Here is a 1,153,433-nt window from a genome sequence, read left to right on the forward strand (position 1 = left end):
ATATACCATGTTTACTCGCGTGATAGTCGCGCTTTTTTACTTTTTTTTTTTCATTGTGAAAGTCAAGGTGCTACTACTATTATGGGTAGAAAATTGCTACAGAATATTGTTGCAGATTTTTTCTGTTTCAAAAGGGGGAGGCGCCTATTACACGAAGGTGACTATTATGAGAGTAAATACGGTAATCACACTAAAATCATCTATCTATGTACAAAATTCATAACAGTATGCTTTGCATTGTATATATTGTATTTCATTGTTCAATTGCTTTTTTGTGTTTTTCTCTTCTAGAAGACTTGGAAAACGCATTCAAGTCAAAGAGCTGAAGGACCAGGCTCTTCACATATTAATCAGATCATAGGCACGCCATTTCCTGTTTATGCTCAGGTAATAATTCTATTTTTTTCTTTTATTACTTCTAAACTAATTTTTCTTTTGATATTCTGAAAGATATCGAAGACAATATCTCATAACTAAGCATTTTGTTAAAAAATAGCAGATGAAATTCGCTACGTTCTCTTAAGTTATACATTTTCTCCCCCACCCCCTGTGCATTTATTTTTAAATCATGAAGAAAAATCTGATGTGTACACAATGTGTAGCATGCTTCCATGCTTTTCAAAAAGTAGAGATTTTGCTGGCAAGCATAGGGAATGCTAGTCAGCTTACTGATAATTTTCTCTCGTATCTCAGCATTTTGTTTTAATAGAATCTATTCCTGGAGATTTTTCAGATTGAGAGTTCTGATAATTTTCTTAATTTCCACCTGAGTAGTAAATTTAGGGATATTGCATGATGCAGGATACATGATATATTTTTCGACAAATTCGGTGATACGTTTTTCAGAATCCGGATTGGACACCTGAGCATTGGGCGTAAATTCCACTGAAAAAAGCTCCGCCTTCCCAGCGTTTTAATAAACCAGTCCTCGAACATCTTTGATGGGAGAGTTTTGACTGCCAGTTTTCTTCAAAATTTTTGATTTTCCAAATTGGTTTAGGGTCCAAATTAATATTAGAACTCTTGTCATTCCAGGTGGCTGTTTGAATAAGCTGCTTGATTTTACTGTTGAGCATGTTGATTGAGGTTTTGAGCAAGGAGTCCCATGTCCTGTTAAAGTCCTTTCTCAGCCAGTTTCGAGTCCTCATAATTTCTCTGATGTGGCTGGAAGTTTATATTTTTCGAGGTTACCATCAACAGTATGAGTAGCTTCATCCCTTGATTGGATAAGGAAGGCTGTGAGAGTACTTATTACCTCGTCAATATCAGGTTCAGTTCGTAAAGTGCCAATATTAAGTTTCGTAGTGGTAGCAATATTACGAAACAAGTCCCAGTCCGTGACTTTAGCTGGAGGAAGATCCTTGTTTTGCTGGATGCCCAGATATCCAACAATCGGGACATGATTTGACGAAAGCTCATTTTGAACAGAGAGAGCCATGGAGATGTTAACTGTAGTGATGAATAAATCAAGAATATCGTGCCTTCTGTTATTTACTTTAGGCCTTTAAATGAGTTCTTCAGGAACATGGAGAAATAACGGTTTACTGACGACATAGTGATGGATGACTTGACCTTTTCTATCAGTATTGCAGCAACACCAGTCTGAGTGCTTTGCGTTGATATCTTATCCAAGGACTGTAGACATGTTAGAATTTAAACGAGTGTCCATATGATTTACGCTAAGATTTCCAGGGGGGGTTGTAAATTGTTCAGAAAACCGTGGGACCGAATTTAGGAAGAGTAATGTACAATTTCAAGGCTTCATAGCCGTTGGAATTATCAGCAGAAATAAAACAGGAATCAAGATTCTTTATTACAGACATCCTAGCACCGCCGCCACGGTGGTGAAGTCTGTCACTTCAGTGTGAGTTCACTTCTGTCACTTCAGTTCGGTATTCTCAGATTATGTGAGGGCGTAGCGTGAGATTCCGTGTTCATGCAAATGTCTATATCATTCACAGAGAGGAAGTCATGTAATTCGTGCGGTTTGTTGGTGAGATTGTTTGCGTTCCATAGAACGATTTTCAATGGGGAACACATGTTATTGGTGCTATTATCCATGGTTCACAGGCCAGTTTTTGGCTTTAATTTCCTCTGGCTTAGTAACCAGGAGGACTTGCATGGTGTCTTTTAAGACGGCGTGAGCCGCCGTGAGTTGACCTATAACAGTCTTTTCTTCCTCAAGTTTCTGTGTTACTACAATTACTTCCGGGGACGTCGCACTGTTTTTAATGACCTTGTCTGCTATGTGACGCGTGGGACGACTTTAGTAGGACTTAGTAGAGCGGGTTTTGGGGGTAGTGCATACAAAATTTGTAGTTTGGTGTATGTCGTAATCCACAGTTGCCACAAGTTGAGAGCTCAGAGACGGGTTTTGATAGTCCCTCGGCTCTACGTTTAACACAACCAGGTGTGTACTTGCACTTTGCCTGCGCATGGAAAAATTTCTGGCATTGGAAGCACTGCATGGGACCTCTTCTGCCCTTGTATATTTCCATTTCAATTCTGAGTCTCGAGAGCGGTATACTTGAATTTCATTAGATAAAAATTTAAATTTTCTAAGGCAATCTTACTATACACAAAATCTACGTAAATTAAATAATTTAAATATAAAAATTTAAATTAGACAATTTTTTAACAAATTAGTTTTAATTTTCAGATGAAAAAAAATCATCTTATATTTTCGTTTATATGGTACGTAATTGCATACGTGTCATTATTCTGCGTTTATCTTCTAGATGGAGAGGTATCCTGGCTACTTTCTCCCACCAGTGCCTCCACAACATCCCGCAATGAATCCACCATTTACGGCAAATCCTTCGCAGCACCCACCAGCTAGTACATATCAAGTGCAGGTAAGAATTAAATTTATATTTCTTGCACGTGCTTCTGATTTAATGATGTTTAATATATATATACTTATCCATAAATAAAATATATGTAAGGCTAATAAATCAGACTGGATCGAATTTTAAGTAATAAACAAAGAGCGTTCTTCCCCACAACGTTTATTGACGAATACGAAAGACGAACTAATGCGTATACATAATTATGACATCACAGTTTCTTTTTACAAAGAAACTCTACCGTCATCTATTGGCAATCTGAAAATACATAGTCACAAACTTGTATTTAACACTTCCCCCCATGCCTCCGTGAACGGATGCATCAATCTTACTGAACTTCAAGATTATAAAGTCTTTCCGTTGGTTTTCTACCAACACCCTTATCGAACTGAATTTCACAAGATTTAATTCTACCATCTCTTCCGTGAAATAATTCTTTAATCCTAAATTCTAATTACAACGTTTCACATTATCTTCTCGTGCAAGGACAACATCACTAATTTTAAACACAGGACAATTTTTTTGAGTTTTTGAAAACATAACTGATTTTAATTTTAACCCTTTGCGGCGCACTATACGTTAACGTCGGAATTTCAACAAAAAAAAAAAAAAAAAAAAAAAAAAAAAAAAAGTTGTATGCGGTCTATTTAGTCCTAAAGGAGTATACAGGTAAAATTTTGTAAAAATTGCACTTACCGTTTTAATTCTGTGGGTGTTCCATGAGGTGGAACACTGCGCCGCCAGAGCTTTTAAAAGTGCGACTAAGCTAGCATTGCAGTGAAGTACGAAAATGAGTAGAAGCGTTTGTATAAGAAAGAACAAACTTTGTATTATGGCTGTATACATGGTTTCCTGGATATACACAATATTTTTGAATATATACGGATAAATGAGATAAATATCTATATACACAAGTCCTATGTACAAAAATATTTACAAATTTTCGGAAAGAGTTAGACCTCTCCGCGCCATTTATGGAAAATTAATAATAAAAAAAATAACTACGATTAATGTTAACAATAAAGAAAAATAAGCCTATAATATATACATACACGAAAAATATCTACACAATTACTGAAAATAAATGGAAATGAGACTAAAATGCGACAGCAAAAAATTCGTGCAGGTCTAAGTAAAAATGAGTCAAGCTACTAATAAAATTCCCGCCTAAAAACTACTCCCAAAAAATTCGAGACGCCAATATTAGGGCTTTCATAACACAAAACACACCTCACCCCTCAATACTGCTTTGTTTGAATTCATCTCCCCCAAAACAACGGAAACAGAAAACGTAAACAACGGATGTTCTCTCCTAAGCACAGATGTTCTGATTCGTAACAGCATGAGATCGCTAAAGGCGCAGTGTTCCGCTAATGGAACACCTGGTTTCATTCAATGATTCTGCGTATGGTTTTTGTATGAAAGATTAAAAAAAAAAAAAAATATAGAACAAATAATTTGGAGTACAGGCAGCAAAATTATGCCTAATTTTTTTTTCCAAATAAAATTTTTATATCATTAAAAAAATAGAGAAAATTACTTGAAAAAAAGTGGATTTTAATAACACATAATAAATGAAAATTCTGTGTATCCTTGTGATATGCTGCTACCTGCTGTTTAAAAAGAAAAGTTCAAAGTATATAATAAAGGCATTTTTTATCTATTTACGGTTGAATTTAAAGGTTTCAGAAGCGATTCAATTTGGGTGTTCCATGTAGTGGAACACTAAGCCGCAAAGAGTTTTAACACATATTCCTTATAAAACCTTTTCAAAAATACTGTAATAATAATTGCCTAAGCTTCCATCTTTTAATCAACTGAGATTTGTAGATCTAGTTTAGATTCAGATGAAGTCAAAACAGTCAATCTAGATCCAGTTATAAAATGAGATGGGGAAAGAGGATCAGGTTCATTTGGTTTATTGCCTGCATAGATTATAGGTCTGGAATTAATAACACCTTCAACTGTAACCAAAACAGTATAGAGTTCTTCATAAAATAAAGAATCTTTACCTAAGATACATTTTAAACAAGTTTATACATTTCTTACCAAACGTTCCCAGAATAAGTGAATAGCGCATGAGCATGCCAGGTGCACATCTACATGTTATACTAGTCACATATACAAAATTTCAACTTTCTGAGGCTAGTCGTTTTTCAGTTATGCAAGATAAGTACGTACGCACAGACGCGGCGAAAAATTCTCTCCGGAATTCATTTTAAGTCAGTTTTATAATTTTTTAGAAGGAAAAGAGTCTTTTATTCTGCCCTTACGTACCGATGTCACGCAAAAACATCGTTAAATAGCATTCGATAGCGGTTAGAATGTATATTTTCGTCGAAATATGATGCCTAAACTATTGGCGATTAGAATGCTTCCTCTTTAGTTCGTGCAAGGAAGTAAAAAAAAAAAAACTAAGGCTTTCATTATCTTTTTTGCATCTGCATACTAAGTGGGACAATTGTATTAAGCCCCTTTTCCATTAGATCGTTGCGAACGCGTAGCGTCATTGGGAAAATGCATACTGCGTTGTATTTGCACTTACGGAAGTTCAGCGGTGAGCTGCATTTATGGCCACCAGCTGTCTCCGTGTTTTAATTTACGGGATTCAGACCCTCAAGGTACTTAAATTCGATTTGATCGGAAATTTTCATTTCTACTTATGGACTGTGAATGTAAAGCACATTAGCAATTTTTATATACCTAAGTTTATAATGCACATTATGAACATCTCTATTGCTAAGATAAATTCTTGAAACACTGCCATAAATGAATCCTTATGTTATGAGTCGGTTGTTCTCTTTCATCGTACAGTTTACGCAGTGCTTTAACATTTGAAATGTTCCCCTCTGGTTCAAGTGATGACAACATCTTGTTTTTCAAAATGTTCTTTCGGTATTTCTATTGCGGAATCATAATTCTGGTCACTTAAAGCGAAACCGGAAATGGCAGCTAGAGCATTATCGCTAAGTAAAAATTTTAGGTACGCAAATATTACAGTTTATTGATGATTGCGAATTGTATTTTCGAACTGGTTGCAAAAGTCCGACAATTTACACGAATCTACGTAATAAGTTCCGATTTACAGACATGGTAACTTCACTGCTTTCGATTCATCTGGAAGTGCAACATTAGCCTTTATTTTCTGATTGTTCTAAAACATTCCGAATTCTTTTTCAGAAATTGATGCATTCTTCCTCTCCATATAACAGTTTTATCCTGGTATTCTTGACTTAGCATAACTTCATTTACAATCTCCTCCGAAGTTACTTTCGTTTCGATTTCTGAATGATTTTTTCAATTAACTGTTTATAAAAATCCCCGGTTGTTTCAATTTTTTCCTTAGCGAAACATTATTTGCTAAATTCGTTTCGACTTTGGCTATCAGTTCCTATTTAATTGATCCGATCGTTTCTTTTTCAAATTTTCAAGAACACCCTCCATTTTCAAAATATTTACTATGTCGATTTTTCTGGTTCGTAAAATCCCGGTATGAAGGCACCATAAACAAAATATATGCAAGTTAATTTAGAAGTCAAACAACAAAAATCAGTGTTATATTTTAAAATTTTCACAGGACTAGTTTGGATGGTTTTACCCAACCATCATCCTCAGCTGCAATCCATTTGCGCTTTTGCAGCTGATTATGATGGTTCGATAAAACCGTCGAAACTAGTTCTGTGAAACTTTGAAAATATAACGCTGATTTTTGATTTTTGTAGTTTGACCTTCTAAATTAATATTTGTTCGGCGTGTTATTGTATCTTAATATATGTAAGTCTCTAATAAATCAGACTGGATCGAATTTAAAGTAATAAACAGAGAGCGTTATTCAACACAAAGTTTATTGACGAACACCATAGACGAACTAATACATATACATAATTATGACATCACAGTTTCGTTTTACTAACAAACACTACCGGCATCTATTGGCAATCTGAGGAAACATAATCACAAACTTATATTTAACAATCCACAGCTAATGTGAGGCGTTTTACGTCCCGGTGTAGTCTATACGGGTCCTAGTCCTAAATTCTAAAAATTTTTCGTGCTATGGCCTTCCCTAAATTTAATACCAGTCAGGCTTTTTTCATACATATATTTAATGGCTAACTCTTTTTGAGATTGTTCATCTAAAGTCTTCAGTTTTCACAAAGTTTTTTTTTTTGTTTTGTTTTTTTGTTTTGTTCTTTGTTTTTTGATACTTGAGAAATACTTGTCCTTTTCAGAGGTAACCAATTCTGCATGCAATTTTACATACTTTTTCTTTAGCAATATAAAATATTAACTTTGAAATACGTTTTTTTTTCTTTTTCCTTTTTTATTTAGTCTGGAACAACATCCACACGTGTGACTGAAGTAGAAGGCTCAGGAACAAGCTTTTCTCAAGAAGGTAAAAACGATTTTATGGAATCTCAGAATGAGATTCATGATGTCTAATGAGGACACATGACTTCCTCATACGTCCTATTAAATTATACATATTTGTTGCTGCACTTCATTTAAACTTATTTCCACGATTTATTCTAGCGTAACTACACGATCCCTCATCACTTGAAAATGAGGGAGGCGATTCTTATCTCTCAGTGGCAAATCATCAGGAATAATTAAAATTATGACTGACATTATTAAAATTTAAGCTAGTTATAAGAAATGTGCTAGGATAATTGCGCTTCCAAACATGTTTCGAGCTCCCTTATTGGCTAAAGATTTCTATAAAATTTTATTGAAGTTAGGGTTTTTAGCATTGCATAAGAAAACTTCATACTGAGATACTTTCAAATGTTTCTGATTTTTGTTCATAGTTTGCGCCATAATTAAACTCTCCAATGAACTAAAATAAAACGTTCCAATGAGTTTACATTCAGTTGTTCATTACGTGTTTTTCTTTTCTTCTTTTATTATCTTCTCATGTCATGAATCACATTTTTAATGAAATTAAACATGCAACTTAAACATATTTCTAACGTTAAAGAAATAAGAATTACAAGTTTTATAGATAGAATTCATGTTTTTAAATCATTCGTATAGTGCTCTGACATGTTCTCAGATTTTGCTGCCAGTTTTGACATAGTCATAGATGAATTTCAAAGCTTGTCTTTATGTCTGTAAAGTTTGTTGATGACTTACACATTTTTTACTTAATTTTCCTCCGTGGTGTGGATGTGTCACTGAGGCTTTACTTCTTCTTAACATTCAAATTATTTTACTTAGCATTGAAGTAAATGGCTATGTGAAGCTGGCGATGGTTTTGGTGACAAATTTTTTCCCAAAAAAAATAAAATTATCATCATTGTTCCTGTGTATATTCAATCCATAATGAACTGATACGCATGTAGCAATATGCTTGGGAAGTGTGACTGGTTTAGATTGTAATATATTAGCTTGCACAATGAGAATTTTTATTTTGTCAGGAAAGTTTTAGCCTCATTAATATTTTTTTTTTTTTTAATTTATAGATGGCCATTCAAAAAGGAGGTATCATCAGAGGCAGAAAAAAAAAGTAACATGGGACTCTTTTTCAATAGAAGCTGAAAGTAGTGAAGATGAAGAAAGTAGTGATGATGAAGAAGCTATTGAAAGAAAAAAAAGTCCAGCATGTTTGTTCATGACTATGAGAGCAAGTATTAAGAAAACAATTATCGAAGAATAAATTTTTCTCGGAAGTTTTGAAGTCTTCACCTTTGATTTATGGAAGCCGTTGTTCACATTCAGAATTTGCAATTCCGATTGAAACAAATCAAAGAACTTGCTGTAATTAATTAAGAACTTTACTTTAAACCTGGTTTAATAAATATTTAATTTTTTAACAATTCTTTTTTGTTACTACGTGACAACTAAACAACAAAAATTTTACAAATTCGAAAATTGAAATCGATAATAAAACTAATTCCAAATTTTAAATTTGGGCTTCCAGTTGCCCATATTTACAGTAGGATTACGTCATTCAAAATTTTATGGCTCTAGGTACTGCTGTTTTATCACAATGCGAGAAACATACATACATTTATGCAGACTTGAAACGGATTTCAGATTGATTCAACGCAAAATGGAAGTAAACCATAAAATTCAGTTCAAGAGCAATATGTTTAAAGTGCGTATATCTTTAGAATTTCTGATACAGAATCTCACGCACTGAGGATATATATATATTGCTACAATGTTGCCATTGCTCGCTTTGAAATCCTTGAGTTTGTTAATCAAAAATTCCTTAAAGTCTTACAAAATATGAAATCCATAATAAAACAAATTGCAAATTTGTGCTTCCAGTTGCCCATATTCACAGTAGGATTACATCATTCAAAATTTTATGGCTCTAGGTACTGTTGTTTTATCACAATGCGAGAAACATACATACATTTACACAGATTCTTCATTATTTAATTTCTTCAAATATAATACAGGGGGATAATATTTGGTGGCAGCAGTTTGAAAAGTGAAACGGATATTCAGTGTGATTCGACGCAAAACGAAGACAATAGTCCCTCAGGGACCGTTTGAACTAAGAATTTAACAATAAATTTAAGTAATCTTTTTGATGTGGGGACCCACTAATATTTAAGAAAATTTTGTGAGACCTCATAAGTATTGCGCAGATCCGGCACATGCGTGAGTGAAACTGTCTGTTTCTTCACTTGCAATATGCTATTGCAGTTTTAGGTCATTAATTTTAATTTTTAATGTAAAGTGAGCGTTTCTATTATAAGAAAGTGCCTTGAAACGCTTTCGTTTTTTCTTTGTCTGCATTGTCTTATCTTTATCTATTTTCAAATACATTAAGTAAAAATATTTGGTATTTGTAAAATTATTATAAGAAGTTAAAGAAATATCATTGTCCTGACCCACAGTTTAAGAAACTTAAATCAAAGTAATAAATATAATAAGAATAAAGAATAAAGAATCAATCAAAGTAAAGTAATTAAAAACATATACATGTATGTGTAACTTTGTTATTATATTTACGCGGACTTATACGATTGAAGTATCCCACGTATAAGTCCAACAAAGGGAGATGAAAAGGGAATGCTGGTCACACTGCTTCTTTTAATTCTACAAAGTTATAAGGATTATAAAATATATGTAAATTTTCTCATGCACAGAAAAGGATTTATGAGTAATTTAACAATTCAGAAAATTTTGCATATAATGAATTTGGTATGGAGAGATATGGCCTAAATTTTGTTTCAACGAAAGAGGTGAAAGTACCGTATTCTATTATGATTAGGAAAGCGTGTGTATGCTATCAAAAATGCTGTTTTAATAGTGAATTTAAACATACTTTCAAATAATTAAGTTTTGACAACTTCGATTTTACATAAAGTAATTTCATTCATTGTTTATTTTTAGTCATAATAATTATTTTTCGTAAAATTTTACAGAAAGTCTATTCAGTTTCAGGAAGGCTATTTTAGATTTTCAGAAAATGTGTGCCCTATTTAAGAGGGCTTTTGTCATGCAGTTTGCTAACTGGCCACTGCCTAATCAGGGAGGATGCCATTGCGTTTCTTTTCTTTTGCTTCCCAGCTGAGTGAAAAAGAAGGGTCAACCTTGCTTAAGCTTTAACTGATGTGAGCGGTTTAAGAGACCGCTGAGAATTTTCTAACCGTCGTTTCGACCACTAAAAATGGAGAATGGTTCCTGTCCTTCCTCCTACCTTCCTAAGCCCCTCCCACAAGGTCACATATCGAGTTTCACACTTTTTTATGGTTTCAGTTATCACTTTTATTTATTTATTTATTTATTTATTTTTTAACCTTTTAAGTAGTCTGAACGACCGCTCACAGCAGATGCGTACCAGTTTCAGTGGACCATAGACGTTATTTATCAGATGCTTGTTTTTCCTAAAAGTCATACATACACAGTTGACTATTAATAGACACATACAATAATACACAGTTGACTATTAATAGCAAGCTCTTCTTATTCTCTGAAGAGATTCCTTGAGTTAGTAAGGCGAAATATTTAGGAGTAATGCTAAATGAAAGATTAAAATGGGGAGATCATATAACAGAGGTCAGAAGAAAAATTTTCACTGTTGTAAATAGTCTCAGCCCTATATATAAACTACTGATCTGAGTGGTATTCTGGCTATGAGTTATCAGTCAGTCAGTCAAACTTTACAAGAAAACGTCCCGTATATCTCACTCAGAACGAAATTGAGTATGTTGTCAACAATCTGTCTGTAAAATTATTATATTGCCTGCTTTAGTTCAATTTACATCACAGTTACGTAAGAGTCATATGACATAGATTTTTATGGAAATGACACAGTGCAAGTAGGTGTTGCTATTTTTAGAATAGAGAAGGGAAATTAATTTACGCTGCTAATTTAATCTTTTATATATTCTTTATTTTTCGTACATAGTAAAAGATAAAAAATATGAAAGCAAACTTCTAAATTTAATTCACTGTAACCTCTTTTATTTTTTATTTCATTTGGGAACTTCATCTATCTGTCCTAAAAATAGCACTTTAGTCTAAACTGCGTCATTCAAATTAATCATGCCATCTTACGTAACCCTTAATGCAGATGCCTCTTGACCAATCAACAAATTGCAAACCAAAACATTTCTTTTCGCGTGCTTCCATCTTTCATAACGACGCACTTCAGCTTTTGCTCTCTGCCCTGCTAAGATGTAATTTCGCTGGCTTGCTTTCTATCTCAACAATATTAAAAATGTAAATCTTCTGTGGAAAGGCAACACTAGAGTGCCAAGTGATTGTGGCCACAAATTATCAATTGCAAATAAAAATGGAATTAAATCTGCCTCGACTGCCAAGTTCTTTAGATACTACGCAATCAAAATTCTTCTTCAATATGGTTCTAAGCAAGCATCGACACTGCTCGGGCTTTTCCTTTCGCTCATATTATTTCACACACACACACACACATATATATATATGAGTGCGTGCATATGCAGTAGTACATAGGTATCTTCTGTAAGGGAACACCTCTTGTGTGTAATGATATACATAAGGGTACCTGGGTTCAGGAACCCAGGGACTCTTTGTAGGCCATGTCACATTTCGAATTGTAGGACACAATGTGTGAGATATAAAAGTTGGATTAGCTACAGTGACATAATACGAGTATAAGGTATGATTTTATAATTAATATTTTTAATGTATAAATACTACATGTGAACTGATAGCTATTAGTAGCAATGGAAAATCTAGGAATATGAGTAATGTCAAGTAGTGAATCACTCGACGCCACAAGAAAAATGTAGGCTTCGAAAATGCTTCAAAAATACTCCAAGGGTCATTCGAACTAGTGACTGAAGAGTCTGTAAGGAAGAGTGAGTGCGAAACTAACGGTGCATTTACAGATATTACAAAGCAAAGTTATTAATAGTTATTAAGAATACATAATAATGAAAAGGTAAGATATTTTATAAACAAAAAGAAATCAAATTTAAAGTATTGCTTTTCATTACTTAGCATTGTTACCGGTACTAAATATATCTTCAAAGAATGAGCATATAATAAATAGCTTGTCAATAGAAGTATCAGTTGCCTGTAAATCTGACAGTTTTTCAGATATCTTTCCTAAAACATTGTAGAGACATTAGGTATTTTTTGGAAACAGGAGTTATGAAAAATGAGCAGGGACCCAATCGCCAAATCCTGAGTGTGGAGAATCATCATCCACCAAACTTTTTAGTTCAGGTACCAGTGTTTCATTAGGTTATTTTTTTATTTTTATTTATTTATTTTTTGAAAGCAGGACAGATGAAAAATGAGCAACGCCTTCGCCGAGAATCGAACCCTGGACCTCTGGAATACGCGCCCAGCGTGCAGACCACCACACCACGAAGACATGCTAAGAAGGCGGGAGAAACACCTTATAACAGTTATAATAGAAAGCCCTTTAAATAAGTTGGCTAATTCTTAAAAGAACTTTGCAATATCAACAATGGTACTTAAGATTTAATCTATTGGCTGTTTAGCAGATTTATTGTGGTACTCTTAACATTTATGACAGAGTTGGCATAAGTCATGCCCATACTAATTGTATCATGTATTACAGAAATTTTGGTTTCAGTGCTTTTAGCCAGTTTGACATAAGTATTTACAGAAATATTCATGAGTATTTACAGAATTGTTTTGATCATCATATATAGATTTTAGTATTTTTTTGGCATGGTCAGAACTGGAAATGTCAGACACCCGCGATGAAGACACCTCTATTTAATGACTGTGCAATGTTGAGATAATCTGTAAGTGTAGTCATTATTTATCAGTTTCGTTTTTTCCAAATATGAAATTCGCAAACTATATACGTTTCCATTTTGTCAAATACTTATCTGGTTTCAGAGATTATCATAACAAAATATATACTTAACTTTTTTCTTGTTCTTCACAATAGTATTAATTCTTCTTAGTACATTACAAAATAACTATGATGTTAAAACACTAAAAATCATAAATGAAATTGTTAATGTACGATTCAAAGAAATTGTAAAATATATCTTCAAACAAATCTTGATATAAGAATATGTAAAGAATAGAATATAGAATTTCTCGTTAAGATATAATATCAAAATTAATAACTTCAAATAATATTGTACAGTCCTTGTAAAATATAGGCATAACAAGAAATAAGAATTTTAAGCATCAAATTCGAAAACGAAAGTGTTAATTCTTCAAAGTAAATGTTTTAATACATCACAATTCTTTAAATATTCGGCAACGGGTTTTCATCAATATCAAATGCTGTCAGGTTCTGCAATTAAAATACATCAAAACTGTTTAATTGCGATCAACATCAATTTGGAAAACGGAAGTATTAATTCTTCAAAGTAATAATCATTCAAAAATAATCTGAAGTTTCATCAAAATCAAATGCCGTTCGCTTCTTCAAATAAACTTCACAAAAAGGCTTCATCAAATTTTCATAATAACTTGAAAGAATATTACTTCCTGATTAGTATTACTTTATCAAATAAAATTAGCTCTACGTACGTGCTGACGAATCACAACAACTGGGATCTTGCGATATTATTCCAGAGGTTTCCACAGTATTCCATCATTTATAGTTATACTCGGTATGTTATACGGTAGTCTAGGTGGTTTAAAAAGTTGAAGGGAAAGAGAGAGTTCAGTTCAAGGGGTCGAAAGAGTTCGCGAGGTCGAGCCCCCATGTGGGATGAGGTTAGGATTGAAATAGAGGACGGCAGTGACATTTTAAAGTTATTTAATGGTGAAAGAATAAACATGATTATGGTATGTACAGAGTGAAAGGAAGTAAGATAAAAAGATAGATTCATCATGAAACGGAATTACATCATCAAGCAATATTGTCGAGCGGAAAGGTGCAGCTCCATCCATCGCCTTGTCATAACCTCATCGTAATGGAATTCTCTCTATTTCCTCACGCAGCTTGAAGAAGAATCTCGCTGCTGTAGCTGTTGCCAGATTTAGGAAAAGACGGATGAGTTGTAGGAACGAATGTCCACACATATAAAAAAAAAATTATAATGAAATAAGCAATTCCCTTAATACAAAAATATCCTAATAAATAAATTAAATAATTTCCCGTTGCCCTCTCTCTACGAACATCCAGTATCCAAGACAAACATTAAACTTAACAACTGCACAGAATTATAGCCCCCATTTTTCCAAGTGGCAACATTGCTGATTTTCAACAGTCAACAGTCCAGTATACAAAGCATTGAATCAAGAACTGTTTTAAAAACCATGTTTCTAAAAGTATGAAACTATTCAAAATGATGGGATTTGATCAAAAAAGATAAAACAAAAAAATCTGATTCGAATTTTGAAAAAACCGCTTCGAGGTGCATTGGCTCTTGTCTAGATGCACCTATGTACCAAATTTCGTAGCTGTGGATCTATTAGCTTACGCGCACCACGAACGAAAGGCACACAGAATTTTTCTTTTATTATATGTATAGGTTATTATTATTTTAATGGCCGGATGCTTTATTTAATAGCCATTAGCCGCCACTACAAGGGCCAGAAGGGATGGCCATTTCATTATGGAAGCACCTAATAGGTGGCCACCATTGCCTCCTATGAAGGGACGGACAGTTACAACCATTCCCTCTCCTGAATGCGAACCCGGACCCATTTAATTATTATAAATTTCCTTGAAATAACGCTCATTCTCATCAGGGGCCTTTGTGCAGAGCACAATCCGAACACTTGCAAAGGGTGCCCCTGAGTAAAAATAACAAGAAATGGAGTAGGTTTGTGGTTTCAAATTTCAAAATATCGAAATATAAATTTTAGGATACATCGGACATCGGTGGTGGCTCTTGAGGCATCAATCGCTAGGAGTTTTGATCTCTAGTTGGCGTTGTGCTCTGAGGCCTTCGGGTGGAAATAGAAGAATAAGCGGTTTTGCGCAACTTACATTTGTATCTAAGTTAAACACACATGAAAATGTTATTTGCTATATGGGGAATGCAAAATAAAGTTGAAACATTGTAGGGTTTATATTTATTTTAACTAACATTTATTTTAAGTTTAAACTATCTTTCCTGTCAAGCCTTACTTTCCCCTGGAACTGCCAATGCCAGAATATGTAAATTTGAGTAGAACGCGCAAGGATTCAAATTATCAGCGGAAGTATTCTGATTTAAATAGAAGGAAACAAGTTCGGTGGGAGAGATTTTCTTACTTAGCGAGCGCGGAGGTAGTTAGCGAGAATTGAAGAACCCCGCGTTGCGGCCTATGTGCTTGGCGGGAAGTAGTGGTCATCGTTCCAGTGAGCTTCAAGTCTGCTGAATTAGCATCGGTATTGTAAAACGCGGTTAGTTATTTTAGAGAGCCTCGTAGTTAGAATCTTGTCTTTATTTTCTTTTCAGGTTATTATTTTTATTTGACTGCCAAGTTGGCACCGTCTGTAAGCGTCAAGAGAACGCAATTGTAATTTATTACGTTGAATAAAAAGGGACTTAAACCCTTCACAAGCTTCTATCTTTTATACAAGTTTTCACAGTCACCTCTTGGTTGCGTGCAAGTTGGAGGCGCGCAACGTTATAACATAATGAAGTAGATTATGTATCAAGAAATTGTATTCTTAAAGGTACCATTTTTCTAAAACGAGCTGTAATATCAGATAATAATACCGCAAAATCAGGATTCTGAAATTAAAGGCATGAAAACCTTTATTTCTGGACTGAAATACCTAAACTATTTACAACCAAATTCATCCGAAAAATATAAATATACCGTCATCTCACAGAGCTCTCGGGAACTCATTTCCACGACGCGAACAATTTTTGCAAAAAGCAAAAATTTCTGATCTGTTCAAATTCTAAGTGATGAGTCAAATAGCTCCATATTCCTGGATAAGTTTCAGAATTCTTTCGTCACTAATTCTTTCCGAATTCGTGATTTCCTTCTTTCGGAACTCGTATTTTGCGTTTTAGTTTTCGCCTTTTTCCTTAATCAGGGGTTTTTCAGAAATTCCTCTCGTCTTGAAGTAGATGGCATGGACAAAGTAGATAATTCAGAATCCGTACAGTCGCTAGCCTCAACATCCGTAATTATTGTCCTTAAAAAAGGACATGCTTGCCGTGCAACCTATAGGGACACTCTCAAAAGTCAAAGAAACTACTCAGTCAAAACTAAAAGTAAACTAACTAACCACCTACGGGATTAGGTCAGTTCGTGATAAAATGAGCAGCTAAACCAAAGGTGCGTGCAACACGCACGGAGTCGCAGCTCGGGGCTTGAATTCAAGATAGTCTTCGTTCGCACACTTTTCGTGAAGCGAAACACGCTAAACAGAAATGGACGAAAAGAACATGGAGACTCAAATCTTCTGCTGCACCTATCATTCCCATAGCAAGACGGGAGGCAGAAAATAACTATTCAGTTCCTATTTTAAAGCAACAAAAACAGGCATTTCTTTATTACAGGGGTTCCCAAAATTTAATCGCCTATCAACTGAAACGTAACATATAGCGAGGTATAAGAACACTTAGTGACATTTCAGTGAGGTATCTCGATCGATTGATGAATCAGTCTTGGGGGGGGGGCACTAAAATAAGAAAGTACCTAAAGACACTGTAGCATTACCATCTATGCACGTAAGTTAAAAATTTTTCCATGCGGTATCACTGCTTCGTCATTTCCGTTTCATTTCAGCAATATTCTCTGCTTAAAAGGCAGGGAACGAATGCATGAAGTGCACTGCCATTGGAAATCGGATTGAAAACAAAGCTTACTTTTATAAGTGAAAGAACACTTATATGTCAATCTGTCTGAAATAGCTCTAAAACTTTTAACGATTAGCTTTACGTTATATAAAAAAGAACACTGCTCTCATACACTATTGTCTTCCTGATTGTAGTGCCTCCATTACATTTTAGAATGATATTCCTGTCCTTAGGCTATCTTGCACTTTCAATCGACACCATCTTGGCCATAGCCACGATCGGACTACGAGGTCCGAACGGTCTTAGATCCAGAAAACGAAACTAAGATATGACTGGAACTCTTGCATCAGTGCTTCAGTGTTTAACCCTTTTCGGCACGCTACCTTTTAAAATCGGAGTTTTGATAAAAAAAAAAAAAAAAAAAAAGAGTAGGCAGTCTAATTAGGCCTAGAGGAGTACACAAGTAAAATTTTGTGAAGATAGCACTTATCGTTTTAATTCTGTGGGTGTGCCCAGAGTGGCACGCTGATTGAATAAAGCTTCGAAAAGAGCGTTGAAACGAGCATTGTTGTCAATGAACTGACCGATGAGATGCGGAGAAACAAAGAATACAGACTCTCAGTTGTCCTAGATTAACTGTGAGCCCGGTGGGGGCACACCTAGGGTTCGCCGTTTGATTTTAGGCAAGATTTCAAGGTAAATATTTAAACCTAATATAAAATAAAAGGATTAGCATACAGCCAAAAAAAATAACATAGAAATTTCTTTTCAAACAATTCCTTTTATACCCTAAAAAAAATCTGAAAGATTTCTTTCAAAAATGAGGGTCTTAAGAAACTAAACATGGCTAAAATATATGGATTGGTTTGTGTTGTGTTGCCATCTACTATAAATAAGGTTCGAAGGTTCAGAGTAACCTATAAATCCTTTTTCATTTAATTTTTCTGTGAGAACAGAAGGACATTTTTAGGTGCGCCCAGACCGGTCACACTGTGCCGCAAAGAGTTAAAACTGTTGAGCACTAGTAATTCGGTGTAAGAGTGTACTGGTTGGTTGCATGAGGATTTTCTAGGTTTTTCTCAGGAACTTTTTAGGTCCCAGTCACATTGTGATTCGGGTATGCGGGACTTGACGTCGAAAGGGACAATTCTCAGAACCCGCACAATTCCAAGAAATCCACGTAGCTTGGTTATCATTTTCACTTAATACAAAGACTTCAATGCCAAACACTAATCGATTATCGCTCAGTTTGGGATAATCGATTAGTCTATATGAAGATTATAAGCGATTAGTGCTTCGTTTGGGATCACGTGATGCTTCAGAAGCAGAAATTTCGTCTGATTGGTTCACGAATCTCGTTTCTCAGAAAAGTCCTGTCTAGCCGGGACTGTAACCAAGTGTGATAACCTCTTTAGATAACTTGAATACGAGACAGTTTCCCTCAGAAAATTGTCCTCTTTAGGTAGAGAACAGTCACATATTTTATTGCTATCCGAAAACGAGAAAATAAATAATGGATTGGAATAAATGCGTATAAGCAAAATGTGGAAATTGAAGACTGGGAAAAAAAGAAACTGATTTTTACTTCCTTGATACGAAGCATTGTAATCACGAAAAATTCCGAGTATCATATTTCAGCGATAATATACTTTAGACTGCTATCGAATGCAATTTAATGATGTTTCTGCTTCGTATCTGTACATAGAGACAGAATAAAGGACTCTTTTTTGCCAAACGGATTATAAAATTGATTTAAAATGGATTTTTTCGTGATGTCTACACATACATACGTATGTATGTATCTCGCATAACTCAAAAAAAGAGTAGCCTCAGAACGTTGAAATTTTGTACACAGCACTGCTATAACATGTAATTGTTTGCAATCGTCCGCACCAAAAGAATATATAAATATTTATATGTGTGTATGTACCCACTTCTGTTACTTCGCTCCGTAAGCTCAGTTATTTTACTTCCTTTTAGATGATACCACTTCCCTTACTTCCTTGTAGGAAGTAAAGGAAGTATTGCAATAACGAAAAATTCTGGGTACCATATTTTAACAAAATATTCATTTTGACCGCTATCAAATGCAACGTAACGATGTCTTTGCTTTACATCTGTATGTAAGGGAAGAATAAGGGAGTCTTTTTTTCCTCAAGTGAATTATAAAACTGATTTAAAATGGATTAAGAAGAGATTTTTTTTCGTAGCGTATGTACATATCTTACATAACTCAAAAAGTAAAAGCCTCAGAAGTTGGAATTTTGTATATAGGACTACTTTAATATGTAGTTGTGCACTTCCGTTTTTAGTTGCAATCGCTCGTACGAAAAGTATATAAATATATATATATATATATACCCACTCTGTTACTCGGCTCGGTGGGCTCAACTTTTTTTATTCTTGTATGTCTAAATTGCACATTTTTCCCTTTAAAAATGATTGAATTATGTTGTTCTTATCTTCCGATTAAGATTATTTTGCCTTTAGTTAACCTGCATGCAATAATTGTAGAATTAGCAACAATTTAGAAGTCGTTTAAGTGCGGGTAACCCTCAGTTTAGTTTAACATAGCAGCCATATTTGTTTACATTTGAAACTTAAGTGGGCTTGTTGCCAATCTGTAAGAACTAAACTTCGAAACAACAAAGATGACGTTTTCTTTTATTATTGCGAATTAAATCATACTTAATCCATTCTGGAATTATAACTAAAGTTATTAAATTATCTCATATATTCACTCAGCATGCCTCCACAACAAATTGAGTCATTTTTAGGCCTTCAGTGTATGTTTGCCGAATGAGACCAAAAGTTAACTTTCAGTTTCGTACACCAAAAAATGTGCCTTCTTGCACACGCTTATTTTTGAGTAGAAATTCTAATTTTAATTGTGAAAGTTATTCTGTGAATTGTTTCTAACTGTATTTGTTATATTTTTCAATTTATAATAAAATATTTTGAAGGTTTTATGTATTTTTGACTTGTCGCGAAATGAGAACTGAATTAATTGAATGACAAATCTCTAATGAAATCCGAGAAAGTAAGTTTAAATGAAATGCAGGAAAATTGTGTGCAATTTAATATTCCGTACAAGGAAGTGATGTGGTGTACACATCAGATTTTGTATTGCTATATGTAGGTAAAATGTGCATTTTTTGCTTTAAAAAAGATTGAAATTAGGTTGTTCTTATCTTCCGATTAAGGTTTTTATCCCTCTTAGTTAATCTGCAAGCAATAGCTTTGGGATTATCAATAATTTAAACTTTTAATTTAAATTAGTAGTAACTTTCGGTTCAAGTAAGTATCAAGTAAACTTAGTTTTGTACACCGAAAAATCAGCCTTCCTTCCAGCTACTTCGACTGCTTGTATTTTGTTAGAAACTCTAATTCTAATTGTAAAAATATTTTTTAATCGTTTTGACTGTAGTTGGTGTTTGAGGCTTTTCTATATTTTCTAGTTTTTAATAGACATATTTTGAGGTTTTAGAAATATTTGCCTTGCCACGAAGGGAGAATTAAAATAATTAAATGAGAAACATATCTCTAATGTATTTTGAGGAATTAAGTTTGAAGGAAATGCAGCAAAAAATGAGAATGATTTAATATTCCGTACAAGGAAATCATGTGGTGTCCGCATCAGTTTTTTTTTAAATTTTTTTTAATTTAGTCTTTATCTTATTAAAATGTTTCTTTTATGTAAGCAGTTCAAGAATTTCCTTTTCTATTCTAGAATAAGTTTTCAATGCACATTTAGCATACACAGCCCATTCACACTATTCTTTGTTACTGTTGAGCACAACCAAATTTTTTCTCTGCCCAGGGTACTAAATGAATGCTTTATGGTACCCATTGTACATGGTTGAGACAAAGATACAAGGAAGGCATACTACATTTTTTAAAAAATGTCGTCGCTTATTTTACCTCACCTTCCCGCCCCCCCGTTTCATTGTTACCTCCTTCATGATGTTCATTTTTAGTTCCTTTCCTTTTCTGAAATTACACATTATTTTATCTAACAGATTACAAAAATCGGGATGGCACTAAACATTCTTTTGATAAATTCTTCCATGCAGAGAATTTTCAGCCCTGGCTGAGAATACTTCCTTTGAGGCCTTGAGTTCCATAAAATATATTATTATGGGAATTATTTATGCTAATGCATTTCGATTTTTTTCCAATTACGTTTTGCTGTTAAAAATAAACCAGATAGATACAAGTTTACCATACTTCGAAAATTCTTAGCAGCTATTGTTAAAAAAATGTTCTCTAATTCGTATTTAAAAACTTTCTTTGGTGTTAAAGATGGAAAGAAGATCACTATGAAAAAATTCTGTTCCTTAGAATGCTATATTTAAAAAATCTGAAAGGAACCGAACTTCGCACCAGAAGGTTTGTTCAGGTTTTTCACCCCCTCGCTGAGCTAGTAGTTTATCATTCTGTAGTTTATCATTCTGTAGATCTAGTAGTTTATCATTCTGTTTTTAAACTCACTCCTGCTAAACAACCCTTTTAAAAAAAAAAAATCTTTTTAACTTTATTATTAAAAATGGCTTTCTTCGCACTTATTCCGCACAAAATTCAAGAGTCAATTCACAAAATGTTTAAACCTAGTATACTTGGAACTTGCGTATTATTGCAACCATCTTAGTAGAAGTCGCCAAACTCTGGCAACTATCCACATATTAGTTCTTTAGGTAACCATTTCCACTGCAACTTTCAATTCGAAAATTCCCGATCACCTCTTTCTACTTTAAAAAACTCGACAAGGTGGTTGCCTAATAAGTAAGTATTGCATAATTTTAGAATTCCTGGATGAGTATTAAGTGTTGTCATACATTGTTTTATTTATTTTTTTCTCAGTTCCTCACATAAGTGTTCCATTTTCTTAGTACGATGACTTTGTTAATAACAAAAATACTGAGAAAAGTTGTGTTAATCTTTTAATTATTAACTTTTAAATTTATTTATTAAACATTACTTTCTTCACACTTACCCGAAATAAAATTCAACAGTGAAAACACAAAATATTTAAAAACAGCACATACTTGGAATTGCCAATAGAGTGTTAAGTGTCGCCATATACCTTTTTACATTCGCTATATTATTTCTTTAACAATATTTACCTGGCAATAACATTTGGTGGCAACATCCTTTTATTCGAAATGTGATATGGATACAAAAGTAAGGATGGAGATTAGCAGCACCTCTGATGCTAAAAAGTACAGTGTAAATTTTTGTTGTATTTATCATTTACTGCTAACATTAACAATGTCACGTACATGCGTGAAAATTTAATAAACGTCTTAGCATTCATTTTTAGAGCATATTAACACCACATGAATGACTTTGTTTCAGTAAATCATCTAAATTTGTGCCAAACTTCAAAAATTAATCTCTGATTTATACTCAGTCCTTTATATATTATAAATCAAAAAAGTCTAAGAAATAAGAATAATTTTTAGATTGTTAAATAATAAATCAAACAAGCCCTGATTACTTACCTAGGCTATAAGACCCAGCCTACGTTTTCGTGTTTTAAAAATAATAATAATACGGAAAATTTGTGGAAGCCTTAGGAGGAACACTGCTTCTTTGTTAATTGGAGCCTGTAGAATAATAAGATGCATGAATGAATAAGAAGAAACAAATTAAAAGTCTTTGTTTACTTCTACTGGTTTAAAAAATGCCCTTGTTTTGGAGACTGTAACAGCATCTCCCTGCATCCTGGCTCGATACAGTAACGGATAATATACAGGACCACCTTAAAATCTGATAAAACAGGTGAAACTAGAAGAGCGGTTCATGCTGTATGGCGAAGCATTTTCCAAAGGAACTCTAAACTGGCTTAAATTCACTTTAAAAATATGCATGATTCACTTTATTGAAATATTTGCAATAGAATTCTGACGTAAAAGTTAGTATTTAATTAAATATTCTAAATTCCATGCTCTTTCATTTCATTTTTCTAATTTTCTTTCACTTTTATACTGAGAAAAGTCTAGGGAATAAAAGCTTTTATTTTTTTCAAAGTACTTTTAAATGAAATAAAAATAACCAAAGAATATAGTATCTATGGGGATATCATATATATAAAGGAAGGAAAATAAAAGTTAACACAAATATTAATCAATTAACTAACATTGCTTGATACTTCATATAAAATCTGCAAATGTCTACAGTAGATTAAAGCAATCCACATCAAATGAAATTTAATAAGAGAAAGGTCAATAAAATGTAATAAAGAAAAAGAACACATCAAATCAAATAAAATTTAACAAGAAAAATCATTCCAAAAATAACCCGAACTAGGGGAAAGTCATTTGTGTAACTTAAGTTCCATTAATTTATTAAATTTCATTTATTGTTCTGTTTTTCTCAGTAAAGGCTCAAAATTGAAAACTGAAAGACCGAGAAATTTATTGAGAGATGTGTAAACAATGTATGTGACATTTTCGCCAGTTTCTACGATCAATAACTGACTGACACCTATGCAGATTTTTTCCTCCTGTAACGTTTGAGTTTCAGTGCAGTTAAAGCAATTAACAGAGAACAAAACTGCTGAAAGTACGTAATTTGCCTTTGATTCAGATCATAAAGTGAAAGGCTTTTGCAGTTTTCCTCAATGTAACACAAATGTACGCTTTTTTGGGTCAGATAACTTTCCAACAACTGCCTCTTTTAAGATCGGTAGCTTTTGCGTGCTTTACAATAATCAACAGAAATGAGGTACTTAAGAAGAATGCAAGTGAAAAAGATTTATTTAGCAAAAGGAAAATGGTATACCTACACAGTACAACTAATATGAAGCACAGTGCTAAAAGTTGAACTATTATTTGTATCACACTTGATTTGGTGCATCACAATCTTCATTTTAATCTCCTCTAATATAGTTATATTAAGGGAGGGAAAAAAAAAAAAAAAAAAAAAAACAGTTTTGTTGATAAGAACTATACAAATGGAAGAAAAAAATCTCAAAAATGCACCATTTTCCACACCACCTTTGAGGTATGATGCTAGGCGCGTTACCCCTTTTTGGGCGGGTTCTCCATTAGACATATTTCCCTTATACTTCATAACAGAATCATCTTAAACATAAAAGCCCACAGCTACGAAACTACGAACGCAGCTACGAAAGACGGACGTATTTATACGGATTTCGTCGCCCTGAAAACAGAAATGAAAGATTATAAGGATGTGAATACATAATATACAAGTCTTTAATACCATATTTAATTGAAATATAATATTTTTCATAATTTCAGTTTTAGCCATACATGTCTTTACAAAGAAATATATTTATTAATAATGCTGAAAGAGGTATGATTTCTAGTAGAATAGTGTATTAAATTATAAATAGAATTTTTTCTCAGTCTCTCAACTTTAAACTTCCATGCAAATTTCGCAAGAAAGGAAAGTAAGAACTTCAAAACTGTGACGAGAATTAATACAAACATTAATATTTTCTGAAATGAGTGAGTGTTACATGATAAATTATCTAAAATCAATATAATTAAAATTCAATTAAATTGAGATATAAGATACAGGAAAGGAAAAGCGCATTCTACACATTTTGAAAAATGATGTTATGCATAATGTTAATGATAATTTTGATAAATTAAAATTCGGAACAGTTTTATAAATAGCAATAATAGCATTAAAAATCTCATTCATGCATAACAGAATTAATGATGTCTAATAATGTACACAGGTACATGTAAATAATAGACCTGCATAAAAGCTTACAGGAATTAATAATGAGATCAGAATTTCTACAAAGTCACTTTATCACTGAATATATATAGCAAAGTTTTACAATGCAACTAACAAACTACTATTCAAAATTCAAATTCTTCTATTCCAAATTCTCACTTAGCGAGTACTAATATTGCTAGAAACAACAGTAAAAACAAATATGAAGCTATTAAAGAATGGCTCATCAACGGCGGTGACCCCGTCAAGGAGCAAACTTCCGAGGGAGAAACCAGTTCCGAGCAGGCACGTAGCGGGTCTCCCCTCCACCACAGCCTCAAAATCAAATCCCGGCTATTCATATGAGGAGTAGCAAGAACTGGAAGACTCAGGTGTCTTTCTTACACAGCGATCCTTGCACAAAGGGCATTAGCTGGTTCACTGATACAACGTTTACAAAGTTACATACATACACTTGAGATTTGGCTAAATAAATGGAAAATTGCAGTGAATGTGGATAAAACAAAAGCAGTGCTCTTTACCAAAAAAAAAAAAAAAAAAAAAAAAAAGCAGATGAGAAACTTACAATTCTTCAACCAGAATATTCCATGGGCCAAGCAAGTCCTTTATCTTGGGGTGACCCTCAATAATACTCTCACATGGTCCCCACACCTCACATCTATTATCAATAAGTTCCGAGTTCGTAAAGCATTACTCCAGCCCTTAATTGCTCGGAACAGTGTGTTATCCATACATAATAAGTTACTTATTTACAAGTCCATTCTCAGACCATTGCTGTGCTATGCAAGCCCTGTTTGGGCACATACAAGGAAAACTAACAGGCAGAGACTGCAGACATGTCAAAATATCACTGTTCGACAAATAATCAACGCTCCATGGTATGTTAGAAATAATAGAATTCATCAAGAGCTTTGCATGGAGCAGCTACGGTCTCATTATTATAAACTAGCAAACAATTTTCATGAAAGGCAAGCTACAATAAGCAACACAAGCATAAAAATATGCAATTATGATTATAACGATCTCAATAATATGGACAGGCCACTGGCCCAGCTAAATATTACCATCATGTAACTTATGTACCATTAGATTTCAGGTGCCATCATCTTATGTAAGGTCTCTGCCTGTATTGTATATTCATATTTAACTGTATACTGTAACGTATGTACCATTTGTATATGTTTTTATGTTTTATATTATGTTTACATATGGGTTCAGACTGCGAATACTTGTGTACTTACCAATGATGTGTTATCACTAGCTCCACTGCTCCTGGGCCAATCCGAACAGCTTTCTTCTTAGATACTACTATTGAACGACACATGCAATTTTCTAAATAAGCAGTTAAAGTGGACTTTAAATTAATTATATATATAAAAAATGTAAAAAAAAAAATTAGCAAAATTATAAATGCATGAAATTAAATTATTGTAGTATAATTACTTAAATGTTACATTGACAGTTAATAATGTCAATTTTCGAAATCACGAATATTTTTTCTACAAGGGGTAGAGCCTAATCTCAGGCACCCTGGTGTCTCAACACCGCTCCACAGATGTCTAAGAGAAATTGCCCCAAACCTTAAGAGTACTCTCACTGGACCATATTTAAAAATTTTTGTACAGACTGAACTGGAGTTCAGGGAGGTCACACGTTGGATGAAGCAAGCCGGCATCCAATTCAAAACTTTTGATTTTAAACAGGACCGGCCAGTCAAAATTGTAGTCAGAGGCCTTCCTGTGGAAACTGATGTCGAGGACGTCAAAGAGGAAATCGACTCACTGGGATTTAAAGTGCATCGCTGAGTTCGGCTTTACCAGCCCGGCTCCAAACATTCTATGCCACTTGTTTGTGTACAAGTCATCCCACACGTTTTCCTCGACCAACTGTTTGCCGTCACTGACATGTGGAGCACAGAGGTCAGCATTTAGCGTTATCGCGGCCGAAAGGGCCCTACTCAATGCTTTAGGTGCCAGGGATTTTTCCATTCTTCGGAACTCTGCACTTTGCCAATCCGTTGTGTGAGATGCTCTGGACCCCACTGGGCACGTGATAGCACCAAGGGGCCAAGGACCTGCAACTTGCTGCAACTGTGGTGGAAGTCATCCACCTCATATAAATCTTGTCCTCGACACCGAGCTAATAAGCGGTCTTTTGGAAAGAAAGCTACGCTTAAAAATAGGGCAGCTGCTCAGACAGCCACCCTCAGGGTTCTTCTAAGCCCCAAGCGCAAGCTACTAAAGCACGTCTCATGCCTGCTCCCCCTAACGACGTCAACTCAGCGTCGTATGCAACGGCGGTGAAGAACGCCACCGGGCACGGATTCAGAGCTCAGAATCCAAGACTGCCGGCCGCAGAAAAACCTGTAGCCCCAGCAGTATTAACCTCTGCAGAGTGTGCAAATGATTCCGAAGATGTCTTCGCATCCACACTAAAATGCTTGATTAAATCTCCCGTGACCCTACGGTAGACAAGCATATTCTGCTCCAAGCCTTCAAAAGAGCTATGCCAAAGCTTAGGCAGGCAGACGCTCTGATGAGGGCCTTTAACTTGTATGAAAGCTATATCGAGCTTTCAAATTAATCTCGACCTTCATTAGACCCATGTCTCCTGTTTTTCAGCCAGAAATCTTTTTAAACGGCCTAACATTCAATTGTGTCATAAAAAGTTCATTTAACAACTCTGAACTAACCATTGGCTCCTGGAATGCCAATGGACTTCAAAACAAGATCCATGAAGTAACAGACTTTGTCGTAGAACACGATCTTGACGTGTTTTTAGTCCAAGAGACTCATCTAAACTCAGGGAATACTCCAAAAATTGGGAATTATGACATTTACTCGACGGACAGGGTGTCACAAGGCAGAAATCCGAGTGGTGGCACTTGTATTTATGTGAAACATTCGATCAAACATCACATAATACCGTCCCCTGATGTAAATATTTTGGAAGCGACTGTTATCCAAATTTTCCTTCAAAATTCTCCCCCGCTCACAATTGTTTCAGCTTACTTACCTCCACAATCAACTGCACGTGGAAGGCCTTCTTTCCCAGTCAGTGATTTTGACTAACTTTTGAATATTTCAAATCACCTGATCATTGCTAACGATCTAAATTGACGTCATACCGCATGGTTCTGTCCTAACAGGAATAGGTATGGCATTAGTCTAAATTCATGGTGCCAGAGTAACCATGTACAGATCATAACTCCTACCCTCCCGACTTACTACCCTGTAAGAGGGTCCCCTGCAGTACTCGATCTGGCTGCTTTCTATAATATTTTCTTTAGGCATGAAATTGAAGTGATACAAGATTTAGACTCTGATCACTATCCTATTTTTATAACCCTAGATGTTCAAAATCGTTACTCAAAATCACAGGAGCGAGTCTCAACAAATTGGGACGATTTTCGATTTATTTTGGAAAACACAGCACTCCCTCCCATACGAATTTCAGCAATGCGGACTTTGACAGGCAAATTAAAAATCTGAAGTCTTTACTTAAAGAAGCGAGAGCTGCGGTTTCAAAACCTATTCAGCACCCTGATGCTAGACTCCCACCTGAGACTAAATTCAAAATTAAGCAGCGGAACTACTTGCGAAGAATCTGGCAAAGGTCGCGCGATCTCAGTATCCGCGTCCAATTTCGCAAGATACAAAACGAGATAAGAACTGAAACCCGCTTATTAAAACAAGCGGAATGGAAAAATTATATTGAGTCCCTAACGACTGAAAACAAATCGATTTGGCGTGCAGCCACCCGATTACACAAACATTACAAGCTCATTTCGCCCCTTGAAACGGCCGATGGCGCACAGATGGCCTCCACAGACGCAGAAAAAGCCGAAGCTTTTGCTGACAGCGTTGGTACTCAATTCACACAAAACAAAGACTCCTACTGTAACCGCCCGGTTACACAGGGGCGCATCCATTCACGGGTTGAAGACTTTCTATCACAACCTTTCACGCCTGACCTCAGGCCTACTTATCCAACTGAAGTCATGGCCAAACATTGATAAAATTAAACCTGACAAGGCTCCTGGCATGGATTCAATTTCGAATCGCATGATCAAAAACTTTCCCGTAATGTTTATTGTCTGGATTACGATCCTTATTAAATTAATGCTCAGGAGAAGCTATTTTCCAGACTGTTAGAAAACTGCAGCAGTCGTGCCCATTCCAAAACCGGGACAAAATTTAAACTTACCCGTCAATTACAGACCAATTAGTCTGCTCTCGTTTCTCTCAAAAATCTACGAGTATGTCTTGCTTAATCGCCTGAATGAATTCTGTCGAGATCAAAATTTGATCATCCTGGAACAATTCGGCTTCCGACCTAAACACTGAACTGTACACCAGTTATTACGTGTAGTGGAATTCATTCATGAATGCTTTCGCAAGCGAGAGAAAATTGGTATCGTCTGTCTTGACTTAGCCAAAGCTTTTGATAGGGTTTGGCATGACGGACTTATCTACAAGCTCATGCGGCTTGGTTTCTCGGCTCATTTCGTTAAAATTATTAACTCGTACTTGACCGGACGAAATTTCCGTGTGCGAGTCAACCACGAATTCTCCACTCCCCGCCCAATCTGTGCCGGCTATCCACAGGGCAGTCTCGTCGGGCCTTCAGTTTTCAACCTCTACGTAGATGACATTCCTAAGGCCCCTAGTATCGATCTTGCTTTATATGCGGACGATACAGCCATCATCGCACAACATTCCAACACCTTCACGGTAATCTCTACATTACGGAGTTATCTTTCAGCCTTAGAACTCTGGCTCGGTTTGTATAAAATCAAATTCAATGTCGCAAAATGTGCTACTACTCTGTTCATCCGAAGAAATATCCCCCGTTTAGATAACTTAATTCTCTTCGGTGAACCTATTCCCTGGGTTTCTTCATATAAATATCTTGGTGTATTACTTGATTCAAAATTAACTTGGCAACCTCACATTCAAAAAATCATTGCAAATGCGACGGCTGTCACATCCAATCTGCGCCCCTTCTTCGCTTTAAATAGCGACCTGTCAATTGACAACAAAATTTTGCTCTACAAGTCTATCATAAGGTCTGTTCTGACTTATGCATGACCCATTTGGGGCCCATCAGCACTGACTAACAGAAAACATGTCCAGACTTTTCAATCTAAATTGCTTCGGCAAATACTCAAAGCTCCGTGGTATATAAGGAACGAAGAGATTCATAATGATCTCAAAATTATGCCCATTAATCGCTTTATACAGCGACTTTCGGAAAACGTTTTCAAAAATATTGAACATGTTGCAAATCCTGTGCTGCATATGCTACCTGTACATGATCCTGCAGTCGCCTCATCTAGGAAGAGACCGAGATCGGTTCTCAACCCAGATTATGCTGCAAACCCATTTAAACGAGCAAGGTATGCTCCCACTGACATGCATGTGAATAATTACTTCTCGTTCCTTCCCCTTTCCGCCTCTCGAGTCTTGAATGCTTAAGTCAATGACCAGAGGAACCCCTCCTGCTTCTTTAAGAAGAAGCTTTACAGTCGCAGGCGACTGAACTTGATTTTTAAATCTACAGTCAATTGACTACTTCTCTACTTCAAAATAGCTCTTTCAGCCCTTCTAAAAGGGCCTTTTACTTGCTTTTAGCACCCCCTTAAGAGGTGTCAATCATTTGGCCTTAAAGACCGCACTGAATAGCGGGCGGAAACGCAACTGCTCCCTCCGTCAGCTGACCAACTGACACAGCAACTTTTTCGACGCTTAAGCGCGTCCCCCCGTCCCTTCTCCTCCGCGAAGTTGACGTTCGCAAAGAAAGATCAAGTATCCAGGAAACACTTGTTTTTATTTTCTAGTTTTTAGCAAAAATTTTGTCTAAGATGACTGCCCCTATCTAATTTATTCTGGCTCTTATTGCTAAGAACTCCGTAACTCCCTTGCCTAAGAACTCCGTAACACGAATTTCCATGATCCTTGATCCAGCCGACACATTTTCAGTGAGGTTTGAAAAACTCCCACGTAGCCGCAACATCGTTTCCGGCTCTTATTTTGGCGCAAAATTAGACCTTCTGAGTGTTTATATTTGTTTTCAGTGTGAACTTGTTTTCAGTGTGAAGGCACTTATTCTTAAAAGCTTTTTTTCTTCTTAACAAAATTTTTACCGTATTAGAAAATTCCCTCTTTTGATGATGACATTCTATTCTTCAGATGATGTGGACCTAAAGGCGTTTATGCCTAAGAACTCCGTAACACGAACTTCTTTGTTCCTTGATCCAGCCGAGACATTTTCAGTGAGGTTTGAAAAACTCCCACGTAGTCGCAACATCGTTTCCTTAGCTAGGCGGGACTTCTCTTCGGGAGGGCTCTTTTTTCTAGTAGTTCTTTCGGTTAAAATAGTGCCTCCAGAATCTCGTTTCTCAGAAAAGTCCTGTCTAGCCGGGACTGCAGCCAAGTGTGATAACCTCTTTAGATAACATGAATACGAAAGAGTTTGCCACAGAAAATTGTCCTCTTTAGGTAGAGAACGTTCACATACGTTACTGCTATCCGAAAACAAAAAAGTAAATGAACAAAAGCAAAATGTATGCAGGAAAGGTTTGCATACAGGACTGCTATAACATGTAGTTGTTTGCAATCAGCAGCAAGAACAGTATATAAATATTATATGTATGTATGTACCCACTCTGTTACTCCATTCCGCAAGCTCAGTTTTTTTACTTCCTTATAAGAAGTATTGCAATTACGAAAAATTCTGGGTACCATATATCAACGAAAATATCCATTTTGACCTCTATCGAATGCAATATAACGATGTTTTTGCTTGACATCTGTATGTAAAGACAGAATAAAGGAGTCTTTTATCCTCAAACGAATTATAAAACTCATTTAAAATGCATTCAGAACAGTTTTTTCGTGGCGTATGTACGTATTTATATCGCATAACTCAAAAAGGAATGGCCTCAGAAGTTGGAATTTTGTATATAGGACTGCTGAACGCTGCTCAAGTGGACTGCCGCCCTTAACTATAGTAAGCCTTACGGTATTTGTTTTCACTTGGCAAATGCTGTCTAATCATGACTCGCTGATCCGACAGCATTTATTATTTCAAAATCTTAGGTTTCATAATCACTCATTATTTTACATAGGTTTTTAGTATCTATAACTGCCTGGTTGTTAACTCAAGTTCTATTTTAACTACTACGCTGCTAACTATACTACACTACTTTAACATGGGCAATGTTGCTATAATTCCTTTACACTACAATACTACTTCAATGTTTTACACTAGACCAAACTACATTTTACACTGAGTACTATACATTGTAACAATATCATATATAAATGCAAGACATAGAAGAATATATTAATGCTAGACATAGAATATCCTATATAAATGCAAGACATAGTAAACCTGGTTATAAATATAATACGATAATATTAGATCATTTTTCTATCGCACAATTTCGAGTACAATACAATGCCTACGAAACTTTACACTCTATTACTATAAGCTACAAAAGTACAAACTCGGCTAGAATTGCATTTTACATTGGGTACATTACATTGTGATTCTATTATATATATGTACAAAATTTACAATATATATAAGCATTAAAGTCGCATAACCTCATACTACTATACTTATACAGATATACTGAACAATTACTGTAAATACAGTAGCTCTATATCTTGATTGCAATTCACACTGTACCAGTTAGCCATATTATTGCAAAATTAAGAAATAATATACAATGTTAATCAAACCATACACTGTTATTCATTATTGATGCAGGTACCCAAAGATAATACTATAAATGAAAAATGCTAAGTTTAGGTTACAATACACTTTTCGAAACCATTCCTAGTTAGCAAATACAGTGGAACTACGACAACATGATTTAAACATTGATATTTCAAGCATAAAGCATAATCCAATTTATATTCTGTATTCTAACTTAAAAAAAAAAAAAAAAAAAAAAAAAAAAAAATATATATATATATATATATATATTAAAATAAAATCTGAAATGTTTCAGATTTTAAATTACGTCCAAAGGGGCGTTTTTTTAACGTTTTGTGTGTTACCTTTATTTATTAAATATCATGCTCTTTGCACTTAAACCATAAAATTTAGTTCAATAGCAGTGTCGCAAAATAATTTTAAAATGAGCATATCTTTAGAATTTCCGATACACAGTTCGACGCGCTGGAGATAAAAAGGTTTTTTCCTCCCATAGAGTATTGCCATTGCTCGCTTTTAAATCGTTGAGGTTTGTTTCTTAAAAAGTCGGTAAAGTTTTACAAAATATGAAATCGATAATAAAACAAATTCCAAATTTCAAATTTGGGATTTCAGATGCCCATATTCGCAGTAGCATTACGTCATTCAAAATTGGATGGCTCTAGATACCGTTGTTTTATCACAATGCGAGAAATATACATACATTATGCAGATTTTTCATTATTTAATTTCTTCAAATATAATGCAGGACTCTAACATTTTGTGGCAACAGTTTGAAAAGTGAACCGACATTTATTGGAGTTCGACGCAAAATGCCAAAACGAAAGTAATAGTCCTTCGGGACTCAAATCCCTTTGGACTAAAAAAAAAAAAAAAACTTTATATTTTTTCCCCCTTTTCTCTTTTTTTTTTGGGGGGGGGTAACAATAGGTTATGCCTCCATCTATGCTGAGTAAATAAATAAATATAATTCTGCCAATGATGGAATAGAAACAATTCAACAATGATACAGTTATATAACTAGTAATTTTTACAATACGTTTTAATGATTCTTTCAGTTATGAGACTTATTAATTGTAGGGTAATCTAAAAGTCACAAAGATGTGTACAATGAAAAATTAAGAATCTATGCACCAATGTGGTTAAATCACACAAACATTGAACAGTTCAAGGTTCTGCAATGGTAATAAAGCTAATGTTATGTCATTCACAAGGAAGTCTTTACCCTAAGATGATCATTTAATTGTGAGCGTACAAGGTACAGATGTGTGCAGTAATTGTCAATTATTCTGAAGTGTTCGCTCTGTTTATGCCTGCATGACTCTGTGCACAGTACTTTAATAACTCATTCAATTTGCGTTTAGCAATACTATTCTTGCAGATTGTTTCTGCCCATTGTGGCCAAAATAAATCACTTGGTCTCCTCAGGTGATAAGGTTTGGTGGATGCACAATGGAAGAGATAGTGATCTGGATCACCTACCTCTCCACATTCACAGAATTCTGTTCCGCTTAAGTGGAACCTTTTTAAATAGGTAGGGAATGGTCCATGTCCAGAAAAAAAGTGGGTCTGTGCACCGTTCGTGACTTTTGCTACAGTTCCCACTTTTGGAAAAAAAGAGTAGGTCCTTCTACCCGTGGGTGCTGAGTCCCACCTTTCCTGCCACTGGCATAATAAATTTTCAAGAGTACTTCTCTTGAGATAAGAGGTTGCCAATCTGGAAGAACTAAACTTCGCAACAACAAAGATAACGTCTTCGTTTATTACTGCGAATTCAATCATGCTTAATCCATTCTGGAATTATAACTTAAGTTATTAAATTACATCATATATTCACTCAGCATGCCTCCACAACAAATTGAGTCATTTTTAGGCCTTCAGTGTATGTTTGCCGAATGAGACCAAAAGTTAACTTTCAGTTTCGCACATCAAAAAATCTGCCTTCTTGCACACGCTTGTTTTCGAGTAGACATTCCAATTTTAATTGTTAAAGTTCTTCTGTAAATTGTTTTAACAGTTTTTGTTATATTTTTCAATTTTTAATAATATATTTTGAAGTTTTATATATTTTTGCCTTGTCGCGAAGTGAGAACTGAATTAATTGAATTAAAAAGATATCTATAATGAAATTCGAGAAAATAAGTTTAAGTGAAATGCAGGAAAAAATGCGTGCAATTTAATATTCCATATAAGAAAGTGATGTGGTGTACACAGCAGATTTTTTTTCCCTAATAGTATGTAAATTGTGCATCTTTTGCTTTCAAAAGGATTGAATTACGTTATTCCTATCTTCCGATTAAGGTTTTTATGCCTCTTAGTTAATCTGCATGCAATAGGTGTAGGATTGCCAACAATTTAAACTTTTAATTTAAATTGGTAGTAACTTTTAGTTCAAGTAAGTAATAAGTAAACTTAGGTTTGTGCACAGAAAAATCTGCCTTCCTTCCAGCTACATGAACTGCTTGTGGTTTCTTAGAAACTCTAATTCTAATTGTAAAAATATTTTTTAATCGTTTTGACTGTAGTTGGTGTTTGAGGCTTTTCTATATTTTCTAGTTTTTAATACACATATTTTGATTAATACACATATTTTGAGGTTTTAGAAATTTTGGCCTTGCTACGAAGGGAGAATTAAATTAATTAAATGCGAAACATATATCTAATGTATTTTGAGGAATTAGGTTTGAATGAAATGCAGCAAAAAAATGCGTATTATTTAATATTCCGTACAAGGAAGTCATGTGGTATCCGCATCAGTTTTTTTTTTATTTTTTTTTTATTTAGTCTTTATCTTATTAAAATTTTTCTTCTGTCTAAACAGTTCAAGAATTTCCTTTTCTATTTCTATTCTAGAATACGTTTTCAATGCACATTTAACATACACAGCCCATTCACACTATTCTTTGTTATTGTTGAGCACAACCACATTTTTTCTCTGCCCAGGGTATCAGGTTTAATGTTTCTTCTAACCTTCTTCGGAAACATACAATGACCTGACTAGAACAGAGAGCTTACTAAAGCTATGTTCACTGATTGTAGTAAGTAGACAGGATACAGACGAAGGGTATCCAAAACCCTTTATTTTTCTTTATATACAATGACTTCCGTACTTCGGAATACAATGACCCTCCACTCGGGGTCTAACTTAAAAGATATCAAAATAAAACTAAACTCTAATTTAACTTTAGAATAAGATTGGCCTTATAATAACAGGAAGCGTATGTAGCACAGAGACTGTGAACACTACAATACGTTTAATTATTCAAGAGGATTAATACCTCTGGCCTGGAAGGCAATTAGCAACTGCGTAACTTCTAAGGTAAGCGGCCTGCTTCGAACTCACTGCTTCCTCTCTCTCTCTTGGCAAAAAGGCCACACTTAAATACTTGGCGTTCGCCAGACAACTTTGCATAAACTCCTTCACGCTTATAATTCTGGCCGGAAGTAGAAAATAAGAAGTGATAGTAAAGATTTAAAATAAAATAAACGTTAGTAAAACTTAAGATCCTTACAAGGGTACTAAATGAAAGCTGTATAGTACCCATTGTGCGCGGGTCAGACAAAGATACAAAGAAAGGCATACTACATTTTTGTAAATAATGTGGTCGCTTATTTAACCGCACCTTTTCCCCCGTTTTTATTGTTACCTCCTTCATGTTGTTCATTTTAGTTTCTTTCCTTTTCAGAAATTACACATTATTTTATCTCACAGATTACGAAAATCGGGATAGCACTAGACATTCTTTTGACAAATTCTTCCATGCAGAGAATTTTCAGCCTTGGCTGAGAATCCTTGCTTTGAGGCCATGAACTCCATAAAATATATTACTTATACTGATACATTTTTGATTTTTTTTTCCAGTTACTTTTTGCTGTTAAAAAAAACCGATATGTACAAGTTCTCGATACTTAGAAAATTCTTAGCAGCTATTGCTGATACTTTATCCCGCTGATTGGAAAAGTGGTTTATGCAAGCTTTGTGCACGACATGGAAATGCCTGAATTATAACTAAAAGCATTGTGTTGGTGCAAATCCTTTTCAGTGTGAATTTCGAGTAGGTGCTTTGTTTCGATTATAAAGCAACCTGTGTATTCTCTACACGAAACGCAGCTTACTGATATGCATTTTAATCTTTTGCCTCAAATGAAACGAAGCAGCTACTCAAAAGAGATACAAATAATGATTCCAGAGTCATTTCTTGGAGGGGATGCTTCATTTTCTTCTGCACTGCCTTTTTCAAAATACTTTCGACGAGATCGACGTTTATGTAGCGATGAATATTCCTCAAAATTAACGAGGTGAATGAAAATTTGTGTCAGCAAATCAATTTTACAACGCCCAATACAACTCCGACATATTTTACCACAATTATTCCATTAGTAAAATCTGTTTATATCTATCCTTTAACATGTCTTTATATTTTGGCTAGATATTTTTTAAGTTCCACGGTATAAAGTACAAAAATTCGCTATTAATCAGTTATAGAATTCTTTTTTTGTTTTGTCCTTTTACATTTTAGTTAATTCTAACTACATCTTAAGCTGATATTTAATCAATCATATTGTTAAAATATGTTCTCTAGTTCCGCATTTAAAAAATTTCTTTAGTGTTAAAGATGGAGAGAAGAACACTATAAAAAAATCTGTTCCAAAAAATAAAACTAATTATACGATTGTTATACCCCTCCAAATACAAACAGACACGGGAAAAAAATTAGAACTTTTTTTTTTTTTTTTTTTTTTTCTTTTTAAATCTGAAAGGAATTGAACTTCGCACTAGCGGGTTTGTTAAGGTACTTTACCTTCTCGCTCAGCTAGTAGTTTATCATTCTGTTTTTAAACTTACTCCTGCTAAACAATCCTTTTTTTAAATCTTTATTTTAACTTTATTATTAAACATGGCTTTCTTCGTACTTATGCCGCACGAAATTCAAGAGTCAGTTTACAAAATATTTAAACATAGCATATTGGAAACTTGTGTATTATTGCAACATTCTTAGTAGAAGTTGCCAAACTTTGACAACTTTCCACATAACTAGTTCTTTAGGTAACCATTTCCATTGCAACTTTCAATTCGAAAATTCCAGATCACCTCTTTCTACCGTAAAATTTCACTAAGGTGGTTGCGCTAATAACTAAGTATTGCATAATTTTAGAATTTCCGGTAGAGTATTAAGTGTTGTCATAGATTTTTCTATTTATGTTTTTTTCAGGCTATTATCAGTTTCTCATATCAGTCTTCCGTTTTCTTAGTACAATGAGTTAACAGAAAGATTGAGAAAGGTTATGTTAATCTTTTGATTATTAACTTTTACTTCACAGATATAATATAATATAACTTCACAGAAATGACTTTATTTCAGTAAATCATCTGAATTTATGCCGAACCTTCAAAAACTATTCTCTGATTTATACTCAGACTTTATAAGTCAAAAAAGTCTAAGAAATATGCATGAACTTTTAGATTGTTAATTAATAAATAAATAAAAAAACAAGCCCTAACTACTACCTAGGCCATAAGACCCAGCCTATATTTTCATGTTTAAAAAAATAATAAGGAGAGCAATTCGTTAGCCATAGAAGGAACACTGCTTCTGTGTTAATTGGAGCCTGTAGAATAATAAGATGAATGAATAAGAAGAAAGAGAATAAAACTGTTCATGAACTTCTTCAGGTTAAAAAAAAAATAAAATGTTTTGGGGTCTGTAAAAGCATCTCACTGCATCCTGGCTGGATATAGTCATGGATAATATACAGATCTTAAAATCTGATAAATGGGTGAAACTAGAAGAGGGGTTCATGCTGCATGGCGAAGTATTTTCCAAAAGAACTCCAAATAGGCTTAAATTTACTTAAAAAATGCATGATTCACTTTATTGAAATATTCGTAATAGAATTCTGATGCAAAAGATAGTATTGAATTAAATATTCTAAATTCCATGTCCTTTCACTTCATTTTGTAACTTTCTTTCACTTTTATACTGAGAAAAATCCATAGTAGGGGAAAAAAGGTTTCATTTTTCAAAGTACTTTTAAATGAAATAAAAATAACCAAAGAATGTGGTATCTATGGGGATATCATATATGGAAGGGAAATAAAAGTTTAAACATATATTAACGAATTAACTAACATTGCTTGACACTTCATATAAAATCTGCCAATGTCTACAATAGATTAAAGCAATCCACTTCAAAAGAAATTTAATAAGAAAAAGGTCAATAAAATGTAACAAGCAAAAAGTACACATCAAATCAAATGAAATTTAACAACAAAAATTATTCCAAAAGTAACCCGAAGTAGGGGAATGGCATTTGTGTAACTTAAGTTCCATTAATTTAATAAATTTCATTTATTTTTCTGATTTTTCTCAGTAAAGGCTCAAAATTATAAACTAAGAAACTGAGTAATTTATTGAGAGATGTGTAAACAATGTATGTGACATTTTCGCCAATTTCTACGATCAATAACTGACTGACACCTATGCAGATTTTTTCTTCCTGTAGCGTTTGAGTTTCAGTGCAGTTAAAGCAATTAACAGAGAACAAAACTGCTGAAAGTACGTAATTTGCCTTTGATTCAGATCATAAAGTGAAAGTGTTTTGTAGTTTTCCTCAATGTAGCACGCTTGCTTGGATCGGAAAATTTTCAAACAAGGGCCTCTTTTAAGATCGGCAGCTTTGCTTTACAATAATCAACAACATGAGTTACTTAAGAAAAATGCAAGTGAAAAAGATTTATTTAGCAAAAGGAAACTACACAGTACAACTAATATGAAGCACAGTTCAACTATTTTTTGTAGCGCACTTGATTTGGTGTATCACATTCTTCATTTTAATCTCCTCTAGTATACTAAGGGGAAATAATCTTTTCTTATATGTACTATACAAATGCAAAAAATAATCTAAAAATTGCACCATTTTCCACACCACCTTTGAGGTATGGTGCAAGGCGCGTTACCCCTTTTTGGGCGGGTTCTCCATTAGACCTATTTCCCTTATATTTCATAAAATAATCATCTTAAACATAAAAAATTATCATCAGAGATGATGAGAACGCTCTCACGCAGCTACGAAAGGCGTACGTATTTATAGGGATTTTGTCGCCCTGAAAAGAGAAATGAAAGATTATAAGGATATGAATACATAATATACAAGTCTTTAATAACATATTTAAATGGAATAAAATATTTTTCATAATTTCAGTTTTAGCCTGCATATCGATATCTTTACAAAGAAAACATATTTATTAATAATACTGAAAATGTTATGATTTCTAGAAGAATATTATGTTAAATTATAAATAGAATTTTTCTTATTCTCTCAGGTTTAATTTTCCTTGCAAATTCCGCACGAAAGGAAAGTAAAAACTTCAAAACTGTGTCCAGAATTAGAACAAAACATTAATATTTTTCTAAATGCGTGCGTGTTTCATGATATATTATCTAAAAGCTATTTAATTAAAATGGTGATATAACATATAGATAAAAAATGTTATGCATGTTAAATGAAATGAAAAATGTTATGGATAATGTTTCACGACAATTTTAATAAATTTAAATTCATATAACATTTTTATAAATAGCAATATTAGCATTAAAAATCTCGATCATGCATAACAGAAATAATGAGGTGAATACACAGGTATATGTAATTAATGGACATGCATAAAAGTTTACAGGAATGAGGTAGATTTATAATCAGATCATATTTTCTTAAAAGTTACTTTATCACTGAGTAGATGTAGCAAAGTTTAACAATGCAACTGTGTGCAAAGAAAACAGTTTTGATACCATAGAAAATTTTCTAAAATAATAACATAGTTGATAAGCCATATGATATATATGGCTTATGAACTATGTTATTACTATGTCGCTTTATGATAATAAATGCTTTTAGTAATAGAAAGTACGTGCATCAGAGCAAAGTTCTAAATACATTGAATTATCACTTTTCATTGTTGATGAGAAAAAACCAATATTTCTCAAAATGAAATCACTCACTATTAAGTTGTCTAAAATGTTTGTATTTCATTAACTCTTGGTACATGTTCAAAGAATATAACATCTGCAGTAATGTAAAAACATCCTAAAATGATATTATATTTTTTATTTCAAAATTAATTTCTTGCTTTTTATCTCCTGCAGAATGATGATTTCAATGTGAATGATAGAATGAGAACTAGCATATATAATTCATAATATGAACTGTATTGCTATAATACTATGAATAGTAATTTTATAGCTCTTCTTAGTAAATTTATTGATCTTAAACTAACAGGAATTCTTACTTGTATTTATCCACAACATTTATTCACATGATTCTAACGTACACCACTTTTTCACATACATAGCTACATCTAAACATATCCTGCCTAAAATATTTCTTAAAAAAATATGATTTTCTTGTTCATTGAAACACTTTTCACATCATTAAATGAGCAACTCTGCGTCCTGGAATTCAGTCTGAAAGTTATTTTCAAAATATTCCATAGTTTTACGCATGATTCATCATCAGCATAATCTCTCCTATGAAATTAAGAATTGAGAAAGAGATAACTGGAGCTAATTCTGAACGACACTAGAGGTGATTAAAATAATTAAACTTACAATTCTGTTTTTAAACTGCTGGATTTATTTAGGTATCAGGTCAAAATACCAGCGACATTTTCACCTGAAAATGTTCCTGTAGAATGCGCAATAACATTTAATTTATGTAGATCCAATCTTGCTTCTATCTCCTTAACTTTTAATTTATTGTTACTCGATATTTTGGAAATGAGTAATATTTTCTAATGCCAATGCATCTAATAATTGAACTTCATGATAACAATTTTCTACGGATTCTGTATCTATGGGAAATTGTTTTATCTATTATTTGACTGCAGAAGAAGACGAATATCATACATGTGATCCAAATCTTTTCTTTCTTTCGAATTAAGACTCTAAAAGTCAAAAGTTTAATTGCAGAAGTGTACTGAAATTTAAATATTTCGGAAAAAACTAACACACGGGGTCATTCACTAAGCAATCAAGAAGAACGCAAACAGTTTCTCTAATTAAAAGTTTTGATTTATTTGTTTAGTATTGCAAAATCATGTCTGAAAGAGACATTTATTACCAAAAATTTATTATGAAAGCCTATGACACTGTATTTTGTTAATAGGTGGGTAATCAGAAACTGCATATCAATCAAGAGAATAAAAATTCAAGAACTTACTGAATTTCCTAGGGACATAACCTTTAGGTATCTGCTTTCTAATGCTTTCCACTTAAAAAAAAGGAAAAATAGGACCACAAATAAATTTTCTGATAAAATATAAGAATATCAGTTTAAAAAACTGCATATTACCAAGAAAATACAACTCTGTCACGTTAATCACAGTCTATATTCAATAAACAAAAGAATAAATATACAATATGTATGTTAAAGTTAAATTTCACTGGATCTGTAAATTAAGAAACATGAAAAATAAGGAAGACAGTGCTACTATGAAAAAGTCTTCAAATCAAATTTTGTGTAAGAATATTTCGAATAAAAATTAAAGCTAAAAAGCAATTCAAGTAATCATAAATTCTTTACCAGGTTTGGAAAATATATCATCCCCATTTAAAATCTCCTGTAAACGACGAAGTTCCTCTGCTTCGGGATCGATGTTCTCAGCTTCTCCTAAAAATTTAAAGCATAAATATTTCTGCGAAATAACAATTAATTTCTTGAAAATTACAATATCTATTTCCTTAAAATTACAATATGTATATTAAATTGCTTGATAAATTCATAAAAATTTTGCATTTTTATTACATTTCACAAACTTATATTTTTATAAAATGTTTCGATTATCAGTTATTCAATTGATATCCTTCAGTTATTACATCTTTAAATTATGCCCACCAGCAGCCGAGCGGTAAAGTCGCTGAACACTGGTAGTTCGGTCCGAGGTTCGAATCCCGCGAACATTTGCTGGCTGCATGGACGTTTTCGTGGTTTTCCCCATGTGTAACATGTATATGAGCCAGTTTTCCTTAGAAAGTCCTCGACGAAGGTATCCCTTCCCTTAGGCAGATAGTCCTCGAGGCTTAGCCATAATCATACACATCTTTAAATTAAGGTGCAATTATTTACCATAACCATAAATTACGATTACAGTAAAAGTATTAAGTTTGAAAATATACATTTATTTTACTTGCAAATTTATAATAAATTTCAGGTAAACACTTACACAATATTTTCTAAATAGGCAAATTAAAATTCAGATTTAAACAGTCAATTTGTAACATGTATCTTGGATTTGATCTAATCTTAACCATCTCTATACAGTTTACCCAATGAGGAAGTTTTCACAGATATTACTTCAAATTTATTCTACTTCACTACTTGTGAGGCTTAATTTTAAAAATATAAAACGCAAGGTTACCAGTCACCCGAATATGGTTGGGAACACAAAGCTTGCCTTTAAAACTTTTTGCAAGTACAGTATCTAACCAAGTTTAAATAGAGGCAATTCACAGGTATCTACTAATAGCAATTCAGAATCTGAACCTAACACCAATTAAGTTTACCTTTAGGCTTTAGTCTTATGCAAGGTAGAAACAAGTGATAACCCCGATGGCAGGTAGTCCATGTTAATTCAAACACTCATAGAATATTTCTCTAACCTTACACCAAACAGCTTGTGCGACTAAAGTCTGCGTAATTTTTAGAATGAGCGAACATCGTTGCAAAATGAGGGTATAGGGAAGATGCAAATTCAAATCAACTTAATTAGCAAAACTCAAACATAACACCACTTTTTTTTAAGCAAACACAATTGTCACAATTATTCCTTTGAAAATTATCTAGAACAATATATTATAATAACTGAAATAAATATTGTACAATAATGCAAAATTGTTTATAAGCCTCCTAAATTATTGGTAAGCAACACAGCTGATCTTCTAAGCTTTCACGCGGGGTGCAGAAAGCAGATATTTATCACAAGGAAATACTGAGAAGAAAGCTTCAAGCAAAGCCATTTAAATTTAAAATATATGCATATATATATAATATTATCTCCCAATAGTATTCTTAAAGTAAATTGAATTTTAATCATGAAATATAGAAATGTAATTTTTTTAAAATGAAAATTAAATAAACTAAGTAATTATCGTCATTGATCGGAAATTGGTCGACTTTTCAAAAGGAACAAACCAACTCGCGTAGAATTAACAATTAATAAACACAGAGGTGTTTCGTCATTTACTCAAGTAAGAAGAATGATGCCAAACTGTCAATTTGAATTTAAGCCAATGTTGTGATTTGCGTTTCAATCCAGAGTAGTGACATTAATTCATCATGAATGTTACACTTCCGTTAATTTTATGAACGTTTTAGAAATCTTGAGATATTATTTCCAAATTGAGTAGTGGTAATAAAATTTCTCTACTAGATTAAGTAGTATTGCACAATTTTTTTTTGTATATTTTAATATTTTACGGTAAAAATTAAAAGTACTTAATATTTAAATTGTCTGTTCATTAAAATAAAAAGTACATAGTATAGGAAATGGCATAATTCTTGATAAAATGTTTTATAGAACAAATTGAATTAAGTATCTTAGGTACAAAACATATAATTTAACATTAGATTTGAAGTACAAACTTATTACAGTACAAAGTCTGTAATCCAGACGTCCATAATCCGGAACTCAAAGCTACAAACTTTATGATCATGCGCAGCTGCGTATAATTCGTTTACGCATGCGCGTTTAATGCATACCGTAAGGTATAAGCTAGGCTAAAATTATCTAAGGCATTTCAGTTAATGTTGCAGATTGCACTTTCCTTGATCTTCTAATTGGATCCGGCTTATTATTTTTTGCAGACTGTTAGAACAATTTTATAAAAATTAAGCTTGAACTTTCGATTATGTCAAAAGGAGTTTCCAATTCTGGAGCTGCCAAAGGATCTACAAAGCGAAAGCATGTTTCGATGTCTATTAAACAAAAAGTGGAATTGCTGCAAAAAATGGATAAAGGCCTATCCCTGTCAAAATTATGCGAGAAGTATGGAATTGGAAAGTCCACTATATATGAGACAAGAAAAGGGAACTTTTTGAATTTTTTGTGGAAGCATCTTAAACAACTTACATTGAAAGAAATGTTTTATAAAGTAAACAAATAAAAATTAAGCTTTTTTTGTAAATTTTGATACCCTTTAGATCATAATTGTTCTTTATTTCATAAATTACGATTTCATATTTTTAATTGTATAATTTCTGCATCCAACTTGCCAGATTTAAATTGATGAACTATAATCCGGAAAAACCCCTAATACGGAATCGCCGAATTTCCGACGAGTCTGGATTACGGACTTTGTACTGTATTACTTAATATCCTAACTGTTAGTGACATCAGAATCTAAGCAACATGGTTTTAACAACATTCTGTTTTTAATCCTTTTACTGTATTTTATAGCAATTAACCTTCCTTAATTTAGATTAATTAATTTGAACGTGATTATTATACAACTGCGTAAAACAGACTGCATTGCCTTTTGAAATTTTATTTATAATTTTTCTAAAATTAAAATGCTTTCCTTTGCCTTAAGTACTTTTATCCCCATATTAAAGATTTTAAAATTAGATTGATTTATCGATTTAATTCCTGACAATAATTTGCTGTCTTAAAATAATGACAAGGTCTCATGCAACATGATTATTATAATTAAGCACATGCATCTTAAAAGCCAATAAACAACAGGCAAAAATTCAATTAAATAGGTCAAAAATTCTATTAATTGGGTCATCTACTCTGAATTTTAGTTTTCCAGTGCTACTATGCATATTGTACAAAAACCTCTACTTTTAAAGAAAAATATTGCAGTTTAACGCATGCACATTAGAAATATAAAGAAAGCTCACTTTCACCAAGATCTGTTTTGCTACAGCTATCAGGGACCTCAGTCTTCATATTCATCCCATTAGCAGTTGTAGCCTTATTTTCTTCTTTAGGATTTGACAACTTTTCCTGAGGGAACTTAACTGAAAAATAAATGAAGAATTAAGTATATCATAACATAGACTGCTAAATCTTGATCTAATATCCTCAAAGAACTAAAAAAAAAATCAACAAAAAATGCGGATATACATATAACTAAAATAATGTTGAAAGATAATTTCAATCAGTCATATTTCAGGTTTTATAGCAAAACAATTTTAAAGTCATGGCAAGACTATTTCCAGCTTTTGCCATTAACAGGAAGTGAAATTCACAATCAGGTTGTAGGTTTTAAACAATCCTTACAAACAGATGACACAAACTTCTTTCAATGGTGCTGTATAAATTGATTTTTTTAGTTCAAGTTAAACTAATGACAAATAATGCATAATAAACAAAAGTACGAGATCTCGCCTTATTTGAGTTAAGATTGGGTTTATGAATTTTTTTTAGTTTTTACCGAGTTATATCTGGGCCTTTGAGTTATGAAAACTGAGAAATGAAGGAGTTAGACTTCTGCGGGGTCTGACTGAATTTATACCTCAGAAAAAATGGGCAGAATGTACAATAGAATGCAGGATCACAATTATACCTTTATTCCTATGAAATAACAATGATGTATTTGGTGCTGTAGAATAACCAAGACTTAATGTTGTATTATACGGTACTGTCTCCCGCCTTCTAGTACGCTTTTGTGGTGTAATGTACATTTGATGCATATTCGAGAAGTCCAAGGTTGAGTCGGCCCACAACCGGAAGAGCGGTAACGTCGCTGAACACTGGTAGTTCGGCCCGAGGTTCGAATCCCGCAAGCGGGCTGGCGGCATGGGTGTTTTCGTGGTTTTTTCCATGTGTAAGGTGTATACGAGCCAGTTTCCTTAAAAGGTCCTCCACGAAGGCATCCCTCCCTTAAGACAGATAGCCCTCGAGTGCTTTGCCGTAATCTAATAAACCAAACTAAACCAAGTTTGAGAGCAAATGAAGGCATTGCGTATTTTACACGTCTCTTGCTTCAAAATAACCGAATACTTGTACAGTATATGCAGCATTAAACTTTCTTTAGATCCGAATGTAAGAATTTTGTTTGGTAAAATTCAAGACTGAAAACAGATAAAGCAATCAGAGATTAAACAATCATTCATTATCAGAATTGTATTCTAATAATTTTAAAATTATTAAAATTGACAGCCGAGTTTATCTTGAAACCTACCTCGGCAAACAAAAATCAAGAATTCAAAACATTCTGAATTTTTCTGTTGCAAATCTAATTCATGATCAACATTTAGTTATTTTTGCTATTGAACTACTCATAAATACACAGATCATTAGCATATATTGAGAAAGGGCTTTGAAGTACAATTTAACAAAATATCCAGCATGAATAAAACCTAAGATTGCACAATAAATGGAACCGCTCTATTTAATGATACTCCATCATAAAAGTGCTCAAACCTTGTTGCATGTCAACCACTGTTCAGAAAGACAGAAACCTCTGTCAGGCCATCTCTGCATGAAAACGTGCTTACACCCTCATGGAGATAAATTTGTAATTTGAATAAATGAACCTTTATCAGGGAGCAGACATATAAATACCGAACCAGAATTATGCGAGACTTATTTCTCTATTTTGATTTTCTAATTCAGCAGGGAAGAAAAAATCCATAGCACCTTTATGAAAAACCGATGAAGTTGCATAAAAGTATTCAAAATTGCATAAAAGTATGAAAAGCCTTGTACTGTCATGAATAGATGGTTTAAAGAGTGATTTGACGCCATTATATTTCTTTTTTTTTTCTATTTTTTAAAATTATTTTCTATTCTAATATAATGCTGGCTTTTAAAATATTTCAAATTGTTTTATGAACCCCTTACTCCGATTTTATTTAATTTTTTTTTTTCTTTTTTGGAGGGACAATAGTTCAAAGAATTGATTTTTAAGGAACTCAGATGTTAAATACAATCTCAAATTTACAGGTATTGGTCTCACAAGAAACATTTTTTGTAAATAACTTATAATTAAAACTTAGAATACACGGAATCATTCCTAAAATACTGCGGGATGATTTAATGGAAAGGAGATGGTTCAATCAATCACTGATGAAAACAGGTTTTAAATTTCCAACTTAGGATGAAGAAATCACAACTAATTATAATGAAGCATTTCACTGATTTTAAACCATTTTAAATCTATTAGGACTTAAACCACAGATGAATTTGTAGACATTCATGATAGCAATTATATCAAAAATGTAATGCAACACAATAATACAGTGAAAACTCTGTATTGTAAACAGTTTTAACTGTATTAACTTGTAGCATTACATGTTTTAATATAACTCTAACTATTTTTCTATTACATTTTATGTTTTAAGTTTAAATAATCAACTACAACCAATAGGTGTAGTTGATTTTAATTATAGTTACCAAGAGGTGTAGTTAGCACTTATGAAAAAGTGTGCTAAAATTAGGAAACAGACATTCAATACCAGTATTAGTTTATCCTTCAAGAAATATTTGCTGTCTTTAGAAGTGGTCTACAAAAGTTTATTGCTATGAAACAATTTACTATATATTCTTCATAGACTTTACTGTTTATTAGCACAATCGTTTTTATTAGAACATTTAACATACTTAAATTAATAATTAAACCTTTTATGCAAAATTACTAAACTGAAAATTTGTATCTGTAAGGAAATTCAAAGTTTGCACCAAGTAAAGTAAGCACTTTTAGTTCTCGGCAAAGGAGAGTTTAGATTAGTTATCTGAATACCACAAAATTCAAAAGAATTATCTAAGGGAAGGGATGCCTTTGTGCAGGAGCACAAAGAGAAAGGGAACGGAATACTCAAGTCTCTGAACAGGGAGGGGCATTGAAGAACAGTTACGTTTTTAAGAACGTGTACCTTTACACGGGAATATGAAAAAACGACAAATTTAAAAAGGTGGTCTGGGCAGAAAACATTCAAATTTATTGTGGAGGTGGATTTTCAAGGCTCATATTGGGTATTAAAGACGTTATTGACAGTGTTTGTTTCAGCTGCTGCTTTCAAGAGAAGCTTTAATTTGATTAAAGCCTATGTTTGATCGACAATCAGCCATATAAGTCTTGACGGTTTTCCACTCTTTCCAATGAAAATGCAGTTGCTGAAAACATTAATTTTGATGAAACTATAAAAATATTTTAAGAATTGAAAGCTCGCAAAAAGTAGTCTTAGCTTTTTATGGAGAGAAAATTAAAAATAATTTTCAAAATATAAAAAATAGCAAAATAATACCATCTTTTAAATATATGTTTGTTTGCTAGATGCATGTTCTTGTTTTCTTTCGTCTTAAGATTTTTTGTTTTCCAAATCATTTTAATTATTTATTTTGAATTAAATACATGATAAACGTATATTTCTCTTAACATTTTGTATAGTGATCATTTCAATAAGGAGGATTTAACGTCCTGGCCCTCTATAGCTGTAGGTCTGTCTGCCTGAGATTGATCCGGGGTTGAATTCCAATATTCAACGGTCTTAACCACTCGGATATTCGTACAGATGTCAAATTCGGCTATATTTCTTTATTAATTAAACACATGTGTTTTCGACTTTTATATTTGAATTCGAAGTGTAGATAGGTATTGAGGAAAAAATAAGGTAAGATATTTATATGCTGTTCTGTTATCAGGACCCTGTCCAGAAATTTATGTATGGATGGATGTGTTCATTGTATGTGCGTATATGTGCATGTACCACCCTGTATTTTAGGCTTTGTATCTGTGTGTACACATACATACACGTGTGAATATATATACACACTTCTGAATCCGGTCTTGATGACAGAAATGTGCCGATAAATACACCATTGTTAATGATAAACTGTTATATATATTAGCAAAAATTTTAAACAAATTACAAGTTATGCTTTAAAAAACACATGCCTTCATATAAATTCTTTAGATTCAAATCACACGGAAATGAAATGCACAAATTTGCTGATTATATATGATTTTTTAAAATGTCTCCAAATTTAAAATTGTTAATAAGTACAAATATACAGGGTACCTATATTGGAGATAAATATAGGAACGAGCAAGTAAAATTATTAACTTACCTTTAGTTCCCAGCCTAGCTTTTTGGTGAAAGTAAGCGCAATAAGGATTTTTGCAACCACCAGGTTTGCTTTCAAAAAAACACTGAATCTCGGACTTCTTTACCTATAAAAGTATTTTGTGATATTGTTATCAAAAAATTCATGTATCAGTACATGAATAGAAAGTCATATTTAATTCACGATTAATTAATCATAAACAACCTAATTTAAATCTTGAGACCGTGAATTCATGTTCAGTTTATTTCATACAATTTTGTGAATTTTTACTAGGAACAGTTAAAAATCATAAAAAAAAAAAAAAAAAAAAAAAAAAACATATATATAAAATGGTAATCAGCAGGCAATTACACAATACATTTCTTAAAACACAGCAAATTGAAAATCAGTAAGCAGAAAGTAACTCACGAGGAAGGTCATTCGATATATCACTTGTAAGCAATAGTCTAGCTCGTAATAGTTTGAATCTGATTTCGAGACAATAACTTAACATTGTTTGAAATACACAAAAAGCAAAACACATAGTCAAATGAAAATTTTAAAACTAAGGGAAAACATGAGAATATGACGTTCTACTGCTATTCTATCATGAACTGTGTTACCAACTGAAAATGTGAGAATATTAGTAAATAGTTAAAAAATGTTCACTAGGTATTGTTTTGTTATAAATACGTTCCTTAAAGCAGAGGAACGAGGAATAAATCAAACAGAATTTAAAGCTTGAATTTAATCATTCTTTCAAAATTAATTTGCAATTAAATCAGAATCAAACAAACAGATGAGGAAAAAAAGAGGAAATGTATGAAAAAACTTCACGATCTGTATTTTTATATATCTGTGCAGTAAATTACATGATTGATAGCAATACAATATTTACAGATTTGACTCAGTTCCCTGCAATAAAGTAACTGCTACTATCAGTGACGTAAATAAGGGTATGCAAGTAATAAATAAAAGAGAACAAAGGCTTAAGATGAGAGGGCTTGAATGGTCCTGCTGAAATAAGCTTCAAAGACGATAGATTCTTTTATAAATACTATAATATATAAAAGTATCCGTTGTCTTTTAAATTTCCAAAGGTTTTAAATTCCTTCTGACAATTAGGGGGCTCTTGAAAGCAGACAAAAAAAGCTGAATTCAGTGTTACATACAGCAAAACTTCAACTGAATACAAAGCAGAAAACCTATGTGCTTTCTTTTGATTCCCTTCTAAAGGAGAGCTTTCGCCGCCCAACCGGTATTCGTAACCGTGCGAAAGAGCCCCGATTAGGATTCCGAAGATAAGGAATGGATTTTTGTTGTTTGACTTCTGAATCAAGGAATGGATGTTTAGTGTCGGTACAGCATGGCGGCACTTTAAAAATGCGTTCCAAAAATGAATTCCAAAGGGATATTTTTCTCCACACATGTATGTTCGCATGTACACTGCTCAAAAAAAAAAAAAAAAAAAAAAAAAAAAAAAGGGACAGTTCAATAACTCCCGATCAACTGGGCCGATTGAGAAAATTCAAATCGCGTGTTTCATGTCTCGAAAGCGCGACTTAGGATATATATTAGATTTATATATAGCACTATTCTAACATAGGTATTTTGACACAAAATCGGACTTTTCCTGAAATAACATACCAATGTTTTTACATATTTCGATTCTACGACTCAAATTACACCTAAATATGAAATTTTGTAAAATTTGGAGCGAAATTTACGGAGAAATTTACAAATTTATGTTGGCACTTTTTTGTCAGTTTGCGCCAAGAATACTTCACTTGGCGAACTTCTTAATATATGGCAACCTAGTTTCCTTTCCCGTGAGAGGAAAAAAAGTCATTATCGTTCCTTTTTTCCAAATAATATTCTTTATATTATATTTTAATTATAACTTATTATTTTAAGTAATTTTTTCTTTTTCGAATTTCATTTTAATTGTTTAAGTTGCACTTTTTTTTTTTTTTTTTTTCGAATAACTGTTTTAAAAATTTCTATTTACCTATTCGAATTGCGTAAATAGAGGTGCAGCGTTTATTTATTTATTTTTTTTTCAAATAGTTTTCTTTATATATATTTTTCGTCATAGCTATTATTTTAGGTCATTTTTAAATTTTTATACTTTTATTTTAATTGTTTGTGTTGCATTGCCTCTTCAGATAATTGTTTTAAAATTTTCTATTTATTCCTTCGAACTGAGCATTTTAAATATATTTATTAATATTAATTTTCCAGAATTTTATTTTATTTATTTGAACTGTGTTTCTTTCTGAAGAATACTTTGTAACCCAGACTACGATGAGTTTGAAAACTGCATACTATATTAAAAGAGAAAATACAGTAAAGCACAGTTTTACACGCCTTTCAATGTTCCGTTCAGAAAAGATATATATAAATAAGAAAGATGTATAACCGACATTTTAACTTAGGATGACTTGCATACACTGCTTTAAACAGTTTTATCATTGTGCCCATTGCTTTACACAATTTTATCCTACATTTGGTTTCTTAAAATGTTATTCATATTTTAGTCAAATATTTTATTTTTGAAATCGCAAGAATCAAATATCATAACATTGAAAAGTTTTAAATTAAAAAAAAAAAATGCAAATGCTAAATTTTACTAAAAATTTATTTTTCTTCTCTTTTTCTTTAAGCATTCTGAAAGTATATTAAAAAGTATCCAACTTTTCGAAACATTTTGGTATTTCTGACAATCATTTTAAATAAAGTTATCGCCTTCCATTTCATAAAGGCCCACAAAAGGCCGAGCGGTAAAGACGCTGATCACTGGTAGTTCGGTCCGAGGTTCGAATCCCGCGAACGGGCTGGTTGCATGGGAGTTTTCGTGGTTTTCCCGATGTGTAACGTGTATACGAGTCAGTTTTCCTTAGAAAGTCCTCCACGAAGGCATCCCTCCCTTTAGGCAGATAGCCCTCGTGTGCTTTGCCATAATTAAATAATCCAATCCTTAATTAAATATAATTGATTTGTAACTTCTACTAGAACTGACGTTAAGAATTGAAGTGCAAATAAATAATATCGTGAGCAATCTTGATTAATATAAAATTAAAAATATTTGCACAGAAATATATTTGCATTCAGACAGAAAGTTTTTTGAAATATTTGCAATTACTTTATAAGAAGGATTTATTAATAACCGTAATAATTACTTATTATATTACTGATGATTAGGAATCAGTTCTTGACAATTACATTTTAAATTAAATTTTAAGAATTATTAGAATTTTAAATTAAAATAATGAAAATACGCTACGCACAAAATACATTTTAGGATAAAAAATGAGTTGATTTTTTATGTTTTAAAACTTCTTGAATTCATTTAATAAACATCGTATCCTCGTTGTTAATTGAATTCAGAATGTTGGGTGTCGTTTATATAATTATTCTTACTTGTCCACGGAATCTGCTGACTTATCCACGATTAAGTAGCTGCAGATCATTTCTACATAACCATTGAACTTCCATTAATTCAGTCTCTAATGGGTTGTATATTTATATCATAATTTGACTTTTATAAAAATGATTATTCTAAATCTTATGTTTCTATAAAATTATACTGTGCTTTAAAAATATGGATGACAGTAACAGCCGCTCTTTCAGCCATTTCAAAAGCATCAGTTTGTTTAGAAATAAATTGTGCAGTTAATGTCATAAAATTCAAATAAACATCAAACGAAAATTCTCAGTTTTAGACAATTCGATTTAAACGAAGTAAAGTAGCAGACGATAAAACGCCGAAGGTAAAAATTTACTCTTACAAAAATTTACTCTTATTAAAAAAAAAAAAAAAAAAGAGAAAAAGATAGAGAGAAATTAAAAAAAAAAAATATTAAAAAATTTATTTAAAAAAATAGCTTTTCATATAGTATTAATAAATATTTATTACGCATCATTGAGGGAAAAAATGTCATATAATTAATTTTCCGTAAAATTTTACTTGAAATTTAAGGTTAAAAATAGCTGTGGCAATACAGTGTAACAAAAATCCATAGACCACATTTGGCGTTATTATCGCTCAAAAAAAAGATGCCAAATTTCAAAACGCGAAAATATGTAAATTTGTGTATATCTTAGAAAATTTTGAATAAAAAAGTCTAATTTTTTGCAGATATACTTAAAAATATACCTACTTTAAGATGATGGTAAAAATTTTATAGGTTATAATTCAAAATTTTTTCGAAAAATTTATAAAAATTATTTAAAAATAGATTTTTAAAAAATAAAACACAAAAAATGGGTAAATTTTATTTAGAATGAACCTAAATTTCGAAATGTGAGAGAAAAAATCAAAAAAGTGTAATAAAAATGAGATATAAATAAATATTTGCCAAATTCAATTAACATTGAGGAGCTAAAATTTTGAGAGCTAATATTTCAAAAACTACTCGTACGATTTTTACAAAACTTGGTATTCTGGCATAATTTGAGTCGTAGAATCGAAATATGTAAAAAAATTGGTATGTTATTTCAGAAAAAGTCCGATTTTGTGTCAAAATACCTATGTTAGAATAGTGCTATATATAAATCTAATATACATCCTAAGTCGCGCTTTCGAGACATGAAGAACGCAATTTGAATTTCGTGAATCGCCCCAGTAGAACGGGAGATATAGCACTGTCCCCTTTTTTTTTTTTTTTTTTTTTTTTTTTTGAGCAGTGAACATACGTATACATATGCATCGCAACTCAAAAACCATTAGCCATAAATTTTGCATATGGGGCTGGTATAATATCCAATTTTGAACTTCTCTTTTTTTTTTTTTTTTTCTAATTTCCAATACACATTTACATTATATTTGCCCGTTACCCGCCCTTTATTTTCGAAATCATTAGTTGTAGTCATATTCTTCCATTACAGAAGATTTTTAATGACGAAAAATGTTTTGGCTATGTCAAATTTAAAAAAAAAAAAAAAAAAAAAAAAAAAAAAAAAACATAATTCTCGACACATAACGAAATATAACTTTCCGATTCCTATACTTGGGAAAGTTTTGTACTCGTTATGAAAAAAGGAATTAGAAGTTTGGCTCTCGTATGACAAAAACTGACCGAGATATTTAATTCAAAATTTGCATATTTTGATGTCATTTTCAACTTGCCCTTCAACTAATTTAGTTAAAATTATTCGAGGAAATATCTTTAAATGAAATGCAGTAAAAATTGTGTATAATTTAATAGTCGATACAGGGAAGTCATGTGTGTCCATATCATATTTTAACTATCAATCGTAATCTTATAAAAATCGTTATCAAAATGTTGGCTCCTGGAAACCTCGATTTTTTCGGGTGGGTGGTTAGTAATGTAAATTTATTAGGTGGAATAAAGAATTTTTTTTTTTTTCGCATAGGGGCCCTAGAGTAAGTTTTCAGTGCAAATCAGTACTATTATTTCTCCAGTCTACTCAGCAAAATGTCGTAATCATTTATTCAGGTGTTCCAATTGAATTATGATTTCGCTCAAAAACGGAGATTAAGGCTAAGTTATCTATCAGATACAGGAATGTTCTTTGTATTCCAAGCATAACACTCACAATTTTTATAGCTATTTGAATACTACAGATGGGTTTACTCGATTAATCTAATTCCGTAATTATTTTGGCATAATGATATTGGTATATGAATAATAATTTATGATTCTTTACTAAAAATGTATTTATAGCTTTAACCAAAAAGGACCAAAATTATCATTTTATCAAAAGGACGGGATGGCTTCGAGAAGTCGGCAATGCAGTATCTCCGGAATGCGTAAAATGTATAAATTGCAGGCTAAAACTCTCTTTATATATAGAGAGAGAGAGACGGAGAGATAGATAGATAGATAATACATAATTGAAAATATATATATATACACAGAATTATATTGTAACGGTAGTAAAGGTTTTAATATTTTGATATTTTTTCTTTACAATTTTTGAAGTTCAAAAAAGATATGTTACACAGACGAAGTTAAAAGCTTCGTTTGTTTGTTTGGCTACTTCTATAAAAATTGCTTTAAACGACATGTAATTTAATTCAACAGTTACAACATAAATGAAAATATACCGTTAAAACATAATTGGAAATATACATATTTTCAATTATGTTGTAACGGTAGGAAAGGTTTTAATATTTAACGAAAAGGCTCTTAGCCGAAAAGAACTATTAATTTCGTTTTGGCATTTTGCGTTGCTGAATCATTTATCAAATTGTTGCTATCAAATATTAGAGCCCTGTGTTATATGTAAAGAAATTAAATACTGAAGAATCTGCATAAATGTATGTGTGTGTTTCTCGGCTTGTGATAAAACAACGGTACTTAGAGCCAACAAATTTTGAACAACTTACGTCTCCACCCGATATAGGCATCCAGAAACACAAATTTGGAGTTCGTTTTATTGCCTATTTCGTAAAGCATTTATGAGTTTTTGATTAAAACAATTCCACGATTTCAAAGGGGGAAATGGAAACACTGTATGGAAAAAGAAAAAAAAAAAAATTATCTCCAGCGCGCGAGACTGTGTGTCAGAAATTCTATGGATACGCTTATTTCAAAATTATTTTACAATATTGCTGTTAACTGAATTTTATGGTGTAAGCGAGAATAACATGATATTTAATAAATAAAGGTAACACATAAAACGTTAAAAAAACGCTCCTTTTCGCGAAATATAATATTTTCCGATTTTTCTCTTTAAATGTTTTAATTTTAAAAAAAGAAATGATACACGGACGAAGCTTAAAAGTTTGTTTCTTATATAAAAATTGTTTTCGAATTGACATTTAATTTTATTCAACAGTAAAGGATTATTTCAGCAAGTTAACGGCAATAGTATTATTTGTATAATATTTTTATGTATTTCAAGTTCTTAACTTTATACATTTGTTGGTGTTTTCTTTGAAGTTTATAAAATAATCTGAAATTTTCAAATGGCTACTTCGCCCTTCCAATCAGATTTTCAAGTTTCCATCAGATCGAATATGGAAAACTCATAACGAAAAGAATCTAGGGTTGCCTCAATGAAAAAATCAGGTCATCTAGGCAAAAAAAATGGGGGGATGGGATACTCCTTTCCTGGTATGATGTCATAGGCAGTGTTAAATAAATAGTATTATACAGATCAATTTATTTTAAGTGCCCTTAAATAAAATCACGAATGCAATTCCTAGAACTTAAACTACGCTTAAATAATTATTCAAAATATACTTCAATATTGTTTCATCAATTAAAATTAATTATTCAAAATATCAATTGCAAACATTTCAATAATAACTATGAAATGAGCAGCATAAAATCACTTACTTTCTTGTAAGAAGGACTGTAATAGGAGTACCGATCGTCAGCTTTTCTTTTTCTGTCCATCTCTCTATGACTGATATAAAAAACCGGGGATAAACTAGATAAAGAAGAAATGAACATACATTAATGATCGTATAATTAAACTGAAATAAAAAAAAATAAAAGATGAAAATTGTTACTAAAGTTTAAGATAGAATGACTGGTTTCGGTTTTTGCTATGTTTTGGTGATTCTCGCGGGTTATCTGCCTAAAGGGAGGGATGACTTCGAGAAGGGCTTCTCAGACAAACTGGCTCGTGTACACGCTCCACATGGGAAAAACAAGAAACGCCCATGCAGCCACTTTGCTCCCGCGATTGGAGCCTCGAAACGAACTACCAAGGTTCAGCGACTTTGCGGCTCGGGCGCTGGTGGGTTTAAGATTGGATGAAATAACTGAAGGTGTTTAAGAAATATGGTTTGGTTTCTTTGATCATGGCAAAGCACGACACGGCTATTTGTCTAAAATTATAGAAATAAGAAACAAATGTGATATATTAGGCAGAAAATAATGCGCAATCCATCTTTTGTTGTACAAAGCATTAACATAATTGTTGTAGAATACATAATATTATATAAATATACATAATTCTGTAAGAAATTGTTCCTTATCCGATGTTCATTAAAAATGGCGTTATAAAAGAATGTTACGAATTATGTTACTTTTCGAAAAATTTCTCAAAGAGTATCCTCCAGATTTCTTATGCGCTGGTCTTCAAACTTCGTTGACTAAGGAAACCCTTAGAACTACGCGGTTTTTTCGGGGAAGCCCATTGTATGTAACTTTCTAAATGTATATCTTAAAATACCTATATTAGTCTTCGAAAAATATATCTTTGAAGACGACTGCATTATAAAATACATACTTCATTGCTGATATTTACAGGAATTATTGACAAACATGTTGCTTTCACATAGTTCATTTCTGTTTTGCGCCGCGATAATAATAATGTCTTAACTGTCATAAGAATGACTTAACTATAAAAAATGTGTAATTGTACAGACAGAAATTTAAATTAAGGAAAACAAAAAAAAAAAAAAAAAGAATGGCAAACGTATTAATCTCTATATATAATACTTGATCTATACACATAATATTTTAACTATAAACGCAAGTTAGTTGTTTAGGTATAGACACATTTCAAATAGGTCAGGATAAGAATAAGAAAAATTAGCCTTACAAAAAAAATTTGTAAAAATATCACACACTAGTATAATATTTTCTCGCATAAATTACATAAAATTTTACTCTACGTCAATTATAGCAATTCGGGCAACAATTTGTAATCGGCTATTTTACAAAAAAGGCGGAAAAGATAACGGGGCAGCACCGGGGCACACGGACACGTCATATAATCCCGATCGAGAAATAGTCCTTGGTTGAGAATGTCAACAATAACTTCGTATTAACATATAAAACATGCAACGATCGTTAAGAATTTTAAATTAGCATAAGGCCGCTCAAAATTTTTGAAAGATCTTCAGAAGGAGAAAAAGCTAATTGCTAGAAAAATGAAGGTTAACAGTTCCTACAGCAGGTACGAAAAATTCCACAACATATAACAAGTCATTTATACTACAAACAATGTTTTGAAACATGCAATTAAAAATGCCGAAATCAATCAAAATATATAGAATTAATTGTCATCGAAAGATTGAGGAAAATAGAAAAAAAAAAATAAATAAATAAATAAAAGGTAATGCGTAAAACTAGTTAACTCTTCCAGGTAAATATGAAGAGAAAATTTCTTAAATATCGAAAATAGTTTGTCATTTGGAATGCGTGCTTCCCTAATTTCTGACATTCTTCTAGCTATGGCACGTAATATGTCGATTATGGAGTAAACCCAAAACTTGTTTATTTCTTTTAAAAACTTTTAGAAATAAGCAAATTTTCTAGAAATATCTGAAATTAATACTATTTTCTAGGCATAGGAATGCTTTTTCAGGCCCTTTTCTCGAATCAAGAATTTATTCCGATTTTTTTGTCTCATTCGTCAGATGGGCGAAAACGTTTTCTCGTGCTTAGTTCTGCCACGCGGTTCTTATCATGAGTTCTTTTCTTCATATTTAAAGAATTTTTAGGGCATAATTTAAAATTTAAATCAAGTTCTTTTCATTATACATTTTGACTGTTTAAAACTCATACCTCTGTTAGCCACAGCAAAAAATAATTTCTACTTCTCAACTAAACATTATATCGAAATCATTAAGATAATTAACTAAAGTAAAAGCATTTTCCGATTAAAATTAACCAAATTAATAGTATTTTTCAGTTAAAAATCTTGATCTATTCGAAATATAACGAAAAAATACTTATCCTAATTATCACATTTAAGACACAGGAAATTAGCATTTTATAATAGTGTTAAAATTCTCTTAATAATAATCAGGCCCACATTGTTACAGGTGATCTTATTATCTTAGAAAATAATCAGTTAAATAAATTCATCATTTTTGTCACAGAATTAAGAATTCATTACAGTTCTAATAAAAACTAACTGAACAAAATTAGTCATACCTAAAAAGAATATACTACCTTGTAATATTTCTCGAAAATAAGGCAAGTACACTTCCTCAGATTTTCATTAAATAGACATACCAATTAGATTAAAAATTAAAATAATAAAAATAATTTAAAAAAAATCAGAAGGCTTTTAGATTTTATATTACGCCCAAAAGGAAGTTTTTTCTAACTTTTGCGTGTTAACTTTATTCGTTAAATAAATTTGTTATTCGCACTTGAACCATAAAATTTAATCCAACTGCCAAATTTAATCCATCATAAAATATTTAAAAAGTGCATATCTTTAGAATTTCCAATACACAGGCCCATGCGGCGCTGGAGATATTTTTTCCCCTCTTACAATGTTGCCGTTGCTCGTTTCAAAAAGCTTGAGTTTGTTATCGTTGTTTAAGGTTATCGTTGCTTTTTTACAATGTGAGGAACATACATAGATTAGTTATTATTTAATTTATTTAAGTGGAATGCAAAACGATAATATTTGGTAACAGCAATTTGAAAAGTTAAACGCCGTTTTATACTTCCTAACGCCTTTTTTATTTCAGTTATTACTTAACTGAGAAATGATGCACAAAAAAGTATCGAAAATGTTTTCAGATAAAATTAGTTTATTCAAGCTATGGTTTATGATCAGCGAAGAAAATTACTATTAAAAAATTCAGAAGTTAAATTTTAACATGCCCACGACATATATACGCCATGGAATAATCCGTCCGAGGGAATGATTGCTTCGCTGATTTGAAGGAAGTGATTTTTTTTAATTTTGGTACGGGCTCATTGAAACGACCAAACATTTAATCGCATTAAACGGGCAAGGTATGCTCACACTGACATGCATGTGAATAATTACTTCTCGTTCCTTCCCCTTCCCGCCTCTCGAGTCTTGAATGCTTAAGTCACTGACCGGATGAACCCCTCCTGCTTCTTTAAGAAGCTTCAGTAGAAGGCGACTGGACTTCATTGTTAAAGATTATTTCTCTACTTCAAAATAGCTCTTTCAGCCCTTCTAAAAAGGGCCTTTTACTTGTTTTTAGTACCCCCTTAAGAGGTGTCAATCATTTGGCCTTAGTGACCGCACTGAACAGCGGGCGGAAACGCAACTGCTCCCTCCGTCCAGCAGAAAAGAAAGACTGCGAGCGTAGATTCGGAGGGCTTTATTACCCCCGCATCACGCAAACAGGAAAAAACTCCAGAAATCATTACAATTGATGATAGTAACCCCACTGAAGTAATTGCAAATTCAAAAAACATTGCCTCTAAAATCAAATATGAAAGAATTAAAGAAAGCCTCTTGGACAGCGGTCGCAGTCCCGCCAAGGGAAGCTCTATAATCACCCCCCCTGTTAACGAGGAAACTTCAGGAGGAGAAACTAGTATGGCGCAGTCACAGAGCGCTCCTCCCCTCAACCACAGCAACCCTCCATTCCGGCTATTCACGTTAAGAGCAGCAAACAGTGGAGAACGCAGATGACTTTCCTGCGAGAAATTGCCCCTAATATCAAGTGCATTCTCACTGGACCTTTTTTAAAATTATTTGTTCAAACAGAACTAGAATTTAGGGAGGTTACACGATGGATGCGGCAGGCCGTCCGGTTGACTAAACCGCGCACTAGACACTCTATGCCACTTGTTTACATACAAGTCCGACCTCATCCTTTCATAGACCAACTGTACAGTGTCACCGATATGTAGGGCGCTGAGGTCAAATTTGAGGCTTACAGAGGCCGTAAAGGCCCTACTCAATGCTTTAGGTGCCAAGGATTTTTTCATTCCTCTGAAACTTGCACCCTTAACATACGTTGTGTGAGATGCGCTGGCCCGCACTGGGCAAAAGATTGCACATTAAATGACGATCAACCTGCTTGCTGCTGCAACTCTGGAGGTAGTCACCCAGCGTCCTTTAAATCTCGTTCTCGTTACCCAGGTAATAACAAAAAGAGCTCAAAAAAGAATGCTGCTAGGGCAGCTGCTCCTGCAGTCCCCCCTCAGGGAACTACAAACACCCCAGCAAAAGCTGTACAACCAGCCACTGTGACTGCACCTAAAAGAACAAGCTCGCTGTCTTAGGCAGCGACCCTAGGTAAAGGACCTACAGAGCCTCGACCCAAAAATCAGGGTCCAAATCCGGCAGCTATGGCGAATGTGCCTTAAATAGCTCCCCCGGTTACTCAAGTAGAAAGTGGAGACTCCGAGGATGTTTTCTCCTCTACTTTAAAATGCCTAATTGAAATCTCATACTACAAGCCTTCCAAAGGACCCTGACAAAGCTTAGGCAGGCAGACGGTCTTACGAGGGCCTTCCTAATTTATGAAAGCTATATTATGCTTTCATATTAGGATTTCTCGGCTAATTTAGACCCGTGTCTTAAGTTTTTCAGAGCTGTAACCTTTTACCACGGCCTTAAATTCACCTGTTTAAGACAAAGTTCAATTACCAACAGAGAACTTACCATGTGCACATGGAATGCAAACGGCCTCATCAATAAGATCGATGAGGTCAAAGATTTTACTGTAGTGCACGATCTTGACGTGTTATTAGTCCAAGAGACTCATCTTACCCCAGGGAGAACTCCCAAAATTGGGAATTTTGACATGTACTCGACTGACAGGGTGTCATTAGCCAGGCGTGCAAGTGGTGGTACCTGTATCTAAGTGAAGCGTTCGATTAAGCATCACATGATACCCCCTCCTGATTTAAGTATTTTGGAAGCGACAATTATCAAAATTTTCCTCCAAAATTCTCCCTCACTAACTGTCATCTCGGCGTACCTGCCTCCACTATCAACTGCACGTGGAAGAGGTACTTTTCCTGTCAGTGATTTTGATAAACTTTTATCATTATCAAATCACCTAATTATTGCTGGTGACCTAAATTCACGTCATACCGCATGGTTTTGCCCTAACAGGGAAAGGTATGGCATTAGTCTAAATTCATGGTGCCAGAGAAACCATATACAGATCATAGCTCCTACCCTCCCGACTTAGTACCCTGTTAGAGGGTCCCCTGCAGTTCTTGATCTGGCTGCCTTTTATAATGTCAATTTTAGACACGAAATAAAAGTGATTCAAGACCTTGACTCTGATCAGTATTCAGGTTTGATCACCCTAGATATCCAAAACCGTTACTCAAAATTACAGGAGCAAGTCTCTACAAATTGGGACGATTTTAGATTTATTTTGGAACGTACTGCTACCCCCTATAATAATTACCAGCAATTCGGATTTTGACAGGTGTTTACTAAATTTGGAGTCCATTCTCAAAGAAGCGAGAGCTGCGGCTTCAAAACCAATTTTCTATCCGGGTGTCAGACTCCCACCTGAGACTAAATCCAAAATTAAGCAGCGGAACTTTTTGCGAAAACTTTGGTCGCGTGATCCCAGTAACCGCACCCAATTTCGCAAAATACAGAACGAGATAAGGACTGAAACCCGTCTCTTCAAACAGACGGAGTGGAAACACTACATTGAGTCCCTAACGACTGAAGACAATTCGATTTGGCGGGCTGCCGCTCGAATACGCAAACAATCCAGACACATTCCGCCGCTCCAAACGGCCGATGACGCACAGATGGCTTACACTGAAAAGGCAGAAGTCTTAGCCGACAGCCTTGCTACTCAATTCACTCCTAATAACGACACCTACTGTAACCGCCCGTTTACTCAAGGGCGCATACATTCACGTGTTGAAGAGTTTTTAACACAACCTTTCACGCCTGAACTTAGGCCCACTGATCCTAAAGAGGTGATGGAATACATCAATAGACTGAAACCCAACAAGGCTCCAGGCATGGATTCTATCTCTAATCGCATGATTAAAAATTTTCCTGTAATGTTTATTGTTTGGATTACGGTCCTTATTAATTTTATGCTAAGGAGAAGCTACTTCCCCGACCGCTGGAAAATTGCAACGATCTTCCCCATTCCAAAACCGGTGCAAAATCTAAACTTACCCGTCAACTACAGACCAATTAGTCTGCTTTCCTCACTCTCAAAAGTATATGAATACGTCTTACTTAATCGCCTGAATGAATTCTGTCTAGATCAAAACTTAATCATTCCGGAACAATTCGGCTTCCGACCTAAACACTCTACGGTACACCAGTTACTACTTGTAGGGAAATTCCTTCATGAAGGCTTTCGTAAGCGAGAGAATACTGGAATTGTCTATCTTGACATAGCTAAAGCCTTTGACAGGGTTTGGCATGACAGAATTATTTACAAGTTCATGCGACTTGGGTTTCCGGCTGACATCATTAAAATTATTAGCTCGTAGTTAGCCGGACGAAGCTTCCGCGTACGAGTTAACCACGAACTCTCCTCTCCCCTCCCGATCCATGCTGGATGTCCTCAGGGCAGTCTTGTCTCACCTCTGCTCTTCAATATCTATGCCAACGACGTGCCTAAGGCACCCAGTATCGATTTAGCTTTATATGCAGACGATACGGCCATCCTAACTCAACATACCAACATCACCACGGTAATCTCTACATTACAGAGTTACCTTTTAGCCTTAGAACTCTGGCTCGGACTGTATAAAATCAAAATTAATGTCGCTAAATGTGCTGCCACTTTATTCATCCGAAGAAACATCCCTCGTTTAGATAATCTAATTTTCTTCGGTGAACCTATTCCCTGGGTTACTGCTTACAAATACCTTGGTGTTTTACTTGACTCAAAATTAACTTGGCAACTTCACATTCAAAAAACTATTGCGAATGCGGAAGCTGTCAAAGCCAACCTGCGCCCTTTTTCGCTAAAAATAGCGACCTGTCACTTGATAACAAGATCTTGCTTTATAAATCTATCATAAGGCCCATTCTCACTTACGCGAGTCGTATCTGGGGCTCAGCTGCTCTGACTAACCGTAAAAAGTCCAAATTTTTCAATCAAAATTTTTACGGCAGATATTAAACGCTCCATGGTTCATAAGGAAAGATGACATTCATAACGACCTCAAAATTATGCCCAATAATCGCTTTATACAGCGACTTTCGGAAAGATTTTTCAAAAACATCCATCTTGTTGGAAATCCAGTATAATATACCCTGCCGGTATATGATCCTGCGGTTGCCTCTTCTAAAATGCGACCCAGAGCAATCTTACAACCTGATTATGCTCAACTACCTTTTAAACGGCATCGGTATTGGAATACAGACGCCCAAGTGGATGCTTACCTCTCGTTCCTAAACCCCAACCGCTCTCGCGTTATCAATGCGTAAGGGCATTGACCGGAGGAACCCTATCCTTTAACTCTTTAAGAAGAGTCCCTTAACGTTTCCTTAACAAGGGACAACTTATCTCCGCAGCCGCACGCGACTGCACTTAATTTCTCAATAGCTTCCTAAAAGCTTCTTTTCCACTTGCTAAACGGGTTGCTTTCGACCCCCTAAAGGCCCGTTTACACTAGCGGAACTTGGTCCCAAGAAACGTACGCTAACGTTAAGTTGTTACTCCTAAGGATCCCACCCGTTTACACTTGTAAGTCTCAAAGCCTAAGAATTACTACCCCCAACCAATCAAGTCGCTTTGATTTGCGCATGGGCAATATTTCCTATTTTGGGGTACAATGTCGAAAGTTTGCAGTAGAATGTCTAAAGTTATAAAAGCTGAAGAAAGAAAGCGCGTTATGCATTTGAGAAGTAATTTAATATGTATGTATTTGCTGTACAAAAGCGTTTGCGTTCCAAGGCGGGAATGGGTTCGGTCAATATTTCAAGAGCGAGATACGTATTCCGCTCATGCAGTATTGTTTCCGTCACTGAGGCAGAAGTACCCAGAATTATTTTTCAATTATACTCGAATGACGGTAAGTTATTTTTATTTTTTAGCAAAACCTGAAAGTAAAAATTGAAGGAAAGACTGTCAAATATTTCTTTTTATATATCAGTAAATTAGTAATTTTTTTCCTTAGTAATTTATACTAAGGAAATAGGATTAATGATTACATTGCGATTTAATTACCGACAAAATGATTTTTTATATAATTATGGACTAGCATTAGTTATAACTAATTAGTTTAATTGGTTTATTAAGCGCATTATTAATGAAGGTTGTTTATAATTCGATTACCTTAATGAAACGTAATATCAGATTGAGTATAATGTAAAATTACTAGATGTGCCAGATGTTGGACAGTCAACATTTTAATGCACTATCGTGTATTAGGATATGTTCCTTTGTTAGAAAATACCCAGCATTCTGTATCCGTAGATTTTTTTAATTATTACTGTCATGAATTTTATTAGTATTGCTTCACTTTGTCATGAAAATACTTTTGTAGAACCAGAAATATAAAATAATTACCTGATGAAAGGGTTTAGAACATAGGCATTTTGTGCATATCTGTCCAAGATATAAATGTAAATTAATTTACCTTAAAAAATCTTCCTGATGACATTAGGATTACCATTAAGCAGGTAACCCTAGTGTGTGGTGCATAATCAAATAATCATGTTGAAAGTTATCACCTTCCCAGAAGGCTAAAATCATTTCTAATTATGGATTTTATGTTATTTTTGTTAATAACATGCGAGTAATCGCTAAACGTGTTAATTGTTAGAAATAGTAAGATTATACTTCAAGCAATTTTTCAAGACAACAAAATTATTTTCTCTTACTTTGGCTAATCATTTTAGCACAATATAAACTATTTTGTGTTTGTTTTTATATTAATTAGATAATTAAATACAGTTCTGATGTTCAATTTACTCATAAGTATAATATTATTGAATTTACACGTAGGGAGAACAATATGATTATCTTCTTCATTTACTGCAAGATAAACTACAGAAGCAAGAAACACGTTTTAGGAAATCAATTTCAGCATCTGAGAGACTTGCCATCTGTTTAAGGTAAATATAAATATATACATTTGTTTTGAAAGCAGTGTCGACGCTATACAATTTACCGCCTGGTGCAAACTCCACAAATCTGCAATTCTGCCACCTGATTCCTTCCTAAATTCTAATAATTTTGTCATCTGGTGTGGTCACACTGGTTGCCTATGCTCTGGCACCAGCTCTATTTGAAAGTCTTTATTACATCTAATTCCAGTTTTGTGTAGTATATATAATTGAAAATTAATGTTCTTGTCAGAACATTTTATACTTCTGTCTAACTGAACTTTTTAAAATTCATATTTTTTTTTAAATTTGTAATGCATTTAAAAAATTATGAATAGGAACATAATTTTATCAAAATAAGTTACATAAATAAAGCATTTATTTTCTGTGGTTTAATAATAAGAAAGAAAATTGCAATCTCTTTGAAACTGACCCCCCCAAAAAAAAAGAACCTTTTTTAAAACTTGCATACTGCTACAGATTGCCCTTTGTTCATTTTTAAACATGTTTTTAAAACTGCAAAAATTTAATTATTGATTCAGAATGTTTTTGTAGATTTCTAGCATCTGGAACTAATTATACAGACCTGGCATACACTTTCCGTGTTTCTAAATCTTCAGTTTCACATATTATTCGAGAGACCTGTGATGTCATATGGCAAGTCTTACAGCCACTGGTTATGGCTATACCAGCATCACCAGATGAATGGGCTGTAATAGCAGAAGGTTTTGCATATAAATGGAATTTTCCCAACTGTGTTGGTGCAATCGATGGTATGTATTATGTCTTGCATTCCATATTTATTTGTCAGTGAGTACTTTTGAAATACAAAAACTGCATTATATTAAAATTAGGCAAATGAAGATTCTTTTCAAAGATAAATATAAAATATTACAGAATCATCTAACTTGATATATGAGCTGTCTTAAAATATCAAAAGACTGGAATTGTTTCATAATAAATAAATGAAAATGTGAAATGAAAAACAAATTTTAATATAAAAAGGAATTTTTTTGCAAGTTTCTAATTTAAGAACTTTTTTAAGAACTGAATTTATTATTGGAAAAAGTATTTATATTAGTTTTTATCATTAAAGTGTATATTATTTTTCTTTAGGCAATTAATAATTATTGCTTTTTTTTTTCCTTGTAGGTAAGCATATCAGAATACAAGCTCCACCGTCAGCTGGATCAACATATTATAATTATAAGGGCTATAACAGCATAGTCCTAATGGCAGTGGCAGATGCTAGTTACACTTTCCTTTATGTTGATTCAGGCAACTATGGACGCATCAGTGATGGTGGAATTTTCAGTAACTGTTCACTAGGTAAAGCTTTGGTTAGTGAAACTTTGTTTTCATTGCCAAATCCAACACCATTATTAAATAGTGATCGAGTTTTGCCTTTTGTATTTGTTGGAGATGAGGCTTTTCCACTCAGGAAAAATATTTTACGCCCTTATCCTGGCAAATTTCTGTCGAATGAAAGAAAAATTTTTAATTACAGACTTTCTCGAGCAAGGAGGTGCGTTGAAAATGCTTTCGGCATATTGGCGTCTAGGTGGAGAGTACTTCGTACTGAAATTGCCCTGAACCCAGAGCATGCTAATAAAGTAGTTTTGGCATGCTGTTGCCTTCATAATTACTTAATGAAAAATGAGTTGGGAAAGGCAGCTAAGAAATACTGTCCAGTGAACTTTGCTGATTCTCTTCTTTCAAATGCCACCATTAAAGAAGGTATGTGGAGAACAGAAGAATTTACATGGCAACCTCTTGGCCGTCTAGGGGCCAATAATTCATCCCGTGCTGCATCTGCAGTTCGAGATAATTTTTGTGAATATTTTTCTGCAGAAGGAGCAGTACCATGGCAAGAAAGGAAAGCATTCCTTGTGTAAATTTATTTTTTGAAAATATTTATGAAATATGTAAATAAAACAATAAAACAACTGATTAGTGTTATGTACAAATAATTTCATTTATTTCTTGCCATAATTTGTAAAAATTGTATTTCCGTTTCCAATTTTTTTTCATCGGTCATTTTTTTCAAATCACTATGGAGACTCAATAAAAATAGTTTATCATCATCGTCATCATCATTTTCACATCGATGGTGATTTTTTAAATATTTATTTGTTTCATCAATAACAGAAAGTATTGAACTTTCAACTGTTTCTTTCTTTTTTCTTTTCTTCCCTCTAGGAATATCTTCATCATTATTATTTGAATTAGTGTTATCTAAGATTTGTCTGGAGCTTGATGCAGGTGATAAAGGTGATTCACATGAGGGCATAATGTGAATAACAGATGGCTCCACATATTCAGGTTCTGTCGGATATTCAATATTATCTGAAGACTCGGAGACAACAGATTCTACTGTGAAATTAAGCTCCTCGAATTCTTTGTTTCCTTGAAAGTTTGTCTGTGTCCTGTTTAGAAAGAAAACAAGGAAAAAAATCAAATGCATATGAAAAATATTTTTAATACATTAATGATTATTTTGTGATACAAAGTAATTAGGTAGTGAAATAAGCAAATTTAGAATCTTATTTGTTACTGCATTAAATAGCTTATTTTTTAATTTTTATTACTTATGAACTGCAGACAATTTAAATAGATCTTAAAATTTAGCATGAAAAATAATGTAAACCAAGAGTCTTCTTGCTTCAGTGTGATTACCTGAAACTAAAAAGCCTTTTTTTGTTAATTTGAATTATAACATCCCATTGGATTCTTTTCTTACATAATATTTTGTGTTTATTAATATTTGCAAGAATAATTTCTAAAAAAATACAGTTTGTTACATCCAGTTGTATGGGGTAATTCCTAGTCATTACGTTCTTGGAGCAATGCTGGATCACATTTTGTTTTTAATTAAAATAATATTTTATCAAATATGGGAAGGGGTAAAATCATCATCACTCTTTGAATCTTTTGTACTGCAATATACAACCAAATTGTCATATTTACTCACTAATAATTTTATCGTACAAATATGGAGAAGGCAAAATGACATGAATAATTTATTTTCCGACGTATGGTGCAAAATAAATAAGGTGTATTAGATACATTTAATTAAATTACATACATTACTGCAATAATTTAGTATATGCATTAAATTATTACATATATGATTATATTATTCATTGAATTATATGTACACAGCATCGAGGTTTGCCGATTTCGCCTCATGCAAAGATTTCGGATTGCAGCGTTAGAATCACTGTTGCTGTAAAATGTCAACAGCTTTTCTTTATTTTTCCGTATATCATACACAATCATGTCGCAATTCCATGCCATTCTGCTATATAGAGGAGTAGCACCTGCCTCCATCTTTTACAGAATTTGCACTTTTTGCGTTACTGTCAATGCAACGTGTTTACGTTTTTCAAAGTTGCAAGCAGTAAAATCATGAGTGTGTTTCTTATCTGTCATTGTATTAACAAGGACTGAAATTTAAAATATTCTTAATTTATCCACAAAATATCAGGATAAAAAAAAAAGGCAGCACTAAACAATCTTGTGAAAATAACAAAGCTCAGAAAATACAACAACGTGAATCATGAACTTGAACAAAGAGTGAATCGTCTGCTTTTTTACCTCGATGCAGATTAGAAGGAAAAAATCTTTTTTCTTAAACTTTTTATGTCAATAATTTGGTATTTCCATTATGACTCATTATTATTCAGTTATTATGACGTCATTATTCGGTAAGTATTTTTTCTTCGATATTTCGTACTCAATGTTGTGGTTTCCGAAACCAAGAAACTCAGAATATAAACTGAATGCTTATATTCTGATAGGCAACGCGGATTTCAGGAGTTGGCGAATTTTCGGTATTTGCCTGTATTTGTAGACATTAAGATGAAAAAATGGAACAGATTATTGGACGTGGAATCGCATCTCAGATTAAAATTAACAACCAGGGAACAAAATTATGACAATCTGTCTTCTCAGCACAAACAGTTTCATCCTTCTCATTAATCCAAATAAATGTTATTTATAATGTAACATTTATTTATATTAATGCCATAGAAAATCAAATTTATAGTAGTGAAGATGAGCGGGATTATGAGTTAAATAACATGGCTGTAAATATTACTATTGGAGGCTGCAATTTAACAGTTGTGATGACAGTAGTGTTTTTGACAGTAACAATAATGTAGTATGCCCTAAATAGAGATGACTTTAAATGACTTCATATAGTAATTATAAAGAAATCAATATTTTAGATGAAAAAGAAGAATCTCTTGCCTTCATTGAAGAAATTTTGAATATGCATACAAAGCCCTTACGTAATAAATGAAAATATTGAGCCACTAATAACTCTTATTTCTTTTTATAGAAACACAATCACAAGAGAATTTTATCAAATTTTTTGTATCTTACAGTTTAAGACAATTTTATATAATCTTGGCTTACACATTTCACATTCTATAAATAAAAAAAGATCACTATACTTTGGGGACTGTTTTGAAAAATTTCATGCCATGAAAGATTTTAACAGTTAATTCAGTAATAAAGTATTGCAACTTCATTTTTTAATTCAGTTTCATATATACTTTTGTATTTATTTTCATTATGAATTAATGTAATAATTTAAGCACAACTCCTTGATCTGATGGTATACATTATGATAATTAATCCCACGCTTTATGTATTAAGTGCAAAGTAACTTCATAAAATTAAAGCAGGTATGCATAATCTCAAACACTAACTTCTGAACATCAAAATGGTCAGTAACACATCAGTTTTGAACTGTGTGAGTACAGAAATATGGGCATCAACTATAGAGGGATAAACTATAAAAAGAAATTGGCCTCAAAAAAAAAAAAAAAAAAAAAAAAAAAAAACATATACAGACGAGTCTTCATCAAAATATTTAGAAACTCAGCTTTCAAAGGAAAGAGCAAGTGCTTTGTTTATATTATGCATATGCTGTACTTTGTTAATAAGTTTACATTGCAAAAATATTGGCCTATTTTTAATTGGGAAGATTAAAAAAGTACAGAACAGCAAAGTTTCTACAACATTTTTTAAGGGTAAGAACTTCAGTTGGCCCAAACACGTTAGAAAAAAACTATAATGTGTAATACAGTTTTATTACAACACATTTACAAGGTGTTAAACCATTCATAACGAGTGATGAGGCAATAAATGTTAAAAAAAAATTGTGTAGGAGAAGTTTTTGTTTTCCAGAGCGTAAATATTTGGATAGAATTTGAGTTATGGCAAAGCATATCTGCCTAAGGGGAGGAATTTCTTAAGTAAATTGGTTTATATCCACATATGTGACTATCTAACATATTTAATAAATTTATATCAATAAAGTTACAATTTTTTATTGCTAGTCAACCTAGGATAACTCCAAATAATCCATTTATGCTTTATAATATTACAGACTACTAACAAGTAAGATTGTATTTTGTTAATATGAAAATTTATCATTTTATATTTAACATAACTAAATAATTTGGTTCTGAATATTTACCTTCGATGGCGGATACATGGATCCAAAAATGACATTTGGGGCATCAGATGCCATTGCTGCTCTGCAGACTCTGCACTAGCTCCACTTTTGCATTTTGTTTTTCTTCGGCTATATTGCTTACGCAGATTCTGCCACCGGTAAGTAACCTCTTCAACTGTGAAATTAAAAAAAAATATAGCTGAAATTTTAATTCAACCACTTTAATTAATTACTGTTTAATTATTAATATTTTATGCAAACAATTATACTAATTATATGAGATTCAAAATGTATCCATACGAAAATGAAATATGGATCTTATATATTTATATATATGGATATTTATATATTTAGGGATTTTTTATGTATTTCGGAATAAACATTTGCATGAGAAATGAAGAAAATGTATTTCTGAAAATTGAAGAGGAAAACTTTAATCAAATTTTACTACTGTTGATCTTCACACTTACTACTTTTACTTTCTTCTTCTCATAAGCCTTCAGTAACATGTTGCAAAAAAGAAGAGCAAACTAATGTAAAGACAATAGCTAAAATTATGTAATCATCTGAATTGCTATAATTTGGGAAAAATTTTAAATATATATAATTGAAGGTTGCTGCATATAATTTTCATAGAACAGTGTACATTTAGATACATTTTAAAGCAGTTAATAAACTTTAATTTTAAAAAATCCATCTACTGAGCTTCTTTAAATTTTATGAAACTCAGATTTTCAGAAATGTTCTAAAATGCTATAATTTTACATATGTCAACAAATTTTTATCGTGTAATCGTTATTAAACCTATTTTGTACTTGAACAATTGCGTTAGTCGAAAGAGAACTAGAATAAAAGAGAGCACATTGCAATCCGAAAGGAGCAAAAAAATAAATAAATGGATGCATACCATCTCGGTTCAGTCTTTCGGCAACCAGTAGCCAAGCAACGTCTTGTCCTCTTTTCATTCGATATTCTTTTTTTCTATTATCCCATAAAATCGGATGTTGTTGTACTTCTGCAATTAATTTGCAGTCAGACGTAGTCAAATCTTCCGCCATGTTTTTCGCTTAAAGCATCAACAAAACCCTCGTGATAGTTTGTAAGTCTGTGATTGGCCAAAGCTTTCATCTCATAGGTTCGGAGTTAAAATTTTCCATCTCTTGGGTTTACGTCAATTCCCTTTGAAGATTAACCGCTCGACTTAGGTTACGTTTCTTAGGACGTTAGCTTATGCTTCTTGGGACCAAAGTTCCGCTAGTGTAAACGGGCCTTAAGGGGACCTTTTAACGTCGCACTAAATAGCGACCAAAAATTTTCTTCTTCTCCTTCAGCTGTATCACACTGAACTGCTACTAGAACCCGCTGAACGTGTTTCGCCAACACCTCCTAGAACTAACTGAAGGCCACGGCGCGTTTCTCAGGAGGAGGTGTGACGTCAGTGTTAGTAGGGATTGTATTTCATTTAACTCTCCCCACCCAGGACTGTGGTGGGTGGATTTCCGGAGTTTTGACGGTCACTTGGTCAGAAATCGTCCATAAGAACAGTCGACATTTTCCTTCTTTTTTCAGATATTTCTATATTATAAGTATTCCACTTTATTATTTGTTTTTCAAATTTTTGATATGGTTTACACATGCTGTGTTACCTAACTGTAAAGGGAACTATCCAAATGGTCCAAAAGTACAGGTTTTCTCTTTTCCGAAAGAGAAAGAATTCTTAAATAAATGGATAAAGGCGATTCATAGAAGTAATTTCAAGCCAACAAAATTTTCGAAGGTAAGTTGCGTTTTTTTTTTTTTTTTTTTTTTTTTTTTTTTTTTTAATGAATAAGTTTATACTTATCTGTGCTTTAAAAAGTGCTCCTGTGTTAAGTATGTTATAATTATCATAAACTAAAGCGAGTACATACATTTATAGAAAGTAAACATATTTAATCTTATTGTAAGTCTAATAGTGATTATATAAGTATGATGATTTAATCATACTATTAATTTAATTTATAGCAGATAGTACTGTTTATCATCATGCTAATCGTTCAATCTATAGTTCAATTAAATGTAGGATTAATAAATATTCAAAATTGTAAATACATTTTGTATGTTGCGAAATACTTGCATTTAAATATCTCGATACATTTGTCACAGGAACAGCGTATTTATTAAAATCCGAAGACCTTGAAAAATCTTGATAATATCTCTGTAACTAATACCAATTTTGTTTCTGATGTTAATGCGAAAAAATACGCTATTTAAATTTTTGTGAGTTCATGCCTGATATTCTTAAAATTCACTTAATATAACATAAATCATTAAATATGAAGTTTTACAAAATCTTGTATTTAATTCTAGTTTAGATAATTAAATCCGATTATAACAATCTTTGCATACAAGTGTTTCGTATTTTTTGTAAGTAAATAATTAAATTTATGCAACACTTTATTTGACAAAAGATTTTTCTATCTAATTAGACATTATTCTTCAAAACTAGTACCTGTTTCACTTTATACAATTAATAGATAAGTAGGATTTCCTTTCTATTAGTCGTGAATAAACATTAACTTATATTATTTTAGTGGCCTGCTGCAACGGGCTGACTGCATGGGTGTTTTCCCCATGTGTAACGTATATACGAGCCAGTTTCCCTTAGAAAGTCCTCCATGAAGGCATCCCTCCCCTTAGGCAGATAGCCCTCGAGGCTTTGCCATAATTAAAATAACCTAACCTGTATTATCTTATGCTACAAACTTAATGAAATTTAATAATGTATGCTCAGTTTAAAGCCGAAAAACTTAATGTATACAAATTCTTGCTGATAGGTTTGTGCCCTTCATTTTCACCCTGAGGACATTTCAAAATGTAAAGAATTCGTTGATGAAAGGACTGGAAGGAAGGTGACTGCTCCCTTATCGAGGTACAAATTAAAACGTTTTGCGATTCCTAGTATTTTCCCAAACTGCCCAAAATATATTTCAAGGGAATTTATCGTGAGAGAAAGCCCAGATGAATGTCATAAAAGGCTAGAAAATAAAAATCTTCAGTGGGCTGTAACTGAAAGTATATCCCAGTTTCAGACGAATGAAAAAGAAAAATCCTTTTCTTCTTTTTTCTGAATTTTTAGATAAGATGGGAAAAGAAAAGCTACCTGGCTTGTGGAACTGTATTAAAAGAGCACGGGAAGCTATCTTTTTAATTATTGAGCTAACACCGTGCCCTGAAATAAATATTTCAGCATTAATAAACGAAAAACTTGAACTTTCAGTTTACATTGGGAAAACTGAACTTAAAAAATTTAATAATTTAACTTTGCCAGCATCTGTTGGCAATGTAGATGAGGTAATTTCTATTTTAAACGCTTTGTTGTCGTATGAATTTAAAAGTGATGTGCAGAATTTAAGAATAAATTCTGTTTGTGAAACTTTAGAAAATATTGAAGAACAATACGATGAAAATAAGCAGAAAGCCATACAATTCATTAGGGAGCAATTAACATTAATTAATACATCCAAAGAAAACTTACGGTATTCTCCAGAGAGTATGATACTATTCAGTATTTTATGTACAATTTCACCCCATGCTTATAAATTTTTAAGGAGTTCTGGGTGTATTTTGGCTCCTCACCCTCGGACAATTCAAAGGTTATGATCATCTTTGGTAGCTAATTGTATATTTTGTATAGCAGTATGTCGAAGCAATTTTTTTTTTCCAAAGAAATCGAATATATTGTCATACATATATACGCATGCATATACATACGTATGGAAATAAAAATGTATGGCATGATATTTCATAAAGACTACAATTTAAATTCTTTCTAAAGATAGAAATGTAGTCTTTATGAAATATTATGCCATACATTTTTATTTGATGAAATGCAGTCTGTGATAAAAAAAAAAAAAAAAAAAGCAATATTTATCGTTCCCCGTTTACAGACAGTTTTGAATAATTCTGAATTGACTGTAAAGACAATTTCGATGATTTTCTTCTTTTCCTCTATCCTTCCTCTTTTTAGTTGAGTGATTGAAAACAATCCTTCCTCTTTTTAGTTGACTGATTGAAAATAAGCATATACATATTATCTAAAGTATTTCTGTATAAATTGTTTCGAATTGTAATGTATAATTTAGTGCATCCTAAGGGCATTTATATGTTAGTAATTTTATTCGGCAGTAATAATGCAATGATAGTTGTGTTTTTCATTTGTTGTGTTCAATATCCCAGTTTAGGATTTGTTACATTTGCCTTCCACACATTACTGCTAAACCATGTTATAAAATTTCCCTGTAAAGATCAGAGGTTAGCTATTTAGATCTATATCAGACCTCTATCAGAGATTTGATATTTGCCATTTAAAATGCAAAATAATATGCAATTCTCTCTGTGCACCTAATGTCTCAAATAATTATAAAAACTTATTTAAATCGTTGCAAGCTTAGCGTTATTTGTTTCAAACATGAGTATTTCTTATTATTCGGTAACATATGTCAAAAATAAGATATATTACTTATACTTATCAAAGATGTTTATTAGTCAAGGCATAAATTGTTGTAAGTATAATTAATACGACCCTTGACCAATAAACATCTCTGATTAATTATATTTGTTTTCAACTAACGATTTTATGTTGCTACATGATTCCAGGTAAATTAGCTTCATAATTTAAATCAGTTAGAATTTATCTCAATTTTTTAGGATCTATATCCTGCCTTCATGTCTTAAATTGTCTTTCTGTTTAATTATTGCGTACAAATAAAATTCCGATTCATTAAGTGTGAAGTTTCTTTCGTTAACAAGAGTTTCTCAGCGATTAAATTTAGTAACATCAGTAATAACTTTTAATGGAATTAAAAATTCTAGTTATTCGTATCGAAAACATTCTAAAAATAAAAATCTCGGTTCTTCACATTCTAATGAAAGCAAGGTATTTTCCAGATTTATAAACGATGAGAATTAAATATAAAAATTTCAGTTTTTATATAAGCCTGTCAAATGGATATTTAAGAAGGCACCCTTAAAGTTGGCGAGGACAAAAGTATCCCTACTGCAGTGACGTCACGAACTGCGTGCCGTGGCCTTGAGTTAGTTCTAGGTGGTGTTGGTTAAATGCGAAAGGATTTAAATCTTGAGGAAACTATGTTTAGTTATATCTGTTATGTTTAAGCGCGTTATGTGAAATAGTTGGGGTAGATGAGAAATTTTTATTACACTTTGCATGACGCATATTTATATAATATGTAACATACACCTTGAAAAGATGTATACTTATAGGGTTCCCCTTTAATTTTCCTAGGTCTGTACCATCTGTTCTAAATTTTTTTCCCGCAAGGAGAGTTTAACCAGACATATGAAAACTCATACCGGAGAAAAAAGTTTTACTTGCGATGTTTGTTAGAAAGCATTTGCAAGAAATGGACATTTGAAACGTCATGCTTTGACCCATATCAAGCCTTCTAAAGAACACTCTTGTAATATTTGCGACCAAGTGTTCACTCAAAAGAGTGAATTGCTACAACATGTGCGCACGGCTCACTGCACTAAAAGGAAGGTCGATGCGCTCTATCGTCCCGTGAAAAAAATGAGGAAAGAAGGTGCTTTAAACGTATTTAGTGTACATACGTTTACACCCTCTGAGGAAAATGCGTCCGACTTTTTGTTATGTTTTGAAGAGATGCGCCCCCAAATTACATCAAAATTACAAGAAGAATTAGCCGACAAATCCGCTATTAAATGGTATGTCGTGGCAAAAGTTCATTTAACACGCACAACACGGGATGGGGAATTAGATGCTATTGCTTCCCATTTCCGATCTAAATGTGCTATTGAATTAATGGAGGAAACTGTGGAAGGTCATGTGGAAGAGGGATTTCAAAAAATTCTGAAATCCTTCGAAGCATTTACTCAGCGGGGATCGGGATGGATTCTCGATAAAATAAATCAATTAGATTTATGTGTGGCAAAATATCATCCGCTCGCCCCCAGTAGTTACATCCCCCTTCCCAAAAAGCTGGCTGATAAGAAAACCATTTTAAATATCCAGAACATGGACTTAAAATGCTTCCTTTGGTGCCTACTAGCACATAAAATGAAGATTGACCGGAAAAATAACCCTGAACGAGTTAGTCATTACATACCCTATGAAGCAGATATTAAATTAGGCGAGATTCAGTGCCCCGTTTCAGTCACGAAAATATCAGTCATTGAAAGACTGAATAATATCCGTATTAACGTCTTCGGATATGAAGATGATGAAGTGTTCCCCCTCTATGTTTCCCCTCAAGAAAATGAGGACTGTATTAATTTGCTCTACATTTCTAATGAAGGAGGCAGTCATTATTGCCTCATTAGAAATTTTTCGCGGTTAATGGGAGATTTAACACGTAATAAGGCATACACCTTTTACTGCTATCGCTGTCTCCACAGATTTTCAGAGGAGCGAAATTTAAAAAATCATATAACGTTCTGCAAAGAACACTCACCGCAGCATATTAAAATGCCTTCAGAGGAAGATAAATTTCTTTTATTTAGAAATCAACATTTCCAACATCCAATTCCATATATCATATATGCTGACTTTGAGGCTATCGTCAAAAAAGTGCATACATCGGAACCGAGTCATGCTACCTCATACACACAACCCATTATGAAGCATGAAGCTTGCGGGTACGCTTACATCAAAATAGGTCCCGATGGCAAGAGTTTGCCATCGGGACCTGCTCACGTGTATCTAGGATCAGATGCCGTAGATAATTTTCTGCAAAATATCATCCGTGAAAAAGATGAACTTGCGGAAACATTAACTCACATCGTTCCATTAATTATGACACCACAACAAGAGCAGGACTTTTTAACGGCTACGATTTGCAATCTGTGTAAGAAGCCTCTTTATAAGGATCGCGTTCGTGATCACGATCACTTGACGGGACATTACAGAGGAGCATTACACAGTTTATGCAATCTGAAATATCACTTGCAGAAAAAGATACCGGTGGTCTTCCATAATTTGAGGCATTATGACGCTCACCATATAATGCAGGGACTGGGAAAGATCGAAGACCATCAAATTGAAGTCATCGCTACGAATATGGAAAAATATATCAATTTTGCCCTTAGCAAGAAACACAATAAGATCAAAGTTTGTTTACAATTCATCGACAGTTTCCAGTTTTTGAATACATCTCTTGAAAAACTGGTACAAAATCTGCCTGCAGAAAAATTCAACATTTTAAAGGAAAATGTAAGAGAAGGGGATCTTTCTCTTCTCTTGAAAAAGGGCATTTACCCTTACGATTACATCCAATCCTTTGAGATGTTTGAAGAGACGACGTTACCACCTCCTGCCGCCTTTCACAATAGTTTAACGGACGAGGAGATTTCAGCGTCAGATTACGAACATGCACAGGCAGTATGGAACAGCTTCAACATCCGTACAATGGGGGAATATCACGACTTGTACGTGAAATCAGACGTTTTACAACTGGCAGACGTATTCGAAAATTTTAGGAAATTGTGTTTGCAATTTTATGAAATCGATTGTGCTCATGTAATGACATCACCCGGTCTGTCCTGGCAAGCATGTTTAAAAATGATTGAGCAGCCTCTAGAACTTTTAACCGATGTAGATATGCATCTCTTCATTGAACAGGGGATACGAGGGGGAATTTCAATGATTACAAAGCGGTGGGCGCAGGCAAATAATCATTATATGCCAAATTACGATTCAACAAACCCAGAGAGCTATATCATGTATCTAGATGCAAATAACCTGTATGGATGGGCGATGTCGCAAGCATTACCCTATGGCGAATTTGAATGGATTTCTGCGGAAGCTGTGACCCCTGAATGGATTCTTTCCATTAGTGAAAATTCAACAGAAGGTTATATTTTAGAAGTTGATTTGGAGTATCCTCCTGAACTACATGACGCTCATAATGATTATCCTCTCGCACCTGAAAAGTTAAAAATTAATTTAGAAGATCTTTCTCCTTTCTCTCAGAACATCCTCCCCTATCAAAATTTCAATAGCCAAATTAAATTAATCCCCAATTTGAAGCATAAACAAAATTATATTGTGTATTATAAGAACTTACAATTTTATTTAAAGGAAGGTTTGAGATTGACTGCCGTACATAGGATTTTGAAATTTAATCAGAAGGCCTGGCTAAAACCATATATTGATTTTAATACAGAACAACGCAAGAACTCAAAATCTGCTTTTGAGAAAGATTTCTTTAAACTACTGAATAATTCCATCTATGGTAAAACTATGGAAAATATAAGAAACCATGTTAACGTGCAACTTGTGAATGAACGGAAAAAGGCAGAAAAATTGGTAGCATGTCCCACTTTTAAAAGATTCCAAATTTTCAGTGAGAATCTTGTTGCAGTGGAGAGATTGAAAAACACCCTCACTTTGAATCGACCAATCTATGTAGGTTTTGTGATTTTGGAATTAAGTAAAATTCTGATGTACAACTTCCATTACAATATTATAAAGAAGGAGTACGGAGAAAATGCGTCATTGTTATTCACTGACACAGATTCTCTCACGTATGAAATTCGTACGAAGGATGTATATGAGGATATGAAACATCGCAGCGACATTTATGATACATCAGACTATCCCCCTAATCATCCTCTTTACAGTCAGAAAAACATGAAAAAAATTGGATGTATGAAAGATGAATTTTCATCTAAATTGGTTTATGAATTTGTGGGTTTGAGAGCAAAAATGTATTCCTTTTTATCGGAGACGGGGGAGAAGAAGACGGCAAAGGGCGTTTCACGTCACGTCATGCGAAGTAAAATCCTGCATGAGAATTACAAGCACTGCCTTCAAAACCTGCAGTCTAGACGTGAGATTCAATATAGAATTGCAAGTGAAGAACATCATCTTTTCACTCTTCGCCAGAATAAATTAAGTCTCTCCCCATTCGACGATAAAAGGTATATTTTGGAGGATGGTATTCATACACTGGCGTACGGTCATTATAAAATAGAGGCTGATAAAGAAAAAGTAAATTAATATTTTTTTTAATGTCATCATTGGTCAATGACTTCACAGTGGAGTTGTGGGAATTCAAAAAAACCCCATGACTGTGAAACTGTGAAGAGAGACCCTCAGGTGTCAGAAAGCTGAGGCTTTCGATAAAAGCCCATGTGTATGTGTGTGTGTGTGAAATTTTAATGAGTATTATGTTATTCTTTGCAATATTTTTAACAGTTATTTCTTTGCAGAAAAGCAGATATTTTGTTTCAGGGTTCGATCCTATATTTTGAATCATAGAACATTTTTTTAATAAAAGAAACTTCTAAATAAATTATTTTCTTTTTTCATCCCTAGAGGACACCATGACCCCGTTGCCAATTTAAAAAAAACTAACTTTAAATGAAAAGCAGGAGGTCTACAACTCAATCAGCAATCTACCAACACCTCAACTCCACTCGTGACCACGCCTCCTAGTGTGATGACGTTGCCTTTGGTCCCGCCCTCTGTGTGACGTCATTGGCCACGCCCACACCCCACACCGCGTGTCGGTGAACCCCCATTTTCTATCTACTGCCGACGCATCTCCAAAACCAGTTTTTTTTTTTTTTTTTTTCCCATAGGGCAGCAAGTTCAAAAATCTGAACTGCAGACATAGCGGAGCTAGTCCAAAGAATATGTATTGTCAATTATTGAATTGAACATACACGTTCTTCGGCTAGTCGACAGATGGAACTGACTCCGTTAGCTCAGATAAACCCCAGTGGGAACGGCCCTGCACTGCGAACCCAGTTTATACTAAACCCCCAGATCTAACAAACTATCTGGTCTCGTCCAATTTCCAATGCATTTTACACTTAATGTTACTTTATACGGTTATCCACGGTTTCAGTTGTTCAAAAATCAGATAACACACTTTGTGGAAATCTTGGACTGAAAAATTTTGTATAAAACATTTTTGCGGTCTTTCTGCAACTTTCAACTGGAAAATTATTAACTCTTAAATTCCCCTCTTTGCGGTTAGAATAGAAAAAACTACCTTTGGATTACTTAACCTTTGGCTGTGTTCTAAACAAAAGGCTATGAGAGAAAAATATAACACTCCTCCTCGGAAAATCAGAATACACAATATACCTTAGGAAAACCTATTGTGTCATGCACGAAGCCAAAGAAACTTTGATATATTGAGACAAAATGCTTTTAATTCCATTCTAGTTCTCTGAGTCATCAAACAGCACTCTGTTCAAGCTCGATGTTTATTTATAATTATAAATACTCGTTTTAAATGGAAATGTGTAATCGGAAAAACACGTTTTTATGCTAAGTAATGTTTCGTGTAAGATTATTAAACTGTGTTGAAACCGAAAAACAACAAACCAGAAATTTAGCTGTTTCGCCTAATAATAATTAACTTTTAATGCATTTTTTAATTAAAGTTACTATTAACATTTGTTAGGAGATATGACAATACTAATTATAAAGAAGCAGACGTTCTTATGTAATTTATCAATCAATGTCGACCCTTCTGATCGGATTCTTGCCACTTCTGCCAAATTCTCGGCACCTTGAAGTTTGTTAAAGAGGGGTTCGACACCAATATAGCGTTCATGGTCGCTAATGAGATGACATGTAGTAGTACTGAAATTGTAACAATCTCGTTTGTTTAATAATAAAACTCAATTTTTCAAAATTCTACGTTGAAACATATAATGGTTTATCAACTTAAGATATGGAATGATCTCAAAGGCCAAAAAAAAAAAAAAAAAAAAGGCTCTAATCTTGAATCCTTTTTAAGATTTGCAGTATTCGAAACATCCCATCTCTGTCATGCACTATTATTTCTGACACAAAAGCAAATATATATCCTACATTGCTAAAACTCTATGCTATTTTTGTCTGTAATATTCAAACTAAAAACTTCCGCATTACGTTTTTAAAGCATTAAATTATGAACTATGAAAAATTAAATTTGAAAAAAAAAAATGTGTTTAGAGAGGTTGCACATCGCTTAACGCTCTTGCTAGTGATACGTTCAATTCTACAAATGGACAGGAAAGTGTAAGCTTTAAATTTAGCCAAACGTTTCACTTAAAATTTTTAAACGCAAGTTTTTGTCTGGATCTGTATCTTTAATTAGTGGGAAGAAGAAGAAGAGGGAAAAAGAGCATAGCTTTATGCGGTTAAAATTTTCCGAGGATATAGTAATTAATATTTTCAATAGATAATTAAAATTACATAAATTTCTATAAAATAAGTTTACGAGGGTTGAACGTTTTTTTGTAGGATACTATTTAAATTAGAGAAAGTTCATTTCTATAAATTTTATGATTATCTTAAGTCTTACGAAATTTAATTTCTATGCAACTTTTTAAATATACGTTATCACTGTTTCATTTAGTGGTTTAAACTATGCAATTTTGAAATTCTTCATATAAAATCAACAGGCCAAAATTTTTTTATCAAAGTGAAGAATTTAAGTAAGAAATTGTATATAAAACGATCGTATGAAATTTAGGTTTACAGTATTTTGCCTATAATTTATCATAAGTTTGAAATTGCCGTAGTAATAGTTTACCTTAATTATATTGGTTAATTATATTGGAATCACGGATATTATTAATTAATTATATTGGAATCACGGATATATAGCCAATAATTGAAATAATGCTTAATCTTTCGAATGTTTTATAATATCGAATAACTAGATATCAATTACGTTCAGATAGCTTTGAATTTTGTTCTGAACGTGAAACAAAAATTTTGTAGCTACACATAAATTTCATGCTATCTAGTGATTAATCATTGTTAACTAGATAGCTATCATGCTATCTAGTTAACAATGATAACAATGCTGTAACAATTTATTGTAATATCTCGAATCACATGTTATTTATTTGGAAAGAAAGAAGGCCTTTTGCCACGCATTATAAAATGCATAAAATATATTCTTCCATTAAATTTGTGCTGCAGGAAGTCATGTTCTAAATTAGTAAAATTTATTGCCAACTAAAACTTTTAACATGCAACAAATAAAATACTTGATAGTAAGGAAAATAAGTGAATTTTCCGAAATAAAAGATAATTTCATACAGCGGATACATAACATCTTGGCCGAGAATTTTATATGTCCTATTATTTGTAATAGTTAACACTTTTTGTTTTTCTCTCGATAAAATGTAGGTATTAATGGATTTCGAAAAAAATGTGTGTCTTTATCTAACATTTGTATATTATACTTACAAATTTAAATCCAATTACAAAACCTAGTGCAGAAATTCCTCCAAGACTGAAAAATTTGATAAGACGCGCAGGAATTCCTAAAATTACATGAATAACCTCGCAAAAAGTAGGCATAATCATTTCTGCTAGATTATTAAATGCTTATTAGATTACTTAGAATAAAAAATGTTTTATACTTACCACGGGTGAAGAGATTTTGCTACTCCCTAAAGGATTCCGCTAGGAAATTAAACACGTTTCGGCAGCAAAACACACAAAACTCCAACACGGCTGAGAGCAAATGCTTTTTTGCATTGAGGGATTGGATAGTTCATGAAGGTTGCATTTTCTCCGATTTCTGAGGAAGTCAGAGAAGATGATTGCATTAGCGGAAACCAATACTATCCAACAAAGGCATTGTTACTTGACCTTGTCACAAAAGAGACACGTGTTTGCTAAATGTCAAAGAGTAGAACGGGCTTAGAATCCTGAAGACCCTACCCCAAGTAGAAAACATTTTTTCAATAGGTTGCGAAGCAAAAACTTTTATAAGGCGCATAAGTGAAGCCCCACACCCGATAAGAATTTTGCCCCTAGGAAATTGTCGAACTGGCAACGGAAAAAAAAAAAAAAAAAAAAAATAGGAAACGCAGCTTTCAGAAATTAGTTTCCACGAGGCAAACAGCTTTTTACGAGAATCGAAATATCCTTTTATTGAATAAGAATCTAAAATATTATTGCTGTTATTGAGAACGTAAACATTATTAATGATTATAAATGTTAATGAATATGCCAGTTCTGATGAAAAATTGAGCTTTTGGCTCTAGATATGGAATGTTCCATAATAGGTAAATCCACATAAATGGGAGGTTGAGTGGGTAGAAAAGAAGAAAGTGACCCATTGTTATGGTGTTTCAGATTATTCTTGCCAAAGCTGGAAAGGGGGCTGAGATGTGACCTTCGGGAACTTAGATTTCCTGGTCAGCTGCAAATTCATGTGATATGAGGTCACGAAAGGCATCTGAACCCTTTTACTAACATATTCGTCATTCGGAGTGGGGGCACTGAGGAAAGCAAGGTTTAGCACAACTTTGATTTCAGGGAAATAATTCATGGATTAAAATATTATTTTTCCAAATTTAATCTTGTTATCGATTTCTTAAAATTACATTTTATGAATAATTCATTAAATATTTTACACAGAATAGCACATTTTGCATAGTGTAACAAACCCACAAATCTGAAGTTTGCCGCTTGAGTTAATATTTTGAAGTTAATATTCTTAAACCGTATTTCTCGTTCTTGTCGCCATCCAAATTTTGCAATATTGAAATATTGAGATTCTTAATTTATACTTTCGTAAAATTGTAAAGTTATTGTTGACCTTTCTTATTCTTTCCCAGATTATCATGGTTACATAAAATCACTAAATACTAATTCAGAATTCTACTTTCAATACTGATCGCCCACTTTTTCTGAATTTTGGACTGTAAATGTTTTCCCAGCCTTATTCCAATTAAAATAATTTTCAATGAAAATATCCACTATAAAACAAATACTCATTGCGTAAATTGTTGAGCTTTACTGTCTAAATATCCTTAATAAATTTTCTGAACAAAGTTTCAGCATCATATGCTGATCTCTTTCCATATTAATAATTATATAACAGCAGTAACATTTCTAATAGATCCAAAACAATATTCGTACAAGGAGTGCACTTATTCATTTCTTCAAAGAGAAAACAGATCATCGTGAACTATACTAGAAATATCTATTAAGTATACACAGTGTGTCTCAGATACAAAGCTTTAGCTGTATTATGAACAAATTCTGCTTTTTAAGTATATAAATGTATAAACAATTAAAATTTATAATAAGACATACACAGTTTTTTAGTTTTGCTTCAAATAATCTTCTAGACAATCGCTCAAAACCAAAATACAGATAATTAAATCGAGATTAAACTTAAAACTCTTCTACAACTTCTCTTTTAAAAAATCTGAAGCAAATTTAAAAAAATTCCGTTTTAAATTTTACAAATGAAATTTGTGAAATTTTAGATCTTTAAAAAATAAGAAAACTTTATCATTTGGAAATCTATGCACAGTTATACCAGTTTTGGAAATTACAATAATTTACTTTTTTTTTAAATTTATTCTTGCGACTTACAACTTGAGACTTAGTTAATCCAAATTCAAAATACTGCTTGTGTTAATTAATGGTTATTTAATGAGAATGATACAAATAAGGTGAAATTCTTGATGTTTCCTGAACATTTTATAATATAATTAACATTGTACAGTTTTATATGCAGAACCTGAAGTACTGTTCAGTTACTGAGAATTATTCTTGGTGGCAAGTATTGTATGATTATTTCCACCATACGTAAATTTCATTCTCATTGTGCATAAATTTATATCTGCAATTCGATTCAACATTTAATTTAAAAACTGAAAGGAGTATCTAAAGTATGGTCATCAGAATGCAACAGAATATTATAAATGTAGTTTCATGATAGTAATTTATTTTAAAAACCAAAATCTGTTTTTCATATTTCGTATTATTTTATAATAGCACCAATCAAAAATGTTTTGAAATGCTTTTAGAAATTTAACGCTTTTGGAATAAGATAGCTCAAATATTTTTTATCCATTTTTAGTGTAGACTATACCTTTTAGAATATAAAATCATAAGAATTCCAAACCTTTACTCTAAAATATTTCCAAAATTAATTAAAATCTTTATTCATCTACTTTTTAAAATTTTTTATGTTTTGAATGCGCACTCATCGTTCAGTGGATAATACTTTTAATGGATGGACAACAAGAGGTCATCCGAAACTCTAAAACGAACGACGTAAAAATTTTAAAATATGCCATTATACGAATGATTGATATTTTATCGTAAATTATTATTCAGTGATTTAAGAAAATAATAATTTTAATATGATTAAATTTGATTGAAATTGAACTAAGGATTTACATCTTCTGTATTACACACTTTTAGACAACAGATAGGAAATACAAAATATCAGAATTTTTCTTTAATGTGAAAGCTTAAAAAATCCTTCAAAAGGAAAAAAAAGGGGGGGACCAAACGTTACAATTATTGCAACCTAATTTAGATGAAGGGACAACTTCTCCAGCAGCGCGGGAAATTTTATTACCCTCAGTCACAATGAAACAGACAGAATGGGAAAGAAGAAAAGGCAAGGACAAGGTTGCCCCTGCCTTTTCTTCTGTTCCCCCCCCCCCCCGCCCTCGCCGCATTCAAGCAATTTTGACTTGGCCCTGTATCCAAAAGGAAAGATGCAGACGATATATATCTTTGATTTTCGGAATCGTGAGAAAGTATCTGTCATTTCATTTGAAGATTTTTTTCAAGCTTTCATTCCTGTTTCAAGTTAGAATTACGTTTCAAAAATAAAACTACAGTTTGTTGCAACAATTTTTAGAAACAAAACAAAAAACTAAAAAAAAAAACAAACAAAAAAAGGATAGTAAAGATTTTTTAACACTGTATGATAAGTGAAACTCTTACGTTATTCCCTAAATTCTCTCAAAGGTTAATCTAACGAATAATGCTTAACAATTTAAAGAATAATGTCCAAGTCTTTTCATTAATATTCTTTTTAGTCCAAAGGGGCTTTGTCCTTGGAGGCTATTGTTTTCGTTTTGCGATTTCGCGTTGGTTCACTATAAATGTCAGTTTGAATTTTCAAACTGTTGCCACCCAATGTTAGAGTCCTGCATTATATTTGAAAAAATTAAATGATGAAAAATCTGCATAAATGTATGTATATTTCTCGCATTGTGATAAAACATTGGTACATACAGCCATCGAATTTTGAATGACGTAATCCTACAGCGGATATGGGTATGTGGAAGCCCAAATTTGAAATTTGGAATTTGTTTTGTGATCGATTTGATATTTTGTAAAACTTTTTGAGTAGCAAACTAACTCAAAACGAATTTTTGAGTAGCAAACTAAACGATTTAAAGGCGAGCAACAGCAATGTTGTACAGAAAAAACCTTTTTATCTCCAGCGCGCGGAACTGTGTATCGGAAATTCTAAAGATATGCTCAATTTAAAACTACTTTGCGATATTGCTCTTGAACTGAATTTTATTGTTTAAGTGCAAAGAACGTGATATTTAACAAATAAAGGTAACACACAAAATGTTAAAAAAAGTCCCTTTGGACACGTAATTTAAAATCTGAAACTTTTCAGATTTTTCTTTTATTCTGGAAATGTAAATAACTTGGATAAATAAAAAAAAAAATCATTTTGTGTAGTTTCATTTTAGCCCAAAGGGCATTAGCCCAGAAAGGATATTAATTTCGTTTTGGCATTTTGCGTCCATTCACTTTCCGTGTTGATTCACTTTTCTGGAAGCCCTAATTTGGAGTTTGGTTTACTATATTATGTCAGACATATTTTGTCAGACATTAAAGAATTTTTGATTAACAAACTCAACAATTTCAAAGCGAGAAATGACAACATTGTAAGGGATTTAAAAAAAAAAAAAAAAAAAAATTACCTTCAGCGCACGAGACTGAATCGGAAATTCTAAAGATCTGTTTATTTTTAAATTATTTTGCGATATTGCTGTTGAATTGAATTTTATGGTTAAGTGCGAAGAGCATGATATTTAATAAATAAAGGTAACGCACAAAACATTAAAAAAAACGCCCCTTATTGCATAATTTATTATTTTAATAATATATATTATTAATAATTATTTAATAATATATATTATTAAATAATTATTAATAATATATATAATATTTTATAATTTATTATTTAAATATTATTTTATTATTATTATTATTACTGTTTTATCAGTAATGTTCACAATTTTGAAATTCTAAGTTCCATAACCGACAAAATAATTCAAGCTTATGATATTTGTTATTCTTTTACAAAATCGCTTATCCTATGCGCTTTTTAATTGCAATTCCACACCTGCGTCGTTAGATATCGTTTTCAAGTCCCTAATGAAGGAAGTGCTTTTAATCTTATATAAATCCGTGAATTCCATTATATAATCAATGCATTCATCTTTGATGTATTCCCAGAGATTATATGCATTGATTGCAGATAACTGAAGTGAGTTCTAATATGTTCATTGTTTTCATGTATATTTGATATGATAAATTATGTTTCTTTTTCCTAGTACATTGATCTCAGTAAACAGTAGATCGTTTATTTTCATAAAAGAAAAAAAAATTCTTTAAAATAACTATATTTTCAAACGAGGAAAACTCAAAATTGATTACAATCAAAGGATATAATATTTCAGTAGTTTGTTTTCCTTTACTTCGAGAATAAGAGTTACTGCAGAGCAACTTTCTTCAATGCCTTGCTTAGAATAGAATAGCAGAGTTTGAACACTATGATAGTTAGTTTAATTAATAAGGTATTTTTCCCCCACCTTTACGTAATCCATCGCGGTGTAATTAGAAGCATACTCGACGCGTATTCGAGAGCTCCAGGGTTCGAATCCCGGCAAAGGGCAATGTACATTTTTCACGTCTGCAGCATCACGTAATGACTCAAAGTCCGTAGAAGAACAGGTTAGCTCACTTGCGTGCCAATGATTATGCTATATAAATTTAATAATATTTGTGACATAAAAAAATTAATTTTACAGTCACGTTCAACTTTACATTAAACTTAAATCAATGCAAAAGTCTATAAGAGCCAATATAGAGCGAGAACTAACTTTCGTTTGTTTACGCAAGTGAGGTAACCTACGATTCTTCTTAACTAAGAGACTAAAAATATCTGCCTATGAACAAGGATGCTTTCGTGAAGACTTCTGAAGGGAAAATATCTCGTATTCACGCTATAGAAAAGGAAACCATTAAAACTCCCATGCAGTCCACCCCTTCACTAGGATTTCAACCTAGGTCAAACTACCAGTTCAGCGACATTACCGCTAGGTCGATACTATGAAATTGAAAAATTCTTAAAGCATACGAAAAGTTTACTGCATTTTTCTACTTCTTCACAATCAAATTGAAATATTTTCCTCTTTTGATCTTGTTTTTGTTATAAATACGTATTTTTTAATTAAAGATTTGTCCATAACATGTTGAAATGAATGATAATTTGGAATTAATTGTTTTTCTTTAATGAATAGCCAATAGATTGCAATTTTCTTGATCTAATTTAATCCTATCAAAAATTCTGTTCTAGTAATAAAATAGTAGTAGTCTGTTCTACTAACAAAAGGCACTATTAGTATGTTTTTTTAAGTCTTGAATAACTTCTGAAACATCCATAAACAGTATTATTGGGTTTGATTGCTTTTTTATTTAACTATAATGAAAGAACATAAACTTTCCCGAGTTTGCAGCGCACCTGATATAGCATTGGAGGGCTATTTCCCTAAGGCAAAAGACGCATACGAGGAGGATTTTTCAAGGGCAACTAGCTCGTGTTCGCATTGCTCATGGGGAAAAAAAAATACAAAAACGACTAAGTAGCCACCTCATTCTCTGGGATTTTAACGCCGGCTTAACACAATTACAGTACTCTTATTCACTCTGCCAGTGGTTGGCTTTTTACTAAGGCTGAGAATTTTAATAATATTAGTATTTAGTATTGCAAAACATTTACAAATGAAACTGATGCTTTCAAGGAAAAGTTTAATTGAATTACGTATTCAATCTATTAATACCGATAAGAAGATAAAACTGAAAGCATATTGATTAAATATCAGGTCTGTCTTCTAAATTAGGTATTAAAAATCATTCATGTGATTGTTATAGATTTGTGCATATTGTATGGAATTTTTTAAAATTCGCAAACCTAAATTGCGGTAACACCATTAATTTCTTTCGACATATTTCATCCTCTGAAAATTCTTTATTCTGAAAATTTCGTTCTCTGTTTGAAAACAAAATAATGATCCTGTTAACAGCTGTACAGAAAGTGACAAGCTCTTTTTTTTTTTTTTTTTTTTTCTTCTTTTTCTCATTCACTGCTTTATGACAGTGTCTAAGCAATACTTTTTACAATACACTGTAATAAAATATATATAACATTTTTTTTACGCATAAGTATTAAACGACTACGTTTTTATACTGTTTAGATAATCACTAGACGTCTGTGTTTGTAGACAGATTTGATAAAGTTAAATGGAAATGCACGGAAAAGCTATTTACCTGGAGGTAGACATCTTTATAGAGAGACTTTGTAGGAAAAATTGCTGGTATTCACGTCACAACTGCAGTTTTAATGAGAAGAAAAAATAGATAAAATATGAAAACATTACATTTACATTACGCTTAATTTTAAGGTTTTGTGTGTTACTTTCATTTATTAAATATCATGTTCTTCGCACTTAAACCATAGAATTCAATTCAACGGCAATATCGCAAAATAATTTTAAAATGAGCGTATCAGATAATTCCCCCCCCCCGTACAATATTATCATTGCTCACTTTGAAATCGTTGAGTTTGTTTATCAAGAATTCCTTACAGTGTTCCAAAATATGAAATCGATAATAAAACAAATTCCAAATTAGGGCTTCCAGATGCCCATATTTGGTGGAAGACGTTATTCAAAATCTGATGGCTCTAAGTACCGTTGTTTTATCACAATTCGAGAAACATACATACATTTATGAAGATTCTTCATTATTTAATTCCTTTAAATATAATACAGGGCTGTAATATTCGATGGCAACAGTTTGAAAAGTGAATCAACGCAGAAAGTGAATCGACGCAAAATGCCAAATCGAAATTAATAGGCCTTCTGGGCTAACGCCTTCTAGAATAATAAAATTTTTTTATTCGGATTTAAATTGCTTATTTTTTGTAAGATTGCTGTTATGAAAATTAGTCCATTTTCTCAAACATATACGAAACAATAAGCTATTTAAATATATGTTTATTATACTATAGATTACTGCGGGAGATGAATTCAGCTATCGCCTGTAAAATATGTAGTGAAAGATCTATAAGTAGCTGGTATTGGTATAATAATAACAATAATTTTAATAATAAATGAAGTTAAGGGAAAGTTGTATAGAAAAGAATGATAATATTTATTTTATTACTCGTTTACTTTTATATTTAATAAAAATCACTTTGCTCATTACTGTGATTACTTAATAAAGTTCAGAACCTCTAACATATGATAGCATACGTCGAGGCGTTGCAACCATGGCCGGCGCTAGGCATTTTGCCGATCGGCGTAACTTTTGAAGGTTTTAAATTTTGCTTTCCGGTGCATTACTAAATTAAAAAACATTTCCAGCTTCTAAATGCCTCTGCCTTGTATATTACCTAAATTCCAAAATTTTTGCCATCCCTAAATTTTGCTGCTCAGTGTTTTTCTAAATTCTAAAAATTTTCCCGCCTTTTAATTCTGCCGCGAATTGCTGCCGCTCCTGCTGTGACGTCAGCCCTGGTTTCAACGAGTATCAGTTTAAAGCTTACGATTATTTAAAATTCTTGCAACAAGGTTATTATTGTAGTATTTCCGAAAATAAAGATGTTTCTATGTTTATAACGTTAATATCAGTCTTATGCTGTCAAAAGTAGATAGAAAATGTGGGTTCTGCTGCATGTGGTGTGGGGTGTTGGCGTGGCCAATGACGTCATACAGAGGGCGGGACCAAAGGCAACGTCATCACACTAGGAGGCGTGGTCACGAGTGGAGTTGAGGTGTTGGTAGATTGCTGATTGAGTTGTAGACCTCCTGCTTTTCATTTAAAGTTAGTTTTTTTTTAAATTGGCAACGGGGTCATGGCGTCCTCTAGGGACGAAAAAAGAAAATAATTTATTTAGAAGTTTCTTTTATTAAAAAAATGTTCTATGATTCAAAATATAGGATCGAACCCTGAAACAAAATATCTGCTTTTCTGCAAAGAAATAACTGTTAAAAATATTGCAAAGAATAACATAATACTCATTAAAATTTCACACACACACACACATACACATGGGCTTTTATCGAAAGCCTCAGCTTTCTGACACCTGAGGGTCTCTCTTCACAGTTTCACAGTCATGGGGTTTTTTTGAATTCCCACAACTCCACTGTGAAGTCATTGACCAATGATGACATTAAAAAAAATATTAATTTACTTTTTCTTTATCAGCCTCTATTTTATAATGACCGTACGCCAGTGTATGAATACCATCCTCCAAAATATACCTTTTATCGTCGAATGGGGAGAGACTTAATTTATTCTGGCGAAGAGTGAAAAGATGATGTTCTTCACTTGCAATTCTATATTGAATCTCACGTCTAGACTGCAGGTTTTGAAGGCAGTGCTTGTAATTCTCATGCAGGATTTTACTTCGCATGACGTGACGTGAAACGCCCTTTGCCGTCTTCTTCTCCCCCGTCTCCGATAAAAAGGAATACATTTTTGCTCTCAAACCCACAAATTCATAAACCAATTTAGATGAAAATTCATCTTTCATACATCCAATTTTTTTCATGTTTTTCTGACTGTAAAGAGGATGATTAGGGGGATAGTCTGATGTATCATAAATGTCGCTGCGATGTTTCATATCCTCATATACATCCTTCGTACGAATTTCATACGTGAGAGAATCTGTGTCAGTGAATAACAATGACGCATTTTCTCCGTACTCCTTCTTTATAATATTGTAATGGAAGTTGTACATCAGAATTTTACTTAATTCCAAAATCACAAAACCTACATAGATTGGTCGATTCAAAGTGAGGGTGTTTTTCAATCTCTCCACTGCAACAAGATTCTCACTGAAAATTTGGAATCTTTTAAAAGTGGGACATGCTACCAATTTTTCTGCCTTTTTCCGTTCATTCACAAGTTGCACGTTAACATGGTTTCTTATATTTTCCATAGTTTTACCATAGATGGAATTATTCAGTAGTTTAAAGAAATCTTTCTCAAAAGCAGATTTTGAGTTCTTGCGTTGTTCTGTATTAAAATCAATATATGGTTTTAGCCAGGCCTTCTGATTAAATTTCAAAATCCTATGTACGGCAGTCAATCTCAAACCTTCCTTTAAATAAAATTGTAAGTTCTTATAATACACAATATAATTTTGTTTATGCTTCAAATTGGGGATTAATTTAATTTGGCTATTGAAATTTTGATAGGGGAGGATGTTCTGAGAGAAAGGAGAAAGATCTTCTAAATTAATTTTTAACTTTTCAGGTGCGAGAGGATAATCATTATGAGCGTCATGTAGTTCAGGAGGATACTCCAAATCAACTTCTAAAATATAACCTTCTGTTGAATTTTCACTAATGGAAAGAATCCATTCAGGGGTCACAGCTTCCGCAGAAATCCATTCAAATTCGCCATAGGGTAATGCTTGCGACATCGCCCATCCATACAGGTTATTTGCATCTAGATACATGATATAGCTCTCTGGGTTTGTTGAATCGTAATTTGGCATATAATGATTATTTGCCTGCGCCCACCGCTTTGTAATCACTGAAATTCCCCCTCGTATCCCCTGTTCAATGAAGAGATGCATATCTACATCGGTTAAAAGTTCTAGAGGCTGCTCAATCATTTTTAAACATGCTTGCCAGGACAGACCGGGTGATGTCATTACATGAGCACAATCGATTTCATAAAATTGCAAATACAATTTCCTAAAATTTTCGAATACGTCTGCCAGTTGTAAAACGTCTGATTTCACGTACAAGTCGTGATATTCCCCCATTGTACGGATGTTGAAGCTGTTCCATACTGCCTGTGCATGTTCGTAATCTGACGCTGAAATCTCCTCGTCCGTTAAACTATTGTGAAAGGCGGCAGGAGGTGGTAACACCGTCTCTTCAAACATCTCAAAGGACTGGATGTAATCGTAAGGGTAAATGCCCTTTTTCAAGAGAAGAGAAAGATCCCCTTCTCTTACATTTTCCTTTAAAATGCTGAATTTTTCTGCAGGCAGATTTTGTACCAGTTTTTCAAGAGATGTATTCAAAAACTGGAAACTGTCGATGAATTGTAAAGAAATTTTGATCTTATTGTGTTTCTTGCTAAGGGCAAAAGTGATATATTCTTCCATATTCGTAGCGATGACTTCAATTTGATGGTCTTCGATCTTTCCCAGTCCCTGCATTATATGGTGAGCGTCATAATGCCTCAAATTATGGAAGACCACCGGTATCTTTTTCTGCAAGCGATATTTCAGATTGCATAAACTGTGTAATGCTCCTCTGTAATGTCCCGTCAAGTGATCGTGATCGCGAACGCGATCCTTATAAAGAGGCTTCCTACACAGATTGCAAATCGTAGCCGTTAAAAAGTCCTGCTCTTGTTGGGGTGTCATAATTAATGGAACGATGTGAGTTAATGTTTTCGCAAGTTCATCTTTTTCACGGATGATATTTTGCAGAAAATTATCTACGGCATCTGATCCTCGATACACGTGAGCAGGTTTTAAACTCTTGCCATCGGGACCTATTATGATGTAAGCGTACCCGCAAGCTTCATGCTTCATAATGGGTTGTGTGTATGAGGTAGCATGACTCGGTTCCGATGTATGCACTTTTTTGACGATAGTCTCAAAGTCAGCATATATGATATATGGAATTGGATGTTGGAAATGTTGATTTCTAAATAAAAGAAATTTATCTTCCTCTGAAGGCATTTTAATATGCTGCGGTGAGTGTTCTTTGCAGAACGTTATATGATTTTTTAAATTTCGCTCCTCTGAAAATCTGTGGAGACAGCGATAGCAGTATAAGGTGTATGCCTTATGACGTGTTAAATCTCCCATTAACCGCGAAAAATTTCTAATGAGGCAATAATGACTGCCTCCTTCATTAGAAATGTAGAGCAAATTAATACAGTCCTCATTTTTTTGAGGGGATACATAGAGGGGGAACACTTCATCGTCTTCATATCCGAAGACGTTAATACGGATATTATTCAGTCTTTCAATGACTGATATTTTCGTGACTGGGACGGGGCACTGGATCTTGCCTAATTTAATATCTGCTTCATAGGGTATGTAATGACTAACTCGTTCAGGCTTATTTTTCCAGTGAATCTTCATTTTATGTGCTAGTAGGCACCATACGAAGCATTTTAAGTCCATGTTCTGGATATTTAAAATGGCTTTCTTATCAGCCAGCTTTTTGGGAAGGGGGATGTAACTACTGGGGGCGAGCGGATGATATTTTGCCACACATAAATCTAATTGATTTATTTTATCTGGAATCCATCCCGATCCCCGCTGAGTAAATGCTTCGAAGGATTTCAGAATTTTTTGAAATCCCTCTTCCACATGACCTTCCACAGTTTCCTCCATTAATTCAATAGCACATTTAGATCGGAAATGGGGAGCAATAGCATCTAATTCCCCATCCCGTGTTGTGCGTGTTAAATGAACTTTTGCCACGACATACCATTTAATAGCGGATTTGTCGGCTAATTCTTCTTGTAATTTTGATGTAATTTGGGGGCGCATCTCTTCAAAACATAACAAAAAGTCGGACGCATTTTCCTCAGAGGGTGTAAACGTATGTACACTAAATACGTTTAAAGCACCTTCTTTCCTCAATTTTTTCACGGGACGATAGAGCGCATCGACCTTCCTTTTAGTGCAGTGAGCCGTGCGCACATGTTGTAGCAATTCACTCTTTTGAGTGAACACTTGGTCGCAAATATTACAAGAGTGTTCTTTAGAAGGCTTGATATGGGTCAAAGCATGACGTTTCAAATGTCCATTTCTTGCAAATGCTTTCTGACAAACATCGCAAGTAAAACTTTTTTCTCCGGTATGAGTTTTCATATGTCTGGTTAAACTCTCCTTGCGGGAAAAGAATTTAGAACAGATGGTACAGACCTAGGAAAATTAAAGGGGAACCCTATAAGTATACATCTTTTCAAGGTGTATGTTACATATTATATAAATATGCGTCACGCAAAGTGTAATAAAAATTTCTCATCTACCCCAACTATTTCACATAACGCGCTTAAACATAACAGATATAACTAAAAATAGTTTCCTCAAGATTTAAATCCTTTCGCATTTAACTCAAAGATACGGAAAAACATGAAGTGAATAATACCCTGAAAGCGAGCAGTTAAGTGAGAATCTTTACAAATACGGAAACGATCGCTGATAATGATCAGGTAGAAACTCTTCACAAAAGGGTCACGTGTGCAAAGCTGCTTAAAGTCACAAAGCAAGATTGCCAATTGTATCGTTACTTAAAAGATAACAAATAGAATTCTTCTACCCCAAAACAAGAATATATTTTCAATAGAAAGTGTGTATCTAAAATATTTAACTAACTACCGATATTTTTTCTTTTCTAACATTCAATGTATACATGGATTTACGTTGCATTTCAAGTACTGAGAAACATAGTTATTTCGGAATTTAAGATTCATTCATGTCTTAAGCGTGTAACGGAGAAGGATTATTGTTAACATACTACATTTTCTGATACCGTACCGCTACCTTTCTTAAAACACAACAACTTTGCAAATTACATGCAATACATAAAACTGAAAATGTAATATCAAAAATCACAACTATACATATGTAATTAAATATCAATACCTCTTCAAGAAACATTTATCAGCGTTAACTAAGTTCACGTTATAAGTTTAAACTTTCGAATGAGGTACTAAAACTTCAAAACATACACTGATACTAAAAATTCACACCGTAAATCATGTAAAACATACCTAACAAACTGAAAAACTTAATCTGTAATAATCCATTTTAAAACTTTTCCCTCACATAAGAGGTCCTGAAGGAATGATCCACCCTAAAATAATTTTTGCAAAATAAAATATTTTATAAAAACTTACATGTTCCGGAACCATACTGATTATCAGATCTCCAGCAACATCATTTTCAAAAGTTGACATTTTCAATTTAGAAAATATTAATCAGGAAGACTTGCTCTTTCCGAGATTGTCGAGCGAACTGACTTCTTCCATTTCTGACGCAACGTTTTATAGGGATTAAAGAATGTTCTCCAACATTCCAGATTTGTGTAATCTGAACCAGGATAACCCTTTCTTTCGAATACAACTTCAACTTCCATTAACCCTTATCATGATAACGTGAAGTCTACAACGCTTATCAAGGATCTTCCTTCACTTATGTATGTATTGTCAAACTTGGAATAGCAACAACAACCTTAAGATAATACATTCTTTCGCATATGATTATCAGAGTTTTAGAAATTTTCCATTACTCTATCATGATAAGTGGATGATGCTTTTAAGATTCCCCTTATGCATATATGTAATGTCAAACTTAAGAATAACAACTCTTTCAAATAAGTTTTCAGTGATTATCAGAGTTTTCCATTAACCTATCTTACCCTGATAACGTAATATACATATGACGCCGGACAGACTGTCCTTCCCAAACAAGACAAGACAAGAATGTATTACGATAAGTGTTGATGAATTATATTGGTGAAGATATATTTTTATGTATTAATTTTAAAAATATAAGAGATTCTTTAAGGCAGGAAAAAATTGTTCAATAATTTTGTGATAGGTTTTTTGAATCGAAATGTTATGAAGATTATAAAAATGCATTGATATAAGTACAGCTATTCTATTTAAATTTCTGTGTTTGGTTGATGTTATGACTATTTTTTTTTTCCTTATGTTTTTAATAGAAATATATTGAAATTTTGTTTTAATTTTAAAGCAAACGTGTATATCAAATGTCAGTAAATGGATATTGCTGTTAATTTGACATTAACTAATGAAAGAAAATTCCAAGTATATTTTATGTATAATACAGAAATTTATTCTTTGAAAATAAATGTATTGAAAGGTAAAAGCTTCTTGGTGAAATGAATGTTTTTCATAACATTTAAAAACGATGTAAAACAAATATTGATTGTAGAGAGAAGAAAGAGTCTCTATATAAAAATAATAATTTTATTCATTTAATAAGGTTCCCATTTTCGTGGAGAACGTATATGTTTTACAGATTTAACATGTAGTATTTTTTTTTTCATATTAACATCATGATTCTGTAAATTTTCATTTTTGATATAATCCATTGGCATGTTGATTTCAGTCAAGGCTTTTAAAAATTCGTTTTTAGCAGGAATATTAATCTTTTTCTTTTTGGTTGTAAAAATGATATTGAATAAGTCTATAATATTTGAGTGCTTAATTTTTTCCTTATGATAAAGTACCTCGCCTTTATCATTCCACTTAAGAATATCAGGATGTCGCTTTAAAATAGCTAATGCATTTTGTGCTTTTCTTCTCATTCGTAAAGGTACACTGTCTAAGATAACAGTAGAATAATCAGTTACAGTCATCTGTTTGTCGCCGTCTGTCACAGATGAAGGGGCTTCTTCCTCTTTCACTTTCTTGATCTCAGCTGAATCGTCTAAAGAATTTTGTGAGTCGTCTTTAGGAGGTTTAAAGGGTGAATTGTATTCCTTTAAGTTCAATTTCTTTTGTAAAAGTTCATAATAACGCACTATTTTCTCACGATCGTCAACTGAACTGTTTAAAATATGCATCATGGCTTTATCCAATTCACTTAACTGTTTATCAGAAATGGTATGCTTTGTCATCATCTCTTCTGGAACTAACACATATTTCATAGTGAACTCCATTGATTAGTCCTGTAAGAACACTGAGAGCAGCAGGAATTAAAACGTTTAGAAAACCTCCTTTTTGTAAAATTAATTTTCGTTTCTTCACAAGAGAAATCTTACGATTTCCTAATTTTCGTAAAGTTGTTTTATGCTTACAGAGAGACTTCTTTTGTTGCTCCGACAATGGAACGTTTCCTTTGAGTATGTTTAAACTACATTCGCATATAGCTTTTATGCAATTGATATTAATTTTCTTTAATAGCTGTTTCCGTAACTTTAACGGACAAATGTTTAACAGCTGTAACTGTCTTAGCTGTTTCTTGACCAGCGTCATTTTATAAAATGATGATGCATTTTTTAAAGCTGTTGTTTTTATTATTTTTTAATAATGTTTCATTTGATAAACATACTGTACTTTGTTAGGTAAAATTTGGGTGCGTAAACGTAATTCTTCCGGAGTTTCACTGCGCAGATCAATGAATAAATAAGAAAAAGGTTTCTTGGTTGCATCTTCATATACTTCTTGAAAAAACTTTAAATGACGCGGAAAGAGCTGTTTTCCTAAATGTACGATTTGACTGACATCTCTTCTGTTTTTACACAAAATCAAATAGTGTGCATTTAAAGTCACTTCACGCATTTCTTTTCCCTTGTGAAAAAAGTTTTGTGTGATAAAAATAACGCTTAAATTTAAATGATGACTTCCTTTTGTAAATAAGTTAGTCAGACGTTTATCATTCCCACATTCACTCATCAAATCGTCTATGATGAATAATGTGTTGGAACCTAAATATTCTTGATATTTAATTGGTAAACCTTCGACAAAAGTAACATTTGGTATATCATTATACAGAGGTTGGTAAATTCCATAACACCATACTACTTTATCGGGAATCGTTGAAAACATTTCCTCTTTATACTTTAACAGTTCTCGTACAAAATAAGTTTTCCCACATCCAGTGGGTCCCGAAATCACCATTGTGAAAGGATGTTGTAGCTTTGGAAATTCCATATTAAATGAGACAAGACACATAATGCATAAAGTTTAAATGTATTTATTGATAGAAAGAAGATCTTACATGAAATTTCTTGATTACAAAATTATATACTTTAATATCATTAGATATATGTTGAGGTATGAAAGATAACAATACATCATTGAGAGATTGTCCACGACATTTACAATGTAAATAGTATATGCAATATTGACCACATACTGCTGTTACATTAGTTTGGAGAGTCATCGAATTAAAGTCCATCTGTGGAAATCGTTCTGCATACTTGGTTATCGGTCCAGTAAAATAGGATGGGTCATGTCCATAGGAATCAAAAAATTCTAAATGCTGTGGGGATGAAATGTAAAAGGCTAACCAGTGACTACCGGATTCAGATGCACGATCTACATTAGCTATAAAGCAACTTGGATATTTCTTGATCTCAACAGGGAGTCGATCACTTGCAAAAACTCCCAGAAATGCTTTTCGTGTCTTTGCATTCTGAGAGAGTGCTCTGTTTATTTCAAGACTGTCCATTGCTTAATTAGCAAAATCGCATAGTACATGGCGAGATTTTGTTATTTCTATCACGTTTTGAAATTCTGCATAGACTAGCACCGAGAGAGTCACAGAGAGAGCTTTAGCAAATTTAATTTCTACTCGCAAATTGCCTTGATGCTGTAAGTTAAAATGAGATCCATCACACATATCTGGAGTTAAATCGAAAGCATATAACACATGTCCTTTCACAAATTCTTCTCGAGATAAATAGATGCCTTTGTCGCGATTAAATCCAGAAAATAAACTGTGGTAAGCACGCACATAATGATTAGATTCGAAATCAAGGTCCATTGGTTTACATGGAACGGGTTGTCCGTCTACATAAATCGATATAAAGTTGACATGATGATGGGCAAACAGAAAGGGATTCATTGAATATTGCCCATTCATTGCAGCATTTTCTACACAAGTAATAATGACTCGCTTGGGCACCAATCCTAAAAATACATTATCTTGCATAAAAGACCAACTTCCCTTAGATACTGAATATGTTTTGCATAATACTCGATCTATAGGGTATTTAGCAGAACTTTTTTCCAACGCTTTTACATGTCCGAGAGAGACTCCAGGGTTTACTTTTACTTTTCTGATAAACAAAGAAGCATGATCCAAGATCACTTTATAATCGGCATCTTTCTCAGTAGAAACTAGACAGAAAGCAGATTTACTACGCACCATTTTAATTTTCACATCAACTAAATTTAACATGAGTCGATTTTGTTGAAAAATGTCACTATGTAATTGTCCTATCAAATCCACACTTTGACTGTTTTTTATAAGTTCACCGCGAGCTTTTAGTCCAGCATCCGCATCTTGAGCTAAGACATCTATTTTATTAGGTGAAGTGTCTTGGAAAAATCCTTCGCAGGTGAGTAAACTTTTCTTTGCATCTTCCCCATAATTCAATAATGTTTCGATGAAGGCTCTATAGGGATAGGTATTTGTCGCAGATGAAATGTTTCTTTCATTTAAACTTACATCTACTTGCGAAAAGAGAGAATGTAAAAATAAATTTACAGGGGCAACCGGTTCTTTGTCTGTTAGATTGGATCCGTCTGCCTTAACTACTTTAACTTTCCCGTGTATATAAGAAGCAGCTAGATCAATATAGTCTTCACCACTGCCAGAAATATTAAATTCGATAGGTCCTCCATCTCGTATATTTGCGAGAGGGTGATATTCCACAAACTGTCCTTTTTCTATAGCTGTTTGCGTAGGAGGAATGGTAAATAAATCTAATTCAGATTTGACGCAAACGGGAGAGTCTCGATGTATATACGAAGTCATACTTTTTTTTTTAAGAGAAAATATCCTGTGCTTTCACCTTCTTTGATCGGTGAGAAATGGTACGCTTTTTCCTACGTTTCTGCTTTTTATTGACTCGTCCAGAACCAATCATGTTCTTCACTTTAGTAGCAGCTTTATCCGTTAATATATTTCCGGCTTCTTTCAGTCGACGCTTAGCAGCCTCTTTTACATCTTGTCCTTGTGATACATCATTTAACAAATTCAGTCCACTATGCCATACTTGTTTTCCAATTGCTTTGGCTCCTGATTTAATAAGAGGTACGGCAGCGCGAAAGAAGGATCTGAATAGACCCCCTAATCCGTATCCTCTCTGATAAAGATTACCTTGATAATAATTCAATCCATGTCCTGTTTGTTGTACATAATAATCTTCAAAAGATTTTTGACAACACTGATAAGGTACATACATTATGACAAGTATTTTTGACGGAAATGAAGTTTCACGTATGACCTTCCTCGTTCAAATGGCGTAAATGCTCCCATATGCGTTCTTATATCGATTTCCAAAGTGTCTATCATTTTCCGATTCACAGGTAAATAATGAGGTCTATCAAATAGTGCACTCACCACTTCTCCATCGCTACCAGTTACTCTTACAATTCGAAGAAGAGGAGCTAAAACATCTCCTACGATTTGAGGTTCTACAACATCCGTATATATCATTAATACACGATAATGTGCACAGGGGTCGGCTGCAAAAGGACTTTCTACAACAGTTTCGGAACTATCATCTGTAGATGTAATTTCCATAGGTTCAAAACCTAACATTTGTGCTAACCCATCATGTAAAATCACTTTAGCGTTATTTTTAACTTTGATTTTCACTCGTTTTGTTACTGGGTTATAATTAAAAATTATTTTGTTTTGATGTGCTTTAATATAAATAACTTTTAAAATATCAGGTACTGTTTCATAACATCCTGGAGGTAATCTACGACCTAACATTTCACCATCTTTCTCTAAAACAAATCCAATTAAGTTATTGTCTGCATTCACATTATGCCATGTGTGCGGATATAGCAATTCAGCCAAACCAACTTCCCACATACCTTTTAATTCAATGGGAACAGGTAAACGTGTTATAAAATGTGAAATTTTATTTTCGGGGAAATAATTCATAGAGCTATCGCTCGGAAATGTTACGTAGAAACTCATTTTCACAAATGATTCGGATACAGTATTTTCTCACACCTTATAGCGACAGTAAATTAGAAGCTGGAATCCATTGATTGAATTTGTCGGGATAACCGCGATATTTTACAAAGTATTCTGTCTGTTTCTTACGCATACGTTTCTTTAAAATTTTTTCAATGCGATATTCCTCTTTCAGTCTCACTTTCTGCAACTCTTGTGCATAAAACGTTCCTTTTACTGAGTCTCCAAGTAAATCTTTAATTCTATACACGGCTGGATGTCTTTTAACACACTCTGTCACCACAAATAGTTCTTCCGTCCAATTGGTTTCATAACCTTTTTCGAAAGTAAGCTTTAGTTTGGAAACACGTACCACATCTCCTACAGCGAATATACATTTAGAAACGTTAGAAGGATGATTTTCATACAAGGTAAACCATACGTCACTCTCATTTTCTGAATTGACTTCTATGGAAGCTCGCTTTATACTTGAATGAAAAGTAGCATTATAACTTATTATTATTAATTTGTCCAAGACATCTACATATTTATATGTATTTCGAGTCGTAAAGTATTTCCACATTTTTGTTTTCAAAGTGCGATTAAACCTTTCCACCACGGATGCTTTAGTAGTATTAAATGTACTGAAAAGTTTAACTTGATTTCTTTTTAAAAATTTTATAAACACTTTATTTTTAAATTCGGTGCCCTGATCCGTTTGAAGTAATTTTGGTTTACGTTGACTCATTATTTTTTGAAACGCTTTCAGAATATCTTCTCCTCTCTTTTGTTTCAGAGGAACAGATCATGCATATTTGGATAATGTGTCAATACAGGTTAATATATATCGATAACCATCATTATGATCACGTAAATGTGAAACATCCACTAAATCAGCTTACCATTGTTGATCTATAGAATACACGATTACTCTATTCGTTGGAAATTTTCGGCGAATCGGCTTGTGAAGAGTGTACGCATCTACTCCCTCTAACCATGTTTGAATCTCTTTCCTGGAAACTTTACCTCTTGCAGCACGATGTAAAGCTTCAACACCACCAAAACTTGCAACATGAGCCGGATCCTGATACGATAAATTCATATTCATAACCTATTGAATTATTCTTCATATGGATAATGATAAGTTCCCACTATCGTTAAGACGTAGCGTAAAATCAATAGGAATTTTATGAAATTCTGTAAAAATATAGATGGATGATAAAATAACACATAAAACAGTGTATAAACACACCGCAACGGTGGCTTCTCCTGGGGCAGGCATAATTGCAATTGATGAGCTGATTCAAATTCCATTTTCTTATATAGGCTTTTTTACCTGAATCTGAATGTATCACATCAGCTTAGTGGTTAAAATCTTCAAACTACTGAGCTGGTGAGATATTTTGTTTCAGGGTTCGATCCTATATTTTGAATCATAGAACATTTAATAAAAGAAACTTCTAAATAAATTATTTTCTTTTTTCGTCCCTAGAGGACGCCATGACCCCGTTGCCAATTTAAAAAAAACTAACTTTAAATGAAAAGCAGGAGGTCTACAACTCAATCAGCAGTCTACGAACAACTCAACTCCACTCGTGACCACGCCTCCTAGTGTGATGACGTTCCCTTTGGCCCCTCCTTCTGTGTGACGTCATTGGCCACGCCCACACCGCACACCGCGTGTCGGTGAACCCGTGTTTTTATACTACTTATATTGATTCGGCTGAAATGGCCTAGCAGAATATCTAGGTAGAGTTTCCCTCGGAGCAACAAATCTGTTATCACTTCTTGCACTTTCTACTCCGTCTAGTGGCCCTGAAATAGGGAAAAGGTTTCTGGCTATCTCAATCCAGTCTTTCGGGTTTTTATTTTTTGCATACTAAGTAACATGAGCTGAGCTTCAGGAAGATCCTGGTTGAGGGCTTCAACAATTGTAGAGTCATTCAGTTTTAAACTAGATCCATACCTTAATTTGTGTCTGAAATATAGATCAATGTTATTGAATTTTTCGTACGTGACAGATATAAAATCGTTAAACGTCTCTGCCTCTGCACTGGAAAAGTAAGTTCGAAATTTTTTTTACTGCTTCCCAGTCTTTGTCTAAACACTTGCGAAAGAAGTATGCAAGTGCTTCTCCTCTCAGGCACTCAGAAAATACTAGCGGTTTCTCAACATTGCCATCGTCAAACAGAATAACTCGGTATTATTGCCTTTCAAAATCAAGTGATCAGGACGCCTAGAACCAGAAAAATATGAAAAGATCCAGCAGCTCCATCTGAAGGAAGACTGTATTTTTCATAATCCGAAATATCTTAGTGACATTTCAGGAATCTCCTGTGTTCTACAACTGCTAGTCAGGAAGAGTATTTTGCTAAATTAAGCGACATCATCTGGCATTAAAATGATACCCTAAATCAATACACTAATAATGTGACTAATTTTAAAGAAAGCCGATAAAAATAATAACCAACCGCTCAGCAAATTGTTCAAGATTGTTTCCCTCTAAAAACACAAAAGTGCAGATACCGATGGTTCGTTGACCTTTCTAAACACCTAATAAAAAACACGATAACTTACTTCCCAATCAAAATATTTCTATAGCCTTAAATAACCAGTTTAAAAAACTGAACTATACGCGAAGTTTGGAAATACATTCTAGTCAGCATCCATCTGAAAATTCAACACTTCAATTCCAATTTCTATTAAGCAGAAGGCTGACAGGTGTTTCCTCTTAACTCAGAAATTCCGCCCCATTAATAGACTCTTTTTAAGAAGGAGGATTTTTTTTAAACTAACTACAACACCACCGAAAAATATTACCGTGCTTTAGCAGATTTTCCTGTCGAAAATCGAGGGAATGTAAGCCATAGATTCTAAATGCAGGCAGACACGTAAAACAGGCTGTTCGGAGGCTTCTCTCTGTTACACTCAGTGACGTTATAAGATACGCGATCAAGGCCTGTGGTTTCTCAAAAGCCTATAAAGGCGTCAACATGACCCATCTAAGTTTGCTTTAACTTTCAGAGTGCACTGCCTCAGCTTAGAGTGGCTCTTTCTGGTAGCTAAAACAGCCTACTATAACTTTATGAGCTATGTGACTCTCCAATTTCCTGATTCTCATCAACAAAAAATTTCAATATCTTTGATGTCTGGAATTTTATAAAACTCTGTTTCTGGAATGCTAATGACATCCTGCCTAAGCTCCGCGAAATCAGAGACTCTGTGTTCGAAAAATGTTTCACTTATTCTTATTCGAGAGACCAAACTCCAGCCAGAGAGAGTTCCCATTCATGCCAATTATAAATCTTCTTAATGACAGAGGAGCTATCAGTCCTCTAGAAATATGAGGTTGAGGCACATCTGTCTATATTAAATGTTATTTCCCTCACAGAAAGATAAACAGAGTCTGAACAAACACGAAATGACTATCATCGAAATTTTTATCTCTGGATAACATCCTGCACATAAGAGAAAAAGGTTTAAAATTCCCGGAAGAAAATTTTAAAAAACGGCTCAAAAGTTTCCAACAATATTATTATTATTATTGATTTAATTTGTCATCATCAGTATTGGCGTTATCAAAATTCAATTCCATTGGTTATGGCCTCCTAAAAATGGGTACAAAGGGCAAAAATTCAAATTATTGCCCCGAAATACCCCACCAGATATGAAGCATAAGGATCCCTCTCATTTATTTATCTAGGTCTATACCGAAACATTCCATCTGTCTCTATTCTGAAACATTCCATCTAGCGCCATTCCGGAACATTCCATTTCATTTTCACGGGACTCTTGAATGTCGTTTATCTTCAGATCACAACCCTGTGCACATCGCCCTTAAAGGTAACGCTTTTAATCAAAATTCTGCAGCATGTGTCAACACATTGAGACGATTTTTTTTAATATTAATGATAAAAGTATTCCAACGAGTAAATTATATCTAATAAAGATACTGATTATGCAGTTTATCACCTAACTTGTACCTTAAATTGAAGTTCGAAACATTTGGCAAGGAGCTAGGTAGTTAAATGTTAATATATTCAGTGTCTTATTTTCCAGAATGAGATCAAGACATCATGTGAGCAGTTCTTCCAAACACAATATCCAGAATATATAAAGTCCCAAACGACTAATGCGAGCAGTCATTGGCGTGACTCTGTCGGACTATGCAAACAGAAAACACTGATTCCGTTTTTTGTTGTCGATGCAGCGGAACCTCACACAGCCACGGAGAAAGCTCAGCTTACTGCTAAAAGTCTCCAAACCTGGAAGATATCTTTGAGAACAACGTTGATACTTCTCCACAAGATATTGAAAGATTTTTAAACTACTCTTTTAAGAGAAATTTTTAGTAACTTTACTTTTGGGGGTTAGCACTTATTCCTAAACACAAGCCTAAAAATGCACCTGACTGGACTATATCTCCAATCGTATGATCAAAAGCACTCCCTCTAAATTTGTTTTTTTTTTTTTTTTTTTTTTTTTTTTTTTCATAATAATGATATCTGCACCTCACCTTTAGGTACACATTAGCAATCAGCATTATTTGTTCCATAATAATGTTCGTTGCTAATTATACACATCGCTATTTTCCTGAAAGCCAGAAACCTGAATTAATATTCCCTATTCCAAACCTGGCCAGTGCCATTCAAACCCTCAAAATTACAGGCCTAGCAGCCTCCTATCTTCGTTATCAAAGCTATACGAATTTGCGTTGCTTGAACACTTGAATGTTTTTCTACAGAACCAAAATATCAATATTGATAAAAAGTTTGGATTCGCAAAAACATACTCTGCAACTCAGCAGCTTCTACGGACAATGGAGTACGTTCATGAAGGCCTCTTCAATTATATTCTTTAAACTTTAATTTTTGTGTTTATATAGATCTACAAAAGATTTAAGAAATATAGATTATCTATTAATATAGAAAGAAAGACCTACACTGTTTGATTAATGAAAAAACTGGGCAATTATTTAAGTCCAGTTATGCGTTTTTACTTAGAATAATGAGAAATTTAATTTTTAGACATACATTTTGATCCGAAGTTTTAACGAATATTATAATCAAAATTATACAAGAAATTTCTGGCAACAAGTCTTTTCGTATAATTCTAGGATATAAAATATTGAAAATTACTTTACCCATTAAAAGTGTTCTTCAAAATGCGTTTTTTAAAAATAAAACTGCTTTCTCCCTTTACAGAAAGGATGTGGTTTTGTTTATTCGCAGGCAAATTTCGGCATTTTAATTACAAATACCGATTTTTATTGAAGTGATAATTAATAATGCCAAGCATCATCAACAGGATTCAAACGCTATGGTCCAGCATTCCAAATAAAGATATAAGCTTTCATAAATAATATCACCAAATTTACTTCTCAATATTACTTTTAATACCAATACTTTAGAAACCTTCAATCAATGAAAATAACTTCCCTTCTGAAACATTTCATTCTCTGGAGAAAGAAAATGCTGTGTTATTATAGATGCATTTTGTTAAAACTTACGAATTCTTTGTAACATTTCTCTCATAAGTATTAACAGCATTCGACACGCATTACTCCTACTTACACTCCACCATTATTGGTTCTAAATTCCCTAAAGCACGCCAGCCTTTCGAGAAAGGATGCCTTCGTAAAGGACTTTTTTAGACTGTCTGGCTCATATTTATGTTGTACATGACACAAAAATAAAACACGAAAATCAACATCACGCAGACAGCCTTTTAGCCTGAATTATACTCTTGTCCACACTACCAGTAATTGGCGGTTTTTACTACTCGGCCACTGTTGGACACTCAGTCTTTAAAACAGTTTTTGTTCATGGCACATTATTTTCCATCACTTTATATTTGTTGCATACGTACGATAGAGCGTCGTGCTCTTCGTTATATGCCCAGAACTTTAGCAGTAACTAATAAGTATTTATACCACATAAATGTCGAACAACACAGTACAACCTAATTCGAACAGGAGTTTATTGCCCATCAAGTTTTAAATTACAAAGTATTATTATTTCGTGAGTTTTCAAGCAAACGAAAAGATATATTATTTCATGAGGTTTCAGACAGTATTCCACACATGTCTTCAGTTTTAGAATTTGCATAACCAATTCCTCCATTAGCATAAACAATTACACCATAAGCTTAAATCACCGAAGGAAGTGTATATTCAAATTTATCATACGAAAGCTTGAAGCAAAACAGAAACAGCTTTAAAGAAATAATTAATTTTTTAAGCAACACTCCCTTAAATATTTTATTAAAATCATATTTAGGAAGCTTAAACTTTGTATACTAAGCCCCCTTAAAATGAAAACTGCGCATCGTTTTCATTATAAAACTTGCTACTATTTCGAGAAATAGTTATGATTAATAAAAGAAAATTATTGCTCACTAAATTTAATCCTTTTCTTCTTTTTCATCAAAATAAGTTATTTAATTGTTTAGTAAATCAAAACTTAATTATATTCACTCGTTCAACATGAATAAGAACTCATATGTAATTTCTTCCTTCATCCAGAATTTTCGATTTGCATGCACGATTATTTTAAATATAAAGATATTCACTCTCGGGGTGTTTAGATTAATACCGAAATCGTGCATTGAGAGAAACTATTCTTGAAGATATCCAACAGTGTTTTTGATGATTGCAATCAGATTAAGAAATGCTCCTTCGAAACAGTAGCATTGTAATTATTTCATAAAACCTTTATTTAAGCTGTCATTGATTTTAGTTAGAAAATAACGTCTGCAGAAAGTGGTCGCTTGGAAAGTTTGGCTTCGTTTGGTTTGTTTGATTACGGCAAAGCACACAAGGGCTATCAGCCTAGTGAGAATGATGACTTCGTTGAGAAATTTCTGAGCCAACCTGGCTCGTACCAGTATAACGTACTGCAAAAACCACCGAAACGCTCCTGGATCCAACATGTTAATAATTGAGCCTCAGTCGAACTGGCAGTATTGAGCTAATGTAGTGCTCGGCTGGCGGTGGACCCGGGATACTTGGAAGGATTCGCTATATTTATATTGAAAGAGTTAAAAGATTGTTAGCATATACGCTGCTACTGGGAAAGGAATCACTCGGTCAGTAAAGAATTCTATAGACCTGCACTTGTGCCTGCAAAAAATCGTTCGCGAATACTTAAAGCTTCCCCCAAACTTACGAAAGTTTTACTAATTTTAGCAGGTGTTTTTGTTCGCCCGGACGGTATAGTGGCTAGGGAAGCCGACTGCGATAACGAAGGGCCCGGGTTCAAATCCCGGAGAAGACCTGGTTGTAACTGTCAATCCCTTCATAGGAGGCAAAGGTGGTCTCCTATTAGGTGCCTCCATAATAAAGTGACAACCAATTGGAAGTCAGCTGAGTGTCCGCCATTGGTTTAGAAAACAATTTTTTGTTTTACTTACTAAACGCCATTAGAAGCACATAGTCACATAAAATATTTTGTTAGTAAAACTGATGTTACAGAACAGCGCCTTTAATTCCAAGATTTTTAATTTCACAAGCAAGACAGAACTTAACACAAACTCTAGTGTATGTGTATATATATATCAATCACAATCATCATCTTTCTTGTCTCTATCTCTCTCTATATACATACATAGCATACACAGTCATTTTTCTTCCCTAAATAAAAATTATGCACATTTTTTCCCTACATTCCAATAACTAAAAACGGAATTAATAAAAAGGAAGACAAAAAAAAAAAAAAAAAAAAAAGAAAAGAAAAAAAAGAAATTCCTAACGAAGTAAACAAACACGTAGGTATCCATTTAAACTTAAAGAGTTGTGATTTTAAGTTTGTTTATACCAATAAATCTATCAAAACCAGAAGCACAGAACAGAAACTGATGCTCATATACATGAAAGTCAAAAACCACATGACTTAACCGACGTGAAAACCGTTGCCATTTAGCACCATCTACTGGCATGTAAAAATTCAAATCAATCATTCCGTTTTTAAGTTACGTACACTCGACGCTGGGCTCCATGATGTGAAGAGTAGAAAATTAAGGTTATGTTAGCGCTAGTCAAGACTCCTATATAATTCTTTACACCGCTATTGGCAAAACGACCTCTTAGATCGCTTCATTTCACCTCAGTCTTGAGAAAGCTTTTCATTCTTAAGTTCAGTCTCAGGCTCCGGAGCGGACATGACATTTTTATTATCCCTTTCTTTACAACAGCACATTTCATGGGCTCGGCGTCGAAGCTCGCTGCGCCGGAGCCCTTACCCAGATTGATAAATATACGATGCCTAACGTGTAAACAGCATTCTGAGGTTGGAAATAGAATTTCAGAAAAAAAGAAAGTAGTTTCAGTGTGGCGAGGAGTTGTGCAAATCACTCTGCTTTCTAAATGGGGAAGGAAATTTCATTAGTGGGAGGAAAGAAACGATTTTGAGCAAAGTAGGAATGACATCCGAAAGTAGTAGAAGTGGGAAGAACGAATCTCATTGTCAGCTTAATGTCCTGTCGGCTAAATGTCTTGTCCGCTTACTGTCCGAAACAGGTCTGTTCTTCCCCGCGCATATACACCTATGCTTATTCGTAGCCTCGATAATCGGAGTCAAAGCTTTTGTTCGGAATAAGCTAATTACGCAAAATAACACTTTAGGGTAGACTACTTGGAACAAACAGAAGCCTTTTTCCAAAGATGTGGATGCGAGTACTTCGAAACTAATATCGCGAATAACATGTGATAAGGCTTTCACACAAAATTAACGCAATAACTGACAAGCGCGTTTTAAAGTAATTTTTCCAGCAAAGAGTAAAACTCGAAGACTATAATTTTTTAAACTCTTTGACATGCTGTGTTTTCTTAAATAGTGGTGGAAAAAACATTCAAACAGATTTCGTTGAGTTAGAAACGGGGAGGAAAAAAAACCGACAGAAATATTTTAATCACTATTTATTAGTTGAATAAAAAAATTATAATCGTTACAAAGGGGGTGGGGTAGATTAGAATTTCCTAAACAATTTTCCAGCATGTAGGATTTGATTAAATTAAATATATTTTACAAAATCGACCAATACCATGCGTTAATTATAGGTTATTAGGGATTGTGGTAAGCAGCATGAACTATAGCAATATGCGGCTGCATCTCACAAGGATCTAAAATTTGCTTACCCCAGTATCTTCCCCCCGGGGGTCGACGTAGAGAATTCTGCGAAGCTACTGGCTAGGATCTGTACCTAGGCAGTCTCGGCCACGGGGGTATAAAATTTATGAACTTGGTGGTTCTGAAGGCTCTGGGAAAGGTCACTCATTGGCCGGCCTCGGAGTCTGGCATGTCCTAGCGCGGCATGGTGCTAGTAACCCGGGGATTTTCCCCCGGGGTCGCTGGGTAATGTCCCGCTGCGACGGGCTCGCCCGAGCGACTGGCAGGAGCATTAGACGACCGGTGCTGCCTGGTGTCTTATCCAGGTGGTGCGCGGCTCTACTGGAGAGTAATAGTCGGGGTTGAACCTCCACGACGTGCCCAAAGGTAGAGTCGACCTGTAGTGAGATTAAGTTACTCGGAGCAGGGCAGCCGAAAAGCTATAGTTACCCCAGTATTGTATTAACCCAAGGAGATTAGAATGCATGGAGATACCTTCCGCGCAGTCCAAGTGAATCCAAAAAAGGGGGAAAACATGTCCTTAGTAGCCTTAGCTTAGAAAGACTGACGTGCCCTAGCCACACCCAATTTCCTTCCTGGCAGTCATAAATTAGTGACCGCAGATTCTTCGTGTCTTTTTTTCCTTTACTTTTCGCACTATTTCATTTTACTTCTACATTTTCTATATTATGTAATTGCAATAATTTCTACATTATGTAATTGCATGCTAGCATTAAAAGTACTGTGAACAACAATAAATAAATAAATAAATAAATAAATAAATAAAAAATAAAAAATAAATAAAAGTAAAATAATAATATTAACTAAGTACTCAAACCATAATTTGATTACTATTATGTTAATAATAATTACTTTAGTTGTTCTAAATATATATAATTCTTTCCTTGTTATAAATAGTGCTTATGTTTTGAATAAACTTGAATAATGATAAAAAGAAAGTGTAAATTCTACATTGTTATTTTTAAAACTCACACAATAAATGTGACTAAAAATCAAACTCTATTATTATATATATACTTGAGCACAAAATAAAATAAATTTACATACATAAGTAATAAGACTTCTAATATAATATGATCACACTTTAAAGGAAACTGTTTTCTTTTCCATCGAGTGCTACCCACTCCCCCTTCCCTTGTTTACTTACCATTTTGTGCTTTCACATCTGAGTTAATTACGAGTATCATATTCATTATTATTATGAAAAAGAAAATCTAAGAACTATATGTATTTCCTCGTGCAAGCGACACAGAGAAAAAAATTCAAACACTTTCTTGAAACACTTTCAAACCTTTCAAACACACATTTTGAATATTTTACTTTTTTTTGCATGTTCCAAAACATTGTTTTGCATGGAAATTAAATCGGAAATGTATATATTATTTTGTTGTAACATTTCAATGCATTTTAGGCTTCTCATATCTTCGCATAGAAAACAAGAAAAGACATTGAAGAACTTGAAACCAGCTGACGTATAACCAGTGTTTACGTTTATGGTTTCACGCATGCACAATAGGCATATTTTCAGCATGATAACCTTCGACGCTTGGCCAAAGCCAAACAACGTTTATGTACTATCTTTTGGCTTAGCGATGAATTCACAATTCAAACTTGAGCTATTGCGTAAGTGAAGTGCTGCAGAATTTGTGAAATTTGTTCACTTTGTCCCCAATTATTTGAGCAATTATTTACTGCAGACTTAAAAACTCGTATGGGGAAATAGACGTTATTCTTTTTTCACTCGTGTTGATGTTTATGAACTGCTTAAATTAATGCTAGAGGTTTTTGTAACGTGCAATAATCAATGAACTTAACCGTATTTTATATTTATTTTCAAATGTATTTTTGCGTGATTATTTCATCTTGTATTTACTGTTATCATACAATTTCTTTTCACATTCATGCTTTCCACAAAGGCATGTATTATCCAAGGCAAATAATTCTTGAAAGCCTAACATAATCAAATAATTTAACCTCATTTTACAAATTTATTTTTTATTTCTTATTCACAGTTATCATAAAATGTCATCTTTTAACAAGCATTCAGCAAAATAACATAATTTGGTCCTTTCTTTTCGTGCTCTTGATTACATTATCTTACCTTAGTGATAATCCAAAATATGTTTTCGAACATTCCAAACTTATATAATTACTTTCCATACTAATCACGCTAAATTTAAGAAATTAAAATTCCGGCTTCAGTATAAATTTAGGCAGTTTAATGGTTGTATTGGTATAATTTAAAACTCAACATGTAATATAAAAAAGCTAAATATGGATTTGATGTGTGAAATATTTCCTCCTATTGGGAGGCAATTGGCGGAATTAGGCTTGACCGCTACTAAGGCCTTCTCACCACTGATACAGGCTTCCGACCTAAGGCAATTGCGAGAATTGCCAAACGGAATTAGTGCCTGGTCAGTGGAAGTATTCAACCTCTCCATCAGCATGCCAGCGGCATTTAAATTCAAAATTCAAGAGTTACAGAGTAACAGCAATTTGAGGTATACATAATCGTCTGTGCCAATGGCTACGAGTACATTCATTAATTGTATACATTAGATATAATAGTATAATAATAGACATATTGTATCCACACATGATTCACATCAATTTCAACCATATTTACAAAATGCATATAACGTGAAGGCGTAATAGTAATGAAAGTCAGATGGGATCTCTTTAAAATAATAGCAAGATGATATAATATTTTAAGTACAGAAAAAAGTTTTTGCTCTATTTCTACATGACGAAAGGTACTGTGCTTTTTACAGTTTGTAGATCATTCATATTTAGTGTGCAAGATATGCACATTAACAAAAATAAGTGTAATGAATACATTTTAAACAGTACTCTGGAATGAAATTGCAATAGAGTTGCAACAAGTACAATGCAGTAAGGACATAGCAGAACGTACCTAGGCAAAGATAGAACACAAAAATGACAGTGATTTACAAATTACCGTCACAGTATATATTGATTTGCTTACTAGGGTAGTAAAATAAAAACTATATATTGTATTGTCAGAATCATCAAGGGATACAAAGCTATATATTATACTGTCAAGAGGCCCACCAGCGGGCGAGCGGTAAAGTCGCTGAAAACTGGTAGTTCGGTCCGAGGTTCGAATCCCGCGAACGGGCTGGCTGCATAGGTTTTTAGTGGTTTTCCCCATGTGTAACATGTATACGAGCTAGTTTCCCTTAGAAAGTCCTCCACGAAAGCGTCCCTTCCCTTAGGCAGAGAGCCCTAAGTGTTTTGCCATAATTAAATACACCACCACACCTAATATACGTAGGTAAGTTGAAAAATAAGTTTCCCCTGTCGACTGTGGTCAGAGTTGTGTATGAAAGTCAAAAAAAAGAATGAGACATTAAAGATATGATATACCTTTATTTTATTATTCTCGTACGAGTACGTTGAGACATTTGTCATATCGCTTGATAAGCTTCAAAAAGTCCTCCAAGAAAAATTCACGCTTTGCATATGGAAGAAGCGTTGAACGGCTATGGGCGAAAGGCGACACAGCAGAAAAACGCGCAAGTCACCAATACACCATTGGGTAGAGGTCGCTGCAAATCAAGTAGATGGCGCTGTTGCAGGGCCTGCGCAAAGCGGAGACCAGCCTCTCATTTGAGCCCCGGTAGATATGGAGAGAAAGTGCGTTTTGAATTCGTGGTCAAAGGAGGAAGTGAGAGCGGTTATCCGCTATGAATGGGCACGTGGAGTATCAGGAACAGAAATTCATAACCGCCTCGTGGAAGTCTATGGGCCAGGTGTGATGTCGAAGCAAATGGTGCGGAGATGGTGTCGCACATTCAGTGATGGACGTCAGCAAGTGGAGGACATACCGAGAGCTGGACGGACGTGCACGGCCACTACAGATGCAAATGTCAGGAAGGTGGATGACATGATTAGAGCGAACCGGCGTATCACCATCAATGAAATAGGGAAGAACTTGGAATCTCACATAAGCGAGCTCAAAACATCATCCACGATATTCTTCGATACAGAAAAGTGTCAGCACGATGCCCCGACAATTGACCTCGACACATAAGGAACAACGCATGGGGCTCAGCCTGGAACATCTCGTGCGTTACCATGCAGATAGCAATGACTTTCTGTTTCGGATTGTGAACGTGGGTCCACGATTTCACGCCAGAATCGAAGGCCGCATCTATGGAGTGGAAACATCCGTCATCACCTGTCCGAAAGAAGTTCAAGACAACTCCCTCTGCAGGTAAAGTGCTCCTCACAGTTTTCTGGGACGCCCAAGGAGTTTTGTTGCTGGACTTTTTGGAGGTTGGAACCATCAATGCTACGCGCTACTGTGACACCCTGTCGAATTTGAAAGAGCGATTCAGAAAAAGCGGCCTGGCCTTCTCACATCTGGCGTTCTGCTGTTGGATGACAATGCCAGACCACATTCGGCAATGGCAACGCAAAACCATATTGCAACTCTTGGTTGGGAGCGCCTACACCATCCGCCATACAGTCCTGATCTCGCACCAAGCGACTTCCATCTGTTTCCGGCTTTGAAGAAAAATCTCGGGGGAAGTCGCTTTGGAAGCAATACTGAAGTGAAACAAGCCGTTCAACGCTTCTTCCATATGCAAAGCACTGATTTTTTCCTGGAGGGCTTTTTGAAGCTTATCAAGCGATATGACAAATGTCTCAATGTACTTGGTACCTATGTGGAAAAATAAAGGTATGTCATATCTTTAATGTCTCATTCTATTTTTTGACTTTCATACACAACTCTGACCACAGTCGACAGGGGAAACTTATTTTTCAACTTACCCTCGTACTATCAAGATCATCAGAGAATACTAAACATTCTTCAATTGAATTTGATTTAACTGATCATACTTATAAATGTGCTTACCTAGTTACTACAGAGATTTATCGGGCAGTAATACATGGTAACATTAAGTGGGCGAGAGTGGTTAATACCTAACACTCCCATACCTCAAGATATCATATGTTACAAAACATAAGTAAGACATTATAAGAAGTTTAGTATGATATAAATATACACATTTGAAGTATCATAAGGATATTAATACAAAATGAATGAAACATATAATGTAATATAGTAAGTAAAAGCAATAAACCAATTGAGCTGCAGTGTTATCCTAGATTATTTATAATTAGGTTAGACAAATAATTATGCAATTCAAAGAGTTGAGAGATGATTACAAATATTGCAGTGCAGAGTAAGACATAATGAAACTACATTTTAATAAGTCGCACCCTAATGTAAATGCCTCCAGAGAGCTTAAATGAAGCGTGTGCTCTTAGCACCACTGCGAGTGTCTCATCAAGTGTTTCAGCCAGGCAGTTGTGTGAGCATCTGCAGGTCTTCCAAGGTGGAACTGAGCTGTCATGGGACACGAGTGTACATAACGGTCAAGTGAACCACGTTCACCACATTCACATGTATCGCTTTCAATTCTAGCGAATCTCTTGAGATAGGTTCGAAAGGGTCCGTGGTCCGCCAAGAATATAGTCAGTGGAGAAGAGAAAGAGAGAAATTTTGTTGACACCTCTTTAAGATAACTAAATGTCCTTCTACTGGTAGGCGAAGCATCCCAGTAGAAGCATGCTTTGCAACTGTATAAGATTGGGATTATTCAATTATGGCATGCACACGAGGGCTATCTGCCTAAAGGGAGGGATGCCTTCGTGGAGGACTTTCTAAGGGAAACTGGCTCGTATACACGTTACACATGGGGAAAACCACGAAAACGCCCATGCAGCCAGCCCAATCGTGGGATTCGAACCTCGGACCGAACTACCAGTGTTCAATGACTTTACCGCTCGGCCGCTGGTGGGCCTGCAACTGTATAAGAAGCTGTCTAAAAGTCTGCATTTTTAGCAATGAGTTTGGAAGAGGAACAGAGTGTTCCACCAATGTAACACCCAAGGCTGCTTTCTTCGCCACCACTACCAAGGCCGGAAGTGGTAGCCACTTTTTTGTGGAAGCACATAATATGTTCGCCACAATTACAGCCATACTAACTCCTGAATTCCAAACCCGTCCCTTCGGCGCACGCAGTAGGTTTCCCAAACCACTATGCCATCTGGGCGGCTGATGAGTAAAGTATAACATCAGAAATGCTGCAAATATGAAAAGGAACTTCTGACAAGTAGCTCTTAGCTAGTGCGTATCTACCTGTTTTCTAGTGGCAAAGAACGTTGAATACTGGATTCGAACCCAGGCTAACGGATGGCTTCATTCTTGGTTTGCCCCATGTGTGATGCTAATACGAGCCAGATGTTCTCAGAAATTCCTCCAGAATAACTCTTCTTAGCTTTGTCTTGTCAGAATAATCTAAGTCAACCTCGAGTATAAGCCCACCAGCGGCCGAGCGGTAAAAACCGCTGAACACTGGTAGTTCGGTCCGGGGTTAGAGTCACGGCGAACGAGCTGCTGCATAGACATTTTTGTGGTTTCCCCAAGTGTAACGTGGATACGAGCCATTTCTCTTAAAACAACCTCCACGGGGCATCCCTCCCTATCCATCTAGTGCCTAAAAGCGAAGCACGTAATAAGGAAAAAAAAAAAAAAAAATAGATCGAGTATTAACCATCACATACAGCTGGAATGCGCAAAAGTATTTGGTCTTTAAACTCGAAACTTCTTTTAACATGAAAACTTAACGCAATCTCAAATCTGTGACCGCATCTATCACGATACATCTACAATGTTTTTGAGTAAGCAAAGTTTTATCTGAAATTAGGACTGATAAGAAACCAAATTTTACCCTTAAAACAATAATTATTGATATATATTCCTACATTTCCTGTGATAGGTAAGTGCGAGATTATCTTAAAATAGGAATAAAATTACCTTAAAATTAAAGATACTAGGAAAGATACTTCACTGCATTTTGCTTTTAATGGATCTTAGTTGCTAAAGAGTAGGAATAATCATTACAGTTTTTATTATATTATTAGTTGCTAGAAATAATTTAGTTGTTAATTATTAAGAATAATTATTATGTGAAATTCATTTTCAAAACCGGTTTTTTTCTTTTAAACTCTAATTCTAGTTTTGTCCACTTGCATATCATTATCTTTGTTATCTAGAGTGCTTTGAACTTTGAGGTTAAGCTTTGAACTATTTTCCAAGTGGCTCTATTATGCCATAAAAGCGGCATGTCTTGCTTAAGGCATAATAAACATGTCCTTGAAAGTTAGCTGGTTATCTAAGATTATACCCAGATATTTTGTATTTTCAATTAGCATATTTAGGTTAATTGGGTGGTTTATCTTGTACCTCCTAAATATAATTATACTGTATTTAGTTGTATTTAATTTGAATTTCCATAAATGGCATCAGAAAGAGATTATATTTAGGCTAATTTGTTAGTTTTCTATTGCATGATTGGGATTAACTTATTTGGTTGTAACAACTGTGTCGTCGGCATCCATTGCAATCTTGCTGCTGATAGGTTCCGGCAAATCATCGATGTGGGTGTTAAAAAGAATAAGCCCTTGAAGAACTCAAGCACATATAATTTTTCTACTAAATAGTGCGTCTCCCACACAAACTTGGAATGTTCAACAACGCAAATATGATTCAAAAATTTTATCATGATAGGAGGAAGCTTAAAGATGGAAAGTTCACATAAGACTCCCTTAAGCCGTATTCGGTCAAAGACTTTCTCAACGTCAAGAACGCAAGCTGCTATATATTGTTTTTAGTGAAAGCTTGTGCAATAGTGTCCACAACGTTGAGAATTTGTAACGTTGTACAGTGACCATGCCTGAAGCAGAATTGATCCTTATTAATAATGTTGTGATGTACTAGAAATTCATTCAGTCTTTTAAGAAAAATAACGTTACGAATATTCTCTCAATGCACGAGAACAAATTGACAGGCGATAACCGGCTGGCAGCCTAGAAACTTTCCCAGGATTTGTAAAGGTAACATTCACAGCCTGCTTCCATTGAGCTGGAAATTAATCCAAATGCAGATAAGAATTTATGATGTAGTAATAAGTACTGTTAAATTTCTTGGTGCATCTTTGATAGCTGTGTTGGTAATCTCACAAAATCTTTAGATTTTTTAACATCTAATTTTTTGATAATACAATTTCTTGAGGAGTTGTGTTTGGGGTTATTGTAGTAGAACCTGTTTGTAAATATAACATAAGCTCATTATGAATTATATAATTGGGATAATTTTTGTTTTAAACTTAATGATAAAACTATTCCACACATGAAATTATATCTAGTAAAGATATTGATTCTACATTTTTCACCTAATTTGTACTTAAGATTAGCGTACTAAGAATTTTGCATGGAGCTAGGAATTCAAATTTTAAAATCCAATGTCTTGTTTTCGAGAATGAGATCAAGACGTCATGTGACTAGTTCTTGCAATCACAATATTCAGAACATATAAAGTCTCGAATGACCAATGACAGCAGTCTTTGGAGTAACTCTGCCGGACTATGCACACATAAAGCATTGATTGCGTTCTTTGCTATCGATGCAGTGGTAGCCTACACAAACACGGAGAAAGTTAAGCTTATTGCTAACAGTCTAGAAACCGTATTTAGTAACTTAACTTTTTGAGGTTAGCAATTATATTGCTTAATATAAGCCTAAAAATGCACGTTGATTGTACACTTCCTCCAGTTGTATGATCAAAAACGTTCCCTGCAAATTTCTTCTTTTCCATATTAAAGATAATTACTAATTAACTTTATGTACACATTAGAAATTAGTATTATTATTTCCATAAAAATTTTAATTGCTCATTAAATACAATGCTATTTTCCAGAAAGCCAGAAACGTAAATTCATTAAGCCTATTCCAAACCTGGCCAGTGTCCTTCGAACGCTCTAAATTACCGACCTAGCAGTCTTCTCTCCTCGTTATCAAAGGTACGTTAATTTATGTTGCTTGAAAACTTGAATGTTTTCTCCCGGAACCAAAATATCAATACTGATGAAATGTTTGGATTCCGAATTAAAAAATACTGTACAACTAACTAGTTTCTATGGACTGTAGAGTATATTCATGGAGGCTTCCGCATATATACATAAGATGTAAGAAACATAATTTATTTATTAATCTATAACAAAAGAGAAGCGTGCTTATATTATTTGTTGAATGGAAAACTGGGCAAAACTATTTTTTAAGCCAAGTTATGGGGTATAACTTTAGATGAAAATGTGAAACTGAATTTTTCGACATAAGTTTTGATTTGATAGAGAAAAAAATTTGTAATCAAATATAATGCAGGAAATTGCTGACCACCAGTTTTTTCGTAACTTCTTGTGATATAAAAAATTAAAAATTACTGTCATTAACACACTCTAAAGAGGATGATGTACAGTTTATTTTTAATCAAACTGCTTTCTCATTTCAAAGCAAATCGGTGGTTATGGAATTAGATTAGCTCGATATTTGTTTTCTAGCTTAGACTGCTTTTAGCTTCCAAATGTATCCGCGTTATATTTCATTTTTTTATTTAGAATATGAGTAACGGCAATTCAATTAATTTAAAATTGAACAAAGTTATAACAAATAATAATGAATAAAGTTACAACAAAAACCTATAACCTAGACTTTTACCCAAAGAAGTAGTATGCTTAAAGCAAGACGGTATTTCAATTGACAAACAATAAGCAATTTGAGAGTTTGGAAGCTTTAACAAAAAATAAAGTTAGGCCAGATATCGAGTTATGCTTTATTATGGAATTTATATAACGCTAAACGGAATACGAGTTAAATAACAGTAAAGATTATTATTTATTTTCCGCAAATATAAATTGGGATTTCTAATTGAATTTGCTAGGGTTTCGGTGCGGCATGGCGGCACTCTAAATATGTGGTGAGCCGAAAGTCCTCTCGTGTGGAAGGAAAGAGGTGTGGGACACCCTGTATCCCCTACACGGAGTTCTCTCCCTCAAAATTGGAGGGGGATAAAAGTCTAATCTCTCTTCGGAGTAGGCTGTGGAAACCATTGTTCCACGTAATATAGACAAGACAACAACAACAACAATAGAATTTTCTGATATTTAATTGAGACAAATTTCGTCATTTCAATTAGGTAATACCAATTATTATTGAAATGAGGATTAACAACGCCAAGAATCGTCGACCAGCATTGAAAATATAGCTAGAAACGTTCATAAGTAATTACACAATATTTACTTCTAAATATTACTTTCAATACCAGTATCTTCGAAACCTTTGTCTAATGAAGGTAATGTACCATATGGCAAAAAATAATAACTTCTCTTTCTGAAACATTTTATTCGCTGAAGAAAGTAAAAGCTGTATTATTGGTGAATTTTATTGAAATGTACGAATTCTTTGAAACATTTGTATATCATGAGTTTAGCAGTATTTGGTACATATTACTACTACTTACACTCATCCATTATTGGTTCTAAATTCGGGAAAGATCCCTTCGTGAATAACATTTGATACTGTTTGGTTCGTATACATGTTGTACATGAAATAAAAATAAAACACAAAATTATCACCACACAAACATGTAAGTACGTATGTTTCTCGCATCATGAAAAACAACGATACTTTGACCCATCAAATTTTGAATAACGCAGTTCTCCACCCGAGTATGGGCATGTGGAAGCCCGAGTTTGGAATTGGGAATTGCCTTTATTTTATATTTCACATTTTGTAAACTCTAACGGAAAAAAAAAAAAAAAAAAAAAAAAAAAAACTATTTTACTCCAGAATCCGAGATTGCCTTTCGGAAATTCTATTCATATGCTGTTTTTAAATATGTTTAGCCCAAAGGCTCTCGGGCGTGACATAAAATCGAAAAGGTTTCAGATTTTTTATTTATTAATATATCGAGGCTGGCTAATTTTTAGTTTAAGGCGACTGATAACTTCTCTTCGAAAAGAAATCTATACACAATATTTCTATAACCGCTGCTCCTTGAATAGAATTTCAAATTTTCGAAATTTTCGTTTCAGTGAGCGATTTGTCGTTGTACGAGGTCGGAGACCGTCGACGTGTAACACACGATTTTCCGCTCTGCTGAACTTCATCTGTTATAAGTGCTATTTTTGCTTTATTTCTTTTCGGAAGTTAGCAAAGGCCAATAAAAGATTTGCAGTGGCAATAAAAAGGATGGCTCTGATTACTCATTCGACTATCTTGGCTCCAAGAAGTAATTGTCAGGACTTCATCAAAGATCGGGATTCTGATAATCGCTTCAAGAAACCACAAAAGATAAACCATGAGCTAAATTCTCCTAAACCTCCATCCCAACGTACTAATGAACTCGAAAAAAAAACCTACTAAAAGTTCAGGATTATATTTCCAAATCTTATAGCGGGACAAACACAAAATAATCATAATTTTAACCCAAACTCAGACTTGCCCTTGGACTTTCGAGTTAAAGAAGCAAAATTATGATTAACGGTTACAGACCTACAGTGCCTATAGATGTCAGGAATACTGGAATTCTCAGTATTCATGCTTTAAACAAGAAAAGTACTGTAAATGTGGGCTTAACCCCCTGAGTGGCTTGGCGTTTCAGGAAACGCCGTTAAAAATAATCGCGTGTACTCTACTGGTCTTTCGCAAAAGCTATTTTGTCTCAAACTATTTGAAGATCGGGCGCCCTGCATGTGGATATAATTAAGGTAACTCCTCCCCTCCGTCGAATTTAGCGAGTGAAATTAGTTTTTCTCACTATGACATCATCTCCAAAGACTTGGTTGCTAAGAATGATATTTCTTATCTCCTATTTGGCTACTTATAGTTTGCATACTAACATCTATGCTGTATATTACTCGTAGCTTAATCGAGATATGTGCGAATACAAAAAGTTAGTCAATATGCACCAGTAATAGAAACTGCATAAAATGTTTTAAATTTCCAGTTTGTTTAGAGAATTTCTTCGATACTGGTGAAAAATTAATCTTACATTCTTTGCAGACATTTTTTTTTAATTCCCTTTTAATGCAAATAGTCTAAAGGCATTTGAGAGAATTTTTTTCCTTCGTATTCCAATTTTTCAAAAGTAAAGTACTCGCCACTTATTTTAATATTATGTTTATATTTAATTTTCAAATATTATAATTTTATTCCAATTTAAACTATTAGATTTAAATAATTTTTAGAGCGTTTCGTAAATTTATTAGTACTTTGTTGTTTGTCACTTTAGGATTCAGAAGGAAGGGAGAAAATACCTTATATATTCGCACTTTTAAAGGGCGACTGGGGAATAAGAGACCCAGTCACCAAATGTTGGTGGTGAAGAATAATCATCCATCTCATTTTTTCAATTCGGGTGCCTATGTACAGACTTTAGGTTACTTGTGCTGGAGATACATGGAAAATAAGCAATGCCCTCGCCCAATACGTACCGAGGGTAAGAACCGGATTCCTTGAATTGGAGAAAATACTTTATAAATTTTAGGAGGAAAATATTGTTTTAGAATGAATATCAATGTTTTAGAATGAATCGAATATTATTGTTAGTTAATTGAATGGTAACTGTAGCATCTCTGAAAGTTTTCAGTATGCAGTCAGTGAAGATTTGAATGGCAAGATCGATATCCTGCTTGGTAGAAAGTAAAGTGAAAATAGGAGGATGTTTGATTAAGATATTGTGAAAAGTAATCCAGTCAGTATTATTTCTGGTAATAGGAGGGTCTTCTTTAGAAACACCAAGAGAAGCAATGACAGGTACATGATCAGATGTAAGTTCTGCTTTGACTTCCAAGGAAATAGGGATAGAAGTATTTGTAAGGATAATATCCAAGATGTACGAGAGATTTGGAGAGGCAGGACGATAAGTGGCTTCAGAAGGTACATGTAATGCGACAGGATGATTGCAGATAAAATTATGCATAATACGTCCATTGGTGTTAGAACGACGACATCCCCATTCGAGGTGCTTAGCATTCATGTGTCCGGCAGTAATAACTTGCTGATCTTCAGTAAGTAAGTTTTTTAACATATTTTCAAAAAGTCGATTTCCTGGTGGATTATAAATAGCCGTAAAATGGATGGTACCAAATTGTGCGAGTATAACAGCAACAGTCACACTTTCGAATCCAGAAGCAGAGTTTGCCGAGACAAGACAGGATTGCAGAGAGTTTTTAACAAAAATTGCAGCTCCTTCTCTTCTTTGTGAAAGTCTATCACCTCTGTAGGTGCGATAATTAGCAATATACAGTCTATCGGCAGGAACATGTGTTTCAGAGATCATGCCAATATCTATGTTATATTCTATAAAAAAGTCCGAAAGTTCATCAATATTGGTGACACTTATAACTTGGTAATTTTTGCTTAAAAGTTCTTCTTTGATTTCATCAGGATCTGTGTCCATTGTAAGATGACGGAAGACCACTTTATGATTCTTCTCATCAGGCAAGAGAAAGGAGTGATATTTAATTTCCTTTTTGTTCAGAATACTTGTCATTTCTCTATGAATGTTGACATGAGAGACTTTAATTTTAAAGCCTTCTTTTTGAAACCTGTGTAATCAGATTTATCTGATAATTTATGTTCTGCAAATAACGCTTTTAGTTCTTTCCAATCAAATTTTTTATCATTTATATACAAGGCAGGTGGCGCTTTGCCTTTTTTGTTTTGATCGTTTTGCATTTCTTCATTTATCTGAGATTCATTTGGAACAACAGAACCAGTGTCCATTAATTCTTGACAATTAATAGAAGGAGTAACGGTTGGTTTGAGCGGGCAAGGATTAATGGGACGTTGTGTTCCGGCTATCGAACTTTGGTGCTTCTACGAGCGCTGCAATTTCCAGTTGTTTCCCCATATTTATATAACAGAAAGGAATGAAGAAACTGGTTGTCAGCAATTTGGAAATGCTTTATGTTATTTATTAGACTATGTTCTATTTCATTTTAAATTCCGCTTTCTCTTCGAGATTCAAGCTTGTGTCGAAAAATACGATTTTAGAATTTCCTTCCAATGTGAAAATGCATATCTTGATTAAAACTCAAAGAATCAATTTTTCCAGTTTTCCATTCACCAAATCCTGTAAGCTTGCTTCTCTTTTATTAAATATTAGTAGTTCAAATACATGTCCTGCTATTTATGTACCTATATATAATTTAATGTTAGAGGAAAAGTAGAAAAAGAATATAGTATCCTAAAAAATTAAATGGATTTTAAAAGTAAAACATGACAAAATATTAAATTTTAGAACAAGTAAAATGTAAGTTTAAATGTTAGAATACATCGACATTTTTTATAAATATTTTAAAATAAAATGAGAAATAATTATTTACATTTTAATGCAAATAATTATTTGTATTGTTTTAAACTGACTCATTAAAGCGTAATAATTTAGAACATTAAAATTTGTACAAATATGTTCTTCGGACAGCACGTTCGTTCCACTTGACTTTTTGAGCGCCAAAAAATTCAAAAATAAATATAAAAATAAAATATAATACTTAAATAATAATAACTATATAATAATAATAATAATAATAATAATAATAACAATATAATAATAATATACACACATAGAGAGAACTGAAATAGAGAAATGAATAAATAAACTGATAGATTCACAAAAGAAAATGCAGGCGTTAATCTAAAACAAATGTAAAAGTAAGTGAAGTACAACTACCATGCACATGGATGCAGAATATTTAAAGTTTAAGATTAAAAGTTCAAGTAGACTCAGCTAAAAGGCTAATAGCCTCAAGCAACCGGAAAATTTTAGAATTTAAAACCTATTCTGTTTTTGGAAAACTAAACAAGTAAGCGACAAAAGCCTTTGAAAAGTCTGTATCCCAGGTAAAACTAAGCGTAGTAAAAACGTCGCAAAACTGGTCGCATACTTTGAATGAGGTAGTCGTGACATCCCCCATTTTCTGTAATGATAATTTCGTTCCTGAACTAAACAATAAATCCTTTCTAATCTATCAAAATAGGTACTTTCTCTGGAACACGAAATACAAGATTCTGTAAATAAATAAAAATTAATTTAATTCACGATTTTTCGCATTTCAAGTTTTCACATGCTTATTTTTCGAATAACTCCTCTATGTGATCCCGTGGCCGTCATTTGCCCAGTAAAAAGTATACCAGCCATTTTGAGGATCTGAGAAATTCAAATAAACCTTAGAAAAATAGCTTTTTGTGGGGAGGGGGTGTAAATATTAGATTTGTTAAGTTTTTCGATTGGATGCATAGTTACGGAATAAAAGTCTCAAAGAGTAGGATCGCCTCTCTTGCGGTGACATCAAATAACATTAAATAGGTACTATAGAGCTTTCATAATGATTCATACGGTAGTAACACATGTCCGGAAGAAAATACACCACTTAACACAACAATGTTTTGCAACTAATTCATTAAAAGGAAACTATTTTTAAAGTTAGGTACATACATTTTCAAATATTTCTAATGTTAGGTTTATGCATTTAGGTGTCACACGCTTTGAAATGCAGGGAATAACGGTGCACTGCATTCTGAGCACATACTTGATAAATCGACGCAACCACTAATTTGTGATAGCGTTTCTCGTGATGAAAGTACAAGAATTAGTCAAAACAGGTTTCTCTTTCTATCTTCCGCTGATCGCTGGTATTATCGTCCGTTTTGCAAGAATTTTTCCGGTTCTCAAATGTAGTCGACTCTAAGAGGACTTAAAGTAGTTTAACAGAACGTAAGCCCAGGTAGACAATACAGAAGACTACAAAGTTTTTCTGGAAGAACAGCCAAAAATGTTCCGCGTTCTCTACACCACTATTTCTAGACGAGCCAAAAAATTGGCTTTTCTGGAATACTGCAAGAACATGAAAAACCGTCTACATATCTAACCGAGATGAAACTGAGATGAAAAGTGATAAGTATACTAATTTTATTCCTACAGCGGTGAATGTTCTTATATATTATATGTATACTTATTTTGAAAGACGTAATAGAAAGTAGAGATTGTTTCTCAGTTATAATTATAGAAAAAGAAAAGAGCTATTTCACTACAATATGGCTTTATTCACTCTTAGTTGCTTAGACGGTGCACGGAAGTGTCGAAAGCGAATGTTCAGGATGAAATCTTAATTTAGACTGACTTGCGCTATTTCACTGCTACATTGCGAATGATTGTTTTTAGCTCAGTCCACTTTTTATTTACACGATACAATACTTTAAATTATTTCTAAACATCTTCAACGAAGTTGCATAAGTATAAATGCAATTTATTGATAATTCTTTTGCAGGGAATTTAGAATAAAGGTTACTCATTATACAGATATTTACACAAGCATATAGAATCATGAAATCAACTTGCAGTCTCGAAACTCAAATCGAAGTTTTCATTAGAAGAGTTACGAAACCGGTAAAACATTGTGAGACGATTCATTATGCGATATTCTCTTTCAAAATAAATCTGCTTGATTTGAACTCTAAAATAACTTAAAACTTCCATATAACCACCATTCGCAATCATTTACCTTTTTGTATTGGATTAGCCATCAATTACCTACCAATTAAAAACGCAGTGACTCTTGTAGCGAGCAATTCTGAAATCGGCAAGCAAAATTAAAAGGCTTACACCTCCAGTGTCTGAAAGTTTTTTTTTATTGGTACACCCTTAATATGGTTACATTATATTTACAAATATTGATCTTTATTTTTTATTTTGAGCACTTTTGCAACGTTGTACTGGTCATGTTCCCGACGACAAAAAACGTCTCTAATATCGCTACTAAGAGAAACAAAAGGTTTCAGTTCTTGAAATTTTGAGTTCAAGTTATGAATCAGCTACGACGTCAGTGTTACGCAAGCCATACGAGACGGATTCACCAAGAGATTACACAGGCTAGAAAATTCATTACGATTTTTAGAATAGAGAGGGGGGAATTCAGGATTATTAGTAATTATATTTTTCATTTACATAATTTTTATCTCATAATTTTTGTTTGCAGATTTTGTATGCTTACACATAAAAATTTCCTAGCTACTGCTCTAATACTTTTGCTAAATTGTCTTTATGTAGCGAAGCGTATTCCTCTTTGAAGGGGGGATATGTAAGAGTGAGCTCAGAATATTGAGATAGCTCCCGGTTAGATTCGCTCTTTAAATGCGCTTATCTTAGTTTGAAGATAAACTACTTATTGTACTCTGTGATTCTGTGAAGAGTTGTGCAATTGCTTTTTTTGCAAACTTTCAGAATTTGGAAGTGTTTCTTTTGGTAAAATAAATTTTATCAACCTATCATCGGACATTTGTGTATTCCATCTATTACAAACCCGCATCCATACAACATATTATCGGAAGAAAACAATATGTAAAACATAGCTGAAGACTTTTCAGCAATATTATGCTTTAACTAAATTATACTTGGATCGTGATATCAATATGTTCATCAGCTGTGTGTTATATGTTAATTATGTTTGAATTGTGAGTTCAATATATTAATCATGTGTGTGTTATGTGTTAATTATGTTTCAAGTGTGAGTTTAAATAATACTTCTTGTAAAATATTTTATGAAAGAATTGCAACTTCGAAATAAAATTTAATTTTATCATTTGCAATGTTCAAAATGTTTGCAAAAAATTTATTTAACTTTACACGCGTTCGTCTCTATTACATCAGTGTCACGTCATTATTATTTTACTATTACGATACCTCGAAATTAATTTTTCAGGATTCATGGATACGTGCTGCTGCTCGAACAGGGAATATTTGTGTACATGCTAATCATTCCCTCTTTCTCTTCTCTGTCTCTACATTTGTATATATAATATGTAAATATATAATGACAACATATATATGTAACAAAAACGGACTTTGCCATACTTATGGTATTGAATGTCGAAGGTTGAATTCGTAAAGAAGAGCAAGAGTTTTATTTGTGTGAAATGCTTATCTATAATGAATAGGAAACTGCCAGCCGAGGCAAATTAAATCTTCATTTTATTTTCAACAAACATTTTTCTGCCACAGACCACCTAACACATTATTTGTGCCTATTTTAAATATGTTTGGATTTTCGATAGATCTGCAATAAGAAGAGAGCAGCAAAAAACAAACCAGCTACGCGGAAGTGTCGAAAGCGAATGTTCAGGATGAAATCCTTATTTAGACTGACTTGCGCTATTTCACTGCTACATTGCGAATGATTGTTTTTAGCTCAGTCCACTTTTTATTTACACGATACAATACTTTAAATTATTTCTAAACATCTTCAACGAAGTTGCATAAGTATAAAAGCAATTTATTAATAATTCTTTTGCAGGGAATTTAGAATAAAGGTTACTCATTATACAGATATTTGCACAAGCATATAGAATCATGAAATCAACTTGCAGTCTCGAAACTCAAATCTCAATTTTCATTAGAAGAGTTACGAAACCGGTAAAACATTGTGAGACGATTCTGTTTTATAACCATTCAAAATGCACACCTATTTAAAGGAACCTCTATGCTCAGCAACTGTCGATTTTAAGTGAATGCTGTACTGTGTTTCAATAAAAATGGAGTGTTTAACATCTAATCGACGGAACTATAACACATGTGAGAACAAATTTAAGGGAAATCGTTTCCATATCGGAAAGAAAAAATTTCTATAGTAAGAAAATTATTAATGCATTTTCTGCATAGAAGTGTGACACTTTTACCGGACCAGTTACATTTTCGTAACAATGAAATTAATTATTGGAATTGCTGTATTCATTTTCGTTTGTTGTAATGCACTTTTAAATTAAACCTGCCTAGAAGACCCAAGGTGCAGTCATGACTGATTCTCGTCTGTCTCTTTCTAATCTGATTTTCTCGTATCGTTATAATTTCTAATAACAAATTTTTCAATAAGGATGTCGATTGAGTGAAATCAGGAGATTAAAGGAGCACATCTCAAAGTGAAATATGTGTAAGAAAAATAAAAACACAAGTTTATAATTTTGTATTCTATTGCGGAAGAGTTTGTACAAACCGTGCCATCTAATTCTAAGAAAACCGGTTATAAAATGGGAAAAAAATACTAATATTCACCAACACCAATAATACCAGCTGTGTAACAGTATGCTCATGAAAGCAATGATAAATACGTACCGTTTTTGTTAAAATAAATTTGTTAAACCTACAAAAGGCTTTCTTGACTAACATTCCGTTAAAATAGAAATTAAATTACAAAATTTTAAGGCTGAATCCTGAAACACGCTGCACAAATCAAGACGTTCTTTACATGTCTTATACTAGAACACGCCTTTTTATAACGCAATATTGGCTTCGTCTATTTCTAGAAACCAGTTAAAGGCGACCATAGTTTTGTACTCGAAGAAAATTTAAATTATGTTTTAACTGTGTTGAAATATTAGCCTTATGATGTTACTGCGCGAGATGTTGTTCCTATAAATTTACATTATTAAAATTTACCAAACGATTAAAAGAATTCAATGAATAATCCAACTTTATACTTTTAGCTACTAAAAATGCAAAAAAGAATTCTTTGCTTCAAAATATTTTTGGATAACGTATCATGAATAAATTTTTAGAGGGTCCACCAGCGGCCGAGCGGTAGAGTCGCTGAACACTGGTAATTCGGTCCGAGGTTCGAATCCCGCGAACTGGCTGGTTGCATGGCCGTTTTTGTGGTTTTCCCCATGTGTAACGTGTATACGAGACAGTTTTCCTTAGAATGTCCTCCACGAATTCATCCCTCTCCTTAGGCAGATAGCCAAAGAGGCTTTGCCATAATCACACACACACATGAACAAATTTTTCAATATTTTCAAGCAGTACGTCTAATATCACAGGTTCCTCCAGTAAGGATGAATGAGTTTCGCCGCATAGAAAGATAGGGTACAGCAATGAAAGGTTTTATGTAAATTTATTTATAAATAGTTTAGAAATTCATTCAATATTCCTTGTTTGGAAGTTAGTAATCTGCGACAAAAAAAGGTACTAAAATATTTGATAAAGTACATTCTTCTATTCCGTATTCCAGAACAAAATAAATTTGTTTGTTTCCATTATATTAAATAAAGATTCTTAAAATAAAAAGAAAAACTATGCTCATCAGAACAAATCCATTTCGACTATATGAAATATTTTATTTAGATTTCTTAAATGTAAAAAACTTAGCTACTCTGTCTTCAATTTACTGCTATGAATTTCTATGTCAAATCTTCAGAATATCATTTTGATGTTGCCAAACCGGCGAAACGCACCCTTTCTTCATTCCTGACTCTATATTTATTTTTAGCCCAGAAGGGCTATTAGTGTCGAAACGGGATTTTGCGCCGAATCAATATAAAGAGGTGTATCAGTTTTCAAACTGTTCCCATCAAATGACATCACCTTGTATTACATTTTAAGAAATTAAATAATGAAGAATCTGTATAAATGTATGTATGTTTCTCGCAATATAAAAAACAAAGATACCTAGAGCTATCAAATTTCGTATGACGTAGTCCCCCATTCGAATATGGGCGCCTGAAACGCCGCATCTTGAATTCCAAATTTATTTTATTATCTATTTCATATTTTCTAAACATCTACATAAATGTTTGATTAAGAAACTGAACGATTTCAAAGCGGGCCTTAGAAACACACTCGCGGAATAAAATATTTTTATCTCCAGCGCGCGACGGTGTGGTGTGGTTGTGATTATGGCAAAGCCTCGAGGGCTACCTGCCTAAGGGGAGGGAAGACCTTCGTGGAGGACTTTCTAAGGGAAAATGGCTCGTATACACGTTCCACATGGGGAAAACCAACCAGCGCGCGATGGAGTTTACCCGCATTTGCAAAGATAAGCTGTTTTGAAATATTTTTAGCCGAAATCCTCTCGAAACTTGTATGTAAGTGTATAAATCTGAAACCTTTCAGATATTTTGTTTTTATCTTTTGTTTACTTTTTCTTAATTTTCTCATTTTGTATTTAAATTTCCCATATTTATGCACTATATCATAGTGTGTAAATTAATTCTTCATTTATTAGTCACTTATTTGAAATGAAGCATAAACTTTATTGATAAAAGTCAGTATTTTTGCATTACAAAATAATCGAGTCCTAAACATATTCACAAATCTTATTCCTTAAGGATATGCTGGGTATTCGCATGGTTTTAGAGATTTGCTGCGCAACTTATAAGTCCAATAAATGGATTTCAGTAAAAAAAGAAATTTTCTAATGAAATATTTTCTAATGTCACTGAATTTTTTACTCGAACAGAATGCGTTTGTTTTTCTATTTTGTAACATATTACAATACTTAATATAAAAATATTGCATAGGTTTTGTGCTAAGACTTCCAGAACATAATATGTTGGAAAATCGCCACGTTTGATGTTTAAAATTCAAAACACGAGAGTGCTGTAAATCTGAAAAGGAATTGATGGCTAATAGCAGCAACCTCACACAAAGCTCAAAGAGATGGGCCAAGAAGACATAAAAGAATGGGCCACCACTCTGAATCCCACTTACAGGGGTTGGACAAAAATATGGAAACACCTTTAAAAAAACATGTTTCTTTGCTTAATATGGTGTGGGAAACCCGTTGGTATCCAAAACAGCTTGCAGTCTTCTCGGAATAGATAAATACAGTTCCTGTATGTTTGCCAAGGGAATATTATACCATTCTTCCTGCAAAACGGTGGCAAGTTCAGATAACGATGTTGGCGGTGGATAACGAGAACGCACTTTCCGCTCCAATGTAGACCACAAAGGTTCGATAATATTCAGGTCTGGTGACTGTGGTGGCCAGGGGAGATGGGACAACTCCTCCTCGTGCTCAGAAAACCAGTCCTGGACAATGTGAGCTGTGTGAACAGGGGCTTTGTCGTCTTGGAAGACACCATCACCATCGGGGAACAAAGTTTGTACCATGGGATGAACTTGATCGGCCAAAATGTTCACATAAGTCTTGGCAGTCATGTGCCCTGACACAGTTATCATGGGGCTAGCAGAGAACCACGATATGGCTGCCGAAACCATAACAGAACCCCCGCAATGTTTCACTCTTGGCAACTAGCAGTCTGTATTATAGGCTTGAGATGGCGTTCTCCAGGCGTAAACTCGGCCAGAAGTGGGAAACAATGTGAAAGAAGACTCGTCAGACCATATTACTCGCTTCCACTGCTCTATAGTCCAGGCTTTATGACTTAAACACCACCTTTTCCTGTTACGGGCATTAGCATCACTGATGAGTGGCTTCTCATTTGCAGCACGGCCAGAAATGCCCTGTTTATGAAGCTCCCTTCTAATTGTTTTGGTACTCACAGGGTTCGGTAACACAACATTCATTTCAGCAGTAACTTTTGCAGCTGTGGTCTTCTTATTTTTCGTCACAATTGCCCTTAATGATCGTATGTCACGATCACTCAGGACACACTTTCGTCCGCGCTGTGATTTAGCAGATGATGTTTTTCCGCTTTTCAAATATGCGGAATAAATCTTCGATACAGTACCTCTTGAAACACTAAACACCTCGGCTACCTTGCTTGCGGAAGCACCTACCATACGTGCTCCAACAATTTGCCCACGTTCGAAGTCTGTTAACTCTGACATGATGCAATGACAACCTCACATAACAGTACTCTGACAAAAACTGAACTGTTTAGCACATTTACGAAGTTGTATAGGTGGCGTCAGTAGTCAAAAACGCCAGCGCCACCTACATATTTCATTAAAATCAATCTTTCTTTTCAAACATGCATTTCACAAGGTGTTTCCATATTTTTGTCCATCCAGTGTATCTCAGAGACATTTAAGATCACATAATACTAGAAGTTCGACTTAAGTTCGATAATAGATAGCAGACTGGCTGCATGTTTGTTTATTAAGGTTTTCCTCACTTGTAATGTACTAAATACGAGTCCGTTTTCCTTAAAATATTCTCAAGGAAATAGCAATGCCGACGTTGATTTTGAGCCATAACTTGCCAACAAATTTTAAGAAAATTGAACACTAGAAATTTCACACACTAAGTCGTTCACAAAAATTGGAAAATTTAAACGAACCCAGCTGTGATCGTCGATGACAGCGCATGCGCATTCACTGAACTGTACGTAACTGTATTATTCCCACACTCCGCAATGAAACAAGAAAAAGGATCGCTTAACTACGAATAGTGGAAATTTCCAGAAATGAATGTAATCAAAAACTTGAGTATAAGACGCACCCCGTTTTTCAGACCTGTTTTTAAAGAAAAAAAGTGCGTCTTATACGCCGGCAAATACGTAAAATCATAACGTAACGGAAACTTCCCGATCGCGTTTCACTTAAAAGCTATGTAGAAATAAGTATTACATAAACCATCCAGTATCAGTTCCAGGTATGATGTTAAGCCATGAGTAGCTTCCAAATTTGCTTCCTTTGTTCCGGCTGCCGTCACATATTTTGCTACTACGAGCGATGCAGTGAGTTGAATGATCAGGATGGGTCCGTAGGATTAACTAGGAGATGAAAGCGGCGTGACCATTGGTCACGCTTGACAACCGTGAAATAAAGCTACTGAGGTACCAAAAAATAAAGTTTAAAGGATGTTGATTAATAATTTTAACCACACATTATATCATAACGGAAATTTACCTCTTGTATATAATCTAGCTTCCACCAGCGGCCGAGCGGTAAATATAGCTGAATACTGTTCGTGACGAAAGTCGAAGGTGCAGGTGACGCAAGTCGAAGGTAACGTTTATCCAGTTCGAACTTCCGACACTATTGTTTTTGCCATTCAATCAACGTAAATTAATTTACCGATCAAACTGCGATATGGATCAATCAACAGCAAGTGCAAGCAGTTCGGTTAATTTTTATTCCTAATTTCAATTTAAATTTTTATAAGTATTTATGAACCGAATTTTCACTGTACACTAATTTAATTTTTTTTTGTAATAAAACTGATTTGTTTTTATTTTATAAATATATAATATGGCTTTCATTATTACTTTTTTGCACGGTTTTTGGGTAAAATATTTTTTTCATCTTGCACGATTTATTAAAGTTGTGGAATATATTCCCAAATTTACTATGTGACTCATATATTTTTTACACGATTTGTTTTGCACGGTTTTCTTAGGAACGTATCTACCGTGTAAAAAAAGCGTTGGGTGTATTTTAATTGCCGAACAAAAAATGAAAGAACAGAATTCTGTTTGAAGTCTTCTTCCATTTTTGTTTTCAGTTTTATTTTTTGATTAACATAAATGGCTCGTATACAGCCTTTTATGTTCAATTCAGTATCTTTTCCTACATAATTTGATGAAAGCAAAATGTGGATTTTGTTGTTGAATTAATATAAAAACAAACAGGAAGAATTTCAAAATTATTTTAATATTCCTCTATATGCATGTGAATGTATAAGTCAGAAATGAAATTAAAATACAAGTACATTCACTTATATTATTTTATTTTATAATGTTATTCCCTTTATTATGCCTCTCGAAATTGTTTCAATAGCGTTTAAAACGGCTGATTTGAGAAGCACAAAAAGCGATATAGCGTTTAATATGTTTGTAAGGTAATGATTATAAATACATTAATTTAATTATATATGATATATATATGATTATATAACATAATTTTATTGCTATTAATATTAAAACAGATGATGAAATATTATTTGGCTAAGCATAATATATTCGTCACATAATTATTATTTATACACATAAAGGTGCTCTAATAGGCAGACGATATAACCTTATCAACAGTATCGGGTGCTCCCGCCCTATACTCTGAACTTGCTAAGCCATCCTAAACCATTAACATAGAAATAGTCAATGGCTTAAATTTATTATGTCAGTCAAGGTAGTATAGGATATTTCCAAAAATCACTTCAATTAATGCAATGATTCCACGAAAGACTGCTAAAGACTGTGCGGTAAATACTGCTTTCAGTCTGCCCAATAGTATAACATGTTAGTTCCGCATATAACATGTTAGTTACTAATATGAATAAAACTATAGGATGTAAGCTCCAAAATGTGGAGATGAGGATTAAAAAGAGGATAGAAAATATCGTATTACGGCAAGAATTGTTAACATATAAATTAGGAACATAGAATTCTAAACTATTATTATATGTATTGATTTTTATTGTAGGTGCAACAAATTAAAATAAGATTTGATTAAAAAATTACCTATAAAACACAATAATTATGTATTTTTGTGAAAACATTCCTGCTAATCTATTTGTCAATTAATCAACTCACATCTAGGTGGAAGAACGCAGGAGTGGGAACTTTGATCTAAACACTACATCAACTTAGAGAACTAAATAAGAAATTACATTTAATGTTATTAATACTTTGCGTCATAACATAAAAGGGAAAGGGACATCTTAAAACGTCAAGTGAGTGCTTCACAAAAGTTCATTAAGAAACTGTATAACGGTTTATGACATCATAATTAACTCTCCGTATCATGCGAGTACGTATAATTTACGTCAGAAATTTAAAGATTAATAAAAGATATTAAAATTCAATGTATCAATCTGATAATTAATAAGTCTTACAAATGACGCGCTGCATCTTCATACTTTCATAACTAATTCCTTTACATTACATCCCCTTATACAAGTAATGCATAATATTCGATGATTACCATTTACGAAATAAAGTATTTAGCTCTGATAACTTTAAAATGCGTCTATAATAGTTTATAACAAACTTCTAAAGGATGAGAATTTAGGTTACACACTGGAACAACTGGGAAATTTATAGTTTTATTCGCAATCAAAATATGCACTTCCGCTTGGGTTCTCTATTTTGGGTAATAGGCATCAAATTAAAGGCCACTGCATCTTGTGTGTGTATTTAATTATGGCAAAGCACACGATGGCTATCTGCCTATGGAGAGGCATGCCTTCGTGGAGAACTTTCTAAGGGAAACTTGCTCGTATACACGTTACACATGGAGAAAAACCACGAAAACGCCCATGCAGCCAGCTCGTTCGCGGGATTCGAACCTCGGACCGAACTACCAGTGTTCAGCGACTTTACCGCTCGGCCGCTGGTGGGCCCACTGCATCTTGAAACTATCCAATATTAATGTGTATTATGAAAAACAAATTGTCGAATCTTTGTCTACCACTTTCTTCATGCAAGATTGTGATATAGAGATTTTCAATAAGCATTTATTGAGCTACTCGTCCCAATGAAAAGCACGCCTTTTAAAAAAACTACTTTGCTACTTTCAGGCAAAAGTGCTGGCTTTGAAATATTTTGTAGATCACTTTTCACTGCTTTTAGTGTACACCTGCAACATTAAGTTTTAGAGTTTTGAAATATGTGCCATCAATATTTAGAACGTATGATTCTGGTATATGCTATTCTTCCTCCGTCTCATTAGTTGCGACATTTAAAGTGAAATTTTGTGTCAAATTTTGCTACATTTCATGTAGGTGGAGTCATAAATAGCTTTCGATTCAATTCGTAGATCGACAGTAGTAAAATTATACTGTGTACTACAATGAATATAACACTGTAACTAGATTTTCATTCTCAGTTTTTACTTTCCACAGATGTAGCACTTATTGTGGGACATTTTTTTCGAAGCAAATTAACAGGGTTCGTGCGTTCTTAAAAGCCATGCCCCATTTTATAAGGACTTTACTGGCAGGATATCCGAAAGATCATGTCTATGTGATTAAGATAAAGCCTCGAAGGTTATCTGCCTAAAGAAAGGCATGCCTTCTTGGAGAACGTTCTAAGGGAAGTGGCTCGTATACACGGGACAGATCATTGAATTCACAATTCATTAGCTAGAGAATAGTTTTACGCGATTACTGATGGAAAAGGCTTTACAAAATGGGGCGTGCCTTAAGGGTTTAAGACACCCTGGATTTTATAAACTAATTTGGTACTTATTTAAAGAGGGACTGCTTGGGAAGTAAATAGTGTTGATTGATAACGTAGCACTCTGAAATTTCTGAAAAATGTTCAAACGAAATCATAAAATCTTCGGTATTAATAATCAGGACAAACGTATTCAAATGTAGGAACTAATTTGGGACAGAGGGAGCATGTGTATTTTCCTCTATTCTACTCGAAAGGTTTTGTTTCTTCATATGCTAGAAATGTTTATTGACCGACTATGCTCATGGTACATAAAATGAGACGCTTTAGTCGCCTTCACCTGCACTCGTTTCGCAAAACCGCTATCATGGAATGCTTTTTTACATTTTTCTGCAACATCGCACATTGCACAAATAAAATATAATGCTTAGAAATGATTTCAAAATTGATAAACTCTGAAGATTTTAGTTCTTACCTCTTCTCTTTCATGGATACTCTTTCTGATGAAACTCTCTATCGCTGATATTGTCTGAACAAGTTTCCCCGTCTGCACAATAGTGCATTAATTTATTCGCATTCTATATTTTACAAGTAGAGAAAGACGCATTTTTTTATAATTGTCATCTTTTAAGGGATCTTTTTATTCCATTGCTTCTAACTATCCATGCCTAAAATTGAGAGCTCTGCTTTAAATCACTGTTTAGATACCTTTGTTATGGATTTTGTGTTTAGTCAGCTAATTTTAGTAGAATTATAATTTAAATTATTTTATATCCCCGTGCAGTGGAACATGAGACAAAGCTACGCCGGAAAAGTAAAAATGTAGGAACACGCGCGTTTAACAGTTAACAGATAGGTACAGGGAAGTACGTTCAACTCGAAAACGCTTAAGACGGAATATCGGTTAAGACGAAATAATATTACGGCGCATTCCTATAAATGTTAAACTGATAAAAATAATTATTGTTCACACTGTCACACTGTATTGTTCACACTGTTGTTCACTGATCACGGTACAAGAGATAAGTATCTAGTTACTCTTAAAAGCCAGGTATTCAAAGCGAAACGAGTTGCGAGGAATTACTTCTTATATCTTTGTACCCATTCCTCATGGTAAAATGTTTGTGCATGCTGAATATTATCAGCATTTAGGCAATGAAATATTTAAAATGGGTCAGACCGAACATCTCTCTTCCCACACTATGCGAGGAACTGGAAATTTTTCACTTTTTACCATGCTGTAGCATCATAGCTATAAGAAGAGAATATTCCATAATTCAACATTGAATTTAAAGCAATTTATTACTGTTTTAGTACGTTAGAGTCAAGTTTTGTATCTCGAGATTTCCATTGTACTACACATTTAATTTATAACTGATTTATAACTCCTTTCAAAGTTCTATTTAATAATGTGGACTAAGACCGCAAGATTAAGGGAAATAATTTTTCTAGAAATCTGAAACAATGTAAACAACTAAAAATTTTAGCCATTTGTATTATAGAAAGGTTGTTTTTTTAATTGTTTGGTTGTGACAAGACAAATGCTTAAAGCTGAAATAACCAAATTCCCCGCATTAATTACGAGGTAATTTAACACATTCTAAATACTTCGAGGGCAATTTTACCTCGAGGGCCTCGTCCCTTTTTAGCAAGAATTAGTATGGTGTTGCCTGGGGAACATCAAAGTCTGAAAATTTCACCGCAGGTTGCATTTCGCGAGCACTTCGATCTTTGAAATTCGGGAGGCGAAACGAATTGGTAAACACATTATCAAGCAGAAGATTAGAATTTCGAATCACATGTATGCCGTAGGTCCGCAGCTGCAGATAAGATAGTGATGGCAATTTTTTTCCTTTAAGTGCAAATTAGCGTTGCATTTTAATTACTTTGGTCACATTTATTTGGCTTAAAGAGTGGGTAGTGGCAAGTAATTATACATCCAAATGACCTACAAAAGATCTAAAGTTACGTTCCGCTAAATGTACGCTACTCAAACGGGCAATGACATACCTTTGACATGCCCTCTCTGCCATAGATAGGAGTATAAATCCAGAAAAAGTGTCAACAGTTAAAGATTGGAGACGGCTGGAAAATATCCATTAACAGAGAAGTTTCTTGGGACTATGCACGTAATATAGGAGATTTCTATAGGAGTTTCCTTCCATCGCAAGGAGCTTTCAGAATCTAACAGAAAGCAAGCAAAATTTTTTCTGGAAAATGAAAGTGAGGATGCATTTTACAAACTAAAGAAAGCATTATCTGTGTCAATCCTGACGCATCATCATCACGACAAATCATTCTTCACACAGATGCGAGAAACGAGAGAATCGGAGCTATTTTTCCCAAGAAATAAACGGTCAAGAAAATGTCGTACAATACTGGAATAAATGCTGGTCTAAGCCGGAGAGGAATTGCCGCGTCAAAGGGAACGATTTGTTCGCCATAATTAAAGCCGTAGAATATTTTCATCATTATCTCTGCGGCTGAAAATTCCTGCTCCGGAACGGATCGTGCATCGTTGACATGGTTCTTAAATTTCAAGAATCTCAAATCTAATAGCCAGGTGGCAAGTAGCCGTGTGCATGTGGAGAGTCCAAGACTATGGCATAAATATCCGTCACCGGAATGGATCATAACATTGAATCACCGTCGCTTTGTCTAAAAAATCCCTGCCCAGAAAACTGCCGGTATTATTCCAGGATCGAAGCGAAATACGAGTTGCTTAATCCGGTTGTACATCAAGTTACAAATTTAACATCGTGCGATTCCACTATCTTCAACTCGAGAGACCTTCTATCGGAATTTCTAAAGATATGCTGTTTGTAAATATTTTTTGCCCAAAGGGACATTAGCCGAAATACTGTCGAAAGTTGTATGTGTGCGTAAAGGGAAAAAACGTACATTTAGCGTAGTATAAATACTTTTGTTATAAATTTTTGGTGCTCAAAATATCAAGTGGAACGAAATGTTAGTAACTCCATTGAACTTCAATGTTTTAAATTATTATCTCTTGATGAGTCGATTTGAAGCAATAAAGTATGAATAATTAATTTGAATTTTCATAGTTTTAATTTAAAATGTTTTAAAAAATTTCATTATATTCTAAACTTTCAATTTACATTTTACTTCTTTCTAAAGATTACTAGTCCTAATGTTTAATTTTTAAATTCCTTTTAAACACGTTTTTTAGGATACCGTATTCATTTATCTTTTATTTTTTCTGATTTTAAATTGTAGCTTATAAGACGTAAGAACTATTAATATCTAGTGAAAGATTTTGGTGAATGCAAAACTAAAAAAAAAATATTCTTTGAGTTTTAAGTCGAGAGCATTTTCAGGTAAGCTGAAAAATTTTAAATCGAATTTTTTGAAACAACCTTTGTTTCAGAGCAGTAATGAATTTCAATTCAAATATAGTCCAATCTAATACCAAGATATATGGCTGACCACCAGTTGTTTCATTTCTTCGTGTGTTATAAATTATTGAAAATTATTTGAACGTAAGACACTCCAATGGCTTCGCAGTCATTTCTTAAATAAAACTGCGCCGTCTCTTTGAGGCAGCGGTGGTTATTAATATAATATACGATCACTGTTTGTCATTGCGTTCCTGATTTGTTTCGCAACTTAAATTTGTAATGCGATTGAAGACAGTTCAGTTAATGTCAAAATATTTACTCAGTTTGATCGGTTTGTAGAGGGTAAAGCAACTATAGTGGGCACTTTCAAATGACATTGTCAGACATGGAATTGAAGTTATAATACAGCACTCCCCGAATAGTAGTAGTAAAGGTTTCCTAATTAGCTTTTGCATTTTCCTATTTTAAATAATGAAGGTCTTTCAACTATGTTTTTAGCACTGAAAGGACCTTATTAAAAGTGGTTATTATTTTAAGTAGCTTGCTGCTGTATATCGCCTATTGTCTTAAAAGTAGTCAATCTTTTTTTATAAACTGTGGGATGAATATTGCACCCATTAAGATGTGTGAATCAAATATTGCTTCTTCAGAATTTCTTTATCCAACAATGAAATTATGTTGACCTCGGCCACGTCTGTTTAGAAGTCCATCATTCCATCTACGCAATAAAGCCTTCACAGTTTAATGGAAAGAACCATCAACAAAGCATTCCAGCTATTCCCAAATTATTTCGTAACGGATGTTTTCTCACATGCCTATTCCCAAACGAATTATTAAGTATTCGTTTATTATATTCAGAAACGGGTTCCACTTCAAATTCAGAAAGAAACATTAAAATTATAATATAGACTTTTTTCTTTTTATATTTGAAATGAAATAATTTCCATTATAGTTGAATTATTCTATTCCTCGTCGATAGCTACAAGTCACGATAAAATAATACCACAAATATTATAGAAACAACGCAATCTAACACAAGATTTTCCTATCTCGCCAAGTATTTCTCAGTTAATACAAAACAATAGTGATGATTTCAGAGGATTTCAGCGGACTCATATATTTTCGTATTTAGAATAAAGGGCTGAATTGCGATGCAATATAATTACCATTTCTCTAATTTTAATCTTACTCGGTTCAGAATAAATACTGCCTATCGTCAAAGCAAAAATGGTAAGATATTTTCTGGTTTTAGAAAATTATATTTCTTATACGGTGTCCTCTGAAAAGATTTTTATATTTATGATTAAATATTTCGAAATTCCTAATGCATTTAAAGAGAAATATTCAGCGAAATTAAAATTTCAATCCACAAAGAGACGCAGACTGTGATCATATTATAGAGGTGCTAATCAAAACAATTACTACTTAACTATAAATTACTAAACGTTAAAGTACTTCTATAAAATTACTAAAGTACTAAAGGAAATAAATTAATACCTAATTAGGATTACTACTTAAAAGCAAATTTTAAAGCGTTTTTAATTCCTTAATTATTTTTTAACTTTCAAGATCTTTATTGCTTAAATAAATATTTTAAGTGAATAAAGGTTTTAGAAGTGTTCTTTTTGCACGAAATACATCAATCAAAATCAAGAACCATTCAATTACAAACAAAAATGGTAATTTTATATTTGGAGATTAAAATAAATATCGAATGCAGGTACATATAGCAACAGTTTAATCAATGCGTATAAGACTTTAGATTTTTGCTTAAACCTAAATATTTGTTCTTAAATACAAGTCGAGAATTAAAAAAAAATAAATAAATAAAAACTACTTAATTGTTTTCAGGTCACGCATTTCTTTACCTCAGAGCGCTCGAAGGCAACGTTTGTATAGCAGAAGCTTCGCAAACAGTATTCGAGTAGACAGTGTCGTGTCTAAGTTATGTGCCCCTATACTCACAAAGATACATTTATAATCATGTCAACTATCGGGACTGATTCACGTTTATTAAGAAATTTTATAGTCTTGTACTTTGATTGTTTATTCTGCCACGCAGCGGGATATGCACTACTCCCGCTCTTTCCAGACCGCTAAATGCATCCCTTTGTTGACCTGGCACATGGTGAAGGCCCAAAAATGAAGCTTTTCCAGTTGATATACCCTACGAAAATAATCAGGAAATGAAGTCTTGAGCCACGATGATCAGCAAGCCCTGTCTGGGGCAGGTATAGAACAAAGCCTTACGGAAAAAATTAAATATATTATTTGAATGAAATTATATAAATAGTACTTAACATTAGTTGAAAATGTTTTTCACACTGTGAGCAACAAGTTTAACAAATGACAGACATTTTATTTTTTAGTCGATAAGGCAATAACTGGAGCCTTTGTTTTGTTACTGCATTTTGGAAAGGAACTGAATATATATCTAGCATACAAAAAATATAACTCGCTTCCATGCCTGCAAACGTATATAAGAACTTCCATAATTTCCCACATGCTCCATACTATGCATAGCAGCTTCCTTCAAAACTTTTTTTGGAAATTTCTCCGAAGCAGGATCATAGAAAATGAATTAAATATCCAAATATATAATAGATTTAAAAAATATTCAATTGCTCGATACATAAAACATACGAAACAGATTGTATAACCAGATGCTTGTGTGCTACATTATATTAATTTAAAAAGATCTTAATTTAATTTAAAGACAAACATATTTCGTCAGTATAGTAGTTAGGCATTCTGATTGCCGTAACGATGCGCTCGAGTTTGAATCCCGGAGATTGCATCCCGGAAATTGCAAATATGGTCTAAGTTAGATCATTTTAAATGCAGATATTTATATTAATTACACTAGCTGCATATATTTATTATACGAATATTTTAAATGTATATTTTATCATTAATTATTATTATATATTTATGGAAAACATTCCTTTTTTGATTGAACTGTTCAATATATCTTTGATTTTAATTTCACTTTTAAATTTTCACACCATAATTTTATTAAAGTCTTCTGAAATTTAGTCACAATTTCACTCAATCAAACCTGATAGTGTAGTTCATAGATGCAACATAAACTATGCCAAATATCAGTCACTAAGGATAGATTGATTAGGTTTTTCATGCCGTCTGTTTCGTTTATTTCATGCTTATGCATAAGAAGACTTACGTGAAACAAATGTTGTGTCACAAGCACTGACCCGAGATGTTATTTCACATATAACTGAGAAGTACAGCACTAATTAGCACTGAAATTGTTAAAGAAAGTATCCTAGCTTTTAAAAAGCTTTATTGCATGTAATGTGAAATTAATTACTTTACGATTTTAAGAATAAGAAGGATTTTTGTGTTTATTTAATTCAATATGCAAAGCATGTGAGGGCTAGCTGAAAAAGGTATGCTTTTTTGTGAATATTTTCTAGAGTAAATAGGCTCATATGTACATCTCTTAATGAAAACCAATAAAATTCACAAATGTCACAAAATTCACAAAACGCATGCGAAAAAAAAAATAACCTGCACAGCCAGCTCGTTTATCAGTATCTGAGCCGAGATTGAACTACCACTATCAAGTCTTAACTACTCGTAGGACAATCTAAAGAAAATACTCGTAATATCATGTATTCAAAGGTTATCTCTGTGTTGTATGGCAGGATTGCTTTCTCTACCGAGGTAGGGAATACATAATCTATTCCTTTTTTTTTAAATATTTGGTAACGGTATTAATCATTACAGGTATTTTCCGTAATTCATATAAAATACTAATATTTCTATTATAAGTGTCTTTTTTCATTTTTGAGTGTTTTGCTTGTTGATAACCTCAAATTGTATCTGATAATTAGTATAATAGGTATAAATACAATAGACGTATATGATAGATCAGGGGTGGACAAACTTTATGTCAGTCAGAGCCACAACTGCATATTTACATCATTCTAAAAGTGGTGAAATAGGTTTCAGGCAGCAAGAAATGTCCGATTCCAAACAATCATTCAATTACAGTCTTAGTTCAATACGAGCCATGCCCCTGTAATAAATTAATGAATGCATGACTTTTAATTCATCCATTTTACATAAATAGGTTTTCATTGTTATTTTGTTTTTGTTTTTTCAATTTACTTGCAAACAGCTTTGAGCATTTTATGTTGAAACGACTGCCTATCATTTTTCATAATATATATGACGGTACCAATAATCTTCAAGAGTACTGAAATTCTCTTCAGTAGCTTAATACAGGTAGGAAATTGTACATTTTATTATTTTTGAAGAGTCATTTGTACTTGGATTCATTACACAAGTAGTGGTTTGCTAATTTTGATGACTTTGGGGATCCATAAAACTATTTTGTCACTTTAGAATCAATATTTTTATTTCAATTTAATCATCTTATTGTGTGTCACACCTGAGATCTTCTCAAAGGTTATTCTTGGAAAAGCATTAACAATATGTTATCTAGTTAAAGTTTTAAGCCATAAATATTGATTTTTCATTATTTTAGATGAAAATAGCCAATAATAAAAATAAAAATATTACTTAATTAATTATTTAAAATGCTTATTTTGGCGGCCCACGAAATAAAAATATTTCAGGGTTTGGAAACCTCATAGTTCTGTGTGCTTAACGCTACGTTAACAGCCGTGTTACCAATTATCATTGACCGCCCCCCGCGAACCAGCATTTGTCACCGAAAACCTCCTCAATTATATGAAAATATTTCTCTTTATTGTTAAAAGTTCATAAAAATAGCGTGAAAATACGATAAAATAATAATAAATAAGTGAAGAATAATTTAAATCCGCAGTTAGCGAACAACGACGGTTATAATTCAACAAAATGAGCGTAAGAGGAATGGTTGCAATTTTTGAACAAGCGAATAGGTTGAATCCGCTGCGTTACCAAGTTTGAACTATTATCGCCAAAGTTGGCGATGTTTACATTTACCGGGTTCTTTGCGGAAGTGCTCCATACCTTTATATATTTCCTTATGTATAATGTAAATACAGTATAGTTTCCCTAGAAAGTCTTCCACAAAGGCATTCCCTCCCACATGCAGATAAACTGCGTGTGCATCGGCGTACTCATTTAAACAAACAATAATATGCAAATATGAAATGTTAATTACAATGACATAAATTTTTAAGTAAGATCATTTTCGACATGAATCCAAACCCACGATTCAACAAAATCACTTTTTTGGACGGAAATAATTTTGTTAAAAAAATGGGAAAATTAAACCATTAAACTCTATCAAGAAGATAAAAAGAAAAGTATGAAGCAGAGCATGGGCTGTCGAGGGAAATTTTGACATAACCTATAGATATCTTGAATGCTCTGATTTTACCTTATAAATAAGAGGAAATAAATCAGAGGATTCTTTGGAGATTATTCGTGAAAACAAATCAACGAAGAGAAACGTGCGAATGCTATAGCCAAATTCGCAAATCCAATGCATCAATGAGGGCAAGCTTTTCGATTTCAGGATTTGTTAGTGCAGTTTACAGAAATATCGCACCCTAGATACTCCTTTAAATTTAAGATGAAGCGAATGATATACAACTTTTATTATTTTCCTTCCAGAAGAAACATTTATTTGTCTTTGTTTATAACTAGTTGTTTGCAGGGTTAGCTGCGCGAAATAGTAGCAGATACAGATTTCAGCGCTTCAGCTTGAAAATTAAAAGTCAATTGCCTTAAATCACTTATACTATTAATGAATAAGAGCACTTTAATCCCTTACACTTTGCCTGAAAACAACACACCGGCGCGTGGAAGATAAATATATTTTATTTCGGACAATAGTAACAGATTTCGTTTTAATCTTTGAGTTTATTGATTAAATTTGAAAAGCAAATATCCTAAGCTTTGCTGAGTGGCCTCATGTTTCTTTGAAATCACTGATTTTTTTTTTTTTTTTTTTAATTTGAAAACCAAATATCCTAAGCTTTACAAATTCAGAAGTCAAACAACAAAAATCAGCGTTATATTTTCAAATTTTCACAGGACTAGTTTCGATGGTTTTACCGAATCAAAATCCTCAGCTCCAAAAGCGCAAATGAACGAGATAGGATATAATGATTAGATAAGATAAGAAAGCCTAGACAGAAAAAAGCTGGTGGCGCTATCTGTTGATGAAACCAGAACTAAAACATAATTTCTTTAAAGGCCGAAGGCAAAGATGGATTTGAATTAGAATCGTTAACTAGAACAGAATTTTTTTTTTGAATGTGAAATGCCTCTCGAAAATCCAGTTCTTCAATGGAAGATTTTTTTGAAAAATTTTGGCAGCAGAAAAATTGAAAGTGTGATTTTCGGACCAACAATGTTGGGCAACAGAAGACTTCTGTTCTAACATATGCCTCATGTTTCTTAACGCGAAATTTTAAGTCTCTCTTAGTTTGGCCATTGTAAATTAAACCACACTGACAAGGAATCCTATAAATACCCCAGGAATTATATCCGGAAAGGGGTCCTTGAGTATGGAACTCGGAATCACACGTAACACATCCAACTTCAGTACTGCGGTTTACCGTAAACCTTTATTGGTTTGCCTTTAAACATACTTTAAATCATGTCATCGACTAAACAAAAGTTAGCTTCATTTTATTCCTATGTTTTCCGTACTCTTCAAGTTTGCTCCTCCAAACTATCACTTGATGAAGAACTAAATTATTTAAATCCAATAGCTATTGATAGGAGCTTTTCAGCCAACATTATTAATCAAGCAGTTAAAAAATTCTCATCTCAACACACTAAAAGGCACACTCTTGTTTTAGGAGATTATAAAAATTCTGTTGTCATTCCCTTCTTTCCATCAATTAGCTATAAAGTTGCACATATTTTGCAGAAATTTAACTCGACGGGTCGATGGGTCATTTATTCTCCCATCAATAAAATTCCGAGTTCCTTACTCAAGGACCCCGTTCCGGATATGAATTCCTGGGGTATTTATAGGATTCCTTGCCAGTGTGGTTTAATTTACATTAGTCAAACTAAGAGAGACTTAAAATTTTGCGTTAAGGAACATGAGGCATATGTTAGAAAAAAAGGAAACACAGAAGTCTTCTGTTTCACAACATTATTGGTCCGAAAATCACACTTTCAATTTTTCTGCTGCCAAAATTATTCAAAAAATCTTCCATTGGAAAACTGGATTTTCTAGAGGCATTTTACATTCAAAATAATCTTTCTGTTCTAGTTAACGATCCTAATGTCAATCCATCTTTACTTCCGGTCTTTAAAGAAATTATGTTTGAGTTCTGGTTTCATCACCAGATGGCGCCAGCAGCTTATTTTCTGTCCAGGCTTTCTTATCTTATCTAATCATTATATCCTATATCGTTCATTTGCGCTTTTGCAGCTGAGGATGGTGGCTCAGTAAAACCATCGAAACTAGTCCTGTGAAAATTTGAAAATATAACGTTGATTTTTGTTTTATGATTTCTGAATTAGTATTTGTTCGACGTGTTATTGTGTCTTAATCCTAAGCTTTGCCGAGCGGCAACACGTGTCTTTGAAATCGTTCAATTTTCTGATTACGTTTAAAAAATAAATAAACTATGAGTTGTCAAGCGTAAAAACTTCGCTTTTAGTAGTTGAATTTATTAACAAAAATTTCATACAATTCATAAAAAACGTTAAATAAACGAAACGGGAAATTGGAAAATCAAATTTCAGGCTTAGAGGTGAATATTTTCGGATGGAGGACTAAATGTTATCACAGTTTAGTGGCTTTAGATGTCGTCGTTTTTCCCCAATACATACATGTTGATTCATCGTTATCTAATAATGAAGACGAATCTGATACGAACACAAGCTTTATTGCTTTCGGCCTATTTAAAGTTACATATTTTTACGTGTTCTGTGCACAGATAGAAGATTTTAGTGCAATTGTCTGTGAAACTGTTATATTCCTCTTGGATAATGTAACATAAAAAAAGTAAAAAGACAAGCTATGCCAGAAAAAGAAGAATACTGGAGCAAGACCAATTCAGAAAAAGCAAATGTTTATAAATAAAAATTTTGGTATCAGCCTATTATTTCACATAAGAAATATCGTCTGCTACTTTTAAATTGATTCTTTTTTCAAAATGCACATGTAAACAAGTTGTGGATTGAAAGATTTTTGCGCTTTCGGAAAAGAAATATTGCTATTCCAGAGCTAAAAACATCGTATAAAAAAGTACTGAAATAGCAAATGCAATCTTAGAGTAAAATAAACATCATTATCAATAGGAAGGAAAAAAACCATTAATGCGTCTGCATGGAAAGAAGACTCCAAACGAATACTTTTAAAGGATGCATATTATTTCTAACGCTTCTTGAAAATGTTAAATAAAAAAATTAAATCGCTGTTAACAAAAGGTACCCCCACGACGTAGGCATAGGTTGACAAGCATTTAAATACATCTGTTTCTGCAGTAACTAAAATAATATACCAGGATTTGTTGATCCTGGTATATTATTTTAGTTACTGCCGATAGTAGTTTCATTAGTTTAACAAAAGAGTGATATATGAATGATTTTTGTATCAGTATTTGTATGCGATCTTTATTTGAATATCTGACGCAACATGAGAAAATGATACGATCTTTCGCGAATGCAGGTAAATATAACTGCCACGCATGCTCATTATAACGACTGAAAGCATCCTATATGAAAAGATATTATAGGGGTGGTCGATAAAGCGAAAGTTTAATTATCTGTAACGGGTTAACGGAATGCTCGAATTTTAGGTAAGATCCAAGATTGGAACATTCTAATTATTGCGTGTTTCAAATATTCGAATCGTTCGACGCATAAACTAAAAAAACTAATAATTTAAACTCTAATCATTTTAAACAAAGGACTGCTATTAACGCTCTTTCAGAGGCCTGCATCTTCAATACATGACTTCTGCGGTGCTGAGATTTAAACTTTCAACTTTTCTGGGCGGAATTGCGTTATCCATGATTAGGGCGTATATCGGTGTGGACTTTTCTACTTTCATACTGCTAAGATTTAAGAAGATCGGGCAAAATGTTAAATTTAAGTTGTTTGTAAAATATATTTTATGTGAAAATGTATTGAAAAAGAAATTTCTAAATTTACAATTTCTAATTTTATGAATTAATTGTTGAATTTCGAGTTTATAGTTTTATAACTACTAATACATATTAAATTCCCTAATTATCACCGCTTTTTATGTGAGAATAAAAGAGTGATGAAATTGCTAGAAGTCTCTAGCAAACGAAGATTTTGGCTAACTATAAAACAGGTGGTGGATAAAGTATGATTTACTTTTCAAGTTTAAGGTGGGTTAGGAATTCGTAAAGGCTCGTAAGAGTCGAGTACTTCTAATTACGAATCAGGATTTGCTAGGATAGCTGTTATATAAAAAATGATAATCGGCTTTACGTAAAACGTTAGTATGAAAGTTTCCGTTAAATTTTGGAAACGTGAAATATTTTGATATATCTCATTTATTATATTTTATGTTTAAGAAAGAAATTAAAATTAAGTCGAGTTCTGATTTTCTTTAATAGCAAAAATGAGTTCCAGGAGTCGTTAGCGGAAAGCATTCAGCATTTTTCAAGAAAAAAAACGCAACTTTTTGAAAGGATTTTCATGCCTTTACATCTGGCGTTAATCAATTGGCGGAGAAGTTGAATGAGAAGTTTCGCTTTTTGATCTTTCTGTAATATATTCAAATACTCCGAGTTTATACAAATCTAACTGTAAACAGAGAATATAATTTAATATCCACACATAAACATGTACTAATAATCAGATAACATTGTTTAATTAAAATTAGTATTAATATGTATATGTCAGCTACTTTCTAACTATCCAATTCTATGGACGACAAGTCGAAAGGGTGATGCCGATAAAAGGCAACAGATAGTACATGTAAATTAATGACAAGAAGCATAAAAGTAAACACTTCTTAAGATTTTTATAATTTTCGAACTTTTAAAAGTTAATCTCTCTTTGAGTATTGAAACGCTAACTTCACATTATTTTTGATTTGTTATCATTCAGGTTTCAAATTCAGGTTTTGTTGTTATCTCAAGGTGTAATTTTCTATGTCAGATTATACGTTACAATGTTAATACGAATTTCAGGTTATGAGTCTTTATGAGTTGAGTGCAGGAATAATTCGTATAATATTCCTAAACCTTGCGCAGTCAGATCAACATCACAAAATCTTCGACGATTTATTAGCCATGACTCTCGTTACAATGACTTAGCTCGTAAAAAATTAATTAATTAACCCGGGAGATTAATTAATTAAAAAATACCCGAGAGATTTTAGGTATGAACGGTGGCTCAAAAGGTTTGTTAAGGTTTTATACGCTTTTGCTCAGCTCGCGGTCTACCAGTCTACTGTTACACTCGCTCCTACAAACCCACTCTTTTGGTGATTTAACATAATTATTAAGCATTATTTTATTCGCTCTTACTCCGTATACAATGCAGCAGCAAAATTAGAAAAACTTTAAAAGCAGCATTGCGGTATACGTTTAGCAATCCCGATGCAGCGTTAAATTTTGGCTTGCATTTTTCTGTTCTAGTTCATCCTATCAGCGTTCCATTTTCTTACTATGAATGATTTTATGAAACTTTTATTTATGATTTTTATTATTAATATTTTGCGTTTTTACTTCATATCACGTTCTTGGCACTTACGCCATATAAAATTCGATTCAACAGTGAAATCACAAAATATTTAATATTTGCACAGCTTTAGGTATGTTTTCCGATAGACAGTCTAGCTCGCTGCAATTAAAAATGCTTTTTTTTTTTGGTATAGTATTGCCATTTCTCGTTTTGATATCCTATAGTTTGTTTATCAAATATTCGTTGAGGTTTCACAAAATACGAAATAGATAATAAAACTAATTCAAAATTCAATTTGCAGGTGTCTACGTTCGGTTTGAGAACTACATTATCGAAATCCAGTGGCTCTAGGTACCGTTGTTTTCTCAAAATGCGGGAAACATACATACATTCATGTAGATCTTCATTATTTAATTTCTTTAAATATAATACAGGGTGATAACATTTGGTGACATCAGTTTGAGATCCACGAGTTGGTACAAGCGGAGATTAGCTTTTTTTTTAAAAAGAATAAACCAAATAATCGAATGCATTTCCTTACCTTTTACTTTTTTTAACATATATAATTTTTTTAATTAGTTTTTTTACAAAGATTTAAAATTTGATCTTATTTTACGATTTCTTGTCATTGAGATCTCAGGTTATGCGTGTCCTCTCATATTAAGAGTTATACGATGATGCTTTATTTCAGTATTTTTAGTTTCTGTTCATAGCGTGGAATCGTTGAGCTAATACTCTGACAACCCATATAATTTGAACAGAAATATAACATCTCGGACGCCAAGATTTCGTCACATTCGGCGCTCATTATAACGATTTCCCTTGTGGTACAAAAAAAGGGAGGAATTATAAAAATGCTCGCCATGACAATGTTTCACTTAATTAAGGATGAAATATTCGATTAATAAAATTCTTAATTCTTGAAAGTCTTGAAAATCAAATCATGTTGCATTTTTAAACATGTGTAGATTTTACTTTATTTTTAAATATTAAAAATTAGATATATATAAGATAATTCAAGGCATGAATATGTGAATTATTTAATTTAGTACTTTGTCTCTTATTCAAAATTATCATTTATCATTGATTATTTACGTGCACGTTATAATTTTTAAACTACTGAAAATATTAAATGTTTTGATTTCGCATTGCTGTTTGATTTTTTTTACTGATTCTGCAAAGTAACTTTGGTAAGAATTTGTACGTAGACGGACACGTCTAGACGTTCTATATGACGTTCTATATTCTAGACAATTTCTAGTTTTCTATTATTCAAATTAAAATGACACTTTCGGGATTAAGAAACTACTAAGAAAATGACGTGGAGTTTCTATGTTATATGCATGCACCATACTGTAAATACTTACTAAGGCTAATAGAGAAAGTTTTGTATTACTTTTCGCTTCTTGTTTTCATTTACTGCTTTACGCTTTTTCCTCTTTTTTTGTGTTTTTGTTTCTTTTGTTGCCGAGATTTTTCAAGCTCTGTGTTTCAGCAGTTCCTATGTTCTGTTGACTGGTGCCTCTTTAAATTCACTGCTCCTAAAATTCTAAAATGTTGTGAAGTACTATATGTACATTGCCGGTTATACCTCAATAAAATGCTTAATTTTATTATAGTTCAAATAATTTTGGAATTTTAATATTATTTAAAATTGTTTTGACATTAGTTTACGAAATGCACAGTTTTTTTTTATAAATTTCTTTACTTTTTATTTTGCAGTTCATCAAAATATAATTCAAAATCCTGATTACTTTGTATTTTCTCTTAATTGCGTTTTAAAAACGACAAAAGAAATAATCAGACTATTTAAAATTTTATTTATGATTTAATTATCTTTCATTTTCAGTTCTGTGTACTTGCATTTGTCATTTATTTATTTATTTATTTTCATTTTAGGTGGCCTGGCATCATTGGTTTATGAACACTCAAAAAGGACACTCTTAAATAGGTATTTTTAAAAAATAGGTATGCTCACTGCTTAAAGTTTTGCACTGTTACAGGCCTATCGCAAATAGGCTTGTATCCACCACTCTGTGCAGATTAAAGTATATTTTTTGAGAAAAAAACGTTTTGACTTGGACTACATTTTGTTGTCATTGATTTGCATTGTCTTGGGTCCTGCTTGAAAGCTATGATCGCTCGTCACGTTTTGCGAACTTGTCCGATTGGATTGTCTTGCTCGTTTTGGTACTTCTCTTCTTCCCCTTTTCTCCATTTTCTCATCTGAGGTTTTCTCCATGTCCGGATTTCTTTATATCAAGTACCCTTGGGCTTTAATTCTGGAACCGGCAACGTTGGTCTTCGCAATAGCTCGGTCAGTTAAGTCTAAGTCTAACTAGATTTTGCTATAATATTGTAAGTTTTGTGACTCACAATATCAACTGGGGAAATCGTGAATAAAATTCACTTAAGTAATTACAGGTTAACCGAATAGTTAGTACAAGAGTAAGCATACTAGTGCTAACAAGCCAAACTGCTTAGCGATCGTACTTGAGTGGAAATCGTTGTGTTTTACATACGAGGGCAATCCCAAAAAAAAGGTCTCCTATATTTTTAGATATACAAAGAAACATTTATTTTCTATAATTGCTACATCTCTTTAAAGATTGAAGAATGCTTTATTTTTCAACATAATCGCCATTTCAATCGATGCATTTTTGTAGACGCTGTGGCAGTTTTACAATGCCCATGTCATACCAGCTTGCCGCCATGCCCTTCAGGAAGTGTTGACCCTCATCTTTCCAAGAAGTCCAAGAAGTCGTCCTATTCGTCTCCATAGCGACGAAGAAATTCGCGGGAAGAATAAACCCGTTACTGTTTGTGGTCTTCTGTCAACATACGCGGCACCCACCTTGCACACACCTTCCGATATTGCAACTTTTCCGTTAAAATCCTGTGAATGCTGCTTCTGAAAACCTCAGGAACCAAAATGCAGAGAGTATCCAGAGTGATCGTCCGATCTTTACGCACAAGTTCCTTAACTTTCGCTATTGTCTCATCGGCAATTGACGGCCTCCCGCTCCTTTCTTCGTTATGAATTTCAGTACGACCGGCTGTAAACTCTCTACACCACTTGTGAACTTTTTTGACACCCATGCACGACTGTCCATACACTTCCGTCAACAGGCGGTGAATTTCAACCAGTTTAAGGAAGTTTGCATTCAAAAATCGAATAACTGCGCGCACTTTGCACTTGGCGGTAACGTTTATCGGGAGCTCTATTTCGAATGGCTGCCAAGCCAAGACTGAGCATCCGAGCGAAGGGCCTGCGTGCTTATGTGGCAGTGGAGAAAGCACCACTCACAACAGTGTTGCCAACAACCGTATTGAAACTTTCTCTACGTCCCCAAAAAATAGGAGGCCTTTTTTGGGGGGATTGCCCTCGTACATCCGGGACCTGCTGTGAGAGGATCGGATAACAAGATAACAATAATTCATAAATGAGAACATAACAAACAAATTCCAAATTAATTCTGCTTTTATTAGATATTCTCAAGTCAAAGGAGTTTGCATTAATTCACTTATTGTACTTTCACTTTAAATGAATGAAATTTTATGGCAAAACAAAACTTTTCTCATGAATCATACCAATTTATCATTCAAGACAAAACTCTTAAGAAAATTATATTAAGAATAATACTCATTTTTTCTTTGCTTTTAAGCAAAGAAACTAATAACAATTTAGTAGTTCAATAACTAGTCTAATAACAATTTCAAAATTAAAAATAAGTTACATTCTCAATTAGAAGGAACTCTAAGTTCAAATTATTAAAAGGACTGCGGGAAAGAGACGAGTTTGCAGCTCATTCGAAGTTTAAAGTTACTAAGTATTAATTATCTTTGTTTATTTCATAAAAAAAAGGCAATAAAAAGGTCTTATCTGTAATTGAGCCATCTTGAAGTGGAAGGGAACCTCTTCCTTAAAACCATCCTTGCGCCATCTGGCTAATCCACATCACAAGTACTCGATAACGGCATGGCAATAAATTCATACATCTCACGAGGAAAATCAGCTACGCCGTCCAGAGAAATTGAAGGATTTGAAAAATAAGTGAGCCATTTAGAACGGATTGCCCTAAGTAACATTCCTGGACCATTTCCGCAAGAAGATTATAAGTAGCTAAGAAGCTGGCGTGGATCATTCACAAAGGAGCACTCCGGCATTAATGACATTTTTCGGGGATCAATTACGGAGTTTAGTTCCCTGCCCTTGGGCCCTTCCAATCATCGAAAAACGATAATACTGAGCTGAACCGAAGATTCCCATATTTTTGTTGAACAGTATACAGGTCATATCAGGACGCGAAATTATTGATTAAATCACAAAAAAAGCTGACGATAGCATATTAGCAGCTCCCAGCCTTTGCAGTTCACGCCAAGAAAAGGGCTAGTGCAACCAAAACGAACCGGACAAAAGGATAACGGTCCATAATTCACGACAATAAAATAACTTTTCCTTAGAACGCGCAAGAGTCAACAGTCAAGACTCAAGTCGTTTCCTTTCAGAAGAATTCGCTCAATAATTCTTTTTCTCGCATTTTAAGGAAACATGCGGCCGGGGAGTATAATTGCCGTTCCCCAGCAGAAGCACTGCAAAAAGACGAACTACATCTTTTTTTTTTCCATCACAAGAACTCCAAGTATAGTATTCCAAGTCAGTCAAAAAGTAAGTAAGAATGCATCAAACTCGAATTTTCTTCGCTTTTCTTCACAAACACGGGCTTCCATAATTATCGCCTCCTTTTTTGGGACTAAATTTCAGTTTCTCAACCAGAAGAACCAAAATACGTTCATCAGACATGCGCACCCATCTCTCAACTCGCCAGAAACCGGACATCCAGATCGCCAATCAAGACGATCTCCAGAGTAGGTGAAAAGGCAACCTCTGACCATTCGGGTCACGTAGTTCTCGTAGTAGTAGTAATTTGTTCTCGAATTTTCCATGGAACGAAAAACCCTGCGAAAGAATGATTTAGCAAAATTCGTTCTCTCTTCTGGAATCCCTTTTTACAATGAACAGAAATCTTGGATAAATTTAAGTAAGAGAAAATAAATAATATTCATGGAAGCATCTGTTTTTTCAAGAAAATTAAAGCCTTTTCTAAGCCGAATATTGACTTAATAAAACACTAAATTAAAAATTCGGAAATAAAAATTAAGATTCTTCTTAAATAAGGAAAATAATTAACCTGATTTTAAATCAAACTATTATCTACACAACATTGCCTTTACTAATCTAGTGCCTTTACTGAGGAATGAATTTAGCAGAACATTCAATTTGGGCAAAAACTGTGAAATTCTATGTGTAAATGAATTCACCACGCCCACCTCAGTGGTACAAATCCTATTCGCTCGCCGCTTCACGTGACCGCAATTATCTCAGTGACCCGTTTTAGAATGCTTTGAATAACTTTTCTACTTTGAACTTACTTTGGATGGACTTATGAACTTTATGCAATGTTAAGACTCTGAACTCTAAACTAAATTTCGTATGTGACTCGCCTACTTGACTTGACCACGGACTGATTTTTATGGACAGACTGCACTATTATGGACTCTTGTTGCACCTTCGGGCGAGGTGTATTTGCACCTTTAAATTTTCTAAAATATTGTGAGTGGCTTTAGAGACAAATTATGATTGAACTGGTCAGAATTCCACGTAATTGTATACCAGTTGTGAAATGACAAGATTAAGATTAAGACTAGATTTTGTTACAATTTCCGCCAATTATAAACGAATCGAATTAACGTCACTTACGTGTCAAATAAGAGTTCCGAAACATATCGCGAAACCATTTGGCATTAAACCGCATTCGAATGCCAAGTTTGGTACAAAGCAAACAATGATCTAATTTTTGTTTCATAATCACCACTTTGCCTTTAAGTGGCAAAGCAGATTTGTTTCAACAAAATTGAGAAAGAAGTGAACTTCTGGGTTGTGTGGACTAATTATTGAACATTTTTCATCACAAAAAGTTACGAAAAAAATGGTGATCAGAAATTCTGATAGTGATGTCTTTGGTGATGTCTTTGAAATTGTTCAATTTTCTGATTACATTTAAAAAAAAATAAACTATGAGTTGTCAAGCGTAAAAACTTCGCTTTTAGTAGTTGAATTTATTAACAAAAATTTCATACAATTCATACAAAACGTTAAATTCACGAAACGCGAATTCGAAAATCAAATTTCGGGCTTAGAGGTGAATACTTTCGGATGGAGGACTAAATGTTATCACAGTTTAGTGGCTTTAGATGTCGTCATTTTTCCCCAGTACATACATGTTGATTCATCGTTATCTAATAATAAAGACGAATCTGATACGAACACAAGCTTTATTGCTTTCGACCTATTTAAAGTTACATATTTTTACGAGTTCTGTGCACAGATAGAAGATTTTAGTGCAATTGTCTATGAAACTGTTATATTCCTCTTGGATAATATAACATAAAAAAGTAAAAAGACAGGCTATGCCAGAAAAAGAAGAATACTGGAGCAAGACCATTTCAGAAAAAGCAAATGTTTATAAATAAAAATTTTGGTATTAGCCTATTATTTCATATAAGAAATATCGTCTGCTACTTTTAAATTGATTCTTTTTTCAAAATGCACATGTAAACAAGTTGTGGATTGAAAGATTTTTGCGCTTTCGGAAAAGAAATATTGCTATTCCAGAGCTAAAAACATCGTATAAAAAAGTACTGAAATAGCAAATGCAATCTTAGAGTAAAATAAACATCATTATCAATAGGAAGGAAAAAAACCATTAATGCGTCTGCATGGAAAGAAGACTCCAAACGAATACTTTTAAAGGATGCATATTATTTCTAACGCTTCTTGAAAATGTTAAATAAAAAAATTAAATCGCTGTTAACAAAAGGTACCCCCACGACGTAGGCATAGGTTGACAAGCATTTAAATACATCTGTTTCTGCAGTAACTAAAATAATATACCAGGATTTGTTGATCCTGGTATATTATTTTAGTTACTGCCGATAGTAGTTTCATTAGTTTAACAAAAGAGTGATATATGAATGATTTTTGTATCAGTATTTGTATGCGATCTTTATTTGAATATCTGACGCAACATGAGAAAATGATACGATCTTTCGCGAATGCAGGTAAATATAACTGCCACGCATGCTCATTATAACGACTGAAAGCATCCTATATGAAAAGATATTATAGGGGTGGTCGATAAAGCGAAAGTTTAATTATCTGTAACGGGTTAACGGAATGCTCGAATTTTAGGTAAGATCCAAGATTGGAACATTCTAATTATTGCGTGTTTCAAATATTCGAATCGTTCGACGCATAAACTAAAAAAACTAATAATTTAAACTCTAATCATTTTAAATAAAGGACTGCTATTAACGCTCTTTCAGAGGCCTGCATCTTCAATACATGACTTCTGCGGTGCTGAGATTTAAACTTTCAACTTTTCTGGGCGGAATTGCGTTATCCATGATTAGGGCGTATATCGGTGTGGACTTTTCTACTTTCATACTGCTAAGATTTAAGAAGATCGGGCAAAATGTTAAATTTAAGTTGTTTGTAAAATATATTTTATGTGAAAATGTATTGAAAAAGAAATTTCTAAATTTACAATTTCTAATTTTATGAATTAATTGTTGAATTTCGAGTTTATAGTTTTATAACTACTAATACATATTAAATTCCCTAATTATCACCGCTTTTTATGTGAGAATAAAAGAGTGATGAAATTGCTAGAAGTCTCTAGCAAACGAAGATTTTGGCTAACTATAAAACAGGTGGTGGATAAAGTATGATTTACTTTTCAAGTTTAAGGTGGGTTAGGAATTCGTAAAGGCTCGTAAGAGTCGAGTACTTCTAATTACGAATCAGGATTTGCTAGGATAGCTGTTATATAAAAAATGATAATCGGCTTTACGTAAAACGTTAGTATGAAAGTTTCCGTTAAATTTTGGAAACGTGAAATATTTTGATATATCTCATTTATTATATTTTATGTTTAAGAAAGAAATTAAAATTAAGTCGAGTTCTGATTTTCTTTAATAGCAAAAATGAGTTCCAGGAGTCGTTAGCGGAAAGCATTCAGCATTTTTCAAGAAAAAAAACGCAACTTTTTGAAAGGATTTTCATGCCTTTACATCTGGCGTTAATCAATTGGCGGAGAAGTTGAATGAGAAGTTTCGCTTTTTGATCTTTCTGTAATATATTCAAATACTCCGAGTTTATACAAATCTAACTGTAAACAGAGAATATAATTTAATATCCACACATAAACATGTACTAATAATCAGATAACATTGTTTAATTAAAATTAGTATTAATATGTATATGTCAGCTACTTTCTAACTATCCAATTCTATGGACGACAAGTCAAAAGGGTGATGCCGATAAAAGGCAACAGATAGTACATGTAAATTAATGACAAGAAGCATAAAAGTAAACACTTCTTAAGATTTTTATAATTTTCGAACTTTTAAAAGTTAATCTCTCTTTGAGTATTGAAACGCTAACTTCACATTATTATTGATTTGTTATCATTCAGGTTTCAAATTCAGGTTTTGTTGTTATCTCAAGGTGTGATTTTTTATGTCAGATTATACGTTACAATGTTAATACGAATTTCAGGTTATGAGTCTTTTTGAGTTGAGTGCAGGAATAATTCGTATAATATTCCTAAACCTTGCGCAGTCAGATCAACATCACAAAGTCTTCGACGATTTATTAGCCATGACTCTCGTTACAATGACTTAGCTCGTAAAAAATTAATTAATTAACCCGGGAGATTAATTAATTAAAAAATACCTGAGAGATTTTAGGTATGAACGGTGGTTCAAAAGGTTTGTTAAGGTTTTATACGCTTTTGCTCAGCTCGCGGTGTACCAGTCTACTGTTACACTCGCTCCTACAAACCCACTCTTTTGGTGATTTAACATAATTATTAAGCATTATTTTATTCGCTCTTACTCCGTATACAATGCAACAGCAAAATTAGAAAAACTTTAAAAGCAGCATTGCGGTATACGTTTAGCAATCCCGATGCAGCGTTAAATTTTGGCTTGCATTTTTCTGTTCTAGTTCATCCTATCAGCGTTCCATTTTCTTACTATGAATGATTTTATGAAACTTTTATTTATGATTTTTATTATTAATATTTTGCGTTTTTACTTCATATCACGTTCTTGGCACTTACGCCATATAAAATTCGATTCAACAGTGAAATCACAAAATATTTAATATTTGCATAGCTTTAGGTATGTTTTCCGATAGACAGTCTAGCTCGCTGCAATTAAAAATGCTTTTTTTTTCGTATAGTATTGCCATTTCTCGTTTTGATATCCTATAGTTTGTTTATCAAATATTCGTTGAAGTTTCACAAAATACGAAATAGATAATAAAACTAATTCAAAATTCAATTTGCAGGTGTCTACGTTCGGTTTGAGAACTACAATATCGAAATCCAGTGGCTCTAGGTACCGTTGTTTTCTCAAAATGCGGGTACATACATACATTCATGTAGATCTTCATTATTTAATTTCTTTAAATATAATACAGGGTGATAACATTTGGTGACATCAGTTTGAGATCCATGAGTTGGTACAAGCGGAGATTAGCTTTTTTTTTAAAAAGAATAAACCAAAAAATCGAATGCATTTCCTTACCTTTTACTTTTTTTAACATATATAATTTTTTTAATTGGTTTTTTTACAAAGATTTAAAATTTGATCTTATTTTACGATTTCTTGTCATTGAGATCTCAGGTTATGCGTGTCCTCTCATATTAAGAGTTATACGATGATGCTTTATTTCAGTATTTTTAGTTTCTGTTCATAGCGTGGAATCGTCGAGCTAATACTCTGACAACCCATATAATTTGAACAGAAATATAACATCTCGGACGCCAAGATTTCGTCACATTCGGCGCTCATTATAACGATTTCCCTTGTGGTACAAAAAAAGGGAGGAATTATAAAAATGCTCGCCATGACAATGTTTCACTTAATTAAGGATGAAATATTCGATTAATAAAATTCTTAATTCTTGAAAGTCTTGAAAATCAAATCATGTTGCATTTTTAAACATGTGTAGATTTTACTTTATTTTTAAATATTAAAAATTAGATATATATAAGATAATTCAAGGCATGAATATGTGAATTATTTAATTTAGTACTTTGTCTCTTATTCAAAATTATCATTTATCATTGATTATTTACGTGCACGTTATAATTTTTAAACTACTGAAAATATTAAATGTTTTGATTTCGCATTGCTGTTTGATTTTTTTTACTGATTCTGCAAAGTAACTTTGGTAAGAATTTGTACGTAGACGGACACGTCTAGACGTTCTATATGACGTTCTATATTCTAGACAATTTCTAGTTTTCTATTATTCAAATTAAAATGACACTTTCGGGATTAAGAAACTACTAAGAAAATGACGTGGAGTTTCTATGTTATATGCATGCACCATACTGTAAATACTTACTAAGGCTAATAGAGAAAGTTTTGTATTACTTTTCGCTTCTTGTTTTCATTTACTGCTTTACGCTTTTTCCTCTTTTTTTGTGTTTTTGTTTCTTTTGTTGCCGAGATTTTTCAAGCTCTGTGTTTCAGCAGTTCCTATGTTCTGTTGACTGGTGCCTCTTTAAATTCACTGCTCCTAAAATTCTAAAATGTTGTGAAGTACTATATGTACATTGCCGGTTATACCTCAATAAAATGCTTAATTTTATTATAGTTCAAATAATTTTGGAATTTTAATATTATTTAAAATTGTTTTGACATTAGTTTACGAAATGCACAGTTTTTTTTTATAAATTTCTTTACTTTTTATTTTGCAGTTCATCAAAATATAATTCAAAATCCTGATTACTTTGTATTTTCTCTTAATTGCGTTTTAAAAACGACAAAAGAAATAATCAGACTATTTAAAATTTTATTTATGATTTAATTATCTTTCATTTTCAGTTCTGTGTACTTGCATTTGTCATTTATTTATTTATTTATTTTCATTTTAGGTGGCCTGGCATCATTGGTTTATGAACACTCAAAAAGGACACTCTTAAATAGGTATTTTTAAAAAATAGGTATGCTCACTGCTTAAAGTTTTGCACTGTTACAGGCCTATCGCAAATAGGCTTGTATCCACCACTCTGTGCAGATTAAAGTATATTTTTTGAGAAAAAAACGTTTTGACTTGGACTACATTTTGTTGTCATTGATTTGCATTGTCTTGGGTCCTGCTTGAAAGCTATGATCGCTCGTCACGTTTTGCGAACTTGTCCGATTGGATTGTCTTGCTCGTTTTGGTACTTCTCTTCTTCCCCTTTTCTCCATTTTCTCATCTGAGGTTTTCTCCATGTCCGGATTTCTTTATATCAAGTGCCCTTGGGCTTTAATTCTGGAACCGGCAACGTTGGTCTTCGCAATAGCTCGGTCAATTAAGTCTAAGTTTAACTAGATTTTGCTGTAATATTGTAAGTTTTGTGACTCACAATATCAACTGGGGAAATCGTGAATAAAATTCACTTAAGTAATTACAGGTTAACCGAATAGTTAGTACAAGAGTAAGCATACTAGTGCTAACAAGCCAAACTGCTTAGCGATCTTACTTGAGTGGAAATCGTTGTGTTTTACATACGAGGGCAATCCCAAAAAAAAGGTCTCCTATATTTTTAGATATACAAAGAAACATTTATTTTCTATAATTGCTACATCTCTTTAAAGATTGAAGAATGCTTTATTTTTCAACATAATCGCCATTTCAATCGATGCATTTTTGTAGACGCTGTGGCAGTTTTACAATGCCCATGTCATACCAGCTTGCCGCCATGCCCTTCAGGAAGTGTTGACCCTCATCTTTCCAAGAAGTCCAAGAAGTCGTCCTATTCGTCTCCATAGCGACGAAGAAATTCGCGGGAAGAATAAACCCGTTACTGTTTGTGGTCCTCTGTCAACATACGCGGCACCCATCTTGCACACACCTTCCGATATTGCAACTTTTCCGTTAAAATCCTGTGAATGCTGCTTCTGAAAACCTCAGGAACCAAAATGCAGAGAGTATCCAGAGTGATCGTCCGATCTTTACGCACAAGTTCCTTAACTTTCGCTATTGTCTCATCGGCAATTGACGGCCTCCCGCTCCTTTCTTCGTTATGAATTTCAGTACGACCGGCTGTAAACTCTCTACACCACTTGTGAACTTTTTTGACACCCATGCACGACTGTCCATACACCTCCGTCAACAGGCGGTGAATTTCAACCAGTTTAAGGAAGTTTGCATTCAAAAATCGAATAACTGCGCGCACTTTGCACTTGGCGGTAACGTTTATCGGGAGCTCTATTTCGAATGGCTGCCAAGCCAAGACTGAGCATCCGAGCGAAGGGCCTGCGTGCTTATGTGGCAGTGGAGAAAGCACCACTCACAACAGTGTTGCCAACAACCGTATTAAAACTTTCTCTACGTCCCCAAAAAATAGGAGCCTTTTTTTGGGGGGATTGCCCTCGTACATCCGGGACCTGCTGTGAGAGGATCGGATAACAAGATAACAATAATTCATAAATGAGAACATAACAAACAAATTCCAAATTAATTCTGCGTTTATTAGATTTCTCAAGTCAAAGGAGTTTGCAATAATTCACTTATTGTACTTTCACTTTAAATGAATGAAATTTTATGGCAAAACAAAACTTTTCTCATGAATCATACCAATTTATCATTCAAGACAAAACTCTTAAGAAAATTATATTAAGAATAATACTCATTTTTTCTTTGCTTTTAAGCAAAGAAACTAATAACAATTTAGTAGTTCAATAACTAGTCTAATAACAATTTCAAAATTAAAAATAAGTTACATTCTCAATTAGAAGGAACTCTAAGTTCAAATTATTAAAAGGACTGCGGGAAAGAGACGAGTTTGCAGCTCATTCGAAGTTTAAAGTTACTAAGTATTAATTATCTCCGTTTATTTCATAAAAAAAAGGCAATAAAAAGGTCTTATCTGTAATTGAGCCATCTTGAAGTGGAAGGGAACCTCTTCCTTAAAACCATCCTTGCGCCATCTGGCTAATCCACATCACAAGTACTCGATAAAGGCATGGCAATAAATTCATACATCTCACGAGGAAAATCAGCTACGCCGTCCAGAGAAATTGAAGGATTTGAAAAATAAGGGAGCCATTTAGAACGGATTGCCCTAAGTAACATTCCTGGACCATTTCCGCAAGAAGATTATAAGTAGCTAAGAAGCTGGCGTGGATCATTCACAAAGGAGCACTCCGGCATCAATGACATTTTTCGGGGATCAATTACGGAGTTCAGTTCCCTGCCCTTGGGCCCTTCCAATCATCGAAAAACGATAATACTGAGCTGAACCGAAGATTCCCATATTTTTGTTGAACAGTATACAGGTCATATCAGGACGCGAAATTATTGATTAAATCACAAAAAAAGCTGACGATAGCATATTAGCAGCTCCCAGCCTTTGCAGTGTGAACTGCTTTGCAGTGTGAGCCAAGAAAAGGGCTAGTGCAACCAAAACGAACCGGACAAAAGGACAACGGTCCATAATTCACGACAATAAAATAACTTTTCCTTAGAACGCGCAAGAGTCAACAGTCAAGACTCAAGTCGTTTCCTTTCAGAAGAATTCGCTCAATAATTCTTTTTCTCGCATTTTAGGGAAACATGCGGCCGGGGAGTATAATTGCCGTTCCCCACCAGAAGCACTGAAAAAAGACGAACTACATCTTTTTTTTTCATCACAAGAACTCCAAGTATAGTATTCCAAGTCAGTCAAAAAGTAAGTAAGAATGCATCAAACTCGAATTTTCTTCGCTTTTCTTCACAAACACGGGCTTCCATAATTATCGCCTCCCCTTTTGGGACTAAATTTCAGTTTCTCAACCAGAAGAACCAAAATACGTTCATCAGACATGCGCACCCATCTCTCAACTCGCCAGAAACCGGACATCCAGATCGCCAATCAAGACGATCTCCAGAGTAGGTGAAAAGGCAACCTCTGACCTTTCGGGTCACGTAGTTCTCGTAGTAGTAGTAATTTGTTCTCGAATTTTCCATGGAACGAAAAACCCTGCGAAAGAATGATTTAGCAAAATTCGTTCTCTCTTCTGGAATCCCTTTTTACAATGAACAGAAATCTTGGATAAATTTAAGTAAGAGAAAATAAATAATAGTAATGGAAGCATCTGTTTTTTCAAGAAAATTAAAGCCTTTTCTAAGCCGAATATTGACTTAATAAAACACTCGTGCTTTGCCTAAAATGCTAACTTTGCCTTTAAGTGGCAAAGCAGATTTGAAATTGTTCAATTTTCTGATTACATTTAAATTAAAAATTCGGAAATAAAAATTAAGATTCTTCTTAAATAAGGAAAATAATTAACCTGATTTTAAATCAAACTATTATCTACACAACATTGCCTTTACTAATCTAGTGCCTTTACTGAGGAATGAATTTAGCAGAACATTCAATTTGGGCAAAAACTGTGAAATTCTATGTGTAAATGAATTCACCACGCCCACCTCAGTGGTACAAATCCTATTCGCTCGCCGCTTCACGTGACCTCAATTATCTCAGTGACCCGTTTTAGAATGCTTTGAATAACTTTTCTACTTTGAACTTACTTTGGATGGACTTATGAACTTTATGCAATGTTAAGACTCTGAACTCTAAACTAAATTTCGTATGTGACTCGCCTACTTGCCTTGACCACGGACTGATTTTTATGGACAGACTGCACTATTATGGACTCTTGTTGCACCTTCGGGCGAGGTGTATTTGCACCTTTAAATTTTCTAAAATATTGTGAGTGGCTTTAGAGACAAATTATGATTGAACTGGTCAGAATTCCACGTAATTGTATACCAGTTGTGAAATGACAAGATTAAGATTAAGACTAGATTTTGTTACAATTTCTGCCAATTATAAACGAATCGAATTAACGTCACTTACGTGTCAAATAAGAGTTCCGAAACATATCGCGAAACCATTTGGCATTAAACCGCATTCGAATGCCAAGTTTGGTACAAAGCAAACAATGATCTAATTTATGTTTCATAATCACCATTTTGCCTTTAAGTGGCAAAGCAGATTTGTTTCAACAAAATTGAGAAAGAAGTGAACTTCTGGGTTGTGTGGACTAATTATTGAACATTTTTCATCACAAAAAGTTACGAAAAAAATGGTGATCAGAAATTCTGATAGTGATGTCTTTGGTGATGTCTTTGAAATAGTTCAATTTTCTGATTACATTTAAAAAAAAATAAACTATGAGTTGTCAAGCGTAAAAACTTCGCTTTTAGTAGTTGAATTTATTAACAAAAATTTCATACAATTCATACAAAACGTTAAATTCACGAAACGCGAATTCGAAAATCAAATTTCGGGCTTAGAGGTGAATACTTTCGGATGGAGGACTAAATGTTATCACAGTTTAGTGGCTTTAGATGTCGTCATTTTTCCCCAGTACATACATGTTGATTCATCGTTATCTAATAATAAAGACGAATCTGATACGAACACAAGCTTTATTGCTTTCGACCTATTTAAAGTTACATATTTTTACGAGTTCTGTGCACAGATAGAAGATTTTAGTGCAATTGTCTATGAAACTGTTATATTCCTCTTGGATAATATAACATAAAAAAGTAAAAAGACAGGCTATGCCAGAAAAAGAAGAATACTGGAGCAAGACCATTTCAGAAAAAGCAAATGTTTATAAATAAAAATTTTGGTATTAGCCTATTATTTCATATAAGAAATATCGTCTGCTACTTTTAAATTGATTCTTTTTTCAAAATGCACATGTAAACAAGTTGTGGATTGAAAGATTTTTGCGCTTTCGGAAAAGAAATATTGCTATTCCAGAGCTAAAAACATCGTATAAAAAAGTACTGAAATAGCAAATGCAATCTTAGAGTAAAATAAACATCATTATCAATAGGAAGGAAAAAAACCATTAATGCGTCTGCATGGAAAGAAGACTCCAAACGAATACTTTTACTCTTTCGCGAATGCAGGTAAATATAACTGCCACGCATGCTCATTATAACGACTGAAAGCATCCTATATGAAAAGATATTATAGGGGTGGTCGATAAAGCGAAAGTTTAATTATCTGTAACGGGTTAACGGAATGCTCGAATTTTAGGTAAGATCCAAGATTTTAACATTCTAATTATTGCGTGTTTCAAATATTCGAATCGTTCGACGCATAAACTAAAAAAACTAATAATTTAAACTCTAATCATTTTAAATAAAGGACTGCTATTAACGCTCTTTCAGAGGCCTGCATCTTCAATACATGACTTCTGCGGTGCTGAGATTTAAACTTTCAACTTTTCTGGGCGGAATTGCGTTATCCATGATTAGGGCGTATATCGGTGTGGACTTTTCTACTTTCATACTGCTAAGATTTAAGAAGATCGGGCAAAATGTTAAATTTAAGTTGTTTGTAAAATATATTTTATGTGAAAATGTATTGAAAAAGAAATTTCTAAATTTACAATTTCTAATTTTATGAATTAATTGTTGAATTTCGAGTTTATAGTTTTATAACTACTAATACATATTAAATTCCCGCTTATTATTATTCCCGCATATTAAATTCCCGCTTATTAAATTATCACCGCTTTTTATGTGAGAATAAAAGAGTGATGAAATTGCTAGAAGTCTCTAGCAAACGAAGATTTTGGCTAACTATAAAACAGGTGGTGGATAAAGTATGATTTACTTTTCAAGTTTAAGGTGGGTTAGGAATTCGTAAAGGCTCGTAAGAGTCGAGTACTTCTAATTACGAATCAGGATTTGCTAGGATAGCTGTTATATAAAAAATGATAATCGGCTTTACGTAAAACGTTAGTATGAAAGTTTCCGTTAAATTTTGGAAACGTGAAATATTTTGATATATCTCATTTATTATATTTTATGTTTAAGAAAGAAATTAAAATTAAGTCGAGTTCTGATTTTCTTTAATAGCAAAAATGAGTTCCAGGAGTCGTTAGCGGAAAGCATTCAGCATTTTTCAAGAAAAAAAACGCAACTTTTTGAAAGGATTTTCATGCCTTTACATCTGGCGTTAATCAATTGGCGGAGAAGTTGAATGAGAAGTTTCGCTTTTTGATCTTTCTGTAATATATTCAAATACTCCGAGTTTATACAAATCTAACTGTAAACAGAGAATATAATTTAATATCCACACATAAACATGTACTAATAATCAGATAACATTGTTTAATTAAAATTAGTATTAATATGTATATGTCAGCTACTTTCTAACTATCCAATTCTATGGACGACAAGTCAAAAGGGTGATGCCGATAAAAGGCAACAGATAGTACATGTAAATTAATGACAAGAAGCATAAAAGTAAACACTTCTTAAGATTTTTATAATTTTCGAACTTTTAAAAGTTAATCTCTCTTTGAGTATTGAAACGCTAACTTCACATTATTATTGATTTGTTATCATTCAGGTTTCAAATTCAGGTTTTGTTGTTATCTCAAGGTGTGATTTTTTATGTCAGATTATACGTTACAATGTTAATACGAATTTCAGGTTATGAGTCTTTTTGAGTTGAGTGCAGGAATAATTCGTATAATATTCCTAAACCTTGCGCAGTCAGATCAACATCACAAAGTCTTCGACGATTTATTAGCCATGACTCTCGTTACAATGACTTAGCTCGTAAAAAATTAATTAATTAACCCGGGAGATTAATTAATTAAAAAATACCCGAGAGATTTTAGGTATGAACGGTGGTTCAAAAGGTTTGTTAAGGTTTTATACGCTTTTGCTCAGCTCGCGGTGTACCAGTCTACTGTTACACTCGCTCCTACAAACCCACTCTTTTGGTGATTTAACATAATTATTAAGCATTATTTTATTCGCTCTTACTCCGTATACAATGCAACAGCAAAATTAGAAAAACTTTAAAAGCAGCATTGCGGTATACGTTTAGCAATCCCGATGCAGCGTTAAATTTTGGCTTGCATTTTTTTGTTCTAGTTCATCCTATCAGCGTTCCATTTTCTTACTATGAATGATTTTATGAAACTTTTATTTATGATTTTTATTATTAATATTTTGCGTTTTTACTTCATATCACGTTCTTGGCACTTACGCCATATAAAATTCGATTCAACAGTGAAATCACAAAATATTTAATATTTGCATAGCTTTAGGTATGTTTTCCGATAGACAGTCTAGCTCGCTGCAATTAAAAATGCTTTTTTTTTCGTATAGTATTGCCATTTCTCGTTTTGATATCCTATAGTTTGTTTATCAAATATTCGTTGAAGTTTCACAAAATACGAAATAGATAATAAAACTAATTCAAAATTCAATTTGCAGGTGTCTACGTTCGGTTTGAGAACTACAATATCGAAATCCAGTGGCTCTAGGTACCGTTGTTTTCTCAAAATGCGGGTACATACATACATTCATGTAGATCTTCATTATTTAATTTCTTTAAATATAATACAGGGTGATAACATTTGGTGACATCAGTTTGAGATCCATGAGTTGGTACAAGCGGAGATTAGCTTTTTTTTTAAAAAGAATAAACCAAAAAATCGAATGCATTTCCTTACCTTTTACTTTTTTTAACATATATAATTTTTTTAATTAGTTTTTTTACAAAGATTTAAAATTTGATCTTATTTTACGATTTCTTGTCATTGAGATCTGAGGTTATGCGTGTCCTCTCATATTAAGAGTTATACGATGATGCTTTATTTCAGTATTTTTAGTTTCTGTTCATAGCGTGGAATCGTCGAGCTAATACTCTGACAACCCATATAATTTGAACAGAAATATAACATCTCGGACGCCAAGATTTCGTCACATTCGGCGCTCATTATAACGATTTCCCTTGTGGTACAAAAAAAGGGAGGAATTATAAAAATGCTCGCCATGACAATGTTTCACTTAATTAAGGATGAAATATTCGATTAATAAAATTCTTAATTCTTGAAAGTCTTGAAAATCAAATCATGTTGCATTTTTAAACATGTGTAGATTTTACTTTATTTTTAAATATTAAAAATTAGATATATATAAGATAATTCAAGGCATGAATATGTGAATTATTTAATTTAGTACTTTGTCTCTTATTCAAAATTATCATTTATCATTGATTATTTACGTGCACGTTATAATTTTTAAACTACTGAAAATATTAAATGTTTTGATTTCGCATTGCTGTTTGATTTTTTTTACTGATTCTGCAAAGTAACTTTGGTAAGAATTTGTACGTAGACGGACACGTCTAGACGTTCTATATGACGTTCTATATTCTAGACAATTTCTAGTTTTCTATTATTCAAATTAAAATGACACTTTCGGGATTAAGAAACTACTAAGAAAATGACGTGGAGTTTCTATGTTATATGCATGCACCATACTGTAAATACTTACTAAGGCTAATAGAGAAAGTTTTGTATTACTTTTCGCTTCTTGTTTTCATTTACTGCTTTACGCTTTTTCCTCTTTTTTTGTGTTTTTGTTTCTTTTGTTGCCGAGATTTTTCAAGCTCTGTGTTTCAGCAGTTCCTATGTTCTGTTGACTGGTGCCTCTTTAAATTCACTGCTCCTAAAATTCTAAAATGTTGTGAAGTACTATATGTACATTGCCGGTTATACCTCAATAAAATGCTTAATTTTATTATAGTTCAAATAATTTTGGAATTTTAATATTATTTAAAATTGTTTTGACATTAGTTTACGAAATGCACAGTTTTTTTTTATAAATTTCTTTACTTTTTATTTTGCAGTTCATCAAAATATAATTCAAAATCCTGATTACTTTGTATTTTCTCTTAATTGCGTTTTAAAAACGACAAAAGAAATAATCAGACTATTTAAAATTTTATTTATGATTTAATTATCTTTCATTTTCAGTTCTGTGTACTTGCATTTGTCATTTATTTATTTATTTATTTTCATTTTAGGTGGCCTGGCATCATTGGTTTATGAACACTCAAAAAGGACACTCTTAAATAGGTATTTTTAAAAAATAGGTATGCTCACTGCTTAAAGTTTTGCACTGTTACAGGCCTATCGCAAATAGGCTTGTATCCACCACTCTGTGCAGATTAAAGTATATTTTTTGAGAAAAAAACGTTTTGACTTGGACTACATTTTGTTGTCATTGATTTGCATTGTCTTGGGTCCTGCTTGAAAGCTATGATCGCTCGTCACGTTTTGCGAACTTGTCCGATTGGATTGTCTTGCTCGTTTTGGTACTTCTCTTCTTCCCCTTTTCTCCATTTTCTCATCTCAGGTTTTCTCCATGTCCGGATTTCTTTATATCAAGTGCCCTTGGGCTTTAATTCTGGAACCGGCAACGTTGGTCTTCGCAATAGCTCGGTCAGTTAAGTCTAAGTCTAACTAGATTTTGCTGTAATATTGTAAGTTTTATGACTCACAATATCAACTGGGGAAATCGTGAATAAAATTCACTTAAGTAATTACAGGTTAACCGAATAGTTAGTACAAGAGTAAGCATACTAGTGCTAACAAGCCAAACTGCTTAGCGATCGTACTTGAGTGGAAATCGTTGTGTTTTACATACGAGGGCAATCCCAAAAAAAAGGTCTCCTATATTTTTAGATATACAAAGAAACATTTATTTTCTATAATTGCTACATCTCTTTAAAGATTGAAGAATGCTTTATTTTTCAACATAATCGCCATTTCAATCGATGCATTTTTGTAGACGCTGTGGCAGTTTTACAATGCCCATGTCATACCAGCTTGCCGCCATGCCCTTCAGGAAGTGTTGACCCTCATCTTTCCAAGAAGTCCAAGAAGTCGTCCTATTCGTCTCCATAGCGACGAAGAAATTCGCGGGAAGAATAAACCCGTTACTGTTTGTGGTCTTCTGTCAACATACGCGGCACCCATCTTGCACACACCTTCCGATATTGCAACTTTTCCGTTAAAATCCTGTGAATGCTGCTTCTGAAAACCTCAGGAACCAAAATGCAGAGAGTATCCAGAGTGATCGTCCGATCTTTACGCACAAGTTCCTTAACTTTCGCTATTGTCTCATCGGCAATTGACGGCCTCCCGCTCCTTTCTTCGTTATGAATTTCAGTACGACCGGCTGTAAACTCTCTACACCACTTGTGAACTTTTTTGACACCCATGCACGACTGTCCATACACTTCCGTCAACAGGCGGTGAATTTCAACCAGTTTAAGGAAGTTTGCATTCAAAAATCGAATAACTGCGCGCACTTTGCACTTGGCGGTAACGTTTATCGGGAGCTCTATTTCGAATGGCTGCCAAGCCAAGACTGAGCATCCGAGCGAAGGGCCTGCGTGCTTATGTGGCAGTGGAGAAAGCACCACTCACAACAGTGTTGCCAACAACCGTATTGAAACTTTCTCTACGTCCCCAAAAAATAGGAGGCCTTTTTTGGGGGGATTGCCCTCGTACATCCGGGACCTGCTGTGAGAGGATCGGATAACAAGATAACAATAATTCATAAATGAGAACATAACAAACAAATTCCAAATTAATTCTGCGTTTATTAGATATTCTCAAGTCAAAGGAGTTTGCATTAATTCACTTATTGTACTTTCACTTTAAATGAATGAAATTTTATGGCAAAACAAAACTTTTCTCATGAATCATACCAATTTATCATTCAAGACAAAACTCTTAAGAAAATTATATTAAGAATAATACTCATTTTTTCTTTGCTTTTAAGCAAAGAAACTAATAACAATTTAGTAGTTCAATAACTAGTCTAATAACAATTTCAAAATTAAAAATAAGTTACATTCTCAATTAGAAGGAACTCTAAGTTCAAATTATTAAAAGGACTGCGGGAAAGAGACGAGTTTGCAGCTCATTCGAAGTTTAAAGTTACTAAGTATTAATTATCTTTGTTTATTTCATAAAAAAAAGGCAATAAAAAGGTCTTATCTGTAATTGAGCCATCTTGAAGTGGAAGGGAACCTCTTCCTTAAAACCATCCTTGCGCCATCTGGCTAATCCACATCACAAGTACTCGATAACGGCATGGCAATAAATTCATACATCTCACGAGGAAAATCAGCTACGCCGTCCAGAGAAATTGAAGGATTTGAAAAATAAGTGAGCCATTTAGAACGGATTGCCCTAAGTAACATTCCTGGACCATTTCCGCAAGAAGATTATAAGTAGCTAAGAAGCTGGCGTGGATCATTCACAAAGGAGCACTCCGGCATCAATGACATTTTTCGGGGATCAATTACGGAGTTCAGTTCCCTGCCCTTGGGCCCTTCCAATCATCGAAAAACGATAATACTGAGCTGAACCGAAGATTCCCATATTTTTGTTGAACAGTATACAGGTCATATCAGGACGCGAAATTATTGATTAAATCACAAAAAAAGCTGACGATAGCATATTAGCAGCTCCCAGCCTTTGCAGTTCACGCCAAGAAAAGGGCTAGTGCAACCAAAACGAACCGGACAAAAGGATAACGGTCCATAATTCACGACAATAAAATAACTTTTCCTTAGAACGCGCAAGAGTCAACAGTCAAGACTCAAGTCGTTTCCTTTCAGAAGAATTCGCTCAATAATTCTTTTTCTCGCATTTTAAGGAAACATGCGGCCGGGGAGTATAATTGCCGTTCCCCAGCAGAAGCACTGCAAAAAGACGAACTACATCTTTTTTTTTCCATCACAAGAACTCCAAGTATAGTATTCCAAGTCAGTCAAAAAGTAAGTAAGAATGCATCAAACTCGAATTTTCTTCGCTTTTCTTCACAAACACGGGCTTCCATAATTATCGCCTCCTTTTTTGGGGCAAAATTTCAGTTTCTCAACCAGAAGAACCAAAATACGTTCATCAGACATGCGCACCCATCTCTCAACTCGCCAGAAACCGGACATCCAGATCGCCAATCAAGACGATCTCCAGAGTAGGTGAAAAGGCAACCTCTGACCTTTCGGGTCACGTAGTTCTCGTAGTAGTAGTAATTTGTTCTCGAATTTTCCATGGAACGAAAAACCCTGCGAAAGAATGATTTAGCAAAATTCGTTCTCTCTTCTGGAATCCCTTTTTACAATGAACAGAAATCTTGGATAAATTTAAGTAAGAGAAAATAAATAATATTCATGGAAGCATCTGTTTTTTCAAGAAAATTAAAGCCTTTTCTAAGCCGAATATTGACTTAATAAAACACTAAATTAAAAATTCGGAAATAAAAATTAAGATTCTTCTTAAATAAGGAAAATAATTAACCTGATTTTAAATCAAACTATTATCTACACAACATTGCCTTTACTAATCTAGTGCCTTTACTGAGGAATGAATTTAGCAGAACATTCAATTTGGGCAAAAACTGTGAAATTCTATGTGTAAATGAATTCACCACGCCCACCTCAGTGGTACAAATCCTATTCGCTCGCCGCTTCACGTGACCTCAATTATCTCAGTGACCCGTTTTAGAATGCTTTGAATAACTTTTCTACTTTGAACTTACTTTGGATGGACTTATGAACTTTATGCAATGTTAAGACTCTGAACTCTAAACTAAATTTCGTATGTGACTCGCCTACTTGACTTGACCACGGACTGATTTTTATGGACAGACTGCACTATTATGGACTCTTGTTGCACCTTCGGGCGAGGTGTATTTGCACCTTTAAATTTTCTAAAATATTGTGAGTGGCTTTAGAGACAAATTATGATTGAACTGGTCAGAATTCCACGTAATTGTATACCAGTTGTGAAATGACAAGATTAAGATTAAGACTAGATTTTGTTACAATTTCCGCCAATTATAAACGAATCGAATTAACGTCACTTACGTGTCAAATAAGAGTTCCGAAACATATCGCGAAACCATTTGGCATTAAACCGCATTCGAATGCCAAGTTTGGTACAAAGCAAACAATGATCTAATTTATGTTTCATAATCACCACTTTGCCTTTAAGTGGCAAAGCAGATTTGTTTCAACAAAATTGAGAAAGAAGTGAACTTCTGGGTTGTGTGGACTAATTATTGAACATTTTTCATCACAAAAAGTTACGAAAAAAATGGTGATCAGAAATTCTGATAGTGATGTCTTTGGTGATGTCTTTGAAATTGTTCAATTTTCTGATTACATTTAAAAAAAAATAAACTATGAGTTGTCAAGCGTAAAAACTTCGCTTTTAGTAGTTGAATTTATTAACAAAAATTTCATACAATTCATACAAAACGTTAAATTCACGAAACGCGAATTCGAAAATCAAATTTCGGGCTTAGAGGTGAATACTTTCGGATGGAGGACTAAATGTTATCACAGTTTAGTGGCTTTAGATGTCGTCATTTTTCCCCAGTACATACATGTTGATTCATCGTTATCTAATAATAAAGACGAATCTGATACGAACACAAGCTTTATTGCTTTCGACCTATTTAAAGTTACATATTTTTACGAGTTCTGTGCACAGATAGAAGATTTTAGTGCAATTGTCTATGAAACTGTTATATTCCTCTTGGATAATATAACATAAAAAAGTAAAAAGACAGGCTATGCCAGAAAAAGAAGAATACTGGAGCAAGACCATTTCAGAAAAAGCAAATGTTTATAAATAAAAATTTTGGTATTAGCCTATTATTTCATATAAGAAATATCGTCTGCTACTTTTAAATTGATTCTTTTTTCAAAATGCACATGTAAACAAGTTGTGGATTGAAAGATTTTTGCGCTTTCGGAAAAGAAATATTGCTATTCCAGAGCTAAAAACATCGTATAAAAAAGTACTGAAATAGCAAATGCAATCTTAGAGTAAAATAAACATCATTATCAATAGGAAGGAAAAAAACCATTAATGCGTCTGCATGGAAAGAAGACTCCAAACGAATACTTTTACTCTTTCGCGAATGCAGGTAAATATAACTGCCACGCATGCTCATTATAACGACTGAAAGCATCCTATATGAAAAGATATTATAGGGGTGGTCGATAAAGCGAAAGTTTAATTATCTGTAACGGGTTAACGGAATGCTCGAATTTTAGGTAAGATCCAAGATTGGAACATTCTAATTATTGCGTGTTTCAAATATTCGAATCGTTCGACGCATAAACTAAAAAAACTAATAATTTAAACTCTAATCATTTTAAATAAAGGACTGCTATTAACGCTCTTTCAGAGGCCTGCATCTTCAATACATGACTTCTGCGGTGCTGAGATTTAAACTTTCAACTTTTCTGGGCGGAATTGCGTTATCCATGATTAGGGCGTATATCGGTGTGGACTTTTCTACTTTCATACTGCTAAGATTTAAGAAGATCGGGCAAAATGTTAAATTTAAGTTGTTTGTAAAATATATTTTATGTGAAAATGTATTGAAAAAGAAATTTCTAAATTTACAATTTCTAATTTTATGAATTAATTGTTGAATTTCGAGTTTATAGTTTTATAACTACTAATACATATTAAATTCCCGCTTATTATTATTCCCGCATATTAAATTCCCGCTTATTAAATTATCACCGCTTTTTATGTGAGAATAAAAGAGTGATGAAATTGCTAGAAGTCTCTAGCAAACGAAGATTTTGGCTAACTATAAAACAGGTGGTGGATAAAGTATGATTTACTTTTCAAGTTTAAGGTGGGTTAGGAATTCGTAAAGGCTCGTAAGAGTCGAGTACTTCTAATTACGAATCAGGATTTGCTAGGATAGCTGTTATATAAAAAATGATAATCGGCTTTACGTAAAACGTTAGTATGAAAGTTTCCGTTAAATTTTGGAAACGTGAAATATTTTGATATATCTCATTTATTATATTTTATGTTTAAGAAAGAAATTAAAATTAAGTCGAGTTCTGATTTTCTTTAATAGCAAAAATGAGTTCCAGGAGTCGTTAGCGGAAAGCATTCAGCATTTTTCAAGAAAAAAAACGCAACTTTTTGAAAGGATTTTCATGCCTTTACATCTGGCGTTAATCAATTGGCGGAGAAGTTGAATGAGAAGTTTCGCTTTTTGATCTTTCTGTAATATATTCAAATACTCCGAGTTTATACAAATCTAACTGTAAACAGAGAATATAATTTAATATCCACACATAAACATGTACTAATAATCAGATAACATTGTTTAATTAAAATTAGTATTAATATGTATATGTCAGCTACTTTCTAACTATCCAATTCTATGGACGACAAGTCAAAAGGGTGATGCCGATAAAAGGCAACAGATAGTACATGTAAATTAATGACAAGAAGCATAAAAGTAAACACTTCTTAAGATTTTTATAATTTTCGAACTTTTAAAAGTTAATCTCTCTTTGAGTATTGAAACGCTAACTTCACATTATTATTGATTTGTTATCATTCAGGTTTCAAATTCAGGTTTTGTTGTTATCTCAAGGTGTGATTTTTTATGTCAGATTATACGTTACAATGTTAATACGAATTTCAGGTTATGAGTCTTTTTGAGTTGAGTGCAGGAATAATTCGTATAATATTCCTAAACCTTGCGCAGTCAGATCAACATCACAAAGTCTTCGACGATTTATTAGCCATGACTCTCGTTACAATGACTTAGCTCGTAAAAAATTAATTAATTAACCCGGGAGATTAATTAATTAAAAAATACCCGAGAGATTTTAGGTATGAACGGTGGTTCAAAAGGTTTGTTAAGGTTTTATACGCTTTTGCTCAGCTCGCGGTGTACCAGTCTACTGTTACACTCGCTCCTACAAACCCACTCTTTTGGTGATTTAACATAATTATTAAGCATTATTTTATTCGCTCTTACTCCGTATACAATGCAACAGCAAAATTAGAAAAACTTTAAAAGCAGCATTGCGGTATACGTTTAGCAATCCCGATGCAGCGTTAAATTTTGGCTTGCATTTTTTTGTTCTAGTTCATCCTATCAGCGTTCCATTTTCTTACTATGAATGATTTTATGAAACTTTTATTTATGATTTTTATTATTAATATTTTGCGTTTTTACTTCATATCACGTTCTTGGCACTTACGCCATATAAAATTCGATTCAACAGTGAAATCACAAAATATTTAATATTTGCATAGCTTTAGGTATGTTTTCCGATAGACAGTCTAGCTCGCTGCAATTAAAAATGCTTTTTTTTTCGTATAGTATTGCCATTTCTCGTTTTGATATCCTATAGTTTGTTTATCAAATATTCGTTGAAGTTTCACAAAATACGAAATAGATAATAAAACTAATTCAAAATTCAATTTGCAGGTGTCTACGTTCGGTTTGAGAACTACAATATCGAAATCCAGTGGCTCTAGGTACCGTTGTTTTCTCAAAATGCGGGTACATACATACATTCATGTAGATCTTCATTATTTAATTTCTTTAAATATAATACAGGGTGATAACATTTGGTGACATCAGTTTGAGATCCATGAGTTGGTACAAGCGGAGATTAGCTTTTTTTTTAAAAAGAATAAACCAAAAAATCGAATGCATTTCCTTACCTTTTACTTTTTTTAACATATATAATTTTTTTAATTAGTTTTTTTACAAAGATTTAAAATTTGATCTTATTTTACGATTTCTTGTCATTGAGATCTGAGGTTATGCGTGTCCTCTCATATTAAGAGTTATACGATGATGCTTTATTTCAGTATTTTTAGTTTCTGTTCATAGCGTGGAATCGTCGAGCTAATACTCTGACAACCCATATAATTTGAACAGAAATATAACATCTCGGACGCCAAGATTTCGTCACATTCGGCGCTCATTATAACGATTTCCCTTGTGGTACAAAAAAAGGGAGGAATTATAAAAATGCTCGCCATGACAATGTTTCACTTAATTAAGGATGAAATATTCGATTAATAAAATTCTTAATTCTTGAAAGTCTTGAAAATCAAATCATGTTGCATTTTTAAACATGTGTAGATTTTACTTTATTTTTAAATATTAAAAATTAGATATATATAAGATAATTCAAGGCATGAATATGTGAATTATTTAATTTAGTACTTTGTCTCTTATTCAAAATTATCATTTATCATTGATTATTTACGTGCACGTTATAATTTTTAAACTACTGAAAATATTAAATGTTTTGATTTCGCATTGCTGTTTGATTTTTTTTACTGATTCTGCAAAGTAACTTTGGTAAGAATTTGTACGTAGACGGACACGTCTAGACGTTCTATATGACGTTCTATATTCTAGACAATTTCTAGTTTTCTATTATTCAAATTAAAATGACACTTTCGGGATTAAGAAACTACTAAGAAAATGACGTGGAGTTTCTATGTTATATGCATGCACCATACTGTAAATACTTACTAAGGCTAATAGAGAAAGTTTTGTATTACTTTTCGCTTCTTGTTTTCATTTACTGCTTTACGCTTTTTCCTCTTTTTTTGTGTTTTTGTTTCTTTTGTTGCCGAGATTTTTCAAGCTCTGTGTTTCAGCAGTTCCTATGTTCTGTTGACTGGTGCCTCTTTAAATTCACTGCTCCTAAAATTCTAAAATGTTGTGAAGTACTATATGTACATTGCCGGTTATACCTCAATAAAATGCTTAATTTTATTATAGTTCAAATAATTTTGGAATTTTAATATTATTTAAAATTGTTTTGACATTAGTTTACGAAATGCACAGTTTTTTTTTATAAATTTCTTTACTTTTTATTTTGCAGTTCATCAAAATATAATTCAAAATCCTGATTACTTTGTATTTTCTCTTAATTGCGTTTTAAAAACGACAAAAGAAATAATCAGACTATTTAAAATTTTATTTATGATTTAATTATCTTTCATTTTCAGTTCTGTGTACTTGCATTTGTCATTTATTTATTTATTTATTTTCATTTTAGGTGGCCTGGCATCATTGGTTTATGAACACTCAAAAAGGACACTCTTAAATAGGTATTTTTAAAAAATAGGTATGCTCACTGCTTAAAGTTTTGCACTGTTACAGGCCTATCGCAAATAGGCTTGTATCCACCACTCTGTGCAGATTAAAGTATATTTTTTGAGAAAAAAACGTTTTGACTTGGACTACATTTTGTTGTCATTGATTTGCATTGTCTTGGGTCCTGCTTGAAAGCTATGATCGCTCGTCACGTTTTGCGAACTTGTCCGATTGGATTGTCTTGCTCGTTTTGGTACTTCTCTTCTTCCCCTTTTCTCCATTTTCTCATCTCAGGTTTTCTCCATGTCCGGATTTCTTTATATCAAGTGCCCTTGGGCTTTAATTCTGGAACCGGCAACGTTGGTCTTCGCAATAGCTCGGTCAGTTAAGTCTAAGTCTAACTAGATTTTGCTGTAATATTGTAAGTTTTATGACTCACAATATCAACTGGGGAAATCGTGAATAAAATTCACTTAAGTAATTACAGGTTAACCGAATAGTTAGTACAAGAGTAAGCATACTAGTGCTAACAAGCCAAACTGCTTAGCGATCGTACTTGAGTGGAAATCGTTGTGTTTTACATACGAGGGCAATCCCAAAAAAAAGGTCTCCTATATTTTTAGATATACAAAGAAACATTTATTTTCTATAATTGCTACATCTCTTTAAAGATTGAAGAATGCTTTATTTTTCAACATAATCGCCATTTCAATCGATGCATTTTTGTAGACGCTGTGGCAGTTTTACAATGCCCATGTCATACCAGCTTGCCGCCATGCCCTTCAGGAAGTGTTGACCCTCATCTTTCCAAGAAGTCCAAGAAGTCGTCCTATTCGTCTCCATAGCGACGAAGAAATTCGCGGGAAGAATAAACCCGTTACTGTTTGTGGTCTTCTGTCAACATACGCGGCACCCATCTTGCACACACCTTCCGATATTGCAACTTTTCCGTTAAAATCCTGTGAATGCTGCTTCTGAAAACCTCAGGAACCAAAATGCAGAGAGTATCCAGAGTGATCGTCCGATCTTTACGCACAAGTTCCTTAACTTTCGCTATTGTCTCATCGGCAATTGACGGCCTCCCGCTCCTTTCTTCGTTATGAATTTCAGTACGACCGGCTGTAAACTCTCTACACCACTTGTGAACTTTTTTGACACCCATGCACGACTGTCCATACACTTCCGTCAACAGGCGGTGAATTTCAACCAGTTTAAGGAAGTTTGCATTCAAAAATCGAATAACTGCGCGCACTTTGCACTTGGCGGTAACGTTTATCGGGAGCTCTATTTCGAATGGCTGCCAAGCCAAGACTGAGCATCCGAGCGAAGGGCCTGCGTGCTTATGTGGCAGTGGAGAAAGCACCACTCACAACAGTGTTGCCAACAACCGTATTGAAACTTTCTCTACGTCCCCAAAAAATAGGAGGCCTTTTTTGGGGGGATTGCCCTCGTACATCCGGGACCTGCTGTGAGAGGATCGGATAACAAGATAACAATAATTCATAAATGAGAACATAACAAACAAATTCCAAATTAATTCTGCGTTTATTAGATATTCTCAAGTCAAAGGAGTTTGCATTAATTCACTTATTGTACTTTCACTTTAAATGAATGAAATTTTATGGCAAAACAAAACTTTTCTCATGAATCATACCAATTTATCATTCAAGACAAAACTCTTAAGAAAATTATATTAAGAATAATACTCATTTTTTCTTTGCTTTTAAGCAAAGAAACTAATAACAATTTAGTAGTTCAATAACTAGTCTAATAACAATTTCAAAATTAAAAATAAGTTACATTCTCAATTAGAAGGAACTCTAAGTTCAAATTATTAAAAGGACTGCGGGAAAGAGACGAGTTTGCAGCTCATTCGAAGTTTAAAGTTACTAAGTATTAATTATCTTTGTTTATTTCATAAAAAAAAGGCAATAAAAAGGTCTTATCTGTAATTGAGCCATCTTGAAGTGGAAGGGAACCTCTTCCTTAAAACCATCCTTGCGCCATCTGGCTAATCCACATCACAAGTACTCGATAACGGCATGGCAATAAATTCATACATCTCACGAGGAAAATCAGCTACGCCGTCCAGAGAAATTGAAGGATTTGAAAAATAAGTGAGCCATTTAGAACGGATTGCCCTAAGTAACATTCCTGGACCATTTCCGCAAGAAGATTATAAGTAGCTAAGAAGCTGGCGTGGATCATTCACAAAGGAGCACTCCGGCATCAATGACATTTTTCGGGGATCAATTACGGAGTTCAGTTCCCTGCCCTTGGGCCCTTCCAATCATCGAAAAACGATAATACTGAGCTGAACCGAAGATTCCCATATTTTTGTTGAACAGTATACAGGTCATATCAGGACGCGAAATTATTGATTAAATCACAAAAAAAGCTGACGATAGCATATTAGCAGCTCCCAGCCTTTGCAGTTCACGCCAAGAAAAGGGCTAGTGCAACCAAAACGAACCGGACAAAAGGATAACGGTCCATAATTCACGACAATAAAATAACTTTTCCTTAGAACGCGCAAGAGTCAACAGTCAAGACTCAAGTCGTTTCCTTTCAGAAGAATTCGCTCAATAATTCTTTTTCTCGCATTTTAAGGAAACATGCGGCCGGGGAGTATAATTGCCGTTCCCCAGCAGAAGCACTGCAAAAAGACGAACTACATCTTTTTTTTTCCATCACAAGAACTCCAAGTATAGTATTCCAAGTCAGTCAAAAAGTAAGTAAGAATGCATCAAACTCGAATTTTCTTCGCTTTTCTTCACAAACACGGGCTTCCATAATTATCGCCTCCTTTTTTGGGGCAAAATTTCAGTTTCTCAACCAGAAGAACCAAAATACGTTCATCAGACATGCGCACCCATCTCTCAACTCGCCAGAAACCGGACATCCAGATCGCCAATCAAGACGATCTCCAGAGTAGGTGAAAAGGCAACCTCTGACCTTTCGGGTCACGTAGTTCTCGTAGTAGTAGTAATTTGTTCTCGAATTTTCCATGGAACGAAAAACCCTGCGAAAGAATGATTTAGCAAAATTCGTTCTCTCTTCTGGAATCCCTTTTTACAATGAACAGAAATCTTGGATAAATTTAAGTAAGAGAAAATAAATAATATTCATGGAAGCATCTGTTTTTTCAAGAAAATTAAAGCCTTTTCTAAGCCGAATATTGACTTAATAAAACACTAAATTAAAAATTCGGAAATAAAAATTAAGATTCTTCTTAAATAAGGAAAATAATTAACCTGATTTTAAATCAAACTATTATCTACACAACATTGCCTTTACTAATCTAGTGCCTTTACTGAGGAATGAATTTAGCAGAACATTCAATTTGGGCAAAAACTGTGAAATTCTATGTGTAAATGAATTCACCACGCCCACCTCAGTGGTACAAATCCTATTCGCTCGCCGCTTCACGTGACCTCAATTATCTCAGTGACCCGTTTTAGAATGCTTTGAATAACTTTTCTACTTTGAACTTACTTTGGATGGACTTATGAACTTTATGCAATGTTAAGACTCTGAACTCTAAACTAAATTTCGTATGTGACTCGCCTACTTGACTTGACCACGGACTGATTTTTATGGACAGACTGCACTATTATGGACTCTTGTTGCACCTTCGGGCGAGGTGTATTTGCACCTTTAAATTTTCTAAAATATTGTGAGTGGCTTTAGAGACAAATTATGATTGAACTGGTCAGAATTCCACGTAATTGTATACCAGTTGTGAAATGACAAGATTAAGATTAAGACTAGATTTTGTTACAATTTCCGCCAATTATAAACGAATCGAATTAACGTCACTTACGTGTCAAATAAGAGTTCCGAAACATATCGCGAAACCATTTGGCATTAAACCGCATTCGAATGCCAAGTTTGGTACAAAGCAAACAATGATCTAATTTATGTTTCATAATCACCACTTTGCCTTTAAGTGGCAAAGCAGATTTGTTTCAACAAAATTGAGAAAGAAGTGAACTTCTGGGTTGTGTGGACTAATTATTGAACATTTTTCATCACAAAAAGTTACGAAAAAAATGGTGATCAGAAATTCTGATAGTGATGTCTTTGGTGATGTCTTTGAAATTGTTCAATTTTCTGATTACATTTAAAAAAAAATAAACTATGAGTTGTCAAGCGTAAAAACTTCGCTTTTAGTAGTTGAATTTATTAACAAAAATTTCATACAATTCATACAAAACGTTAAATTCACGAAACGCGAATTCGAAAATCAAATTTCGGGCTTAGAGGTGAATACTTTCGGATGGAGGACTAAATGTTATCACAGTTTAGTGGCTTTAGATGTCGTCATTTTTCCCCAGTACATACATGTTGATTCATCGTTATCTAATAATAAAGACGAATCTGATACGAACACAAGCTTTATTGCTTTCGACCTATTTAAAGTTACATATTTTTACGAGTTCTGTGCACAGATAGAAGATTTTAGTGCAATTGTCTATGAAACTGTTATATTCCTCTTGGATAATATAACATAAAAAAGTAAAAAGACAGGCTATGCCAGAAAAAGAAGAATACTGGAGCAAGACCATTTCAGAAAAAGCAAATGTTTATAAATAAAAATTTTGGTATTAGCCTATTATTTCATATAAGAAATATCGTCTGCTACTTTTAAATTGATTCTTTTTTCAAAATGCACATGTAAACAAGTTGTGGATTGAAAGATTTTTGCGCTTTCGGAAAAGAAATATTGCTATTCCAGAGCTAAAAACATCGTATAAAAAAGTACTGAAATAGCAAATGCAATCTTAGAGTAAAATAAACATCATTATCAATAGGAAGGAAAAAAACCATTAATGCGTCTGCATGGAAAGAAGACTCCAAACGAATACTCTTACTCTTTCGCGAATGCAGGTAAATATAACTGCCACGCATGCTCATTATAACGACTGAAAGCATCCTATATGAAAAGATATTATAGGGGTGGTCGATAAAGCGAAAGTTTAATTATCTGTAACGGGTTAACGGAATGCTCGAATTTTAGGTAAGATCCAAGATTGGAACATTCTAATTATTGCGTGTTTCAAATATTCGAATCGTTCGACGCATAAACTAAAAAAACTAATAATTTAAACTCTAATCATTTTAAATAAAGGACTGCTATTAACGCTCTTTCAGAGGCCTGCATCTTCAATACATGACTTCTGCGGTGCTGAGATTTAAACTTTCAACTTTTCTGGGCGGAATTGCGTTATCCATGATTAGGGCGTATATCGGTGTGGACTTTTCTACTTTCATACTGCTAAGATTTAAGAAGATCGGGCAAAATGTTAAATTTAAGTTGTTTGTAAAATATATTTTATGTGAAAATGTATTGAAAAAGAAATTTCTAAATTTACAATTTCTAATTTTATGAATTAATTGTTGAATTTCGAGTTTATAGTTTTATAACTACTAATACATATTAAATTCCCGCTTATTATTATTCCCGCATATTAAATTCCCGCTTATTAAATTATCACCGCTTTTTATGTGAGAATAAAAGAGTGATGAAATTGCTAGAAGTCTCTAGCAAACGAAGATTTTGGCTAACTATAAAACAGGTGGTGGATAAAGTATGATTTACTTTTCAAGTTTAAGGTGGGTTAGGAATTCGTAAAGGCTCGTAAGAGTCGAGTACTTCTAATTACGAATCAGGATTTGCTAGGATAGCTGTTATATAAAAAATGATAATCGGCTTTACGTAAAACGTTAGTATGAAAGTTTCCGTTAAATTTTGGAAACGTGAAATATTTTGATATATCTCATTTATTATATTTTATGTTTAAGAAAGAAATTAAAATTAAGTCGAGTTCTGATTTTCTTTAATAGCAAAAATGAGTTCCAGGAGTCGTTAGCGGAAAGCATTCAGCATTTTTCAAGAAAAAAAACGCAACTTTTTGAAAGGATTTTCATGCCTTTACATCTGGCGTTAATCAATTGGCGTAGAAGTTGAATGAGAAGTTTCGCTTTTTGATCTTTCTGTAATATATTCAAATACTCCGAGTTTATACAAATCTAACTGTAAACAGAGAATATAATTTAATATCCACACATAAACATGTACTAATAATCAGATAACATTGTTTAATTAAAATTAGTATTAATATGTATATGTCAGCTACTTTCTAACTATCCAATTCTATGGACGACAAGTCAAAAGGGTGATGCCGATAAAAGGCAACAGATAGTACATGTAAATTAATGACAAGAAGCATAAAAGTAAACACTTCTTAAGATTTTTATAATTTTCGAACTTTTAAAAGTTAATCTCTCTTTGAGTATTGAAACGCTAACTTCACATTATTATTGATTTGTTATCATTCAGGTTTCAAATTCAGGTTTTGTTGTTATCTCAAGGTGTGATTTTTTATGTCAGATTATACGTTACAATGTTAATACGAATTTCAGGTTATGAGTCTTTTTGAGTTGAGTGCAGGAATAATTCGTATAATATTCCTAAACCTTGCGCAGTCAGATCAACATCACAAAGTCTTCGACGATTTATTAGCCATGACTCTCGTTACAATGACTTAGCTCGTAAAAAATTAATTAATTAACCCGGAAGATTAATTAATTAAAAAATACCCGAGAGATTTTAGGTATGAACGGTGGTTCAAAAGGTTTGTTAAGGTTTTATACGCTTTTGCTCAGCTCGCGGTGTACCAGTCTACTGTTACACTCGCTCCTACAAACCCACTCTTTTGGTGATTTAACATAATTATTAAGCATTATTTTATTCGCTCTTACTCCGTATACAATGCAACAGCAAAATTAGAAAAACTTTAAAAGCAGCATTGCGGTATACGTTTAGCAATCCCGATGCAGCGTTAAATTTTGGCTTGCATTTTTTTGTTCTAGTTCATCCTATCAGCGTTCCATTTTCTTACTATGAATGATTTTATGAAACTTTTATTTATGATTTTTATTATTAATATTTTGCGTTTTTACTTCATATCACGTTCTTGGCACTTACGCCATATAAAATTCGATTCAACAGTGAAATCACAAAATATTTAATATTTGCATAGCTTTAGGTATGTTTTCCGATAGACAGTCTAGCTCGCTGCAATTAAAAATGCTTTTTTTTTCGTATAGTATTGCCATTTCTCGTTTTGATATCCTATAGTTTGTTTATCAAATATTCGTTGAAGTTTCACAAAATACGAAATAGATAATAAAACTAATTCAAAATTCAATTTGCAGGTGTCTACGTTCGGTTTGAGAACTACAATATCGAAATCCAGTGGCTCTAGGTACCGTTGTTTTCTCAAAATGCGGGTACATACATACATTCATGTAGATCTTCATTATTTAATTTCTTTAAATATAATACAGGGTGATAACATTTGGTGACATCAGTTTGAGATCCATGAGTTGGTACAAGCGGAGATTAGCTTTTTTTTTAAAAAGAATAAACCAAAAAATCGAATGCATTTCCTTACCTTTTACTTTTTTTAACATATATAATTTTTTTAATTAGTTTTTTTACAAAGATTTAAAATTTGATCTTATTTTACGATTTCTTGTCATTGAGATCTGAGGTTATGCGTGTCCTCTCATATTAAGAGTTATACGATGATGCTTTATTTCAGTATTTTTAGTTTCTGTTCATAGCGTGGAATCGTCGAGCTAATACTCTGACAACCCATATAATTTGAACAGAAATATAACATCTCGGACGCCAAGATTTCGTCACATTCGGCGCTCATTATAACGATTTCCCTTGTGGTACAAAAAAAGGGAGGAATTATAAAAATGCTCGCCATGACAATGTTTCACTTAATTAAGGATGAAATATTCGATTAATAAAATTCTTAATTCTTGAAAGTCTTGAAAATCAAATCATGTTGCATTTTTAAACATGTGTAGATTTTACTTTATTTTTAAATATTAAAAATTAGATATATATAAGATAATTCAAGGCATGAATATGTGAATTATTTAATTTAGTACTTTGTCTCTTATTCAAAATTATCATTTATCATTGATTATTTACGTGCACGTTATAATTTTTAAACTACTGAAAATATTAAATGTTTTGATTTCGCATTGCTGTTTGATTTTTTTTACTGATTCTGCAAAGTAACTTTGGTAAGAATTTGTACGTAGACGGACACGTCTAGACGTTCTATATGACGTTCTATATTCTAGACAATTTCTAGTTTTCTATTATTCAAATTAAAATGACACTTTCGGGATTAAGAAACTACTAAGAAAATGACGTGGAGTTTCTATGTTATATGCATGCACCATACTGTAAATACTTACTAAGGCTAATAGAGAAAGTTTTGTATTACTTTTCGCTTCTTGTTTTCATTTACTGCTTTACGCTTTTTCCTCTTTTTTTGTGTTTTTGTTTCTTTTGTTGCCGAGATTTTTCAAGCTCTGTGTTTCAGCAGTTCCTATGTTCTGTTGACTGGTGCCTCTTTAAATTCACTGCTCCTAAAATTCTAAAATGTTGTGAAGTACTATATGTACATTGCCGGTTATACCTCAATAAAATGCTTAATTTTATTATAGTTCAAATAATTTTGGAATTTTAATATTATTTAAAATTGTTTTGACATTAGTTTACGAAATGCACAGTTTTTTTTTATAAATTTCTTTACTTTTTATTTTGCAGTTCATCAAAATATAATTCAAAATCCTGATTACTTTGTATTTTCTCTTAATTGCGTTTTAAAAACGACAAAAGAAATAATCAGACTATTTAAAATTTTATTTATGATTTAATTATCTTTCATTTTCAGTTCTGTGTACTTGCATTTGTCATTTATTTATTTATTTATTTTCATTTTAGGTGGCCTGGCATCATTGGTTTATGAACACTCAAAAAGGACACTCTTAAATAGGTATTTTTAAAAAATAGGTATGCTCACTGCTTAAAGTTTTGCACTGTTACAGGCCTATCGCAAATAGGCTTGTATCCACCACTCTGTGCAGATTAAAGTATATTTTTTGAGAAAAAAACGTTTTGACTTGGACTACATTTTGTTGTCATTGATTTGCATTGTCTTGGGTCCTGCTTGAAAGCTATGATCGCTCGTCACGTTTTGCGAACTTGTCCGATTGGATTGTCTTGCTCGTTTTGGTACTTCTCTTCTTCCCCTTTTCTCCATTTTCTCATCTCAGGTTTTCTCCATGTCCGGATTTCTTTATATCAAGTGCCCTTGGGCTTTAATTCTGGAACCGGCAACGTTGGTCTTCGCAATAGCTCGGTCAGTTAAGTCTAAGTCTAACTAGATTTTGCTGTAATATTGTAAGTTTTATGACTCACAATATCAACTGGGGAAATCGTGAATAAAATTCACTTAAGTAATTACAGGTTAACCGAATAGTTAGTACAAGAGTAAGCATACTAGTGCTAACAAGCCAAACTGCTTAGCGATCGTACTTGAGTGGAAATCGTTGTGTTTTACATACGAGGGCAATCCCAAAAAAAAGGTCTCCTATATTTTTAGATATACAAAGAAACATTTATTTTCTATAATTGCTACATCTCTTTAAAGATTGAAGAATGCTTTATTTTTCAACATAATCGCCATTTCAATCGATGCATTTTTGTAGACGCTGTGGCAGTTTTACAATGCCCATGTCATACCAGCTTGCCGCCATGCCCTTCAGGAAGTGTTGACCCTCATCTTTCCAAGAAGTCCAAGAAGTCGTCCTATTCGTCTCCATAGCGACGAAGAAATTCGCGGGAAGAATAAACCCGTTACTGTTTGTGGTCTTCTGTCAACATACGCGGCACCCATCTTGCACACACCTTCCGATATTGCAACTTTTCCGTTAAAATCCTGTGAATGCTGCTTCTGAAAACCTCAGGAACCAAAATGCAGAGAGTATCCAGAGTGATCGTCCGATCTTTACGCACAAGTTCCTTAACTTTCGCTATTGTCTCATCGGCAATTGACGGCCTCCCGCTCCTTTCTTCGTTATGAATTTCAGTACGACCGGCTGTAAACTCTCTACACCACTTGTGAACTTTTTTGACACCCATGCACGACTGTCCATACACTTCCGTCAACAGGCGGTGAATTTCAACCAGTTTAAGGAAGTTTGCATTCAAAAATCGAATAACTGCGCGCACTTTGCACTTGGCGGTAACGTTTATCGGGAGCTCTATTTCGAATGGCTGCCAAGCCAAGACTGAGCATCCGAGCGAAGGGCCTGCGTGCTTATGTGGCAGTGGAGAAAGCACCACTCACAACAGTGTTGCCAACAACCGTATTGAAACTTTCTCTACGTCCCCAAAAAATAGGAGGCCTTTTTTGGGGGGATTGCCCTCGTACATCCGGGACCTGCTGTGAGAGGATCGGATAACAAGATAACAATAATTCATAAATGAGAACATAACAAACAAATTCCAAATTAATTCTGCGTTTATTAGATATTCTCAAGTCAAAGGAGTTTGCATTAATTCACTTATTGTACTTTCACTTTAAATGAATGAAATTTTATGGCAAAACAAAACTTTTCTCATGAATCATACCAATTTATCATTCAAGACAAAACTCTTAAGAAAATTATATTAAGAATAATACTCATTTTTTCTTTGCTTTTAAGCAAAGAAACTAATAACAATTTAGTAGTTCAATAACTAGTCTAATAACAATTTCAAAATTAAAAATAAGTTACATTCTCAATTAGAAGGAACTCTAAGTTCAAATTATTAAAAGGACTGCGGGAAAGAGACGAGTTTGCAGCTCATTCGAAGTTTAAAGTTACTAAGTATTAATTATCTTTGTTTATTTCATAAAAAAAAGGCAATAAAAAGGTCTTATCTGTAATTGAGCCATCTTGAAGTGGAAGGGAACCTCTTCCTTAAAACCATCCTTGCGCCATCTGGCTAATCCACATCACAAGTACTCGATAACGGCATGGCAATAAATTCATACATCTCACGAGGAAAATCAGCTACGCCGTCCAGAGAAATTGAAGGATTTGAAAAATAAGTGAGCCATTTAGAACGGATTGCCCTAAGTAACATTCCTGGACCATTTCCGCAAGAAGATTATAAGTAGCTAAGAAGCTGGCGTGGATCATTCACAAAGGAGCACTCCGGCATCAATGACATTTTTCGGGGATCAATTACGGAGTTCAGTTCCCTGCCCTTGGGCCCTTCCAATCATCGAAAAACGATAATACTGAGCTGAACCGAAGATTCCCATATTTTTGTTGAACAGTATACAGGTCATATCAGGACGCGAAATTATTGATTAAATCACAAAAAAAGCTGACGATAGCATATTAGCAGCTCCCAGCCTTTGCAGTTCACGCCAAGAAAAGGGCTAGTGCAACCAAAACGAACCGGACAAAAGGATAACGGTCCATAATTCACGACAATAAAATAACTTTTCCTTAGAACGCGCAAGAGTCAACAGTCAAGACTCAAGTCGTTTCCTTTCAGAAGAATTCGCTCAATAATTCTTTTTCTCGCATTTTAAGGAAACATGCGGCCGGGGAGTATAATTGCCGTTCCCCAGCAGAAGCACTGCAAAAAGACGAACTACATCTTTTTTTTTCCATCACAAGAACTCCAAGTATAGTATTCCAAGTCAGTCAAAAAGTAAGTAAGAATGCATCAAACTCGAATTTTCTTCGCTTTTCTTCACAAACACGGGCTTCCATAATTATCGCCTCCTTTTTTGGGGCAAAATTTCAGTTTCTCAACCAGAAGAACCAAAATACGTTCATCAGACATGCGCACCCATCTCTCAACTCGCCAGAAACCGGACATCCAGATCGCCAATCAAGACGATCTCCAGAGTAGGTGAAAAGGCAACCTCTGACCTTTCGGGTCACGTAGTTCTCGTAGTAGTAGTAATTTGTTCTCGAATTTTCCATGGAACGAAAAACCCTGCGAAAGAATGATTTAGCAAAATTCGTTCTCTCTTCTGGAATCCCTTTTTACAATGAACAGAAATCTTGGATAAATTTAAGTAAGAGAAAATAAATAATATTCATGGAAGCATCTGTTTTTTCAAGAAAATTAAAGCCTTTTCTAAGCCGAATATTGACTTAATAAAACACTAAATTAAAAATTCGGAAATAAAAATTAAGATTCTTCTTAAATAAGGAAAATAATTAACCTGATTTTAAATCAAACTATTATCTACACAACATTGCCTTTACTAATCTAGTGCCTTTACTGAGGAATGAATTTAGCAGAACATTCAATTTGGGCAAAAACTGTGAAATTCTATGTGTAAATGAATTCACCACGCCCACCTCAGTGGTACAAATCCTATTCGCTCGCCGCTTCACGTGACCTCAATTATCTCAGTGACCCGTTTTAGAATGCTTTGAATAACTTTTCTACTTTGAACTTACTTTGGATGGACTTATGAACTTTATGCAATGTTAAGACTCTGAACTCTAAACTAAATTTCGTATGTGACTCGCCTACTTGACTTGACCACGGACTGATTTTTATGGACAGACTGCACTATTATGGACTCTTGTTGCACCTTCGGGCGAGGTGTATTTGCACCTTTAAATTTTCTAAAATATTGTGAGTGGCTTTAGAGACAAATTATGATTGAACTGGTCAGAATTCCACGTAATTGTATACCAGTTGTGAAATGACAAGATTAAGATTAAGACTAGATTTTGTTACAATTTCCGCCAATTATAAACGAATCGAATTAACGTCACTTACGTGTCAAATAAGAGTTCCGAAACATATCGCGAAACCATTTGGCATTAAACCGCATTCGAATGCCAAGTTTGGTACAAAGCAAACAATGATCTAATTTATGTTTCATAATCACCACTTTGCCTTTAAGTGGCAAAGCAGATTTGTTTCAACAAAATTGAGAAAGAAGTGAACTTCTGGGTTGTGTGGACTAATTATTGAACATTTTTCATCACAAAAAGTTACGAAAAAAATGGTGATCAGAAATTCTGATAGTGATGTCTTTGGTGATGTCTTTGAAATTGTTCAATTTTCTGATTACATTTAAAAAAAAATAAACTATGAGTTGTCAAGCGTAAAAACTTCGCTTTTAGTAGTTGAATTTATTAACAAAAATTTCATACAATTCATACAAAACGTTAAATTCACGAAACGCGAATTCGAAAATCAAATTTCGGGCTTAGAGGTGAATACTTTCGGATGGAGGACTAAATGTTATCACAGTTTAGTGGCTTTAGATGTCGTCATTTTTCCCCAGTACATACATGTTGATTCATCGTTATCTAATAATAAAGACGAATCTGATACGAACACAAGCTTTATTGCTTTCGACCTATTTAAAGTTACATATTTTTACGAGTTCTGTGCACAGATAGAAGATTTTAGTGCAATTGTCTATGAAACTGTTATATTCCTCTTGGATAATATAACATAAAAAAGTAAAAAGACAGGCTATGCCAGAAAAAGAAGAATACTGGAGCAAGACCATTTCAGAAAAAGCAAATGTTTATAAATAAAAATTTTGGTATTAGCCTATTATTTCATATAAGAAATATCGTCTGCTACTTTTAAATTGATTCTTTTTTCAAAATGCACATGTAAACAAGTTGTGGATTGAAAGATTTTTGCGCTTTCGGAAAAGAAATATTGCTATTCCAGAGCTAAAAACATCGTATAAAAAAGTACTGAAATAGCAAATGCAATCTTAGAGTAAAATAAACATCATTATCAATAGGAAGGAAAAAAACCATTAATGCGTCTGCATGGAAAGAAGACTCCAAACGAATACTTTTACTCTTTCGCGAATGCAGGTAAATATAACTGCCACGCATGCTCATTATAACGACTGAAAGCATCCTATATGAAAAGATATTATAGGGGTGGTCGATAAAGCGAAAGTTTAATTATCTGTAACGGGTTAACGGAATGCTCGAATTTTAGGTAAGATCCAAGATTGGAACATTCTAATTATTGCGTGTTTCAAATATTCGAATCGTTCGACGCATAAACTAAAAAAACTAATAATTTAAACTCTAATCATTTTAAATAAAGGACTGCTATTAACGCTCTTTCAGAGGCCTGCATCTTCAATACATGACTTCTGCGGTGCTGAGATTTAAACTTTCAACTTTTCTGGGCGGAATTGCGTTATCCATGATTAGGGCGTATATCGGTGTGGACTTTTCTACTTTCATACTGCTAAGATTTAAGAAGATCGGGCAAAATGTTAAATTTAAGTTGTTTGTAAAATATATTTTATGTGAAAATGTATTGAAAAAGAAATTTCTAAATTTACAATTTCTAATTTTATGAATTAATTGTTGAATTTCGAGTTTATAGTTTTATAACTACTAATACATATTAAATTCCCGCTTATTATTATTCCCGCATATTAAATTCCCGCTTATTAAATTATCACCGCTTTTTATGTGAGAATAAAAGAGTGATGAAATTGCTAGAAGTCTCTAGCAAACGAAGATTTTGGCTAACTATAAAACAGGTGGTGGATAAAGTATGATTTACTTTTCAAGTTTAAGGTGGGTTAGGAATTCGTAAAGGCTCGTAAGAGTCGAGTACTTCTAATTACGAATCAGGATTTGCTAGGATAGCTGTTATATAAAAAATGATAATCGGCTTTACGTAAAACGTTAGTATGAAAGTTTCCGTTAAATTTTGGAAACGTGAAATATTTTGATATATCTCATTTATTATATTTTATGTTTAAGAAAGAAATTAAAATTAAGTCGAGTTCTGATTTTCTTTAATAGCAAAAATGAGTTCCAGGAGTCGTTAGCGGAAAGCATTCAGCATTTTTCAAGAAAAAAAACGCAACTTTTTGAAAGGATTTTCATGCCTTTACATCTGGCGTTAATCAATTGGCGTAGAAGTTGAATGAGAAGTTTCGCTTTTTGATCTTTCTGTAATATATTCAAATACTCCGAGTTTATACAAATCTAACTGTAAACAGAGAATATAATTTAATATCCACACATAAACATGTACTAATAATCAGATAACATTGTTTAATTAAAATTAGTATTAATATGTATATGTCAGCTACTTTCTAACTATCCAATTCTATGGACGACAAGTCAAAAGGGTGATGCCGATAAAAGGCAACAGATAGTACATGTAAATTAATGACAAGAAGCATAAAAGTAAACACTTCTTAAGATTTTTATAATTTTCGAACTTTTAAAAGTTAATCTCTCTTTGAGTATTGAAACGCTAACTTCACATTATTATTGATTTGTTATCATTCAGGTTTCAAATTCAGGTTTTGTTGTTATCTCAAGGTGTGATTTTTTATGTCAGATTATACGTTACAATGTTAATACGAATTTCAGGTTATGAGTCTTTTTGAGTTGAGTGCAGGAATAATTCGTATAATATTCCTAAACCTTGCGCAGTCAGATCAACATCACAAAGTCTTCGACGATTTATTAGCCATGACTCTCGTTACAATGACTTAGCTCGTAAAAAATTAATTAATTAACCCGGAAGATTAATTAATTAAAAAATACCTGAGAGATTTTAGGTATGAACGGTGGTTCAAAAGGTTTGTTAAGGTTTTATACGCTTTTGCTCAGCTCGCGGTGTACCAGTCTACTGTTACACTCGCTCCTACAAACCCACTCTTTTGGTGATTTAACATAATTATTAAGCATTATTTTATTCGCTCTTACTCCGTATACAATGCAACAGCAAAATTAGAAAAACTTTAAAAGCAGCATTGCGGTATACGTTTAGCAATCCCGATGCAGCGTTAAATTTTGGCTTGCATTTTTTTGTTCTAGTTCATCCTATCAGCGTTCCATTTTCTTACTATGAATGATTTTATGAAACTTTTATTTATGATTTTTATTATTAATATTTTGCGTTTTTACTTCATATCACGTTCTTGGCACTTACGCCATATAAAATTCGATTCAACAGTGAAATCACAAAATATTTAATATTTGCATAGCTTTAGGTATGTTTTCCGATAGACAGTCTAGCTCGCTGCAATTAAAAATGCTTTTTTTTTCGTATAGTATTGCCATTTCTCGTTTTGATATCCTATAGTTTGTTTATCAAATATTCGTTGAAGTTTCACAAAATACGAAATAGATAATAAAACTAATTCAAAATTCAATTTGCAGGTGTCTACGTTCGGTTTGAGAACTACAATATCGAAATCCAGTGGCTCTAGGTACCGTTGTTTTCTCAAAATGCGGGTACATACATACATTCATGTAGATCTTCATTATTTAATTTCTTTAAATATAATACAGGGTGATAACATTTGGTGACATCAGTTTGAGATCCATGAGTTGGTACAAGCGGAGATTAGCTTTTTTTTTAAAAAGAATAAACCAAAAAATCGAATGCATTTCCTTACCTTTTACTTTTTTTAACATATATAATTTTTTTAATTAGTTTTTTTACAAAGATTTAAAATTTGATCTTATTTTACGATTTCTTGTCATTGAGATCTGAGGTTATGCGTGTCCTCTCATATTAAGAGTTATACGATGATGCTTTATTTCAGTATTTTTAGTTTCTGTTCATAGCGTGGAATCGTCGAGCTAATACTCTGACAACCCATATAATTTGAACAGAAATATAACATCTCGGACGCCAAGATTTCGTCACATTCGGCGCTCATTATAACGATTTCCCTTGTGGTACAAAAAAAGGGAGGAATTATAAAAATGCTCGCCATGACAATGTTTCACTTAATTAAGGATGAAATATTCGATTAATAAAATTCTTAATTCTTGAAAGTCTTGAAAATCAAATCATGTTGCATTTTTAAACATGTGTAGATTTTACTTTATTTTTAAATATTAAAAATTAGATATATATAAGATAATTCAAGGCATGAATATGTGAATTATTTAATTTAGTACTTTGTCTCTTATTCAAAATTATCATTTATCATTGATTATTTACGTGCACGTTATAATTTTTAAACTACTGAAAATATTAAATGTTTTGATTTCGCATTGCTGTTTGATTTTTTTTACTGATTCTGCAAAGTAACTTTGGTAAGAATTTGTACGTAGACGGACACGTCTAGACGTTCTATATGACGTTCTATATTCTAGACAATTTCTAGTTTTCTATTATTCAAATTAAAATGACACTTTCGGGATTAAGAAACTACTAAGAAAATGACGTGGAGTTTCTATGTTATATGCATGCACCATACTGTAAATACTTACTAAGGCTAATAGAGAAAGTTTTGTATTACTTTTCGCTTCTTGTTTTCATTTACTGCTTTACGCTTTTTCCTCTTTTTTTGTGTTTTTGTTTCTTTTGTTGCCGAGATTTTTCAAGCTCTGTGTTTCAGCAGTTCCTATGTTCTGTTGACTGGTGCCTCTTTAAATTCACTGCTCCTAAAATTCTAAAATGTTGTGAAGTACTATATGTACATTGCCGGTTATACCTCAATAAAATGCTTAATTTTATTATAGTTCAAATAATTTTGGAATTTTAATATTATTTAAAATTGTTTTGACATTAGTTTACGAAATGCACAGTTTTTTTTTATAAATTTCTTTACTTTTTATTTTGCAGTTCATCAAAATATAATTCAAAATCCTGATTACTTTGTATTTTCTCTTAATTGCGTTTTAAAAACGACAAAAGAAATAATCAGACTATTTAAAATTTTATTTATGATTTAATTATCTTTCATTTTCAGTTCTGTGTACTTGCATTTGTCATTTATTTATTTATTTATTTTCATTTTAGGTGGCCTGGCATCATTGGTTTATGAACACTCAAAAAGGACACTCTTAAATAGGTATTTTTAAAAAATAGGTATGCTCACTGCTTAAAGTTTTGCACTGTTACAGGCCTATCGCAAATAGGCTTGTATCCACCACTCTGTGCAGATTAAAGTATATTTTTTGAGAAAAAAACGTTTTGACTTGGACTACATTTTGTTGTCATTGATTTGCATTGTCTTGGGTCCTGCTTGAAAGCTATGATCGCTCGTCACGTTTTGCGAACTTGTCCGATTGGATTGTCTTGCTCGTTTTGGTACTTCTCTTCTTCCCCTTTTCTCCATTTTCTCATCTGAGGTTTTCTCCATGTCCGGATTTCTTTATATCAAGTGCCCTTGGGCTTTAATTCTGGAACCGGCAACGTTGGTCTTCGCAATAGCTCGGTCAGTTAAGTCTAAGTCTAACTAGATTTTGCTGTAATATTGTAAGTTTTATGACTCACAATATCAACTGGGGAAATCGTGAATAAAATTCACTTAAGTAATTACAGGTTAACCGAATAGTTAGTACAAGAGTAAGCATACTAGTGCTAACAAGCCAAACTGCTTAGCGATCGTACTTGAGTGGAAATCGTTGTGTTTTACATACGAGGGCAATCCCAAAAAAAAGGTCTCCTATATTTTTAGATATACAAAGAAACATTTATTTTCTATAATTGCTACATCTCTTTAAAGATTGAAGAATGCTTTATTTTTCAACATAATCGCCATTTCAATCGATGCATTTTTGTAGACGCTGTGGCAGTTTTACAATGCCCATGTCATACCAGCTTGCCGCCATGCCCTTCAGGAAGTGTTGACCCTCATCTTTCCAAGAAGTCCAAGAAGTCGTCCTATTCGTCTCCATAGCGACGAAGAAATTCGCGGGAAGAATAAACCCGTTACTGTTTGTGGTCTTCTGTCAACATACGCGGCACCCATCTTGCACACACCTTCCGATATTGCAACTTTTCCGTTAAAATCCTGTGAATGCTGCTTCTGAAAACCTCAGGAACCAAAATGCAGAGAGTATCCAGAGTGATCGTCCGATCTTTACGCACAAGTTCCTTAACTTTCGCTATTGTCTCATCGGCAATTGACGGCCTCCCGCTCCTTTCTTCGTTATGAATTTCAGTACGACCGGCTGTAAACTCTCTACACCACTTGTGAACTTTTTTGACACCCATGCACGACTGTCCATACACTTCCGTCAACAGGCGGTGAATTTCAACCAGTTTAAGGAAGTTTGCATTCAAAAATCGAATAACTGCGCGCACTTTGCACTTGGCGGTAACGTTTATCGGGAGCTCTATTTCGAATGGCTGCCAAGCCAAGACTGAGCATCCGAGCGAAGGGCCTGCGTGCTTATGTGGCAGTGGAGAAAGCACCACTCACAACAGTGTTGCCAACAACCGTATTGAAACTTTCTCTACGTCCCCAAAAAATAGGAGGCCTTTTTTGGGGGGATTGCCCTCGTACATCCGGGACCTGCTGTGAGAGGATCGGATAACAAGATAACAATAATTCATAAATGAGAACATAACAAACAAATTCCAAATTAATTCTGCGTTTATTAGATATTCTCAAGTCAAAGGAGTTTGCATTAATTCACTTATTGTACTTTCACTTTAAATGAATGAAATTTTATGGCAAAACAAAACTTTTCTCATGAATCATACCAATTTATCATTCAAGACAAAACTCTTAAGAAAATTATATTAAGAATAATACTCATTTTTTCTTTGCTTTTAAGCAAAGAAACTAATAACAATTTAGTAGTTCAATAACTAGTCTAATAACAATTTCAAAATTAAAAATAAGTTACATTCTCAATTAGAAGGAACTCTAAGTTCAAATTATTAAAAGGACTGCGGGAAAGAGACGAGTTTGCAGCTCATTCGAAGTTTAAAGTTACTAAGTATTAATTATCTTTGTTTATTTCATAAAAAAAAGGCAATAAAAAGGTCTTATCTGTAATTGAGCCATCTTGAAGTGGAAGGGAACCTCTTCCTTAAAACCATCCTTGCGCCATCTGGCTAATCCACATCACAAGTACTCGATAACGGCATGGCAATAAATTCATACATCTCACGAGGAAAATCAGCTACGCCGTCCAGAGAAATTGAAGGATTTGAAAAATAAGTGAGCCATTTAGAACGGATTGCCCTAAGTAACATTCCTGGACCATTTCCGCAAGAAGATTATAAGTAGCTAAGAAGCTGGCGTGGATCATTCACAAAGGAGCACTCCGGCATCAATGACATTTTTCGGGGATCAATTACGGAGTTCAGTTCCCTGCCCTTGGGCCCTTCCAATCATCGAAAAACGATAATACTGAGCTGAACCGAAGATTCCCATATTTTTGTTGAACAGTATACAGGTCATATCAGGACGCGAAATTATTGATTAAATCACAAAAAAAGCTGACGATAGCATATTAGCAGCTCCCAGCCTTTGCAGTTCACGCCAAGAAAAGGGCTAGTGCAACCAAAACGAACCGGACAAAAGGATAACGGTCCATAATTCACGACAATAAAATAACTTTTCCTTAGAACGCGCAAGAGTCAACAGTCAAGACTCAAGTCGTTTCCTTTCAGAAGAATTCGCTCAATAATTCTTTTTCTCGCATTTTAAGGAAACATGCGGCCGGGGAGTATAATTGCCGTTCCCCAGCAGAAGCACTGCAAAAAGACGAACTACATCTTTTTTTTTCCATCACAAGAACTCCAAGTATAGTATTCCAAGTCAGTCAAAAAGTAAGTAAGAATGCATCAAACTCGAATTTTCTTCGCTTTTCTTCACAAACACGGGCTTCCATAATTATCGCCTCCTTTTTTGGGGCAAAATTTCAGTTTCTCAACCAGAAGAACCAAAATACGTTCATCAGACATGCGCACCCATCTCTCAACTCGCCAGAAACCGGACATCCAGATCGCCAATCAAGACGATCTCCAGAGTAGGTGAAAAGGCAACCTCTGACCTTTCGGGTCACGTAGTTCTCGTAGTAGTAGTAATTTGTTCTCGAATTTTCCATGGAACGAAAAACCCTGCGAAAGAATGATTTAGCAAAATTCGTTCTCTCTTCTGGAATCCCTTTTTACAATGAACAGAAATCTTGGATAAATTTAAGTAAGAGAAAATAAATAATATTCATGGAAGCATCTGTTTTTTCAAGAAAATTAAAGCCTTTTCTAAGCCGAATATTGACTTAATAAAACACTAAATTAAAAATTCGGAAATAAAAATTAAGATTCTTCTTAAATAAGGAAAATAATTAACCTGATTTTAAATCAAACTATTATCTACACAACATTGCCTTTACTAATCTAGTGCCTTTACTGAGGAATGAATTTAGCAGAACATTCAATTTGGGCAAAAACTGTGAAATTCTATGTGTAAATGAATTCACCACGCCCACCTCAGTGGTACAAATCCTATTCGCTCGCCGCTTCACGTGACCGCAATTATCTCAGTGACCCGTTTTAGAATGCTTTGAATAACTTTTCTACTTTGAACTTACTTTGGATGGACTTATGAACTTTATGCAATGTTAAGACTCTGAACTCTAAACTAAATTTCGTATGTGACTCGCCTACTTGACTTGACCACGGACTGATTTTTATGGACAGACTGCACTATTATGGACTCTTGTTGCACCTTCGGGCGAGGTGTATTTGCACCTTTAAATTTTCTAAAATATTGTGAGTGGCTTTAGAGACAAATTATGATTGAACTGGTCAGAATTCCACGTAATTGTATACCAGTTGTGAAATGACAAGATTAAGATTAAGACTAGATTTTGTTACAATTTCCGCCAATTATAAACGAATCGAATTAACGTCACTTACGTGTCAAATAAGAGTTCCGAAACATATCGCGAAACCATTTGGCATTAAACCGCATTCGAATGCCAAGTTTGGTACAAAGCAAACAATGATCTAATTTATGTTTCATAATCACCACTTTGCCTTTAAGTGGCAAAGCAGATTTGTTTCAACAAAATTGAGAAAGAAGTGAATTTCTGGGTTGTGTGGACTAATTATTGAACATTTTTCATCACAAAAAGTTACGAAAAAAATGGTGATCAGAAATTCTGATAGTGATGTCTTTGGTGATGTCTTTGAAATTGTTCAATTTTCTGATTACATTTAAAAAAAAATAAACTATGAGTTGTCAAGCGTAAAAACTTCGCTTTTAGTAGTTGAATTTATTAACAAAAATTTCATACAATTCATACAAAACGTTAAATTCACGAAACGCGAATTCGAAAATCAAATTTCGGGCTTAGAGGTGAATACTTTCGGATGGAGGACTAAATGTTATCACAGTTTAGTGGCTTTAGATGTCGTCATTTTTCCCCAGTACATACATGTTGATTCATCGTTATCTAATAATAAAGACGAATCTGATACGAACACAAGCTTTATTGCTTTCGACCTATTTAAAGTTACATATTTTTACGAGTTCTGTGCACAGATAGAAGATTTTAGTGCAATTGTCTATGAAACTGTTATATTCCTCTTGGATAATATAACATAAAAAAGTAAAAAGACAGGCTATGCCAGAAAAAGAAGAATACTGGAGCAAGACCATTTCAGAAAAAGCAAATGTTTATAAATAAAAATTTTGGTATTAGCCTATTATTTCATATAAGAAATATCGTCTGCTACTTTTAAATTGATTCTTTTTTCAAAATGCACATGTAAACAAGTTGTGGATTGAAAGATTTTTGCGCTTTCGGAAAAGAAATATTGCTATTCCAGAGCTAAAAACATCGTATAAAAAAGTACTGAAATAGCAAATGCAATCTTAGAGTAAAATAAACATCATTATCAATAGGAAGGAAAAAAACCATTAATGCGTCTGCATGGAAAGAAGACTCCAAACGAATACTTTTAAAGGATGCATATTATTTCTAACGCTTCTTGAAAATGTTAAATAAAAAAATTAAATCGCTGTTAACAAAAGGTACCCCCACGACGTAGGCATAGGTTGACAAGCATTTAAATACATCTGTTTCTGCAGTAACTAAAATAATATACCAGGATTTGTTGATCCTGGTATATTATTTTAGTTACTGCCGATAGTAGTTTCATTAGTTTAACAAAAGAGTGATATATGAATGATTTTTGTATCAGTATTTGTATGCGATCTTTATTTGAATATCTGACGCAACATGAGAAAATGATACGATCTTTCGCGAATGCAGGTAAATATAACTGCCACGCATGCTCATTATAACGACTGAAAGCATCCTATATGAAAAGATATTATAGGGGTGGTCGATAAAGCGAAAGTTTAATTATCTGTAACGGGTTAACGGAATGCTCGAATTTTAGGTAAGATCCAAGATTGGAACATTCTAATTATTGCGTGTTTCAAATATTCGAATCGTTCGACGCATAAACTAAAAAAACTAATAATTTAAACTCTAATCATTTTAAATAAAGGACTGCTATTAACGCTCTTTCAGAGGCCTGCATCTTCAATACATGACTTCTGCGGTGCTGAGATTTAAACTTTCAACTTTTCTGGGCGGAATTGCGTTATCCATGATTAGGGCGTATATCGGTGTGGACTTTTCTACTTTCATACTGCTAAGATTTAAGAAGATCGGGCAAAATGTTAAATTTAAGTTGTTTGTAAAATATATTTTATGTGAAAATGTATTGAAAAAGAAATTTCTAAATTTACAATTTCTAATTTTATGAATTAATTGTTGAATTTCGAGTTTATAGTTTTATAACTACTAATACATATTAAATTCCCTAATTATCACCGCTTTTTATGTGAGAATAAAAGAGTGATGAAATTGCTAGAAGTCTCTAGCAAACGAAGATTTTGGCTAACTATAAAACAGGTGGTGGATAAAGTATGATTTACTTTTCAAGTTTAAGGTGGGTTAGGAATTCGTAAAGGCTCGTAAGAGTCGAGAACTTCTAATTACGAATCAGGATTTGCTAGGATAGCTGTTATATAAAAAATGATAATCGGCTTTACGTAAAACGTTAGTATGAAAGTTTCCGTTAAATTTTGGAAACGTGAAATATTTTGATATATCTCATTTATTATATTTTATGTTTAAGAAAGAAATTAAAATTAAGTCGAGTTCTGATTTTCTTTAATAGCAAAAATGAGTTCCAGGAGTCGTTAGCGGAAAGCATTCAGCATTTTTCAAGAAAAAAAACGCAACTTTTTGAAAGGATTTTCATGCCTTTACATCTGGCGTTAATCAATTGGCGGAGAAGTTGAATGAGAAGTTTCGCTTTTTGATCTTTCTGTAATATATTCAAATACTCCGAGTTTATACAAATCTAACTGTAAACAGAGAATATAATTTAATATCCACACATAAACATGTACTAATAATCAGATAACATTGTTTAATTAAAATTAGTATTAATATGTATATGTCAGCTACTTTCTAACTATCCAATTCTATGGACGACAAGTCAAAAGGGTGATGCCGATAAAAGGCAACAGATAGTACATGTAAATTAATGACAAGAAGCATAAAAGTAAACACTTCTTAAGATTTTTATAATTTTCGAACTTTTAAAAGTTAATCTCTCTTTGAGTATTGAAACGCTAACTTCACATTATTATTGATTTGTTATCATTCAGGTTTCAAATTCAGGTTTTGTTGTTATCTCAAGGTGTGATTTTTTATGTCAGATTATACGTTACAATGTTAATACGAATTTCAGGTTATGAGTCTTTTTGAGTTGAGTGCAGGAATAATTCGTATAATATTCCTAAACCTTGCGCAGTCAGATCAACATCACAAAGTCTTCGACGATTTATTAGCCATGACTCTCGTTACAATGACTTAGCTCGTAAAAAATTAATTAATTAACCCGGGAGATTAATTAATTAAAAAATACCTGAGAGATTTTAGGTATGAACGGTGGTTCAAAAGGTTTGTTAAGGTTTTATACGCTTTTGCTCAGCTCGCGGTGTACCAGTCTACTGTTACACTCGCTCCTACAAACCCACTCTTTTGATGATTTAACATAATTATTAAGCATTATTTTATTCGCTCTTACTCCGTATACAATGCAACAGCAAAATTAGAAAAACTTTAAAAGCAGCATTGCGGTATACGTTTAGCAATCCCGATGCAGCGTTAAATTTTGGCTTGCATTTTTCTGTTCTAGTTCATCCTATCAGCGTTCCATTTTCTTACTATGAATGATTTTATGAAACTTTTATTTATGATTTTTATTATTAATATTTTGCGTTTTTACTTCATATCACGTTCTTGGCACTTACGCCATATAAAATTCGATTCAACAGTGAAATCACAAAATATTTAATATTTGCATAGCTTTAGGTATGTTTTCCGATAGACAGTCTAGCTCGCTGCAATTAAAAATGCTTTTTTTTTCGTATAGTATTGCCATTTCTCGTTTTGATATCCTATAGTTTGTTTATCAAATATTCGTTGAAGTTTCACAAAATACGAAATAGATAATAAAACTAATTCAAAATTCAATTTGCAGGTGTCTACGTTCGGTTTGAGAACTACAATATCGAAATCCAGTGGCTCTAGGTACCGTTGTTTTCTCAAAATGCGGGTACATACATACATTCATGTAGATCTTCATTATTTAATTTCTTTAAATATAATACAGGGTGATAACATTTGGTGACATCAGTTTGAGATCCATGAGTTGGTACAAGCGGAGATTAGCTTTTTTTTTAAAAAGAATAAACCAAATAATCGAATGCATTTCCTTACCTTTTACTTTTTTTAACATATATAATTTTTTTAATTAGTTTTTTTACAAAGATTTAAAATTTGATCTTATTTTACGATTTCTTGTCATTGAGATCTCAGGTTATGCGTGTCCTCTCATATTAAGAGTTATACGATGATGCTTTATTTCAGTATTTTTAGTTTCTGTTCATAGCGTGGAATCGTCGAGCTAATACTCTGACAACCCATATAATTTGAACAGAAATATAACATCTCGGACGCCAAGATTTCGTCACATTCGGCGCTCATTATAACGATTTCCCTTGTGGTACAAAAAAAGGGAGGAATTATAAAAATGCTCGCCATGACAATGTTTCACTTAATTAAGGATGAAATATTCGATTAATAAAATTCTTAATTCTTGAAAGTCTTGAAAATCAAATCATGTTGCATTTTTAAACATGTGTAGATTTTACTTTATTTTTAAATATTAAAAATTAGATATATATAAGATAATTCAAGGCATGAATATGTGAATTATTTAATTTAGTACTTTGTCTCTTATTCAAAATTATCATTTATCATTGATTATTTACGTGCACGTTATAATTTTTAAACTACTGAAAATATTAAATGTTTTGATTTCGCATTGCTGTTTGATTTTTTTTACTGATTCTGCAAAGTAACTTTGGTAAGAATTTGTACGTAGACGGACACGTCTAGACGTTCTATATGACGTTCTATATTCTAGACAATTTCTAGTTTTCTATTATTCAAATTAAAATGACACTTTCGGGATTAAGAAACTACTAAGAAAATGACGTGGAGTTTCTATGTTATATGCATGCACCATACTGTAAATACTTACTAAGGCTAATAGAGAAAGTTTTGTATTACTTTTCGCTTCTTGTTTTCATTTACTGCTTTACGCTTTTTCCTCTTTTTTTGTGTTTTTGTTTCTTTTGTTGCCGAGATTTTTCAAGCTCTGTGTTTCAGCAGTTCCTATGTTCTGTTGACTGGTGCCTCTTTAAATTCACTGCTCCTAAAATTCTAAAATGTTGTGAAGTACTATATGTACATTGCCGGTTATACCTCAATAAAATGCTTAATTTTATTATAGTTCAAATAATTTTGGAATTTTAATATTATTTAAAATTGTTTTGACATTAGTTTACGAAATGCACAGTTTTTTTTTATAAATTTCTTTACTTTTTATTTTGCAGTTCATCAAAATATAATTCAAAATCCTGATTACTTTGTATTTTCTTTTAATTGCGTTTTAAAAACGACAAAAGAAATAATCAGACTATTTAAAATTTTATTTATGATTTAATTATCTTTCATTTTCAGTTCTGTGTACTTGCATTTGTCATTTATTTATTTATTTATTTTCATTTTAGGTGGCCTGGCATCATTGGTTTATGAACACTCAAAAAGGACACTCTTAAATAGGTATTTTTAAAAAATAGGTATGCTCACTGCTTAAAGTTTTGCACTGTTACAGGCCTATCGCAAATAGGCTTGTATCCACCACTCTGTGCAGATTAAAGTATATTTTTTGAGAAAAAAACGTTTTGACTTGGACTACATTTTGTTGTCATTGATTTGCATTGTCTTGGGTCCTGCTTGAAAGCTATGATCGCTCGTCACGTTTTGCGAACTTGTCCGATTGGATTGTCTTGCTCGTTTTGGTACTTCTCTTCTTCCCCTTTTCTCCATTTTCTCATCTGAGGTTTTCTCCATGTCCGGATTTCTTTATATCAAGTGCCCTTGGGCTTTAATTCTGGAACCGGCAACGTTGGTCTTCGCAATAGCTCGGTCAGTTAAGTCTAAGTCTAACTAGATTTTGCTGTAATATTGTAAGTTTTGTGACTCACAATATCAACTGGGGAAATCGTGAATAAAATTCACTTAAGTAATTACAGGTTAACCGAATAGTTAGTACAAGAGTAAGCATACTAGTGCTAACAAGCCAAACTGCTTAGCGATCGTACTTGAGTGGAAATCGTTGTGTTTTACATACGAGGGCAATCCCAAAAAAAAGGTCTCCTATATTATTAGATATACAAAGAAACATTTATTTTCTATAATTGCTACATCTCTTTAAAGATTGAAGAATGCTTTATTTTTCAACATAATCGCCATTTCAATCGATGCATTTTTGTAGACGCTGTGGCAGTTTTACAATGCCCATGTCATACCAGCTTGCCGCCATGCCCTTCAGGAAGTGTTGACCCTCATCTTTCCAAGAAGTCCAAGAAGTCGTCCTATTCGTCTCCATAGCGACGAAGAAATTCGCGGGAAGAATAAACCCGTTACTGTTTGTGGTCTTCTGTCAACATACGCGGCACCCATCTTGCACACACCTTCCGATATTGCAACTTTTCCGTTAAAATCCTGTGAATGCTGCTTCTGAAAACCTCAGGAACCAAAATGCAGAGAGTATCCAGAGTGATCGTCCGATCTTTACGCACAAGTTCCTTAACTTTCGCTATTGTCTCATCGGCAATTGACGGCCTCCCGCTCCTTTCTTCGTTATGAATTTCAGTACGACCGGCTGTAAACTCTCTACACCACTTGTGAACTTTTTTGACACCCATGCACGACTGTCCATACACTTCCGTCAACAGGCGGTGAATTTCAACCAGTTTAAGGAAGTTTGCATTCAAAAATCGAATAACTGCGCGCACTTTGCACTTGGCGGTAACGTTTATCGGGAGCTCTATTTCGAATGGCTGCCAAGCCAAGACTGAGCATCCGAGCGAAGGGCCTGCGTGCTTATGTGGCAGTGGAGAAAGCACCACTCACAACAGTGTTGCCAACAACCGTATTGAAACTTTCTCTACGTCCCAAAAAATAGGAGGCCTTTTTTGGGGGGATTGCCCTCGTACATCCGGGACCTGCTGTGAGAGGATCGGATAACAAGATAACAATAATTCATAAATGAGAACATAACAAACAAATTCCAAATTAATTCTGCTTTTATTAGATATTCTCAAGTCAAAGGAGTTTGCATTAATTCACTTATTGTACTTTCACTTTAAATGAATGAAATTTTATGGCAAAACAAAACTTTTCTCATGAATCATACCAATTTATCATTCAAGACAAACTCTTAAGAAAATTATATTAAGAATAATACTCATTTTTTCTTTGCTTTTAAGCAAAGAAACTAATAACAATTTAGTAGTTCAATAACTAGTCTAATAACAATTTCAAAATTAAAAATAAGTTACATTCTCAATTAGAAGGAACTCTAAGTTCAAATTATTAAAAGGACTGCGGGAAAGAGACGAGTTTGCAGCTCATTCGAAGTTTAAAAGTTACTAAGTATTAATTATCTTTGTTTATTTCATAAAAAAAAGGCAATAAAAAGGTCTTATCTGTAATTGAGCCATCTTGAAGTGGAAGGGAACCTCTTCCTTAAAACCATCCTTGCGCCATCTGGCTAATCCACATCACAAGTTACTCGATAACGGCATGGCAATAAATTCATACATCTCACGAGGAAAATCAGCTACGCCGTCCAGAGAAATTGAAGGATTTGAAAAAATAAGTGAGCCATTTAGAACGGATTGCCCTAAGTAACATTCCTGGACCATTTCCGCAAGAAGATTATAAGTAGCTAAGAAGCTGGCGTGGATCATTCACAAAGGAGCACTCCGGCATCAATGACATTTTTCGGGGATCAATTACGGAGTTCAGTTCCCTGCCCTTGGGCCCTTCCAATCATCGAAAACGATAATACTGAGCTGAACCGAAGATTCCCATATTTTTGTTGAACAGTATACAGGTTATATCAGGACGCGAAATTATTGATTAAATCACAAAAAAAGCTGACGATAGCATATTAGCAGCTCCCAGCCTTTGCAGTTCACGCCAAGAAAAGGGCTAGTGCAACCAAAACGAACCGGACAAAAGGATAACGGTCCATAATTCACGACAATAAAATAACTTTTCCTTAGAACGCGCAAGAGTCAACAGTCAAGACTCAAGTCGTTTCCTTTCAGAAGAATTCGCTCAATAATTCTTTTTCTCGCATTTTAAGGAAACATGCGGCCGGGGAGTATAATTGCCGTTCCCCAGCAGAAGCACTGCAAAAAGACGAACTACATCTTTTTTTTTCCATCACAAGAACTCCAAGTATAGTATTCCAAGTCAGTCAAAAAGTAAGTAAGAATGCATCAAACTCGAATTTTCTTCGCTTTTCTTCACAAACACGGGCTTCCATAATTATCGCCTCCTTTTTTGGGGCAAAATTTCAGTTTCTCAACCAGAAGAACCAAAATACGTTCATCAGACATGCGCACCCATCTCTCAACTCGCCAGAAACCGGACATCCAGATCGCCAATCAAGACGATCTCCAGAGTAGGTGAAAAGGCAACCTCTGACCTTTCGGGTCACGTAGTTCTCGTAGTAGTAGTAATTTGTTCTCGAATTTTCCATGGAACGAAAAACCCTGCGAAAGAATGATTTAGCAAAATTCGTTCTCTCTTCTGGAATCCCTTTTTACAATGAACAGAAATCTTGGATAAATTTAAGTAAGAGAAAATAAATAATATTCATGGAAGCATCTGTTTTTTCAAGAAAATTAAAGCCTTTTCTAAGCCGAATATTGACTTAATAAAACACTAAATTAAAAATTCGGAAATAAAAATTAAGATTCTTCTTAAATAAGGAAAATAATTAACCTGATTTTAAATCAAACTATTATCTACACAACATTGCCTTTACTAATCTAGTGCCTTTACTGAGGAATGAATTTAGCAGAACATTCAATTTGGGCAAAAACTGTGAAATTCTATGTGTAAATGAATTCACCACGCCCACCTCAGTGGTACAAATCCTATTCGCTCGCCGCTTCACGTGACCTCAATTATCTCAGTGACCCGTTTTAGAATGCTTTGAATAACTTTTCTACTTTGAACTTACTTTGGATGGACTTATGAACTTTATGCAATGTTAAGACTCTGAACTCTAAACTAAATTTCGTATGTGACTCGCCTACTTGACTTGACCACGGACTGATTTTTATGGACAGACTGCACTATTATGGACTCTTGTTGCACCTTCGGGCGAGGTGTATTTGCACCTTTAAATTTTCTAAAATATTGTGAGTGGCTTTAGAGACAAATTATGATTGAACTGGTCAGAATTCCACGTAATTGTATACCAGTTGTGAAATGACAAGATTAAGATTAAGACTAGATTTTGTTACAATTTCCGCCAATTATAAACGAATCGAATTAACGTCACTTACGTGTCAAATAAGAGTTCCGAAACATATCGCGAAACCATTTGGCATTAAACCGCATTCGAATGCCAAGTTTGGTACAAAGCAAACAATGATCTAATTTATGTTTCATAATCACCACTTTGCCTTTAAGTGGCAAAGCAGATTTGTTTCAACAAAATTGAGAAAGAAGTGAACTTCTGGGTTGTGTGGACTAATTATTGAACATTTTTCATCACAAAAAGTTACGAAAAAAATGGTGATCAGAAATTCTGATAGTGATGTCTTTGGTGATGTCTTTGAAATTGTTCAATTTTCTGATTACATTTAAAAAAAAATAAACTATGAGTTGTCAAGCGTAAAAACTTCGCTTTTAGTAGTTGAATTTATTAACAAAAATTTCATACAATTCATACAAAACGTTAAATTCACGAAACGCGAATTCGAAAATCAAATTTCGGGCTTAGAGGTGAATACTTTCGGATGGAGGACTAAATGTTATCACAGTTTAGTGGCTTTAGATGTCGTCATTTTTCCCCAGTACATACATGTTGATTCATCGTTATCTAATAATAAAGACGAATCTGATACGAACACAAGCTTTATTGCTTTCGACCTATTTAAAGTTACATATTTTTACGAGTTCTGTGCACAGATAGAAGATTTTAGTGCAATTGTCTATGAAACTGTTATATTCCTCTTGGATAATATAACATAAAAAAGTAAAAAGACAGGCTATGCCAGAAAAAGAAGAATACTGGAGCAAGACCATTTCAGAAAAAGCAAATGTTTATAAATAAAAATTTTGGTATTAGCCTATTATTTCATATAAGAAATATCGTCTGCTACTTTTAAATTGATTCTTTTTTCAAAATGCACATGTAAACAAGTTGTGGATTGAAAGATTTTTGCGCTTTCGGAAAAGAAATATTGCTATTCCAGAGCTAAAAACATCGTATAAAAAAGTACTGAAATAGCAAATGCAATCTTAGAGTAAAATAAACATCATTATCAATAGGAAGGAAAAAAACCATTAATGCGTCTGCATGGAAAGAAGACTCCAAACGAATACTTTTAAAGGATGCATATTATTTCTAACGCTTCTTGAAAATGTTAAATAAAAAAATTAAATCGCTGTTAACAAAAGGTACCCCCACGACGTAGGCATAGGTTGACAAGCATTTAAATACATCTGTTTCTGCAGTAACTAAAATAATATACCAGGATTTGTTGATCCTGGTATATTATTTTAGTTACTGCCGATAGTAGTTTCATTAGTTTAACAAAAGAGTGATATATGAATGATTTTTGTATCAGTATTTGTATGCGATCTTTATTTGAATATCTGACGCAACATGAGAAAATGATACGATCTTTCGCGAATGCAGGTAAATATAACTGCCACGCATGCTCATTATAACGACTGAAAGCATCCTATATGAAAAGATATTATAGGGGTGGTCGATAAAGCGAAAGTTTAATTATCTGTAACGGGTTAACGGAATGCTCGAATTTTAGGTAAGATCCAAGATTGGAACATTCTAATTATTGCGTGTTTCAAATATTCGAATCGTTCGACGCATAAACTAAAAAAACTAATAATTTAAACTCTAATCATTTTAAATAAAGGACTGCTATTAACGCTCTTTCAGAGGCCTGCATCTTCAATACATGACTTCTGCGGTGCTGAGATTTAAACTTTCAACTTTTCTGGGCGGAATTGCGTTATCCATGATTAGGGCGTATATCGGTGTGGACTTTTCTACTTTCATACTGCTAAGATTTAAGAAGATCGGGCAAAATGTTAAATTTAAGTTGTTTGTAAAATATATTTTATGTGAAAATGTATTGAAAAAGAAATTTCTAAATTTACAATTTCTAATTTTATGAATTAATTGTTGAATTTCGAGTTTATAGTTTTATAACTACTAATACATATTAAATTCCCTAATTATCACCGCTTTTTATGTGAGAATAAAAGAGTGATGAAATTGCTAGAAGTCTCTAGCAAACGAAGATTTTGGCTAACTATAAAACAGGTGGTGGATAAAGTATGATTTACTTTTCAAGTTTAAGGTGGGTTAGGAATTCGTAAAGGCTCGTAAGAGTCGAGAACTTCTAATTACGAATCAGGATTTGCTAGGATAGCTGTTATATAAAAAATGATAATCGGCTTTACGTAAAACGTTAGTATGAAAGTTTCCGTTAAATTTTGGAAACGTGAAATATTTTGATATATCTCATTTATTATATTTTATGTTTAAGAAAGAAATTAAAATTAAGTCGAGTTCTGATTTTCTTTAATAGCAAAAATGAGTTCCAGGAGTCGTTAGCGGAAAGCATTCAGCATTTTTCAAGAAAAAAAACGCAACTTTTTGAAAGGATTTTCATGCCTTTACATCTGGCGTTAATCAATTGGCGGAGAAGTTGAATGAGAAGTTTCGCTTTTTGATCTTTCTGTAATATATTCAAATACTCCGAGTTTATACAAATCTAACTGTAAACAGAGAATATAATTTAATATCCACACATAAACATGTACTAATAATCAGATAACATTGTTTAATTAAAATTAGTATTAATATGTATATGTCAGCTACTTTCTAACTATCCAATTCTATGGACGACAAGTCAAAAGGGTGATGCCGATAAAAGGCAACAGATAGTACATGTAAATTAATGACAAGAAGCATAAAAGTAAACACTTCTTAAGATTTTTATAATTTTCGAACTTTTAAAAGTTAATCTCTCTTTGAGTATTGAAACGCTAACTTCACATTATTATTGATTTGTTATCATTCAGGTTTCAAATTCAGGTTTTGTTGTTATCTCAAGGTGTGATTTTTTATGTCAGATTATACGTTACAATGTTAATACGAATTTCAGGTTATGAGTCTTTTTGAGTTGAGTGCAGGAATAATTCGTATAATATTCCTAAACCTTGCGCAGTCAGATCAACATCACAAAGTCTTCGACGATTTATTAGCCATGACTCTCGTTACAATGACTTAGCTCGTAAAAAATTAATTAATTAACCCGGGAGATTAATTAATTAAAAAATACCTGAGAGATTTTAGGTATGAACGGTGGTTCAAAAGGTTTGTTAAGGTTTTATACGCTTTTGCTCAGCTCGCGGTGTACCAGTCTACTGTTACACTCGCTCCTACAAACCCACTCTTTTGATGATTTAACATAATTATTAAGCATTATTTTATTCGCTCTTACTCCGTATACAATGCAACAGCAAAATTAGAAAAACTTTAAAAGCAGCATTGCGGTATACGTTTAGCAATCCCGATGCAGCGTTAAATTTTGGCTTGCATTTTTCTGTTCTAGTTCATCCTATCAGCGTTCCATTTTCTTACTATGAATGATTTTATGAAACTTTTATTTATGATTTTTATTATTAATATTTTGCGTTTTTACTTCATATCACGTTCTTGGCACTTACGCCATATAAAATTCGATTCAACAGTGAAATCACAAAATATTTAATATTTGCATAGCTTTAGGTATGTTTTCCGATAGACAGTCTAGCTCGCTGCAATTAAAAATGCTTTTTTTTTCGTATAGTATTGCCATTTCTCGTTTTGATATCCTATAGTTTGTTTATCAAATATTCGTTGAAGTTTCACAAAATACGAAATAGATAATAAAACTAATTCAAAATTCAATTTGCAGGTGTCTACGTTCGGTTTGAGAACTACAATATCGAAATCCAGTGGCTCTAGGTACCGTTGTTTTCTCAAAATGCGGGTACATACATACATTCATGTAGATCTTCATTATTTAATTTCTTTAAATATAATACAGGGTGATAACATTTGGTGACATCAGTTTGAGATCCATGAGTTGGTACAAGCGGAGATTAGCTTTTTTTTTAAAAAGAATAAACCAAATAATCGAATGCATTTCCTTACCTTTTACTTTTTTTAACATATATAATTTTTTTAATTAGTTTTTTTACAAAGATTTAAAATTTGATCTTATTTTACGATTTCTTGTCATTGAGATCTCAGGTTATGCGTGTCCTCTCATATTAAGAGTTATACGATGATGCTTTATTTCAGTATTTTTAGTTTCTGTTCATAGCGTGGAATCGTCGAGCTAATACTCTGACAACCCATATAATTTGAACAGAAATATAACATCTCGGACGCCAAGATTTCGTCACATTCGGCGCTCATTATAACGATTTCCCTTGTGGTACAAAAAAAGGGAGGAATTATAAAAATGCTCGCCATGACAATGTTTCACTTAATTAAGGATGAAATATTCGATTAATAAAATTCTTAATTCTTGAAAGTCTTGAAAATCAAATCATGTTGCATTTTTAAACATGTGTAGATTTTACTTTATTTTTAAATATTAAAAATTAGATATATATAAGATAATTCAAGGCATGAATATGTGAATTATTTAATTTAGTACTTTGTCTCTTATTCAAAATTATCATTTATCATTGATTATTTACGTGCACGTTATAATTTTTAAACTACTGAAAATATTAAATGTTTTGATTTCGCATTGCTGTTTGATTTTTTTTACTGATTCTGCAAAGTAACTTTGGTAAGAATTTGTACGTAGACGGACACGTCTAGACGTTCTATATGACGTTCTATATTCTAGACAATTTCTAGTTTTCTATTATTCAAATTAAAATGACACTTTCGGGATTAAGAAACTACTAAGAAAATGACGTGGAGTTTCTATGTTATATGCATGCACCATACTGTAAATACTTACTAAGGCTAATAGAGAAAGTTTTGTATTACTTTTCGCTTCTTGTTTTCATTTACTGCTTTACGCTTTTTCCTCTTTTTTTGTGTTTTTGTTTCTTTTGTTGCCGAGATTTTTCAAGCTCTGTGTTTCAGCAGTTCCTATGTTCTGTTGACTGGTGCCTCTTTAAATTCACTGCTCCTAAAATTCTAAAATGTTGTGAAGTACTATATGTACATTGCCGGTTATACCTCAATAAAATGCTTAATTTTATTATAGTTCAAATAATTTTGGAATTTTAATATTATTTAAAATTGTTTTGACATTAGTTTACGAAATGCACAGTTTTTTTTTATAAATTTCTTTACTTTTTATTTTGCAGTTCATCAAAATATAATTCAAAATCCTGATTACTTTGTATTTTCTTTTAATTGCGTTTTAAAAACGACAAAAGAAATAATCAGACTATTTAAAATTTTATTTATGATTTAATTATCTTTCATTTTCAGTTCTGTGTACTTGCATTTGTCATTTATTTATTTATTTATTTTCATTTTAGGTGGCCTGGCATCATTGGTTTATGAACACTCAAAAAGGACACTCTTAAATAGGTATTTTTAAAAAATAGGTATGCTCACTGCTTAAAGTTTTGCACTGTTACAGGCCTATCGCAAATAGGCTTGTATCCACCACTCTGTGCAGATTAAAGTATATTTTTTGAGAAAAAAACGTTTTGACTTGGACTACATTTTGTTGTCATTGATTTGCATTGTCTTGGGTCCTGCTTGAAAGCTATGATCGCTCGTCACGTTTTGCGAACTTGTCCGATTGGATTGTCTTGCTCGTTTTGGTACTTCTCTTCTTCCCCTTTTCTCCATTTTCTCATCTGAGGTTTTCTCCATGTCCGGATTTCTTTATATCAAGTGCCCTTGGGCTTTAATTCTGGAACCGGCAACGTTGGTCTTCGCAATAGCTCGGTCAGTTAAGTCTAAGTCTAACTAGATTTTGCTGTAATATTGTAAGTTTTGTGACTCACAATATCAACTGGGGAAATCGTGAATAAAATTCACTTAAGTAATTACAGGTTAACCGAATAGTTAGTACAAGAGTAAGCATACTAGTGCTAACAAGCCAAACTGCTTAGCGATCGTACTTGAGTGGAAATCGTTGTGTTTTACATACGAGGGCAATCCCAAAAAAAAGGTCTCCTATATTATTAGATATACAAAGAAACATTTATTTTCTATAATTGCTACATCTCTTTAAAGATTGAAGAATGCTTTATTTTTCAACATAATCGCCATTTCAATCGATGCATTTTTGTAGACGCTGTGGCAGTTTTACAATGCCCATGTCATACCAGCTTGCCGCCATGCCCTTCAGGAAGTGTTGACCCTCATCTTTCCAAGAAGTCCAAGAAGTCGTCCTATTCGTCTCCATAGCGACGAAGAAATTCGCGGGAAGAATAAACCCGTTACTGTTTGTGGTCTTCTGTCAACATACGCGGCACCCATCTTGCACACACCTTCCGATATTGCAACTTTTCCGTTAAAATCCTGTGAATGCTGCTTCTGAAAACCTCAGGAACCAAAATGCAGAGAGTATCCAGAGTGATCGTCCGATCTTTACGCACAAGTTCCTTAACTTTCGCTATTGTCTCATCGGCAATTGACGGCCTCCCGCTCCTTTCTTCGTTATGAATTTCAGTACGACCGGCTGTAAACTCTCTACACCACTTGTGAACTTTTTTGACACCCATGCACGACTGTCCATACACTTCCGTCAACAGGCGGTGAATTTCAACCAGTTTAAGGAAGTTTGCATTCAAAAATCGAATAACTGCGCGCACTTTGCACTTGGCGGTAACGTTTATCGGGAGCTCTATTTCGAATGGCTGCCAAGCCAAGACTGAGCATCCGAGCGAAGGGCCTGCGTGCTTATGTGGCAGTGGAGAAAGCACCACTCACAACAGTGTTGCCAACAACCGTATTGAAACTTTCTCTACGTCCCCAAAAAATAGGAGGCCTTTTTTGGGGGGATTGCCCTCGTACATCCGGGACCTGCTGTGAGAGGATCGGATAACAAGATAACAATAATTCATAAATGAGAACATAACAAACAAATTCCAAATTAATTCTGCTTTTATTAGATATTCTCAAGTCAAAGGAGTTTGCATTAATTCACTTATTGTACTTTCACTTTAAATGAATGAAATTTTATGGCAAAACAAAACTTTTCTCATGAATCATACCAATTTATCATTCAAGACAAAACTCTTAAGAAAATTATATTAAGAATAATACTCATTTTTTCTTTGCTTTTAAGCAAAGAAACTAATAACAATTTAGTAGTTCAATAACTAGTCTAATAACAATTTCAAAATTAAAAATAAGTTACATTCTCAATTAGAAGGAACTCTAAGTTCAAATTATTAAAAGGACTGCGGGAAAGAGACGAGTTTGCAGCTCATTCGAAGTTTAAAGTTACTAAGTATTAATTATCTTTGTTTATTTCATAAAAAAAAGGCAATAAAAAGGTCTTATCTGTAATTGAGCCATCTTGAAGTGGAAGGGAACCTCTTCCTTAAAACCATCCTTGCGCCATCTGGCTAATCCACATCACAAGTACTCGATAACGGCATGGCAATAAATTCATACATCTCACGAGGAAAATCAGCTACGCCGTCCAGAGAAATTGAAGGATTTGAAAAATAAGTGAGCCATTTAGAACGGATTGCCCTAAGTAACATTCCTGGACCATTTCCGCAAGAAGATTATAAGTAGCTAAGAAGCTGGCGTGGATCATTCACAAAGGAGCACTCCGGCATCAATGACATTTTTCGGGGATCAATTACGGAGTTCAGTTCCCTGCCCTTGGGCCCTTCCAATCATCGAAAAACGATAATACTGAGCTGAACCGAAGATTCCCATATTTTTGTTGAACAGTATACAGGTTATATCAGGACGCGAAATTATTGATTAAATCACAAAAAAAGCTGACGATAGCATATTAGCAGCTCCCAGCCTTTGCAGTTCACGCCAAGAAAAGGGCTAGTGCAACCAAAACGAACCGGACAAAAGGATAACGGTCCATAATTCACGACAATAAAATAACTTTTCCTTAGAACGCGCAAGAGTCAACAGTCAAGACTCAAGTCGTTTCCTTTCAGAAGAATTCGCTCAATAATTCTTTTTCTCGCATTTTAAGGAAACATGCGGCCGGGGAGTATAATTGCCGTTCCCCAGCAGAAGCACTGCAAAAAGACGAACTACATCTTTTTTTTTCCATCACAAGAACTCCAAGTATAGTATTCCAAGTCAGTCAAAAAGTAAGTAAGAATGCATCAAACTCGAATTTTCTTCGCTTTTCTTCACAAACACGGGCTTCCATAATTATCGCCTCCTTTTTTGGGGCAAAATTTCAGTTTCTCAACCAGAAGAACCAAAATACGTTCATCAGACATGCGCACCCATCTCTCAACTCGCCAGAAACCGGACATCCAGATCGCCAATCAAGACGATCTCCAGAGTAGGTGAAAAGGCAACCTCTGACCTTTCGGGTCACGTAGTTCTCGTAGTAGTAGTAATTTGTTCTCGAATTTTCCATGGAACGAAAAACCCTGCGAAAGAATGATTTAGCAAAATTCGTTCTCTCTTCTGGAATCCCTTTTTACAATGAACAGAAATCTTGGATAAATTTAAGTAAGAGAAAATAAATAATATTCATGGAAGCATCTGTTTTTTCAAGAAAATTAAAGCCTTTTCTAAGCCGAATATTGACTTAATAAAACACTAAATTAAAAATTCGGAAATAAAAATTAAGATTCTTCTTAAATAAGGAAAATAATTAACCTGATTTTAAATCAAACTATTATCTACACAACATTGCCTTTACTAATCTAGTGCCTTTACTGAGGAATGAATTTAGCAGAACATTCAATTTGGGCAAAAACTGTGAAATTCTATGTGTAAATGAATTCACCACGCCCACCTCAGTGGTACAAATCCTATTCGCTCGCCGCTTCACGTGACCTCAATTATCTCAGTGACCCGTTTTAGAATGCTTTGAATAACTTTTCTACTTTGAACTTACTTTGGATGGACTTATGAACTTTATGCAATGTTAAGACTCTGAACTCTAAACTAAATTTCGTATGTGACTCGCCTACTTGACTTGACCACGGACTGATTTTTATGGACAGACTGCACTATTATGGACTCTTGTTGCACCTTCGGGCGAGGTGTATTTGCACCTTTAAATTTTCTAAAATATTGTGAGTGGCTTTAGAGACAAATTATGATTGAACTGGTCAGAATTCCACGTAATTGTATACCAGTTGTGAAATGACAAGATTAAGATTAAGACTAGATTTTGTTACAATTTCCGCCAATTATAAACGAATCGAATTAACGTCACTTACGTGTCAAATAAGAGTTCCGAAACATATCGCGAAACCATTTGGCATTAAACCGCATTCGAATGCCAAGTTTGGTACAAAGCAAACAATGATCTAATTTATGTTTCATAATCACCACTTTGCCTTTAAGTGGCAAAGCAGATTTGTTTCAACAAAATTGAGAAAGAAGTGAACTTCTGGGTTGTGTGGACTAATTATTGAACATTTTTCATCACAAAAAGTTACGAAAAAAATGGTGATCAGAAATTCTGATAGTGATGTCTTTGGTGATGTCTTTGAAATTGTTCAATTTTCTGATTACATTTAAAAAAAAATAAACTATGAGTTGTCAAGCGTAAAAACTTCGCTTTTAGTAGTTGAATTTATTAACAAAAATTTCATACAATTCATACAAAACGTTAAATTCACGAAACGCGAATTCGAAAATCAAATTTCGGGCTTAGAGGTGAATACTTTCGGATGGAGGACTAAATGTTATCACAGTTTAGTGGCTTTAGATGTCGTCATTTTTCCCCAGTACATACATGTTGATTCATCGTTATCTAATAATAAAGACGAATCTGATACGAACACAAGCTTTATTGCTTTCGACCTATTTAAAGTTACATATTTTTACGAGTTCTGTGCACAGATAGAAGATTTTAGTGCAATTGTCTATGAAACTGTTATATTCCTCTTGGATAATATAACATAAAAAAGTAAAAAGACAGGCTATGCCAGAAAAAGAAGAATACTGGAGCAAGACCATTTCAGAAAAAGCAAATGTTTATAAATAAAAATTTTGGTATTAGCCTATTATTTCATATAAGAAATATCGTCTGCTACTTTTAAATTGATTCTTTTTTCAAAATGCACATGTAAACAAGTTGTGGATTGAAAGATTTTTGCGCTTTCGGAAAAGAAATATTGCTATTCCAGAGCTAAAAACATCGTATAAAAAAGTACTGAAATAGCAAATGCAATCTTAGAGTAAAATAAACATCATTATCAATAGGAAGGAAAAAAACCATTAATGCGTCTGCATGGAAAGAAGACTCCAAACGAATACTTTTAAAGGATGCATATTATTTCTAACGCTTCTTGAAAATGTTAAATAAAAAAATTAAATCGCTGTTAACAAAAGGTACCCCCACGACGTAGGCATAGGTTGACAAGCATTTAAATACATCTGTTTCTGCAGTAACTAAAATAATATACCAGGATTTGTTGATCCTGGTATATTATTTTAGTTACTGCCGATAGTAGTTTCATTAGTTTAACAAAAGAGTGATATATGAATGATTTTTGTATCAGTATTTGTATGCGATCTTTATTTGAATATCTGACGCAACATGAGAAAATGATACGATCTTTCGCGAATGCAGGTAAATATAACTGCCACGCATGCTCATTATAACGACTGAAAGCATCCTATATGAAAAGATATTATAGGGGTGGTCGATAAAGCGAAAGTTTAATTATCTGTAACGGGTTAACGGAATGCTCGAATTTTAGGTAAGATCCAAGATTGGAACATTCTAATTATTGCGTGTTTCAAATATTCGAATCGTTCGACGCATAAACTAAAAAAACTAATAATTTAAACTCTAATCATTTTAAATAAAGGACTGCTATTAACGCTCTTTCAGAGGCCTGCATCTTCAATACATGACTTCTGCGGTGCTGAGATTTAAACTTTCAACTTTTCTGGGCGGAATTGCGTTATCCATGATTAGGGCGTATATCGGTGTGGACTTTTCTACTTTCATACTGCTAAGATTTAAGAAGATCGGGCAAAATGTTAAATTTAAGTTGTTTGTAAAATATATTTTATGTGAAAATGTATTGAAAAAGAAATTTCTAAATTTACAATTTCTAATTTTATGAATTAATTGTTGAATTTCGAGTTTATAGTTTTATAACTACTAATACATATTAAATTCCCTAATTATCACCGCTTTTTATGTGAGAATAAAAGAGTGATGAAATTGCTAGAAGTCTCTAGCAAACGAAGATTTTGGCTAACTATAAAACAGGTGGTGGATAAAGTATGATTTACTTTTCAAGTTTAAGGTGGGTTAGGAATTCGTAAAGGCTCGTAAGAGTCGAGTACTTCTAATTACGAATCAGGATTTGCTAGGATAGCTGTTATATAAAAAATGATAATCGGCTTTACGTAAAACGTTAGTATGAAAGTTTCCGTTAAATTTTGGAAACGTGAAATATTTTGATATATCTCATTTATTATATTTTATGTTTAAGAAAGAAATTAAAATTAAGTCGAGTTCTGATTTTCTTTAATAGCAAAAATGAGTTCCAGGAGTCGTTAGCGGAAAGCATTCAGCATTTTTCAAGAAAAAAAACGCAACTTTTTGAAAGGATTTTCATGCCTTTACATCTGGCGTTAATCAATTGGCGGAGAAGTTGAATGAGAAGTTTCGCTTTTTGATCTTTCTGTAATATATTCAAATACTCCGAGTTTATACAAATCTAACTGTAAACAGAGAATATAATTTAATATCCACACATAAACATGTACTAATAATCAGATAACATTGTTTAATTAAAATTAGTATTAATATGTATATGTCAGCTACTTTCTAACTATCCAATTCTATGGACGACAAGTCAAAAGGGTGATGCCGATAAAAGGCAACAGATAGTACATGTAAATTAATGACAAGAAGCATAAAAGTAAACACTTCTTAAGATTTTTATAATTTTCGAACTTTTAAAAGTTAATCTCTCTTTGAGTATTGAAACGCTAACTTCACATTATTATTGATTTGTTATCATTCAGGTTTCAAATTCAGGTTTTGTTGTTATCTCAAGGTGTGATTTTTTATGTCAGATTATACGTTACAATGTTAATACGAATTTCAGGTTATGAGTCTTTTTGAGTTGAGTGCAGGAATAATTCGTATAATATTCCTAAACCTTGCGCAGTCAGATCAACATCACAAAGTCTTCGACGATTTATTAGCCATGACTCTCGTTACAATGACTTAGCTCGTAAAAAATTAATTAATTAACCCGGGAGATTAATTAATTAAAAAATACCTGAGAGATTTTAGGTATGAACGGTGGTTCAAAAGGTTTGTTAAGGTTTTATACGCTTTTGCTCAGCTCGCGGTGTACCAGTCTACTGTTACACTCGCTCCTACAAACCCACTCTTTTGGTGATTTAACATAATTATTAAGCATTATTTTATTCGCTCTTACTCCGTATACAATGCAACAGCAAAATTAGAAAAACTTTAAAAGCAGCATTGCGGTATACGTTTAGCAATCCCGATGCAGCGTTAAATTTTGGCTTGCATTTTTCTGTTCTAGTTCATCCTATCAGCGTTCCATTTTCTTACTATGAATGATTTTATGAAACTTTTATTTATGATTTTTATTATTAATATTTTGCGTTTTTACTTCATATCACGTTCTTGGCACTTACGCCATATAAAATTCGATTCAACAGTGAAATCACAAAATATTTAATATTTGCATAGCTTTAGGTATGTTTTCCGATAGACAGTCTAGCTCGCTGCAATTAAAAATGCTTTTTTTTTCGTATAGTATTGCCATTTCTCGTTTTGATATCCTATAGTTTGTTTATCAAATATTCGTTGAAGTTTCACAAAATACGAAATAGATAATAAAACTAATTCAAAATTCAATTTGCAGGTGTCTACGTTCGGTTTGAGAACTACAATATCGAAATCCAGTGGCTCTAGGTACCGTTGTTTTCTCAAAATGCGGGTACATACATACATTCATGTAGATCTTCATTATTTAATTTCTTTAAATATAATACAGGGTGATAACATTTGGTGACATCAGTTTGAGATCCATGAGTTGGTACAAGCGGAGATTAGCTTTTTTTTTAAAAAGAATAAACCAAAAAATCGAATGCATTTCCTTACCTTTTACTTTTTTTAACATATATAATTTTTTTAATTGGTTTTTTTACAAAGATTTAAAATTTGATCTTATTTTACGATTTCTTGTCATTGAGATCTCAGGTTATGCGTGTCCTCTCATATTAAGAGTTATACGATGATGCTTTATTTCAGTATTTTTAGTTTCTGTTCATAGCGTGGAATCGTCGAGCTAATACTCTGACAACCCATATAATTTGAACAGAAATATAACATCTCGGACGCCAAGATTTCGTCACATTCGGCGCTCATTATAACGATTTCCCTTGTGGTACAAAAAAAGGGAGGAATTATAAAAATGCTCGCCATGACAATGTTTCACTTAATTAAGGATGAAATATTCGATTAATAAAATTCTTAATTCTTGAAAGTCTTGAAAATCAAATCATGTTGCATTTTTAAACATGTGTAGATTTTACTTTATTTTTAAATATTAAAAATTAGATATATATAAGATAATTCAAGGCATGAATATGTGAATTATTTAATTTAGTACTTTGTCTCTTATTCAAAATTATCATTTATCATTGATTATTTACGTGCACGTTATAATTTTTAAACTACTGAAAATATTAAATGTTTTGATTTCGCATTGCTGTTTGATTTTTTTTACTGATTCTGCAAAGTAACTTTGGTAAGAATTTGTACGTAGACGGACACGTCTAGACGTTCTATATGACGTTCTATATTCTAGACAATTTCTAGTTTTCTATTATTCAAATTAAAATGACACTTTCGGGATTAAGAAACTACTAAGAAAATGACGTGGAGTTTCTATGTTATATGCATGCACCATACTGTAAATACTTACTAAGGCTAATAGAGAAAGTTTTGTATTACTTTTCGCTTCTTGTTTTCATTTACTGCTTTACGCTTTTTCCTCTTTTTTTGTGTTTTTGTTTCTTTTGTTGCCGAGATTTTTCAAGCTCTGTGTTTCAGCAGTTCCTATGTTCTGTTGACTGGTGCCTCTTTAAATTCACTGCTCCTAAAATTCTAAAATGTTGTGAAGTACTATATGTACATTGCCGGTTATACCTCAATAAAATGCTTAATTTTATTATAGTTCAAATAATTTTGGAATTTTAATATTATTTAAAATTGTTTTGACATTAGTTTACGAAATGCACAGTTTTTTTTTATAAATTTCTTTACTTTTTATTTTGCAGTTCATCAAAATATAATTCAAAATCCTGATTACTTTGTATTTTCTCTTAATTGCGTTTTAAAAACGACAAAAGAAATAATCAGACTATTTAAAATTTTATTTATGATTTAATTATCTTTCATTTTCAGTTCTGTGTACTTGCATTTGTCATTTATTTATTTATTTATTTTCATTTTAGGTGGCCTGGCATCATTGGTTTATGAACACTCAAAAAGGACACTCTTAAATAGGTATTTTTAAAAAATAGGTATGCTCACTGCTTAAAGTTTTGCACTGTTACAGGCCTATCGCAAATAGGCTTGTATCCACCACTCTGTGCAGATTAAAGTATATTTTTTGAGAAAAAAACGTTTTGACTTGGACTACATTTTGTTGTCATTGATTTGCATTGTCTTGGGTCCTGCTTGAAAGCTATGATCGCTCGTCACGTTTTGCGAACTTGTCCGATTGGATTGTCTTGCTCGTTTTGGTACTTCTCTTCTTCCCCTTTTCTCCATTTTCTCATCTGAGGTTTTCTCCATGTCCGGATTTCTTTATATCAAGTGCCCTTGGGCTTTAATTCTGGAACCGGCAACGTTGGTCTTCGCAATAGCTCGGTCAGTTAAGTCTAAGTCTAACTAGATTTTGCTGTAATATTGTAAGTTTTGTGACTCACAATATCAACTGGGGAAATCGTGAATAAAATTCACTTAAGTAATTACAGGTTAACCGAATAGTTAGTACAAGAGTAAGCATACTAGTGCTAACAAGCCAAACTGCTTAGCGATCGTACTTGAGTGGAAATCGTTGTGTTTTACATACGAGGGCAATCCCAAAAAAAAGGTCTCCTATATTATTAGATATACAAAGAAACATTTATTTTCTATAATTGCTACATCTCTTTAAAGATTGAAGAATGCTTTATTTTTCAACATAATCGCCATTTCAATCGATGCATTTTTGTAGACGCTGTGGCAGTTTTACAATGCCCATGTCATACCAGCTTGCCGCCATGCCCTTCAGGAAGTGTTGACCCTCATCTTTCCAAGAAGTCCAAGAAGTCGTCCTATTCGTCTCCATAGCGACGAAGAAATTCGCGGGAAGAATAAACCCGTTACTGTTTGTGGTCTTCTGTCAACATACGCGGCACCCATCTTGCACACACCTTCCGATATTGCAACTTTTCCGTTAAAATCCTGTGAATGCTGCTTCTGAAAACCTCAGGAACCAAAATGCAGAGAGTATCCAGAGTGATCGTCCGATCTTTACGCACAAGTTCCTTAACTTTCGCTATTGTCTCATCGGCAATTGACGGCCTCCCGCTCCTTTCTTCGTTATGAATTTCAGTACGACCGGCTGTAAACTCTCTACACCACTTGTGAACTTTTTTGACACCCATGCACGACTGTCCATACACTTCCGTCAACAGGCGGTGAATTTCAACCAGTTTAAGGAAGTTTGCATTCAAAAATCGAATAACTGCGCGCACTTTGCACTTGGCGGTAACGTTTATCGGGAGCTCTATTTCGAATGGCTGCCAAGCCAAGACTGAGCATCCGAGCGAAGGGCCTGCGTGCTTATGTGGCAGTGGAGAAAGCACCACTCACAACAGTGTTGCCAACAACCGTATTGAAACTTTCTCTACGTCCCCAAAAAATAGGAGGCCTTTTTTGGGGGGATTGCCCTCGTACATCCGGGACCTGCTGTGAGAGGATCGGATAACAAGATAACAATAATTCATAAATGAGAACATAACAAACAAATTCCAAATTAATTCTGCTTTTATTAGATATTCTCAAGTCAAAGGAGTTTGCATTAATTCACTTATTGTACTTTCACTTTAAATGAATGAAATTTTATGGCAAAACAAAACTTTTCTCATGAATCATACCAATTTATCATTCAAGACAAAACTCTTAAGAAAATTATATTAAGAATAATACTCATTTTTTCTTTGCTTTTAAGCAAAGAAACTAATAACAATTTAGTAGTTCAATAACTAGTCTAATAACAATTTCAAAATTAAAAATAAGTTACATTCTCAATTAGAAGGAACTCTAAGTTCAAATTATTAAAAGGACTGCGGGAAAGAGACGAGTTTGCAGCTCATTCGAAGTTTAAAGTTACTAAGTATTAATTATCTTTGTTTATTTCATAAAAAAAAGGCAATAAAAAGGTCTTATCTGTAATTGAGCCATCTTGAAGTGGAAGGGAACCTCTTCCTTAAAACCATCCTTGCGCCATCTGGCTAATCCACATCACAAGTACTCGATAACGGCATGGCAATAAATTCATACATCTCACGAGGAAAATCAGCTACGCCGTCCAGAGAAATTGAAGGATTTGAAAAATAAGTGAGCCATTTAGAACGGATTGCCCTAAGTAACATTCCTGGACCATTTCCGCAAGAAGATTATAAGTAGCTAAGAAGCTGGCGTGGATCATTCACAAAGGAGCACTCCGGCATCAATGACATTTTTCGGGGATCAATTACGGAGTTCAGTTCCCTGCCCTTGGGCCCTTCCAATCATCGAAAAACGATAATACTGAGCTGAACCGAAGATTCCCATATTTTTGTTGAACAGTATACAGGTCATATCAGGACGCGAAATTATTGATTAAATCACAAAAAAAGCTGACGATAGCATATTAGCAGCTCCCAGCCTTTGCAGTTCACGCCAAGAAAAGGGCTAGTGCAACCAAAACGAACCGGACAAAAGGATAACGGTCCATAATTCACGACAATAAAATAACTTTTCCTTAGAACGCGCAAGAGTCAACAGTCAAGACTCAAGTCGTTTCCTTTCAGAAGAATTCGCTCAATAATTCTTTTTCTCGCATTTTAAGGAAACATGCGGCCGGGGAGTATAATTGCCGTTCCCCAGCAGAAGCACTGCAAAAAGACGAACTACATCTTTTTTTTTCCATCACAAGAACTCCAAGTATAGTATTCCAAGTCAGTCAAAAAGTAAGTAAGAATGCATCAAACTCGAATTTTCTTCGCTTTTCTTCACAAACACGGGCTTCCATAATTATCGCCTCCTTTTTTGGGGCAAAATTTCAGTTTCTCAACCAGAAGAACCAAAATACGTTCATCAGACATGCGCACCCATCTCTCAACTCGCCAGAAACCGGACATCCAGATCGCCAATCAAGACGATCTCCAGAGTAGGTGAAAAGGCAACCTCTGACCTTTCGGGTCACGTAGTTCTCGTAGTAGTAGTAATTTGTTCTCGAATTTTCCATGGAACGAAAAACCCTGCGAAAGAATGATTTAGCAAAATTCGTTCTCTCTTCTGGAATCCCTTTTTACAATGAACAGAAATCTTGGATAAATTTAAGTAAGAGAAAATAAATAATATTCATGGAAGCATCTGTTTTTTCAAGAAAATTAAAGCCTTTTCTAAGCCGAATATTGACTTAATAAAACACTAAATTAAAAATTCGGAAATAAAAATTAAGATTCTTCTTAAATAAGGAAAATAATTAACCTGATTTTAAATCAAACTATTATCTACACAACATTGCCTTTACTAATCTAGTGCCTTTACTGAGGAATGAATTTAGCAGAACATTCAATTTGGGCAAAAACTGTGAAATTCTATGTGTAAATGAATTCACCACGCCCACCTCAGTGGTACAAATCCTATTCGCTCGCCGCTTCACGTGACCTCAATTATCTCAGTGACCCGTTTTAGAATGCTTTGAATAACTTTTCTACTTTGAACTTACTTTGGATGGACTTATGAACTTTATGCAATGTTAAGACTCTGAACTCTAAACTAAATTTCGTATGTGACTCGCCTACTTGACTTGACCACGGACTGATTTTTATGGACAGACTGCACTATTATGGACTCTTGTTGCACCTTCGGGCGAGGTGTATTTGCACCTTTAAATTTTCTAAAATATTGTGAGTGGCTTTAGAGACAAATTATGATTGAACTGGTCAGAATTCCACGTAATTGTATACCAGTTGTGAAATGACAAGATTAAGATTAAGACTAGATTTTGTTACAATTTCCGCCAATTATAAACGAATCGAATTAACGTCACTTACGTGTCAAATAAGAGTTCCGAAACATATCGCGAAACCATTTGGCATTAAACCGCATTCGAATGCCAAGTTTGGTACAAAGCAAACAATGATCTAATTTATGTTTCATAATCACCACTTTGCCTTTAAGTGGCAAAGCAGATTTGTTTCAACAAAATTGAGAAAGAAGTGAACTTCTGGGTTGTGTGGACTAATTATTGAACATTTTTCATCACAAAAAGTTACGAAAAAAATGGTGATCAGAAATTCTGATAGTGATGTCTTTGGTGATGTCTTTGAAATTGTTCAATTTTCTGATTACATTTAAAAAAAAATAAACTATGAGTTGTCAAGCGTAAAAACTTCGCTTTTAGTAGTTGAATTTATTAACAAAAATTTCATACAATTCATACAAAACGTTAAATTCACGAAACGCGAATTCGAAAATCAAATTTCGGGCTTAGAGGTGAATACTTTCGGATGGAGGACTAAATGTTATCACAGTTTAGTGGCTTTAGATGTCGTCATTTTTCCCCAGTACATACATGTTGATTCATCGTTATCTAATAATAAAGACGAATCTGATACGAACACAAGCTTTATTGCTTTCGACCTATTTAAAGTTACATATTTTTACGAGTTCTGTGCACAGATAGAAGATTTTAGTGCAATTGTCTATGAAACTGTTATATTCCTCTTGGATAATATAACATAAAAAAGTAAAAAGACAGGCTATGCCAGAAAAAGAAGAATACTGGAGCAAGACCATTTCAGAAAAAGCAAATGTTTATAAATAAAAATTTTGGTATTAGCCTATTATTTCATATAAGAAATATCGTCTGCTACTTTTAAATTGATTCTTTTTTCAAAATGCACATGTAAACAAGTTGTGGATTGAAAGATTTTTGCGCTTTCAGAAAAGAAATATTGCTATTCCAGAGCTAAAAACATCGTATAAAAAAGTACTGAAATAGCAAATGCAATCTTAGAGTAAAATAAACATCATTATCAATAGGAAGGAAAAAAACCATTAATGCGTCTGCATGGAAAGAAGACTCCAAACGAATACTTTTAAAGGATGCATATTATTTCTAACGCTTCTTGAAAATGTTAAATAAAAAAATTAAATCGCTGTTAACAAAAGGTACCCCCACGACGTAGGCATAGGTTGACAAGCATTTAAATACATCTGTTTCTGCAGTAACTAAAATAATATACCAGGATTTGTTGATCCTGGTATATTATTTTAGTTACTGCCGATAGTAGTTTCATTAGTTTAACAAAAGAGTGATATATGAATGATTTTTGTATCAGTATTTGTATGCGATCTTTATTTGAATATCTGACGCAACATGAGAAAATGATACGATCTTTCGCGAATGCAGGTAAATATAACTGCCACGCATGCTCATTATAACGACTGAAAGCATCCTATATGAAAAGATATTATAGGGGTGGTCGATAAAGCGAAAGTTTAATTATCTGTAACGGGTTAACGGAATGCTCGAATTTTAGGTAAGATCCAAGATTGGAACATTCTAATTATTGCGTGTTTCAAATATTCGAATCGTTCGACGCATAAACTAAAAAAACTAATAATTTAAACTCTAATCATTTTAAATAAAGGACTGTATTAACGCTCTTTCAGAGGCCTGCATCTTCAATACATGACTTCTGCAGTGCTGAGATTTAAACTTTCAACTTTTCTGGGCGGAATTGCGTTATCCATGATTAGGGCGTATATCGGTGTGGACTTTTCTACTTTCATACTGCTAAGATTTAAGAAGATCGGGCAAAATGTTAAATTTAAGTTGTTTGTAAAATATATTTTATGTGAAAATGTATTGAAAAAGAAATTTCTAAATTTACAATTTCTAATTTTATGAATTAATTGTTGAATTTCGAGTTTATAGTTTTATAACTACTAATACATATTAAATTCCCTAATTATCACCGCTTTTTATGTGAGAATAAAAGAGTGATGAAATTGCTAGAAGTCTCTAGCAAACGAAGATTTTGGCTAACTATAAAACAGGTGGTGGATAAAGTATGATTTACTTTTCAAGTTTAAGGTGGGTTAGGAATTCGTAAAGGCTCGTAAGAGTCGAGAACTTCTAATTACGAATCAGGATTTGCTAGGATAGCTGTTATATAAAAAATGATAATCGGCTTTACGTAAAACGTTAGTATGAAAGTTTCCGTTAAATTTTGGAAACGTGAAATATTTTGATATATCTCATTTATTATATTTTATGTTTAAGAAAGAAATTAAAATTAAGTCGAGTTCTGATTTTCTTTAATAGCAAAAATGAGTTCCAGGAGTCGTTAGCGGAAAGCATTCAGCATTTTTCAAGAAAAAAAACGCAACTTTTTGAAAGGATTTTCATGCCTTTACATCTGGCGTTAATCAATTGGCGGAGAAGTTGAATGAGAAGTTTCGCTTTTTGATCTTTCTGTAATATATTCAAATACTCCGAGTTTATACAAATCTAACTGTAAACAGAGAATATAATTTAATATCCACACATAAACATGTACTAATAATCAGATAACATTGTTTAATTAAAATTAGTATTAATATGTATATGTCAGCTACTTTCTAACTATCCAATTCTATGGACGACAAGTCAAAAGGGTGATGCCGATAAAAGGCAACAGATAGTACATGTAAATTAATGACAAGAAGCATAAAAGTAAACACTTCTTAAGATTTTTATAATTTTCGAACTTTTAAAAGTTAATCTCTCTTTGAGTATTGAAACGCTAACTTCACATTATTATTGATTTGTTATCATTCAGGTTTCAAATTCAGGTTTTGTTGTTATCTCAAGGTGTGATTTTTTATGTCAGATTATACGTTACAATGTTAATACGAATTTCAGGTTATGAGTCTTTTTGAGTTGAGTGCAGGAATAATTCGTATAATATTCCTAAACCTTGCGCAGTCAGATCAACATCACAAAGTCTTCGACGATTTATTAGCCATGACTCTCGTTACAATGACTTAGCTCGTAAAAAATTAATTAATTAACCCGGGAGATTAATTAATTAAAAAATACCTGAGAGATTTTAGGTATGAACGGTGGTTCAAAAGGTTTGTTAAGGTTTTATACGCTTTTGCTCAGCTCGCGGTGTACCAGTCTACTGTTACACTCGCTCCTACAAACCCACTCTTTTGGTGATTTAACATAATTATTAAGCATTATTTTATTCGCTCTTACTCCGTATACAATGCAGCAGCAAAATTAGAAAAACTTTAAAAGCAGCATTGCGGTATACGTTTAGCAATCCCGATGCAGCGTTAAATTTTGGCTTGCATTTTTCTGTTCTAGTTCATCCTATCAGCGTTCCATTTTCTTACTATGAATGATTTTATGAAACTTTTATTTATGATTTTTATTATTAATATTTTGCGTTTTTACTTCATATCACGTTCTTGGCACTTACGCCATATAAAATTCGATTCAACAGTAAAATCACAAAATATTTAATATTTGCATAGCTTTAGGTATGTTTTCCGATAGACAGTCTAGCTCGCTGCAATTAAAAATGCTTTTTTTTTCGTATAGTATTGCCATTTCTCGTTTTGATATCCTATAGTTTGTTTATCAAATATTCGTTGAAGTTTCACAAAATACGAAATAGATAATAAAACTAATTCAAAATTCAATTTACAGGTGTCTACGTTCTGTTTGAGAACTACATTATCGAAATCCAGTGGCTCTAGGTACCGTTGTTTTCTCAAAATGCGGAAAACATACATACATTCATGTAGATCTTCATTATTTAATTTCTTTAAATATAATACAGTGTGATAACATTTGGTGACATCAGTTTGAGATCCATGAGTTGGTACAAGCGGAGATTAGCTTTTTTTTAAAAAGAATAAACCAAATAATCGAATGCATTTCCTTACCTTTTACTTTTTTTAACATATATAATTTTTTTAATTAGTTTTTTTACAAAGATTTAAAATTTGATCTTATTTTACGATTTCTTGTCATTGAGATCTCAGGTTATGCGTGTCCTCTCATATTAAGAGTTATACGATGATGCTTTATTTCAGTATTTTTAGTTTCTGTTCATAGCGTGGAATCGTCGAGCTAATACTCTGACAACACATATAATTTGAACAGAAATATAACATCTCGGACGCCAAGATTTCGTCACATTCGGCGCTCATTATAACGATTTCCCTTGTGGTACAAAAAAAGGGAGGAATTATAAAAATGCTCGCCATGACAATGTTTCACTTAATTAAGGATGAAATATTCGATTAATAAAATTCTTAATTCTTGAAAGTCTTGAAAATCAAATCATGTTGCATTTTTAAACATGTGTAGATTTTACTTTATTTTTAAATATTAAAAATTAGATATATATAAGATAATTCAAGGCATGAATATGTGAATTATTTAATTTAGTACTTTGTCTCTTATTCAAAATTATCATTTATCATTGATTATTTACGTGCACGTTATAATTTTTAAACTACTGAAAATATTAAACGTTTTGATTTCGCATTGCTGTTTGATTTTTTTTACTGATTCTGCAAAGTAACTTTGGTAAGAATTTGTACGTAGACGGACACGTCTAGACGTTCTATATGACGTTCTATATTCTAGACAATTTCTAGTTTTCTATTATTCAAATTAAAATGACACTTTCGGGATTAAGAAACTACTAAGAAAATGACGTGGAGTTTCTATGTTATATGCATGCACCATACTGTAAATACTTACTAAGGCTAATAGAGAAAGTTTTGTATTACTTTTCGCTTCTTGTTTTCATTTACTGCTTTACGCTTTTTCCTCTTTTTTTGTGTTTTTGTTTCTTTTGTTGCCGAGATTTTTCAAGCTCTGTGTTTCAGCAGTTCCTATGTTCTGTTGACTGGTGCCTCTTTAAATTCACTGCTCCTAAAATTCTAAAATGTTGTGAAGTACTATATGTACATTGCCGGTTATACCTCAATAAAATGCTTAATTTTATTATAGTTCAAATAATTTTGGAATTTTAATATTATTTAAAATTGTTTTGACATTAGTTTACGAAATGCACAGTTTTTTTTTATAAATTTCTTTACTTTTTATTTTGCAGTTCATCAAAATATAATTCAAAATCCTGATTACTTTGTATTTTCTCTTAATTGCGTTTTAAAAACGACAAAAGAAATAATCAGACTATTTAAAATTTTATTTATGATTTAATTATCTTTCATTTTCAGTTCTGTGTACTTGCATTTGTCATTTATTTATTTATTTATTTTCATTTTAGGTGGCCTGGCATCATTGGTTTATGAACACTCAAAAAGGACACTCTTAAATAGGTATTTTTAAAAAATAGGTATGCTCACTGCTTAAAGTTTTGCACTGTTACAGGCCTATCGCAAATAGGCTTGTATCCACCACTCTGAGCAGATTAAAGTATATTTTTTGAGAAAAGAACTTTCGACTTAGACTACAGAAACTATCTACACATTCGACTGCTTGCTCCTGAGCGTGAAGGTGCTCGTTCCCTCGCTCTGCGTTTTCGCTGTTGTGCAATATTAACCTCTCGTTTTTCTGAGTTTGACTATCGTGACTGAGAAACTGCTGTGCTTTCTCGATTGTGCATTCAGGTCAGCATGCAAACCACTATGTTTAGTATGCTGTAAAACGACCTGCTTTTACCTGCTTTTACCTTTTTAAGCATAGACTTTCTGCATTTCACTACTTCATCAACCGGCATCATGGAACGTTTCCTGGACTTCATTGCAGCTGAGATTACTCAGCTGGAACTCCGTCAAGAAGACAAAGGTTTCCTTACACCTGAAGAAACAAGAGACCTGAATTTGTTCAAAAAATTCCGAGCTCTTGCTGACCAGGAATTTGTGAACTCCAGAACACAGGACGACCATGCTAAGACCAAAACTGATGACAACCCTGGCTTCCCGCCTCTCCTAAAGATCAACGGTCGACGTGCTGAGAGTCCCGCCAGGTCGGATGAGGACTTTACAAAATACAAGGCTTTAGATGTCAGCTCTGACTCCGATGGAGAACCCAAAGGAGACAGAACCAGACGCACCAGAAAACCTGCGAAAAAAGCTGTTGCACCCCTGGCTGCTGCGACTGCTCCTGAAATTGCAAAGACTCACCCTGTTGCTGATCTCACTCCGCAACAGAATATCGACACAGACCCCGCCCCAGTGCAGACACCTCTAACCAATCAGAACGCTCCGATCAACAGTGCGAGAAAACTACCGCCGATTATAATCAAAGACAGCAGATTCACATGGAATGACTTAAAAACGCTGTTTAATAATAAGAATTTTTCTCTGCACGATTTCTATGGAGAAAACATGAAGGACGGAATCAAGATTAAAGTGAAATTGCCCACCATTTATCGGGAAATGGTAAAAGTGTTAGAAGAAGAAGGCATCAGGTATCACTGCTATGCGCTTCCCGAATCTAAACATATAAAAGCTGCGATACGTAACTTCCCGTCTTACATAGACCCTGAGGAAATTATGATGGATCTAAAAGAACATGGACTCGACGTCGTGCGGGTCAACCAACTCACTATCAGGCGTAACGGAGAAGTTATTAAGCTTCCCCTGTTTCTCGTTACTCTCACCCGCAAGGAGAAAAACAAGGAGATACACCAGTTAAAATTTGTGCTGGGAATGAAGATTAGTGTTGAGAGATACCGTGGCCGTAAGGGACCCTTGCAGTGTTATCGCTGTCAAGGGTTCCATCACGCCCAATCGCACTGCAATCACGAACCACGTTGTGTTCGTTGCGGTGAACCTCATGAATCATTTAACTGTGACAAGGATAAGGCAACTCCGCCTAAATGTGCCAATTGTCATGAGATAGGTCATACAGCTAACTACAGATTATGTGTGCGTTTTCCAAAACCAAAAACCACTCCGGCTGTGAAAACGTTCTCTGATCGGGTAGTACATAATAAAACTTATGCACAAGCTTTAAACACCGGCCTCGCTTCTGAATTTCTAACTGAAGCAAAACAAGTTGCAGCTGAGCTACGTATGCTTGTCTCTGCTCTAAAAGAAACTGGATTTTCTCTGATGGCAAAATCAAACGTATCTCAAGATCATACTCCTGCAGCCCCTGTTAATGGCTAATTACATGAAAAAGTGTACTCCCGTACAAATAATGATATGGAATGCCTGCGGGCTACCCACCAAAATTACTGAACTGCACCATTTTTTAAGTGAGCATGATATTGACATTGCAATCATATCAGAGACTCATGCAAAACCATGCAAACGCCTGAGAATTGCAAATTATAATTCATACCGCTGTGATAGACTTTCACACAGAGGTGGTGGTGTGGCAATATATGTGAAACGTAATTATGCATCTTGTCTTATATCTGATTCAAGAAATTTTAATTGTGAGCAAACTACTGTGTGTGTCACTCTTCCTGTGTTTAATAACATCAATTTTTGTGCTGTGTATAACCCTCCAACGAATAGACTATGTGATAATTTTCTAAATAGCATTCTACCGGATGACATACCTACCCTTGCTGCCGGGGACTTTAATGCTAAGCATATAGACTGGAACTGTCGTCGAACAAACCTAAATGGTAAAATTCTCCATGAATATATTTTACAGCATCCAGTGGCGCTATATGCCCCACCAGAATACACGCGGCTTCATAATAGAATTGAATTTTCTGATATACTAGACATTGTAGTCACTACAACGACTATCCCCGTTTCAATGGAAGTATTTCATGAATTGGCCTCTGACCCCTCCCCGTAATCGCAACATTAGGAGTGACAAAAACTTCTGAGTTCTCTACTAAGCGAATTACGAATTGGAATCTCTTCAGCAATATCATGAAAAATTCACCTCCTCGACTGCAAAATCTCAATACCAAACAAGGCATAAACACCGTAATTAATGCCTTAAGTGAAAGCATTCAAGGTGCAATTAAGGAAGCCAGTACTGAAATTACTAATCGTGATAAGACTTTCAGACTGCCCCTTAATATACGACAGCTTATGAGAGAGCGAAATAGACTCAGGAAATGTTATCATTTAACGTGGGACCCGGCACTTAAACGTGAAATAAATCGTAAAAATAAGCAAATTCAGAAGGCCATTAAAACCTTCAAAAAAGAACTATGGGATGATAAAATGTTAAATCTGGATTCTAGAGAAGGTACATTCTGGTCTTTAATCAAAAATTTTAAAACTTCCTTCACAAGTAATCGACCCCTCTATGACAGAGGTAATATTGCCATCTCCAATCAGGAAAAGGCAGAAATCTTCGCAGCACACCTCCAAGAACAGTTCTCGCCAAATGATTGGCCAAATGACTCTGATTTCGAATTAAAGACCCTCCTACGAGTGAGGGATTGGCTCAACGCCCCTTCTGTCAGACTTCAAATTAAATATGCCACTCCTACTGAAACGACTAATATTATCAAACACCTGAGACAAAAGAAATCTCCAGGAATTGATGAAATCAGCAATACAGCAATTAAAAATTTGCCGCCTAACATCATCTGCAGCCTGACAAGTATTTTTAATGCTTGTCTTGCTCTTTCTTACTTTCCAACACCTTGGAAAATTGCTAAAATTATTTTACTACCTAAACCGGCTAAAGATCACACCCGACCAGACGGATATCGTCCTATTAGTCTACTGCCGGGCTTAAGCAAAATTTTTGAGAGAATTATCCTGAATAGACTGAAACCATATTTTCAGCATCTTCCGCCGGAACAATTTGGGTTCCGTGCTCACCTCTCAACAACGAAGCAACTTGTCCGAATAACCGAATTCGCTGGTGCAGCTCTGCACTGCAAACTTAATGTTGCTATACTCATGCTAGACGTGGCGAAAGCATTCGACCGCGTCTGGCATGAGGGCTTAATTGCTAAATTAATTGACCTTCAACTGGACAGAGAACTCATTCTGCTAATCCATTCTTTTATCAGGGATCGGACATTCAGAGTCTCGGTAAAAAATAAATTATCCAGCACTAAAATAATGACTATAGGTGTTCCACAGGGTTCTGTGACTGGCCCTATACTCTATCTATTCTACGTTTCAGACTTTCCGAGATTGCATTTAAATCATAATTCTATGCTAGCCTGTTATGCAGACGACACTGCCCTGGCAGTGAAGTCTGCTAACATCAATCATGCTATTCGGAAACTCCAAGACACTATTCCCTCCATAGAACAATGGTGTGGTTATTGGAAGATACGAATTAACGCTCAAAAATCGCAGCTCCTACTCATAAGGAAAAGGAAGAAAAATGTTCCGATCAGGCAAAGTGTTTATCTTTTTAACGAGGCTGTGCCTATCGTGAAACAAGCCAAATATCTGGGCATCACCATCAACGACAAGCTCACATGGCAGCATCACATCCAACAAATCAGGGATAAAGCGATTAAAGTCATGAAATGTTTATATCCTATGATAGGGAAATATTCAAAACTTTCGTTGGACAAGAAACGACTTATTTATCTAGCCACAATCCGACCCATCATGACGTACTCTTCGCCAGCATGGACTACCGCTACGAAGGGTGAAATCCAAAAATTACAAGTTGTGCAAAACCAATTTTTAAGAATTATCACAAATGCACACCCGTATGTGAAGAACAAACGTCTCCATGAAGATTTAAAAATGGATACAATAATGGAATATTTAAAAAGAACTAACACGGCATTTTATGACGCCGCTAAGGAGTGCCAACATATGGACATTTTCAACCTATTTCACTATGAAATTTTACACGAGGACAGGCACCTCCGTCCATATGCCGCTTTTCTACTCAGTGGAAACCAGGATTTTCCAACATAATTTGTGTTTTTAAGTATGTAGTACTCTGAAAAACTTATTTGACTTGTAAATAATGATGTTTAGAAATCTTAGCTGGATGATCATGTGACACACACAGCCACGCCCACAAGATATTACTTATATTTTTCCTGTATATACTATTTTACTTTTTGGAATCGTATTTTATTTTCTGCATTTATGACTGCAACACACACCTTTTATGAACTGATTTAGTACTATTTTATGTATAACTATTGTAAAACTTCAGATTTACAGCGCTACGATGCCTGGATACCTCATCGCCAACCAGATGTCTTATCGCTCATCACGTGACATTGGTCACACCCTCTGCATCTGCTATCCTGTCTCCACGAGAACTACGTTCGGCATTTCCTTACCTGCAGCGCTCCTAGAAGCACCAAAGTTCGATAGCCGGAACACAACCTGCGATTTCGCAGGTTAATCGAGGCAAATAAAGCAAGTTGGAGTTGGACTTAGACTACATTTTGTTGTTGTCATTGATTTGCATTGTCTTGGGTCCTGCTTGAAAGCTATGATCGCTCGTCACGTTTTGCGAAATTGTCCGATTGGATTGTCTTGCTCGTTTTAGTACTTATCTTCTTCCCCTTTTCTCCATTTTCTCATCTGAGGTTTTCTCCACGTCCGGATTTCTTTATATCAAGTGCCCTTGGGCTTTAATTCTGGAACCGGCAACGTTGGTCTTCGCAATAGCTCGGTCAGTTAAGTCTAAGTCTAACTAGATTTTGCTGTAATATTGTAAGTTTTGTGACTCACAATATCAACTGGGGAAATCGTGAATAAAATTCACTTAAGTAATTACAGGTTAACCGAATAGTTAGTACAAGAGTAAGCATACTAGTGCTAACAAGCCAAACTGCTTAGCGATCGTACTTGAGTGGAAATCGTTGTGTTTTACATACGAGGGCAATCCCAAAAAAAAAGGTCTCCTATATTATTAGATATACAAGGAAACATTTATTTTCTATAATTGCTACATCTCTTTAAAGATTGAAGAATGCTTTATTTTTCAACATAATCGCCATTTCAATCGATGCATTTTTGTAGACGCTGTGGCAGTTTTACAATGCCCATGTCATACCAGCTTGCCGCCATGCCCTTCAGGAAGTGTTGACCCTCATCTTTCCAAGAAGTCCAAGAAGTCGTCCTATTCGTCTCCATAGCGACGAAGAAATTCGCGGGAAGAATAAACCCGTTACTGTTTGTGGTCTTCTGTCAACATACGCGGCACCCATCTTGCACACACCTTCCGATATTGCAACTTTTCCGTTAAAATCCTGTGAATGCTGCTTCTGAAAACCTCAGGAACCAAAATGCAGAGAGTATCCAGAGTGATCGTCCGATCTTTACGCACAAGTTCCTTAACTTTCGCTATTGTCTCATCGGCAATTGACGGCCTCCCGCTCCTTTCTTCGTTATGAATTTCAGTACGACCGGCTGTAAACTCTCTACACCACTTGTGAACTTTTTTGACACCCATGCACGACTGTCCATACACCTCCGTCAACAGGCGGTGAATTTCAACCAGTTTAAGGAAGTTTGCATTCAAAAATCGAATAACTGCGCGCACTTTGCACTTGGCGGTAACGTTTATCGGGAGCTCTATTTCGAATGGCTGCCAAGCCAAGACTGAGCATCCGAGCGAAGGGCCTGCGTGCTTATGTGGCAGTGGAGAAAGCACCACTCACAACAGTGTTGCCAACAACCGTATTAAAACTTTCTCTACGTCCCCAAAAAATAGGAGCCTTTTTTTGGGGGGATTGCCCTCGTACATCCGGGACCTGCTGTGAGAGGATCGGATAACAAGATAACAATAATTCATAAATGAGAACATAACAAACAAATTCCAAATTAATTCTGCGTTTATTAGATATTCTCAAGTCAAAGGAGTTTGCAATAATTCACTTATTGTACTTTCACTTTAAATGAATGAAATTTTATGGCAAAACAAAACTTTTCTCATGAATCATACCAATTTATCATTCAAGACAAAACTCTTAAGAAAATTATATTAAGAATAATACTCATTTTTTCTTTGCTTTTAAGCAAAGAAACTAATAACAATTTAGTAGTTCAATAACTAGTCTAATAACAATTTCAAAATTAAAAATAAGTTACATTCTCAATTAGAAGGAACTCTAAGTTCAAATTATTAAAAGGACTGCGGGAAAGAGACGAGTTTGCAGCTCATTCGAAGTTTAAAGTTACTAAGTATTAATTATCTCCGTTTATTTCATAAAAAAAGGCAATAAAAAGGTCTTATCTGTAATTGAGCCATCTTGAAGTGGAAGGGAACCTCTTCCTTAAAACCATCCTTGCGTCATCTGGCTAATCCACATCACAAGTACTCGATAACGGGATGGCAATAAATTCATACATCTCACGAGGAAAATCAGCTACGCCGTCCAGGGAAATTGAAGGATTTGAAAAATAAGTGAGCCATTTAGAACGGATTGCTTTAAGTAACATTCCTGGAGCATTTCCGCAAAAAGATTATAAGTAGCTAAGAAGCTGGCGTAGATAATTCACAAAGGAGCACTCCGGCAACAATGACATTTTTTGGGGATCAATTACGGAGTTCAGTTCCCTGTCCTTGGGCCCTTCCAATCATCGAAAAACGATAATACTGAGCTGAACCGAAGATTCCCATATTTTTGTTGAACAGTATACAGTTCATATCAGGACGCGAAATTATTGATTAAATCACAAAAAAAAGCTGACGATAGCATATTAGCAGCTCCCAGCCTTTGCAGTTCACGTCAAGAAAAGGGCTAGTTCAACCAAAACGAACCGGACAAAAGGACAACGGTCCATAATTCACGACAATAAAATAACGTTTCCTTAGAACGCGCAAGAGTCAACAGTCAAGACTCAAGTCGTTTCCTTTCAGAAGAATTCGTTCAATAATTCTTTTTCTCGCATTTTAGGGAAACATGCGGCTGGGGAGTATAATTGCCGTTCCCCAGCAGAAGCACTGCTAAAAGACGAACTTCATCTTTTTTTTTCATCACAAGAACTCCAAGTACAGTATTCCAAGTCAGTCAAAAAGTAAGTAAGAATGCATCAAACTCGAATTTTCTTCGCTTTTCTTCACAAACACGGGCTTCCATAATTATCGCCTCCCCTTTTGGGACTAAATTTCAGTTTCTCAACCAGAAGAACCAAAGTACGTTCATCAGACATGCGCACCCATCTCTCAACTCGCCAGAAACCGGACATCCAGATCGCCAATCAAGACGATCTCCAGAGTAGGTGAAAAGGCAACCTCTGACCTTTCGGGTCACGTAGTTCTCGTAGTAGTAGTAATTTGTTCTCGAATTTTCCATGGAACAAAACAACCCTGCGAAAGAATGATTTAGCAAAATTCGTTCTCTCTTCTGGAATCCCTTTTTACAATGAACAGAAATCTTGGATAAATTTAAGTAAGAGAAAATAAATAATATTCATGGAAGCATCTGTTTTTTCAAGAAAATTAAAGCCTTTTCTAAGCCGAATATTGACTTAATAAAACACTAAATTAAAAATTCGGAAATAAAAATTAAGATTCTTCTTAAATAAGGAAAATAATTAACGTGATTTTAAATCAAACTATTATCTACACAACATTGCCTTTACTAATCTAGTGCCTTTACTGAGGAATGAATTTAGCAGAACATTCAATTTGGGCAAAAACTGTGAAATTCTATGTGTAAATGAATTCACCACGCCCACCTCAGTGGTACAAATCCTATTCGCTCGCCGCTTCACGTGACCTCAATTATCTCAGTGACCCGTTTTAGAATGCTTTGAATAACTTTTCTACTTTGAACTTACTTTGGATGGACTTATGAACTTTATGCAATGTTAAGACTCTGAACTCTAAACTAAATTTCGTATGCGACTCGCCTACTTGACTTGGCCACGGACTGATTACACTTTTATGGACAGACTGCACTATTATGGACTCTTGTTGCACCTTCGGGCGAGGTGTATTTGCACCTTTAAATTTTCTAAAATTTTGTGAGTGGCTTTAGAGACAAATTATGATTGAACTGGTCAGAATTCCACCTAATTGTATACCAGTTGTGAAATGACAAGATTAAGATTAAGACTAGATTTTGTTACAATTTCCGCCAATTATAAACGAATCGAATTAACGTCACTTACGTGGCAAATAAGAGTTCCGAAACATATCGCGAAACCATTTGGCATTAAACCTCATTCGAATGCCAAGTTTGATACAAAGCAAACAATGATCTAATTTATGTTTCATAACCACCACTTTGCCTTTAAGTGGCAAAGCAGATTTGTCTGAACAAAATTGAGAAATTTGGAGAACTTCTAGGGTGTGTGGAGTAATTATTGAACATTTTTCATCACAAAAAGTTACGAAAAAAATGGTGATCAGAAATTCTGATATGTCTCATTTTAAGTAGTGTACTATTGTCACATTTGTTTACAAAAACTCAGTTTCAACGAACTCGCTCTGGCGGATAGACTAGAACGCTCTGAGGAGCGTCGGACAAAAAACCTTCTGCTTAAAAAACCAATTAATTTAATATAAGAGATAGCTGCCTTAAAGTATTTAACACCTCTTTGTAAATAATGTATATTAATGTATCTTTCAATAAATCATTAAAGACAGGATGGCATCTTAATTAGAAAGAAACTCTTACTGGGAAGCAAAAGTTTATTAGACTCCAAAGATGTATTAGGTAAATTATTTCATATGCCTTTTTGGTAATGGACGAACCTGATGGAAAAATTTACATGGCGCCCGAACAGGGACATCATTTTCAAAAGTTCTAATAAATGAATATTAAATTTGAAAATTTTAATGGTTGTTCTTGAAGTATTCAGCGAAAGAATAATTTGTTTTCTAAGTAAGAGATAAATATTTCTTTTCCCGAAGAGTACATTTTGTGTGTGTATTTAAATCTAAGAAGATAATGGCACAAGAAAAAATAGGAAAATTAAAAAAGTAAAGAAGTATCTTAAGAACTGCCGTTACAAAACTTTTAAGAAAATCGAAAAGGAATTAGACAAATCAGAAGTTAGTGCTAATGAGCTCGAAGAATTTGTTACATCTAAGCTCCGGACTATCAGCGCCACCACATCTAAACTCCGGACTATCAGCACCATTACATTTAAACTCTAGATTAATCTGAACGGAAAACGAAGTTAAAACTCTGAACCTGAACTTGAATGACTGTTAGAAGGAGAGCGGGTAATCTTTATATAAATGTAATCTAATAATTGTATATAAAAAAAACTAAACTTAGTGGCTTAACATCCCTAATAGGCCAAGTTATGCAGTACCCAAAATCTACTTTCTTGACCGTGGCCGCGGGGGCGTAAGCGTATGCCCCGAAGAAGCAGTCAACTTGTCGCAGGAACCCCAGTGTTTAGACCCCAAGCGAACTTAGTACTCATTTTATCGACCCAAGTGATGGAAATCAAAAGATGAAAGGCTGAGTCGACCTTGCCCAGCACGGGAATCGAACCCCGGACCTGTGGTGCTACTGCGCGATCCGCTAGCCACTGCGCTACCGGGCCTAATAATTGTATATAAAATGTATAAATATAATTTGTTTATATTATACAGAAGTGTCAGTTTTTCTGCAGAGTCTTTGAAGTTTAGATATTTCATCAGAATGGACGAGTCCGCTCCTTGGTGAAAGAAAAGATAAGAGATTTTTTTTTATCTTTTAGAATTCTATTTGAGAGATACAACATTTTTTGGCATCCCTACACGGAAACGCCAGCTAAGAATTAGAATTTAAAATATACAATAAAAATTCAGAATACAATTATTGATTATATATTGATTTTTGAATTACTGAACTGTTAAGAACATGTCTGGAGAGATCTTAAATAAGTCAAAAAAGAAGCGCGCATCTCTCCGGACATCAGTGAAGAAATCGCTTAGAGATTTGGAATCGCACTTTCGGAAATTAATCCGAAAGTTCATGATTTGGAAGAAAATTTAGAAATAATTTCGAATCGCTTAAATGTGTTGATACAGAATTAGAAATTTTTTTTAAAGTCGAAGAATTTGACGCTGAATTCCAAAAATCTGAAGACTATCGTCAAAAGGTCGCTAAATGCAATTTCCGTACCTCTAAAAGAGTCAGCGAATTTAAAAGCAAATCTAATAAAACGGTAGTAAATAACCAGTTCGGCAATGACAGTCAAAACGAAACAAAACATAACGAGTCTGTTCGAATTAATTTACCTAAGTTTAACGAAATTCTACGGTGATATAAATAAGTGGCTAACCTTTTGGAACAGTTTCAAGTCTTCCATTCATAAAAATGATTCATTAGATAAAATAGACAAATTTAACTACACTCATGTCCATAAATTAAGGATAATTCGGAGTCACGCGGAAATCGAACTCTAAAATAAATATATCACCTGTAAAATCACTATACACATCTTCAAGAATCATATTCAAATTTCAGGAAGTAACAAGATCACACCGATGGTACGTCACAAAGACGAGAGTGTAAGAGAGTGATATATAAGGAATACAGGCAAAGAAGTAAAATTGTTCGCAGGCGCTTTATAAGCATTTCAGTGCAATAACCTAATAGTTATGACACAAAGGACACATTTGGATGATTATTTTACGTGGTAGAATTATCGGACGTCTGGAATGTGGGCGTACCCAACTGGAAGTATCAGACGAACTCGGAATTGCCCAGAGTGTCATCTCCAGACTTTGGCAACGGTTCCAAGATGATGGTAATATGAGTAGACGTTACAGCACAGGTCGCCCCAGAATTACAACGCCGAATGAGGACCGTTACTTGGCAGTTACTGCCAAAAGAAACAGGTAGAGCACAGCCTCAGACCTGTCCCGTCAGCTCTCTTCAGCCACTGGTTCGAGAATTTCAAGGTAGACCGTGTACAGACGCTTAGGGCAGATTGGTCTATATGCTGGTAGACCTGTCAGATGCGTTCCACTTACTGCAACTCACTGACGCCTGCGGTTAACCTGGAGTAGAGAGCATGCATTGTGGACACAGCAACAGTGGGCTTGTGTGATGTTTTCCGACGAGTCCAGGTTTAGCATGCAGTCTGATTTCTCGTCGGAATTTCATATGGAGAGCTCTAAGTACCCGTTACTACCAAGAAATAATCATTGAACGACACCGTTACGGTGGTGCAGGAGTGCTCGTTTGGAGTGGAATTATTCTTTGTTCCAGAACTGACCTGCATGTTCAAATTGGAACAATGACAAGCCAAATCTATCGGGACGTTATTCTGGAACAACATATACGTTTGTTTCGGGGCGCCATGGGCGCACAATTTGTGTTTATGGATGACAACGCCCGTCCTCACCGTGCAAACATCGTAAGCGAATGGCTTCAATTGGGGGATATCACCCGTATGGTCTGGCTAGCATTCTCACCGGACTTGAATCCAGTAGAGCACGTGTGGGACATGCTTGGCCGACGAGTTGCAGCCCATCAACCTCCTTCTACATGTCTACCGGAACTTCGGAGAGCATTGCTATTTGAATGGTGTAATATCCCCTAAGATCAGATCGATAATTCTCACTCAGCATGCCTAGGCGTTGTACGGACTGTATTGCATCGTCTGGCAGACATATAATGTATTAACAATCATACCAACCATGTAATATTGGTTTTTTGTAAATAGGTTTTTTTTTGTAATTTGCTCCAGGGAGAAAAAATCGCTAATTTTTTTAATAATATCAAACATATAGCATCTTTTTTGCTCTTTACCTTTTGCTTAATAAATAAGCTTTACAAATAAGTCAAATTTGTTTTGCTTCTAACTCTTCCTTTGCCTGATTTTGCATTATCCTTAATTTATGGACATGAGTATATTTGAAAGCTCATTTAGGTGGTTCTTCTTTAAATACAGTCGCCGGATTACCGATTACTGCTGCTAATTACGATTCCGCAATTGATCTTTTAAAACAAAGATTTTCGAAAACAGATATATTCATTTACACTCACATAAATAACATTTTGAACACAAAACCGTTGAAAGTCTCGAATGATGTTCGCGCCTCTAAAAAAATTTATGATAATATTTCTATTGAATTAAGATGTTTAGAAAATTTGTGTCAGTCTCTCAATAATTTATCAAGTGTGTTATGTCCAATAATTATGAAATCACTTCCCTCAGATATTTTGCTTGAGATTAACAGAATAAGTAATGGAAATTCGTATTGTAATATCAAACGTCTGTGCTTGATTATAGCTCAATGTTTAGATTTGCTCGAAAGGGCGAGAGTCATAAATAAAAATTCCGATCATTCTACAACGAAATATCGGGCGCCGTCACTCTACGTATACAGTTTCAAAAATAAACACTCTCCATTTCAACGATGGAAAGAGCAATAAATTAGAAAAGAAAGCTTCTTCTGCTTCTTATTTAGTGTCTACGGATATTAAAGAAAAATTTATTAAGGCATGCGTTTTTTGCGGAGATTTTTCCCATTCAAACCATAAATGTCCTATTGCACAGAAACTAACGAATGACGAAAAGGTTGAAATACTACGCAGAAATGGCACTTGTTTTAGGTGTTTACAAAATAAGGGTCACATCAGCAAATTTTTTGATTCCAACATTTTTTGCTTTTATTGTCACTCTAAATATTCTACGATTATGTGCAACAGAATTAATTCCGAGAGTAAAAAGGGAAAGATGAAACCTGTACAGGAAGTTGAAAATAAAGTATTTTCGAATCAAAGGAACCGTTCTGAAGTTTATTTACAAACTCTGATCGTAGGGGTACCTGGGAAAACCTTAAAGGGTTATCTAAGACTGCTAATACATACCGGAAGTCAGGCCACGTACATAAGTCAATATGCTGCTAAAACATTAAAATTAGAGAAGATAGGGACTGACCGAATTAAACATGGGTTATTTAAAGGTGTAGAAGTTTCTGAATATCATAATCGTTATCGAATAAATTTAACTTGTTTAGACAAAAAGTGCAGGTGTAAAATCGAAGCACTAGACCAGAGAAAAATTTGTTCGTCACTACCTAAGAACCAAAGACGAAAAGTTGATTAAAGTAATGGATATAAGGAAAGTCCTTATCAGCGACAGTCATGAGAATGGAAATCTCTGTCTGTTTCAGGAACATCCGGAAGAGATTTATATGGTGTTAGGAGCGGATGCAGCAGCACAATTGTTCACTGAAAGAATTGAAAATTTTTCGGGGGTTACGTAGCCTTTGAGACCAAGTTAGGCAGGACTTTAATGGGCCCGATTAAAGACAATGCGAGCACGTCGAGTTCCTTGTCCGTTCTTTCATTATCCTTACATGTTTCTGATACAAATTAATCCAATTATTGGCAGTTAGACAATTTGGGGATCTCAAGTGAGGAAAACAAAACGAAAAGTGTCTTGGAAGAAGAAACCCGAAAACATTTCTTAGAAAGTGTAAAACGAAATAGCTTAGGGAGATATGAAGTAACCCTACACTTTATTATTTTAGATAAATCTGTCTTATCCAGTAACCGTATTATGGCAGAAAGACGCCTCTTCTAAACCGAAAGTAAACTAATTTACACACGCAAAAGGAAAGATTACGAAGAAATATTTGATCATTGGGAAATGAATGAAGTTATTGAGGTAGTAACTGAGGAAAAAGAAGAATGAGTACAGTACGTGTCACACAGACCTGTAATAAAGGAGTCTAGTGAAACTACAAAAATACGACCTGTTTTTAATGCATCTGCACGTTCTAAGAATTGCTCAATTTAATTCCATGTATATTAAATCGTTTTCAAAAATATCGCATAAGAGTGTCATCTGACATCGAAAAGGCCTTTTGTCAAATCAAAATAGCAGAAAAGGATAGAGATTTTTTAAGATTTCTATGGTTTCATAATCAACACAATTTGAAAGTTTACCGACATAACCGAGTTGTTTTTCAACTCACATCAAGTCCGTTTCTGCAATACTAAATCACCTTTTGACTACAGTCCCAGCAAAGTTTGTAGAAACTTCTAATATTTTGAAGAATTCATTTTACCACGATAATTCGTTAATTAGGTTAAATCACGCAGATGAAGCCGAAAATTTCGTTCAAGAAGCAAGATTGATTTTGGCTTCAGGGCATTTCAACTTAAGATGTTCGCGATCAAATTTTCGCATTGACGTTATCGATGAGATAGAGAACACGACGAAAGGTGTCCCAGTATTAGGATTAGTATGGGATTTAGAAAAGGATAGTTTGAGTTGCAAGATCAAAGAAATATTTAAGAGAACGTATTACCAAAAGAAATGTTTTATCAACTACTCCGAAAATTTTTGATCCCATTGGCTTTGCACTGCTAACTGTAATTACTAAGCTGACTTTGCAAGAAACCTGGAACCAGAAGATTAAGTAGGATGAAGATCTTCCTCTTCCCCTAAGCGAGCAGTTTGGGACTTTGTTGAATCAATTACCTCTGCTATCTCAGATTGAAATTCCTCGATGGTTAAATATTGATTACGAAAATGAAGATACCGTAGGTTCTTCACGTTTTTTTCGAATGCTAGTAAAAGAGTCTATGCCACATGTGCATTTTTAAGAGCTGAAACCATCGAAGGTTTAAAGGTTCAGTTAATAAGTGAGAGAAGTCTATTAGCCCCAATTAAAGAATAATGTAGCACTTATCACGTCTCTGATAAGTGCTAGGCTGGCCAAAAAATTCTATCAGATTTGAAACTTAAGAATTGTAAAGCAGTGTTCTGGAGTGATACTTGTACAGCTGTCGGGTAGATAAGAAGAGATCAAGTATCGGGTACGTTTGCTCACAATCGAGTACAAGAAATAAGCTTACCCGAATATCTGTCTGGAGGCATATACCTGTAAATTTAAATCGAGCGGATCTCCCATCGAGAGGATGTACCATTGAACAATTACAGAAATCGGCATGGTGAAAGTGTCCTTCGTAGCTTTACCTACCAGAAGAGGAGTGTCCTCTTGTAGAAAAAAAGCCTGATGAAGAATTCATGAGCGATGAAAAAATGAAAACGATTCTAACTCTTCTAGATCATGGAGATAATTTGGACTGGTACTACAAATACTTCTCTTCATATAGAAAATCCGTGATAATGATCGCTTGGATTTTCAGGTATTATGATAATTTAAAGAACAAAGAGAAAAACCTAAACCCTGATGTCTCAGTTGATGAATTTGAGAATGCTGAAGAGACACTTTGTGGATTGGTACAGAAAGAATCATTTACAGGTATAAAACATCCCACTAATCGTGCGTTGAGACCAATCGTAGACCGAAATGGAATTATCAGAGTCAAAACGAATGTCCTACAGAGTCAAGATGATGAAAATTTCCGATATCCAATCATTTTTTCTTCAAGACATCTTCCTGTTCAGAGACTAATTTAGGAGAAACATCTAGAACTCCAAAATGCTGGTGTCAGCAATTTAATGACAAATCTTAGAGAAAGATTTTGGATATTAAAATCCAGGAAAGTATTCGAAATATTGTCATGAAATGTTTAAGATGTAAAAGATTTGTTACACAAAGAGTAGAAGTCGAGCCAGGACTTCCAACCGATGACCGAGTTACAGAAGGGGCGATTTTTGAAGTCGTCGGTGTAAATCTAGTGGAGCCTCTCTAAACTTAACAGGAGTATTAGATCGAACGTCCTTAAATTATGAAGACTTATGTACTATATTATGTTACTGTCAACACGTGATTAATTCGCGACCTATTACGTACGTATCAGAGGATAATCAAGGTCCGTTACCATTGACCCTTATGATGTTCCTCCAAGAATTGTCGTCATCAGGAGTTCCTGATATTGACTACGTAGATTCCAGAGAACTAAACCGCCGAGTCATATACCGGCAGAGAATAAGATATGATCTACGAAACAGATTTCGTAGCAAGTATCTTGATAAGTTGAGACAACAGGCAATAAAGAAGGGAAATTTTCAACAGTTGCAAGTAGGCGATGCCGTTCTGTTGGAAGACAGCCAGAGACGACGCATTCATTGGCCTTTAGCCAAGATAGTCAAGCTTTTCCCCAATAAAGACGGGATAGTTAGACTAGCGAGGGTCAAGACAAGAAATGGACCTCTGCTTCGTCCAGTGTCCCGGCTTTTCCCGTTGAAGATCTCTACTTCCGAATCTGTTGGCCCTCCGTTCCCTGACAGAGCACCCCGAGATAGTAACAACCCTGCAACTGGTCAGGTTGATCAGGCTGCTAGTGTTCCAGACTGCGGATTATCAGCACCACTACATCTAAACTCTAGAATAATCGTACGGAAGAACGCAGTTAGAACTCTGAACCTGAACTCGAATGACTGTTAGATGGAGAGCGTGTAATCCTTTTGTAAATATGACCTAATAATTGCGTATAAAATGTATAAATGTAACTAAATACAATTTGTTTATATTACACAGAAGTGTAAGTCTTAATGCACAATCTTCGGATTTAGATATTTCATCGATCAGATTGGAACCAGTACGGCTCCCGGACGAAGGAAAAGGTAAGAAATTTCTTTTTTACATTTTAGAATTCTATTTGATTGATACAACACATTTCCCTTTCTAATCTTTTTAAAGTCACCTACGCTAAAATAGTAACCCGCCTTAGGACTCACTACCACAGACTTTGGCATTTCGCGTACTTAGTATTCCTTCCTTTCGATTCAGTTCAAATGAGGGATCCGACAACTCAATGCGCGTGCGGGATTAATGTTGGTGCGAATAGCATTGGCCAACTAACTCAATCGCTAGGTACTGTGTCTTGGCTTGACTGCGTATGGCTACAGACTTTGATTGTGTATGGCTACAAGGTCTTTATTGCGTATGGCTACATGCCTCTTATTGCGTATGGCTTTGAATATGTGCGGTTACTAATTAATTACTCTGGAGATCCCACATTATATTGTTACGTCATTTATTCCTATCTCTAAGATAGACTGTCTTCGTTTGCTATAACAGTACATATTTCAAACCCTGGAAAAGCCTTGCGGGCGTTTCACAGGGTTTGCTCCGTCCTCTTTTCATTTTATGCTAACAATATCCCGCAATTACCTAATACTATTGTAGCCATGTACGCACGTAATACTGCTATCCTAGCACAAAATGCGTGTGTGCGTTCAGTCAGGCAGTCACTACAAGAACATACACCTACACTGGAGTTCTGGCTCATTAAAAGGAAAACGCAATTAATGCAGAATATTCTGAAGCAGTTCTCTTCACCAGAAAAAGACATATCAACGTAAGCATCAATGTACAATAGTATCGCTGTCCCAGTAATACTGGGACGTAATATTAAACTAAAGTGTTTCATGGAGCCCCCACATTACATGTATTATTAACATGTTTCTGGCTGCTAAACGTTCACTCATCCCTTTAATTTCCCGAAAGTCCGCTCTCTCTCTTGTTAATATGTTCCTCCTGTATAATACCATGTTACGGCGCATTCTCACCTACGCCTATGCTGTCTGATGTTTTTATTAGTGACACTCAATTTCAAAGATTCCAGACTCTTCGGATTGAACACTGAGACAAAAAAAAAAAAAAAAAAAAAAAAAAAAAAAAAAAGCAGGGGAGCTTATTAGAAATATTACTATTCACGACGAACTAAGCGTTGAACTCATCAATGCAATTACAGCAAGAGCAGCTAAAAAATTCTTTAATAAAATTAGTCTTACTGAGAACGAATCTGTACCATTCATGGACTATGATATTTCAATTGCTCTCAATAGAAATCTGCAATAGGTAGTATTTTTATTAAACATGATCTTTATTCTAATTTCATACTTAATTTGTTTTTGTTGTTGTTGTCTCCCTCAGCTAACTGATTCAACAGTGTATAGATCTTTTATAAGTTTCGCCTCGACTGTTGTGCTGGTTAATACACTCCTCTTTTCAGCCTCTCAAGTACTTCTCAATATGAACACGACTGATAGCTACGCCTTCCTGACTGATAGCTACGCCAAATTTTGTTCTCTAATTCATATGGAGAGCCTTTCATACTCTCCATATGAATAGCTATATTTGACCTACCAGACTTAACGCTAGAGATATATCTTCGTGTCGGTGACTTCGTGGTTTGAGAAATAGCTTTTGAATTTTTTCTCTCTTTCACATCATCATGTTAACCATACTTCTAGGTTTATGTTCTGCTAACGCAATTCTATATAAAAGGGGTGGCCAAAGTGCGGCTCGCGAGCCTGATATGGCTCTCGCAGGCAATTTGTGCGGCTCGTGCATATAAAATATGTATGAAATATGGTAAACTAAAAACTAATTAGTGTATAAAAAAGAAATAATTAATTAGTTTATTTCTTTTTATTTAAAATATCCTCCACTACTTCTATAATGATGTAAATATGAACTTGTGGCTTTTAGAAATTCTAGATGCGGCTCTCGAACATTCGTGAATTCAAACGTGCCGTTCTTGGCCAATCCTGCTACATAAGAAGGGGCAACCAACCAGGCTCCTGACCATGTGACTCAGTTCACGTAAGTCATTACCTTACATACTTAAAATTTTTAGTTTAGTATCCTGTTTCAGGACGTAATCTACAACTTGATTTCAGGTTATGAGTTCCTCTAGTCTGTTGGAACAGCTTAGCCCAGGGATGGCTAAACATTTTTGGTTTAGTTTGTCAGTTCAATTACGGTTTATTATTTTCTGCTGTCCGCTCCTGTTCTTTTTAAACGGTAGCTTCAAATCAATGCTTTGATGTCAGAATGTCGAATTATATTCTGTAATTATATTTTCTGTCTAGTTGTTAACTTGCATCTAATGTAATTTGAAAAAAACATTATTATAAAATATTCCAGTTTAATATTAATATTTTATGAAGATTCCTAAAGCGGACACCCTTTATTGTAACTGAAAAGAAAACAAAGGTAATCAATTTAAAATTTATTAATTTTTATAGAGTGAAAAATTAGATGTAAGAATTAAAAATATATTTCAAATTGCATTTATTTTTTCAATTAAAAAGTGTCCGCTTTAAGAAGCTTCACTTACTATTTACTTTTCAAAGCACATTCATTTAACGTTATAAACAAAAACGACTCTACCGCATTCAAAAACTGCATGCATTTAACCCCTTTTAGTTGGTCAATTCTTGTTGAACCTTATTAGCCATATCATTTATAATTTGATCATAACTTGTTGTCAAACATACAAGATTCTCGTAAATCTCAACCAAGAGGGCTTCTTACAGTCGATTTTATACCGTTCCTTGATGAAAAGATCTGCTCACATGCATATGAGGACACACACATCGTAAGCAATACTATTACAAATTTTTTCATGCTCCAAACGTTTCGAGAGAGACTGTGCCATTGTTCAAGATTTAAGTTGCAAAGCGCGTCTAAGATCGAAGTTTGGGTGGATATCTGTTATTACTCCTCTAAAATAAAAGCTCTGAACTTAAACTGAGAACTGTTGCTCTCTCCGATTTTCATAGATTCGCCCTGGCCAACGAAAGACTTCCAGTATATTCCATTTCTCGACATTTCTAGAAGGTATATGCGTTTACAGTTATATACAATGGCGGGTTACAGTTACAGGTACATAATCGTAGTACATTTAGGCAGGGAGAGGGAAAACGTTTCGCCAAATCGTCATGAAATTTGGGGACATTTGTCGCAAAAGAATTGCCAGCTTTTCGATATCGACAATTTGGTAAGATACAAATTTGCCAAGATACACATTGACTTCAATGTCATATACCTGTAATCTTATTTTTCTCGGCAAATTTCGCTTATCTAGAGGCTATTCATGTCACCTAATGCAAAAACCGTAACATTGTCATTGTCCCTTCCAAACGACTGCACGTTCCGGGAAACACAATCCCTGGAGAAGAAGCGGTACTTACATCTAAGTAAAATCATCGCAATACTATAACAGTAGTTTCAATAAATACATACAGCTGAATGTTGGGCGGAGATACGGACAGCTTTGTGTGAAAAATGGGGTAAATAAATACATACAACAAATCAAATACTAAATCAATAAATAAATGGACGAATTACAAATTTATATACGCATAGAATTATGAATGCCTCGAATTTCATGACGTATCATAGAGCGTTTATTAAATGCTTCACATCTGCCATTCGCAGGGCGTTCTATATCTGGAGATTCAGGATGCCGTCGATGAAGTACTCCAGGGCGAAGATTTACCCTGTTTTCGTTGCGCAGTTCCAGAAGGCCAGATGAGACAACCTTTCAAAATCCGTTGGCGACATTTTAGAAAATTCCCATGGTGATATTTTCAGTGAAGGCTACTACAGTCTTTTACAAATTTTCGCCAAAGCGTCGCTCCATCGCGCCTGATTGAACTTGAATGTCTAACCTTTGATTTTTGGGCAGACTTTGAAGGATATCTGCTTTGTGTGTTCCCAGAGAAGAGATGATACGACAGGTCTTAGCTGGAGAACCGTATCCAACTAAAGTTCCGTTCGCAACTAAAGAACTGAGTTACCTGTACTTGCCAGGAGGTCTTTTCATAATAGAAAGATAGCTTTAGAAAGGGACGGAAAGACATGACTAGGCATACATTTAAAAGCTTCAAAATTTTGAAGTACCTCCATTTTTTCATGTTTTCTTGGTCCACTTCCATCTCTCAGGAACTGATTTGAAGGCCCCTTCCATCCTTTCTTGGTCTTCTGTCATCTCTTCCTTAATAGGTTTCATCCCTTATTTGGCAGATTCTTAGCTCGCTTTTATCTCTTTAAATGCAGGAAAGGCTGACATTATTTATCTTTGTTGCTCCCCGTCGCTCTTCCCAAAGCTGTCTTATCCCATACCTGACACCAAAAACTGTTTCGAGCGTACGAACTCCCAACGTACTGAATGCACCCAGAAACAGTGGTAGCATGATGAAACTTATTTTCACGTAAAGAAAAAAAATGTCCTGGAACTTTTCACAAAAGAACTCATACAGCTTTTCTCAGTCTTCAGAGCACAATAAGTATTTCTCTTCAGACTACTAAGAATGTTAAGCACAGCAGAAAGCAAAGCTCGCTCGGAGAACTCTTAAAACACCGAATTAAACTTAGAGCTAAAATCTCTGAACTCAAACTGAGAACTGATGTTTTCTCCATCCTTATGTAGTTTTCCTTCTGCCGACAAGAAATTTGCGGTACGTTCTACTTCTGGAAATTTGCGGGAAACATATACGTTTGCAGTTACATATAACGACCGAATACTAGAGTTATTCAGGCACTGTGGCCAATTACAGTTATGTTGTTACCAGAACAAAGTGTCGAGCGATTTCTCGTCAAATTTTGAGATAAACTTAAGTCGCGAAAATAATCGACAGCTTGGCGATACATACATACAGTTACACAGAGATATCATCAAAATGCCGTGGGATTTCTCACCAAGTTTGTTTAGAAAATTTAGTCGTTGCGAAAACAGGTCACCAGCTTGCCAATATCTGGCCAATTAAGCGAGAATGTCATTTGCCTCAATGCAATCTTTGCATTTCTACAGGCCGTTCATGACACATTCTAGAAAAATACGTAACGGTATATTTGTGTTTCAGTTATCGAAAATTAAATTCATTGTCTGGATCCTGAATCTTATACTTGTGGCCAAACCGGCTGTTAGTGTCGAAAGCGATTTCGCGTGATCCACTGTAGTGAGAGTGTTTATATATTTCTAAAACGATTTTAATAAGATTGACAAAAAGCAAATAGTTATAAATAAAAGATTTTAATATCTGCTTATTATTTCAGATAAGAAATATAGTCTGCTACATTTAAATTTATCCTTCTTCCAAAAGGCGCAAGTAAACAAATTGTGGATTAAAATATACTTTTTTTTGCGCTTCGAAGGAGAAATGTTTCATAATTTAAAAATGTTGTGTAAAAGCGTCGTAAAATAGAATTAAGCATTCTAAGAGCAAAATAAGCAACATTAACAATCAGAAAGGGAAAATCCATCAATCATTACTTCTACTTGGAAAGAAGAATCCAAACGAATACTCGGACACGATGAGTATTGTTCCTAAAGCTCCTACATTTAAATCGCTGTTAAAAGAAGAAATTCAGTCCACGCAGGCATCAGTTCGAAAGCCTCTAAATACATGAGTAGCTGTAATAACCAAAATAATATACCAGTATTTGTTTAATAGTATACGGTAGATACTAGTTTTATTAGGCTGAGAAAAGCCTGATGATTTTTCTATCATCTTAGTTTTGTATAATTTTGTGTTTTCAGTCTTCACATTTCTGTTTGGGTGTGGAAAGTATTTAACCTCACAAAACTTTTTATACTATCTGTATACGACTATTTGACGCAACCATGAGAAAAATTATATTATCTTACTCTAATGCAGCTAAATATACTTGCAGCAGATGCTTTTTATAACGATCCACAATACCCTATCAGAACAGGTCTTATAGTGTGGTCCACAAAGCCAAAGTTTAGTTAATTGCAATGGGCTAATGAAACGCTCGAATCTTAGGGAAGATTGAAGATTCGAAAAGTCGAACAATAGCGTTCTTTCAGCCATTCGAATCGCTCTAAGCCTAACTTAAAAACATTAGTCATTTAAGTACTAAACATTTAAAATAAAATCCTATACCATCGCAATTTTACGCTACCTGCATCTTCAATATATGACTTCTACTGTGCTGGGATTTAAACTTTCAACTTTTCCGACGGAAATGAGACTCTTCTCCTTTTATTTTCTTGCGATTTCAGATAATCGGGAAAAATGTTAAATTTAAACTGTTTCTAAAATATATTTGATGTCAAAATGTATTAACAATGTCTAGATTATCGATTTTTAATTTTATCCTTCACTTGTGAAATTTCGAGTTCATTCTTTTAATAAATATCGGTAAATCGGTTTTAAATTAGTTTCCATTGCTGTTTATGCTATTATAGACTCAAATAGCGCAAACAGCGCTCAAATGACTGAAATAGCAAATGTGATTTCCGAATTGATGATACCAACAAAATACATTCCATGTTGTTTTACACAATCTCCTTTCGTAATTAGCATTTCATAGTACGAAAAATCACTGTACCTATAATCTAGTTGTCTGGGAGTAGAGGCCGTCGTTGCAATCTTACGTGTCGAGCGAATACATTTTCCCTTCAGTTAATTAGCACTAATCTGACATTAATTACAATGGCAACGATTTTCAGAAAGCTTAATAGTTTAATGGTTTTGTGTAAAGTTTTACATTATTTTGATTGCCATTAGAAACGAACATGAGTAACATCTCTCAAAATCTACAATCTGTGATGTAAACCTTATTGAATAAGGTGATATAAACTTTATTATTGAATAAGGTGATATAAACCTTATTATTGGAAAGATTTAAAGATGGGAATTTCATTATTCATATGACTTGGTATCTAATTGTTATTAGACTATTTTATTATCATAATTCTGTTTTACTTTTATTGCAGCTTGTATAATGACAATTGAAGTTTCAGGGGTTTTACGACATTAAATCTACACGCACATTGATTACAGACATGTTGATTAAAACAATTAAATTCAAGAAAAATGTCTTACAACAAAACGCAGATAAATATTTAACTGTCAGAATCAATTTTTCATTTCTAGTTCATACACGTGAATTAAGTCAAACTTATTGAGGTTAATTTGAAAAGGTTATATTTGTGATTTGCTCTCAGGAAATCTCACAAGTACTTCGTTTCTGTTTTTTATATTTGTATGATATTCTCGTTCATTGCTATTGCTCAATATCAGCTTTTATCTCTGCTAAACAATCAAAATACTCTGTGATAACAATTTACTTACTTTTAAAAAATGAATGTAACTTATATAGGTTGGATAGTCAAATATTTCGGAAATTTAGTTCCTATTCCAAGACATTTCAAATTTCTTTTTAACTCTTTCGCACCGAGAGAGGGCAAAATCTCAATTCCCCAAACATCGAAAACGCCCGTATCTAAGAATTTCTCCTGGAATGCTCTTCCTTCCCCCATGACAAGTTGAATACTACAGCGCTAACAATAGCCTTACTTAAGTAAAGCGAGAACTTTGTTAGACGCTTTGACACTGTGTGAAATTCCCCCTTGGGACGGGATTGCAACTTCGGGCATCAAAAGCTAAACACTGACAGTAAACAAAGGAAAGGAAGGAACAAAGGAAACAAGGAAGCTACTTTTAGTAGCTTCAAACAAATGATTGACACGTGATTTAACAACACCTGAAAGCAATGAGTAATGCAGTAACGTGATGGGGGGAAGCACTGGGTAGGAAATTATTCAGGCGTTTCGGGCGTCCAGCCGATGTCTGAATGTTTGGGCGTTTGGGGCGACTTCGATGCGAAAGAATTAAATACATCTGACGTGAAAACAGGTTTTTGATTCGATGGTGCTGTGGATTTTTAAAATTATAATTAGAATTTCAGATTATAATATTTATGAAAAGAAGTGAAACCAATTTGTTACTCACTAGTTTTTCATATACTGTTGTGCTTTATTTATTTTAAAAATGCAAATTACATCAATGTAAACTTTACTATATAAAGTGCTTTAATCAAACTGCTCTGCGCATTCTAGGCAGAATGGTGGCTTTCGAATAAATTGAAGTTTTGTTATTTTATGCTGTAGTTCCGCGCGAAGTATTGTAAAAATTATGTTTTAAATTTGATTGAAAGCGTGTTTGGATGACCATGCACTTAGCGTAAAATTGACAGAATTTTAAAGGAATTCTAAAATTCATTTCTAACGACGCTTTCGTTGATGTTTCATTCAGGAATTCTTTGTAAAGCCCCCACAGGAGGTTTTTATTAATTAAAGTATTTAAATAACAGTTTTGGCTTGCTGTTAAACTTTCAAATAGGAGAACTTGTTGTAAGCTCAAAGTGTTAATTATCGATATAGTTTTCTTGCAAATTTTCTACAATTTATACCTTCTCGAAGATCCATCATTTTTCTTTTTGTGATTCGACATGGATTACCGGTTTTCAGCAACTTACCCTTCCGCTACTGATCAATCCCCCCACCATAAGTAAAAAAATCTGATGTGTACACGATATGACATTCTTGCACCGAATGTTAAATTATACGCATTTTTTTCTTTCATTTCATTTAATCTTATTGAATTGAATTAAATCTACCTCGTCGATAGCGCATAAACCACAATAGAACAAATGCACTCTTTAAAATTCACTTTTGTTTACCATAGTGACACTCTGGCGCTAGGTTCACTTAATAGCGTTACATTTCGTTCATTTTTTCCAATATGTTAAAATTTGTACTGGTAACATTTGCTTGGTTTAAATAAAAGATGCATGAGAGTAATATTGTAACCCAGAATGCACAAAATTTATATCATTTGAAGAATTATCTAATCTTTGCCACATGTTCTATTCAAATACTATAATAAATCTAAAACGATGTGTAAAAGAAATTACACAAAAAATGAAAAGAAACAGTTTTTTACAGACGATTCAGCATTTCTCATTCAATTAACTCAGTTCTCACTTCGAAACAAGGCCAACATACACAAAAACTCAAAATATATATATTTTAAATTACGAAGTCAATCTTAAACACTTATTTCCTCGAATAAATTACGGAATGGGTTAAGCATGATTTAATTCGCAATAATAAAAGAAGGCGTCATCTTTGTTTTTTCAAAGCTTAGTTTCTCTAGATTGGCAACAAATCCGCTATTCTGCCAAGTTTTAAATGCAAACAAACATGTCCGACATAGCAAAAATAATTAGTCTTAGCCGCACTTGTTATGTATTATTTTTGTTGTGTACAATTTATTACGTATTATTTTACTGTGAATAGGAAATTTTTAGTGATTATATTATTTTACTGTGAATAGGAAATTTTTAGATTATATTATTTTACTGTGAATAGGTAAATTGTAGTGTTCTTATTTAAGAATTAATGTTTAATGTATAGTTTTGTTTGAATTTTTCGTTCGCTTACGACAGAAGTTCTTTTAAGTTAGCAGAAATGCTGATGCAGCTAAACAACCGATTGTTTACCGGAAGATAATACAACATAATTCCATCATTCTTATTAGGCCCACCAGCGGCCAAGCGGTAAAGTCGCTAAACACTGGTAGTTAGGTCCGAGGTTCGAATCCCGCGAACGGGCTGGCTGCATGGGTGTTTTCGTGGTTTTCCCCATGTGTAACGTGTATACGAGCCAGTTTCTCTTAGAACGTCCTCCACGAAGGCATCCCTCCCCTTAGGCAGATAGCCCTAGTGAGCTTTGCCATAATTAAATACACACCATCATTCTTAAATCAAAAAATGAAGAATTAACGAACATATACGGGTAAATAAATTGAGATCACTGAGCCGGGTAACAGAGAGGATATACACATATATTTATATACTTTTGGTGCGGCCGATTGCAACCAAAATAAGAGGTTCACATCTACATGTTATAGCACTCCTATATACAAAACTTCAAAGTTCTGAGGCTACTCGTTTTTGAGCTATGCGAGATACCTACATACCTACGCAGAGACACCACGAAAAATTCTGTTTAAAATTTATTTTAAATGTCTAAATATCAGTGTAGATATATCAGTGCAAAATTCCCATCTATCGCGGTACGTCAATATAATAGCATTATTAGTGTATTATATCAGTGTAATAGCATCTTGTATCTTGTATGAAATTGTTGTCTTATACCTTGCCCGGATATAGCCGTTTACAGAAAAATGCTCCTATTAAAATTAAACACTACCATATATCGATTAGTAATCGAAAGAGTTTTACCCGAGCTTTTGTTAAAAACGTTAAGACAAAGCAGCAGTTTAAAAGTAATATCAGATAATAAAATATCTTTATGATTCGAAAGATTTTTATTTGAGCAAATTCATGGTACATACTTAATTTTAAATAAAAGTGCATAATCTAAAATATATAAATGTTGTTGAATCATCCATTCAATCTAAACTGCTGAATTTCAAAAATACATTAAATACAAGCCCATTTATTTCCCATTTCATATTAAATCCGATCGAAATATAAAAGCAGTAGAAACAAAATTTTCCCTTTCTAATTTGAAACTTATTCTTTTTTTTTAATGTTACTAGAATTTACATAAAAAATTAACATTGCTTCAATTTTTGCTGATTAAAAATGTGAGTAAATTGTTATCACATGTACTGTAAATCGAATTCTTGCATTTTGTCGCTGAAAAGTTTTTATCGGTTTGGTTTATTTTAATTACGACAAACCACCCAAAGCCTGACTGTCAAAACGGAGGGATGTTTTCGTAGAGGACGTTCTACGAAAAATTGCCTCGTGTCCACATTACACATGGAGAAAACATCGAAAACTCCCATGCAGCCGGCCCGTTGCCGGGATTCGAACATCCGACCGGACTACCTGTGTTCAGTGACTTTTCCGCTAAGCCGCTTCTGCGCCTGGAACATTTTGAAGTGAAGACAGAAAAATGTAACTCTTCTTTATATATTACGATTTATCTTAACACGTTTTTAACTGCCTGAGTTTGGAAAATATTAACGTCTGGTTTTAGGGAATACAAAATTGGCACATGTCGAGTACCAGTCGTACCATTGCAGTTTCGGAAAATGTTCAATTGAAGAAACATGTTACAAACAAAACATTAATTGGACAAACATCTTTCTTGTATGTACATAACAAACTAAAGTTCAAAAACCTAAACTTACATTTCGTAATTTGTTAAGCATATGTCCGAGTTTATATAAACTACAAACGTTTCCTGTTTCCTTGATCTCCAGTCCACTAGCAGCCGAGTGGTAAAACCGATGAGACTCAGCATTATTACATATTTTACTACGTTCTTTAATATATTATGGCAAATTACGAAATGGCTGTGTGCCAAAGTGGAGGTACTATATTTCTGTCAAAACAGACGTTTGATAGAGAGATACAGTGCAAAGTCTGATATCTGGAATCGTAGAAATTTCTGTGATTCGGGGTTTAAGGAATTTCCTGATGAATTTAAATCTAACAACATAAAATGTGGAAATTATAAACTTACATAAGGAATAATGAAACATTTATGACTTTAAAGAAATCAAAGTTATCAAAATCTCAATACTTTCTTCTTTGTTTTATTAAACGTTTTTTTCTCATCGACTTTCATTAAACATTTTCTGTTTATTAATCATTGTCTTAATAAAGTTTCTTCAGGTTTAGACATAGACTTAATTGCTTTGTTTATTTACAAAGTTAAATGGGAAAATTCGCTTTCCATAGCGTGCAAAATCTACTTCAAAATAAGATTGCTATTTTGCCTAATTTTGAAATCTTACTTCCTTAAGCTCGAATTCACGAAGATGCTTACAGAGGACAAGATGGTATTACGCGTTCGGTTCGGAAATCCTGCTACAGCCCCGGTGTCAGAAAATATTTTAACCATAAACGTACATTCATACAGTGAAGATTAATTTTGTGAAAATAGCTGTAATAATAGAAATCTGCTAAAAGTAATAAATATACATGGGCGTTTCTATGATTTTCCGTAAGTGAAATTTGGGTACGAGTAGTTTCCCATTAGGAAATCGCCCTCCTCAGACACAGAACTCCTGCGTAGTCTTTTGAAATAAAAGAAACCGACTAAATCGACATCGATACCGTCCATGATTTAATACAAGCATTTTAGTCTTAATTCTCTATTACTGGAGAAAATGTTACTCCACATTTACATTCAGCATTGTAATACCTTCTATTCACTTACCAAAGAAGACCACCTTAATATCTCTAGAAACATCACTCAAGCTGAGTGCAAGTTTAACAATAAAAAACGTCATATACTTTTTTTTAATTTTATTTAGTTTTATTTATTTATTTTCGCAAATAGGAAGCACGCCTAAAACATGAACATAATGTTCATTGAGTTTGTCTCTAAATGGTTAACTCTCTGTACTGCTTGCTATAACTGAGTGTCCCGCAAAATTTATTTGTAAAACTTTATAAAGTTTGTAAATTGCCCTCGCTGTAACGTGCTGTTTCTGTAAAGTGTATTATTAATGTAAAGAGTATTTGGACTATTTGAAATTAAGTTAAGGAAAATAATTTCTTGAGCCGCAACAGTAACAGTACGTTATATATGGTTATTTGATGTATCTCACAAGACAATTTGTGTTTCAAATGCTAAAGATGCTGGGTGCGAGACAATAGCACCAAACTCTAGGAGACCAAATTTGTCTCTGTTTCTCTATAACTGTTACCTATATATAAGAAATGTAAAGGCTACGAAAAAAACTGTTAGCTTTCACAGATTACATAGGATGCATCGTGCTGTTTTTTATATGTGCCATCAAAAACAAGAAGATAATGGAACGTACCAACGGTTTGAGATTAAGATGAAACAACCGTAGTACTGATTTTCTCGGGCTGAGATATTAAATTTAGGAGACTTACTTTCGATAACGATTTGTAAACTTGGCATATTTAGAAAGAACAGATTCAGATAATTGTTAGATTGCAAGCCAATTAATTCAAGCTGCAAATCTGACCTCACTGCTTCACAGTTTACGTTGAAAGGCATGGTAAAAATATCCAATTATGTTTGAATGAAATTGAAATCTTGAAATCTGTTTTCGAACTCAAAATGCAGTTTTCCCAAGCCATCTCCATAATTCTTAAGCTTCTCTTCATTTACTAAGTGTATTGAATTTGACCTCCGGAAATGAGACAACTCCTCCTTAGCTAGCTGTCCAGCAAACATATTAAGTGCTAGTTTAAAAATTTTGAGATGGGCCCAGATATCGCTGAAGAATGGATTTTCCCTTGCATCTTGACATTCAAGTTGCTCATATGACAAAGAAGATCTGTGAAGAATGCAAAGTACGAAAGAGATTCTGTATCTTCTAACATTTCGCACTCCTCGAAACACTTTTTTTCATGGAAGAACGACAAAATGTCGTCTTTTAGCCGTCCAACAAGCTCAAAACCACATCCTGCAATAAGGCCACTTACTTACGTGTAAAATAGTACATCAGAGAATTCAGATTGCACGGAATGAAGAAAATCTCGAAATTGCCTGTATGTAACCGCACGAGATAGACTAGTATTTACAAGCTTCACCAGAATCGTCATTCTCTGTTGTAAACCAGTATAGCAGGGAAATATCAAAGCATCTTTATTTATCGATCCTCATTTGTGTTTAACTGGAAGATACATCAAGCGCTGCTCATCTGTTGGGCATTACATTATTTTTTCAAAATTACAACTTTGTATAGGATTACTTATTTAATTTTTTTAGCATAGTCGTGATATACATAGTTTGATTTCATTTCGTAATTATGACAGTCACGACTAGGTTAATTTGCACTTCTGTCATCCTTCTGCTTCATTAGTTTCCTGTTTGCAAATTTCAAATATTATTTCTGGAACAGCATCTCAAATTCATCAGTGCGTCGGGATAAAGGAATCCAAGCTTCTTCCGTCACCTAGACTTTAGATTTCACCTCATCGAACTTCAAAGGTCAAGGCTTTATATTATGCAGTGCTTTATTGAGCGAGTATCGAACTATAGGCTAACACTCCTATAATACTATGTCATCGAGGTGGGATCTTGACATTTCTCTGCCGTTTCACTCTCCCGTTTTGGGTAGCATCGTTATTTGCCTCGACCGCGAATCGGACGCTCCGGTTTTAATGCTTCGTTGCTAAATCTAGTGTTTACTGGCAAAATCTCCGCGTCTTTCTGAATCATGACTTAACTATATAAGTATCTGTATAAATTATCTGTATAAATAATTTAAAAATAAAAAAGTTTTGTTAACTTTCCCAACTGTTTGATAGTTTTATATTTGCATCGCTGAGGTAATTCGTATTTTCAGACTGTCTTTCACCGAGTCGATTTCAAAGAGGAATATCTTCTATACTTTAAGCACTCCTAATGGATTCGCAGTGAACTACAATATAATATATATGCATTCTGGGACAAAGGACAAACCAAGATCACATTGGTCTATAAAACTCATAATACGTAAAATGAAATGAAACATTTACAGAATTAAAAGTTTAATACTGATCAAGTAATCGTTGTAAAAGAATTAATTTACGAAGTAAAACTTAATTAGAAACAAATTCAAAATTTTAATCTGCGTGTCCTCTTCTCATTATGATAATAACTTAACTCCAAAGATAATGTTCAAATTTATTTCCCTTTGAGTCTGTCAAAAGAATTTCAAAATGTTTTTTTGGGCCGCTTTCTGGCATGGAGATAGGGAAGCCGGTTTCTATAGCTTTGGATTCGTGTTCGAATCCTGAAGAAGGCGTGTATGTTCGTTAAGTGTACAGTGTCTTTGTGCCATGCCTTTGAACTTCTGCCGGTTTGCTTGGTTTGGTTTAGTTGACTATGTCTCTCTGCCTGAGGAAGGGATGCTTTCGTGCAGAACAGTCCAAGGAACACTTGCGCAAATACACGTTACTCATACGATGATAAAACGCTCATGCAGCCAGGCCATTCGCCAGTAAGGGAAGCCATGGAGACACTAATAGTGCTCAGCAATTTTATTGCTAGGCCGCTGGTGGGCGTGAGCGGTTATCGAGTCGAACAACTTCTAGAGAGCGTCTTAATAGGAGAAGGCCTGGAAAGCCTTTGGCGTTTTCCTCTCAGATGTTGTTCAGCAAAACTAGAGATGAACTTCCCCTTTATAGCCTGCGCAGTTTGCTCCTTCTGGTGCTCTTTCTGCAATGTTCTCGATGATGGAGACAAATAAATGACGTTTAGGCCCGACTCTACTTCTCAGGAGCTTAAGTACCAAACTGAGTGGTAGATAAGTTAAGCATCTTGTAGAAATTTTGCGAAACATAAAAAAATATTCTTAAGATGATTTACTTAGAATAGCAACTTTATTTCAGCATGAATTTAAGTCACTACTTCATCCAGTTCATTTCACTTAATTTGTACTGCAAAAAACATTTTTAAGAAAACCAGCTTATGTGGAATTTCTTAAAGAATACCAGCTTATGTGGAATTTCTTAAAAAACACCAGCTTATGTGGAATTTCTTAAAAAACACCAGCTTATGTGGAATTTCTTAAAAAACACCAGCTTATGTGGAATTTCTATGGGTCTTAACAGTTTCCTAAGCATCTGCGGCTATGAAATTATGTATAATTTGATAAACGTTTTCATTAGGTTAATTATCAATCTCATTTTGAACGAAGGAGTAGCATTTAGCAAACTGCTTTGCTTTAGGCAAAGCTCGAAATTCATCTCATTCTAAAAACATTCTTTAAAATACATTGAAGTGTAGGATAATTGCACGCCATATGAACAGAATTTTATCGAGAAAAAATCTCAAAAATTAATTCTGAATTTTCTCTGAAGCTATTTTATTGGGAAATTCCTTCCTAGTATTTCTCATATTTGAGTTGAATTTCTGAGATTTCGCGTATGTATTTTTTTGTGGTTACCAAATAAATTCAAACATTTCAGATAAGTTCTCATATTTTTTAATTTCCATTATACAGGCTGCCTTATATTTTATGTTCAAATATATTTAAAACATATAATTACATTTACGGAATTATATATTCCCAAGATTTTCTATTCCAAAGTGTGAACCCTAAGGATAAACATTTACCTTAACTTTGGTTCACAAATTTAGGTTGAATTTTTAAAATAAACTCCGCAATCTTATATGTATTTAGACATTTGTATATGTCCATATTGTGCGTGTCCTTATTTTCTCGAAGGACGTGAGTCTAAGTAGAAAGAATAATTTCGACTTCCTGCGAGGGAAGTTTTACGGAAGGGGGATCTTGTTTAAAATTGTTGACAAAGACCATTGTTGACAAAGAAAAACTAAAATTTTCTTTTCAAAAAGAATTCTTAAATTTTACTCACCAACAAATGAACAGATCTCCTTCGAATACACTTTCCTCGCAAGTAATCAAAGTAATCGTTCTACTCATACATATGCTCTTCGAAAAAATAATGAAGGATAATATGGACATGTACAAATGTCTAAATACGTATATGATTATTGAGTTTATTTAAAAATGGCTTTGAGTCCACTATTACCTTAGTTTGATTACCATTAAAAACGAACATGAGTAAGGCGTCTGAAAATTTACATCTTATTGGAAGTTTACAGATATTTGAAAAAGATTACATTTAGAGATATAAATTTTATTTAAAAATTTGAAGCTACAGATTTGATTATTTTTATGACTTATCATTAAAGTCGTTGTTATATTTTACTTTCACAATAATAATTTATTACTTTTTTTTACCTTGTATAATGATGACTGGAATCTTAGTGTTTTTTCCAGCATTAAATTGGTGAGCCCATTGATTACAGACGTGTTTAAAAAAAATAAAATTTAAGAAAATAAAAGTTGTAAGAAAATGCAGATCAATTTTTGTACTTTGTAAGTCAATTTTCCGAACCTATTTGAGTCACGTCAGTTATGTCAGACTTGTAAAGATTAATATTAAAATAATAAAACTGAGCCTCGGCTGTGCAGAAAATCTCACAAATATTTCGTCTCTCGTTCGAAGAAAATGTGTGATATTCTCGTTTATCGCTTAGACTCTATATTATTACTGAGCATATTATTACCGAACAAGATACAACTTTGGCGCTTCATGAAGTTATGCCCGAAGGCACATGACGTAATGAGCATTGGACGTGGAGTGAATCTTGGAGGAGTAATCGGAGGCAAGTAAAAGGAAACGGAGGGTGACCTAAAAGGACCAAAGGCAAAGAGTGAATCAGACAAATTCCTGAAAACCAGACGAGAGCTGGAAAGAAAAACCAAAAGTTATGCGATGGTCAAGTAGTACAAATACAAAAAATAGTCGAAACACTATATACAAACAATCATATAAGAAAGCATGCTAAAAAACGATACTATACGATAAAAATGCAAAATACAAATAATAGGTTTAAAATGTAGAAAATAATTCCATACAATTTCAAAATCAGCAAAGTTGAAATGGAAAAGTATAGTCAACAACGGACCGAGGAGCTAGGAAACAAAATTATGGTCGCTATCGATGACAGTGTGTTTCAGCAAGAGGTCTAATATGTTTGACGTCGTGAAGTATCTCGTAATTAAAAACTTATACGCATTAGTTGCATTGGATGGCCCTAGTAACGAATTTCTCATTCGTCCTTTTTATGTATTCAGAGACAGAGGTCTCTATATTGGCAACATATAAGTATTCTACCAAGTTTTAAATGTAAACAAACATGGCCGCTATGGCAAAAATAATTAGGGTTAGTCGTACTTCAACAGTTTTTAAATTGTTGATAATTCTACAAATATTGCATACAGCTTTACTAAAAGCATAAATCCTTAACCGGAAGAAACGAACAACATAATTCAATCATTTTTAAAGTTAAAAAATTCCCAATATACAAACGTATAGGAATAAAGAAACTGAGATCACTGAACCGAGTAACAGAGTGGGTATATGTATACCCTCTCTCTCTCTCTCTCTCTCTATATATATATATATACATATATTTATGTACGTTTGGTGCGGCCGATCGTAACGAAAATGCGAGGTGCACATCTACATGTTATAGCAGTGCTATATACAAAATTTCAGCTTTCTGTGGCTACTCGTTCTTGAATTATGCGAGATAAGTACGTACGTATGCACAGACGCTACGAAACATTGTTCCAATACTTCCTTTTTACTTCGTACAAGGAATTAACAACAACAGTTTTCTAAACAAAACTCTGAACTGAGATGTTTTGACCCCGCTTTTATAAACTTTTTAATCAGCACGGGCATAATCAGATATTTTCTCCTTTTTTTTCCGAAAAGCAAAAGTGCACATTTACCAGATATCTATTTATTAAATCCTCGTGCTTCTGTATTTTTAATTTTTCCGGAGTAGATTTCTCTTCAAATAAGTCTCGTACCGCATTTCAGGATAATATAAAACAATTATAATTAATTCTATATAAAAATAGCTAAAGCAATACTACAACCGTAAATATAACCGATAAATTTTGGTACCTAATCTTTTGCACCGTTATTCGTTTTTAAAGCATCAACGATGAAATGAACATCATATTTTTCCAAATTTACCATATAATATAAATATGTATTGTTAGCTCAAAGGGGTTAACCTAGAAAGGCTTTTAGTCTCGAAACATCATTTTGCTTTGAAACACAAAAGCGTTGCATAACTTTACAAATTGTTGCCAAACGGCTTGTATTATATTTAATGAAATTATAGAATGAAGAATCTGGACGAACGTACGTATATTTCTTAAATTGTTAAAAATCAACGTTACCGAGAGCCATCAAATTTTGAATAAGATACTCCTCCACCCGAACCCAGGCAATTGAAAGTACGAGTTTTGAATTTCGAATTGGTTTTATTATATATTTCTTATTTTGTAAAACTTTAATAAATTTTTGATTACAAATCTCAACGATTTCAAAGATAGCATTGCCAATACTGTACGGAATAAAATATTTTTTATGTCCAGAGCAAGAGTATCGGAGATTCTAAGGATATTCTGTTCTTAAATATTTTTGGCCTAAAGCGTCGTTAGCCCGAATGGTGTAGAAACGTGTATGTGCATGTAAATGAAAAAAAAAAAAGAGTCCCTTTGAGCGTAATTTAAAAATCTGCAAACTTTCACATTATTATTATTATGGTTAGCATTTTGGTGTATATCTTTGTGTTCGACAGTACTATGCAATGCTATTAACGAAGAAAGTAATTATTGATACATCACATTGTACGTTACATAGATGTGGGGACAGCAAGACCCGCCCACTATTCTATTAGTCTATTTCGGATAAGGTTCACGGATGATGGTATTAATCTTCTTTATATTATTATATATAAGACAAAACTTTAAAAATTACTGTTCAGAATTTAGATTTCCTTATTAAGCATAAATTTCGAATTTTACCTAATCAAAATAAACGTGTATATTTTAAAAAACTTTTTTTTTTTTTCTCTACTCTTATATGCGCCCTAAGATCACCAAATGTGGCGATATATGCTCTGAGCTGGTTTGTGGCGCGATTGCGTGTTGTATGGCAATCGTTTTGACGTTGAAAACTCTTTTCCTGGATTGGTTTAATTGCTCGTTTGTTCGTGTCGTGCGTGTTTTGAAATGCTATGTTGCAATGAGAGACGTGGTTGCAAGAGGGGTCTGGGAGATTATTTTTAGTGGCTGTGCATGATAGAAGCAAGAAAAAGCTGATGCAGTGTATTAAAGAGTGGACTGAGCTTTGTACAGCTATTTCTTCGGATGGCTTGAAATCTTACAAGATTTTAGGAAAAGAAGGTTTTGAACATTTATTTGAGAACCATAGTATGAATTTTATGGATAACGAGTCTGGCTGTCATATAAATACCATAGAGAGTACTTGGCGGCATGTTAAAGCTACGAGTACTTTCTGCTGTCCGAAGAAGCATCGACTATGGTAAGTGCATTTTATTTTGTAGAATGTTATTTTTTTTTTTTTTTACTAGAAGAGTAGAGATATTCGTAGGCAAGAACGCTTATTAGGCAATTTGTTTCTCAACGTTGTTTAGGCAATTCGTTCGGCTTCGTTTTTTAATTAGTTCTATTGTTTGCTAACATCTGTGTATAAGATTTTAGTTCTTTGCAACCTTTTGCCCCCCCTCCAAAAAATCCGTACAAAACGCGGACGTCTTGTCTGGTAAGACCTGATACGTAAGAGTGTTTATCTAGCAAACGATATATTTTTTTCCATAATTGTAAAAAATCCTCAGAATAATTTACCATCAGTTTTATCATAAATAAAATAGTAACTGATATAAGAAATAAATTTTCGGCCATCAAATTTCCGAGTTATGAAATGACAAGTTCATCTGATTCTTTTGCGATGAGCCAGCCAGATACTCAGAGGAAGTGAGCAGATAGATCTGACGCTCTGATTGCATATGGTTCCAGTGGTGAGAAGGAGAATATTACTCGTCAATATAAGTTACAACGGCTCACCCGCGGCCGAGCGGTAAAGTCGCTGAACACTGGTAGTTCGGTCCGAGGTTCGAATCCCGTGAACGGGCTGGCTGCATGGGCGTTTTCGTGGTTTTCTACATGCGTAGCGTGTATACGAGCCAGTTTCCCTTAGAAAGTCCTCCACGAAGGAATCCCTTCCCTTAGGCAGATAGCCCTCGAGGCTTTGCCATAATTACACAAACAAAGAAACAATATAAGTTAGAGCTTATGATGCGCATTTTCGAATTACAAAACAGTATTAATTTAAATAAGATACAATAACACGCCAAACAAATATTAATTTAGAAGTCAAACAACAAAAATCAGCGTCATATTTTCAAATTTTCACAGTTTCGATGGTTTTACCGAACCATCATCCTCAGCTGCAAAAGCGCAAATGAACGAGTTAAGATAGAATGATTAGATAAGATAGGAAAGCTTGGACATATGATTGATGGAAAGCCTGAACTTTGATAGATAGGAAAGTCTAAAGATAAGATAGGAAAGCCTGGACGTTGATGTCAAGCATAAGCCTTTCTCCGAAAATTGTCCTTCTCACATTTTTATGAAGAATAGGATTATTTCTCAAATTAATTATGGCTAATTTTTTCATTTCTGTTCTTAAAATTATTCAACTTAATCTTCACCGTTCGAAACTGGCTACTCAGCAGCTTGTTTTAAATATGGAAAATTCTAACATTGATATCGCTCTTGTTCAGGAGCCTCACTCTTATAAATGCTCTCTTCCCAACTTGCCTTCCTCTTACCGGGTTTACTTTGATGCTTATAGTGATATCATTAAAGCTGTTATTATTGTACGGAATCAAAAGCCGTCTACTCTGCTTGATATTAATAAGTTTGATTATAATATGGTGTTTCTTCATGTTACTCTCAATACATATGATTTTATCTTTTTTCCTATTATTTTGAACCTAATAGAAATATCGGCTTGGATTTGTATAACATTAATGCAGCATTAGCTTCAAAAAAGTGTAATAGATTGATTTGGGCTATGGATGACAACAGCAAATCTGAAATTTGGTATAGTCCAATTTCAAATTCTCGAGGGGTTAAACTTTAGGAATTTTTCTTCAAGTACGAATAATTTGTTCGTTATAAACGAAGACTGTGGTCCTACTTTCCGTAGTACTCAAGGTTCAAGCTATATTGACATTACGGTTGTGGGATCTGATGTTCTTGCAGATATTTTGTGTTGGTGTCAACCAGATTATGAATCCCTTTCTGATCATTGTGCGATTGAGTTTGAAATATCTATAGCTTCTAATAACACTCTCTATGACAGAAAAAACAGCAAGATTGTCTTCAGTGTAAAGAAAGCTAACTGAATTATTTTTTACAATACATGTAAGCAGTCGATTGATGAGTTGTCGCAGTTTATTGAGTGCTGTACGGATAAGCATGCATTAAACTCTCGACTAGAAAATTTTGTCTCAATTCTCTATAACGCATCCAAGGCTTCCATGCCTCTAAAAAAGCCAAAAGTTCATAAGGTACCTTGGTGGACTCATGAAATCAAATGTATGAGAAAGCAGGTTAACGCTGCTATACGTAGGTTTCAACGAAATCGTAACCCTACTCTTAAAGAGTTATATAAACAAAAATATCTTCACTTAAGATATAGTTACAGCTTAAAGCTCCAGGATGCAAAGCTTAAGTCTTGGAGAGAATTCCAAATGAGTATAAATGAAAGGAATGTTTGGAAAAAATATATACGAATGGCATAAAGAAAAATTTTATGAAAGGAATTGAACTCAGTGGAATTTATCTCCCATCTGGTATCAATTGGTGTACAAAGTCGCTTGAAGAAACTGCTAATGAGGTTCTTAACAGAAGCTTTCTTACGGACCCTTTTAGCACGGATAATTCGTTTCATAGAATGATTAGGGCTGAAGCTTCGTTAAATTATGTTGCTAATTCAGATCCTCCATTTACTATATCAGAAATCAATAGTGTTATAGAAAACCTTAAATGCAATAAAGCTCTTGGTCTTGATTCTATTTCAAACGAAATTTTGAAGCAACTTCATAGAATATTTCCAAATTTATTCTCCAAAATCTTCAATACTTGTGTGAGGCTTTGTTCATTTCCTCGTTGCTGGAAAACAGCGAATGTCTTTTTAAACCCTAAGAATAGTGGTCCTCGTGTCCCGCATTTAGATAACTTGAGATGCATTTGTCTTCTTCTCAGTTTAGGAAAATGCCTAGAAAAGCTGTTTGGTAATAGAATTACCTGGTTTTTGTATAATAAAACTGCTAAATAAAGCACAGTTTGGTTTTACCCCCCATAAGAGTTGTGAAGATGCTCTTTTGTACTTAAAAGACATAGTGGACGAAGGTAAGAAGAGAAATTTACACACAGTTTTATTGTTTCTTGATATCAAAGGTGCTTTCGACCACGCCTGGTGGCCTGGGATACTTGTTTTTTTAAGGAAAGCTGATATTCCGTGTAATATTTTCCGCTTTATTAAAGATTTTCTGCATGACAGATCTGCATTGCTCTCCCTTGTCCACGTTTCTTCCTCCCGCATTTTGGAAAGAGGTTGCCCTCAAGGCTCGGTTTCCGGACCTTTATTGTGTAATTTAATTATGAATGATCTACTTAATAGACTCTCACATTGTCCGAGTTGTAAAACAATTGCTTTTGCTGATGATCTACTAATTTGCTTTCAAGTGTCCCATTGCTCTCTTTAATACGGCTCAGCACACCCTTACTATTATTTCCAATTGGTCCAGAGAACAGAAATTAAAATTCTATCCTAATAAATCTAAAATTATGATAATTAAAAGAAAGCATGTCATCTATACAAACCAACAACTGTACTTGGATAATACCTTACTCGAAACGGTGAATGAAATTAAATATTTAGGCGTTATTCTTGATCATAAGTTTTGTTGGAAAAATCATATTATGTATTTATCCAATAAGGGTGAAAATATACTTAGAGGACTTAATTGTGTCTCTTGCAATACTTTTGGTTTAAAATCTAATGTTATTGATATGATTTATAAGCAAGGTATTGTCCCCTTTATTTGCTATGCTTCTAGAGTGTGGGGAGCAGCTTTAGAAAAGAAGATTAATTCCGGTATACTTCGCAGAATTCAAAGAAGAATTTTACTAAGAGTTGTGCGTGGCTACAGAACAATTAGCTATGAAGCCTGTTTCGCAATTTCAGGATTTCCTCCGATTGACTTTCATGTTTTAAATGACAAAAAGTTTAAAGATACCATCAGAAAATTTATGTTCGATACCAAGGTGTTGCTTGAAGATCTTTCTCATCCTGCCAATCGTTTGCCAATTCAAACTATCATGACAATTCTGTTGATGAAAATTTCTCTGTTGTGTGTTATACAGATTGCAGTAAAATTAATAATCGAGTTGGATTAGCTTACGTCGGTTTCCATCATGGTTTTGAACTGGAACACAAACTCTTTAGAATTCCCAATTAATGCTGTGTTTTCCAAGCCGAATTAATGTGCATTAGTGAGTCAATTAAGTGGATATCTAACAAATGTTCGCTAAGTGCTAAATTTCTTATTCGCACTGATTTTCTTTCATCCTTATATTCTCTTAGGAATACCTTCTCATATAATAAATTAATTCTCACTTCCCATGCTCTTCTTAAAGACCTTAATAATAAAGGTGTTGATGTTACCTTTTCTTATGTACGTGGCCACACTGGCAATCTAGGAAATGAAAGAACTGATTGGTTGGCAAAACAAGCTACACATCTTTAAGTAATTACTCCAATGATACTTCCCAAGTCATTTTACAAGAACAAAAGTAGGGATGATACAATACTAGAGTGGAATAAACTATACAGGAATTCTACTACTGCCTCTTTGACTAAACAATAATAATCACTTTTCTGCAATTTTGAAGTTACTCAATTTCTAACTGGACATGGTAAATTCAATTCATATCTGAAGAGATTTAGATTATCTAGCACAGACTTGCGTTTATGCAGTTTCGGGGGAGTGGAAAATGTCGAACATTTGTTCTATTGTTCAAAGCTTAAGGAAGGACGAAAGGAACTCATTTCTAGGTTAAACTCTGTGAATATTACATTTCATCCCCCTCTTCACGTATTTGTCGAACATAAAATGACTTTCCCTTTCTTCTGTAAATTTATCTCTTACGTGTCATATGTGAATTTGTAAGTTTATTTTATTTTGTGTTGTGTTGTGTTGTTGTATTTGTTTGTTTTTTTTTACTCACTTCTGTAAGCCTTATGTAATACTATGTGGTGCACAAGGATTTAAAATTTTCAATTAAAAAAAAAACCTGGACAGGAGATAAGCCACTGGTGCCATCTATCGTTGAAACCAGAACTAAAACATAATTTCTCTAAAGGCTGAAGGCAAACATGGATTGGAATTAGGGTCGTTAATTAGAACAGAAAGATTTTTTTTGAATGTGAAATTTCTATAAAAAGTCCAGTTCACCACTGAAAGATGTTTCTTGAATAATTTTCACAGCGGAACAATTCAAAGTGTGATTTTCGGCCTAACAATTTTGGTCAATGTTGGACAACAAAGTCTTCTGTTGCTTAACATTGTTGGTCCAAAATCCCAGTTCCTTCACTATAAATTACGCACTGACAAAATTTGAAATAACACAGCCAAACCCGTAAATTATCTCTTAGAGGTAAAATTAAAAAAAAAAAAAAAATCAGTAGTCAAATCTAAGCAAGTACGAGAATTTTCAATTAAACGTATGCAATTACGTGATATGCTTATTTGGGCTGTCATGAGTTGCCACTGATATTTAAAATGAATTGTGTAGTCCAAAAGTTCTCCTCTTCTTCCAATGTGGCACAGGGAAGCTAAAAGTTTCGAGTTTTCTGGATTAAAGCCTCAAACAGATAGTGTCTGTGCTACACCTGCTGAATGTCTGTATTCAAGCGAATATCAAAGTATGTGAAATTTCTATTCGATTTTTTGGCAGGATAAATATGAAGCTTCGTGAATTATTGGAGTGTGTGGAAAATTAAATGTTATATCCTTTTCATTCATAGTGCGGGATCCTACAATCAGGCGAGGGGTGAAATGGCTGAAAACTGGTAGATTGATGCAGATCGAATAAAAAAGGAATAAGATGGATATTCGTGAAATTAAAAAATCTAGAAATTTTCCTGAGAAAACCTATATAAATATTTAGCATATACCCTTTAACATTTGAATGGTTATGGCAGAAAGCTTGTACTGTTATTTAAAACAACTTTAATTGACAGATCCTTCCTGTGGGGGTTTTGAAAATCTCTCCTAGAGGAAACATAATGCTTTTCAAAGCCTAAATAAATTATTTTTGAAAAAAAAAATTTAAATCTTCAAACTGCATATTTTATTTTACTTGAAGAATGTGCAATCACGAATGTGCACTATGTTGAGAATGCAACATAGAAAGGCTTTAGAAAATCGTTTTAGTTTGGTTTGGTTTATTTAATTATGGCAAAGCACACTAGGGCTACCTATCTAAGGCGAGGAATGCCTTCGTAGAGGACTTTCTAAGGGAACTGTCTCATATACACGTTACACATGGGGAAAACCACGAAAACACCCATGCAACCAGCCCGTTCGCGGGATTCGAACCTCGGACCGAACTACCAGTGTTCAGCGACTTTACCGCTCGGCCGCTGGTGGGCCGAAAATGGTTTTAGAAATTTACTTCTAGACTTGAAACACACTTCTGAGTTATACACTCGACAATTTTTCCAGTGAATAGCAAACGGAAGAAACAATTTAAAAACAAAACCAAACAGTGGAAAATGAATACTACAATTTATTTCATATCCACCGCTCAGCCAAAAGAGGCAATGCAGTTTAATTTAAAATAACATGGGAATATCGAAAACACTGTAGTTTTTGCAAGTTTAAAATACATGTAGCATAAACGTATACGAAAAAACTAGTAAGTAAAGAATTGGGTATAGTTTCTTTCATAATAAATGCAGTTTCTAAATATTATTTAAATAATATAATACAATCTAAACCTGTAAATATAATTTTTAAAATCCATTGCGTTATCGATTCGAAATCCGTATTCATGTCTGACGCATTTCATGAACAAATTTAAAATTTTGTTTTAATTTGAAGAACACATTTTACAAAGTATTTGACAGCCAAACCTGTATAAATTTTATTGTTTTTTTTAAATGTCATTAAAGGGTAATCAAAGATTTTCTCGAAACGTTATCAAAGATACATGCTAATACTGATCAACAGCAATCTCCCAGAATACCACACATTCTTTTAGAAACAGAAACGAAGATTTTGTGAGATTTTCTGCACGACTAGGTCTCAATATGTATATTTTAATACTAACCTGACATACGTTACAGACGATGAATGTAAATTATGACAGAATTAAGTCTGACATAATTTACGTAGCTCAATTAGGTACGAAAAATTGATTGAGACTGTGAAAAAATTATTCTGCATTTCGATAGAAGATATTTTCTTAAATTTTAACTTTATAAAGGACATATTTGTAGTCAATGTGCGATCTGATTTAATGCCGGAATTTCTTGAAACTTCAATAATCTTTTATACAAGCTCCGACAAAAGGAAAACCAAATTATGTAAATAAAATATTCGAATAACGATTATAATGGCAAGTAAAATCTTCATAAATAGTAAAATCTTCATCTTCAAAGCTTCAAATCAGATTTTTATCACAGTTTGTAATTGTTCAGAGTTGACCCATGTTCCTTTTCAATGATAATCAAACTAATGTAAAACTGGAATCAAAACCATTAAAATGTTGAAATAGCTCTAAATTCTTGCAATAAAAATTAATGTCATAATAATGCTAATTAACTGAATAGAAAATGTATTCGCTGGCCGTTTAGTATCAGTCCAACTGTCTCTAGATTCAGACCAGGAACTCTTAGAATTCATATTTGTTTCGTACTATGAAATGCTAATTCTCAATAGGGTAAATAATTAGGATTTCATAGAGTTTCAGTATAATAGATCATAGTGGTGCTGATCATTCGATACCTGTGCCGGTCGGATAGACCGAAGAAACGAAACTGAGAGCAGCTGCAACGTTACAATGTAAAAATTTGAAACGCGCCGCCATTGACGTAGGTGACCTCAGCCACGAACTGACGATTGGGAGCAAATCCTCGTTCTCAATAACTACTTCACCAAGTGGCCTGAGACGTATTTTATTTCTGATCAAGGGGCTGTCACTGTTCCATAGATACAGCATTGACTTTCCAAATTCAAAGAATGTCTCTTCAACTATATTCCCTTTAAGGAAAGAACTTGGATCGGCTGTAATTAAAAAACTTGCAACATGCTCAAATCTTCCTTAATAACCTCTCGCTGATGGTTTCCAGAAAGCAGAGACGTTACCTCTGCTCTTACTGGCCTATCGCCATGCTGTCTACGATATTGCCGGCTCTTTCCCATTCCAATTGCTCTTCGATCGTGATATGGACATGGTGAAGCGATAACAGGTGTATAGGTTCCCACTAAAAATCAGCGTTAACAACGAAGAATCAAATGAGGGGCATCGAATGGGAGGAACAAAGCAAGTATGAATGAGACTCAAGAATAGAGTGCGACGCGGAAGAAAATAACTAAAACGTATCCCCGATGACGTACTTTACAGTTAAAATCGGGACTTATGCCTGGATTTTAGCAGAACGATTCTTTGGCGCTCCGAAATAGATTAAAATATATGCAATCTAAATGGACAGATATAGCAAACCCAAATAAACGCATAGGATTTAGATATTAACACGTTTGACAAACATAACAATAAAAATGGGAAGAAAAACGCAGCCTTTCATTTTGACTTTGCACAAGAATATGAAAACAAATTTCAGGAGTTTTGGAAAAGATATAAGATATTTCTGCGACCTTTTTAGCATGCCTTCGTGATGTAGTGATCAGAAGTTTCGGCGAGTATTCGAGAGGTCCGTGTTTCGAGTCCCGGCGAGTACATTGCTCATTTTTTGCCTCTCTTATTTCAAAACTCCTAATGTCTCTACAGAGAAATCCAAGATTTTTGTATCTACTTACAATCGATATTTTTATTTTCAACAAATCTTCGAATAGAATGGAAAGATTTGCTATCTGATATACAGTTCAAGGAAAAATTGATGTAATCGCTTTGTTGGATTTTATAAATCATGCCTAGGAAGAGATAAATATGTCTCATTGTATAGTCCGCCGTTATTCTTTGTCATCTCTATTTGGCAGTATGTATGTTTGTGAGCAAATGTTGTCAATAGGGAAGCAAACTAAATGTAAAATTCTAACCAGAATATCGGATCTCTTCTCAGGGAGCCTTGAGGACTCCCTGAGAATTTCACTCGAACCAGACATTAAATTATTAATTTCTCAAATTTACGATCGAATAGTATCTTACCTTTATGATTTTTTGTAATTACAACCAAAATTTATAATGAAATTTTATGTATAAAATGTCAAGTAAAGTCTGAAAATAATTCTCTTTCGTTATCACTATATTCAAAAATCATAAAACAAAATATTATTTAATTAATTAAATATGTTTATAAGTTATTTTTTCTCATCAGCCATCATTAGTATTACGCAGTGGCGACTCGCTGTATGAATCAAGTAAATGAAAGATTCACATTTTCTATACATGCGATATAGTATATAAAGTTTCTTACATATAGCACACATTATGCAAAGTAAAAAAACGCAGTAAAACGCGTACATTTCTCTCCTAGAGGGAAAGTCCAAAAATTTCTTTCAGCAGTCAAGTCTTTCAGCTCACCAGCAGCCACTATCTAATGTTGGCTTTCAGATGCATTTGGAAGAAACTACATTTTCATAAAGCAGTGACGAACACGTCACTAGCCTAGCTTAAGTCGTACTTCTAAGCTCTGCTTCCTTGAGTTTAAATTTCTATGACCTTCTGATCTGAGCCAAATTTGTCGCATGAACAAAAAAAAAAAAAAAAACAAAAAAAAAAAAAAAAAAAAAAGGGAACCTGAAAAATGTAGAAATGTGAAATTCTTTTGTGCTCGGCCAAAACTTGGGATTCTTTTGCCTTCATTTTTGAACACAAGGTTGCAGTTGAAAATGAACGAATTCGGTATTCGATAAACGTTCCATTTGACCTGATTAAGACCATAACCGATGAACTTAGAAAATATAATTGAATACATTTTTAATAAATAAATCTAAGGACAAACTTATTCAGATACAGGTTGGTCACTCATGGTATACTTAGAAGAAATTTATATCTGCATGACAAGAGTTACGCATTTAATTTTCAAAAAGAATGTTTAATTTTTATTCCTCAAAACTAAACAGATCCCTTTTCCGTAAGACTTCACTAGCAAGCAATCGAAATAATCGCTCTGCTTAGACACAATTTCTTCGATAAAGTAACGGTTCGCATAATATGAACTTAAAAAAATGTCTGAATGGGTATAGCATTATAGAGGTTCACTTGTGGTTAAAGATTAAGGTAATTGTGAATCAGAGTTCAGGTTCTGGCTTTGGCGTAGATAAACTCAAAAAAATATTATCCCCTTAAATTTTATTAATATAAGTTTTAAATTTATTTGGACAGGAAGCATAAGGCAGCATGTGTAAGGAAAATGAAAAAATTAGAAGAAATATTTCTGAAATTAGTAAATTTATTTATTAACAACTAAAAAAAAATATACTGGCAAAACGTAAGGAATTCTTCTGAAATTTGCGAAATTCGACGACGCAATTTTTGCATAAAATTAGTTCAGAGAGAATTTGGAGTTTGTTTCTCCATAAAATCGCTGTCTTTTCTGTTACTTTCTTCTTAGAATGACAGCTTAGAATGAAGCTAAAGCTGTAACTAAAGCAATGCGATTGGTCAACTGCTAGAGTCTCGTTCAAAAGGAGCTTTGTAATCAATTTAATAAAACGTTATACTAAATTTTTCTTAATTTCGTAGTCGATTTCCTTAATTTAGCAGGAAATTTTTAGAAAGGTACGAATAACCATTATATTTCCATCTGAACTTCGTTTTTTTACCGTCATTTGAAAACACTTTTGAAATTGAAACGAAGTGAAATGAAATTCATGAAACAGTGGCTCAAATAATTGATTACGTTCGTGCTGCAATAAAATTGCTATTCAAGTAATTATCTTAACAACGTTCATTGTAACTGGAACAATATTACGATGCATTTATAATATCTCTTTTGAACAAATTCCATATCAAACAGAGATACTTTGCTAGACTTTACTTTTCTTTCATGTTTTGCAAAATTTAAAAAGTTGCTTATTTCAGGAACCTTTGCTTCTTAAGCGTTCAAGGATAGCGGTCGAACCTATCTGTCATCTTATGGTCTTCACTGAGAACATTGTCGAAGGAGCACCAGAAGTGGAGAATTACACTCGCAGTAAAGAAAAAGTTCCAATCCCGTTTTGTTAAGGACATCTTAGTTGACGCACCCAAATGTCTGCCAGCCGCTTGCCTACTATCACACTCTCCAGAGGACGTTCGACTCGATAGTATTTCTTGCCGGCAAGCGATCGAGCAGTAAAATCATTGAACACTGGTAGTTCAGTCCTGGGTTCGATTACAGGTGAAAAGGCTGAGCACATGGCCATGTGTAACGTATATACAAGCCAGCTTTCCTTATAACGTCCTCCACCTAAGGCAGATAGTCCTAGTGTCCGTCACCTTTGACAGATAGTCCTAGTGTGCTTGACATAAACAAGTAAGCAAAACCAAACCAAATTATACAAGTGCCTCCATGGCGCAAAGAGACTATACGCTTAATGAGAGTCCATACCTTCTTCAGGATTAGAGCACAGATTCGAAACTGTGATACCCGCTTTCTATTTCTTTGACAGAAAACGGCTGAAAAGAAAATATTTTTAACATTTTTTAGGTCAGTACGCGAAAGAAATTTATAGATTATCCCCCATTATAATCATAATGAGACGATAAATATAATTAAGTTATAAATCATGATCAATATTTGAAATTATCCTTCAGCGTTTTGGACAACCTTTGTTCTCTATCATTCGAAGGCAGAATTGTTGGCATTTAAGGATCCTTTACAATTAATTAAAAAGAACATCCTTGCAAATATATCCTCAGACTGCGCAAGTGAGTTTCTGGAGGAGCTTTGAAAAGCATCGGTATTTCTTTATCAGTATCGGGGCCACAAACCAAGGAAGCAGGAAGGGATGCGTGCGTCGAGATCTCTTATTTTACCGGAAAGCTTGAAAGAATCTCGGAACCCATAACTTTCTCGTGTTGTAAAGGGAGGTGTGATATTCATCCCTTGTCTAGGATAAAAAATACACTTTTATGTGGTTTAGTGACCATGAACCTAATACGAGCAAAATGTTAAGGTGGCGAATATTTTTCTAGTACTAGATTGAGCGCGTCTTGAGGTAAATGACTAGGCTTATCTTTTTTTAGTAATTTTACTACTTTTTACTACAGTGGAACCTCGAGATACGAGCACCTCTAAATACGAGAAATTCGACATACGAGGAAAGCATGAGCGAAAAATGAGTCCCTAAATGCGAGCATTGACTCGAGTAATGAGCAATGAGCCAGCCTGTTGGTATGCGTGGCGCCATTTCCCGATTCAGCTCGACTCGGGGAATCCCCTCGTCAGATCACTCAGTGATCCTTGATCTACATGTTTTTGCGCTTGTTAATTAATTGTTTTTACATTTAACGTGAAAATAATTATTTCAAGATTCCTCTCAAGAAGATTGTTGCCTCAGATAGTGCTGCAGAGAAAAATAAGGAAGCATGGTTGTTGAAATTAAGAAATCATAAATAAGCCAGCGTGCTATAAGAGTGGCGGAAAAGGCGAAGACTTACGGCCTTTCGATACCGATGATTTGCATTCTTCTGTAAAAGCAGGAAGAAATTAAGAAACCTGATGTAACCAAAGAATTTACCGTTACTTCCAAGCACCGTCCTAAACTCCTTGATGTTGTTGGTGTAGATTAACGAGAAGCAGTTAAAATGTCAGTATGGTAAGCTATCATTGGTCCGAAGCTACCATAAAGGTAAACTGCAGGGTTATGTTATTTACCAGTGTTATTTATTAGAAAAATTTATTTAAATGTTGATATATTCAGTGGGGAAGTTTGTGTCTAGATACGAGAAATTTGCTATACCAGCTCAATGCTGCAGCGAAATAAACTCGTATCCCGAGGTTCCACTGTATCATTATTAATTTTCTATTCCTATTGTTTTTACTTTTTTTTACTTATTATTCACTTTTTAACTATGATTCTAGTTATTTTGTTAAATCCCTCAGTGTAGGACTTTTGATAATTATTTAAGTAAAAAAAGAAGCGCGAAAAGCGCGGGGAAATTTGACAGAAGACTGGCTTTATACTCGTATTCCACGGAATTTTGCGCTCCAGGTATTGATTTCATTAATTTGAGTGTTACAAGAGTCCATTGCTCATCAGCGTAAAAAAAGTCTGTCATGTAAATATTCCATCCACTGTTTACGAATGTTTCGAAAAAAAGTGTTATTTTATTAAATGCGTAATATACAGTACACGCCTGCAAAATCTATAAGCTTCACGTTATAATAATTGTGGCTGTTTTACTTTATAATAGATCTAAATTTTAACGCTTAAATGGATTCTAATTTATATTTTCTTTAAGAATTAGCAATGTTTTTATAGTTACGAAAATGTGAATTTACGCCTTGCGTTACTCTGCTTCTGTTTATGCTTCGAAATGTCTGAAAATTTCCAATGAACTTGCATAACTGCTTTTATAAGAAACTATTTCGTCTCGTCTGCGTTTGAGATTTCATTAAATTCTATTTCACTGAACATTCTGTAGCTGAAAAATACCTTCAATAAATTGCAATCAAAAGGGAAAGTATATGAATATTTTCAGAAACAAAAATAAATAAAATAATTAATCAAGATTTAATACAGATAACATAAAGTTTCCCTGCTTTTGCTAAAATATAAGGAGAAAACTTTGTAGGAAACTGCATAAGAAAATATTTAGTGAGAAATAAATTTAAATACACTGTGAAGCTTAACGAAGAAAAGTGAATCCAAAATGAGTTATATTTTCGTTTATCTCACTGAAAAATCATCTTAAGATACTAAAAATACATCTTAAGATAAATGCTGGTACATTTACGGCTGCAATGTCACATTTTTATACGGTGCTTTTAAATTTTATCTTCAACTAAAAACTTTAATAAAAACAATCTCCCCCTTTTTCCCCGTTTCTTGGTGAATTTCATTTATATCGTTTTAGGTTTCAGAGATATGCATAACCACGGCTTTCTAGTAAAATAAGAATTTATAAATAATTTAAAATAACATATTTTGCGGTATTTTTGCATATAAGGTTAGGTTAGGTTATTCAATTACGGCAAAGCCTCGAGGACCATCTGCCTAAGGGAAGAACTGCCTTCGTGGAGGACTTTCTAAGGGAAACTGGCTCGTATACACGTTACACATGGAGAAAACAACGAAAATACCCATGCAGCCAGCCCGTTCGCGGGATTCGAACCTCGGACCGAACTACCAGTGTTCAGCGACTTTACCGCTCGGCCGCTGGTGGGCCTTTTTTGTATATAAGAGAACCCGCTTCTAGCAACACGTGACTAACAGCTTTTGGAAAATTAAAAGCTTTTCTTCAATTCTGGTTACGCATGCAAATCTTCACGTTCTTTGAATAGTTTAATGTAAACTTTTAATATATTTGCTGTTAAATTATACTGAAGAAGAAAATTGTGTGCTCCTGTTTTCGAATTATGTTAATAAATACCGGTTCTTTTACAAAGTGCAATGTCACAGTTTTAAAGGATATTTTTACTTATAGCTTCAGTTCATAAATTTTGATATTAGGACAAATATATACCCACTGGCAAGATCATTTATGTAACATAATACGTGAATTATTTGATTATAGCAAAGGACGGGTGGGCTGCCTGCCTAAGGAGAATGCCTTCTTGGAGGGATCTTTAAGGTAAGTTAGTTAGTATCTTCTTTAAACAGAGGACATATCATGAACACGCCCATGCGTTCAGCCCGTCTGCCTAGAACCGAGCTCAGGTCGAAGTACCAGTGTTCAGCAACATTATTGCTCGGTCGCTCATAGGTTCATTTAGCTTAATAAGACATCAATACTGTTTTCACATCATCTCAAAATACGTTTGCAAGTTTTATTGTTTTGCAACTAGTTGAATTTGAACAGAAATCCACGTTCACATTAAAACTTGGAAAGAGCGATTAAAGGGCCGCATACCTTGATGCATATGTAATTCTACCGCATGCAGCAGTACTTCCCTGTAACCTGAAATACTCCCACACTTGGTTCATGTTTTTGTCAATTTCTCATTCTTATTTTTGTCATTTTGAGCATTAAGTTCTTATTTTTATCACATATTTATCGCAGTTGACAAAAGAAATTTTTTCAAATTCAAGTTGTACTATCAATTTTATATCCGTCTGTTGCAAACACACAACTTTGTTTATTTTCAGAACATATTTTTTGCTGTCATACTGCATGAATATTTATAATTTTTAACGCACATTTTAATAAAATAGAGAACAATTAATATAACTGAATATATTGAAAAATACACATCAAGACTTGGAAATAAGGGTATTATATAATATTACATTAAGACACTATCATAGTATGTTTTTACCACCGTCGAATTTCCATAAATAATACTCAAAGTTCTCGCTCATACTCCGAAGCAAGATGTTCCGTGCGGGGAGTTTCAAATTAAAAGCAAGTTTAGCTCGAGTTGGATGTCAGTACTTTTTTCAAGATACAAAGAGTGAAATTTAGTTTTTGCAAAAATTAATTCATTTCTGAATAGGAAACAAAATGTTGTTTTTCTTCTAAATTAACATTATACAACAGTTTATTTTTCTAAACTTTAACCTTTCTAACGTTTTAAGCGGTAAGGTTATCAGTAAAAATGATGTTACAGAACCGAGTATTTAATTCCAAGATACTTAAACTCACAAAGATGAGACAAATTGCTTATCCTTAGGTTAAAAATAGTGGAAAGCCGCGTCGTTCTTTTACAGTAGTTAGGAACAGCCGAACACCATAGCGCGAAGTGTGTTAGTAGGGGGAACCTAGTGCATCAACTGAATGAAGAAGGTATAGAGGTAATTATTGCAAATTAAAATAAAAAATGTAATTTAGTGACCAACTGTAACTTCTTAATTTTTTTTATTTCTTTATTCCTTTTCCTTGACGAGAAATTTCAACGTTTTTTCAATTTAGACGATATACACGGAATATCACAATTTACGTTAAATTATAGAATAATTAAAGCCCATCGAAGAATCGAAAAACATGTACTCATAAGTGAAAAAAATTACTTAAATATTACAATTATGGGGAATCAGCAGGAACGTTGTAACTGATAGTAAGTTTGAATAACTATTGGGTAGTTGTCGGCAAAGGTCCCTGTCGGCTAACTGCTGTCGGTTAAGTGGCTGTCATCTAAATATCAGAGACGGCATTAGATCTACCAGACCTTTCGTGTCCCGTTCATATTCTTTATTTAATATAGGTTATTACCAAATTGCTGCCCACCAGATTTTTTACGTCTCCTTTCGCCATATAAAATTTTGGAAATTTCTCTCATAAACGACATATACCGCAAATAAAAATTTTCCTATAGAATAAAACTGCATTGCTTCTATGGACAAAGCAGTGGTTTTCGAACATGTAATTAAATAATTGTGTGCATTGTAGCTAAGATGTCTTTAGAATGTTGTTCGCTGGCAGACGCATTCACGATGTATTGCCAGACTTTTGTTGTTTGAAAAATAATTGTGAGTGAAGTCAATTTCTTTTATCAAATATATGCTTAAACCGGCACGTTTTCCAATTTCAGGATTTTATTTCGCTAAATGAAGTAATGTATAAATCAAAACTTTTAAATAGCAGTAGAGATTACTATTCATTTTCTCCAACCATAAATTCGGACTTTTAGTAGCGTTTTCTATTTGTACTTTGCAGGAAAATTTCGGCTTTATAATTAAAAACTGCCAATTGTTATGTTATTGTTATTAATTAAAATTGCCAATGATGAGTGATAATGCCAAAAAATTTTGATAGGATTTAAAATTTCTAGACTATTTGTACAAATACATCTGCACGCATGCATAAATAATTGCATAAAATTTACCCCTAAACACCATTTCCAATATCAAGTATTCTCCATCGAATGAAGGCCCACCAGCGGCGCGTCTTGTTGTATAAACGGTCATTTTACTTACAGTCTGAAAAGTTTTTTCATTACACCCAAAGGGGCGTTCTTTTAACATTTTTTGTGTTACCTTTATTTATTAAATATCATAATCTTTGCACTTAAATCATAAAATTCAATTCAACAGCAATATCGCAAAATAATTTTAAAATGGGTAAAGCTTTAAAATTTCCGATACACAAACCTCGTGCGCTGGAGATATTTTTTTTTCCTAAAGTGTTGCCGTTGCTCGCTTTGAAATCGTTCAGATTATTAATCATAAATTCGTTAGTGTTACAAAATATGAGATCGATCATAAAATAAACTTCAAATTCCACGTTTCGCCTTCCATATGACCATATTCCATAGAAGATTAAGTTATTCAAAATTTGATGGCTCTAGATACCGTTGTTTTATCCCAATGCGAGAAACATACATACATTTATGGAGATTCTTCGTTACTTAATTTCTTTAACTATAACACAGGGAGATAATATTTGGTGGCCACACTGCAAAAAGTCAACCAATATTTATAGTGAACAAACTTAAAATGTCAAAACGATATTAATAGTCCTTCAGGGCAAATTGCCCCTTAGGACTAAAAATAAAACGTCGTCTGCAACTTTAACTTTCCATGGCAACGTTAATCGTTTCTTTTTCTTGATCGTGCTCCCGCATTAGAAAAGTACAAGTAAAACATGTCACAAAACGATATACGTTTCACGAAAATGAATTTGTCTTGTAGGAATGAAGCTTATGCAGGTTGGGCTGTCAAATACTTCGGAAATTGCGTTCTTAAAATTAAAAAAAAAAAATCAAATTCCTTAATGAAATTCGTCTGACATAGAAACAAGTTTCCATCCGATGATGCCACCGATATTTAAACTTATATTAACATTTTTGAGATTGTAATTATTATGATAAAAATTATTTAACCAATTTGTTAGTCACTAGTTTCCTCATATACTCATGTGATTTATGTATTTTAAAATTACAAGCAGCTTTACCATCCTATTGTAACCTTTCTCTTTTGTTTTGAATGAAACTGCTTTACCTATTTTAGGCAGAACGGTGGCTTTGGAATTAAAATGAGTTTCTCTTATGTCTACTGCTTTAATTTTGCTTGAATTATTTCTTCAGTTTGCTTTTCACTACAAACGCGTACAGGAAGGTAATTCAGAAATCAGATTTTGAATGTGTTTGACTGTTCAAAGATGGCTGATTATTTTTTAATTAGATGTTTCTCACTGGAAAATAAAATAGTGTGCAAGAAGTGATAATAATTAAATATTAAAGCAGTGGAGATTTTTAGGACGAATTTGTTGGTATACAAGTAAATAAAATGCTTGCACAAATGAATAAAATAATCCTCATAGTTACCATTTCGATGTTTCATATACAGAAATTTTGGCTGTGACCTAATAATAATTTAGAGTTGCCCTCTTAGTGTAATGTTTGTTTATACTCTAATAAAATTTGTTCCTCACAAATGATTCCACAAATTGTTACAACATTTAACCATTCCCCCCCCCCTTGCTCAAATTCACGTTCACTCGGCTCGAGGACTCAGTAAGGGACTTCTCACCACCACGCCCACAGTTGGATAATCTGAGGTTACTGGCAAATAATACCTAAACAGCAGAAACTCAGTATAATCCCATATGTGTCTAAGTATTAGTAATCTCTCGCTTCATCTGAGCTGGTAAAGCGCAAGAGACCAACAATAAAGTTCTATATTCACATTGAATTCTGCCATTTTTGGCTATTGTCTATTTTCTCCTTTCTGTTCACTTTTTGAATATCGGATATGGAATGAAACGATCTTTAAGATAGAAGGTGCTTCGAAATTTATAATCGTCGGTCCTTTGGTATTTAATTAGGAAAGTTCTCAAAGCAAGACCCAATGTGGAAGTATTTCAGGTTACTATGTGCAGTACAATTACATCTGTATCAAGGTATAAAACCGGCCCTTTAATCGATCTGTCAAAGTTTTCATGTGAACGTGGATGTCAGTTGAAATTCAACTAGTTGCAAAGGAATAAAACTTCCAGATAGACTTTGCGATGATGTGAAAACAGTATTGATGTGCTTTCAAGCCGCGTGGACCGATGAGCGGTTGAGCAGTTATGTTCCTGAACACTGGTAATTTGACCTAAATTCGATTCTAGGCAGAGGTGCAGATTGCACGGGAGTTTTCATAATAAGTCCTCTGTTTAAGGAATATACTAACTAGTTTCCCTTGAAACTGCCTCCAAGAAGGCATACCCCTATGGCAGACTGCCCACGCGTGCTTTGCCATAATCAAATAATACACTTATTATGTTACGTAAATGACCTTGCCAGTGGGTATAAGAAATAGATAGACAGATAAAAGAAAAAAGATAAAAGAATAGATAAACACTTTATTTGCAGCAATAGTATTGTTGCGTTTTTCTTTTCTGACACCAGTTGTTACGTTTTCTTCCTTCACGTTCGTACGGGGTTCGTGTGGATTTGGAGTGAATAACGACGACACTTGATGAAGTATCGAAACACACGTTATTGGCCGGTATTTATCTGGACAACTCCAAAATCTCGTTTACAGTCGTCGAACTGTTATAAACACACTGACACAATCAGCGACACAGCTTTCAGGTTATGAAGCTATCACGGTGGACACAGCTTCACTATAAAGCACCATTGAACAACTCTCGACTCAGCTCGGTCGTTCTCGGATTATCGAGTTTATATAGCTTTTGTCTGGTGTTCGAGAACATTCTGGGCTAAACTGGTAAGAATTCGCATATCGCCAATTTTGTTGCCAAATGGACTATCTCTCGCCAAATGTGGCAACCCAACCTTTCCTTGTCATTTTATGGCAACCCTAAACTGATTTGTGTGAAAGCTATCTCACCGCGCTTGTACATTTCGTAACAGTATACAAAAGTAGCCTAATAATGTAACTAAGCACAACCTAGTAATAAAAATGTTCTTAAAAATGTTTCAAAGACTTATGCAATTAAACATAGATTTGTTTAGTGGTGTATTACACTGTTAATCGAAAGTGTACACTGAATGGAAAGTCTGAACTTAAAAGCCCGTGAATTTTATTTGTCAAAGCTCAACTGTCATTGCAGAAACTTTTAGGTCCCTGGAAAATGTAGATGAAAAAAAAAGTGGAGTAACTATTAGTTGGATAGGTGATACCTGCCGAAGAAAGATGATTTGAGAGGAACATGAATAGACGTAAATTCTGAATAATTTTATAAACTTCTGAAAATATTACTTGATTTCTTGTTAGCTTTCACCCCAAATAGGTCGCTATGTGTTCTATACATACAGATGCGTTGCATTCTTATATGCTTATCCGATATACGATACATTTTGTTATGAGATTTTTCTTCATATGCTGAACGAATGTCTTCTGCACCACATTTCTGTAGTTCAGCTACAAATCACTTAATTGCTTCTTATATGTTTAAGCAAAATTAAATAGTAGGCTTCCTATAATCACTTTTGGATTAATGGATAATAAATTTGTGTGCTAATGGATTTGTGGTATAAAAAATATTTCATATTTTCTACCATTCATCTGTTTTTACCCTGATACCATGTTAAAAATTTACAATGTCTTCCTAATACCTCATAGGATACTTCCTTAGTTAACCGAATTGCAAAATGTATACATACAGAATCTAAGGACTCAGAAGAGATTAAAATAAATAATTACTTAAATAATTGGTTTCTATTTAAAAATAAAAGTTTATTACTCGTGTTGGCATAAGATAAAACGAAATATAAAATATTTAAAAAAATTAAGTGAAGTGAAAATAAAATATTCAATTTTATTATCTTTCATTTTTCAATGAAAATGTTACAAACGACTAAAACATTTTCAAAACACTTTTTCTTCAGAAATATTCCTAAGAAATTTATGAAATGTAGTATACCAACGATTGCAAATCCTGCAAAGTGCTGAACAATACGAATAAATAGACATATATTTCTATAATAATATTTTACCCCCTAATTCGTTTTATAAATCATCAACAATATTGCTAGCTTTATATTTTTCTCAATTTTACCACAGTAGGATTAAATATGTATTCTTATAATAATTCTAATCACCTTTGCGGCGTTATGTGGTTTGACGGTCTTACGGACCGCATAGCGTAATTAATACGGGTAAATTAATTTCTAATACAACTTTACTATGACCGAACTATTACAAAAGATAACTTTGCCGACTGCTTGAACTAAAGCCCTGAAGCATATAACTCAGTAGACGATGGTGGGACTAAACTCTTGAACCCACAATGTATTCTCGCATTTACACTAGGCGTACTTTTTATTTTCTCCTAAAAATAAACATAATGAATTGTTTATTATTGTAAATTAACGTTCTTTATTTTAAATTTACATTTCTAACAGTTAAGCTTAAGCGTTACTGAAAATCAGTGCAATAAATTGTTTATACTTAAATTTCCCATGATACAGTAAGTGACTTCTACCATTTATTAAAACGGTAAATAACGTCGCAGTCTCTAATACTTGCATTTCATACAGCTTCAGTATTTTCAAAGATTTTTAAGCTTTAGCATTTATACAAATAATAAAAATAATTTTAAATTTAAATTCATATTGTGGAACATTTTAAGTTTATCATTTTTACAAATTATCTTATTGCTACGTAAGGACACAATCCCTTACATAGCAGTAGGTATACAATCATCATTACTTTCTAAAAATTTTAAACTTAATAATTATAAAAAAAGAAGAAGAATTTTATTGCATATGAACATCATACACAGCTTTCATATCACTGTTTCTTAAATTCCTAAATCCCGTCTTATTTTCTGTCGGCATAATAGAATTCTACACATTAATAAATAAAAAAATCTAATTTCACACAATGAGAGAAAATAAGATCAGGAAAAACTACTACAAATCTGCAACACAAAGCATTGCTTCACACACACATACACACACACATATTATCAATGAACACGTTATCAAGTAAATTGCTATAACAAACACAACGTAATAAAGTAATAAGGTAAAAGGTACTTATAGGGCTTGAGTTTACACTTTTGCTACTGTTGAGTGAATCGTCAGACTACCGACATTTATCGTATCGTAAGTCGGAAAGCATTAGCAACGGCTGGCCGGCGCCCATAGTTTTGAAGGACAACAACCTGAAGGTACGGGACACATGGTCACCCATCCCTCTTCATAACCAATAACTTCTTGAGAAGAAGTATATTTTGAGTGCCCTCTTGCCACCCCAAACGGGCCGTTTTTTTTTTTTTTTTTTTTTTTTTTTTTTTTTTTTTTTCTTTTCTTTTCCATTTACACACATACACGTTTTGAGAGCATTTGGGTTAACGTCATATTGGGCTAAAATTTAAATCTCGCTTGCTGGAAATAAAAAAATGTTTTATTCCCTACAATGTTGCCACTGCCCGCTTTGAAATTTTTCAATTGTTAATAAAAAGTTCGTTAAAGTTTTACAAAATATGAAGTAGACAATAAAAGAAATTCCAAATTCAGCCGTCGAGGTGCCCATGTTCGGGTGGAGGCATATCTTATTCAAAATTCGAAGAATTTTGGTACCGTTGTTTTTTCACAGTGCGAGAAACATACATACATTCGTGTAGATTCTTCCTTTTTTAATTTCTTTAAATATAATATACGGCGATAATATTTGGTGGCGACAATTTGAAAAATCCCTCGAGCGTTTAAAGTGATTTGACGCAAAATGCCTTTTCGAGACTAATAGCCCTTCTGGGCTAATAATTAAAGTTCAATAAAATGTAAAGCATTCGATAAAAATTAAACTAATATTAAATTAATGATACATAATTAAATAGCAAAATAAAATGCCGGACGTTGTCTTTATTTGCAGTTCCGGTTGGAACTAAAATTTTACAGAAACAGTTCAGCCGAGCTCCGCTGAATTTAAGCTCAGTGTTGAATTTAAGCTCCTTAAAGCCGATGGAGTTTAATTCAATGATGAATACTAATTCAGAAGTCAAACAACAAAAATCAGCGTTATATTTACAAAATATTTATATAAAAAATATAACGCTGATTTTTTTGTAAAAAATGTCATGTCATTTCTGTTGTTTGACTTCTGAATTAGTATTTATTCGGCGTGTTATTGTGTCTTAAATCAATGATGAATATACGGTGTATGACTTCAAGAGGTAATAGAAACAAAGATTATTCTTTTTTCTAGCCCAGCAACGACAAAATGGAAAATGTTTAAAACGTCATTAAGAGAATAAAGAGCAATGTCAGGACAGAAAGTAAGATAAAGCTGAAACAGAAAGTAAAGTAAGTAAATACTATAGTATTTTTGCAAAAGAAATTCCAAAGAATTTTTAAATATTGACATCAAAGCCGAAGGTCTAAAATAATTAACCCATTTTTTTTTTTACCTGCTTTACATTAAAGCGACGAGCATTCGGAGAGAAATCTTTAATGTTTACAACTTTCCCTAAGAATGATGCTATAATTACTTTTAGGAACGTTTATGGATTAGACAAAATTAACTGATATTGTTGAAACTGACAATGACGCGGTCTGCAAGGAATGTTTTCAATTATACGTGTTTCTGAGATGAAAAATGGATTGCCCACGGTAACCAAGAATACCAGCTGCTGATTGGCTTGATGTTTTCTTTATTTTTATATCTCTAATTTATCCCGTGACAAGACTGCATTTCAGATTTTTAACATAAATTGTTCAGCTACGTATTTCTTTCAATTTATATAATTATATATATTTTTCATAATTATGCATATACATAATTATGCATTTCATTTTATACATTATACATAATTACGTTATTGTACAACTAAACCTTTACTGAGTATTTCCTGACATGTTTAAGGGGGGGGGGAATCAGCTCGCAAGTGAAAACTTGCAGTTTATTTAAAATCAATAAAAAATTGTATGAGTTGATGAATTTGTGTTAATAGAAATTTCTTATATTTTTATTAAATTCTAAGGAAAAGACTGTGTTACCAAGACTCTCAAGATATAGTTAATTTAATTTATCCGTTCGTGTATCAAGCAGGAAAGTATATCAAATGCGTATGGATATCAATGAAGGAGCAATAGAATGGCTAGAAAACACAAGCTTATATTTTATTAGTTGCCTTTTGTCAAAAAATGGCTGTCTAATCTCCAAAACAGCCCTTTTTCGATGGTTGCATGAAAGAAGGTTATGCACATAAACATTGATAATAATTGGGGAATAATATTTACACCTATCTCGTGTATCGCTTATCCATGGAAAAAATATGCTGATATGTAGGAATATGCTGCAGGAATATGATGTAGGAATATGCTGGATATTTATTTACACTATAATCCGTGGAACTTATATGAACTGACTATGTTCGTGGGCATGGCTATGCTCGAATTTTCTGAGATATTTAACAGTAATTTAGATCTGACGTCTCTTTTTAAATTTTCTCCTTGTGTAACGTTGGTAGCAGGCAATTTGCCTTCGAATAATGTCCCCGAAAGCATCCCTTCCCTTAGGGAAATAGCCCTCGTGTGCTTTGCTATAATCAGATAAGCTACTCCTTAAATATCGCAAAGGAGCATAATTTAGAAAGTTAATGGAATAAATTGAAGAAGTGCTATTATTAATCGATTCATTATTCATCATGTTAAATAAAGGAGTTTTCTAATATATTTGTGAAGTTCCTTTATGTTAATTATCCAGTTATTTTCTGTTTTGGATCTGTACTGTTACGTCTCCCTTTCCGTTTTTCTCACAGAATGCAAATTTAGTTCGTGTGTACTTAAAGGAAGGTTTCCGGAGTTTAAGTCAGAGCGCTTTCTGCCTCTTGTGACCCGGCTATTATGTTGCTGTCTTAGATAAGAGTTGTTGTGTTGGCCTTGCATAATAATTGCCGATAACTGATCTACACGCTGGTTAAATTCTGAGCCAACTTCGCACTGAATTGATTGTGTAGCCTTCGCCTACTAGTTTATTTGAATTTAAATTTTACATTTGACTTTATATTACTTTAAGTTTTCTCGCCACTGGTGGTTAGCTGAGTGGTAACCACAAGTTCTGTTCTTATTATAATTTTTAGTAAAGGGTCTTTGACACCCTACCCATTGTGATGCTTCTTTGGCGATATGAAGCAACTCCAATGATGGAACACAGCAATAACTTTTATTTAACACTCAAAAATGGCGACATACAAACAAGAAGAGAAAACATATTCTAACATTTAAAAATAAATTACATTCTTCGTGCAAGAGTCGCACGTAGCACTCGAGTCTGGTTTCAAATATTGCCTTTCACAAATACCTTAATGTTCATCTATTTAAATTATTTAAACTATAAGATTTTAATATTATTTAAAGCTGTTACACCATGTTTCAGTTGTTATTCTAAAATTTGCAATAAGTCATTTAACGTCTTCTAAGAATTTAGATACTTTGGATAATTGCCAAGCATACTAAATTCTATATATTTTCAAAATAGCATTTGGACCAAGAGCCCTTTATTTGTAGGTTGGCTTTCATAAACACAAATAATTCAAAGAATAGAATGAATATTATGAAACTACTAAGACCAGATTCCAGAATTCAATTTAATATGATGTTTGTTTTTTTTGTTTAGTTAATCATGGCATAGTATACTGTGACTATTTAGTTCGGAAGAGGTCTTCCTTGTTGGAGGACATGCTATGCGAAATCGGCTGATATTCACCTAACGCATGGGAAAAATCAGGAAAATTACCCTGTCGTCCACCAAAATTCGAATCCAAGTCAAATTACCAGTGATCAGCCGTCTTATCCACTCGACCACTGATGGATTAAATTCAAACAGAAAGCACAAATTTTTAGATGACAGGTGAAAGGAGGTTGTAATTTCATCACGATGAACCTTCCTAAATTCTGAAATATGATTATAAAGAAGTGAGAATTGTCAACAATTACCTTTCGATAACTCTATTGAAGTGTGAGAACATATAATAAGAATAGCATTAAATGCGCCATATCAACATGCAATCCATGCACACTGCGGGGGAAAAAATGGGACAGTTCCTATACCTCCCGTTCTACTGGGCCGACTGACGAAATTCAAGTTGCATTTCCCATGTTTTGAAAGCACGACTTAAGATATATATTAGATTTATATATAGCTTTGTTCTAATATAGGTATTTTGACACAAAATGGGACCTTTTCTGAAATAATCACACAATTCTAACGTATGTAACTAAATGGAAGGGGAGACGAAAATTGTCCTCTTCGAATCTCATATATTACGTTTTCAGAGCACGGTAATTCCTCAGAATTGCACTCACTACGTAAGGGGTGTAAAAATGTCAGTGGGTGACCACAGCTATCAATGGTCAAAACATCTGATTCTTCTCCTTTATCTACGTACAAAAATTCTGCTGTTAAATTTCTTTCATCTCTGCTTTATCAAACTTCCTATTACAATTAAATGAAATTCTATCGCAATTTTCAAGATTTTTATTTATGCTTCAATGGCTTAGAAATAGTGATAGAATAGTGATTCGCAAAGCAAGCATAAGAATTCTTATGTTACTAGTGCTCCTAAAATAAAGCGAAGCCTTGACATCGTATCCATTAGATAGAAAGCAAACATTTTAGAGAATAAATGTTGCATTATTGTGCTAAAAGTAAAATATATGAAATGATACAGCTCACAATATATTTCATTATTACTTATTAACCAGCGGAAGTACCCTATTAGGATGAGAATAATGTATTTAACAACAGAGCAAACGATACCGCTGTAATCCTTCTCTAAAAACGATGCAGAAAAGTAAGATTCATAGTCATACATTTTTCAGTCTCATTCGATATGGAAACCACATAAAAAATGTTCATTGAAAAATAAGCTTATCCTCTCTTATTATATCAGCAACAATGGCTCGCAGATTTTAATGATTTTCATCTTTGTAATCAGATGGTCGTAAATACTCAAATTCCATCTAAAATTTCATTATATACAATTTTAGTCGATTAAATGTGGCAAAAAATGGATCATAGTTGATTAGAAATCAGTAACGCGAACAAACATACAAACAGACATTCTTCCTTATATATATAGATTTTTAAAACTTACAAATTTTTCAATAACAAACTCTACGATTTGAAAGAGAGCAGTAGCAACACTTTTCGAAATAAAGCAATTTTATCTCCAACGTGCGAGACCGTTGCCACTCGGAAAAATGAGTACGAAATTAGCACTTTCAGGGTTTTTAATTAATATCTCGGCTGATTAAAGTCGTACGAAGATGGGAATCGCCGAAATGGCTTCCCTTGAATTTTTGGAATCGGGAATAATGTATTTAATGTTTGGCAGTGCTATTTTTATTTCATCGCAAAACTTAGAAAATTTTAATTAAGAAAATCTAGGATTTGAAAGCGATCAGTGGCAGCAACTTTCGAATTAAAGCAGATTTTCATCTCCAGCTTGCGAGACTGTTGCCACTCGGAAAAATGAGGGCGAAAATTATCGTTTTTTCGAGTTTTTATTAATATCTCTGATTTTAACAATTTGGTTTTGAAAAAAAGTGAACGTCGACCTTTTCCACGACCCAGAAAAGAATTGTAGAAAGTTTGGTGACGATAGCTATAGAGAACAAACAAACATACTTTCTTCTTTGTATATATAGATATTGATAATGCCTTACTGTGTTAGATTTATGAATTAAAATTCATCGAATTTACGTATGCTACCCTCGGTATGTCCTAGAACGAAATACCTACTCATGCAGGAGGGAGGTACTGTTGCATATGTTTCTCAAACTAAGAGCAGCCTCATACATATGCCTTCGAAACTTTTCTAAAAACAGATAAAGCCACTTCTTGCAGCATACGTATCTGTTCTGCATTTATGGATGTGTTCCATTGCTGAAGTATCATTAGAAAAATCTCTTGACATTTATATATTAATTTTGTTCTTTAAATATACGTATATTTTTATGTACTTAATGAGTTTATTATAAGTTTAACTCATGCTCGTTTAAGATAATTGGAATTGTTAATAATGGTAGGAGAAGAAGTAGTTTTGTTTTAAAATGGATGTATCTACTAATAGGGAGCAACATATGATGTTTTTAGCTCACAGGTAGAAGTGCCTATCTTCTCTTAAATTCTTCATGACGATCTCTTGCTGTGGGATATTTTCATCAAAATTCCCATAATGGACTAATATTAGATCACAGGAAAGTACTAAGTTACAGTAGAAATCGTTAAAACCATTCTCGTGTGAAGGAATCAAAGGAGCTGAAACTAAATTTAAAAATGTTTTTGTCGATATATCACACAGCTATTAGCATCTCATTTTATGAAAAGGCTTTTGATTTCCATCATCAAATAAAGAGGAAGGCAATCATTAAATACATTTCTAGCCCAAAATGGTAAAGATTCAGCCTTGAACGCCTGGCTAATTCTAAACAATCAGTTTGTTTGTAGTTCTCCAAGTTCACAGGTTACATCATCGAGATAGCTTCCCCTATACCCAATTACCCCCCTACCCTTTCTGAAGTTTTTGATGAATGCAGATGGGAATGCGACTGTAATTTCAAAGGTAAGAGGTTGCTGCTGCTTTTTCTTTCTTTTTCTTTTCTTTTCTTTTTTTCCTTTCTTTTTTCTTTCTTTTTTAAAATTTTTTTTATTGTATTTTTTTCTGAGAAGGCAGTAGGGATTTCCTCCAAGGTGGATGCAAACGTAATTCAGTGGATGGCGAAAAACGAACCATCTTCATCAGCCAAATGTCAAGGCCAGTCTCTTAGGCTGGGGATGAAGGAAAGGATACAGTGACCTTTTGAAATTCACAAAGCACATCATCTTTCGTGGAAAGCTGTTTCTTAGTATTTCCTCTGATGGGAAGCCCACTATCACCTGTGAAAAGGCACACGCAAAACACGATCATATTCTCAAATGTCTGTCTGTCTTCAATTCCCCCCCCCCTCCCTAAAGTTGGGAAATTTCCAGCGCTATTCTGCTTGCTTATCATACAAAATCAAGTGCTTCTCTTATAATAATTGATCATGAACGACGTAAAGCTATTGTTTCAAAAAGTGTTTCTCTTGAAGTTTCGTTGCATCTTAAGTCTTCAGTAGGATAAATTTCACGAGCAAAAAAAACTCTTCGAAATCCAAATTTTGACCTCTGTGTGTCATTTTACGGAAAACCTACCTTTGTATTATTATCTGACTATATATTCCAAAATAAGGTAAATATGGGTTTGTGTAAAATTACATAGAACAGATAAAAGTGGCTGCAGCACAGATTAGATTTGAGCTTCTCAAAATGAATTAATAAAATAATCTTTTTAATAATTTTTTCAGTTGCAGGTGTAAAAATAAAAAATAGGCAACTATATGTATTAGAAATATTAACAAATGTCCTTAAAGTAGTGATTATTACGACAATTTTTAATTTATTAGCAATTAGTAATGTCTCATAGTATGCTCATGCAATTAGTAATGTCTCATGATATGTCTTATGGTATGCTGTGCTGGAAAAGATTTCCGTGTTCTGAGCAGAAGGCGTTTTTAGTGCTCTTTTATAAAATACTTTTAACTCCCTATTCTCTAAAGCAGGATTTCTTAAACGTTTTTCAGCCGCGACCCCTTTTAATCACTGAGAAGTTTTCGCGACCCCCAGGACCCCATGATATTTACAAAAATTTTGTGGGACCCCATAAGTATTGAGCAAATCCGACACACGCGTGAGTGAAACTGTCAATTTTTTTTCACTTTACTGTAATATACTATTGCAGTTTTAGGTCATTAATTTCTAATTTTACGACATAAAACAAACTCCAGATTCGAGCCATTCTTCGAACACTGCATTGTATGTTTCAAATTTATCTTTCAACATGAGCTTCTTTGTCGTAGAAATCAATCGCTTTTCAGCAACTTCTCTGTTACTTGGTAAAGCTTCTTTATCGTTGATTCTAGGTAAACTGACTTCATAGCGATCATCCACCCTCTTTAGAGTCTTATGAAAGTGATCTCACACTGCTTCTTCTAACTCTGAGTCAGTTTTACTTTCTTTGGCATCTGTAATTCCCAGTGCTTCTAGCTTCCACAAGTTTTCTATGTCACTGCTGTGAGTGAACATCGACGTTATGGTTGAAGACATGGACAAAGAGTTTCTTTCTGAAACGTTATCTTTTATCTTTCCCATGATTGTCCATCCAAGTAGTGATTCCACAGCAGCCAGCCCATTTTCTAATTTCTGAATTCTTCCGGTTAACAGAACACCTGCGTAGTCAGCTCCAATAAGAACTTCTATTTTCAAATCTATTTTCAAATCCTTTTTTCCTACATCAGATGCATGGATATTCTTCTGTCTTAATTCTTCTATCCATGGTCCAGGCTGTAAACTGACTACTGGTCCACAAATCATCGACTGTTCCAACAAGATTAGTCGTCTACAAAAATCACCTCTTAGGCTTCCTAACGTTCACTTCATAGCGTTTGTGAATTTCTCTCTTTGTTGTTACTCCTCCAAAAAGCGCATGGATTAAAGATTCAGATCCAATTGCGTGGCACCCTATGTCTACAGCAGTCTCCTTTAATATGTATGAACGTTGCGATCCTGTATCGATAAGTGCCCTTACTGTCTTCTGCTTTTTGTTTGCGTCTATATTAATTAATAGTGTTAGAAGAAACACTTCATCTAGGAAATTAGTGCTCGCAAGTGATACGTTTTGTGTTTCCTCCTCTTTATTCTTTCAAAATCATTGCTCTTTTGATTGGTATTCAAATCCGGACACATGACACCCCAATGTCTTTTCGAGCATATCATCGTACATTTGTCTTACATTGCTTGGCCCTGCCTCCAATTTTGAAGCAGAAGAAGCAACCCTTCCTTTTCTTAATTTCATCATTCTTTTGACTCAGAGGCATCTTCTGAGCAACAAAGCAATCTCGACTTTCATGAAATTTTTCACAAAATATGCAAGAATTCTTCTCACTATAATTGGTTGCTTTATTATGGCCTGAGAATAAATCATTTGCTGTAGGCACGAAATGTTCACTCTAGTACCTTTTATCTCTTCTACTTTCTCTCTTGGCACCCGAATCAATTAATTTAAATCCAGCTTTTGACAAAGAAATTCTCTGCTCTCCTTCCACCTCATTCTTTAAAAACAATAAAAATTGTTCCAATTTCTCAGAGTGAGAATTTTCTGCTGTAATTATTGATGCATAATTTCTGATCCAAACTCGTAAAATTTCCTCGGGAATGCAAGATTCCACGAGCGTAAACAGCATTGCAGCGTATTTATCGCTTGTCATTCTTATTCTTATGTCCAACGAACGTAAATACGGCTCTAATTTGTCATACAATTCTGATATACTGCATTTTCCCTTTTGATCAGTGACATTTTTAATAATCAAACCTAATAATTCCCGAATATAGAATTCTACCAACGATTCTTCCCTGCCGAACCTATTTTTTAAGCTTTCTATAACTTTTTCATAATTTTCGGCAGTTGCAGGAAAGCTATTTACAATATCACGGGTTCTCGTACCGGGTACGGTCGCTTGAACGAGATAATGCATCTTATCCTCGTTTTGAATTTCTTTATCTTCACGTATTCGCCGAATTAGGCCCCAAAACAGTAACCAATCTTTAATTTCGCCACCGAATTTTTTTAACTCTATTTTAGGTAATTTCAGTTTCCGTCTGTTCGAATTCGGCGGAACACTGCCAATGGATAGTGTCGTTTGGCGATTGAAGAATAATTCCGTTTTTACTCGCATTAAATCTAATTTTTCTTTGTATTCTTCAACTTTCGCCCATTCATTTTCAAACTGATCATTTAAAGACAATTCTGAATTTAATATTTGAGTATCAAATGCATTAAGTTCAACAGATAAACTTTCTAAAGTAACAAATTTCGTTTTTATAAATTCTTCATCAGGAATTTCCTTTTCTAATTCCTGCAAAATTGCACTAATTGTTCTCGTAAAAGACGCTCTGACAGGTTTTCGTTTCTCAATTAACGATTCCATTTCAGTAAAAATAAATTCAATAAAGTCAAATAGAATTAAATTCGATAAAACCAATAAAATTACCTTGACTTGTATTACCGATCACTTCCGTCGTCACCAAAATTGTTCGAGATTTGCAAGAACTAACCGTTCTCCTTTCTTAATAACTTTACAAATAAAATAAAATAACTTTACAAATAAAATTCCAAAGCATCGTATTTATTTTCAAAATCCGTAGAACTACAAGAAACTACAACAAAAATCAGATGGTTGCCACTCTTACAGTGACAAACTATGAAAAGAAAAATAACAACTGAGGCTGGGTTCTAACATTTAGAATTTTATTCGTATATTATCAATTTACTTGTATATTATCTTTTTCAATTTTTAGTCTGTAATTAGTAATAATTATTTCAACATTCAGTGGCTTGGACAACTGAAAGAAGTGGGGAAAAGAGACAAATTCAATGAGACAGTTCATTTGTTTTGGTACTTTTATAAACTTAAGTTCGATTTGCCGTTCGAAGTCTCAGTGGATTTGTTGGAACGAAACTTGTTTTAGTTTCAAGACTGTTCTAAAGGGAAACTTTTACGAAAATTCTAGTCAAGATAATAGCAGAGTTTTAGGAAATAAAGCTTCTTCAAAAAAGATCTCCGGTCGAAAGAAAAACAGTAGAATGACGTAATTAAGAACGTGTTAAAGGGAAAAAAAGATAGGATTTAACAGGGAACAATACAAAAACCTCACTGAAACGTTTGGTTCGGAATTTTTCTGTGCGAATGCTGAATTTAACCTCTATAGTTCTATTCTGCTTGTAGCATACAGCAGGAGGGTGATCCTCGGAGCGAAATTTGACATTTCTGAATTTCATTTCTTTTCAAGAATTTCTTTACTTGAAATCTTATATTGTACAGGATCCTAGGAACCCTGTCTTTTATTCCCTTTCCAGAATTTCTTTACTTGAAACCTTATATTGTACAGATATCCTTCTTGTAACCCGGTTTCCTACAACACACACTTGCTCTTACACGATAAAATGTTTCTAAAAAAATCCTCGCGTAGCAAGGAAAGACGTTCCCACTCTAGCACGTTAAAGGATATGCGTAAATCCGCTTATAACACTTTACGAATGTACATATTTGCATAACACGACCTTAATCCCAAATATTTACAAAATTAAATTATGTATAACGCTATCATATATACTACACAATTACAAGCTATTTACATATATACACACGAAACTAAAAGAAATTCTGGAAATAACCGCATTTTCTTACATTGAAATTCTTTCGAAATTAAGTCCTCCCAATCCTTTATACAGCGCGTATTATCTTGTGCTCCAAGTGTTCATTTGGGTACCTTGTATAAATTATGTGACTGTGATTTGGGTAAATTCTTTTAAATAAGTGTTACTAACTACCTTTGTCGGATTTAGGAATATTTATTGCGAAATTTTATTTCAGTCCCGAACTACGTCTGAAGGTAAAAAACCAACATTTAAATTAAAATTTATATCTTTAGAGATGAAAATACAAATTTTGTATTGATTGTTAAGGAGACTTGGTACCCCCAAATCGATGAAATTACCAATTTTTCCATTTTTTGCTAGAAAAATACCTTAATATTCTTACTATACTGAAGACAAGTTTTTAAATGATCTGACGATGATGTTAATATAATTTTGTAAACTTAAGCGACTTCTCGTTATGTTTTGGAAATTACAACAGAGGTTTCGAATAGCTGTAAAAAAACCCTTTTATAGACTCGGACAAATTAACAGAGTGAACAGCTTGTTCATACAGAATCAGCTAGCATTTATGGCGTAAATCAAAAGTAACGAAATGAATTCACCTCATTTGAATACACTCAAAATTAGCATCCTGGCAGGAAAATGGAAAGGAAGAAAGAAAAGCTAAATATCATAAAATAGCTGGTTAATAAAAATAAATGAGAACTCTACAACCTCAATTCACTATTTTAATTTAGCCATTTTCATTTTTATGCAGCCTTTATATCGAAGTATGCATTTGTTTTGGTGTCAATAAACTTAATTCTTTCATTTTTTACCCGATTACATAACATCACATGCAACAGCTGTAAATATGAAAAACACATGCATATATACAGCAGCATGTTAATTTCTTTTGAATATATGGTGTCTGTCATCTACAAAAGAAAACTGTAAATTCAAAATATAAGATGTGAACATAGGTCTCCTGTTGGATAATATAAGAAAGTCACACTTTCTGGTATTACTATTATTTTTTATTATTTGTAGGACCTAAGGTCCTACAAATAATAAAAAATAATAATTAAAAATTAAACATTGTGTAGAGAGTAAAAAGCATAACGCAGAAACTTGTTGAAAAATTAACATGTATATCACTTTGCCTGAGTGTTATGGTCAGAATCCCATTCTGTATAATATATGCATTTGACATTATTAGGTATTGCTAATTAAATTAACATTTAAATACTTCAATGAAATATTAAGAAAATGAGAAAAATTATGAATACTACTTACTATATGATATGAATTTTTTAAAAGTGAGCTAATTAATAAACAAAGAGCAAAATATATAGTTCCATATTCCTTACGCTGAAGTCTACTTCATGCTGATTATATCATCCTTAGTTATGAGGGCAGAACATTTGTGGTCTTCACCTTGCAAAATCATGAGGAACATTTTAATAATATAGGAAAATTTCATATAATGGCTAGTAGCTGAACTGAATGAAATGAGTATTTTAAATTCACTAGAAATTTAGGGTCGTGTAATGTTTAAATATTTCAAGTGTTGGAAGAAACTATTTAAAATGTCTTCTTTTTTGGAGGTGAGTTGCTTTAGCTGCTTTTGGGCTACAGATTCCAGCCATATAATCTCATAAATAGGATTTAAAGATTAATTTTTTAACCCAGGCAGATCATATTTCCTCATATGAAATTATTGTTCAAAATTTATTCACTGCCTTACTTATTCATTACACACAGTATATTCATATACTACTTAATAAAATATTAATACAATATTCAAATACTAATAATTAAATCCTTAAAAAATGTTCCTCTATTAAAAGGAAAAACATTTTAAAATGTTCAATTGAGCAGCATTTATTTTACCTCAAAATATGTCACTATTGTATTATTTTTCAAATTCGTTATTAATACATGAATTAAGTAAACTCATGTATTATTTAGAATTGAGTATTAGTGATATGGGATGTTTAGAATGTTCAGGGTTTTATGGAAAAGTACTACTGAATGGTAAAAAGGTTTATTAAAATTCAAATACAGTAATTCAATGAAGTAATATACACATATAATTAATATGCACAACAAACAATTAGTATGAAATGCATGACAGAGCAAGAATGAAAACATACATGAATTTACAATAACATAAGTTGCAAAATAAACAGAATACAGGAAAACTCGCATAAATTTACAATAATACGAAACAATTAAGTGTTATGAGTAATAATATTAGTCAGAATTTTCCTTATAGTTAAATCTTCATTTTCATTGCTCTTTTAATATCTTGTGTTGGTGGTTGGCCTGCACGCATTCTTTAAGCGATAATCTCTGTGGCACTTCATCAAACCCTAAATTGTTGAAACAAACATTATCAAATGCTAACTTGTAATGACATTAATACATGCATCATAACAATTACACAATGAATATTAAGAAAATGTTAATGTACCAATATTTCTTGTTTCAGTAGTATCAATTATTGAAATATCATAAAAGAGGAATTAGACATTTTTGATTAAACATTCAATTATACATCTATCAATTTCAGTGTTATAGTGTGGCACCAGGGTAACTATGCGAGACACGCTAATCCCCTCGAAGATTTCTGATTTACAAAATAATTTTGGCAGTAACTTGTAAAGGCTAAATAATATTATCAAAAAGATACAATTCTTAAGTAATGATGTATATTTTGCAGAAATACTTTGGAACTGTTTGAGCTGGTATTCGTGAGAATCCTTGAGTAATTTTTTGAATGCAGAATAGTTTAACTGAGAAACAACAGAATGCAGCCAAATGATATTATTTCATTTCACTTTCTAATGCATGCATAATAGCATTAATTAAGAATTTAATAAAAACATTAAAAATAATTACATGAAGCAAGATCTCTAAAATTTCAAAATTGCATATAAAAATCTAGTTTAATATCTGCAATACATTTTTAACTCATCATATTTTCATAAATTTAACTTTACAATCTAAGACTAATTACAATAAAGCATACTTTATGACACAAGAATATGAACTTCCAGATAATGTGTATCATTTAGTTTGAGATTAAAAACTATGCTAGGAAACATTCTGGAAAACCATATTTAATACGTTTTAAACTATTTTACTTTCCTAGATAATCTCATCAAAATTATTAAATATTCATCAATCTTTTGATCGTCAGTTTCTGTTACCTGCCAGCGAGGTAGAATGTATTCACCAAGACACAAAGAATATGTATTATATATATGTAAAATATAGAAAATACAGTGGCTTTGCTCTGCGCGAGCATGCAACCTATAATTAACTTACTACAGTTTCAGGATCTTATCCTAGACCAGTACTTTCGAGAACATTCTGGCATGTTATATAACCGCTAGTACACATACTGAATACGTGCCATTTTTCGTCAGACTGCTTTCTTCTACCGCTGCTCCTCCCATCTTTGTTAAAGCAGATATGACGTAAAGTCTAAATTTAATCTTACTCAGTTTAAATCAATATTGAATATATAATTTTGAGAATTTCATCTAAAGGCAAAATGATCTGCTGAGAGAATTGAATAAAGATGTGGGATCTAAAAAGCTAAATCCTTCTTTGTCGTCATTTTGCAAGCTTCTATCCAGCCATAACAATGCCTGGCCTATGATGTAGTTATATTGTCAAGCTTTGGTCATTCCTGTGCCTGCCAAAATATTACATATGCACGTATGAAAATGATTAATATAAGCTACATAATGTAATATTAATAATTTTCATACGTGTATAATTTTCTAATGATTGTCCCAGTAATTACAATAAAAGTCTGAAATATTGCCATGTCTTGCAAAATATCAACTAAATCTGTACACAAGATAAGAAATATCAACTAAATCTATACACAAGAATTTTCCATTAAAAATTTCTGTACAGACCTGATAATCATTATATATACTGCTCTTTGTATAATGTACTGAACTGTAAAGCTCCAGGTATACAAAACATTTCAAGACACTCGATATTTATTCTGTTGCAGAAGCAAACTGTTTATTTTCAATATATATAAAAATAAGCAAAGATGATACGTGACAAATCTTTCAGTTCTATAATTCTTATATCTAATATTCAGTGCACTATTATGCTAATAAGCAATCTTTATTCTCAAATCCTTGCAGCCCACCAGCGGCCGAGCGGTAAAGTCGCTGAACACTGGTAGTTCGGTCCGAGGTTCGAGTCCCGCGAACGGGCTCGCTGCATGGGCGTTTTCGTGGTTTTCCCCATGTGTAACGTGTATACGAGCCAGTTTCCCTTAGAAAGTCCTCCACGAAGGCATCCCTCCTCTTAGGCAGATAGCCTTCGAGGCTTTGCCATAATCACACACACACACACAAATCCTTGCATTATATGTTGGTGATTATGGGTGGTCTATTATTCATCTGTTTTCTTATCCGTCATGGCGACTACACTAAGTCTGTTAATCAAAGCTCAAATGTATGCCTGTCTCGTGTAATTTTAAAGAAATATTTGAAGGAAAGATAGGTTAAATTACATAATAATTATACATACTTTGCCTGTGTGTTTACAGTCAGACATAATATTCAACAACTAACATGCTTGAAAATGCCCAAGTGGGATTTGAATGGCTTCAATAACATATACTGGAAAATTAAATAAAAGTATTATAAAAATATTGCGCCCATTTGGATGGCTTAAATAATAGTTGTGTAATAAAAGAACATTTTAGGTTTGATATTAACTAATTAATTGTTTTTTTATTTTATCTCTTTGACCTTTAAAATGAAGAGGTAATATTTCTAGTTGATATTATGTGAAAACCTGAAAAGCAAACAAAAACTACACTAAATCTAAAAATGTTTCCAAAGTTCACACATCTGCAAGAAACTAATAAGGTCAACAATGCCTGATTAACTGAATTTGTTGGCAGATGATGATTCAAATCTGAATATAGAAGACATGTGAACAATATAAAAGCATACCAAGTTTATATCAGTGTAAGAGTCATCATATGTGTGAATGAGCCCCTACTATAAATTAAGTACAATTAAGTAATTACTCTGAACTACTTAGTATGCTCATACACTAATTTTTCCATTTTCTTAATTCATATTTTTAATTAGCATTATTACAAAAGTAAATAATATCTGTAATAATTGTAACTGAAACAACTGTATTTGAAATTTCACCTCTTTCATAATAACCACAATTGCCTAGTACATATTCATTAGCAAAGCATACAATTAAGTGCTTCACAGTATTATTAACAGTAAGGATGCTATCACACGTCGGTTTGTTTTGGAAGAACAACTGTTTGGAACAATTTTTCTGCTTTGTCACAACAGCCAATTTTCATAGATCACTTTGGGGTTAACATGGGAAACTGGTTCCCCATTACAAACAAGCTGATAGCTGATTGATTGAAAACGAACAATTTGCAATTTTTTTAGAAAGGAAGGAAAAAGTTGCATGTCTTTCTTTCAATAGTAAACCAGGCAGAAAAATTGTCCGAAACAATTTATTCATGTTCATGTGTGATAAGGGTCTCAGACATCATTACTTACATCTAACATTTCACTTCCAGAAACAAGGGTCAAAATTTTTCAGATGCCATTCACTGTGCCAATGCCTGAAATTAAAAAAAAAATCATTTTATAAAAATCTTTAAAAGGATGATTCAAGTATTGAAAAATCTTAGATCATAACTTGGTCATACACACAAAATATATTATTTTGTATACCAATAAAATAATATGTTGTTCAGTGCTGAATGAATTATTTAACAATAGGAGAGGTCAATGGTTGTGAAATCACATCATAATAATAAGAGAATTTATAAAAAATGAAATAAGGGGTTTTATTTTTATTTTATTTAAATTTTACTATTTAGTTAAGAATAATTATCCTACTAACTTTAATTCATATATTCAACTCTGAAACACACTTTCTACATCTTATCTTTGGCTACTATAGTCTGTGTAGTCAGCTTGACAGATACAGTCAGCATGATGATTGACAGCCATAATTGTTATCTTGTCTTCCTGGTACATGTGCAGTACACGTACATGTTTTCCTACAACTTGCATGATCGCATACATACTTTTTCACTGCAGAAATATACAATTTTATGAAGAACTAATTTGCAATAATATATAGCACACATGAAAACAAGCCAAGCATACTTTACATTAAAGTGCAATGTTATGTAATCATTGATGAAAATTCAATACATTAAAATATACTTTATTGTTGACTTTACTATTACTTTAGGATTATTAAAAATCATCATCAATTCCTACATGCTAAAAATAGAACATGTTACATTTAATATTTCAACAGGTTTTTCTATTCAATAGATATTTGATAATATAAGGAGTTAAGTAAATTTGAACTAATTATATTTTATTTTTATCAATTCTTTACAGTTATACCACAATTCATTACATTACGAGCTCATTACATTATTTTATATCATATTAACTTCAACCAAAACATTTCAACACATTTGGAGATAAAAAGACTCAAATACCTTGCATCAGTTTTAGCTGTAATAAAATTACGCTGTACATACTAATAACTTTCTTCTTGAAGTTTCTTGAAAATGATGTTTGTTTTCGAAAAAATTAAAACAGTAAAGAAACAAATTATTTCTTAAAACATCTTTCTTAATGCTACATTATATAGAAATTTAGGAAATGTTAATGAACTGTATATGTGTTAAAATACAATATATCACATATTGCACATATAACATATCAAATTTACTGAAATGGGAAAATATATACATACCTGAAAGCAATTTCGCAATAGCATTTGGTTTGAAGCTCGCGCTATCCACTGGAGCATCTGCATTTACGCTACTTCCTTTACCCATTTTGTGCACTCTTCAGTCAAATTGAAACTTGATCGTATCGTTCAACTTTTCAGTTGTTGGAGCAGTACAGGAAAAAAATCTAATTTTACACAGTAATTACTTTACATTGCACATATACTTTACGAAGGCTTAAACGTCGGATTAGTTTACAATCAGATGGCGGTACATCTACCACATACCGTATTTATCCTCTTTTCAAATCGCGCCAACATAATAATTACGCCAAATTTGTTTCTGGGCATGCGCAGTATGCGACATTCGTTTAACACTGTTCAACTCAATGTGCGGTTTGCCATTACGCACCCCGGGCCCAGTTGGCGTGTTTATAGTCATCCTTGTATGGCTGTCTCTGGTTTGATACCAGACCCCGAATGTGATCCAGTTCACGGGCGGCGGTATAAATTAGTTAGTTACCACAAGACCGGAGATCACACTCTTTGAAACGTTTATTTCGCTACTACTACATCCAACTGAAAAACTTAATAAATCCAATAATCACATTCCCCCACGGAAAGCGCTTTTTCTACACTTTTATTTGAAGTACAACAATATAATAATAATATTAATGACAATAATAAAAATAATATAATAATATTAATACTACTAACTACAGTGATTTTGAGGATTCTCAAATCCTCTAAATTACTGGTATGTTTATAAATAATTTTACTCGGGGAATAAAGGCCTGGGGAATACATAGAATACTTATCCGTAAGGTAAATACCTATTTTATGAAATCAAGCAAAACCTCAAATGCGTTAATAAAAAGCATGTTTAAAACGTGAAAAACCGGTGAATTAAATTCAATTTCTTATGTACAGAGTGTTGTATTTCGTGTTCCAGAATAACGCACCTGTTATGGTAAATTTAAAAAATATTTCTTGAATAATTTAGGAAGGTTTAGTTTTAGCTGGGATACATCCTTTGCAAAGAATTCCGAGTATTTTGTTTGTTTAGTTTTCCAAAGGAGGGAGATATTTTAAATTTCTAAAATTGTCTTTCTCTAAAATTAAAAATATTCAGCATGCATGTGCCCGGTAATAGTACTCGTAATTGCTTTCACATTTTTCTATGTTAAAGCCTGCATTTTTGTATGTGCATCTATCTAATAAGTTATCTATTTATCTATCTCTGTCTCTTTCTACATATGCATATACATTATTATTAGTAGTAGTTAGTAGTGTTAATATAATTATATTGTTTGTATTATTATCATGAATATTATTATTATATTATTGCTAATATTATTAGTATTATTATTACTGTTATTATTATTATTATTATTATTATTATTATTATTATTAATATTATTATTATATTTTTATTGTAGGTCTTATACTTTTTTTGAGTTTGTTCCCGCTCAAAAGGTCAAGCTGAACGAAACGCGAGGTCAGAAGAACATATTTGTACCAATTTTAATGTTTTAAATTATTACCCCTTGCTGAGCAAATTTGAAATAATATAAATAATTGTTTACTTTGAAATATCTATAATTATTTCTCATTTTATTTTAAAATATTTATAGAAAATTTCAATGTATTCTAACATTTCAGTTTACATTTTACTTGGCGCTAAAATTTGACAATACGTAATTTTTTTTAAACCATTTAAATTTTTTTATTATACTATATTCTTTTTTCTTCTTTTCCTCTAATTTTAAATTATATATTTACATATATATACATAAATTGCAGCGTATGGATTTTAATTACTAATATTTAACGAAACAGAAGCAAGCTTATACGGTTTCCTGAAAGCAAAACTGGGCAGATTTATTCTTTGCGTTTTAAGCCAAGATACTGATTTTCACTTTGGATGAAAATCGAAAATCAAATTTTTCAAAACAAGCTTTGATTCGCAAAGAAGTAATGGATTTTAAAATGTAACGTAAGCCAATCTAATAGATGATATAAAGCACTGCCAAATTTCTAACCATCAGTTTTTTCGTTCCCTTTTGTGGTATAAATATTTAAAAACAATTCCACCTAACATTCGATGTGTCACTTGTCGGTTCGCTTTTTTAAATGATACCGCTCTGCTTATTTTAGGCCAGTGGTGCGCAAACGTTTTTCGACTGCGACCCCTTTTGTAGAGAGAAAATTTTTGGCGACCCCTAGAGAAAAATGTTCACAAATACGATGTATATTTCGCGCATATTTTTCGTTTCATCGAATAAAAATACCATCATATCTGACTCATATTAATTTTATTTATATTTTTAAGAAAATACTTTTTGTATAACACAAAAATCAGTAAATTGCCTTTAATTAGATGTATGTGCCTGCAAGTTTCTAATTATCTCATCGATGTTTGACATTTTACATATATTGGTTTTCCACGGATAGCCAAAATTTTTGGCAAGGCGGAGTCTTAAATTGATTTCGAAGAGTATAATCACTAATTAGATCTATCAATTGCTCTTTCTCACTAATTTGAAGAGTTGAACTGCATATGTCAAAGGGAACTGGATCACGAATCCAACCAAGATCGTTTTCAGGAAAATCCTCGAATCTTCTCGAAAAATTTTCCTTTAACTTTTCAATGTGATTGGAAATGATGTTTTTAAATGTAAATATATCTATATTATTTTTCTTGATAAAATCGTTAAAGAAAGGGAACATGTCGGTGTTGTTTTTATTCAGTTCAGTTTGCCAGAGACTAAGCTTGTTCTTAAAAGCTTGAATTTTACTGGTTGAAGTTATGATAGTTGAATTCTCACCCTGCAGGCTCAAATTTAAGTCATTAAGTTTTTCCAAAATATCAACTAAATAGCTCAGTTTACCTAGCCAAACTTCATTGATATAATAACTTGCCAATCTATGTTTCTTTTCGATTAAAAACATGTACACTTCATTTCTCAAATTAAATATTTTCCCATGTGAAAGCCATCTGACTTCGGTGTGTAACAGTAATCTCTCATACGTTGAGCCCATCTCATTGCAAAGTATTGAAAAGAGACGGCTGTTGCAATTAACTACATTAAAATGTAGTTAATTGAACTAACAGCGTCTTGTAATATGTTGTGCAACTCTTCATCCATATCTTTTGCAAAAAGAGCTTGCCGATGAATCATACAGTGATTAAATACCATATGAGGCGCCACCTTCTGAATTAAGCCTCTGAGCCCTTTATTCGAACCTGTTAATGCTGCAGCACCATTAGTACAAACCGCAACACAGTTTGCTCAGGTAAGGGACTTTGTTTCAAAATATTCATTTATTACTTCGAATATTTTTTCTCCGGTTGTTTTTTCTTCCAAACTTTTGCAACATAAAAACGTTTCTGTTATATCTTCATTAAAAATAAACCTAACGTAAATAATTAGTTGTGACATTTCAGTAATATCGGTAGTCTCGTCCAGTTTTAAAGCAAATACAGATGACTTTTGCATGCGTTTTATGACTTCTGACTCGATATTTCGTGACATTTCGGAAATCCGCCGAAACACGGTATCTCTTGATAATGGTATTGTTTTTAGTTCACTTCCATATTTATCGCCATACGTAATTGATGTCATCTTAGTTGCTGTAGGAAGGATAAGGGATTCTCCAACTGTATGGGGTTTCATTGTTTTTCCGATTAGATAAGAAACTTCTAAAGAAGCTCGTAATGCTTTCTGAGGTATTGTTGTAAATTTCTTTAAATGTGCACTTTGAATTTTCAGATTTTCAGCTCGTCTTTAAAAAAAATCGGCATGTTTATTTTGAAGTTCTTTATGTTAGTTTCCAGGTGCCTTTTTAATTTAGCTGGTTTCATGCTCTCATTTGCTAATTTTTCGTTGCAAATGACACATATCGGGAGTTCTTCATCATCAACAACACAAAATGTAAAACCATACTTAATAAATTCCTCATTGTATATTCTTATTTTTTTAGATCGGGCATTTAGTTCAGTATTTTGCGACTCCTCATCAACATTTGTTCGCTTGTTAGCTGAAGATGTACCCATTTATCCATTATGAAGATAGGAGTTAAATTATTTAAACTAAAACAAATAATATATACAATTTTATAATTTTTTTCGAGAAATTCAATAAAATTAACAGAGATCTTTCTTTAATGATAGTACATACCTGATAACAAAGAGTAACAAAGGCCGATAAAAATATAAAAAAATCATAATTACACAACGTCACATAATAAAACTCGAGGATAAACTAAAACAATTGCAGGCCAACTGCTACATGCTACAACTTCATGCGAACACTTCACGTCTTCACTGTGACCATCAGATACACCGCGTACCTCGCCATCTGATTGGCTGATCACGGAAGCGAATTTTTCTCCTTTCCCTGCGGTTAACGTCTAGTCAAATAGGCGCTTATCAGTAAAACTGGCGAATTACCGCGAAGAGGGCGCTATCTACCGGAGTGAAAAACTTGCGTCTTCACACTTTACATACATTACGCATTACGGTCAAAGAAAGAGCGAACAGCAGGAAATTGCAATTAAACAGTGAGTGACGGCGCTTCACTCTTTATACGTACACTGTATGGTATGCAGCATGCAGGCATAATGCATTTCATAAAAATTTGGCGACCCCCCAAAAAACTTCTGGCGACCCCTAGTTTGCGCACCACTGTTTTAGGCAAAGTGGTGGTTTTCAAAATAATTAGATTATTATTTGCTTTGTAGTTTGTTTTAGGATGGTGTTGGCTGCTGAATGCCGTCCGCGACATTTCATTTGTAATGTCAGTTAATTTGAAATTGTAATAAAACTCGAAAATCTTAATCTACACTTTTTTTTAATCAAAACGTGAATTAAGTTGGGTACGAAACTGAGTTACGATTACCTTCAGGAATTTATCAAATCGAAATCGAAATCGAGTCAATGGCTAGGCGGCAATTAGTAGCCAACCGCTACTTTAACCGTCTCTGTTGATAAATTGCCCTAAGGCGTTGGTACTTAAGTTTTTAATTAAGGCGATTTACGCCGCGCCAACTAGTCGAAACTTGTCAAATTTTGTGAAATGTAGGTGGAGTGAGGGAGATGATTGGCAGGAGCCTGTCACGTGGGTGGTCACCAGCTTACGCGTACAATGAGAAATATTGGAAATATTAATAATTATCAAGTTTTGAAACAGGTTATCTAGATTGGAATAATTAAACTAATATCGCGGTCTTAATGAAGACAAATGGCACAACTAAGAGCAACAGATTAGCTAACAAAATATTCAAATTCATCCTTTCTGTAAAACACAGATTGGACAGTGGTAGTCACGTGGGAGTCACCCTCCCGTGAACTGTCCACAGCCCAATGCATCTTGAATGGAATTTATTTAAAGCTAAATGGAATGATTCATCAAAGCAGCATTAAATACCGGTGGATATTATTATTATTCATTTTTCCCAAATCTAAATTCGGACTTCTGATAGAACTTTCTATATTTACTGTGCTTGCGTATTTCGGCATTTTAATTAACAAGTGTTAAATGTTATTGAAAGGCTGATTGATAATGCCAAGAATCTTCAATTATATTCGAATTCCCTAGACTAGCTTGAAAATAAAGCTAGAAGCAGAAACAGTGCATAAATTATCTCTCAAAATTTACCTCTCAGGATTACTTTCAGTATCAAGTATTCCCAAACCTTTAGCCAATGGACGAAGTGTCGCATATGGTAAATAAAAATAACTCCACTTACGGAAAACATCTCATTTAAAGAAAGTCTCAGCTTTGTTCTTTATTTTTAAAAAATAAATCAAAATTTTCGAAACAAGATTTAAATAACTGTGCTAAAAATGGGGGTGTATAAAAAATGAGTTAAGCAACGTAGTTCAGTTTGCTTAACAGTGAGAAATTAATATTGCTATTTTAATATTTTTACAAAATCGGTTCAAAATAAGTATAATAAAAAAAATGCAGAACCAATGGAGCTTCTTTATTTTCCAGGTCCCATTAAAAATAAGCAAATGTCCGAAGTAATACAAATTTACTACATCTAAGTGCTAATTTTGATCCGTAATGTTATATGAACATGTAATACTTGATATAATATAGTGTTTGACCTGTAATGTTATATGAATTTCTTCAGGTGTTGGGCAGTTAATTGTTTTACCTACTATATATTATGAAGAGTAATACGTTAGAAGTTTCCTTCGAATATTTAAGTAAGCAATTACGAATTAAAATCTGCTTTTAGGACATTATATTTGTTTCAGAGGCTCATAATATGGACACTTTCATAACTAAAATAGGTCATTCATATGAGCACACAAGACGATTCAATATTTGAAAGAGAAACTTAGCTCTTGTTTACTATAGGGAAGTAATTAGTATCATATGGTGGTGCCAAAAACTTCTTATCTGCTTAACATTATACAATGAAAACTGGTGTAAATTCAGATTTTAGTTCTGTTTATACTGTACGTTAAAGTATTGCACCAAATCAGCACTGCTACCTTTTTAATGGCAGGCACAAAATATGCACTAATAACTTCTAGTCAAAAGGAGATTTAAAGATTGGTATCCTTCTGTACAGAAGACATTATTCGATGTAACTCTTTCTATAACTGTTTATAATAACTCATATGAACAAAACTTCTGGTACGAAAGTAGTTTGAAGTTTTACAAAAAACAAATTTGCACCCTATTTTATTTTGAAAAGAGATTAAGATTTCAAATACTTGCTACACGTACTTCTAAAATTTGGCTAAGTTTCAGGCTAAGGTTAAAATGGCTCAGGTTCAAAATGGACGAAGAGAGTTACACATATTTATGTCGTATGCAATTTGCAATACAAAGTACATATTATTGTAAACAACTACTTATTTATATGCTCGTGGGAGAATATTCCCTTAATTTCACTTCTGATTATGTTCACTATAGAAAATAGTTCTGTAGAAACATACAAATACATTGTATATCTAAGGAATTTCTTAAAATTTTTTTCAATTACCTCGTGCATTCACCACGTGTATAGCTTCTACTAAGCCATGTTCTACCATATATTCTAAACGGATTAGCTATTGTACTCAATCTAAGTAACGTGCACTAACATATACGCGATTTGAAGTCTTTTGTGCCATCAAAATATGACTAAAAACAAAACTATTGCGACTCAATATTAAGTTCTGATCTTGAAATCGGAAACGTAAATTAATCACAAGTTCTGTATGTATTATCACTACTACTGGATGGAATATTTATCAGTATCCTCATTTATCAGTTAAATTCGTTGTTCGATTCTTAAAGATCCCAACCCTGATTTTAATTCTTATAGAATTTTAGAACATCCTAAGGGGAGGTTTGACATATGCAAACTAAATGGAAATATTTTTGAAATTTCTCGTTAAGGAATATAAATCTTATTTTCGAAAAGTACAAAAAACCAATTTTTGACAGCTAGCCACACTTGTTCAACGCAAATGAACAAACATCAGCCTTTTGAACAATAATAATAGTGTTTGTATCAGAATGTAGTTCATACAAAGCCGTTGTTCTTTTAACGCTGATATGGCAATGCGACGTACCTCAGATTTTGAAAATAGCTAAATAAACATTTGCCAAATCAGTGCCATGCAGCTTTGCATTCAAGTTTCAAAAATTTTAATTCCATACCTAAAACTATGCGCAATTTTCTGATTCCCAAATTCTGCAGTTGTGAGTATTCAGTGCACCGTCCAAATGAAAATGCTGTTCATCTGTCGAGAGGGTATTCCAAAGTCATTCCGTATCGACTTCAAAGCGAGCAAAAACCTGAGGTGAAAATCGGAGCCAAGCGTCAAAATCATGTGGAAGCACCCGATGCAGTAGTGAACGTTTGTAAGAATAATCTCGATTATATTCCAAAGATCTTATAGACAGCATAAAGGGGTCTTTCCAGCGTCGCTGTTATATACCAGACACTGATGCTAGCCTAAAAATTTGAAGCTGTGTAATCTACGAACTAAAGTGCAACCTCCTATACTGCTTTTGCAGACAGGATTAATTCCTCTTCCAGGACGAACAGAAAGCTATTCTCTTCCTTTTTCGTTTGCATTTTCCGAAGGGTTTAACAGCCATTGAACCTCTTAGAATCCTTTTCAAATTCCAAAATTTCCGTGCAGTAACTTCTGCGAAATTACTGTTTTGGTAAAATAGTTCTCTTAACAAATCGCGATCTCGTACGCATATAGTCATTGTGAGCAACAAGCACATTGAAAACAGTCTCTGAGAGTGTTTCAAGGTTTTTACAACAGCTGCTGCATGGCGTCGACAATCATTCACATTTTTACCAGGTTTTTCAAAGTAAAACGCCCACTGGCGACGCTATTTGTAAGTGATGGTTTTTCGCTGTAGGAAATTCTCAGCCCTCCATTAAGTCCGCCACAACATTTCACGATTTTCTGATCAATGGTTTCGCTTGTAGACAGCTTTGAAATAGGGACTTTAATTACACACATCCTGCAATTTATTAATTTGAATTGTATCTAACACATTTTCCCATGGAAAGCTAACCCTGCAGAACGCTATTAAATCCTACGCGCAGTGTAGTATTGAAGAAACGCCGCGCTTGGGAATCATTTACTGTATTAATGGCACATAGAATCGGTGCAGAAAGAATTTCAAAACTGTTTTAACAAAAAACAAAAACGGTTTTAAAGATGCGGTTTCCACCAGTCGCCGAGTGGTAGTGTGACAAGTGGTAGTGTGCCAAATACTGGTAGTGTGACAAGAGTCCAGGGTAAAGGGCTCTCTCTGTGTGATCTTAATTTTTGCGCTGTATTTTTGTTTCTTGCACAACATGAAGACGAATCAGATAGTCTGAGAAAAGCCTTTCCGAAGGCATCCTTTCCCGAAAGGACAGTGTTCATAAACAACAAAACTATGTAGGAGTAATACGTGCCGACTGTTGTTAATATTTACGAGAGAAATATTGCAAAGAATTCGTAAGTTTTAACTTGAAAACAAAATGCATAAATAATAATGCAGCTTTGTTTTCTTCAGTGAATAAAATGTTTCAGAAAGCGAAGTTATTATTTTTTGCTATATAGTATATCACCTTCATTGGATAAAGGTTTCAAAAATACTGCTGTTGAAAGGGATGTTGAAAAGTAAATTTTGTATAATTATTTACGGACGCTTTATTTGCAGTGTTGGTCTTCAGCGTTTGAATCCTGTTGATGATTCTTAGCATTATTAATCATCATTTCAATAATTACCGGTATTTGCTAATTAAACGCCGAAAGTCGCCTGCAAGTTTAATACATCAAATCCTGTTAGAAATCCCAATTTATATTTTCAGAAAATAAATAATAATGCCTACTTCTATTTGAGTGGGTTGAATGATAAATCATTCCGTTTAGTGTTATATAAATTCCAGAATAAAACATAACACGGTATCTGGCCTAACTTCATTTTCCTTAAAGCTTCCAACTCTCAAATTGCTTATTGTTTGTTAATTGAAAAAACGTACTGCTTTAAGCATACTTCTTTGGGAAAATGTCTATGTTATCGGTTTTTGTTACAATTTCCGTCAACTTTAAATTAATTTAATTGTCGTCACTCACGTTCCATATCAAAAATCCGAAATATAGCGGGAATGCATTCGTAAGCTAAAAGCAGTCTAAATACCATCAGCAAGACGCGCGATGTAAAGACAATCTAATTACAAAGCAAATAATGAGCTAACCTATATTCTATAACCAACGCTTTGCTTCAAAAACAAAAGCAGTATCTTTAAAAAAAATACCTGAAGAAGAACGTTATTTTATTATTAGAAGTAATTTCAAATTATTTATATCACAAGAGGTTACGAAAAAACTGGTGGTCAGCAAATTCTTGGATTATATTTGATTGTAAAATTCTTTACCTCTTCAAATCAAAACTTATGTTGAAAAATTCAATTTCACATTCTTCACCCAAGGTAAGACCGCATAACTAGACTTAAAAAATACTTTTGCCCTATTTTTCATTCACGAAATAATATAAGCAGGCTTCTCTTTCGTTATATAATTAATACTAAATAAATTATATTCCTTACGCCTTTTATATATATATATGCGAAAGCTTCCATGAATATACTCCCGCAGTCCGTAGAAGCCAGTGTCTTTTAATTGGGAATCCAAACATTTCATCAGTATTGATGTTTTGCTGCACATTCAAGTGTTCAAGCAATAGAAATTAATATACCTTTGATAACGAAGATAGAAGATTGCTACGTCTGTAATTTTGAGCGTTCGAGCGGCACTGGACAGGTTTGGAATAGGCTTAATTAATTTGCGTTTCTGTCTTTCTGGAAAATAGCAATGTACTTAATAAGCAATTAATTATGGAAATAATAATTTTCTAATGTGTACATAAAGTTAATTAGAAATTATCATGATTATGGAGGGGAAAAACAAATTTATTTTGACCATACGACTGGAGAAAGAGTGCAGTCAACGTGCATTTTTAGGCTTATATTTAGCAATATATATGCTAACCTCAAAAAGTGAAGTTACTAAACTCGCTTTCGAGAACTGTTAGCAATAAGCTCAACTTTCTCCGAGTCTGTGTGAGCTACTACTGCATCGATAGCAAAGAATGCAATCAGTGCTTTCTGTTTGCGTATTCCGGCAGCGTTACGGCAAAGACTGCTGTCATTACTCATTAGAGACTTTATATGTTCTGAATATTGTGATTGCAAGGACTGATCACATGATGTCTTGATCTCATTCTGGAAAATAAGACGTTGCATTTTAAAACTTAAGTGACTAGCTCCATGCCAAATTCCTCGTAGTTTAGTTTAAGGTACAGGTTAGGTAATCAAATGTGGAATCAGTATCTTTACTGGATATAATTTCATGCGTGGAATACTTTTATCGTTAAATTTAAAACAAAAATTGACCAAATTAGATGATTCATAACGAGCTTATGTTATATTTACAAACAGATTTTACTAGAATAACCCCACATACGATTCCTCAAGAAATTGCTTGTAGCATCAAAAAATTAAATGTTAAAAAATCTAAAGATTTTGTGAAATTATCAACAGGGCTATCAAAGAGGCACCAAGAAATTTAAAAGTCTTAGTACATCATAAATGCTTACCTGCGTTTGGCTTACTTTCTAGCTCAATGGAAGCATGCTGTGAATGTTACTGTTTTAAGACCTGGAAAATTTTCTAGTTCTAGGCTGCCAGCCAGTTATTGCCAGTCAATTTGCTTCTGTGCTTCGGAAAAACACTCGAAAGGATTTTTCTTGAAAGACAATTAATTTCTAGTATATCACAATAAAGAGTTGGCGTCGGATCGTCGATGGTGTTGGCCGTTAAACTTCGCGCTCCGATTTTAGTTGATTTTAAAGGTGGAAATAGCTACAGTCGGTATTTTTCATGTTTTAAAATGTGTGCATAAAGTGTTCCTGATCAAGTAGATACCAATTTTGTGAAATTCGACCTGCAAATTTCAAAGTTATGGTGATTTTGGATAATTAGTTGTGGTTTAGTGTTGCGAGATTCCAGCAATGGGGTCTTCGTTTTGTGAAGTTTTGGATCGTGTTTTGTGCCAAACAGGTGTAGAAATTATGTTCTACAGCTTCCGTGGATTGCATCGATTTGCGTCATATGTATTTTAGATAAGTATTTACTGATTTATCTTCAATTTTGTATTTGTTTACATTGTACTTTGTGTTCATAGACTGATATTAAGCTAGAGACTGTTTTCGAATTAATTAATGGTCCTTTTGGTGAAATTAATTGCAATTTTCTTTTAAATATTAATGTTTTTTATGATTTTATGACTTACAAAAAATGTTTGGACCGTTTTATCACAATTAGGATAATTAATTAAGATTTTTATACTATGGTACAAAAAGGACGCTATCTTACACCACTGTTCTTCGAAATTCTTAAGAGTCTGTAACCGGAAGTTGCCATACGCATAGAAAATATGTTCTAAATTTATATATTGTTACTGATTATAATCTCTAGAGAAGTAATGTTTTTGAACTTGTCAAACTAATGTTCTGAGACTGTGGTTCTTTCCTGGAAAACTCCATAGACTATATGTTAAATTCATGCTTATATTACTACTTGAAGTCAAGTGATAATTGTTTTCATTTCTGTGCTATAATGTTCCTTGGGGTCCTTTTTGTTAATTTAATAATTCAAATCGTACTTACTTTTAATTAGTCTTTTGTTAATTAATGATTTTTGTTTAATTGGTTCTTTTCTGCTTACCGATTTGTTTTTCATAGTGTTTTTATTTCTGTTTCACTTTTAAGTCATATGTTTAAGGGTTTTATGATTATATAGTAACTCCCTCTGCAGAAAAGCCCATTTTATAGAATTATAATAAAATGTCTCATTCTAATGTTACGCTTTCTCCGGCACATTCAGTTTCTTCAGTCTTTGAATCTTCTCCTGGCTCTGTACAAGATTTGGCTCCAGAAAAGGTAACTGGGAACCATCTATCATTTATTAATGAATCCTATGACGGTATCTTAGCATTTTTAGTTGATGCCAATGCAAAACATAAATTAAATAATAAAGATGCAGCGAAACTTAAAAAGTTTGTAAGCAATATCAGATCACATTCAAACAAACGTGAATTATACATAGCTCACCTGGAAGGTTTTAACGCCTGCTTGAAGGAAAGAGTCTCTTCATTGGAGGAAAAGAATTCTTTGTTGGAAAAAAGACTTTTGGAACTTGAGTTAAAATTTAATCAGTTAACACAGCTTGACCAAGCCACTGTCTTACCACATTCGGAAATAGCGTCTGATTTAGAGGCTTGTCATTCACATAGTTTAGACGGTAAATTTGATAAAGTGAATTCGGAGTTATCTTCTGCAGAAATTGTTAGGCTCACTTCGAAGCCTTCACAGGTAAGGAAGATTCCAGCTCAACAGGATCACGTTTTGATTATCAAGGCTAAAGATACAAGCAGATCGCCAAACAGTATTAAGACGCAATTAGTTCAGAATATTAAACCGCAAAGGCTCGGAGTAAATATTTTACAAGTTCGTCCAACAAGAGCCAAAGAGTTACTTGTTCGTTGTAAAGGGAAAGAGCAATTGGTGACATTGAAAAAAGCCATTTTGGAAAACTCGGATTTGAAAGAACATTTGGACCTGAGAATTCCAAGACTACCAAGAGCGTCTTTCATAGTTTTTGGGGTTCCTTAGGATACTACTTCTGAGGAACTACAAATTGCTTTTCAAGAACTCTTATCATCAGGTGAGAAGAATTTTGTTTTTCCAAGGGAACCCAGATCCAGAACAGACGGTACGTGCAACTGGCTTGTTGAGGTGTCTAGAGAACAGGCACAATTGTTGAAGGACCTGAAGAGAGTCTATATTGGTTTCGCATCGTGCTTCTTTCGAGAATTTCATAAAGTGACGCGTTGTTATCACTGTCAAGCCTTTGGTCATTTAAGTCTAATTTGCAAAAATCCACCGGCCTGTGCAAAGTGCGGGAAGGGCCACCTTACTCAGGAGTGCTCCGAAAGCATTGCAAATTGCGTCAATTGTACTCACTCCAACGCCTCTGCAGGTACGAAGTACGAGACATCACATCAGGCTAGCTCATCACAATGTCCGCTATACAGGCAGGAGATTCTTCACCTCAGCAACACTCAGAAGTGACAGGCTCAATGAGCATACCTATTACTCAGAGCATCTCGGGTCTGACTTGTGGACAAGTAAATTTACAGAGATCAAGGGCAGCTACTTTAAATTTTATTGATTTTATGTTTAGAAATGAAATACAGCTTGCTCTCTTACAAGAACCTTATGTCAAAGATGGCAAGATCATTGGATTACCAAACTGTAGTAAGATATTCTTTTCTGGTTCTCTTAAAGCGTTGATAATATATAACGGCCCTCTAAATCCATTTTTTGTGGCGAGAACTTTAGATGCAGTGACAATTCGCTTGCAATTTATCAATAGAAGTATTAATATTACTAACGTTTATTTTCCACCGACGGCCGATTTAGATAGCAATTTAACCGAACTTTGTTCACATATTATTCATAATGATCATTTGCTTATTGCGGGTGATTTTAATGCTACGAGTCCTCTTTGGGGTGGAAATCAAGAAGATCATAGGGCTGCTAAAGTTCTTGATTTTATCCACGAAAACAGACTGTGTGTTCTTAATTCCCCCGATTCAGAGCCAACATTCTTGACTGTCAGAGCCAAGGGTTGGCCTGATATTACATTAGCTTCATCTCCTTTTGCAATTTCTATTACAAATTGGAGGGTGTTGACAGGTTTGTCTATTAGTGATCATCAAATTATTTTGTTTGAAATTGGAATCTCGGAAGACATAATTTTGAAACGTAGATTTAAAACTTCATATGGTGGACATGAAAAATTTATTGAGAAACTTCGTCCACGAATTTCTCAATTTATAAATTTATTTGAATCTAATACTTCTCGAGAGGATTTAGAAAATAACTACGACTTTTTTATTGGTTCATTGATGGATGCAGCAACAGCGTCCTATAAGTCGAAAAGAGTACGGATTAAAACCTCTACATCATGGTGGTCAGACTCGCTCACAATAAAAAGGAACAAAGTTCGTGCTTTAAGGAGACGTATGCAAAAAGAAAGGGATGACAATATAAGGCATTCATTTAAAATTTCTTATAAGAAGGAACTAGCAATTTTTAAAAGATTGATTATAAAGACAAAAAGTGAATCTTGGAAGGCATTTTGTGCTGCTATTGAAAATCCTTATGGCATCACTCAAAAGATTGCAGTGGACAGAGTATTTCGACCTCTTCAGCTGCCAGTAGAGGTAGCTCCGGACTGTACTTCTCTGGGAGAGAAATATAAAAAAAATTTAGATGAGTTATTTCCATTGGATTTGGAGATTGACGATATGGATTTACATAAAGTAATGCGAGAAAAATTTAAAAATTAAACTTGGAATTCTACTTTAAGTGACTCTGCCCTCCTGGAGCTTGAGGAATTAGAAATTACAATTCATTCTCTACCATCTAAGAAGGCCCCCGGACCAGACGGTCTTGATAATATTATCATAAAGATACTTTTCAAAGAATTCCCCCAATTGTTGTTATCTTTATATCGAGCATGTTGGAAATTGGCTTTATTTCCACGGCAGATGAAAATTGCCGAAATAGTTTTATTTGGCAAAAAAGGTAAAGATCCTGCTATTTTGTCTTCTTATAGACCAGTGAGTCTTCTTTCTTCTTTAAATAAACTCTTTGAAAAATTAATATTGAACAGACTAAATTATTTTCTAACTGAAAATAAAGTGATCAGCGACTTTCAATTTGGATTTAAAAAGGGGGTTTCAACTGAAATGGCTGTTTTTAATCTGCTAAACACAGTAAAACGCAACAGGGATGGTAACAGGCACACGTTAATCATCTCCATTGATATACGTGGTGCATTTGACACGGTCTGGTGGCCTGACATAATTGATGCATTGGATAGCGCGAACTGCCCTGTAGAAATTTTGAATTTAATTCGAAATTATTTGGAACAACGCAAAATTCAATTAACCCTGGATAATGAAATTTTAATAAAAGATTTGCAAAGAGGCTGTCCACAGGGTTCCTGTTTAGGACCAACCCTGTGGAACTTAGTCGCTAATTCGGCCTTTGGTATGTTTGAAAATACTGAACAAGTAACTTTGCAAGCTTATGCCGACGATTTTCTGTTAATTATCTCAGGCGTAAAGGACATTGAAGTAAGAGCTCAACAAGCGATTAATAAGTTTGTAGAGTGGGCAGGCATGCATAAATTAAGAATTTCCGAAGAAAAAACTACTATGTTGTTTATCGGTAGGAAAAGAAAAATGCGTCGAAATCCGTCTATAAAAATCCATGGAAGGCCAATAAAATGTGCAAACACCTTGAAATATTTAGGCTTTGTTATCAGCAATACGCTGTCTTGGTTTCCACATGTGAAACATCTTAAACAGAGATGTGCCGTTCTTACGAATGGCATGACAAAGACTATGGGCCTTAATTGGGGTACTTCCCCAAAAATCTTGCGGCTGTGGTATAAAACAATCACTGAAAGAGTTCTTTTGTACGGAGTCTCCATTTGGGGTTTTGATATGAACAAAACTATGAGTGGCTTACTGAATTCAATACAGAGGCATCAGCTATTACTTATTTCCAAAGGTTATAGAACAACCTCGACAGCCTCACTGCAGATTTTGGCGGGTATACCTCCATTAAATCTGCAGGCTCAAAGAGACTCTTTCTTAGGACGGATCCTACGATTACGATTGAATGGGGATTTATGGAACCAACATCACCTAGTAAATGATTATGAACTACGGGTTCCATCTAATCTTGGCCATCCTGCCTCTTTAAAACTCAAATCTGCAGTCAATTTATACTATACGGCTCCAGTAGCCAATGACATTGCTCTATTTACAGATGGTTCTAAAACTGAACGTGGAACATTTTGTTTATTTAACAATACTCAAAAGATATATACATGGACTCGAAGGCTTGATAACAGAAATACTGTTTTTCAGGCAGAACTTTTAGCGATAAACGCTGCTCTCACACTTATGTTAAAAGAAATCTATCGGGCAAGACTAAGATCTTCAGTGATTCATTATCTAGTCTGCAGGCTATCTCAGACATTACGAATAGAAATCCGATTGTACAAGTTATTCAAGAGAAATTGCTAAGATTTAATTCATCTGAAAGACCACTTCTTACCTGGGTGCCAGCTCATGTTGGCATACTGGGCAACGAAGAAGCAGATACTTTAGCTAAATGGGCTGCTAATGATATCAACGGAATTGAAAATCCAACGAAATTGCCTTTTTCACACTTGAAGAGCGAGACTTTAAATACACTGCTTGTGAAATGGCAGGAAAGATGGACTAATGACTCCACAGGAAGACGAGTCTTCTCTTTCTTTCCAAAAGTTTCACTCAGTCAAAGAAGCACATCGAATTTTTATACTCAATTTTTCACTGGTCATGGACCTTTTAATACATATCTCTTTCGATTTGGACTACGTACGACTGAGCTTTGTTCTTGCGGGGAGTTGGGAGACCCTGAACACTTTATCTTTCACTGTCCATTTACTAAAAACCTTCACTTGAATAAACCTTTAGATCAACACAGGCCAAAATGGGCTGAAATGATATTAAAAAACTCTAGTGAGAGTAAGAAATTTAAGGAAATTATGCTTTTCTGTCAGGAATTAAATTTTTCTGTAAATAATTCTCTCAGATCATCTCTATTGGGAGTGAGTACTTGACTTTCAGCGACTGTTAGATTTTTACTGTATAATGGTAATTGTTTAACTTTGTGTGTTTGATGCTTATTATTGTTCAGTTTTGTTGTTTCCACTACTTATGTTACTGATTTAAAATTAGAAGTGGTTTTACGTAGAACAGACGTATCTGACATTGAATGCATCTATGCTCTTATAAATTGTAACAGTTAATTGTAGCTTATTAGTTTTGTAATTGTTAATTAAATTTAACAGAAAATTTTTGTGACAATTTTATTATTTTGCATATTTTAATGCGTTCTTTTGTAATTGAATTGATTCACTTTGGTGAATTTGATAGGCATTAATTGTGCATTCTATTATAAAAATTTGCATTCATGATAGTTATTTTATATTAATTTTCTTTACTTTAATCTTGAATGCATTTTGTTTTTGATTTTGAAATTCTGTAAAATTTTGTGTCGGCATTTTTCTAGTATTGCATTTGTCTTAGCGATGCCAGCAAACCTAATCTAGAATAATTATTTTATATACCTTTTTGCACTTTTCTGAATTGAATAGTTGACCTGTGTTTGTGAATTTTATTGGTTTTACTTGAGTTCTCTATTGTAAAATGTGCATTTAAGGCAGTATTTTATAATAATTTTCTTTGACTTATTTTTGAATGTATGTGGTTTTTGGAATCGGAATTTTTCATATATTTATGTTGGCATTATTCTTGTACTGTATTTCTATCGCGTCGCCAGCAAACCTGATGTAGAGTTTTTATATTACTTGGAGTGGTTTTGTTTTTAAACCAAATTTATGTTTTGCATTGTAATAATATCTCAGGTTCAGTGTATTTTATGATAATATTGTTCAGGTATCATAGTTATTGGTTCTTAATTCTGAATTCATATGAAAAAATTTTATTTGGCAGTTTATTATTGTCTTAGTTTATCTTTATGCATTTTTTTCCCTAAATTGAATGGGTTCTTCTTGAATTTGTGAATCTAATTGATATTAATTGTGTATAATGCAGTAATGGATGTATTATATTTTGTTTGTACTATAGTTTTTATTTAAATTAGTTGGACTCAGTTTTGAAAGTATTTCGTATTTTCAGTACAAATTATGAAAGTATACTCGGTTTATTGTTTGAATGCTATAGGTACTACTTGTAACATGCTTTCTTTAGGGTCTTTTATGACTATGTTACTTATGTTCTTGTGTTCTTGAAGGCCTTGTATGCCACTGTAAACTTATTCTGCTTAGTCATAATAAATAGCTTCTGGAGGCAGGGGCTTTAATCCGTGTAAGGCAGACATCATGTCAGCTAGGTAATGGAGCCCCTGTTCTCTGGTTAACAGTATATCACAATAATATTAATAACGATCCATTCTACTTCAGGCGTGGTCACTGTACAACGTTACAAATTCTCAACGTTGTAGAGATTATTGCGGAGGCTTTCACTAAAAGTAATATATAACAACTTGCGTTCTTGACGTAGAGAAACCTTTGACCAAATATGGCATAAAGTACTCTAATATAAAATTTTCATCTTCAGGCTTTCTCCTATCATGATCAACTTCTTCAATCATATTTGCATTGTAGAAAGTTCCAAGTTTGTGTGGGAGACGCGCTATTTAGTAGAAAAAGTATATATCGAGTTCCTGGAGGACATATTCTTTTTAACACTCACATCGATGATTTGCCGGAACCTATCAAGCAGCAAGATTGCAATCTATGCCGACAACACAGTTCTTCTGACTAAATCAATCTCTCTCTGGTACCAACTATGGAAATTTAAATTAAATACAAATAAATACAGTATAATTCTATTTAGAAGGTACAAGATAAACCACTCAATTAACCTAAACATGCAGACTGAAAACCAAATGTTTCCAGTTGTAAATTTACAATATATCCGGGTTTAATCTTAGATAACCAGCTAACTTTCAAAGACATGTTAATTATGTTTTAAGCAAGGCTAATGCCGCTTTTATGGCATAATAGAGCCTCTTGGGGAGACGTTCAAAGCTTACCCTCAAAGTTAAAAGGACCGTCTATATTTCAATGATTCGCTCAGTTCACTTTTTTGCTATACCAGCTTGGGGCTAGGCAACGAAATCTTATCGGATGAAACTTTAGGTTTTCAAAATAAACTAATTAGCAATCTTACGAATGCATCCTGGTTTGCGCGCAACGAGATTATTCATAATATTGCCGACATTTTCCCAGACAAGTCCTCCGAACATTTCCAGCTGAAAGGCCGAAATTTGAATTTCGAATTTGTTAACACAAAAACGCAGTGGCCTGAATGGGCTATTAGTCTCGAAACGGGATTTTGGGTCTTCCACTATAAATGGCGGATCATGCTTTAAATTTTTGCCACGAAATATATAGTCCTGTATCTTTTTAATGAAATTACATAATGAATGCAGCATGTATGCATATTTCTGGGGTTGTGAAAACATTATGGTACCTAGGACCCTCCAGTTTTGTATTAAGTAGTCCTTCTCCGGAACATGTGCCCCTGGAAGCCGGGATATTGAATTTCGTCTTTTACATCTCCTATGATGTAAACTTTTACTAAATTTTTTATTAACAAACTGAACTGTTTGGAAACCAGCAGCGGCGACACTTGTACGGAATAAAACATGTTTATCTCCAACACGCGAGACGAAAAAAATTCGTAAATTCTAATTGCGATATTGCTGTTGAAATGAATTTTATGGAGCTTAGTGTGAAGAACATGATTAGTGTGAAGCTTAGTGTGAAGAACAAAATATTAATTTTAACTCACAAAACATTAATAATAAAAAGACAAAGGAAGCGTTTTGCAAGCCATCCTGCTGAGCCCGTAAGACTACTGAACATTAATGTAATACACTGAGAAAAGACCGAAGGGAATAGAAAAGTACATGCCGACACTTAATACTGCATCGGTTATCCTGGACGTATGCTGCTATGCTGCGTTTCTGTAATTTTACTGTTGAATTTCATATGGCGTAACTAAAAAGGAAATGATACTTAATAATAGGAAAAAGAGGAAACGAAATGTATTAGCAGAAGTGAGCGCAACCAGCAGACTGGTAGACTGCAAGCTCAGCGATAGTTTAGAAAACCTTCAAAAATCCTTTTGGGGCAACCGTTAAAATCTGAACCCATTCAGATTTTTCTTTTCTTTTTTCTTTTTGTATTGTTAATTTCATATTTTGTAAGCGTTTAATGAATTTTTGATTAATTACTCAACTATTTTTCGACGAGCTATTGCAATACTCTTTGAAATAAACCATTTTTATCTCCAACGCGCGATGCTATTGCCATACTGAAAAATAGGAGATATTAATCTATCATTTATTTGTGGTAAATACTTCAGATGTCGTCTGAAACATTTATTCTTCGACATTTCACACTTATGTGGCCATTCGACGTAGCTTAAACTGAGCTATGACCTTCAGCGAACATCCAGAATCCAGAAACTCCCGCATCATGTCTAGCTTCATATATGCGCATGTGCTAATGTGCCTGACCCTAGTCGATCTCTTGAGTAGTCTTTGAAACCGCTCTGCTTTTTCCTTACACTGATAGGCTAATTTTTCAACTTCGTACTTCATTTTTGTTCATCAGTGTATGTATGGCAACCTTTAACCCTCTATCGCGATACCTAAAAATATGCTGTTTTTAAATATTTTGTGATTTTGCTGATGAACTGAAATTTACATTGCGTAATTTCGAGGAACACTGATATTTAATAAATAAAGTTAGCACATAAAGTTTTTCGCAATCAATGCAGGACGAAATGCAAACTCCGGAACGGCGACACTTCAGTTTTTATTTTTAAGAACTTCTTTTTCTATTTCGTTACCACCGGGCAGCTATATTTCCCGTACTTAAAAGAATAGTAGAATGTACCATTACTTGACCGACGACTGGAGTTTTGGCACTGCAGAAAAAATTTTTAATATATCAACTTCACTTATTATTAGAAAGATAACCTAGTATTTTTATACACTCTCTGTTTGTATTATTTACTATTAAAATAACCCATCTATAATGAACTAAAATGTAAAACACAATCAGGTATCGATTAGTAATGCAGAGCTTTTGAATCCGACCTTTGTATAAAAAAATAGAGAAAACAACATTTTGAATGAAGCGAAGGCTCTGAATAAAGCGCAATGGATTTCGAGGGTAGTATAACACGGGACACTTTTCTTCAGGAAAAACAATGACGAACATTTCTATTCTCATTTCAATATTAAAGTTGCTTTTTCACTACTCCTGTCCCCCCAAAAAAAAAACTGACTAAGAAGAGGAACTGAAATCTGTCACAGACATCGGAATGAAGCAACATATGAACGGGAAACCTACAAAGCGGAAAATCATCAACGGAAAATCAATTCAAAAATCAAAATATATATCAATGGAAAATCAGCATCAAAATGAGAAATAGAAAATAATAATAAATAATAAAAAAGAAAAAAACGTAATGATTTGAAAGATTTTTATAGCATAATTTAATCGTACGTAAGCATTTTATAGCATAAATTAACTGTACTACGTAATGTAAAACATACGAATGTTATTAAATCACACAGTCAAACTAAATTGCTGAATCCCAAATTAATATTAAATCTACGGCTATTAATCTTTCAATTTTGCATTGAATCCTATCGAGATATAAAAGTAGGGTAAATTAAAATTATCGCTTTCTTCTTTGAAAGGTGTTCTTTTTTAATGCTGTTCGAGTTTCCATAAAACATTAATTTATCCTCCAAATTTGCTTATTAAAATGTCGTTGAATTGTTTACAATATTCTATTAGTTATAATGTACTTTAATGGGCCATTCTGCATCTTATTAAATTTCTGTTCGTATAAATTTTAATTTGGCTAAACGTGGATGCCTTGTTTCCTTAATCGGAAATCTATTGCATATGAATTTGTGGAATGTTACCTATTCTAACTAGTTATAAATATAGTGACACGGAATATTTTCTTGTATACTTACTAAGAGTCTGTCGCCGAAGTATTAAGAGGATTCATTATCGAAGGCGAATTTTTCTCAGAAACAATCTACTCTTTTTACCTAAGTTTATAATAAGTCAGCAAATCAGCTAGCAATGCCAGCCATTACACTGATTTTGACGGCGGTTTTAATTCTACACGCCGTAAAGTGTTTTTCAGCTTCGAATTATTTTACAAAATTATTTGTTGAAATAACTTGCATAATTTTCAAAAATAGGGTAATCAGTTGTGATTTTTCATTTTAGCGCTCAATAGCTCTGCTGGTTGTGACAGCACAAACAACTTCGAAATCAGGGCTATTTGATTTTGAAATGCCTCCTAGCCGTCATTAAAATCCTGAATATAAAAAGTCGTAATATTTTTAATAGTAAAATAAAGTGCAATTTCTGTTTTAGCCTGCCGCTCTAAAATGTGCATAGAAAAGAAAGTACTAAAGAAAGAAAAGAAGTATTCTATAAGAGTTGAAACAAAGATTCGACACTTCTGTTTTTGTTTTCTAATAGTTTTAGGAATTTTCTTATTAATCCATTTATTTATTTGTAGTAATAAAGTGTGCTATGGATTTTCCGTCGTCTAGGTTTCCTCTGTCCCTCCTGAAAGTTTACAACCGATTTGCTGAATCTCCCTGTATGTAAATATGTCTAAGATGTAAGACATGCATTTTAATTATAAATGTATAACGAAAGTAAAGCAAGCTTATACAGCTTTCTAGGTGCAATTTCTTGTTTCAACTTTCAATTCGGATGAAGGATGATAAATCGATTTTTTTAAACAAGCTTCGAGCATGTATTGGATTTAAAAAATCATAGTACACTACTTAAATTGAGTTATTTCAGAATTGCTGACCTCCAGGTTTTTCGTAGCTTTTTGTGGTAAAAAATATTTAAAATTACTCCGCTCAACGAAATAAATATCCTTTCTCTATATTCTGTTTAAACAAAACTGCTTTGTCTCATTAATATAAAGTGGTGGTTTTGGAGTAGGTTTTTTATTAACGTGCGGTTCGCTGTCAAATGTTTTCGCTATATGTTTCGGAACTTTGATTTGCCATGTGAATGACGTTAATTGAATTAATTTAATATTCACGAAAATTTTAACAAAATTCAAAATTCTTAATCTAATTTTTCCCCAAATATATGCTTAAATATGAACGGTTTTAAATTGATGTAAAATTAATAATGTGACCGTTTTTGTAAGCTTTTACGAAAACAAAGTTAGGCAAGATATAAAACCGAGCTACGTTTCACTGAGGAGATCGGACATCATCACTTTGTAAAGCAGGTTTCAACATAGTGTTGTCTTTACTTCATCTGTCCCCTGTTTCCTGGATCTATCAGATGTAAAGTCTAAAATTCTGGTCGGTACGGCAGGTCCTGTACTAAGAATTAAATAAACTGGGAAGAGTACATGAAAGAAAAAAACATTTCTTGTAGCTGCTAAGTGGCGGTAATTAGCATAAATGTTGCGATAAAAATTTTCAGTTATAATAGCATTTCACACATAAAATACCAATACAGTAAAATGCAAGGAAAGTAGTTCATAATATATATAAGTTTCATTTCTAAATGCGTTCGAAGTGAACGCGAACTACATGTTCATATCCGTGAAACGTACAGCGTAATGTGATCTGGGAATTATGAAGTTTAATCCGTAAATTTGTTTTTTAACCACCAGACGTCGAGCCGTAGAGTCGGTAAACACTGGTAGTTCTGACTTGGGCTCGATTCCAGGCGAACGGCCTGTTTTTATGGGCGTTTTCGCGGTTTCCACAAAGAGTACTGTGTATACGAGACAGTTTTGCTCCGAAAATCCTCCGCGAAGATATCCTCTAGGAAGATAGCATGCTTTGCCATAGTAGTGCCTTGCATGCTTTGCCATAGCTAAATACACCATACCAAACCATCTGTTATTTTTTACTGTTTTTATTTTTAAAATATTTAACTTTTTGTGAACCGGTTATTATAACACAAGGCTTACAAAGGTACGTGGAACGAAAGGATGTTCACGATACGCACAAACGCAAAAGAAACAAACATTACTGATGATTTAACGTAAGAAATAACAAAACGTATGGAAGAGAATGCCATTTTGTCTTGACCGAACAAATAAAGCGTGGAAAGAAAATCAATGCTTTCCAATTAAAACTGCGAAATGAGTTCGTTTCTTTCCCAGGTGAACTTTGAACAGTAAAACAACACGTGTTCGACATTCTGCATTTCCCCGAAACTACAGGAACTCAATTCTCTACGAGATAGCCCAAATGAATTACCTAAGATGCAAAAGAAATGTACCTGGGACAGAAACGTACTCATGTGAAACTGAAATTTAACTTAGGCAGAAAAGAGAAATTCGATTGGAATGGCAAGCGACACAGACAATATTTTATAATGGCATCTTTGTGGCTGGTAAGATCATTTTTGTATAAAACAACGGAATGTGGGAATAATTGATAATTGATTTATTCAAAACCGGTGCTTATAGAAATCTTACATGAAGAGAAATTTCTTTTGCTATGGAGATAGCAAGTGTTCTTAAAATAAGAAAAGTTAGACTGGTAGAAATAAAAGTAAGGAAAGAAAACATTTTTCGCTAAAGTGTGTTTTATTAAATTTTAGTTACTAAGGAGTTAAAATGCTTATTACCATTATGCATTACCATTCGCAAAATTAATATTCTCACTTCACTATCTAAAATTTTGAAATCTGCATATTATTTATTGACAGTGGCAATTAACCGATTTCCCCGAGTATTTTTCTTTCCAGTTAACGCTTTGTACCTTCATATAATTCCCCGTAATTCATTTATAAATATCTTAGTTATAAAACGAATTGCTTCGTTTGGGACCCAGGTGTGCAAGGATACAGCATTCTACTCCGAATAGGCTGATCGAGAGGTCGTTTCCCAGCTTTTGACATTCAAGGTAACTTGCTAACTTTAATTCAGGACTCAAAGGTTTTAGATCTCCAAACTAAATTGAAGCCGTTTTCCAGAAAGATAGAAAGTGCCAGATAGAAAGTGCCAGTCGAAAATACAAATTGGATTTGGAATAGATGAACTGCTGGAAGAAAGGGATTAAAATTGCGCAATTAAAATTGTTTTGCACTTCTCATCCCGATAGTCTTAGTGCTGACGAAGGACCACTTTTCAAAATTTGCTTTGTTTTTTTTTCAAATTCTAACCGCCCATTTGTTGGTTCTTTTTAGCGCTTTTCACCAGATTCGTAGGCGCGCACGAGCTCTGGGAGGGGAGCGCTTTTTCGCAGTATATTCGCCCATGCATTTTAAATTTAGCACGTATTTTAGATTTCAGTACGCATTTTAGAATGAAAGGTTTTTATTTTTCTAAATGGAAGTAGATGAGACAGAACCAGTTATTTCAAACAATGATATGCAAAATCCGTTACTTTTCGTTGTTGAGCCCTACTTCAGAGCGTGGATAACGCATTTTCAGGTAAATTTATTTTTCTTTACAGAAGTGTTTGTAGGTACTCATAATGGATCAAATGACATTAGTTTTGTTGAAAAATGTGAATCAATGCATGCTGAAGTATGCTGAGTTTTCTGAAATATTTTTGCCTAATTTAGGATAGAAAACTGCATTAGAATGGCATATGGGAAAGGGTTTCTTTAAATAGTCGCATGCAAGTCTGAAATGTGGGAAAAGTACAAAAATTGAGTGAAAAGAAGGGTAAAAAGACAATAAATGAGGGCCTTTGAATTGTTTTGTAGTAATCAGTCTAGTGTGAAAGGGGGAAGGCAGTGATGCGTATAGGAGAGAAATAAAAATTCCTTGGTTTGTTTGAGTACGATGAATATGTATGCAGCTTTATTAGTGATACGAAAATGTTTTGCAAGTTCCCCCAGAAATATGAAATAGAAGATCTGAATTTTTTTAATCACACAGTAGTCGACTGGTATAATTTCTGCGGATAAAGATGCATTTCTGTATGGTGAGAGATATTTGCCAGAATTGGGTGAGTCCTTAAGATAATTGAAGAAGATAAACGTAAATTTGGGGAGTATGGAAGAGGCAGGCCAGTGAAAAGGTTTCGGTTTAGTTTAGTATGGCAAGGAGTACTAGGACTATCACTCTTAAGGAGGAACGCTTTCGTAGAGGACTTTCTAAACGAAACTGGCTCGTATACACAATACACATGGGAAAAATCCGGAACACGCCCATGCAGCCAGGCCGTTCGATTGTATTCAAAACCAAGTCGGAACTACAAGTGTTCAGCGATTTTAGAGCTCGGTCGCTTTCGGACCTCGTGAAAGGAAGATGGATGCTTGGAAGAATTGTAAGAGATACCCAAAGATTTCTTTAGAGTGGTTAAAAATCGATTGAGTGCCTGCTTGCTTGATGTAATCACTGAATGGGTGTTGCCAGGGCCACAATCATTCCCTACTTTTTGGGCTGCCTATAAATGTCTGGAAGACGAAATATTTCGTTCGTGTTTTGCAGGTGCGCATTTATTAACACTGTGGCAGGTGTATGGTCGAAGAAGTTCTTCAAAATTTTACTAATCGAATATCTATATGAATGTATATGTCTATATGTCTGTATGAATTTATATGGAGGAAAGGACAGTACCACTTGATTGAGAATGATTTATTTAAAGTTTTCTTGCTGACGTTGCAAACATTTACTCCCGCCACTTTACGTTATACAACCCCCGAAGAAGAATTTTTTTAATGCTTCTGATGATGATGATGACTTTGATGTGCCTGGAGCATACTCATCTTAATTGAAGAAAAATAAATGAAGGGATTTTTTGGAGACAGGCTTTTTTTAAATGAAAGTGAGTGAATGTATTTTAATTTTTCGTTGTTGTGTAACGATTTTAAGTCTTAAAACTTACTATGCTTTTGAAAATGTTATCAGATTTTTAATTTCTTTCAACTGCTTCTTTGAATTTATTTTAGGTTTTCACCATACTAAATGTCCCGATTTTACATAGTGTCTTCTGGAGAGACTGCAACTCCAGGAGACAAGATGCGAGAGCTCGCCGAGGGCAATTTCGAAAGGTTTGTGCAAAACAATGGCAATTTTTCGCTTCTGCCTTCCAACCTTGTATTTGTTCTGTTTTGGAAATTTCATTTGAATGAATTGTTACGTGAAGGGCCTTAACTTCAGTATTTTTAGTGGGGGTAGCACATTTTAATTTTGCAATATTCGAAGCATAACGTGAGCAAACGAACGTTATGCCTAAAGTACTAGTAACAATCAAGCTATAACGCAGATTTGGAAGGATATTACCTGAAGAAGTAGAATGTTCTATGACGCTCTGCAATCACACAACTTATCCACTGAAGATACGTTTTCTTTCAAGATTCCATTTTGGAATGCGCGTGTGACGAAAAATCATACGTTATTAGTTTTAAGTTACCAGCGGCATAGCTACTACTTTTGAATTTCTTAAAATAAAAGGTTTTAGTTTCTTCAAAACTAGTCAGCAGTGCTATAAAAAAATTCTAAAATGTATTAAAATTGTAAAGTATGCTTACAATTAACTGCTTTCAGAACTGTAACACTAGTTTGAATGAATACATACACTAAATGAAATGCTAAATCAATAAATAAAGTCACGAAGTTACAAATTTATATGTACTATGACTGCCTCGAATTTCGTGGAATATGAAAGAAGAATTTTAGATGCTTCACATTTGCCATCAGGGCGTTCTATGTCTGAGGATCCCAGATGCCAACGATGAAGTACACCAGAGAATTGATTTCCCTTGTTTCCGTTGGGCAAAATGAGAGATGAGGCAATTTTTCATATCGTGGAAGATTGGAAGCTGGTACTATTTTAATGAAGCTTGTTAAAGTCTCTTAAACACTTTTCGTCAAAGCGCTGCTCCATCGCGCGGGATTGAATTTGGAAGTGTAGCTTTTTATTTTCGGGAAGACTTTGAAGGATATCCGTTACGCGTGTTCTCCGACAAGCAATTATATGGCAGGACTTAGCTGCAGAATCCCACCCACTTGCGTTCGTAACTACGAAGTACTGAGTTACTTGTGCTTAACAAGAGGTTTTCACATCATGTGTGGATAGGTGTGGAAAAGCACAAGAAAACATAGCTAGGCATTTAAAAGCCTCAAAATCATTTCCTGCTTCAACTTTGGATATTTTTAAGCTGTCAACTTCATTGCTGGCGCGAGTATAAACTATCTAATAGATTTGCAATAAGAGCATAAACTCAATTTTTCCGTTTGTTGTTTAACAGCAGAAACTGTTTGTCAGATTTATTTTTTGACAGCAGAAACGCTTTCTCAAGGCTTGTAGTTGGAAAGAAGGAACTCTTAGTTTATTGTCTCGAATTCTATTTTCTACCCTGTCTGTTCTGCCTTCCATAGCTTCGAATTTATTTTCCATTGTGGCAGTAATTTCTGTTTTCCCTTGAATTACAAAGACTGACCATAGTTGTCTTAAGTTGCTCCCCACCACTCTTTCTTTTGCCATTCAGTTGCACATCTGACACTAAAAGCTGTTTCGAATGTAGGATTTCGTTACGGATTCAGGTATTTTCTACTTGACACTAAGAATGTGTAACACACCACGCCGCAAAGCCCAAGTAAAAGCAAAGCTCGCACCGAGAACTATCAATACTCCTAATTCAGCTCTGCGCTAAATTGTCTGAACTCAAACTGAGAACTGATGCTATCTCAATTTATATACTAGTTTTCCCTCAGCCGGCGATAAATTTACAGTTTTTTTCAGTTCTGAAATTGTCGGGAATCATCTACTGTTACAGTTACGTATAACGGCTGAATACTGTTACAGTTACATAGTCATTGTGGCCAGTGTGGCCAGTGAATTTCTCCAGAGATCGGGAGAAAATGTCGTGCTATTTTTCGCCAAGCATCTCTGCAAAATTTTAATCGCGCAAACAATAGGCTATCTTGGCTATATCTCAACAATTTAGCGAGAATGCCGTCTACCTCAAAGTAATCTTCGCATTTGTACAGGCCGTTCGCCTCACATTGTCCAAGATAAGTAACAGTACATTTTTGTTTAAATGATCGGAAATTAAATTCATTGCCTGGTTCATAAATTTTACGTTTGTTTTTAGCGGAAACCGGCTATAACAGTTTAAAGACATTTTGCGTGGTCCACTGTACAGAGGGAGTTTACACATTTTTAAGGCGATTTCAATAGAGATTGTCAAAAAGCAAAATATTTATAAATAAAAGATTTTTGTATTTGCTTATTACTTCAGATAAGAAATATCGTCTTCTACTTTTAAATTTATTCTCTTTCAAAATGCGTACGTGTACAAATTGTGAATTAAAACAATACTTTTTGGCGCTTTCGGAGGAGAATAATTCGTCTTCGACAATTAATAAAACCTGCGTAAAACCGACGTCAAATAACATTAAACATTCTAAGAGCAAAATCAGCAACATTATCTGTCAAAAAGGAAAAAAACTGTCAATCCCTACTTTTATATAGAAAGAAGACTCCATACGAATACTGGAAAACGATAAGTATCCTTTCTAATGCTACCAAAGGTATACCGCTGTTAACAGAAGCAACTCAGTCCACATAGCCATCAGTTCGAAAACTTTTAAACACATGCGTAGCTGCAATAACTAAAATAATATGAAATTATTTGTTGAATAGTATACGGTAAATACTACTTTTATTACTTTACCAAAAGAGTGATATTTGAATGAATTCTCTAGTCTTACTTTTTGATACATTTAGAAATATTAGTCTTCAAACTTCTGTTTGAGGTGTGGAAGAAATTTAAGCTCACAAATATTTGAATGCGATCTGTATATTTGACGCAAAATGATATTATATATAAATGATACTATATTAGGCTAGATACTATATTAGGCTATGATACTGTATTAGGCTAGATATGATGTTCATAACGATCCATAACATTCTATAAGTAAAGATGTTATAAGTGTGGTCGATAAAGCGAACGTTTAGGTAATTGTAACAGGTGAATGGAATGCTCGTATCTTGGGAAAAATTCATGAATTCAAAAAGTCGAACAATAACGTTTTTCTGGCCATTCGAATCGTTCGAAGCCTAAATTAAAATTATTATTCATTTAAGCACTAAACATTATAAATAAAAGAATGCTATTATCGCAACTTCAACCGGCCAGGATCTTCAATATATGATTTCTACTGTGCTGCGATTTAACCTTTCATCTTTTCTAGAGGGAATTGAGCTATCGATGATTAGGTCATATCAGTGTGGACCTTTCTCATTTCATACTCCTGCGAATTCAGATTAGCGCAAAATGTTAAATTTAAACTGTTTGCAAAATGTATTTGATGCCAAATGTATTAAAAGAGAAATTTCTAGATTGCCGATTTTTAATTTTGTTTAATTGTGAAATTTCGAGTTTATTCTTATTTCGAGTTACCTGCAACTAATTACCATTAATATTAAAATATTTTCTCCTTTTTCTTTTATTTATTAAACTTCATCTAAAGCTTTTTAAATTTGGACGGTTGAATTCCCACCGGTTTTTATGTGAGCATAAAACATTAATAAAAAATTAAGTAAGTGTCAGCTAGTATAATACCAGGATTATGATTTGTGAAAGCTTTCTCGAAAAGCCAATTTTTGGCTAGTAATAAAAGAGTGGTGGATAACCCACAATTAGCATATCAAACGTAACAGTGCAAGGAATTGTCGAAGACATTTAATTATGAATGATGATCTATTATGACAGCTATTTTTAAAAACTCGAATATCTTTCTTTATACAATGTGACTCTGAGACATAGCGTTCAATTTTTGGATATATGAAAGGCTTATCTCAGTTAGATCTAATGGACTACGACCATTAGTCCGCGCCTGCTCCTAAGAGTTTAATTAAACTTTTATGCAGAACATCTTCATCTACTCTGACACTTTTTAAATATTTTGACATACCCGATCTATTTTATGTTTAAAAAAAGAAATATTTAAAAGAAATCCAGTTTCAATTTTGTTCAACAGCAGACATTAGTACCAGAAGTCGTTAGAGGAAAAGAATTAACTTTACTCAGCAAAGAAAAGGCAACTATATGAAAGTATTTTCATGTCTTATTGGCCGTTAATCAAATGGCGACAATGCTGAACGAGAAGTTTCATTTTTAATACTATTTTTTTATTAAGTCCAAATACTCTCAGTTTACACACATGTAACCGTGAACGCAGAATAATTAAATGTTGAGACATAAACCACGAATAATAATCCGATAACATAGTTCAATGAAAAATAAGTATTAAATTGTTACTTGATTGGCTACTTTTCCACTAACACCCGGATATAGTTCAATAATTCGTCCACGAGGCCATCTTGATGGAGGCAAATTGTCGTACTTTATTATAACTAAGTCACTGAGGTTTAAATTCAATGAACTAGTACGGGAGATTGGAACTACTGTCCTGGAATTCAAACACGTCTCGATGTGAGTAACTAGGGTGTGAAACGTTTCGTGAGTTAATATCCGTGTTCCAATAGTCTTCTTTAAGTGAATCTTCATTTGCTTCACAGCAGCCTCACAAATGCCGCCAAAGTGAGGCGCTGCAGGAGGGTTGAAGGACCAGTGAATATTTTCATCAGTCAGGTAGTTTTGAAAAGATTCCTCAGAAGAAAGTTTAGTCAGGTATCTTTTCAATTCACCGTCATCGCCAACAAAGTATCTGAAAATATTTTCTGGATTTTTCGTCTGCGTGATGCAAATATTTTGAGAGATGCTATAAATGCCTCTATTATTAGATGTATAGCTTTTCTCGTTATACGCATGTAAAGGCAAACGTAGCATTTATATGTCTTTCCACCTCTTCTTTTTCTCTTCTTAATCAGGAAATGCTCTATCCGGTACTACACGAGATGTTGGCATGTCGCCTGTTATTTATACAGTATTCAAATTTTAAAACACATTATACATTTACAGATTATTTTTCTTATAATTGCTTTGCCGTTAACAATCCAATATTTTTGTCGCAGAGCTAATAATGCTAATGCAGCTCTTTTATACAGGTTGAATTCGTGAACGTGTCTGCCGATCAATTCAGTACCTGATGTTTGTTGGGAAGAATGATTGGATACTTTCTGTTTTTCGAAAGATTCGACTTGCTGAGTCTACCCCCCGACCCTGAGGATTTCTTTTATATCAAGAAAAGTGTTTAGCTTCAGGAGTTTACTGCTGATATTCAATTTCTTTCCTTCTTCAAAAGTATAATTTCTTGTCTAAATTCGAAATTTTGTATAATTTAAAAAATGAAATTGCTTGCCTTGGTGGACCGTAGAACAGAAATTCATTTTCTATAAGATCTATGAACTTTTCTCCTCATGATACGACATCTGCAGGATTTTCAGTTCCTTTGCAAAATTGAAATTTAGATCGAGCGATTAAACTCTGTATCTCTTGAACAGGATTTACTACGAAAAATTTCCAGTTATTGGCAGAGTCCTTTACACAGTGAAGCACTATCTGAGAGTCACTAAAGAAATTAATATTGGATTTATTGATATTGAGTGTTTTCAGACAGTCAGCTATTCTTTCAGCAATAGTAACTGCCATCAGGTCCAAGCGAGACGTTGTAAGCTCCTTTAGCGGAGCTGCTCTGCTTTTAGTTAGTCCATAGTATGTCGCCAAAACAGTGGAATTTTGGAGATACGCTATACCACCGTATGCTTAGATACTAACATCGGCGAAAATAATTAAGATCATATCTTCTGCATTAATTGCTGAATCTAATAGGAATATTAATGTTAACAAGATCGTCGATTTCAGAATACCATGTCAAAAAGATCCTCCTGAACTCATCAAATACTTGGAAATCTAATCACGACCAAATTCTCATAATTCTTGAATTATAAACTTAGCTCTAATTACATATGCAGGGATTAGTCCAATTGGATCATAAATTAGAGCTACACTTTTCAAAATGAGTTTGTTTCGCTAATGTTTGTTCACTTAGCGATTCTCTTAATTGTATTACATCTAAATTTGAATTGTCTTGATCTGCACTTCCTAGAACGTAGATCTGTACTTGATCTCTTCAAGCCTAAAACGTTTGACGAGTCTTTACTTAAAATACATTATTCGATATCGATTCAGTTCTTTCACCATAGTTCTCTTAAAATTCCGGAATTGCTTTTCATTTTACGAAGATGCATGTTTGCATCTCTCAGAATATTCACCGCAGTGGTCGACAGCTAAAATGCCTATATTTCTTTACATGATATTTAATAGTTGCAATAGCGTAAAAGCAAACAAATAAATTTTAAATTATTTTTCGATTCTTCAACAAACAAAATAGATAGAAGCGCACCTTTTTTATCTGCCCCTAAAGCTAACTTGTTTAACCGGAATTTTAGAATGATATCTAATAAATTTCTATACAAGCTGAGTCTTTGGATTAGACACTCGTTTAGAGATTTTGCACCCTTCTCTTTATCGAACAGTCATAGTCGATACGCACCGTAGTATTTACCTTCTCAGGGCGAATGACGGGACTATGAGGTGTAATATAGCTGTCCCTCTCAAGTTCACAATTAACAGCATTAGTACCTTTTTTTTTCAGTTATTCCTGTCTCATTGTTCATTAATTAATTTCTTTTTTAAGTAAATAAGCCTTCATTATGTTTCAGTTTGTTTTCTAGCTTTAAAAACCTCTGCTCAGCAATTAGGGAATTATTATTAATTCCAATTTTCTTTCGTTAAATAATATCTTAATAGTGTATTTTCCATTCTCGCAACATAAGTTCTTTTTAAACAGTTCAATAACCTCTAAATCATACCGCGATAAGGAGTCTCTGTCTCTCATGAAAATGTACTCTAGAAAACACCAAAACGATTGAATGTAGAACATAATTGTTGAATCAGTATCTATTTCTTTAAGTAAAGTGTAACATGTATTAATATTTGAAATGTGTTGATATGATGAAGAATTTTGTCCATAAATCGCTTCTTCAAGCAATGTCGGAATTAGGAATAATTCATCCGATATTTTTCTTTTTAGGCCTGTTTGTATAGATCAGAAATAATTCATTCCGATTGAAATGCTTATTTCTGTTTCACTGGTATCATCTGCTAGCTGCCGTCTGCGCTTTCCCATAATTTCTAAAACGAAAGGAAACAGTTGACCTTGAATCATATGATATTTTATCCGTTATGTAAACCTCAATAAATATGCTTTTTGACGGATAAGTTCTATATTTGAGAGTTATGAAATTAACGGAAAATTCCTTTTTATCTTCAAATTGTCAATTTTTCTATTATTTTTAAAGCCAAATATAATTTTTTGCTAAATTTTTTAAACAATAGCTTCACTCTAAACCTGAATCAATTAACATTCGACAAATAGTTTCCTTTTGTTTATATTGAGCGATGACCGAACATGTTTGCAATAATACGGATTTTTCATTCAGTTGCGAAGTAGAGACTATAGTTTTGTTTTCATTCGCACTCGTTTCAGTTTTAGAATTATCAACTTCCGGGTTGATTTTATATAAATAATACAGTTTATTACGGGATGATTTCTTACAAATTTTAGAAGCTTCTGTGAACGTTCTACAGTAAACTATCCTTTGTTTCTTAAAGCGGGGGTAATACAAATTGGATGTTTTTAAATACCTTACATTCTGTTTGTCAGTGTACTTCATACGTTCAAGAGAATCATGTTCATTATAAATATTATGAAAAATAAAAATTCTCTTAACAGAATTATTAAATGTAGAATTTGATGATTCTTTTAATAATTTTTGAACCCTTGTTTTGGATTAGCCCTTATATATTTATTACCTTTTGAGGTATGAATCAACATAGTGACTTTTTGCATTCAGTTTGTATTTTAATGAACTCTATAAATTCTCTCCTTTCAATATTTTTGTTAGATGATACTTTCCTATGAAACGGGAGATCTAAATCTTCAGGTAAAAATTTAAGAAATATTGGGTTCAATAACTGGCCGTATGAACAACACAAATTTGTAACTGATCATAGAGTGTGGTTAACTGAAAAACATTTGAAGAGCTTTTTAAGTTCCAATCGCAAGAGCATTTGAACACCTCTCTTTTAAACTTTTAATACGTATATCAAGATTTTGTTCAGATAAACTTGTAATCCGCTACACATTTATACGCAGAACCAGATAATAAAATTCTCAGATATGTAAATTTGTCTATTTTGAATAGACCAGGGTTAGAGTAAATTGCATTATCATATGAATTAAAAAATTCCAGCCATTTACTGGGAACACCAGAGAATTTTTCTATGTTCAATTTAGGTAACTTTACTGAAGCACTACTTTCAACAACATTGTTATCGTTCAGATTACTACTAATATCATTACAAGCTGCAAGTACACTTCTGTCATCGACTTCACCATTTACGTTTCTGTATTTTACCAGTAATCTTAGCTTTACACATCACATGCAATCATACTCATCACATGCAAGTAGTTCGTTATCATATTCTTTTCATCAGTTATTAGAACATCGATCTTTGAGTCCAGGTTTAAGTTTCTCATGGTATTCGATTAAAAACTCATGTGATGAATATAAAACTCCTATATGCTCTTTGTTTAATTCTGCCGATAATAGTTTCTCAAGTTTATTTAAAAGTGTACTAACTTCACTACGCGCAATAGCAAGTTTCTTTTTCGTTTTTCCTAGATCATCCGTGATGATTTGTTTCAGAGTTCGATATCAAGAAATAAATAATTCAGAACATTACCGACCAAATTCTATCTGGCAAGGTCCTCACTGTTGTTCCTCCAGACAATGAATGGTCATGATGTACCTCAATGTTTCCCAGAGAACTGGGGTTACATGGGGTTGATTGTTTCCAAGGAGTTTAATTAATAATGTTAACAGGCAACATTTATTACGATGATAAGCACAATATACAACACTGTAGGGACATACTGATAATATATATTCAAGACTGGCGTTACAAGGATTTTGCCCTTTCGAGGCTTCAAGATATGCGTCTTAACATGTTGAGTTACAAAAACTAACTGAAGCATTTTTGCGCGATGATAGCGCTATCTCTCTACTAAGGGCAGAACAACTCTAATTAATTAACTTTTTCTTTGCTTATGTGAGAAATGCTTTGGAACTACGATTTAATATGCAGACATTTGCGAGAATACACATACATACACACATAAAATGAATTTTCCCCTGAAACTTATTTAAGGTAATTTAATTTAAATTTTAAACCTTATATTTTGTTTGCTATGATATGAGCCATTGCGGAAATACACACATAAAATGAATTTTCCCCTGAAACTTATTTAAGGTAATTTAATTTAAATTTTAAACCTTATATTTTGTTTGCTATGATATGAGCCATTGCGGAAATAAAATTCGAAATTCAAACGTTTTTGTGAGCACGAACAAACAGAAGACTAAATTTTGCCCTGAGATTTATATAAGGTAATTTTTCGTGATGTCATTTATCTAAATGATGATTATTTAAATGCAAAAGAACTTGTCCTGCACATGCAGAAGTTCAAATGAATTTTCGCAAACTACTCCTCCCCAAATGTATGAATATTACGCCTGAAGCACCACTTGTTAACCTTTTCTCGTCCTCAGTTGGCAACAAATGAAGTAATCGGAATTCATAATAATGCTTTTGTTGGAAAGAACATCTCTACAAACAACACATTCAGGTTCTGGATTCTTCTGATTGTGGCCAAAGGACAAAAGCATATTTCAAATAGTCTGCGATATAGTAGTGTTTCACAAAGTTTTTTTTTTTTTTTTTTTTTTTTGGCAGATTGTAGACTATATTAACCTTCATCTGTATCGGAAGGAGCGGACGACGTACTTGGTTTTGGAGAATCCTTTCCTTGTACGAAATTTAGTAACGTACCTTTCGTTTCCTTCTTGCTCATCCTGGTAATTGATTTTTAATCTGCCTAATGTTAAAGAAACAGAAGTTGTAGCACAGTATTGAATTCAGTGGTTTATAAAAACTCACGCTGATGTATAGTTTTCAGTTATCCAAGCGTGCAGAAGAATGTAAGCAAAATAAAAAAGGAAACTTAACCTAAGACGCATTAAACACTACGATAGATATTCAGCGTTCAAGTAATCAGCGATACTCACGGCAGACAGGATCACACTAACTGGTGTACTAAGTGTACGATACGAGAATTTATGTAAAGGAATTTAGATACGTAGTAGACAATTTTTTATATTTTTCATCATCGATCATATTATTATCTAAACTAGTAAAGTATTGCTATTGTAATGTAGGTGCTGTTGTACAAGGTCGTGCTTGAAAAATCACGATTTGGACGCCCCATGGAAAAGAGGCAACGAATGAAACTGTGACGCTGAAAATTGTTGAGCTTCATTTATAAATCATAATAATCAATAGAAGAGAATATCGTGAGCGTTCTCCTACATGTAACTTTAAAAATAGTGCTTTTTTGAGTTGTAGCAGCGTAGAATTTTGAGTGCATACGAGTAAAACGCTGTAATTGCGCTTGTTACTATAATTGCTTTATTAAATGGTTTCAAAAAATTAGATCCTTGTTGTGAATTCTGATTATTCCGAGATTTTAGCAAAGTTAATTTATCATTCATGGATTCGTTTACTAAAAACAGAAAAGAAACCTCAAGGCGAGTGCTCTCCATTTCTTTATTGAACATTTTGGAAAAGCTAGATTTTCAGCACTTACGATCAAATACAAGCATATTGTGGGGAGGTATCTTTTGACTTTTTTCTACTATTTTTAACTGCAAGGCTATTTTACTCCTAGTTTAAAACACTTTAGAAATATCTTTAAAAAATAACCGAATAATATATCATTAGTCACCGTTTTACTAGAAAATTTTGAATAAGCTCTGGTAAAGACAGGATATATTCCCGCTAAACACCAGAATACGCAACTAAAATATCAGACTGAATAACGTCCATGTAAACGACAGTTTGCATCCGGGCAAAAGCACAAATTGCGTCTGGACTTTATGTCAAAATCAGTTTTCAGAGTGCCGTGCGCAATCATTACATTTTGCACCAAACTCAGGTAATGAATTATTATACGCTAAACTAGATTATTCTGTCAAGGCAAAGCACACAAAGTCCACTATTCTAAAGGAAGAGGTTTCGTCGAGGACGAATTCCTAATACCAACGGTTCCTTATTGTACTCGTTACACATTGGGAAAACTGACAATAAACCTGGATGTTACGCATGGGAATCATTAGCCTGGATTCGAACGCGGGCCAAATTACTAGTACTTTACGGTCTTTATCACTCGACAAAGAGTGAAAATTACTTGCCAGCAACTCCTTTTCTCATATACAGCAATCCGTGCTACTTTTTACCGATCAAAGCCACAATATAGTAAATAATTTCAAAACCATGAACTGCACATCGGAAAAATATCCAAGCAATAACCTTAAATAGAAAAATTTAAAAAGGTTATTTCCTTTTAGTAAATAGCGGTGGAAATACAAGATATTCGAACAAATATTCATTAAACACGCTACGTACATAGAACCGATGATAGATTCATAAAATGTATTTTACCCAAAAAATATCTTAGTGTTCTCGAAGTTTTTACACGAATACTGGTAAGTCTCATTTATTATCGCAGATCAGAAGAGCAGTTACACTTGAGACTACTAAGAACATTAAGCATAGCGCAATGGAAAGCGGAACTAAAAGACGAAATTTTGTCGGATATTTCAACACTCCGAATTCAGACTACGACTAAACCTACGACTCATAACTGAGCTACAACTCAGGTAGGAAGTAACAATTAGGGAGAGCTAATGCTCTCTCCGGTTTTACAAAGTTTTCATCCGGCCGTCGTGAAATCTCTGGCAAATTCCATTTCTCGAAATTACTGAAGTGTATATTCGGTTAAAGTTACGTCTACAGCTGCATATAGGATCAATTACAGTTATTCACTTACAATGTCCCAATAGAGCTATACAGCGGTGGGACCAAAATCTCTCCAAATCGTCGCCAGTTTTGGCGACTATTGACGATTTCGCGGGAAATTTAACGACAAAAATTGACTTCCAAAACCATTGTGAGCTTGGCGATATCTCACCAATTTAGGGAGAAAAGCATTTACTCAATGTTAAATAGAATTGCCCTGTATTCTTATTTTTCCGGCAGAGCACCGTCGCTTTTGAACATTTCATGTTACATTACACAAGAAATATGAAAATTCACATATAATTTCAATAAAAATACTTACATATCTAAAAAAATCGTAAAGCTATATGTAAGGTGTAATCCGATCCCCTGGACACCGATGTAATACGTTGTGTTAATCAACAATGATATTTGCAACACTTATAAGCACAAACTGAAATACGATCTTAAAACACACATGTGTGAGAATGGAAGTATTGAATTGTACTTTACTGTGAACACTGTGATTCTTGAAAAAGAGAACTTCGCAAACATGCGAAGTGGATACAATTTACATATAATTTCTCCCGTGTAATTAATAAGATGCAGCTAAAAAAGCGCTTTCTTCAAGCCTCTAGCTAGAATTTTTGCTCCTGCGAACACGATAATTTTCCAGAGCACCCAGTAAGATTTGGGACACTTTGTCGGGAAGAGGTTAATTGAAGGATTCCCTTTTAACTTGCATTAAACGCGTGGGAAATGAAACTGCGTTTACTGCAGAAACATTTTGGGGCGAACGGCAGACTGAAAAACACAGCTACGATTCTAAAAGTTACACATAAATATTCTCAATAACCACCGCTTTACCTAAATTGGTAAAACAGTTATTTAAAAATATTTCTATAATATCTGTTACATTTACGTTTTGTGCAGGAAAAATTAAATCTTTTATAAGACATTTGCTTAAGAAGAAACTGATAGATAAATTTCGATAGTACTTTTTCCTAAAATAAAAATATTTGATCACTTTATTTTAAGACGCATTTTTCTTCGAATCAATGCCTGTTACCAAAAATACGGCGAACAAATAGAAAATCAAAAAGAAAGGGCAAAACTTGATCTAAAACTGAAATTATAAATGTCTCAGTTTCTGCTGTGTGCAACACCTGTAAGCTATCTTCTCATTTATTACAACTTTTTCAAGGTTATCAGACATATATTTTGGAGCTACCAACTTTCAATGATTATTTTATGAATGGTAATCATCGGAATATTACATATTTCTTTAGATAGAAAAGCAAAGTATTTGTAAGATTCTCTATTGTGCAGGCGGATAAGTTCTTCTTTAATATTTTCATATTTATCTAAATAACTTGGTTTCACTTTATCTGTCATCATGGTACGGATAAATGGTTGTGATGTGATAAATCGCTCTGTACTTTGTTGGTTCACATTTAATACTATTATTAAATTTAATTATTACTTAGTTCCCGAAGTTTATGCAGTTTTATTTCAGTTCACATCAGGGCTCGCCCATTCCTGGATTATTCTATCTAGATCTAGTTTAATCAATTGACAAAGGGACGTATACTTTTTTTTTTCTACAAAAATATGTCATTTGTGATTTTTCGTCATTTATTAAACAGCGAGCTAAGCTTTAAAGCTAAGCCGTATTTTTGTTTAGAATGTTTCAATACATTTCATTAAAGCTAAATTTGATCACATTTCATTGAGACTATATTTATTTTTTAACTTATACTGTCGGTCCCGTGGAACGACGCCAGGCAAACGAAAATTCCAGTGCCGGTCCCCAGAAACCGACGCCGGCCACACAGAAAGTTCACTGCCGGTCCCCAGAGACCGGCGCCGCGCTCAAGGTGTTAAGAAAATTTCCGGCCGGTAAGTAAATATGTATTTAATTCAAATATATGAATTGGTATGTAATCTATATAGATGATTGATTGCATTTGAGTTCCATTTCGAATACTCAAAACTTAAAGAATTAAAGCCAGCAGATACATAAATCAGTTTATTGAACGCAATTTAAGGGGTCTCACGACCTTTAAATCTTCAAAAATATCGATTTTTTGAAAAACATATATGTTTTAGTTTGAACATTTCTGCGCACTTTAATAAAACCGTGTTAAAATATTCCGTGTAGTTTAGGAGATATCATTAAAAACGTAAAGGTCACTGACACGAGAATCCTTCATCACGTATGTAAATAAACATTTAAAGGGACACGTCATTTGCTCACAGCTGTCATAGCCGTTATATAACTGAGTGTTGCTACATTCTAGCCTACAAGTCTTATTTTTATTTCGTCAGCAATCAGTAGCAATGATTCTACTCAACTTAATACTTATTCTGAATGTTTACATCGTGTTTCCGTAAGCTATTACTACGTTGTTTGATTCTGCGAAGTTGTATTGACATTTGCAGCATTTATTTGGTGTATATTGAATTTTTTATGCGTTAGTCTTTTTGCTGCAATAATAAGTATATTTATATATTATATTTGTGATGGTAAATAATAAAAGAGCTTCTGGGAAGCGAGCTAAAAAACGTCGCTTCCACGGCAACCGCTACACGAATATCAGATCTGAACTTTCTGATAAAAGCTTGGTTTCATCAGGTGATGACCATAATACTCAAATTGAACATGTAGAAAGTGCATTCGAGAAAAAGCTTAACAATGCATTATTTAATGAAAGTGATACTGACATTATGAATCGTTTTCATGGCTATATAATTATGGATAAAGACATATTGTTTACATTTTTGAAAGAGAATGTAATGTGCAAATTGTGCTGTAATTCTGTCAATATTTCTGAGAGAAAACCCTTTGGATTATTTTCAACAATTACTGTGAAATGTGAAAAGTGTAGTTTTAAAACAGAATTCAATAATTCAAAGTTGATTGGTGAACACAAAAATGTTCCTGAATTAAACAGACGAATTGTTTATGCTATGCGATGCATTGGTCAAGGTCTGGAACCTCTGGAAACATTTTGTGGTGTAATGGATCTGGGTAAACCTGTGACACAGAATGCTTATGACAAAATCTGCAAACATATAAATGCAGCTTCAAAAACTGTCGCCATTCAAAGTATGAAAATTGCTGCAGAAGAAGAGGCATGCAAAACTGCATCAAATTCTGTCACCGTAAGTGGTGATGGAACATGGAAAACGAGAGGACATACTTCACATATTGGAATATGTTCTGTAATAGGTGCTGAAACAGGGAAGGTTTTAGATGTTGAAGTTCTCTCGTCCACTTGTAAAGGATGTGATCTATGGAAAGCAAAAAAATCTGGGAAAGCTTTCGAAGAGTGGCAAATGAAACATTTGCCAAATTGTCAGAAAAATCATATCGGTTTTTCAGGAAAAATGGAAGTCGATGGTATGATAAAAATTTTTCACAGATCAGAAGCTGAAAGAGGTCTCAAATATATTAATTATATTGGTGATGGTGATTCTAGAACATTCCCTGCTATACTGACAGCAAACCATATGATGATGAAACTGTTTCAAAACTTGAATGTGTTGGTCACTAACAAAAAAGAATGGGAACTCGACTGAGAAAGCTAAAACAAGACTATAGATGTAAAAAGCTGGAGGACGGTAAACCTTTATCAGGCAAAGGACGACTGACAGACACCATGATAAATAGGCTGACTCAGTATTATGGATATGCAATTCGCTCAAATGCTTTGTCAGTTGATGAAATGCGTAAGGGTATTTGGGCAGTTTATTTTCATACGAGATCAACTGATGCTGAACCGTTACATACATTTTGTCCTGCTGGTGCAGATTCATGGTGTAAATATCAACAAGCATTTTCAAATGGCTCAGTGGGTAAATTTCATCATAAAGTGACTTTGCCATCTTCAGTCATGGATGTTATAAAACCTGTTTTTAAAGCTTTATCAAGTCCAGATCTTTTGAAACGATGCCTTGGTAGCTTCACTCAGAATCCGAATGAATCTTTTAATTCCCTCATATGGCAGATGTGTCCGAAAACTTCTGGATCTGGGAAACGAATTGCAGAAATTGCTGTATATGAAGCAGCAATTTTATTTAACATGGGCGAAAAGGGTAGGCTATCTGTCACGAGGCAAATGGGTATCCATCCAGGTATAAATGCAATAAAATCTCAACTTCGCAGTGATATGAAACGTGTAAATACTACTAAGAAGAGAGCAATGCAAAACACTATAGAAGCACGAAAAGCAAGGAAAAGATCCAAAACAAGTTTAGAGCATCAGCAAATTGATCAAGAAGGAATAATGTATGAACCTGGAGGTTTTTAATTTGTGTATATAAATATTATGAATAGTAATAGTATTTTGTGATAAGTTATGTATGTCGACAAAAATTTAAACATCTTGTTCAATAAACTGATTATTAATATATTTTTATTCTCAGAAATATTTATAGGTTTATAACACAGTTTTCACATTGCATTCTCTTTCATGTATATGAAAAATATATCTTTATCTGCAATAATGTATCCTTGATAACGGTTGACTGTGTCATTACTTTCATTAAACAATGCATTGTTAATTGTTTTTCAGATGCAGTTTCCTTATTATAAATATATATTCTTTCATTAACTTTATTCAAAACACAAACAAAAAGCATAAAATACAAATTAGGTATCAAATAGTACGAGTTAAGACTCATTAAGTCACAATGTTACTCATTTTTATAGCGATGCAAACTTTACAGGTCTTTATCTCAAAACGTATTTTTTTAATGCGTCGCGCATGATATTTCAAAAACTTTTTAATGTATCTTTCTGAAATTTGTACCATAGTATTATCATGTTACACTAAATTAATTAAACTAAAATTTTGGTATTTTAATGAAACGTTTCAATTTTATAAGGTATGTAAAAATCAAAATATAGCAAAAAAATTATATTTAATATATATATCATAAAAAAATTAAAAATGCATGAATTGTGTAATATTTTTAGTTCAGTTATATTCTCAAACATTCTTCTGCATAAAAAAAGAAAAATTAAACATTTTGGTACAAAACATTTCTTGTACATGTGCGCGCAGTGTGCGTACAGATTAATTAGATGTGAAAATTGTCTTATAATTTAACATTTGTTTTTACAATTTTTATTATAATTTTCAAATTTCAAGTACATCTAATTAAAGAATAGACATTAAATTAATAATGAACAAAATATTGAGTATTTTTGATAAGAATTAAAAAAGTTGCACAAGATTGAAAAAAAGTAAAAAAATTCATCTTTCGACTCTTCAAGGGTCGTGTGACCCCTTATCAGAATCGTTATAGGTGATGAGATGTGGGTCGCTCACTTCACCACAGAAACCAGCAACTCACGATTGATTGGCGTCACAGGGATCCACGCGCCGGACGATCTTCAATCAGTCTATGCACGGAAATTGATGTGCACGGTATTCTGGGATTGCAAAGGCATTCTGCTCATTGACGTATTGGCGCGTGGTGCTCCGGTGAAAGCTGATCTTTATTGCGCTTTATTAGAGAACATCTGAAGAGCCATTCAGAACAAATTATTTGGGATGCTCAGTGCTGGTGTTGTGGTGTCCTAAGACAACATCTGACGCATACGGGGAATTCCACAAAATATATGTTGCAGACGTTTCGCTGGGAGATGTCTGACCATCCATCTATGGCTCCGATCTTGCTGTCAAGTATTTCCACGTGTTATTGCACCTGAAGACGTTCTTGTCTGGGCACACTTTCCTACAGGTGAAATGTTGCAGACAACTGTGACGGGCTGCCTTCCTTCCCAGGCGACAGACTTCTACGACACTCTAATGTAAATAGGTAACCGACGCTATGACAATTGGCACAGTTCCGATGTTTCTTATGCTGAGAAGTAGCAGAAATATAGCTGTATCTTTTGCAATAGGTCCTTCCAGGTAATAAGGCTTTTTTTTTTTTTTATGGTTTGCGGCAAAGTAATTTTTCGGACGACCCTCGTATTGTTTAAATAATCATTATCAAATGAATTAACCTTAATCTAAATCAATATCTAACTCATTGAAATCATGCTCTATATAAATTTCCTTCTAAATCCAATCAACTTCCTCTGCTAAATTTAAATAATCATCTAAGACATCTAACTAAGCATAACTACCCAAAACACATCTTCATGTTAAACCATCATATATATATTATCATCATCATCGTCATTGAAAACATCGCCAAATTAAGATAAATCATCATCTCTCTAATCAACTAAATAAAAAGCAGTATCATCTAAATCACCACCATCAACAACATGATTCTCATTTGATCATCGTATTCATCACCTCAACCGTCTAAATCACCATCAAAATTGTTATCTGAATAATAAAGAAAGAAATTATAAAATTATCACCACATAATTCAAAACCATCATTTAAATAATCATCATCATCGAAATCATACCATCAGTTTAAACCGTCGTATATGTCATCATCACCATTATCATCGTCGTGATAGATAAATCATTATCCTCCAGATCGCCTAAATAGAAAGCAATATCAACCAAATCATCATCTTCTTCATCCTCATTTAATCATCGTCTTCATTGTCTAACTCCTCTAAAGTATTATATAAATCACTCTCACATCATGTATAAAATCGTCATCAGTCAAAACTATGTCACCATCAAATTCATCTACATCGTCATTTTAACCATCATGTATATCGCGTCACCATCATCGTCAGAATAACATAAACCATCATCCCCCAAATCACATCAGTCATTCTAAACCATCCTATGTATCATATTCATCATCATCATTGAAGTCGTCGTCAAAATAAAAGAACTTCTCCTAAATACAAAGCTCAATCACCTAAAGTTTTATTATCATCCTACTCAATTATTCATACTCTTCATCACTAAACCATATACTCACGATCACCTAAATAAAAAATCATCAGCAGTTAATCTAAATCCTCGTCCTTAAAATACCAGTTAAATTATTTAAATCATGATTTTTTAGTGTTTCGCTAGTGTGCCATCAAAAAGAGCCAGTTTCATTCAGGTACAGACACAAGGATATCACCGGAAGTTCACTATCGTTGGTACGGGTGTAGTAACCAACCGCCCTCAGGAGATGCCAGAGGCTTGGGTACGTAGCCGAAACCTATGCCATCTTAGATAACGTGACACTCGGAAGTGACGTAAGAGTTTGAATAAGGTAATGTTTCAAAAAGTTTTGTTTTTGTGACAACGAAAATATTTTTTAAAGTTTCATTTCTTCCGAAAACGACGAATTGTTTTCTTTTTTTTAGGCAACGGCCTCTTGAACCTCTTGAAATCTTGTTTGTAATGACATTAAAAATTTCCCTTTTATCATTAAATCTGTGTTTGTTTTTAATTGAGCATCTTATTATTTAATATTTGTTCATTTTGTATAATTTTAATATAATAATAATAAGCAAAATGTAAAATGTTAATCGTTAAAGAAAAATGCGACAAGAGATATAAAATTAAAAATTAAAAGACAAAGAATTAAATTTTTATATCAAGTTTTACCAGAATAGAAAAAATGAGAAAGGACTTTAAAGAATATAAGAGTTGAAAGGGTGTTGAAAGCCCAAAACCTTTCATAAAATGACGATTTCTGATATTTGCATTTTCAAATTCTCTAAAATTTTAACTTTCTTAAAATACCATTCTTTAATCTCTATGAAAATTAGAACTGTAGAAAATCTAGATTTAATTTGTCATTGAATGCTTTGATAATTGAGAATTTTTACATAAAAACGCGTTTTTCTCCGAACGTGATTTTTTTATACTCGATGTAGTACCTGTTCTCAAGAACTACTGCTCACAGGCATCTGAAATTTTTATACCTTATTTACTACGTTTCCAAATATTTGCCGAAATGAGCTTTTTATTATAATCAGTGCTAAATTTTACTATGCGTAACAAAATATTCTGTAAAATACTCTAAAATTTAAAATGATAAAACAGCTCGTTTCAGGATATTCAGCTAGGTATTGTGATGTTCCTTCCCTTAGGGAAAGACGTTTCCAGAGCATTTTATCCGCGAGGGGCGAAAGACGGTTAAAGGAAGGGACGTAGTTACACCGGAAAACAGATTGGAGGCAGGCTGGTGGGAAGAAAACGAGACTTGTTACTTTTGCGGTTGGACCGGGAGTCATGCCGTGTGCAAAGAGATAACATAATCTAAAAGTATAGTAGTGGTATTTGTTTTATTGTGTATTGTGTAACAAAATTAGTGGATAAAATTTCAAAGCTGATGGAGATTATTTTCCTATTATGGCGAGTGCATGAGAAATAGACGAACCCGCCTCGGAGTTGAAACGGCGCGAGGTGCAAATCGGCGCAGTCCATAGGATAAGATTGTGAAAACGGAAATCACTAAATATTGAAAATAATAAATAAATATGGTCGTAAAAAGTTACTGAAAGTTATAAAATGAAATTCGGTGATAGTTCACGAATGGATCTACCATGTGAGAAGATTTTTATGACGAAAGAAAATGGCGCGTTTATGGCCATGTGTGCGAATAAATTCATCAGATTTGTGAAAGCGTGATGTGCTAAAAAGTTCACAGCCAGTGTGTGGTAAAATGTGATCATCAATGTTCATCTTCCTAGTGAAATCGTGAAAAGTTAAGTCAGGGGTAACGTGAATTACCGTGTTGTAATCATGTCAAGTTACGTGCCAGTGCAGTGTGCTCATGGTTAAAGTTTACAGCGTCAAGTTGTGCTCTTCGTTCGACATTCCCACTATCGGGATCAATGGTAAGTCCTTCTTAATTTATATATTAATCATATTAACTGAGAAAATTAAAATTGTTCTTATGTCTGTTAATAACATGATTAGCATGTCAGGCGTTACAGCCAGTAGACACTGAGAAAGTATATTTTATATGAAAATGAGAAATTATGGTTCTTTTTTTTATCAAGATATAGGAGATATTGCATGTTAAATGAAAGTTAAAATAGTTCGAAAATATGTTATCAGAAGTGATTCTGAAGCATTTGATTGTTTACTCAGGTTACTAAGCAAGGTCGAACTGACTTGTTTGTTGTCTTGTTTTACCAAAATGTTTTAATCACTGAAGTTAATAAGTTGATTAAAAATAAATTAGTTTAACCATTTGAAACAATACGTTTAATATGTGTGTCAATACAGGAATGCATAAATGCGTTACGGCGCAATGTCGCAGTATTGAAAACCTTTTATTTTCAGGCTAATTTAAAAGATTAGCATATTTCTTTTTGTATTTATGTGTTTAACAATATATGGTTAAATATATGTTAAAAGTTTAATATGAGAATCTATTATTCATTATTGTGTTCCCTAATGATAGTGTATGCTAAGTGAATAATGGTAGTATTCAGTAGTAATGAAATATGTATGTTTGCCGGCAAAATCAAGTGTTATTATTGTATTGCATGTGTAAAGCTGTAAAACGGAAATATCACAGATTAATAAGGGTCTTAAAAGGAGAAAAAAGTATGTCAGAAGAATCAGACGAAGTCATAAGAACCATGCAGACTTAAATTAAGTTAAAGGAAATGGGGCTACAGCTAGAAAAGTGTAAGTTGGAGGCAGATGCGGCTAAAAACCGGTTAAAAGAGATGGGATTTAGGGAAACACAATTAGAGAGAGAGCGAGATAAAAATTAAAGAAATAGAGCGTAGGAAAATAGATAAAGAAGGAAGCGTATCGGAATCAGAGGAGGATGGGGTTTCAGATTCTAACAACAAGGGAAACGATTATTGAAACATTTGAAAATAATGAAAGGAGTTATGACCCACCATCGAAAGCTGAGGAATGTCCGTTCTTTTTACATCATGCTGAAGTGATGTTTAATCTCTATAAAATTTCTGAAGAAGGGAAAATTATTTTGCAGAGTTTAAAAACAAAAGTTAAAAGTTTGATCGCGACTCTCGATGAAATGAATTTAAATAACTATATTATGATTAAAGACACAGTATTAAAAGAATTCCATATTCCTCGGAAAAACCGATCGAGGCAGGCTGGTGGGGTGAATACGAGACTTGGTACTCTAGCGATTGGACCGGCAGCCATGCCGTGTGGAAAGAGATTACTTAAAACATGTTTTACGCGCCTTATATTATGTATATAATTGAATGTATACTATACTAGTGATATGTGTTTTATTGTGTATTCTGTACCGTTATGTGTAATAAATTAGAGAATAAAATTTCAAAGATAAAGATTATTTTCCTACTATGGCGAGTGCATAGACGAACCTGCCTCGTGGTTGAAAGAGCGCGAGGTGATAGATGTACTTTAATTACGTAAAAACCTTCAAGCCTGTAAGAACAGCAGATTTTCAGAAAAGGTAATCCAAAAATGGCCAATTTAACATTGTCGCTATAGGGTTTCCAACACTCCTTAATAAAAAGGAGTAAAATATTTTTAAAAAATGTCATTTATGGAAATACAAAAAAGAAATATATTTAGCTTATAAGAGTATATAATATTTCTGTAAAATAAATAAAGTGAGCATTTAAAAACAATTTTTTAAAATAAAAAGCCAAAAGGAAATATTTATAGTTTTTAAAATCAGTATTACTTTTGTAAAATGAAAGAACTTAAAATCTTTTTAAAGTAAAAACAGCGAAAAGAAAAATTTAAATTAAAGTTTCACGTTATTAAACTAAATATTGAAGAGAAAAACATTTGTGACACGAGAAAGGGAAAATAAAAGAATTTTAAAGTCAAAATTGCATTTACACAAGTTGCAACTTTGATAGAGATTCGCGTTCCTTTAAGCCTCGGGCGTCTTCCTATGACGGTCGGTTACTATTAAGCTTGTTATTGTAAACTGGCTATTCAAATTACAGTCGGTATGCGCAAAGGGGTCCTGAATCTTCATCCTGAAAAATAAACAAAATTATTGTTACACATCACATAAAAATATCAATTAAAATGATAATTCAATTCTGAGTCACAAACATGAGAATATTTGAGAAGGTTATATGGCATACGCAAATAACCAAAATGAAGGTACTCGAAACGGATGACTGTGCACTGTCTGCAAAAGTTCAGACCGGATCTTGGTCGTTTGTGGTAGGCATTGACTTCCAAGTACAAAAGTGTTTTGGAAAACGTAAATGTTTGCGCTTTGGTACTTTTAAATTTAAAGTCATTTCTTTTGTAAAAATTACGAAGCCTAGCTCTTCATATGTTTCTCCGACACTAATAATTTTATGAGGAAAAAGTTTGCACTCGTTATGAAATAATTTTGAACATAAGTATCTCCGTCTGATTTCGATGGACATCAGTCAATTGTTTTGTGATTTATTTCTTATAACCAAAACGAAAGTTTTCGAAACAGAAGTCTAGATATTGGAGGAAAGAATAATTAGTCAGATTTCGTACTTTGTGACGTATTAACCGTTTAATATCGAAAAGACAAAACTTTGCATCATTTAAAACAGTTTATTAATTGAAGTATATCCACGGTTGCCCAAATAAAGAGCAAGAGAATATTTTGTGGACAGAGAGACTATTTGACGAAATGAATATTCAGTAGAAAAGTGCTCAATGGCGTAAATGGATGAGATGGATTTTGTGGGAGTAAAATCTTGTTTCTGGTTAAATTTCAAAGTAGTAAATTATTTATTATGATTTAAAATGTAGAAAACTGATACTTTTATTTTCAGCTTTTTTGAAATGAACTCATTATGCAGCGTGCCAAAAAAATATATATAAAAAAATAAAAAGACTTCTCTCAAAATTTAATTTTTAACGTTCTATTTTGGAAATGAAAATACCAATTAACAACAGACAGAACTTTTCCTTGACTTTGTAAATTATTCTAGAAATTCTTGACTTCCTTTAGCTGGTAAAATCCTGAAATCTCCTATTAAATTTGGCATGGAATATGCCAGTAAATTTCAAACGTAAAAATGTGCGCCATTTGTTTTCACATAAAATTTCTCATATAAATAATTCTTGGATTAGACTTTTTTTAAAAGTATCTTGACCCAAAACGTTTAAACTGTTTTCTTAAAACATTCGTTTGCTATTGAAAATTTTATAAATATAACTAGACTGAGTTTTGAATAAATGAAATTACAACGCATAAGCACAATGTTGGAACATTTTGTATAAGAAAACGTGATCGCATATAAATCAAGTTCTTATATCGCTTAATTACAATGCATCAGGTCTTTAGTAAATAAAGAAAGCAATAAAATACACATGGTGGTTTGGCAATACCAAAAACATCATATCCCGTAACAGATCTTCTTGTTTATTTCATGCCTTAGGAAACACGAGCAAATATGTCAGTTGCGGAAACATTGCAGGTTGGCAAGCGATAAGGTGGTGCGCAGGAGAAATGATTATCGGGGAAAATATTTCTGCAAGGTAGGAGGTGATTTGTATTCATTCTGGATGTGGAAGAGAATGTTATTCTAGGATTTCGAGAAATAATGAAATTAATTTGGATAAGAGTGCACTTTCGACCAAAGTGAATTTGCGGAATTAGGAGTCATGTTTCTTCTTTCTGTAGTCATTTGAAGCCGTGGTTCTGATATGAACATCAAAGACTTAACGATATCACATTTGATTTTAGTGAAGTGCAGTTCATCCAGTGCTTTCTTCAGCAGTAGTTATGGCTTTCGCCTAAGGAAACAAACACAATGCAAGTTTCAAATGCCAAGTCATTCAGTTTGCGAAAGAAAATGGAAATCATGCAGTTTGGTGTTCGGGAATGTTTCGTACACGAGTGGAATAAGCATGAAATTTTACAATGATTATTGCGCCAAAGAATAAATGTGTATTGCATAAAGAAGTAATGAAATAGCTTACCGTCGGCGCAAGTGTTGGAAACTGCATTGTAGAAAATCCCCATCATCACTAGAATGGATTAATTGTAACAAGAAACAGCGTACGTTTCTTTGCCTCAAAAATAGAAAAAATAAGTGCAAATGGAAGTGAAAACTCTAAAGCAAACTGAGTTTGTGTATTCGATTTACTTCACGGAATAATTCAGTTCTCCGAGAAAAAGAGATAAAATTTTTTCAAAGGCTTCGAAAATATAGAGATAAAACTTTGCTGGGTTTTTTAAAATATGTAAACATTTATTTACTATCACGTGTTGCAAATATGGATGTCATTCCTGTAGTTTTGATATAGTAGGAGATAAAGAAACAATGATATGAAAGACAAATAACGGTTAACATAAAATCAATAGGCCAACGAGAAATCTCACGTCATCGTACTAATCTCCTGCTTAGCCGAACGTACGAAATTAAAAGCTCATCGATATCTTTAACAGAAAGACTTTGCTGAAGTGCAGTTTCCCGAAAGTGTTTTCATCCGTATTCACGAGAAATGATCGGCGGAGAAAAATGTTGTGAAACTGTTAATAAGAAATATTTGGCAAAAGCTTCCTTTTGTCTCAGATAATCAAGAAAGTCCAATACTTTGGGACATGTTCAGCCTCCATCTAACGGAAAACACAAATATGTTGTTGAAAGAGTGTTATACAGATATGACAGTTTATCCAGGCGGATTATTGCTATTAGTTCAGATATTAGACATATATGTCAATAAATCATCGATAGAATATTTTAAACGTTAGTGGAATACTCGAACAAACGTGAAGGTGAAAAAAACAATTACAAATGGAGACCAAATACGTCATGCCAGTCCATAAATAGCGTGTCAGTAAATAATAAAAGCACGGAATAAAATTAAACCCATTTAATATATGTGGTATATCTGACGGTCTAGATGAAACGGAAGATGATTATTTATCTGCGGATCAGAAAAAAAGTGATGGCGAAAATGAAACAGAATTCGATGATGTGCTTGAAGGTATAACTTAAGCCGAAAATATGAGGAATTTGGATCGATGGAAGTATGGATAAGATGTGAAAGTGAATATGAAACAGAATTTTTATAACGAAACTTTTTAAGTACATAAACTGTGTTATTTCTTTTAAATAAAAAGAATTTAATTACACGCAGAAATCTAATTTTCGTATGCTCACTTTTTCCATATTTCCAAACATAACATTTTTATAGCTGGCGTACAGCGCGCACCCATAAATTTCCATTTGTTTTAAAAGTGCGTCTTATACGCCTGAATATACGGTAACAAACAGAGTTGAAACTTTAGTGATATGGATATTTATATGCTTGCTGAACCATTATATTCTGTCTTTTGCCTTCTATTAGTTTACAAATGTTTTCAAAATTTCGATGTTATATTTTTCGATCTTTGTGTTGAGAAAAGAGATAATGAATTCAAATTTTTATCTCGGAAAACAAAATTCTAAATCAGATTTCTAATGATGAAGTGAAATTTTCTATAGCTTTACTTTCTGGATTATTTAAAATTAAGAAAAAGAAGATAGGAAAAAAAGAACTGATTTGGGTAACCAGAATATTTAGCCATTCAGTATCTATTGACGGGAATGTGTATAACTCTAATGACTAGTGCAAAAATAAGATAAAATTACGTTTCGGTTTGTAGGCCTTACATTTCAAAATGGGTTTTATACATCTTAAAGCGCATAGCAAAAGATTAGGCTCTCAACCGCTTTTTGAGTAATAACGTCAGAGAATAATTCTTACAGTTACAATGTTTTCAAATAATCCATTCCTTCAAAAGTAAAGTAATCTAATGTACTAAGATAAAGTGTTTTCGAGGGCAGAAAATAAAACAGAACGACGAGATCCAGAGTATGATCCTGTAATGCTTTAACAAATCTTTCGCAGTCTTAAGTAATAAAGAAATGTGGTGGAATTTCATCTTACACTGTAGTAATGTAGTCAGATTATTTATATTATGTGACTATGTGTCTCTATGTCTCTATTTGATGTGTGGGAAAAAAACGTCTCCAACAAGTTTATATATACGATACCATTCAGATAAACGCAAAGAAAACCAACATTTCCATCTATTAATTTTTTTTTTAATTTTAATTATACCATTTTCTAGTTAGATAACCAATTTGTGAGCAAGAATTTGTATCGTAACAGTGAATCATATTGCTTTCAAATTCCAAATATAAAAACTAAAGCTCACGAATCACAAACCGAGAGTTTCTATGAGATTCGTGAGGTGTGAAGTAATCTCTATTTTGAAAGAAATCGAAACTGATGTAAATTCGCTTTATAACATATTATGCAGTTTATTTATCTAATTATATTATGATTCTGATTTAATGTATACACATATTTTAAAAGTTATTTCTTTCGCTCATTTCAATTTGTAATCTTGAATTTTTACTCTGGAAAAATAATGAGTAGAGACGGAAACTGTGGTATGTCAAATTACATTTAAACAAGGTGAAAGCAAATTAAAAACTAATGTACATACTACAACAGCTTTTAATTTCTTAAGAATTACAATCTTAGTAATGCAACTCAAGCTGATTAACACATAATTAAAAGCGGATAAACATTCTATTTATTTGAATCTTGATATAAAGTTCTATAAATATCTGCAGTTGGATAAGACAGCTCAGTGTCAAACAAATTTTAAAAAGAATGATTATTTAGAATATCACTAGTAGGTGTATGAATGAAATATTTTATAAATTAATTTCATGAGTTCAATTATGAAATACGAGTATAAGCCCTGCAATATTTATTTGCATAATTTAAAGCCAGTAGCACAACCTAAATTTATTGTTGAAAAATACTGTCATGTGTAAAGCTATTTGTTAAAAAAGTCAATAAACTGGGACTTCCCAGGTTAAACCGAAAGACCTGGCAGCCATGAAAGGCACTGAAAACATAGATCTGAACTACGAAAGAGTGTACTTAGTTGCTGCTAAAATAATGCTGATATCTTAAAGTTAGCATGACTAATTACTAGCTAATAATATAGCAGTAGTTACACTTACCGAGCAAAATATTATCAAATGCTGTCCATATACTAAGAATACTATAATGTTCTTGATAATAAAAAGGATGTTGATAATAAATTTTGGTAAAATGAAGCAGGTATATGATTTAATTGTTCTATTTTTCTCTTCCGGGTCGTGCTTCGTTTGGTCATTAAATCAATCGTTCTACAGTCGTCATCGAGTTCTGGCTCTTTTCGCAGTTCATCCAGTTTCCTTTTCGGGTTTGACAGTTCTTTTCCGGTTCCAGCTTGTTTTTCAGATTAGGATTCTTTTCTGTTTTTTGCTTCTTTTCCAGGTATTGCATCTTTTCTGACTCATCTATATTTTCCAGTTCTGGCATCTTTTCCGGCTCTTGCTTCTTTTCCAGTTTTTGCATTTTTTCCAGTTTCTTCTTCTTTTTCAGTTCTTTGTTTGTTGTTTTTTGCATTTTTTCCAGTTTCTTCTTCTTTTTCAGTTCTTCTTTGTTTTTTAGTTTTTGCACTTTTTCCAGTTTCTTCTGCCTTTTCAGTTCTTCTTTCTTTTCTAGTTTTTGTATCTCTTCTCGTTTTATCTTCTTTTTCAGTTCTTTATTTTCTAGTTTTTGAATCCATTCCAGTGTTTGCTTCTTTTCCAGTTTCTGTTGCTTTTCCAGTTTTTGTTTGTTTTTCAGTTCTTCCTTCTTTTCCAGTTTTTGCTTCTTTTTCTGCTCGTGTTTCATTTTCAGTTCTTGCTTCTTTTCCAGTTCTTGCTTTTTTCCCAGTTTTTGCTTCTTTTCCTGCTCTTGCTTCTTTTTCAGTTCTTTCTTCTTTTCAAATTCTTGTATCTTTTCCGGTTCTTGCTTCTTTTCTAGTTTTTGTATCTTTTCCAGCTTTTTCAGTTCTTGCTTCTTTTCTAGTTTTTGTGTCATTTCCAGTTTTCTCTTGTTTTTCAGTTCTTGCTTTTTTTCCAGTTTCTCCTTCTTTTCCTGTTCTTCCTTTTTATTCAGTTCTTGATTCTTTTCCATTTCTTGCATCTTTTCCGATTCTCGCTTCTTTTCTAGTTCTTTCTCGTTTTCCAGTTTCTGCTCCTTTTCATGATCACAAGGAGGGTTTTCCAATCTACAAAATAATCAGTATATCTTTATTTCAGTAGTAAAAAAATGAAAGTAATGCAACGACGATCACGTTTAACATGTACAACACTTCCATATTTAGATACTATATAACACTTTTGGCTCATTTTCATAGGGGAAAATCTCCCCGTAGATTTATTGCCTGACAGAATGGTTTTCTACAAAGGGTGAATTTGTTGTTTTCGTTGTTCTGACCTAAAGCCAAGCAGAAAAGTTAAAGCATTTGCCGTGATTTGTATGCAACAAGCGACCTCCATAAATCTCACGTAGAGCGCAATAATTTGCACGTAGAGCGCAATAATAAGTTTCAGTGCCTTTACTTTTTCTTACTTAGTTTTTACATAAGTTGAAATAATAATAATAGTAATAATAAACAGGTGGCATAAAACAGAGGGAAATAATGGCGAAAATTGCAAAATAGGAGGAAAAATGAAACTGAAATGAAAAATGAAACAACTACAAACAAAGGATGGAAAAAGCATTTTAGAAGATATAAACGTAACGTTCTTTCTAAATCAGCAAAACCTGTATTTAAACGAGTATAAGTTTCAGAACTTTGGATTCATTTATTTTTTTTTATCAATTACTATTTCTTACGCATGCCGGATATTTTAAATTTCTTCAATTTTTGTATAATTTACTTACGTATTTTGTATTTTAACATTTTCTTATTATTATCCCAGTAGAGGTAACCTTACACATCATTAAATTATCTCCGAGTCTCCTCATTTAAGTCATCTTTCTCGCAGATCAATCTCTTTGCATCGCTGGCTGCACAGGTTTCAATTTTTCTCTTATTATTGCTAATTCGGAACATATTGCTGGTCTATTTCGTCTTCCAGCAGAGCAGCACTAGGATTTTTGCCACCATTTGTTTTCAATTGAAAAATTTATTCTCATTCTTCAGTTGCATTCTTAAAGTTTTATTATTTGTACAGGAAGAAAGAAAGAAATCAAACAAAGCAAAACAAATTAGGAAAAGAAATATCTGTTTTCTCCTATATTTATTGTTCCCTGTAATTTCTTTTGCCTGTTCCATTAAATTTATTGAAGGAAAATTTGCGAAGTCTTACAAAATGTATTTCCTAAATCCTAAGCGAATTAAGCCTTTCTGAGCGTTTCGGCTACACTTTAATGGCTTTTAAAATGTAATGTTTGAATATTGACAGCTGCCTATACTGAAATATTTTCTCCATAGTCCTCGAAAAAAGAAGAATTAAAGTTCCAGGAGATTTTACAATGAAGGACACACATTTCTTATTTGAAGGGCAAGAGAAAAAAAAAAGATATTTTCGGATTGGAATATGTAGCATTTTAAACACTATGTTTGTAAATTTCATGATATAGTAGCAACACTTGAGTCATAAGTAATTATGCACATATATGAGAGAGACGACGACGACGAAAAATGAAATGGCAAAACATGGCCGGAAACACTTTCCTGGCCGGTACAAACAACACAAAACACAAGAAAGAACGGAGACAAGTTATGCTTAGCACAAGAGAAATTAAAAAATAGGAACAAAATTAGACACTTATGGACCTCAAAGAACGTGTTCGAAATTACGACCTGCACCCTGATGCAGGTATCACATCTCTCGCACATCGAACATGAGATGCTCTGGAAAATACCGTGCATCCCCAGGACTTTCCCAGCAGCTGCCACGATATGTGCCACAAGTTCCTGTGTGACTTCTAACAGGGGTTTCGTGCCCTAATGAGTTGACGTACCCCGAGAGGAAGTGTAATGAAAGTGAGGTCTCGTGATCTTCCTGAACAATGCACTGGACTACCCCTGCCAAACTCATGTTTAGGATACTTTCCGAAGGAACTTTCGAATACTTTCTTTGATGACGATCCCCTGTTTTTGTTCTTATTTCTTAGTTTCCGCTGAGCTAAGAATAATAAACAAATACCTTTACACTGTTCGTACCCTATTTTTCTTGTGTTGTCTCTCGTCACTATGGCACCAGGAAAGCGTTTCCGACCATGCATTGCAATAAACGATTATATATATATATATAATCGTATATATATATATGTTACCGTGAAAGACCGAAATTGGAGAATGTCGACTTTCACCGGAGAATGTCAACATTCACCAAATACGTCGATGAAAGATCGAATATTGCATTATATTCTTGTACATTCGTACCCTCACCGGTATATGTCGACAATCACAGATATGCTCTGGTGTAGGTCAAAAAGAGAGGAGTATATGTACACGCTCTCATTGCAAAAGAAAGTGTTCCACAAATAAATGCAGTTGTAAAAGCAAGGGCCTCTTGGGCAATTGAAAGTGTCCTAATAGTTTATGTTGCTGCAATAAATAAGATTTGAATCATGTAATTTAGTAAGTTTTTAACTTCTATTATTTTCCTTTCTCATTTTGAATGTACAGTGTGTTTCAAGTTCTTATATTCTTAAGTTCTTATTTTAAGTCTCAACTGCGTTTTTTCGCGACCGAATTACGGAGAAGAAAATATAATATTCTTATGTGTTCAACATTCACCATTAGTAGATGGTGAATGTCGACATTTACCGGTATTTGGAAAAGTCTGAAATAAGAGTATTTGGAAAATATTTCGGACATACAACAAGCGACTATGTGAATGTTGACATTCACCGGTGAAAGTCGACATTCTCCAGATTTCGGTGTTTCACCGTAACATATATACGATAAACGTATATATATATATATAGATATATATGTATATGTGTGTGTGTGTGAATTAATGTTAGGAATTCTGATCGCACATGTTGATCTATAATACAGAGCAAATTTGGCAGATGAATAAGATAAAATATTCAGATTTATTTCAATTAACATTTGCGGCCCCAGTTCATTTGAAATTCTAAACCTACCTATTTCTAGAATATTTATATTTCTCATATTGTTGGAATAGGAATAAAGTAGGACGACGCCGTGTCAGCGGTGACAGAGATAGAAAAAATGTGCATAGTTCTACAATATTGTGGTTTAGTAAGAGAAATATTTGATTCAGGAAATTTTATATTCCCACTTAGCTAAGTCATCATCTTTATGTAAAAATCATGTGATGGGGATATATATATCTACATAAACATATATTTTAATTAATTAATTTTTATTTTTTAATTTGCTATTAATTCAAAATCATTTAATATTATATATTAAAAACAATAATTGCAATGAAAAGTTAGAATCTCGAAATTTTTATGATGTTTGATGAGTACATTCTCAAAACTCGAGCTAAATAATATCATAAATCTCTGTAAATCTAGAAATATATAGTCTAACATAAAGAGGTGAAGAGAATAATTTATATTAGATTTGTTCCGAGTAGAGTATGGGATGGATTTCTGTGTTTACGTAATTTGTTTTACATATATATATATATATATATATGCATATTATTTATAAACATAAAGTCTTTTTTGTCTTTGTTACTCTAATTATATCAACTATTTGACATTTACTTCTCATTCACAAATTTTACAAAATGGCCTTATAAACACGTGTATTTTGTATATTAGCTTTCTGTTTATATATTTCATTAGTTAATGCAATAAAGTTTCCTTGTAATCAAAAGGTATTACAATAAATTTGAATTCTTCACAATGTAATTTTCCAACTTAAACATTTATAATCTCTTTTTGTAATGAAGGAATGAAAAAAAACATTACGCATTATAAATCTGAAAACGTATTATTTTCCAGACCAGTGTTTTTGTCAAAAAATTATTAAATGTATAACTAAACTGGACCTGAAACACTATGTTTTGTTTTATTATTTTTCCGAAATGACTTACGTCTCCGACACATACTGCAGTCTTAAACATTGGGGATCCAATTCTTCTAGTAATTGTCCGCTGTAGTATATTTCTGCTTCTCCTTCTTCTTCTTCAAATATACGTCGATAATTATTTGCGCTGAAATATTTTTATTTTATTAAATATGTATGTTCATATGTTTGAATTAATTAATTTAATAAATTATTACTTATACGTTTTTTGTCAAAAGTAATAAGTTACAGTTTGCGAGCATTTTTACAGATTGTCAAGGATTTCTAAACGCTCTATGTTATAAAATATCTTTACTTATTCAAACTCTTTAAAAAACAATAAATATGGAAATGAATATTCGTCTTATTAGCCTAAATTCCATTATTAGGATATACAGGTATAATAGGAAATGAAGCTGCTGGCACCAGCAGCTCAGGATGCCATATTAGAAGGTCTGATTGACATCTATCATCTCAGATCAAACCTTGCAATCAGGAAAAAAATTTCCAAACACGTTTTGATAAAATAACAAACAGGATGGGACGAGGCAGATACAAAAAGATTGCTCCACAGTTACTTCCCGCAAGTATCCCTATAAAGAATAATTTTTTTTCTCCAATTAGATTGGCAACAAATCATGGAAAGTTTTCATTTTATTTCCAGAGATTCTTAAGAAGGCACGTAAAATGCGAGCGCGAAAAACCTGCAAATCTAGCAAAACCTAACCTTTATAAATGGCACTCTCCATTACTTTCCATTCTTAGAAAAAATAACTAGGATTTGCATCAAAAATTCCGGAGAAAAATATTTTTCTACAATATGAAGTGTGTGTCTGCACTTCAACAATTTATGAAATATATTATTGAAAGTGATAGAACTGTGACTATAAGTATCTAATCATATTACAAGACTTAATAAGCAAGTATTTAATAACATGTAAATTTTTAAACGGTGGCTTCCGTTGACCAGGCTGATCAAATTTCCAGTCGAGAGCAATTAAGCAATGTTTGGGCTCTCAAGCTGATGGCAGCGTATGCTGAGCCGATGAATGATCAATCGTTTGGACAATTTCCGCACAGGATTAAAAATTGCCTTCCCACAGACTTCTTCACTTAACGGGCCATGTGTTCAAAACATAGATTTACACGTTAACTGAAACGTATAAAAAATTAGCGAAAACAAAAGAAATATTAAACGCACAATATCTCTTCGGATCTTCCTGATTATTACATCTGCTGAAAACAATTTAATACGTTTAAATGCAATTACATTTCACTGAAGTAATCTATTAATTGTTTAACAGTTTTCTGCTGTTGACTTCAATAAAATTATGATGTTTGGTATTTCATTTGTTTCCAGCAAAACCTAGTCTCCCTTGCAAAGAAAATTAATATGAACTTTTGTAATTAAGAAATGATTATATGAATTAAATTGGACTGAAGATAATGTCTCGGTTGTTTCAATTAAAAGAAGTTGGTGCTTTCCTAATTCGAAAAAATATCTCCATATATATACATAACATACATGTAATTAATTTACACACTGAAAAAGGATTCTTCACATGGTATTTTCAAATGGGTAGATACGATAGCTGAAAAACAAGTGTCGGACAAAAGCGGAGCTGCAAAGAGCAATTTGTTGTACTGATCTTTCCGTTTAAGTAATCCTGTTATTCGATGCATGTAATTTTGTTGAAATTCGTGTTACAAATTGCTTTATTCTCTAACGTAGAAAGAATTATCCGAAATTTTATTCAGAAGATTTAAATAAGGGTTTCGATCACAATACGCAGCAGTTACTAGTAAAATATCTGGATCAGTGACTTTTTTGACGTCATTTAAAACGCTTAATTACAGGGCCGTAGTACAATTCCCAACCCCAGGAGTATAGCGATATACTACAATAATGACGTGATCGAAGCGTTTTTGGAAATAATCGTTGTCATCGCATATTCTATTTAAATAATCATAGTCATCAGCTTTTAATATTCGTTGCAAATAATCATTGTCATCGAATAATCATTGTAAAGAATCATTCTCATCGGATAATCATTGAAAATAATCTTTGTCATTACATAAAGGGGCATAGTAGCTGATGTATAATGAATTGTACTCAAATTCTCATCAAAAGAATCGAATATGTATTGCAATTTATCATATGATCATTATTTACAGCAATGATTCTTAAATGTTTTCGACCTACGGCTCCTAATGACGCCGCGGAAAACTTGCGCAACAGTGACAAAAAGAATATTTAAAAATACACTAAAAGCTTGAAAGCTAGGGAAAATGTCTGAATTTAATTTCCTTTTATTTAAATGAAGCTTAATGTTTTTTTAAAAAAATTGAATATTGTAAACAGGAATCAACAATATAAATATATGCGGGTTTTTGCCTCTTTGTTTTTTTTCTTCGTAACATCATATCTTTTGGAACCGGTGGGGGAATTTGAGTTTGGAAGGAGGTACCCTCGGACTTCAAAATTTCTTGGTAAAACCTTTCGACTATTTTTATCTTCATACGACTATCATTCGAGATATTATATAAAATTTCGTAAAACGCTAATTTTTCGCATTCATTTTTCCAAGTGGCCGAAGTCTAGCGCGCTGGAAACCAAAATGCTTTATTTGGGAAAATGTTGGCCCTTCTCACTTTCAAATCGTAGAGTTTGTTTAAGAGAAATTTTTAAGTTAAAAAAATATGAAATAAATAGTGTTGCCAAACTTGAAACTTATTGTTATTATTTACGGTTATATTCTGAGTTGAAGAAAGCACGTGATTCCATATAACGTCACTGTATGTCGAAAAATCTTTCGTTAATGTCAGTATTTTAAATGAATAGTTGCTTTTGGCAACTTTTATGTTTCACCTTTAGATACGTGACACGATATGCTATCGCTACGTTAATTCTTTTATTGAGATTTTGAAAATTTGTTATATTAAAATAAATTTAAATCATAACCTCAAATGTATTACCTGAAGTGTCAAAGGTCTTTGTTTCCTGACTTGGCAAGAAAAATTTATTTACGAATTGCTGGTTGCTTGGAAAGAATGAATACATTTTCTTCATAATGAAATGTTTCTATGCATTTTATGCTATTCTAATTTTTTTTATAAAAATTTCATTTCTTTTATTGTATAGTTTCTTTCTGAGTAGAAGTTTAAACTTCTGTAGGTATTTAACGTATTTTAGATGCAATGTTACTTTACTGCAGTTACATAATTTTTTTTTTCAACTTACTAAAATATCTGAACGCAAGAAGACAGCACAAAAGTTACAGCGAGCTACATAAAAAATGAAGTAAAAAACACTAGGAGACTCAGCAGGCAAGTACAAGAAAACTTGTATGCTTCAAAAATGAATGAAGATACAACTAGAAACACAGCAGGCAAGCATAGTGACAAGAAAGGTTACGCATTCAAGAAACTGAAGAAGAAACGAATAGGAGTTCCAGCAGACAAGCAGCAACTCAAGAAACTTCACTTGCTCAAACTGTATCAGAAACTAGTAGAAGACACAAAAGACATTCAGAAAACCAAGAAACACTGCGTGCTCCGGAAAGGTAAGCAGAAGTGAAACGAAGGCCCATTAGGCAAGCGGAACGTCAAAAGTATATGCGCGATGAAGATAAAAAGTCGCAAGTAAACGAAGGATACAAGACTCTCCGCGTCATCGTCAGATTCGACAGGAAATACCAAAACAGCTCAAGAACCTGCATAAACAACTCAAGACGCTGTAGATTACGGACAATTTCGGTTCGAAGAGGCAGAGCTAATACGAGGAAACAAGCTTCACATGAACGCATCACGACATACACGTAGTACTCTTCACAATGCAGGAAGTTTACTTTGAGCAACACACTGTATACATAGAGCTCGTAGACATATACAGTAAAGAGTTTGCTTTGGCAACAGCCCCCTAGTAAAATGTATGAAGTTGATATTGACATCTCACAATACCTGAACGAAATGTTTCTATTTACTTCTTCATTTACTATTTTCTTAAATTTTTTATCAGTAATCCTGTCTATATATTATAGATATCAAAATCAGAAAAATTTTATTAATTATCTTGAAATGTATATAGGTGATGAATACTTCGCCCCTGTTCATACCGAAACAACACGATGTAATTGTAGATAGCTAGAAAGTAAAATGTATTCAGCAGGCTGTACAGCAAGCGACATCTATAAATGTTGATAACACAAGAATGTTATATAATGTTATATACTGGCAGAGTTTTAAAATAAGAACATATACATCAGTGTTTTGAAAATACTAATTTTGCATCAAACTGCAAAAAAAATATCTTAAAATCTGCCTTTCATGAATAAGAGTTCAGCATTCGGAAAATTGTATTTTCGTAAACGGTTTAGCAAAAATAACAAAAATTATTGCCTTGAGAAATGGATAATCATGGTATGAATCCGAATTACGCCAAGTCTACCCGTCAACGGTTTTTTTGAACACGCCTTTAATGTATATATATAACCCATAAAAAACGTAAAGTGAGTGAATCTACTATCCGAGTGTGTCTTTATATCTTGAGTATTTAAGAAATAAGAAATGCATTTATCTATCCGGATAAAGCTGACGCTATTGCCCGAACAACAGCCTTTATTTAACACTTGATATAACCAACTTCATATACATCTTGAAATAAAAACATAAATGTCCTAAACAGATACTACTAATTGCAGAAAAAATACAAAAATAATTGAATTTCTAATAACACTACAGGTAACATACCGAGGAAAAATTGCGCGGCAAAACTGATGCAATCTACAATATGTAAACCAAAAAAGTTACGTACCGCTATAGAAATGCAATAGAATGAGAAATGAAACTATCATGAGATTTATAATGAAAAATTTACCATAAACTATTAATATATGTTGTATCATAAATTATAATACGACGTTTAGCTTAAGAGAGCTTCTCCTGACGCATGCGCCGTTCGCGTTTATCCGCGCGGTGATGAATGATGACGTAACTGTTTATTACGTATGTGTGTATATGTATACCATTCTTACTTCTTCGCCCTTTTTCTCTGCTGTATGCAACTATGTTTAAGTTAATCTCTGTCATTAAAAATGTTCATTGATATTACAATCTATTTAGGCTTATTTATTTCTTCAATGGTTATGGGCCCAGGAACGTTTCAACTGTGCCTAATTAGCAAAATACTTATTTTAAAATGAACATTTTGAAGTTTTCGAGCATTGAACTCTTAAGCCTAATTCAGTGCAAGAACTGTTACGTCTAATCAACGGTATGAACTGATCAGCGTTCAGTTAAGCCTATTTTTATAGCGCTCAATCTTGTTTTTTGGCTGTGAGAGACTGTATTACATTATGTCGCATTTGACTACTATAGAAAAGCTCGGAAAAGATAATTTTGACAGTTGGAAATTACAAATAGAAGCAGTATTGATTAAAAACGACCATTGGGATTATGTAACCGGTAAAGTGCTAAAACCTGCTGAAGGAACCGAAGACGAAAAGAAATGGCTCCAAGCTGATCAAAAAGCTCGCGCAGATATAATTCTTGCTATTAATCCTAGTGAACTGTGTCATATAAAGCATTGTGTGACATCAAATGCAGTGTGGAATAAACTCAAATCAGTATATGAATCGAAAGGACCTGCGAAGAAGGCTACATTATTAAAACAGCTTTTATTTAGAAAAATGGTGGAAAGCGAAACGATGTCTGAACATTTGAATAATTTCTTCGAAATAGTTGATAAGCTTAAACAAATGGAAATTGACATAGCTGATGATTTATTATCGATTCTTCTGCTCTATAGTATTCCAGAAAATTTTGAAAATTTTAGATGCGCCATCGAATCAAGAGATCAGTTACCTAGTCCCGAATCTTTGAAAATCAAAATGTTAGAAGAATGGGAAGCAAGAAAAGGGAAAACATCTCAAGATTCACAGAATGCATACTATACTGATTATAAAAGAAGAAATCAAGAACAGAAGAAAAATGAAAAATGGAAGGTAAATTCAAACAAAAATTTTCCAGCTGAAAGAAATTTTCGAAACTTGAAGTGTAATTACTGCTCGAAAATTGGGCACAAGGCATCTAAATGCAGAAAGCTGATAGCTGATAGAAAATATGGACAATCAAATAAGGGAAATCAAGGTTCTATGATGGCATCTAATTATGAAGAGCAGATTAGTTTAGCAGTAAACAATGCTTATCAGAAGACCTCCTCATGGTGCTTAGATAGTGGCTGTACATCTCACATGTGCAATGACAGAAGGTTATTTTAAGAATTTCACCCTCGAACGAATTCAACCATAAAGTTAGCAGTTGACAAAACAGCAAAAATTACAGGAATTGGAACTGTCCTTATAACAGTACCTAACGGAAATAAGACAATTAAACTTACGCTCAAAAATGTGTTATGTGTTCCGGAATTAAAATGTAATTTGCTGTCAACATCTAAAGCTACTGCAAATAATCGTTCAGTGATTTTTACAGAACGACATGCTAGAATAATAGAACCAAATGGATCTATACTAGTGCAGGCTATTCGTCATGGTGATCTTTATTATATACATCCAAGCACAGAAACAGCTGCAATAGCACAGGTAAGTGATTTTGTAAAGTGGCATCTTAAATTAGGTCATTTAAATGAGTCTGATTTGAAAAGACTTAAGTCTGATAACATGGTTAGAAATTTAAATTTTAATAACACTGAATCTCTAAAAGACTGCAAAGTCTGTATCCGAGGTAAACAAACTGTGCAACCTTTTCAAAAAGAATCAAAATTTCAAAGTGATGAATTACTGAACTTGATTCACTCAGATTTGTGTGGACCTATGAGAGTTTCATCCCATGCTGGTTCGCGTTATTTTGTTACTTTCATAGACGACAAATCGCGTTATGTCGAAGTCAGTTTTCTTAAAACTAAAGATGAAGTGAAAAAGGCATTCATTAAATACAAAGCTGCGGTCGAAAATCGTCTAGGAAAGAAAATAAAAATCCTTCGGACTGATAACGGCCTCGAATATCGCGGAGAAGAATTTAATAAATATATTCAAGAATGCGGGATTAAACGAGAATTCTCAGCACCAATGACTCCTCAATAGAATTCGAGAGCTGAACGCATGAACCGCACTTTAACTGAAATGGCCAGATGTTTGTTACTACAAAGTAATCTTCCCCAATCCTTTTGGGCTGAAGCCTTGAACTGTGCTGTTTATATTCGTAATCGTTGCCCAAATCGAAACCTGGGAGTAAACAAAACACCTTATGAGTTATTTTTTGGCATCAAGCCAACTGTGTCTCACTTCAAAGTATTCGGACAAAAATGTTTTGTACTTAATAAAAGGTCTAAAGGAAAATTCGATCCTCGATCAGAAGAACATATATTTGTAGGATACTCAAATGAATCGAAAGCATATAGGCTGTGGAATAAAAATTCCAGAAAAATCGTTATAAGCCGAGATGTTAGATTCATTGATGAATTTGAAAACTGTACTAATTATGATAAAGATTTAGAAGTTTTATTTCTCGAAAATATTCCTGATAAAAAGAAGGAAGAACCTCTGAATGTAAATCAAATATCGGCTGCTGAAATAACGGAAGACCCCTCAAATATGGCAGAAGCATCTGCTGAATCATCTGATAATGAAGATTCTGATTCCGAAGCACTACCTGAAATGCAGATTAAAAGGGGGCCAGGTCGTCCAAAGAAAGTCAAGACTGGGAAGCCAGGAAGACCAAAAAAGGAGTACCACAATATAAACATAGAAAAGGAAGAAGCACAAATTGCTGAAGAAGATACAAATCCGACATTAGAAGAAGCATTAAATGGAAGTTATGCTGAGGAATGGCATAAGGCTATGCAAAGTGAGTATGAAGCACTTGTTAAAAATGGTGCATGGAAATTAGTAAAGCGACCACACAACAAAAAGGTAATAGGATGTCGCTGGGTTCTTAGAACGAAATATAATGCAGATGGAACAGTTCAAAAGAGAAAAGCTCGATTGGTTGCTAGAGGATTTGCACAGGAACCTGGAATTAATTTTAATGAAACATTTGCTCCAGTAGCCAGAGCAAGCTCTATAAGAACTGTGATTGCATACAGTGCTGAACAAGACCTTATGTTATATCAACTAGATTTTGTTATGGCTTATGTTAACGGAGATTTAAAAGAAGAAATTTTCATGGAACAAGCTAAAGGTTTTGAAGACCAAAATAATCCTGATTATGTTTATGCTTTGCAAAAGTCTCTTTATGGTTTGAAACAAAGTGGAAGACAGTGGTATGAAAACTTAGACAAAAAACTCAAAAACTTTGGATTACAACCATTACAATCAGATAAGTGTGTATACAGGATGAAAACATCTCAAGGTGAGTTAATTCTAATTTTATATGTGGATGACTTAATAATAGCAACAAATAGCTGTGATTTATATACTGAACTTAAAGGTTATCTTTCTAAAGAATTTCATGTTAAAGATTTAGGCAAACTTCATTATTGTCTTGGAATAGAATTTAATCAAGATGTAAATAATAATTCTATTAGTTTATCTCAGCAGAAATATGTTGATAATATTCTACGAAGGTTTAATATGCAAGATGCAAAACCAGTAGCAACTCCTTTAGATCCTAGTGTAAAATTAAGTAAAGAAATGTGTCCTTCTGAAACTGAAAAGGAAGAAATGAACAATGTACCTTATCGCCGTCTAATTTGTTCGCTTATGTATCTTTCTGTGTTTACTAGGCCGGATATTACATATGCCGTCAGTCACCTGAGCCAATTTAATAACAATCGTGGAAAATTACACTGGTTGGCTGCAAAGCGCGTTCTTCGATACTTAAAAGGAACTAAAAATTATTGTTTAAAATTTCGAAAGACTGGAAAAGCACTTATTGGATATACCGATGCCGACTGGGCGTCTGACATTAATACTAGAAAATCGTATACAGGTTACCTATTCAAGCTAGCTGGAAATCCGATAACATGGGAATCACGAAAGCAACAAACTGTTGCATTATCAAGTACTGAAGCAGAGTACATCAGTCTTTCAGAAAGTGCCAAAGAAGCAGTTTATTTACGTCGTTTTCTTAAAGAATTAAATTTTACTGCTGATTATCCAACCATTATATATTGTGATAATCAAGGTGCACAGAACCTTATGAAAAATGCTGTTTATCACTCACGCACTAAACACATAGATATTAGACATCATTTCATTCGTGAAATTTATGAAAGAAATGAAATAGACGTTAAATATGTGCCAACAGAGAAAATGCCTGCTGATGTACTGACAAAAACATTGACTGCTTCGAAACATTCTAAGTGCTGTAAATTAATTGGAATAACTATAAATGATTAATGTTTATTTTTTTTTTTTTTTCAGCCGCCAAACGTCGAAAGGGGGATTGTTGTATCATAAATTATAATACGACGTTTAGCTTAAGAGAGCTTCTCCTGACGCATGCGCCGTTCGCGTTTATCCGCGCGGTGATGAATGATGACGTAACTGTTTATTACGTATGTATGTATATGTATACCATTCTTACTTCTTCGCCCTTTTTCTCTGCTGTATGCAACTATGTTTAAGTTAATCTCTGTCATTAAAAATGTTCATTGATATTACAATCTATTTAGGCTTATTTATTTCTTCAATATATGACATTAGTAAATATATACTTTTAATACTATTCATTTAAATATGCTGAAACTTTCATAATATTCATTACTTACAAACGCTTTCTCATCCATCGAAGCATAGCACAAGCCATTCTCAATTCAGTGCTGGTGCACGTCAATAAAATAAGGATAAATCCAAATTTTCACAAAAAATCAGTCGCTTTGACTCGTTTCTCAAAAACGTTTATCTACAAATGCAGTATTAATATATCACATCAATATAATTCTGGATCATAAAATCTCCAAACAACGCATTAAACGCAAAAAATTGCATTAAGGCAGAATGAAGAATTTTCACTCTTACAATGACTTTTACAACAATATAAAATAGAATCGAATTCCTAAACTAAGTTTTCATTGTTACACCATATTTCATTCTTGGGGAATCTTTCATGGTTGTTCAGTAATTCTAACTGTTAACTGGTTTAAATAGAATTATGATTTCATATATATGCACAGACTTATATATGTATATATTAATACGTATATGTAGTAACATACATCATGTTATTATATGTAGGCGCATAATTCTAAATTAATTATACTAGTCAACATAATTTGTATATTGATAGCAGCAGACTTTTAAAATTATTTATTACTATCTGCTTGCTAACAATTATATAATTAAGTACAGTGGTACCTCGACATACGAGTTTAATTCGTTTCGTAACCTTGCTCGTATGTCAAATTGCTCGTATCTCAAAGCAATTTTCCCCATTGAAATTAATCGAAATGCCATTAATCCGTTCCAGCTTTCAAAACACTACCTCAGTTGTTTTTGTTAATTGTTTTTGAATAAGAAAAAAGTATTTTCTTATTCGAAAACAAGAAGAAACATTTATTTATAAATAACAAATACATAATCTATAAAAACATACATAATACATAATCTATAAAAACATAATACATAATCTATAAAAACATAATTAAAGGAAAAATTGAAGTGCCTACGGAAGTGCTTAATTTTTGTCACTGGTCTTCGCTTTTTTCGTCATGATCTACTCATTTTCATCCGCAGATCGTTTCAAAAACTGTCAAAGGATTTTTGTATCTTCCTCCCTGTCAAGGTATTGCGGAAATCAGTTAGGCAAGTTTCGTTGAACAACTCCGATGCACGACTAGTTGCAACTTTTTCGCGGTGATTTTTATCCACGAACTCTACAACATTCTCCCACATTCCCAAGATCTGTTTTATATCTCTTGTAGGGATAACCTCCTCCATCTCTGGCTCCTCTTCAAAACTAATTTTTCGTTGAACCACCGTATGCTGCTGCAAATGCAGATCGTGTAACTCCTCTGTTGTCAGCTCCTGAGACTGTTCCTCGACGAGTCCGTTCACATCTCTCTCATCCACCTCCAGACTCATTTTCTCAGAGAAACAAGCTCCTCTACCACTGACACTTTCGGTTCCAATCCTTCGAAGGCCCTTTCACCTACAGCCTCAGGCCACAGCTTCATCCATGCAGAGGTTAAGGTCCTCGTTGTAACACCCAGCCAGGCCTGTACAATAATTCTTAAGCATATCACGATGTTAAAGTGGTCTTTCCAGAACTGTCGAAGGGTAAGGTTTGTGTTCTCCGTCACCTCAAAGCAGCGCCGAAAAATGTGCTTGGTGTACAACTTCTTAAAATTAGAAATCACCTCCTGATCCATGGGCTGCAGGATAGGAGTGGTGTTCGGTGGTAGGTAAGGAACTTTTATAAACTTGAACTCTTCGGGAAAATCAACTTTGGTGGGTGAGTAAGGGGCATTGTCGAGGAAGAGAATGGCTTGCATGGTAGGTTGTTTTTCTGTAGATATTTTTTAACAGAAGGGCCAAACACCAGGTTTATCCACTCCACAAAGAATTTCCTGGTGACCCACGCCTTCGGATTTGCCCTCCACATAACTGGCAGTTTTTCTTTTAAAATATTATATGACTTAAAGCCTCTGGATTTTCCGAATGGTATACTAGCAGAGGCTTGATTTTACGGTCGCCACTCGCATTGGCGCAAATTGCTAGAGTTAATCTATCCTTCATGGGTTTGTGACCTGGCATCGTCTTCTCCTCTGCCGTTATGTAAGTTCTATTCGGCATCTTTTTCCAGAAGAGCCCTGTCTCGTCACAGTTGAAGACTTGCTGGGGGGGATGTATCAGGGACAGGGACAGGGAAAAGTGGACGGAGCACCAGAACTTCGTCAGTGACTTTTACAGGTGTTGCTCCGCCGCACTACTGTACCCCGCTGGGCTTTTAGTTGGCCCGCATCGGATGCTAGCCTACCAAGACATTTACATAGTAATTTTACATTAATATTAGACTTACGTATTGAATATACAATTACAAAGACATAGTATACAATTATTGCAAAGAAATTAACCTATTAACAAAAGTTGGATTATGGCAGATTGAAATAACATAATTACTTCGAACATACATACAAACTTTCATTGTACATTGTACTTCATACAAACAATATATTTACATTAGTATATCTAGTTACATCGAATTAAAATAAACATCATTTTAAGAAGCTAATTGAAGGATTTTTTTTTTTTTTTTTTTTTTTTTTTTTGTGCATTTTATTATACTTAGTTGAATTACTAAGGCGAATTCTCTTATTAATACATTTCCTTTCATTTTTTTTAACTTGTTACACACAAATGCATCAGCACTGAAGTCTTACATTATTATTTTTGTAAATTAATGTATCATAAATACAGAAAATATACATTAGAAAATCACATAATACTTACATTTACACTAATATATCTAATAGAGTCGTATATTATTTATATTATTTTTTAATTAATGATTTAATTATTACATTAATACAGTCCAAATTCTTAATGTAACTATTTTATAAAAACTATTTATACCATATTTAGCCTGTTTCAGACACTTGCAATATTTCTGAAATCTTGCATTATTTTTGCAAGTTGTAGAATAAGAGGTATTTATACAGATGTGATAGCATCTTGACATATGTCTTCTCTTTTATATGCAAAAAGTTTCTTCATAATCAAGGAAACCTTTTGTTGTAATTGAGGTATCGTTAACATGCATTTAATGTACTCAGGCGTAATTTGTGACCTTCCTTTGCAGTGTAGCTCTTTTGTGAGCTGGCACTTGAAAACATGTTCTGGGTCTTCCTTTTCCCCACATACGCACTTGTCTCAATCGCTCAAATTTCGTGCAAAGTAGTACGTGGGGAAAGGACCATTCCAGATAAGAATATGTTGATGAAGAAGTTATAAGAGATTGTATCATATGTGGGTTTCTTGTAGAATTTGAAAAGCCTTCTACCTACTTCTGCATTTTCCCATTCAGTTTGCCATTTTTTTAATGTAATTTTTTTCAACATATGTTTCACATACGATTTAGGGAATGGGACATTGATTGGAGGTAGAGATGGGTCTTGAGCTGCATTTTTAGCAAGCGCTTCTGCCCTTTCATTTTGGGCTTGTCCAGCATGCGCTTTTACCCACTTTATTTTTGTAGATGTTCTCTTGCGCTGTGATAATAAATCGTAGATATCTTGCACTATTGATGATTTGTTTTTTGCATCATCGACAGCTTTAATTGCCGCTTGGCTATCACTGTAGATGGTAACATATGTTAGATGCTTTTGATGAGACCACAGAATAGCGTGTTTTATGGCTGAAAGCTCAGCTTGGAAAACGCTGTTGTTGTTCCTTAGGTGTCCTTTCCATTCTGTTGTTTCTTGTTCTGAGAGGAGTGCAAAGAACGCGCATCCTACTTCTTCGTTTAACTTTGACCCATCTGTGTACACGACTGGAAATGAAGGTACACTGAGGGTGTCTCCTTTTGTAGATATTCTGAGTTTTGCATGTACTGCAAGGTGTCTTAGGTAAGGATTTCGTGGCTGTTCAAAATCAAGGGGGCACAGGTTTTGATCTTCTACCTCTATGTTTTTCTTGAGGTGGAATAACATGGCAAGGTCTGCATCTTCTTTTGCTTTCAGGTGGAGGGGTGGGATTCCTGTTAATACACAGAGAGCTGCCGTTGAGGTAGTTCTGTATACTTTTGCTATTTGTAAGAGGAAGGGGCGTTGGATCGAAGCTAAGAGTCTTTTCTTTTTCACTGTCATAGGGTGAGTCCATGCTGATGCCCCGTAGAGGATTATTTTTTCGATCACGGTATTATAGAGAATGTTTTGCATCCTCGACTTGAGGCCCCACGTTTTGCCTTGAATCCTCGCGAGGGCTCTAGAAATAGTTTGGGTCTTCTTCCGAATTTCCATGAGGTGTGGGATCCAAGAAACTTTTGGTCAATTTTCAATCCAAGAAATTTGATTTCTTTTGAGATCTTGATTCTTCTATTATTGATTTTAATGCAAGGTAGCCTTTGTAGCGATTTGCCCGGGTTTGGAAATAAGATAATATGTGATTTAGGCTCTGAAATTATTAGTTTTTGATTGACGCAGAGGGAATGGAATATGGAGAGAGTCTCGTTACTATTCTTTTCTAGTATGTCTCTTGAATGCCCATTTGTTACAAAGGCCACATCGTCGGCAAAGGCGATGAGCTTTGTATGGTCCGGCCACTTGTAGGAGGTGATATAATTGAAGGTGGTGTTCCACATGTCTGCACTTAGACAAGAACCCTGTGGACAGCCCCTCGTTATTCTTCTTTCTACTATACAGTTGTTGCTGATGATTATCGTTGCTCTGTTTGTTAGGAAACTATTCATTAGCTTGAATATGTTCTGAGGGCATTTAATGTTGCGCAAGGCTTCAAGGATACCAGGCGACCACACGGAGTCAAACGCATTTTTGAGATCCATGCAGAGTACTGCTGTATGGAGAGCTGAAGATTTATTCCTACGGATCTGCTCTTGAAGTTCTACTATCGCATGTGATGTAGATTTGAGAGGTCTGAAGCCGTATTGGTTGGGGCTTATGGCACAGTTTTTCTCTAAGTGGTGGCGTAATCTGCCTGCGATTGCACGTTCCAGAAGTTTACCTATTGCAGGTAAGAGGTTGATTGGTCTGAAGGCTTCCGGATCCGTAAGATCTTTATTATTTTTCTTGAATAGTATTGTTTGTCCCTGTTTGAGACAATTCGGGAAGACATAAAATTTGAGGCAGAGGTTTAGTAGTTTGTGGAACAGAAAAGGCATTGCGTGGTGAATTATCTTAATAATCCTGTTGTCTAATCCGTCAGGTCCCGGAGCTTTATTATTCGGAAGATACTTAATAATTTTTGAAATTCCTTGTGAGTGGAATTCCACATCGTCTGTAGTATTTGGAGCGGTATTATTGTATCTAATATCGGAATGTGAATGGCCATCATCTTCTGCATTTTCTTTTAGGAAGATAACATCTAGAATATTGTTGAGAATCTTTTCAGTGACATTACCAAGCTGGCTGTTACGTGAGAGTTGATCTCTCGAAAGACCGATATGTGCGGGACTAAAAACTTTACTTGTAGCCATTTTATACAGCTGGCCGTATGTATCTTTATTACTACAGCAGTAATTCTTCCAGCTGCGTAATTTTGCTTCAGTTATTTTCTTTTTGTAATTTGCCAATTTTTGCTTGTATTTTATCCATATTTCCATTTTCAACCCTTCCGGAGCACTTTTCATTTTTCTACGAAGGGCCCTTGTATGTTGCTTTTCACGTCTTAATTCCTTTGTCCACCAGTTAGTCTTCGTAATCTTGTTGTTGTTACGGAGTTTGAATGTGTTGGTCGCTGTCTCCTGTATTGTTTTGATAATTGTTTCCATTAAATCATGGACTGCATCGGGTGATGTGCATTTATCTATAAGTTTCTCCGCATACTGAAGACATGTGGAGATTTTTCTTCCAAATTGCCTTGCTTTTTGCTTTGATATTGAAAATCTTCTTAATTTGAGGTCGGGGATTTCTTCTGATAATTCAAATGAGATGTAGTTATGATCTGAGTGGCTTGGATCACCAAGAACTTTCCCTTCTTGTATTTTATTGGAGATACTCAATGTTGACAGTGTCAAGTCCGGCCATCCTTTACCATTTGTTGTTTCAAATGTAGGAGTGTCTGAAGAGAGGTTATGTATATACAGATTGTGTGTAGCAATAAAGTCAACTAGTGTATGTCCTCTATTATCTATTATTGTAATGCCACATTTGATGGTGAGCATTGAAGTCACCTGTAATCACGTGCTGTGATCTTCTGAGATTACTAAAGATATTTTCTAATGTGTGGAGATTCGGCCCCATATCTTCTCGTGGTGAGCAGTAAATGGAAGCAATTAATAGCTGTTCTGATTTACAGTTAATACTTATCGTCATCACATCTCTATGGCTTAATATAATTGTAGGGGACCATTTGGTATTGGTGACTATAATACTGGCACGTGGGTTAACTAGAGGATCCTTTTCAGTAGATTGAAATATTTGCCAGTGAAGGGGAAGGCATCTTACTTCACCTTTTACGCAATACAGTTCAGTAATGCAAATTACATCATGATTGTTATTTTCAATTACTTCACTAAGTTGTTCTGACGCCTTTTTTCCTCTGCCTAAGTTTATTTGAAGGATTCTAAGCTTGTCCTGTGGAGGCGAATTATTGTGTAAAATTGTCGTAAACAGTTGGGATTGGGGAATTGAAAGGGCGGCGGTAGTACTTGATGGATTCATGTACAGAAAGGGAAGTTTAAATTAACTTAAAAGAAACTAGGTAGTAAGCTAACTATTCTTCTTGCTTTGATGTGTAAACTGCAGCAGCTTTAATTTTTGAGATTTCACTCTGATATAATGGGCATTTGGGGGAGAATGCAGCATGTGAAGTATTGATGTAGATTCCATATGTGCAGTTGAACAGTTTACAGTTGATACAATCCGGCACGTCTTCTTTGCAATTACTTATGGAGTGAGGTCCGCCACAGAAAGCGCAATAAGTCCTAAATTTGCATGCACTACCAGAATGTGAGAAATCTTGGCATCTGTAGCATCTCCTCACTCCGTAGAATTCTGCGATTGGGAGAATGCTCCAATTAATTATAATTTTCCTACGTTCAATACATTTTGATAGAGTACGAGAGGAGCATTCGAGAACCCACTTAATGGTGTTGGGGTTTTTGCCTTTTGTGTAAAAGAGAGGTGAAATCTCCTCTTCATCAATCCTTAGTTGGTCAACTAGTTCTTCGAGAACTAATTTTGGTGGTAATGTATTCGTGATATTATTGATTGAGATTTTCGGTTTTTTAACCCTTGGTGTTTTTATTTCTATTAAGTTATTTGCTTCTTCGGAAACGTTTATGGCGTTAGTAATCTTGTTGAGTTCTTCCTTTGAAGTTCTGTTGATCGCGATGCCTCCATTCTTAATATTTGCTATATAATCAATACTGGCATTTATTTCTTTGAGGGGAAGGATCTGATTTAGTTTCTCTGTAATATGGCATTTTAGCTCTTTCTTTGGGTATAGCAAAATAGTTGGGTTATTTTTTCTTGGTACCTTTGCTACAGCATCAGCATATGAAATTTTAGGAACATTATTATCCTCTAATAATGACGGCATTGTTTCTGTATTAATTAAGTCTGTGGTGGAATCATCGCACTGACATGTGACGGCGTGGGAGGGATGCAGAATACCTATCGGAAACGGAACGTCGCTTACGTTACTGATCCCATTACTTGTAGCAATATCTCTGAGCTCATCGAGCATCTTTTTAAGCTTTGTGAACATTCCTGGTGGGATGATGCGTTTTCCGCCTCGTCTAGTACTGGCTAGATCTAGACATGCATGATAAAGATTTACGGCTCTTATATGCGGTTCTTGGCGTACTGTTGCTGTTTTTTCCGGTGGTAAAAGCATACTTTCCGAGTTGACGGACACTGGGCTCGAAGGACGTGTAGTTTGAGCCATGCTGGAAGCTGACTATGAGGGAATTACTATTATAAATTGTGAACAGTTATACTGTGATAAGTTGCACACACTCCTGAGAAATGTCGTAGTACAGAGATAATTGAATGGAAATGCTTTCTATACGTAGAGAGACATTTATTTTTATTTTTTTTTTATTACTAATCAGATTAGATGAGTTAAATATAAAATATATAACAAAAAACAAGTACAAACATAATAATAGAATGTTAAGAACAAATAGATTCTATTCAGTGCAATAAATGAAAAAAGTAACTAATATAAGAATGTAACTTATTAAAAACATTGGTAAAATGAAATACAAAATGTTAGGCCGAATATATATTAAGTCAACTGCGTTACTCAGCACTTAAGAATATAAGTAATATTAGGCACCTTAATTCATCATAATTAGGATAAGTTAGTAAAGCAACATCTTTATTGTACACAACATGCAGATAATTCTTTTATTATCTCAAACTTACCATGCCTCATAACATTGCGGAAGAATGGAATCTAACACGCCGTTTTCGACCGAAACATCTTTACAGCTGGCTTCCTTACTAAGCCTTGTAAACCATGCATGGCAAGACAAATGTTTATTTCGTTTTCATTCGTTAGAACCCAGATTTTTGTTCAGCTTTTTGATTTTAGGGTTCGGCTTTGGATATATTTTGTGCATATCTATTAATTTCTGTGGTGATAAAGTGCAACAAATTGTTATCAAAAAAAGCTCGTAATATTCAGTTTCTTGCGTTCAATTTGCGGTATCAACAGTTTCACCTACTTGTGTTGGTCGAAACGGAAACCTTGGAGGGGCAGGAGCAATGAATTGTAAACATAACAGCTTCTATTCTCTATAGGTAGCAATATCACTATCGTCATCACGTTCTGTATATTGGTCTGTAGAGACATCGGTATCCGATCTAGAAGGAGCTAAACTGTATTCCTTATCAACGTGTGAATAAAACATTACAAAAAAAATTAATATCAATTTAACGCAAAAACACCCTAAATAACAATCGAAATTAAATATCTAAAAGCGAAACTCTCATTCCCAACACGTGTGTGGTTTTAGCTGAGCATCTGAACAAGCCCCCATTAAAGTCAGTAGCGCCAATTAAATTAGTGAATTAAGTCTCAAATGATTATCCTAAATTGAATACGAACTCAATTCGGTCCTTACGAAAGTGAAACGCTAATTTTTCTACTGCCCGAAGTCAGTTCAGGCATCAGAAATAGTAGTTGCCCAAACTGTTGTCCGGCGACACTGGCAAAAGGGGTTAAAAATCCTTGACATCATCGAATCGGAACTGTTTACATGTCAGATATACATGATGAAGGAAGTTGAATTTTTTTTTAATTTAATGAATAAAATTTCCGAAATATTTGACAGTTCAACCTGCATAAACCGCATTCATTTGTTTAAAAGTTAGTAAAGAGTTATCACAGACTTTCTGATTGATGGCCACGAACCAGAATATCATTTGTTTAGAAAAAGAAAGGTAGTATTTGTGAGATTTTCTGCACTCCTAAGACTCGCTTTTAATATTTTAATAGTATCTGTGTTAATTTACATGATTCAACTAGATACGGAAAATTGATTCTGATTGTGAAAAACACTGATGTGCATTTTGTTACAATGTTTTTCTTCAATCTAATTTTTTTAATCAACATGTTTGTAAATTGTGTAAACGCAAATCATAGTTATGGAAACATGTATTCTAACAATGATTGTAATGATAAGTCATATAAAAAATCAAATCTGTACCTTCAAATCGTTGAATAGGATTTATACCACCAGTTTGTAGATTTTCAGAGAATATTTCTATATTTAGATAAAGAAAATATTTCCGCTATCCGCTGTAACAGCTTTAAATAGTATTAAAATCTTGTAGTTTAAATAATTTAAATAGATGAACATTAAGTTATTTGTGAATGGCAATATTCGAAACCAGACTCGAGTGCCACGTGCGACTCTCGCACGAAGAATGTAATTTATTTTTAAATGTTAGAATATGTTTTCTCTTTCTTGTTTGTATGTCGCCATTTTTTTGAGTGTTAAATAAAAGTTATTGCTGTGTTCCATCATTGGAATTGCTTCATTTCGTCAAAGAAGTATCACAGTCATAATTATTTTGGAGGCACCGACCGAGATCGAATAATCGTGCGTATTTTTATTTTATTAGTTCATCACTGAACATAATATTAGTGATACCAGATTATTACTTCCTGTTCATATAGAATTGCTTTATTTTATTAGTTCATCACTGAACGCAATATTAGCGATACCAGATTATTATTTCCTGTTAATATTAAATTGTCTTATTTTATTACCGTATTTGATATTATATTTAATATTCATTTTAGTTGTGCAGACGGTAGACATATATATATATTGCTCTATGTTATTATTCTTATTTTAATCACAATTAATGTGGTAGAGAGAATGAACTTCATATAATTTAAATATTTCATTTTTGAGGTATACGTACTTAACAAAGTGCATTTAATTTCGTGATTCCTGACTGCATTAATTAATTAAAGTAATTGAATTGAGCTATTTTGAGGAAATATAAAGAAAACAGTGTTCGTTAATTTTAAACATAGAAACAATGTCTTACTTAGGAAGAACTCGTAAGGAAGATTTGCAAAATCTCGCGGCTGAACTGGGAGTTCATGTGACTGCAGATTTGAAAATAGTCGATTTAAAACAGAAAATTGTTGAAAGTAGAGATTATGATGAAGTATTCGTCAAAGGAGTCTTAGACACAATAATAGAAGAACGGAAAGTGAGGGAGGAAAGGGAAGAACGGAAAGAGAGGGAGGAAAGAGAAGAACGGAAAGACAGGGAGGAAAGGGAAAGAGAAGAACGGAAAGAGAGGGAGGAAAGGGAAAGAGAAGAACGGAAAGAGAGGGAGGAAAGGGAAAGAGAAGAACGTAGGAGACAGGAAGAAGCGGAAGAGCGGAGAAGGAAAGAACAGTATGAATTAGAGAGATTAAGACTTGAAGCAGAGACAAAGTCTCAAAATACCGGACAGATCCGGCCGAAAACGGAGCTGCGTCACCTTATGCAGAAATTCGATGACAAGAAAGGAGATATCAGTCTATATTTGCTATTGTTTGAAAGGCAAGCAGAATGGGCTAAAATTGATAAAGAAGAATTTGTATCTCATTTACTAGGACTACTTCCTTACGAAGTAACCCAGTTAATAGCTAGAGAACCCTCCGATAAAGCTAAAGACTATGAACACGTAAAGAATTTATTGTTAAGACGGTTTAAACTAAGCCCGGAAAAGTTTAGGCAGAAACTTATGAAACATCAAAAGAGTACCGAATCCACATGGGTGGATTTCAATTATGAAATAGAAAATTATTGCAAGGAATGGGTGACTGGTCTAGGAGTTAAGACTTTTGATCAGTTGCTAGATTTGATGGTGATTGACCAACTTAAGCATCGAGTTCCTCCTGAAATTCGAGATCATTTTCTTGATGAGTGGGTAGAGATGATTTCATCTAAAAAATTAGCTGAAAAACTTGATGCCTATGAAAACGTTTGCGGAAACTTTAAAAAAAAAAGCCTGTAGTGGATAGGCAGAAAGAAAGATACAATGCACTAACTCAAGGTAAATTGAGTTCAGATAATAAAAATAAAACTGAAAACAAAATGTCATCAGGATTTAATACGCAAAGCTTGTTTCATAGACCTAGAAGTCCACGTCCAGATGATAAATATGAAAAACGAAAGACGCCACAATGCTATCAGTGTGGGTCCTATCAACATTTAAGGCCCCAATGTCCAAAACTTAAGAATAGTACTGAATCTCCTGCTAATCTTAACAGAATTAGTGCAAAACCAGAGGATAAATTTCTATTACCTTATACTAGTATGGGTTACGTAAATGGTCATAAAATTCCTATATTAAGGGATTCAGGTGCTAGTATTGATATAGTTTGTCGCAAATACATCACGCCGGAAATGCTGACAGGTGAAAATGTGTGGGTGCAACAGCCATTAGACTTGAATCCAACCTGTTTACCATTGGCTGAGATCGAACTAAATTGCGATCTTGGGCGAGTAATAACTAAGGCTGCCATTATTAGAAATGAACTCGACAAAGGAAGGTATTTATTAGGCAATCGAACTTTTGCACTGTTGAATAAACAAAGAAAGGAGCCTGATAGTTGTCCTCACCAGGTTAATGCTGTCTCTACTAGAGCTCAAAGGAAAAGAGAAATAGCTGAAGAGAAGCTCTTGGAACCGATGAAGGAAGAAAATAAAGCATCCAGATATGTTTTTGAAGAAGAAGATAATTTACCGGAACTAAATACGGAAGATGAAGCTCTCATGAAACTGGTAAAAATTGACTCAGAAGAAATTGCACAACTTCAGCTTGCTGATAAGGAACTGTCTAAAATCATCCAAGAAGTTAAAGAAGGTACATGCAAAAATGAGAACTATAGTCTGACAGGAAAAGAACTTTTAGTTAAAAAAACGACGGATAAAATGGGCTTTGAAAGACAGCTTGTCGTTATACCTGAAAAACTCAAGCCGTCAATTATAAAGATGTGCCACGAAGGAACTTCTGGTCATTTGGGTGTCAAAAAGACCAAAGACAGACTTGCTAGATATTTTTACTGGACGAGGTGTTACAAAGAAACTGAAGATTTTGTAAGAACCTGTGATGCTTGTCAGCGCGCTGGAAAAGGAAATGACAAAAAGAAGGCTCCAATGACATTAGTACCAGTAATTTCCGAATTATTCACTAAAATAAATGTCGATGCCGTTGGTCCGCTACCTATTTCAAAGACTGGAAAAAAATATATTATTACAGCTCTGTGTATGTCGTCTAAATATCCAGATGCTGTAGCGGTGACAGACATTTCTTCGCCATCTGTGATTGATGCTTTCTTACAGATTTTCAGTCGTATGGGTTTCCCAAAAGTGTTCCAAACAGATCAGGGGACCTCTTTCGTCAGTGCTTTGACAGAGGAATTTTTGGAGCGTTTCGGCATTAAACATGTAAAAAGCTCTGTGTATCATCCGCAGAGTAATCCCGTTGAGCGATTCCATAGAACGCTAAAAAGGGTGTTAAGAGTCGTATGTATAGGAGCGACTTCGGATTGGGAGAATTATCTACCATCAGTTCTTTTTGCTCTCAGAACAGTCACACACGAAAGCACTGGTTTTACACCAGCAGAATTAGTTCATGGCAAAAACCTACGAACGCCAGTCACTTTACTTTATGAGCAGTGGCTAGAACCGATTGAAGAAAGTAATAATGTTGTCAGTTACGTTTTCAAACTTATTAATCGAATGAAGAAATGCCAGGAACTTGCCGTGGAAAACATGAAAGAAGCTCAACAACGGAGGAAAACATGGTACGATCGAAACGCAGTGAAAAGAGAATTTGCTAGAGGAGATTTAGTTCTTGTTTTATCAACGAATCGTCAAAATAAACTAGAAGTACAGTGGAAAGGACCTGGAAAAATAGAGCAGAAAATTTCAGAAACCAATTATATTGTAAGTTTCGAGGAACAAAATGAGCCAAATCAAGTATATCACATTAACATGCTTAAACCATATTACAAAAGACCAGAAATGATTAATATGATAACTGAAGTGGAAGGAGACTTAGAAATGGACATTCCTCGTTTACCTTCCAATCCAAGTATATTAAATTTCTCGGACATCATAGAAGAGAATGAACTCGAGAAAAGGTTGAAATCCGAGCAAATAGAAGATTTACGAAAGATTTTATGGAAATATTCTGGTTGTTTTTCAAATAATCCTGGACTAACAAACTTAGTTTGTCACGATATTGAGCTATTAAATAACGAACCAATACAAATAAAGCCATACAGACTGTCACCCCGACAGACTGAAATTCTCAAAAGGGAAATACAGAAAATGCTCGATCTTAAAATTGTAGAGCCGGGAGAATCGGACTATACATCTCCCATGATTTTGATAGAATCTTCATCAAAGGATCCTCGGCCTTGTATTGATTATCGTAAACTCAATGCTGTTACTAAAACTGAATACTATCCTTTGCTCTTTAAGCAAATGAGCAAGCCGAGCTTATTAAACTGTCAAATTTTACAGAACTTTTCCCTTCGGAAAAAGTCTCTCCGTTGGGGGAGAGGTTGTAACAGCTTTAAATAGTATTAAAATCTTGTAGTTTAAATAATTTAAATAGATGAACATTAAGTCATTTGTGAATGGCAATATTCGAAACCAGACTCGAGTGCCACGTGCGACTCTCGCACGAAGAATGTAATTTATTTTTAAATGTTAGAATATGTTTTCTCTTTCTTGTTTGTATGTCGCCATTTTTTTGAGTGTTAAATAAAAGTTATTGCTGTGTTCCATCATTGGAATTGCTTCATTTCGTCAAAGAAGTATCACACCGCGTAAGATTGTTTAATGGCTTGTAATTCGGGCCACTAGCTTTTTAGGACTTTTATTTAGAATTCTCGTTTTCTTCGTATTATTAAATGCTAATTCTTAACAGAGTTTTAGTACAATAGATCATGGACTCTACTGTGTTGTATCGTCAGAACGGAAATCACATTCCTTTGTTAACCTGAGATAGTGGAAACCGTGCGGGAGTCGAATTTAACAAATTATGTTTGCATCAGTTTGGTAAGCTTTATTACAAAACTAAACTATATGTTGAAGACTTAGCCTAATGACTTACTTACAAATGATCTTACCCTGTTGAAGAATTAGTACCTTTAACCACTATTTAATAGTAATCACAAAGCAAATTTGGTGAAAATCCAAATAAAAGCTGATTGTCATGGTTTATAACGGAAAATATAACAGAAAGCTAAAACAATGACTTTTTAATAAACACGTATGACAAAGATGAGGTTGTTTTCTTTTGTAGTTATATTCCAAATATTTATAAACACAATATTTAATTAAATACTAAATATGTGATATCTCTAGCCTAGAGTTAAAATCCGACGTAGCTAAGCAGTAGCACAGCCACTATATATTTTTTGCTCTTAAGCAGGAACTACTTTCATTCAGGCTGTGGCGAATACTCCAGTAACTGAGCTAAATTAATACTTTTCAGATGTGCCACATTGAGTTTAAATTTGTATAACTATCTGATCCGAGCAAACATTGCGGCATGAGCAAAGACGAATTGCGTATATCAAAACGTAACAGCTAGCGAAACTTAACGAATAGTTGTCGCAAACTTCCATGTGAAATTATTTTATGCGCTTCCGAAACTCAAAATTAGTTTTAATTTTTGGACTCAGCGTTCAGCTGGAAATAAACGAATATTTTTCGTTATTTAAAATTCTCAACAAATTCAATTAATCACGATATGCTTCGAAGAAAGTTTTATCTACACGACAAGAAATACATCTTAAATTTGCTTAAAGACTGCTTAGCTTTTATGCGTCAACCACATGAACAGTTATGCCTTTAAACACACTTCCCTTGAAAGCAAACTTTCTCGACTTAAATCCTTCGAAAAAATAATGGATCGCACAGTATGGACTAAGACAAATGAACAAAGTATGCATAAAATGAGGGAGTTCATTTAACAATTCAACACGATTTTTGTGATCAAAGTTAAGTTTTATCAAAGTTGAGGAAAATTGAGTTTAATTTTTGTCATTCCAAGTTAAGGTAATGTTCTATCAGAGTTAAGGTTCAGACTGGAGTAGAAAGACTTTGAGGTATATTATCCCAGTTTATTTAATTAATATAAGTTTTAAATATATTTACGCATAAAATATAAGGGAGCATATATAATGGAAATTAGAAAATAATGGGAGATATATCTGAAATTAGTGAATTCTAGTGGAAACCACGAAAAAATGATATTCTCGAAATCTGAGGAACTATCCGCAAATTTTCGAAAACATCCGAAGCAATTTCTCGATAAAATTGCTTCAGAAAAAAACTTTTGTGGTTGTTTATTAATGAAATTCCTGTCTTACCTATTACATTATCCTACAGTTCAACATATTTTAAAGATATTTGTAGAATGACACGAAGGTTGATATTTAACTAAACAACGCGTTTGGTAAAATACTACTTCCTCATTCAAAACGAAACTGATAATCAACCTAGTAAAATCTCGTATCAAATTTCCGTCATTTTGAACTTGATTATCTCCTTTAACCGCATTCTTAGGAAATTGTTAATATACACATAATATTGTTAAATATTAAGTTACGTATGAACTTTAAAGGCACCAGAAGTAAATCTAAAATTAAAAGCTACTGAAGAACATAGCTAGAGTTTATCATATCAAAACAATAGTGGGTTGAACATGGTGTGAAGTGTAGACACAGATATCAAATCAAATAAATAAATAACATAGTTCAACATAAGGAAACATTTTCATAAATTTGCGTGGTGAAATGTAAGAGCAACATAAACCCAGTACAAGTGATCCGGTACTTAAAATAGTAAAAATTAAAACAAACAGAGAACTGAAGGTTACATTTGTAGTTAAAACATATGGTGGCTTTATCTAAATATGAGAACTGAAGAAGAATAAGACAACATGCCTGACTTAAATTATTTAATTTCCACAAGAGGAGGTGATAATTTTAATGAGACCGTCTAGTGGAATTTCATAAAAATATTGAAAAATATAAAAATATTTAAAATTTAAAATAGACATGCCAAGATTTTAATACATATTTATTTAATTCAAACACATTAAAACGTACACAAAAGTATTCTTAAGAGCTCTGTTTATTGCCTTTAAATTACTGAATTTACTACTCGACAATCTTCCTGATTAAAATTGAGAGTATCTCTGGCTTTACTGAATGGCAACACGCTGCCATGTCGAAGATAAAAACCATTTTATTTCCGGCTTCTGCAACACATTGCTTTCTTGGAGCCAAGCTTCTTAACTGAGATCTAAATAATACATATTTTTCACCTGAATGACACATGTCTGGCGCGATTTTTTTTCCCCCAAATGCTAAGATTTGAAAAGAAGAATTCAAACAAACAAAACAAAAAAAATCCAAACATGCACTAAAAGTCATGACCATTATTTTTTCATCCTTTTGCATAATTTAGAATAAACATTTGCGATTTTTTTTCTGCTTCTAGCGTTTTCCTTGTTATACAAAACAATGTAAATGGAATCTTATAAATCATCAGGCGTCTTTGTAAAAAATGATGAAAACCCTCATGTAGATAACAGACTTGAAGTCAAACTACAATATCTTTTATTTAAAAATTATTATAATTATACATATTCATATTAATTTATTAATCTGTTGTTTGTTTATATCTTCATTTCTGGAACGACTGATAAACTACTTCCTAGTAAAATTGTCCTACATTTTGTGCAAACTACTTATGTAAATAGTTGCTACCAAACTTATGTATACAAATTGAAATGTTTTATAATACTTAAACTTGCATTCCTTAAACATGTTTTTATCATTTAATCACAAGTTTCAGAAGTTAATCTGAAACTATCTCCAATGGAGATACGTGTAAATAATACTTGTAATAGCAACTGATCAAATAAATATGTACCTTACTAAACTACTTCCTGGTAATTATACACTGGAAAGCAATTTCTCGAGTCAGTCTCATAATCTTGTAATAATTATTAATATGTATATATCACAGATATTCCTACGTTATTACCTGGCTCGGTGAGCTTACATTTTCTATTCTTATATATCGGTAAATTGTGCCTTTTCTGCTCTAAACATAATTGAATTATTTGGTTTTTATATTCCAAATAAAGTTTTTATGAATTCTGTTAATCTGTATGTAATAGTTGTAGAATTATCAACAATTTAAAAGCAGCGTGTTTTGACTAACTACCCGCCATTTATTCACATTTGAAAATCTGCAGAATCTGCAGAATTATGTCACTTTGTACGGTGAAAACTCAGGCCAAACTTGCTGTTCTGTGCACCGAGATACCAAATTGCTTGTTTTTGCGTAAAAACTTGTAATTTTAATTGTAAACATTGATTTTTTAATTGTATTTAATGTTTTATGTTTTTCTGTGCTTAATGAAGTGCGAACAATGTTGTGTGAATGATGTCTAATGAAGAAGTTTTATGTATTTTTTCTTTTCCGCGCGTTTTGAACCGAATTAGTTGAATGAGAAATATATCTCCGATGAAATTCGAGGAAATATGTTTAAATGAAATGCAGAAAAAAAAAAAATCTAACTTAAAAGGCCATGCAAGAAAGTCATATGATGTCCACATCAGATTTTTCTGAAAGGCGACAATCTCACAAGCTGGAAATAAAATTGTTATATTGCGAACTGTGTTTCCTATATTCGCTTTCAAACGGTTGATTTTGTTAATAAGAAATCTCATGTGTACACAATATGACTTCATTGCACGGAATATTAAATTATACGCATTTTTTTCTTGCATTTCATTTAAACTTTATTGGATAGAATTCGTTGATAGCGCATAGAATAAATGCATTTTTTAAAATTCACTATATTTGTTTACCATAGTGGCAGTCTGGCGCTAAGTTCTCTTAACATTTTATTCATTTTATAACTCAGAATGCACAAAATTGATATCATCTGAAGAATTACCTAATCGTTGCCACATGTTCTATTCAAATATCATAATAAATCTAAAACAATGTATAAAAGAAATTAAACAAATCCCCCCCCCCAAAAAAAGGGAAAAAAAGAAACGGTTTTTCACAGACGATTCAGCATTTCTCATTTGTTTAATTCACTCCTCACTTCGCTACAAAGCTAAAATACACATAAAAACTCAAAATATCTATATTAAAAATTACGAAGTAAATCGTAAACACTTATTTCCTCATATAAATTCCAGAACGAGTTATGCAAGATTTAATTCGCAATAATAAAAGAAGACGTTATCTTTGTTGTTCGAGAATTAGTTTCTCTAGATTGGCAACAAATCCACTATTCCGCCAAATTTCAAATGTAAACTACCATGGCCGCCATAGAAAAACATAATTAGACTTAGCCGCAATTAAACAACTTTTAAATTGTTGATAACTCTAAAAATATTGCATGCAGATTTACTAAAGGCATAAAAACCTTAACCGGAAGATAAGAACAACATAATTCAATGATTTTTAAAGCAAGAAAAGTACAATTTGCAAACTTATATGAATAAAGAAACTGAGATCACTGAGCCGGGTAACTGAGTGGATATATATATATACACGTATTTATATACTTTTGGTGCAGCGGATTGCAACCAAAATACGAAGTGCATATCTACATGTTATAGCAGTCCTATATACAAACTTTCAATATTCTGAGACCACTCGTTTTTGAGCTGTACGAGATACGTACGTAAGCACAGACGCCACGAAAAATTCTCTTTAGAAAATGGATAATTTCTTTGAAATATGATGCCTGAAACCTTTCATGATTACAATATATCCTTTGTACTTCGTACCAGAAAGTAAACATTCATTAAATTCGTATAAATTATTTAATAAATAGAAAGAAAATTAAAAATACAAATTTCGGTCTTCGAGTGCCGATGTTCGCGTAGTATTAAAATTTCGGTAGTTCTAGGTGATGTCGAGTTTCCACACTGCAAGAAACATTCATGCAGACATACAGATTCTTCATTATTTAATTCCTCTTAAGAGTAACACACGGTGATAACATCTGGTGGGGGCAACAATTTGAAGAGTGAATCGGAGAGAAAACCTGCATTTGCAAAAATTATATTTCGGGACTAATAGTACCTCTGATGCTAACAATACCATATAAACCATTGATTTCTTGCACACTAAGACAGTGTAATACTTCTTCTATCTCTTGAGAAGTATAAAATGCATACAAAGTGGCGGCATGGTAAACTTCACGGCACGTGCTCTATTGATTGTTTCGCATGAAATGCTAAAGAAACGGGATTCAATCTCTTGTGACAACTAGATGCTTCTGTTGGCTGCTATATAGACTGTTTAACAGTTCTGTGTGTATTACTCTGGAGAGAGTGTCTCATGCAAAAGTACTCATGTTTGTTGAAGTAATCGCTCTACCATTTTCCGAAACTAATGATATAGAAGCCTGATTTTTAATGAGATATTTCGGGTCTCATCACGCTTTGCAAAATTTGCTGATTTCGTTGCTACAGTTTTGCAAAAATTATTGACACAGAATATCTGGTAGAGATAATGACTCTTTATTTCCTGTTACTTAGGAATATATATGTTTGTCGATTTCTGTTCTACGTATGTATCCGATACTTTATACTGTTTTTCTGTTAAAGGACACCATTGCGAAATCTGATTCCTTATACTTTGCTATTTCTAAGCAACTCTTGTTATTATACGGCTTTTGTTAGATTGTCAGACCGAGTTGAATGTTATTTAAAATACCATTCTTTGGTATATTTCTTCCATGTTAAATTTTACCATTCCAAACTGTTATAGAGTTTTGAATACATTACTCTAGAATTTCACATCCTATTAAAGGGAAACGTTTGTTCTATTGATAATTTAACGAATGGGTATTTCAGGTCTTAGTAAAATTTAAAGAAATGTCTTAAAATGAACAATGTGTCTATTTTATAATTCATTTTGTATTTTCTATATTACATTATTTTCTAAAATGTATAACGTAAAGTCAATTTTCATTTGCTTTTATACGCTATAAATGGGAAGCATGCTTTAAGTCTTAAGTTATACGGGATAATTCTCTAAAATTAGTTTTCCACTTTACTGTATAATTTGGCATTGATTTCTAATGAATTTAGCTTAGAGATTCCGTGTCGGCTTCCAGCAGAGAAAAGCAAACAGTGAGAGGCTTCGAATCTTCTCTCGCTTTTAAAGGTACATCAGCAGCCGACCGGTAAAGTCGCTGAACACTGGTGGTTCGGTGCGAGATTCGAATCCTGCTAAGCAGATGTCTGTATGGGCGTTTTGATGGTTTTCCCCGTGTGTACCGAGCCAGTTTTCTTAGACAGTCTTCCCCGATGGCATCTTCCCTAAGGCATATAGCCTTTCAAGCTCTACCACAATCACATAAAACGAACCAAAGTTCTCCCGTTTTAGCAAGAATCATGCAATTTGGCCGGCCCACCGACAATAAACTCAGTGAAAATTACTGGTTAGATCTGGAATCAAACCTAAGAAAACCTGTCGCGTTTTTTCTGGTTTTTCTCCACGTTTTAACATTAATACGAGCCGTCTTCCTTAGAAAGTCACCCAAGAAGGTATACCTCATTTTGTATTAATAGTGTGAAACAGCCGGTTTACCGTCAGGATCTCAAACTCGCAGGCGGATTGGGGAGCGGAATACGCGGAGTCGCAGCAGATAAGAAGGAGTGTTTCGGTATTCTTCTTTTAACTGACAAGATGACGTCACATTTTGATGAGAGATTAGCTTTTATTGATTTTCCGGAGGTTCTGATCTAAATTTGTAGCCTTTGTGTTTTTTCTCTGTGTTCCAGCTATTTTAAGATGTATACAATGCTCATTTCCTTAACGGCCCTTATTTTCGAATTTAATGATTGATTCAGAACGCATTAATTTAAGATTTTTTTTTAATGTTTTTGTATAGTTTAAGCCTTATAATTTCCTATATACTCAGAATTTTACCTCATTTCTTAAGTCTTCTGTTCATAATACCACATATACTTTACATAATCTTAATTACATTACCCATTTTTAGTACTAAATTCATTTTACCCAGAAAGTTTTTCATACTTGTTAGCCAATAATTTTAAATCACTTGTTACATTTTACGAGCATAATTATTCAGATTTTTGTTTCTATTTATTATAATATTTAATTTTACATGTAAAATTTTTACCTTACGTTGCACATTTTAACCTTAATAATATTTAATATACTCTAATTTTTAACTAATTTATTATATTTTCAACTGACTTTTATTTGATTCCTTTCATACATTTTAACCTTCATAATTTTAACATAATTCCTATATTTTCAGATCATATACCTGACATTTATTAAAATTTTGATGTAAATTGTAACTTCTTTTCTACTTTTGAACATTTTTAGTTTCCAACATACTATGAATTTATTTATTTATTTTCACATTATTTACATGACTTTCACACGTTTTTAACTAATTTCATTCGTTTTAACCTTCATAATTACAAACATGTTCATAATTTTAGATTAATTTCTCTATTTTCTGACCATATGAGCTTTAATTTATTTCAGATGTTATTTTTAACTTCTTTCGTACATTTTGAAACTTCATAATTTTTAAAGTACTATAATTTTAAACTTGTTTCATACATTTTAACCTTCGCAATTTTCAGTATACTCCTAATTTTAACATAATTCATATATTTTCTGATCATATACATGAAGTTTATTTAATTTTAGATGTAATTTTTAACTTGTTTCATACATTTTGAACTTTCATAATTTTGAAAGTACTTTAATTTTAAACTTATTCATCATATTTTCTTATCATATACCTAACTTTTACTTAATTTTAACTTATTTTCTATTTTTTCACGTTTTTAGTTTCCAACATACTCCGAATTTAAATAGTTTGCTATATTTTCACACTATGTACGTGACTTTCATTTAATTTTTGACTATTTTCAGACGTTTTAACCTTCGTAATTTCAAACGGTCTTAAGTTTAGCTTAATTCCTCGATTTGTTGACCATATATATGAGCTTTAAGTAATTATAGATGTTATTTTTAACTTGTTTCGTACATTTTGAACCTTCGTAATTTTTAAAGTACTCTAATTTTGAACTTGTTTATTACATTTTCCTACCGTATACATGAACTTCAATTACTAATTTTCGATGTAATTTTAATATTTTTCTGACACTTCTTTCTTCCAAGTTTTTAACATACTCTAAATTTTAACTCCTTTTTATAATTTTCGATTGTAATGACGCATTTGATTTTACTATTTCATATAAACTTACATGTTTAAATGTCTTAAACATAGAGATAGTTTATAATTAAGCGTTTTATTTTACAACCGATAACTATTATTTATATCCAATTCGTTTAATAGCTCTTACTTAGTCAATATTTTATACTACTATTTTAATTTACCAATTCTACAATTTATCATTCTGCAGTACTCTTACCATGACTAATTATACTATTTTACGTTATTATTAATCGCATTTTAATTTTCAAACTTTAATATTTCTTGCATATTCTGGTATTACCTTAAAGATTTTACATCATTTATATCTGAATGCTTGCGTTAAAGCTCTTCAACGCTACCAATGTTCAGTTTTGAACCTCGATTCTCATTAAGCTAACTGGATAGATTCCGCATTTTTAGAAATAAATCTCAACTTTCATTCACAACTTTAGAATCATATTCACTGTTTCGTGTACTGTTACAGAAATCTTTATATTATTTTGAAAGCTTAATACCGCTTACTTGAGTATTTTTTACTAATTGACTGCATTCTACATCACTTTAAATGTCCCGACCAGGCAAATTCTAGGCCCACCAACGGCCGAGCGGTAAAGACGCTGAACGCTGGTAGTTCGGTCCGAGGTTCGAATCCCGCGAACGGGCTGGCTGCATGGGCGTTTTCGTGGTTTTCCCCATGTGTAACGTGTATACGAGACAGGTTTCCTTAGAAAATCCTGCACGAAGGCATCCCTCCCTCTAGGCAGATAGCCCTGGTGTTCCCATTCAATGAAATAGAACATTTTTGCATCTTGAGTGCTTTCTCCGTGTGAAACTTTCGTAATGGAACACTTGTGGATTCACCCGTCTTTCTAGAACAATTTAACCACCAACGCTCAATCTGGTAAAGAAAGGATGCTGTCGGCTTCGAACGACGAATCCTTTCCAGCCAGGTGTTTTATTGATAGCCCGATTTGCATAAAACATCTCGGCATAACGGGTGAGCGTCCTCTGTCGGTTACTTTTGGAAACATTTTTATTTTTACATGGAAAAAAATCCAATGACCATATTGCCGCAAACAGAGAATTTTTCCATGCATTCCTTCTTTTATTACGAATTTTTTAACTTTGCTCGAATTCATGACGCACCCGATATTTAAATAAAACTACAAGATAAATCAGCCTTATCCTACTTTTATTACAAGTCATCTTTTTATATTTGTTTTGTATTTTCGGTTATAAACTAGAAGAAAGGGTAATAAACTTTAATTTGGATTTCCAACCAAACTTGCTTTGAGATTACAGCTAAATAATTTTTAAGGTCAATAATATTTCAAAGGGTTAGATAATTTTGAATGTTAGTTGTTAAGGTGTGTGCTTACACATAGTTCAGATCTCTAATACGGTTTAACCAATTAAGGCGAGTACAGTTTTTAAATTAGGTTCGAATGCTGTTTGAGTGTAACAAAGCGAATGCCATGTCCGGGTTGATGATACAACATAGTTGAGACCATGGTTGTATAACATTGAATCTGTGTCATAATTAGCATTCCATAGAACGAAAAACCACTAAACCTATAAGCCAGCTATCTGGAAGTAGAGGCCGTCATAGCAATCTTACGCGGCAAGCGAATAAATTTTTCCCTTCAGTTAATTAGCATTAATCTGACATTAATTATTATGAGAAAGGTTTCTAAATATTTGAATGCTTTAATGGTTTTGTGTCCAGTTTTACATTATTTTGATTACCATTAGAAACAAACTCTCAAAATCTACGATCTGCGATATAAATCTTATTGAAAGACTTGAAGATAGGGATTTGATTATTCATATGACTTGACATCTAATCAATATTAGATTATTTTATTATCATAATTATGTTTTACATCTTTTTCAGCTTGTATAATGACGATTTGGAGCTTCAGTGCTTTTCCGGCATTACATCAGTGCGGACATTGATTACACATTTTGATTAAAAATTAAATTCATGAAAAAAGTCTTATAACAAATGAACTTTTCAAAGTTAGAATCAACTTTTCATTCCGATTTCAGTCATACGGATTATGACAAACTTGTACAGATTAATATTAAAAGGTTACAATTGTAATTTGATCTCAGGAAATCTCACAAGTTCTTGGTTTCTGTTTCTTAACAAATGTATGATATTCTCGTTCATTGCTATTGATGATTATCAGCATTTATCTGTGATAAATTTTCAAGAAACTCTGTGATAAGTTTACTTACTTTCAAAAACTCAATGCGGCTTATATAGGTTGGATTGCTGAATTATTCGGAAATTTAGTTCTTAAGATTTGAAAACATTTCAAAATTGTTTTGAAATAAATCTCACATGACAACAGGTTTCAATCCGACGGTGCCATGGATTTTTAAAGTTATATCTAGAGTTTCAGATTACAATATTTATAATAGGAATTTCAACCAACTTCTTACTCACTAGTTTTTGCGTACAAACTTGAGCTTTATCTATTTTAAAACTAGTAACAAAAGTAATGACACTTCAGAGCGATGAAAAGGTATTAAATCAAACTGTTCTGCGTACTTTAGGCGGAGCGGTGGTTTTCGAATGGGTTGAAGTTATAATATTTTTAATGCTGTATTTTATTGACACTGCTTTTCGTTGCAAAATGCTTCAGAATTTATTCTGGAAATTTAAATTAAGGTCTGTGCCCTTAACGTAAAATTGAAACAATTCTAAAGAAATCTTAAAGTCATTGTGTAAGGACGCATTCATTGATGTTTCATTCAGGAGCGCTTTTTTAAAGCCCCACAGGAAGTTCTTATTATTTAAGGTAGTTAAATAAAAGTTTAGGCTTGCTACTAAAATTTTAAATATGAAAACGCATTCTACGCCTAACGTGTTAGTTATTAATATAGTTTGTGCTAGTAGATTTTCTACATTTTTCACCTTCACGAAATTCCATTCTTCTCCTTTTTGTCATTCGACCTGTATCAAACTAGTAGTGTTGAGCAATTTACCGCTCCGCTGTTCGTGGGTCCCCCACTGTAAGTAAAACAGAACTAACATTGGTTTTCCATCTGCTCCGATAATACTCGATGCTGCATATTTACTGTGGGAAAAAAGTCAAAGAAACAGAAATACTCAAATACTCGCTTGAATGTAAGCTTCCAACAGTTATATCATGGAGGCTGGATTTTCTTTGAAGCTGTAATCCGGAAGTGTTTAAACTTTTAGCTTTCTTGGGCCATAACTCAAGAAGCCCAGATATTTTTGGCTACACATATATTTCCCAACATTAGTGGCAATACGTGAGCTTCCAAATAAGCGAGTTATAAATAAGTTCTTAAAACTTCTTTTTTCAATGATCTTCCTAAAAATGAGATGGCAAAACATTTCGGTTACTGAGTATTTCTGTATGTTCCGAGAAAGGTAAACCCACAGAAGTTAGTCCTAATATTTGTTCTTCAGTAATGTTATTTCTCATTTCTCTTGTTTCCTACACCGTCTAAGTCTCTTTGTTATATTTTAAAATGTTTGCAAATGTAATGACTCGAGTTTGCATTAAAATTTTTCCATTACTTATAGCTTGTCCAACTGTGACCAAGAGAAAAATGACTCCACACTCTGGTCCCCGTCCTGCATTATAATCAAAACGCTTCAGAGGAAGAAAGAAATACTACTTTTATTTTTGCTAGAGAAAGATTAATATAATCATATCGAATTTTGCATCTGTTTTTTGTGTCTAATTTTAAATTTATGTTTCACATAAGCTCTTTCTCTCTCTTTTAGATTTGTTCAGGTTATCCAATTTAACATAAATACTCGCACAAGAAGACACGCTGTGCTTTAGCTTATGTAGTCTGATTTGACGAACGTGAATTGTAAAGATTAAAGTTCATTCATAAATATAACGAAAGATTAGAAACCTAAAACTCTATAATAATTTATATCTCGGTATTATTCTTTTTAAGGTTTCATAAATTCAGTGGTTGAACGGATAAACCAAATCCTGGCATTAAAATGCTCGTCATTTGTAATTGAAATGTTAATGAAGCCTGACATTAAGAATCAAAATAAGATATCGAATTTCAGATTTCATTTCTTGGTTTAGTTAAGTACAACTGAGTTTGTTTTAAAATCAGCTTCATTAAGGCACTCTTTCTCGATATGTTTATGGAGTACTTTTCACTAATTCACAGTGTCATAAAATTGCGTTTGTGTACGAAATCTAGAGGAAGGTTTTTAAAAGTCCTAGTTTTAAATTTTTTGAGAGCAAATATTCAATTAATTCTTTCGGAGAGGACTCTAACACTTCAACTTGTAACGAAAATAAATGAAAACCTTTTTTTGTGTTGGAAGTATTTATTATATCTTATTTTACATCCAAAAATTACTTTTATATCTAGGAGAGTCATACAAATTCTAATCCATCTGCAGTTCCCTTTCACATTCGCATGAATGTTTGATCCGCAAGAAATGGGTTCTCATTTAGCCACATTTATAATAATGTGTGTTTAATGACAGTAAGGAGAAAGATTCAAATCACGAGTTTCTTGAATTATTTCATTACAATAATTAATAATGATAACAATTATTATTACACTAATGGTAACAAAATATTGTTTTATTTAAAAACTGTTCCAATAAAGTGAGATTTCAAGTCTGCATTTCAAAAAAATATGCTTGAGAATGGAATTGCATAATACAACAAGATTAATTAAATAGATGAGAACGAAATTTACAAAATAAAGAATACTTCCAATTTTGAAGTTCATTCTCTCATTATATTTTAAGAGAAATTAGTTAAATAAAGTTTAAACATTTTACATTTTCTAGAATCTTAGCAAATCAGATCATATGGCAAAGAAGGAGAACAGTTTAAACACGTAGCATAGATTACCCCTAAACATCGATGAGTAAATATATATTTGAGAAATTTAGGTTGACACATTCAGAAGTGAATTAAGTAGAGATTTAGCTAAATGGAAATGACAACAGTCATATTCGTTTCTAACAAAACACGTCTGCTGGACATGAATAAAATTAATCTTATCAAAGTCTCGAGTTAAAACAATCAGCCAGTAGCTCAAACCTTAAAATATCCCCAAGGTTAAAAAATAAGTAAAAATTCGATTTTTTTCTCATGTCAGATCTTTTGCAAGTCTCGTAGGGTACAATGCTTCGAAATTCCCTGCCCTCGCCTTATGGCAATAACTTTAAATTAAGAAATCCCATGACCTTGTTTATATTCTTAGATGCTATGGAATGCAGATGATATTGTTACTAATTTTTTACATATACGGGTGATTTTAGCCAAATGGCATGTGAAATTGTAGTATTTTTCTCCTTAATATAAAATGAAAATTTAGAGGGAAGTCCTGTGCATGAAAAATAAGAGTACAGCAGCAAGTCTATTTTACATTGCGTAAACGTCTATTTCGCTAAATTCGCAACATATCACCAAGCTTATAGTTTTGGCAACTAATTTTTGTCGCTAAATTTGGCGATTGTTTGGCGATATTTTGTTCTGGTACCTGTATCACCGTGATAAATATTGTAATTAAATAAATGTAATTGGTCGCTATATTACGTTGGAACCATACCTGCCCTTTATATGAAGCGTATAAGGCTGGGGAGACCACCTGCCCTCACTTGTAGTGGTGCATTTTTATCTCAGCGTGACTTCGAAGCACTGAGATATCTCCGGGTTAGTTTTGTTCTTCATATGAGCTTTGCATTGCACCGTGTTTAACGTTCTTAGTAGTTTGAAGTGTGACTGCTAACTGTACTGTGCGATATTGGGAATAGCTGCGTGACTGTTTCTGTAGAAAATTCTAGAACTCTCAAATGTTTATTGAGCGATTGTGAGCAATTACGACAGTTATTAGCAGCTTTTGCTGTATTACAGGGACAGATGAAGAAAATGATTAGAATCCGTTCGAGAAGAGACGAAAACAGGATAAAAGTCCGTAAAAGCAGATATGAAAGCAGGCCAACAGAAGGTGGAAGAAGCCATCAACTCCCTTAAAGATAGGGATAAAACTGAACAGGAGGTAATGAAAAGAGAAATTATTGCCATAATAGATACAAAATTCAAGGCTAAGGAATGCAGAATAGACGCGGTTGAAGATAACGATGAAAAACTTCAAGAAAGAGTTTCGGCAGTTGAACTACAAATCGAAGACAGAGATTCCGCAGCTGAAAGCAAAACGAATACAGAATTTCTGCTCTGCCGCCAAGGAATGTGAAAGTTTGAAGCAGTCCATAACGACAGTTGATCACAATTCTAATACCTTTCAGTTCGAATATACTTCGTCCCGACCCCCTGTAAAGCTATCCATATATAGTGTACAAGATGCAGTTAACTATAGTGGCAAACGACAAAGGATGGGATTCCGAAGCTAAAGTTTGTCATCTCGCCACTTCTCTGAAAGCAGACACAGTAAATATACTCCAAGTTGTGCCCTAAAATCAGAGGCTAGACTTCGAAGCTCTATCTGGTGCGTTTGGGCTGGGCTTTGGCAAGAAGTGTTTAAAAGACATAGCAGGCTTCAGTTAAAATCTGCCAACAGAAGCCCACAGAAACACTACAGGAGCCCGCTATAATTCAAAGGCTGCTCCCTATAGTATTTCATCGTTGGCATCCCGAATCCAGACATAGAGAAAACCCTGAGAATGTCGGATCTCAAAGATTCAAAAAGCGCTTTTTGATATTTCATGTGCCTAGCAAACAACTCGCAGAGACCGACACATAATGAGGGCTGCTGAAGTCCAGGAGCCAATGGATAAATTAACCAATCAAATTAATACCTTGAAACGACAAAGGAGTAGTAAGAAACCAACTCTAATGTATTAGAACCATAAGCTTCAGATTTCTACAACGATTGGCGGCAATAATGGACTGTTCGATCCTAGGACATATAAATGGAGTTCGTTACAACATGACCATCGACAAAAGAGCTAATGCTACGAAAATTCGTAATGATTTGGCTCAACAATAGGAAAGACATTAAATTGGACCAAGCCCTGAGTTATCCTCTGGACTGCGGCCGGGGTTAAAATCGGATTTCGATGAATAATTACACGTTAAGATAACATTCAGAAATATTGCCTATCATCACACGTTAGATGTAGCAAATGGTACGGAACCTTCCATTCTGAGATTAGACATTCTGAGAAATGCAATTTTTCTTGGAATTTAAGAAAAACGAACTGCATTAGACCTCTGCGGACATAGTCCTCTTTGGAATAAAATATAAATGTATTAAATCCCTCCACCAAATAATAGCTCCAAACGATATCCTAGTGCCAGCAAGAATTTTTTACTTCAAAGCCTATATTTTTATTTTAATATTTATATTTATTTTAAAATTTGTTGGCGCTCAAAAAAATAAGTGGAACGAAACGTGTGGTCAGAACGTATTTGTACGAAATTTAATGTTTTAAATTATTACCCCTTGATGAGTAAATTTGAAATAATATAAGAAATGTAAATAATTATTTCGCATTTTAGCTTAAAATATTTATAAAAAATTTCAATATATTCTAACATTTTTAATTTACATATTTCTTGGTTCCAAAATTCAATAGTTCATTGTGTTTTATTTCTTAAACCCATTAAAATTTTTTTTAGAAAACTTTTTAGCCCAAATTCTTTTTATCCCAAAGGGACAATTCGCACAGAAGGCTACTAATCTCGTTTTATCATTATGCATTGATTCACTTTAAACGGTAAATCACTTTTTAATTGTTTCCACCAAATATTATAGCCCTGTATTACAGTTAAAGAAATTAAATAATGAAGAATCTGCATAAATGTATGTATGTTTCTCGCATTGTGATAAAGCAGCGCTAACTACAGCCATCAAATTTTGAATAACGTACATCTATACCCGAACATGGGCAGCCCTAAATTAGGAGTTTGAAATTTGTTTTATTATCTATATCATATTTTGTAAAGCATTCATTAGTTTTTGATGAAGAAACTCAGCGATTTCAAAGCAAGCAATGGCAACAGTGTGCGGGGGAAGGGGGAACATTTTTATCTCCAGCTCGCGAGACTGTGTATCGGAAATTCTAAAGATATGCTTTTTAAAATATTTCGTGATATTGCTGTTGAATAAAAGTTTATGGTATAAATGCAAACAACATGATATTTAATAAATAAATGTAACACACAAAGCGTTAAAAAACGTCTCTTTGGTCGTAGAATAATATCTGAAAGACTTCAGATTTTTTCCTTCTTTTTTTTACTAACTTTTAATCATAAATATGTAAGAAGAATAAAGAATATGTAAAAGATTAAATTAGCAACGTAAATTTCTCTTCTCAGTTCTAAAAATAGTATCCCCTCTCCGCATTGCGTTTAGATTAATCCATGTCGTATGACGCTTACATAATTCAGATTATGTAAATGGAACTAAAACTCTAACAGCCAATAGTAATTTTATAGCAATATTAACTATCCAATCAAAAAGCACTGAGAACCCAAACTAACTGAGTCTGAATTAATATTTCATCCTGAACATTAAGCACTTGCTTCTTGCGCCTTAGATTAGCTGGATTGCTGTCTGCTTCATTCTTCCTGCAGATAGAACTAAAATTTAAATCTATTGGAATAGGCACAATTACTGTGCTAACTTAATTGTGGCCGCACCATGTTTGCTGAAATAAAAAATGAAGATTTAATTCGGCTTCTCCTCCAATCTCCTGTTTATTATGGATCAACACTTCTACGCCATCAAATATTTCTGCTGGTTATTACTTCCGACTTTGTGTTTCTTACATAATTGCAGGTACACAAATTGCAGGACATGTATTTTAACCACAAATATTTAACCAAAGATAAACAAGCTTACACTGTTTGGTGAATGTGAAATTGGAAGAATTTATTCTTTGAATTTTAAGTGAAGATTGCATTTTCACTTTCGATGAAGATTCAAAAATCGATTTTTCAATACAAGCTTTCATTCGCAGAGGAAAAATAGAACGAAACTATACCTAATAGATAATACAAAGAATTATTATCTTGCGTTGAATTTTCTTTATTAAATGCCAAAGTATCAAGGATTACAAATTTCGAAGCACCTACTATCATAAAGATCGTTTCATTCCGCATCAGATATTCCAAATATGTTTTTTTTACGTCAAAAAATGAACAGAAAGGAGAAAATAAACAATAGCTAAGAACGGGGAAAATTCAAGATGAGTATAGCATTTAATTGTTGGTCTGTTGCACTTTACCAGCTAATATGAAGTGAGAGATAACTGATACTTTGATACATATGGGATTATACTGAGATGCTCTTGTTTAGGTAGTACGTCAGTAACCTCAGATTATCCAAATGTGGGCGTTGTAGCGAGAAGGCTCTTATTGAGTTTTCGAGCCGAGTGAACGTGAATATGAGTAGGAGGTTGTTTAAATGTTGTAACAATTTTGCGGAAACATTTGTGCTGAACAAAATTTATAAGAGCAATAAACGATCATTACACCGAGAAAGTAAGTCTAAATTATTATTACATCACAGCCAAAATTTCTGTATATGGAACATCGAAATGATAACTATGAGGATTATTTTATTCATTTGTGCAAGCATTTTATTTACTTGCAAGCATACCACCAAATTCTGCCTAAAAATCTCCATTCCTTTAATATTTAATTATTGGCACTTCTTGCAGAATATTTTACTTTCCAGTGAAAAACATCTAATCAAAAAATAATCAATCATCGTCACACACGTTCAAAATCAGATTTCTGAACGACTTTCCGGCCTTTGCGGTGAAAAGTAAACTGAAGAAATAATTTAAGCAGAACACAAAGCAATAGACGTAACAAAAACATATTTTATTCCAAACTCACCGCTCTGCCTGAAATAGACAAAGCAGTTTGATTTAAAAAGGTTCCCTGTTTGAAGCAGATATACGATCAAATACAATTTTTAAAATGCATAAAGCACATGTGTATTTGAAAAAACCAGTGAGTAGCAAATTAGTTATATAATTTTTATCATAATAAATACAATTTCAAACTGCGAATACAATTTTAAATATCGGTGACATCATCGGATGGAAACCTGTTTGTATGTCAGACGAATTTCATTAAGGAAATTGAATTTTTTTCTTTTTTTTAAATTTTAAGAATACAATTTCCGAAGTATTTAACAGCCCAACCTTCACAAGCTGCATTCATACAAGACAAACTCATTTTCGTGAAAATATACCGTTTTATGACATCTTTTAGTTGTACTTTTATATTGTGGCAGCGCGATCAAGAAAAAGAAAACTATTAAAGATGCCATGGAAAGTTAACGTTGCCGATTAAATTGCAAACGAATTTTTATTTTTAGTCAAAATGCCTGAAGGACTATTTCGTTTGGGCATTTGGAGTTGGTTTACTACACTGACTACCAATAAGTATTTGGACACCTCTGATAGAAAAGAAAAACTAACTTTATTCAAAATCAATAGTTGGTAGAGCCTCGAGAGGTAATTACAGTGTGGACCCTGCGGGGCATACTTTCCACAAGTCTTTGTATGACAGCTAGTGGTATTTACTTCCACTCGGCTTGGAGAAGACATAGAAATTCCTTCACCGATTTTGCACGGGTAGTGCACCCCTGAATTCGGCGATGCAACTCGTCCCAGAGGTTCTCGATAGGGTTCAGGTCTGGACTCTGGACAGGCCAGTCCATTCGATGAACTCCATTGGCTCCATACCAAGCCTTAGTTAACGTCGAAACATGACAACTGGCATTGTCGTCCTGAAAGTAACAGGGGTACAACCCGTAAAACTGCCACAACGTAGGAAGCACATTGTCATCCAAATAGTGCAGTAGGCATCGGAATTGAGCTTACCATGAATGGGAACCAAGGGTCCCAGCCCATACCAGGAGAAACACCCCCAGACCAATACTCCACCTTCGCCGAATTTGACTGTTGGCACAATGCATTCTGGCAGGAGACGTGCTCCAGGTAGACGCCAGACCCAGACCCTGCCATCCGAACGGTAAAGGGTGAACCTTGATTCGTCACTCCAAAGAACCCGTTTCCACTAATCTACGGTCCAATTTCGATGTGCTTTGAACCACAGTAACCGAGCAGCGCGGTTGGACTTTGTGATCAAAGGCTTATGGACAGCAGGACGACCATGAAAACCAAGCAGATGTGCTTCCTTACTTCCTTACGGATGGTATTCTTTGAAACAATACTCCCGGATGCATGTTGAAACTCCTCGCGGATGAGGGCCATCGGTTGGGTGCGGTTCTTCCGAATTTCTCTGGACAGCACTCATCCGTCTCTATCTCCCAATTTCGTTGGGCTGCCGACTCAGGGCACATTCCGACAACCACCTCTCACTTTCCACCTCTTAATCACATAGGCCACTGTCGATATTGGGTACTTCAGATCGCTAGATATGTCCCTTAAGGATCGGCCACATTTGTGATACCCGATAATTATACCTTTCTAGAAATCAAAGACCTCCGAACTGCGAGGCATCTTGCACGCGACTAAAGCCGATGCTATTTCCTACACGATATATACCGGCGGAGTCCGTGACGTACCTTAGGACCGCGGATATCGTCATTTGCATAGGTGTCCAAATACTTATTGGTAGTCAGTGTATAAATGTTGGTTTACTTTTCACATTGTTACCACCAATTATTTTCGCCCTGAGTTAAAGAAATTAAATAATGAAGAATCTCCATAAAGGTATGCATATTTCTCGCATTGGGATAAAACAACGGTACCTAGAGTCATCAAATTTTGAATAAAGTAATGTTTTAACGAATATGGTCATGTGGAAGCCCAAACTTGGAATTAGAAGTCTGTTTTATTATCGATTTCATATTTTGTAACACTGACGAATTTTTGATTAGCAAACTAACAATTTCAAAGCGAGCAATGGCAACACTGTACGAAAAAAATTATCTCCAGCGCGCGAGTCTGTGTATCGGAAATTCTAAAGCTTTGCCCATTTTAAAATTATTTTGCTGTTGAATGGAATTTTATGATTTAAGTGCGAAGAACATGATATTTAATAAATAAAGGTAACACACAAAACGTTAAATGAACGCCCCTTTAGGCGTAATGCAAAAACCTGAATGCTTTCAGATTGTAAGTAAAATGAATTAGTTTTAAAATACAGTCTATAGAAATTTCTGTAAGAAGTGCGCATAATCAGCAACAAAAAGTTTGATTAGTCTAAAGGGGCAATTTTCCCAGAAGAACTATTAATTTCGTTTTAGCATTTTGCGTTGATTCAGTTTGGTTTGGTTTGGTTTATTAGATTACGGCAAAGCACTCGAAGGCTATCTGCCTTAAGCGAGGGATGCCTTCGTGGAGGACTTTTTAAGGGACACTGGCTTGTATACACGTTACACATGGGGAAAACCACGGAAACACTCATGCAGCCAGCCAGTTCGCGGGATTCAAACCTCGGACCGAACTACCAGTGTTCAGCTACGTTACCGCTCGGCCGTTGGTGGGCTTTTGCGTTGATTCACTACAAATGTCAGTTTCACTTTCAAATCGCTGCCACCAAATAATAGAGCCCTGCATTATATTTAAAGAAATTAAATAATGAAAAATCTGCATAAACGTATGTATATATTTTTCTCACTGTGAAAAATCAACGGTACCCAGAGCCTTTGAAGTTTGAATAAAGTACGTTTCCACATGAATATGGGCATAGGGTAACCCCAATTTGGAATTTATCTTATTATGTATTTCATATTTTATAAAACTTTAACGAATTTTCTATTTACAAACTCAACGATTTTAAAGCGAGTAATGGCAACACTGCACGAAAAATGTTTTTTTATCTCCAGCGCGAGAGACTGTGCATCGGAGAAATAAACCTGGAGAAATTAGATAGTAGACTGACATGATATTGCAAGGCATTTTACTGTCTTTGTTCTCCAGGTATTGATTTAATTATAAATTATTAAATCGCATTGCTCATCAACGTAAAAATATCTGTCATATAAGTATTTTGTCCAAAGTGTTTGAGAACAAACACTTCGGAAGAAACGTGTAATTTTATCAAATGTGTAATATACAGTACATTTTATAAAGTTGTAATTTTTTTAAGAAATTTAAATATTGTAGCTTAAACAGTAAATTTTTATTTTCTGTACTAATTAGCAATGTTTTTGCATTTATGAAAATATGCATGTAGGAAATGTTGTGTGTTCATTGCTTGTGTCGTAAAAACAGCGCGTTTACCGTTTGCAGGATAACATAATAAAGATGGTTGAAACATCTTATAAATGTATTGGATATTGAAAGAAGAGAAGCTACCAATTCAAATAATTCTTCCAAACAAAAATTCGCATTTTCAAAAAATGAAAAAAATTAGATAAAGATGCGATTTTCTGAAGCACGTTTCCGATACTTAATATGCCTTAGAGAATTAGCGAGACATCGTAAGGTAATGATTGACGATATTTCAATTATCGGTTATCAGATAGTGGTTTTCCTACTTTGCGGTTGTAAACCTGCCTCTAAATTCAAGGACAAATTAAAAATTTGTTAAAAAAATATATGGAGGTTTTAAAAATTTAACGATCGCCCAAAAGAGTTTGTTATGGTTTCCTACGCTGTCGCCGACTTCGCAGTTTACCAGTATGCTACTACACTCACTTCTACTAACCCATTTTTTTCTCTTTTGTTTTATTATTGAACATCATTTATTTCGCTTTTACGCCATATGCAATGCAACAGAAAATTTACAAAAATTTTAAAAGCAGCATAGCAGTACATGTTTGAATTCATTTTGATGCGGCATTGATTATTGCATACATTTCTCTGTTCTTTGCAGTCTTTCCTCAGTTAATCATATTCATTCGGCCTGACAAAACCGTTTTCTTATCTTTTTATTAATAAAGTTTTGTGTATTCACTTAATTTATCAAATATCACGTTTTTGGCGCTTACGCAGCATAAATTCAATTGAACAGAAAATCACAATATACTTAAAAACAGCACATCTTTAGGATTTCCGATAGACAGTCTCGTGAGCTGAAGATAAAAATGCTTTATTCCGTACAATGTTGCCACAGTTCGCATTGAAATCGTGAGTTTGTTAATAAAAATTCATTACATTCAAGTTTTAGACAATATGAAATAGATAATAAAACAAATTCGACATTCAAAGCCTGGGCTTCCAACTATCGATTTTCGGATGGAGGACTACGTTACTCAAAATAAGATTGCTCTAAGTACGTTCTATTTTCACAGTGCGAAAAACATGCGTACATTCATGCAGATTCTTCATTATTTAATTTCTTTAAATATAGTACAGGGCGATAATATTTGGGGGCAACAACTTGAAAATTGATAGGCCATTTATAGTGATTCAACTTAAAATCCCGTTTCGAGTCTGACTATCCCATTCTCGACTAACGACCCTTCTGGGCTTAAATTAATCATTAACGATAGAATCGGAAATAAATCTTCTATTCAGATTTCTCGTAATTTCAGAAAAAAAAAAAAAAAATAATCGTGATAAAGAAAAGAGATCTCATCTTGGAAAGAGTCATCCTAATATTTGTATAAGACGAAATTTCGAATTATGTAAGAAGGAATCAAGTAAATTTAATAAAAAAAGAGATATTAATAAATATATATCAAATTTAATTAACATAGAGGAGCTAAATTTTTGGGAGCTAATCTTTTAAAATTTACTTATGCGATTTTTACAAAACTTTGCACTTTGGCATAATTAGAGTAGTGGACTCAGAATATGGAAAAAAATTAGCATGTCATTTCAGAAAAGCCCTATTTTGTGTCAAAAACTATATTAGAACAATGCTATATGTGAGCCTAATACATACCTAAGACGAGCTTTCGGGACATGAAAAACGCAAGTTGTTTCGTCAATCGGTCCACATTAAAGCTAGAGCCGTAAATGTCAGAAACGTCAAAAATACATGAGTTTCTGAATAATAAAGATTAAAGCGAAGTTTTAAAAGGGGGACAATTTTACATTCATTTTGAACATACATTTAATTTTTTTTTTTTCTGTAAAAATTGCCACACTAAAAATATTGTAATACATCATCAGTGGTACATGTAACACAATTGGAGAACCGATGGTTTAGACTATTCGACGCGTATGATTTTAAAATTTCGATTTCTAAAAATCTATGTAACATAAAGTTGTGATATTTTCACAGATTACACCATAATTGAGAATTACTAATTTCAAAGCTCAATATTACAGAGACAAAAATTAAAAGTTTTTAGGTTGAAGAGATTCTTTTTACACGGTTGGGTATAAAACGTTGTATGTAACCTAACTACATAAAAGACTTTTAAAAAATGCAAAATAAAAGAAGCGATTACCGAAAATATAGGTTAGAGCAAATGATATCAACAAATATAATTTTACGCTAGAGGTTGAATAACTCTAAATGTATTTTCGAAATGCGAGCTTTATAAAGCCTTATCGCAAACACTTTTGCTTTTTTTCCTATTTGAAAATTAGAATTCCGAGTAAAAATGATCTTCGACTTCCCTTCAAGTAACTGTGCTATTTTCCACTTTTAGGATGGCTGGATGAGAGTGTTTCTTTCGCATGATTATGTTTCCGGACGCAACGTTACGATTTTCCAGATTATTGACATTCTATAATACGGACTTTGAAAATTCGCAATAAACTTACTTCCCAGATACCCCCCCTAAAAGGTTTTTGTATTAACCATAAATTGAAGCAGTATTTTCCCCGCTCGCAAACTATTTACCATGCCGACGATCTGCATGTATTTTATACTTTTTAAGAGATAGAAGAAGTATGACACTGTCTTAGTGCGGAAATCACTGATTTAGATGGTATTGTTAGCACCTAAGGTGCTGTTTGTCTTGAAACATAATTTTTGTAAGTGTCAGTTTTATCTCCGATTCACTTTTCAAATTGTTGCCACCAGATGTTATCACCATGTGTTACTCTTAAAGGAATTAAATAATGAAGAATATGCATGTCTGCATGAATGTCTCTTGCAGTGTGGAAAATCGACACCATCTAGAGCCACCGAAATTTTAATACTACGCGAACATCGGCACTCGAAGACCGAAATTTGTATTTTTAATATTCTTTCTATTTATTAAATAATTTATACAAATTTAATGAATTTTTTGTTAACAATATCAACCATCTGAAAGCGAATATAGGAAACGCTGTTCGAAATAAAACATTTTTATCGCCAGCTTGCGAGATTATGGCCTTTCACAAAAATCTGATGTGGACGTCATATGAATTTCTTGTATGGCCTATTAGGTTATAAATTTTTTTGCTGCTTTTCATTTAAACTTACTTCCTCGAATTTAATCAGAGACATATTTCTGATTCAATTAATTCAGCTCTCACCTCGCGGCAATACAAAAATACATGAAAACTCAAAACATCTTCATTAAATATTGTAAAACACAGAAAAACATAAAACATCAAGTACAATAAAAAAATCAATATTTTCGATTAAAATTAGAATATTTTACGTAAAAACAAGCAATTTGGCCAGCCAAATTGTTTGTTTTTGCGTTCAGTAGTCTAACTGTCTACTTTGTTGATAATTCTACAACTATTACATCCAGATTAACAAAAGTCCTAAAAAACCTTAACCGAAATATAAAAACCACATAAGTCAATCCCTTTAAAGCAAAATAGGTACAGTTTACCGATATATAAGAATAAGAAAAGTAAACTCACCGAGGCAGGTAACAGAGTGAGAATAACAGAGGCGAGTGAACTTTTTTTCTTATGCGCATGCGTACATTAATTATGGTGGCTCAGCAGTCTCTTCTCCCTACACATGCGTCATTCGAGCGGACGAAGGTGGTGATGTACTATATGCACAGCAGAATTCCTAAGGTTTCGTGAATTGAATTTTTTTATGCGCCTACCAAGTGAGTTAACAAATTTCAGATATACTTTTATTTGTTGTTTAATTTCCGTTACACATTTCCGTAACTTATTTATTTTTTAAATTCCGTGCCTAATGATTCCTGTTTTGATATATTTAGAAGTTATAGTAATTAAATTTACGGGGAGACTCCAGTTTCTTGAAATGTAATGGATCGCACAATGTGGACTGAAAGACATTTAAGACTCGGACTGGAGTTCTACTCCAGTCCGAGTCTTAAATGTGATCAAGCATTGCCTTAACTTTGAATCACAGATATTAAACTCTACTTACCTCAAATGTGATCAATCTTTAATTTTGGATAACAAAAATTATGTTGAATTGTTAAACGAACTTCATAATTTTATACACACTTAAACATTTGTCTACCTCCGAGGGTTACGAGTTCAGCCTTGAACTTTCAGAGTTCCTCAAAATGTCGTGAATAAGTGGTATTTTCTTGATTTTAATTAAAAAATGAATCTCTCATTTTGTACCTTGATTCCTTTTCTTCCAATATACATCCGAACCGAAATCAAATACATTAAAAGCTAGCAGAAATTTTCATTTGTAATGAATATAGAAGGCAGTCTTCTATACGGAATTTTCCAGCCGTAACGCTGAAAGGGAACGTTTGCTTTGATTGCTTGTGAGTGAAGTCTGTTAGAAGGCGGATCTGTTCATTTGTTGACGAATAAAAGCTAAGCATTCTTTTAGTAAATTAAAGATGCAAATCTTGTCATGTAGATCAAAATTTCTTCAAAGCATATGGTGACAGATTTAAGTCATTGAGTTTTTAAATAAAAATTTGGTTTTTTTCCAGCTGAAACATTGTGTTAAAATTTAAAACTAACTTTGAGTTTCGGAAGCGCATAAAAGAATTTCACATTTAGGAAGTTTACTACAACTATTTATATAAATTTTATTAACACCTACATTTTGATGTAGGCAATTCTTTGTTCCTGCCATAATTCTTGCTCAAATTAGAAAGTCGTACAAAATAAAACTCCATTGTTCGCAGCTCAAAAGTACTAATTTAGGCCAGTTTGTGAAATGTTCGCCCCTGCCCTAATAAAAGGTGGTTGCGGCTAAATTGAACTCAGAGGAAACATTAATAGCGGCTGTGCTACTGGTAGGCTACGTAAGGGTTTATCTGTAGGTTAGACAAATCAGATACATAAATTTGAATTCAATTTTATGTTTATAAATATTTAAATAAAACTGCAAGATAAATCAGTCTTATCCTTGTTACACTACTTTTATTACAACTAGTCATCCTTTTTATATTTGTATTTTCGATTATAAACCACAAGAAAGGCTTAATAAACTTTTATTTGACTTTCAACCAAATTTGCGTTGACATTATACACTTATGTCCATAAATTTAGGATAATGCAAAATCAGGCAAAGGAAGAGTTAGAAGCGAAACAAATTTGACTTATTTGTAAAGCTTATTTATTAAAGAAAAGGCAAAGAGCAAAAAAGATGGTATATGTTTGATATTATTAAAAAAATTAGCGATTTTTTCTCCTTGGAGCAAATTACAAAAAACACCTATTTACAAAAAAAAAAAAAAAAAAAAAAAAAAAAAAAGAAAAACAATATTACATGGTTGGAATGATTATTAATACATTGTATGTCTCCCAAACGATGCAATACAGTCCGTACAACGCCTAGGCATGCTGAGTATCCAATTATTGATCTGATCTTGGGGGATATTACAGCACTCAAAAAGCAATGCTCTCCGAAGTTCCGGTAGACATGTAGGAGGAGGTTGACGGGCTGCAACTCGTCGGCCAAGCATGTCCCACACGTGCTCTACTGGTGTGTGTGTGTGTATTTAATTATGGCAAAGCACACTAGGGCTATCTGCCTAAGAGGAGGGATGACTTTCGTGGAGGACTTTCTAAAGGGAACTGGCTCGTATACACGTTACACATGGGGAAAACCACGAAAACACCCATGGAGCCTGCCCGTTCGCGGGATTCGAACCTCGGACCGAACTACCAGTGTTCAGCGACTTTACCGCTCGACCGCTGGTGGGCCGTGCTCTACTGGATTCAAGTCCGGTGAGCGTAATGGCAGACCGCACATTGAGTTGAACAGTGTTAAGCGAATTTCGCTTACTGCGCATGCTTGATGGTGTACCTTTGGCGCGGGAAGAAATATTGGCGACTAAAAGCAACCCTACGCTAGCTTATTCGTGATCTCCATCGCTGTCGAGTGTGGGCGAATGATGTGTATAACTGCAATGTTGTGGAACTTTGTTTATTAGTTATTTTAACGTTCATACCGATTGCACTTGCTTATTTTTCTAATATATGTTTCATTTTAATTTGTGTAACAGTGCATTTAATAATTGCTTAATAATTCGTTATTTAGATGTAATTTGTTTACATGTTATAATTCTCAGTAATGTAAACTGGATTTTCCCGCTTAGTTTGTTAGCGTATATTCGCGCTTTTATTTCTTATTGAAAAGAATTAAATAAACAGCATTTTTGAATTGTAAAATTTCTTCAATGTTATTTGCAAACACTTGCTATATTTTTTACGTATGTACGAATAGAACGTATGGTAAATTCTGAGTTGTTTTTATTCCTTAAAAGTGTAATGAATAAATTTTCAACTAATATACCCTAAATTTCAGTCTTTTGAGCGAAAATTCGTACAGTTCCAAAGTAAAGTGCAGAATTTCATAAGTATAAGATATTACATTTTGAATGCAAACACTGCTTCACATTATTTCGTAATAATTATTTACATCTCCTCCATCTATGCCTGTATCAATTTTTTCATCGGGTTATTTGTCAATATATCCTGGTAGAATTAGAAATATATTATTAGAAAAGGTTTTTCCTGTATCATCTGCAAGGAACAGAAATTTAAAGCGATGAATTTTTGGAATGAATTTTAGTCAGCATTTGAAGTTATTTAGAATTCCACTGCAGTGGAAAATATGTTATTTAGATTTCTGTTGCATTAAAAATTATTTAAAAGCTGCATAGAAATATTATTTTGAAATGCAAACATTTTATTACCAAAATTAAAAGTATTTAAAAGGTAGCTATTGTCATTGATGATAGATTAATTGACTTGTCAAGGGAAACAAACCAAGTCTTCAGTACATAAACAATATATTTTTTATTCTGGGGGGTGAACATTGTTATTAATGGTGATATAATCAAATAAATAACAAATAATCTGCAAGTGAAACGTATTTTACCATTTCTTTGAATTTAGATATTTTTCCGAATATTCCAAGCATTTAAAAGAATATATTTCACAATATTTTACATATTTTGTGACTGTGAATGTATTCGTAGTTCCGGAAGTTCTGAATATTTGCAGAAACACATATTTCGGTCTATGATTTAGCTGGCTTCGTAAGTTAAGAAATAAATTTTTCTTTAATATTAACAAATGATTTTATATTAATAAGCAATTGGTACATTTGTAATTTCCCCCAAAAATTCTTTAAGACTAGCAAATACGTACATAAATTTGATTTCCCCCAGTATGTGTGACGAGTACGTTCCACTAGACTTCGTGATTATTTTGTAACAGCTCTACTTATTGCCAAAATTGGATCTTTATGCATATATATATATGATGCATACAACATACATGCAAAGTTATGATAGCTGTTAATATATCATAATTGACTAGACATTACAAATACTGTTTCTCTTTCAAGACATGTACTTTCAAATGTTTTCATAACAACTTCTGTATTTATTTAGAATTGCCATGAATTTCGGTCTTGACGAGTCTTCGACCCGAGGGTCTTTACTCCTACATTATTTCCCCTACTAGGGCAGTCTTGGTACGCATAAATTTTCCTTAAAAAAGGAGCATGTTAACATCTTTAAGAACAGGAGGAAGGCGAGCGTGTCACCATCTATTGACGGTGGAAGTAATAAGCGTCTTGGAGTTTAATAAGCAGGACGAACGTAGTAGAGGTTACCGCAATTGTAAGGATGAAAGTGAAATTGTTGCATAAGAGAAAATGAGTATATCAAGTGTGGTGAACGTAGCGAAGTGGTGAGGAGAGTAATATTATCCATATGGTCACTGGAGGTGAAATTAAAATTTTTTGCAGGTCACGTGATGCAATATATACAAGTCCATTGCGGTTTAAGATTCCGCTGAGGATCGAACCCTGAATGCTATGAGTAGCGAAGTAGTGAGAGGTGACCGCTCGGCTATGAAGCTCTTATTTAGCTAGAAAAAATTCTACTGATAAAATACTACACACAGAAATATTTTTAAAATGGTGTTTAAGAATGCAGTCAGAGACACAGTAACAATTTAACTGGTTATAACCTTAACAGATCAGAGATGTCAAACAGAAAAAGAAATGCTCCAATGCCAAATTAAAATATTTGATCATAAAACAAATGTAATTACAGTTAACTTATTTTCGATCTTGAAGATTGATTATCAAGAATAAGTTAATGTTTAATAAAAGAATTTCATGAAAACAACCTAAATTGGAAGTACAATGAAAATAGTAGATTTTATTTTACCAAAATAGCTTAGTACAATGATTTTGTCAATGTATTCGTTATGTTTATTTATGGGAAATTAACAGAATGTAACCTATGTTATGAATATAAAGGTAATTTTTATTTTTAACTCTCGCTAATTAAATATAAAACATTTACAAAAGTTTGAATATTTGGTGTAAAATTCGATTTTTCATTATTAAGATTAAATGCCCTTTCCACCGATTACTTTTCTTGATTTAATAAATCTCCTTTTGGTCTTTCTTACACCTTATACGAGTTTCACCCTCTTTGGTAATGTATACCGTGTGAGAACTCTGGAAAACTTAGGCGACTTCTCGTTATGTTTTGGAAATTACAACAGAGGTTGTGAATATGTGTAAAAAAACCCTTTTATAGACTCGGACAAATTAACAGAGTGCACAGCGTGTTCATATAGAATCAGCCAGCATTTATGGCGTAAATCAAAAGTAACTAAATGAATTCAACTAAGTAAATTTTAGTTAGTCCGAAGGCTACACAGAAAGAAACTGCACAAATTATCTCAGACTTAATATTGTAGTATGATATTCAAATAGATTCTCCCATCTAAAACCTCTTCCTTTCAATACTACTGCTTTCTACCTCATTCGAATACACTCAAAATTAGCATTCTGGCAGGAAAATTGAAAGGAAGAAAGAAAAGCTAATTATCATAAAATAGCTGGTTAATAAAAATAAATGAGAACTCTACAACCTCAATTCACTATTTTAATTTAGCCATTTTCATTTTTATGCAGCCTTTATATCGAAGTATGCATATGTTTTGGTGTCAATAAACTTAATTCTTTCATTTTTTACCCGATTACATAACATCACATGCAACAGCTGTAAATATGAAAAACATATTCATATATCCAGCAGCATATTAATTTCTTTTGAATATATGGTGTCTGTACAAAAGAAAACTGTAAATTCAAAATACAAATGTAAAACATAGGTCTCCTTTTGGATAATATAAGAAAGTCACACTTTCTGGTATTACAGGTCCTACAAATAATAAAAAATAATAATTAAAAATTAAACACTGTGTAGAGAGTAAAAAGAATAATGCAGAAACTTGTTGAAAAATTAACATGTATATCACTTTGCCCGAGTGTTATGGTCAGAATCCCATTCTGTATAATAATATATGCATTTGACATTATTAGGTATTGCTAATTAAATTAACATTTAAATACTTCAATGAAATATTAAGAAAATGAGAAAAATTATGAATACTACTTACTATATGATATGAATTTTTTAAAGTGAGCTAATTAATGAACAAAGAGCAAAATATATAGTTCCATATTCTTTACACTGAAGTCTACTTCATGCTTATTATATCATCATTAGTTATGAGGGCAGAATATTTGTGGTCTTCACCTTGCAAAATCATGAGGAACATTTTAATAATATAGGAAAATTTCATATAACGGCCAGTAGCTGAAGTGAATAAAATGTGTGTGTGTGTGTGTATTTAATTATGGCAAAGCACACGAGGGCTATCTGCCTAAGGGGAGGGATGCCTTTCGTGGAGGACTTTCTAAGGGAAACTGGCTCGTATACACGTTACACATGGGGAAAACCACGAAAACGCCCATGCAGCCAGCCCGTTCACGGGATTTGAACCTCGGACCGAACTACCAGTGTTCAGCGACTTTACCGGTGGGCCCAAGTGAATGAAATGAGTATTTTAAATTCACTAGAAATTTAGGGTCGTGTAATGTTTAAATATTTCAAGTTTTGGAAGAAACTATTTAAAATGTCTTCTTTTTTGGGGATGGGTTGCTTTAACTGCTTTTGGGCTACAGATTTCAGCCATATAATTTCATAAATAGCTTTTAAAGATTAATTTTTTAACCCAGGCAGATCATATTTCCTCATACGAAATTATTGTTCAAAATTTATTCACTGCCTTACTTATTCATTACACACAATATATTCATATACTAATTAATCATATATTAATACAATATTCAAATACTAATAATTAAATCCTTACAAAATGTTCCTCTATTAAAAGGAAAATCATTTTAAAATGTCCAATTGAGCAGTATTTGTTTTACCTCAAAATATGTCACTATTGTGTTATTTTTCAAATTCGTTATTAATACATGAATTAAGTAAACTCAAGTATTATTTAGAATCGAGGATTAGTGATATGGAATGTTTAGAATGTTCAGGTTTTTATGGAAAAGTACTACTGAATGGTAAAAAGGTTTATTAAAATTCAAGTACAGTGATTCAATGATGTAATATATACACATATAATTAATATGCACAACAAACGATTATTGTATGAAATGCATGACAGAGCAAGAATGAAAACATATACATGAATTTACAATAACATAAGCTGCAAAATAAACAGACTACAAGAAAACTCACATAAATTTACAATAATATGAAACAATTAAGTGTTATGAGTAATAATATTAGTCAGAATTTTCCTTATAGTTAAATCTTCATTTTCATTGCTCTTTTAATATCTTGTGTTGGTGGTTGGCCTGCAAGCATTCTTTAAGCGATAATCTCTGTGGCACTTCATCAAACCCTAAATTGTTGAAACAAACATTACCAAATGCTAACTTGTAATGACATTAATACATGCATCATAACAAATACACAATAAATATTAAGAAACTGTTAATGTACCAATATTTCTTGTTTCAGTAGTATCAATTCTTGAAATATCATAAAAGAGGAATTAGACATTTTTGATTAAACATTCAATTATACATCCATCAATTTCAGTGTTATAGTGTGGCACCAGAGTAACTATGCGAGAAACACTAATCCCCGCGAAGATTTCTGATTTACAAAATAATTTTGGCAGTATTTTGTAAAGGTTAAAAAAATATTATCAAAAATATACAATTCTTAAGTAATTACGTATATTTTGTAGAAATACTTACTTCGGAACTGTTTGAGCTGGTATTCGTGAGAATCCTTGAGTAAATTTTTGAATGCAGAATAGTTTAACTGAGAAACAACAGAATGCAGCCAAATTATATCCCTAAGTATTCTTCACATTTCACTTTCTAATGCATCCATAATAGCATTAATTAAGAATTTAATAAAAACATTAAAAATAATTACATGAAGCAAGATCTCTAAAATTTCAAAATTGCATATAATTAAAATCTATAAGGGCGAGTCAAATGAAAGTGAGCCAACCCCTCCTCAGCAAAAATGGTTCGGTCCATCATCTGCGGCGCATGCGCGTAGCACAGAGACAGCCTTCATTTACGAAAGTGGCGCGAAAGTGTGAGGTTAAAGTTCTTTAAGGCGCTCTTACACTGGGTTGAAGACGGTAGCGTGACATAATGGACGCTCCAAAAGAGGAACAGCGTGGTGTGGTCAGGTTTTTGACAGCTGAAGGTGTTTCCCAACATGAAAATAGTCGCCGTATGACTGCTGTGTACGGTGAACATTGCATCGCATTGGCCGCTGTGAAGCGTTGGAGCAAACGGTTCAGAGAAGGACGTGAAAGTTGCAAGGACGATCCAAGACCGGGCCAAAGCCACCTTGCAATCACCCCCGACACAATTGCACAGGTTGATGAGCTGATTAGACAAGAACGGAGGATAAGCATCGATGAACTGGCAGACCGTGTGAACATCAGTCACGGTTTGGTTCACACCATAATTCATGATCATCTCGGTTATCGGCTTTTGTGTGCTCAATGGATGCCCAAGATTTTGAACGACCGCCAGAAGACGGAGAGGTTCGGCGCTGCTTTGACTCATCTCATCCGGTATCACAATGAGGGTAACGACTTCTTGTCTGCAATTGTGACCGGAGACGAATCATGGTGCCACCACTATGAACCTCAAACACGCCGGCAAAGCTTACAGTGGAAACATTTGAATTCACCACCCCCGAAGAAAGCAAATGCTGTCATTTCCTCAGGAAAGGTGCTATTTACTTTTTTTTTCCGATCATCAGGGGCCATTACTGATTGAATTTGCTAAACGCGGTATCAATAGTTCGCGATATTGTGCAACGCTGGATCGGCTGCGTGTCGCAATCAAAAACAAACGACCTGGAAGATTGACGAATGGTGTGATCTTGCTACACGACAATGCTCGTCCCCACGTCGCTGATGTGGTTAAGACACAACTGGCAAAGTTCAAGTGGGACACGCTGCAACATCCTCCATACAGCCCAGATTTGTCGCCATGCAACTTTCACATTTTCGGGAAACTGAAAAAACATCTCAAGGGTAAAAGATTCGTGTCGGACGACGCTGTGAAGGAGTCGGTTACAGACTTTTTGAATCGACAGCCCAAGGAGTTTTATGAGACAGGGATCACGCGGCTCATTTGTCAATGGGATAAATGTCTCAATGTTCATGGAGACTACCTTTAAATAAAGTACTCTGTTTGTCATATATTCGCATTGGCTCACTTTCATTTGACTCGCCCTTGTAGTTTAATATCTGCAATACATTTTTAACTGATCATATTTTCATAAATTTAGCTTTACAATCTAAGATTAATTACAATAAAGCATACTTTATGACAAAAGAATATGAACTTCCAGATAATGTGTATAATTTAGTCTGAGATTAAAAACTATGCTAGGAAACATTCTGGAAAACCACATTTGATACGTTTTAAACTATTTTACTTTCCTAGATAATCTCATCAAAATTATTAAATATTCATCAATCTTTTGATCGTCAGTTTCTGTTACCTGCCAGTGAGGTAGAATGTATTCACCAAGACACAAAGAATATGTATTACATACATGTAAAATATGGAAAATACAGTGGCTTTGCTCTGCGCGAGCATACAACCTATAATTAACTTACTGCAGTTTCAGGATTTTACCCTAGACCAGTACTTTCGAGAGCATTCTGGCATGTTATATAACCGCTAGTACACATACTGACTACGTGCCGTTTTTCGTCAGACTGCTTTCTTCTACCACTGCTACAAGACCTTGCAGCTGCTCCTCCCATTTTGTTCTTTCCTTTGTTAAAGTAGATATGACGTAAAGTCTAAATTTAATCTTACTTAGTTTAAATCAATATTGAATATATAATTTTGAGAATTTCATCTAAAGGCAAAATGATCTGCTGGGAGAATTGAATAAGGATGTGGTATATAAAAAGCTAAATCCTTCTTTGTCGTCATTTTGCTACCTTCTACACAGCCATAACAATGCCCGGCCTATGATGTAGTTATATTGTCAAGCTTTGGTCATTCCTGTGCCTTCCAAAATATTACATATATACGTATGAAAATTATTAATATAAGCTACATAATGTAATATACTACGATTGTTTTGTCACAGTAATTAGAATAAAAGTAGGAAATATTGCCGTGTCTTGCAAAATATCAACTAAATCTGTACACAAGATACGAAATATCAACTAAATCTATACAAGAATTTTCTATTAAAAATTTCTGTGCAGACATGTTAATCATTATATATACTCCTCTTTGTATAACGTACTGAACTGTAAAGCTCCATGTATACAAAACATTTCAAGACACTCGATATTTATTTTGTTGCAGAAGCAGACTGTTTATTTTCAATATATATAATGATAAGCAAAGATGATATGTAACAAATTTTTCAGTTCTATAATTTTTATATCTAATATAGAGTGCACTATTATGCTAATAAGCAATCTTTATTCTCAAATCCTTGCATTATATGTTGGTGATTACGGGTGGTCTATTATTCATCTGTTTTCTTATCTGTCATGGCGACTACACTAAGTCTGTTAATCAAAGCTCAAATGTATGCCTGTCTCCTGTAATTTTAAAGAAATATTTGAAGGAAAGATAGGTTAAATTACATAATAATTATACGTACTTTTCCTGTGTATTTACAGTCAGACATAACATTGAACAACTAGTATGCTTGAAAATGCCCAAGTGGGATGTGAATGGCTTCAATAACATATACTAGAAAATTAAATAAAAGTATCATAAAAATATTGCGCCCATTTAGATGGCTTAAATAATAGTTGTGTAATAAAAGACCATTTTAGGTATGATATTAAGTAATTAATTTTTTTTTATTTTATCTCTTTGATCTTTAAAATGAAGAGGTAATGTTTCTAGTTGATATTATGTGAAAACTTGAAAAGCAAACAAAACTACACTAAATCTAAAAATGTTTCCCAATTTCACACATCTGCAAGAAGCTAATAAGATCAACAATGTCTGATTAACTGAATTTGTTGGCAGATGATGATTCAAATCTGAATATAGAAGACATGTAAGCAGTATAAAAGCATACCAAACTTATATCAGTGTACGAATCATTATATTTGTCAATGAATGCTTACTATAAAATTAAGTACAAGTCTTACTCTGAACTACTTAGTATGCTTATACACTAATTTTTGCATTTTCTTAATTCATATTTTTAATTAGCATTATTACAAAATTAAATAATATCTGTAATAATTGTAACTGAAACAATTGTATTTGAAATTTCATCTCTTTCATAATAACCACAATTAATTGCCTAGTACATATTCATTAGCAAAGCATACAATTAAGTGCTTCACAGTATTATTAACAGTAAGGATGCTATCGCACGTCGGTTTGTTTCGGAAGAACAACTGTTTGGAACCAATTTTCTGCTTTGTCACAACAGCCAATTATCATAGATCACTGACATCATTACTTACATCTAACAAACATTTCGCTTCCAGAAACAAGGGTCAAAATTTTTCAGCTGCCATTCACTGTGTCAATGCCTGAAATTAAAATCATTTTATAAAAATTTTTAAAAGGAAGATTGAAGTATTGAAAAATCTTAGATCATAACTTGTTCATACACACAAAATATGTTATTTTTTATACCAATAAAATAATATCTTGTTCAGTGCTGAATGAATTATTTAACAATAGGAGAGTGTCATTGGTTGTGAAATCACATCATAATAATAAGAGAATTTATAAAAAATGAAATAAGAGGTTTTATTTTTATTTTATTTAAATTTTACTATTTAGTTCAGAATAATTATCCTACTAACTTTAATTCATATATTCAACTCTGAAACACATTTTCTACAACTTATCTTTGGCTACTATAGTCTATGTAGTCAGCTTGACAGATACAGTCAGCAAATGAAGATTGACAGTCATAATTGTTGTCTTGTCTTCCTGGTACATGTGCAGTACATGTACATGTTTCCTACAACTTGCACGATGGCATACATACCTTTTCACTGCAGAAATATACAATTTTATAAAGAACTAATTTGCAATAATATATAGCACACATGCAAACAATCCAAGCATACTTTATATTAAAGTGCAATGTTATGTAATCATTGATGAAAATTACATACATCAAAATATACTTTATTGTTGACTTCACTATTACTTTAGGATTATTAAAAATCATCAATTCCTACATGCTGTACAATCATCTGTCTTTTAAAAATAGAACTTGTTACATTTAATATTTCAACAGGTTTTTCTATTCAATAGATATTTGATAATATAAGGAGTTAAGTAAATTTGAACTAATTATATTTTATTTTTACCAATTCTTTACAGTTGTACCACAATTCATCACACTACGAGTTCGTTACATTATTTTATATCATATTAACTTCAACCAAAGCATTTCAGCACATTTTGAGATAAAAGACTCAAGTACCTTGCATCAGTTTTAGCTGTAATAAAATTACGCTGTACATACTAATAACTTTCTTCTTGAAGTTTTTCGAAAATGATGTTTCTTTTCGAAAAAAATTAAAACAGTAAGGAAATAAAATTATTTCTTAAAACATCTTTCTTAATGTTACATTATATAGAAATTTAGGAAATGTTAAAAAATGTTTATGAACTGTATATGTGTTAAAATATAACATATCACATATTGCACATATAACATATCAAATTTAGTGAAATGAGAAAATATATACATACCTGAAAGCAATCTTGCAATAGCATTTGGTTTGAAGCTCATGCGCTATCCACTGAGGCATCTGCAATTACGCAGACTTCATTTACCCATTTTTTGCACTCTTCAGTCGAATTTAAACTTGATAGTATCGTTCAACTTTCTAGTTGTTGGAGCAGTACAAGAAAAAAATCTAATTTTACACAATAATTACTTTACATTGCACATATACTCTACGAAAACTTAAACGCTGGATTTGTTTACAATCAGATGGCGGTACATCTAACACATACCGTATTTATCTTCTTTTCAAATCGCGCCAACATAATAATTACGCCAAATTTGTTTCGGGGCATGCGCAGTATGCGACATTCGTTTAACACTGTTCAACTCAATGTGCGGTCTGCCATTACACGCCCGGGGCACAGACTCTGGCTTGCTCCCCTCTAGATCCAGGACTGCTTCTGAGAACCGTTTGCAAAGACTTCGTGACAATATAATTTGCAAAGACCAATAAAATTTGTTGTCAGCATTTCTGCTCCCTCTTTCTTTCTGTGAGTTCTTCAAATCCAGGAAAGGGTAATGCGTGCATTTGGTGCATGTGAGAAAAAATTCAAATGTCATATGTTCTAGAAATTCCTTGCCAAACATAAACAGTGCTGTTTTGGCTTGATAAGCAGTACATTTGGGTTTCAATTCACTCTTTTCGGTAGATCATTATCTACCCACTCCACAATTTTCTCAAACTGACACTTAAAATAAAATGTCTAAAATTACTAATTATGAATAAAAAAGGCAGTATAAGAAAATATAAGCAATATTATATAATGTTTACTATGAGAAACTGTACTAACTTCGAAACACGAATTGGTTAACGAAATGGTTGCTACTTCCATTTTCCAAATAGCAGTGCTTTACTTAGTGATGCTATACAGCCATCTATGACCGACAGTTGAAAGTTCTAATAATATATAATGAATAAACACAGGAATGGAATCTGTTAAGGCATTTACAGAAGAATAAACAAATTTAAACTTTTTTCTACTAGAGTGGACATAATGCAATAAAGGGTTAATTGAATTAAATTCTTTTTGCGCTCTTATTACATTTTTCTAAATTTTTCGATTCCTAAATTTTTCCATTCCTCTTTTCTTATAACACACAAGCAATTTTTTAAATATGAGTGAGGCCTGAGCGCTAAGTTCGGTAAGGTCACAAAAGACGGTAATTTGAATGTGTTCAAATCTAGGCAAATGAGTTAATTGCAGGGAAGCTTTCGTGGTTTCCCCTCATGTGAACGAAATACGAATTCTTTTCCTTTAAACGTCCTTTACGAGACGCGACTCTTTTAGTCATATAATCTTCAAGTGCTGTGAACAATTCTAATCTAAATGTTTATGATATAAAATTGCATATAAATTTATTCTACCTGCCGCTTTTGTGTACATTATATGTATGAATACCAACCTGCGATTAATATTGAGAATACTATTGATGCAATTGATGTTATAATTAATACTGAAAATAATGTTCAATCTAAAAATCAGTTTGAACCCTTTTTATAATAAGGTAACATGCGCCAAAGATTTTGGATTATGGTAAAGCACACAGGGATAACTTACCTAAAAAAAGAGTTTTTTTAGGGAAACAGGCTGGTAATTCACCATACACTTATGAAAAACCTCGAAACCTCCCATGCAGCCGCAAGGATTTAACATGCTCAACTATCTTACTTCTCGACCGTTACTGGGCTTTCTCAGCTTACGAAATATGTATTTTAAGTTGATTATTTACATAACAGAAGAACAAAATAAAATGACAGATTATAAATAGTGTATTTTACTGACAAAAAGTTCTTCGGAAAAATACTGTAAAGAATAAGAACGATGCAGTTAACTTAACGGCGGCCGATAAGAAGTGCTGGTGCATATATTTTTTCAGAGAAAATTATTTTGCTCGTGTTGTCGTAAAACGAAAAATATTCATAAATTATTCTTTTAGAGTTTTAAAATAGTCATAAATTATCTCTTTTAAGAGAATATCTTCTTAGAAAATTTTCAAAATGAAATTGGCTTGAATTCGCATTACGCATGGGGAAAATTATAAAGACACCAAGCCGTTAACCTGTTCAGTTGCCAACAACAAATCCAAGACAAATATCACACATCCAGCATTCTTATTCAATCAACTGCAGTGAACTTAAATATTTGTTTGTATATTATTATTAGTATTAAAATAATAAAAATATTTACTCTAATAAAAACTGTTGTTAAAGACATTTTCTTTTGTTAGGGATTTCATGTGAGTAATTAAATCTGCTTTGAAGCAAGACAATTTCTTAAAACTTAATGCTTCAAAAAATTGAATGCTGGGATTCCTAGGAAAGAAATTATCCTCAAAAATATATTCCACAAAAAATTTTGAATTTTATTCTTAAAATGACTTTTTAAATAATAAATAATTTTTATAATTAATAAATATAATGCTTACTTATTTTTTACAAAATGTACAATAATATCCTTTATTTACAAAAATACCATATTCAACAACTCTATTGTTAGCTAATAAATAATATAATAATAAACTAATAAATTTGTTTCTTACTAGCTATGTGTCATTTTTCCTTTTCAGCTTTCTGTTATAGGGTAATGTTTTAATCCTTTTTCAGACAAAGTGTACTAGTGTTTCAAGGACAGGAAGGCAAGAATTTTTAAACTCAGTCAATAAATTCATGATCAACTGAAAATTCATGAAGACTGTTTCGGGTTAAAATTCCCTTTCAGAATAGAATAGTGTATGTAAAAAAAGTGAAATGCAAATTTTAAATTGATATTATCACCGTTTCAGCCCTTAAATAACTCCTAAATGTTTTATTTATTGCTTTTAAAAACAGATCAGATGTTTAAAAGTTAATACCGTAATGTTTGTATTAAAAAATCTCGAAATTACTGCTTAAGAAAAAGGCGGAAACCAAAGGCATTATTATTATTTATTTATACCAGGGGCATGTTTAATTTCTTTGAGATCGAGAAGATATTTAAAAAAAATATCCACATATAATAGAAGATATATGCTATATCCTGAAATCACTTAATTTTTTGTTTTCATAAATCAGATGAAAAATAAGTCACATTTGAAACACATCCTTTTTCAAAACAGCTATCCACGTATAACCATAGAAATCTTTTTTTTTCGCCCTTGAAATTAAGACATTCAGTTACCAAATTTTAGCTTCGCAGAATATTTAATTTTACTTGAAAAAGCATATTTGTATACATTTTTACGTATATATTGTTCATTCAAAAAACGAAATCGTTCCAGAAAATAACATCCGTTTTAAAAACTAAGCAAATTTCAGCATTAAATATGCCTGAAATGTTAAAATTTTGAAATATCCTTAATATTTAACTAGAGTTTATTTAAAAAGCAAGTTTAAAAATCACATCAAGTTAAATTGATTAAATTTGGCAGAAATAATAAAACAGATGTTTTTCAGAATAATTATACAAATATTAGGCTAAATATGTATAAAATATCTGTCTATAAATATCTATAAAATCTAATAAATATCTAAAAATAAAAGAAATTATTTAAAAAAAATTAATATCTGCATGTTAATGAAGAACATAGAAAAATGTTGAAAGAGTTAAAGATTTTTAATTTATGACGAAAACATAGAAAATCAGAAAGAGTATCGAATGCAATCGAACTATAAATATTGCTTTTCAAATGTTGCAGGAATCTCACAGAAAGAATGAATATTGCACCAGATATTTTTAATAGGAATTTTATTAATAGCAGTTTAACCAAGCTGCATTGAAATTCATATGATAATCAATGACCCAGAGATTTAGGTAACTTATAGTAAACATTAATAATAATTAAAAAAAGAGCGGGTAAATTTTAAAGCCAAGTTGTTTCAAAGTAAGAGGAAAGAAAACTTTTAAGATAGTATTCGCAAGTGAACCCTGCAGCAATCACACGGTCATCACGCAGAAACGAGTCTTTTGCAACTTTCTTCACAGCTCACATCTACGGGTACTAATATTTATGGTAGTAATCCATCTCACTTACAATCGGAACCCTTGATCAAGTGTCCTGGAAGGGGAAAGAACTAACAATAGCAATAGCTGGCATTTTTCAGAGGTTTAGGGTTATTTTCCCGACATTTTAAGGGAAGCTCGGTCCAAAATTAGTGACATTTTTAAAGGTATTCGTAGAAAATCACTCGACAGGCTAAGGGTTAAACAAAAGGAGTTGATAAAGGGTATAACGCTAACTAAGAGCGTTACAATAACTTCTAAGCTCCGGACCTCTGATGGAGATAAGATGGAGAAACTACTGATGGTGTGGGTGAGAGAGAAGCAGCTTTAAGGAGGAACCTTAACACAAAGCATCATATGTAAGAAGGCACCAGCGATTTACGGTTATTTGCTAAAGAAGATCCCACACACTTCTCAAACGAGGAATCGGAAGACTCGTTTAAAGCCAGTCGGGGCTGGTTTGACAACTTTAGGAAAAGGACCGGCATTCACTCCATCGTCAGGCATGGTGAGGCAGCAAGTTCGGATGTGAAGGCAGCTGAGGTTTACATCAAAATGTTTTCCGAACTGATAGTAGCCAAAGGATACATCCCCTCATCAAGTCTACAACTGTGACGAGATAGGGCTTTTCTGGAAAAGGATGCCGAATAGAACTTACATAACGGCAGAGGAGAAGACGATGCCAGGTCACAAACCCATGAAGGATAGATTAAATCTAGCAATTTGCGCCAATGCGAGTGGCGACTGTAAAATCAAGCCTCTGCTAGTATACCATTCGGAAAATCCCAGAGGCTTTAAATCATATAATATTTTAAAAGAAAAACTGCCAGTTATGTGGAGGGCAAATCCGAAGGCGTGGGACACCAGGAAATTCTTTGTAGAGTGTATAAACCTGGTGTTTGGCCCTTCTGTTAAAAAATAACTACAAAAAAAACAACCTACCCATTCAAAGCTCTTCTCTTCCTCGACAATGCCCCTACTCACGCACCAAATCTCGAATATGATTTACTCGAAGAGTTCAAGTTTATAAAAGTTCCCTACTTACCACCCAACACCACTCCTATCCTGCAGACCATGGATCAGCAGGTGATTTCTAATTTTAAGAAATTGTACACCAAGCACATTTTTTGGGGCTGCATTGAGGTGACGGAGAACACAAACCTTACGCTTCGAGAGTTCTGGAAAGGCCACTTTAAGATCGTCATATGCCTAAGAATTATTGATCAGGCTTGGCTGGGTATTACAACGAGGACCTAAACCTCTGCATGGAAGAAGCTGTGGCCTAAGGCTGTAGCTGAAAGGGCCTTCGAAGGATTGGAACCCAAAGTGTCAGTGGTAGAGGAGCTTGTTTCTCTGGGAAAATCCATGAGTCTGGAGGTGGATGAGAGAAATGTGAACGAACTCGTCAATGAACAGTCTCAGGAGCTGACAACCGAGGTGTTACACGATCTGCATTGAAGCAGCGTACGGTGGTTCAACGAAAAATTAGTTTTGAAGAGGAGCCAGAGATGGAGGAGGTTATCCCTACAAGAGATATAAAAGAGATCTTCGGAATAGGGAAGAAAGTTGCAGAGTTCGTGGATAAAAATCACCGCGAAAAAGTTGCAACTATTCGTGCATCGGACGAAACTTGCCTAACTCATTACCTTAACAGGGAGGAAGAAACAAACCTCCTTGGACAGTTCTTTTAAACGATCTGCGGGTGAAAATGAGCAGATCATGACGAAAAAAGCGAAGACCAGTGACAAAAATTAAGCGCTTCCGTAGGCACTTCACTTTTTCTTTTAATTAGGTTTTTATAGATTATGTATTTCTTATTTATAAATAAATGTTTCTTCTTGTTTTCGAATAAGAAAATACATTTTTCTTATTCAAAAACACTTAACCAAAACAACTGAGGTAGTGTTTTGGAAGCTGGAACGGATTAATGGCATTTCGATTAATTTCAATGGGGAAAATTGCTTTGAGATACGAGCAATTTGACATACGAGCAAGATTACGAAACGAATTAAAATCGTATGTCGAGGTACCACTGTACTTAATTATATTATCGTTAGCAAGCAGATAGTAATAAATAATTTTAAAAGTATGCTGCTATCAATATATAAATGATGTTGACTAGTATAATTAATTTAGAATTATGCGCCTACATATAATAAGATGATGTATGTCACTACATATACGTATTAATATATACATATGTAAGGCTGTGCATATATATGAAATCATAATTCTATTTAAACCAGTTAACAGTTAGAATTACTGAACAATCTTGAAAGATTCCCCAAGAACGAAATATGGTGTAACAATGAACACTTAGTTTAGAAATTCGATTCTATTTTATATTGTTGTAAAAGTGATTGTAAGAGTGAAAATTCTTCATTCTGCCTTAATGCGATTTTTTGCGTTTAATGCGTTGTTTGGAGATTTTATGATCCAGAATTATATTGATGTGATATATTAATACTGCATTTGTAGATAAACGTTTTTGAGAAACGAGTCAAAGCGACTGATTTTTTGTGAAAATTTGGATTTATCCTTATTTTATTGACGTGCACCAGCACTGAATTGAGAATGGCTTGTGCTATGCTTCGATGGATGAGAAAGCGTTCGTAAGTAATGAATATTATGAAAGTTTCAGCATATTTAAATGAATAGTATTAAATGTATATATTTACTAACATCATATATCAATAGTTTATGATAAATCTTTCATTATAAATCTCATGATAGTCTCATTTCTCATTATATTGCATTTCTATAGCGGTACATAATTTTTTTGATTTACATATTGTAGATTGCATCAGTTTTGCCGCGCAATTTATTCATCAATATGTTACTTGTAGTGTTAATAGAAATTCCATTATTTTTGTATTTTTTTTTTTTTTGCAATTGTAGTATCTGATTAGGGAATTTATGTTTTATTTCAAGATGTATATGAAGTTGGTTATATCAAGTGTTAAATAAACATTGTTATTCGGGCAATGGCGTCAGCTTTATCCAGATAGATAAATGAATTTCTTATTTCTTAAATACTCAAGATATAAAGACACACTCGGATAGTAGATTCACTGACTTTACGTTTTTTAAGGGTTATATATATACATTAAGGGCGTGTTCAAAAAAAACCATTGACGGTTAGTCTTGGCGTAATTCGGATTCATACCAAGATTATCCATTTCTCAAGGCAATAATTTTTGTTAGTTTTGCTAAACCGTTTACGAAAATACAATTTTCCGAATGCTGAACTCTTATGCATGAAAGGCAGATTTTAAAATATTTGTTTTGCAGTTTGATGCAAAATTCGTATTTTTAAAACACTGATGTATATGTTCTTATTTTAAAACTCTGCCAGTATATAACATTATATAAAATTGTGTTATCCCCATTTATAGATGTCGCTTGCTGTACAGCCTGCTGAATACATTTTACTTTCTAGCTATCTACAATTACATCGCGTTGTTTCGGTATGAACAGGGGCGAAGTATTCATCACTTATATACATTTAAAGATAATTAATAATTTTTTCTGATTTAGATATCTATAATATATAGACAGGATTACTGATAAAAAGTTTAAGAAAATAGTAAATGAAGAAGTAAATAGAAAAATTTCTTTCAGGTATTGTGAGATGTCAATATAAACTTCATACACTTTACTAGGGGGCTGTTGACAAAGCAAAATCTTTACTATATATATCTACGAGCTCTAGGTATACAGCGTGTTGCTCAAAGTAAACTTCCTGCATTGTGAAGAGTACTACGTGTATGTCGTGATGCGTTCATGCGAAGCTTGTTTCCTCGTATAAGCTCTGCCTCTTCGAACCGAAATTGTCCGTAATCTGCAGCGTCTTGAGTTGTTTATGCAGGCTCTTGAGCTGTTCTGGTATTTCCTGTCGAATCTAACGATGACGCGGAGAGTGCTTTCCTTTCCGGAGCACGCAGTGTTTCTTGGTTTTCTGAATGTCTTTTGTGTCTTCTACTAGTTTCTGATACAGTTTGAGCAAGCGAAGTTTCTTGAGTTGCTGCTTGTCTGCTGGAACTCCTATTCGTTTCTTCTTCAGTTTCTTGAATGCGTAACCTTTCTTGTCGCTATGCATGCCTGCTGAGTTTCTAGTTGTATCTTCATTCATTTTTGAAGCATGCAAGTTTCTTGTACTTGCCTGCTGAGTCTCCTAGTGTTTTTTACTTCATTTTTTCTGTAACTCGCTGTAACATTTGTGCTGTCTTCTTGCGTTCAGATATTTTAGTAAATTGAAAAAAAATATGTAGCTGTAGTAAAGTAACATTGCATCTAAAATACGTTAAATACCTACAGAAGTTTAAACTTCTACTCAGAAAAGAACTATACAATAAAAGAAATTAAATTTTTATTAATAAAATTAGAATAGAATAAAATGCATAGAAACATTTCGTTATGAAGAAAATGTATTCATTCTTTCCAAGCAACCAGTGATTCGTTTTTCTTGCCAAGTCAGGAAATAAAGACTTTTGACACTTCAGGTAATACATTTGAGGTTATGATTTAAATTTATTTTAATATAACAAATTTTCAAAATCTCAGTAAAAGAATTATTTATTAAATTTCAAAATCTCAGTAGCGATAGCATATCGTGTCACGTATATAAAGATGAAACATGAAAATTGCCAAAAGCAGCTATTCATTTAAAATACTGACATTAACTAAAGATTTTCGACATACAATGACGTTATATGGAATCACGTGCTTTCTTCAACTTCAGAATATAAACGTAAATAATAATAACAATAAGTTTCAAGTTTGGCAATATTATTTATTTCATATTTTTTTTTAACTTAACATTTTCTATTAAACAAACTCTACGATTTGAAAGTGAGAAGGGCCAACATATTTCCAAATAAAGCAGTTTGACCTCCAGCGCGCTAGACTTCGGCCTCTTGGAGAAATGAATGCGAAAAATTAGCGTTTTACGAAATTTTACATAATATTTCGAGTGGTAGTCGTAGGAAGATAACAATAGTCGAAAAGTTTTACCAAGAATCTTTGAAATCCGAGGGTACCTCCTTCCAAACTCAACCCCCGCCCTTCCAGAGTATATGATGTTATGAAGAAAAAAAAACAAATAGGCAAAATCCCACATATATTTATACTGTTAACTCCTGTTTAAAATATTCAATATCCTTTAAAAAATTAAGCGTTATTTAAATAAAAGGAAATTAAATTCAGACATTTTCCCTAGCTTTCAAGCTTTTATTGTATTTTTAAATATTCTTTTTGTCACTGTTGAGCAAGTTTTCAGCGGCGTCATTAGGAGCCGTAGGTCGAAATCATTTAAGAATCATTGCTGTAAATAATGATGCTGATGACTATGATTACTTAAATAGAATATGCGATGACAACGGTTATTTCCAAAGAAACTTCGATCACGTCACTATTGTATATCGCAATACTCCTGGGCTTGGGGGTGGGTTGGGAATTGTACTACGGTCCTGTAATTAAGCGTTTTAAATGACGTCAAAAAAGTCACTGCTCCAGATATTTTACTAGTAACTGCTGCGTATTGTGATCGAAACCGTTATTTAAATCTTCTGAATAAAATTTGGGATAATTCTTTTTACATCAGAGAATAAGGCAATTTGTAACACGAATTTCAACAAAATTACATGCATCGAATAACAGAATTACTTAAAAGGGAATATCAGTACAACAAATCACACTTTGCAGCTTCGCTTTTGTCCGACACTTGTTTTTCAGCTATCGTATCTGCCCATTTCAAGATACCATGAAAAGAACCTTTTTTTACTGTGTAAATTAATTACATGTATGTTATGCATACATATGGAGATATGTTTTTGAATTAGGAAAGCGCCAATTTCATTTAACGGAAACAACCGAGACATTATCTCCAGTCCAATTTAATTTTTCATCTAAATCATTTCTTAACTACAAAAGTTCATATTATTTTTCTTTGCAAAGGAGACTAGGTGTTGCTGGAAACAAATGAAATACCAAACATCATAAATTTATTGAAGTCAACAGCAGAAAAGTGTTAAACAATTAATAGATTACTTCAATGAAATGTAATTGCATTTAAACGTATTAAATTGTTTTCAGCAAATGTAATAATCAAGAAAATAGGAAGATCCGAAGAGATATTGTGCGTTTAATACTTCTTTTTGTTTTCGCTAATTTTTTATACATTTGAGTTAACGTGTAAATCTATGTTTTGGACGCATGGCCCGTTAAGTGAAGAAGTTTGTGGGAAGGCAATTTTTAATCCTGTGCAGAAATTGTGCAAACGATTGATCACTCATCGGTTCAGCATACGTCGCCATCAGGTTGGGAGCCCAGACATTGATTAATTGGGCTCGACTGGAAATTTGATCAGCCTGGTCAACGGAAGACACCGTTTAAAAATTTTACTTGTTCTTAAATACTTGCTTATTCACTCTTGTAATATGTTTAGATACTTATAATGACAGCTCCTTCACTTCCATTAATATATTTCATAGATTGTTGAAGTGCAGACACACACTTCATATTGTAGAAAAAAGTTTCTCTGGAATTTTTTATGCAAATCCTGGTTATTTTTTCTAAGAATGGAAAGTAAGGAAGAGTGCCATTTATAAAGCTTAGGTTTTGCTAGATTTGCAGGTTTTTCGCGGTCGCATTTTAAGTGCCTTCTTAAGAATCTCTGGAAATAAAATGGAAACTTTCCATGATTTGTTGCCAATGTAATTGGAGAACAAAATTTATTCTTTATAGGGATACTTCCGGGAAGTAACCGTGGATCAATCTTGTTGTATCTTCCTCGTCCCATCCTGTTTGTTATTTTATTAAAACGTGTTTAGAATTTTTTTTCCTGATTGCAAGGTTTCATTTGAGATGATAGATGTCAATCAGACCTTTTAATATGGCATCCTGATCTGCTGGTGCCAGCAGCTTCATTTCCTATTATACCTGTATATCCTCATAATGGAATTTAGGCTAATAAGACGAATATTCATTTCCATATTTATTGTTTTTTTTTTTTTTTTTTTTTTTTTTGAAGATTTTGAATAAGTAAAGATATTTTCTTCCTGGAACATAGAGCGTTTAAAAATCTTTGACAATCTGTAAAAATGCTCGCAAAGTGTAACTTACTACTTTTGACAAAACACGTATAAGTAATCATTTATTAAATTAATTAATTCAAACATATGAACATATATATTTAATAAAATAAAAATATTTCAGCGCAAATAATTATCGACGTATATTTGAAGAAGAAGAAGGAGAAGCAGAAATATACTACAGCGGACAATTACTAGAAGAATTGGATCCCCAATGTTTAAGACTGCAGTATGTGTCGGAGACGTAAGTCATTTCGGAAAAATAATAAAACAAAACATAATGTTTCAGGTCCAGTTTAGTTATACATTTAATAATTTTTTGACAAAAACACTGGTCTGGAAAATAATACGTTTTCAGATTTATAATGCGTAATGTTTTTTTCATTCCTTCATTACAAAAATAGATTAAAAATGTTTAAGTTGGAAAATCACATTGTGAAGAATTCAAATTTATTGTAATACCTTTTGATTATGAGGAAATTTTATTGCATTAACTAATGAAATATCTAAACAGAAAACTAATATACAAAATACACGTGTTTAAACGGCGAGTTTGCAAAATTTGTGAATGAGAAGTAAGTGTCAAATAGTTGATATAATTAGAGTAACAAAGACAAAAAGGACTTTATGTTTATAAATAATATGCATATATATATGTATGTGAAACAAATTAAGTAAACACTGAAATCCATCCTATACTCTATTCGGAAAAAAACTAATATAAATTGTTCTCTTCGCCTGTTTCTGTTAGAATATATATTTCTAGATTTACAGAGATTTATGATATTATTTAGCTCGAGTTTTGAGAATGTACTCATCCAACATAATAAAAATTTCGAGATTCTAACTTTTCATTGCAATTATTTTTTTAATATGTAATATTAAATAATTTTGAATTAATAACAAATTAAAAATTAAAAATTAATTAATTAAAATATATGTTTATATATATATATATCCCCATCACATGATTTCAGTTAAAGATGATGACGTAGCTAATTGGGAATATAAAATTTCCTGAATCAAATATTTCTCTTACTAAACCACAATATTGTAGAACTATGCACATTTTTTCTATCTCTGTCACCGCTGTCACGGCGTCGTGCTACTTTCTACCTATTCCAACAATATGAGAAATATAAATATTCTAGAAATAGGTAAGTTTAGAATTTCAAATGAATTGTGGCCGCAAATGTGAATTCAAATAAATCTGAATATTTTATCTTATTCATCTGCCAAATTTGCTCTGTATTATAGATCAACATATGCGATCAGAATTCCTAACATTAATTCACACACACACACACACATATACATATATATCTATATACATACGTTTATCGTATATATGTTACGGTGAAACACCGAAATCTGGAGAATGTCGGCTTTCACCGGTGAATGTCAACATTCACATAGTCGCTTGTTCTATGTCCGAAATATTTTCCAAATACACTTATTTCTGACTAACACCGGTAAATGTCGACATTCACCATCTACTAATGGTGAATGTTGTGTTGCTACTATATGATGTTGTTGAAGTGTTGCTACTATATGATGAAATTTACAAACACGGTGTTTAAAACGCTACATATTCCCATCCGAAAATATCTTTTTTTTTTCCTCTTGCCCTTCAAATAAGAAATATGTGTCCTTCATTGTAAAATCTCCTGGAACTTTAATTCTTCTTTTTTCGAGGTCAATGGAGAAAATATTTCAGTATAGGCAGCTGTCAATATTCAAACATTAAATTGTAAAAGTCATTAAAGTATAGCCGAAACTCTCAGAAAGGCTTAATTCGCATAAGGATTTAGGAAATACATTTTGAAAGACATAGCAAATTTTCCTTCAATAAATTTAATGGAACAGGCAAAAGAAATTACAGAGAACAATAAATATAGGAGAAAACAGATATTTCTCATCGTAATTTGTTTTGCTTTCTTTGATTTCTTTCTTTCTTCCTGTATAAATAATTAAAACTTTAAGAATGCAACTGAAGAATGAGAATAAAATTTTCATTTGAAAACAAATGGTGGCAAAAATCCTAGTGCTGCTCTGCTGGACGAAGAAATAGACCAGTAATTCGGAATTGTTCCGAATTCGGAATAACGAGAGAAAATTTGAAACCTGTGCAGCCAGCGTTGCAAAGAGATTGATCTGCGAGAAAGATGACTTAAATGAGAAAACTCGGAGATGATTTAATAATGTGTAAGGTTACCTCTAGTGGGATAATAATAAGAAAATGTTAAAATACAAAATACGTAAGTAAAATATACAAAAATTGAAGAAATTTAAAATATCTGGCATGCGTAAGAAATAGTTACTGATTCAAAAAATAAATGAATCCAAAGCTCCCAAACTTATACTCGTTTAAATACAGGTTTTGCTGATTCCGAAAGAACGTTACGTGTATTTCTTCGAAAATGCTTTTACCATCCTTTGTTTGTAGTTGTTTCATTTTTCATTTCAGTTTCATTTTCCCACGTATTTGGAAATTTTAGCCATTGTTTCCCTCTGTTTTAAGCCACCTGTTTATTATTACTATTATTATTCTTTCAACTTATATAAAAATTAAGTAAGGAAAAGTAAGGCACTGAAACTTTGCAAATTATTACACTCTACGTGAGATTCATGGAGGTCGCTTATTGCATACAAATCACGCCAAATGCTTTAACTTCTCTGCTTGGCTTTAGGTCAGAACAACGAAAGCAACAAATTCGCCCTTTGTAGAAAAACATTCTGTCAGGCAATAAATCTACGGGGAGATTTTTCGCTATGAAACTGAGCCAAAAGTGTTATATAGTATCTAAATATGGAAGTGTTGTACATGTTAAACGTGATCGTCATTGCATTACTTTCACTTTTTTACTACTGAAATAAAGATATACTGATTATTTTGTAGACTGGAAAACCCTCCTTGTGATCATGAAAAGGAGCAAAAACTAGAGAACGAGAAAGAACTAGAAAAGAAGCGAGAAGCTGAAAAGATGCAAGAACTGAAAAAGAATCAAGAACTGAATAAAAAGGTAGAACAGGAAAAGAAGGAGAAACTGGAAAAGAAGGAGAAACTGGAAAAGAAGCAAGAACTGAAAAACAAGAAAAAAATGGAAATGACACAAAAACTAGAAAAGAAGCAAGAAATGAAAAAGAAGCAAAAGCTGGAAAAGATAGAAAAACTAGAAAAGAAGCAAGAACCAGAAAAGATACAAGAATTGGAAAAGAAGCAGAAGCTGGAAAAGATACAAAACCTAGAAAAGAAGCAAGAACCAGAAAAGATACAAGAATTGGAAAAGAAGCAAGAACTGAAAAAGAAGCAAGAGCAGGAAAAGAAGCAAAAATTGGAAAAGAAGCAAGAACTGAAAATGAAACAAGGGCAGAAAAAGAAGAAAAAACTGGAAAAGAAGGAAGAACTGAAAAACAAACAAAAACTGGAAAAGCAACAGAAACTAGAAGAGAAGCAAGAACTGAAAAAGAAGCAAACACTGGAATGGATTCAAAAACTAGAAAAGAAAGAAGAACTGAAAATGGAGAAACAACTGAAAGAGATACAAAAACTAGTAAACAAAGAAGAACTGAAAAGGCAGAAGGAAGTGGAAAAAATGTAAAAACTAAAAAACAAAGAAGAACTGAAAAAGAAGAAGAAACTGGAAAAAATGCAAAATCTGGAAAAGAAGCAAGAGCCGGAAAAGATGCCAGAACTGGAAAATATAGACGAGTCAGAAAAGACGCAATACCTGGAAAAGAAGCAAAAAACGGAAGAGAATCCTAATCTGAAAAACAAGCTGGAACCGAAAAAGAACTGTCAAACCCGAAAAGGAAACCGGATGAACTGCGAAAAGAGCCAGAACTCGATAACGACTGTAGAACGATTGATTTAATGACCAAACGAAGCAAGACCCGGAAAAAAAAATAGAACAAATAAATCATATACCTGCTTCATTTTACCAAAATTTATTATCAACAACATTTTTATTATTAAGAACTTTATGGTATTCTTAGTATATGGACAGCATTTGATAATATTTTGCTCGGTAAGTGTAGCTACTGATATATTATTAGCTAGTAATTAGTCATGCTAACTTTAAGATATCAGCATTATTTTAGCAGCAACTAAGTACACTCTTTCGTAGTTCAGATCTATGTTTTCAGTGCCTTTCATGGCTGCCAGGTCTTTCGGTTTAACCTGGGAAGTCCCAGTTTATTGACTTTTTTAACTCATAGCTTTACACCTGAAAGTGTTTTTCAACAATACATTTATGTTGTGCTACTGGCTTTAAATTGTGCAAATATTGCAGCGCTTATATTTCATAATTGAACTCATGAAATTAATTTATAAAAATTTCATTCATACACCCACTAGTGATATTCTAAATAATCATTCTTTTTAAAATTTGTTTGACCCTGAGCTGTATTATCCTACTGAAGATGTTTATAGAACTTTATATCAAGATTCAAAGAAACGTTCAAAAAGGAATTTTTAACCGCTTTTAATTATGTGTTAATCAGCTTAATTTGCATTACTAAGATTGTAATTCTAAACAAATTAAAAGCTATTGTAGTATGTACATTAGCTTTTAAATTGCTTTCACCTTGTTTAAATGTAGTTTCACATACCACAGTTTTCGTGTCTACTCAGGATTTTTCTAGTGTAAAAATTCAAGATTAAATATTGAAATGAGCGAAAGAAATAACTTTTAAAATGTGTGTATACATTAAATCAGAATCATAATACAATTAGATAAATAAACTGAATAATATGTTATAAAGCGAATTTGTATCAATTTCGATTTCTTTCAAAATAGAGATTCCTTCGCACCTCACAAATCTCACAGAAAATCTAGGTTTGTGATTCGTGAGCTTTAGTTTTTTGCACTCATGTTTACACTCATAAGGATAATGCAAAATCAGGCAAAGGAAGAGTTAGAAGCAAAACAAATTTGACTTATTTGTAAAGCTTATTTATTAAACAAAAGCTAAAGAGCAAAAAAATCTGCTTTATGTTTGATATTATTAAAAAAATTAGGGATTTTTTCTCCCTGGAGCAAATTACAAAAAAAAATACCTATTTAAAAAAATCAATATTACATGGTTGGTATGATCGTTAATACATTGTATGTCTCCCAGACGATGCAATACAGTCCGTACAACGCCTAGGCATGCTGAGTATCAAATTATCGATCTGATCTTGGGGGATATTACACCACTCAAAAAGCAATGCTCTCGAAGTTCCGGTAGACATGTAGGAGGAGGTTGACGGGCTGCAACTCTTCGGCCAAGCGTGTCCCACACGTGCTCTACTGGATTCAAGTCCGGTGAGAATGCTCGCCAGTCTATACAGGTGATATCATATGATTGAAGACATTCGCTGACGATGTTTGCACTGTGAGGATGGGCGTTGTCATCCATAAACACAAATTGTGCGCCCATGGCGCCCCGAAACAAACGTACATGTTGTTCCAGAATGTCGTCCCGATAGATTTGGCTTGTCATGGTTCCAATTTGAATATGCAGGTCAGTTCTGGAACCCAGAATAATTCCACCCCAAACGAGCACTCCTGCACCACCGTAACGTTGTCGTTCAATTATGTTTTCTTGGTGGTAACGGGTCCGTGGAGATCTCCATAGGAAAGTTCGGCGAGAATCAGACTGCAAGCTAATCCTAGACTCGTCGGAAAACATCACACAAACCCACTGTTGCGGTGTCCACAATGCATGCTCTCTACTCCAGGCTAACCGCAGGCGACAGTGAGTTGCAGTAAGTCGAACGCATCTGACAGGTCTAAGAGCATATAGACCAATCTGCCCTATGCGTCTGTACACGATCTGCCTTGAAATTGTCCTACCAGTGGCTGAAGAGAGTTGACGAGACAGGTCTGAGGCTGTGCTCCGCCTGTTTCTTTTGGCAGTAACTGCCAAATACCGGCCCTCATTCGGCGTTGTAACTCTGGGGCGACCTGTGCTGTAAATTCTACTCACATTACCATCATCTTGGAATCGTTGCCAAAGCCTGGAGATGACACTCTGGGCAATTCCAAGTTCGTCTGATACTTCCAGTTGGGTACGCCCATATTCCAGACGGCCGATAATTCTACCACGTGAAAAATCATCCAAATGCGTCCTTTGTGTCATAACTATTCGGTTATTGCACTGAAATGCTTATAGAGCTCCTGCAAACAATTTTACTTCTTTGCCTGTATTCCTTATATATTACCTTCTTACACTCTCGTCATTGTGACGTACCATCGGTGTCATCTGGTTACTTCCTGAAATTTTCATATGATTCTTGAAGATTGTGTGTAGTGATTTTACAGGTGATATATTTATTTTAGAGTTCGATTTCCGCGTGACTCCGAATTATCCTTAATTTATGGACATGAGTGTATATTTGGAATTTGGCAGCAATATGATTCACTGTTACGATACAAATTCTTGCTCACAAATTGATTATCTAACTAGAAAATGGTATAATTAAAATAAAATAAAAATTATTAGATGGAAATGTTGGTTTTCTTTGCGTTTATCTGAATGGTATCGTACATATAAACCTGTTGGAGACGTTTTTTTCCCACACATCGAATAGAGACACATAGTCACATAATATAAATTATCTGACTACATTACCATAATGTAAGATGAAGCTCTACCACATTTTTCTATTACTTAAGACTGCGAAAGATTTGTTAAAGCATTACAGGATCATACTCTGAAGGATCTCGCCGTTCTGTTTCATTTTCTGCCCTCGAAAACGCATTATCTTAGTACAATAGATTACTTTTGAAGGAATGGATTATTTGAAAAACATTGTAACTGTAAGAATTATTCTCTGACGTTATTATTCAAAAAGCGGTTGAGAGCCTAATCTTTTGCTATGCGCTTAATGATATATAAACCCATTTTGAAATGTAAGGCCTACAAACCGAAACGTAATTTCATCTTATTTCTGTACTATTCATTAGAGTTATATACATTCCCATCAATAGATACTGAATGGCTAAATATTCTGGTTACCCAAATCAGTTCTATTAGTTACAAACATTTGTAAACTAATAGAAGGGAAGTTTCAACTCTGTTTGTTACCGTATATTCAAGCGTATAAGACGCACTGTTAAAACAAAATGTAAGATGGAAGTTTATGGGTGTGCGCTGTACGCCAGCTATAAAAATGTTATGTTTAGAAATATGGAAAAAGTGAGCATACGAAAATTAGATTTCTGCGTGTAATTAAATTATTTTTCTTTAAAAGAAAGAACACATTTTATGTACTTAAAAATTTTCGTTATCGGATTCTGTTTCATTTTCACCTTCACATCTGATCCATACTTCCATATATCCAAGTTCCTCATATTCGGCTTAAGTTATACCTTCAAGCACATCATCGAATTCTGTTTCATTTTCGCCGTCACTTTTTCTCTGATCCACAGATAAATAATCATCTTCCGTTTCATCTACACCGTCAGATATACCCCATATATTAAATGGGTTTAATTTTATTCCGTGCTTTTATTATTTACTGACATTCTATTTATGGACTGGCATGACGTATTTGGTCTTCATTTGTAATTGTTTTTTTCACCTTCACGTTTGTTCGAGTATTCCACTAACGTTTAAAATATTCTATCGATGATCTATTGACATATATGTCTAATATCTGAACTAATGGCAATAATCCGCCTGGATAAACTGTCATATCTGTATAACACTCTTTCAACAACATATTTGTGTTATCCGCTAGATGGAGGCGGAACATGTCCCAAAGTATTGGACTTTCTTGATTATCTGATACAAAAGGAAGCTTTTCCAAATATTTCTTATCGATAGTTTCACAACATTTTTCTCCGCCGATCATTTCTCGTGAATACGGGTGAAAACACTTTCGGAAAACTGCACATTTCGTACGGTGGGTTAAGCAGGAGATCAGTACGGTGAGTTGAGATTTCTCGTTGGCCTATTGTTTCAATGTTAACCGTTATTTTTCTTTCATATCATTGTTTATTTATCTCCTACCGTATCAAAACTACTGGAATGACATCAATATTTGCAACACCTGATAGTAATTAAATTTTTCCATATTTTTAAAAACTCATCAAAGTTTTATCTCTATATTTCCGAAGCCTTTGAAAAAATTTTGCCTTTTTTTCTCGGAGAACTGAATTATTCCGTGAAGTAAATCGAATACACAAACTCAGTTTGCTTTAGAGTTTTCACTTCCATTTTCATTCATTTTTTCTATTTTGAAGGCAAAGAAACGTACGCTGTTTCTTGTTACAATTAATCCATTCTAGCGATAATGGGGATTTTCTACAATGCAGTTTCCAACACTTTCGCCGACGGTAAACTATTTCATTACTTCTTTATGCAATGCACATTTATTCTTGGCCGCAATAATCATTGTAAAATGTCATGTTTCTTCACTGCATGATTTCCATTTTCTTTCGTAAACGGAATGACTTGGCATTTGAAACTTGCATTGTTTTTGTTTCGCTTGGCGAAAGCCATAACTACTGCTGAAGAAAGCACTGGATGAACTGCACTTCACTAAAATCAAATGTGATATCGTTAAGTCTTTGATGTTGACATCAGAACCACGGCTTCAAATCACTACAGAAAGAAGAAACATATGACTCCTAAATCCGCAAATTCACTCTGGTCGAAAGTGCACTCTAATCCGAATCATGTTCTTTATTTCTCGAAACCCTAGAATAACATTCTCTTCCACATCCATAATGAATATAAATCACCTCCTACCTTGCCGAAATATTTCCCTGAATTTCATTTCTCCTCCGCAACACCTTATCGCTTGCCAACCTGCAATGTTTCCGCAATTGACATATTTGCTCATGTTTCCTAAGGTATGAAATAATCAAGAAGAGCTGTTGCGGGATATGATGTTTTTGATATTGCCAAACCATCATGTGTATTGTATTGCTTTCTTTATTTACTAAAGACCTGATGCATTGTAATTAAGCGATATAACAACTTGGTTTATTCTTTCCACGTTTTCCGTTACAAAATGTTCCAAAAATGTGGTTATGCGTTGTAATTTCATTTATTCAAAACTCAACCTAGTTATATTTATAAAATTTTCAATAGCAAATGAATGTTTCAAGAAAACAGTTTAAACGTTTTGGGTCAAGATACCTTTCAAAAAACGTCTAATCCAAGAATTATTTATATGAGAAATTTTTATGTAAAAACAAATTGCGAACATTTTTACGTTTGAAATTTATTGGCATATTCCATGCCAAATTTAGTAAGAGATTTCAGTTTTTTACCAGCTAAAGGAAGTCAAGGACTTCTAGAATAGTTTACAAGGTCAAGGAAGAGTTTTGTCTATTGTTAATTGATATTTCCATTTCTAAAATAGAACGTTAAGCATTAAATTTTGAAAGAGGTCTTTTTATTTTCTTTTGGCACGCTGCATAATGAGTTTATTTCAAAAAAGCTGAAAATAAAAGTACCAGTTATCTACATTTTACTATTTAAATAATAATAAATAACTTACTAATTTAAAATTTATTCATAAACAAGATTTTACTCCCACAAAAGCCGTCTTATCCACTTACGCCATATTGGGCACTTTTCTACTGAATATGCATTTCGTCAAATAGTACATTCTCTGTCCACAAAATATTCTTTCGCTCTTTATTTGTGCAACCGTGGATATACTTCAATTAATAAACTGTTTAAATGACGTAAAGTTTGTCTTTTCGAATATTAAACGGTTAATATTGCACAAAGTACGAAATCTGAGTAATTATTTTTTCCTTCAATACCTAGACTTCTGTTTCGGAAATTTTGGTTTTGGTTATAAGAAATAAATCACAAAAAAATTGACTGATGTCCATCGAAATCAGACGGAGATACTTATGTTCAAAATTATTTCATAACGAGTGCAAACTTTTTCCTCATAAAATTATGAGTGTCGGAGAAACATATGAAGAGCTAGGCTTCGTAATTTTTACAAAACAAATGATTTTATATTTAAAAGTACCAAAGCGCAAACATTTACGTTTTTCAAAACACTTTTGTACTTGAAAGTCAATGCCTACCGCAAACGACCAAGATCCGGTCTGAACTTTTGCAGACAGTGCACAGTCATCCGTTTCGAGTATACCTTTCATTTTGGTTATTTACGTATGCCATATAACCTTCTCAAATCTTCTCATGCTTGTGACTCAGAATTGAATTATCATTTTAACTGATATTTTTATGTGATATGTAACAATATTTTATTTATTTTTTTTTTTTATTTTTATTTTTTTTTTTTTTCAGGATGAAGATTCAGGCCCCCTTTGCGCATACCAACTGTAATTTGAATAGCCAGTTTACAATAACAAGCTTAATAGTAACCGACCGTCATAGGAAGACGCCCGAGGCTTAAAGGAACGCGAATCTCTATCAAAGTTGCAACTTGTGTAAATGCAATTTTGACTTTAAAATTCTTTTATTTTCACTTTCTCGTGTCAAAAATGCTTTTCTGATCAGTATTTAACTTTAATAACGTGAAACTTTAATTTCAATTTTTCTTTTCGCTATTTTTACTTTAAAAAGATTTAACTTCTTTCATTTTACAAAAGTAATACTGATTTTAAAAACTATAAATATTTCCTTTTGGTTTTTTATTTTAAAAAATTGCTTTTAAATGTTCACTTTATTTATTTTACAGAAATATTATATACTCTTATAAGCTAAACATATTTATTTTTCGTATTTCCATAAATGCCATTTTTTTATATTTTACTCCGTTTTATTAAGGGGTGTTGGAAACCATATAGCGACAATTTTAAATTGGCCATTTTCGGATTACCTTTTCTGAAAATCTGCTGTTCTTACAGGCTTGAAGGTTTTTATGTAATTAAAGTACCTCTATCACTTCGCGTCCTTTCAACTACCAGGCAGGTTTGTCTATGCACTCGCCATAGTAGGAAAATAATCTGTATCTTTGAAATTTTATCCTCTAATTTATTACACATAACAGTACACAGTACACAATAAAACAAATATTACTAGTATAGTATACATTCAACTATATACATAATATAAGGCGTGCAAAACATGTTTTAAGTAATCTCCTTCCACACGGCATGGCTGCCGGTCCAATCGCTAAAGTACCAAGTCTCGTATTCACCCCACCAGCCTGCCTCGATCGGTTTTTCCGAGGAATCTGGAATTCTTTTAATACTGTGTCTTTAATCATAATACAGTTATTTAAATCCATTTCATCGATAGTCGCGATTAAACTTTTAACTTTTGTTTTTAAACTCTGCAAAATAATTTTCCCTTCTTCAGAAATTTTATAGAGATCAGTTCATCATCACTTCAGCATGATGTAAAAAAAAAACGGCCGTTTCTCAGCTTTCGATGGTGGGTCAATCATAATTCCTTTCATTATTTTCAAATGTTTCAATAATAGTTTCCCTTGCTCTTAGAATCTGAAACCCCATCCTCCTCTGATTCCGATACCCTCCTTCTTTATCTATTTTCCTACGCTCTATTTCTTTAATTTTTATCTCGCTCTCTCTCTAATTGTGTTTCCCTAAACCCCATCTCTTTTAACCGGTTTTTAGCCGCATCTGCCTCCACCTTACACTATTCTAGCTGTAGCCCCATTTCCTTTAACTTAATTTAAGTCTGCATGGTTTTTATGACTTCGTCTGATTCTTCTGACACCCCTATTTCTCCTTTTAAGACCCTTATTAATCTGCGATATTTCCGTTTTACAGCTTTACACATGCAATACAATAATAACACTTGATTTTACAGGCAAACATACATATTTTATTACTACTGAATACTACCATTATTCATTTAGCATACACTATCATTACGGAACACAATAATGAATAATAGATTCTCATATTAAACTTTTAACATATATTTAACCATATATTGTTAAACACATAAATACAAAAAGAAATATGCTAATCTTTTAAATTAGCCTGAAAATAAAATGTTTTGAATACTGTGGCATTGCGCCGTAACGCATTTACGCATTCCTGTATTGAAACACATATTAAACGTATTGTTTCAAATGGTTAAACTAATTAATTTTTAATCAACTTATTAACTTCAGTGACTAAAATATTTTGGTAAAACAAGACAACAAACAAGTCCGTTCGACCTTACTTAGTAACCTGAGTAAACAATCAAATGCTTCAGAATCACTTCTGATATCATAATTTTGAACTATTTTAACTTTCATTTAACATGCAATATCTCCTAAATCTTGATAAAAAAAAGAACCATAATTTCTCATTTGCATATAAAATATACTTTTTCAGTGTCTACTGGCTGTAACGCCTGACATTCTAATCATTAACAGACATTCTAATTATTAACAGACATAAAATCAATTTAATTTTCTCAGTTAATATGGTTAATATATAAATTAAGAAGGACTTACTTTTGATCCCGATAGTGGAAATGTCGAACGAAGAGCACAACTTGACGCTGTAAACTTTAATCATGAGCACACTGCACTGGCACGTAACTTGACATGATTACAACACGGTAATTCTAGTTACCCTGATTTAAATTTTCACGATTTCACTACGATGATGAACATTGATGATCATATTTTAGCACATCACGCTTTCACAAATCTGATGAATTTATTCGCACACATGGCCTTAAACGCGCCATTTTCTTTCGCCATAAAAATCTTCTCACATCGTAGATCCATTCGTGAACTATCACCGAATTTTATTTTATAAATTTCAGTAACTTTTTACGACCATATTTATTTATTATTTTCACTATTTAGTGATTTCCTTTTTCACATTCTTATCCTATCCACTGCGTCGTTTTGCACCTCGCGCCGTTTCAACTCCGAGGCGGGTTCGTCTATTTCTCATGCACTCGCCATAATAGGAAAATAATCTCCATCAGCTTTGAAATTTTATCCATTAATTTATTACACAATACACAATAAACCAAATACCACTACTATACATTTAGCTTAAGTTATCTCTTTGCACACGGCATGACTGCCGGTCCAACCGCAAAAGTCAAAAGTCTCGTATTCTTCCCACCAGCTTGCCTCCACTCTATTTTCTGGCGTAATTACGTCCCTTCCTTTAACCGTCTTTCGCCCCTCGCGGATAAAATGTTCTGGAAACGTCTTTCACTAAGGGAAGGAACATCACAATACCTAGCTGAGTATCCTGAAACGAGCTTTTAAATCATTTTAAATTTTAGAGTATTTTACAGAATATTTTTTTACGCATAGTAAAATTTAGCACTAATTATAATCAAAAGCTCATTTCGGCAAATATTTGGAAACGTAGTAAATAAGGTATAAAAATTTCAGATACCTGTGAGCAGTAGTTCTTGAGAACAGGTACTACATCGAGTATAAAAAAATCACGCTCGGAGAAAAACTCGTTTTTATGTAAAAATTCTCAATTATCAAAGCATTCAATGACAAAGTAAAGCTAGATTTTATACAGTTCTAATTTTCATAGAGATTAAAGAATGGTGTTTTAAGAAAGCTAAAATTGTAGAGAATTTGAAAATGCAAATATCAGAAATCCTCATTTTATGAAAGGTTTTGGTTTTCAATACCCCTTCAACAATTCTATTCTTTAAAGTCCTTTCTCTTTTTTCTATTGTGGTAAAACTTGATACAAATTTAATTCTTTGCCTTTTAATTTTTAATTTTATATCCCTTGTCGCATTTTTCTTTAAAGATTAACATTTTGCATTTTGCTTATTATTATTATTATATTAAAATTTTGCAAAATGAACAAATATTAAATAATGAGATGCTCAATTAAAAACAAATACAGATTTAATGATAAAAGGGAAATTTTTAACGTCTTTACAAACAAGATTTCAAGAGGTTCAAAAGGCCGTTTTCTAAAAAAAAAAAAAAAAAAAAAATTCATCGTTTCCGGAAGAAATGAAACTTTAAAAAATATTTTCGTTGTCAGAAAAACAAAACTTTTTGAAACATTACGTTATTCAAACTCTTTCGTTACTTCCCGAGTGTCACGTTATCTAAGATGGCATAGGTTTCGGCTACGAACCCTAGCCTCTGGCATCTCCTGAAGGCGGTTGGTTACTACACCTGTACCAACGATAGTGAACTTCCGGTGATATCCTTCTGTCTGTACCTAAATGAAACTGGCTCTTTTTGATGGCACACTAGCGAAACACTAAAAAATCATGATTTAAACGATGAGAATTTAAATAATATAACTGGTATTTTAAGGACGAGGATTTAGATTAACTGCTGATGATTTTTTATTTAGGTGATCGTGAGTATATGGTTTAGTGATGAAGAGTATGAATAATTGAGTAGGATGATAATAAAACTTTGATTGGGCTTTGTATTTAGGTGAAGCTCTTTTATTTTGACGACGACTTCAATGATGATGATGAAGATGATACATAGGATGGTTTAGAATGACTGATGTGATTTTAGTGATGATGGTTTATCTTATTCTGACGATGATCATGGTGACGCGATATACACGATGGTTAAAATGACGATGTGTATTAAGTGATAATAAATATTTAGATGAATTTGATGGTGACATAGTTTTGACAGATGACGATTTTATACATGATGTGAGTGATTTATAAATTAATTTAGAGGATTTAGGCAATGGAGACGATGATTAAATGAGGATGAAGAAGATGATGATTTGGTTCATATTGCTTTCTATTTAGGTGATCTGGAGAATTATGATTTATCTATCTCGACGATGATAATGGTGATGATGACATATACGACGGTTCAAACTGATGGTATGATTTCGATGATGATGATTATTTAAATGATGGTTTTGAATTATCTGGTGATAATTTTATAATTTCTTTCTTTATTATTCAGATAACAATTTTGATGGTGATTTAGACGGTTGAGGTGATGAATACGATGATCAAATGAGAATCATGTTGTTGATGGTGGTGATTTAGATGATACTGCTTTTTATTTAGTTGATTAGAGAGATGATGATTTATCTTAATTTGGCGATGTTTTCAATGACGATGATGATGATAATATATATATGATGGTTTAACATGAAGATGTGTTTTGGGTAGTTATGCTTAGTTAGATGTCTTAGATGATGATTTAAATTTAGCAGATGAAGTTGATTGGATTTAGAAGGAAATTTATACAGATGATGATTTCAATGAGTTAGATATTGATTTAGATGAAGGTTAATTCATTTGATAATGATTATTTATACAATAAGAGGGTCGTCCGAAAAATTACTTTGCCGCAAACCATAAAAAACAAAGTCTTATTACCTGGAAAGACCTATTGCAAAAGATACAGCTATATTTCTGCTACTTCTCAGCATAAGAAACATCGAAACTATACCAATTGTCATAGCGTCGGTTACGTATTTACATTAGAGTGTCGTAGAAGTCTGTCGCCTGGGAAGGAAGGCAGCCCGTCACATTTGTCTGCAACATTTCACCTGTGGGAAAGTGTGCCCAGACAAGAAAGTCTTCAGGTGCAATAACACGGGGAAATACTTGACAGCAAGATCGGAGCCATAGATGGATGGTCAGACATTTCCCAGCTAAACGTCTGCAACATATATTTTGTGGAATTCCCCGTATACGTCAGATGTTGTCGTAGGACACCACAAAACCAGCACTGAGCATCCCATACCATTTGTTCTGAATGGCTCTTCAGATGTTCTCTAGTAAAGCGCAGTAAAGATCAGCTTTCACCGGAGCACCACTCGCCAATACGTCAATGAGCAGAATGCCTTTACTATCCCAGAATACCGTGTAGATCAATTTCCGAGCATAGACTGACTGAAGATCGTCCGGCGCGTGGATCCCTGTGACGCCAATCAATCGTGAGTTGCTGGTTTCTGTGTTGAAGTGAGCGACCCACATCTCATCACCTGTAACGATTCTGTTAAATTGCGTTGAATAAACTGATTTATGTATCTGCTGCATCTAGTTCTTTGCGTTTAAGTTTTGAGTATTCGAAATGGAACTCAAATGCAATCAATTATCTATATATATTACATATCAATTCATATATTTGAATTAAATACATAATTACTTACCAGCCCCAAACTTTCTTAACACGTTGAGCGGGGCGCCGGTCTCTGGGGACCGACAGTGAACTTTCCGTGTGGCCGGCGTCGATCCCTGGGGACCGGCACTGCAATTTTCGTTTGCCTGGCGTCGTTCCACGGGACCGACAGTATAAGTTAAAAAATAAATATAGTCTCAATGAAATGTGATCAAATTTAGCTTTAATGAAATGAATTGAAACATTCTAAACAAAAATACGGCTTAGCTTTAGGGCTTAGCTCGCTGCCGGCTGAACGGAAAGGACAGCTAATTCGGCGCCGAACTCAACGTGTTAATTGGAAAGCCACCGCTCGGCCTTAAAAAGGCAAAGCAGTTTGATTTAAATAACTCTTGATAACACTATTCCATAACGTTCTTTGCACGTTAAGGTACATATAGCACAAGAGTGTATAATGTTGCGTGGCCCCAACTTGTCAACAACTATGGTAGTGACTGCTATGAACTGTAAATTACACAAACTCGTAAGAAGGGATTTTAAAGCCCTTTTTATTCCACTTTATAAATAACAGCTGCGTTCACTTGACGCTCACAAACTACGCCGACCCGGCGGTTTAACAAAATAGAAATGTGAAACTAAAAATAAATGACAGGATGAATAAATAACTACATCACTACCTACGAGGCTCTTAAATAGTAACTACCTTAACCGCGTTCTAAGATGCAGCTCAGATTCAGCAAGCTTACTGAATAAGAAGTTTAAAGATTCAACGAACTGCCGAGATAGGCACACAGGCCGAAACGCGCGGTTCTTAAATTTCTACCTAGCAACCATCACGTTCACGATTCAAGAGCACACATACAAACTCGTTTCCCTTCTATTTAAACTCAACTTACTTCTGCTAAAATTTGAATATACTGCGCGTTCGACAACAATTTACATACTCTGGCATTGGCAATTCTAGGGAAAAGTAAAGGCTTGACAGGAAAGATAGCTTAAACTTAAAATAAATGCTAGTTAAAATAAATATAAACCCTGCAAGTGTACAAGGAAACTAGTGATTAACAAATTTATTTAATATTTTTCATATAATAAGTATAATTTCAAACTCTAAACATAATTATAAAAATCCATGACATCATCGAATTGGGACATGTTTAGATGTCAGATATATCTCGTAAAGAAATGTGAAATTTTTTGAAATTTAACAACTAATTTTTCGAAGTATTTGACAGTCCAATCTGTATAAGTTTCATTTATTTGCTTAAATATTTGTTAAGTGTTATCACAGATTTTCATAAAAAAGGGTGTGAGAGATAAATGATAAAATTGATGGATAGAAATGAAGGAAATATAATGCATTTGTTCAGAAATATAAACGTAGTATTTGTGAGATTTCTTGCACAGCCAAGATATAATTGTTTTGTTAAATTCTTTTTTTCAGATTTAATTTTTTAAATTAATTTCTCAAAGTTTGTCATAATTTATGTGACTCAACTAGGTACGGAAAATGGATTCGGAATGTAAAAGAAATATATGTATTCTGTAACATTATTTTTTGTAAAGTTTAATTTTTTTTTAATTAACAAGGTCTGTAATCAATGTTTGCACTTAGTTAATGCACGGAGTTCCAAGCGATTTCACTCATCATCATACAAGCTGCAATAAACATAAAAACACAACTCTGAAAATTAAATATCCTAACAAGGATTCTCTCACAGCTTATAGATTTTCAGATGAGTTACTCACGTTCGTTTTTAATGGTAATCAAAATAATGTAAAACTGCAATTAAAAAGATTCAAATTTCGACAAATTGACTAAATGAAAAATATATTCGCTTGTCGCTTAAGATTGCTTCAAACGGTATCTAGTTCCGAATTGCAAGACGGGTATTCCACACACGGATAATTGAGAATATAGTATAACATTCTACAGCAAAATAATGCAAAATCCGTGCTTTTTTCATATAATGCATTCATGCTGTCAGATTTAATAGGTCTAATCTTATAATATTATTGTAAAATTACTGCCAGTAGAAATCATTCCTTGAAAATTAAGGTCCCTTGGCACCTTCTTGATGCGTAATTTCAAATGGATAATTCAAACGTGGCCAAAGGAGAAATATTAAAATTTTCAAAACATCGTGTTTACGGTTTTTTGTTCTTTTAAATACGTAGATTTACCACTGTTAACTAATATTATGATACAATAATATATTAATAATTAGTCAAATGAAATTTAGGTGACTTACTTTCAACCAGTTGGTATTTTTAAAGCTGTGTTTGAGCAAAAACAGAATATTGTTTATTTAAGCGATAGTAAACATCATACAGTAACATTTAATTATTGTACATTGTTTTTTATCATTACTTACGAGCTGAAGATTCGACTTTTAATAATCCGTATTGGTATTTTTTATGCTACTAAAATGTCTTTTTATATAAATAATGGAAATTACAATTGGAATGATGAGTTCCATAAAAGTACCAGTATTCTGCAATCTTAATTACATGACCAATGGTGCCCCAAACATACAAGAAACAAACAGATATTTACAAGTAGGAATGATTTCCGAAACATTTGCTTGAACAAAATTCAAGTGAAAATCAAAACAAAAGGGTCGAATCAAAATGTTAATGTTTCATAAAAATGTGCAGGATAATGTTAGATGTAAAGCCTGTTTTCGTTTCTCTGGCAGACGTACTAGGATGTTTCATAAATGAAAGTCTTTTCTTTTGGTGGGATAGTGGCTGTGGCCTATACATCGAACATTCATTGCTGGACAGGGCCCACCAGCGGCCGAGCGGTAAAGTCGCTGAACACTGGTAGTTCGGTCCGAGGTTCGAATTATGGTATAGGGCGGTATTGGATATCACTCTCGCACTCCTCTAATACGCATTGCCGGTACTTTAAACAGCCAGCGCTACTTCTTCGAGGTATTGGAGCCAGTTGTCCTTCCTTACCTTCAGGGCTTGCCCACAGCCATATTTCAACAGGATAATGCGCGACCACACGTAGCACGCATTGTCCAAGGATTCTTCGTCAATCGCTAGATTGAATTGCTTCCCTGGCCGGCTCGCTCTCCGGATCTTTCGCCGATAGAAAACATGTTGTCCATGGTTGCTGAACGATTGGCCCAGATTTCATCCCAAGCTGCCACACCAGATCACCTTTGGCAACGTGCGGACGTTGCTTGGTCTGCTGTACCCCAAGAACGTATCCAAAGTCTCTTTGAATCAATGCCGAGGCGTGTGGCAGCGGTGATCTCCAACAATGGCGGCTACTCTGGCTACTGATTCTGGAAAGAACCACACTTCACAGAAGTCTATAAATTTAATCATTTGATACTTGGTCAACATGTTATCTAATAAATAAATTTTATTGTGATATCTCTTGTCTTTCTTGGTGTTGCAATTTGGATGGCCAGCAGTGTATATATACATAGTTCTAGATACTTTTAAATTTTACTTAGTGAAAAATTTTCTGAAGTATTTCAGATGAAGGAAGTGGATAGTAATTAAAAAGTCTTTTCAGACAATAATAGATTTTAAATTTTAAGCAAATGTAAGCGTAGTGTTTAAGTTACTACAAAAAAATGTATAATCATCATTTTGTGTCTTAAAAAAATGGATTATTATAGAAGACAGTGACTTTACTGAAATTGTTGAGGAACCTTACTTAACCAAATAAATATACCTACATTCAATGATCGTATTTAGAAGGCTCTTCGTAAGCTATTACAAAATATTTAAATTTTTAATAAAGACAGATTGGGCATTCTACTCACATACTGTATTTGTACATGTTTTAATGATACACCAAATACAGTTATTTACATATTATTCCAGTTTTCCAGAAATCTCGTAAGTTTCACATTTATCAGCATTATACAGGACGCATAAAAAAGATTTCACCACTAAATATCTCTTGAATAATTGGTCGTAAATATATGTTTCCAGTTAATAAAATAAATCAAGCATGGGATGCTTTTAATCTAGAGTGGTCACAAATCATCTTTACAAAAATGTGCAAAATTTGAATTGTTATTCATAATTCAGTAGAGAAATAGATCTGTACAGGAAGACTTTACACAAAAAACAAACAAACAAACAAACAAGCAAAAAAACAAAAAAAAATCTGAAATGTTTCAGATTTTAAATTACGTCTAAAGGGGCGTTTTTTAACATTTTGTGTGTTACCTTTCTTTATTAAATATCATGTTCCTCGCACTTAAACCATAAGGTCCAGTGCAACAGCAATATCGCAAAATAGTTTTAAAACGAGCATATCTTTAGAATTTCCGATACAGAGACTCACGCGCTGGAGATAAAAATGTTTTTTCTGCACAACGTTGCCATTGCTCGCTTTGAAATCCTTGAGTTTGTTAATCAACAATTCGTCAAAGTTTTAAAAAATAGGAAATCGATCATAAAACAAATTCTAAATTTCAAATTCGGTCTTCCACATGCCCATATTCGTAGGAAGATTACGTCGCTCAAAATTCGATGCCTCTATGTACCGTTGTTTTATCACAATGCGAGAAATATACATACATTTATTCAGATTTTTCATTATTTAATTTCTTCAAATATAATGCAGGACTCTAACATTTATTGGCAACAGTTTGAAAAGTTAAACGGACATTTATAGTGATTAAACGCAAAATCGCAAAACGAAAAAATAGTCCTTCAGGTTCAAAGCCCCTTTGCACTTTAAAAAAAAAAAAAAGAAAGAAAGAAAGAAAAAGAAAAAAAAAAAAAAAAACTGAAAGATTTCCGATTTTAAAATTTTTTATTTTTTCTGATACGTCCAAAGGGGCGTTTTTTTTAACATTTTATCTGTTAACTTTATTTATTAAATGTCACACGTTCGTCGCACTTAAACCATAAAATTCAGTTCAAGAGCAATATCGGCGCAAAATGGTTATAAATTGACCCTATTTTTAGAATTTCCGACACAAAGTCTCACGCGCTAGAGATAAAAATGTTTTTTTGAGCAACGTTGCCATTCCTCGCTTTGAAGTCCTTGAGATTGTTAATCAGAAATTCATTAATGTTTTTCAAAATATGAAATCGATGATAAGACAAATTCCGAATTTCAAATTTGGTCTTCCACATGCCCATATTCGTAGGAGAATTACGTCATTCAAAATTCAATGTACCGTTGTTTTATCACAATGCGACAAATATGCATACATTTATGCAGATTTTTCATTATTTAATTTCTTCAAATATAATGCAGGACTCTAACATTTTGTGGCAACAGTTTGAAAAGTGAACCGACATTTATGAGTCCGACGCAAAATGCCAAAACGAAACTAATAGTCCTTCGGGATTCAAATCCCTTTGGACTAAAAAGGAAACTTGCAAGTGATAAAGCAAATAAAAGACGGAATAAATGCAAACGTGAAACTGTTGAATGTTTTGATACTGGTGGACAATCCAAATGCTGATGTTTCACACCATTCTGATATAGACGTGTTACTACATTCTGATTGTGCTGACACACAAGTGTATAGTTTTAAACAATAGTAATAGGACTGAACAGAAGTTGTGTTTCTTCAGTAACACTGGAAATAATGATGATTTAGTGAAATCATTTACTGAAAGAACTTAGGTGTCAGTATTGAAATAAAAATGAACTAAAAGTAAATAAATAATGATAATTTTGGTTATTCTTCAAAGCTACAGATAATGTGTAATTCATGAAATGAACTTTATGGCTCAACATATTCAAGTCCACGACTGGCTGAACAGCGGCGTTTTGAGATAAACAAAAACATGGTTGAAGCTTTTCTAAATATTGGTAGAGGACATTCTGCTATCTAACAGTTTTCAATGTCTGTTGGTATGAAAACAATGGACGGGAAAACTTTCGATAAATGTGTTGTGCAGCTTGTAAAGTATAAAAGTATAAAGAGTATAAAAGAGAAAGTTTTTGAGCTGTCGAGGAAATCAGTGAGGAAACAACATGAAATTCTATATGAATGATAAAATTATATATGAAAATGAAATTATATATGTTTTGAATTATATATGTTTTGAATTATATATGTTTGAATAAATTATATATGTTTTTAATTAGTCATGTTTAGCCTGATATATTAAAGTATTTTCAAAGCAATGTGATTCTGAATATCAAAATGTGCATAAAATTGAATATCAAGTTATTTAACTCTGCTTTGACCTATGTTTAAATTTTTATGCTACTTATCTATAATCTCTTCAACTGTAAAGTTTTTCTACCATCGAACAATCACATTTTGATATACTTTCCAAAATAATTAAAATATTATGTTTTATGCATTTAGTTTTTTTTTTCATAAATATTAAAATATATTCAAATTGATGTCATTATCAAGTATAAAAAGTCGCATAAAATTGAGTAAATATATAGTTTATTACCACAAAATCTATTGCTAGGTCATTAGAAATATGATTAGCACAGCCAATAGAATTCAAGGAATTGTGTCTGCATTTATGCCATATATACCATGAAATGACACTCCAGTGTCGATAATATACTCACCTTTCATAGATGGATACCACCTTTCATGCTATTCTTTACTATTTTCTGAACAACTCAAACACCTTCTCTTTTATACTTTTGATCACATTTACAAGCTGAACAACACATTTATTGCAAGCTTTCCTATCCATTGCTTTGATGCCAAGAGAAACTGAAAACTGTTCTGTGACCAAATATCCTCTACCAATATTTAGAAAGAGTTTGACGCGCTTTTGTTTCAAATTGCCATTGTGCAATCAATCAAAGACTTGAATAGATTTAATCCATTTCATTTATATAATATTGTATTTGCAATGCTATGCAGAATAACTAAAGAAAATGTTTAGACAATAATATTTGAAATATAGGTAAGTAAACACAAGTCTACATGATGTACCGTGTGTTATGATTGTCTACAAAGCATAGCACATAAAATTGATTCTGTTTAAAACAAATGAACAAAATTGAGCTTAGAAAGAACTAATAAATGAAGTAGTAATATAATAGAATGCAGAAGCATTTATAAGTCATTTTCAGGTATGTAAGTAAAAGTAAATCCTTATATTGTGATTTCACGGATTTCAGATTTTTGGAAATTTTGAGTACTGAATTTATCTTTTGCGTTTTAATTGTTCTCGAATTATTTTCATACTTCATTTATATCATTCCAATACTATTCATAAAAGAACTGTGCATCCATTTTTTTACTATTGATTAACTTTTATAGGAATTGTTAGGCTTTTCGTAAAATAACGAGCCATAAAAATTCAAAAAATTGTGGAAAATTTAATAAATAATTTATTTTTCAATGATGTTTCCTCCTATTTTAAAATGCAAGCCCCATTTTATTTATCATTTCATATAGATTCATTAGGAACATTATTGTAGGTTTCTGATTAAATTTTATGCGCAAGGGGCTATATGAATATAAGTATAAAAACGTAAAAATACATAAAATTATTTTACTTTTTTTTGAAAAAATTTACCTCTATCATTATAAAATTGTGTATTTAGGTAAATACATGCACAATACACATAACTGAAAATATTTTAAAGTTTGAACAAAAAGTAAGAATTTTTCATTTAAACCTCCCGTGTCCCCTTAATATAGATGTTTAAAGATTTTTCTGATTGTAATCCGAATTAATTTTGATATTTGTTTCTACTTTCCTTACTTTAAGTTTCTTGTTATAAAAAAATCCAGTAAGAACAATAAAACCTTTAGAAAAATTATCCTTGATTTTTCTGAACCAATATACTGTGTCTTTTTCTCCTCTTTTTTGGTAGTAAATTAATCTTTTTCTACTGCAATCGTTATACGTATGTCCAAGCTTCATGAGTTGTAACTACACTGAAGTGCCACTAAATTAGGGATTGACATAGCTAGTCAAATTGAATAGCGCTGCGCCGCATCTGAGCTCACGTGAGGAAGTTGTGCTAAATGCACATAAAGCTAGCACTGTGGTTGTTGATAATCAGTGGTTTCACATACCAGTATAGGTAAACTTTCTGACATAGACAGCTTCAATATCGGGCAGATAGTAGTCACTCGTCGCACGGGAAATACAATTTCCAAAATCCTCAGCATGATAGCATTTTAACGTTAGACAGTGTCAAGAGCATACCGAGAATGCACGGATGGTGGGAAAACGAACTAGCGATGGGGCAAAGTGCAAAGCACAATTAATTTAGAATAATCGTCGAGTGAGACGTCTCAGCCGTATTGTAAATGGTCAATAAAAGTAAACAATAGCTCAAATTACCACCTAGCTGAAGCAAGCGAAAGTCTTACAGTCAGTAAAAGGATCGTGTATCGTTCCCTTCAACATATGACCCTCGGAAGCCGTAGACACACGAGGGTACCTTTCCTAAATACATGCCATCGAGTTGCCATTCTTACCTGGGCAGGAAAATATAGAGAATAGACACTAGTGAAGTTGAAATGTGTAGGAGTGATGAGTCTCGATCCATCTAATTAACCCCGGTTGTGGGGGAGCGGGTAGTAAACAGCTTCCCGAGGCAGAGGCCTTAATCGGTGTAAGGCAGTCTGCTAGACTGTAAGGCAATGGAGCCCCTGTTCTCTGGTGTATAATAATAATAATACCGATGGGAGGCTGAGAATATGGCGAGAGAATCATAAATTTATAAATCCGTTATCGCAGATTGGAGTTGTACAAGACCGTGGAAGCTTAATCATGGTCTGGGATGCTTTCTTCTGGTTGTGTTTGGATCTTTGGTCCTTGTTCCAACCTCCCTCAATGTAATTTTGTACGTAGAGTTGATGAGCTATCATCTACATCCATTTATGTCACTGTCATTAACACGAAAAGGGAGTATCCCAGAAAGATAACTGCGCCTCTCACAGGTAAAGGTTGGCTACTGGTTGGTTGGATGGATGAGCATTCGTCTGACGTCTCTGTCATGAATTGGCTACTTAAAAGCCCTGACTTGAATTCTACTGAGCATCTTTCCAAATTAGTATATCTTAGTATTGAGGAATGTAGAGAATTGAAGTGTTATGTTCTATTCACTCGTTTTGCATGTTCATAATGTCTGTTATGATGGTCGTATGAAATGTCGTTGCCTGGTTAATAGGAACACGACCCTGAAATCTTTACCTATCCATATCTGTCCTTAGTGGGTATCATAAAAGTGAAAAAAAAATCCAAATGTTGGAACAAACCAGTGCGCTTGAAGTTCTGATCACTTCCAGTGTGGCAATATGTAACAGTAACTTGGGTAACATCGCGATTTAAAATATCTGAAAAATAACTTTCGCATCGTAAAAGCAAATTATCACAGCTGTAGTATAAAAACTTTCTGTAGTAACGTTCTTCTCGTAGGTGCTACGGCTGTAGCGTCCTCCTTCTTCCGTGTCTTGAAGCTAAAGGAATAGCATAGGGGTAGTTGTCGAGGCATACAACAGAAGTGGGCGGATCATAGTTGCACAGAGCAGTTATCGAAATTTTTAACACATAATACACATCAAAGTGCTGCCCCAGAGGGCGAAAGGATCCATATCGATTTGCCAGCGCTAATTAAGGAATTATAATAAGAAATAAATATTGTAAATTAGAAAAAACACTATATACACTATGCACATAGATCACCAAAACTCATTTTGGTGTACTGTTCTTGCTAATTATATAACGTAAGTTAACTTTACGCTAACCAGTTGATTTTATCTTAAAGAGGTAGATAGTAAAGAATTAAAAATATTTTGATATATTTCTGTGTTGTGTTTATATTTAGATTCATTTTTACCCAGCCAAAGGTAAATGAAGCCCTTTTCATGAGAGTGTAACGAAAACGTAATTTCTGTGCTTTTAAATAATAGGTCCAAGAAAAATACATGTTTTGAAAGTAAGTTTTTTATTGAAAAATATTTTCTCCATAGTATTCACGTATTTTCGTTCTAATAATAATAATCTCTGGTTATATATAAATATTACGTTTATGTTTTGTATCGCAAGAAGCCCCTCAAAAAAGAATTATTTATTTGAATATGTATGGCAGCGGTAGTTTAGCGTTGGTTCGTTTTCCACTTTTCCGCCGCTTACACCTTTATCCAAAAAAATAGCAAAAATCAGAGATATTAATTAAAAATTCTTAAAACGCTAATTTTCGCCCTCATTTTTCCGAATGGCAACAGGGATACAACAGCAACAATGGCCTCGTACCATTATTGCTGATGTAATGAGAGAGAATTATCGATTTTATGCGATTTTATCAAAGACAATAGAATAAAACAAAAATGAAAAAACAAAACTTGAAAACTTATTCAAATTTTCGAAACCACGTTTCGAGGTGCACTGGCTCTTGTCTAGATGCACCTATGTAGCAGCCTGGGTCTATTAGCTTACACTCACCCCAAACGAAAGACAGACACATAGAATCTTCCTTCTATTATGAGTTACATATCAGAATATCTTTCATTGTTATATATTCAAGGAATCCTTTTAATAGCGTTCGAAACAATGAATTTACCAAAAATTGTTTTAGGCTTTTGTTGAATTACAACAAAGTTAATGTATACATTTTTAACAATGCTTATAAACCATTATCATTAGAGATACCAAATCTAGTGGTGCTAAAAACTTACGTGTGGAGCTTATTTGCTTAAACTTGCTATTTTTAATGCTGAAATCGAATTGGAACCATTTTTAGAAATGGAGTTTTTTTTCTTCACAGTATTGTGTTACGTTATTATACCAACACCCTTTATCGACAGCCTATTGGGCATACTTATTTGTTTTGCGACTGTCTTTCTTTTGTTTCCTCGAAGAGAAGAGAAAACTCGGAAAAATAATGATGAAAACTCTATTAACCGTAATGAACACATGTTTAACACCGGAAAGAAGGTACTTAATTTAGATTTCCTTGATTCATATGATGATATTAATGAATTTAATGATGATTCCCTTGATGTGGATACAAACAGTGACACCGATCTCCTCGAAGTTAATAACGAAGCTTTTGATAATAATCTTCTTAATCTGCATATTGATAGTGATACTGACCACATCCACCATTTTGCCAAAGATTTCGATAATAATCCTTATGATGTGCACAATATCAGCGATGCAAATCAATTTAATTACCTCCAACATGAAACAGAAAAGGATTTTGATTTTCCAAAACCTGATAACCCAGGTAATCAAATAGGCACAAATAGCAGTATAACCATCTTGAACCAAGAAGAATTCAGTTTGAATGCCTGTTTTAAATTATTGGATGCTGAATGCATTGTATCGCATAACGATCTTGGAGCACAAAGTGACATCGATTCTGGTAATCTCCTTAACACAAATAATGAACCAGGAATGAATGGCAAAGTGGATCAAATAGACAAAATAGAACTCAAACCAATTCAAGATTCTCAAGAACACCATGTTGATGTCGTCATTGGTACCGTCCCTGTTATCTATATTGATGACGAATACACTCAACATCCTTCTTCGAAACATAGCAAGCGTTTCAAAATTTCAAACCTAAGAAAACCATTACTAAAACATTTCTGCTTTAAAAAATTAAAAATAAACAAAAAACTTATAGCAGATTATCGAGATCTCAGATAAGTTTACACAATTTCAATTCATATTCGTCAAAAATTCGTTTGCCATGACAAAAATCTCATTGACTGCCTAAAAATTGGACATTGACTTAGCAATGACTGATTAAGTGACAATCTCATTGACTGACAAGTGACAGACTAAAAATTGGACATTCACTGAATAGGGACCGAGAAAGGGAAGATCTCCTTGCCTGACCAGTGACTGAATAAAAATTGGACTTTGACTGAAAAATGACTGACTAAGTGACGATCTCCTTGACTGTACATTGGCTTTTGACGAAAAAAATTGCCTCTTTCGATAAGAGAGAGGAAAGATGTTTTTAGTCCAATCGATTTCGCTACAGCTGAAATGCAAACAGAAAGTCATTTAAAAATTTTTTTTTTGCATCTACATTTCAGAACTGTAAAAGGAAAATGAAATTATATGTTAACCTGAAATTAAAATGATTATTTGAAGTTAAATGCTATTGCTAAATTACTTTTTCTTGTGTTCTTAAATTAATTTACTAGTTTACACACCATATTAAGTTATGATTTACCAATATGCTCTATTTTTAACTATAACTTCTCATTGAATTAAGGACAGCTGTAGCTATTATTGAAATTTTTCTTAGGCATATTCTCGCTTGTTGTCTGTGCTCTCAATTCGAAGTGACCGTCAGCCTCTTCCTTTTTGTTCTTCGTAAGTGATTTGTCGGCATTTCGCATAAAAAATCTCCAGATTATCATTAAAACACGAATAAGGATGTTATTTTTTATTTTAGATTTTTTCTCTCTGTGGCCTTCATGTCAAAACGTACTAGAAGTAATAAATGAGAATATATTGCTTTCTTTTCAAACGAAGTATTTTCAATATGTGTCCCATAGCAATATGCCCTGTGTTTAAGAATGCTAAGAGTTTTACCCTGTTTGATTCCTCGCCAACGTGCTGGCTGCATCGTTGGCTTCTGCAGTTTCCCTTATCTCAACGTATATGAGGCAATTTTCCTTAGATCGTTCTCCGCAAAGTCCTCTCTCGCGCCATGTAGGTAACCATCATTTTCTTTGCCTTTTACAAATAACCTGACTTTTACTCAAACAAATCAGTCATGACATGAAATTTGGAGGAAATGGATTTAAATTTTTTATAAAAATGTCTCGATTGGATATATACTGGAAGTTAAAGAATTTACAACCCCACAGATACACGAAAAACAAATATTAAACTGAAAGCTTTCAGACTTTGTATTACCGCAAAGGGATCATTTTTTTATTTGCACACATAGACGTTTGGACAGAATTCGGGCTAATATCCCTCTGGGTTAAAAATATTTAAAAACAGCGTATTTTATAAATTACAAAATGAACTTTTCATATATTTGAATAAATATTTATGAGGCATTATTAATAAAATTGAGAATAAAGGAAACAGTATGAATAATCCTCAAACGTTTAGTCTGAAATTTAAAATTGAACGTAGCAATCGCAAATCACTGACTACAGTGGATGTTCAGGTATTTTTTTAAGGGTTTTGCAAAGATTTAGATATATAAACAAATCTTATAATCTCATTTTCTAATATATTCCGTCTGAGAGTCATTTTGTTGAACCATAATATTACATGAGGATTTCCAAGAGAAAAGCCTTTTCCTGAAAACATCAAGGTTGATTTTATGCCACTTCTCCTTCAAAATGTTCCACACTACATCCAATGTTTGGGGATGCCACGTATAAAGAGCTTGTTTTAAACGTACAAATGCACATTAATCCATAGGAGACACATCAGGAGATTTCGAGGATATGCATCTAGAGGGTACAGCTTTAATTCCGGTTTCATATATCATTTTTTCAAACCATAAAGCAGTAGTTTTAGAGGTATGAATTGTAGCCTTGGTCCGCATGTGGGCTTAAGTGAGGAAGTTGTGCTAAATGCACATAGCTAGCACTGTGGTTGTTGATAATCAGTGGTTTCACATACCAGTATAGGTAAACTTTCTGACATAGACAGCTTCAATATCGGGCAGATAGTAGTCACTCGTCGCATGGAAAATACAATTTCCAAAATCCTCAGCGGGATAGCCTTTTAACGTTAGACAGTGTCAAGAGCGTACCGAGAATGCACGCATGGTGGGAAAACGAACTAGGGATGGTGCAAAGTGCAAAGCACAATTAATTTAGAATAATCGTCGAGTGAGACGTCTCAGCCGTATTGTACATTGTCAACGAAGTAAACAAAAGCTCAAATTACCACCTAGCTGAAGCAGGCGAAAGTCGTACAGTCAGTAAAAAGATCGTGTATCGCTCCCTTCAACATATGGCCTTCGGAAGCCGTAGACACACGAGGGTACCTTTCCTAAATACATGCCATCGAGTTGCCGTTCTTACCTGGGCAGAAAAATATAGAGAATAGACACTAGTGGAGTTGAAATGTGTAGAAGCGATGAGTCTCGATCCGTCTAATTAACCCCGGTTGTGGGGAAGCGGGTAGTAGACAGCTTCCGGAGGCAGAGGTCTTAATCCGTGTAAGGCAGTCTGCTAGACTGTAAGGCAACGGAGCCCCTGTTCTTTGGTGTATAATAATAATAATACCGATGGGAGGCTGAGAATATGGCGAGAGAATCATAAAGTTATAAATCCAGTATCGCAGATTGGAGTTGTACAAGGCCGTGGAAGCTTAATCATGGTCTGGGATTGTTTCAAAATATTCTAAGATATATAAATCGACATCAATCGCTTTTAAAATGTAACTTTTAATATGTACAATATTTACAGATCATAGATCAAACATGGTGGTTCTGTTGACAAATAAATCTATATGCTTTCATAGTCGAAAATCGAAATCAAATAGGAACCGAAGTGTTCCTAATCAAATAGTGTGCGAACCATCAGACATCCATCTATCGAGCTGCCGGTGGAGAGTCTATGGAAATTCGGAAGACACGTCGTGTCGCGTTCACACGCAACGCTAGCGCCATCTATCAATTCATCAAAATAATTTCCACATACTCCCCACCTGAACTCTTTCAAGAGTTCACATTAATCTAACAACAATCAAATTTATATCAATAAATATTTTAACATATAATTATAAAACAATTGATAAGTATATTAAATAAATAGAAAATATATTCAAAGTATAATCGCTATACTAAATTCTAAAAAAGGTATGTTATCATCAAATACAATTTGACACTCAGTAAATTTAAACGATTCTTAATCTAATCATATGAAACTAAATTATCAAAATAAACATTTGCATAAAACATATTCAATCATATTCATATTATTAAACAATAAAAAATTTTTTAAAGTTCTAAAGGATATAATAATTGAACTGGTCGTTTTATTATTGTTCCATCAGCAGATTTTAGTTCACAAGAACGAACTTTATTATCACGACCAAGAAAAATGTTTATCACTCTGCCACAGTTCCACAAAAGTTTGCACTTATTGTTGCCTTCAATTAATACAAGATCATCAACTTTTAGATCATCGTAAAGGTTAGGATTTTTTAATTGATGAGCAGTCCGAAGATCCATCAAATATTGTTTTTTCCATTTAGTCCACAATTGCCTAACCAATAAGTCTTGATAAATCTTTCTTTTGGTCAGAGAGGACTTGGTAGAGCCATTTTTAACAATGGAATTAAAGTTGATAGGTAATGTAGAATCTTTGTTTCCAAAAATAAAAATAATTGACTGGCTTCATGGCAACGGTTCCTTGTGGTCACTGTACACATATGTCAAAGGACGAGAATTCAAAACAGCTTCCACGTGTGCTAAAATTATTGACAATTCTTCAAACGTTAGTAAAGCTTTACCTAGAATTTTTCTTAAGCACTCTTTTACTGATTTTATTAATCTCTTATAGAATCCTCCCCACCAAGCCTCTCGTTCTATTATAAACTTCCAACTGATTCTTTCATTAGACAAAAAATCTTGGAATTTCTCATTCGACAATAGTTTAGAGAAATGTTCGAGTTCCTTTTTTCCCTTTTGAAAAGTTTTTGCGTTGTCCGAATAAATTACTTGACAATTGCCTCTCCTAGATGTGAATCTTTTGAATGCCATCAAGAAAGAATCTGTAGAGAGATTCGGTACAAGTTCCAGATGTATGGCTCTAGTGATAGCGCATGTAAATAATGTTACATAGGCTTTTTGACTTCCTTCGATGTTTTTTACGTAAATCTGTTCAGCAAAATCGATGCCAGACACGTAGAATGGTGGTGTCTCATTGATTCTATCTTCTGGAAGTTGAGAAGTGGTCTGGGTAGCAGACTTCAATGAATATCTTTTACAAATAAGACACTTGTTTATTATTTTCTTGATAAATTGACGTCCTTTTGGGATCCAAAAGCGACTTCGAATTTCAGCTAAGGTCGTTGCTACTCCTCCATGCATCATTTTAACATGTGCACTTTCTACTATCAAATTCCTTAGCCAGGAGTCTCTTGAAGGAATTGCCGGATGTTTTTCATCATGTGACAAACTAGAATGTTCTAATCTTCCACCTGCTCTCAGCATCCCGTTCTGGTCTAAAAATGGGTTAAAAAGATATAAGGATGATTTCTTTTCGACTTTATTCGCTTTCTTCAGAGACTCAATTTCTTTAGTATAAAAACGTTCTTGTTCAGATCGAATCTAATAATTTTCGGCGTCCACTATTTCTTCAGTCGTTAATGGACTTGTCAAATGGTTTGTTTTCCTAATTTTGCCAATGAATCGTTCATCCAACCTGTTATTCTCAACAATTTTCTTAAATTACTATATTTTGAGATGTCTGTAAGCCTTTCTTCAACTGCTGTGCACACAAATTCATAAATATCATTAATATTCTTGCGGTATTCTAATTCTTCAGTGACAGGTTTCTTTTCATTCTGTCGAGGCCACAACTCAGACGACATTCTAAGCGATTCTGGTCCTTAAAACGAGATAGGATTGTTTTTCAAATCTGGAAGTTTAGCTCCTCTCGAAGTCAAATCAGCTGGATTACATTTAATAATGTCAATTTTCTGGGGATGTCAAATTTTGTATTTCCTGAATACGATTTTTAACGAAAAGCTTAAATTTTTTTGCACAGTCTTTTATCCAGAAAAGTGTGATTTTCGAATCAGTCCAGAAAAAACAAGAAAGTTGTAACTTCAAAACTTTAGTGATGCTAGTGCCTAATTTGGCTGACAAAAGAGCTCCCATTAGTTCCAACCTAGGTAAGGTGAGCGGTTTTAAAGGCGCTACTCTAGTCTTTGAAGCAACAAAAACCGTATATATTTGTTCATTGCTAGAAATTATACGTAGATACGCTACTGTACCATACGCCCTTTTGCTAGCGCCAGAAAAACAGTGCAGTTCAATCCTTTCCACATCACTATTACCGATTGCAGAAAAATAATATCGTGGAATACCGATTTCGTCCAAATTGGAAACTTCTTTGCACCATGTTTTCCATACAGAACATAAATTTTCTGGTAGTTCACCATCCCAATCTAAAGCAAGTGTCCAAATTTGCTGCAATAAGATTTTGACTCTAAGTACAAACGGTGATAATAGACCTATAGGATCAAAAATTCGTCCTATTGCTTGTAGGACAAAACGTTTAGTATTAACTTGTTTTGATAGAAATGTTATCAAATTTTTTACATCAAAGTAAATTATGTCACCTTGGTTGTCCCAAGCGACTCCTAACACTTTCAATGGAGGATTTTTAGCTTCCGAAACATGAGGAGATTCCTCGGATTCAATGCCTTCTTTAATCCATAATTCGCGCAGTTCTTGCGAATTGGTGTGCCATTTATGTAGAATTATACTAGCATCTCTAAAAATGTTAACGCATTCTAAACTGGTATTGAAAGCAAGTTCAACGTTTTGGTGACCTCCAATGATGTCATCTACATAAATGTGATCATTTAGAAATTCGCAAGTGGCAGGGTAGGTTTTCTCATATTGTTTCAAATGGTGTTTAATGGTTGCAGCCAGTAAAAATGGACTGATATTTACGCCAAACAACACACGTGTGAACCGATAAGTTATAAAATTTTGTGGATCATCGAATGAGTTTTTAGTAAACAGAAAACGCGTTACATCTCTGTCTTTCTCATCTACTTCTATCTGAAGAAAAGCCTGCTTTATGTCACTTGTAAATGCTACAGGATGAAGCCTGAAGGCCAACAGAAGTTCAAGAATGTCAGGATACAAATTTGGACCAATATGCAAGCAGTCATTTAACGAGATTTCACCAGGTCCATGTGAAGACGCGTCGAACACGATACGTAGTTTACTAGTAGTTCGATCACTACGAATGATTTCTCTGTGAGGCAAATAAAATGTGATTTGAGATTCACTATCAACAGTGTCTGGAACTGGTTCAATGATGTTTTCTTGTAAATAATCTTCTAGAACTGTTTGGTACGAATAATAGAGTTCAGGGTTATTCCGAAATCGCTTTACAAGTTTCTCAAATCGTTTCAGCGCAATCGCTTTATTGTCATGTAACTCATATTTTCTATCAGACTTCCATGGCAGCCTAACCTTGTAACGAGAATTTCTGTATAAAATTTCCGATTCGAGTTTTTCCATTATGGTATTGTCTAATGGGTCGGATAATTCATTTTCAAATTTTATACCTAAACTTTCAAGCTCCCAAAATTTCTTTATCTGATCAGATATTATATCTTCCTCAACTATGATATTAAAGGCTGTGGACGTGTGTGTTGTACCTTTAGTGTAACCTAGTAGAGACCAACCGAATAACGTTTCAGCAGCTACTAAATGTTTGTTTAAACGCTTAAGTTTCCCAGTTACTACATCATAATAATGATCAGCTCCTATCAAAAGAGTAATTTTTTCTTTGCAATCCCAAGAATCTGCGAGTTGTAAACCTTCTAACTGTTTGCCTAAAATGTGTCTATCAAGATTAGGAGGTGGTAAATCAGAACTTGAAATTTGTTCAATCACTAGAGCTTCAATTTCGATTTTCAAATTTGGTGTTTCCTTGTTCTGTAATTTTATCTTAACAACGTCAAATTTTTTTCTAATGGGTGTTTTATTTCCAAACGTAAATACCAAAAGAGTCTCTGTTCGAATAACAGGAAGCTTCAATTTATCCGTGATTTCTTTTCTTAGGAAGGAACGCATACTGCCTGAATCCAGTAGAGCCCTAATTAAAACCGACTGCGTATTCGTTCGAAGTGTTACGCAACACGTTTGAAGTGAAATAGTTTTAATTTTGCTGGGTGAGAATGCTGAAAGAACATGCGAATCTTCTATACTTTTATTTTTTTCATTTCGTTCTTTCTCAGCGCGAAAGCATATTGGAGCTGTTATGTCGACCTTTGCACTTGGAGCAGACGAGATCGCTTCGACAGTGCTTTATGCGGTGGTTTAATTTCAGGCAAAGGTAACATCTGGCATGTTTACGTTATAAATTTCTCTTCTCATCAACTGTCAGTGATTCACAGTCTTCAGTAACATGTTTGGATGTATTACAAAACAGACAGCAAATAGTAGTTTTGTTTTCTTTAACCGGCGCCAGCAGCTGCTGAGTGGAATGGACGATACTCCCTTTCCCACCCTTCTCTTTATAAACACAGGAAGTGCTTTCTGATTTATGAGTGGAGAGCAAAAGATGGCTTCTGTCGCGACTTTCCAGTTCTGAACGAACAAACTGCAATAATTCGTCAACATTAAAAAAAGACGACGAATCCGTTTTACGATTGAATTCTAAGGTTATATCAGACGGCAGGAGTTTTCATTATGGCTGGAATCAACATAAAAGTGTGTTTATCCGGTGTGACTTCTAATGATTTCAAACTGCGTATTTGAGTTTCTATTGTGTCACAAAGTTTGCGAAGTTTTAAAGTGTCACTGGATTTGGTTACTGGGGTAAGATTCAGGAGTTTTTGCATGTGTGAGTTTATAACTATATCTTTCCTGCCAAACCTGTTTTTAAGTATTTCGACAACTTCATCGTAATTTTGTTCCGAAATGCAAAAACCTTCTATCGCGTTTGCGGCGTTGCCGCATAAGTACGATTTTAAATAATTAAATTTTTCGATCTTTGTTAAAGATTCATTATCATGGATTGCTACCTTGAAAGAGTTCCAAAAACTTGTCCACTGGGTATAATCTCCGTAGAATTTAGCGATGGTTAATTTTGGCAGACGCGTACATTTATTGCTTTCGATTTTAAAATTAGTTTCGTTAAGAGAGTTTTCATTATCCGAATTTGTTACTTTATTTAATTCTTTCAATTTTTTATTTGTTTTGAATTGCCATATCTGAATTTTCTCTTCGTATTCGATACAAGATAGAAATTTTGTTTCAAACACTTCCGCCTCTGATTTCAAGTCACGCTCTATCTGAGCATCTAATTCACTCAGAGTTTTCGATTTCGTGATTAATTGGTCTAAACTTTCTTCTAATGTATTTGTATCAATTTCTTCTTTATTCAACTCCGATTCGATTTTTTTTAGAATCTTGGACACGGTGGTCCTGATAACTTTGCGTTTCGATTTTAATTTAACAACAAACTCTTCCGCCATAGTTACTCTACAAATTAGAAAATTTATTCTTACTTTTTTTGCCGACTTCGCACACTTGAAACGTGCTAAATCCAATTCTTGACGGCCTAATGCACCAGCTGTTTCAAAATATTCTAAGATCTATAAATCGACATCAATCACTTTTAAAATGTAACTTTTAATATGTACAATATTTACAGATCATACATCAAAATATGGTGGTTCAGTTGACAAACAAATCTATATGCTTTCATAATCGAAAATCGAAATCAAATAGGAACCGAAGTGTTCCTAATCAAATAGTGTGCGAACCATCAGACATCCATCTATCGAGCTGCCGGTGGAGAGTCTATGGAAATTCAGAAGGCACGTTGCGTCGCTTTAACACGCAACGCAAGCGCCATCTATCAATTAATCAAAATAATTTCCACAGTGTCCATAACGGACTCTCTGCACTATTCGATGTTTAGATCTATTTTCATGATTTTGGTGTGATCCACCTCCCTAAGGCTTCCGTTGCCTCCAAACTCTGGAAGTTTTGTCACTAAAACATTGAAAAATTACTATAATTTTTTCATTAATTTTCACAAAGAAAGAAATCACTTTCAATCTCTCATGTATGGGGGACATTCCTTGGGGGACTGTATAGTAAATAAAGCAAAGACTTTTGCTACTTGGAGATAAACAACCAAATCAATAATAGCCCAATGATAGCCTTTCCCCCCCCCAAAAAAAAATTGATTGAAAATGTCGCAACGATTCACAAACGACGGGTACATTATTTCTTGCCGAATCATCTCCAAATATACCTGGCATTGTTATGGAGATTGAGCTCGTGATAATTGATAATACGTTGTTGCTCAGGTAAGTTCCAATTAGGTTTGCGTGTTATGCTTTGTCAGGGAGATTAGAACGCAGGAAGGAAGTATTTCTAACATTCTTCACTACGTATAAATAAAATTTGTGTAGCAAATGGCGACCATGGTTGCAAAATCGAAACATGCCTATAAACCACTGAAATGTACATTTTTCTATAACGCTGACTAAACAGGTCTTTCGATAATAACATACAACAGTTGTCAAAGAAATAAAGGCAATTGTTAATTATTTTCTAATGTACAATCAACAATAGATATATCCTAGAGCAAATAGGAAATATTGTTCAATTTCAAAGCTTGATGCCATCTCAGGGCTATTAACGAATTTTAAATGAAATTTATGCGTAGCTCACTAAAATATTTGTTGTAAAACATTTTATAGCCTCGAAATTTCACAACAAATTAATAAAAATAGAGAGCAAAATGATTCTTCTTACCTTCTATCCAGCGCGGTGTCCGCCGATAACATCGCGGCAAAAACATCGCAGGCGAAAACGTCGCGGAGAAAACAACGGAAGGCGAAAACGTCGTGCTACAAAACATCGTGGGAGAATACATCGCAAAGAGAAAACATCGCAGTTCTAAAACATCGTGATACAAAATATCGTCATCGAAAATAAAGCGGTTCAAAAACTTCGCAGTTTAAAAACATCGTCGTCGAAAATATCTTGGTAAAAAATAAAGTATCTACAAATCATCGCATGACGATAACCTCGCAGACATGCTTTATTTTTTTCAGGCTTTAATAGTAATTGTAAATGGATATTCCTATAATGATTGAGCGCAAGATGGAAAGAAGGATAATTTTTACTTTCATATTTTTTATTAACTAATACATTTTTGCTGATAAAGTAAGAAGGTGTGTGTGTATTTAATTATGGCAAAGCACACGAGGGCTATCTGCCTAAGGGGAGGGATGCCTTTCGTGGAGGACTTTCTAAGGGAAACTGGCTCGTATACACGTTACACATGGGGAAAACCACGAAAACGCCCATGCAGCCAGCCCGTTCGCGGGATTCGAACCTCGGACCGAACTACCAGTGTTCAGCGACTTTACCGCTCGGCCGCTGGTGGGCTAAAGTAAGAAGGAAACTTAAGCATAGAAAAGTAATGCAACTTATAGCACTTAACAGAATTTTAAACCGACATAGTTAACTAGCAAAGATCATTTATAATTTACTTAAGCTTTTAGTAGTAATTTTTCATGAAAAGTATAATTTAAAAAAAGCCTGAAAAAAATAAAGCATGTCTGCGATGTTATCGTCATGCGATGATTTGTAGATACTTTATTTTTTACCACGATATTTTCGAAGACGATGTTTTCAAACTGCGAAGTTTTTGAACGGCTTTATTTTCGACGACGATATTTTGTACCACGATGTTTTAGACCTGCGATGTTTTCTCTTTGCGATGTTTTCTCCCACGATGTTTTGTAGCACGACGTTTTCGCCTTGCGTTGTTTTCTCCGCGATGTTTTCAGCTGTAACCATCCAGCGCAGCATCAAGCGAGATCATACCTAATTAACTTGTAATCCAAAATAGGTGTAGACGGAAATTGTAAGATCACAAAACACATTCTTTATTAATACATGAAAAAATAGATAAAAATTCGTTAGTATTTCAAATACATATTGAAAAAAAAAAAGGAGCTGTATTATAGAGAGTGTCATATGACTGTCCTTTCCTGAAGGAGTGAGAAAAGTAAGTATAAAGAATAAGAGAGTTACACATTTAACTCTTTTGCAGGGTTTCCAGTTCATACAGTTTATCGTGCTATTGGCGATAGTCCATCACTATATGCATACCAACAATATTCTCCATTTACTTTACGTTTTCATCCAAATTTTTCATAGTTCAGCTGTAATAAACTAATAAAATTCATATTACTATTTTCAGATCACTAATCTTGCAAAAAAAAAAAAAAAAAAAAAAGAAAGAAAGAAAGAAAATAAATGATATTGCAAATTAAAAATATAACAAGTTATGAAATTTAATATAATTCTACGTTTTTTCATTACAAATTAATGAAGCTTGATAAATGACATTATTTTAATATCTTCATGTTAGATTTCATAAGTAGTTGAATACTTACAAAATGTTGCATTTCTCTGTTGGAAATACTCAAATTTGACTAATAATATATTTTTGTTAGACTTATACATATATGAATCTTCGGTATATATTTAGGAGAAATGCATTTTATAAAAGCATTGTTTATAACTTATAAAATCATTACACTTTTTAAAACACAACTCATAACTTTAAAAGAAAGCAGTTAGGATACGAGGAATTATTGTAATGTTTTATACTTTTACAGTTCAAATACGTATTTTATTTTATTACTTATTTTCTCCGTCACAACACGAAAGACGGTAGCCCCGAGTAAGAATTTTTAAGTGAAACTGTCTCGTACACGCGAGGGAAAACCACGAATGCCTCTATGCAGCTTGCCCTTTGGCCAAACGCTTACCGCTGACCAGAGTTCAGCGGCTTTTACCGCTCAGCCATCTGAATAATATGACGCAAAAAATTTTGCTAAATAAATACTGGATTCTTAGGTGGAACAGAAGTTCATGTCGATTAGTAGGTGGAGCTTAAAAATGAAACTAGGTGAGGCCTCATTTTCAACTTGAGAGGAATAGATTGGATTGGATTATTCAATTATGGCAAAGCACACGAGGGCTATCTGCCTGAAGGAAGGGATGCCTTCGTGGAGGACTTTCTAAGAGAAACTGGCTCATATACACGTTACACATGGGAAAACCCACGAAAACGCCCATGCAGCCAGCCCGTTCGCGGGATTCGACACTCGGACCGAACTACTAGTGTTCAGCGTCTTTACCGCTCGGCCGCTGGTGGGCTAATAGAGAAGAATGCAAATTTCTTTTTGTGAAATTTCAAGCTCCATTCTTAAGAAGTTCCTCTTGAAGACAGTTTCATTTCTATTTGAAATCACTGACCTTAATCATAAATTATGAGCATTTTCCCTCACCATGGAAAACAGGGGTAATTATACCGATCCTGAAACCGAAAAACCTACCTGCCACCGCCTACAGATTATCGTCCTAAGCCTGTGTTGATTCGCTATAAATGTCGGTTCACTTTTCAAATTGTTGACACCAAATATTAGAGTCTTGTATTATACTTAAAGAAATCTCTGCATATAAGAAAACAAAGAGTCTGTCTGTGAGTGTGTGTGTGTCTGTCTTTCGTTCGCGCTGCGCGTAAGCTAATAGACCCACGGCTATGAAATTTGGTATATAGATGCATCTAGACAAGAGTCAGTGCACCTCGAAGCGATTTCTCCGAAATTCGAATAAGAATGTTTTTTTATTTTATGTTTTGTGACGAAATCCCGTCATTTTGAGACATAATGGGCTATAGCAAAGCGAGATTTTACTTCGTCACTCCATTTTCACATCGTCATGAAACGTAGGCACTTAGCTATTTTACAAACTTAAAATAAATTTCGTGTTTCAATAAATCGATTAAATACGAATTTATTTAACAAAGGGAGCTTAACACATTTTCAACGGGATTTTTTCTAAAAAAGTTTATTTTTAAAAATGTACAGTTTATTTTTCTTTGATTTTTGGACACGTTAAACTTTCATCCTTGTGACTACTTTTACAAAACGAATTTTAGAAAAATTATAATGTTTTGTATTTTTAAAAAAAATTTAAATTAAGCTTCCGAGTACACTTCTCACATCTCACATCTTTAAAAATGTGATTTTGGCAACAAATTTCCTTTCTTATTGTTGTTGATAGATTTTTGATGAAATCGCATCATTTTGAATAGTTTCATTCTTTTAGAAATATGGGTTTGGCAACAATTTTTCATCGTATTTCTTATGTCACTGTTTTTAAGAGATTGGCATATTTCATATCCTTTTTATATATATATGTGGGATGGCATCGTTCATTATAATCAGATGACGCGACAAAATTGAGCTGTGAAAATAAATCTTTTACTTTTCCGATGATAGAAGGCAGACGATTCCGCCATTAAGACGATGACGCGACTGAAAGATGTTCACATGTAAAAGACGGTCGATTCTCTTTCATCTGTAAATAATCTCATCTGTTTCCTTCTACGTATGTAATTACTCTGTAGTTTGTAGCAACTATACATGTTTCAATAAATATTTACGTTTTACATATATCGGACTAGTTTATTAGCCCCTAGACAGCCACCTAAGAAGTAAGTTTACGAACATCATATTCCTAGACAGTAAATACCGATTCTACAGATTTGGGCGCTCAGGCCGCGATAAGCCTAGGAAGAAGCATGATGAATATTACAAAAGAAGAGAAGTAAGTTTTGTTTCGATTATTTCCACATTTTTACTTCTAAGAATAGTGTTCCATGATACTGTGAATTAAGATGACTACCTTAAATTCTATTCCTAGAATTTCAAATTCTTTAAAGACTGGGCCTACTAAGTCAATTAAACTTTTACATCAAATTGTGTTTGGAACTTTGGGTGATCGAAAAAATAGAGCTAGATTGCGTAACTTTTGTCGTTTTCCATCTGATTTTAATATTGAAGAAACAATACACAAATTACTTAAAACTCTTACTGCAAATGATTTTATTTCTGTGTGTAATTTGTTACATCTTAATTATGACTCAAATCCTGATAAAAACTGTGATTTAATATTGAATAGTCTTTGTGATTTTAAGCTTTTAAAATCCGAAAGTGATGACGATGATGAGTTATCTGAAAACGAAAGTGTTTATGATTCTGATTAAAAATGATGATATTAATTCTGTTCGGTCAGAATCACCTCCCATAAATAACTCAGTGGATGAAAACATTATAACGCCTAGCAATATTTCCTTACATTTTCGTGATATTTTAGAAACTGTTTCTGAATTTAATGGCACTGATACATATCCAGTTGAATCCTTCATTGGTGATTTAGAAGAGTCTTTTAAATTATTTAAGTTATCGGAATTACAGAAAATGGTGTTTGCTAAAAAATTGCTTACTGGTTCTGCTAAAGTATTTATTAGGTCTTTGAAGGGTATAATATCATGGGGCAAATTAAAAGAAAATATTTTATCTGAATTTGGTTCTAAAATAAACAGTGCAAAACTTCATAATTTGTTACAGAAACGACACTTTAAACCTGGTGAATCACTTTATTTAATTGCCATGCGTGAAATAGCCAGTCGCGGTTCTGTTGATGATTCATCAAATCTTGATTATGTAATCAATGGGATACCAGATCAGAGTAGTAACAAAATTATTTTGTATGGGTGTAAAACTATTTCTGAATTCAAAGAGAAATTAAAAATATATGAGAAAATTCGCGTTCCAGATACGAAGAATAAGGGTTATTCAAGTACTAACATACAAAATAAAGCACACACTATATCTAAGAGTAAGGAACCCAGTTGTTATAACTGTGGAAGTATTGGTCATAAATCTAACTCATGTAACAATAAGAGTAAAGGATTTAAGTGTTTTAAATGCGATTTGTTTGGACACAAAGCCGTAGATTGTTTGAAAACATCATCTAAAAATATCCAAGATGCCAAAGCTGTTACACCAATAACTCAGACTTGTCAGAAAGAAATGCATAAAACTGTTATTTTGGGTAATTTGCAGATTGATGCTTTAATAGATACTGGTAGTCAATTTGAATTTTATTACAATTTCAAATTAACTGAGTTGTCTTAACGGACATTACAAATTAAAGTTTTGAAACATACTGCGGCCACATTCTGCAGCCAACAACATTCTAAGCAAAACCAAGCTACAGAGACATACAACGAACTAACTTTTTTTCAAAAGCCACCGCTTTGCCTTTAAAAAGCAACGCAGTTTTATTTAAAATCCGAGAAGGTAGGTTACATTCTGAACTGAAGTCGGAAGAGCCTCAGTTAACGGAATTTGGCAACAAACCTATAGAGAGATTTGAAGGTGAATTCCAAATTGATGGTTCTTTATTTAAATCAAATATTTGCGTTATCGCAGAAAATAAGAAATCCGATAGTGATTCCGAAGGGCATAAAAATGCTCGTTGCAGTGGAAATGGTTCAGAAGAAGGATATGGAAAAGTTGTTAATTATGGTGTTTTACTTCCAAAACCAGAAACTAATCCTGTTAGTATAGTTCCTGTTACAATACAGAATGTGATCAAACTGGATACTTCATCTACAGTTAAAGCAAGTGGCATTGATTTCCTGATTGTGAATTCTGACGACGTCCCGAGTGATGCAGATTCTGATATAAGTAAAAATGATGCTATTAAAGATGAACTTGAATTAGTGCAAAAAGGAAACTCAAGCACAATGCAATTAGCTCTGAAGGCAATGAGGAGAAACGCCACTGCAGAAGGAGATTCTGAAGAGAAGCATTTTCCCGAACAAGAGTCATTTGCTAAAGATGATGAATCAAATGCGAATTCGACTAGAACAATTTCAGTAAAATACCTTGCAATAGAGAAGCAAAAAAAAGCCACCGGAGACGAAGAAATTACAGAGACCAACGAAGAGGAGAAGATTGAAAAGCAGAAGTCAGTCAGAAAACCTGATCACAACGACGTAGATACGGAAAGCAAAGACGGAACAAAAGAAATTAAAGAAAGTGAGAAAAAAGAAGCGAAAAAGCAGATTCAGAAGATCCAGGAAAAAAATTGAAAATCTTTGATAATGAAATACCGATTTTGATTATTCCTGATTTAGACGTTTTTCCCAAGTTGACAAATTTCTCCCGATTTGACTAATGGACTATTATTTTAAAGACGTGAACTAATTTAAGAAGACTGAAGATGATGTCTAAGGATGAAATGTATGAAGGAAGACGGCTTAAAGAAGATGATTTTTAGAAGACGCATACGAATGACGGATTTTGAAGATATTTAAGACGCATTCAGAAGACGTATCCAGACGGTATCTAAGAAGGCGCATTTAGAAGACGTATCCAGATGATGTTTAAAAAGACGCAAATACGAAGACGAATCCAGACGAATTGTTCCAGACAACATGAAAGGAAGACGTGTTTGTAAAATACATGTATTCAGATAGACTGTTTGAGATGAACGAGCACTGAAAGAGCATTTAAGAAGAGCTAACGCCGTTATTTCTGAAGATGTTATGATGATGAGAAAAGATGGCTGAAATAAACCATTTAAGACTACTTTTCCCTCAATAGTAACTAAAAATCTTTTTTTTTTGGTTGTTTTTGTTTTTTTAATTTTATTTTTCAGATCCCTAGATGAGATGGTGGTGCTACTAGAATGCGAGGCCGCATTCCATCAGGATGGACGAGCGTTTGTGGGATGGCATCGTTCATTATAATCAGATGACGCGACAAGCTGTGAAAATAAATCTTTTACTTTTCCGATGATAGAAGGCAGACGATTCCGCCATTAAGACGATGACGCGACTGAAAGATGTTCACATGTAAAGACGGTCGATTCTCTTTCATCTGTAAATAATCTCATCTTGTTTCCTTCTACGTATGTAATTACTCTGTAGTTTGTAGCAACTATACATGTTTCATTAAATATTCACGTTTTACATATATCGGACTAGTTTATTAGCCCCTAGACAGCCACCTAAGAAGTAAGTTTACGAACATCATATTCCTAGACAGTAAATACCGATTCTACATATATAATACATTTTTATTTATTTATTTATTTTATTTTTATTTATTTATTTTTATATAGAGTAGTTCTGCAGAGTAAAATTTTGCGCGGAATGTTTTGTTTTTTGAGTTGCTTTCATGTTATTTTTTGCTTATTTCACTGTTTGTAAGATATTGAAAAGTTTTGCATGATTTTTTTTCTTCAACGGAAAGTTGGTTAATTTTTTTTATTAGGATTATTAATATTTGTATTAAGAGATATAGCTTATTTCATTGTAATTTTTTTTTGTTGAAAATTTAAGATAAAATATCATATTTTATACTTTGCTTTTCAGAATTTTTTTTTTTTTTTTTTTGTATTCTTTTATGTTATTTATTGCTCATTTCACTGTTTTTAAGATATTGAAAAGTTTTGAGTGATTTTTTTAGTAAACAAATCTCTTAACCTCCTTTATACCATTTGAATTCTTAAGATTTTGCAAAGGGAAGTTGGTTAATTTATTTATTAGGATAATTAATATTTGTATTAAGTACGAGTAGTGTGGGACATTACATCCATTGGATAAAGGTTTGGAGGACATTTAATGTTTAAAGTGTTATTGAGATCTAAATTTTGTGTAAATATTTTTGCCTGGTGTACTGCTAATTTTAGTATAGAGAATTTTAATCCTATTGGGGGGGGGAGATTCTTGGCATTATCAATCATCATTTCAATAGTAATTGACAGTTGTTAATTAAACTGCGGAAATTTGCCTGCACAGTATTCGGAGAAAGTTATATCCGAAATCCGAATTTGTATTTAAAAAAAAATGAATAATAGTAATACCTACTGGCATTTAAAAGGGCACTTTCATAAATCATTCTATTTAGCATTTTATTTTAAGTTAATTCCTGAATAAATCGCGACTCAGTTTTGTATCCAACTTACCTTATTTTTTTTGAAAAAAAAAACTCTATATTAAGACTTTTGAATTTTATTACAATTTCAAATTAACTGAGTTGTCTTAACGGACATTACAAATTAAAGTTTTGAAACATACTGCGGCCACATTCTGCAGCCAACAACATTCTAAGCAAAACCAAGCTACAGAGACAAACAACGAACTAACTTTTTTCAAAAGCCACCGCTTTGCCTTTAAAAAGCAACGCAGTTTTATTTAAAAAAAAGGGTTGGAATGTATAAGTATAATAAGTAAATCACATGGTTTCAAGGTTTTATACAACAAATCGGGATAAAAAAACTAGTGGTCAACAATTTTTTAAAGCTGACCAATTATCCATTAGACGTTAAATATTAATTAAATATTATCGTTAAATATTAGTAATTAAAATCCGTATGCTGCAAATTATGTATGTAAATATAAATATATATATATATAAATTTCTAAATTGGAGGAAAAGAAGAAAAAACAACATAGTATTGCGAAAAAAAAAAAAGAAAACGTATTAAATGGACTTTAACAATGCGAGATAACGAACTGTTAAATTTTAGAACGAAGTGAAATGCAAATGAAATGTTAGAGTACTTTGAAATTTTTATAATATATTTTAAACTGAAATGAGAAATAATTACTTGTATTTTAATGCAAATAACTATTTATATTCAAAATCGTAAAAACAACCTTGTATTTAGCGTAAGGATATTGAAACACTCGATCGATTTCGAGGGCAGCTAAAGGTCCCTCCTCATCAGAAGAAAGAAATACCTAGAAAGAAGAAAATAAAGGGAAAGGAGTCTCAGAAACACGTGGTCCTTATCAGCACTGCACGTGGCTATAACTGGATTTTTAATCAGAGTTGCATTAGCCGCCTACTTTTACTGAGCCAGGCTATCTGATCAAGCATAAAGGACAAGAAAAATTAGTGAAGATAAAATAGGGAGCGAGGGGCAAATGCACCTTCACGCTCAAAATCTGAACTTCAAATAATGGAAAGCAACCATTGAACTGATTTTTACACCCTCTGGTAGTACCAAACGCGAGGAGGTAACGCCATCTATCGGCAAAAATAACTGAATTAAGATAGTAGAATTTTAAAGGCATTAGGAAGGACTGGATTGGACTTCAAATCATTAACTAAACCTGCTAAATCTTTTTGAATGTGAAAAGCCTTAAGAAAATCCAATTCACCTATGGAAGAAGCCTTTTGGATAATTTTTGCACACCTAAAGTCAAAATTATGGTTAAATGTCCAACTATGGTACGCTATTGAAGACTTGTTAATTTCGCCTTTTCTGACATAAGATTCATGTTCCTTGATACGAAACTTTAGTCTCTAAACTGATAAATGAAGGCCCATACTGCTCGATCCCTAAAGATCCTTCAACTTCGGACCTCACGAAAGTTAAAATTGCTATTAAATCTTCCCACATTCTGCCAACTCAGTTGAAGAAATCACTTATTCCACCTATTACTAATTGCGCTAGGCTTTATGCTCTTCCAAAAGTCCACAAAACCGGTATTTCTTTTCGACCAGTTGTTTCCAACATAGGTACTGCTTCATATCCTTTGGCCAAATATTTAGTTTTCAGATTTTCTCCTCTACTTGCTAACAATATTCACACTGTAAAAAATTCTGTTGAAGTCATTAATAAACTTAAAAATATTTCTCCACTTCGTTCCATTATGGTTTCATTTGATGTCAAATCACTGTTTACTAATGTTCCGGTCGAAGGAGCACTAAATTGTCTTAAAACTAGGCTTCGGGAATTTCACTTCACACATACTGAAATTAATGAGTTGGTTTCGCTTACTAAAGTTTCTCTGAGTCAAACCCACTTTGTTTTCCAAAATGCATATTTTCGTCAAGTTGAAGGATTGGCTATGGGTAATCCTCTCAGTCCGGTACTTGCTGATATTTATATGCACTATTTTGAGATGAAATTATTTGATAAACTATCTTTTCGTCTTTGGATTCGGTATGTTGACGACACGTTCGCACTTTTTGACGGTTATAAAGAGGATTTATCAGAGATTCTATCTACTATGAATTCAATTGATCCAGCCATTCAATTCACTCTTGAAATTGAATCCAACAACTCCCTCCCCTTCCTTGATATTCTTATAATCCGCAATGAAACTGATTTTAGCACAACTGTGTACCGCAAACCCTTTGCGGTTTGTTTACCATCCCATGCCAAGTCATGCCACCCTGTTAAGCAAAAAATGGCTTCTTTTTACTATTATGTATTCCGCGCGCTTAAAGTTTGTTCCTCTGAATCTTTGCTTACCAATGAACTTAATTATTTGAGAGCAGTTGTGCTTAACCGTGGATTTTCTTCCGTGATTATTGATAAAGCCGTTAAACGATTTTCAGATTCCCATCAAAGAAGACATACCACTGTTAGAAATAATACTAATGACCTTGTCGTGCTTCCATTTTATCCTTCTGTTAGCTATAAAATTGCCTTATTATCCAACAATTCAATTTTGATGTCGGTTTCTCCCCTATTAATAAAATTCACCCTTCGATTCTAAAAGATTGCGTTTCCGTCTTGAACTTGGGGAATTTATAGTATATCGTGTCAATGTGGTTTAAGATATATTGGCCAAACAAAAAAAGCGTTGAAGTTTCGTATCAAGGAACATGAATATTATGTCAAAAAAGGGGAAATTAACAAGTCTTCAATAGCGTATCATAGTTGGACATTTAACCGTAATTTTTGACTTTGGGTAAGCAAAAATTATCCAAAAGGCTTCTTCCATAGGTGAATTGGATTTTCTTGAGGCTTTTCATATTGACAAAGATTTAGCAGGTTTAGTTAATGATTTGAAGTCCCATCCAGTCCTTCCTAATGCCTTTAAAATTCTACTATCTTAATTCAGTTATTTTTGCCGATAGATGGCGTTACCTCCTCGCGTTTGGTACTACCAGAGGGTATAAAAATCCGTTCAGTGGTTGCTTTCCATTATTTGAAGTTCAAATTTTGAGCGTGAAGGTGCATTTGCCCCTCGCTCCCTATTTTCACTTCTCTAATTTTTCTTGTCCTTTTGCTTGATCAGATGGCCTGGCTCAGTAAAAGTAGGCGGCCAGTGCAACTCTGATTAAAAGTCCAGTTATAACCATGTGCAGTGCTGATAAGGACCACGTGTTTCTGAGACTCCTTCCCCTTTATTTTCTTCTTTTTGGTATTTAGTTCTCCTGATGAGGAGGGACCTTTAGCCGCCCTTGAAATCGATCGAGTGTTTCAATATCCTTACGCTAAATACAAGGTTGTTTTTACGATTTTGATTGTCACATTAGCGTGTTTCTCTTCTAGTCTAACTATTTATATTATTTCAAATTTATTCAAGGTGTACTAATTTGAAACTTTAAAATTCGTACAAATAGGTTTTTTTTTTTTGATCGCACATTTCGTTCCACTTGACTCTTTTAACCCGTCAGCACACTCGCTGGGGTAAAATCCACCCCACGTGTAGCCTTTTCTTAGAAAATAAGGGAAGGTCGTACAGGACCTTTCTAGTACTTCATGTACCTTTCAAGATCAAGGTTAGAAAGGGGTCGTCCAAAGAAATTTTTCTCGTGTCCTTAGGTTTTTTTTTTGTTTTCGGGGAAGGAATGTGCAGTGGGATTGTAGCTACCCCGCGCGTGTACTAACGTTTCACTTCTAGAGAGACATCCATTGAGATGAGTGCGTACGAGCGAGAACAGCAACGACTGCAGGTTCTTCTCGCTAGTGATGAAACTGATAGCGAAATTGAAGACTCGGATTCTTAGTGCGATAATATTTCTGAAAATGCTCACGAAATTGATTCTGACGAGTAATATGATGATTCACATGATTTAGGGGGCTTATCTTCTTTGACATCAGATGGTTTTTATGTTTGAAAAGATGGACCGATTTGAAGTAAAAAATTACCCTCGAAAAACGTTCGAACACGGCCGCACAATATAGTGACAAATTTAACCAAATTTAACTGGTGTCAAGAAAAGCTTTAGAAATTTGAAAAATCTAACTAAGTGTTTATTGCAAAGTTTGATGAAAAAATAATGGAAGATTTGTTGAAATCAACAAACATTTACATTCCATCAATAAGAAACAAATTCTCTAGAGAACGTGATGCACCTGAGACAAACGTAGCTGAATTGAAGGCGTCCGTTTTCCTATTATATTACGCTGGAGTGCTGAGAGCAGCACTTCTCAAAGCAAAGATTTGTGGTCAGCTGACCGAAGCGGAATAACTGTTTTACAAATAACAATGTCTATCAACCGATTTCACTTCCTGTTGAGGTGTTTGATGACATAAATTTACGGGCAGAGCGAAAGATGACGGCTAGACTTATTAGAAATGTTTTTGAAATATTTATCAAAAACTTACGAAAAATATATTCTTTATCTGAATATTGCACTATAGACGAAAAATTAGAACCCTTTCTTGGCGTTTTAGTTTAGAGGTAAAGAATTAACTCATACTTCATATGTTCCAAAAAGGAGTAAATCGGTTTTTGTTCTATCATCCATGCATGAGGATAATCAAATCGATCCATTGTCTAAAGAGCAACGCAAGTTCGAAATGATAACTTTCTGCACTCTACGAAAGGTGATTTTTATACTGTTGATGAGTTATGTGGAACTTAGTCTGTTTCAAGAAAATGCTGCCGCTGGCTTCTAACGGTATTTTTCGGACTAATGAACATTGCAGGTATAAATGCTTTTATTATTCATCGATCAAACAAAGACTAAGTGAATATGAGCCGAAGAGCTTTTCTCAAAGATTTAGCATCAGAGCTTGTAAAAGAACATGTCCTGAAAAGGGGTGCAATTCTATCTCTCTCGAAAGAACCGAAAACTGGAGTAAAAACGTTGGCAGGAATAGAAGATCCAGCAGACCTTCACCTTAAGAAATTATTTTTAATTAAACTCAGGTAGGAGCGGGGAACGGAAAAAACTATGTGTTATTTATATTTTTTAATATTCGTATTTAGAATCTATTCTTTGATATGAATAATTGTATGACATTATATTGAGTTTTAATTGAAAAAGCTAGTAAGAATGCAGACTTTTCATATTCCTCTAGTGCTTTATGAAACCACTCTTTATAATAACCACTTATGTTTAAAAAATATGTAGATATAACTTTTCTAATATAAGAAATCATATATGTATCTTATATAAGTTAGTAATTTTGCATAAATTTGGATTTTTATGGCTTACTTTGGGTAAACAGTATGGAAATGTTTGTATAACTTGAAGTAATATTATCTCTAATTAAAACTGGAAGAAAGGTTTAACAGAATTCACAGAGCTATTAGTCATTTATACATTCATCTAAAACAAAGAAAATGTATTTATTTATACGTTGGGGGATGAAATCCGAAAAACAAACGCTGGGGTAAAATTGTCCCGCGTGTGTACTAACGTAGCGCAGTGATGCGTGTGTGCTGAAGGGTTAATGTCAACAAGTTCAAAAATAATTATAAACACTAAAATAAAAATATAATAATAATAATATATATATAGAGAGATATAGAGATGGGTAATTAATAGATAAACACACATAACCAAAATGCAGGCAATAATCTAGAACAAATGTAAAAGTAAGTACAAGTACAATTAACCACGCATATCGATGCAGACCTCTTAAATTTTAAGATTAAAATTCCGAATATCCAGAACTCAGCTAAAATGCTAACTGCCTCTAGCCACCGAAAAATTTTGAAATTTTAAAACCTCTTTCCCCTTTGGAAAACTAAGCAAATACGAGACTTGGAAGTCTTCCTAAAGGATATATCCCAGGCTTAGGCGTAGTAAAAGCGTCGTAAAACAGTAGAACACTTTTACATAAGTTGGTGGTGAAAATCACCCATTTTCTGTGATGATAACTTCGTTCCTAAAGTAAACGCTAAATATTTTTCTAACCTACCAGAGCCCACCAGCGGCCGAGCGGTAAAGTCGCTGAACACTGGTAGTTCGGTCCGAGGTTCGAATCCCGCGAACGGGCTGGCTGCCTGGGTGTTTTCGTGGTTTTCCCCATGTGTAACGTGTATACGAGCCAGTTTCCCTTAGAAAGTCCTCCACGAAAGGCATCCCTCCTCTTAGGCAGATAGCCCTAGTGTGCTTTGCCATAATTAAATACACACACACACACATACTAACCTACCAGAACACGTACTTTATCTGAAATGCGAAAGACAACATTCTATGTATACCAAAATTAAATTTAATTCACAGTGTTTCATATTTTAGACATGCTTTATATTAATGCATTTGAGTTTTTGCCTGATTTCAGAAAATATGTACTTACCTTTCGGATAACTGCTCTATGCAAGCCCGTGGCCGTCATTCGACCAGTAAAAAACATTTGTTAACAACACCAGTGAATTTGAGGATCTGAGAAGTGGGTGCTTTAAATAAAGCCTAGACAATAGCTTTTTGTGGGGGGTATGTAAATGTTAAATCAGTTAACTTTTTTTTATTGGATGTAGTCGTTACGAAATAAAAGTCTCAAACACTGTAATCTCCTCTGCTGTGGCAACATCAAATAACATTAAATATGTTCTATAGCGCATTCAATATGTTTCATTCGGTAGTAGTAATTAACACATGTTCTCAAGAAAACACACCACTCAACAGAAATACGTTTTGTAACTAATTAATTACAAGGAAAATATTTACAACAATAGGTAAAACTTCCAAATTATATTTTATATAGTATACATATGTGATATTATATATGTGATTTATCATGTTGTTGTGTCCTCAATGTTAAATTTATTATCTCCTCAGTATTATTGGCCAGAAATTGTTCAAAATGTTAGGAAATATTGTAAACATTCTGAAGTATGCAAGCTTTACCATATGTTAGTGAACTGAACCTTTTCAAATATTATCTATTGTTACTGTTGGTGACCGCATACACAAACCCTTCGATTTCCGTGACAAATATATCATACGTCTACATCTACCAAATCGTGAAACTATTTATTTCCTCTTTAACAAATTCAAATTCTACTCGTACAGTATTTCCTTTTAGGAATTGGCTTTAAATACATAATCATAAATATACATGTAAAGAAACAGCTATAGCTTCAGAATGATAAACCGACTTATAAGTATAAATTTATTATTATCAAGCTCTGTTCCATAATAATATATAAGATATGTGATAACAATGGCGTCTCCCAGATCTCACCTCTATGTATAAATGCCCATATTCCCTATTTGTGGAGCATCCAAGAAATACGGAACAAAAATTCTTTCAGTAGTGTGAATCAAATTTAAAACTAATTTTTGAAAACCACACCGTGTTACCATAGAATCCCCATATAATTTAAAATCAGTATTTTTTGTTCTTAGACGATATTTATCATAATAAAAACACATAGTTTGGAGAGAGGGGGCACACCGGCCAGTATACAATCAACCTCACTAGAGATCGTTCTGAAATATCTCGTGAGCATTAGTAAACAAGCTCTCTGCAGTGTGTGCAGTTTAATACGGAGTCTAACCAGCTCATCCGACAATCAACCCCATGTGCAATTGCCATACATAATTCGAGGAATCACAGGAGCCTTTTAGACTGACTTTATTATAGCATTTTTCGTCGAGAGAATTTCACTGGGGAAGTTTCTTCTCTAATAATTGTAAATACATTGTGTTTTTATGAAACATATCAAAATGTGAAATTAAATTTAACTTATCATCCATAATCACACAAAGATATTTAATTTCTTTTCTAAGTTTTATTCTCTGATTCTTGTATTTCAACCTTGGTTTTTATGTCTGCTTTCCTGCACGTGGAAAGAACACGACATTTGTCTTTTGAATATCAAACTTTAATCCTTCATTTCCTCCCCAATCTTCTACTTTAAGAACTAATTTATTAAAATAACCTTCGATTATTTCCAAAGATTTACCATTTATAAGCACCATCAGGACATCAGCATAGGCTACCAAACGTGTATTTTCACGAAAATGTCTTTTCAATAAATCATTTGGAGAGAGGTTCCAGTACAGAAGTGCACTAGAAGACTCCCGAGGGCAACCGTTGCCAGAATAAGTAATTCTAGATTGACCATCTTCATTCTTATATACAATCTTCCTTTTACTAAAGATAATGTGTAATAATGTTTAAAATATTTCTTGGGGCCTTCAATTCAAGTAGCTTGTCAAGGAGTGACGGCCAATGAATCGAGTCATATATTCCAGTCACATTAAAAGAGATGGCTATCACATGATCAATCTTTTTATTACCTCACATAAAATTAACAACATGACGTAATACATTGCCTGTGGTTCACCCGGAACAAAACCCCATTGATTAGAAGACATAAATTTCTTCTTTTTTAAATAATATTGCAAGCGATTTGCAATTAATTTGTCCAGCACCTTTCCCAACACCCTTAAAAGACATATTGAACTCAATATCATTACTTTTAGGCATGCGAAATAGTTTCGCAATCTTCTTAACCTCGGGAAAGATACAATGCACCAAATATTTGTTGTATAAATGCCGGAAAAGGCTAGGATCAAAGTCAAACAACATCTTGACTATGCCCACATGTCTACCACCCAAACCAGGGGAGCTTCTAGTGCGAAACTGTGTAATAGCCAACCGAACCTCATCCAGCAAAAATTCTTTATCATCGGCAATTACTAGTTTACCAAGATCTCATCTAATAGTTTCCTTTTCACATCCTCTATGTTTTCTTGTCGATGACCATCAGGCATTTTTCACCCTTATCACCCTGTTTTATATTTAAAGGGTTTATGTATACAAGTCTGGCCTTTATCACCCTGTATTATTGGGTTGAAACATACGTATTAGCCGCTTATGCTGTATTTAAAATTACGCGGTAAAAATAAAATATATTGGCATAATGTTTTGCGTTATTCGAAATAGAATCTTTCCTTCTACAAGATGGCGTATTTGGTTTTTTTTGTCGGAGCCAATTTTTGTTATTTTTCAGATCATTAAAATGGAGTGTCAAGTCGACAAAACACAGCATTTTCAGCTTCTTCTCTTTGCTTTTAATCGAGGCGCCAGTGTTGCAGAAGTTACGCGAGAGATTTCTGAAGTGTATGGAGGTACAATGAATGACAGAACTGCAAAATATTGGTTTTCCAAATTTAAAAATGGAACTTTCGACTTCGATGACGCTGCTGGTTCCGGACGACAAAATGAGTTTGATCAAGAGCATTTCAATCAACTGCTGCACGAAGACGCGCGTCAAACCACTCGAGAATGAGCCGAACGAATAGGTCGTAGCCAAATGAATATAGTTCGACATCTTGGGTCTATGGGGAAAGCCCAAAATTTCAGATATTATTGACTAATTTATTGTTTATTGTTTTGTTAAAATAAAAATTTAAAAATTAGGAAAACGGCCCTTACCCTTGTTTCAAACCAATATACACTGTTGTGCAAAAATTAAGGACAAGTCGAAAAATTATCATATCAGCTGAACGAAGAGGCAGAGCAGACAGAAAGACCAATCAGGAGATTAAGTAAGGTGATGTACGTATGCAGGTAGACGTATGCAGGAAAACACATGCGCAGATATGCAGGTAGACGTAATGGCGGAGTGTCTGAGTAGTATAAAGCATTTTGTCTGTGTAAGATCAGTATTTCTGGCAAAGAGATTGCACGCCGTATAGCACTTAAAATCACATCGAGTTGCTGCCTCAGCGAGAAATGGCGAATAATCAATCTGTTAGACGACATCTGGATGCTTTTAACCGAGGTCGAATCATTGGGAAGTTGGAGGAAGGCCGCAGTGTGACAAGTGTGGCTGCAGAGTTCGGAATTGCTCACAGCATCGTTTCACGACTTTGGAGACAATTTCAAACTACAGGAACAGCTATCCGGGGGTTTAGTAGTGCTCGTCCACGAGGAACCACACCCGCAGATGACCGGTATATTGCCTTACAGGTCAGAAGAAACAGGCGGCAGACAGCGGGAGAAATCGCTAGACACACGACACAGGCGACTGGACGACCGATATCGCGTTTTACCGTGGCCAGAAGACGGTGGTGGTCTGTTTGCACGACGCCCTGTACGGTGTGCACCTCTAACGCCTGCCCATCGGAGAAGGCGTTCTCTGTGGTGCCGGGAACACCGCAATTGGAGAGACAATGAATGGGGACGAGTACTCTTTACAGATGAGAGCAGATTCAGTCTGAGTAGCGATTCTCATCGCATACTCATCTAGAGAAAGCGAGGAAGCCGCAATCTTCCCTCGAACATCATTGAAAGGGACAGGTATGAAGGTGGCGGTGTTGTCGTTTGGGGAGGCATCATGCTTGGTAGTCGTACAGACCTTAACATCTCCGACGTAGGTTCAGTGAACGGGACCCGTTATTGTAACGAGATTCTTCTTCCATATGTGCGTCTTTATAGAGGCGCTATGGGTCCGCAGTTACTTTTCATTGACGACAATGCACCATGTCATCGCACAGTAGCTGCCGAACAGCTCTTAGAGAGTGAGGATATTGAACGTATGGTCTGGCCGGCACGATCTCCGGATCTCAATACCATCGAGCATGTATGGGATTTTCTAGGCAGACGCTTGGCAGCTCGTACCTTACCACCAGTAACGATTCCGGAGCTTCGATTGGCGCTGCAAGACGAATGGGCAGCAATGCCTCAACAACTCATTGACACCTCATTCTCAGCATGAGCAGACGCTGTGAAACCTGCCTAGCAGTCAGGGGAGATCATATTCCCTATTAAAGACGGGATGTTTCTTGCTGGACACCCATCACCGGGATGTTTCGGCCTTCAGTCGCATTGCGCTCCATGCTACTTTTTCAATAAAGCTTCTTTTTATCCCTCTGATTTCTCTTTTAGTAAGTGTTGCTTACATTACTCATGTCCTTACATATTGAAAATCTTACGGTATTAAATGTGTTGATTTGGAAAGCTTTTGTACAAAGTTATATTGAAAAAACCGTCTTGTCCTTAATTTTTGCACACCAGTGTACACTCATGTCCATAAATTAAGGATAATGCAAAATCAGGCAAAGGAAGTGTTAGAAGCAAAACAAATTTGACTTATTTGTAAAGCTTATTTATTAAACAAAAGGTAAGGAGCAAAAAAAAGATGCTACATGTTTGATATTATTAAAAAAATTAGCGATTTTTCTCCCTGGAGCAAATTACAAAAAAAAACCTATTTACAAAAAACCAATATTACGTGGTTAGTATGATTGTTAATACATTGTATGTCTCCCAGACGATGCAATACAGTCCGCACAACGCCTAGTCATGCTGAGTATAAAAATATCGATCTGATCTTGGGGGATATTACACCACTCAAAGAGCAACGCTCTCCGAAGTTCCGGTAGACATGCAGGAGGAGGTTAACGGGCAGCAATTCGTCGGCCCAGCATATCCCACACGTGCTCTACTGAATTCAAGTCCGGTGAGAATGCTGTCCAGACCATACGGGTGATATCCTCCGAATGAAGACATTCGCTTACGATGTTTGCACGGTGAAGACCGGCGTTGTCATCCATAAACACAAATTGTGTGCCCATGGCGCCCCGAAACAAACGTTCATGTTGTTCCAGAATGACGTCCCGATAGATTTGGCTTGCTGTGGTTCCAATTTGAACATGCAGGTCAGTTCTGGAACCCAGAATAATTCCACCCCAAACGAGCACTCCTGCACCACCGTAACGGTGTCGTTCAGTGATGTTTTCTTGCTAGTAACGGGTACCTGGAGCTCTCCATATGAAAGTCCGGCGAGAATCAGACGGCAAGCTAAACCTGGAATCGGAGGAAAACATCACACAAGCCCACTGTTACAGTGTCCACAATGCATGCTCTCTACTCCAGGCTAACCGCAGGCGACAGTGAGTTGCAGTAAGTGGAACGCATCTGACAAGTCTGCGAGCATATAGACCAATCTGCTCTAAGCGTCTGTACACGGTCTGGCCTGAAATTGTCATGTCAGTGGCTGAAGAGAGCTGACGAGACAGGTCTGAGGCTGTGCTCCGCCTGTTTCTTTTGGCAGAAACTGCCAAATACCGGTCCTCATTCGGCGTTGTAACTCTGGGGCGACCTGTGCTGTAACGTCTACTCACATTACGATGATCTTGGAATCGTTGCCAAAGCCTGGAGATGACACTCTGTGCAATTCCAAGTTCATCTGATACTTCCAGTTGGGTACGCCCACATTCCAGACGGCCGATAATTCTACCACGTAAAAAATCATCCAAATGCGTCCTTTGTGTAATAACTATTCGGTTATTGTACTGAACTGCTTTTAAAGCGCCTGCGAACAATTTTACTTCTTTGCCTGTATTCCTTATAGTATATCACTTTCTTACACTCTCGTCATTTTGACGCACCATCGGTGTCATCTGGTTACTTCCTGAAATTTGCATATGCTTCTTGAAGATGTGTGTAGTGATTTTACAGATGGTATATTTATTTTATAGTTCGATTTCCGCGTGACTCTGAATTAACTTTAATTTATGGACATGAGTGTATTTAAAGGAATCAAATAATGAATATCTGCGTGAATGTATGCATGCTGCTCGCACTGTGGAAGGACAACGGTACCTAGAGCCATTGAATTTCGAAAAACGTAGTTCTTCAACCGAACATAGACTCCTGCAAAACCGAATTTTTAATTTCGAATTACTGTTTCATATTTTGTAAACTTTGAACGACTTTTCGATTAACAAACTCAATGATATTAAAGCGAGCAGTGGCAGCACTGTAAGGAATAAAGCATTAATGCTATATGGAATAGATTTATGTAATATAAAATATAATAAAGCATTTTTAACTCCAGCGCGCGAGACTGTTTGACAATATTTAATGATATGCCTTTTTTAAGCATTCTGTGATTTTGCTGTTGAATCTAATTTTATGCCCGAACGTGATATTTAATAATAAAAAGATAAAAAGAATTTTATAAAGCCACCTTTGTAAGAAAAAGGAACATTGATGAGATGAACTGAGAAAAGATTGAAGGAAGTGGGAAAATGCATGCAAACATTTAACGCTGCATCAGGATTTCTGAATGAATGCAATTTCTACTTTAAATTTTTCTTAATTTTTCTGTTGAGTTGTATATGGCGGAAGTACGAAGAAAATAATGCGTAATAATATAGATAAAAGGAGCCCGAAAAATGGGTTAGTAGGAGTGAGAGTTACAATGGACTAGTAGACTGCCAACTCAGCGAGAACGTAAAACAAAGAACCTTAACAAACCCTTTTGAGTGACCGTTGAAACCTGAAACCCTACAGGTATTTTTTTTTAATTAAATAATCAATTTTTTGCAAGATACGTCAATATAACTAGCGTCATGTGTAATAAACTGCTATCGTCGAAGATCGTCTATATTGTTTGGTCTGACTTTGCAAGGTTTCATAATGTTATGTGAACTATTCCTACACTATACACCCAAACTCAAACGCCACATAACCTGAAATTCATGTTAACATTGTAATTTATGATCTGACATAATAACTCATACCTTGAGATAGCATCACAATCTGAACGATAACAAATCAATAATAATCTGAAATTATTTAAATTCTCGAAGAGGAATTAATTTCTAAACGTTCTAAAATTTTAAAAATCTCTTAACAAGTGTTTAATTTCATACATTTTGTTATTTATTTACATGTATTATTTGTTGCCCTTCGTCGGCAATGTGGTTTCGAGTTGTAGTCCATAGAATTCGGTAGCTGACTATCCATAGAATTCGGAGCCTTAAGTTTTACTGACGTTTATTTTATTTTAAAACTTTGCTATCATCTCTTATTTTCCATTTCTCGACAGAATGAACGCGAACACATTTGGTTTTGCAAATTGAACTTGCAAACTCTTAAGTATTTAAGTTGTGGCTTTTAGCCAAGAGGGTTAGAAAGAGATTTCTTGCTACCTTACCTCGCGCGCGCTTTTCAGTCAGTCCCTGTCTGCCTTAGAAGCCAGAGCTTAGTTTTCTTTGATACTTGAAGACGTATTGTAGGTTCCCGCATTCTTTTTACTACATACATCAGTTGGTTTGTTTTATTTCTTATTTTCTACGCTTCCGACCATAAGTACTTGTCTTTGTATTTCGAACTGCGGGAATGGCTGTCAACTGTGAGAAATAAAGGGTATTTAAATCCTTTCCATTTGTGTCGTAATCTTCTATACATGCACAAACATAATTTCAAGTAAACTCCCTGTTCCTATTCAGGACTCCAGTTATGTTTGCAAAGGCAATTAGAAGATATAGAAATGAAAAGAAGCTTTACATCTAAAATCATCTTGCACATTTTCATGAAACATTAACATTTTTATTCTGGCATTTATTTTTGATTTTGTCTTGAATTTTGTTCAGGCAAATTTTTCGGAAATCATTCCTACAGCAAAAATCATTCCTAAAAAACAGCAATACGAATAATTTAAGTCAGATCAAAATTAATTAATTAGTCTAATCTTCAGCTCGTAAGTGGTGATGAAAAATAATATACAATAACAAAATGCTACTGCGTGTTGTTTATTATCGCTTAAATAAACAATATTCTGTTTTTGCTGAAACGCCGAGTTAAAAATACCGTGTGCGTGATATGAAGCCACCTAAACTGCATTTGACTAATTATTAATATGTTATTACATCATAATATTGGAAAACCTATGTGTTTAAAACATTGGAACATTGGAAAACCTATGTATTTAAAAACCCATAAACCATAAAATAAGAAACCCATAAACCAGTTTTTTTCTAAAATGGAAATATTTCTTCTCTGGCCACGTTTAAATTATCCATTTGAATTTAGGTATCAAGATTGTGGCAAGAGGCCTTATTTTTCAAGGAATAATTAGTACTGCCATTAATTTTACTATAATATTATAAGTTCAGACATGATAAATCGGACAACATGAATGCATTATATGAAAATAGCACGGAATTTGCATTCTTATCCCGTAAAATGTTATACTATATTCTCGATTACCGACGGAATACCTGTCTTGCAAGTTGGACCTAGAGGCCGTCGAAGCAATCTTAGGCGACCAGAGAATGTATTTTTCATTCCGTTTATTTGTAGAAATGTTAATTTCCGCCAGGAAGGGCGGAGTGCTGTACAGGAGAATGCTAACGGAAAGTGAGTATTGCCTAATTCGAGAGGTATGTACCATACGAAGAGCATTGAACGCTATACGAACAGGGAGCTTACAGACATGCACTTAGTGTATGGAATAGCTGAGGGTATTAGACCAACCGCTGCACGCATTTATCGAGAACGCTTCGCCGACAGACATCATCTATACCACAGTTTGTTTGCGCGTCTGCATAAACATTTGTGCAACTACGGGTCATTAAGAAGTGAACTCATTTCTGGCCGTTCGCAGCTATTTGAACAGATCATTCCTGCATCAATGGATTTGGCGTGGTGGACACCTTTCTTGTCCCCCACACTCACCGGATTTATCGAGTCTTGATTTCTTTTAGTAGGACGCCATCAAAAGTGTCCTGTATCACGATCCTGTTGTGTCTGAAATGGATCTCGTGGTAAGACTCGCCTGCGCAGCTGCTACAATCAAAGAAACTACCGGTGTGTTTGAACACGTCCGGCAATAAAAATTCCGTCGGTGTCAGGCATGTTTGGCGTCTGATGGTGCAAACTTCGAGCGTCTGTTGTAATATTCAAGTTATCGTACACTATTTGTATTCATATCCAATTAAATGTTTCAAAATTTATCATTCTTGTTTCTTTTCCCATCTTCTACCACTTTACCACTTACCCCTGACATTTCAGGGCATGTGTTCCTATGGAATTCTTAATCCTTATCATGTGCCCTATCTCCCCTAGACGTTTGTCGCAACACTTGCAAGAAACTCTCTCTCTATACTTGCATGCATCTTAAAAATCATGCCAAGACTGAAAACTACAGTCTAACGAACTTTCAGATTACTAAGGTAAAAATTGCGGTACTACTGTCATATTAAATTTGGCATGAATATTCTTTTGCATTCCTATACATTTAGTACGTTAAATTTCACATTTAATAAATCTTCACTCTTAAATGCATTGTCCGCACAAAAAATACTCTTCAAACAGAACGAATTTATCTTATTCACAAAGGATTTACTTAATTTATTTGTATATAACTTTGAATGTTACAATACATATAATCACATCATACACAATATGTGTTTTGTGTTAGTTCCAAAATCAAATTAATGCAAGCACTGAAATAAGAAAATACTAGATTCATTGTAACACTTCCAATCCTTCTCAGCTCAAAGGAAATACGTGTACATATATATATATATGTGTGTGTGTGTGTGTGTGTGTGTGTACAAATATATATACGTATATATATGTGTGTGTGTGTGTGTACATACATATATATATATATATAATGTATGATTTTAAATTCACTTAGGGCGAAATCGAGTTACTGCAAAGTAAGTTAATAATAATTTACTTATTTACTAAAGAAATATTGATTATATTATCTCCTAAGATTAATTTTTGTAGAATTATCAAAAACGAGTGAATCCATAGTTAGTAAGTTAAATTCTGAAAATTGTTTTAAAGTAACTTGAATGCAAATTCTTATCAATGTTTAACGGGGACTTGAATTAAATCATGAATAACAAAATTTCAATTGTAAAAGAAATTAAATTAAAAGCAAGTAATTAAATTAAAAGGCAGTAATCATTGCCATTCATCGGAAATTAGTTGACGTTTCAAGGGGAACAAATCAACTCCCGTTCAATGAACAATAATTAAGAAATAAATACGGAGATGTTTCGTCATTTACTCAAGTAATAAGGAGATGCCAAACTGGCAATCTAAGTTAGGCCAAATATTTCTGTGAATTGAAGGGATCAAGAACCAATGCATAGCACTAAGGAACTCATTCTGATTAAGCATTTTCGCTAATTGAATTTTGAGTGAAAAGCAGTTTATGCAGTAAAATTGATAAATTACTTGATTAATTGTCCCCTCGACACCCTCGTGTTCATGCATTTTAATTCAAAACTATTTGTAAAAAATTAAACTTTGGAAATTGGCATTATGAAATAGAACTCAAAGTAATTGAAATAAACATTAGAAAATTACGAAATATAAGAAATATAAAGCAATCTTGCAAAAACAAATCAAAAAATAAAAATTTAAATTTAAAATATATATATAATAAGAAAAGGGAATGTACATGAAAATACAAAAGGCCAGAAAAAGCATTAATTAACTTACCTTCTTTCTAGTGGGAAGTGGGCAAAGTGTTCTCTTCGCGTCTTACTCAGAAGGGTTGTGTTTCCGAGATTCTTTATCGGCAGCGCGGGCTTTGAATTATTTCAGTCGGCGAAACTTGTGTGAAGTAATTTATGGGAGAGAGAGTGACTTGAGGGACGTATGTTGTGGAGTTCTTACTTTATTGAAACCGTCTGTTAAGATTTTTTGAATATACTAGTGAATGAAAATTAATTAATTTCTGGCTAATTGTCGTGCCGTAACGAGGAACAAATTAAGAAAAGGGAAAAGAAACGAATTTTCACCGTCAAAGAGCTATTTGACAGACTAAAGATCATGAAATAGGCCCATTTTTTTAGTAATAGCATAAGTTTGAAGACAATTAACTTTTTACATTATATACAGCTTTGCAATTACATTATGTACAAATCCTTCAACTGATAGTCATCCAACATATACCGCCTTCTCAGGTTTAAGAACAAATTATCCTATCCCTATCAGTTAAATGATTTAGAGTGAGTATTTAACGCCTGCTCTTTTAAGGCAATGGTTAATAAATTGATTAGGTATTAGATTATTTCTGAGAATTTTAATATGGAGCAAAATTTCGCGTTTTAGATCTAACGTATCTATGCAGATATTTTTAATTCGTTGTATTTAATTTATTATTGTATTGTTAATTACTTTATTGGATATGTTGGAATTCCAATTTATTAATTTGTTAGTATTGAAACTGAAGTTTCTGGTTTTGTCAAAAAGTAAAATTTTGTTGTTAATGATTTCAAGATAGAGATAGTCTATGCAATTTTGCGAATTATTAGTTTTATTAAGTTTAAGGCAATGTGGATAAATCTCGGAGTATTCAATATTATTAAAATTATTAATTGTAATAACATCATCAATATATCTGTAAGTGTGCTTGTAACAATTTGCATTCAAGTTACTTTAAAACAATTTTCAGAATTTAACTTACTAACTACGGATTCCCTCTTTTTAGATAATTCTATTAAAATTAATCTTAGGAGATAATATAATCAATATTTCTTTAGTCCATACATATATATATATATTAAGAGAATTCTAATACACACACACACATATATATATATATATATATATATATATATATATATATGTACTAGAATTCTCTTAATCCACAGGTATTATATTCGAGGCTAATTGCACCTTGAGTAATTTTCTCGATGTAAAGAGATAATATGCAGCGAACATCAATCCGAATATCAACAATGCAAGACTTACGTATAAGCTACGCAAGCTATAGCTTAGGGCTCCCACTTTCTTGGGGAGGGGAACCCGAAAAATTAAAATATAGTACAAATATACTAAAACATCGTATCGTAATTAGATTTCTCTTCAAAGCTAAGTACTATAATGAATGAAACACATTTACAATTTCTAATAATGGGAAAAGGAAAGAATACTTCTACAATAGGTTCGTATTTGACATTCTTTACTAAATTCTAGACATAGTTATTCTGTGATTTACTTTCACATACAGTCTACTTGTTTTAAATTCTAATATCGACATCATTCCAACTTCATTCACTCAAATCATTACTCAACATATTACCTTTAGTAATGACTTACCTAAAGTATTGGACTTCAGATTGTTATACACAAAGACTTTATGTTTCTTCAGTTAAACATTTTCCGAACATCTATCGCAGGACTAGGTCTACCAGCGGCCGAGTGGGAAAGTCGCTGAACACTGGTAGTTCTGTTCTGTTCTGAACACTGGTCATCTGTTGCGAATTGTGCCAGATTATATGCTCTTCCCAAAATTCATAAAAGTGGTATTCCTTTCCGCCCTATTGTATCAAATTTAGGTACTGCCTCGTATCCATTAGCTAAATATTTAGTTTCTAGATTTTCCACTCTATTAGACAATAACATTTACACCATAAAAAATTCAATAGAGTTTGTAAAAAAGGTTAAAAACATTTCTCCTAGTAATTTACTCATGGTTTCTTTTGATGTAAAATCATTATTCACCAATGTCCCAGTGGAGGGTGCATTAAGATGTCTAGAAACCAGACTTCGCGAATTTCATTTCTCTTGCATCGAAATTGATGAGCTAATTTCTCTCACTCTACTCTGTTTGAAACAAACACATTTTGTTTTCCAAAATAAATATTACAAGCAAACTGAGGGATTAGCCATGGGAAGCCCCCTCAGTCCCATCCTGGTTGATATCTACATGCATTATTATGAATCAAAATTGTTTGAAACTTTAAACTTCCCGGCATGGTTCCGCTACGTAGACGATACTTTTACCCTGTTTGAAGGTAATAAAGATGATTTAAATAAAGTTCTTTCAACAATGAATTCTATTGATCCTGCTATTCAGTTCACTTTTGAACTTGAGACTTGCAATTCTCTTCCGTTTCTCGATATTCTGGTCACACGTAACACATCTAACTTCAGTACTACAGTTTACCGTAAACCTTCATCGGTTTGCCTTCCACCACACTTTAAATCATGTCATCCGACTAAACAAAAGTTAGCTTCATTTTATTCCTATGTTTTCCGTGCTCTTCAAGTTTGCTCCTCCAAACTAGCCCTTGATGAAGAACTAAATTATTTAAAAGCAATAGCTATTGACAGGGGCTTTTCACCCAACATTATTAATCAAACAGTTAAAAAATTGTCATCTCAACACATTAAAAGCCACACTCTTATTTTAGGAGATTATAAAAATTCTGTTGTCATTCCCTTCTTTCCATCAATTAGCTATAAAGTTGCACATAATTTGCAGAAATTTAACTTTCGGGTTGTTTATTCTCCCATCAATAAAATTCCAACTTCTATACTCAAGGACCCCATTCCGGATATGAATTCCTGGGGTATTTATAGGATTCCTTGCCAGTGTGGTTTAATTTACATTGGTCAAACTAAGAGAGCCTTAAAATTTCGCGTCAAAGAACATGAGGCATATGTTAGAAAAAAGGAAACACAGAAGTCTTCTGTTGCTCAACATTGTTGGTCCGAAAATCACACTTTCAATTTTTCTGCTGCCAAAATTATTCAAAAAACATCTTCCATTGGAGAACTGGATTTTCTAGAGGCATTTCACATTCATAAAAATCTTTCTGTTCTAGTTAACGATCCTAATTCCAATCCAAATTTGCCTTCGGCTTTTAGAGAAATTATGTTTTAGTTCTGGTTTCGCCAACAGATGGCGCCACTTGCTTATTATTGTCCAGGCTTTCTTATCTTATTTAATCATTATTTCCTATCTTGTTCATTTGCGGTTTTGCAGCTGAAGATGATGGTTCGGTAAAACCATCGAAACTAGTCCTGTGAAAATTTTGTGAATATAACGCTGATTTTTGTTGTTTGACTTCTGAATTAGTATTTATTCGGCGTGTTATTGTGTCTTAATTAGAGAAGCCCCAAAAAGGCTTACCTTTTGCTTTCTTTTTTGCACGTGGTGTGGCCGCCATTTTGTGATTGTAGGAGTTTCGGTGAGTACATTTTTGCAACTTTCAAGTTATGTTTATGTTTTGTACATTTGGATATTGTGCTTTGCTTGTCTGACTTCATGCATTTTTCTTACAAACGTTTTGTTTTCTATTCATTTCAGTGAGGGATTTTTCTGCTGTATTGTGTGTACTTTATTATTTAAGTTAATTTAATTATGTTTATGCTATTAGTTTATGCTCAGTTAATTTAGTTTGATTTTCTGCATTGTTTATCATGCCTTCATCCGTTAATCGTTTCACTAAATTACGCCTGAAACGGCAAAAATACCTGAATCATCTTGACTTTTTACTTAAATGTAAATGTAAAAAATTGATCCCCAATTTTATTCAAATCAAATCTAATCAAAAACCTTCGAGTCGCGTTTCAAGAATTCTGTTAAATTGCAAGCTTGCCTTACTTCGGTCCGTGATAAGGGATACACGTCAACAATTGTCCAAAATTGAACATGAACTCTTTAATATATTTTTGTCAGCAATTTAAAAGGAAAGTAGAATTTTTAAAATTTAATCAACAAACTCGGCAGTTTAAAAGAAAAATTTTGCCACTGCTGCACAAAATAAAATACATATGCATATATATATACATAAGACATATATATCTATATCTATATAGATAGATATAGTTATAGATATATGTAAGATGCAATATATTAATTTTAATTATTAATATTTAATGAAACAGAAGCAAGCTTACATTATTTCGTGAATTCAAACCTGGGCAAATTTATTCTTTGAATTTTAACTCAAGGTATGCAATTGCAGTTTGGATGTAAAATTTGAAATCGAACTTTTCGAAACAAACTTTGATACGAAGAATTAACTTATCAAATGTGACACTTAATACGAAAAGTAGCTGACCACCAGTTTTCCGTACCGTTTTGCAGTACATAACTGTAAGAAACTACTTCGAAAATGAGTACACGGCGCAGAAAGATGACCAAATATAACTTAAATAATACTGCGATGTTTCTTTGAAGCAAAGCGGTGGTTATGAAACAAAAAATAGATTATTATGGTTACGTTATCCTTAAAATTGTGGTCGCGATGTACTTTGGAACTTTGATCTGTAATGTGAGTGACGACTCTTCGTTTAAATTGAAATTGAAGGAAATTCAGAATTCTAATTTAGAGTTCTTTTTAAAAAAATATGCTTAAAACAGCACGGTTTTCTTTTGACATACAATTAGCAAGTGGCTATTTTGGAAGTCTTTACAGAAACTGAAGTTAGCCTAGATATAAAACACAGTTACCTTTCATTCAGGTATTAATTTACTCACTAAACGCAATGATTTATCAATCAAGCCTGTTTAAATTTTTCCTAAATATAAATTGAAATTTCTAATAGAACTTTCTATGTTTTCATCGCAGGCAAATTTCGGCATTTTAGTTAAAAAATGTCAAACGTTATTGAAATAGTGATTACTGCACCTAGTGGTGTAAATCCTTTAGAAACACATTACAAACAGCGCAGAACTCTGTTCTCCGCCAAATATATTATAAATTAAATATTTCAAGAAAGAAAAATATAGGAATTAATAAAATAGAGTTTTAATAAAATTTTTGAAGAGCAGAGGTACCATAGCATGCGCATAACATTGCTATTCATGAAAAGTTAAAAAGTGAACAGCTTTGCACATTCTACAGCCATCCTTCCAAACATTTTCATATCAAAATGAGAAGCATTCCTGATTCAGAAATAAGAATTTATAATTATAATTATTGCAGCACTGAAAACAATAAGAGGCAGCTGGCAATTTTAAATCGCAGTATTGTAGCTGAAACTTACATATATTTATTGCACCTGTATCGAATCTATTATTTCATTACATTGTATTGTATTAAATTAATTATTTTGCGTGCAGTAAGCTCTTTTATTGGCATTGAGTGGTTGATACTTTATATACCAGCTGAGCAGCTTTCCATGCGTTAGACGTTCTTCTCTATAAATTTTGCATTTTTGATTACATTGTCATATTTACCTAAACTATTAGTATAAAAAGTTTTAAGATTCTTTATCTAAGTTAATATTGGAATCTATTCTCAATTTTTAATTGTATTCGAATAGGAGTAGGGTCTTGCCCTCAGGCACCCTGGTGTCTAACGTCATTACCCCGGAAACGAACTCCTTCGCGACTTTAATAAAATCAATCAAGTTTTGAATATATGAATGTTACGAATTGCAGTAGACACTTCCAACATCATGATTGAAAGTTTCTTTTCAAAACTCTACAAACGATTCTGTCTCTGTAATTGCAGACTTGTAATTTAAGAAAATTGATTTTTAAGACCAAGCTTTTTCCGCATACTCCATCATGGATTCGGTAGACAATATCTTAACAATATCAAATTAAACATGCATTGTCTCTGCAATTCAACAAATAAGAATATTTTGAACAAATGTTGGTACAAACTGGAACAATATTTTGAAACGTTAATTAATACATTTTTCCTTGCAAATTTCGGCGAGTAGATACCACGGCAGGCTATGGTAGTTTAACCAGATTCAAATCTCAGTGAACTGATATTTTGCTTATACGTTTAGGTATTTTTCTAACCAGTTTGGAACCAGTTTCATTACAACGGCTTGCATGAAATGCCCAATTTATGCCACGGATAGAGAGCACAGTGTGGTTATAATCGAGTAATCTGATTAACTTTTTTTACTGTTTTTTGCAGAAAAAGTAAATTGTTCTCTTAAAAGAAGTAATTTCAAATATTCTACAGCACTTAATAAAATAAAGATGTGCGACTAAATGAATCATGTTCTTTGATTCAAAAAATTTTTAAAAACTGAATTTAAGCTGATACAGCAGCATCAATGATAAATTGAAGAAATCAAATCTGGCAGGATGAGAAAGCCTCTCGAAATACGATTGATCCGCTAGAAATTTTATAAATTTTGGAAAAGGCTCTTTTCAGTAAAATAGTCCTTCCTTGTCCGTACACAATCAGTACAGTAGTTTTGCACTTAATACTACTCGTGGAGCTTTCAACATTATCGTTTATAAATGCAATGGCTTGTTACAAAATCCCCTTCGTACGTTCAGCTATGTAATTTTCCGGAATGCATTATCAGCTGATACGAAGTACAATTTGATAACTAATTCCAGGCATTAAAGATTGAAATGATGTTATAAAATTATCTAGAAGATAGAATGGATGAACATGTAATGGATGTGATCGTATTGAAGAAAGGTCCAATGTAGAGAAAGCATTTGATGTGTGTCTTCCTCATGCGTATGCAGCGATAATATTTTACATGTAAACTTTCTGAAAAAAAGTATTCAAACTGATTACTAATTAGTTTTTTATTTTCTTCTTAACAGTTTTTTTTGGTAATCATTTTCAAGAATGTTGTACACAATGTACACAAATTTGTCAAGAAATAGCACAAAGTCACCAGACATGGCTAAAATTTGGTGAAATGTTTTTCTAGTCCCTAATTGTAACTGACATTTTAATGGAATTACTCTAATTGACTCCTAAATGTAATTGTAATTCTACCCGGCCCTCATATCTCTTCCAGTAATTTCGAAAAATGGAAGGTACTAGAGCTGCTGTCGGGTAAAATCTGTACTAGGCACGGGAGAGCATCAGTTTCTAAGTTGTTAGTTCAGAGTAACTTTTCAGTTTTCAGATATGCGACAGAGCATTGTCTTTTAGATTCGATTTGCACTGCGTGGTGTTTCACGTTTTTAGTAGTTTCGAGTGTAACTACTGATCCTGCTTTGTGATACTGAGAAGAGGTCTATCAGTGCTTTTGTAGAAATTTCTAGAAGTGTAAAATGTTTCTTTGACTAATGTTAAGCTATCATGGTTTTATGTGTATTCAATCTATAACGAACATGCAACAATTATTTTTGTCAGAATTGAGGTTCGAACCGGCGATTTCATTTGAGAAACAGAGGCTACATTTTGAAGCCTCTGTTTGCGGCTTGGCGAGAAGTGTTTAAAAGTCTATAGCAGACTATATTTAAAATTTGGTCAGCAGAGGCCCAGGGAAGCATTGAAAGAGATCACAACGGATGTTGAAAGGCTATTTCATCTCGCCTTTTCTGACTGCCCATCAGAAATAACGGAAATCATGTCCTTAAAGATCTTCATCGATGGCATCTGGGACCCAGAGATAGTGTATGCAATACGATCATTGATACTGAAGCCGTTGTTACTATCATCCGCAATGATTTAGTTTACAGTTGGAAGTTAAACTCATATGGACTCACATAAAGCCTGCATTAGCCTTGAGAATGTGTCTGAGGATAAAATCGACATTGATGGAAAATTATACCTCAATATTATGCCTAGAAGAGATGCGTCCCATTACAAGAGATATGTAACAACCATTACAGACCCTTATAAAATCGGATTAGACATTCCATGGAAGTACGATTTTTCCTTGTACTTTAAAAATAACGAAACGCATTCTGCCCCTGAGGCCATAACTCTGACTATAACTTATCGGCCCACCAAATAATAGCTGAAGACGATATCACAGTACCGGCAGCAACATAATTTTTATTACACTGGATCCGTAGCTGAAAATAGAAATTTCCTAAAAACTGTAACAGCGCGAAATGAGTACCAGTAGCCTCGGCACTAGTCTACTTTGCGAAGAACGTGATCCCGGTGTGATTTGCTAACGTATGTGATAAGGCGAATGTCATTAGGAAGGCGAAGTAATTTTAGCGTTTACCCCAGTCACCTGCTTTAAAAGAACCAATAGCCCTTCAAATTCTGTGTATTCGGAGAGCCTAATGTCAGAGTTATTCCAGAATGCATAATTTAGCGCTGAAGAGAAGAGTGTTGTAGAGAGTGTCCCTCAAGAATGTCCAAGATGTCTCTTCACCCTAATCTTCTGGTCTAAGTCAAGCCAGTTTGACTCAGGATAGGGATAATCTCATACAGCATACAGGAACCATCTCCAATACAATGAATCAAGATCCAAGACGTCTACCGATTGCTAAAATAAGAAGAGGGAAGAAACCTTTTAAAGGACATTAAAGAAAACCAAGTTATCGCACGTGCAGCAAGTCCTTGGGCCTTTTCTATCGTCTTGGTCCATAAGAATGGTGTCAGACTAGATTTTGCTTTGAGTGTCCTATTCAAATAAGAAAATACCTAAGCGATGCAACAAAGAAGGTGCAACATAGTTACCGTATAAACTGAAATGAATCTTTTAATGTTTCTTATGAATGACTAAATATGTCATAAAGTAGAATGTGAATGTGAGATTATGTCAGCCGCACGAATATCCAGAAGAATTCTTTAGAATATATTATTTCTCCAGTTTGTTCTTTTAAAAAAAATATTTATCATTGTTCATGTGGGATAGAGCTCTTTTATATGTTTGGATTGATCTTTCCAATAAAGCCATGTGTAACGACATATTATTTCTTAAAAAAAAAAACTGTCAAAAGTATGCGGCAAATAATTTTTTCTTCACTGCGCAATCATCCTGTCTGAAGTTTGCATGATTGCAAATAAGTAATTCGTTTTCCTGTGGTGATAAGATCTTTTTCAGAAATCTCATTTTCAACGTAAAGTTAATTATATTGAAATTATTTTAAATTAATTTTTTTCGCATTGTTTTCAATCAAAACATGATTTATTTTCGAACATTGTGTTTTTATTCTTTGAGTTTGTTATGTGTTTCTAAAATTGTAAGTCTATAACTTGTAATAAAGATCTTGGTTCTTTGCATGTAACAATCATTGTATCGGATTATTTGTTTTTTATTAAGAGACCTACGGGAAATAATGTTCTCTTGCTGAAAGGTCTAGAAAATGCTGGCTACTTTTCACGTTACATATCAGCAAACGATGAAAATGAACAAATAGAATGTCAGTTCTCCGGGATTTGAATCCAGATTAGAGCAACTATGTCCAGCAGTGGTTACTGGTATTCGCCGATTGTTACATGGGAAGAGTCACAAGAATTGAATAGTCACAAGATAGGAAATGTTTTTTTTATTTCTTCAAAGTGCTTTTCATTTGTTACAGAAATTAAAAGGGATTTAATAATATTTTGCAATGAACTTGTACATTAAACTACTAATGCATCATGCGAATAAAACGAAGTTTCATAATTCAGAATTTTTTTATCCTTATTCACTGAATGAAGTCGAACGTTGAGATCTGGAGAACGAATCACTAGGAATTTTTGAACAAAAACTGAATTCTGAATTTACAACGTTCAAGTCTATTCCAGTTTCAAATCTTTTGTATTTGAAATTGGAAATATTGAAATTTTTACAATATCCAGAAGAAATTGCATTTTTTAAAATTCGCTTTGAGGATTTTAAAGATTTTTGGTAAATGGGCTTCCAAAACTCGTGGTATTTTCCTTTGCGTAATTCAATTCCGCAGACGCAATCCAAATACAAATACAAGTTTCTTTTCTAGAAATCTGAACATCACTAATATCACTATATTTCTAATGTTTGATTTAATATTGTAGCAACTGTTGAACAAGGGACATAATGTGTAACTTTGAAACAGTATTATAGACAGCTAAAACTGTTCGGAAACCAATGAGAGTTCGTTAAAAAAGCCTGACCCAGGGAATATTAAAATTAGGAAAAAAAAAATAATAACACGCATAATTTGTCAATGATTGTAAAGATCGTGACTTGTAAAGATCATGACTTGTGAAGATCGTGACTTAAAGAGAACGTGAAATATAAATAATAGGACAAGAACTTGCATTTTACGGTGTGGCAACAAGAAGAGGATTCGAAAGATTTTTATATATATTTTGTTTTAGAGAGTTTTAAGATTTTTTAATATTTTAATAGTTGTAAGAGTTTTAACTGCAGTAGTTAACAGTTTAAAATTTTGATAGTTTAGAGCTGCAGTATTTATTTTTTTTTTTGGTTCTGTTTTAAAATTTAAATAAAAGTATTTTGCTTATTCTGAAAAATTAGCTTTATTCTTCCTACAAGATTCAATATTCATTATATTGAAATGAGGAAAGGATCTTTACTGGCGCAGCCGGTAGGATCGGAGTTTCCCCGCATATAATTACGAACCAAAATAACTCAGGTGAGAGCTCAATTTACCTTGGAAACGTAAAATAGTTAATTAAGATTATGAAAAGTTAATTATTGTTTCCGTCATGGAATCTTAGTTTATTTACTTGTCAAAGTAATGAATACGCCAGTGTTCAAATGTAATTTTCAAAGTAATGAATACGCCAGTGTTCAAATGTAATTTTCAAAGTAATGAATACGCCAGTGTTCAAATGTAATTTTCAAAGTAATGAATACGCCAGTGTTCAAATGTAATTTCGTTTGACTCGCCAGAGTAGGTGAACAACACATTAAGTATTGATTCTACTGATTGATTTTCATGTCGAATAAAATTAAATTCATTGTGAATTATATTTAAATAGAAAAAGAAAAGAAAAAAAATAGCTTTTCATAAAACTAAGAGTCTATTGGCTGAATAAAATCGAGACATGGCTTTTATGGGACGTGGGAAAAAAGAGGATTTGCTGGCTTTAGCTGCTGAATTAGAAATTCAAGTAGATCCAAGTATGAAAATCGTGGCGATAAAAAATGAAATAATTCAAAGTGATACATATGATGAAGCATTTGCTAAAGAAGTGTTTTTAACGATTATTGAAGAGAGGAAAAGAAAAGAAGAGGAACAGCGAAGAAAGGAGAAAGAAGAGATTGAGGAATACCGAAGAAAGGAAAAAGAAGAGATTGAGGAAAGACGAAGGAAAGAAGAATTAGAAGCATAGCAGAAAAGAGAGCAAATGGAATTTGAATTGAGGAAACTCGAAATTGAATCTCGTGTTCGACTAACACAAACTCCACCAACAAATGAAAATGGACATCATAATTTTGATTTAATTAAGCTTATTCCCAAATTCAATTTAAGACACGATGATATTGTGATTTATTTATCCTTATTTGAAAGACAAGCTAAAAGGACAAAGATTGATCCTAAAGATTGGGTTTCATGTTTATTGACTTTAATGCCATCTGAAATCATTCAATTAATTGGTAGGGAATCTGAAGAAAATTTTGAAGATTATGAGTACATTAAGGCCATTTTATTGAAGAGATTTAAATTAAATCCTGAAAGCTTTAGAAAAAAATTTGTGATGCACCAAAAGAGCGCTGAAAAATCATGGAGAGATTTTTGCTACGAAATTACAAGTTATTTTGAAGAATGGATCAATGGTCTTGAAATCACAAATTTTGCCGCGTTAAAAGACTTGATTATTACTGACCAAATTAAGAAAAGAGTACCCTATGAAGTAAGAGACCATCTTCTTGACGACTGGGCGAAATTCGTTTCTCCAACCAAATTAGCTGATAAACTTGATGAATATGACAGTATTCGTAATATCTCAAAACAGAATGGTGGTAATCCATCAGCAGACAGAACTAATAAAAAATGGCAACCTCGTTCTCCACTTCCAGAAAGAGCTTTCAGAAATAAATCGCTGTACGCTGAAAACACGCCAAGAGTGTACCCATCCCGTAAGAGTGACGAACCACAAAAGACTAATTTCAAATTAACTTGCTATAATTGTGGAAAAGAAGGTCATACATCTAAGTTATGTACCAAAAATCGGATACCAAGAAGTGCTTCTGCAACAGCACAAAACAACTTAATACAAACACAAGCACCCCTAGCAGAAAAAGAAAAACCAGAAGTGCTAACTGCCAAGATCTCTATTCCTGTCTCAAAATCAGTGGACGTATCTAGAAACATAGATGAATTAAAACTGGTCAAAGTTAAATGTGGAGATATTATTCTAAATGGAATCGTAGACACGGGAGCACAAATTTCAGTAGTCCGTGAGAAATTGGTTGACAACATACCTTGCGAAGGAGAAAGTAAAATAGAGATATCTTCTGCTTTTGGTGAAAACGAAATTACTCCACTAAAGATTTTCCAGATGATTTTCACGGTAGAGTGTCCTGTTTCAAAAAAGCTAGTTACCGACTTGCTATTGAGTTCTTCAGCTTATGAAACACTCTGTGGAAATATCGAACTGTGGAACTGTGATCGTCATTGGGATGCATCCCCCTTAGAGTACAAAGAGACAGATGATAAACCCTCACCAGTTGAAGACATTACTACAAATTTGGCTGTTGTTAATCAGATTTCCCAAGAAAACATAGAGTCTCTGAAAACAACGAACAAGGTAAGACTAGAATTCAAGACACATCAAGAACAAGACGAAACTCTGAAAAAATGCTTTGAATGGGCAAATAAAAATCAAAATTCATATACTTTCGATGATGGCATATTACTTCATTCCGAATATATCTGTGGTGAAAACATTAAGCAAGTTGTATTACCTTTAGAAAAAAGAAGGGAAGTCCTAAGAATGGCACATGAAATCCCTCTTGCCGGCCACCTCGGTGAGAAAAAGACAATTCAACGAATCAAGTACTCATTCTTTTGGCCTACTATTAAGCAAGATGTTAAAAAATTCTGAGAAAGTTGTAAAGAATGCCAATTGAGGAGAACAGTTACGTACAAAGATCGAATCCCAATTCAACCTATTGTTAGGCCGGAAACACCCTTTGAAGTATGGAGCGTGGATTGTATCGGGCCATTAGAACCTCCATCCAGGAGAGGTCATCGGTTTGTGATATGTGCAGTTGACCTATGCACCAGATGGGCAGAAGCCACCCCCGTCAAAGACATAAGTGCGAAAACAACATGCAACGTTTTGATGAGGTTTTTTACTCAAACTGGATTTCCAAAAGTGATTTGTTCCGACCAGGGAACTAATTTCACAGCCAAACTCACCCGAGCCTTTGAGAACTTACTTGGTGTGTCTCCACGATTCTCCACTCCAGGACACCCCGAGAGTATGGGTGCTGTCGAGCGTTGGAATAGAACCTTAAAAGAGATGATGAACAAAAATATCCAAGAACATGGCAGAAACTGGGATTTGAATCTTCCCTATCTCCTGTTTGCCTACAGAGAAGTGCCACATAGCACCACTGGTTTGTCTCCCTTCCAGATGGTATATGGAAGAATACCACCAGGACCATTATCTTTGCTGAAAGAAATATGGACAGGTGAACGTAGCATTCCAGTTACAGCTTCCCGTTCAATTGAAAATTATCTACAAGACCTTTTAGAAAAATTAAGAAAAGCTCATGACATTGCATCAGCAAATTCCAAAATATCTCAAGAAGAGTACACTTCAAGATACAATTTACGTTCTCAAGAAAAGACTTTCAATGTTGGGGACAAAGTCCTCGTGTTAATGCCATCATCATCACATAAATTGCTCAACACGTGGCAAGGACCAGCTACCGTGATCAAACTTACCAGGCCACACTCTGCCAAAATCGAAATGGAAAACGGAAGTATTAGGGAACTCCATATAAATAAGTTAAGGCCATATATTGCTCGTGTAGATCACGTTGGTATCATTTTTGACCAAGATGAAGAGTTTGGAGATATCCACTATGCACCAGCAGATCTTATGAATAAATCTGCTGATGATATCTGGACCCATTTACAAAATTTGAAAGGTGACTTGAAATATTACCAACGGGAAGGACTATTTAAAGTACTAAAATCTTATGTAGATGTTTTCAGTAGCAAACCTGGTCAAGCCAATGTTGATGGTCATGACATCAAGGTTACAGAAGGATGTAATCCGAAAGGATTGAGGCCCTACCGTGTTCCTGTTTCACTTCAAGAGGAAGTCGATCGTCAAGTTAAAGAACTGTTAGAATGGGATCTTATAGAACCCAGTGACAGTAACTGGGCACATCCTATAGTATGTGTTGCAAAAAAGAATGGCGGCGTTAGACTGTGCATAGACTTCAGGCTTTTAAATAGCTTCACAATTCCGGACGCCTATCCGATGAAGATTGCTAAAGATTTACTATTCGAAATAGGGAAAGCCAAATTCATAACAGTTCTCGATTTAACCAAGGGATATTGGCAAATTCCTATGAAAGAAGAAGCTAAACCCTACACAGCATTTATCACTCATTCCGGCCATTACCAATGGAAAGTTCTCCCTTTCGGTTTGAAAAATGCTGGAAGTACCTTCCAAAAATCGATGGATAAGGTGCTTGCAAACCATAAGAACTACTGCCGTTCATATATTGATGATGTGGCAATATTTTCTGAAACTTGGGATGGCCACCTCTATCACATCGACCAAGTGTTTCAGACACTGAGAAACGCAGGTCTAACCGCAAATCTAGAAAAGTGTGATTTCGGAAAGAGCCACGTGAAGTTTCTGGGACATGTAATAGGTTCTGGCACTCACTCTCCAGATCCTGAGAAAGTAGAAGTCATCAGAAATCTGTCTAAGCCTACCACTAAAAAAGAAGTCAGGAGTCTTTTAGGGCTAGCAAGCTACTATAGGGATTATATCCCAAATTTTTCTGAGATTGTTTTACCTCTAACAAACCTTACAAAGAAGAGTGTTCCAAATAATATTCCATGGGACTCTGAAAAAGAAGCAGCTTTTAACAAACTTAAAGAAGAGTTGATTAAAATGCCATCTCTGCATACTCCGGACATCAGCAAGCCCTTTCAACTCTATACGGATGCATCTGCTTTCGCAATTGGAGCGTGTTTAGCTCAAAACGACGAACATGGCAAAGAAATGCCCATAGCATTTTTTAGCAAGAAACTAACGCCCTGTCAACAACGATGGTCAACCTTCGAACGAGAAGCAGTATGTGTCATCGAAGCCTTGAAAAAATTTGACACATGGATTTTCGGTGCCAAAGTGCAGATTGTGTCTGATCACAATCCCCTCACCTACTTGACCCAAAGCGCCCCTCATGGTGCTAAACTGTCTCGTTGGGCCTTAGCGTTACAACGGTATAACATGACTGTGACATACCGCAAAGGAAGTTTACATGGGAATGCTGATTCTTTGTCAAGGTTAGCTGTTAACTCTTTCTCTCTCAATGAACTCTGAGCAACATTGTCTCTACGGTGACGAATGTGCTTCTTGTGGGGAGACTTGTAAAGATCGTGACTTGTAAAGATCATGAATTGTGAAGATCGTGACTTAAAGAGAACGTGAAATATAAATAATAGGACAAGAACTTGCATTTTACGGTGTGGCAACAAGAAGAGGATTCGAAAGATTTTTATATATATTTTGTTTTAGAGAGTTTTAAGATTTTTTAATATTTTAATAGTTGTAAGAGTTTTAACTGCAGTAGTTAACAGTTTAAAATTTTGATAGTTTAGAGCTGCAGTATTTATTTTTTTTTTGGTTCTGTTTTAAAATTTAAATAAAAGTATTTTGTTTATTCTGAAAAATTAGCTTTATTCTTCCTACAAGATTCAATATTCATTATATTGAAATGAGGAAAGGATCTTTACTATGATGCTGACTTTATACGTAGCGATTTGAAAGATAATCAGATTCCTTTTGTTCAAATACTAACACATAAAACAAATTTTTAAAAAAAAAAAGAGAAACGTCAAATAACATGTAAAGGTCTTATATGGAAAGAAATGAAATGTCAGAAGTAAAATAAAAGTAATTCCCTTTGAAGATAAAAGTGGCCATGAAAAAGAAAAAAGCTAATTTGGACATTAGATTACATAAACTAATTAAGCAATATTGAAGAGGTGACGAATGTTCCTAGACCCACCAGCGCACAAGTGTGAACGCTGGTAGTACGATGGATGTTTTAAATCCTGGCGAACGTCCTCGCTGCATGATTTTTCTCGTGGCTTTCCCCATGTATGACATATATACGAGCAAGCGCCCCTTAGAAAGTCCTCCAGGATGCAATACTCTCCTAATGCAGAATGCTGATACCCTTCGAATGCTTTGCCGTAATCAAATAAACCATACCAATATAGTAATAATATATAATACCATTTATTAAGTATATTTTAAAATTTCAGTTTATATTTTACTTTGTTCTAAAATTTAATATTTCCCTATCTTTTATTTTTAAATTCTTGTAAAATTTTACCTAGGATATAATTTTTTCTTCCAATCTTTAATTTAAAATTAAATAAATATAAACCTTGTAATATGCATAAGATGTAAGATCTTTTTAAATTTCGAGTTATTAAAGAGAGCTAGATTTTTTAAGAATAAAATTTAAATTTTGTTCATTAATAGACAGCTGAACCAAAAATTGTCAGTTTAACTTGAAGATTTCACAGGAAACGTAGCATAACTATTTAATGAATCTTATTCGAACTTTCGTGGCTCACCAGCGGCCGAGCGGTAAAGTCGCTGAACACTGGTAGTTCGGTCCGAGGTTCGAATCCCGCGAACGGGCTGGCTGCATGGGCGTTTTCATGATTTTCCCCATGTGTAACGTGTATACGATCCAGTTTCCCTTAGAAAATCCTCCACGAAGGCATCCCTCCTCTTAGGCAGATAGCCCTAGTTTGCTTTGCCGTAATTAAATACACCAAACTTTCGTGATTAACTATTTCGGTTAATATTTGGATTATGGTAACTTGGCGTTTTTTTGGCGAAAATTTGGCGACCAACCCTGTTACAGCAACCTGCTAGTTTTGTTTTGGACGCCATTTTGTTTCCACGAAGTAAAAGCATTTTTTTTAACTCACATTTTTTCCAACAATCTGCTAGCCGAATTACGCTTATACTAGAAATTTTATGGAACAAAAATGCTTAATCAGGACGAAGATTAGGTGCGAAATTGGGAGAAAGTGCAGAATCACCCACTGCTTGCCGCGTTTTTAAGAATTGCACGTACACGGTATCATCCATGTACACGTCGACCTATTTTCACTTAAAAAAAATCCCAGAATTGCACAAAAATGGCATTGCGCACACTCTTGACTTTATCCATGTACACTGCTAAAATCCTAGCTAGTAACCTTTATCGCCTTACCAAAATGTCGCCAAACTACCTGTTACCATATTCCAAAAATTAGCCACTATTTCATGTAAGTAAAAGATATTTCCTAAATTACAGAATTTCAGTATCGATCAGTATTATTGATAGTGAATTACACAGTCATGCGATAATTTCGCAGGAAGAGTACTCTCTGTAACCATCATCCAGGATTTGATACATTCCAGCCGGAATAGTTGTTAGCGAAGGTGACTGCCATACCGAAAGACCCGGGTTCGAATCCCGGAGAAAATATCAATGTTTGTAAATGAATATTGTACCTGCGGTACGAGAGCATTGGAAATATCCGAGCGAGCGGATAGTCCTCTGTATAGGTTGGATATAGTGGAAGATTGGAAGGAGACCTTCCGACAAGTCTCCTCGGGGTAATCCCGCTCAAAATTAAGCATTGAACTGAGCAAACTCGTAGAATTACCTGTTTGGTGTCAATGATTCTAGCCAAAGACAGGTGCAATCTTGAATTCTTGCCACGATGCTTTCGTGGGCTTGATCTCATTCTGAAAAGCGAGATTAGTAACAACAACAACTATTTTATGACAACAAGTCGTCGTTTGAGATTTGATTTTTATTTTCGATTGTAAATAACAAGAATGGTTTATTTAACACTTATTTGGATTTTTACGAAACCTGCTTTGTGTACACCTTTACAAATCTTAAATAGTTGCCCCTTACAACTCTTAAATAGTTGTAAGGGGCACTATTTCTTCACTGTGTATCATAGTTAGTAAAGGTTCATCAGATACTAACTTTTAAGCAAATGAATTCAGCATATACAGGTCGGACTGTCAAAATAGTTCGGAAATTTAGATTTTCAAATTAAAAAAAAATAGTATTTCTTCATAAAATGCATTTAACATGGGAACAAGTTACATTCGGTAATGCCAAGGATTTTTAAAATTATATTTATGGTTTGAGATTATATTTATCATGAAAAAAAATCTTATAACCAATTTGTTACTCATTAGTTTTTTCCTATACTCTTGCTCTATATTAGTTTTAAATTTTCAGAAGATTACATATCATTCTGAGTTGGAATTTGCTTTGAGCTGATTGCCTTTTTAATCGCGTCGTCTGCGCATCGATTTGGATATTTTTGCTTTTCTTTGGAGTACGCCTTCCGGTATTTGACCGAAGCTGCTGCTCTGGATTTAGGTAAGATATTTTTGCTTTTTGATTCCCTCGCTATGCTTTACCTCGTTGAAATATAAGTCCCTCGCTATGCTTTACCTCGTTGAAATATAAGTGAGTGTCAGCCTTCCGCAAATTTAGATAATGAAATCTCAGCCGCCGAACAAGCCTTCGGTAGAATTAATATACACTTAGAGAGAGCTAATCTCCCACCCAATGTTAGCTCTTACACAACCCTAAAAAAGCAAGCTATTGCTGATCTTAAATTCAACTCAGTTGAAAACAAAACTAGCGATGATCTCAAACGTATAGCGGAACTTGAACGCATCATTCAAGATTACGACGCATTCTTAAATCTGGCCGTCATGCATAAAAATCAAACAAACAATTCCATTATAACAATCCAAAATAACAACGAAAGCGATGCTATGTTAAAGGCAAAAGCATCTAATAAAACACAAAAAAGCGATGCAAAAAATATAGAGCGTTCGACTATATCTAAGAATAAGAAAAAGAAAATTACTACTGACAGCGACGGGTTTAAAACCCCCCGCATCACGCATAAACGAACGCATTCAAATTCATCGGAAGCTGACTACCCGTACAGAAAAATAAGTTCAATGACCTACAGGACGATGACCGCATGGAGCAGGAATCGAACTCAGAGTCCGCAGGATTTACTCTCGCCAAAAAAAGCACTGGACATATTCCCCCAATTGTTCTCTCAGATTTTACAGCCAACTAAAAGAGGAAATCGAAAATTTAGGAGTAAAAATGTCAAAGGCAATCTCACAGGAGATACACTCAACATCAAAGTCTGGAATAAAGATGACTATCGCGCAATCACGGAGTTTCTGGCCAAACGAAGTGTGCAATTCCACACATACAAAATTAGTTCCGAAAAACCAATCAAAGTAGTAATTAAGAAACTGCCTAGAAACTCAAACGTGGAAATAATTCACAAAGAATTCACTGAACACGGAATTCCTGTAGAAAAGATACGTCAGCTCGAAAGATTCCGAGAAGGAAAAATTGTTAAACTACCTATATTCTTAGTCGAGGTCAAAAGAAACGAAAAGGGTAAACAAATCTACCAAATAAAGCAACTTCGTGGATTAGACGTCATAGTCCGTGCTTACAAATCCAGACCTGGCCCTGTGCAATGCCACAGGTGCCAGAGATACGGACACACTCGAGATCTATGTCATTACAAACCTAGGTGTCTTAAATGCGCCGAACCGCACGAAACTTATATCTGTAAGAAGAACAAGGACAAACTACCAGCACTCTGCGTTCTGTGCGGTGATTGCCACCCGAGCAACTCGAAGGAATGTAAATACCATCCGGATAACCTACCCAAAAGAGTCTTCAATAAGAGCAATCAAAACGAGAAAAAGCATGAACAGAAACAATTTCAATTAAATAAAAAAGATTTTCCTACTCTCCCTGGAGCTACGGAAAACGAAAATACTAAAAATCAACCAAGCTGGACAACTCAAAAGGAAAACAAAAATAAACAAGAAAGCGAAACTAAAGAAGTTTCATTTTTTGAGTGGATAAAAACCCAACTCCTAAAAGCGAAAGAATTCTTTACAGAATTTAAAAAAGCAAATAACATCATGGGTAAATTCGAGGTCGGAATGGCCGCAATTGAATATTTCACTTCTTTAGACTATGACTTTTAGACCTCATAGCAATATAAACGTGATGATTTCAGCTACCAATAGCTTCTTAAAAATTTCCTATTTCAATGCGAACGGTGTCATAAAACAATATCAAGAAATTAAAGATTACTTGGATAAGTACAACATTGATGTCATGATGATAGGTGAAACTCACCTTAAAGCTTGCGATAAATTTAAAATAAACGGCTACAATATTATAAGGAAAGACAGAACCCGAAGTAGATGGGGTGGTACTGCAATTATCATTAAAAATCACTTAAAGCATACTGAATATGATCTTCCTCACAATAGTCTGCTCGAATTTACTTCAGCTATCATTTATACTGCTTTAAATGAAGCCTACCTATTTATTTCTATTTACAATCCTCCTAATAATCTAATGACTAATAATGACCTGGATATCTTAACCTCCACCAACTTCCCGACTATCATCGCAGGGGACTTGAATGCAAAGCATAATGCTTGGAATTCTAGAGGATCTAATAGCAATGGAAACATTTTACATAACTATTTAATTAGCAACGACCTCAATTTTGCTGCTCCCACTTCTCCAACAAGATTTGGTGCTAACGGAAACGGCGAAGTTTTGGACATTGTACTTCTTAAAAATATTCCTCATACCCCTCTCTTAGAAGTAATAATGGACTTAAATTCTGATCATCTTCCAGTGAACTTCGACTTTTATGGCTTTTATCCCCCGTTAAAGAAACACAGAACTAAGATAAATTGGACCCAATTCTCTGATACTATGAAAGACTATAATTGCAGAAATAATTATAATCATTGCGGTGATATCGAAGATGAAATTTATAAATTCACCACTAAAATAAAAGATGCAATCAATAATGCGACTTATCCCTGCAAAAGCACTAATTTTCTCTCCCTTCCTAAATATATAAAAGATATTATTACTGAGAAGAATAGAAAACATAAGGAATGGCAGCGGTCCGCAGACCCTCGTGCCAAAAGGCACATCAACTTTTTAAACAGGAAAATCAAGCAGGAAATTATGGAATTCAGAAACAAAAAAATGGGACTTTCTCCTATCAAACCTGGATCCTCAAGATCAAGCAGTATGGAAAATTGCTAAATTTCTAAGAAATAGCAGACCAAATCAAACTCATGCAATTCATCACATGGGAATCTCCTATCAATCTGAGGACGAGATTGCTAATATAATGGCTAATGAATTAGAGAAAATATTTCAACCTCACCCGCCTGAGAATAACTCCCAAGAAGGAGAAGTTAATTTTACCATTGACAGTATTAACAATTATCCTATAACAAATTTCATTCCCTTTACTTCACCAAGAGAAGTAAGAGAAATTATTCACAAACTCAAGCCAAGGAAAGCCAAAGGCTATGATCAGATTAGCAATGAAGCACTTAAAGCTCTTCCTAGACGTTGTATTACTAACATAGTCAATATTTTTAATGCCTGCATCCAAAATAATTATTTCCCTCAGCAATGGAAACACTCCATAATAGTCAATATCTTAAAACCAAAGAAAGATCCTAAACTCGTCACTTCCTACAGACCTATCAGTCTTTTACCTTCATTAGGAAAAGTATTTGAGAAAATCCTCTGCTCAAGGCTCACTAACCATCTCGAAAGACTCAATTTAATAGATGATCTGCAATTCGGCTTCCGCAGTGGACACTGCACGACTCATCAAATTCTCAATTTGGTGGAATTTGTTTCGCAACCCTTTACTAAGAAAAACGGGGTGGCTGCATGCTATCTCGATTTCGAAAAGGCCTTTGATAGAGTGTGGCATGCAGGCCTCCTGGATAAATTGAATAATTTTATGCTTCCAAACAGTTTCGTAAAACTCATTAGTTCCTATCTGAAAAACAGGACTTTTCAAGTTCGCTGCGGTGACGCCTTATCTGTCAGAAAAAGAATTCAAAGCGGGGTGCCGCAAGGATCCGTTCTTTCCCCCCGGCTCTATAATGTTTATATCAATGATTTCCCGCACCCATTCAACACGAAAATACTCAAATATACTGACGACACTGTAGTACTGACTGAATCCAGAAGTCCCCAGCTCGCTCTAAGTAATTTACAAATGCATCTCAATATGATCAATCACTGGTGCAAGACTTGGAAAATTAAGCTCAACGCCTCTAAATGTTGTATTGTGCTCTATCGGAGATACAAAACAAGATTAAGAGTTAATACTGATATCTACTTAGATAGAACTCTAATCCCTGTAGCTAATTCCTATAAATATTTAGGTGTTTACATAGATAAATCTCTCAACTTCAAAGATCATATTTCTTATATCTTAAACAAAGCAAATGCAGCCTACATGGCAATTCATCCTATTATCGGCAAAAAATCGAAGCTCAGTCTAAAAATAAAGAAAATGCTTTACATATCTCTAATTCGACCGATCATGCTATATGCAGTGCCGGCATGGACAATCGCCAATAAAACTGAGCGCAAAAAATTGGATATACTTCAAAATAAAATTCTACGTAGCATTGTGAATGCACCTTGGTACGTGAGAAACTCTATAATTCATAACGACCTGGATATTCCATCTGTGCATAACTTTATACTCATGACAGCTCACAACTTCTTCGAGAAGATGAAGCATAGTCAGTATAACGCAATTAAACAAATGTTGGATCCAACCATTGAATATACTGTCAAACGCCCAAGGACAATTCATCACAATTCGTTATGGTGGTAACTTGTAAAATTTAATTTTAAAATTTACTTGAACTCTAATTGGACTCTATCCTATTATTTGTGTTGCATCTTATACTTATGTTAATCAAGAAAATTTTTTATTCAAGATTTTTATGTTGCTATTTCATTTTTTAAAATTATTTTGTATGAATTTTTACTTTATCGTATGATTCTACGAACTTTTGAACTTTTTACGGCCTATCTAACTACTGCATACTTCTGAAGGACTTTGAACTCTTATGCCATTCACAGCTTCAAACTGTCTTCGCGCCATTTTCATGATGTCTCACTATTGCTTATCCTGCACTCTTACTAGCTATATTGAGCTCACCACCTGCATTTGCCATACAACTCACTGAACCTGCCTACATGCTTCAATTTAATGCCATTGCTTACCACTGCACAATTTTTATGATGAACGCCTACTTTCGTAAGTATTAAGATATGCATGCTCACGCAGCTGAATTTTCTTCGCCCACGGGTGTTGGTACTTCCCTAGTACCATTTATTTGAAAATATCTTTGCCTAGTGCACTTTAATGCGATCTACTGGAAAATTCTTTAGTAGTTAATGACCAGAAAAAAGTAAGTAATAAGTAAAAGATTACATATCAAATGGTCCGCCGAAAGGGATGGAATGTTAAATCAAACTGCTTTGCATAGTTTAGTCAGAGCGGCGGCTGTTGCTTAGATTGAGTTTTTGCTGTTTTATTTTTTCGTGGTACTGTTCAGTGCAAAGCCTTTTAGGAACTTAATTAGAAAATTTGATTTATTGCGTGTGCGTTCAGGATTCAATATTTGACTTAAAATTAAAACAATTTTAAAAAACTTCTGTAATATCTATCTAAGCATGCATTCGTTGAGATTTCACTCAAGATAGCTGTTCTGAAGCTCCGCAGAAAGGTGTTGTCAATTAAAATATTTCAATAACAATTTAGGCTTTCTGTTAAACATTCAAATCTGAAAACGTATTGTAAGTCTAACGTGAAAGTTTTTATATAGATTTGTTAGCAAAGTTCGTACATTGTATCTTCATGAAAATCGGTCCTATATCTTTCTGCGATTCGACCTGGATCAAACTACCAGTGTTCAGCAGTTTTAAAACTCTGCTGCTGGTGGGTTTGCTTCTATAAGATAAAAAAGATAAAGTATTTAATTTTCCACCTACTCTAATAACACACGAAACTGCATATTTACCCTAGCAAATAATCAAACGGACTGAAATCATACTCGGACACTCCCTTGAATATAGGCATTCAGCAGTTACAGCAAACAGACTCTTATCTGTTTGATGATTTAAGCAACAAGTGCAAGCATTTAGCCACCAAGGACCACAATTGAAAAATATATTTTATTTCGGGATATAATTTTGAACATAAGTGCTAACTCATGAGCTTCGAAATAAGCAAATCAGATTACTTGCGTATATTTCATTGACAATTCTCCTGTCTTCTGAAAGAAATTTTTGAACTCCCCTTCTAAGAGAGAAATGTACGCATTTGACTGCGATATTTCTAATTTGCTTAATGCGTGCTTTATATAAGAAAACGCATCGCAGATGTATAAAATGTAAATGAATCTCTCATTTACTTGATTAATTCAGCGAGCCGTCACTGCCTAATACTAATGACGGCTGGTGACAAGAAATAACTTAAAAACATATTTACGTGATTATATAACATTATTAACTTGTGATTTTTGAATATAGTGATAGCGAAGGAGAATTAATTTTTCATTTTACTTGACATTTTACGCATAAAATTTTCTTGTAAATGTTGATTGTAATTACAACAAATCATAAAGTTCAGATACTATTCGACATTAAATTTGGGAAACGAATACTTTAATGTCTGGTTCGAACGAATGGGTTGAAATTCTCTGGGACTTCACATCCGTTGTTCTGGTTCTAATTTTACTCTAATTTAACATTAAAAATTATATGTAAATAAATTGAATATATCTTTATGAATAAGATAAATTCCTTTTGTTTGATGAGTATTTCTTATGCAGACAGTAAAGAGTTTTAAGAGTGAGCAGTTATTAAATGGGAAATTTAACACACTAAATGTATACGAATGCAAATTAGTAAAGTTCACTTTAATGATTCTGCATTGGCAATTATTATAGAACATCTTTTTCATATAAACTGCAATAAAAAGTGCTGACATCTTTTTACATATATAAAATTGGTGTAAATATTTTTCTCATATGCATAGTTTTATGTAAAGATAGCCCTTTTTGGCTCAGATTTTTATTACATATTTCTTTCTTCATCTTATTTACCATTTATTAAGTAACATTTCGCATGGATATTTTTGCGGAGTGTCCAACATGCATTTATATTTATTTCAAATTCTTTCAACCAGGTAATGAAATTTTCACAATTGCTTATATTTGATCTAACTTCGCAAAAAAAATTTCAGAAGAAATCGCCGGTGCTTTAATTATTTTGTACAGAAGATTTTGTGGCAAAATATTTCAGCCATCTTGCTTAAATCTTAAAGCACACGAAAAGTCATGTAACATGACAGAAATAGTACTGGATACCCATTGGTTCATCCTAGAAGCCACTCTCTCGGTAACTACGCAGATATGCACTTATGGAATATGCCGCCGAGACTCTTACCACGGACCTCTCGAATACACGCCGAGAATGCTGACCACTACACCTCGAAGGCATGCTAAGAAGGTGGAAGAAATACCTTATATACCCCCCTTTTAAAGGGTGAGTGGGGATGAGGGGATCAAATACTGGTGGTGGAAAATTATCATCCCCCCACCTTTTTTAGTTCGGTCGTCACTGTAGCATCGTTAGGTATATTTTTAAAGCAGGAGAGATATGGTCACTTTACCTAACCTGTTCCGCCAAACTGAGCTAATGGCACTACAGGGTTAGGAAGTCATCCTAGTCATTGCTAGCAATCTGACGGTTAGGCCGCCTTTCTACAATTTACTTTAATCTGTAGTTTCTTGGATATAATTATTTTCATTCACTTGCTTCATTATTTCTAAGATGCCCTTGTTGCAGTAATAGTCCGTGAACAGTCTATTCACAGGATATGTGATGTAGTCGGAAGGAAAGAACTGCTGAAGCAGGACAGATGAAAAAATTAGCAATGTACTCGCCAGGACTCGAACCATGGATCTCTTGAATGCGTGCCGAGCGTGCTGACCGCTACACTAAGAAGGCATGCTAAGAAGGCGGGAGAAATACCTTATACCTTTTCCCGTAAATCTTGAAATTTATTTTCATTTTCGTGTAAAAAATGAAAACGAAAGCCTGCATATTTCTTCCCATTTTTACAGTTACGTTTGTCAAACGTGTTGATATGTAAATAATTATATGCGTTTAATTGGGGTTGCTTTATCTAGCCATTCAGAATGCATACTTTTTAATCCATTTGAAATCGCCAAAGATCCCGTCTCTCAAGTTAAAGGCCAGCCTTAAATGCTGAGCGCAATTGTAAAGTACGTCATCGGGAATGGGCCTTGATATTTCCCTTCCGCTTCGCTTACGTCTCATTTATACTTGCTTTGGGTACATAAAACTGGACGCCCTTCTTTTGATCCTTCGTTATTGACGCTGTTTTTGAGTGGCAACCTATGCACCTCCTATTGGACCATGTTCATATCAGGGTGATATGGCTTTATTTTAAATTCCAGCTGTCCTTAATTCTAATGTAATCTTTGAAATAAGTTTAACTAAAGGATAATCTAACAAATAAAAGAACACTTTTATAGGGAAAAAAGTTCCAAATTTTCTCCGAAGCAATTTGAAATGTCAGGAGAATTCCTAAGTTTTCGCAAATTGAATATTTTTAACGGCTACCAAGTGAATTAACAAATTTCAGATATACTTGTACTTATTTTTTAATTCCTGTTACACATGGTGCCTAATGATTCATATTTTAATATATTTATAAGTTATATTAACTAAATTTATGGGAATAATATATTTCCCAGTCGTTCTACTCCAGTCTGAGCCATAACGTGATCAAACATTACCTTAATTTTGAATCACAGAAATTAAACTCTACTTACCTTAACTCTGATCAATCTTTACTTTAGTTTTGGATAACAAAAATTATGTTGAACACTTAAACAAACTCCATAATTTTATACATACTTAGACATATGTCTGCGTGCATTTTGCGCGACCCATTGCTTTTTTAAAGAATTCGAGTCTAAGCAGAACGTTTACTTCGACTCCCTGCGAGTGAAGTCTATTAGAAGACGTATCTGTCCATTTGCTGACGAATAAAAGGCTAAGGATTCTTTTAGCAAATTAAAGATGTAAATCTTGTGATGTAAATAAAAATTTCTTCGAAGCATATCGTTACTGCTGGAAGTCCTTGAGCTTTTTAAATAACAATAAACATTCCTTTATTTCCAGGTTAAAGCTTGCGTTGAAACATTAAAACTAATTTTAAATTTCGAAAGCGGGATAAAAGAATTTCACATTTAGAAAGTTTGCGACAACTATTTATATGTTTCACTTACATTTACATTTTTATGTCTGTTTGTTTCACACAACACTTACATTTTGATGTAAGCAATTCTTTATTGTCACCACAATTTTTGCTCAGATCAGAAAGTTTTAACTCTTTAAAAAACAAGCGTAACCTAAACTACATGCATTTAAACTACACGCGGCAAAAGTTAGAATTTAACTCGGTAATGGGGTGTTCCACACTACCTCAGTAAAAGGTTGTTAATGCTAAATCCATTGGAGGGCCAAAAAAAATAGTTGCACTGTTAACTGGTAAGCTATGCAAGAGTAGTGTAAACCTATAATATGATAAACTTTCAGTTAAACTTGGTGTTTATAATACTTCAAATTTAATTGTAAGCGAAAGTAAACTCATCATTTGTGTTGTATTTTCGGTTATAAACCACAGGAATGGCTTAATCATTTTTTATTTGGATTTATCACCGAACTTACTTTGCCATTGCATTTAGTAGTTGTTAAATTGACTAATACTTCAAAAGGTTAGGATAATTTTCAATTTTAACCCGTTATGTTGTGTGTTCACAGTTTTTTTTTTTTTTTTTTTTTTTTTTTTTTTTTCATTGTAAAAAGGTTTACCCAACTCAAGTGAACATTGTTTGTAATTAGACTTCCTTACATTATCTGCTATTTAAAGTTAAAAATAGAATATAAATTCCGAGATGATGATACAACATATTAGACTGAAACTTTCTGAAAAATTAGCATTTCATAGGATGTAAAAACACGAAGCCTAAAAGCTAGTGGTCTTAATCTAGAGGCCGTTGGTATAATTTTCACCACCAGCGAATACATTTTCCGTTTGGTTAATTCGCATTATTATGGCATTAATTATTATCTCAATGATTTGTAGAAATTTTAAGATTTAAATGTTTTTACGTCCTCTTTCAAATTAGTTTGATTACCATTAAAAATGAACATGAGTAACTCCTCTGCAAAATATGCACCTTATTCAAAGATTACAAATCATGGAATAAGATTACAAGTAGAGCTATAAATCTTACTCAAAGATATGAAGTCACCTGTTTGATTATTATATGACCTAGCTTTTTGTTAGCTTGTATAATGATGATTCAACTTTCAGTGTTTTTCCAGTATTAAATTTAGTGCGCATATTAGTGCGCACATTGATTACAAACATACTGTTTACAAAATGAATTTTAAAGAAAAAAAGCGTTTTAAGAAAATGCAGATCAGTTTTTCTTTCACAGTGTGATTCAATTTCTCATTTCTATTTGAGTCACCTAAATAATGTCTGGCTTGTAGTGATTAATATTAAAATATGAAATCTAAATGTATCTGTTTCTATAAAATGTATTATATTGTCGTTCATTACATTTGGTCAATATCAGCATTTATCTCTGATAACATATTAAGGAAGTCTGTAATAACCCTTTACTAGCTTTTAAACAAATGAATGCAGCTTATACAAGTTGGGCTCTCAAATACTTCGTAAATTGTGTTCTTAAAATTATTAAAAATATTTCGTATTTCTTTATGAAATGCGCCTGACACGGAAACAGGTTTCCATTCGATGATGCCATAGTTATTAATAATGTATTTACAGTTTGAGTTTAGAATTATTATGAAAAAATGCAACGAATTCGTTACTCACTAGTTTTCTCATATAGCCTTGCACTTTATGTAATTTAAAATTATATATGGGTGCGAGGACCAAGAAATATTACATTTTTTTCTTAAAAAACTGCTTCGCGTATAAGAGGCAGAGCGGTGGTTTTCGAATAAAATATCTTACGTGTATTGCATTGCTTTGTGCTTAAAATTGTTTCCTCGGTCGTTATTCACCGCAAGTACTTTCAGGCAGTTAGTTCAGATATCTGTTTTAGAACGTGTGCGACAATGGTTCTGCTCTTGATATAAATTCGAAAGAATTTAAAAGAAAGTCTAAAAGTTCTTTTCTAAGGATGCATTCTCACTATTAAGCGTAAATTGACATACTTCAAGCAAAACAAAATTAAGAAATTAGCAGTTTCAAGATTTTAAAATATTAAAAAAAACGAATTTAGGCTTTAGAGAAAGGGGCAGCAATTATCATAATAGGATACTCGCCTTAATACAAGCATTCAGCAGCTATATTATAGACACTATCTGTTTGACGCTTTAATCCAGAGGAGTCTAGCTTCCCTGGTCTACACCGAAAGAAGAGATATTTTGGTCTACACAAATAATTCCTAATATCAGTAGCTACTCATGACCTCTCAAATAAGCAAATCACATACTATTAGCATAGGTTTACAAAATTCTCAGATTTTTTTCTGGTTTGACTGCTGAAAGAAATTTTTTAAATTTCCCTATAAGCGATAAATTTACGAAGTTGACTGCATTATTTCAAATTTGCACAATATGTACTGTATATAAGAAATCGCATAAATAGAAAATTTAAGTAAATCAGTGATTTACATAACTTATCTGGCGAGGCAGCACTGCCTTACTATAAGCGTGGATGATGACAAAAGTAGCTTAAAAATATTTTAAAATAATTAAAATTCTTTATTAATTTATTATTCTTTTAATGTAATGATAGGAAAATAGAATAATTGACATTTTACTTTACAATTTAAAAATAAAATTTAATTGACAATTTGTTTGTCCTTGCAAGAAATAAAGCTTATGTAATTTTCCCTTTAAATTTGTGAATATCTGGTTTGATTGAAGTGTTTGCATTTCTTAGGGATTTCTCAAGATGTTCGTTCCGTTCTCTGGTTCTGATTTCCCTCTTAGTATGCTTTACTATTGAAAATATTTTTTACCAAATATACTAGCTTCCAAATAATGATGACGATAAATAACATATGACTATGAGGCATATTTACTTCTCGTTAGGCATTATTTATAAAATTCCAGTCAAAGGACATCATCAGTTTTCTCTGATCTGAAAGTCACATAGCAATTCTGTGTATTCTGTTGAAAATTTGTTGGCAATATCTATATCGACTGTAAATAGAGTCGCAAATTTGCATAAAATATTTTTTTCCGAAAGTAATGAAATGTGTTTTCATATTTTTGTGTCAAACCAAAAAAGAAATTCTGCCTATTCCTTCCCATTTTTAAGGCTATGTGCGCCCACTCGGTTGAAATGCAAATAAATATGTGCATTTATTTGGGCTTCCTTTAATCTCCCCATTCAGCACGCGATTTATTTCATTCCATATCGAAGCGACAAACAGAACTTTGTGTGTGTTGAAGGCCAATCCTGAATCTCGATCGCAAACGTAAAATATGTTAACGGGGACGGGTTCTTGTTACATCTCTGACGCTTCTTCGTTCGCTTCTTGGGTCGAACTGATACTTGCTTTGGGCCGCGCGCTTTGGTCAGAGACTCGACTTATTGTTATTTACCTTCAATGAAGACTTTTTAGGACTTTTATTCACTTTGTGATCCCCCTGGAAATTTTCGAAAGGGAGAAAATTAATTCAGAATGTGGTCGCGACCCACAGTTTCAATACCACTGTTTTAAATCATTTGCAGTTTCAACTTCGACAAAACAGAACAGGTTCATAAAGTAGATTCATAATGCAGTTATTGTATTCGCATTCTGATGTAAAATATAAATTAAAATTTCCGATTTACTTTTAATAAAAGTAAAAAATCTGGGTGATAAAGGAACTTTAGTCTCGGGTAATAAACTTAAATTAAATTAGGATACGAAGAGTGCATTTGTATTTTCAAATAAATACGATTCTGAAGTTTGGCAGTTTTGAATGAATGGAACTTGAATGAAAATTTGCAAAGCTGTGAATGAAAATTCATTTTTGCTTTAATGATTTTTTTAAAAAGTCATTTATGTACATTCATAGTCATCTATTCTTAGAATATTTTAATTGCACCATTAGGTTTACTTTTAAAACAGATTAAAAAAGAAAAAGATTAAAACCCATTGTAAACCTGAAAATGTTACGTTAGAGGATTTTAAAATTTTGGTTGAATTTAAAAAGTTCAGAATTGAAAGCCTCCATTTTCTACTGTTCTAAACCCATAATACGAATGAAACACTAATCATTTAAGCAAACATTCTAGAATTAGATGCCGTCGAAGCAATCTTACGTGACTCGCGGATATATTTTCCGTTCAGTTAATTAGCTTTTTTTTTAATGGCAGATTGTGAAGAATTACAAATGTAACCCAGTCTATTAATCTATATAAGGCCGGATGTGGTGGTCTCTTTACTATGGAGGCACCTAATAGGTGGGCCACCATCGCCTTTCCTATGAGGGGACGGACAGTTACAACCATGCCCTCTCCGGGATTCGAACCCAAGCCCTTCGGTATCGCAGTCAGCTTCCCTGCCCACTATACCGACTGGGCGGCGTTAATTAGCAATATTAGAACATTAATTTTTATGACAAGAAAGTGATAAAATTTTAAGATTTTGATTGTTTTCAACCCAGTTTCACATTATTTTGATTACCATTAAAAACGAACATGATTAAGGCCTCTGAAAATTTGCAAACTCTGACATAAATTCAAATTAAATACTTGAAGATACAGATTTGATTATTAATATAAATCGTCATTACAATCGTTGTTAGAATACCTTGTTTTCTTAATCAATGTTTTACTTTAAATGCAGCTTGTATATTGATAACTGAAGTCTCAGGGAACTTCGAATATTAAATGTGCTCACATTGATTACAGCCGTGTTGATTAAGAAAACATCTTGCAACAAAACGCAGATTAATTTTTTTCACAGTCAGAATCAATTGTCCGTACTTAGTTGAATCACGTAAATGATCTCAGATTTGTAGAGATTTATATAAAAATATTAACATTTAGACTCAGTTGTGCAAGAAATCTCACCTTGTTTTTTATTTCTAAAGAAATGCACGATATTCTCCTTCATTGCTTTCGATCAGTATTTTATTTATCTGTGATAACTTTTTGAGGAAATCTGTGATAATGATTTACTAACTTTTAAACAGATGAATGCATATTACGCATATTGGACTGTCAAATACTTCGGAAATATAGTTTTTCGAATTTCAAAATTCTTCTCTACTGTATAAGTAGTAATTCCCAGTAACCTAAAATTATCCAACTGTGGGTATTGTGAGAAATCCGTCACTGAGTTCTCGAGCCACGTGAACGTGAGTATGAGTAAAGGGGGGACGCTTAATGATCTGTTGTAAGAATTTTGTGGAAACATTTGTGTGAGACAAAACACACATCACTCTGAGAGAACAAGTCTATTCTACTCTGAGAGAACAAGTTATTATTAGGTCTCATCCAAAATATCTGTGTGTGAAACGAAGGAGTATTTTATTCATTTCTGTAAGCATTTATTTACTTGTACACCAACGAATTTCTGTCTAAAACTCTCCACAGCTTTAATATTTAATTATTGGCACTTCTTGCAGACGTAAATAAGATTTAATCAGAAAATAACGCACAATCTGAATCAGATTTCAAAATTACCTTCATGAAAGCTTACGATGAAAACAAACTGAAGAAACAACTTAAACACAAAACAATACAATACACAGTAGTATATTTTATTCCAAAGACACCACTCTGACACAAATAGGCGAAGCAGTTTCTTAAAAGATAATCTGAAACTATTTTGGCATATCGCAATACGTCATGAATTTAAAATACATAAAGCGCAAGAGAATATGAGAAAACTACTGAGTAACAAATGGTTTATAATTTTAATCATAATATTTATAATCTTAAACAATAAATTATTATTTTAAATATCAATGGCATCATCGAATGAAAACCTCTTTCCATGTGAGACGAATTTCATTAAGAAATTTTAATTTTTTAAAAATTTTAAAAATGCAATTTCCAAAGAATTTGACAGCGCAGCCTGTATAAGTTTCATTGATTTGTTTAAAAGTTAGTGAAGGGTTCTACCAGATTTTCTTTAAAAGTTTTCAGAAATAAATGCTGATATTACTCAATGAACGAAAAAAATCGTACAATTTTTTTGAACGAAGAATTTGTGAGATTTTCTGCACGACCAATTCTTAGCTCTAATATTTTAATACTATTAATCTCCATAAGTGTGGCATCATTTACGTGACTGAAATAGGTACGAAAAATTGGTTCACATTCTGAAAAAAAATTATCTTAATATTCTAACAAGGTATTTTTTTTTATTTTCTTAACAACATGTCATACAGGCTATGTAAAAAAGTATGTAAAAAGCTAAAAGCTAAAAGTAGTAAAAAGTAATATATAATTATGAAAACAAAATATTTTAACAACGATTACAATGATAGGCCATATAAATAATCAAGTCAATAGCTCCATTCAGAGCCATAATAATTCTAATTAAGTGAATGGAAAATGTTACCGGTGGTCGTGTAAAATTTCTCCAAAGGCTTTTTTCAGGATTCGTGTTTCTCCGTCCTATGAAATGCTAATTCTTAACAAAGTTTCGGTTTCTTACATTGTATCATCTGATCGGAAGTCACATTCTTCTTGTTAACATGAGATAGCGCAAACCGTACGGTAAACTAATTTGCAAACTGTATTCGCTTGAGTTGGGTAAACTTTATTACAATGCAAAATAATCTGTGGATCTGTGAACACACAACCTAAAGAGTACCTAAAAACTCTAAATTATAAAACGCAACCTAAAGACTCTAAAATATCTTAACTTTTTTAAACATTACTTAAGTTAACAACTATTTAACTGTAATCACAAAAGAAATGTGGTGAAAATCCGAAGAAAATGATTACTTCATTCTTGAGGTTTATTACCGAAAATACAACACAAATCAAAAACGCTGACTTGTTGTATTAAAAGTAGTATGACAAGGATGAGGCTGTTTTCTCTTGTAGATAAATTTCAATTTAAAAAAGCGTAGTGGCGAACACTCCACTAGCCAAGCTATACTGTTACCTTAAATTTATGTAACTTTTTGATTTGAGCAAACATTCTGGCGTAAGTAAAGAAAGATGGCAGACATGAAAATGTAAGAGTTAGTAAAACTTATGAATAGTTGTCGCAAACTTCCTAAATGCGAAATTCTTTTATGATCGTCTGAAACTCGGAATTAAATTTAAATTTTTATTCCAAAATTGCAGCTGTAAATAAACGAATGTTTTTTGTTATTTAAAATGCTCAAGGACTTAAATTAGTCAATATAAGCTTGGAGCAAATATTTATCTCCACGACAAGAGTTACATTTTTAATTTGCTAAAAGAAGGCTTAGCTTTTATTTGTCGACAACCGAACATCGAATTCTATCAGACTTCACTCACAGGCAATCGAAGTAATCGTTCTAATTAGACTCCAGTTATTCAAAAGGTAATGTGTCGCAGAATAAACTTTATAAAACTTCCTGGTGTTAAATATGTTTTTAGTACTTATATAAAGTAAGCAAAAGATAATGTTAACCATATAACATCACCAATGTAGCAATTTGAATTATTTTAAACTTTTATTTTACATCAAAACACTAGAATGTTTTAGTCATCGTTATGTACTAAAACATCAATTTGTTCATTAGTTCAAATAGTACTAAACTACTGGAATTTGCATTCTGTTTAACATCATAATTTAAGTTTTTAAGCAACCAGTTATGGCGCATGTTAGATGTGAAATTTCATTATGATTTCGCACAAATATTCTTGACGAAACAAGACTGAATTCCACCTTAAATGAATTTGCCTTGAAATTGAAAATGAAATGTTTCTGTGCTTTTAACTATAGCATTTTTGAAGATCCTTTTATTTATATTATGTTCTTTATCCTTACATTATTTTAGTAAATAAGGATATTACATTTTGTTATCATATTTCATTCTAGACGTTTTCAAAATAAAATGTGCTATTGGTCATGCTGCTAATTTAGTGCATACATTCCCTTGCATTTCATTAAAATAACTCACTCTGATATCTGTAAAACTTAAGCATAAGATATTAAAACAAAATTTTAAACCGCGATATGCATATTTATAGGGTATTGTCCTTTTTATTCTAATGTCATTAGAGGCCAATTTTAAAAAACAGAAAACATTTGCTTGTCTAAATATTAAGTTGAACAAATTATTTCCTTTTCCTAAATTTCATATATAACTGCATGTTAACGGAATGCTGTTATTGTAAATTGATCATTAAGCTAAGCAAAATGTTTCTCTCTGACTGTGTTCAATAGGTTAATTAATGTATCTAAAAATAGTTTATTAGTATTTACGTATTATCAACTGAGGTAAAAAAAAATCTTTTTTGGAAAATTTGCTCATTTCTAGTCTAAAGCTCAGCTTGATTTAATGTATCTTTCTGTATTATAAAGTAATCTTATGTTATTAAACTTCCTTAGTAACTTCCTTCGTATAAAAATACATATCAGAGATTTTTATATGTAATTTAGGATTAAATTACACTTTATTATTAAATTAATTTGTATAGAAAGAATTTTGGGAAAGTTTAAGATTTTAATGGCTTTTAGCCCAATTTTACATATTTTTAATTACCATTAAAAACGAGCATCAGTAACACTTCTGAATATTTGCAAACGGTAATACAATTCTTATTCAAAGATTTGAAAGTAGACTAGATTATTTATTAGCATTACCATCGTTACTAAGAAATTTTATTTTCACATTTGTGTTTTACTTTTATTGCAGCTTGTATAATGGTGACCGATATCTCAAGGAACTTTCGGCATTAAATCAGTACATAAAAAATTTAATTTAAGAAAAAAGTCTTGTAACAAATAGCAGATGAATTTTTTTCAGTCAGAATCAATTTTCCGTACATAGTAAGACACGCAAATTATATCAGACTTTTAGAGGTAATATAAAAACATTAAATCTGAGACTTGGTAGAGCAGCTAATCTCACAAATCCTTCCTTTCGGTTTAAAAAAATGCATAATATTCTCGACCGTTTAAGAAAATCTGTGGCAACACTTCATAAAAATTTAAACAAACGAATACACCTTATACAGGATGGACAGTGAAATCGTTCGGAAAATTCGTTCTTCAAATTTCAAAGACTTTAAGATTTCTTCATGAAATATAGCTGACATGGAAAGATGTTTCAAATCTAATGAAACATCATGCATTTTCAAAATAATGTTTACCGTTTTAAATTAAGTTTATTATGAAAAAAATTTATTAATCAGTAGTTTTTCCGTATACGTTTTCTCTATATGTAATTTTTATTTTCACGTAAATACGGTCGAACTTTTACAAATATTTCACTATTAAACTAAACTGCTTTGTCTATTTAAGACAAAGTGGTGGTTATGCCATAAATTGTATTTCTTTTCCTTTTGTTGTTCGTTGCAAAAGCTTTTAAGAACGCTTTTCGTACGTTTGATTTACTGAGTGTGCGAGGCTGAGATAGAATTTTAAAGGAATTCTAAAATCTTTATCTGTGGATCCATTTTCAAGAATATAACATAGATGCACATTCTTATAGAAAAAGCAATTAACAGTTTGAAGATTTAAAAAATTTTGAAAACATTAAGTCTTAAAAATATTAAAAATATTCAATAATGTTTCATTCAGACGTATATTTCTATAGCCTCGCCTGAAAAGTTTAACAATTGGAGTGTTTAAAATACTGTAAAGGCTTTTTGCTAAACTTTCAAATGTTAAAACGTATTTTAAAGGAGTTACTTATTAATTTATTTTCGTCTGCAAATTTTCTTCTTTTTTTGTCTCCACGAAAATCCATCCTACATCCTTTGTTGATTCGAACTGGATCAAATATCTAGTGATCAACAATTTCCTCTCTCGGCTGCCGGTGAGTCCCCCACTGTAATCAAAAAAGAACTTTTAATTTTCCGAGTACTCCAGTCACGAAGCTGCATATTTATCCAGCAAATAATAAAAAACATCTGATGTATACACCACATGATTTCATTGTGTCTGGGTCATAATCCCGACAGCCGAAATCCCGACAAGCCAAAGTCCCGACACGGTCGAAATCCCGACAGGGTCAAAATCCCGACAAGCCAGATTCCCGACAGGGTCAGAATCCCAGTGTCCAGAATCCCGACAAGTTAATATCTAAATACAAACACTCAATTTAGCATAATAAAATACAATTTTTAACTAACTATTACATATTACTAATTAAAAGTTTAAATCAAAAAATCAAAATAATTATGTCATTATTTAAAATAATTTTTAACAAATTGAAATGACCGTTAAAATTTGAAATGAAGATTTATAAAATTCTTTTTATTAAGAAAAAGAAAACATCACTTTTTCACAACACATGCAAACGACATATTTACAGTGACACATTGTGAGCGATACCACGAAGATATTCCATCACAGGTCGATTATCACGATCGTCCACAACAGTCATAATTCTCCTTTCTCTGTCATCATCTACCTTCCTACGTTTTGGTTGTTGTTCTCCGCGAAGAATGCATTCAACTTGGTATTCTACATGCTCCTGTTCTTTTTGAAATCCCTCTATGATGTTATAAACGCCAACATGGGCCCGTCCAATTCCCATCTTCTGTGCCAAGCCTCGACAGCATTTTGAGTGCGCGGAGTTCCCAGTTGTAGGGAATCAAACACGCTCCAGTGTGCTGGTGGGAACATCGAAGGAACGCGAACGGCAATGCCATTACGCAAACGGCGCCGCATTCTTCCACGAACGTAGTTGTCTTCGAACGACTGAACGACTTCTTGAGCATCGGGTGGCAAGTGAGGAAGTAAAGTGTCAAATACTGCTGAAATTTCGTCAGCTGGTATAAACGCTAACGCAAATAAATGACGAAGCATTAAACTAAATCTTTCATCTATGCCGTAGCGAGAAGCCAATCCACTGGATTGGATTTTTCTCCAACCACACTGACACAGATGGAAAAAAACAAGCCTTATTAATAACGTCAGGGAACTCTGATTTTGAAGCATTTATAGCTGCCTTTTCTAGGTCACTAATGATTCTAGATGGCCTCAGTTCAATATTATTTTCTTCAGCGAAATCAATTAAATCTTGGAATAATGTTTTGTAATTTTCTTCAGATTTGCTAGGCATCAAAGCATATACTAGTGGAAGAATTCTAAAATTTTGAGATCCAACAGGTGCGTGAATTGTATATACAGCTGGTAAAATATTGTGGGCACCGTTTTAAATGTGCCGTCCATAATCCAATAAGGTGCCTGTGATAAATGTTTAACATTTGCAACTGTTGTAAACATTAGAATTCTCTCATCTCCAACTGCAGAATCTCTCACTAAAAATAATTCATCAGTTAAAGTATTTCTTAAAGTAGCTGGAATATCAATTTCATTCAATGTTTTTGGTTCTGGTGGCCTTTCGTTTTGCCTGACCCGTTTAAATTTTTTCCGAATAGCTTCTTTAGATGGAGGGTATGGGCGAATGTTCTGAGAGGTTTTTACGATGTTGCTTTGAATTAACTGACACGGTTCACTTCCGGTATGCCGAGCATCTTCTTTCAATTGGCTAATACATTTTGCGATGGCAGCTGCACTCGCTTGTGGAGCATTTACGGAGATAATGTTGTCCATTCAGAAATATTGTTGTTACTCGACTTTTGCACATATCGTATTTTCTTTTTTCACAACACCAATAATATAAATCTTCGCGATTCTTATCTTTCACCATTAAATAACCACGTGCATTAATTTTATTGCTTCCTTTTTGAGACGGAACAATTTCACAAATTTCAGCTATATTTTGGAACAATTTAATGAGCAAAAAATAAACCGGCAATCGAGCACTGTCTATCTCGAGGCGAACGTAACCCTATAGCATGTAGAAAGCCTAGAGCTGTATCATTCCGTCATTGTGAAATAGTTCCCTCTTTCTCCTATTCACATAGATTATTGTGAAATAGTTCCCTCTTTCTCCTATTCACATAGATTATTGTGAAATAATTCCCTCTTTCTCCTATTCACATAGATTATAAAAGGCTTAAAAGATAAGAATTGACCTTCGCGTGAGGTCAGCCGACCCTTTGTCATTACGATGTCCTTCCGTAAGAAGCTGTGGAAGTATGTTAAGGGGTCATTAGGCCTTTTTGGGATTTCGCCCGTCTCGGGATTTTGGCTTGTCGGGATTCCGTCTGTCGGGATTCTGGCTTGTCGGGATTTCGGCTGTCGGGATTATGTCCGTATACCCATGTAGAAAGCCTAGAGCTGTATCATTCCGTCATTGTGAAATAGTTCCCTCTTTCTCCTATTCACATAGATTATAAAAGGCCTAAAAGATAAGAAATGACCTTCGCGTGAGGTCAGCCGATCCTTTGTCATTACGATGTCCTTCCGTAAGTAGCTGTGGAAGTATGTTAAGGGGTCATTAGGCCTTATTGGGATTTCGCCCGTGTCGGTATTTTGACCCTGTCGGGATATTGGGCAATCGGGATTTCGACCCTGTCAGGATTTTGGCTTGTCGAGATTTCCACCCTGTCGGGATTTTGGCTTGTCGGGATTCCGTCTGTCGAGATTCTGCCTTGTCGGGATTTCGGCTGTCCGGATACCGATTTCATAGAGAATATTCCAACTATACGTATTTTGTGCTGCATTTCATTTAAACGTTTTTCCTCGAATTTAATTAGAGATATATTTCTTATTCAATTAATTTAATTCTTGCAAGGCAAAAATACCTGAAAAACTCAAAATACCTTCATCAAAAATTGAAAAATATAGAAAAGTATAAAACAGCACATTCAGTTAAAGTAATTAAAAAACGATTTTTTCCATTAAAATTAAAGTTTGTAGGTAAAAACAAGCAATTAGGCCAGCGACCAAGAAGGCAAATTTTTTGGTGTACAAAAGTGAAAGCTTACTTTTGGTCCTAAACGGAAAAAAGACACCGGAAGGGCAGAAACTCACTTAATTCAGTATTCTGCGAAGTTTCAAATGTAAACAAATATGGCTGCTATTGTAAAAAAATTAAGCTTAAACAACTTTTAAATTGTTGATAATTCTACAACTGTTGCATGCAGATTACCTAAAGGAATATATACATTATCCAGAAGATAAGAACAATGTAATTCCATCATTTTTAAAGCAAAAAAAATGCAGAAATTTACTAACATATAATGATAAAACAATTGACCTCACTGAGCCGAGTATTGAAGATATTTGTTCACAATATACGTAATGTCATATAAGGATGAAAATGAACAACGCATGACCATGCATTGAAGCATATTTATCACTCGGTAGGCATGATTTATAAAATTCCGACAAAATGATGTATCTGAAAATTTGTTGGCAATATCTATATCGAATGTAAACAGAGTCGCGAAAAGACAAGAATTTTTATTTCTCTTTCGAGAGCCTTGAATTTTCATATTCGTGTATGAAATCAAAAATTTTGACTGCCTATTATTTCTACTTTTTTAGAGTTATCCTTGTCTGGCTTATTGAATTGTAAATTTGTTGAATGCATTTATTTTGACTGGCTTTATCTCAGCATTCAGAAAACATTTTATTTCAACCCAGTTCGGAGAGTTCGGTGTACCCGTTTTTCTATGGGCCGTGCTTGAATCCCTATGACAACGTAAAGTATATCATGGGGGCGTGTCTTAATATTTCTCTGGGACTTCCCACTCACTTCTTGTATCTCATTCATAGTTGATTTCATGAGGGTGTGTGATGCCCCTGCTTTAATGCTTTTCTGATAAAAACAATGATGTTAAGTTTATGAACATAAACAATAATGTTTGAACTGATTAAGAAGATGCAAAAATACAATAATTTTGGCACCTTTTCCGAAAATCTTGATATTTGATATGCGTCTATCAAATGAAAATGTAAAGCTGCGTATTTTTTCCCATTTATGTTTGTCTAGCGTGATGAAATATAAATTTTAATGTAAGTATTTATCTGGGCTCAGTTTGTCTGGCCATTGAAAACGCATTTTATTTGAATCTAGTTCAGACGAGTAAATATCCCTTCCGTTGATGCTGATGCTGACGGCCAGCCTTGAATAGATACCGCTGCAGTTAAGCATGGAGCGAGGTCTTCATATTCGCTCCGCCCATGATCCAAGATCCTAGTTCTATCGTCCTGGCTCACCAAATCTCTCGGACATCCTGGATATCATCTTTACAAATTCTTCTATCCCTATTTCCTTGGAAGTCAAGGTAGAACTTACATCTGATCATGTACCTGTCATTACATCTGATCATGTACCTGTCATTGCTTCTCTTCATGTTTCTAAAGAAGACCCAGAAATAATACAGACTGGATTACTTTTCACAATATCTTAATCAAACATCCTCTTATTTTCACTTCGCTTTCTAACAAACAGGATAATCATCTTGCTATTCAAATCTTCACTGACACTATAATCAAAGCTTTCAGAGATGCTACAGTTACCATTCAGTTAACTAACAATAATATTCGACTCCCTCGCAGTATCAGAGACATTATTATAAGAAAGAAACCGATTGCTGAAGCTTTGGCACCGTAACTGGGACCTTGCCCTTAAAAGAGAAATCAATATTTTTTATAGAAGAATCAAGAGGCTTATCACTGAATTTAAAAACGAAACAAGAGAAGATTTTATATCTAAACTTATTATTAATCCCGGTTCTTTGTGAAAGTCTCTTCAAAATCTTAAAAGAAGTAGTATTAACCATAGACCTATTCATACGGATACTAAAATTGCTTGCTCACTTAAAGATAAAGTTAATATTTTCTTTGAATACCTGGAAATGCAGTTTACTCGTAATATGGAGCCCATGAATCAGACCTTTAGAGATGTTCTGGAAAGTTTTGTGTATTCCTGCCTTCAATCATCTTCGGCTCATAACACCCCAACGCTGACTTTTCCTATGGAAATTACTAATATTATTAGATATCTCAACATCAAAAAGCTCCTAGAAGTGATCAAATTACTAATAAAATGCTTCGTAACCTCCCCCCCCTCCTTACCTAGAAATCTTATCAGTAAGTTCGCCAGTATTATTCACGCTTGCCTTACTCTCAACTATTTCCCTGATTCCTGGAAGCAGGCCAAGATCTCTCTTCTTCCCAGACCGGTTAAGGTTGTGACCAAACCTGTTAGCTATCGTCCAATTAGTTTGTTATCCAGCCTTGGAAAAATTTATGAAAGACATATACTTACAAGATTGGAACTTTTTTTTACCTGCTACCTAATGATCAGTACAGATTCAGAAAAAACCTCAGTACTACTCGACAACTTGTTAGAATTGTAGAATTTGTGGGATCTGCGTTCCATAACAAGCTAAGTGTTGCGCTCCCTATGCTGGATGTGGCAAAAGCCTTTGACCGCGTCTGGCATGAGGGGCTCGTCTTCAAGCTTATCGATTTGGGTCTTCCCAGAGAACTCATTCTTCTGATCTTCTCTTTTTTGCAGAACCGCACTTTCTTCGTCGCTCAAAGAAATGAAAAATCCAATTCAAAACCTATAAGATCCGGCGTCACACAAGGAAGTATTCTCGGTCCAGTGCTGTATCTTTTCTACATATCAATTTTCCACACCGTGGTTTGGACAATTACTCTCTGTTAGCATGTTATGTCGATGATATGGCGATTGCAATTAATTCTATCCAAGCTAAACATGCAATAGACAAAATGCAAAATTACCTCTATGCTGTAGAAGATTGGTGCACAAATTGGCGTGTAAAAAATCAATGCTAGCGAGTCACAACTTTTAATCCATTAACGAGCCCGCCCCTAGGAACGACATGCTTTGAAAATGGCCGTGCTGTCAAACTCCTCCGAAAAATCGCTTTCGTTTTCTGAAATCTCTCTAAGATGGCCCAGCCTAGGGCAGTATGTTTGCTTCCCCTTAGAGTGATGGATAAGCCATAAAATTGCCTCCCCGCTTTTGAATGGAAGGAAGTACTTGTTGCAATAGTTTCGTCTCTCCTCTTTCTTTGTACTTGTAGCTTGTAGACTTTTTACTTCCTTGTACGAAGTAAAAAGAAAGTATTGCAATCGCGAAAAGTTTCAGGCAGCATATTTCAATGAAAATATCCTTTTTGACCGCTATCGAATGCGATTTAATGATGTTTTTGCGTGATATCTGTACGTAAGGACAGACTAAAATACTCTTTTCCTTAAAAAAATTATAAAACTGCTTTAAAATTAATTCTGAAGAGAATTTTTCGTGGCGTCTGTATGAACGTATGTACGTACGTGCGTACGTATCTCGCATAACTCAAAAACGAGTAGCCTCAGAACGTTGAAATTTTGTATATAGGACTGCTATAACATGTAGATGTCCACCTCGTATTTTGGTTGCAATCGGCCGCACCAAAGGTATATAAATATATTTATATATATATCCACTCTGTTACCCGGCTCAGTGATCTCAGTTTCTTTACTCTTATATGTTTGTAAATTGTAAATTTTTTGATTTAAAAATGATTGTATTATGTTGATTTTATCTTCCGGTTAAGATTTTTATGCCTTTAGTAAATCTGTGTGCAATATTTTTAGAATTATCAGCAATTTTAAAGTCGTTTAATTGCCGTTAACCTTTTTTAATGGCGGCCATTGATGTTTACATTTGAAAACAAAATTTAAATATAATTTATTCTAGTAAGCTACACGTTTGCTGGAAAATTTTGAATATGTATTGCGAAAAACATTTGCTGCGAAACACAAGCTGAAAAACATAGCTATGACATGAAAAAATAGAAAACGGCGATCTGTTATATATTGTCGCGTTTTTTTTTTTTATTGTTCTGACAGCAGTTGCTACTTTACGTACGGGGTTCGTGTGAATTTCAAGTCAATAAATGACGACACTTCATGAAGTATCGAACCACACTTTATTTACCAGTATTGTCAGGGCAGCTCCAAAACACGTTTTACAGTCGTCGATGAACTACTATAAACACGCTGACATGATCAGCGACACAGCCTTAAGGTTACCAGGCTATCACGGTGGAGACAGCTTCCTGCAAAGCACCCGACTCTTCTTTCCGGAGTACAGCTCCCGACTCTGATGCATTAACCGCGATACACTACGAGATTCTTTCGGTGCACTCGACGACCTACTCGGCACTCGCTGCCTAGCTGTCAACTCGATCGACTCTGTGCAGGGATTGACTCGCTAGACGAGACACAAACTCGATACTAACTATCTCGCGCTCGCACTCTCGACGAGGCGCACACACACGATACTATCTCGCGCTCGCACACTAAACGAGGCGCTCACACTAGCCCTCTCGACGAGGCACACACTCTATACTAACTAACTATCCGCTAACTAACTAGGCTTTATAACTTAACTAGGCTTTTGGCTAGTGTTCGAGAACATTCTGGGCTAAGCCGGTAAGAGTGCGTTCCAGAAGGTTCTCCATCCGTCCATGGCCTATCGCCAATTTTGTCGTCAAATGTGGCAACCCTGCCTTCCCTTGCCATTTTATAGCAACCCTAAAACTGCTTTGCTGGGAAGCTATCGCAATGCGCCTGTACATTTCGTAAGACTGCCCCCTCCCAAGGACTGCACGTCCCGGGGAGTACAACCCTTGGTCATAAGCTAAAACACTTTAAAACATAAGGATAAACATATAACTAAAGAAACAAATATTTACACTATGTACAAGTTAGATACACAAATTAAACACATAACAATTTAAAATTATACAAAGTTCAGAATGAATTTCAGTCTCAGTCTTTTTATTACGTACTTTATAACCGGGTCAAATACTTTTCCACTGCTGTCCTCAGATGCATTTCTGTTTTGCATGTCGCAGTCTGAAGATTCAGTCCTTTCAGACTTTTCATCCATTGGAAGATTTAACCCTCTGGAGGCTCTGAGAAAGATAAGGTATTGTTTTCTAAAGCGTCACCAGCTTTGTCAACAAAAACTTTTGAAAAGCGCGGAACCTTTCTTTCATAGAATGCATGAAAAGCGTTAAGTAGTTTTTTTTTATCCCCCCCACACCTGCGGAGAATCATCAAGTGGACTGATTAGAGTCGGCTGTAAAAAATATTAATCACTGTCAAAACTTTGCCCTTTATTAGTTTCCAAGAAGGTATATGTTAGCGTTTGTGATTCGACTTGTAATAGTAAGTCGGGATTTATGTTACAAAATCTAAATTTTGTGAAAAACTGCAAATCAAGACATTAAAAGAAAATAATTATGAATGTTTAATTTTTTTTGTTCATAAACCTGCATGTAGTATATGTGTGTGTACGTGTTTATATATATATTTATTTATTTAACTCTTTATGAGCAATCTATATGCATACGGGCATAATATCAAAATAATTTTGTGTTTCTAGTAGTAACCTTCACTTTAATTACTTAATTTACCCATTATATATGATTGCTTGCCTAGGATAGAAGCAATATTTTCTCACTGAAACAGTATGATTTTCGCTATGTTTTCCTTATTTTTTTTTAATAAAATAAAAAGTAAAATAGCTTGAAAACTTAGGAAATTTCTTATTTTATTTGCAGCTTTGGGTATTTTTCACCCAGGGTTTATTTAAAACTACGGATATAAATAATATTTCACAACTTACTTGATATAATGGCATAACTAATTAACTGAACATGTAAAAACTTATTTATCTCCTAATCATAATCACAAACGTCTAAATTTTTGCCATGCAATTTTCTGCTTTTGTGTACAGCAATAAATAAGGAAAGCAGCGAGTTTATTAATTGTACCATAATGATATTGTTTTATTTAAAATCTAAGAAAATATCAGTATATTTTACTATTCCACTGCTTATTTTGGGAGGGGGGCTAAGAGCAAATAAACAGTTGCCCTTAGAAATCTGCGTGTTAAAAAATTATAAGAAATCGGATTTTGATGAATGATTGAATTGGATTTTGAGTGAATTCTTATGGTTTTATTAGTCTCCATACCTGTAATTTTTTTCTCTTTCTATATATAGAAAGAATCAAACAAAGACACTAGTCTAATGCTCTTGTTACTTACTTATTTTTTAAATGAGATTTAATTTGATTATGGCAAAAAAACTCAAAAGTTATTTGCCTAAGGATAGGGATGTCTTCGTGGAGGAATTTCTGTGGTGTGGTGTGGTGTATTTAATTATGGCAAAGCACACGAGGGCTATCTGCTTAAGGGGAGGGATGCCTTCGTGGAGGACTTTCTAAGGGAAACTGGCTCGTATACACGTTACACATGGAGAAAACCACGAATACGCCCATGCAGCCAGCCCGTTCGCGGGATTCGAACCTCGGACCGAACTACCAGTGTTCAGCGACTTTACCGCTCGGCCGCTGGTACAAAGGTGCAATAAGAAGGGTACTTCCTCGATTAATGCAGTAGCAAGGAAATTTTATGTGTAAGATTAAAAAATATGTAAATAAAAATTATGAGGTAAAATTATGTAAATGAAAATCATAATTATAATTACCAATAATTTTAAATTTGCCCTCTCTATTCTAAAATACGCAATAATTTTTTTTAGGCTGCGTCATTTGTAAATGAATCCATCTCGTATGGCTTTCGTAGCGCTTACGACGTAGCAAATTCGGAACTTGAACTCAAAATTTCGAGAACTGAAACCTTTTGTTTCTCTTTAGCTACTGATTACAGAGGCAATTTGCCGTCTAGAACATAACCAGTACAACGTAGCAAAAGTTCTTTAAATAAAAAATAAGGTCAATATTTGCAAATATAATGTAACCACATCAACGATGGTACCAATAAAAAATGATTTTTAGTCACTGAAGGTGTAAGGTTGAATTTTTGCTTGTCGCTTTCAGAAATGTTCGCTTCACAAGTCCCTGCATTTTAATTGGCAGGTAATGGATGGTAATCTAAAACTAAAAAGGTAATTGATTGCCAAAAGTAGTGATATGCCAGTTTCAAATTTCGGAGTGACTTGGATTTTAGAGTTCAAATCAAGATTTATTTTGATAGAGAATGTCGCATAATGACTTTTCCTGTCTAAGCAACCAAGCGTTAATAAAAGTATATTGTAGTGATTTAGCTCTTTTCTTTTTTTTATTACTAATTAATACTGCGAGACTTATTAATACTTTTTATTTTACTGCGAGACAATTTCATTCCTAGTTTAATACTTTCTAGTACGAACTTTTCAAAATAAATGTACGTATAAAATATCAACAGTCACCGCTAAAAGAATAAAATTCATTAAGTTATGATTTTCTCGTCTCGGTTGAACTCGCATCAATATCTTTTTTGTTTTTAGAAAGTTTTCTCGTAAAGTCAATTTTTTGGGTCGTTTTCAAGTAGTGGTGGGGAGAATGCGAAAATCTTTTTGGTTGTTCTTTCAGAAAATTTTCGTTATCTCATTCTGTCCAACTGACCGCGTAGAGTCAACTACATTCGGCAGCCAGAATAAGTCTTGCGGAACGCACACGCACGATAAACACGGCGATCAGCGGAAGTTGGAGAGAGAAACCTCAGTTCGATGCTTTGGTTGCATATTCTGGTTTACAGCGGGAATGAATTAAGTTCTTACTACAGCTTATCACGGAATCCCACGAAGGGCTCAGCAAATTGGTCCACCATAAAGACATGTACCTTAAGATAAAATACAGAAAAAATAAGAAAACTTTAAGAAGCATTATCTCTGAATCAGTTCTGATTAATTCTTGTTCTTACGTCACGAGAAACACGATCACAAATTAGTTGCTGAGTTGATTATCATGCTAAAATATGCCCTCAGAATGTACTGTATCGTTACTTCTGCATGTGACACATAGTATTCCTCTTAAAAGAATCTAATTTTAAGTTAAATTAGGTTCTTTTAAGAAGAAAAAGGCACAAAAGAAATAAGAAAAATAAGAAAACTTTAAGAAGCATTATCTCTGAATCAGTTCTGATTAATTCTTGTTCTTACGTCACGAGAAACACGATCACAAATTAGTTGCTGAGTTGATTATCATGCTAAAATATGCCCTCAGAATGTACTGTATCGTTACTTCTGCATGTGACACATAGTATTCCTCTTAAAAGAATCTAATTTTAAGTTAAATTAGGTTCTTTTAAGAAGAAAAAGGCACAAAAGAAATAGTCTATAGAAAAATCTGCCTTGAGTGAAGGGCTACTAAAACCATCCAGGGCGTATTAATGTTACACATCGGTAAAACCAACAAGTAAGTCTGGATTTGAAATCATGTCCAGATACCAGCATCTGAAGGTGTTTAAGCGCTCCGTAACTGACAGATACGGATTATCTAAACGTTATTTGCCTCCAATTCGTATTCATATGATGTTACGGTTTACGTATAAAAAACATATTTAGCGTTATATTATATTTTTACCAGAAAATTGTAGCAATAAAAGTCTTGAACTCTCTATATTTATACTGAGGACGTTATTTTAAAGGAAACACTCGAACATTTCATTACAGCATTTTTAATATCAGTATGATAATACACTAAATCAGTAAAAATATTCCATTTCTTCAAACTTTACGCGAATACTGACCATTCTGAAAACAAAGACATTATCGAAATCTATACTTCTCTTACAATTCAGACTATTCAGATTCGGGTCTGCAAAGGAAAAAAAAAGTTTTGCTGTGCCAAAAATTGTTAGCTTTATAAGTTAGGAAGCAAAAAAGGTTTTAACATATTACATAATAATGATGGCGATAATAATTGGCATACATGCTTCGCCTATCCGGCACTACGCGAAGAGGTCCCAGGGAAGAAGTCCCTATTTAGGCAGATGCTAGGTGATCAGTCGAGCATCTCCTGAGTGGTAAATGTGAGCTAATTATGTTACCGGCCGGGCCCCCACCCCTATCCGAGACAGGAGACTTAAAAGTGTTCCCCTCTATAACCACTGCTACCAACGAGCGCGTGTATTCAACACTACCAGTTTTCAGGGAGAACAGTGGCGGGAACCATGTAGGCCACAAGGATTTCACTAATCCTGAATAATGCTAGCTACCAATACCACTACCGTCTGCCGTATTCTGGGGAACAGGAGTTAACGTCAATGCGCCCAGACTTGGCCACATGTGACGTCTGGACAAGTGAAACCCTCAGGCTCGCTAATGACTAGATCCGAGCCACTACAATAAAGACTGCCGCTAAATGGGAGATATTTGGAAACTGTTCTGCCATAAATATTACTGGGAAGTGATCTGAAAAATCTGGAAAACGTTTTCAAAAGCTCTTCTTTAATGCACTCAGTGCACATGTGGGCAATGATTGGTCCTCTTTGGAAATTCAAAAACGAGCGGACAAAACGTGTTTTTCCATATTTGATTTTTTGGAAATCTAAAACCAACCTCAATTTGGATCATTTATATCCAAATATAATATATTCCAGTACCTAATTGCGAAATTCTTGACCTTGTTTTCCTCTCTTTCTGTGGTATAAATCTTTGAAACGGCTTTGTATTTACGAATTTTTAGCAATAACCTTAATTGTCGGTTTTAAATAAAACTACGCTGTCTCTTTAAGGCAAAGCGGTGGTTTGGAAAATATGTAAGATCTTTGTTTGCTTAACCCCTTAAGGACCAGCGCCGGTAGAACGAAGCGCAGGCACGGGACCGGACCTGCTGAAATGGATCGTCGCCACCGCCCCGAGCATTTTCAGCAGTTAATCCTTCTTTTACAAAAAAAAAAAAAAAAAAAAAAAAAAAAATCGTATAAAATCAGCATTTTGATATTATGACTTCAATTTTTGAAGTTGCGTATTTATTTAATGTACTTGTTTTTAATCTGTACTAATATAAAGAATATCACATTAATAGAAATAAGTTAAATAGGAAAAATACTAAAACCGTAAATATACAGACAAAAATAAATACTATAAACATGAAAAAAAAATACAAATACAAAAAAAAAAAAAAAAAAAAAAAAACTAAACAAGAATTGTCTGCAGGTAATTAAATTCCAGTTTAAAAATTCTGCTGTGAGTGAAATAATTCAAAACAAGGATTGGCGTACAGTCCTACATTGCATATTTCGCACTCAAATCACGTTGTTTGCTTTCGCTTTTCCTTGGTTTTAGCGCACACTACGCATCTTCTTCTACCTTAATTACCTTTTCCGTTAACGTATATTTTCGGAAACTGTCTTCCAGTTAGACGGAAAGGTGGAGTGACCGGTGATTTTGAACAAATTTTTAACTAAGGTCTCTTAGCCATGGCTAACGGAATGAAACTGAACATAACCCCGACACATGTCCCAAAACTTCTTCAAAAGACACTCAGAAATATCCTAAAACACTGTGTGGTATCAGGTATATATCAGAAAACTTCCTATTTTTTAAATTGGAAACAGCGTTCACGATGACCGGAAAGTGATCAAGGAAAGACCCCCCCCCCCACTGACGCGATATCCGTTACTGAGCACGTCAATATACACATTATATATTCTGATGATATTTAATAATTAGTTCAGAGCAAATGTAAAAATATATATAATTTTTATTCCGGCTGCATATCTTTTTTACGTCGAAGGGAGTATCTAGTTAATCACGCTGTTTATAAGGCCGTTGTGGACGTCTGAAGGGAATGTTGAGCGGAAGGAATTTTGTGAACGATACCCGAAGTTTTAAACTTTAATGATACTAACTTCATTTTTTTACTGCGGTGTCCGTCATTATATTAATGCAATTTTCATTAACAAACACAGCAATTTAAAACATATATGTAAGCTATTTGTCTATAAAATTTAATCAATAAACTCCGTTATTTAAAAGAGTAGCGTTGCCACAGTTGCCCAAAATAAAATATGTTTACCTTCCACGAGCCATTAATTATATTCAAAAACTAGTCTCGCAACCACGGAAGTCAATTTATCTAAGGTGCCTCAAAATACGGTTTATATGTATGTCATGAAGAATACAGTTTTAAACTCTCGATGCTCGACTTTCTTTTGCTTTGATGAAATTTTAAAATATGATTCGTAACACAAAAATTTGCAAGGTCGCGCATACACACAAATCCAGAGAGAAAAATACATTGTGCTCTGAGATTATTTTAAAGTAATTACGCATGCAGTCTTTTGCGTAAACGACAAGTTCATATTGTGTGTAATGTAAAAATATATTGGTTGTACTTCTGTAATATATATAATATGAATTATGTATAGCTATAATTAGTACATCTACGGTAGAAATTTTTTCTTCCTAAATACGCACGATATCTGTAAACCAAAAGCTTTTAATCCTAGCTGTATTCCCCTACTGTGGTCTACAACTGAAATGCAAGTTGAGCTCGCTGTTAACCATAAAAAGTTTAAAAACATGAAAAACGTGAAGTAAACAAAACTACTGTTGATAATTAATTTTAACACACATTCCCCGATGCCTAAATCACATAAACTAAAATCTATATTATCTAGCTCCCATCAACGCCCAAGCGGTAAAATAATCGCTGAAGACTGTTTTTTCGTTCGGATTTCGAGTTCCGGGCAGCGTTCAGACTGCATGGGCGTTTTCCTGGATTTTTCCCATGTGTAATATGTAGACTAGCTACTTTGCCTTAAAAAGTATAAAGCCATTTTGTATTCTATTTTGGCTTTCTGCTAAAACAGAAATGAGCTTGAACACTGCGTTCCCAACCAGAGGCCAAATTAAAGCTTCTTAATACTGGTAATTTGATCTGAGTTGCAGCTGGCTGTATGGTTGGGATTCCTTTTGCGTGAGAACAACTATAAACCAGTTTTCCTTAACAGGTCATCGACGATGTATTCCCTGCATGTATAGGCATTAAACGCTGGTAATTTTCGTTGCGCTCAGATCAACACCCCTAAAGCAGAACATTACAGAAACATACAGCTTTTCAGACTGACATAAATAACGTAACCAAGAATTCTTGATTGTATTTTAAATAATATAAACAAATCAAAAGGACCACATCCAATTGCTTTATGACTTATGACTTACTTTTATCTGGTCATTAACTACTAAAACGTTTTCGCCAGTATATCGCATTAAAGTGCACTAGGCAAAGATATTTCTAAATAAATGGTACTAAGGACGTACCAACACCCGTGGGAAAAGAAAATTCAGCTGCGTGAGCAGGTCAATCTTAATACTTACGAAAATAGGCGCTCATCATAAAAATTATGCAGTGATAATCAATGGTATTAAATTGAAGCATACAGGCAGGCGCAGTGAGTTATATGGCAAATGCAGATGGTGATTGCAATATAGCTAGTAAGAGTGCAGGTTATGCACACTTTACATCGTGAAAATGGCGCGAAGACAGTTCGAAGCTGTGAATGGCATAAGAGTTCAAAATCCTTCAGAAGTATACATTAGCTAGATAGGCCGTATAAAGTTCAAAAGTTCGTAGAATTATACAATAAAGTAAAAATTCATACAAAATAATTTAAAAATGAAATAGTAACTTAAAAATCTTGAATGGAAAAAGGTTCTTGATTAACATAAGTATAAGCTGTAACACAAATAACGGGATAGAGTCTAATTTCTCTATCGGAGAAAATTAAGCAAAGTTTCTGTGGTCGGTGCTAAACACATTCAGAGTTCAAGTAAATTTTTAAATTAAAATTTACAAGTTACCACCATGACGAATTGTGATGAATTGTCCTTGGGCGTTTGATAGTGTATTCAATGGCTGAATCTAAATCCAATATTTGTTTAAATGCGTTATACTGACTATGCTTCATCTTCTCGAAGAAGTTGTCAGCTGTCGTGAGTATAAAGTTATGCACAGATGGAATATCCAGGTCGTTATGAATTATAGAGTTTCTCACGTACCGAGGTGCATTCACAATGCTACGTAGAATTTTATTTTCATGTATATCTATTTTTTGCGTTCAGTTTTATTGGCGATTGCCCAGGCTGGCAATGCATATAGCATGATCGGTCGAATTAGAGATACGTAAAGTATTTCCTTGATCCACTTGTTCAAAGAAACGAAAATTTCCAATGATTTAAATTTTACTCAGCCACCGGTCGTTATAGAAATCTTATGTATAAATTTTTTCTTAGAAGCGAAACAATAGGTCGTCTTAAAACTAAAGGTGCTGAGCTCACGTGACAGTTGGTCACAGCCACCTTCTCCATCTCCCAAAGTTGATTTCTTTCACTTGGCGCTTGGATCAGTATGTTAGCTTTACAAATCCCATTTTAAACGAAGAAATATATTCTGCCGCGCATATATTTCCAAGCGTGCATTTATAATTTGCGAATTTTATGATTTAAGTTCCATTATCATTAATCGCTATTCTAACCGTAGTGTTTGCGTTGTTTATATAATAAAAAAAATTGTAAAAAACAATGGTAAAAAGGATATGAATTCCTTATAGGCTTCGTTCTAGGCTTTCTCGAACCATGTGGCTCTCTGTAGTTTTTTCCATTACTATCTTTTATTACTATCTTATCTTTTTATTACTATCTTATCTAGTTTTTTCCATTACTATAGTATTTCCCTTTCTATTCACTTTTTTAAAAGGTTCTCTGAAAATTTTAATCCATGGACTTGGACCAAATAGATTTCTGATAACTATTAAGATATCGTGGGGACTTTAAAAGATATTACTCACAAATACGAGGGCCATCCAGGAAGTAGATTACGTTTCCGTCTGTGTCCGCTAGGGGCGGGGCTAGCGCGGCCATCTTGGGGTCAGAGCGTTGCGCAGCTCAGTCTGCATCTAGCCGTGCTAGTGAGAGGTTCGTGCTGTGCTCCGTTCAGATGCTGTGACGGTTTGAAATGTCTGCGTTAATTGAAAATCCCGCGAGCTGCGAGGGGCGCTCAGTAATAAGGTTTCTGACTGCAAAAAACTGTAAACCGATAGAAATCTATCGGCAGCTTCGTGAAGTGTATGGGGACAACATTATCACTGAAGGTGGAGTGCGTCAGTGGGTCATAAGATTTCAAAATGGCCGAACCAATGTTCACGACGAAGATCGAAGTGGGAGACCCAGCATAGTGACCGCCGAACTTCTCGAAAAAGTCGATGCTAAAGTCCGTGAAAATCGAAATTTCACAATAACGGAACTTTCTTTGAGTTTTCCACAAATTTCGCGAAGTTTGTTGCACGAAATCATCAGCGAAAAGCTTGGTTACCACAAGTTTTGTGCAAGATGGATTCCAAAAATCTTGACAGAGGACCACAAAAATCAGCGAATGGCTGCAGCGTTGAACTTTTTGGACGCTTACCATAAGGATGGTGACTCTTTACTCGATCGCATCGTTACTGGTGACGAAACATGGGTGAAACATGTGAACTGTGAAACGAAATTGCAATCAATGCAGTGGGGGCACACAAGTTCTCCCCAAAAACCCAAGAAATGCATGCAAACAATGTCGGCAAGGAAGATGATGGCGACTGTTTTTTGGGACAGAAAAGGTGTAATTTTGGTGGACTTCCTGGAAAGAGGCACTACAATAAACTCTCAAAGGTATTGCCAAACTCTCCAAAAACTCAGAAGAGCAATTCAAAACAAGCGCAGAGGAATGTTGAGCTCTAAGATCTTGTTGATTCACGACAACGCCCGGCCCCACACGGCAAATGTCACTCGTAAAGTTCTTGAATCTTTTAAGTGGGAGTTGTTTCCTCATCCGCCGTACAGTCCCGACCTGGCACCGAGCGACTTCCACCTATTCCCAGCAATGAAGAAGTGGCTGGCTATGCAGCGTTTTGATGACGACGCACAGCTGCAAGAAGAGGTAACGAAGTGGTTGAAGGCGCAGGCGGCCGAATTTTTCGACGAAGGAATTTCCAAGCTCGTACATCGCTACGATAAATGCCTTAATTTGTATGGTGACTATGTAGAAAAGTAGTATTTGAGTGTGGCTTTCATCTGTATATAATAAAATTTGTTTCCTATACTTTGTTTATTTTTTTATTCCAAAACGTAATCTACTTTCTGGATAGCCCTCGTACTTTCAAGGCTGCCATTATGGAACGCGCATGTGACGAAAAGCTCATGCGTTATCTGCTAGTTTTGAATACTTTAAAAACTAGAGAACAATTTTACAAAAAAAAAAAAAAAAAAAAAAAAAAAAAATAATCAAAATGTATTTTAATATAATCGCAGATCTATAGCCTGGGGAAAAAATGCTATCAGATCAAATATTTTAAAAGATGCTCTTTACATTTTAAACTTTAATTAAACGCCCTCGAAATTATTCTAAAAATGTCTAAACATCCTTTGTAACGCTATTGCTTTGTATTCTCTTGAAGTTTATCGGAAAAGTAATTATTTATATCTACTTGTCGTATTTGAACATAACAAAACAAAAATACAAAAATTATCCTATATTTATATATTTTGTAAAAATGTAAAAGCGTCTGAAATCTTTGCATTACTGCCGCATTTGCTTGTACTATTGATATTATTTAATCATTAACAGTGTCTATACTGTATTTACTTTCGAAATCTTGTTATATTACCCTGAAAGCTAATTTTTAAAACTGGATTCCAAATTGGCTTTGTCCCTGAAGGTCTATTGTTTTCGTTTTGCGATTTTGTGTTGAAAACTTTGAAAGGCTGCATGACTTTTCAGATCGTTGCCACCAAATACTATAGCTCTATATTATATTTGAAAAATTTAAATAATGAAGAATCTTCATAAATGTATGTGTATTTCTCGCATTGTGATAAAGCAACGGTACCTCGAGCTATCCAGTTTTGAATGACGCAATCCTACTGCGAATATAGGCAACTGAAAGCCCTGTTTTATTATTGATTTCATATTTTGTAAAACTTTAACAAATTTTCGATTAACAAACTCGACGATTTAAAAGCGAGCAATGGCAACACTCTACGGGGAGCACCTTTTAATCTCCACAGCGCGGAGCTGTGTTTCGGAAATTCTAAAGATATGCTCATCTTAAAGTTATTTTGCGACATTGCTGTTGAACTGAATTTTTTGGTTTAAGAGCAAAGAACATGATATTTAGTAAATAAAGGTAACACAGAGAACGTTAAACAAACCGAATTTTATGGGTTAAGGGCAAAGAACATGATATTTAGTAAATAAAGGTAACACATAGAACGTTAAACAAACGCTCCTTTGGACGTAATTTAAAATCTGAAACCTTTCAGTTTTTTATTTTTTTATATTTTATTCTATTTTGAGCATGTTCTGTTTTGATCATTTGGTTTTTAACAGATTCTGTGTTCTGTTAATAATAAATACTTTTAGAGCTAGTCGGCGTTTGTGTACATAGGCATAACTGGTATCAATTTGGAATAAGGTTTAATTATCGTCTGCAGCATTAAAAATATTCTTTTTTTATATATGTCGCTGAAAAATAAACAATGGATCAAAAGCTATATTTTTGTGCTGTCCAACGAGAAATACTTTTATTCAATTATTAAAAGAAGATTTGAAAGGCATGGTTTTCATTATTTCTAGATAATTGATATGAAACGTTAAAAATTACATCTGCTTGGGAGAAAGGCAAAAAATGCATACCCACCAAAGGTATACAGTGCGAAAAAAAAATGAGACAGTTCTTCATGTCTCGTTTGCGTTCTCGTCATTGCGCTCTTCATATCTCGAAAGCGTGACTTAGGATATATATATTAGATTTGTATATAGCTCTATTCTAACATAGTTATTTTGACACAGAATCGGACTTTTCTGAAATAACATTTCAATTTTTTTCCATATTTCGATTCTACGACTCAAATTATGCCTAAATATGAAATTTTATAGAATTTGGTGGGACATTTACGGAGGAATTCACAAATTTATGTTGGCGCTTTTTATTTCAGTTTGCGCCAAGAATAGGTCACTTGGCGAACTTCTTAATATATGGCAACTTATTTTCCTTTTTCGCGAGAGGGAAAAAAAATTACAACGTTCCTTTCTTTCAAATAATGTTCTTTGTATTATATTTTTATGTTATTACTTTAAATAATTTCTTTTCTCTTTCGAATTTCATTTTAATTGTTTAAATTGCATGGTTTCTTTCGAATAACTGTTTTCAAAATTTCTGTTTACTCATTCGAACTGCGTAGTTTAAATATAAGGAGCATCGTTTATTTATTTTTTTTTTTCAAATAGTTTTCTTTATATCTTTTTTGTCACAGTTATTATTTTAGGTAATTTTTAAATTTTTAGACTTTTTTTTTAATTGTTTGAAGAGCTTTTAGAACATGATGACCTATGAGCTATGACGCTGTCTATCCAAGGATTATGCTATATGCCGGGCACTGGTGCTGGCCTGATTGAAACTGTGTACCCTACTACCTGAAGCGCAACCTCCTGCAGTTGCTTCTGCAGAAACAGGTTTTCTTCTTCCTCCAGGATGAAGAAAAGTTATCCTGTTTCTTCAAATTTCGTTACCGTTTGGAAAAGATTTTTAACATTGAATGGACCTCTTAGAATTTCCTTCAAAGTCCAAAATTTCCGCAGAGCAGCTGCTGTGGAATTGTTGTTTAAGTGACATAATTTTGTTAACAAAGCGCGATCTAATTGAAAATCAAGCACATTGAAAACAATGCCTTCTCGAATGTTTCTAGGTTTTGTAACAGCTGCTTCATGACATCGCCAAAGACAATTTTTTCGACAAGATTTCAAAGTAAAACGCCCTTTGATAGCGCTACTTGTAATTATTTTGTTTCAGCTGAAAGACATTCTCATCTCTTCATTAAATCCGCCACAAATTTCACAATTTTCTGGTAACTGGTTTCGGTTGTAGGCAGATTTAAATATGGATTTTTATTTATAGACATACTGCATATCTCAAAGACATTTGGTGACGAACAGCATACTAAACACGGCCTAGCTTTGAAGAAAACAAATGATCTAACATATGTTTCGAATCCACCACTTTGCCCTCATGACGGAAAGCAGCTTTATTTATGAAAAATCAAAATGAATAAAAATCCGCATTAAGTTTAAAAAAAAAAAAAAGAAAGAAAGAAAGAAAAAAAATATCACAGTTTTATAACCACAAGATCGTATGAAAAACTGGTGGTCATCGATTTTAAGTAATTCATATTAAGTGTTAATTGGTAGTATATCACATTACGTATTGAATTGCATTTGATTTCAAAATTCACCGAGTCAGTTTTTGTTCCAAAAAATTCGAATTCACATTTTTATCGAAACTCAAAACGCCTAACCTTGACTTAAAAAATAAATTCCCCCAGTTTAGCGTTCAGCTAACAGTGTAAGAATGCTTCTCTTTTTTTCTCTCTGAGTTTTTGGTAAATTTTTGGCGAGCTTTCTAAACTTTATCTTCTAATTTCCTTAATTTTGCAGCACAATGAGCAAAATTTTGAACCAAATCGGTCTTTTTTCGTTTTTTCGCTTGTTCTTACAACCTTACTTATACTATTATACGTATATATATGTAAAAGATTAGATTAGCAGCGTAGGTTGGTTTCACTTCTGTATTCTAAAAATAGCAACATCTCTTTGCACTGCGTCGTTTCGAGAGAAATCTATGTCATATGACTCTTACCTAATTCTGGTGATGTAAATTGAGCTAAAACACAAGCAGCTAATAATAATTTTACAACTATATTAACTATCCAATCAAAATGCTTTGAGAACCAAAACTAACTCAGTTTGAATTAAGATTTCGTCCTGAACATTACGAACATTCTTTCTACGCTTTGCCTTAGCTGGACTGCAGTCTGTCTGTTTCTTCTTTTTTGCTGCAAATTTATCAAAAATGTAAGCCCTTTGGAACAGGCACATTTAATGTGCCGACTTGTGCGTAGCCGCAACATGTTGCTGAAAATAACAATGAAGATTTAATCTGCCCTCGTCTCCAATTTCCTAGTCATTATATATCAACACTTCTATGCCATCAAAATTCCATTCTCCTGAATATATTATATATATATATATATACACGCACAATTGAAACAATTTACAATTTGAAACATTTTTTTGGAAGCCTTCATGAACGTAACCACTGTCCGTAGAAGCTGGGTAGTACAGGTTTTTTTTTTCTTTTTATTGAATCTAAGCTTTTTACCGTCTAGGATATTTTGATTTCGGTAGAAGCTATTCAAAAGTTCAAACAATATAAATTCGTATACCTTTGGTAACGAAGAATAGAAGGCTGAGAACTTTGTAATTTTGAGAGTTCGGAATGATCCTGGCGGGTTTCTGCAATATCCACGATTAGCGAATGTTTTCCATTCTTACAAAAAATACATGGACAAGACAACAACAAGCGCAAGTTTTCAGTTTTCCGGAAAATAAAAAATGTAAAAACAGAAAATAATTTTGTATTATTATAGGACAAACAAATTTAGTCGGAAGATTTTTAAGACTGGAGATACAGTCCAGTCTAGATGTTTTTGGGGTTTCAGTTTACGATGTAAGTGCTAACCTGAGAAAGTGAAATGCACTGTAAGTCCCTCTTAAAAGGAGAGTTTAAGAAAATTCTATAACTTGTGCGAAGGTATCAGCGTTGTTCGTAAAAATACCTCCATTACTGTGATGTGAACTGAGTTTAGATATTATTGGCGATAAGGCCAGATTTCTCTATGTATATGTGAGCCACCACAGTGTCAGTAGCTAAGAACGGAATGAGTGTTTTCTATTTGCTTAGTCATTAGTCTTCAGGGATTTAATGTATTCTGAGTATTGTGAGTGGAAGAACTGAGCACATGTTGTCTCGATCTCATTCTGCAAAGTACAAAGATAAATTTTAAAATCAGGATTTTTAGTTCTTTGCCACATACTTCTTAATTTATTTTTCTGGGGAATTTTGGTTTTAATCTCGAGTGGTAGTTTATAAAACTTGGACTGAAAGTTGGATTATGAAACTTCTTTGAAAGTATCGTTTGTAATACAAGGTAGGCGATAAACTGTAAAATCAATAATTTAACGGGATTTAATTTCAAGGGGTGGGATTTTTATCGCAAGTTTAAACCGAAATCGCATTTTGTTGAGAGGAGTGTCGTGAAATGTTGATTGCATGCATTACAATTAACACGGATAAGTAAGGAGCTTTCATCTAAAGATAAACATCTGCCAAAACTCGCGTGATAACCCATTTGAACGTTACGAAATATACCCAATAAATACATGAGATCATTCTGAGTGGTTACGCGGTGGATGAAGGACATCATTAGAGATAGACCCTGTCACCAAATCCGGTTTTCTTTCTGAATACGATTTCACGGCTCGCTAAGCGCGACCTCCTGCTACGAATGCTCTATTACAAAAACAGTTTTAATGCTAATTGGAGTTTGTATGATTTTGAGGATTACTTAAATGCCGCGCTTAGTTTATCTTAATTTATTTTTTGTTTTAGTTTAACTAATTATTATCTCGTACCGACTTGCAAACCTGCCTCTCTTAAAAGACGTTTAGGAACGCTTATTTTAACATACCATGAATTTCTGACATTAATAAACCAAACTAAATCCTGTCTTAATTATAGGTCTTTGGTAGCAGCTTCAAATAATTGCAATGACCTGGAGGTCATAACACCAGGACACTTCTTAACAGGAGCGGGTTTAAGCGCTCTTCCAGAATCTAACCAAATTTAAGAAACCATGAATTGCACTGATTATTGGAGGAATACACAAAATCTGTTTCAAAACTTCTCGAAGCGATGGAATAGTGATTATTTATCCAGGTTGCAACAGACACATAAGTGGTGTACGTTGCTGTAAGATCTTAAAGTTGGTGTTAGAGTCCTCATTAAGTGTGTGTGTGTATTTAATTATGGCAAAGCACACTAGGGCTATCTGCCTAAGGGGAGGGATGCCTTCGTGGAGGACTTTCTAAAGGAAACTGGCTCGTATACACGTTACACATGGGGAAAACCACGAAAACGCCCATGCAGCCAGCCCGTTCGCGGGATTCGAACCTCGGACCGAACTACCAGTGTTCAGCGACATTACTGCTCGGCCGCTGGTGGGCCAGTCCTCATTAAGAAAAGTGTATCCTGGTCTGGATGACAGAGATCTAGCGATGAATTTACGCACGTCTAATGGTAAAATAAAGATACCTGTAGCAAAGCTATGCCATTCTGTTCATGATATTAGAGACTAATTTTTTAGGTCTTATCAGTTTTGATAATTTACAGTTTGTCGTTTGAAAAGCCTTGGAATTTCAAGGCTGGGGTATATTTTTTGTTATGATAAATGTATTTTTCTCGTTGAACTGAGGAGCGGCGCAGACGCAAATTTGTCAGGGTTTTTAAGCGTGTGTTTGAAGCTTCAAATTGCTGGGTATTGTGAGTTCCAAAGAGGCAGAAGTTTGTAAGATGTAAGCTATATATTTTATTTCTTAATATTTAACGAAAGACAAACAAACTTAGAACTTTTGGTAAATGCAAAACTGGGGAAACTTATTCTTTAAGTCAATATATGCGCTTCCAGTTTCAATGGTTTCAATTTGAAATCGAATTTATCGATACGAGCTTTGATTCGAAGAAGTAATGGATTTTAAAATTAAAATAATTCAATATTTAATTTGTAACCACCAGTATTTTATTCTTCTCTGGTAGTATAAAAATTTGGAAAAGCATCCAAAACTACGAGCTCTCATCTTCGGACTTCATCATGTTCCTGGTCTAGTCGGGATTCTCGGAGGATAGTGTTAAGAGCAGGACAAAATCATCCTGCTGAATACCACGAAAAACACCGGAGTATCAAAGAACAAAATGTAGAAAAACTGTGTAATACCTTTGTGACAAAGAAACAAGAACTTAATTTATTTTCAAAGGAGTATGCAATGCCTCTTCCAGGCAAAGCGGGGGGGGGGTTGCTTTCAAACATGTATTAGAATCAGTGTTTTCAAGGTGCATAGAAACTTCTAAATTTTTTTATCCAAGTGAATTTAAATGTACGCTTGTAAAGCTAAGGCTTTAATATTATTAATATTTTGAAAAAAAATTGCACACTAATTCATATAGTCATGACAGTCTTTGTATCTCTTGTTGTCTTTGTATCTGGTTTGATGTATCTCTTGTTAATTAAACGGCCATAATGCCATACAGACTACTACAAAGGATTAAGTTAGAAGTAGTGGCAGCTGAAACAAAACTCTTAGTAACCGAATTTAAATGTTATTCAATACAAACTAAAGTGCACCTTTGATACGGTCTTTATCCTTCTTATCTTCAAAAGGAGAAGGAATTTTCTTTGCAATTAATTATCAATAACTATAATGATAATAATAGTACTAAATCTTAATCATAAAATTTAATATGCCATTTACATTTCTGTTCAATTAAATTTCGTTTGTTTTAGACAACCTAAAGTAAAAACATTACTTTAAAAAGAAATTATGTTATCTAATCCATTCATTGATTAAGTTTTGAAAACTTAAATAAATACAAAGAGAAAACTTGAAAGAAATACTAAACAACAGTTATTTTTACGTTCTTAATACTTTTTAAATCGGGATTTCATTTAGGAAGTATATCTTTAATTGCATAAAAATTAATTTTAATAATAGAGAAGTCCATTTAGTAAAAATGGTTTGTGTTATGAGATCAGAGTTAATCCTAAAACTTTCAGAAAGAGCTGATTTATAATGAATGATTGATTGTTGATATATTAAATGTGTTTCTTTAATGAGTTAGTAGCATTTCCCATTGCTTATTAAAAGAAAATAATTGTACATCTTAATTTTTTATCGAATTCGAAAAATGCCTATAAAAATCAAAACGATGACGTCATGATAATAACACACATTATTTAATTATGAATTTTATATTAAATTTTAAGATTTTACAAGTTACCCCAAATATTTAAAAGCGATAGATAACTGAATTCATTTGTTCACATTCAGCATGTCAAGAGTAAGAGAAGGGAATAATTAGAAAAATAATCATTATCAAAATATGAATCGTTTGAGAAGCACTGTATTTTTTTCATTTTTAATTTTAATAAAACCAAATTCAGTATGAAGTATTAAACTCAAATGCCGAAAGCAAAATTTTTATAAGCACGTTTATAGAAGTAGTAAAAAATGTGGCAAGTGAATTTAATCTTTACGCCGCATAATTTAATAAATCACACTCGGATGTAATTGTCCATTTTAAAACAGTGTAAACAATTATTCAACAAAGACTTTCTCTCTGTCAGTCCCGGTAACGAGGTGAAACATTCAGCATTATTTAATGTTAGGAATTGTGTTATGAAATGAAAATAATTAAAAATATGCTTTAATATATTTCCTACGTAGTCTCTTTTAACTCAAAATTCCTCTATTCTTTTATTCTAAGCACATTTTGCATGCTTAGTCAAAGATTACTTAATACGAAGACAGTCTCCTTAATATATAAGATGGAACAGCTTCATAATAGTGGCAACACCTTTATGCCAGTCGGGCACTATTTGAAATACATAAACGTTCACGAGAATGAGCTTCGAAAATGGTTTTCCTATATTTACGAAGACGAGTTTCTATTTTGGAAAATGCAACCTTCAAAAATTTCCAACCTAGGTAGTAGATTTTTGAATGACTATGTTTCCTTATACTGATTAGCAAGATAAATTAAAAATTTACTTCATAACAGAAATAGCATGTAGGAATTTCGTTGTTCGCATCTCAAATACATGCACCCCAACTGAGCTAGCATAGCCAGTATACCCAGTCATCGCTCCTGGGATGCACACTTTTCAATCTGTATGTGAACAACATTCCACAAAAAGCCAACACCACACTAGAATTTTAGGCTGACAACACTTCGAAAATCTCACAAAATGCTTTTCTTCTCCCACCATTACAGGCATTTTAAAATCACATGCAGGAATTGAGACCGGAACCTGAGATGAAAAGTAGAAATCGTTGCAGACAAATGTTTTCTTTGTGAAGAGTACAGCTGTTCACAAGGAAAAGCCAGTTTCAAGGAAATTTAAAATTGAATGACTCCTCCCTTGTTCTGGGCTAAGCATGTCAAATATCTGTGGGTAATTCTTGACAAAAGTCTTACATGGTCCCCAAACATACAATCTAGAATCCAGAAGTTCCTGGGGTATGAAGCTAAAATTTCCCCTTAAATGACCCGGAACGGCGTTTTATCTCTAGGCAACAAGTTACAAAATCGATATTGCGTCCCACGCTTAGTTATGCTGCCTTGTTTGATATACTCTTGAAAAACGAACTAGAAATATCTTCAGACTGTACAAGATTGAAGATCCTCGGACAAAATCGCCTGCTTCCCATGGTTTTTAAGGAGCCATGTAAATTACGACGAATAGACCATAGCACAATTTCGATCCTACTTCGATCCTCTGGCACACAATTTCTATTTAATACAGAAGCCATAAAAAGTTACAAAATGTGTATGATTCAGGGAACGAAATAGACACAGGTAATGAGTTATTTATATTTTACTGCTTAAGATGGCCATTTGAGCCACCAGCGGTCCAGCGGTAAAATTGCTGAAACTGGTAGTTCGGTCCCAGGTTCGAATGCGCAAAAGTGGTTCGCTGCGTGGACGTTTTCGTTGTTTTACTCTTGCATAAATGAGCCAATTTCTCTTAGAAATTACACCGTGAAGGTAATCAGACCACTAACTTTCGCCGTAATCATGTAAACCAAATTAAACCAGAATGATCATTTGCCGTTTCATATAAGAATCGTAATCCGAATCATAGATAGGAATTATGTTATTCTTTGATTTCCTAATATTTAATGTATTATGAATGTTGTCTAACTTCTTCCTCTTGCTTGTGTAAGTATGTGCTTTGATTTGTACTTAAAGAACTTTTATCAGTCTCTGCATATCATAAGCTTATTAAAATTTACCTACAAAATTTTAAGCTCGAGGTCAATGTCCTTATATTTCATTTAAATTCTCAAGTAACTCTTTTTAATCAACAGTTATTTGGAACTTTGACGATTTCGTAATAATCAATCACTTTCGATTGCGAATCCTCTAGTGCCAACAACACTTATACTCGGATCAACGACAAACTTTTAGTAAGTGTACATGAATTTCATGTTATTCTATTTATGACCAGTTAGAATACGTAGCATTCCGCTGATTCATATACCCGATTGACGAAACAAGGCTTCCACTGTTAGTCAAAATCACAGTTACACGGACAGAAGTTTAATAAGACGAGAAAGGATGATTAATCGATATTATAATTAACAGAACATAATGAACAATTCACTCTTATTGTTAATTAGTATAATTTGGAGGACAAGTTAATTTTTTACGCAAATTTAAAACAACATGAAAGAAGTGAATTCCTTTCAAATTATAAAGGGAAAATTTTGTTTATATTATTTAGATCGGATTAAACGTGAAAAGGCAGATTAATAGCGCATAATTAATATATTTTTTGAGTTTCAGAAATTTCAATGAACGGATTATTTAACAACATTTATATGTTTTAGATTATTCACGGGTAAATTAAGTACGTACGATTAAATTATACAAATAAAAGTCTTTCGAATCTTAATTTTTTTTATCTGCTCTTACTTGTCATTATTAAGCTCAGTTTCTACTTTTTCCATTTGCAGTAGAAACGTTGTTTCATTCCGATGGACTGTGACATTAGTTTTTCCTCTCTTCTGGTAATATTATATTTATAATTAAGCAAAAGTGAATTTTAGCGCATATTTTCATTGTTATTCGTTCAGAAAAGGGTCCCATAATCTCAAAACCCGTTAGGCTTTATTCAGAGCCTTCGCCTCATTCGAATTGCTGCTATATGTAAACCATTTTTAAACAAAAGGCCCATCTAAAACGCTTTGAATTACTAATCGATATTTGAATGTGCATACATTTTAGATCACTATATATGATTGATAGATTATCAGGTTTTTTCCCCCTGATTTCCATACCAATAAGGTATAAATTTTCTTACAGTTAACTTTTCATTTTGGTTAAAACCTTTATTTCCAAGATTTTGTTTCACTTCTAAGCTTTGCATATACACTATTGCATAACATTAAACGGCTCGAAAACGCTACGACCTCTGTGAACATAAGAGACAATAGTTCTCGCTAATCTGAGTGTTAGAAGGTGTATTATATAATACATAATTTCGAAAGTTAACCTAATTTTGCAACCTTTTTGCTTACGAAGAATGTGTTCAAGTAGCTTTTTGTTAGAGTGATTTGTTTTCTTCCGAACGTTTACTAATTACGACGACTACAGGATGAAGCATTATGAAAACCCAGTAATATCTATTTGACGTTACTTGATGTCACCACGTGGCAGACGATCATGCTCTCTGAAACTTTTATTTCGTAACTACAGAAACCAATCGAAAATGTTATGAAATCTGATATTAACATCCCCGCAAAACGCATTTGAAAGACAGTGGAGTCATTCAGAAAGGCTTCCTCAATGTAATTCTTTAAAACTAAATTTTTATCTCTAGACATAAATATACATAAGATGAAAGATACATATTTTAATTACTTACGTTTAACGAAAGAGAAGCAAGCTCACAATGTTTGATGAATGAAAAACTCGGCAAATTTACTTTTTAATCAAGATATGTGTTTTTACTTTGGATAAAGTTTATGACATTAAATTTTTGGAAACAAGTTTTGAATATAAGAAGTAAAGTACTAAATAATGAAATGTATACCAATCTATCTATATATCTCATCCTCTCTCTATATATAAGCGAAATACGACTTATGCATCTCCGAAACTATACACCAGATTGACACGAACTTTTGCAAAGTTACTCATTCCACGATGTAGGCGCATTTACTTTTTGAGTTTTAAGTCAAGATATTCGTTTTTACTCTGGATAAAGTTTATGAAATCGAATTTTTGGAAACAAGTTTTGAATTTAAGAAGTAAAGTACTAAATAATGAAATGTATACCAATCTATCTATCTATCTATATACATATATATAAGCGAAATACCACTTACTCATCTCGAGATCTCCGAAACTATACACCCGATTGACTTCAAATTTTGCATAGTTACTCATTCCGCGATGCAGACTCTCACCAAGAACGGCTTTTACCTAAATCCGGTCTAAAATGGATTTATGTTATACAATAGAAGTTTCTCATGCATTTGGATTTCAAATCCAAGTTCAGAACTTTCTTTTATTGTTGCTTAAACTAGATATGAAATACAACGTTGCCAATGATTGCATTTTCCTTTAGAATTATTAAATTGGAGAATAACTTGCATCTATCCAATGAACATAAACAACATTTAAATGATAATGTTAATAATAATATTTATGTTTAACTGTTATCATGAGTTTCATGAAAATAAATATTATTATTAAGAAAAATAGGTTATTCTGATGAAAAATAAAAATATTGTTGTTCTTTATAAAAATTACCATGCTTAAAAAATCAATTACAAATAATTATAATCGATTAAGAAATTTGATAACAAAGGTAATAACATCTATTTTCATGAAATTTATGATAACAATGAAATATATATTAAACCTTAGTTTTAAGTTGGCAGTTTTTCGTAGTATATGCCTACTAGGGATCCCGCCACGTTAAATTGATGGGGATGCATCCCAATGCACAGTAACCTCATGGGTGATGTAGAAATCTGTGTATGACAGATTCACTGACTGGCACTATATTTTCCGACTTTAAATTAAAAAAATTACATTATATATCAATTCGAAATTAGACATTTCGTCCATATTATAAGTCTAGGTTCATATTCAAATAGACAGTGAGTCCACCAAAGCGGGCGGGTATCAGATAATACCTAATTTTTAATATATATATTTCAGTTTTCCAGGTAGAAAGTGAAACGTTCAAGCAAGCCTTATTATGGATTAAAAATACCTTGTTTATACCCACGTCTGTAAATATTTACACTGACTGCCTGTCACTTCTCCATGTGCTCTCCCGCCCAGTAAATTTCAATCCATTAATTGTCGAAATTAAGAGTCATTTAGAAACTTTGAGTTCATATTTAAATATTAAGCTACATTGGGTTAAAGCAGTGCTTCTCAATCTTTTAGTATTCACGGCCCAAGTTTCAATCATAATTTTCATCGTGCTCCCCTCCCCATCGCATATAATAAAATGTATACAATAATAATGTATTTTGAGTATTTTGGCGCTAAACCTACACTACAACCTTAATTTTAAACAAATTACCAAGAATACGAAAATTTATTGATATTTTGCAACACCGATCCTCAGCATTGAAAAAACACGAATCTTATGCCTTTTTATGGCTCTTGCGTCTCACCATGTCGGGCATTCTCACGGTTTCGTGAGAAGTTTCCATTTGTCTGGAATTTGTCTGGTCAGCTTAAAAGTTAGGTTAGGAGCGTGCGCAGATGTGAACAATTGTTTTATCATAAGGAGAAGGAGAAAGTTCTATGACGCCAATTTCAATTCCAGGCAATCTCATTCGAGTCGATCCTTCTATCGCTGTTGAATCTATTCTCAATGTGTACGTTATATATATTTTCGTGTAATTGCAATTCACCGTATTAAATATTCATGGCAGTAGACTTATGCAGAATCATGGATAAATTTATAAGCGAGCATTAGACAAGTACACAGACGAGCGTGGTTCCGAAAATAAAATCAAGAAAATATTCTCAAGAATACTTAAATTTTGGGTTTACTAGTACTGAAGTAAATGAAGAAGAAAGGCCCCTGCGTATCATTTGCTCAAAAATGTTGGCTGCAGACAGCATGAAACCTAATAAACGTAAACGACATTCGGAAACGCTTCATAGTGAGTACGTAAACAAACCCAGAGAATTCTTCGAATTAAAATTAAAATCATATGAAAAGCAAAAATCATTGTTTAAAAAAACTTTGTCTGTGAATGAAAAAGGTTTAATTGCCTCTTACAAAGTTTCATATAAAATAGCCAGATGTAAAAAGCGTCACACCATTGGTGAAGAGCTTATTTTGCCAGCCGCAACTGAGATTGTAGAAATTATGTTTGGAGATAATTTTGCAAAACAATTGCAGTCTATACCTCTTTCAAATGACACTGTTGCCCGTCGAATAGCTGATATAGCTGAAGATGTAGAGTGTCAGCTTTTGTCGAATTTACGTGACAAATTGTTTTCAATACAGCTCGATGAGGTAACAAATAGTAATACATATGCTCATTTCATTGCCTATGTTAGATTTTGTGATGATTTCTCAGTAGTAGGAGAATTACTTTTCTTCAAACCAATAGAACTCAAAGCAACAGCACTCGCATTATTTGCTATCTTAAATGATTTTATGAACAAGGCAAACATAGAATGGAAAAATTGCGTCGGAATGTGCACCGATGGTGTTCGTTCTATGTCCGGAAGATTCCGAAGTATTCAAGCACTTTTGAAACAAAAATCGCCACAGTGCGTCTGGACACATTGCATGATCCACAGAGAAGCTTTGGCTTCCAAAGAAATGAGTTCTGGTTTGAATATTGTGTTAACTATGGTTGTAACCGTAGTAAATTATATAAAAATGAGATCTCTGAAATCAAGAATCTTTTCTGCACTTTGTAAAGACATGGGTGCAGTACATTCAGCGTTACTATTTTATTGCGAGCAAGATGGTTATCACGAGGGAAATTTTTGCAACGTGTTTATGAATTAAGAGAAGAAATCACCGTTTTCCTAGAAGAGGAAAACGGACCGGAAGATGAGAATTTTCGCGATAGTTTATTTGCGATGAAATTGAGCTACATGGTCGACATATTCGAGAAACTAAATAACTTGAATCTTCAACTGCAAGGAGCAAATACACATATATTGGACACGAATGATAAAGTTAATGCTTTTTGTAGGAAATTTGAATTGTGGAGCAGAAGTTTAAAGCAAGAAAACTTAACAATGTTTGCAAATTTGAATGATTGTATTAAAACTTACAAGGATGAAGACCAACATGTAAAAGTTGTTTTTATAACCATTGAAAATGCAAAAAAAAAAAAAAAAAAAAAAAAAAAAAATTAGCAATGCTAGCAAAGAATTTTAAAAGGAACTTTCTTGCTGACGACAAACTGATATCAAGTTACAAGTGGGTGAGGGATCCATTTCAAAATACTCCCGAAGGACTCTCAATTGAAGAGGAAGAAACCTTCATAGACTTCACGGCAAGCGGCGAAACCAAAAGACAATTTAGTAATAAATCACTCTTTGAATTTTTAGCAGGAGTGGATGATGAGTTTTCTGCACTAAAAACAAGGGCATTTCGCATTCTACTAGCGGTGGCTTCTTTGAAGACAAAATATAGATCTCAGCTAAATATAGAAAAAGAACTGAGAGTGTCTATTTCTAATATTAAACCCTCCTTCGAAAAACTTTGCTCTGCAAGACAGGCGCAAGGAAGTCACTAATAATTATTAAATTTGTTTTTAATTTAGTAAGTTGTTTTAATTTAATAAGTTAATTATTAAATATGTCGAAATGTATTTTGTTTAATATGTGTGTGTGTGTTCTTTCTTTTCAGTCACTTAATCAATTTTTTTAAATAACATTTTCTCTTGGATATGCTCGCGCCCCCCCATTAGTGTGCTCGCGTCCCCCTAGGGGAGCGCGCCCCATAGGTTGAGAATCACTGCGTTAAAGTCCATATAGGCTTTATTGGTAATGAGAGGGCCGAGAGAGCCCGGCCAAGCAGGCGGTCTCAAATGTCAGTGCAATGGATATTGAAGTAACAGGTTCAAAGAGAACTGCAATTCGAAGAAGAAAAAACATTATGTTAACAAACGGAAAATATAGTGGTTCTCTTCACCTAAACATAAAGGATTTATGGAACTAATTAAAATCACAAATAAAATGAAATGTATGAACAATACTGATGTTAATCAGGATTTAACTGGAAATGGTAGGTTTCTGTTCTATTTCAACCGATTTAATGTGCAGAAAAATAAATTATGTAATAGTTGTCAGGTTGATGGTGATGCTAGGCATTTCGTGGTTGATTGTAGTTTAACAGCCCCTATTAGACAGATTTTTAACATTACTGACTTTCATGCAAGTGTCACTAATTTTAAAGTTTTTAAATCGTATTCTATTGCTGTAATGAAATTCATGAATGAAAATAGGGCTCTGGTAGGAATCTTCTGTTAAAATTGAATTTTGTATTTATATGGGTTTTGGATATCTGTGGTGTTCTATGTTGTGAATTTGTGTTTATGGATTCTTTTTGTTTGTTTGTTGGTCTGTAATTTTGTTTTAGATGTGCTTACTTATTTTTGATTTAGTATTTTTGTTTGTTGTTTGGGGGTGGCTGGGTTACTGGCTGCCCTTGTCTGTGGAGATACGGGGCCCCTTCTTTTGAGCTATGGGGACACTCGTGTCCAGGTAGGCTGAAGGGAGCCTCCAATTCTTACAATTCTTCTTACCTAATATGAAATATTACCAAACCGTTTGGGTAATTTCTTGTGCTAAAAATATATGTTTAAAGTTTACTTTAAAATTTCTCTTAACGAAGTTGGTGGAAATTTTTTTAAGTAAAACTGCTTTGTACCTTTGAAGCAAAGCGGTAGTTTGCAACCATACACTAGGCTCACCAGCGGCTGAGCCGTAAAGTTGCTGTGCAGTGCTAGTTCGGTCCGAGGTTAGAATCCCGCAAATGGCCTGGCTGTATGGGCGTTTTCGTTGTTTTCTCCGTGTTTAACGTGTATACGAACCAGTTTACCTTAAAACGTCCTCCACGAAGGCATGCGTCTCTTTAGGCAGATAATCCTCGAGGCTTTGCCATAATCACACACAACCAAAGATTGGATAGTTAATTACTTTGTAGTTTTGTTGATTTTCGAATGTTTTTGCCAACCAAAGGTGTTCGCTTTACGTTTTGGAACATTGATTTGCAACGTGATTGACGACAATTCAATTAATTTAAAACTGACGGAAATTGTAACAAATAAAAAAAAAACCTTAACATAGGCATATTTCCAATTTTCATTTTCTAAAAACAGCGCGGTTGGTCAATTGATATACAATTAGCCATTTGAGACTTTTGGAAGTTTTATGGGAAGCGAATTTAGGCTAAATATAAAAATACCGAGTGACTTACCATTCAGGAATTTATACAATGCTGAATCCTAAACGGAATAATTTAATAATTTATCAGTCAACCCTGTGAAATAATAGACAAAAATATTCATTTTACCTAAATATAATTTTCAATTTCTAACAGAATTTTCTATATTTACTGTCCGCTGTCACTTTCAAATAAAGTGGTAGTTTCGAAAGTATATTAAAATCATTCTTTTGCTTAGCAGTTAGGTTGTCGCGCTTGGCTGCCAAATTTGCTCCCTATATATTTGGTAACTTTGATTTCTAATGGAAATGAAGACAATTCAGCTAATTTAAAACTGTCGGAAATTTTAACAAAATCAAAAAATCCTTATCCTACATTTTATTAAAAAAATATGCTTAAATCAGCATGATTTTTCAATTCATATTTAAAAAGCAATTTGAAAGTTTTGAAATCTTTTACTAAAAATGAACTTAGGCTAGATATAAAACAGAGTTACGTTTCATTTAGGATTGCATTTAAAGTAAAATATTAAACCAATAAATCAACCCTCTTTAATAACGATACAGATAGCTATCCATTTTTCCCAAATATAGATTTCGATTTCTAATTGGATTTTCTAAATTTACGTTGCAGGCATATTTTGGAATTTTAATTAACAACTGCCAACCGTTATTGAAATGATGATTTATAATGTCAAAAATCTTCATTAGAATTAAAACTTTAGTGAAGCATTGCAAATAAACATAAAATCGCGCATTAATTATCACACAGAATTTACCTTCTCCAAACTCTTGTCCAATGGAGGTAATGTTCCATACGGCAGAAAGTAATAATTCCCCTTTCTGAAAGCATTTCATTTGCTTAAGGAACTCGCAGCTCTATTTTTTAATAAATTAAATGTTTAGTAACAATACTTGAATAACTATGATAAAAATGCAAGTGCATCTAAAAAGATTTAAATAAATGCCTTTCTGCACTTAATACTTAATATTATAAAATTAATATTACTAATGAAACATTTTAATAATGAGTTAAAATAAATGTAAGTACAAAAGCTTGAACTGTAAACTTGGAAGAAAACTTTTGTATATTCCTCTTCCCAATATTAATAAGTGAATGTCCAAAGTAACACTGATTTATTTTATCCAGGTGCTAAATAAATTCTTTGATGTGTAATGTTACAATAAGAATAATTTCTTGAGTTTTGGGACGGTTTAACGTTTCTTGACCTACAACAGGTAATGAACAAAAATACATTTACAGTTTTCTTCAAATATTTAATTAAGCAATTACGAAGTAAAATTTAACTTAGAATATAGCATTTGCTTTTTTAAAGCTTCATGTTACGGATATTTTCAGAATGAAAATAGCTTTTTCAGTTAAAGCATTCAACAAGATTTTATACTTAAATTTAAAGCTTCAGCACATGTTAACTATAGCGAAATAACTAGTTTTATATCGCCCCGCCAAACATTCTTAGTGGAGAAATTTACATTATCGAAACAGATATTAATTTAGATTATAGCCGGGTTATATTGTAAATTAGACTGGGCCAAATCGGCAGTGTTCCCTTTATAATCATTGAGACTAATAGTGGATAGCAATTCTAAGCAAAACGACAGTTTATCTTCTCCATACTCTGTAGACGAACATTGCGTAAGTACAGAAGACACTATTTTATTTTACTCTTTGTCTACTGGTAAGAATATCTCACAATAAGAAAACCTCTATTACGAACGTAGCTTTAATTAAAAAAAAAAAAAAAAAACTAAATTTGCACATTTTTGTTTTTATAAGGAACTTAAGACATCATATTATTCTTACTCCTACTTTTATTGCTAACGCCAGCCTAGAGATGCACTGTGCGCAATATGTTTTGAAGTTTTAGAAGAATTTGATTGTGCATAGAAACCAGGGGTTATGTCTTTGTAAAACGAAGGCTAATTGGTACCGCTGGCTCCGTACTCTCCAAACACGAACACAGAGTCATTTGCTTCGAGAGTGAAGCGGGATTCATCGCTGAATACGATACAATGCCAGTCTGATAGTAGCCATGATGATCGGCTGCGACATCACTCCAGTGCAGACGACTAAGGTCCATGAGACGACTCCGCCTATGTTGTGGGGTCAAAGGCAAACCTCTTAAAAGGCCTCGTGAGAGCAACCTCGCCTCAGACAAGCGCCGTGAGATGGTGGGCGGTACCACGGGAGGTATAGACGTGGCTGTAATGCGGCAATGATACTTTTGGGCGGTTCGGGCCTGGCGAACAATCATCCTGTCTTGCCTCGCATTTGTGATTATTGGCCTTCCAGAGCCTTCATTTTCTCGGCAATTTCCTTGTAACAGCCATTGCTGCCAACATCTTTGCAGAGCAGGTGTCTATACGCTGCAGGTGGCGGCCTGCTGCTCGATAGGACGACACATCTTCACGCAACTATTCAATGCGACCACAGTCGAAGTCGTTTAGTTGTCTGTAAGGTTTTGGATATCGTCGTAATGGCATCTTTAGTTGTTTCTTTATAGAATTACAATGGAAGCACCAACAAAAGATACATTTTTCGCTTTTGTTGCTGGTTTTATGCTTTGCGAGTTGAGCACTTGAAATGCGCGCTATGATCGAAATTCATGTTCATTTGCCTTGAAACCTGGATCATTTACATATTCGATGAAGATGTTCTAGCATACTAAATTTCGTCACGATTGCAAAAGTTCTTCTTGGTGTTTCGATTTTTTTTTTTTTTTGCAAAAGTGTGTACAATTCAATCTAGTACCTAATATAAGTTATTGCAAAATTTTTGACCACTAGTTTTTTCATCCCTTTCTGTGTTATAAATTGTTAAAGAAAACTATAATGTAGTTTAAATTTCTCATAAACCTTATCAAATAAAAAGGCTGTCTCTGTTCAGGCAAAGCGGTGGTTCTTAACAAAATTAGATCATTGATGACTTAGCATGGACTTTGTAAAATATAGACTAACCCAGTGGGCGTGGCGCGCGTCACCGTCATGACGGCAAGAAAGAGTACTTTAACACTGAAACCTATGGCGTTTGTATCAACTCTTTTTCATTATTAAATGTGCTACGTTGTATAGTGATGAGATTATGAAAGCCACAGTGTTTTCCAAATAGGATCTAATATATCTTCCCTTAAGGCGCTTTTTACTGCATTTTGGCGAATTTTTTTTTCATGCGTAATTCTTGTACAAATATCTTTACTTCGGTAAAACGGTAAAAAATCTAAGCACAAAATTTATGAACTTAATTTTGCCTACAAATAACGTAAAATTAAATAACATTGATAGAACTTGATGCTTTGAAATAGATAAGGTAAAATTAAACAAAATCTGATATATATTTTTTTAAAATTTAATTATCATTTTCTGGCAGTGATTTTTAAAACTATAATAACATTATAAAACAATCATTTATTTGATTATATCATCATTAACTTATTAACATTAAGTGGAATATTTATTTTTGTAATTTATAAAATTCGGAGCAAAAAATTTTCTGAATGTAATGAAGGGGAAAAAAAAAGGTAAAATAAAATCCTTCTCCTGTAAAGCACATACATTTGAAAACAGCATATCTTTAGAATTTCCGCACTGGAGATAAAACTGTTATTTTCCGTACAGTGAACTCGTTGAGTTTGTTAATCAAAAATGCGTTATTGTTTTTACAAAATATGAAATAGATTAAAACAAATTCGAAATTCAGCAGCCCAGATGCCCATGTTCGGAGGGGGGATTACATTATTCAAAATTTGATGGCTCTAGATACTGTCGTTTTTGTCACAGTGCGAGAAACATACATGTATTCATGCAGATTTTTCATTATTTAATTTCTTTAAATATAATACAGGGCGATAATATTTGGTAACAACAATTTGCAAGGAGACACGGACATTTATAGTAAAACTCCGCAAAATGCCGCTTCGAAACTAGCAGCCTTTCTAGGCTACCGCCCCTTTGGGCTAATAAATTAAATTAACAATAAATAAAAAAAATCTTTATGCAGAACTAAAAATAAATTTAAAAAAACACTATAAAATACAAGCAAAATTAGTTATTACGGTTAAATGCAATTTTAATATTAGAATTAAATGTATAAAAGTTATTAAGGAGTCAAAAGTGTTTATCACTATGATGTATTATGAAATATAACTGAAATAAAATTTATTTATAGAAATTGTGCTATAATACTGTGAGAACACAAAATTTTCACAGTGAACACTGTGTCATTATCGATTCTTGAATCGTTATCGCGCCCTACCACGTGCGTCGAAAGGTATAAATACTGGAATGACTGGTTTGTCTCTCTCTCTCTTTCCCCGCTCGCTGCCTTACGTCGTGTAACGCGTGTGTGGACTTTCGCCACACACACACAGCTCTCGCCATCGTCCACTGTAAAACATCATGTAATCGAGCTGATATTCCTTTGCATAAGATGGAGGAGAAAACATGTTCTTGTACGAAGAAAGCTGCATAAATGAGCAATAAGAATTCAGGTAAACTTTACATGTTATGCTGCGAGGCAAAATGGTTCCTGTGCTGTGATTCCACGTGTATAATCCTGAGAACTGGATTTTTCGAAGTGACGACCATTTGCGCCAAATTCAAGCACATCTACAAGAAATCTTCTCTCTTCTCTCACGAATAATTGCACCGTCTATTAATTAAGCTTCTTGCAAGATGCTGATAAGTAGTGTGCCATCGATGCTTTAGGATTAGGAATTACAGTATACAGCAAGAAATGAACGTTGTGAGCGTCCCGTAGGACTAACGAGTAGAACATGCTGAAAGCATTCATGAATGTTGTTTTTTTTTTTGTAACTTATATAATCTAGGCTAATCAAGAAAAGTTTGTTTTCTGATTTAATAAATGTATATTTATAAGAGAGCTACTGACTCATGCATGCCTTATTGGGTAAGTCATTTTATTCTTTTTATTAAAGATCATAGCTACACATGTGATTCCAGTATGAATACTATTGATAATTGCTTAAATATTTTGAATTTTGTGATTATGTCTGATATCAAATAGGTGAATATTAGTAATGATTGGATAAAATTTTAAATTTTGTGATTATCTGATATAAATCATTAAGAAAGATTAAGTTGAAAATTGCATATGTAAAAAAAATAGAATTCCATATGACTGTGTTTTCTGCTAATATGAAATAATGTAATGATAAAAAATAGATATGTGAAAATGGTAATATCAATTCAAAATTGGTCAGTATTTAAGAAAGTATTCCTGAATGTGTATCGTATTGTGTGATAATGAGTATGTAATATTTTGTATGCATGTGAAAAATTTCGATAAGTTACAATAGTGTATTTATGAATGTGCTATGTATTAGGAGTAATAGTAATAGTAATTTATAGTGGAACTAAAGGATAGTAAATTAATTCAGAATGGCTAAGAAGAATAAGGTAATGAACATGAGTCTGGCTACTGTTCTGCCTACTTTTTCAGGGGAGCATGACGAAAATATAAAATTTTTTCTAGATCAGTTATGCTAAATGGCAAGTTTAGAGAACTGGAATGAGAACAAAAAAATCTGTTGTTAAAAATTCTATTGAGGGGTAAAACATTAAAATATGTAATTGATAATGAATCGTGTAAAGATATGTCATTTGATGATTTAAAAACATTACTAAGTAACAAATTTGCAAAATCTCAGTCATTTGACACAATTCAAAGTAACTTTGCCACAATTAGACAGAACCCAAATCAGTCAGTGAAGGACTTAGCGGATAAAGTGAATACCTACGCTACAAAATATTTTGGGTGCTATCCTAGTTCGAGTGAAGAAGTACATAACCTCACTCAAAATGCAATGCTTTCTAAATTCCTAGAAGCTCTCAGACCAGATTTAAGACTGGAGGTTAAAAAACTAGGACCTGTTGATTTTGCTACTGCTGTTAAACAGGCAAAGAACATAGAAAAAGCATTAGAAGATTCTGGTAATAGCTTACAGACACATGATTTTTCACCTGAATTAAATACATTAATTATGCAACAAATGCAAAGTAATAGAGCCATTGAGAATTTGTCAAAAAAATGTAATGAAATTTTACCTAATGGTAGTGTAAACAATGTAACTAGATTAGAAAATAATGTTACACAAATTAGTAATAATAGAGAGTCTTGTCATATTTTTGCCAACAGAATCATTGGACTACAGAGTGTCCTTATTTTCCTTCAAACAATAATTTTCAATATTATACACAGGCTAGAAACAACCACAGAGGAAATTTCTATAGGGGTAACTTTATTAATAGAAGGAATAGATATAATAGTCAGTATGCTTTCACGCGAGGTAATAGACTACAGAACAGTAATAGAAATAGGCCACAATACAGAAGATACTATACTCGTAGGAATAATTTAAACTAATGAAGAGTACTTGCAGATCTCCCAGATACACAAAGTATGACTCAAGTGCCCATGAAAGAATTTGGGGGAAACAAGACAAAATTAAGAAAATAAGGAACTCAAATAGGCCAAATACACATGAAAGATTCCGACACAAAATTAAAGAAAGTAGTGAACAAAAATTGGTAGCTTCTTGCTAGACTAATAGTATCACAGAATTACCAGTAATAGAAATCAAATTTGGCGACTTTGTGGTAGAAGCATTATTCGATACAGGTGCAAATTTAAGCTTAATACAGCCAGACACCTTGCAGGTAATAAAAAATTATACAAAGATTCATTACTTAAGCAGATCTGTAAGAATACATACGCTAAATAATGCCACTATCCCATATTTATCTGCTGTAAACCTAAAATTTCGTTTAGGAAATCAATGGCTTGCCAACCAATTTTTTGTTACACAACATAATTGGAACAGTAATTATCAAATAATTTTAGGGTATGATTTCGTTCAAAAAAATAAGATACTTATAGATGCAGATAAAAGTCAGTTAATCATTGATAACACATATTTTGGTCTTATGGACAAAAGAAAAAATTGTACAAACATTAATGCAAAAAAGGTAGACAAGAATAGTAGACCAGAGGAGTTGGGTATTGTAAGAGTAGTATTAAATACCAGAATTGCGCCAAATACAGCAGAAATAGTAAAGTTAAGCATTCCAATTAATATGCAGAAAGAAAAGCAAATAATGTTCTCAACAGATAGGCGAAAAGTGGGCAAGATAGGTATGACTGACTCAATACATGAGATAAGTGACAGGCAATATATATTCACCATAATTGAAAACAATTTCAATTCCACAATTATTCTAAGAAAGGGTGGAAATATTGGTAAGGTATATAAAGTCGAAGAAAAACAATTTGAAAAACCTAGAGAGCAACAAAATTTGCAGATTAACCATATAACTTTAAAAGAAATTAAAAATTAAGAAAGGAGGAATTAAGCCCAGATGATTTTGATTTAAGTCATTTAGAAGCAGAACAAAAAAATAAGATGATTGAAATTCTCATGAAAAATTCAGCTCTGTTTTCAAAATCTTACACCACGCTGGGTGAGGACTGATGTTGCCGTGCCACAATTTAATTTGTTACATAACTTTCCGATTCAAACTAGACCATACACTATTCCTCGCTTTGCTAAATAATATGCCCAAGAGGAGATAGCCAAATTGTTAGAAGCAGGTATTATAGATCCATCGACATCGAGTTACAGTTTTCCAGTAATTTTTGTCAAAAAGAAAGCACCACCTAATACTGATCCTAGCAAATTAAAATTTAGAATGGCAGTAGATCATAGATTGCTTAATTGCATAACTGAATCATATCAAATATGTCTACCTAAGATTTCAGATATTTTGCATAATATAGCAGGTAAAAGTTATTATTGTGTGCTAAATCTTAAGTCAGCATTTTTTCAAATAAAGTTAGATCAGAAAGATAAAGAAAAATTAGCCTTTTGCAAGGAACTTGGCAATTTTCAACCAAATCGGTTACCTTTTGGTTCAAAAAATTCATCTGCTTATTTCCATACTCTAATATCAAAATGTTTAGGTGAATTGCAGGGTCCAAATTTACAATATTTCCTAGATGACATAATTGTTGCAGCTAACAGTATAAATGAACTAGTAATTATTTTACAAAAGGTGTTTGACAAGTTAAAAAATTTAATTTAACGTTAGACCCAGCCAAATTGCAGTTATGTGAACAAGAGATTACGTATTTATTATTTTTCGGTTAATAAGAATGGTTTTGCTCCTTCAGAGGAGAATATTCAGAAAGTAGCCAAATTTGCTAGGCGAGGAAATGTGAAAGAGGTTCAAACATTCATAGGCGTGGTAAATTATTTTCGACACTTAATTTTTAATTATGCAGAAATTGTCAAGCCAATAGTAAATTTAACAAGAAAGAATATACCATTCGTGTGGAACGAGAGATGCCAAAATGCATTAGATAAAATACAAGAATTAATTTTAGAAAAACCCACAATAAAAAACATAGAAAATGATAAACCTTTATATTTAGTAACTGATGCTTCTAGATCAGCTATTTGTGGCATATTAATCCAAAAAAATATGATAAGTTTTTCCCAGTACAATTTTACTCAAAAATTTTAACACCTGCTGAGGCTAGATATCCTTCAATTAGGAGAGAACTTTATGCAATCTTCAGATCAGTAAAACAATTTCACGAACATCTGTATGGGAAAAAAATTATAATATTAACGGATGCTAAACCTCTGACTTTCCATCTTAATCTTGACAAACAGCCAGATATTGTAGCACGCTGGTTGTTATATCTACAGGAATTTCAATACACGATAGAGCATATTTCTGGTTTAAAAAACCCAGCAGATTACTTGTCAAGAGTTTCAGAGGATGTAGTGGTAAACAATGTAAATATATTTAGGACCAATGATAATTTGTCTATTCAAAACATAATTAATAAACAGCAAAGTGATACAGACATAAAATCAATTATAAAAAAGTTACAGGATAACCACAAAGAAAGTGTAGAACAATATTTTATTGATAGTCATACAGATGTAGTAATGATAAAATTAAAACCTGTAAATGCTAGAATTCTAATTCCTAAGGCATTAATTAAAGATGTATTACAGACAGTTCATGCGCCTCACTTTGGTATTCAAAAGACATATGAGTTTGTAAAGGCAAAATATTATTGGAAAGGTATGTACAGCGATACGAAAAGTTTTGTAGAAAATTGTTCAGATTGCTTATAAAATAAGTCTAGACCTCACAACACTCTGCCACGTCTAATTCCTAAGAAAGATCTTGCTCCTGTAGAGATGATAGCTACAGACATAGTTGGTAAACTACCAAGATCCATAGATAATAAGTTTTATGTACTCACTATCATTGATCATTATTCCAGATATTTGGAAACAGTTCCGTTAAACAACTGCACGTCTCAATCCATCATAAAATCTTTAAATGATTATTTTGCCAGATTTGGCATTCCAAACATTTTGTTATCAGACAATGGTTCCTATTTTTGTTCCACAGAATGTACTCAATTTTTAAAATCGCTTAAAATAGAAGACAGAAAAAGTTCGATTTATTATCCACAGTCCAATGGGTTGATTGAAAGAATTCACAGGGTAATGAAAGAATCAATTGCAGCAATATCAAACAAAATATTTGAATGGCCACAAAAAGTACTGATGTTTAAACTGTATTATAATAACGCTAAACATTCTGTAACTCAATTTTCACCAGAAGAACTATTTTTTGGTAGAACATTAAATACTCCCATAGATAGCAATGATCCTCTTAAATTAGCAGAAGATTTCAAGGAATATTCCAAAAGACTAAAGGAACAACTGAGTAGAGATAACCAACAAGTAAAATTAAATGTGGATGAATACTTCAATTGTGCAAAAAAATATTTGAAAGGGTGAAAAATTCCAGAAATGAAATCAGGGGATAGTTTTTATGCAGGAATTTACTGATAGAAGGGTGTTACATCCAAAATATAAGGGGCCATATGAGATCATTAAAGAGCTACGAAATGATAATTATATAATACAATTACATAATAAAACCACTAAAGTTCACGTAAGTAAATTGTTTTTACAAAAGCCTTAAGAATACATTCAACACAAAATGAGGATTAGGAGTGTAACACAAGTGTAAATTGTAGATCAGCAAATCAAAAAAAAAAGTGTAAAGAAGTTGTGATTATGATAAGAATGTAGCATCTGTACAAGCTAGATAATGAATGATGATCATGTGTGGTATGGGTCAATTTAGTGTAATAAAACGCTAATTGCACGATTTTGGTAGAGTTGGCTGGTCCAGATACCAGAAGAATTGAATTGTACTATGCGGGGTCTCATTGATTACTAGGTAGCAGAATAAAAAAAGAAAGAAAGAGTATGGTTCAAATCTCCTTGTCTTACTGCTGAATCAAATTGAAGGTATGTAATTTAGTAGTGGATCTAATACAAATGTAGCTTGTAACAATGTCATGACACATTGGTATATGAAATGTATATGTAAAATGAATATGATCAAATGATAAAAGTAGCTATGTAATGAAATAGTGAATGTAATTCAAAATGTAAAGAATAAGATAATGTAAACAAAGGTAAAGAATGGTTAAGAGGAGTAACATCAGATTGATAATGCAATATCATTAGTAGTTGATAAAGTGATTTTATCACATGTGAGTTATAAATTATATATTTCAAAATTTCTTTTATGGAATCACATCTGTGGTGATGTTTTAGGTAAGAGTAGACATGAGTACGTAAAAGAATAATACTAATTTAGGAATGTAAAAATTGTGTATCACAAAGTGTTTAAAGTGCTGTGTTTTTTTTCAAGCAATGTGAAAAATTAATGTGAATTATGTGTGTATAGTGCATACCAGAGCTCAACTGTGTGCATGTAATGTGGAATGTTTATATAGTGCCAACGAAATGATAAAGTGCAGTGCCTTTGCAAGTGATGTAAAGATTGGTGTGAAGTGTGTATGTAATGCAGACGAAAGTTCAAGTGTGTCCAGCAGAGAGGGATTACATTTGTCCAGTGATCGGACAAAATTTTTCTTCGGCCGGAGGGAATGTGAGAACACAGAATTCTCACAGTGTGCATAAATGAGCAATAAGAATTCAGGTAAACTTTACATGTTATGCTGCGAGGCAAAATAGTTCCTTTGCTGTGATTCCACGTGTATAATCCTGATAACTGGATATTTCGAAGTGAAGACCATGTGCGCCAACTTCAAGCACATCTACAAGAAATATTCTCTCTTCTCTCGCGAATAATTGCACCGCCTATTAATTAAGCTTCTTGCAAGATGCTGATAAGTAGTGCGTCATCGATGCTTTAGGATTAGGAATTACAGTATACAGCAAGAAATGAACGTTGTGAGCGTCCCGTAGGACTAACGAGTAGGACATGCTGAAAAGCATTCATGAATATTGTTCTTTTGTAACGTATATAATCTAGGCTAATCAAGAAAAGTTTGTTTTGTGATTTAATAAATGGATATTTAAAAGAGAGCTACTGACTCATGCATGTCTTATTGGGTAAGTCATTTTATTCTTTTTATTAAAGATCATAGCTACACATGTGATTCCAGTATGAATACTATTGACATACTAAACGTTCAAGACTATATTTCCAAATCTTATAGCCGAACAAACACAAAATAATCATAATTTTAACCCAAACGCAGACTTATCCTTGGACGTTCGAGTTAAAGAAGCAAAATTAAGATTAACGGAAACAGACCTACAGTGCCTATAGATGTCAGGAATACTGTTCTCAGAAGTCATGCTTCAAACAAGAAAGGTACTGTAAATGTGGGCTTAACCGCCTGAGTGGCTAGGCTTTTTCGGGAAACGCCATTAAAAATAATCGCGTGTACTCTACTGGCCTTTCGCAAAAACTATTTTGTCTCAAACTATTTGAAGACATGGACCTTATAAGAAATAGACTAACCCAATTGCGTTTTCCCCCTTGTCTGGCGCGTTCCCGGCTGTCACCTTGATCACATCCGGAGGAGTAGGGACGACTTCCAGAAATTGTCACGAAAACCTGGTGGTAGTGCCTCATTTCACAAGTAAGAATTTTTAAATATTTTTATTTTTGACACTGAGATTGCTTTTTAAATACTTAGCATGTTTTTCAAGCATAATTCACGTTCTAAATAATTATAAAGCTGTTGCATGCTTTCAGGCTTGTATATATAGTTAGCTTTTCCTATGATGTAAACGAATTTGTAACTTTTTCTTTTAGAAAATAATATTTTAAATCTGAACTAACACAAAATTCAATTAACTCAAGTAATTTTCTCTTACAATTACTAAAACTATTACTAATACTAAACTATAGCTAAACACTAAAATGCCTAAAATTGAATTTTTGAAAGTTTTTCTTTAAAATTTATAATTTTTTGCTGCTTTTTTAAATTATAGGTAAATTTTAATTCCTAGCATTATAATATAACTAATCAAAAATAAGAATATTTAAGAACGAAAAGTATACATCTTATATAGCTGGTTTTGTTGTTAAAAGCTTAGCTTATAAAGTAAAATGTAATATCTGTTTCTCAGCTTTAGTTTCAACAGAAACATATGATGGTTTGCTAGGTTTCAAATATTATAAATCTGGATGTAAAGGTTTGACTTCTCCTTCCAGTAACGTCCGAATGATCTGCAAAAATGCAGAAATAATTTTAGGCAGACTGAAAAGGAGTTTAAATTGAATAAATAAAATTTTATAAATTTCATGACTCTAAAAGTCTTAAAAAGCGTAGGAACACATAATATTTCCTTCTCTTCAAGACCATATTTATGATGATGGGCCAGATAAAAACCACCTGATTAAATTAATTAAAGCAGTGATATTTCAATATTTAAAAATCAGAATTTATCATGCAGTTGCATGTTACAATGAATCTAAACAGAGAGAAAATATTCGAAGCAGATTTACTAAATTAATTTTATTTAAGCATTAATAAACCATATTATCTGTTTCTCTTCCTCTCTCTCCCTAAATATATATATATAGGTGTGTGTATTTACATTAATAGATAAATAGATATAATCTTGCTTTCACAAATATGTGAAATAAAAAGTGAAGTAAGCGAATTTTTCAATGCAACAGATATCCTAAATTGTTTACTTTCATACATATGTATTTATGGATGTATAGTCATTCTGCTTAAAGTATTTACAGGTATATAAATTTACAAGGTTACTTTAGGCGCATTAATAAAAATTTAAGATTGGACATATAATATCTTGTATTTTATAGTAATTATTTTTTTTAAATTTATTTTTAGTTCCGCATAAGATTTTTTTATTTATTGCGAATTTTTTTTAAATTTTTTCATTACACTCAGAAAAGTTTATGCTCCGAATTTTATGAGTTATTAATATTGTCATAAATGATCACCTTTTAATTCCATAATAAATTTGAAAACAGAAAAAATAAATAAAACAATCCTTGGTTTCTATAAACATTTGAAATGATAAATATTTGCTACTACTGCCTGAAAATGTTCATAAAATTAAAACAAAATTACCAAATCTTGTTTAATTTTACCTTATTTGTTTCATAGCATCATGTACTATCAATCTTGCTTAATTTTACTTTATTTGTAGGCAAAAGTAAATTCATAAATTTTTTGTTTAGAGTTTTTACCGTTTTATCAAAGTAATGATGTTTAAACAAGAATTACGCTGATGCTCAAAATGCAGTAAAAAAATACTTAAAATGCACTAAAAAGTGGTTTCATGAGATATATAAAATCTTATTAGCAAAAAATGTGATTTTATTATCTCATCATTTATACAACGTATCACATTTAATAATTAAAAAGAGTTATATGATACAAACGCCATATGTTTCAATGTTACGATAAACTAAATCGTCCCTACTCTCTCTTCCAGACATGTGTGTGACGCACGCCCCGCCCACTGTATTAGTCTATTTCTTATAAGGTCCATGTTTGAAGAGCGGGCGCCCCTGTATATGGATATAATTAAGGTATAACTCCTTCGTCGAATTTAGCGAGTGAAATTAATTTTTCTTCCTATGAATACCATCTCCACAGAATTGGTTGCTAAGAATGATATTTCTTATCTCCGATTTGGCTACTTATAGTTTGCATACTAACATCTATGCTATATATTATTCGTAGCTTAATCAAGATATATGCCGAATACAGAAAGTTAGTCAATATGCACCAGTAATAGAAACTGCACAAAATGTTTTAAATTTACAGTTTTTTAGGGAATTTCTTCGATAATGGTGAAATATTAATCTCCCATTCTTTGCAGACATTTTTTAATTGCTTTTTAATATAAATAGTCAAAAGGAATTGGTGAGCATTTTTTCCTTCGTATTCCAATTTTTAGAAAGTAAATTACTCGCCACTTATTTTAATGTTTTGTTTATATTTAATGTTCAAATATTATGAATTTATTCCAAATTAAATTATTAGATTTAAATAATTCTTTAGAGTGTTATTAGTACTTAGTTATTTGACACTTTAGGATTCAGAAGGGAGGGAGAAAATACCTTATATATCCCTCTTTTAAAGGGCGGCTGGGGAATAAGAAACCCAGTCGTCAAATGTTGGTGCTGAAGAATAATCATCCATCTCATTTTTCAATTCAGGTGCCAACGCAGAGACTTTAGGTTACTTGTGCTGGAGATACATGAAAAATGAGCAATGCCCTCGCCGGGTCTCGAACTTTGGACGTCTCGAATACGCACGGAGTGTAAGAACCGGATTCCTTGAATTGGAGAAAATATCTTATAAATTATAAGAGGAAAATATTGTTTTAGAATGAATATCGCACAATAATTTTCCTCTTAAATTGTTTTTTCTGAAAAATATTTTTGTAACATGATTTTAGAAGAAAGATATTGAAATTAAACATTATAGAAAAGACTGATTTAAACATCATAGAAAATAATGTTATTGTTAAATTGAAACGAAATTTTACCAATGGTTTAATTGGAAAAGGATTTGCGTCGCGTATTATCCATAAAACTATAAGAACATCGGGTGATGTTTTCCTAATTGATACGAAAATAATTATTTCTTTGATTTTCTTTAAATCTTATAGTGTTAGAGTAGAAACATTGAAAAATTTCTGCAACTTCGTAGAAACCGATTTTTCATTGATGCTAGTATAGTCGGGAACAAGACGGTTCGCATTACTTACCGCCATTGAAAGTGTACGCTAAATGTTTTTACTACTGAAGCCTTAATTTCAATCTCAACCATGATTATTTTAAAATTCATTGAAAATCCAGTGGCAGAAGCTTGGCTAGCCTACATTTTATTAACATTCAGAGTTCAATATTTCATAAAGGTATTACAACAACTGCAAATCAATCAAACTGCGTCTGTATTCGATGTAATTGCTTCAACGGATGTCCTGAAAGCTTCACTATTGAGCAAGATAAAGGATAACTTTATTACAATAAATGTTAAAAGACTCTAGAAAAACTTGAAGAGAATGGAGACGTGTAACAATACGAAGTTATTGTTTCTATTTATCAGACGTTCTCAGATACTTGGAGAAATGGACAAAAAAAAGTGTTTCAGGACATGGAAAACTACAGCTGGATCATATTAAAGGAAATGCCTTTTGGATTCACGTTCTTGTTTATTAATAAATGTTACCACATCCTAAATTATTGTAAATTGATATATATGAGGAATATGTTAACCTTAAACATTGTATCACGGAATATCACGGATTAAAAGATATTGGAATGGTCAATAAATAAGATATGATCTGTTCAGGAGTAGATGGAAATAACTTCATACATTAATGAGAACCAGATTCCTGGTTCAAATGTTTTACAATTATCAGTTTTTCTTTTGTCTTCCTGACACTCATTCTGCAACTGAGCGAGTATTTAGAGTTATGATCAGCTTCTGGACTAGTAATAAGACACAGATTAAAGTGGGCACTTTCAAGGGTATGTAAATCATCCAAATAAATTTTGAATAAATTGCATGGAATTTTATAAGAAAATCAAAAAAGAGAAATATGTTCTAACAAATATTTATGCTTCAGTAAAATATAAGACCACTACATCAAAACCATTCACAAGGGTTACAAATTTAATATTTAAAATTTAAAATTAATAGAGCATTTTGATTTTCCTTTAACAGCCGCTAAGCGGGCAGTCTTCGTCTGGCTTTTAAATGTACCGGAAAATTCCTAAAAGGAGCACCAAATATTAAATTTAAAAACTGCAGAGAACTTTACTCTGCAAAACAGTTTATCGAAAAGAAAAAAAAAGCAAACAATAATAAACAAAGGGAAAGAAACATTGTTACTATTTCCTGTTGCTGCGTAGCTAACCAGCCATATGTTATTAGTGCTTTATTTTTCCCTTCACTTAGTTACAATATTATAATTTCATTAATCATTTATTATGTTCTATATACTGTATTAATTATATTTTCAAATATTTTATGTCATATTTTATGTAACAATTTGTCACATTTTATGTATGTCATATTTTATGTAACACCTCGTGATTTCAATTAATATCGCTGATTTTATCAGCAGCATGACGCTCACATATCTGTAAATAGGGCTTCTGCTCGAGGTACTGGAGGAACGCTTGTGAGATGGATGTTAAAATAAACGTATCACTTTATATTCCAAAATTTGTCTCATTCCTGTTGCCCCGGCTGCACAACACAAATAATTTATGAGAAAATACATTTCGCACACACACACACACACACACACACACACATATATATATATATATATATACATATATATATATATACATATATATATATATATACATATATATATATATATATTTTATTGTTAGCAATTTCCAAAATCTACCGTCAGATGGCGTCATGATATTAAAAGCATTTGTAATAATCAAAACGAGAGATATAAAAAAAAAGTAACCATGGCAATGACAATGTTAACTGATCGTGCACCTTTTAAAAATCAGTAGAATGAAGTATGTTGATGATTAAGACACAATAACACTCCGAACAAATCGTCGTATGTTGGTGATTTTTGTTCTGAATTTCTGTCCTCAACAACAAAAAGATACACATAGTGGATGTAAAAGAAAAATCCTGAGAACAACAATATAATATGAATTAGTTAAAATTGTTGTCTAGCGAATTTAATTTAATTTAAGGGATTCATAAAAATCAAAATTTTAATTAAAAGTGCAAAAAGTGACCTTGTCCCTCAAAATACCCCGTTAAAAGGGAGGACGCCGGACTGCCTAGTTGGCATAACCCACTCTTCGCCGAAAGTTAAAATAGTTGCAACAACAGCATACCCTCATGTTATCAAACTCGCCAAATCCATTAATTTGAAACCTCAACGGAAAATCTATGTCGCCAAACCCTCGCCAAATAAACACCACCTGTGACAAGGGGAAATTAGGAATTTCAACAACCCTGCAAGCGTCCCAACGAAGGAACGCTGGAAACTCGCAAAAAGTGACTTTTCAACCGGAAAGAAGGCATTTCATCCCCCTTTAACTAAATCACAAGCAAACGAAGAAAAAAATCTACCAATTAAAGCTCATAACTGAAATGCAATTAAAGTTAGAAAAACGAAAGTTATGCCAAATTAAAGAGCTAATTTTTCTGCAACTAATGATATTAAATACTAAGAAATCAAATTAATTTTTGACATGAAAAACTGAGTTTAATACGTGGAAAAAAATACTTATCCATTGTTTGCGTGTACAAGATTGAAGACGCAGTTCGCTTAAACTCGGAAAGCCAAAATATATTACACTAGAATTAATAGGCCCAAAAAGAATATAACCAAACTTGTGTAGCTCAAATTTTGAATAATTACAAATTAAAATTTTGATTTTTATGAATCACTTAATTAAATTAAATTCGCTACACAACATCCCTCCGATGATCGGGTCCTAAAATTTTTTTGGCAAAGCCAAAAAAATTTTAGGACCCACAGACAATGGAAAAGGTTTACATAAGTTACTAAATACGAAGAGAAAAAAAAAGAGTACGTAATGGTACCACATGTTAATCACAAAGAAGGATACATATACCTATTTATAATTAGTCCTACCATAAGTCATGGTTAGCAAATATAAATCCTACCAAAACAATGGTTAGCAAATCCAAATCCTACCATAATTGTATGGTTAGCAAATCCAGTCCTACTATAATTGTATGGTTAGCAAATCCAATCCTACTATAATTGTATGGTTATCAAAGATCCCTTAGTGAACCGAGTAAGAGGGTCAAGAAGTGTCCCTGGCACACAACAAGCATACATCAAAACAAAATAAAAATGTTGTCAAACAACACGTGACACGCCCTAAAATAAAATGCGAAAAGTAAAATGTAAAATCACGAAACCCCCCAAAGGCAAATCAAGTGAAAAGTGTGTAAAACAAAATATATGTAAATAAACAAACACCACTGAGTATACGAGTGTTTAAAGCAAAACAATTCAAGAGCTACTGGCGCTTGACACAAAATGTAAACAAACTAGTTCTTGCAATCACCCATTGAAGTGACAATATCAACTCAAAAGTACGCTTAAGGAAAAAGTGTACCGTATAAATCCTAAGTTTCCCTAACACACAGAATTTCACTTCCCTAAGAACTGACACCGCACCAATACGAGAGGGCAAACGAATAAACACCGCGACTGTACAGCGCAGACTAAACTACTAATAAATCCTTGGCATAAGAAAACTAAAACGAGTTGCACTAAGAAGAACAGAAGACAATCACCACGAAGTGTCGGCTGGAAAACTATCTAGTCAAAAATTCTAACCGAAACAAATCCCGACTACCATGGCTAAGGGATTTCAAGAGAGAGAAAAAAAAAATTTGAACTTAAGAAAAAGGAGAAAAGCGGGGACCAGCCCAGCAAAACCTCCAAAAAAAAAACCCGGGCTATTGAGACTAGAAAGTTCCCAGCCAAGACAACTTGATCACAACCTCACATGCCAAAGCATGTAAAATCCAAATGCAACACTCGACCAATGATAAGCCAAGAAGACTACACAACTATACTAATTGATTATAAAATTAAGCTACAAGAATACAATTACCAGAAACAAATAATAATTTAACCAAAACTGTATACAAAACACACTATTTCTCAAAATATTTCATTTCACTTTTTCGACACAAAACCATGTGTATCTTTAGGCCTTAGATGGTAAGGTGAATCGTGTGATGAGTTCTTTACATTATCTGTCAAAATTGAGTCATCCTTTTGAAGTGTGGGAAAAATAATTCTCTCTGGTACCTTCGTGAGTCTGTCCACGTGTATCGTCTGAATCCGATCAGGATTTGTAATTGAAGAGATTTTATAGTTAACTTTAGTCACTTTCTCAATAACCCTGAAAGGTCCCTGATTCAATTTAGAGAGTTCTCTAGCCATACCTGGCTGAACTACTGGAGTGTATAAATACACCAAATCTCCCACTTTTATGTCCTTATCATGAGAATTCTTTCCACGTAAATTTTCTTGCTTATCAGCAGCGTCTGTTAAATTTTGATTGACTAATTTAAAAGCCTTTTGTAATCTCAAAACCAAATCTTTAGAATAATTGTTTGTGTCATCATAAGTTCTAAAATTGGTTTGCAATAATAAATCAATTGGTAAGCACAAATCCCTGCCATATAAAATAAAAGCTGGACATTCCTGAAGTGCACTATGACGACTAGTTCTGTGTGCCAATAAGGCAAAAGGCAGATGTCTATCCCAATCCTCCTGAGTTTGAGAAACTAAGTGACTAAGTGAATTAATTAAGGTGGCATTTAATCTTTCTACTACACCATCAGACTGTGGATGATAACTCGTAGTAGCATGTTTAGTAATCCCCAATTTCTTATAAACTTCCAATATAGCTTGAAAAATAAAATTAGTACCTTTATCTGTAACAATGTGCTGAGGAATACCATGAGTTGAAATAAATTGTTCTAATTTCTCAATTATGGATATGGATGTAGTGTCCTGCAAAGGATAAGCTTCAGGCCATCGTGAAAAATAGTCAGTTACGACCAAAATATATCTGTTGCCTGCCGTAGTAACTGGAAGGGGACCCAATATATCCATCGCAATTCGTTCAATGGGACGGGTAGCCATAGGCATTCTCATAAGGGGAGCCTTATGAGCAGGTCTATGACCCCTCCTCTGGATACAGGAGTGACAGGACTTAATGTAATTGTGCACCTGTTTATGCATACCCTTCCAGAAAAAAGACTTTTGAACCCTATGAAGTGTTCTGTCATAGCCTGAGTGTGCAGCAGTAGGAGAATCATGATGCTCCTGCAAAATTCTTAATACTAGTGTTTTAGGAACAACTAGTCTATCTTGTTTCTGCCAACGTGACTTGGGTTTCTTGTATTTGCAATGCAAAACATCTTCCTTTACAAAAAATATCTGAGAATTAGGTGTAGGAGACTTATTATTCTTAAGATCATTTACAATCTGTTGGCAAGAAGGATCAGAAGCTTGTTCTTTTTTGAATAATTCCAACAATTCAGGAGTAATGGAAGTTTGAATTAACTGTGTAACATTTACTGCTCTAGATAAATAGTCTGCTGTTAGATTTAATCTACCTGGTTTGTGAACAATCTTATAATCAAACTAGGATAAACCCATAATCCAACGTGCAATCCTAGAAGTGGGATCTTTAAGTTTTAAAACATGAGATAATGAAGCTTGATCAGAATATACTGTATAAAATGGTTTACCAAGAAGATATTGTCTAAAATGTGCTGTGGCCCAAACAACTGCCAAAATTTCCCTCTCTACAGTACTATAACGTGTTTCAGGACCTTTTAATTTTCTACTAGCATAATAAATTGGATGTTGGAAACCGTTAGAATCTTCTTGACACAAGACAGCACCCAGTGCATAATTAGAAGCATCTGTACACAAGGAAAAAGGTTTAAGAAAATTAGGTAAAGCCAAAATGGGTTCATTCAGAAGTTCAGCTTTTAGAATATCAAAAGCATGCTGAGCTTCATGTGACCATAAAATGGAACTTTATCTTTAGTGAGCTGAGTTAAAGGAAGTGCCTTTTGGGCAAAATTTGGAATGAACCTTCTGTAAAAGCCAATAAGGCCTAAAAATCGCCTAACTTCTTTCCTATTTTTAGGTGCAATAAAACTCTGAATGGTCTTTAAATTTTTATCATCAGGCTGTATAATACCCTTGGTAACTTTATATCCCAGATACGTAATTTGTTCTTTCAGAAATTGACATTTAGAAGGTTTAAGTTTTAAATTATGCTGTTTTAGTCTATCAAAAACTAACTTCAATTTTTCCAAATGTTCATCAAAAGTTTTAGAAACAATGACAATATCATCAATGTAAATCCCTATTTTTAATGGTGAAAGATTGGCCAAAACTATAAACATCAACCTTTGAAAGGAACTAGGAGCATTTCGCATGCCAAAAGGTGTTCGTAACCACTCATAGTGCCCAGAAGGAGTCGAGAAACCACTTTTGAAGGTGTCATCAGGATGAATTTTCATCTGGAAAAACCCTGAAGTTAAATCAAGTGTGGAAAAATAATTCGAATCTCCTAACTGTTCTATCAATTCAATCATGGAAGGCAGAGGAAAACTGTCTTCTATCGTTTTCTCATTCAACTTGCGGAAGTCAGTGACTAAACGGTAGATGTTATCCGCTTTCTTAACAAATAAAACAGGAGCACTGTAAGGGCTGTCACTTTCTTGAATGATGTTGGCTTCAAGCAGCTCTGCCACCTGTCTATCTAATTCATCCCTGAGATGGTAAGGTACTTTGTAAGGCTTTTGCCTAACAGGAATATTATCACGCAAGTTGATGTTGTGTAAGATGGTGTCACACCCTGTTAACTCAGTGACTGGGGCAGCAAAGATGTTACTATACTGATTGAGAATGTGTGATAAATGTTGTTGTTGCTGTTCAGGTAAATGTGTAAGATCAAATTCACCACCCCAAGACTCGAAATCCTCACCTGTTTCTATGGTGGTATTGTTTACAAGTTCAGAGTTATGTGTGATGACATTCACAGGTTGGGCACTGGACAATTTCATTCCTTTATTGAGATGTAGTGTATTCGGTGAAAAATTTGCAATTTTGACATAAAATTCATTAGATAAAGAAGTCTGATTAACTGACCTGGCCATGGAAAATTGACTTTGAGCATGTTCTATTAAAGGTTCAATTAAGACAGTTTTAGTAGTGAAATTTTCAGAACGAGCAGTGAGCTTAATGATATTTTCAGAAAAAGGTGGTAATTTATGTTTGGTTACAGAGTAACAAAATGACTGAGAAACTGAAGTTGAGAAAACCTTATTATTCATAGCACTAGGCTGACTTAGATTCCATTTAAGAATTACATTTGATCCTAAGAGTTGAGAAGTGGAGAAATCCAAATGCATATTGTGGTCTGCAAGAAATTTAGTTCCTAATAAAGCACCATACTGAGATGAAAGAGGTGTGTCAGTAATTAAAAATTCTGTTTCAAAATATTGTTGTTGAAATTCTATTGTTAAATTCATTTTCTTATTTATTTTTACTTTTTCTGCAGCAATACCCTTTAAATATATGTTACATGAATCCAATGAGAGTTTATTTCCAAAACACTGAATGTATTTAGCTTCTATGATGTTTACAGTTGCCCCCGAGTCCAATAAAAACTTTACTTTATTCCCCAAAATAGATCCCTCAACAATAGGCAAAGACGCCTCACTAGTGGATACTGTAAAAACCGATGGCACCTCCAAAAGGGTTTTAGGAGACGAAACGGAGACTGGTTTCTCCCCAGCCTGAATTAGTTTAAATTAAAACTTGGTGCTTGGGGATTCAAAGCATTTGTAGCCACACTTGTGGTATTTGGAGTACCCGAAACAGCTGGTGTGGTGTTATTAGAATGTCTCCTGGCTGTTTGGTTATTTCGAAATCTCTGTTGACCCTGTCTAGAGTGCTGATTAGGCACAATATTCGCATAGCAGTCCCTGCTAACATGCCCTATTCTGTTGCATCTGTAACAACGAGGCTGTATGGGTCTTGAACGAGTACCTTGTGATATTAAACTCTGCACCTGTGTTTGGAGAGAGCCCATCATTTTTGTAAGCTGAGCTATATTTTCCTGCTGCATCTTAATAGCTGTAGTGAGCTCTGAGTTGGTTACTGATGGTGTTGTAACTGCCTTCTCGACTGCTGGCTTAGCGGCATTCACTGCTCTAACCTCAGCTGTTGCAAAATCACTACTAGCATGGCTCTTAGCCCACATGTCTTCCTCAATAATAGCATGCTGTTTAGCAGATGCAAAAGTTTTGTGATACTGTGGTAGCAACAAGCGTCGCAAATGCAACTGCAATCCTTCGATAAACACTGACAGAAGTAAATCCTGCCACTGTGCTTCTGCTGCAGGGTCACTGCTTCTTTCCACTGGTACAGTTTTGTACGAAAGAGCCTCTATACGTGCTGCAAATTGTCGCACTGACTCGTGTGGTTTCTGAAAAGCCTGAATAAGAGCACGGATGTTAGAGTGCAAATTGTGCACTGAACTGAACCTCTCTTTCAACGCTTTCACAACATAGTCAAGACTGGCTTCTTTCTTTAACCTAGGATTATTCCTAATTAATTCTGCAGCCTCACCTGCCACCTTGACTCTGATCACTGTTAACTTGTCTTCATCTGACCAACCCACATGAGTGGCAATGAGATCAATCCTATCTAAGAAGTCATTCAGACTAATTCCCTTGTCTGCACCTGAGAACAGAGGAACAGAATCCAGAGGATCAGAACCAAAAACTGATAGAGCCATTACTTCTTGACTCTCCTCCCAGTCTATTGCACTATTACTAGCCGCTCTGGCTGCTCGTTTTGACACTTTCTTTGACATTTTAAACCGCGATCAGCAATTGCCAGCACATAAAGTAGGGATGTATCCCAATGTGTGATTAACACGCGTGCCTTTTAACCTTATGATGCAAACAAACAGTTGCAAAAGTGTGAAACAGTAATCCTCAAAATCAATATGTAAACATGCAATACAAAATTTTGCACAAAAGAAAATACTTAACTAAACAGGTACTGCGTGAAAATGTTTATGTTGGATACAATAGTTTTAAAGTCCAAATGTGTATCAGTAGTACATATCTGGTATGCAACCTCAAACAATAAGTATAAAATAAGCACAGTAATACAACCACGGTATAGGCCTGTCACTGTAACTAACTAACGAGTATGGTTTCAGTAAAAAGCCTAGACATGTGGAAGAAAACTTTCACATAAATATGCAATAGTACATATGACAATCACCAGTCTCAAGTCAAAATTAAGTTCCACTATAAGCGCAAGCCAAAAGTGATGCAAAAATAAACAGCTAATTTTTCTGCAACTAATGATATTAAATACTAAGAAATCAAATTAATTTTTGACATGAAAAACTGAGTTTAATACGTGGAAAAAAATACTTATCCATTGTTTGCGTGTACAAGATTGAAGACGCAGTTCGCGTAAACTCGGAAAGCCAAAATATATTACACTAGAATTAATAGGCCCAAAAAGAATATAACCAAACTTGTGTAGCTCAAATTTTGAATAATTACAAATTAAAATTTTGATTTTTATGAATCACTTAATTAAATTAAATTCGCTACACAACAAAATTATGAATATATGAATTGAAGAAAAATTAATATAATATCATAGAAAATGTTTTAAAAGAATTAAAAGAATACAACATAAGGAACTCTCAAGTTTTAGATAAGTAAAATGTAAATTGAACTACTAAAATGTATTGAAATTTTTAGGAGTATTTTAAACTCAAAGCTATGGAAATGCAAATTCTTCATTCATATAATTATGCTTCAAACCGACTCGTTAAGAGGTAACAGTTTAAAACATCATAATCCTAACAAATAAGGAGTACTGATCTTACGTTCCGTTCCACTGACGTTTTCAGCACCAACAAATTTTAAAATAGAAACGAATATGAAAATAAAAATATGTTGATAAAAATATACAAAAATAATCCTTTTTTTATCTAATGGCGGGAACTTGCCTATTCAACAGTGGTCACACACATGTCCAGAAGTGTTGGCCATTTTATTGTGGATGCATCTAATAAACGGCCATCATTGCTTGTTACGAAGGGACGGACATTTGCAACCATGCCTTCTCCTTTGGTACTGCAGTAGGGTCCGTTGTGGACAACCTAATAATAATAATATTAATAATAGTAATAGCAATGCATACATACAAATATGTTAAGAAAAGGAAGAAGAAAAATTTCAATTCAGTAAATTTTAAAATTTATTTAATAGGACGAAAACGTAAAATCCTACGCTATTCTTGCAAGGATAAAATCCAATTTGATAAAGTAATAGAGAATAAGAAAAATTATCTCTTAAGAAATGCGAAGTGACGTTTAGAAAGCAAATGTGCAGTTTTGTGGTAAATATAAATTGAAATTTGTAAAGAAATACACTGGAATTCTCAGTTAATATGGAGAATAAATGACTAAAAACAAGATAATAGTTTTTGATTCCATAGAAAGATACGGACTTATCAAGGCTACCTCGAACTTCTCCATACAACCATCGACAGTTCATGATAAGCACGTATCGTCATCTCGAATATTTGAACAAATTCCTTTTTAATTTTGTAATATCCGAATTGCATTTAAAATTTCAGATACTTGAGATAATTTCCCGATGCGCAGGAAGACCATTCATTGCAACTAAATTCAAAAATAACCATAGCACTCATACAGAAAAATACTTAAAACTAAAAGTAAGTTTCAATTGAAAAGCAGGAAATAAACTAATTTGTTATAAAAACAAAAAAATTTTTTACAAATTAATAGGCCAAATTAATTTTAAACTCTATCCTAACAAAAACTTTCAAAATGGCGTCATCACAGAAACAAGCACAAGAACGCTGCAGGTTGCAAAATATGGGAGAGTACACTGTACTTTTGTTTAATAACTGCTTGTATTTGGCAGAAAGTGACCCTGGAAGGAGTTGCTATTGGCATGAAATTTCCTACAAGATGCAAAACAGCAGAAAGCGTAGAAAAAAAAATGGTAAAAGCTATATTGTAAGAACTGCAAAATATTTGAAATGCAGAGAAAAATTAAAATTTTAGAACTGAAAACTTTAGGGTATGAACTGAATAATTAAGAAACGCAGAATAAAACTGATTTTTGAATTTATTCTGGATTATAGTCAAATCAAAGGGAAAAAAATTACAGCTAAAAGGGTATTTGCCAGAATATTTACAAAACATCTTTTATACACTTTAATTACAAAATACGTAAATCTACAAAGCTTTCAGAACATCCTTCCTCATCCTCCCTAAGTTACGGATAAACTTACCGACCTGTTGGTTTGAAGACTAAATTTAACGCCAGCTTTTTTAAAATAATAATTAGTAATATTTTTAGGTACGCTAATTTCTTAAAGTATTTGTGTAAGTAAAACGGTCTCTATCACTGAGAAAGAAATCACGATTACTAACAAGATTAAAGCTATTCACAGTAAACTTAAAATTTCAATTACCAATGAAAACAATACATTTTTTGTTCTTTATGCTCTTTTTAAATTCCATAAAACACCACTTGAATTCAGATTTATTGCTTATGGAACTAAAAATTATAAAAAGAACATTCACTTCTCTTAAATGCACAAAAAAGTAAAACGGTTAATGAATTGATATTTAATTTCTGTTACAAAAAAAATGCAATTGCATATGGAGCTATAAAAGAAAATAATTGTACATATTAATTTTCTTATCGAATTCGGAAAATGCTTATAAAAAGCAAAATGATGAAGCCATGATAATATACACATTATTTTATTATGAATTTTATATAAAATTTTAATATTTTACAAGTCACCCCAAATATATAAAAGCGATAGATAACTGAATTCATTAGTTCACATTCAGCATGTCAAGAGTAAGTGAAGGCAACAATTAGTAAAATAATCATGATCAAAATATGAATCGTTTGAGAAGCGCTGTATTTTTTTTTCATTTTCAATTTTAATGAAATCAAACTTAGTATGAAGCATTAAACTGAAATGCTGAAAGCAAAATTTTTATAAGCACGTTTATAGAAGTAGTAAAAAATGTGGCAAGTGAATTTAATTTTTGAGCCACGTAATGCAATAAATCATACTCGGGCGTAATTTGTCCATTTTATAATAGTGTAAACAATTATTCAGCAAGAAATTTCTCTCCGTCAGTCCCGGTAATGAGGTGAAACATTCAACATTATTTAATGTTAGGATTTATGTTATTAAACGAAAATAATTAAAAATATGCTTTAATATATTTCCTACGTAGTCTCTTTTAACTCAAAATTCCTCTATTCTTTTATTCTAAGCACATTTTGCGTGCTTAGTTAAAGATTAGGTAATACTAAGACAGTCTCCTTAAATATATAAGATGGAACAGCTTCATAATGGTGACAACACCTTTATGCAAGTCGGCCACTTATTGAAATATATAAACATTCACATGAATAAGCTTAGGAAATGCTTTTCTTGCACTTATGAAGACGAGTTTCTATTTTGGAAAATGCGACCTTCGAAAATTTCCAACCTAGATAGTAGATTTTTGAATTAATTTGATGCACGCTTTTCAATCTGTACGTGAACGACATTCCACAAAAAGCCAACACCATACTAGAACTTTAAGCTGATAACACTGCGAAAATCTCACAAAATGCTTTTTTTCTCCCACCATTACAAGTATTTTAAAATCACATGCAGGAATTGAGGCCTGGCTAATTAGATGGAGAGTAGAAATCATTGCAGACAAATGATTTCCTTGTGAAGATTACAGCTCTACTGTTCACAAGGAAAAGCCAGTTTCAAGGAAATTTAAAGTTGAAAGACTCCTCCCTTGTTCTGGGCTAAGCATGCCAAATATCTGTCGACAATTCTTGACAAAAATCTTACGTGGTCCCCAAACATACAATGTATGATTCAGAAGTTCCTAGCGTATGAAGCTAAAATTTCCCCTTAAATGACTCGGAACGGCGTTTTATCTCTAGACAACAAATTACAAAATCGACATTACGTCCCACGCTTATTTATGCTGACTTGTTTGGATATACTCTTGAGAAACGAACTAAAAGTACCTTCAGACTGTACAGGATTGAAGAGCCTCGGACAAAATCGCCTGCTTCCCATGGTTTGTAACGAGCCATGCAAATTTCGAGGAATAGACCATATCACAATTTCGAGCCTACTTCGATCCCCTGGCACACAGTTTCTATTTAATACAGAAACCATAAAAAAGTTACAAAATGTGCATGATTCGGGGAACGAAATAGACACAGGTAAATGAGTTATTTATAATTTACTGCTTAAGATGGCCATTTGAGCTCACCAGCGGTCCAGCGGTAAAATTGCTGAAACTGGTAGTTCGGTCCCAGGTTCTAATCCCGTAAAAGGGGTTTACTGCATGGATGTTTTTGTTTTTTTACCCATGCATAAAATTCACATAAACCAATTTCTCTTAAAAAGGCAAACCGACCATAAGTTTTACCATAATCACATAAACCAAATCGAATCAGAATGATCATTTGTCGCTTCATATAAGAATCGTAATCAAAATCATAGGAAAGAGGTTATGCTTTGATTTTCTAATATTTAATGTATTATGAATTTTGCCTAAATTCTTCCTCTTGCTTGTGTAAGTATGTGCTTTGATTTGTACTTAAAGAACTTTTAGAAGTCACTGCGTAACATAAGCTACAAAATTTTACGCTTTTCATCAACTACAAAATTTTACGCTTGGGTCAAAGTTCTTATATTTCATTTAAATTCTCAAGTAACTCTTTTTAATCATCAGCTGTTTGGAACATTGACTATTTCGTAATAATAAGCCAGTTTCGATGGAGACTGGACCTCGAGTGCGAATGCTTCGGTGGCAACAACACTTATACTCGCATAAACGACAAACGTTTAGTAAGTATACATGAATTCCATGTTACTCTATTTATGACCAGTTAGAATACGTAGCATTCCACTGATTCATTTATCTGATTAACGAAACAAGGCTTCCACGGTTAATCAAAATCATAGTTACACGGACAGAAAGAAGTTTAATAAGACGCAGAAAGGATGATTAATCGATATCACTCTTATTGTTAATTAGTATAATTTGGAGAGCAAGTTAAATTTTTACCAAATTTAAAACAACATTAAAGAAAAGAATTCCTTTCAAATTAAAAAAGGGAAATTTTGTTTATATTATTTCGATCGGATTTAGTGTGAAAATGCAGATTAATAGAGCATAATTAATAAATTTTTGAGCTTCAGAAATTTAAATAAACGGATTATTTAACAACATTTATATGTTTTAGATTATGTACGGGAAAATTAAGTACGTACGTTTAAATTATGCGAATAAAAGTCTTTTGAATCTTAATTTTTGTTTTATCTGATATTACTTGTCATTATTAAGCTCAGTTTCTACTTTCTGCATTTGCAGTAGAAACGTTGCTTCATTCCAATGCTTTGTGACATTAGCTTTTCCTCTGTTCTGATAATATTATATTTATAATTAAGCAAAAGCATACTTTAGTGCAAATCTTCCATGTTACGGTCCCATATCATACGCCGTCGAAACCCATTGGGCTTTATTCAGAGACTTCGCCTCATTTGAATTGCTGCTATGTCTAGACTCTTTTTAGAAAAAAAGGTCCATTTAAAACGCTCTGGTTTACTAATCGATATCTGGATGTGCATACATTTTAGATCATTATACATGGTTTATATTGATAATAAACGTATAACATATCGATAGATTATTAGGGTTTTTTTTCCGATCCCCATACCAACAAGGTATAAATTTTCTTACAGTTAACTTTTCATTTTATTTAAAGCCTTTACTTCCAATAGTTTGTTTTACTTCTAAGCTTTGCATATACACTGTTGCATAACATTAAACGGCTCGAAATCGCAACGACCTCTGTGAATATAGAGACTATATTTCTCTCTAATCTCACTGTTAGAAATATTATATAATATATAGTTTCGAAGGTTAACCTAATTTTGCAACAATTTTGCTTTCAAAGAATGTGCTCAAGTAGCTTTCTGTTAGGAGTGATTTGTTTTCTTCCAAACGTGTACTAATTACGACTACGGAATGAAGCATTATGAAAACTCGGTAATATCTATTTAATGTTACTTGATGTCCCTCTGTGACAGACGATCATGCTCTCTGAAACTTTTATTTCGTAACCACAGAAACCAATCGAAAATGTTATGAAATCCGATATTAACATTCCCATAAAACGATTTAAAAGACAGTGGAGTGATTCAAGAAGGCTTCCTCAATGTTCCGCTTTAAAACTAAATTTTTTTCTCTAGACATAAATATACCTAAGATAAGAAATATATAGTTTAATTACTTACGTTTAACGAAAGAGAAACAAGCTTACAATGTTTGAGGAACGAAAAACTCGGCAAATTTACTTTTTGAGTTTTATGTCATGATATACGTTTTTACTTTGGATAAAGGTTATGAAATCGACTTTTTGGAAACAAGTTTTGAATCTAAGAAGTAAAGTACTAAATAATGAAATGTATACTAATATATCTATCTGTCTATATATATAAGCGAAATACCACTGATTCATCACGAGATCTCCGAAACTATATACAAGACTGACTTGAAATTTTGCATAGTTACTCATTCCACGATGTTGACGTGAAGAAGGGATTTTACGTCAATCGTATCTAAAATGGATTTTTGTTATACAATAGAAGTTTCTCATACATTTCGATTTCAAATCCAAGTTCAGAATTTTCTTTTATTGTTGCCTAAACTATATATGAAATACAATGTTGCCAATGACTGCATTTTATTTTAAAATTATTAAATTGGTGAACAACTTGCATCTATCCAATGAATACAAACAACATTTAAATGATAAAGTTAATAATAACATTTATATTTAACTGTTATCACGAGATTCTTGAAAATAAATATTATTATTTAGATAAACCAATTATTGTGATGAAAAATAAAAATGTTGTTGTTATTTATAAAAATTGCCATACATAAAAAATCAAGAAGAAATAATTGTAATTGATTAAGAAATTTGATATCAAAGATAGTAACATTTATTTTCGTGAAACTTATAATAACAGTAAAATATATATAAACCTTGGTTTTATGTTGCCAATTTTTCGTGGTGTAAGGCTATTAAAGATCCCGCCACGTTACATAAAGGGACGCATCCCTATACACAGTACCTCATGGGTGATGTGGAAATCTGTGTATGACAGATTCACTTTCTGGCACTATATTTCCCGACTTTAAATTAAAAAAAAGTACATTAATTATCAATTACAAATTAGATATTTCGTCCATATAAGAAGTTTAGGTTTATACCCAAACAGATAGTGAGTCCAACAAAGCGCACGGGTATCAACTAGTACTTAATACGAAATATTGCCAAACCGTTGACCACCAGTTTTTGCGTATCTTCTTGTGCTATAAAATGAAAAAAAAAATATTTTGCTGATGATACATTTTGTGCAGGTATTCTTTTTTTAATAAAACTGCTTTGTGTCTCTGAAGCAAAGTGGTGGTTCTCAACCGAGATTAGATAATTATTTACTTTTTAACTTGTTTCGTGTTAGAATGTTTCTGCCTACTAAATGTGTTCGCATTGCATTTGGAACTACATTTTGCGACGTGGTTACCAACAATTCTATTAATTTGAAATTGACGGAAATTGTAACACATTTTTTAAAAAATCATAGGCATATTTCAAAAGCAATTTTCTGAAAACAGCACGGTTTCTCAATTGAGATACAATTAGCAGTTTGGGACTTTTGAAAGTTTTATGGAAGCGAATTTAGGCTAAATATAAAAATACCAAGTTACGTATCATTCAGGAATTTGTACAACAAAGTATAAACAATTGTTGCTAAATGCTAAAAGGAATAAGTTATCAATAAGCATGTTAAATAACAGACGAAAATATTGTTTATTTTTCCTAAATATAAACATTTTAACAGAATTTAATAACAGATTTCTAACAGAATTTTCTATTTTTACTGTGCGCTGCCTCTTTGAGGTCAAGTGGTAGTTTCGAAAATATATTAAGATCTTTCTTTTGCTTAGCAGTTGGTTCTCACTCTTGGCTGCCAAGGTGTTCCCGATATGTTTCGGAACTTTGATTTCTAATGGGAATGAAGATAATTCAGTTAATTTATAACTGGCGGAAATTGTAACAAAATTAAAAAATCCTTATTCATAATTATTTTTTCAAAAAATATGCTTACATAATCATGATATTTCAATACATACAAAAAGCAATTTAAAAGTTTTAAAAACTTTTACGAAAAATAACGTTAGTTTAGATATAAACCGAGTTACGTTTAATTCAAAAATGTATTTAGAGTTAAATATTAAATGGAACGATTTATAAATCAACCCTTTTAAATAACGGTACAGATAGCTATTGAGTTTTTCCCAAATATAGATTACGATTTCTAATTCAATTTTCTATATTTACGTTGCAGGCAAATTTTGGAATTTTAATTAACAACTGTCAAACGTTATTCAAATGGTGATTGATAATACCAAAAATATTCAATACAATTCAGACACGCTAGTGAAGCATTGCAAATAAAGATAGAATCGTGCATAAATTATTAGACATAATTTACCTTTATATATCAAGTATTCTCCAAACTCTTATCCAATGGAAGTAGTGTTCCATACGGCAAAAAATAATATTTTTTTAATAAATTAAATGTTTAGTAACAATACTTAAATAACTATGATAAAAATGGAAGTGTATATATAAATGCCTTTCAGTTTACGTAATATTGTAAAATTAATATTACTAATTAAACATTTTAGTAATGAGTTATAAAATAAATGTAACTACAAAAACTTGAAAGAAAACTTCTGTATATTCCTCATCGCAATATTAATAAGTAAATGCCCAAAGTAAAACAGATTTATTTCATCGAAGTGCGAAATAAATTCTTTGATCTGTAATGTTACAATAAGAATAATTTCTTGCGTTTTGGGACGATTTAACGTTTTTTTGACAAAGACCAGGTAACGAACAAAAATATATTAACAGTTTTCTTCGAATATTTAAGTAAGCAATTACGAATTAAAATTTAATTTTGATTATAGCAGTTTTTTTTTTTTTTTTTATAAAGATTAATGTTATGGATATCTGAAGAATGAAAATAGCTCTTTCAGTTGAAGCATTCAGGAATATTTTATATTTAAATTCGCAGCTTCAGCACATGTTGACTAAATAAATAGTTTTTATCGCGGTGCCAAACACTTCCTAGCTGGAGAAATTTATGTTATCGAAACAGATATTAATTTGGATTACAGCCCAGTTATATTGTAAAGTAGACTGATCATGGGACAAATCAGCACCGTTTCCCTCTATAATCATTGGGACTAATAGTGGACAGCAATTCTAAGCAAAACGACGGTTGAAGATTCATATTCTTCTTCATACTCTGTGGACGAACAGTGAGTAAGTACAGAAGACAATATTCGATCTTACTCTTTTTCTCTACTGGTTAGAATATCTCACAATAAGAAAACCTGTCTTACGAACGTAACTTTAATTTTAAGACTAAGATATCAGATTATTCCTTCTCCTACTTTTATTTCTAACCCCAGCCTACAGATCTATTTACTACGAGTTGTGCGTAATATGTTTTCAAAATTTAGCGGAATTTGATTGTACATAGTCTTCATCTTGTAAGAGATACAAAACATTAGCATAATTCTGCCACTTATAAACATAAAAATGAGGGGAAGCTTTATTTACAGAGGCTTTAGTTCCTGTAAGTGAAGTCTTGGGATAGGGCTTCAGCCGTGGCCTACGGCCACCTAAAAAGAAATATGAATGTGTTTTGATGACAAACTTCCTGTTATTGGACATAAGTTTCACTGTTTGGTGAACTTGTCGAATATGGTCTAATTAATGGAATTCAAGGAGAAATATTGAAAAATGTTAATAAACGAAAATGATATATTAGTAGATTTCCCCTGCAATAACAAAACCTCAGTAATCATTCAAGTAATCGGATTCTAGTCCAACCGACAATTTAAATCCAGGAGATATTGCTACCGATAGTAAAAAGAGACAAAGGTTTGCTGAAATTAATTAGTTCGATTAATAGTGAGTTCTAGAAACGGCATTTAGGGACGCTACGACTGAATTTTTCAACGGAAAAAAAATCGTGTTTATCTAGAAAATTTAATAGAATATGTCAGCACCAAAGAAAAAGCAGTTTAAGGAAATTATATTAAAAGAAATTTTAATAAACGAAATAAATATTGAGCCTTTTCTTTCGGAAAATTTTTATTCTACTGACATAACTGATTAATTATTTCACAAACAAGAGCTCTTTGCCAATACCAATGATTTCAAATTACGGAAAGCCTATGGTTTAAAACCATTTACCTCCTCATCAGAATTAAATAAATTGGGCAGAAATACAAAAATTTAAGTTAGTTTACTCGATCTTAGACATAGATTCTATAATTGACCGAGCTATTGCGAAGAGCAATGTTGCCGGTTCCAGAATTAAAGCCCAAGGTCACTTGACATAAAGAAATCCGGACGTGGAGAAAATCTCAGATGAGAAAACGGAGAAAAGGGAAAGAAGAGAAGTACCAAAAGGAGGAAGACAATCCGATCGGACAAGTTCGCAAAACGTGACGAGCGATCATAGCTTTCAAGGAGAACCGAAGACAATGCAAATCAATGACAATAATATGAGAACATAGCAATAGCTCCAATAACAAATTCAAATACAACTAAACAACCTCATTCAATAGTGCTAAATACAACACAATACAATACAACTATACAACACAATTTTAATACAACTATTCAACGCAATACACTACAGCAACTCAACAACAACCTAAGTAACCTATTTACAACACTACTATATCATCACAATGCGAAAAATATCACAGCAGTAGTTTTATCAATCGCCAAGAATAATATTCAAGCTACAGAGAAAACTTCGATCAGATTCAGATGCATTGTAATATCTAACCATTATCTGTTTATACTGGTGATTAAAAATCCAAAATTTTCCAAATCCGGAAATACCGAATTCCCCACTTTCAGGATCTTGGATTTCGTCCTGCATTGATTTCGTAAAATGAAATTAACGCTTAATACAGTACCCAGCATCCATGTAAAATAATATTTTATAATAGCTTTTGTCGACGAACTTTTGTTTATCTAAAACACTAAAATTGGGTGTGTTTTTGCGTTTACTCGACAGTACGGCAAAGAGTGTAAATAAAGTTCAATGATGATGTGTTTCACTTTTGTAAGGTATGTTGCTAGTGCTATCGTTTGGTAGAAGGTGTCGCCCGTTATATATACGGTGAGAGTATTTGCTGGTATCGAAAAGCAGATTATTAAAACTTTTCGCACGCAACAATATCAAAAAACCTATTTTCGTTTATCGGTATCACATTCAAACGCGCATGACACGATAAATGATAAGTCATCTGACAGTTTTGAATTCCTAAAGTACTAGACAGGATTGTTTGCAAAAACGAAACAGAAAGAAATACAATAAAATGCGCTATAATATAGAAATATGGTTATATTTTATTGTTTTGGAAACACGGTTTTAAATTGTGATTTAAGACAGAAAGACATGTCTAATAGTTTACGATCGCATGTAGCTCTTTTCATCAATGCTGTAGATGCTGTTTGTATCAGATTCTTTCGATGAAGGTAAAGTCCGTCAGTTCTGTCCAATCTTTTTGAAGGAAAGAATGAAGTTAATCCTGCGTTTCGACTTGACTATGCGACTTTGTAAGAATTATTTACGAACAAATAAATAAAAAAAATTACTGAAAATGAATAAAATTTTAAAGATCAGTTAAGACAACAGGAAATTATAATTCAGGAATTTGCAGAGAAGTTGTTACAGCATAAAGTATTTAATATACAGGTCTTTGAATCTAAGTTTAATTGTTACTCTACGTCTAGAATTAAATAGTTTTTTGTCAGATTTTTTAATTGTATAGAGTAAAAAAAAATGGAGAAAAATGTTTAATTCCTTGTTGTAATTAAGGTTTCGCACGCAAAGTTTCACCAATGGGCTGCTGTCTTCTCCTCTCCATGGCACTTATTGTTTAGCTGCACAACACCGGAAGGAAGATCAAATTTTACATTTTACATTTCATTCATATACGTGACTATAAATTTCATAAATGCTTTAATTACATAAAGAAATTAAACTTGGAATTAACCTAATAACAATATTTCGTTATTTAGTATAGAATATCAGTAAATGTTTGTAAAAATTCACGCTACGTTCGTAATAACGGTTTTCTTATGTGAGATAGTAGAGAAAGAGCTAGGCCGAATATTGTCTTCTGTACTTACTCACTGTTCCTCTACAGAGTATGAAGAAGGATATGAGTCTTCAACCGTCGTTTTGTTTAGAATTGTTATCCTTTAATAGTCCCAATGATTATAAAGGGAACTGTGCAGATTTGGCCCATGATAACTCTACTTTAAAATATCATCGGGCTATAATCTAATCGAAAATCTGTTTCAATATCGTAAATTTCTCCTATTTAGTTCAGGCTTTTGTAGTTGAATTTATTTTAACTCATTAATAAAATGTTTGGTTAGTATTATTAATTTTATAGCATTAAGTAAATTGCATATATTTAATGCTTTTTATATACACTTCCATTTTTATCATAGTAATTTAAGTATTGTGACTAAACCATTTAATTTATTAAAAATATAGATCTCTCTCTTCCTTAAGTAAAGGAAATGTTTTAAGAAAGGGGAATTATTATTGTATGCCGTATGGAACATTACCTCCATTGGATAAGAGTTTGGAGAATGTTTGATATACAAAGGTAAATTCTGTGTAATAATTTATGCACGATTCTATATTTATTTACAATGCTTCACTAGAAAGTCTTAATTCTAATGAAGATTTTTTGGTATTATCAATTATCATTTCAATAACAGTTGGCAGTTTTTAATTAAAACTCCAAAATATGCCTACGTAAATACAGAATATCCAATTAGAAATCGAAATCTATATTTGGGGAAAATAGATAGCAATCTGTACCGTTATTCAAGAGGGTTGATTTATTGGTTTAATATTTTACTTTAAATGCATTCCTGAATGAAACGTAACTCTGTTTTATATCTAGCCTAAGTTCATTTTAGTAAAATATTTCAAAACTTTCAAATTGCTTTTTAAATATGATATGAAAAATCATGCTGATTTAAGCATATGTTTTGAAAAAAATGTAGGATAAGTAGTTTTTGATTTTCTTAAAATTTACAACAGCTTTAAATTAACTGAATTGTCTTGATTCCCATTAGAAATCAAAGTTCCGAAATATATCGGGAACAAATTTGGTAGCCAAGTGCGACAACCCAACTGCTAAGCAAAAGAATGATTTTAATATACTTTCGAAGCTACAGTTTTACCTGAAAGAGGCAACGCACAGTAAATATAGAAAATTCTGTTAGAAATCGCAAATTATATTTAGGTAAAATGAATTATATATTTGTCTGTTATTTAACAGAGTTCATTGATAAATTATTAAATTATTTCGTTTAGCAGTTAGCATTGTATAAATTCCTGAATAATACGTGACTCGGTATTTTTATATTTAGCCTAAATTCGCTTTCCATAAAACTTCCAAAAGTCTCAAATGGCTAATTGTATATCATTTAACCAACCGTGTTGTTTTTAGAATTTTTTTTTTAAATATGCCTATGTTAAAGTTTTTTAAAAAACTTTTGTTACAATTTCCGTCAATTTTAAATTAATTGAATTGTCGCCAATCACGTTGCAAATCAAAGTTCCAAAATGTAACGCGAACACATTTTTTTTTTTTTTTTTTTTTACTTATTAAGTGCTTCGTTCTAGGCACTACACGGAGGTGGAGGGATGACCCGTGGAGGTCTTTTTAAGGGAAACTGGCTCCTCTCCACGTTACACATGGGGAAAACCCCGAAAACGCCCATGCAGGCAGCTCGTTCGCCAGAATTCGACCCCCGGACCGAACAACCAGTGTTCAGCGGCTTTTAACGCTTGACCGCTGGTTGGCCACGCGAACGCTTTTGGTAAGCAAAAACACTCGAAAATCAACAAAGCTACAAAATAATTAACTATCTAATCTATGCCTGTGAGTGTGTGATTATGGCAAAGCCTCGAGGGTTATCTCCCTAAGGGGAGGGATGCTTTCGTGGAGGACTTTCTAAGGCAAACTGGCTCGTATACACTTTACACACGGGGAAATCCACAAAAACGCCCATGCAGCCAGCCTGTTTGCGGGGGTTCTAACCTCGGACAGAACTACAAGTGTTCAGCGACTTTACCGCTCGGCCGCTGGTGGGCCTAATCTATGCTTGAAAGCCACCACTTTGTTTCAAAAACACAAAGCAGTTTTATTTAAAAAATTTCCGTCAACTTCGTCAGGGTATCTTTTGAAACAAATCTCAATTTCAATTCATAGCACGAGAAATTACGCAAAAACTGGTTGTAAAATGTTTCGTAATGTCTCATATCAGGTACTAGCTTATATCGGCCCTCTTTGGTGGGCTCACTATCTATTTGAATATGAACCTAGACTTCTGATATTTACGAAGTGTCTAATTTCGAATTGATAATTAATGTAATTTTTTTTTAATTTAAAGTCGGAAAATATAGTGTCAGTCAGTGAATCTGTCATACACAAATTTCCACATCACCAATGAGGTACTGTGTATTGGTATGCGTCCCCATCAATTTAACGTGGCGGGATCTTCAGGTAGACCTACACTACGAAAAAATTGCCAACATAAAACTAAGGTTTATATATATTTTATTGTTATCATGAGTTTCATGAATCATAAGTTTTTTATCTTTTTTATCAATTGTCTTAATCAATTATAATTATTTGTTCTTAATTTTTTATGTATGGCAATTTTTATAAATAACAACATTTTTATTTTTCATCACAATAATTTGTTTCTCTTGCGCTGTTATCGCTAGCGGGCAGAAACGCGGCGTGATAAATTTAGTAGCATGTTCTTTTCTTTCGCTATGCAATTGTAAATAAATGTGATTAATTAAATAAATTTAGCTTATTTGTGAATATGCAGAACCAACCTGCCGTAATTATGTTTCACAACAGTTTCTCTTATCTTTAGCTGAAGGAGGTAACACTAAGATCTCACTACCAGAATCAATCAAAAATTTTTGTCCAGTCTTCCTGTCGTGAAGAAATAACCGACTGGGCTTTCCGAATACTTCCGTCATCCCACCTATGACGGGAGTTAGAGAATTTTTTTTGCTGTTGATAAGTGCAAGGCTTAGCATATTTGCGTGCCTTATCACCAAAACGGTTATGATAGAAACACACATTACTGGAAGTATTACCTTTCCTGGAACGAGAGGTTTGGCGACTCCGGAACCTAGTAGTCCTCCGAGTGTGAGAAAGTTCAGAAACTTGGCGTGTAATTTCTTCGATCTACCTGGCTAGGGTTTCCGTTGTGATGCCATTGGAATCCGAGGACGTTCCAGCTCCAGAAGTAACACAGATTGAACAACCTCAGCGACTTTATCAGCTATAATTGCTAGCTGATCAAGTGTTTCAGAAGAAGAAGAAAAAATTGTTTGGATATGGGCTGGCATCCGTTGCATCCATAAATTTTGCAAAAAGTCATCATTTAGCTGTTTCTCAGATAGCTTTTTCATTTTCCGTAGGAGAGGACTAGGCCGTTCATCCCCAACTGGAAGTTCACTGAGGGGTTTTTTTAATTGTCTGCTGTTCAGAATCTTCAAATTCACTGATGAGCCTCTCAGACAGTGTTTTATATTTGTCAGAGTCCGGAGGGTTTAGTACGATATCCGAGACATGTGGCAGAGTTTCAGCATCTATATTCGCTATAAAAGCAGAAACTTTCGTTTCATAACTTGTAATTCCGCTGTTTAAATGAAGGCATTATCAAACTGTGCGATCCACAATCGCACGTTAGCTTTCCAGAAAGGTGGAATGCGAAGTGCAACTTTCGCTACTTGGCTCTGCTGATCGGGTGGAAGCATCGCTAGTATGTCGAAATAGTTTCGGAGAGCAGGAGTAAAATAATCGTAATTATCCAGAAAGCGAAATCGCCATAGTGGGATAGGCTTAACACAGCAAGGCTTAGCAAAGCATGTGACCTTAGGTCCATAGGTCCGTTTTTCGCCCATAGATCGCCACTGCATGTCGTCCCTAAGTAGGATTCTGTAGTTCGTCCGGTTGGAGATTAAAGCAAGCTGAATTCTGTTACTGCATTTGGTAGTTATCCAATTCCATACCTTCAAGACCTAACTCATTCACTCTACGGTAAATCTATTTTCTCAAAAGTAGACATTTTTAGTCTACTTTTTACACCAAATTCCTATTGCAGACGCTGACATTCCTAAAACGGCAGTGACAACCCTATGGGGTCTCTACGATGGGGTAGTCATCTGTGTTTTGGCTTCATGCGCTTTATGCACGATGTCCTAAGGGGTCTCCAATTTTGTTATGTTTATCTTGATAATATACTGTTTTTCAAATGATGGAGTGGAGCATAAGAAGCACTTACATGTTATATTTCAAAGACTGATTACTTATGGTCTGAAGTTAAATGTTTCAAAAGGTGTGTTTGATGTCACTGAGCTGGAGTTTCTTGGTCACCATATACGCCCGGAAGGGGTTAAAACCTTGCGAAATAAAGTCCAAGCAGTCCTAGATTTTAAGTTGCCTGAAACTATTGGTAATTTACGTAATTTTCTAAGCCTAATTAATTTCTATCGTAGGTTTTTGCCGCATTAACCAGACAACCAGGCCTTGTTAAGCGACATTTTAAAGGGATCTTTTGGCAAGAAAAATTCGAAGAAACCAATTATTTGGACTCCGCTTGTAACTGGGGCTTTTAACAAATGCAAACAAGCACTAGCTAATGCCACGTTACTTGCCCATCCTTCTCCAACTGCCCCACTTACTTCGCATTAGATGCATCTGATCATGCCATTGGTGGTGCATTGCATCAGGTTGTGGACTCCAAATTGCTGTTCTTAGGTTTCTTCTCGAGAAAGCTTAGTACAGCAGAAACTCGGTACAGTGCTTATGACCGGGAGCTCCATGCTGCTTATGCATCCATTCGCCATTTAAGACATATGTTGGAGGCTAGAGAGTTTGTCTTCTTTACTGATCATAAGCCACTGACATATGCTTTCCGTCAAAAGAATGACAAGTGCTTTCCACGCCAGGTGAGACATTTAGATTTCATCTTGTAATTCACAATTAACATACAGCACATTCCAGGGCCTGAGAATATTCCTGCAGATGTCATGTCCCGTATAGCTGCCTTAACTGTTCCTTCATCAGTTGATTATTCTAAAATAGCTACAGCACAAACATCTGATGATGAGCTGAAGTCCTTACTGTCATTAGACACATCCTTGAAGTTAAAAAAATTACTCTCCCGAAATCAAACATTGATCTATTCTGTGATGTATCGACTAGCAGAGTTCGTCCCTATGTCCCAACACATTTTCTCCAGGATGTTTTTTCCTCATTACACAACATGGCTCACCCTGGTGTACGCAGAACACAACACATTCTGCGGTTACGATTTGTCTGGCCTAAAATGTTATCGGATATAGCAGAATGGACCAAATGTTGCATCCCATGTCAAAAGGCTAAAATTCATGGGCATACAAAAGCACCTTTGGCAAGTTTCAAGGAGCCTTCCCAAAGATTTGACCATGTTAATTTGGACCTTATAGACCCTCTCTCTCCCTCTAATGGTTATTCTTATTGCTTGACTTTAATGGACCGTTTCTCTCGATGGCCAGAAGCTCAACCCCTCAAGGATATCTCTGCTGAAACTGCTGCAGAAGCATTTTTCACATGCTGGGTCTCCAGGTATGAAGTACCCTCTATTCTGAAAACAACTGACCAATGACGCCTGTTTGAAGCTTCACGTTTTTGCTCTCTCACTCATCACTTGGGAATTCAAAGATCCAGGACGAATAGTTACCACCCTCAGTCCAATGGGTTAATAGAGGAATTGCATCGAACTTTTAAGACTGCTATCAAGTGCTATGCCACTGAGCGGTGGAGTGATATCCTTCCTGTGATCCTTCTTGGTTTTCGAGCTGCTTTTAAAGAAGATTTAGGTTGCGCACTAGCAGATTTGGTTTTTGGCAGCACCATTCGTCTCCCTGGGGAGTTCCTGGTTCCTGCTCAACAACCGGCTGACCCCACAGATTTTGTCAGCCACTTACGTGCATATATGCAAACACGTCGCCCCATTCCACTCAAGAGCCATGGAGCCATGACAACCCCATGGGGTCTCTACGAGTGTACTCATCTGTGTTTTGGCTTAGTAAATGCACCCCAAACCTTCATGCGCTTTATGCACGATGTCCTATGGGGTCTCCAATTTTGTTATGTTTATCTTGATAATATACTGTTTTTCAAATGGAGTGGAGCATAAGAAGCACTTACATGTTATATTTCAAAGAGTGATTACTTATGGTCTGAAGTTAAATGTTTCAAAAGGTGTGTTTGGTGTCACTGAGCTGGAGTACACCGTGATTTAGCAACTTCTACCCATGTTTTTCAACGTCATGATATGGTGAGACGCCCACTTCATCCTCCTTATGATGAACCGTTTTTAGTTGTTCGTAGAACAGAGAAGGTCTTTTACATAGAGACATAAATGGCAAATTTGTACCTGTATCCATTGATCGTGTAAAACCAGCTTATTTTCTGAACGGGCATAAACCAATCGCTCCACCTCCAACTTCACCTCACCGCTTACAGGGCACTGTGGTCCATAATTTGCCATTTAACCCAAATACTCCATCAAATAATCGATATATATATATATCTGATATTACAACTTCAGCACACCCTGCAACAAAGGTGCAACTCAAGACTACACGTTCTGGGCGTCATGTTCATTTCCCTGTAAGATATCGTTGAGACTGTGAGGGGAGTATGCAGCAACCATGTAACGAACTTTTAAATTAAGTGTTAACTGTTTGTGTTTTCATGTATAGCAGTGCTGCAACTAAACTCTGAACATTTTCCCCAAGTGAAGTGAACTGATTCTTGTGAAATAGTCTTCCTCGTGTCTGCGCTGTTACGGCTAGCGAGCGGAAATGCGGCGTGATATGTTTTGGTAGCATGTTCTTTTCTCTCGCTATGTAATCGTAAATAAATGTGATTAATTGAATAAGTTTAACTTATTTGTGAATATGCAGAATCATCCTGCCGTAGTTGTTCATATTCATCGGATAGATGCAAGTTATTCACCAATTTAATAATTTTAAAGGAAAATGCAATCATTGGCAAAATTGTATTTCGTATCTAGTTTAGGCAACAATAAAAGAAAATTCTGAACTTGGATTTGAACTCGAAATGTATAAGAAACTTCTATTGTATAACACAAATCCATTTTATACAAGATTGACGTAAAATCCCTTCTTAGTGCGCGTCTACATCGTGGAATGAGAAACTTTAAGATATTTCATGTCAATCTGGTGTATAGTTTTACATATATATATATATATCGATAGATTGGTATACATTTCATTATTTAGTATTTTACTTCTTAGATTCAAAATTTGTTTCCAAAAATTCGATTTCATAACCTCTATCCAAAGTAAAAACCTATATCTTGACTTAAAAAATAAATTTTCCGAGTTTTTCATTCATCAAACTTTGTAAGCTTGCTTCACTTTGGTTGAAAGTAAGTAATTAAAATATCTATCTTTCATCTTATGTATATCTAGAGAAAAAATTTAGTCTTAAAGCGGAACATTGAGGAAGCCTTCTTGAATCACTCCACTGTCTTTCAAATGCGTTTTATGGGAATGTTAATATCGGATTTCATAACATTTTCGACTAGTTTCTGTAGTTACGAAATAAGTTTCAGAAAGCATGATCGTCTGTCACAGAGGGACATCAAGTAACTTACAGTAGTAAATAGATATAACCGAGTTTTCATAATTGCTTCATTCCGTAGTCTTAATTAGTGCACGTTTGGAAGAAAACAAATCACACCTAACAAAAGGCTACTTGAACACATCCTCTGCAAGCAAAATGGTAGCAAAATTAGGTTAACCTTCGAAACTATATATTATATAATACACCTTCTAACACTCAGATTAGAGAGAAATGTTGTCTCTATATTCACAGAGGTCGTTGCGATTTCGAGCCTATTAATGTTATGCAATAATGTATATGCAAAGTTTAGAAGTTAAACAAACTGTTATAAGCAAAGGCTTTAAATAAAAGGAAAAGTTAACTAAGAAAATTTCTACCTTGTTGGTATGGGAATCAGGGGAAAAGAACTAATAATCTATCTATCATATATAATGATCTAAAATGTATGCACATTCAGATATCGATTAGTACTTCAAAGCATTTTAGATGGACCTTTTGTTTAAAAAGGTTTAGACATAGCAGCAATTCGAATGAGGCGAAGGCTCTGAATAAAGCCGAACGGGTCTTAAGTGTAGTATCATATGGGACCCTTTTCCGTACGAATAACACGGAAGATATGCGCTGAAGTATGCTTTTGCTTAATTATAAATATAATATTATCAGAACAGAGGAAAAAACAATGTCACAGTCGATCGGAATGAAACAACGTTTGTACTGTAAATGTAGGTACGGGAAGGTACCTATATTTCCCGAAAGGTACGGGTCTATAAATAACTTTCTCCAGGTGTCGAATATAAGACATAAAAAATTAAATTGGATGAATCCCTAAAACTGGTGAATACTAATTGTCGTCCGAACATGGCACAAACCCAGGCAATAGGATGTCTGCTTGGTACATTTCCTCTTATGTTGAGAGAGAAGACCAGATATTTTTCGGCAGAAGGTCCTCCAGGAAGGCACCACTCCCTCTTCCTCTGCAAATAGCGGTCGGATGCTTAGCGGTATTTAAATAACCTGACACCGAATACTGCTTGCCAAACACGGCTCAAACAGCGAGAGAAATAGAGCAGGAGATGCCTAACTGCTAAACTGAGCAAACTTTATCTTGAACTAACCTTTATAAAGGAAGAATATTGCTCAAATGCGCTGGAAATATTGCTCACATTTTTGGAGAACTCCGTCTAATTTACAGAAAGCACAGGTAGTCATATTTCAACACAATGTGGAGCAAATCTGCCTTACATAACCGTATAACTCCAGTTAATAATTCAACTAACATAAACTTCTGTTAGTCCGTTATAGGATTGGATTATTTAATTATGACAAAGCACACGAGGGCTATCTGCCTAAAGGGAAGGAAGCCTTCGTGGAAGACTTTCTAAGGGAAACTGGCTCGTATACACGTCACACATGGGGAAAACCACGAAAACGCCCATGCAGCCAGCCCGTTCGCGGGATTAGAACCTCGGACCGAACTACCAGTGTTCAGCGACTTTACCGCTCGGCCACTGGTGGGCTAGTGCGTTATAGATTAAATCTGCAATGTTCAGCAAAGGCCAGAACTGAGAATTATGGATTCATTTCTCAGATATCTAAAGCACAGTTTTATTACAAATTTATATTACTGGACAAAACTGTATAGAAGATGCAAAAGTCACCATTTAATTTTTTTCATAACAATAATTATTTTAAAATTATTTTTAAAGATATGACAAAAATTTGCTTTGATATTTGAAAGCAGTTTTTTGATTCCTGGATGAACGTCTGACTAAAGGATCATGAAATGGGCACAAGCATAATTAATATAGGTCTTTCATTTGGAGCACACAAAAAGGTTCTGTATTTGAAATAGAAACTTTAGCTCTTGTTTATTAAAAATTACGGAGTGCCTATGGTTCAGAACCATGTACCTCCTCATCAGATTTACATAAAAGCGGGCTGAAATAGGAAAATCGCATAAGTATTAAACTTTATGCTCACTAGAGAGAGCCACATGGCTCGAGAAAGGTTAGGGATAGCTAGAATTTATAAAACTTAAGAATACATATTTTAGATTTATAATGTTTTTTTTTTAAGTTTTTAGATTTCTAATGTTTTTTTTTATTTTTAATTTTTTATAATTTTTTTGGTATTTTATATTTTTTATGAACACCATATAACACTAAAGCATATAGCGGAGAGGAAAGATTTTACGGTTGATATGCTCATTGGCATGTGGCATAAAATGGAAATTCAAATAATAAAGTTATCGCGAGAAAAAATTCAAAGCAGAAATGAATTCTGCGGGAAATATGATTCTACAGTGAACAAAATGATAACTTTGCAAAATGACCACTTCTCAGGTTGCAGGAAAGTATGATGGCATATCTTTAGTAAAAATATGAAATTCTATGGCAGCTCGTTCGCGTGGCATTGTTCCTTCACGGCGCGGCGTTTGGAACTGGTGTTAGATACTTTGATACTTAGATACAAACGTGATTATGCAGGGTTTCTACTGCGGTAGCAATACTTCCCTGCAACCTGAGATGTTTCCACGATGGGTATGGTGATGAGGTTTACATGAGTAGATCCCAAGATGGGATATCAGCATTCAAAAGAAAGAAATTGGCTCAAAAACATGGCTGAAGATTCTGCTGGAGATTTTGGAGGGAATTTCAGAGTTACATATTAGTGTTGGATGCAATATGATAACTGAATGCTTTCAGATTTATTTAAAACTAGTTCCATTATATAAGCTTTTATTTATTTTTTAGCTTTAGTTAAAGTAAAAATTACAGGTGCGGCTGATACGGGCGAAAATACAGTACCTGTTGAGAAATAACTGCTTCGGAATTCTCATGTTATAGCTCAGGCTGTAATAGACTATTGTTTTATTGTAATTTTTATTACCAATTGCTTTTGCAAGGCATTGGGAATAAAGTATGTATAAATTATAAATACTCAGAACAGCAGTAGTGAGAAGAAATATCCTGTTCATATTTTTCGTACATAGAATATTTGTACTGAATGCATAATATAATAATTTCATCAAAGTAGCTGTGAAGTGGTATTTGCACATCAAAAGCCGTAAACGCGGTTCTCACCATAAACACGGTTCAAGAAAATCACTTAAATGTACGAATAAATAAACACACGAACTACACTCATGTCCATAAATTAAGGATAATTCGGAGTCACGCGGAAATCGAACACTAAAATAAATATATCACCTTTAAAATCAACTACACACATCTTCAAGAATCATATGCAAATTTCAGGAAGTAACCAAATGACACCGATGGTACGTCACAAGGACGAAAGTGTAAGAGAGTGATATATAAGGAATACAGGCAAAGAAGTAAAATTGTTCGCAGGCGCTTTATTAGATTTCAATGCAATAACCGAATAGTTATGACACAAAGGACGCATTTGGATAATTTTTTACGTGGTAGAATTATCGTCCGTCTGGAATGTGGGCGTACCCAACTGGAAGTATCAGACGAACTTGGAATTGCCCAGAGTGTCATCTCCAGGCTTTGGTAACGATTCCAAGATGATGGTAATGTGAGTAGACGAAACAGCACAGGTCGCTTCAGAGTTACAACGCCGAATGAGGACCGGTATTTGGCAGTTACTGCCAAGAGAAACAGGCGGAGCACAGCTCAGACCTCTCTCGTCAGCTCTCTTCAGCCACTGGTACGACAATTTCAAGGCACACCGTGTACAGACGCTTAGGGCAGATTGGTCTATATGCTCGTAGACCTGTCAGATGCGTTCCACTTACTGCAACTCACTGTCGCCTGCGGTTAGCCTGGAGTAGAGAGCATGCATTGTGATCACCGCAACAATTGACTTGTGTGATGTTTTCCGACGAGTCCAGGTTTAGCTTGCAGTCTGATTCTCGCCGGGCTTTCATATGGAGAGCTCCAGGGACACGTTACCACCAAGAAAACATCATTGAACGACACCGTTACGGTGGTGCAGGAGTGCTCGTTTGGGGTGGGATTATTCTGGGTCCAGAACTGACCTGCATGTTCAATTGGAACCATCACAAGCCAAATCTATCAGGACGTCATTCTGAAACAACATAAACGTTTGTTTCGGGGCGCCATGGGCTCACAATTTGTGTTTATAGACCACAACGCCCGTCCTCACCCTGCAAACAGCGTTAGCGAATGCCTTCAATCGGAGGATATCAACCGTATGGACTGGCCGGCATTCTCACCGGACATGAATCCAGTAGAGCAACTGTGGGACATGCTTGGCCGACGAGTTGCAGCCCGTCAACCTCCTCCTACATGTCTACCGGAACTTCGGAGAGCATTGCTTTTTGAGTGGTGTAATATCCCACAAGATCAGATCGATAATTTGATACTCAGCATGCCTAGGCGTTGTACGGACTGTATTGCATCGTCTGGGAGACATACAATGTATGAACAATCATACCAACCATGTAATATTGGTTTTTTATAAATAGGTTTTTTTGGTAATTTGCTCCAGGGAGAAAAAATAGCTATTTTTTTTAATAATATCAAACATATAGCTTTTTTTTGTTCTTTACCTTTTGTTTAATAAATAAGCTTTACTAATAAGTCAAATTTGTTTTGCTTCTAACTCTTCCTTTGCCTGATTTTGCACTATCCTTAATTTATGGACATGAGTGTATTTGCAAAGTTTATTTACAACATATTTGTTATTTTAAATTACTCTTAAAAAGAGAGGTCAAAATTATTATGACAGACTCAGTCGGTCGTAATAACTTTGACAAATATGTTTTAAGTAATAATAAGTTTCGTCATAATAAGTTTTTAGAACCGACTCAGTCGGTTCTAAAAACATGAGATTTGCCACAAAAAATATACAAAATCAATGCTATATAAATGATGCACTTCAGTGCTGTCTAATCGCCAAAATCGGCGGTCACAACATCCGTTGCCATCTAGCGACATTTTCAGGCCCGTTCATTTATTATGCGATTTCATATTTCTCTTCTTGAGATAAATATTGATTTGGAGGAAATACCCTCAATCAAATTAAATTATATGCTGCAGGATTGGAGTTCCGCTCTGTGTAGTAAATAACATAGTATCTAATATTTAATAGGGATTGTCCAAATAATAATAATAATCGATCTATATCAGTGTTGTCTTTTCTGTACTGTTAACAACAGACTTTCGCATATTTTCTTTAAAACATCCCATTATTTCATTTCCTAACGGTAAATTCGTTGAACATAGTAGCTCAGATCGTGCTTGTTCCATGGGTATTGTCGAGATTATCACCATATAATTGAGGCAAATTTTTAGATCGTCCTCCACGAAGGCATTCCTTCCTTTAGGCCAGTTATTCCCTCGAGTGTTTTGCCATAATTAAAGAAACCCAAACAATAAAATATATGCATAATATTTCTATATATACCATTATATATTTAAAATTTTAATCCTGTAATTTTTCTTTTAATGAAAAGTTTCATTTTAATAGTACTGCTTTAGGGCTGTCACGTAAAAAGCAATCTCAAATTGGTGGTTGCGATATGTTTATCGACTGAGTATACTCTTATACGATAGTTTCCATCCCATCGTTTAACGTGTACCCAGTAGCTGTGAGATCACAATAAAAATGTCTTAGTTTTCATTAAACTTTTATGTTGGAAGTTTTTTTCATTTTTAATGAAATAGAAATTGCGTCCAACACAGATACCAAAACAAAGCGAAATGCGACCGATCACTTTTATATGTGCACGTAACTCTATACAACTATAAATCCAACTAGAAAACGTAAATGCTGCTCGCCGTCCAATAGATATTCTAGAATGTGCTCTTAGGTTCAAAAAGGTTGGGAACCTCTCCTCTAATGGATGCTTTCTAAAATATGTTGGTATATAATGGGAAATTATACCACTCTTACTAGTTCCACATGAAGTCCCATAAAAGGTATCGAGCTTAGAAGTTCTTTGAATTAAATTATCCATGGCAATGACAATCTGTCTTGAAAAGAAGAATCGACGAACTTTGCTCGTTACAATTGTTACAATTGCTCGTTAGAATTTGCTCGTTTTGCAATCCCAATGACGGCTGTGATAGTACTGGCCTGTCTCCTTTGATACTTCCGTTATTCCGGTATTAGCTAGAAATAATTCTTGCTGCCTTTTCCGGCAGCTCAAATACTCCCGGGATGGATTACCGCACGTAACAAACCTCAAGGTACTTTCGGGCTGGAGAGTCCTATAAATAACTAGTTAAACTTGAGTTCCTTGTATCCGTAATGTAAAGATTGCAGTGGATAGCGGCTCTATGCTTTGATGCATATTCTGGTATACAGCAGCAAATAATCCTGCTCCTGCCAGATCACTTAAGAAGTTCCCCGTAGGGCCTCGCTTTGGAAGATGTACTACATCTCAGTCACCGTAAAGGTGAGATCAGAAGGGGTAGAAGATAGTGAGGCGCGTTACCTCGGAAGTCTCACTGGCGGGTGAGAAAATGAAATGAACTGTCTGAGTGTCTAGTCAGAAGCTTCAGTACAATCACCTGATTACAAAATAGCAGTGCAACAATGAAATGTTATTTGCAATATATACAACATTAGTCTTGTAATAGTTCAGATAGTGTAAGGCGATTCTTCATACTTTGATACTATGTTGGTTATTCTGTCATGCTGCGGCAGATGCGTTTGATTATTATTTCACCCTATTTCTTGAACTTCTTTCGGGGTATATATTCCCATGTTTTTTTACACCGGATAGGGAGATCCGTTTTTACTAAGTAAGGTATAATTGCCTTCCAATTAGTAACATTCAATATTCCTAAAAAAATCTTATAATTTAATCTTAAAACAATGTCTATCTTTCCTCAAAGTGCAAAAGTGCTGATAAGCACTGACACGTTAACCTTGAATTTTATTATATTTATATTTACTTGTTGAAATATACTTTTGAGGAAATTTATTGATTGAAATATGCACAATTCAAAGATATAGTTATAAAAATTTCGTTTTACTTTACATCAAACTGAGTTATACGAGGATAATTTCTGTTAGGATACAAACATTTTACTAAATGAGAGAGAGAAAAAAGCTAATTGAATTGTAATATATTTGTCTATTATTTATGGTAAAATGTTTTTTCTGCTAGGGAAAAAATACGATAAAGCACTCGTACTTTAAAGTGTTATAATTATAAACAGATCCTTGAGGTACGAAAGCTGTAAATTATATATTTTAATGGAATAATAAATATATTTATTAGTCTGCTTAACAGAAAGACACGATAAAAGAAAATTGCCCCACAAACATAGCAATTTACATAAAAAGTTACCTTCAACAATTAACGTAATCCATTGCTCTTGTGCTATATCACATAAATACGAAAATAATCTTTCTCCATTGCTTAGGTTGGTTTCCTTGCAGTGCATATAAATGTTTATATTTTGGATGGCCAAAGAAGGACCGCACTGCAATCTAGTGGTCGCGGTGTTTTTGGAGCCATTTGTCTCACTGCGGCTTCACGTCCTTCTTTATACTTCGTGTCTCGAATTTTATAATACTAATTTTCAAATAAGAAATAAGAATCCCAACAAGAATTTTCTTCGAATAGTTAAGTGAACGATATCTATTTCAAATGTACTTTTAGGGCTTTAAATATGCTTCTAAAATTATTTTAAAATAAATAACTACTAAAATATTATTAGTAAAGATTGTTTAAATTTTGCATGTTTTAAACGATATTCTTGAAGATTTAAGCCGACTTCCATGTTTTAACCTTACGATTCAACCTTTGGTAACCGATGATAAATAAATCTTTTTATATCAATGGGCTCAAGGAAGTTGAAATACTTGAAGATAGCGTCCTTGCTACCACTTGTTGAAGAGAACGAAGTCGGAGCATCTAATATAAGCCTCCAGTGAGATCCTAGAAAACCTGCCTTATTATAAAAGTGCAGCTAATATTTTAAGTTTAGTGTGTTCATAATTTTACATACCGTCTGAAGCATGTTGCGCACAATGCAGTGCAAGTCTAGGAAGGTTTTATAAAGAACGCTTTGCTAGAGAGGGATTTCGTAAACACTCTTTGCAAAATACCAATGTGGAGATTGTGTTTTAACAACGTTCGACCGATTTTCCCACTAAAAACGATCAAAAATCATTTTTACACCAAAGTGGGCTAATAATTTGGAAAAGAAGTTTGCTTCGGTTCGCTATAAGAGAGCGTATCACTTTTCAAATTGTGGCCGTCAAATATTGTCGACCTGTACTACATTTAAAGAAATTAAATAACGATGAATCCTCATATATGTATGCATATCCCTCGCATTGTGAAACAACAAAGAAACTTAGAGCCATTAAAATTTGTATAACCTCGCCAACCACCCGAACATATACAGCTAAAAGGCCGAATTTTGAATTTCGAATTTCTTAATGCAAAGAGACATTAGTCTGGAGGAGCTGTTAGTCTCGAAAATGGATTTTAAGTCTTCCGCTATTAACGGCGAATCACTTTTCAAATTGTTGTCACCAAACATAAAGCCCTGTGTTATATTTAAATAAATTAATTACTAAAGGATTTGAATGCATGTAGGTCTTTACTTGCGTTGTTAAAAAACGACCTTATCTTGGGCCATCCACTTTTGAATAACCTAGTCCTTCAACCGCACATATGTACGTGGACGACCGAATATTGAATTTCTAATTTTATGTTTCATATTTTATAAAACATTACTCAATTTTTGATTAAAAACTCAATGATGTGAAAGGCAGCTGTAATAGCACTGCGCGGAATAAAAAATGCTTTATCTCCACCGCGGGAGACTAAAAAAATTCGGAAATTCTCAAAATATGCTGTTTTTAAATATTTTGTGAGTTTTTATGTTGAATTGAATTTCATGTGGCGTAAGTGCGAAGAAAACGATATTTAAATAATAATTTTAACACAGAAAAAGGTCATAAAAGGAAGCAAAAAATATGTTTTTCGAGCCATTTTACTGATCTTACAGTGTCAGTAAGACTACTGAACACTGATATGATAAACTGAGAAAATACATAAAAAAATAGAAAAATATAGGCCGACATTTAATATTGTATCGGGAATTCTGAACATCGGAATATGTTGCTGTTAAAATTTCTGCAATTTTGCTGTTGAATTGTATATGGCCATTTTTATGCATCATGAATTGTATATGGCCATTTTTATACATCATGAATTGTATATGGGCATTTTTATACATCATGAATTGTATATGGGCATTTTTATGCACCATGAATTGTATATGGGCATTTTTATACATCATGAATTGTATATGGGCATTTTTATACATCATGAATTGTATATGGCGTAAATGCGAAAAAAAAAGGACAAAAAGAAATGGGTGAGTGGCAACAGCAGACTGTAGGCTCAGAAATAGAGGAAAAAAAACTTAAAAGCCAACAGTTAAAATCTATCTAAATATCTAACCGTTAAATATAACTAGCTCAGATTTATCTTTTTTTATTATTATTTATTTCCTATTTTGTAAAAGTTTAATGAATTTTTGATCGACTGTTCAACGACTTGAAAGCCAACTCATTAAAATCTTTATTTGTTTATTATTTTTTGTGATAAATATATGAGTTGTCTTGCCGCGCCAGCCGCTAGTTTTTAAAGGCATAATATAGAGAATATAAAAGCATGTATGGCAACCTCTAACACTCTATCGGGGTATCTAAAGACATGCTGTTTTTAAATATTTTGGAATTTTGCTGTTAGCTGAATTTTACGTGGCGTATGGGCGAAGAACCTGGTGTTTAATAAACAAAGTTAACACATAAAAGTTAATAAAAAAGCGTTTATTAGCCACCTACTAAAAAAATATTAATATGCTAAACTGAGAAAAACTGAAATCAAATATATAAATATAGGCCAAGACTTTAACATTGCATAGGGATTTCTAAATATATGCTGCTGTGGAGCATTTAAAAATGTTATGATTTTGTTGTTGAACTGTCTGCAGCAAAGTCCGTAAAACATATGATCAATAATAAAGCTAAAAAGACAAAAATTTTAGTTTAGGATCGAGTAGATCCAACAGCAGACTGGTAGACTTCGAGCTCAGCTAGAGCACAAAGCAGTTTAACAAAACCTTTTTATGTCACGGTTAAATCTGAAATTTTCTTTCGAAAGAATATTTTGTGATCCAGGATTCTTCACGATACCTTTGAAATTTTATTTTGCATTAAAAGAAAATTGCATAAAGCACGGTTATTACGCCTTTTCGGTGGTCCAATAAGAAAAGATGCATAAATGCGAAAGTTGTCTCATCAACTTTTTAATTTAGAAAGACATTCATACAAACAATCTGAGTACAAAGAACGTAAAATCTATAATAAACATTTATGCCCTAAAGTTAAAATCTAAAAGATTTCAGTTATTTTTTTTTTTTTTTTTTTTTTTTTTTTTTTTTTTTTTTTTTTTTTTTTTTATATTAAATATAGGATTTTAGTCGGGCATCTAAGCAATAAATAACTAAATAACAAAAACCCAGTAAGTATAAAACCAGTAAGTATAATCAGTACTAAGCAATAAATAACAAAAAGCGGTACACCCCATATTACAAAACTACAAAATATTTTTTTCACGCAGTGGCAATCTTGATCAATTTGTTTAAATCTCAATTTTTTTTATTAATGTGAAACAGAAATATGTTACCGTTTCCCAGGAGACAACTCACTCCCTATATATCGGAGAGTTTGTGAATCAAAATTTGATAAACTTCGCTCAGAACATAAAGTAAAGAAATAAAAGCGAAATTCAAGTTACGACTTCGTGATTCACCATGTTAGATCACTTTAGCAAGTGTCTCTAAAACAGAAATTGGCTCGAATAGACCCACCAGAGGCCGAATTAAAGCTGCTGAATACTGGTAATTCGATTTGAACTGCAGTTCAGCGAACGAACTGGCGGTATGGGTGTGTTTCCCCTTACGTGACGACAAAAATACGGATTAATTTTCCTCATGTCATCTACGGAGGGCTCCCTCCACGTAGGTAGTTGGCGCTTGTAATTTTAGCTCCATTCATATTGCAATGAAGTTTTAAAGAACTCTCGCCATTTTTGAACAGGCGACCAACTTTATTTGTCAAAATTTACAGAATAACTGAAAAACATTTTTATTGCGCGCTTTGTCTGCGGATATTTTTTGCGGATAATCGTCTGCGGTAATTTACATTTCTTAGTGGAATTTAGTTGGTAGCGCAGCAACGCAAATGTCTTAAATTCCTTCCCTCATGGGGAACTTTTCAATGAAAAGTTTTTTAATACATCATTTTTTTACAAGAGAAAGATGTTCAAGCATATCTGTAACAAATACAATAAGATACCGACAAAATGCGTTCAAGTGCTTTCAAAGAAGCATTTTAAATAAACATATAAAAAATAATATTCTAATATTACAAAAATTTAAACAGTGAAGTTTTAAACTTCCTAGAATGTATATTTTAGTTGTGAGATGTTTGGATACAACGACTTAAACTGTCAGCATCTTGATGGTGCTTCCTCTTTCTATGCGCAAATTCATAGTTAAAAGGTGGTAAGGTCAAAGCCCATCGTAATAGTCTCAGTTTAGTCCTAGTGTTTTTATCCAACCATACTAAAGGATTATGATCAGTCTGAATATTGAACTTATGAGGTCCATCTAGGTAGAATTTTAATTTTTGTACTGGAAAGACAATGGCTGCACACTCCCTTTCGATTGTACTGTACTTCTGTTCAGTAGCTGAAACCTTTTTGCTAAGAAATATTATTGGATGTTGTTTCCCTTTAGCATTTATCTGTGATAATACAACGCCAATACCAATATTCGAAGCGTCGCACTGAACGATAAATGGTTGAGAAACGTTAGGACTGTATAAGACTGGGTTTTGTGTTAACCGCTTCTTGAGTTCATCAAAAGCGTTTTGGCAATCATAAGTCCAATTCATGGTTGATTTGCAACATTTTCCTTTTAAGAAATCTGTCAATGGTGCAGAAATCGCAGAAAATTCAGAAATACACCTTCGATAATACCCCGCAAGTCCTAAAAATGACCGGACCTGTGTTTTCGTGGTAGGTTTAGGGAAGATCTTTATGGCTTGGATTTTTATTTCTGCTGGTCTTCTTTGACCTTGCCAAGTGCTTCAAATGTTCTTCCCGGGTTTTCGAGAATACTGCAACATCTTCAATATAGGGTACAACAAATTCTTCACAGTTTTTTAATAATCCTGCCATCAAGCAACTAAAATAATACGGTGCATTTTTTAGCTCGAAAGGTAACCTTAAGTGTGTAAATGTTCCAAAACTTGTCACAAAAGCAGCGTAACGCTGCTTTTGATCCCACTAACTAAAATACCCAGCATAACGCTGGGCTCTTTTCAGTGGGATCTGCCATTAACCTCGAGTAAGATCTAGAACAGTTATATATCTGGCAGATGACACTTTCTCCACTAAATGTTCAATGTTTGGCAAAGGAAAATATTGTGTCCTAGTTGCCTTGTTCAAGCTATGGTAATTAATGCATGGTCTTGCCTCTTTTCCAGGAACTTCAACCAGTATGAATGGAGAGGTTAAATCCGATTCACCGATTCACCTCATTCTTTCCTACTTCCGTTTTTGAAATCTCGGTTTGTCTAATAGACATCCGATAAGGTTTTGTGCTTATCGGTCTTTCTGCTTCTAATTCTATATCATGTTCGGCAAGGTCAGTACATCCTGGTTCATTAGTGATAATACAGAAATACTTGTATAACTACTGCTCTAAATCTTTTCGTTGATCTTCAGAAAATAGTGAATTCAACTGGATGCCTTGCAAAACTTGTTACATTTCAGTATCTGTGCTATATAATTTAAACTGGCTATTTCATCTTCACAGTAATCCTGCCTTCTAAACATAGCAAGTTTATATTTTCTGATTGTTGAAAATACGGTTTCAGAATATTATTGTGGTACATCTGAGTTTCATTTTTCTAGGGAAACTCGACTACATAATTTAATCTCTGATAATTTTTCTCTGATAATTGTTGAACTATTTTATAAGTAAGTATAAAAAGTTCTATCAGAAGTCCGAATTTATATTTGGAAAACGTTAATAATAATAATATCTAGTGGTACTTACATAGGGTTGTTTGATTAACCATTCCATTCAACATTCAGTCTTAAATAAATTCGTAAACGAATCGTGACTCACTTTTATGTCCAACTTGGTTCATTGTTTGAAGAAAAAAAATGTCTTGTTTACGATTTTTAAATTTTGTTACAATTTCCGGCAATTTTAAATTAACAGAATGTTAACTGACATTGCAAATCAAAATTCCGAAATACATCGCAGGCACATTTAGCAGCCAACACCATTCTAAAGAGTACGTAGCTACAAGAAAAAAGCAAAAGAATGACCTAATCCTTTTCTAAACCACCGCTTTACCTTAAAAAGCAAAGCAGTTTTATTTAAAAAACATTGCATTATTCATATGACATTTTAGGTGCCGATTGTTTCCATTTATTTATACCCTGGAACAGAACGAAAACACTGGTGGTCAGAAATTTGTCTTTATGTTATTTATTAGGCTGCTTTTTATTTCATTTTAAACTCCGTTTTATCTTTGGGAATCAAAGCTTCTATTGAAAAATTCAATTTTAGAATTTTCATCCAAAGTAAAAATGTATATATATATATATAATAATAAATGTGCCCAATTTTGCGTTCACCAAACCGTGTATGTTTCCTTCTCTTTCGTTAAATATTAGTAATTCAAATACATATCCTGCAATTTATAAATTATTATTATTATTACTGCAATATTAAAGTTAGAATATTATCTCAAAAATTTTTTAATGGATTTTAAAAATAAAACATAAGTATCTCTTGAATATTAAAACCATGTAAATTGTCAATTAAAATGTTAGATTACATTAGAATATTTTATAAATATTTTAAACTAAAATTAGAAATAATTATTTAAACTTTAATGCAAATATATATTTATACTATTTGAAATTGACTTATAAATGGTAATAATTTAAAACATTAAAATTCGTACAAATAAATTCTTCTAACCCCGAGTTTCGTTCCACTTGACCTTTTGAGCGCCGACAAATTGAAAAATATAAATCGCAAAATAAAAATATAATAATAATAATAATAATAATATATGCATGTATATATATATTATATCTATATATATAGAGAGAGAGAGATAAATAGAAAGAGATAAATAAACGTTTAAAATAGATACGCATACGGAAATCCAGACGTTAATATAGATGAAATCTAAAAGTAATTACAAGTACAATCACTATACACATGGATGCAGAAAATTTTAAATTTTAAGATTAAAAGTCCGAATATCCAGCACTCAGCTAAAAGACTAGCTGCTTCAAGCAACCGGAAAATTTTACAATTTTAAAACCCGTTCCCCCCCCCCTCTATCCCACGTAAAACTAGGCGTAGTAAAAACTTCGCAAAATGTTCGCACATATTTTGGATAAGCTTGTTGGGACATGGTGCATTTTCTGTAATGATAACTTCTTTCCTAAACTAAAAAAGTTTTTTTTTTTTTAATCTACCAGAACAGGGAACACGAAATTATTCGGGAACACGAAATAGAACATTCTGTACATACAAAAATTAAATTTAATTCACGGTTTGTGACATTTTGCATGCTTGATATTTATGCAGCTGATTTTCCCTCTTTTTTCGCAAAATAGGTATTTATTTTGGGGATGATTTCTATGTGGTAGACCGTGGCTGTCATTTGGTCAGTAAAATAATCTGTGAATATAAGGGGGATTTTGAGGGTATGAGAAGTGATTCCTTCAAATAAAGCCTATAAAAAGCGCTTTTTGTCTGTGGAGGACGTAAATACTGGATTTTTAAATGTTTCGATAGGATGTAGTAGTTACGAAATAAAAGTTTCAATGTTTTTGATAGCCTGGATTATGGTGACATCAAACAAATTTAAGATCTATGAAAACTTTCTCTTCCCCACGACCAGATTACTCCAAACCTTAGAGTTTTCGAATGCATTCTACGCCTCTGGGTGATTAGATGTACCAATAGTACATCTTCGTTTTGATACAAACGTGAAAAGCCTAAGGCATACTTGATCTATTGGTGATAACTCACAGCAGTTGGTACCAAATGCGAGTGAAGGTAAAGGTTTTGATTTATTAAAAAAAAATAAAGAATAAAGTTGAGTCTCACTTAAGATGTTTTCGGTAAGTGAAGTTATTTTTACTTACCATATGCGACACTTCGTCCATTGGCTAAAGGCTTGGGAATACTTGATATTGTAAGTAATACTGAGAGATAAATTTTGAGTGATAATTTATGAACTGCTTCAGCTTCTAACTTTATTTTCAAGCTAGTCTACGGAATTTGAACCTTAATGAAGATTCTTGGCATTATCAATCACGCTTTCAATAACATTTAACAGTTGTTAATTAAAAAGCAGAAATTTGCTGGCACAGTAAATATAGAAATATCAATCAGAAATCCGAAATTACATTTGAGAAAAACGAATAATAATAAATATATATATTGGTATTTAATACTGCTTTGATGAATCATTCGATTTAGCTTATAAATAAATTCCTGAATGAATCGTAACTCAGTTTTGTACCCGACTTAATTCACGTGTTGATTAAAAAAGTCAAGATTATGATTTTTGAGTTTTGTTACAATTTCAAATTAACTGACATTACAAATCAACGTTCCAAAAAATATCGCGGACGCATTTAGCAGCCAACGCCATCCTAAAACAAACCTAACTACGAAGCAAATAATCATCTAATTTTTTTTTTTTTTTTTTTGAAAACCACCGCTTCGCCTAATAAAGGCAACGCAGTTTCTTTAAAAAAAAACTGAATGATATATTTGTTTACCTATTTTAAATTGTTTTTTAAACATTTATATCACAAGTCGGAACGGAAAAACTGGTGATCAGCAATTTGCAATGCTTTAAAATATTTATTATAATGGCTTATGTTACATTTTAAAATCCATTACTTCTTCGCGAATCAAAGCTTGTATTGAAAAATTAGATTTTTTAATTTTCATCCAAAGTGTAAAATCAGTATCTTGGCTTCAAACTGAAAGGATAAATCTGCCAGTTTTGCATTCACGAAACCGTGTAAGCTTGTTTCTGTTTCGTTTAATATTAGTAATTAAAGTTCATACCCTGCAAATTATATATATATATAATTTAAAATTAGAGTAAAAGAAGGAAAAAGATTACAGTATCCTAAAAAATAGTTTAAAATGGATTTAAAAAAAAATACGAATTGTCAAATTTTAGAGCCATGTAAATTGAAATGTTAGAATACAAAAAATTTGTATTTGAAATTTTCTATAAATATTTTAAAATAAAATTATAAGTATTTATTGATATTTTAAAGAAAATAATTATTTATATTATTTCAAATTGGCTCAAGGGGTAATAATTTAAAACATTAAAATTCGTACGGATATGTTCTTCTGACCTCGCGTTTCGTTCCGCTTGACTTTTTGAGCTGCAGCAAACTCAAAAAAAGTATAAGTACTACAATAAATATATAATAAGAATAATAAGATTAATAATAGTAATAATAGTACTAATAATATTAACAATGATATAATAATAATATTAATGATAATAATAAAAATAATATAATAATATTAATACTACTAATTATATATATGCATATATAGATAGAAAAATAGACAACTAGTTAAATAGATACACATACGAAAATTCAGGCTTTAACATACAACAAATGTGAAAGCAATTACGAGTGCAATTACCATGCACATGGATGCTGGATATTTTAAATTTTAGAATTTTAAAATAACTCCCTCTTTGGAAAACTAAACAAATAAAAAACTCGGGATTCTTTGAAAAGAATGTATCCCAGGTAAAACGTGACCTTGTAAAAATGTCGCAAAATGGTCGCACACTTTGGATGAGGTGGTGATAGCTTTTATATCGCTCATATCCTGTAATGATATTTTCGTTCCTAAATTAAACAAGAAATATTTTTTTTAATCTACCATAACAAGTGCTTTATTCTGGAACACGAAATACAACACTCTGTACATACAAAATTTAATTTAATTCACGGGTTTTTCACATTTTAAACGTGCTTTATATTAACCCTTTGAGGAGCGGTATATAAAATAATTTAAATTGTGGTAAAATTTTGCATGAATTATATGTTATGGACCCTAAAGACACGAAATTGAGACTTAAAAAATCTAGAGCCAATCCTAAATTTTGAGAGCCGGTATATATTTTATACTGGCACCCCTCTAAGACATTTTTTTTCCACGTAGCTGCCAACTATTAATTTATGTTTCTTAAATTAATTTTGCATACTTTTGATGTGCATCTGTAGAGATGGGTGCTTAAATATAGTTATATAAGTCTGAAGACAAAAAGTTTTAAAATTTCGGTAGAAATTTAAAATTTTAAAAATAAAATTTCTGTTTTTACGAGCTTTGATGATGTAACACGGCTGAACATACTTATGTAAAATATGGGTAAAATTTTTTTAACTTGATTTAAATTCGATATTGCTATTTTATAAAAAAAATTAGTAAATACGACACTGCATGTGTAAATCGTATCATGCTGCAACTGAACTAGTATACGAGTAATATTACAGGGAAATATAACAGCCGAAAAATTAAAAAAATGAAACGCTAGGACTCAGAGGAGAAAATATGTTTCATTTTTGAAGTCATATTTTATGGTTTAGATAATGTGTAAAAAGCCATGGTTCATGCTATGATACCAAGCGAGGACCGTAAGGACCCCTTTTTTTATATTTTATAAATATAGGTTGTAATGTATCTTTTTGTTCAGGAAGAAACGCCGTTAAACAACTTTATTATTTTATAAACCTCAAAGCTCTTATTTCGATTTTCATCCCCTTTGGCTTCGTAGGGGCTCCTTTTCAACTTTTGGATAAATTCTAGTTTGCATCTAAAACGGGTCTTAGAAATATTTTCCCTCATTTCACCAACTGGGAAATTTCTTTCAAGACAACCTATTTGTAACTTTAAATTTCTCATCCGTTCCCTAGTCTTTCATCTGAAATTACAAATCAGCAGTTTTTGTGATTACACCAAGAGATGGACCATAAATCCACTTCCATTTCCCCTATTTTTAAGTGAACTTTCTCTTTGTGTGATCTTATCACACCACATAAAGGGAAGAAGGCGTGACTCCCGAATGGCAAATCAGTTGTCAATCACCTCCTTTCATTTTCCTTGGATTCAAGGATTTTGGAAAACAGGAAGCAACAGGTGTCTTTTGAGGGTTATAACATGCCACATTTATCTCCTACAATTGTGTGCAATTTTGACCCCAATGGCAATTTTGAAATGATGGCAATTTTGAAATGGATGAGTCTTTCTCTTCGGAAAGGATGAAGGGCTGAAGTTAAAATGTTAGATAAATAGAGACGAATGAAACTCGCACAAAGTAACAAAAAAAAAAAAAAAAAAATAAAAAATAAAAAGAAACAAATATACTTGTATTCTGTCCTAGTGCAGGGTCAGTACACTCCCCATCCCTTCATGAACATAATACTGAATCTTAAACAGCTTGTAAGTTAATCATAAACAAATTATTACATCATAAACTATTATAAAGAAATACTGTCATGTCACAGTAGAAAAGGAGGAGCCTGGTGCTGCCATCTATTGGCAAGAAACTCTCAGTAGAGGAGCCGGTATATATTATTTACCGGTATTAAAAACGCATACATAATCTTCTTTTAATTATCAATTTTGATTGAAATGCAGTAAATATAAAAGGTTCAGCATGTGTACGTCATATATTTACAGATTTTGAATTTTTTCTTTCCCTCCAATAGAACTTATCAATCTTCAAACATGATACCTTGTAACGAGGTATATTAATTTCATACTGGAAAATATTGAGCATTCATAGGGTAGTGCTGCTATTTAGAATCGAAAGGAAACAATAGAAACTTATGATTATAGCTTTTGGTGTAGAGAAATTAGCATTTTTTCCGAGGTTAAAAAATTGACAAACAACCGGTATATATTATATACCGGTATTAAAAACGCATACATAATCTTTTAATTATCAATTTTGATTGAAATGCAGTAAATATAAAAAGTTCAGCATGTGTACGTCATATATTTACAGATTTTGAATTTTTTCTTTCCCTCCAATAGAACTTATCAATCTTCAAACATGATACCTTGTAACGAGGTATATTAATTTCATACTGGAAAATATTGAGCATTCATAGGGTAGTGCTGCTATTTAGAATCGAAAGGAAACAATAGAAACTTATGATTATAGCTTTTGGTGTAGAGAAATTAGCATTTTTTCCGAGGTTAAAAAATTGACAAACAACCGGTATATATTATATACCGGTATTAAAAACGCATACATAATCTTTTAATTATCAATTTTGATTGAAATGCAGTAAATATAAAAAGTTCAGCATGTGTACGTCATATATTTACAGATTTTGAATTTTTTCTTTCCCTCCAATAGAACTTATCAATCTTCAAACATGATACCTTGTAACGAGGTATATTAATTTCATAACTGGAAAATATTGAGCATTCATAGGGTAGTGCGTCCATTTATAATCGAAAGGAAACACTAGAAATTTACGATTACAGCTTTTGGTGTAGAGAAATTAGCATTTTTTCCAAGGTTAAAAAATTGACAAACAATCGGTATATATTTTATACCAGTACCTTTCAAAGGGTTAAACCTTTTAAAACTACACGAGTATAATGCCCTTTAGCTTACCTAAAGCTGTATACTTGAGGACGTACTAAACATACCATTTGAACGTTTATGTTTAAACATATGCTCTAGGTGTTTATATATAAACAGGACACAATGTTAGGATAAACTTTATTCCTTACCTATTTCCAGACGATAAAGTTCTCAATACCGTCTAGAAAATCGGCGAAATAAAAGATATTTTTGTCTTCTTACATAAAAGTATCTGCTGAGCAAAGCTCGATGGAGGCATACTGTCAGATGGAATTTTCCTTCGATATTCCAAACTTTTAATTTCGGTTTACCTTATGTGTGTGGCGGTGTTACAATTTTTGAAAGCGTATTTTCATGATTTATAGTGAAGAATTCAAATCCAAAAATTCCAAACACTGTTGTGTAACATTGTTTCCAAGATTCGGTGTATATGACAGATCTTTCAATTGACGCAGATTATAATTGCTTCGGAGAATATTGATTACATACTTGAAGAATGAAGCAATCTTTAGTCTCAAGAGGCGCTCGGTTTGTTAACGGTAACATCAGATATTGCTCTAAGTGTGAACTGGTGGTAAGTAGCGTTTAGATACACCGTATCCGCCAGTTATCGAGCGCTTAAGCACCTTCAAATGTTGGTAACTGGACATGATTTCAAATCCAATCTTATTTGTTGGTTTTACTGATGCGTAGCATTAATATGACCTAGAAGGTTTTAGAAGTCCCTCACTCAGGGCAGAATTCCCTGTAGACTGAGAGCTCTTCTGTGCTTTTTCTAGTTAAAAGAGCCTAATTTAACTTTGAGTACTATGCGTCACACGCTTTGAAATATCAGGAATAACGGGGCATTGCATTCTGAGGATATATTTTAACGTGATAAATCAACGCAACCACAAACTTACGATCGCGTTTCTCGTGATGAAAGAACAGGAATTAATCAGAACTGAGGTTTTTCTTTCTATTTCCGTTGATCGCGGTGATTATCTTCCGTTTCGCAAATTTGTTCTGGGTGTGGGATGCAGTCGACTCTACGGGTACTTGAAGTAGTTTGACAGAATGTAAGCCCAGGTACACACGGAAGATGACAAAAACTTCCAGTTCTGTCCACCGCTATTTCAAAACGAGCAGAAAAAAGGACACTAATTATATTCCTATAGCGGTGATTGTTGGTATATTATACGTATATTTATTTTGAAAGGTACGTAATAGAATCCATTAAACTAGGAATGAAATAGTCTCGGAGTTAATAACAGAAAAAAGAAAAGACCTAATTTACTATAATATGGTTTTATTAACTCTTAGCTGCTTAGACGGGAAGAGTCATTATGCGATATTCACTTTCAAAATAAATCTGCTTGATTTGAACTCTAAAATAAATTGAAACTTTCATATCGCTACCATTGGCAATCATTTACCTTTTTGTTTTGGATTAGTCATCCATTACCTACCAATTATTAACGCAGTGACTCTTGCAGCGAACAGTTTTGAAAGGCGACAACCAAAAATTCAGCCTTACAACCTTCAATGACTAAAAGTCATTATTGGTACCCCCCTTAATGTGGTGACATTATACTAACTATATGCAAATAGTGATCTTTATTTTTTATTTTGAGCACTTTTGCTTCGTTGTACTAGTCATGTTCCCGACGGCAAAAAACCTCTCTAATATCAGTAACTAATAACAGTAATACAGGGGGGGAATTGAGGATTACTGCTAACTATAATTATAATTTTCATTTACATATATTTCATCTCATAATTTTGATTTACAGATTTTGTAATCTTGCACGTAAAATTTCCTTGCTAACGCTTTTGCTAAAAAGTCTTTTCTGTTGCCAAGCCTGAAGAGTAACTACTGATTGTACTGTGAAGAGTTGTAAATTTTTTTTTTTTTTTTTTTTTTTTTTTTTTTTTTTTTTTGCAAACTTCAAGAATTCTGAAGGTTTTCGTTTGATAAATTAATTTTATCAACTTATCACGAATCCGTGTCCACGCAAAATGTATTATCAAAAGAAAACAATATATGAAACATCGCTGAATGCTTTGCATATTATGCTTTTAACAAAATTATATTTGGATCGTCAGATCAATGTACTCATCAGCTGTGTGTTGTATGTTCATTATGTTTGAATTGTGAGTTTACTATATTAATCATATGTGTGTTATGTGTTAATTAGGTTTCAAATGTGTTGGTGCATTTAATTATGGCAAAGCACACTAGGGATATCTGCCTAAGAGGAGGGATGCCTTCGTGGAGGACTTTCTAAGGGAAATTGGCTCGTATACACGTTACACTTGGGGAAAACCACGAAAACACCCATGCAGCCAGCGCGTTCGCGGGGGGATTCCAACCTCGGACCGAACTACCAGTGTTCAGCGACTTTACCGCTCGGCCGCTGGTGGGCAGTTTCAAATGTGAGATTAAAGAATGCTTCTTTGTTTTTGTAAAATGCTTTATGAAAGGATTGCGACTTCGAAATGAAAGTTAATTTTATCATTTGCAATGTTCAAAATATTTGCAAAAAATTTATTTAACTTTCCTCTTTATTACATCAGTGTCAAGTCGTTTTTATTTTACTGTTATGATACCTCGAAATTAATTTTTCAGGATTTATGCATACGTGCTGCTGCTTGTACATAGGATATTTGTGTACATGGTAATCATTCCCTCTCTCTCTCTCTCTCCCCATCTTCTCTCTTACATATGTATATATATAAGCTACGTATATATGTAACAAAAACGGACCCGTTATATTTTTGTAACAATAAAATTATTTATTTGAATTGATATATTAATTTCCGTTTGTAGTAATGCACTTTTAAATTAAACGTGCTTAGATGACCCAAGATGCAGCAATGACTTATTCTCATCTGTCTCTTATTAATTTGATTTCTCGAATCGTTATATTTTCTAATAACCAATTTTTCAATAAAAATGTCGATTGAGTGAAATCAGGAGATTAAAGAAACACATCTCAAAGTGAAATGTGTGTAAGTAAAATAAAAACGAATGAAAAACGAATAAGAAAAATAAAAACGAATTTAATTTTACATTTTATAGTGGAAGAATTTATGCAAACCGTGTCATCTAATTTTAAGAACACAGGTTTTAAAATGGCAAACAATACTAATATTCACCAATACCCATAATTCCAGCTTTGTAACAGTATGCTCATAAAATCGATGGTAAATAAGTATCTTTTATTAAAATAACTTGGTTAAACCTACAAAAGGCTTTCTTGACTAACATTTCATTAAAATAGAAATTAAATTACAAAATGTTAAGTCTGAATACTAGAACACGCTGCACAAACCAAAGAGGTTCTTTACTTGTCTTAGTCTTAAACACGCCCTTTTATAACGTATTATTGGCTTCCTCTATTTATAGAAACCAGTTAAAGTCCACCATAGCTTCGTATTTAAAGAAAATTTAAATTTTATTTTAACTGAGTAGAAATGTTAGCTTTATAATGTGACTGCGCGAGATTTTTTACTATAAATTAACATTATTAAAATTTACCAAACGATTAAAAGATACTCAATGAATAATCCAACTTTATACATTTACTCAAAATGCAACGTCTTTTTGTCCTTTTAGCTTTATTAGAAACCATCATTTTCTTCGTACTTACGCCATATACAATTCAAGAGTAAAATTACACAATTTTTCACAGCAGCATATGTTCAGAATTTCCGATGCAGTATCAGGTGTCGGCATATATTTTTCTATTGTTTTAAGTCTTCTCAGTGCTAATTATATCAATATTCAGTAGTCTTACTGGCTTTGTATGATCAATGACATGGCTCGCAAAACGTTTTTTGTCTTTCCATTATTAGCGTTTTGTATATTAAAAATTATTATCTAAATATCATATTCTTCGCACTTACACCCCATGAAATTCAATTGAACTCCCCCCAAAATCACAAAATATTTAAAAAAGCATATCTGTACAAGTTCCGAATTTTTTTAGTCTCGCGCACAGTAGATAAAAATGTTTTATTCAGCACAGTGCTGCTACTGCTGTCTTTCAAATCGTTGAGTTTTTTAAGCAAAATTTCAGGAATGTTTTACAAATATGAAAATAAAATTTGAAAATTAAAATTCTGCCTTCTAGGTACAAATGTTCGGGTGAAGGACTACGTTATTAAAAACTGGATTGCCAGAGGTACGTTCGTTTTTCACAAGGCAAGGCAATACATACATACATGCATTCAGATTCTTCATTCTTTAATTTCTTTAAATATAATACAGTGCTACATGTTTCGTGACAACAATTTGAAAAGTGATTCGCCGTTTATATCAGACGACTCAAAATCCCGTTCGGTGACTAAAAGCTCATTCAGTCAGCAACAGAGAATAGAATTTTTTATGGTTGTGGGAGAATATTCTCTTAACGCGCCTTTCCATTATGCTCATTAATATATTTTACCATTCCATTAAAATATATAATTTACAGCTTTCATGCTTCAAGGATGTGTTTATAATGATGACACTTTCAAGTAGAAGTGCTTTATCATATTTTCTCCCTAGCAGAAAATGCAAATTACTATAAATAACAAACACGTATATGTCAATTCAATAAGCTTTCTTCTCTCTCTCTCATTTAGTTACTTTGGGATTTGCTTGGTGCGGCAATCCCACCCAGGGATTAATTGAGGTGCCGGAAAAAGCAAGAACTATTTCTACCTAAAGCCGGAATAACGGAAGTATCAAAGAAGGGACGCCAATACTATCACAGCCGCCAGTGGGATTGCACGGGAAAGTTCGTCGATTTTTCTTTTCACGACAGACTTTCATCCCCATGGAGGATTTAATTTAAAGAACTTTCAAGCCTCAGCCTTTTATGGGATTCCATGTGGAACCAGTAAGAGCGAGATAATTTAACACTATACACCTGCCTATCTTAGAAAGCATTCATCAGAGCTGGGGTTCCCAACATTTTTTAACCTAAAAGCACGTTCTAGAATATCTGTTGGACGAGGAGCAGCATATACTTTTTCAAGGCGAATTTATAGTTGGAAGAGTTAAAATGCACATTACATGCACATGAAAAGGTGATCGATAGCATTTCGCTCGTATCTGTGTTGGAAGCAATTTTTATTTCTTTAAAAATGAGAAAACATTCATGAAGAATTTTACTGAAAACTCAAACATTTTTACTGTGATCGCATAGTAAATGATGAGCTTAAAAAATGTTGCTAGATGTTGTGACCGTCGATTTGTCCATTAGGCAGCTTAATTACTCCATAATTAAATTTTAATAGTATTTCTTGCAATAGCAATTGCTATCTGAATAATAAAACAAAATTTGAGAGATTAAAGACTCACCTTTAACCCAAGAATTCCGAAGCAGTTCTTTCTCACAAAGTACTCTATTCCTGCTTGTATCGGTCGAAACTATACGCTTTTCTTCCAATTAAAGAAAAAATTAAAACCTCACTAAATGAAGCTAGTTTAAAAAAATCTGAAAGCTTTCAGATATCATATTACTCTCAGAAGGATATTTTTGTAACGTTTTGTGTGTTACCTTTATTTATTAATATCATGTTCATTACACTTAAACCATAAATTTTAATTCAACAGCAATATCACAAAATAAGTAAAAAAAAGCATATCTTTAAAATGACCGATACACAATCTTGCGAGGTTGAGTTTAAATTTTCTTTTTTTTTTTTTTTTTTTTTTTTTTTTTTTTTTTTTCGTAAAGTGTCGCTATTGCTCGTTATGAAATCGTTGACTTTGTTAATCAAAACTAGGTTAAAGTTTTAAAAATATGAAACAGATAATAAAAAATTCCGGATTCCTATTTTGGGGTGCCGGATAAACATATTCAAGTGAAGGACTACATTATTCAAAATTTGATGTCTCTAGATACCGTTGTTTTTTCGAGGTGCGAGGAACGTATGTACCGGGTGGCCATAATTAAACTGACAGGGCTCACAGTGTTCTGTAGCGCGATCTATTTGCGAGAATGTCGCCACATTTTGTAGGAAGATTAAACAAGACAAGGGAAGAAGGATTCCGCGAAAAAACAAATTAGTTCCAAAAGTCACCGCTAGGGGAATATTTGGGCGTTGTGTAATAGAAAATTGAGTGTTAACAAACGCAAATTAATACGGAGTAAAATTACCTTTTATTTTGCACATTTTCTGATTTAGTTCAAGTGCAATATGGCAACACTTTTAAAAAAGCGATTTTAAAAAGCGATAAAAGACAATGCCTGGGGGAAATCATTTTCATGCATGATGGAGCCCCTTCACACGTTGCTGTATGGGTGCAGCAGATGCTACGACAGAAATTCACAACAGAAAGAGTCATTGGCCGCTACTTTCCAACTGCATGGCCACCTCGGTCGCCTGATCTTACCCCATGCGACTTCTGGCTATGGGGTTACCTTAAGTCCAAGTTCTATCAAGGAGTGGTCCAGGACCAGGCTTTGTTGAAGGATAACATATCACGGACTGTGCGGGAGATTCCTGCAGACATGTTACTTTCTGCTGTTGTGCATACTGTGCACAGAACGCAATATGTGGTCCACAACAATGGCAGCCACATTGAACCTCATTTGAATGCAAAATAAAAGGTAATTTCCGTATTGATTTGCATTTGTTAACACTCTATTTTCTATTACACAACGCCCAAATATTCCCCTAGCGGTGACTTTTGGAAGTGATTTGTTTTTTCGCGGAATCCTTCGTTCCCCATCTTGTTTAATCTTTCTACAAAATGTGGCGTCATTCTCGCAAATAGATCACGCTACAGAACACTGTGAGCACTGTCAGTTTAATTATGGCCACCCGTTATATTCATGCAGATTCTTTGTTATTTAGTTTCTTTAAATATAATGCAGGGCTATAATATTTAATGGAAACAATTTTAAAAGTGAAACGCCGGTTATAGTGAACCAACGCAAAATTCCAAAACGATAATAGTCATTCTAGGCAAATTGTCCCTTTGGGCTAATATGATTTCGAGGATAAGCTACTAATCATCTACAGCAGGGATTTTTAAACTTTTTCATGTGGAGACCCCATAATATTTACGAAAATTTTGTGAGATTCATTAAGGATTACTCAAATCCGACCCACGCGTGAGTGAAACTATCAGTTTCTTCACTTGTACTGCAATATACTATTACAGTTTTCGGTCATTAATTCTTAAAGTAAAATGAATGTATCTATTTTTATAAAAATCTGTTGCGTACACGACAGAACTTCCTTGTAAGGAATATGAAACTGTACGCATTTTTTCCTGCATTTAATTTAAATTTCTCTGTCGAATTCCATTAGAGATATATTTCTCATTCAATTAACTCAGTTCTCAGTTCGCAAACAAAAATGCCAAAAACTCGAAATATCTTCATTAAAAATTGAAACATGTAGAAAAATTTAACACACTAAATATAGTTAAAACAATTAAAGTAAAAATATTTTACAGCTAAAATTAAAGATTCTACACAAAAACAAGAGATTCGGGTATCAAACAAGAAAGCATATTTTTCGGTGTACGAAATTTTCTAAAAGTTTTATTTTCGTCCCACTCGGCAAAAACAGAGTGAAGGTGCAGAAAGACTTCATTCACTATTCTGCTAAGTTTCAAATGCAATCAAATATGGCTGCTATGGTTTAAAAAATACGATTAAACTCACTTTAACAACTTTTAAATTGTGATAATTTTACAACTATTACATGCAGATTAACTAAAGGCATAAAAACTAACCATAAGCTAAAAATAACATAATACAAAAGCAAAAAAAATACACAATTTACCAAATTATAACTACAAGTTACAACAGTCCTACATACAAAATTTTAACCTTTTGAAAGGCTACGCGTTTTTGTATTATGCTAGGTACATAAGTACGTGCAGACACCACAAAAAACGTCTCCTCTGAATCCATTAAAGCAATTTTATAATACGTTTTGGAAAAAAGATTTTTTTTTAATTGTGTCCTTACGTACAGATATCACCCAAAAAAACATCATTACTTTGCATTCGATAGGTTTCAAAATGTATATTTTCGCTGAAATATAATACACTGAATTTTTCTGATAAGAATACTTCCTTCATTTCGGACAAAGAAGTAAATATAAGTTGAAATGTTTTCGTTTTTTCTTTGTCTGTACTGTCTTAACTTTATTTCCAGATACGTTATGTAAAAATATTTGGTAATTGTAAATAATTATAATAAATTAAAGAAGTATTAAAATTGCTAAAATCTGTGGTAATCTACCTACTGCAGGTCCGGCGATTCCAACTGGGGTCGGTCCCCACAGTTTAAATAAATTCTGATCAACAGTATTTTATTGGCGTACTTAAAGCAATTAAAATGGAAATGGGGCTTATTCAACATTTAGACAACATTTTTATTTATTGGTCAAAAGATACATACTTCGGTGTTTAGCACCTCTCAATCACTGTCACTTTATCGGTTCCCCTGCAGTAGTTAGACACCAGGGTGCGTGCGCACAGTGTGCTACCTCTTTTAGAACCACTCTTTAAAGTTGCTGAATAAATTCAAAAACGTAACTGGTTAATTTATAAATATTATTATTATTATTATTATTATTATTTTAGCTAATTATTTATTCAGAATTAATAGAATAGGGAGAAAATAAGGTGCTTTATAATCAAAAAGCTACGAGATAATGATAACAAGTATAATTTACCATGAACTCGTACTGATAAAACAATAAAACAGATACAACAAGTGCAATTTACTATGAACAGGTACTAGTAGAACAATTCAAACAAATACAATAAACATACACAAATTATAACGAGAAATTTAAAACAGAACAAAGATGAGCATAGAGTACAAAACAGAAACTGCGTAGCTTTTATTCGCATAATGACTCTTGCTGAAAATTGACATGGATCTCCTACTGTTTTCAACGTTTAAATATCGTACTTATGTCCCGTACCTCCCGCGCTCTAGTGTAGAATTGGATGCCCCTTCGATCAGCGACAATTTTTTAAAACTTTTGGCGATGAAACCTCACTTCTGTTTATCATGATAGTTTTAACTTTGTTTTAGCTTTCTGATTTTATTTAAATGAAAATAGATTGATGTGTACATGGACAGATTTAAGGCAGTGCGCAATGCCTAGTTTGTGCAATTCTAGGATGTTTTTTTAAGTGAAAACAGATCGATGTGTACATGGACGCAGAGTTTGTGCAATTCTTTGACTTCTTATTTTGGTGTTGTGTATGGGCCATCTTGATATTGTGCCTTCCAAGCGCCGATCTTGGCATCAAAAAAGAATCGCCAAGAAATAAGGGGCACCCAATTGTAAACTTTTACCATGTCCCGGAAGGCTCGATCGCAAGTTGCTGATTGCGTTGTGTTTTTGTGTTATAGTAAGTCTTCGGAGTGTCGTGCAGAGTTTAACTGACATATTGTAAGCAGTTTTAAAATGCTGAACATAACTTAAAGCATTTCAGTTTGTAGGCGGGGCGTTTAGCTATATTTTCATGTGCTAGCCTCTTTGACAACGCAAATTTAGGTTCTTAAATAATTCGAACTATGTTCTTAACAGAAAAGTTAAATAATTACTATATATTAACGTTTATTCTAAATCCTTTTTTCATTCTAAATTAACAATCTATAATCGTTCAATTCTCTCACTGCAAACCTTCTCCGCGAAATCTAAAACGGGAGGCGTAGTCAATTGAAAAAAGCGCAGAAAGGTGGCCCGATTGCAAGATTTCTATATATGTCAGCAAGACTTGTTTTTTTGACCTAAATAATTTTTCTAAGCATTTTTTTTTTTTTTTTTCTTTTTCTGTTTTCTTTTCTTTTTTTAGCCCAAAGGGCGTTAGCCCAGAGAGGCTATTAATTTCGTTTTGCCATTTTGAGTCGAAAACTTTAAAAGTATGAATCACTTTTCAAACTCTTGCCGCCAAATATTATCGCACTGTATTATGTAAAGAAATTAAATAACCAAACCACTACTTCCTTGAATTTAAAGCAATATTCTCTATCTTATGGGATATATTTGTGGTGTGATATATCAACTAAAAATATTCGGCCAAGTACTTCTCAAACTTTCAGAAAACAAGTCTTTCAGCGAATTTACGGTTTATCACATTTAGGAATAAAATCGACTATAAAGCTAATGTCATCAAAATTCATTTGGCCTAACATTAAGGTGTGGTGGTGTATTTAATTATGGCAAAGCACACTAGGGCTATCTGCCTAAGGGGAGGGATGCCTTTCGTGGAGGACTTTCTAAGGGAAACTGTCTCGTATACACGTTAAACATGGGGAAAACCACGAAATCGCCCATGCAGCCAGCCCATTCGCGGGATTCGAACCTCGGACCGAACTACCAGTGTTCAGCAACTTTACCGCTCGGCCGCTGGTGGGCCGCCTAACATTAAGAAAGATGTCCAATTGTGGACGCGAACCTGCATTCCTTGCCAAACAGCTAAAATCAGCAGACGTACGAAAACAAAATTAGGTGAATTTTACGTACCAGCAAGAAGATTTTCTGTAATCCATATCGATTTCATGGGACCACTTTCCCCATTAAAAGGGAATGTTTACTGTTTTACTTGTATAGATACATTTTTTGTGGAATGGGATGGAATTAGTTTCTTTAGACACGATTTCAGCTGTGAATATTGGAACAGCCTTTTACACCAACTGTATTGCGCGTTTCGGAACGCCAAGAAAACTGATTAGTGATCGTGTATGCCAATTAAATGTGACAGATTACGAGCTTTGTCCAAAATCTCTGACATCAGTTTACAATACTCTACTGCTTACCATCGTTAGTTTAATGGCAAAGTTGAACGCCTTCATAGAACATTAAAAACAGTATTAAAAGCTCACAATAACATGTCTTGGAGTGGCACGTTAACAACAGTACTTTGGGTTTGCGTACTGCTATTCAGGAGATACAAATCATTCTACTGCGCAAGTAGTTTATGGCCAGATTCTCAGACTTCCAGGTGAGGTTTTTAGCGAACCAGGTACCCAGACAGCATCGGAGACTTTTGCTAATAACACCCAGAAAGAGATGGAAGTCGTCGTACTCAGAAAATTCGCAGAAAGAATTCCGAACGGATATTTGTACATAAGGACTTAAAAAACTGTTCTCATGTGTTTAAGTGAATAGATCGGATGAAGATACTTTTTGGACCTTCTTATGAAGGACCATTTCCTGTTACTGATCGCAGAGATAATTGTCATTCATTAGTAACATACAGTGAATAAAAGCACATTTTAGTGATTGTTTTCTTCTTCAACATTGTGAATACGAGACTATCCCATTTCTTGTTTACGATATCTATCACTTGAATTTAAATTTGTGACATAATCCATTCTTCTTATTAATTCGACTATAGTGATTTACGCTTCTCGTCCCGATACAGAGAAGTAGAGAAATTAGAATTTTCAGTAAAATTGAACTTGAGAGATATACCCGTTTATGGACTGTTCTGCGGCATAGGTCTGGGCTTTTTCTCCAGCTTAATCTTGATTAAACGTATCCAGTATACGTCAGGTGCATGGATTACAATTATTATTAAACAGAGTCAAATACCAGTTCGTAATCATTCTGCTTTGAATCAGGTTAGCGGCATTAACGGTCAGGACAGTTACAGGGATTAATAAGCGAAGAAAAATTTAAAAGCGAATATAAATCAAAAAGTCATTTTAATGGAAAATGTCACTTATTTTAGATCTGATTTAGAACTGATAAACTGTTGGAGGAAAATTTAAGAAACTTTATATTTCTGAATATTATTCTTTGACAAATTTCTCCCTTTTCATTAACTATAAAATTTTACTTGTCAGAAGAAGCCTAGATTTCAAATATTTTAACCCCGTTGTTTCTGTGGCAGGACTTAGGGAAGGTGGTAGGTATCAAGAATACGAAAGCAAATGAAAACTTGTTACGTCAAATATCTTAACTTGTCTTATGAATGGGATGATACTTGAAACTAAATTTAAAGAGTGCGTTTAAACAGTCAGGGAATAATTTTACAGAAACGCTCAACAGAAGCGATGTCATAGTAATATGAAAATAGTACTCTGTTACCCCTTCAAATAGCATTTAGCTTTAAATGAAGCATTTTAACATCACTCCAAAGTAGGTTTGTGTACAGTTATCACGAGTACTTGCCGAAAATCAAAATGTCTATTATGCGAGACAAATCCAGTTGTAGGCCAGGCACCAGAATTAAGTTATCTCCTGTATTTGATTGGTGGTAGGCTGCAGTGTAATGCATGTTTTTTTAGATAATTCCCTAAACACAAAATACATGAATGCTCTAGACATTTAACCGAATTTACACCTTCCGAATGAACCCAGGAACTGATATTTCCTGATCTATCTTTCTCTATTCCCAAATATTCCATCTAGCTCTTTTCAAGAACATTCCATTTGATTGCAATGGGACTGTTAAAAGTTGCTTAACTTCAGATCACAACGCTGTGTACATCGCCCTTAAAGGTAAGGCTTTTAACTACAATTCCCACGAACTCATCTAAACAAATTGGACCAATATTCGTTTTTCACCTAACTTGTACCTTAAACTAAAGTAGGAATAATATGGAAAAGAATTAATAATCCAGTTTTAAAATTCAACGTCGTATTTTCTAGAATGACTGCAAGACATCATAAGACCAGTTCTTTTTATCACAATGTTCAGAATATATACTAGACCAATGACAGCAGTCTTTCGCGTGACTCTGCCAGACTATGCAAAAAGGAATCACTCCGTTGACACGGAGAAAGCTGCGCTTATTACTAACAGTCTCCAAACTCAATCCACACCCGTAGCGTAAATGTCTTTGCGAACAACGATGATATCTTCCCACAAGATACTTAATATTTCTGAATCCATCTTTTCAATAGAGACTTACAGCACGCTTCACGTTTTGAAGTTCGCACTTATATTATCTCAAGCCCCAAAATGCAGCTAGATTGGATTCTATCTCCAATCGTCTGATTAGAAACATCCCCACTAAATTAGCGTTTCCATTATATTGCTAATTAAATTTATGTTTGTTAATTAACTACACTGGTATTTACCAGAAAGGAGGCACCACGCAGTGATGAAGCCTATTCCAAAATTTGGCCCGTCCATTCAAACCCTAAAATGATAGACCTAGCAGCTTCTTATCTTTGCTATCAAAAAGATATCTGATTTAATGTTGCTTGAACGCGTGAATGTTTTTCTCTCGAAGCAAAATATCCTTATTGATGAAAAGTTTATTTTTAGGAGGAAAAAACACGGTACAGATCAAGCTTCCACGGACAGCGGAGTCATTCACGAAGGCTCCCTAAATAAAATGCTTTAAATTTTAAATTTTCTTTCTACATACAGAAAGATTAAAAATCTATAGATTAATTATTAACATTTAATGACAGAGAAGCAAGTTACACTGCCTGGTGAATCAAAAACTGGGCAAATTTACTTTCTGAGTTTTAAGCCAAGAAATGTGATTTTATTTTGGATGAAGATTATGAAAAACGAATTTAAAAATGTCTATTATGCGAAATATTATACATAATTAAATATAATCCAATACTAATAAAACTGCTTTGTCACTTGCAGCAAAGTAGTGGTTTTCGAGCAAAGATTAAATTATTGTTTGCTTTGCAGCTAGGTTGATTATAGAATGCATTGGGCTACAAAGTACATTCGCGTTATATTTTGGAACTTTGATTTACAACGAGATTGCCGAAAGTTCAATTAATTTAAAATTGACGGGAATTGTTAAAAAATTAAAAAACGTGTTCATAGAATTTCAAATCAATTATGATTAAATCAGCAAGGTATTTCGATTGACATGAAATTAGCAAGCTTTGGAAAACGACTTTATGCTAAGTATAAGAGAGGTTGGACTTATATTTTAGTGGAGAAGACTTTCGGCTCGCCGCATATTCAGAGTGCCGCCATGCTGCACCGACGCCGTAGCAAATTCTACTAGAAATCCCAATTTATATTTGCGGAAAATAAATAATATTCTCTACTCTTATTTGACTGAGTTGAATGATAAATCATTCCGTTTAGAGTTATATAAATTCAAGAATAAAACATAACTCGGTATTTGGCCTAACTTCATTTTTCGTTAAAGCTTCCAAACTCTCAAATTACTTATTGTTTGTCAATTGAAAAACCGTGCTGCTTTAAGCATACTTCTTTGAAAAAGTGCTTAGGTTACAGGTTTATGTTACAACTTCCGTCAATTTTAAATTAGTTGAATTGTCGTCTCTCATGTCCCAATTCAAAAATCCGAAATATATAACGCGGATATTTGGAAGCAAAAAGCAATCTAAAAACCATCTAGCTAGTAAACAAACATTACGTTTGTCCATATATTACATGACCACCGCTTTGCTTCGAAAAGACAGAACAGTTTTATTAAAAAAAAATGCCTCATATATATATATATATGACAAAACGTGTGTTAAATGAAGTAATTCTTCAATTTTTTCTTATCACAAGAGGGTACTAACAAACTGCTGTCAGCAATTTCTTGTATAATATTTTATTATATAACTCTTTTTTTCTTCGAATCAAAACTTAGGTCGAAAAATTCAGTTTCACATTCTTCATCCAAAGTAAAACCGCATAACGTGACTTAAAAATATTCTTGCCCAGTTTTTCATTCACCAGATAGTATAAGCAGTCTTCTCTTTCTTTATATATTAATAAATAAATTATATTCCTTACATCTTATGTAAATATGCGGAAACTTGCATGAATATACTCCACAGTCCGTAGAAGCTAGTTATATGTACAGTGTGTTTTAATTCGGAATCCAAACATTTCATCAGTATTAATATTTTGGTTCCGGAGGAAAACTTAACAAGTGTTCAAGCAATATAACTTAATCTACCTTTGATAACGAAGATAGAAGACTGCTAGGTCTCTAATTTTGAGCGTTCGAATGGCACTGGCCAGGTTTGCAATAGGCATAATTAATTTACGTTTCTGGCTTTCTGGAAAATAGCACTGTATTTAATAAGCAATTAAAATTTTTATGGAAATAATAATACTAATTTCTAATGTGTACATAAAATTAATTAGCAGTTATCATTATTATGAAAAAGAAACAATTTATAGGAAACGCATTTGATCATACGACTGGAGGAAGAGTGCAGTCAACGTGCAATTTTAGGCTTGTGTGTTTAGCAATATAAATACTAACCTCAAAAAGTGGTTCTCTAAATCTAAATCTAGTGTTCTCTAAATCTGGTTTCGAGACTGTTAGCAGTTAGCTCAACTTTTTCCGCGTCTGTGAGAGCTACCACTGTATCGATAGCAATGAACGAAATCAGTGCTTTCTGTTTGCATATTTAAGTTAAAAGGGGGCACAGGACCTTTAAATCTTCAAAAAATCGATTTTCAGATTTTTACATTTTACGAATATATAAACATTTCTGAACAAAATGCAAAAAACCGCGTTGTAAAATTCGCATTATGTCTTGAGTTATGAAAGTTTATATCGTATAGTAAATCAGCGACGCTCGTTTAAAGGAACAAATGTGGTGGTTGTTTACATTTTGGTTACCCTGTATACGAGCTCATATTTTTATTATTATGCAAAGAAATATTTAATACTGTTTTTTTTAATTTCCTTTTCGTGTAGGGGAAGAAGGATGGCAACTACTCAACTTCACTGCTGGTAGTTTGTTTACATGATAATTCTTATTACCACGCTGCTAAATTTAACGTCGTTTGAGTGTTTCTATTTCGGTCTTTCATATAAAGTTTGTTTTACTGAGTAAACGTTTATGTAAAGATATTTATTTTGAAATTTTAAAATGAATAATAATATCAAAAGATCTTCAGGTCAAAGACCGAAGGAAAGGAAAAGGAATAATTTTTGTTGAAATCAGTACACAAGAATTAATGATAAAGATGCAAATGTCTCTGCATCAGCAAATAAACTTCTAGATCATTTAGTAGTCTCAGGTGACGGCGAATTTCAAGGGTATGCAATCATTGATAAAAGTTTATTATTTTCTGGATTAGAAGAATACTTATGCTGTCATATTTGCCATAATAAAATTAGTATTACTTCTGAAGTAGTATATGGTTTAACCATAAAAATAAATATTTCATGCAGCTCTTGTGGAGTACTAACATCTATAAGAAATTCCAAGCTTGTAGGTGAAAGCTTGGTGCTTCATTATAACATGTTCTCAATGTTTCACATAACGTCACTTGTTCAATAGTTGCTACAAAAAATTAAATCAAACATAATTTCCTTCTATATCACCAGAAAATTAAGATCATAATTTACGTACTTTTTTAATTCTATAAAAAGACTACGGTAAAGAGCCATTTTATAAAACATACTTAGTCGTTCTAATCAGTCGATCAAATAATCTAAACCAGAATGTTTAACATACAAACCTAATTTAATTAATTGTTTGCAGTTATACAGTTCGCACATTCAGAATTATTTCTAATAATTATATGATTATGATTATGTGTCTTTTGTGAGAATATGTCGCAGGTAATTTGTTTTACACATTTCTTATGAAAATGGCCAAATTCTTGACATAAATCTGAAACTTACACTTAGTGTGATCATGTAGATATACAATCATTTTAAAAGAAAAACGTTATATAATAAATAACGCTGTGGGAAACAGTTGTTAGCTGGAGATAAGGGCAATCAAAGTAAATATGTAGCAAAGTAAAAACATGCAGGAGCGATTGGAATAAGGACATTCATACTCGTAGAAGCAGCATCAAATGATTCTATCATTAACATGGACCTTGGGCTGTTAATAGTTTAAAAGACGGTGTTTTTCAGATCAGTTCCAATTAGCTTTGCATTTTCTGCTTTGTCAAAGCTTTGCCAAATAGCTTCACATGTCGTTTTAAAAATAGAGGGGTTCATAACTTTTTTCACTACAAATAAATGAAGTTTTTCTAGCAAATCATTTGAAATGTAAATTAACTGTAAACACGAATCTAGGGCTATCTCTCAGCTCTCTACTTACCACCAGACCAATGGAGACTGCTTTTGGCTAGCCGTGTATTTTAAGTGTACCAAGACCTGCAAACAGCACGCATTTACAATTTTGATATTTAAAAAAAAAATTAACTTTTTTAAAAAATTTCCATCTTATTCTATTTATATATTTGAAGTAGCAAAGTATACAACAAGAGCAGCGCTTAAACATCGTTTCGTTCGTACTATTCTTTTGGAAATCGGTGGTGTTCATGTTTTAATTTTTATCGCACCGGTATAAATGCCACTTGAAAGGCCGTGGCTAAGCAATATTTGTGAAGTGGGTATTAAGTTATACATTCCTGTGTTACCTTCGAAAGTGACCTAAACATAATCTGCTGTGCTGTTGAACTATGATTTGGTGTTGGTGATGGTGTATTTAATTATGGCAACGCACACTAGGGTTATCTGCCTAAGGGGAGGGATGCCTTCGGGGAGGACGTTCTAAGGGAAACTGGTTCGTATACACGTTACACATGGGGAAAACCACGAAAACACCCATGCAGCCAGCCGGTTCGCGGGATACGAACCTCGGACCGAACTACCAGTGTCCAGCGACTTTACCGCTCGGCTGTTAGTGGGCCGAACTATGATTTGGAAAGCAGATGTATTATTCATGTAAATTGTCCCTTTGGGCTAATTATTTTTCGAGAATAAACTGCTTATAGCCTACGTATCATGTACAGTATTTTTGTTTTACATTTGGAGTAGTTAAACCAGTTAAAAGGGCAACGGTCCTTATTAAACAGTGGGACCACATTTTTATTATCGGTCAAGAGGAACATACTTCTGTGTTTAGCACCTTTCAATCATTGTGACTATCTTATCACTAGAGTAGGGTGCCTGCACACAGTGGGCTACCCTTTCTAGAATCACTTCTTTAGGAGTTGCTAAATAAATTTGAAAAAAAGTAACTTGTAAGTTATAATAATAATAATTTAACTAATGAATAATTAATGCCAGAAATAATATAATAGGGAGAAAAAAGGGGTTCTTCATTTGGTAATTCAGAAAGCCGTTGAGGTGGTGACAACTAATGCTATTTACCATTAAGCGGTACTGAAAGAACAATAAAATAGATGCAACAAATATACACAAATCTTAATAAGAAATTCAAAAACACAGAACAAGCATAGAATACAAAACCGTAACTACATAGCTATTTTTCACAGATGCCTCTTTTGCTGATAATTCCCATGGGTCTCCTACTACTTTTAGCGTTTAAATATCGTGGTTCTTTATATCGCGGAAGACGCGAGCGCAAGTTGATGATTGCGTTAAGTTTTTGTTTTATAGTAAGTGCTACGTCTTTAATAAAAAAGTTAAAATCATTTTCTTTTCTAAGTTAACAATGTATAACAGTTCGATTCTCTCACCACAAACCGCCTCCGCAAAGTCTCAAACGAGAGGCATGGTTAATTCAAAACAATGCAGAAAGATGGTCCCATAGCAAGACTCCATGTATGGCAGTAAGACCTGATCATCTTTTAAATTTTTTAACCTAATTCTTTTTTTTTTTTTTTTTCTTCTTTTTTTTTTTCATAAGTAACGGAAGAAATACTACAGCTTTTCCTTACAGAATCCCTGCCGGTGTTCTCTTTCAATGGCTAAGTTCATCCTATGCTATTTAGATAATTAAAAACAAAGGCTAAGATTTTATGTTGATCGCATATTAGTCCTACATGCATATATAGCTACTTGATGAAATATATTTTCCTAGAAATTTATTGACTGAAGTGAAAAACTTCATATACCGTTTATAAAAATTTCTTCCCTGTTTATATCAATCTATGTTAGGATACAAACATTTTATTACTAATTCTAACGACTCTTTTGATAGCGAAAAAATGGTAAAATCGTCGCCCTTAAAACTCAATTTTTTATAAAAGGCATTATGATACTTTAAGCAGGAGAGATGAAAATTATAATTTTTCGTTTGAATAGCCATTAGTGAACATAATCAGAAATGAAATTAAGGGAATATTTTCCCACGAGCATATAAATAAGTAGTAATTTACAACAAATATGTACTTTGTATTGCTATTGCAAATCACATAAATATTTGTTGCTCTCTTTGTCCATTTTGAACCTTAGCCATTTTAACCTTAGCCAAATTTTAGAAATAAAAGCAGGTGTAGCAAGTATTTGATATCTTAATCTCTTTTCAAAATAAAATAGGGTGCAAATTTAGATTTTGTAAAACTTCAAGCTATTTTCCAAACAGAAGTTTTTTTTTTCATATGAGGTACTATATGCATTTATAGAAAGAGTTACATCGAATGTTTTCTGTACTGACTCAATATTCTTCTACAGAAGTCTAAAGAAGGATACCGATATTCAGATCTCGTTTTGCTTACACACATTAATGCATATTTGTGTGCGTGCAATTAAAAAGGGAGGCCCACCATCGGCCGAGCGGTAAAATCACTGAACACTGATAATTCGGCCCGAGGCTCGAATCCCGCGAATGGGCTGACTGCATGGGCGTTTTCGTGGTTTTCCCCATGTGTAACGTGTATACGAGTTAGTTTCCCTTAGAAAGTCCTCCACGAAGGCATCCCTCTCTTTAGGCAGATAGCCCTAGTGTGCTTTTCCGTATTCTTCAATAAATAGTTGTTGCCAAAATCAATAATAAGTATGCAATAAGTACTGTATTTGCTACTTTGACATGCACATAAAAAAATAAGGGGTTACAGACATATGCTATTGAATAACAGCAAATTAAACAAAATTTTGAATCTAAATTTAATGTAAACCGATGTTATTACAACAGTATGGTTTTGAATAATGAAATTTCACAAATTTTTTATGCTATGATAAAGGCCGAAACATGGTACTGCTAACAAGCGTTTATCGCACTCTTTGCAATACGCTCGAGTGTTATGCCTTATCCTCTTCCCTCTTTCATCGGATTTACGATAGCATCACTAACTGGTTGGAGTAGATTTTTTTCCGTGGGTAAAATGTGAAAGTTTCTATCTGTTAGCCGCAGCAAACTTACACTAGGACGCCCTAGGAACTGAACATTTGGCCTATTTTGTTCGACCGTTTGTTTGGCAATTGCTCTTCTGTAGCTCATATTATTTTTCGCACCTCCTGCTCAATTATGCACAAAGAAGTAATTCCATCATGCCTGATCTAGAAGATGAAAAAATAACTTTTGGTAATGCTTGTTACCCCGTTTTCTTGCAACCGGTTTGTCTGTAGCATATCGATCAACTTTATCAATACCTCGCATAGGGTTTCTGTAGTCATGAACTAATTTTGGCTTTTATTTCTTTAACTCTTCCACATTCAAAGCGAGAAAATCACTTTTCTTAATTTTATTAATGAAATCAGATGGCAGCTCCTTCCTAATTGAACGTACTGTGCCGTATATAACAGTAGAATTCTTGCACCAGTACATGAGCCAGCTGTAAAGAAGTATAATAGTTGTCGTTAATCAGACAATATCCCTTTGCCTAGCAGTGGCTGTCATCAACAACATAATCGCTTGAGAAGGCATACCAAGATGTCCTAAATCACTATAACGCTTTATGTCCATTCCTGTGTAAATAATACTGGAAAAAATAATCAGTCTTACTCTCGCATAACATAAATGTGTCGATCCCAAAAGCGACATTCATTTAATGGCATATATTGAATCCATCCCACTCTACCTTTATAGAGCATTTTTATTTACAGTTACATCTCGTTCTGGAATTTATGGTAAAAAATATATATATATATTTCAGATGTTAAAAAATCGGCGAAATTTCATAACGTTAGGATGTGTTAATAGAGCAACATCTTCATTATTCATAAAATGCAGAAATTTTTTTTTTGTGATGTGAAACCTATCACACGTTTTAATATTGTGGAAGAATGGAGTTTCAACCCACCCCATTTTCGACCAAACATCTCTGCAGCTGCTTAGAAACACCTTTACAAAACGTTCTAAAATATGTACAAGTAAAGTTTTATTTCGGTTTCGTTTTTATTTCTCTGCTTTTTGATTTTAGGGTTTATTTCTGTGGTGATAAAATGCCGCAAATTTTTATCAAGAAACAGCCCATAATATTTATTCAGTTATTTGTGTGAAATTTGAGGCATCAACTGGTGAACCTATTTTTGTTGGCTGAAACTGAAACCTTGGAAGGGCAGGCGAAAGGTTTTCTAAACATAACGGCCTCCAATCCCTATAGGAAGAAATATCACTATCATCATCACTTTCCGTATATTTGGTCTGTAGAAATATCGATATCTGATACCGAAGAAGCTAAATTATATTCTTCATCGAAGATGTAATCAGACATTGCAAAAACAGAAACTTTTGGTATCAAATTAACGGTAAAACAACCGAAACTAAATATGTGAAAGCAAATCTCTCATTCCCAACACGTGTGCATTTAGCTAAGCAGCTGAAAAAGCCAAGATTTCCTCCGAAAAAAATCGGTGAGAATGCAACTTAACAATAAATACACTGCTCGACATTGAAAATGCAGCACCAAGAAGGAGTGGTAAGAAATTTATGCAAATTTAGAGTAGACGCACATCACTGACTTATGCGAATGATGAGAAATGCGCAGCTCTCCGACGCACGTGAAGTAAGATACAAGTGAAGGAACGTGACAAAATGGGCAATATTTGTGTCGTTATTTCTGCCAGACGAATTATCGAAGAAGGTTGGGTTTTGTCCCGGAGAATACGTGTAATAGGAGAGAATGGCCAGGCTGCCGTCAACGAAGGCACTTCCAGCAGATAGACGATTTTACGAGGGGTATGGTGATCGGACTGAGAAGGGCGAGTTTGTCCTTATGTCAAATCGCAGCTGATACCCACATGGATGCGAGCACGGTGCATCGGCTATAACGAACATGGTTGAAACAAGGAAATGTGCGAAGAAGGAGGGATGCAGGTGCAGCCAGAGTGCCGACGGACACAGCTTCTCGGCGGACGCTTGGATCGCCGCATCCGCCGACAAGTGTGAAGGTCCCGAAAATCACTTGTACAGCGATTCTGCAGCATTTGCAAGATACCCTGGATGTTCCCGTGTCGAGCAGAACCATTTCCCGTCGATTAATTGAACGTGACCTGAACTCACGGCGTCCGTTAAGAAGATTGCCATTGACCCACAGCATAGACGCCAACATTTAGAATGGTACGGACTGGAGCGATGTGGATGACAGAATGGCGAAACGTCGGCTTCTCAGTTGAATCACGTTTCCTGTTTATCCAGTAACAGTCGCCACATATGTGTGGGGCGTCGACGTGGAGACAGATCTAATCCGGTAGTAACTGTGGAACGCCCGACCGCGCGACAGCGTGGCATAATGGTTTGGGGCGCTATTGTCTACGATTCCAGGTCACCTCTAATTCGTATCACTTTTATCACTTTCTGATCACTCCTTCTTGGTGTTGCATTTTCAATATCGAGCAGTGTATATAAAAAATGAATGCAAATTATATAGGTTGGATTGTCAAATACTTCGGGAAATTAGTTCTTTGGGTTCAAAAACATTTCTAATTTCTTTTGAAATACTTCTGACGTGCGAATCGATTTTGCCATGAATTTTTAAACTATATTTAGAATACCAGATTATAATATTTATGATAGCAAGTGAAACCAATTTGTTACTCACTAGTTTACTTGTATACTCCTGTGCTTTATGAATTTTAAAACTGCGAAGACAGACAATCAATGTAAATTTGTTTAAGAGTTATAAAATACAACTGTTCTGCGTATTTTAGGCAGAGCGGTGGCATTCGAATAAATTGAATTTTTTTATCTTTTTTGCTTTATTTTTTTCGTGTTGTTGTTCACCGCAAAATGATAATTGATTCATTTCTAAAATTGGCCTTTAAAACGTATCTTTCAACGGCTACGCACTTGACGTAAAATTCACAGAATTAAAAAAAAAAATTCTAAATTCTTTATGTAAGGACGCATCCATTGATGTTTCATTCAAAAGCTCTTTTCGAAAGCCACACAGGAAGTTTTTATTAATTATGGCATTTAAATAACAGTTTAAGCTTGCTGCTAAACTTTCAAATATAAAAACGCGTTCTAAGCCTAACGTGTTTGTTCTTGCCGAAGATAGCTCCAACTTATGTAATGAAACTTAACTTCAGTAAGTCGACTGTAATATTAACAACAACAAATTTATTTTAACAAAAACAACATTATTGAATACTAGCACACGCATGTGCTTATAGTTACCTATGCAACTTAGCTAAAAGCGAGCAACCATATGCTCTTACATCAAGTCAAAAAAATCATATATACTAATAAGGCAAAAACGAAATAACTTTAGGGTTACACTAAAGCCAATCTCTGCTTGGCGTAAAACAATACTGCCAAGCAATACTCTTTCAGACACCGAACATACCGCCCGGCGTTGAAATGTTAATTTCAATACAATAAGTAAAATTCAAAAAAGTAATAAATGTTCATACAAAATGATACAATGTGAATGAATGCACAAATTATAGTACATGTAATTACAATGTGAAAAAAACAAATATGATGGATTACATTTCAAACCATCAAATAAACATAAAAAACTTGTACATTATTTCTCAATTGGCAGTACAGCAATTTTAGTAACTGCTCGTTTATAAATACCATTTTTGGTTTTGACGGAGACAACTCGCACAAGGTTGTCCTTCCCATAAAACACATCTGCAATTCTCCCTAACAACCATTTGCAGGTAGGAAGATTTTCTTCCTTGATCACTACCATATCCTCTATTTTAATATTTTGTTTAGCAATCCTCCATTTATTTCTTTGAATCAAAGTGCTCAAGTAATTATTAGTCCAGTTCTTCCATATATTTTGTACCATTTTTGTAGTTTTTTGCCATAAACTAAGTCTGTTATTATCTACTTCTGTTAAATTCGGTTCAGTTATTGAATTGATCGGTCGGCCTATAAGGAAATGACCAGGGGTCAAAACATTTAAATCATTAATATTAGAAGTTAACGGTGAAAGAGGGCGAGAATTTAAGATTCCTTCTACTTGAACTGTCGAAAATTCTTCGTAGGTTAATACTGAATTTCCTACCGTTCGTTTAAAATGAAATTTAAGGGATTTTACTCCTGCTTCAGGTAGACCATTAAAATTTGGTGCTCTTGGGGGGTATAAAGTTCCATTGTACACCTGCCTCGCCTAGAAAATTAGCTAAAGTTCCAATTTATTAGAAAAATACTCATTAGTTTTTTAATTTCTGTATTTGCATTGACGAAGTATTTTGCATTGTCACTAAATATTTTTTCTGCTTTACCTCGTCAGGCAAAGAACCTCTTTCAGACAAGCAATAAATGCTTCTGCGGTAAAGTCATTGACAATCTCTAGATGGATTGGTTTTGTCACCATACATACAAAAATACAAACATATATCTTATGATAGTTACCCTTGCGTTGCCCTTTGTACGTTTTAAAAAATGGGCCAAAATAATCAATAGCACAACAATTAAATGTAAAGTTAATATTAATTCTCTCTTTAGGTAATTCTCCCATTAGTTGCTGAGAAATTATTGGATTTGCCTTAAAGCAAATTATGCAGTTTTGGACTATCTTTCTAGCTATATTCCTGCCATTAATGGGCCAATAAATTTGTCTAATAGAATTTAATAATGATTGTGGACCATTATGAAAATACTTTTCATGAAAATAAATAAATATAAGTTAACTTATTCTTGGCAGGCAAAATAATGGGATGTCTTTGACTGTAACTTAAATTTGAATTCTTTATCCTACCACCTACCCTTATCAGACCTTTTTCATCTAAGAAAGGATCAAAATATTTTAACTTACTCCTTGATGTTATCTGTAGATCTTTCTGCAACAAAGAAATTTTTTCTGCAAAATACCTACCTTGGATATATTTAAGGAGTGTATTTCTTGAGAGCTCCATTTCATCTATACTAATACTACCTGTTCGTTTCTCGCTTGTGTTCCTACAGTTGTAAATAAATCCGAAAAGTAAACTAAGAATTCGTATTAGTTTCAAGAAATCATTAGTTATTTTTAGGCAGTCATCAAAAAATGAATCAGTTTTTAAAGTCAATACTTTGATGTTCGATGTTACATAACTGGAATTTAACCCTACATCTTGTAATATTCACTGCAGTATTGTTATCGAAAGTGTGTAAATTTATTTTTTCTTTACTATAATCAAATTTAATTTCTTCGATAAATTTATAAGAATATATACTCTTTAACTTTCTGAATCAAGTAAACAACGAACTTTCATTTTGATTCCTGTGCCAAAAACAACGGCCAGAAATATTTGTAGAAAAACAACTTGTTTACCATTTGTAACTTCTGTTTTTTCCGGCATTAGTGATTTCAATACTGTTTCAGTGTTGTTAGCAGGATTTACCTATTCAGATAAAGAATCATTTGCAACTGGATAAATCTCTTTATCTAATTCCTTTTCTGTATTGTAGTCTTTTATGGCATATATTATATTCAACATTAATTCTGCATAAATCTTTAGCAGGGAATTTTTATAACACAAGAAAAATTTAAAGTATCTACCATTTCTTTTAAATATATGCTTCATATGTGCCAAAATAAATTTATTATAACCATTGTCTTTTATTGCATATATTACATTCAACCTTAATTCTGCATTACAAGAAACATTGGATATATCTATCATTTCATTTAAGAATGTTCTTCTCTTCATGATAAGCATCTGATAAATGATCTGTTATTTTATCACCAAAAAATACATGCATTTTCAGCAAGCGTATTTAAGGCTGCAGCTGTTGTCACTTTCTTCCATTTTTCTTTTATTATTATTTTCATAGGATACCAAATTTTCTTTAATTTATTTATTAGTGCGAATTTATTTATCTGTATTTTTTAATAAATATTATAACAATCCATCAGTTCAGTTAAAAGAAATTAACATTTTCTAGATTCAATTTCTTTCTTTAAAACGTTTCATATGTCTGTTGCTTTTAGTTTTTTTCGAGATCATGAAATCGTTTGAATTCAAAAGCTATATCTGTTGGCAATCCCCTAATTAAAATGGGGAAATTGTGTACCCATATGCGTTTGCATCAATGCCAAGACTGGCTAAAGCTTGTCTTTCGATACTAACGTGGTCTTAATTTTTAGTTACTGACGTCATGGCTTTCGAACATCTGCATGGAGTCAGATTGGGTAATCTAGACATACTCATGTCTAGCTGTAATTCTTTTCTACCAGAGGACGATTTTCATATCTCATTTCTCTTGTTATATTCTGAAATCAATAATATACCTCTTACAGAAATTTTGGCATCAGTTGTTAAATAATACGTAATTAAACCTTTCTACGTCATTTCTACTGTATCGTGAATGGTAGTTTTAAACTAAACTCAAATATTTTGTCATTTGGGTGATTCGCCGCAATAAGTTTTAATTACTAAACGTGAAATTTTTATCTGAGCAGAATTCAAATCTGATATTGTCAGATTAGTTAGAATACCTAGTATTATTCTGCTCTCTAATTTCCCGCGAGGCATCTGTTTATATTGTTACGTTTTTCTCTTCTCTGAGACCAATCGTTACGTTTTTCTCTTCTCTGACACCAGTTGTTACGTTATTTTCTTCCTTCATGTTCGTATGCGGTTCGTATGGATTTGGAGTGAATAACGACGACACTTGATGAAGTATTGAAACACACTTTATTTAGCCAATATTAATCAGGACAACTCCAATAACACTTTTTACAGTCGTCGAAGATCTACTATAAACGCGCTGGAACAATCAGCGACACAGCCTTCACACTGTCAGGCAATAACGGTAGAGATAGCTTCCCGCAAAGCAATGGACTCTGCATTCCGGAATACAGCTCCCGACTCCCCTTGGTCGTTCTCGGAACTCCACCTACTCTCGAGACTCTCCACGCTACAATTCGCGATGCACTCGACGAAGCACGAGCACAGCTCCCGACTCGTTGGTTCATTCGTTCCCGGAGGCATATTTCACAAGTGCACATCTGTGTAGCCACCGAGGAAGTGGTTTCTAGGATGGACCGATGAGCATCCAGTAATATTTTTGTCATGTCACATGATCTTTCGCGTGCTTTGAGATTTAAGCAAGAGGGTAGAAAATATTCTGCCACGCAATTTTCTGTAAAAAATAATTAAGGGATCAACGATTGCTTCTGAAACTTTTCATTGCGAAGTTAGATCAAATATAGGCAATTATGAAGATTTCACTACCTGGTTGAAATAAATACAAACACATATTGGATACTTCGCAAAAATATCAATGTGAAACATTACTTAATAAGTGGTAAATAAGATGAAGAAAGAAATATGTGATAAACATCTGAGACCCAAATGCAATCTTTACATAAAACTATGCGTATGAGGAAAATATTTTCACCAGTTATATATGTAAATAGAAGTCAGCATGTTTTATTGCAGTCTATATGAAAAAGATGTTCTATACTAATAACCAATGCAGAGTTTTAGTCAAAGTGAAATTTACTAATTTGCAATCCCATACATTTAGTGTGTTGAATTTCACATTTAACCCGCGGGAAAAGCGCGTGGGGTGTATCATACCCCAACACTACATAAAAGTGGAATATTCCTAACTTGTGACACTGAAATTCTCTGCTGCTTTCAGTAGCTGAGTTTCTAGTTGTGGTTGACTTTCAGAACCGCTTTTTCTTTGCCTGTGTGTTTCAAAAAAAAGATTTATCGGTATTGTGTTGAAACTGGGGTATGACACACCCCACGCGCCTGTCCGTGTAAGTGTTTTTCTGAGTGAATATTTAGTTAAGAAATTTATTTCTAGAGTGTAATAGTAAATATTTCTACTCGCAAGTGATTTTTATGTTCTTGACATTAAGTTCTTAAAAATTTCTAACTGCATTATGGCAAAAAGAATGAGTCCCTATGAACTGCAGATGCAACGCATATGAGATTTATTAGAAATATTTGAAAGCGATGAAGATTGCATTTCGGAAACTGAAGATGAAACTAAGAATATTTTCTACAATGTTTTGGTTTCGAAAAAGATAAAACATTAATTCCTGATGTTCCTAAAAAAAAAAGAAAAACTCTTCTTATGCTTTCAACTTTATATAACGATCATACTATAGATGATGCTATTGGAGAAAATAAAACGTCAGGAATTATGTGTTTTAATAATATGACTAAAGGAGCAGTGGATATGGGGGATGAAATGCCAGCCAATTATTCAATTGCCAGAATAACAACGAGGTGGCCAATGGTAATTTTCTTTCCTGCACTGAATGTTGCTGTAATAAATGTTTGAATTATATTACATTGAACTGCTAATTCACCAACCAGAAACAGAAGTCTGTTTTTGAAGAACTTAGCATTACAATTAATGAAATTGTAATGATAATGTATTGAACAAAGATCAGAGATTAATACTTTACCAAGAAACTGACGTACTGCATACAAAACAAAAGCAGACGTTTCGACGAAGAATTAAAACAAATACAGGAAATTCGAAACAACTAAGTATGAAAGATTTGATAAATTGCCCTCGCGCCAAGGACAGAAGAACGTGAATGCAATGTTTAAAATGTGAAAATATTCTGTGCCAAGAACACGTGAATGTATTTCGTTCAAAGTGTAAAGAAATAAAATAAGCATTGTGTATTAGAGATGCAATGAAACTTAGAGGCAGGATGTTTAGTTTTTTATTATTTTCATTTATCTTAATTTTAACTCTACGATTATTTCGAAAATTAATTTTTTGAAACCCAATTATTATTCACGTAATTATAATACACGAGAACAAAACAAAACAAAAAAAAAAAAAAAAAAAAAAAACAGTTTTAAAACTAAATAACACTATTTTTATCATATTTTAAATATTTGGGTAAGTGATACCCCACGCGCCCACTCTAGTAACTTTTCTTGGTGCGACTTCCGCCGGGTTAATAACTGCTCACTCTTAAGTGATCTGTGTACACAAGAAATACTCATCAAGCAGAGTGAATTTATCTTATTCACAACGAGTATATTCAATTTATTCACATATAACGTTTAATTTTAACAATGGATATAATCAGATCATATGGGTTCTGAATCCTACACTTTAAAAATCAAAAGAATGCACTGAAATAAGAAAACACTAGATTAATTGTAACACTTTCAGTCATTCTCATCTCAATTTGAAAAAAAATATACACTTGAATACTCTTAAACCACATAATATGCCGTGAACATCGATCAAAATATTAATGCGTGATAAAAATCTCGAAAGTGAAATGTCAGCGATTAATTAAACTCAGAAAACGAAAGCACTACAAGATTTCTACTATTACGCCATATATTTATAACTGCGAAACAAATACAAATTAAACGTAAACAACGTAATCTCACATGCACGAAGATTTAGCGTCACAATGCAATAGCAGCTCATTGGTTCATTTCCGAAACCCCTCCCTCAGTGGCTGCGCAGATGTGCACTTGTGAAATGTGCTTCCCGGAGCTCAACACGCTCTCTCGAAATTAAGTCTTGGAATAAATCCAGAGACAGGATTCTCGGAGAGCCATCTAACGGCCGGCGATAACAAATCATAATACATAGAATAAAATAATCCAAACCAAAAATCGCTCTATGGAATCACAACCGTCAGGCCCAGCTTCATCAAGGAATACATCATCATATACATCAAGGAATGGTAAAACATCATGGTATAAAATCCCCATAATCAAACCCATTTACCATAATCGAACAAACCGAACCATCTTTGGAATATGCAATGTGTGACACAAAAAACGAGACTGGTACAATAAATCATTGTACTTACTGGCACAATCACCTTCAAAGTAGTTCCCCTTCAGCATTCGCACACTCTTACATTCGGTGCTGCCATTGCAGGTAAAAGTTCTGGAACGAGATAACCTTTTAATTAAGATGCATTATACTGGTGTAACAGCATCCATCACTACACAACTGTTGCCTTTTCGTTCCTAATTATTTCACGAAGACTTTTTTGTATTTCAATGTAGTAGTATTGATTAACAGTTTGACCACTGAGAACCCATTCAATCATGATGTCAATCATGATCATTTTCCACAGTGTCCCTTCCCCCTGAAAACTGCTTATGCCATTCAAACACACGTGCATGAGACAAAGTTTATCCTCCATAAGCCAGGGTTAACATTTAGAATGTTTTCTTTGTGGCTGATTTCTAAAGTTTAACAAGAAACGTTATGTTGATTCGCTGTTCGGTGTTTACATTAGGCATTTTTCCGGCAGAATGAATGTACCCCCCAATGAATGACTAAGTACTCCCCAATGGCGTTTACAGATAAGTCGAAACTGGCTGCATGGATAGAACAGGTGTGAGGCGTGACGTCACCAAAACAGTTGTTGCTAACTCCATTCTGTTTTCAAGCTGCACGGTTAATTCCGTTTTTTTTCGTGTCACACCAAATATGAGTATTCATCAGTCATAGTTATCTCTCCGTAACCTGCAATTAAATACTAAACATGTGTGATATGAGGGCGTGGTATTTCGTGTGTCATACCGTATTTGTATTTGTGTGAAGATTCCGAATCGTTTTGAAAGTAAACACTTTTTGAAGTGAGTGTTTGTACTCTTTAAGCACATAGAAAGGGCAATAGAACAGGATGCTATGGATCTTTATGGTAATCGGTAATACTTAACTGTTCAATTTTAATATTTTAAAGAATCCCCGATGTGTCATACCGATTGTCACCCGATGTGTCTATTTGTAGCAGAAAAATATGAATAACTAGTAAATGCTTAACCGGAATGCCACAATTCTAAGCGTTATAAGCTTCTTAAATATTTTATTATCCTCCATTAAAACTTACATTGCACTGAAGGTATGTGTCCTCTAATCATAAAAGGAAAGAATTACTAGTCATGTAAAAGCGTTAAGCCAGAAGGCAAACATCACAGAACTCCTGTCCCATCCTTGAAACTTATGCTCCTCCCTGTCTGTTCTTTTCAAGATCTTGAAGACGTTGTTTATCTTTATATATTTTGTCAGTTATTGTTTTTCGAAAAACCGCTTTTCTTTAACATTTTCTCACTGTTGCCATTTATCATTTGCGAATTTTATCTTGCCGTTACCACAAGCCTGAAAGCTCTTCGGTTACAGATACCGATTTTCTTAATTAAAAAGAAGTCAATTAAACATTTTTTCACATTAATTATTTCCATCAAATGGCTTAACATACAGTTCAAAATGCTTTATCAATTGTATGAGGTTTTGTTAACGTAATTTACAGTTCAAATATTTTTTTAATTTCCAGGATGGTAAAATTTCTGTATTAAAAATATATATTTTAAATCTATCTATTTATCTATCTATATGCACATATATAAACAAAGTGAAACTGTTATACACAGACGCCCATGCATTTTTTAGAGTTTCGAATTTTCTGAAATGCAAAGATATGTAGCTACATTCGTTCATAAGGAGAATTATTCCTATAATTTCCAGAATATTTTATTTTCGAAATATTTTATTTCTAAATATTTGCTTCTGTCAAATTTTCCCTGTGCACCACTGCATACGGAGTGAAGATACCTTTCTTATTTGTTTTACCCACGATCACGATGGATATTAACTGAATTTCACTGATAAATTTGACAATGAGAATGAGAAAAATGAAAATAATGTTTTAAATGAGAAAGATTAAAAAATGAGAAAGAATGAAAATAATGTTTTAAAACTGTAGCATTGGATATAACGAAAGGAGGAACCTGAAAAATGTAACAGTACTATGTTTACTGTAAGCAATTTGCTTCTCGAAATATAATTACATCAGTTTTATACACAATTACGGCTCGCTCTGCCACTTGAAATTTTGTATAATAAATTCAGCTTTCTTAAATTCTGAAACTAAGTAACTGCATCGAGATGCTGAATTTTGAAACAATAAAGCACTCTTGAAGAAATTTAACAATAGTTTCAATTGCAAACTGTGTTAACGAGGAAGTCAAAAATAGCGACATATGCCATATACAACACATCCCCTAAGGTATCTTTCACAATTAATCCAGTCTCCCTCTTTTAGATAATTTTTTTCAGCTTTATGTCTATCCCATCATCTCAAATCTATATAGTAAAATTTTTTGCATCAAACTCTTTATCGAAATGGAGACTTTAAAATTAATCAGCAGTTCTACCAGTGAGTGTCTTTAATTTCATCATCGACAGATCCATTGGTTCATTGGGTTAGGTGTTCATTAGCCTATTAGATCCCCTTCAATGGAATCAATAAAAATTAGACCTTAGTGCAATGCCTTCCAGGCAAAAAAGACTGAGAAAAACTGCTAAAATATTGGCAAAGCTACTTTTTTTTAGTTGAAGAAACCGTTCTGCGTTACGCATACGTATGTGAAATATTTCTCTAGATTAGGCTTTTCGAGTTTTCGCATGAATTCGCACACTTTACACTGAATGGAAAATTGTCTGCTAATGTTCAAATGTTCACGTTTCCAACAGATGTTCGTATGTATGTTGCTGCAACATGTACTGTTAATAAATATACAGTAAATTCTCCCAGCTTATGCATCTTTCACTCTAAAACCACCACTTTGCCTCTAATAAACAATGCAGTTTCACTGAAAAATGTTTCTAATTTGTTCTACTTTGGTGGTTCGTCAAAAGTAGATAAATTTTTATACCGTATAAGTTGAGGAGAAAACTGGTATGCAATATTTTTTTTTAAACTAACTTAATAGTCTCTCCGTCCGAAATTAGTAGCTACATTTAGGAAAACATTATGATGTCAATGGAGGCAACTCTTACAAAATAACCCATCTAAGGAAACGTTTCATCGTCAAACTCTTGTTCCGTGAAACTTAGCAATCCCGAAACTATATCATGAGCAAGAAATTCATTAAATATCAATTAAAATTTATCTTCTCTTGGCATTTTAATTCCCAGTTTCTGCTGTCCACAACTGTAGCACTTATTTTAGGACAAATTTTTAATTTGTTTAATTTAACGCGAATTTACAGGTTTCGCACGCTGTTAAGCGACACCCCATTTCGTAAGGACTCTTACCGCTGGCATATCATAAAAATTGTGTTTATGCAATTAAGTCAAAGCCTCGAGGGCTGTTTGCCTAAGGGGAGGGATACCTTCGTCGAGGACTTTCTAATCGAAACTGTCTCGTATACACAGTACAGTATACAGTAAAGATCAGTTCCAGGTTTCACTTTATGAAGGAGATACCGCACAGTTGGTTCGACGTTTTCTGGCTGCATTTCTGGCGACGTTTTCTGGATAAGATCATTGAATCCAGAATTCATTAGATAGTGCGATTACTGTGGAAGAGTACTTGCGAAATGGGGCGTGGCTTTAGGGTGTCTGAACCCTGGATTTTTTAAAGTAATAGGGTACTGTTTAAGGAGGGAATACTTCGTAAGTAAATGTTGTTGATTGATTACGTAGAACCTTGAAGTTTCTTAAACATGTTCAAACATCATAATAAGGATCAATAAACAGTACAATAGTATTCAAATGTAGCAACTAATTTGCGACAGAGAAAGTAGTTTCCATGCGTTTTCGTATGGATGGCCTGTTTCCAGAAATTCCCTGTGTTGCCCTCTACCGTTTGCGTTGTTGAATATCAGATTTCAGATCTTGATGAAAACTTTACTTAAATCACTCTATAGGATTTGCGGTAGGCTCCAGTACATTAATTACAAAAAATGTGCAATTACAGAAATAAAAGCAGTACAACTGTAAAGCTATAGATTAAGGCAAAATTTTAATTATTAATTACAAGAGATTGGTTTATTTAGTTATGGCAAAGCACACTAGGGCCATTTGCCTAAGGAGAGGGATGCCTTCGTGGAGGACTTTCTAAGGGAAACTGGCTCGTATACACGTTACACATGGGGAAAACCACGAAAACGCCCGTGCAGCCAACCCGTTCGCGGGAGTCGAACTTTGGAGCGAACTGCCAGTGTTCAGCAACTTTACCGCTCGGCCGCTGGTGAGCTTAATTACAAGAGAAAATAAGTTTTTTATAACAAAATATCAAACTTGTGAATATTGATGCCAATAACGGCACAAAATCTATTTATTGTTATCTATGAAATTGTTAATTTTATGTAAAGAAATACTCTGATGTAGTGTCTCTTCCATTACATCGAGTTATTGCGCCACCCTCTAGCTTTTGATAAAGTGGAGTAACATTAAGATCCCGTGAAATCGAAAAGAAGAATGCCTAATTTTCTGTTTGTGAAATTCATATGAAAAAATGTAAATAAATGTTAATCTTATCGGAGACAGAGTAGAGAGTAGTGTTTAGCATTCTCCTAAATTCCAGACATTTAATCTAATATTATCAAACGGTTTTCAAAAAAATTTAATGAATAATATAATTTCTCATAAAAAATCTTTAAAAAAAGAACTTCGAAAATTAAAAACTTGCATTGTCTATTTGTAAATAAATTCACAGACTTTATTAAAAAGCTATCAAATATTAAGCTAAATTTTGATCGACAGCAGTAAACGAGAATACCATGCATTTGTTTAGAAATAGAAGAGAAGTATTTGTGAGATTTATTTAAATACGCAAGTCTCAATTTTAATAGTTTATATTATTATCCTCTCCAAGTCTGATATAATTTACGTGTTTCAATTAGGTACGGAAATTTCAGTGTAAAAAATATTGATCTGCATTTTTTAATAGATAAGTTTTCCTTAAATTTAATATTTTTAACCAACATGTCTGTAGTCAATGCGTGCTTTGTCTTAAATCCTGAAGTCCCTGATCTGAACATCCGTATACAATCAGCATTAAAATAAAACATAAGTATGAAAATAAAATATTCTACAATGCATTTAATGCCAAGTCATTGAAATAATGAAATGCAAACCTTCAAATCTCTAAATCTGTTTAATATCACAGATTGCCGATTTCCAGAGAGGTTACTCATGTTCGGTTTTAATGATAATCAAAATAACCTATATATGGACTCAAAACCATTTGATTCCTGAAACATTGTTAAAGATCTTTGCTTTAATATTTAGTATCATAATAATGCTAATTAACTGAACGCAAAATGCATCCGCTGTCTGCGTACGATTGCTTGAACTGCCTCTAAGTTCAGACCACTAGCTTATATAATTAGTGTTCTTTGTGCAAAAATAAAATATAATATTGATTTTAAACAGAGTTTTAGTCTAATAGATCATGGACTCTATTATGCTGCATTATCAGTTCAGAAAACACACTCATTTTATTAATCTGACACAGCGCAAACCTCACGGAAACCTAATCTCCAAGAGATGGCTACACCTTCTTACAAAGCTGAACTGTCTATAAACACTGAATCTAACAGCTAACATCCAAAATTACCTTAATTTGTTGAAGAATTTCTGCTCTTAAGAGCAATGTACTCGGAAAACAAGCTTGATGAAAATACAAATTAAAGTTCATTAAGCCATTCTTGTGGTTTATAACAGAATACAGAATACAAATCTGAAACAATAATTTGTTGCAATCAAAATAGTTTTTTCGTTACTAATTTTGGTTGTCTGATTCAGATCAAGCAAACGAAATTCATAATGTCAAGGTGTCAAGTTTGTTCTCATCATTAGCATACAAGTACATTATAGGTACTTTGCGCATTGATCAGCTACCTTGGGATTTAGTATACAGATACCTTGGAGAGCATACACGTAAAAGTTCGACTATGATCAGTTCCGTCGCCACGTTTGAAGAACACCCCAAGGGAGTGTTCCGAGAGCCTCCCATCCCTATTACCCTACCGTCAACTTCTCGAGAGGACTTTCTGCTGGTCGCATATATAGAGTTCCTCATGCTGCAAAGTACTCATTTACAAATATCTATGCCTTCACTGGAATTCGTATCCGTGGGCTCGATCCCCGTGATACGGCAGTCAGCGTCTCTTACCACTGTCCCGTTCGGGTGGCATAGAAACAGGCTGACCAAGATGAGTGTTTTCGCTTGTAGTTAAATTAAAAAAATTATAAACACCCAAGTTTATTTCAGTTAAAAACTGATAAGTCTACACTACAGTTAACCCTTTGATGCGCGGTGGTAGCGCCCTGAAACCACCAATTTTCGAATTTTTTTCCCTTTTCCCTCTTCCTTCCGAAATTTTTGAGTGAAAATCAATTGATTACTGATTCTTTACCTCTAAATAACACAAAATGACTACAGAATGATACATATTTTAGGTCTTAGTACTTCAAATCGGATCCCTTTTAAAATTCGTTTTCAATGAGACAAAATAAGTTCCTTTTATTAATATAAACAACTTTAAATTTCAAAAGTTATTCATCGCACATTATGATTTCTATCATAAACAATAAAAAATAGCAAAAATTAAACTACATATATAAAAAAAACTCTGTATGCATGGCATTTGCTTTATGGTTTCAGGACGCGACCACTGCCCCACTAGAGCATTGTGACACAATGCTCTAGAGGCACTCCTTGAAACCACTGCTCTTCACAATGGCATTTGCTTGCTTCTCAAATAGGAATGTTTATTTTTATCCGGATATAGATAAGGGGTTTTGAAATCACAGAGTTATTTTATTACTAAATAATACATGCACCTGCCCAGTAAAAAGGTCTTTCTTTTTCAGAGACTTTTCTCTGACCTCAGCACACTTGCTTCCCAAGTGTGCTGAGGTTGTGATTTTATAAATTATTTCCTGTGGTTTAAATTTAATGTAAATATACTTTTCTGTAATTAAAAATAGAAATCGTTTAAAGTTTTATTTAAATTAAAAATATTTTCTGAATATTTTGAGATGAAATACGAATAAAATAAGTATGAATGAAACGAATGATCCATACCAAAGCCAAAACGATCAAGCCCCCCCCCATCAACATAAAAAAACCACAAATTCCATGTGCCAGATCAAAAGAAACTAAATAGCGCTGGACATATACCAGTAAAATTTAGATCCAATCAGTGTCCATTTTGTAGCACAAGGAAGACACACCATAGAAGCAGACACATGTGCAAAACATACAATGTGGGTCTATGCATGTACCAAAAAGACAAAAGATGCTTTGAACAGTGTCACAAAAAATATTTGTTTTTTTGAAAAAAAAAAAAAAAAAAAAACACTGAGTCTTTTTTTTTTTAATCCTTATTTTACTGAGTTTTTAATATATGTAGCCAAACGTCCTTATTATGTAGGTACTTATACTTTCACTGTGATAGAAAAATTACATAAATGTTTATTTTTTTTATTTTTTCTGACGATTTAGTTTGTAAAATAATGTAAATATATATATATATATATATATATATATATATATATATATTATGCCATTCTTACATGCATTTTTTTTTAATTCGTAAATTTCGTCATTTATTGGAAACGCGCACGGAAAAAGGCAAGTTTTTTTTTCCTACTACCTAGGTGTGTTTCAAAGTCCTAGACGCGCGGTCGTTTCACAGTGCGACCACCACCCACAGAACAATGGGCAAGGGTAGATTTTTTTAAATTCATATATTATTTGTCTCTAGGATCATAATATTCAATTTCTACAGTTTTTAATTAAATAAATTGTAAAAATAATATCGCGCGCGTCAAAGGGTTAAACTCTGATCAGCTTACCAATAGCACAATCACTATATAATTTTGGCGCTCAAATCTCGGTGTACATTCCAGTTAAACTCTTAAGTAGCTTACCAGTATCACAACTAGTATCTAAATTTAGTTCTTATATGGATTTAACAAGAACACACTTTTAGTGAGGTAATGACGAACATTACAGTAGCCGAGTTAAATTCGTACTTTTAAGCTCTGTCGCACAGACATTACATTTGTGTAACTTTCTGATGAGAGCGAAAATTGTGACATGAGTAAAGAAAGATAAAACACCTCAAAATATACGTTTTCATTACATTTATGAAGAATTCTCACAAATGTTCTAAAGGGAAATTTCACTTATGCTTGTCTTACACTCAAAGATCATTTGCACTCATATTTGAAACTAAGATTGCAACTGGAATCGAATGAAAGTTTTTCGATGTTTAAAAAGCTCAAGGATTTAAATTAATCACGATATGCTTCGAAGAAATTTACTGTGATATACTCCCAGAGAATTTCTTCATAAAATTGCTTCGATGAGAACTTTCATAATTATTTCTCGATAAAACTGCTCTCTTATCTTCTACATTACCCTCCAGTTCAAAAAACGATGATGGAATTAGGAAAACGCAATTACGAAAACGTTTTCCTCGATAAAACCGAGATTGATGATCTACCTAATAAATCATATATCAAATTATTCTTAATTTCACAATCGATTTCCTCAGCTTATGAAATGTTGAGAAAACGGTGATTAACTAAAATATTTCTATATGACTTCGTTTTTTTAAACTTTTCTTTTAAAGCATATTCAGCTGAAATGAAATAGATGATACAGTGATTGAAATAATTGCCTTTATCCGTGCTGCAATAAGTTGCTATCCAAGAAATCATCTTGAGAATATTCACTGTAACCGGGGCTCTATTTCGATGCTTGTAATATATTTGTTCTCCATATCAAACAGACTTTATTGGTTTTTCATGATTTTAAAATTTCAAAGGATGTTTACCTCAGCAACCAGGCAGTTTACTACTCAAGCGTTCGAGGTGTATGGCCAAACCTATGTCTCATTACCGAGAACATTGTCGAATAAACCCCAGAAAGGGATAACTACACTTTGGTAATCTTTGGATAAAATAATGTTCAAGGTAATCCAAAAATATCGCAGCACTTAAACACAACAAAAAGATCACTCACAAAAATTCAAAAAGCAGGGATTGCAACTCATATAAAATACCCAGAGAGTCCTTTCGTCGACATGGTTACGCGGAGTAATTAACTCTGAGCAGGTATATAGAGAATGCATTTCGCTCGAACTCTCTAAGAAATCTCAAAACAAAGCGTATTTTATGACTGTCTTAGCAAGCGACACACACACACACACACACACAAAAAAAAAAAAAAAATCTTCCCGCCCGGCTATTTTGCCCACTAAATACGTTAACTGATAAAACTTTCCGGTAGAGCTTTTGGAAGACGGTCATAATTCAGCATAATAACATCTTCTTTCAAAAATATTAAAATGTTACCCACGCTATAAATCGAAATTCAGAACTGCATTTTAATAGCTTTAAAAGTGAACAGCAAAATAAATAAACAATTTAAGCACACAACCAAGCAGTCGAGTAAAAAAAAATTTCAATTTAGCGCAAAGCCACCGCTCTGCCTAAAATAGGCAACGCAGTTTAATTTAAAAATATACCCAGACAATATGTGTGAACGTGAAGGTTAATGTTTGCAATTTTAAAATGTATATATCCCAAAAGTGTACGAAAAAACTAGTAGGTGACAAATTCGTTATAACTTTCTCTTAATAATTATAATTTCAAACTGCATATATAGTTTTAAAAGTCCATGGCAAAATCGAATCGAAACCTGTTTTCGTGTCACATGTTTTTCATGAAGAAATCTGAAATTTGGGGAACGAATTTTTCCAAATATTTGATAGTTCAATCTGTATAAGCTGCATACATTTGTTTAAAAGTTAGTAAAGTGTTATCACAGATTTTGTTAAAAAGCGATCAGAGATAAAGCCTAATATTTATCGACAGGAACGAACAAGAATACTATGCATTTGCTCAGAAACAGAAACTCTATATTGAAATTTATTGCATGATCAAGTTTCAATTCTAATCATTTTTTATTATTATTCTATACCAGTCTGATATAATTTACGTGTCTCAACAAGTCTGATAAAATTTACGTGTCTCAACTATATACGGAAAACTGGGCGTGAAAAGATTGATCGGCATTTTCTTACTAGATAACTTACTTTTCTTAAATTAAATTTGTTTTAATCAACATGTCTGTAGTTAATGTGCGCATTGATTTAAATCTGGAAGTTCCCTGATTCTCCAGTCCATCACTATACAAGCAGCAGTAAAAGGAAAACGTAATTATGGAAATAAAATATTCTACAACGATTTTAATACCAAGTAATATAAATAATGAAATCCATAACTTCAAATATCTTAGTCAGTTTAATATCACAGTTTGCAGATTTTCAGAGGCGTTACTGATGTTCTATTTTAATGATAATCAAATTAACCCAAAATTGGACACGAAACCGTTAAAAACATAAAATTGTTACAAATCCTTACCGTAATAATTAGTATAATAATAATGCTTAATTCATTGAACGGAGAATGTGTTCACTGGCTGCGTAGGATTGCTTGGATGGTGTCTGCGTTCAGAACACTAGTTTAGAGAATTAGTGTTTTTTGCGAACTATAAAATATTAAATTTTCACACACTTTTAGTCTAATAGATCATGGACTCTACTATGCTGCATTATCAGTTCGGAAAACACATTATGTTTATCTGAAACAGAGCAAATAGCATAAGAACCTAATCATCAAACTATGTACGCTTGATATGAGTAAACCTTATTGCAATCATGAACTATGCGTGAACACTGACCCTAACGGTTAACATCCGAAATTACCTTAACCTGTTTACGAATTTCTGCCCTTAACAGCTATGCAGGAGAATTCAGAAAACAAGTTTGATGAAAATAAAAATAAAAGTTTATTAAGCCATTCTTTTGGTTTATAACAGAAAATTTAATACAAATGTTAAACAATGATTTTATTGTAATCAAAATAGCTGCTTTGGTTACCAATTTCGATTGTCTGAATCACATCAAGCCCACGAAATTCATTGTGACAAGGAGTCACGTTTGCGACTGTTGTTAGCATACAAGTACATTACAGGTACTGAATACAGTTATCCTGTGCATAGACCGATGCTTTGGGCGTTAGCAAACCTGCAGAGAGCTAGATCTGCAACGATATTATGACAAAGGAAAATGCGGATATCGCCCTCATACAAGAGCCGTACTTAGCACATAGTCATCTGCCAGGAATTCCACCCACAAGCAAGACGTTCCAGTCAACCTCTCAACAGGCTGTCATAATTTATAATGGTTCGCTATCTCCCCTCCTTACATCTCAGACGCAACACTCAGTTACCATTAAACTAGAGACAACTACGGGACACCTTCAAATTACTAATGTGTACTTTCCACCAAGTGAGGAATTAGATCCACTATTAATAGAAATCAGCACTGTCGTTAGAAAAGGGAACAACCAAATCTTATTAGCAGGTGATTTCAATGCTTCAAGTCCCTTATCGGGGGCGCGAGTGGAAAACGTAAAGAGGCAAAATGGTTTTAGAATATGCAATGACAAACAGATTAAGCATCATAAACACGTCAGACTCACCGCCCACCTTTCGCACTATAAGGGCGGAAGGTTGGCCGGATTTAACCATGGTTTCTTCCCAATTAGCAAATCAAATGTCGGAATGGCATGTTATGGACATTCCCTCTCTGAGCGACCACAGAATAATCAGCTATCTAATGGGCGCTCAGTTAACTTATACTCTGAAACAGAGGTTTAAGACAGCTTATGGAGGACATCTGAAGTTCCTTAATCTGCTTCGTCCTTATATAGGTCAATTGATTTTCAACTTCCAAGCAAGCAACACCATAGACGGACTGGATGATGCCTACAGGCATTTAACTGGAACTCTAACAAGTGCAGCAAAATAAACGTATAAGAAAAAAACACCCAGCCAGAAGAAAGAACTTTCCTGGTGGAATGACAAACTAACGGTAAATAGAAGCAGAGTTCGGGCTCAGAAGACTGGCACAGTCAGAAACAGATTCCATACAAAGGGACCAAAAAGTGCAGACGTACAAGATGGCACTTGCGCAATACAAACTACAGATAATAAAGGCCAAATCCGACTCCTGGCAGGAACACTGTAGTAGAATACCGGAAATTTTTGGGAAAATACAAAAAATCGCCGCAGGTAAGGTCTTTAGACCGACTCAATTGACTGCGAATGTGGCCCCTGACGCACCAAATACAAGAAATATTCTTTCGGTAATACTGAAAACGGTTTTTCCTTCAGATGATCCCGCCAATGACTCAGAAACGCATACATTAATAAGGACGCAATTTCAGGAAAAATTCTGGTCTTCCAAAAATGGAGACTATCTCCCACCAACAATAGAGGAGGTAGACCTAATCATAAATGGTTTGGCAAGGAAAAAGGCACCGGGGCCGGATGGCCTAGACAATATAATACTCAAGGCATTGCATAATGAGTTTCCAGAGCTGATCCACTCAGTCTGCAAAGCATGCTGGAAAGTAGGACACTTTCCGAAAGATATGAAGCTGGCAGAGATCGCTCTGTTTCACAAAAAAGGGGAAAGATCCCTCGGATCCGACCTCCTACCGCCCGGTATGTCTCCTTCCCACAATTAACAAAGTTCTAGAAAAAATCATTCTAATGAGGCTAAATTATTTCCTGAATAAAAGTTCAGTAATTAATAAAAAACAGTAGGGCTTCCGTGAAGGAATATCTACGGAACAGGCAGTAGCAGATCTCCTGAAAGTGCTGAAAAGAACAGAGAGGAAGACAATAACTCCATAGTAATATCTATTGACATAAAGGGAGCCTTCGATAATGTCTGGTGGCCTGATGTAACAAAAGAATTAGATTCAATCAACTGCCCAATTCAGATCTTAAAGTTGATAAGGAGCTACCTTGAAGACAGACAAGTTCAAGTAACTACAAACGATGGAATAATCCAGCATAAACTGGAGAAAGGCTGTCCACAGGGTTCCTGTCTAGGGCTAATTCAGCGTTCCAAATTTTTGAGATGGAGAGCGAAATACATCTGCAAGCTTTTGCGGATGATTTCCTTCTAGTAACTTCGGGAAGAAAGAATATCGAGAAAATTACACAAAATGCACTAAATAGGTTCTTAGAGTGGGCACAAACACATAAACTTACGATCTCAGCAGAAAAACTACCATGCTATTTATAGGGCGTAAAAGAGTAATGAAAAGAAATCCTACCATTAGACTCAACGGTAGCTTAATAAAATGCTCTTCAAACATAAAATACCTAGGATTTATCCTCAACAATAATCTCTCTTGGATTCCCTACTTAAAAGAACTCAGGAAAAGATGTATCGCACTCACAAACACGATGCTACGCACAACAGGACTACAGTGGGGAGCACCACCATGGGTGCTTCAGAGGTGGTACCAAGCAATAACAGAAAGAATTGTTCTCTACGGCGTAGCGATCTGGGGAAATACACTCAACGTAAGCATGCGTAGATTACTCCTGCCCATGCAAAGGCTGCAACTCTTGCTCATCTGCAAGGGCTACAGAACTACTTCAACGACAGCTCTGCAGGTTCTAGCAGGAATTCCTCCGCTAGACCTGCAAGCGGAAAGGGAGTCGTTAATTGCAAGAGTGTTAAGGCTAGGTGAGAATGGAGTTCTATGGGAACAACACCACTTTGCTGAAGACTTTGAAAAACACAAGCCAGTGACGCAAGGACATCCGGCTGAAACACATCTAAAAAAGTGTATTCTAGGCCACTATGTGACACCAAAAGATAACCACACAGCTATATTTACAGATGGCTCAAAAACCGAGACGGGTACTGCCAGTGCCTTCTGCGTTCTAAAAGGTAATACAGCTGTGTATAAATGGAAAAGAAGACTTGGCAGTAGGAACTTAGTATTCCAAGCTGAGCTGGCACAGCACTTAAAGCAGCAATTAATTTTGTGAAGAGGAACAGACTTATCCACATTACTATTTACAGTGATTCTGCCTCTAGCCTTGACGCAATCAAAGGTTACAAAAGCAGAAGCCAGTATGTCCAAGAACTTATAAAAATCCTCCTCAGTCTTCTACCATCAGAAAGGCCATGCCTCACGTGGGTTCCGGCTCACGTGGGCATTAAAGGCAATAAGGAAGCAGACACCCTGGCAAAAGAAGCGGCAAAGGAGGTCTCAAGAACAGAACTGCCAGATAAATTACCTAGGTCTCATCTCAAAAAGATCACTCTAAAACAACTGATAGACAGATGGCAAGCCAGATGGGACACAGCAGATACAGGAAGGAGAACGTATATGTTCTTCCCAAAAACAACGCTAGAGTTAAACTGCAATAGTGGTAGTCAGACACAGTTTTATACAGGTCATGGCCCATTCCTGACCTATCTGCATAGATTCAGCCTGAGTGACACAGAAAGATGTCAATGTGGAGAGGTGGGGGATCCAGACCACTACGTCTTCCACTGCACAAACACGGCACAGTACCATATAAGAAAGCCAAGTCAAGCTTACTGGCCACAATGGGCGGCAAATATGAGAACAAACAAAACAGCAAATAAAAAGCTACAAGCGGTAATCAGCCATTGTCAGAGAAAGTATTCTCTATTACGACGATAAGTGTCCCCAAATAGAAATAATCAATTGCTTAGCGCTCTGAATCATAAAATGTATAAATCACACTAAATCAATCTGGGCACAACCTCGAACCTCTCAACCCAAGACTAACTTAGATAATTAGGACTATGGCAACAACCTGCCTATATTCTTTAAAATGTTTACTTTTAATGTACAGGTCTAGGACTTGCAAGACCAGATCGTGCCAGTAAAATCTTCAACAGCAATGAGTTTTTCCTACACTTACTAATCGTGTATTTAAATTACAAGTTTGTGATAAATAGGTTCAAGAAGGGCAAGGTCAACTTATGTTATCACCTCAAGTTTATGAATGATATTATTATTGGTATGGCATTTTTGCCTTCTTAATTTTAATAAATATTCAACTTTTTATGTAAATTTTAGGGAAGAAATATCTGTATTTATGTGATCTATTACATGTTCGAATCTCTTCCCTAGTGATCAGCATTACGTGCTTAATTATGTTCTGTATAAATTATGTGCATGTTCTAAGGTGATAAAACTAACTATGGAATTAATGTAGGTAAGTTTCTCTTTGTAATTATGTATCAGATATCAGTGTTTGGAATCAGATATCAGTTTTACTGAGTATGGTGCTGTACTTTTCTGTTTATGTTCACTTTAAAGTACTCAAGTCTGTATTTATTCCTTCTCTGCATGTACTATGAAGGTCAGTTCGTACTTGGCTAGGATTTAGACTACATAGCATTACTTAATGATCAGTTTTATGTATTATGCTTATCAGTTTTATTTTTAGTTTTCATATATTATGTATGCATTTTTAAGTGTTATGTATGCAGGCATTAGGGATCAGCTTTCTGTATTTCTGTACTCAGTATCATGTTAGTTTTTCACTTTAATATTCAGTTTTGTACTTATGTATGTATTATCCTGTCTGCAAGTACTACGCAAGAAAATGTAGGCGAATGGTTCAATTTGTAAAGCAACTACAGTTTAAGTATGCGCAAAGAACTAAATTATGCAGGAATTTGTTATCTTAGTGATAACAGGTACCCATTCTTTTAAATGTTCTTACATAAGAGTCAGGCACATGGAAAGTAAACTGCGTTAAATTATGTTTGGGCGCTAGGATTTTTTTTAATCATCTTTTAATCTCTCTCTTTATTTATCTTTTTTATTTTTATTTTATTTATTTATTTATTTTTTAAGTTTACTATGTGCAGTAATTTAATAGGTTACAACTTTCCTCCATGCAGGACCAACGATTTCACAGAAGCCCCATAAAGATATGACAGTTGTGTCAGGATAAGCACCCGCATGTAGACATTTAGCAAGTCCAGAAAATCCACGGCATTAAATTTTTCAGGCAGAGTCCTCCTATCTTTACTTTATCTAACACAAGTTTCTGTCTATTCTAACAGCGATTCTTAACAGTCTTTTGATTGCTTCTTTGCTTAATTTTAAGTAGTTTCTAACAGGATACTCTTTCCCCGTACAACAACATCCAAGCTTATATGTAGACTTTATGAGGCTCTTAGCCGTCTATTCAGCTGCGTTCCCGGAGCAGGATGGAGCAGAGAGTAGATGGTTTCTGCCAGGAAGATAACACACTGTGACGCTAAGGCCAGGTCAGTGGTCTTCTTTGGTGGCGCTCACTCACTCACTTTGTTTAGTTCCGCCTCCAGTTTTGAAGGAGAACAGATTGAGGTGACTTATGCGATGATCTCCCATTCCTCTTTCCCTGCCACCAACCTCTCCAGAGAATATTTGGCTGGCCGCATATATTCAAAATACCAGAAAGATCATCGACAAAGGAATCAGTTCCAAAACAAAAACCAAGAAAATTTATATGACAGAAGATATCGACCACGTTGTTTCGAGTGTGGGTCATACGAACATTTTAAGACTCAGTGCCCTCGCTTAAATGAAAAGGTAAATTGCGTATTTTCGAATGATGATTTGTTAAAGACGTACACTATTAACGGTTTATTTAATGGGTATGAAATGACTATTCTTCGAGACCATCAGCCACAGTAGATGTTATATCTCGAAAATACATAGATAACGCAAAACTGACTGGAGAACATGTCTGCGTACAATATCTTTTAAATGACCATTTAGTGTGTCTACCGTTAGCGGAAGTTGAAATTAATTGCGAACTTGGTCATATAAAGACAAAGGCAGCTGTTCTTACAAATGATCACGGCAGATATGTATTGGGTAACAAAACTGCCCAATTGCTCAAAAATAAATCATTCTTAAATTTAGAAAAAATAAATGCAGTTTTGACACGATCTCAAGTAAAAGGATGTCATGAAGAAGATCGAAGTAGAGAAACCGAAATGGGGGAAAAAAACTGTCTGTTATTGAGTCTGACGAATATATTTTACCACAAGCTGATGAGGAAAACAAGGAAATTAAGAAAATAATTAATGCTAATTCAAAGGAATTAATTGAATCTCAGCATCAAAGCAGAGATCTAGCCTCATTGCTTAGCGAAGCTAAAAGTGAAAATTTCGGAAATGATTTCAAAGTAAAGGAGAACGGGCTGTTGATGAAAAAGAAATCAGATAAAAATGGAAATGAAAGGGATTAATTGTTATTCCTGAAAAATATAGGCATCAAATGCAGAACTATACATCTTTGATACATCAGAACTATACATCAGAACCAAACAAATAATAGTACTAAAACTCAAGGTAATTTGGTCAATACTAACCCTCCTAAAAGTCAGGCTTCTGTCAATGCTTCACAGAAATCTGACAAACAATCTAAGCGTTCATCTCTTGACGAGAAAACTGAAGTTATTTATATGAAAGTTGACTCACCTTATTTACCTGGTGATTCAACTTCTGTGGATCATGTGTGTCATTATTCCTTTACGAGTTCCCCAGTTCCTTCTTTGCCAAAAAGCAAAGATGTGTTTGACAGTTTGTTGACACCAGATAAAAGAACTTCTGATAAAAGAACTGATGAAGGAGCTTCTAAGGCTAAGAAATTAAAAATACGTTGAGGATCTATGCGCGCGTCAGAAAACTTAGCAGAGAGGCACAAACATGATGAAGGATACTCATAGTTGCCGCATTCAATAAGAATGCAAGTAGCAGGTAAGAACAAAGATTCATCTCGCAAAGAGCAAAAACTATCTGACAAGAAAGAACTGACAAAATTAAACGATTCTCAGTTTAGTTGAGATGCAAGTTCTGGAGTTGAGATGCAAGTCAAGGAGAAGTTTTTAAAGAAACTAAACAGACAAGAGCGAGTTGTTGAAGAAGTAAAACTGCCACAAAAGCCTCTATTCCACTCACTTGCTTTCAATAAGGCATTTCTTTGGCAAACTGATGCTTCAAACTCTTATATGGGTGTCATTTTAGCTCACAAAGATGAACGAGACAATGAACATCCAGTATTATACCTCAGTAAGAAGTTTACAGAAACTGAAAAAAAGTTTTCTACCACAGAAAAGGAATACGCCGCCATAATATTTGCTGTAAAGAAACTTCAATCTTATTTAGACGAGCATACTAAATTCCTCATCATGACCGATCATAATCCCTTAGTTTGGCTCAAAATTAATGTGAGTCTAAATCCACGACTTATGAGATGGTCACTAGTACTACAACCCTACAATCACACAGTCGTTCATCGAAGTAGTAAAAACAATAAAAATGTAGATGCATTAACCCTGGCCTGATTAAATAACTTGTTTCTTTATATAGATAAAAAATATTTTGTTCTTTCTCCTCTTCCTCGGTGTATGTTATTTGTTGTATTTCAATTCTGTATTGTGCTGACATTGTTGTTTTGGAAAAAAATCTGTAAACTTTAATTTATAAAAATATAAATTAAAGTTTATCTGGAGGTGGGAGAAGTTGTAATATCTGGTTATTTAGTAAATAACTATATTTATTGTTGAAATCGAAATCGAAATCGAGTGAATGGTTAGGCGGCATTTAGTAGCCTCTGCTACTTTAACCGTCTCTGTTGGAGATATGCCCTAAGGCGTTGGGAAGAATTAAAAATTAAGGTGATTTACACCGCACCGACAAAGGTGAAGCAGGAACATGTGCTAATGCACGTGAGTTGGTCAAGTAGACTTTGGAGAAGGAGGATTGAAGTATCTGGCCGCCGTACAAGCTGTGATGTATCTTCACTATATTTATTGTTGAAGTGACAACGCCATATTTGCATTATGTAACCGTTGCTCAGCAACGTGAGAAATTGTTTAAAAAAATTAGAATGCTAGTAGTAGTATGAAAGTTTTGCCACTAAAGAATTTCTACAAATTACCTATCTCCGTGAACTAGAAATAAAATTTATGTACTAATAAGAAGATTACCTGTTTTGTCAATTACTGCAAAAATACATTACACCGTAAATACTTCCACACTGGGACTTGAGTTGAGAAATTTCCTAATTAAATACCAAAGGATCAAGGATTATAAATTTCGAAGCAGCCTAATAACCTAGAGATCGTTTCAGTTTAACATTAGATATTCAAAAGTCAAAATAGACAATAACTAAAAATGGGTAAACTTGAATGTGAATATAGCACATTCTGACATGAGTTGTTGGTCTGCTGCGCTTTACCAGCTACGATGAAGTGAGAGATAACAGTTACTTTGACACATATGGGATTATACCGAGTTTCTACTGTTTATGTAGTACCTGCCGGTAACCTAAGATTATCCAATTGTAAGCGTTGTGCTGAGAAGTCCCTTCCTGAGTTTTCGAATCGAGTGAACGTGAATACTAGTAAGGGGGGGGGGATGTTTAATGTTGTATTGTAATAATTTTGTAAAACATTTGTGCATAACAAAGTTTATATAGGTATAAACAAATATTACATTATGAGAGCAAATATGAAATATTATTAGCTCTGAGCCAAAATTTCTGTATACGAGATGTCATCTATAAGAAGTATTTTATTCATTTGTGCAAGCATTTCATTTGCTTGTATACCAACGACTTCTGAGGAAAAGTCTTCATAGCTTTGTTATTTAATTATTGGCACTTCTTGCAGACTTAAATAAGGTCTAATAAGAAAATAATCAGACATCTGAATCAATCACCATCAAAACATCTTCAGAATTTTGAATTATGAAATCAAATTTTTGAATTACCTTCCTGAAATGTTTTGCGGTGCATAACAGAGGAAGCAATTAGACGCAAAACAAAACAGTAGATCTAAAAGACATGTATTCCATTCCACAACCACCGCTCTTCCTGAAAGAAGAAAAGCAGTTTAATTAAAAAAACAATGACCCAGATTATCCCTTTCAGTTTTGGAGTACTTTTTAAAATAAATGAAACTCAGGAGTATATGAGAAAACCAGTGAGTAACACATTGGTTAAACTTTTTATTATAATGATCGTAATTTTAAATTGTGAATATAATTTTAAATATCGATGGCATCATCGAATGGAAACCTGTTTCAGTGTCAGACGCGTTTCATTAAGAAATAATAGTGTAACTATTATTTTTTCTACTTATTTTCTATGATTATTCCTCATTTCACTCTTCTGGAAAAGGCAGAAATGGAGTTCACGCCCGTGGAAGACAGAGAACTGTGATTTTTCGTGTATTGTGTAAAATGTTTCGTGATATCACCAGATTGATGGAAGCTACTATGCTCTGCCCACTGCTGTTAATAACTGTCAACCCACCACCTGTGATACTCAGTTAGAGTCAGGACCCCACGAGGAAGGTCGCTACATCCGTAACACCGGTTCTACCGAAAGTTATGTTATTAGATATGCCAAGTTATGCTAAGATGTGCCAAAAGATATGCTTACTGTTTTCAAAAATTGCTTATGCTACAATATGCCGCATCGGAAATCTCCAGCACTTACAGTGCATAGGTACGCTCCATTTATTGGATTTCATTTCCTCGTTTTTAAGACTCCCAGACGGAACAAATATAGAAAGGAACAAAAACATCCGGGTCGTGTACCTTTTCAACGAGTGATGATCTACAATCTACGATGGCAAAGGAGACTATTATACATTTTCTTCAAAATAGAGATGAAGTATTTGTGAGATTTTCTGCACGACCGAGTCTCAGATTTAATATTTTAATATTAATCTCTATAAGTCTGACATAATAGACGTGACTTAAATAGGTACTGAAAATTGACTCACACTGTGCAATAATTGATCTGCATTTTCTTACAAGGTTTTTCTTTCTCTTAAATTTTATTTTTTTAAACATGTCTGTAATCAGTGTGCTCACCAATTTAATGCTGGAAAAACACTAAAACTTCAATCCTCATTATTCAAACTGAGAAAAAAAAAAAAAAAAAAAAAAAAAAAAAACTATAATTACGAAATTAAAATATTCTAACAAAGACTTTAATGAAAAGTCATAAAAATAATTAAATCTGTAGTTTCAAATCTTTAATTGAGATTTATACCTCTAATTTTAATATTATTCAAAGATTTGTTACCTTTGAACAATATGCAAATTTTCAGAGGCCTTACTCATGTTCGTTTTTAACGGTAAACAAACTAACAGGAAAGTGAACTCAAAGCCATTTTTAAGTGAACTCCATTATCTTATACGTATTTAGATATTTTTACATGTCCATATCGTGTGAATCATTAATTTGTCGAAGAACATGAGTATAAGTAGAATGATTATTTTGATTAATTATGAGTGAAGTCTGTTCGAAGGACATCTGTTCATTTAATGACGAATAAAATTTAAGCATTCTTTTTGAAAAGGTAATCTTAGCATTTCTTGGTCAACAATGTACAGATCCCCCTTCCGTAACACTTCCCTCGCAGGCAATCGAAGCTATTCGTTCTAAAGAGTCACGTTCTTCAAGAAAATAATGATTTGCACAAGGTTGTATATAAATGTCTAAATACATATAAGATTGTGTAGTTGATTTCAAAATTCAACATAAATTTGTGAGCCAGATCCTTAGGGTTGAAACTTTGGAGTAAAAAAATTTGGGAATATATTACCTCCGTAAATTTAATTATATGTTTTAAATATATATTTCGTATGTTTAAATATATGTAAAATTTTCGTATATTTAAACATAAAATATAAGGCAGCATGTCTGATGGAAATTAAAAAATATGACATATATCTGAAATTTGTGAATTTATTTCGTAACCGCGAAAAAATTATACACGCGAAATCTCAGGAATTTTCCTAAAATTTGCGAAATAGTCGGAAGCAATTTGTCGATAAAATTGCTTCACAGAAAATATTTGAGTTTAATTCTCGATAAAATTCCGTTCCTATGCCGTACAATTTTCCTACACTTCAATATATTTTAAAGATTATTTTTAGAATGAGATGATTCTAGAGCTTTAACTAAAGGAAAGCATTTAAATGCTACTCCTTCGTTCAAAATGAGATTGATAATAAACCGAATAAAAAGTCACTCAAATTATCTATAATTTCACAGTCGCTTAAGTCAGTTTAATCGCAAATACTTAGAAAAGTGTTAATAGCCATAGAATGTTCATCTAAGCTGGTTAAGGTTTCTTAAAAACATTTTTGCAGCTCAAATGAAGTGAAATGAACTAGATGAAATAGTGACTTAAATAATTGCATAAATTCACGCCGAAATAAAGTTGCTATTTTAAGTAACCATCTTAAGAATTTTTTTTTCATATTTCGCAAAATTTCAAAATATGCTTACCTTATCAACCTATCAGTTTGGTACTTACGCTTCCGAGGAGTAGAATCGAGCCTAAAAGTCATTTAAAACGTGATTTAGGTGTCTCATCTCCGAGAAAACTGCCGAATGAGAACCAGAAGGTGCGAATTATACTATAAAGGGGCAGTTCCTCGCTAGTTCCGCTGAACATCTCAGAGGGCGAATCTAAAGGCGTTGAAGCCCTTTTCCTATTATGACGCTCGCTAGAAAATTTTCGACTCGATAATAGCTAACGCCCACCAGCGGCCTAGCGATAAAATTGCTGCACGCTGTTAGTTCTGCCATAGATTCGTTTACTGGCTAATGGGCTTTGGCTGCATAAGCGTTTTATTATCGTATGTGTAACGTGCATACGAGCAAATTTTGCTTGGAAAGTCATACACGAAAGCATCTCTCCCTTAGGCAGATAGCCATAGTCAACAAAAGAAAACCAAACGAATTGACAAAAGTTCGAGTGCGTGCGCAAATACACTGTATACATTTGACAAACATCCACGCCTTCTTGAGCATTCGAACACGAATCCAAAGCTATGGCAACCGGCTTCCCTATCTCCATGCCAGAAAGCGGCTAAAAAAAAAAAATTATTTTGACATCCCGAAGGAAAATAAATTTATGCATTATCATTGGTGTTAAGTTATTATCATAAAGAGAGAATAACACGCAGATTAAAATTTTGAATTTTGTTCCTAATTTGAAGTTTTATGTCGTGGATTAATTAATTCTTTTACAAACGTTTACTTGATCAGTATTGAACGTTGAATTCTGTAAATGTTTCATTTCATTTTACGTAAAATGAGTTTTATAGACTAATGTGGTTTGGGTTGTCCGTTGTGTCAGAATACATATGTATTATACAGTAGATCCTTGCGAATCCATTAAGAGTGCTTAAAGTACAGAAGATATTCCTCTTTGAAACTGGCTTGGTGAAAGACAGTCTGAAAATGCGAATTACATCAGTCATATTATCAAACAGTTTAGAAAATTATCAAAACGTTTTGTTTTTTAAATTATTAACACAGAGTATTAAATTCATGGCGCAGCAAGACGCGGGGAGATTTCCAATAAACAATAGCCTTTAACAAAGAAGCATTAAAACCCTGAGCATCGGATGCGCGGTCGAAGAAAGTAATGAAAGAGACCCAAAACAGTAGAGTGAAACGGCAGAGGAATGCTAAGATCCGATGTCATAGTATTCTAGGAGTAATCAAAATCGTAAAAACAACCTTGTATTTAGCGTAGGTATAATGAAACACTCAATCGATTTCGAGGGCAGCTAAAGGTCCCTCCTCATCAGGAGAAAGAAATACATAGAAAGAAGAAAATAAAGGAGAAGGAGTCTTAGAAACACGTGGTCCTTATCAGCACTGCACGTGGTTAAAACTGGATTTTTGATCAGAGTTGCACTGGCCGACTACTTTTACTGAGCCAGGCTATCTTATCAAGCATAAAAGACAAGAAAAATTAGCGAAGTTAAAATAGAGAGCGAGGGACAAATGTACCTTCACTCTCAAAATCTGCACTTCAAATAAAAAATTGTGACATTAGCGTGTTTCTCTTCTAGTCTATTCTAGGAGTGTTAGCCTATGGCCCGACACTCTTTCGATAAAGCACTGCACAGAAAGCCCTGATATTTAAAGTTCGATGAGGTGAATACTCCAAAGAATGGGTAATGGAAGGAGCTTGGAGAGCTTTATCCCCACACACTGATGACTTTGAGAGGTTGTTCCATAAATAATATCTGAAATTTGCAAACAGGAATCTAATGAAACATAAGGATGACAGAAGTGCAAATTAACATAGTAGTGACAGGCATAATTACGAAGTGAAATCAAACTACGTACAACACAACTATGATCAAGAAAAATTAAAATAAACAATCATGTAGAGAGTTCTAGATTTTGAACAAAAAAATAATGTTATGGTTACTCAACAGGTGCGCAGCGATTGATGTATCTTTCAGATCTACATAACTGACGATCGATGAATAAAGATGCTTTGATACTTTCGTGCTATACTGTTTTACAATAGATAATGAATACCGTCTAGTCACTAAACGGTATTCATGAAGCTTGTTTCGTAAAGCTTCACAAAACAAGCTTCATTAAAAACTTTCATGACGCTTGTTTTGATTCTTCGTTGTTAACTCTGTTTCTGAAGCGGAAACCTTTGCACCTCTTATTGCACCACGTCCATATCAGGCTAATATGGTTTTATTTTAAATTTTAGCTGCATCTAATTCTAATATAATCTTTCATACATGTTGAAGTAGAGGATAATCTAAAAAATAAAAGAACAATTTTAACCAAAAAAAATTTCCAAATTCGCTCCGAAGAAATTTGAAATGTCAGGAGTATTCCTAAGGTTTCGCGAATTGAATTGTTTCAGCGACTACCAATGAATTAACAAATTTCAGATATATTTTTACTTATTTTTTAATTTCCGTTACACATGGTGCCTAATGATTCACGTTTTAATATATTTATAAGTTATATTAATTGCTTCAGAGAAATTAATTACGGGAATAATATATTTCAATGTCTTTCTACTCCAGCCTGAACCTTTAAATGTGATCAAACACTACCTTAACTTTGAATCACAAAAATTAAACTCTACTTATCTTTACTGTTATAAACCTTTAATTTTGGACAACAAAAATTGTGTTAAATTCTTAAACGAACTCCATAATTTTATACATGATTAGACATATGTCTAAGTCTATATTGTGCGCCCCATTGCTTTTTCAAAGAACTGGAATCTAAGTAGAACATTTACTTTGATTGCCTGCGATTGAAGTCTGTTAGAAGACGGATCTGTGCGTCTGTTGACGAATAAAAGCTAAGCATTCTTTTAGCAAATTAAAAGTGCAAATCTTGTCACGTAGCTAAAATTTTCATCGAGGCATATCCTGACTGATTTAAGTCCATGAACATTTTAAATAACAAAAAACATTCGTTTAATTCAAACTGAAACCTTGCGTTGAAAAATTAAAACTAATTTTGAGTTCCGGAAGCGGGTAAAAGAATTTCTAGAAATATAATCGTAGAAATTCTTTGTGACTTTGTGTAGTACTTTATTTTCACAATTATGTTTTATATTTTTTAACCTGTGTAATGATGTTTGAAGTTTCAGCGTTTCTTCAGCTTTAAATTGGTGAGCACAATGATTACGGACATATTGTTTAAAAAAATAAGATTTAAGGAATAAAAACCTTATAAGAAAATGCAGATCAATTTTCTCACAGTGTGACTCAATTTTCAACGCTTTTTTTATTCACGTAAATTATGTCAGACATGTAGTGATTAATATTAAAATATTAAAACTGAGACTGAGTCAGGCAGAAAATCTCACAAATACAGCACCTCTGTTTCTAAAAAGTGTATTACATTGTCGTTAAATTTTTTTTTTTTGATCAATATCACCATTTACCTCTGATAACTTTTCATGAAAACTTGTGATAACCCTTTACTATCTTTTAAACAAATGAATGCAGCTTACACAAATTGGGCTTTCAAATAAATACTTCGGAAATTTATTAATTATTGTGTTCTTAAAATTATTAAAAATATTTCACATATTTCTTCATGAAATACATCTGACATAGAAACAGGTTTCCATTCGATGATGCCATTGATTTGAAAAATGTATTTACAATTTGAGATTATAATAATTATAATAAAATATATAACCAGTTTTTTACTCACTAGTTTTCTCATTTAGTCCTATGCTTTATATAATTTAAAATTACAGACTTCGAGATTGAATCCAAAAATATTTCTCTTTATTTTTAACGAGACTTATCTATTTCAGTCAAAGCGGTGGCTTTCGTTTGCGCATAAATTGTTTCTTCGGTTTGGCATTCCCCGCAAAAGCTTTCAGGAGGTTAATTGAGTTATCTTATTTAGAACATGTGCGACAATGGTTATGCTCTTGATATAAAATCGAGGGAATTCAATAGAAATTCCAAAAGCCCTTTTGGAAGAATACATTCTCAATATTACGCCTAAATGCACATAGTTCATGCAAAACCAAATTACGAAATTGGAAGTTTCAAGATTTTTAAATGTAAAAAAACGTATTTAGGCTTTAAAACGAAGGAGAGTTTTTCAAATCTTCACAAGAAGGATTTATCAATTATAATTTTAAATAACCGTAAATCTTTTACGAAAAGTCCGTTCGTATTTTGAAACAACTATGATTCTGGTATTTGACAGTTAGCACTCAAACATCAAAACACCACACGTTATTTTTCCGATAATTATACGAAACCGAATGTACTGGAAAAAAAAAAAAAACTATACAGCCTTTATGGTATATTTTATAGGTCGATTTTACGGGTATTATACGAATCCGAATGTACTGAAAAAAACTACTGCCTTTACGGTATATTTCATTCGTCACTTTTACGAATATTATACGCATTCTAAGAAACACTGCACATGAAGTTTATTAATTCAAAATATTTAGTGTATTTCTGGAACTTTACTTTGTTTTCCTTTTTCAACGTACGTGAAAAAAAAGGGTATGCAAATTTTTTTTTTCCAACAACATTTTAATGTGCTATCAAAATTATTTTTGCGTTTTAATCCTCTGCACGTGTAAAATTAATTTTCCTCTGGTTAAAAACCTCTACCAAATTTGAAAACAATCTTGATATTTTATATAAATTTAAATTACTTTAATTATTATTCTAACATTCATATATGAGGCTAAAATTTTTCAATGAATTTTAACATGTGAGGTAAATTTTTATATACATTTGCAACAAAATATATTTTCTTTATCTTCAAAATAACTTATTTATTTTTCTACATCAAATTTGCTATTTTTATTCATATCAACATTTACATTAACTTACACAATTTAATTTCTTTTATGAAAATCCCGTTACCCATTTAACTGAAATAAGCTGTATATTAAGTATGTGTACTTACTGTATTTGTTACAATATTCGCCTTATTTTATTAAGCAAATGTTGGCAATTAAATTGGAACAAGACTTCAGCGAATCTTATGTCGAGGAATAAAATAATACATCGGATTGTTAATTATAATCTTAAATTATAAGTTTATGCCCATTAGATACGCATGAAAGTAATCTTTTAATTTATTTTCCTAAGTTTCTGTTCGAAGCGCCCTGAGAACAATTAATATTTCTGTCCGCAAAATTTTACTTATCCGAAGGCATATCACTCATTTTCGGGAGTTCTACGTTTTATTCTATAGCTGCTTGCGAATCGAAATGCTAAAAGTTCCTGCGTACTCTGACCTCGCTCGAAATAGCTATTATCAAAGAACCCAAATCTTTGGCTTTTAGAGACATAGTGGGGACAAATGCTCGCCTGCGGTCACATTTTATATAAAAGATATTTTTTACTGGTTTCCTGGAACCAGGAGCTTTTTTATCCACTGCTAGCAATCAGGTCGTTATCAGTTTCTCATTTTCATCGGTGCAAGATTTCTGCTGCATTTCAGATGAACTGAAATAAATGCACTTTCATACTTTCCTGCCATGATACTTATTTAGGCTCTTTATTATTATAATTTTTATTATTACCTTAGAACTTCAATTATCTGGATTGCAGGAAACTTAACTATTTCCGTCTAAACCAACATGCTTGGTATTCGGTTTTAAAGAAAGAAAACTTCACGTTTAAGCTTTATGATCTTTTATGAAATAAAATAAGGATAAGTAAAAAATTTCTTTAAACGAATTTAGACAACACGAAAACGATTAAAAGAATTATTTGTATTTTGTTATAGTAAAGTTTTGTGGTTAGTCCGAATGCTTGGTCCAGTCTAACCAGTTTGGAATTCTAATACAATTTCGTTAGTTTTTATTATTTAACAGTTATTGCAGTTTTCGAACACCTGAAAAATAAAACTAATTTATAAATTAATTTCATGTGCATTTCTTTTTCAAGTATTACATTTCATAATACTTAAAAACAACTTGAAATTTGGTACGTGTTAATTTATTTGGAATATGTTCATATTAATTTTATAATTTAAATAATTCATTGTGGTCACACGAGCATAATCCAAAATGCACAGCATTTGACGTCAAATTAAGAAACAATGTATATATATAAAAAAAGAAATCTGAAAGGTTCCAGATTTTAAATTACGCACAAAGAGGTTTTTTTTTTTTTTTTTTTTTTTTTTTTTAAACATTTTCTCTGTTACCGTTACCAATTAAATATCACATTCCATAAACTTCAGCACTATTCACTAATATCACTTAAACCATAAAATTCAGCTCAAGAGCAATATCGCAAAATAGTTTTAAATTTAGCATATCTTTAGAATTTTCGATACAGAGTCTCGCGCGCTGGAGATAAAAATTTTTTTCTGTACATAGTTGTCATTGCTCGCTTTGAAATCCTTGAGTTTGTTAATCAAAAATTCGTTAAAGTTTTACAAAATACGAAATCAATAATAAAACAAATTTCGAATTTGGAATTTCAGATGCCCATATTTGCAGTAGGATTACGTCATTCAAAATTGGATGGCTCTAGATACCGTTGTTTTATCACAATGCGAGAAATATACATACATTTATGCAGATTTTTCATTATTTAATTTTTTAAATATAATGCAGGACTCTAACATTTGGTGGCAACAGTTTGAAAAGTGAACCGACATTTATAGGAGTCCAATGTAAAATGCCAAAGCGAAAGTAGTCCTACGGGATTTGAATCCTTTTGGACCAAAAAAAAAAAAAAAAAAAAAAAATCTGAAATGTTTCAGATTTTAAATTACGTCCAAAGGGGCGTTTTTTAACATTCTGTGTGTTACCTTTCTTTATTAAATATCATGTTCCTCGCACTTAAACCATAAGATCCAGTGCAACAGCAATATCGCAAAATAGTTTTAAAACGAGCATATCTTTAGAATTTCCGATACAGAGACTCACGCGCTGGAGATAAAAATGTTTTTTCTGCACAACGTTGCCATTGCTCGCTTTGAAATCCTCGAGTTTCTTAATCAAAAATTCGTCAAAGTTTTAAAAAATAGGAAATCGATCATAAAAAAAATTTCAAATTTCAAATTTGGTCTTCCACATGCTCATATTCGTTGGAGGATTACGTTATTCAAAATTCGATGACTCTATGTACCGTTGTTTTATCACAATACGAGAAATATACATACATTTATGCAGATTTTTCATTATTTAATTTCTTCAAATATAATACAGGACTCTAACATTTTGTGGCAACAGTTTGAAAAGTGAACCGACATTTATGAGTCCGATGCAAAATGCCAAAACGAAACTAATAGTCCTTCGGGATTCAAATCCCTTTGGACTAAAAACTGAAACGTTTTAGATTTTAAATTACGTATAAAGTGTGTGTGGGGGGTATTTTTAACATTTTGTGTGTTACCTTTTTTTAATAAATATCATGTTCTTCGCACTGAAACCATAAAATTCAGTTCAAGAGCAATATCGCAAAATAATTTTAAATTGATCATCCGATACAGTCTCACGCGCTGAAGATAAAAATGTTTTTCTGTATAACGTTGCCATTGCTCGCTTTGAAATCCTAGAGTTTCTTAATCAAATCCCTAATATTTGTACATTTATTTACTCATGTAAGTCTTTCCCTAACATTGAATTTTCGAGATCCCAAGTAAGCTCCGCCCTTAAGATGTGGCTCTATTGCCATTCGTCGTGGGGTTGGGCGAATTGGAAAGTTGTTTTTCGCATTATCAGTGATGTCTTCCAATGTCAATTGCATGAGATAGCGTTTGCTAGTTTCATCCAGGGAAATTATTTCCTTTAAGAAATTTTTGTGAGAAGTGTGTTCCAAACCTGCCTATGTAGTTTTCTGCTTTATTATATTTATCTTAGATATGGCCTTGAAAATAATCAGTACAGATAAATGATACAGTTTTGTAAAGTCATTAGCAAACTGAAAATAATTGTAATTTTATCAGTAATACTTAATTAAATAATAAGAATATGTTAGAGCTCATAACACTGAATTCTTAGAAATGTTTTGCTTATTAAAGAGTAATATATTTTTATTTTTTGTTTCAAATCAAATGAATTCCCTAATACCTTAACAAAATGTGTGGCGCTCTCTGTAAAAATTTACTAAATGTCATCTGGGAATATTTTCTTCGGCAATCTACTTAGGAAATTCATCTCAATACACAGGCCTAGTTTTAATATTTGCATATTTCACTACACTCTGTGATTTTGTACTCGGTTATATTTATAAGTATCATTATAAGGCGTTTTCAGAATTAAAATTATATTACGGCAACGTTTTCTTATTTGTTTAGAATTCCTCTAGTAATTGTGCGGGAAATATCACTACTCGTTATTAGCTCAGCCGGGTAACTGTTCTTGGAAATTTGTGCAAATTTTCCTCTTTTTCCAAGATTTAAAACATGACTACTCCTACACTTTCCACAAGAGTCTTTTCATAAAGTACGATTTGGATAGTTTCGTTGACGAAGTTCCCAAATTTTCCTGGAGAAACTTGACTCACATCTAATTAAATATTAATTGGTTACAAGGTTAAATTTGGTTTACTGAATTAGTTTAATGTTGCGTTCATTTATAACAAAACTAATGTTGCATAATCTTGAATCTAAGGAAATTGTACATTCTGTAAAGGATCCAGAATGGGGAATAAGGGCCATTAATTATTCCCTATTTTCCACTGAATTGCGGAATTCATCGGAAAGATATTTTTGTTGGCCAGCTTGGGCTACTGATTATTCATTGAGAAATATTAATAACCGTGCATACATAACTAGTGACGATGAAGCTTTATTTTAAACATGATTTTCTAGCGAGAATTTCACAGAAGTTTAATGAGATATTCCTGAAGATTTTGATCTTCAATAATAGTGGGCATCCTAGAGACGTTATGTTTACTAACTAGTTATTTTATGAGGAATGCTGGTTAAATTTAAAAAGTGATTGACTGAGGTATCTTGTGGTAATGAGACGGATCATTATAATCCAATTTTTTAAAGAATTTAAGCTGTTCTTAATTACTTAAGATATTATAAAGAAATATGATTATAACTACATGTTTTAAACATCTATTAACATTATTTTTATAAGCTTTTTTTAAGAGCATTATTATGATTTTAAAAGAAATGTTTTTTCTTTATTTAGGAGACAAGGTTTACATGTGCAAAGAGGAAAAACCATTCATTTTTAACAAGCAGTCGAAACTAATTTTTATGAAATGCTATATTGTGTTATTTTTTAATTATTCTTTTTTCAGGTTTTTATGTAAAGTTTATGAATTAAGTAATAAATTATTTTTACATCTGTATTTTAATTAGCATATTATTTGCTTCATAGCGTTTCACAATAAAATTATAAATTCAATAAACTTCTTAATTAACATGATGTAATATAGAGAGAGCATAAAGTTTGTTTTCTGTTGTCACATGTATATTTCACAATTTTGTATACGAATCTCGAAATTTATAATAACTAGGAATACTTTTTTAGTATCACTTTCGAAATGGTAAATATTAAGCTTAGATTTATTACATATTATGTTTGTAAAAAATTATAGGTAAAATTAAAATGCATTAAATTTTAAGCTAAACTGAAGTATTAATTTTAGAAATAAATTTCTTAAAGGCATAATTGTATTAAGAATTTTAAGGGAAACAAGGCTTTAAAAATTAAGGTCAGTTGGCGAAGTTTTATGCTTATTCAAAAAGTATGACATTAGGTTTTTAATGGAAGACTGTTAATTCAAAGGAAATTATTTGAAGGTAAGTAAAAAAGTTATGCATTATTTCAAACAATAGCAGACTGTTGACAAACACTGAGTGCAGATAAGAATAAAAAGATTAGTTAGACGTTGTAATTCAAGCATATGAACGAAATTTTGAATTCCTTGTAGTAACAAAATGAAGTTCATTGCTATGTTGAATTCTTTAATTTACTGAAAATGTCATTTTTTAGAAGGAGAGAATATATTTTTGAAACATGAAGAACAGCTGTTCTGAGTTCTTCATAGAAAATTTTCACAAAATGTCTTTTACTGTAATAATATGATAATATCAACATGCAACACTTTTACTCATATAAGTTAAATCTAAAGCAACATGTGTCTATTTTAGCTAAAATCTTTAAAAAGAAAGTTCTACAACATATCTTATTAATTGACACTAAAACATGCAAATAAAACATACTGTTTTTGTTTTCAGCTATTTTACAGGGCAAATATAAATTCCAGATGCCTTAAAAACAACCTTTCCATTATTTTATGTATGTTATTATACGTGATTTAATGTAAGGAGTAGCATATCAATTTGAACTTTTAAATTAATCAAAATGATAATATGAAAGGCCTTTCAATAGTATCAGACATAAGTTTCTCTTTATAAATCAAAAATACTCTGAAACAGAATAATGTTACCTTTTGAAAAAGAACATTGAATGCTGTTGAAAGCACATCTTTTAAATTAATGCTATTCTGAGGTCATATTGGCTAATTTAAAAAGCCAAACTATTACGATTCACTTGCATATCATTCTTTTACTCAAAACATATTGATTTCAATATATTTTATTATAATAAGCGTCATTTTAGGCAAAACATGTATTACTTTTATACACGTATACTTTAGAATTTTACCTATGAAAAATATATTTTACATACATAATTACTTAATGGGATATTAGTAGGAAATAATCTGAGACCTTTACAGATACAACAGATTTTACGTAAGAAAAGTACCTTTTACTCACATAATAACTTGCTATAATAATACAAGCAAATAATCTGTAACGGTTACAGATATATCTGTTGAGATTTTACATGTTCTTTTTACATAATTATTTTCTGTAATATTACACGCAAATAATCTGTAATCATTACAGATATATCGTTTGGGATTTTACATGAGAAAAATATGTTCTACTACATAACTATATGCTGTGATATTACAAAAAAAAAAAAAAAAAAAAAAAAGATCTGTAACCATTACAGGCAAAAATTCTTGTAAAGTTGCAAAGAATACATCTGTTGTTACTGAAATAACCCATGGCATCCCAGTTTCCATGAGTTTTCTTAGTAACCTTACAGATTTTTTTTTTAATTTCATTATACACTGTAAAAAAACACGTTATTTTCCATAGCGAAAATATCCATATCGAAAATATCCATTGCGAAATAATCTGCAGCCTTATTCACAAGCTTGCAAAAATTGAATTAATCTAGGACCCTATAGCTTCACCATGAGGAATGTGGGCACTTTGACCAGTAGTGTCTTAGTAGACTGACCAATAGTGTCTTAGTATAGTGATGACTTGCACAGTATCAGAACATGTGTTTACCATTGAATGTTTAAGAACTTTATTGTTCTTTCCCAGGTGCGTGCCTCGGAGGAAATAATGGATGCAATATCGGTGTGGGGGAATGAATACAATCATTCTGGACTCCGATTATTATCGCAAAAAATTCCTTTCCCCTTAAACGAGATATTATCATTTTAAATTTTACATTGGCATATTTTTCTTCCGATTCGATATAATAACATATATTTTTTTAATAATTTTGCAACTTAGGCTTACATCAATATTTCATTTAAATAAATACGTAAATAAGATTGTTATTTTAATTTAGACAAAACAACTTTACTCACAGTACCTAAAAAAAATGTTTAATTTTTCAAAAGTGGGGGTTAAGGGGGCAGGTGTTCTTATGCCAATTACTTTAATGTTATGCTTTATATATATTTTATCTAGAATGCTAAGCTAGCACAAAATCGAATCAATAATAACAGAGGATACAATAAAAATAACTGTAACAATAACTTAACAGAATTAGTTCTCATTTGAAATATGCTTTACTCTATTAACTTCTAAAATGTCATCTAGAAATATTTCAAATCAAAACATATTATATATGCTTTTTTGTACAGTCGCAATGCAACTACAAGTTGTTGAAACATTATTTATTGGCTGCCACATTCAAAGCAATCCTTTTTTTTTTTTTTTTTTTTTCCTTTTGGGTTGCTTTTCTTTGGGAAAAAACATATGCATTTCTATTTAAAAAATGTATTCTAATAAAAGTTCGCACTCTGCAAAATAAACGAATTGCTTCTCTGTTAACTTCAGGATAATGTTTCTCCAGTTTATTAATTAAATTAATTAAAGAGCCAATGACATGCTTCCCTTTATAGTAAGTTGTACCATGAACTGCACAAAATATGTTTTCGAACTCATAAACTGTATTCATCCATGAATGAGAAGCTGTAGTCAAACCTCCTAAGGACAAAAATTTAATCCATTCTGAATTAAATATTGGTTCATCAGCACTATTTTTAGACATTGTTCCCAATGATGGGTCTTTGTCTCGCCCACGATAGGCAATATAACCTGCAACATATGTTAATGCTTCTTTTTCGGCGGTCGAAAATTGTCTAGAGGTTAAAATATATATTTAGAGGTTAATCTAGAGGTTAAAATATATTTAGCATCATACGATAATTTCAAATCCTGGTGTAGGCCAAAAAGAGAATTTATTGAAATTATTATTCCTTTTTGGAAAGGCAGTAAGTTGGCTTTTCCCTGAATTCTTAATCCACCAATGACTTTCTTCATTAATTCCAAAACTTGAATTTTTTCATGATGTTCATTTAATCCAAATGCTGCTTTAAATATTTTATCTGAAGGAGGGTATGTTTTGGTACTAGTCATAATATCGAAAAAATTGTCGATTAACTCAAAGAAGTCGGATGCTTTTCTATTTCCTGTGAGGTGGAGTATACCTTTTGCTGTAGTTCTTGAAAATTATGTTTTTGCTGGAGCGACTTTTTATCTCTCGTTTCCCTTGACCATTAAATAATTTGGTTTTATTTTGTGACATAATTTAATTTCTCCTGAATCTTTATTTAAAACCTCTTTAATAATATCAACATTTAAAACAGTTCCATCTTCTAAAACAAATTCTGTATCTAAAAAGTGGTTTCTCAGTAATTTGAGGCAGTGCGCTCAATCTGCAAAAACCCATATTTTTTTCGTTTGCAATACTCGATTTGGAAACTGAGAACTATTAATCGAAATCTGTAACTCTTTTCACAAAGTACTAGATCCTCCTAAATCAGACACTATTGCTTTCACTTCTACTCCAGATGATTGAATATGTCTTATGAGTGAAAAAAGTTCTTTCTTCATTGGAGTGTTAAAATCAAAAAATATTGGTTGTTTCCACTGCGAAATGAGACCTCTGATTAAAACAAAGTGCACTTTTTGAAAAGGACCAAGAATTTGGTCCAGTTTAGAGTCATAGTAGAGTTTAGAATCTATGTGCATTTCGTCGAAACTGAGAACGCATATTTTTTCTACAGAATTCAAATATTCGCATCTTTCCTTCATTACAGCAAGAACATCACTCTGAATTCATGGACTACATGAAAATTTAGCACACCATCTCTTTAATGTGCTAGTGCTAGGTAAAGGAATTCCCATTTTTTTCTTTCCAAAAATCGTAGCTTTTAGATGACAGAGCTCTTATGACAATACAACGTGAAATATCTTCACTAGTCCACCTGATTTTTTCCTTCTTTCCTAGCAATGCGTTAATCTGCGTCTTTGTAAAAATATGCTTTAGACGTTTTTCCAAATTCTCCGATCTGTGCTGTTTTTTCCTAAATTTCGCTGTTTGGGATTTTAATTTCTGAATTTCCGATACAAATTTCTTTCTAGATCTTGTCCACCTCCTTTGTCGCTGAGCAAACATTCTAAAATTTTTCTTTTCTCTATTTTTCAATATTTTATTACAATTTTATAAGGATATTATTTTGTTCTTCAAATTATCAATACATTCTTGTTTATCTTTACACTTAGGGCATTCAGGTATATTGTCACTTGTGAGTTTTATTTCAAAATTATTCACATTTGATTTATTATTGTCAGCTTCAATTTCGTTCTCGGCCTCAAAATAAATTTTCTTTGGGCTTAATTCGTGTAGTCTTTCAAAAGCACTCTGCATTAGTTTTCTTTTCAAATGTCTCCGATTTCTTGGTGTTATTTCGTTTACTGCACAAGATAAATTTACTTTCGACACAGTAATTTCGACAGTTTCTTTTGCTGCAATCCAACCAAGCGATTTCTCATGTCATCTTCATAATCACTGCCCAGAAAATGTTCGCTGGAAATTCTTGCGTTTTTCACATTAATAGAATCCTGTCTTCGACATTTATGTATCCATTCTTTCGTCAAGAGCAAATTGTCCTTGGGGAAAGCATGAAATACAATATCTCTTCCTTTCGTATTTCTATAAGAGTTACGGCACGTTGCTACAGCACAAGAAGCCATATTACATAAAGGATACTTTAAATACAGAATTTAAAAGGAAAACTGACTAAAACTATATATATATACACAAATTATTTTAAATATTTGCATTATTAGAAAACAAATACAGTGTCTCAAAAAAGTGATGGGACACTTGTGCTTTACAAAAAGAAACTGTAATAAAATAAATTAAAAAATCATGTAAGAATTTTTTGTGGGTGTGTTTCATACTTAAATTTAGTAACAATTATTACATAACATACATTTTTTCCAAATATTAAAATATTAATTTAATAAAAATACAATTGTTTAGAACGGAGCAAAAAATGGCTCATATAAGTGATGGCACACTACGTACTATGCAACAAAAATCGTCTGAAGTAAGCAATAAAAATATCTTTTGGGGTATTTATTTTTACTCAGAAGCAATTGGCAATAATTTATAAAATCGTCTGCAGTATTTCTCTCCAGTTTGTTTTGGAATTTTTGTGTTTTTTAGCTCTGTGCAGCTATGAATGCTAAACGAAAAGAAACTTTGCCTGAAATTCGAAAATTAGTTATTAATTTGCATATTGAACGTGAAAAATCAATTAGAGAAACTGCTAAAACAGTTAACTTGAGTCCTTTAACAGTTTTCAATATCATTAAACGATATAAAAAGAATCATATGATCCAGGATAAAAGAAGACCTGGCCGACCATCAAAACTATCCAATGGAATAAAGCGAATTATCGATCGAAATATTAAAAAAAATCCAAGAATGAGTGCTCCTAAAATTGCTGCTGATTTACAAGCATTATATGGAGTAATTGTTAATCCTGAGACTATTAGAAGAGTAATTCGATTTGCTGGATATCACGGTAGAGCAGCAGGAAAAAATTCTTCGTAAGTGAAAAGAATAGAAAACTCACACTGGCTTTCGCAAAATCCAACATTAAGAACTCTGATTACTGGAATGAAGTTATATTTGCTGATGAGAGTAAATTTAATATATTTGGTTCTGACGGTAGAATCTTGGTGTGGAGAAAACCCAGGGAAGAATTTCGCAAACAGAACTTGGTGCCAACAGTAAAACATGGTGGAGGAGGAGTTATGGTATGGGGGTGTATGTCGTCCGCTGGAGTTGGTAATCTTGTTTTTATTGACAATATAATGGATCAGTACAAGTATATTGACATTTTAAATCAAAATTTGAAATCTTCAGCACGAAAATTGAATCTTCATAACAATTTTAAATTCTACCAGGACAATGACCCTAAACACATTGCTTTGAACGTTAGACTCTGGCTGCTGTATAACTGTCCTGAAATAATAAAAACACCACCACAATCTCCAGATTTAAATCCCATAGAGAATATTTGGCAAGAATTGGAATCAAGAATTCGCAAACACACCATTTCTACAAAACAACAATTAAAATCGGTGCTTCAAGAAGAATGGGGTAAAATCACTCCAGAAATCACCAAAAAATTAGTGGAATCTATCCCAAGAAGAATCATGTTGTAAAAGGAAAAGGAAATCCAACAAAATATTGAAACCTTTTAAAAAGCAACATTTTTGGATAAATATTTGATGGAAAAGTAAGTGTCCCATCACTTATCTGTGCCATTTTTTGCTCCGTTCTAAACAATTGCATTTTTATTAAATTAATATTTTGAGAAAATGTATGTTATATAATAATTGTTACTAAATTTAAGTATGAAACACACCCACAAAAAATTTTTACTGTTTTTTAAATTTATTTTACTACAGTTTCCTTTGTAAAGCACAAGTGTCCCATCACTTTTTTGAGACACTGTATGTATGATTAAAATTAATTTGGGATATGCGACCTCCAGAAAATCGTCTCGCAACTGAATGAAACTACAGTTTTAAATGCGCGAAATCAGAGCAGGTGCAACAGAGACACGTCAGATTACTTCTAGTTCCCCCTCCATGAGGCTCGCGTGGGCGAGGAGTCGAACAAAGGAATGACCTAGCCCTTCTATTTATCCCTGGAATAAGGGAAGACTGAGCTCTTCCATGTCGTGGGAAAATATGAGGGTCGTTTAATCTAACTTCTGTACATTCCGTTTTATAGAGACGAAAATAAGAAAACAAATTGAATTCTTTGAATGAATGCAATTTATTTACTATGAAAATGGGTTATTGAACGATAAACTTTAAGGCAAGTAACGTCTTTTCTTAAAAACATAGGAGTAGAAAGACACAAATTTATTACTTCAATGGATTTGTAGGGCAAATATTTTATTTATTTATTTATTTATTTCAATGGCAGATTGTGAACAATTACAAATGTAACCCAGTCCATTAATCTATACAAGGCCATGTACTGTGGTGATCTATTTATTATGGAGGCACCTAATAGGTGGGCCACCATAGCCTATCCTATGAAGAGACGGACAGTTACAGCCATGCCTTCTCCGGGATTCGAACCCAGGCCCATCGGCATCGCAGTCAGCTTCAGGTAATGGGTTCTTTCTTGGCCTTTATTTCCACAATCATTTGTCGTAATCGTCAAATTAAAAAGGAGGGAGGGGGGAAGAATTTTCGACAAATAACGAAATCTAACTTTTAATGCAATCTCCCGTTTCTTGTATTTATATTTGGATACTTATATTTATAAGTACTTATATTTTATATACTTATATATGGAAAAATTTTATACACTTTATGAAAAAATAAAATGATAAGAAGTGTGTCTAACGAACGACAAAGTTGTCCAGAATATTTAATTTCGAAATTTGCGTCTTTTTATAGCATTTTCAACTTGTCTCGAGGGATCGATTAATGAATTTACAATAATTCAAGGAAAGAAGTTTAAATAAAGTGCGACAAAAAATGTGTATGATTTAGTAGGCCGTACAAGGAATTGATGTAGTGGCCACAATTTTATTTTTTTTTTTTTTGTCCTTTTATGATTAACGTTTTGTGCGTTAGCTTTATTTATTATATATCGTGTTCTTCGCACTTAAGCCACATTAAATTTAATTCAGCGGGAAAATCCAAAAATATTTAAAAACAGCATATCTTTAGAATTTCCGACAGACAATCTTGCACGCTGGAGATAGAAATATTTTATTCCATGCACTGTTGCCACTGTTTAATTTCGAATCGTTGAGTTTGTTAAGCATAAAATCATTAATTTTACAAAATATGAAATATCTTGATATAATAAAAGAGTCTGTGTGTGTCTTTGATCCGCGTTGCGCGTAAGCTAATAGACCCACGGCTACGAAATTTGGTACATAGGTGCATCTAGATAAAAGCCAGTGCACCTCGAAGCGATTTTTTCGAAATTCGAATTAGAATTTTTTTTATGTTTTGTGACGAAATCGCGTCATTTTGAGACATAATGGGCTATAGAAAAGCGAGCTTTTACTCTACACGCTCCATTTTTACATCGTCATGAAACGTAGGCACTTAGCTATTTTACGAACTTAAAATAAATTTCGTGTTTCAATAAATTGATTAAATACGAATTTATTTAACAAAGGGGTTTATTTTTCTTTGATTTTCTGACACCTTAAACTTTCATTCTTGCAACTGCTTTTGCAAAAAGAATTTTGAAAAAATGATAATATTTTGTATTTTTAAAAAATTTGTTAAATGAAGCTTCCGAGTACACTTCTCACATCTCACATCTTTAAAAATATGATTTTGGCAACATTTTTCCTGTCTTATTGTTGTAGATAGATTTTTGATGAAATCGCATTATTTTGAATAGTTTCATTCTTTTAGAAATATGCGTTTGGCAACAAATTTTCATCGTATTTCTGATGTCACTGTTTTTAAGAGATTGCCATATTTCATTGTCATTTTTTATATAGATATAATACATTTTTATTTATTTATTTATTTAATTTTTTATTTATTTATTTTTTTGATAAAGTTGTTCTGCAGAGTAAAATTCTGCGCGGAATTTTTTCTTTTGAGTTTCTTTCATGTTATTTTTTGCTTATTTCACTATTTGTAAGATATTGAAAAGTTTTGCTGATTTTTTTTCTTCAACGGAAAGTTGGTTAATTTTTTTATTAGGATAATAAGTATTTGTATTAAGGGATATAGCTTATTTCATTGTAATTTTTTCTCTTTATGAAGTTGTTCTGCAGAGTAAAATTCTACGCAGTTTTTAAATTTAATGTTTGGTGTTCCCTTCAGCCATTTTTTCGATACATTTAAAAGCCAGACGAAGGCTGGCAGCGAAGCTGCTAGTAGATTATAAAGTAAATACAAAAATTTAAAATTCGGGTTTCCAGGTGTCCATGTTCAGGTGGAGGACTACGTTATTCAGAATTGGATGGTTGTAGGTACCTTCGTTTTTTCACAGTGCGCGAAACATGCATACATTCATGCAGATTCTTCATTATTTAATTTCTTTAAAAAGAATGTAGGGCAGCAATAGTTTGAAAAGCGATATCCCGTGTAAAGCTGGAAACGTAAAACACCGTTTCGAGAGCAGTAGTCCGTTTGGGCTAACGCCTCCTTTGGGCTAATAAACCACCTAAAGATGAAGAAATAAACTATCAGACAAATGAGATGACGTATGAAGTGACAAATGAGATCATATGAGATGGCACTTGAAATGGAGCGGCCAGTCCTGGGAAAGATTAATGTACTAAGAATGTACGAAGTTTTAAACAGGATATATGAAGCAGATGACGCAGCATTTAGCTTGAAATTAATATATATATATTTAAAAAATATGTATATAAAGTACGTGGCGTATTCGGAAACTAAGTACCGTTTCATTCTAGCGCCGTCGCAGCGCTGTGGTAGGCGTCCCGCGCATGCGCACTAGTCTTTCTTGTTCACTGACTTTCAATTGCGCCATTTTGGTTGCTCTATGTTGTGTTTTTAGTTTGGTGTGCACATTCAAAATGTTTAAGACAATTAGTTCTCCCGATGACTGTGAGATTCGTGCCGTGATTAAATTTTTGAACGCGAGGAATGTTAAACCGACCTAAATTTATCGTCAAGTGACAGAAGTTTACGGTGAATACGCGATAAGTGATGGAATGGTGAGAAAGTGGGTAAGAATGTTTAATGCAGGTCGAACAAATGTCCACGCCGAGGCTCGGAGTGGTCGGCCTTCAGTTTTCACCGATGATAAGGAAAGTTGATGAAGCAATTCATGAGAACAGACCAAAGAATATGTATTGTAAAGAATAATTTATCAAGCAAAGCAGTAAAAACAATTTTGGTCAAGAAAACATCTTGCGCAATATGCTGCAAAATAAGTAAAAAATAAAAATTGTAGAAAGCTCGCCTAAAAGTTACCAAGAGCTGCCGCTCCAAAAGGTTAAAGACGTTTTCAAAAATCAATACACATGAAAAGCAAAGACTTTCTTTTAACAGACGCTTCACAATGACAACTCTTTCAGAGGCATTTCCACAAATGTCACGTACTGTTTTGTTCGGCGTTCCCGATGGGTTCCAAAAATGCTCACTGATGTTCACAAAACAAAGCGACTTGGTAGTGCCCTGACATTTCTCACGCGGTACAATGATGAGGGAGAAAACTTTTTAAACCAAATTGTGACATGTGATGAAACTTGGGTGTGTCATTTCACACCAGAATCGAAACAACAATCGATGGAGTGGAGACACACTCATTCTCCGAAAAAACAAAAGTTCAAAGTGACAATGTCATCACAAAAAATCATGTGCACTGTCTTCTGGGATAGAAAAGGCGTTTTGCTTACTGAATTTCTTTCCAGAGGTGATATTGTGAGACTTTAAAAAAACTAAGGCGTGCCATTCAAAACAAACGAAGAGGAATGCTCAGTAAAGGAATTGTGTTGCTCCATGACAATGCTCGGCCCCATCCTGTTGGTGTCACTCAATCGTTAATTCGACAGTTTCGTTGGGACCCCCATCAACATTCCACAAATCCAACACGTGACTGAAACTGTCAATTTTGTCACTTGTACAGTAATATACTATTGCAGTTTTAGGTCATTAATTTCTAATTTTAAAACATAGAACGATGTGAAAATTATAAATAAGTAGAAGAAGAATGACAATGTCAAGTGGAAAGCAAGTAAAATGAACATTTATATTATGAAAAGAATGCGTCAAAACATCGTTTTTTCCTTTGTCTATATTTTCTTACTTCATCTATTTTCAGATACCCCGTGTAAAAATAATTGGTAATTGTAAAATTATTATAATGAGTTAAAGAAAAATCAAAAACTGCCAAAATGTTTGGTGACCCGCTGCTGCAGGACGCGACTCACAGTTTAAGAAACTCTGGTATAGATAAACAGTTAAAAATTGTAAAAAATAAACTGATTTGGCGATATAGCCCTGTTTGGCAAACTTCAAAATGCAGGTTCTGAAAACTTGGAAAGTCGCCAAATTGACATATTCATGCAACGGAAATGTAAAAATAATGAAAGAAGAGCTAACAAACAAAAGTAAACATATTTTGGCTATCAATGGACACAAATTTAAAATAGAAGGATTTAACAGAACTGCTGGAAATTTAATTTTTGAAAAATGAGGTCAGGATACAAGAAATTCTATAAATCATTTTACTGTGGACCAGGGCTTAATTTCTAAGATTAGAAGTGCCGGAGTCCTATGGAAGACCGTCAGCAGAGAGGAACAAGAGTAAATAAATAAATAAAATGACTATTAAACTCTCTAATACTTTTAAAATTAAATAGTTAGTTATTATCAAATTAATTAATAGCTATTTAATTAATGTTTATAAATTGTTATTTAATCAATAATTATTATATATCATTATAAATTAATTGATAATTATTAGATAATTAATTATTATTTATTGAAATAATTAAAGATTGAAGTAATTAACTAATTAAAATTAAATAAAATGTAAAGAGATAAATTAAAATTTAATACGCGATTTAATATAATTTTATTGTTAAAATGAAATTTTCGAGATAAAATTTCTACTGAAATTGTTATTCAACTACATAAAAGAAGTGCCGAAGTCTTTTTATTCAGGGCTCCGGTGCGTTCCGGCTAGAATTATGATTTATTACAAAAACTAAGAAGCTCCGGAGCCGAGATACGGTGGGTTCCGGCCCAATTTAAGTTCTGATCGTAGGGGGAGGGGGAGTTCTTTTATCATCACAAAAATTAAACATACTTAAAGTATAGCTGATGAAAATTCCAAGGCGAAACAGAATGAGGGTATGAGTGGGTGGAAACAAAAAATGAGGGGAATCTTGGTGAGAGAGAACATTCTCTTTGACCGCAGCTCTCTGTTGGTATAATTATATCCATCAAGAAGATGGTTTTCAGGGGTAAATGAGTCCTGAATGGGACTCCTAAATGTAAAGTTGCGGGTTACGTCCCCCCCTCCCATTCGTGGATACTGTGGGAAAGACGATGTATAGGACGTGCTTGAGCAGTTTATCTCAGTATTTCACTCTTTTTGTATTCGCTGTCATTTAACGCACATTTAAGAACACGAATTTTCCTTCCTGGGAGGATAACTAACTGTAAACATCGATAACAATACACTAGATACGATGGCATGGCGAGAAATTTAGACGTTCCTAAACAAACTCCCCCAAATTTATTGCTTTGCGGAAAGGTTTCCGCATGTGAGTGAGGGGACTTTATTTGAACTTCTCATGAGTTTGTTTGTCTAGGGAAATAAGAATATTGCATGGTCTACTTATTGTTAAACTAAAACGTTAGGAATTCTAAATTTTGTTCCCTTTAAATTGTGATTCAGTTTTATAAAAAGAAGTACCGGAGCTCATCTTAATTAGGGCTGCGGTGCGCTCCGGCTAAAGTGGTAATTTATCTTAAAATTTTAGAAGCACTGCTGTGGACAGATGCGTCATATTTTTGTCATTTTAGTGTAATACAAATACTACTGCTTTACGTAATAATAAGAATGTAGTGGATTACGTACTGAAGTTATAAAGCGAACAAAATGCAATAAAAATGTGAACAAATAATTATCCGATTTACGCAATTATAGTCAGCGAAAGGAATCGAATTCCAAAAGTTAAAAAATTTCTAGGTCATCATTGGTCAAGTGCTTTTCCTCATGACTAAGGCAAATGCAAGACATTTCCATTAAAAATCCTCTCTTTCTTTCAAAGTAAAAATGCTATACACTTTTCAGTGTTTCATTTTATTTTGAAGTATGTGAACTGTCGTATTGCAAGCTGCAAGCTAAATTCGATTTTTTTAAGAATCGCCAGAATTTTATCGCGTTTTCCCCTAACAGAGATATGATAAATTTTAGGGATAAAATACGATAAAATTTTCCCTTCGAATTTGAAGGGACTACTTCACATTTAAATCTGCCACCTGATTGCTTTTTAGAGCCTATCTCGTCAGCTGATGAGACGAGAATTTCTTCTATTACTTCCTCAACCGTAATCTCCACTGAACTTTCATATTCTTTCGAAATCTCAGATCAGATATTTCAGTTAAATATCATCTTCGGTAAAAGCTGTTAATTTCAAATGTCTAATGTATAATCTTGAAACAATATCCAGATCACACTCTAGCCCACGAGGGGCCGAGCGGTAAAGTCGCTGAACACTGGAAGTTCGGTCTGAGGTTCGAATCCAGCAAACGGGTTCGCTGCATGGGTGTTTTCATGGTTTTTCCTATCTGTAATGTGTATTCGAGCCAGTTTCCCTTAGAAAGTCCTCGACGAAGGTATACCTGGAATAGGCACAACTGGACGAAGGCATTCATGGATGAGATTCAGTGCATTTTGTGACGAAAACTTTCTTTCCTTTTAGCTCGAAAGGACTACTAGTCTTCAACAGAGATGGACAAAACCTCTGTTTTCTGGGATCGAATCAGAGCCGTTTTCTCTCTGAAATGAATTAGCTCTTTTTTATGTCTCATCTTTCACCAGTAATAACATTAATGAAAAAGATCGAGAACAAGGGGTGAATCTGAGCAGTTAGCGAGTATGGATCCAAGGGCGGAAAGGATGGAATGAGCGGATCGGGACCAATTAACGAAGCTGGAGCGAAAAGAATTGCACGGGTCGTGGGATCTGAAAAATTGACTCATCAAATGCTAACTCTCTAAACTGATTTCTTTCATCTGTAGTTTTGAAGATTGCCTTTCTACACAGAACTAACAATAAAATGCTAGAATGAAAATGTTTCAAAACGTCGAGGATGATAATTATTCTTTTCTACCCTAATATGAGAACCGAACTTTCCTGACACGTTTCCAATAAGATCTCTGCTCTTTTTTTCCCGAATCCGATTGCAAAACTATATATTCCTAACACTATTCCAACTACAGCTCTCCGTGAACGGTAAAAGAGTTACGTTTTCTAGAATCGGAATTAAATTCACAAAGTAAAGTAAATTGATCCTTTGAATCCATTCCGGAGCGGATCAATCAATCCTAGCCTCGAACCTCAATTTTTCATCGAATCACTTTCGATGTCCGTATTACTTTCCAAATAAAAAGATGTTACAACATCGGTTAACCAAAAGGGAAAAAGCTTTTATCACATGAAAAGCGATTGAAAAAGTTATGTGTAAGAACAAATAAAATTGAAGCAACAAAGCATATTGGTCTGGAAACCAAACGTCGTATAAAATAAACAATTCAAGCGTCAGAATTAGAGGAGCTGACATCGAGGAAAAAACGATTTCTTTTGAGCAACGTTAAAACCTGAACCATTCCAATTTGTTTTAATCCCAAAGGGCGCTAGCCGAAGAGGGCTATTAATTTCGTTTTGGGATTTTGTGTCGAAAACTTTAAATGTCCGTTTCACTTTTCAAATTGTTGCCACCAAATAGTATACCCCTGTGTTACATTTAAAGAAATAAATAATGAAGAATCTGCATAAATGTATGTATGTTTCTCTCATTGTGATAAAACAGCGGTAACTACAGCCATCCAGTTTTGAATAATGTAATCCTCCACCAAACATGGGCATCCGGAAACCCTAATTTGGAATTTGTTTTATTACCGATTTCATATTTTGTAAAACGTTAACGAATTTTTTATTAACGATCTCAACAATTTCAAAGCAAGCAATGGCAACGCTGTATGAAAAAAAATTACATCCAGCGTGCGAGACTGTGTATCGGAAATTCTAAAAATATGCTCATTTTAAAAATTATTTTGCGATATTGCTGTTGAACTGTATTTTATGGTGATATTTAATAAATAAATATACAGCAGTTTAACTCCTGATTGGTTCTGGGTGAGCATTGGTGTACTGCAATAACCCTCCCCAAGAGCATCCCAAGGATGTTCAGGAGGATTAAAGTCAGGATATTTGGCTGTCCAATCCATTCGGTGTATATCCTCGCTTTCCAGATAGTCATCAACTAGGTGGGCCCTATGTGGTAGTGCATTGTCATCCATAAAAATGAACTCAAGGCAAACAGCTCCCCTGAAAAGTCACACATTGTGCTCTAGGATCTCCTGTGTGTAACTCTGGGCGTTCATGGACCCAGTGTGAAACAAATGGAGCGGCTTGCGGGTATCTTGAATGATCTCTACTGAGACCATCACTTCTCCACCACCACATTGCTCCCTTTCCATTATGTTGCTGGAATGGCATCGGATCCCAGGTTCCCTCCATATCAATAATCTCTGAGAATTGGGTTGTAGGCTGAATCTGGACTCATCCATGAAGAAAACATTAGCCTACTGAAACTGTGTCCAGTGTTGGTGTTGTATGCACCATTGTAAATGCTTTCTTTTGTGAGAGGGAGTGAGTCGAATGCAAATAGCGAACTTTCTAGCATATCGTCCTGTCTCATGGAGCCTTCTGTTCTCTTGAACCTGTGGCAGTAATGAGGTCACAAGACAGGTTGTATGGCTGTAGACGTTCTCTGGCGCTTGGTTGAAGTACCAAATGCTGATCATCATTGGTCTTTCTGGCACTCGGGCAACCATGTCCTAGTCTTCTGTTTTTAAACTGTCCTCAAACTAGAGATGAAATTTGATGTTACATCCAGTTCCCTTGCAACCTGAAGTTTGGACTGCCTGCCTCAAGCATACCCACAATTCTCATCTCATACCAGCATCCAAACGATGATGTGTTCTCATAAAAAAACAGCGAAAAACAATAAGATTATTTAAGAAAGACAATAAAAATCGTTACTGTGTTGCAAAGCGGAAAGAGTTGAGCAGCTGGATGCAGACTTGTATATCTCCTGCTGATGTAGCAACATGCACAGCAATACATAAACTCATCTCCCAGCACCACAGTGGCATTATATGGCAATAAACTGTCCAGGTTTTGCGTGGTATTTTAGGAGAAATGAGGGAAAATGTTTTCCATCTCTTAATTTTGTACACCAGTGTATTTACGAGTATTTTAGCTGAATTCGATGTGTTTTATTGTATGGACTTTTTTTATTGTTGCTTTCACCAACAGTCTGTTGTAATGCAAATTCAATTTATTGAATTTTGAAGTAACTTTGCTGTATGATCAAGTCTTGACGAAACCATGGCATCAATTGGTAGCTGAGAAAATACTGAAATACGATTGTAAATTTCAAAATTTTAAAATTTAAATTTTTAAAAAATAATTTCATAGCACAAACATATTGCTGCTGTTTAGATATGTCCTGTATTTACATTACTTTGTTTTATTTCCCACGTTCTTCTTTTAACACTATTCCTAAGCACTCCTAAACACTGCCCGCTGTAGACACCGATTCTAAAAAGGGTTCCGTGAGCCAAAACATTTGAGTACCGCTGCTATAGGGGAGTTAGCACGACATCAACACCCTTCCAGGGATCTCTAGACCAGTGGTTCTTATCCTGTTTCGCCCCATGCACATCTTTCACCATTGTTAGAAGATCATCTCCCCTTCTTTCCAGAACATGAAAAATAACATATTTTTTATGAATTAAGCAGATAAAAGTATAGAAAATGTTGATAACAAAACTTAAAAGTAGTTTTTTATGTTTATAATGTAAAATTAAATATTTAATAGCCAAATAAAAGTCTGACCACATCTCCCTTGGTTGAGAACCCCTGCTTTAAACATTAAAATCCTTACCTGTAGAAGAATGGGATTTGTTGCGACAAGTTTTTTTTATGGTTAATAACCTCATTTAAAGGGTGAAGGTCCATTGTGAGGCGTGTAAAGATACATCATATGGTCAAATTCTTTATTAGCCTTATCATTCTGAAAATAAAAGGTGTCATGTTTTGGTTTTGGTTTTCATTTACGTGTTGCAAAACTTTTACCTCAAATATTTTTATATGTTATTGCACTGGAGCCTCTCTTAATTTTAGGGATAAATCATAAGTCTAGCCAGAGCATACAGGAACCCTAAATAACAGAGCTCTGACACTTCTTTTATATAACTGAACAACAAATTCAGCAGAAATTTGATCTCGAAAATTTTATTTTTAATAAAAAAAAATTATATTAAAAATCGATTCTAACTTCTGAATACATGCCTTTCTTTATATGAGAAACAGTCAGTCTTTACAGTTTCGTAATGACTTTGTATCCTATGTAATTAACAAGAATTGAGAAAATTGCAAACAGAAACTGAGATGTTTAGAATTGTATCCTAAATATGCTTCATATTTTAAGAACTTCTGTGACATCTCATCAAGCAGCATTTTCCAATAAAACTAAGACTTTTAACAAATATTCATTTAATGTTGTTGTGACAAACTGAGATCTTAAGAGTTTTTGCAATAATAGCAACTTCTTTTTCAGGAGTTTCACAATACGAATATGAATATTAATAAGAGTTGCGTGGCAAAAATTACTACAAATATATGGTGACATGTAAAGTATAAATCATGCAAGTTTTTAAGTAAGTACTTTTGTATGTCTAAAAAAACCTCAAATGTATAAATCATTTATCTTGACAAATTCCTTGAAGCAACTTATTGTGTAAATGTACATAGATTTGAAATGTAAAAATTTGTGTTTACTTATATTATGAAAATATTTATTTGTTGAATCACGATTCAATTACAATTATTACAACTAAAAAGTGTTTAATAGCAAATATTTATAGATGTATTTATTTTTTATGAAAATCAATAAAACTACGATTTTATAATTTTCTTTTCTGAAATACTTTATAATATTGTTTTTTAGTAAGACTTATAATCCAATATTATTCTTGTGGATATATGAATATCCCTAATTTCTGAAATACCGCAATCATTCACTTCTTCACATGATGTAAAACTGCAATCTATTAAAATATTCAGATAATGTTCTAACATCTCTAGTGAAAGCAAATCTCACCTGTCCAAATGCTCTGGCATATCATCTGATGCACTAGGCCCAACCTAGTATCTGAAATGTAAGAACAGTTCCTACTAATTTATATGAAGAAATAAGAATAATTTGTGACTCATTCACTTATCTTGGAATGTGCTGAGCATATTGTTCCATAAAAGGACTTTATTAAAAAAATTCAGGCAAAGAATACTTTCATAAAATAATATAAATCTGATTTAAAAGTTTAAACGAATGGATCTGGCAGAATCGGACAAAATATTTTCCATCTTAAATTTGGTGAATTTTGAAAAGGCATATGCTTGCACTCAGTTTGCCATGAGCTTTTCATCAGCTGCATTCAATGAAATTCCAGTAAAAAAAGAAAGAAAGAATATGTTCATAAAAATACATACTAACAACATTCAGAAAATTTGTAAGAATATGCTTAAATGTGCGAGTATAACAAAATGTTCGAACATTTTGAATAACATGAATGCCGTTAAGAAAGTAGTCATTAAATTGTTAACTTGGACTTCTAATAGCTTACTCTAGCATTTTCAATAACCTGTATCAGAAATTTTCCTTTTCAGCATAATATTAAAAATCAGTATTGGTTAATTATATTTAAAAGTCAATATATCAAATATATGACCATGTAGAAAAATCAAATCATAAGTTGTCCATCATATAGAACATAAAACTGTGTTAAATCCTGAACTATTCAGAATTGATTTTAAAACTATTTCTATGATGCAGCTGAGAATTTTGAAGATGATCTTTCACCAAAATTTAAATACAGTTTATCATCACAGAGCACCATTTCACTTATCCAACTAATCTGTTCGGCCTTTTGTTCTTTAGGAGGGGGAAAAAACTAATTTTGATTTGAATAGTGTTTTGTGTAAACACCTTGCATTGTTCTACTTACATATCTGACTTATCAAAGTAAATAAAAATAAATATATATTGTTTAGATTATTAATAAATTACCTATGCATATATATATTTTATTAAAATCTAATTTATTTTATGTTTATATATTACAAATCTGTTCATTATAAACCTTTATAAAATGTAATACATTGAAATTATAATACATTATAAAACTTAATCATTATGTGTATCAATGTACTTTAATCGCAATACATTGAAATAATTCAAATGTTTTAAACAGGTAAGAAACTTGCTAAATAGCTTAAAATTTTAGGAATTCAGTGATTGCTGCTGTAAGACAACTTCAATTACAGAATTATTTTTAAAATGAAAAATAAGTAATCATGATGTAATTACAAATGTTAGGTGGTTAAAAAATTTGTTATCCTAGAAATAAAATGCTCATAGTGTACTATCAACTCATCAGCTAGCTAATTTGTAATTAATCACTTAATGAGACTGTGTGCATTTGAATTCAGCATTTCACATTAAAAAAATTACTATCAATTGCTTAAGCTAATAAAACTTCATAGCAAATTAAAAATGTATTAATTTTGAATTTTAAAAGGCCATAGTTTAATCAGACTAATTTTGAAATTGAAAACTATCATGCATTTAAAAAAAGTATATTATGCTATCAAGAAGGGGAAGGAAAAAAAATTGGGAGAACCTGAAGATATATGAGAAATTTTTTTAAGTTAAAAATCAGTTTCTGCCATGTCATAAATTTAAAAAATTTTCTTTTTATAGTTAAAGATGTATAAGTTGATTACATATTAAATTCTTTTATGTATTGTTTGATATTTTGATTGTACTTTTAGTACTTCTTGATCAGTTTTGAATTTTGGAAAAGTTTTGGTATTTTTCATTCTGACATACAATTTTAACAGGAGGGAAAAAAATGAATCCAGAAGAACAATTACAGTCCTGTATTTTGTAAAATGTTTCTAATCCATAATTTGTCTCCTTTCTCAGCAGCATTCACTAACTTTTAGACTTTATAAAAAAATAAGGATATTCCTCAAAACAGGTGAAAAACAGAAAAGTGAGATTATTAAGTCAAAATTAAACTAGCATATTTTTTGAACACTTTGTATATACTAAACTGACTGCTCCAACATGTGCATATTTTAGTATTTTAATATATATTATAGTTTTAAACTAAATTTATTGCAGATAAATCTTTCTATCCTACATATAAGAATATAAAACAAACAAAAAAAGAATCAGCTTCCAAAAACTATGATGTTTTCTGAAATTTTCCTTCATTATCGATACGAAGGTAATTTTTATTGAGAATTCTATATTTTTCATTTCTACATGTAACCCATTTTTCATATATTTTCTATTAAATTTTAACTGATATAGAAAATATGTCAAGGAATCATAAACTGATGTATAATAAACACATTTAAAAATACTAGGGGGTGTAATTTTAACTTAATGCGCATCAATTATATAAATTCAGCCTTCTATAGATTTTTTTAGAAGTTAAAATATAAAATAAGAATGCATTAAGAAATATTAATAAATACAGAATTCATTCAGAAACTATAAACTAATATAAAAAATTAAATCACTTATGCACAGTCTACATTTTTTTAAATAAATGATTTGTATATTTTAAGGAATTTTTTACGACTTTTTTTGGTCACCAGTAAACAGCCAAACCAGCTCTTAGTTTAAACCAATCTGTCATACAGTAAAATAAATTTTCATTTTGCATCCTGTCCTCCGGACACACTCATGCATTTGCTATACCTGCAATGTACTTTTTAATTCATGACAGCCGGTATACAGCTTGCTATCAGCAAGCTACACACGGAAATAGTGGGAAAAGGAAAGGAAAGTAAAATAAACATTAAATCAGTCCTGTGTTAATTGTTTTTACACATTTAAGCGACAGTATAATAGTAGAATCTGTTCATAGAGTTCATGAAATGGGAATGATTAGGTTTGGTACCTAAAGTCTAGGAGTAGATGTTCATAAAGGCACCATAAAAATGAATTTTCATTCGTTTAATATTAAAAAACAAAATAGCTTACATCTGAATAGATATGAATTATGAAAATTATAACACATGTGATAAAGTAGGATGTATAAACAATACACTTATATAAATAACAGACATACAGATCATTCACGTATACAGAAATCTATGGTGCTAAATAGCAACACAGAATACATGATACAAATCCAAAGCAGAATATTTTTTAATATACATATGTAATGGCAGCTTACCGGGGGAGAGGGAGAAAAGACATCCTTACAGATCCTTACAGCATTTACTACTACCAGGAGGACTTTGCATATTTACACTTCAAGTACCTAGCTGATACTTACCATTAGAAACAGTAACTAATAAACCCATTCCAAAAAGAACAGGACGTGAAAATAACCAAAGAATCGGTACCAATTTTGTAAAGCCATAAAAAAATGTCAAATCAATGTACAAAATATCAATAAAAAAAAAAAGACAACAGCTTGTAAACTTTTAGCATGAAATATAAAACTAGAAATAAAACATATTGCAAATATGATTTTATACATACAAGTTATCTACATTGATAAATGCTCTCTAAAATGCTGAATGGTAATTTACATGATTTAGATTTATTCTTGTGTGATGTATGAAACTATGTCAGTAACACCTGTCAGTTCATCTTCTTCGTTTTCGGGATTCCTAGCTCGTAACAAAGTATGGATCATAAATCCTCCATTAGGCTGTGGCACTGGTGCTGCTACATATGGATTTGAAATAAAAGGAGGGACTTGCTCAGGTGGACCATAGTTAGGCTGATACGATGGCCGAGAGTCTTGTTTGTCATCTTCTGATGAACTTTCCTCCTCTTCACTCTCATCTGAGACGATTTTGTTCTCCCGCTTCCTCGGTGCAGATTCTCGAGAAGTGGATTCATCATCATCTTCACTACTAATGGCTTTCTTATTTATGTTGAGTTTTATTCGATTCCCTTCACAGCTTTTATTGACTTTCCACTGATCTTCTGATTCTTGACTGCTTTCACTTTCTTCGCTGGAACTCATGCTCTTTTCAGATTCAGAATCGGAGCTGACCCATTTACCAACCTTTGGTTTTTTCTTTGGCTTTGTTTCTTTGAATGATGCTTCAGAAGATGCTGCTTTTCTTCGCTTTGGAGTTCTCAATACCAATATGAATTCCTCAAAACCAGCATTCATTTTTCTGCACTCTTTGTTCTTGTTTTTAACTTTTTTTTTCATAGCCTCAGTCTGTAATAAAAATGGAAATATTGTCAGTACTAAGCTTCAAGTTGTACAACGGAAACAAGAATTTGCCCTCAAGTTCTAGCATTGCAATTCATTGAATATTTTAGTATGATAATAAATATTACTACAAAGGCCAGTATTTGTTGTTTATCTAAATTATAGAATGATGCTAAAAATTACAGTTAAAATTGGCTACATCTGTATTAAAACAACTGTTTTATTATGCATACATTAAAAAATTTACAAATGGTAGAACAAAACATATATTTCTAAAAGCATAAAAAAAAAAGGTCAAGCTATGAAAGCAGACTATTTTCGTAAGTATTCAGAATTTTAATGAAGCGCTGACAATGTTACGACCTTATTGGAAGCATGACAAAATTTGACTTAGAAGCTAAGACGGTGGAAAAAGTTGTCTGTCTGTCTTTTGTGGTTGAAGGAATTAACATTCAGAGTAGATGGAGTTCAGCACACTAATGCCCAACATGCATAGTTAAGGATGCCTGAAGATTCCAAAAGTTTTAGTTTAGCCCCTGCCATATTGGAAGTGGGAGGAACGCTGGGAAATGCAACCGAAGGTTCAATTTGGTTTATTTCATTAATACAAAACACACGAGGACTATCTGCCTAAGGAGAGGAATACTTTCGTGGAGGAACTTTTTAAGGGAAACTGGCTCCTATTAACGTTACGCATAGTGAAAACAATGAAAATGCTCTAACATCAAAACCCAGGGAGACCTGACGGTGTTCAGCGATTGTATTGCTCAACAGCTGGTGGATCCTAAGTGAAGGAATAGAGTACACTGTAGATGCCGTAAAACGATAAGGCTAATTCGATGAATCCAGCCTTCAGTTTTGATGGTAGAAGCTTTGCAATATATTTTGTGAAAGGGTTAGAAAAGTCACTTTCTATTGTATCTAGTTGGGGAGGCAGAAGATAGCAACATCAGCTTCCGTTTTTAAAGGGAAGGCTCTGGGTTGATTTAAAGACATTGGTAAAAGTCTCTTAGTTCAATACTGCAGCGAGACACACTACTTTCATGTTCTGAAGGCCGCTCTAGTTAATGGCATCAGGTTGGAATCGGAATTAAACGAAAAGTATCAGGTGGTAGGGGAAGAATTAATATCGATTATATTACTGAAAGCGTTAAGTTTCTGTACGGAAGGAAGTCGTATAGTGAAGTCATTTACTAGATTATGTCGAGTTTGGCAGTACCCCAGTTTTGGGCGAGTAATTTTAAATTATCTTGTAAAAGATTTAAATAAAGAGCATGGTTCATTATGCCACCAACAAACACTAAATTACCTAATCCTGATGTGTTGACATGACCCCCCCCCACACACAAGGACACCTCCACCCCCATGCTTTACTGTTCCAACCATGGAGGTAAGAAAGGACTTACTTCCTACCTCCATGGTTCCAACGAAGTTCTCGGGATTCGGTTCCTCATTTTCTCGTCTCCTTACAATTATACGCCCACCGGAATCCAAAACGTTAAATTTGCTTTCGTCTGCAAATAAGACGCTTCGGGCTTATTTACCATTAATAATTATTGCGATTGAAAGCCTAGGTTTTCTATATTTTCCTCGATCAGCTGATCTAAATAATCTAGCTGATCTGAGTACTCGTCGAACAGTTTCAGGTGAAACTGAAGTAGAAAACTTTTCAGTAAATTCTGTCGAAATCTTTACAACATTCAAAGATAGAGTTTTCACTAATTTTATAACTATAAATCTCTGATAAGACTTTCCCAGATGACCTCTTCTTATTTTATTTTCGATCCAATTTTCTTCTTTAAAGCATTTTATCACATATTGCACCTTAGAATGGGATAAATTTATTAATTTAGCGATATTCCGAATAGATTTTCCACTCTTATGATGAAACAATCAATTTTTGAATGCTACTAGTTGTTTCCTTATGACTGCAACCCATTTAAAAATATTAAATGAAATATAAGAGCATAATCAAGCAAAGAATAAAGCGAAACACCTTTTTAAACGTCTCCTAAATGCAAAAATTTTTAAAAATGGCAGACGATAATTTTATTTATGGAATTTTACGAAAATGTTTCGGTGTACGATAACTTTTCTGCTGTGTTTTATTTATGCCTCCTTATATTTTCAATTTCAGAAAAAGAAAATTTGCCAATATTTAAAACCAAAAAATTTGGTTTTATTCAAAATCAGCATGAAGATGGCATGAAAAATTATTTGAGCTCTGTATTCGAATTCAGTTCCGGGCTATAGCACTTTTTCTGCAAATTCTTAAAGTGGAGAACACTTTTGAGATCCACTGTAGGTAGTAATGTGCAATGTGAAATTAAAATATAATTTTTAGTTTATAATGAGGGCTTTTGTCTGCTTCTGAGTAGATTTTTTTCAGTAAATAAAAAATATCCCGTGATTGCTTGGATTAAAGAAAGAAAATCTTCTGACTAGGTAAGATTTTTATCTTGTTTATACTTGATATCTAGATCGGAAAACAAACGGTCTACTATTTTGGACATTATGCCTAGTATCTATTTGCGAGAAAGTCATTATTTACTCTATTACAGAAAATGTTTTTGCAGGAAAGCTGGAAGGCAGTCTCGAGAGACAAAATTTTCACCTAAGTTAATTCCTAAACATTATGATGTAAAATTTCTTTTTTTTTTTTTTTTAATCATAGATGTAAAAGCTTTGTGAAACTTTTGGCTCAATCTGAATTTTATAGTTATAAAAATTCTGTACTTAAGTACTTAAGAACTTCATTTTCAAATTATTTAAGTTGTATGATAGCGATTGTAGTGTTTTATTTTTGCTAAACAATTATCCTATTATTTTGTATTTACTGTGACTTCTACTTTCATCAGCTCCCACTAAAATTGAAATTTATTAATACATTTAAGTACAACTAGATTTTTTGAGTTCAAGGGAAAACTTTTGGCAGCTATTGTTGGCTTTCTCCCTATTATCAATAGTTAAAGACAGTTTACATTTGAGAGCTTTAAGCGGGCTTTACTTTAGAATTCTCATGGGTTAAATTTACTTGAACATTTGTTTCTGTTTTCCCCATAAGATACATAGACTGCTTTCTCTGCTGTAACTAGGTAAACCAAAATATTTTTTTCTAAAACAACGACATTTTTTGCTCTGAATGGGATAATTTTGAGAAGACACAGAACAGAAAATAAAACTTGCTAGGATAAGTACAACAAGTCAAAAGGGGGGCGGGGTCTATATCTCTCGTTCTACTCGGTTGAATGACGAAACTGAACTACAGTGTCTCACAAAAGTGATGGGACACTTGTGTTTTACAAAAGGAAACTGTAATAAAATAAATTAAAAAAAAGATGTAAACATTTTTGTGGGTGTGTTTCATACTTAAATTTAGTAACAATTATTACATAACATACATTTTCTCAAAGTATTAAAATATTAATTTAATAAAAATACAATTGTTTAGAACGGAGCAAAAAATGGCTCACATAAGTGCTGAGACACCATTAGATACTACTACGTACTACTATAAAAAATTTTTTTGGGGTTTTTATTTTTACTCAAAAGCAATTGGCAATAATTTATAAAATCGTCTGCAGTATTTCTCTCCAGTTTGTTTCGGAATTTTTGTGTTTTTTAGCTCTGTACAGCCATGAATGCTAAACAAAAAGAAACTTTTCCTGAAATTCGAAAATTAGTTATTAATTTGGATATTGAACGTGGAAAATCTATTAGAGAAACTGCTGAAACAGTTAACTTGAGTCATTCAACAGTTTTCAATATCATTAAACGATATAAAAAGAATCATATGATCCAGGATAAAAGAAGACCTGGCCGACCATCAAAACTATCCAATGGAATAAAGCGAATTATCGTTCGAAATATTAAAAAAATCCAAGAATAAGTGCTCCTTAAGTTACTGCTGATTTACAAGCATTATATGGAGTAATTGCTAATGCTGACACTATTAGAAGAGTAATTCGATCTACTGGATATCACGGTAGAGCAGCCAGGAAAAAATTCTTCGTAAGTGAAAAGAATAGAAAACTCACACTGGCTTTCGCAAAATCCAACATTAAGAATTCTGATTACTGACTGGAATGAAGTTATATTTGCTGATGAGAGTAAATTTAATATACTTGGTTCTGACGGTAGAATCTTGGTGTGGAGAAAACCCAGGGAAGAATTTCGCAAACAGAACTTGGTGCCAACAGTAAAACATGGTGGAGGAGGAGTTATGGTATGGGGGTGTATGTCGTCCGCTGGAGTTGGTAATCTTGTTTTTATCGACAGTATAATGGATCAGTACAAGTATATTGACATTTTAAATCAAAATTTGAAATCTTCAGCACGAAAATTGAATCTTCATAACAATTTTAAATTCTACCAGGACAATGACCCTAAACACATTGCTTTGAACGTCAGACACAGACTGCTGTATAACTGTCGTGAAATAATAAAAACCCCATCACAATCTCCAGACTTAAATCCCATAGAGAATATTTGGCAAGAATTGGAATCAAGAATTCGCAAACACACCATTTCTTCAAAACAACAATTAAAATCAGTGCTTCAGGAAGAATGGGGTAAGATCACTCCAGAAATCACAAAAAAAAAAAATTAGTCCATCTCAAGAAGATTAAATCATGTTTTAAAAGTAAAAGGAAATAAAACAAAATATTAAAACCTTTTAAAAAGTAAATTTTTTGGATAAATATTTGATGGAAAAGTAAGTGTCCCATCACTTATGCGAGCCATTTTTTGCTTCGTTCTAAACAATTGTATTTTTATTAAATGAATATTTTAATATTTTGAGAAAATGTATGTTATGTAATAATTGTTACTAAATTTAAGTATGAAAGACATTCACAAAAAATTTTTACATGTTTTTTAAATTTATTTTACCACAGTTTCCTTTTGTAAAGCACAAGTGTCCCATCACTTTTGTGAGACACTGTATGTCTTGAACGCGCGACTTATAGTATATTTTAGATTTATATATATTGTTTTAACATACGTTATTTTGCAAAAACTCTTTTTTTAGCTGTTTTTAATTGTATTTGGTATTTAATTTTTTTTTTTGTATTTTACAAGTTTGAATGAAGATGTTTTGAGTTATTTATTTTTTGCGTAGACACGAATCGATTGAATGAGAAATGCATCTCTAATGGAATTCCAGAAAATAAGTTTAAATGAAGTGCAGAAAAAAAAATATATGTATATATATGTGTGTACATTCCTAGATCTTTCAATGAAGTCGTGGGGTGCCCACATCAGATACTTTACTTTCTCCTAAGAGTTTTTCACTTGCCGACATAACCTTTCATTTTATGTTAACCTTTTCATTTTCCCATCTATTTTGCATAGTCGGAAAAAGCATACAGTTTTTTCTTTCTTGGAGATATTTTTACTTTATCACATAAACAAAACTTTACTTTTTACTTAAAAATCATAAAAATGTTTTCACTTTTAGATATTTTTATTAGAATTTTATATTAATTATTGGAGTTGTGTGGTTGAATAATATTTCTTCAAATAATTGTTTTCAAATTTCTACTTATTCATTCGAACTTACTACTAAATAGTTATGAGGTTTACGAGAGCTATTAGCCGAATAATAAACATTTTCTCGCTGCCAGCATTCGTCAAAAAAAAAAATGATTTGGTTCACTCTAATTGCATATACTATTCATTGTTCCTATTAGCGACCGTCACCACCTGGACGTGCCGATGAAACAGCTCTAGTGGTAGACAGACTGTAGTAGTGTCTCGAAGAATGTAAACAACGTGACTCAACGTGTGCAACGTGACTCATCGAACTCGAATCGTATTCCAAGCATATGTCGTAAACCACAACATGTTTGATAACTTATAACGGATTCTGTGCATCTATGTGGCTATGAGTAAAAAGTAAAAAGTAAAGTATGTGGCTGACTAAAATAAAAAATGGTTTTTTTCAGACCTTTCTATGTACCGGTATTATTTAACTTGAAAAATAAGACGGACCAATAAATTGTGAGCTCGTTAAATTCTATAGATATGCTGCGTTTAAAAATTTTGTGTTTGTTAGGCGATTGATTTATGAATGCGATGACCAGAGGATATACCACGATCGACGGGATATTTTTAAGTGTGTCAACTGATGTGTACATGAGCCCGTACAGTTACAAATATCCATCGTATGAGAGAATGGAATACTAAAAAATGAGTGATGTTTATAATTAACATTGAACCATAGGGTTTATAAGCCAATTAGATTTTACTTCAAAACCATCAACCAGAAGTTGATAGTTTACTTAAAGCTCGTTGCTATTCCACCAATTCTACGTCTTAACATGGAATTGGTCATTTTCTGGTCATATCATATTTTTTGTTCATGTTACGGAATAGCAAAATATAAATTTCTTACCTCAGTATCAATCTTTACTTTTCTTACAGTATTAGTCTTTACTTTTCTGGACAGTCTTTTCAGTTCTTTTACTGTCATATTCATGGCATCAGTCTGTAATATAGATTGAAAAAAATTACCACTCCTAAACTCACATAATTGCACAGTCTGTACAAGAAAAGTCTGAAATAAGATTTGCTCCAAAGTTTAAAAAACTGCGTTCATTAACTATTTCAATGTGACAATAAATCTTGATACAACTCCTGGCAATTGTTATTAACATAAAATACTACGTATTTTGTTAGTCATGTGATCAAAATTTATAACTGCTAGAGCAAGAGATTTAACTCTAATAGCCTTGAGAAACTATAAGCAAGCTAATTTCAAGGCTATATTGGAGTATTCAAGGCTCTACTGAAAGATTAGCAATACCCTTTCATACATCTCTCTCTCTATATATAAAGAAGAATGTCTGTTTGTTTGTTCATGATACACTCAGTCACTACTATAGCTATCGTCACCAAACTTTCTATAATTCTTTTCTGGGTGCTGGGAAAGGTCGACGTCCACCTTTTTTCCCAAAAAAGTTCAATCGCTTGCTACGGGCAGTCTATGGAACTGACCAAATTAATCGGTAGCGAAGGCGGCCGAAGACCATCTGAGTGCACATGCGTGGCATTCACATATTTTATCTATATTGCATATATATTTTCTCTACCTGAGTGAATACCCGCTTCTTCAAACTGCGCTTTTACCAATATTCAATATTTTTTAATAATAATCTAATAATATAATCTATAATAGTTCTAATAATATAATCTATAATAATCTAATAATTTAATATAATCTCCTGTTTCTTTGATTTTGATTGGTGAAATTTTTGCTTGTCACTATCAATCTAATATATACGCATGCGCAAATACAAAAAGAAAAGAACAGTATAATAGCAGGAAAATTTTGAAGGAATGTGGGCTCAATCTGAAACGAACAACTCAAGATTCTAATATCAAAAGTTATGGAGGAAATAAAAATAAAACCACAGATTTTCATCGATTTCTAATTTGCTTTGAAACAACAATATGCAATGCTGAATTTGTATCCACTGTTTCAACTAATTTCGATTACGATGGATTAAACATGACCACAGATCATCAGTTATTTTGTCGAATTGTTTTATTGATTACTTATCAATTACGATAAATGTTTTGCCACATTTAACCAACTAAAATGGAATATAGGTTAAATACGATGGCAGATATTAATGGTGTCAGGATTTTAATAAATCATTAAAGACACCCTACTTATAATACACTCATGTCCAAAATTATGTTTACATGCATAAATTCACGGATTTCTCAGAGACTATGACTTATAATTTAATGAATTTTCGTGGAATCATACATAACATGATGACACATAAATGCAAAAGAAAAAATTGAAGATCACCTCATATGATATAAAATTGTAGCATGAAACAATAAAAATGGTAATAAAGTGTGACAAAAAGAGTTAAGAAAAAAAGGAATGATTCAGAAAAAGAATTAAGTCTTACGAATTTAATATGGAATATGATTTCCCCTGACTTGTACACACATATCACAACGTGTTTTAAGGCTGGAAATAACGTTGTTAACCACAGTTTGGGGAATTAATCTCCACTCTTCCAGCAATGCCGTCTTCAGAGCATTTACATCTCTAGGAGGAGGATGTATACATGCAATTGCTCTTCCAAGGTAGTCCCATAAGTTCTCTATCGGGTTAAGGTCAGGAGAGTTTGGTGGCCGAGGTATTTGCTTAATGTCTTCACTTTCAAGGAATTCATCAACGAGGTTTTCTCGATGTGGACGGGCATTATCATCCATAAATAAAAAGTCAGGTCCATATGCACCCCTGAAAAGTCTTACATAAGGATCTAAGACCTCATCTCGATATATCTGGCCTGTCACAGATCCGCTGCTGAACACGTGTAGGGGCGTACGTCCATCAATCATTATTCCACCCCATACCATGACACCTCCACTACCGAAACGGTCATGTTCCACAATGTTCGAGGGATCATTTCGTGTTCCTGACTCCCTCCAGATGTAAACACGTTTAGAATCACCAGTTAAACTAAACCACGACTCATCAGTAAAGAGAACATGGGACCATTGAAGTTCAGTCCAGTTTTGATGTTCTTTACACCAATTAAAGCGATCCCTCTTTTTCTGTGAAGACAGTAAAACACATACCCTTGGCTTTCTGGCATACAGGCCTTTTTCATTAAGCCTTCTGTATATTGTTTGCCGTGATGCAAGAGTTCCAGTGGCGGCTGCAAGCTCTGAATTTAACTGGCGAGCAATAGCCTTTCTGTTACGACGGGCAGTTAATGCCAGATACCGATCTTCAGAAGAAGTTGTCATTCGTTTCCGACCTTGTCCAGGCCTTCTTGCAACACTTCCATCATTTTGAAACTGTTTCCATAGCTTAGAGACTGTCTGTCTTGAAATATTCAAACATGTGGCTGTTTCCATGATTGACTGCCCTGCTTTTAAACGGCCGATAATTCGCCACTTTACAGATTCTTCCAAATGATACTTCGAAGCCATAACAAACCGCTTTGAGTCCCTACACACTGAAATCAAACGCTATGTTGCAGAAATTCACTCAAATATTCAGTTTGCGCAAAGCGCTTGATTCACCCTTGGATGACGTAACGCCTAGATTTGCATATCACAAACCGTTTGATTACTTTTGATTGGATAATGCTTATTAAGCTTGGTTTTCACACATTCCCTGCAAATACGGATCACATTAATTCGATATTTCATTGAATATCATCATTTTTGGATATGTAAAGATAATTTTGGACATGAGTGTATATTGGTAAAGGCCGCACTAGGCCGATTGCCTCTTAATTGTGTTACGACATAGATATATAATTTCAGTTTCATCTTTACTGTTTACCCAAATATTTTAAAGCATTATTTTATTTTTACGATGATTTCTGCATTTTTACTACATTTATTTGCATCTCTATTTTATCATGATTTTGTACTTTGGTTAGTGTACAGTGATCACGTGCTACTTCCTAGGACTTACTCTAAAGTACATTTATGCCATATAAGCATTATACCTCATCTAACTACTGCTAAAACTTAAGAAAACTGCTTTTCCGTCCAAGAAATTACTTACCCGACGTATATCTTCATTGTAGTTTTTCGGAAAATTTAACTTCCGGAGTATTGTACGAACTAATAGGTGACCCTAGGGAATAGGAGATTTATGGAAGTAAAGACCGTGGTAAAAGTTTACAATTGGGTGCCCCTTGTTTTTTGGCGATTCTTTTTTGATGCCAAGATCGGCGCCAGGAAGACACAATTTTAAGATGGCCGCTACGCAGAACCAAAATAAAAAGTCAAACAATTGCATAAACTCTGTGTCCATGTACACATCGATCTATTTTCATTTAAAAAGAAAAAAACATCCCAGAATTGCACAAACTAGGCATTGCGCACTGTTTAAATTTGTCCATGTACACATCAATGTATTTTTATTTAAAAAAATCAGGAGGCAAAGTTACACTATCATGGTAACCAGAAATAAGATTTCATCGCCAAAATTTTACAAAAATTATCGCTAATCGAAGGGGCACCCAATTCTACACTAGAACCAAGGCCGTAAGGTCGAAACCTTGTCACAGATGTATTTTATTGTTATTATTATTATAATTTCAGTTTAGTTCCTTCGTTACGACAGATCATTAATAAATATCACTAAGCCTAACAGACATTAAAGAATAATACTCAAAATAGCATTAAATCTCTGCACAAGAGATTTTATTTTCTCCAAACGAAAAGACTGATCAGCCAGACGATCCTTCTCCATCTCGTATCTATTAAGAGGAATTTAAATGTAATAAAATTGTTAAGAATAAAATATCAATATATTTTTAATTTTACATGTGGAGGTATTTATATCCACAGTGTACAGTAACCATATAACATATGATAAGAGTTTCGCAATGAACTGTATATAAAAATATTGCTGCATGCATACGGTTTCGTAATAGATTGAATGCACAAGTCTGATAAAAGATTAATAAAATTTATTCTTATCACAAGTATTGTAATAAAATGCTAGATTTTTTCCCTCAAAGATATTCGTACAATATCACACAGTAGTTATATTTTAAACTAATAAAACGTTAAATAGTACGCAATCCAAAGCACAAGGAAAGCTAATCCGATCTCACCGCGAATTCGCTACAATCAATAACAACAGTCAGTAGACAACTGAACTGAGATGTTTCTCTCCAGCTTTTTAAAGCCTTTTAATCAGTCACGAGAAGCTTCTGGTAATTTCCGTTTTCTCGAGATTTCTGGAAAGCAAAAGAATAGAATTACGAGATATCTAATTATTCATTGTTAAATGCGCGTGCTTCTGTATTTTTACTTTTCCAACGTAGCTTTCTCTTAAAAGTCTCCTGCTGCACTGTGATTGGATATAAAACAATTTTAATTACAGTTCTACTAAAAATAGCTAACTAAATACAAAATCCGTAATAATATTAAAATTCTACATGCTTTAAAAATTTCCCATAACGTACTTCCATGTTATACCTAAATACAATGGTGATCAAAAAGTTAAGATTTCAAAAAGGTAATTACACAGGATTGTTTCAAAATTTCACTTATTTATTTTAGGAATCAATTTAATCTGAGGAACGTAATATATGAATTTAGAATTACCGGTGGACTGGATTTAGAATTGTATGTATGCATGTACACTAGCCCCCCCCCCTAAAAAAATGGGACATTTCTATATCTCCCGTTTGACAAATTTCAACTTGCTTTTTTCGGGTCTCAAAAGGGCGACTTAGGGTATTTATTAGATTTATATATAGCAGGCATGGTCACGTTTCTTTATTAATCACTTTTTTAAAAAAACACTTTTATAATTAATTATTTATAATTCACTCAAATGAAAAATGTTTTACATAACTGTATTCTTAAAGACCAATTTATATTTTTCGGATTTTAGCTTATTTCTACTAAAATCAAACGGCAATTATAAAAGGAGGAGGATAAAGGAAACAAAAAGAAAATGTTTACCTTTTCCTGTCTGAACAGTACTACATAATACAGTAATTTCAAATTTATATTTTATTGGGACTTACTTTACTGAATACAGGCCAGCAGAAAACAAAACATGTATTTGCATTTATATGTAACCATGTTTAATTACATAAAAAATGCGAAATTCTCATTAATTTACTTCAAAAGTTTCTTTCCATTGAATACATGTCTTATTATTTTTGAAACGGTATAAATATGTATTTGCGGTTCTCGAACATTCATGAAATCTACTATGTGGCTCCTGTCGTTATGAAGTTTGACGACCCCTGATATATAGCATGGTTTTAATATAGGTATTTTGACACAAAATAGGACTTTTTCTGAAATGATATGCCAATTTTTTTTCGTATTTCGATTCCGCGACTCAAATTATGCGAAACTGCCAAGTTTTGTAAAAATCTCACGAGTACTTTTATAAAAATTAGTTCTAAAAATTTTAGCTCCTCAATGTTTAATTGAACTAGATACATATTTATTAATATCTCTTTTTTTTTTATTAAACTAACTTGATTCCTTCTTCCAGAATTCGAATTTAGGCTTAATCCAAATATAATTCGTACATTTTTATTATATCTTTTAAAAATTTGTATTTTTGAATACTTTTTATAAATTTTTCGAAAAAAGTTTGTATTATAACCTACAAAAATTTTAACATCATCTTAAAGTAGATGTATTTCTAAGCATATCAGCAAAAACTCAGAATTTTTTATTCAATATTTCCTAAGATATATGTAAATTTACATTTTGGTGCGTTTTGAAATTTGGCGTATTTTATATAAGCGATAATAACGAAAATGTGGTTCACGCACTTTGTTACACTTATTTGAAAGAATGAACGATGGACCTTTTTCCTCTCGTGCATCAATGAAAAATAAGGAAAGTAAGTAGGTTAATATAAATTAAGAATTCCGCCAAGTGAATTATTCTTGGCCAAACTCAAAAGAAATGCGCCAAGATAAATTTTTCAATTTCTCACCAAAAATTACAAAATTTAACATCTAAACATAATTTGTTTCGTAGAATCGAAATGAAAAAAAATGATATGTTTCTTTCGGAAAAAGTCCGAATTTGTGTCAAAATGCCTATGTTAGAATAATGCTATATATAAATCTAATATATGTTTTAAGTCGCGCTTTTGAGATATGAAAAACGTAATTCTTTTTTGAAATAAAGTAAATAAGAAAAGTGGCTGAAAATAAAAAAAGTAAGATTGCAATTATACAAAGTCTGATATAAGATTTTCCACACTTAAGAGGAGATAAAAACAGCTCTATGACATATAGTTTACATTTTTATCTACTCCATATATAAATACCGGACAGGTTTCGTAGTCTCCAAAACCTCACATATGCATCCAGCTTATTTTTACATTGAAAAATGGCAAACATAAAAACATTTGTTAGGTAAAATTCAGTATGAAATATAAAAACAGGTTGTTGACAGATCATTGTATCTGAAAATTGGGGAAAAAAAGTACTTACAGTTTTTTTCTTTTTTGTACACTCGACTCTGCGATTTCAATACAAATCTACAAAAGAAAAAAATCATATAATTAAATAATCTTGAATCAATTTCACATATTTCTTTATACTTGCAAAAGGGTTGAAAAACTCACTCTTTCTGGATCCTCTCTCATTTCTTCCAGATGATCTTTATAATTTACTAATATTTCATCTAACTCTGCTATTTTCATATTTATGGACTCAACCCTTTTATTAACCTGCATTATTAAAAAAAAGAAAAAAGGAATAATTAAATTAAAATAAAAACTTATATGGTTAATGTACTTTAAAAACGAATGAAAAGTAAATATAATTTAAATCGGGCTGTAACATACCAGACAGTTCCAATTAAAAAAATACCATTTCTGTCTGTCTTCAAGTTATCGAATCATTTCACACGAAGGACCACAGAAATTTTGTTTGTCACTCAAATATTATAACAGAAAAACTTTTTCGTTTGTAACTCACAAATATTATAACAGAAAAACAAATAATTTAATTAAATTCCCCCCTCAGAAATGAAATATGAAATATATTTTAGGTATTAAAATTTATGCATTAAGACTAAAAATTATTTTTTCAGAATTGTTTTCTTTTCATTATCAGGTGCACCTCATTCTTGGCCGAGTGATTAAGACCACTGAATTCGAGGAAGTTTGGGTTGGATCCCAGGCAAACAAACTGGCTTTAAATGAAGAAATGATAAGAACAAAATGGTGAACAAATTTGCTTCAGAAAGCTTTAAATGAAGGCATCCCTCCTGTCAGGCATATAATCCTCATGGCTTTGACCTACTTTAAATAATGAATCGACTATTATTAGGTACAAGTCTAAGTTAATGTGAGGGCTGTAGTCGTTTTGCCTGGACGAAAAGTCAATTGGATGTAGTTATATTTATAATTCAACTCGATATTCATTCGTAAGAAGGGATCGTGATTTTTAACCCTAACGGAATTTTAGTCTCGAAATGCAATTTTGATTTCTTTCACTTTAACGCCTTCTTTTACTTTTCATTCTAGTCTGTTGCCATTTGAAAAACATAAGATATTATTATTTTTTTTTATGTTCAATCTGTCTGCTGCTGATAAACAAAGTTGCTGTTATGAACATAATTCAAATAAAAATTGTAACATAATTTCAAAGAGAAATCCGTAAGTTTGGCAAAGATGATCCATAATTCCAAAAAACTCGTTTTGTCATTTTGTCTGTATTCGTTTCGACTCATAAATGAGAGCAAATATTTTCACACATAAAATTTATTTTTAAGTAAGAATAGGAATAATCAGATTATATAAAATATTAAATATGCCAATTATGGAAGAATTTCTTCAGTGAAAATAATAAGAGGCTAGGTTGATTATGAGGAAAACTTGAGTCATGTTGGAGGGAAAATTATGAAAAATGGTACTTACCATTGCCATATATTTTAACAGATTTGGTGCAACTTCTTTAGGTTTTGTCTTTCCAGATAACCGATCCATGGTTGAATTTACCTATATAAATGAGCAATAAATTAAATCTAAAATTACACGTTAAATGTAAATGAAATATAAGAAACTGGAAATGGTAGTAACAAACAAAAGCACCTGAAAAGAATATAATGTTGCTAGGTAAAGAAAACTTAAATCTGGAAAGAATAAATAGAAATATATATCAACAGGAGTATAAATTATTATAAGTAATACAATCTAGGTTACTACTCGAAAACAGGTAGAAGGTGGGAAAATGCAAAACCTTAACTTAAAAAATTAAGCAAAGGAAACCTCATATGAGAAAAATACCCTATTTGGGCTCGCGTATTTTCCCAACTAGGTGTTTTAGCGCTAGTTTCTGAAAGTTTTAAAAATATTCGCATAATTTTCTCCTTCCTTTATTGTAATTGCTAAACTATATTTCTTTGGTTATTTTTTCACTCTATTCAATTTCGTATCTGCATTTTTGTAACAGCATTTTATCCATTTTATTTTCCCTTACATTTATTATCTGAACCATTTTTTTCTGTAGATTCTTGTTAAGCTAACCGGACGTCGCAATTGTTCTCACACTTAGAAAACTTTCCAAACATGCGATTTCACCTTACATCTGTTATTTTATGCTCCAACTCATTGTAGCCTTATCTACTGCTCATGTGTTGGATCTTTCGAAATCCTGCCCCCCTTTTTCTTTGTTCCTCCGATGTCCCTCCTGGGAAATGCCATCAAGATTCATGATTGTGAGGTGTCCCTCAGGCTTCTTTATATGGTAAATGAGCCGGATTCATGGCGCTCTGTGCAACGTGTTCGACTCAGCTACTATCGCATATTGTTATTTTAATATCACTATGTACAGAGGCTGTTCGCACATTTTTTAGACGATTTTGGTAAGCGGTAATAAAAAATCGTTTGCTGCAAAAGAAGTAATTTCATTTGTACTATGTTTTTAAAAGTCAAAATTATCGTCTGTGGCTTGAAAGTTTTGTTTTTATTCAAAATGGCGAATTTAACAAAGCAGTGGTTCGAAGGTTACATTGACGCTCTTTCCGACGACAATAATGCATACTCCGTTATCCAAAAACGATGTGAGAGTCATTGTTTAGTGATATCTAAAGCGTCGATAGGTAATATCATCAACAATAAAGGAAAAAAGCTTCAAATTGGAGCCACAAGTGGGACAAAAATTCCAAACAAGTATCCAAAGAAAAAACGGACATCTTCGACTATTGCAAAGGTACGTTGTTTAATATTACAAGAAAATCCCCCTAGTCAAAGGACAGTTGCAAAATCATTAAAATGCCCGGTGTCCACTGTAAACAAAATGATAAACATTGATTTAAACCTTAAGAAAGCAAGAAAACGCAATGTGCATCGTCTTCTTCCAAAGCATATCGTTCAATGCAGGACACGCTGCAGAATTCTATATGAGAAACTCGTATCCCAAGAAAAATGGAAAATATTTATAACAATAGATGAACCATGGGTTATCTAAATGATTCTAACAAAAAAAAAAAGCCATTTATTATCATAAAAGGGGAGAAAAAATTTAAGTACATGGTTCAAAGAATCGAAAGAAAGTTTTTCCTAAGGGATTCATGATTGTTGCTGGTTTTTCTTATAATGGCAAGTTAAAAATAAAGAGAGTGCAAAACAAATGTCAAGATTAACTCCAAATACTATCAGGAACAGATTTTATCGCCAATTTTTCTGAATGAAATACCATCGCTTTACCCACAGTGCCATCCATGTGTGAGACTCCATCAGGACAAAGCTAGCAGTCACACTACAAAATCCACTGTAAATTTCCTAAAAGAAATGGAACAAAAAACTGGTATCAAGGCCATACTCTTAGCTGATATCCCTACTAAATCTCCCGATGAGTCCCCTTAGTTTTGTGAATACAATATATATCGTCTAAAAAATGTGTGAACAGCCTCTGTATTCTTACTGCAATGTAGGTTTACAAAATAATAACTTTCTGATAGCAGCCGGTAGTTTATGCATGACTACTTTTCATTTATTATTATCGTGCTCTAACCATATCCTTCGGAAATTAAATTTCTGGCAAAATTTTCCTTTTCGAACGATAAAACTGGTTAAAATTTTGTTTGGAGCATCCCTGACTTCTTTTCCTCAGAATGTGGTAACCCCAATCTATGTTGTATTAAAAATGATGAGAATATTGATGAAAAAAATCAAGTATCTGCTTAAAATAAGAAAAATGTTAATATATGTTTAAAAGCGAATTTTAGAAACAACTTGAAGCAAATTCAGATTAAAAAGAAAGAAAGTTACACGTGCTGCACGTCCTCAAGAGTAAATATCTAATAATTGTATGTATGCGTGCATTGCACCGTTTCCTACAAAATCAATCGCATACATTTGTATATCTATAGTTGCTTAATATGCATGCTAAGTTATTTCAGATATCAATCGGGTGTTGTCAGTGGATTGAGATTCTGACTTCTTTTAACAAAACTTTTCATAATAATAAGCCCCAAACGGACTTTTGTCCCGAATGGAATGTCTCGAAATGGATTTTGCATTGACTCATAGTAATTTACTTTTCAAATTGTTGTCACCAAATATTATCGCTTTAAAGAAATCAATAATGGAGAATCTGCACGAAGGTATGAATGTATTGTGGCTTGAACTTATACAGAAATTTACCTAACAAAGTCCAAACTATTGTTAATTACAAACTTCCAACAACCGTTCATGAACTCAGAACGTTGTGAGGTCTTATTAATTTTTATCGACGATATTTAAAAGAATGCATCAAAACCCAACAAAAAAAAAAAAAAAAAAAAAAAAGCCCACTATGATAATTGCCCACGCGACAAACACCCACAACGATGAAAGCGCACATTGATAAAAGCTCGCACTGATAAAAGCCCACGTTGATATAAGCCCACGCTGATAAAAGCCCATACTGATTTAAAAGCGCACATAATCGAAATGGACATATGGTTTTTTATTACTATACCATGTATTTATAATATTAATTGTAATAAATGGAGTTATTCAGATCTGAATTTTAATGTCTCACACATATGTCTGTTTGTATACATATATTTGAGACAAATATTTGTCTGTCTGTTTATTTAATATATTATGTTGAAAGCAAACTTTCTACTCTCTGATTAAGTGATTAGCTATAACGTTTCGATGATAAATCTGAAATTTCATTTTATTATTTATTTACTTATTTAACTTTTGTATGTGTATGTGAAAATGAAAAATATCATTGTGGAGTTTCTCACATGCTATTTTTACGGTAATATGGCTGATATTAAATATAATTCTGTTTCATTATTAAAACTATTAACTTTTTAATTAAAAACAGTTGAATTTTATTTTATTTCTTCTTCGTTTTTCCTTTAGTTCCTTTTTAGTGTAGGAATATTAAAACAGTTAAGCACAATGAAAACTTGGTTAAGAGATATTTTATTCTTTACTTTACACTGAGCTTATTATCTAAGTTTAAATATATTTCTCATTGAAAGCTTTTTTGAATGTAACAATTATAATTTGGCGATTTCCTAGAGATATTTTCTTTTAGATTTCTGAATAAATTAAAACTATCAGCTGACACCCTGGCAGAAAATGAATTCCAAATATAACCTCTTAATTTTTCAACTACAGCAATTTGGAATAGTGTTTTTAATTTTCATTTTATTTATTTATTTTTTTTGGGGGGGGATGGAACAACTCTTAGAAGTCAACATCTCTACAAATTTAAGTACAATCACCTCAAAATATAGTAATAAATATGAAGCATTTTATTAGAGATTGTGAAGATTACAAAGAGCTATGCATATAATAACATGTAATAAAATTTTGTAACTACATAAATATATATTTATAGAGTCATCAGATTCAAAATTCATCGTTTTTAGATTCTAAGTATACATATTATATAAATTCATCATTCATTAATAGTATTATGTATAGTAATAGAAAATTAGTATTAATGTTTCAAATTGTAATATTTTAATAATTTGTCTTGCATTTGCTGTATATTTGTTCAAGACGTATGAATATCTGTTATATAACGTGAAAAATAAACAGAAAGCAGCTAATCTTATCTAACAGCTGATTGTGAAAGAAAAATTACTGTGCTCTTAATTACAGTTACAGTGCTTTTAAAGCTCCCTTTTGTAAATAACCGTTTTGTAGCTGACATTAGATTAAATTAATTCCATTATCCATTATAAAATAAGCCCACCAGCGGCCGAGCGGTTAAGTCGCTGAACACTGGTAGTTCGGTCCAAGGTTCGAATCCCGCGAACGGGCTGGCTGCATGGATGTTTTCGTGGTTTTCCCCATGTGTAACGTGTATACGAGCCAGTTTCCCTTAGAAAGCCCTCCACGAAGGCATTCTTCCCCTTAGGCAGATAGTCTTCGAGGCTTTGCCATAATCACACACACACATTAGAAAATAGTAATTATAGTGAATTATATCTGTTGAAGACATTTCTAAGACGTCGCCTTTTGAAAGAGACCTGTACTTTTTGTGAAGATAAACAAACATTGCCAGTGAATATTATATTTCTAAGACCACCATATGTACAACCAAAATCCTTTAAAACCGTGAACGGTTGCGTTTATAGAGGGCTCACTATATTTTTAGTAAAACATGTACATCTTCGTTATACACTTGCTACATTTTGATTTTCTGTCAAAGCAGAGGAACAGTGGTTCTATTTCTTTAGAAGTATGTGAAATTAAACAATGGACACTATAATGACAAAAATGGAATTAGATTCAAAAACACGCCTCTTGAACATGTCTGAAATTCATTATTCTGCTCGGAATAAATTTATTTAAAGAAAATGTTTAATAAATATTAGAACTCAAGGGCTAAGTCAGGTCAAAGTAGTAAGGGTCATTTCGTCTGAATATATCTTTTTTTAATCAAAAAGTGACTTTTTGAACAACGAATGAAACGGGAAAGACAGAATAAGATCGACAGGCCGCGGACAAACGACACTGTTTCGAACGCGGCATGAAAAGAAAACGGACGAAATGGCACTAAGCCAAGGAAAGGCATGCCTTCGTGGAGGACGTTTTAAAGGAAATTCGCTCGTATACATGTTACGCAAGGGGAAAACCACGAAAGCGCCCATGCAGTAAGCTTTTCCACCGAGATTTGAACCCTGGAATGAACTACCAGTGTTCAGCTTTTTTATCACTTGGTCGCTGGTGAGCCTTGTGCCTACATGAAAAGCTTAAGAATTGGATGAATGACGCTTTCTTAATGTACAGCTTTTAGACAGAATTAGTTTTTAATAGTGACTGAATGTACATATAATTTAATTTGTCTCACTTCTCTTATACTAACTTTTGTTATATAAAACTTCGTGCACGTTTTTTGAAAATAAAAGTTAAGACACAAATTTAAAAAAAAAAAAAAAAAAAAAAAAAAAATTAATAAGGGAAAAAAATATTCAAAACGTAGCTCCATAATTAAGCATTTTTTTCTACTTGATCACCAACACACGAGGTTTATAAGAAATATCTCCTAGAAGTTATGTGTCTACTATTTCTGTGTTGTCAGAATATAGAATTCGTATAGGGATAATAATACATTTCGATGTGAAAAAAATGACTTAAATTTGATAATTTTTCTAAATAAGAAATTTTTACATGTTACGCGTTTCTTTTTCTTAATCTAGGTGAAATAGTATTCAACATGTAATAACAGCATAAAACCCCCAAAAGAAGTGTTCCAGTGAAATCCAATTTTTAAATGCTGTTTAATAAATTTGCTTCATTGAAAGTTTTTGAATATAAATAATTACGGTAAATTAAAATGTACTGTTTTTTAAGTGTTTACAGTTAATCGAGTAACATAATATTTTTTATTGAAATAAAAATTATTTTTAATGCGCAAGATTACTTTTCTTACAATGGTTCATGGTTCTTAAATTCTCTTGTTCTTGAGTTCAGAAATCTTCGTTATTAAAATTATTCGAATAGTTTAACTTTTATATGGCTTCTTATTTTTCATTCTAACTTTCATATGGCTACATTTTCAACCATATGAAAGTTAAAATGAAAAATATTACTTTTACGTAAATTTTAATACATGTAATAATTTAACTTTTTTAGAAATAATTCAGTAGTTTTACTTTTAAACAATGGCTTTACTTCGATAGAACAAACAAGTTTAATTAGTTCATCAAAAAGTTGTTAGAAACACTATCGAACCAGGAGCTAGCATATTTTTCCACTCTGCAGTTTTACTGCAAAAACAGTGAATTATCCCTTTAAAAATGGTTAAGAAATATTTAATTCCTTTCGTTTTCCAGTTATTGAAATTTTTAAAATAATTGAAATGCTAACTAAATCCTTAGATAAAAAGTTATTCAAGAACTAGACTAAAGAAATGCAAGGGAAAGAGTTAACTTCAGTTACAAGCGGAATTTCAGATATTGTTATTTTCTAGTAATTAACAAAAAACATTTAAAATCCTCTTTAATTTATTCCTGACCACCCTTTAATTGCTCTTCTGCCATCCCGTCCCTTCTGAGGCCGTTCTTTGGCACCCTAGGCTCGATAGGGGATTAAGCAATTAAGCAAGGTTCTCCTCTCTTTAACTGCTTTTTCACACAGTTGGGGCAAAAGAAAAGGAACTCAATGGTTCCCCGCCTGAATAGCCAGCGGCCAGTTAGAAAGCTGCAAGAGAAAACCCCACGAGCGAATGCCCATTTATAAACAACACACATTTTCAGGAAATCCAAAATAGCCATGACTTCATGAAACATTTTACAAGTAATAATTATTATGATTAAAAATGAAATTTCAAGTGGGAATGAAATTAATTTATTTAAAATCCAAGTTGTCAAAATTTAACTAGATTATTTGAAACCCTGCTTTTAATTCACTATTAAAACAGTGTTTGTGATAGCGCACACAAATGTTTACTTAATCATAATAGAATACGGTACTTTTATTTTTCTCCTTGAAATGAAAGTTAGGCTATAATTCTCCATAATTAATTCATTATCTGCAAAATTTTCTGCAGTGAAAATTATTCATAAATTATTCTCTGTATATGATGAAAATTTACATACATTTTATACTCCTTATAATTTTGTAGAATTAAAAGAAGCAGTGTGGCCAGTATTCCCTTTCATCTCCCTTTGTCGGACTTATACGAGGTTCACTTCCATTTGTCGCGTAAATATAAAAACAAAGTTACACATACATATATATGTTTTTAATTATATTATTTCCATTGACTCTCTGTTCTATATACATATAGGATTTTAATTCAGCCGGAGCCCAAAATGAAATGTGTTCTGCTACTTAAATTTATTGTTCAATTATTTTTATTAATTTAATTTATTTTTATTTTATCTTTATTCATGAACCTGCTTTGTGAAGCTGAAGAAAAAAGGGAAAAAATATTAATTTTAACGTAGCATATATATCGGTGTGGGTTTTTGTCAGTGTGGGCTTTTATCAGCGTGCACTTATATCTATGTGGGCTTTTATCAGTGTGGGCTTTTATCTGTCTGGGCTTTTATCAATGTGCGCTTTCATCAGCGTCCAATTACACCAGGAAGGCATGCGCAGTCGAGGGAGAAAATACCTTATAACGCACATATGCATATTTTTAAATACATTCTTTTTGTGTTTGTAATTTTTTTTTTTTTTTTATGTAATGTCAACTGGTGTCGAGGTTACAATCATTTTTCTGAATAGTTCAAAAAGGTAACCCACCGCCCAAATAAGAACTAAAACATTTTTCCCAATGGCAGATTGTGAACAATTACAAATGTAACCCAGTCCATTAATCTATACAAGACCAGATGTGGTGGTCTCTTTATTATGGAGGCACCTAATAGGTGGGCCACCATCGCCTATCCTATGAAGGGACGGACAGTTACAGTCATGCCTTCTCCGGGATTCGAACACAGGCCCTTCGGCATCGCAGTCATCTTCACTGACCACTATACCGACTGGGCAGCTTATAGTGCAAATACTGAGTTTTGCATTTCGAATGCTATGTTACATATATACGGAATATCCGAGTATATGAGAAAATAGACGCAACTCAAATGTCTTTCAATCTTTTCACGTTTAAGGACTGTTTACCAAATTACAAATACATTGAGGGTGGCTACTGTGTGGTTAATTTTCTAACGCCCTGTTTAATTGTTTTTGATTCGGGACTTCTAAAATAACGCAAACTAGTCTGCAGAAAATTCTCAAGAATTAAGTTATTCATACTGAGAAATACATTATTGATGCAATTTTTGGTTATATACATAATATAGAATCATTAAATTATATATATATGTATATAGGCATATATGAATGGAACAAAATATGTAACAAGGTATAAAATTACAAGAATTAAATTACCAGATGCCTGAAAACAAGTACGATAATTTTTATTAAAGTGGTATTATTTTATATTTGTGTAATTATTTTGCGTATTATTTTGTTTCTATATATTTCGTTATTATAATCGAATAATCAACAGATATATTTTTGAAGTATAAATCAAAGAAGTAACTAGGCATGGCTCTAATACTTAATTTGGAATGAATTTTTCAAAAATAAAAGAGAACTTATGGTACACTATTTGCAGCTCTCAATTTTCAAAACATATAATTTCGAGAGTTTAATTTTGTTCATATATTTAATCTGTTACTGGCATTTCCATTAACCAACTCCAAAAATCAGTCCTAGTATCAAACTTAAAATTAAATTCATAAATGTGAATGATTCTTACAGTTTACAGTATAATACGCTTTGCTTTGGTTCACTATAAACGGCATATCCTTCATCAAACTGTTGCCGTCAAATATTATCACCCGCGAATATTTTTAAAGAAATTAAACAATGAAGATTCTGCATGTATGAATGTATGTTTCTCGCATTTTAAGAAAGCGACGGTACCTAGAGCCATTAAATTTTGAATAACGTAGTCCTTTACCCAAACATGTGCACAAATGTAAGATATTTATTTATCTTTCAGTTTTAATTAACAAAGTCGTCTCTTTGAAAGCAATCTGTTGCCGCTGCTAGAAGTAAAACTCTTTTGTCTTCCACGCGTTCAGAAAAGCCTAAGATACTTTCATATTTAATCTGGAAGGTTACTGAATAATAAACTAAGCGTTTTAAAAGCAACAAGCGCAGTTCCTAAAAACATTTTTTACCACTTTCTGATATGATTTATTTAAGTAAACGTGTTTAAAATCATGGCATGTTTAATTAGAAGTATTCAGTATTTAAAAATTATATATATTAGCTGACTCATTAAAATCATTATTCTTTTTTATGATAACTATATTATGCGGCTTGCCGGTGCGAACGGTTAGTTTAAAAAAAAATAATGTAGCGAATATAAATATGCTGTTTTTAAATATATTGTGATTTTGCTGTTGAACTGAGTTTTATATGGCGCAAGTTAGAGCGTATGTTATATGAACGTGATACTTAATAAATAAATTTAGTATATAAAAACTTAATTATAAAAAAAAAATTTTGAGCCATCTTACTAAGAAAATTGGATACTGATATAAAGAACTGGAAAAAAACTGAAAAGACTATAAAAATGTATGCCAACACTTAATACTGCATCTAGAGTTCTAAACATATGCAGTTATTCAGCTTTTTAAAGAATTTTGTGATTTTGGTGTTGAACTGTATGTGGCGTAATTGCGAAGAAAACGATGCTTAATAATAAAACTAAAAAAACACACACATACAAAGGAAAAAAAGGTGCGAAAGCTAAGGTTAGCAGGAATGAGTACAACAGCAGACTGGTAGACTGCGTGCTCAGGGTAAAAAACTTTAACAAACCCTTTTGGTTGACCGTTTAAATCTAAAACCTTTCAGTCTGTTTTCTTTCCTTTTTTTTTACTACTGTATTTTTTTTTGGGGGGGGGGCAAGAAAATTTTTTGCATAGGGGCCCAAGAGTTCTACTTACACCACTGGTGAGAACAGGTGTAGAAAAAGAGAAAATACTCAAATTTCCCTCTATAGAAAAAACTAATTTCCTCGGTGCTTTTCTGCTACCAGAACCAGATTCAGAAATGTATATATGCATGTATATAAATTTAAACAAATTTAAATTTAAATTTTAACAAACACGTATAAAAGTAAAAAAGCAAATTTAAAGTCAAAATAAAGAAAAAAAAGCCAAAATAATTTTTTAAAAAAATTTTAAAAAATGTGCAAACATATGAAAGATTTAATTCCCGAACTAATCTACAATACCATTTAAATTCATTTATATTCATTTAAATTTTAAATTCGCTATATTCTTACTTTTCTGTCATTTTTTATGTGCATAATAATGAGTACAAGAATGTTCCTTGAGTATTTTATTGAACAGTTGGGATTTACGGGACATTTCCTTTGTACTGAATTTCTACAGTTTTAAAATTTATATGAAGATACGTTTTGCAAATTCATGTCTCATTAATTGTTTGGAATCGATTATGTAACCATTTTTATTGAAATATTTTAAATTATGCGAAATTTTAATACCGACTTTCTTCCGAAGATTGACCATGCCGACGTGTATGGGAGTACAGCTCTGAGTACTGCTATAGTAAGGTTTAGATGGGATGCACTGAAATTTGTTCCAATATCTGAAAATCACTCACGTCTAGATCTGTGTATGTTTCTGATAGATTGTCAATGCAATGTAAATGCTGTTGATCGCTGGGGTCACCCTGCTTTATATTTTGCAATTGAGATTGAACATGAAATTTTAGTTAGAAAACTTCTGTTTTCTGGAAGTCATGCCGACATTTGTGACAAGTTTCGTCATACTCTATTATACTATGCATGCAAAACTAGAAACAAGAAAATTGTTGATTTACTCATCAATTTTGGTGCGAATTTACGACCACACGAATTTAGGTGCAGAAGATTTAGCCTGTTCAATTACGTTATTTGGAAATCGAAGTATTGTTCTTCCTTAGAAGACCTGTGTTATATCACAATCAGAAAAAACGTTAGATATTTGGAAAGAGATGCAACTCATCTCGGACTGCCTCTATTGCTTTTAAAGCGTCTGCAGCTTAAAGACTGATGGAAATATGTAATATGTTTTATTGGAATATACAGAAAAGTGTGTGTGTGTGATTATGGCAAAGCCTCGAGGGCTATCTGCCTAAGAGGAGGGATGCCTTCGTGGAGGACTTTCTAAGGGAAACTGGCTCGTATACACGTTACACATGGGGAAAACCACGAAAACACCCATGCAGCCAGCCCGTTCGCGGGATTCGAACCTCGGACCGAACTACCAGTGTTCAGCGACTTTACCGCTCGGCCGCTGGTGGGCTACAGAAAAGTGAGATTTAAATAGTTGAACTTCTTACGTTAAGTCTAATTATGTATAAATTACTGATTAACTTTTATTAAAAAGAAAAAAGTCATAATTGTCCATTGTCTTTTTCTACCATTAGTATCGTCTACGTTCTGTCCTTTTTTATTATTAAATGATCCTGCCAAAAAATAAAATTTTATTTTAAATTAATTTATTTTCCTAGAATTTTTTTAGATGAACTCCAACAGTAAACGTGTAATCGTTTTTACAGATCGCTTTAACAGATCTTTCATCTAAAAGGTATTTTTCACCTCCTTTCCGTATACCTTCATGGTATTGTAGAGACATTAGGCATTTTTTGTAAGCTGGAAAGATGAAAAATGAGGAAGGCCAGGAATCGAACCACGGACCTGTGAAATACGCACCCAGTATGCAGACCACTACATCACGAAGGCACTCTAAGAAGGCGGGAGAAATACATTATACTATAATTGGAAACATGTGTGACTCGTATTCGAGAGGTTCAGGATTTGGGCCCTGCAAGGGCATTACTCATTTTTCACGTCTCCTGCTTCAATAAAAACCCCAATGACATGTCTTTTAGACAGACAGCCGTCCTAAGTTTTCCGCTTTTTAGTGAAGAAATCATCAACAACAATTAAAATTCGATTAAAAATTCTATTTTCTTGCTTTAACATATGCATCACTAAATGTGACTAAAATTTGGACACACGCACAGACGTTTCATTCTTTACATTCACATCATGGAGTGCATAAAATTAATTATTTAATAAAATATTTATTTTCAACATAGATATCTGTTGACAACGCAGACATTTTCAAATCCGTTCACCGCCTATCGACCATTTTTCGAAGGTTTAAGAATACTTTTGCATACATTATAAACAAATATTGCAAACATGAAGGAGAAAAATTCAAGAAGAAAGCTGTGGATTAAAAAAAAAAAAAAAAAAAAAAAAAAAAAAAAAAAAAAAATATATATATATATATATATATATATATATATATATATATTTGTGCTGATTTTTTTAATATAATTTCAACATTTTGCTTTCTTAATTATTATTTAATGTCATTTCTCATAAATCCTAGTGACACAAAATTTTTATCTCTTTGAATAAACTTTGTAACATTAGAAATAAAAGAAATGTACTTTTGATCAACGGCGGATTTTAAGTTAAAAGTATTACATTAGTTTAAAGTAAAAATTTAATTAATTTAGTTAAAAGTATTACATTTGTTATTTTCTATTTGTATTATTCGCAGCAACGCGCAAAAGTGTTGCTAAAATTTTTACAATTGTTCTGTAAAGACATTAGTTGCTTTGCATAAGCATTAATCCGGTCAAGCACATCTAGATTTATTTTGAAAGTAAACGCGGTGTAGTTTAGATCCTTTTAGTCAAATATGGTTATCAACACAAAGGCTACGGTAAAATTACTAAGCTGAAGTACTGCATGCCGTAGAGGCAGTTATTTAAGGAATAACTATACATTAAATTTGTCAGAAATACAGTTATATAAATAATACCTCAGCTTTGGTTTGGTAAAGTTATAAATCAAGTTTGCAATAAAATTTAGTTAAATGATATATTTTTTTTTAATCAGTTAAAATTGTTTTAAAAGTCATTAATAGATGGCGTCACATGTTAAATTGTCCTATTTGTGTTAATATTCATAAAGTAATTAATTGTGATGCCAGTTATAAATGACTTTTTTTCCATAAATTATATTCGGAAGCGTTTGATATATTCTTATATGACACGGATTTCGCTAAACAGTGTCAGTATATTTTATTAAAGGTTCAAAGACTCAAAGAAAATGCTAGCAGATGGCCCCTTCTCAGGCTTACAGGAAAGCTTCCATTTTGGCTTTTAAATCAAGATATGAAAATAAGAAACTAATCTAATACTAAACTAAACTGAGCCGAAGGTAGACACAATTACTTAACGTAGTTGGCCTTAATTAAATTAGCCGGCAATTATCAACAGGCACGTACAATACGGCCGAGCGCACTTGGTTTAATAACGAAGTAGCCTGACGGCAAACACGCCACTAAGGATTCCTGAGCTCTCCTACTTAAGTAAGCTGAGCCTTCCTTAAATACTCCTTCTACCTGATTTACACGCAAAGCGATAATTAAAACTCAATCTGGTAGGACGTTGGAAGTGGAAAACAAGAATTTGAAAGAAAGGATTTCAAAATTAAAAATAACTATCATAAGATTAATATAATACTTACAGCGTTAATAAATTTATTTAAAATATTTTATAGTCACAAGGAAGAGATATTATGTCACAAGATAGTTCTTAATCGCATAATCCCCTTCACATCATTCCTGCGTGGTAATTGATTAGTTTTATATTTGGGCTCACTGGGCACATAGTCTCTTTTGGAAGAATTGTTAACGACACACGCATTTTTAAATCTTATTTTTTATTGGGGTCTTTTATTGCAATAGAAAAAGATTAATTTACTACCAAAAAAGAGGAGAAAAAGACATAGTATATTGGTTCAGAAAAATCAAGGACAATTTTTCTAAAGGTTTTATTCTTCTTATTGGATTCTTCTATAATGAGAAATTTAAAGTAAAGAAAGTAGGAACTATCAAAACTAATTCGGATTACAATCAGAAAAAACTTTAAACACCTATATTTAAGACGAAATTTCATCTCTTTATCCAAAAGATCTTGAATGTATTAAGTTCAATCAGGTAAAGGCTACAATTCATACCTCTAAATCTACTGCTTTATGGTTTGAAAAAATGAGATATGAAACCGGAATTAAAGCTGTACCTTCTAGATGCACATCCTCGAAATCTCCTGATGTGTCTCCTATGGATTAATGTGCATTTGCACGTTTAAAACAAGCTCTTTATACGTGGCATCCCCAAATATTGGATGGACTGTGGAACATTTTGAAGGAGAAGTGGCATAAAATCAACCTTGATGTTTTCAGGAATTTTCTATTGCTGATTTTAATTTTCTATTGCCGACAGAGTTTAGTAGGATATTATTTGTAGAACTTAAATTACTGTTTTGAGAGTAGAATTGATCTATCATGTGCTAATATATTTTTTTCAGTATCCTCCTGTACCGGGATTAAGGAATTCTAAGAATATCATTTAATGAGCTGTTGGGAGTTAAGCTACCACTTGGTTTTATGACACCGCGCGAACTGACATTATGTGACTTTCTTGTCAAAGAATTAAGTAGAAGTGTCTTTTCACAAGATAAAGACATAACTGTCTAGATATGAACTGAGTTTAGGATAAAATTATTGAAATTTCGTTAGATATCAATATCGTTGGATATCAATCCTGGGGCGATATGCTTCTAACTTTAAAAATATTAAAATTTAATTAATTTTGGTATCAATCGCCAGGCAGAGATTTTAAATAGGTCGACAACTGCAAATGCGGGCATGACCAAACTTTGATTCCAATTTATTTTAATTTTCAAGACATTACGACTTTTAACTTCCAGTATATATCCAATCGAGACATTTTTATAAAAATTATTTAAAACCATTTCTTCCAAACTTCATGTCATGACTGATTTGTTTGAGTAAAAGTCAGGTTTTTTGTAAAAGAAAAGAATGGTTACCTACCTGGCGCGAGGGAGGACTTTGCGGAGAACGTTCTAAGGGAAATTGCCTCATATACGTTGAGATAAGGGAAACTGCAGAAGCCAACCATGCAGCCAGCACGTTGCCGAGGATTCAAACAGGGTAAAACTATTAGCAATCTTAATGACAGAGCATATTGCTGTGGGACACATATTGAAAATACTTCGTTTGAAAAGAAAGCAATAAATTCTCATTTATTATTTCTAGTACGTTTTCACATACAGACCACAGAGAGAAAAAATCTAAAATAAAAAATAACATCCTTATTCGTGTTTTAATGATAATCTGGAGATTTTTTATGCGAAATGCCGACAAATAACTTACGAAAAACAGAAAGGAAGTGGCTGACGGTCACTTCGAATTGAGAGCACAGACAGCAAGGGAAAATATGCCTAAGAAAAATTTCAATAATAGCTACAGCTTCCCTTAATTCAATGAGAAGTTATAGTTAAAAATAGAGCATACTGGTAAATCATAACTGAATATAGTCTGTAAACTAGTAAATTAATTTAAGAACACAAGAAAAAGTAATTTAGCAATAGCATTTAACTGCAAATAATCATTTTAATTTCAGGTTAACATATAATTTCATTTTTATTTTACAGTTCTGAAATGTAGCTGCAAAAAAGCATTTTAAAATGACTTTCTTTTGTCATTTCAGCATGTTTGCATTTCAGCTGTAGCGAAATCGATTGAACTGAAAACATCCTTCCTCTCTCTTATCGAAAAAGGCAATTTTTTCCATCAAAATCCAATGCTCAGTCAAGGAGATCGTCACTTAGTCAGTCATTTTTCAGTCAAAGTCCAATTTTTATTCAGTCACTGGTCAGGCAAGGAGATCTTCCCTTTCTCGGTCCCTGTTCAGTGAATGCTTAATTTTTAGTCCGCCACTGGTCAGTGAATGAGATTGGTGTCATGGCAAACGAATTTTTGACGAATATGAATTGAAATTGTGTAAACTTATCTGAGATCTCGATAATATGCTATAAGTCCTTTGTTTATTTTTAATTTTTTAAAGCAGAAATATTTTAGTAATGGTTTTCTTAGGTTTGAAATTTTGAAACGCTTGCTATGATTCGAAGAAGGATGTTGAGTGTATTCGTCATCAATATAGATAACAGGGACGGTACCAAGGACAACATCAACAGGGTGTTCTTGAGAATCTTGAATTGGTTTGAGTTCTATTCTGTCTATTTGATCCACTTTGCCATTCATTCCTAGTTCATTATTTGTGTTAAGGAGATTACCAGAATCGATGTCACTTCGTGCTCCAAGATCGTTATGCGATACAATGCATTCAGCATAGGTTCAAAAACTTGTATAAAATGTGGCCAAAATGAAACTTTATAATATGACAGTGAAAAATAAAAATGCTTTATTTTAATGTTATTTCTTAAATATAATCCCAATATGTTACCATTTTTTAATAAAATTTATCAATGTTAGAATGTTTTAAAAAAATTGTCAAAAAATTCCCAGATCTCGGAATTAAAAATTTTCTATAGAAACCGATCTTAAAATCGCCAAAATGTTGATAATCACCAAATTTAGAACCCTGTAATAGAATTCACATTCCCAAAAGCGGAAAGTTGTTTGAGGGCTCGTTCATTACAAAAAATGAAATACTTTTCAAATGCTTATGTTTCACTTCCTGCTCAGAAATTCGAGTATCCCACCATTATTTATATTACAAATAGGAACAAATTATAACTCATCAACCCATTCAAAAAATAGCCATATTTGTCAGTGAATCGCCAAAAAATATTACTCCAAAATGCTGATTCACACTCAGAATGGCAGTCATAAAACAGACAGAAATTTCAGCTGATTAAAATTAAGGACCTTCTGCCGATTTTGGCCAAAATTAAGGACCAAAAATCAATTCCAAAAACTTAAGGACTCTTAAGGACCGTATGAACCCTGCTGCTGTATCTTCAGCAGTAGTATTCCAGTTCTGTGGGGAAGAAAGCTTTAGTTCCTTAGACCTATGAAAAACCTCTTAGAGAAGTTTATCTTAATGGTATGCTGATAAGATTCAAAGTTTATATGTCATGGTCTTAGACTCTGATTGCATGCTGGCAAAATGTATAATACGAAAACAGCCGATGGACCAGAACATTTTTTTGAGAAAATTTAAATACAGTTTTAACAGAACAAAAATAAAGATTAAACTAAATTTTAAATTTCACTTATAAGGTAATTATATTATTAAATAAACTTATAAAGTAATTCTAATAATAATCCATTTTGAATAACATGCAAAAATTCATATTTATTTCCTACCTGAAGTTTAGAGGTTGAAACCTGCAAGAAATTTCTTTTGTTTATACTTTGAAATTGAAACATATTGATAGCAGCTATATATTAAATTTTACACTGATATTTATTTCAAGTCATTCCAGTTTATTAAAGTAACCACTAAATAAATTTAAAAAAAAAAAAATTAATCTAAACCAAAATCTGGGAACACCAGCATCCTGAAGCACTATTCACCTACACACTGTCAAAATAAATTTCCTTACTGTACCAAACCTGGAACATTTTAGAGCTTAGAGAATAAAATATTAGAGGAGACGAGAGTTCTGATTTTATCGTTGAAAGAGTCTAACACTAGTAGTTTTTCCAACAGATTCCAATTCTTTTTTACTTAAAATAAGTTTCATTCAAAAACAAAAAATGAACACATAACAAAAAAATTAAGAAGCTTATCAGCCATACCATATATGAAAATAATTATTCTAGAACAAATAATTAGACAATCAAATAAAGCAAAATTTATTTCACTGCTGTCATATAAGAAATTTGTAATTCAAGTAATTTGTTTGTTTTGAAAGAATTTGTTTCACCTCTTTAATAACAGTTAACTTTTTCCTGAATATTCGAATACTCATCATGCAGTTAACCACATATTTTACTTAAGTTTACCAACTATATTCAGAGTTTCATGCAAATGTTTTGGTTACTTGAACAATAATCCCCATAGGATGGATTTAAAGCTTTTAAAGAACAATCCAGGGAATGAAACAATAAAAAATATGAACAACATTAATTTATAATGTAAAGGGAGGACAGTCAGAAAAGTTCTCGGAGTCAGCGAAGTTCTCAGAATGTCTGAGAATCAGCATCTTCAGGACATCCTCACATATCCAGGAGCATAGCGAATTAAACAAGACATCCTCGGTATGTTACATTACAGCGTCCTCAGGACATCTGAGAATCAACATACTCATATGTTGCGACTCAAATAGGACATCCTGAGAATATGTAAAGACATTTTGCTTTGCAATCGTACATATTTTTGGAGAATTAAATGCACTGTTATTGGATGACAATATATGTCTACCAATATATATAAATATTTATTTTGTTATTAAGCCTAAATCCTTGAAATTACCGAAATATCAATGCGTTGTTTAGTAATGTTCTATGGAGTATTTAAACAGCATATGCTTTATATTATATTTTTATAGATACTTTATTTACTTAAGTTATTTCTTGTTTAAATATATATTTTACACATTTTCACTATTTACTTACCATTTAATGACTTTTAATATTATATATCTGAAAACTAAATATGCTACTTAAAATTCTTTTTTCATATGAAAAATTTCAACACAATTTATGTATTAGTGCCTCGGAGTAAACACAATTTATAAACTCATAAACACAATTTATGTATGAATTTAAAATTTGAACAGGGGGATCTACACACAGTACTACGTTACAGTCCTTGCATTCGTAATAACTCATTTGCCATTTGTAGGATTTTTCTTGTATTTTTTTATAAATTTAAAAGTTTAGTAATGTATTTCATCAGTTAAAACTTTGGAATAATTTAAATATCGCTTCCAAAAATTATTTCTAAATTTCTTTTTTATATATTTTCATGTAAAGGAAGAAGATACTTAAACGCTAATTTTAACATATATGATAGCTTAAAGAGCCGTCATAAAGCATGCCACTCGGAAACATTCCTTTGCCCTTATGTTTATATAATAAAAAACCACGTGTACGCTACTTTCATTTTGAGTAAAAGGTAAAATCTGCATGTATCTGAAACCATATGGACATACAATGCCATCTTGTGCCAAAAGTTATAGTTTTTAAAATGTTTTAAGACACTGGCACAAATTTGTGACGGCCGGGGATGAACGAGAAAACGCTCTGCCACGCCAGAGCCAGGTAGAATAGGTTGGCGTAGAATGGGCGATTTCTGAATCCTTTTTGGTAAAAGAATTTGGCTTATTTATTTCAAAAATAACTTCAGAATATTGTTTTAAAATTTTGTAGGGGCATGAAAAAGGAGAAGATTTTTCTGGTGTTAGGATATTGAATTTCCTCATACATTAGTAAAGCACCAGGTTTAAAATTACTTGTTACAGACCTTATCGAAAGAATTTTCCTAGCTTCTTCACTTGGTGGATACACAGCCCAATTTTTGATCACATGGTAATTTTCCATAGTAAGATGATGGAAATTTTGTTACATGCTTCCTTCTTCACTAACGTGAGGAATAATTTTATACATACAATATTGATAAGAATTTAAATTACACTTTAATCTAGTCATAAGAGTTTGATTAACTTTTTCTACTTTACCATTAGGTCTCTAGTCTATAACGGTAGCTAATAGCTATGTAACATTATGGTTTCAAAAAAATGCTTAAATTTTGAGGTAAAGGTAGCATTTCAAGCATTTGAATTTTTCTTTTAAGTGCATATCTATTTATATTAAGTATAATGATCTGTAATAATGTGAATATACTTTTTAGTAGAATTATAATAATTCTGACTACCAACAGTATCGATAAAAAACAGTTCAAAAGGTTCACTAACAGATGAAGATTTTCACAAAAGCAATAAGAAATATTTTTTTCCTTTTTATTAAGCTCCTTACCCAGCTTAATGAAAGTTCCCTTAAAATTTTATTTTTATAAAAGGATTTTCAGTGCTACCATCTGCAGGACATTCATAAAACTAAAATGAAATCTTAAAAATCAGACAATTTTCATTTGTTTTCATTTTTAACATACTAGTACTAGCTTTCAAGCTTAAAAAACAATAAATAAGAAAATTGTTGTTATATTTTTAATTAGTACACTTATTATAACACTTTTAAAAATTTTAAATGAATTAAAAAGGTTCATTTAAGGATCATACGAAACTGCAATACGGCTTACCATCCTGGTTATGCACAGCTTCTACCACCATATCAGACGCATCTATACAGATCTCCAATTTCTCCTCCAGATTCGGAAATTTCAAGACAGCTTGAATCAAATATTTAATTGCAATTATTTGGCTTCATGTCTCAGTCCTTTGATGTGATATTTTGTATCTCAAGTAACGAAGTTGAATTTATGTTTAGACCCATTTACGTTTCAAATCAATTTCGCACTTTCTCAATGTGCCCATCAATCGAGTTATTAGTAACTATTATGTCTTATGTCATCTAGAGAGATGAACGTTTACCTGTTTAGTTCGAGTCTTAGAGTTATGTTCCTCGCCTTCTTGAAGCGTAGTTGGAGCTTCGCATTATCTTAGAAAGGCTAGATTTTGTGGTAAATGGCATTCTAACATATTTCCTGGCCTTTTGCTTGGCTCAAAGTGCCAAGAAGTTAAATCAAGTGTTATATATTTAATAACAGGTTCCTAATTATAGCCTCTGTTTTGAGAAGAGCGTAAATTTGTGCTGTGTAGCTTTCTGAAATCGACAGCAAAGCACAACGACTTATGCTGTGTTTGATTTATTCTTTTTCCGAAACTACTGGACTAGCTTAGAGACAATTTCAGGTACAATAATTTTGCTTTTAAGCACCTACTTGGTATGCATTTCTATGATTTCTTGTTTCATTGTTTCAGATGTATAAGGTATAGCTATACACGGGGATTGTTTTAAGCATTTATTAAATGTATTTACTACGTATAACCACGGTCTTACGGAAGGACACGGAAGTAGTACTTACCAACTTCTGAAGCTTTTCCTTTTCTTCCTCCTAGCCAAAGTTTCGCAGATATAGGTGGAAGGAGAACTCTTTACCCCCCCCACAAGCTGCGCTTGTAACAATCCACATCTCTACTGACTGCCTGTTCACTGCATAGTAGACTGAGTCTACTATACAGACTACTGACTGTATAGTAGTCTGAGTATTCAGTAGTCTGTATAGTCTGTCTGAGTATTCAGACTACTATATAACCTCCAAAATCACATCAGCATGCCAAGAAAATTCTCACGAGTCAATAAAAAACGACAACGACAACGACAACCTCTCCCAGTCGCTTATAACTGTTAATATCAAAAACAAAATTCCATCCAGCTGCGTGAGGGTCTTTCAACACAGAGCGAAATCACAATCATCGAAGATTCTATTCCGAGCTTTGAAGACCTTCATCCAGAAGACATTCAAAAACTACACTCAAACTTTCTCGGACTAACTAACACTAGAATTAACACAAGAAGAAGAAGTCCCTTTATCATCTCCGAGGCACTAACAGACGAAATCACCCCATATGCGGTCAGGTCGTAAATTTACAATCCCTTTTTTCAGGGAGAGAACTGACAAGGAGGGGACAATCTTGCTCGAGATCTTGAAAAAATGTGGGGGTTGTTTAAACATCTAACTTCTCTACATTCAGTTTTATACAGAGGAAACTACAAATTGAATTCTTCGAATGAATGCAATTTTGTATTACTTAACGATATTTGTATTACTTGAAAATGATGTATTACTTAACGATAAACTGTAAGATAAATAACATCTTTTTTAAAGCCATAGGTGTAGAAAGACAGATATTTGTTACACGAATGAATTTGTAGTAAATATTGAGTTTTTCATTTCGAATGCTATGTTCCATGTATGCGAAGTAGCTGAGTATCTGAAAAAATAGTCATAACCGAATGGCTTTCGACCTTTTCACGTCTAAGGACTGTTTTCCAATTACATTGTGGTCGCTGCTTTTGAGTTAATTTTCTAATGACATATAAACAATAATTGTTTTTATTTGAGACTTATGAATAAAATAACGCAAACTAGACTGCAGAAAATTCTTCAGAATGAAGTTAAATAATACTGAAAAATACATTATTGATGCACTTTTGGGTTTTATATGTAGTAGTATTAACTACTACTATAAACCTTAAATGGAATCCTTATATTATATATATCTATGCATAGGTATATATAAATGGAACCAATATAGAACAAGGTATAAAATATCAAAGAAAAATATCTTTATTATTTTTGTAATCTTTTGTATTAGATTCAGTATTGTATACGTATCTGAAATTTAATTTTACTTGTTCTCTTTTTGGGTTACGACTTTAAGTGAGAAAGAATTGTTAGGGCCTTCATAGGGATTACATTATATACAAACAGTTAGGATCCGAATTTTCCTTTCTTTTAATCCTTATATATATTTAAATACTCCTTGATAAATATACATAAAATATAGCAGTTTTATAAGCTACTTATTTATATATCTATTGTTTGGTCTGGTTTGTTTGATTATAGCAAAACATTCGACAGTTATTTGCCTAAGGGTAAGGGTGCCTCGTGGAGAACTTTCTAAGCAAAACTTACTCTTAAGCACGTTACACGAGGGGCAAACCTCGTAAACGCCAATACAGCCATCCCCGTTAAAATTATTATTTAAGAAATGCGCTTATAATGTTTTTTAATTTTATGAAAGATACTTCGCGTTTACTATAGACCTAAAGAATGCTTTCGATACGCTGTGGTGGCCGGCTATCAAGCAGACATTACGAAGGGCAAATTGCCCAAGTAACATATATAGTATAATAAGCAATTACCTGCAGGATTGGAAGCTATTATCGGTGCATAATGCAGGCATTATCGAAAAGGTGCAAACTAGAGGATGTCCGCAAGGATCGTGTGCTGAGCCGCATTTATGGAACTTAACGTTCAATGAAGTACTGACAGCGACGTGGCCGGCGCACACTAAAATCATTGCATACGCGGATGACGCGGCGCTCATCATAAAGGGTACCACGCGAGAAAAATTACAGAAAAATTGCAATGAAGTTTGCGCGATCTTTCATGACCAGTGTACCAAACTTAAGCTCACAATTGCAGAACATAAGTCAAAAGTCCTTTTAATTCCGAAAAAAGGAGGATCCTTAGTAAGACGCCCCACCATAAAGATTAAAAACCAACGTTTGCAGATAGTGGACCAGCTAAGACATTTAGGGGTCACTTTTCATCATAAGATGACCTGGATCCCTCACGTGCAGGATCTCAAACTCCGGACGGCAGCCATAGCCAAACAAATTAAACTCTTTTATGGTCACAAATGGGGGCTTAACCCTCATATTCAAAAGGTATTGTAAACGACAGTCATCGAGAAAATAGTGACGTATGCTGCCGCAGTATGGGCCTACCCAATGCAAGGAAGGAAGGTCAGACATCTTAACAGCATACAACGACCATTCGCATCGGGAATCACACGGGCCTACCGCACCACCTCCACCGATGCCATTAACGTACTTGCTGGTCTCCTTCCCCTGCACATGCAGGTTGAGGAGGAGGCAGCACGCCAACACATTTTGCAACTTAAGAAGGCAGTTACTTTTGACGATGAAACATACTACCCGGATGAGTACGAAACAAACTTCTGCCCTCTTGACGTCCACCCGGCAGAGAAAGGCAAAGGGATACTTATCTCAATTAATCCTACTGCAACTCATCACTCAAGGGAAATGACCATCTATACAGACGGGTTTAGATTGGACGAAAGAGTGGGATGCGCCTATGTCGCCATGAAACAAGACAACGCAATCGAGAAATGGAAGGGACAGTTAAGACAACATAACAGTGTCTTTCAAAGCGAAGCAGTGGCAATTGCACAAGCGATTCGCTACCTGCACTCGCACCAGCATAGCCATGTTACCATTAAAACGGACAGCTTATCATCGTTATAAGCCATTTGGAATGCATATCATCCCTCGGAGATTATACAGGGAATCCAGAGAGATCTTAGAAGCAACCCCCAATACCGCACAAAATTAGAGTGGATAAAGGCTCATGTTGGCCACTATGGCAATGAGCTTGCCGACCAACTCGCCAAAGAGGCTACAACTGACCCGCCTGATGCACCAATTATCATCCCATGGCCGCATTCGTATTTAAAGAAGACACTACGCCTAAGGGCCACTGGCATGTGGCAGTACGAATGGGACCAAAGCACCACAGGGAGAAGGACCCACTACTTCATCGGCTGTGTGGACACTAGCCGAAATGTAGCGAACGCACAGTTGGAAAGGTTTCCGGGTATGGACCCTACCCGGAATATTTCTTCAAGCGTGGCATAAGTCCCACAAGTCAATGTGCATGAGGCGACTCAGGCTCACCAGAGCACTATCTAACGTCATGCCCATTAACAGAAGGACTGCATATCAATGTCCCTGAAACAAATCGCCAGCCATTCTGTAAATATATGATAAAACAGCAGCACTTTTTTAAAAAGCTGGTACAGTTGATGGACAGACTGTCAGACTTAGATACAGACTTGTGTCACCCAGCATGTAAAAACAACTTAAGCATTTTAAAAAGGGCATGTATTGCAATGTAGGAAAACTGTCATTCAAGTGAATTGTAAGAAACTATAATGTAGACTAGAAACTCACAGTATAAAGACTGCCTGTATTCATACCTGGAAAGTCAGTTGCATTTAACAATGTGCATGTACTGTGTAAATAAATTTCGCCAAATTATACCGTAAGTCCATATATAATGAACCGATATATAATGTAGGCATAACGAATGTATGAAAGTGCATATATCTGTAAGCAATGTAATGTAAGGGAGAGTAATATATGTAAATAAGTAAATATTTTTGTGTATCAGTAAGCTATGTATTAGTAAGTTATGCAATTTAAAGTAATGCAATATAAATGCAGAAATGTCTAATAAAAATGCATGGGTAACATATATGTTTTGTATTATGAATAAGGGATATAGGATGTCTAACGCAAAGCAATGTACATATTGGAATGTCTATTTCATGTACTGGAAAATTATGCAATAACTACCCAAATAACATGTAATGTAAGTAACCTGTAAGACTATTATGTTTGTAAATATTTGTATCTCAAAATTAATCATAATGTATCTGCACGTATCTGTATGCAACTGCACGTATATGTAACCTTAAGTTAAGCAGTGTAGGCAAAAATTAAGTAATATGTGAAGCAAGCGTGCCTGACTATGTATGTATATAAAAATAATGTAACGTAAGGCACATGTAATATTGGCATATATAACTGTACATGCAAACTGTATTTATATGCAATCTACAAGTAATGTAGGTATATTTATTGAAATGTACAGCTAAAAACTGTAACTGTACACAAAAGTAATTCAACGCAATGTAAGATTAATGTAATTCAGGTAATGCATATGCATTGTATGCCGGAAATGAGAGAGAGAGTCAGTATGTAACTCTGTAAATCACGTTATCCATAGAATATGTTAACCAGCAAACAAGAATGTAATACTAAATATTAACAGCCCTTGTATGGCCATGTAATTGCTCTTTTGAAAGACTCAAGGTTCAACTCTAGATATTGGTGGACGTGGCGCTACACCAATTAACCGACGGTAAAGGGGTGGTGCCCACGTCCCCCGTCGCATGTATTCAAGTCGATAGGACCAATTGAATCAAAAGATCGATTTGTTAATTCATTTCCAAGTTTCAAATTGGATGAATGGACTCGCAAAAAAAATGGCACATTAAAATACGGTCACTGAACTACAGTGAGCTAAGACACAATAGACACAGTGACATAAGACACAGTGAGCTATGAAAATTTTAACAAAGGTTTCGTACTTTATCTTATGAAAACAAAATATCAGAATCTAATTAAATGTTTCACTTATTAGAAAAATAGAAAATCTAAATATTTGTGAATAAAAAGAAATTGTCTTTAAAAAAATAAAATGTAAATGAAAAAAATAAAAGAATTACAAAATATTGCAGAAATTACATAAAATAGCGAATAAACGTAATCGGCATAAGCTCGCTAAATGTAAAACAGATTGTACACTCAGAAAGCTCGCCTTGTCACAGAAATATACTGTTCATCGGGTTTAAAGGTTATTCAGACTAACGTGCGAAGTTCAGTGAGTAACATGTATTTTCCTTTGAATGTATAAACTAGCCAAAAAAAGGGGAGAGAACTTGACAATTAGATGCAAATTTAACAGATGGATTGAAGGAACCCTATTACAACCTACCACTTTGTGTAAGCATTTTCATGGATTTCTTTAAGGTATGTAAATATGAGCCCATTTTCCCTAAAAAATTCTCCATGAAATCATGCCTAGCCAACCCTCATATGTTTTGCCATATTCAACACATAATCCCAACAAAATCATTCTTAAGATGATTAATTAATTAATTTTATGTTAGATGATATGAAGCTTTTCAAAAACTAGGATACTTTCCGTAAACAATTAGTATAATAAGCGCTGTTCAACTGGAATTGGGTCGAATTATTTGTTTATAGCAGTGCTTTTCAGCCGACTTACATGTACCTGTATGTATTGCTCAGAGGAGGGTGAGAGGAAATTCCTGAAGAACAGAGAACTCTAGCTCCATTGAAGATTTTATTTCTGATATACTGATCCTGAATGAGACCTAAAAACACTTTTCTTTTAAAATATATCTCCCCTTATGATCCCTGACACAGCCGTTTACTTTCCCCTTCCGTAATTAACGTCAGTCTCCTGCTCTGCATTTGCAAAGCCCCCTAACAGACAACCTCAGAGAAGTGAAATATCCAATACTAATGTTTGCGCTCCAGAACTCATCGCAGAGAACATCAGTTTCACAGCATCAGGAAATTCCAAGAAGCACTACATCCCAACAACAAGATATTATACCTCCCAATACATCAAGCCATCATTGCAATTATTCCGTGGATGCACACAAAAAAAGAAGAGAGCAGATTTGCTGCCACGGGAATAACCAGCATCCACCAGCAAACCTGATCACCTCTTCAGAGGTGCTAAGAAGAAAAGAAATGCACCGACCCTTCTCCTTTTCCCAACAAAATATCTCCAAAGATCACTGTAAGAAAATTTCTAAAAAGTCCTTCCTATCCATAAAATTATATTAAATAATCAAAAATGTTCCAACAAAGTTTTCAATACGTGTCGAATTGCTATTCCAAATTCCATTAACCAAAACAAAAGAAGCGAAGATGCAACAACGCACAGCATCAAGAAAAATAATGGATGTTGCATTCCTCCATGATTTCTCAAATAAAAACTCGTCACTCCAGAGTATGAGCAAAATCAACACACAACCACCAGGAACAAGCAATGAGATTTAAGTTCTCTTCCTTTGAGTTTCAAAAATAATCAAAATCTTACTGAAGCAATGAATCCGAATGGGATCGACGATCAACTCATCAAGATCCTGCACAAGAGCTTTCCTTATCTTAAAACACTAGACATCAAACTATTCAGACGCCGACAGGACCATTATAATACTTTATACACAGTTTTAGCTATTGTGTCAATGTAACTTCATCTTTTGTTTTGTTTGTCATATTGTGTGTAACTTCATCTTTTTTTCGTTTGTCAGGATACTTGCAGGTTAGTCAACAAGAAATTCCTCAGCAGTCTAAGAGATCTTCGGGAATAAAAAAAGATTCACCTAACACTGATGTACAAAATGAGTTAAAAAAATGCAAAGTTGATTCTACTCATCAGTATTTGAAAAATACTGGTAAAGAGTTGAGAACTTCTCATGTTCTACCATCAGATTTAAACAATAATTTTATTAATTAAAAACAATTAAAGGAAAAGATCAAGTACTTATAATCAATCATAATTTATATACTTATAATTTAAATGATTAAGGTATTAGTATGGTATTGATTTTTCAAGTACTTATAATCAATCTGATGTAAAAGAAGAAAACAGAAATTCCTTTATTGATTATACCAATCAGTATTTGAGTAATACTAGTGTAGAGGTCATACCTTCAACTTTAAATAATAATTCCAGTATTCCTTATCGTATTCATACTAATAATCTAGTCTATAAAACTAATGATAGTAAATATTGGCTTGAAGATCAAGATATAAGGGATGTTGTTCAAATTTATATCCCATATACGCGTATCCAAGCCATTCATGATGATTATGAAAAAAGTCCTATTCATTAGGTAATGAATTAAATAGTCAATTAGAACTATTCATTGATGGCTTTTTTAACTTTTCTGAATTATCCTCAAGGACATTTTATATTAATACAGGTAACTTTCATTGGGCTACACTTGTAGTAGTGGGTCGCAATGATTAATACTATGCGTTCTACGTGGATTCTTACAATTGGGAAATTCCATCTGTTATTAAATAAGATTTAGAAAATAAAAAGATTGATTTTATAGAATTTAAGCGACAGCAATCTGATGGATATAATTGTGGTTTGTGAGCATTGCTCGAGATATTAATAAACCCAAAATAATATGGCAAAAACTTTATATTAAACTTGAAAGTCACATTCAATATTATGGCTAAGCTATAAAGGGATAGAAACTTTCCTGCATCATACAAAGCAGATCATGTTTGTTTAAATGGTTAAACCGTAGGAGTCAAAGGAAACCGATTAATTGGAAAAGGTTTCATTTATTTCTATTAGCCAATCCACTTCCAAAAGCAAAACTCATCTATACACTCTTCTGAATCTATAGCCCGATCAAGTGAGTGAATTTATTTCGAGCTCATTGCAAGAAATTTGCACGATGATGGTTCTAAAGAGGGATGTAAGTGATACTTCTACTCTCTCATTAGATAGTTCTATCAGTGAATCCATAACTGTCAGATAATCCCTGATTAAACAATACTTCATTATACTTTTCAATGGTCTTTACCGAGTCTGCAAATAAAATTGTGTAAGTGCTTATTATTAACTAAGCTAGCACCTTAAAGTACTAATGATAAATGAAGAATAAGCAATGGAACAAGAACAAATAAGCATAGATCCCAATCTACTAAATGAATTATCGAAGATTTAGCTGTTTTCAGCAAGCAACTACAAAACTCACCGTAGAACGTGCCATGGATGCAGAATTAGACAATCACCTCGGCTATGCTATAGAAGGCAAGAACACAGGATTTAAATTATTGGAGCACATTAGCCATATCGGATGGAATAATGTATTGCTATACGGAGAGTACATTATAAATAAAAATTTAATTAAATGATTTAAGTCTTAGTCATTTATGCACCATTTTGCCTAATACCCTTATTAGGTCAGCATCGGAGGAAGGAAGATATCCAAGTAAACGACAAATAGTCTGACAATGCCATTTTAAACTGGCGATCGGTAGGTTCGTACAAAGAAAAAATATTATAAGGAACCCCGAGCTGTTGAAAAAGGTACTGAATAACATCGGAAATGATATCCCAGGCTGATCCCGGAAACCTGCCATATATCTCCATAAATTTTAACTGGCTAAAAAAACCAAGGCGACCTTTATCAGTCATGCCAGTCAATAGCGAAATTTGTTCTGGAGTCAATACCCATACATCTTTCCATTCAGATTTATCTTGCCCAGTATCTGTGAATACTGTAGTATACTACTTTTTTTCCTGAAACCTCTCGCAAATGTCCCCATATTGTAGCTTCGCTCCCACTGGGCGTAAGAGCATCAGTTTTGGATTTTATTTATATTAAATGAGCCATATATATTATTTATAAAAGTTTTTTTTTTTTTTTTCTCTTTTAGTCCATAAGCTGTAATTATCCCATATTGGCATAAAAGCATTTTGCATATTGCTTCTGATTTGAGTAATCAGTTGTATACCTTTTTCCATGAGTTTTTTCAAACAATTCTTTACTGAAGTAAATTTATCGGCAAATACTTTGCTTACCACATTTTTAAATAAATTTTCTACTGGGAATCTATCATTGATTTTACCTGTAGTAAATTAAATAATTGACAATCAAATGTAATGATCCAAAAAACCAACCAGTTGAGGTTTTACCTTTGCTAGCAATCAATTTAAACACCTTGTGTCTAAGCTCTTTTGATGTTACATACCTTAATGGGGGTTGCATTCATAAAGTAACAACCTGTTTTCGTTTTGGAAAGACTTGTGTGAAAAAATTATCTAAATGTATTAATGTATGAAATTATTTAAAGAATATCATTAATATTTCATATATAAAATAACACAGGTGTAGAAACATAGTCAACTTCAATGACTATATTAATTTAAAAAAAAATTCATTTTTATAGTTATTAAACTAATATTTTTTTTAACTTTCCTATATATATATATATATAAGCCTTATATTCTTTATATATTCAATATATATATATATATATAGATATAGATTTATATGATTTATAAATTTATATTTATTTTAAAAAATAAATTTCCCTCTTTCACAAAACATGAAAGACAGAAATATGTTTTAAAACATGAAACCAAAATGTATTCTCTCCACTTTTTTCTGCTACATTATTAATACTGCAGACAAACTGTAATACATAATTAACACAGAGTAAGCTTTGACTTGAACAAACTACCACAGAAAGCAAATATTTTTTTATTTATGAATAAGAAAAAGTTAATTTAAAATTTTATTTATTTTTTAATTAGTTACATTTTCTCTGACTTAAACAAATAACAATATAAAGCAAATATTTATTATTTGCAAATTAGAAAAAGTTAATTTAATATTTTATTACTTCTCACTACACCTTGATGTTTCGATTCTGATAAAGCTTGTAGTCTTTTACAGAAGTTAACTAAAAATTCATCTTCATCATGGATTGAAGATGCTCAGTGGTTAAGAACTGGGTTATTACTTTTCTTGATGTTTCTATGATTTAGTTTTTGATTACCATCTGTTGAGAATAAAGGTGTCTATGATTGTGACATTATTAAATAGGCTAACATTCTGAAAGGTGTGAAAGTGATCACAAAGAAAGACTGGAGACATTATAATATGTTGAAAAATTGCTTATGACCTGCATAGCAGAAAAACATTTATGGCTATTATCACGTGCTGTGCTTCATTTATGTATGATATGCATTACACCCACTGTATTTGCATTTTAGTATTAAGAAGTGTTATGATAATAACTATAAAATTTTCTAGGAACCAAATAATTACTTCTTCCTTTTTTTTTTTTTTTTTCCCCTTATTGGAAAAGTTTGTTTAGATCTCAAATGGGCAGGATTTCTTGTCCAAGGATATGAAACAGGTTAATGACATAATACCAAAGCACTACAGCATTCTCCTCCCCCCCCAAAAAAAACTAACCTTCAAACCCACATTTAAAAAAAAAAAATTATTTACAGATCATCAACAGCATGAATCTGTTCTCAAACTGTAATTTTAATATGCAGTTTTTTTCCTCCCCCCATTCTGCACTTTCATATACATTAGATTTAATTCTTAGTCATCCTATAATTTTATCACTAGCTTTGAAATTGTCTTTTAAGGAAGAAAATACCTCTCTTACAAATGGGGTCCTCACAATTAAACTCAATAGTGAATTTTTTTGGGATAGGACAGAAAAACATTCGAAGTATTAGAAAGATAACAGCTAAAATTAACTGTTTAATTCTATTCAGAAATAGAGGAAAATTAAAAATCATGCTAATCATGCTTCCTTCTTTTTCCCTGCATCACTTAGTAAAATTACAGAATGAACAATCCACACCAATTGAAATTCAAAATGGCATTCAACAGGGTGATGCACTAGGATGCCTTCTCTTCAATCTGGTCTTGGAAAAAGTAATAAGAGATTCAAACATCAATACCAGAGGAAACATCTGTTACATATATGTGGAAACACACTAGTTGCTGGTCAAACTGAAGTAATTGTCAGTTAATGTTCGTGTGGAATAAACAATGTGCTATGTGAAAGTGTTGTAATGAACTTAATTATAGATCAATAAATATTAATATGATTAAAACATGGCGTAGTCGTGTGGAATAGTATTACAACTAATTGCCAGGCAATCAATCGCCTTTGTTGTTTTTCTTCTCAGCAGACGAAAGATGGAATTTTGTCGCCCACCACAAGGCCTAAGTTTCGACAGCAATGTGGCTGAAAACTGGCGCAGATTCAAGCAGCTGTTCCAGATTTATATGAAAGCTTTAGGAAATGCTTCAAAAGATTCAGATGTGAAAGTTGCTTTATTTTTAAATGCCACTGGTGAGGAAGCAGTTGAAGTGTTCAACACGTTCAATCTTTCAACAGGAGATCAGGGTAACTATGAAAAAGTGCTTGAGAGGTTTGAAGCTTTCACGACACCTAGAACAAATTTTGTGGAAGAGATTTTTATTCAATAAGAGAAAACAAGAAGAAGGGGAACTTTTTGATTGTTTCGTAACCGACCTGAAAAAACTTGTAAAATCTTGCGGATTTGGTGAGCAGAGTGACTCTGTCATACGTGATCGCATTGTCCTTGGAGTATCAGATGCCAGTTTACAGGAGAGGATGCTGCGAGAAAATAATCTGAGTTTGGAAAAAGCAATTGAATTAGGGAAAGCAGCTGAATTGAGCAAAGCTCGTGCTCAAACATTAAGAGAACACAATGTTGACAGCGTAACTAGAGAAAAAGTGAAGTGAGGAAGCACAGAGGATGGAGTGATGACACTTCAAATACTGAGACATCTTTATGTAAAAAATGCAACAGACATCACGTTAATGGACAGTGTACGGCATATGGGAAAAAATGCTTTAATTGTGGCAAACTAAATCACTTTTTGACTATGTGCAGACTGAAGCACATCCAAACTGTTTCTCAGCATGATAACAGAGATGTATATAGGGAATCTGATAATGAATTCTTCGTGAATTCCATAAATGTTCAAAGAACTAAAAGTCTGTGCTCAACATCATCTACAAAAGAGTGGACTAAAACTTTAATTGAAGGGACAACTGTGACTTTTAAGTTGGACACAGGGTCTGAAGTGAATGTTTTGCCTGTGAAAACTTACGAAACACTGAGTGCTAAGAACTCTAATCTTATTTTAAACAAGTATAATGTTGTATTAGAAGCATTTGGGGAGGGGGGTCCAAGGTTAAACCTGATGGGTCATTAATGTTACAGTGTTCCTCAGATGGTGTGGATCATACTCTAGAGTTTTTAATTGTTTCTAGCAAGCATATACGTCCATTATTAGGAATTGATGCATGTGTTAAACTTAATTTAATTCAGTTTATAAATAAGGTTGGAATATCAATTAAAGGTAAGTTGGATCAGTATACAATTGTTTTACCTCCATCTAAAGATCAATTTATTATTAATAATTCAGAAGTGTTTGAAGGTGTGGGAAAATTTAGTGAATTGTATAAAATCATGGTTGATGATCAGATAGCTCCTGCAGTGAGACCACCACATAGAGTACCACTTAGTTTAAAACCTAAACTTGAATTAAAATTAAGCGAATTAGAGAGACAGGGCATTATTGCAAAAGTTGATCAACCTTTGAACTGGGTTAGCAATCTAGTAATAATTGAAAAAGCTAATGGATCCTTAAGAATATGCCTTGATCCTCAAGATCTTAACAAAGCAATAAAAAGAGAACATGTGTTGATTCCAACAATTGAGGAGATTTTACCAAAGCTATGTAATAAATCAATTTACTCTGTTTTGGACTTAAAGGATGGGTTTTTTTTCAAATAGCGTTAGATGGAAATAGTAGTGATTTTTGTACTTTTAGCACACCATTTGGATGCTATAAATTCTTAAGGCTTCCAATGGGTATTTCCTGTGCACCTGAAATTTTTCAAAAACGCAATCTTGAAAACTTTGGTGATATACCAGGAGTATTGGTCTATTTTGATGACATCCTCATTGCTGCTAGCACTATACAAGAACATGATAAAATTTTAACAGAGGTCATCAACAGAGCTAAAAAACTCAATATTAAATTCAACAAGCAAAAATTTCAATATAGGGTTAGTGAGGTTAAATATTTAGGTCATTTATTTAACGCGTCAGGCATGCGACCTGATCCTGATCAAATTAAAGCCATTAGTGAGTTACAGGAACCTCAGAATAAGCATGAATTACAACATGTTTTGGGAATGTGTAATTATTTGAGGAAATTTGTACCACATTTTTCAGAGAAAACAGCCCTATTAAGGGAACTTTTGAAAAACAAAGTAGAATGGCAGTGGTTACAGCTACATTCTAAAGCATTCAAAGAATTAAAAAAATTAATTTCCAGTGCACCTGTGTTAGGAATATTTGATAGCAGTAAACCTATAACTATACAGGCAGATAGTTCTAAAGATGGGTTAGGCTGCTGCTTATTGCAGAATGGGTAACCAATTGCTTTTTTGTCTCGGAGTTTAAATAATGCAGATAAAAACTATGCTCAGATTGAGAAAGAATTTCTTAGTATTTTATTTGCTGCTAATAAATTTCACTATTACATTTATGGTAGAGAGGTAGAAGTGCTTACTGATCATAAACCATTAGTTTCAATTATGAACAAAAATACTGCTAATGTGTTGTCAAATAGATTGCAGAGGATAAAAATTAAGCTCTTAAAATATAACTTAAAACTTAAATATTTGCCTGGGAAATATATGTATATTGCAGATTTATTGTCACGTTCCTTTATTGATACAGACACGAATGAAAACATGGATATGACAGAGATTGTTCATACACTGACAAAACAACTGCAAATGTCTGAGAGTAAGAAAAGGGAATTTCAGAAAGCTACATTAGAAGATGAAGGGTTAATGCTATTGAAAGAATATTGGCAAAATGGATGGCCTTTGAGTGTTGATAAAGTTCCTAAAGAAGCAAGATCTTATTTTAAATTTAAAAATGAGTTGAGTGTTGAACAAGATTTAGTTTTTTTTAATAATCGAATTGCAGTACCTGTTGCATTAAGAAAGTGTATGTTAACATTATTACATGAAGCTCACTGTGGGATTGAAAAATCAAAAGCTAGGGCTCGATAAGTACTATTTTAGCCAGGAATCAACAGTGACATTGAGAATATGATTTCTGAATGCCTAATTTGTGATAGGTTCAGGCCTCAAACAGTAAAAGAACCTCTTGTTTCTCATGAAATTCCCAGTTTACCTTATGAAAAGGTTGGTGCTGATATCTGTGAGTATGCAGGAAAAAGTTATCTAGTAATAGGCTGTTACTTAACTAAATGGGTAGACATAATTCCTCTAAAAAATAAAAGTGCAGTGGAAGTTACTAGTAAATTGAAATCAATATTTGCAACACATGGAATACCCAAAACTTTAATTTGTGATAACATACCATTTAATAGTTGAAAAATGAAGAGTTTCGCAAGGGATTGGGGATTTGAAATAATCACTAGCAGTCCTCAATATCCTAAATCTAATGGATTTGCAGAAAGGTTGGTAGGTATAGCTAAGAGTTTATTTAGAAGAGCAGGATTAGAGAAATTAAATGAGGCTTTACTGGAATATAGAAATACTCAAGTTTCAGGTATAAATTTATCACCAAGTCAAATGCTATTAAGTAGAAATTTAAGAACACGATTACCAATTACACAAACAGAATTGAAGCCAACTGTAAAAGATCAATATAGAGAAAAGGTGAGGAGTAAACAGAAACAGGCTAAAATCTATTATGATAAGCATGCAAGGGAAAGACCTGAATTTATTCCTGGGGAAAAGGTAATGTTGAGATGGGAAAATAAATGGGAGCCTGCTATAGTTTTAAAAAAGCATTCAACTCCTAGATCATATTGGATTAGAACAAAAGCTAATAGGGTAATTAGATGGAATAAATTCCATTTAAGAAAAACTAAAAATCAGAATTTAGTGACATTAGACTATTATAATCTATGTAATGAGAATGAGGAAAATATAAGTAGTGAACATCCAAAAATACATAATGATCCTCACCATCAAAATAATCGCAATAATATTAATCGTGATTGTGTATATAAAACAAGAAGTGGTCGTAATGTATATTGACCATCCAAATATGATAATTATGTAATGCATTGATTCCTATGAGTTTCCCAAAAGAGGGGAGATGTTACATATATGTGGCAACACACTAGTTGCTGGTCAAACTGAAGTGAAGTAATTGTCAGTTAATGTTCGTGTGGAATAAACAATGTGCTATGTGAAAGTGTTGTAATGAACTTAATTATAGAACAATAAATGTTAATATAATTAAAACAACATCTTTCATAAACTGGTACAGATATTGGCTTTTCCTGATGACATTATCATTACAGCTACAATACAAGCTGTACTAAAATGGGCTTTTATATCTCTAGAGAAGGCTCACAGGATGAGCCTGAGAATTAATGAAAATAAAATATATGCCATGCACTAAATGAGACATCAAGGACACTTAGATACGAGAATATAAATTTGAACGTGTTGCCAGCTTCACATATTTACGGACTAAAACTTCAACAGGAACAATACTACTACAGAAATACAAAAGAGACAGTCAATAGCTGCTTCAGTGGAATGCAAAAATATATGTACTCAAATGCAAGTCAAAGAAAAACAGAGGTTTTACTGTATAAGACCAATTTTGACATATCCATATGAAACTTGGACCATGATGTGCATGAATGAGGATATTGTTACGAAATTTCCAGGCACGGTTAGATAGCTTCCCAGCAAAGCAGTTTTAGAGTTGTCATAAAATGAGAAAATACGGCAAGGTTGCCACATTAGGCAAGAAATCGCCCATTTGGTGACAAAATAGACGATATACCATGGAAGGATGGAGAACCTCCTGGAACGAATTCTTACTGGCTTAGTCCAACCAGCCAAAACCTATATAAACCCTTCTGGTACGCACAGAGTGAGCTAGTACCGAGTTGGTGTCTCGTCTAGCAAGTCAATCGAGTTGACAGCCGGGCAGCGAGTGCCGAGTGAGTCGTCGAGTGCACCGAAAGAGTCTTGTGTATCGCGGTTAATGCATCGTCGAGAGAGCATACGACTTAACCGAAGAGTCGAAAACTGTGCTCGGTGTGTTGTCAAGTGCATCGCGAGTTGTAGTGTGGAGAGTCTCGAGAGTACGTGGAGTTCCGAGAATGACCGAGCAGAGTCGGGAGCTGTTCTCTGGTTCTTTGCAGTGAAGCCCTCTCCACCATGATAGCCTGATAACCTGGAGGCTGTGTCGCTGATCGTGTCAGCGTGTTTATTGTAGACCTTCGACAACTATAAAAACGTGTTTTGGAGCTGTCCTGATTAATACCGGCCAAACTCTGGAGGTAGACAAAGGAACGATACTTTTCCATTTCGCCAGCGCAGATCTCGCCAAGCAGACTGTTTTCGCGACAACATACAGTACACATAAATAATGTTAACATTCTAAGAATTTTTTATTTTGAAGGCATAAACATTTGAATATTTTTTAATATTTTGTAAAAAGAAAATAAATAAAGCTGGTAAATTTGTAAAAAGACATTAATTAAGAATTTACTAGATGCTTTCATGGTACAACATCCTGATTCACCTTTTCATATCATTGTGATACCAAGTTATCTCATCTCATGTAAACTAAACTACAAAATCTAATTATCTCAGTAATTTATCTACATTAATTTCAAGTTAAATCTTAATTTGGAATACAATTTTAAATGCAAGTATTATTTCAATTCGGACGAATAGCTTACTCAGAAATTATGTAAAACCACAGTGCTTTACTTCATTAGTGCATTCTCATTAGAATGGATGAATTTAAATATTCTATATTTTCAGGTGTGTGGTGTGATTGCATTTTAATTGACCTTATTACTGCGAATGGCCTTAGGGCATAAAATTGGACTATCTGGTAAAAATTCTATTTAATTGTATGCCAGTATTCAAAGAAACAATCAATCTAATAAGAAATGGTTGCGACTTGTTTTGAAAAAGATGTGTAAAACGTTACCAGCAAGGAAATTCTGTTTGGCATCGGTTGTACTATTTTTGGCGACTTTATCGCTTGCGCTGGCAAAATGGAAAAGTACCAAATTTTTTTATTCTCAATGTCAACTTCTTGACTACTGATATGATATTTTTTGGATTTAGAACTGTATTACAGATTTTGTCATCCATTAGTTGATTAATGATTTGGATATTGTGATCGCAATGAAAAACTTCCGTTATATTACTTCTTCCCAATTGCAAAATTTCGATTTTTGTTTGCAATATCTGAAATCTTTCAGAATTGAAGTTTGAATATCTTTTAATTCTTGACTATCATCATAAAGCTTAGCTAGCATCCACTGCAGTGTAATCACAAGATTGGTAATTAAAGATATATTGTTCTGTTAAATTCTGCTTTCCTTCTACCATCATTAATCCATTTTCAAAGTTGCATATCATGGCTTTTTTTATGCCCAGATTCCGTAACTTTGAAAATACTCTGAAGTCTTGCAGTTCCGAATATTATTTTTTTTTTTTCAAAATTCGGGGGAAAAATGGAAGTTACGTCCTTCATTATAAAATTTAACCATTTTATTGAGAATTAATTGAATTGACATAAAACCAAAAAAGATCTTTTGATTGTGCTAGGACGTCATGGTGGGACATTACTAACATTCTATCATACTGTTTGGCAACAGTATATATGGGTTTATAATGATGTTACAAATTTCTCATTTCCTGAATTTTTCGGGGCAAAAACTTTTTCGAAAAGTCTAAAATATTTTAGTTACTTGAACTTTCCAAGTAATTAAGTACCCAATAGTCAGGCTTTTACTATGCAGTCAATAAAAGTTTATTGTTGTCTGCAAATTATTATGCAACACAGTTTTATTGTGCATGCTGTAAAACTTCTGATGAACTTCAAACATGGCTATGGCAAAGCGATAATACAATAAATAAATTATTCCTCCAATACTGCAAATCAAGGAAATGGAAGTTCATGACAAGAGTTAAATTCAGGGAAACCACCATATGAGGTGACAAACAGAAAATACGAATAATCCGTATAGCCAATTTTTCCTCATTCTTACTGCAGAATTCAGTCCTCTTCTACTCCAACAATAACAGTTCTTGTGATGCCATCCATAGCAGCTCTCTCTATTAACTATATAGATTTCCTGCATACTCATACTGCAGGATATTAAGATTGCATTAAGATGCTCTGATGTTAATTTCTAGCATCAAGATGCTCTTTTATTTGAATGTACGCTTCCTCCAGATCAAGTTTAAGAAAACTAGCAGATTTAAAATTTTTGAAATATTAAGGTTTTTTTAAAGTATACAGTAAGTGGTTCCCGACACGAAGTCTTAGGCCTGACACAGATGCAGTGTTTAAGGATTAGATTTTGTGGTAAATTTTATTTCCAGATTGTGCTTTAAGCAAGACACACACTCTAACATCCTCTATGTTTCTCCTTCATATTATCTTTAAATTTCTGTATGTTTTAATTTTCGTAAGATGACAACATAGGATTGTTGCCCACCAACAACTGGTAAGTTGAATTGATGAAAAATAAATGAGTTGTGTTCTTTTTCTCAAGTCATCCTGTCACCTAATTTTATTTATTTAAAGAGTTAAAAGTTTATTACGGGTAAAATATTAACATAAAATGCCCTCTTCAACACTTTTCTGCTATATTAATAATTCCACAAACAAAGGATAAACTATAATGCGTAATGTATCTATAATAACATTTTTCTAATTCAAATGAACAAATATGCATGCATGGTAAATATTTGTTTAATTTTTTAACTTTATTTTATTTTTAACAATTTAATCTTTCAAGGTGCATTAACATGGAAGACAATATAAAATTAAAGCATACCTTTATATATTAGAAAAATCTTTGGATTATTTGAAAAATATTGTAAATATCTCTGTAAATGAAAAAATATCAGGTGTAAATTATAATTGATTTCAATAACAACACGTATATATACAAGTTACCATTTCAAGCAGAATTTTTATCATATAAATATATTTTCATCATACAACCAATGTGTTTGGTTGTCCACAAGAATACAGAGGCTTTTTGCACATATTTTACATGATTTTGCTTTGCCATAAAAAATGCCGTCTGCTGGGAAGTTCTTTATTTCACTGATTATATTTTTAAAGGTATAAATAATCATCTGCTACTTGGCAGTTTTATTCTTATGCAAAATGGCGCTTTTAAAGAAGTCATGGATGAAAGGCTATACTTCAGATCTTTGCAAAGAAAATTATTCGTCTATAATGCCCCCCCCCCAAAAAAAAAACTCTTCTCGATATCTAAAGATAAGTAATACTGCTAACACTACCAGTAAGTTGGTACTTCTTGCCGACACTAAATATATAGACTAAATACATAAAATGGGCTTACCTTACATAATCTTATTTAGCCGAATTAATTCATCACGGTCAAGAGAACAGTCAGCGTACAAGTTCTTGGACATCTTCTAGGCGACAAGGTGGCCGAGTCCTGCTGTATCTGACTTTCATGAATGCAGCATAGAAAGTATAAGTGATCTAGTAGCTACCCATTTTCGGCAAAAAAAATGCAGGAAGATCCTTTCCTGTGATATAAAACTAGACTTATTAAAGTCTTTCTAGACATATTAATTAATTAGTCTTCATGCAATACGGTCTTCTAAGAAAACACCCCTTTTTAAACATATCCTGAAACCTTGCAAAGAGCAGTCTTGGGTAATTTCATACGCCTGACAAGGTCAAAAATATTTTCTAGCCTTCTTATTCCTGTTATTAAAATGTACAGACATTTTGGTTATATTTATCTCTAAACTTGGGGGGGGGGAACATCTGGGCTAGGCCCATTCACAGTCTTCCACTTTGAGTTGTAACTATGCTAGCACTTATATCGAAGTTTTAACTGCAGGCAAAGTAGCCTCACCTTTGTTTAGTTAGGCCTTGTCCAAATTTATAGTTAAATTTCAGTTATAAATCACCAGGAATGAACCGGATATCTGTAAGTATGTATGTTAATAATCAGAGAGAACTTAACACGGTTAATTTACCAGCATGTTAAGGTTACCCTGTTAGCCATCAGGTTTAGTATTCATATTAATCATTGTGAAAATTTTCCAAATAAAATGAAAAAAAGCTGTAAAATTTGTTGCTGGAATACCATGGAAGTTTTTAGATACCAAAGACGAAAGTTGGCTCGTCTCTGGTATGAGGCAAACTTTTTTTGGTGAATCTAGGACCCATAAGATCATCATTTGATGAAATAAATGAAAGTTTTGCTTGAATTATGCTCAAAAGATGAGGCTAAAGATCATTATATATGCGGCACCATTAAGCTTTCATTCAATTTTGCTCATACAGCTCAGGTTTAAAGGTGTTAATCTAATGTAAAGTTAATAAGCATTGTAACGTATTTACGTTGCTATGCTACCAACATAATACCAGTAAGAAATGTAGGGAAACCTGGAGCATAGAATATCAGTGCGGGAAGATGCATGCGCTTAAAATGTCTCTCAGTTATTCTGTACGTTTGACTAATAAAGTTGGTTGTTCCTTCAAAAATGTGACTGAAAAACAGCCTCTGAGAACTATAATCAGAATCCAGGTAGGGATTCACACATTTTTTAACTTACTTTTTACCCAAGACAGTTCCATGCCATATTAATTGGTGGATGTCCTTTCCAAAGCAATCATTTTCTGTTTGTTGTATCAGGAATATTTGGCTATACTGAACACTTAGCTGGTCGTGACAATCTTGCTAGGGGCATTTTCAAATAAACCTGAAAATATAACTACTAACACATAAAATAGTTATATATTTATTACTCAATTTCAGTAAATTATGTAAAATATTAATCTCAGATAGATACTGCATAAGTTGGATAGTCACTGCCCACCAGCAACGCTGGACAATACAATTTATGATGCACTTAGCTTATCAGAATCCACACTCCGTGACAGGAGATCCGCCGGATTCTGATTCGATGCCACGGTTGAACAGATGAAAAGTTCTTGAATTGTGGCCACACTATGCTGAACAAACATCTTATCATCCATAGGTTCCTTTTATATCCATTCGAGGGCTATCATTGAGTCTGTCCATAAGTAGACTTGAGACACTACTAATTTCAAGGCGATATGGGCGTTTTTCACCAACTCGGACGATAGGACAGTGGCACATAGCTCAAGCCTCGAGAATCAATAGGCTCTTAAAAGGACCAGCTCTTGATTTGCTCAAGATTAACCTTACCAATGTTCTCCCAGAAGAATCTACAGACTTGCAATAAACTGCTCCTCTGAAACAAAGTTCATAAGCATCGACAAAACAATGGATTTCAACATTTTTAGCTTGATCAACCACTACACGTCTGACAACATTGATGCTGTTTATGCTCTCTAGTGTCAAAAGAAACTGATGCCGTTCCTAATTTTCTGCAGAAGGAAGTCCATCATTCGAATCAATTTTAAGACGGCACAGTTTCTGCATAAAAATCTTTGCTTTGGCTATAATTGGGCCAAAAGGGTCAAATAATCTAGCAATTGAAGATAAGACACATCACTTATGTATGTGATATGATACATCTCTTATGTTATGATAACACTACGCTCTACTTTGAAGGAAATGCGATCCTTTATTGGTTTCCATGACACACCCAAGGTTTTTGTTTCAAATGGATCAGAGAAATTGTCGATTTCGAAAAGTTCAGAATGATTTGCACATCATTTATATGCAATTGGCTTGCCTACTTTTTGCACACTATAAGCTGCTGTTGTAACTCTTTGGGCTCGTTTAACATTGAAGCTGCGCAGCATCACCCATAGAGACTCGTATGGCAGGAAAATGTGATCCTGCTAGTTGATGGACAAAATACAATTCCCAACACGATCCTTTGGCTTCTGCTTCTGCCTAAACGGGAGGCATTTAGCTGTGACCGCTAGTGTCAACCAGCTAGTCATTAGTCTTAACTGGTCAGCAGATTGAAGTCAAGCTTTTGGAAGTTCTTGCGTTTACGAAAGCTGACTGGGGGACTTCAGTCTGCATATACGTCTGGCTAGCTCTAATACAAGACTCTTGTTGAGCTCCATGTTTGTGTCCTTGTGAGTGGGGCGGTCGGACCCGAATCCTACCTACTTAGAATATGGAAACTTTAAATTCTTCCCCCAATCACATGGAAATGAAAAATTTTGGTTAAGCTAAGTGAATGTGCACTTTTACCATTGTTAACACGAATAGAAGTCGAAAGTTCTTAGTCATTGCTGGTCAACTAGGAAATCTATCACCATTCCTTGTCCACGAGTATATTTTGGCTGCAGCTGGAGGGACAAAATACATAAAAATGCTCAGTTCAAGATATTTGCTTATTTAAATGATATCTGATGCACAATCCTTCTCTCTCCCCAAAATCAGAAACGTGGGCGACCCCACATATGTGTTTGAACATAAGTCTTCTATTAATGTGTCCCCACATAAGTCTTTGAACTCAGCCTGAGGTGTTATTTCAGAAATAGACAAGATATCAGTATCTGAGGCAGACCTGTTAGAAAAACTAGCTGAGCAAAACGTATCTGAAGTTCGTCGAATTATAATCCGTAGGGACAGAACACAGTTAACACAAAACATATCCTGACATGCTCATCTCCAGATCTACTGAAAGCCATAAAGGCAGGATACTTCAATTGTCCCATCAGACTTACATTCTGAACCCACTATGCTGCTTTCAAGTGCCATTGGATTGGTCATCCAAAAGCTGCATGTGGTGGAAACTTGGCGTGTGCTCGCTGCTCTGTAATCGGTCGCGAAAATCAGGACTAAATAGCCGATCCAAAATGCGTAAACCGTCTTGCCGACCATCCGTCATACTCACGAAATGGCCTAAATGGAAAGAAAGAAATACAGCATATTAAGATTACTAAATAAAACCTCCTTATCCTGACGCTAGAAAACTGTACAACACAGGTCAACCAAGAAAGACTTGAAGCCACCAAATCTTATCTGTCAATCAATATGCACCCAAACTTTACACATTTTACAGAACAAAAAAAAAAAAAAAAAAAAAAAAAAAAAAAAAAAAAAAGCCTGAATCTAAAAACAAATGACAAAGAAAAAATTTTAAATCATTGCTTCTTATATATAGGTCCCTTATCCGTTCAATACTCGACTACGGATCAGTCATTTACGGATCAGCAAGGTCTTTCGTGCTCGACAAACTTGAGCCAGTACACCACCAAGCAATTGGGATCTATGCTTATGAGTTTAGATTTTCTTTAGTGAAAAGCAATGAGACTTCTCTGAGTTTAAGAAGCAAGCACCTTTGTCTTAAGTCCTATTTTAAACACAGATCCAGAATCCCATCCGTCTACACTTACTCAATGATTCATGCTCCCGTTTATATCAGGCATGCCCAACATGTATCCCAACGCTTGGTTTAAGAGTTTGCACCTTACAATATATGACTAACCTAAATACACAGCTGGAGAATCCTTTTGAGATGCCACCATAGGAGGACTGGAACAGTCAGTCTCTAGATACCTTCCAACACTGGGATAAATCTAGCACAAGTTGTAACGACCTTATTTCTAAGCAATTGTTTTTAGTTTTGCTTTCCTTTCCCTCCTGATTTCAGTTTCCTGATGGAATGTAAATTTTTAAAGACATCATGTGCTAATCTAAGTGTGTTTCAGAAGCAGTATTTGAGCTGCGTTTCAAAAGTTCGAAAAGGAGTAGTAGCAGAGATAATTCTGAATTCGCAATTAGCTCTCTAGTCAGCGTTAGACACCTTTCAGTTCATACTGATATTCCTAGGCCTGGCTTTGTCATGTGCAGCCAATTTAGCGTTTAGTTTTAAGCTAAGGAGCCAATCGATAGCCATCTTAATTTAATGTGCATTTCACATTTTTATTTTCTGTTAATTTCGTTAGCCACAAGTGGTGGTGAATTGTGAGCACCAAGTACATGCATCTGTTCAATTTAGTTGAAATATAAAGGTTATTTAAAACCTTCTTCTGCACTATTTATTCCTCAAAGACATAGCGAGTATTCGCTACTTTGTCTTTTATACAGAGTTCACACTGTATACTTCCAAAAAGAACACACCAACTCAATAAAGTGATGTTATTTACAGCCAGATCATTGTGAAACAGAGACACAAATACAGAAATGATATCCCTCTGTACAGATGGATTAAAATTTCGAGATCACGTTGTAGTAGGAAAAAAAAATTGGGGGTATCGAGATTACACATGGCTTGCTGCGTTTTTACCTCTGAACTCACTGCAGTTTGTCATGCTCTGACATTTATGTCAAAAGAACATTGCAGGACTTTCGTTATCTATACAGATTGAGTGTCCTAACATCATTGAAAGAGCTTAAGTATAAATTCACATTGCAGTATTACCAGAATTCTGAAGCTTAATCAGACTAAAATATCGAGGATATCAGATTCTTTATTTCTGGATCCCTGGCCAGGGTGCCATAAAAGCGAATGAACTTGCGGACATTACAGCTAAAACTGCTAAATACAATATCCAATTCCCAGATTCCACTCATAGATATTAGTACGATGATGAATCTTAAATGGCAGAGAGGCATTGGGTGACCAAATGATTAACGAGCTGAGAAGTGTTAAATCCACAATTGAATGCTGGCTGTATATGGCAAATAGAGGAGAACAAGTTATCTTGACCCAGTTGAGAATAGGTCATTTTGGACTGACTCAGGAATATCTGCTGAAAGGCAAGAATCCCCATTGCACAAATTGTAATGAAAATCTGACAGTAGGCCATATTTTGTTATAATGTTGGAGTTTTAGTTATCTTTGCCAAAAACGTTTTAAATGTTTAAAATCAGATTTAAACAACTCAATGGGGGAAAACCATCATCGCAAAGTGTTACAGTTTTTAAAGGAGTCTGACTTTTATTATATATGACACATAAAATAGACACCTTTATATTTGACACCTAAAATGCATACTAATTGTGTTTTTAACACACCTAAATTGTATAGTAATTATACATAAGAAACTTTTAACATACTTTGTATTCCCTGTTTTTACCATTTGTTTGGTGCAGATAACCTCGTAATGTTTTGTGCCAGAAACTGCAATAAAACAATCTATCTCCTCTTTGTCTGTTCTGTTTGACAGATGATCTTTTTTATTGATGACTTTGGATGAGGCGTTAAGCTTCAAACGACTTCCTCACTTTCTAACTAAATTTGCCAGCATTATACAAAAAAGTCATCAATGACTGTTATAATACGGCTCTAACATTTTAAACATTGCTTCAGTACACTGCTCAGTCTGCTTTGTTCATACATGAAAAAATTATTCCCATGTCTCATTTGCTAAACTGATAAGTATAAGCATTCATAATAATATTCGAATAATATAATGTTATTTATACTGTAATAAATAATATAACGTCATTTATGTAGTTTTATTACAATTTACAAAATTACTATATTATGAAGATTAGTTAAAATTTTAAAATTGTAATATTCTGAATGAAACCAAATGTTCTCATATTTAAACATGCTTTTAATTTAGCTCCATTTAAACTCTAGATATTTCTTTCTGGTACTTGTATTTTAATTTTGGATAACATCCAATCTGGAACAAAACAATGAACTTTCAGAAAAAAAAAGTAACTGTAGTGGAGGACACATCTTTAATTTAAAAAATGTGCAGATACGGAACTATACTCATTATAATAATTTGGAACACCATTTTACAGAAAATCATTGCTACTAGCAAATCCATACAATCAGCTCAATGCAACATATTTAAAGGAGCTGATTTCTTAAAATCTTTAGAAAATTTTATTGCAGGATTCCGTCATGAATTTTTTAACATAAAAGAAGAAGAAACTTCTATAACATCTCTGACATATCAAAAGCGGAATCGCAGACCACAAATAAAGAAAATATTTTTGACAAGATTATTGAAGAATCGAAATCACTTTCACAACATGAAGACTTTATTTTTAATTCTTTTATTGTTATTTGTGACAATATATTAGAGGAACAATATAATAGCTCACATAAATAACACAGAAAATTTTAAAATATTCTTTTAAATTTTTCGAGTTAAGAGCAAAAAGTCTGCACGGAAAAATTAAAATATTTATAAAGGTGATATAAGTGTTATAGAATTTGATGATGAAGTACGACAATTTTTATGATTTTTAAAGAAAGATGAAGACATATTTAGTTCTGCCACAGAAGTACACACTGCCTGAGAAATGTCATGAACTTTTCCCAATGTATTATTTTGGAAATTTTCTTGACCATTACAGTTTCCAATGCATCAGGAGAAAGATCTTCCTCTGTTTCAAGACTTAAAAAATTTTCTTGTGGATTTACAATTTAATAAGTGGGATGTAGAAAATATGAAATTATGGATTACTCTGCAGTTTGAGATATCCTTTGTTATTGCATAACAGCGGCATTAAAAGGTTATTTGTTTTACATTAAATTTCAGTGAAGGTTATTCAGTTCAATTAAAAGTTATTCCTTCGTACTAAAATCCAATGCTTTATGTAATATTTCTGTTAAAACGGCTTATGAATGTACCCAGAAGGGATTAACAGAATTTGAAAACATTATTATCTTTTCAGTAAACACTGTTCTTTATATAGTATGCCATGTGAATTAATAACCAATATTGTGGAATTTAATTAGGAACATATTTTATGCATTTTGATTAATGAAACTGGTATATCATGAATAGGGTAAAAATTGACAATTTATATAAAGTTCACATAGAAGCACATAATAAAACAATGAATGCAGCAGACAATTTATATTTTGAGAAAATGTGGGACAAACGAGCAGTGAATTTGAAGAAGAGTTGAAATGTATGTAGTGTTTAATGAAAGAAAAATATTTAAAACTCAGCATGTAAAAACAAAGTTCTGTATGTTCAGCAGAAACAAAGAATAATATTTTGCTGTACTTTCATTTATCAGGTAAATATTTTAATAAAAATCTGTAGATTAAATTCAGTATTAATGTACTGAAACAAATTGTTGGAAGAAACAGGACTCCTGCAAAATTTATTTTCTAAATGTAATAATTTTTTATGTACAAAAACAATGAAAATCAAGCAAAATTCATAATGATGCTTATATTATTAGGTCAGTTATATTTTATGCAGAAAGATCTAAATATGCCTTTTTTAAGTTCATTATTTTATAAGTCAATCTGAGGTACTGAACAGTTTGTTAAAAGATGTAGTTTTATATTAAATATGCACAATATTCAGATGTCTCAATAACAAGTAAGTAGATATATGTCGGAACTTAGGAAAAGAATGAATTAAAAAATTAAATCTTTTAATAAAACAGACTATATTTACAAAAAGGTATTCATTATAATGAGTCTTTGCAACAATCCCAAAAAAAGGTAATTACAAAACTAATAAGGAATTCGTTTTTCAGTAATTGAGCAAAAATGGTATGTTTAGTACGTCATCACAATACCATATAGTTACAACCTAAGATCGTATGTTTTTTCAAAAGAATGTGGTATGGAAAGATGCGAAAGCAATATCTTTGCATGAAATTACATGAAGTTGCGATGGTCGCAGAAGCATGGAATTTTGCGGACTTCTGGACATATTAAAGATGACATAATGTTGCGACTTTGCAACATTATGCACAATGAGATTGCTGTGTCACTACAACATCAGCATGTAACTTTTGATATGAGAAATCAATCAGAAAACATGATACTCCTCATATTTACTTCATAACTTGGTAACCTTCTAATGGAACGACAGTATTTGCCATGTCATCTGTATCAGCTTTCTCAATAACAAATGTGCAGAATTCAAACACATCACATTTACATGATATTAGGACTCAGAAGATTGCATTAAAAGACTCTATTATTAATTAGTTTCTAGCAATAAGATGCTCTTCTATATGAATATAGGTTTCTACTTAATTAAATTTGGGACTGAAAACAAACAGATTAAAAATTTTTAAATAATTAACAGTCTTCTTTTAAATACATATATAGTAAGTGGTTCCCTTAAATTGAGAAAAGGATAGATGACACAGATGCAGTTCTTTTTGCAGTAAATTGTGTTTCCTGGTTTTGCTTTAAGCAATTAAGACAGACACTTATTTTTGCTACTTTGTGAATTAGATAAAAATATATAATTAACACAAATATTTCTAATTTGAATGAACATACATTCAAAGTAATTATTTATTAATTTTTTTTAAAAATTTTTAGATATTCAATTTTCAAGGTGCATTTAAACATTCAAAGCAATAAAAAATTATTTCTATTCTTAAGGCTATATAAAAAGTAGAAGTGCAGTAGAAATTGGTAAAAGCATTTACTGCTCTCTATATACTCTGCGAAATAGATGAAAATATGATGATGTTACTTACCATCCTGATACCTTACTAAGTGTCTATTACTGGCCACAGTCTTGGACATCTTCTTATAGACAAGATAACTTCCAACTCCATCCCACTCGTGAGAGAATCAACTTCTCGTAACAGAAAACTTCTCCAAAAAAGACTTCCTGTTCTGTACCAACTTTCATTACAGTAATTAACAGATTATGTATCTTACAGTGGCCATTTGTTTTAGATTAGTGTTAACTCGATATGGTAGCTATGGGCTGCAAAGTGAATTTTCACTCAGAAAGTTTCAGACTTTATACAGAAGAACTGCATATTACATGCAAAGTGCCACAAGATTTTATATATATAATATATGTAGATACAGTAGATGTGCAGTATCCCAGTAAGACCAATGAGAGATGCTTCTAGCTGCTAAGGTAGATTTAATAAGGCAGGTAATATTTTGGGTATTTAAAGTACATTATATTAATCAGTGGGTAACTGTTATTTTTGAAAATACAACGATTTCAAGCAATATAATGACAAAAAGAGATAACAATATCTTTATTAAAAACTTTTTCAGATTAACCAGTAACAAATCATTCAAGCTTACAGTGTTAGGGTGATGTTTCTAATGAGATAATTCGGAACTTATATTCATTGCATGTAGAAGCTTCTACAAGAGAACAGTTGTTTTAATATTTATTTTGTGTCAAAACGTAGGCTCCAATACTCATTATTTATGGTCTCAGAAAGTAGCTATTGACATTCCTTATGTGACAGCTTCTTAGAATTTAAGTAATAGATGTGCTTCATTAGAAATTTGTAATACTGAGCATGAAAAGAGACCTTAGCGAAAATGCCAATGTATTTCTAATACAAGTGCAAATAAAATTGCTTCTTATCAATGTAAAGGAATAAATTATGTTTATTTGTTTAAAGAATGGGTACCATTAAAATATTTAAATTTAAGGAATTAGATGTAACAGAGGGAAAGATAACATAAAAAATATATAATCCATGCTTTAATTGTCTCTGTGGTACTTAACATACTTGCATTAGTTTTTCGAAATTTAAGTAATACACACTGCTACATGAGAACAGTAAGTCAGTTTTTTTACAGCTGACTTATATCCAGTTGTGATCTCAAATTCTTATAATTTAAAGCTTAACATGGAAAAAATAAGAAGTATTGTTTCCCACTGCAATCATTCAAGCACTTGATAGAATGGGAAACCAGCACAGTTGTTCTGTTCTGCATACTGGTAATGAATGCAGCTTTATTTTGGAGTCTTGTACACTGAAGTTACCACTGAAAAGAAGTTATGCTCTATCTACTGTTTATCCAGATGTGCTTTTCCGCTCATGATTCTAAAATTTCATTCTGCAAGAGAGTGTTATGCTAAATAAGTTACCTCTCCTCTTCCACCGAGGCATACGGATCATAATATTCTGTCATCTGAAGATTCTGTTGTTAGCTGATATTGAATATAGTGAGAAAAATTGACATTTTTATTGGCAGTTATAATGGATTTGCCTTTTGTTGCCAGGTATAAATAAAAATTCAGTAGTGGCACAACACACATATTTTGGTTGAGTACTTTCTGGAAGAATTCGAAACACATTTCGTGATAATGAAACCGCAATTGCACTAGACAACTTTTGGACTGAGTTAAACACTGACAAAGCCCTGAAGTGGTTTTGGGAAACTAGTGAGTTACTTCAAAGGGTTACAGTGATAGCACACAAAGAGAAATATCATCTAAAGCTTTTCAAAGTGAATTCTGATTAGACTCTTCGTGAAGCTTCCGTTTTGAGATTCTGCTGAAAATATGAGAGAATATAAAGAAGTGGCAATTTCACACTTAATTGCCATTGATCACAAATTTAAGTGAAATCCTAGTTTGTAAAAATAGTTTGTAAAAAGGTTATAAAGAATACATGTCCGATTATGAAAAACTGAGTCTATGAGTCTAGTTAATTTAACACACAGGTTTACCTGATAATGCATAATACATTCCTCAACATTCTGCATTTATATCAAATAGTGCTATGGTTTTTCTAAACCTAATATAAAGGAAAGTCTTTGAATTCCATATTATTTGTAGGACTAACTATCAAGTGGGATTAGTTTTGGTACTTGGAAGTTTCATAATACATGTTGTAGTGTTTATGTCTGATACTGCCGAATTGTATGAGCACATTCTTATAGCTAAAGAAGGTAGAAATGCTTCGCAGAACAGAAGCATGGGATCGATTAATCATGGTAACTTATTTCATGCCTCCTTTTCATTTTTGCCAATGATACTTTAAAACAATTGCAGTGAGTGGGGGAAAAAGATTCAGAAGTATGGGATCGATTAATCATGGTAACTTATTTCATGCCTCCTCTTCATTTCTGCCAATGATACTTTGAAACAATTCCAGTGGATGGTGAAAAAGATTCGCCACGCATCAGAGATAATAAGAAATTATTTCTATGCGATGATCTTTTCTTTAGATTGAAAAGCACTGAAAAGGCTTTTGATACTTGTAGGCAGTTTATATATTGGAAGCTACGAAACAGGTGACTAAAGAAATTAAGGAACCAAAGAAGTGGTTTAAACTAAGGAAATGGTGAACCAATTAGCTTTTCCTAAAGCCAATATTTGTTAAACCAGGAAACTGGTTCTCTCAATGTGCAAATTATGCCTAATAAATTGTCTAAATTGTTGAAATTATAATCTGATTCAACATTATTATATAATGGGATTAAGACAGTCTTGGCTGTTGAAGAAAATTACAATTACAATCATCGGAGATTTTTTAACCTTTCAATAGCTGTAAAAGCGATGGAGATTACGTATCGACATCTTTGGATTTCCGATAGTGATTGGTATGATCTGGTTCCTAATAGTATTAATGAAAAATGGATAAAGTTTCAGTATATTAAAATTCCTAGATGCATTCACTTCCAGACAATGCAGTTGAGATACATTTCGTAATGCATCAGATTTTGCATACCAAAAAGTGATTAATTATAACAGCAAGAACTTAATATTACAATAGCTGTCATAACTACAGTTATTCTTCTTTTCCTAGATTAGAACTGAATGCTATCAAAGTTTGTTGGTTCCATTCAAAATATTCTGAGTTACTATAAGTTTCAAATCTTTGCATGGTATGTTGTTGCACTAATAAGGTTATCATCACCTTGTCGCAGATGGAAAACATTTACTGTTAACTGAAGTACGGAAATCTCGGAGTTTTACTGAGGTCTCGATCAGAATTACATTCCATCAAAATTATACCCAACAGACCTTGCTTTCTGGGGAGTCTGTTAGAAAAGCTCAAAATAAACTGACTGTGGTGGTAAAAGAGGCCCCTTGAATTTGACTGAGTTTTGAATTCTGTAACATCACTGAGGATCAGATGCATTGATTGAAAAGAGAACTAATACCATACTTTCATGACACAGTTTAAAAATTGAAACTTTAAGTACTTTCTTAAATAGCACAGCTCCCTTATCGAAAAGATACAAAACTGTTTGCCAAATTTCAAGGGTGAACATTTCCCTATAACTCTTTGGAATGTAGAAAAGCATCAAGGCATTATTTAGTATTGTGGGTATAGTAAGTGCATTTTAAAGATGGCATACAATTATTAAGTTGCAAGAAACCTTTGAAAATTATAGTGTTCGCAGCATCAAATAATTTTTTTGAAGATAGCCTCCTACAAGTGGCAGGTTGTATTCAGCATACTAGAATAAATTATAATGCTAACCATTCATTTATTATTCAGTCTCCTAATAGACTGGATGAACTCTTGATTGAGCTGAATGAAATTCCATATGCAAGTTGTATAGTGGTAAATTCCATTTTAAAACACAACTGTTGTATCAATGGAGCAAAGAAAATTATTAAAAGTTTCAAAGCAAAATGCATAGTTTGCAAATTATAAGGGCCATTTGCTAACTGTTATTAATTATACGGTCCCAATGACTTAAAATTTAACTAAGGACATGGTAAATGGACTGCTAACAGCTATGCTGTATTACAGTCAAAAGTCGTTAATTCGGACACCCGTAATCCGGAATGATCTATAATCCGGACCTCAAAGCTAAAAACTTTCTGCGCATGCGCATAAGCGTTTAAGCGTGCGCGTAAGACCTTTACGACTGCGCATTTGCGTGTGCACAAGCGCAGAATACGTTTTCACTGCGCGTTTAATGTATAACGGACGGTATAAGCTCAAATTATCTAATTGTCTATTTCAGTTAATGTTGATGATTGCGTTGTTCCTTAATCTTCGAATTGGATCCGGCTTATTATTTTTTACAGACTGTAAGAGCAATTTTATAAAAGTAAGCTTGAACTTTCGATTATGTCAAATAGAATTTCCGATGCTGGAGCTCCCAAAGGATCTACGAAAACGAATGTATGTTTCGATGTCCATCAAACAAAAAGTGGAATTGCTCCAAAAAATGGATAAAGGCATATCCTTTGTTTATTTAACCGTTCGGAAATCTGTTTATCAATTTCACGCTGCTCTGCGCGGGGGGGGGGAAGGGGGAACGTGGCGGCGCGCAATGAACTGGAAGTTGATATGTCAACATTATCGTTATCTTCAGGGCAGATGTTTTTATTTTATTCGGCTTATAATTCCTTATTAAATGTAGTATTTCATCTCAATGTACTTCGTCTTTGATACGATTTAAATCAAATTCCTGGTCATTACAAATATCACGAATACAAATTAAATAGTTTTCTGGTTGCAATTTTCTAATTTCGGCTATGCATAATGTATGCTGTACGCATGCGCTTGTTGAAAGAAATGTTTAATAAAGTAAACAAATAAATATTAAGCTTTCTTTTTTTGGAAATTTTGATACCCTTTAGATCATAATTGCTCATTATTTTATAAATTACTGTTTTATATTTTTAATTTTATAATTTCTGCATGCCATCTTACCAGATTTAAACTGATGATCTATAATCCGGAAAAATCAATAATCCGGAATCACCGAAGTCCCGACGAGTCCGGATTAAAGACTTTTGACTGTATTCGTTTGCATGGCAACAACAGCTAGCTAACAACAGCTCACCAAGAAGCTGTCTGAGATTTAACAATTGACTGTTGCATTCAAGAGGTTTGCTGCAAGCCAAGGCATACCTGACACATTTAATGTGATAAGGAAGTAACTTTATTGCAGCAAAGAGAAAACTGAATGAACTTTGAAAGAATTACGAGAAACTACTACAAGTGTTTCTGAATGTGATTTTATCAGGCCTCACACCTTCATTCCAAGAAGTTTCTGTTGCAGAAAATAAAGCTCTGGAAGAAATGCTTGCAAATGCTGCAATCCAGATGAGTATGGTCAATCTTGGAAATTGGGGATATCATTCTGCTAAAAGGTGACACTTTCCCAGCTACACAGCCATTACAAAGAATAGTAGAGGTTTATCCAGCACAACATGGACTTGTTTGTGTTTGTAACAATTACTGCTCATGTTTTATTTCAAGCAAGTTAATTCTCCTGCCTACATTCACATTTCCTGTGATAAGGAAGTAACTTTATTGCAGCAAAGAGAAAACTGAATGAACTTTGAAAGAATTATGAGAAACTACTACAAGTGTTCCTGAATGTGATTGTATCAGGCCTCCCCTTCATTCCATGAGGTTTCTGTTGCAGAAAATAAAGAAGATGAAGAAGAGAGATGGCACAGTGAATGCTTGCATATGCTGAAATCCAGATGAGAATGGTCATTCCTGGAAATTGGTGATATTATTCTGCTAAAAGGTGACATTTTCCCAGCTACATGGCCATTAAAAAGAATAGTAGAGATATATCCAGCACAACATGGACTTGCTCTTGTAAGCTCAAGTTTTATTTCAAGCAAGTTAATTAAGAATCCACTTCTTCAGGACAGGTGTGATGGCTGTGTGCCACATGGGATCTGTGTTTTTACCCACATTTGCAGCATATTACAAGTGATGAAGATGGCTCATTACTGCCATGTCAAATAGCCACGTCATCATAGCAGTGCTGCTGTATTCTCCGGACTGATTTACACTTTCGGTCATGCAGTGCTGCTGACTGTCCATTTATTCCTCTTTACATTGTGTTAATAAATGTTCTTTTTTATTTTATAGCATTTTGTAACCTGGTTTATATTTCAAAAATTCTACATCCATCATAATTATTACATTCAGATACCAAAACATTGCAATAAACTCTCAAGATAATTGGTAAACTGGTGATTGGTAAACAAGATATGTAGATAATTGGATATCATTAGCTATCATGAATATTTATATATTCAGTGAAGAGATGTTGTTGAAAAGGTGAAACAAATTATGAATTCCTGTATTTCTTTTATGACAGCAGCAAAATAAATTTTTACATTTTTATTTAATTTAATTTTATAATTACATATTTCAAAATATCAACTATTTAATAGACAAATCTTTTCCTTTAATACATATTAAGCAGTTTAAAATGATTGTCGTCTCAGAATTTCATATTTATGCTTAATCTCATATTATTTTAATTGAAAAAAGAATTAAAAATTTGTTAAAAGACTATTCATTATTAAAGTCTCTCAACAATAAAATTCCAAAACTTGTCTCAAGACAGAACTAACAATATTTTATTCTACTAGATATGCAGTCCTCTGTCCATGAGGTTGCCTTTGATGTATTAAATTTTATTGTCATTTTGATTATTTAAAATTGTCATTAGTATTTCATGTACAAAGTAACATACGCATTGAAGCATAGTTCATTCCAATAAGTATCAATTTTTAAATGTTCAATTATATTCTGCCTATTTTCTATTCTTATTACTGAATTAATAATATTTATCCCTCCTTATTTAAGCCTTCTGCTCAAAATGTATAAATTTATGCAAATATGATACATTTTGGTATAATTAACATATGAAACCCAAAATATGTTCTATTTTTAGCAGCTATATTATTAATTCTGACATTAAATGGCAAGTAATGTATTTCTACACAGTACATAACATATATTTCAGCGTATAACATGCACTTTTGCCAAAAATATGATTGAAATTTACGAGTGCATGTTATACGAGTGCACGACGGATATAAAAATAATAAATTAAAAATATGGAAAAAAATCGGCATACATAAGTTACATTTTTGTGTTTACTTATATTGTTTTAAAAGAAATGACATACCTCTTAAATTTAAAATCTTTTCATTATCGGATAGCATAAAATGTTCAACATGCTGGTATTCCGTTATATCCTCAGGCACATCATCGATTTCTGTTTTATCTTCACCGTCACTGCAAATCTGGTACATAAACAAACATCATTGTTGGTGAATCATTATCATTCACCAACACCAAACACCCTTGCTGCAGCACAATTTCCATTTTCTTTCACAAACTGAATGACTTTGCATTTAAAACTAGCAGTGTGTTTTTTGCAGGAACCATATTTACTACTAAAATTAACACAAGATCAACTGTATTTCAACTAAAACCTTCGATGTTCACTTGAAAATCACAGCTTCACAGAAAGAGAAAACATCTGAAATCTAATTCCATGACTTCTTTCGTGTTGGAAGTGCATTCTTTCTCCAGATTATATCCACCTTCTCTCGAAACCCTACCATAGCATTCTTTTGGACATTTGCATTGAATCCATCCTCTTTGCAGGAATATTTACTCCCTCAAGCATTTAACCCACACACATATTGTTCCTCTTAAGACTTGTCAATGCAGTACATTATTGTTCGAATTGGCGCGTTATACAGATATACAAACAAAAATTTAAAAATCTAGCGTAAAATTATAGATGCACATTATACACTGGTGGGCGTCCCACGCCGAAAAATACGGTAATTAATATGCAGTAATCTTTGACTTAAATCAGCAACCATAGAGAGCAAATATTTTTTATTTATAATTTAGAAAAAGTCATTTTAAAAGTTTATTCATTTTGTTTACTTATTTATATTTTAACTATATAATTTTTCAGCGGACATTTAAATATTTTCAACAATATAAATTTCAAACATAGCTTTTTATTAGAAAAGGTGTTATTCCTGTGAAAGCCAGAAACAAAAACACATAATAACTAAAGTTATTAAATATATAACTGTTGATTTGCCTTGAGGGGTTGTAGGATGAAATATTCATATCAGAACATTTATTCATATATATTAGAACAGAACTGCATATCAGGTCTATGCATAGAAAAATAAGTTGTTCAAAAATGTCTGCTAAAATCATAGACTTATTTTCATTTTGCAAAATAAACAGTATCACTCACATTAAATATGGGGTAGGGGGAATACATTAAAAATCAAAATAAGAAGAAAAGACTAAAAATAAAAATCGTTTAAGGCTATCTGTACAATTTCCTGAGATTTTATACACAGAATATAAAAGCTTTCACTTATGAATCTGTGATTTTAGAACCTCTCCCTATCATAGAAATACTGATATAACTGCATGCTCTGTTATCTTCAACTATTATGAACTTCATATTCACATGTACTGTAAATAATTTTTAAGATTACTGAACAGTAAGGACAAAGCTAATCATAATAAAGTAACTTGCTATAGTACACAGACAGTAGCTCAGCAAAATGAAAATGATGAATGCAGAAAAAAAGTGTAGAAATTTAAAGTGGGGTAATTCTCATAAGCATAAATATAAAACACAACTTAAAAGCAGAAATTCTCAGAGTACTTTTCTTTCAAATAGTTCAAATATAGATCTAAAGTGAAAAAGTCGGATTTTTCATTCACTTCATTGCAACAGAGATATTAAGCTATCAATTTTTTAAAAAAATTACGTAAGAAGGGTTCGGAATGAATGCAACTATTATTTAATAATTAAAATCATTTAAGATTTAATTCTTAAATATCTCATGATTATTCATGCCTCACATGCTATGTGTAAGCCTGGGTAAATGATAACACATGTGAAAACTCAAGCCTAGTTTTGAGTATTTGGTGGAGAAATTAGAAAACTGCTTTAAATTAAATTTATTCTAAAACAAAAATCAACATTTTCTATTAGCAAGTGAATGGATGCAATCCTTCCATAAAATTATTTGTAAAGAAATTTTACAACTTACCAAAATAAATGTTTTAGAAATTTTATAAATTATTCTCCCTATATAAATTAAAAACTGTTGTTTTGAGTTTTATTTCAATAACACCTGCACAATGTTCAATTAAATTATTCCTTCTCCTTGCAAATTCAATTCACAGAATGCCTTTTCATTAGTTAAGCAAAAACGCACATTTTTAAATCTTTATTAAGGCTTATCATTTGTGCCCCAAAATGTTAAATAAAAACAATATGCACATGGAGAGGTAGAAATGATTTGTTTAAGACTAAACTAATAAATTATTCCCTTGAAATGATTTATCTGGTATCTCAGTAATATAGTTACACAATTAAAATATATATGAACTAAAAATTAATTCTCTACATCTTAATTCTCGTAATTAATAAACTTAATTCTCTTAATTCTCTAAGCTAAAGGGTATTTTTATGTTTCAGACATTCAAGTTTTAAAACTTTCAATCTAGTTCCTCATGAATATTAGACAAAATATTCGATAACAACATGCAAATAAATTATTTAAAAAGGACAGGATACAGTCCTTCTATAATTAATTTGTTTTTTCATCTAAATTTGTTTGACTTGTCCTTTTCTTGATACACGACACTGACATGATACATGATATTGACTGATGAAAAGGACTGCCTTCATGAAGAAATTTCCAATGCAAAATTGATCAAATTCACAGTACATATCTATGAAGGGAAAAAAGTGATTCCCCTCCTTTCTCACAATTATTTTTTTTTAATAAAATATCATTTTATGACTAGTTTTTCACAAAAACGTATTTTACAACAATTCTTTTACCTTAACTAACCATTTTAAAAAACTTGGATAAAATTATTTTGAAGCATTATTTTCCCCCCTCTCCTGTAGTGAAAATTGCATTTCATCAATTTTATTGTATGAATCGTGCTGATTAAAAAAAAAAAAAAAAAAAAAAAAACACATGAAAGATGTTTAGGAACAAAGGAATTGAAGGAAGAAAATTACTTCATGTCTCCCTTTCACCAGGTGCATTATCCTCTGAAGAGAGTTTGATGCACATGCATACTACTCCTCAAAGATTAGCTTTGCCTCCTTACAAAATACTTATTTATAATTAAAATAATATATTTTTATTATTTAATATATAAAATAATATATATTTATTATTTAATATATTATTAATATTAAAATAATATACTGTTTTACAATTAAAAAGTATATGCAGAATGTTTCAAAGCATAATTTGTTTAAAGCTAAACGTTAAGGCACGTAAGAATAAAAAATTATATTTTTCCTTAACACTTAGCTGTGAACTCTACAGATTTCACAGCTAAATGAAGTATTTCAGAATGAAAGACAACAGAAAAGTTTTAAAAAAATTCCACATGGTCTTATATTTAAAGGAAAAAATTAACAAAAAAAGTGGATTTCTTTTATCCTGTGCTTTGATTTATCCTGCATAAAAATTCATGGGTTTTAACAAAAAACAATTAATTATAGGTTGAAACACTAATATTAAAATCCTCTTAGACTTCATTTTTTAGCCTAAGATCTTATTTAAAAAAAAAAAATTAAATACAAGACCTGAAATACTTCTTGAATGCTAAAAATTAGCCCAGCTTTAAAATGCAAAACTGTCATTTCCCATTTGAAATTTTTAGAGAAATGTAGTATTTAATACTATGTAAATTTAAGTTTCACAAATATATAATTACAACAAAAAATATCAAATATATTTCTTATGAAATATGAAATAGATGCAAAGTTTTTCTACGTAATTCTTAGGTAATACATGCATTTCCATAGTAACACAAGGTACCAGGGTTTGGTTTACATAATAACAGACAATTTTGCCAGCCTCCTTAATTTTTTTTCCACAACATATAAAATTTATTTCTGAAGCAATATTTTGTTGTAATAATTTTCAGATATATAAAATAAAATGTTGAGGTAATAAATTTAATTCATATTAACAATTACTGAATATTAGTTATTAATGAGAAATTTTCAAGACAGAAGCAATTCTATGATTAGAAAAAAAAAATAATAAATTGAGAAAAATGTTCCCACACTTCCTGCTTTTTTTTAATAAAACTCTTGGAAATATGAAAAAAACCTTTATTTTGTTAAATAATGTTTACAGATTTAGAAAATAAAAATATATTAATAACTTCTGAATTAATATTAGGAATTAACGTTTCTCAGTAACAGAGAAAATTATAATTAGAAATAATTTTTTTCCACAAGAAATGCTTCTTCTTTCTTTCTTTTTTTTTAAATAGCTGTCATTGTCATACCTACTGTTTAGTGCAAGATATCTTGCATTAAATATATTGAACAACATAAAGCAATTAATAAAATTCAGAATAAATCTAATAATAGCTCTTCGAAAACTGACTGTAATTGTCAAAAAGAATAAATTTTAAAATCTTAAAAATATGTCTTGTGACATACTTTTTTGCATCCATTTTTTTTTTCACAGAAAACAAAAAATTCAGATATCAAATTCAAAAATATCTTCTTTTAACAACTAATTAACATTAGATATTAATTGGAAAATTTCAAGGAGGAGGCAAAAAATATAAATGTAAGAAATATAAAGTATTGAAAAGATTTTTCTCCTTTTTCAAAATATTTGTAAAATAATGCTTCCAAATTAAGAAAATTAAACATTTCGTGGCACAATTCTGAAATATTGAATTTTAGGAATTATTCATTCTGAATAATAATTCAATTCTCAATATTGAAATTACAAAGCATTATGTTGTTATTTAGTGCTTCTAATTTACACAGAAATGCCAAATGAAGTTGCACTTTTGCAAGCAGAAAAACATGATCAGATATAACAACAAATATCAATAACAAAGACAACATATATCTTGGAGATTTTTTTTTTTTTTTTTTTTTTTTTTTTTTGTGACAAATTTCATCTTTATCTCCCGATTTCTTAGTTTTCTAAATCAAAATAATTCTAAAAATAAAAGAATTATATATAATTTCATATAATATAAATTTTTAAAATGTTAAAAATAGAAAGTTATTTTAAATATGAATGTTCAGAGCATTAAATGTTTATCAACAGCAGAAAAAGTTAATAAAAATTAATTTCAACATTTAAATTGAAAATTAATCAAGATAAATAAACTTTAAAAAATTGGTTATTTATTAAATACACAAAATTATTTGCCTTCTAAAACATGTTCATCTATTCACATTTCTTTTTTTTAATTCATTTACATAAATTTTCTGTACATGTTTAAACAATACAGATCACTGGGGAGTGATGAATTTGTCACAAACATCAGTTATTTAACACAATACAAAAAGATAATAGATGCAAAAACTCATTGCCATCATGTACCTGTATCAATAAGTATTAAACAAATACTATGGGAGCTCGAAATACATACAGTTTCTCCCACTTAAATACTACGGAATCTCGAAACACAGTTTCTCCTGCTTAAGTAATGTTAGAAATACATTGTGAGTATTTCTGTCAGCAGGAGCAAGGAAACATACATTTGAACAATGCAGACTGCAAGTCCTGAGTTAAATAACAAATAAGTGTTCTCTTTCATAATAAGTGTCCTTGCCTTTCAGGTAGTTAACCTAGAAAGGAACTGCTACGAAAACACACAGTGAACTTACAAACTTAGGCAAATCACAGCTGCAGTGATACTTCGCAGACATTCAGAGTGTTTCTTACGGAGTCTGGCAGTAAAATGTACCTGATTTGATTCCTCTGTTGGGGGGGTATGAAAAATCAATACAGATAGGCACTTCTTGCCTGTTTGCTCAGGAACTGTCCAGGCGAATCATTATTATGGAAATTGTCGACACCTTTACAGTTTTTTCTCGAAACAATTCGCCAAACATAAGTGAACACAATTTTACAGTCTCTAAAATTTTGCACAGAAAGTCCTAAATCGTGGAGGACCTTAAAACCGAAATTTTGGTCAAATTCCTTATTTTCAAATTGTTCGACAAAGTTTGCCTCGATTTTCGGGAGTCGTTTCGATAAAGTCCAAAACTCTAGGCTTTCAGTTGAAGCTGGAATTTTCCCAGCTATGGCTGTGATGGAAAGGACATTTTGTAAAAGTCACCAAATTTGTATGAGTTACATTTTATGCAGGTATTTTGCATCTCCTGGGAACTTGCAGGTACATGATAAGCAGTAAAGACATCCAGAATGGTTAGGACATCCAGTTTGCATATGGCCAAAGTGCTGACACCTGAAACAGCTGCTGGTTGTTTGCTTCCCTAATCTGTATTTTGCTTCTGGTGGAGTCAGAGTTTTCATCCACTGATTAAGCCACATATGACAACCTTAAGTGGAAGTTGTTCTTTTGCACCGAAAGGCACTGACAGCCCGTTCTCTGCTGTGCCAGTCATGGAACATTCAGGAACATTCTCCTAAACATTTACGATTTTGTAGAGTCTCACCTTCTTTGGGAACATATAAAGGTGACACTGCAGAGGAATGGGGGCATCGATATTATTTTTGCCGAAAACAGATTTCTTTCCACATGACTTGAGGTCGCAGGCACATTACGGGAAGCAGACAACATTTCTTTTCCACGGGAGGTGGGATGCTGTATCCAATAAATCCATCTGCCCTAGGCAACAAAAAGAGTTCATAGAAATGTTGAAAGCTCTCATGTCGGAATTGATGCAGTCAAGAAAGAATGCATGATGAAGGCAACAGATTTTACTGTGGTTAAAAAGTTCATTTTTGATTTACAGAAGATCTCTTTTGAAAAGAGAAGCTTTAAAATCATATCACACAGTGTTGGCGCTCAATAACTCTCATCCAGTTTTCCAGACGATGTTGAAGTAGCAAATTCAGTCATAATTAGTAAACTGCTGGAGCTGGCAGTCCTGTGAGGTTGATGATTTCTAACATCAGAAAAAAAAAAGTCAAAGAGAGACAAGAATTGGTGACTTAATTTTAATGCACCAGTAATATCTCTCATTTCTGGCTGAGCATAAAAGTTTTTTTTTTTTTTCTCCTTGCGGTCCAAACTTGTGTATTACAGCTCAGCTGATGAGTGTCTAATGCATATATGTGAGGGAATGAGCAGTGTGCCCTATTCAGTGCCCTCCCCCCACCTACTGGAGATGCATAAGCGAAAAAATGTTTTTCACAAATGGTAGCAAATTTATTCAAAAATATGAATAACATTTCAAGTGCATAGAGGATCATTTAAAAGCAAAATGCTTAGATTTTATCATCAAAATATAACATAAGATGAAACTGCAGAATTAAGCAGAATATACTGAGTTAATGTGTAAAACAAATACACAGAAATATAACCTAACATGATGAAAGTTATAACAGATTATGCCAGAATGGGTCAACATAGCCAAGAACTGTGTATAATTTATTCTAAATTACAAATGTTCAATAAAATGAGAAAAATGTATTAAAATACATAAAACAAAATATTTTTGCATGCAAATGTAGTTTGGCTCATCAATATATAAAGAAAAAACAATTAAAAAAAATACTCAGTTCTAATAAAATAGAACTTTTATGGAAAGTTAGCATTTCTGATAAAATATTTTTAGTTGTAAGAGATACACAAAAAATAAAGATGGACATAATTATCTCAATAAAAAGTAAATTTGTTTTTTTATATAAATATAATACAAATGCATGTTAAAATTTCATTCAAAAATTGTATTTATGCATCTTCATAATACAATAATTTCGCTAATTATTTCAAACAATAAAATCTGTTAAATTCACAAATTTTTATAAAACAACCGATTTCCTTAAACAGTCATGTTTCAACTAAGTGCAGTCATGTTTTTATATTTTACAGAATTAGTACATACTGCACATAAAAATAAGAAAATGCACAAATTAAAGCATACAATTTTATTATTTCCATTCCTCATAATAAAATGACATTTTTTTTTTTTCAACAAACATTGATATTATTAAATTGATTAAAATTTTCCCAGAAAAGATTTACACATTTCTATATATTGTGCCACGCAAATTTTCTTCCTCTAATAACCTAATAACTGACTTTTCATAAACTACTTTGCATCTATTTAATAATTTCTTAAACATGACGATTTTTTAAAACAAAAATATTTACTTAGAAATTATATGCATAAAGGAAAAGATTTTTACTAAAAAATTATTGTATAGATTTTCAATAGCCTTAACACAATAAACTTTTTCTTTAAAAAATTTTCTATGATGAATTGTATTTAAATATAGTGTCAAGAATTATAACAGTGTGCTTTGACAACTGTTTTAATGCACACACAAATTTAAAATGCCTAAAATGTTGAAATTATATAATTACAGTTTAAGCTTTACACAAAAGACATGCCAACATTTAAAATTTAAATTAATTAAGGATAAAAGGAGTAATTTATAAGTGACTGAATAGTATAAGAGGCTTTCGAATTAAAGTATTAGCTCAATACTCTGAGGTCAGCAAAACCATAGAGAAGGTAGTTTAATAATGTCATGAATAATATGAAATTTTTGTTCCACTTCATGTTTAAAAAAGTGAAATAAAATATTTGAAATAAAAATATATCATCAACCTTCATAAAATTTGTAATAAATTCTCAGATGAATACTTTACTGGAGTAAAACTCAGACAGTCTTGCATATTACAGTCAAAAGTCGTTAATCCCGACTCGTCGGGACTTCAGCGATTCCGGATTATCGATTTTTCCGGATTATAGATCATCAGTTTAAATCTGGTAAAATGGCATGCAGAAATTATAAAATTAAAAATATGAAACCGTAATTTACGAAATAAAGAACAATTATGATCTAAAGGGTATCAAAATTTACAAAAAAAAAAAAGCTTAATATTTATTTGTTTACTTTATTAAATATTTCTTTCAGTGTAAGTTGTTTAAGTTGCTTCGTTTTTTATGTGATAATACATTCTCTTTAATTCCATAAACAGACATAATTCCTTGTTCAGTTACAAAGTTCCGCTGTTCAAGTCCTATAATTGCTGTGTCGAGAATACCGACTAATTTGTCAATCGAAATTTTTTCGTTTTCAATAACCTCTGTCACTTTCTTCGCTATTGGAAGCGAATTATAATGACGAGGCATTTGATTTAAATCATATCAAAGCCGGAGTACATCGAGAGGAAATACCACATTTAGTAAGCAATTATGAGCCAAATAAAATAAAAACATCTGCCCTTAAGATAAGGATAGTGTTGACAGATCAACTTCCAATTCATTGCGCTCCGCGGCGTTAAAGATAAACAAAGTTTAGGTAAACAAACGTTAAAGTTTAGATAAAAGAAGGATATGCCTTTATCCAAAGGATATGCCACGTTCCCCCCCCCACACGCAGAGCAGCGTGAAATTGATAAACAGATTTCGGAATGGTTAGATAAACAAATCCTTTATCCTTTATCCATTTTTTGCAGCAATTCCACTTTTTGTTTAATGGACTCCGAAAGATACTTTCCCTTTGTATATCCTTTACATATTAGTAAATACATATCAGAAATTATGTTTGACATAATCGAAAGTTCAAGCTTACTTTTATAAAATTGCTCCAATTCGAAGATTAAGGAACTACGCAATCTGCAACATTAACTAAAATAGATAATTAGATAATTTTAGCTTAGCTTATCCCGTCCGTTATACATTAAACGCGCATTCGTAAACGTATTTTGGGCACGCGCACACGCAAATTCGCAGCCGTAAAGGTCTTACGCGCATGCGTCAACACGACGCGTGCGCAGAAAGTTTGTAGCTTTGAGGTCCGGATTATAGATCATTCCGGATTACGGGTGTCCGAATTAACGACTTTTGACTGTACTATATTATATTAGCTTTTATAATATTAAAAAATTATATAAGAATGCAATTCATGCATAATAAATTACTTAACCCTTTGCGGCATGGTGGGTCAATATATGTCCCACCTAATTAATATTTATTTTCTCAGTTAGCAATTTCCGTTAGAAATTTTCTAATCTTTTAAAAATAATCTATTTTAGTTATTATTTTTCTCAGTAGATGTTACTACTATACCAGGGCTTAAGTTTATAAGCAAAAAATATTCAAAATAGGATCACAAGAGTGATATCCCTGTATCTCGCATTTTTCAATATTTTAAAAATTTTGGTATACAGTTTATGATATGTATGATACTTTTTAATATTCAAAAGTACTTTATTTTCAAAAATCTTAATTGTATTCAATATTTTATAACATTAATTTTGCAGTTGAAATAAGTGGGTTAAAATTTGTCCCACCACACACTTGAATTTCCGCTCAATAGATGGCAGCACTCACGATTATTTTTTCTTTTCTTTTTTGCATCTACTTTTTTCGTGATTGCGCGCGCTTTTACATCCGTTGTATGCTCTGATGTGCTAAAATGTCTAGGAAAAAATTAACAACTCAGGAAGCTTTGGATCTTTTTGCTGAATTGCCATCTGATTGCGACTCAAATGCTTCAGATGTCAGTTTCTGATTCAGATGAAATTGAAATCCAGGAGAGAATAACTGAGGTTGAAGTTATTGCTGAAGAAGAAAGGGAAGTAGTCATAATTTGTTTCGCTTTTTAAAGACACAGATGCATCTATGCATGTGGCACTGTAAATATGAATCGGAAGTATCTACCCACAAATTTATGTCAAGAGGATATATAGACTTTTCAGTTAGCGATGATTCAATTTATTGCATAAAATGGAAGGATAAAAGATCCGTTTCTATCCTGTCTTGCCTGGAAAAGGCAACTGAAATGAAAGAAATTAATAGAAAGGAACGAGATGGAAAGACAAAAAAAAAAAAAAAAGTACTGTGCCCAAACAGCATTATTTCATACAATAAGAATATGGGATATGTCGACTGATTGATCAACTGAAAGGACTATATGAAATAGACCGCAAAAGCAAGAAATGGTGGCACATGATTTTTTTTTTTTTTTTTTTTTTACTTTTTAGATGCAAGTATAGTAAACACATTTATTCAAGTTTGTTCGCGAACCTGATCATGATGTAAAAACAATGAAAGGTTTTCTTCTCTCAGTTACAGAAGGTCTAATGGCACTTGCAGGCAAGAAAGAGCTGAAAAGAAAACTGAAATCCCCAGTTCAAATAAAACTAAAAACCCGTTCGTACAACCAGAAAAGACACTAAAAAATGTAAGTAAAACGCCAAAGAGAACGAGCAGGAGAAGATGTGCATATTGCAGCATATCGAAAGAATAACGACGAACATTTTGCATGTGTGAAACATGTGAAGTGCCTCTATGCTTACAAAAGAATGAAATAACATGTTTTTCAAAGTTTCATGAAAGTGACTTTTTTTTCAATTTTAGTCATATATAAATGTTTTTGAATCAAGTGCCAATTTTAATATTTTATTTAGTATCATATGTACGAGTATCAAATTTTAATCTTAAAATAATATTCAAGAAAATATTTTCTTTTGTTCCTAAAATTTAAAAATATTAAATATATACTACATGCAAAATGTGCATATGCAAAATTTTACAAGTCATGCATATATGCAATAAGTACAAAATGCATTTTAGTGTGTTTATTATGAATATTTTAGAATGCACGCTTTATTTTGTTTATTCATTCCACATATAATTTTTTTTTCCCTGCTATACACCAATATGCTGTAAGACATGTGCTAGTTGCATGGTGGGACAAATGGTATCCCACCTTCCACCGTAAAAAATAAAAGCGCAGAATTTTTTTCAAGCCTTAAAGGCACTTAAGTAAGTCCATCTGACTTATTCTAAGGCATTTTTTTAAAGATTAAAATATATTTTAAATATGCGTGTCGCAAAGGGTTAAACCAGACTTAAAAAATTTGACAGAAAGGTATTTTTTTATAAATTTTGTCAGTGTTTTAAAAGAAAGGCAAAGATTTCCTACACAGAATTAAAAGCGTTCTGTTGCAAAGAAATCAGAACTTAGTATTAGTTCTGGTGAATTGGGGGGGGGAGAGTTTAAACATAATTTTGTCTGTATTTTGAATGACAATAATTTTGTCTCGGTCTTTTAGATGGTTTAGTGAAGCATGTGAATCTGAAATTTATGAAAAACTGGTTACACAATTATAATATTTTATTACAAAAAATAATAGTAGGACTGGAAGGGAATTAACTTTTTTCCTTTCCTAGGTATGTAGTGTGAATATGATCTGATTTGCATAATATATTTAGCCACTGAGTGAATAAATTCCTACTAGTGCCAGACCTGGTCAAAAGACATGTTGCCATTCATACATTACTGCATTCATTGCACTGTTTTTTAAATGATTTGTTTATTTTCTTTACAACAACTATGTAATTCTGCAAAACTCAGGAATCATGCAAACATGTGCCACAGAAAGTGGCCTAAAATGCTTGGTATAAGGATGAAGTAACTTCTTTTAGATATGTTGTGGTTTATCTTATTTGGAAAAGTCTAAAAAAATATCATACCAATTTAACCCCAGAACAGCCGAGAGATGGCAGCACATGATTACAGACCACAAAATTCTATCCCAAGATTCTCAAGGAGAGAGTCAGTCGTCGAACGCGCGCGATGGTGCACGTGTGTTGTTTGGAGGTGAAGATGAAATAAAAATTGTTAAGTTTGAAATGTTGAATCTAATTTGATCTTCCTAAATAATTATCATAGATTCTTAACAATGGTGACCCGGCCTTGCAGCAACCAAGCGTTATTGTTTTAAACTAATATTTGCACGGAAAAAAAAAAAAAAAAAATCCTCTTTTTTTTACATATTACTTGGGACTTAGCCACGTGACTGGAAATGACTGAAGGAACAGCAATAATCGGAGCAGTAAAGATACCTGTGTACAACTTCGCCGATCCTTCACTATGGTTCACTATGTGCGAAGCAACATTTGAATTGGGAACACCGAAAGCGATATCGGAGTCTCGCACGAAGTATAATTACATTGTTTCGCACCTGCCCGCCGAAGCCGCATCAATTGTGAGAGATGTAATCAAAGCCCCCAACTCCACGGATCCTTACAATCACATTAAAACTGAGCTAATCAAGCGGTGCGGAGAATCGACGCATCAAGAAATGAAAAAACTCCTCGGCGGCGAACAGTTGGGAGATCGCTGGCCAAGTGAACTCTTACGCATAATGCGACGACGCGCTGAGTCATACAGCATTTCCGATGAACTAATGCTAACTGTTTTTACAGCATATCCCGAGTTTCGTACAGGTCGATACTCGCAGCGAACACGCCTTTAACCTTGGATAAAGCTGCGGAAGTTGCGGATCGTGTCATCGATGTATCACCATCTCCTGTAGCGGTAAGTGCCACAAATATTTGTTCTGCTAATATTTCAGATTCCATTGAAGAACGTTTACTCGCAGAGATAAAAAAATTGCACGTAAGAATCGATAATATCTCGCGTGATCGTCGCCGCACTCGTAGTCAGAATAAATATCGCGGCTAAAGAGAACGCAGCCCCTCTCAAAATAAAAACAAGTTTGATACCTGTTGGTACCACCTTAAATTTGGTGAGAGAGCTATAAAGTGTACCCCGCCCTGTAAATTTTCAAAAAACGGCCCAGGCGAGGCATAGCGGCGACTACATCCTTGCCCTCCAATTCTCGTCGCCTTTTTGTTAGAGATGCGCGCACAAATGTCAACTTCCTCATCGACACGGGTTCTGACGTATCTATAATTCCAGCAACAGCATTGCAAAGGCGAAATCGCATCCAAATGACCCTTTCAGCAGCAAACACTACACCAATTTCCGTCTACACTAGCCAAAATCTCTCCTTAGACTTAGGTTTAAGACGCATATTCAGATGGACCTTTCTTGTCGGCAGTGTTTCAACCCCTATTATTGGTGCAGATTTTTTGTATAATTTCAACTTGATGCCTAACCTCCACACAAAAAGATTAATCGACAGTAACACTAATCTTGGCTCTAAATGCAGTTTACGAGTTAGTGCAATACATTCAATAAAGACAGTATCTGGCGACAGTATATACCATAAATTATTATTAGAATTTCCAGAAATCACAAAACCACCCCGTGCTGACCAAGAAATTAAGCACACAGTAGTGCATCACATCCAAACCACAGGACCTCCCGTCACTGCTAAAGCACGACGTCTTGCCCCAGACCGCCTACGAATCGCCAAAGAAGAATTCCAAAATATGATAGAATTAGGCCACATTCGTCCTTCAAAAAGTAACTACGCATCACCTTTGCATATGGTCCCTAAAAAGGACAGCACGGAATGGCGTCCTGTAGGAGATTACAGAGCCCTCAATGCACAAACAATAAAAGATAATTATAACATTCCTAATATCTTAGATTTTACTTCTGAACTACATGGCTGCAAAATTTTCTCGCACCTTGATTTAATTAAAGCCTATCATCAAATCCCTATACATCCTGATGATATCCACAAAAGTGCTATAATCACCCCCTTCGGCTTATTTGAAAGCTCTCGCATGCAATTTGGCCTATGTAACGCTGCAGCCACATTCCAAAGATTCATCGATGAAGTTACTCGAGATTTAAAATTTGTTTATGCATTCGTAGACGATATATTAGTAGCATCTAAATCTGAGGAAGAGCATATCTCGCATCTAAGAATACTTTTTGAAAGATTGCAAAATTATGGCCTTAGCCTTAAACCTTCTAAGTGTGTTTTTGGTGTTTCCTCAATAAATTTCTTAGGTGTCAAAGTATCTGAAGAAGGAACAGAACCCCTGAAAGATAGAGTAGACTGTATTTTGAATTTTCCTAAACCTACTACCATAATTCAATTAAGACGCTTCTTAGGTCTATTCAATTTCTATAGACGTTTCGTTCCTAGAGCAGCACACATATTAGCACCCTTAAATAAATTTTCAGAAGGTATCAAAAATAATAAAAAGAGCAGAAAACCTAAACAAAACGATCCCAAAGAAACACTTCAATGGTCTGAGGCTAGCGAACAGGCATTTACAGATGCCAAAAATTCACTAGCTACCGCAACTCTTCTTCGTCACCCAATTCCAGGAGCCAAACTTAGTGTTTGGGTTGATGCCAGTGACCTGGCAGTTGATGGTTCCTTGATGCAACTCAACACAACCAACTGGGAACCGATTGCATTCTTCTCTGTTAAGCTCACCAACAGTCAACAAAAATTCTCCACCTATGATCGAGAACTATTGGCCATTTACACTGCGGTGAAGAGATTCCGGCACATGCTCGAAGGTCGGAACTTTATCATTTTCACTGATCAAAAGCCTCTTATCTACGCCTTTAAGCAAAATCCAGAGAAGTGCAGTCCGCGCCAATGGCGTCGACTTGATTTCATTTCTCAGTTTAGCACTGACATTCGTCATACCAGTGGTGTTAATAATAGCGTTGCAGATGCATTATCCAGAATTGAGATAAACAACATCTCAAATTCCTCATTTCTTGATTTTGAAGCCTTTAGTCACGCTCAGAAAGCTGATGATTTACAAAATCTGCAAAACAGCAATCATTCACTAGAAATAAAGTCCATGCCCAGCCCAGTGTCAGCAACAGAACTCATCTGTGATGTATCAACCGGAATTCCAAGACCTATTGTGCCAGCATCTTTTCGTAAAATAGTGTTTGACCATTTTCAGAACCTCTCGCATCCAGGAACAACAGGATCTTGCAAATTAATTTCTGCTCGCTATATTTGGCCCAATATGAAAAAGAATATTAAAGACTGGGTAAAAAGTTGTGATGCATGCCAGCAATCCAAAGTTCACAAACACACAAAAACACCTCTGGGTACATTTGCTACACCAGACGCACGATTTTCTCATCTGCATGTGGATTTAATCGGACCCTTGCCTCCTTCAGAGGGCAAAATGTACTGCCTCACCATCATCGACAGGTTCACCAGATGGCCTGAAGTGATACCCATCGCTGATATGACAGCAGCAACAGCATGCAGAGCCTTGTTCGAAGGATGGATATCCCGCTTTGGATACCCATCTACCATCACCACAGATCAGGGTCGCCAGTTTGAGTCACCTCTGTTCAGTGAGCTCACACAAATTATGGGAACAACAAGAATTCGTACTACAGCCTTTCATCCCCAAGCAAATGGCTTAGTAGAACGTTTTCACAGTCTTGAAAAATTCTTTAAAAGCCCATGAAAACCCAAGATGGACTGAATCATTACCAACAGTTCTCCTTGGCATTCGAGCTGCTGTTAAAACAGACATACAAGCATCAAGTGCTGATCTTGTGTATGGAACTTCACTAAGACTTCCAGCAGATTTATTTTCCCAAAGTGCCCAAAATACAACTCCATCTTATGAGTATGTGCAGAAACTCCAGGCACAAATGCAGCAGTTAAAGCCATTTCCCAACCAAAATCACCAAACAAGAATCTTTGTGCACCCAGAATTGCAAAAGTGTACACATGTTTTCCTTCGTGTGGACAAAATAACACCACCGCTCACTCAACCATATACAGGTCCCCACAAAGTCATAAGTCGAAGCGACAAAGTTATAAAAATATCCATAAATGTCAGGCAAAGCAATATTTCCCTAGACAGAGTGAAACCTGCATTCATATATAATGATGAAATACAACAAATTCCTCACGAGCATGAACCTAAAGTCCCAGGAAATACTACTGGAAACTCTGTCAACAATTCCAAAACCACAAAATCTGGATGAATTGTGAAATTTAGCAAGAGACTCATCACAGAAATTGGTTAACTTGATCATAATTACTCTTGAGTCACTCGATTTTCAATGTTCATCATATCACAATTATTCTCTACAAATTTCAGAACTGAAAAACCTTTATTTTCATTTATTCATGTCAATTAGATTTAACCTGTATTACTTTATTTTGTTTTCTACTTTTATTTAATTTCATGTATGTAAGTGATTTCAGCAACTGACACAACCCAGCATCCCAATTCTCTTTTGTTTATGCTATGTATGTGTAAATACTGTCGTTCTCTCACTTCGCTTGTTCACTGGGGGGATACTCTTGTTGTGGTTTATCTTATTTGAAAAAGTCTAAAAAAATATCATACCAATTTAACCCCAGAACAGCTGAGAGATGGCAGCATATAATTACAGACCACAAAATTCTATCATAAGATTCTCAAGGAGAGAGTCAGTCGTCGAACGCGCGCGATGGTGCACGTGTGTAGTTTGGAGGTGAAGATGAAATAAAAATTGTTAGGTTTGAAATGTTGAATCTAATTTGATCTTCCTAAATAATTATCATAGATTCTTAACAGATATTTCACTTGTCACACAGAAAAAGAAAACTCAAAATAATTTTCAATTTTTTTCTTAAAATTATCCATTTGCCTTATAAAATAAATATTTAATTAAACTAAATTTTAAAATTTACATTTCCATGTGCATATTATGAAGATTATTATTATTTTATATATACATACTGTATATATAAAATATGTAGACTCAGATTTAGACTAAGCCTCATATACATTTACTTCTCCCCCCCCCATTTCTTCTTTCTTGGTCTTGGTTCAATCCACAGTAAAACTGGCATAAATTTTTTTTTATGCATCTACTTTTTTCGTAATTGCGTGCGCTTTTACATCCGTTGTATGCTCTGATGTGCTAAAATGTCTAGGAAAAAATTAACAACTCAGGAAGCTTTGGATCTTTTTGCTGAATTGCCATCTGATTGCGACTCAAATGCTTCAGATGTCAGTTTCTGATTCAGATGAAATTGAAATCCAGGAGAGAATAACTGAGGTTGAAGTTATTGCTGAAGAAGAAAGGGAAGTAGTCATAATTTGTTTCGCTTTTTAAAGACACAGATGCATCTATGCATGTGGCACTGTAAATATGAATCGGAAGTATCTACCCACAAATTTATGTCAAGAGGATATATAGACTTTTCAGTTAGCGATGATTCAATTTATTGCATAAAATGGAAGGATAAAAGATCCGTTTCTATCCTGTCTTGCCTGGAAAAGGCAACTGAAATGAAAGAAATTAATAGAAAGGAACGAGATGGAAAGACAAAAAAAAAAAAAAGTACTGTGCCCAAACAGCATTATTTCATACAATAAGAATATGGGATATGTCGACTGATTGATCAACTGAAAGGACTATATGAAATAGACCGCAAAAGCAAGAAATGGTGGCACATGATTTTTTTTTTTTTTTACTTTTTAGATGCAAGTATAGTAAACACATTTATTCAAGTTTGTTCGCGAACCTGATCATGATGTAAAAACAATGAAAGGTTTTCTTCTCTCAGTTACAGAAGGTCTAATGGCACTTGCAGGCAAGAAAGAGCTGAAAAGAAAACTGAAATCCCCAGTTCAAATAAAACTAAAAACCCGTTCGTACAACCAGAAAAGACACTAAAAAATGTAAGTAAAACGCCAAAGAGAACGAGCAGGAGAAGATGTGCATATTGCAGCATATCGAAAGAATAACGACGAACATTTTGCATGTGTGAAACATGTGAAGTGCCTCTATGCTTACAAAAGAATGAAATAACATGTTTTTCAAAGTTTCATGAAAGTGACTTTTTTTTCAATTTTAGTCATATATAAATGTTTTTGAATCAAGTGCCAATTTTAATATTTTATTTAGTATCATATGTACGAGTATCAAATTTTAATCTTAAAATAATATTCAAGAAAATATTTTCTTTTGTTCCTAAAATTTAAAAATATTAAATATATACTACATGCAAAATGTGCATATGCAAAATTTTACAAGTCATGCATATATGCAATAAGTACAAAATGCATTTTAGTGTGTTTATTATGAATATTTTAGAATGCACGCTTTATTTTGTTTATTCATTCCACATATAATTTTTTTTTCCCTGCTATACACCAATATGCTGTAAGACATGTGCTAGTTGCATGGTGGGACAAATGGTATCCCACCTTCCACCGTAAAAAATAAAAGCGCAGAATTTTTTTCAAGCCTTAAAGGCACTTAAGTAAGTCCATCTGACTTATTCTAAGGCATTTTTTTAAAGATTAAAATATATTTTAAATATGCGTGTCGCAAAGGGTTAAACCAGACTTAAAAAATTTGACAGAAAGGTATTTTTTTATAAATTTTGTCAGTGTTTTAAAAGAAAGGCAAAGATTTCCTACACAGAATTAAAAGCGTTCTGTTGCAAAGAAATCAGAACTTAGTATTAGTTCTGGTGAATTGGGGGGGGGGAGAGTTTAAACATAATTTTGTCTGTATTTTGAATGACAATAATTTTGAATTTGCAAATCTGTAACACTATATCTTTGGCTAGAATGAGTTATAGTCTTACAAAACAAAGCTCCCTTTTTTATAAATTTTCAGACTACACTATTTTTTTGTCAGACACGTGGCCCGCGGATCTTTATGAATTTATCCATGTGGCTCTCAGGCGTGAAACGTTGAAAACCCCTACTTTAATGGAAACATGAAATAATACAAAATTTTAATTTCTTAAATAAATGTTTGATTTTTCTTATCAGATATCGTAGGTGACAGGCAGTGGCGGCTTGCCATATGGATCAGGCAAATGACTGATTTGCAAGTTCATCATTAGATGTGGGAATTAAAGCAAATATGTGGAAATATATTAGTAATTAATTTATCTAGCTTAATGAGCTGCATGAGGTCTTCAGGTGGAGAGGTAAAGTGTGATATTCTTTGGGGAGGAAATCCCATCAGTCATGAAGTTCGTAATTTCTTGATCCAGAGGGTTGTTAGCTGGAAAAACGTTTGGCTTGAACTGATTTTTGAGAGAGTTGGCAAAAAGCTCTGCTTTTTCTTAATCAGTGCAAGCAGTATTCTTGTTTCTGGCAAATATTTTAAAATTTAATGGGGATAGCTAAAGGTTTTTCTTTGAAAGGAAATATAAGCAGTATTGATATTTGAAATCACTTTCAAACTTCTATACAGTTAAATGTTTGATATAAACACTCTATTCACTTCTCAACCCATAGTAAACATGTTTCAGTCAAAGAAAAATAATCTGCGAAATTATTTTAATTGTAGATATTGGAAAAAGTAATTCTTCCATAAAACAAAAAATATTTTAGATTCCCATTTTTAATGACTTTACATGGAAAAGAACATTACCATCTTATAAAAGCATGTCATATATCAGTATAATATAAAAATTCACTTTCCTAGAAGGACATAAAATCTGCAAAAATTTCCAATGCTGTTATTTTATTTATTTTAGATATCATAGACCAAGAAGAAATTGCAGCATCTCAGATGCTCATTTAAATCGTCAAATCGTTTTTCCTAGAGAACTACAGTAGTAGAACTACAGTACAGTTGCAATACATTTTGCAACTGTATTAAAAAAAAATGGCACTCAAAAGTCAAATTTAGCATCATGTAAAACAAAAAAGTCTGTTTTTAGCATGCAAAAATTCCACAAAAATTCATAAATTCAATTCAACTCAATAGAAAAAGACTTTCATAAAGGATTTAAGAAAAATGTCTTATTTATGCAGTTAGGAAGCATCTTGTGTCAAATCATAGTCCTTTCTCAGCACAAGGGACAAAATTAATTTAATAACAAAGGAATTCTGGAATGCTTGTTGCTAGTTTATGAAAGATTCCCTATTAACGCAATTTGAAATTAACCAGGCCTTTTCTAAAAAGAGTTTGTTATTGAGAAAAGATGGAAAAATTACTATTCCAAACGTTTAGCTTATAAAAGAAAGCTGTTCATGAAAAGTACAAAAAGAAAAAGTTAAAATAAAGTATTAATTTTACCCAGGTCGCTCCTTGGAGGCACATTTTGTGTCTCAGTCCCAACTCGAGGGGACATCGGTGGTGTCTCCTCTGGATCCTCACATCACCTCCTATGCCACCAGGTTTTGAAACGACAGGGAGTCTAACATCCTGCCTGGCCTAAATTACACAGTATTATATTATAATTCGTTTAAACAGAAGAATTTGTAAAGAATACTGTTCAGCAATTGTAAAAACTACAATATGAATTATAATAACATTAATACATACTCTTTTCTTACAGAAATACTCAATGGATCAAGAAAATAGTTAGCATCATAGAAATTAGAGATGAATTTATTAGCCCAAATGGGCCAATAGTCTTGAAATGCAATTTTTATGTTATTTTACTTTAACACATTTACTAGCCTATGGCCATTCGAAAAAATACAAGATAATTATGTTTTAAAGTTATTTGGTCTCCTACTGATGAATAAACTAAGACATTAAGAAACAGATTAATAATATTAATAACAAAGCAATAGATTAATTTTTTTAACTTTTGAATATAATTCAGTTAAATAAAAATTCACAATATAGCTAATTTAAAACATTTAATTCATGCAGAATTATTTATAATATATATTTTCTCCCTTTTTAGGTATAACCATTGTTCCCATGTTAGTCTAAACGCATATTCATCTAGCTGCTAGCACAGACTCTTCATCTAGTAATGCTACCGAATGCCAAAGATTCATGTTACAATCTCGAAGCATAGGTCACTTCCATAACGTTCAATGAATGGTTTCTAAACATATTTGTCCCAGATGTCAAAAATTATTTAAGTAAAAAGGGATTGCCTTTTAAGACTCTTCTTTTAATTGAAAATGCGACTATTCATCTTCAAGATTTACAACACAAAAAATAGAAATTGTCTTTTTACCCAAAAAATACAACTTCCTTATTACAGCCATTGAATCAAGTAATAATTCCGACTTTTATGACATTGTATATCAAACAAACCTTTGGGTATATTTGAGAAAAAATGGAGAATGATGAATCTCTTACACTTATGGATGGCTTGGAAGAAATTTACAATCTTACATTGTGTTAAGCATGTTGGACTGCCATATACTGAGATTAAACAATCAATGCTCAACGCATGCTAGAAAGCAATATGGCTGGATGCTGCTAAAGATGAGAATGATAGATTTCCATTAGAGTACGAATATTCTCAGATCACTAAATTGGCCCAAACTATAGGAGGAGAAGGTTTTTGAGGATTTAGCTCAAGCACATATTGAAGAAAAAATGGTTGACGAAGAACTAAATGAGGATGAGTTAACATGATTCCCGAAACAAATAAACATGACGAAGACCAATTCGTACCAGCTGCATTCACAGCTAGAGTCATCAGCGTAGGACTTGAATTGGGAAGAAAATTAGGTATCATTTTTTGCAATATGACGCAAATGTTGAACGAGCTCTTCGATTCCAATAGCAGCTTAGTAAGAGTTTAAATCAATATGAGGATGTTTACAAAGATTTAGGGGAAAAAATGATAGTATTTGTTTATAAAGCATAATTTTAAGTTTTAATATTTTGGCAACATTGATAGTAAATTGTAAAATGAATAAGTTAAAAATGTATCTGGAAGACGAAGAGTTTCATTATAACTTTCAGAACATTAATGTTGTTTAGGCTTAACAAAATCGCCAATTTCTCTAAGAGAAAAATTAGACTTGTATTATAATTAGTGAATATAAATCAGAAAATATGGCATATAATATGATAAATTTGAGTCATACAGAAAAATTAAGTGATGATAATTATTTTATTTGGGCCAACAGAATTGAAAGTGAATTAAAAAGTTTAAAAATATGGAGAAGTATGATAGAAGCTGATGAACCACCAAAACCATATAAAAAGGATGATGTTAATTTCGAAAATGAAATAAAAACTTGGGAAATATGGGATGATAATAACGCGATAGCAAGAAATATAATGAATCAAACTATGACAGCTCCACAAGCGTTAAAACATGCGAATGAAAAGAACGCAAAGAAGTTATGGGAGAAAATCAAAAATGAAATGGCGGCAAGAACAGACATTTCATTCATTTGGTGTATTTAATTATGGCAAAGCACACTAGGGCTATCTGCCTAAGAGGAGGGATGCCTTCGTGGAGAACTTTCTAAGGGAAACTGGCTCGTATACATGTTACACATGGGGAAAACCACGAAAACGCCCATGCAGCCAGCCCGTTCGCGGGATTCGAACCTCGGACCGAACTACCAGTGTTCAGCGACTTTACTGCTCGGCTGCTGGTGGGCCCACAGCAAGAACAGAAGATATTCAAATCAAATGTAGAATAGAATTAGTTCAACTGAAAATGACTCAAAATGAATCAGTAGATGATTATATGAATAGAGCTGTAATTCTAAAGTAAAAGTATTCAAGTTGGAGATGAAATAAGAGATAAAGAATTAATTTACTTCATACTAGAAGGACTTAGAAAGGAATTTGATGTTAAAATTATTAAAAGCAATAAAGAGAAAGATCTAGCTTCAATTAGACAAGCTTTAAAAGAAACAGAAGGAAAAAATAAACAAAGAGGAAAAGAAATAGAAGTAAGTTCTAAGGCAAAAGAAAACTGGATAAAATCGAAATATGAAAGAAGATGCTTTAATTGTGGAAAATTAGGACAATTAATAAAAGAATGTCGAAATAATAATAATATTATAAAATGCTTTTGCTGTGGAAAATTCGACCACAAATCAACTGAATGTAAAATGAAAACTAAACAAGAACACCGACAGCAGAGAAATGTAACAAATAAAACTTATAGAATGTCAAGGAAAGAGAATATGAATCAGCTACATGCTTATTTGAAGTACCTAAGAAAATCGAAAGCACATATCTTAATCAAGATAGAAATGATGGAAAGAATAAAATAAATGAACAACAGAATAGAAAAATTAAATGGATTATTGATTCAGGAGCCACATCTCACATGGCAACTAATAAAGAAATATTTACTCATTTTAAAGATGAAGAACGACAAATAATGACGGCTGAAAAAGGGGCCATGATCAAATAGAGTTGTATTGGTAACATTAAAATGCAAACTGATAGAAATAAGAACTGATAGAAAATGTTCTGCAAGTACCGAATTTAAGGGAAAATCTGCTGTCAGTATCAAAAATTGTAGATCATGATTTAAAAGTAATTTTTATCAAGAATAAAGCAGAAGTGATCATAAACAGGGAAACATTCTATATATAGCTAACAGAAATGGAAATAAATTTGAAGTTGAAGGAAATATTGTTGAAGAAGCTAAAATTAGTTATGTTAATGATGTACTATGGCATCAGAGATTAGGTCATATAAATTATCAAAGGCTGATAGAAATGAAAAAACACTCATCGGTCATTGGGTTAGAAAATGTAAAAATTTCTGAAAACAATTGTCAACCTTATACATTAGGTAAAATAACACAAACATCTTATAAAAGTGTGAAATTTAAGCAATCTGAAGATATTTTAGAATTATGGCACATAGATTTAGTTGGACCAATTAAGAAATCAATAGATGGAAGCTGTTATTTTTTAACAGTGGTAGATGATTACAGTAATTTCATATTTGTGATAACAATTGAGAAGAAGAGTGAAACTTGAGAAGCTCTAATCAAACTTATCATTCAAGTAGAAAGACATACAGGAAACAAACTAAAAAGAATTCGTAGTGATAATGGTAGTGAGTTTTTAGCTAAAAATATAAGTTTTTTTTTTTTTTGAAAAAATGGGAATTAAACATGAACTTACAACGCCTTATACTCTGGAAAGTAACGAAAAAGCTGAAGGTTTTAATCGTACTATAATTGAATCTGCTAGAACTATGTTAATTGATGCAGAATTACCGATAAAATTTTGGTCTGAAAGCGTTAAGGTAGCTGTACATGTGAATAACAGGAGTCACAAAAATGATAAAAGGTTTACACCATATGAACTATATAAAGAACGCAAGCCTAACATTACTTATCTTACAAGATTTGGATGTGAAGCATATGTTCATATAAGACGAGAGAAACATAGAAAGATGGATCTAAAAGCTAAAAAAGGAATTATGATAGGCTATAGCATGTAATACAACAGATGAAGAAGCTGAGAAAATTTTGCCATCCAACAGTGATGATGAACACGATGATAACAATTCATTGGAAAAGCCAACCGAGTATCCACAAATAAATGAAGAACCTGGAAATGATAGTCATGGAAATTCTGTACAGAAAAGACCAGCACGAACTATGAAGCCCCCAGAAAAATTAAAAGATTCGTGAGAAAAAGTCGGGAGAAATATATTGTAAATCGGATTGGCGGGAGAGCGGTCGAAAATCGGGAGAGTTGGCAACTCTGCATTTCACAAGTGATTTCAATATACACATTCCAAAATTTTCCAAAAAGTTAATGTGCATTGGATGTACACGTATTATGATGTGTATTTTATAAACTATTTGTTATTCTTACTTATTCATTGCATTAAACAACAGTCTGTTTCTTATTCTATCTTACTGACACACACAGTTATACTTTATATTAGATAATTTTTATTTTTTGCCATTTACTGTTATGTTTAATGTTTATCAAAAGAAGCTTTAATGATATGCATGGACTGGTTAACAGACAAAAGCCCACAAAAAAAAGGCCCACTATGATAATTGACCATGCGACAAATACCCACAGCGATGAAAGCGCACATTGATAAAAGTCCACACAGATATAAGCACACGCCGATAAAAGGGGCTTATTTTTTTATTACTAAATCGTGTATTTATAATTTTAATTATAATAAATGGAGTACTCAAATCTGAATTTCAATGTTTCAAATATATGTCTAGTTTGTATTTTATCACTTCTTTATTTGTTTAATTTATTACATTGAAAGCAAACTTTATACTCTCTGATTAAGTGATTAGCTATAACGTTTGGATGATAAATCTGAAATTGCATTTTATTATTTATTTACTTATTTAACTTTGGTATGAGTATGTGAAAATGAAAAATATCATTGCGGAGTTTCTCACATGCCATTTTTAAGGTAATATGACTGAGATTAAATATAATTATGTTTCATTATTAAAACCATTAACTTTTTAATTAAAAACACTTGAATTTTATTTTTAGTCCAAAGGGATTTGAATCCCGAAGGACTATTAGTTTCGTTTTGGCATTTTGCGTCGGACTCATAAACGTCGGTTCACTTTTCAAACTGTTGCCACAAAATGTTAGAGTCCTGCATTATATTTGAAGAAATTAAATAATGAAAAATCTGCATAAATGTATGTATATTTCTCGTATTGTGATAAAACAATGGTACATAGAGTCATCGAATTTTGAATAACGTAATCCTCCAACGAATATGAGCATGTGGAAGACCAAATTTGAAATTTGAAATTTGTTTTATGATCGATTTCCTATTTTTTAAAACTTTGACGAATTTTTGATTAACAAACTCAAGGAATTCAAAGCGAGCAATGGCAACGTTGTGCAGAAAAAACATTTTTATCTCCAGCGCGTGAGTCTCTGTATCGGAAATTCTAAAGATATGCTCGTTTTAAAACTACGAGTATTTTGCGATATTGCTGTTGCACTGGATCTTATGGTTTAAGTGCGAGGAACATGATATTTGATAAAGAAAGGTAACACACAAAATGTTAAAAAACGCCCCTTTGGACGTAATTTAAAATCTGAAACATTTCAGATTTTTTTTAAATTTCTTTTTAGTTTTTCCTTTAAGTTCATTTTAGTTCCTTTTTAGTTTAGGAATATTAAAACAGTTAAGCACAATGAAAACTTGGCTAAGAGATACTTTATTCTTTACTTTAGACTGAGCTTATTATCAAAGTTTAAACATATTTCTCACTGAAAGCTTTTTTGAATGTAACAATTATAATTTGGTGATTTTCTAGAAATAGTTTCTTTTGGACTTCAGAATAAATTAAAATTGTCAGCTGACACCCTGTCAAAAAAATGAATTCCAAATGTAACCTCTTAATCTTTAAACTACAGCAATTCGGAATAGTGTTTTTAATTTTTATTTTATTTATTTATTTATTTTGGGTGGGGATGGAACAACTCTCAGAAGTCAGCATATCTACAAATTTAAGTAAAATCATCTCAAACTGTAGTAATAAATATGTAACATTTCATTAGAGATTGGGAAGATTATAAAGAACTATGCATACAATAACATCTAATAAAATTTTGTAACTACATAAATATATATTTATAGAGTCATCAAAGTTCATCGCTTTTAGATTCTAAGTATACATATTATATAAATTCATCATTCATTAATAGTATTATATATAGTAATAGAAAAATAGTATTAATGTTTCAAATTGTAATTTTTTAATAATTTCTCTTGCATTTGCTGTATATTTGTTCAAGATTTATGGATATCAGTTACATAACATGAAAAATACACAGAAACCAGCTAATCTTATATTACAGCTGATTGTGAAGGAACAATTACAGTGCTCTTAATTACAGTTATAGTGCTTTTAAATCTCCCTACGGTAAATAGCTGTTTTCTAGACATTAGATTAAATTAATTCCATTATCCATTAGAAAATAATTACAGTGAATTATATCTATTGACGACATTTCTAAGAGGTCACCTTTTGAAAGAAACCTGTATTTTTTGTGAACATAAACAAACATTGCCAGTGAATATCACATTTCTAAGATCACCATATCTACAACCAAAATCCTTTAAAACCATGAATGGTTGCGTTATAGAGGGCTCGCTATATTTTTAATAAAACATGTACATCTTCGTTATACACTTGCTACATTTTGATTTTCTGTCAAAGCAGAGGAACAGGCGTTCTATTTTTATTTAGAAGTATGTGAAATTGAAAAAAAAGACACTATATGACAAAAATGGAATTACATTCAAACACACACCTCTTGAACATGTCTGAAATTCATTATTCTGCTCAGAATAAATTTATCTAAAGAAAATGTTTAATAAATATTAGAACACAAAGGCTAACTTAGGTCAAAGTAGTAAGGGTCAGTTCGTTTGAATAATATCTTTTCTTAATCATAATGTGACTTTTCGAACATCGAATGAAATGGGAAAGACAGAATAAGTGCGAATGGCAGCAGACGAACGACACTATTTCAAACTCGGCATGAAAAGAGAACGGACGAAATGACACTAAGCCAAGGGAAGGCATGCCTTTGTGGAGGACATTTTAAAGGAAACTCGCTCGTATACATGTTACGCAAGGGGAAAACCACGAAAGTGCCCATGCTGTCAGCCTTTCCATCGGAATTTAAACCCCGGACCGAGCTACCAGTGTTCAGCGTTTTTTAGCATGGAGGTAGGAAAGGGAGGAGGGGCCATTCCGCGGTAGAAGTGAAGCACTGCTTTGAAGCTTGGGTCACCAGACGGGGTGTTCTTTGTCTACATTCAGAAGCTCGCTTGACAAGATTCTGATAGTATTTCGACACAGGACAGTTCCATAGAAATCGAAAAAGGGACACTTTCGCATGAAAGAAACATTCATAGTGTGATGGATAATAGCAATTTGTATAGTTTACTGACATTTACGCAAAAATCGCATCTTGGTTATTTTTCGATAACTAACAACAGCGATTTTGATTATGAATTTGTTTTATAAAATTCTAAGCTGTTGCACTACAAAAATATAGATTTTAAGAAAATTGCTAAAAGAGATCTGCCAAAATTTATTTTCTAGAAGATTTGAAAAGTTTGAAACTTGATGGCTAAATGTAAATATAAAATTATGTATGTTAAAATATTTGTAATTAGGCACATAGGTCAGATTAAGTTTTTATTAAATAGAGTAACGCATGCAAGGGCTATCTGCCTAAAGAGATAGATGCCATCGTGGAGGAATTTTGAAGAAAAACTGACCTTTGAGTGGGTATTAAAAATAATACTTATAATTTTCATTCAAATTATATTCATATATATTTTTTATGTAAAACTTTCGGGTGTATGCTAAATTAGTGTAAATTACTTTACACGAAAAATATAGTGAATGCACAGAAATTAAAGATTTGCACATGCCGGAAATGATAAATAGGAAATATGTATGGGTATTTATGCACGTGCTTGCAAAAAGCATATATCTGCCTTTGACAAAATACTTAAATATTCATTAAATTATTTATAAATGTATTTGAAATGAAGAATTTATTCACTTATAAACAACTGTGAAAGTACTGTGAAGAAATCTAATGATTAAATGTATCTAATTTATAATAATTATAAATGTTATCTAAATATATAATAACTTTAATATTGAATTGTAAACATAAATTGAAATCCTGTTGACAAATACGTTATAAAACTATTTAAGCAAGAATTGTTCGTATTGGAAAGCAATCTGCTAAAAGGTATTGTAAAGCAAATGCTATGAGATGTGCACTTAAGAACGTAATAAAGAGTTTTGGAATATGTATTGTTGAAATGAAGGGTAAAAAAAAAAAAAAAAAAAAAAAATCTGATAAGTATAATTAAAAGAATTATTCCCTTTTCGCTAATTCCTAATAATTCTCTAATTTAAAATGAACCGAATAGAGCATTAATTATAAATTGACTTACATTTTTCGATTTAAAAGAAGCCAAAAAACCATGTCATATTTAAGAAAGAATTTTAGGAAGAAGCTCTATAAATAGAAAAGAAATAATGCATAATTTTAATATTAATAATACAATAAACTTTGATCTTAATTTTTGTACCTTAACCGAATAAAATCGAATTACCTTAATTTTTTTTCCTAATGTAATTAACGAAAACTTGTGAAAATATTTCATTCAAATTAAACCGTCCTGTGAAAAGTATAGCATTTAATTCAGTTCAGAATGAAATGCTGTTTAAAAATATGTTGTTTTCACATACTTAGGACTCTGAAGTGTTGTAGAAAAAGAAAATATATACATTTATATGTATATTTGCGACGTAATTACAAAATATTTACACCAGAATGCGTCAAATCCCATAGAACTCAATGGTAAATGACCCAATTTTTTGGTCACCACGTAGGGATCGCCGGTGCTTCAGAGCAGGGTACGGAGAAACTTGTTTAGGGCGACTCCATCTTACTTCCTACCTCCATGTTTTTTACCGCTTAGCCGCTGTTGAGCCTTGTGCCTACATGAAAAGCTTGAGAATTGGATGACTGACGCTTGCTTAATGTACAGCTTTTACTCCATTATTTATTAATTTTTATTTGTCTAACTAATTATTTATTTTTTCTGATATTTGAACTTTTTCTCAGATTTATTTTCAAAGGAACAATGTCTAGAAAGTTTTGCGAATCCAAAATAAATGATTAAGTCTTAGATGAGATACGTTCTACCAATCAAAAAATTTTTTTTCACGTTTAGAATGTAACATATGTAAGTTGTTATGCATACTGCTTATCTCAACTATTCTTATCTCAAAAAATGCTCAATTTTTTTTTTCTCTTTTGAAATCAATAGAAATTTTTTTTATGAAACTAACCCCAGTAAAACATAGAATTTTATGTTTGAATGTTAGCTTCAAGAATGGAGCTAACAAACAAGTTATAATCCTTCACAGGAGCATGCAAACTGTCAATGACCTTCTGTAAGATTGCTGGTGACTTCTCACTAGTCAAAAGAGTCCGCCAAGCGGTAAAGTCGTGGAACACTGGAAGTTCAGTCAGAGTTTCCAATCCCGCAGACGGGCTGACTGCATGGGCCTTTTCGTAGTTTTCCCCATGTGTAATTTGTACATGAGCCAGTATCTCTTAGAAAGACTTCCACGAAGGCATCCCTCTACTCAGGCAGATAGCCCTTGAGGCTTTGCTGTGCTCACATACACTAAACCAAACCAAACTCACTAATCAACTTGATGTTCAGTAACAATAGAATAAGGTTAAAGGTTGAAACCTTTTATCCAAGAGTACACCTTGTGCTTAACATATAGACTACTGCTTGTGATGTTATGTTACGTAGAAGTAAAGGAGCCACCTAATATTTACCTGAAGTAAGTACACATAATACATACAGTAATACCTTTTCTGGCCTTTATATCTTCATGTACATTCACTGATCTTATTTATATTATTTTCTATATTATTTTTTATATTATTTTTATATTGTCTTTGATTTGTTTTTACAAATTTTGCATTATTTATCTTTTTTTATAATCTTCTATGTTTATTTCAACTTTACTTTGAATTCGATTTCATAATGACAATTTCCAATGTTTAATTTCTACAAATAATATAGTACTCAAATGCATAAACATCAAAGTGTCGGGGACGATTACTCGAGTTAAATAGGATTTCTCTACAGTAATTGATTTTTACTCCAAATTGAATTGACTAAAATGCTTCATAAGAATAAGTTCTTTCAATATCAGCATTGGTTCATAATTCCTTCTATTCGCGGAAATATTTGGCCTGACTAGAATTGCCGGTTTGGCTTTAACTTATAACTCGAGTAAAGACGAAACGGTTACAGCCGAAAACATCGCGGCAAAAACATCGCGGACGAAAACATCGCGGAGAAAACAACGCAAGGCGAAAACATCGTGGGAGAAAACATCGCAGTTCTAAAACATCGTGGTACAAAACATCGTCGTCGAAAATAAAGCGGTTCAAAAACTTCGCAGTTTAAAAATATCGTGGTAAAAAATAAAGTATCTATTAATCATCGCATGACGATAACATCGCAGACATGCTTTTTTCAGGCTTTAATAACTGTAAATGGATATTCCCATAATGATTTGTGAGCGCAAGTGATGTAAGGAAGGATAATTTTTACTTTCACATTTTTTTATTAACTAATAAATTTTTGCTGAAAAAATAAGAAGGAAACTTAAGCATAGAAAATTAAATGCAACTTAATAGATTATACTTTTTATGAAAAATTACCTGCAAAATCTTTATTAAAAATAATTTATTATGGTCTTTGTTAGTTAACTATGTCGATTTAAAATTCTATTAAGTGCTATAAGTTGCATTAATTTTCTATGCTTAAGTTTCCTTTTTATTTTCTCAGCAAAAATGTATTAATAAAAAATATGAAAGTAAAAATTATCCTTCTTACCCTCTTGCGCTCACGAATCATTATGGGAATATCCATTTACAGTTATTAAAGCATGTCTGAAAAAAGCATGTCTGCGATGTTATCGTCATGCGATGATTTGTAGATACTTTATTTTTTATCACGATATTTTCGACGACTATGTTTTTAAATTGCGAAGTTTTTGAACCGCTTTATTTTCGACGACGATATTTTGTACCACGATGTTTTAGAACTGCGATGTTTTTCTCTTTGCGATGTGTTCTCCCACGATGTTTTGTAGCACGACGTTTTCGCCTTGCGTTGTTTTCTCCGCGACGTTTTCCTCCGCGATGTTTTTGCCGCGATGTTGTCGGCGGACACCAGACGAAACACTTTCGTATTTACGTATTTTTATCAATTATTGTTCATTGAACGGGAGTTGGTTTGATTCCCTTGAAAAGTCAACTAATTTTCGATCAATGACAATGATTATATGTTTTAATTTTCCTTTTACAATTGAAATTTTATTCTTCGTGATGATTTAACTCCAGTCCCCGTTAAAACATTATTAACATTTTGCTTTCAAATTACTTCAAAACATCTTTCAAAATATAACTTACCAGTATTAACCAGTAACTTACCAGTTTTTAGAATTAAAATAAGCAGTGTGGCCAGTATTCCCTTTCACCTCCCTTTGTCACACTGATACAAAGGCACTTCCATTTCTTGCGTAAATATAAAAACAAAGATACACATACATGTATATGTATGTGTATCTTTGTATACCTATATACAATATAGATTCACACTTTTAAAATAATTCTACTTTAATTAAACTCGGGAGATAATATAATCAATTAATCAATACTGTTTAGGAAATAAATTATTATTAACTAACTTTGCAGCAATTGCGCAAGTAATAATAACTTGTATTCGCACTAAATGGATTTAAGATCATACAACATTATATATATATATATATATAACCTAATGACTCTACAGTAAGAATTAAAGATTCGTATAAAATTCTATATAGAGTATAAAATTCTATATTTAAATCAAGTTGGCTCAGTCTAGACCAGTGATTCTCACCAGCTTTTTCCCCATATACCCTTTCCACCATTGCTAAATGATCATTCAACCTCTCCTTCCCAAAACTTGAAAAGTAGATATGTGTTTGTTTAAATACGGATTATTTTTTAAGTAAATTAAACAAGTATCAAACATGTTGGTAAATACCAAAATTTGAATAAATGTTCTTTTTTGTATTCATAAACTAAATCTAAATACTTAATACGTAAAGAAAAGGTGGACTAAATTACTCTCTGAAACTTTGAAATTCCCCTTAGGGCTATTCCTCCTGATTGAGGACCCATAGTCTAGCCAGAATTCGTTTTTAATAGTGACTAAATATACAGATAATTTAATTTGTCCCACTTTTCTTATACTAACTTTTGTCACAGAAACTTTGGATTACGTGCATGTTTTTTGAAAATAAAAGACACAAATTTAAAAAAAAATATATGTTTAAAATTTGATGTTGAATTCAAAAACAGTTATTTGGTAGCCAGACCTAATAAACCTAAGAGATCAAATTTGAAGTACACCTTACTTGTTCTTACTAACTTCTGCTTAATGAATTAGAATTATTCTTAGAAAAGAACCTTAAAAACTGGTGAAACATTTCATGCTAGAAAACAAGATATTAGAAACTTTGAACTCATTCAATAGAAGAAAAAAGTTATTCAAAACGTAACTCCATAACAAAACATTTTTTTTCTACTTGATCGTCAACACATGAGGCTTTTAAGAAATACCTCCTACAAGATATGTGGCCACTATTTCTGTGCTGTCAGAATATGAAATTCGTATAAGGAAATCAATGCACTTCGAGGAGAAGAAAATGACCTTAATTTGATAGTTTTTCTACCTAATAAATTTTTACATGTTATGAGTTTCTTTTTCTTAATCTAGGCGAAATAATATTCAACACGTAATAACAGCATAAAACCCACAAAAGAAGTGTTCCAGTGAATTTTCAGTTTCTAAATGCTGTTTAAATTTGCTTCAATCAAAGTTTTTGTATATAAATAATTACGGTAAATTGAAATGAACTGTTTTTTAAGCGTTTACAGTTAATCGAGTAATATAATATTTTTATTGAAATAAAAATTATTTTTAATGTGCAAGATTACTTTTCTTACAACGCTGGGCTCATGGTTCTTAAATCCTCTTGTTGCTAAGTTCAGAAACCTGTGTTATTAAAATTATTCGAATAGTTTAACTTTTATTACGGTTTCATATTTTTCATTTTAACTTTCACATGGTTGCGTTTTCAACCATATGAAAGTTAAAATGAAAAATATTACTTGTACGTAAATTTTAATATATGTAATAATTTAATGTTTTTAGAAATAGTTCAGTAGTTTTACTTTTAAACAATGGCTTTGATATAACAAGCATGTTTAATTAGTTCATCAAAAAGTTGTTAGAGACACTATCAAATCAGGAACTAGCATATTTTTCCACTCTGCAGTTTTACTGCAAAAACAGTGAATTATCCCTTTAAAAATGGTTAAAAAATATTTAATTCCTTTCATTTTCCAATTATTGAAATTTTTAAAATAATTGAAATTCTAACTAAATCCTTAGACAAAAGGTTATTCAAGAACTATACTAAAGAAATGTAAGAAAGGGGTTAAACTTCAGTTACAAGCGGAATTTCAGATAATGTTATTTTCTAGTAGGTAACTAACAAAAAACATTTAAAATCCTCTTTAATTGTTCTCCTGCCACACCCTCCCTTCTGAGGCCTTCTTTGGCGCCCCAGGTTCCATAGGGAATAAAGCAATTAAGCAAGGCTCTCCTCTCTTTAACTGCTTTTTCACACAGCTGGGGGCAAAAGAAAAGGAAGGCAATGGTTTCCTGCCTGAATAGCCAGCGGCCAGTTAGAAAACTACATGACAAAAGCCCACAAGACGAATGCCCACTTAAAACCAGCACACATTTTCAGGAAATCCAAAATAACTATGACTTCCTGAAAAATTTTACGAGTAATTATTATGATTAAAAAAATTAAATTTCAAGTGGGAATGAAATTAATTTATGTAAAATCCAAGTTGTCAAAATTTAACTGGATTATTTGAAACCATGCTTTTTATTCACCATTAAAACGGTGTTTGCGCTTAATCATAATAGAATACTGTACTTTTATTTTTTTTCGTTAAAATGAAAGTTCGGCTTTAATTCTCCATATTAAATTCATATAATGCAAAATTTTCTGTAGTGTTAAATTATTCATAAATTATTCTCTGTATATGATGAAAATTTACATACATATTATACTCCTTATAATTTTGTAGAATTAAAATAAGCAGTGTGGCCAGTATTCCCTTTCACCTCCCTTTGTCACACTTATACAAAGGCACTTCCATTTCTTGCGTAAATATAAAAACAAAGATACATACATGTATATGTTTTTAATTATATTATTTTGATTGACTCTCTGTACTATATATATATATAGGAATTTAATTCAGCCGGAGACGAAAATGAAATGTGTTCCGCTACTTAAATTTATTGTTCAATTATTTCTTATTCATTTATTTTTTATTTTATCTCTATTCATGACGTATATATCGGTGTGGGTTTTTGTTAGTGTGGACTTTTATCAGCGTGCCCTTCTATCTATGTGGGCTTTTATCTGTGTGGGCTTTCATCAATGTGCGCTTTCATCGGTGTGGGTATTAGTCGCGTGGGCAATTATCCCAGTGGGGTCATTTTTGTGGGCTTTTGTCGTGTGCACTTTCGTCCTTTTGTCTGGTCACCGCATGGACTTTATGTATTTCCTTCACAATGCATTTTGCTGTGAAATGACAAACATTGTACAGTTAATAATTAAAAATAAAAGTATGTTTTGACTAACAAAACTAAAGAAAGGAATATTTATACATGATTAATAAAAATTAATTATTCATGTAATATTATATCTAGAGTAAGGTACCATCCTTATACTCATTATTGGAATTGTCGTATATTGATACTTTGATACCCCCCTTACTTTGTTTAAAAATTTGAAATTAGATTCCATTTACTTAAAAACCAGTATTATATTTATTTGTTCCATCTGCTTAGTTACACTTAAGTGCTTAAAGTTCTAGTCATTGTACAAGGCATATATAATAAATATGTTTTTCTCCTATCTAAAATATCTATTTGTAAAATATCTTTTGAAGTAAATCTTTTAATTATAATAATGATTAATCTTTTATGTGGTAAGATTATGTAAATTATGTATGGATATTAGATTTAAGTGACTGAAATTTAAAAATTTCAATGGGAAAGTGGTGTTTACTTGGAATATTCCCATGATTCTCGAGTTACCTGGAGTCTTGTTAGACAACAATGCTGCATAAATGTACTAGACCGTTTGGCAGATGAAGCTACTATGTATTTTTCTGCATTGCATGGAAAATAGAGGTGTGTTCTTATACCTGTTACCCATCATCTGGCTCGTAAGTATGAATAAAATATTAAGATACTTATTTATTGATCTATTATTTATTGAAAAATATTTTTATGATATAAATCCAGATGTATTGCATAGTTACAAGAACTATCTATTAGTTTTCATGTTAGTTCTAAGCTTTATTGTAAATTTTATTTTTTTACTTTGAAAAAGAATAATTGTGATGAAATATTATATTCTGGACGATTATATATCTCTAAACCACAGAATTTCTAGCAGCAATTTGCCATCAGTGTCAACATTAAAAAATCATTATACTGAATAATTCACCTTATAGCTGTAAACTGCTAATATTTTGATACAATTGGACATATTATTTTAGGATATGTCTCTTAATCTTCTCTTAACTCGTTCCATACTCAAATCATCCCCTTAGAAGCTAAGATTGAGAATACTCGTCTCCTCAAGCAACAATTGGATGCTGTACGAGTCGCATCGCACATGGACCAGCATACACCTCTTACGGCAAAAGCAAACTGTGATACATTGAAAGTACTGGAGCCCCTTAAGGGTAAGTGTGTTTTTAAATATCTCAGTATGCTAAAAAAACCCTTAGATAGCCTTGCTAATGCTTTTAATGATAATTTTAAGTTAAATATAAAAAGAAAACAACATGAAATCTCGGATAATTCAAACGCTAATTCTAACCACGAGGATGGTAAGCCTATAAGGCATACATACGTATAGTATATTTTTCAGTTGCAATACCTTATTACCACTGAGAATTTTTTGCGATTCCCAGGACGCCATAATACAGTCAAAAAGTCATTAATTCAGACACCCATAATCCGGAATGATCTATAATCCGGACCTCAAAGCTACAAACTTTCTGCGCATGCGTCGCGTTTACGTGTGCTCGTAAGACCTTTACGGCTGTGACTTTGCCTGTGCACATGCGCATAATACGTTTACGCATGCGCGTTTAACGTATAACGGACGGTATAAGCTGAGCTAAAATTATCTAATTCAGTTAATGTTGCAGATTGCGTTGTTCCTTAATCTTCGAATTGGATCAGGCTTATTATTTTTTGCAGACTGTTAGAGCAATTTTATAAAAGTAAGCTTGAACTTTCGATTATGTCAAACAGAATTTCCGATATATATTTACTAATATGTACAGGATCTACAAAGCAAAAGTATGTTTCGAAGTCCATTAAACAAAAAGTGGAATTGCTGCAAAAAATGGAAAAAGGCATATCCTTTGTTTCTTAACCATTCCGAAATCTGTTTATCAATTTCATGCTGCTCTGCGGGGGGGGGGGGGGGACATCGCAGCGCGCAATGAACTGGAAGTTGATTTGTCAGCACTATCCTTATCTTCAGGGCAAATGTTTTTATTTTATTCGGCTTATAATTCCTTACTAAATGTAGTATTTCATCTCGATGTATTCCGTCTTTGATATGATTTAAATCAAATTCCTTGTCATTATAAATATCACAAGTACACATCAAATAGTTTTCTGGTTGCAATTTTCTAATTTCGACTATGTTTAATGTATGCTTTACGCATGTGCTTGTTGAAAGAAATGTTTAATAAAGTAAACAAATAAATATTAAGCTTTTTTTTGTAAATTTTGATACCCTTTAGATCATAATTGTTCTTTATTTCATAAATAACGGTTTCATATTTTTAATTGTATAATTTCTGCATGCCATCTTACCAGATTTAAACTGATGATCTATAATCCGGAGATGCAGATATAAAATTTGTGGAGTCCCGACGAGTCCGGATTAACTACTTTTGACTGTATTTACAAAAATTCTGTGGAACCCAATAAGTACTGCGCAAATCCGACACATGCGTGAGTGAAACTGTCAATTTTTTCTTTTGTACACTTGCAGTTTTAGGTCACTACATTTAATTTCTAATTTTAAGACATAGAACAATGTGAACATTTTAAATAAGTAACAGATGAAATGACAGCGTCACGTGCAAAGCAAGAAAAATGAACGTTTCTATTATAAAATGAAGGCGTCGAAACGGATTCATTTTTTTTTCTTTGTCTGTATTGCCATATCTATTTTAAGATGTATTGTATTATGTAAAAATATTTGGTAATTGTAAAAGTATTATAATAAATTAAAGAAATATCAAAACTGCTAAAATTCTAGGCAACCCCCTGCTGCAAGTCCAGCGACTCCAGTTTAAGAAACCCTGGTATAGACAGACAACCCGGCGAAATTACGCCCTAATTGAGATACAGACATAAAACTTATATCAAAATGATGGGGCATGCATTTGCAGTTGAAAGCAGCAAAACGCATCAAAATGGATCATTAACTTTCGAGTCGTGTGATTTCAAAAGCATTTTCCTACAACTTGCATTCTATTTGAGATGCAGATATAAAATTTGTGGAGCATGAAATTGCTATTGAATGCAGGAAACCGCATCAAAATCGGACAATCGGTTCCCGTGTAAAACAGATTTTAAAAAACTGTAATTCTTAGAGATGCATCAAATTTCATTGCCATGAAAAATATATTTCGTCCTCTGGACCCTGAAAACGATACTAATTATGTCCAGAATGCAGTTAACACTGTAAATCAACGAAGCACTTCAAGTCAAAATTTACCTACACCACCACAACCAAAAGTTGTTCCTCCAGTCAAAAATTCTACAATGATATAACCAGGGCAAACAAGTCCACAATACCAATTTTAAATCATATCAAATCCGAAGAACACAGGAAAAGGCCTAAAACCATCCTCAGAGACATATAATAAAGGTTTTTGATAAACGTTTAATTACTGTAAAGGCCCTTATTTTTGCAGGCCGTAATTTTCACAAAAATGAATATATCGGTGATTTCGCGAGTTGAAAATTTCACGAATTTTATATGAACAGAACAGAAAGTTGAAAAATTTTAAAAGTACTTAAGTAAAGTTGGGGGAAAAAAAAAGTATTTCGCAAAGCTTTGATTTTTGCGATTATGACGGGCTCACGAAAATAAGGGCCTTTACACCAGTTTAAAAAAGACCCAAAAAACTAATTAATTATTCTTTAACTAATTATTGTAATATACCTAATTGCCTAGCTTAGCACCAAAAATTGGGAAAATTAAAATTTTTATTCCTATCGGATCACTAATTAATATTGAAGCAGGCTTAATTTAATTTTTCCATCATGTCCTCTACCCCCTCATTCACTCAGCCATCCCTTTAAATTAGTATGGATTGAAGACAAGAAAGAATTTCAACCAATCACAAAAATGCTGGTGGAAAAAATTGAAATAAGTGAGAGATGGAGCGCTTAACGAGGATCCTTAAGCGCTCCATCTCTCACTTTGTAATCACAGTTCAACAGCTTTCGGCCATGAAGGCGGTAGCTATCATAATCATACCACACACTCTACAACCAATCACGTTCGTCTCGATCTAGTTACTCAACCGTAAACCACAGATGGATTTTTCGCCGATTTAATGGCTATATCCAAACTAAACAATAAAATTACCATAGGTAGAGACTTTAACTCACACCACAAAAATCGGAACTGCAGAAATGATAATTCAAATGGTCACATTGTTAATCAATTTGCCTCAACGGCCAACTTTACTGTTGTAGCTCCCTCCTACCCAACATGCTATAGATCTGCAAGCATTATTGAATTTTTCCTGCTAAAAAATATTTATCAACCATCAAGGATAGAAAGATTACGTGAACTATTCTCTGATTATAACCCTGTTTTAATGGAGGTGAATATCAGTAGCTATAGTACATCACACAAAAGAGCCTTTATTATGAACTGGGTAGCTCTAAACAACACTCAGTACCCGTTACCCGCGATACACAGTGAAGACGAGTTAGACGCAGTTATCGAAGATTTTACTAGCACACTTAACCGTGCTCTGAAAAATAGCAAGGCGGTCCCGTTGACTGGTAGGGCCAGAGATCCTGCTATTAGAGAACTTTTAGCTAACAGAAAGATAGCTAGAAAAATATGGCAGAGGACCAGATGCCCAGAAGTTAAGAGAATTTTAAATCGGCTGAATCAGGAAGTCAGTACACGCACAAAACAAATGGTCTAGATATTTAGAATCACTCTCTACTGATGATCATGTATATGGAAAGCTGCTTCTAGATATAATAGATGCAACACAAATATTCTGCCCCTTAATGGCCCCTCTGGGATCACATACACAGAAACTGAGAAAGCTGAGTCACTAGCTGATCACTACGCTACTCAGTTTTACATTAACATCTCACACCCAGACACAGAACGCACAGTTAGTTACACTAACAATTTATACTTTTCATAACCAAAAACAGACAACATCCGTCTTGCTAAACCTTCGGAAGTTAACACCGCCACCTCCATACCTGTCCCTTTCAATTATGTTCGATAGATTATTGCGGCTTCCCCGCTCTCTCCAGATGAGTATGCGATGAGAATCGCTACTCAGACTGAATCTGCTCTCATCTGTAAAGAGTACTCGTCCCCATTCATTGTGTCTCCAATTCCGGTGTTCCCGGCACCACAGAGAACGCCTTCTCCGATGGGCAGGCGTTAGAGGTACACACCGTACAGGGCGTCGTGCAAACAGACCACCACCCTGCAGTCTTCTGGCCACGGTAAAACGCGATATCTGTCGTCCAGTCGCCTGCGTCGTGTGTCTAGCGATTTCTCCCGCTGTCTGCCGCCTGTTTCTTCTGGCCTGTAAGGCAATATACCGGTCATCTGCAGGTGTGGTTCCTCGTGAACGACCACTACTAAACCCCCGGATAGCTGTTCCTGTAGTTTTAAATTGTCTCCAAAGTCGTGAAACGATGCTGTGAGCAATTCCGATCTCTGCAGCCACACTTGTCACACGGCGGCCTTCCTCCAACTTCCCAATGACCTCGGGTAAAAGCATCCAGATGTCATCTAACAGATTGATTATTCGCCATTTCTCGCCGAGGCAGCAACTCAGTGTGATTTTAACTGCTATACGGTGTGCAATCTCTTTGCCAGAAATACTGATCTTTCACCGACAACATGCTTTATACAACTCAGACACTCCCCCATTATGTCTACCTGCATATCTGCGCAAGTGCTACCGTAGATCACCTTACTTAATCTCGGGATTGGTCTTTCTGTCCGCTCTGCCTCTTCGTTCAGCTGATATGCTAATTTTTCAACTTCGTCCTTAATTTTTGCACACCAGTGTATTTCACGTGCTATACACAGGATAAGGTACAACCCAGGAACCTGGAAATGATGTGTGTCTTTGTACCCTTCTAAAGGAGTATGGATTGAAAACAGCCTAGGCCTTCCCCGTAGCACACTGTAAATCACACTTCACCCAATAGGATTACTCCTCTGCCAGCCAACAGAAGTTCAACAAGCTCCCGCCTACCACCTGACTACTGAACCATTCAGCCTTGAATACTCGAGGAGAGGGGGAAGAAAAAAGAAGAAAAGGGCTTTTTCTTCTCTCTCCGCCCCTGATTGCCTCTGCTGCTCACACTCCAACTAGCTCTAGGTTTTAACTTCAAAACTCATCATCTTATATTTGCTGCAAACTCTGCCATTACTACTGATTATAATGTCACAATTGCTTTCATTTCATTTCACTGCCATAACTGCTCTTCGAATTTTTATTTTTACGAACTTCAGCAACATTATTTCTTTAACATTCGTAAAAGTATTAACTTACTACACTGGGATAAGGCTATGCCCAGGAACCCACTACAACTGAACATTAGTTCATCGAGGAAGGGCATACTCTAAATGAAGCTGCAGATGTCCAAATAAAAAAGGAAAAGAAAACCTATTCACAATAAATTGTTTCAACAAAGGAAACGATTGTGTGATTTTAGATGACAGTCGGAGAGTATTAGTATCAAATATTTTATTTCATCATACCACCAACAAATATTTTCTTTTGTTTCAGAAGCCCATCAAAAACTTACATGACAGCAAATGCAAATCTAGTATAAATAACGTTTATGTTGCTAAAATAAATTCTGATTTCCAAAGATGGCCTGTTTCTCGCATTGTTGGTAAATCATGGTTGATGGGCATTAAGAATGGTCTTTCCTCTAATTCACTGGACACACACAAATTAGCAGCACGTTGGTGTTAATTCTTTTTAATTCTGTATTAAAATATACAACTTTAAACTTAGTTGACATATGCGGCATTTGAAGTGCAAATAATAAAAATTTTTCTTAAATACTATGCTTTGTTGCTTATCTTTTAGAAATTTAAAGACCTGGAATTCTGCAATTCTGAGTAAAAAATGAAAATAAAAAACAATTAACACCAACAAAAACTTGTGGTAACATGACAGACAAATTATTACAAATACTACAAAAGATCATGCCTTTTCATTTTATTTAACCATATGTTAAAGCAGTATTCTTTATTAGACCTGGAAAAGTTAGAAACAGGAATATATTTTACTACAAAAACTACACGACAATTTTGAAATTAGAAGCTTTTCTGTATGAATTCCACTCTAAAACAATGCAAGTGCAGTCTTGACGATAAGAAAGTCAAATTTATTGAAATTTAAATTTGTATTTCCATTTTAATTTTCATTTTCCTAAAAACATTTGTCAACTTTGCAGGATTTCATCTTCAAGTATATATGTACAGACATTTAAAGTTCTGATGTATTAACATCTCGTGGAAATACACCTATCCCTCGATTTATACAGTACTTACCTGTTTTACATGATTTCAGTTTTACACAGTTTAAAAATTAACAGATTTCAAAAACTTAGTAAAATAGTATTTGCTGCATAAATGCAAATACATACATTTGAAGTCATTTTTTAATCTCATTTCTTTGGTAACACTGGTGGCAACAACAAGGATGGGGATTCCCCGTGTTAGGGGAATCTCAATAGTATGTATATGTATTTCATAACAGTAAAATTTTAAATTATATGGTTCACGCGAACTAATGCAGTATCAGTATTTTAGCAGCAAGGATTACATCATTTCTATCTACATATCTGAATGTTTACTAGCAAGTTTTCAACATTTATAGTTTTTGTGGCATTTTTTATAATTTATGTAAATTTTTTAAAGTATTATAATGCCAAAACGATTTTTAAAAAAAAATCAAAAATGAAATTAGAAGCAAAAATTAAAATATTAGATCATCTATGTAATAGAGAAGGAGTAACAAATGTTGCTAAATTTTACTCCATGAATGAAGCCACAATAAGGACAATTAAAAAAAAAAAATGAAGACTCTACTAGAAAAAGAATTAGATATGGGTAGAAGACGAAAATTTAAAATGGATTCCAATTGATACTGATGCTATTAGAAACAAGGCTTTAAAAATTTATAAAGCACTTAAGAATCGGTCACTATCGACTTTGTCAGATGAAAAAAAGGTATCTTTTTCCACAAGTCATGGTTGGTTTGAGAGATTTAATAATATTTAAACAAAGGCATTCTTTACATAATCTAAGACTGAAAGGAGAAAGTGCATCTGCTGATTCGAATGTAACAACAATATCCAGCAAAATTTGCTGAAATCAATTGCCACGATCTCCTACATTTCTGATCAGATCTTCAATGCTGACGTGTCTACGTTGTTCTGAAAAAAAAAAAAAAAAAAAATACAGTCAAAAGTCGTTAATCCGGACTCGTCGGGACTTCGGCGATTCCGGATTATCGATTTTTCCGGATTATAGATCATCAGTTTAAATCTCGTAAGATGGCATGCAGAAATTCTAAATTTAAAAATATGAAACCGTAATTTATGAAATAAAGAACAATTATGATCTAAAGGGTATCAAAATTTACAAAAAAAAAAAAAAAAAAAGCTTAATATTTGTTTACTTTATTAAACATTTCTTTCAATGTAAGTTGTTTAAGTTGCTTCATTTTATGTGATACTAATATTTTCTCTTTAATTCTATAAACAGACATAATTTCTTTTCAGTTAAAAAGTTCTGCTGTTCAAGTCCCGTTAATTGCTGTGCCGAGAATACCGACTAACTGGTCAATGGAAATTTTTTCGTTTTCACTAACCTCTCTGTCACATTCTTCATGTCTTTATCCATTTTTTTCAGCAATTTCACTTTTTGTTTGTTGGACATTGAAACATACTTTCGTTTTGTAGATCCTTTGGAAGTTCCAGCATCGGAAATTCTATTTGACATAATCGAAAGTTCAAGTTTACTTTTATAAAATTGCTCTTACAGTCTGCAAAAAATAATAAGCGGGATCCTATTCGAAGATTAAGGAACAACGCAATCATTAACATTAACTGAAATAGATAATTAGATAATTTTAGCCTACACCGTCCGTTATACATTAAACGCGCAGGCGAAAACGTATTCTGCGCTTGCTCACACGCATATGCGCAGTAGTCAAGTTCTTACGCGCTCGCGTAAAACGCCTGTGCGCATGTGCTAACGCGGCACATGCGCAGAAAGTTTTTAGCTTTGAGGTCCGGATTATAGATCATTCCGGATTATAGGTGTCCGAATTAACGACTTTTGACTGTACCTTGCAAATCAGCTAGTGGTCATAAGGTAGTGAAAAGTCATACAATTTTTTTCTGTTGCAATGCTTCAGGCAATTATATAATGAAACCATTGGTTATTAACAAATCAAAAACACCATGTTCATTTAAAGGAAAAAATATAAATAACCTTCCCTTTTATTGGATGCCTAACAGGAAAGCACGGGTCACTGCCATAAGGTTCAACGAATGATTTCTTACCATGTTTGTCCCAGATGTCAAACATTATTTAGGTAAAAAAGGATTGCCTTTTAAGACTCTTCTTTTAATAGATAATGCACCTGGTCATCTTCAAAATTTACAACACAAAAAAGTAGAAATAGTCTTTTTGCCCAAAAAATACAACTTCTTTATTACAGCCATTGAATCAAGTAATATTTTCTGGCTTTTACAACATTGTGTATATCAAACAAACCTTTAGGTATATTTTAGAAAAAATGGAGAATAATGAATCTTACTCTTATGGATGCTTGGAAGAAATTTACAATCTTAGATTGTGTTGGACTGTCATATACTCAGATTAAACAATCAATGCTCAACGCATGCTGGAAAGCAATACGCTGGATGTTGCTAAAGATGAGAATGATAGATTACCATTAGAGTGTGAATATTCTCAGATCACTAAATTGGCTCAAACTGTAGTAGGAGAAGGTTTTGAGGATTTAGCTCAAGCATATATTAAAGGAATAATGGTTGATGAAGAACTAAATGAGGATGAGTTAGTTAACATGATTCATGAAACAAATAAACATGATGAAGACCAATCTGAACCAGCTGCATTCACAGCTAAAGTCATCAGTGTAGGACTTGAATTGGGAAGAAAATTAGGTAATCATTTTTTACAATATGACACAAATGTCGAATGAAATCTCCGATTCCAAGGGGAGCTTAGTAAGTGTTTAAATCTATATACGGATGTTTAAAAAGATTTAGGGGGACAAAAAAACAACAGGCAATTGTTAATTATGGATTTCATCATGAAGTCTAGTCGATGTGAGATCTCCCCTAATTTATCATCTATTGAAGCAGAATCGTATCACGAATACTCAAGTGATGAAAGAGACATCATACCAATCAAGAAGAAAAAACTAATAATTCATGAAAGTGATGTCAGTCCAAAATCAACTCTAAATATGAGAATATTTGTAGAAATTTCCTGTTCTTTCAATTCGAGCCACAATTTTTCATAAATGCTACATACTTTCATTACATTATCAGGTTGCATACTTCTGATGTCTGTGTAATTTATTTAATTGATGATGTAATTTATTTAATTGATAACTAAATATACTCGATTATGTTTTCACAAGGCTTGCTAATGTTTTTTTAAATAACACGAAAATAATCATGCAATGCAATAAAAATAGAACATCACTTTCCTGCCTCAGAATATGCTACTAATAACAGGTTGTTTAAAGAGCAAAATATACAAAATTTAAATTAAATAATTATTTCCTTTTACTCAGTTGAATATACATTTAATTCATAAACATGTATATGCAGATAAAATTAGCTATGTCAATAAAGTTCTGCAAAGAATAATGAACGTGATCCTATTAGTTAAGTGTTGCAACTTTATTTCATATGAAATATTTTCTATATAGTCATTCCTTAAAAGTAGTCTCTGAATAATTAAACCAATTAAATTTGTTTCTAAATGTACTTGGGTTAATTGATAAAAGCAAGGCTTTTTTTTTAAATGGCAAGCTGATTTTTAATTGATTTCATACTTAGATACATCATTATACATACATTAATAAAATAAATAAAATTCTAATTATGTTAGGGCAGTTTCCATTTTGCTGGTGTTTACTAAAGAAAATTTTACAGATAGCATTTTTAACAAAAACGCTGTTTATGATCATTTAAGATTTAAAAATAAATAAATAAATAAATAAAGAGAGGGAGAGATTATTTTGTAAGAATTCATCAAGAATATTTCTTCCAATTTATGTTTTCGAAGAAACGCCTTTATTACACCAAAGTAAAAAAAAATTATCCCTCTACCAAAACTTAAATCTGTATCGATTAAAAAAGAACAGTAATGCGTATTTAATAAGAACACAGGAATAAATTGTATTAAAACTCAAATCTATTTGTAAATTGTTCTTCTCTAAACTTATGCTTTGAACCTGAAATATTTTGAATGAAATAGTGCTTTTTTATTTATTTTAAGACTTGATCTATTTTAAATTTACCTAAAATACCTAAAATAATTATTTTAGCTTTTCAAGAGTTTCTTTTACATTGCTGAATTTGATGAAGGTGTACAAACGGTGCCAAATTCTTGGTTTTGGGCTGATATGGATAAATGACATATCTAATATGAAAAAATGAATCAAACTGAACAAAATGATTGCATCACATCAAGCCCCAGATTATTGAGAACTTTGGCAATTTCACCGGGTTCTCTAAATTTTTGCATCGACAAGTATGATATTTTCTATAATTATGTGTTCTTGTTGCTCATTTTTCTCACTGTATAATTTAGAAAGCTGAATAGAACATGGAAAATGCTGTTATGAATGACATCAGTACCAAAATATTTTTAAAATATAGTAACATCTCCATTTTTAGTACTTTTATCCATAAATTATTAGTACGAGTTGGTAGTTTGGTTTTTGAATCTTAACATTATTTTAATTACCAGACTAGTTGTTTAAAAATAGGAATGCATGTATTAAAAAATTCAAAAATTAACAATCATATCAGGATATAATATATATTTGCTTTAACATTTAACTGCATTTTTTTTATACAAATTTGATGCTCTCAAAATCTATTCGGTCACCTTAATTTTGCAGTGGAAAAATAATGAAATAGTATAATCCTACAATTCGAAACCATAAAAATTCTATTTGATTTATTTATTGAATAAATTGTTGCAAAATATCTGAAATTTGCAGAATTTTATAAAATAATGTAGCCATGACTGTTAATTTAATTTTACATCAAATATTTCGATAATTATACATGAGTAAATAAATGCTGCTAGAACATTTAGATGTTTAATCTAACATTAAACGATTATTTAATTCATTCTTTTTGCTTTATGTTAAATTATTGTTTATGAGTGATAACGGAAATTTAAAATTTTCAGTGAAAAAGGCATAGAAAAGTTAAAGTTGGCTATGAAGTTTTCAGACATCGAAAAGTGCAGAATTTGGTGCGGAAACAAAAAAAAAAAAAAAAAAAAAAACACCAGCGATTTAAATTCTCCGATTCTTCAGATGAGTAAAAAAAGTAAACAAGTAAAAAACAGTAAAAAAGTACTATAGTAAAAAAGCTAGCAGAGCTGTGCTTGCCATTGCTACCAGAGTGCACACAAGGAAAATATTTTCAACCAGAATTTTCTGCATCTGTTTTAGCTAGTCCTCACTGCAAATCTGAGGACTAATACTCCAAAAGCAGGCTCATCAGAAAGACCCAATAAAGGTTTCGTACTGTTGCATTCCTGTACAGGTTCATGCAATTTGGAGTGATTAACGATGACACTTAATAAACACACAATGTATTTGCCAGTATTATTCAGGACATCTCCAAAAACATGTTTACAGTCGTCCAAAAACTGCGACAAGCACATTGAAACAATCAGCAACAGAGCCTTTAGGCTATAACAGTGAAGACAGCTTCACAGCAAAGTGCTAGAGTACAGCTCCCGACTAGGTTCAGTCTTCTCAGAACTCGACGTACTGTCGAGATTCTCGACGCTACAACTCGCGATGCACTCCACAATAAGCACTAGAATACAGCTTCTGACTCAGTTCAATCGTTCTTGGAGCTCAACACACTCCAAGATAAGACTCGATGATGCACTAACTCGCGATACATTAAGAGACTCTCTCTACGCACTCCCCAATCAACTCAATACTAGACTGAAAATCAACTCGATAGACTCGAGATACTACTGCTACTCCGCATACAGGCAGGGTTTATATAGCTTTTAGCATGCATTCGAGAACATTCTAAGTCAAACCAGTAAGAACTCGTTCTAAATGGTTCTCCATCCGTCTACGGCATATTGCCAATTTCGCTGAAAGATGTTGCCAAATGGGTGATTTCTCGCCAAATCTAGCAAATCCTAAACCTGCTTTGTGGGAAATCTATCTTACCGCAGCTGGAAATTTTTTAACAGTAACTTTCTGAATTTGCCAATAGTCAATTTCTTAAAAGTGTTCTGTTTTCAGGTTTTTAGAATAATTATGTAATAAAGACACAATAACACGCCGAATAAATACTAATTCAGAAGTCAAACAACAAAAATCAGCGTTTATTTACAAAATTTTCACAGTAAACAGTCACTGTGAAAATTTTGTAAATATAACGCTGATTTTTGTTGTTTGACTTCTGAATTAAATATGTAATACCCTGACCTTTTCTCTTCCGCAGAACTTCAACATCTAATCTTAAAAAATTTAAATTCTTTATCAAGTAGATTACAAATATTGCAAGAAAAGGTGGAGTTGCTGAAAACTCCTAACTGTGCAATCAACCGAAAAATTCAGAATTAAATATATTCCAATTAAAAACTGAATTAGAACTTCAATTTTTAGAGAGAATGTTTCTCAACAACATAGCTCCTGTGGTATTGTAAAATAATATTTTACATTAATCCTAATAGTTTTTTTTTTTTTTTTATTTTATTTTATTTTGTTTACTTTTTGCACACATTTTCATTTTATAAAGTAATTTCTGTTACGTTTTTGCTTAAATGAAATTTTCTATTTCAGTATTATCTTATTTTCTTTACATAAAAACTAACTGCATAAAATGTACTAAAATACAAATATGGAACTCAAAGCAATGAAAACGTTATGATTTTATAAATAAGTTTCCATTACATTTGCATTTTATTTTGAGGAAAGTTAGATTTCTTGAGTGTTCTGTGTAGTTGAAATAATTTTCTTAAATGATAGAATAAGAAATCTTGTTGGTTATGCATTTATAGATTAAAGTCAATTTTTATTTATATATTTATTTATTTAGGTCAATGAATTGAAACATATTAATGTTAAAGGAGACTAACGTAAACATATTAATAGTAATCGTAACAAATATTTTGAAGTGATGTCGGACACGCTAGCCGAAGAGTACAGTTGGGTAAGTGAAAAAAAAAGGGGGGCATTTAAATCCCTGAAGTTATCATAGGTTATTTTACATAAGTAAACATTTATAAATATATTTTTATGTACATCATCATTTACAAAATATCTTGATAATTTACATTACGTATAATATGAAATCTGCCAAATTAAGTCACACCCAGCACCCGTAGCTCTCAGCCTGAGTCAAATCTTAATTATTCAAAAAATCGAATAAAATAAGACCAGACTTCCATGAATAGTGCATAGTGCTACTAAATGCATATGTGACCATCCCAGAAGAAATAAAGCAGGTAGATATTAGCATCTGGAAAGATATCCCAATGCATGAAGGAAGAGTAATATATTTAGTGTATGAACCTGTTATGTCAAGAAGACTTTAAATGAATTAGAAGACAACATAAAATAGCAGTTTTATCTGATCGCAAATGTTTAAAATGTTATTTAAAATGTCTAACTTTTTTTTATTCTTAAAATGATGTTTAATCCTCATTTGTTCTGCTATTTAATTTTTATGATGTATTGTTACTTAGTTTGTTATCTATCCATTTGTCAGTAATTGAGCTGAATTAAGTAAAGCTTTGTTCTTTTACATTATATTTTACCGCTCGACCAGGCCGACTGCCGTACCAAAGCACTCGGGTTCGAATCTCGAAAAAGGTTCGGGGGTTGTAAATGCATAGTGTCTGTGCATCATGGGGGCACCCAAAATATGCTGCAAGCCGAAAAGTTCTTTCAAGAAGCTGATCGTAGGGAAAGAGAACTTGAAAATCCTTGGACTCGTCCTCCGTGTGATAGTTGCATCGCAAAAATGTTATGGTTTTTAATTAATTGACTTTCTGTTTAAATATGCAGTAATTATAATTAAAAATTCACAAGTAAATTTTCCATTTAATGTATTTTTTAGAGATAGTGCAAACTCATCTCCCTGCAACAATTGAAAAGAAAGGTGCTACTATAACAGTTAATCTCAAAAAGGTTGGTGGGTGGTAAATGTATAGTGTCTGTGCAGCATGGGGGCACCAAAAATATGCTGCAACAAAGTTGCTACTACACTCATGTCCATAAATTAAGGATAATTCGGAGTCACGCGGAAATCGAACTCTAAAATATACTAAAATATCACCTGTAACATCACTACACACATCTTCAAGAATCATATGCAAATTTTAGGAAGTAACCAGATGACACCGATGGTACTTCACAATGACGAGAATGTAAGAAAGTGATATATAACGAATACAGGCAAAGAAGTAAAATTGTTCGCAGGCACTTTATAAGCATTTCAGTGCAATAACCAAATAGTTCGCAGGGGCTTTATAAGCATTTCAGTGCAATAACCGACAAAGGACGCATTTGGATGATTTTTTACGTGGTAGAATTATCGGCCGTCTGGAATGTGGGCATACCGAACTGGAAGTATCAGACAAACTTGGAATTGCCCAAAGTGTCATCTCCAGGCTTTGGCAACGATTCCCAGATGATGGTAATGTGAGTAGACGTTACAGCACAGGTCGCCCCAGAGTTACAGCGCCGAATAAGGACCGGTATTTGGCAGTTACTGCCAAAACAAACAGGTGGAGCACAGCCTGAGACCTGCCTCGTCAGCTCTCTTCAGCCACTGGTACGACAATTTCAAGGCAGACCGTGTACAGACGCTTAGGGCAGATTGGTTTATATGTTCGTAGACCTGTCAGATGCGTTCCACTTACTGCAACTCACTGTCGCCTGCGGTTAACCTGGAGTAGAGAGCATGCACTGTGGACACCGCAACAGTGGGCTTGTGTGATGTTTTCCGACGAGTCCAGGTTTAGCTTGCAGTCTGATTCTCGCCGGACTTTCATATGGAGAGCTCCAGGTATTCGTTACCACCAAGAAAGCATCATTGAACGACACCGTTACGGTGGTGTAGGAGTGCTCGTTTGGGGTGGAATTATTCTGGGTTCCAGAACTGACCTTCATGTTCAAATTGGAATCATGACAAGCCATATCTATCGGGACGTCATTCTGGAACAACATGTACATTTGTTTCGGGGTGCCATGGGCACACAATTTGTTTATGGATGACAACGCCAGTCCTCACCGTGCAAATATCGTAAGCGAATGCCTTCAATCGGAGGATATCACCCGTACAGACTGGCCAGCATTCTCACCAGACTTGAACCAGTAGAACACGTGTGGGACATGCTTGGCCGACGAGTTGCAGCCCGTCAACCTCCTTCTACATGTCTACCGGAACTTCGGAGTGCATTGCTTTTTGAGTGGTGTAATATCCCACAAGATCAGATCGATAATTTGATACTCAGCATGCCTAGGCGTTGTACGGACTGTATTGCATCGTCTGGGAGACATACAATGTATTAACAATCAAACCAACCATGTAATATTGGTTTTTTGTAAATAAGTTTTTTTTTGGTAATTTGCTCCAGGGAGAAAAAAAATCGCTAATTTTTTTAATAATATCAAACATATAGCATCTGTTTTTGCTCTTTACCTTTTGTTTAATAAATAAGCTTTACAAATAAGTCAAATTTGTTTTGCTTCTAACTTTTCCTTTGCCTGATTTTGCATTATCCTTAATTTATGGACATGAGTGTATAACAGCGAGTACTTTTGTGTACAGAAGCTGTCTTGAAAGCTTAGAATCTAAAATTTTAAGTTTGTATTTGTTTTTACTGAATTGTAAGTATTATAAATTCATATGTTTGGAAGCGTCCGAATTTCAAAAATAATAAAAGTATAAATGATAAATAATAAAGCTTCAAAATAGTAAATCAAACAATCATCAAAATGTTTAGTACCTATTTAAAAATTTGGAGCTTTCTTTCAATTTTAAAGTAATTTAAAATTTAATAAATAGCTTTAAAACTCTTGCCAGTCACTGCTCATCTCAATGCATATAATAGCATTATATATTTTTTATAATAATAATGCATATTTTGTTTAATTTCATGAGGCTGAAGGAGACATTGTAAACTTATATTATGAATACGAGTCATATTTTGTAAAATTCGATGAAAGGCCATTCGAAAAACATGTATACATTGACAGAATTGCCGATATAAATAAAATATGTTATTAACAATATTAACTTCTTATTAATTAAGAAAAGGCTGCATTAAATATATTAAAAGGATCTTTTAAAATTTTTGCAGGAAATGAATTTAAGTTTCTCTTAAGTGAATGGATATTTTTATATCTTTATTACCGTATTTGCAGGCGCATAAGGCACATCCCCCTTTTTTTATACACATTTCATTATAATGAATTTACAGTATTTTAAATATAAATACAAAGTAATACTTTATACCCACAATTCATCTGGGGAAGAGCTTTTAATTTTCTTCATCAAAACCTAAACACTCATCACCATAGCTAAATGAAAAGTCACTTGAAACCTCTCCTAAATCAGCATTCGAGTCCTCATACAACAGATTGTCCTCTGTACCATCCAGTGTATTAATAATGCCACACTTCATACATGATTTAACCTCTGCCTCTGTTTTCACAGCATCCCAAGATGCTTTGACCCATTCACAAACTTTCCAAATGTTAGGCCTTCCCCTTCTTCTTGATGGTGTAACCTCAAAATTTGAAGCCTGCATCCAGCTTGCATGCTTTGTTACAGCAATTTCAACATTGTTTTTGAACCATAATTTGCCAACAAACTTAAGAAACACCAAACAGTTGAAATTTCCCACACTTAAAAGTCGTTCGCAAAAATTGCAGTTTTCATGCCAGATGCACATTTACTAAGCTCTCCGTAACTGTAATATTCCCACACATCGCAAGGAAACAAGAAAAAAATCACACAACTCCAAAAAAAGAGGAAATTTCCAGAAATTAATGCAATCAAAAACTGAGTATCGACATACAAGATGCACCTCCTTTTTTTCCAGACTTATTTTCAAAGAAAAAAAGTGCGTCTTATACACTAGAAAATTTGCTATTTAAAACTTTCTTACATTTATTGGAAAACAAATTGTTTTATATGCTTAATTTCATTCACATAACTATGCTCACTGTAGTTATTGGCTATACTAAATATTTGAATGAAGAAATGTAAGTTTTATTTGCACAAAAACTATTAGCATATGTTTTATAGCAATACACGCAAGTACACAAAAGTGATACACAAAAACTATGAGCATATAGTTTTATAGCAATTTATGAGAGCAAAGTTTTACATAAAAATGTAAATTAATCATAAACGCATCTGTTATATAATTTCAATACAATGAGATATAACAATAATCACTGAGGAAATCTGATATGATTGTGATGACTATATTCAATAATTAAAAAATTCCAAAGATTCCAGTAAGATTTTAATAACTGGAAGAGTAACTTCTTACTGGATCAATAAAACGCTTTTCTGCTGTTATCAGTTTTACTGGAGGAGATGTCTGAAATACTGCTATTGCGACATTATACTGATTAAACTAATGTAACACTGTGCGACACCCACACAGATCTTTAAAGCAGCAATTCTCAACAGGTGGTACACAAGATAAAAAATAGGTGGTAGGCAAAGAAACAAAGTTCAAAAATTCTATGAAGAAAAAAAGAACAATTGTTAGAAAATTCCTGTGATTGCACTTCCACTGAAGATTTCATAAATAACAACTTTTGGCTACACCGAAAAAAAGAATTTAAAGGCATTTCAAATAAAGCTAAATTTTTATTGCCTTTTCGCACAACCTATTTGTGTGAACAAGGATTTTCTTCCATGTTTTATTTGAAAAATAAATACAGAATAAAATTAAAAGTGGATCACACTTAAAGCTAAGTGAAATAAGGCCAGACAAAGAAATTGATCTCTCTTAAACAGGCCCAAATTTTACACTAAATTTAAGTATATAACTTAAATTTTGATAATTAAAATGGTAACCAATTCTTAATTAATATTTTTTATGTGTGCCTATTTAATACAGATAGCCAATAGCTTGTGCAAATGGCAAAACGTTTATTTTTTCTATTTATACTGAGAAACTGAATAAGTATTATAAAATGTACAATAATTATACTGGTTGTACTAAGGTTTTTAAATTTTTGTTTAGATGGTATGTGTTAGTCAAAAGGTTGAGAACCGCTGCTTTAAAGCAATTAAATTTATGTCACTTTGTGAAGTTATACAAAAGTCGCAGTGTGACATTAACATCATTATCGCAGCATGACTTTACTACCATACTCAAAGACAAAGAAGCAACAATAACAAAAAAAAGAAGCCAAGAGAAAAAATTGGTATCTTACCTCTCAGCCTCCACATCCACAGGGCTTGTTTGCTCACATCCTCTTCTTGGGCGCTTCGCATTCCTATAATAAACAAAAATAGGTACAATTTTATTACCGAGACCATAATAAACCACAGTGACAGTACATGCATAAAAGCACCAAACTTGGCACACACATCCATTTAAATCATAAATTGACATCACATAAATTTAGATACTTCTAAATGCAAGTGAATTATGACTGCACATAAATTTAGATAGCTCTAAATTTTAATTTACCACTGAAATACTGGTATACTTTTTAAACTTTTTAAAAGTGCATCGAATCTATCTATTTAGAAATTGCCAGAGATGAAAAATTTGCAATAAAATTTTGACAAAGAAAAGGCATCATTCATGATTGTGTGTGATTATGACAAAGCCTCAAGGGCTATCTGCCTGTGCCTTTGTGGAGCACTTTCTAAGGGAAACTGGCTCGTATACACGTTACACATGGGGAAAACCACGAAAACACCCAGCCCGTTCCTGGGATTCGAACCTCGGACCGACTACCAGCGTTCGGCGACTCCACCACTCGGCCGCTGGTGGGCCTCATTCGTGATAGAAAATTAGGCTTAAACTATAGTCCAAGAACCATGAAATGAAACCATTTCATCGATAACTCAACAACTAAATGGCACTTTTAATCTTCTAGGTGTATCTACGGATTATTTCGTATTGAAAGATGGCTTTCCAAATCACGACACGCAGAATATTCTTGTCAGATTTTGATAAATACGAAATGGTTTCGAATGAATGCGGCAACTGGCAGTAGGGAAATAGCAATCAATAGAGAAAGATGTTACAGCGCGAGGTTCATAAATAAAAACCTCGTGTCCAGCCACACTATCTGCCGACCTGTAGGCGATTTTCGTGCCGAAACCGAAAAATACTAAGAAGCCTTCGACCGAAAGCTTTGCGTATGCAAAAAGTTTGTGAAACAAAATTTCTTCTATAAAATAAAATGCAATTTGCACTGAACCCATGAATTACTTTTAAAGAAATTAATATCACCTAATTTACAAATAATTTCTTTTAGCATGGAATAAATACTTAAACAGGTATCTTACAATTACATGAAATAACGTAATCTTTAAAGGCATTGATGTATACAATATAAATATTTGCTTGTTATTTTATGAAATAACAGTGTCTGGGAAGCCCACTCAAATATCCTGTAGAATTTTAACAAATTATTTTATAGGATACAAATATGCATCTGTTTTTTTATGAAATATGTGAAATTCATGCAAATAAAATTAAGGATTATGAAATTTATTTTAATATAAATAACTCTGCAAAAAGAAATATTCAGGAGACTTTATTCCCCTTATTTTCCTATTATTGTCATCATAAAAAAATAATAGCATTTATCTTAAAGATAATTAGCTTATTTAAAAAATACAATCTGTAAGCACTTTCTTTAACTCGATATAAGATCCATTTATTTTAAATACTTTTCTAAAACTTTTTATAAAAAATAAGAAAATAATGTAAGCACAAACCTTGTGGTTGAAAAGTTATGCAAACCTTGGGTTCAGTACCCCTCAAATAAATAATGAAAACAATATCAGATTTTATAGGATAAAAATTAGGTCCAAACGGGCAATTTTTTTCATTTACAGACAATCATTAGATGTTTGGGCTAATGCTACTTTGGACTAAAAGTATTTAAAAGCTACAATTTCAGACAGACTGTCTTGCACACTTAAAATACAAATGTTTTATTAATTACACTGCTTGCCTTAAAAATATGTTTCTTAATCAAAAATTTGCTAAATTTTTATAAAACATAAACTAATACTTATAAAAGAGCCTGAGGCAATTTGTTACAATTAATTAAATTGTTCAACGTTGTTTAATTAATTGTTTAGGCGGTCAGAGCCGGAACAGCTAATGAAGTTTATGAGACTGTGATATTACTTTCGGTTTTGTGAAATGAAGAATTACATAGGATACTTTCAGATTGAAGTTCTGTAGAAACAAAAAAGTAAGTACCATCCCTCTTTCTGAAGCTCTTTATTTGTTTATTGACTTTTGGTAATTAAAAGGTCACTAAAGGAGATATCAGCGAAAAAACATACATTGAAAACAAAGTTAAAACAAAACGTTGCCGACAAAAATATCCAAAGAAGTGATTTGGAAGTGCTGAAGAATAAGTTTAAAGTGTTCGAGACAAAGATAAATTCCAATTTCGATTCTTTGTTCGGGTTATGTATTGAAGAAAGTGCAGTCAAAAGTCTTTAATCCGGACATCCATAATCCGGAATGATCTATAATCCGGACCTCAAAGCTACAAATTTTCCGCGCATGCGTTTACGCATATGCATAATACGTTTACGCATGCGCGTTTAATGTATAACGGACGGTATAAGCTAAGCTAAAATAATCTATTTCAGTTAATGTTGCAGATTGTGTTGTTCCTTAATCTTCTAATTGGATATGGCTTATTATTTTCTTTTAGACTATTAGAGCAATTTAATAAAAGTAAGTTGGAACTTTCGATTATGTCAAACACAATTTCCGATACTGGAGCTGCAAAGAATCTATAAAGGGAAAGCATGTTTCGATGTCCATCAAACAAAAAGTGGAATTGCTGCAAAAAATGGATAAAGGCATATCCTTTGTTTCTCTAACCATTCCAAAATCTGTTTATCAATTTCAAGCTGCTCTGCGGGGGGGGGGGGGGACGTCACGGCGTGCAATGAACTGGAAATTGATCTCTCAGCACTATCCTCATCTTCATGGCAGATGTTTTTATTTTAATCGGCTTATAATTCCTTATTAAATGTAGTATTTCATCTCGATTTGCTTCCTCTTTGATATGATTTAAATCAAATTCCTCGTCATTATAAATATCACGAATACACATCAAATAGTTTTCTGGTTGCAATTTTCTAATTTCTATGCATAATGTATGCTTTACGCATGTGCGGGTTGAAACAAATGTTTAATAAAGTAAACAAATAAATATTAAGATTTTTTTGTAAATTTTGATACCCTTTAGATCATAATTGCTCTTTATTTCATAAATTACGGTTTTATATTTTTAATTTTATAATTTATGCATGCCATTTTACCAGATTTAAACTGATGATCTATAATCCGGGAAAACCGATAATCTGGAATCGCTGAAGTCCTGACAAGTCCGGATTAAAGACTTTTGATTGTATTGATGCTTATGTAAAAGAGAAAGAAGAGATTGACGATATTGTCTTAGATGTAGAAGTCAAATTAAATCGTAAATTAGCTAAGCTTTCCAAAGAAATTGAATAGGAACCTTTGGTTTTCACGAATGCTTAGGTCAATGTTAAATTATCCAAAATTATTTTGCCAACGTTTTCGGGTAACTTACACGAGTAGCTTTCACTTAAAGATATTTTTTAGCCAGTGTTGATTCAAATCCTAATTTAACAGATGTGGTCAAATTACAGTACTTAAAATCTGCGCTAAGAGGAGATGCTAATCGTATTGTTCAGTCAATATCCATAGTTGACTCTAATTATAAATTAGCCTTTTCATTACTAGAAGAAAGGTTCTCTAATCACCACGAACAAGTGTATGTTCATCTGAAACGATTTATGAATATGCATCCTACGCAAAATGAGTCTGCGTCAGCAACATTAAATGTAATTGACATTTAGAGACTCTTTCACTGAACTGTGTTATCTTCAGTACAGTGGCTTTGTTTTGTATTAGCTGAGAAATACTTGGCGACAGAGCAGAATCTTGTCTAATAGCGCATGCGCCACTAGAATCGCCGCTGAAATATATTTTCGATAAACTTGATTCTTGTTGTACACATTCGGAGTTGCGAATCATATGTTACTCTGTAAGAAAGAAAGCTAGCGCTAGACTGTCGCCATGGAAAATAAATGTATTGAAAGTAAAAGTGTTATTTTCTGTAATGTGTGTGTGGTGTTATTTTATTGCGATATATAGCTATTGACGAGAAATAGAATAATTCAATTCACCAAACACACTTGAATTGAATTATTCTATTTCTCATGAATAGCTATATATCACAATAAAATAACACCACACACATTACAGAAAATAACACTTTTACTTTCAATACATTTATTTACCATAGTGACACTCTGGTACTACGTTTCTTTCTTACAGCGTAACATACGAATCGCAACTCCGAATGCACGTTTTTCTGCTCATATCTCCTTTAGTGACATTTTAATAAGCAAAAGTCAATAAACAAATAAAGAGCTTCAGAAAGGGGGAGGGTACTTAAACTTTTGTTTCTACAGAACTTCAATCTGAAAGTATCCTAGTAATCCTTCGTTTCACAAAACCAAAAGTAATATCACAGTCTCATAACCTTCATTAGCTGTTCCGGCTCTGACTTACTGAGTTGGATCTTTTAATTTCTTATTTAACTACTTTTATTAAATTTCAGTTTACAATATAAAATTAGTTAAACTTTTACAAAATGTAAAATAATTACACTGCTCACTTTAAAACTATGATTTTTAATCAAAAATTTGTTAAATTTCTACAAAGTATAAAATAGATAATAAAAATATGTTAATTCCAAATTCAGGCTTCCAAGTGCCTATATGTTCGGGTGGAGGACTATGTTATCCAAAATTTAATGACTATAGGCAACATTGTTTTTCAACAATGCGTAAACATACATATGTTCATGCAAATTATCATTATTTAGTTTCATGAAATATGATACAGGGTGATAATATTTGGTGACAACAATTAGAAAAGTGCTTCGGACATTTAAAGCGATTTGACACAAAATGCCATTTTGAAACTAATAGCCCTTCTGGGGTAATTCACATTTGTGCTTTAGAAAAAAATATAAAATTAAAAATATTAAAATAAAAGCTGAAAGATTTTAAATTTTATATTACACCCAAAGGGAATTCTTTTAATGTTTTGTGTGTTACCTTTGATTCTCAAATAGCCTGTTCTTCGTACATAAATCACATAAAATTCAAGTAAACAGCTATATAAAAAAAATATTTAAAAAAGGCCTATCTTCAAAATTTCCAATAGCCTTGCGTGCTAGAGGTAAAGAAATTTTTTTCCCATACAGCAATACCATTGCTCACTTTTATTCCATTATAACTGATGAAGTCACTTCAAATAATAAGGAAACTTTATGATGGTGTACAAGATGATTTGTGAACAGTCAAAAAATATTAGATAAGAAAGACATCCTACATTTTCTCAGACTAGCTAAGATTACAGGTCCACTCAATAATAATTCTATAATCTCAATAATTTCAAAATCCGGGTTAGATGGTAGCAACATTAGCTATGAGTTATGATGGAGCAGGTAACGTGATAAAAAAGGGAATTGGAGCTCAGATTAAAGTTTTTGCTCCAAAAGCAATCCATATGCACTGCACTTCTCATTACATGAATCTTGTGTTCATATACTCATGCAACATTTCTGAAATTCACAATATGCTGAACAAACTTTAAAAAAAATATTCAAATCGGCAAAAAATATTAGACCTTTTCCGGACAAGATAGATAGCCTATACGGCATTGAGGCGTACCGCCACTTCTATCACAGCTTTTCTGATATCACCGAATTTAAAGAATCCGAAATTCGATCGAAAGCAAGTCTATCGAAATACTGTTCATTGTGATTCTGTGTTTTGTTAATACAAAGCTGCATTTTAGCAGTACCTTAACTTGTCTAGCTCATTTTCCAACTAAAATCTCAGTTTTCAAATTTAGAAAAGATTGTATATCACCGTTTTGCATCAGTTTGCGCTGATCATGTAAATGAAATTTGTGTAAATTTGTATAATTTGTGACATATAAAGATGATTTACCCTATCCGGTAATCCGGTAACACATCGACGTATTTTCACTTAAAAAAACATCAGAGAATTGCACAATATCGGCAATGTGCATCTTCCTTTGTTCAAGTACACATTCATGTAAAAAAGTCAAAGGAAATTGACAAAAATCCAGTTTTTCTTACTCTTGTAAAAAGCGCCAAATAAGTGGGCGATTCTGCACTTCACACCCTAATTTTATATTTGCTGCGTTGTTTCAAACAGAGAATAAATAGGATTAAACCAATTGTTTCCTTTTCCTAATATACTGTGAAAGCATCGATTTATACGTTTATAGTTATATTTATAGTAAATTAATTGAATTCTGCTGCTATGCTCAACGATATATATAGTTAACAAAATAGCTCTAGACAAACGTTACGCAAATCAAACGACGCCAACTGTACTTTTAAATACGATGAAAATAAAATTAATAATCATGTACATACTAATGAGTGGATGAACTTTCGTTAAGTAACAATTACTGATGTAAAAAATTAAACACAAATATTAACACTTAATTAAATAGATAACCAATAGAATAGACTGATGCAATACATTAAAAGAATTTAACTACAGTTTATTATGAAAAACTTAATGCAGATAATTTAATTTTCATCAACAAAGATTTAACCGGGACATTGGTAGTACCGACAAACCGAGTGAAGTGCTAAAAAATAAATAAAACAATATAAATATGCAAATATACATTAAAAAAAAATCCCTTACCTGGAGCTGAAAGGCTCGGACTCCATTTCAGAAATTTTTATTTTTATTACACAAGTAAATTACAATATATATACTACAATACAAAAATTTTAATGGCAAGAAAAAGTATTTATTACAAAGATTATTTACAAAAATATTATATACAAATGTTAGTAAGGTTAGAATAAATATTTATGTACGAAGATATTAAAGCTTAAATATCTGAAAAAGAATTAGAAAATTATATAAAAAAAAATATATCAAATACAAAGATAAAATATCTGAAAAAGGAATTAGAAAATTTATAAAAAATATATCAAATACAAAAATATTAAAGATTCTTAAAAAGAATTAGAAAATTATATCAAAAATACAAAGATATTTAAGATTAAATATCTTAAAAAGAATTAGAAAATTATACAAAAAATATATCAAACAGAAAGCTATTAAAGATCTTAAAAAGAATTAGAAAATTAGATCAAATTAGACAATGAAAAATATATAGAGAATTTATAATCGCAAGAATAGCACCTAGATCCAACAAAGTTAAAGTCTAGTATGAGCTAAGGCTCCTCTAAACCTTAGTATAGCCTTAGTATGAGCCGTAAAGCTTTTGCACTTCGTCGCGAAGTCAGTGGCGAACGGTCATGTGCCCTTTCTAGCCAATCAGAAAAATCAGTTAAAAATTACACTCAAATTTCATTGGATGGATTTGCACCGTTTGCTAATTGTAAATTTCGGCCCCCTCCCAGACCCGAAGCACTTGGCGACATAAAGTTCGAGCGTTTTCACTCTGCTCTTGTTAACAACCACTGATAAAGGAAACGTCGATGCTTGTCAAAATTCATGATGTAACCCCTCACAAAATTGATTCTGGCCCTTTTTTGACACAAAAAAATTTACTAAATTAAGTCCTTCAGTGTTTTTACCTTTTTTTCACTGTAGAAGGCAGTTACTCTTGTTAAATTTAACATTTGGCACTAAATTTTACCTCTTTGCGGAACCCTCTTTTTGGCGATAAAAATAATTCTTTGATGATGTGGGGATAAAGGCATTGGTCATTGCAAATTCGAATCCTTTGTTACCATTTCAATTAATGCTGGTGATTTTTTTAGTCTAAAACAAACACTTCGCTTCCGAAAACTGTCAGATTTAAATTGAAATGAGTTTCACTTCAGTTTTAGACAAACGAAATAATTTGACTAGCTACTCGGGAGAGGCGGAATATCTTATTGTAGCAAGTACGGTTATATAAATGGCAGGGAAAACTTTCTACTACCACCTTGCAATAAACTTTCATTTAAACCTCAGGACCCCGTAATATTTACACAAATTTTGTGGGACTCCATAAGTATTGCGCAAATAAGACACACGCGTGAGTGAAACTCTCAATTTTTTTCACTTGTACTGTAATATACTATTGCAGTTTCAGGTCATTCCCTTTAATTTCTAATTTTAAGACATAGAACGATGTGAAATTTTTAAATATGTAACAAACGAAATGACAGCTTCACGTGCAAAGCAAGGAAAATGAACGTTTATATTATAAAAAGAATGCGTCGAAACGTTTTCGTTTTTCCCTTTGTCTGTATTGTCTAGCTTTTTTTATTTTCAGATACATTGTGTAAAAATATTTGATAACTGTAAAATTATTATATTAAGTTAAAGAAATATCAAAACTGCTAAAATTTTGGCAACATCCTACTGCAGGTCCCGCGACCAACACGGGAGTCGTGACCTACACTGTAAAAAAAAAGTTCGCTCTTTACAGGCAAAAGTTTTGTAAAGTTACAGAAATCAAAAAGTTACAGAAGAATTTCCTGTAATGGTAACAGGTTGAAAGCAAACTGTAGCGGTAACAGCAGATTTGCTTGTAAGATTACAGATAATGTTTCAGTAGCCGCGCGGAAGAATCACGTGACTGACTGGAAATTAGCCAATCAGGAGAAAAGTGTTTGAAAGCTAGTTGCAGAAAAAAACATGGCTGAATGCATGTTGGTTGTATAGCGCAGGTAAGTAAGAAAATGTTTACAATTACTACTTGAAATATTTTTTGTTCATTTTATGCAGATTATTCTCATGCACTTTGCACTGTTATATGTAGTGAGTAAGTATTTAAACGTTTAAGCATTGCGATTAATTAATATCAGTGTTCGTAATGTCTAATGAGTTGAAAGAGTGCAAAATATTTATTCCAAATGCAGATCTAATAGTAGTATTTTGGCATTGTGCATCCGATAAATTACGCCTTCAACTGCCCTTATTATTATTTAAAACTAATTATTCCAAAATTTAATCACTGTTTGTGGTATATAATTGAAATGGTAATGCGGTTGTTGAAAACAAAACTAATCATTTTAGCGTTCTTTTCCAATCGTCTGACCAAAGAACGTTTGACATCTTTTTCCCGGCAGGCCTTGCGAGAAACGTTTATATAAACATTTAGAATTCTGAATGTAATGTATATATTTTTTGCTTACTAGGTTTAGTTTATTCTTTTTCTAGGATTATCTAATTAGTTATACTTGGTTTATAATTCAGTCTAATATGTTTATGTACGAGTGTGTTATGAAGTAAAATTACAAAAACTTGAACAACGCGGTCGAGAATCTCGTTTATTCCTTTAGTGTAATAATATTTTTTTCAGTGGTATTAATTTCTTACGAAAATATGATAATTCCAAAATGAAGTAATTATATTGATTAAAAATATGCCGTATCATACTTTTCGTAATGTTTTGTTTTACTAAGTAGATGCAACTTAATTATTCCATATATTTTAATATACCAATATCAACAGGGGAAAAATGGAAATGACCTAAAATATTTTTCTAACAATTCGTTAAACTAATTATAAAACAAAACTAAAATTTTGTGCATTATTTCCAAAAATATCATTTCATTAATATTTTATAAATGACAACATATATTATATTGTATATATAACTACCATTGCATACTTATAAGTTTTTAAACATTTAATGTAGAATTTATGTTGATTTTATTTTGCCCAGTTTTAATACAGTTTTGAAGTATGATAGTCTTGTTACTAGGATAGCATGAATCTGCTAATACAAGTTTAATACATTTCTTGACAAATGTTTCTCTTATTCATGTAATATGATATATAAATCATAAAATAAGTTTTCTTAAAAATAAATTATTATTGTTTATTGGAATTTAAAACAATTCTGTATCTGTTTGTTGTATTAAAAATAAAATAATAATGAATTTTTAATGAAGCATTGATTTTAGCATTAACAATATATATATATATACACATGAATAAATGGAAATGCAAGCTACGTTTCCTTACAAAACCGCCTATGAATATATACTTTCCTTTAGGCTGATAGCCTTTGCATGCTTTGCCATATTCTATCAATCCAAATGATGCAAATATGCAGAAAATTTTACTTTCTTTGAAAGTTAATACCGGAAATAAAATTCAGTGCATTCGTAAACTACATTAGTTCTCTTATAGCTTGGCATTTAATTGCCCAATGATTTACTAGTCCAAACTAAGGCAGAATTCAGATATCGTTCAAATAAAAGAAAATTAATAAGGTCTGATTTTTAGACCTATATATGAAGATTTATTTTTTTTTAAATATTATTTTAAGTCAACCAAATTAATTTCAAATTTAAGTAAGTATTCATGCTTTTCAGTAGCATTATTTTTGATATCTTAAATTAAATAACTGAATGCAATATTTCTTGTTAATAAAAGAAAAGCAATGTTATGAAAGACTAGCGAAGCAGATTTGCAAGTTCTAATTACGAAAGGTCCCATGATTTAAGGGGTCATTTTTAAAAATACTTAATTAAAAAAAATATTTAAAGTAAAACTTCCAAACTTCACACATGTGGAATATTAATTCTATATATTTTATCTCATTCTTATTTTATTAATTAATTTCATAGCATTTTGTATGACACTAGTAGTAATTATTAATTAAATTTTATGCTGTTTCTGATCTATGTTTTGATTTTGTTATTAATTACGTTAGTTTACATAAGATTTAAAATTATGTAAGGTACAAAAACCTTCTGCATCTATTAATATATGAAGTGAATGAAATTATGCCAGTGAAATTTTTTAAAATCAAAAACAAATTTCTGTGGAAAATTAAAGTTATAAATTCTAAATGCAAACAAATGAGTGAATTTGAAAGTTATCAAATAAGCCAAAGTGTTGGTCATTTTTTCAGTTTTGCGGAAGAATTTTTATACTTTGCAGAATGGGAATATGATGTTTGGTTTTGTTAGTATTAATTATTACAACTGAATTATTACAACACGTAATTTAGCTTAAAATTTATTTGAACTTAATTTTCTAATTTATTTTGATCATGTATATTTCATGTGTCATAAGTCTTTGAAATGAACTTAATTCAATTTATTTACACAATTTTTTTAAAGAAGAAAAAGTCACATTTGTTTTGCTTAGTTGCACACAAAGATACATGTCTATATATAGAGAGAGAAAGAGGAGTTATGTTTACTTCCAGACTATTTTCCTCCTTTTATATTATAGTATGAAAATCAAGGGGGAAATTAAGCAATCAATTTAATTTTGAAGGATGTGATTACAATAAGATCATAACCAATCAAAAATATTCATGAATGAACTACTGGTAACTATCATAGTATTATTATTTAAAAGAAACCTACATTCCAATAAGAACGCTTAGTAACATAACCATTTAAGTTATCTAATAAAAGTAATTTTCATTCCTACTTCCCTATACATTGAATTTCACTCTTAGTATCGCCCACTGCTACTCCCTAGACCTCAAAGCATTTAATGCATCTGGAACTGCAATTTGTGTCTTTTTCTACAGCATGCAAGTTATCACCGTTTAGTTTGTACTGCCACGAGCAATGATCTTCAGAATTATCGTATTGCGTTGCATATTCCACCCCACCCAGCTTTAGAACCAGATTCTGAAAATTAAAAAAATATTTACATAATTTTCTCCCTTTTAATGCATTCAGAAAATGAATATTCCAAGATTTTAAAATGGATTTATCAACGTAATGATTGTTTTCGTCATACTAACAAAGGCAAACTTTTGCACACTTAAGGCCCCGTTGAATCTTTCTCTTCTAACTGTTGAATATTACGTCAGCCTAATACAAACAATGATCTATGATAGTGAAAGCAAATACCAACTGCCATTCACTGTGCAATTTTGCCATATCAGCTGAATGATCACCCTAGCAAGCATCGGACCACAACCTTCTCTAATTATTTATGTATGATCTGAGGCCTAAGGATTTGCAAGAACAACAATGAGAATGACAGAAGTTCAAATTATAAAGAAGAAATGAGATAACTTATTAGATGTTGCAATTATGTGTATTCTTATTGAAATAGAGGTTTCTTTTAAATAAATAATATTGTGATAGTAGTAGTTTATCCATGATTACTTTTCATTTGTTATATTCCTACTGTGACTGTCCTTTGGAAATTAAATTATTCGTTTAATTTCTCCCTCTTAATTTTCGGAAGATAAAATTAGTAAAAATAAGTGGGAATATGGCATCAAGAGCATTAGATATCCCCATTTTCTTGAAGCTGTTCACTATTATTGTTTCATCAATGATAGGCAATACATCCAAAATCCACTAGCAAATCAGTTAGTAAGATGAAAATGACCACTATGCGGACAAAACATTTAGGGTAACTTGTTTTGTGAGCGCCTTAAGGAAGACAAACATTACCTAAATCTTTAAAACATATTCAGAATCCTGTGCTAAAAGAAAGCTAGGGGGAAAATGTTGTCCGAGTCCCAGTGATTCCTTTGGACGAATATGTAATATTGTTTTAGAAATTTAAGGTAATAAATATAATATTTTTCGAATGCTAAAACAGTTCGAGAAATTTATTCAAGTTCTGAATTCTGAATATAAGTATACTGTATATTATATTTAATAACTATGGTGGCTTCATTTATGAAAATATTTGAATATTGGCTGTTTTTGTACAATGAACCTTCTCTAAGCTACGTGATTCCTGAAAATTTTGATCTTTAAATGATAGTGGGCATCCTAGCGAAGTTATGTTTACTAATTAGTTATTTTATGAGGGATGCTGATTAAATTTAAAAAGTGATTGACTGAGGTAGCTTGTCGTAATGAGACGGTTCACTGTAATCCAATTTTTTAAAGAATTTAAGCTGTTCTTAATTAATTAAGATATTATAAAGAAATATGATTAAAAGTGTTATATAAGCACATGTTTAAAACATCTATTAAAATAATTTTTATAAGCTTCTTAAGAGCATGATTATGATTTTAAAAGAAATGTTTTTTTCTTTATTTAGGAGACATGGTTTACAAAGAGGAGAAAAACCATTCATTTTTTCCAAGCAGTCGAAACGAGTTTTTATGAAATGTTTATTAAATTATGTTATTTTTTAATTAATTCTTTTTTTCAGGTTTTATGTAAAGTTTATGAATTAAGTAATAAATTATTTTTACTTCTGTATTTTAATTAGCATATTATTTGCTTCATAGTGTTTCACAATAAAATTATAAATTCAATAAACTTCTTAATTAACATGCTGTAATATAAAGAGAGCATAAAGTTTGTTTTCTGTTGTCACATGTTTATTTCACAATTTTGTATGCGAATCTCGAAATTTATAATATCTAGGAATACTTTTTTAGTATCACTTTCGAAATGGTAAATATTAAGCTTAGATTTATTACATATTATGTTTGTAAAAAATTATAGGTAAAATTAAAATGCATTAAATTTTAAGCTAAACTGAAGTATTAATTTTAGAAATAAATTTCTTAAAGGCATAATTGTGTTAAGAATTTTAAGGGAAACAAGGCTTTAAAAATTAAGGTCAGTTGGCAAAGTTTTATGCTTATTCAAAAAGCATGACATTAGGTTTTTAATGAAAGACTTCTATCTGTTAATGCAAAGGAAATTATTTGAAGGTAAGTAAAAAAAGTTATGCATTATTTCAAACAATAGCAGACTGTTGACAAACAGAGTGCAGATAAGAATAAAAAAATTAGTTAGACGTTGTAATTCAAACGTATGAACAAAATTTGAATTCCTTGTAGTAAGAAAATGAAGTTCATTGCTATGTTGAATTCTTTAATTTACTGAAAATGTCATTTTTTAGAAGGAGAGAATATATTTTTGAAATATGAAGAACAGCTGTTCTGAGTTCTTCATAGAAATATTTCACAAAATGTCTTTTACTGTAATAATATGATCATATCAACATGCAACACGTTTACTCATATAAGTTAAATCTAAAGCAACATATGTCTATTTTAGCTAAAATTACTAAAAAGAAAGTTCTAGAACATATCTTATGAACTGACACTAAAACATGCAAATAAAACATACTATTTTTTTCAGCTATTTTACAGGGCAAATATAAGGAGTAGCATATCAATTTGAACTTTTAAATTAATCAAAATGATAATATGAAAGGCCTTTCAATAATATCAGACATAAGTTTCTCTTCATAAAACAAAAATACTCTGCAACAGACTAATGTTACTTTTTGAAAAAAGAACATTGCTGTTGAAAGCACATCTTTTAAATTAATGCTATTCTGAGGTCAAATTGACTAATTTAAAAAGCCAAACTATTATGCTTCACTTGCATATATCTGTATAATGATATACACATGAAGATATTGTTTTACTCAAAATATCTTGATTTCAATATATTTTATTATAATAAGCATCATTTTAGACAAAAAAAAATCTACTTTTATAAACATATCCTTTAGTATTATCTATGAAAAATATATTCTACACACATAATTACTTAATGGGATATTAGAAGGAAATAATCTGAAACCTTTACAGATACAACCATTGGAATTTTACGTAAGAAAAGTATCTTCTACTCACATAATAACTTGCTATAATAATACAAGTAAATAACCTGTAACGGTTACAGATATATCTGTTGAGATTTTACATGAGAAAAACATGTTCTTTCTACATAATTATTTGCTGTAATATTACACGCAAATAATCTGTAACCATTACAGATATATCGTTTGGGATTTTACATGAGAAAAACATGTTCTTTTTACATAATTATTTGCTGTAATATTACACGCAAATAATCTGTAATTATTACAGATATATCGTTTGGGAATTTACATGAGAAAAATATGTTCTACTTACATAACTATATGCTGTGATATTACAAGAAAAAGATCTGTAACCATTACAGGCAAAACTCTTGTAATGTTACAAAGAAAACACCTGTTTCTGTTACTCAAATAACCCATGGCATCCCAGTTTCCATGAGTTTTCTTAGTAACTTTACAGATTTTTTTTTTACAGTGTACAGTTTAAGAAACCCTGTTCTAGGTAAAATCCTAGTATACGGAACAGCATTTGACGCGACTTTAAAAATCGTCGCCAACACCAAAATGACACGTTTACTGCTCATCATAATGCCGCCGAATCCCGTATGTACTGCAAACTAGAATTAAAACGTGTTCTCTCTCTCTCACACACACATACCATATCCATATATATATATATATATATAATTTATTTACTAAATAATATTGATTATATTTATCTTCTAAGATTAATTATAGTAGATTTATCTGAAAAGAGTGAATCCATACTTAGTAAGTTCTATTTCGGAAGATGTTTTTAAGCAACTTGAATGAAAATTGTTAAAAATGTTTAACGGGGACTGGAATTAAATCATGAATAACAAAATTTCAATTGTAAAAGGAATAAATTAAAAGCAAGAATTAAATTAGATACAAATATACATATAAATTATATGCGTTGCTCTAGTTATTTCGTGCACTATTTAGGAATTTTTTACTTGTTGTAGAAGGGTTAAGGCGACTGTGCCTGGGCACCCTGTTGTGTCCAAACACCGTTCCATCGTGATACACCAAGACTCCATTAAATGTGATCACATTTTTCCAACCGGGATAGTGATTAGTGACTCTGAGTACCGTACCGAAAGACTCGCGCTCAAATCCCGGAGACTGCATGGATGTTTGTAAATGTATAGTGTCTGTGCGGCATGGGGGGCACTCTAAATACGCGGCGGGCCGAAAGTCTTTTTTCGTTTTGGAATATATGAAAGATGTTATATTATATGTTAGTCTAAACGCATATTCATCTAATATCCTGTAGAATGTGTCGCTATTCCACTTGACCCATGTCCATCCATAAACTTTATTGATATACCATATTAAAATTTAAAAGAAACCTTGTTTAAAAAAATGTATTTGTAATATTTGGATCGTATTAACCGAACTGTTGATCACAATAAGCGATGTATTTTCCATGTTTTCGTATACAAACTGAAGGGCGTTCTGCAATTCGATAACAATATCCAAATGATAACATTATTTTTCACATTGGACAGCTGATGTTTATCCATTTTCACAGTCGCACTTTCCCGTAATTCTGATAATACTCTGTTACATGCAGTTGAAAACAAGTCTGAAATCATTTTTTCCAAATGCAATTGAAAAATAGATCACTTGTACTGTTTCTGACAGAATTTAAACCACTTCAGAATTAATCAGGTTTACATGAATACAAAGCGTTATTATGGCAATGGTACGCAAGTCGCGAAGAAATTTTGGGGGGTCGCTAAATTCAAAAAAAATTTATTTGACAACAAAAAATATAACGGCATTTGAAAAGAATTTTGGATGTTTAACATTTACTAGGAATTTTAAATTAATCATTTCCATATATTAATTTTGATTGTATTGTTTTCCCCTTGATTCAGGCGTTATGCTTGAACAATTCGAGAATCGAATTTCAAAGCGCGCAGCGATAATTGTAATATGCATAGTTTACACACTTGTGTTCCCTATTTCTAACCAAATTTGTTGTCAAGCAAGCATATAACATTTTCGAAGTATTGGAAAATTCGATTGCGTGCTTGAAGGATGATAAAAAAAAAAAAAAAAAAAAAAAAAAAATCAGTTTTGTTCGATGGATAAATGGCTACACAAAGAGGGTACAATCCTAGAACGCGGTATGGTCTTGGCGCGAGTTTGAAAATTTTCGCCAACACCAAAATGACCCGTTTACTGCTTATAATAATGTCGCAAAATTCACCCAATCCCGTGTGTAACGTATACTGGGATTAAATCGGCAAGAGTGAAAATGGGAATGATGGCCAGACATCTAATAAACATTTTTCTTTCTACTTCTAATAAAAAATCAAGTAAATATCAAGAAGAGTTTATTAGATACTGTTTTACATGTTGCATTATCAGTGGAAAATGAATATCCGTTGTGTGTTAAATGCAATGAAAAATCAATGCATGAAACCTGTTAAATTAAAACTATATTTGGAAACTAAACATAACGATTTAGTAAATAAATCTGATTAATTTTTAAGAAATTAACTAACAGCGTGAAATATCAAAATGTATTTTTGAGAAAATATACAACAGTTCCTGAGGTTTCATCGGCATCCTTACAAATTTCATATTTAATTACGAAAAATCTAAAACCTCATACAATTGGAGAATCGCTCAATCTTCCTTTTCGGCAATAAAAATGACATCAATTATCCATGGAGAAAAATACAATAACGACTTAAATGATACGAAACAGTCACGATTTTATTTGAATTCGAAAAGGGGGTGGGATAGAATTCGGAAATATGCAACCGGGAAAAACCGGCAACTATGAAAAAACGAAATAAATAGGCGTAAAATGGACGAAATACGTTAGTCTAAACGCATAATTCATCTAATATCCTGTAAAATGTGTCGCTATTCCACTTGAGCCATGTTTATACATAAACTCAAACTGATAAACCATATTAAACTTTAAAAGAAACCTTTGTTTAAAAAATGTATTTGTAATATTTGGATCGTATTAACCGAATTGTTAATCGCAATGAGTGATGTATTTTTCATGTTTTCATATACAAATTAGAGGAATTTCTGCAGTTCGATAACAATATCCAAATGATAACATTAAGGGGCATTTACTGTATTTTACAATTTCTGATTAACAGGGGGGGGATTCAAACTCTTGGTTGACAGAATGACAGTTTGCATGATTTTCCTTTCAAGAAAATATGATTTTTTTTTTCATCTGGAATTGGATCATTATCCATTTTTTGGCGCATGGCTGTAATATTCTGTCACTAAATTCCAAATTCTTTAGAAGCAAATCTGGCTCCACTGTACCCGAGTAGTTAAAACTGTTGACTACTGCGTTGGCTTTTGTGATTTTTACTATGCAATCAGTTTTCCTTAGAAATTACTCCACGAAATCAAACCTACGTTATTTGGCCAATGTGCTTGGCCAAATAACCTAACCTAACATTTGAAGAAAATCAGCGTGAAACCAATTTTGAAAAATACATAAACAAATAAGTAAGTAAAATTTTAAAAAAATTCTGAAAGTTTTCAGATTTTATATGACATTCAAAACTGCGTCTTTTAACGTTTTGTGTGTTCACACTCAGGCCACATAATATTCAATTCAACAGCAATATCGCAAAATGTTTAAAAACAGAACATCTGTAGACAGTGTCGCGCGCAGGAGATAAAAACACTTTTTTTCTGTACGGTGTTGCCACTACTGGCTTTAAAATCGTTGAGTTTGTTAATCAAAAATTCCTTAAAATTTTCCAAAATATGGAAAAAATTCGAAATTCAAAATTCGGGGGTCCAGGTGCTCATGTTCGGGTGGAGGATTACGTTATTAAAAATTGGATGACTGTAGGTACCGTACTTTCTTCACAGTGCTAGAAACATGCATACATTCATGCAGCTTCTTCATTATTTAATTTCTTTAAATATAATACAGGTCGGTAATATTTGGTGGCAACAATTTAAAGAGTGATTCGCCGTTTATAGTGAAACGCCATAAAATGCCGTTTTGAGACTAATAGCCCTTCTGGCTCACCGCCCGCTCGGGTTAAAAAATTAGGTTATGTTAACTGAATACACACAGTACTGTAGGGGTATCACCTTCAGGGATGGGACGCCTTTGTGGAGGTCTTTCTCAGGAAACTAGATTATACTCATGTTACAGACAAGTGAAAAACCAAGAGAAGTACTCATGTAGCCCACTAGTTCGAAGAGGTTTGCAATTTTAGTCGAACTACCGGTATTGAGTGGTCACTCGTGGGGTTTTGGAAAAGCTAAGATTGATTTTTTAAAAAAATATATTTTTATTTATTTATTTAACCAAGATTAAACTAAATGTGTTCCACATTTTCAAAGCAACTGAATATGATTCTTACTTCGTTACTTGTTTACAGATCGTTACAGCTAGCTCAAGACAGGGATGAAAACTAAAGATAACTAAAGACAGCTTTAGTTTAGAAACTAAAGATAACTTCAGTAACTAATTAAAATAGAGATTTCTAAACTAAACTTTAGTTTAGAAAAATTAACCTTGATCGAAACTTAGTCTAGAGAAAATTGTTTGGCGCGTGTTGTCTTGCCTCTGTCGTCCCCCCCCCCCCGCTTGAAACAAGATTTTTCGTTGTTTCACTTTTCATGCGAGTCAGTTTCCTTTCGGAAAAACGGAAGATATAATTCTTTCGTTTGTCCAGTATTAACAACTAAGCTATTTAAAAGAAATAGATGCAATTCTAAAGAATATTATCTATTTACATTTTAATATGTTTAAGTAAAAATGCACTTAATTCATGATACATCTAATTATATAGAATTGCATTTTATATTTCCTTCAGTTTTTAAGTACACAAGAGATACAGAACATTCCTGTGTTACCCTAAATGTATTATGTACCTGTATTATCCTTTAAAATATTCCGTTATTCCACCTGGGACGTCTCTGCCCATAATCTCCACTTTCAAAGGGAAAAAAAGGCCCTTCTGGACGATCGGTAAAATCAACCCTTTCAGATTATTTTTTAAATTGGCGATATTGGCGACATAAACAATTTCGAAAAAAATTAAAAACTGAAGACAATTTTGACACTAAATCCAGGTAGTCGTAAATTCTAATAAAAACTAGCTGAAGTGGACTGAAGTTTAGCTTTCCTATTTTTTTTAGCCCAAAGGGCGTTGGCTCAGCAGGGCTATTAATTTCGTTTTGGCATTTTGCGTGGATTCACTATAAACAGCGAATCACTTTTTAAATTGTTGCCCCCAAATATTAGAGCCTGTATTATATTTAAAGAAATTAAATAATGCAGAATCTGCATGAATGCATGTATGGTTCTCGCATCGTGCGGGAAAAAAAAGGGGGGGTTACATAGAGACGTTAAACTCTGAATATCGTAGTTCTCTACCCGAATATGGATACCCGGAAACCCGAATTTAGAATTTCTTTTATTGTCTATTTCATATTTTGTAAAACTTGTCAAAACGAATTTTTGATTAGCAAACTCAACGATTTCAAATCAAGTAACGGTAACATTGTATTGAAAAAACACTTTTATCTCCAGCGCGCAAGACTATCTGTCGGAAATTCTAAAGATATGCTGTTTTTAAATATTTTTAGCCCAAATGCTCTCGAAATGTGTATGTGTAACGTAATGTAATATATACGAGTGTACTGCAACCCTCCTGGCCGATAATAATAGGCCTCATGGTTAACGCAGCACAACCAACACAAACGTGTATATGTACGTAATTAAAAAAAAAAAAAAAAAAAAAAAAAAAAAAAAAAGCCCCTTTGAGAGTAATATAACACGTGAAAGCCTTTCTATTTTATTTTATTTATTTATTTATTTTTAAAATTATGGCGGGCACTAACCGATTATAGGCGTTGCCCCCTACTAAGGTCAGAAAAGGAGGTCGTTTTATTATGGGGCCGGCGGCCACCGTTACGTCCTATGAAGGCACAGACAATTTACATACATGCCTTCTCCGGGATTCGAAATCAGGCTCTTCGGTTACGGTTACGTTCCCGTCTGGACGGCAGGTTTCCTAAATTAATGTTTTGTTAAATTACTGCAAAGTACACGAGGACTATCTGCCTGAGAGAAGGGATGCCTACGTGGAGGAGTTCCTAAGTGAAATTGGCTCAAACTGGGGAAAACTAAGAAAACACCCATGCCAGCCCGTTAGCCAGGACTCGAACTACCAGTGTTCAGCGACTTTAGCGCTCGGCAGCTGGTGGACCTCCTACGTTAAAATTTAACTGCTATGAATAGGAATGGCATAACTGTTAAGCATTGATAGGGGATGTTTACAGGCTACATTTAAAATGGTTTATTTTACTCTGACAAAAAATGAATAAAGTTTTTGGAACCTAAACAATGAGTAATAAAAAAGATGTAAAACCAATCCTTTTTATGCCAGTCATATTTTATGTTGATTTTACTTTCTTACTTATATCATTTTCTTCTTTCACATAATTTCAAAATTGAGCGTGAGTCATTGTAATGACAAATCAGAATTGCTTCAACTGCCTCCACTGCAAACTTGTTACTTTTATCCGATTCCTGAGGACCATTAATGAAAATATTCTCTGGAAATTTGCATCGTGGGCTAGAATGACAATTAGCTTAGCTTTCTTGGATATGATTTCCGATCAGTATGCTTTGTATCTGTAAGAAATTTAGCCATTTTCAAAGTAATCACACAGTTTTAAATAGTATTCTTTTTTTTTTTTTTTTTTTTTCCTAATTAATCTTAGTTACCTTATGGCAACCCTAGCTACTATACGAAAACGTTGGAAACGAAAAGGTAGATGTAAGGAAATTCATGAATCACGAAGTTAGTTCACTTCAACTGCAGTGTTTTAAAAGGCAGATGCAAAGCTCATAAACAGTATCTATTTTTCCGCTTTGGCGCGTATCGAAAGATGCAAAGTCAACAGAATTTTATTCGTATTTTCTGTTATTATATTCAGACATGTCCTTTAGTTACTCGCTGGGAATTTAACTTTGCTCTTGCTGTTGCCTTTCACCCTAAAGAACTCGGATATATCTCTTAACGAAATGAAAGAACTTTGTTTCTTTCTTCTTTTTCCCGGTTGGCTAGGTACAGTGGCTCCCAAAAGTGTTCGAACACTTATGATTTTCATTGAAATAGGGCTCTATCCATTAATCAAAAGTAAACTTTTTCAATGAGATTTTAATAATAAGATCTATAACATATTCATAACAAAATTACATGATTTTTAAAATATAGCGAAACTTTATTTTTAAGAAATTAATAATAAAAAAATGACAAACATTTTATCTCACAAAAGTCTTTGTACACTGAAATATTTTTAGATAAAATCAAAATTAGAATTACAGTTCGCCGCTTTTTTTAACTTTTGCAATGTGGTGACATTTAAAAAATCGCTTGCTTTAATTTTTTATTGTTTACTTCATAATATTCTATTTATTATTGAAAAATGGGTTGCAGTCGTAAAGAAATTACAAACAGCATTCGAATATTGATAATTTGTCACCACAGTAGAGTTAAATCAATTCGAAATATCGCTAAATTAGTTAACGTATCACATTCTACAGTGCAGTATGTGATAAAACGCTTTAAAGAAGAAAATCGGATTGAAAACAAGGTAAAAAAAGGTCGACCGAGAAAGTTAACTAAACGTGATGAGACTATTTAAACGTGATATACGAACTATTTAAACGTGATGAGAGATTTATTATTAGAAAATTTGTGAAAAACCCACATTTGAGTGCTGTAAAAGTTTCTGCAGAAATTAATGCAAAGTTTTCTACTTCAATTTCACCTTAAACTGTTCGACAAGTTCTCAGAGAAGCTGGATTACATGGGCGTTCACCCCGTAAAAAAATTTTGTTAGTGAGAAAAACAGAAAGCTTAGGCATTCATTCGCAAAATCAGAGATAAATACACCCGAAACGTAGTGGAATAATGTCCTATTCGCTGAGGAAAGCAAATTTAACATTTTTGGTTCCGATGGTCGAATAACTGTATGGAGAAGAAAAAATGAGGAACTTTATTCTAAGAACTTAGTTGGAACAGTTAAGCAAAGCGGTGGAGGTGTACTTGTGTGGGGGGAGGGCATAACAGCATCAGGACTAGGTAATTTGGTATTAATTGATGCATAATGAATCATTCTCTTTATTTAAATATTTAAAATTATCAGCCCAAAATTTGGGTATTGGAAACAACTTTATTTTTATTCATGATAACGATTCTAAGTTCTCTCAACGTTCGCCTGTAGTGTCTCTACAATTGTCCACAGGTTTTGAAAACACCAACTCAGTCGCCAGATTTAAACCTCATAGAACACATTTGGAAAGAGCTAGAGGTTAAAGTACAAAAACACGACATCAAAACGAAAAGCGAACTCAAAACAGCCATGATGGAAGAATGGATGAACATTGATACAGAAATTACAAAAAAAAATTAAAATCTATTCCCAGACATTTAAAAGCTGTTGTGGATGCTAAAGGATATCCTACTAATATTAATTGAACGAAAAATGAAAATATTTAATAATATGTCAAGATTTTTTTGAAGTGTACGAAGACTTTTGTGAGATAAAATGTTTGTCATTTTTTGATTATTATTTCCTTAAAAATAAAGTTTCGCTTATTTTAAATATATTACATGTCATTTTGTTACGAATAGATTATAGTTTCTTATTATTAAAATCTGATTCAGAAAGTTTACTTTTAATTAATGGATAGAGCCCTATTTCAATGAAAATCATAAGTGTAAGAACACTTTTGGGAGCCACTTTTGGGATCAAGAGAAACAAAGTATTTTTAAATATTAAATTCAAAAATCTCGTTGTGATAGCCCTCGAGGCTTTGCCATAATCACACACACACACAAAAATCTCGTGAAGAAAACTGGCTAACTAGCGGCTCAACCGGGGAAAAAAATTAAAGGCATTTCAAATAAAGTTATTAAAATTTTATTGCCTTTTTGCAAAACCTATTTGTGTGAATAAGGATTTTCTTCCATGCTGTATTTTAAAAATAAATACAGAACTAAATTAAAAGTGGATCCTAATTTACGGTTAAAACTAAGTGAAATAAAACCAGAAATAATGAAAATTATCTCTCTTAAATGGGCCCCAATTTCGCATTCAATTTCAAAATTTAATTATTATAACTTAAATTTTGATAATTAAAATGGAAACCCATTTTTAATCGAATATTTTTTATGCGTGCATATTTAATGCAAATAGCCAACAGGTTGTGCAAATGGCAAACTTTTTTTTCCTCCATTTGAGAAATTGAAAAATAATCAATGTAAAATGTAGTGGTGGAACTAAAGTTTTTCAATTTTTGTTTAGGGCCTACCAGCGGCCGAGCGGTAAAGACGCTGAACACTGGTAGTTCGGTCCGAGATTCGAATCCCACGAACGGGCTGGCTGCATAGGCGTTTTCGTGGTTTTCCCCATGTGTAACGTGTATACGAGCCAGTTTCCCTTAAGTCCTCCACAAAGGCATCCCTACCTTTAGGCAGATAGCCCTCGTGTGCTTTGTCATAATTAAATAATCCAATCCAATCAATTTTTGTTTAGATGGTACGCGTTAGACAAAAGGTTGAAAACTGCTGTTCTAACGTTTCACACAGGGCTTAATTTCTAAGATTAGGAGAGCCGAAGCCCTACCGTAGACCCTCAGGAAAGAGGAACAAGAAGAAATAAATAAATAAAATAATTAATAAAATTGTTAATCATTAAAATAATTAATGATCAAAGTGATAAATAATAAAAGAAATATATTAAAATTTATTTCTTTGGTGATTTTAAATATAACTTAATCTAATAACGTTATTATTAGATAATAATTTAATCTAATAATTTATTATTCGATTAAATATACGAGGGCTATCCAGAAAGTAGATTACGTTTTGGAATAAAAAAATAAACAAAGTATAGGAAACAAATTTTATTATATACAGATGAAAGCCACACTCAAATACTACTTTTCTACATAGTCACCATACAAATTAAGGCATTTATCGTAGCGATGTACGAGCTTGGAAATTCCTTCGTCGAAAAATTCGGCCGCCTGCGCCTTCAACCACTTCGTTACCTCTTCTTGCAGCTGTGCGTCGTCATCAAAACGCTGCATAGCCAGCCACTTCTTCATTGCTGGGAATAGGTGGAAGTCGCTCGGTGCCAGATCGGGACTGTACGGCGGATGAGGAAACAACTCCCACTTAAAAGATTCAAGAACTTTACGAGTGACATTTGCCGTGTGGGGCCGGGCGTTGTCGTGAATCAACAAGATCTTAGAGCTCAACATTCCTCTGCGCTTGTTTTGAATTGCTCTTCTGAGTTTTTGGAGAGTTTGGCAATACCTTTGAGAGTTTATTGTAGTGCCTCTTTCCAGGAAGTCCACCAAAATTACACCTTTTCTGTCCCAAAAAACAGTCGCCATCATCTTCCTTGCCGACATTGTTTGCATGCATTTCTTGGGTTTTTGGGGAGAACTTGTGTGCCCCCACTGCATTGATTGCAATTTCGTTTCACAGTTCACATGTTTCACCCATGTTTCGTCACCAGTAACGATGCGATCGAGTAAAGAGTCACCATCCTTATGGTAAGCGTCCAAAAAGTTCAACGCTGCAGCCATTCGCTGATTTTTGTGGTCCTCTGTCAAGATTTTTGGAATCCATCTTGCACAAAACTTGTGGTAACCAAGCTTTTCGCTGATGATTTCGTGCAACAAACTTCGCGAAATTTGTGGAAAACTCAAAGAAAGTTCCGTTATTGTGAAATTTCGATTTTCACGGACTTTAGCATCGACTTTTTCGAGAAGTTCGGCGGTCACTATGCTGGGTCTCCCACTTCGATCTTCGTCGTGAACATTGGTTCGGCCATTTTGAAATCTTATGACCCACTGACGCACTCCACCTTCAGTGATAATGTTGTCCCCATACACTTCACGAAGCTGCCGATAGATTTCTATCGGTTTACAGTTTTTTGCAGTCAGAAACCTTATTACTGAGCGCACCTCGCGGGATTTTCAATTAACGCAGACATTTCAAACCGTCACAGTATCTGAACGGAGCACAGCACGAACCTCTCACTAGCACGGCTAGATGCAGACTGAGCTGCGCAACGCTCTGACCCCAAGATGGCCGCGCTAGCCCCGCCCCTAGCGGACACAGACGGAAACGTAATCTACTTCCTGGATGGCCCTCGTACTATATATTAGATTATTAGTCCAAAGGGGCTTTGTCTCTGAAAGACTATTGTTTTCGTTTGCGATTTTGTGTCGAATCACTCTGAATGCCCGCTTCACTTTTCAAACTGTAGTCACCTAATATTATCGCCCTGTATTATATTTGAAGAAATTAAATAATGAAGAATCTGCATAAATGTAAGTATGTGTTTCGCATTGTGATAAAAGAACGATACCTAGAGCCATCCAATTTTGAATGACGTAATCCTACTGCGAATATGGGCATCTGAAAGCACAGATTTGAAATTTGTTTCATTATCGATTTCATATTTTGTAAAACTTTAACGAATTTTTGATTTACAAACTCTACGATTTCAAAGCGAGCTATGGCAACGTTGTACAGAAAAAACATTTTTATCTCCAGCGCGTGAGACTGTGTCTCGGAAACAAAGATACGTTCAATTTAAAATTATTTTGCGATATTTATCTTGAACTGAATTTTATGGTTTAAGTGCAAAGAACAGGATATTAAATAAGTAAAGGTAACACACAAAATGTTTAAAAAAACGCCTCTTTGGACGTACTTTAGAATCTGAAACCTTTCAGATTTTCTTTTTTGTCTTTTTTTTTAAATTTATCTCTAATTTTAATAAATCTAATAAGTAATTTTTAATATAATTTTATTGCTTAAAATAAAATTTTCGATATCAAATTTCCACTGAAATTGTTGTTCAGTTCCATAGAAGAAGTACCGAAGCCTTCTTTTTTAGGGCTCCGGCTAGCATTATTATTTATCCTAAAAACTAAGAAGTACCAGAACCCGTGCAATTTAAGCTCTGATTTCGCAACAATATAAAGGTATGTGAGACAGCGGCCAGCCGCTACCCGACTTTTTTCGTATCCTCTAAAGAAGCGGCCTACCAGCGGCCGAGCGGTAAAGTCGCTGACACTGGTAGTTCGGTCCGAGGTTCGAATCCCGCGAACGGGCTGGCTGCATGGGTGTTTTCGTGGTTTTTACCCATGTGTAACGTGTATACGAGCCAGTTTTCCTTAGAACGTCCTCCACGAAGGTATCCCTCCCCTTAGGCAGATAGCCCTAGTGTGCTTTGCCATAATTAATTACACCACCACCACCTCTAAAGAAGCAAACAGCGTTGCCATGTATTACAACATACCTTGAAATTTGTTAGACAGTTCCAAGAATTAATGGCAAAATGCAAAAACGGCAAAAATTACGGAAAAAGAACACTCAAATCCTTGAAGAGAACAGGAAAGCAATAATTATATGTACTGTACGTAATATTTGCTCTGTTTGGCCTAGAAATATCTTAAAAAGGTTGTCGAGTTATACGGAATGTCTGGATATGGGGAGTCATGTTTGCGGGATTTAATTTTAATTAGATTTATACGCAATCCATTTTGTTATCACACATTTAGAACATGGGTGTCTAAAGTGCGGCCCAAACGCAAATTGTGAAAGTATTTAAATTTATACTTTTTTATTAAAAAAATAAATGTTTGAACTCGATTCGTTGGCATTTATTTTAAAATAAAAATTTAAATAAAAACATCTTAGTATGTCATGTTGATATGCAAAGTGACATTCAACTGAAAGAAAAATTTGAAATTTTTTTTTTACTGGAGTTTTATAAAGATTACCTACCCCGCGATAAATATCCTAATTTTAACAATCATGCTTTATTAATGTCTTCACTTATATTCGTGAACAATTATTTTCAAGAATGAAGTATACAAATATAGAACAAAGATCACTGACAAACATCCTGAAAATGCATTAAGAATTGCTATCTCGTCTATTGAACCCGATATCGATTTGCTTGTTCAACAAAAGCAAATTCAACCATCTTCATTAATTCGAACTTTTTCCATTTGTATGAAATCCGAACTAAATGAAATGAAACTTTTACTAATTAATAATAACATAAATATCTAATTCAAATATTAATAAATTAATAATAAAAAGAAATTAATTTATTTTAATAAAACAACATAGAGCTAATTTTTATTTCAATTTGTTAAAAATATTGTACGTGTGGCCCAGCAAATTTTTCTTTCTTTGCAATGCGGCCTCGCAAATTTTTATCCTTTACAAAGTGGCCCTCAAACGGTCCTAGTTTAGATACCCATGATTTAGAACAAGGAAGAGAAATTGAGCCATGTGGATTTATGTGTCGTCGACATCGTACCAAAAATCAAGAATATTTAAAAATGTTTGCTTCAAGAGACTGAAAACCGAACAAGTTATCGTTCCTAGAAAAAATATCTCTTCTAATACTATCACAAAATATGCGTGTTCCCTTCTGATACAATGCGAAGCATTGAAAATAATACAAGAAATGCGTTTAAGTGAAAATAGTAAAAGTACAGATTAGGCGACTTTGGCGTGATGTTGGCGAAGTACACTGCGCAAAAACACAAAATGGGACACTTCCCGTATCTGCCGTTCTACTGAGCCGATTAACAAAATTCAAATTGCGTTTTTCATGTCTCGAAAGCGCGACTTAGGATACGTACAGTGGGTACGAAAAGTATTTGCACACATACATTTTTGTTCACAATTTATAAGAAAATGCATTAAGAAATACAAAAATTGGCATTTAAAAATAGAATAAGCTTATTTATATAAATTAATTAAAAAATACAATAATATTAATAAAAAAACATTTTTTGCAACAATATTAAAATAGCTTATGTCAAAAAAGTATTTGCACACTCAACTCAACTTTAGCAAATTTGCATTTTTATGCTATTATTTGACAGTCATCCCGCAGTAAATAACGTACGTAAGACGACTAGGTGTTGTCGAAACGTTATCAGTTGATTGTCGATTCAAATTGTAATGGCACCTAAGAAATCTGAATTGCCGATTTCGTTGCGAGAAAAAATTGTGTCTCTACGTGAAAATGGCCTAAGTTATCGAGAAATAGGTAAAAAAGTAAATGTTTGCTTCTCTACTGTTCGGTATATTATAAAACGTTATAAAGAAAGAGGATCTACATCAAATAACTTGCGCTCTGGACGCCCAAAGAAACTTTCACTGCGAATGAAGCGAAAATTCATAAGAGAAGCATCAAAAAGTCCATTTGTTAGTGCAATTACTTTAGCCAATGATGTCGCTTCAACATCTGGAGTTCAAACCTGTGCCCAAAGTGTTCGAAATGTCCTGCATGAAGCACATTATGGGAGATCACCAAGGAAAAAAAACCTCTCATAACTGAACGAAATAGTCTGAAGAGACTTGAATTCGCTAAGGAATATAACAATAAGCCAATTCATTTCTGGAAAAATGTCATATTCTCCGACGAGAGTAAGTTCAATATCTTTAAATCAGATGGCAGGAAAATAATTTGGAGAAAACCTTGTACTGCTTTTCATACCCAAAATGTGTTACCTACAGTTAAACATGGAGGAGGTTATGTTATGATTTGGGGGTGCATGGCTAGCAAAGGAGTTGGTAATTTGTGTTTTATTGATGGGAATATGATAGCTCGAACCTATATTGATGTGTTGCGAGATAATTTGCCACAAAGTGCAATAAAATTGGTATCAGTAATTCGTACTATTTTCAGCAAGACAATGATCCCAAGAACACCGCCGGTATAACACGTATGTGGTTGCTTTATAATGTACCCAGAAAACTTGCCACTTCACCACAATCACCAGACTTAAATCCTTTGGAAAATTTGTGGAATTCTTTGGATTTAAAAATAAGAAAAAGGAAGATTTCAAGCAAATCTGCTCTTAAGCCCTTATTGAAGAGTGGTCGAATACTGACCCTACTGTTACAGAAAATTTAATTAAATCAATGCCAGCAAGATTACAAGCAGTAATAGATGCTAAAGGAATGCATACTAAATATTAGTTATTTGAAATTTGCTTATATATTTTATTTCTTTTGTATTCATGCAGGTGTGCAAATATTTTTTGATATGAGATATTTTAATTTTGTTACAAAAAAGCATTGTTATTTATATTATTGTAATTTTTCTGTTTGTTTCGGATGATTAAACTTATTCTGATTTGGAAATACCAATTTTTTTATTTCTTAATTCTTCTTTTTATGAATTGCAAACAAAAATGTAGGTGTGCAAATACTTTTTTTTACCCACAGTATGTTACTTCTTTCCATATTTCGATTCTACGACTCAAATGATGCCAGATTGCCAAGTTTTGTAAAAACTCGCACGGGAATTTTTAAAAAATTCGCTCTCAAAATTTTAGCTCCTCCATGTTAATTGAATTTAATATATATATTTATTAATATCTCTTTTTTATTAAACTTTTTGTATTTTTCCTTCCACATTTCGAAATTTAAGTTCATTCCAAATCAAATTCACCCATTTTTTATGATTTATTTGTTAATTTGTATTTTTAAACAAATTTTATCAATTTTTCGAAACAAATTTTGAATTCTGACCTATAAAATTTTTACCATCATCTTAAAGTAGTTGTATTTCTAAGCATATCTACGAAAGTTCGAGTTTTTTTTATCCAGAATTTCCTAAGATATACGTGAATTTACACATTGGGGCGTTTTGAAATTTGGCATATTTGCTATAAGCGATAATAACGCCAAATCTCATTTACGCACTTTGTTAAAATTAGTTGAAAGTAAGAACGATGACTTTTTCCCGCTCCTGTATAATTAAAAAAAAGGAACGGAAAATAGATTGCAATAAATTAAGAGGTACTTACGTATTATCGCAACCAGGCCAAAATTCGCATAAATTGCCAAATTTGGCTACCCTACTTACGGCACCCCTACGTGTTATACGTAGTTTTGTAAAAAGAGCATGTGGAAATTCACAAAATTTTCCTGCATTTTCGTGCAAATTTTTGTAATTTATGAGAAAATAGCAGTGTACATGGATAAAGTCAACAGTGTGCGCAGTGCCATTTTTGTGCAATTCTGGGATGTTTTTTTAAGTAAAAATAAGTCGACGTGTACATGGTTATGGCGAATACGGTTTTCAATCAGTGCTAAAAGCAATAGCCAAAAGATTTCCGCCGAAAAAATAATTCTGCAACTTATTCAAATTCGAAACCGGAAGGGTTTAATTGCTATTTTATATTTTAAAACAAAATAATATAAAAAACTGTATTAAAAATTATCTGTAATTAATAAATGTACATTTTCTTTCTATTCATACTTTTTTACTCAAACTTACAAATAGCGCCAACCTGGTTGCGATAATACGTAAGTACCAATTAAGAAGTTCGCTGAGTGAATTAATCTTGGCTCAAACTGAGAAACAAAAAAAAAAAAAAAAAAAAAAATATGCTCCAAGGTGGATTTTTGAAATTTCTCCATAAATTTTTCACCAAAAATTAGAAAATTTAATATTAACTCGTAGAATAAATTAGAAAATTTAATATTAACTCGTAGAATCGAAATATAGAGGGGAAAAAAATTGGTACGTTATTTCAGAAAAAGTCCGATTTTGTGTCAAAATGCCTATGTTAGAGCAATGCTATATATAACTCTAATACATATCCTAAGTCGCGCTTTCGAGACATGAAAAACGCAAGTTGAATTTTGTCAATCGGCCCAGTAGAACAAGGTATAAAGAACTCCCCCCCCCGCTTTTCGCGCAGTGTAAAAACGTATGCATGTCTGTGTATACACGCACACATACAGGCACCTACATACAGTTAGTCACGAAAGTCTGCATACAGACTAAATTTTAAATTAAAAAAACACTTAAAGCATAGAAAAATGTATTTTAATCATTGCATTTTTTTTTCTTCTATTATCTAAAATTGTAAGCTTAAATAAAAAGTAAATAATATCAGTGTAATACTTTTTACATTTTTTCAAAAATATATTTTGTCAAAAAAACTCAGAAATTCCCTCCAGTTAAGTCTGCGTACACTTTAAAAAAAAAGCAAAATATAAGTTTTTTACATTACTTCAATACTTTATAGGATATCCTTTATTCTTCAAAACAGCTTGCAGACGTCTGGGCATTGACTGAACTAGTTTTTCAGTGTCATCCGACGTAAATTTCGCCCATTCTTCCTGCAATTTACTAATTAGCTTATTTCGCGACGTAATATTGTGTTTTCGAATTCATTTCTCCAATTTTGCCCACAAATATTCGATTGGATTGAGGTCTGGTGACTGTGGTGGAGTACGCAACTGTTTTGGAGTGTGATAGAGGAGATATTCCTTCACAATTTTAGCTGTATGTTTCGGGTCGTTGTCTTGTTGGAAAATAAAGGTATTAGAAAGGTTTAAATTTCGGGCACTGTCTCGTAGATTTTTCTTCAGAATATCCAGATAAACATACTTATCCATGACTTTATCAATAATGTGAAAATTTCCTACTCCTTTCGACGACATACACCACATACTACCACACCGCCAACTCCATGTTTGACAGTTGGATTTAAATTTCTCAGATTCAGTTCTGTTCCTGGTTTTCTCCATACAATAGGGTGGTCATTAACTTTAAATATTGTAAATTTACTTTCATCTGACCAAATTCCTTTGTTCCAGAAGTCCTGCGAAGAGTTTAAATATGTTTTGGCAAAAGCAATTCTTTTCTTTTTATTTGTCTCGGAAATGTATGGCTTAGACCTAGGTTTGCGTCTATGATATTTGGACTTTCGCAGCACTTTTCGTACAGTTTCAGTAGAAATTTCCTTGTTGCTAGTTAAAAAAATGTCTTTTGCAATGCTTGCAGAAGAAAGTTTAGGATTTTGTTTAATTCGTAAAAGAATTTTTCTTTCTTCTCTCTGCGTTAGCTTCTTCGGTCTCCCACATCTTGGTTTTACAGCAAGACTACCAGTGTCAAGATAGTTTTGAATAACTCTTTGCATACTAGAAAATGGTTTTCTAATGGTTTTACCAATATAACGAAGAGTTTTACCTTCATCTCTCAATTTGATAATTAGTTGTCTCGTAACTAAAGGAATTTCTTTATTGGTTGTCATTTTCGTCAAAGAAAATAGAAATAGCAACTTCCAATCAACGTGAAATTTGCTTCGGAAGACAATGACCTTCAAAGTGTAACCTTCTTTGCATTCTCAAGTTTGAAGTTTAAAAGTTAGATAAGAAATCCCCCGCCTCCTTCGCGTTGTACGCAAACTTTATAGGCTTTAATTTCTGGCCACTTATCTTTTAAAAATTAGTGTGCATAAATTATTAGATATGAAAATACAGTTAAATAATTTCAAAGTCCCTTATTGAAACTAAATATTTAAAAAATAAAACTTTAAGAAACTACCCTTTTCGCACCTTAAAATTTGGATTTGATATTACTTGATGTACGCAGACTTTATTGACTAACTGTAAGTCCGCACATACATATACACATATAAGCACATACATAGTATGTATGCCTCTTAAAGAGGAGAATGAAATTCCGACTTTTCCAGATTTTCCAGGTGTGTTTTGAGAAAATTCCAGTCTATTCGCATAGTGCGTGTTGGCTGCGCTGAGAAGTAAATTAATTATAGTACCATTTGTAAACACAAAAGTTTGTCAATTGCATCAGAGGCATTATGTAATAAAATCCTGAAAGAATTACTATTATAGCTATAATAGGAGCTGTTTTCTCCACTGAAGATTGAGATTAGAATCTGCCCGATCTGGATTAAAAAACGAGTTTTTTTGCAGACATTTTGCAGCTAAACGAAATAAATAAATCTATTTAATGATATTTTAAAATAAATTCAGGTATTTTATATTTATTTAGCAGCATACATAAACAAAAATATGTGCATTAAATTTCGTGATAGTATGTCATCATACTGCTAGATTTTAGTTTCAGAATTATGCCAGAGAAATTTGCCTAAATTTGAAAGTATTGTTAACTAATAATAAATAAATTTAGAGGATTTAAACATTAAATGCTATAAATAACATTAAAATGAAGTTAATTACTTAAAAATTGAATTACCATAATCAATGATATTTTGGCGAATATAGTCAGATTAAACGATTACTATTTTTACTGACTGATTACGATTTTTTATTTTACTGCAAAATGAAAAATAAGGCATTTATTAAAATGAAAAAAAAAAGTTTAAAAGATTTTGCGATAAAATCCTAGTCTTTGCTACGGCCTTGGTAGAATTTTGAAAACTGCCGCCAACACCAAAATGACCGGTTTACTGCCCAACATCTTCTTAAACAGAGACTAAGAGACAGAAAAAGGTAACTGTTGTTACTGCTCATCATAATATCACCAAATCCTGTGTGTACCGTACATGGAGGTTAGAATAAACTAAATATGTATTGTTAAGATAAAAAAAACTTCTCTGCAACAGAAATGGCTCCGTCTCAACGTTGAGGGAAACAGCTCCGTATGCGCGAAATATCTGTCGCCGGAGCTCGCGAAATTCAAAGGTCAAGTTTATCAAGAGTACATAAAACGAATATCGTTTTAAATTTCCTTTAAAGGAAAAGAAAATAATTTTTGTGCGAGTAAATTAATTAATAGATTAGCTATTTTGAGCAAAAAAAAGTACGAAAATCCGAGTATAAATTATCACGAAAGTCTAAGAGCATCGCGGAAAGGGAAATTCTGGCCGTCAGGTTCCGTCGCCAAATCCCCTTGGCATTCTTTGCCCTTGGCGAGTTTTTCCCTCCGCTTTCTACCGACACTCTAGCAAACTGATTTACATTACGTCTATGGAACCTTTCTTTCTTTACATAGACATTCTTACATTAGATCAGAGTCCATGGTACCGTATATTAGGATTAAACCGATTTTGTTGCATACGAGAATGGAAAGGTATTTTCTTCAGTTCAACATAATCTGCACAAGCGAGTCTTTAGGATTCTCGCGGTTCGAAAACTTGCTTTGCCTTTCTAAAAGACAATGCGAAAATTGGCTCTACGCCAGCTGGCCGAATGACACTCATCCGATACATAAGTCGCCAACAAAGTGATCGTTTCCAACATTGGCGCAAAACTCGCTTTTTGGAGGATCACCGTATGACATAGCAAGCCCCGGCACTGCGACCTGCATCACAGCCAGCACCACCGGCCCAGGCTCTAGCCCCAACTCCTGAGGACTGCAGCTGTACCGACACTCTCCGTTGAGTATTCCAGATCTCATCTGAGTTCGGAATCGACCACAAAACCTTACTACAAGCCTTCAGAAATGCCCTGCCTCAGCTACGGACAGTCTCCACCGGACCTGAGCGAGCATTTTTTATCTACGAGGCCTACATTGGACTCCTCAACTAAACCAGCACGTTCAACGATCCAAATAGAGATGAAGAGCTACTGATTTCGTTCTGGAATGCCAACGGAATAAAGAACAAGATCCACGAAGTCCGGGATTTTATTAATGAGCACCACATGGACCTCTTCCTCGTACAGGATTGTACATCTGGTTGAGGGACTTAGCGCGAACATCGCGAATTATGTTATGCTACCGAAATGATAGAGAGGTATGCATCAGTGACACTGTTCGTGCTAGTGGCGGTACTAGCATATATGTAAAACGCTCATTAAAGCATTCTAGAATACCCACGCCACCACTGGAGGCCCTAGAAGCGACAATTATTCAAATTCATATTCAAAATTCCCCCCCCCAATAGCAGTAGCGTCCTGCTATATGCCTCCGAGACAGGGACCTGCCTTTCTCTCTGATCTCAGAAAATTAAGTGGTGTAGCAAATAACCTGATTATCGCAGGAGACTTAAATGCCCGTCATAGAAGTTGGGATTGTGTCAATGCCAACAACTATGGCGATAAACTCAAAATTTGGGCTCAGGACGCCCGTACCTAAATTATAGCGCCGAACTCACCTACCCATTACCAGTTTCCTGGGGGGTTAGGTGCTCCTTCCATTATTGATTTGGCTTTATTTAAAAATATTCCGTTAGATTATTCGATCAAAGTGATTCCGGAATTGTCCTCTGACCATTATCCGGTTCACCTCACCCTTAAAACTACCAAAATCAATCAAAATTTACCGGCGCAAGTCTCGACTAACTGGGACAACTTTCGGTATGTTTTGGAAAATGGTATTCTCCCCCCTATCAAAATTAACGATAATCAGGAGGTTGACTTAGCCATTGACAGGCTCAACCAAACCCTGGGAAGTGCGTTCACGGCTGCTTCCAAACCCAAATTCAGGCCTAATCACTATAAATTACCTGACTTCATTAAGGATAAAATCAAAATTAAAAACCGTCTTCGCAGAGATTGGCAAAACACACTTTTAGAATCCTTTCGAGTACAACTGCGAAGAATCCAGAATGAGATCAAGTCTGACATTAAAAAGTACGCAGATGATAAATACTCAAATTATCTTAAGTCCTTAAAGACTTCTGACAATAGCCTTTGGGTTGCTAGCGCACGGCTTCGCAAACCTAAACATGACATTCCCCCCTAATGAGCACGGTCAATGACCGGATGGCAATAACAGATACTGAGAAGGCTGAACGCGTAGCGGACAGTCTTCAAACACAATTCTCATTAAACACTGGACTCATGTTCGATACCTGTGCAACGCACACGCATGAAGTCCAACACCAAGTTGAAGAATTTCTCTCCTCAGATACACATTCTGAGGAACCCATTGAGATTTCTGCAATTGTCAAAAATCTCACCCCTGCAAAAGCACCTGGCCTTGATAGGATTTCTAATCGCATGATTAAAAATTTGCCTATTAAATTCATATTTTACCTAGCAGTTTTGATTAACTCAATGCTAATATTATCCTAATAGCTGGAAGAATGCTTTAGTCATTCCTATTCTAAAACCTGGTATGGACCCAAAGTCCCTCAAAATTACAGACCGATCAGCCTCCTGTCTTCACTTAGTAAAATCTACGAAGCTATACTGCTTAGATACCTGAATGATTTCTGCCGAAACCGAAATATTATTATTCCTCAACAATTCGGTTTTCGCGCAAAACACTCAACTCAGACCCAGCTACTGAGGGTAGTAGAAATCATTCACACAGGATCTCGCAGTGGAAAGCCTACAACTATAGTCTATTTAGACGTAGCAAAGGCTTTCGACAGGTGTTGGCATATCGGAATTTTATTCAAGCTCATGCTACTTGAAATTTCGGCTAATTTCGTGCACATAATGCACTCTTACCTCAATAATCGTACCTTTTCTGTCAAAGTTAAATATTCTGTTTCTTCTCCTCGGCCTATCCTGGCGGGGGTGCCTCAGGGAGGAATTCTTAGCGCTACGCTCTTCAACTTGTATGTAAATGACATACCACAATCACCAAGTGTCGATCTAGCCCTTTGTGCGGACGACACAGCCATCATTTCTCAGCAGCCAACACTTAACGCCACTCTCAATCACCTTCAACTTTATTTAACAGACTTGGAGTCCTGGCTCATTACCTGGAAAATCAAAATTAACGTCGCAAAAAGTGCCGCCACCGTTTTCTTTTCCAGAAAGAGGAACGTCCATAGTCAACTCCAACCACTCAGGTTATTTGAAGAGGAGATACCCTGGGTGGATTCCTATAAATATCTGGGAGTTTATCTAGATGCGAAGCTGCTCTGGAGTACCCATATCAACTATACAATAGCCAAAGCAAGAACTGTCAGAACCCAACTAATGTCACTTATCAACCGAACCAGCAACCTCTCTCTCAGCAACAAGATCCTCCTTTATCGCAGTACCATCCTTCCCATCCTCACCTATGCAGCTATCATCTGGTCAACCGCAGCCAACAGCCACCTAAAGAAACTCCAAGTATTCCAGAGCGTCACGCTTCGCATACTCACCAATGCTCATTATTTCGTCCGGAATGAAGTGCTCCATAACGATCTCAAAATTTTACCCCTAGATGCCTTTTTTCGGCAAAATTCGGCCAAGTTTTTCAATAGACTTTCTCAGATTGAAAACCCAGTCTTGCATTCACTTCCTGCCTATAATCCAGCAGAGCCCAGCTCTGCTAAGCGACCTAAGAGCGTTCTTGATAGAACATTTAACATCTTTCCTAGGAAGCCAAAGCGGAGGTGCTTGCTTGACTAGGAATTCTTTCTAATCTTAAACTTTAAACTTTAACCAGCACTTCACGGGCCTAACCCGGTGACCCTTAACTAACTCTCCTTTTTACATCACTGCCCGCCGGATCTAATCTGGCCTCGTTCATCGCGACCTACACCTGTACCACTAAACATGACCTCCCCCCATTTATCAGGACCTCACCTTTTCATTTTTCACGGACCAGACTTATAGCATTAAAGTTAACTTTAAAAATAAGCAATATTAAACATCAACTTATTAAACTAATTTAACTTCTAGTAAAATTTCGTTAAATTTGAGACTTAAATAATCCTGCAATAAATTATCTTTAATTTAATCATTCCTGCAGACCACCTTTTACTTAAATTTAAGTTCCAATTCCTTATTTTTTCACAGGTATTACAAGCTTGCATTTCATCACTTCACGACCCTTTTCCATAATTAAATTTAATATAATTTCTCTTTTTAATCCTTCCTTTATTTTCCCTGCTTTCCTTCTTTTGCTCAATACCAGTCCCTTTAAATCCTCTTCTAAAAATTTCTCCGTCTTTTTCGCAGTTAACTTTCTTCACGGTTCTCTTCCGCTCGAAAAGTTGCTCCCATTCTCTACTCGCCACGGGCGGTCGGAGAACTTTTCGCCTTCCTGAATAGGCTATCCCCTCCCTCCTCTTCGCATGGAGGTAGGAAGTTCCTTTCCTACCTCCATGCCTCTTCGCTCCTTCTTCCCTGGATTCCAGTTTAGTCGCAAGACTCTTCCCCCCCCCCGCTCATCCCCAAGGCATCAGCCATCACTGCGGCTGTCCGTATTACCTAATATTACCTTTCCCAAGCCCTGGAACAACATGTTTCCCGGCTGTTCTCTTCCAACCTTTCCGATTCCATTAATGCAATGCGTTCTGGAATTCGCCTCAATCAACACCTCTCTCTCTTTCAATCTTGGATTACAAGTTGAAAGCAGAGAGAATTACTCGTCCCTTGCGCGGACTCCTTATTCATTTCTTTCATAGTAAACCCTTAACGGTTTGTTCATTTTTCTTTAGCCATTGCTTTTTCTTATTCAACTCAGTTTTCCTTATCGAAGTTGTGGAGGTAATTGCATTAAGTTGCGAAGGTACTCCGGAAGTCAAACGCCTTGGGCCTTGGGCCGTATGACATTCCCTGACTTTTCCCGATTTTGACTAAAATATTTAAATTCCCTGACTTTTCCCCGACTTTTTTGGTCAATTTTCGAATGCCCTGACTTTTTCCGGTTTTCCCGATTTTGCAGGTAGCGTGGCAACTCTAACATATATACGTCCATACATACATACATACATACATAGTATGTATGGACGTATATATATTACATACACACACATACATTTCTGAATACATACATTTCTTACATGCATACATACACACACATACATACATTTCTGAATCCAGTCCCGATAACAGAAGAGTGCCGTTATTGTTTGATATTTTAACACTTTTATCAGTATTTTTAATTAATATTCCTGTACACCTGAAAAAAAAAAAATTCTGAGAATTTAAAATTTGAGTTTTCCTTGAAGATTTACTACGCTGGAAGAGCATAATCTGCAGAAAACTCTGGTCAGTGATGGTATCAGCGGAAAACTAGTGATGCACCTCCTTTTACGTCAGAAGCAGCGAATCTTCTGTAAAAACTAACTACGTCGGGAAAAACAAAGCTTATGTGGGTCCAAGCTTTGTGTTTCCCAACCTCGGAAGTGAATAATTTATGAGGTGGGGTGAATTTCTCTTTCGGTCAAGAAGAGCAATTTTAACTAAGGATAAGAAACAACTGCAGGATAAAAAATACAGTAAGACCCCGCTTAACGCGGGGGATACGTTCCATCAAAGTAGAGCGTAATGCGAAACAACGCTAAACGAGGCTATCTTTACATGTAAATATTGGGGTTAGGGGAAGATGGCTAGGAAATTGGTTAGGTATTAAATTTAAAAAGTATGTTTTTTTTTAATAAAAATAAAACCAAACATTTATTTCTTAAAGCCCAAATTAATACCACATTATTATTTCTTGCAAAAATAAAAACAAAATATAAATAACAAAACGAATATTCTTAAAAAAAAACAAATAAAATTCTCAGTCAGTCATATTTAGTTAGCCTTCCGCGTTTTCAGTGTTCTGCCTTTTTGTGACAAAAGCATCTAATGTTGTTTGCTTTTTTCTTTTGCATTGTTCTCTTAAAAGTTCTTCATAAACGGATAGAGCATCTCTAACACCACGCCTTACTTTTGAGCTCCTGTCAAAATTCGGATCATTTTCAATGAATTGATCCATTATTTCAGTTATGGTAGACAAACTCCTTTTTACAAACGCCATCGAAAGTTCTTTTTGCTCTTCTTCTGAATCACTGCTGTCAACATTTTTGTTTTCTTCTTGTTCAGTTAATTCTTTGAGCTCATCATTAGAAAGACTAGCCGCTGCTTCTTGAATTATTTCTACGACATCTTCCACATTTACCCCTTCAAAACCGGTTTGCTTCGTTAATTTCACTATCTCTTCCACTATTTCATCCACATCGACAGAGTGTCCAACGTCATCGCTCTTACTTAAATCCGGCCAAATATTCTTCCATACTCCTTTCAAAGATCTTTCTGTTACCTCATTCCAAGAAAGGCCTATGTTTTCTACAGCATCCACGATGTTGTAGTTTTTCCAAAATTCTCTTATGGACTGGTTCTCTTCTCCGTCTGTTTTTTCAAACATTTGCTTTTAAAGGTTCGCCGCAAGTAATAAGCCTTAAAATTTGATATAACGCCTTGGTCCATTGGTTGAATTAAGGCAGTTGTGTTAGGCGGCAAGAAAACCACTTCGACTGGAATGCATGTTGTTAAGTCTGATAAATTTGTTGGGTGGCTTGGAGCATTATCAATTAACAGAAGTGCTTTTTGTTCAAGTTTTTTAATTTTGCAATAACGTTTAACAGACGGGCAGAAATGTTCAGTGAACCAATCCTGGAAAATTTTCGCAGTTATCCATGATTTTTTATTAGACTCCCAAATTACAAGTAAAGTTGATTTAGATATGCCTTTCATCGCTCTTGGGTTTTTGGAATGGTAAATTAGTAATGGTTTTAATTTAAAATCTCCGCTTGCGTTACCACCTAGTAGAAGGGTTAAGCGATCTTTTGCAGCTTTAAATCCTGGTGCCCGTTTCTCTTCACGGGATAGAAATGTTCGTTTCGGCATTCTTTTCCAAAACAAGCCTGTTTCATCAACATTAAAAACCAATTCTGGAGGATAGTTTCCTTCTTCAATTATTTTTTTTTTAATATCGCTGGAAATTCAGCCGCCGCTTTTGTATCACCACTTGCTGCTTCTCCTGTAATCTTTATGTTGTGAAGGTTATTTCGATGTTTAAATCTATTAAACCATCTTCGACTAGCAACGAAAGTTTCACTTTTGTCAATTGTCTCAGCCTGAATGTAATAAAAAATTCTTCTAGCTTTTTCCATTATGATAGATTGGCTTAATGGCATATTGCGGTCAATTTCGTCGTCAATCCATATAGACAGTCGTTTTTCCATTTCCTCTATGATATTATTTCTAGAACGGGTAATTTTAGTTGCAGAGCTTGACGTAGTTGCAGTTGCCGATGACAGTATTTTTTCTTTATTCTTCATGATGGTCCTTATTGTTGAACTTGGCAAATTCAATGAAGCACTAATTAGAGTTTGACGTTCACCAGAATCTAATCTTCTAATCACTTCCATTTTAGTTTTGAGTGAAATGCTTTTTCTGGTTGCTTTCTTTTCTTTTTCATTATCACCCATAGTAAAAAACTAAAGATCAAAATATTTGACACTGTAATATAGTATTAAATATGTAAATTAATACTTACAATAATGTCAACAAATGTTTTCAATAATAAAAATATGTCTGTACAATACCGCACCAAACAAGAAATACAAGTACACTCTTTCGGATGTGTATTTGAAACCTATCGCTGCATAATATTTCGGGGAATCCCCTTATGCTGCGAGCGATTTCGTGGAATCCCCGGGTTGAAATAAGAGCGCTAAACCGAAACAGCGTTAAGCGGGGTCTTACTGTGTATATATATATATATTTTATTTTATTTTTTTTTTTTTTTTCTTTTCTTTTCTTTCCCTGTACAACGTTGCCATTGCTCGCTTTGAAATCGTAGAGTTTGTTAATCAAATTCGTAAAAGTTTTACAAAATATGAAATCGATAATGAAACAAATTTCAAATCTGGGCTTTCAGATGTCCATATTCGCAGTAGGATTACGTCATTCAAAACTGGATGGCCCTAGGTCTCGTTGTTTTATCACAATGCGAAAAACATACTTATATTTATGCAGATTCTTCATTATTTAATTTCTTCAAATATAATGCAGGTCTCTAACATTTGGTGGCAACAGTTTGAAAAGTGAAACGGACATTTATAGTGATCCAACGCAAAATCGCAAAGCGAAAACAATAGTTCTTTAGGGACAAAGTCCCTATGGGCTAATTGTCTCCAGCGCGCGAGACTGTATATCGGAAATTCTAAAGATAGGCTCATTTTAAAAATTATTTTGCGATAGTGCCGTTGAATTGAATTTTATGGTTAAGTGCGAAGAATATGATATTTAATAAATAAAGGTAACACACAAAACGTTAAAAAAAAACGGCTGTGTGGCCGTAATGTAAAATCTGAATTTTTTATTACAGTCTCTCTTTCTTACGGAATTAAAAATCTGATGTGTACACCATGACTTCCTTGTATTGGAATATTAAATTATACGCATTTTTTCTTGCATTTCATTTAAACTTATTGGATTGAATTAAATCTACTTCGCCGACAGCGCATAAACCACAATAGAATAAATGCATTCTTTAAAATTAACTCTAGTATTTGTTTACCATAGCGACACTCTGGCGCTAGGTTCACTTAACAGTATTAATAATTATATAACAGTTAACTTATATAATAATTTTATAACGGAAACTAAGTTAACTGTTATATAATCCAATAATTATATAACAGTTAACTCATATATTTCGTTCATATTATAACTCATAATGCACAAAATTTATATCATTTAAAGAATAGAATTATCTAATCGTTGCCACATGTTCTATTCAAATACTATAATAAAGCTAGAATGATGTATAAAAAAAATTAAGCAAAAAAAAAAAAAAAAAAAAAAAGAAATAGTTTTTCACAGACGATTGAGTGTTTCTCATTTAATTAATTCAGTTCTCACTTCGCGAGAAGGCAAAAATACATAAAAACTCAAAATATCTATATTAAAAATTACGAAGTAAATTTTAAACGCTTATTTCCTCGAAAAAATTCCAGAAAGAATTAAGCCTGATTTAATTGGCAATAATAAATGAATGCGTTATCTTTGTTGTTGCGAAGCTAAGTTCCTCTAGATTGGCAACAAATCCACTAGTCTCCTGTTTCAAATGTAAAGATCAATGGCCGCCATTAAAACAGGCTTAGCGGCAATTAAACAACTTTAAAATTGCTGATAATTCTAAAAATATTGCACACAGATTTACTAAAGGCATAAAATCCTTAACCGGAAGATAAAAACAACATAATTCAATTATTTTTAAAGCAAAAAATGTACAATTTACAAACATATAAGAGTAAAGAAACTGAGATTACTGAGCCGGGTAACATAGTGGATATATATATAAATATACGTTTGGTGCGGCCGATTGCACCAAAATACGAGGTGCACATCTAAATGTTATAGCAGTCCTATATACAAGATTTCAACGTTCTGAGGCTACTCGTTTTTGAGTTATGCGAGATACGTACGTACGCATGCACGTACGTACATACGTTCGTACAGACGCGACGAAAAATTCTCTTTAGAATTAATTTTAAAGCAGTTTTATAATTTTTTTGAAGGAAAAGAGTATTTTATTCTGTCCTCACGTACAGATATCGCGCAAAAACATCGTTAAATTGCATTCGATAGCGGTCAAAATGGATATTTTCGTTGAAATATGCTGCCTGAAACTTTTCGCGATTACAATACTTCCTTTTTACTTCGTACAAGGAAGTAAAAAGGGCTTGCAAAAAATTCTTACACAGTATTTTATTATTAATACTCTAACATGTTTTACTTCATCAGAAGCATTTAAGCCTTATACATTGACGAGAGAATATAGCCTCTGAACATAAACAACGTGTTCCAAAATTGTATTTCTAGAACTTTTTTTTTTGTTTTTCACTCCAGTCTGATAAAGGAAATGGCAATTTGTTATCATTATATTCCTAAAATATTTTCTAAATTTATTAGTTCTTGAGAATAAATAACGCTAAGTGCGGTGATTTTAATGAACTAAACAATTACATTCTGTTTGACATCATCCTTTTTAACGGAGCTTTTACCTTATAAAACTATTTGAAAATCTGTAGCATCAATAACGTTTAACTTTTTAAATTACAATTTATTGTTTTTAGATAAGATAAATGTAAACGATTTCGTAAAAGGAAAACAGAATTTCCAAGTAAGAGTGATTATTACTCCTGATTTTATTTCTAGGAATCAGGCAAACAAAAATATTTATGGGAAAAAAGATGTTTTTTTTAATTATAAATCTGAAAGCTTTTAGATTTTACATTACGCCCTAAGGTGCGCTTTTTTAAAGTTTTGTGTGTCACCGTTATTTATTAAATAAATTTTCTTCGCACTTAAACCATAAATTCAACAACAATAACGCAAAATAATTTTAAAATGAGCATATCTTTAGAATTTCCGATACACAGTCTCGCGCGCTGGAGATGAAAGTGCTCCCCCCTCTCCCTATAGTGTTGCCATTGCTCGCTTTGATATCGTTCAGTTATTAATCAAAAATTCGTTAAAGTGTTGTAAAATATGAAATCGATAATAAAATGAATTCTAAATCCCAAATTAGGGCTTCTAGATGCCCATATTCGAGGGAGGATTACCTTATTCAAAATTAGATGGCTCTAGGTACCGTTGTTTGAAGACAGAGCGAGAAACATACACACATTTATGTAAATTCTTTATTATATAATTTATTTAAATGTAACGCAGGGTGATAATATTTGGTGCCAAAAATTTGAAAAGTCAAACGAACATTTAAAGTTTTCGACGCAAAATGCCAAACGAAATTAATAGCCCTTCTGGGCTAACGCCCTTTGGGATCAAAAAAAAAAAAAAAAAAAAAAAAAAAAAAACACAGATTTTTATATTACGTCCAGAGGGGCGTTTTTAACGTTTTGTGTGTTACCTTTATTCTTTATTAAATATCATGTTCTTACTTAAACCATAAAAATCTGTTCAATAGCAGTATCACAAAATGTTTTAAAGAGCATATTGTTGGAATTTCCGATAGACAGTCTCGTGCGCTGGAAATTTTTTTTTTTTTTTTTTTTTTTTTTTTTTTTTTTTTTTGTAATAGTTTTCAGTTATGTGATTATAGTTTAGATTTCTATCATAAATTATTTGAGATAGACCGAGTTCTTCTCTTAAAAAATTAACTTTTCTCAAATGCGAATTAAATGAAAAAAAAAATCATCTGAATTGTAAAGAGCGATTAACGATTTTCAAGAAGTAAAGCTGGGATATTACAGCCACAAACACTTGTATGAATATAATAAACATGATCTTAATGCAAATTTTTGCAGAAAATTTCGCTGAATAAAATTTGTTTAAAGACATATACCATTAATTTCATGTTCAATAGACTAGCCTGTTCAAATTCATCGAATTTCTAAACCTAATTTACGTAGAAGGAAAGATTTATTTGCAGAAGTAAAAAGATAATAAAAATAATATCTATCTGTAGTTTAGAACAGTGTTTCTCTACTAGATTTACTCCAAAGACCGGTAAAATATTTCGGTACGTTCTAGCGGACCGGTAAGTTTAATAATTCGACCCATTGGCACAATTTTTGGACACATAGCTGGATATTTCGCGGACGGCAAATATTTTTTTGCGGACCGGCGGTTGAGAAACATTGGTTTAGAACACATTTTGTGTCTTGTGCTAATTAACATACGATGTCATTTTTTTTTTTTTCCTTTTGTAGTATGAAGTATATTAGCAACTGGGTGCGTAATCTAGAGGTCCAGGTTCGAGTCCCGGCGACGGCAGTGGCGGGAGACATCTGTCACCGGGCGCAGCAACGAGGGAGCGCCAAATTGATGTTACCGAATTTTAAAATGAAATGTTTTCCATTCTTGCACACAGAAATGGGCGCAAAATCTTCAGTTGTCCCCGAGCGCTCAAAACCTTAGCTACGTCTCCGGGAGAGGGCACTGCTCATTTTTCATGTCTCCTTCAAAAATCCCAAGAACTCTACACCGTTATGCAGCGAATATACCTAAAAATTAAAAAATGCAATTTGAAATTACAGGTGCCTGTTATGCGCGGGAATATGGTATGTATTCCTGGTAAAAAGGGAGTAAAATAAATATGTACACTGGGAAAAAAAAAAGAGACAGTTCTAAAGCTCCCATTTCTATCTAATATATATCATAAGTCGCACTTTCGAGACATGAAAAATACAGTTTGAATTTCGTCAATAGGCCCAGTAGAATGGGAGATTTAGAATTGTCCTTGTATTTTTATTTATTTATTTATTTGCGCAGTGTACAAAGGGACCAAAATAAGCAAATTTTATAATAGAATACGCTCGCGGAAATCGCGCGCTAAGGTGGTACAGGACTCTTTTTAATCGGTAGATAGAGCATTTTGCTGGCGTAAATCCTGAACTCCATGCGCATATCGAGCCAGTTTACCTTACAATATCCTCAATGAAGGCATCTCTCCCCTTGGACAAGTGCGCTTTACCATATTTATAACCTAACCTGTAGAGACATTAGGTATTTCTTGGAAGCCGGAGAGATAAAAAATGAGCAATCGCCTTCGCCGGGAATCGAACCAGGACCTCTGGAATATCGGCCCAGCGTGCAGAACCACTACACCACGAAGGCAAGCTAGGAAGCTGGGAGAAATACCTTATACACTCCCTTTTTAAGGGCGACTGGGGTTTTTGGAGGGCCCAATCGCCAAATCCTGGGTGTGGAGAATCCTCATCCAACACCCTTTTAGTTCCGGCGCCACTGTAGAAACATTAGGCATTTTTGGAAGCAGGCAAGATGAAAAATGAGCAATGCCTTCGCCGGGAATCGAACCACAGACGTCTGGAATACCGGCCCAGCGTGCAGAACCACTACACCACGAAGGCACGCTAGGAAGGCGGGAGAAATACCTTATAAATGTAAAATTTTCATTTGAAGTTCAATATGGGGTTTTTTTTCCATACCTCACACCATTCGATTTCTATCACTCCCAAAAATGCTGACTTCATTTTTACCTACAAATATCATAGGGTTTTACTTACATAGAAGCTTATGTTAACTCAATGTGAAAAGCTTCACTTGTAAGACAATAACAAACTTGTAAGACCTATCCCAGATCCTATTATAATGACAATAAGTTACCGCTCCAGCTTGAATTCAAATGACAGAAATTTTTTTAAGGTTTCTTAAAAAGGTCTTTTTTAAAGTTTTTTTTTTTTTTTTTTAAGGCAATAACGTTTTTATTGAACTGTTGAAACTAACAGGAGGCACTGCTTGTGTACAGATGAAACTCTACCACCTCCGGTACTTAAAATAACATAGAACTGAGCGTTTAAATTCAAGTAAAGAAGGCTGATACTACACACAAAATAGTTTACTTAAGTAAATAACGGCGCGCTTTTTCAAAAGTCGGCTAGCAAAATATCTAAAGCCGGATTAAATTCTGGCAGAGCTGGCGATAATATGTAACTGTAAGCGAGCTCTAATTCTGAAACATTCAAAACATCAACTTAAATAATCATCAAGTTTCATTTTGATAAAGATTAATAGTAAAATTTCAAATCATAACCGGTTAATTTTACCATAAAATCCTACAATTTGACTGAATACGAAGAACCTTGAAGGTTTTCAAAACATCTTAACGAAGTGTAAATTTGCCTTTCAATTCGCTTCAACGAGAAATGGTTATTTCAAGTTATTTGGTCATGAAAATTATTTTTTCTTAAAATAGGCCCAACGGTTTCTTAATTAGCGGATTTTCTAAATATTCGTTCAGTTTAACTGCTATCGTTTTAAAAGATTACTAATATTATTTTTAATGATCCAGCTTCCACGGCTATTGAAATGCCTTGGACGCTTTGTTCGCAATTTATTTTTTTAAAAAAAATTTCTGCTGTATTTCGAAGTAAATATTTTGAATTAGTAGATTTCATGCACGCTTACTTTACACTTATTTTTCTCTTCAATTTTCCACGATTATAAAAAGCAAGTTGTATATTTTCTCTCGTCAAAAAAATATCTCAGAATTTTTTCGACGCATTTTAACAAAGAAAAACTAGAACCTTATATTTTCAAAAGTTTAAAATTCTTCCAGCTGTTTTACAAGAAAAGCCTATCAGAACTGGTTCTTTATCATACCTATTACCGCAATGTTCCAAGACATTTTTAACTTTAATTTTCCAACGATAAAATAAATAAAATAAACAAAATACTTAAATACACAAAATAACTAATTCCTTTATTAGTTTTGTTTAATTTCATCCTTTATTAGTTTTATCAATTTCATCGTAAAAGATTTAATACAGTATTACCTACAAAAAACATTTTTTTTAATAATAGTTGAATTTTTAATTACTAAATGTCCTGTACCCAGTTACCTTTCTCTTTTTTTACTTAAAAGGGCTATTGGTCTCGAAAAGAGATTTTGCGTCGTTTCTATTTATTTCGAGTCTGTTCCCGTTCGCAAACGTGACATTCTTATTTCATATTTAATCTATCTATTATTCATGAACAAACTAAACTGTTTAAGAGAAATATTATTTTCCTCCCTTTTTAATCCGACTTATTTAAAAAAATAAGCATATTTCGTTCATGATATATATAATAAAAAACATTCAGTACTTTTATAGAATTACTTTCCACACCTTGTCATTTTTTAAATATAGAGAAGATACATAACGTCCCCATGTTATCCATGGACATCTCGATCGATAATTCCTACTGTTAAAAAATATTAACTTTAAAATAGTCCATCTGGGCAATCATTAAAATCTGAACTTTTTTTTTATTTTTTTTTTTTTTTACTTACTCTATTCAAACGCGCTTATTCCTACAGATAAACACATTTTTAGCCCAAAGGGCGTTAGCTAAGAAGGGTTGTTAGTTTCGTTTTTATATTTTGCGTTTATTCACTATAAACGGCGAATCACTTTTTATATTGTTCCCACCAAATATTAGAGCCCTGTATTATATTTAAAGAAATTAAATAGTGAAGAATCTGCATAAATGTATGCTTGTTTCTCGCATTGTGATAAAACAACGGTACGTAGTGCCATCCAATTTTGAATAACGCACGTCTCCATCCGAATATAGGCAACTGGAAGCCCAAATTGGGAATCTGGAATTTGCTTTATTATCTGTTTCATATTTTGTAAAACATTTATGAGTTTTTTGATTAAGAAACTCAACGATTTCAAAGCGAGAATTGGCAACAACAACAAAACAAAAAAAAAAAAAAAAAAAAAACACTCCAGCACACGAGACTGTGTTTTGGAAATTCTAAAAATATGCTGATTTTAAAATTATTTTGGATATTGCTGTTGAACTGAATTTTATGGTTTAAGTGCGAAGAACACGATATTTAATAAATAAAGGCAACACACAAAATGTTAAAAAAACGCCCCTTAAATTATTTAAAAGTTGCATCTGCATGTGTGGAAGAGTGAATCATGAGAAAAGAAGTGAAATATTTGTTTATATTTGGTGAAAAATCGTCCACTGCAGCAACTATGCTTTAAATGAGAAGAGTGAAAACGCGAAAAATTATCACTATGATTGTATCGTTGACAGTTGTACCGCCGGGTAGGCCCAGGTTTAGATTTGTATTTAATAATGCGGACCCATAGTCCTCGAAAAAATCATAAGACTATGGGTCCGCATTATTAAATACAAATCTAAACCTGGGCCTACCCAGTGTTATAACTGTCAACGATACAATCATACACAGCGAGCGTGTCATAATACACCTCGCTGTGTTCAGGCGCGGCAGGAATCATATGGTACTATAGTGTCTGTTCTTTGTAAGATGTGCTGAAAATCACAGATCCCATCTCTGCTCTTTTAAGGGCACCCAAAATCCTATGCCTGGGACCGCACCTAGCATCCTCTATCTCTTGCCCACGCAGACCAGGAAATCTAAATAGTAACGATAACCACAATGAAGAAATAAAAAAATATTAAATATTCTGAAATGGAAAATATTCAAAGCAATGCTACCTCAGAAAACTCTCAAAAAAGTTATGACAGGTCACGTGATACTGCTAACCAATCTGAAAACACTAACTCATTTGCAACTGAAGTTTAAAATAAAATAAACCCCATCAAAAATTCCAATTCTAATGCCAAAAAGGAACAATCCCGAGAAAAAATATAAATAACAGGCATGAACGTACAGGGGAAAACCTAGACAAATTCATAGCTTTCATGGCTTCAATATATGATCTTTATGATGACTTCTGTAATGCTAAATTTGTCACTGACAAAATGACTGTAGGATTTGAAGCACTCAGGATCTACAAAAATATCAATAATGACTAATACAAACAATTTCCAAAATTATTCAAATTTTAATAGACTAAACTACACCAAGATAATTTTCTACAATTGTGATGGTTTACTAAGGCAGCATTTACAAAATACTAAATTTTTGTTTGAAAACAACCTAGATATGATGTTACTCAATGAAACATCTCAAGCCCAATAAAAAATTCAAAGTTGCAAATTATGGAGTCTATAGAAATGATAAAATGCACAAAAGTGGAGGAGGTACAGCTATCATTGTAAAAAATTCTGTCAAACATACTGAATATCTTCTGCCAAATTTTTCTACAATAGAAGCTTGTGCCTGCCTAATCTAAAGCAATAATTATACTCCATATCTAATTGTTTCAGTGCACAAACCACCTCAAAAAATTATCAATACTGCCGAAATTGACTATATCTCCAACTTGGGATACCCTATCATCATTGCAGGTGATCTAAATTGCAAACACCCAGCATGGCACTCCAGACTTACTAACAGTAATGGAGTTAGATTGTATAATTATATGCAAAACTCTCCTATCAATATTCTAGCTACCACAGAGCCAACACACATTTCGGCTAATAATAACCACATCTCTTATGTTATAGACATACTTATTACCTGCAATATCCCTCAAATTCCAGACCTTATCAATATCACAGACCTGGACTCTGATCATAATCCCATTATGTTCATTTTGAATAATATTAAGCATTATATGCCCCCACAGCCTACTCAAGTAAACTCGACTGACTTTAAATATACTAGTTTAATATCTTATACAACAATATCTCTGCTGCAGCTAAAATGACTACTCCAGACTTAATAGAAGAAGCAACTACTAAATTTAACAATAAAATTCTGGATGCCATCAATAAAGCAACTAGAAATTCATCCAAAAAAGACTACTCCCTTCCCATCAATATTGTAGAAGAAATTAGAAACAAGAACAGATTAAGGAAGATCTGGCAGAGAACTAGAGACCAGAGAGATCATAATAATTATAAAAGATGTGACTACACAGTCAAAAAATTATGCTTTGAATTTAAAAAAGACAGCTGGAACGACTCTGTAGAAAACTTATCTCATACAGATCATTCTATCTTTGAATTTAAAAAAGACAGCTGGAACGACTCTGTAGAAAACTTATCTCATACAGATCATTCTATTTGAAAATTAGCCAGAAAACTAAGAAATACCAACCAGAAAATTGGACCTATTGAGAACAACAACACAGTTATTTATCATCCTGTAGATATTGCCAATGAATTTGCAGATGTCTATGAAGAACAATTCAAAAATAACTTTTCGCATCCGGAAGACAACAACATTAAAGAACAAGTTCATAACTTTATTAATTCCAATAGGAGCACAGCTAATCCTCCTAACATTCCCTCTGAAGTATTCTATCTGATTAAGCATTTAAATCCTAAAAAAGCCAGCGGTTATGACAAAATTTCAAATACTGCCATACAGAATCTTCCTAAAAAAGCTATGATCTTTCTTGTCAACTTATTCAATGACAGCCTGAGGAATAATTACATCCCTAATGTCTGGAAAATTGCTACTATTATTGTCATTAAAAAACCTGGAAAGGACAAAAAATTAACCACAAGTTACACCATTTTCTCTTTTACCTACTATTTCCAAATTATTTGAAAAAATCATTCAAAAAAGATTGCAACAATATGCTCAAGATAATAGCATAATTTCTCCTTATCAGTTTGGCTTCAGGAAAAATTACTCTACCACTCACCAAGTCTCCCGCATCGTTGAAAAGATCGGTGAAGCCTTTAATAAAAAGGAAACAGTAGCTGCTCTTTTCCTCGATGTGGAAAAAGCATTTGACAAAGTTTGGCATACTGGCCTTATATTCAAACTTATTACCTACAATTTCCCTCCTGCTCTAATCATCATTATCTTCAATTATCTGCAAAACAGATACTTCCAAGTTAGAATCAACTCTGACTACTCAAACAAAAGAAAAATTAATGCTGGCGTCCCTCAGGGAGCAAATTTGGCTCCTTATCTCTACATTATTTATATAAATGATTTCCCAAATTATCCAGGTACTGAGTTAGCTCAGTATGCTGATAGTACTGCTATCTTTTCTACATCCATCAACCTTACCTATGCTCAACACAAATTGCAAAATGCTGTTAATAATATCCAAGATTGACTCCAAAAATGGAAGATTAAAATTAATTCACAGGAAAGTACTAATATCATCTTCAAACGCACTAATAGAAGACCTGTATGCGATCATCTGTACATTAATAATCAACCGGTCAATACAGATAACTCAGTCAAATATCTTGGCATTAACCTAGATTCCAAACTTAATTTTAAAATTCATCCACAAGCTACCAAAGCCAAAACTATGCAAGCTTTTATGAGTGTATATTCAATAATCAATAGACACTCGAAACTGAGCATAAATACAAAAAAAATTATCTATTTACAACTCATAAGTCCTGTAATGCTTTACGGTTCGCCAGTGGGCAGCAGCAGCACGCACGAACAGAAAGCCTCTGCAAACATTGCAAAATAAAATCATAAGAACCATGCTGGGTGCTCCGTGGTTCGTAAGAAATGAAGTCCTACATAGACATATGAAAATTAACACAACTAACGAAGAAATACTAAAGACCGTCTATAAATTCTACAATAAAATCGAAAATCATCCCTCAAATCTTGTCAAAAACATGGGCAATTACGATTACATTATAGAACAGCCGTACAAAAGACCAAGGACAATTCATCACAATGTTCGTTGGTAACATATGTATATACTCATCATCGTATTTTATTATTTTATTATTCAGTATTTACTCAAGATTTTTGCTATACTTCAATTCTTTTGAACCTTGAATGAACTTTTATTGAAGGAATTACCTTATTTATCTGCAACTGTATTGGCCGATTAGCAGCTACACCTCTATACTCAAGTTATATTTTTCTTTAATCATCATGCATCAGCATCATCATACTGATATTTTTCTAAGTTTACTGATAATGTTAGAATACAATTCTATTCATCAGATTTGTAAATAGTCTATTATTTATTTTAATATAAAGCAAAATATGTCATCTTGAGCATCTCTCGACTCTGCCAATCAACATCACGGAAATAGCACACGTGACCAGCACCTCTGACTTACGTTAGTAAATTGAAATTACATCCCTGGCATAGATGTCACTTTTGTAATCAACATCTCGAATTAACACTGTGATTCAGGAATCTATTTTACTACTTACATGCATCCTTATGAGACAAGCACCAATACATTTCTAAGGCCTTTAATGGATAATATAACAGGTCAAGTAATGTACTTTTATTAGTACAAAACTTGAAGTATAACGTTATGACCTGACCTGACCTGAAAGGTCAGATCCCACTCCAACATTCAGAATAATCAATTCGGCTTTCGTCAAGGACATTCAACAACTAATTCTCAATTTTAGCAGAAAAAAATTGCAGAAGCTTTTAATAATAAATCTTGTTTCGTTGCCTGCTTCCTGGACATCGCATTTGACAAAATTTGGCCTAATGGTTTACTCTACAAAATCATCTAAATTAAAAGCGACATTAATAAAGCATGTAGAATCATTAGGATTTTTTGGAAGCCAGAGAGATGAAAAATTAACAACCGCCTTCGCCGGGAATCGAACCACGGACCTCTGGAATACCGGCCCAACGTGCAGAACCACTACACCCGAAGAACGCTAGGAAAGTGGGAGAAATACATTATATACTCCCCTTTTTGAAAGGGTGACTAGGGTTTTAGGGGACCTAGTCGCCAAATCCTGGGTGTGGAGAATCTTCATCCACAACCCTTTTAATTTGGGTGTCACTTGTAGAGTCATTAGGTTAATTAGAAGCAGAAAAGATGAAAAATATGCAACCGCCTTCACTTGGAATCGAACCACGGACCTCTGGAATACCGGCCCAGCGTACTACCATTACACCACGAAGGCACGCTAGGGAAGTGGGAGAAATACCTTATAAGCATTTCTGAATAAATTAATGTCCCAATATTCCGCTTTTCGTTCCCATCATTGTAATAAATTGTATTTTTATTTTTCCAAAGAGGCGATTTGCCCAGAAGGACTATTAATTTCGTTTCAGCATTCTACGTTGGCTCACTATAAATGTCGGTTCACTTTTTAAATTGTTGCCGCCGAATATTAGAGCCCCGTTGTGTTATATTTAATGAAGAGTCTGCATGAATGTTATGTACAGTGGATGGACAAAAATATGGAAACACCTTGTGAAATGCACGTTTGAAAAGAAAGATTGATTTTAATGAAATATGTAGGTGGCGCTGGCATTTTTGACTACTGACGCCACCTATACAACTTCGTAAATGTGGTAAACAGTTCAGTTGTTGTCGGAGTACAGTTATGTGAGGTTGTCATTGCATTATGTCAGAGTTAAGAGACTTCGAACGTGGGCAAAGTGTTGGAGCACGTATGGTAGGTGCTTCCGTAAGCAAGGTAGCCGAGGTGTTTAGTGTTTCAAGAGGTACTGTATCAAAGATTTATTCCGCATATTTGAAAAGCGGAAAAACATCATCTGCTAAATCACAGCGCGGACGAAAGTGTGTCCTGAGTGATCGTGACAGACGATCATTAAGGGCAATTGTGACGAAAAATAAGAAGACCACAGCTGCAAAAGTTACTGCTGAAATGAATGTTGTGTTATTAAACCCTGTGAGTACCAAAACAATTAGAAGGGAGCTTCATAAACAGGGAATTGCTGGCCGTGCTGCAATTGAGAAGCCACTCATCAGTGATGCTAATGCCCGTAACAGGAAAAGGTGGTGTTTAAGTCATAAAGCCTGGACTACAGAGCAGTGGAAGCGAGTAATATGGTCTGACGAGTCTTCTTTCACATTGTTTCCCACTTCTGGCCGAGTTTACGTCTGAAGAACGCCATCTCAAGCCTATAATACAGACTGCTTGTTGCCAAGAGTGAAACATGGCAGGGGTTCTGTTATGGTTTGGGCAGCCATATCGTGGTTCTCTGCTAGCCCCATGATAACTGTGTCAGAGCACATGACTGCCAAGACTTATGTGAACATTTTGGCCGATCAAGTTCATCCCATGGTACAAACTTTGTTCCCCGATGGTGATGGTGTCTTCCAAGATGACAAAGCCCCTGTTCACACAGCTCACATTGTCCAGGACTGGTTTTCTGAGCACGAGGATGAGTTGTCCCATCTCCCCTGGCCACCACAGTCACCAGACCTGAATATTATCAAACCTTTGTGGTCTACATTGGAACGGAAAGTGCGTTCTCGTTATCCACCGCCAACATCGTTATCTGAACTTGCCACCGTTTTGCAGGAAGAATGGTATAATATTCCCTTGGCAAACATACAGGAACTGTATTTATCCATTCCGAGAAGACTGCAAGCTGTTTTGGATGCCAACGGGTTTCCTACCTCATATTAAGCAAAGAAACATGTTTTTTTAAAGGTGTTTCCATATTTTTGTCCAACCCCTGTATGTTTCTCGCATTGTGATAAAACAACAATACCTAGAGTCATCAAACTTTGAATACTGAACATTTCCACCCAAATATGGGCATTTGGAAGCCGAAATTTAGAATTTGTTTAATTCTCGATTTTATATTTTGTAAAACTTTAACAAATTTTTTATTAACAAACTCCACGATTTCAAAGCGAACAACGGCAAGACTGTAAGGAAAAATCATTTTTATCTCCAGAGCACGAGACTGTGTATTGGAAATTCTAAAGCTATGCCCCGTTTAACATTATTTTGCAATATTGCTGACGAACTGAATTTTATGGTTTAAATGCGAAGAACATGATATTTAATAAGTAAAGGTAACATACAAAATGTTAAAAAAGCGCCCCTTTGGGCGTAATGTAAAATCTGAATGCTTTCAAAATTTTTTTTATTTATATTTATTTGATTTTTTCCCTCACAATTATTATTTGAAAATAATGCTACTACTTAGTAATTTTCTTTCAAATAATAAACAAAAGCAAAAGATCAGATTTTCACTTTGAAGGCAGGCAGTTAAAAATACGACACAAATTTTGCAATCGACTTTTTTTACAACTTGCTAGAAAGAAACCTTCCTTATGGGTGATACTCGTAGGATAAAATAACACTCACTGTAAAAGTTAAATGATACTACCAGATAAAATGAATTTTAAACCATCAATTTACACTGTATTAAGACACACACTTCTTTAATAGCATATATAAGTAAAAGATATTTTTTTGCCCTTATAACACAGAAAAGAGACTTTTCTTCGCGATTTTTTAACCTTTTTCCAATTTTATTCTTTATAGTGAAAGCATATAAACCGTATCCCAAATGATCTAGTTTTCGAAATATTTCTGTTAATTCCCAACAAAAAGTGAATGGTTAATTAAGTGTAATCGCCTTGAATGAGAAGAAATTAATACATTCCAATCAAACATTTTTTTAATGCAGTATTTTATCTGGTCTTTAAAAAATTCTGTATTAAAATGCTGCACAATTAGCTTTCTCTCACACAGAATTTCCCTTTGTTCGCTCTAAGCTTGATCTTTCGACCTGCGAGGAGAGGCCCACTAGCGGCCGAGCGGTAAAAGTTGCTGAACACTGGCAGTTCGGGCGAGGTTCGAATCCTCTAGCTGCATGCACGTTCTCGTGGTTTTCCGCACGTGTAATGTGTATACGAGCCAGTTTCCCTTAGAAAGACCTCCACAAAGGCATCCCTTTCCTTAGGCAGATAGCTCTAGTGTGCTTTACCGTAATCTCAATACATCAATCAAAATCAACACCCTGCGGGAAGAAAGACTTCTGTCTGTCTTAGGTTGAAGCATAAACAGAAAACTTGCTGCTTAATATGTTGTGCGACTTTTAAAAAGTTCATACATGGACGATTAAATAATTATAATTTCTGTCTAATCACTTATTTAAGTAAATTACTAATCGAACGTAATCAACTTTTAGCTAACAGTTTATAATTTAATATTTCAAAGACCTTAGCGGGGACAAAGAGCTCTTTACGTTCAAACATAAAGAAAAGGTTTGCTTGTTACGACATGAACCTTTAAAAAGTCTAAACGTAATTTAGTTATTAATTCTACAAACTGGAAAGGAACTAGATCGAAAGAAAACGCAGCCGATTTTTGTTTTATTCAGGGAGAATTGTTTATTTTTATTGCTTACAAATCTTGAGATATATCATATAAAGTCAAATAATTTCTTACATGGCTTTACCGCTTCTATCATGTTTAGCAGCATTCAGTCATATAATCTTAAAAGTCTTCAATTCTGCCAGTTCCTTAATACAATTCATTTCAAATTGTATTTAGCTCACCAGAGGCAAAGCGGAAAAATAGGTGAAAACAGGTAGTTCGAACAGGGTTCATATCCTAGCTGCATCGCAGTTTCGTCGTTTTCTTCACATTTTTGGCTTGGTTTATTTGATTACGGCATAGCACACTACCTCAGTAAGGGCAGTGATACTTTCCTGGAGAAATGTCTAAGGAAAACTGACTCATACCCACGTTATGTATGGGGGAAAAGACGATAACGCCGATGCAGCCAGCCCGTTCGCCCAAAATTGAGTCCAGGTCAAACTACCAGCGTTCAGCGACTTTACTGCTGTACTGCTATGACCCGTTTTTCTCAACTATAAAGTGGCCGGGAGCCAGGAAAGGGATATTGTCGTGACTTGCGATGTGGCGAATTTTGGTACTTAGTTATTACTTTTGTAACAGACAGCGCCACCACTTTTTCAAGTCATTTCATCACACAGTTGCCATTCGCCAATGTAACAGCCAATTAAAAAATATTCAGAACTACCTTTCAAATTTGCATAATAAGATTTATTCTTATTAAATATTAATATATATATATATATATATATATATATATTTTTGTCTGTTTTGCAAAATATTTATTTCTTGTGCTGTGTTTTATATTACGGATAAGAAAATTTTCAGTGTACGAAAATACAAGTGTGAATTTTTTTTATTAAATTAGCTGGTTTAAGTATTTCACTGAATTATTTGGTATTAATATAACTGAAAGTGAGCTCCTAAATGTGATGGATATAGATAATATCAAGAACTTTACGCATATAGTGAATGAAACACACCCAATTTTGTACTGCTATATTTACTTGTCAAAATCTATTTCAAACGATTTGTTGTAAGCACAGCATTAAAAAGTCTGATATGTAGACCACGACTTCCCTTGCGCGGAATATTAAATTATACGCACATTTTTTTTCTGCATTTCATTGAAACTTATTTCCTCTCTCATTAGAGATAGTTTTCTCTTTCAATTAATTCAATTCTCACTTTGCGACAAGACAAAAATACATAAAACCTCAAAATAGCTTTATTAAAAATTGCAAAATATAGAGACTTGAAACACCAAATACAATTAAAACAATTAAAAAAAACAATTTTTACAATTAAAATTATTGTTTCTACGCAAAAACAAGTAGTTATGCCAGCGACAAGAAGGCAGATTTTTCGGTGCACAAAACTTTTACTTTGGGTCCCACTTGGCAAAAAGACACTAAAAGTGCAGAAACTGAATTCACTATTTCGCTAAGTTTCAAATGCAAACAAATATGGCAGCTATAGTAAAAAAAAATTAGGCTTAGCCACACTTAAAAAACTTTTAAATAGCTAATAATTCTACAACTATTGCATGCAGATTAACTAAAGGCATAAGAACTTTAACTGGGAGATAAGAACAACATAATTCAATCATTTTTAAAGCAAAACATGCACAATTTACCAATATATAAAAATTATTTTTAAAAAAAACTGAGCTCACGCAGCTGAGTTACAAAGTGGGTATATTTGCTTATTTATACACTTTTGGTGCAGCCGAATCCAACCAAAAAGGTAGGTGCACAACTACATGTTATATCATATACAAAATTTCAACGTTTTGAGTCTACTCGTTTTTGATTTATGCGAGCTACATACTTACATACGTACATCTAGACATCACAAAAAAATCTGTCCTGAATCCATTTTAAATCCTTTTTGCAAACCGTTTTGGGAAAAAGAGTCCTTTATTCTGTTCTTACCTACAGATGTCATGCAAAAACATCGTTCATTGTATCTGATAGCAGTTAATATATGGGTATTTTCATTGAAATATGATACCCGAAAATTTTCATGGCTGCGACACTTCTTACAAAAGTACAACTTACTTCGTTTGATTTACTTACAACTTACTTCGTTCACTGTCTGTCTCATTATTTACAACTTACTTCGTACAAGGAAGTAAAAAAGTGAGTTCTCAAATATCAGTAAATAATTAATTTTATTCCTTTTGTTCTTTCATATTATAATAGTTTATCATTTATCAGTACAAAAACTGAGGTAATTAAAAAATTAACTTTTTAGATATTTTTAGTATTTTTTCATTAACGTTATAAGGTATTTTCTCCCTCCTTTCTGCATGCCTTCGTGGTGTAACCGTAGCACACTCGGCGCGTATTCGAGAGGTGCAGGTTCAAGTTCCGGCGACTCCTTTGCACATTTTTCACAGCTCCTTTAAAATAACCTAATGACTCTACAGTGGCGCTCGAACTAAAATGTTGTGAACGATGATTCTTCACAACCAGGATTTAACGATCGGGTTTCCTAATTTCCATTTGCCCTTTAAAAGGGATAATGTATTTTCTCTCTCCTTCCAGTATGCCTTTGTGGTGTGACGGTTAGCACACTAGGCGCGTATTCGAGAGGTTCAGGTTCGAGTCCTGGCAAAAGGCATTGCTCATTTTCAAAAATACCTCTCGGCGTATTATAAAAAAATAACCTAATAGATTCTAAAACGTAATTAATGAAAATCATTTCAACCCAAAATAGGATTTGCGTTAGTGAATTTTAGTTAAGAATAGTGGCTCCCCACTATTCTGAATATTATTGGAATAATTTAAAGATTAAATCCGATAGTATCTTAAGATGGTTTTGCAATCAGAAAACAAACTCATATTGATTCATCCTTATTTTCTTTACAAATGCCGAATATCTGTTTGCAAGTCTAATCTGTTTTCAAATCAAATGCCGAATATCTGTTTTCTATTTGAACTTGATCAAATAGTGTGTTAGTGTTTAATTCAAAAGATAATATTATGCATTGATTAACATTTCCTCTAACTTCTTTTTAACTAAGGTTGCCTATGAGCAACCCCTTTAATTCTGACTCGCAGCTTTTATTTTTAGGTCAGGATATGAATGTAATGTTAAGGCCAGGATATGAACGTCGGAAGGTTAAGGATATGAACCTTTAAACAATAGGATTTCTTTTGAAGCACAGCGGCATGACAATGATCAATAATCTTAGCATCACTAAGAATAATTTTCTGGGTTCTCATACTGAAATTTTCCCAGAGTATTAAAAGTTGTAAATGAAAACGTAAGCATATTATAAAGGAAAATGTAGCCGAAAAATGCTGTGACTGCTATTTAACTCTAAAGAGGGGTTATCAAAGAGAAAATGAGAATTAATATTGATTAAAATTGCATTTTAGGTAATTATTACTGATTATAATAGACTGCAATGTTTGAATATGAATTCTTTGAATATTTTTTTAAAAAATTATGATTGCGAAAATAGAAAAATAGTTTCTTGGATTGATTCCTTTCTCACAGAAGCCAGATGAATTCTGTTTTACTTAATGAAAACTAAAATTTATTTGCATATTAATCTGTCCCCTATGAGCACTTTATTTCAGTGATCTCTATTAATCTGCCATTTGTTTTTCTTAATTTAAATGCTTCAAGAATAATTAGAAAAGGACCTAATTCTCTTCTTGCCTTTAAATTCTTCATTTGTAAAACTGCATTTTCAGCTATAATCATGTGAAATAATTCTCTAAATATAATTCAGTGCAGAAAAAATAAGATATATAAACAGCTTGCAAATGGGATCACCACTTAGATTCTGTTTTAGAAATATGATGAAGCTTACGAAAAATCTAGGAAGCGAAGTAATTCCGTACAATATTTTATAATTTTTTATCAATGATCAACCTGTAAATATAATTTATCGACATGCAAATATAATTTAATAATTTAATGTGTACGTATATGTTACCGTGAAACACCGAAATTGGAGAATATCGACTTTCACCGGAGAATGACAACATTTACCACATACATCGGTGAAAGATCGAATATTGCATTACATTCTTGTACATTCGGACCCTCACCGGTGTTATGTCGACAATCACAGATATGCTCTGGTGTAGGTCGAAAAGAGAGTTCATAAGAAGTCATAATAGTTTAAGTTGTTGCAATAAATAAGATTTGAGTCACATAATTTAGTAAGCTTTTTATTACTATTATTTTATTTTCTCATTTAGAACGCACTGTATAATTAAGTAAGTTTTTAACTTCTATTATTTTCCTTTCTCATTTTCAATGTACTGTGTGTTTTAAGTTCTTATTTTAAGTCTCAAGTGCTTTTTTTCGTGACTGAATTACGGAGAAGAAATATATTCTTATATGTTCAACATTCACCGGTGAAAGTCGACATTCTCCAGATTTCGGTATTTCACCATAACATATGTTCTACATGTAAATATTATAATATATATATGCATGTATATGTGAGGAGAAGGTTCATTAACGTCTGAGTGGTAAAGCCGCTAAACAGTGATAGTTCGGTCCGGAGTTCGCATTCCAGTGAACGGAATGGCTGTATGGGCGTTTACGCTCCCCGGGGAAAGCGATTAGAAATACGATTTGTATGCGATTGAAATGCGATATTAATGTGCAAAATTGATATAATTTTGAATATTTGTTTCACCTGTTCATTCGTGCTTTCCCAGTGCTCGGGTACCTTGGCAAGGTCGGGGGGCTCCCTCTCCAAGGAGGGTCGAAAGCCTGAGCAAAAGTGCCTACTACTTACTGACTTGGTGTGAACCCCAGGGTACCAGGTCGGTCTACAGACCCAGTGCATCTTATTTAGTTAAGCGTTGAATAACTCTACCTACATCAAAATGAGTTCTAAAGACATTCTCAAAGAAGGACAGGCATATATTGCCACCTTAGAGACAATATTGACAAATAAAGCTTCTGGCATAAACAAGGCAGTAGCCGCTGATATTCGACATCAATTTCAATTGATGTTCAACCTTCTAACTGAACAGTGTGTCGAGATGGCACACATGGAAGGACAAATTCATCAAACGCCAAACATTAAAGACTCTTATGCGGACGTACTTAAACGTCCAGCTCGTGACCGATCCAAAACATGGAGAAAACCAGATAAACAACATGTCACTATTTTATACCCCACAAATGAAGGGGATAAACCAGACAACATCAGAAAGAAGCTCTTAAAAACTATTGATCCCACAAAGCTCCACATTGGAGTGAAAAGACTTAAAAATGAGGCAAAAGGTGGTCTCTTAATAGAGACCAATAAAGCGGAAGACATAGAGACGCTAGAAAATGAAATAAATACTGTACCAGAACTTAAAAAGGACCTACAAATTGTTCGTCCTACACATAGGCTTCCTAAAATTATAATATATGATATTCCAAGGGACTTGACTAAGGAAGAACTTAAGGAAGCCATTTTAGCCCAAAACGAAGGCATCGATGGTGATGGCCTACAGGTTAAATTTCCTATCAAGCATAAGAACGGAAATCATTGGGTTTGTGAAACCTCACCGGAGGTTTTCAAACACTTACTAAGTTACGCAAACTGTGCGTTAATTGGGAACGTTTCAATTTAAGAGAATACATCAGACCAACGCAGTGTTTTAAATGCTGCCAATACCGACATATTTCTAAACAATGCCAAACAGAAGAGGCATGTGGACATTGTGGAGAAGTGGGACATTCCCACAAAAATTGTGACAATAACTACCAAAGATGTATTCATTGTGCAGAAAGAAATGCGAATAGTGATAAGCACCTTGACGGGCAGCACTCAAGTTTCTCAAAAGACTGTCCTAGCAGACAGCTAGAAATTGAAGATCTTCGAAGAAAAATCAATTATGGCTAGAGAACTTATTCAAAATATAAAAGCGTTGCAAATTAATTTAGCGAGATCACATGTCGCAACAGCACAACTAAAGACTTGTATCTTTGAATACGACTTGATTTTTATTCAAGAACCATACTGTATCAATGACAAGCCGTCTGGCTTTCCGACTCAAACATTTTTTCTCCAAATGACCACCCCAAAACAGCCACAGTGGTGGTTAACCCACGACTTACGGTTCTGAATACTTACGCTTCTTCTACTTTAAATGTTATTACATTAAAGATTGAACATAGGACAATAACCATTTTTAACTGTTATACTCAACCTATAACGGACTTAACAGATTTAACTACTCTGTTAAACTTAGCTGAACGTTACTTTGACGATCAACATGATCTTCTTCTCCTTGGCGACTTAAACGCGAAAAGTGTGCTCTGGGGCTCCCCCTTCAAGGATCCCAGAAAACGCACACTTAGAGAATTCTTAACAATGCATAGACTGGCTGTTGAAAACGATCCGGATGGTCCCCCTACCTACAACTGCACAAGGGGAAAGAGCTGGATTGATATTACAGCTTCCAGATCAATCTCTTCCACGTCTTTCATTCATAATTGGAAAGTTATGGACTGTATCACTTTAAGTGATCATTGTTATATCTCTTTTGAAATTACGTATCAACATTCTAGCTCAACTCAAAGAGTCAAATATAAACTTACACAAATGGATTGGCTCTTACTGAAGGCAAAAATTGGTCACTTTTTTGGTTCAATGGAATCTTACTTGCCTAAAGATACAGTTGATCTTAATCAACTTATAATTAAGTGGACTCAGAAAATACAGGAATACTGTGACTTGGCAACCCACGCCAAGGGAAAATATGTTAAAACTCAACACAAAGGTGTCCCTTGGTGGACCCCGGAACTCTCAATATTACGAAAAAGAATCCTCGCTTTGAGAAAGCGTTATCACAAATGTATTCATGATGACGAACTAAGGGCACACTATAAGCAAGTCTATGAAAAAGACCTTGCTCTCTATAAAAGAAAGCTTATGCAAGCCAAAAGAACAACCTGGAAAAGATATCTGGAGCGTCTAAGTCCTAGTTCACCCTTCGGGGTACACTATGACATTGCTAAGGGGACTATGCAATCCCCTCTACAATTAAAAGCGTTACTCAAACCAGATAAAACCAAGACTTCCACAATAGAAGAAACTATACATTTCCTAATGGATTACCACTTTCCTAAAGATATAATCAGCGAAGACACGGAGTTTCATACGACAATTCGTAACAACTTAAGGAATCCATATAATTCAATAAACAATGTTCCGTTTACGATTCCAGAAGTGGAAAATGCTATCAAATCCCTCAATCCAGGCAAAGCACCTGGAATGGACAATATACCTAAAGAAATTATAGCTGAAGTTTTCTATGCTAACCCACAATTACAAGTAGCGTTACTTAATGAACTCTTCCGTCGAGGAATATTTCCTAACTGCTGGAAGACAGCGAAATTAGTATTATTCTCAAAAGAAGGAAAAAATGGTGAGCTTCCTGATGCTTACCGCCCTATTTGCTTTCTTAACGCATGGAGTAAAGTCTATGATAAATTAATCACTAACAGATTGACTTATTTCTTAGTATCGAATTCCAAATTAAGTGAACAACAATATGGCTTCACGGCGGGAAAATGCTCAGCAGATGCCATCAAGGACATAGTCTCACAAATAGAAGCAAACCGACGTAATAATAATTACACCAATGTTATCTCTTTGGATATCAAGAGTGCATTCAACAATATTTGGTGGCCGTTCCTACTACAGGAACTCCGCAATCTGGGATGTCCTCTAAATATTTATAAAGTTATTGAAAGTTTATTGGATAATAGACATATAATCTATGAAATAAATAATGTTCAATACTCCATAAAACAAGAAAAAGGATGTGTACAAGGATCCAACTCTGGACCACTATTCTGGAATATAGTAATGAATATAGCTTTAAAACTCGAATTTGAAGATGGAATCCACATCCAAGCTTATGCGGACGACGTTTCACTCCTAGTAACAGGATCTATGCATATGCAAATTCAAACCAAGGCAAAGTTGGCGCTTCAAAAACTATCAGAATGGGCACTCAAGTGCAAACTTCAATTCTCTCCCGAAAAGTCAAAGTCTATGTTTATAGCAATCAAAAAGCGTGGTGCAGCCTATTCAGCACCGACAATAAAGATGAACGATCATACCATTAAGCAACAAAAATCCATTCAATATCTTGGAATAGTCATAGATGAATGCCTTACCTGGCTACCTCATCTAGATTATATTAAATCTAAAGTTTGTAAAATAATGAACAATCTTCTTAGATTACTTGGGATGCCCAAACCAGTTCTGAAAGAACTTTATAAACGTGCAATAGAGCGTACCATAGTATACGCATGTCCTGCCTGGTGGTACCCACCTACGGTAAAAATGCGAAACAAAACAAACTCTATACAACGCATAACACTTCTTGCAATGACCAAAAGCTATAAGACTGCCCCTACTGCAGCTCTTCAAGTGATTGCTGGAATTATGCCGCTTGATCTTAAATTGGACATGGAAAGCATCATCCAACGTACCAAACGAGGATGGACTGACTTTAAATATGAGGACTTAGAACTTTCACGGGATCAGATTGAATTCCCAGTACCTAAATGGCATTTTCATCCAGCTCATATTCAAGTCTTCGGATGGGACAACAAGCCTCCAATCAATAAAGGTTTAGAAATTTATACGGACGGTTCAAAAAGTGAAGACGGCACTGGAGCTGGCTTCTGTTCCTTCATGAATGGAGTTTGTCACGATCAATTTATGTTTAAACTGGATAAGACTAGTACAGTATATCAAGCTGAAACTTTAGCATTAAAGTCGGCATTACTATGGTTAAAATCACACCCCAGTCCTGCGCATATATATTCGGATAGCCAGGCTGTTTTAAAGTCTATCCATAAATACAATATCTATAATCAGAACATTATCGCCATAAAGAAATTACTGGCTTTTACAAAAGCAAAGCTTCATTGGATAAGAGGACACCAAGGCACTGCCGGCAATGAAAAAGCCAACGAGCTAGCCAAACAAGGGATTTACTCGAACACGTACCTAGACTGCAAGATCCCTATGAGTAATAGCATCAGGACGACAAAGATGAAAGCTCTCGATCTATGGCAAAGACAATGGAACGATGAAGAAACAGGACGACATACGTTCACACTTCTACCGAATGTTTCGGAGAAACGGCATTTCAGTGATTTTTTTTAAATCAAGTTATCACTAATCACGGAGCCTTTCCGATTTATATTAACAGATTCAAACTAAAGGAATCTACATGCAAGTGTCAATGTGGTAGTGAATCCGCAGATGCACTTCATATGATTATAGACTGTTCCAGTGTATCAACAAAACGTAGAGAAATTTTCAAACAAAATATAACTTTAGAAACTCTAAAACAACTAATTAAGAACGACAAGGGACGATCTTTGTTATCAAGTTTTATGGAATACATATACCATAATGAATCAGATCTGTACTTATAAATTGATTGTATTATATAATATTATTGTACTTATATTGGAATACTCATATCACAATGAATTAGATCTGTACTTGTAAATTCAATCGTATCATGTAATATCTTTGTACTTTTATTTGCCATGTTATTAATCATTTAATTATTGTAATACTTAATATTGATTCTTTACTTTGTTCTTCCTATCATTCTATGTTGCATTGTATAACTCAATTTATGTTCAAAAAATAATTTGTTTTGTAAATATAAAAACATGCTATGTAATGTATTTTTTCAATAAAGACGTTGGCAAGGCCAACACATCTCCTAGTCAGAAGACCTCAAAATTCTAACTAGGTCTTTCAAAAATTCTAATTGGCATTATTTGATCTTTGAGCTCTTGCTCCAAAATTGAAAATTTCCTTAGCCTATTGGCTCTGGTGATACTTCTGCTTAAGAAGTGCGGACCAAACAATCCATTTTCATGTTGTATGGGCGTTTACGTGGTTTTCCCCATGTATAACGCATATACGATCCAGTTTTGCTTAGAAAGTCCTCTACAGAGGCATCCTTACCCTTAGGCAGATAGCCATCGAGTGCTTTGCTATATTTAAATAAACCACAACAAACCATATAAGTAATTTAAAAATCGCTTTATTTTATATATGCTTATAAAATGTATATATATATGTGTGTGTGTATGTGTAATTAAAAATTTTCTAATTGCTTCAGAACCTAACATTTATATTGATATTATATACATATACATACATTAATGAACATTGTATATTTAAGATTTTATTCTTTGATATTTTATACCTGGTAGAGACATTAGGTATTTTTTTCCGGAATCAGGCAAAATGAAAATTAACAGAGCCTTCGCCGGGAATCGAACCACGGACCTCTGACAATACCGGCTCAGCGTGCAGAACCACTACACCATGAAGGGATGCTAGGAAGGCACGAGAAATACCTTACATACTCCCCTTTTGAAAGGGCGACTGAGGTTTTAGGGGACCCAATCGCCAAATCCTGGGCGCAGAGAATCCTCATGAAACACCCTTTTAGTTCGGGCGCCACTTTAGAGACATTAGGTATTTTTTTCTGGAAGCAGGCAAGATGAAAAATTAACAACGCCTTTGCTGGGAATCAAACCACGGACCTCTGACAATACCGGCTCAGCATGCAGAACCACTATACCACGAAGGGATGCTAGGAAGGCGGGAGAAATACCTTATAACCTTGTTCTTTATTTTGTTGCATTTATTTATGCCTATATACATACATATAAAAAAAAACATAATAATAGGCTAAAAATTAAAAGCAAAATTTTTAAACCCGTCCTGCACTATAGATATGTGTGTATTGGACGGCAGAATTTAGGGAAGTTGAAATTTTTGGAATTTGGGAAAGCACCGAGTGTCAAAATTAAGGTATGAGAAGTATTTATGATTTAGGGAAAGCACTGGGATCCAAAGTTTAGGCATGGTTAAAATTTAGAACTTACAAAAGCGCTTTGCAGCAGAATTTAGGACCTGTAGAGGCGATACCAGGCGGTTTCAAGCGCCAGCCCTAGATAAAGCCTTAAGTATATATGTGGGAGTTTATTTATTCAGGACTCATATTAGTTTGAAGCATGTGCAAGAAATAAACGTAGGTATAGTAAAAAACTAAACTATTACAATTCAGGCTTAATTCAGAACGCTATAGGAGCAAGACAAAATTTAGCGAAACCACTTGGGTTTCGTTGCCAATCTTGTGGTACATAGCCAATAACGTATAACACACGCTATTAAGTTAGGCTAAAATTATCATTACTGATTCTAAGGCATTTTAAATTAATGTAGCAGACTGTGCTGCTCCCTGACCTTCTAATTTGACCCAGTTTATTAATTTTCGCAGACTGTTATTATTACAGAAATTTTATAAAAACTAAGCTTGAACTTTCGATTATGTCGAAAAGAGTTTCCAATTCTGGAGTTACAAAAGGGATCTACAAAGCGAAACCATGTTTAGAAGTCCATTAAACAAAATGTGGAATTGCTGCAAAAAATGCATACAGGCATATTCGTCTTAAAATTATGTGAGGAGTATGGCATTGGAAAGTCCACTGTATATGACACAAGAAAAAAGAAAAAGGAACTTTTTGAATTTTTTGTGGGAGCATCTTAAACAACTTGCATTGAACGAAATGTTTAATAAAGTAAACAAATATTAAGCTTTCTTTTGTAAATTTTGATACCCTTTAGATCATAATTGTTCTTTATTTCATAAATTACAATTTCATAATTTTAATTGTATAATTTCTGCATGCCATCTTACCAGATTTAAATTGATGATCTATTATTAGGGGGACCAAAAAGTAATGTCGTTTCTACGCATGTCGACAACAACGATAGACAACAACATGCTAAGGGCAGAAGTGGACGCAAATCAATGTCAAACAATCGAGGAACTGTCAAACACTCTTAACCAACCTTGGTCGACCAAAAACATTTAAAGCAAAATGGAAAAATAAGCAAAGCAGGTGTTCGAGTCCCCCATAATCTGTCCGAAGAGAACAAAGCCAACCTATCCATCACACGCAATGTATTGCTTCAACGGCACCATACAGAACCATTTTTTGATCGCTTGATTAGTGGAGACAGAAAAATAAGTCCTATATGATAATCCAAAACTCAAAAGGCAGTTTTAATAGGGGTTACAAAGGGTTTACATCCCGAAAAGGCACTTCTGGGTATTTGGTGGAGTATTCGTGGAATTGTTCATTTTGAATTGCTGAAATCTGGAAAAACTGTTAATGTAGACCTTTATTCTGAACAATTGGATCTAGTGAACCAATCTTTAATTGGAAAATATCCGGCGATTGTCAACGGAAAAGGCGTCATTCTGCAACACGACTGTGCAAGACGAACACTGGAAAAACATAATGAATTGGGGTGGGAGGTACTGCCTCACCCACCATATTCGCCCGATATCGCACCCTCGGATTTCCATTTATTCCAATCCCTACAACATTTTCTTAGTAACAAAAAATTTCAAAATTTTGATGATGTCCAAAATGCCATCTTGAGATATTTTACTCAAAAACCAATTGATTTTTATTGATCTGGGATTGAAATCTGCATACTAGATGGCAAAAGGTTGCTGATAACGAGGGTGATTATATTATTGCTTAAAAATAAAAACTTGTTACAAATTTATTTGTTTGAATTTAATGTAAGAAAGCAACATTACTTTACAGCCCCCCACAGGATTTGGAAATATCCCAAATCCGGAATCGGCTAGTGCGGATTTCGAACTTTGTACTGTATTTATTAATACTATATGAAGAGATACTTTTTTAAATTATAAAAAATATTGCTTAAATTTTTAATGCATTTTATTCTCACTTTTTTGAAGTGTTTGTAAGAGTAAATTTTTAATTTTGCAATGTTATTGTCTGTTATTTTACTTCAATATTTATAATTAAATTTTATATACAACAAAATTTATTTTGTAGATTTCAAAATTGTGCATCATATACATATTTAATACTTCTAAATATGTCAAACAATACATAAAAAGTATTATAAATTAAACATGCTTATCTTCTACTACAGAAATGTTTAACAGCAACAAAATTTAATTATAAGATTTTTCTTTTCTTTCATGTTTGCAGCAAATGCAAGAAATAAAAATAATTCTGAAGATGTTTTTTATGTTGAAAGGTATCTAGTGGCATTAACTGCATAAGATACTTTTAAGCAAGTTGTAGCTTATATTTAAAAGAGTTGCTGATATTATCATCCAAGACTCATATTTTCAAACTACAGTAAATTTTTTTATAAACATGAGGTTTAGAATAATCACTTTCCTAAAAATCAAATAATGACACAAACATCAAGTTCTTAGGAGCCTGAATTAATCAGAATCACAGAAATTCAGTGGTTATGTAGAAATAATCCACAGCAGGACAACTCAGAAAGTTCTGGGGACAAGTAAAACATGCACCAAAAATTTTGGAATCATTTGCCATGATCTTTATTAAATAAATTTAAGATGATTTCTGAAAATAAAAATTCAACTTCTTTTAAAATTAAATACTGGAAAGCACTTTCCTGTTTTCTCACATGTGCTTAAAATTCTAATTTAGAATGCAGTTGTCAAGAACTGAATTTATTGCCTATGAAAAAATATTTCATTTTCAGATTAGATATAAAAGAATTTTTTTACCTCAGTAGTACATAGAGACTTCAAACTGCAAAATGTCCTGCAAAAAAGAAATAAAAATGCATTTCAATAGTCAGTACATAACAGAATATGCTATACAATATTTACATATAAGTTGCTTCAAAGGACTAAACTGGGAAGTAAATTTCTTCTGAAATTTAAGATGAATATGAAGAAGGTATACAATAAATAATTATGACACTAAATTGAAGACCTTTAACTAAGAATTTAAACATGCTGCTAATTAATGTATACAGAATCATAGCCTTTAGTGCAGTAATAAGGAATAGCAAATGTAATAAACAGTAACTCTTTAATCAACACTAAGAAAACTGCTGAAACTGAACATAAAACACTAAGTTAATAATTTCAGAAACAGTTACAAAAAAATAATTGTTTAAAATCTTTACATATAACAACATAACACTGTTGGGCATAATAACAATTCAGCCTTTTAGGGCATAGTACATGCAGCAGAAAAGGTTTGAGATGGCACACAATTTGCTCTCAGTTCAGTTTTATATCCCTTTGGCCAGTGAAGGCAAACTCATTAGTCAACAGAGTCAATTATCAACAGTTCAGCACTGTATTTATTAATACTTGTATTCTCTTTTCAAGTATCTTCTTCCATTCATTCTCTGCATATGTCCAAACCATCTTATACCTTTCTCAACACTACATCTTTTTTCGCTCCACAACACTCCCTAAAATTAACTCAATATTTCAGTTTTTAAGTCTTAGTTAAACTATATATATATGTCGAATAAAACTTGATATTATACTTAATAACGATACTATTTTATTGATAAAAGAGAATTGCAATATATTGAAAAACTTGAATCGCAATAATGACTAACAAAACACTAATGTAAACAATGGCCTTGCATCTTCTTGAAAAGTTTGCATTTTGTATGCTGTTTTTCATTTTAAGCCTTATTACAAGTTTTCATGAATAAGATGACTTCTCTATTTACTCTTGACAAAAAGTTCATGCTTGAAAATTATTGATCGTATGAATATGTAGACTCGAATAAGAAAAACATCAAACGTTAGTTTTTTAAGCTGATTACATGAGTCGGGAATAATATTATTCCACATGTTTTCCTTCTCCAGATTACTTGTGCTGTGAACTAAGCACACATTTATTTTTCTCCAATGTTTCTACATCAGCACTTAAAATGTTCAAATTTCAAGTTTCATAATTTTTTTTTTTTTTTAAATTCAGCAATTGATTTCAGAGTTGCCAATGTGAATATTAAACAGAGAAATGCAATTCCGTTGCACTAGTATTAAGAGGTTTTTTAACAAAGGCTAATGTTGCTTTGCTGATTCAGAATTCCTGAAACCTGCTGAGAAAAACTTCTGTCATAAAACTGTTGTTTTGAAATGGCAAATGTCAATATTAGATCTATTTTCTTGAGAATGTTTCAACAGGCTTGGAAAGTGAACCAAAGTTTCTGTTTCAAAAATCTTGAGCAGAAAGAGATAATTTGCTTTCAAATGAAATAACTTCTTCCAACATCAGAAAAATTGTGTTTCCTCTTCCCTATAGGAGGTTTGAATCCCGCGAACGGGCTGGCTGCATGGGTGTTTTCGTGGTTTTCCCCATGTGTAACGTGTTAAAAACGAGCCAGTTTCCCTTAGAAAGTCCTCCACGAAGGCATCCCTCCTCTTAGGCAGATAGCCCTCGAGGCTTTGCCATAATCACACACACACACCTCTTCCCTATAGTTTTTTGATTAAGCTGATTTAGATGAGATGTAACGTCTACCATAAAATAAAATTTTTGGATCTACTGATCATTCATTAGTTCTGGATTATAAACACTCATTTCAAGGAGTAATGCTTTAACTTCTGTTAATAAGGATGCAAAACATTTCAAAACATTTCCTCTTGATAACCAACGCACTTTATTATTCAGCAGAAGATCTGAGTACTCGCTCTCCATTTCAACTAAAAATTCTTTAAACTGGCGATGATTAAAAGCTGTAGTAATAATGAGGTTAACAATAATATAATTATGAATTCCATAACTTTGCAAATTTCTTCTGGAAATGTCGAGCACAAAGCGCTTCTTGATGAATGATACAATGGTAAGTAAGATCTTGTCACTGATTTTTCCTTTCAAAATAATAACAAAAACGTTTCTTACCCCGGTCATTCTTTTCGCCCTGTTTGTTGCAACTGAGACAAGTTTATCGAGATTTGGTGATCTACCAGGAGACCAGAAGAAAAAGTAGAGTTGGCAGCTGTGGTTTATAAATATAAAAAACTATTTTTATTCGAATCCTGGTATATACCAACATTTCCTGTACTTTTTTTGGTTTAATTTATAAAGTAAGTTCAAAAGCAATCTAAATAAATATATATATGCATTTTTCAAGTACTGAAAAGGAAGGGCATGATGGGAATGATCTTCTAGCAATGGTGAAAGGGGTGGAATAGGGCAAAATAGGTTGAGAACCACAATGTTAGATCTTTTAAGTATTAGTTAAAAAAAAAATAAGTTTGAAGCTTTACACGGCATTTAATTATTATTAAATGAAATTTGTTTACATCTAATTAGAATTTCGGAACACTTCCGCAAAGAACCCGGCAAATGTAAACATCGCCAACTTTGGCGATAATAGTTCAAACCTGGTAATCCGGCAGATTCAACCTATTCGCTTGTAAGAAGGTTGCAACCATTCCTCTAACGTTCATTTTGTTGAATTATCACCGTCATTGTTCGCATTTGCCAATTTAAATTATTCTTCACTTATTTATTATTATTTTTTTGTATTTTCACGTTATTATTTATGAACTTTTAACAAATAGATAGAAATATTTTCATATAATAAAGGAAGTTTTCGGTGACAGATGCTAGTTTGTGGAAGAAAATATGGCGGGAGAGGGGTTAATGATAATTGGTAACATGGCTGTTAACGTAGTGTTAAGCACACAGAATCATGAGGTTTCCAACCGATAAAATATTTTGACTTCATCACCTGCCAAAATATGCATTTTAAATAATTAATTAAGTAATGTTTTTATTATTGGTATGGTCATCTAAAATTATGAGAGAAACAATATTTATGGCTTAAAACTTTAACCAGATAATATATTGTTAATGCTTTTCCAACAATAACATTTGAGAAGATTTCAGGTGTGACACACAAAGAGATGATTAAACTGAAATAAAAAGTATTATTGATTCTCTAAAATGACAGAATAGTTTTATGGATACTCAAAGTCATCAAAATTAGCAAACCACTACTTGTGTAATGAATCCAAGTGCAAATGACTCTTCAAAAGTTTTATTAACAATGCTACTGAATAGAATTTCAATACTGAAAATTATTGGCACTGTCAAATATACTATGAAAGACAGGCAGTTGTTTCAACATAAAATGCTTTAAACTGTTTACAAGTAAATTGATAAAAATAACATTGAAAAACTGTTTATGTAAAATGGATGTATTAAAAGTCATGCATTCATTAATTTATTACAGGCACATGGCTCTTATTGAACTAAGACTGTCACTGAATGATTGTTTGGAATCGACATTTCTTGCTGTCTGAAACCTACTTCACCTATGATGTAAATATGCAGTTGTGGTTCTCACTGACATAAAGTTTAGCCACTCCTGATCGATTATATATGTCTACTGTATTTATACCTATTATACTAATTATCAGATACAATTTTGAGAATATCAACAAGCAAAACACTTAAAAATTTAAAAAAGACACTTGTAGTAGAAATATTAATATTCTATATGAATTATGGAAAGTACATGTAATGAATAATACCATGACCAAACACTTAAAAAAAAGAATAGATTAAGTATTTCCTACCTCGATACTTGAGAAAGCAATCCTGTTACACAACACATAGTTAACTTTTGATTACATGATATTACATATTACATATTTAGTCCTACGAGTGGTTAAGAAGGCTGAATAGTGGTAGTTCAATCTTGGCTCAAATCCTGAAAAACGAGCTGGTTGTGCAGGTTATTTTTTTCGTATGTGTTTTGTGAATTTTGTGACATTTTCGTGGTTTTCCATGAGCCTATTTACCCTAGAAAATATTCACAAAAGCATGCCTTTTTCAGCTAGCTCTCACATGCTTTGTATATTGAATTAAGTACACACAAACCCTTCTTATTTTTAAAATGATAAAGTTATTAAGTTCACATTACATGCAACGAAGCTTTTTACAAGCCAGGATACTTTCTTTAACAATTACAGTGCTAATTAGTGCTGTACTTCTCAGTTATATGTGAAATAACATCTCAGTGTCATTGCTTGTGACACATTTGTTTCACTTAAGTCTTCTTATGCAGTCATAAGCATGAAATAAACAAAACAATAACATTTGAGAAGATTTCAGGTGTGACACACAAAGAGATGATTAAACTGAAATAAAAAGTATTATTGATTCTCTAAAAATGACAGAATAGTTTTATGGATACTCAAAAACTCATGGTTATGCATGAAAAACCTAATCCATACATCCTTGGTGACTGATATTAACATAGTTTTTATGCTGCATTTGTGAACTACGCGGTTAAATTGAGTGAAATTGTGACTAAATTTCAGAAGACTTATAAAATTATGGTGTGAAAATTTAAATGTGAAATTAAAATCAAGGATACATTGGACAGAACAATCAAAAAAGAAATGTTGTCCATAAATATATTAATAATAATTAATGATAAAATGGACATTTAAAATATTCATATAATAAATATATACAATTAGTGTAATTAAAATAAATATATGCATTTAAAAATGATCTAACTTGGACCATATTTGCAATTTTTGTAATGTTATTAAATATGGACTTTAAATAAAATTTTTAGCAGCATACATCATTTGGGTTTGTTTAAATTATGGAAAAGCATGGGAGAGATATCTGCCTAAAAGAAAAGATGCCTTCAAGGAGGTCTTTCTGAAGGACACTGGTTTGAATCCACGTTACATATTGGGAATACCATGAAAACAATCATACAACTTGCCCATTAGCTTGGCTAACTAAACTACCAGAGTTCAGTCACTTTACTGTTTAGCTGCTGATGAGCTGTATATCAGTTGCAAAGCAGTGCACAAAAAATGATATATTCCTTGGTTCTCGTTATGAGTTACACAGGGTTCATAGCCACATTTTAGTTAAAAAAATAAGCACTTTTCAAGCACATTTTAAGAAAAAAAATAAGCACCTGTCTAATGACATTATACACAACTGCATAACCTTAATTAGACTTGTAATTTAAAATATGAGAAATGCAGTATTTATTAAGAGAGAATAAACATTACCTCAACTGTGGAAAATAATTACTTTTTTTTTCCCTTTAAATTTTAAATAACAGTTCAATTTACAGAACTAGTTTACAATGAGAGAAAAAAAAAAAAAAACTATGCAGAACTAAACTATATTACAAGATTTAATGATGAAATTTCAGTTCAAAATAGAGAAAATAAATAATAATAAGGCATATTTATTGTATTTGCTTGGAACCTAATAATAAATACAATTTATTTTTCCACTCATATTAATATTTAAATAATTTAAATCTAAATTCTGAATATTTTCTAAATTTTCATTGTATATCAGTTTTCTCTTAACAGATATTGCAAGCAAAGTAATTTAAGTAAAAAAGAGGAACATTTCTGAAATCAGAAGACAGAAATTTGCTTCATGCAGTCATCCTTTAACAGTAAAAGCTTAACTAAGCCGCATACTTGGAAACTGGCGAATATTTGGACAGTTGAGCGTAACTTGAAAAAGAGGAGCGGAGGGGGGGGGGGTTGACTGTAGCCACTTTTTAGATTTTTCCGCTAAATAAATGCTTTTGACATTTTGATATGTGAATCATATAAAAATAAACCAATGGAACTGAAAAATATTCTGCTTAGCAAGCACAGTAAAACTCTTTTAAGTGTTCATAAACAAATCTCAAACAGAACATCAAAATTAATTAATTAATTATCTCTGCGAAATATCGCAAACGTTATTGCACAATACGTGTGCCATAATTCTTCCCTACGTGATATTACGCAATCGGAATCAACAGCTGCTGAAATTGGGAGAATAAAGAACTAAATATGAGTAACTGGGGTGTTTTTCATTCTAATTTTCAACAGACGGCGTTAAATTTCCGCAATAGAATCATTCTTCGCTTGGGTTGGTAGACCGCAGAACTTTTAGTCCTATTCAATCCAGATTGGAAAGTGACAAAAAAAAAAAAAAAAAAAAGTCCGTTGCTTGTTTTGCAGCGAACTTGTAACAGTTTCAATATTTGAGATTTTGCGGAGAAAGGGGAGAACCTCCCAATCTTCGCACTATATAATGTATTGGGCAAAAAAAATTAAATTATTTTGACTATTCGATTACTTTCCCTTTATTTAAGCCATTCCAAGTATTATTCCTAAAACGCTGTGTTAAAATACAACCATTTTTGGAAGTTTACTATACTTCAGCAGTTACTGCAACTGTTATTATAAACATTCATACATATACTCATAATATAAGCATAATGATCATAATAAACACAAATATGAACTGACCAAGCGGAACGAGAATGCAAATTATTAAGATCTGGATAGAAATTTAAACGTGTATAGTATTTGGGTGGGAGGAAAAGAATGCCGAATGTACCGAAATTTTCTACTGCTTTCGCAATTCTTTGACCAATATAACGACGGGCACCTGTCTGTACTCTTTGTGCGCACCAAAGGTTATGTTAATGCAGAGAAAGGGGGAAAAGCTATTTCCGGGAGTATGATTCACCACCTGACATTCAATATTAAGAAAAGTTGTTTATTTAGTTTCGGCTTTGGTAGGGGCAAAATAGCGCGTTCATTAAAAAAAAAAGCACTAAAAGCAAAAAATAAGCACTAAAAACAAAAAAATACGGGCTTTAAAGAAAAAGTAAACACCTATAAGGGCCTTTATATTTTATTTTCAAATATAAGGACTTATAAGCACTTATAAGGACCGCTATGAACCCTGGTTACATGCAAAAAAGCAAGTCTTAATAAAAATCGATATGCCAAATGTAAAGTTAATATGTTGGTTTTTTCGTGCAATACATGAACATATACATAAAATTTAAAAAAATAAGTCAGAGCAGAATATAATTTATTACTAAAAAAACTTTTATGTAATCAGTTGCAATTAAGTTTCTATTTAAATGAGAATATCTATTCATTTCATTTATGCGATCATAATGGATTTTCAATCGTAGTTTTGGAAGTACTGTAAAATTATGCAATGAAGATATTAATCGTAAATTCACAATTTCTTTAGAAACTGCACTGTTAAAAACATAAATATTTTGGAATTTTATAATACTGAAAGATATTCAAAGACAGATCTCAATTTTCCCAAGAAATTGCCAAGAAAAAGGGTCATTATTACAAAGCTCATAATTACATGATTTTTCTACTTCCATTAAGCTTTACATATTGTTTTCTGTGCTAACTTGAATTAAATACAAATTTATTTTCGTGCATCGTGTTTAACCAGTTAATTTTGAATTTTCACTTTCATATGCTTAATATATTGTTTTCTCTGCTAACGTGAATTTATGTTACTTATTCTTTAATTACTTTGATTATATTCTTTAAATATCATGTTTACGCGGCTTACTTCCATGTGTTTTAATATCTCATAACCAACGCCCATCAACCATAGGTGAACTTGGCGAGTAAAACAGCAACGGCGCCAACGGGTTCTCTGTGGATGAAAATTCAGAATTTCTAAATCAATCAAACACATTCATGAAAACAAGCAATTTCAAAAGTCATTATAATAACAGTAGTCAAGAAAGCATAAAGTTACCAGCAAGAAATCTCTAACAAAGTTAAAGATCATCCATATAATCCAATTGCTATATTAATCAAAATAAATAAGAAATTCAGTACAAAGTCTGAAATCCAGACGTCCATTATCCGAAATGATCTAAAATCCGGACCTCAAAACCACCAACAACATTTTTCTCCTAGGTTTTACACATGCACATTTGATTCCACCCCCCTCCGAGCATAATAAAACATCTGGAGTGTGCCAATTCTTAATTTCACTTTGACACTAAATGAAATACATTGTTATTGAAGAAACAAACCTTTTAGCATAAATATGTACGATCAGGATCAGTAACTTGGTTTCATTCCTGCGTATCCGCTTTATGGTACACATCTCAAACTGAAACATTCCACATAGATACATCATTGATCTGACGCCAACCTTGGGAATCATTATTTATTATACTTTCTTTTCATCACCGCATGTTTATCAAAACATGACAACTTTAGTAATGACTCATGTAGCGATGCCTAAACAATTTTTGGTACTTTTCCGTTTTGCTGGCGCAAGCGATAAAGTCGCCAATAATGGTACAATCGATGCCAAAAGGAATATTCTCGCTGGTAACCTTTTACGCCTCATTTTCAAAACAAGTCGCAGCTTTTTCTTATCAGATTGATTGTTTTTTTCAATACTGGCATATAATTACATAGAATTTTTATCAGATAGTTCAGTTTTATGTCTAAGGCCATTTTCAGTAGTTAAGTCAATTAGGATGCAATCACAGCTCTTACCCGAAGCCGAAAATATAGAAAAGGTAAAGTCAAGGGTTAAATTCATCAATTCTAATAAGGATACATTAGCGAAGTAAAGCACTGCAGTTTTACATAATTTCTAAGTAAGCTATTCGTACGAATTGAAATATTTCTTGCATTTAAACTTGTGTTCCAAATTAAGATTTAACTTGAAATTAATGTAGATAATTACTGAGAGCATTAGATTTTTGTAGAGTAGTTTACGTGAGATGAGACAGCTTGGGGTCACGTGATATAAACCGGCGAATTAGGATTTTGAACCATGAAAGCATAGTAAATTCTTAAATTAATGTCTTTTTACAAATTTATTGTCTTTATTTATCGGCTTTTTATAAAGTTTTAAGCGATATTAAAATGTTTATGCCTTCAAAAAATGAATTCTTAGAACTAAGATTTTTTTAATATTTTTTATGTGTATACTGTCTGTTGTCGCCAATAAAGTCTGCTTGGCGAGATTTGCGCCGGCGAAACGGAAAAGTACCCAATTTTTCTTGTTAGTAATTGAATAATAAAGGTGTATGGTAACCTTATATGTTGACATTACGCTTGGCGATGATTACAGATTTAAGTTAAATGTGCTAAAAAAATGTTTACGAGGAAACATTTACCAAACATTTCTTTCCATGTGATAAAAATAGATTTTGTTGATGATACTCATAGACTCAAAGATTAAATTTATGGCTATTTGAATCAAGAATAATTGATTTGTTATTCACATAAACCCAGAACCAGCACCAGGGCTCGTATGGCTGCAGAGACTCGGAGAATTTAAGACCCACAGAGACTGCATCAGGCGGTAAGATATCTAGCGCCGGCCTTCAATAAGGCTGAAATATATGTGGGAATTTATTTATTCAGAACTCTAATAAGCCTTAAGCACGTGAAAGAAATAGACATAAGTATGATAAATAACAAAACTAATATAATTCAGGCATAATTGTCTCAGTGCGTGATAGAAGCAAGATAAAATTTAACAGAACAACTTGTCATTAGTCGCCAAGCTCATGATGCATAGCCAAATATGTACAGTGAAGGATAGCTAAATTTGATGATGATAGCCACTAATTTTAAAGGTTTTCGGATATAGCAAAACAAAGGCGAAATTTTCCAATTAACGGATTTTGTAAAGAAATGTGGACAAGCTGTAATAAATGAGGATGATATAAAAGAAGTTTTCATTGTGATGACAATCCTTCTCAATCATCAATCAATTAATGAATGGCGAAATCTGTACTATAGTTCTAGATCCAGAAAATACGCTACTGATAGTGAAGAAAGTGACAGAGAAGTTACTGACAACGAGAAAATTTTGATTGACAAATTAATCGGAATTCTCGAAACAGCAGTTACAGGACTTCAACAATGTAACTAAGCAAAGGATTATGCCTGTCTACAGAATTAAAGAGAATGTATTAGCGCAACAAACGGAGCAACTTAAACAACTTGCATTGAGAGAAATGTTTAATAAGGCAAACAAATCAATATAAAGCTTCTTTTTTTTTTTTTTTTTTGTAAATTTTGATACCCTTTAGGTCATAAATACTTCATTATTTCACAAACTTTATCCATGTACACGTCGATCTATTTTCACTTAAAAAAAAAAAATCCCCGAATTTCACAAAAATGGCATTGTGCACTCTTTTAACTTTATCCATGTACACGTCGACCTATTTTCACTTAAAAAAAATCCCAGAATTGCACAAACTTGCATTGCACACTCCCTTTACTTTGTCCATGTACACATTGATATATTTACACTTAAAAAGTCAAAGGAGCACCAAATTCTACAATATAGGGGAAAAAAATGCAAAATCTCAATAAAATACATTTTAAACCAAAAAATAAAATAACATAGAAAAGAAAAAACATGTTATATATTTAAGCACTACCAAAAGCAAATATTCACTTACCATGATTTTCGAGTTCGCTTCGTACACCCCGAGCCACGTAAAAATCAAAATATCAATCATACTCAAATGACTTTTTTCAAACCAGGTACTCTTTCTGATCGAACACTTCACATAGTGACCATCTGAACTTTTCTTCCTACAAACCCATTCAAATCCATCTAAACGATTTTTACGTTCGACTAGACGCATATCCTTCCTACATACAGAACACTTATAATGGCTACTAAGTAAACCTACATTTACACACCAGTCAATTAAAGCTCTTTTCCCCTTTTGCTCCAAATTGTACAGAAACTTCAAATTAATCTTACTACATTCGGCCATTCTACTGTCTAAAGAATCAAACCAACACACACCACAAAAACGCTTACAAAACATCCCATGATTCAAAATTTCCCAGAATCATGCACCCGATTATGTCACAATAGGGTTTCCATAACATTCAACTACTCAGGCTACCATAAATGAAACAACAACTTGGTGATAAATCAAACAACAACTTCACCATAATACAAGGGGTACCTTAAAGTCTACTCTACCCCAATTTTTTTACTTGCTATTTTCAAGTTGGCAATTTTGAGAAACGTGCGGAGCAGTGGGTGATTCTGCACTCTCCCAGTTTGTCGCCAAGGGCTCTTATAGGATTTTACCCACATTTTAATTAACATAATCTAATATTTTAAAGTTGCAATTGCATAACATTATGGGAAGAAACGTATTCATGGAAAGGTTGTTTCACATTACGGAAAGCTTCTATCAATCTACAACTTTTATTTATTTTTAATTAAAACAAATTTTAAGACTATTTAACAGGAAGAAAGAAATAAAATAGAATGGAAATATCCCCATTATAAATAATCAATAAAGATCCTGAATTATTAAAAAAAAGTGTGGAAATTTTTCTCTTCCTAAATATTTAACATTACTGGATAAATAGTAGCATTTAGGCTGATTAGCATATTTCAGCTAAATATCCACTGTATCCTTAATTCTTACTCATCTATTACAATATAAATATACCTAAGTTTGAAAAATAATATTAGGTACTTTTCCATTTTGCCGGCACAAACGATAAAGTCGCCAATAATGGTACAACTGATGCCAAACGGAATATCTTCGCTGGCAAACTTTTACCCTTCATTTTCAAAACAAGTCGCAGCCATTTCTTATCAGATTGATTGTTTCTTTCAATACTGACATACAATTACATAGAATTTTTACAAGATAGTTAAATTTTTTGCCCTAAGACCATTCGCGGTAATTAATTACGATGCAATCACACCACTCACCTGAACGCAAAGATATAGAAAAGGAAAATCAAGGGTTAAATTCATCAAATCTAATGAGAATGCACTAGCGAAGTAAAGCACTGCGGTTTTACATAATTTCTGAGTAAGCTATTCGTACGAATTAAAATAATTCTTGCATTTGAACTTGTATTCCATAAGATTTAACTTGAAATTAATGTAGATAATTACTGAGAGAATTATATTTTTGTAGCGTAGTTTACATGAGATAAGATCACTTGGGGTCACGTGATATGAACCGGCGAATCAGGATGAAAGCAAAGTAAATTCTTAAATTAATGTCTTTTTACAAATTTATTGTCTTTATTTATTGGTTTTTTACAAAATTTTAAACCATACTAAAATGCTTATGCCTTCAAAATAAAAAATTCTTAAAACTAACATTGGTTAAATTTTTTATGTGTATACTGTATGTTGCTGCCAATAAAGTCTGCTTGGCGAGATTTGCGCCGGCGAAACGGAAAAGTACCCAATATTGTAATTAAATTGTCTTGGACTAAATATCTCACAAGATTAGTAAAGTTCTGCTTCAAGTAAGAGAAAAGCAGTTATGTAATTAATTGATAATACTGTATTATATTCTACAAGACATCTTTGTGTGTTTTCCAAGAGGTTTCACCTTTCAAATTCTGCCCTGCTTCAGAAAATATGTTATAGTGTCAAAAGCTGTTAAATACATGATTTTAGAAATTTTCAGAAAGATCATTTCAAAAATTTGGTTAATCTTTGGAACATGGTAACAGGTAGTTTGGTGACATTTTGGTAAGGTGATAAAGGTTACTAGCTAGGATTTTAGCAATAATCTGAGAAGTACACAGTTCGAATCACAGATTATTTTGTCTCAGAGAAATGAGAGATCATGAGACATGTCATGTGACATTTTCCGGAAAATTCCAAACAGGATTTTAGCTAATAAGCACTTAAGAAACAATTTCGCTGCTAAAGTGCAGAATCGCCCACTTATTTGTTTGGTGCTTTTTACAAGAGTAAGAAGAATTGGATTTTTGTAATTTTTTTTTTTTTAATTTTTATTTTTTAAGTGAAAATAGGTCAATGTGTACGTGGATAAAGTCATTTTTGTGTGCGCAATACCAAAGTGTGCACAATGCCATTTTTGTGCAATTCTGGGATTTTTTTTAAGTTATAATAGGTTGATGTGTACATAGATATCGTGTATGTGCAATTCTTAAAAACGCAGCAAGCAGTGGGCGATTCTACACTTCCTCCCAATTTCGCACCTAATCTTCGTCATGATTAAGCACTTTTGTTCCATAAAAGTTCTAGCATAAGCGTAATTCGGCTAGCAGATTGTTGGAAAAAATTTTGAGTAAAAAAAAAAAATAAAATAAAACATGGCTTTACTTCGTGAAAACAAAATGGCATCCAAAAAAAAAAAACTAGCAGGTTGCTGTAGCAGGGATGGTCGCCAAAGTTTCGCCAAGTTACCATAATCCGAAGATTCACCAAAAATTTTACTAAAAAATTCCCTTTTTCTACTTGCAAACTAATAACAAATTTAAGAGTTTCTAGTTTATTTACAGTGTGAGCTCCATCTAAGATATTTTGTGCGTTATGGCATTTTGTCCCATTTTTAACGAGCATTTTAAGCTAAACATACGGTTCTGAAGAATAATGGTCAACTTAATATAACATGTGACATGACGAAAATATAGTCAGCCTATTTTTGAACTTATACTTAACATCTGGATTTATTGTAAAATGAAGACTAAGAAAACGCATAATTCAAGGAAACTAACATTTTATACTTTTAGTTTCGCACATTTAAATATTCTGGCACTTTTTTAGGAAACTACACATATTCGATTACATTTGGATATCAAACATTTTACTTTAATTGTATATTGAATTCCTACATACAAACAGATCACGAATATAAATATTTTCGCTCTAGTGTAGAATTGAGTGCCCCTTCGCTTCACGACAACTTTTTTAAATTTTGGCGATGAAACCTTACTTCTGGTTACCATGATAGTTTTAACTCTGTTTCAGCTTCCTGATTTTATTTAAATGAAAATAGATTGATGTGTACATGGGCAAATTTAAGGCAGTGCGCAATGCCTAGTTTGTGCAATTCTAGGATTTTTTTTTAAGTGAAAACAGATCAATGTGTTCATGGACACAGAGTCTGTACAATTCTTTGACTTCTTATTTTTGTTTTGTGTAGCGACCATCAAGAAATTGTACCTTCCTGGTGCCGATCTTGGCATCAAAAAAAGAATCGCCAAAAAACAAGGGGCACCCAATTGTAAACTTTTACCAATATTTTGTGTATTTGAAAAAATATATATATAAGTGAATACATACACAGCAAGCCTTTTGAAGCGTTCTTCTTCATCACCCGCATCAATATCCATTGAAGTCTCGGAACTTTTAAAAAGAAAAGCACACGGTAAATAACACATTTGTTCATTGGCGCAAACACAACCAGCGAATCAGCTTTACGTTTCAACGTTGCCAAATCGCGCAATTTTCGACAAAACTACGCTGCCAAAATTCATGTGCTTGCGTTTTTGGGAAATTTTCGCTGCTCTTTTTTCTTAAACGCACATATGTTAAAATAACTTTTCTATTAAAATTAATTTATAATAAAAAGATCTTGCCCCCTAGATGGTATAGTGTTTAGGAGCTACTCTAATTTTTCATTATTTAATTTCTTCAAATATAATGCAAGACTCTAACATTTGGTGGCAACAGTTTGAAAAGTAAAACGAACATTTATAATAGTGATTCAACGGGGAGATCAGAGATCATTATTCGTTAAGTAGTGTTCGACCCGAGGGCCTTTACCACTACATGTTTATCAATCCCCTAAGGACCTGTAAAAGTTCGTTAAATTCCATAAACTGGAAAAGTCGTATGCATTTGTAATAAAAGTGCAAAGTCTTCAGTAGTGAAGAAGTTGATCAGGGGTGACGCTGTAGCCTTGGCTACTAATGTTTAAAATTAATTTATGACTAGTAACAGCATGACTTATAAACAAATAGCTAAGTTATTGCATTTTATTTTCCAGCTATCGAAATGCGACGCTACGAGCAACGTTTTGAAACCAAAACCTAGCAATCATGAATCAGAACTAGAACTAGTTGCCATTCAGCATAAAGAAATTTAAATATAAATATGAATATTAACAAAATATTAAAGTTAATTTTATAAAATAATTAAACACATGAACAAATATATGAAATAAAAAATAATTATTTCTCATGCAATAACTGGGCCACTACACTACTCCCCCACCAGTAACTAAGTTACGTTACGAAGATGGAGAAATAGGTAGTAACTAGTATTGCAGTGTTAACCACTATCAAAATAATTTAGTCAGTCCTTGAATCTAACAGGTAAACGTATAGTTCTGCCTGTGCGAGAAGGTTTTTGATTCACATCCGAATTTGAGTCCGGTCTCTGCAAATTACTGTAGTCAGGTTGTATCAACTGAGAATTTTCCTCAGCTAAAATATATGCTGGTTTCAGGCGATCCAGGGATACATTAACATGTTTTCCTTTTGTGCTAATAGTAAAATATTTGTCCTTGCGATCAATAACAGGAAATGGTCCTTCCTAAGGAGGTTCCAAAGGTTTTTTTTATCCGATCTATTCGCTGAAACACATAAGAACAAGTTTTTAAGTCTTTATGGACAAATATCTGTTCAGATGAATTTTTACGAATTAGTCTCGGTCCAACAACTTCCATCTGTTTCTGGAGTTTATTAGCAAAAGTCTCCGATGCTGTCTGGATACTTGGTTCGCTGAAAAACTCGCCAGGAAGTCTGAGACTCTGGCCATAAACTACTTGCGCAATAGAATGATTGGTATCTTCTTGAATAGTACTGTTGAATAGTTTACAAACCCAAAAGTACTGTTGGTAACGTGTCCGTCCAAGATATGTTGTTGTGGGCTTTTAATGCTGTTTTCAATGTTCGATGAAGGCGCTCAACATTGCCATTACACGAGGGGTGGTAGGCAGTAGTGTGTTGTAAATTGATGCCACAGATTTTGGACAAAGCTCGTAATGTATCACTTTTAAATTGGGATCCACGATCACTAATGAGTTTACTTGGCGTTCCGAAACGCGCAATCCAGTTGCTATAAAAGGTTCTTGCGACGTTCTCAGCAGAAATATTTTCTAAAGGAATTGCTTCCATCCAATTCGAAAATCTATCTATGCAAGTAAGATAATAAATATTCCCTTTAGATGGTGGAAGTGGTCCTATGAGATCGATATGGATGACAGAAAATCTTCCTGGTGATACTTCAAACTCACCTAATTTTGTTTTGGTGTGCCGATTGATTTTAGCTTTTTGGCAATGAATGCAGGTTCTTGTCCACAACTGTACATCTTTTTTTTATGTTAGGCCAAAGGAATTTTGATGTCATTAATTTCATAGTCGATTTTATTCCTGGATGTGATAAACCATGAATTCTTTGAAAGACGTGTTTTCTGAAAGCCTGAGGAATATACGGCCGAACATGTTTAGTTGATGTATCACACCACAAATATTTCCCCGATGGTAGAGAACATTGCTTGAAATTCAAGGAAGTAGTGGTTTGCAAACTCTTCAGTTCTTCATCTTGAGTTTGTTCATCAGCTATTTTATCATAATCTATCGATGAAATTTCATTAACTCTAGATAACGTATCCGCCACAATATTATTCTCACCTTTTAAATATTTGATATCAGTCGAAACCTGGGAGATGTATTGAAGTTGGCGAGCATGTCTAGGTGTTGCTTTGTCAAGTTTTTGACGAAAGGCGAATATTAAGGGCTTGTGATCTGTATAAATTGTAAATACTCTTCCTTCTAGATAATGCTTAAAGTGTCTAACTGAAAGATATATGCTTAATAGTTCTCTATCATAGGTGCTATATTTTTGCTGAGTATCACTTAATTTTTTAGAAAAAAATGCTATTGGCTTCCACGAGGAGTTTTCATATTGTTGCAACACTGAGCCAATCGCCGTATCTGAAGCATCTGTAAATAACGCCAGAGGTAATTCAGAATTGGGAAAAGACAACAGTGCCGTGTTCACCAGGTCATTCTTGCACGTTTCAAACTGTTTTTCAGCTTCTTCAGTCCATTCGATTTTACGTTTGTCCCTCTTTTTAGCTCCCTTGAGATACGCATGTAACAATGCTTGATTCTTCGCTGCATCCTTTATATAACGACGATAAAAGTTAAGTATTCCAAGAAAGGTTCTAAGTTCATGAATTGTTTCTGGTCGTTTGTAGTTAGTAATAGCTTGAACTCTTTCTGGCAAAGGACGGGAACCCTTAGGTGTAATTAGGTAGCCTAGAAACTCGATTTGGGGAACAGCAAAGACAGATTTTGAAACATTAATTCTTAACCCAAATGTATGTAATCTTTCGAAAACTAATTTAAGGTGATTTTCGTGTTCTTCATGGGTACTGGATGCAATGAGTATATCGTCTAAATAGGGAAAAACGAATTCTAATCCTCTAAAGACTTCGTGAATAAATCTTTGGAACGTTGCAGGAGCATTTTTTAAACCGAAACTCATTACATTAAATTCGTATAAACCGAAAGGAGTGATGATAGCCGTTTTACATTTGTCTTCTTCTGCAATGGGAATTTGAAAATAAGCTTTGAATAAATCAATTTTAGAAAAAATATTTGTACCTCTTAAAATATGATGAAAATCTTCAATGCGAGGAATTGGGTATCGATCAGGTATCGTCTGCGCATTCAATCGTCGGTAGTCTCCGCAAGGACGATATGAACCATCCTTTTTCGTAACAAGGTGCAAGGGGCTTGACCACTGGGAGTTTGATGGACGAATTATTCCATTGTCAAGCATAAATTTAAATTCCTCTTTAGCTATAGCTAAGCGTTTTGGATCGAGCTGTCGTGCCTTTGAATAAACGGGTTGACCAACAGTCGAAATAAAATGTGTAACACCATGTTTAATTTGTGTAGGAAAAAGGTTAGGTTTAGAAATTTCGGGATATTTCGACAGTAAATCGAAAATTTTTATGGATTTATTTAATGTGGTTACTGAGTAATCACTGGAAATAGCAGCGACATCACACTGGACACAAAGCTGTGTTACGCCATCAATTAATTTTTTCTTATTTATATCGACAAGCAATTTATATTTGTGAAGAAAGTCAGCTCCTAAAATACCTTTTGTGACATCAGCAATTATGAATGGAAACTGAAAATCACGACGTAATCCCAAATCAAGAGTTAGCGTTTTTATGCCATAAGTGGAAATATCTGTGCCATTAGCTGCATACAGTTTATATTCAGTTTTACATTTATTCTGTGAAGTAGCAGGAATTATGCTTACGTCAGCTCCGCTATCAATAAGAAAGTGCAAATTTGATCTTCGGTCACGAACGAATAAACGAAATTTGCGACAATCCTTCATATTTTCTGCAGCAGCGTTTGCCGCTGAACCTACTGCAGATTCGAGTTTTCCTGGTTTTTGAAATCGTTTTTTACCCAAGCACACGGAGGCTTGCATTTCTCTAGAATGAATTTTGCTCCAAAACGAAAGTGATAAAAACAAAATTTGCCAGTAGGGTCATATCGTTTACGAGGTTGGCTTCGAGATCGTGAACGTGAATTACGTAAATCCGAGTCCCTTCGTCTTGAGCGAATGGTTACTTGATCAATTTTTTGTTCAAGAAAGGTAATTCTTTGCAACAAATCATTTGCGGGAACAGAAGGAGCATTAGTACTAAATACTTCTGGTTTCCGATTCATATCACTAATTTTATCTGCCATAGACGCTAACTTGGTTACATCTTCATCACTAACTAATAATATATTTTTTATGGAGTCAGGTAGCTTCTCCAGCCATAAAGTTTTGATTAGATTTTCAGACACATCTGTAGTAGCAACTGATCTCAACTTCTGCAAAAGTTGGCTTGGTTTCATGTCTCCAAGTTCGATACCAGTAATCAAACGTTTAATCCGTACATTTTCACTTTCTTTGAATAAATGTAATAACCTAATTTTAGCATCCGAATATTTTGTGGCACTATCGTTCGTTACAATGTCCCAAATATTTTCGACGAACTTAGGTTCAAGCTGTGAAACTAAATAATTAAATTTCGTTTCTTCTGAAACGATATTTCTAAGTTTGAACTGAGCTTCAACTTGAAAAAACCATATTTCCGGTTTATCAATCCAAAAAGGAGGTATTTTCACACTCACCTTATGAAGCTCCGGTGACTGTATCGTATCTTTCATAGCAGTTTCAGAAGAGTCATTTGTTGACATTTCGAAAATTAATCAGGGTCACCACGATGTAGCCTTGGCTACTAATGTTTAAAATTAATTTATGACTAGTAACAGCATGAATTATAAACAAATAGCTAAGTTATTGCATTTTATTTTCCAGCTATCGAAATGCGACGCTACGAGCAACGTTTTGAAACCAAAACCTAGCAATCATGAATCAGAACTAGAACTAGTTGCCATTCAGCATAAAGAAATTTAAATATAAATATGAATATTAACAAAATATTAAAGTTAATTTTATAAAATAATTAAACACATGAACAAATATATGAAATAAAAAATAATTATTTCTCATGCAATAACTGGGCCACTACAACGCCATATATCGGCCACAGATGAAGTTTTCGTTGGATAAGCTATAATAGCAACTAATAATTTTGGCATATCTTTTACACATTATCGTAGATTTGACACAGTATCATACAGTAAAAATGGAAAATAATATATACAAGTCCCAGAATTTTTTTTTCTTTCGTCTGAGGCGAAAGTACCTATATCTTAATACTCATAGGGAAGGAGACGCGTATTTCCAAACCCTACCCCACTTTTCAAATTTTTGACGTCACGGAAATATCGACTAGTTTGGCAAGACGCCTACCCCACTTTTGACTACTACGGTGCGCTTTCGAAAGAATTGTGCTCCTGAATAGTGTGTTTAGGTGCTAATTGTGAGATTTTCGCAATTTAAATTATTATGAGTGGAAATTTACGCAAAATCTTTAGTGAATGGTTATTGTTTAACGCCGTAGTGTATTTGAGGAAAGAGGAGAATAATTCACTGCTGATGTATACATTAACAGTATGAAAAGTCTGGAAGGTGATACTCGGCAATAAATGTGCTGCATTTCATCGCAAAATTCAGCGACGCCAGTAAAATAAACGAAAGTGTTCGAAAAACTTATCCACATCTGAAGCCACTATACAAAAATTATATGTGTGCCAATACAGCAATTTAAATAAATAAAAAAAAAAATAAAAAAAATTGCAGAAAACTTCAGATCAAGGAATAAGAATTGCAGTGCCTCTATGTGCTTAAAAACTACGAAGCATTCTGCAGACTTTCGTGCCAAAATCAAGTTTGACAAATAGATTAATACATTTTATTGTTTCTTTTAGTGTATATATTTCAAAATTATTAAAATAACTTGAACAGTTGTTTAATTGCTTAAAACAGCAATAAAGTTCATTTATAAAGATACACAAGGAACTTCATAATTCATTGCTTTGATGAACAACTGAAATTTACTAAATTACCTAACTTTATAACATTAAATATCTTTGTAACTGTAGTATTATGCTGTTTTATAAAAGCTTAACTACTTTATTCATTTGTTATACATTAAAATATTTTCTGATTTATTTACTAAATGCGTAATCAATTATCAGGATTACTAAATGTATTAAGAATTTCCATACATGCTTGTGCAGTGTGAATGCATGTTTGTGTAGTGAACTTTGATTTTCATGAACGAAAAAGAAATACAATCTCCGAATAAGTACTTTTTTGTTTTCCAGTTCCTGTGTTTAGCTGTAAAAGTAAATTCACTTCAAGTATGTGTCTGTGTAATTTTGACGATGTAAATGCTGAAATGTATGTATAGTAAAAACTCGACAAAAAAAATATCCGGAAAGCTCTTGAAATTTTGGATAGCCGAGCATATAAAAAATGAAATATTGTAATAAGTGAATGGAAGAATAACTACTAGTCTAAAATCATAAAAACAGTTCATCTTATTTGTATCAACTTGACTATCAAAAGCTAATATTTAATATTATGCACAATTTTGAAAAAAAATGTATGCTGCTGATCTTTGGAATATGATAACGGGTGATTTTTACAGTGGTTGTTATGTGGATTAAGACTGCAAGTTGAGATTTTAAATATGAACAATAGTAATCTGAAAATTTGAAGTAGTAATTTTATATCCAACAATCTCTGCCAAATAACTTCCATGTTTGAAGTAATTAAAAAATATTTTTAACCACTTATTATTAATTTTATAAAGTACATTCTATAATTTAAATTTTATTTACTTTCATCTATTTTTAATGTTTGCCATTATAAATTTCATACTATGTACTTTTTTAAGATTTCATAGTTGCTAATTAAACTTCCTTTACAATTTATTTAGTTATTCTATACTTACAGTTATATTTTATGTAAGAAAGGGATTTATGTGCAAGAGATATACAGTGAAAATCATTTAACACAAAACTGAGGGGACTGAAATATTTTTTCGTGTTAAAGAATATTGAAAAGAAAAAAAAGCATATATTCAACAAAATTAAGCTTAGCTAAATTAAGCTAATCCGATCCCTAAAGATCCTTCACCTTCGGACTTATCCAAAATAAAAACTGCGATCAAATCTTCGCAAATCATTTCAAGCAACTTAAAACATTCGCTTATCCCATCTGTTGCGAATTGTGCCAGATTATATGTTCTTCCCAAAATTCATAAAAGTGGTATTCCTTTCCGCCCTATTGTATCAAATTTAGGTACTGCCTCGTATCCATTAGCTAAATATTTAGTTTCTAGATTTTCCACTCTATTAGACAATAACATTTACACCATAAAAAATTCAATAGAGTTTGTAAAAAAGGTTAAAAACATTTCTCCTCGTAATTTACTCATGGTTTCTTTTGATGTAAAATCATTATTCACCAATGTCCCAGTGGAGGGTGCATTAAGATGTCTAGAAACCAGACTTCGCGAATTTCATTTCTCTTGCATCGAAATTGATGAGCTAATTTCTCTCACTCAACTCTGTTTGAAACAAACACATTTTGTTTTCCAAAATAAATATTACAAGCAAACTGAGGGATTAGCCATGGGAAGCCCCCTCAGTCCCATCCTGGCTGATATCTACATGCATTATTATGAATCAAAATTGTTTGAAACTTTAAACTTCCCGGCATGGTTCCGCTACGTAGACGATACTTTTACCCTGTTTGAAGGTAATAAAGATGATTTAAATAGAGTTCTTTCAACAATGAATTCTATTGATCCTGCTATTCAGTTCACTTTTGAACTTGAGACTTGCAATTCTCTTCCGTTTCTCGACATTCTGGTCACACGCAACACATCCAACTTCAGTACTACAGTTTACCGTAAACCTTCATCGGTTTGCCTTCCACCACACTTTAAATCATGTCATCCGACTAAACAAAAGTTAGCTTCATTTTATTCCTATGTTTTCCGTGCTCTTCAAGTTTGCTCCTCCAAACTAGCCCTTGATGAAGAACTAAATTATTTAAAAGCAATAGCTATTGACAGGGGCTTTTCACCTAACATTATTAATCAAGCAGTTGAAAAATTCTCATCTCAACACACTAAAAGCCACACTCTTATTTTAGGAGATTATAAAAATTCTGTTGTTATTCCCTTCTTTCCATCAATTAGCTATAAAGTTGCACATATTTTGCAGAAATTTAACTTTCGGGTTGTTTACTCTCCCATCAATAAAATTCCAACTTCTAAACTCAAGGACCCCATTCCGGATATGAATTCCTGGGGTATTTATAGGATTCCTTGCCAGTGCGGTTTAATTTACATTGGCCAAACTAAGAGAGCCTTAAAATTTCGCGTCAAAGAACATGAGGCATATGTTAGAAAAAAGGAAACACAGAAGTCTTCTGTTGCTCAACATTGTTGGTCCGAAAATCACACTTTCAATTTTTCTGCTGCCAAAATTATTCAAAAAACATCTTCCATTGGAGAACTGGATTTTCTAGAGAAATTTCACATTCATAAAAATCTTTCTGTTCTAGTTAACGATCCTAATTCCAATCCAAATTTGCCTTCGGCTTTTAGAGAAATTATGTTTTAGTTCTGGTTTCGCCAACAGATGACGCCACTTGCTTATTCTTGTCCAGGCTTTCTTATCTTATCTAAACATTATTTCCTATCTTGTTCATTTGCGGTTTTGCAGCTGAAGGTGATGGTTCGGTAAAACCATCGAAACTAGTCCTGTGAAAATTTTCTAAATTAACGCTGATTTTTGTTGTTTGATTTCTGAATTAGTGTTATATATTATATATATATATATATATATATATATATATGTATATGTATATGTATATAATCGTAAAAAAATATATGTTACCTTGAAAGACCGAAATTAAAGAATGTCGACTTTCACCGGAGAATGTTAACATTCACCAAATACGTCGGTGAAAGATCGAATATTGCATTACATTCTTCTACATTCGGACCCTCACCTGTGTATGTCGACAATCACAGATATGCTCTGGTGTAGATTGAAAAGAGAGGAGTATATGTACACACTGTTATTGCAAAAGGAAGTGTTCCACAAATAAATGCAGTTGTAAAAGCAAGGGCCTCTTGTGCAATTGAAAGTGACATAACAGTTTAAGTTGTTGCAATAAATAAGATTTGAATCACGTAATTTAGTAAACATAGCTTGAGTAAGCTCCCTGTTCCGAGTCAGGATAGTTCATGTTTCCAAAGCAAGTAAAGAGGAATACAAGTCCTGATAGTGGCGCCCGACGAAGAAGAATAACAATGGCCGAGTTTCAAGAAGAACCTTTGTTGCCTGCAGAAGCGGCTCAGAATCCAGAAATGCCAGCGGCCGCCCTGGAAGGATTTGGGTACATCGTACAGACCATGCGCGCATTGATGAAACCAGAAGCAACATTTAATGGAAACTCACCGGTAACCAGTTTTTTGGAAAAATTGGACGACCACTTCATGCTGTATCCAGTCCATGAGTTCCATAAAGTCACCTTAGCTACCAGCGCTTTGAGGGGCCAAGCGCTTAATTGGTTCAAATGTATAGGCAGAAGCCACTTGTTTCAAGCGGGAAGTCCCACCTATACTTACGAAAATTTTAAGACTGCCTTAGTAAAAGCCTTCCCTGTCGTAAGAGATCGTGCAAGTTTAGAAACGGAACTCTTCAGTATATACCAGCAACGAATCGAAAATCTTTCCACCTTTATTTTAAGAAAAATTCACGTCTTTAAACTCTTGTATGGAAACCGTCCGGATTCTGAGATAATCCAACTGATTTTGCCGACTTTAGTACCCCAAGTACAAGACTTTATTTAATTAAGGAATCCGACTACACTGGAAAAGTTATTTGAGCTAGCAATCCAGTTTGAAAGTAGAAGAACGGCGGACATCGAATGAAGACGCCAGTATGAGCAACGAAGCCAATTTGGTGCGCCAAGACCACAGCAAAGGCAAGAACACGGCTACGGAAGCAAATTGAATCAGAGGGCAAGGACCAAAAAGTATCCAAAAACAACCGGCGAACGTCGACAGTTCAATAGTAAGCCAGAAAAAAAGTCTGAAGGCCAACGGAAAAACAAGGAAGGCATGGAAAGGAAGAAAGAAAATTTAAACTAAAACGGATTTCTGCTGACGGGAGGGTGCGGAAATCCGAAGGCCAAGAAAAGTCCTCTTATATACAAATACAGTTTTATACAAATACAGTTATTGTGAAAAATTTGACTCTTCCAAAGATTGAAGTTAGAGTTTTATAAAAGATTTTGCAGCTATTGTTGAACCATTGTTAAAATTAAAAAGGAAAAAGGCAAGATTCTCGTGGACGGCCGAAGCCAATAGTGCTTTCGAAAAATTAAAGCAAGCATTAACGCAAGCCCCTGTTTTGAAATTTCCTGAAAACGATGAGAATTTAGAAATTTCAGTGGATGCTTCGGATTGTGCGGTAGGAGCGATACTTTCGCAAAATCAGAAGCCCGTGGCATTTTTTAGTAGAACTTTAAATCAAACGCAAAGAAATTATTCCGCGACTGAGAGAGATTCACTTGCAGTTCTGTTAGCAGTGCAAAAGTTCCGAGTCTATTTTGGAAAGGATCCAATAACAGTGTATTCTGATCATGCAGCGGGAACTAGATTGTACTCAGGGAAAAACTTATCCCCAAGGTTAATAAGATGGGCACTAAAGTTACAAGAGTATAATCTGGTAATTAAGCACACGCCCCGGAAAGGAAAATATCGTAGCTAATGCCCTATCCAGAATAAAAATAGATGAAGTAGGTGATACTGTAAAGGTGGCAATGCTCACAGCATGTAAGTTACATTCCCGAGAAACTGTGATAACCGAACTGGGTAAGGATCCTGAATTTAAAAATATTTATGATTATTTAAAGGATCCTGAAAATTTTAGCCACCAAGTTATTGTGGCGATAAGAAATAGGGCGGCCCATTACGAACTAATAGATGGTCTATTATTTTATACAAAAACTACGAATTCCAACAACGAATTTCGACCTGTTATCCCAGCTAGTCTTAGATTAAATATACTGCAGGAGTTACACGACTCCCCTTTAGCTTCTCATGCTGGTATTCGAAAAACCATCCAACGCGTACGCGAAGCAGTTTATTTTCCTGAGCTGCAAAAGTTAATAAGGGCGTATGTCCAGTCCTGCCCAACATGTCAAGCAGTTAATTATATTAATTTCCGCCCGGCCGGGTTTCTAAATAGTATTAAATCCGAATTTCCAAATGAAATAATTGGCATCGATTTATTGGGCCCTTTCCCAAAAAGTCAGTTAAATAAATGTCGCTATCTTCTTGTTATGGTTGATCATTTTAGTAAGTGGATCGAAATTGTTCCCTTAAACCGAGCCTCCGCGAAATTAGTTACTGATTCTATTTTAAATAAATATATTTTAAAATACGGGGCGCCCCTAAAAGTAATATCGGATAATGGTCCTCAATTTGTAAGTAATGTATTTGAAGACATGTGCCAAAAACTGGGCATACGCCATTTAAAAATGGTCCCGTATCGGCCGCAATCAAATATAGCGGAAGGGGTCAATAGAAATGTAATGAAAATTGTCCGTAGTTATGTTAAAAATTTTCATAAAAGCTGGGTTAACTATGTCAATGAATTAGGTTTGGCCCTTAGGACCGCAAAACATGATACGACGGGCAAAACTCCTGCTGAGTTATTTTTAGGCAGAAAGATTATAACGCCGTTAGATAAATTATTTTATGTTCAACAAAGAGCCCCAGAATTTAAAATGGGCAATATAGAAAAATAAATTAAAGAAGCAAAAAAGAACACTGAAGTAGCACAGAGAAAACAGAAGCTTTATTATGATATGAAACGACGGGGAGTAACTTATAAAGTTGGAGATGAAGTGTTATAAATTAAGCATTAACTTTCTTCAGCACCAGAAGATAAAACTGCCAAATTTTATCCACGATTTGAAGGACCATATGTCATAGAAAAAGTAACTCAGGCTTAGTGGTGTTAAAAGCCAGGAATGGTGAAACCTGCACCGCAAACGTAGACCAGATAAAACCATTTTATAATCGTAATAAAATGCCACTATTTCAAGATCTTTTGCAGGATCCGGCACGGCGCGCACAAGCTCCTGAGGTGGAACAACGAAATTCCCAAGGGCAAGCCATTAGTAGACAGGAGGAATTGAAAAGAAAGTTCCCCCGTTGGAAAACTGAAGGTAACAAGAAAAAGAAGTCGTTCCACCGACCAGAAAAGAGAGGGCACGACCACCCCCAGAATGAAGAAGGGAGAAGTACGACTAATGCAAAGAAAGCCAGGAGAAATGACAGCAACTATAACACGGCTCCAAAACAGAAGATCTACCCATCGGATAGGAGTCTACGCAGCAAATGTCGACGAATTGATGAAGGAAGACCAGCTGCAGATGCAAAGACGCAAGAAAAATTTGTACAGCCAGCAACGAGATCCAGGCAACAACGAGAGACAGTTGTCCGGGCTCCGCAAAGACCAGCTGCCATCAAACGGCCGAGACCACAGGCAGATGCTAAAAAAAAGGTCTTCAAGGGTGACCGAACTGGAAGAAAAAGAAAGCTCATGGAGGAAGGAACCGAAGGGCGAACCCGCACAAGAAGGAAGATCAACCAGACCGTAGTCTTCGCTACCTTCCAAGACTGGGCAGAAAAAAGGATGTCTGAATATCACAAAGATAAGTAAAACTTTATGTTACTTTGAAACCGTAAGTTAATTTTTCAATCTTACTGCAAGTGGCAGAATTCAAGAATTTTTACCTCATGTGAGGCCTACCTTTATCGCCAAAAAGGCGAGAAAAGAGTTGTTACCTATTTTGGTATTGTTTTTCAATTACTCGCGAGTAAAACTAAAATTAATGTATTATAGGAATGTGTAAATACTTGAATATTGAAAAAGCATTGATAATCTTTGAGAAAGGTACCTTAAGAAAATTGTAAAAATTATTGTATAAAATTTTATTTAAAAGATTCTGGCAAGAAAGAAGTTTTAATCTGAGAGACTTTTGAAATGTAGAATTTCAATGCAGAAGAATTGGCACTTGCTTGGAAAAGAATAGAAGTTAACAATGTACTACTAATATATGTTTTAAAATGCGTAAAATTAACGGCATGTTAATATGTCCTTATATACAATGTGAACTGTTATCTTAAAAGTTAAGAAATATTGTGATATGTTAAAAGTAAAAATATTAGAGTAATGCCAAAAATTTTAACTTATTCGTGTGACTGTAAAAAGAGCAAATTATTGTGAATATGTGATAAAGGTTGAATGAATGTAGTTAGGCTCTCTGACGCTACACTTCAGAGTTAGCCACTTTTCAGAATAGTACCTCAGGGTTTAGAGATGAATATAAGGTGTGTTCTGAGGTCTTGTTATGTTGAATTTTAACACGTTAGTGTTTTGATTGCAGGCGGTAGTGTTGAACACTTGTACATAGACACGCTCGTGTTTGGTGTTTTTCTTTACAACACAAGACAGAGAGCACGGGGAGATAATTAAATAACGTCATGAATGAAATATGAATTTTAAAGGAGAAATATAAATATTCAAGTTACTTGCCATTTGATTGTGTAACATTTCATTAAACTAGTTTTCCTTCCATAAGGAACCAGATTTCAACAAAGAAACTCCTGTTTATAGATGCAGTACAGATGAAAATACTTGTCCATAGAGATGATAATGTAAAAACGACTTTTTAATATCTAGTTTCTAGAGAGAAATGTTTGTAAAAGATTGGCCTCGCGTTAGATTCTAGAGCTAAAAGTTTTCAACAAGGTCGTTTTAGACCTCAGTTTCAAACTAATTAACTCTGGCGGGTAGTATGTAAGGATCCTAAGTTTTACTAACGTTTTTGATGTAATTTAAAACGCTTAATTACAGAGCCGTAGTACAATACACAACCCCCCCCAACCCCAGAAGTATAGCGATATACAATAGTGACGTGATCGAAGATTCTTTGGAAATAATCGTTGTCATCGAATGACATGCATATTCTATTTAAGTAATCGTAGTCATCGGCTTTTAATATTCTTTGCAAATGATCATTGTCATCAGATAATCATTGTAAAGAATCATTCTCATCGGATAATCATTGAAAATAATCCTTGTCGTTACATAAAGGGGCATAGTAGCTGATGTATAAAGAATTGTACTCAAATTCTAATCAAAAGAATCGCATATGTATGCAATTTATCATATGATCATTATTTATAGCAATGATTCTTATATGTTTTCGACCTACGGCTCCTAATGACGCCACGGAAAACTTGCGCAACAGTGACAAAAAGAATATTTAAAAATACAATAAAAGCTTGAAAGCTAGGGAAAATGGGTGAATTTATTTTCCTTTTATTTAAATGAAGCTTAATGTTTTTAAAGGAAATTGAATATTGTAACCAGGAATCAGCAGTTTAAATATATTTGGGATTTTGCCTCTTTGTTTTTTTTTTTCTTCGTAGCATCATATCCTCCGGAACGGGGGGGGGGAGATTTGGGTTTAAAAGGAGGTACCCTCGGATTTCAAAAATTCTTGGTAAAACTTTTCGACTATTCTTATCTTCCTACGACTATCACTCGAGATGTTATATAAAATTTCGGAAAGCGCTGGAGATCAAATTGCTTTATTTAGAAAAATGATGGCTCTTCTCACTCTCAAATCGTAATGTTTAAGAGAAATTTTTAAGTTAAAAAAATATGAAATAAATAGTATTGCCAAACTCGAAACTTATTGTTATTATTTACGGTTATATTCTGAGTTGAAGAAAGCACGTGATTACATATAACGTCACTGTATGTCGAAAAATATTTCGTTAATTTCAGTATTTTAAATGAATAGCTGCTTTTGGCAACGTTTATGTTTCACCTTTAGATACGTGACACGATATGCTATCGCTACGTTAATTCTTTTATTGAGATTTTGCAAATTTGTTATATTAAAATTAATTTAAATCATAACTTCAAATGTATTACCCCAAGTGTCAAAGGTCTTTGTTTCCTGACTTGGCAAGAAAAATTTATTTACGAATTGCTGGTTGCTTGGAAAGAATGAATACATTTTCTTCATAATGAAATGTTTCTCTGCATTTTATGCTATTCTAATTTTTTTTATAAAAATTTAATTTCTTTTATTGTATAGTTTCTTTCTGAGTAGAAGTTTAAACTTCTGTAGGTATTTAACGTATTTTAGATGCAATGTTACTTTACTGCAGTTACATAATTTTTTTTTTCAACTTACTAAAATATCTGAACGCAAGAAGACAGCACAAAAGTTACAGCGAGCTACATAAAAAATGAAGTAAAAAACACTAGGAGACTCAGCAGGCAAGTACAAGAAAACTTGTATGCTTCAAAAATGAATGAAGATACAACTAGAAACACAGCAGGCAAGCATAGTGACAAGAAAGGTTACGCATTCAAGAAACTGAAGAAGAAACGAATAGGAGTTCCAGCAGACAAGCAGCAACTCAAGAAACTTCACTTGCTCAAACTGTATCAGAAACTAGTAGAAGACACAAAAGACATTCAGAAAACCAAGAAACACTGCGTGCTCCCGAAAGGTAAGCAGAAGTGAAACGAAGGCCCATTAGGCAAGCGGAACGTCAAAAGTATATGCGCGATGAAGATAAAAAGTCGCAAGTAAACGAAGGATACAAGACTGTCCGCGTCATCGTCAGATTCGACAGGAAATACCAAAACAGCTCAAGAACCTGCATAAACAACTCAAGACGCTGCAGATTACGGACAATTTCGGTTCGAAGAGGCAGAGCTCATACGAGGAAACAAGCTTCGCATGAACGCATCACGACATACACGTAGTACTCTTCACAATGCAGGAAGTTTACTTTGAGCAACACACTGTATACGTAGAGCTCGTAGACATATATAGTAAAGATTTTGCTTTGTCAACAGCCCCCTAGTAAAATGTATGAAGTTTATATTGACATCTCACAATACCTGAAAGAAATTTTTCTATTTACTTCTTCATTTACTATTTTCTTAAATTTCTTATCAGTAATCCTGTCTATATATTATAGATATCAAAATCAGAAAAAAATTAATTAATTATCTTTAAATGTATCTAAGTGATGAATACTTCGCCCCTGTTCGTACCGAAACAACACGATGTAATTGTAGATACCTAGAAAGTAAAATGTATTCAGCAGGCTGTACAGCAAGCGACACCTATAAATGGTGATAACACAAGAATGTTATATAATGTTATATACTGGCAGAATTTTAAAAAAAGAACATATACATCAGTGTTTTAAAAATACGAATTTTGCATCAAATTGCAAAACAAATATCTTAAAATCTGCCTTTCCATGCATAAGAGTTCAGGATTCGGAAAATTATATTTTCGTAAACGGTTTAGCAAAAATAACAAAAATTATTGCCTTGAGAAATGGATAATCTTGGTATGAATACAAATTACGCCAAGACTACTCGTCAATGGTTGTTTTGAACACGCCCTTAATGTATATATATAACCCTTAAAAAACGTAAAGTGAGTGAATCTACTATTCGAGTGTGTCTTTATATCTTGAGTATTTAAGAAATAAGAATTGCATTTATCTATCTCGATAAAGCTAACGCTATTGCCCGAATAACAACGTTTGTTTAACACTTGATATAACCAACTTCATATATATCTTGAAATAAAACATAAATTTCCTAATCAGATACTACCAATTACAGAAAAAATACAAAAATAATGGAATTTCTAATTACACTACAAGTAACATACCGAGGAATAAATTGCGCTGCAAAACTGATGCAATCTACAATATGTAAACCACAAAATTTATGTACCGCTATAGAAATGCAATAGAATGAGAAATGAAACTGTGATGAGATTTATAATGAAAAATTTACCATAAACTATTAGTATATGATATAAGTAAATATATACTTTTAATACTATTCATTTAAATATGTTCAAACGTTCATAATATTCATTACTTACAAACGCTTCTTCATCCATCGAAGCATAGCACAAGCCATTCTCAATTCTGTGCTGGTGCACGTCAATAAAATAAGGATAAATCCAAATTTTTACAAAAAATTAATCGCTTTGACTCGTTCTTCAAAAAACGTATATCTACAAATGCAGTATTAATTTATCACATCAATATAATTCGGGATCATAAAATCACCAAACAACGCATTAAACGCAAAAAATCGCATTAAGGCAGAATGAAGAATTTTCACTCTTACAATGACTTTTACAACTATATATAATAGAATCGAATTTCTAAACTAAGTGTTCATTGTTACACCATATTTCATTCTTGGGGAACCTTTCATGGTTGTTCAGTAATTCTAACTGTTAACTGGTATAAAAAGAATTATGATTTCATATATATGCACAGACTTATATATGTATTATATTAACACGTATCTGTAGTAACATACATCATCTTATATTATATGTATTCGCATAATTCTAAATTAATTATACTAGTCAACATAATTTGTATATTGATAGCAGCACAGTTTTAAAATTATTTATTACTATCTGCTTGCTAACGATTATATAATTAAGTACAGTGGTTCCTCGACAAACGAGTTTAATATGTTTCGTAACCTTGCTCGTATCTCAAAGCAATTTTCCGCATTGAAAGTAATCGAAATGCCATTAATCCGTTCCAGCTCCCAAAACACGACCTCAGCTGTTTTTTTAAGTGTTTTTGAATAAGAAAAATGTAGTTTCTTATTCAAAAACAAGAAGAAACATTTATTTATAAATAACAAATACATATTCTATAAAAACATAATTAAAAGAAAAAGTGCCTACGGAAGCGCTTAATTTTTGTCACTGGTCTTCGCTCTTTTTGTCATGATCTGCTCATTTTCACCCGCAGATCGTTTAAAAAAACTGTCCAAGGAGGTTTGTTTCTTCCTACCTGTCAAGGTATTGCGGAATCGAGTTAGGCAAGTTTAGTTGAACAATTCCGATTTAGGAGTAGTTGCAACATTTTCGCGGTGATTTTTATCCACGAACTCTACAACTTTATCCCACATTCTCAAGATCTGTTTTATATCTCTTTTAGGGATAACCTCCTCCATCTCTGGCTCCTCTTCAAAACTAATTTTTCGTTGAACCACCGTATGCTGCTGCAAATGCAGATCGTGTAACTCCTCGGTTGTCAGCTCCTGAGACTGTTCCTCTACGAGTTCGTTCACATCTCTCTCCTCCACCTCCAGACTCATGGATTTTCCCAGAGAAACAAGCTCCTCTACCACTGACACTTTGGGTTCCAATCCTTCGAATTCTCTATCAGCTACAGCCTCAGGCCACAGCTTCTTCCATGCAGACGTTGTAACACCCAGCCAGGCCTGAACAATAATTCTTAGGCACATCACGATGTTAAAGTGGTTTTTCCAGAACTCTCGAATGGTAAGGTTTGTGTTCTCTGTCACCTCAAAGCAGCGGCGAAAAATGTGATTGGTGTACAAATTCTTAAAATTAGAAATCTCCTGCTGATCCATGGGCTGCAGGATAGGAGTGGTGTTGGGTGGTAGGTAGGGAAATTTTATATACTTGAACTCTTCGAGTAAATCATCTTCGAGATTTGATGGGTGAGTAGGGGCATTGTCGAGGCCAACACCAGAACAGAACACCAGAATTATCCACTCCACAAAGAAGTTCATTCTGTCCCACGCCTTCGGATTTGCCCTCCACATATCTTCTTAAAATTATAACTGGCAGGTTTTCTTTTAAAATATTATATGACTTAAAGCCTCTGGGGTTTTCCGAATGGTATACTAGCGGAGACTTGATTTTACAGTCGCCACTCGCATTGACGCAAATTGCTAGATTTGATCTATCCTTAATGGGTTTGTGACCTGGCATCTTCTCCTCTGCCGTTATGTAAGTTCTATTCGGCATCCTTTTCCAGAAAAGCCCTGTCTCGTCACAGTTGAGGACTTGCTGGGGGGGATGTATCCTTTGGCTACTATCTGTTCGGAAAACATTTTGATGTAAACATCAGCTGCCTTTACATCCGGATTTGCTGTCTCACCATGCCTGACGACGGAGTGAAGGTCGGTCCTTTACCTACGGTTGTCAAACCAGCCCCGACTGGCTTTAAACGGGTCTTCCGATTCCACGTTTGTAGAAGAGTGTGGGATGTTCTTTAGAAAATAACCGTAAATCGCTCGTAAATAACTCGTAATAGTGCCTTCTCACATATGATGCTTTGTGTTAAGGTTCCTCCTTAAAGCTGCTTCTCTCTCACTCACACCATCAGTAGTTCAGTAGTTTCTCCATGTCTTGACGGAGAGAGGTCGGAGCTTAAAAATTATTGTAACGCGCTTAGTTGGCGTTATACTTCATCAACTCCTTTTGTTCAAGCACAGTAAATATCATTGATGTGTTACGCCCGTACATCCTCCCCAACTCGCACACCTTGCTCATGGTTTTCTATTATTTAACGCTTTAATTCAATAGACATCATCATCTTCTTTGGACCCAGGGTTATAAAAATAAATATGATAATGTTTTCTAAATGTACAAAAAGCAAAAAACGCGAACCCAACTTATCTAAAATGCTTCCAAAACGAGGGAAACAAGCACTCAGATTGAGGACTAGTCTGAGGTGGGAGAAACTGTTAGACGCTGCACACGACACCTACATGCGCGCGCATGTTGCGGTCGTGTATAGCGGTGTAGTGTGCGATTCCTCGTATCTCAAATCTTGCTCTCGTCTCAAAGCAAAAACATCGCTCGCTCGGTAGTTCCTGTCTCAAAACACTCGTATGTTGGGGCACTCGTATATTGAGGTACCACTGTAAATACAGTTTATAGTTTTTTTAACGTGACAATCATTATAAGCCATGTAGATTTTTCCTTGTGGCTTCATTTGTTTTCTCTTCCAAAATTTCGAACGTCCAACAGTTTTGTCAGTTTCGGGCTTTTGGTATGGAAAGTGAGAAAATGAGATAAGACCAGAATGAACTTCAGTTCTGAACTCTGCTGTTCAGCTTAGAGTAAGGAGTATTGACAGATTTATGTTCGCTCTTTACGTGCGCTTTTCATCGTATTTTCTTCATCATTCTCAGAACTTTAAAGTGATAACTACTAGCAGTGTTCCTTTATATTTCGTATATTTTTGGAATTATATTTTTTTACTCGTACTTTTCGAAAAACTCCAGAATTGTTTAGTGTTTTTTCGGGACAAATAAATTCTAACAATCTACCAGCTCTTCCGCATGCTTTACGAACCTTTATGCCAGGAACAATTTTGGGTGTTAGAAGTAGGACAGAATGCTAGTGACAAGAACAATTGAGGAGCATCTGAGGCAGCTTGTGACAGTCTTTGCTGCGTTCCAGGAAGATATAAAAGGAGAGGTTGATTCCTTTACAGAAGAGATAAATGCGTCCAACAAAAGAGGGAAAGGGGAAATAATACCAGTTCAAGGAAAGATGGAATCGATCCAAAATTGATACTTAAGCCTGTCAAGAAGAAATAAAAGACAACAGTAGAAGATTTTCGAGGATTTTGAAAGCAGAAATAACATGGTCGAAAGGAGAGTTAGAGAAACTGGAGAACGTGTTTCTGCTGTCAAACAGCAAATCAAAGAAAGAGTTAATGCTGTCAAACTACAAATCAAAGGAAGAGTTTCTGATGACGAACAACAAATCGATGACAGAGTTTCTGCTGTTGTCGCCAAAGAATCTGACAGCTTTAACACATTCATAATGACAACTGGAGACGATTCTGATACCTTTAAATTGGTACCTATGTTTTCCGACCCATTTCTCATGCTTTCCACGTGTGATGGAAAAAACATTTGACATATGTACAAGGCTCAGTTCTGTATAGCTCCAAATGGAAATGGGTAGGATTCCGAAGACAAACCTGTAATTTCGCAGCTTCTCTGAGAATAGAAGAAGACGATATCGGTCCCACTCTTCTAGAAACCCAGAGGCTAGATTTTGATGCTGTACCCGGTACGCGAAAGCTCTAATAAGAAGTGTTTAAAAGGCTACAGAAGGCTGAAGTTAATATCTCGATAGCAGAAGCTCACCAAAATAATCCAGAAGCTCGCTACTGATATCGAAATTCTCTCCCATCTCTCCTTTTTGACTGCTCAACAGAAATACGTGAAGTACAATCCATGAAATACTTCCTCGGTGGCATACGGGAACCTGAGGTATAGAAACAACTGCGAATAGTGGATCTCAAGGATTTAAAAAATGCCTAGAGTGTACGCCATGAAAAAAGTGGCAGTCCTTTCAGAAACTTGCACACACCATTGCCCAATCGGAACTACTCCAACCCAGAAGCTAGTGGACAAGTGACAGCTCGTCCAGGCAGTCTACCCACTTAAATAAGTGCCTTGAGGCGGAACAGACGTCAGACGAAAGCAACCTTAGTATGCTAGAACTGCAGTGGTGATGAACACTTACGAAAGAACTGCAGAACACATTAGGACACAGAAGATAATGCTGCTAATCAGCAAGAAGTCACGAAAACAAATCGTGGGTGTTGAGCGGAATTTGCCAGAGTTTGCCAGATATTGAGAAGTCCCACATAAAATCCTTTCAGATTTCGGTTATGGTTGGTGGCAATAATGGAATTTTCAATCATGAGGCATACAAATAGATTTCCCTTAGTATAACAATCGATACATGAGTAATTTACCATCATCCAAAACCTCAAGTCGAGATGATAGAACCAGCATGAACAGAACTTTTCCTTCCAGGATTATAGCTGAAAACAGAAATTTCCGGTAAGGCATTATGAAATATGCTAAGAACGTTAAGAGCACGAAATGAGTACTAATAATATGTTCTTTCCTTAATTATCTAGGCCGTCATTCCGGTGAAGGTTGAAACGTAAGTGCCAAAGCTAAAGTCATTGGGGAATGCGAAGTGGTTGCATCACGTTCTCCATTGAACTACGTTAAGGGGTCTCGTACACCTTAAAACCCTCAAAATCTCTGAATATGATCCTGTTGTAAGAATGGGGATAACATATTTATTTTTAAAGCTATTACTTCCAGTTTTTTACAGCTGACTACATAGCACAGCTGAATTAGTAAGCAAATAGTTTGTGTTGCCACAAATGTTTTTATAATTTAATCTTCTTTGTGAGGTAATTTTTTATATGTTCACGTAATACTCCCACTTTGCGTGCACAATTTAAAACATTCTGTTATATATTTTAACTTCATAGTTAATATACAGCTTGTATAGCATCTAAAGACTACTGTGAACCAAAAACCTTAAGAATTTCATGTTAAATTCTCATTTTATTTAGAACTAAATTTATACAATGCATTTTAATAAAATTTTTTAATATTTCCATACGTAAAATTTTTGACTATTAAAATATTCAATATAATTTTGGTTCAGTTAGATGATAATACTCATATAAAGAAATCCATTAAATTTAAAGCGTGTACCAAGAACCGTTTTTATAATATCATGCGCGCAACAGTGAAAATTTATGTTTTGAGATAATCAAGTTTTAATGTAAATATTTTTTTAAATACTTGTCTTGTTATAAAATATATAAAATGCTTATTTTCTGAGAGATATTTTAATATTATACAATTTCCAATAGTTGGTATAAGCATAATTAATGTAAAATAAGCTGCCATCATCAAAGTATAACATATCAACTAAAAATGATTTGAAACTTCTACGCTATCAATGATACAACTAAAATTTTTCTTACAAATTCGAACTTACTTATAGGCAAATGTTTCAGGTAAAGTTCTCTGTAATGTATTATTGTATATCAAACATATAAATCATTTAATAGTTCTTCCACAGGGTAACGTTAGCATACTCTAAATGCTATGTATACAACTGGGAAAAAATGCATTTTAAGAAAATCGAGTTTTGAAGCAAATATTTCAGTATACAACTTTCTAATAATAAAGTGCATAGTATATTTATTTCCAAAATGATATATTTAAAAAGTATAAATCCTAATAAATTGCATAAGCTTTTGTCAATATGAAACACATTAAAATTACCATACTATATAAAATACCATGACAGAATGATAGCCGTGTATTAAAATACGTGTAGCTTATTTGAATAAATAATTTATTTTTACATAACCACATCACTTAAGTACTTTCAAGCATTTAAGCATATGATATGTATCATATTATGCAATATTATTTAAACATAGGTGGGAAAAAACCTTTACGCCTTATTTGAAATTGTATGCTAAACTGCTACATTCATTGAAGTATAACATATCGACTAAGAATGATAAAACTAAAACTTCCTTACAAATAAGAATTTACTTATAGCCAAATGTCTTAAAGTTCTCTGTAATATATTACTGTATATCAAACATATAAAACATTTAATAGTTCTTCCACAATGTAACTTTAGCATACTTTAAATGCTATGTATACAACTGTAAAAAACCATATTTTAAGAAATTTGAGTTTTAATGCCAATACTTAAGTATATAACTTTCTAATAATAAAGTGCATAGTATATTTATTTTCAAAATATATTTAGAAAGTATAAATCCTAATAAATTGCAGAAGCTTTTGTTAGTATGAAACACGTTAAATTTACCTTGCTATATACATTACCATGACAGAATGATAGCCGTATATTAAAATACATGTGGCATATTTGCACAAAAATTTATTTTTACATAACCACTTTAGTTAAATAAACTCAAGCATTTAAGCATATGATATGTATTATATTGTATAATATACATATTATTTAACATGGGTGAAAAAATCTTTTACGACTTACTTCAAATTGTATGCTAAACTGCTAAAATTTTATTTACAAATTAAAACGCACCAGCACAATAAACATCCCCATCATTTTTATGGAGGCCTGCACTTCTTACATTTTTTGCTGCCTTTCAAGGTTACGCTGTTGTTTTGTTTCTGACAAGCCTTTCTTTTCTGCGTTATCTATTCTCTTGTTATCAAATTGTAAAAATCCTTCAATAGAAAACTTAATTCTAAAAAGCTGTAGCTCATTCATTACAGAATGTCTACCAACAGACCTTTCGTTAAAAGCAATTACTGCTTCATTTCCAGCAATTTGAACTATCCTGTTACCAGCACGACATGTCTTTGGACAAAATTTCCAAATTAAGGAATTAAATGATTCATTATTATTTTGTGTTTTGCCGCCAAGGCAACGTCTCAATTACGAAGGTTGTGACAAATCTATAAAAACTGGCTTTATTGCCTCCATTACAGCGACTGGTTCAGAATTTATATGCTTATAATCAGCTTTATTTTGCTTAGATTTATTGTATTTGCACCATGTGGTTTCATTTGTAGGACAAACGTCATGAATCGGCTTTTCATCACTCCATATTTTGTGGTAGTAAATTGCCCAAATGGCTTTTCTCATATCACTAACAGAGCCATTATATTCTCTAATCGCATTACCATAATACGAAGTTATTTCATTTATTAACTTATCTGTTGGTCTCCCTTTCGCAGGCAGATTTTACCGTCATTTAATTTTACTTTTTTTCTTTCAAGTTTTAATTTGCGTAGCCATATTCCCATTCGTTTTTGAATATGTCCAACACGCTCAATTTTTTCTATATTTAATGAACCATATGGTTTGGCGTCAGTGATACCTGCAAATGGTTTTGCATCACCTATGTAAGGATCTTAAGTTTTACTAACGTTTATTTTATTTTAAATCTTTACTATCACTTCTTATTTTCTACTTCCGGCCAGAATTAAAAGCGTTAACTTATTTATGCAAAATTTGTCTGTCGAACGCCAAGTACTTAAGTTGTGGCTTTTTGCCAAGCGAGAGAGAGGATGGAGTTAGTCGAAGCAGGCCGCTTACCTTAGAAGTTTTACTCAGTTGGTGGTTGCCTTCCAGGCCAGAGGTTTAATCCTCGTGATAATTTTTAAACGTATTGTAGTGTTAACAGTTCTCTGTACTACATACGGCTTCCTGTTAATATAAGGCCAATCTTCCACGTTTATTATTCCAAAGTTAAGTTAGAGTTTAGTTAAATATTTTTATATTCTTACGTTTAGACCACAAGTAGTGGGTCTTTGTATTCCGAAGTACGGAAATTATTGTAAAGAGAGAAAAACAAAGGGTTTTGTATACCCTTCTTGTGTATCCTGTCTACTTCCCACAGTTATTGAACATAGCTTTAGTAAGCTCTCTGTTCCGAGTCAGGTCCTTGCATGTTCCCGAAGAAAGTAAGACAGAACATTGAACCTGATACCGTCACCAATATAAGAAGTATATTTTACACCTCTTTTTTCCATGGAACATGAAAAATTGTTTATCTTTCCATTCATTTCCATTTTTCCTGAAGAACCAGCATGATTCTCCAAACAGGCCTTGTGTTCACTTACGCCATTTCCTAGAAATGACTCGCAACCTTTGTAATATAAAGACAGTATTTCTGTATCGATTACTGTGTTGCTTTCTGACCCTATTACGGAACAGACTCCAACCAAAGACGTATGTCCTCGAGTCTTCCATGTACCGTCTCCACTTACAGTCACATTTAACGACGAATTTGAAAGAACGATGTGCAATCACAGGAGGGAGATCCATAACGCAGCAGAATTTCTGCATAGCAGCTTTCCCTTGACCAAGAGTTCGCATTGCATACGTAAATCTTCTGTTTAGCTCTGATATATTTTTTCGGACACCCATCATATTAGAGTTCCTGAAAGTTCTTTTACATGAACACTTTGAGCATAGTAACTCAAATTTTGAGCTTAAACCATGATGAAATAGTTCACTTAAATGAACATTACAAATTTTACAACATAAATTATTTTCAATACATTGAAATAGGATATCCAAATCAAATAGTCTATAACCACTAAAATTAGGCTCTAAAGTTATCTTTATCTCTTGGTGGCAAAACAGTGTCACTATTTAATTTTTTAAACGAAGAACTGACACCACACTTCTTATTCATTGTATCATTATGCTGATTTCCCTGGAACTTTCTTTTCTTTGGTCGATGAATATAAGATCTTTTATTTTTTACATCTTCCTCACAATTTTCCATAATTATCAGGTGATAAAAATACTAAACAAAAACTGCAATGTTATAATAAAAACACCTTCAAAAAAGTCAAAAGAAATTTAGAAATCGCAAAAGAGCTTGTAAACAATCACGTTTCACGCTAATCCAAAGCTGGAGTAAGATTTCAACACATGCCTATGTTAGATTCCTACGTTAGAATAGTGCTATGTATAAATCTAATATATTCCTAAGTCGCGCTTTCGAGACATGAAAAACGCAGTTTGAATTTTGTCAATCGGCCCAGTAGAACGGGAGATATAGCACAGTCCTCCTTTTTTTTTTTTTTTTTTTTTTTTTTTTAGCTTGATAACACATCAGCACTGTTTTTCCACCATCTCAAAATAAATTATGAAGATTTGTGCTTATGCAACTAGTTGAATTTCAACAGAAATACACGTTCATATGAAAACGTTGAAGCTCTTTTAAAGGGCCGGTTTTATACCTTTATGCAAATGTAATTCTACCGCATATAGCAGTACTTCCCTGTTAGCTGAATTACTTTCACACTGAGTCTTCCGATGAGAATTTTCCTAATTAAATACCAAAGGATGAATGATTATAAATTTCAAAGCACCTACTATCTTAACGATCGTTTCACTCAAAACCAAATATTCGAAAAGTGAGCAGAAAGGCAAAATAGACAATAGCTAAACATGCGAACATTGAATGTGAATAGCACTTTATTGTTGGTCTGCTGCCTTTTAATAGCTAAGGTAGTACTTGCCAGAAACCGAAGATTATCCAACTGTGGGCATTGTGGTAAGAAGTCCTTTACTGAGTTCTCCAGCCGAGTAAACGTAAATGCGATTAACCTCTCGAAGCCGGCTGGTACAGCAGTTGTACAAGGAGAATGACTTTCTCAGACGCCGGCATCGGTACAACTGTCGTACCATCCATGCCCTCCCCATTTTAGAGAATCGCCTATCTGTAGATCTTTGGGTGGTCCATTGTCGCTGCTCAGAGTAGCCGCTGGCTACGCATTATTTCCCTCTTCTTATCAGTTTAGCTACATTTTGGCAAAAACCGCAGTTTCGTCTCGCGCCAATATACTTGAAAATTAAATAGAGGCCATCTCTTTCTCAATCTGTCTCATAATTTTAATGCTATTTTTTTTAGTACTGACTTTTGCTATGATTAAAACGTCAGCGATTTTGCACGCTCTTTAAGCTTACCATATTTAATGTTCTTTAATCATAACAAATAAGAATAGATTAATATTTTAGATTTAATGCCCTTCTAGAAAATAGGTAAAACCGTTTTTATCGTTTACTCGTTTACTTCCTTTTCATACTTATGAATAATAAGATTTTATTTTGACATTGTTTTGTGGAGTGCATAAAACCCTTAAGAACTGTCAACTCTTTCAAAGTGCTTCTATTATGCAGGCAATTTTGTCTGATTTATCAGGAGATAAATAAGAGACAATTGTATGCATAATAGTTTTTCTGATTTTCATTCATTCAGTGATTGCTTTCAATGATTTTCATTGATTGTAAATTAAATAAAATCAATTTATCTTTACACCCTCTTTTAGGATGAGATCTGCCAAAAAATATTTAAATATCAGTAAAGCTCACGTTACTTCTAAACTGAATCAAAAAATCAGTTAAATGTTATAAAATTTTGGTCAGTTTTATTTGCTGAAATTCTTATACTCTTCAAGAGATAGAGAGAATTCAGACAAGTTGATAAAAAAATATCTTAAAAAAGTTGTTATTTTGTCTGTAATAAGGTGTATGTCAACTTACTACTAAATGTATGAAAATTAGGATTGGATTACGGAACAGCACGCGAACGCTATCTGCTTAAGGGAATGGATGCTTTCGTGTAAACCTTTTTAAGAGAAAATTGCTCGCATTTACATTCCTGGTGGAAAACTCCACATGTAATCAACCCGTTCTTCGGTATTGATTGGATTAATTTGTTCGCTTACTGAATTACATCAAAGCACCCAACGATTACCTGTATAAGGGGAGTTATGTCTTCGCGGAGGACTTTCTAAGAGAAGCTGGCTTGCATTTACGTTACACAAAAACCATGACTCCAACTATTTATCCGGGATTCAAATCCAAGCGAGCTATAAGTGTTCAGCCACCTTTACCGCTTTACTGAAGAGCAGGTAAAAATATTGATAAAGGAAAAGTATTGAATTAACCGGTTTAATTTACTAACCTATATTTCTCAATCGACAGTACATAAATTACGCATATGAGGGGGATTATTTGTGAATAAATAAACTGTATTGCACTTTTATCCACTATGTCATATTACAATGGAATTATTGCATTTCAAAGTTATTTCTCATGAATTAATTTTGCTCTTCATGATTTTTGATATTTTCAAAGAGAAAATTCCACACTTTAAATAAAAATATACACGAGAAGATACTTTATGCACAATTTGGCGTAAACGGTTTTCTTAATTTTGCTTTGAAAATATTGCAGGGTAATCGTTTTCATTACTGGAAGAAATATAAAAAACAAATTTACTACATGGTATCAACACCCAATATTTCCTTATTCTTTTGAAAACGTGAAAGATTACTCTTTCTAAAATAAATTGGAAAATATATTATGTGCAAATAGAATATTCGTTGAAAATGAAATAGACTTCAACTTTTGGATATAACGATAGTTTTAGACGAAATTTCTACCTATGGAAAGAAATTGACGTATAATTAATTCTTCATGAACATTTAAAACTGTTCTCAAAATTCTTTTGATGATTGCATGTATAAGTCACGAATTTTTTTCTCGGCTAACATAAACAAAAGCCAATTTTACAAAGAAAAATTCTCGTTAAAGATATACCTTCTTTGCCTGATAGTCCAATGTAATATTTGTTAAAATTAATTATTAAACGCAACCAATGTATCTCGGATTTTGATTTTTATATTATAATAACAAAATTATCGAAAAAAGCAGATTTAAATCTCTGTTATTGTTATGTAAAGCTTTATTATTGCTGTAAGTTCATCTCAAAATCTATTTGTATTGAATCTCATTCTAATCATCTAATGGTAATAAATATTATTATTATTATTTCATTAAATTAGTCATTACCATTATTTTATTAATGAAAATATGTTATTAAAAATCGCATTCCGGCCTGCAGACTTACAGATCTAGTCTGTATTTACTATATTTTGTTAAATTTTGTTCTCGCTTGCTAATTTCTAATACGAAAATACGCGAATATAAATGAAGAGTGAAAACAAAGTTAAAAAATTCACAAATTATTTACGAGATTGATTAGAAATAGTGAATGAAATATAAACATTGCATACATTTTGTTCTAAATAAAGTGTGCACTGGATATGCATCCAGTACTGCACATTTATTTATGCACTATTTATTTAGAATTTTGCTTTCACTTAAATATGAAAGCAAAATAATCATCGAAAAAATTGCAAATCTAGCAACTCCTCTACTATGGGACGTAGGCGTCCGACAAACATGTAAATTTTACTTCATCCATGGAGGGGAACTGACGACTTTTCTCATTAGGAAAATGTCAAAGAGGGGGCAAAACTGTTTCGGATTGCGCTGGTCTGAAAGCTATAATATGAGAATTTCGGCCCGGTTTTAGAAGGTTAAGAGGGTAATGCTTGAGAACCTATTGTAATAATTTTGTGGAAACATTTATTTGGAAGAACGTTTATAAAAGTATAAAGAAACATTACAATGAGAGAGAAAATATAAATTATTATCAGGTTTTAGTCAAATTATCTGTATATGAAACGTCGAAATGGTAATATGAGGAGTATTTTATTCATTTGTGTAAGCATTTTATTTACTTGCATACCAACGAGTTCTGACGAAAAGTCTGCATAGATTTATTACCTAATTATTGGCACTTCTTGCAGACGCAAATGAGATCTAATCAGAAAATAATCAAGAATCTGAATCAGTCAATCATCAACACGCACATTCTAAATCAGATTTCTGAATTACTTTCTTGAAGCGTTTACGGTCCAAATAAAACTGAAGAAACATTTTAAACACAAAACAAAGCAGCAGAAGTGTGATAAGTATATATTACTATAAAGCCAACACTCTGTCAGTTAAAGACAAAGTAGTTTGATTAAATAAACAAGGTGAACAGAGACACAGTTGTAGCCGTTTGTAATTTTAAAGTACATAAAGCGCAGGAGTATATGAGAAAACTAGTGAGTAGCACATTGGTTACAATTTTTATTATAAACATGCTGAAACTGTGAATATAATTTCAAGCATCGGTGGCATCATCGAATGGAGACATGCTTCAGTGTCAGATGTATTTCATTAAAAGATATGAAATATTTTTAAACGTTTAAGAACACAGTTTCTGAAGTACTTGACAGCTCACCCTGTATAAGCTTCATTCCTTTGTTTAAAAGTCGGTAAAGAGTTATCACAGATTTTCTTAAAAATTATCGGTGATCAATACTGGTAATTATCAATCATAACGACAATAACATACATTGTTATGGAAAGAGAGAAAGTACTTGTGAGGCTTTCTGAAAGACCGAGTCTCAGTTTTAATATTTGAATATTAATCTCTACAAGTCTGAATTAACTGACACTACTGAAATAGTTACGAAAAATTGATTCCCACTGTTAAAAAATTGATCTGCATTTTTTTTTTCGTAAATTTTATTTTTTTAAACAACATGTCTGTAATCAATGTGCGCAACCGCTTTGATGCTGGAAAAACACTAAAATTTGAATCATCGTTGTACAAGCTAAAAAAAAAAAAAAAAAACAATATTTAATTGTGAGAATAAAATATTCTAACGACTATAATGATAAGTCATGAATAAAATCAAATCTGTAGCTGCAAGCCTTTTTTTAGCGTTATGGTGGTTAGGGAAACCTGAGTGCGATACCGTAGGGCTCAGGTTCGAATCCCGGAGAAGGCATGGATGTAAAATTGTCTGTCCCTTCATAGGAGGCAATGATGTCCCGCCTACTAGGCGCCTCCATGATAAAGAGACTACCGATCTGGCCTTAGGGCAGGACGATGCCGACATAGGCAAGTGCCAACCATAAGGAAAAAAAAATTGATTGTAATCTTATTCAAAAATTCCTAAGTATAAGACGCAAATTTTTAGACACCTTTCTCATGTTCGTTTTTAATGGTAATCAAACTAATATGAAAGTGGTCTGAAAAGTCCTTTTTAAATGAACCCCATAATCTTATACGTCTCTGTACATTTGCATTAATCCATAATGGGCCAGGTATTATTTTGTCGAAGGACAAGAGTCTAAATGGAACGATTATTTCGCTTGCTTGCGAGTGAATTCTAGGAGGTCCGACGAAGACATCGCGGACGAAAACGTAGCGGAGAAAACAACGTAAGAGGGAAACTTCGTTGTAGAAAACATGTGGGAGAAAAGAAGGCAGGAAAACATATCGTAAGTCTAAAACATCATCGAAGAAAACAATCGTGGTACAAAACATCGACGAAGAACAGAAAGAGGTTCCAAAACTTCGCAGTTTAAAAATATCGTCGTGGAAAATATATTCCTATAAAAGAGAGTAAATAAAATAATCGCATGACGATTATTCTGCAGATATATCTTTTCTACATTTAAAAGGTGCTGGTGCGTATTCGAGTAATGAGTTCTAGGTGCGAGTAAGAATGAGGAATATTTTTACCTCTATATTTCATATATTTCCTTTCGTTAATAATTTTTTGCTAAAAATCCAAGAAGGAACTCTTGCATTGAAAAGTAGAAAATTAATGATACGTATGGGAGTACTACGCAGTTTTTTATTTTTTATTTTAAGAGAATTTTAAATTTATTTACTTAACTATTAAAAGTTATTATTTAATTAAGTCTTTTCATAAATTTGTATTGGCAGTTCTTCATGAACAATATAATTTTAAAAAATTAAAAAAGGGAAAAGGAGCATTTACTTTAGATTAAATGTATTTAAAAGTTTTATGCATGTCTGAAATTTCTAATATTATGTTCTTTGAATAAAATTAAGACTTCAAAGTAATCCTTTTATATAAGTATCCTTTGCATGTTGCGATTCGTTAGTTGTGATGACACAAGTCAGGATAAACTACGTAATATTTCAGTACCGTATTTATATTATTGGATTATTGGAAGAGCACGTTAGGGCTCTTTTCCTAAGGGAAGGGAAGCGTTTGGGGAGGACTTTCTCAGGAAAAGTTTCGTACGCACATTACACATTAGAAAAACCACAAAATTCTCAAGCAGCGTGTTTTTGTGCTGGGTCTAGCTACCAGCGTTCAACGACTTTACCTCTGGACCACTGCAGCCAGATAGAGTTATTAACGGAATAGATTATTAACGGAAATGCATTCATTTTCACACTATTTTTTGAGAAAGATCAAATTTAAATTTAGATCTAGAAAATGTAAAGGCAGAATTTTACAAAAAGAAAATATAGGTACAATAAATCCTCTTGTCGATTACCATCCTAAGATGACCGATGTTTCTGAGAAAATAAGTAAATATAGGTTTTTCACAATGTCTCTCATTGAGATGCAACGGAAGACTAAAGAGATATGGAATCGTCAACGATCGCTTTGAAACGAATATTTTATATTTAACTTTACATTTATATATTTTTATAAATGATTCTAAAATATGGTTAAGCTTTTGTGTCTCAGTGTGCCATTACATGGAACACCCAAATTGAATCGCTTCGAAAGCCTCTAAATTCAACCGTAAATAGATAAAAATGCTTTTATAATATACTTTGAACTTTTCTTTTTAAACCGTAGATAGCAGCATATCACAAGGATACATAACTTTAATTTATTATGTGTTATTAAAATCCATTTTTTTCAAGTAATTTTCTCTATTTTTTAATGATATAAAAATTTTATTTGGAGAAAAAATAGGCATAATTTTGCTGGCTGTACTCCAAATTATTTTTTTAATCTTTCATACAAAAATCATACGCAGAATCATTGAATAAAACTAGGTGTTCCATTAGCGGGAACACTGCGCCTTTAGCAATCTCATGCTCTTACTAATCAGAACATCTGTGCTCTTAGGAGAGAACATCCGTTGTTTTCGTTTTCTGTTTCCGTTGATTTTTTTTGGGGAGGGAATGAATTCAAACAAAGCAGCATTGAGGGGCGAGGTGGTTTTTGGGTTATGAAAGCATTAATATTGGCATCTCGAAATTTTTGGGGGTAGTTTTTAGGCGGGAATTTCATTAGTAGCTTGACTCATCTTTACTTAGACCTACGCGAATTTTTTGCTGTCATTTTAGTCTCATTCCCGTTTATTTTCAATAATTGTGTAGATATTTTTCGTGTATCTATATATTATAAGCTTATTTTTCTTTTTTGTTAATATTAATCGTAGTTAATTATTTTAATCTTAGTTGGTTTGTGCTTCCATCAAAAAGGTGTGACTTGCTTTGAACAATTTCACGAAGCTAAGAAATAGGAAAATTTATAAACATTTTTGTATATAGGACTTGTGTATATAGATATGTACCTCATTTATCCGTATATATTCAAGAATATTGTGTATATCCAGGAAACCATGTATACAGCCATAATACAGAGGTTTTTCATTCTTATGCAAACGCTTCTACTCATTTTCGTGCTTCACTGCAATGCTCGCTTAGTCGCACTTTTAAAAGCTCTGGCGGCGCAGTGTTCCACCTCATGGAACACCCACAGAATTAAAACGGTAAGTGCAATTTTTACAACATTTTACCTGTATACTTATTTAGGACAAAATAGACTGAATACAACGTTTCTTGCTGAAATTCCGACTTAACGTACAGTGCGCCGCAAAGGATTAAATATTTTAGTTCTATGTTACGCAAATTGTATTTCTCTCTTTGTACCGAGGAGAGGCGCAGACACAAATTTGTTAGGATCGCAAAGCTCGGGTTTAGAGCTTTTAAGTTGCGGTGAGTTTCAACTAAGCAGAGGTTCTCCTGAGTTTACTTGGTGAGCCGCTACTGAAGTCGGAGGTTTCAAAGAGTTCTTCGCCGTTCCTCAGCCAACTTAATGTTTGAACGCCAATAAAGTAGTTTCGGTCAACATTATGACTCTGAGGTTTCTTGGGTTCTACACTGAGGGAACATCAAGTGAATTTACAGTCCACTACTTTTGAACGACGGGACATACAGTTTTCACACACAATTTATTCGAAAATGTTTTAGTTATTGCTTGAACGTTTAGAACGAAGTTCTCAGCGAACCACTTTTTTTTACGACCACTTCTTAAAAGTATAGCTGTGGAATTCTGGTACTAATTCTCATCTTTTTAAGATTTCCCATTTAGGTAATATTTTATTACTGCATTTTACAATATAAAGGAAGTATTATAATCGCGAAAATTTTCAAGTATCACATTTCAGTGGAAATATCCATTTTGTCCATATCTGAATCCATTTGGATTATTTTTGTGCGACATCTCATACGGACAGAATAAAGACTTCTTCCTTTTCATAGGATATTTTATAATGCATTCAAAAGGGATTTTTTCGTGTTCTCTGTATGTATGTAGATATAATATATGTGTGTATGTATCTCGCATAACTCAAAAACGATTAGCCGAAGAATATTGAAATTTTCTAAAGAGTAGGCTTGCTTCTCTCTTTATATTGCAGGTTAGCTGTACCAACCGTATATGTATATGCTCACGTATATGTACACCAACATCCTTTATCCGGCTTAAAAGTCCCTACACGACCTTTATTTTTGCAATCGTTGCTTGTAGTAATATACTTCCAGTTATCGAAATGTTTTTAAATCACGAAAATATTCATGTTTTGGCGATGTCGAATAATTAAAAAAATTCATTTTTGACAAATAAGTAAATCCAAATTTTAATACAGTCTCGCGGTTCGTATACTTACATTTGGGAAAGTTTCATACTTGTTATGTATATAGTATATAAAGAAGAAAGTTTGTGTGTTTGTCCTCTCAAAACTCGGTCACTACTATAGCTATCACCACCAAACTTTCTACAATTAGGTCGACGTCACTTTTCTCAAAAAAAAAAAAAAAAAAAAAAAAAAAAGTAGCTAAAATCAGTGCTATAAATTAAAAACTCGGAAAAACGATAATTTTTCTCATTTTCCGAGTGGCAACAGTCTCGCAAGCTGGAGACGAAAATCTGCTTTATTTCGAAAGTTGTTACCATTGCTCTCTTTCAAATCCTAGAGTTTGTTAAAATACGAAAATAGATAAAAGATGAAATAAAAATAGCTTTCCCAAACATTAAATACGTTATTCCCGATTCCGAAAATTCGAGGGAAGCCATTTCGACTTTCGAGGGAAGCCATTTCGACTATTCTCTTCTTAACCACTTTCATGAGCCAAAATACTAATTAAAAATTCTGAAAGTTCTAATTTTCGCACTCATTTTTCCTAGTGGTAACAGGCTCGGCCGTTGGAGATAGAATTGTTTTATTTCGAAAAGTGTTGCTACTGCTCGCGTGCAAATCGTACATTTTGTTAATAAAAAAATTTGTAAATTTTACATAACCTATACATATAAAGAAGAATGTCTGTTTGTGTGTTTGTTTGTTTGTTTGCGTTATTGATTTCTGATCAATTATGATAAATATTTTGCGACATTGAATCGACTAAAGTTGAATATAGGTGAAATATTGGATGGAACTTGAGCTGTTATGGCCATTTGATTAGAAAGACGAAAATCACTAAAAGCTGAGTGACATTGCTTCTGATACAATGAGAGAGAAATATATTTTTCTATCGAAATTTTTTATGTGGGGTTGCATATCGCACCAGACTGAAAAATGTATAACTATGAATCGTATTTTTTGCATCGTTAGAGAATGATTACAACGGTATCGTTCTCTCTGTTGTTAGATACATTGCTTTCAATCTAACTTAATTGACATCGGGTACTTCCGCTAATAAAGAAATAAAATTAGAAAAAATTCATAAACGCACGACCAAAATTGTGCAGTATACGTAATTTCAAAATCAGCAACTTTCTTTTAGGAATCGGGTATTCAAGTTTGAAAAAGCAATTCGAAGAAATAAATTTAAATGATCAGCAGCAAAAAGTGTGTATATTTTAGTAGGCCTTATAAGGAAATTCACATAACTTATAAGGAACAACACATAAGGCCTTACAAGGCCTTATTTGTTGTTCGCCTGAGATTTTTGATTTTAGTAAGCACATAATTTTTCGATTTTTTTCATTCGAAAGAATATGCGTCTGTTTCTCGTACTTTTCTAATATACAGTGAATTATTTCATAAGGGCATTACGCGGAAGTTTCTAATTATTAGTTTATATATAGTATATAGACATTGTCAAACATTCGTTTCCTCCAGATGTAAACCACCTGTTTCTCGACCGGGCCCAAACAGCTTTTTACATATTGTTAACTGCAAACAATCATTCGATTTACTGCATAGTTAAATGGAATGTATTCTGAGAGCTGAAAAATGTCATCTAAGCAATTTGCAATTTGATTCATTACTAGTAAACCTGAAATCAGTTTCGTTATTTTAACAAGAAAGGGCGTTTTTATGCATAGTGCTGGAAATAGATTAAAGATTTAATAAAAATTAAATTTTAGGTTCGAGTTCCATTTGACGAATATCAAAATGTTTACCTTGAAAAATTAATAAAAGTATTTTGAAAATAGGAATGTAATTTTTAATTATTTTAAATCTATTTACTCTAAAGCAAAATGCCGTTACATTAAATATCAGAGGCACAAGTAGAAGATATAGAACTGGATATAAATGGCTAGAAGTAAGAAACAAACAGAAAAGAAAGAGAGCGATCAGAGTAAAATTATTCATGTTAAATTCAAATGAAAAGAATTTGAAAATGCTATATTTCAATAGCTAAGATTTAGTTAACTCTAACAGGGAGAAGTACCTCATATGGGCATAGTATACATCATAAGTGAAGTGGTGAAAGCATACGGTATCGTGTTTTTACTATTTGAACACTTTCGAAGATCTGAATGATGAGTTTATATATGTCAAATACTCTATTAATTACTTATCTCTATCTATCTGTAATTATACACGTACTGTCCAGCAATGAATGCTCGATGTATAGGTCACAGCCACTACCCCACCAAAAGAGAAAACTTTCATTTATGAAACTTCCTAGTACGTCTGCCAGGGAAACGAAAAGAATGCTTTACATCTAACATTATCCTGCACACTTTTATGAAACATTAACATTTTGATTCGACCCTTTTTTTTTATTTTATTTTGAGTTTTGTTCAAGCAAACGTTTCGAAAATCATTCCTACTTGTAAATACCTGTTTGTTTCTTGTATGTTTGGGGCACCATTGGTCATGCGGTTAGGATTGCAGAATACTGAGAGTTTTATGGAACTGATCATCCCAATCGTAATTTCCATTATTTATATACATAAACAATATAGGAGCATGAAAAACACCAATATGGATAGTTTAATAAGACGAAACTTCAGCTCGTAAGTGCTGATAAAAAACAATGTTCAATAACTAAATGTTACTGTAGGATGTTTATTATAGCTTAATAAACAATATTCTGTTTTTGCTCAAACACAGGGTTAAAAATACCAAGTGGTTGACACGAAGCCACATAAATTTCATTTGACTAATTATTAATATATTATTATATCATAATATTAGTTAGCAGTGGTAAATCTAGGTATTAAAAAACCGTAAACACGAATTTTTGAAAATTTTAATATTTCTTCTTTTGGCCATGTTTGAATTATCCATTTGAAATTAGGCATCAAGAAGGTGGCAAGGGGCCTTCATTTTCAAGGAATGATTTCTACCGGCAGTAATTTTACAATAATATTATAAGATTAGACATTATAAATCTGACAGCATGAATGCATTATATGAAAAAAACCAGAAATTTGCATTATTTTGCTGTAGAATGTTATACTAATTCTCGATTATCCGTGTGTGGAATAGCCGTCTTGCAATTTGGAACTAGGTACCGTTGAAGCAATTTTAAGCGACCAGCGAATATATTTTTCATTTAGTCAATTTGTCGAAATTTTAATCCTTTTAATTGCAGTTTTACATTATTTTGCTTAAAAACGAACGTGAGTAACTCATCTGAAAATCTGTAAGCTGTGAGAGAAATCATATTGAATGATCTGAGCATACAGAGGAGACTAATTATATGCCTTTGGCTTTACAATCCTTGTTAGAATATTTCATTTTCAGAGTTGTGTTTTTGTGTTTATTGCAGCTTGTAGGATGATGAGTGAAATTGCTTGGAACTCCGTGCATTAAATAAGTGCAAACATTGGTTACAGACTTTGTTAATTAAAAAAAATTAAACTTTACAAAAAATAATGTTACAGAATACATATATTTCTTTTACATTCCGAATCAATTTTTCGTATCTAGTTGAGTCACATAAATTATGACAAACTTTGAGAAATTAATTTAAAAGAATTAAATATGAAAAAAAAGAATTTAACAAAACAATTATAACTTGGCTGTGCGAGAAATCTCACAAATACTACGTTTATGTTTCCGAACAAATGCATAATATTCCCGCCATTTCTATCTATCAATTTTACCATTTATCTCTCACACCCTTTTTTTATGAAAATCTGTGATAACACTTTACAAACATTTAAACAAATAAATGAAACTTATACAGATTGGACTGTCAAATACCTCGAAAAATTAGTTGTTAAATTTAAAAAAATTTCAGATTTCATTACGAGATATATCTGACATCGAAACAGGTCTCAATTCGATAATGTCATGGATTTTTAGAATTATGTTTACAGTTTGAATTTATCCTTATTATATGAAAAATATTAAATAAATTTGTTATATATCAGTTTCCTTGCACACTCTTGTGCTATATGTACTTTAACGTACAAAGAACGTTATAGAATAATACGTTATAGAACGTTATAGAATAGTGTTATCAATGGTTATTTAAACCAAACTGCTGTGCGTTTTTAAGGCCGAGCGGTAGCTTTCTAATTAACACGCTGAGTTCGGCGCCGAATTTGCTGTCCTTTCCGTTCAGCCGGCAGCGAGCTAAGCCTTAAAGCTAAGCCGTATTTTTGTTTAGAATGTTTCAATACATTTCATTAATGCTAAATTTGATCACATTTCATTGAGACTATATTTATTTTTTTAACTTATACTGTCGGTTCCGTGGAACGACGCCAGGCAAACGAAAATTCCAGTGTCGGTTCCCAGGGACCGACGCCGGCCACACGGAAAGTTCACTGTCGGTCCCCAGAGACCCGCTCAACGTGTTAAGAAAGTTTCGGGCCGGTAAGTAAATATGTATTTAATTCAAATATATGAATTGATATGTAATCTATATATATGATTGATTGTATTTGAGTTCCATTTCGAATACTCAAAACTTAAACACAAAGAACTAGAGGCAGCAGATACATAAATCAGTTTATTGAACGCAATTTAACAGAATCGTTACAGGTGATGAGATGTGGGTAGCTCACTTCACCACAGAAAACAGCAACTCACGATTGATTGGCGTCACAGGGATCCACGCGCCGGACGATCCTCAGTCTAGGCACGGAAATTGAAGTCCACGGTATTCTGGGATAGTAAAGGCATTCTGCTCATTGACGTATTGGCGAGTGGTGCTCCGGTGGAAGCTGATCTTTATTGCGCTTTACTAGAGAACATCTGAAGAGCCATTCAGAACAAATGGTTTGGGATGCTCAGTGCTGGTGTTGTGGTGTCCTACGACAACATCGGACGCATACGGGGAATTCCACAAAATATATGTTGCAGACGTTTCGCTGGGAGATGTCTGACCATCCATTCTATGGCTTCGATCTTGCTGTTAAGTACTTCCACGTGTTATTGCAGCTGAAGACGTTCTTGTCTGGGCACACTTTCCTACAGGTGAAATGTTGCAGACAAATGTGACGGGCTGCCTTTCTTCCCAGGCGACAGACTTCTATGACACTCTAATGGAAATAGGTAACCGACGCTATGACAATTGGTATAGTTCCGATGTTTCTTATGCTGAGAAGTAGCAGAAATATAACTGTATCTTTTGCCATAGGTTTTCCAGGTAATAAGACTTTGTTTTTTATGGTTTACGGCAAAGTAATTTTTCGGACGACCCTCTTATTGTTTAAATAATCATTATCAAATGAATATACCGTCATCTAAATCAATATCTAACTCATTGAAATCATCATCTATATAAATTTCCTTCTAAATCCAATCAACTTCATCTGCTAATCTAAGACATCTAACTAAGTATAACTACCCAAAGCACATCTTCATGTTAAACCATCATATATATATTATCATCATCATCGTCATTGAAAATATCGCCAAATTAAGATAAATCATCATAGCTCAAATCAACTAAATAAAAAGCAGTATCATCTAAATCACCACCATCAACAATATGATTCTCATTTGATCATCGTCTTCATCACCTCAACCTTCTAATTCACCATCAAAATTGTTATCTGAATAACCAAGAAAGAAATTATAAAATTATCACCAGATAATTACAAACCATCATTTAAATAATCATCATCATCGAAATCATACCTTCAGTTTGAACCGTCGTATATGTCATCATCACCATTATCATCGTCGAGATAGATAAATCATAATCTTCCAGATCATCTAAAGAGAAAGCAATATCAACCAAATCATCATCTTCTTCATCCTCATTTAATCATCGTCTTCATTGTCTAAGTCCTCTAAATTATTATATAAATCACTCTCACATCATGTATAAAATCGTCATCAGTCAAAACTATGTCACCATCTAATTCATCTAAATATTTATTATCACTTAATACACATCGTCATTTTAACCATCCTGTATATCGCGTCACCATGATCATCGTCAGAATAAGATAAACCATCATCACCCAAATCACATCAGTCATTCTAAACCATCCTATGTATCATCTTCATCATCATCATTGAAGTCGTCGTCAGAATAAAAGAACTTCACCTAGATACAAAGCCCGATCACCTAAAGTTTTATTATCATCCTACTCAATTATTCATAATCTTCATCACTAAACCATATACTCACGATCACCTAAATAAAAAATCAGCAGCAGTTAATCTAAATTGTCGTCCTCAAAATTCCAGTTAAATTATTCAAATCATCGTTGTTTAAATCATGACTTTTTAGTGTTCGCTAGTGTGCCGTCAAATAGAGCCAGTTTCATTCAGGTACAGACAGAAGGATATCACCGGAAGTTCACTATCGTTGGTACAGGTGTAGTAACCAACCGCCCTCAGGAGATGCCAGAGGCTTGGTGACATAGCCGAAACCTATGCCATCTTAGATAACGTGACACTCGGAAGTGACGTAAGAGTTTGAATAACGTAATGTTTCAAAAAGTTTGGTTTTTGTGACAACGAAAATATTTTTTAAAGTTTCATTTCTTCCGGAAACGACGAATTGTTTTCTTTTTTTTTTTAGGCAACGGCTTCTTGAACCCCTTGAAATCTTGTTTGTAATGACATTAAAAATTTCCCTTTTATCATTAAATCTGTATTTGTTTTCAATTGAGCATCTCATTATTTACTGTTTGTTCATTTCGCATAATTTTAATATAATAATAATAAGCCAAATGCAAAATGTTAATCCTTAAAGAGAAATGCGACCAGAGATATGAAGTTAAAAATTAAAAGACAAAGAATTAAATTTATATATCAAGTTTTACCAGAATAGAAAAAAAAAAGAGAAAGGACTTTAAAGAATAGAATAGTTGAAGGGGTGATGAAAGCCAAAACATTTCATAAAATGAGGATTTCTGATATTTGCATTTTCAAATTCTCTACGATTTTAGCTTTCTTAAAACACCGTTCTTTAATCTCTATGAAAATTAGAACTGTACAAAATCTAGCTTTAATTTGTCATTGAATACTTCGATAATTGAGAATTTTTACATAAAATCGCGTTTTGCCCCCGAACGTGATTTTTTATACTCGATGTAGTACCTGTTCTCAAGAACTACTGCTCACAGGTATCTGAAATTTTTATACCTTATTTACTACGCTTCCAAATATTTCCGAAATGAGCTTTTGATTATAATCAGTGCTAAATTTTACTATGCGTAACAAAATATTCTGTAAAATACTCTAAAATTTAAAATGTTAAAAATCTCGTTTCAGGATATTCAGCTAGGTATTGTGATGTTCCTTCCCTTAGCGAAAGACGTTTCCAGAACATTTTATCCGCGAGGGGCGAAAGACGGTTAAAGGAAGGGACGTAGTTACGCCGGAAAACAGAATGGAGGCAAGCTGGTGGGAAGAATACGAGACTTGTGACTTTTGCGGTTGGACCGGCAGTCATGCCGTGTGCAAAGGGATAACTTAAGCTAAATGTATAGTAGTGGTATTTGTTTTATTGTGTATTGTGTAATAAATTAGTGGATAAAATTTCAAAGCTGATCGAGATTATTTTCCTATTATGGCGAGTGCATTAGAAATGACCGAACCCGCCTCGGAGTTGAAACGGCGCGAGGTGCAAATCGGCGAAGTCGATAGGATAAGATTGTGAAAAAGGAAATCACTAAATAGTGAAAATAATAAATAAATATGGTTGTAAAAAGTTACTGAAAGTTATAAAATGAAATTCGGTGATAGTTCACGAATGGATCTACGATGAGAGAAGATTTTTATGACGAAAGAAAATGGCGCGTTTAGGGCCATGTGTGCGAATAAATTCATCCGATTTGTGAAAGCGTGATGTGCTAAAAAGTTAACAGCCAGTGAGTGGTAAAATGGGATCATCAGTGTTCATCATCCTAGTGAAATCGTGAAAAGTTAAATCAGGGATAATGTGAATTACCGTGTTGTAATCATGTCAAGTTACGTGCCACTGCAGTGTGCTCATGATTAAAGTTAACAGCGTCAAGTTGTGCTCTTCGTTCGATATTTTCACTATCGGGATCAAAGGTAAGTCCTTCTTAATTTATATATTAACCATATTAACTTAGAAAATTATAATTGTTTTTATGTCTGTTAATAACATGATTCGAATGTCAGGCGTTAAAGCCAGTAGACACCGAGAAAGTATATTTTATATGGAAATGAGAAATTAAGGTTCTTATTTTTATCAAAATATAGGAGATTCTTAGAGATTCTTAGAGCAAGGGAAACGATTATTGAAACATTTGAAAATAATGAAAGGAGTTATGTTTGACCCACCATCGAAAGCTGAGAAATGGCTGTTCTTTTTACATCATGCTGAAGTGATTCTTAATCTCTATGAAATATCTGAAGAAGGGAAAATTATTTTGCAGAGTTTAAAAACAAAAGTTAAAAGTTTGATCGCGACTCTCGATGAAATGGATTGAAATAACAATATTATGATTAAAGACACCGTATTTAAAGAATTCGAGATTCCTCGGAAAAACCGATCGACGCAGGCTGGTGGCGTGAATACGAGACTTGGTACTTTAGCGATTGGACCGGCAGCCATTCCGTGTGGAAAGAGATTACTTAAAACATGTTTTGCGCGCCTTATATTATGTATATAGTTGAGATTACTTAAAACATGTTTTGCACGCCTTACATTATGTATATAATTAAATGTATACTATACTAGTGATATTTGTTTTATTGTATACTGTGTACCGTTATGTGTAATAAATTAGAGGATAAAATTTCAATAATAGAGATTATTTTCCTACTATGGCGAGTGCATAGACGAACCTGCCTCGTACTTGAAAGAGCGCGAGGTGATAGATGTACTTAAAACCTTTAAGCCTGTAAGAACAGCAGATTTTCAGAAAAGGTAATCCAAAAATGGCCGATTCAACATTGTTGCTATAGGGTTTCCAACACCCCTTAATAAAAAGGAGTAAAATATTTTTAAAAAATGGCATTTATGGAAATACAAAAAAGAAATATGTTTAGCTTATAAGAGTATATAATATTTCTGTAAAATAAATAAAGTGAGAATTTAAAAGCAATTTTTTTAAAATAAAAAACCAAAAGGAAATATTTATAGTTTTTAAAATCAGTATTACTTTTGTAAAATGAAAGAACTTTAAATCTTTTTAAAGTAAAAATAGCGAAATGAAAAATTTAAATTAAAGTTTCACGTTATTAAACTAAATATTGAAGAGAAAAACATTTTTGACACGAGAAAGGGAAAATAAAAGAATTTTAAAGTCAAAATTGCATTTACACAAGTTGCAACTTTGATAGAGATTCGCGTTCCTTTAAGCCTCGGGCGTCTTCCTATGACGGTCGGTTACTATTAAGCTTGTTATTGTAAACTGGCTATTCAAATTACAGTCGGTATGCGCAAAGGGGGCCTGAATCTTCATCCTGAAAAATAAACAAAATTATTGTTACACATCACATAAAAATATCAGTTAAAATGATAATTCAATTCTGAGTCACAAGCATGAGAATATTTGAGAAGGTTATATGGCATACGCAAATAACCAAAATGAAAGGTACTCGAAACGCATGTCTGTGCACTGTCTGCAAAAGTTCAGACCGGATCTTGGTCGTTTGTGGTAGGCATTGACTTGCAAGTACAAATGTGTTTTGAAAAACGTAAATGTTTGCGCTTTGGTACTTTTAAATTTAAAGTCATTTGTTTTGTAAAAATTACGAAGCCTAGCTCTTCATATGTTTCTCCGACACTCATAATTTTATGAGGAGAAAGTTTGCACTCGTTATGAAATAATTTTGAACATAAGTATCTCCGTCTGATTTCGATTGACATCAGTCAATTGTTTTGTGATTTATTTCTTATAACCAAAAGGAAAGTTTCCGAAATGAAGTCTAGCTATTGGAGGAAAGAATAATTAGTAAAATGTAGAAAACTGATACTTTTATTTTCAGCTTTTTTGAAATGAACTCATTATGCAGCGTGCCAAAAAAATTAAAAAGACTTCTCTCAAAATTTAATTTTCAACGTTCTATTTTGGAAATGAAAATACCAATTAACAATAGACAGAACTCGTCCTTGACTTTGTAAATTATTCTAGAAATCCTTGACTTCCTATAGCTGGTAAAAACCTGAAATCTCTTACCAAATTTGGCATGGAATATGCCAGTAAATTTCAAACGTAGAAATGTGCGCCATTTGTTTTTACATAAAATTTCTCATATAAATAATTCTTGGATTAGACTTTTTTTGAAAAGTATGTTGACCCAAAACGTTTAAACTGTTTTCTTAAAACATTCGTTTGCTATTGAAAATTTTATAAATATAACTTGACTGCGTTTTTAATAAATGAAATTACAACGCATAAGCACATTGTTGGAACATTTTGTATAAGAAAACGTAATCGCATATAAATCAAGTTCTTATATCGCTTAATTACAATGCATCAGGTCTTTAGTAAATAAAGAAAGCAATAAAATACACATGGTGGTTTGGCAATACCAAAATCATCATATCCCGCAACAGCTCTTCTTGATTATTTCATACCTTAGGAAACACGAGCAAATATGTCAATTGCGGAAACATTGCAGTTTGGCAAGCGATAAGGTGGTGCGCAGGAGAAATGATTATCGGGGAAAATATTTCTGCAAGGTAGGAGGTGATTTGTATTCATTCTGGATGTGGACGAGAATGTTATTCTAGGACTTCGAGAAATAAGGAACATAATTTGGATAAGAGTGCACTTTCGACCAAAGTGAATTTGCGGAATTAGGAGTCATGTTTCTTCTTTCTGTAGTCATTTGAAGCCGTGGTTCTGATGTCAACATCAAAGACTTAACGATATCACATTTGATTTTAGTGAAGTGTAGTTCATCCAGTGCTTTCTTCAGCAGTAGTTATGGCTTTCGCCGAAAGAAACAAACACAATGCAAGTTTCAAATGTTAAGTCATTCTGTTTGCGAAAGAAAATGGAAATCATGCAGTTTATTTTTCGTGAATGCTTCGTACACGAGTGGAAGAGGCATGAAATTTTACAATGATTATTGCGCCAAAGAATAAATGTGTATTGCATAAAGAAGTAATGAAATAGCTTACCGTCGGCGAAAGTGCTGGAAACTGCATTGTAGAATATCCCCATCATCACTAGAATGGATTAATTGTAACAAGAAACAGCGTACGTTTCTTTGCCTTAAAAATAGAAAAAAGGAGTGCAAATGGAAGTGGAAACTCTAAAGCAAACTGAGGTTGTGTATTCGATTTACTTCACGGAATAATTCAGTTCTCCGAGAAAAAGAGATAATATTTTTTCAAAGGCTTCGAAAATATAGAGATAAAACTTTGATGAGTTTTTAAAAATATGTAAAAATTTATTTACTATCACGTGTTTCAAATATGGATGTCATTCCTGTAGTTTTGATATAGTAGGAGATAAAGAAACAATGATATGAAAGAAAAATAACGGTTAACATAAAATCAATAGGCCAACGAGAAATCTCACCTCACTGTACTGATCTCCTGCTTAGCCGACCCTACGAAATTAAAAGCTCATCGATATCTTGAAAGGAAAGACTTTGCTGAAGTGCAGTTTCCCGAAAGTGTTTTCATCCGTATTCACGAGAAATGATCGGCGGAGAAAAATGTTGTGAAACTGTGGATAAGAAATATTTGGCAAACGCTTCCTTTTGCCTCAGATAATCAAGAAAGTCTAATACTTTGGGACATGTTCAGCCTCCATCTAACGGAAAACACAAATATGTTGTTGAAAGAGTGTTATACAGATATGACAGTTTATCCAGGCGGATTATTGCCATTAGTTCAGATATTAGACATATATGTCAATAAATCATCGATATAATATTTTAAACGTTAGTGGAATACTCGAACAAAAGTGAAGGTGAAAAAAACAATTACAAATGGAGACCAAATACGTCATGCCAGTCCATAAATAGTGTGTCAGTAGATAATAAAATCACGTAATAAAATTAAACCCCGTTTAATTTATGTGGTATATCTGACGGTCTAGATGCAACGAAAGATGATTATTTATGTGTGGATCAGAGTAACAGTAACGGCAAAACTGAAACAGAATTCGATGATGTGCTTGAAGTTATAGGTTGAGACGTATATGAGGAATTTGGATCTGTCTATGCAAGTATGGATCAGAGGTGAAGGTGAAAATGAAACAGAATCCGAAAACGAAAATTTTTAAGTACATAAACTATGTTATTTCTCTTAAATAAAAAGCATTTAATTACACGCAGAAATCTAATTTTCGTATGCTCACTTTTTCCATATTTCTAAACATAACATTTTTATAGCTGGCGTACAGCGCATACCCATAAATTTCCATCTTGCATTTTCTTTTAAAAGTGCGCCTTATACGCCTGAATATACTATAACAAACATAGCTGAAACTTAAGTGATAGAGATATTTACATGCTTGCTGAAGCATTATATTCCGTTTTTTTCCCCCTTCTATTAGTGTATAATTTTTTTCAAAATTTCGATGTTACGTTTTTCAATCTTTGTGTTTAGAAAAGGGATAAAGAATTCAAACTTTTATCTCCGAAAACAAAATTCTAAATCAGATTTCTAATGAAGAAGTGAAATTCTCTATAGCTTTACTTTCCGGACTAATTAAAATTAAGAAAAAGAAGAGAGGAAAAAAATAACTGATTTGGGTAAGCAGAATATTTAGCCATTCAGTATCTATTGATGGGAATGTATATAACTCTAATGAATAGTACAGAAATAAGATAAAGTTACGTTTCAGTTTGTAGGCCTTACATTTCAAAATGGTTTTAATACAGCTTAAAGCGCATAGCCAAAGATTATGCTCTCAACCGCTTTTTCAGTAATAACGTCAGAGAATAATTCTTACAGTTACAATGTTTTCAAATAATCCATTCCTTCAAAAGTAATCTATTGTACTAAGATAATGTGTTTTCGAGGGCAGAAAATGAAACAGAACGGCGAGATCCATCAGAGTATGATCCTGTAATGCTTTAACAAATCTTTCGCAGTCTTAGGTAATAGAGAAATGTGGTAGAGCTTCATCTTACACTATATTCTTGTATTCATATTATTTGTATTATGTGACTATGTGTCTCTATTCGATGTGTGGGAAAAAAACGTCTCCAACAGGTTTATATATACGATACCATTCAGATAAACGCAAAGGAAACCAACATTTCCATCTAATAATATTCATTTTATTTTAATTATACCATTTTCTAGTTAGATAACCAATTTGTGAGCAAGAATTTGCATCGTAACAGTGAATCATATTGCTGCCAAATTCCAAATATAAAAAACTAAAGCTCACGAATCACAAACCGAGAGTTTCTGTGAGATTTGTGAGGTGCGAAGGAATCTCTATTTTGAAAGAAATCGAAATTGATATAAATTCGCTTTATAACATATTATTCAGTTTATTTATCTAATTATATTATGATTCTGATGTAATGTATACACACATTTTAAAAGTTATTTCTTTCGCTCATTTCAATTTGTAATCTTGAATTTTTACACTGAAAAAAATCCTCAGTAGAGACGGAAACTGTGGTATGTCAAACTGAATTTAAACAAAGTGAAAGCAAATGAAAAGCTAATGTACATACTACAATAGCTTTTAATTTGTTTAGAATTACAATCTTAGTAATGCAAATCATGCTGATTAACACATAATTAAAAGTGGATAAACATTCATTTTTGAACGTTTCTTTGAACCTTGGTATAAAGTTCTATGAATATCTGCAGTTGGATAAGACAGCTCAGGGCAAACAAATTTTAAAATGAAATTTGTATAAATTAATTTCATGAGTTCAATTATGAAAGATATGCCGTGCAATATTTATTTGCACAATTTAAAGCCAGTAGCACAACATAAATTTATTGTTGAAAAATATTGTCATGTGTAAAGCTATGTGTTAAAAAAGTCAATAAACTGTGACTTTCCAGGTAAAACCGGAAGACCTCGCAGCCATGAAAGGCACTGAAAACATAGATCTGAACTAAGAAAGAGTGTACTTAGTTGCTGCTAAAATAATACTGGTATCTTAAAGTTAGCATGACTAATTACTAGCTAATAATATATCAGTAGTTACACTTACCGAGCAAAATATTATCAAATGCCGTCCATATACTAAGAATACCATAAATGTCTTGATAATAAAAATGTTGTTGATAATAAATTTTGGTAAAATGAAGCAGGTATATGATTTATTTGTTCTAATTTTCTTTTCCGGGTCTTGCTTCGTTTGGTCATTAAATCAATCGTTCTACAGTCGGTATCCAGTTCTGGCTCTTTCCGCAGTTCAACCGGTTTCCTTTTCGGGTTTGACAGCTCTTTTCCCGTTCCAGCATGTCTTTCAGATTTGGAATCTTTTCCGTTTTTTGCTTCTTTTCCAGGTATTGCGTGTTTTCAGACTCCTCTATATTTTCCATTTCTGGCATCTTTTCCGGCTCTTGCTTCTTTTTCAGTTTTTGCATTTTTTCCAGTTCCTTCTTCATTTTCAGGTCTCTCTTTTTTGGTTTTTGCAATTTTCCCCTCAACGTTTGCCTTTCCAGTTCATTTTTGTGTGCTTGTTTTAGCATCTCTTCAATATGTTTCTCCATTTTCAGTTCTTCTTTATTTTCTCGTTTTTGTATTCCTTCCCGTATTTTCTTCTTTTTCAGTTCTTCTTTCTTTTCTAGTTTTTGAATCCATTCCAGTAATTGCTTCTTTTTCAGTTCTTTCTTCTTTTCTAGTTTCTGTTGCTTTTCCAGTTTTTGTTTGTTTTTCAGTTCTTCCTTCTTTTCCAGTTTTTGCTTCTTTTTCTGCTCTTGTTTCATTTTCAGTTCTTGCTTCTTTTCCAATTTTTGCTTATTTTCAGTTCTTGCTTCTGTTCTAATTCTTGTATCTTTTCCTGTTCTTGCTTCTTTTCTAGTTTTTGTATCTTTTCCAGCTTTTGTTTCTTTTTCAGTTCTTGCTTCTTTTCTAGTTTTTGTGTCAATTCTAGTTTTCTCTTGTTTTTCAGTTCTTGCTTCTTTTCCAGTTTCTCCTTCTTTTCCTGTTCTTCCTTTTTATTCAGTTTTTGATTCTTTTCCAGTTTTTGCATCTTTTCCGGTTCTCGCTTCTTTTCCAGTTCCTTCTCGCTTCTTTTCCAGTTCCTTCTCGTTTTCCAGTTCTTTCTCGTTTTCCAGTTTTTGCTCCTTTTCATGATGACAAGGAGGATTTTCCAATCTACAAAAAATCGGTATATCTTTATTTCAGTAGTAAAATAGTGAAGGTAATGCAATGACGATCACGTTTAACATGTACAACACTTCCATATTTAGATACTATATAACACTTTTGGCTCAGTTTCATAGGGAAAAAACTCCCCGTAGATTATTGCCTGGCAGAATTGTTTTCTACAAAGGGTGAATTTGTTGTTTTCGTTGTTCTGACCTAAAGCCAAGCAGATAAGTTAACGTATTTTGCGTTATTTGTATGCAATAAGCGGCCTCCATGAATCTCACGTAGAGCGTAATAATTTGCAAAGTTTCAGTGCCTTCTGTTTCCTTAATTAATTTTTACATAAGTTGCAATAATAATAACAGAAATAATAAACATGTGGCTTAAAAACAGAGGGAAACAATGACGAAAATTGCAAAATAGGAGGAAAAAAAGAAACTGAAATGAAAAGGGAAACAACTACAAACAAAGGATGGAAAAAGCATTTTAGAAGATATACACGTAACGTTCTTTCTGAATCAGCAAAACCTGTATTTTAACGAGTCTCTTTGCATCTCTGGCTGCACAGATTTCAAATTTTTTCTCGTTATTCCAAATTCGGATCATATTGCTCGTCTTTTTCGTCGTCGAGCAGAGCCGGACTAGGATTTTTGCCACCATTTGTTTTCAATCGAAACTTTTATTCTCATTCTTCAGTTGAATTCTTAAAGTTTATTTATTTATACAGGAAGAAAGAAAGAAATCAATCAAATCAAAGTAAATTAGGAAAAGATATACCTGTTTTCTCCTATATTTATTGTTACCTGTAATTTCTTTTGCCTGTTCCATTAAATTTGTTGAAGGAAAATTTTCTAAAATCTTTCAAAATGTATTTCCTATATCCTTATGCAAATTTAGCCCTTCTGATCATTTCGGCCACACTTTAATGGCTTTTACAATTTATATTTGAATATTGACAGCTGCCTATACTGAAATATGTTCTCCATTGTTCTCGAAAAAAGAAAAATTAAAGTTCCAGGAAATTTTGCAATGAAGGACACATATATCTTATTTGAAGGGCAAGAGGAAAAGAAAAAGATATTTTCGGATGGGAATATGTAGCATTTTAAACACCGTGTTTGTAAATGTCATCTTATAGTAGCAACACTTGAGTCATAAGTAATTATACACATATATGAGAGAGACGACGATGACGAAAAATTAAATGGCAAAACATGGCCGAAATCACTTTCCTGGCCGGTGCAAACAACACAAAACACAAGAAAGATCGGACACCAGTTATGCTTAGCACAAGAGAAATTTAAAAGTAGGAACAAAATTAGACACTTATGGACCTCAAAAAAGGTGTTCGAAATTACGACCTGCACCCTGTTACAGGTATCCCATCTCTCGCACATCCAACATGAGATGTTCTGGAAAATACCGTGCATCACCAGGACTTTCCCAGCACCTGCCACAATATGTGCCACAAGTTCCTGTTGGACTTCTAACTGGGGTTTCGTGCACTTATGTGTTGAAGTACCACGAGACGAACTGATAATGCAAGTTAGGTCTCGTGATCTTGCTGAACAATGCACTGGACTATCCCTACCAAACCCATGTTTAGGATACGTTCCGAAGAAACTTCCGAATACTTTCTTTGATGGCGATCCCCTGCTTTTGTTCTTATTTCTTGATTTCCGCTGCGCTAAGGAAAATAAACAAATATCTTTACAATGTTCGTACCCTATTTTTCTTGTGTTGTCTCTCGTCACTATGGGCCAGGAAAGCGTTTCCGACAATGCATTGCAATAAACGATTATATATATATATATATAAATAATATATATAAACGATATATATATATAAACAATATATATATATATATATAATCTTATAAACATATGTTACCGTGAAAGACCGAAATTGGAGAATATCGACTTTCACCGGAGAATGTTAACATTCACCAAATACGTCGGTGAAAGATCAAATATTGCATTACATTCTTCTACATTCGGACCCTCACCGGTGTATGTCGATAATCACAGATATACTCTGGTGTAGATTGAAAAGAGCGGAGTATTTGTACACACTGTTATTGCAAAAGGAAGTGTTCCACAAATAAATGCAGTTGTAAAAGCAAGGGCCTCTTGTGCAATTGAAAGTGTTATATATTATATACATGCATATATATATATATATAATCGTATAAACATATGTTACTGTGAAAGACCGAAATTGGAGAATGTCGACTTTCGGTAGATTGAAAACAGAAGAGTATATGTACACACTGTTATTGCAAAAGGAAGTGTTCCACAAATAAATGCAATTGTAAATGCAAGGGCCTCTTGCGCAATTGAAAGTGTTATATATATTATATTATATATATATATATATATATATATATATATATATATATATATATATATAATCGTATAAAAATATGTTACCTTGAAAGACCAAAATTAAAGAATGTTGACTTTCACCGGAGAATGTTAACATTCACCAAATATGTCGGTAAATGATCGAATATTGCATTACATTCTTCTACATTCGGACCCTCACCGGTGTATGTCGTCAATCACAGATATGCTCTGGTGTAGATTGAAAAGAGAGGAGTATATGTACACACTGTTATTGCAAAAGGAAGTGTTCCACAAATAAATCCAGTTGTAAAAGCAAGGGCCTCTTGTGCAATTGAAAGTGTCATAACAGTTTAAGTTGTTGCAATAAATAAGATTTGAATCACGTAATTTAGTAAACATAGCTTGAGTAAGCTCCCTGTTCCGAGTCAGGATAGTTCATGTTTCCAAAGCAAGTAAAGAGGAATACAAGTCCTGATAGTGGCGCCCGACGAAGAAAAATAACCATGGCCGGGTTTCAAGAAGAACCTGTGGTGCCTGCAGAAGCGGCTCAGAATTCAGAAATGCCAGCAGCCGCCCTGGAAGGATTTGGGTCCATCGTACAGACCATGCGCGCATCGATGAAACCAGAAGCAACATTTAATGGAAACTCACCGGTAACCAGTTTTTTGGAAAAATTGGATGACCACTTCATGCTGTATCCAGTCCATGAGTTCCATAAAGTCACCTTAGCTACCAGCGCTTTGAGGGGCCAAGCGCTTAATTGGTTCAAATGTATAGGCAGAAGCCACTTGTTTCAAGCGGGAAGTCCCACCTATACTTACGAAAATTTTAAGACTGCCTTAGTAAAAGCCTTCCCTGTCGTAAGAGATCGTGCAAGTTTAGAAACGGAACTCTTCAGCATATACCAGCAACGAATCGAAAATCTTTCCACTTTTATTTTAAGAAAAAGTTACGATTTTAAACTCTTGTATGGAAACCGTCCGGATCCTGAGATAATCCAAGTGATTTTCCCGAGTTTAGTTCCCCAAGTACAAGACTTTATTTAATTAAGGAATCCTACTACACTGGAAAAGTTATTTGAGCTAACAATACAGTTTGAAAGTAGAAGAACGGCGGACATTGAAAGAAGACGCCAATATCAACAGCGAAACCAATTTGGTGCGCCAAGACTACAGCAAACTCAAGCACACGGCTACGGAAGCAAAGCGAATCAGTGGGCAAGGAAACCCGAGCATTCAAAAACAGCCGGCGAACGTCGACAGTTCAATAGCTATCCAGGAAAAAATTCTCAAGGCCAGCGGAAAAACAAGGAAGGCATGGAAAGGAAGAAAGAAAATTTAAACTAAAACGGATTTCTGCTGACGGGAGGGTGCGGAAATCCGAAGGCCAAGAAAAGCCCTCTTTCTTCAAGTTAAATACAGTTATTGTGAAAAATTTGACTCTTCCAAAGATTGAAGTTAGAGTTTTATAAAAGATTTTGCAGCTATTGTTGAACCATTGTTAAAATTAAAAAGGAAAAAGGCAAGATTCTCGTGGACGGCCGAAGCCAATAGTGCTTTCGAAAAATTAAAGCAAGCATTAACGCAAGCCCCTGTTTTGAAATTTCCTGAAAACGATGAGAATTTAGAAATTTCAGTGGATGCTTCGGATTATGCGCTAGGAGCGGTACTTTCGCAAAATCAGCAGCCCGTGGCATTTTTTAGTAGAACTTTAAATCAAACACAAAGAAATTATTCCGGGACTGAGAGAGAGGCACTTGCAGTTCTGTTAGCAGTGCAAAAGTTCCGAGTCTATTTTGGAAAGGATCCAATAACAGTGTATTCTGATCATGCGGCGGGAACTAGATTGTACTCAGGGAAAAACTTATCCCCAAGGTTAATAAGATGGGCACTAAAGTTACAAGAGTATAATCTGGTAATTAAGCACACGCCCCGGAAAGGAAAATATCGTAGCACAAGCCCTATCCAGAATAAAAATAGATGAAGAAGGTAATACTGTAAAGGTGGCAATGCTCACAGCATATAAGTTACATTCCCGAGAAACTGTGATAACCGAACTGGGTAAGGATCCTGAATTTAAAAATATTTATGATTATTTAAAGGATCCTGAAAATTTTAGCCACCAAGATATAGTGGCGATAAGAAATAGGGCGGCCCATTACGAACTAATAGATGGTCTATTATTTTATACAAAAACTACGAATTCCAACAACGAATTTCGACCTGTTATCCCAGCTAGTCTTAGATTAAATATACTGCAGGAGTTACACGACTCCCCTTTAGCTTCTCATGCTGGTATTCGAAAAACCATCCAACGCGTACGAGAAGCAGTTTATTTTCCTGAGCTGCAAAAGTTAACAAGGGCGTATGTCCAGTCCTGCCCAACATGTCAAGCAGTTAATTATATTAATTTCCGCCCGGCCGGGTTTCTAAATAGTATTAAATCGGAATTTCCAAATGAAATAATTGGCATCGATTTATTGGGCCCTTTCCCAAAAAGTCAGTTAAATAAAAGTCGCTATCTTCTTGTTATGTTTGATCATTTTAGTAAGTGGATCGAAATTGTTCCCTTAAACCGAGCCTCCGCGAAATTAGTTACTGATTCTATTTTAAATAAATATATTTTAAAATACGGGGCGCCCCTAAAAGTAATATCGGATAATGGTCCTCAATTTGTAAGTAATGTATTTGAAGACATGTGCCAAAAACTGGGCATACGTCATTTAAAAATGGTCCCGTATCGACCGCAATCAAATATAGCGGAACGGGTCAATAGAAATATAATGAAAATTGTCCGTAGTTATGTTAAAAATTTTCATAAAAGCTGGGTTAACTATGTCAATGAATTAGGTTTCGCCCTTAGGACCGCAAAACATGATACGACGGGCAAAACTCCTGCTGAGTTATTTTTAGGCAGAAAGATTATAACGCCGTTAGATAAATTATTTTATGTTGATCAATAAGCCCCAGATTTTAAAATGGGCAATATAGAAAAATAAATTAAAGAATCAAAAAAAAAACACTGAAGTAGCACAGAGGAAACAGACGCTGTATTATGATATGAAACGACGGGGAGTAACTTATAAAGTAGGAGATGAAGTGTTAAAAATTAAGCATTAACTTTCTTCAGCACCAGAAGATAAAAGTGCCAAATTTTATCCACGATTTGAAGGACCATATTTCAAAGAAAGAGTAACTCAGGCTTAGTGGTGTTAAAAGCCAGGAATGGTGAAACCTGCACCGCAAACGTAGACCAGATAAAACCATTTTATAATCGTAATAAAATGCCAATATTTCAAGATCTTTTGCAGGATCCGGCACGGCAAGCAGAAGCTCCAGAGGTGGAACAACGACAATCCCAAGGGCAAGCCATTAGTAGACAGGAGCAATTGAAAAGAAAGTTCCCCCGTTGGAAAACTGAAGGTAACAAGAAAAAGAAGTCGTTCCACCGACCAGAAAAGAGAGGGCACGACCACCCCCAGAGTGAAGAAGGGAGAAGTACGACTAATGCAAAGAAAGCCAGGAGAAATGACAGGAACTATAACACGACTCCAAAACAGAAGATCTACCCATCGGATAGGAGTCTACGCAGCAAATGTCGACGAATTCATGAAGGAAGACCAGCTGCAGATGCAAAGACGCAAGAAAAATTTTAACAGCCAGCAACGAGATCCAGGCAACAACGAGAGACAGTTGTCCCGGTTCCGCCAAGACCAGCTGCCATCAAACGGCCGAGACCACAGGCAGATGCTAAAAAAAAGCTCTTCAAGGGTGACCGAACTGGAAGAAAAAGAAAGCTCATGGAGGAAGGAACCGAAGGGCGAACCCGCCCAAGAAGGAAGATCAACCAGACCGTTGTCTTCGCTACCTTCCAAGACTGAGCAGAAAAAAGGATGTCTGAATATCACAAAGATAAGTAAAACTTTATGTTACTTTGAAACCATAAGTTAATTTTTCAATCTTACTGCAAGTGGCAGAATTCAAGAATTTTTACCTCATGTGAGGCCTACCTTTATCGCCAAAAAGGCGAGAAAGGAGTTGTTACCTGTTTTGGTATTGTTTTTCAATTACTCGCGAGTAAAACTAAAATTAATGTATAATAGGAATGTGTAAATACTTGAATATTGAAAAAACATTGATAATCTTTGAGAAAGGTACCTTAAGAAAATTGTAAAAATTATTGTATAAAATTTTATTTAAAAGATTCTGGCAAGAAAGAAGTTTTAATCTGAAAGACTTTTGAAATGTAGAATTTCAATGCAGAAGAATTGGCACTTGCTTGGAAAAGAATAGAAGTTAACAATGTACTACTAATGTATGTTTTAAAATGCGTAAAATTAACGGCATGTTAATATGTCCTTATGGGCAATGTGAACTGTTAGGCTCTCTGACGCTACACTTCAGAGTTAGCCACTTTTCAGAATAGTACCTCAGGGTTTAGAGATGAATATAAGGTGTGTTCTGAGGTCTTGTTATGTTGAATTTTAACACGTTAGTGTTTTGATTGCAGGCGGTAGTGTTGAACACTGGTACATAGACACGCTCGTGTTTGGTGTTTTTCTTTACAACACAAGTCAGAGAGCACGGGGAGATAATTAAATAACGTCATGAATGAAATAAGAATTTTAAAGGCGAAATATAAATATTCATGTTACTTGCCATTTGATTGTGTAACATTTCATTAAACTAGTTTTCCTTCCATAAGGAACCAGATTTCAACTAAGAAACTCCTGTTTATAGATGCAGTACAAATGAAAATACTTGTCCATAGAGACGATAATGTAAAAACGACTTTTTAATATCTAGTTTCTAGAGAGAAATATTTGTAAAAGATTGGCCTCGCGTTAGATTCCAGAGCTAAAAGTTTTCAACAAGGTCGTTTTAGACCTCAGTTTCAAACTAATTAACTCTGGCGGGTAGTATGTAAGGATCCTAAGTTTTACTAACGTTTTTGATGTCATTTAAAACGCTTAATTACAGGGCCGTAGTACAATACAAACCCCCCCAACCCCAGAAGTATAGCGATATACAATAGTGACGTGATCGAAGATTCTTTGGAAATAATCGTTGTCATCGAATGACATGCATATTCTATTTAAGTAATCGTAGTCATCGGCTTTTAATATTCTTTTCAAATGATCATTGTCATCAAATAATCATTGTAAAGAATCATTCTCATCGGATAATCATTGAAAATAATCCTTGTCGTTACATAAAGGGGCATAGTAGCTGATGTATAAAGAATTGTACTCAAATTCTAATCAAAAGAATCGCATATTTATGCAATTTATAATATGATCATTATTTACAGCAATGATTCTTATATGTTTTCGACCTACGGCTCCTAATGACGCCGCGGAAAACTTGCGCAACAGTGACAAAAAGAATATTTAAAAATACAATAAAAGCTTGAAAGCTAGGGAAAATGTGTGAATTTATTATCCTTTTATTTAAATGAAGCTTAATGTTTTTAGAGGAAATTGAATATTGTAAACAGGAATCAGCAGTTTAAATATATGTGGAATTTTGCCTCTTTGTTTTTTTTTTCTTCGTAACATCATATCCTCCGGAACGGGGGGGGGATTTGAGTTTAAATGGAGGTACCCTCGGATTTCAAAAATTCTTGGTAAAACTTTTCGACTATTGTTATCTTCCTACGACTATCACTCGAGATGTTATATAAAATTTCGGAAAGCGCTGGAGATCAAATTGCTTTATTTAGAAAAATGATGGCTCTTCTCACTCTCAAATCGTATTGTTTAAGAGAAATTTTTAAGTTAAAAAAATATGAAATAAATAGTATTGCCAAACTCGAAACTTATTGTTATTATTTACGGTTATATTCTGAGTTGAAGAAAGCACGTGATTCCATATAACGTCACTGTATGTCGAAAAATGTTTCGTTAATTTCAGTATTTTAAATGAATAGCTGCTTTTGGCAACTTTTATGTTTCACCTTTAGATACGTGACACGATATGCTATCGCTACGTTAATTCTTTTATTGAGATTTTGCAAATTTGTTATATTAAAATTGATTTAAATCATAACTTCAAATGTATTACCCCAAGTGTCAAAGGTCTTTGTTTCCTGACATGGCAAGAAAAATTTATTTACGAATAGCTGGTTGCTTGGAAAGAATGAATACATTTTCTTCATAATGAAATGTTTCTACGCATTTTATGCTATTCTAATTTTATTTATAAAAATTTAATTTCTTTTATTGTATAGTTCCTTTCTGAGTAGAAGTTTAAACTTCTGTAGGTATTTAACATATTTTAGATGCAATGTTACTTTACTACAGTTACATAATTTTTTTTTTCAATTTACTAAAATGTCTGAACGCAAGAAGACAGCACAAATGTTACAGCGAGCTACAGAAAAAATGAAGTAAAAAGCACTAGAAGACTCAGCAGGCAAGTACAAGAAAACTTGCATGCTTCAAAAATGAATGAAGATACAACTAGAAACTCAGTAGGCAAGCATAGTGACAAGAAAGGTTACGCATTCAAGAAACTGAAAAAACGAATAGGAGTTCCAGCAGACAAGCAACAACTCAAGAAACTTCGCTTGCTCAAACTGTATCAGAAACTAGTAGCAGACGCAAAAGACATTCAGAAAACCAAGAAACCAAGAATCACTGCGTGCTCCGGAAAGGTAAGCAGAAGCGAAACGGAGGCCCATTAGGCAAGCGGAACGTCAAAAGAATATGCGCGATGACGGGAAGAAGTCGCAAGTAAACGAAGGATGCAAGACTGTGCGCGTCATCGTCAGATTCGACAGGAAATACCAGAACAGCTCAAGAAGCTGCATAAACAACTCAAGACGCTGCAAATTACGGACAATTTCGGTTCGAAGAGGCAGAGCTTATACGAGGAAACAGGCTTCGCATGAACGCATCACGACATACACGTAGTACTCTTCACAATGCAGGAAGTTTACTTAGAGCAACACACTGTATACCTAGAGCTCGTAGATATATATAGTAAAGATTTTGCTTTGTCAACAGCCCCCTAGTAAAATGTATGAAGTTTATATTGACATCTCACAATACCTGAAAGAATTTTTTCTATTTACTTCTTCATTTACTATTTCCTTAAATTTTTTATCAGTAATCCTGTCTATATATTATAGAAATAAAAATCAGAAAAATTTAATTAATTATCTTTAAATGTATCTAAGTGATGAATACTTCGCCCTTGAAACAACACGATGTAATTGTAGATACCTAGAAAGTAAAATGTATTCAGCAGGCTGTACAGCAAGCGACATCTATAAATGGCGATAACACAAGAATGTTACATAATGTTATATACTGGCAGAGTTTAAAAATAAGAACATATACATCAGTGTTTTAAAAATACGAATTTTGCATCAAATTGCAAAACAAACATCTTAAAATCTGCCTTTTCATTCATGAGTTCAGCATTCGGAAAAATATATTTTCGTAAACGGTTTAGAAAAAATTTAAAAAAAAAAATTGCCTTGAGAAATGGATAATCTTGGTATGAATACGAATTACGCCAAGACTACTCGTCAATGGTTGTTTAGAATACGCCCTTAATGTATATATATAACCCTTAAAAAACGTAAAGTGAGTGAATCTATTATTCGAGTGTGTCTTTGTATCTTGAGTAATTAAGAAATACAGTAAAGTTGCATTTATCTATCTCGATAAAGCTAACGCTATTGCCCGAATAACAACGTTTATTTAACACTTGATATAACCAACTTCATATACATCTTGAAATAAAACATAAATTTCCTAATCAGATACTACCAATTGCAGAAAAAATACAAAAATAATGGAATTTCTAATAACACTACAGGTAACATACCGAGGAATAAATTGCGCGGCAAAACTGATGCAATCTACAATATGTAAACCAAAAAATTTATGTACCGCTATAGAAATGCAATAGAATGAGAAATGAAACTATGATGAGATTTATAATGAAAAATTTACCATAAACTATTAATATATGACATTAGTAAATATATACTTTTAATACTATTCATTTAAATATGCTGAAACTTTCATAATATTCATTACTTACAAACGCTTTCTAATCCATCGAAGCATAGCACAAGCCATTCTCAATTCAGTGCTGGTGCACGTCAATAAAATAAGGATAAATCCAAATTTTTACAAAAAATTAATCGCTTTGACTCGTTCTTCAAAAAACGTATATCTACAAATGCAGTATTAATTTATCACATCAATATAATTCGGGATCATAAAATCTCCAAACAACGCATTAAACGCAAAAAATCGCATTAAGGCAGAATGAAGAATTTTCACTCTTACAATCACTTTTACAACAATATAAAATATAATCGAATTTCTAAACTAAGTGTTCATTGTTACACCATATTTCATTCTTGGGGAATCTTTCATGGTTGTTCAGTAATTCTAACAGTTAACTGGTATAAAAAGAATTATGATTTCATATATATGCACAGACTTATATATGTATTATATTAACACGTATCTGTAGTAACATACATCATCTTATATTATATGTATTCGCATAATTCTAAATTAATTATACTAGTCAACATAATTTGTATATTGATAGCAGCACAGTTTTAAAATTATTTATTACTATCTGCTTGCTAACGATTATATAATTAAGTACAGTGGTACCTCGACATACGAGTTTAATTCGTTTCGTAACCTTGCTCGTATGTCAAATTGCTCGTATCTCAAAGCAATTCTACCCATTGAAATTAATCGAAATGCCATTAATCCGTTCCAGCTTCCAAAACAATACCTCAGTTGTTTTTGTTAATGTATTTTCTTATTCGAAAATAAGAAGAAACATTTATCTATAAATAACCAATACATATTCTATAAAAACATAATTAAAAGAAAATGTGAAGTGCCTACGGAAGCGCTTAATTTTTGTCACTGGTCTTCGCTCTTTTTGTCATGATCTGCTCATTTTCACCCGCAGATCGTTTAAAAAAACTGTCCAAGGAGGTTTGTTTCTTCCTCCCTGTCAAGGTATTGCGGAAAAGAGTTAGGCAAGTTTCGTTGAACAACTCCGATGCACGACTAGTTGCAACTTTTTCGCGGTGATTTTTATCCACGAACTCTACAACTTTCTCCTACATTCCCAAGATCTGTTTTATATCTCTTGTAGGGATAACCTCCTCCATCTCTGGCTCCTCTTCAAAACTAATTTTTCGTTGAACCACCGTATGCTGCTGCAAATGCAGATCGTGTAACTCCTCGGCTGTCAGCTCCTGAGACTGTTCCTCGACGAGTTCGTTCACATCTCTCTCATACACCTCCAGACTCATGGATTTTCCCAGAGAAACAAGCTCCTCTACCACTGACACTTTGGGTTCCAATCCTTCGAATGCCCTTTCAGCTACAGCCTCAGGCCACAGCTTCTTCCATACAGAGGTTAATGTCCTCGTTGTAACACCCAGCCGAGCCTGATCAATTATTCTTAGGCATATCACGATGTTAAAGTGGTCTTTCCAGAACTCTCGAAAGGTAAGGTTTGTGTTCTCCGTTACCTCAAAGCAGCACCGAAAAATGAGCTTGGTGTACAACTTCTTAAATTTAGAAATCACCTGCTGATCCATGGGCTGAAGGATAGGAGTAGTGTTGGGTGGTAGGTAGGGAACTTTTATAAACTTGAACTCTTCTAGTAAATCATCTTCGAGATTTTGTGGTTGAGTAGGGGTATTGTCGAGGAACAGAAGGGCTTGCATTGGTAATAACTGGCAATTTTTCTTTTAAAATATTATATGACTTAAAGCCTCTGGGATTTTCCGAATGGTATAGTAGCAGAGGTTTGATTTTACAATCGCCACTCGCACTAGCGCAAATTGCTAATATATCCTTCATGGGTTTGTGACCTGGCATCGCCTTCTCCTCTGCCGTTATGTAAGTTCTATTCGGCATCCTTTTCCAGAAAAGCCCTGTCTCGTCACAGTTGAAGACTTGCTGGGGGAATGTATCCTTTGGCTACTATCAGTTCGGAAAACATTTTGATGTAAACCTCAGCTGCCTTCACATCCGAACTTGCTGCCCCACCATGCCTGACGACGGACTGAATGCCGGTCCTTTTCCTAAAGTTGTCAAACCACCCCCGACTGTCTTCCGATTCCTCGTTTGTAGAAGTGTGTGGGATCTTCTTTAGCAAATAACCGTAAATCGCTCGGGCCTTCTCACATATGATGCTTTGTGTTAAGGTTCCTCCTTGAAGCTGCTTCTCTCTCACCCACACCATCAGTAGTTTCTCCATCTTTTCACGGAGAGAGGTCCGGAGCTTAGAAGTTATTGTAACGCCCTTAGTTGGCGTTATACCCTTTATCAACTCCTTTTGTTTAACCCTTAGCCTGTCGAGTGATTTTCTACGAATACCTTTAAAAATGTCACTAATTTTGGACCGAGCTTCGCTTAAAATGTAGGGAAAACAACCCTAAACCTCTGAAAATTGCCAGCTATTGCTATTGTTAGTTCTTTCCCCTTCCAGGACACTTAATCAAGGGTTCCGACTATAAGTGAGATGGATTACTACCATAAATCAGGACTTAGAAGAGAAGGGCTAGCTCATAGAGCTTTTTACCCTGAAGCAGAAAGTGAGAAGTGATGACGTAGCCAATGATGACACTGAGCGCGCCAATATAATTCACAGCTTGGAAATTAGCGTTTTTGAACCAGCGTTTAAAATGAGCTGTGTGTGAAAGATAGCTATAATTTGGAAGAGGCAATGCTACTGCTTTATGCATTTTAGACTGAACCATTAAAAAATTTAATAATGCTTACTCAATTTTAAAATAGATAAAATGTGCTACTCTTTTAACATAAAGTTCCGTGGCTTTTTTTTTTTTTATTTTTATTTATAGGTTTTTTTTATTTATTGCACATTTATTTCTAATCATTTCTTTATTTGCATGCTAACTGAGAGAATTTTTCTACTGCTTCTAAGATAACTATAATAGTAGCTATTTAAATTTACTCAAAAAACAACTTTACATTGATATAGGTTTAAACATATATGACATATATGGCAACATTTCTGCTAACCTACGTTTGATTTTTTGCCTAATTGTAAATTTTACATTGTTATAATTATCTTCCGATTCAATATAATAGATATTTTTTAAATAATTTTGTAATTTATACTTATATCTATATTACAATTAAATAAATGTATATAAGATTGTTACCTTAATTTTGACAAAATAGCTTTATTCAGAGTACCTAAAAAAGTTATTTAATTTTTCAAAAGTGTGAGTAAAGGAAGCAGGTCTTTTTATGCCAATTACTTTGATGTTTTATACTATTATATTTTATCTAGAATGCTAATTTAGCACAAAATCTAGTCAATAATTAGTTACAAAAGATACAATAAGAATAACTTTAACAAGTACTTAACAAAATTAGTTTGTTAAATACTTGTTATTCTTGTTGGTACTATTTTAGTACTATTCATAATACCGAAGATATTATCGATTAACTCATAGAACTCAGATGCTTTCTGATTTCCTGTGGGGTAGAGTATACCTTTTGCGGTACTTTTTGAAAATAATGTTTTCTCTGGAGCGACTTTTTGTCTCTCGTTTCCCTTGAACATTAAATAATTTGGTTTTAGTTTGTGACACAATTTGATTTCTTTTCAATCTCTATTTAAAACCTCTTTAATAATATCAAAATTTAAAACAGTTACATCTTCTAAAACAAATCCTCTATCTAAAACGCGGTTTCTCACTAATTTGAGGCAGAGCGCGAAATGAAACTTTTGATTAAAACAAACTGCACATTTTGAAAAGAACCAACTTAGTCCAGTTTAGAGTCATAGCAGAGTTTTCAATATATATGCATTTCGTCGAAACTGAGAACGCATATTTTTTCTACAGAATACAAATATTCTCCTCTTTCCTTCTTTAGAGTAAGAACATTTCTTTGAATTCTTGGACTACACTAAAATTTAGAAAACACTAAAAAATAAAATAAACACCATTTCTTTAATTTGCTAATACTAGGTAAAGATATTCCAATTTTTTCCTTAATTTTTTTTCTTTCCAAAAATCATAGCTTTAAGATGACAGATCTCTTATGACAATGCAACGTGAAATATTTTCACTAGTCCACCTGATTTTTTTCTTCTTTTTCAGTAATGCATTAATCTGCGTCTTTATAAAAATAGGCTTTAGACATGTTTCCAAATTCTCCGATTTGTGCTCCCCCCAAATTTCGCTATTTGAGATTTTAATTTCTGATACCAATTTCTGTCTAGATGTCGTCCACCTTCTTTGTCGCTGAAAACATTCTAAAATTTTTCTTTTCTCTATTTTTCAATACTTTAATACAATTTAATACAATTTTCTAAGGATATTATTTTGTTCTTCAAATTATCAATGCATTCTTGTTTATCCTTAAACATTCAGGATGATCTACATTTTCATTTGTGAGTTTTATTTCAAAATCATTAAAATTTGATTTATTATTGTCATCATCAATTTCGATTTATTATTGTCATCATAATTTACTTTCGGCACAGCATTCCATTTCAAGAGTTTCTTTTCGTGGCTATCCAAACAAGCGATTTTTCATATCATCTTCATAAACACATCATAGAAAATGTTCGCTGCAAATTTTTCCGCTCTTCACATTAATAAAATCTTCTCTTTGACATTTGTGTATCCATTCTTTCGTCAAAAGCAAACTCTCATTTGGATCCTTTGGTTCCATGAAATAAAATATCTCATCCTTTCATACTTCTATAAGTGCTAGGGCACGTTACTGCAGCGCAAAAAGCCATATTACGTAAACGATACTTTACAATATAGAATTTAAAATAAAAACTGACTAAAATTGCATATATATAAATTATTTTAAATATATACATTATTAGAAAACTGATATATATATTATTAAAATTAATTTGGGATATGTAACCTCTAGAAAATCGTCTCGCAGCTCAATGAAACTACTGTTTTAAACGCGGGAAATCAGGACAGGTGGCATCACAGTGACGTCAGATTATTGCCTGTTACGTCCCCCCATCAGGCTCGCGTCGGCGAGGAGTCGAACAAGAAATGAGCTAGCCCTTCTATTTATCCCTGACCATAAATATTAGTACCCGTAGATGTGAGCTGTCAAGAAAGTTGCAAAAGACTCGTTTCTCCGTGATGACCGTATGATTGCTGCAGGATACACTTGATAATACTATCTTAAAAGTTTTCTTTCCTCTTACTTTGAAACAACTTGGCTTTAAAATTTACCCGCTCTTTTTTTAATTATTATTAATGTTTAATCTAAATTACCGAAATCTCTGGGTCATTGATTATCATATGAATTTCAGTGCAGATTGGTTAAACTGCTATTAATAAAATTCCTATTAAAAATATCTGGTGCAATATTCATTCTTTCTGTGAGATTCCTGCAACATTTGAAAAGCAATATTTATAGTTCGATTGCATTTGATACTCTTTCTGATTTTCTATGTTTTTGTCATAAATTAAAAATTTTTAACTCTTTCAACATTTTTCTATGTTCTTCATTTACATGCAGATATTATTTTTTTTAAATAATTTCTTTTATTTTTAGATATTTATTAGATTTTATAGATATTTATAGACAGATATTTTATACATATTTAGCAAAATATTTGTATAATTATTCTGAAAAACATCTGTTTTATTATTTCTGCCAAATTTAATCAGTTTAACTTGATGTGATTTTTAAACTTGCTTTTTAAATAAACTCTAGTTAAATATTAAGGATATTGCAAAATTTTAACATTTCAGGCATATTTAATGCTGAAATTTACTTCGTTTTTAAAACGGATGTTATTTTCTGGAACGATTTCGTTTTTTGAATGAACAATATATACGTAAAAATGTATACAAATATGCTATTTTAAGTAGAATTAAATATTCAGCGAAGCTAAAATTTGGTAACTGAATGTCTTAATTTCAAGGGCGAAAAAAAAGTTTTCTATGATCATACGTGGATAGCTGTTTTGAAAAAGGATGGGTTTCAAATGTGACTTATTTTTCATCTGATTTATGAAAACAAAAAATTAAGTGATTTCAGGATATAGCATAAACATTTTTTTAAAATATCTTCTCGATCTCAAAGAAATTAAGCATGCCTGCCCTTGGTATAAATAAATAATAATAATGCCTTTGTTTCCGCTTTTTATTAAGCAATAATTTCGAGATTTTTTAATACAAACATTACGGTATTAACTTTTAAACATCTGATCTGTTTTTAAAAGCAATAAACAAAACATTTAGGAGTTATTTAAGGGCTGAAACGGTGATAATATCAATTTAAAATTTGCATTTCACTTTTGTTACATACACTATTCTATTTTGAAAGGGAATTTTAACCCAAAACAGTCTTCATGAATTTTCAGTTGATCATGAATTTATTGACTGGGTTTAAAAATTCTTGCCTTCCTGTCCTTGAAACACTAGTACACTTTGTCTGAAAAAGGATTAAAAACATTACCCTATAACAGAAAGCTGAAAAGGAAAAATTGCACATAGTTAATAAGAAACAAATTTATTAGCTTATTATTATATTATTTATCAGCTTACTATATAGTTGTTGAATATGGTATTTTTGTAAATAAAGGGTATTATTGTACATTTTGTAAAAAATAAGTAAGCATTATATTTAATAATTATAACAATTATTTATTATTTAAGAAATCATTTTAAGAATAAAATTCAAAATTTTTTGTGGAATATATTTTTGAGGATAATTTCTTTCCTAGGAATCCCAGCATTCACCTTTTTGAAGCATTAAGTTTTAAGAAATTGTCTTGCTTCAACGCAGATTTAATTACTCACATGAAATCCCTAACAAAAGAAAATGTCTTAAACAACAGTTTTAATTAGACTAATATTTTTATTATTTTAATACTAATAATAATATACAAACAAATATTTAAGTTCACTGCAGTTGATTGAATAAGAATGCTGGATGTGTGATGTTTGTCTTGGATTTGTTGTTGGCAACCGAACAGGTTAGCGGCTTGGTGTCTTTATAATTTTCGCCATGCGTAGTGCGAATTCAAGCCAATTTCATTTTGAAAATTTTCTAAGAAGATATTCTCTTAAAACAGATAATCCATGACATTATTCTCTTAAAACAGACATCCATGACAAACAGATAATCCATCTCTTAAAACAGATAATCAGAGTTAATTAGTTTAACAACTATAAAAGAATAATTTATGAATATTTTTCGTTTTACGACAACACGAGCAAAATAATTTTCTCTGAAAAAATATATGCACCAGCACTTCTTAACGGCCGCCGTTAAGTTAACTGCATCGTTCTTATTCTTTACAGTATTTTCTTTCGAAGAACTTTTCTCAGTAAAATGCACTATTTATAATCTGTCATTTTATTTTGTTCTTGTTATCTAAATAATCAACTTAAAATACATATTTCGTAAGCTGAAAAAGCCCAGTAACGGTCGAGAGGTAAGATAGTTGAGCATGTTAAATCCTTGCGGCTGCATGGGAGGTTTCGAGGTTTTTCATAAGTGTTATCAGGTTCAGTTCTCCTCCTTAATTGCTTTGGGAGCATTAAATGACCTGACTCGGAACAGGGAGCTTACTAAAGCTATGTTCAATAAATGTGGGAAGTAGACAAGATACACAGGAAGGGTATACGAAACCCTTTATTTTTTCTCTCTTTACAATGATTTCCGGACTTCGGAATACAGAGACCAACCTCTTGTGTCTGAACGTAAGAATATAAAAATATTAACTAAATTCTAACTAAACTAACTTTGGATTAATAAACAGGTGTCTACTTGAAGATCGGCCGTACATTAACAGAAAGGCCGTATGTAGTACAGAGAACTGTTAACACTACGATACGTTTAAAATTATCAAGAGGATTAAACCTCTGGCCTTGAAGGCAACCAGCAACCGAGTAAAACTGCAATGGCAAGCGGCCTGTTCCTAATCACTCCTACGTCTCTCTTGCTTGGCAAAAAGCCACAACTTAAGTACTTGGCGTTCGCAAGACAAATTTGCATAAATAAGTTAAAGCTTTTAATTCTGGCCGGAAGTAGAAAATAAGAAGTGATAGTAAAGATTTAAAATAAAATAAACGTTAGTAAAACTTAAGATCCTTACATACTTCCCACCAGAGTTAATTAGTTTGAAACTGAGGTCTAAAACGACCTTGTTGAAAACTTTTAGCTCTAGAATCTAACGCGAGGCCAATCTTTTACAAACATTTCTCACTAGAAACTAGAAATTTTAAAAAAGTCGTTTTTACATTATCAATTCCATGGACAATTACTTTTCATCTGTACTGCATCTAAACAGGAGTTCTAGTTGAAATCTGGTTCCTTCCAGAGATCTGGAAGGAAAACTAGTTTATTGAAATGTTACACAATCAAATGGCAAGTAACATGAATATTTATATTTCTTTTAACATTCTTATTTCATTCATGACGTTATTTAATTCTCTCCCCGTGCTCTCTGACATGTGTTGTAAAGGAAAACACCAAACACGAATGTGTTTATGTACAAGTGTTCAACACTACCGCCTGCAATCAAAACACTAACGTGTTAAAATTCAACATAACAAGACCTCATAACACACCTTATATTCATCTCTAAACCCTGAGGTACTATTCTGAAAGCGGCTAACTCTGAAGTGTAGCGTCAGAGAGCCTAGCTACATTCATTCAATCTTTAACACATATTCACAATAATTTTCTCTTTTTACAGTCACACGAATAAGTTAAAAATTTTTGGCATTACTTTCACTTTTAACATATCACAGTATTTCTTAACGTTTAACATAACAGTTCACATTGTATATAAGAACATATTAACATGCCGTTAATTTTACGCATTTTAAAACGTACATTAGTAGTACATTGTTAACTTCTATTCTTTTCCAAGCAAGTGCCAATTCTTCTACATTGAAATACTACATTTCAAAAGTCTTTCAGACTAAAACTTCTTTCTTGCCAGAATCTTTTAAATAAAATTTTATACAATAACTTTTACAATATTCAAGTATTTACACATTCCTATTATATATTCATTTTAGTTTTACTCGCGAGTAATTGAAAAACATAACACCAAAATAGGTAACAACTCATTTCTCGCCTTTTTGGCGATAAAGGTAGACCTCACATGAGGTAAAACGTCTTGAATTCTGCACTTGCAGTAAGAATGAAAGATTAACTTAAGGTTGCAAAGTAACATAAAGTTTTACTTATCTTTGTAATATTCGGACATTCTTTTTTCTGCCCAGTCCTGGAAGGTAGCGAAGATTAGCGTTTGGTTTATCTTCCTTCTTGTGCGGGCTCGCCCTTCAATTCCTTCCTCTATGAGCTTTCTTTTCCTTCCAGTTCGGTCACCCCTGAAGACCTTCTTTTTCGCCTCTGCCTGTGGTCTTGGCCGTTTGATGGCCGCTGGTCTTGGCGGAACCGGGACACTTCTCTCTCGTTCCTGCTTGGACCTCGTTGCTGGCCGTTCAAATTTTCCTTGTATCTTTGCCTCCGCAGCTGGTGTTCCTACCGCAATTCGTCGACATTTGCTGAGTAGACTCCTGTCCGATGGGTAGATCTTCCGTTTGGGAGCCGGGTTATAGTTGCCGTTATTTCTCCTGGCTCTCTTTGCATACGTCGTCCTTCTCCCTTCTTCATTCTGGGGTGGTCGTGCGCTCTCTTTTCTGGTCGGTGGAACAGCTTTTTTTTCTTGTTGCCTTCAATTATCCAACGGGGAAACTTTCTTTTCAATTGCTCCTGCCTCCTAATGGCTTGCCCTTGTGATTGTCGTTGTTCCACCTCTGGAGCTTGTGCCTGCCGTGCCTGCCGTGCCAGATCCTGCAAAAGATCTTTAAATATTTGCATTTTATTACGGTCATAGAATGGTTTTATCTGGCCAATGTTTGCGGAGCATGTTTCACCATTCCTGGCTTTTAAGACCACTACAGCCTGAGTTATTTTTTCTATGACATATGGTCCTTCAAATCGTGGAAAAAATTCAGCGGTTTCATCTTCTGGTGCTGAAGAAAGTGAATGCTTAATTTTTAATACTTCATCTCCTACTTTATAAGTTACTCCCCGTCGTTTCATATCGTAATAAAGTTTTTGTTTTCTCTGTGCTACTTCAGTGTTCTTTTTTGCTTCTTTGATTAATTTTTCTATATCACCATTTTAAATTCTGGGGCTCTTTGTTGAACATAAAATAATTTATCTAACGGCGTTATAATCTTTCTGCCTAAAAATAACTCAGCAGGAGTTTTGCCCGTTGTATCATGTTTTGCGGTCCTAAGGACGAAAGCTAATTCATTGACATAGTTATCCCAGCTTTTATGAAAATTTTTAACATAACTACGGATAATTTTCACTATATTTCTATTGACCAGTTCCGCTATATTTGATTGCGGCCGATAAGGGACCATTTTTAAATGACGTATGCCCAGTTTTTGGCACATGTCTTCAAATATATTACTTACAAATTGAGGACCATTATCCGATATAAATTTTAGGGGCGCCCCGTATTTTAAAATATATTTATTTAAAATAGAATCAGTAACTAATTTCGCGGAGGCTCGTTTTAAGGGAACAATTTCGGTCCACTTACTAAAATGATCAACCATAACAAGGAGATACCGACTTTTATTTAACTGACTTTTTGGGAAAGGGCCCAATAAATCGATGCCAATTATTTCATTTGGAAATTTGGATTTAATGCTATTTAGAAACCCGGCCGGGCGGAAATTAATATAATTAACCGCTTGACATGTTGGGCAGGACTGGACATACGCCCTTGTTAACTTTTGCAGCTCAGGAAAATAAACTGCTTCGCGTACGCGTTGGATGGTTTTTCGAATACCAGTATGAGAAGCTAAAGGGGAGTCGTGTAACTCCTGCAGTATATTTAATCTAAGACTAGCTGGGATAACAGGTCGAAATTCGTTGTTGGAATTCGTAGTTTTTGTATAAAATAATAGACCATCTATTAGTTCGTAATGGGCCGCCCTATTTCTTATCGCCACAATATCTTGGTGGCTAAAATTTTCAGGATCCTTTAAATACTCATAAATGTTTCTAAATTCAGGATCCTTACCCAGTTCGGTTATTACAGTTTCTCGGGAATTTATTGTACATGCTGTGAGCATTGCCACCTTTACAGTATTACCTTCTTCATCTATTTTTATTCTGGATAGGGCATCTGCTACGATATTTTCCTTTCCGGGGGTGTGCTTGATTACCAGATTATACTCTTGTTACTTGAGTGCCCATCTTATTAACCTTGGGGATAAGTTTTTCCCTGAGTACAATTTAGTTACCGCCGCATGATCAGAATACACTGTTATTGGCGTCCTTCCAAAATAGACTCGGAACGTTCGCACTGTTAACAGAACTGCAAGTGCTTCTCTCTCAATCGCGGAATAATTTCTTTGTGTTTGATTTAAAGTTCGACTAAAAAATGCCACGGGCTGCTGATTTTGCGAAAGTACCGCTCCTACCGCATAATCCGAAGCATCCGCTGAAATTTCTAAATTCTCATCCTTTTCAGGAAATTTCAAAACAGGGGCTTGCGTTAATGCTTCCTTTAATTTTTCGAAAGCACTATTGGCTTCGGCCGTCCACGAGAATCTTGCCTTTTTCCTTTTTAATTTTAACAATGGTTCAGCAATAGCTGCAAAATCTTTTATATAGGACCTATAATATGAACTATGTCCTAGAAAAGAAGAGAGCTTCTTCGCCGTATTTGGCGGCGGATACCTTTGCACAGCGATTATTTTTGATTCGTCTGTCTCGATTCGTGTCTGAGATATTTTGTAACCTAAGTATTTTAATTCATGGGCTACAAATTTGCACTTTTCGATATTAAATTTTAGACCGGCCTCATTTAATAATGAAAACACCTGTCTTAAATCCTGTACATGTTGGTCCAGATTATCACTAGTAATAATGATATCATCTAAATAGATAAATGTGAACTTTCCAAGAACAGGCCTTTGCGCAATGTCCATACATCGCTGAAATGTTGCCGGTGCCCCCGAAAGGCCAAACGGCATACGCAGGAATGCATAAGTGCCAGACTTGGTTATAAAAGCAGTCTTAGGCACATCCTCCGGTCATGTATTTGGTAGAAGTTATGTTCCTTAGAATTTCTTCAATAATAGGTAACGGATATACCGGATATTTAGTCATGGAGTTTAAATTACCGTAGTCAATTGCGAATCTCCACCTTTTTGGATGTGTCAATGGATAGTCATTATTTTTCTTACATAAAACCACCGGGCTAGCATAACTACTTGAGATGGGCGTTATGATCGTTTTACGTAGCATATCGGTGATATGCCATTCTATAATTTTTTCCTTATTCTTGTCATACCGGTATGCTTTGTGGTGAACTGGCATTGAATCTCCGGTTTCGATACTATGGTTAGTAACCTGAGTAAATCCTGGAATATCACTAAATAACGAAGCAAATTCACTTACCACTTGTCGGATTCTTCGTTGCTCTTCCTTAGGCAGGTGGTCAAGGTTTAACATTGGTGGTTCTGTTTTCTCTTCTCGAACTGGTTTCATCGTCATCTTAAGGGACGCTTCGTTAAAATCCAGTGTTGCTTGTGCCTCTGAAATAAAATTTATCCCTAAGATGATATGTGCTTGCAGATTCTTTACTATAAAATTCATTATCTTTACTTGTTCGTCCTGGATACGAACGTATAGCGGTAATTTACCTATGCACTTGCATCTTTCTCCCTGCGCAGCTAACACTGTCGTATTATCCGAATTATAAATGCGGTATTTCCGAAAATACTTCCTAAAAAAATCTTTTGCTACACAGGAACACTGCGCGCCTGTATCCAGGAGTGCGGTGACTGGGATGTTATTCACCAACACTTCAATCTTTGGAAGAGTCAAATTTTTCACCATTACTGTATTTAGCTTGAAGGAAGAGGGTTTTTCTTGGCCTTCGGATTTCCGCACCCTCCCGACAGCAGAAATCCGTTTTAGTTTAAATCTTCTTTTTTCTTTTCCATGCTTTCCTTCTTTCTCCACTGGCCTTCAGATTTTTTTTCTGGATTGCTATTGAACTGTCGACGTTCGCCGGCTGTTTTTGGATACGCGGGTTTCCTTGCCCACTGATTCGCTTTGCTTCCGTAGCCGTGTGCTTGACTTTGCTGTGGTCTTGGCGCACCAAATTGGTTTCTTTGTTCATACTGGCGTCTTCTTTCAATGTCCGCCGTTCTTCTACTTTCAAACTGGATTTCTAGCTGAAATAACTTTTCCAGTGTAGTCGGATTCCTTAATTCAATAAAGTCTTGTACTTGGGGAAGTAACCTCGGCAAAATCACTTGAATTATCTCAGGATCCGGACGGTTTCCATACAAGAGTTTGAAGACGTGAATTTTTCTTAAAATAAAGGTGGATAGATTTTCGATTCGTTGCTGATATATGCTGAAAAGTTCCGTTTCTAATTTTGCACGATCCCTTACGGCAGGGAAGGCTTTTACTAGGGTAGTCTTGATATTTTCGTAAGTATAGGTGGGACTTCCCGCTTGACCCAAGAGACTTCTGCCTATACATTTGAACCAATTAAGCGCTTGGCCCCTCAAAGCGCTGGTAGCTAAGATGACTTTCTGGAACTCATGCACGGGATACATCATGAAGTGGTCCTCCAATTTTTCCTGAAAACTGGTTACCGGCGAGTTTCCATTAAATCTTGCTTCTGCTTTCATCGATGCGCGCATGGTCTGGACGATGTAACCAAATCCTTCCAGGGCGGCAGCTGGCATTTCTGGATTCTGAGCCGCTTCTGCAGGCAGCACAGGTTCTTCTTGAAACTCGGCCATGGTTATTCTTCTTCGTGCCACTATCAGGTTCAGTGTTCCTCCTTACTTGCTTTGGGAGCATTAAATGACCTGACTCGGAACAGGGAGCTTACTAAAGCTATGTTCAATAAATGTGGGAAGTAGACAAGATACACAGGAAGGGTATACGAAACCCTTTATTTTTTTCTCTCTTTACAATGATTTCCGGACTTCGGAATACAGAGACCAAACTCTTGTGGTCTGAACGTAAGAATATAATAATATTAACTAAATTCTAACTAAACTAACTTTGGATTAATAAACAAGTGTCTACTTGAAGATTGGCCGTATATTAACAGAAAGGCCGTATGTAGTACAGAGAACTGTTAACAATACGATACGTTTAAAATTATCAAGAGTATTAAACCTCTGGCCTTGAAGGCAACCAGCAACCGAGTAAAACTGCAATGGCAAGCGGCCTGCTCCTAATCACTCCTTCCTCTCTCTTGCTTGGTAAAAAGCCACAACTTAAGTACTTGGCGTTCGCAAGACAAATTTACATAAATAAGTTAAAGCTTTTAATTTTTGCCGGAAGTAGAAAATAAGAAGTTATAGTAAAGATTTAAAATAAAATAAACGTTAGTAAAACTTAAGATCCTTACAGTGTATGGTGAATTACCAGCCTGTTTCCCTAAAAAAACTCTTTTTTTAGGTAAGTAAGCCCTGTGTGCTTTACCATAATCCAAAATCTTTGGCGCATGTTACCTTATTATAAAAAAGGTTTGAAACTGATTTTTAGCTTAAACATTATTTTCAGTATTAATTATAACATCAATTGCATCAATAGTATTCTCAATATTAATCGCATGTTTGTATTCATACATATAATGTACACAAAAGCGGCAGGTAGAATAAATTTATATGAAATTTTACATCATAAAAATTTAGATTAGAATTGTTCACAGAACTTGAAGATTATATGACTAAAAGAGTCGCGTCTCGTAAAGGACGTTTAAAGGAAAAGAATTCGTTTTTCGTTCACATGAGGGGAAACCACGAAAGCTGCCCTGCAATTAACTCATTTGCCTAGATTTGAACACCTTCAAATTACCGTCTTTTGTGACCTTACCGAACTTAGCGCTCAGGGCTCACTCACTGTGAGATTGCACGAATACTTTAGGTAACTTAAGTATATTTGTTGTGATAATAATAAATTTTTGTTCATTTTTCATCGGATTTGTGCATTCATTTCGTAGCGAATCCGTACGCACGCAACACATGGATAGATTAGGTTTTGAAAACATAAATAAATACAGAAGGAAAAACTTGAAAGAAACAAGAAAGACAAGCAATTTTATATTATTAATTGTTTATAAATAAATCAGCATTTCATCGGCGAAGGCTATCTTTAATTGTGTAAAAATAAATTTTAATGACACAAAACGTCATTTAGTAAAACTGATCTGCATTATGAAATCAGAGTTACTCCTAAGACTTACAGAAAAGATTAATTTAGAATTCATGAATGATTAGTGATATATTAAATGTTTTTTTTAATTAGTCCGTAGAATTTCCCATTGTTTATCCTTACATCTTATTTTTCTTATCGAATTCGGAAAATGCCTGTAAAAATCATAATGATGAAGTCATGATAATGACAATATTTTAGTTACCTAGTTTTACATTAAATTCCAAAATTTTACAAATCCTCCCAAATATATAAAAGTAATAAAAAACTGAATTCATTTTTTCCAAATTTAGCTTCCGAAAATTAAGTGAAGACAATTGATAAAATGAACATTATATGTTCTGTTATTTTTAACTTCAATTATACCAAATTAAGTATTAAGTATTAAATTCAAATACTGAAAGCAAAATTGGTATAAGCAAGTTTATAGGAGTAGTAAAAAATTTAGGGAGTTAAATCTGATCTTTATGCTACACATGTTAATAAATAATACTCTGGTATAATTTGTCCCTTTCATAACAATTTAAACAATTACTTAACAAAAATTTCATTTATCATTGTCAGTTCATGTAACGGGATTAAACATTCAAATTTTTTAAGTGTTACGAATTATATTGTTAAATGAAAATAATTAGTAATATGCTCTAAAATATTTTCCACGTAATCCCTCTTTCAACAATAATTTGTCTATTCTTTTATCCGAAGCATATTTTAGATACCCTAGTGTATCAGACGCTTAGGCAAAGATTACTTAATACTAATTCACACTCCTTAATATACGAGAAGGAACATCTTCATACTCGCGGCAACACCTTTATGCAAGACGGCCACAGTTTGAAATACAGAAATGTTCATAAGCATGGTCTTATAAAAGGGTTTTCCTACCCTTATGAAGACCAGTTTGTAACTTGTAAAAAGCAGCCTTCCAAAATTTCCAACCTAGGTAGTAAATTTTTGAATTTTATGCCAAGGCATTATTATAAAAATCTGCATGATTTTAATTGCAGAATTTCAATATCTTTTGGCCCAATAAAAGTACTGACATCATTATGAAGCATTTCTTCAAGAAGAGAAAAGGGTATTCAAATGTCAACATTTGGTATTCTCTGCTCTTTACAACATCAGTTATTAAATCTTAAATTCCATACAATAATCTCTTATATACTTATTTTTATTGTACAATCAAATTGTACTTAATTTGCAGTATTTAAAATAAAAAGGATTACTTTTTAATATAGAAATATGCAATAAATCAAGCTGAATTCGTAGAACAGAAATAAATGAGCAAATTTTCGAAAAGTGAATGTCTTTTTTTTTACTCCATTTGGAAATACTGAAATATTAATAAATTATTTTAAAATACATTATTTATCCGATTGAATTGATCTGAAGAGGGACATTTTGCTTAGTTTTATAATTATTTTACAAAAACTGCAATCATTTTACATGCAAATTCTGTGCAGTCGGAAGTAAGCACAGATGTTCCCGTTTTGTCAATGGTTAGCGAAGACGATTTACATCGCATTTTGTTTCCTTGGTATTTAAACAAACTATAAAAGTTTCTAAATTAACATCGGAAATAAATTTATTTTTGCGTATAATAAATTTCCCTTTAGAGGGCCTCTGAAATGAATTCATAAATCAAATTTTCTACGAGAAAACAGAAGTATCTTTCCATGCGCCTCCAAATATAGTTCTGTTTCTGGTGGTACATATACAAAACAGCCCGATGTATCCTATGTAATCTCTGACAGCTAACAGTTTTCTTCCAGCCTTTACTTTTCGTATATACAAGTAACAGTTAACCAACAAACTTAAAAATAAAAGTAAGTATATTTTCTCCCAATTACGGGCCCATACCGTCCACAGACGTTGGCCACTATAAAGTGCCAGAAGTGGCGATCCCTTTATTATGGAGGAACCTAATAGGTGGTCCACTATGCTTCGTATGAAGGGAGCGCCAAAAACAACCATGCCTTCTATAGGATTCCAAACTCGGGCCCCTTATAAGTAGTTCATTTGGAGATGGTTGAGGTGCCCATATCTGAGTTCGTAATGTCCTAATTTCAAACAGCTGTTCGGTGTGGTGTTTCTTCAGTGTATAAATATGTATAACATACTTGATAAATAGTTCATTTAGAGATGGTTGAGGTGCCTATATCTTAGTTCGTAAATTGCAGAGGTCCAAGAGGCTGCATAATCGAATTCTTAGTACGAATAGGATTCTTAGCATGCGGCGCCGCATTCGGGTTAAAGCTGTTGAGCTCAGAGCGCGTCAAAGATTAAAAGAGCGACTGTAACTCTCAGGGTCCATGATGCAAATAAAAATTAAAAAAAAAAAAAAATTATAACTCGCCGGTCTGGTTATTCGTTTTTGCGAACTCGGGCTGATAGATCACGCAAGTATACTAGACCTATGAAAAGTCAAATTTCTAAGCCCCGCCTCATCGACACACCGCTGAGCTGATATAGACAGGTCCACTTGTTTTTCCTTTCCTCTGCTTTAAATGTTTCCGAAGTATTTTTTGCCTATGCTGTTTGCAATGCGTAGGGTGTTAGAACCAAACCGCAATTGTTGCCCTTCTTTCATAATTTGTCATTTTATGAGTGGCAACCGTCGGATCTTAGTTCTAGTTTGTTCTTGTTCTATGGGTTTTGAAAATAGAAATGACACTTTGGAAAATTAGATGTAAAATTATTTAATTTTAAGTTTATTAAAAGAAAAGAGAAAGGTTAGTTCTTTTAAATCTCGAACAGTTGCTGACGACGGACGTCATCGGTAAAAGAAGTCAAGTTAATTTTATTGGTTTTATTGAATTTAACATTATTTGATTTTTAGCCCAGAGGATCCTTAACTCAGAAGGGCTTTTAATTTCGTTTTGGCATTTTGTGTCGATTCACTATAAACGGCAAATCAATTTTTAAATTGTTGCCACCAAATATTAGAGCCCTGTATTACAATATTTAAAAAAAATTAAATAGTGAAGAATGTGCATAAATGAACACATGTTTCTCGCACTGTGATAAAACAACGGTACCTAGAGCCATCCAAATCTGAATAACGTACGTCTCCACCCGAATATGGAAATCTGGAATTTGTTTTATTAGCTATTTCATAATTTGTAAAGGTTCAGCGAATTTCTGATTCACAAACACAACGATTTCCAAGAGAGCAATGGCAACATTGTAAGGGGAAAAAGAACATTATCTCCAGCGCGCGAGACTGTGTGTCGGAAATTCTAAAGATACGTTCTTTTAAATATTTAGCGATATTGCTCTTTTATTGAATTTTAAGCGCAAATAACATGATATTTAATAAATAAAGGTAAGACAGAAAACGTTAAGAAAATCTCCCCTTTGGGCGTAATATAAGGTCTGAGCGCAGAGATTTTTTTTTCTTCTACTTTATCTGGGAAAACGAAACTTGTTACTTTAGAGCGTTTATCTGTTGAACTTAGTACTACATTTGATACTCAAACATTAAAATTCAGAACGTCCTACAACGTCCATACATATTAAAGGAGACTGCTATAGGCACAGGGTGCCACTTATTTGGATCTGAATCTTTAATTCATGCGCTATTGAAAGGGGTAACAACAAAGAGAGAAAGAAACTCACAAACGCTATGAAGTGAACCTTAGAAGTCTAAAAGGTGATTTTCAAATTCCTTCTTCCTACATCAGATGTATCAATATTTTTCTTTCAATTTTTTAGTTCTTGTGTCCATGGCCCAGGCTGTAAACTGACTATTCGTCCGCAAATATTCGACTGTTCCAATACGATTACTTGTCCAGAAAAATCTTCCCACTAGACAATTCTTCCCACTGGGCGATTGTAAGTCTAATATTGGTTTTCTCTACTCCTTTTACTGTTAGTTGCTTTAACGTTATGCAGTAACCATCATATTCTGCACTAAAATTCTTGGGTAGTTTCAGATTCATTGTGAACACATCCTATGTGCTGTACTGAGAGAAGGTGTCCAAACACGGAGGCTCTAAATTCACACCGTTAGGAGTCGGATAGTATGAGTCCCGTACTTGCTGTATTGCCTGGTGTGCACGGTGATCTTTCCGTTGCAAAGAGTAGGTTCCACAAAGACATTGTTGCCAGTATGTGTCGGCTCCTCTGGGAATGCGTCTTCAGTAAACCCTCCATTGCGCTAAAAGAGAAAAAATAATTATGAGTCGTTTAGTAAAAGAATAATAAGTCTGCGTTATAGCAAGAATAAAATCTTTCCGTAATACTTACTTTCTTCTTAGATGTATTATGTTCGTCTATTTTTCGTTTGCCATTAGCTTTCTCGAGATGGGTGTTTCTCTGGTCTTCTCATGGTGTCGCTCAGAATCTGAAATCTTCAGTACATCCGCGTTGAGATGCTCGTTCTCGAACTCGTTGGGTGTTGTTCCAAATCCATCTGAAAAATATAAATTCAAACTATAAAGGCAATGCCAAAAATACAGATTTTCGTACTCAAATTAAATAGTAACATTGAATATATGAGTACAAACACGAAAAGGTTCTATGATAAAATACATACCTCGAATAACAAGTCTTGATTAAAAAAGGAAGTGCGAAAGTAGGAGCGAAGCATACAGCACGAACAGAAATGATGAAAAAGGGTCCAGCGTCTTTCTGTACAGGACTTGGTCAGGATCCACGAGAATCTATCAGAAAGCGCTGTGCGTAAGTCTACTGCCCTCTAGCGGTCGTTGCTGAAATAAATAAAATGTTCTAGAAATTCTAACATGTATATGCATGCTGCAATCAGGTTGCGCTTTAGTATGACATCAGAGCAGCGGGGAGTTCTACGTCAATCGATAAACGTGTACATGAAACCGGATTACACCATACACAGGATGAAACATGTGGCTGACGTAGCAATAGCAAGATAATCCGAGGTGACAATGCGTGATGACGTCACGAACAGAATGCAACGCGTCCGTTGTTGTTGATGTAACAACCCGCACGTGCTCCTCCGTAATTTCCCTCCCCCTGTGAGCGCCACGCAGTCCTAGCGCCACTGCGCCATATGGCCCCAAAACTCTCATTTACTAAGCTCTAACATTTCATTTCTCAGATGGATCAATAGTACACGAAGTTGGATATTTGTCCTGGTAAATAATCAGACGAACAGAAATTATACTCGAACACTCCCTTGAATACAGGAGTTAAGCAGCTACAGCATACAGACTCTTTTCTGTTTGATGCTTTAAGCAGAGAATTCCATGCATTTAGCCACCGAGGACCACATTGGAAAAAGATGATGTATTTCTGGTTGCACGTATAATTTCGAATATGAGTGGCAGCTCGTGATAATAATCAATTCAGATTATTACGTAAGTTTCATTGGAAATTCTCCGGTCTGCGCTGGTTTGACTGCTGAAAGAAATTTTTGAACTTACCCTCTAAGAGAGAAATGTACGCGTTTGACCGCATTATTTCTAGTTTGCTTAAAGTTTTGTTTTTTGCTAGAACGCCCCAACCCGCCTGATCACAAAGTGATCTTATGGTCCAAAAAGGGGTGTCCCATTCACACAACAAGACCCGGAGAGTCCCCCAACAAAAGTTTGCTTAAAGTGTGTTTTATATAAGAAACTGCATGTACTCTATTGCAGATATAGGATACTTAAGTGAGTCTCTCATTTACTTGATTGATTCGACGAGCCGTCACTGCGCAATACGAATGATGGTTGATAACAACAAATAACTTGAAAACATATTTAAGTGATTAAATAACATTAGTAACTTATGATTTTTCAATGCATTTAGCATAGTGATAGCGAAAGAAAATTATTCTCACATTTTACTTGACATTTTACGCAAAAACTTTCATTGTAAATTTTGGTCGTAATTATAACAATCCTAATGTTAAGGTACTATTGGACTTTAAATTTGAGAAAATAATACTTTAATGTCTGGTTCGAGTGAAGTGGTTGAAATTCTCAGGGTGTTCTCAAGACGTTTGTCCGATGTTCTGGTTTTCATCTCTTAGTTTACCTTCACTATTGAAAATCACACACAAACATATGTACTGTTTAGAAGTGATGACAAAGGATAACGCGTGACTATGCAGTGAGAATTTTTATCTCTTCCTAGGCATAATTTATAAAATCCAACAAAGAGATAAAATAAATTTTTCCTTGCACTGGATATCAGAGAACAAATCTGTCCATCCTATTCGACGATTTGTTGCAAATACCAATTGGATTTAAGTAGAGTCAAAAAGTACAAAAACATTGATTTCTTGTCCAAAAATCTTGAAATTTATTTTCATATTCTTACACAAAATCGAAAAGACAGGCTTCGTATTTCTTCCCATTTTTAGTGTTATGTTTGTCAAACATGGTTAACTGACAGCACGGCCATTTTCAAAGCATGTCGTTCCTAGGGGCGGGCTCGTTAATGGGTTAAAAGTTGTGACTTGCTAGCATTGATTTTTACACGCCAATTTGTGCACCAATCTTCTACAGCATAGAGGTAATTTTGCATTTTGTCTATTGCATGTTTAGCTTGGATAGAATTAATTGCAATCGCCATATCATCGGCATAACATGCTAACAGAGAGTAATTGTCCAAACCAGGGTGTGGAAAATTGATATGTAGAAAAGATACAGCACTGGACCGAGAATACTTCCTTGTGTGACGCCGGATCTTATAGGTTTTGAATTGGATTTTTCATTTCCTTGAACGACGAAGAAAGTGCGGTTCTGCAAAAAAAGAGAAGATCAGAAGAATGATTTCTCTGGGAAGTCCCAAATCGATAAGCTTGAAGACGAGGCCCTCATGCCAGACGCGGTCAAAGGCTTTTGCCACGTCCAGCATAAGGAGCGCAACACTTTGCTTGCTATGGAATGCAGATCCTACAAATTCTACAATTCTAACAAGTTGTTGAAAAGTACCGAGGTTTTTGACTGAATCCGTACTGATCATTAGGTAGCAGGTAAAGAAAAGGTTCCAATCTTGTAAGTATGTGTCTTTCATAAATTTTTCCAAGGCTGGATAACAAACTGATTGGACGATAGCCATCAGGTTTGGTCACATCCTTAACCAGTCTAGGAAGAAGAGAGATCTTGGCCTGCTTCCAGGAATCAGGGAAATAGTTGAGAGTAAGGCAGGCGTGAAGAATACTGCCGAACTTACTGATAAGATTTCTAGGTAAGGAGGGGGGGAGGTTACGAAGCATTTTATTAGTAATTTGATCACTTCTAGGAGCTTTTTCATGTTGAGATATCTAATAATATTAGTAATTTCCATAGGAGAAGTCAGCGTTGGGGTGTTATGAGCCGAAGATGATTGAAGGCAGGAATACACAAAACTTTCCAGAACATCTCTAAAGGTCTGCTTCATGGGCTCCATATTACGAGTAAACTGCATTTCCAGGTATTCAAAGAAAATATTAACTTTATCTTTAAGTGAGCAAGCAATTTTAGTATCCGTATGAATAGGTCTATGGTTAATACTACTTCTTTTAAGATTTTGAAGATACTTCCACATAGAACCGGGATTAATATTAAGTTTAGATATAAAATCTTCTCTTGTTTCGTTTTTAAATTCAGTGATAAGCCTCTTGATTCTTCTATTAAAAATATTGATTTCTCTTTTAAGGGCAAGGTCCCAGTTACGGTGCCAAAGCTTCAGCAAGCAGTTTCTTTCTTATAATTATGTCTCTGATACTGCGAGGGAGTCGAATATTATTGTTAGTTAATTGAATGGTAACTGTAGCATCTCTGAAAGCTTTGATTATACTGTCAGTGAAGATTTGAATAGCAAGATGATTATCCTGTTTGTTAGAAAGCGAAGTGAAAATAAGAGGATGTTTGATTAAGATATTGTGAAAAGTAATCCAGTCTGTATTATATCTGGTAATAGGAGGGTATTCTTTATAAACATGAAGAGAAGCAATGACAGGTACATGATCAGATGTAAGTTCTACCTTAACTTCCAAGGAAATAGAGATAGAAGAATTTGTAAAGATGATATCCAGGATGTCCGAGAGATTTGGTGAGGCAGGACGATAGAACTTGGATCTTGGATCATGGGCGGAGCGAATATGAAGACCTCGTACTATGCTTAACCGCAGCGGTGTCTATTTAAGGCTGGCCGTCAGCATCAGCATCAACAGAAGGGATATTTACTCGTTTGAACTAGATTCAAATAAAATGCGTTTTCAATGGCCAGACAAACCGAGCCCAGATAAATACTTACATTAAAATTTATATTTCATCACGCTAGACAAACATAAATGGGAAAAAATACGCAGCTTTACATTTTCATTTGATAGACGCATATCAAATATCAAGATTTTCGGCAAAGGTGCCAAAATTATTGTATTTTTGCATCTTCTTAATCAGTTCAAACATTATTGTTTATGTTCATAAACTTAACATAATTGTTTTTATCAGAAAAGCATTAAAGCAGGGGCATCACACACCCTCATGAAATCAACTATGAAGGAGATACAAGAAGTGAGTGGGAAGTCCCAGAGAAATATTAAGACACGCCCCCATGATATACTTTACGTTGTCATAGGAATTCAAGCACGGCCCATAGAAAAACGGGCACACCGAACTCTCCGAACTGGGTTGAAATAAAATGTTTTCTGAATGCTGAGATAAAGCCAGTCAAAATAAATGCATTCAACAAATTTACAATTCAATAAGCCAGACAAAGATAACTAAAAAAGTAGAAATAGTAGGCAGTCAAAATTTTTGATTTCATACACAAATATGAAAATTCAAGGTTCTCGAAAGAGAAATAAAAATTCTTGTATTTTCGCGACTCTGTTTACATTCGATATAGATATTGCCAACAAATTTTCAAATACATCATTTTGTCGGAATTTTATAAATCATCCCTACCGAGTGATAAATATGCTTCAATGCATGGTCATGCGTTGTTCATTTTCATCCTTATATGGCATTACGTATATTGTGAACAAATATCTTCAATACTCGGCTCAGTGATGTCAATTGTTTTATCATTATATGTTAGTAAATTTCTGCATTTTTTTTGCTTTAAAAATGATGGAATTACATTGTTCTTATCTTCTGGATAATGTATATATTCCTTTAGTTAATCTGCATGCAACAGTTGTAGAATAATCAACAATTTAAAAGTTGTTTAAGCTTAATTTTTTTACAATAGCAGCCATATTTGTTTACATTTGAAACTTCGCAGAATACTGAATTAAGTGAGTTTCTGCCCTTCCGGTGTCTTTTTTCCGTTTAGGACCAAAAGTAAGCTTTCGCTTTTGTACACCAAAAAATTTGCCTTCTTGGTCTCTGGCCTAATTGCTTGTTTCTACAAACTTTAATTTTAATGGAAAAAATCGTTTTTTTAATTACTTTAACTGAATGTGCTGTTTTATACTTTTCTATATTTTTCAATTTTTGATGAAGGTATTTTGAGTTTTTCAGGTATTTTTGCCTTGCAAGAATTAAATTAATTGAATAAGAAATATATCTCTAATTAAATTCGAGGAAAAACGTTTAAATGAAATGCAGCACAAAATACGTATAGTTGGAATATTCTCTATAATGAAATCGGTATCCGGACATAATCCCGACAGCCGAAATCCCGACAAGCCAGAATCCCGACAGACGGAATCCCGACAAGCCAAAATCCCGACAGGGTCGAAATCCCGACAAGCCAAAATCCTGACAGGGTCGAAATTCCGATTGTCCAATATCCCGGCAGGGTCAAAATACCGACACGGGCGAAATCCCAGTAAGGCCTAATGACCCCTTAACATACTTCCACAGCTGCTTACGGAAGGACATCGTAATGACAAAGGATCGGCTGACCTCACGCGAAGGTCATTTCTTATCTTTTAGGCCTTTTATAATCTATGTGAATAGGAGAAAGAGGGAACTATTTCACAATGACGGAATGATACAGCTCTAGGCTTTCTACATGGGTATCCGGACATAATCCCGACAGCCGAAATCCCGACAAGCCAGAATCCCGACAGACGGAATCCCGACAAGCCAAAATCCCGACAGGGTCGAAATCCAGACAAACCAAAATCCCGACAGGGTCGAAATCCCGACAAGCCAAAATCCCGACAGGGTCGAAACCCCGATTGTGCAATATCCCGACAGGGTCAAAATCCCGACACGGGCGAAATCCCAAAAAGGCCTAATGACCCCTTAATATACTTCCACAGCTTTTTACGGAAGGACATCGTAATGACAAAGGGTCGGCTGACCTCACGCGAAGGTCATTTCTTATCTTTTAAGCCTTTTATAATCTATGTGAATAGGAGAAAGAGGGAACTATTTCACAATAATCTATGTGAATAGGAGAAAGAGGGAACTATTTCACAATAATCTATGTGAATAGGAGAAAGAGGGAACTATTTCACAATAATCTATGTGAATAGGAGAAAGAGGGAACTATTTCACAATGACGGAATGATACAGCTCTAGGCTTTCTACATGCTATAGGGTTACGTTCGCCTCGAGATAGACAGTGCTCGATTGCCGGTTTATTTTTTGCTCATTAAATTGTTCCAAAATATGGCTGAAATTTGTGAAATTGTTCCGTCTCAAAAAGGAAGCAATAAAATTAATGCACGTGGTTATTTAATGGTGAAAGATAAGAATCGCGAAGATTTATATTATTGGTGTTGTGAAAAAAGAAAATACGATATGTGCATAGGTCGAGTAACAACAATATTTCTGAATGGACAACATCATCTCCCTAAATTTACTCAGCATAACCATGCTCCACAAGCGAGTGCAGCTGCTATTCCAAAATGTATTAGCCAATTGAAAGATGATGCTCGGCATACCGGAAGTGAACCGTGTCAGATAATTCACAGCAACATCGTAAAAAACTCTCAGAACATTCGCCCATACCTTCCATCAAAAGAAGCTATTCGGAAAAAAATTAAACGGGTCAGGCAAAACGAAAGGCCACCAGAACCAAAAACATTAAATGAAATTGATAGTCCAACTACTTTAAGAAATACTTTAACTGGTGAATTATTTTTAGTGAGAGATTCTGCAGTTGGAGATGAGAGAATTCTAGTGTTTACAACAGTTGCAAATGTTAAACATTTATCACAGGCACCTTATTGGATTATGGACGGCACATTTAAAACGGTGCCCACAATATTTTACCAGCTGTATATACAATTCACGCACCTGTTGGATCTCAAAATTTTAGAATTCTTCCACTATTATATGCTTTGATGACTAGCAAATCTGAAGAAAATTACAAAACATTATTCCAAGATTTAATTGATTTCGCTGAAGAAAATAATATTGAACTGAGGCCATCTAGAATCATTAGTGATCTAGAAAAGGCAGCTATAAATGCTTCAAAATCAGAGTTCCCTGACGTTATTAATAAGGCTTGTTTTTTCCATCTGTGTCAGTGTGGTTGGAGAAAAATCCAATCGAGTGGATTGGCTTCTCGCTACGGCACAGATGAAAGATTTAGTTTAATGCTTCGTCATTTATTTGCGTTAGCGTTTATACCAGCTGACGAAATTTCAGCAGTATTTGACACTTTACTTCCTCACTTGCCACCCGATGCTCAAGAAGTCGTTCAGTGGTTCGACGACAACTACGTTCGTGGAAGAACTACGCGTTCCTTCGATGTTCCCACCAGCACTCTGGAGCGTGTTTGATTCCCTACAACTGGGAACTCCGCGCACTCAAAATGCTGTCGAAGCTTGGCACAGAAGATGGGAATTGGACGGGCCCATGTTGGCGTTTATAACATCATAGAAGGATTTCGAAAAGAACAGGAGCATGTAGAATACCAAGTTGAATGCATTCTTCGCGGAGAACAACAACCAAAACGTAGGATGGTAGATGATGACAGAGAAAGGAGAATTATGACTGTTGTGGACGATCGTGATAATCGATCTGTGATGGAATATCTTCGTGGTATCGCTCACAATGTGTCACTGTAAATATGTCGTTTGCATGTGTAAGTGATGTTTTCTTTTTCTTAATAAAAAGAATTTTATAAATCTTTATTTCAAATTTTAACGGTCATTTCAATTTGTTAAAAATTATTTTAAGTAATGACATAATTTTTATGATTTTTTGATTTAAACTTTAATATGTAATAGTTAGTTAAAAATTGTATTTTATTAAGCTAAATTGAGTGTTTATATTTAGATATTAACTTGTCGGGATTCTGGACACTGGGATTCTGACCCTGTCGGGAATCTGGCTTGTCGGGATTTTGACCCTGTCGGGATTTCGACCGTGTCGGGACTTTGGGTTGTCGGGATTTCGGCCCTGTCGGGGTTTTTGACTGTCGGGAATCTGGCTTGTCGGGATTTCGGCTGTCGGGATTATGACCCAGACACAATGAAATCATGTGGTGTATACATCAGATGTTTTTTATTATTTGCTGGATAAATATGCAGCTTCGTGACTGGAGTACTCGGAAAATTAAAAGTTCTTTTTTGATTACAGTGGGGGACTCACCGGCAGCCGAGAGAGAAAATTGTTGATCACTAGATATTTGATCCAGTTCGAATCAACAAAGGATGTAGGATGGATTTTCGTGGAGACAAAAAAAGAAGAAAATTTGCAGACAAAAATAGATTAATACGTAACTCCTTTATAATACGTTTTAACATTTGAAAGTTTAGCAAAAAGCCTTTACAGTATTTTAAATACTCCAATTGTTAAACTTTTCAGGTGAGGCTATAGAAATATGCGGCTGAATGAAACATTATTGAACTTTTAAGACTTAATGTTTTCAAAATTTTTTAAATCTTCAAACTGTTAATTGCTTTTTCTATAAGAATGTGCATCTATGTTATATTCTTGAAAATGGATCCACAGATAAAGATTTTAGAATTCCTTTAAAATTCTATCTCAGCCTCGCACACGCAGTAAATCAAACGTACGAAAAGCATTCTTAAAAGCTTTTGCAATGAACAACAAAAGGAAAAGAACTACAATTTATGACATAACCACCACTTTGTCTTAAATAGACAAAGCAGTTTAGTTTAATAGTGAAATGATTGTAAAAGTTTGACCGCATTTACGTGAAAATAAAAATTACATATAGAGAAAACGTATACGGAAAAACTACTGATTAATAAATTTTTTCTTATTTTTTTTTCATAATAAACATAATTTCAAACGGTAAACATTATTTTGAAAATGCATGATGTTTCATTAGATTTGAAACATCTTTCCATGTCAGCTATATTTCATGAAGAAATATTAAAGTCTTTGAAATTTGAAGAACGAATTTTCCGAACGTTTTCACTGTCCATCCTGTATAAGGTGTATTCGTTTGTTTAAATTTTTGTGAAGTGTTACCACAGATTTTCTTAAACGGTCGAGAATATTATGCATTTTTTTTAAACCGAAAGGAAGGATTTGTGAGATTGGCTGCTCTACCAAGCCTCAGATTTAATGTTTTTATATTACCTCTAAAAGTCTGATATAATTTGCGTGTCTTACTATGTACGGAAAATTGATTCTGACTGTGAAAAAAATTCATCTGCTATTTGTTACAAGACTTTTTTCTTAAATTTAATTTTTTATGTATTGATTTAATGCCGAAAGTTCTTTGAGATATCGGTCACCATTATACAAGCTGCAATAAAACTAAAACACAAATGTGAAAATAAAATGTCTTTGTAACGATGGTAATGCTAATAAATAATCTAGTCTACTTTCGAATCTTTGAATAAGAATTGTATTACCGTTTGCAAATATTCAGACGCGTTACTGATGCTCGTTTTTAATGGTAATCAAAAATATGTAAAATTGGGCTAAAAGCCATTAAAATCTTAAACTTTCCCAAATTCTTTCTATACAAATTAATTTAATAATAAAGTGTAATTTAATCCTAAATTACATATAAAAATCTCTGATATGTATTTTTATATGAAGGAAGTTACTAAGGAAGTTTCATAACATAAGATTACTTTATAATACAGAAAGATACATTAAATCAAGCTGAGTTTTAGACTAGAAATGAGCAAATTTTCCAAAAAAAGATTTTTTTTTTACCTCAGTTGATAATACGTATATACTAATAAACTATTTTTAGATACATTAATTAACCTATTGAACAGAGTCAGAGAAACATTTTGCTTAGCTTAATGATCAATTTACAATAACAGCATTCCGTTAACATGCAGTTATATATGAAATTTAGGAAAAGGAAATAATTTGTTCAACTTAATATTTAGACAAGCAAATGTTTTCTGTTTTTTAAAATTGGCCTCTAATGACATTAGAATAAAAAGAACAATACCTTATAAATATACATATCGCGGTTTAAATTTTTTTTAATATCTTATGCTTCAGTTTTACAGATATCAGAGTGAGAGTTATTTTAATGAAATGCAAGGGAATGTATGCACTAAATTAGCAGCATGACCAATAGCACATTTTATTTTGAAAACGTCTAGAATGAAATATGATAACTATTTTTAGATACATTAATTAACCTATTGAACAGAGTCAGAGAAACATTTTGCTTAGCTTAATGATCAATTTACAATAACAGCATTCCGTTAACATGCAGTTATATATGAAATTTAGGAAAAGGAAATAATTTGTTCAACTTAATATTTAGACAAGCAAATGTTTTCTGTTTTTTAAAATTGGCCTCTAATGACATTAGAATAAAAAGAACAATACCTTATAAATATACATATCGCGGTTTAAAATTTTTTTTAATATCTTATGCTTCAGTTTTACAGATATCAGAGTGAGAGTTATTTTAATGAAATGCAAGGGAATGTATGCACTAAATTAGCAGCATGACCAATAGCACATCTTATTTTGAAAACGTCTAGAATGAAATATGATAACAAAATGTAATATCCTTATTTACTAAAATAATGTAAGGATAAAGAACATAATATAAATCAAAGGATCTTCAAAAATGCTATAGTTAAAAGCACAGAAACATTTCATTTTCAATTTCAAGGCAAATTCATTTAAGGTGGAATTCAGTCTTGTTTCGTCAAGAATATTGGTTCGAAATCATAATGAAATTTCACATCTAACATGCGCCATAACTGGTTGCTTAAAATCTTAACTTATGATGTTAAACAGAATGCAAATTCCAGTAGCCTAGTACTATTTGAACTAATGAACAAATTGATGTTTTAGTACATAACGATGACTAAAACATTCTGGTGTTTTGATTTAAAATAAAAGTTTAAAATAATTCAAATTGCCACATTGGTGATGTTATATGGTTAACATTATCTTTTGTTTACTTTATATAAGTACTAAAAACATATTTAACACCAGGAAGTTTTATAAAGTTTATTCTGCGACACATTACCTTTTGAATAACTGGAGTCTAATTAGAACGATTACTTCGATTGCCTGCGAGTGAAGTCTGATAGAAGGCGATGTTCGGTTGTCGACAAATTAAAGCTAAGCCTTCTATTAGAAAATTAAAAATGTAACTCTTGTCGTGGAGATAAATATTTGCTCCAAGCTTATATTGACTAATTTAAGTCCTTGAGGATTTTAAATAACAAAAAACATTCGTTTATTTACAGCTGCAACTTTGGAATAAAAAATTAAATTTAATTCCGAGTTTCAGACGATCATAAAAGAATTTCGCATTTAGGAAGTTTGCGACAACTATTCATAAGTTTTACTAACTCTTACATTTTCATGTCTGCCATCTTTCTTTACTTACGCCAGAATGTTTGCTCAAATCAAAAAGTTACATAAATTTAAGGTAACAGTATAGCTTGGCTAGTGGAGTGTTCGCCACTACGCTTTTTTAAATTGAAATTTAACTACAAGAGAAAACAGCCTCATCCTTGTCATACTACTTTTAATACAACAAGTCAGCGTTTTTGATTTGTGTTGTATTTTCGGTAATAAACCTCAAGAATGAAGTAATCATTTTCTTTGGATTTTCACCACATTTCTTTTGTGATTACAGTTAAATATTTGTTAACTTAAGTAATGTTTAAAAAAGTTAAGATAATTTAGATTTTTTAGGTTGTGTGTTTTATAATTTAGAGATTTTAGGTACACTTTAGGTTGTGTGTTCACAGATTATTTTGCATTGTAATAAAGTTTACCCAACTCAAGCGAATACAGTTTGCAAATTAGGTTACCGTACGGTTTGCGCTATCTCAAGTTAACAAGAAGAATGTGATTTCCGATCAGATGATACAACGTAAGAAACCGAAACTTTGTTAAGAATTAGCATTTCATAGGACGGAAAAACACGAATCCTGAAAGAAGCCTTTGGAGAAATTTTACACGACCACCGGTAACATTTTCCATTCACTTAATTAGAATTATTATGGCTCTGAATGGAGCTATCGACTTGATTATTTATATGGCCTATCATTGTAATCGTTGTTAGAATATTTTGTTTTCATAATTATATATTACTTTTTACTACTTTTAGCTTTTAGCTTTTTACATACTCTTAGCCTGTATGACATGTTGTTAAGAAAATAAAAAAAAATACCTTGTTAGAATATTAAGATAATTTTTTTTCAGAATGTGAACCAATTTTTCGTACCTACTTCAGTCACGTAAATGATGCCACACTTGTGGAGATTAATAGCATTAAAATATTAAAGCTAAGAATTGGTCGTTCAGAAAATCTCACAAATTCTTCGTTCAAAAAAATTGTATGATTTTTTTCGTTCATTGAGTAATATCAGCATTTATTTCTGATAACTTTTAAAGAAAATCTGGTAGAACCATTCGCTAACTTTTAAACAAATCAATGAAACTTATACAGGCTGCGCTGTCAAATTCTTTAGAAATTGCATTCTTAAAATTTTTAAAAAAAATTAAAGTTTCTTAATGAAATTCGTCTCACATGGAAAGAGGTTTTCATTCGATGATGCCATCGATATTTAAAATAATAATTTATTGTTTGAGATTATAAATATTATGATTAAAATTATAAACCATTTGTTACTCAATAGTTTTCTCATATTCTCTTGCGCTTTATGTATTTTAAATTCATGATGTACTGCGATGTGCCAAAATAGTTTCAGATTATGTTTTAAGAAAGTGCTTTGCCTATTTGTGTCAGACTGGTGTCTTTGGAATAAAATATACTACTGTCTATTGTATTGTTTTGTGTTTAAGTTGTTTCTTCAGTTTGTTCTCATCGTAAGCTTTCATGAAGGTAATTTTGAAATCTGATTCAGATTGTGCGTTATTTTCTGATTAGATCTTATTTACGTCTGCAAGAAGTGCCAATAATTAAATATTAAAGCTGTGGAGAGTTTTAGACAGAAATTCGTTGGTGTACAAGTAAATAAATGCTTACAGAAATGAATAAAATACTCCTTCGACGTTTCACATACAGATATTTTGGCTGACACATAATAATTTAGACTTGTTCTCTCAGAGTGATGTGTGTTTTGTTCCACACAAATTTTTCCACAAAATTCTTACAACAGATCATTAAGCGTCCCCGCTTTACTCATACTCACGTTCACGCGGCTCGAGAACTCAGTGACGGATTTCTCACCACAATACCCACAGTTTATAATTTAGTTTATATACCCACAGTTTGATAATTTTAGGTTACTGGGAATTACTACTTAAACAGTAGAGAAGAATTTTGAAATTCGAAAAACTAAATTTCCGAAATACTTGTCAGTCCAAAATGCGTAAGATGCATTCATCTGTTTAAAAATTAGTAAATCATTATCACGGATTTCCTCAAAAAGTTATCACAGATAAATAAAATACTGATCGAAAGCAATGAAGGAGAATATCGTGCATTTCTTTATAAATAAAAAACAAGGTGAGATTTTTTGCACAACCGAGTCTAAATGTTAATATTTTTATATAAACCTCTACAAATCTGACATCATTTACGTGATTTAACTAAGGACGTACAATTGATTCTGACTGTGAAAAAAATTAATCTGCGTTTTGTTGCAAGATGATTTCTTAATCAACACGGCTGTAATCAATGTGAGCACTAATTTAATGTTCGAAGTTCCCTGAGACTTCAGTTATCAATATACAAGCTGCATTTAAAGTAAAACATTGAATAAGAAAACGGTACTTACGTATTAACGCAACCAGGCCAAAATTCGCATAAATTGCCAAATTTGGCGACCCTACTTACGGCAACCCTACGTGTTATACGTAGTTTTGTAAAAAGAGCATGTGGAGATTCACAAAATTTTCTGCATTTTCGTGCAAATTTTTGTAATTTATAAGAAAATAGCAGTGTACATGGATAAAGACAAGAGTGTGCGCAATGCCATTTTTGTGCAATTCTGGGATGTTTTTTTAAGTAAAAATAAGTCGACGTGTACATGGTTATGGCGAATACGGTTTTCAATCAGTGCTAAAAGCAATAGCCAAAAGATTTCCGCCGAAAAAATAATTCTGCAACTTATTCAAATTCGAAACCGGAAGGGTTTAATTGGTATTTTATATTTTAAAACAAAATAATATAAAAAACTGTATTAAAATTATCTGTAATTAATAAATGAACATTTTCTTTTTATTCTTACTTTTTTACTCAAACTTACAAATAGCGCCAATCTGGTTGCGATAATACGTAAGTACCAAGAAAACAAGGTATTCATTCTAACAACGATTGTAATGCCGATTTATATTAATAATCAAATCTGTATCTTCAAGTATTTAATTTGGATTTATGTCAGAGTTTGCAAATTTTCAGAGGCCTTAATCATGTTCGTTTTTAATGGTAATCAAAATAATGTGAAACTGGGCTGAAAACAATCAAAATCTTAAAATTTTCTCGATTTCTTGTCATAAAAATTAATGTTCTAATATTGCTAATTAACGCCGCCCAGTCGGTATAGTGGGCAGGGAAGCTGACTGCGATACCGAAGGGCTTGGGTTCGAATCCCGGAGAGGGCATGGTTGTAACTGTCCGTCCCCTCATAGGAAAGGCGATGGTGGCCCACCTATTAGGTGCCTCCATAGTAAAGAGACCACCACATCCGGCCTTATATAGATTAATAGACTGGGTTACATTTGTAATTCTTCACAATCTGCCATTAAAAAAAAGCTAATTAACTGAACGGAAAATATATCCGCGAGTCACGTAAGATTGCTTCGACGGCATCTAATTCTAGAATGTTTGCTTAAATGATTAGTGTTTCATTCGTATTATGGGTTTAGAACAGTAGAAAATGGAGGCTTTCAATTCTGAACTTTTTAAATTCAACCAAAATTTTAAAATCCTCTAACGTAACATTTTCAGGTTTACAATGGGTTTTAATCTTTTTCTTTTTTAATCTGTTTTAAAAGTAAACCTAATGGTGCAATTAAAATATTCTAAGAATAGATGACTATGAATGTACATAAATGACTTTTTAAAAAAATCATTAAAGCAAAAATGAATTTTCATTCACAGCTTTGCAAATTTTCATTCAAGTTCCATTCATTCAAAACTGCCAAACTTCAGAATCGTATTTATTTGAAAATACAAATGCACTCTTCGTATCCTAATTTAATTTAAGTTTATTACCCGAAACTAAAGTTCCTTTATCCCCCAGAATTTTTACTTTTATTAAAAGTAAATCGGAAATTTTAATTTATATTTTACATCAGAATGCGAATACAATAACTGCATTATGAATCTACTTTATGAATCTGTTAACATTTAAAACAGTGGTATTGAAACTGTGGGTCGCGACAACATTCTGAATTAATTTTCTCCCTTTCGAAAATTTCCAGGGCGATCACAAAGTGAATAAAAGTCCTAAAAAGTCTTAATTGATGGTAAATAACAATAAGTCGAGTCTCTGACCAAAGCGCGCGGCCCAAAGCAAGTATCAGTTCGACCCAAGAAGCGAACGAAGAAGCGTCAGAGATGTAACAAGAACCCGCCCCCGTTAACATATTTTACGTTTGCGATCGAGATTCAGGATTGGCCTTCAACACGCACAAAGTTCTGTTTGTCGCTTCGATATGGAATGAAATAAATCGCGTGCTGAATGGGGAGATTAAAGGAAGCCCAAATAAATGCACATATTTATTTGCATTTCAATCGTGTGGGCACACACAGCCTTAAAAATGGGAAGAAATAGGCAGAATTTCTTTTTTGGTTTGACACAAAAATATGAAAATGCATTTCATTACTTTCGGAAAAAAATATTTTATGCACATTTGCGACTCTATTTACAGTCGATATAGATATTGCCAGCAAATTTTCAACAGAATACACAGAATTGCTATTTGACTTTCAGATCAGAGAAAACTGATGATGTCCTTTGACTGGAATTTTATAAATCATGCCTAACGAGAAGTAAATATGCCTCATAGTCATATGTTATTTATCATCATCATTATTTGGAAGCTAGTATATTTGATAAAAAAAATATTTTCAATAGTAAAGCATACTAAGAGGGAAATCAGAACCAGAGAACAGAACGAACGTCTTGAGAACTCCCTAAGAAATGCAAACACTTCAATCAAACCAGATATTCACAAATTTAAAGGGAAAATTACATAAACTTTATTTCTTGCAAGGACAAACAAATTGTCAATTAAATTTTATTTTTAAATTGTAAAGTAAAATGTCAAACATTATTCTATTTTCCTATCATTACATTAAAAAATCATAAATTAATAAAAAATTTTAATTATTTTAATATATTTTTAAGCTACTTTTGTCATCATCCGTCCTTAGAGTACGGCAGTGCTTCGTCGCCAGATAAGTCATGTAAATCCCTGATTCACTTAAATTTTCTATTTATGCGATTTCTTATATACAGTACATATTGTGCAAATTTGAAATAATGCAGTCAACCCCGTAAATTTATCGCTTATAGGGGAATTTAAAAAATTTCTTTCAGCAGTCAAACCAGAAAAAATCCGAGAATTTTTAAGTAAACCTATGCTAATAGTATGTGATTTGCTTATTTGAGAGGTCATGAGTAGCTACTGATATTAGGAATTATTTGTTTAGTCCAAAAATATCTCTTCTTCCGGTGTGGACCAGGGAAGCTAGACTCCTCTGGATTAAAGCGTCAAACAGATAGTCTCTATAATATAGCTTCTGAATGCTTGTATTAAAGAGAGTATAATATTATAATAATTGCTGCCCCTTTCCCTAAAGCCTAAATGCGTTTTTTGCAATATTTTAAAATCTTGAAACTGCTAATTTCTTAATTTTGTTTTGCTTGAAGTATGTCAATTTATGCTTAATAGTGAGAATGAGTCTTTAGAAAAGAACTTTTAGACTTTCTTTAAAATTCTCTCAAATTTATATCAAGAGCAGAACCATTGACGCGCACGTTCTAAAACAGATATCTAAACTAACTTCCTGAAAGTACTTGCGGTGAATAACAACCGAGGAAACAATTTTAAGCACAAAGCAATGCAATAGATGTAAGATATTTCATTCGAAAACCACCGCTCTGCCTCTTATAGGCAAAGCTGTATTTTGATAGAAAAATGCAGTATTTGTTGGTCCTCGCACCTATCTATAATTTTAAATTACATAAAGTGCAAGGCTATATGAGAAAACTAGTGAGTAGCGAATTGGTTGCATTTTTTCATAATAATTCTAAACTCAAACTGTAAATACATTAATAATAACTATGGCATCATCGAATGGAAACCTGTTTCCGTGTCAGGCGCATTTCATAAAGAAATACGAAACATTTTTAATAATTTTAAGAACACAATTTACGAAGTATTTGAGAGCCCAACTTGTATAAGCTGCATTCATTTGTTTAAAAGCTAGTAAAGGGTTATCACAGACTTCCTTAATATGTTATCAGAGATAAATGCTGATATCGACCAAAAGTAATGAACGACAATATAATGCATTTTATAGAAACAGAGACATTTAGATTTCATATTTTAATATTAATCGCTACAAGTCAGACATTATTTAGGTAACTCAAATAGGAATGAAAAATTAAGTCACACTGTGAAAGAAAAGCTGATCTGCATTTTCTTACAACGCTTTTCTTCTTTAAATATTATTTTTTTAAACTGCATGTCTGTAATCAATGTGCGCACCGATTTAATACTGGAAAAACACTGAAACTTGAATCATCATTATACAAGCTAACGAAAAGCTAGGTCATACAATAATCAAACAGGTGGCTTCATATGTTTAAATAAGATTTATAGCTCTACTTGTGATCTTATTGCATGATTTGTAATCTTTGAATAAGGTGCATATTTTGCAGAATGTTAATTTTTAATGATAATCAAACTAATGTGAAAGAGGACGTAAAACCATTTAAAAGTTAAAATTTCTACAAGTCATTGTGATAATAATTAATGCCATAATAATGCGAATTAACTGAACGGAAAATGTATTCGCTGGTGGCGAAAATTATACCAACGGCCTCTAGATTAAGACCACTAGCTTTTAGGCTTCGTGTTTTTACATCCTATGAAATGCTAATTTTAAAAAAAGTTTCAGTCTAATATGTTGTATCATCATCTCGGAATTTATATTCTATTTTTAACTTCAAATAGCAGATAATGTAAAGAAGTCTAATTACAAACAATGTTCACTTGAATTGGGTAAACCTTTTTACAATGAAAAAAAAAAAAAAAAAACTGTGAACACACAACATAACGGGTTAAAATTGAAAATTATCCTAACCTTTTCAAGTATTAATCAATTTAACAACTACTAAATGCAATGGCAAAGTAAGTTCGGTGAAAATTCAAATAAAAAGTGATTAAGCCATTCCTGTGGTTTATAACGGAAAATACAACACAAATGATGAGGTTACTCTCGCTTACAATTAAATTTGAAGTATTATAAACACCAAGTTTTACTGAAAGTTTAACATATTATAGGTTTACACTACTCTTGCGTAGCTTACCAGTTAACAGTGCAACTATTTTTTTGGCCCTTCAATGGATTTAGTATTAACTAACTTTTACTGAGGTAGTGTCGAACACCCATTACCGAGTTAAATTCTAACTTTTGCCGCGCGTAGTTTAAATGCATGTAGTTTAGGTGCCATTTGTTTTTTAAATAGTTCAAACTTTCTGATCTGAGCAAAAATTGTGGCGACAATAAAGAATTGCTTACATCAAAATGTAAGTGTTGTGTGAAACAAACAGACATAAAAATGTAAATGTAAATGTAAGTGAAACATATAAATAGTTGTCGCAAACTTTCTAAATGTGAAATTCTTTTATCCCGCTTTCGAAATTTAAAATTAGTTTTATTGTTTCAACGCAAGCTTTCAACTGGACATAAAGGAATGTTTATTGTTATTTAAAAAGCTCAATTACTTTCAGCAGTAACGATATGCTTCGAAGAAATTTTTATTTATATCACAAGATTTACATCTTTAATTTGCTAAAAGAATGCTTAGCCTTTTATTCGTCAGCAAATGGACAGATACGTCTTCTAATAGACTACTTCACTCGCAGGGAGTCGAAGTAAACGTTCTGCTTAGACTCGAATTTTTTGAAAAAGCAATGGGTCGCACAAAATGGACGTAGACATATGTCTAAGTATGTATAAAATTATGGAGTTCGTTTAAGCATTCAACACAATTTTTGTTATCCAAAACTAAAGTAAAGATTGATCACAGTTAAGGTAAGTAGAGTTTAATTTCTGTGATTCAAAATTAAGATAATGTTTGATCACTTTATGGCTCAGACTGGAGTAGAACGACTGGGAAATATATTATTCCCGTAAATTTAGTTAATATAACTTATAAATATATTAAAACATGAATCATTAGGCACCATGTGTAACGGGAATAAAAAAATAAGTACAAGTATATCTGAAATTTGTTAATTCACTTGGTAGCCATTAAAAAAATTCAATTTGCGAAAACTTAGGAACTCTCCTGACATTTCAAATTGCTTCGGAGAGAATTTGGAACTTTTTCCCCTGTAAAATTGTTCTTTTATTTGTTAGATTATCCTTTAGTTCAACTTATTTTAAAGATTACATTAGAATTATGGGCAGCTGGAATTTAAAATGAAGCCATATCACCCTGATATGGACATGGTCCAATAGGAGGTGCATAGGTTCCCACTCAAAAACAGCGTCAATAACGAAGGACCAAAAGAAGGGCGTCCAACTTTATGGACCAAAGCAAGTATAAATGAGACGTAAGCGAAGCGGAAGGAAAATATCAACGCCCATTCCCGATGACGTACTCTACAATTGCGCTCAGCATTCCCAATTAAACGCATATAATTATTTACATATCAACACGTTTGACAAACGTAACTGTTAAAATGGGAAGAAATATGCAGCCTTTCTTTTTCATTTTTTACACGAAAATGAAAATAAATTTCAAGATTTACGGAAAAGATATAAGGTATTTCTCCCGCCTTCTTAGCATGCCTTCGTAGTGTAGTGGTTAGCACGCTCGGCGCGCATTCGAGAGATCCGTAGTTCGAGTCCTGGCGAGGGCATTGTTAATTTTTCATCTCTCCTGCTTTAAAAATATACCTAACGATCCTACAGTGACGACCGAACTAAAAAGGTGGAGGATGATAATTTTCCACCACCAGGATTTGGTCCCATCATCCCCACTCACCCTTTAAAAGGGGGGTATATAAGGTATTTCTTCCACCACCTTAGCATGCCTTCGAGGTGTAGTGGTCAGCATTCTCGGCGTCTATTCGAGAGTTCCGTGGTTCGAGTCTCGGCGGCATATTCCACAAGTGCATATCTATGTAGTCACCGAGAGAGTGGCTTCTAGGATGGACCAATGGGTATCTACTACTATTTCTGTCATGTTACATGACTTTTCGTGTGCTTTAAGATTTAAGCAAGATGGCTGAAAATATTTTGCCACACAATCTTCTGCAACGAAGGAAAATAATTAAATCATCGGCGATTTCTTCTGAAATTTTTCAGTGCGAAGTTAGATCAAATATTAGAAAATGTGAAGATTTCATTACCTGGTTGAAAGAATTTGAAATAAATATAAATGCATGTTGGAAACTCCGCAAAAATATCCATGTGAAATGTTACTTAATAAGTGGTAAATAACATGAAGAAAGAAATATGTAATAAACATCTGAACCAAAACGCTATCTTTACATAAAACTATGCATATGAGAAAAATATTTACACCAATTTTATATATGTAAAAAGAAGTCAGCACTTTTTATTGCAGTTTATATGAAAAAGATGTTTTATAATAATTGCTAATGCAGAATCATTAAAGTGAACTTTACTAATTTGCATTCGTATACATTTAGTGTGTTTAATTTCCCATTTAATAACTGCTCACTCTTAAAATGTACTGGCTGCACAAGAAATACTCATCAAACAGAATGAATTTATCTTATTTATGAAGAATATATTCAATTTATTTACATATAATTTTTAATGTTAACAATGGATATAATCAGGTTTTACACAATATGTATTCTGAACCTTACACTTCAAAAATCAAAAGAATGCAAGCACTGAAATAAGAAAACATTAGATTCATTGTAACACTCCCAGCTCAATAAAAAATTTAAAAAAAAAAACTATAAACTTGAATTCTCTTGATCCACAGGTGTTAGTAAATGCATAATATCCGAGGCTAACTGAAGCTTGAGTTATTTTCTGAATGTAAAGAGCGATAATATGCCGCGAACATCAATCCAAATATTAATGCGTGATAAAAATCTCGAAAGGGAACTGTCAGCGATTAATTAAACTCATGAAACGAAAGCACATTTGAGATTTTCTGCTATTACACCACACATTTATAACTGCGACACAAATGTAAAATAAAACGTAAACAACATACGCTCACATGCAAGAAGATTTAGCGTCGCAAGAACAACAGAAGCTCATTGGTCCATTTTAGAAACCCTCCCTCAGTGGCTACGCTGATGTGCACTTGTGAAATATACCGGGCATTGCTCATTTTGTCACAACTGCTGCTTCAAAAATGCCTAATGTCTCTACAAACAAATAAAAAAATTTGTATCTTTCTATTCTTCTTACAATCGATATTGGTATTTTCAACAAATCTTCAAATATAATGGACAGATTTGCTATCTGATATTCAATTTAAGGAAAAATTGATATCATGTCTTTGTTGGATTTTATAAATTATGCCTAGGAAGATATAATTATACCTCAAAGCATAGTCACGCGTTATTCTTTGTCATGACTATTCGGCAGTATGTATGTGTGTGAGGAAATATTTTCAATAGGGAAGCAAACTAAGAGTAAAGTTAGAACCAGAACAACGGATAAACGTCTTCAGAAGTCCCTGAGAATTTCAACCAATTCGTTCGAACCAGACATTAAAGTATTAGTTTCCCAAATTTAATGTCGAATAGTATCTCAACTTTATAATTTGTTGTAATTACAATCAACATTTACAATGAAATTTTATGCGTAAAATGTCAAGTAAAATTTAAAATTAATTCTCCTTCTCCATCCCTATATTCAAAAATCGCAAGTTCATAATGTTATATAATCACTTAAGTATGTTTTTAAGTTATTTCTTGTCATCAGCAGTCATTAGTATTAGGCAGTGACGGCTCGCCGAATTAATCAAGTAAATAAGAGATTCATTTACATTTTATACATCTGCGATGCGCTTTCTTATATAAAGTACGCATTAAGCAAATTAGAAATATCGCAGTCAAATGCGTACATTTCTCTCTTAGAAGGGGAGTTCAAAAATTTCTTTCAGAAGACCGGAGAATTGTCAATGAAATATACGCAAGTAATCTGATTTGCTTATTTCGAAGCTCATAAGTTAGCACTTATATTCAAAATTATATCCCGAAATAAAATATCTTGTTTCAGTGCGGTCCTGGGTGGCTAAATGCTTGCATTTGTTGCTTAAATCATCAAACAGATAAGAGTCCGTTTGCTGTGACTGCTGAATGCCTGTATTCAAGGGAGTGTCCGAGTATGCTTTCGGTCCGTTTGATTATTTGCTAGGGTAAATGTGCAGTTTCGTGTATTATTAGAGTAGGTGGAAAATTAAAAATTTTATCTTTTTTTTGCTTATAGAAGCGAACCCACCAGCAGCAGAGTTTTAAAACTGATGAACACTGGTAGTTTGATCCAGGTCGAATCGCAGAAAGATATAGGACCGATTTTCATGAAGATACAATGTACGAACTTTGCTAACAAATCTATATAAATACCTTTCACGTTAGACTTACAATACGTTTTAAGATTTGAAAGTTTAACAAAAAGCCTAAATTGTTATTGAAATATTTTAATTGACAACACCTTTCTGCGGAGCTTCAGAACAGCTATCTTGAGTGAAATCTCAACGAATGCATGCTTAAATAGAGATTACAGAAGTTTTTAAAAATTGTTTCAAATGTTGAAACCTCAACACACACGCATTTATTCAAATTTTCTAAATCAATTTCTAAATGGCTTTGCGCTGAACAGTACCATGAAAAAATAAAACAGCAAACCTCATTTTAAACAAAATCCACCGCTCTGACTAAACTATGCAAAGCAGTTTGATTTCCTCCCCCCCCTCCTCCTTCCAGTTGAGCGTAGGATTTGGTGTGCAATGTTCTGAAAGTTTAAAACTTATATAGCGCGAGAGTATAGGGAAACACTAATGGTTATAAGGTTTTTTCATGATAAGTATAATCTTAAACCGTAAATATATTTTTGAAAATCCATGGTATTACCGAAAGTAACTTGTTCCCGACAGTCCGACCGGTATGTGCTGCATTCATTTGCTTAAATGTTAGTAAAGGGGCATCACAGATTTTCTTGAAAAGTTATCAGAGTGAAGAAATAGTGCCCCTCACAACTATTTAAGAGTAATCACAAAGCAGGTTTCGTAAAAATCCAACAGCCAATCTTGTTATTTATGATCGAAAATAAAACACAAATCTCAAACGACGATTTGTTGTCATAAAATAGTTGTTGTTGTTACTAATCTCGCTTGTCAGAATCAGATCAAGCCCACGAAAGCCATCGTGGCAAGAATTCAAGATTGCACCTGTGTTTGGCTAGAATCATTGACACCATACAGGTGACTCTACGACTTTGCTCAGTTCGGTGCTTAATTTTGAGCGGGACTAACCGGGAAAGACCTGTCGGACGGTCTCCCTTCAATCTTCCACTAGATTCAACCTATAGAGAGTACTCTCCGCTCGCGCGAATATTTGCAATGCTCTCGTGCCGCAGGTACAATATTCATTTACAAACATTGATATTTTCTCGGGATTCGAACCCGGGTCCTTCGGTACGGCAGTCAGCGTCGTAACAACTATTCCGGTTGGAATGTATAAAACCCTGGATGATGGTCTTACTGCGAAATTATCGCATGATTGTGTAATTCAATATTAATAATACTGATCGATACTGAAATTCTGTAATATAGGAAATATCTTTTACTTACATGAAATAGTTAATCAGAAAAGTTTGAATGAAATTCATTAAATAGTTATACTACTTTTCCTGTGAAATCTTCAAGTTAAACTGACAATTTTTGGTTCAGCTGCCTATTAATAAACAAATTTAAAATTTTATTCTTAAAAAATCAAGCACACTTTAATAACTCGAAATTTAAAAAGATCTTACATCTTATGCATATTACAGAGTTTATATTTATATAATTTAAAATTAAAGATTAGAAGAAAAAATCATATCCTAGATAAAATTTTACAAGAATTTACAAATAAAAGATAGGGAAATATTAAATTTTAGAACAAAGTAAAATGTAAACTGAAATTTTAAAATATACTTAAATTATGGTATTATATATTATTACTATATTGCTATGGTTTATTTGATTACGGCAAAGCATTCGAATGATATCCGCATTCTGCATTAGGAGAGTGTTGCACCCTGGAGAACTTTCTAAGAGGTGCTTGCTCGTATACACACTGCTCGACATTGAAAATGCAACTGTCATGACGTGATGACCACGCATGCGCAGTTTTAGCCCAACGACCTGCAGCTCCCCCCCTCTCTCTCTCTCATATGACTTACTACAGAAGAGTAGTTAGTGAGTAGTTAGTAGCGAAGTAACGAAGGTAACCCGCTGTATCACACGCCGAAGAAGCAGACTATGACAGTGGTGTCAGAAAAGGAGGTTATGTCATTCTTCAAAATTCACGGTAGACGCGTAAGTGAATCTGCAGAAAGGTGAGAAGTACTTTGTTCAATTTATTTTGTGGTAAAGTGAAATTCAAGGTTACAAAAATGGCTGAAGAGCTAACGAAATCTAAGAAAGAACGAAAAGTTATTCGCTCAACCAAAATTACTAAAGTAACAAATTCTATTCAATCATTAATTGCAGCCGGTAACCTTGAAGACCTCGAAGAATCACTGGAAATATTAAAAGCTATTTCTTTGAGAGCGTTAGATGAAAAAATTAAATCTTTGACCGATGTTAATGACATTGTAACCGAAATCGAAACTGCACTAGAATACGAAGAAAAGATTGCGAAATGGAGCTTTAGAGGCACAAAATTATTGAAAGAAAAAAAGAAATAGCAATAATTCGCTAGTTTCTAATGGTTCTTCTAATGATAGTAACAATTCGATAATGATAATGATAGTACTAATGATAGTAACAATTTCTGGTGTCGATAAAGGTTTTGATTATAATGTTAAATTGCCGAAGATTATGATTGATAAATTTTATGGAAACGCTGAAGTGTGGCGAACATTTTACAATTCTTTTGACACGGCAATAAATCAAAACGAAAAACTATCTAAAGTGGATAAGTTTAATTAGTTGCTTAGCCTGTTAGGCGGTGCAGCTTTAAAAATGATAGAAGGTTTTTCTTTATCGGCAGAAAACTACGACGGAGCTTTTAAAATTCTTACAGACAGATATGCTCGAAAAGATCTCCTTATTAATTCTTACATGCATAAACTCTTAAATTTATGACCTGTCCGAAGTTCTAATGATATTAATGCTTTGAGAGACTTATATGACACCTGTAACGTACAAGTAAGATCATTAAATTCGATAGGAATCAAAACTGAATCGTATGGAAATTTACCTTTTTTAATGAAATGCATACCTCAGAATATAACGCTTGATTTTGCTCGCCAAAAAGCAGATGAGGAAAATTTTAATGTCGACGACCTCATGAAATTTCTAAAACGGGAAATTGAAAGTCGCGAACGAACTTCATTAAATTAATTTTATTCTAAGAGGTACGCTAATTCTCTTGAAAGGTATTCTCAACACAATGAAAAGCGAAACAACTTCCACACTCGGAAGTCATTCAAAGCCAACAAATTAGGTGCCAGCTATTCCCCTAATGTAAGCAAAATTGCAGTAGTTCTAACTTTTCCTTCCGTATTTTGTGAAAGCGGAAACTATGTATCGGAGAAAGTGTTATGTCCCCGGAAGAAAGAAAAAAAGGGTTTAAAAGCTTCTAATCGGTGCTTTCTTTGTTTCGAAAGAAACTGTAGAACAAAAAAAAAATTGTCCTTCTTAATTAAAATGTTCAAAATGTAATTCTAAGTATCATAATATATTGTTGCATGAAGATAAGGAAAAGGGGTATAAGGAAGAAATTAAGAATAATTCTAACGCCGTAACACCAAAGATTTCTTCTAAATATTTTACTGTGAATCAAGAAGTTAAGGAATTAATAGATGACTTGCGAACTGTTAAACTTACATGTGATGGTAAATTTATTAATGCAGTAGCAGATACAGTCACACAATTAACCGTTGTCAAGGCTGACATGGTACCACAAAAATACTGTACGCCACATGGAAGTGTTATCCTGATGTCAGCTTCGGACAATCTTTAAAAGCTCTTCTCATTAACCTACCTTTAGTAATGTATTTTGTTAGATGATAAATTTGTGTCACCTATTTTTATCACATGTGCAATGGTGGATACGTATTTAATGATTTACTTTTGTCGTTAAGTGCTTTTAATGAGTTAAGTGGAGATGATAAACGAAAGTTTAATTTTCAATGCAAAAATATAAACAATACTAATGATAGTTTCGTTGAAATTCCTTTTCATGAAACTGAAAATTTTGATGAAATGCTTAACCATGATAGGGAAAACCTAATTAATAAAAAATGCAATGAAACTGTTAAGAAAATAATAGAATGCTGTGCTTTTTTATATGAAGACAGAAGTAAGGATGATTCCAAAGGTAGCACGAAGACACGATCAATGTGTTTCAGATTCAGAACTGTTTCGAGTTCAACAAATGAATGACCCATCTTTAAAAACATGCTGTCAAAATTCTAAGAACGGAAGTAATAACTTTATTGTTATTGACAACTTTTTGTATTGTATAAAATTTTAGCAGAAAGAGTTCACCAGTTAGTCGTTCCTAAAGAAAGAAGAAAACAAATTTTTGACTTGGCTCATTCTAGCTTACGATGAAGTCACCTGCGGACCAAGAAGACAGCCAAACGTTTGAGCTAGTCCTTCTATTGGCCTGAAATTAAGCAAGATGTAAATAATATTGTAATACTTCTTGTCAACTTCAAGCGAAAAACCGTCCCTTTGATGATGTTCCGATTACGCCAGTAACACGTCCTAAAGAACCATTCCAGATAATTAATGTGGATAGCCTCGGACTTGTACAGCCAAGCTGTAGAGGTTACAAATATGTTCTGTGTGCTGTTGATCAATGTACAAGATCGCCCGAAGCGGTACCATTGAAGAATTTGAATGCCAAAGCAACATGCGATGCGTTGTTGCAAATCTTTTCACGCACAGGAATCCCCCAGATTGTTGCTTCGGATCAAGGAGCTAATTTTACTGCTTCGTTGATTCAAGAGTTTTTGAAAAGGATCGGATCGTCCCCAAGGTTCTCGATTCCTTACCATCCAAGTTCAAATGGCCTTGTAGAAAGAATTAATGCTGTTTTAAAGGGAATGATACACCATACCATTAGGGAACATTCCAAAGATTGGGAGAAACATCTACCATACTTACTTTGGGCTTATCGAGAAGTTCCTAATGCTACGAGTAGTGTTAGTCTTTTCCAGATGCTTTATGGAAACGTCTTAATGGCCCTTTGTCTATCTTGAAAACGTCATGGACTGATGAAACTCCTGTTCCTCATGGACAGTTAAGCTCAGTTACCGATTATCTGAATGATTTGACGATGAAATTGAAAAAAGCTGCTGAATACGTAGGACTTACAGATGTTGGAAAGCAACAAGCTTATGCGTTCTACCGTAACCGAAAGACTCGTCATAAAGAATTCAGGGAAGGTGACAGAGTTATAGTTTTAATCCCTGATAGTCAAAACAAAAAGATCATCAAGAAGCATACTAAATATCGTTACACAGACATTTGCACTGAAAATTCCTCGAAACACGTTCACGCAAACAAGAAACGAGAGTTCAATACCGTTGTGAATAATGTCGGTGTGATATATGATACAGATATTGACTTCGACGAAGTTGAAAACATTCCAAGAATTGTTCCACGGAAAGCAAAAGAACACTATTCTTATGAAGAATGTGATATTACGCACCTTGAACCGCATAAGAAGAAAGAACTTGTAAAAATTTTAAGAAGACATAAGAACCTAAAATCTAGTATTCCGAAAATCGCCAATGTTGGAGAACATAATATCAAACTAATGCCTGGAAGTATGCCAAAAAAACAGAAACCGTATCGAATACCTGAAATTCTAAGAAATGAAGTTGATCGTCAAATAGATAAATTATTTCAGCTAAAGCTAATCGTTGAATCAGAAAGTAAATATGTGCATCCAGTAGTTTGTGTGTCAACAAAATGGAACGGTAACATTTGTAGACCAAAAGCCTATGCTGAGTAGTTGCTTCGAACTAAAAAGCATCAGCTTTATATAAAAACTTTATTGCTATTCTAAAAGATGAAATATTTAAGAGAAAAATTGCCTGCAGCGCAGTGCGGCTAAGAACGCTATTCTGCTGGAACATAAACATGAACAACTGTTGCCATTCACGCAAACTTAATAGCAAAAATAAAGCACGTTGCCAGTAACAAAATTATTGTAAAAATCATAACATAAAATTAAACAGTGAGGAAGTGAAATATACAAAGAAAAAAAGGAATGCAAATATTAAATATACATCCAACATTAACTCCCACCCTTGCCATTGCATTAACAAAAGATCATTCCCGATGCAATGGCAATGGTAAAAGTTTTACTATAGGTCTTTTAAAATAACCATTAACAGTTTTTACTGTAACAACTCTAACATTGCCATCCTTTCCTGGATGGATTTCAACAATGCGACCTAAAGGCCAAACACCAGGAGGCATGTTGTCCTCCTTAATTAATACAATATCACCTACAGACAAATTTGGAAGTTGTTGCTTCCATTTGTATCTTTGTTGTAAGGAATTTAAATACTCCTTATAATATCTCTTCCAAAAGCCTTGTTTCATTTGCTGTAATAATTCCCATCGTTTTAATAAAGTAAGTTTGGGAATATTAGAAAAATCCTGTTCTGGGATGCTAGTAATAACATCCCCAGTTAAAAAATGTGATGGAGTCAAAGCATCTAAATTACCTACATCATTGTGATTAGTTTTAGATAAGGGGCGTGAATTTAACACAGCTTCAATTTGAGTTAGTAAAGTAGTTAATTCTTCAAATGTTAACTTTGTCTCTCCTATCATTCTTTTCAAATGAAATTTTATGGACTTGATCGCTAACTCCCACAAACCACCAAAGTGGGGAGAAGCAGGTGGAATCATTTTCCATTCCATAGTATTTTCAGCCAAATAATTTAAAATCAATTCATTGCTGTTAAGTGAAAGTAGCAGAGTTTGCAATTCGAACAATTTTCTTTTTGCGCCAACAAAGTTCGTACCATTATCCGAAAATAAGTATCGAGGTGTACCACGCCTTGATACAAATTCCCTAAGAGAAGCAATGAAAGAATCTGCAATGAAAGAATCTGAAGTCGCTAACTACCTCAATATGGTAAGCTTTGGTAGCTAGACATACAAACAAAGCTATATAACCTTTAGTGGTCTTAAAGCAACGACCTTTGTAACATTTCAAAATTACAGGACCGGCATAATCAATACCTGTACTAAAAATGGTCTCTCAAGTGTTACTCTTTGTTTTGGCAAGTTTCCCATTAATTGCTTATTAGATGACAATTTATATCTGTGACAAACAATACATTTATGGATAAAAGACTGAATAAGTTTCTTACCATTTACAATCCAATAGTTTTGCTTTAAAATGTTAGCTAGTAAACAGGGCCCTGCATGCATATAAGTTACATGATATTGTTTAACAAGCAACAAAGCACTCCTGTGTTGACCTGGTATAATTATGGGATGTTTAGCATTGAATGATACGTCAGAATTTTGCAGCCGACCTCCCACCCGTAAAACACCATCATCATCTAGAAAAGGAAAAAGTGAGCTTCACTTTTAGGACTTAAGGATTAATTATTTTTGAGACCTTTATATCTTTATGGAAGTGTACAAACTGGATCCATTTAATCATCAACTTCATAGCTTCTTGCCTTTCATTAGATGAAGGTACTACTGCAGGACTTTTTAACCTATTATCTTCAGAACCAAAGACCCGTTCTTTGCACCTAGAAATAAATCTTAAGCAAAAAGAAATTACATTAACTATTTTAGATAAAGAAGAACAGTTCTGAAATAAATTGTCCAGAGTGTCATTAGTCAAATAAGCTGTTGTACAAAAATTGATTTTGTCCTTTGTTCAGTTAAGACAGTTGCATCACTGTTAGTCTCATTACTGACAGAACATTGTAGAGGCCACTTTGAACTGTCGAACGCTAAGAATGATGGCCCATGCCACCATAGGGATATGTTCGGTAGAAGTTTAGGATCGATTCCTCTAGAAGGAAAATCGGCAGGATTCTGTTTCGAAGAAATATATCTCCACTGTTGATAGGGAATAGCATCTAATATTTCTGAAGTCCTGTTTGCCACAAAAGGTTTCCATTTTCGAGGATGAGCTGCTAACCAACAGAGAACTACCTTAGAGTTAGTCCAAGCGTTAAAGGAAATTTCAGTGCTGGAGAAGGCTTTACGGACAGCTTTGATTAATCTGGCAAGGAGCAATGCACCTAGGAGTTCCAGTCTAGGTATGGACACTTGTTTAATGGGAGCAACTTTGGTTTTAGCAACCACCAAATTGACTTCATTTCTGTCGTGAGGTGTTGGTTGAACACAGTAGATAACAGCAGCGTAAGCAGATTCTGACGCGTCACAAAAACCATGCAGATAAATGTGGTTAGACGTAGTTTGAAGCCACCTCGAAATTTTAACATTTTTTGAGAACCTTAAGATCTTCTTGAAGTCGCTGCAACTTCTCTTCCCATTCTTTAGGCAGTGGGGCATCCCAATCAAGTTTTAAAAACCACAACTTCTGATAAAATAATTTCAACTTGACTGTACATGGTGATAGCAAGCCAAGAGGATCAAAGATTTTAGATGAATGAGAAATGAACCTTCTTTTAGTAATTTCAGTCCCAAAATCCATAAAAATGTTAAATAAAAATACGTCTTCTGTAGAGTTCCAAAACAGCCCTAAAGTCTTCGCACATTCATCTGAGTGAACTTCCAGGTCACCTTCTTCATGATTATCAATGGATAAAATTTCGAGAAGCTTAGAGCAGTTTGATCTCCATTTCCTTAAATTGAATCCACGTTTCTCTAATAGCTGTGTAATAGCTGTGAAAGCTTAGAACATAGGTCTACTGCTTCCTCCAAACCGTTTGCTCCAGATAAACAATCATTTACAAAGAAATCGTTTTTAAGAACGGAAGATACATGAGGATGATCCTGTTCTGCATGCAAAGCAATTTGCCACAAACAGCGTGTTGCTAAAAATGGTGCAGATGCAGTGCCATAAGTAACGGTACATAATTTATATATCTGCATGTTTGAATAACCAGATTCTCTCCAAACAATTCTTTGTAAAGGTTGATCCTCATTATCTGCTAAAATCTGGCGGTACATTTTTTCTATGTCAGCAGAAAAAGCTATTTTATGTATACGAAAACTGAGCGATATTGAAAATATATCTCGTTGTAGAGTTGCACCTACCCCTAAAACAGAGTTCAAAGAAACTGAATTTTTAGGTTTACATGAACTGTCAAATACTACAAGGAGTTTAGTGGTAGAGCTACTCGGTTTAACAACAGCATGATGCGGTAGATAATCTACTTGCTTATTTTCTTCAGTCTGAACAACTGGAACCATATGGTTTAAAGTTTCGTATTCTTGCATGAACTCCTTGTATTGCTTACCAAGTTCTTTATCTAAATCAAATTTTCTTTCCATGGATAGAAGACGAGAAATAGCCGAATGTTTGGAGTCGCCTAACTCTTCAGTATTACTGAAAATTGGCAGTCGGACAACAAATCTGCCGTTTTCGTTTACTCGATAATTTTCTTTAAAATGCTTCTCACAAAACTCTTCTTCACTCGTTGATTTTTGATTTTGGAACGTTAATTCTTCTAACTCCCCAAAACGCTTAAGTGTTGCATCGACGTTATCCTCAATATGTAAACTAATGCGATTAACACTAATGGGATGCGGAGTATTCCCTTCTGTTTTAATTCTGCCCGATACAACCCAACCAAAAATAGTATTTTGCGCAATTACATTTTTATAGCCAACAATCTGTCCTGGCTGAAGCAGAGAAAAGAATCAGTCAGCTCCAATTATCATGTCTATTTGCTTCGGCGTACTGAAATTTGGATCTACAAGATTAATTGAATTCAAATAATCAAGGTCTTTGCTGTCAATCTTTACTGAAGGCAAATGCGGAGTTAACTTTTTAAGAATATATGCTTGTATTAAAACACCATTTTTTCTCAACTCAGATTTCGGAAACAAATTTACATTTACATATCCACGAGTCAAAGCTGCTTCAGAATCACCAAGTCCCTTTACGCAGATACGGGCATTTTGTCTGCGTATATTTAGTTGTCGAATAAATGATTCACTGATGAAAGATGCTTCACTTCCACTGTCAAAAAGAATGATACATTCGTGACCTTGACCAGCAGAATCGTAAATTTTTACTGCCGCCGTTGGTAAACATGAAGTACTCTGACCCTGAATAGAAAAACTCGAAATATTATTTTGTTCGTCTGAATTAGAAATTTGTTCATCAGATGGAGATGAATTTGACACCACTACGTTATTACTTTTAATATCTTCATGCAGTAAAGTATGGTGTTTTGCTTTGCAACTAGAACACATATTCTGCGATGAACAACATTTTAATTGATGATTTCCAAAACAATTGAAGCATGATGAATTCTTCCGAATGATATTTTTCCTAGTTGTAATATCTGCACCTTTAAATTTATAACACTTTGATAAAATATGAGAACCATTGCAATGCTGACATTTTAGAACAGAATGTTTATTATTATGCGAAACAGTCTTCGAAACACAGCACTGATTTTTATGCGATACTCGCTTTTCAGTATTATGAGTGTTTAACATTTCAAGTGAAACACATCTTGAGTTTAAGAATTCCAAAAAACAATTTAAGGTGGGAAATTCTTCTTCACCATTTTTTTGTGACCATAAATGGCGCGTTTCCGGATCGACCTTTTCTAACAAAAAATAAATTAGCCAAACATCTCTAGACGAAGCCTTTTCGCCAAGAGATTTTAATCCACGAATAACTTCATCAGATTTATCAGATAGTTTTCTTAGATTAACAGAATCAGCGCTAGTAATTTTGGGTTGCTCAAGAAATGTTCTGACAAGCGACATTACAATTTGATTTTTTCTATCATAACGATTCATCAATTTGTCCTAAGCCTCATCGTATGTAGTTTCAGAAATCGGAATGTGCTTAATAATAGCAGCTGGTTCGTCTGTTAAAAGTCCTATCAGATATTGAAATTTCTGAATTTTCGCTAATGACTGATTGGTATGAACTGTCACCATGTACAGATCTTTAAAATTAAGCCAATCAGTATATTTACCATTGAAACTCGGAATGTTTAAACGCGGAAGTTTAGAGCTAGCCTCAACTGCAGTGGGATTGGAAATCAAAACATTTCTGGCCGTTACGAATTCAATGGCGCATTGATACATTACTTTCGTTTCAAAATATTTAGCTTCGAATTCAGCAATTTCAGAAGCTTCTTCGGGTAAAGCAGCATCATATTGATCAAATTCCTTAAATATTTGTTCAATTCTTTCTAATTGTGTTTTTAATTCCGTTAAACTTAACTCATTACTGAAACTATTGTGAAGCCGCGTTAGGGTAGATTTCGTTCGTCTTCTTAATCTTTTAAGATCAGCTTCACTTAATTCTGTCATTATCACTATGAATAATGATTAATAAGCACAAATAACTTCAACAAGATACTTAAGCAGCAAAAAATATTTCCGCTTATCTTTCTATCGTAACGCAGACGATTCGCAGTACCAGTATGTAATGACCTCACGGATGAATAAGGCACCATAAGGAAAACGAAACCAACATTTATTAAAAATTAACGATCAAAGAATAATGGTAAAAAAATTAACGTTCAGAGAATAATGGTAAACTCGGAGCACTATCTCGCTCCTACAACATAGTTAATCTACCACCTGCCTCCTCTGAGGCTAACATGCAACTGTCGTCTCTCACACTTGCTGGGCTCTGCCAGGCAGTTGATTGGCTCACTGCAACCAGATATATGACACCCCCGGTAAGAATGTGCTACGCCAAAGCGAAGCCGAATCTGAAAACTGAACCAACAAATGAGTTCACAAACTTAAATTGTATACTCCACATATCAAATTAATTCAAAATATATGAACATGTATACATGACGTAATAACATACTTTTAAATAAGTGCAATAAACATTCATATCACAACAGATGAACAGACGACTTGATACAATACCGGAGTTCTGTAATAAAACATATATGCAATACTATTTCAAAACACGATATTATAATGCAATATTAAATGGAAACCAGTAATTTGTTTTTTAAAACAGATGGAAAGTAGCTCTCGTACAATTCCGCAACAAAAGAAAGTAACTAATGCAAAGTTTTAAAACATATTAGTTCATACTTAGTTCCCACCTATTTCATTCACCAACTAGTTTTGAAATACCATCTGCATTTTTTAATTGTGCACCAGGGCAATGAGAAATATGAATATTTTAACGCTGAAGTGCCACTGCCCATCTCTGTAATTTTGCAGAATGCGGGGCCGACTTATGCAAATATAATAATGGATTATGGTCTGTGATCAGCTCTATATTCGATCCAAACACCCAATACTCGAACGTTTTTAATGACCACATAACGGCATAAGCCTTGCGTTCAATAGTTGAACAGTTCTGCTTCGAGTCTTCGAAAGTTTTTGACTAGCAAAGCTGATAGGATGCAAACTGCCTTTGCTGTCTCGTTGTGACAAGCAAGCACCAACACCATATGAACTAGCATCACACTGTATGGTGTAAGGTTTTCCTGGTTCTGGAGTGTGTAGTTTTGGTGCTTCACACAGTCGACGTTTCAGTTCTTGAAATGCTGATTCCTCAACAGCGGTCCATGGAATTATCTCAGGAATTTTCTTTTTAGTAAGCTCCGTCAATGGGCGAGCTGTTTCTGCATAATTATTTATGTAATCACGATAATAATTGAATAAGCCTAATGAACTCTTTAGAGCAGTCTTCGTTTTAGGACTTTTTATAATTTCGATGGCTTGTAATTTTTCAGGATCAGGTTGATGTCTTCCAGCTCCTATTGTATGTCCTAAATACTTTATCTCCGAACGTGCAAAAAAAAAAAAAAAAAAAAAAAAAAAAAAAAAAAAAAAAAAAAAAACATTTCTTTACGTTCACCGTAAACCTGAGATCACTTAATGTAGTTAGCACAGCATCTAAATGTTTGAGATGAGAATTCCAATCTGGTGAAAAGATAGCAATATCATCCATATATGCTTTGCAAAAATCCACTATGTTTTCTTCTTTCAAATATCACTCCCACAGTTTGTGCTCGAAGATAAAATTTTCTTATTTTGTTTGCATGAACATGCCGCACACTCCCATCTGATAATTTTAAAGTTAAATTAGAAGAATGAGGATTTACTCTTTCAACAACTTCACCTGGACCTGTCCACCTAGCATATAGCTTGATGCTAGAGTCTGGTATAAGTAGATATACTAGATCACCATTTTTAAATTCTTTCAAACTTTTGCGTCGGTTAAAATAATATACATAAGCATCTTGTTTTTCCGAGGCAGATAAAGAAGCGAGCTCAGATGCTTTCTCTAAATTTATCTTTAATTCTTGTAGATAATCAACTGCTGAATTACTCAGATTAAGAGGTAATTGTATTTCACCGGACCATGATGATTTCAACACAGCTAAGGGACCTCTAGCTTCACGACCGTACATAAGCATAAATGGAGCGACACCGGTAGTGCAATTTGGAACTTCACGATACGCAAAAAGTAAATAAGGTATGTGCTTGTCCCAATTAACATGATCTGTGCGAATTACATGATGTAACATTTGTTTAAATACTCGATTCCATTTTTCCACTGAGCCGTTTGATGCTGGGTAACCAGGTGTCAAAAAACGAGGATGAATTCCTAACCTTTTCTCGAATTCTTGAATTAACTGTGAGGTAAAATTAGTGCCTTGATCACTACAAATTATTTCTGGAATACCGGTTCTCATAAAAATATCTAAAAGAGCATCACAAGTAGCTTTAGCGGAAAGACTTTTTAAAGGTATGACTTCTGGCCATTTTGAATGATTATCTATCAAACACAAACAATATTTATGTTTCCTTCCTGAAGGCGGTGAAATTTCACCAATAATAGCTATATTTACTGTATGAAAGGGATATGGCGCGCGAACAATAGGAGTAATCGGAATTTTATCCGATTGTCTTTCCGGACTTTTTAATTGACATCTTTCGCATGTTCTACAATAATTTTCTACATCTTTGGATATGTTCGGCCAATAAAATGAAAGCTTAATTCTTTCTTTAGTTTTACTCATACCTAAATGATTTCCGAACATGGAATCATGAGCTAATTGAAGGACTTTATTTCGATAATTCTCGGGCAAAACTAATTGTTTTATGTTTTCCCCACAAAGTTTTTCTTTATGAAATAATAATTCTTCCTGTAAAAAGAAATTATTCTTTCCTAATTTTGCGTCATTAAAAGAATTTATTAATGTTTGGCAGTTTCTCTGAGCGACCTTAAATTTATTCGATTCCGAATAACTGTTTAGTCTTTCATCATTCTGATTCGCAACTGAGCTATAAAAAAGATTTACATTTGACAGTTCAACGGCGCCAACCTCAAGTTGTTTTTGTTCATGAGTTTCCGGTTTCGTTTCAGGGAAGATTGTTCATTCATTCTCGTCTTCAAATATACGATCCCATACATCTGGTGTAATTAAACATTGAACTTATCTGTCAACGCGAAAAGAGCTTCTACGCGCGAATATAGACAACTGTTTGGTTTTTTGTAATAAATGGGAATAGTTGCGAACGTTGCCTCTATGACGTCGCCAAATGCAGAACTTAGAATGATTTTACCCTTTCTATTTTTAAATCAGGAATTAATGTAGTGTTCAAAATTGGTATTTCCGTACCTGAATCTTTTATAGCTTCTACTTGCTTCCCTGCAATGTAAATAGTAATCTTTTCCAAGGAATAAAAATTAAGTTTTCCGTCGAACACTCGCGTTTTTGTAAATGTTTAGAATTCACATTTGTAACAACCGCATTGTCCTTCGGTTTACTTGAAGTGTTAACTTTTGATTTGACCTGAAAATTCTCGTTCTGTTTACTGGACCTCTCAAATTTATTTCGCCTGTTCGGCAATCCTTAGCCAAATGTAAACTGCTACTACACACATAACATTCTCGCGGTTTAAACGAATGTTTCTGTTCATTTACCACTGAATCTTTTCTTAGCGCTGGTGGAATATATTTAGAGTGTTTGTTGCATGAATCATGAAAATTATGCCATCAAAAGATTTACCTTTTGCGATGAAATAAGTGTCGCATTCCTTCGCTAGTTCTTCTGGAAGTAGCCAACTTTTACCTTGTCGAACTGCAACATGGCACGCTAAATCACTATCCAACGTTTGAAAAAGTTTGTCAGAAATTATTAAGTTAAATAAAGACTCAAAATCATTGACGTTTCTACTTTTACAATAATGGATCCAACATGATCTTCAACGAGAGGCGAACTGCAAATGAGTTTCCCCCGTCAACCTTTCAGCTTGGCGAAAATTTTCTAAACATATAATTGGCGATGGTTCATATTCCTTAATGATTAAAGATTTAATTTTTTCATAATCTTTCAAATCATCATCTTTAATATATACTAGAATATTAGAAGATTTATCACCTATCAGTTTAAGTAAAATTTCAGACTTAAACTCATTTGGTACGTTCTTATGCTTAAAAGCCCTTTCTATGGAATCTAAAAATAAGTTCCATGCTTCACTCTTTTTAGGTACAGAAATCGATAATGCCTGTACAACTTTCAAAAGCTTGTCTTATGAAAGTGTATTTTCTACGTTATTACTAGATTCATTGCTACTTTCGATTTGCATGAAACGCAATTTCACAATTTCTTCTGACTTTTTCCTTTCTTCAACTGTAGTGTTAAGAAATTCAATAACAAAATCTTTATCTTTCAAATATTCTTTAGAACTTAAAAGCTTATCTTTTAATTCTACAACTTTCAAACTAGAATCGGCTTCTTCACCGAGTTCCTTCAACACCGAAATCAAATCACTTTTAACTACTCCCTGAAACATATTTAGAAGAAATTTTCCTTAAAGTTACAAAAAAAATTTCTCACCTTTTCTCAAAATCCAGTCGGCTTCGTTCGCTCTGGTTCTCGAAAGAGAGCGTGTTGTAATGACCTCACGGATGAATAAGACACCATAAGGAAAACGAAACAAACATTTATTAAAAATTAACGATCAATGAATAATGGTAAAAAATTTAACGTTCAAAGAATAATGGTAAACTCGGAGCACTATCTCGTTCCCACAACATAGTTAATCTACCACCTGCCTCCTCTGAGGCTAACATGCAACTGTCGTCTCTCACACTTGCTGGGCTCTTCCAGGCAGCTGATTGGCTCACTGCAGCCAGATACATGACACAGTACTTAAAAATTCGTTAAACACAGTTATAAAGCATATAATAATAACACATTAAATAGCATTAAATGATTCACCTGGGAAACCAAATACTTGCCTTGAACTAAAAAGCATCAGCTTTGTATAAAAACTTTATTGCTATTCTAAAAGATGAAATATTTAAGAGAAAAATTGCCTGCAGCGCAGTGCGACTAAGAACGCTATTCTGCTGGAGTATAAACATGAACAACTGTTGCCATTCACGCAAACTTAATAGCAAAAATAAAGCACGTTGCCAGTAACAAAATTATTGTAAAAATCATAACATAAAATTAAACAGTGAGAAAATGAAATATACAAAGAAAAAAAGGCATGCAAATATTAAATATACATCCAACACTGAGTTTATTGATGACGTGACTTAATTGATATGATTATATTTTCCAGTGAGTGAAGAATAACTGACGTTGTGAATCATGAACTGTAAGACATTTAGTGTGAACATTTTTTTAGCTAAAATGCTAAGCTTTTGTGTTTTTTCTCTAACGTTATGTAGTATGTTTAATGATTTAGCCAGGGTTTGCTAGAGTATTATGTTTAATTTTAAATGATTGATTTGTATTGTCTTGTTTATATGATAACTGCTTATATGATTATGATTATGTGAATGATTTAAGTTTGAAAAATTAATTGAATGTTACATCTTTTAAATGAATAAGATTACTGAATTTATGTTGAAGTAGCTTTAATTTAAAATGATAAGAATTGGTTAATTAAGTTCGAAAATTTCATGAATGTTATTTTATTTTGCTTCAAGAAATGTTTATATGTGTAGATTTGACAGGTCATTGAAAGACGCAATCAAATATTCTAGAAGGGAGGTGTAATGCCGTGATGACCAAGCATGCGCAGTTTAGCATAACGGCCTGCAACGCTTCTCTCTCATGTGGTTTACTAGAGAAGAGTAGTTGGTTAGTAGCGAAGTAACAAAGGTAACCCGCTGTATGCCAGCGTGATGATAAACGTGGTTTTATTTTGGTGTTAATGGTTTGTTCGTGTGTTAATAAAGTTTTTGTGCCGTTAAAATGACTGGTTTATGTAATGCCCACATTTAGTGCACGTTAAGGAAACGCATATCCATAACTCGCCCAAAAAGCAGAATATGACAACCTGAAAAAATAGAAATTTATATTTAGAGCGTAAAATTATGTATGTGCAACAGCAAAATCAGTTTAAAATATTTAAATAACAAGGAAAATATTTATGTAAATGCAACAGTGTACTCAATCACTGCAAAACAGACGCAAACGTATCATTTTATCCTCCGTTTTGAACCTATGTGCTCATAAACGCATTAGTGTATTTTATGTCTATATATGACCACCAGAGTATACTCCGTACGTATATTAGAGTATCATCAAGATTAATGTTTAATTATTAGTGTAGAACGTTTATGTAAACGCTACAGTGTAAAATATATGTTTTGTATTTGTATAGCTGACATATCCGCGCATTACAGACACCTGGGTAATTTATGCTTTTAATTGTGCATCAGGGTGGAATTTATATTTTTCAGAGTAAAATCAGTATGAAATATCTAAATATCAGTTTAAAATGTTTAACTATCGATGTAAATATATCAGTGCAAAATTTCCAACTATCGGGGTGCTTCAATATAATAGCATTATAAGCGTACAATATCAGTGTAACTGCATCTTGTATCTTATATGAAACTGTTTTTTTATACCTTGCCCTGTTATGAAAGAGAAGTGGCGCTGCGATCACGAAAGCTGGAGGCAGTGTCTAAACATAGCTCCGAAATTTTTTAAATAAGTGTTTTAGTAAACGTTTTCAACTCTCTGAAAAAGTTTAATGTACTTTTCCTATGCAATGTCTCATTCATCAAATTGAAAAAGGAAACTTCCCTTCTTCGAAACTTCAGGTGTTTTGTTAGCTGTTCACTATCAACACGAGAAATCCAAAAGAGGCCCTGACACGGAATATTCAGATAAGTAACATTTTGTTCTCTATACAATATCTGTTGCTCTATCACTAGAGTGCCATTAAATTTCTTTATTTATTATTTTTCATAAGATTCTAGCATTATGCAATAGTTGGTAATAGTAGCAGGTCATGTGATTCTTTTCTTCGTAACTATCCCGTAGAGACGCCACATTTCTTATCAGTAGTCCGTTCTTATCAGCAGCTCACACCCTTCGGAGCCCCCTCCCCCTTTTCGTGCCTAGGAATTTCTTGAGAGGGAAAAATGGGAATCTCTTGACCATCGATGAGTATAGATTGTGATTTTTGTAACTAAGATCCCCGACTTTTTTTTTTTTTTTTTTTTTTTTTTCAGGTCTCATACTTAGAATTATGAGCAAATAAAAATACAGTGTGACAGAATTTGTTAAACTTGTATTATAATAAATTAAAACGGTTAAAATAATAAATTAATTTTATATTTAACTAATATTTAAGAAAAATAAACTGTATAATTTATTTTTGCTGAAATGCTCTCACACTGTGTATGGATTTATGATTTTGTCAATTACTGTTTTTCTGAAATATACATGAATTTTTTGGGGAACGGTAATATTTAATGTTACTTTAGTTAAAATATTATGTACATCTCTGTGATGATATAGGTCTTTTCTAGTTAGGTCTCAAGATAAGGGCATTCACATTACCATGTAGGAATTCATTCATTTATTTATTTTTTTAAACTTAGCTAAAGTTTGCTTCTTCAAGACACTAATTTTTGCAGATGAACGCCTTAACCACACTCATTGACACAATCGTATTTTAGGATATTTTCTACTTCTTTTCCTTTCCTTTCTGTAGGCCTTTCCCCCCCCCCCTCTGTTATTTTTGGCCTATTTATTTTAAATTTTATTTTGTCCCATCTTTTCTTTCTGGCCTTTTGAACTCGTAAAAAATGTACGAAGTTCCTTTTTACTCTCCTCAAATACGAAATTGTCCCTCTTTCTATATACCTTTCCTTCGCACCTATGCTTGATTTTTCGCTCATCCGTGCAGAAAGACTTAGCGGGTGCAAAACAAGACATCTGTCTACTTTGTCTGTCCTTGCTCTGTTATAGCTGTCTACAGTAAAAAGTTCCTTTTAAACGTCCGACGCCGAGCTCATTTGGCGCCATGGAATTCTGTCGTTGTACAGTTGTGGATTTCGGAAGATACTGGAGTAGTACTTGTAAGCCGGCCGTGTTTTCGGAGTCGCTCTCTGCTGTCACCCGTATAGTAATATTGTAAATACATTATATAAATACTGTATTCTATTTCTTTAATTTCCTGCGGGCAGGGGGGTATTCGTTTGGCCGCCCCTGCTTTGGGGGTAAGTTAATACTGACATAAATAAAATCTTACATAATATTAATTCAGGGAAAAAAACTGATTTCAAGTATTTTGCAAGACATTTCTTGAATTTTTTTCCAAAAACTAAGTTTGCCCTTAAAGAGGCTAGGATATGAAACTCTAGCTACACCCATTTTTATTTCTTAACTGAGTCTATAAGGATGGATTTTAAATTGTATGGATTTTCAAATGAAATAGCGTACGATGAATTATTGTTACAATTCGTAACCAATACAATGAATTAATGTTACAATCCCTAACCACCCGTTTTTCCGTATCTTGTTGTGGTAAATAATTTTACAAATTACTAAATTGTAGTTTCAAGACATTTGTAGTATATTCCTTTTAATAATACTGCGTTGTCTCTTTTTGCCTCAGTGAATTTCATAACAAATTTAAGCTCCCATTTCTCATAAGGTTGATTTGTACAAACACTTCCAAACAAAGCAGGAATTATAGGATAAATATGAGAGTTTACTTTGGTACATAAGTGTTAATGCATATCGAAAACTAGTGTGTGCCTTTGAAAATTTAAAATGATGTCTTCTTCTTGCTCGAAAATTTTTCAAAAATAATATAACTTAAAAAAAATGTTCCTTAAAAACATATTTAGTAAATAACTGTTTCTTACATTGCAAAGATATTTCCAAATGCTTTTTAGTTATATATGCACATGGGATTTTTCTATAGCACTGTTGCACAAATTGATTCAATCATTATCGAAGCTGAGAAACATTTTCATATATCATTTCAGAACTATAATTAAATATTTTGTTAACACAAGAACAGCCAAGTTTAATAGAATGAACTTAAAAGCTACAGCATGCACAGGGTTATGAAATATTAACCCATTCTTCAGAATTTCAGATCAAGAAGAATTTGAAGGTGGTAAAATGAAAGTCAGCAAATTCCATAGGAATCAGATATCAAAACTGAATACTTAATAATAGACAATAAACAGAGACATATTACAACAAGCGTATCTGAAACATTTGCATGGACCCATGAGCAACAAAAAAAAAAAAGGTAGTAATATAATAAAGAAATAATCTTTGCACAATTTTTTGATTTTTTATACATGAAAAGTTACTTATTGGGTGCAAGTTGGTGGTTTTCACACCTTTATTCCAGAAAGATACCCAAACTGTCAATATTTATTATAAATTGGTACAACATTATCAATATAGCCAAACAAAACATTCCTTAAAATACAAATTTGAATTATTAAATAAGCCATGAATAAAAAAAAAATAAAATACATGCTTCTTCAAATCTTTCCGTTATTCTTTTGCAATTTTCTCCTCCTCAAGGACAAAGCTATCTGTTTTTGCATAAAAAAATGGTGGAATTGCTCAAAACTGGGTTCATGCAACACTCGACTATGGAGGAAAAGAATTTCCTCGTTGTTTTATTTAGAAAATTTTCAGCAAAATTTTGTGTTCTTGCAGAAATTTTACACCAGTATTTTCCATTGCTTGCAAATGCTACAAGGCCATAGTTTAAGACTAAGTTTAAGGCAAAAAAACTGTTCGACTTTGAAATCCAACAAAAATGAAACACACAAAATGGCAGAATTGCTTAACTGAAGGATTATTATACCCATGGTTGCTGGACGAATGATTATGCACTACCACAGAAAGGAAAAAGAAAAAAAAAAAAAAAAAAAAAAAACCTCAAGAAATTCTGACTTTGTTCAAAGACACTACAAGCTGCATAGTGGCTGCATTGGACCATCAAACACATAGTCCAAAATATTAACATTTTAAATATATGACACTGAACACATAAGCTTACTGAAATCTAAATTCTAACCATTCTCAACATTAAAAAAGCAGTTCCAGAAGTTAACAAGGAAGATAGAACTACTTAAATCCTAGAATACCAAAGTTATCACAAAACAAGATATTTCACATTCCATACTTTTTACAAAAATGCAGTGAAAAGTGGATTACAGTGAAAAATGTAAATGAAATTTCCAGTCAAATGAAAATGTTCAACATTTCAAGCATTTCATGACATTACCTGAATGGGAGGAATGTGACATGAATACAATTTCTTGATTCAAAACATTATAAGCAGTCATTACCTTTTCACAGTTCGAACACGCCGTTTTAAATCTTTCATTACTAATTAAATACGAAGAATAAGAATTGTTTTAAATCAGAAATACTTTAATCAGCCTGCATATGTGATATGAAATACTAATACATATCGCACAGAAAACACATGTAGTGGGATACACTAATGGCATGATTTCGAGGAACAAATTTCATGAAAAATAAGTCTGTTGTATTTCACACTAACATGATGATAAAATGACTTCTGAATTATCTCTCAAACATGAAGTTTTAATCTTGTGGAAAGAAACAGATGATTTATTAAGAATTGATATGAAAAGACAAGTTAAATACACCTCATAGAAAGACATTTCTTTATAGCATGGTCAAGTCATTACTGCACAGATGAGTAAAATTTCTTGTTAATCTAGCTTTTTAACAAAAGACACTAGCCTTCTATTATTTGTAGGCATCCACGTTTCAATTTTTATAACATTTAAGCAATTTCTTACATATGTAACTCATGGAGTTTCTCTCCTTGTGAATAAGTATATGGTTGTTTAAAAGATGTTTGTGAGTTAAGGACTCCTTACATATATTACACACATGAGGTTTCTCTCCTGTGTGGATAAGTACATTTTTGTTTAAACTGGGTTTGTGAGTAAATGACATATTACATATATCATACACATAAGGTTTCTCTCAGGTGTGGATAAGTGCATGTTTGTTTAAACTATATTTGTCAGCAAGTAACTTATTTTATATCTCACACTCATGAGGTGTCTCTCCTGTGTGAATTAGCATATATCTGTTTAAATTCTCTTTTAGAGTAAATCACTTGTTACATACCTTCTTTTAGAGTAAATGACTTGTTGCATACCTCACACACATGAGGTCTCTCTCCTATGTGATTAAGCATATGTCTCTTTAAATTTCCTTTTTGAGTAAGTGACTTGTTACATAACTAACACACAAAACATTTCTTTCTTGTGTCAATAAGTATATGTCTTTTTAAATCACCTTTTACAGTAAATGACCTGTTACATTCTTCACATGCATAAAGTTTCTCTCCTGTGTGAATACGCATATGGGTTTTTAAATGACTTATTACATATCTCACACACATGAGGTTTTCTCCTGTGTAACTAAGCAGATGGCTTTTTTAAAGTTCCCTTTTCAGTAAATGTCTGATTACATATCTCACATATATGAGGTTTCTCGCATTTATGAATAAGTATATGATTGTTTAAATAACTAGTTGGAACAAATGACTTGTTACATACCTCACACACGTGAGGTTTTTTTTTTTCCTGTGCGATTAAGTATATGCATATTTAAAATGTCCTTCCATCTAAATGAACTCTTACATGCCTTACAAATCAGTTTTTTTCTGCTGTACGTATATGAAGATGTTTCTCTAATGAACCATATCATATCTCGCTCACATGGAAGCGGAAGAAGCACCAGGGTGCCTGGGTCAAGGACGCTACCCCTTGTTGAACATGTAGGTTGTTTCGAATGTTGTCATGAGTAACTAACATAATTTTTTTTTTCAAATTATTATGTTATGATTTTTAGTAAAAGGAGAGTAGATAACTGGTAATTCTAGAAGAAATAAAGTGTGCGCAGAGTTCCAAGACCCAAAAATGCCATCTGGGAAAGCTGAAAAGGGGAACAAGCTGGCTTTAACCCGAGTCTAGAGATGCATATAACATACACATACTTAAGAGGTTAGCATAAATATATTTCAGTTGTTCAATTGCCTAATTCATCATGAAGTTTTTGATTTCGAACGTACCAAGCCAAGTTGGTGATCTGTCTTAGGGCACAATTTTGTGCCTCCTGGATCTTTTTCCTATATGATTTACATTAATATGCATAGTATAAGACGCAATACAGTTTTATAAATAAGCAACTTGTTATCTATTGAAAGTACACTGTTTCAAGAAATTAAGGGGTTATATGTGGGTGCCATGAGAGAGTTTTACTGAGGATCACCCCAAGATGAACCGTACCATACGTAGAGTAATAAAAAAGTGATTTTAAAAAGAAATGCCATAGACAGTCCTGCACTGCAAAGGATATTTTTATTCTTACTTTTGAGAAATTATGTGCCGATGGCAGTATACAGATTCCAGTTCAAATAATTTTAAACTGTTTTTGGATGCTGTTAATGAATTTCGCACAAAACAATCCAAAGACACGAAGGTAAGTCGATATTTCTTTCCCGTACTGCACAGATTAGATAATCTGTATATTCGTGCTTTATTTTGATTTAAAATGCAGTTTATTTAGATTATACTTTTTTGTTTTAGCTATGTTTTGGATGACATTTTACTTGAGAGGGCACTGCACAAAAACAGGAATAGCACCAAAAAAAAAAAAAAAAAATCCCAACTTTCGTTAAGTTGGGCCCCGAAATAAGTTTTTTCTATCAACACAAAAACAAAACAACTTACAGTGAAAAATATGCTTAATAAAGTGAACAAATAAATATAAAGCTTTGTTTTTTTGTAAATTTTTATACCATTTAGGTCATAAATGCTTTATTATTTGATAAGTCATTATTTCACACTTTTAATTTTATAATTCCCAACTGCCCTCTTACTAGATTTAGGAAGATGTTCTAACATTCGAAAAAATTCCAAATGCGGATTCGCACAAGTCCCAACATCACACTTTGTACTGCATTTACAGCAAATAGTGAAGACAATTTTCACAATACTTTTGAAAAATGCCATATGAAATACTTCAAATAAATCTTGTCTGTATGCCTTACTTAGTAAAAAAAAAGAAAGAGAAAAAAACTAGTAACTCCATTACACATCCATTTCTTGGCTCTAGTGTACATTTGGTTCTCTTTCAATTGGCGAGAAATTTTGATTAATTTTGGCGATAAAACCCCCATTCTGGTCACCATGATAGTTTTAACTTTTAGCTTCCTAACTTTATTTAAGTGAAAATAGATTGATGTGCACATGGAAAGTTAAGGAAGTGCGCAATGCCTAGTTTGTGCGATTCTCTGATTTTTTTAAAGTGAAAATAGATTGATGTGTACATGAACATACTGTTTGTGCAATTCTTTGACTTGTTATTTTGGTTTCATGTAGCGGCCATCTTGAAATTGTGCTTTTCTGCTGCTGATATTGGCATCATAAAAAAATCACCAAAAAAAAAAAAAAAAAAAGGGTGTACACAATTGTAAACTTTTACCCCGTTTTTCTTGTATTGTCATTGTTTTCTTTGACTGCTATGCACAATTTGCACATTATATCACAATCCTCATTGACTTCCTACACATAATTTATTCTTCACTAATTTATTATTATTTTGCATGATTTCAACATTATCTTTTTCCATAGTGAAGCTGTAAAAAAGTGGTCCATATTCTAAAAATCTAACAGATCACTCATTTGAATACTTGTACATGAAATTAAACATAATATGCAAGACTCACTGTAAAAAAATGGCCAGAGAAATCTAATAAAAGGCAAATGAAGCATTGCTGTATGTATACAAGTATTTGTAACTGTTTTACAAATACAGAATTAATTCAAAACAATTTCCATAAATAGCATTTATTTTTATGTTAATATTTAATTATATATTGTTTTGCTTTTCTTCCTAACATAAATTTACATGTACAGTAGAATGTCCAAAATCCAGACTCATCGGGACTGCAGCAATTCCAAATTTGGAATTTTTCCAGATATTAGATTAATTTAAATCTGATGAGATGGCATGCAAAAATTATACAATTAAAAATATGAAATCGTGATTTATAAAATAATGAAGTATTTATGATGTAAAGGGTATCAAAATTTACCAAAAAAGCTTAATATTTATTTGTTTACCTTATTAGACATTTCTTTCAATGTAAGTTGCTTCATTTTTTGTGCTAATACATTCTCTTTAATTCTATAGACAGACGGACATATCTCCTGTTTAGTTACATTGTTGAAGTCCTGTAGCTGCTATTTCAAAAATTCTGACTAACTCGTCAATTGAAATTTTCTCGTTTTCAGTAACTTCTCTGTCGCTTTCTTCACTTCCGGTATTTTGGTAATTTAGAACCATACTACAGATTTTGCCATTCATTAATTGATTCATGATTGAGAAGGATTGTTATCACAAAGAAAAACTTCTTTCTTATCATCTTATTATTTATTTCCGCTTTTCCACATTTCTTTACAAAATCTGTTAATTGAAATATTTCACCTTTGTTTGCGATATCCGAAAACCTTTACAATTAGCAGCTATGATGATCAAAGTTAGCTGTCCTTCACATTACATACTTGGATATGCAATCATGAGCTTGATAACAAACAAGTTGTTCTGTTAAATTTTATCTTGCTTCTATCACACACTGAGACAATTAAGCCTGAATTGTATTACTTTAGTTATTTATTATACTTATGTCTACTTTTTGCACATGCTTAAGGCTTATCAAAGTTCTGAATAAATAAATTCCTACATAAACAGGCCATATTCCCATATATACATATACCTTATTGAGGGTTCGCGCTAGCTATCTTACCACGTGATGCAGTCTCTGTGGGTCCTAAATTCTGCAACTCGATGCCACAGGTTTTGGATTTACATGAACAACAAATCCATTATTCTTAATTTAAATAGTCCTAAATGCAATCTTTGGGTCTATGAGTATTATCAACAAAATCTATTTTTAGCATATAGAAAGAATTTTTGGTAAATTTTTCACCGTCAACATTTTTTAGCTCATTTAATTTAATATGTAATAATCGCCATGCATAATGTCAACATAAAAGGTTATCACACTCATTTATTATTCAATTGTGTGCGTGTGATTATGGCAAAGCCTCGAGTGCTATCTACCTAATGGGGGGAGTGCCTTTGTGGAGGACTTTCTAAGGGAAACTGCTCATTTATCATTCAATTAATAACACAAAAAAATGCTTAGGCATCGCTACATGAGTCATTACTCAAGTTGTCATGTTTTGGTTGGTATCAGATCAACGATGTATCTATGTGAAATGTTTAGGTTCGAGATGTAAGCCAAGTTGCTGCGTATCATACAAATTTATGCTAAAATGATTGCTTCTTTAATATCAAGGTATTTTATTTAGTGTCGAAGTGAAAATAAGAATTGAGACTCTCCAGATGTTTTATTATGTGCGGAGGGGGAAATTAAATGCACGTGCGTAAAGCCTACAAGTAAATGTTGTTGGTAATTTTGAGGTCCAGATTTCGGACTCTGAACTGTATTAAACATTATGTTTAACAAGGCAAATTTCATTTACATACACTTAATATTCTTTCCCTCCTAGCTTTAGTGCATATGCACTAAGTTGCATATTTAATGAGCTAAATGAGACTTACACATGTTTAACATCATTATTTTCTGCTAATGTTATGCTTAATATCATGTTCTTTTTTCTTTTCTGGCATAAATATAAATTCCATTTGCTTTATGCCACACTGCTGTTGCCAAATAGCATGTTTAAGAAGAAACAATTGACACATTTATGCTCAATATCATGTACTTTCTGCTGTAAGTATGCTTAGAACCCTGCTAATTAGCCATTGGTGACCTTGACAAGAAAAATGCAATATCACAAACGAGATGTGTACGGTAGTAAAAGCAAGGGAAATGTTTCAGCATTAACGACGTAAATGAGACTAATGCTATTTTAGTTAATATTTGGTTCCCCTTTTCTGTTACTGGGACAGGATTCAGAAATTTATGTATGTATGCATACATTTCTGAATCTGATTCCGATACCTGATGAATACGTAATATTTATATCTAAATCATCAAATATGTCTGCATAAAGTAAGTTGCATCTTACTTTATGCAGACAAAGTTGCACAGAATGCTGAATTAAATGCATGCTGTGTAGGTATTTTTACATTCAATTCATGAGCATATCATGAAAAATGTCTTATGTCTGTGCAACAAAAACTTACATGCATAAATTTAAGAAGTTACTGACTAAATATTAAATATCTATGCTTGAAGTGCTAAATATTAGAAAAAAAAAAAAAAAAAAGAAAAGAAAAGACACTGAAGCATTTACAAAATTCCTCTCATACTTCCATTAAACATATGTATTAATTAACATCAAGGGGGAAAAATATTTAAAATATAAAATTTGATATATTTATATTGAAAAAAATTTTAGGTACAACTCTGATATACGCCCTAATTTCACCAAATGTGGCGATATGTGTTCTGCGCTGGTTTTTGGCGCGATTGCGTGTTCTATGGCAACCCTGTTGACGTTGAACAATCTTTAGCTGGAGCTCGTTGATTCGCGTCTGTGTCTGAGAAGATGGGAGGGAAAGATAAAATGGTAGAAGTTGTTGAATTGAAGTTTGGCAAAAGGAAATAACATTGTAGCCATCCTGTTGAGAGGTAGTGGATATTTGGAGGTGTGGAAAGAGGGTCTGGGAGATTATTTTTAATGGCTGTGCATGATAGAAGTAGGGATTTGTGATTTTATTTATTTGTGAACCATAGTATGAATTTTCTGGAGTGTGTCTGGCTGTCACGTAAATACGATAGTGATTACGTGGCGGCATGTTAAAGGCGGTATGAAATTGGTATTTCTGCTGCTCGAAAAGCATTAATTCATGGTAAGTGCATTTTATTTTATTCTTGTTCTTATTTTGTAGAATGTTATGTTCATTGGTTATTTAGTATGAATTTCTGTCGTTATTGTTTTTTAAACAAAACGCTGTGTACATGGTAGTATTTGAAAATTATTGTTATTATGTTATTTTACTAAAGCGAGGTGTGCGTAGATCGTAGATTCGTTCCTTGCCTAAATTTTGCAATTCGTAGATTTTTTTTTAAGTTTAAACAGGATGCTGTGTACATGGTATTCTTTGAAATTTATTGTTATGTTAATTTATTAAAGCGAGGTGTGCGTAGCTTGTAAATTCGTTCGTTGCCTACATTGTGCCATTCGTAGACTTTTTTTAAGTTAAAACACGTCGCTGTGTACATAGATTCTTGTCAAATATTTTTGGTTAGAAACTTTACGTTTTTGCTATCTAAATTTTTTGTTTTTGTTTTCGATTTTTAGCTTAAATCGTGTGTTCAAAACGTAGTTTTTGCATGTGCGAAAACCGCGTTTTTGGAGACATTTTAGGCTTAAAGTTCGAAATATAGACAAAAAATTTAGATACTAATTCGGCAGCGTGAAGTTTCTCGCCAAAATTGTTTGGCGACTTGAGGGCGCATATCAGAGTAGTTCCAAATTTTAATTTAATATCTTCATAATTTCAGTATTTTTTACCATTTTACCCTTAAGACTAAATAAACTATAAAAAAGCATTTATGATTATAATTTTATAAAAAAATACGGGTTATTAAAAAACAGTTTGAAGAACAGCAAAGTTACTTCAATAAGTTCCATGAAATAAAATTTTAAAGTAGCACAGCAAATTTCTATGAGATTCCTGCTTTACAAACACATCTTAGATTCCAGAAAAAGGTTTTCCTTGAATTAAAAACCATAAAAATGGTGGCAAAGTGCCATATATCGCTAGTTTCTATTCATTTCCAAAGTTGCATTATTATGGGAACCATTTAAGACACTTTCTTTTGTATGCTTGAGATGCTTATAATGATGATTTTTGCCAAGAACAATGAGACAGTTACAAGTGAAAAAGATTTTTTTTTTTTTTACTTGTACACACATGTTCATGCTTATAAAGTGTGAATTCGTGCAAATCAAAAATCAAGTTTCGGCTAATCTTTGGAATATTGTAACAGGTAGTTTTGCGACATCTCGGTAAGGTGATAAAGGGGTTGATCTTTGGATTATGGTAACTTGCCGATTTTTTGGCGACAACTTGGCAACCAACTCTGCTGCAGCAACCTTCTACTTTTTTTTCGGCGCCATTTTGTCTTCACGAAGTAAAGACAGGTTTTTTTCTTTTTATTTACTGAACACTTTTTCCAACAATCTGCTAGCCGAATTATACTTATGCTAGAAATTTTATGGATCAAAACTGCTTAATTATGACAAATATTAACTGCAAAATTGGGAAAAGTGCAGAATCGCAAACTCCTTGCCACATTTTTCAGAATCGCACATACATAGTAACCATGTACACGTCGACTTATTTTTACTTGAAAAAACATCCCAGAATTGCACAAAAATGGCATTGCGCACACTCTTCACTATATCCATGTACACTGCTTTTTTCGGTACTTTTCCGTTTCGCCGGCGCAAATCTCGCCAAGCAGACTTTATTGGCGACAACATACAGTATACACATAAAAAATATTTTTAAAAAAATGTTAGTTTTAAGAATTCTTTTTTAAAGGCATAAACATTTTAATATCGCTTAAAATTTTATAAAAAACCGATAAATAAAGACAATAAATTTGTAAAAAGACGTTAATTTAAAAATTTACTATGCTGTCATGGTTCAGCATCCTGATTCGCCGGTTCATATCACGTGACCCCAAGCGATCTCATCTCATGTAAACTACTCTCTACAAAAATCTAATGCTCTCAGTAATTATCTACATCAATTTCAAGTTAAATCTTAATTTGGAACACAAGTTTAAATGCAAGAAATATTTCAGTTCGTACGAATAGCTTACTCAGAAATTATGTAAAACTGCAGTGCTTTACTTCGCTAATGCATTCTCATTAGAATTGATGAATTTAACTCTTGACTTTACCTTTTCTATATTTTCGGCTTCGGGTAAGCGCTGTGATTGCATCCTAATTGACTTAATTACCGAAAATGGCCTTGGACATAAAACTGAACTATCTGATAAAAATTCTATGTAATTATATGTCAGTATTGAAAGAAACAATCAATCTGATAAGAAAAAGCTGCGACTTGTTTCGAAAATGAGGCGTAAAAGGTTACCAGCGAGAATATTCCGTTTGGCATCGGTTGCACCATTATTAGCGACTTTATCGCTTGCGCCGGCAAAACGGAAAAGTACCCTTTTTTCTCATAAATTAGAAAAATTTCACGAAAATGCATAAAAATTTTGTGAATCTTTAAATTTGGTAAAAAGGACATATATGAAATTACCTGATCGTGAAAAAGTATATACCCTTTCCAAGGATGAACATTTGGGTTGATCTTTACAATATGGTAACTGGTAGTTTGGCAACATTTTGGAGGCGATAAAGGTTACTACCTGGGACTTTGGTAATAATGTGAGCAGTACTCAGTTCCGATTACGCATTATTTTGTGTGGGGGAAATGAGAGATCATGCGATATGTCATGTGATATTAATGGACGAATTACGGTTCTTTAATCGGAAAAGGGGGGAATTTGGACAAGTATCTGTGGATGTATATTATTTTGTATTAAGCTTCATTGTGTGTTGTGTGAAGTAGGGTTGAATAATTTTGGGATTGTATGGCGCTGTCTAAAGTGAATTGTAGATGTGATAAAGAGAATTTTTTTTATCATCAAATTCAGAAAAAAAATCGTTCAGTAATTTTATTGAATCCATAATAAAAGTGTATCCACCATGTAAGGAAGATTCGGAAGAAGATTAGGTTAGTTAGACTTTGTTAAGAATGCGAGTAGTATTCAGTTCTGATTACGCATTATTTTGTGTGAGGGAAATGAGAGATCATGGGATATGTCATGTGATATTAATGGACGAATTACTGTTCTTTAATCGGGAAAAATCTGGGAATTTTGCATTTGGCTTTATTCTGTGTTGTGTGAAATAGTGTTTGTGAATTTTTGGATCCCATGGCCATAAGTAAAGTGAATTCGAAATGGGTATTTAGTGGTATTGAAAAGGATAGTAAGAAATGTTTTTTAAGGTTGTGCGAGAGAGAAATAAAGGTGTTTTATTATGTTATTTATTTTACCTGATATCTTGCTTTGAAAGATAAGTATGATTTTAAAGATTCTGATACAGAAGGAAGAAAAGTGTATCCGCCACGTAATCAAGATTCTGAAGAAGATTAGGTAAATTAGTATTTTTAATTATTTGAGGATATTATTTTTATGCATTGTTGTAAATGTAAGGTGGAAAGGAATTTGGTATTATTGGGAAAATTGTTATTAGCAATGATTTAGTTTAAAGTAATTAGGATTGTAAGGTAATTTTTATTAATTTAATGTATGTGCTCATTTATATTTTAAGTAGTGTTTTTGAATTTAATTATATTTTAATGAAATGATAGTTATTTTGTGAATTGTATGCTTGTAGGAATTTGGTATACGTTTAAGTTGAAATAAACGTGCATGGAAATAATTTAAATATTTGATACTAAATATTTGGAATGCTTCATGTATGAATTAGTTGGTGACGTGTATAATGTAATAGATGATTTAGAGGTAAAAGTTTTTGGATATTTTATTTATTTTATATGTGGAAATGTTCATATTTGGAAAGGGTTAATACTTTTTCGCGATCATGTAATTTCATATATGTTCTTTTTACCGGGTTTAAAGATTGAGAAAATTGTCATGTATTTTCGTGAAATTTTTTTAATTTATGAGAAAAAAGCAGTGTACATGGATATAGTGAAGAGTGTGCGCAATGCCATTTTTGTGCAATTCTGGGATGTTTTTTTAAGTAAAAATAAGTCGATGTGTACATGGTTCAGTGATATTTTAATGAAATGATAGTTATTTTGTGAATTTTATGCTTGTAGGAATTTGGTATACGTTTAAGTTGAAATAAACGTGCATGGAAATAATTTAAATATTTGGAATGCTTCATGTATGAATTCGTTGGTGACGTGTATAATGTAATAGATGATTTAGAGGTAAAAGTTTTTGGATATTTTATTTATTTTATATGTGGAAATGTTCATATTTGTAAAGGGTAAATACTTTTTCGCGATCATGTAATTTCATATATGTTCTTTTTACCGGGTTTAAAGATTGAGAAAATTGTCATGTATTTTTGTGAAATTTTTCTGATTTATGAGAAAAAAGCAGTGTACATGGATATAGTGAAGAGTGTGCGCAATGCCGTTTTTGTGGAATTCTGGGATGTTTTTTTAAGTAAAAATAAGTCGGCGTGTACATGGTTTATGTGTATGTGTTATTTTAAAAATGCATAAAGAGGATGGCATTGTGCAGTTTTTCCTAATTTTGCAGTGAATATTTGTCATGATTAAGCAGTTTTGTTTCATAAAATTTCTAGCATAAGTGTAATTCGGCTAGTAGATTGTTGGAAGAAGTGTTCAGGAGATAAAAAGAAAAGAAACATGTCTTTACTTCGTGAAGACAAAATGGCGGCGGGGGAAAAAAATAGAGGGTTGCTGTAGGAGAGTTGGTCGCCAAATTTTCGCCAAAAAATCGCCAAGTTACCATAATGTAAAGATCAACCAACATTTGCACGTATAAAATAAATAAAATATCCAAAAACTTTTCCCTCTAAATTATCTATTATTAAACCTCACCTGCCAATTTATAACACAAACATTAAAAATGGTTCCAAATACTTAGTGTCAAATATTAAAATTCTTTCCATGCACATTTACTTACAAACGTATTCCAAAATACTACAAACACATAACTCACAAAATCACGATCATTAAATTAAAATATAATTAAATTAAAAACACTACTTAAAATATAAATAAGCACATACATTAAATTAATAAAAATTAGCTTACAATCCTAATTACTTTAAACTAAATCATTGCTAATAACAATTTTACAATAATACCATATTAATTTATTTAGTCCTTACATTTAGAACAATGCATAAAAATAATATCCTCAAATGATTAAAAATACTAACTTACCTAATCTTCTACAGAATCTTGAGTGCATGGTGGATCACAAAATGTCCATTTTCACCAGATTTCTTGCACCGGCATTCAAACGTATCTGTAATATCCTTCCTTTCACACAATCTCATTTCATTCCCACATGTTGGACATTCATACTTATCCGCAATTAAATTACACTCATACACCATTCAACCAATTCTTTTGGATTATCAGATAAACGTATTAAAAATTTAGAATTCACTTTAGATAGCGCCATGCGATCCAAAAATTAATCAACACTCTTTCACACAACACACAATGAAGCTTAATACAAAATACTATAGTACTGCAGATATTTTTCCAAAATTCCCCCCTTTTCCGATTAAAGAACTGTAATTCGTCCATTAATGTCACGACATATCTCATGATCTCTCATTTCCCTCACACAAAATAATGCGTAATCGGAACTGAGTACTTCTCACATTATTCCCAAAGTCCTAGGTAGTAAATTTTACCACCTCCAAAATGTCGCCAAACTACCTGTTACCATATTCCAAAGATTAGCCGATAAAGGTTAGTAGCTAGGACTTTAGCACTGTAACATGGATAAAGTCAAAAGTGTGTGCAATGCCATTTTTGTGCAATTCTGGGATATTTTTTTAAGTGAAAATAGGTCAATGTGTACATGGATGATACTGTGCATGTGCAATTCTTAAAAACACTGCAAGCAGTGGGCGATTCTGCACTTTCTCCCAATTTCGCACCTAATCTTCATCATAATTAAGCACTTTTGTTCCATTAAAGTTCTAGCATAAGTGTAATTCGGCTAGTGGATTGTTGGAAATAAATGTTGAGTTAAAAAAAAAAAAAAAAAAACATGCTTTTACTTTGTGAAAACAAAATGGCATCCAAACAAAAACTAGGAGGTTGCTGTAGAAGGGTTGGTCGCCAAATTTTTGCCAAAAAATTGCCAAGTTACCATAATCAAAAGACTAACCCAAGTTTCTTTGAACACTGCATAAAGAACATAGAAGTTTCTGGCTCTAGTGTAGAATTGAGTGCCCACCGATTAGTAACAAATTTTGTTCAATTTAACCATGATAGTTTTAACTTTGTTTTAGTTTCCTGATTATTGTAAATGAAAATAGATCAATATGTACATATTGATCTATTTTCATTTACAATAAGGCAATAAACAATGCCTAGTTTGTGCAAATCTCCAATATTCTTTTAAGTGAAAATAGAGCAATATGTACATGGACACCAGGTTTGTGCAATTCTTCGACTTCTTATTTAGCGACCATCTTAAAATTGTGCCTTCCTGGCACCGATCTTAGCATTTAAAAGAAATCGGAAAAAAAAAAAAAAAAAAAAAAAAACAAGGGACACACAATTGTTAACTTCTACCCAGTTTTTGAATATATATGTACTATATTTGAGTTTCTTACCTGCATCGAAATACCACAATACTGATTCATTTTTTCAAATGTCATCTTAGGTACTTTACACACATTGCACTGCTCTACTTGGTATGGCCAGGATTTGAAAGAATTTTATCTTACAAGACCTCATTTCCCTTTATCAGTATAATGTGATAACCGTATACCACTTTTAGAATGTTATACACTCGAGACATTTGATACTGCAGCTGGATAGTCATACTGAGAATATTTCCTGATAATAGATTTCATTAGATAAAAGATATGTAAAAAAAAATGGAACTGCCTAATTTGACTGCATGTCTTTAATATTTTAACACAGTAAAGAAATCATCTAATATATTATTTCATTACAGGTTCAAGAAAGGCATCTCTATCATTAATTCAATAGCTTTCATTGATAAACTCTGAAATGTCTTTAGCACAAAGAAGATACAAGTTACAATACACATATGGGATGAAGCATTTCGCCCTGCTCCAGAATTGCATCTCAGAAGTATGTCAAATTGGTAACGATCATATCATCACAACAGTGCATTTTGCTAGGTAACAGACGTAACACTGAATATGAGTGATACAAAAATCTGTGAAAAGTGATATCTAGGGTCAAAAATTCAAATTTCCGAAAAGGTGGAAGACACAAAACACTTCATGGCAGATCCTGAACAAAACAACAATCCCAGCTTTTTCAATCAAGGTTGGTATAAGCAGTTTTAGAGTCTTTAAGGTAGGATAGATAAGCAAATGTAGCTTCAAGTCAGCATTAGTTAAAAATGTAATTGAGATAAAACTTGCATAAACGTAGTTTTTTGCTTTTTTTAAAAAATAACTAGATTATGATTTATTTATATCAAATGACAATTCAAAAACTTCTCTACAGCATCAGCAGCACCCAGTTTACTTTTAAATCTAAAACTCTGCCACTAAATGGCTCTTTTATTACCAAGAATTTTCCCATCAATTAATTATGACAACATACTAATTTAACATCTCCTCAAAAGACAGAAGGCTTCTCTTCTGCTTAAATCAACGCATATTTTTTCGAATTATTCTGCTGAAATGAATTCTTCTATACATGACAAATTTCAGTCTTCTGTCCATACGCATATCTTAAAAATCCTTTAATAAAAATCAATTTATCCATATTTTATACACAAGTCTTCTCTCTCGAGTGAATACGTATATGAGTGTTTAAACTACTCTTCTGATTAAATGACTTCTTACATACTTCACACACATGAGGTTTTTCTCCTATGTGACTAAGCATGTGCTTCTTTAAATCACCCTTTTGTTTAAATGACTTTGTGCACACTTCACACACATTAGGTTTCTCGCCTGTGTGAATACGTGCATGAGTGTTTAAATTCCACTTCAGACTAAACGACTTTTTACATACTTCACACACATGAGGCTTCTCTTCTGTGTGAATACGCATATGGCGGCTTAAATAAGACTTCTGACAAAAGGACTTCTTACATACTTCACATACATGACGTTTCTCTTCTGTATGAATAAGTGCATGAGCGTTTAACTTGCTCTTCAGACTGAATGACCTCTTACATACTTCACACACATGAGGTTTCTCTCCTGTGTGAATAAGCATATGGGTGTTTAAAGTAGACTTCAGACTAAATGACTTCATACATACTTGACACACATGAGGTTTCTCTCCTGTATGAATAAGCATATGGCAGTTTAAAACACTCTTCTGATTAAATGAGTTCTTGCATAACTCACACACATGAGGTTTCTCTCCTGTGTGAATAAGCATATGGCTGTTTAAAGTAGACTTCTGACTAAAGGATTTCTTACATACTTCACACACATGAGGTTTCTCTCCTGTGTGACTAAGCATATGCTTGTTTAAATCATATTTTCGTTTAAATGACTTCTTACATACTTCACACACATGAGGTTTCTCTCCTGTGTGACTAAGCATATGCTCGTTTAATTGATAATTTCGTTTAAATGACTTCTTACATACTTCACACACATGAGGTTTCTCTCCTGTGTGAATAAGCATATGGCTGTTTAAAGTAGACTTCTGACTAAAGGATTTCTTACATACTTCACACACATGAGGTTTCTCTTCTGTGTGAATAAGCATATGCCTGCTTTGATGAGACTTCTGACTAAAGGACTTCTTACATACTTCACACACATGAGGTTTCTCTCCTGTGTGACTAAGCATATGTTCGTTTAATTGATTCTTCCGCTTAAATGACTTCTTACATACTTCACACACATGAGGTTTCTCTCCTGTGTGAATAAGCATATGGCTGTTTAAAGCAGACTTCTGACTAAAGGATTTCTTACATACTTCACACACATGAGGTTTCTCTCCTGTGTGAATAAGCATATGCCTGCTTTGATGAGACTTCTGACTAAAGGACTTCTTACATACTTCACACACATGAGGTTTCTCTCCTGTGTGACTAAGCATATGTTCGTTTAATTGATCCTTCCGCTTAAATGACTTCTTACATACTTCACACACATGAGGTTTCTCTCCTGTGTGAATAAGCATATGCCTGCTTAGATGAGACTTCTGACTAAAGGCCTTCTTACATACTCCACACACATGAGGTTTCTCTCCTGTGTGAATAAGCATATGGCTGCTTAGATGAGACTTTAGGCTAAATGACTTCATACATACTTGACACACATGAGGTATCTCTCCTGTGTGAATAAGCATATGCTTGTTTAAATCATATTTTCGTTTAAATGACTTCTTACATACTTCACACACATGAGGTTTCTCTCCTGTGTGACTAAGCATATGCTTGTTTAAATCATATTTTCGTTTAAATGACTTCTTACATACTTCACACACATGAGGTTTCTCTCCTCTGTGAATAAGCATATGGCTGCTTAATGTAGACTTCTGACTAAAAAATTTCTTACATACTTCACACACATGAGGTTTCTCTCCTTTGTGCGTACGCATATGCTTGTTTAAAACCTCTTTCTGTTTAAATGACTTCTTACATACTTCACAAACATGAGGTTTCTCTCCTGTATGAATAAGCATATGGCAGTTTAAAGCTCTCTTGTGATTAAATGAGTTCTTGCATAACTCACACACATGAGGTTTCTCTCCTGTGTGAATAAGCATATGGCTGTTTAAAGTAGAGTTTTGACTAAAGGACTTCTTACATACTTCACACACTTGAGGTTTCTCTCCTGTGTGAAAAAGCATATGCTTGTTTAAATCAACCTTTTTTTTTAAATGACTTCTTACATGAAGTTTCTCCCTCGTGTGAATAAGCATATGTATGTTTAAATTACCCTTCTAGTGAAATATCCTCTTACATATTTCACACATATAAGGTTTCTCTCCTGCATGAGTAAGCACATACATGTTTAAACCGATCTTTTTACTTAATGATTTCTTGAATACTTCACATAGATGAGGTTCTTCTCATGTGAGAATAAGCAGATGATTGTCTGAATTAGTCTTTTAACTAAATGTCTACATACCTCACATCTAAGAGCTTTCTCTCCAATGGGAATTAGCATATGCACCTTTAAAGTGCTTTTTCGACTACATGACATGCTACAAATTTCATACATATGAGGTTTTTGTTCAGTATGGATATGTATGTGCTGTTTTAAATATTACCTCTTGAACATTATTTGTTACCTTGTTACAAACCCTGAACCTAGAACATCCTCCTCCTAAAATATGCAATTTCTGCACTTTCCTGATAACTGTATCTGACATTCTTAATATAACTTGCTACGCATCTTGTGATAAATTTCACCCTCTGAAGGAATGTAAAACTGGCTGCTAAACAGAAATTTCGGTAAAAGTAGTTTCAAGTTGGTTTATTCTAGCATTTAATGTCTCATGTAAACAGGCTTTTTTCTTTTTTTGTAAAAGGATCAACACAAATTATTCATGTGACATATCAGCTGCTTGCCATTAGGTCACCTTAAGAATGCCTTGATTTCCAATAATGTTTAATTGAAAATTAATTTCTTATAGTTCACAATAATTACACTTCTTGCCCGATCACATATACATGTTTAAACAGGAATTTGTAAAACTGGGTCACATATGGTATGTTATGCTACCTTAAACTTTTGTACGGTAGCTACCCAATGATTTATAACTTGAAGAAGTTACATGTCACGTTAGAAATTTAGTAACAACTCTTAAAGCTTACACGGAAGAAAGTAATCCGCTTTCAAGATTTGAATACTAAGCAGTATGAATCACACTTCAGCATGAAGTAAACTTTAATTAAAGAGTCACATTATAGTTTTAAAGCAGCCGCTACTAACATTAAAAAAAAAAACTATAACTTCGGTAATTATTCAAATAATAAAATCAGTTTCAACGAAAACAAACCTTATTACCACTAGAGCCGGAGCAAACCGCATGTATTCGTTACTGAGTAACGGGTACATCGGTTGACTCGAAGTACCGATTCGGTACTCACAAATTCATTTCGTTATTCGCATCTGTTCGTTACTCGCATCTGTCGTACGATGCGGTTTGTTCTAAGGCTCCTATAAACCAGGCTGAATCATCAGGCATTCGCGCTCCCAAGTGGGAGATTTAATGGCGGCTGAGTGGTTAAGGTGCAACAATTTTTTGTGTTTTTTTTGTGTAAAATGGGCGGATGTGCAGCTATTAATTGTTCAAATCATTCACGGAAAGGTCATACATTGGTAAAATTTCCTAAAAATGAAGAAAGATATGGGTAAATAATTGCCGAAGAGACAATTGGAAACCTGGTCCAGGCGCTGAACTTTGCTTAGTAAGTATAATGTTAATTACGCCTTCATTTAGAGTTTATATCTTCTCTGATGTTTATAATGTGCAAGTAAAGTGAAATTCTTGTGTACAATAACCTGAGTATCTGCTAATTTCTGTAATAATAGCTATAATTAAATTAGTCTAGGGTTAATGTACCCGTCGCCAAACATCGCCAATGTAGATGTTTTGAATATGGAAAAGAAATTTCTCTTCTGATATAAAGCGCGGATTTTGTTTTCCTGTGCTAATTGTGGAATTTATACTAATGTAACATGAAAATCATTAGCATATTGAAATTTATTAAAAAATAAATAATAATTTGGAAAGTCAAGATAAAATCTGAATGTTTGCTAAAGATATATGTAACATTATACTATAGTTGCAATATCGTTGGAATGATATATAATTTTTTCTTTATTTTATAATCACTATTGTTAAAAAGTTAGATGAGTTGTTTATGCACGGTGCCCACTACTGTTTCTTGGTTAAAATAACTTCCAGAATTTTGACATTGACATCTGAAGTCAATAGAATAAATTGAATAGTGTGAGACAAAATATATATAATCTGACTTCAATAATTGCAAGGATTGTGCAAGTTTATTTATAATCACAGTATTATACAATTTGGCAATGGAGTAAAGATTTAGAAATGAATGCAGAACATTCAAATTAGTATTTTCTTGTTTCTAATTATAGAAATATAGTCTATTTTCCAGTATAAAAGTTTTACTTAAAAGTATGGGAAAGCAGATTTGTTTCATGCATGATCTTTATAATACTGAAATGAAATGAATGAATTTTAATCTGTAAACAATTTTTTGTTAATATTGAAATGCGTTTCTTTGGGTACATTTTTAGGCACTTGTGGATCATGTCAGACAACATGCAATAGAAAAAAGATGTCAGTGTGCATAAATTTTCCCATTGTGTTACTTCATTTTATCTAAATTTCAAGGATAATTCTTTTCATTTTTATATGGCATGTTATCAGTATAAAGGCTAGTGAAAATAAATTGGTATGTGTATCTGTTTTTGAAGTGTAATGCTTAAATAAAAAGATGGTGTGTGTTTCTTCATTTAAACAAAATTTCAAGGATAGTATTTTTCAGTGTTGTACGGTTTGTTATTTCTCAATGTAAAGTGTAACAAGGGGAAAAAAAACTGGTATGGTATATCTGTTTTTTAAGCATGATTATTTTATTTATTTCTTTAGTGATGCATATATATAGAGAGAAGGTGTTTGGTCCAACTGAAGTTATAATAAATCTAATTTTACTAGATCTCTCCCTCCCCTCAGGTGTAGAAAATTTTCAAGTGCAGAAAGTTTATTTGCAGAATTAATTCATTTCTGATAAACTTATTATCATTAATTTTTTATATAACATGTTATTAAGTTACACATTTGACTACTGTGTAATAAAATTGTATTTAGGGCAAAAAATTAACTATAATTTTGCATCTGGTGACTAATATCATATGCTTCTAAGAATATTACTTTAACTTTTTCCATAATTTTTGTATTTCAGGAACATGAAACTGTTATTTTGATATACTTAAATAATAAAAGTGTGTATCTGAATCAATTAATGGATACAAATATTTTACAGTTATTTTTAGAAGATATTTGCCATGTCGCTTCTAATAATTCATAAAGTATGTTAAAATATAGGTAAATAATTTGGTGCAGAATTCAAATTTAGGGTTTAAAATATAGTGAATCATAAGACTAAATGATTTTTATTGTCATGATTTGCCTGGGCTTAAGAATGTACTTTTCGCCCGGTGGAAATTGTCATCAAACTGTCCTGAACAGGCTTTTTGTTGATAATAACTTCCAGGCTTATCAGTACCTCCTTTTGAGTGGAGGGTATGCAAATATAGTACCCAATTTAAATTACATTGTGATTGTAATAATATTGTGGTATGAAATAAGTGATTATAATTACAATTTAGGTAATTGCATTGTAATTATATTACATTGTATCTGTGAACTCTTAATTTCATTACTTTATGCAATTATGTTGTAAGTGCATAAAGTGTTGTAAGTGTATAATCTAATTGCAATAATATAATCTATTCGCAATTACAAAATAATTATAAATGCAGTTACATCTTAAATAGAGGCCATTTTAATACTTTTAAATTTTCGCAAGATAACTTCCCATTAAGGTTCATTTGGAGGAAACTATGCAAATATTAAAAAAGAAGTTATGCTAAATTTACATATTTTCTACAGTACTTTCTTGTTATAATGCTGTTCAATATATCTTCAATACTTTTGTAAATTTAACGACATTCTTTGCAATCACTGTGGTGCTTTAAAAAGAAGTTTCTTAGTTATGCTTTCTAATAAGAATGGGTTTAAAATTAAGTATTATGTATAATAACTAGCAGTTAAAAAAACTTGACTGCATGAAAATGCTGTTGCTGTGTAAAATAAAAAATAAGCTTTCTTTTATGCTTTGAAATGAATTACATGTGGTTAAGTTGTCCTTTTACAGTTTAAGAATGTGGTTAACACACATTCTTAAATTGGACAGGTTTTATCTAAATTATTAGTATAAAATATATAAACTATGAATTATTTTGTAACATAACTCAAATTACAAAATTCATTCTATATACGTTCAAAGTTATTATCTTTTATGGAATAACTGTTTTTTAATTTAGGTAAAAATTGGAAATTGGAAATGAGTTCTTACAAATACAATGCAACACAAAGGTGATCTGATTGAAGAGGAAGGACTTTTTATTACGGTTTCTAGTTCGTATTTATATTACATTTGATGAAAAGCATCCAAAACACAGAATGCTGTACTTTCTTCTTCCATATTATGTTATGAAATATTTCACACATTTAAAAGAAAGTGTTTCTTCAGAATCTTGCACAATTATTTCCATGTACCTCAGACTTAAATGACAACATATTCTTAAGTTATTTTTTTAGTATGAATTTACAGTGTTTTTATGGAAATTTTTGTTAAAATGTCATTAAGATAAATTTATTTGCACACTCTACGCTTTAACTATTTCCCCATTTGACACTATTGAAAGTTTTTATTCATATCTTATTTATTATAGTCTGCTAACGAAACTGAAACATCTAAAGAATAAGTTATTTTGAATATGTTTACAAAATATACGCGAAATTTTTATTTAAGTGAAAACGTCTATATACTATTCGAGAATTAATAAATTATCCGAAAAGTTTATATGCGCTGAATACCGCGCGTCTATAAAATAAATCTTTAAAAAAACAGCAGACATTCAGCCAGCGTGTGCGATAAACGCGCCAAAATTGGCAGCGCGTTCACTCCCTCGCCAAGAGAGAAACGTTGGTGATTCAGCCTGGTTTAGAGGAGCCTTAGTTTGTTCGAGTACGAATGATGCGGTTTCTATGCGAATACGAATGACAGACAGACAGACAGACAAAGTAGACAGATGTCTTTTGTTGCACCCGCTAAGTCTTTCTGCACCGATGGGCGAAAAATCAAGCATAGGTGCGAAGGAAAGGTACATAGAAAGGGGGGCAATTTCGTATTTCAGAGGAGAGTAAAAAGGAACTTCGTATATTTTATACGAGTTCGAAAGGCCAGGAAGAAAAGATGGGACAAAAAAAAGTAAAAAATAAATGGCCCAAAAGCAATGGAGAGGAAAAAAAATTATTTATAATTAAAAAAAAAAAGGGCCTATAGAAAGAAAAGGAAAGGAAGTAAGAGAATTTTGTTAAAAAAAAAAAAAAAAAAAAAAAAAAAAAAAAACACGATTGTGTTCATGAGTGTAGTCAAAGTTGTTATCATTTACATTAAATACAGTCTTCCAGGTGTGTGTAATGAGTGTGTTTTGTAAAGCTGAATAGAGGTAAAGATGGGGAAAATTAATAATAAAATAATAAATTTTGGGGGTCCAGTCACATAACAGTATAAGTCAAGTTTAGAAGCTAACTTTTGCTATAACAGGGAAACTAAAATTTAAAATTTTTTAAATTTAAACTTTTATTTTTTTACATGGAAACTAATATTAGCCTCTACCTTGAGACACAGTAACAGAAGACACATAAGATCAAGATACATATAATATCATGCAAAGTTATACATTAAACTAAGTAACATAATCTATTGCGGTTTCCAACATATTTATATATTCAGAAAACACCATCAGATAAAGTCATAAATCCAAAACAAGGCGAGAACATATCAGCAAAAATAAATAAGTAAATAAATTACGGAGTTTTATTATTATTATTATTAATTAATTTTTTTTAAAAAATAAGCATTTTATTTATTTATTAAGTTAATGGTCATAATTTATTATATGTGTACTATTTTATCAATTTGAGGCACACTGTATTAATATATGCTTTTAATTTAAATAGATAGGAAATATAGATTAAAGGAGCAAAAACTACAACTCTGTACATTCATTGAGGCCCGAGATCGTGTTTTTAGCTCTCGAGACATTCCTCAAAGGGGCCCCAATGGGTAGGGCTAACACTACAGATAAGGGCTACTGATAAGGATAGCGTCCCTACGAGATGGTAACCAAAAAAGAACCACATGATTTAAAGCAATTACTAAGTATTTAATGCCAAAACATAATAAAATGAGCATAATAATAATAATGATCATAATAAATGAATGAATTTAAAGATACTTTAGTGACAGATATTTGATTTAGCTTAGAGAAAAGAAGTTCTACTTATCTGAACGCTCCGTCTTAGTGCTGCAAAAGATTGCAAGGAAGACAAGACCCCCCAGGTACAGGAGAACTCCCAGCTTTGAGAAAGAGACAATGCAGAGGATATTCGCGAAAATTTTCTGAAATAAATGAAGATTTTCCGGAAAACACCTTTGAAAATTCAGGAGCTCTTCCAAGATCCTGCCTCCATCGTACGTGATCACAGCGCCCTCCGAATACGAATGATGTGGTTGCTGTTCGAATAGGAATGATACGGTTGCGTCACAATGCGCTCATATTTTTCATAGATAATTTTGAATTTTTTTTGGGCATCGGGCAAACTCTTGTTTACATTATGTGTTTTAGTTGAAATACTATTTAGTTGTTGATATTTAAGAAAATGAGCAATTTTGATAGCGCGAAGCGTTATTTTGTATTTGCTTTTTACTATTGCTATTTATGTTTGTAATTTGAAAATTTAGATGATTCTTTTTTTTTCCCTTCAAATTTAATTAATTCTTAAATTAATGATGAATAACTAAGTAATGAAATAAAATACCAGACATTGTCTTGTTTGGGGGCTGTGGCTAAAATTGCATTTTAAGAACTAAGCCGAGCATTAGCTAAATTTAGGCTTTTGATGAGCAAATAATGTACTGTTTACCAGAGTATAGATAGAAATTTGGTTATGTAGCCCATTCTTCTAAAACGACGTTTCGTAGCTGCCTTCCACCACCAATACCCTTTTTTTTTTTCAGTTTCGGTTAATTCGGTTACAGCAAAGCACAATAGGGCTATTGCCGACGGTGAGGGAGGCCTTCGTGTAGGATTTGTTAAAGGGAACTGACTCATATGCAAGTTACACACGGGAATAATAATGAAAACGCCCGTGCAGCTAGCCGTTAGCCGGGAATTGAACCCCTGAAGTGTATTTCCAAACCCTACCCCACTTTTCGAATTTTTGACGTCATCGACTAGTTTCGCCTGGATGGTAATTCTTGAGCATGCGCTGAAGGGTGAGAAGTAACATAAACTGAACTTTGGCTTGCGCTTGTAAACAGTATTAAGTATATTGTCTGAAAGTGGATTCGTTTAAGTAATTGCATAATTTTACTGTTTCTGTAATAAGAAAACTTCATTCAGATAAAATTTATTTTAATATTATTATTATCTGGTTATAGGATTATACGAAATGCTGAATACTCTAGGTACTATCGTAATCTTCGCATAACCTTTCACATTGGATTTTGCCTTATCATTTTAAAATATATTGTATTATAAAGATTAAATCAAAGCAAATTACTTTGTTAGAGATGTGAATGTTCTAACTGAATTTTCTTTTTATCACTTATTATTTATTTCCTATTTGAAAACACATTCATATTTGACAAATAATTATCTCCGCTGAAAATTTTTTGATCGTTTAAAAACTATATTTGTCAATAATGTAATAAAAACTCACTAATCTAGTGCTTCAAAGATCAATATGATAACGAATTCAAAATGCTTTTAAAACAGTTCTTTAATCTTTATTTTGTAGTAGATGCAACTGTCACAGAGAAAAAATATTTCAATAAAAAAAGTTCTCCATGTTAATTCAATAGCAAAATTATTTCTATTTCAGTGAGAAATCCACTTTCAATGCTTATATAACAGAAAAATGTAAGATAAGCATTTTAGAAGTTTTAAATATAAGCTAAAGGTTTACTGTACTATTTTATGTAAGAAGCGTAATAATTTACTTTCATTCCTTTTAAATCCGGATATTAGTTTCCAATCAACTAAAATTTTTGGCAAGTTAGAGACTTAACACACAGTATTCTGTCACTTAAAATATCAATCAATTGTTCTTTTTCATTTAGAGATACATTGGAATTGAAAATACCAAAGGCAAAATGGGTCACATATCCAACCTAATTCTTTATTTGGAAATTTTTCAAAAAAATTTCTGCCAATTTTATCATATGTTGTTTTAAACAAGAAATCTGTATTATTTTCTTTAGTAAAATGTAAAAAGCATTTTTTTTTTTTTTTTTTTTTTTTTTTTTTTTGTTCAATTCTCTTTGCCAAAGTATTGGCTTAGTTTTAAAAGCTTACATTAGTACAAACTGTGAGACAATGTGTTGTATGAGGTTTTAAATTTTTTGCAATTAATTATGAAACTTTTAAGGATGCCTGTAAATCCTTCTCAGGAACTGTTGTATATTTTTTCAAAAATACATTTTAATTTTTCATGCTCTCAGCTCATTCCTTAAAAAAATTCTTCGGATTTATTTACTTAATCTTTATGTTTAGTTTCTGAGGTACTTTTCAGTTTCACTGGCGCAAATCTCGCCAAGCACACTTTGTTGACAACATACAATATACACATAAAAAATGTTAACAAACATTAGTTCAAAGAATTTTTTATTTTGAAGGCACAAACATTTTAATATCTTTTAAAATTTTGTAAAAAGCCAATAAATAAAGATAATAAATTTGTAAAAAGACATTAAGAATTTACTATATTTTCATGGTTCAACATCCTGATTCGCGGGTTCGTATCACGTAACACCACGTGATCTCATCTCGCGTAAACTACGCTACAAAAATCTAATTCTCTCAGTAATTACCTACATTAATTTCAAGTTAAATCTTAATTTGGAATACAAGTTTAAATGCAAGAATTATTTCAATTCGTACAAATAGCTTACTCAGAAATTATGAGAAACCGCAGTGCTTTACTTCACTACTGCATTCTCATTAGAATTGATGAATTTAACCCTTCATTTTGCCTTCGGGTGAGTGGTTTGATTGCAGTCTAATTGTCTTAATTACCGTAAATGGTCTTGGGGCATAAATTTTAATTATCTTGTAAAAATTCTATGTAATTGTATGCCAGTATTGAAAGAAACAATCTGATAAGAAATGGCTGCGGTTTGTTTCGAAAATGAGGCAGAAAACGTTGGCAGCGAAGATATTCCGTTTGGCATCAGTAGTACCGTTGTTGGCAACTTTAATGTTTGCGGCGGCAAAACGGGAAAAGTACCATTTTTAAATGTATTTTTAATTTCGCAGGTTTCATGCTTTCCATTTGCCAAGTTTTCACTGCATTTAACACACAATAGATATTCTTTTTCCATTGATAATGCAACATGTAAAACAGTATAAAATAAACTCTTGATATTTACTCAATTTTTTTTAAGAAGTAGAAAGAGAGCGAATGGTTACATTTTTGTTTACATTTTCATTAATAGTTTTTCTCTAAGTTTATTTGACGTTGGTGCATCCATCCCATTTCCCTTACAAGAGATTTTGGGCCATTTAACCATCATGAACAAAATTGCAACGAAAACAAAATTGATTTTATTATCCTTTGAGACACTACTGAATTTTCCAATGCTTAGGATATGTTATGTGCTTACTTGACAAAAAATTTGATTAGAAATAAGAAACATAGTTTATAAATGATGCGTATTACAATTACAAATTGCATGCAAGACACTACTAAGATAGCCGAAAAAACTAAATCTTAGCTGCGCGTATACAGTTGCTTTGAAATTTGATTCGAGCTGTTTGGAAATCATCAAGCATAACACATAAATCAAGTGGAAAGCAATAAAATCAGAATTAAAATATGGAAATGTTTAATTTAAAATTCCTGGAAAATGTTAAAAAACATCCAAAATTCTCTTCAAATTCCATATATCTTTTATTGTGAAATAAATTTCTTTGAATTTGGTGACCCCCCACAAATTCGTTCATTTTGTAAAAAAACAAGTTATCAATTGCATTTTTAAAAAAAATTATTTCAGGCTTGTCTTCAACAGAACAGCATACAATAGAGTATTTTCAAATTTACCAGACAGTACGACTTATGTGAAAATTGATAAACATTGGCTGTCTAATGTGAAAAGTGAATTACGATTTAATATGTTATGTTCATAGCTTGTGTATTTTGATTATCTAACTAAATACAGAATGATCCGTTCTTGCAAACTTCTGCTGGAATAACTGGTAGAATATCTATCCCATTTGAGATGAACAGAAAGCAAGTGCTGTATTCTTATTCAACAATTACAATACTCTTGCATAATACTTACAAGGAATGAAATTGGTTATTTAACTAAAGTGCAGTCAATTTTATTTCTTATTTACATGAATGATGTTATCGCACAATGCTGTGTAGGCTGGTGACCTAGCGATGATGACTCAAAATGCATCTTTGCATTCAGGCATACACTCCTTATAATATAAGCATGCACTGGAGTCCTAGCTTCAGGTACATTTTGTTGTGCTATGCAATCTCTGTGGGTCCTAAATTCTAAAAACTTTTCCACTCTTAAATTCCAAAAATTTTGCTACTTGATATTCCTGTAAATTCCAAAATTTGCACACCTGCCATAACTGCACTGGCTGTGGCCTCAGTTATCCAATGTTCCAACAAAATCAAATATTGTAACGTTATTTTAGACCAGACTTTCTTAAACTGTAGATCGCAACCCTCATCTACAGCAGGGGGTCACAAAAAATTTTAGTAGTTTTGGTATTTCTTAAACTTAATATAATAATTTTACAATTACCCAATATTTTTACACAATGTATTTGAAAATAGATAAAGATAAGACAATACAGACAAAGAGAAAAAAAATGTTTCAATGCATTCATTTTATAATATAAATGTTTATTTTACTTGCTTTGCACGTGACGCTGTCATTTCGTCTGTTACTTAATTAAAATTTTCACATTGTTCTATGTCTTAAAATGAGAAATTAAAGATAATGACCTAAAACTGCAATACTATCTTACAATACAAGTGGGAAAATTGACAGTTTCATTTGCGAGTGTGTCAGAATTTCGCAATGCTTATGGGGTCGCACAAAATTTTCATAAATATTTTGGGGTCGTGGAAAAAATCTATGATAAAAAAGGGTCACGACTGTAAAAAAGTTTAAGAAGCTCTGTTTTAGACCAATCAGTTTCCTGACGCCAACCCATTTTTTTTTGCCTGTTTTGTTTCTCAGCCGAATTATGTTTCTGTGGGAATTTTTCTATATTTTTACTGTTTCAGCTAAATGGAAAAACACACTAAAATGTTTCAAATGACTAATTAGACTAAAATTACGGGAAGAGAATCAAATATCCCCCACATTATTATTATCTCTATTTATCTCCTGTTTTGATTCTGAGTTATGTTTTTTGATAGAAGTTTTCCATATTACATATTTCAGTTCAACAAAAAATCAACTTTTAAAATATTGAGGAAAAGCATGTACTAAAATGTTTCAAAATGAAAATTTGGGATAAATAAATATATAAATTAGATTTTTCTAGGAGTGTAGGAGTTCTTATATATAGTATATAAAGAAATTTAGAAACAACTTTTCACAAAGACTAAAAAATTGAAGTTCAAATGGTCTTCATAAAATCCTATAAATGTGGAACAAGAAAAATTTAAAATGTAAAAATTAACACGTTGACTGCCGCATGCATTTTACGTGATTTGCGCATGACGCCAACTTGAAATTTTTATTATGCGATATATATTATGTTGAAATATTATCTACAGAACAAAATGTTATATAATTGTGCTTCATACTGGGGGGCACCAGCGACCTCCAAACATCTGCAGACCATTTTTGTGATTTATAATTTAAATTTTTATGATTTATTATTCTTCAAACCATTATAGTAACAATGGTACTATTTAAAAAAATATCAGTATCAATATTTATTTTAATTATGTATTTTACTATTGGTTACGTTGCCAGTGGCACCCACGGCGATGTAGCCAAGTCGAGTGCAGGTCACCGGTGACCCCCACAGCAGTCAACATGTTAAAATAAACCATCACACGAAAAACCTAAAAGTAGTATAAAAGAACAAGAAAGGTGAGGAATCCAACGAACTTTAACATAATATCGTCAAGATGAGGTATGTCGAATTTAATTACATTTCCCCTTCTGAAACAAAATCCTTGCTTTTCTGTATCCAGAATTAGCTGATGAAACATTTCAATATATTTTTTATTTTAATAGTTCAAGAAAAAATTCTAGTCCTCCTCAAAGTGAAGGAAAATCATTGAAAATATCTTCTGATTCAAAAATATTTTTCTAATCTAAAAAGAATCTTAAAAAAAAAAAAAAAAAAAAAGAAAAAAAAAAAAAAGAAAGAAAGAAAGAAAACATGCCCTTAAAAACGTAGAAAAAATTAAAATCCTGCAGTGGAAAATCTTTGAAAGTTCAATATAATTTTAACACAAAACTTCACTAGAACCTCTTATCAAACAGCAGTAGCAAAGGAAAATGGGGTGTGGGGGGAAGTAAAACCATTAAAAATATCTTCCAATTTAAAAAAGATTTTACTAGTCTAAACATGATTTTATCAAGTTAATTTGAATTTCAATTTTTATTCTTTCTGAACAATTGGTTCTAAATTTCTTTCTTTATATATTTACTGATCAATTTTTAGCAGCATAATGCACAAAAATTTGTGGAAGGATTATAAATTTTTCTTTTAAAAATTATTTGTATATAAAATGATATTTATTGAAAAAATTATTTGTATATAAATTATTTTAAAAAATTATTTGTATAGTCCAAACACGTATACAGTGGAATACGTTAACGTGAAAACGCTTAAGGCGAAATATCGGTTAACACGAAATAATGCAACGGTCCCGACAAACTACTATGTATTTTCACGCATTTTGTTTCTCTTAACACGAAACAAAAATCCTTTCGGGATAGATATCCTTTCTGGAAATGAACAAAATACAGAAAACACTGCCATCGCTAGTGAGATTTCAGCGGGGGTGTGAAATGAAAGAGAGGTGGTTTCACATGTTTTGTAGAAAAGAGGCTAATTTGGCTTTGAAATACCCTCGAAATAGCCTGTGACACGAGCCAGTTTTGTTTATCTACGGTACTTTCGCCTTCCATGTCTACAAACGCCACACAAACATCTCATCTCTCATCAGTTAGCTTTGGAATTCAGTGATGAGTACATGGCAGTGTGAGTAAAAATTAGTGAGTTTGGCTTATATGTTGCACTGCATAGAATTCAGCGACTCCAAGGATGAATGAAAATTATTTTCATTACACACAATTCTCAAAAGTATCAGATTCTTCGGCGCCGAAAGAAATGGAGAAGTAGGATATTGAAACTGAGCTGACACTTAATGAAATGTTTGAGAAAGGTTATTAATGAACTGTCCTACTGTACTATCGGAAGAACAGAAGCATGTAAATAACTACTAATGTATATCTGCCCTTGTTTAGCCATGTACAATGCTATTCTTGAAGATTCAAAATCACTGGACCCGGGCACTTTGAACGGGTGTCTACCCGGTGGCATTTGGTTCGCGGAACTGCCAACCAGATGGTCGAGGCGTTGGGTTTGGGCGCCTTGTGCAAGCCTCCCATGTGGCCTCTCTGGCTTTACTCTGTATAAGGGCGGACGTGGCCCTATATGCTAATTAACTTAATAGTAAAGGGGTGGTGGCCACGTCCTCCGTCACTATCACTATCACTATCACTGTACTATCGGAAGAATTCGTTGCAGTAGTTTATGATAATGTGTGTACAGCCCCAATTATGGCAGACAAAGTTATTTTGGAGTTTGTTCATAGCTAAAAAGATATCATTGATGCAGATTCTGATAACGAAAATAAAATGAATGCAGTTCCTGTTCCTACGTCATTCGAAATGAGGAATATCATAAAAAGTATGGACAGTTACTTCGAAGCACATTCCAATGGTGAAATGAATAACAAAATGTTCGACATTGAACAATTTGATGCTAAAAAAGACAATGCAAAGAAAAATATCTGATTATTTTCCCAAAACTCAATAAATGTTTTGTTTTTCAAAAACTTGAAAATTTTGTATTAAATTCCATTAAGTTCTTGTGGATGTTTTTTGTTTCATTGGTTTTTATTAAATACATGCATATATACATATCTATGTAAATAAAATGTACTCTAATAAGCTTAATTTTGTTGAATATATGCTTTTTTTTTTTCTTTTCAATATTCTTTAACACGAAAAAATATTTCAGTCCCCTCAGTTTTGTATTAAATGATTTTCACTGTATATCTGTTGCACATAAATCCCTTTCTTACATAAAATATAAATATATGTATAGAATAACTAAATAAATTGTAAAGGAAGTTTAATTAGCAACTATGAAATCTTAAAAAAGTACATAGTATGAAATTTATAATGGCAAACATTAAAAATAGATGAAAGTAAATAAAATTTAAATTATAGAATGTACTTTATAAAATTAATAATAAGTGGTTAAAAATATTTTTTAATTACTTCAAACATGGAAGTTATTTGGCAGAGATTGTTGGATATGAAATTACTACTTCAAATTTTCAGATTACTATTGTTCATATTTAAAATCTCAACTTGCAGTCTTAATCCACATAACAACCATTGTAAAAATCACTCGTTATCATATTCCAAAGATCAGCTGCATACATTTTTTTTCAAAATTGTGCATAATATTAAATATTGGCTTTTGATAGTCAAGTTGATACAAATAAGATGAACTGTTTTTATGATTTTAGACTAGTAGTTTATTCTTCCATTCACTTATTACAATATTTCATTTTTTATATGCTCGGCTATCCAAAATTTCAAGAGCTTTCCGAATATTTTTTTTGTTGAGTTTTTACTGTACACACATTTCAGTATTTACATCGTCACAATTACACAGACACATACTTGAAGTGAATTTACTTTTACAGCTAAACACAGGAACTGGAAAACAAAAAAGTACTTATTCGGAGATTGTATTTCTTTTTCGTTCATGAAAATCAAAGTTCACTACATAAACATGCATTCACACTGCACAAGCATGTATGGAAATTCTTAATACATTTAGTAATCCTGATAATTGATTACGCATTTAGTAAATAAATCAGAAAATATTTTAATGCATAACAAATGAATAAAGTAGTTAAGCTTTTATAAAACAGCATAATACTACAGTTATGAAGATATTTAATATTATAAAGTTAGGTAATTTAGTAAATTTCAGTTGTTCACCAAAGCAATGAATTATGAAGTTCCTTGTATATCTTTATAAATAAACTTTACTGCTGTTTTAAGCAATTAAACAACTGTTCAAGTTATTTTAATAATTTTGAAATATATACACTAAAAGAAACAATAAAATGTATTAATCTATTTGTCAACCTTGATTTTGGCACGAAAGTCTGCAGAATGCTTCGTAGTTTTTAAGGACATAGAGGCACTGCAATTCTTTCATGTTCCTTGATCTGAAGATTTCTGAAGAATTTTTTTTTTTTTTTTTTTTTTTAATATTTAAATTGCTGTATTGGCACACATACAATTTTTGTATAGTGGCTTCAGATGTGGATAAGTTTTTCGAACACTTTCGTTTGTTTTACTGGCGTCGCTGAATTTTGTGATGAAATGCAGCACATTTATTGCCGAGTGTCACCTTCCAAATTTTTCATACTGTTAATGTATACATCAGCAGTGAATTATTCTCCTCTTTCCTCAAATACACTACGGCGATAAACAATAACCATTCACTAAAGATTTTGCTTAAATTCCACCTCATAATAATTTAAATTGCGAAAGTCTCACAATTAGCACCTAAACACACTATTCAGCAGCACAATTCTTTCGAAAGCGCGCCGTAGTAGTCAAAAGTGGGGTAGGCGTCTTGCCAGGTGAAAGTAGTCGATATTTCCGTGACGTCAAAAATTCGAAAAGTGGGGTAGGGTTTGGAAATACGCACCCCTGACCAAGGAGATCTAACCTCCTTGCCCCGGACCGAACTATTAGTGCTCAGCGACCGCTCGAGCTCTGGTGGGCTCTTTTTTTCTTTTCATTCGCTGTTTGAAAAACGGGTGTTCACTTTACGATAAAGTAAGCACCTGTTTACTTCAATTAAAATGGGTTAGACGATATGACTCTTCCTACTTTAATCTCACTTAGCTTTTGATTTCTAATATTGATTCAATGTTTTCTGTAGACAAAGTATTCTGATTAGAATAATAGATTTCAAACATGTTCAAAAGGTGTGCATCTGAATATAATTAGGTTTTTATAACATAGGGCACATTTTATTAGTTTCACATAGTTCTAAAGCAATTAAACCACAGCATCGCTGTTTTGAAAGACAGTAAAAATGTGAGAAATGTATAATGAACATTAATATATACAGGCTTTATTAAAAGTAGTCAGCCTTTTAAAACGTGACCGTCTATGCTTTTAGAGGATTTTTGGAGCTCTGTGCATTTGCTCTGGCATCTTAAAAAAGTGATGTTCAATATCAACGTATGTTTATGTTCTCAAAAATACAGGTCTCTTTCAGAAAGCGACCTCTTAGAAGTCGTCAATAAATGATTCAGTATAGTTATTTTCTAATAGACCATCGAATAAATTTATTTTAACGTCAATTTAAAAATGGCTGCTTGTACTAAGAGTTAAGAGCAATAAGACTCTAATTTTTCTTTCGCAATTAGCTATCATGCCAGCTGAATTGTTTTCTGCATAACCTTTATTGTGTATAATTGAAATATTTAGCTATGCATTCGACAAATATACAACAAATGTAAGACAAATCATTAAAAAAATTAAAATTTTGAACATTAACGATAATTTTTTTGTTATACATAAAATATTATTAATGAATGATGAATTTATATCATATTATATATAAATCAAAATTTAAATTCTATTCCTTTATTCTATTCCTCCTATTCCTTTATAATAAATTGAAGAAAAGCTATAAAGAGAATTAATTTTTAAAAACAAAAATTTTTTTCGTACACCTAGAATCTAAAAATGACGAATACTGAATTTTACGACTCATGTGTGTATGGGTGTATTTAATTATGGCAAGGCACACTATGGCTATCTGCCTAAGGGGGGATGTCTTCGTGGAGGACTTTCTAAGGGAAACTGGCTCGTATACACGTTACACATGAGGAAAACCACGAAAACACCCATGTAGCCGGACCTTTCGCGGGATTCGAACCTCGGACCGAACTACCAATGTTCAGCGACTTTACCGCTCGGCCGCTGGTGGGCCGTTTTACGACTCATATAATAATAAATGCATATTCATATTGTAACAAAAATTTTGTTAGAAGTCTAGCATATGTATAGTTATTTGTGATCTTTTAAAATTGTCGTAACATGATGCACATTTATCATTATCGTGAACCAAAACAGTATGCTTTACATCCTTACAAATATACGTGATAGATTTTAATATTTATTTCTGCATATACTTACGTTTCCCAAAGACACGAAAGCAAGTCAAACAGATTTTTGTTGTATTAAGCAGACTTAAGTTCTCTGTTAGCTAGTGTAACATAATTTCGGATGTTAGTGTAACATAATTTCGGATTCTATGAGCCTTCCAGAACTATTAGCAAAATAGTGGAAACGTCTTTAAATTATGTTTTTATAAGCAAACAAAAAATTATGTTTTTATAAGCAAACAGCAGATGTACACTGAGCAGTGAACAACTGATATATTTCTTAAATGATTTGGTTTAGTTGATTATGACAAAACACACTGGGGCTATGTGCCTAAAAGGAAAAATGTCTTCGTAGAGCACTTTCTTAGGAAAGCTGGCTCGTATGGTACGTGGTAAGCTGGCTTGTAAGCTGGTACGGGAAAAAAAACCACGAAACGCTTATGAAGCCAACTCGTTTGCCTGAGATCGAACTCAGGTCGGAACTACCAGCGTTCAGCGATTTTACCGCTCGACCGCTGGTGGGCCATTTCTTAAATGAATAAAGGTATACTCATAGCATTATGAAATAACACTGATTGAAATATTTAGTGCTTCACTATTATCTGTAATAAAGTAACAGCTGTAACAGTAAGCTAATCTTTAATGCGGTCTCCCAGTTTCTGTATTTGTATTTGGGAAAGTTTTATGGTCATTATGAAAAAGTGAAAATTTGATATGGATTCCGCATGACTTCCTTCTATGACTATTTAAATTATGCTTATTTTTTCTGCACTTCATTTAAACTTATTTCCTCGAATTATTCTAACTCAATTAAGCGATACCCAAAGGCAAGTTACAAATGGCATCAAACATTGCAAATTTTGAAACTAAATTTCCTGGTCAATCTTTGTCCTACGGGACTCAAACTTCTTGTATTTTTATTTTTTCATAACAAGTATAAAACTTTGCCAGATATAAATATAGAAACCAGAAGACGACATTAAAAGTTAGATTTCATAATTTGTCCAAAATTAATTCTTTTTTAAATTTGACATTGACAAAATATGAATATTTTCGTCATTTAAAATACTTCTGTATTTTTGTTGCACCGTATTTAAACTTGCTTCCTCGAGTTATTGACATTAAATTACATTAATTCCATTATCTATCGGAAAATAATTATAGCAAATCATCTATTTACGACATCTCTAAGAGGTCACCTTTTAAGAGATCTCTATTTTTGGGAACATAAACAAACATTGGTAGTGAACATCATCTTTTTAAGACCACCACATGTAAAATCCTCTAAAAGCATGAATGGTTGCATTTAATGAGGACCCATTACTTTTAATAAGGAATGTAACATTAATCTTAATTATACATGTTTTTGATGTGTGTGCCAAAATAGTGATAACGTACTTCTGTTGCTTTAGAAATGTGTGAAATTTAAAAAATGGATACTATACAACAAAAATGTTATTATATTCAGATACACACCTTTTGAACACGTCTGAAATTCATTATTCTGCTCAACATAATTTGTCTGCATAAAATATTAAATAATATTAAAAAATCGAAAGCTAAGTGAAAGTAGAAACAGTCATCTCTTCTAAACCATTTTAATTGAAGTAAACAGACGTTCGCCTTATCGTAAAGTAAACACCTATTTTTCAAACAGCGGATGAAACGGGAAAGAGGGAATTGGTGGGGGAAGGCAGCGAACGAAATAACACTTTTTCGAGCTGGGGATAAAATGAGATAGGACGAAACGATACTAAGCCAATAAGACAAGATCTGGTATTTTACTTTATCATTTAATTAGTCATCATAAATTAAAAAATTATTTTAATTTTTATTTGTTTTTACATTTTTATTAAATTGTACTTATATGTATTTTATATTTCAGTTGCTAATTATTATGTTACTTTAATTATTCATTATTTTAATCACTATTTTTTATTATTTTAATTATTAAGTTTTTAATAAGTAATTTTTTGTTATTTTAATTACTAATTAATGTTATTATTGTAATATTTATTTCCTTTCTTTCTTTATTTTTTATTTTATTTTTTCCTGTTTTCCTGACGGCCTTCTGACTTTAGAAACTAAGCCCTGACAGCAATAGAAAAATTAATAATGAATCCAGTGCACCAAAAAATAATAGCCAAAATAAAGTGAATTATTTCTACCCAAAAATGCGACGCAAAACTCCCTATCGCAGCACTACCCAGTTCCCGCGGGGTAGAATAGCTCAAGTGATTCAATGCAATGCGACGTTTCAAAGCCCTTTTTAGGGCCGTAGACCGATAAAACAGGCTCAAGATACGGGTACCGATCGATTTTACCGAAAGTAACGAGTAACGATACGATAGTAACGAGTACTGGTTCACCGAGTAACGAATACATACGGGTACACAATTTCTCGTTACTTCTACAGCACTAATTACCACGTAAGACAATTGCTATACTCTATAAAACTTAATATCAATTATTATTGCCGAGCACTAATTACTAAACTTTACCTGCAAAATCTAAGTGAGGCTTGCTCATGAGCCAAGAAATTTAGAATACAGAATAATAAACATTAAAATAAATAATGTATTATTAACATCCTCTCAACTTTTGATTACAAATTATAATCAAAAGTAGCGATTTTGCGTTTTGTTTAAAAACATTTGTTACATTATTATGATATATTATAAATGTTTGATTACAAACGCTGTATTTGATGACAAATTTAAAAAATTTTGATTTTGATAATAAATTATAATTGGACACCTGTCGAGATCGATGTCGAAAAACCAGTCGGGGTACTCTTTCTACTCGATTCGCGATTCCACAAGCGTCTAGCCACAAATTCTTTGGTCTAGCCCCTCAGATGCTAGTTTCTTCCTGATTCTCGCTGATCATTTGCGCAGATTCATGCGCAGCGTGTTTATGTCAGGGAGCTCGGCATGCAGAAAAGAATCATCTGGCACCGACGCCATGGCGTTAAGTTACGAAAGTGCTGCACATTACTCAGTGCAAATTAATTTCTTTTATTAGTTTTCTACAGTATTTTTCTTTTTAAGTCGGATACATATTTACATGTTTGATATTGATTTTTGGTTGTTTCCCATTTTCTATGAAATAATATATTATTTTGATTTGTGTTTTTCCTTTTGCACCGTTTTGTTTAGTTGTTTAATTATAAATCTATATATAAACGAATTCCTAATATTTATTCATTCATTCATTCATCTATACATCATCGCCCAAAGCTATTACAGATGCAAATATCAAAAGCTAGGAGCTCATTGCTTGTCTACTGAAGGCGTCATTTAAGAAGAGATTTTTGAAAATTCGGCACCCAAGGGGGGGAGGGCAAAACATGTTTTTACGTTTTCTCATATAAGGGAGAAACAGATGTACACAAGAGTCTTGCTTTAAAATGTATGGAACATGAATAGTTAAAAACCAGTTTCAGCAGTTCGACCCCCCCCAAGGACCCCTACCCTTGAGAATTCGGCCCCAAGGGGATAGGGGGTTGTGGTAATACAATTTTTATTAAGGTAGTACAATAATTGAGACAGATCCTTAATAATCATAACAATAGAATAGAATAAATATTATTTTGTCTTTCATTGTTATGGGTTACCAGACTGGCAGCGTTGTAATAGGCAAGTCGCCACAGGGCAAAACATGTTTTTCACATATTTCTTCACACTTTAGATATCCGTAAGATACAGCGGTGGATAAGGCTGGTGGGTTGGTGCGGTTACGGGCTGATCAAGAAATTTGAACTATCGAATTGACACAGATGATTCTGCGAGACAGCCCTGCGAGGGAGGGTATGTGTGTAGAATTAATACTTTCTCTGAAAAGTATATCTTCCAATGGATGCACAGATACGACAAATGGCAAAATGTATTCTGGACAAAATATCAACTTTTAGAATAATTTTGTCTGCTCATGTATATTTGAAAATATTTCAATATACTGAGCCAGTATGAAGTATTTGCAGACTAAAGGATTAGATTACATCCTAGCATATAATATAGTTAGGGAGGCTGCAAGCTCTTTAAAAGCCAATTCTAGAAACTTCAATTTAACATTTAATGCATCAAAATTGTTTGCAACGGATTACAATAATAAACTAGAAAGGCTGGGTTGTGATATAATTATAAAAGAAGAGCTACTGTTAGAAGATACAAAAAGTGAAACAAATAGACGATCAAGTATCGGCCGACTATAATTTAAATTGCTCTATCAAACAAGTTATTGTCTTTAATTTTATATTGGATAATGCCATTTAATCGATGAATAGTAGGTTTAAAGGGCATAGGAAATTGTATGAAGACATATTCCCAAAACGTTTCGAAGCCATTGTCGCCGAAAGCTTTCTACTATTTTTCTCTATTATTAGGACATTATGCAGGTGTAACAGCTGGTTAAAATTCTTAAGGACGAATATCAGGACCTAGTAATTAAATGTGAAATAATAAAAAATTCAATTGAAAATCATTATTCTGAATCGAATATTGAGCCAGAAAGAGAAAGAGCTCTATCTATTCATGAGCATTCATCCAAAGCTAAATGCAATTTCTTGTGTGCATATAAATTACTCTTGAAATATAATTTATGTAGTACTGTGTATGCCAATGTCTTTTTTGCTTATACGTTTGTACTCGCCCTATCTATAACGATGAATGTGAAATAACTTTTTCAAAATAAAAAATTGTAAAAAGAAGATTAAGGAGTGCAATGAAGCAAGCTAATTTGAAGTCATTACCATTGATAAACATAGGAAAGCAAAAATTAAAGATATTGTGGAGGAAATATTTGCCCAGGCATATGGAATTAAAAAATCTTTAAATGGCTAATTATGAATCAGCGGCTGTTTTGTTTATATATTATTTAGTCACTGTTATTTATTGTTTGTAGTTTATTTGAATATATATATCTGAATAAAGTGTTACTTTTCTGTAAAGGTAACACTTCATTCAGATATTCCGTCAAAACCGCTGCTGTGCGTTGAGTCGTATGTGGACGAGCATTGTCATGCAGGAGCACAAAACCTGCAGTAAGCATTCCACGCCTCTTGTTTCAAATGGCGCGTCACAATTTACACAGTGTTTCACAGTAACGTTCAGCGTTTACTGTTTCACTACGTGGAAGGAACTCAATGAGCAGAATGCCCTTCCTGTCCCAGAACACTATGCACATCACTTTGCGTACCGATAGCGTCTGTTTGAACTTCATTCCGACTGGAGATACACTATGCTGCCAATGCATTGACTGCTGCTTGGTTTCCGCGGCCAAGTGCAGAATCCAAGTCTGATTGCCTGTGATGATCCCATCGAGGAACTAGTCGCCGTCATCGGGATACCGTTACAGAAATGTCAGTGCTGCTCCTAAGCGTTCAATTTTGTGTTCAGATGTCGGGTTTTCCGACACCCACCTTGCACACAATTTTTTGAACAGCAGGTGCTTAGTGACAATCTCTTGCAACAAGGATTGTGATATCTGCAGAAAATGGCTGCACAGCTTCGTAATCGTGAAGAGACGGTTCTCCATCACAAGATCATCATTGATGAGGGACTGTCTGCCACTGCATTCTTCATTATGGGCACTTTGATGACCTTCTGAAAACTGCCTACACCAACGATGCATCATCTGCTTTATGTGTGTGTGTGAGTATGGCAAAGCCTCGAGGGCTATCTGCCTAAGAGGAGGGATTCCTTCGTGGAGGACTTTCTAAGGGAAACTGGCTCGTATACACGTTACACATGGGGAAAACCACGAAAACGCCCATGCAGCCAGCCCGTTCGCGGGATTCGAACCTCGGACCGAACTACCAGTGTTCAGCGACTTTACCGCTCGACCGCTGGTGGGCCCATCATCTGCTTTACTCATGATGTTTGTCTCATAGATCTGACAATAAATTTCAATTGGCGCAATACTTGCATTCAAGAACTTTATCACCGACACAACCTCGCAGGCGGCAGGAGAAGGAATAAGAGCTTCCATTTCGGACCACTGCAACCATGCTACTGGCACGAGGCAGAACCTGTCTGGCTGGCATATGATTGATATGTCATAGATCTGTTACGCATGTGCAATTGACACGGCTAATTACGTTTACTTTAACCAAGTGGCCGAGCCTTATATATACGTTCAAGCAAAATTGTGCTCTAAGCGGCCAGCAAGCATGTATACGTCCAACCAAAATCCTCTTCTAAGCGCCCAGCAAGCATATATATGTCTAACCAAAATCTTGCTCTAAGCGGCCAGCAAGCATATATACGCTCGCGTTAGGATTTCTTACCTCCGGTAATTTCGACGGGAGTGATTGCACTAATAGGCTCCCTGCTGGGAAGGGTTTCGCTTTTCTGAAATTTAGCTTGTTATTTTGGGGTTGCTGCACATAACTTTTGAGTCGCCAAAAATCTATGTTTTGTTCGAATTTTTAATACTGCTATCGAATTAGCCAAGACAGCAGAAATACTTTCAACACGTACTGAAAATAAAAATGGAATTTATTTCTTCATCTAATATCTGAAACGGAGGATAAAAATAATTGAATAACAACCGCTTTTCAACTAAAATCTGGTTTGACAGTTTGAAGCTAATAAATAAATCCAGAGTACTTATTCAAAGTTCCTATTTTTTAATTAGAATCGAATATCCGCAACACAAGTTGAACAGAATCATTAAAATAAATTTTAAAATGTTAATGATTTAACATACCTTAACATTTAATGAAGATTTGTTTTAAAAGAAGCATATCTGTATAGTATTGAAAATTTATATATATAAGAAATGTTTTAATGACAGACTTTTGACAGTATAAGACTGATATTAACATTATAAACATAGAGACAGCTTTATTTTCGGAATTACTAGAATAATAAACATGTTATAAGAATTTTAAATAATCGTAAGCTTTAAACTGATACTCGTTGAAACCAGGACGGTTATTCTACGCTACGAGAGTCGACAGCAAGTTGTGGGCCGCCAGATGTCGCTGCTAGTAAAAAACAGGTCTGCCCGACATCCTATATTCTCTGAGTACGGAAGTTGTCGAAAGCGCGTGAAAAAATGTTGCCGCGTCGTCAATCAGGGTTGTCCAGTTGACGTACTAAGTAGACAATGACTTTGTATGCGTTTTCGCCGCTGATTTTTTCATATTTAAACGAAGAATACGGTCGTAGATCTCTGAATCGGTGGCGAATTTATAGACAATATGTTGATGCTTTTGCTCTGCCAAAAGATGTTTTCATTGCGTATTTCAGATTCCCAAAATTTATAGTTATTTTAATTTGGGGTGAACTGAGAGAGTATTTGGAGCCACATTCAGAAAACAAGAACGCAATTTCTACTAAAAGAAAGGTTATACTATTCCTGAAATTATAGATATAAATTGTAATTGTACGCTTTAAAAATGTAGAAGATAATAAGTTTATCAAGCACATAAACCTTCTTCATTTAATACAAATATAGACATCCGATAAGCTTCTACTCGATTTATGTACAGCAAGAATTACGTTTACTTTAAAATCTAACAGTTGAATACCTTACGAATAATACTGTGAACACAAAAATGTCGTTCATTATTACGCGAAATTCACACTACTGTAAAATAAAATTAAAATAATAATAATAATAATAATTATAAAACTATAAAATAGATTTATAATATTTTTTTCAGTAATTGTACTACTATTAGTGTGATACTTTTAAAAATAAGTTTTAGCCCAGAGGAGCTATTAATTTCGTTTTGCCATTTTGTGGCGTTTCACGATAAATGACGTTTCACTTTTCAAATCGTTGCCACCAAGTATTATCGCACTCTATTATATTTAAAGAAATTAAATAATGAGGAATCTGCAGAATGCATGAATGTTTCTCGCACTGTGATAAAACAACGGTACCTAGAGCCATGAAATTCTGAATAACGTAATCCTCCATCCTAATAGAGGCATCTGGAGGGCCAAATTTTAACTGGGAATTTGTATTACTATCCATTTCATATATCATATTTTGTAAAGCATTTATGAGTTTTTGATTAAGAAACCCAACGATTTCAAAGCGAGCAATGGCAAAAAACATTTTCATCTCTAGCGCGCGAGACTATGTATCGGAAATTCTAAAGATATGCTTTTTTTTAATTATATGATATTGCTGTTGAATTGAATTTTATGGTTTAAGTGCGAAAAACATGATATTTAATAAATAAAGGTAACACGCAAAACGTTAAAAAAATGGCCCTTTGGGAGTAATATAAAATCTGAAGGCTTTCATATTTTTTTTTTTTTTTTTTTTTTTTGTGTGTGTGTGTGTGTGTGTAATTTTAATACGTTTTAAAACTGGTTTTTAAGTGAGGACTTTCTAAGGGAAACTGGCTCGTATACACGTTACACATGGGGAAAGCCACGAAAACGCCGGCCAGCTCGTTCGTGGGATTCGAACCTCGGCTGCGTTCAGCGACTCTACCGCTCGGCGGCTGGTGGGCTTGTTAGCAGAATTATACTGTATTATTATTGTATTATGCTATAAAGTAACAATGCTATAAGACTGAGGGTTTGTTCATGGAATAGTACTTTTGTAACCTATTATAGTATTAAAAAATCATTGTTTCTTTGCAAACTTAAATAAATAAATAAATAAATAAATAATAAAAATACTGTTCATAGCATTCTTATTTTTATATTAAAAGAGATATTGATTATTATTAGTTTTCTATTTAAAATGTGTCGAAACGCTGGTTTGAAAAGGAACTTGAACTGCAGGAGACCTACACTGATTATTTTTACTTTAGTGCTTCCATTGTGAAAATATTACTATCTTTTAATTATTTTCACAGAACAAAATCTTTTGAGAAGGAAGAATAATTAAACTGAGCAGTTCTTATATATATACACAATTAAAATAACAGCAATGTAATATTGAAAAAAAGATATTAGTAATTGTGTGACAAAAATTGCAAAACGAATTAATCACACATACAGGATAGAATAATTTTATTTTGGTTATATATTTTATATTGAAAAAATATTTTCTTTCATGTTAATTATAGAATAAATTATTTAAAATAAAGCATTTTGATGCGTGTCTGATAACTGAATGCAGCAGCAATCGGCCATACTGTCCCCCATAGCACAAAACATCCTCACGATGTCCTATTTAAGTCGCAATATCCCGGGACATACATAGGATGTCCTAAGGATGTTGATTCTCAGATGTCCTGAGGAGATCGTAATTTAACATCCTGAGGATGTCTTATTTAAGTCGCTATGTCCCGGGATATGACAGGATGTCCTGAAGATGTTGATTCTCAGATGTCCTGAGGAGTTCACCAATTTCACATCCTGAGGACATTCATTCTGCATTGTCCGGAGGACTTTCGTTGTCAAACATTTTGAGGATATTTGTTCTCAAATTTACCAGTTTTAATTTTTTGACATTGCACATCTGAAACTTGCACATTATTTTATTTTTTATATGTATTTTACTAAGTTGTTTCTAAATGCTGTACATTAAAAATATTGATATGATTGATGATTTATTCTTGTTATTTTGTTATTAATTTTAACTACCATTTTTTCTGACGTTTTTAAAAATTTATTTAGTCATGGAAAAGATTTTTTTCAATGGATTAGCATTTTCTAGAATATTTGCAAAATTCTAAATAACATATATTTTTTTTATAAAAAATGTATAAATTACATGTATAATTACAGATTACAAACCCTACTACAAATATAGGTAAAATTAGATATAGATATATTTAATTACGGAAACGAATTTTTTTTAAAATTTGGGTATAAAGACATTAGGTATTTTTTGGAAGCAGGAAACATGAAAAATTAGCAACTGCCTTCGCCGGGAATCGAAGAACGGACCTCTGGAATACCGGCCCAGTATGCAGAACCACTACACCACGAAGACACGCTAGGTGTGGTGGTGGTGTATTTAATTATGGCAAAGCACACTAGGGCTATCTGCCTAAGGGGAGGGATGTCTTCGTGGAGGACTTTCTAAGGGAAACTGGCTCGTATACACGTTACACTTGGGGAAAACCACGAAAACACCCATGCAGCCAGCCCGTTCGCGGGATTCGAACCTCGGATCACACTACCAGGGATCAGCGACTTTACCGCTCGGCCGCTGGTGGGCCGAAGACACGCTAGGAAAGCAGGAGAAATACCTTATATTACTTCTCTTTTTAAAGGCCGACTTTTTTTTAAGGGAATCCAATCACTTAATCCTGGGTGTGGATATACCTCATCCAACACCTTTTTAGTTCGGGCGCCACTGTAGAGATATTAGGATTTTTTTGGGAAGCCGTAGAGATGAAAAATTAGCAACCGCCTTCGCCGTGAATCGAACCACGGACCTGTGAAATACCGGCCCAGCGTGCAGAACTGTTACACCACGAAGGCACGCTAGGAAAGCGGGAGAAATACCTCATAAAGAAAATTTTTTTCCTCTAATTACAGGACAGAAAATGTTTTTCAATCGCGTGATCTGTTATTGATATTGAATAACAGTCGTGCGATAATTTCGCAGTAAAGATACATCTCTGATGGCTATCCAAGATTCTAGAAACTTTGGTCTTATATAGAGATGGTCGTCTTATAGAAATAATGCTTAATATCAATATTTATTTATAATCTCAGAACTATTGGTCACTTTCAGAAGTGGTCGTTTGAGAGGCGATATTCTATATAATTATTTACTGATACTCTCAGATTCCAAAATTTGTTTATATTCTCAGAAATATTGGATGGAAGGTGGTCGTCCCATACATGCAAAATTTTACATTTCATTAAAAATGAATTCGGCATTATTTAACTATTTCCCTATTAATTAATTAATTAGATAAAGAAAAAATTAGGAAATAGTACTGTTTATTACGGAATAATGTAGGAAGTTCTACAGAACTATATTCTTTCGCGTCATTGCACATTGTATCCGGCAAACTACTAGTTCCTCGTATTCTTCCGCAAATCCGTAAACATCTGTCTGATTTGAAACGAAATCCAAAATGGCTGCGCCATGAGGTTAACTTGTATGGATATTTTTTGTTGCATGAAAGGTAAGTTCAGTTGCAATACTTGTATGTTTACTTTTTTTGCTTTTCGAATTTATTTTATTTATGTCATTTTGACAGTTAAATGTTTCACAGCTTTATGAATTGTTACCATTCTAACGTGAATTACGTGTATCTCAATGGCTGGCTGTCTTTTCAAATATCTAATTTGCCCTGCTATCCAAATGTTTATGACTGAATTTTTTTTAGTCTAGTTTATGCATTCAGTTCCAAAATAATATATGTGATCAGATTGCTTAGTATTTTATTGCAGCAATAAATTTATGTTAAATAGTTTGAACAATTGTATAAAAATAAGAGTTTGCATTGTTTTGTCCAAAATATGTATGGTTGAAACATTATCTTAATCTAGTTTGTAATTCAACTTTTTTTGGGGGTACTGTTCTGTTATTGGGACCAGAATCGGAAATGTATGAACCTGTGTTCGTAAGTATGTGCATAGATGTGTATATGTAGACATACAAACATACAAATATACAAGCATACATAAATACAATTCTGAACCCGGTCCTGATAACAGAACAGTACCTTTTTTTAATCTTTTTTGAATATTTTATAAAAGGATTAAGCATTTTTCAAACTGCATATCATTTTATGATTCGACTTGCAGGAAGACAAAATATGGTCATTCAATCAAATGCTTATGATTGCTTTTAACATTTTCTCATAAATATTGTTTGCATTTTTATTGTATTTTAGATACTTTAGTTATGTAAAGTGAACATGAGAATATTAGGAAAGCTGAAGAATATGAATAGCTACCATAATACATGTATTTTTTCATCGAGCCCATTGTTTTAGAAACCAATGCACCATTATTATATGCTGGTTTATTTTATAGTTATATGCAGTTTAATTTTATGTTCATGTTACTGTAGTATTGTCATTATAATAAAAGTATTGATAATTTTTGTTGAATCTTGCAAGTTGCCTAACATTCAGAATTATTACTACCGAATTTTACTGATAGGTTTTTTTCGAGTTGACATAATCTGTCTGATAAATAAAATAAACTGGTGTTTAAATTATATGCATTTCTCTTAATGTTTCATTGAAAGTGAGATGGAAATATAAATGCTATCCAGAAAAGTGAATTCTTTTTGCCTGAAATAAACTGTACTAAATGATTGTTTATATCATTTTAGAAATGTCAATATTAAAGTTTCTCCCCCTTCTCTTCTTTGATTTTGAAATAATTTATAATAAAATAATATATGCATAAGTGTAATTAATTGTTCAATAATATAATTTATTTTTACTGATATTTTTATATTTTTTATCTGGGTTTTCTTTTGGTGTTAGAAGGAGGAAAAGACTGTAATGTTTTAATTAAGGAAATAATTAAAACATTACAGTCTTTTAAATAACACAGTTACAGTAATGTTTATTGAAGCAATCAGTACTGTGTGATTGCCAGTGATTGAATAATGTTAAAATGCATTGTTCATAAGGAAATTTTCTTATCTTTGTGTTATAGATTTTATTTTGATACAAGCTGAAATTTGAATTATTGGAAGCACTTTGAAAACCCAAATTATTTCCTGAATCATTAATCAGGCCAATATATAACATACAAATTTTCATACAAAATTATTTCTTTGAGCATATTATAAAGAGCTCATTTAATTTTATTATTTGTACAAATTTTAGACAAAAGTAGCATGTAACAGTTAAAGATTTATTGAAGCCTACTTGTTACTTGTGGTAACAAAGAAGTGTGAAAGATATTGCCACATTAGCGAACATGACGATCATTGATGCTTAGTTTAGTAATTTAATAATATATTGTGAAATGCTGAGAACTTTCAGAAGTAGACATTTCGGAAATGATGGGCTTGATAAGAAATTTACATGGTTTTATTATTTATTCTTTAGTTAAGAATGGATTTTAGATGTTCATGTGAAAGAATTCTGTTTAATTATATGTGAAAGAATTGTTAAAGTTTGGCATTTAAAAAAATGAATTAATAATATGCAATTATCTTTTTATTATACATATATTACTATATATTTCTAATGCGCTATGTAAATGTCAATGCTAAACAATTGAGATACTATTGTCAGGGCAATCTTTTCTTATACATGAAAAATTCTGATACTTTCTTATCATCTGCCCTCACAGCTTCAACTTATGCTAAAACAGCAAGAGTATGCACACGATAATAGCAAACTATGAATATGCATACCACACACATGTATTTACATGCTTTATATTTAATCTTTATTTCTGAATAGTATTCCATTGGATGAAAAATATGTGAATATTGACCCAATGTATATATTTTTGTGTGTGTGCATCCTAAAATTTCTTGTTTCTTATAAAGTGCTTATTTGAATTACTACTTGTGAACAGAGCAGTAGATATGAACCATAAACTAACCATTTTGCCAATTTTCACAGCTTTGCAGATAGTCAGAAAGCACCAAAATTTGTAATAATGTTAAGTTTAAATGATGTTCTATATTTTTGTGTTAATTTTTCTATTCTATTAATTCTATTACTGTGTTATCAAACTTTCTGCAGGAATTTCAACTGGTTAAGATGTTATTACCATGTGGAGAAGAATTTGGTTTTCAAGCTAGAAAAAATTGCAGCTGAAGGATTTTGTAGAAGGTCAGTCAAACTGGTTTTAGTTAATTATAATTTAATTTTGGGTGAAGAATTCTCAAATTTATTTATCATAAGTGTCTAAAAGTCTTCTAAATTAAATTCTGCTTGTTTTTGAAATTTTTCATGACATTCATTCTTTGATTATTATTATTATTATTTTTTAATTTACTAACTTATATTCAGGCACATAATGTTGCATTTAATGCCATACCTTAAATATTGTAAAATGTTAAAATAATACATTTCACTTAAAAATGTGGTTGTGACAGTAAATTTTCTGTTACATTTAATCATATCTATAAACATTGGTATACATCATTTTTCAATAATCTGTATATTATTTTGTGCATTTCTTTTACATCCAAGATCTGGCATATGACTTGCTTTTCAAACTGATAACATGGTGTAATAATGTAATCTAATGGTTAAAGTTTACTATGGAACGGGCCAAATTTAATAAATTATTCTTTGATAGAAATTTATTCATGTGTTCAGTGTGTCTCATCTCTTTAAATTACTAAAGTAAATTTTATGTACTTGCATTTAGGAATTTTGACTGTATCAGAGTAATTTTGTTTCAGTTATTATAACGTGCAAGGGAAAAAATTCATTCATAGCTCGGTATTTAAAATTAGTTAATTAAAGTCCTTAATAAAGAGGGACGTTTTGTTGTTTTTAATGTCGATAGAGTTTAATTCAAAAATATGCCACATTAAGGGTCACTTTTTAACCTAATTTAAAATTTTCATTACTTTAACATGTCCAATAATTGTTATTTTAACTCCGATATTGTAATAATATCAAAATTCCTTACTTTTTGATAGGTAATCCAAATGTAAAACAAGAAAAGAAAAAATTAAAATCTAGAAGTATATTTATTTCATACCTCTAACAAATAAAAACAACACAAGCACTTTTTACTGTCTATCTGCATAGTGTGGCATGTCCCGTAAGACTGAGATTTGTATGGTCAAATCCATGTTTCAGTTAAAGGAAAATGCATGCACAGTCCTTGCATGCACAATGATTTTCCCTTCGATTAAGGATTCTGTATATACTAGCATAAGAAATATATTAGTTAATGCAGTGTTATACATCAATATTTATAGACAATTATTGTGGCTATGTTTATTATAATTTTGTTCACTGTAATGGCTGGAGTGCCTAAACCATCATGCTGTGTAAACAAAACTCAAATCTTCATCTCTGCATACTGCTCCACTAGTGTTTAAACCACTGAAATGGTGATTATGGTAGAACATCTTTGGTAAAAATTTACTCTACTGTAACCCTTGGCGAATCGTTTCTTTTTTTTTATATCAAGATCGTCACCTGAGAGGATCGGCACCAATTTCAAGGTAGCTGCTACACAAAACCAAAATAAGAAGTCAAACACATACACAAACTCTGTGTTCATGTACACATCGACCTATTAAAACAGAGAACTGCACAAACTGGGCATCGTGCACTGCCTTAACTTTGTCCATGTACACATTGATCTATTTTCACTTTAAGAAAATCAGAAAGTTAAAAATATCATAGTTACCAGAAAAAATTCGCCACTGTCTTAACACACAGACAACCAAAAATACACAAACAGAGAGGAATAAGTTACCAAAAATACATATTTCCTAACATAAAAACATTAAACAACAAATCTTCTAACAAAAATTAACACACAGAGACAAAAAAAGTTTTTTTTTTTTTTTTTTTTTTCCCAAAGGCTACTTTCGCCAACATTATCAACATTAGGGTTACCGAAAAACTTATTTGACGCAATGGGCTTCCACATTTCACAAACAACCAATACCACTTTGCGATTTTTTTTCAGACAGAAACCAAGGTGTACCATACAGTAAAGATTAGCCACATCTTCATTTACTACTGTTACAAGTACTTCTTTGGTAAATTTCTGCGGTTAAATTCAAAAGTTTAAAGTTGCATTAACATGATCAGATTCAGAGTCATAGCTAGGGTTTTCAGCGCTCAGGGACAACTGAAGATTTCGCGCCCCCTACTGCTTGCCAAGATGGAAAACATTTATTCTAAAATGTTCTAACATCAGTTTGGCGCCCCTTGGATTCTGCACCCGGGGACAGATGCCCCCCCTTGCCCCCCTCTAGCTACGCCCCTGATCAGATTTTATTTTCTGCACGTAGCTAACAATTACTTATGTGTTGTCAGATAAATGTTACCAGATGCAGTTAATTATTTTTTACTTGCCAATCTCATGAGACAAGTTTTTTTTTGCTCCTGCAAGACTTTACTTTGTGTTGCAAAATAAATTCATTCTCACTCTTTTTGGACTTGCCTATACATTAAGTTTAAAATAGTTTTATGAAGAGGTAAGATGTGATTATCATAATTTTGTTTCTCTCTTTATCTTGGTGACTTTACATGTTGATTCAGTATCCAGGTTACCTACCAGTGGCTGATTGATAAAACTGCTCATATGTTCAGCTGGTGGTTTGAGTTTATTTTCTGACATAAAAAATTTTAAAAGGCATCCCCCATGTTTATTTTACTATAATCGAAAAATCAAATAATTGCTACTCTGTTTATAGGTACTAAATGTTAAAATATTTTAAATGCTTCCTTTAATTTGCATTCTAATAGTCATTTGTTTAAATTTAATTATGAATTATATTCACATATAGTAATTGTGTGTTTTTTTTTATTTTAGGTGCTGTGAAAGGCAATGACAGAGATCCAATTATCAAGAGTTCTTATATACATAAGAATACATGGATATAAGATTGTTTTTCATGAATTCAAATAAAATGTGATAAATTGGATTAATAAAAACTATTTTGAATTTTGAAAAGTGTTTTTCCTCTGTTAATCATAATATAGTGCCATAAATTTCTGAATGTGTTTATTTTTCATCCAAATAAATAGCTTTACAAAAATTTGTCATATTAATAGATATTGCATAATTTAGCATTATTATAAATATTTATTATAGCAGATTTAGCTGAACTACTTTTTTAGTCTCTTTGCAGATGAAGTCACAAAGGTAAGTGGTTAGATATTTTTCTGTATTCCCCATTAAGTAATTTTATCTGGTAAATTACCATTACTTATATACTAAAGGTGAAAGAATAAGCTTCCTTGAAGATACAAAAATTTGCAGATATTTCAAAAAATTGGTATACATAAAAAAGTTCAAACAGTAGTACAGTATGGTAAACAGTAGATCTTTTGAAGTTTTTCTATGTTGCGTAAAATGCAGATTTAAATTTTTGATATTGATTGTCATATAAATGGCAATTACTGTTTTATTTTGCTCTGAAATGAATGGTTAGTAATAAAATTCTGGATGAGACAACCTTTAACATGTGCTAGAATTTACAAAGTTTAATTTGGTGTTGATTTCAACGGGTAAATTTCATTTTACTGAATTTTGCGTAAAATAATACCTATGAACCATTGCAAATTATTTTCAGAACTTTTTTTTTTTTTTTTTTTTAATCTAAAAGGGCTATTAGTTTTGAAATGTGACTTCATATCGTCAGTCGTAAACTTGTTTCGCTTTTCATTCAAGTCTTGCCATTTGGCAAAATTTAAATATTTACCTTTAAAATCTAATATATTATTGACTAACAAGCCAAGCTATTTAAAAGCATTACACACAGTTCTTAACAATGCTTTTTTTTAATTTTTAATCTGATTGATTTAAAATGCATTTAATTCATGATATATCTAATTGAAAACATTTTAATATTTCTACATAATTACATGATATATTTCTTCATTTTTCAAATATATAGAAGATATATAACTTTCTGGTGTCAGTATCTTATAAAATGTTTTGCTATTTCCACTGCCCCATCTGTATTGATAATCTATGCATTCATAAACTTTTAGCCTCTTTGAGTGACTGCTAAAATCTGAGGCCTTTCAGATTTTTTTTTTAATTGTGTGAGCAGAAAGATAGAATTTTAGAAGAGCTTCTTGAGTTACCTTTTGAATGATATAAAGAATTGTTAACATAATGTCAAATTTTTACAACTAAATATTAAATATATAAAAAAGCCTGCAGCATTCTCATGTTACGAAAACATATTTATTTATTCTGAGGCTATGAATTGATTTAGTTTTAAAAATACAATTTATTCCTTTTAACAATTTCCCAACAGTGTCAGATGCCCACCAGCGGCCGAGCAGTCGCTGAACACTGGTAGTTCGGTCCGAGGTTCGAATCCCGCGAACGGGCTGGCTGCATGGGCGTTTTCGTGATTTTCCCCATGTGTAACGTGTATACGAGCCAGTTTCCCTTAGAAAGTCCTCCACGAAGGCATCCCTCCTCTTAGGCAGATAGCCCTAGTGTACTTTGCCATAATTAAATACACACCCAACAGTGTCATCAAAACACTATAAATTCCTTACATGTTTTAAAGAAAGATGATTCATTTATGTAAAGATTATTAAATGAGTAATTTTATTATTCAATTTTTAATAAAAATTAACTGAAATTAGAAACTGATTTTGTAAAATAATTTAATTATGAATAATTCAATTTGGGTGCTATTGGATGTTTAAAAATGATCACAAGATTTTTAATATCTTAAAAATAAAAGCAAAATTTTCAGTTTTAATATTTTGTATTAATAATTCATTTTAATTTCCTTGCTCAGTTTTAATATATTCACAAATTCAGATTTAAAAACAAAATAAGTTGTATAAATATTTTCAACATTTCTGATTTTTCCATAGTAACCATAAGAGAACGATTTGAGACTATCTTTGTAAAAAAAAGTAGGTTTTAGATCATCACACATTCACATACTTTCACTGGAATTTTCCTCTGTATATATACTGGGATGTGACACTAAGCAGTTGAGAGTATGTATTTAAGAGGTTAAAGGGATATTGTAACTAGTGTTTCAAATCCTGATAACATCCCATACGCTGTCGGTGGGACGTAGATAGGATGTCCTAAGGATATACTGGGATGTGACATTAAGCGCTCAGGAGGAGGAGTTTAGGAGGAAATTGGGATATTACGGGATGTAGTAAGTAGGACTTTAAATCCTAATAACATCCCATATGCTGTCGATGGGACATGGATAGGATGTTTTTAGGATATAATGGGATGTGCTTAGGAGGTTAGTGGGATATCCCGGGATGTCCTGAGGATGTAGTAAGTAGGAGTTCATATCCTAATAACATCCCGCACGCTGTCGATGGGACTTGGTTAGGATGTCCTGAGGATATCCCGGGATGTGACATTAAGCACTCGGGAGGAGGTGTTTAGGAGGTTCGCGGGATATTCCGGGATGTCCTGAGGATGTGCGCATATCCCGCGAGCAACATCCTTGGGATATCCCAAGGATGTTTTTGTGCTATGTGGGGTAATAGCGAATGAATTTTATTTCTTTTCCTGAAAGAAATAATTTTCATAGAAAAAGAAAATAAAAAAAGGGAAGAAATATTAAGAAAGAAATATTTTCTTTCTAATTTCTTATTTAAAGAAATATTTTTCAAATAGTAACTGTAAAATAAATTGCGGGAAAACAGTTTTAATGTAAACATGGAAAGAAAAAAAAAAACTTAGTTTGCTATTAGATTGTAATGCAAATTAATCATATTATAAATTTAAATAATTAAAATGGTTTATTTCTAAAAGGATTTGAAGTAAGCTTAATTCATTTACTCTTATCTATTACCATTGCTTTCGTGGTATCCCATATCACTCTTTATTTTTTAGCTCTAAATTCCTGCGTTAACTTTCCCATTAAAAAACGAGATTTTCTTTCACATAACACAGCAGCATATTCAGCATGTATTGGTCATAATACTGTTTTGTGCAATTTTTTCGAACTACAAATGCAGCGTGTGAGTTAGTGAAATAATAGGAGAATATTCCTAGAACTTCAGCCAGCGCGCGTTATAAATTTCGTCACTCGGTCTGTACTGCGATTGGTCTAAAGCTCCTTGAAGCCTTGTCCCCTTCCAGTAAAGTTAAATGGACCCACCCGCCCACCAACTGAGGACCACAGAATGGCTTTCTCCGATAAGTTGGGATGGCTGTCCATACCGGTTCTTTTGAGTCAATATTGTTCGCTCAAGTTGTAGACAGATCCAGTGATCATAGAATAAGCGTCCAGGACTGACGTCACAGCAGGAGCGGCAGAATTAAAAGGCGAGAAAATTTTTAGAATTTAGAAAAACACTGAGCAGCAAAATTTAGAGATAGCAAAAATTTTGGAATTTAGGTAATACACAAGGCAGAGGCATTTAGAAGCTGAAAATGTTTTTTAATTTAGTAATGCACCGAAAAGCAAAATTTAAAACCTTCAAAAGTTACGCCGATCGACAAAATGCCTAGCGCCGGCCATGGTTGCAACGCCTCGACGTATGCTATCATATGTTAGAGGTTCTGAACTTTATTAAGTAATCACAGTAATGAGCAAAGTGATTTTTATTAAATATAAAAGCAAACGAGTAGTAAAATAAATATTATCATTCTTTTCTATACAACTTTCCCTTAACTTCATTTATTATTAAAATTATTGTTATTATTATACCAATACCAGCTACTTATGGATCTTTCACTACATAGTTTAAAGGCGATAGCTGAATTTATCTCCAGCAGTAATCTATAGTATAATAAACATATATTTAAATAGCTTATTGTTTCGTATATGTTTGGGAAAATGGACTAATTTTCATAACAGCAATCTTACAAATAATAAGCAATTTAAATCCGAATAAAAATATTTTATTATTCCAAAGGGCGTTAGCCCAGAAGGGCTATTAATTTCGTTTTGGCATTTTGCGTCGATTCACTTTCTGCGTTGATTCACTTTTCAAACTGTTGCCATCAAATATTACAGCCCTGTATTATATTTAAAGAAATTAAATAATGAAGAATCTTCATAAATGTATGTATGTTTCTTGCATTGTGATAAAACAATGGTACTTAGAGACATCAGATTTTGAATAACGTAATCTTCCACCAAATATGGTCATCTGTAAGCTCTGATTTGGAATTTGTTTTATTATCGATTTCATATTTTGGAACACTGTAAGGAATTCTTGATAAACAAACTGAACGATTTCAAAGTGAGCAATGACAATATTGTACGGGGGGGGATTATTTCCAACGCTCGAGACTGTGTTTCGGAAATTCTAATGATACGCTCATTTTAAAATTATTTTGCGATATTGCTGTTGAATTGAATTCTATGGTTTAAGTGCGAAGAACATGATATTTAATAAATGAAAGTAACACACGAAACCTTAAAATTGGGCGTAATGTAAAATCTGAAAACGTTTTCAGATTTTATTTATTTTTTCTTCTCATTAAAACTGCAGTTGTGACATGAATACCAGCAATTTTTCCTACAAATTCTCTCTATAAAGATGTCTACCTCCAGGTAAATAGCTTTTCCGTGCATTTCCATATAACTTTATCAAATCTGTTTATAAACACAGACGTCTAGTGATTATCTAAACAGTATAAAAACGTAGTCGTTTAATACGTATGCGTAAAAAAATGTTATACATATTTTATTACAGTGTATTGTAAAAAGTGTTGCTTAAACACTGTCATAAAGCAGTGAATGAGAAGAGAAAAAAAAAGAGCTTCTCACTTTTCTTCGGTTTGCGCATTTTAAAAAATCCATACAATATGCACAAATCTATAACAATCACTTGAATGATTTTTAATACCCAATTTAGAAGACAGACCTGATATTTGATCAATATGCTTTCAGTTTTATCTTCTTCTCGGTATTAATGGATTGAATACGTAATTCAATTAAACTTTTCCTTGAAAGCATCAGTTTCATTTGTAAATGTTTTGCAATACTAAATACTAATATTATTAAAATTCTCAGCCTTAGTAAAAGGCCAACCACTGGCAGAGTAAATAAGAGTACTGTAATTGTGTTAAGCCGGCGTTAAAATCCCAGAGAATAAGGTGGCTACTTAGCCTTTTTTTTTTTTTCCACCAGCGGCCGAGCGGTAAAGACGCTGAACACTGGTAGTTCGGTCCAAGGTTCGAATCCCGCGAACGGGCTGGCTGCATGGGTGTTTTCGTGGTTTTCCCCATGTGTAACGTGTATACGAGCCAGTTTCCCTTAGAAAGTCCTCCACGAAGGCATCCCTCCCCTTAGGCAGATAGCCCTCGTGTGCTTTGCCATAATTAAATAATCCAATCCAATCCGTTTTTGTATTTTTTTTTTTCTCCATGAGCAATGCGAACACGAGCTAGTTGCCCTTGAAAAATCCTCCTCGTATGTGTCCTTTGCCTTAGGGTAATAGCCCTCGTATGCTATATCAGGTGCGCTGCAAACTCGGGAAAGTTTATGTTCTTTCATTATAGTTAATTAAAAAAGCAATCAAACCCAATAATACTGTTTATGGATGTTTCAGAAGTTATTCAAGACCTAAAAAAATATACTACTAGTGCCTTTTGTAAGCGTTACTAGAACAGAATTTTTGATAGGATTAAATTAGATCAAGACAATTGCAATCTATTGGCTATCCATTAAAGAGAAACAATTAATTTCAAATTATCATTCATTTCAACATGTTATGGACAAATCTTTAATTAAAAATACGTATTTATAACAAAAACAAGATCAAAAGAGGAAAATATTTCAATTTGATTGTGAAGAAGTAGAAAAATGGAGTAAATTTTTCGTATTTAAGAATTCTTCAATTTCATAGTATCGACCTAACGGTAATGTCGCTGAACTGGTAGTTTGACCTAGGTTGAAATCCTAGTGAACGGGTGGACTGCATGGGAGTTTTAATGGTTTCCTTTTCTGTAGCGTGAATAGGAGATATTTTGCCTTCAGAAGTCTTCACGAAAGCATCCTTGTTCATAGGCAGATAGTTTTAGTCTCTTAGTTAAGAAGAATCGTAAGTTACCTCACTTGCGTAAACAAACGAAAATGAGTTCTCGCTCTATATTGGCTCTTATAGACCTTTGCATTGATTTAAGTTTAATGTAAATTTGAACGTGACTGTAAAATTAATTTTTTTATGTCACAAATATTATTAAATTTATATAGCATAATCATTGGTACTCAAGTGAGCTAACCTGTTCTTCTATGGACTTTGAGTCATTACGGCTTTTGATAGTGCAGACGTGAAAAATGTACATTGCCCTTTGCCAGGGTTCGAACCCTGGAGCTCTCGAATACGCGTCGAGTATGCTTCTAATTACACCGCGATGGATTACGTAAAGGAGGGGGAAAATACCTTATTAATTAAACTAACTATCATAGTGTCCAAACTCTGCTATTCTATTCTATTCTATTCTAAGCAAGGCATTGAAGAAAGTTGCTCTGCAGAAACTCTTATTCTCGAAGTAAAGGAAAACAAACTACTGAAATATTATGTCTTTTGATTGCAATCAATTTTGAGTTTTCCTCGTTTGAAAATATAGTTATTTTAAAGAATTTTTTTTTCCTTTTATGAAAATAAACGATCTACTGTTTACTGAGATCAATGTACTAGGAAAAAGAAGCATAATTTATCATATCATATATACATGAAAACAATGAACAAATTAGAACTCACTTCAGTTATCTGCAATCAATGCATATATTCTCTAGGAATACATCAAAGATGAATGCGTTGATTATATAATGGAATTCACGGATTTATATAAGATTAAAAGCACTTCCTTCATTAGGGACTTGAAAATGATATCTAACGACGCAGGTGTGGAATTGCAATTAAAAAGCGCATAGGATAAGCGATTTTGTAGAAGAATAACAAATATCATAAGATTGAATTATGTTGTCGGTTATGGAACTTAGAATTTCAAAATTGTGAACATTACTGATAAAACAGTAATAATAATAATAATAAAATAATATTTAAATAATAAATTATAAAATATTATATATATTATTAATAATTATTTAATAATATTATTAAATACTTATATATTATTAAATAATTATTTATAAGTATTATTAAATACTTATAAATAATTATTTAATAATATATATTATTAAATACTTATTAATAATATATATTATTAAAATAATAAATTATGCAATAAGGGGCGTTTTTTTTAATGTTTTGTGCGTTACCTTTATTAAATATCATGCTCTTCGGCACTTAACCATAAAATTCAATTCAACAGCAATATCACAAAATAATTTAAAAATAAACAGATCTTTAGAATTTCCGATTCAGAGTCTCGTGCGCTGAAGGTAATTTTCTTTTTTCCTTTTTTTTTAAATCCCTTACAATGTTGTCATTTCTCGCTTTGAAACTGGTGAGTTTGTTAATCAAAAATTCTTTAATGTCTGACAAAATATGAAATAAATAGTAAACCAAACTCCAAATTAGGGCTTCCAGAAAAATGAATCAACACAGAAAGTGAATGGACGCAAAATGCCAAAACGAAATTAATATCCTTTCTGGGCTAATGCCCTTTGGGCTAAAATGAAACTACACAAAATGATTTTTTTTTATTTATCCAAGTTATTTACATTTGCAGAATAAAAGAAAAATCTGAAAAGTTTCAGATTTTAAATTACGTCCAAAGGGACTTTTTTAACATTTTGTGTGTTACCTTTATTTATTAAATATCACGTTCTTTGCACTTAAACAATAAAATTCAGTTCAAGAGCAATATCGCAAAGTAGTTTTAAATTGAGCATATCTTCAGAATTTCCGATACACAGTTCCGCGTGCTGGAGATAAAAAGGTTTTTTCTGTACAACATTGCTTAACAACATTGTACAACGCTCGCCTTTAAATCGTTTAGTTTGCTACTCAAAAATTCGTTAAAGTTTTCCAAAATATCAAATCGATCACGAAACAAATTCCAAATTTCAAATTTGGGCTTCCGCATACCCATATACGCAGTAGGATTACGTCGTTCAAAATTCGATGGCTGTATGTAACAATGTTTTATCACAATGCGAGAAATATACATACATTTATGCAGATTTTTCATCATTTAATTTTTTCAAATATAATGCAGGACTCTAACATTGGGTGGCAACAGTTTGAAAATTGAAACGGACATTTATAGTAAACCAACGCAAAATCGCAAAACGAAAACAATAGCCTCCAAGGACAAAGCCCCTTTTGAACTAAAAAGAATATTAGTGAAAAGACTTAGACATTATTCTTTAAATTGTTAAGCATTATTCGTTAGATTAACCTTTGAGAGAATTTAGGGAATAACGTAAGAGTTTCACTTATCATACAGTGTTAAAAAATCTTTACTGTCCTTTTTTTGTTTGTTTTGTTTTTAGTTTTTTGTTTTGTTTCTAAAAATTGTTGCAACAATCTGTAGTTTTATTCTTGAAACGTAATTCTAACTTGAAACAGGAATGAAAGCTTGAAAAAAATCTTCAAATGAAATGACAGATACTTTCTCACGATTCCGAAAATCAAAGATATATATCGTCTGTATCTTTCCTTTTGGATACACTGCCAAGTCAAAACTGCTTGAATGCGGTGGGGGCGGGGGGGGAACATAAGAAAAGGCAGGGACAACCATTCTGTCTGTTCATTGTGACTGAGGGTAATAAAATTTCCCGCGCTGCTGGAGAAGTTGTCCCTTCATCTAAATTAGGTTGCAATAATTGTAACGTTTTGTTCCCCCTTTTTTTTCCTTTTGAAGGATTTTCTAAGCTTTCACATTAAAGAAAAATTCTGATATTTTGTATTTCCTATCTGTTGTCTAAAAGTGTGTAATACAGAAGATGTAAATCTTTAGTTCAGTTTCAATCAAATTTAATCATATTAAAATTATTATTTTCTTAAATCACTGAATAATAATTTACGATAAAATATCAATCATTCGTATAATGGCATAGTTTAAAATTTTTACGTCGTTCGTTTTAGAGTTTCGGATGACCTCTTGTTGTCCATCCATTAAAAGTATTATCCACTGAACGATGAGTGCGCATTCAAAACATAAAAATTTTAAAAAGTAGATGAATAAAGATTTTAATTAATTTTGGAAATAGGTATAATCTACACTAAAATGTATAAAAAATATTTGAGCTATCTTATTCCAAAAGCGTTAAATTTCTAAAAGCATTTCAAAACATTTTTGATTGGTGCTATTATAAAATAATACGAAATATGAAAAACAGATTTTGGTTTTTAAAATAAATTACTATCATGAAACTACATTTATAATATTCTGTTGCATTCTGATGACCATACTTTAGATACTCCTTTCAGTTTTTAAATTAAATGTTGAATCGAATTGCAGATACAAATTTATGCACAATGAGAATAAAATTTACGTATGGTGGAAATAATCATACAATACTTGCCACCAAGAATAATTCTCAGTAACTGAACAGTACTTCAGATTCTGCATATAAAACTGTTCAATGTTAATTATATTATAAAATGTTCAGGAAACATCAAGAATTTCACCTTATTTGTAATCATTCTCATTAAATAACCATTAATTAACACAAGCAGTATTTTGAATTTGGATTAACTAAGTCTCAAGTTGTAAGTCGCAAGAATAAATTTAAAAAAAAAAAGTAAATTATTGTAATTTCCAAAACTGGTATAACTGTGTATAGATTTCCAAATGATAAAGTTTTCTTATTTTTTAAAGATCTAAAATTTCACAAATTTCATTTGTAAAATTTAAAACGGAATTTTTTAAAATTTGCTTCAGATTTTTTAAAAGAGAAGTTGTAGAAGAGTTTTAAGTTTAATCTCGATTTAATTATCTGTATTTTGGCTTTGAGCGATTGTCTAGAAGATTATTTGAAGCAAAACTAAAAAACTGTGTATGTCTTATTATAAATTTTAATTGTTTATACATTTATATACTTAAAAAGCAGAATTTGTTCATAATACAGCTAAAGCTTCGTATCTGAGACACACTGTGTATACTTAATAGATTTTTCTAGTATAGTTCACGATGATCTGTTTTCTCTTTGAAGAAATGAATAAGTGCACTCCTTGTACGAATATTGTTTTGGATCAATTAGAAATGTTACTGCTGTTATATAATTATTAATATGGAAAGAGATCAGCATATGATGCTGAAACTTTGTTCAGAAAATTTATTAAGGATATTTAGACAGTAAAGCTCAACAATTTACGCAATGAGTATTTGTTTTATAGTGGATATTTTCATTGAAAATTATTTTAATTGGAATAGGGCTGGGAAACCATTTACAGTCCAAAATTCAGAAAAAGTGGGCGATCAGTACTGAAAGCAGAATTCTGAATTAGTATTTAGTGATTTTATGTAAACATGATAATCTGGGAAAGAATAAGAAAGGTCAACAATAACTTTACAATTTTACGAAAGTATAAATTAAGAATCTCAATATTTTAATATTGCACAATTTGGATCGCGACAAGAACGAGAAATACAGTTTAAGAATACTCAAGCGGCAAACTTTCAGACTTGTGAGTTTGTTACACTATGCAAAATGTGCTATTCTATGTAAAATATTTAATGAATTATTCATAAAATGTAATTTTAAGAAATCGATAACAAGATGAAACTTGGAAGAATCATATTTTAATCCAGGATTTATTTTGCTGAAATCGAAATTGTGCTAAACCTTGCTTTCCTCAGTGTCCCCACTCCGAATGACGTAATGTTAGGAAAAGGGTTCAGATGCCTTTCGTGACCTCATATCATATGAATTTGCAGCTGACCAGGAAATCTAAGTTCCCGAAGGTCACATCTCAGCCTCCTTTCCAGCTTTGGCAAGAATAATATGAAACACCATAACAATGGATCACTTTCTTCTTTTCTACCCACTCAACCTCCCATTTATGTGGATTTACCTATTATGGAACATTCCATAGCTAGGGCCAAAAGCTCAATTTTTCATCAGAATTGGCATATTCATTAACGTTTATAATCATCAATAATGTTTACGTTCTTATTAACAGCAATAATATTTTAGATTCTTATTCAATAAAAGGATATTTCGATTCTCGTAAAAAGCTGTTTGCCTCGTGGAAACTAATTTCTGAAAGCTGCGTTTCCTTTTTTTTTTTTTTCGTCGCCAGTTTGACAATTTCCTAGGGGCAAAATTCTTATCGGGTGTGGGGCTTCACTTATGCGCCTTATAAAAGTTATTGTTTCGCAACCTATTGAAAAAATGTTTTCGACTTGGGGTAGGGTCTTCGGGATTCTAAGCCCGTTCTACTCTTTGACATTTAGCAAACATCTGTCTCCTTTGTGACAAGGTCAAGTAACAATGCCTTTGTTGGATAGTATTGGTTTCCGCTAATGCAATCATTTTCTCTGACTTCCTCAGAAATCGGAGGAAATGCAACCTTCATGAAATATCCAATCCCTCAATGCAAAAAAGCATTTGCTCTCAGCCGTGTTGGAGTTTTGTGTGTTTTGCTGCCCAAACGTGTTTAATTTCCTAGCAGAATCCTTCAGGGAGTAGCAGAATCTCTTCACCCGTGGTAAGTATAAAACATTTTTTATTCTAAGTAATCTAATAAGCATTTAATAATCTAGCAGAAATGATTATGCCTACTTTTTGCGAGGTTATTCATGTAATTTTAGGAATTCCTGCGCGTCTTATCAAATTTTTTAGCCTTGGAAGAATTTCTGCACTAGATTTTGTATTTGGATTTAAATTTGTAAGTATAATATACAAATGTTGGATGAAGGCACACATTTTTTTCGAAACCCATTAATACCTACATTTTATCGAGAGAAAAACAAAAAGTGTTAACTATTACAAATAATAGGACATATAAAATTCTCGGCCAAGATGTTATGTATCCGCTGTATGAAATTATCTTTTATTTCGGAAAATTCACTTAAGTTCCTTACTATCAAGTGTTTTATTTGTTGCATGTTAAAAGTTTTAGTTGGCAATACATTTTACTAATTTAGAACATGACTTCCTGCAGCACAAATTTAATGGAAGAATAAATTTTATGCATTTTATAATGTGTGGCAAAAGGCCTTCTTTCTTTCCAAATAAATAACATGTGATTCTAAATATTACAATAAATTGTTACAGCATTGTTATTATTGTTAACTATTATATTATCCTTTAATCACTAGATGGCATGAAATTTATGTGTAGCTACAAAATTTTTGTTTCACGTTCAGAACAAAGTTCAAAGCTATCTGAACGTAATTGATATCTAGTTATTCGATATTTTAAAACATTCGAAAGATTAAGCATTGTTTCAATTATTGGCTATAAATCCGTGATTCCAGTATAATTAGTGAACCATTAAGGTAAACTATTACTACGGCAATTTCAAGCTTATTATAAATTACAGGCAAAATACTGTAAACCTAAATTTCATACGATCGTTTTCTATACAATTTCTTACTTAAATTCTTCACTTTGATAAAAAAAAAATTTTGGCCTGTTGATTTTATATGAAGAATCTCAAAATCGCATAGCGCTGCACGTTATCATGATAACGTGAAGTCTACAGCGCTTATCAAGGATCTTCCTTCACTTCTGTATGTACTGTCAAATTTGGAATAGCAACAATAACCTTAAGATAATACATTCTTTCGCGTATGATTATCAGAGTTTTAGAAATTTTCCATTACTCTATCATGATAAGTGGATGATGCTTTTAAGATTCTCCTTATGCATATATGTAATATCGAGGTTCAGAATAACAACATTAGGACACTATAACTCTTTCCCACTATCCTATCATGATTATTTTTACACATATGACGCCGGAAAGACTAGCTTCACAAACAAGACATGACAAGGATGTATTACGATAAGTGTTGATGAAATCATTTCGTTAATGTGTGTTTTAGATAATTTTTGCTATTTAAGAATCCTACGTATTTCTATATCATTCAGAATTGTCGTTAGATTCAAAAGCGAATATGAGGAATATATGTGATACAGAGTTAAATGTGGAATTATACGAAGAATTTTATTCACGAAATGAAGCTGATATTTTGCTAGATGAACTATCAAATTATGATTTTAAAAATATTAGTTTTGAAATTAATGGGACTCAGTATGTTCCACGAAGAAAAGTACTCGGTTTTGGTGATGAAGGACTTAGTTACGAATTCTCTGGAACGAGCATTTGTGTAGAACCATGGACTCAAACTCTTCTAAATGTAAAAGATTATGTTGAAACGATAACTGGCAAAAAATATAATTTTGCTTTATTGAACTATTATCCTGACGGAGTGACGAAAATTTCAACGCATAAAGACAATAAAACTTGTCTCGAACCTGAAAGTGATATACCTATCATCAGTTTAGGTGCAAAACGTCAAATGGTATTTACCAGGCGAAATTTCACATCTCGAAGCGTGGACTTAACTCATGGAACTCTCCTTGTAATGAAACCCCCAACGAATCAATTTTGGATGCACGGAATACCCTCTCAACCTGACGTTAAAGATCCTAGAATTAGTATCACATTCCAAAACATAAAAATTTCGAAAATTAAAAAACGACGCTTGGAAGATAATGAGGATGAACTTCCAGAGGATGACTGGTTTGCCCACTATATGAAGTCTGTTCCTGAAAATATCTTCATGCCGAATAATCGAGAACAGGAAAAAGAAAGTTCGAAGTTGATTGCACAGTGGACTCTTGGTTGGGGATATTTTGTGTCCATAAATCAGTTTGAAAACAGAATGAACATTCATCTACGTGAATGTGTGGAACAAAATAAAATATTATACCCTACTACACGCGGTGTTGTTATAACTCCTGCAACATGGCAAGAATTTTCCTCAAAAATATATGAATTTAATCTTGTCTATACGAGTGCCAGCATCATTTGCAATAATGAGTTGGTAGTTTTCAACAAAGAAGGTGAGTGTATTTTTCAACAAGTTTTTAAACAAGATGAAAATTCTTTTAAACTAAAACCTACATACCTAAAAGTAAACTGTGATATTTTAAAAAAACTGAAAGAAATTATTCCTGATGTATCTAATACTTTATATAAAAGTATTTTTGAAATTATTTTACCGTTGCAAATCAAATGTAAAAACAATTGTTCGGATATGGTAAGTGATGATGATGAACTTTTTAAAGAACTCATAAACTCTATCAAAACTGAATTAAATTCAGTGATAAAAAAGCTATATAAATGCGAAGGTTGCATTGTAAATCATCCTTCACAAACAAGACATGATTGCATTATAATAAGTGTTGAGGATAGAATTAAATATATTGGTGAAGATATATTTTTATGTATTAATTTTAAAAATATAAGAGATTCTTTAAGGCAGAAAAAAATGTTTCATTTATTTTGTAATAGGTTTTTTGAATCGAAATGTTATGAGGATTATAAAAATGCACTAATATAAGTACAGCTATTCTATTTAAATTTCTGTCTTTGGTTGATGTTATGAGTATTTTTTTTTCCTTATGTTTTTTTTAATAGAAATATATTGAAATTTTAGTTTTAATTTTAAAGCAAACATGTATATCAAATATCAGTAAATGAATATTGTTGTTAATTTGATATTAACTAATGAAAGAAAATTCTAAGTATATTTTATGTATAATACAGAAACATGTTCTTTGGAAATAAATAAATGTATTTAAATAGAAAAGCTTCTTGGTGAAATGAATGTATTTTTATTTTTTATAACAATTTTTTTAAGTATTGTATGTTTACAGTGCAGTATATGCTTCAAGTGATTCACTCGTGTTGAAAATTTAAGAGTTTATGAAGCGATTATTCGCTGAACTTATGTGATATATTTGCGAAGTTTCTTAAATACGAGTAATCTGAAGAGATATTTGAAATCTCATGAAAGAAACATCAGATGTAGTGTATGTCCTAAGAAATTTAAGTTTATAGTTTGAAAAGTCGCGAAGCTTCTCGTCTTAGAATTTTGTAGTGAATAATCACAAGTTCTTTTCATGTAAAAAGGATATGAAAACTAATAAAGTTACTTTTAAGAGTAAATCATGATAAAAAATATTTAGTGAGCATAAGAATTTAAAACAATATGAATCTTTACATCGTATTGAATGTTCGGACAATTTTTCAAGTAAAACAGAATTTGAAGAATATCTCAGGAAACTTTTTTTTTAAATGTTGCCGGTGTCAAAAGAAACAGAAATATGCTGATGATGATGTTTTGAAACAGCATGATACTTCTCTTCTTATAAATTGCATCCATTGTTTACAAGTGTTTAAAAGAAAAAGTGATCTCTTACACCAAATTCGAATGCGACATGATTTGATGTGAATCTTATAAAAACGAAGAAACGTTGACATCGTTAATACATGCAAGTCTTCTAAAATCGCAAGTCTTAATAGTATGTTCGCAATTGAATCGATTTGCTAGAACATAGAAAATGATCATGTCTTAGATGTACTTCTTGAATATATAAAATTGTAGTTAGTAGGGAAAAAATGAGTTTTATGATATAGTTTTACACTGAGTTATGATATCGGTGTTTGAAATGGTAATCAATAGTTACATTTAAAATGTGTAGTGAGTGTGAAAATGCAGAAATAAAAGAGCTTTGGCGAATTTAATAAACGCGGTTCAATGTGGTTGATGGAAAAAATTGTTCCATGTGAATTAAATAGTGTAAGATATGAACCTCTTTCTCTCAATAGTTAATTATTCAATTGTAAGACAATTAAACTTTAAATATATATGCATATAGTACATGTAATGATTAATATTACATTGAATTATGTAAATAACTGATGATATGTGTATTAACATAGTGAATGTTCGCTTTTATGAAGTTCTAAGCATTACTTTAAATACCATTCATAAAACTTTTATCTCATATATACAAACATGACACTATCTATTGAGTTTTCGTTTATTCTTTGGAATGTATGAAAGTTTAAATATTTTTTTTAATTTAATGTAGATTGGAGTAAAATATCTGTATCTTTCTTCATTTCAATCGGTAATATCTGTATGCTGGTAAAGGTACGTATGTTCGTAAGAATTATACTGTGTCACATTTTTGACAATCTTCTTTCATTCATATTAGCTAATAAGAGAATTATTGAAATTAGTAAAGTAATGAAAATCAACATTATTGAAAGAAAAAACTCTAAAAGCATTGACATTTCCAGAAATATATCAAAGTTCCTTTTCTTAAAAACACCAGGTGTATCTTAGTTTTTATTTCTATTTCGTTAAAAGCTGAACTTGTAAAATAAAAATTTTCTATTAGTGTAAGGTAAACAAAAAAAATCAAGAGACAATCCGTATCATGAATGAAATTCAAGTCTTACATCGGATTAAAAAGAAATATTCTGAATCTAAATGTTTATGCCTATTTAGCACAAAATGTGTTTATTTGTGTTATAAATTTAACTAAAACCATTCTTATAACAGTATGTTGCCTTTAAACTGGGTAAAAGTGTTAAGTATATTTTCTGATGGTATTGATATACTTGTCAAAGAAGTTCTAGAAACCTCAAATGTCGAAAGAGCATATGATAAGAATCCCCTTTCCTATCGCTACGTCAGTTACAGGTTAAGGGGTGGCTTGAATGGATAAAGGTAATGTTTGTGCAAAAATATAGTAGTTCTATTTTGAAATGAGAAATAATTCGCTTTTTGTCAATTAAGGAAACCTGTCAATTAAACTTTGTCAATTAAACAGAATGTCAGTGAAAGACATTGCGTTTGCATAGTGAATTATGAAGGTACTGAAAGGTAGTAAAGAAGGTGAATGAAAGAATTAATTTGAACAAATAAGGTAAGGCTATCATTAAAAGAAAAAACTGTTCAAAAGATGTATGTTAGAATTAAAAGTAAGATGTTAAAATTTAAAAAGATGTAACAGAGTAAAACCAAAGAATACTGGTAATTCCCATCTGGAAAACAGTAATTTGAGTACGATATTGAAAAAGTTGGTTTTAAGAATTTCTTTATGCATGTGATGAAAACAATTGCTAGTTTATCATGAGTGCTGACATAGATGCAATTAGTGCAGGAAAAATAGTAAAATTAGTATAGTTAGTGTCTCTAAAACATGAAAAAATAATAGTGTGAGCAGTGTAAATTCATTTTAAGTACTGAAATATGACATAGACTAAATATCAGAAAATGTAAGAAATATTTTGGTATGTGTGGATGAAACACTGAACGTGGTTGTAAAATTAGAAATGAAAATTATCAACACACTTAAAGGTAATCGGGATTTAAAACTAAACATGATGTTAGAAACTTTGAAGACCATAAAACTATATGAGAAAGAAATACATTTAGATATAAATGGTATTAAACTGTAAAGTTGTGAATGGAAATTTCTGAGTAAAACCTGTAGATGATCTATTATGATCGAGGAATAAAACAAGTATTATAAAAATTGTAAGGAGATATTTGAATACGGAGTAAATGAAAACAATCCATATCGTTAAAATGAATAAAAAGGGATAAAATGTTGGAATTACGAGTGATGAGACAGAAATAAAAACATTATAATAAATAAGTTAAGCTAGAATTAAGAAATATAAACACAGAAGGGAAATCATGAACGTAAGAAAAGCAATTAACAGTTATAGACTTAAGTTTTTTTTTTAAATATTCGGTAATGTAAGGAAGATATTGTTAAACACGTGAAAGAAATTAGAAATTTTGTAAAAAATTTAGTAAAAGAACTAAGATCACGAAAAATAAACGTTTCTTTTTAAATACAATTTCATATCGCTAAGTTAAAGTGTGTATAGAATACTAGAATGGTTTAAAAAAAGTAAATGAAGTTAAAATTCAGAATATATTGAACATTATAACGTTAAAAAAAGTGTGAAATTGCATCTAAAATTAAGTAATGTAACAAATAAACAGCACGTGCGGGAACGTTTGTGAAATATAACGTATAAGTTAAAAATCAGGGTATTCTGAAATTTATGAAAGGTATGAAAAAAAATAGTATGTGGAAATTAAATAAAATATTACAAATAAATTAGAAACGTTAAGTATTAAAAAAATATGACAGTAAATGAATATGTTATTATGAAACAGAAAACTTGAGAAATAAGTTAAAGTTTCATGAAAAACTAGAAAGGATAAAAGTATCAGAATAAAATTGAGTAATATGAAAAAATTATCTTGTAGTTACATTTTCATAACATGATGAACTATCATTAAAGGAAAGTCTTTTTTTTTTATATTTGTTTCTTTTACATTGTTTTCAGAGTCGCGCATTGAATCATTTTAACACCAGACTTAAAAAATATATTTCTAAAACATATAATTCACTTTTTCATTAATAGAGGGCAACATCGCTATATCATCAAAATTAAGATGCAGAAAATATTTCCCGTTGCCAATATAAAAGAACTAACTTTAAATGAAAAGCAAGAGGTCTACAACTCAACCAGCAGTCTACGAACACCTCAACTCCCCTCGTGACCACGCCTCCTAGTGTGATGACGTTGCCTTTGGCCCCACCTTCTGTGTGACGTCATTGACCACGCCCACACCCCACACCCCGTGTCGCAGAATCCGTATTTTATACTACTTACAGATCCTTACAAAAACTTGCGTTTAAAATTTTAAGTGAAACGTTTGGCTAAATTTAAAGCTTACACTTTCCTGTCCATTTGTAGAATTGAATGTATCACTAGCAAGAGTGTTAAGAGATGTGCAACCTCTCTAAACACATTTTCTCAAATTTAATTTTTCATAGTTCATAATTTAATGCTTTAAAAGCGTAATGCGAAAGTTCTTAGTTTGAATATTACAGAAAAAAATAGCATAGAGTTTTAGGAATGTAGGATATATATTTGCTTTTGTGTCAGAACTAATAGTGCATGATAGAGATGGGATGTTTTGAATACTGCAAATCTTAAAAAGGATTCAAGATTCGAGCCTTTTTTTTGGGGGGGGGGCATTGAGATCATTCCATATCTTAAGTTGAAAAACCATTATATGTTTCAACGCAGAATTTTGAAAAACTGAGTTTTATTATTAAACAAACGAGATTGTTACAATTTCAGTACTACTACATGTGATCTCATTAGCGACCATGAAAGCTATATTGGTGTCGAACTCCTCTTTAACAAACTTCAAGGTGCCGAGAATTTGGTTCACTCTATCCGATCTGAAGGGTCGAAGTTGATTGATAAATTACATAAGAACGTCTGCTTCTTTATAATTATTATTGTCATATCTCCTAAGAAATGTTAATAGTAACTTTAATTTAAAAATGCATTAAAAGTTAATTATTATTATGCAAAACAGCTAAATTTCTGGTTCGTTGTTTTTCGGTTTCAACACAATTGATATCTGCTTTGCTTATGTGCGTGCTCATCATGGTTTCTACGGAAATGAAAGAGCTGATTTCTTAGCTAAAGATGCCTTAAATTTACCCATTGATATCAACATTAGCATTCCAAAGAGTTATTGGAAGTCCTTTCATTATAAAAAGCTTTTAGCTATGTGGAATGAGGAATACATTTCATCTTGTAATGCTGAAGTCACCAAAAAGTTCCTTCCTTCTATTTACCATAGACTGAATTCCGAGTCTTTCCTCTCGTTAAATTTTAAAGTGTCTCAGTTTTTATCTGGTCACGGTAAATTTGCAAGTTATCTGTTTCGTTTTAATCTACGATCAAACAATTTATGTGAATGTTCAAAAAGAGTTCCTCAGGATGTGGAACATTTGATTTTCTCGTGCCTTACATTTGATGGCCCTAGATTATGCTTACAGAACGATTTGAAAATGTTCGGAGTGACTTGGCCAGTGAACTTATCTGTTTTCGTGAAGTCCAGACTGCTGTTCTCTGCTTTTGTTCGCTTTATTTATGCATGTAATTTTTAATGTTTATCTATACATGTAACCTTTAATGTTCTAGTTAACTTACTTCTGTAAGCCCCGTGTTGTACATATGTGGTGCACGGGGAGTCTGTATGTTCTCAAAAAAAAAAAAAAAAAAAAAGTTTAATAATCTTACGCGAAACATTACTTAGCATAAAAATGTGTCTTTCCGATTACACTTTTCCATTTAAAACGAGTATTTATAATTATAAATAAACATCGAGCTTGAACACAGTGCTGTTTGATTACTCAGAGAACTAGAATGAAATTAAAAGCATTTTGTTTCAATGGATCAAAGTTTCTTTGGCTTGGTGCGTGACACAATAGGTTTTCCTAAGATATATTGTGTATTCTGATTTTCCGAGAAGGTGTGTTATATTTTTCTCTCATAGCCTTTTGTTTAGAACACAGCCAAAGGTGAAGTAATCCAAACGTAGTTTTTCCTATTCTAACCGCAAAGAGGGGAATTTAAGAGTTAATAATTTTCCAGTTGAAAGTTGCAGAAAGACCGCAAAAATGTTTTATACAAAATTTTTCAGTCCAAGATTTCCACAAAGTGTGTTATCTGATTTTTGAACAACTGAAACCGTAGATAACCGTATAAAGTAACATTAAGTGTAAAATGTATAGGAAATTGGACGGGACCAGATAGTTTGTTAGATCTGGGGGTTTAGTATAAACTGGGTTCGCTGTACAGGGCCGTTCCGTGACCTTCGAGAGGTAGAAGGCCATGACATTTAATAAACATGGCGGAGCTTTCCGTCCGACGTTATCGTCGGAAAGTCGTCTGAATTTTTAAATTTTCGTCGGAAATATAACTTTATCATGTTGCTTAGTTAATTAAAATAGCTGAAAGAAAGGAGGCTTTATATACATACACAATTTTTAAGCTTTTTACAGATAGTTTAATTAACTTTGTGCATAAATATAATTGAAAGAACCGAAAAACAAACGAACATTTTACAAAAATTTAAACGCTAATTGAAAATTACCACTGTCATGATAAATTGGGAAGGGGTTCTTAAGATAATAATTAATATTTTACCTAAGCTCAAGTATTAATTTATTCGCGTTTCAGAGCAAAATATATAACCATCAACTTCTATATCTCCAGCATATGTAAATGAAATGCTATATAAATTAGCTAATAAATGTGATAAAAATATTTCATACAAGAAACATACCTAAATCTTATAACAAAAAAGCCTTCCAACATTCATATTTGAAATGAAATAACCTAACAAACAACATACACAACTGGCAATAAAAAGCATATACACGACAATCATAATTCGCATTATCCTAAAATTTAGAAGCTAAAAATGTGTATATGATTGAAAGAAATGGTGCTAAGAAACATCAGCATTACTACTAAATATTGTAACCCATAATTATTGCATTTTTAATCATACAATTTTTAAAAACATTAAATTTTACATTAACTGCAAATTGCAGTTCTGTTATTTTTTTCTTGGAATTTGTAGTATATCTCTTAGTATGAATACGAATGTTGCAAGTAATGTTTTTTAATTATTACATTTGAATACATTCCATTTTCATTTTAAATTTTTGTACATGCTTGTGATAGCAAAAAAAATTCAAGATAAATGGGTGGTGTATTTAATTATGGCAAAGCACACTAGGGCTATCCGCCTAAGGAGAGGGATGCCTTTCGTGGAAGACTTTCTAAGGAAAACTGGCTCGTATACACGTTTCACATGGGGAAAATCACGAAAACACCCATGCAGCCAGCTCGTTAGCGGGATTCGAACCTCGGACCGAACTACCAGTGTTCAGCGACTTTACCGCTCGGCCGCTGGTGGGACTCAAGACAAATGGGAAAAAACATTTTGTAGTGTGCTATTTGATGAAGAGCAGATTTAAATGTGCAGTTCTTACTATTGTGTATATTATTCAAATCATTTCTGCGCAGTATCCAAGGTAAAGTACCCAAAGGAATGTTATAGATTTGGAAAAAGGAGTAAAATGACCGTGAGAATCTGCCATTGTCTAAATTTAGTGTATATAAATATATTTACATATGATCGAAAGAAATTATGTTAAAAATCATCAGCATTGCTACTAATTATTGTACTTTTAACAGCTTGCTATTTAAAAAACATTAAATGATTTTTTATATATTAAATGGAAATAGTAGTTCTGTTTCTTTTTTCTGGTAACTTTCAAACACTGCATAGTTTATGTGCTTTTTAAAATATTGCCACATTCACTAAATATGTCAAAGTATTTCCTTTACATACGCTGAAGTTGATGGTCATATATTTTGCTATGAAACGCGAATAATTAAATACTTGACCCTAGGTAAAATATTAATTATTATCTTAAGAGCCTCTTTCCAATTTATCATGACAGTGGCAATTTTCAATTAGCGTTTAAATTTTTGTAAAATGTTCGTTTGTTTTTCGGTTCTTTCAATTATATTTATGCACAAAGTTAATTAAAATATCTGTATAAAGCTTAAAAAGTGTGTATGTATATAAAGCCTCCTTTCTTTCAGCTATTTTTATTAACTAAGCAACATGATAAAGTTATATTTCCGACGAAAATTTAAAAATTCAGACGACTTTCCGACGATAACATCGGACGGAAAGCTCCGCCGTGTTATTAAGTGTCATGGCCTTCTCCCTCTCTAACGTCACGGCCGTTCCCACTGGGGTTTATCTGAGCTAACGAAGTCAGTTCCATGTGTCGACTAGCCGAAGAACGTGTATGTTTAATTCAATAATTGACAATACATATTTTTTGGACTAGCTCCGCTATGCCTGCAGTTCAGATTTTTCAACTTGAGGCCCTACGGAAAAAAAAAACTGGTTTTGGAGATGCGTCGGTTACATCAACTGTCTCCGTTAACTCAGATAAACCCCAGTGGTAACGGCCTTTTGCAGTTTGATTGTATACGAGTCTGCAATATTATGAAATGCATGAGAATTTCCAAGCAATCGGTGCGCTGCCCTTGCTCGAAACTAAATTTAAATTTGACGATATTTCTGGACATCAATAATCTATCAACAAATAAATTCTGAATGGTTTCAACAACTCACGCTAAGGCATAGGTAGCATAGAAAGTGCTGCATCCCGTACGATTCGTGTTGTTTACCAGATAAACAGCTCAATCACGGCTGCTGAATTTGGAAATGTTCATTAAAATCTGAATTGCTGTTCGAATTCTTTATCAAATTTTATCGAGGGAATGAGCCCCAGGATTCAAAAGATTAAATTATACGTTTTATTTTTGTAATTTGTGTTTTAACAAATGCAGAAATATTTTTTAAATCATTTTCTTGAACTTATATTTCATTAAATGCAGGTTTTTAAGTTTTATTTATTATTATTTTTTTTTAATTAAGCAACTTTTAGAAATTGAGTGATATTTTTCTTTATTTGTGTTTCTCGAATTCTTATTTGATGGATTCGCGAATTGTTCAGAGCTCAAATTCAAGAAAATTTAGATTTAGGTTACTTATTCAAATGAATTTATATGTTTTTGCCGAAACAGAATTCGAGCACCTGAATTTGGCAGAATTTTAGCTTTAATTATGCATATGGTGCAAGCACATTTTTAAGAGACTATTATATATTTATGGCAAAGTTTTGTTTCCAATAACTCATTTAAAGTCTGACCGACTGTCCGTGTTACGAATTGCTAACATTCCATGAAATAACATATTTTTAATTTGTTTGCAAATTATAACAGTTATATAGCAATACTTATAACGAACTGAGTGATATGAAAAGATGTTTGCTTCTTTAGAATATTATTAACTTTTTGAAAAATTCATATAGTTAACACAGGACTCCAAATTTTATATATAGCTGTTTTCCGATATACATTAAGGATGTTTTTATTTTATTATCATGTAGCATTGGAAATGCTATCTGTAAAGCATATACCATGTACACATTGTACAATATACTAATATAAATTATATTGTATATATAATAATATAAATGCATAGCAGTTGTAAGGTATGGGAAGAAGCGGTGAAGGGTGATGTATTATTATTTTCGAAACCTATTTTCTCTTAAGTTAAATTTCAAGAAATTTTTAATTAATTAATATTTTTAATTTGCTGAAGCAATCTGAATATTTTTAACATTACATTATTTAACAATAAAACAATTAAAAAACAATCAGAATAGCAAGAGAGCCGAGTATGGCTTGGTTGTAGGCTTCCAATTAACACCACGAAGGCATGCGGAAAGGAGGAAGAAAATACCTTACATCCTCCCCCTTTTAAAGGACGACTGGTGATTAGGGGAACCAGTCGTCAAATACTGGTGATTGTGAATTATCACCCACCCCCTTTTAGTTCGGGTGTGACTTGCAGAATTGTTAAGATCTTTTGATGCTGGAGACGTGAAAAATGTTCAATGCCCCCGCCGGATTCGAACTCCAGACCTCCGAATACACGTTGTGTATGCTTCCAGTTGTACTGCGAAGGCGGAGGAACGAGGGGAGAAGAAAACCAAACTCACCCTGGACTTTTGTGCCGTAGAAGACGAAAAAGAATGTTGTTAATGCAATTATTAACCTTGGATCATTTTCGAATATCTGATTACTTTAAACTACAGATTTCAGTTTGATTTGTCTTTCAATAATTTTTTCCTCCTATCAGTACTACGGCCACAAAATGTTATTTTTTATAACTGTGCAATTTATACGTTTCATTAATCCTCTGCTGTAAGATTTATGAACTAAAAATTTTGCGTGAAATAACCGTTTAATTAAGATACAATAACACGCCGAACAAGTATTAACTTAGAAGTCAAACAACAAAAAGCAGCGTTATATTTTCAAATTTCAATCACAAAAAGTTATATTATTAAATCTGAACATATAACGCTCATTTTTGTTGTTTGACTTCAAAATTAACCGTTTAATTATTATTGAAAAAAAAAAGTTTCATTTTATAGCTCAGGTACATTGTTAATTAGAATTATAATTTCTTGCGTAATATCAAAAATGACAAAAAAGTAAAGTTAATCTTAAATAAGATATACCCAATAGTCTTCAAGCGTGTGATACGTTTGAAAACGTTCCGGTAGGTGCAAAGGTATCCTCCATCATTTACACTATCAACGTGTCTCACTTCTAATTTTATTCTTGTAACACTACGTCCCCTTTTAAAAGGTTTTATTTTCATTTGAGTTGTAGGAATGTGCTCTGAAAATGTCCCCATCTTTTGGCTTTCAGTCTAACTGGGGTGCTAGTTTCGTTTGAAGGAATAGGGTAGCCCCCTATTATTATTATCAGATTCAACAGTAATTTAATCCTGTGACGAGTATAGCTCGTCATCTGGTTTCATGACATATAGTACAATAACGAGCTACGCTCCGCATATGACTAAAGTTACTCTTGAGTTTCATAATATGGAGGCTGCCATATTCGTCAAATCGAAGTTTTGGAGCAAGAAATTATATAATATTGTTGTAGTAATACTCAGATTTCCAGTTAGCAAAGAAATGATTTTACATTCTAACGTAGCACGTAATTCAACTCGAGAAAATATTTTTTCCCCCCTCGGATCAAATTTTATTTCTTTTCCTTTTGAAATGTGGCGATACCGATGTTTCAAAGAATAAACTTCAGTGGAAATTTTGCAATGTATAATTAGATATCCCGGATAATGGAAATTCAAAATACAATAAATATTGCTTAAAACTATAATTGGCTATCCTAATAATTTCCCATAGTAATGCAAAAGGGAAAGATTTTTTTAGTTTTATTTCTAAACCAAAGATTGAAATTAGCTCCATTGTTAATGATAGTATAAATTTTTATTAATAGTATGATATAAATTTTACAAGATACACATTTTTATTAGCATATGTGCTAACTGACGTGTACAAAATCTGACCCTGCTGTTAGCATTTGTACTAAAATTGATTACATTACTGCATTTAAAGGATACAGAGTATGAAATATCTTTTCTACATGTTTGAACAATTTTCATTAAAAATTAAAAGTTGCTCTTCCAGGTATTAAATACTATTTAAATTTAATACCTTAGTTTTGAAAATATGTCTTTTTATATATTTTTTAAAACCAATTTTGTCACTCTTCTGGTTTCTTAAATTATTTAGTCCCATATAAATTAGAGTCCATTTGGTTTAGTCTGGATTGTTAAACAGATCTAGATTGTTTAACAATCCAGACTAAACAAAATGGACAATTTTGACAACTGATTGACAATTTGCAAACGAAACAAGAATTTGATTCTTTATTTCAAAGCTTGAAATCTAGAAATACAGTATACTGTTAATTAATCTAACACATTTCAGTAAGATTTGGATTAGTAGATGTAGCAGTAAAAATTGCTGTTAAAGAAAGGTATGGGCGTCATGAGGAAATTCAGCTTCTTTCTTAATTCTGTTTCTTTAATACATATCTAATTAGTTGCTTAATAATGACCTTTAGAATTGCTTTTGGAGAGGATTTTTTCTAATGCTAAAAAGATTCAAATTTATTTGTTAGAAAATGAAAAACTATGATCAGAATAAAATATTGAACTATAATGGAAGATTAATAAGAATAAAATGAATAAAATATTAAGACTCTCGGAGAATTCCCTTAAATATTCTCAGATGTATTATATTTTCAAAACTATTGAGCTACTATTTCCATGCATTTCATTAATCGATTTAGGAATAGATTAAAGATTCTATTAAAAATATACAATAAAATTCCATTTAATCTGCACATGATAATAGGCATATGTGTGAAGTTACACACTGAACGACTGAACGGAACTAAATGGGAAATAAAATTAAAATTTGAACTTGAAATAAACAAAATAGCAAATTAGGTAGGTTAATTTATTTGAATTTAGCAAAGCACAAGATGGCTGTTTGCCAAAGGCAAGTTATACTGTCGTGGAGGATTTACACAGGGAACTTCCTCATATTCATATTAAACATCCTCGACATTACCCACAGCAGCCTCTTTGGTCAGCATGTCTGCCCTCTCGTTACCTAAAACACCAATATGGGCTTTCACCCAGTTAAATTTTACTTCATGTAGTTTACAAGTTGATCTTTTATATACTAGACCAAAATATTCCCAGAAAGCCTTCCACGAACGCATCCCTCTCATTAGCAGATAACCCTCGAGTTACTTTGTGTCAATCGATTAATATATATACATTTACAAGGCAGCAGCTGTCGCCAAATATAAATGTTGGCACAAAATTTGGATTGAAATAATTATGAGAATGCTGAAGATACATTCAAGTCGTACCTGGATATTAGGAGAAAAAATTAAAGAGTTTTGTGAAATGAAAAATTCCATTCAACCAATTTTGTGAAGAGTTTTGTGAAATGAAAAATTCCATTCAAACAATTTTGTGTTTTTGCAGTCTTTTTCTCTTGGCATGATCGTCCATTTCAAACTTGCATTTAGCACTTGAAAATAAAGTAAATTTTTCCTTTTCTTGTAAGAAATCAGATACAGAGTCTTTATTATTTGGCAAAGTCAGATCGTAAAATCCATTTTTAGTCATCCTTAAAATTTCCTACGAACCACGTGTCTGGATCGAAACGTAATGAGTCATAATGTTTTGGGTGTTAATCGTGTAAGGCTGCTGTAAATAACGTGCTTGCCTATATTTTGGCTGCTGCTCATTTAATGGTTAGGTTATTAGAGCACGGCAAAGCACGCAAGAGTTGTTTGTCTAAGACCAGGGATGCTTTCGTAAAGGACTTTTTAAGGTAGACTGACTGATTAATGTAAATGTAATTATCAGTCACATGGAGATAGTCACGAAAACCAACCACACAGCCATCGGTGGATCGCTTCATTAATGGTAAAGTACAAAAATACCATCTACTGCAGTCTTGCATGCATGTATGCGGTGTCTCCGTAGCTCGGAAATAATCAGCCCAGTACTGTAGATTCATACATTTGTTTTTAGACAATGACTATAATTAAGGTTAATTGAAGAAATGAACATGAAGAAATCACATACGTCGATGCCGCACAAGAAGTTAAACATCTGCTCGTACCATTAAATTACAGACGGATACGGAACATTATTGAAGCTACCTGCTATAAATGTCTAGACTTCTCCTACTTTTAAGTGTCAGCATCTTTCCGCCAATCTGCTGTCTCTGTTCCGACAGGAAGCTTTCCAACTCTCCAAGAATACGATAATAAGTCCATCTGCTGACTGAGAAAGGAACGTACGTGATCCCACATTAAGGGATATGTTTAAAGGATATGTGATTAATCTTCAGTTAGAAGCATAAGTTTAGTGACTTTTGGCAGAATATTTATTCAACGACAACTATAAAAGTGAACCGTAGCTAACTACAATATTGAATGAGAAAAACCTATCGCCAAAAAAGCGTTCAAATGACATAAAAAATCTCCAAAACAATTTGCATTTTATTGTTGACATCTGAGGGATTTCACCGATTTGAGGTGCTGGCGAGTTTTAGATTTTATACCACATTAAATGTTGCGAAATTAGGAATAAGTTTTCAGCTGGAGTAAATAAAATTTAATTTTAATATGTTTCTTATCGAGAGGGGTATATCATTTTTGTTCTGAAAATAAAAGCATTAATTTTTTAATTACGTAATCTTGTTGAAATAAATTAAAAATGTACACAAAGAAATATATTTTTCTCACTAGCATTAAAATAAATATATAGTTGGCTTATAAAAAAGAGATTAGCCGACTATCGAGCCTTATTTTAATATCCAGATGGGTTTAACTTCCTCAAAGTTTCGATATTCTAATTCGATTCTTACAGTCCATCCAATTTTGATGGACAGCACCCGGGGGGGCGGGTCCGAGGGTCTTCCACCTCTCTCCACTTCCACCAAACCACACGAGAAGACTTTCGGCTCGCCGCATATTTAGAGTTCCGCCATGCCACACCGACACTATATATTTACAAACAACCATGCCTTCTACAGGATTCAAATCCGGACTCTTTGGCATGGCAGTCAGCGACGCTAAACACAATACCTGTTGGGCAGCTACGACCTTAAATTCGTAGCACATACAGTTCCTTTGAAATAGACCTTTAGCACTTAAACTAAAGGCCGCATATACGTATATCTCTAGATAAGTTACATTCGCTTAAATTTTACGCCTTATTTTCATATTCAAATTTAAGGCAGAATGCGCAGAATCTAGACGGAAACTGATTACAATAATTTAGCACATACGCGCAAAGTTTTATAATAAAAAGCTGGTGTTTTCAATATATACAAGTGCATTGGGATTCAATATATACAAATGCATTGCATTATTTCAAGTGCATTAGGAAACTAAAAACAAAGGGAAAGCTGAAAAAAAAAATGGATTAAAAGGATTTAGAGTGGGAGGAAGGAATAAATAAATTCTTACAGGTATGAAATATATTTTTGCTTTAGATATTACATTGAATTTTTTATATTTTTTTTTTATTACGAATCAAGTAATAAGCTTTGGGGAATAAATAAGTACAGAAAAATTCTCAGAAGTTACATTTTATAAAGGATACCGTAAATTTAAGTTTAATGATGCTTTTTCCCATAGTCATAAGTTTTTTAAGTGTCTAATGATATTGTGAACGTTGACTGAAATTATTAATTCGTAGCACATACAGTTCCTTTGAAATAGACCTTTAGCACTTAAACTAAAGGCCGCATATACGTATATCTCTAGATAAGTTACATTCGCTTAAATTTTACGCCTTATTTTCATATTCAAATTTAACGCAGAATGCGCAGAATCTAGACGGAAACTGATTACAATAATTTAGCACATACGCGCAAAGTTTTATAATAAAAAGCTGGTGTTTTCAATATATACAAGTGCATTGGGATTCAATATATACAAATGCATTGCATTATTTCAAGAGCATTAGGAAACTAAAAACGAAGGGAAAGCTGAAAAAAAAAAAATGGATTAAAAGGATTTAGAGTGGGAGGAAGGAATAAATAAATTCTTACAGGTATGAAATATGTTTTTGCTTTAGATATTACATTGAATTTTTTATATTTTTTTTATTACGAATCAAGTAATAAGCTTTGGGGAATAAATAAGTACAGAAAAATTCTCAGAAGTTACATTTTATAAAGGATACCGTAAATTTAAGTTTAATGATGCTTTTTCCCATAGTCATAAGTTTTTTAAGTGTCTAATGATATTGTGAACGTTGACTGAAATTATTAATTTAATCGGATAAATTTCGCCTTCAATCAGTAATACATTATTCATATTATGCAGTGTTTGCATTAATTATAATTGGAAAAAACGGAGTGGTGTTACAAGAAACTTTCGAAATTTGTTCTTTTCACTGTAGCCGTGATGTTTTAAAATTTTATGTACTTCATAATGAGAATTTTTCTGTTTACGAAGTATTGTATTTATACTTAATAATTTTAAAAAATTGAATCATTATTTTTTTTTTTTTTTTTTTTTTTTTTTTTGAGATTTCAGATGGGGTAAGGTCTAAAAAATAAGGCTTTATTAAATGTTCTTCACCTTAATAAAACCTTTTTCACAGTTGTTTTTATAGGAAACAAAAACAAACAAACAAAAAAAAAAAAAAAAAAAAAAAAAAATGTGGTTTGAATTGCTTTTACGAAATAAAAGGTTGTAAGGTATTTTCTCCCAACCCTTTCCGCTGCCTTTGTGACGCAACTAGAAGCACGTCCCACGGATAATCGGAAAGTAAAATGTTCGAATCCCGTTGATGGCACTGCGGATTTCTTTGATTTTCTTAGTTCAAAAAATTCTTAAAAAAACAAAGAGAGAGAGACTGTACAAGTAGTCTTAACTACAAGGTGGTGGATGATATTTTTTCACCGCCAGAATTTGGCCTGTGCCTTCATGGTGTAACTGGAAGGAGGTCCGACGCGCAATCGAGAGATTCGGAGTTCGAATTATAGCGAGGGCACTGCACACTTTTCCTGTGTCCCGTAGCGACGAACTCTATGTCTCTACGAGGTAACATACGAATTACATTTTAAGGATTTATGAGACAGTTTCCTTCCCTTAAAAATTAATAATAGATTTGTGCATAATTAGGCTATTTCTTGATTAAAAAGTGTTGCCCTTTAAGTCATTAGATTAAAAAATTTAACTCTGTTCCATGTAGTACTAGGAATGAGTTTTATTATCACAAAAGTGAAATACAATGTAATATTACATGTTCTTTAGACAATAGTGTTTTTAAAAACGTTCAAAAATAAGTTCAGAATTGCTGAATTTGTTTAGTTTATTTTGTTCAGAAATATTCAAATGAGTATTCTATATTAATAATTACTTTATTTTAATTTTTAGGCGAAGAAAATTGTCAAAAAAGTATTGTACGGAGAAAGCTTCTTTGACGACTGTAATCGGACTTTTTTGGGAAAAGAATTTGTTAATAGAAAGTAACAAGAGGAAAAAAAGCTAAAAATGATCTTCAACAAAGCGTACGTTGATGGACTCATGACAGAGGGTTCTTCCGAAACCCCAACATTGTTAAAGGAACAGGCGCTGCAAAAAATTGCTTTGCAAATGTGTCATAACTTTGAACTCAAGAAACATATTTTTTCCATTAAACTGAATTGGGCACATTTTTGTTCTGTTCAGCTCGTAACAATGGATTGGGAAGAATCTATTTCGAAGCGCTCTACAGAAGTGTGCAAGAAACTTTTTCTGCCACAGTGCAGAATTGCTTAATTGATAGCATTCGAGCAACTGCACAAGAGCTATTAGTTTGGAGTGGCGAATGGAAGACAATGTTTAACATCCCTTGCGACTTCACTGCACAGTTTTGGACGCCGGCAGACTGGACAAACGGCCATTTAGATGAGAAAAAAATCGCCGAACGCTTGATTCGAGACAACAGAATTTCAAATGATCAGCGGTATAGATTATCATGCATATACGGTCTAGAAGAATCCGTTATTCAGTTATGGAATCAAATGTCATCGGAAAAGAAAGATTCACTAGTTGCAGGTATTCATCATAATTTTACAAGATCATCAGTAGTCCATCTGTGGTCTAAATATATGAAAGATCCCGAATCGTTCGTATGCCAGGAATGTTTTTTTCTTAATTTGTTTCAAAAAGCCCTTAACGAGTCAAATCTAGCGGCAGTTTTGTTTTCTTGGAACAAATTAAGTAGCAGAATAAAACGAAAAATACTTACGAGGGAATTACGCATCGACGAAGACGCTGATCTTGACAATGGTGATATTAGAATTTATGTTCCTGATAACGATGACAATCAAGATTATGATAAGGAAATGTTCACAAAATATTTTAGTTTTATAGTTGAACATAAGTGGAAAATAAACCATTGTACAGATACCTATCCGTTTATGAATTCCTGTAGTATAAGGCTAATTTTGGCACCGAGATGTTTGCATATTTGATGACATTTTTATTAGCACTGGCCCATTATTCCGGATGAAAGAAATCCCGATGAAGGAACACGAATGCATGATAAAGAATTTTCTAGTATGGTATCTCAATAACAACCGATGTCAGAGTATTCTGTTTCAGCATATATCTACTAGTCAGCTAGAACAGAGTTACACATTTTATCGTTTTCATCGCTATTTCACTTGTACGAGTTGGTTTTAAAAACGTTATTCTAACAGATGTAAATCATATGATTTGTAAATTTTAAGCTTTTTTATATGTACTTTTTGATATTGAGAAAAGAGTAAAACTAAACAACTGTAAAAGAAACAGTTTTAATAAATTCTGAATTTTTTAGAAAACTATGAATTTAGCGTTTTTTTCCTTGAATCGATTCATAATATTAATTATCGTATTTAGTGGCGCATTTTTCTTCTCATCAAGCTCTGAAATTTTTAAAATTGTTCACCCAGTTTTCCCATTCCATTCCTCAAGGAGTTCAATAATCGAGCTCGCCTAAATTTTAGAATGTATTTGACCTCGCAAAGAATGTTTCCATTTTACTGATTTGCTCAAGGAATAAAGGTGAATTGTTGAATAAAGGTGAAGGAATAAAGGTGAATATATCTTTACACACACAGACCACACAGACACTACTTCCAATAGCATTAAATAATTCAAAGCTTAGACATTCACAGTAAACAACAATAAGAGCGAGTGAAATACGGGGAAGTAGAAATGAAGATAGTTTATTAATTTTAATTTTATTATGAGTTCTTATTGAAAAATAGTATTAATTTAAATTAATAATATTGTGATAGTTACAGATAATGTATTCAAGAGCGCTTTTCTTTAACTTTGTTTTTACTGTAACTGCTACCACCGTTTAACCACGTTATTCGGAAAATTAAATTATTCTCAAAATGTTTCCCTCTCTATTTTCTTAAAAAAGGGAGTGGATGCATGAGTCAATAGGCTAATTATTCCCAGTTTATGCTGTTGAATTCTTTCTAGCACTTTTCGTTTTGCTTGTAACGTAATAAAGAGATTTACAAGAAAGAAAACTTAACATACATTTATATTAAATTTTCTTTTTATACAAGAAATGTTTCAATAAAAGACAGCGAAACAATCATTAATCAGAATACGAACTGTTCTAATATAGAGTATTTATAATTACGTGCTTATAACAGTAAAGCAACCCCAACGAAAAAATTAATTTGAGAGCTTAACGTTGGAAATTCAAACATCTTTTTATACAGCAGACAAGCAATGAATAAATTTATCATTTAAGTAACTCAAAATTCGTCATTAAATGTTATCTCACTATGTCATTTTTACGTGTAGTGGGATACCTGGAGTTCCTGGAATATTTAAAAGAAATCTCTATGAATATTCTAGCTTTAAATTTAAATTTAAGTGACCTTTTCAAATGTAACTATCAATTTTTAAATAATTATGTACTCATAATCATTTATTTATGAAAACAACTTCTGAAAGTCATTAGTATTTCTAGAATGTAAATAAACATAAGTACTACTAATTACAAAAGTACGCTCTGAGCTATCCCTTTCTACATCGGTAGAGACTATTATATGTATATATATATATATATATATATATATGTCAAATATATCGCGGTCTTCAAAATATATATATATATATTTAACAAACATTCTCTATTCGTAAAAAGCAAATTTAAAGTCCATTTTAGTTTGAAGCAATAATAAATCATTTATTTGTAATTCATTTAAAGTTTAATTAACTTTAAATTTGCTTTTTACGAATAGAGAATGTTTGTTATATTCAAATTTCATTCCTTCCAGCAATGACGCAAGATTTAATTTCGCAGTAAAACTAAAATATCCAATACGATAAGAAAATTATAGAGTCATGTTTTCAATTCTGAATATAAATGCACAGTTATTTTTAAGGAAAGCAACAATTAAACATTTTTAAGCTATTAATTTATCTTTACTATGCGTAGACTAATTTATCATATAATTCGATTCAGCGATTAGGTTGCAAAATTCTTTTCGTGGTTAAAATCATTCCTAAACATTTTACAACACTGTTCCATTTCGTTTCTGTGCATAATATGTTAAAATATCTTGACACGAACCTATGTTTACGGCTTTGACTTTCCAATTGATTTAGATTACAACTTTAGTAAAGTACAACTTTGATATCTTCATTAACTGAAGATACAGAAGTATGTAATCATAAACGAAGTCGCTAAAAATCAATCTTAGATACCTTGCCAGAGGCTGTCAGTTATAAAACTTGGAATACCGTTAAGTACCTAATTACTGTAAAATGTTCCATTATTCAAGGTATTTTTTACTTCGCTTTTACACAAAGCATTTGAAAGAAAATATCGTTTTTGGAAACGCTATGCGTTGCTAGAAATAAACCGAAAGTTATACCAAGATTTGCATGATCCAAGTGCATCTCTCCTTCGAGAGTCATTCCTGAAAATTGATTGGCTGAAAATTGAGTGTGGCCGTGAATGAACTGCAGTTAAAAAAAATTAGCATGTTAGCAAAAAACCATAAAGACTTCAAATTGCATTAAAAAAATAAGACGCCGCTAAATTTAGTAAATAGAAAATGACGGAAATAAGTACTAAACCTGCAAAAGTTTACAGCTTGAAAATATTTACAAAATAATATGAGTGTTTAAAATGTATAGTTAAAAATTGTTTGAAAATACATAAATTATTCCTAACTGAAATACCAAACTTGACTGAAATAAAATATCTAAGGTGGTACCTAGCGAAAACGAAGCACAACGTCTGTTTAATAGATGAAAGGCCTTTTGCTGTTGTTGTTTGTTGTTGTGCCTTATGTCATTTGTCTGAGAGTAACATCAGGACACGCCCACGAAATTCTTCGGAGCAAGAAGTGCAAGATTGTGTCTGTCGTTGGCAAGAGCCTTGACCACCATGCAGAGAATAGTAGGACTTTGCTCAGTTTCCACGCAATTTTGATAGACAGCTTGCCCGGGGTGACGGGTCGGAAAGTCTCCAACACCTCCTTCCCCTACCATCGCCGTCTCAAGAGGACATTTGGTTTGCCTATTTAGAGTGCCCCATTCCACATATACACTTAACAAACATCCATAACCGACATCCATAACATTAATAAACATCCATGCTTTCTCCGGGATTCGAGACCCGGGCCTTTCGGTAGGGCAGCTCCTGGAATGCGATGAAACCTTAACCCAGCATCCTAATATTAGACTGTTAGGTATCTGAATTTTAATTCTCTTAATGTAAACATTCTTGCAGTATGATCCCGGATTGTAATCTGTTTAATGTATTCGTACCATGGCTCGCTTGTCATTCGCCCTTCTTTTGTTCCACTAGAATAATTTATTCGCTTACAAAACTAACATCCTCTGGCCTTGTTTTTTTGTATTGTATCAGAAATGTATTACGTCGTAGATGAATTCCGGTTTGCTTATTCGAGTCCGTAATGTAGTGATGTGGAAAATCTTTGAAGAATGTTTGAAAATAAATTATATGTTTTTCTTTTAAAATAATATAGAGCGATAACACTTGGTGGCAACAATTTCAAAAGTGATTCAGTCTTTTACAGTGATCCGACGCAAAATCCAGTTTCCAGACTAATAACACTTCTGAGCAAACTCTCCTGTGGTCTAATAAAGAAAATAAGGTAAAAAAAAATCAGAAAGCTTTCAGATTTTATATTACGCCCAAAGGGGCGTTTTCTTCACGTTTTGTGAGTTACCTTATTTATTTCATGTTCTTCGCTCTTAAACCATAAAATTCAATTTAACAGCAATTTCACAAAATAATTTAATAAAAAGAGTCTTTAGAATTTCTGATACACAGTCTCGAGCGCTAAAAATTACTCAACAATTTCAAAGCGAGTCGAGGCAATACTGTATAGAATAAAATATTTTAATCTCCACCTCGTAGGGAAGTTGATTTCAAAACTATGTTGTTTTTTAAATATTTTAGCCCAAACGGCGTTAGCCAGAATGCTCTTGAAAAGACTGTCATATAAATTTCAAAAGCACCATAGTCGTGCATGTTTGAATTCACGATGCGCCGTAAGTATTGACATACATTTTTCTGTTCTTTTCAGTCTTTTCTCAGTTGATCATATGAATTCGGCTTCACGAAACTCTTTTTTGTCTTTTAATTATTAACGTTCTGTGTATTCACTTTATTTATTAAATATCACGCCGCATAAAATGCCATTCAACACTAAAATCTCAAAATATTTAAAAACAGCACATCTTTAGGATTTTCGATAGACAGACTAGTGAGATGCAGATAAAAATGTTGTACTCCATACAGTGTTTTCCACACAGGCTCGCTTTGAAATCGTTGAGTTTGTAAATGAAAAATTCAATATTAAAATTTTACACAATATGAAAAACACTCATGTCCACAAGGATTGTCCATCATTAAGGATAATGCAAAATCAGGCAAAGGAAGAGTTAGAAGCAAAACAATTTTAACTTATTTGTAAAGCTTAATTATTAAACAAAATTTAAACAACAACAAAAGATGCTATATGTGTGATATTATTAAAAATATTAGCGATTTTTTCTTCCTGGAGCATATTACAAAAAAAACCTATTTACAAAGAACCAATATTACATGGTTGGTATGATTGTTAATACATTGTATGTCTCCCAGACGATGCAATACTGTCCGTACAGCGCCTAGGCATGCTCAGTATCAAATTATCGATCTGATCTTGGGGGATATTACACCACTCAAAAAGCAATGCTCTCCGAAGTTCTGGTAGACATGTAGGAGGAGGCTGACTGGCTGCAACTCTTCGGCCAAGCATGTCCCATACGTGCTCTACTGGATTCAAGTCCGGTGAGAATGCTGGCCAGACCATACGTGTGATATCCTCCGATTGAAGGCATTCGCTTACGATGTTTGCACGGTGAGGACGGGCGTTGTCATCCATAAACACAAACGGTGCGCCCATTGCCCCCGAAACAAACGAACATGTTGTTCCAGAATGACGTCCCGATAGATTTGGCTTGTCATGGTTCCAATTTGAACATGCAGGTCAGTTCTGGAACCCAGAATAATTCCACCCCAAACGAGCACTCCTGCACCACCGTAACGGTGTCGTTCAATGATGTTTTCTTGGTAGTAACGGGTACCTGGAGCTCTCCGTATGAAAGTCCGGCGAGAAGCAGATTGCAAGCTAAACCTGGACTCGTCGGAAAACATCACACAAGCCCACTGTTGCGGTGTCCACAATGCATGTTCTCTACTCCAGTCTAACCGCAGGCGACAGTGAGTTGCAGTAAGTGGAAGGCATCTGACAGGTCTACGAGCACATAGACAATCTGCCCTAAGCGTCTGTACACGTCTGCCTTGAAATTGTCGTACTAGTGGCTGAAGAGAGCTGACGAGACAGGTCTGGGGCTGTGCTCCGCCTGTTTCTTTTGGCAGTAATTGCCAAATACCGGTCCTCATTCGGCGTTGTAACTCTGGGGCGACCTGTGCTGTAACGTCTACTCACCTTACCATCATCTTGGAATCGTTGCCAAAGCCTGGAGATGACACTCTGAGGATTTCCAAGTTCGTCTGATACTTCCAGTTGGGTACGCCCACATTCCAGACGCCCGATGATTCTACCACGTAACAAATCATCCAAATGCGTCCTTTGTGTCATAACTATTCGGTTATTGCACTTAAATGCTTATAAAGCGCCTGCGAACAATTTTACTTCTTTGCCTGTATTTCTTATATATCCCTCTCTTACACTCTCGTCATTGTGACGTATCATCGTGTCATCTGGTTACTTCCTGAAATTTCCATATGATTCTTAAAGATGTGTGTAGTGATTTTACAGATTTATTTCAGAGTTCGATTTCCGCGTGACTCCGAATTATCCTTAATTTATGGACTTGAGTGTCTATACAGCTTAGGACCGCCAAATTTTTCGTAAATTCTTCAGATTTCAAAATATTTCAGATTTCTTCATGAACTGGATCTTACATGAAAATAAGTTTCGATTCGATGATGCCATGGATTTTTAAAATTACAGTATTAGATTAGAATTATTATAAAAACAATTTAACCAATTTCTGCTTACTCGTTTATTCGTATACCACTCTGCTACATACATTTTAAAATTAAGAAGCAATATACGTATAAAAGTTTCTCAGATTTTTTTCAAATGAAATGGCATTGCCAATTTTAGGCGGAGCGGTGGCTTTGGAATAAATTTAAGTTTTAATGTTCACTTTGTTTGGTTTTGTGCTCACGTATTTTTAGTTTTCTGATCACCACCATTGTTTTTAAGAACGTAGTTGAGAAATTTGATTTAGGCTTGACGGTGCGTGACGATGACGCAAGACGCAACCCTTCATGTAAAGCTGATAGAATTTTAAAGAAATTCTGAAATCCTTATAAAGGGTTGCATGCTTAAAAATATACGTAAAGGCATATTATTCAAGTGAAACAAAAGCAACAGTCTGAAGGTTTTAAACGTTTTCGACCAAAAATTGATTTTAGACTATAGAAAACTAAATGACGTTTCATTCATGGGCGGTTTCTAAGGCCTCATGGACAATGTTCATCAATTAAAGTATTTAAATAACAGTACATTTATTCTGCTGATATTTCAGATGTTAAAACTTACTTTAAGCCTAAGGTATTGAGTATTAATATAGTTTTGTCAGGAAATTTTCTATATTTCTTTTATTCCTCGGTTTTACTTCTTTTTACGATTTGACGTGGATCAAGCTACCAGCGTTCAGCAATTTCCCCCCTCAACTGTTCAAATTTAAATACAAAGAAAATAAGCCTCATCTTTATCATACTATTTTTATGACTAGAAGTTATCATTTTAGATTTGCGTTCCATTTTCAGTTATAAACTGCAAGAATGGCTTAGACAACATTTTCTTGGAGTTTCAGCAAACTTCCTTTGCGATTACACTTGAACAGTTCTTAAGGATACTGTATCTACAACATGTAATTTTGAATCTATATCTTCTAGATAATTTTGAATGTCAGCTTCCTGGTAGATTTTCAAGAATAGTTTAGTTTTTAATAAGATTTACACAATTGAGGCGAACCCAATTTTCAAAATAGGTTCCTATGCGATTGCGATTGCGCAATTTCAATTTAACAAAATATAATTTCCGAGATGATGATACAAAACAGTAATTTCCATGACGTATTAGATGAAAACTCTGCTATGAATTAGCATTTCATAGTACGAAAAATACACCAATTCTATAAGCGAGTGGTCTTACGCGGCCATCTCACGTGGCCTTAGAGGCCATTGAAGCAGTCTTATGTGTAAAGCGAAAACATTTTCCATTCAGTTAATTAGCATGATTACGGCATTAAATCTTATGGAAGCATTAATTGAAATTTTAATAATTTTAAGTACAGTTTTACATTACTTAAAAGTAAAGGTATATCACTTAAAAGTATATTTGCCATTGTAAACGATCATGAGTAACTCATCTAAGAATCTGTGACAGAAATCGTATCGAAAGATTTAAGCATACAGATGCGATTAATTATGTGACTTGGCATTACAATCGTTGTTAAAATACTTTATTTTCATAATTATATTTTTTACATTTCTTGCAGCTTGTTTAATGATGAGTGAAGTCTCTGGCAACTCTGGGCATTACAACAGAGCAAGCATTGACTCCAGATATGTTAATTAAAAAAATTTAATTTAATAAACAAATCTTATAACAATATGCAGAACAATTGTTTCGCAGTCACAATCAGTTTTCCGTGCCCAGTTGAGCCACGTAAATTATGATAGATTTGTAGAGATTAACACAAAAATATTAAACCTCAGACTTGGTCGTTCAGGAAATTTCACGAATACTTCTTTTCTGTTTCAAAACAAATGCATAATATTCCCTTTATTTCTATGGATCAATCTTAGCATTTATCTCTCAGAACTTTTTTTATCAAAAATCTGTGATAACCCTTTGTTAACATTTATACAAACGAATGCAGCTTATAACAATTGGACTCTTAAATACTTCGGAAAATTAGTCC

General features: G+C 33.3%; 5 protein-coding genes, 3 long non-coding RNA genes and 1 other non-coding gene across 16 annotated transcripts in view; 3 read left to right on the top strand and 6 right to left on the bottom strand.

Moving 5' to 3' along the window:
* LOC146994247 (uncharacterized) overlaps window positions 1-8,629 on the top strand; it is a 16,522-nt gene extending 7,893 nt beyond the window's left edge. Inside the window, exons 4-7 of the mRNA XM_085826337.1 lie at window positions 292-387; window positions 2,739-2,855; window positions 7,179-7,242; window positions 8,309-8,629. Of these exons, the coding sequence (XP_085682463.1) occupies window positions 292-387; window positions 2,739-2,855; window positions 7,179-7,242; window positions 8,309-8,502 (471 nt within the window). The 3' untranslated portion in view covers window positions 8,503-8,629. The remainder of the gene's footprint in view (window positions 1-291; window positions 388-2,738; window positions 2,856-7,178; window positions 7,243-8,308) is intronic.
* Window positions 8,630-68,124: 59,495 nt separating this feature from the next.
* Window positions 68,125-72,840, bottom strand: LOC118201554 (uncharacterized). Its single transcript, XM_035373666.2, has 3 exons — window positions 72,542-72,840; window positions 71,656-71,809; window positions 68,125-68,593 (listed from the first exon to the last, which is right to left on the bottom strand). The coding sequence occupies exons 1-3, from the start codon at window positions 72,690-72,692 to the stop codon at window positions 68,140-68,142; spliced, it is 759 nt and encodes a 252-aa protein (XP_035229557.2). The 5' UTR covers window positions 72,693-72,840; the 3' UTR covers window positions 68,125-68,139.
* Window positions 72,841-100,934: 28,094 nt separating this feature from the next.
* LOC146994248 (uncharacterized protein F54H12.2-like) lies at window positions 100,935-102,242 on the bottom strand. The gene is made up of 2 exons (XM_085826338.1): window positions 101,690-102,242; window positions 100,935-101,602 (listed from the first exon to the last, which is right to left on the bottom strand). Exons 1-2 carry the CDS (start codon window positions 102,240-102,242, stop codon window positions 100,935-100,937), a joined length of 1,221 nt encoding a protein of 406 aa, XP_085682464.1.
* A 262,567-nt stretch (window positions 102,243-364,809) lies between these two features.
* LOC146994249 (charged multivesicular body protein 5-like) lies at window positions 364,810-939,180 on the bottom strand. 5 transcript variants are annotated; one of them, XM_085827100.1, is made up of 7 exons: window positions 938,523-939,180; window positions 924,377-924,413; window positions 741,954-742,034; window positions 740,655-740,759; window positions 740,521-740,567; window positions 733,944-734,036; window positions 727,422-727,555 (listed from the first exon to the last, which is right to left on the bottom strand). In XM_085827100.1, the coding sequence occupies exons 1-6, from the start codon at window positions 938,618-938,620 to the stop codon at window positions 734,024-734,026; spliced, it is 381 nt and encodes a 126-aa protein (XP_085683226.1). In that variant the 5' UTR covers window positions 938,621-939,180; the 3' UTR covers window positions 727,422-727,555; window positions 733,944-734,023. The 5 variants fall into 5 exon arrangements, 1 of the variants encoding a protein (XP_085683226.1); XR_015044099.1 differs by lacking the exons at window positions 727,422-727,555; window positions 733,944-734,036; window positions 740,521-740,567; window positions 740,655-740,759; window positions 741,954-742,034 and adding exons at window positions 841,931-842,113; window positions 853,402-853,464; window positions 932,010-932,096; XR_015044098.1 differs by lacking the exons at window positions 727,422-727,555; window positions 733,944-734,036; window positions 740,521-740,567; window positions 740,655-740,759; window positions 741,954-742,034 and adding exons at window positions 364,810-364,903; window positions 853,402-853,464.
* LOC146994250 (uncharacterized) lies at window positions 824,505-928,010 on the top strand. Of its 4 annotated transcripts, none has more exons than XR_015044100.1 (4): window positions 824,505-824,672; window positions 834,901-835,089; window positions 845,272-845,477; window positions 927,865-928,010. It is a non-coding gene; the product is annotated as an uncharacterized LOC146994250 (long non-coding RNA). The 4 variants fall into 4 exon arrangements; XR_015044102.1 differs by lacking the exon at window positions 927,865-928,010 and adding an exon at window positions 922,512-922,657 and having other exon boundaries at window positions 824,506-824,672; XR_015044103.1 differs by lacking the exons at window positions 845,272-845,477; window positions 927,865-928,010 and adding an exon at window positions 922,512-922,645 and having other exon boundaries at window positions 824,508-824,672.
* On the bottom strand, window positions 899,869-899,941 carry TRNAI-GAU (transfer RNA isoleucine (anticodon GAU)). Its single transcript has one exon. It is a non-coding gene; the product is annotated as a tRNA-Ile (tRNA).
* A 78,813-nt stretch (window positions 939,181-1,017,993) lies between the features above and the next one.
* LOC118202303 (uncharacterized) lies at window positions 1,017,994-1,019,101 on the bottom strand. Its single transcript, XR_004760378.2, has 3 exons — window positions 1,018,968-1,019,101; window positions 1,018,679-1,018,844; window positions 1,017,994-1,018,589 (listed from the first exon to the last, which is right to left on the bottom strand). It is a non-coding gene; the product is annotated as an uncharacterized LOC118202303 (long non-coding RNA).
* Window positions 1,019,102-1,075,813: 56,712 nt separating this feature from the next.
* LOC146994252 (uncharacterized) lies at window positions 1,075,814-1,080,970 on the bottom strand. The gene has a single exon (XM_085827101.1). The coding sequence runs from the start codon at window positions 1,079,225-1,079,227 to the stop codon at window positions 1,077,104-1,077,106; it is 2,124 nt and encodes a 707-aa protein (XP_085683227.1). The 5' UTR covers window positions 1,079,228-1,080,970; the 3' UTR covers window positions 1,075,814-1,077,103.
* A 26,656-nt stretch (window positions 1,080,971-1,107,626) lies between these two features.
* On the top strand, window positions 1,107,627-1,113,138 carry LOC146994253 (uncharacterized). Its single transcript, XR_015043856.1, has 3 exons — window positions 1,107,627-1,107,689; window positions 1,110,228-1,110,317; window positions 1,112,998-1,113,138. It is a non-coding gene; the product is annotated as an uncharacterized LOC146994253 (long non-coding RNA).
* Window positions 1,113,139-1,153,433: the final 40,295 nt, after the last annotated feature.

Source organism: Stegodyphus dumicola, chromosome 11, assembly GCF_044657685.1.
Source record: "Stegodyphus dumicola isolate Sdum_Otavi_A_Nest chromosome 11, ASM4465768v1".
NCBI classification, from domain to species: domain Eukaryota; kingdom Metazoa; phylum Arthropoda; class Arachnida; order Araneae; family Eresidae; genus Stegodyphus; species Stegodyphus dumicola.

What these genes read in the sequence shown, in the direction of transcription:
- LOC118201554 (XM_035373666.2), bottom strand. Translation starts at nt 72,692, where the DNA reads ATGGCGGAAGATTTGACTACGTCTGACTGCAAATTAATTGCAGAAGTA. An exon ending in CGAAAGACTGAACCGAGATG is followed by an intron (nt 71,810 to 72,541) that starts GTATGCATCCAT and finishes TTAATTTCACAG; the next exon opens with TTGAAGAGGTTACTTACCGG. An exon ending in CCATGTATCCGCCATCGAAG is followed by an intron (nt 68,594 to 71,655) that starts GTAAATATTCAG and finishes CTTTCTAAACAG; the next exon opens with GACACAGACAAACTTTCAAG.
- LOC146994248 (XM_085826338.1), bottom strand. Translation starts at nt 102,242, where the DNA reads ATGACTTCGTATATACATCGAGACTCTCCCGTTTGCGTCAAATCTGAA. An exon ending in TTTGATAGGACAATTACATA is followed by an intron (nt 101,603 to 101,689) that starts GTGACATTTTTC and finishes CTTTCTGTCTAG; the next exon opens with TTTCTACTGAGAAAGATGCC.
- LOC146994249 (XM_085827100.1), bottom strand. Translation starts at nt 938,620, where the DNA reads ATGTGTTATTTACCGTGTGCTTTTCTTTTTAAAAGTTCCGAGACTTCA. An exon ending in AGTCTCTATGTACTACTGAG is followed by an intron (nt 742,035 to 924,376) that starts GTAAAAAAATTC and finishes TCATTTATATAG; the next exon opens with GTAAATTCAACCATGGATCG. An exon ending in TGTTAAAATATATGGCAATG is followed by an intron (nt 740,760 to 741,953) that starts GTAAGTACCATT and finishes TTAATAATGCAG; the next exon opens with GTTAATAAAAGGGTTGAGTC.
- LOC146994252 (XM_085827101.1), bottom strand. Translation starts at nt 1,079,227, where the DNA reads ATGCTTATTCACACGAGGGAGAAACTTCATGTAAGAAGTCATTTAAAA.